This window comes from Felis catus, chromosome A2 (genome assembly GCF_018350175.1).
Source record: "Felis catus isolate Fca126 chromosome A2, F.catus_Fca126_mat1.0, whole genome shotgun sequence".
NCBI classification, from domain to species: Eukaryota; Metazoa; Chordata; class Mammalia; order Carnivora; family Felidae; genus Felis; species Felis catus.
The window spans coordinates 86,089,079-87,220,187 of record NC_058369.1 but is presented as its reverse complement, the minus strand read 5'-3'; the positions used below and the strand labels follow the sequence as shown (position 1 = coordinate 87,220,187).

General features: G+C 36.5%; 2 protein-coding genes, 2 long non-coding RNA genes and 2 other non-coding genes across 20 annotated transcripts; 4 read left to right on the top strand and 2 right to left on the bottom strand.

The window, feature by feature from the left end:
* The first annotated feature begins 219,127 nt into the window (after window positions 1-219,127).
* On the top strand, window positions 219,128-223,051 carry LOC109497781. Its single transcript, XR_002154206.3, has 3 exons — window positions 219,128-219,316; window positions 220,893-221,001; window positions 222,404-223,051. It is a non-coding gene; the product is annotated as an uncharacterized LOC109497781 (long non-coding RNA).
* A 71,425-nt stretch (window positions 223,052-294,476) lies between these two features.
* On the top strand, window positions 294,477-790,554 carry CACNA2D1 (calcium voltage-gated channel auxiliary subunit alpha2delta 1). 11 transcript variants are annotated; one of them, XM_045052315.1, is made up of 40 exons: window positions 294,480-295,334; window positions 385,547-385,628; window positions 401,859-401,975; window positions 559,573-559,632; window positions 597,594-597,635; window positions 617,565-617,694; window positions 649,817-649,948; window positions 668,976-669,045; window positions 671,182-671,232; window positions 673,837-673,936; window positions 698,173-698,331; window positions 703,261-703,365; window positions 719,161-719,239; window positions 720,119-720,168; window positions 721,583-721,672; window positions 725,530-725,607; window positions 727,634-727,708; window positions 727,963-728,037; window positions 731,105-731,161; window positions 735,232-735,288; window positions 736,632-736,703; window positions 738,909-738,970; window positions 742,871-742,947; window positions 744,222-744,242; window positions 744,920-744,980; window positions 751,471-751,568; window positions 754,586-754,673; window positions 755,865-755,927; window positions 756,528-756,631; window positions 757,484-757,570; window positions 759,017-759,084; window positions 759,464-759,502; window positions 761,646-761,717; window positions 762,760-762,912; window positions 762,996-763,048; window positions 764,576-764,631; window positions 764,937-765,066; window positions 767,015-767,124; window positions 768,160-768,242; window positions 786,436-790,554. In XM_045052315.1, exons 1-40 carry the CDS (start codon window positions 295,240-295,242, stop codon window positions 786,550-786,552), a joined length of 3,318 nt encoding a protein of 1,105 aa, XP_044908250.1. In that variant the 5' UTR covers window positions 294,480-295,239; the 3' UTR covers window positions 786,553-790,554. The 11 variants fall into 11 exon arrangements, 10 of the variants coding, with proteins under 10 accessions (XP_019680951.1, XP_019680949.1, XP_044908250.1 ...); XM_011280348.4 differs by having other exon boundaries at window positions 735,217-735,288; XM_019825391.3 differs by lacking the exon at window positions 294,480-295,334 and adding an exon at window positions 324,111-324,570 and having other exon boundaries at window positions 735,217-735,288.
* LOC109497445 lies at window positions 676,556-677,147 on the bottom strand. The gene is made up of 2 exons (XR_006594169.1): window positions 676,896-677,147; window positions 676,556-676,775 (listed from the first exon to the last, which is right to left on the bottom strand). It is a non-coding gene; the product is annotated as an uncharacterized LOC109497445 (long non-coding RNA).
* On the top strand, window positions 687,786-687,890 carry LOC111559588. Its single transcript, XR_002740717.2, has one exon. It is a non-coding gene; the product is annotated as a U6 spliceosomal RNA (small nuclear RNA).
* Window positions 790,555-868,971: 78,417 nt separating the features above from the next.
* Window positions 868,972-869,078, bottom strand: LOC111559694. Its single transcript, XR_002740802.1, has one exon. It is a non-coding gene; the product is annotated as a U6 spliceosomal RNA (small nuclear RNA).
* An 83,120-nt stretch (window positions 869,079-952,198) lies between these two features.
* HGF (hepatocyte growth factor) lies at window positions 952,199-1,031,877 on the top strand. Of its 5 annotated transcripts, XM_019814912.2 has the most exons (19): window positions 952,199-952,339; window positions 952,573-952,728; window positions 959,376-959,541; window positions 963,954-964,066; window positions 965,545-965,659; window positions 970,527-970,669; window positions 976,396-976,516; window positions 977,883-978,001; window positions 994,053-994,227; window positions 996,815-996,942; window positions 1,005,378-1,005,480; window positions 1,008,516-1,008,649; window positions 1,014,391-1,014,429; window positions 1,015,639-1,015,735; window positions 1,018,511-1,018,585; window positions 1,019,437-1,019,583; window positions 1,020,083-1,020,189; window positions 1,020,310-1,020,455; window positions 1,028,046-1,031,877. In XM_019814912.2, the coding sequence occupies exons 2-19, from the start codon at window positions 952,647-952,649 to the stop codon at window positions 1,028,220-1,028,222; spliced, it is 2,187 nt and encodes a 728-aa protein (XP_019670471.1). In that variant the 5' UTR covers window positions 952,199-952,339; window positions 952,573-952,646; the 3' UTR covers window positions 1,028,223-1,031,877.
* Window positions 1,031,878-1,131,109: the final 99,232 nt, after the last annotated feature.

Here is a 1,131,109-nt window from a genome sequence, read left to right as displayed (position 1 = left end):
TTATGGAAAGAGCTAAATGTCCATCAACTGAAAAATGGATAAAGAAACTGTGGTTTATATACACAATGGAATACTACTTGGCAATGAGAAAGAATGAAATATGGCCTTTTGTAGCCACGTGGATGGAACTGGAGAGTGTTATGCTAAGTGAAATAAGTCATAGAGAGAAAGACAGATACCACATGTTTTCACTCTTATGTGGATCCTGAGAAACTTAACAGAAGACCATGGGGGAGGGGAAGGAAAAAAAAAAGAGAGAGGGAGAGAGCCAAAGCATAAGAGACTCTTAAAAACTGAGAATTATACTGAGGGTTGATGGGGAGTGGGAGGGCGGGGAGAGTGGGTGATGGGCATTGAGGAGGGCACCTGTTGGGAGGAGCCCTAGGTTGTATGGAAACCAATTTGACAATAAATTTCATATTAAAAAAAAAAATAGCAGGAGTCAATTGGGTAGCCACTTAAAAAAATAAAAATAAATGATATTGGACCCTGTCTCTCACAGTTTTTAAGAATAAAATCCATATAATTTTAAAGACCTAAATATGAAAGGTGAATTTATAAAACATATGGAGGATAATTTAGAAAAATAACTTCATAAACTTAGATGAGGAAAAGATTTCTTAAACAAGGTACACTAACCAGAAGGAAAATTGGGTAAATACTACTACATAAAAGTTAAAACTTCTGTTCCTCAGACACTATAAAGAGATTGTTAAAAAAGTCAAAAAATTAGAAAAGATATTTGATATATAAGATAAATGAGCAAAAATAGACTAGTGTGAAAAATATATAACACAAATCAAAGGTAAAAGAAAAACAACATAATAGAAATATAAGAAAAACACTTCGACAGATACTTTAGATGAGAAGAAATCCAAATGGTTAAGAAATATTATTTTCCAGGGCAATTCCATTTAAACTACAATGATATAATATGCGCATACATGAGTAAAAAAAAAAAATCTAGTCTGAGGAAGCCAAATGTTGGAATGGAATTCTCATTAAGTGTTCAATGACATAAGTATAAATTGGTGCAACCATTTTAAAAATAGCCAGAAATTTCCTTATATATTGAAGATTTCCAACCCCTACAATTCAGTGATGGCGTTCAGACATCAGAAAAACTACAGCCATCAGAAAACCTCTTGAACATGTTGGTCAGCACACGTATTCAAGTACGCTAGATGGTTATTTAGCCAATATATACTGGTACAGTGTCCACCTTCCATTCAGTCTTGGCAACTTGTGACTGGTGTGTGACCTTGCCATAAACATCGTTAAGTCTTTTGAATATTATCCTTATATGTGTATTTATAGCAGTATCATTCATGGTAGCCCCAAACTCTAAACAACCCCCAAATCCATCAATAATAAAATGGATATTTTGTAGTGCAGCAATGCAACCGGATAATTCAAGACAGTAAAAATGAATAAGCCAGAAGTATACATGTCAATATGAATGCATTTCACAAATACACGGAGGAAAAGTAAAAATACAGCCCGCCAAAATACAGCATGGTTCTAAGAGCCATGAAAAAAATTAAAGGATTGATTATCATGAAAGAATAGGTTTCCTCCTGCAGGAATAAAGCAGGTGTCATTAGGGAATAGTGTTTAGGGGATTTCAAAGATACTAGCAATGTCCTATTTCTTAATCTGTGTGGTGATTATACGTATACTTGCAAAAGAATTATTATTTAAACCACACATTGTTTTGTGTATTTTTTTTTCACAATTTAAATCAATTTCAGGGACACCTGGGTGGCTTGTTGGTTAAGCGTCCAACTCTTGATTTCAACTCAGGTTCATGAGATCAAGCTCTGCTTAGGGCTCTGTTCTGAAAGTGCAGAGCTTTCTTGGAATTCTCTCTCTCTCTCTCTCTCTCTGCCCCTTCCCCGTTTACATTTGTGTTTTTTTCTTTCTCAAAAATAAATAAGCATTTAAAGAACACAACTTCAAAAGAGCAAGAATTAAGTATTAAAGAGTTAAAAATTTAGCGTTTGGAAAAAGAACGAACAATGTGTTTGGCAACATAAGGTCAATTATAACTTCTGTAGGTTGTTTCAGTGGAATGATGGGGACAGAAACCAATTTTTAAAAATGGACTCAACAAGTATTGAATTCTTTTTAGGTATTTGGATTGTACCAGGGCAGTTTAGAAACTCAGGCAGAACGTGGACACTGCAGTCCACAGGTGGTACTCCTTCATTTGGAATCTAAGCTTTTAAAAGATTTTAAGGCCTTTCAGCTGATGCAATCAGGCATGCCCGCCCAGAATACTGAGAACAAGCTCTTGACTTAAAGTCAGCTGACTGGAGGTGCTAATCACCTCTACAAAATACTATCACAGAGTGCTTCAAGTCGTGTTTGGATAACCGGCCACTACATTCGATGCGTAAAACCGGCCATCACAGGTAGGAAGAAGAAATCTAAAGTTTCTTGTTTGGTTGGTTGGTCGGTCAGCTGGTTTGGTTTGGTTTGATTTTTAAGATGAGACAGGAGTAAATAAATTGCAAAGTCAATGTGGAAGGACATACTTGAGGGGGAATGATTCTCTCCAGCCTGGCTATATACAGAGAAGAGGCAATGAATACATTTTAGTGTGCAATATGAGAAGATGGAACCCAGATACTTGTGCAACAACCCCCCTTCAGGAGGAGAAAGGAAAATTTCCCCAACAGTCAGCTCCCAGCCCTGACTCCACAGTAGAATCATCCAAAGAGCTTTAAAAAACACGGACACCCAAATTCCAAACCAGACTATTTAAATCATCCTCCCTGCCTCTTGGGCCAAGCGTAAGGGATTTTTAAAGCTCCCTAGATATTGTCAGTATGTAACCAAGGTAAAAAACTGCTTCCCTAGTGAACAACAGAAAAAGGAGATTATTAGTACAAATGTAGACAGACTATATGTTTGATACAAGGACATGAAGAGAGTTTCCTTCTGATGGCTATGAGTTTCTCATTGAGACAAGATATGAGGTCATCTGCCTACAGTGAAGAGGAAGGGAATAGGGGTTTGATGTTTGAAGAGAATAAAGGAGGTTTAAATAGTCCTGCAGAGGAGGGGAAGAGCAAGTAGAAAGAGAATTAATACTGTATATGCTGGGGCCCTTTTGAGCTTAGTGACAACACACGGTGACACGAATCTGCCTTGCCGCATGACTTTCCCCAGCCTTGACTTGGTGTTTATATGTAAGAGAAGAGAACAGACATGGTAAATTTTAATGAAATTCAGTCTTAATAGATGGATTAGACAAAAGATACGCAAGGAAATTCGGGGTTCAGGACATGGTTACTCTAAATTGCTGGACCATAGAACATGTAATTGACAAAGAGGGAAGTAAAGACCAATGGACTGAGGTAAAGAAACACATAAAACATTAAATATGAAGATGAAATAACTAATTCTTCAAGGGCAAATCAGGCAAATTACAGGAAAGAAAAACTAAGAGTAAAGCCTTACAAGGGGAATAGAATTTAACCAGCTGAACCAAGAGAATAAGAGTTAAGGGTAAGGGAATATTGTAAATGGGTAAAGTGTTATGAATGTCTTGCTTATTCTAGAAATGCTGGGAAACTATTCTCCAAGCAGAGTTTGCAATGATATAAAAGAGCTGAAAAGACAGATTTATAATTATCAGAATCAGATTGCATAAAGTGGCATAATTTGATTTGGGGGAATAATGACACTGCTATGAAATAAGTGTTATGATTCAGAAATGACCATATCTGATTCTGTCTTTTGTTTATGAATGGGAAATTTCACAAGTGAAATATTTCTAGGCATATTTTAAGAGTCTCTATACTTCACAACATGTTTCCAAAAAATAAGAGATTACCATTTTCTTCAATGTATACAGAATTGCACCTAAAAGTTGGAAACAAGAGAACTGAACCAGGGACAATACTGATTATTAGCAAAATTGACCAATTTTCTTTCATTGCCTATGTAATTCCTTATCAAGCTCATACTGACCTCAAAATGTTCAGATGACATTTCTGCTTTCAATGAAGAAAAGTTTCTGGTGTGGGGCCAGCTTTATTCTGTTGAGCTGGAGAATTTACTTTAATTTTCTGTTCTTTCTGTGAAATTATTATTTCAACTATATTGTCAATTGATTAGAGGTTTGAACACTTCAACTCTTGCCTTAAAAAGGGCTACTCAAATTTACTGCTGCAGACATTTAAAAGAAAGTCATATTCAATTGAATTACTTCCTTTTAATAGTAATTAGAACTTGCAGATTAACTTGAATTATAGCTACCCAGAATACTTAATTCATTTAAACCTCCCTCAGAATTTTCAACTCTTACTTGGATTTGCACAGCAGCCTCTTCATGGCCTCACTGCCTCATGTCCACACAGCCACCTGTCACTTACCTGAAATACAGATCTTACCATAATGTGTTCCTATAGAAACTTCTCAGTGGTTCCTATTGCCAGAGCCATGGCAAAACACTGGACAACATCTTTCACGCCATCTTCTCTTTCATTCTCCCCCTCAAAGGCAAGCCATCAAAAAAAAACTCATCTTTCAGTTTCTTGGATTATCACGTTGGGACTGTATTGCAAATCCTTCCTATTTAACTACCCCATGAGCACTGGGGAGTTCCCGTTCTATTGGATACAAGTTTCCGTTATGCAAGATGAGCAAATTCTAGAGATGGCCGTACAATATAATGGCTGTAGTTGACGACACCGTATTGTGTACATAAAAATTTTAAGTAGATAAATTTCATGTTAAGAATTCTTACCACTAAAACTAAAGAGGAAACTTTAGAATGTGATGAATGTGTGTTACCTTGATTGTGGTGATGGTTTTGCAGGTGTTAATATGTGTCCAAACTCATCCTTTAAATATGTGGCTTTATCTATCAATTATACCTTGATGAAGCTGGTAAAAAATAAAACTTAAGCGGGCACTAAGAAAGGGACAAGAGGGACCTAGAGACAGGAAAAAACCCATCTAACATTTGGCTAAGCTGGGTGAACTGTTATGGCTACCTTAGTCACCTGATTACTTCCTATCATACCCCTTTCTCCAACACATACCCACATACATGCACACACATGCACATACAGGTGCCCACACACTTTCCTTTTCTCTGGAAGAGAAAAAGGGCAAAAACTAGGTGGAATCAAAATCAGGAGACACACTGACAGAACAGAGAACTACATCCGTCTTAGAACTTGAGAAGGAGGAGGTTTGAGAGTGAAGGGATAGCCTGAGAGGAAATGCAGTGTGGAAAGAGAAAAAAGACGTAAGAGAGTTGAGAGACCAGAATGACATTGGTATAATAGTAAAAGATTTCCGTGAGTTTTGGTATTCTAGAGAACGGGAGAGGTGAAAAGTTGCTTAAACTTTCTGAGACTTACATAAGATTCCCTTCCTGAGACTTACATAATGATTCCCTACCATTCCATTGAAATCTCAGACAAGTGCTACCTTCTTTCTTACAAATTTTGACAAAACATTTCTTGTCATTAATTATTTTTTGCCAGTGAATATAGTAGTAAGTGATCGCGATGGCACAAAATTTGTTTTACGTAATAAAAATATTTTACAGCAAGTGTACTGAACTTGTGAAATACAAGGAGAAGGGGAGAATTATTCTCAGATAAGGTTTTATCACCTTGTGATCTCAGTATCATCATCCAAGTGATGAAACTGCTTGTATTGACAAGGAATCTGAAAAAGAAAAGAAAGAAGTTTAAGGAAAGCCATTGTGGAATGCTCATGAGCTAGTGACCCAGAAATAACGTGAAGCTGAGAATCTGAAATAGAAATAAGAACCCAGAAAGATGAGATGTTGTAATCAAACTGACCAAAAGCATATAAAAATTTTAAATGAGATCTTAGAATTAAGGATGGAAAATCCACAACCTCACCTCGGGAAGATATCTGGTAATCAAAGAAAGAGTGACAAGGGTGAAGTAGATGAATTACCATTTTCCAAAAGATACTCACTAACAAATATGTGAGGAAATGACTGAGACAAATTAGTCATTTGGGAATTTTCAACCTGCTATCGCTTTTCCCACTTTTCAGTATTACCAACATTTTCTTGAATTGCATTTTTAATTCTTCTTTTGAAAGAAGACAATGCAAGAGTTATTCAGGGCCATCATTAAGAACAATGAAATTAAGAAGTCACTTGTTTCAAGGAATATGAATTTCATGTGCATAACCATAGTAATTTCAAACAACATGATTCTATGTTCAAGAGACTCTATTACTTAGTAGAAAAACATTTGACAGTAAGATTAACTGGATTCTAATCACACCTTTGCCATTAATTACACTACAACACAATCTCCCTTCTCAAAGCCTCTTTTTTCCCATAATAAAGGCTTGGACCACATAATCCGCAAAGTTCCCTACAGATCTAAGAAAATTGACAACAGCATTGCATTCCTTAAATAAAAACTTTCTGTTGACTCATTTGCTACCCATTTTATGTAATTTCCCAACCCCCCCCAAAAAGCTGCTATAATTAGCCAAGTTTTAAAACAAGATTTTAAAAATTCAGTCTGAGTCAATATCTAAAAATATGCAATCAACAAAATAAGGCTCACTTTCTGTGGAATTTACTGTGCTTCTGGTAGAACTCTGTCTTGCTACATAATTCTGGCATTGGTAATTTTCTTCTGAACTTCATGACTTATTTATATAATTGCTGTGATTCTTTGCTTTTAGATTCTAAGCACAATAGAAAGGTATGGGGAAAAATTAAAAGACAAACCAGTAAACATAAACATTAGCTAATCTTGGCTTAAGATGAAGAAATACCAGTGTTATGGCCGTGGCCATTCCATTTATGTACCTAAAATGCCAGTTCTGAAATGGCCAGTGACAAAAGTGGCTCATGTCAACTGGTCCTATCATTTTGTCTACTTCATTGTTCAGTACCTTTTCTTTGGTGGATGCTTTCTGTTAGCCATTAACAAATGATTCAAAAATTATACTTAGTGCCTACTCCTAACGCGTCCATCCACATGCTATCCCAGACCTTCTTTTTTTAATTTTAATTTTTTTAATGTTTATTTATTTTTGAGAGAAAGAGACAGACCATAAGTAGGGGAGGGCAGAGAGAGAGGGAGACACAGAATCTGAAGCAGGATCCAGGCTCTGAGCTGTCTGCACAGAGCCCGATGTGGGGCTTGAACCCACGAACCATGAGATCATGACCTGAGCTGAAGTCACATGCTTAACAGACTGAGCCACCCAGGTGCCCCTATCCCAGACTTTCTTATCTATGATCTTCCAGTCTTTTCCTTTTGTGCTCCCAACCAGCCTACTAGGCCATTAGCAAATATCCAGAAATCTATATCTGTTCTCCCCTAAGGTCACTTCCTTTTTATAAAGAATGATGATCACATTCTCCATTTGCACCTTTACCCACTGGGAAGATATTGTCTCTATTATTATCAATCAACACTGCTGTCCACTATCATCCAGCTTCAGTAGGTACTCCTATACTGAGCCTGTCCATCCATAATGAAGCTTGGGTTTTTCCTTCTTTCTTCAGCTGTTCATAGGGATTTTACTCACAAAGGAGCACCTAGTAAAATCATTGCAAGTGACCTGGGGTTTGGGCCATCTGCTCATGCAGGTGGCCTGTGCCCTATGTTGTCCTTTAGACTTGATCTCACATGTACCATTTCTAACTTATGATGGACTGCTGTTGAGCATTCTGACCTTATGTCATTGTAGGTCTAAGAGAACTCAGCTCATTATGGGCAGTTCCAGACACCTGGCCACTTGATGCCCCATGGCCAAGTTTCTGTACCAGGGCCAAGTGTTATGCCAGCAGGTGATTCTCAAGTGGAGTATAATTCTCTATTGCAGATGGCGTGGCTTTTTTCCAGAATCCCACTAGCACATATTATGATTTTCCCACTGGGGTTTGCCATAAACTTACGTTCCATCTTTTCTCACCATTGACATTTCCAACAATATAAAGCCTGCCAGATTACATGGCCCAAGTGGTAGGTCTGCTTATACCATACCTTGGACAAATTGTGAAACCCTTTTTGCTCTGCGATTCATTCAAAGCTGGAAGCCTTCCATATTATTGTACTTAAGCGTTATAATAACATTTCTATGTGCACAATGTATTTCAGCCAGAACTCTAAAATTTCTATCAGGTGTTGTGCTTCCTTTTATATGATAGGGATTGGAAGATGTATCAATTTATCTTTTACCTTGCAGGGGATATCTCAAATGCCCCTGACCACTAGACGCTAAAAACTTGACTAAACTAGAAGTTCCCTGAAATACGTCTTAGCAAGTTCTCTAACATACTAACCACCTCTTGGTTTTGTCGTTGTTCTACCCAAATCAGTTTAATGTCATCAGTGTGATAATCTGTGAAATGTTCAGATGGTCCAGATTTCTTTTGAATAAATTAGGACAAAGGGGGGGAAGAGTTAATATAGCCCTGAGGAAGAAGTGAATATTGTTGTCCATTACACATGATTATAACTTTTCCTTGATCTTTGCTGATCATAATTTAAAAAGTATGCATTTGATGGGCATCTGGGTGGCTCAGTCGGTTGAGCATCTGACCCTCAATTTCTGTTCAGGTCATGATCTCAGGGTGGTGGGATCAAGTCCCACATTGGGCTCTGTGCTGGCCGCGTGGAGTCTGCTTGGGATTCTCTCTCTCTCTCTCTCTCTCTCTCTCTCTCTCTGTCCCCTCCCCGTTAACCCTTGCTATCTCTCAAAATAAACAAAATAAGCTTACAAAAAAAAGTATACATTTGCAAAACCCATGTCTGTATATCATGTAGCTAAAGGCTTACTGGTCAGCTCTTGCAACAATACATCCTGTAGTGTAGCAATTGTGACCAAAGTTGCTACTTGGCTGAGCTTATAGTGGTCTACATTTTCCAAAATTCATTCAGTTTCTTCAGGAACCAGAATGGTGAATCAGATATATGTTAAGGCTGGGGTGCCTGGGTGGCTCAGTTGGTTGCAGGTCCAACTCTTGATTTTGGCTCAGGTCATGATCCCACAGTTGTGGGATTGGGCTTGTGTTGGGCTATGTGCTGAGTGTGGAGTCTTTTTTTAAGATTGTCTCTCTCTCCCTCTGCCCCTCTCCTCTGCTCACATTCTCTCTCTCTCTCTCTCTCTCTCTCTCTCTCTCTCTTTCTCTCTCTCTCAGAGAAAAGGAAGCAAATGGAAGGGAAGAGAAGGGAAGGGAGGGAAGGAGGAAGGGTGGAAAGAAAGGGAGGGAAGAAGGAATGGAAGGGAGGAAGGGAGAAAGAAGGAAAGGAAGGGAAGGGAGGGAATGTAAGGAAGGAAGGAAGGGAGAAGTAAGGCAAGGAAGGAAGGCAAGGAAGGCAAGGAAGGAAGGAAGGAAGGAAGGAAGGAAGGAAGGAAGGAAGGACAGAAGGACAAGGACCCAGTATGGAGAATGCTCAAACTGCCAAATGACAATTCACTTATTTGGAGACCAGGAAATGACCACCAGATGTATTTGTGGATACAGTGAATCCACTCCAAGCCAGACTTCAGCAAGATTTTATTTATTACATGGCTTCTGTAATCTCTTCTCTAACTAGGGGACTACAATTATGTGCTGAGTTTCTACCTATCAGTGTCAACTCAGATTCTGTACCCAATAGACCTCTGGATATTTATTTCCCTTTCCCTAGTATATGGTCACATGAGAAAATAGCTATAAGTCCAAAAATAATTTGGAGAATTATTACATTGTATACTCGCTGTGGTGTTGCACACCTGTTCCTCCTAGGCATATGGTCATCTCTTCAGTCAGTGGATTCTGGATCTCAAGATTGGTTTAGGTTTGATAACTGGGCAAAGAATTGCCACTTTTTATTGAGGCAACAGCTTTCAGCTTCCTGCTCCTCCATTTTAGCCTGCTTCTGATTGTAGATGCTAAGTAGCACACTCATTGGCCACCTGCCTATTTTGCTCCCGGTGATGTCATGTTCCATTAACAGTCTTCATACCTCCCTGAAGGCCAAACCCCCCACCCCACCACAAACTACTACTTTATTCTTGTGGGTCTCTTGCACTTGACACTTAAGTGCTGCTACCTAGCTTCACTTAGTTCAAAGCCAAGTCATCCTCATGAATACTAATCATTAGACAAGCTCTGTGAGCACGTCTCCTAAAAACTGCCATGTCATTCCTAGATGAGCTACCACTGAACTTCTCATGAATGCTGGTGCCACTGAACACCACCGATGCATTCCTGATGGCCTTGCTGAATGCTGGTTCCCACAGGACCTTGCCTTTACAGGTGTAAAATATAGTATTCCAAGAAAAGGCTGCCAAGTAAATGAAATGTTCTCATTAGCTTTTAATTCTGGCCCTTTTGATCAAGCACCCTCAACATCTCAACTCCCTCAGCTCCTGTTTGTACCTGGTAGCTCATTCTTGTAGTTTCTTCAGTGTAGAATGCAATCTCTCTTATCTAGTCCATCATATCCCTAGTTAAGTGATGCCAGAATTTAATCATACTTGTCAGCTTTGTAGCCAGAATGGGGGAAGGGGTAACTTTTGAGAGGGGCCCCTGTTGTCTTGAAGCCTCTTTGTGCACGTAAGAAATGCTAGATCTCTAAGGAAGGACAGCCTCTTTCTCTGTATAATTTGGCAGGGTCAGAGGGATCTGAAGAACTACAATTTTCAAGGGTGTTGTTAAAGCAAAACTTGCACAGGACAATGTTAAACAGGGTTAGGAAGATTTTATTCAAGGCTATTGAAACAAAGGAGAGAGGACAGAAGTCAGTCTGAGTTCCACTCCATCCAAACAAAGGGCAGAAAGGTTTTTAGGCTCTGAGATTAACCAGTGAAAAAATGCTGGAAGATACGGGGGTTGGGAAGGTTGATGGATGGCATGTATCTCGCACACTGAGTTTGCAAATGTTTTCCTCTGTTATTAGGCCATCTGTGTTTACTATTTGGGGTCTATGAAAATTAGGATCCTACCCTCCCAGGGACTAGAAGATGGTGTACTGTCTTTCCTGATGATTATATTTGGAAGGGATGTCCCTCTCGTCCTAGAAAAAGATTTTTCTGAGTTGAAAAGCAGGAGGCTTTTAAAAGGATTTATATCTCAAGGAGTCAGAAAAAAATTACAATACACATTTTCCAAAGTAAATGCTCTGAGGAAAGAGAGGTCGGTCAGGAGCTTAAAGGTGGGAAGAAGTCTCTCTAAAGTTTAGTCACGTTGAAGAGAACATTAAGGCCACCTGGGTCAGCATTCACTCAGGTGTTCCAATTCTGTCAGAGTTCCAGTTTTTTCCAACTAATGTCCTGACCTCAGGGCACCAGTATTGTCTTTACTGAACATTTAGATGTCTCTGGAGTTCTGCAATTCTAACATGAAATCTGGCTCCTCGACCACATCTGCTCTTTCCTCGCAAAGAAAAAGAACTTCTGTGTAAACTACCAAAGAAGCCCTCCGGCTGTCACACTTAAATCTAGCTATTTGTTAACTGCCCTCAATTTCTCCTTATCCCTCTAGAAGACATCAATTCAATTTAGTGGTAATCAGTCAACTCTGCTGTCTTTGTAGGCATTATTCACTCTGTATTTTTCCAATGCTCTAAGTCATTACACTATCGAGACTATTCCTCTCCTTGGGGACTTTTTCCAAAGTCACCACTCAAGAGATCATCAGCAATTGGTGGGCTGCCACTTTTGTGGGAGGACAGGAAGCCCTCACATTTCTTCACTCATGTCAGTTTAGATCCTTCCAGAAGTAAACACCTGGGCAGGACTGGATGTGCAAGGGATTTGGGATATTGCCCATGAAAGATAAAGCAGTGGGCAGGAGAAGCAGGCAGGCAGAGCCTTCGGACAGAGACAGAAGGATGAGAAGTGTCAAGAATGACAAGATAAGGACTGAGGAAAAAGGGAGCCTTAGACCACCGGAGAGTTCTGAGAAAATCTTGGACAAGCCGAGGAGAGGCTCTAGGGAAAATTTGTTCGTCAGAGGAGTGTCACATGAGGCGGGCACAAGTTGGCTCTAGTCCCCCTGCCCTGCTCAGCCATTGGCCGGGAGCAGCCTTGGCATGGTGGCCCCTGTGCTCATGGGAATGGCAGCTAAAGGTGTCGGTCTGCTGTGCTCCCCCACCAGCAGGTTTCCATGGAGTGGGCATCGCCACAGCCACCACAAATCATTTGCAAGAATCCACTGAAAAGTACAGAAACATAAGCTAGAGAAGGTCAGTGGCAATTAAAACCATAGACTCTGGGAAAATGGGGTGAAGTTTAGAATTAGGAACAGCGTCCATTGAATGTTGGTGACTGCCGAGTACAAGTTTTTATTTTAAGTATATGTTAGATGTTTAACCCAAATGAATATAGTTCCCTTAAACAGTCCATTTCTTACACCAAATATGATATTGGAGAGGTAAAATTTTCCCTTTAAAAAAATGGGAAAGGGGCACCTGGGTGGTTCAGTTGTTTGGGTGTCTGACTTCGGCTCAGGTCATGATCTCGTACCTCATGAGTTCAGGCCCCATGTCGGGCTCTGTGCTGACAGTTCAGAGCCTGGAGCCTGCTTCAAATTCTGTGTCTCCCTCTCTCTCTGCCCCTCCCCTACTTATACTCTGCCTCTCTCTCTCTCAAAAATAAACATCTAAAAAAATTTTTTTATTTAAATTAACTTTAATTTTAATTTTAAAAAACACTAAAAATGCTAAGATGAAAAGAATGGTGTTGGCCCCACGATTTATTCATTGATGAGTAAACAAGGGGGGGACTTTTTGGCTAAACAATTTTAGTCAAATGATTTATCTAAATCATTTTAGATAGCTTGATGGTCTTTTAATGTATGAAAAAGAATGTTCTAGCCTGGTGTAAACATGCTTTTGGTTCCTGAATTTTAATTGGCTTTTAATGACGGTGCAGCACCCTTTTAGTAGAGCCTGAAGTGCTTCCTTTGACATACTTCAAAGGAACGCTCAGAGCTGCTGTCCCTACAGTTGTTCAGAACTCTTGTAAGCAGAATGTGAAAGTTTGTCTGTTCCCAAGGAAGAAAAAAATCCCAGCACCTAGATGCACTCAGATGTGTCACTGAGACAGAAATTATTTTTCCATTGAGATCTAAGGCCTCAGATGCAACATATGTGGCCCTATTGCCCTAACTGTGAATAATTGTTTTCTGTTGTCTCTCTTGTCTTTTTTTTCTATTTGCATAGTGTTGTTCTTCATCTTCCTCACTAACATCAACATTATCAAAAGTCACTGTGTGTGGGGGGGCGCCCGGGTGTCTCAGTCAATTAAGTGTCTTCGGTTCAGGTCACGACCTCCTGGTTTGTGAGTTTGAGCCCCACATCTGGCTGTCTGCTGTCAGCACAGAGCCTGCTTCAGATCCTCTGTCCCCCTCTCTCTGTTCCTCCCTCACTCGTGTTCATTCTCTCTCTTTCAAAAATAAATAAATAACAACATTTTTTTAAAAAAAAGGAAAAAAAAGTCACTGTGGAAAGTATCACCTTGCCCTCAATGTGTTAAATCTTATCCAGTGTGAGCTAATGTTTGCGGTCCCCTTGTGCAATGGGACAGATTCAGGGCTGAGGGCCACATACACATGTGTTAAAGCAAAAAAAAACCCTCAAACCCATAGTCCTCAGAAACATTAAAACTAACTATTGAAATCTTGAGTTGGAAGATGAGAGAGAGATTGGAAGTTTTTTCTTCCAATCATGGTGAAGTTGAGCCTGACTTGGCCATGGAGAGCCCTGCCCCCACTCCCTGTTGAATATTTGTTCTCACGGTGCTCTGAGATCAGGAGACCCTAGGGAGATGAGCAATCCTGAGTTGGGCTCCTCTGTCAGTTTCCCCAAATCCCCTGAATAAGTTTGACATCAGGAATATTGTTTTTAAGTATAGCATAAATATTTTAAGATACTCGCCTAAGAGGCAAAGTTAATTATTATTCAGTGTTTTGTTTTGTTCTAATGCTGTGTGGAATTCATTATTAAGCACCCTTTTCCAGCCGTGGGTGACTTCTCACACAATCACTTCTCCCCCTGCCTGAGATATGCTATTAAGTTGGCATAAAAAATATGGGTTTTTTTTCTTTCTTCCCAAGTCTGGACTAAATAAAGCAGCTCAGATCCATAAAGGAAGTAACTTATCCAAGCATTCTTAAAAATGTAATTAAAAAGTCTTTTTGTAGTAAATATTTTTAAATATTCTACTCAGTCATTAACTTCTCTCTAGAAAATCAAATTTGGTGTTTCTTATTGCCCCCTTTTTAGGGGAAATATGTTATGAATTATGTTATATTAGCTTGAATTATGTTGTAACTACCTGAATCTAGCCTCCTGCAAAAGGAAAAAAGATCTGAGACTGAAACAGGCTGGAAATTCCAGATTCAAATCTCTCTCTCTCTCTCTCTCTCTCTCTCTCTCTCTCTATATATATATATATATATATATACATATAACATATGTAATATATATGTATATTTACAGATTATATGTATTTTAAAGTATATTTTAACAGTGTATACAGTATGTGTTTATAGTGTGTATATATATAGTACATATGTATGTTTACAGTATATATGTATTTATAGTATTTTTACAGACTGCTTTTACAGTATATACAGTATATATTTTACAGTATGTGTGGGTGTGCATATGTGTGTGTGTTTGCGTAGAGAGAGAGAAAGAGAGAGGGCGCGCGCTTCCCCTGCTGCAGCATTTGTGAATAATGCCCTCTGGTGGAGCCCACAAGTTCAGCTTAAGGCCATGAAAAACACACTGCATGATTATACCTAGTGCACTAACAAGAACTCTTTGATCAGTGATGATCCCACTAATGGAAAGATACACAAAATAGGTACTGAGCAGTCCCTTGGAGACAAATGTCTTTCTACTGTGATCAATTTATGATTTATTTCTTAAATGACTAATGAGACTTAGTCAGGTTTTTCTGACAGCTTTGGGTCCTCAGCCTTCTGCTTTTATCATTTCCTGTCCACAATAAGAAAATCTCTATTTAGAGTGTTGTGGAGGCTCCTGGGTGGCTTGGTCGGCTGAACATCTGACTCTTGATTTTTCAGCTCAGGTCATGATCCCAGGGTCATGGGATCAAGCCGCTTGTCCGGCTCTGCACTGAGCGTGGAGCCTGCTTAAGATCCTCTCTCTCTCCCTTCACGTGCTCTCTCTCTCTCTCTCTCTCTCTCTAAAATTAAAAAAAAAAGTGTTTTAGTTTTTTATTCATCTATATAGAGATACATAGGGAGAAGATGTACACACGCCATACAAATGTACATTTCCCTATTTCCACCTCCCAATACTTTGTGGATACCTTTGTCACCCACATAAGGCCTATTTTTGCAAAGAGTATAGTTAGGAGGTATGGGGGGAGTCCCTTATTTCAAGAAAATTGTGTTTACTATAAGCCCAATTCAGTCTTTACATCTTTCGACACTGCTGATATCCTTCCCAAGTTGTCCTAAAAGGATTCCCAAAGCAATTCCTGTAGCAAACAGAAAATAGACTGCCTTTTAAGAATGCCCCAGTACTATTCCCCTGTATTTTATGTCAAAGAAAAGCACAAGCTCTATTATTTTAAGAGACATTATGTTTTAGGAAATTTGAATGTAATTCCAATGTGTTTCCTTTTCTTTCCCAACTATCCAAAATTAATAGCAATGATAATCATTCAATGAGTACCTAGTACGTTATATAAATTATAATCTTTATTACACACTTATAATGTATATATTATAATTCCCATTTTTAAAATGAGAAAATTGAAACTCAGAAAGAGAACATAATGTGATGAGAGCTACACAGCTTTTGAGTGATAGAGCTCATAATGAAGCCTGTCTAGTCATATTCCAAAGTCTACGTTTATATTAAAATAGACCAGAACTGTCTGATACTTAGTGTACTTAGTAAAGTTGGAGAATGTGAAACATTTCCCCATGTCAGAATACTAATATGATTCTTTTAATTGAAATATTAATGGGGCCCCTGGGTGGCTCAGTCGGTTAAGCATCCAACTCTTGGTTTCAGCTCAGGTCATGATTTCACAGTTTGTGAGTTCAAGCCCCTCATCTAGCCCTGCACTGACAGCATGGAGCCTGCTTGGGATTCTCTCTCCCTCTCTCTCTACCCCTCCCCACTCTGTCTCTCTCTCAAAATAAATAAATAAACTTTTTTTAAAAAAGGAATATAATTAACATACTATGTTATATTACTTTTTGGTGTACAAAATAATAATTCAACAATACTATTCATTGCTCAGTGCTCACTAAGATAAGTGTATTCTTAACCCCCTTTATCTATTTCATCCATTCCCCCCACCCATCGCCCCTCTGGTAACCATCAGTTTGTTCTCCATATTCAACAGTCTGGTTCTTTTGTTTATTTGTTTGTCTCTTTTATTCTATGTCTGTTCATTTGTTTCTTAAGTTCCAAACATGAGTGAAATTAAATGATATTTGTTTTTCTCTGATTGACTTATTTCCTTAGCATTACACCCTCTAGATCCATCCATGTTGTTGCAAGATCTCATTCTTTTTATGACTGAGTAATATTCCATTCTGTGTATATATATATATATATATATATATATATATATATACACACACATATATACATATATATATACACACATATATATATACATATATACATATATATACACATATATATTCTGTATATATATGTGTATATACATATATATACACATATATTCTGTATATATATATACATATACATATATACATATATTCTGTATATGTATATATATATATAACACTTCTTAGACTATTCATCTATCGATGGACATTTGGATTGCTTCCACGACTTGGCTATGGTAAATAATGCTGCAATAAACAGAGGGGTACATACATCTTTTTGAATTAGCATTGTTGTTTTCTTCGGATAAATACCTAGTAGTGCAATTACTGAGTCATAGCATAGTTCTATTTTTAATTTTTTGAGGAATCTCCATACTGTTTTCCAGAGTGGCTGCACCAGTTTGCATTCCCACGAACAGTGCACAAGGGTTCCTTTTTCTGCACATCCTGCCAATGCTTGTTGTTTCTTGGGTTTTTTGTTTTAGTCACTCTGACAGGTGTGAGTGGATATCTCATTCTGTTTTTGATTTGAATTTCCCTGATGATGAATGATGTTGAGCATCTTTTCATGTGTTTGTTGGCCCTCTTTACGTTTTCTTTGGAAAAATGTCTATTTAGGTCCACTGCCCATTTTGTAATGGGATTGTTTGTTTGTTTGTTTTGGTGTTAAGTTATATAAATTCTTTATATGTTTTGGATAATACCCCTTATTGGATATATTATTTACAAATATCTTCTCCCATTAAGTGGGTTGCCTTTTAATTTTGTTGATGGTTTCCTTCACTGAGCAAAAGCTTTTTATTTTGGTATGGCCCCAATAGTTTATTTTTGTTGTTGTTTCCCTTGTCTGAGGAGATATATGTAGAAAAATGTTTTTGTGGCAGATGTCAAAAAAATTACTGCCTATGTTTTCTTTTGGGAGTTTTAGGATTTTAGGCCTCACATTTAGGTCTTTAATCCATGTTGAGTTTATTTTTATGGATGGTCTAAGAACATGGTCCAGTTTCATTCTTGTGCATGTAGCTGTCCAGTTTTCCAACCAGCATTTGTTGAAGAGACTATCCTTTCCCATTTTGCATTCTTGCCTCCTTTTGTTGTAGATTAATTGGCTAGAAGAGCATGGGTTTATTCCTGGGCTCTCGGTTGTGTTCCACTGATATATGTGTCTATTTTTGTGCCTGTACCATACTGTTTCGATTCCTACAGCTTTGTGGTATATCTTGAAAAGTAGGATTGTGATACCTACAGCTTTGTTCTTGTTTCTCAAGGTTGCTTTGGCTATTCAGGGTCTTTCGTGGTGCCATACAATTTTCAGGATTATTTGTTCTAGTAGTATGAAAAATGTTGATATTTTAATAGGGATTGCTTTAAATCTATAGATTGCTATGGGCAGTATGCACATTTTACCAATACTAATCCATGAGCATGAAATACCTTTCCATTTGTTTATGTCATTGTCAATTTATTTGATCAGTGTTTTATAGTTTTTGGAATATAGGTCTTTCACTTTTTGGATAAGTTTATTCCTAGGTATTGTATTATTTTTGGAGCAATTGTATATGGAGTTATTTTCTTAATTTCTCTTTCTGCTTATTCATATTAGTGTATAGAAATGCAACATATGTCTGTGTATTAATTTTGTACCCTGCAACTTTATTCAATTCATTTTATTGGTTCTGGTTTTTGGTTTTTGGTTTTCATGTTTTTTTGGTGGAATCTTTATGGTTTTTTATTGAAAGTAAAATGCCATCTGCAAATAGTGAAAGCTTTGCTTCTTCCTTACCAATTTGGTTGCCTTTTACTTCTTTTTCTTGTGTAATTGCTGTGGACAGGACTTCCAGTACTATGCTGAATAAAGTGATGAGAGTGGACATCCTTGTCTTATTCCCGATCTTAGAGGAAAAGCTCTCCATTTTTCACCAGGTATGATGCCAGCTGTGGGTTTGTAATACATGGCCTTCATTATGTTGAAGTATGTTCCCTCTACACCTACTTTTTTTAGAGTTTAAAATACTAATATGATTTTTAAAAGAAGCCTCATGAGCAGAATCAGGTAATTAAGTAAAAATACTTCTTGAAATATTCAAGTCCCTGTAATAGTTGAAGAACATATTACTGTCACCAGAACAGGGAAGAGAGAAAAATAATATTTACATTGGTGGGGTAAAGTGTCTATACATTTAAAATATTTAAAAGGAATGTAAATATAACCCCATAGTGAAAAAACTAAAGGAACAAAAAGGTTTGTCTCTTTCCTTAAATCCGTCCAAAAGCTGCTGTTAATACTAAAATCTTCACTATAGAATGGTCTGGCTGGACCAGTGTGTTAGTGAATTTTTAATTTTTGTAGATATCTAGTTTTTAAAATAAGTCTTTTATTATAATTATGATATACCTTAGTTGTTACAAATTCAAACCATATGGAAAGACATATCTTCTCTTTTTGTGATATGCTTCTAGATTCTTTTATTTTTCATTCCTCTTTTTCTTTCCTCTCATCATTGGTGTTTATTTAATTACGGAAATTCTGACACAATGCTTAAACTATCAAATGGCTCTATTAGGCACTTTACTCTCTGCCATTCTCCTTCTTGCTTCCAAGGGCAACCCCTTTGAATTTTTCGATTTGATATTTTGGTATCTACCTTTGTATCTGCATATAACACATTTATAAGTGTTATACTTTGTGTATTTTCTCTTTGAAATTATCTGTTGACTTCCCTTTTTGGAAGATGAGGATTTATATCTTTTTCCTATCCCCTCTCCATTCCCATTACACACATACACACACATCCTTTCAATTTAGTAAGAGTGAAATTTTGGTTTTGGTTTTTCGGAATAAATCTAGTATATTATGATTACTTGTTATTTCTTGGACAACATTTTGTTTCACTTTGAGCTATTATTTATCTATTACATTTAACTAATTTAGATATACTCATCACTAATTCCACCCCAAAATCTCCTTTCTTTAACAAACCTCTTATTATATTTAAGCAATTAGATCTTCTCCCAGTTTTCTCTCCTTAAAAAAAAAAGTTTTCCTGGAAAGTGACAGTGAGATGCATATGTATATAGACAACACACACACACACACACACACACACACACACACATAAATCCTTCACTGTGTCATGAAATTCATTTTTATCTAATACAGCAGGAAGCTTGTGGGTTGGGGGAAGAAAAAATAAGAGTGAAAACTTCATTAAGTAGAAATAAATAAATTCATATTATACATTTTTGCCTTTTTAGAAACAGACAAAAATCTTGGTTTCAGATATTGAATAAAAAGGTAGCACATGCGTTGGTATATATAAGAGGCCCCTTACAAATGACTCAATAATTACAGAGGTACCTGATTTTACTTCCAAGTCAAAATCAATCCTAATTTTAGGAATGTTACCAACTAACCATGGCTTCTCTGGACAGATTCTCAGCTATATGATAGCTTCTAATAACTGGAATTTTATCTGTATTAGCTGAAATTCCTGAGAAAGGGATCGGTTTGGCCTAGCAAATCATATGCAGACTGGCCCCGAGTTCATTAGTCACCTGCCACTTGTGGGTCTGCTGACGTTAGTCACGTGCCCACACCTGATAAATGGACTCTGGAAGCAGATGTCCTGGACATGAGCTACAAGTCATGGCACTTGGCAGTAAGGAACTGACTGAAGGAAACTTTCATTTGGAAGAGAAACCTCATCAGTTCATCACCAGCTTTAAGTTTCAACGGTTTTCCATTGCTTTTAGGACAGAGTCAACAAAGGCGGTGTGATTCAGCCCCTGCTCGGCCTCTTGGTTTACTCTTCTTTTTCTCTGCTGCAGCCTTGCTGACTTCACGGTTTCTCAAAACACCTTTATTTCCCTGTTGTCCCAGGGCCATGTGTGTGGGCTTTTCTTTTTGCAATTCTAATAATCACCCTTTTTATCTCATTTCAAATATCATGCTTTCCACGTCTCTGAAGAAGTCTGCAGAATAATTTACTCTTGGAATCCGAAGCCACCAAGTGAGTACTGTTTTATGATGAATCTAATTGTGGTCCCCTAAAATAGAGGCTACAGGTCTTAAACATTGACACTGTTCAGGATACACTACTCCAAAAGATGACACTGTTAGCATACTGAATATTTATTCTGAAGAAATTTGAGATACAGCATATGCACAAAGGACTCTATGACTTTCCTGGGACTCAGGGCATAAAACCCTCATGAGACGGGTGCCCTCCCTGTACCTGGAGGAAAGGCACATCCCTTTCTCCATGACTCTGAAAGGAATGGGGAAGAACAAGCCTTGCTTATTCTCCCAATTTACCTCACTAAGCTCATACCCATTTGTGTCCCACGACTTTCCACTCTTCATCAAGCTTAGCATAAAAACACTCAGGTTTCAACACTTCTGTGGATCTTCACTTCCTTAGAACCCTCCTGTGTCACGTGAAACTCATAATAAAAACGTGTAAAACGTGTAAGCTTTTTTTTTTTTTTCTGGTTAACCTGTCTTTTGTTACAAGGGCCTTGGCCAAAAACGTAGATGGGTAGAAGAAAAAGTTGTCTTCCTGCATCAGCAACTGGTCGTCAGCAGCAGCCAACAGAGGGCAAGTTTCTAGAAGGTGAGAATAGTCCTACTGTGTTAAGTAGTAATTGGCCAGGAGAGAAAGCATGAGTAGCCCTGGGATGGTGCACTCAGAACTAAGCTCTCCCATCTTTGAAATCTGCTAGCTGCTGCTATTATGCCTTGAATTGTTCCCATGGTGTTTTTGTCTTTTCCTTATCCAAGAAGCTCTTTGACAACTACATTTCTCAGGTCTAGCTTAATCGGTATACACGGATGCCTCGTGCATTGCATCTAGAAAGTTTTTAATAACCACTGAGTAATAAATACACTCTGTTGAAGACTTGGATCATTACATTACCACACACAATAGCCAGGAGTCTTTGATGGTCTTTTCAGGTTTCATCTTTGTCTCTTCCCATTTTTAAGGATGCTTAAAAAGGGGGGGAGGGGACATTTTTTCAAATTATGTTAGTTTATGGATTTTCATGGTTCTCTAAATTCAGGGAACTCTATAATAGGAAATGTTCGCCTCCCCCACCCCCCCCACACACATTCATGAGTAATCTCCTGCTAATTTGTGGTGTGGTAAAGTAAATGAAGAAAGCCACTATTGGTGTATACGTTAATAGAGTGATAATTGGACACTGGTGAGTGAGAATTAAATAGGAAATGTCAAGGTGGCTTCAAAGAAGTTTCATTAAAAGAAAAATAGGAAAACACTAAGGAGCTTACAAGCCCTTAATTATTTTGTGTCAAATTGCTTTAAAAATTAGTTTGCATCTGGTTGGAAAGATGTCGGTAAGTCGTAAAACCTATATTTGAGTCAATGAAAGCTATCACAAGAATAATGAAAGTCAAAGTATTTCACATAAGGTGGTAAATTAGATAAATGTTTCATTTTTGGCTATTCATTTTGAATGAAATTGAAATAATATAAAACTTTCAAGAAAGTTGTGCCGACGTTCGAAGCCAATTATCTCACCATTTTGAATATCAAGATGTTCTGAGAGGGGAAGTAGAAAGCTGAGATTTGGTGTAAACTTCATCTTAAGTATTTTTCTAAGGGGATTTGAAAAAGACACTTACAAAATAATTTCAGGAATGTGCATTTTCTGTATGTGATGTCTACATGTACAGATTTGTTATGGTGAGGTCCATTGGCTTACACATTTGTCCAGTGTCCTACCTTAGCTGTGTTCTCTCTCACCGGGACCCTTGATGCCCAGACAGGACAGACTTTTTAAAGCTCACACAGCAGCTGGTCACTGGGCTCTTTACAGGCCCTGGAGTGGCTTGTGCACCTGTCAAGACAGGAACCTGCCAACTTCTTGCCTCTGAAAGATTTCAATTCTCAACGTAGAATTAGATTTCTAAATTTTACTTCTCTCTTTAGGAATCTAATTGTTTATTTTTCCATCCATTCATTCACACCTATTGACTGATATTTGCAGAACTTCATTTGTTTGCTCTCATATACATAATTTTTTAATATTTCATAACTGTGGAACAAGCTGGTAATTTATGGTCTTTGCTCTGTAGTCATTTTGCCACAAGGTGGTGGTATAACTCTTTGAAGTAAAAAACAAAAAACGAACCAAAACAAAACAAAAAAACCAAAAAAACAAACTTCCAAAACATTTATACTTCAAGATTTATAAAAAACAAATATGAAAACATGAGTACAACTTATTATTGTTTCCCAGTTGAATTTTTCTAGGGCTTTAAAAACTACACAGATTTTCTAGTGTGAATAAATTTTTCCTAAATGATGATATCAATTATAAGATTAAAATCCTTGTAATAATGATAATGATTGTGATAATGATGGTAAGCAATAACCACAGCTAATACTTTTTAGGTCTTATATTATGCCCTACACTGTGCCAGATGTTTTACATGAAGTGAATCAATGCTCACTGCCCTATCATTACTTAAGTATGATTATATCTGAAGATTTCAATTCAGCAGATCAGGAAAGGGGACCTACCAAACTGTATTTTGAGCAAATGTCCCTTATGATTCTTATCACCAAAGAAGTTAAAAAACTATTGGTTGATGTCTTTAAGTTTAACTGCTCTACCTACAATGATGTTTGAAATCACCTATTTTGAAAATCTTTTGCCTCGATATTTAAAAATCAAGATTATAAAATCAAATAATATTTATTCTGGCTCTTCAATAATACATCTACCCCCTAATTTTGAAGATTTAGGTGAGCAGTACATTGAAAAAAAGTGTGATGCTTTGGGTTGTACTAATTTCACCTATCTAATTTGTATTTGAGTGATGCATGTAAACTATTAACACTTCAAATATTGTATAGCAATAGTGAGTTAGTAAAACTTCTTCTAAAACAACCAATCCCATCTCTTTAAAAAGAATATCATAATTTGCCTCCCTAATTTTACACTCGTGAAGTTGAAAACTGAACAAAAAACAAAGTGCTAAAAATCCAGTGACAACAGCTAGCAGAATATTGTTCCATAGGTCTAAAATGTTTATAGTGCTGTATGTATTTAGACTTGTCTTAAAATAACATATTTTCATTTTTGTCAATTTTGTAGAACAGTTAAAAATTCCTTTCTATCTTAGGTTTCCTGTCTCTGTGATAATCCTTAAGGCTTCTAACTAGATTAAAGTTCCCAGAGAAAAATATTATATTACCTTTGTAATTTCCAAGATTGAAGTATGTGATTGAGTAGGAAATAATATTAATAATATGATATAGCATTGTAGTAATAATGTACTTATTATAAGGCCATGGTAAAATAAGAGCATAATTATGAAGACCAATAAATTTCTTGCCTCATTTTTTTTAAGTTTATTTATTTACTTTGAGAGATACAGAGACAGCATGAGTAGGGGAGGGTCAAAGAGAGAAGGAGAGAGAGAGAAAGAGAATCCCAAGCAGGCTCCGTACTGTCAGGGCAGAGCTCCAGGGGGGGCTTAAACTCTTAAGACTGTGAGATCATGACCTGAGCTGAAACGGAAAGTCAGGGGCTTAACCGACTAAGCCACCCACCCAGGCACCTCTATTTGCCGCATTTTTAAGATAAAACAATTGAAACCTGCACTTAAGTGTGACCTGCATTCATAGGGACAGTGACAGAGCAGGGCTCATGATTCCCAGATTAGTGCTTCTCCGGAACCTTTCCAGGGGCCTGGCAGTGCTGTTTCCAAAGCATAGATTATTGAGTCAATCAATCAATCAACAAGTAAATATATTTGGAAATAAACCTCAGCCTCAAGGTAACAGATTAAATTAAAAAGTGAACTTTCAATAGAACAATGACACCAAAAATTGGGTCAACAAGTTTGAGGGGCCAGTGAAGTGAACCAACCATCAAGATTTAGAGCTTAAGAGATGTAAAGCAGACTATGAGTGAATTGGTTATTTTATGTGATTGGACTAAATGTTCTTACAACATTCTCATTTTCAAAGAATGAAATCCTGCCATTTGCAACAATGTGGATGGAACTGGAGGGTATTATGCTAAGTGAAGTAAGTCAGAGAAAGATATCTTATGTTTTCACTCATAGGTGAAACTTGAGAAACTTAGAGGACCATGGGGGAAGGAAAGTGGGGAAAAACGGTTTCAAACAGAGAGAGAGGCAAACCAAAAAAGGCTCTTGAATATGGAGAACAAACTGAGGGTTGATGGGGGGCAGAGGAGGGGGGGAATGCGTGATGGGCACTGAGGAGGGCACTTGTTGGGATGGTACCGGGTGTTGTGTGTAAGCCATGAATCACAGGAATCTACCCCCAAAACCAAAAGCATACTCTATCTACTGTATGTTAGCTAACATAAAAATGAAAACAAAACAAAACAAAAACAAAAACAAAAAACTCATTTCTACCTTCAAGCGAGCAGTAATATCATCTGGTCCCACACTGGAATGATTGGCACTTGTAATTTCTTTGTGGTTTGAGAAGTGCCTTTGATTCTTTGAGTCTGATAATCTCTGATAAAAAGACAAGAACTTAATTCTCAAAATCTGCTTCTAATGTCTAGTTTCGAACATCTGAGCTATTAATGTGGAGACTGTTAGGTAGCGCCTCACTCATTACATTTGGTTGTTTCCTATGTCACTATTTTAACATATTTTAAATGGTTTATTTAGTATTTCAGTATTTCTAGTGCACCTATAATATCTGTTCTTTTCTTTTTTTTATTTATTTATTTAAAAAAAAAATTTTTTTTTTCAACGTTTATTTATTTTTGGGACAGAGAGAGACAGAGCATGAACGGGGGAGGGGCAGAGAGAGAGGGAGACACAGAATGGGAAACAGGCTCCAGGCTCTGAGCCATCAGCCCAGAGCCCGACGCGGGGCTCGAACTCACAGACCGCGAGGTCGTGACCTGGCTGAAGTCGGACGCTCAACCCACTGCGCCACCCAGGCGCCCCTCTGTTCTTTTCAAACAAATTTAACAACTGGTATTTCTTGATAAAACGGAGAAAACAGGTTTTAAAATTATTGCTTGCTATACCAAGAAGTGCCACTAGATGTCACTAATCACTAGAGAAACTTAACCTAAATCTGTTCATAGCCAAAGAAATAGAAACTCTATAATCTGAGCAATCGTAGGATAGGAGGTCTTTGTATTTTTCATTGCCTTGACTTTACTTTTAGAACTTGGAAGTTTGTCTATTTATATTCCAAAATTTGATTTTTAAAAATTAATGTTTCCATTTATTTATTTTTTACTCTACTGGTAGCAACTTTATTCATAATTGCCCTAACCTGAAACATTTGTATTAGTTCCTGTGGTAGACATGTGGGTGTACTTTCCAGATCTGATGCACAGACAGTGTCCAGCTATCAGCTCCTTCTGCCTCGGCTGCAGAGAACCACCCATATGGAGGTGAGAGCAACCCACTTCTATTGACTGAGCAAGGTAGGAGTATAAAGATCTGGCCCTTTTAGACTTAGGTGGAACACTAATTTTTTTACATTGAGACAAAAATGACATGCATCATTGCATTAATTTTAGGTGTACAACACAATGATTTTATATGAATACATAAAAAAATAAGTAAATAAGATCACATAATGAATTTAGTTAACGTCCACCCATTACAACACGTAGTAGTATTTTTTTCCCCTGAGATAAGAACTTTTAAGGTCTACTCTCCTAGAAACTTTTTTTTTTAATAATTTTTTTTCAACGTTTATTTATTTTTGGGACAGAGAGAGACAGAGCATGAACGGGGGAGGGGCAGAGAGAGAGGGAGACACAGAATCGGAAACAGGCTCCAGGCTCTGAGCCATCAGCCCAGAGCCCGACGTGGGGCTCGAACTCACAGACCGTGAGATCGTGACCTGGCTGAAGTCGGACGCTTAACCGACTGCGCCACCCAGGCGCCCCTCTCCTAGAAACTTTTAAGTGTGCGATATAGTATTGTTAACTATAGTCACCACATTGTGCACTATTTCCCTAGGACTTATTTTATAACTGGACATTTTTACCTTTTGACCATTTTTGTTTATTTTGCACACACCCAACCTCTGCCTCTACTAACCACCAATGTGTTCTCTGTATCTATGCCTTTTTTTTTTAAGATTCCACATATAAGTGACATCACATAGTACTGTCTTGCTCTGTCTGACTTATTTCACTCAGTATAATGCCCCCCAAACCCTCCCACATGGCAGGATTTCTTTCATTTATGGATGAATAATATTCCACTGTTGTATATATACTGCATTTTCTTTATCTATTCATCTATTGATGGGCATTTAGGTTGTTTCCACGTCTTAGCTATTGTAAATAATGCTGCAGTGAACATGGAGGTGCAGATATCTTTTTGAGATAGGGCTTTGTTTCCTTCCAGTAAATACCCAGAAATGGAATTGCTGGATCTATGGTAGTTGTATTTTTCATTTTTTAAGGAATTTCTATACTGTTTTCTCTAGTACCCCACCAGTTCCACCAGTGGTGCACAAATTTGTTTTTTTCTTTCTATATTCTCATGAACACTTTTTATTTCTTTTATCTTTCTATAATAGCCATTCTAAAAAGTGTGAGATGATATCTCATTGTTGCTTTGATTTGTATTTCCCTGATAGTTAATGATGTTGAGCTCTTTTTCATGTACCTGTTGACCATCTTTATGTCTTCTTTGAAAAATGTCTATTGAGATTCTCCGCCCATTTTTAAATCAGGTTTTTTGGTTTTGTTTTTTTAGTTTTTTTTAAAGTTTACTTATCCTGAGAAAGACAGAGACAGTGAGAGGAAGGGCAGGGCAGAGAAAGAGGGAGACAGAGAAGCCCATCACAGGGCTTTAACTCACAAATCCTCAGGATCATCATGTGAGCCAAAACCAAGAGTAGGCTTTTAACTGACTGAGCCACCCAGGCGCCCATAAATCAGATTGTTTTTATCTGTTGAGTTGTATGATTTTTTAAAATATTTAACCACTTATCAGATCAATTATTTGCAGATATTTTCTCTCATCCCATAGGTTGCTATATTATTGTGTTGATGGTTTCCTTTGCTCAACAGCCTTCTAGTTTGATGTGGTATTACATGTTGATTTCTGCTTTTGTTGCCTTTGCTTTTGGTGTCAAATCCAAAAATCATTACCAAGACCAATGTCAAGGAGTTTGCTCCCATGTTTTCTTCCAGGGTTTTAATGGTTTTAGGTCTTACATTTAAGTATTCAATCCATTTAGGGTTTGTGTGTGTGTGTGTGTGTGTGTGTGTGTGTGTGTGTGTGTGGTATAACATTGGGGTCCATTTTCATCTTTTTTTGTGTGCCTGTCCAGTTTTCCCAATAGTTTACTGAAGACACTGTCTTTTCTCCATTGTTTATTCTTGCCTCCTTTGTCGCAGATTAAATGACCATATACACATGGGTTTATTTCTGGACTCTGAATTCTGTTCTATTGATCTATGTCTCTGTTTTTATGCCAAAACCATTCTGTTTTGATGATTAGAGCTTTGTAATACAGTTTGAACTCAGGTAGCATGATGCCTCCACCTTTGTTCTTCCTTCTTAAGAATGCTTTGGCTATTTGAATTTTTTGTGGTTTCATGTAAATTTCTGTGAAAATTTCATTAGAATATCACTAGGTATTATATTGAATCTATAGGTTGTTTTTGGTACTATGGTCATTCTAACAATATTAATTCTTCCAAGCCATGATTATAGAATATGTTTCCCATTTGTGTTTTCCTCCATTTCTTTTTAACAATGTCTTACAGTTTTCAGTGCACTTGTGTTTCACCTCATTGGTTAAATTTGTTCCTTAGTATTTTATTCTTTTTGATGCAGTTACAAAAGGGATTTTCTTAATTTCTCTGTTGGATAGTTTGCTATTAGTATATTGAATTTCAACTGATTTTTGTGTATTGATTTTGTATCCTGAAACTTTAATGAATTAATTTATTAGATATAACAGTTTTCTAAGGGACTCTAGGGTTTTCTATACATAATGTCATGTCATCTTCACATAGAAGCCATTTGACTTCTTCCTTTCTGATTTGGATGTCTTTTATTTTGTCTTCTTGCCTAACGGCTCTGGTTAAAACTTCCAGCACTATGCTGAATAAAAGTGGCAAGAGTAGGCACCCTTGTCTTGTTTCAGATCTTAAAGAAAAAGCTTTAGGTTTCACTGCTGGGTGTGCTATTAACTGTGGGCTTGTCCTAAATGACCTTTATTTTGTTGAGGTATGTTACCTCTGTACTCATTTTGTTGGGGGTTTTTATGAATGGATGTTAAATTTTGTTAAATGTGTTTTCTGTATTGAGATGATGATATAATTTTAACCTTGATTTTATTAATGTGGTATGTCACATTGACGGATTTGTGGACATCAAACCATACTTACATCCCTGGAACGAGTCCCACTTGATTGTGGTGTATGATCCTTTTTATGTATGAGTTGACTGATATTTTGTTGAGAATTTTTGCATCTATGTTTATCAGGGATATTGACCTGTGATTTTCTTCTGTAGATTCCTTGGCTGGTTTGGGTACCAGGATAATGCTGGCCTTGTAGGTTGAATTTGGAAGTATTCCACCCACTTCTATTTTTTGCAAGATTTTGAGAAGGATTGGTGTTAATTCTTTAAATGTTTAATAGAATTCACCAGGAAAGCCATTTGGTTATAGACTTATGTTTGTTAGGAGATTTTTTATTACTGATCCAATTTTCTTACTAGTAATTGGTCTATTCAGATTTTCTTTTTAATTCATGATTCAGTCCTGGTAGGTTGCATGTATCTAGCAATTCATTTTTTTTTTTTTTAGATTGTCCAATTTGTTGGTGTATGATTGTTCATTGTGGTCCCGTGATCCTTTGTAATTCTGTGGTACCAGTTGTAACATTGCTTTCATTTTTTGTTTTATTTGAATCTGCTCTCTTCTTTCCAGGGTGAGACTGACTAAAGATTTGTCTATTTCATTTATCTTTTCAGATAACGAGCTCTTAGTTTCATTTATCTTTTCCATTTTCTTTTTAGTCTGCACTTCATTTATTTCCACTCTGACTTTGTTATTTCCTGCCTCTACTGCTGGTAGGTTGTTTCTTTTTTGTTTCTTTTTTTCATTTTTTCATTTTTTTTAAATTTGAGTATAATTAACACACAATATTACAACGGTTTCAGATGTACAGCTTAGTGATTTGACAAATTTGTACATTACTCTATGTTCACCACAAATGTAGCTACCACCTGTCCGGTTCCATCACTATTACAATATCATTGACCATATTCCCTATGCTGTGCCTTTCTTCTTGTGACTGACTCATTCCATAATTGGACGCCTTTATCTCTCCCCTTTTCACCCATTTTTCCCAGCCCCCCAATTTCTTCTCCTCTGTAATCATCAGTTTGTTCTACTTATAGATGTGATTCTGTTTTTTGTTTGTTTCTACATATGCTTTTTCTGTTCCATGGTGTGCCATTTGTTTATTGATAGGCACTTAGGTTGCTTCCATATCTTGGCTATTGTAAATAATACTGTAATAGACATAGGGGTGCACATATCTTTTCAAATTAGTGTTTTTGTTTTCTTTGGGTAGACACTCTATGATGGAATTATTGGATAATATAGTATTTCTCTTTTTAATTTTTTGAGGACTTTCCATGCTCTTTTCTACAGTTACTGTACCAATTTACATTTCCATCAACCGTGCACAAAAATTCCCCTTTCTCTGCATCCTTGCCAACTCTTGTTTTTTCTTGTCTTTTTGAATTTAGCCATGCAAAATGATGTAAGGTAATTCCCAGTTGTGGTTTTAATGTGAATTTCCCTGATGATTAGTGATGCTGAGTATCTTTTCATATGTATGTTGGCTACCTATATGTCTTCTGTGGAAAATGTCTGTTCAGGTGCTCCAGCCATGTTTTAATCATATTGTTTTGTTTTGCTTTGTTTTTGGTATTGGCTTGTATATGTTCTTTACATATTTTGGATATGATTCCCTTATCAAATATATCATTTGCAAATATCTTCTCCCATTTACTAGCTTTTCTTTTTGTTTTGTTGCTGGTTTCCTTCATTGTGTAAAAGGTTTTTATTTTGGTGTAGTCCCAATAGTTCATTTTTGCTTTGCTTTTCCTTGCCTGAAGAGATAGAACTAGAAAAATGATGCTACATCAACGTCAGAACAATTACTGCCTATGTTCTTTTCTAGGATTTTTATGGTTTCAGGTCTCACATGTACGTATTTAATCCAAATTGAGTTTATTTTTGTGTATGGTGCTAGAAAGGGGTCCAGTTTTATTCTTTTATGTGTAACTGTCCAGTTTCCCAGCACCATTTATTACAAAGACTGTCTTTTCCCCATTGTATATTCTTGCCTCTTTTGTGGTAGATTAATTGGTTATAAGGGCATGGGTTTATTTCTGGGCTCTCTATTGTGTTCCACTGATACATGTGCCTGTTTTTGTGCTGGTACCATACTGTTTTGATTGCTATAGCTTTGTGGTATACCTTAAAATCTGGGATTGTGATACCACCTGCTTTGTTCTTATTTCTCAGGGTTGCTTTGGTTATTCAGGGTCCTTTGTGGTTACACTCAAATTTTAGGGTTATTCATTCTAGTTTTGTGTAACATGGACTTCTTTTTTGTTGTTGTTCCTTGAAGTGTAATATTAAGTTGTTTATTTTAGATTTTCTCTTTTCTTAATGTAGATATTTAGTGTTCTGAACTCTCCCCTCAGAACTGCTTTGTTGCTTCCAATAAATTTTGGTATTTTGTATTTCTTTTTTTATTTGTGTTGAGATGTTTTTTATTTCTCTTTTTGATTCACTGACCCATTGGTTGTTCAGTAGCATGTTGTTTAATTCCCACATATTTATGAATTTTCAGTGTTTTTCCTGTAATTGACTTCTAGTTTTATACCATTGTGGTTGAAAAAGATGCTTCATATCACTTCAATCTTTTTTAATTTTTTAAGACTTTTCTTTGTGGTCTAACATATGATTTCTCCTGGAGAATGTTCCATGTGTACATGAGATATATATTTTGTTGCTTTTAGATGCAGTGCTCTGTAAATATGTTAAATAACTCTGGTCTGACATTTCATTTAAGCACAAAATTTTCTTATTTTCTGTGTGTATGATCCATCAATTGATGAACATGGGGTCATTTACTAATATTGTTTTGCTGTATATTTACTCTTTTTCATTTTGTTAATACTTGTTTTATATATTTAGATTCTCCTGAGTTGGGTTACAAATATTTATAAATGCTATATCCTCTTATTGTACTGACCCCTTTATCATCATATAACGACCTTCTTTGTTTCTTACTAGAGTCTTTGTCTTAAGTCTCTTTTGTCTTACATAAGTATACTACCTCAGATTTCTTTTGGTTTCCATTTGCATGGAATATCTTTTCTATTCTTCACTTTGTCTGCATGTGTCCTTCAAGCTGAACTAAGTCTCTTGTAAACTGTATATAGTTGGGTCTTGTCCATTTGTCTTTTATCTGAATGAGATCTGTTTATCATGAAATAATACACGTAATATTAAATGCCATTTACTACTATTATTATAAGAAGTAATAAACAATCAAAATATTTCCCATATTTCTTTGGCTATTGGTATTCATGGAAGTGATTTTTGAAAAAGAGAAATTTGGGGGCGCCTGGGTGGCTCAGTTGGTTAAGCTCCCGACTTTGGCTCAGGTCATGATCTCCCAGTTCGTGAGTTTGAGCCTCGCATCAGGCTCTATGCTGACAGCTTGGAGCCTGGAGCCTGCTTCAAATTCTATGTCTCCTTCTCTCTCTGCTCCTCCCCTGCTTATGCTCTGTCTCTCTCTCCTTCAAAAATAAATAAAAACATTAAAAAAAAAAAAAAGAAAAAGAGAAATTTGATCTAATAAGTCTTAGTTAACTCTGGAATGAAACAAGTAAAGAAATTGCTTTTCTTCTTTCTTTCTTTCTTTCTTTCTTTCTTTCTTTCTTTCTTTCTTGACTGAGTATGAGCAGGGGAGGAGCAGAGAGGGAGAGAGGAATTTTTAGAAAGTTTCACACTTAGGATACAGCCTGACATGGGGCTCGATCTCATGATCCTGGGATCATAACCTGAGCTGAAATCAAGAGTCAGACACTTAGCCAACTGAGCTACCCAGGCACCCCAGAAATCTCTTTTCTGACTCCATCTGGTCTTCTCTGACCACACTGGCTTTGTCGTTCTCTAACATGCTAAGAACCCTCTTCTGGAACCTTTGTTCTGGCTATTTCTTCCTATAGAAAAGTTCTCCTCTGAGAAGTGGTTTGGCACCTTCTACCTTCTCACCGAAGCCTGACAATTCTAATACAGCAACACCTTTGCCACCGTTCTTCATTTCTCTCACCTTTCTCTACTTTTTGCTTTTAACATAGTAACTAGGATTCCCTTCCTCACCAAACTCTAGACAAGGTCCAGTGAGCTCCTTTTCAATTAGGCCCTATCTCCTTGGGTCTTATCCTTAGGAGCCTACTTTTAGCAAGAATCTTTCTAAGACAGTGTCTCAAGAATCTTCTACCCTCAATAACTGATCACCCTCCATGTCTGATCAAATTCTTCATCCCATACCATCCCCCAGGTTAGGTATCTGATCGCCCTAGCCTGGCTTCATCAAGAATCCTATCAAGTTGGTTTAACCAGAAATCCCCTTTTACTCCTATGTTTCCTCTTAGTAATTTTCCATCCACTGACCCCTCTACCCCACAGCTTGGCTATAAATTCCCACCTTCCTTGTTGTATTCAGTATTGAACACAACTCTGTACTGGCCTCTTTTTTTCTCCCCCTATTGCAATAGTTTCTGAATAAAATATTTTTTTTTTCTTAACCACTTTAACTTCTCCTAGGCTCTGGTTTTCTTTGATAATAGTACTTATCACCTTCTATGAAACCAAATAATTTAATTGCTCTATGTATTATTTACTGTCTGGCTGCATCTTTTAGAGTGTGAGCTTCACAAGACAGAGATCTTTTTTTCTCACTGATAGATTACCAGCACCTAGAAAGGTAATTGGCATGTAAAAGGAACTGTACCATATCTGTTGAATTAATTAGACTCAAATTCAATCAACAACTATTGTGTACCTATTATACTGTACCTAGCCCTTATTCAGAAGGGAAGAAAATAGAAAGTTATTTTCTTCCATGAATTAAAGAAGAATGAATTACTTCAAATTCATGACTTGTATATCTGTTCCTGACACTTGATGTGCCTTAAATCAGTGGTCAATCTACATCTCCAGTCATTATGATAGTTTGTATTATACCTGTAATGTACATATGTAGTTCATACTTGATATACTTGCACTTCTTTCTTGGCAAGACTAAGGGAAGAAACTGCCTTTCTTTACCTAACCGGAAAATGGAATCGAAAAAATTCATAGGAGATGCAGTTAGGAACTTGGTGAAACTGAAAGCTGCAAGAATAAAAAAAAAAAAAAAAAAAAAAGAGCCCCTGTCTTGAATTAAGACCATACAGATTTGCTATTAAAAGGATGTAAATCTTACATATTACCACAAGGTAATGCCTTTCCAAAGATTTTTTATTCTCACCTAGGATTATGTAATAGAGATTTTAATTAGTAGGAAAGGCCCCACATTATCAAATAAGTTATTATTCCCATTATTGGAAAAATTTAAGTATAATCCCAGGACAGAGCATGAGAGTCTGTTAATCAGGAAAATTCTAAAATGCTGCCCCTAGGACTGATTTTTACTAGCATTACTCAAACAAGCTAGAACATGCATGCTATGCCCAGTTTGGGGTATACTCCTAACTCAGGCCTGAGACTAAGATCCTGCCAAAAAAAAGCATGTTAAGAACTTTTCCTTTGTTTATTGTCCTGCTACATTTTTATAGATCCCTATGATCCAAAAAGAATGAGAGAAGCTGGAAATGAAGTAAATAGAATTGAATATGGGGTAACTAGGTTTAGGCCCATCCTTCTTGGCAACAGAACAGAAAGTGAAATTTGAACTAAACTATGCTGTTAAGCAGTCCACTACCTAAAAGTAGCAACAAAGACCATGATATAATGATATGAAAATTGAAACCTGTCCAATTCCCTGCCCCCGTGCTAAGCAATATTGAGACAAACCCATATATTCACATGCCTGTGTTAAACAAATAAGCAAGAGTAAGGAAACATGACTTAGCTATTTGATCCAGGAAATATTTGCTTCTAAAAATAACAGTGAATAAATTAAAATAGCTGAATCATCAAAATATTTGTTCATCAAGGCTCATTTCAAGATCATGATTTTGTTGTATCAACTAATCAATCCATAATAATTTTACCGTTAACTCACCTCAGTCCCAACCGGTTCTTCACCTTGCAGGGCCCACTTTAAAATCATCTACCCAAGGCCTTAAAACCTTAAAAATATCCTCCCCTAAATTCTTCATTTTAAGATACAACTAAGACTGCCAAGTGAAGTTCTGCAATAGGGGTGATACACTTAGTTTTGCTTGATCAATCAGGGCCTCTGTTGGTCTTTTTGGAGGACAGTGTTCAACACATACTACAGAACAACAGATACAACAGTTCAACAGAACTAACCTCAGTGTTAAAAGACAGGGAACAAGTGTCAATGTCCAGTGGCCTAAAACCACTACAAACAAATTAAGGTTGAATGAAATTGGGGGATGGAGTGCAGTAATCACTGGAACGAACAATGCACATCGTGGGGATTCATGGATATGATTCAGAAAGAGTGTGTTACAAATGCATCATAAAATTTGGGCTTTTATTAGGTGATTTGGGGACAGCTGGAAGGAAGCTTTGGACTGTTTGTGGATTGGATGTTGTCAGGAATTGGGGGCAATTCTAGAATTGGCTACTTCTTTAGCTATCGCTGCATGAAAAATTACTTCAGACTTAGAAGCTTAAAACAGTACACATTTATTTCACAGATCTTTGGGTCAGGACTCTAGACATAGGTGAGATGAATTCTCTTCTTTTGATCTTCTCACAGGGCTGAAATCAAGGTGTTACCTGGGGCTGTGGTCTCATCTCAAGGCTCACTAGGGGAAGGATTCATTTCCGTGTTCCTGTGCATGTTGGCAGAATTCAGTTGTTTTATGAGTTGTCATACTGAGACCCTTGGCTCCTTGCTGGCTGTCAGCTGGAGGCCACCTTCAGTTCCTCACTACATGGGCTTCTCCATATGGCACCTTACTTCATTGAAGTCAGCAAGAGACAGCTAGTCAATAAAGTCCACTGGCAAGATGAGAATTATAATCTTATGTAATATAATCATTGAATTAAGATCTTATCATCTTAGCCATATTCTACAAGTTAAAACCAAATCAGGGACTCTGCTTACATTCAAGGGACAGGGATTACATGAAGGTGTGACAAACTGGGCCATCTTAGAGTTGGTCTGCTACAGGCATCTTAAGGAATCTTATCTAGGACAAGGAAAGAATGGCTAAAGCTATGATTAGTAAAGAGGCAGTGCTTACTCAAGTTAGCCAGGATAGGAGGATTTTGGTTATTTTTCTGCTTTGGATAATATTTGCATTTTTATCTGTTTAGACATTAATATGGAGTGGTCTTATTTTGGTCTGCATCCATCATAGTCACATATGTTGGTGGCATCTGTTGTATTGTCTGATATTGGTGTCCTATAAAATTATTTATGGTCAACAGGAGAGTGCCAAGACACCAGGTCAGGAGCTACCAAGACCAAAGTTTAACTGATGGTTCGAGAGCAGTTCCTAGCTATCAGGGGCTGCTTCTCTCTTCCTTGTAAGAAATAAACTAGGATATGTAATAGATAGTTTTCTAGGTAAGCAAGATTAATGATTCAAATCACATCTTCACTCAAAATGGATTTGAAAATGGTCTGTTAGAGGGATGCTGGGTGGCTCAGTTGGTTAAGCATCCAACTCTTGATTTCAGCTCAGGTCACGATCTCATGGTTTGTGAGATGGAGCCCCACGTCGGGGTCTGTGCTGACAATATGGAGCCTGCTTGGGATTTGTCCCCCTCTCTGTCTCTCTCTGGCCCTCCTCTGCTCATGCTCCCGTGCGTGCTCTCTTTCTCTCTCTCAAAATAAATAAATAAACTTTAAAAAAAAAGAAAGAAAATGGCCCCTTAGAATTATGTTGTATAAAATGTACAGATTATTATACACAGTTTTATATAAGCTACCATTACAAATGAATATAGTTTTATTCAATAATGTGAATATATGCCTTTTAAAATTATTTTTCTTTGGTTTTCTAAAGACCTAGGTTAAAAGATAATGAGAAATATTTGAAACAAAATAACTGTACATTGTTAATTGTCAGGTTTCAGCTGCCCAAAATTGGCATAGCAAGAATTTCAACAATGCTTTTTTTTCCTAGCTTAGAAAAAGGACTTAAAAAGCATTATGAATTTTAAAATAATAGAAAGTGTGGTGATACAAATATAACCAAACAAAAATTTAATGGTTGCAATGGTGATTCCAAGGTTTGTGGCTGAAGAAGAAATTGCAAAGTGGGCTTAAGCACCTCCCTTCCATGTACAGGCAAATCAAATGATAAAATTGTGTGGGTCTGTCACTGAGAACAATGACATAATTGAATAAGTATCCCTCTGGAACCTACAATCATAACATCAAACTGCAGTAGCTGTTGCTGTAGGGAAACTATGACAACAGAAGGTAATAATAAATAGTACCAGGACTAGTACTTTCTGAAAATGGCAGGTAATTCATGGTCAAGATGTCAAAAATTGTTCCCAATTGATTGTCTTTCCCAAAGTATTTGAATCATTCCTGCATGTACTAAGGTTGTGTCTTTGTTTTTTGACTATTTGATTTTCTCTGGAGTTTCTGAGTCAGATACATCTTTCTATCAAAAAAAAAAATCAGCTTCCCACCCCTGCATATGCTCATTTATCAGATTAATTCTTTCCTACCGTTCTTTGTCTCATATGCTACACACAATAGTCATTCAAAAATCGAAGGAACAGTACTCACTTATTATTCTGTTTCCTGTCTCTCTTCCTGAAAGAATCTTCACTGCCTGATTTTTTTTGTTTTTCACGTCTCAGGAAAAATATTCTTAGCATCCTAGCATCTCCCTTGAAAACGTCTCTGCTCCCGTCCCACAGTCTGCAATAGGTGCTGTTCTGCTGTAATTTGACAGTAACTTGCTCCTGCCTATGTCAAAGTACTTACCATGTTTATTCACTGAATTCCTGACCTCCCTTTCCCTCTGCTAAGTATGTAAAACTTCTAAATGGAGGGTTTGGTCTATTTTCTTTCTCTTTTTTCATGGAGCATTGTCAGGCCCAGCCAGAGAATATCTGATTGCTAGGAATATGTGCCTTTGTGTGACTTGCTGTTGTATGATTGGTTTGGAGGACATATAACTTGATAAGGATAGTCACTAACTGGTAGACCAAAATGATGCTTGTCCTATAGTAAAACAGTTTTATTGCCCTGTAGGACATTAACTACGTTTCTATCTAATTAGCCATCTTGTTCAAGTATTCATTCTTTCCAGCTCTCTTTGAATCATCCTTGTTGGTTCTATCATTAATTCGTGAATTAAAGATTTGATATCTATTCAATTTATGTTTATATACAAGTTATGTATTTAACTTCTTGAAAATTCTACTTTGACACCACTAGTCTCTTAGAGTTTCTGCCTTTCAACCTGACATTCAGTGTTTGGAATAGAGCAGGTGCTCAGGAAATATTTATTGAGTGTTTGAAGTGAATATTGCAGAAAAAGAAACTGGACTTGTGATGAGAACTTGTTTAAATTCATGTGATTTCTGGTGTAGTAGTGAAATTGGATTGAAAACCTCAGTTTTTTTTTTAATTTTTAGTCCAAGGATATTTCTAATGGAACTTGACAGCTTGAACACCATATATAGGACTTAGATATTCAAATACTATGGTTACCACATACTTGGAACAAAATATTCTGTTACCTGAAATAAAACTGAAAAATGGTATAGCTGCTTTAAACTTTATTATAATATTCAATCACCTTTATGAATGTCAAAATTATGTATAACGATAATGTAAAGTAGATAGTTAACAACATAATATCACCCATTACATACTTAGGGAACAGTTTTATTACTATACTACTCACATATTAAAATTTCAATAAGAAAATGTAATAAATATGAGTTATTTTTAGAAAAATGAACACAGCAGGTCATAATAGTGCCATATTTTTTTCACTTTTTATGAATCATAATATTTATATTACAGTTTCAAAAATGTGCATTCGTAGAACAAGAGAGAACATCACACAACCTAGCATAAACTTACACTCTTTCAGAAGATAAATTCTAAAAATCTGGCCAAAATAATGCCCTCATTTTATGAAAAATCAGACAAGAGAGGAACAGGGAGAGAGAGAGAGCGAGAGAGAGAGAAACCAAACAGCTGTCCACTTTTTAGGAAAGTGACTTTTGATTGAAATCATTTAGAATGTCTTAAATAAATAAACATGCCATCATAATCACAAAAAATTTTATAGACTTGTCTACTACAAAATGAGATACAAGGGAATAATACTTTGTGTAAATACATATAAATGTCATACTAAGCAATCTTCTTAAAATCTCCTCTCATAAGGATATTTAAAATTAAACACATCAAAATTAAATATAATCAATAATAATATAAATAATAATCAGATATATCTTTCTGATTCAACTTAAATATATGAGTTTCCTCTTTAAGTTCTTTACAGGGCCCTTGGAGGGAGGTGACATCAGACATAGCATTGCTTCTGCCTTCAAGAAGATTGCATTTTCCTGAGAAAAAAATATATATATAAATAAAAAAACTAAGAAAAACAAAGTGATATAAAGACCTCAAAAAGGAGGATAATACTTTCCCATGGATATAATTACCACAAAAAAGGCAATATGTGAACGGACCCTGAAACTGTGTTTATCAATTAACTCCACAAGCTTTCAATGAGTTTCTATGTCCTTCAGGTAAAATGTGGAGGTGAAAGACATGGCTCTTGGTTTCAAGAAGCATACACTCTAATGGCAGAGACAAAAAATAGCAGACGGAAGCATACAGTTCTGATGGAGCTGTTGGCAGGAGTCCCTGGGCACACAAGAAAGCAGTCGATTCAACTTGAGTTAGAGGGATGATGAGTAAAAGGAAGGATTTACAAGCACAGAAGTGGAGGGTAAACTCAAGAATTGAAAATGACTAGAAAATGTTGACATGAGAAAAGTGTCGTGATATAAATGAAAAAAGAGACAGAATGCAAAACAATGAGTTTCATGTCGCCAGTGTTAGACCCACACATATTTATACAGAGGGAAGAGGGAAGAGGGAAAGCCATCATGGAAAAGAAGCTGAAATGTGAACAGTGGTGCTGTGTAGGTAATAAGATTATAGATGATTTTCATTTCCTTGCTTACACTTTTTATGTTCAAATCTGTTACAACATATCTTTAATGGAGAAAAGATGATAGAGGCTATTTTGAAAAGTGGCCATGGGTCTCTCGAGTGCCATTTTCTATTGTGTACCATAGTAAAGGCTAGGTGAAAACATCTGCTAAGAATGTGGCAGTGCTTAGATTGGCCTGCAGCAGACCTTACCTTCCCAAATTAGCAATTCTGTACTAATCTCTGAGCTCCCAAGTGCTCACTGGCTGCATTCTGGGATGCTTTCTAGACATGCACTAGGAGTTGTACATTGGTTTTCTTATAGCTTTTAAGTGAAGTCTTAATGAGTCTTAATGTCGAAATGATAAGGGAGTAGGATTTCTGTCAAAAACTATCCAGGAGTAATAGAATTGGCAACTCAGTCCTCTGAAAATCACTGGCAAATCTGGGGATAACAGGAAAAATTCTCTGAGAATCTAAATTGAAAGTATAGAGGCCTTACCCTTAAAACTAAAATAATCTATCATTCACTTTCATAACTTAGAAGTTCATGGGCTTGTAAACTGGCCTAAAACTGTGGGAGAACTTCAAGCCCCAGCTTTCCTAAATGTAAGAGATCAGCAAACCAAAATCACACAAATTTTAAGAAATGTTTGGCAATATTGTATTCTTGAAACACTAATTTTTAATGATTTGGAAAACTCTTTTATATGGGTCATTTCCTGACAATGTTAGAAAAATAAAATTATTGTATACCCAATGATAATATAAAGCAATAGCATTCTTTTTATTCTGGTGTTTATATTTGACATCTATTTTATTTGTTGTTTTCATTGGGGACTGGAAAATAGTTTTTAGAAAACAAGAGCTTTTAAACTTGAAGTAATTTGAGATAGTCTATACTAGACTATTTTAGGCTTCCTTTAACATTTTCAACTATACCTTCCTTTAACATTTTCATCATACAGCGGTGCCTGGGTGGCTCAGTCAGTTGAGCATCCAACTTAAGCTCAGGTCATGATCTCGAGGCTTGTGAGTTCAAGCCCCACGTTGAGCTCTCTGCTGTCAGCTCAGAGACTACTTCAGATCCTCTGTCCCCCCCTCTCTCTGCACCTCCCCTGCTCATGCTTCGTCTCTCTCTGAAAAATAAAATAAACACTTAATTTTTTTTCATCATACATGTATTGGGAGCGAATTCTGGTATTTCTGCAGCTCTTCTGAACAAAAGGCATTGACAGTTTTGTTCAAGGATGTGTGCAAAACTGCTCCAAAACAGGGACGAGACTGCTTTACATCACAGGATAATAAATCTAAAGTCTCCACTCCTGGAAACATTTCATAGTATGAAAGATAATGTCTCTTTGTAGAAAGCAGGAGGGGTAGATCTTCCATCAACTCTTAAACAAGACCAAGATCTCCTTAGTCTCAAGGTTATTCAGCTGTGACACAGATCTGCCATGTGCAAGTAGCTATCTTGACCCACCTTCATGGTACCACTATGGGACTTGAAGTATATGCTGTCTTCTGTGCCTCAAGTAATAAACAATCTAAAGCTATCTGGCCTTGTTTTATCCTTACCAACAAAATATATGGAAATGTAACAAACTGACCATTCGCTGCTCTATGGGAATAGTTTGGCAGTTTAACAGATTACAATTTGGGATTGTAAGAAAATATGATGGGGGGCGCGTAATTTTTTTCATCTTATTTTATTTTTTTTTTTAAAAAGACAGAGACAGTGTGAATAAGGGAAGGGCAGAGAGAGGGATACAGAGGCTCCTAAGCAGGCTTCATCCTGTCAGTGCGGAGCCTGACGTGGGGCTCAAACCCATGAAACCATGAGATAATGACCTGAGCCAAAACCAAGAGCCAGTCATTTAACAGACTGAGCCACCCAGCTGCCCCTTGGGAGACATAATTTATATTCCATGAGTGTAAATTAATAGTCTACATTTGTTTTAACAAGCTCCAGAGGTGTTCTATTTAAATACACATTATCCTTAACTTGCCAAACATTTGTTTTAATATTATAACCTCCTAAAATATCTTTGGAGTTACCACTTTTGGAATTATCTTCAACATGTATTTTTAAAGTTTAAATATTATGATCATATTATATTTCCCTTAAAAACAATATTATTCACCTTGATTTCACATTTTATTAACCAGATTTGTCTTTGAATGGCTTGAGCTTCTGATGTTTTCATAGGAGATTTTTTTAATAAAAAGAATTTCATTTCAAGCTAAAGTATATTCTAAACAAGGTATTCTTAAAATATTATATAATGTTTAATTCATATATAGATAAAGAAGAAATGGGAGGAGGAGGAGGAGGAGGAGGAACCTAAGGCTGCAGAACAGTCGAGTTTCTAAGATGGTTTATGCAAATTTCAGGTATCTTTTATTTAGTTCGCCATTTTGCATTAATTTTAATTCACTAATTCCATTTAAGAAATATTCTTAAAAACTATATATTCTCCATCAGGTTCATCAACCTTAAATACAATTTTACACTAAAGTAAACATTATAAAAATACATTTAAGAAACATATAAAATGTTAAATAGCTATTTCCTTTCATTTTAACCTCCTCACTCACCTTTTGTGTAGTGAATCTGCAGAAATAGAAGTAAAGTTGCCTGGAGACCCTACTTGGGAAAAAGGTGAATTGGATCACTGACGTTTTAAGAGGGTCCCCAGACTAATCCCATCCAAATGCAGTGGTATCATGTACCCTCATGGCAATTGAGAACAGCCAAGAATTTCAACCCATGATTCTGGTTCACTAATCTGACCCTATAGTCTGTCCTCCCAAATTTTTCTTTATCTCTTCCTTTTTTATGAAGTTCCTCTTAATCTTCTTCCCCTTAGATTAAATCCCCAAGGATACCACTTTTCCTCTAGCCCTCTTAAAAGAAGACTTAATTGTTCGCCTGTTTCTCTGGCATCCAATCATCAAGAAGACAGGAGATGGGAGTATGCATATGCTTTATTCTGACGCAACCACTTTCGAACAAAATTTTCTTCTTTCCCCCATCAAAAATCTCTCCTCCTCTGAAGCTGATATCATTCAAGTGCATCATCTTTATGCCTTCTTAATTTTGCCGTCTTCCAACATGCTAGTCATTCTCCCTCATTAATAAAAGACTCCTAAGAGGTTGTCTTTCATTTTAATCCTGCTTCTGTCCTAATTTTCCAAGACCTCAGCTCTCACAAGAATGACAAAACCAGTACTCCACCCTCTTCATTCCTTTACTTATTTGTCCTCTCTCTCCAAAACATTTCCTTCCATCTCACCTGTATGCTCTTTTCCCATGGTCATGCCTTTTTTCTGATGATACCAGCTGGAAGAAAGGAGTTAAACAGCTAGCCTGTGGTCCATTTCTCTCCCTTTACTGGACTTAGGGAGGAAATGTTATCAGCAAAGAAAGATCCCAGATGATTTTTGTCTAATCTCAATGTAAATATGCTAATTGACTCTCCAGGGATCAAAGCACTGGTACATTCTAGGAGGAAAACCCTTGTCTGTTGGAAGACTTTTATCAGGACAAGCCTAAATCTATGAGTTTATCCAGGAAAGCTTCCTAGAGAATACCATGTGAGCTATATAACTCTGCAATTACAAAATGGATGTATTTCATAACTTGAAATTCTCCCCTTTGTGTTAGATAACCAGCACAGCTGGCTCAGAGACTTTATCTATTACTCTGGGCCAGAAGGCAGGTCCAATGCACAGAGGAAGATGCTGATGAGCCATACTCTGGATCTTTTCCTATGCTTCTTGATTATTTATATGAAGTTTAATAGTAAGATCTATAATTTTGATAAATCTTGTTTGACAAATCAATTCTTTGTGTTTGTTCCACCAGCAACAGCACCATTTCTAAATTTCATACATTTTTTTCCCCTAACACCCCCTATCCTGTGAGCAAAATTCTGGATGCAGATGAGATTAAACGAGTAAAATATTTTATGAAACCATAGCACATTGTATTGTATCATTAATGAAAATCCATTTTTAAATTCTCTCTAGATAAATCCATCTAGTCCTGTGACTTTCAATATCATCTATATGTTAATGAGTCACAAACTTAAATATTTAGTCCAGACTCATTCCCTCAACTCCATACATTTACTTGACATCTCAGAGTGCTTACTTGACATCTCAAATCCAGTAAGTGCTAATAAACTTGATTTTTTTTAAATGCCTTCTGCTTATTTTTTATCTTAAGAAATGAGGCCATCGGTTAATGAGTGGTTCAAGCTGCAAATATGGAAGCCATTCTTATTTTGTGTCTTTTTCTCAATCTTCCTCTCCCATAGCTAATTCATCACCAATTCATGTTGATTCAACAGCTAAAAACATACCTGGAATCCATTTGATGGATTTCATCTTAATTGGCACTGTCCTAATATAAATGACCATCATATATTTATCAGACCAATTTACAATAATTCCAGGCCAATCTGCTCCCACTCCCACATTCTTACAGTTCATTCTCCACACAGCACCCAGAGTAAACCCTTAAATTCTGATCATGACCCCTCTCCTACCTAGAACAGTGGCTTTTGAACATTCTAGAAAAAAACCAAACTCCCTTATTATGATTTACAACAATGTGTGTGCCTTGGCTCCTGCCTTCCCCTCAGATCTAATCCTATACACAATTTCTCCTTATAATACCTGGTTAAATGGGCCTGCTTTTTCTTCCTCAAGCTAGCTAAATACATTATGATCTTCACTCAAGCTCTTTATGTAGTTGACTTTTCTTTCATTTGGCCTCTGGTCAAATGGTTTCTCTTTAGAAAAGCTTTCTATTCTCTAAAGCACTTCTCCCACTAGATATCTTCCACAGCATCCTTGGACGATTTATTTAAATCATCTTTATTTACTATTTTACCTGGTTATTGTTTCTTCACTTCTTACTGGTTATAAACTTCTTGAGTTTATCTATTTTAGCTGTCTTATTCATGAATCTATCTCCACAGTGTAGCACATATTAAGCATTCAGTAAAGGTTAGATATTATCATGGCTTTTTTAAAACTAATTATTAATTGCTTAGAATGTTGTGGGTGCATTAGATATGTTACCTCATTCACTATTCACAACAAACTTATGAAAAACAGGCATTTTTTTACACTATATACAAAACATATATACATGCACACACATATACATGCATGTATTTACACATTCATATCTCTATACATCTATATAATTAAATCTGTATCTATACACATACACAGATGTAGATAGAATTTTTGTGATGGGGAGCTGAATTTTTTCCAGGGTTATGTTCACTAATAAGTAATGATGCAGTGGAACCAGGATTCGAACCACAAGAGTCCCTGGCCAAATTACCTCTGTTAAAATTCATTTTATAATGGTCATTTTTCTATCACTTAGGATATGAAATTAAAACAATACTCGATAGACTCTGGTAACCAAAAAATTATTAGTATTAGATCAATTATATTCTGAGATATAAAAAAATGCTATTAAAAACTAACCCTTTGAGTTATTCATAGTATTTATGCTAGGAGTAAAAGTTGGAATCAAGGGAAATAGAGAATATCCAGCAACTCTCTGATGCATGCATTTTCTTTTATTGGATTTCTACCCCAGAGGTTTCACAGAAACATGAAACTTTTACTCAAATTAGGAATTATTATTTTAAAAGAAAATCTTACATCATGAAAGATTCATAAAACTACCATACATATTAATGTCCTATTTGGGAGATTATTATTACCTTTAACACATTAGGTAAAGATTACTTTTTTTCATGGAGAATTTGGGACAAGTTAGATTTGAATTATAACAATGATATTTAGCTATGAGATGCTCTTGAATATTCTTAAAATATTTTTATCTTCTTGTCAATGTCTTGAATAATATTCTATGATAATGTTTGCTCACAAATTCTATGATGTGTGCTCTGTGAGAATGGCAAAACAAACAAAAAATAACTGTCAATAAAAGTATTATATATTTGATGAATATGTATTGAACTCAAACTCATATTCCAAAGTTCATGCTAGATATTTACTTCATAAACGAAAGGTCAAAAGAAAATTATGTTTAGAATATGAGCAAGAAAATTGACCAAGAGGGTGGCAAAATTTGAATGCGTATTATTTCAGCTATAGTATCAAAGAATATTTAAGTTTAGTTGAATAAATAAAGAACATTCCAAGGGTCAAAGAACACATATATATGGCATTGTTTTTGAGAACTTATATCCTTAAGCTTACTTTAGTACTTTAAATTTCATTTTGTGTGGCTTCAAAAATAGCCATCTTTACAAAAGTGACTCACTTGGATTCTATCTCTATTACATTCCTATCACAATATTATGTTATATCATTTTCACTTACTGTCTAAGCCGCTAACTTCTGGCAATCCTCTAAGTACCTACTTATTGGTGCATTCTATTTCCATGTGACAGACCTTCTCTTTCAACTTGATTACTATCCAACCAGCATTCATCATAATATGCAGAGAATTGTCACCCATAGCCCTGGGCTTCTCCACATTTTTTATTTGCTAGCTAGGACCTAACCTCTCTAAGCCTTGTTGACGCACATACAAAACTGGGCTAATCCAAATCAGGAAGATTTGGGATGATAAATAAATTGAGGTAATGTTTATAAGTGTGCTTTATAAAATATAGCATGTCGTGTGAATATAAGGTATTGCTACTAACCTGATTTCACCAACCTCTCTATCCATTTCATTTATTGAGCAACTTGAATTAGAATCAAAAACTATTAAATGATGAGTCCAGACTTAAAGCTTGCCTTGACTGCTTGGGTAATTATGCCTTATCTTGTTAAAAGTACCTAATGGGAAGGAAAGTATATATAGAACAAAGAGCATTACATGAAGATCAAATGAGTGTCTGTGAAGTTCTGGGAGCATCAACATTTCAAACAAGAAATCTGGATGGAACTTCATTCTAGTCCTATTAGCTTATCTACAGTTGAACAATGAAATTAATTTGTTAAAGAAAAAGTCAGGTCAAGAAAAGAAGAGGTGAATGGTTTGGTCTGTATTTAAAATTAAAAAAGATATCACATACGGTGCTCCTGCTAACTGTTCTAGGAGGAGTCCCAAAATGTAAGTTTTGTCATTACCAACCCTTTAAGGGGAAGTGATGAGGCAAAATACTTTGGTTGGATACAATTATCCGTTAAAATATCAAAACAAAGTCCTAGTTTAGATCCAATACTCACCAAAGTCAATGTGAAAATAATTTTATTCCCCTTTCAAAGGTTACAATGTTGCACCTAACAGTTACACTTTTCATTGTAAACAATACATTAAATACACACACACACACACACACGCACACACACACACACACACACGTCAACCTCCATATCTAACCACTTGGCAGAATTTAAGTTTTAGAAGTCTATGCAAACGGAAGACCAGACAAAGACTTAGTGACAAACCATACTTCTCTGATATACTCAATTATATACTGTATACTTAATTATGTAATATATAGAGTATATTCGAGAATAATATAACATAGACACACATAATAGTGTAGAGTACAGCATTCATCTTTACTCCAATTTTAGGTAAAGATCTTTGAAAAACATTACTTTGTGCTCTAAACTTTGACCTTGAACACTGTAATGTGACTATTACTATTATAATTAAGTGCAACAATTTAATTCAAGCAACATTTATGGTATATCTAAGTGGACTGGCATGACCTAAGTGCTAGGAATACAATAGTAAGCAAAACACTGAAATAATAACTCCACTCAGCCCTGAAATTGGCGTTCACTTATTGAGGTGCTACTCTGTGCAGAGTAGCAAACTTACCACTTTATAACTTGTAAGAAGACACCAATTCTAAATGTGTCTAAGTCGAATGCTCTGTAAATCTAAATATCACAATATTTTTTTAAAAAAACCTGTTATTGTTGGTTAAAATTGGTTACTGTTCTTTTAAATAATTTTTACCTCGAGGGATGTTGAATTTGTAATCACTCAATTTAGTCCTGATTTGAGCTACCTTATACATCACAAAGATACTTCCTCAGCAGCTGGAGGCTAGTTAAGAGGAGTGAGTACTTGGCAGTTCCCTTAGGATGTAATAATCCCCACGATTGCTTTTGTTAGAGCCATTTATGTACCATCATTCCAGTGATTAATTGCCCTTTACCTCTTTTTTATTCATTTAAGAAATGTTTGCCCAGTTGTTCAAATACATTATACACTGTAACCGGAACACGGGCTCATAAATTACTTACTCTCTTTCTCAAACTAAACTAGTGATTGTATCAATAGACTAATTCAAATATTCCAATGTGCTTAACTATTGCCATTTCACAAATGAGAGTCGATAAAATAATGCCCAGGGAATGGGCTTTGAGCTTTTCCACATACTTTGGGCTTCTCTACAACTTTATATTCAAGATGAACTTGGAAAGAAACATGGTAGGACTTTCTGCCTCCCTGCAGACACGGGCAAGACAATGTGATAGAGCAGCTCGCTGTCCACATAGAGAGGAGTCTGAGATCAGTGAGTGAGTGTGACAGAGAATACAACCTGTGTTCTTGTGTAGATATTTCCTTGTATATGTAAACTAGAGAACTCAGCTTCCGCCAGGCTTTGAAATCATATAGGAACTTAATGTTTAGCTGGGAACCTCAGAACTTTTGATTGCACGTAGCATATTTTACCAGGCTCCCCCCGCTACAGATTTGTGGAAATTGCTGAAAAAATGGACTATATTCTGAAATGCGTGCTGCTTGTCATTTGCCAGTTCAGCCAGCCTCCTGCCTTCAGTCATTTGGTCCACTCTGCCGCAAGAATCTCGCAGATCTTCTGTCCACAGACCTGCTTTTCTCAAGCTAGAGCTACGGTCTAATGTAGCACATTGCTATAATTGTTCTTTAATATCACTCATTATGGCTTAAAATCCTAGTATTGTCTTCTACTCTGGCTCATACGTGAGTGGTGGGAATTCTCTCATCTCATCCATAAGTCTGTAGACATGTTTTCAACCAAAACCATGTTTTTCCTTCTAGTTACAACAGAGTACATGTTCCTCCATTTGAAGACCAATTGCTTTCTATATGTTCAGGATCTCACTTCTTTTTACATGCATGTATTTTCCCTTTCTCTCTTAGTCTAATACTACTTTAAAAGTTATCTGTCATTTTTAGTCTGAATGCTTTAAGGATTTTCTATTTCTTTCAGCTTCTTTATGATGTATCCACATCTAGAATTCCTTTATTTATCTAGATTCACATTTTTTGGCTGCTTGAATTTAATTAAAGTCTACCATCAGTTCTAGAAAACTCAACAACTACTATTTTAAATATTGCCCCTTTCAATTCTCTTTTCCCTCCTTCTGGGATTGTGATTAAACCTGTTATTTTTTCTCACCTTTTCCTCTATTTCAATTCTCTGCTTTTCTGTATTTTCTTTTTTCTTTGCTTTTTGTCTCTCCGTAACTACACTCTGAGTATTTTATTTTGACATAAATTCTAGTTCACTAGTTTTCTCTTTAGCTGTGTCTAATCTACTATTAAACTGATGTAGGGGCACCTGGGTGGCTTGGTTGGTTAAGCGTCCGACTTCGGCTCAGGTCATGATCTCACGGTCCGTGAGTTCAAGTCTCGCGTAGGGCTCTGTGCTAACAGCTCAGAGCCTGGAGCCTGTTTCACATTCTGTCTCCCTCTCGCTCTGCCCCTCCCCTGTTCAGGCTCTGTCTCTCTCTGTCTCAAAAATAAATAAATGTTAAAAAAAATTTTTTAAACTGATTTAGTATTTTTTTTTAAATTTTTTATTGTTGCCATTTATTTTTATTCTTAGAAGTTTTTGATTCATTTTAATAATTTCATCATTTTGATTGCTTTCCTGTTTTCAGCTACTATCTCTGAACCTGTGTGTTTCTTCCTTAAATATATTTGACATAATAGTTTTACAGTTTGAATGTGATCATTCCAATGTTAAGTCTTTGAAGAGTAGTTTCTGCTGTTGCTGCTATTACTGTTTTTGCTGTTTCTCACTGCTGAGATCTATTTACATTTTTCACCTAATTATCTTTGGATTTGTTTGTTATTGTACTTAATCATTTAAAGCAATAATCTGAAGCCTTAATGTAGTAAATAAGATACTTGCCTTATTTGCTTCCGCTATGTTATGTCAGGTGATGATCGGTTTAAAGCCATCTTACACTAAGATAAAGTCCACAGATTTTCTATACATTCCGGGATATTTTAACAGACTTATTTTGTGTTATCGATTCCATACCTCATCCACTATCATCTTTAGGGTACCATATTTTTAAGACTTTCTCTTCTCAGACCTGCACTATCCAGTATGGTTGTCATGAGAGCCTTCTGGTTTGCTTAAATATGGACATAAGTGACCTACTTAATATTACAAAGCTTGCTTATATTGCTAAGCTATGCAAAGCAGTTAATTTTTTAACTGAACATGAAATTATTTTCATCTAAGTCAAATAAGATTCAGTTCCATTAAAAAAGAGAATTCTAATGCAATACTTAAAAAAATGAAACAATAAATCAACTATTATTCTAAATCCTACTGACAATCGCATCCTTATAAATGTCCTTTATGTTTTTAATCCATTTACTAAATCTAAATAGCCATCTGTCTGCATTTTTATTAAAATTAAAAAAAAAGAATGGAAGATGATAGGGATAGCATAAGGTCTTGGCAACTGGAAACATTGCCTACTGTTCTGAAGCTTATACCTCGTGGGAATATGCTATAATCCTAGTTTCAATTATACATTTAAAAATCAGGGAAAAAAGTAAGTAGCAATACAAAAATATATTTTTCTTCGGAACAATATATATCCTTGACATAATTTAACAAACAGTGAACAGTGTCAGGGTGTTTTTATCTAGCCCTCAACTTTAAGGGATGGTTTCTAAAGGAGGCTCCTGGTGAGTAGATAAATGGGAGAAAGGATAGGATGATGCCTTTAGAGGAGTGAGAAGCTAACAAGGAGGAGGTTGTCAGATCCTTGAGATGCACCAGGAATTAGTGTTAAATCTGTCCCCCATTTGGAACCTGATCCTGTTGTGTTTTCACAAAGAAGGTGAAGATTTTGGGGCACCTGACTGCCTCAGTCAGTACAGGATACAACCCTTGATCTTGAGGTCATGAGTTCAAGCTCCACCTTGGATGTAGAGATTACTTTAGATATAAACACACAAACACAGGAAGGGGAAGATTTAGAGATAAGATCTGATGAGGACTAAGAAAACTAACTTGACTAAATTCATCCTCTTACAGGTCTGGTCAACAATATAAGTGCACAAGAGTGTCTTAAGGTCTTGTTATTCACAGTGTGGTCCATTGCTGATCCAATTTAGAAATACAGTCTCTTGGGCTCCACTCTAGACCTGCTGATTCAGAATCTTTACTTGAACAAGAGTTCCCAGTTGAATAATAGCCAAAATAAAGTTTTAGAAGCAGTGGGTTAAGGAAATTTAAAATTACCCAGTGAAGCGTTTATTTTATTTTATTTTATTTTATTTTATTTTATTTTATTTTATTTTAAATCTTAGAGAGAGAGCATACAAGCTGAAGAGAGGGGCAGAGGGGGAGAGGGAGGGAGGAAGGGACGCGGGGGGAGAATCTTAAGCAGGCTCCACACTCAGCACAGAGCCCACATGTGACTCAATCCCCATGACCCTGAGATCATGACCCAAGATGAAATGAAGAGTCGGATGCCCAACCAATTGAGCCACCCAGGCACCCCCAACCCAGTGAAGCTTTTAACATAAATGCTACATTAATAAAGATCATTTTAGTTTAAACAGCAAATATGTTCCAATAAGCTTAATCCTAATAGTTATTTCATGAAATGTTATAAAAAGTACAAATAGACAAGATGTATAAGTGCTTTTGAAATGTATACCAAAGAAATTGTGATTGTCAGGTCTTGTAACCTCATAAAATAAAGAGATTTGGGAGATGTTTACACTGCAGACACCTGCCAAAAGCAAAGAGAGGAAATAAATGATAAATAACTATTAACACAGTCCTGCCTTGAAAAGTATGTTGTACTTTTTTTTTCTTTTTAAGTTTATTTATTTATTTTGAGAGACACAGAGACAGCATGAGTGGGGCAAGGACAGAGAGAGAGGGAGACAGAATCCCAAGCAGAATCGTGGGCTGACACCCACGAAACCATGAGATCGTGACCTGAGCCGAAACCAAGAGTCAGATGCTTAACCAGCTAAGCCACCCAGGCACCCTGATGTGTTGTACTTTTAAAAAATTAAGTAAGAACCTCTTGATCTGCTAATTCTGCTACCTGGAAAATTTTCAAAATAAAAAGATCCAAAGGAAGAAAGAAACCTGTCGTATGTATGAAAGTAGACACCACCAATTTTTTTAGGGAAAGTATCAGTTGAAGACCAACGATCTAAGAATTAAAGAAGCATTAAATTACAAGATGTTGCTAGTATAGAACACAAAATTAGAGGTATAGAAACAGAAAATGTTTATGACTTTGTATCAAGAAAAAAGAAATCAGACTGCAAATCTTGATTTAGTGTATGAATGCATTCATATAAATGAGGGCTAGAAAAGCATTTAGAAAATATAAATTAATTTGCTAGTGTCATGAGATGGTAGCATTTTTCCACTTGTAATAATAGGATTTGCAAGTTAGAAAGCTAACTCATGGGATGGCAAAGAAAGGACTTCCAAAAATCTACTCTTCCATAAAAAACAATGAGAACATTGGCAAAGTAAACATTTTCAGTATGCTGGAAATTAACTAAAGTTATGCAACAAGCTGGGGAGCATTTATTCAAGAAATAGAGTTGGAATCTTAGTACAAACAGAGCTTTGTAGCATTTCAAGTACCCTAATCTCACCCTTTCTCCCCTGCTCTGTAGCAGCCTTGAAAACCCAAGCCTCGCAACCCCAATAACTGTGAAAAACAGTAGCCTGGCAGGCCCTGGAAAATCAGACCAGTTTGCAATGTTCTAAAAGCCCTATCCCCAAAAGAACTGTCTCTCTTTGACCTAACTGGCAGCTTGCTAAAAAGCCTTAGGGCTAGTTTTATGTGATTCAACTCAGAGATCCTTCTGCTGAACACTAGTAACACCAGGGCATGAGTAAAACAACAACCAACAGCAATTGTTTAACATTGAACTGCCTGAAATAGCATTGCCCGTTGGAGCTAATAACATACTGACCAAAAACTTAAATTAAAGGAAAAGCAGACATCTTGGCGGTCCATAGTGGGCTGTGAAAAACTTTGATATGTTCTTACGAATTTTGAAGTCCACATGCATATTTAGGGCTGTGTTTATGAACACAAAAGACCTAAGAAGGCTATTATCTCTCACTTCTGGCTGACCTTGAGGCTCTGCACAAGATGGAAGTGACAGCTAAGGAAGAGTTATAACCTGCCTGCTGGAGCATTGAAAACACACCTACACACACACACACACACACACACACACACACACACCCCGCAGCTCTTTGGCAAAAGCTGGGGGACTTATTCATTCAAAGCATTTAAAGGAATCTCTATTCAATCATTACCTGAACACTAAAGTAACAAAGCAGAGATTTCAGTGACCACACACAACAAAAAATATAGACTTAGAAGTATTAGTTCAGGAAATTCACTAAGTAGAAATAACAACAACAGCATAATAACAAACCTGAGTGGGGATGGGGGATCTAATTTCCAGAATTAGCTCATTATGTTATTTAAATATTCCAGTTTTAACAAAAAATAATATTAACAGGAACACTTGGGTGGCTCAGTCAGTTAAGTGTATGACTTTGGTTCAGATCATGATCTCACAGTTCGTGAGTTCGAGCCCTGCATTGGGCTCTCTGCTGTTAGTATAGAATCTGCTTTTTTTTCCTTTAATATCAAATTTATTGTCAAATTGGTTTCCATACAACACCCAGTGCTCATCCCAACAGGTGCCCTCCTCAATGCCCATCACCCACCCTCCCCACCCTCCCCTCCCTCCCACCCCTGATCAACCCTCAGTTTATTCTTAGTTTTTAAGAGTCTCTTAGGGTTTCCCTCCTTCCCTCTTTGTAACGTTTTCCCCCCTTCCCCTCCCCCATGGTCTTCTGTTAAGTTTCTCAGGATCCACATCAGAATCTGCTTAGGATCATCTGTCCCTTTCTCTGTCTGCCCCTTCCCTGTTCATGCTTTCTCTCTCTCTCTCTCTCTCTCCAAAATAAACTTTAAAAAATAATAACATTAAGAGACATGTAAAGAATCAAAGAAGTATGGCCCATACACAAGATAAAAGCAGCCATTAGCAACTGCCCCGATGAAGCCCAGATGTTGAGCTTTCTAGAGGAAGACTTTAAATCAGCCATTATAAGTATGTTCACAGAACACAGGAAAAGTCTTAGAAAATGCCTTTCAATATACTTCTTATCTATAGAAAGTACAATATTAACTTAGAAAAGCATTGGCTTTTAGGGAATTTTTGATCTAAAAATATTTAACATGCTAGATATGGTAAATGGGAAAGAGTGTAAGAAAACAATGTTCTTGGGGCACCAGGATGGCTCAGTCAGTTAAGCATCTTACTCTTGATTTTGACTAAGGTCACAACCTCAAAGTTCATGAGCTTGAGCCCTGCCTCAGGGTCTGCGCTGACAGCGCTGAGCCTGCTTGGGATCCTCTCTCTCTCTCTTTCTCCCTCTACACCTCCCCCACTCATGCTCTCTCTCTCTCTCTCTCTCTCTCTCAAAATAAATAAACTAAAAAAAAAAAAAGAAAACAATATTCTTGTTTCAATCAATTAAATTATTTTTTCTATTATTTAATGGGTATTGTATTCTAGTAAATATTTTAAAAAGTGTTTCATTTTGGACATCTTAAATTGTCAATGGGGTCATTCTCAAATAATGAGGGTTTTTGGAAATATAGTCCTTTGGGTTATTGGAGAAAGAAACTGTACAGGACAAGGGCCCTCAAAACAGCAAGAGAAAAAAAAAACGATAGAAGTGTTCAGAAAAGGACTAGCAGAATATGATGGCTCCAGAAGAGAAATTCAAATGAAACCATAACCAAAGCAGTGCTCTGACACAAACCTGGTCAAAGGGTCTTACGAATTCCTCAGCGAGAAAGAATTGGAAATTGACATCAGAAAACTAGATTTTGTTGTATATAATTAAATTTGTGGTAATCATGTAATTCTATACGTTCAGTATCTTATTATTTTCATAAATTGTTTTCATCATCCTGGACTAAAAAAATCCCTTCCTGGTATTGCTATAAATACATCTGTAGAGCAGGTAGAATTCACCTACAAGCGCTAATTAGTATTGTGAAAAAGAGACCAGCCCAGACCAAGTAATTAGCATTGTAAGTGAATGGTTTATTTCCAAATTAGAAGATTCATGATGATAAGGAGATTTTTATTCACTACTGAGTCCTGTATACCTGGCCTAGAAACTGTCTGGAGTATGTGGTTACCTTTGTTGTAAAAGTACAGACATTCATGAATGAACGAATGATATACCACATTGTCATATTCAGATGTATTTCATAAAAACTAAAAATAATATTGGAGTTATTCTACATCAGCTAAACATGAGCATCTAAACATGGAACAAGATGCCATGCAAAGTAGATAATTCTGTTATTGGTGACATCAAGCAGAACATAGATGGCCATTTGTCAATGTTGCCTGAGAAAGGATTCTGGTTATGAGAAAGACTTCCAGCTTCTTAAAAAAAAAAAAGAAAAGAAAAAAGAAAAATGAAAAAGAATCCTAGCATCTTTTTCAAGGCGATTAGTCAAAGATTTCATTGTATCTATATAAAAGGGTTAGTTTCCCTAATTTACAACGTCTCTCATTGTTATGCAAATAACAAAGGTACATTTTGCCCAGATATTAATACACAGTGGTATCTCCAACCACTTCAGTAAGGGTTGAAAAGAAATAGAATAGTTGGGTGTACTCAATGGGGAAATTACATAATAAAGGAAAAAGTACATTTATATAATTTTTTCTTTAAGTTAAATATGGGCGGACCTATTAGAGGGGCTTATATTTTAAAAAGTGAGAGCGATAATTGTTAGCAGGGTTGGAAACAACACAGACTCTCAAACGTTGTTGGTGGGAATGTTAAATGGCATAACTACTTTAAAAATTACCTAGCTATTTCTTATAAAATTAACCTAGACTAAATTTATGACCAAGAAACGAAAGCATATAACAAAAAGTCTTTTATAAGAATGTTCATAGTAGCTTTATTCATATCAACAAAAAACTAGACGCAGTCCTGGTGTCTATCATTAGGAGAACCATAAACTGTGCCATACCCAGACTATAGAAGATGGAGCCCTCAACAATGAATGACTAATACACAACATGAATGAATCTCAAAGCATTATGCTCAGTAACTTTTTTAAGGCCTTACACAAAGGGCACATACATAATTCTATATATATGAAGAACATGTGAATGATTCCATTTATGTGAAGTTCTGGGTCAAGCAAAACTAAGCTTTGGGGGAAAAATTAGAATGTCGTTTAACCCTGGAAGCGAGAGGGGTAGGGAATGACTGGAAAGAGACATAAGAGACTTTCAGAGAACTTTAGTGGCCTTACGCTTAAGATGCTATATTTCATTGTATGTAAATTTACCAGAAAAAGAAACCGTAAGCAAGTATTGCGTTCTAGCTAATGATATGAATGGGTATATTATGCTAAAAAGTAAATATAATGAAATATTAATTATAGAATCCAGTTGGTAAGTATTTGGGTGCTTAATTCACACTTCTTTCAATTTTTCTTTTGAAGATTTTCACATTAGACAAATATGGATGGAGTGAGAATTTGAATCTAATAATTCAAAGAAGTTAAAATGAGGACAAAGAATGCAAATGTATAAATATGGAAAACTTAAGTTGTAAAATTAAACTCAGAATATAAATGCTGTGTGGCTTTCCTTCTGCCAGCTCTTTTCTTTTCAAGAAATATCAAGATGAACGTGAAAATCTAGCTAAAATCAAGTGAATCTTCAGTGGTAACATGATAGACTTTTAGAATATCACTTTGACAGGCGCCTGGGTTCAGCATCAGACTCCTCGTTTCAGCTCAGGTCATGGTCTCACAGTCTGTGAGATCAAGCCCCACTTCAGGCTCTGTGCTGACAACACAGAGTGTGCTTGGGATTCTCTCTCTCCCTCTCTCTCTCTCTGCACCTCCCCTGCTTGCTCTCTCTCAAAATAAACAAACATTCAAAGACTTTAAAAAAATAAAGTATAAAGTTGATATTATAGTTGCCTGAAATTTATTTTGACAATGATGATAAAACAGAGGAAGCCGTATAAAAGCAAGATCCCAAGACACGGTCTTATTTTTTCCTTTCTTTTTCTTTCTTTTTTTTTCCTTTTTCTTTTGAGATACATTTGACATGTAACATTATGTAAAATTTAGGGTATACAACATGTGGATTTAATACATGTATATATTGTAATATACACTAAGGCAAAAAAAAAAAATTAAATGAATGAATGAATAAGTTTGCCCGCCCTGCCCAGTGGCAGTTCACCTGTCTACCCCTTTCCCTTTCTCTCTCTCCGGGCTGTGCTTCGCTCTGCCCTGAGAACTCAGCCCTCAGTGTCTCCAGTAGATTTTAGACACTCACCAGGCTTCTGTCCATGAAGCTCCTCACACCTTCACTTCCCTCTTCAACTCAAGTGTCCCTTCTTCAAGGAAGCCTTCTGTAGGCCTTCAGACAGGTCTCAGGAGCAGCTTTTATTTCATGATCTAACTTGTCAAGTACAAAACAAAGGTCTCAGTGCTTGGTTTCCCCATGAGAACATTTATGTGAGGATCCGTGTGGTAATAAAGACAGCGGAAGGCAGGTAGCAAGCACAAAGCAGTTTTACTAAAGTGAAAGTGCACTCTCAAGGTGGGAGAGCCAGCAGGTTCTCCATGGTGGAAGGGCCCCTAGGTTCTTCGGGATTGGACATTTTTGGGTCTCTCTGGACTGGGTGGGGTGGTCACTAATGGAGGGTGCTTCTGGTCATGCGGGACACCCCTGCCACAGGTTGGGAGGGGAGTTTTTGACCCTACGAGGTTGGAAGAAGTGAGTGCAGGCTCTGCACTTGGGGCTGTTGGGCTGTTAGCCTCATGGTCTCGGAGGCTGCAAGATCAGGATGTTGAGCCCACCATCCCTTCTAACGTGTAACCTATTTACCACTATCCTTACCTCCAATTCATGTCTCTATCGTTCCCCCTCAAGGACGTGGGACTCTGCCCAGAAGCATTCCTTCCTTCCACTGCTCCTATCTAGCTGCTACCTAACGATTGGACAGAGCAAAGAATGTTTTATACTAAAACCAATGCATACTGCAGAGAAACTGTATGCATATAACATATGAAGCTCGGGCTGGAAGTGGGTCAAAATTCAGGCGCCAGGAAGGAGAGAAGTTAAAACAAAGTTTAATTAGCACTCATTTTGTTCCCATTCATCAATGGGGGCAAGACGTTCAACTCCTCATTTGTAAGGCAAAAAATAAGAATATGGAGGGTCTGTCTTCTGTAAATCATACAGAGCATCACAGTTATCTGCAGTAAGCCATCTCCTAGATACAAAGGGTAAGGAGACTTCTTTAACTGAGGCCGGTTTTCAGTATCATGGGGCTCCAATAAATTTCATGCATTCATTAGTGTAACTCTCTGACATATGTGTATCTCACCCATTAAATTATGTTACAGGAAAACATGGGCCAAGTCTTTTTTTGCTGCGCACATCATAATCTCAGAGACAGGCTTTCTAAGTGCTAACTAGCAGCCTTATCATACAAGGGAAAGAATGAGCAAATGGATTCAGAGTAGTTAACAGAAACTTTATACCTCAGTTTTCACATCCGCTAAGTGAAGGATTTGGATAATTATTTTCCTATTCTGAAATATTTTTGTTTTATAAAACCAAGTGTTTAACCTAAACACAGAGTGTAGGGATAGAATTTACCTAGCTTTTAGTTGGCGAGGGCAAGATGGCATTTCATTCCATATTTTATTTGTGCATTTGAAGTCTTGTTGAAGTATGACTCATACAGTGAATAATTGCAAAATAGAGATTTTAACTTCTGAAAATGTAAGATTTAGTGTCATTGCCTTTCTCGTTCACCTTCCCGAAAAACAGAATGCCATTCTCAATTTTGTGATTGCACCACCCTAATGTCTGATGATTCTCATAACTTATGAAATCAGCCAATCCAAAGACTTGCCCTGCTTCTGATATCCTGCCCTAAGAATTTCAGAGCTCAATGCATAAGCAATAAAAAATTTGCTCTTACTTCCCCTAATGAATTGCCATTTTGGACTTGTCAGTGTGATATGTTCTTCCTTGAGGCAATGAGTCATTAAAACTCTGTTTGTTTATCTAAAAATCAGCTTACTTTATTTGAGAGGGCTTTTCCAAAACTTCATTCTGATGAAACTGGAAGAAACTTGACCTCCTTTAAGAAAAGGTGACATTTGGAGAAACCTGTTATGTAAGTAATCACTTCTTCTAAGGCATACATCTTTTGGGGGTAGGACCAGGTCTACCTGGAGACCTTCTCCAGGTCTAAGGAGAAGTCTCCTTCAGGAAAATAGGGTCTAAGTCATAAGCAGAATGGGAATCTTGTATCTCATGTAGAGCAACTGAGGGCTTCAGTAGGAAAATCTCAAAATCTAAGATATGTCTACTATTATAAGTACTTGAGAGAAAAGTTAATGGTAAGTGGAGAATCTGAGAAACCTAGGTTCATTGTTCTCCTTTCTGAGGTACCTTAGTATCAAAAACTCTCACTCCCAGCAGAAGAAACTTCAACCAGTGCAACTTAGAGGGAGAACTGGAAAATACAGGAGTCTGGAACTCAGTAATTTTAATGGGCGAGTGAAATCGTACTCAAGAAATAGTTGTGATTTAAAAGACCTGTGAGATTAGGGTGTATCTTTAAGGAAGGTGAGGATCCCATCTGGGGGAGTTTAAAGTAGTGTTTCTCAGGATAACGTGCATATAAATCACCTGGAAATCTTGGCAAAATGCAGATTCGTATCCACTGAGTCTTGAGTAGTACCTGGGATTTTGCATTTTAATTAGCTTCCAAGTGATGCTCAAACTGTTGGACCCTGGTCCATTCCATGAGTCACCAAGTTTCCGTGGAATGTCTGCAAGACACATCCTAAAGTCAGTGATGTTCAGCAGTGACAGGAAGTAATACCATGACCTTTAGGTCCCTGAGCATCAGCTAGATGTTTAGGCTCCATCTGGATTTATAAAAGGAAGCCTTTTGTAGAGATCTTAACAAATTGTCCTCAGTGACACTAAGATGCCTAGTCCTAGCATTCATTACATGAGCATTTTTTAAGGTTTTCCTCCATATGTGTATTAAAATTTAAATTTATTTTGGATCCTTTAACTCTTACAGTGGTTTTTATATAAAAAAAAATATGGTCCCATTTACAGTTTTAAACTTGAGGGGAAAAACCAGTCCCTGTTTATTGAGTCAGGATTTTGTCAATCTTTTCATTTAGTGTTGTCAATCTTTTCCAGTGCCTACTTGCTAATCCCCCTATAGGCTTGAGGCTAGTATTGTGACTGACTAAGTATTTATCACGGAATGGTGAAGAAGTGAAAGAAATCTTGTTCCCCTAAAGCAGAATGTAAATTCATTCCTAATGGAAATCATGGCTCTCACTCTCATAGTGCCTTGGCGAATTCATAAAACAGCTCTAGCATGTCAAAATTTATACCAATTTAGGAAGTATTTCTCACAATGACCAATCTGTTCATCAGAAACACATGTTTATTTTTTCTCCTGGAATTTTTGATGTTTTTAATTTCATTTTCTGTTTTTTATAATATATTTGTATGCGTTTTATTAAAAAAACAGTTTATGAAGAATGCATTCATTTGACTGTATACTAATTTTCAGAAAGCTGTTTAGAGGCTGCGGTTGCAATAAAGAGTGAAGCATAATAAACAAAAAATACACGCACCAGTTCAGTTCTCCCTTAACCCAAAGCTGAAGCATACGTTTTTCCCAAACAAAACAAGAATGATCTTTTTAATTAAACCTCAATCTCCCCATGCGGGAGCAGAGGGCTCACGCTAGAGTCAGCAGCGTCGCAGGTGATAACCATTTCCCCCAAATTTGCATTCCATTCCCAGAATCTCTGTGGAACTCTTAGGCTGGTATTTAGTTTACTTGATAGAAAGATTTACTGGAAACTATCTAAAAAACGACCTTATTTTTTAAATTGTTAGTCTTATTTGTGTTCCAAGGAATGATTGTGGAGGAGACTACACGGACAATTGTTACTACGTATCTGATTTTATGATTTTAAATCATATTCTTAATAGAGTTATTTTACTTACAGCTGTAGTGTAAGGATTTTTTTTTATTATTAGCTACACTTCGAAGACATATCTGATAACGTGCAAATAACGTGCCATTACATGGGTGTTTTATATTTAGGTTGGATATTTGTAATTTGTTTCTAATTTTCCACTAATCTTACAAATACATTTTTTCTGTCTGACTCTGTGGTTCCTTCAAGGAGACATTTATGCGTGCCTTGCTTTTCTCTATTCTTCTACTAAATTACCTTAAAAAACATTATTTCACTTACTTAAGGTTCTTATAAAGCAGTGAAATTTGCTGTTTTTAGCGTTTTGTTTTAGAGTTATTAACTGTGTCTTTTAAAGCAATCCGGAGACTTCCTTCTTATTCTGTCCATGTATTTTAGAAGGCAGAAAAGATAACTTTATTATTGTGCCCTTTTTTTTTGTTTCAAGGACAGTCTACATCTGATGTATTTCAAAGGATATGTGGAACTTTCCATTTTTATTCTAATTATCCTTTTTAATGATGTTTAATGTTGTCACTTACAGTGAGGCCATAAAACACCATGCACCGAGGATGCAGATGTTAATGACTGCTTCAAAAGAGGATAGTTTGGGGAATGCGCAGTACTGCAGACAGAAATATTTTCCGTCCCGCGTCTCTGAAGGGATTTTCAATTCAGCAGTGCTCAGAAGAACTGCATCTATGATTTTGCTGAGTTTACCTCAAAGACATTTTCTGTTTTATCCTTTCTTTATTTGCCAGGCAGCCTTCAAGCAACAAATTTACATGAGAAAACCATAGTGTACCAACTTTTAATTAAAATTTCACACCCAAAATGCATTGGGATTTAATTTAAATATCTAATTGAAACACAACTTTAAAATGAAGATATGAAAGAAGGAATATGAAACTAAGCTATTGCGTGACACTCTGATTTAACCATGACAAGCGCACTGACGGGTCACTGGGCAGGGGGCTGTTCCTCACCTATAGACCCCTAAAGTTTTCTTGCTAATGAGTAGCCCCTCCCATGTTTTTTGTAGGTACCATAACTCAAGTCAACCAACATTGAAATTATTATCCCCTCATTCTCCTGTCTTTTCTATGGCGGTGTAAGACACTGACATCCATCTAGTTGTTGGAGCCTGAAGTCCCTATTCATCGTATTCCTTTGTTCTCCTTAATAACCCGGTGTCATTTACGAACATGCCTGGCACAAAGCTCTCCTTACATAAGGACAATGCTAATTGGCCGAGAAATCGGAATTTCTTTTACTACAGTTTGAGCCAGGAAATTAGAGCACAAAAAGTAGTGGAGGCAAATCAATCCCAGAGCTCGATAGTAGAGATCACTGAACTCTGGCTGCAGAGGGGCCACAAGATCACAAAAAAGCCAGAGTTGCATTCAATTCTGAATGTTACTGCAACATCCTATGAATTACGGCTACAGCAATTATTATCTCTTCCCTGAAAGTTTAATGTGTGTGTTGGGTGTGTGTGTGTGTGTGTGTGTTTCTCAGTCCCAATGGACTTGGCCACAAAATACAATTCCTGGGGTTTTTTAAGTCTTTTTTAAAATGTTTGTTTATTTTTGAGAGAGGGCAAGCAGGGGAGGGACAGAGAGAGAGGAACACGGAGGAACCAAAGCAGGTACTGCACAGACAGCAGGGAGCCCAACGTGTCGCTCAAATTCACAAACAGATCGCGGCCTGAGCTGAAGTCCGACGCTTAGCCAACTGAGGCACCCAGGCGGCCCAATACAATTTCTGTTTTTAATACTCACACATTACTTGAGGAAATCTGAGCAAGCCTCTCCTGCTAACAGCCAGCCTATAGATAATCCTAAACTATAATATTAAAGGGATATTAGCAGACAGTGGCATCAAATGTAAATTAATGGTTAAAAGCATAGAGTTTGGATTGAGTCCTGGCTCTGCCACCTACCAGCCGTGCGACCTTAGGCAGATCACTTAATCTCTCTGAACTGTGGTGACCTTATGTGTAAAATGACAGTGGGGCATATCTCATGAGAATTTCCCATTTATTTGACTGGACCTTCTCTTCTTTGGATTTTTCCTTTGATTTCTAAGAATACTAAATTTTATTATGAATATTCATTTTTTATATGCATTGGATTTATTTTGAGAGATATATTTGTACATTAATTTTATTTTACTCCTGGCCTTGTCTGTAGGTAAGAATTATCCTGGTCACTTGCCATGCTCTCGTGAGGCCAATCCAAGAAATTGTTATGCACCAGTGGAATGACCTTAAATGGAGGAAGACTGTTTTCCATTCACTTCCTAATTTCCATGGTTTATTTTTCCAAGTGTAGATCTCAAAGTAAACAGGTACTTGCAGGAGGACCACACCCAAAGCAATCCACAGTATGAAAAGGACATTTTGTGTCATTTTTCCAAGGATCATTTATATATTTTTTTTCTTCTACATTAAAGCGTTAATGCAGTAACATTTCAAGTTTGGTGTAATAAGGGCTAAAGTTTATTGTCCACTTTTACTTCATAGATGAACTGTAATTCTTCTTTTGATCGTGTCTATTAATGAGCTCGTAACTCCTCGCTAAAAATAAATCTCATTCCATTCAGTGGCTGCTGCAGCCAGCTTATAATGGCTATCGCAAAAACCCGTGTTGAAGTTCTAGGAATTTGTACGCCAGTTAACAGGAAGGACACTGGTGACTTGAAATCGAAAACGGTGGGAATATTTACAATAAATGCCACAAATCAGAGCTGGGTATTTTTTTTCTTTTCTTTTCTTTCTTTTTTTTCCGGAAAACTGGCTTTTGAACACTTACTAGCCCACCCCGATACCATTCTTCCATCATTTCATGTTTTCCCCGTTTTGAAACAGAATGACTCTTTGAAACCCGAAATTAATCCACTGAAACATTTGGCTGTGATATTTATTCCACAGCAACTGTAAATAGATTTATGAGAGGAGCCTGGCATCTTTTGTCCTTTGTGAAAAACAAGAACATAAATCCTGCCTGTCCAAAATATAGGCAGAGTAAAGAATGTTGCCCTGTCTTCCTTATCCCATCTGTCATCATAGGTAAAATTTCAACTAAATCTTTTGAGAAATCTGAATAGAATATTTATAAAGCCTTATATTGTAGGTTGTACTCAGCAACGTTAGTTTCAGAAAAAAGTAGATTTTCATCCAAGAAAAAAAGCAAGAATCATCTCTAAAGGAATATGCATGGAGATCACAGAGAACTTTTTAAGTTTCCTTGGCAAACGTGCAAATCAAAAAACATTATCTTCTCATCTCATTCAGACTGCCTTTGAGAGAATTGCTAGTTGATTACTTTCTGGTAGCGGTATTTGGGGCTTCATAGAAAAACCTAGACATATTCCCCTTTATCTTATGTTTGATAAGGAGAATTCTCATTAATAAAATATAAACATAACAGGTAGAGATAAATGCAATTCATGTAACTTTCTGAGATGCCCTTTCTATCTGTAGAATCCTCAAAATTAGTCTTCTCAAATGCAGAGCGAGAGATGGGCTTGTTACCTTAGACGTATGCTTTTGTTTTCATTCTTGGGTAAACAGAAGATAATTGAATTACTCAGTTACATGTTTAGTATACGTTTCGCTTTCCAAGAGACTGCAGAACTATTGTCCAGAGTGGCTGTGCAATTTTTGCACTCCCACAAGCAGTATATGACGTTTCCAATGATTCCATATCCTCAGCCACACTTGGTATTGTTTAATGTTCTAAGTTTTGACATTCTGGTGAATCTGTAGTAATATCTCTTTGTAGTTTTACTTTGCATTTATTTCCCTGATGACTGATGATTCTGAGCATCTCTTGTGCTTCTTGCTGGCCTTCCCTTTGGTCCCCAGATTTTTTCCTTCATGTATATATCATGTGTTCGTAGATAGGCCACCTTCAGATGCAAGCAAATGAAACCCCCTGGATTGTCTTGGCCAAAAAAGCACTTTATTCAAAGCATACCAAAGAAATGAAAGAAAAGTTGTACAGTTGAAGAATTGTAAAGAAGAATGTGCAAAGAAGAATCCAGAGTGTCTCTCCAGGAAATCTGTCTCCCATCCACTTCTTTGATGATTCTTGTGGAGAAGAGTAGACTGCCAAGGGAAATGTGCTCACCTGTAGCAGGTGGAGACTGAAGACACAGCAGAGGGCAGATCAGAGAGGAGAGAGTCATGGAGAGGATGTGCTCACATCAGAGAAAGTGGACCCTGGATATCTGAGGCAGCGAGCAATTAAAGGCTGTGGACACAGAAGAATCTCTAGGTAGGTAATTGGGAATTAAGAGACCTCTTGATTAATGATCTCACTTTCTTGGTCAAGAATTTTTTTTTCATTTTTTTAATGTTTTTATTCAGTTTTGAGAGAATGGGACAGACAGAGCATGAGTAGGGGAGGGGCAGAGAAAGAAAGATACACAGAATCCCAAGCAGGCTCCGGGCTCTGAGCTGTCAGCACAGGGCCCAATGAGGGGCTCTCAGGGCTCGAACCCACAAACCAGGAGAGCTGAAGTCAGTGGCTTAACCGACTGAGCCACTCTGGTGCCTCTCTTGTTCAAGAATTTTGATGCTGAAAAGAGAGGTAGTGGGACCTGAAGAAATAAGGGAAGAAAATAGCCTTGATAAGCAATGGCTTTAACAACCAAGGAAAATCTCCATTTACCAGGCAGTGTTGGTTACAGGCTCCAGGCCAGGCTGTGGTCCACAGGGTTTTAGGGACTCCACTTGTGTAGTTTTCTAATAGTTTCTATTAAACTCTAGTAATCTGAAGTATGGGCAGAATAGCAAGAAAAGCACAATATCACCAAGACTGCAATTTTTTTTTAGGAATTTGCTGTGCAAAAAAAAGGCTGAAGTGATTAAGAAGGAAAGGGCTGATGTGATCCACCATACAGTTTTTTTTTTTTTTTTTTCTGGAAGAGAAACAAGTGGGGCCTAGAGTGTGAAGCTTAATTGACCTCAGTGTTTTTGGTTTTTGGTTTTGCTTGCGGGGTAAAGTCCTTCGCTTCAAGAAAAGGGTACATATTTGTGTCACTTGCTAATATTTTACTATTTTTAACACTGGTGTTGGTATTTCATGCACTGTGAAACCTATTTTATTATGTATTTTGTGATGAGATATATTATCAATGTTATTCATAAGGTCATCAGTATAATTAATTTGGGGTACAGCCTCTGAAATCCCATATCTTCTTCATGAGTTATGGAGATATTCATTAAAATTCACAAATAAACAAGTTGATCATAAAAACATAACTATACAGAATTATAAATAATTCTAGAAAATAACTCTTTTTGCCAAAATGATCACCATAAAATCAATGTTTTAAGGACCTAACTATTCCTTTTTTCCTATATCATTACCTGTAAAGTGACTATCTTCAAACATATAAACATTCCTGGGGCGCCTGGGTGGCGCAGTCGGTTAAGCGTCAGACTTCAGCCAGGTCACGATCTCGTGGTCCGTGAGTTCGAGCCCCACGTCGGGCTCTGGGCTGATGGCTCAGAGCCTGGAGCCTGTTTCTGATTCTGTGTCTCCCTCTCTCTCTGCCCCTCCCCCGTTCATGCTCTGCCTCTTTCTGTCCCAAAAATAAATAAACGTTGAAAATAAAAAAAAATAAAAAAAATAAAAACATATAAACATTTCTAAGCAGCCCATCGAGCTTACATTGAGAAAACTGCCTGAAGACAAAGTAAGGCTTTCTGGGAACCATTGTACTCAGAATCCCATCCTACTATTTACTGTTTGTGTGACATAATTGTGTTTATTATTCTTATCTGTAAAAATGGGATGATGATAAAGGTACTAGCTTCATAGAGTTCTGAGAATTAAAAGGTTATGTAAGTAAACTTAGAGATCAGTGCATGAGAAACTCTATATGAAGGCTTGCTTTCTTTCTTTCTTTCTTTCTTTCTTTCTTTCTTCCTTTCTTTCTTTCTGTCTGTCTTTCCTTTTGTAACTTGATCTATGATGATGCTTTTCAAGATGACCCAGATCTCTCAACTTCCTGCAATTCAGTGAGTCAAAACGATTCCCCATTTCCTACTTAGGCTGAGTATGCTCTTGAGAGATAACAATGTTCCTGTCACATAATCGATGCTCTGTTTGCTTCTTCACTCTGGATTCCTTCCTTTCCTCCATGTCGAAAACTTCTGCACATCCTGCAAGGTTTGCTCAGCTCAAAATTCCACTTCTATATTAAACTTCTTTGACCCTTTCTGGTCCCTGTACATTTTTTAACATTTTATAAAAAAAAAAAATCCCTATTAGCATAAGTCACATTGTTTGGCAGTTTTTGTCATGTATATATTTGTCATTTATATATTCCTCTACTATAACTGAGTGCTTCCAGGATAGAAGCTGTATCTTTCTTTCATTCTTGCTCTAATATCTAGTACTTACAATACTTGTTCAGTAGATGAAAAATTTGGAGAATCATGACATGAAGTAGTCCATTAACCAATCAAACGTCTTTGAGGGACATGCTTGATAACAAATAATAAGAGCTAAAAATATTAGGTGCTTATGAAGTGACATTCCCTGCCTCACGTGCTTTTCTTTTTCCATCTTCCTAACAACGCTATGATGTGGGGAAACTGAGGGTTGGGCCAAGTAATATACTCGAGTACACAGCTAGTAAGCACTAAAGCTGACCTTTGAGGCCAGGAAGTCTGACTACAAGACTTGAGTAATTAACCTGATATTCTTTTGGTGATAAATACAAAAGTCACTCATGGCTGTATAACATATATCTATATAAAATCACAAGTATATACATATGCAAACATAGTGAATAATTTCCTCTCTTATATTTTCTATTTATCCTGAGCATTAATTCCTATATGAATGGATTTGCTTTGATACACTAATAAACACCTGCCTGGCCTAAGTGTACTAAGTCGCAATGATTGATTGCTTTCTATATTAAATTAAATTTTGTGTTTAGATACTCACTTTTTATTTTTTATTTATTTTTTTTTAATTTTTTTTCAACGTTTTTATTTTATTTTTGGGACAGAGAGAGACAGAGCATGAATGGGGGAGGGGCAGAGAGAGAGGGAGACACAGAATCGGTAACAGGCTCCAGGCTCTGAGCCATCAGCCCAGAGCCCGACGCGGGGCTCGAACTCCCGGACCGCGAGATCGTGACCTGGCTGAAGTCGGATGCTTAACCGACTGCGCCACCCAGGCGCCCCGATACTCACTTTTTAAAAATGGCTTTGTGAAGTCCCTGACGTCAAGATCCATGCTTTAAAAAATAATAATGATTAGGCCTTTCTCTGCATTCACTTTCTTCTCCCATATGCTATTAATTCACTCAGTTTTTCATTTGTTTAATGTCTAACTAAAGCAATGATTAGGTTCCTAAACAGTGATCTAAATGTTAAATTAAAAAAAAAAAAAAAAAAACAGCACTTCAGAAATTATTGGCCAAAGTCCATTTGCTTTTGTTACATATGCAATTAAAAATACATATTTATTCCTAGAAACATAATGCAGATGTATTATATGGAACCATCGTGTGTTGATGAACTCTCCTCCTCTTAATAGATTCTAATCTAAACTTGGCACCCAGGAGCTAAACGAGCTAAAACTGACTCGGCACAGTTTTGGTTTAGTTTTGTTTTTATGTAAATTTGATATATTTGGCAACATTTAAAATTCAGGAGAATTCATACAAACTCTAGGTCCCTGCTTTCTTTTTCGAAAATCAGAGTGGGCCACGCCTTCCTTCATCACAGCAATTCACACCTCCTGAGCAGTGGTAACCCCTTAAGACCATTAGAATGATCCCATTTCCCTCTGTCCTTCCCCCCTCATTAAATTCAATCCCCGCCCAATTCACTTGGTGATATAACCTGCCCCATTCCTGAAGACATTTAATTGTGTAACCCTTATTCCAAGCTGACTTTATTGAATATAAGCACTACTAACTGGCATTTATAACTTATTATCATCCATGATTATTAACTGTAATTATGTCATTATTCAATAACCCTCTTTGTCTTCTGCTTCTTAAACTTTAAAATAAATGGCATAGGAGATACAAAAAGAGCTACGCTGTTTTGACAAGCCCTGCAATATCTTTGGATTTTCATTCCCGGGTCATAGTGTTTAATGAAAGTGACTAGTAATCCTTGACATGCTAAGAACCAGGGAGGAACACAAGGAATAAATTACATGGCCTTCAGTTTGACAGCATCAATGTATCTTAAAGTTATAACTTTATAACTTCAATTTCTATTTTCAAGTGCAACAAAGGAAATGAAATCATGCATGAAAACTTCTAGAACAACAAAAGGGATTTTCTTGACCAAAGAAAATTTGGAGATGAGATATGACTGTTAGAGAAAAACTGTGAAGTCTCAGGGAATAATTTTTTTACAGAAAGATATTTTTAGCATATTAAGCGGAAGTCATATTTTGATTAATATTTTGAATATAATGTTATTTTGTCAATAGTCCCTAATACACAGAGCAGTTACTATGACATTTTTTTTAGAAATATCATTTGTTTATGAATTCGTTCAATTTCTGAATACTGAATGTCTGTTGTGTACATTATTACAGTGATAAGGTCTTCAAGTAGTTCACAGTCAAGTAGAGGAAATGGATACATCAACAAAAAAATGTGATTGAGAGTAACAAATGTTTGTATGGGAAAATTGCTTTGGTAGTTTGTATTGGTTAAGATCCAGCTTTAGTGAACCGAATCTGTTCTCCCTAAAACAAGCAGCAAGAGATTTATTATGGACAAATAGGATAATTTGGAAACCTGAGCATATAGAAAGAATTCCTAGAGCTCCACCACAAAAGCAGGCTGCCAATGAAGCAATTGCCTTACCTGTTGAATCAAGACAGTGCCCCCACTTGCTAGTAGAGCCAGGATGGAGAGTGACGGAAGGATATTTCGAACGGTGACACTTGACCAAACTACATATGCATTTGGATGCGTTGGGTAAAGAATATGGAGGAGAAATAGATTTTAAGAAGAAATCTTCTATTATTAGCAGATGTGGAGAGAGAACGTGCAGTTTTGGAGCGGATAAGGAGAGGCAATTCAGTTTTGATTGTGTGGAGTTTGAGGAGCCTATGAGGCACCCAACAGAGATGTCATGGAAGCCATTGAATATATGTCTGAGGGAAGTAAGAGTTCAAGATATAAGTCTGGAAACTGTGAAGTTCAAGGTGGTGGTACAAGTTGTGGACCTAGTTCAGTCTGCTTAAAGGAAGAGGAAAGAGAGGAATTCTGGCAAGAGCCACATTTACAGAACAGGTATTAAAGGCAAAATCCAGTGAAGGCGGTTACGAAGTAAGTTCTAGAATGCAGCAGGAGACTTAAGAGAAGATAGATTTTTAAAAAAGTACTTTTTTAATTAGAAATACTAGAGAGGGTCAACCTCTGAATGCTACTGAGAGGTCAAGTAAAACACGAAGGTTGTCGATTGTTTCCAGTGTCCGCAAACCTCGACAGCTTTGACCCGAATGCTGCCTTGGGAGTAACAAAGGCAGAAAGTAGATTGCAGTGGGTTGAGGAATGGTAGGTAATGAACCAAAGTCAGGAAGGAAAAAATACACTCTTCTAAAATGCCTATCCATTAAGGTAAGACTTAAGATCTTTTGATAGCCAGAAAAAAAGATTAAGACAAAACTTTACTTCTCTTTCTTTTTAGTTATTAAACATGAAGAGAAATGAGTATATTTATATGCAGAAAAGAAAGCTCACAGAGAAAGATCTAAAAGTCGAAGAAAGAGAAGAAACACAGAATGCTTGATAAAAACAAGCCTCTTCAGATGATGAGCCTTGGAAGGAATAATTGTTCCCCATAAGATTATAGGAAAAAGCAAAAGGAAGTGTCAGAGATAGGTATTTAGTTGTAGGGGGAAGAAGGATTAAGTCACACTTGAAAGCCTCAAATCTTTGACAAGTATGATACTGACGATCCTTAAGTGGCTGTGGCCTCCAATCACTGAAGAACATGGCGAAGACTGTGCTGGCCTGTACAATCTTGGTCTCTTCCTTGAGATGTGTGTCTGCCATCTGGCAGACAGAACGTGTCTCACCACACTGCCCCAAGCATAGGAGGTCAGTTTCAGAAAAAGGTGTAACTGGTCCAAGTCCCTCTACATTTTGAAAGATCTTTCACTATTTCATTAACCTTTTCTTCCATCTCTGTAAGAACCAGCATCTAAGGTAAGATTTCTGGGGCAAGGTCAACAGTGTCTATAGAAATAAACTCTTTGTGTTTGATTTAAAGAATTCAGGTGATTATTTTAACTTACTCTTTGAACCCTTCTTATGTTGAGGCACACTTTTGAAAAGACCCATTTAAATTAATCTTCTTCAGAACTCTGGTACTAGTACTATTGTTAGAAACCATAATTGTGCTTCATTAAATTTAATATCCAAGGAAGGATAATAAGCCAACATAGCAAACATGCCAAGTTAAAAAAAAATCCCAAATTTATGCTCTACTAGGAAATAAGACAATAAAAATTATAGAGAGATGGGGCACCTGGGTAGTTTAATTGGTTAAGCATCTGACTGTTGATTTTGGCTCAGTTCATGATCTCCCGGTTGTATGATTGAACCCTGAGTCTGACGGGCTCAACACTGAGCGTGGAGCCTGCTTAGGATGCTGTCTCTCTCTCCTCTGCTCTGCCCCTCCCCAGCTTGTGTGTTCATGGCACGCATACACACTTTCTCTCTCTTAAAAAAAAGAGAGAGAGAGAGAGAGAGAGAGACAGATAAATGGAACACAAGATGTTATTAGGGTATACGGTGAAGCATATTTGAGATATTCAATGTCACACCCCTAGATGGAACTTTATACAGTCTTCATCTTACCTAACCCCATTCACCCTTATTTTAACTTTCCTTGATGGACACTTGTTTATTTTCTGCGAAAAAAAAAAGAAGCAGTGTTAATATACAGGTTGTGAGAAGTATAATGGCCACTTTGGAAAGCTGATGTGGCAAGTGGGAAAAAAGGTGACTCAAGACAGACACAGTAGTTGTGGAATAGCAGTAAGGAGAGGCATGAGCAGGGGTGCCTCTGTTCGACAGTTTTCTCTAGCATCTTACAATATCACTACAAACTATACAACTGCCCTTCAAAAATATTTTGAAAGCCGTGTTGATTACATGTATTAAATGTAGTTAGATTTTCCACATCCTATGAAAAATTATTTTTGAGACTATCTCTATTCAAAATACCAACCCAATGTTTGTTTCAAATTAGCCAGTCCATTTATTGGTTAAAAATATAATGTACACATCAATGCACAAGCTACTTATACTCTTACAATTATGGTGTTGGCCATGTAAACATTCAAATCTTGCCATTAACATTCTCTGGAAACAAAAATGGAATCGATATAAATAAAGGAAAAGAACAAAAGACAGAGTCCTACAAAATCAAACATAAATGAAAAAAAGAATGTGGAGCTGGTAATACTCAACAACATGTGTTTAGGAGATCATAAATATTTTAAGAAATAGTAGCTGAGAGCAGAAAAATTGACAGAAACCAAGATATATTTATCCACAAGCTGTTAAATGATCATTTCCTTGGTTTTTAGCATCTTGTTCTCTCCATATCTACCTTATGTTTAACACACTCTAGTAAAAAAACACATATTCTCACTGGAAACAGTTTCTTGAGAATAGTTTAATCTTTAAAAACATATATGTATGTGTGTGTTCTATATTCATATTTACAATATTGATTCATTTTTTTCCTAACGTACGGAAGAAACTATAAAATAGCTTCTATCTTTAACACCCTTTTTCTAGTCATTGAGGAATAATTGGGAATAATGGACAAATAAAATTATATATGTTTGAAGTAGACAAGGTGATGAGTTGATATAGATAGATAATGTGGAATGATTACCAAGACCAAGATGGTTAATGCATCCATCACTTCACATTGCATGTGTGTGTGTGTGTGTGTGTGTGTGTGTGTGTGTATGTGTGTGTTTGGTGACAATACTAAAGATCTACTCTAAGTAATTTTGGAGTATGTAGCACTGCATCCTTATAACCCTCTTGACTGCTGTGACAAAGACATATGACCAAAAATGTAAAGTATTACATAATGGTAGAAAATTTTTATTTTCCAGGAAATTACAAAATGCTTACCACCTGTCCCTCTCCTCAAAACACCCACTGTTAACTTTATTGTGATTCCTTCCCCTTCCCAAAATATTCATTTATTCATATACTTGCAGCCAGTTTTTTTAAATATGAAATTTATTGTCAAATTTGTTTCCATACAACACCCAGTGCTCATTCCAACAGGTGCCCTCCTCAATGCCCATCACCCACCCTTCCCTCCCTCCCACCTCCCATCAACCCTCAGTTTATTCTCAGTTTTTAAGAGTCGCTTATGGTTTGGCTCTCTCCCTCTCTAACTTTTTTTTTCCCTTCCCCTCCCCCATGGTCTTCTGTTAAGTTTCTCAGGATCCACATAAGAGTGAAAACATATGATATCTGTCTTTCTCTGTATGACTTATTTCACTTAGCATCACACTCTCCAGTTCCATCCACGTTGCTACAAAGGGCCATATTTCATTCTTTCTCATTGCCACGTAGTACTCCATTGAGTATATAAACCACAGTTTCTTTATCCATTCATCCGTTGATGGACATTTAGCCTCTTTCCATAATTTGGCTATTGTTGAAAATGCTGCTATAAACATTGGAGTACAAGTGCCCCCATGCCTCAGCACTCCTGTATCCCTTGGGTAAATTCCTAGCAGTGCTATTGCTGGGTCATAGGGTAGTCACAGCCAGTTTTAAGTTTACTTTCACAAAAGGGATCTTAACAGATAATTCTGCATCTTTCTTTTTTTCATTAAAATAGATCTTACAGATATTTTCCTAGTAGTACATATATCAACATTTCATTATTTATTATTACAGCCGAGTATAACATTATATTCATATATTGTAATGTATTACTCTGTCCTCTTTGATGAACAACATTTTGGTTGTTTTCAGCATTTGCTCTTATAAAAATTTCTGCCCTGTATATTTTTGTACATAAATTTGGACAAATTGATAGATTAAATTTCTAGCAGTGGGCTAAAGGTGTAAGTATCTTAAATTTTGGCAGACGTTGTGAAATGTCTACCAGAAAGGATGGAGTAATTTATATTCCCAACAACAATGCAAGAAACAGCCCACTTATCCACACCCTGGCCAGCACTGAAAAAATCAAGTATTTTAACTCTTGTAAATTTAATAGAATAAAAATACATTGTTTTCATAATTTGCAGTTCTCCCATTGTTATCAAGATTGAACATTATTTGCATACGATTTACTATCATTCGCATTTTTTTGGAGGATGCCTTCCTTTTTTTTAAGAAACTGGTTTGCTCCAGCAAAGGAAAAAGCGATAGGGACAACCAAGAAAGGATTCTTAACTGTAGAGAGAACAAATTGAGAGTTGCTGGGGGGGAGGTGGGGGCCGGGGGGTGTAAGAAATAGGTGACAGGGATTAAGGAGGACTCTTGTTGAAATGAGCACCAGGTGATGTGTGAAATTGTTGAATCACTGTATTGTATGCTTAAAACTATATAATACTGTATGTTAGCAATACTAGAATTTTAAATAAACCTGAATAAAAAAAGAAACTGGCTTGCTCGTATTTTCTTATTGATTTGCATAATAAGCTTTTTGTAAATTAAGAAAATTACCATTTTGTTATATGCATACTTTTATTTTCAACTTGTTATTTTTCTATTTTGTTTTTGGAATCTATTGTCATCTAGAAGCTTTTTTGTTGTTGATTCTGTAAAGTCAAATTTTTAAATCTTTTTTTAATGTTTATATATTTTGAGAGAGAGAGTGTGCGAGGAGGGGAGGGGCAGAGAGAGAGAGAGAGAGAGAGAGAGAGAGAGAGAGAATCCCAAGCAGGCTCCACAGTATCAGCACAAAGCCCTACGTGGGCCTCAAACTCATGAACCGTGAGATCATGACCTGAGCCGAAATCAAGAGTTGGACACTTGGGGCACCTGGGTGGCTTAATCGGTTAGATTTTGGTTCAGGTCATGATCACGAGGTCAAGTTTATGAGCTTGAGTTCCTTATCGGGCTCTCTATTGTCAGCACAGAGTCCGCTTCAGATCCTCTGCCCCATTCTGTCTCTACCTCTCCCCCGCTTGTGCTCACACATGTGCTTGTTCATTCTCTCTCTCTCACTCAAAAAATAAACATTAAAAAAAAAAAAACAGGAGGATGCTCAACTGACTGAACCACCCATTCAGGTGCCCCTCAGAATTTTCAGTCTTTTAATTAATGGCTATTCCAAAAGACTTTCCATATTCTAATTCTCTGGATAGATTCACTCATACGTTCCTCAATTTTTTTAATCACCTCACTTTTTCTTTATGTTTTAATCCTTTGAGCATTGGAAACATATATATATATATATATATATATATATATATGTATATATATATATATATTGCTGTTTGTTCCAATTAGCAGTACTCTCTATAGCACTTATTGAATAATAATTTTTTGTACTTGAAAATTTGATATGCCACAATTATCATCAATCTAATGCCCCTAGGTGCTTGGGTCTCTCTCTATACATAAAATCTGTTTCATTGTCATGACTCTTTTCCCCCTGGACTGTACTGCCTTAGGTATTTTCAATAAGGATACAAAAGTTTTACCTGGTGACTTTGCTTTGAAGCACTTTATTTATTCAATTGATTTTTTGCTTGTGACTCCCTAGAGGTGAGTAGCAGTGGAAAATACCTGACTTTCCCTGAACACCTGTCTATGTCACCTCACTGAATTGTATAATTAATTCCTAATCAGAATTCTTCTGTGCATGTACTAATTATCGAATATCACAGATGGAAAAAAAAGCGGTTTCAAAGAGGTCAAGTATCTAGTGCAAAGTCACATAACTAACAAGTGGCAAAGCTAAGATTCAAACCTATATGTGTCTCAGCCTAAGACCTTTGCTCTTTCCACAACCCTACAGTTTCCACATCTCATGTTAGATGCAAGGTCAAGGACACACAGTGACAGGGTCATTCTGCAGCATTAGCATCACATAGAGAGCTGAAATTTGACATAGAATGCTGAGTATTATAAGGGAAGTAGGAGCAAAGGGCATGGGATTCCTCAATCTCCTAGAGAGCAGAGAATATTTAGGTTGGTGTATAGGGTGTGTAAAGGAACGTAAGGAGGAAAAAAAATCTCAGAATGCAGTTTGGGTTGGATGGTAGAGAGCGTTGATTACCTGGCTAGAGAGGTTATGCTGTATTTATGAACTCATTAGAAGGAAAATTTTTCCTTCTATGCAATGGTGAGTGCTCTTTTCATTTGACTAGGGCAAGGGTCAGCACAGTATTTCCTACCTGGCAATTTGGACCAGCCCATTTTTGTTGTTGTGAGTAATGTTTATGGAAACACAGCCACCCCCATTTGCTTATGTATTGCCTGTGGCTGCTTTGGTGCTACCATGCAGAGTTGAGTAGTTGCATAAGGCCTGAAAAGCCTAAAAATCTGTCCTCTGTAGAAAAAGCTCGGCAACTCTCCTACTAGGATATTTTCTCAAAATCTCACCATAGCTGACCTGCATAAACAGATCAATTTTGTTTATATGAATAAAATGTCAGCAAAAGGATTTTCAACAGTGACTATTTGGTTCTTCAACGCATATCCCCACCTAAAATTGCTTGAGGTATCTTAATACTAAAACTTGTATTTGCTTCATTCTGTTTTTTATATAACGACACAACTGAAATCATTTGATGCATTCAGGAAAGTAAATAAAAAATCTGTTGAAACATAAATTGATCAGTGAAGTTGTTTGTAAGGCCTCGGTATGTCATAAAATACCCTGAAAAACACTTGTAAACTTTGCAGTAATATGAAAAATTTTAGAAATAATCCAAGATATATTATGAATCAAAAACCAAGTATCTAATAAATACCGCCTATACTGTGCAAATTATGTTACCCTTGTTCAACAAGAGGAGGCCAAATGGACATTAATGCTACTGATTATTTACTTGAATCTTCGTTATTAAAACCCTTGAGTCAGGGCACCTGGGTGGCTCAGTCGGTTAAGCGTCCGACTTCGGGTCAGGTCATGATCTCTGGTCCGTGAGTTCAAGCCCCGTATCAGGCTCTGTGCTGACAGCTCAGAGCCTGGAGCCTGTTTCAGATTCTGTGTCCCCCTCTCTCTCTGCCCCTCCCCTGTTCATGCTCTCTCTCTGTCTCAAAAATAAATAAACGTTAAAAAAAAAACCCTTGAGTCATTAGCTAATTCATATAAAGTGCATTTGTGAGACATAGGAGAGGAGAAATGTTGCTAGACTGCATCAAAAGTGCTGTGGTTCCAAGAGCTGACTGAGCTCATAGCAGCTTCAGTCTCTCCACCTCCTTGACTGGAGACCACATCCTGTGGTGCTCAAAGCCTCTCCTCAAAATGTCACCTTCCTGCTGAACGGCATCCTCCTTCTTGCGTGCAGAGTTTGAGTTGTTTCCTAATCAATCGTGGATAGTTTGAAGAAAATGTGAACACCAAAACGTATGTGTTGTTTTAAGATAATGCAGAGTAAAGATCAAGGATACGCTTTTAATCAAGTTAGAAAATGACTTCCTATAATTATTTACTTTCAGAAAACTTAGTCTTTCCTATTTAAAGGAGACCTAAATATTTTATATATATTTTATATATATATAATATATATATTATATATATATAAATATATATATTATATATATAATTTTATAATATATAAATATTATATATTATATATATAATATATAAATATATATATTTATAATATATAAATATTATATATATAAATATATACATATATATTTTATATATATATATATATATAATATATATATATTTTATCCGTGGTCTAGACCTAACCTTGGCACCGCTGGCGTCCGAGACTGAGTAGGTTACGGGGATGTCCTGTGCATCACAGGATGTTTTCCGGCACCCTTGGCCACTACATACTGGATGGCAATAGCACCTGCCCTTTCCCTCTTCCCAGTAGTGACACACAAAAAAATGTCTCCAGACCTTGTTATAAGCCCCTTCCAGGGCAAAATTGGCCCTGGTTAAGAACCACGACCCTAGACAGAGATGTGTCACAGGCTGTGTGAGAACATGTGTACTTTCTCATCTAGTTAATAACCAAAACCATGGTTTTTGACAGGCAGCTTGCTTTTAGATCCACTCTGTTTCTTGAAAATTATATTTATTTATTAATCCTTTGTGGGGAGACTCATATGCTCCATCTTCACATTAAACTACCTTCATCACTAGGCTGACATTTACTAGCTGTATCATTCGATAAATGACTTGACCTCTAGGAGCCTCAGATTTTCTGTCCTGGGAATCATTTATGTAAAGTACTTAGCACCAGGCCTGTTATTTAACAAGTCATTAGTAAGTTTTGGGATTTTACGGATGATTGTTTTAAATTGTATTATGATTTTTTCCCTTCCTCATGGAAAGATTTTATATTTCCATGCCATATATATCTTGTATGATTTGTTTTAGCCAATAAACTGTGAGTGAAAGTGACCACTTTCGAGAAGAAGCTTTAAGAACCATTGCACGGTTCTTCTGCATCTCCCCTGGCTCTGTCGAGAGACCAGCAATGTCTCAGGGCCTGTTCCTTCAGAATGACACGTGGATTGAAGACAACATAGAACAGAACCACATCCAACCTGTGGCAGACATATAACTTGAGCTAGAAATTGCCTTTGGTTGTCCAGAATAAATATATACTCAGGTGTGTGTGTGTGTGTATCTGTGTGTGTGTACGTGTGTGTGTAGTGCAGCCTAACTTGGACTGAACTAACTGATAAACTAATTTATCAAATATTTCTTGAACGCTTATCACATAGCAGACATCATATTATGGATACAGAGATCAGCAAATCCTTCCATGCTGTCTTAGAATATAGATTCTACAGATAGAAAAGGAAAAAAAAAACAACAGAACATAAAAATAACCGAACTGAGTGTGATGGAGGCTGTCTTTGTTAGGGGAAAGGGAAGCACCTCTTCAAGTTGAAACTTAAGGTCAAGTAGTTTGCTGTACAGAGGGCAGAAGAAGAATCAGGCTAAAGGAAGTGCAAGGCCAGGAAGCATGGGGAGGAGGAGCATTTTCCTTTAATGGTGAAGCGTTAGAAGGGGATAGAACATGCAATGTATGAGAAGACGAGGTGTATGTCATAGATAGTTTAGGGGAATAGCGATGACTATGTTCTGAAATTTGGGATTTATCTTTTTAGACAAAAGGAAACCATTGAACATCTCTAATCAGGAGAATAATAAATCCTGTATTATTCACTCTCTCATTGACTGGCCATACTTACTGCTTGTTCAGAAGATTTTAATGGCCTTGTAACATTATTTAAAGGATTCAAATGTCTTATTTCTCAGGGAAGACTCAAAGAATGGATGTTTTCCTGCTAAGTGAACATTCAACTTTTCTAATATTGAATTTATTGCTTTGAGAGGTATAATCCTAAAAGTAGAGTAACCTATGGAATTACTCCTTACTTAATAGCATTAGCTGATTACTTCTTGTTGAAATGTTGCCAGTGACTGTGTGTTAAGGTGGTGTTTCTGGGAGAAAGACGATAACAAAGAGAAATAATAATAATAATAATAACAACAACAACAGCACAATAGTGAGCAAGGCAAAAAAAGGAATGGAAGATTGTCATTGAAAAGGATTCTGGAAATGGTAGACTCATTTCTTCTTTATTTTAATTGTATTTGGGATTAATAAGGAATTATCCTTTTTTTCAGTGGGTCTGGGTAGATCTATTTATTCTACTGATAATAATGGCATCCTTCATGGATTTCCTGAAAGCTGTTTCTCGCTACAGAAAACTTTCTTAACTGGTAAATTAGGACACTCAGCCTTTCCAGTAATTGTGTAGCCATTATCACCATCATCACCATCCTCCTTCTCATCATCACCATGATAACCATCGTATTATTATTATATATCAAGTGGCCCTGCTATCATGACCACTCTGTGATACAGTCTCATCAATCATAACTGTGATACATGGCCACATTCAACTGCAGAATAATACCCCGAAAATGAGATTTAAGCTTTACAACCTCTATAACCTCTATGGCCACTCCGTCCAGTGGCCATGAGCCACATGTGACTATTTAAATGTAAATTTAAATACAACCTAAAGTTTAGTTCCTGGTCCTTGGTAGGCATATGTCAAATGCTGGAAGGAACATGAGCCTTATGGCTACTGTACTACGTGATGTACTACATGGAACATTTCTATCATCATAGAATATTCTGTTAAAAAGTACTTCTCTAGGGGTGCCTGGGTGGTTCAGTCGGTTAAGTGTCCAACTCTTGGTTTCAGGTCAGGTCATGATCTCACGTGGTCGTATGTTTGAGCTCTGCATTCATCTCTGTTCCTATAGGGTGGAATCTGCTTGGGATTCTCTCTTTCTCCCTCTCTCTCTGCCCCTCCCCTGCTCATGCTCTCTCCCTTCCTCTCCCTTAAAAATAAATAAATAAATACAGGGGCGCCTGGGTGGCACAGTCGGTTAAGCGTCCGACTTCAGCCAGGTCACGATCTCACGGTCCGTGAGTTCGAGCCCTGCGTCAGGCTCTGGGCTAATGGCTCAGAGCCTGGAGCCTGTTTCCGATTCTGTGTCTCCCTCTCTCTCTGCCCCTCCCCCATTCATGCTCTGTCTCTCTCTGTCCCAAAAATAAATAAACGTTGAAAAAAAATTTAAAAATAAATAAATACAATTTTTAAAAAAAGTACCGCTCTATAGTAAAGGCATGCACGAGGGAAGAAATTCCACCAAACTTCCATGATGCCTCGCAGTGTCTAACATAGAGAAGAGCCATGTTCAAGGGTTCTTTTAAGGGGCGCCTGGGTGGCGCAGTCGGTTAAGCGTCCGACTTCAGCCAGGTCACGATCTCGCGGTCTGTGAGTTCGAGCCCCGCGTCGGGCTCTGGGCTGATGGCTCAGAGCCTGGAGCCTGTTTCCGATTCTGTGTCTCCCTCTCTCTCTGCCCCTCCCCTGTTCATGCTCTGCCTCTCTCTGTCCCAAAAATAAATAAACGTTGAAAAAAAAAATTAAAAGGTTAATGGTTACTAGGGGCACCTGGGTGGCTCAGTGGCTCAGTCGGTTAAGTGTCCGACTTCAGCTCAGGTCATGATCTCGCGGGTCTGTGAGTTCAAGCCCCCAATCGGGCTCTGTGCTGACAGCTCAGAGCCTGGAGCCTGCTTCGGATTCTGGGTCTCTTTCTCTCTCTGCCTCTTCGCCACTTGTGCTCTGTCTCTGTCTCTCAAAAATAAATAAATGTAAAAAAATTTAAAAAAATAAAATAAAAATAAAAAAATAAAAGGTTAATAGTTACTTATCTATTTTTGTTGTAAGCCAAATATATTATCTCCTTACTGATTAACATTCTATATTTAGAATGGGAAGGAGCAAATAATGAGTAAGATAAAAATAATGACTGTGCTCTAAATTTTTCTAAAATTTCAGTGGAATCACCTACAAATTTTGGTTCTCTTCTGCTACTACAAAATTCAAAAAAAGGCATGAAATAAACAAGACAGGAGCCTCTCAGAGATTTAATGCCACTTTCTGTGCCAGCCATTCTATAAAATATTAATGAGGACATTTGCTGTAATAAATGTTAATACATTCTCTTGAACGTGTGAACACTGGCAGATGATTCTTTATAGTGACACTCAGTAGTGAAGAGTTTATTAAAACAATATATTAATTTTTAGGAAGCTAAAAATAATACTTAAGTTCATATCTGCTGTTTTTAATAGTTTCCTACTGTTACTTTTTTCTAACTAGAAGAAAGTAATATTTTGCCGAAAATGCTTGAATCCAGGAACCAAAACATTGGGTACATAAAGCCCCGCATTCTTTGTGTCTCTTATTCATGATAACATTAGTGGAATCAGGAAAGGATAACAAGCATCTGTGGACTTCCATATAATACTGAGAGGCATGCTAACCCATCCCTAGTTGCTTAGTGGATGTGATTTCAAATCCAGCACCACTCAATATGTGATATTGAGAGAGAGTTCAAGAAAGTCTCTGATATACTAAAAGCCAACTCGGTATACCTAGAAGAAAAATCCTCATTTGAGAAACAATTGAGTGGATACTGTCTTTACCCATCTCTGGATATAACAACTGTGGTCTGTATGTTATTTGTGTGATATTTCTTGGACCACTCGAAAATGAAAGCATAGTTTTAAAGTTTATTTTAATCTAAAAATCAGGTAACTTGATTCGTAGGTAACTGTTACAATTTTTGCAAACACGAATTAAATTTGCCTTCTTCAAGGGTGAAGATTTTGTTTGATATTTCTGTTCATGGACATAATAATGGAAATTTTTCCTTTTGGAAATTAAGTAGCAAATGTAGAGAAAAACGTTCAATTCTAAAGCAGGGCTTCTCATAATGTTATAACTACATGCCAAGAATATTAGTGTAAGCCCTCTGCCTTATATGGCACAACTTATTTATTCAACAAATATTTATGGAGTAACTTCCTCAGCCAAATCTTTGTATTGCATAGTTTAAGGGACCAAGGAAAAGTTAAAAACACAAAACAATTTAGAAGTTGGTTTGCAGTCCGTAGAAGAATCATGTTATTCAGGCCGCATATTGGAATCACCTGGGAAGGTGGGGCGACCTCAACGTTTCCTCCAAAACTAGCTTGTTGAAGCTTTACCTCCCAAAGTGATGGCTTTTGGAGTTAGGGCTTGGGGGAGGTAATTAGGGTTATATGAGGTCATGATGTCAGGGCCCTCTTAATGGGATTGATGCCCTTATATAAAGAGACAACAGAGCCCTGAGGCTTTCTCTCCCCTAGGGCTTGGGCACGTGATTCAGTCACGTGAGTACAAAGCAAGATGGCAACCACCTAGAACCCCAGAGAAGAGGCCTCAAAACAAGTTCCTCCCTTGCCTTTGTCTTTACCTTGGACCTCCTGACTTCCAGACGGTAAGAAACACACACACACACACACACACACACACACATATATATTTTGTATAAAATATCTAGTTTATGTCATTTTTTATGGCAGCCAGACATGAGTAATAGAGGAGGTAAAAGGTATATAAGAAGCCAAACAACAAAATCTTACACACATTCCCACTTCCAGAAGTTGTAATGGTTTTGTCTTGTTCTTGGGGCGTCGATGTTTTTTGAAAGCTCTTCAGGTGAATTTACTCTGTAGTCTGCTTTTCTTGCTTTCAGAAGAATTGTCCTGGAGAAGGAGTTTCTGTGTGTGTGTGTTTTCCACCCATGTACTCCTGAAGGCTGTAACACTCTCAACAGAAACCACTCTGTCAATAGTATTTCTGTACATAAGGAGAGGGTTTGTACAACTTGTACAAGTTTAAACAAGCTCCTTGGACTGATGAGTCTTCATTTTCCTCTACTTGGATTAAGAATCATTTTCCTTTACTGTGTTGAAGAGCTGTTAGAACAGAAGATAAAGGTATTATTTTTATAAGAAACCTTTTGAGACCAGAATTGCTCTTTGTTTGTTTGGGGTTTTTTTTTGTTGTTGTTGTTTGGTTGTTTGGTGCTCAGGTGATAGAAATTGACCTAGTGTTTAATAAGAGGAAAACTTGATTTTTTTTGTTTATTTTTGGAACAGAGGGAACAGGGGAGTGGCAGAGAGGGGGACAGATGATTCAAAGCAGGTTCTGGACTGATAGCAGCAAGCCCCATGTGGGGCTCAAATTCTTGGACCCCAAGATCATGTCCTGAGCCAAAGTCAGATGCTCAGCTGACTGAGGCACCTAGTTGCCTCTATGGGAGGCAAACTTCTCTTCTTCAGCATGGACTCTTTGCATTTTCTGCATGTGTTTTGATCAGGAGAATTGGGATTTGGGGGAGAGCGAGGTCTGAGACGTGAAAGTTCACAGAAAGTGCAATGTTGTAGCATGTATGATGCTTTCTATTTTGGGAAGTCCTACAAATCCTTGCAAAATTTGGCAAGGAGCGTCCTAGCCTGTAGGTGGGAGCTAAAATAGCAATTTGGGGGTAATTTATATGAGTAGACTTTTTCCGTCACAGCATTGTAAAGTCTGGTCTTAACAGGTTTAGTCATTTATATCTTTGTATGAATTTAAGCTATTGTGCCATTAGTAATACCCATAATTTAGAAACAAAAGCCCAAGTTTCCACTGAAGGAATATGTCTGGGGTTAGTGAGGAAGCCAATTTATGTTTCTTCCCCCACCTCTTCCTAATAATTAAAAAATCCTACTTTACACGTAATTGGAAAAACAAAATAACATTCTCCACACTCCATCAACTGTTCGTGGACGGGTTGGTACCTTTCTCAAGGGCTTTGGGATGTCCATACAAGAATCCATTTCAAAGTATTGAATCTCTAGAGAACACAGGGAAGTCAGAGCTGATGGGGCACTATCAAGAAAGAGCCAAAGCAGGGGCGCCTGGGTGGCTCAGTCGGTTGATCGGCCGACTTCGGCTCAGGTCATGATCTCACGTTCCGCGAGTTTGAGTCCCGCGTCGGGCTCTGTGCTGACAGCTCAGAGCCCTGAGCCCGTTTCAGATTCTGTGTCTCCCTCTCTCTCTGCCCCTCCCCCATTCATGCTCTGTCTCTCTCTGTCTCAAAAATAAATAAACATTAAAAAAAAAATTAAAAAAAAAAAAGAAAGAGCCAAAGCATAAGAGACTCTTAAGAATGGAGACAAACTGAGGGGTCATGGGGGGTGGGAGGGAGGGGAGGGTGGGTAATGGGTATTGAGGAGGGCACCTGTTGTGATGAGCACTGGGTATTGTATGGAAACCAATTTGACAATAAATTTCATATATTAAAAAAAAAAAGAAAAGGAAACTGCATAACAGGAGGGGGTGAATTTGCTTCCATTCCATATATTTAAACTTCTTGAGTCCCTTCATTTGCCAACTTTGGCGGGGGGGGCAGGAAAGCTAATGATTAATGAAAGGGAGTGGCCACACTTTGTTGACATCAACTTTGTAAGTGTCTTTCCAAGAGGGGAGGTGGGGGTCAGTTGCTTCAGCCTCACCTGAAACTCCTTGGAAATGCTAATGCTCTGGGGGTGGGTCCAGCAGTGGGCGCTTAAACACCTGCAGGTGCTTTGGGAGCCGACTCCAACCTGACAATTGCTTTAAAGTAACATCACCTGTAGGAAGGGTGCCACAGTTGCTGTAGAAGCCAATTATTTAATGAACACCTACAAATACTAGGAGCTAAGAGAATAAGCCTGCAGAGCCCCTACTTTGTGATAAGTTTTGAGTCTCTAGAGAAAACAGGGAGGCCTTGAGAAGCACTGCTGAGGGACAGAGTGGTACAGGGACAAGGAACACCAACTCTAGAGCCAGACTGAGCCGGCTTCAGTCTTCACTGTACCACAGAAGAGCTCCATAGCTGTAAACGAGTTCCTTGAATCTTCTGTGCCTTAACCTCTTGATCTACAAAATACCTAATTCAGAGACTCCTTACAGGGATGAAGGAGTTAATACACGTAAAGCATTTAGAACAGTACCTGCAACACCAAGCTCTAAAAGAACTGGCTGTTATTTCGATCTTCATATATAATGTATGAGTTTACATTAAAACCTCTTAATACAGTTATAAGTTTTTCATTTTTTTTTAAATGTAGACCGTGTGTATTTAAGTAACTTAAGGAATGAGGAAACTTTCAATCATTAATATCAAAGAACTAATCAAAATGCTTTGAATAAAGAGGATTTATTGATTGGCATTGCTAAAAGTTTGAGAAAAGAATCAAGGTGCAAGGTCTGTATTGGTGTTCACATGATTCCATCAGGACCTGCGTTCTATCTCTTCTGCTAACTCCTAATAAAGGGAATGATAGTTAATTCCTATACGGACACCCACAAAATGGCGGCTGCCCTAGCAGCCACGCCTTGGGCACAAATCAAAACCTGTCAGCCTGCACTTAAGGGAAACACCTGTTAAGGAATCCTAAGACATAACAATCACAATCCTCCATCTCAAGTTTAGCTAGCTTGCCTAACCTTAGAAAATAGAACCTGTTAGCCTTGTAAGGAAATCCCGGACCTCCTACCCAGTCATGCCCTATTGGTGCATAGCCTCTTGTAACACCACTGGTGAGGCACTATATACCCCCCCTCCCCCCCCCCGTTTGATCCCCTATCCCTGGATTGTTTCCCTGGAATAAAGGACCTCAAACTTAGAACTACATTGTTTTACGGTTTATATGACAAGAGGCTCTCCCAGGTTGTTTTTAGGGAAGTATAATTGACAGACAATGTGACTGTAGTTTCAGGTACACAGTATAGTGATGTAATAATTGGAGACCTTATACAATACTACAAGAAGTGTAATAAACATCTGCTAGAACACAGAATTTGATACAGTATTGACTACATTCCTTCTGCTCTACTTTTCATACTGGTGTTTTATAACTGGAAGCTTGTAGCTTTTAATCCCCTTCACCTATTTTGCCCATCTCTCTACCCACCTTGCCTCTGGCAGCCAGTAGTTCTCTATATTTATAGTCTGTTTTGTTGTGTTGATTTATTTCAGTTTTTAGATTGTGGGCGAAAGTGAAATCATATAGTATTTGTCTTTAACTTTAGTTTAATAGTTTCTAACTCCATATTGTCATGAATGTCAAGTTTTTTTTTTTTTATGGCTAGTTGAGCAATAGTTCATTTGACACACCCACTGTGTCTAGTTTAGCCATTGATACAACAGTGGGCACTTGAGTTGTGTCCATATCTTGGTTATTACTGTTGGAATAAATATAGGGGTGCTACATACATCTTTTTTTTTAATTTTTTTAAATATTTATTTTTGAGACCGGGAGAGACAGCATGAATGGGGGAGGGTCAGAGAGAGGGAGACAGAATCTGAAACAGGCTCCAGGCTGAGCTGTCAGCACAGAGCCCGACGTGGGGCTCGAACTCACGGACCGTGAGATCATGACCTGAGCCGGAGTCGGATGCTTAACCAACTGAGCCACCCAGGCACCCCTATACATCTTTTTAAAGGAGTGTTTTTATTTTCTTTGGACAAATATCCAGAAATGGAATTATTGGATTATATGGTATTTCTATTTTGGATTTTTTGAGGAATCTCAGTCTCTGGGCTTACCAACGAAGGCCTGACTTGGGTGACGTATCTGTCTTCCAGCTAGATTACTTGGCCTTTATCCCTTGACCGTCTTTCCAACTGCAGATCAGGCCTACCACCCAATCCACATCCTCTTAGCTGAGAAGGTGAAAAAAAACCTCAGGGTTCTTTAACACAAAGAGGGGAAGGGGAACAATGGTAGGAATGAAAATAATAGGTGTTGATTACATGTGCCTAGGGTGACCGGATTTCCAGTGTTAGAGCCATGCCTCAGATTAAAGATCCCCATCTGTTAAACTTGGAAGATCTGCTCTGATGCTCCCAAATACTACTTGAAAATAAATGCTTGTGCTATTTGCTATGTGCTAATCAATGTCCTAGGAACGTAAAGCTATATAAGACCCATTCCTGCCCTGAGGAGCTTTATTTAACAGGAATCAAGTGTAAGGTCAAAATGATAGGGTTGTGATTAAGATCCTCAGAAAGGTGGATGAAGGGCTCATTAGCAGCACTTAGAAGTACTTCCTATATGATCATTAATGACCAACCCATACTTCTGAATTCCAGGATCTGCACCCTCCTTTTGCCAAGCAGCATTAGGGGTGGTCAGGGACGTTATTTTGCAGGAGATAGACAAAAAGGAAAAAAAAAGAATTAAACATGCTTCAATAATATAAAAACTCTTCTCCAAATGTGGGTATCTTGATCCTGAAACCTCCGAAGTTCTTCTCTTGAGACTTTTTAAATGTTTGAATGAGAGCCTGAATTCATTCACCCAGGAATAAAAACAAGTTCATTTTCCTTTGGCACTTAATGGTGAAGCTGTTCATTTAATACAAAAATGACACATGGGGTGAAAGCAGATCCATCTGTACAGACTAGAGAGCTGTGAAGCTGCACCGAGCCCCACTCACAGGTCTACATTTGACATTAAAATGCTAGGTTTGGCTTGTAAGTCAGAATGACCAGACTACAACAGACAACACAGAATCCTTGATTCATTGCAAGGAAGTTTTGTGAATTTCTAATGAAAAACGAACGTGAGATGAATGGCACACAGCATTCCCAGTTGAATTCATGATAGAAGAAGGCAGTGGTGATGCTATTAGTCTGAGGTGTTGTTAAACGAAGATTGTGGTACGGAGGCAGAAGGACAGCTATTCTGGCATTTTAGGGAACTTGGTGAGGCCATGTGTTACATGTTCTAAGGCTATTAGATCTGTGTAGCACTTGAGATGTTTCCACTTGGTAATGGACTTGGTCAACTGCTGGTTTGGTCTGGCAAATATTTGAGGAGGAGCTGCAGTCCTGTGTTGAATAGCCACCTATCAGTGGTCTCATTTTACACAATCTGTTACAGACATGTGCTAAGGGAAATTATTGAGTGTAAAAAAAAAAAAAGGCATTCAGAACTTAATTGTGGAAAGAGGGATGTCAATAATTTTGAAGATAAAGTCTATATACTTAGATCATAAGTACACGTTCTATTGAGAATTGAACCTAAAAAGGGTAAGGCTTAGCCTTTGACAGAATTGGCCAATGTATCCAACTGAGTGGCTGATCATTTGTGTAGAATAATGGGCTTCACGATTTCAATAGCTGAGGTGTAGCTACATGTTGTGGACTGAATGTTTGTTGTAACCATAACACTATTGTTAAAGCCCTAACCTCCAGTGTGGCTGTATTTAGAGTAAGGAGAGAAAGATACATGGAGTCAATGGGGTGAGACCCTGATCCCATCGGGTTAGTGTTTGTATAAGAAGAGACACCAGATAGCTCACTGTCTCCCTGTACATTTTCGGAGGAAAACCATGTGAGGACAAAGTGGCAATGTAGAAGCCAGGAAGAGAGTTGTGACCTTGAACCAAATCCTGCCAGAAGCTAGATCTTAGCTAGATTTTCGAGCCTGCTGAACTCTGAGAAAATGTCTGTTTTTAAACCGTTCAACCTATAGAAATTTGTTAAGGCTGCCCAAAAGCAATTAATCTAGATCTTGGTACTGAGAAGTGGGGTACTGCTATCACGAATTCCTAACTATTACAAGCAGCTCTAGAACTGGGTAATGAGATGGGATGCCTGGGTGGCTCAATTGGCTAAGTGTCGATTTCAGATTACATCATGATCTCACAGTTGATGAGTTAGAGCCCTGTGTTGGACTCTGTGCTGACAGCTCGGAGCCTGCTTTGTGTTCTAGGTCTCCCTCTCTATCTATCCCTCCCCTGATCATGCATTCTGTCTGTCCCTCCGAAATGAATAAACATTTTAAAAAATGTTTAAAGGGGCGCCTGGGTGGCACAGTCGGTTAAGCGTCCGACTTCAGCTAGGTCACGATCTTGCGGTCCGTGAGTTGGAGCCCCGTGTCAGGCTCTGGGCTGATGGCTCGGAGCCTGGAGCCTGTTTCCGATTCTGTGTCTCCCTCTCTCTCTGCCCCTCCTCCGTTCATGCTCTGTCTCTCTCTGTCCCAAAAATAAATAAACGTTGAAAAAAAATTTAAAAAAAATGTTTAAAAAGGAAAAAAAAGAATTGGGTAATAAGAGGTGGGATAAGCTGTGAGGAACTTGTAAGGAAAAGCTGAAATTACTGGTAAGAGGCTGTTGATAGAAATAAGGACATGAAGAATGATTCTGGTTAGGGTTCAGAAAGAAAAGAGAGCCAGAGAGAAAGCTTTTGTCTTACAGGGTACATGGATCATTATGCAGAGGACGCTGGAAGGAGTAAGGACATTAAAGGTCCTTGTATTGAGGCCACAGATGGAGATGAGCAACTTATTGGAAACTAGAGGAAGGACAATGCTTGGTGTAAAGTGGCCTAGAACTTGGCTGAGTTGTGTTTTAGTGTTTTCTGGAAGCTGGAACTTGTAAGCAATAAACTTGGGTATTTCACTGAGGAAGTTTCTGAGCAAATAAGGAAGCAGCTTGGTTTTTCCTTACAGTAAAACTCAAGAGGAGAGAATTTGAAGGAATTGTTAACCAAAGGAACCAGAACCTGAAGATTGGGCAAATCCCCAGCCTGTCCATATGATAGAAACTGAGAAAGCTTCTTGAGAAAAGAACCCTATGGGTGTGGCTGAGCAAACAGCTTGATAAAGAGTCTAATATGGATGCAAACCACTAATTGGATCATCTTTCTCAACAGAAGCCATGGATAGAGATGGAATTCTGTCAGGAGAAATGAAGCCAGGTTTGAACTTAAGGAGCCAGACACAGGATGAAATGAAGGAAAGCCTTTAGGGTTTTTTGATTCTACAGGATGGGACCATAGAGCTATTCAGTTTAAAACCTGTTTTACCATTCAAGAAAAATAATGTCCCTGGGGTGCCTGGGTGGCTCAGTCGGTTAAGCGTCTGACTTCAGCTCAGGTTATGATCTCACAGCTTGTGAGTTCGAGCCCCATGTCAAGCTCTGTGCTGACAACTCAGAGCCTGGAGCCTTCTTCGGATTCTGTGTCCCTCTAGCTCAGACTCTCACCCACTCATGCTCTGTCTCTCTCTAAAAATAAGTAAAACATTAAAAAAAAAAAAGAAAGAAAAATAATGTCCCCAAAGGTGGTTCAAGGTTCCCCCTCTGACTGCACGTCTGGGGGCAAGCATAGTTCCCCCTTCATTTCAAAGACTGGGGCCTCTTTTGGGAGCCATGATGACATTCCCTTATGTATTAGAGGCAAGCCCGTGGCCCACTGTTGTCAGGGTAGTGCCGCCCCACAGAGCCATAGGGGTGATATGGCCTGGAAGACAGGACATCAAACTTAAGATCTAGAATTTGCCTCGCTAGCTTTTTGACTTGGTTGGGATTTATCACCCCTTTTCCTTCCACCTTTTCCCTTTTGGCATAGGAACACCTATCGTAGGCATATTGCACCATTGTCTTTTGAAAGCACGTAACTTGTAGGATTTCACAGGTTCACAGCTGAAGAGGACTTTTGCCTCAGGTTGAATAATCCTACCTGGAATCTTACCCATATCTGATTTAGTGATACATACAGGAGACTTGGGCCCTTAGACTTGAGAGTTGATGCTAGAAGAAGTTAAGACATTTGAGGCTACTGGGATGTAATAAAGGTACAGTACATGAATGCAGGAAGGATGAATTTGGGGGTCAGAGTGGAATGAATAGGTCCCTCCAAAGTTCCCATGTAGAAGCCCTAACCTCCACTGTGACTTAAAGGAATAACTGAGGTTTGGGGCACCTGGGTGTCTCAGTCGGTTGAGCATCCAACTTGAGGTCATGATCTCTCAATTCATCAGTTTGAGTCCCGTGTTGGACTCTGTGCTAAGTGCTTAGAGCCTGAAACCTGCTTCAGATTCTGTCTGCCTCTCCCCTGCTTGTGCTCTGTCTCTCTCAAAAATAAATTTAAAAGCATTAAAAAATGTATAAAAACTAAATCCTTAAGTTTAAATGGAGTCACAAGGTGGGGCCCTGATCCCATAAGTGTCCATGTAAGGGGAGACACCAGAAAGCTGGCCTGTGTCTGCATGTGTGTTCTTGGTTTCTTCAACTTCAAACTGTTAAAAAAATAAATAAATTTGTACTTATATAATTTGTTACATGTTTATTTGAGAGAGAAGGAGAGGGCTAGGTTGAGGATGAATGTGGGAGGGACACAGAGAGAGGGAGAGAGAATCCTAAACAGTCTCTGTGCTATGAGCTGACCTTGGGCTGATCCTACCCACAGAACCCTGAGATGATTACCTGAGCCAAAACTAAGAGTCCCACACTTAACCGACTGAGCCACAGCTGTACCCCCAATAAATTTGTGTTTGAACAATCCAGCCTCTGATGGTATTTTGTTAAAGCAAGTATGGTTGCCTCATAGAATAGGTAGGTCGTGCTCATATATAGGCCTATTTTATATTCCAGTCTATCCATTAATGTGTGGATATTCTAAATCTTACTAGATCTCTTTTACTGAATTGATTCACTGATAGTAAAAATTGTTTTTCTTGGTCTATCATTATACTAGCCCTTAAAATGAAAGTAATAGTTCATAGAAATTGCTCTCACTATTTTTCCGTTGGGATTCTACCATCCCTTATCATTCTATGTAGCAAGGAACTACTTGGAAATTCTAACATGTGTAGTATTTTACACCTTCATATGGTTGAGCATAATCTTCTCTTGAGAGAATTCCCTTCTGCCTTTTGTGGAACTGAGAAACTTGTAATCTTCCAGTATTCAAGTTAGGTATTGCATTTACATTTTTTTGTGAAGCCTAACTTTGATAGGCAGAATAAATGGCCTTTCCTCTGAGTTACCTGTGTATCTTTGCACAGGATCAAGCCCCGCGTCAGCCTCCGGGCTATACATCCTGATTAGGATTCCCTCTCCTTTCTAATGAGCTTACACAATATACACAACACATATAAAAGGAGAAGGCTGGAAGAACATTAGCTTGTCAGAGTTAGTGCTGATAGGCAATATTTCTTAAATACAACTGAGAATGTATAAGAAGTTATTAAAGTGTAGAGGTGCTGGGAGATGTCAAGATTAAGGTGTCATCCAGAGACAGAACACCTGAAACTAGATCGAGTTGCTAACAAGTCTACTGCATATGAATTTTGCGGTCACCTAGAATTGGGCAAAGATGAGAATTGCAGGCTAGAATTCTCAGTGATGGACAGAAATGATGGGGTTGTGTTGTAGATGGCAAAATAAGAAGGGCTATGATTTAGTTACTAAGAACTCCAAAAGAGGATGATCCTACACATGAGGATGAGAGAATAATTCACTCTAGAATTGGTAGTGAAATTGTTCAGATGTGTAGAAGGAGCAAGAATCACAGTGTCATATCAGCAACACCGTTTGATTCTCCTCTTGTACCCAAGCTAGAAATCATGGAGTTGTATTTGACTATGATTTTTGACTCACTGGTACAGTTCGACCACATTCTAGTGGTTATGCTTTATATATATATATACATATATATGTATATATATGTATATATACATATATAAAATGCCACCCTTCTCTCCATTCCCAACTCTTGTTAAATTAGGATCACTAAAATACTAGACACCTTTGGTTTGTCCTTCAAGATTCACTCACTAGCTACCTCCTCCTGGCTCCATGCCCTCTGGCTTCAGGGTGTGGCAGTGGAAAGCCTCAGCAAGTGATGGCAACGAGAAGAAAGTGAGTTCAGTCTTTTAAGTCCCTGGTTCCCTCCCTGTGAGGTCTTGGAGGATGGCTGTGTTAAAACAGAAGGTCACTGCTCCTCCTAAAGTCACCCACTTTGCATGACTGTGTTGGTCCAAGTTCTTAAAACCTTTCGTTCCCCTACTCCTTTTGCTCTTAGTAACTGGTTCATTCTCTAACCTTTGTAATTGCCCCAAACTATGCACACTCTTTTTTGCCAGTGCTAGAGTGTCCTATTTGTTAGAATCCTCTTTTTCCAGTCTTTGAAGGAGAAGAGCTGATCATGTCATTCTCCAAACTTGCAAATTCTCCTACAACATGAACTGAATTTACTTCACATGGTTTAGAAGACCATTTAAGCCCTAAGCACTGTGGGAAGAGCCTCACTTCTTGCCAAACTTACACAAACTCCACGCGCTGGCCACTATGAGCATTTGGCCCCCGCAACACCTGTGGGCCCTTCTGGTCTTTGTGCTTTGGCATAAACTGTGTCCTATGGATGAAAGGCTCATCTCCTCAGTTCACATGGAAACCTGTCCATTTTTTACTGTAAGGACAAATGTCATGGAGAATGGAGATGGGGATATTGCATAACCTACCTGAAGCAATTAGTGACCATTTACTTAAATCCTATGACACAGTACCTACTTGTATTGCAGTGTAAGTAATACTATATTTTCATGATTAATTGGTAGATGAATTCCTAGGCCCATTAGACTACAAGCTTCATAGGGAAAGAAATGTGGTATTATTAAATCTTGATACCTTAGTCTGCCATAGATGTTCAATAAAATATATGGAATAAATACCCCAGACAGTAAGCTGTTACTGTAGAGATCGCATATCTGCTTAAAAGGTGAGATGAGTCACTTGGGACATCTTTTATTTCATTGATTTATAGCTAGAATTAGTTTACCTGATCCATCTGGCTAGGCAGATGTCCTCCTTCTCCCCTAGTTACTCATTCTACATATATCATTCTTGAAACTTCAAACCCAACAGAAAAGTTGATATGGATAGAGTATTACAAATGTTTGCAGTAAAAAATGGGTACCTGGGTGACTCAGTCAGTTGAGCGTCTGACTTCAGCTCAGGTCATGATCTCCTAGTTCTTGAGTTGAAGCCCCGCTTCAGGCTCACTCCTATCAGCACAGAGCCTGCTTCAGATCCTCTGTCCCTATTTCTCTGTGCCCTCCTCTGCTGGTGCTCTCTCAAAAATAAAACATTTAAAAAGAAAAATGCTTACACTAAAAATTAATAGTCATTCATTGGATATAAACTGCATACCATTTTCCATCAAAAAAGCAAATACTTGGTATTTTAGGAAACATTTAATTCATTTTCAAATGAACATGGAGAAAATGTGTTTAAACATACATGCCTTTTGATGACAGTGGAATTGCTGTGTAGGTATAGTTAAATGACAAGAAAAATTGAATTTATTCAACTAGAACATAAGTAATAAAAATAAACCCTGTAAATAATTTAGACCTGGTAAGTGGAGACCATATTCCTAAATCTCTGATCTTTCATTTAATGAATTACTTGCAAGTAATCAGTAAATAAAAGGCAAACTCCTATTAAAAGTTGGCGCAGTCCATTAAGCCTCTGCCTTTGACTCAGGTTCTCAAGGTTCTTGGGTCAAGCCCCACCTGGGGCTCTCTGATGTCAGGGCAAAACCCACCTTGTATCCTCTGTCCTGCTGTCTCTTCCCCTCCCCCACTCATTCTCGGTCTCTCTGAAAAATAAGCAAACATTAAAAAAAAAATGACTTTTAACTCTGTGCTCGGCCACTCTCTTTAGTTTAATAAACAAATTTAATAAACTGAAGGGAGATGCTTTCACTTTTTTTTCTTTATGCACAGATGAAGCTTTAAAATAAAGTTTCCCACCTTCTGTTAAGCTTTCAGAGAGGCATCTGTGCCTCTGTAATAAGCAGCTAAGAGGCTAAGTCCCATATTTTTCTGCTGAAAAGTCCGATCTGGATTCTGCTGCCATGTCATGCCTGTAAGTCTATGGCAGGCTGTGCAGCCCTGCTCTGGAGGTCAAAAGAGAAACTGATTGAAGTTGTGGAAATTGATCTAAGGCGAGACTGTTGGGTTGTGGGCACGTTTCTCCTAATAGAGGTTTTTATGAGCTACTGGCCCAGCAGGAACAGGAAGAACCTCTGTTCTAGGGAGTAAGTAATACTTGAGAGAAGTCAGAGAATGAAGACTGAAATGTACATCACAAATTCAGCAGTGAGAATACCTGTTGAAGAATAAAAGTATTCTTGTCCTCATTTCTTTCTAAGAACAAAGAGTATCACAGAGAAACTATTAATAAACTTGCCGAGCTTGAACAGAAGGAGGACCAATTGAATGAATTGGATTAATTGAAAAACTGCTTCCTGACACAGGTCTATCTCCATCTATGCAACTTTGTTGAACCTGAATCTTTGGTTCAGTTTAAGAGATAATTTAAAGTAAATTTTTCCAAGGAATTAATAATAAATGCAGTAGAAATGGCTTTTTAGGGAATACCTCTGGAGATTGCTTGTGAAAAAGCACTTGTTAAACTATATACTTCAACCCAAATTTATCTGAATATCAATTTAGATTGTCATGTTCAGTAATAAGATTCAAGAGATACCTGTAAACTATTCTTGACATTGGGCCCATTTAAACTGGTATTAGGGTAACTTGATATTCTTAGGTCCTCACCAGTAGGCATAGCCATCTAGGTTTACAGCTGTTCACTCCGGGGAAAATAAATGGAGTGTATTTCATTCTCAGAGCAGACCTTCAGCATTGCCTTTTCAAAGCACTAAATTATAGCTGGGCACTGAAGACAAAATATGTTGTCTGATCTGTGTCCATTTCATAAGACATTTTTCTTCATAGTCAACTTCTGATTAATACGCCACTTCTTGGAGAAACCATGCATGTTGAAGGAGGTGATCTCCTAAAGTAAAGCAAGACACAAGTTTGAGCCCCAGAAATGCCTAATTTTTTAGTAAGTTAGGATCAACACCGTTGCATGTGGTTTTGCTTTTTAAATATTGCATGATACCTTCATGTTTAGATGTTTGTATAATGTTGCATTATATTGAGGTAAGATGATTATGGAATCATCTCGAGATTATTTCCAACTTTTTTTTTAAAAAAATACTACAGGAATGATGTAATGGGCACCTTTATTCATATACCTGTTATTTTTTCTCAATACGTAAGTAATCAGTCATGTTATCTTCATAAAGCAATAAAATGTAATCTGCACAAGTACATTCTATAAATGGGAAGGCGGAAGTTCTCCCAGAGTCATGGTGCTTGTTACATACTGTGCTTGCTATATGCGATTGTGGCAGTTTGGGGAGATTATCTTTTAAAAATTTTTCTTGCTAAATTGGTATATATGAAGTCGTGTCCTAAGGCAGCAAGTCTTTGATTCCCTATATGCTGTTTAGTGATCTTACTGCAATGTGTCATAGCATCAAATATCTGAACTTGTAGACAATTTATTCCAGGAAGATACTCTTGCCTCCACCAGATAATCCCCAGACTATAATGAAAAGCATGATGATTCCCTCACATGCATTCACTCTACGGGCAGCCGGACAAAGGCACATAAGAATTTAATTTGAATAACTGTGGTGAAGTAAGAAATAAAACATGGCCTGATGCATGAAGGACAAAAAAATGAACAATTCGAAGTATATATTAGTGACCTTTGTAAATCCTTCAAATTGAGGACTATACAAGAACATGAATAGCACAAGGAATAGAATAAGTTCCTAAACAAGATTTTATATCCACTCACAGAAAAATGAGTGGGTAACTCTGCCCTTCTACATACCCTATCTTTCTTTCCCTCTAGAGGTTTAGTAGACTTTGTTTAGGGAGGAAGTCTGCAAAAACTGCTTGATTTTTGCAAATCAAATAGCTCACTTGCAGCTTCTCAGTTTCTTTTTTTTTTAATTTTCTATCACTGGCAATAGTCTGCATATACACATACCGTATTTCTTACAACTTTCATATGTGATTTTAATGTGATTACCTTTATCACATTATTAGGATTTACTAGATAAATTAGAGATCAACACGTCAAAATAAAAATTGTAAATAGTGTGCAGATGATGAGGCTTGTGTAGGAAGTCAATTGATGGAAAGTAAAATAGAAGCAAAGCTGTAAATCCCATACACACTGGGCCTCCAGATCACTCCTTTAAAACTACAGCTAATTTTTGAAAACCAAAGTTCAGTACTTTGAAAATAGACTACTTTACAAGAATAACTCCTAGAATGTATGAGAATATAAAAATTGAAGGAGAAATGCCTTGAGTTAGCTAATGTTGAATAGTTTTGATGACCCCAAATTTCTTAATTGACCAAGAACTTTAAATGAGTTTTTTCAAAGTTTATATAGTGATAAATTTGTCCTATTTCTAGGCTTCTACTTGATTGACCTGGATGCAATAATAACTCCCCAGACATAGTCTAGGCATAGACGAGTTTATGCATTACTGTGGATGTGTTACAAACACATCCTCCATAGTTTTAAACCTAGTGTACACCCTCTTCTGACCCTTTTGAGAGTTTAAAAATATATCTTGGAAACCATCTTCTAGCTTCTTTGTAGTCAACTACACTACAAAAGCAGACCTCAGGAGAGATAGTTGAAGACAGATAAATGGAAATGAAGCTGTGTGGGCTAGGAATGCAGATCTGGTAAGGGCATGTCCAGCCAGATGGGCTTGAGTCCTTGACCATCACTCTCTTAAGAGACTGGAAAGCATGGCTGTGTACCAAGTCTTCTCGGGGAAGGCAGTTTCTGCCAGCCCTTCCCCTCTGCTCCACCCCCTGCCCCCCACCACCACTTGGCCTGTCAGAGACTCTTCATGGCTTATGCTAGGCTTACCAAATCACATGCAGGTTTTTAACCAGGAGCCAGATTCTTAATGTGCTTCATTTTGGAGGATTTCTATTGAAGTTTATGGATTTATTTTTTCCTGCAGTGTCTAAGTGTATTTTTTTAAGATAGTGCTTTTATCTTTAGAAATTCCTTTTGTGTCTTTTCAGATATCTTCCATTTCTCATCATGTTCCTGTTTTCCTCTGCTGTCTTGAACATATAGAGCATATGTACAGTTACAGTTTTAGTTCCTGCTTGTGTTCCAGGTCTAACGACTTGGTTACTTCAGGATTGGTTCCTATTAAATGTTCTCCTAATTAAGGAATATGTTTCCTTCCTTGCCTGCCTGGTAACTTTTTTAATGGATACCAGATAATGTGTTCTGTACTTTGTTGATGGTTGGCTGTGTGCCTAGGCCCCTCTCTTTTCCTATTCAGTAATTTTCTTCTAGGACAGTACCCCGTAAAGTCTAGCTGTTGGGTCTTCCTGAACTCTGATCTCAGCCTCCCTAACCCAATGAGACGACAGGCATCTTTAGATTCTTCATCCTGGCGTTGACTGACATTGCAGCCTGACATTGACTCCAAGCAGGAAGCTGGTCAGATCATCCAACTCTGTATTTCCCAGATTGTGGTTATCCTATTCCCCTGTGCTGCTTGTTATCTAATAGTCTAAAAACTATGGTTTGTTTCATTTATTGTCTGTTACTTGGAGTGTCTATTTCTATAGCTGTGTAACAAACCACCACAAACCTAGCAGCTCGAAACAACACATGGGTTAGTTGCCATGCATCAGGAGTCCCGACATGGCATAATTGGATCCTCTGCTCAGGGTCTCACAAGCCAGAAATCAAGGTGTTTGCAAGGACCGGTAGTTCTGGACCTTGGAATTCTTGTCTACGCTCGTGTGGTTTTGGCAGAACAATAACGTTTCGGCTCCTTGGAGTTGTAGGTTCCTGTCTGCTTGCTGGCTCTCATCCGGGGCTGCTCTCGGCTCCTACAGACCACATGTTGTTCCCTACACTCTCAGGACATGGTAGCTAACTATTGCTAGGCCAGCTTTTTAAAGCCAGGCCCAGGAGCAACAGCTTACTTAGTGAAAACTTAAAATCAACTGGTTGGGTCTCTGTAAAATCCCTTCACCTTTGCTGGATTCTGTGGGCTAGTCACAGATGACAGGGCCAGCCTACAATGGATACAACTCACTGGGAGGACTTTTAGGGTGTGTCTTACCTAAGACCACAGGGCCACTTTTGTCTTTATTACTTGTTCTTGGTTGGAAGTGGAAATCTCTAGTTTTGTTCCATCTTTTCTAATTGAGCTTATAAAGTAGAGTTTCAAAATATTGAACGAAGCAATACTAGACTTTCTTAGTACTAAATTTAAGGAAACTTTTTCCATTATTAAACCTGTCATGCTATATTAAGTTAGTGAAACATTTATGTTAAGAATGCATATTAAATATTGATGAGTTGAATATTAGCAAATATGTTTTTGTCTCAATGGAAAAGATTCTATGATTTGTATCTTTGGGTCTATTTATAACTTGGATTAAAGACATTGAAACACATAGGCATTTGTAAATTGAACCTGACTTGGTTATGTTGAATGACTTTCTTCCCCCTAGTAATAAGATTTTTGTAACTAATAGACATGAGTGGAATTCTGTAGTTTTCTTTTATTTTTGTAATGTTTTTATGTGAAAGATCTATCTGCTTTATTAAAGGAATTCAAGTTTTCCTTTCTATGCTTTAAGATGGTTTAAATTTTTTCTAATGTTTATTTTTGAGAGAGAGGTGGGGGCAGAGATGGAGAAAGACACATAACCTGAAGCAGGCTCCAGGCTCTGAGCTGTCAGCATGGAGCCCGACGCAGGGCTCGAACTCATGAACTGTAAGATCACAACCTTAGCAGAGGTTGAACACTTAATATACTGAGCTACCCAAGTGCCCCTGCTTTAGGATGGCTTAAACAATCTAAGAAGCTTCATCCTTAAGTACTTTATAGAATTCACCATGTCTGGCATGTGAAGAGAAATTGTGGTTCTTTGACTATGTTCTCATTTCCTTGCACAAAAATAGGTCTCAATTTATATCTCTCCCATAGTCAATTTTATCAATATTTTGCTACAAATCATTCTTTTCCAATACATTAATAAAACTTGAAAAAGTAGACATTTGTAGTTGAATTCCCACTGTACCTTTTGTCTCCCATTCTAATGCTTGTGTTGTATATTTTTATTCTATTTTTAAAAGGTCTGCAAATGAATTTTTTACCTAGCCATTTTAAAAAAACATCTTGACCAATATAATACTTAGTTTGATTATGTAATTGATCTTTCCTGATGACATCCTTTGCCTATTTGAAGTTTTATGTTCATTTTTATTTTGTTTCTTGATTTGAAGATTTAATTCACTTATCTAATACTTTCTTCCCAAATTAGTTGACTTTTGTTCTCTTTGCTCCCAAGCTCAGATTTTACTGTTTTCATTAAATCTGACAGTTTCATAAATCATTTATCACTTTTTTCCTAAGAAATTTTATTTTAGGTTTTGCTTCCTCTTTAACACAAGAATTTTTACCGAGATATTTTTTTTATGGTTTTACTGTTATGAGAGTAGGAATTTTATAGTTTTTTAGGGGTTTCTTTTTGTAGTACCTAGTATAACATAAAATGTGATCAGAAAAAGTCCCCCCCCCCCGGCCCCCAACCCCCAGCTTTGGTCTTATATCTTACATATTATGGCCAATATAGGGTCAATATATGTGAGTGTTCCAGGAGCTTGAGAAAAGGACTAGTTACACAAGCAAAAGTTACTCATTCAAGTTAAATATTTGGGAGATGAGGATATGATCAATGTAGTGCCTAGTTAGAAATTTTTTCATAGTAAATTTGGTATCTGTGAATTCATGAATTATGGACTGCTGTGTATAGTTTGGCATAAACAGCATGTATTGCAACCTCAAAAACCGTTAAAGTTTACCATCCCCTATACATGGCAGTGAAGTTCAAAAGTTAGGAAAACTGAAAGTTGGTTTGTAATTCATCAAGCTGTAAACATTGATCAGGAGAAAAAGGGGAAAGATGTTTATTCAAAACAAGTAATACAAATAAATACTACGTAAATGATTGTGGAAATAGTAACGTCGGAGATAATTGAGGTGCAGCTCCAAACCCTCTGGGGAGTTAGGTAATATTGAGTATCATCAACCTTCTACCTTTCAGAAATCTAAGCCATGTTAAATTAGGAATACATCTTGCTTTAGGAATTTGTCATAAGGCTTTGAAGACCTGTCCTTTTGTTAGAATTTTTCCCTCTAGAATAAGTATCTATGATAGATTTAGTTTGTTACTGTTGGTATACTCTAAGGTAAGGTATAAAACCCTGGAATCATATAATACTTTATTCATCCACTTCTTTTTAAATATTCTGTTAGAAAAAGTCTCTACACTATAAATAATTACTATTTCATCAAAAATAAAAACTGAAAAAGCTAAATTTTCATCAGTAGGGAATTAAAATACTAAAATGATCTACCTATAAAATAATTCAATTAGAAAAAACTTTGGAGCTCAGGTTAAAACCATAGAATTTTCAGGTGAAATGAAAGGCTTTATTCATTGCAAAAGTACTAAGGATTTTATTGTTACAAATGCTTATAGGTGGAATCTTAAATAGATGTACTGTTGATTCTACTCTTTCTTTCCTTGCCTTCCCCAGAATCTCCACACTCAGTACTACAGGTATGTCCAAATGGGCTGCACCTCTACCCTAACTTTCAGTACTCCAAACATCCCAACAATTAAACTACTCACACTCTGCCACCAGTCACTAGATGTTCCCTAAGCACCAAGCACAAGTCAGGAGTAGTCCTAGGTGCTGAATTCTTGGAAAGGGAGGGAAATGAACAGAAAACAGCAGTATTGCTGGATGTGGATGGCATAATGGAAGTTACAAAATGCCATGGGAACAAATAGGAAATCAACTTGTCCAGCACATTAACGAACACAGAGACCGGCAAAATTAGATAGGGACCTTGAGTACTGGTAGAAATTTTTTAATTCTTAAGTTGGAAAAAGTTGGTAATTGAACAGGGAACAGCCTTAGTGAGACACAAAGATATTGAAGGAGAAAATCCTGAAGATAGATGGAAAGAGAGTTTACAGTAAGTGTCCTTGGCGGATTGTGCCTTGCTAGACATTTCATGGCTTTCCACGCCATGCTCCTGAAAGAAGGCTGACTCACTATCTCTCCCTTGCTCTTGAAGCAGATTGCAAGGTGTTTTCTAAATTACAAAACACTGATAGAAATGTTAAGTATTAGCTCCACTAGGTTCCAAGATAGATCCATAAACTTAAATAGGTGATATAATCATTCTAGCTTTTCAAATTACAATGTCCTAAAGGTGATCATTGAATAAAATGAACAGAATGCTAATTGTAGTTCTTTTATAAATAGATGTGATAGTAGTGAAGCATTTTGGAAAGAATTTGGGGTGGAGGGAGGACATTTTAATGTCACAAGAGAATTTGGCAGTTTAATAAAAGGGAAGAGCTTATTAATCATTAGCATTTTAAGTTGTTTACAGGAAGTTTGCATTTCATATCTTACTAAAAGGCTCACTTGACATTTTCAAATCAATTCCTATGCTTTATACCTCAGCCCCTGTGTGCTCAGTTTATCATTTCAGCTCATATTACCAATATGTGCTTTATCTGCTTTTTTTATCTGTGCCTCAAGAAAAAAGTTCTCGGATTATATTTTGTCAGATAATGTGAACTACTTAATAACAATCTATAAAAGGAAAAAGATGAACACCGGCAATTACTTTTTGCTTCTCTGGCTTTTCTGTACATGATAGACTGTAAACTATGTGAAAGTAAGAATTCTATTTTCAACTTTAAATTCTTAGCGTTAACCAGTGTTTGACAAAGAATAAGCATGGAGTAAATACGCTGGGATGAATGAATAAATTCGAGAGTGAAATTCTATTACAAATGTGACAATATCTGTCATAGATGAGCAAACAAAAATTTTAACTCCAGAGTACAAAAGAAAAAAAAATCAATTAGCTGGGTGGGTTAGTTACAATAAATATTCGGTGCCCAGGAAGAGACAAGCCACACAAGCTCAGGGAATCGGGGAAAGACTGTTGATTGCACACTGGTGCTGGCCCATTGGAGTCCTCTCCAAAGACTGAGCCCCAAACATTGGCATCGGCTTCCTTTTATGGCTGGGGTGGTAGGGGGTTGAGAGACTAAAGAAAAAGGGGGGCACTTAGCCAGTGGTGCTCTCTGGGCAGTTGGTAGACACAGGAGGCAACCAAGATGACAGAACCTAAAAGTATGCAAGGGGAGTATCCAGCCTAAGATACCTGGCTGGCTCCTTGTATCTTGTTTTTACTAGCTTTTCTTAGGTTTACGTTTTCTTCCATCACATTTAATAGAATAAAGATAAGACAGAGTCACACAACAAGTGGTATATTCAAAACTGCTTAGGAAAATTAAATTGAGCCAGATAATCAGAAAACCTTTCTTCCTTAAAAACTATATCCTACTCTAAATTTTTTGGTTGGAAATTTATTCTGAGGAAATAATCCAAATGTGTTTAACAACTATATGTACAAACAGATAATCATTAAAAAAAACATCCAAAGCAATCGAGGCAAACTAGAAGACCTCTAATGGAGAAATGTTGAGGTCAATTTCTATAGCCATGTAGTTGACTATTTTTAGCCATTTAAAAATAGGTGTAGTGGGGCGCCTGGGTGGCTCTGTCAGTTAATCCTCTGACTTTGGCTCAGGTCATGATCTCACAGTTCGTGGGCTTGAGCCCCACGTCGGGCTCTGTGCTGACAGCTCAGAGCCTGGAGCCTGCTTCAGATTCTATGTCTCCCTCTCTCTCTGCTCCTCCCCTGCTTGTGCTCTCTCTCTCACAAAAATAAATAAACATTTAAACAAAATAGGTGTAGCAATATTATAATTGTATAAATATCTTTTTAAAGTTTTAAGCAGAATTATTTGTATAAAAATCCATACATGCATTCTATTAAAGCACATGTACCTTATATGCATAGAAGGAAAAAAAGATGAAAGAAAGTGATCTAAATTCAAATTTAATTTATGTTATTACTCTAGCTAATTTTTCGTTAAAATCTTGAAAAGGTTTGTGGTGGTTACGTTACTGACTCTTTCTTGGCAGTTCCCTTTCCGTGACTCTCAGAATGTATGAACTCAATGATGAAATAATACTGAGTATTTACTATATGCTAGACTGTTAGACACTGAGAATATAAAATTGACTATGTTAGTGACTCTAGCTATTAATAAGATGCCATCTATGGAGATAGTCATCCCTGAATTTTAGCTTTATCTGCAGCCCTGCTAGCCTTTCCAGAAAGTTCATTTCATCACTAATAGGCTGCTGTGAGGAAGGTAGTGAAATAAAAGGATTGAAGCTCATGTGCGAAGGTGAAGGAGAAGTCCAGGGAATTTTGTAAACAGCTGGTTTTTCCAAAAAGTGATGTGGAAAGGGAAAGAAGAGGAACTTTGACAGGGACAATTTAGGTATTTGTATAAAATTATGAAAATACACAAAATTCGAGTACCTCAGCTTGGTAGTAATTTTCTGCCACACAATCCAGCCTTGTAATACTGTATTCAATCCTAGAATTTTTCTCTCTACTTCACCTTTCTCTACTAACTATAATCAAAAGCATTAACGATTAGGTCACGTGCTTCCTGTATTGAAAAGTGAGTACATATTACTGAAATGAGGGTCTAGTAGAAGAAAGAGCAACCCTTAAAACCCCTGCAAACCAAAAGGCAAAAGGTCAGGAGTGGAATCTATGCTCTATGGCTGCTCAAAATAGGACCTTAGACAAGTCTCAGAAATGGTTTGTTTCCCTACCAGCTTATCAATGATAAATCTATTTACCTACCTACCTATGTAAGTGGCTTGTTAAGATAAGCTTAGAAGTCAAATGACAGATGTAAATGAGAACACTCTTCTACATTAAAGTGTTGTGTATATACAAAACAGTACAAGTAATAGTAATGCTGATAACTATATCTCAGGATACTCTAATACTATATCTCAGGACCAAAATGCCTTTGTCTCAAAGAAAGGACCACAATTATTTCATCATTCTGTTTACTCCTTTACTTGTACGACATCTAAAATTCTTAGTGAATAATGTAGTTAAAGCAATTGCACTAAGAAGTTGAACAGTTAAGAAAATTAACATGAATAAATTGGTTGACCTACAAGCAAGTTTGACCTATGTGAAGATGAAATCTCGAGGTAGTCCATTTTCATAACTGTTTCCTGATGATGTTATCAACTATATACTTAGAAATTCTCAGATGACTAAAGAAAGGACAATAATTGGATGTTGATGGAGAAGTTATCACAAATTATTATTAAAAAGTTTGTCTAGAGGCGTCTGGGTGGCTCAGGTTAAGCATCCAGCTTCAGCTCAGGTCATGATCTCGCAGTCCATGAGTTCAGGCCCCACATGTGGCTCTCTGCTGACAGCTCTGAGCCTGGATCCTGCTTCAGTTTCTGTGTCTCCCTCTCTCTCTGCCCCTTCCCTCCTCATTCATTCTCATTCTCTCTGTCTCTGTCTCTCTGTCTCTGTCTCTGTCTCTCTGTCTCTCTGTCTATCTGTCTGTCTCTCTGTCTGTCTCTCTGTCTGTCTCTCTTTGTCTCTCAAAACTTAATAAACATTTAAAAAAATTTTAAATCGGTCCAAATTTGAGGAATAGACTTTATAATTGAGCAGGGTCTTCATAATTGTTTTCATTCAAAAATTTATAGTGAATTTCATTAAATAGGAATTGTAAAAAAAAAAAAAACTTTTAATTCTGTTGCATGAAAAATAATTGTCTCTGTTGAAGACAGACTCTGGACAACTCTTCATGACATCTAGCAAAACAACATAGTTCCATAGGCCTCCCCCCCCAGACCCCCCAAAAAAGTGAACCAAGAGACAGAGGAATGGTTAATGACATTTATCATTGCATTAAGTCCATATTTAGAATGTTGAGGGGTTAGTTTGTGAGTAAATCCCTGTGGCAAGAAAAAGCAGTTTCAGTATGGCATATCTAATATTTATAGCATATGAGTTGGCACAAGAGTTCTTTTGAGATCATATGATAATATGTTGAATGATTCATGTATCTCTGCTACAAATTATTTGCTCCAGTAAACACACATCATTCTTCTTTATAAGTTTGACTAAATGGGCACAAAGTCTAATCAGGCAGATATATATTCATCCAATATGAAGTTTAAATAAAGTTGTTTTTTATTTAATGACAGGAAAGGGTATCTCAAGAGAAATGGGAATACTCAGATTCCATCATCCTGTTCTGCTTTCCCAACTTTCCCTTTCCCAAGACACATGAATAGCTTAATTCGGTCGAATCAAAAAAAATTACTGAATGATTCCTGGTCCTTAGCTACTCATAAATAGAAAACTTACATTAAATATTTTTAAATTTTTCAAGTCCTTAAAACCATGAGAAATAGAACCCATACAAGGACTTGAAAAAAAAAAAACTGGTACTGGTAAAGTTTATAAAATTGCTTCTAGCTAACTTAAACAAATTTAAATGTTTAAAACACTCATTTAAAATTTTGTTTGTACCTTATCACATATAAGCCTTATCTTAACCTATTGTTAGTGTGTCCTTTTCTGTAAGGCAGTAATAGAAACATTATAAACATCAATGGTGAAAGAGCACCTGAATCAATTGTTCAATAAGCCCTGACACACATTCATAAATATATCTTGTTACCTTTAGAAAGAAGAGCAAGGCAAGTTAATTTCAAAATGATGAACACTTTGAATATTCAACACACATGGAATGCAGACTGAGGGTGGTGTCCTTGATTTACAAGTTTCATACAGAATAACCCATATTCATGAAATATTGCCTACTGAGTAATACAAGAAGTCCTTTTTCTTGTTTACCTCCAATCAAAGGTGGGACTGCCAAACAGCTAGTTGCATTGTTTTAGGCTCCAGATTAATAGCCAATCTACTTGGAACTGATGTTAAATCCTCATTTACACTGTTGTGCATCTATTGTCTATTTCCGGTGGAATGGGTTTTGCTCGGATCAATAAATGTTTCAGCCTAGTTGTTCATCTTATTAGAGAGGTCAAAGCAGTGACAGAGGTATATCTGTTTTCATGTCAAATAATGTTGGAGGTAATGAATTTTCCCCAAGTAGATAAACAACACTCCTGTGATTGTCCTTCGGTCTCCCACTACAGAGCTGATCATGATTAAGCTGAGGCTCTTGGGGAATTGGAGGTGTTGGCATGTTTTAAAACATTTTTTTACTCCAAAATTTATTTCCATCTCTGTGGTATTTTCAGTTCTTCAGTAGTGACCCGGTTGCATAATATACATCTAAGATGATTCTTGTTACATAATGCATTTGCATAAGTGGGAAAATGTAGCAGAAGGATTATTCCAAAATACAGCCAGTTAAAATCGTTTTTAGTTGTGTAGATTACAATAGTTTCAAGGTGAAATAGTAAATTTAGCAAGCTGACAATTAATAAAAATTCCTGACGAGCACAATACAAAAATGAACATAAACGTATGTTCACATACACACCTTGTTGATGCTTGGTGAATGCAACCCTAATATCCTATTCTCTCAGGTGACAAAATGACAGCAATCATAAGCTTACAGGCAGGTGAAACACAAAGATGTTCAGACGAATATAGAAAGTTTCCATGAAAGCTTGAGTTGTTTTGAAGGAAAAAATATGAAGGTGTTGTCTTCATTTCTTGATGAATAGGGCCAGTTGTTTCTGTATGGATGAAGTTAGTGTGTTTCATCAAGCCTATTTCCTGTAACAGATTTGGATGTGATGAATAGATTCAGTCACTCTGATTTGTAGTCACTTGGTGAATTGCTAGCATTCATTTTAGCCCCCACTTCGGCATTGATCGACCATGTAGTACTGTCACTTGAGGCCAGACACTTGAGACCTGTAGTCATTAATGTGTAGATTGGTAAAATACATAAATAATCCCTTGCCAAACACTCATCCTTGGGGACAGATCTTCATGTCACGGGACAAAGTGAAATCTTGCCAATTAGCAGATTAATTGGCTATGAGAGGTAGTGGAGAGGCCATCACTGTCTGGGAAAACTACAGAGGAGTAAACTGCAACCACCCTCCAGCCACACTTAGGGGATTTTTGATCTACTAAAACTCTAAAACTTTTAGACAAACATGATGATTAATCAGTTTTTCATTTGAAGACAAATATCTAATACTTAAAGCAAGTACTGTTCCTCAGATTGAAGGACATACGCACTTCGAGATTGGGAAAGACCTAAACCAGAAACCAAAATATATTAAGCAATTTTCCACGAAAAAATTTTATTTTTTTTTCAGACAACTTGATCATTTAATGGCTCAGATGATGCATAGGCATTTGGGAAACCTCGTTCCTGAGAAGTAGCACAGCTCTGCAGTAAAGATTCTGATATTGGCCAGACTTTTAACATGCAGACAGACCACAGTGTAGTGTCCAGAGGTCCAAAGCAGGTAGCAGTGCCTTGGTTTCAAGGCTGGGGTTCAAAACAGTCTCCAAATCTGAGGGAAGAACTCTGGCCTTGGGGACAATTGGAACTGGCCCGATGACTGAAGTCAGTCTCTGATTTCAAAGACAACATGGTGAGATCAAGTCTCGAGGACAAGGATGGAAAGTCCATGATAACTATGCAGCCTTGCTAACAGTAGTGGTCTAAGAGCAGGAGCAAAAGAGAAGCTTAACCGTGAGTTGTCTCAGTTTATAAATAAGTAGCGGGCTTAAAATCAGATTAGGAAACCCTTAATTCTCATCAGTGAGGCCAGCACTATATCTGTACATAGTGGTCAGGTCCCTAGCTATGCAGGGGAGAATTGGTGTCATGGCTTTTGGTGTCGTACTACATGAACAGATGGCATGGAGTGGCACGGGAAGCCTCGTGTAGTTACTGTCCTAATTCTTTGGAAAACTAGGTGAACCGTATACACGTAATGTTTGTCTGCGAGATGTAAAACAAATACATGCTTTTAAGTCCTCAAAAGGATCCTTAGCACAGCTCCCATAGGAGGGTAAAAACTATGTAGCATTTACAGCATGGTAGTTCCTCTTCACAGAGCCCTCTTTGATTTCCCAACATCACTCTTTGACTTAGGATAGAGATAATCAAACACGAAGGGGATTAAAAAGGTGCAATATATGGATCATGATTTTCCAGACCACTCGATAGCTCATATTAGTGGGTTTCATTTCTGTTACTGTTCATTAAACCATGTAGCTACAATGAATATTTTTCCAATCTTAACACTTTTTAAAACACTCAAACTTTGATAAAGCATCCTTTAACTTGGAGTGAGAACCTGCACCCCACAGGCCACATCTGGCCTATCGTTTCATTTGGTATGAACTTCAACCTAAGAATGTTTCTTGCAAACATTTTCAATTGATGTGATGATAGGATTACACTAATAGTAATGGCACATTTGGTTAATAATTGCTAATAATTGGTTAATAATTGTTTCCATATGTGAGCAAGACAGTCAATCTGTAGTATATTTAAATTTGGTGGATTGTGCCCTACTGCATAAATTATTGGAAGCACATCCACCTTGATCAAAGAATTTTGTCTCAAAATTGAAAATTACCCTAAGAAAACCTTCAATGTTCTGAATATAGTACTAAATATATCTGTAGGTATTTCAAATAATACAAAATTATTAAATAGGATATTAATGCTTAAGGATTAGGAAGGGTGAGAAGATCAAATGTTTTACATCAGAATAATAGAAGTAAATCTTGAAAAAGAACATGAATATTTTCAAAGATAGAAGAAATAACAATGAACTGTAGAAAGGAAAAGCTTCGGTCAAGACGGGATGCATAATTTTTCATTTTTTTAATGACTCACTAATAGGCACATTGAAGTTTTAGTGACAAAATAGTCACACAGAATGTTAATGAGCAATAGATGAAAATTACGGAGGTATCTTGCCAAGAAATAGAAAAAATAATGCTTCTTGTCTTAGACAATGCATATTTCACTTCTAAAAACATAAGTGACATGAAGAAAGATCATTACTGAAAGAAATGTAATCATATTCTTGAAAGCCCATCAGCTAATGGGACTTGAGCAATTAGAATATATACCGACATTACCCTTTTTTCCTCAGAAAGCAAGACTAACTCAAAACCACAAGCCCATCTTTGAGCTACCATTTTTTTTAGACTTTTAATTTTTTAAATGTTTGAGAGAAACCACGCATGCGCACGTGCCTACCCACGTATGTGCAGAGGGGGGGCAGAGAGGGAGGGAGAGCCAAGCAAGCTCATCGCTGTCAGAAAAGGGCTCCATCTCGCTCACAGTGAGATCGTACATGACTGGAGCCAAAATCAAGAGTCAGAGGCAACCGTCAGAGCCACACAGACACCCCTGAGCTAGAAGTTTTTAAAACATAAATCAAATGATAGACCATGCTCCGTTTTTCTTCTTTAAAAAGTGATTCCATGTCCATTCCACGTAGGTAAACTTACTTAAGGTGGAAATCTGTAGATAAAATTTCTCATACCTGTCAATTCTCTTCAGAGATCAAGTTTGTGTACATGACTTCTTAGGAAAGATTTCCTTTTGAATGCTCTAAAAGTAAAACCTAACATACCCTCAACTACATTTTTACGTGAATCTAATTTTTCCACTGCTAATACCCATACAAGAACCCTACTTTGGATGTTGCCCCCTCCCCGTCCCCCACATTTCATCATCATTCTATCACATAAACTTTTAAAATACACGACCACACCTCCCAAATCTTTATCTCCATGAAAATCACTGTCTTTCACAGCTTCAACATTTTTAAAACTGTTAAAATAATCCCCTATACTCAGACCTCTTGATAGTGGAGTAAATACTTTACTTGAAGAATAAACACAATCTGGCAAGGATACTTGTCTGCTTAAATCTTTTTAAGATAGCCCAATATCTTTACAATACAGTTCAAATCTATTAGCCTGATAAGAAGCTCTTCATCATCTGTCTCCCTTCTCTAATCCTCACTTTTTCCTGACCATGTGCTCTAATCCTAAGGCACCAGCTTGCTCTACGTTCCCTAACTGGGTATGTTACTTTACGCTCTCCTTCACTACTTAAATTTCTCTCTTCTCGTTCCTTCTCCCCTTACTCATCCTTCACTTTCTAGACGATTCTTTGTGCAACATTTCTGGACCTGTCCTTCCTTCAAAGCTAATGCCTCTTGCTTGGTGAATTCACAGCACTCTGTAGCATTTGTAGAATATCTTATAAATTTCAGCTTGCTATATCCCTACTAGACTGTGCACAGGTAACTGGCAGAATGATAGTCATCTTGCTGTTTTCAACACCTAACAGAAAGCTACTTAACAGCTGTTCGAATATATTGGAGGACTAGTAGATATGAATAAAAGCACGAATGACAACTATCCTATTCCATTTTGACAACAAATCATCTCTGAATGCCTAATCGTATCAAGTCCCTTCACAGCTCGGTCCTCCTCTACTCTAGAGGATTTTTCCTGCTTTGACAAAACCATTCACTAAACTTAGCCTATGGACAAATGATGTAAACAACAAATCTATTTTACTTGGAGATTTTAACGGTACAATTTTAATATATAATTATAGAGCCATAGTAGACGTCAGTTATAAATATATTACACATAGAATCATATAAATATTGTAATATACAACTACAGTGTTTATTAAAATAAAATATAGAAGAATAATATTTTGCATTTCTGAAGCATTATAGAGTTAACATATTCTTCTACATAAATATTCTATAGGGACACCTGAATGGCTCAATTGGTTGAACGTCTGACTCTTGACTTCGGTTCAGGTCATGATCACAGGGTCATGGGATTGAGCCCCACATTGGGCTCAGCCCTGAAAGCATGGCTCCTGCTTGGGATTCTCTGTCTCCCTCTCTCTGCCCCTTACCTACTTGCCCTCATGCTCTCTCTTTCAAAATAAATAAACTTTAAAAACAAATATTTTAAAAAAATATTTTTATAATCTTGCCAAATGGCAAGACATAACAGCACCATTTTGTAGAAAGTAATGTGTTCAAGGTCACAATATAAGGAATGAATCAGAAGAGAACATATGAATTCTGTTTCCCAGTGCACTTTTACCTACCAAATCACATTCACAGAATAACAAAATGGGGTAAGTACGTGGCAATATATTTGTATTTTGCCACCTCCTACTTAAAAATGTGTATGAGAAAATCTGAAAATAGATTCATTCTAGTTAATGTGTTTAGCTACTGGAAAGTTGCAATGTTGAAAAGTTGAATGAAATAACAATGGTAATTATGTTGCATATACAACAGTCCTTTGATTTTAAATGCTTCCTAAAGTGAGTGCTACTAGAATTTTTCCACTTGGCAACCTCTTGTGACTATTTACCCCCTGAGCTGTCAAAATTACATCCTAATGTGAGGAAGAAATTTTTAACATAAAATAAATTTCATCTAAAAATAAATATAGCCACCCAAGTTGACCCTGTCCCTAGCAGTCCCAAATGAATATGCATCTCTCTGACAGCCTAGCAGAGTAAGGGTTGAGGTCTTTTTTGGCAAACTGACAGTTGTTCAACTAAGAGATGAAAGGGGGTGGGGTGGGGTGGGGAGGCATAACTAAATCTCATGTCAATGTCTGTTAAGCAGACAGTGTTCTAACATTTAGTTTAACCTACCAAGCAGAAGACCCTTCCTTAGGTAGAAAGACCTTTCTGCCACTCTGTCTATGTGTTAAGGAAAACACCTACACTGACAGGTAGTTTCCTGTGTTTTGTTTAAGAGCCGTGATGTGTGAATTTGCAGATGATAGCCAAAACATTTGGATTTCCCATTAAAACACGTAATCTGGGCAGAATAGAACTTAGGTAAAACTGACACGCAATAGTTTTTTACCTATCCCTCAGTAACCTAAAAATGACTGCTACTTAATGATAGAAGAATAAGAACCATTCTCTTCAAATTTATATGTTGTAATTCATCTGATCCATTCATACTTGAAATAGAATTATCTCCTGGCTGTCAGTTATTATGATACGTATCATTGTGATAACTAGGCTAAAACCATAGTAATGGAATGATTATGTTAGGGAGAACTTGTTGGAAGAACCAGTACTTTGGCTCATCCCTAAAAGAGAAACACAGAAAATGGGTCCAAGCAGAAGGACCACTCGATGATGAGAGCTAAAGGTAAGAGAGTACGTGACATATTTATGAATAACTAAGTTCTGTAGTATCAGAGCTAAATGAGCATCGACAGTAATGGAAAAAAGAATACCAATTCAGATATTTTAAAGACAGAACTTAGAGGGTTCAGTGATGATGTGCTGGGAGTAAATCAGAGAGGCATGACCTTTAATTTTCTGACATGGGTGATTGGCTGAATAATGGTGCTATGCTCTGCTGGGGAAAAACACAAGGGAGGGAAGCAGGGGAGAGGGGGGAGGAATAGGCAGCATGCTTGGGAAATCAGGGGCTCAGTTAGAATTACAAATGAAACTGATAGTGGGGTTACTGAGAAAGCTAAGAAAGATGAGTCCGGATTGATATTTGGACTGGAATTCTAATTGGGCAATTACTAGCATAGAAGTCTTAAAGTGGAAATGCAACTTTTGAATGTCTTTATTTACCTTTAAAAACCTGTTAGGGGCACCTGGGTGTCTCCATGGGTTAAGCGTCCAACTTTGGCTGAGATTATGAACTCCCTGTTGCCAAGTTCGAGCCCCAGATTTCAGATTCTGTTTCCCACTCTCTCTGTTACTCCCCCACTCACGCTCTGTCTCTCTCCTTCTCTCTGTCAAAAATAAAAAATATTTTTTTAATATTAAGATATTTTTAGTTTTAAGTCATTTTTAAAATTAGTTTAATGCAAAAACACTAGTGTCCTGCCTCAGTTCTACCTATTCCCTTGATTTCACTCCCAGGCACAAACTCTTCCAATCCCAGCTCTTTTTCCTCTTACTTGCCTCAATTTCTAAATAACATGTTCTAAAACCATTTCTCCCTCTCCAGTTTGAGGTAATCTATATTGACTTCCAATTTTGCATGCTTAGGGTCTTCCTCATTTACATTTTTCTTGGCTGTATTTCAAATGGTTAAGTCCATTTTCATTAGAAAAATTACCCCTGTTATTACTGGAACTATGAAAATCTTATTTATAGATAAACCTTTTAATGTGCTATGCTTGTTGCCTTTGTTGTATAGTTTTTTGCCCCTGTGTGATGTGAATTACTACCAATTTTTTATTGGCTTAGTTTTGTATGTATCTATCACCAATTCATTCTCATTTTGTATGTGTTGGGTTAAATTATATTACCAAAATAAAAAAAAATATTTTGGCTATAGAATTCTGGGTTGATTATTTCCTATGGTCCTGTTTATTCCCTTTCCTCTTAGGAATGTTTATACCTTATATCTATAACTTCAGTACTTACCTACATGTGAAACTTAACATTTGATGGTAATCAATACCTTTTTCTCTTTCCCATAGAGTGCTTAAAACACATCTACTCCCAAACTTACATGTTACTGTCATACTACAATTCAGTTTTATACTCTCTAACACATTGGGCATTATTTTGTTACTCTATGCAATCAAGTTTTGTTTAAATCACCTGTATATATATTTTTTTTCCTTAGGCTTTTTTACTTCTTTCTTCACAAATCTTGCAAACTTGACCATTTATCTTTAGCCTGCAGATGATGGTTAAAACTTGAGATTTGTTACCTCTGCAAATTAATGTCTTTGACAAAACGTGGAGAAATTTTGGTCATTAAACATTTATTTCTACACTATGTTCTCTCCCCAATGGATCACATTTTAAAGAATACAAAAGCTATTGGTAATTCATAGTAATTTTAACAAAGGAGGAAGTCTTAAGATAGATCTAAAAGGAGTAGTGTATCTGTCATGCTAAGCTACCTCATGCCGCAGTCAGGAATAATCTCCACCTCTCTCCAGTCTAAAAAGGCAAAAATTTATCATTCAAGCTCCATTTTCATTGTATTTCTTCTGTAGTCTCTCCAGTGCATTGTTACCTTTTGTGACACTAAACAGCCTCCATCTGGAGTATTGAGTTCAACATGGCAAGCTTGGGATCAGAGGGACAGGAATGAAGAAAGAGAGGGGCAAATAGTTGATTTTTAAATTCCACCTCCCAAAGTAAAACATAAAATTCCATCCACATGGCATTGGATAAAAGTAGGTTACATAGCCACTGCCTAAGTCATGGGATCAGAGAAGTCCAATTCTGTGTGGTCAGAGGAGAACTAAAAATACTTGGTGGACAGCTTTAATAAAAACACCAAATAGCATAATCAAAGCGTTGAAAAAATGAGAATTACAAGAACTTAATATTGAATTTGAGGTGAATAAAAATTGTTAAAAATTTACTTGGCTATGTCAATTTCCAAAAAGATACTAACGGAAAAATATTTGAGCAAAAATGACAAGCTTTTATGTTATCTTAATCCAGTTTATTCATGGATTATAGTTCATCAAGAACTGATTGTCCTAAACACACACACACACACACACACACACAACAGACATTTACCACCTTTATTAGGACAATGTCCTTTGAATAAGGAAACATACTGGGGTGACTGGGTGGCTCAGTCGGTTAAGATTCCAATTACCACTAAGGTCATGATCTCACAGTTTGTGAGTTGGAGCCCCGTGTAGGGCTCAGTGCTAACAGTTGAGAGATGGAGTCTGCTTCACATTTTGTGTCTCCCTGTCTCTCTGCTCCTCCCTTGCTCATGCTCTGTCTCTTGAAAATAAATATTTGTTGAATAAGGAACATACCTTAAAATAATGGCCTTACCTGTATACCATGTGCAGTCTAGACCAGATATGAATGCTAAGGATTCTGTTTTATCCTATTGTAGCTACATGATACATTGATGAACAAATTAGGGCATCAAGAATCTCTGAATTCAGTATCAGGGTCATTGAATAAGAGCTGTTTGATAATAAATAGCAAAGGATTGTGAAATAAGTTACAAAGGGGGTGGCTAATAGATTATTAACACACATATTTTGGGGTTCTTGTATTAGCATCTTTTTGTTTTTCTAAAGATAGTATTTTTTTGAAGTAACTTATACTCCCAGTTTGGGGCTTGAACTTTAAAACTTCAAGATCCAGAGTCACATGCTCTATCAACTGAGCCAGCCAGGCACCCTTATGAGCCTCTTTGCTCACAATCTTAGGAGTTTTAGTCCCAAATAGTACTGAGGACAAACAGGAATATTACTGTAACTGTAATAATCCATTTGTATATGAAGGGGCTCCAGGACCGTGTTTATGACATCACATTTCTAGATATGAAGAATGTAATTATCAAACCTCAGGTATCAAACCTCAAGTATTGGACTTACCCCAAGGTAAGTCCTCTTCATTGTGGCAATACATGGTGGCCATCGTTGTTTCATAAATATTTCTCCCAAAGAAGCGTGGCCACAGTCCTAGATGCTCCAACTGAACGACATCAAAGATATAAATCTTATCTTTAATATCAGTCAAGAACTTTACATAAATTAACTCACAGCAACAACTTAGTAAGTCTTAAACCACAAATAGTTATTCCAAATTTTGAAAGGCCTAAATGAGATACTAATGAAATGTTCAGTGTTCAAGCTTAACCTGGGTCAAAGGGAGTATATATTAGATCGAGGAGTCCCATGTATCTTTTCCACACTGCCGAATGCCTCTCTGGTTGAAAGGTTGGGTTCAAATTAACATCAAGGGATTTTTTAGAGGGGCTACAGCCTGAGATCTATGCAGAGCTCTTATCTCTTACACTACTGCCTAGAGTTTTGCTCAATGCATTCTAAAAATACTAGGTCTTGAAGATTGTCACAGTTCACTATGTTTCAGGAAAAATCTACATACAATACTGTTACACTGAGTAGGGAAGAAGGGCCTTATGGATCATGGAATCCGAAAAGAAAACCCATTCAATAGTAACTTCCACAGATTGCTAGTAATGTTCACCGTCCTTCTAAATCTCAACCCTTTGAATTTTGAAAATAACTCTAAGAGGCAGATAATAATCTTCGTTTAAATGTAAAAAAAAACAAAAGCTTAAAGCAATTAGATGCACTTGCCCTGAGTCTTAGAGCTAGTAGGTGCTACAGCCAGAAATGTGATTAAAATCTTTTTTTCAAAGTACTTTTGCTATGTTATTAGCACATTAACTGTTGGCAAACGGATGTACTGAGAATAATTTTTCTCCTGTCTTTATTGTGGTAATCTTACCAAATCAATTTTTCTTCAGAGATTATACAGAAGTACATCTCTGCAGAGGAAACACAACATGGTGTCTTTTGATACCAAACCTAAAAGTTAGATTTACTCATAATTCATGTCATTTACTGAACCAGAAAAGGGTTAGGTACAGAGTTGAAGTGGAGTACTTGTTACAGGACCTGACCTATAGCTATCATTTCTCAACGTACAGTTAATCAAAATCTGTGAATTATGCTGGTGTATTTCTAAGGGCCTAGAAGGCTGAGAAGATAAGCGTTGAAAATGAGTTTCAACTGGGGATTCTCTTTTCCAAGGGCTTGTCACATCACTGGATTGTGATTGTTTTATGATAAAAGTCAATGGGACTGAAAGTATTACCATATGTACACACCAGTACACAAAGTTTTATCTGTTCATCAACATTGATTTATTGATTGCTTTAAGACAAAATAGAGGTATGAAATCATAACATGGAGATTTTGAGTTTGTGGAAAAGAAAGGGGGAGGGGAAAGAAAGGTTTAATACAAGAGGTCATAAATTAATATTTTTTTTTGTATTTAGGAGACATTCTTTGGTTAGAAAGGAAATTTTCCATGCTTCATGCTCCTTTAACTGCTAGGGCTGAAACAGATCAAAGAAAAATTCTTATCACTAGTAAGCTATTGGGCAAACATGAAACTTAGGCTTATTTGGCTGGAAATATCCAAGGGACTTGATATTTAAGCACAAAAATTTACCTTGTTATCAGAGTCAAAGGAAGTTTAAGTGGCAGATGCAATTAGATACTAAAAGTATGGAGCAGCATTGCAACATATTAAATTGGGGAAAAAATGGAATGAGCTTGACGAATTCCTAAACATTGAGATCAATTGTGAGCTTATGGAGCTTATGACCCAATTGGGCTCCAGCTAGAAGCAGCCCAAGAACCAAGTCTCTCTCGCAGAGATCCTCCTCCTGACCCAAATTCTCCAGTGCACTTCTGGTATCAGTTTCAAGCTGATGACGGATGTGATGTGCCAGGACAGAAGTAAGGGTGATGGTGATGATCTTCTTAAACACTGTTCAGTTACAGGGGCAATGCTAAAAAGAGTCAATATCCAACTTAAACTAGCTCTTAATGGTAATTTGATAATTTGAACATTCAGGTGATCACAATGGTGCTAAAGATGACAGCTGAAATACTAAATCTATAAAAGGAAGAGGAAAAACAACACTCAAGAGAAAGAATAGTGTAGAAAGGTAAAGATCAAATAAAATTAGGGTCATTTAGTAAGATAGTTGAATGCATGTTAGCAGGTAGTAAGGTGATGTGTTCCTTTTTTAGACCTATATTTATATGTCTGTTGCAGAAGTATAAATAATGCTTCTGTTTCATGGAAGAAGCATAAAGAATAAGGAGTAAGCCAAATAGTGCAAGCAAAGTGGATTCTACGAGAACATGAAGGACTAATCACGCCAGTGGTCGGGAAAAAAAAATAACCACATGCCAAGAGAGTGAACAAAGTGATGATGGAGAGAAAGGAACTGTTCATTACTAATAATAGTTCATAGTAATAATAGCCTTTACTATGTTCTAGTACATTATATATATGTGCTAACTCATTTAACCCTTCTAATAGCCCTATGAGTCCAATATTATCATCCCCATTTCACAGATGGCGTCTGACACCGAGATTCTGTAATATGCTCATGATCATACAACTAACAGGGTTCAGAACTCTTATTTAACTTGGGGTAGGTAGGCTTCAGGACCAGTGTGCTTAATCTTAACATGATCAAACATTTCACAGGGACCCTGTGAGTTGAACTATTCAGAAAGTCCACAGATGTTCCTATGAATTAAAAGAATTTAAGGCGTCATAATTACATTTCATTAAGTTGCCAAGTAAGACTTTTAAAAAGTCATTTTGTGATGAGGACCCCAAGGTGAGAATCATAAAACATAAGAAAGCATGTGCTTAAAAACAACATTGATGAAACAACTAAAATTGAGCTATTGAAGGTCAGCCTGACTAATGACATACCAGTTTCAGGTGTACAATATAGTGACCCAATAATTCCATATTCTGCCTGGTGCTCATCACCAGTGCACTCCTTAATCACTTCACCCATTCTGCCCCCCGCCCCCACTGCAGTATCCTCTAGTAACCATCAGATTTTTCTCTATGGTTAAGAGTGGATTGCTTGGTTTGGAAAAACACCTTTTTTTAGAGAAAAATATAGAAGTTCAAAAGCCAATTAGTATCTGAAATACGATGTATAAAGGCTTGAAAAAACTGAATACCACTTACATGAACTATTATAAATAAAAGTTCGTATATTTGTGTATTTTTAAAGGCTCAATTACTTTGAAATAAAACTGAAAAAAAAAAGTTCCTATGAATGTATGTAACCTTATGATGACACACAGTATTTTCCTACCAATAGGGCATCATGTTATCAAATGGACCTGGACTGCCTATTTTTAGATTTCTCCTAATTGAGACACCCATCTGTATAAGTATTGAGAAGAAATGACTCTTGTTATTCAAGAATATTTACTAAAAGTGCCTGGAGGGCTTTATGAAATGAAAACCACTCAGTTATTTAAGCAGATAAATGTATATGTATATATATATATATTTATATATATACACATATACACACACAGAACTATTTTATATATATACATATATATACACGTGTATATACACACACGTATATATACACGTGTGTATATACACACACGTATATACACACGTGTATATATACACACGTATATATACACACACGTATATATACATATATACGTGTGTGTATATATACATATATATGTATGTGTGTGTGTGTGTGTGTATATATATATATATATATATATATATATATATATATATATATATAATCTGTCTTACTGCCATGGCATTTTCTAACAGTTGCCACACACAACTATTTGCAGTTTAGACTTTATTTACAGAACTTGTCTGTTCCATCTTTATGCAAAGATCTAGGTATTCCTAAAATTAAGTTCAAGTCCTTCAAAATGGGCCCTGAGAGAGGCTTCCTACAATCGTTTGTTATCAAGGAAATTATATATTCTTTATGTAACTTTTAGCCCTATAAACTCTTCTGCTTTGTCCAGTCTGGAATTAGAAAGTGTTTCTTATAATACTGAGTTTTTAGTAGGAAAATGGCTTTTGGATGTCTGTTGATTTTTCCTTTATTTAGTATGTAATATGTTCCAGGCTCTTCTAAGCGCTTTATAAACAATAATTCATTTACTCTTTCCAACACAGTAAGACATGCATCATCATTATCTCCATTTTACAAGTGAGAACTGGTATACAGAGATAAGAAGAAAATAAAAGTCTGTATTGAATCTAGATTCTCACACAAGTTACTAGAATTTAATTGCTGAAAGTCTCCTAAGTAGAAATGGCATGATCAGACCAATCTGAAGGAAGTGTATTTACAAGCACATTATCCGCTAAGACTGTCTCTAATATAACAGCGAATATTTTGAGACTTGCCCAAAGTCACATAGCTAATAAATACCAGAGATAGTGTTTGAACCCAGGCAGTCTGTCTCCAGGGTCCATGCTCTTAAAATAACAAGAAAAGAGGGCCCCTATTGCAGAAGTCATTGACTTCTGTTTCTTTTGATCAGAATTAAGGGTCCCCAAGTGTCATTGTCCAGTTCCCAAATGCTTCTTGATTTGTAGTCTATTCCATGCTGAAGCCTGTATGTGCTTTATTTTCTCCTTACTTGGAGGCACATAACGAGTTTAAACTCAATAAATTCTTAATGATGGAAATAGGGCTTAATGTTGCACTAGAGTGGAAAACATTATTGTAATCAAAATCTAGAGAACATGAGTAGTGAATCTTGTGAAAAATAATAAAGGGAGGCCTCACTAAAATGGACAGGGGGAGGTTCACCAAGGGAGCTCTCACACCCTCCAGCTCAATATCCCTTGCAGACCCAACAGGAAGATAGAGACTTAGCCAATAGGTACTACTTACTATAGCAGCAGGAGGAAGGAACTCTTCCTCCTCCCTCAGCAACAGCTCAGCCAATGAGAGACAGTCATAGTTCAGCCAATGAAAGGCCACTATGAGCTCCCAGTTTAGTCCATTGGACTTTTTATTTATGACAGCCTTCCCATCTTTTTCACTCGGTAGAAGAAGAGTCTGTTCCTCTCCTTTGGTAGACTTGCCTATGGTTTTGCCATAGTTTGCTCATCCCTTATTACAATTCTCTCTTATTCCTAAATAAATCCATCTTTTGCTGGTAAAATACTGTCAGTTGTATTTTTTAAGGTTAGCAGTTGACCTTCAACACCAACTCTCTGCCAGTCTCTAATCACATAGGACTAGATGTTGTGCAAATTTGGGTAATAAAACCAAACAGTAAAAGGCACCTGTTTCCTTTTTACCAAGTTACAGTCTTTGGGGTTTCAGGAAGTCTTTTAAATCACCTGTGTAAAATTGCATGTTTAGAGGAACATTTCTTTTTAGAATACTTAGTACATAATGACTTATATTCAACTACTTTCTGGTTGACTTTGGCGATGAGTAAAAGTCTGAACAAATGCTAGATTCTCTCATATGTTACTGGGATTTAATAGCTAACACAAATTCTTGAGTTGCCATGGCACAATCAGATCAAGTTTAAATTTTTTTTTTAACATTTATTTATTTTTGAGACAGAGATAGAGCATGAACGGGGTGGGTCAGAGAGAGAGGGAGACACAGAATCTGAAACAGGCTCCAGGCTCTGAGCTGTCAGCACAGAGCCCGACACGGGGTTCGAACCCACGAACTGCGAGATCATGACCTGAGCTGAAGTCAGACGCTTAGCCGACTGAGCCACCCAGGCACCCCATCAGATGAAGTTTAAGAAGACACATTGTTGAGGGTATTATTTAGTAAGAGTTTGCCTAGTTTATCAGAGCTCAAGTTTTATGAAGATTAAACTGAAGTATTTCAATTTCTCTCCTTAAATAAGGATCCTTTTGTGCTCTTCAATCTGCCAACCCAGATCTTGAGAATTAGCATCCCAGAGTGAGGAGGTAGGGCATATGGGGTGAAATTGTGTCCTTTTGTAAGATGATAGGATCAAGACTTTGTTTCATGGTAAGGTAGTTTGCTAAATAAAATTTCAAGATCCAGCACAGGGGATTCTTCGACAGTGTTTACCCAACACCTTAGACCCAAAACTGGTGATAGAAGTGTAACCAGACTCACATGAGTTTGCTCTTGGCTGAGTCACAGAAACCACACTACCTTAGGGTTGTTCCTCAAAGGAAACCTTATTTATAGTAAATAAGGAGATCAGGGGAATAGCTCCCAAAGCTGAGATTTCCTGAGCATGGGTGAATGGGTTCCTTTTATTTAGGGTTAGGGTGAATATTTCGATGGGAGAACACTGTTAATGTATGTGGAGGTGGGCATAAGGTAGTACATATGCCTTAAGGAAACATGCCTAATCATGCATTGTGTGTTATGTACATGAGACTTGGGCTCCTTAGTGGGAGGATATTTAGGTTTTTAGTATTAGAATGCGGTAAAGGTAACTGTTGGTCACTTCATGGGTCACTGTGTGGTCCATCTGCGTAGGCATGAGTGGGAGGTTGAGTTCAAACTGGTCTGGGTGGTCTGGGCTGGTCAGAACTCTTCAGGGCAGTCACTATTGCTTGAATGGTAGTGGTGGTTTACATCATGGGATGTGATACTCACTAGGTCTTCTGACTGCGTTAAGAGATAAACTGGAACAAAGAGCTGAAGGAAAAAAATCCATGCATACAAGCAGGCGGGCAGTAAAAAAAAGATCAGGTCCTGGAGTCTAGCTGGTGACTGGAAAGATACTTGGCAAGAAGATGAAAATCTATCCTTTCTGGTCCTGGAATGTTGCAAAACAAGGAAGAAACAAAGATGACCAGAGTAGAGGAGAAAGTTGCAGATGGGTTTTAATCACCTATTATCTAGATTGCAACTGGGGGTAGGCCACTGGATAAGGTGAGAGAAACAGAGAGCAAGAGGATTTTACGACATTGTTGGGTCTCTAGAAAAAGATACTTGTAGACATTAATTTGACTCGAGGTGAAGTGTAGTAGAGAAAGATTTGAGAAATGGTCACTTTAGGTGTCGTAGATAATGTTGGCACTTCGGGACTTCCTGACTGAGAAGTCTCTGCCGATGACCTCTGTCCATGAGGCCTGAACAGACTGTAGAGTTCATACTGCAGATAGGAGATCTTCAGCCTCTCAAACATGAGCATCTTGCTGAAGAAGCATCAGTTCAAGGAAACCTCAGCTCTTTGTCAGGATCCTGCAGATTGTGTCCTTGCTCAAAAGCTAACAAGCTGTGTCATTACAGCATGCTCAGCGCAGATGCCATCTCTGACTAATTGAAATTATCAGCTCCTTTGACAGCCCATTTCCTCTCCACCAATGGTGCACTACGCAAGACGACTCCGCAAGGAACAGCTGAGAAGCTGAGCAGAACGGGCTGACTCACAGGGCAGAGGAGTTAAAATAGTAGTTGAAGCCTTGCTGAGGCTTTTGTTCACAACCTAAAAGGCCACCTAGTACTTCAATAAGAGTAGCATGAAAACTGAGCAGCCTTCACAGGGATTAAAATTAGAGCCTCAAATTCTTTCTCCAGTTTTTTTTAATATGCAATCTGACATTCCAGAATCATGCTTTTCAAAAAGTGGAACTTGTCAGAAAAACCGAGAGGGGAAAAAAATGCAAAATACAAGTAGAACCTACCTGCTTCCTATCACCTTTGCTTGATTTTTTCCTCCTTTCACCATTTAATCTGTTAAGTGATCGTGCATTTATTTTGTTTTTGGTCCATCTCACCCACTGAAGTGTAAGCTTCCTTAAGACACGGCTTTGTGCCTGTTTTATTTGGCTTTGCTTGACAAGTCATACTGTTGAATGAAAGTGTGGTCAAATTAATTTGCACACCAAATCATTGCTAGGACTTTCCAGAGATGGAAGTGGCTACTTGAGGCCGATTAATAAAGGAGAAAGTTGATGGAGGATACTTGAGGACAAGCAAGAATATCTTAAGTAAAAACATGAAAAGACAAAGGAGGTAATGGTGGTGGAGGGGGAAGAACAAATAAAATCTGGATCACAGGGACAGTAAATCTGTCCCTGTTAGTGTAGGAAAAATGAGAAGTCACACTATTTACTGCAAGTCGATATGACGTTTTATCCAGTATCATGATGGTCATCAATATAAATAGATTTTAAAACTCAGGGGAAAAAAGGCAAATGATAAATAATAGCTGTCTCTATGTATTTTCATAAGCTTACTGAATCCAAGTCAGCAATATTGTATTTTTTAGTCTTGAAGGGAATTAAGCTGTGGGGAAGAGTTTGGGATGCAAAGAATGACAGAATGTTTCAGACTCAATTATTTGAACCCACACTGGACCTGATACCATTCATTTAAGGAAGAATGTGAAGTTGTAAAAGGGTTTACAAAGGTCAGAATGAGAAAATTTTGGAAAGTGAGACTGAGCATGAAATACTTGCTAACATGTCTGAGGAAGGAGGCTATTTTTTTTTTAAGTAAACTGCTTGCTTGCTTGCTTGCTTGCTTGCTTGCTTTCTTTCTTTCTTTCTTTCTTTCTTTCTTTCTTCTTCTTCTTCTTCTTCTTCAAGTTTATCTTGGGAGAGAGACTGAGCACAAGCAGGGGAGAAGTGGAGCAAGAGGGAGAGAATCCCAGGTAGGCTCCACACTGTCAGCCCAGAGCCTGACATGGGGCTCAAACTCAAGAACCGTGAGATCATGACCTGAGCCAAAATGGAGTCAGATGCTTGACTGACTGAGCCACCTGGGCACTCCAAGGAGACTGTTTTTTTTAATGTATGAAATATGCTAGTTGTGAATAAAACTATTCTTAATGTAGAAATAAATATTTAAGATTACTGAGGAAACTTGTAGAATCATTCATATTTTAGAGCAAAAATTAATCATAAATGGATTTCATGGGTTTTTCACCTCATATTTCTAATCCTTTGATTCCATTATTTGTATAATCATTAATTTGCATGCTGTTTTCTGGTACAGAGTTCTTAAAATGTTTTCATCAAACACAGATTGAGAATTCCATAAGAGCACAAAACAGCTACATATTTTTTTATCTAATATATCATGGATGCTAAGTGGTTGCTGAATGATCCTCAAATCAATAAATCACGAGCTATTCAAGCTATATAATAAAAGTTTCCTGGGGTATTGTTGCAGTGATAAAAGAGCATAACAAGGAAAGTATCAGAGATTGTACTATGAAAGATAATTGAGTTATTAATGACAAATCTCATGGATATAAACAGCCCTAAAATTGCAAGGAAAGTAGACTATGTACCAAATAACTTTTACAAATCAAAAGTTTTATTGTAGAAAGATTTCTACAGAATTCACTGGGTATGGAAAATTGACCTGGCCTATAATTAATTCCAGAGAGAAATCAACAAAAATCCAATTGTAGACATGTAGAAAAAATGGTCTAAGGCCAAAGATAATCTATGTTTGTTCTGTCACAATTGTCTGACTCCCTCCGAGGGGATAGAACGAAGCCTTATAGATAAGAGGTTTAAAACCCACCATGACACCTTGAATTTTTTTGTTAATGGTTTCTGAATTTGTCTTAGTCCACATATAAAACTACTCTGATGGGCGCCTGGGTGGTTCAGTCAATTAAGCATCTGACTCTTGATTGCAGCTCATGTCATAATCTCACATTTCATGAGTTTGAGCCCCAAATTGGGCTGTGTACTGGCAGTGCAGAGTCTGCTTGGGATTCTCTCCCTCTGTCTCTACCCTTCCCCTGCTTGTGCTCTCCCTCTTTCTCAACACAGATAAACTTAAAAAAAAAAAAAAAACTCTGATAAATGTATTCTATTTGTAAGCAAAATATTTAACTAAATTTGGGAGAGGGTACATATAATTCTGCTTATTTGGTTTTTGGTGGCTGAATTTGAAAATCTCCCCCAGTCTAATCCTTCCATTGCTTTTTGCTCATCATCTGGTCCCCTGGCTCTCAAGACACAGAAACAACCTGCTGGTTTACCATAAAGAATGATCCTGAAGGAAGTTAGAGTCTCTCAGTGCTGTGTAGTTATTGAAAGCTTTCTGTAAATGGGAACTGGTGGAGTAAATGAAACAAACATTAGGCAGCTTACTCGAAGCTCAATTTAAATGTTTTATTTTTAGAGAGAACAGCATAGACTGGGGGTGGGGCAGAGAGAGAGAGAGATGGGGAGAGAGAAGACCAAGCAGGCTCCACGCTGCCAGCACAGAGCCTGACACAGGGGCTGGAACCCACCAACCGTGAGATCATGACCTGAGCCAAAATCAGGAGGGGGATGCTCTAACTGAGCCACCAATGTGCCCTTAAGCTCAATCTTACAGAGAACAGAAAAAGCATAGCAGAGATCATCACATATTGTCAGTGCTGTCTAGATGCTGAAGGGGAGATTTTTCCTGTCACTCTGATTTGAGCACTGTTGTTTAGAGTTGTTGAGCAACATTGTCCCCTGTCTCCCCACTTCCCTAAAAATAACACATCAGCTTTTAAATCAGGGCTTTCTGTCCTAGCCATAAGATCAGTGGAGGAATAGATAGATGTGAATTAGGTCTTAACCTCACAATTCCTTAGCACTTCCAAATGTTTCAAATGTTCCATGAGGGCATGAGAGATTTTCCAGTTTATAGATTGTATGTCTAAACACAAATATATATGTATAAACACAGGCTGTAATTTTGAGTATGACTATTCTATTATTGCAAAAATCTTTTAAATAGATCATTTGATGTCTTACTCAGTAATAATGTTCTCTTCTGGCGTCCACAAGAGATGTGTGAAAAAAAGCTCCAATAGCATTACAGTGTTTATCATGTACTTATGTAGTCATAGGCATTAAGCTGGAATTTCGCTCTTGTCTACAAATAGTCATTAGTCACTACAGTACCTGAAGGTTCCATATGCTCCTGACAATCCCCAAAGATAGATGGGCTTTGTTAGGTAAGATTTATGGCTGTGCCCATGAATCATCACTGTATATAATTCAAAAACTGGCATTTGCCCTTGTGTTCAAACATTGATTTTCCCATTCTTTGAATGTCTACATCTTATTTGCGCAAGTTATAATCAGTTTGTCTTAATAAAACAGACAATACATGTTGATGAGCCAAATATTTTAAGTTATAACTTTAATTCATTAATCAAGGGAGGGAATATTCATTATCTCACAGAAATGTTTGTTGTATTTCCTTGGGTAAGGTGTTGGGGAAGTGGAAACTACTGGGTCTCTAGAGAAGGCCAAAACTTTTTTTGACTTGAAAGTCAAACTAAAGACGAAAGCCTATTAGTTTAGATGGCTGCATGGCCTCTGGGTAAGCATAAATTCTTTTCCATATGCCCCCTCTGTTGCTAAGAATAAAGGGGAGATACAGTAAGCCAAATCACTGGTGGCCGAAGTAAAACATACGAGCAGGTCGGTCTTCACACACGATACAAAGTAAGGGTGGGCAGCTACGTACAGTAAATGGACATTCAGGGAGATGAATTCTAAACGTACCAGCAGGTACAACAGTTCTAAGCTGAACCACCAGAGAGGCATCCCCCAGCTTGATTTTTTTTCTTTCCTCCTATGGCTCGCTAGTGCCTCAAAGATGGAATCTGTTTTGTCCTGTCATAAAATTTGTCAGAATTCATCTGGAGCTCCTTTCCCAAACTCCCTCTATCTTTTCCCATACATCAAATTTCTAATGATCTCCCAGGAAACAGCTATGATTGCATAAAATTCCCTTTTCTCAGAAGGTTGTTTCCATCTTTCTCTTTAAACACACACACACACACACACACACACACACACACACACACACACACACACACACACACACCCAACAAGGAAAAACCTTTCGGACACCTTTCAGGGCCCCATAAAACAGACCTATTCTCATGCTTTCCCTGTTTTTCCAGGCAGAGTACCTTACTCCCCCGACTGTTAGTTACCCTTTGCGCTTTGTGTGTGTCTCTACATCTTACCACATCATATGGTAAGGGTACCTTTAAAGTTATTTATGGCCCATTAGACTTGACGAGAACTAAATATCTAATGAATCATAGAAGAATTTAAATTCTGGGCAGAGTTGACAAACAGATTCCTGCAAGAAGGCAAGCCGCTGTAGGAATTGGACTTTTTTGGAGAACTGCAGCACTAACACATGGTTATGGTGAGAAACGCAACTCACCAGGAGAGCAGACCAGGGAGTAGTGGCTGCTGGGAGTAACAAAGGAACTCTTGCTGAAAACTGGAGCCACGTGTTCTCAAAATTTGACTTGAGCGGTGTCTCCACCTTACTGGTTGCTTCAGTGTCTTTCCAGTGGTTTCTAAGACAAAGAAATAAAACCAAAAACCTACATAGCTAATAACATCCTGTGTGACTTGAGACCCCCTAAGGTTTGTATCTTCACTCTATCTCCCATTTCTTCTTGCCCTCTCTGCTTTCTGGCCTTCATTCCTTCCACCATTCAGCTCTTTGCGCGCTTTTCTCTTTATTAAACCCTCCTCCTGTCAATTCCACCTCGAATTCCTCAACCCAACCACCCCACACCTCTGTTGGTACTGCTAGTCACAATGCAGCATTGGTCACAATGTTTTAAGTGGTAATCACGGTTTGCTGTCTCCACGTACAGATTCTGAGTTGCAAGAAGACAGATCCTTTATCTGCTTACCCTTATTTTATCTCTAGAAACAACCGTAGTGCCTGGCAGGAGGTTAACAGTAAATATTTGTGAAAAGAAGGAAGGAAATGTACTAAAATATGTTATCGATTTTTTATTTTTTATTATTTTTTAACGTTTATTTATTATTGCGAGAGAGACCCAGAGCGTGAGCAGGGGAGGGGCAGAGAGAGGGGGAGACACAGAATTTGAAGCAGGCTTCAGGCTCCGAGCTGTCAGCACAGAGCCTGATGTGGGGCTCCAAGTCACAGACCATGAGATCATGACCTGAGCCGAAGTTGGTCGCCCAACCAACTGAGCCACCCAGGCGCCCCTATTGAATTAATTTTTAAATGCATGGATGCACGAATGGAAATGAGGAAGGCTTCAAGGTTCCATTGTAAAGCCACAATAAAATGAGTTGTGAACAAGGGGACAAAGCTATGTAATACCTTACTGTGCACCTTTAACTTACACATTAAGTCAATACACCAATAGCAAGGAATTAACGAATAATACTTGATATGTATATTAAGTGTGTCTATTAATGCCAGTATAAATAATTTGAAATAGGGAAGATAGAAAGTACTTCTAAAAAGTTCTTTTTCAATTTCATTAGTGGTGGAGAATAGATAGCATGGTAACAAATGGTAACCTTTAGCCCTTAGAGAGGAGTTGTGCTTCTGCCAGATCTTTTTCAGCTATGGTTTCACTACATTGTTCTATTATAGACTGATCTTTCCCCTTTTGTGCTTTACTTGAGAGAAATAAAATCTCACCGAGTGTGATTTTAATGTGAAAACACAAAAGTCCCATAGAACAATAAAAATTGCCTGCCGCAAGATAAGAAGTCAAAATCAATAGTGATCAAGAAAATATTTAACTACTAAAAAACCAGCAAAGGAATAAAAATACTTGAAAAGTCTAATAGAAAATTACATAATAACATAATCTCATTGCTTGCCACACATACGTTTGAAATATTTTTTTCTCAGTAAAATATTTAAATGATGCTAATTCAAATGCTTTTAATAAAAAAGTGCTCTTAATATAAACAAATTTTGCTTAAAAATACATCTGAGATTTCTTTTCAAATATGTGTGTTACATACACATATTCATATATGTACATACACATTATATATTCAAATAGGTATATAAATGATATATATTAATAAAATACATTCTTGCATAAAATTGTCTAACTTTATATTAAACATATATCTGTACATTTAGACAACCTTAGAGTTTGGGAAATAGACTTTTCAGGGGTAATTTTTAACCATCTGTTATTTTTCAAAAAATAGATGCCTTGCCTCCCATATCACCTATTCGTTTCCACTTCATGGCTACATATTCAATGTACAATGAGGTGTGTTGCAGGGGATTTAATTAGGAATGACACCCACCGAGCTATCACAACCTGGGAAGTGTCCTGTGTGCTTCTTCCTACCCAGAGCGATAAACACTAACCAGAATTTTATATTCATCTTTCACTTTTTTCTCTATACCTTTATCACATATCTCTCCCCAAGAAAGTTCTTTATTTTTCTCTTACTGAGCTATACATAAGTATTTAATCAGTCCTGTAACTTAATTTTTTATTTAGTTAGATATTAAATATGAGGGATAGTTCTGTCACTTTCACAGGGGAAATGTATTTATGGGAATGTTATATCATTTTTATTCACTTTTTGTGGATATTCTGTTTTTCATATTTATCTCTTAAAAACAGGGCTCCTGAAGATAGCTAGTGCATGTGTGCAATCATTTCTCTATTGTATATATCCAGGCATGCAATGGCTGGCTAAACACTAAAGTCTTTTTCAAAAAGATCTTAAGTTTATTTTGAAGAGAGAGTGAGGGAGGGGCACAGAGAGGGAAGGAGAGAGAGAATCCCAAGCAGTCTCTGCACTGTCAATGCACAGCCTGATGCAGAGTTCGATCCCACGAACCGTGAGATCATGTCCTGAGGTGAAACAAAGAGCCAGATGCTCAACCAACTGAGCCACCATGTGCCTCATAAAACTGTGGAGTTTTTTTTTTTTTTAATGTTTGTTTGTTTTTGAGGGAGAGCAAGTGAGTGGGGAAGGGGCAGAGAGAGACGGAGACAGAGAATCTGAAGTAGGCTCCGTGGTATCAGCGCTAAGCCCAACACGGGACTCGAACTCAGGAACTGTGAGATCATGACCGGAGATGAAGTCAGATGCTTGACCGACTGAGCCACCCAGATGACGTCAAACCATTTTTTCAAAGTGACAACCTTAATGTGTCTTTCTGTCAGAAGTGAATGAGGAGTTCTCATTGCTCTTTATTGTCCAACCTTGGCAGCATTCCCACACTTTCTAATTTTTCTAATCGTGTCAAAATGGTGTATTCTTCTATGTCTATGTGCTTAAGTATACAGTTCTGTTAGTATATTCACAGACCTAGGTAACTGTCAACACAACTTAATTTAGGGACATTTGTATCACCCCAAAAAGAACCCATTAGGAGTTACTCCACACCTCACCCTTTGCCACAGTTTCAGGCAATCACTAATGTATTTTTGTCTATACAGATTTGTCTACTCGGACTATTTCCTATAAATGTAATCATACAATATGTGGTGATTTATGGTAGACTTTTTCATTTAACATACTGTTTTCAGGGGTCATTCAGTGTTCACATGAATCTACTGATTCTTTATATTACTGAATCATATTTCATTGTATGGATGTACCACATTTGCTTACCAATTCTCAGTTAATGGACATTTGTGTTTCCACATTTTGGCTATTACGAATAACACTGCTATGAACATTCGTCTACAAGGTTTTATGGGACACATGGTTTTATCTATCTTACGTATACACCTGAGAGTGGAACTGCTGGGTTATCCGGTAACATTATATTTATTTAACATTTTGAGGAACTGTTAAGCTGTTTCCCAAGTAGCCACACCATTTTACATTCCTGCCAGTGATATATTAGGATTCCATTTCTCCACAACCTTGTCAACACTTACTATATGTGTTATTGGTTATAGTCATCCTATTAGGTGTGGAGTGATTATTTCACTGAGGCTTTGACTCTATTTCCCTCATGACTAAAGTCGAGCATCTTTTCATAGGCTTCCTGGCCATTTGTACACCATCTTTGAACAGATGTTCATTCAGATATTTGATGCAAATTTAATTAGATTGTTTGTCTTCCTATTGTTGTAAATTTTTTATTCATTCCGGATATAAGTTTTATATCAGATAAATCCAGAAAGCAAGCTCTGTGTCAGGTTAAATAATGACAAAACTCTGTAAATAGACATTTTCAGGGAGATACAAGACAGTTTAATGATAATGCTCTGAGGATGGGGCTTTCTGAGGCGCCACACACTCATTCTATCCCCTCCAGTGGCTGTAAGGCTGCTGCTTTTCATAGCTCCTGTGGTTGGGAGGCTGATGATTATCAAGGCTACTTTAGAGGTGGGGAGAATAGGACTTACATCCAAAACACATAAATAATCTTCACATTTCAATAAGCCAAAAATTTGATTTAAAAATTGGCAAGAAATTTAAGAGACTTTGAGAGAAGAGTTATAAACGACAAATTAGAACATGAAAAGAAAGTCAACATGAGTAGTCACTAGGCAAATATAAACTAAAATCATAGATGACACTGGTTATCCTCCAGAATGGATAAAAATAAGCATCTTAATACCAAGTGCTGATGAAAACATAGTGCAACCAGGATTATATTACTCAGATGGTGGGAATGAAAAAAAGTGGTACGCTTTGGGAAAGTTAGGAATTTCTTACTCAGAAAATTTCTCATGTGCTCCAGCAATTCTACTAGAAATTTACCCAGGAGGAAGGAGAACTTCTACCGCTACAATTTAGAAAAAAATTCAAATATCCCTCAAGAGGTGAGGGGATTAACAGATTGCATTACACCCATACAATGTGATGCCATCAGCAATTAAAAGGAAAGTTCCTCATTTCATGCGAAAGTATGGATGAATTTCAAATGCATTACACTGAAGAAAAAAGCTAGACACAAAAGACCATATACTGTATGCTTCTACTTATATGACATTCCAGAAAAGGTAAAACATTAAGGACAGAAAATGGATCAGAGTTTGCCAAAGACTGGGTGTGGGGGAATGGAATTGACTACGAAGAGGTTCAAAGGAAATATTTGGAACGATGGTAAATTTTCAATATCTTGAGCGTAGTGATAGTATTGTCCATATTTATCACAAGTCATTGCACTAGGCACTTAAAAGGGTTGAATTTTACAGTGTGAAAAGTATAATTCAGTAAATGTAACAAAATATTAAACCCGGATGTCAACCCAGCTTTGCTAAAAATACAATTTTAAAAGATAGAATTACTTGTACATTTTAATAGATAAATTCAAAAAATATAATTATTTTTGATAGAAAAAATTGGCAAAAAATACTATCAAGTTCATAACCAGTGTCAATGAAAACAAAGGTATAAGTTACACAAAAATCTACAAAGACACATAAAAACTTAGGACACTGAGAAGTCTGTATTGAAATAGTTTAGAGATGATCTAGATAGATGGGAAGATACCATGTTCATGGATTAGAAAAATGTAAAACATTACATTTTTTACATTACATTTTTTACATTACATGGCAGTTTTCCGTGATTGAGTCATGAATCGAAGTTGAATTTGTTTACTCAGCAACTATTTACTGAGTACCTGTCCTTGCCCAAGCCTCTCCTGTTTTAGGTGCTTGAAATGTACACATAAACGCATACAAAAATAACTTGGGCAATTTTGAGTTGATAGTCCATCTGGGTAGCAGACAGGTGAGAGGGAAGTAAAATAACAATAGGCATATGAATACATAAACCACTTACTATGTTAGAAGGTCACATTTGACTATGAACTAAAAAGAGGGGCAACTAAATGACCCAAAGTGGAGAGAGAAATGTGGCAGGTTACACTTTTAAATGGAATTTTCTTTAAATTCAGCTTACTTATATAAAATATATATGGAAAATGAAGTGGGTCAAAATGACTAATTGGTAATGAAAAACTATATACATTAGAGAGATGAGCTCTATCAGATACTAAGACCATTTTAAAGTTTCACTAATAATGTAGTATTGTATTAGTGATGAGTTCACAAAGGAATGGAAAGGGAGAACCTATAAATATACCCAAAGATATATAGAAAGTATGTGAGTAGGGAAAAATAGATCATTTGGTTAATGGTCCTAGAGTAAAACTCTACTTCATCGATACTCAAATAACTTCAAACAGGTTAAGGAGTTAAATATAAAAGACAAATTATTTAAGGTGGCAATATAAGGGAATATCTTTTATGAAATTGTGGTATGAATAAAATCAGGTTAAAAATTACAAGAAGTTCTTAAGGGGGATAAAAAATGAAACTGTACTTGACAACTTTTTAATTTCACTATGTGACCACTTTATTAGTAATCAAGAAAAGGTGACTTAAATTCACAATATCCTTCCACGTTCATTAGGCAAAAATAGAAACGGACAACTTTTAGTAACAGCAAGGATGTGAAAAAATGGTTACCATTATCCTGTGCTCACAGGAGTTGGGAGAAGCATAACTTCTTTGAAAACAAAATCATGATGCCTAATAAAATTTTTGAATATATGGTCCTCAAGCCATAAGCAAGAATGTTCAGAAGATCATCATTTTAAATGAACTAGAGAAGCAAATCTATATAGCTACATCTCAGGAGCATGACAACGGGCACACAAAGTTACAGATGAAAGCCTATAGTATTTATTACATTAATATAGATTCCAAAATTAAGCAAAATAAATCTAGTTATGGAAATATACATATATGGCAAAACTACATAGCCAAGATTGATTAACACAACTTCTTGGGTTTACTTTTTAGAGGTGGGGAAGGGTAGTAATTGGAGAGTGGCACATAGGGACTTAAAACATCAAATATTTTATTAAGCTTCGTGTGAGTGGGGCAGTTATCTGTTTTTGGACTGTGTAAATTATTTTCTAAATATATTTCATAATATAAAATTTTAAAGAATTGGATACACGTCCACCTAATTTATGGCCTATGATCATCTTAGTCCATTTTATAGATCTATAAAGCCCCATTTAATATTTTGTTTGCAAAGTTTAAATTCTTAACTGGGAATTAAAGTTAACTTGGACTTTTTAATTTAATGGAGCAGATTTAACATTCCCAGGAGAAATCAGGGGTACCTTTAAAAAATAAGGGTTATTAATGCTATCAAACGTTTCCATTAGTTTTCTGATAAATTTGAATTTTAAAACTGATTTCTCTCTCCTCCACATAACAGGCCAGAATGCATTAACAATACTTAAGTCAGTCATAACAAAACCTATACTGGGAGTTAACACTTGACAAATACCTGCTATGTGTCAGTACCTTTTTTAAGTGAGAGAACATAGACAAAATACTCTCATGAAGCTCACATTGTCATGGGAGGAGAAAACCAATAAACAAAAGGATATAAGCATAGAATGTTGGAAGGCAATGAAAGTTATGGAGAAAATTGAAGCAGAGAAGGATGATGAGGAAAGACTTCCCTGAGAAGATGAACTCCTGCAATGACTTAAAGCTAGTGACTGGGACTGTTAAAAAGAATCCTTGGGGAAGAGCATCCAGGAAAAAGAAACTTCTGTAGGCTCGGAGGCTGGAGCATGCCTGGTGTAGATGAGAAACGCAGGGTCAACATAATGGATGGACCCAGTGGGTTATCAGGGACAGCAGAGTAGGAAACAACATCATAGCAGGGGGTAGATCTTTAGGACTTAGACATGAGAAGAGATCTGGATTTCATTCTTTAAATTTTTTAATGTTTATTTTTGAGACAGAAAGCTTGCACACAGGCAAGAAGAGGGGAGGAGCAGAGAGAGAGGCGGAGGGGGGCGGAAACACAGAATCCGAAGCAGGCTCCAGACCCCGAGCTGTCAGCAACAGAGCCAGACAAGGGACTTGAACTCATAAACTTCCAGATCATGACCTGAGCCAAAGTGCGACATTTAACCAGCTAAGCCACCCAAGCGCCCCTCGATTTTATTTTAAATGAAACTGACAATTTGTTTTCTAATTCTATTCTATGGACTTAAATTGTAACAGGATCATGTGGAAAGCAAGGAGAATTCACTGCAGTTGGGGAAGGCGCACAAGCAGAGGGACAAGTCAGGAGGTTATCACAATAATCCAGGTAAGTGATGTTGGTGCCTTGGACTATGTTTTGTTAAGAAGATGGTGAGGTTTTTGTCTTTTTAAGCTTAGACAAAACTTAATTCATGTGGAACGTTACAGCAGAAGAGTCAAGGGTGACTTGAATATTTTTGTTCTGAAAAATTGAAAAATAAACTTGCTATTTTTCTATGATGGGAAGACTACAGGTGGAGTATGTTTAGAGAGAAAGATCATGAGTTCACTTTTTTCAGTTTGAGATTTATATGTGAGCCTGGGGTTCAGAGAAGTGTGGGCTGAAGACATAAATGTCAGTTAAATATATGGTATTTGCAGTCATTAAGGGAGTGCTGCAGAGGAATGTGGGGTCCAGACAAAATTTTTGTAACAGTGGGAGAAATCACAGCGTATTCTATATGCCAATGAGAATGATCAAGTACAGAGGGTGATTGTGTGAGCCCTGTCCCTGAACAGAGAGAAGAAATGGAATTTGATGTACACGTGGAGAAAGGGGTTTTGCAAAGGAGCACAGACCATGCAGGTTACAGGAGTGAAGGTTAAGTACAGGATGCTCACAGTGGTACTTCTGTAAATTAGGTAAGGGGAGCTAGGAAAAGATCGATTCTCTTCAAAATCTCCGTGACCAAGAATCTCAGATACTGAGAAAGTAGAAAACCAAATAGACTAGGATTGTGTGATAAGATTGCTCCAATAGCCCACTTAAAGTTCGTGGTCTTGAGGTTTAGATGAGAGTGATAATTATGGTGACATGTTTTTCTTCTAGTCAAACTGATGCTTGGGCAGAGGTAGAGAATACAAGATATGGAAGAGATTTGGGGTATACGCAAGATAACAATTAAAGTTTGTCTGTGGGGTGTAAACTGATGAGGGACGTGGGTACCTGAGAGAAACCTGAAAAAGTAAAATTTGTATGGAATTAACAGATTGTTTATATGGGTTTGAAGGATGGTTTGATCAGAGAGCAGATGCTTGCAATGGAAGTGATGAGAGTTTACAGGGATTGTTGATCGCTCCTAAGGGATGTACACATTTGTTGATCTTTGCCTTGAATGGAACTTTTAGATCATTAGATTCAGTGACTCCATTGTTGTATGGACTTCTGAGAATAATATACTGAAAAGTTACTGTTTTAGTTTTTATTGCTAAGATTTTAATATTTACCTAAGTTTTATTGTATTAAAGCACTGAATACTCTAATTTTAATACAAAAATTCTTACCTTAATTCTTAAAAATATTTTTAAATTCTTTTTTAATTGCAGCATAGTTGACACACAATGTTATATTACTTTCAGATGTAAAACAGTAATTCAACAATTCTATATGTTACGCTGTGCTCACTAAAAATGTAGCTAGCACTTACCACTGTACAATGTTATTCCAGTACCTTTGACTACATTCCCTATGCTGTGCCTTTGATCTCCATGACTTAGTCATTCCATGACTGGAAGTCCATACCTCCCATGTCCCTTGACCCATTTTGCCCACCCCCCACCCCCTACTCCTCTGACAACTACCAGTTTTTTCTTGGTGTTTGAGTCTTACTCTGGTTTTTTGGTTCATTTGTATTTTTTAGATCACACATATAAGTGAAATCATACGATATTTGTCTTTTTCTGTCTGACTTCACTTAGCCTAATATGCTCTAGGTCCATCTATTGGTCACCAGTGAAAAGATAATATTCTTTTTTATAGCTGAATATTACTCGCCTGTGTGTGTGTCAGGGGGCGGTATGTATCACATCTTCTTTATCTATTCATCTATTGATAGACCCTTGGATTGCTTCCATATCTTGGATACTGTAAATAATGCAATAAACATAGGGGTACATGCGTCTTTTCGAATTAGTGTTTTTGTTTCCTTTTGGTAACTACCCAGTAGTGGAATTAACAGATTTCAGCGTATATCTATTTGTAATTTGTTGAGGAATCTATATACTGTTCCACCAGTGATACGTGAGGGTTCCCTTTTTTCCAAATCCTCCCCAGCATGTATCTCTTGGTTTTTTGGTACTAGCAATTTTGACAGGTATAAAGTGGTATCCCATTGTGGTTTTGATTTTCTTTTCCCTGTTGATTGGTGATACTGAGCATTATTCTGTTAATTCTGGCAAAAAAAAATTGTAAATGTTCCTTTCTGTAATAAACAAAAGTTGATGATACAAGGATATATTGGGACATGCATCAGATGTGGCCGTAAAAAGGGCCCACAAATAGATTGACTTAAATAACAGAAATGTTCCTTTTCCCATGGAAATAGGGGAGCTGCATCTTCAAGGCTGTCACGAAGCTCTGTGTTGGCATTCAGGGAATACAGTTGTTTCCAAGTTCGTTCTTCTCCCATCATCCAGGGCAAGCACAGCTCTTAAACCTTTTTTGTCTTTTTGTGTAATGTTTACTAGGTACATGAATAAAATGCTTCAGGTTAAAAAGGAAACAAATAACATTGAAATGCCATGATTAAAACATATAAATGTGTGCTTCTTTGACCCTCTAAATTCTTCTATTTTGAAAGTGTACATTATAGTCATAAATACCATAATTTTGAAGCAATTGTGAACGTAAGCAGGATTTTAAGATACTTGCAGTGGTTGAAACAGGATTTGAGAATATTTGTGATTTCTGTATTTTCTAAAGCCACAAGTACTATTAATTCTGTGGTTTACTGTTTAAATTTTCAACAGAAGACAGTCATAAATTAATAAAAATGAAGATAAAATTATTCACTAAGTTTCACAGGTAAGTTGAATTCCATCCACTGATAACTCTTGGGTCAAGAATGAAAAGCTGCTTCTCTAGGACATTTACATCATCTTCATTCCCGGTCATTCTGAATACAAGTAGGAAAAGAAGCTGAGGTTCTGAAAAGTTAGGCCTGAAAAATTGACACAGAGTACTTCCAGTCATTCCATTTTAGATAAACCAATCACAGGACGACACCCAACTGCAAGGACCAGGGCAAGGATAACCCAGTCATACATCAAGAAGAAGAAAGAACGGAGTGTGAAGGCCTCCGGCAACTCTGTCACAAAGGACACACCCTTCTTTTCCATTTCTCCTTTCCATTCCCTTTTGGGATGATTTTTTGTTTGTTTTGTTTTTAGGGGCAATTTTGCTTGCAGATCTGTTTCTTCTGGGTACTCTCTCAGTCTTTTGGAAAATCTTCTAACATTAGGTTTTCAGAGGATGTTTTACTTGGAGGTGCGGTGACTATACAATTTGAAGACTTTTTTTATGATTGAGGTATAATTGGCATACAATATTTGTCTCAGGTGTCTAGCGTAGTGATTCAACATATGTATACAATGCAAAATAGTCACCACAATACATCTACTTACCTGTTACCTTACAAAGTTAATACAATCTCACTGAGTATACACCCTAGGCTGTATGTTACATCCCCATAACTTACTTTAGAAAGGGAAGTAGGTACTTGTTAATCTCCTTCGCCCATTTTGCCCTCATCACCACCTGTCTGGCAACCACCAATCTTTTCTCTGCATCTGTGAGGCTGGGTTTTGTTTTGAAGACATTTTTAGCATCATACAATACAAACGCAGGGGGATTATTCAGAGATAGGAAAAATGCAAGTGTATATGATCCAGTGTATCATCCAAGTTGGTCTTTATATGGGAGATTTTGTTAAATATTTCTTGAAATAGGTGTGCCATCTGCCAAATCAGACATTAAATATGTATAAAATTGTTGAAAAATTATTTCTTAGGCATGTATATATATGCACATATATATTACGTTTCCTTTCTTTGCTTTGGGTTCTAAATCATAAAAATTTATTTTTCTATGCTTAAATTAGTAGATAACAAAATAACTTCTTAAACTCACAGTATAATTATAAGGTGACCTTCTAACATTACCTAAGGCAGAAGTAGCAATTGTGTGCAATGGAGATGGCTATCCATTAGATATTCTACTGTAATATGTCTATGACCAGTGAGACCCAAATCCTTGTGCTTCTGGAAGTTACATGGTAGAAGGAAGAATTCGTTTATATGACTTTATTTATCAGAACATTTCAATTTAAAAAATATTACATATCTTAATTTTATCTCACTTGTAATCACCTCAAATAAAAATAAAGATCAAAAATAAGGGTAAAATGGGCTGCTGATACCAGGAAAAGTTTGCTGCCGGGAAATCAGTTCCAGGTGATTGATCTGCCTGGGGCTCATTTTTACTTCAGGGCAGAGGTATATACTCAATGCTTATTTTAGGGGTTTATTTAGTCTGTCTTTAAAACCATGGTTTTTTTTTTTTTTTTTAATTTTTTTTCAACGTTTATTTATTTTTGGGACAGAGAGAGACAGAGCATGAACAGGGGAGGGGCAGAGAGAGAGGGAGACACAGAATCGGAAACAGGCTCCAGGCTCTGAGCCATCAGCCCAGAGCCTGACGCGGGGCTCGAACTCACGGACCGCGAGATCGTGACCTGGCTGAAGTCGGACGCTTAACCGACTGCGCCACCCAGGCACCCCAAAACCATGGTTTTCTTATTTAACTGGGAAGGATGAATGAATGCTTTTTTGTCATTATAAACAGAATATATTCTCTTAGACCTACTTAGCACTGATAATTTTATCACTATGCCTGCATCAGTGTTTTTGTTTTTGGTATGATTTTAAAGTAACCTCTACACCCAACGTAGGGCTTAAATTCACAACCCCAAGATCAAGGGTCACATGCTCCACTGACAGAACCAGCCATGTGCTCCCCCATCAGTGTTTCTTAACCTTTCTTAGGGAACCATTCTAGAAACTGGCTAAAAGCTATGGACTAGTTCCCCAGAAAAAAAATAGACATATATGACTCAAATTTTGCATAGAATTTTCTGTGTACTGACACCCCAATATTCTTCCAGAGGCATCCTTAGAGTTCAAGTTAGGACCTGTTGAAAAACCTGCTTCTTCTACGTTTTCAGGTAATGGCAGAGAAATCTGAGTGTGGCCAGATCTTTTTTTTTTTTTTTTTTTGCATGTCATATGTGTAACAGATAATCTGTTGATGGTGCTGGTCTCCCTGCTACCAAAATGATCTTGGCTATTTTCACATTTTTTTCTTGGTGAATATATATTAACAATATTTTTTACTCTAGTTTAGTTCTCACTGATCCAAACTAGCAGAAGTAAGTGATGCTGTGGATCATCCAAAATTAGGCATTTTTCACAAGCGTGTAGACTTAGCTAACCTAACATTTATTTGAAGCAATTTAAACCTTAGTTGTATTTTCATTACTTTAAATTTTTTTAAAAAAAATTTTTTAATGTTCATTTTCGAGACAGAGGAAGAGAGAGAGCATGAGCAGGGGAGGGGCAGAGAGAGAGGGACACACAGAATCCGAGGCAGGCTCCAGGCTATGAGCTATTAGCACAGAGCCTGATGCGGGATTCAAACCCACCAACCGTGAGAGGATGACCTGAGCTGAAGTCAGACAGTTAACCAACTGAGCCACCCAGGCGCCCCTCTTCTCTTAACTTTTAATATTAAATTGTGTGCATTTCTCAGTATATATTAGCCTAGAAGAGACAAAAGTGTATTGAAAGATAGAAGACATTTCACGTATATAACCGGATGGTGGGTGGGAACTTTCTGGTTGTCCCAGAATTGGTGACTAGATCCCAAAGCTGACAACATAGAAGTACTAAGCTCCCACTTTGTCCAGAGATAGGCTCCAAAGGGACATGAGAGTCCTGCCTGCAAAGCTGTACTAAGGGATCAGAACGAACCCTGGAAAACTGTACAGTCCTAAGTGGCACAGTACGGCATAGACTGGATTTGCTTGAAATCCACACCTCGCCACACAATTCTGTAACTGTGAGCAAGTCCATCTCCCGGCCTCTCAGTCCCTCAGTAAGATGGGAATAATAGTAACTGTGAAAATAGAATTTATTCAGTTATACTTAGCACGTGGTAAACACTCAGTGGTGCTTAGATCCAGCATCTAGTAAGTCCTTAATATTTTCTGTGCTTCAGTGTCCTCCTTTTGAAATAACGATTTCATAGGGCTATTATGAAGATCAAGTGCCAACATAGATGTAAATAAATGTAAAAGCACCTGGACCCTGGTAAGTAGTCAATAAGGGTGTTATTTTGTCCATAGTTGGTACAAACATCCCCCCAGCCACCACCACCACCATGTGTATGTGTAAAAAAAATTGGGAAGTAGAAGGGACACAGTTGAAGGCATGGGTGTGGTGAGCCCTGTGGAAAGGAAAGTATGTTCTTTGATGAGTTATTCTATCCAGGACAGAATTGTTCCTCCCCCTGCAAAGTAAAGTGAGACAGAGGCTCCTTTAGAATCACTCAGATTAAGGCTCCCTGTAGAAGGGGCAGGGACTTCATTTCCTTATAGAATGCTTGTTTGAGCCAAAGTCTCGCTGCACTGCCATATTTCCAGTATTCTTCCCCACTCCGTTAAGTGTCTGATGATTCTTTAGGGACCACCTCCAGTGATCCTGCAGCTTGCCTTAACTTTCAAACCAGATAAGCTCTCTTGTATAGGCACACGATACTTTCCTTTATGGAACTTCTGAGTGTTGACACTTGACTATTTATTTTGGGTCTATTTGTTTAATGATGATATATCTTACTAAGATACAGGCTCATTAAGACACTGGATTTTCATATCTCCAGTGCCTAGCTCAATAACTAGCTCATAGTTAAGTATTTGGTAAATTTTTGTAAATGATGCAAATTGGGGGATAGAATAATCAGTGTTCAGGTGTTACAGAGTTTTCTATGATCAAAGGCAACACAGTGCTAGATTAGATATAAAAGAAAAAGATTAATTCTGGTTAAATGATCATAGGAAGTTTATCATGTAAGTGTAGGATTAGAATGAGAATTTGTAAAGTCCTACCTGGGTGGCTGAATCTGTTGAGGGTCCAACTCTTGATTTTGGCTCATGTTGTGATCTCAGGGTCTTGAGATCGAGCCCTGTGTCAGCCTCTGCACTGAGCACGGAGCCTGCTTGAGATGTGCGCATGCTCCCTCTTTCTGTCTGTCTGTCTGTCTCTCTCTCTCTCTAAAAAAAAAAAAAAGAATTTGTAGAAAGGTAGATGGCAATAAACAAGTTGGAGGGGAGAAAAATCTAAGAAAACGTAGATGTGCTAAATGTACTGGATTATGAATAAATGAATTTGGGAAAGAAGCAGATTGTGCTGAAAAATCAAAGCTACATCTATAATTGTGACGAGTTTGTCATAGTACATCCTCTTCAATATGATGGTAATTATTTGGATAATTTCCCATAAAAACTAGTTAGGTATTGAATTTTTTAAACAGAGAAGAACATGCACTGCATATCAGACAAGGCTTCGTATAGAAAATCAAAACTAGTTGAGGTATTCTGAGCAAAAAGTAACTTAACAGAGGATTAGGTAATTTTTAAATTACTGCAAGAGTTGGAGAAGTGAGCTCCATTTTGGGCCTCCAGAGCTGGCTGTAAAATCTTTCTCAAAACCCAAGAAGCTAGAAAATAGACACTAAAACTCTGCAGAAAAGTTTTAAAACTGGTGGAAAAAAAAACACACTTCATATCAATATGACTGATCTGATCACCAACAGAAACAAAACAGGTGAAACATATAAAATGTCTCCGTATTATTTCTGCTTTTCAAATATCATATCATTGCAAATAATTGGCAAAACCTAACATGGATCAAGAAACCCAACAGTGCAGCTTCCGGGTTGGTGAACCCATTGATGTACTAGGAGGATGGGGTGTACTCAGGGCATGGATGCTTTCTCCACCCCCTTACCTTATACCGTGTGTCTCTTTATAATATAATAAACTCTTCATAAAAGCAGAATCTAGAAGTTTCTGAGAAGAGCATTTGAGTTCCTACCAGGGCGTCTTGCAATGAAATATGCCAGCAGCTGCAATCCAATGCAATCCTCTCACACCTTCATGATGTTTCCCTTGGCCAGAAATATACTAAGTATCTCCAGAATAGAAACATTCAGCAAATTATGGCAAGACAGAGGCACATAAAATATTCACTGGATTTTCACAAGTATTGTAATGCTGTGCTAGCCAGCAGAACTACTTTTTATGTTATTGTAGGGATATTTAGAATAGCACAGACTGAAATAGAATGGAAACTGTTCTCTGGGAGCACCTGGGTGGCTCCCTCAGTTAAGCATCTGACTTTGGTTCGGGTCATGACCTTGAGGTTCCTGAGTTTGAGCCCCACATCAGGCTCTCTGTTGTCAGTGCAGAGCCTGCTTTGGATCTTCTCTCTCTCTCTCTCTCTCTGTGTGTCCCTTCCCTGCTCACTCTCTCTAGTTCAAAAATAAACATTAAAAAAAAAATAAAACAGAACCTGTCTTCTGTTGGTAAAATCACAAAGAAGTGAATAGATCAGCAACCATTACAGTTGCTCTAATGCAGAATTGTCTCAAAACGACCTTCTCATCTAAGCACTCTTTCTACTCGTGATGGTGTAACTGAAGAAATAAAATGTATTTGAATTCTTAAAAAAAAAAAAAAAAAGGAAAGAAAAAATCTAAGACCTATAGTCATGGCTAATCACCATCCTTCTTTTTCTTTCCATACCATACTATGTCTCACCCTACTGGCAGGTGGAAGACCTGAAGTTTGATAGGGTCAACCCCCAATACCTCAAGCCTTAGCTTGGCTTGAAGCTAAGAGATTGATTTGATGAAGTTGGTGAGGGAGGAAAGAAGTCCCAAGCTGGTTACCCCCGTCCATGTCTATACACAAATGTGGTGCTTTCATGTAAGACAGAACTTCCAGCCGACCTAACAGATGACTTTGTCTTTTCAGCGTTGGTATATGAATTTATTCCCTTTAATGTACATAATCAACATGTTTAAAAAATTCTTAAGCTGAACTTGTACTGTGACAATATTTCGATTCTTAAAGGAGGGATCAAAAGTTTAGTACCTCTTTTGAGTTGTTTCCCACTGAAAGGAGAGGAAGAGAAATCTGGGCAAAAAAACTAACATTTGAAAGCAAACAAACATCAGGCTTTAGATTTTGGAAAAAAAAATTGAGGTAATCACTAAACTTTCATTAGTTTTAAAATATTATTACAAAAATATTGCCTATGAGTGTTACACTTCCAAGAACAGCATCCACATTTGGTTAATCACCAATAATCCATTCATCTAGCTGACGTATAGCCATGGCCAGTCCACTGCCTACACCCCAGCCTACATTTTGCTTTTTACAGTCCTTGCATTTGGAATTGAAAGTCAGGATCCTTGCCAATAAAACAACCACCTCCAATGTTTTCAATATTGCTACCATCACCCTGGCAACACAGAAGATAGGACATAAATAGTTGCTCTGCCAAACATATCTCTTGCCTTGTTTTACTTGTGGGAGTTAGAGTTGTCAAGGCAAGTTTATACCAAAGTTAAAAGTAAATTTTGACTTATCAATGACAAGATTTTTTTAAAAATGCAACCACACGTATGTACACCATTAAGTGGAAGATGCAAACTCTATGAGGACAAAGAAAATACTCATCTTGTTCCCCAACACAGAGCACTGGTAAATGTTCTAGCAGTAGTTACTAATTGGATTAATTTGTTAAATGCAAGCATGGATTTCTCAAGTCAAAGCGTATAGTTTGACGTTATTTATACTACTGTGCCAGTAGTATTAAAATATCCTTTTTTAAGATTTTTATTTTTAAGTAATCTCTCCATCCAACGTGGGTCTTGAACTCACAACACTGAGATGAAGAGTTGTGTGCTCCACTGAATGAGCCAGCCAGGCACCCCTAAAACATCTTTTAAAAATAGTCTAGAATATTTTTTAGATGATAAAATTGTAAATGGGTGCAGAGATTTAATTAGCTAGTTTCATTGAACTGTCTCTTATATAATCAGACATAATATTTTAGGATGCCATCAATGCTCTTGATACTGTATTGGGTGCTTTTAATACATTTGTAGCATTGTAGCCTTCCCAGTGCCCCATGTTGTAGGTACTTTGCAGATGAAACATAGAGTCTAATCCATCAGAATCGAGCAAGGTTACTCAAGTTGTTAGAGGGGAGGGCAAGACCTGAACCCAGTGCATCAAAGCCTGAACTTGTTTTAACCCCCAACTGGCTCTTTTGGTCTCTCTCCTCAATATCTAGAGTTGTTTGGACTTCCATGGAGGTAACAAGCTAATCTAGAAATCATACTAGGTTGCTAACCTGGTTTCACTTAAAATATCTGCCATCATCTCTCCCCAGTACTAATCTTGGCCCCTTTTCCATAATTCATAGACATCCCACTTTGAAAGGCAAGGGACTGTGGGAAACAGAGCAGTCTGGGATTTGCTGCATGTTTGTTGAGGGTCCTTTTGAAAGTAGAACTGCCTTGTGGAAATGGCTTGAGAGAAACAGTTGTGTACAGTACATTTTGTATCACCCTAGAATAAACCTAATCTCACATTCAAGAAGCCATTAAATGGGAGACTAATGGGGGGAAAAAAATAAGTACATCACTGATCTCCCAGATGAGGAAATAGTGTGGGATGGTAGAACCTGAAATTTGGAATCAGATTCCGGCTTGCATCTTGAGTCCATTGCTTAGATTTAAAGCCTGATTGCTCTTCTTGGTAAAATGGTAAATTAGAATACTTGGCCTTCGAGGCTGCTGGCAATTTAACTGATAGCATGTGGAAGCACCTTGTGGCTATGACAGTGTTACACAAGTAGGATGATATCAATACAGTTAATAGTTTTCGTCCTGAGACATAACACAGAGTATTGAATCCATCATCCTAATTTCACCTAAAAGAACACAGAGGCATAGAGGAGTGAAGTGAGACTAAGATTCCCAATAAACGTGGACTAAAAGAAATCTGAAAAAAGATACAAATCCTCATTGTTTATAATCTGTGTATTCCAATACCTTGTCTTCTTATATATACAAGATTTAAAATGGCAAACTTTGGGGCACCTGGGTGGCTTGGCTGCTTGAACATCTATATCTTGATGTGTTGATTGCAGTTCAGGTCGTGATCCCAGGGTCATGGGATCAAGCCCCATGCTGGGCTCTGCACCGTGTGTGGAGCCTGCTTGGGTTTCTCTCTCCTTCTACCCCTCTCCCCTGCTCACACATTCTCTCTTCCTCTCTCTCAAATAAACATACATTTTTTTTAAAAAAAAAAAAAAAGGTAATACTTGCTTTCTGTACTTGTGCCTAATGTAAACTCTTCTGACAAACCAAGTATAAGCAGTGGTTATAAGTACTACCATTCTGTGCAAAGAAGTCCATATTTGCATAAGAATTGTGTTTAGGGTTAAGAGGATCATGAGGACCACTTATCATTAAAGGACTGGTGTGGGTCAGAAAGCACTTTCACATACTGAAAAAACATTATTTGAAGAAGAAACGAAAGGGGGCACCTGACTGGCCCCGTCGGTGGAGCATGTGACTCTTGATATCAGCGTTGTGTGTTAGAGCCCCATGCTGGGTACAGAGATTACTTAAAAATAATATCTTCAAAATGAAAAGGAAAAAATGAGGCTTAACAAACCTCTGGCATAGACCAACACTTGAACATCTGAGAAAGGATGAAATGTGTATGGGTCAGCCTGGACCCCTTAACCAAATACTACACAACAGGAGACTTAAACCATAGACCTATTTGCCACAGTTCTAGCAGATGGGAAGTATAAGATCGAGGTGCTACCATGGCTGGGGAGTTATGGTAAGAACCCTCTTCCTGACTTGGAGACAGCTGCCTTCATGATGTCTTCCATGTCAGGGTGGAGGAAGGGGCTCTCTGGTGTGCTTTTAAGGGCCCGAATCCTGTGATCAAGGCCCTACCCTCAGGACATCATCTAAATCTAATTATTTCTCAACTGCCCCATCTCCAAATACCATCAGATTGGCGTTAGAGCTTCAGCGTAAGAATTTGGAAGCAACACAATCGTTCTCTATAACAGAGTGGAGAACAGTGATTGGCTATCAGATTGGAGGTTAATAAATTCACCTGTTGAAAAGGAGCACACATTCCCTATCAAGGTGACTACCTAGCAAACATGTTTCCTTCTCTTTCTCTGAATCTCTTTGAAAAGGTCAGAGAAACTCAAAACTAAAAATTTGAATTTATCAGTGGAAGGTTATAAAATACAAAATGATATAAACAAAAGCAAAGCTAAATCCAAGTGATCACTCCCACCAACAGCCAAAAATGGCAGAGTTTTTGAATATTATGAAGCAACAGGGCAGTGGATACTGAGGCAAAACTAAGCTGAGGAACTTGAAACCTTCAGAGGTGAAAAGTACTATAGAAGGAGTGAGATACCCAGGAGGGATCTTAGAATAACCCCAAGTTGGAGTTTGGAAACTGGAAGGATGGTCAACTAAGAAATTAAGAAACAATATAATCATTTCTGTAAGAATAAGTGATTTCAGCATTAGCTGCCAGAATTAAGATTGAATGGGAGTTTATGGATAGGCCTAAAGTCAGTAAAATGCTCTGGTGACATCAGTTTGGATATAACGTGACCGGGGGTTGGTGGCTGTACGCCTCCCAACCTTCATATTGGGAGCAAGAAGGAGAGCGGATTGCCTCATTTACGGTATTCTCATGGGTCGTATTCTCTCGATGCTGCTCTTGATGAGAAAAAACTGGTATCAACTCACAGGGAGGTTCCAGAAATCGCTGTCCCGATCTGGAAGTCCTGTGTGTCCAGCCGCATGACTCAGAATCCACTCCTTGCTTCTAAAGCCGAATCCTAACTTCCACCAGATGGCGCCAAACCATAGCAGGGACGGATTTCCCTCCAGCAGCCAACCCATCGGAAATAGGGGGAGGCTGGAACAGATCACAGGGTGCTTACTAACCTTGCAATAACGCAACCTTTTATTTTATGCAATTGTGTTTTTAAGGCAAACTTTTTGGGGGCCAGGCGAGTTTTACTTAGGACGAATGCTTCTTCCTCACTGCTTCTCAACATTTTACTCCCTTGTCACAAACTAGATACCTTTACATTGAGTGGTCTGATGAAGTTTCCTGACTGTTCACTTGAAGCTTCCAGAGTTCAAGTCCTTTTTTTTTTTTTTTTCCGCTGCATGTTCAGATACCTTTATTGAGACTGGATTGAGTTTCCATTCCCTTCACTTTTCTGTTTTTTGTTTTTGTTTTTGTTTTTTTCATAATAAAAGCATTGAGGACAGTTGTGATTCATTCCCAAAGGCTCATCATGGATCAGCTAGAGCGTATTCATGTAACAGTGCCAGTCTCTTTCCACATTCAACTTCATGCTGATTAGCCAGGCAATACTATGTCCCCAGTGTTCATTGTGTTTAAAGTTCTTCAAAGGATGCCAGCCATGAATTAACATTACAAGAAGCTGGGAACATTCAACCTTTACTTTATAGCTATTAAGGATCAGCTTCTTGAGACTTTGTTCACATTAGATAGACATTTACAAAGGCACAAACCTGTTTCTTCTAGCTTCATCTTCATGGAAAGAGTAGGAAAAATTCTGGTGGCCTGCTGTTGACACACCTGTTGAAAATATGTAACATCATGTCTTTGGACTTCATTTTCTGTGATGGTTCCTATCACCACTCTATTGACGTGATAGGGATCCAAAATGTATTCATCAAGCCTCACTTTTTTTTTTTTAGTGTTATTTTTGAGTGATTGAGAGCGAGAGCCAGTCAGTGTGAACAGGGGAGGGGCAGAGAGATAGGGAGACACAGAATCTGAAGCAGGCTTCAGACTCTGAACTGTCCACACAGAGCCCGATGTGGGTCTCGAATCCATGAACTGCAAGACCATGACCTGAGTCAAAGTTGAACGCTTAACCCACTGAGCCACCCAGGTGCCCCAACTCATGTTTTTAATAATGTAGTGTAAAGTTGGCTTCTGAGATTCCAACAGGCATAGTGAATTGCCATATATATATTTCAACATTTGAGTCAAGTATTGATAAAAGCAAACTTTTTGTAATGCTCAGATTTAAAGTGTTATTACAGAAAGATGAACCGAAAACACTAATTTTGTACATAAGAAATCTGTGGTATAGATAGAACTTGTTGACAATTATACCCAATTTGTAATAGGGAAACGGGTAGAAGTTAATGTTTCTTCATATTTCCTTATACCCTTTGTCTTAACCAATAATTTCACAGCTTATTTTATCAGATTTGAGGGAGATTTGGCAGTTATTTGGGGCCAGAAGAAAAACTCCCTTTGCTAGGTTTCCCCATTTCCTGTTTCTAGATTTAATCTTTTCCCCATCTTTTGGAGGTTATTATCAGAGAACTGGCCTTTGTGTTACAGCAAAGTGTATTGGTCAAGACCAATGCCACTGAAGTCAAACCTCATTTTGAATTTAGGCCCCTTGGTTTATTCTGTTTTAGGCAAATCTCTTAATCTCTCTGCATCTTAGTTTGCTTACATTTAAAAGGGGACAGCAGTAGTAGCTCTTTGGAGCCAGTTTGAGGTTGGATCAGAGTGTGTTTCTAATGTATCAGGAGGCACAGGGACTTCTCAACAGTGTTAGTTACTGTGAGTCTCCTCACAGGGATCCCAGTCATTCCCGCAGTGCTCATTGTAGTGTAAGCAATTCCAAATGGGCTCATACTACATTATCAAAACTGTAGAAGGTGAATACACAATTTTAAAATGCAATTGTAAACCTCAACTCTTGGGTGTCTATATCCTCACCAGTGTGTACCCAGTGAAACTGAGTAATGGATGAGAGAAGATTGTAGTAATGGGAATATAGCAAAAAAAAAAAACACCAAAAACACTTAGTACAAATAGCTATGTCCATGAGAGAAGAATGTATTAGTGTAATCGTTGTGAATTGGGACTCTTTAAATTTAATTTACATTAATGGTTCATAATTCATAAGACTAACCACATTAAAAACGTTTTGAAAATATATTAGAGTTTCATTATTATATCTTCACTGGAATACACTAAGAAAATATTTATATATTCAAATAGAAACGTAAAGTTACCTTAAATTCCACCATCTGGAGAGAACTAGTTGAGTGCGTGCGTGTGTGTGTGTGTGTTCTATAAACTTTAAAGTTAACACTTTGATATACATCCTTTCATATTTTTTCCATACATCCATAAAGATTTGAAGAGAGTTAAGGAGTAGGCCATATGGCTAACAAAGAGAACAGTATTCAAGGCAGAGAAAATAGTAAGTGCAAAAGCCCTAAATTGGGAACGTGCCTAGCATGTTCTAGGAACAGTGAGGTGTGTAATGTAGCTGGAGTAGATGGATGAAAAGAAAATGTAAGCCAAAAAAGGGTAGCTAATTAGATGGCTGAGGGTGATGGTAGCTTGGATCAGAGTGGTAGCAGTGGAATTAGGGAAAGTGTGATCTATTTGGAGATCGATATCCAGATAGAATTTGAAAATACAGACAAAAAGTTATATTGGTGAATTCTAAGTGAAGTGTGATGAAAGAGAGAAGCCAATTGTGACTCCCAGGTTTGTGTGTGGATAATCAGAAGACTGGAGCTACCACTACTACTAAGTGTGGAAAGAATATAGAGGAAGGAGGTTTGTGGTTGGGGAGATATCAGGGGCTCCGTTCTGAACATGTTAAGCTTGAAAGGTACAGCGCGATTCTAAGTGGAGGCACGGAGTATGTAATTGCATATGCTAACCTAGAATTCACTGGGGAAATATAGGCTGGAGATAGAAGCTTGGGAACCATAACACACAGATGGGTTTTAAGTTAGAAAAATGGAAAAGGTCACCTAGGGAGTGCAGACAGGAAAAGAGTTCAAGGTCTGAGCTGTGGGGCGCTCCAAATTGAGAGTTTGGAGACATGATGCAGAACAAGCCAATGAGGCTGAGAGGGGAGTGGTCAAGAAGTTGGGAGAAAATTGAGAAAACATGCGATTGAAGTATTTTAAGGAGGGAGTGCCAGACGATGTTAAGGCTGTCTATCATTCAAATGGCCCAGCTGAGAATGGACCAATGGATTCAGCCACGTGGAAGTCATTTACTGCCCTCCCAGTCTGTTGAAAATTCATCTTTCGATCACCTCTTCATACTGAGCAAATGAACCTCTACGTACTTGAATGTGAAAAGAGAAACAGAAGAAGATTTAGGCGATCCCATCTGTGTCTTGGCCCAGAGAGTAGCCTCTCTCCTAACTGTGGCCAACCTGTCTACTTGATCAAGAGTCTGTTCCCTCTTGTCAACTTCCACCATTATTGTTCTCTTCATATTTTACTGTTCTCATCAGCATACAAATGTCTAGAAATGATTTGATTGGTCAGGTGGATATGTGCATCTTACAGGATGCACAGAATGATTTCTTTGTAGTGAAATTATCACTGTGTACGTTCACAAAATCTTGGATATTCAGTTACTCTTTTAGTATCAGAATCCATCTGTAAAGGGGCACCTTGGTGGCTCAGTTGGTTAAGCGTCCAACTTCGGCTCAGGTCCTGGTCTCATGGTCCGTGGGTTCAAGCCTCACATCGGGCTCTGTGCTGACAGCTCAGAGCCTGGAGCCTGCTTCGGATTCTGTGTCCCCCTCTCTCTCTCTGCCCCTACCCCTCTCGCACTGTCTCTCTCTCTCAAATATAAACATTAAAAAAATTTAAAAAAAGAACCCATCTATATAGAGATTTAACATGGTTTTAAATGTGGCAAAAGGCACTGTCCTATTTCTTAGCTACACATAAGTATATATATATCTACAAGTATAGAACTTTGGTTTGCAAATTATCACAACTGTCTGGTGATTGACCAAGATTTTGAAAGTCTAGAGTTGGAAGCGTACTCAAATTTTCTAGTTTGGGGAACAGCTGCCATAAAGTATTACCTCTAATTCCACTGTAACTTCCACCTGCAGTGGCCTGATCCTGTCTGTCACACAATTCCTTCAGGCAAAGTATCTCAGATATATTTTTTGAGGGGAAAAGAGTTTATTTGCAGTTGTAGGCAGTGAGCTGCTTAGTAGAATAAAAACAGGTATTGATAGCAGTTTCTTTTCTCAGGTTTGAGTTCATGTAGGGGTATCAACATGCAAACAACTGATTACAGTGCAATACGATTGCTTCTTTAATAGAACCTTACAGGAACACATAGAAAGGACAGTAAACCCAGCTTAGAAAATAAGGGAATTTGGTCAAAAGAACACTTACATGTAGAGTGTGAGGAAGATGGTGAAGGATCCACCAAAAAGGATTTAGGGGAAAACTGAGGCCTCTCAAATCATGGAAATAAGGACCCATGGTTCTGTTTTAGGGGCAGCAAAATGAAGCAGAAGTTAGAGAAAGGGGAGAGGGAAATCATTGCAGATTCATAGGAAAAAAATGAAAACAAATTTAAAGGTAGAGATTGAACATGTTGACCTTAGAGGTCACAAAGAAGTTGATTTTTTAAAACCTTTATTATCCTGCATGGAGTGCTGTGTGGGCTGCAATCTAGCAGGAAGTCCCTTAGTAGACACTTGTTAACCAGGGGAAATGAAGACGATGAGTCCGGCAAGCCAGACTAGAAGGGAAGCAAACACAACACTAATGAGAGTACTGAGAAAGAAAAGCAGACCTTGTCAGTGTTCTAAGGGTCACATTTCCAAGGTAAACGTTTTGAAGTCTTAAGATTCCAGGGTCATTTCTGGCAGTTGGTTGTGCTGAAACTGGCTTGTCTACATGATGTCTCCACAATATCTTTAAATGTGAAAGAAATTAGTCAATAACCACAGTATTTAATTCACATAATGTCAAACAATCAAATCCTTCTCTGAATTGAGGGAATGTTTTGGCATCCACAGTCCATCCCATCTACAACCACCCAAAGGATTGATTTCGAATCAAAGGTACTTTAGGCACATTGTGAAATCGTGAACTGCATTTCATGCTCTAAGCTGCCAGGATGTAATGTGCTGAGAATCTAGTTTTGAGAGCTCTTATGGGGGACATGGCCAGCCTTGGCAGCCGCATGAAACCGGCTGCTTGCCCAGAGTGCCCAAGGCTTCACCCTTCTGTGGTCATTTATTTCTTCCTTGGCTTCTCTCTTCTTGCCTCCTGTCAAAACCTTTTTTTTTTCTCTCTCTCTCTCTCAGAGAGATCTCACGACAGTTTATATTTTAATTTGAGTTTAGATAAGTGAATTCTTTAGCCCAGGGTTACATTGCATTTTAGGTCTGAGCATAAACGCTTCATCCTCTTGAGAGAGTTTCAGGAATTAACAAGTAGGAAATCTTTGTACAATGAGAGAAGATGACACTTGCCAGCATTTCTAAAGGTGCCACCCCATAGATTCTGAATTTAGCTGGATTTAGGAACCCACTAGTTATAGGAGCCTCCAAGAAGCATGGAATTATTACTCTTTAACGATGGTGACACCTGTTAATAACCTGCCCTGAACCCTTTCCTTTTCTTGGTAACATCACCTGTTGTTTCTTTAAAGGATTGTTAACCCCTCACTCTGTCTCTGTGTTTTCTGTAAAGCTAGCTCCAACCCTGCCTCCCCACAAAAGCATATGATTCCAGTCTAATTAATTCGAGCATCAAATTCCCCTGGACTTGGCAATTAATTAATCATTAGGCAAACAAACAAGGAGAGCCAGGAAAGCCAAGGCACATTGACATCATCCTGGGCAGAGCAAAGCAGAGACCCTGAAACTCGGGGCTTAGCCTGAGATTAGAGAGGGAAGGAAGATCTCTATTTACCTGAGTTACTGAGTGGCACATGTGATAGAAGGAATTACTTGCTGTAACGAGGAACAGCATGTCCCAAGATAAAGCCTGGAAAGGAAAGTGGAGGCAAGAGAGAGGGGAAAGAGTCTTCACCATCCTGTTTGAGCTGCTGGGCTTTTCACTTATGTGCATGAATACTTTTTTTTAGCCAGCTTTATTTGTGTCATTTACAACTAAATAAAGTGCCAAGATATCCCAATTTCTGTTTAACTGGACTTCTTGATGAAGTCCCAGCTAAACCTTGAATGATGTTCCAGTTGCATTAAGGACTCCAGCTCTAAGGACACCAAATGGCTACACTGACTCCCTTACTATCCTAAAACTTCTCCCCCTTCACCCCCAAAGCCTGAGTGATGACTGATTGATCGGATTTTTAGAGAGAATGAGTTGGGGAGACGGACAGAGTGAGAAAAAGCATCTTAACCAGGCTCCACACTCAGTGCGGTGCCTGACACAGGACTCCATCCCGTGACCCTGGGATCATGACCTGAGCTGAAATTAAGAGTGGGACACTCAACTGATTGAGCCACACAGGCACCCCCATGTCTGATTTGTTTTTAATGTTTATTTAACAGACATGTATACAGTTATTGTTGTCCTCACTGCTTTATAAATATTAACTCTTAATTTGTTTAACAATCTCATGAGACAGTTTTCCATTTTCATCCTAGTAGTGAAGATGAGGACGTTTGGCCAAGTTCACAAAGCTGGGGGTCAGAAGCATGTTGGGAGCAAGAATTTGACCACTGGCAGGGCCTGATCCCTTTTTTTTTTTAGTTAAAAAAATTATTTAATGTTTGTTTATTTTTGACAGACAGAACATGAGTGGGGGAGGGACAGAGAGCAAGGGGGACAGAGGGGGAGGGGCAGAGAAAAAGGTGGATAGAATATCTGAAGCAGGCTCTGTGCTGACAGCAGAGAACTTGGATGTGAGGCTCAAAGTCACCAACCATGAGATCATGATCTCAGGGAAAGGCAGAGGCTTAACAGCCTGAGCCACACAGGTGCCCCAGGGCCTGATCCCTTTTAAAGCACTTCAATCAATGTCCATCAACCCTACCTCCCCTTGAGCCTCTAGTGAGTTTTAAAAAAAAAAATCTCATTTCCCTGATCTCAGCACAGAGATTCTGCTTTAATTGGTCTGGATTTGGGACCTGGACATCAACATTTTTGAAAACTCTATAGGTGGTTCTAATATGCACTTGTTATCAAACCGCCTATTTACATAAAAGATGAACAATTACCTTGTCCCAGGCTCTGAGTATCCAAGAAAGAGCTCACTCCAAAGCCTCACTGGCTTCTATATTACGCTCACTAGGAAACGATACTCTTAAAGATTTATTAAGGCAGTCCATTGTGAAGTTATAGACGATATTTGCTGAGATTAGAGGTGGGGCTGTGGTTCATGAAACTATGAATATACCTCATGTGTAGTATGGATGCCAGATAAAGCCTAGGTATTTACTTTTAAATAATTACAAGTAACTCACCTTCTTATTCATGCTAAACTAAGAGTAAAATGGGAATTTTTCCCATGCATGATTTGTACCTGCCCATATAAATTTGATAACAGTAAAATACTACTCATTTACATATCTTCTGTTTCCAAGGAGTGTAGACCATGTCAAACTTGGTCCTCTCCTTTATGTTTCTACTATAAGATGAGGAAAGAAATCACAAGTAATTTTATTTTCTATTTCCTACTCCATTACCATCCTCAGTCTCTGAATTTTTGTCTAGTTTTAAAGGGTCACAGATCCGTTAAGCTTTTAGAGACGCGTATGGGTAAAAGCTAGGAGTAAAGTGAAGACATCTTAAAAATAATGGAGAAAACATTTTGCTTTTAAACATCTCCAGTTGCATTGTTTCTCGTGAATTCATGTCCTACATAGTTTCGACTATTTATGTAGCATATCTAATATTTTCTAGTTATCCCTCCATTCCCCCCTTCTGATTCCTTTAAATGTTCTCATTCCAGTTCAATGTAAAGTAGATAATAAGTAATTAGGCCTGCTTGATTTCTAATTTCTCTTTCTTGCGGGGGGGTGGGGGGGTGGGGGGAAATGAGAAGCTGTTTTCATAAAGTATAAAAATATCATTTAAGCCCTTTTAAATAATAGGTATTTACATAAGATCAGCAACTATATTCATCTGTCATATAAATATAATCCTAGTGTCTAAATGTTTTAGTTTCTTTCTGTGTGTGTTTTTAAGTGATTTTTCCCCTAAATAGAACCAACAAATTCTTGCAGATTTTTGCTGAGTTCACCACACTTTAATGATGTTCTACAATCCTCATCCATTCCTCACGCTTTCCATAAATCAGTTTGCCTTTTAAATAAATACATTTCAACACTTAGAAAACATTGAATTATTTTTTTAATGTTTATTGATTTCTGAGGGAGGGAGGGAGAGAAAGAGCACACATACACAAGCTGGGCAGGGGCAGAGAGAGGGAGACACAGAATCTGAAGTCGGCTCCAGGCTTGAGCTGTGAGTGAAGAGCCTAACTTGGGGCTTGAACTTGAAACCATGAGATCATGACCTGAGCTGAAGTCAGACACTTAACCGACTGAGCGATCCAGGTGCCCAGAAAACATTGAATTACTTATGAAATTGGTGAATATAGGGGCGCCTGGGTGGCGCAGTCGGTTGAGCGTCCGACTTCAGCCAGGTCACGATCTCGCGGTCCGTGAGTTCGAGCCCCGCGTCAGGCTCTGGGCTGATGGCTCAGAGCCTGGAGCCTGTTTCCGATTCTGTGTCTCCCTCTCTCTCTGCCCCTCCCCCGTTCATGCTCTGTCTCTCTCTGTCCCAAAAAAATTAAAAAAAAAAAAAATTGGTGAATATAGAAAAAATCTTTCCATGTTCTCCTTGTTGAAAGTTAGCAAATATATACAAGCTTTATTAGTTATTCCCTAATTAGAGAAAACTAATCAAGGAGGGGTAAGGTAACATTTACTCCTTTAAATTAGCCATCTATATATAAATATGGAATTACTAGCTGAGACTTATAACCCATCAGGGGGAATGAACTGGGCTGTCTTCAGATGGTCTAAAGCCATCCAAGGCTTTGTGGATATGTTTGACTTGTGGGAGACAGCAAGGATATATTAAGATTTACTTTTTATTACAAGGAAACAAAAAACTATATTCTTACCTACTGAAGGATATTGCAGTATATAACAAGTAGCATTTGGCAACCTCTTTGACACAGCACCAGATTCTGAATGAATTGCTTGATTGATTGTCTGGGCTTTTGTTGTTATGTGTGATGAGAGAGAATTTGGGAACTAGTACTGTTCAATGATTTTCTGATTTACACCACCAGGGGAGCACATTCAACAATTAGATTGCCCACCACCAAGTTCTTTCTCTAGTCAATAATGACTCATTTCGTGTGCTTCCTCTAAAGAGGTAAAAGTACTCATTTTTTTTTTTAACCACAGACCTTCCTAGTATTTCTATTGACCATCTCAGTAGCCCATTCATTTCTTTCTGCGAGTCCCTTTCCTGAGTTTACAGGACCAATTGGGTCTTGAATTTGTATCATATATGTGGTAATAAATATAAAGGATGTTCATAATTATGAAACTATAACAAGGTGAGAAATGCATCTTCCCAAACATCCTTTACTGAGTGGAGTAGCCAGTCCCAGATTAAACTGTGAAACAGATGAAATATACCACTATATCCTTAAAAGAAGCTAACTTCTTTGCCAGCTCCTCTGTGGTTCAATAAACGTGTATTGAGTTTTTACTGTGCAAGGCACTGTACCAAGTGGTTTGCATACGAAGATGGATGAGTCATTGTCATTACAGCCTGTTCCTTTGTAAACCCAGAAAGTTTTTCTGTAAGTAGAGTCTCTAAATAGGGTGACCATACACCCTGGTCTGCTCCAAACTGTCCCTTTTTACTTCTGTTGTAACAGTATTTATAACTCTGAACTTCACTCTCCAGGAATCCGGTTTGATCTGTGTGTATATGTATGCATTTCCTTTTATCTTTAATGATGTCAGTCACCATCACAAAGAAAATGACGTTGATGTTAAAAAAGACTTAATATAGGATTCCTTCTTCATGGGTACTGACTTGTATCCACCATTGGCTTAATGAGGTTTTAAAAATTTATTTTTCATTTTGAAATTGTTCATACATACATATTTAAAAAATAGTCTAAAATATTCTTGTTGATCCTTTAACTAGATCCCTCAAATCTGAACGTTTTATAGAAACACTGCAAAATGACAGAAACCAAAAAATTGATATAATACAGTTTTCTAATCATAGACCTTATTCAGATTTTATCAACTGCCCTACTGATGTTCTTTTTCTAGTCTAGGATCCAATAAAAAAAAGTCACACAATGCGTGTAGTTACAATTTCTCCATGCTCTCCCTTAATTCTGGAATAGCTTTTCAGTCTTCGCTGTCTTTTGATAAAGGCCCTTCAAGGCCCTTCCCACTTTTGAAGAATATTGGCAAATTATGCCATAGACTATCGGTCAATTTCAATTTATATGATCTTTTTCTCATGATTACATTGGGTCATGTATTTGTGTGTGCGTGTGCGTGTGTGTGTGTGTGTGTGTGTGTGTTTTAAAGTAGATTTCATGCCCAGTGCAGAGCCAAATGCAGGGCTTGACCTCAACCCTGAGATAAAGATCTGAGCTGAAACTAAGAGTTGGGCGCTTAACTGACTGAGCCACCCAGGTGCCCCTGGGTCATGTATTTTTAGCAATAATATCATAGAAGTGATGTAGAATGCTCATTACTTTATATTAGGACATAGTCACAGAATTCCTTAAATGATACCACAAAGACAAATGTTCTTTTTCCTATTTTGCAGTGATAGTCCTACCCACATGTTAGATATTTTAAACTTGATGTAATAAAAGTCCTTTATAATATCATACTCCTTTCAATTTTGTAAATCAAAGATTTCTACTGTGTCCTATGAGGAGGTTGACTATGAGGACAGTTGATTCATTGACAAATTAAATTTACTTGCATAAATCAGAGTGGTCAGCCCTGGTGCTGAAAAATTCTTTACATGATCTAGTTTATCTAAAAATTCAGCCTGAACAAGCAGTTGAAAAGGGCACTTTCTACATCTAGCCCTCAATACCTATGTGACACTGATGAGTCCATGAAGCGTTTTTTTGAGTATTAGTCGACAATGTATTGAACATTTAATCTGTCTTCAGGGGAAATGACAGTGTTGTCCCCCCCCCCCAGAATTCAAGCAGTAAATACTGTCCTCCTCAAAAAAAACTATTCTTCCCTTAAAGATTTACTCTTAAAAGTCCTGCTTTTTAAGGTATCCAATTCGATATCTATATATCTATATATAGACATATAATGCCTGATTGATTAGATTTGTTATATCTTAGAAAAGACAAGGAAAGAAACCTATTATCTGCAACTTCCTATTTGTTGACCCAGCAAGGATTAACTTAGTATATTAACTACACATTACATTACTCTAAATGCTCTATCACAAAATTATATATTCAATCATTGGGTTGAGATTTTTTCTTCTTCTAAAGAAGCTGTAACTATACGATCACAAAATGTGAGAACTGGTAAATGCTGTTGAGGTAACTTCAGGTTTTAAGGTTTTAAAGAGGAAAATGAATAAACATTTTTCATCCAAAGAGTCGCAGAAAATGATTACGATGAACAAACAGTATTTGTGAAGCTGTGTTTTTTATTTAAGCACGACTCTGAAAGAAAATATACTTTGTTTACTAAAAAAAGCAAAATGAAAAATTCTTCATATATTTTTGTATTGGCGTCACTTCCTTATTACTCAGTCTCCATTTATTATAAATTAAAGAAAAGGGCATGTTGTGCATGTGTGTGAGGTTGAAGAGAAGACAGATTTTTCTGTGTGATTATGTAGCCTATATGGTACTATGGATCTCATACCCCATGCATGCTTAGGATGATGGGCGGGGGGAAAAATTGCTCACAAACTGCCCTGAGACATTGTTAAACTTCTTGTAAAACACAAACAAGAAAAATTTTTAAATTTTGAAGCAGTTTTCTAGATGTTACCCAAATGCAAATACACAATACTCTTTTTCATTCAACTGCATTTGTACCAAAAGGAACATTAAAATTGGGGCCATATGTTCACTGCATGGGATAATCAGATAAGATTAAAGTAGTAGGAGGTTCTGGTTTATCAGAATTTAATTATATGTTCTTACGAGCAGACAGATTAAGAATTTCCTTCCCACATTTTATAATAATTTTTAATTAACGGAAAATCAAGTTACTGTGTATTAAATATTCATTATTTTTTTTTAATTTAAGCATTATCCTATAGACACAGTAAAAGGAAAGTAGTTATAATTGACATGGCTACCAGTTGCTAGTAGTAACCATTATTACATTACATATATTTTCTCTTGTATCATGTTAAACAGTGTGTTGTTGGTTTCTGCCCTCCACCCAGTTTAAAATGAGCACACTAAAATAGCGAAAACTTGATAGGTGACTTAAATTCGCTGTAATGTATTGTCTCATCTGCTGAAATACAGTTAATACCGTCGTAGAAGTTCATGAGGAGATGAAATGAAATGTATATGGAAACATCTCTCACTTAGCATCATATGTAAGTTTCTCTTCCTTTTTTAGCTCCAGTGTACCCAGTAATAGTTTATCTTCATTGTATATAATAATTTCACTGGATCCCAACTCACATTCACTATGACAGTCTGGAATATCTTTGACCTCTGTCATGCGAGCTATTTTTTTTTCTTGTTTATTAGAGAGCTGCACAAACTATTATTCGCAAATCATTATTTCTGATGCCTTTCTCCGAGGTGTGAACATCTGCTAGCTGCTAACAGAGGGTGCAGCTGTTGTTCGGAGACCGGCCGTGTTGTGTTGCCAAGCAACTGCTGCAAACCAAATCCCGGGGCAGGTTGCTTGCCCAGGCGCACCTGCCTGTCGACCCAGCTATTTATTTAATTAAAAATCTGTTCCTGCACAACAGCTTGGCCGGAAAGGCAACAGCAGCAATCGATTACAACTATATTAAATGACCTACCCTTATTGTTTCATTGACTTATTCGGTGCAAACCAAAGGTGCCTCTGACCACCCCCACTTAGTCTTAATGACTTTGCAAAAAGTGCTTAAGAGAAAAGTATGGATGGATTCTATTTGCATGACAGAGAAGCGGAAGCCAATTTGTCAGGCCCATCACTTCACGTAATGAAATGTGCCAAAAATAAAATGCTTCATCAACAAGAAAGCTGCTAACAAGACCATACTGCATTTTTATGTGCAACAGGACAAAAAGGATTTAAAGTAAGTATTTACTATTAGTTGGGAATTGGGAAAATCAGTGTTTTCCTAGACCAAACTGCTTTCCCTTCTCCTTTCAGTTAAAAAAAAATTACCACTTCAGATGCATTAGAGTTCGCTCTTACACTGGTTGCCCACTCCCATTCTCCTCATTTTCAAAACCGACAGGGGCACTTTTATGTCAACCAGATGATATTAGAAATAAAACTGTCAGGAATTAAGACCAGCTGCTGAAATGTCTTTTAAAAACCAGGGGGAGTCTCAGCAATATTTCTACACATGTCAACTGTGCTTTCTCCTTAGAAGGTCATGGCAGCTCCTTTCCCTCCTAAACACAACTAGACCTAGTAAGGACTTCAAGGGAAGAAAAAATTAAAGCTCTTGGTTGTGATTGCATGACAAATTTATTTTTAATATTGAGGAGGTGAAGACTTTAAAGTGGACTCCAATAACTGCGGTATTTCTAATTTTTGTAGCCTCTATTAAAGTCAAGAAAGATCTTTATTATGAATTCAGTGTTTGTTATATCACCCAGAGCAGCATGAATTAATATTAAAAAGTCTAGAATTCTCTTTGAGTGATGTATCAATTACCTGTACAAAGGAACCTTACCTCTACAAAGGAAAGTACTGAATAACATACAAATAATAATAATTCAGTGTTAATCAGAGCTGACATTGAAAGAATATAAGAAAGTATTTTTTTTTAATAGTGTTGATTAAACTGAGAATTTTTTAAAGTTAAAATTGGGATAAAGGGATAAAATATTCTGCCATCAGATTAGTGTTCATCCTGGTCCAATGCATTTTTTAACTTTATTTAGTTACACAACTCATGGGCTTCTATTATCACTATCAACAGCTTGCCCATGCTACATTCATGCCGTTGTTGACACAAATTATGTTTAGTGATTGCATAGACAATGCTAAATCTTACTAAGTATCTTATATCCATAAAGCACTGAAGTTTCACAATATCTACTTTGAATGCAAATGTCAGAGGATTAGGTCTATAAATTTACCTGGTTTAATCTTCATTTTATTGCTACAGAGTTGCATTAATCACATGCCTACTTCTGTGGGTGATAACATCAACCAATTATACACAATTTTCCACACTTTGCCTACTTATAGTAATTTGTGCTTTGGTTCTCTTCTTTTCCTTCTAATGAAATAACACATACACTGAAACTTCTATTAGATGTAATTTGAAGGACCAAAGTCATCTTAGATCTGTTAAAATTTCTTTTAGTACAGGTTGGTGACTCTTAACAGTGTAAAGAAACAGTATTTAGATTTTTTTTTTAACCTGAACAGACCATTATAGGACCATAACGGAGTTTAAGACAGTACATATATGTAAAATTGTTGTTTCTTAAAACACTGATAAAGTTCAGTGTGTTTTCTTGCTTCTGTGTGCTCATTCAGAACCTACTCATTCTTCAAAGCCTGACTAGGTATCCTCTCCTTTGTCAAGTCATGTCTTTTCTAGTATATTGTGATTTTCTCCCTCTATCCACTATTTAACATTTATGTCTATATGTCTTGAGTCCTTGAGCTATTGATTGAAAATTATAGTGTATATTCAACCAGTTACAAGCCAGGGATTGTGCTGAAAATAAAAAGGTAAATTTCTTTGTAACATCAGAGATGTCAAAACTATAACAGCACTTGTTTACTAATTCAGGGAACAGAGAGCTGAGATCACAAGAAAAACGGTATGGAAATAATATTTTGGTGTCTGGAAGTTGTCCTGTGCTAATGACAGTATTTCCAAAATCTGTATCTCTACGAAAGAAATGCTTCTGGATGATACAAAAATGCATCATACTCAAAATCCCCAAACCTGAACACTAAATCTCTCTCTAAACTCACTCCTCTGTGCTCAGTGAAAATATTACCTATCCTAGATGCTGAATGAAGAAAATCTGGAAGTCTTTCTTACCACTTTGTTCCCCCACAGAAAATATTTATGGAAAAAGAAAATACATAGCCCCTCATTAACATCTGCTGTCCGTCTTTATCACTACCAAATCATTGTGATCTCCTCCCCGTGTCCATTCTTAACTCTAACTATGGACTGTGTGTTGTTGAATAGACAGATCTTTAACCTCTGGTCAAGTTACTTTGTCTGTTTAGACTTCCACTGGTTCCTTACTGACTGCATATTAAGTCTAAAATCCTTACTGCAGCAAACATGTGTCTTCCAAGAACTGGTCTTCATTTTGTTTTTTTATTCTTGTCTAATTTTTTTTTTTTATTTTAGAGCACAAGCAGGGAAGAAGGGCAGAGGGAGAGAATCCCAAAGAGGGTCAGTGCTGTTAGCGCTGAGTGCCACATGGGGCTTGATCCCCACAACCCTGGGATCATGACCTGACCCAAAAGCAAGAGTCTGCTGCTCAACCAACTAAGCCACCCAGGCACCCCCAAAACTGGTCTTCGTTTTAAATGTGTAACTTAGAAGTACTTATTTTGTGAAGTTTGACTTCATTCCCCTCAATATAATTTAGCATTCCCTCTTTTGTGTGTCCTTCAGGCCCCATTTATACTCCAGTCCTGGCACTTGCCAAACTGGATTAGTCTTAAGGGCGCACTTTAAATACTTGTTAACTGAATATAATATCGTTGCCAAACCAAGATGGTGGCAGCTTCATTGTCTTCAGGTTTTTCTTTTCAGGCATCTCACCTCAAACTGCATCCTCACAACTAAGGTAGTTCCAGAGACATGAAGCCTTGTAATAAATAATGGAAGAAGTATGTTGTGATATGGAGGGTAGAAATGGTAAATAGTGTTTGTTGATAAGAATGTTTTGATTACTCTTAGGGTCTAAGACAGTACTTCCAAAACCCACAAAATTAAAAGATATTTTAAAAATAAAGGTTCCAGGGGCGCCTGGGTGGCTCAGTCGGTTAAGCGTCCACCTTCTGCTCAGGTCATGATCTTGCAGTTTGTGGGTTTGAGCCCAGCATTGGGCTCTGTGCTGACACATTCTGTGTCTCCCTCTCTCTCTGCTCCTCCCTCATTCATGCTCTGTCTCTGTCTCAAAAATAAATAAAAGATAAATAAATAAAATAAAGGTTCCATAGCTCCAATGCTTACCTGTTGGTTTAGAATGAAGGAAGTTTCCCTGGTGATTGTAACTCAGCCAGATTTGGACATCTTTGAAGGAAAAGACTAATAGAATAAGGATTAATAGTTTGTAAGCATATAGAGATTTACATTCTTTTTTCTTGTTTAAGAGAGAGAAAAATTGTAAGTAGGAAAGAGGGGCAGAGTGAGAGAGACAGAATCTTAAACAGGCTCCATGCAAAGCATGTGGGGCTTGATCTCATCACTGTGAGATCATGACCTGAGCCAAAATCAAGAGTGAGATGCTCAACCAACTGAGCCACCCAAGTGCCCCTGAGATTTGCTTTCTTAGCTCCTACATTATGAAGCCTGGCATACATACACATGAATACAAAAGGCAGCCAGTGTAAGACTTGAGCTAAATATGGAAATTCCTTTTAATAGAATTTATAAAACCTATGTTAACAAGAGAGTAATGTTTCCAGTGGGAATTTTTTTTGACTGAAGAATAATTGACATACAATATTATATTAGTTTCGGGTGAAAAACAGGGATTCAACATTTATATACATTACATCATCTAATAATATATTACTGATCACCACATAAGCCTAGTTACCCTTTATCACCATACAAAGTTGTCAGAATATTATTGACTGTATTTCCTATGCTATACATTATATCCTATGTCATATTTTATAATTGAAATTTTGTGCCTTGTACTCTTCTTCATCCACTTTGACCATCCCACCACCACCCCTACCCTCTGGCACCCATCAATTTGTTATCGCTATGAGTCTATTTGTTTCCTTCATTTGTTTTTTAGATTCTACATGTAAATGAAATTTTATGATATTTGTCTTTCTCTGGCTGACTTCCCTTAGTATAATACTCTCTAGATCCATCTATTTGTTGGAAATGGCAAGATTTCATTTTGTGTGTGTGTGACTAATATTCCTGTATGTGTGTGTGTGTATTAAATCTTTTTTATCCATTTGTCTATCAGTGGGCATTTAGGTTGCTTCTGTATCTTGGCTATTATAAATAATACTGTGATTAGCAGAGATGCATATGTCTTCTCAAATTCGTGGTTTCGTTTTCCTTGGTAAATACCTATAATTCTATAAATAGAATTGCTGGATCATATTAACATGTTTTTAATTTTTTGAGGAACCTCCATACTATTTACCACAGTGTCTGCACTAATTTACAATCCTACTAGTAGTTCACAAGTGTTCCCTTTTCTCCACGTCCTCCCCAATGCTTCTTCTTCTTCTTCTCTTTTGTAATATGTATTTATTTATTTTTGAGCATGGGGAGGGGTGGAAAGAGAGGAGGGAGAGAGAATCCCTAGTAGTCTCCACACTGTCAGCACGAAGGCTGATGCAGGGCTTAATCTCACAAACCACGATATAATGACCTGAGCTGAAACCAAGAGCTGGCCACTTAACTGACTGAGCCACCGAAGCACGCCTTTGTCTTTTTGGTGATAGCTATTGTGACAGATGTGAGGTGATATCTTATTGTGGTTTTGATTTGCATTTCCCTGATGATTAGTGATGTTGAGTTTGTTTTCATGTGCTTGTTGGCCACCTACATACCATCTTTGGAAGCAAATCTCTTTGGGTCCTCTGCCCATTTTTAATCAGATTTTTTTTTTATATTGAGTTCTGTGAATTATTTATGAATTTTGGATGCTAGCCACATATCAAATATATTATTTGCAAATGTCTTCTCATGTTCAGTACATTGCCTTTTTGTTTAGTTGATAATTTCTATTCCTATGAAAAAAACATTTTATTTTGACATAATCCCAGTAGGTTTTTTTGCTTTTTTGTCCTCCCCTGAGAAGATACATCAAAAGAATCACGAAGACTGATGTCCTAGAACTTATCGCCAAGGGTTTCTCCTATGAATTTTATGGTTTCAGGTATTATATTTAAGTCTTTAATCCATTTTGAGTTCCTTTTTGTATATGGTGTTAGTGGTCTACTTTCATTTATTTTCATGTAGCTGCCCAGTTTTCCAGCACTATTTATTGAAGAGACTGTCTTTTCCCCTTCGCATATTCTCCTCTCCTTTGTCAGAGATGAAATGACTATATAAACATGAGTTTATTTCTATTGTGGCTCTTATTTTGCTCTTTTGATCTTTGTGTCTGCTTCTGTACCAGTACCGTACTGTTTTGGTGATTATTTTGTAGTATAGTTTGAAATCTGGGATTGTGAAATCTCTAGCTTTGTTTTTCCTCAAGATTGCTTTGGCTATTCAGGGACTTTTGTGATTCTATATAAATTTTAGGAATATTTGTTCTAGTCCTGTGAAAAATGCCATTGGTATAAAGATACTGATTACAGTGAATTGGTAGATTGTTTTAGGTAGTATGGACAGTTTAACAGTATTCTTCTAATCTATGAGCATAGTATATCTTTCCATTTATTTGTGTCATCTTCAATTTCTTTTATCAGTGTCTTACAGTTTTCAGAGTACAGGTCTTTTACCTACTTGGTTAAATTTATTCCCAGGTATTTTATTACTTTTCTTTGTTAATTTTTTAAAATATTTATTTATTTTTGAGAGAGAGAGAGAGAGACACGAAGTGTGAGCAGGGGAGAGGCAGAGACAGATGGAGACACAGAATCTGAAGCAGGCTGTAGGTTCTGAGCTGCCAGCACAGAGCCTGACGCAGGGCTCAAACTCACAAACTGCAAGATCATGACCTGAGTCAAAGTCAGAAGCCTAATCGACTGAGTCACCCAGGTGCCTTGGTATTTTTTTCTTTTGATGCAATTGTAAATGAGTGTGTTTTCTTAATTTCTTTTTCTGATAGTTCGTTACTAGTGTATTAAAACACAAGAGGTTGATTTTATGTTGTGCAACTTTACTGAATTCATTTATTCTAATAGTTTTTGGCAGATACTGTTAACTTAAAAATAAAAAATAGCCATGAGAGGCAAGCAAATGTTTATTTGGGATCAATGAATTGCACTTTGGGGAGTATAGATTCAAGTAAAAACCCAAATAATGTCCTAGTTCTATAATGGAAGTAAGGGATTTTTTTAAGTGGAAAAGAAAGAAGGGTAATTACAGGAGTTGAAGAAAAGGAAAAAAAAAAGGTTTTCTGTGGGTGTTAACTAGCTAAACTATTCTGAGTTACACATTGACTACTGATGCTCTTTTCAGAAAATCCACAACCATCAGCCTTCTAATCAGGACATCTGTTCTCCTGCCAACCTCTCAAGCATTTACTTAAAACAATTGCCATGTTGCCCAGTTGAAAGGTTTGGGCACTATTCAAAGATGGGCACTATTCAAAGGCACTTTCTCTGCAGTGCCTACTCTGGCTCTATTTGAAAATGGCTTCAGTGGTGTCCCTTTTACCCCTTTTGATCGCAATCTCTAAAAATATCACTGATCAGCCATTAGAAGGCACCATTGATCAGTCATTGGAAAGCATTGCTGTTAGGCTATTAGAAAGTCATGCTGGTCAGCAATCAAACATTATCGATTCATGGTTGCTAAGAAGGCCCATTCCTGGTGTGTCATGTCCCAAGGAGGAAGGAAAGTGATTTCTTTTGGAGCCATTGGCCACATATGAGCAACTACAGTGCAGAGCAGAGGAAGGCTTCATGTCAAGTTCCATTAAGGCTAAGTGTCTTCTGCAATTTCTGGAGCTTCTTTATGTGATGTCTCATAAGGCTTAGAGATCATTTCAAAATGCTGAGTGACCATTATTTGGGTGATTTCTTTATAACACTGAGCTATACAAGGGAGACCAAATTTTACAGTGAAAAAATTTGAATAATAAACAAAATGCTGAGTCCAAATTGGAAGATTAACTTGAACCAGGAAGCAATCCCTGAGGGCAGCCAACAAAAAAAGATCAAAGAACCATGGAGTGTCAGTGGGAACTGTATTTAAACTGTTCAACTAGGAGGTAATCAAAAACAATTTCATTAGCTAATACTACTCCTGCAAGGAAATCCAGAAATCTTTCTTGGGAAGCTATTGCTTGAGCAAAAGTGTTAGCATAATCCCCCAGGCTTTTAGATAGATTTCTGATCATGCATTTATTTATGGCACTGCCTACCCACGCAAAAAGTAATTAATCTTCCAAACCTGGCACCTTCACTGGGATAGACACCACTAGACATTGAGCAGTCTTTTGCAACCACTGTCACGCTTTAGTCTGTCAAGTAATTCAAAAGTGATGCCTAATGCTGATTATCTGGTTGATTATACAGTGAAATAGTCATAACTAATAATACAACCGCACAGTAACTTTCATTTTCATAGAGATTCAAACATTGTGTTCCCCATAGTTCTTTTTGCCAAATACAAGTGAAAATATACCCTAATGAGGCACAAATTATGTTGTCGTTAGCATGAAAAAGAAGAGTATGAAAAATTGAGAAGGTTCTCTGTAGATAGAGTATGATGAACCTGGCAGAAATCAGGTAGCCTTTACATTTTCCTGATTACAAGTATCATCCTTCAAGTCCTTGGTTCGAGTGGTTGGGCAAGGTGTCCTAAGAAGAGTCCAACTAAGCCTCACTCTATATGAAGTTCAACAGTACAATTAACACAGGAAGTTAGAGTGGGAATGGCACAAAGATTGGTAATTAAATGTACTAGAGGATCTCTGGATTCATGTACAGAGTAGGGCCTCTGATGACCAATCCAACAGTTGAAGTTTAGTCCATATGCAAGGGTATGCGATATGCAGACAATGGAATCATCGTTCTAGGCAAAGATAGTAAGGTGAAAGGAGAACAATGATTTTTTAACTATTTTTTTAAATGTTCATTTTTGAGAGAAAGCAGAGAGAGAGGGAAACACAGAATCTGAAGCAAGTTCCAGGCTCTGAGCTGTCAGCACAGAGTCCAACATGGGGCTTGAACCCAAACCCACGAACTGTGAGATCATGACCTGAGCCCAAGTCGAATGCTTAACCAACCGAGCCACCCAGGTACCCCAGGAACAATAATTATTATAGCAAATGTTTGACTTCATTTTATTGTTCAAGAGAGGATCGATATTATGCGGCAAGCCAGAGAAGTGTGGAGTTACCAATTTAAGAAGTTGAATATTGTAAAGTAGATCTAATGTGAGAAAAACTAATGGCAGAACCAGGACAACACACATGACTATTCAGGCCTGGTGCAAAATCTGGTGGGCTAGCTGTCCATATCAGATGTTGTCTGTTTCATTTTCCTAGTTAATTTGATTTAGAGATGTGCATTGTTTGTACAGGGCCACATGTCATGTGGAGTCTTCTTTAGCTGTGAGATAAGTACTCAAGGCTCAACTCCTTGATGTTTGGCTGCCATCTGGATAGTCAGGAAGACCTGGTATATTCTCTCCAAGGAGATTTAAGGGTAGTCTTTGTTCTTACTGATTGCAAATCAGAAGGGTGGAAGAATATTGGAAACATTATTTTGTAGAGTCATAGCCTGACATTTGAGGAAACTAGAAAAATTTAAGATCCAGTCCACTTTACAGGAGCATAACAAACATCAAAGGCAGTCTAAAGGACTACAATCTAATAGGAAAAATATAAACATAATTTTTCTATAATTACTCACCATTTTAAATCATAAAAATAATTTAAGCTTGGCCTATTTATAAAAATGCAGCAAGACTAGTGTCAGACTATATAATCTTTTTTTTTTTTTAAGATTACTTTATTGACTTCTGGGGAAGACGGCAGGGGAGGAGAATCCTAAGCTCACCTCATTCCATGGATATAACTAGATAACACTACATTAGTGTAAATAACCTAGAAAATAACCCAAAGCCTGGCAGAACAGATACTCCACCACCAAATGCAGAGGAGAGGCCACATTGAAAAGGGTAGGAAGAATGGAGACATGGTTGGAGCCCATGGGACTGTCTGCAGGAGAGGTACTCTGCAGGCTCAGAGAAGGGAAAAAAAACAAACCCTCATACCAGGCACTCCAGGGTCAGGGAATCTGCATGGAGAAGGCTTTGAAAACCAGAGGGGCTAAATTTCACAAGTTTTTAAAGTTATTAGCACTTAACACCTAGGGAGATAAGAAACTGAGTCCCTATCCTTAAAGAGAAAGCATAATAAACGGCCCCACAGAGATACAACATAAAAGCAGCATTTTGAAAATGGCCTTGGTATAGGGGAGGGAGGTTTGTCTACTAATCGCAGAGCATGTGCTTGAGGGGCAGGGATCACTGGACTTCTCCAGGAACAAAGGAGTCGGCAGGTGCCATCCCCCAACCTAGACACACACATACCTGTGGGAACCAGTGCAGCACGTACTCACTACCTAACTTGCAAACAAGCAACTACCTCCGCCCAGCACCCTTCTCAAGATAGATTTCCTCAAACCCAGTGTACTTCAGTCCCCAGCAGCAGCAGGACTCTTCCCCACAGTGGATGGACACAGACCCTGCTGGCACTATGTGCCCTGCCTCGTGTTCTGTGGATTTTCCCTTTCCAATATATGCTTGGCCAGAGCCTGTAAAAAGTGATATCACAAGCATGATGGTGTGCAAAACAACCCCAACAGAGGCCAATACCCCTCCAAAGCAACTCCTGCCCCAAGCAAAGGGAAAGATGACCACACACACCAGTCACGCTGTGGCCCCTGAAAGTGGGCGAGGGGGAGAGAGCTGGTCTGACTGCAGGCCCTACCAACCAACAAAAGCTTCTCAAGGGACAACACAGGGAAAGCACTCTGCAGTTCAGTGCTACTGCATCTCTGGGAAATGCCTGTTCTGACTCAACTCAAGCCCAAGGTGGCCCCAGAATGGCCACCAACAACACAGGGCCCAACCCTGCCCACGATAGGCACAGAGAGCCATTATAGAACACTGGTATGAAGGAAAAAGTATCTCAGCCACAAAAGCAGCGTGTACACAACAGACAGAGGAGATGCCCCTGAAGTGCCACATTCTGGTGAGCAGGGGACATTGAACTGCAGGGCCTTGAGGACCTCTTCTTCATAAGGCCACTACTGTCAAGAGCAGGAAATGCAGCTGACTTTCCTAACACATGGAAACAGACCTAGAGAGTTGGCCAAAATCAGGAGACAGAGAAATGTCTCGAATGAAAGAAAAAGATGAAATCACAACAAGTAATCTAAACAAAAGGACATAAGTAATATGCCTGATAGAGAAAGTAGTAGTCATAGAGATACTCCCTGGACTTGACAAAAGATTGGATGACCTCACTTATATCCTCAACAAAGAGAAAACATAAGACAGACCCAAACAGAGAAGAAGAACTCAATAACTAAACTTTAAAATACGCTAGAGGGGATAAATAGATGAGAATGAACACAGGAATGAATCTGTGATCTGGAGGATAGAGTAATGGAATGCAATTAAGCTGAACAGGAGGTGGGGGGGAATGAAAATAGACTTAAGGACCTAAGAAACACCATCACACATAGTAACTTGCACATTATAGGCTTCTCAGAGAAGAGAGAGAAAACAAGGCAGAAAACGTATTTGAAGAAATAGTAGGTGATAACTTCCCAAATCTGGGAAAGGAAACAGAAATCCTCATCCAGGAGGCAGAGACCCCCCAACAAAATTAATCCAAGGAGGTCCACACCAAGTTATATAGTAATTAAAATCGCAAAAAGTAGTGATAAGGAGATAATTTTAAAAGCAGCAAAAAATAAATATTAAAAAAAAAAAAATAACAGATACAAGGGAAACCCCATAAGGCTATTTTGATTTTTCAGCAGAAACTTTGCTGGCCAGAAGGGAGTGGCATGATGTGTTCAACGTGCAGGAAACAAACAAACAAAAAACCCTGGAACCAAGACTATACCATCCAGCAAGTATATCATGCAGAATAGAAAGGGAGATAAAGATTTTTCCAGACAAACAAAAAGTTAAAAGGAATTCATCCCCACTAGACCAGCTGTACAAGAAACACTAAAGGGACTCTTTCGTTGGAAACAAAAGACTGTAAGTAGGAGAAAGGAGATCAGGAAACACAAAAGCAGTAAAAATAAGTATATCACAAAATAAAATGATGGGAAGTATGACACCATATACCTAAAATGTGGGGGGAGGGGCAGGAAAAAAGACTTTGTTCAAACTTAAGTGACCATCAACTTATTATAGACTGCATTAGGCTGAAGACATTCTGTACAAACCTCCTGGTAATCACAAACCAAAAACCAGTAATAGGTAGGAAACAAAACAAAACAAAAAACAAACAAGGAATCCAAGTGTATTACCAAAGAAAGCCAGAAAACCAAGACAGAAGACAGCAAGAAAAGAAAGTAGCAGAGAAGAACTTCAGAAATAACCAGAAAAGAAGTAACAAGGGACACCTGGGTGGCTCAGTCAGCTGAGCATCCGACTCAATTTTGGCTTGTTGTGATCTCACTATAGTGATCACACTCCATGCTGCATGTGGAGTCTGCTTTGGATATTCTCTTCCTCTTCCTGTGTCCCTCCCCTACTTACATTACTTACATGCTTTCTCTTTTTCTCCCTCCCTCCTCCTCTCTCCCTTTCTCAAAAAAAAAAAAAAAAGTAACAAAATGGCAATAAGGACAGACCTAGCAATAATTTGAATGTAAATAGACTAAACACTCCAATCAAAAGATGTATGTTGATAGAATGGCTAAAAAAACAAACCTATCTATATGCTGCCTAAAAGAGATTCTGTTCAGAGCTAAAGACACATGGAGATTGAAAGTGAAAGGATGGAAGAGCATTTATCATGCAACTGGAAGTGAAAAGAAAGCCAGAATAGTAATACTTATATTGGAAAAATAAACTTTAATAGACAAAATACAAAGAAAGACACTATATAATCATCAAGAGAACAATCTATCACAAAGATAAAATCAAATATTTTTGCAACTGACATGGGAACACGCAAATACATAAAACAGCTAATAACATAAAGGAAGTAACCAATAGTAATACAATAATAGTAGGGGACTTTAACTCCCCACTTATGTCAAATGCTAAATCATCCAAACAGAAAATGAATAAGGAATGAGTGGCTTTGAATGACACATTGGACCAGATGGATTTAACAGATGTATTTAAAACATTTCATCCTAAAACAGCAGAATACACATTCTTCTCCAGAATAGATCACATATTAGGCCACAAAACAAGTCTCAACAAATTCAAAAAGATTGAAGTTATGCTATGCATCTTTACCAACCATAACACTATGAAACTAGAAATCAGTTATAAGAAAAAATATTGAAAAAAAACACAAATACATGGAGGTTAAATCATATGCTACTAACCAATGAATGGATCAATCAAGTAATCAAAGAAAACTTAAAAATACATGGAGAGAGATGAAAATACAACAGTCCAAATCTTTAGGATGTAGCAAAATATGTTCTAAGAGGGAAGTTTATAGCAATACAGGCATATCTAAGAAGCAAGAAAAATCTAAAACAACCAGACTTACACCTAATGGAGCTAGAAACAGAACAAATGAAACCTAAAACCAGTAGAAGGGAGGAAATAATGAAGATTAGAGCAGAAATAGAAACTGAAATAATCGATCAATGAATCCAGGAGCTGGTTTTGGAAAAAATCAACAAAATTTGTAAACTTTTAGCCAGACTCATAAAAAAAGAGGATTCAAATAAACAAAATTAGAAATTAAAGAAGAAAAATAACTAACACCACAGACATCCAAATGATTATAAGAGAATATTATGAAAAAGTATAATGCCAACAAATGGGACAACCTAGAAGAAATGAATAAATGCCTGGAAACGTAGAAACTCCCAAAACTGAATCAAGAAGAAATAAAAAAAAAATTGAACAGACTGCATACCAGCAATGAAATTGAATCAGTAATCAAAAAACTCCAACAAACAAAAGTCTGGGGCCAGACCACTTCATAGGTGAACTCTACCAAACACTTAAAGAAGAGTTAATAGGTATTTTTCTCAAACTATTCTAAAAAATAGAAGAGGAAGGAATGTTTCCAAACGTATTCTCTGAGGCCAGTATTACCTTGATACCCAAACCAAAGACATTACAGAAAGAGAGAGAGAGAAAGAACGAACTACAGGCCAATATCTCTGATGACCATGGATGTAAACGGAATCCAACAATACATTTAAAAAAATCTTGCACGGTTAGGTGGGATTTATTTCTGAGATGCAAAATGGTTCAGTATTTGCAAATCCATCAACAAGATAAACCATATGATTGTTTCAATAGATGTATAAAAAGTATTTAATAAAGTACAACATCAATTTAGGAGAAAAACCCTCAACAAAGTGGGTTTAGAGGGAACACACCTCAACATAATAAAGGCTGTATATGAAATAACCACAGCTAATATCATACTCAATGGTGAAAAACAGATCTTTTAAGATCAGAACAAGACAATGACGTCTCTTCTTACCAATTTTATTCAACATAATACTGTAATCAGCAATCAGACAAGAAAAAGAAATAAAAGACACCCAAACTGGCAAGAAGGAAGTAAAAGTTTGACTATTTGAAGATGACATACTATAAATAGAAAACCTTAGAGAGTCCCCCAAAAAACTACTAGAATTGACAAATGAACTCACGTCACAGAATACAAAATCAATACAAAGAAATCTGGTGCATTTCTATACTCTATAACGAGGAAGCACAAAAAGAAATTAAGAAAATCCCGTTTACCCCTGTACCAAAAATGTTAAAAGACACAGGAATCAACTTAACCAGAGAGACACAAGACCTGTACTCTGAAAACTATTAAACATTGACATAGAAATAGAAAATAACACAAACAAATGGAAATATGCTCATGGATTGAAAGATCAAATATTTTTAAAATGTCCATATTACTCAAAGCAATCTACACATTTAATGCAATCCCTGTCAAAATACCAAAAGTGCTTTTCAAAGAATTAGACTAAAAAATCCTAAAATTTGCATGGAACTGCAAAAGACTCTGAAGAGCCAAAGTAATCTTGAAAAAGAACAAAACTAGAGGCATTGCAATTCTAGATTTCAAAATGTACTATAAAACTGTAAAAGTCAAGTCAGTATTGCACTGGCATAAAAATAGACATATAGATCAATAGAATACAATATAGTGCCCAGAAATAAACCCATAAATACACGGTCAATTAATCTTTGACGAAGAAAGAATATACAATGGGAGAAAGACTGTCTCTTCAACAAATGGTGCTGGGAAAACTTGACAGCTACATGCAAAATAATGAAATTAGACCACTTTCTTACCCCATACACAAAAGCAAACTGATTAAGGACATAAGGGTGCAACCATAAAAACTTCTAGAAGGTAATGATAGGCAGTAATTTCTCTGACATCAGCCATAGCAACATTTTTCAAGATCTGTCTTCTGAGACTAGGGAAACAAAAAAAAAACTATTGGGACTAAATCAAAATAAGCCTCTACACAGCATAGAAAACAGTCAACAAAGCCAAAAAGACAACTTGCTGAATGGGAGTAGATATTTGCAAATGGTATATTGGATAAAGGGTTAATATTCAAAACATGTAAAGAACTTCTACAACTCAACACCAAAAACACAAATAATTCAATTAAAAATTGACAAAAGACATAAGCATTTTTCCAAATAAGACATACAAAAGGCCAAAAGATGCATGAAAATAAGCTCAACGTCATTAATCAGGGAGCTACAAATCAAAACTACAATGAGATAATTACCTTACACCTGTCAGAATAGCTATTATCAAAAAACAAGTGTTGGGGAGGATGTGGAGAAAAGACAACCCTTGCACACTGTTTGTGGGAATGCAAAGTGACGTAGCTACTGTGGAAAACAGTGTAGAGTTCCTAAAAACAAAAATAAAATAAAAATAGAATTACCATGTGATTCAGTAATCACATTACTAGGTATTTACCCAAAGAATATAAAAATGCTAATTCAGAAAGATACATGCAATCTATGCTTACTGTAACATTATTTACAACAACCACATTATGGAAGCAGCCCAGGTGTTCATCAATAAATGAATGGATAAAAAAGAGGTGGTCTATATATACAATGGAATATTATTCAGCCATGAAAAAAGAATGAAATCTTGCCATTTGCAACAACATGGGCAGATCTTAAGAGTATAACGAGAAGCAAAATAAGTCAAAGACAAATTCTGTCTGCTTTCACTTGGATGTAGAATTTAAAAAACAAAGGAAAAAGGACAAACCAAGAAGTAGACTCTTAACTGTAGAGGACAAAGTGATGGTTACCAGAGGGAAGGTGGTTGAAGGGATGGCTAAAACCTATGAAGGGAATTAAGAGTACACTTACCATGATGAGCACTGAGTAGCACATAGAATCGTTGAATCACTCTATTGTACACCTGAAATTAATACAAGACTATATGTTATGTCTACCGGGATTAAAATAAAAGATAAATAAAAATGAACAGAAATGCAAAGCCAGTTAAGGAAAAGACTATTTGTCGGAACTTTCTAAGTAAGGTTTCAGGCTGATTTTTTCAAGCAGTTTCTTAAAGCTCTCTGTCCTATCTAAGTCTCTGTATATATCCATCAAACGTGACATTTTAGCCAAAGCCTTGGGAGGTAGCCAATTTTAAAGATTTTATCCTGTAATAAGAATAGGACTTAATTGTATTTATGTGAATAACTAATAATATTTTCTGAAGAGATCAAGTAGGGAGAAAAAAGATAAATGTTTCATTTTTGTTTACAAAAGTATATTTTGCCAAATTGTTGACAGCTTTAACATTTTTTTTCCTTTGGGCACTTGGGTGGCTCAGTCAGTTAGGCCTCCAACTCTTGGTTTCAGCTTAGGTCATGATCTCACAGTTTTATGAGTTCAAGCCCCACATCGGGCTGTGTGCTGATGGTGTGAAGTCTGCTTGGGATTCTCTCCCTCTCCGTCTCTCTCTGCCCCTCCCCTAATCACACTGTCTCTGTCTCTCTCAAAATAAGTAAACTTTAAAAAATATTTTTTTCTCAAATCTGGAAAAACAAAAGATTCAAAATCAGTGATACTTCAGACAAAAACTCATTAAAAAATTGTATTAGTTCATTTGGGCCTTTGTAAATAACATTTATTCTGCCTGGGTCCACTTTTTCCTTTATTTTTCAGTGATCTTGCATGATGATTGACAGTGACAGTTGAAGAAATTTGTAAGATTTCCTTTAAGTCTTGTATAATTTGTCCAGCGAAGTAGGCATGGTGATGATTGGAGATTGTGGAAGCTGTGCCCCAAATGGGAAACAGATTTCACAATAACCCACAGCAAGGGCAGTTGAAAGAATCCCAGTGACAAGTCTAGTGGAAGGAGGGACCACTGAGACCTCAGGACCAAAATAGATTTTCTTAAATGCACTAAGATGGCTGAAGGAATGCAAAAACTAAAAATGGGGATTGCCGGGGAGCCAAGAAGAGCCAAGTGTTTGGGGTTTCCAATAGCCCCAACTCTTCATTTAATTTGTAACCATTCTTAATTCATCTTAATTTCTCTAGTGCAGGGACAGACTGTTGCCATGTTACAGGGACATCAGGATAGAAAAAGTATGATAATAAGGGACCATTTTTTCGGGGGGGCGGGAAGTAGAATGGATTTTGCGCACGTGTGCCACAATCTTTATAGATTTTATTGTCCATCATTAAAGATCTATGAGAATTCATTGAAATAGAAATGAAAAAAAAATTTAGTCCTTTTTGTAACCCAGTATTTTACGATAACTGGAATTACAAATGATAAATTGGGGGAAGCTTGTTAAAATATTAAAAGGTTATAAAACATTTGATCAAAGAGGGTCATAAGCCATAATGATACAATGAAACAAAATTCAGTTACTCCTTCAACCATGGTGATAAAGACTTCAGTCAAATACAGAAGGTTGACTAACACTCAGTTTAAACAAAAGAACTGTAAAGCCCTTTTTAAGGAAATATCTTTTAGTCTTTTATCAAGAGCAGACCAAGGGCACAAGAAACTTCCTTTTCAGAGAATACAAATTATAGCTTCACCCCAAGTGTACTGTTGATATTAAAATTCATTCTTTTTTTTTTTAATATTAACGTTTATTTATTTATTTTTATTTTTTTTTTAATTTTTTTTTCAACGTTTATTTATTTTTGGGACAGAGAGAGACAGAGCATGAACGGGGGAGGGGCAGAGAGAGAGGGAGACACAGAATCGGAAACAGGCTCCAGGCTCTGAGCCATCAGCCCAGAGCCCGACGTGGGGCTCGAACTCACGGACCGCGAGATCGTGACCTGGCTGAAGTCGGACGCTTAACCGACTGCGCCACCCAGGCGCCCCACGTTTATTTATTTTTGAGACAGAGACAGAGCATGAATGGGGGAGGGTCAGAGAGAGAGAGAGGGAGACACAGAATCTGAAACAGGCTCCAGGCTCTGAGCTGTCCACACAGAGCCCGACGCGGGGCTCGGACTCACGGACCACGAGATCATGACCTGAGCCAAAGTTGGCCGCTTAACTGACTGAAATTCGTGCCCCTAAAATTCGTTCTTAAATAAATTTTAATCCTAGCCAATTTATCCAAACATAAAATTTCCTTTTGAAAGATTCTTCTTCCACAGACCTTCTGCAACTTTTTTTTACATTCACATTTTTTCCTAAGTTTTCTCTCTTTAAATAATCAGCCTTAGTTTAGGACAAAATAACCTTCTTTTGCTTCAAAAATACATTTCTGTTTTTGCATATCTTCTGTTACCAAAAGCACACATCCTATTCTTTTTGTATACAGAGATGTTTTCCTTAATATTTCTAGTAGTTTTAATTATGTCTATTAGAATTCTTAACTTTGAGAAGCCTTAGTTTCTAGCAAAAAACTAAGAAGTAATTATGAACTGTGTGTTATACCACCATTCTTTAGGTTGGCAAATTTGTGAATAAATTTCATAATTTCCATGAACACGTTCTTTTTCATAGTGTAGTCTTTCAATAAAGTATAAAGTATGTTTAACCAACCCAAATTTATCTTTAGTTTTCTTGTGCCAAAGAAGCCAAAAGTAGACAAACCTATGTTTAGTAATATTTAATATTTGGTCTTGTTTGGAAATGATCTAGCCATTTAAATTGCTATTATTTAACTTAGCAAATCTCTAAAGTTTTAAGTTACCAGAAGGAATTGGGAGCTATTTTTAAGTAAAAGTTTCATCACACCAAGTTACTGTTGACAAATGTTGTAACAGAGATAACATGAGCTTGTTTTTAGTTAATGAGGTAGAATAAATGTTTTATATTTAATGCTGATAAGTCTAAAGATAAGTCTATGTCAATTAAACTGATATACTTACATTAGCTTTAATACTGAATACTTTTCCAGATCACATGAATGTGAAGAACATTTGGGTTAGGGGCGCCTGGGTGGCTCATTTGGTTATGCATCCGACTCTTGGTTTCAGCTCAGGTCATGATCTCAAGGTTCAAAGAGTTTGAGCCCTGCTTCAGGCTCTGCACGGTTAGTGCTTGGGATTCTCTCTCTCCCTCTCTCTCTGCCCCTCTCCTACTCATGCTGTCTCTGTCTGTCTCAAAAATAAACTTAAAAGAAGAACATTTGGGTTAGTTTTTGTTTCTTGTCCTTAGAATTTAGTATGCTCAATCCTTAGAAATGCCTTTATTTGGTCTTTAACCAAATAAATTTTAATATTCATGCATCTGAGACACACATGAATGTACAAACTAGATGAAAATTTTAGAAAGACATTTTAGAGGTTCCCCCCCCCCCTAAATTTCAAATGACCTTTTCTCCTCTTGTGTTCTCCATTTGGTAAGAATTATTTCCCTGATATTTGTACTTTAAAAAAAAAATATCGGGGCAGGTGTTAGCATTTTTGTCTTACAGAGATAAGCCTCTGATGTATGCTTAGAGGAGGCTCTAAAAGTCAGCTTTCATTTGGGCCAAATTTTTGATCATAGAGTTATTAAAATTCCCAAAAATGTATCTTGTCAGGTTTCAGCCAGAACAAACAGCAAATATATCTGGCAGTATTAAATAATCCCATTAATTTTAACTTTTAATTTCCCCTGCTTCATTTTAGGGAATAGCAATTGATGAGGAAATCTTTCAGAATCTCAACTCTAGGAGGTGTCCGTGTGGGGGCTCTCCTTTGAGGGTAGACATGGGAATATCTGTAGGTCATTAATTTAGCAGTTTTTGTTTATAAGTGATGTAACTTTTTTTTTTTTTTTTTTAGACAGAGTGGGGAAAGAGTGGAGGAGGAGCAAAGGTGGGGGGGGGGGGAGAGAGAGAGAGAGAGAGAGAGAGAGAGAGAGAGAGAGAGAGAGAGGATCTCAAGCAGGCTCCACACCTAGCACTGAGCCCAATGTTGGGCTCCATCTCACAAGCAGGAGATCATGACCTGAGTCAAAATAAGAGTTGAGTTTGATGTCTTTTCCTGTAGATACATCTTATACCTTTTATTTCCCGTTAGCTTTTTGCTGCAAAACTTTTAATAAAGCTATTCTTGAATTTTGAGGACTGTGCTTTTAAACATACTACCTATTTTATTTTATCTAAATCGTTGTTCTTCATAATGGTCATAGTTATTCTGGGTTGTAATTCTCCTGATGACTGGCAGCCGTTTGGTAGGACCATAGCTGTAAATTAAGTTGAGCCCACATTTGGGGCACTTGGGTGGCTCAGTCAGTCAAGCTTCTGACTTCAGCTCAGGTCGTGATCTCACAGTTACTGAGTTTGAGCCTGGAGTCAGGCTCTGTGCTGACAACATGGATTCTGTGTCTCCCTCTCTCTCTGATCGTCCCCTGCTCATGCTGGCTGGCTCTCTCTCTGTCTCTCAAAAATAAATAAATATTAAAAAAATATAAATGTAGCCCACATTTTTGTTCAGCCATATCTAGCCACAAAGGAGTGTTACCCACATTTCTGTCCAATCAGAGGGTCCTAAGTTATTAAATGAAAATCTCAGGACACAAAATGACATAAGGAGACTGTCATTTTGTAGAAAATTACGGCTTTCTGATACTGTAGTTCTTTAAGCAAGTGTGTTGAAAAATGGCACTGCTAACTTTTTAGAATTAAAGATCTCATTAGAAATCTATAGTGTTTTAAGTCAACTGTACAAAAAGACAAGTTATGGAAATTCAAAGGAGCTCCAGAGTGGCCACAGTGGTTTTAAATCATCACTGGGGCGCCTGGGTGGCGCAGTCGGTTGGGCGTCCGACTTCAGCCAGGTCACGATCTCGCCGTCTGTGAGTTCGAGCCCCGCGTCGGGCTCTGGGCTGATGGCTCAGAGCCTGGAGCCTGTTTCCGATTCTGTGTCTCCCTCTCTCTCTGCCCCTCCCCCGTTCATGCTCTGTCTCTCTCTGTCCCAAAAATAAATAAACGTTGAAAAAAAAAAATTAAAAAATAAATAAATAAATCATCATCACTAATTACAGTCCTTTCAGATAAAAAATTACAGGAAGAGGAGCCATAATTTCTGAATATAAACTCAGCTGGAGCTTACAAGGGAGGAATTTCTGAGGAATTTTTAGAAACTGAAACTCATCTTAAGGAAAAGTGGGCAATGAATGGGGAAACTCTACCAAGGAGAGCTCTTCCAGATTAACCTGGATATTTACCACATAGGGAAAGCCTCCCAAATAGCATTGCTGATGAACCAGCAGAGACCATTGTGTCCTTGGGTGATAACACCCACATTGGGTTATTGTTCCTAGAATCAAGAAAAAAAAAAAAGGCTACCAAAAGGAAAGTTGGTAGCCTGAGAAAATTCACAGTAGGAGGAATCAGTTTTTTGTAGAAGCTGAGCACAAGGGGCTCTCTGTAAATGCCACACCCATTTCCAGAAGACCCCAGTCCATGAAGGTGAGATCACTTCCAACACCAGATATATTAACCTGAAAATAAAGAGCCACAATGAAAGACAGACGTACATTTATTTGGGATTAAATAATTGCAATTCAGGAAGCACAGATTCAGAAAAACCCAAACACTGCCCCATTTGTAGGGGGAAAGTAATAGGTTTTTATGAGGCAAAGGAAGCGGGGACAATTACCTCAGTTGAAGAAAAGAAGAAAAAGTTTTCTGTGGGTGTTAACAACTATTCAGTTACATAGTGATTAAGTCTTTATTCTATCTTCAGAAAATCCACCACCATTGGTCTCCTGATCAGGGTGCCCATTCTCCCACTGACTTCTCAGGCAGTTGTTTAAACAATTGTAGTTTTGCTCATTCTGAAGGTTTTGACCCGGTTCAAAGATGTTAAGGCAGTTTCTCAGCAGTGGTTGTTCCTGTTCTCTTTTAAAATGGCTGCAGTCAGGGCACCTGGGTGGCTCAGTTGGTTAAATGTCTGACTCTTTGATTTCATCTCAGGCCATGATCTCATGGTTTGGTGGGTTCGAGCCCCATGTCTGGCTCTGCACTGCCAGTGCAGAGACTGCTTGGGATTCTCTCTTCTTCCCTCTCTGCCCCTCCCCTAGTCGCGGTGTCTGTCTCTCAAAAAATAAATAAATACAACTTTAAAAAAAATGGTTCCGTCATGTCAATGTATCATGAGGCTTTAGGATTTTCTACATACAGTATTTTGTCATGTGCAAATAGTGACAGTTTTATTTATTCCTTTCTGATTTGGAGGTCGTTTATTTCTTCTCCTTGCCTAATTGCTCCAACAAGTAATTCCAATATTATGGTAAATGAAAGTGGATATGGTAGGCATCTTTGTCCTGTTCTTTATCTTGGAAAATTCACTATAAGGCATGATGTTAGCTGTGGATTTGTCATAGATTGCCTCTATTATGTTAAGATACATTTCCTGTATACCTGTTTTATCAAAAATGTATGTTGACTCTTGTCCAGTGATTTTTCTGCATCTTTTGAGGTGATCATCTATAATTTTCATTTTTCATTGTGTGAAAGTGTTGTATCATGTTGATTGATTTGTGGATATCAAACCATGCTTGCATCCATAAATTACATTTGATCATAGTATATGATTAAACAAAAATTATTTGAGTATAGTTGAGATTCAATGTTACATTAATTTCAGGTGTACAACATAGTGATTCATCTTCTCTCTACGTTATGCCATACTCAGCAGAAGTATAGCTACCATCTGGATCATAGAACACTATTACAATATCATCAACTATATTCCCTTTGCTGTACCTTTTTATTCCTGTGACTTATAAATTCCCTAATTGGAAGCCTGTATCATTGACTCCCCTTCACCTCTTTTCTCCACACTCCTGCCCTTCTTGACTCTGACAACCTTCAGTTTGTTCTCTGTATTTATAGCTCTTGCCATGCTTTTTGTTTATTCTTTTGTTTTTTAGATTGTACATCTGATTGAAATCCTATGGTATTTATCTTCCTTTGTGTGACTTATTTCACTTTAATACCCTCTAGGTCCATCCATGTTGTCCCAAATGGCATGAACTAATCCATTTTGATGGCTGCCTGATATTCCATTACACACGCATGCACACACACATGCACACATGCACATACACCCCGTATGAATTAGTGTTTGTGTCTTCTTTGGGTAACTAACCAGTAGTGGAATTATTGGATTTTATAGTATTTTTTTTTTTTTTGAGGAATGTCCATACTATTTTCTACAGTGGCTGCACCAATTTGTATTCCTACCAATAGTACACAAGTCTTTCCTTTTCTCCACATCCCCTTCAACACTTCCTATTTCTTTGTCTTTTTGATAATCCTATCCTGACAACTATGAGGTGATACCTCATTGTGGTTTTGATTTGCATTCCCTTGATGAATAGTGATGTTGAGCATCTTTTCATGTATTTTGACCATTTGTATGTCTTCTTTGGAAAAACATCTGTTCATGTCTTCCGTACGTTTTTTAATGGAGTTATTTAGTTTTAGTATTGAGTTAGATAAGTTCTTGATAGATTTTGGATATAAATCCTTCATCAGATATGTCGTTTGCAATTATTTTCCCTCATTCAGCAGGCTGTCTTTTATTTTATTGATGTTTCCTTTGCTGTGTAGAAGTTTCTTATATTGATGTTGTCTTAATAGTTTATTTTTGCTTTGTTTCCCTTGCCTCAGGAGGCATATCTAGAAAAATGTTGCTATGGGTGATGTCAGAGAAATTACTGCCTCTAATTATTCTTTGAGAAATTTTACGGTTTCAGGTCTCATTTTTAGGTCCTTAATCCATTTTGAGTTTATTTTTGCATAGGGTGTAAAAAAATGGTCTAGTTTCATTCTTTTGCATGTAACTGTCCAGCTATTTGCTGTGGGAGGAGACCAGGCACAAAGGCCTAGTTGCAGGGGGTGTTTTTGCAGGGTACCATAGGGGTATGGGGTGCTGTCAGGAAGCTAGATGGAGAGTGCTAGCTCTGTGTTGGTTCCTGCAGGTATCCAAGTATTTAGGCTAGGGAGTGGAGGAGGGAAATGGTTCTCACCAGCAACTTTGTTCCTGGAGAAGTCTCCCAAAGATTCCTTCCCCTCCAGAACACACTCAGAGATTAATAACAAACCTCCCTCCGGTACACCCCAGGCATTTTTTAAACTGCTGGATCTGTACTGTCTCTCTGTGCAGCTTTGTTTTGCTGTCTCTTTAAGGGCTGGGACTCCACCCTCCAGCTCTCTCAAAGCCATCTGATTTTTAAAGTTCTAGGTGTTAAGCCCTACTGATTGAAAGAACTCAAAAATTATGCCCCTCTGATTTACAAAGCCTGATAGTATGGAGTTTCATCTTTCCCATGTGGATTCCCCCTGCCTGGGGCACCTGACGTGCAGGGATGCTTCTTTCCCCTCTCCACACCTGTGGCATCCCTCCCTCCCACAGATCTGTTTAGCTACAGCTCCAGATTCTATTTTCTCCCTTGCTACCCTCCTTGATGTGCATTTAGTTATGGCAGCCAGTCTTCAGGTTGTTGACTGGGTTATTTACCCTGATGTGAGTGTTGTCTGGTTGTATCCATGTGATGAGGTGAGTTTAGGATTCGCCTACCCTGCCATCTTCTGTAGAAGCCCTGAACTTTTATTTTTTGGTAGTATTTTGTTGTGGTGGTGGTGGTGGTTGTTAACAATTCAATTTTGTTAACTAAGAATTGATCTGTTCAAGGGCACCTGGATGGCTTAGTTGGGTAAACGTCTGACTTCAGGTTGGCTCATGATCTCATGGTTCATGGGTTTGAGTCCCATGTCAGGTTCTGTGCTGACAGCTCAGAGCCTGGAGCCTGATTCGGATTCTGTCTCTCTCTCTGCTCCTCACCCATTCATGCTCTGTCTCTGTCTCTCAAAATAAATAAATGTTTAAAAAAAAATGATCTGTTCAGATGTTCTATCCCTTCCTGACTCACTTTTGGAAGATGGTACATTTCCAGGAAATCATCCCTTTCTTCTAGGTTGTCAAATATGTTGGTATATAATATTCACAGTATTCTTTTATAATCCTTTGTATTTTTGTTTTGTCAGTTATTTCTCCTTTTTTGTTTCTGATTTTATTTGGTGCTTTCTCTTTTTTTTATTGATGGGTCTAGCTAAGGGTTTATCAATTTGTTTCTCTTTACAAAGAACTGCTTCTTGGTTTTATTGTTTTGTTTTGTTTTTTTCCTATTGACCTTTTAGTCTGTCATTTATTTCTGCTCTAATCTCTATATTTCCTTCCTTCTATTCATCTTGGGCTTTATTCTAGTCTATTGAAGTAAGTTTATTTTTTATTTTTGTTTTTATAAAGAAATTTTTTTAAACATTTTTATTGATTTTTGAGAGGCAGAGCATGAGCAGGGGAGGGGCAGAGAGGGAGGGAGACACAGAATCCAAAGCAGGCTCCAGGCTCTGAGCTGTCAGCACAGAGCCCAACATGGGCCTCTAACCACGAGCTGTGAGATCATGACCTAAGCCAAAGCTGAACGCTTAACCAACTGAGCCACCCAGGTGCCCCTTCGGTGTAAGTTTTAATTGTTTTTGGGAGCTTTTTCTTTTTTGCTGATGTAGGCCTATATTATCATTCTTAGAACTGTTTTTGCTTCATCCCAAATATTTTGGATCATTATATTTTCATTTCCATTTGTCTCTATGTGTTTTATTTTTTCTTTCATTGCTTCATTTACCCATTGGTGGTTTAGTATCATGTTGTTTAGCGTCCCTGTGTGTGTCCTTTTTTTTTTTTTTTTTTCTGGTAATGGATGTCTGGTTTTATACATTGCAATCAGAAAAGATACAATTCTCTTAAATTTATTGAGGTTTGTTTTGTGACCTAACACGTGACCTAACCATACTAGACAATGTTCCATGCACACTTGAAAAAAGGTATACTCTGTTGTTTTTTTTATGCAGTGTTCTGTATATATTTGTTATGTCCATCTGGTCTAAAGACATTGTTGCCTTACTGATTTTCAGCCTGGATGATCTGTCCATTGTTGTAAATGGGGTGTTGAAATCCCCTACTATTATTGTATTATCACCAATATATCCCTTTGTTTCTTGATATTCACCGTATATGGAAGAGCTTCATTGTTGGGTGAATAGATATTTACAATTGTTATATTTTGCTATATTGATCCTATTACCATTATGTAATGCCCTTCTTTGTATCTTGTTAAGTTTTTGTTTTTAAACTCTATTATGTGATAGAAGTATTTCTACCCTTACTTTGTTTCTGTTTCCATTTACATGGAATATTTTTTTCCCATCCCTTCACTTTCATTCTGTATGTGTCTTTAGGTCTGAGGTAAGTCTCTTACAGGCAGCCACTCACCCCCCACCCCCCGCCACTTTGTCTTTTGATTGGAACATTTATTCTATTCACATTTAAAATAATTATTGATAAGTATGTATTTTTTCCATTTTGTTAACTGTTTCCAATTGTTTTTGCCTTTTTTCTCTGTTCCTTTCTTACTCTCTTGGTCTCCTCTTAGTGGTTTCATGGTTTTCTCCAGTGTTATGTTTGGGTTACATTTTTTAAATTTTTTTCTGGATCGTTTTTAGCTTTTTGGTTGTGATTACCATGAAGTCTATATATATATATATATATATATATATATATATATATATATATATATATATATATATATATCTCCTATTTTATAGCCTTCTATTTCAGTTGGTCATTTCTTAACTTTGAATGCATTGCACAGCCACTACGTTCTATTCCCCTCCCGTACATCTGATGTCTTTGACGTTGTACATCTTTTTATTTTGTTTACCCCTTAACTAATTATTCTAGATATAGTTGATTTTCTTCATTTTATCTTTTAACCTTTATACTAGCTTTATAAGTGGTTGATCTATCTTTACCAAATGTTTGCCTTTACCAGTGAAATTTTTCTGTTATATATTTTCTTATGTTTAGTCATGGCCTTTTCATTTCTGCTTAAAGAAGTCCCTTTGACATTTCTTGTAAAGCTGGCTTAGTAGTGATGAACTACTTTAGCTCTTGTTTGTCTGGGATACTCTTTATTTCTCCTTCACTTCTGAATGATAATCTTGCTATCTTAATTTTGAACATTTTAATTATACGGCACCTTGGTGTAGATATTTTTGTGTATATCTTGTTTGAGGCCCTCTGTTCTTCCTTGAACTGAATATCTGTTTTCTTCCCCAGGTTAGGAAAGCTTTCAACTATTATTTCTTCAAATAATTCTCCCCCTTTCCTTCCCTTTTCTTTTTCTGGAAACCCTAGTATGTGAATGTTGGTATGCCCAATGTTGTCTCAGAGGTCTCCTAAACTATGGTCATTTTTTTACGTTTCTTTTTGCTCTTCAGTTTGGGTGATTTATATTAACCTGTCTTTCAGCTTGTTGATGGCATTTTTCTATATCCTCTAATCTGTTTATTCTCTTGAGTGTATCATTCAGCTCTTATTGATATTTTCTTAGGTTTTCTGTTTGTCGAAGCTCTCACTTTGTTCATCTATTCCTCTGACTTTAGTAAGCACTTAATGACCATTACTTTGAACTCTATTGAGTAAATTGCTTATGTCCATTCCATTTAGTTCTTCTGAAGTTTGGCCTTGTTCTTCCATTTGGAACATACTCTTCTGTCTCTCCTTTTTGCCTAAGTCTCTGTGTTTGTTTCTGTCTATTAGGTAATTCAGCTATGTCTCCTAATCTTGAAGGAATAGACTTCACCCAGTAGTCCTGTGAAACCCAGAAGCCCAATCACCTCTGGCCACTGAATCAGGTGCATCAGGGGTATTTCTTATGTGGGCTACACTTGCTGTCCTGTGTTGGCAGGGCCGTGACTGCTGGGGGTGTGCTAATGGGCAGAGTTATTGTCCTGTGATAACTGGTGACTGGGCCTGTGAGGCCCAGCCGAGGTGCAGGATTATATGGGGCTCTCAGTGGGGTGCATCCCTTGGCATTAGCAGGAATAAGGGAGAATTCCTAAGTGGCATTGGGATTAGCATGTTAAAATAAGATAGAACAAATGGCTGCCACCAGTGTCTTAATCTCCAGGAAGAGGCCCAGCTGCTGTCTGGCTCTCTGGCATTTTCTTTAAGATTAGTAAGCATTTTGGGGCACTTGGGTGGCTCAGTCAGTTAACTGTGTGACTTCAGCTCAGGTCATGATCTCATGGTTCGTGAGTTTGAGCCCCACATCAGGCTGCTTGGGATATTCTCTCTCTCTCTCTCTCTCTCTCTCTCTCTCTCTCTCTCTCTCTCTTTCTCTCTCTCTCTTCCTCTCTCTTGGCCCCTCACCCACTCATGCTCGCTTGCTCTCTCAAAATAAATAAACTATAAAAAATTTTTAAAAATGATTAGTAAGCATTTCTACTTTGCATATGATGTATGCACTCTTGATCTGGTATTTTTGTACTAGTTTCCACATTGAGTGAATCCACATGTAAGCCCTTAAAAAGAAGGCTTTTCTTTCCCTACAGTTAGTTTTCCTGAATATATTACCTGTGGTTTTCAACGCGAGGGGTTTTATAGGCTTCTCTCTCCTGTGTGGGATCTAAGGGTGCCTGATGTGGAGTTCAAATTTCTTTCTCCTCTGAGAAAATTTCCATACCTTTGAGACCCTGCCGACTAGGAAGCTCTATGCCTGGAATGTGGTTTTTACTGAGCAGAACTGTACCTCTGTCTCTTCTCCCCATCTCCATGCTGTCCTTTGCTGTGGATACTCTGTTGATTCAATTTCTGGATCCCCTTTGGAGGGAATCATTAGATATGTACTTATCAATTTTATTGTTTCCATGGGAGACTGTGAGCTCAGGATCTTCCTCTGCTGCCATTTTCAGCCCTCCCCATAAAATTTTATTTTTGCTATGTTATCTGGAACTCTGACCACTGGGGAGGTTTCTGATCATTCAGGCCCCACCTGAAGCCCCATGGGCACCATTCTCCTGTCACTTTTCCCCAAGCAAAACAGGATCAAGTAGTGTTTTATTGTTAACCCAAGCTGAAGGCAGCGTCTTAGGAGATTTATAGGGCAAAGAATTGGAGAGAGGACAAAGGAGAGAGAAAGCAGTTGAGCATGGAGCTCTCTGCCCTTTGCAGACAGTCTGGCCAGCAGAGACCAGTTTAATATCTTAGGAGAGCTCTCACATCTCCATCACATTGTAGATTCAGTAAGGGTTCAATTACGTTGTTCGCACCTAAAGTTAAAAAAAGGAAAGACAAAGAAAAAGAATGGATGTAACATTTTTCTAGATTTTATTATGTGCTTGATGAGGTAACAGTAAGATATCTTACTTATGGGTTGTACCAACCATTCTTTACACAATAGGGTAAAGTATCAGAGATATATGTAATGATGCAGTATGTTCATGTTTATCATGTATCCCTTTTTAATTAGATGTGTTTCATTTATTTTTATTTTTACAGAAAGACCCCTTCATGTATCCCTTTTGTAGAGCTAAGACACAATAGATTATAGGGTCAAAGATACGTAATACACAATCTCTACTTTCAAGGAACTCACAGCCTGAGGAAAAATCTTATCAGCCAACAAGCAATTACTGTGCCCTATAAGTATCATGGTGTAGAGTGGAGGGACAAGACAGGATGAAGTTTAATCTGAGATTTTGGAGGAAGGATTTACAGAGATTTTTCTGATGGACAGGAATAAGGACAATTTTGACAATGAAAGTTGAATACATAAAAACATGAGGGTCTCAAGTAACATGATGGTTTATGAGAAATAAGTATGAGGCAGTTGATATGACACTAAGCTTAAGAGCACAGGCTTAGGATCCCGTGGAGATTGGGATCCTTCCATCTACTACCGACAGTGACCTTGCAACCCTGACTATCGTTATCTAAGTTTCTGCTGCTTTTGCGGTAAAGTGAGGATTATATAATCACACCTCTGTCACAGAGTTGTGAAGTTTCATATTGTGTACATAAAGTGCTTAACATAGTACCTAGCAGTGATTAGCGAAGTACCAGTTAATAACTAACTTAATAGTAGCTTATTATGATTGGACCTCAGAATTTCTAGAAATGAGTGATGGATATCAACCTGAATTTCTACATGACCAGATCAAGAGTGGACTTATGCCTCGCTAAAGAAAATCACTGTGTTCTTAAATCATACTAAACTATCTTCTGTCCTTTTATGTCCTACAATGGAATAGAATTGATTTTGAGTATTTCCCCTGATATTTTAAAGCAACAGATACCTCAAAGAAAACTAGCTTCAGAGAGAAACCTAAAAAGAATGTTTTTTTACAATGTTGTAGAATGTATTTACACAAACGATTCAGATGACATGTATTTGTAAAGAAAATGTGTAGTGTAAAGAGACCTCAGGGTAAGTAAACAAGAAAATGGTAATGTAACCTTCCCCACCCCATTTACCATATGTTATTGTGTGCCTTCATAAAAATCAATAAAAAAGAACACATGCAGTTTTATAGCCTTCATGTGATAGACTACTGCAGCTGTTTTTAAAGTTCAGAGCAACACATGACCCGGAGTTTCACTTACTTAGATGTCATTTCTTTTACCACCAGAAGTAGTACACTAGCCTCTGTCATTTGAATATGTGACCCTCTTGCTCATGTGACATGTACTTCACTTTAAAATTCCAAACACTGGACCTTTGTTAAATTTATGCGAGGGCCTCTCTTCCCTTCTACGTCCTATTGTTTTTGTTTTATTTGTATTTAAACCTTTTGTATCCCTCACCTCAGAATGCATGAATATTATTAATTATCATAACTACATTTAACAAAAGCAATCTTTTTTATACCAGAAATATATGAGAATTGTTGACTGTTGAGAGATCTCTAAATACACTAATATAGGAGAGAAATGAGTTTTATTCTCAATTTGCTCACTGAATGACATTGAACAACCAATGAGAATATGTAGGATGCATTTTCTATAGCTAGAAAATTCATCAGTTAAATACTTTGAAATCTATCTCAGAACTAAGGCTTTTTGGCCGCCATGATTTTATTTATAAGTCAGCAATGCTGTAGTGAAATACATAAGTAACCATTGAAAAACCAACAAAATGAACCCCACTTACGATTGAAAAATCAACAAAAGTATCAATATTTGTTGAAAGTATTAGTAATAAAGACAAGGTAATAAGTAATAAGTCAAGGTTACCCACTTTAGACTTAATGGAATAAGCTAAACAGTAGATAGAATTTTCTTGGGGGACACATTATGGTAGTTTCATTTTGATTACTCTGACACTAAAAGGCATAACACATTTTCCTTACTAAAAGATTTCTAAATCCTTTCTTTTCAAAAGAAGCAAAGAGTTCAAATTATTTAGAACATCTCTGAATGAACATTAAGGGTTTTTCAGCCACTTTTTACATGTTCTCCATTTTTAGCACACATATCCAGATTTTTCTCTGGAAAACACCTTGCCTCTCGACTCTCAGTCCAAATGTTTTTCAAAGGAGTTAACTCTAATCTTCTATCCTTAATAACACTTTTTGCTGGTCGTTGGGATTAATTGTAGTGGGATCTGACCTAAACAGTCAAATCAAAATAAATCTCAAGACTTTTATTATAACAAAGGAGATCTCTGGAGGACAGGGGTGCTGAATTACAGGAAGCAGAAGCTGCCAGAGGCCACTACCCATATTTGAGAGAGTAAAATACCATCAAAGAAAGAAATTGGCATTCATTTTACGTCTTTACAAAGTGCGTGATAAGAGAGTTCACATTCGCTGACAAGTCAATCATATGTCAAAAAAACTTCTCAATTCTGCAAGAAAAATTTTGTTTTTTTAAATTTTTTTTATGTTTTTATTTTATTTTTGAGAGAGACACAGAGTGTGAGCAGGGGAGGGGCAGAGAGAGAGGGAGACAGAATCTGAAGCAGGCTCTGAGCTGTGAGTGCAGAGACCAACGTGGGGCTTGAACTCACGGACTGTGAGATCATGACCCGAGCTGAAGTCACATGCCCAACTGACTGAGCCACCCAGGCACCCTGAAAAATTTTTTAATGTATGACAAGCGTAATTTATTTGTTCAGCTATGTATCATTGATACTTATTATATGGACTATTCACATACAGATATTTTATATCATCGAAGAAATTTCCATTGGTTAGTATGGACTTAAATAATAGAATCCCATGAAAAGCAAATCAAAATAATTGTCCCCAAAAAGGTACACTTTTTGAAGCAGGAATCAGTTGGTAATTGTAACAGAGGATAATAAAGAAAATTATAGGAAGTGGACAACAAAAATACATGAACCAGAAATGACTTTTCCAAAGGACGTGACATCTATCTTGAAAGATAAAGTATGCAGAGTACATTTGGGGTTCTTGGGTGAGGCAGTTGTTTAAGTGTCCGACTTTGGCTCAGGTCACGATCTCACTGACCCCGAGCTCAAGCCCTGCATCGGGCTCTGTGCTGACAGCTCGGAGCTTAGAGCCTGCTTCAGATTCTGTCTCCATCTCTCTGTTCCTACCCCGCTCACCCTTTGTCTTTCTCTCTCTCTCTCTCTCTCTCTCTCTCTCTCTCTCTCTCTTTCTCAAATATAAAATAAAACATAAAAAAAAATTAAATAAAAGTATACCTAGTACTTTGGTTACCCATACAATTCTCCTTGCACACTTTGAGAGCTAATACTTTTATACCTGGCTCCATTTGGCTCATGTAATGCCTCTGACCTATAGATTTGTTTTGCCTTTTCCAGAGTATAATGGATTCCCATGGTATATGATCTTTTGTGTCTTATTTTTTCCATTAGTATAAAGGTACTCAGATATATTTATTTTGTGGACAGCAGCCGTTCATGCCTTTTGAATACCAAGTAGTATTTCATTCTGTGGATGTTCCATAGGTTATCCTTTCACTTCTTAATGGATATTTGCATTCTTTTTAGTTTGGACTTTTATAAGTAAATGTGTGGTACACATTCATGTACAAGTGTTGTGTGGATATAAATATCTACTTAAATTTCCCGTGAATAAACATCTACTAGGGTAATTCATTTCCCTAGAATTTCTCTTCAATAAATATCTACTAACATAATTGCTTTTGAATAAATAACTACTAGTGTAATTGAATTACACTCAAATAAATGCTCATTGTCTTTCATGGGAAAATCCGAGATGAACACTGAGGATGATATTCCTTCTAGTAAACCATGGAGGGGCCTACTTATAATTGGTGGTAGCTAGGATCTCAAGTGTAAACCTAGGTGCAACATAGTCACATTCTATTGTATGTCAACCTCAATATACTATTGGCAATAGAACCCCAGTAACCTAAAAATATATTATTATTAGAACCTGTGTTATTTTTAGTTTATTAGAATGAATAATCTTTGCTAATTGTACAATATTTTCATAAGTTTCTCTATAATTGGGAGTCTGTCCTGAATGTTGATGCGTTCTTTTGCATAAATGAATCTTTTACCTTCATTAATTTCAATAAATATTTCTAATATTTTCTAGTGTTTTGAAACACTACATTTTATCTACTCATACACTACTATAAGTTTCTGATATATTCATGGACATAGATAAGAAATTGATAGAATGTGTATCTGTATATGTGAAGTAAACTAACTTCACACCTTGACAGTCTTGTGAAAATTGGGTATTACTCATATTAAAATAAACAAATTATAATCTCTACATTAACACAACTAGTTTTACATTTTGCATTTTATATTTTAGAATCTTCAGGATCCTTAGACTTCCTGAATCTTTGGTCTGAGTTTACTGGTCATATATATGCCATCTGTAATCACTACATCTTTCTTGGTTTTATGTAATAGTATACCTACATCTGTATTTATTTCAGTAAATAGAAGTTAATAGCATATTCAGCTACATAATTCACTATGTAATGATAATGCTTTTCCCAGTTATGGCATAAGTACTCCAAGATACTTATATTAATTTTGAACTAATAAAAATTCAGTAGAAAGCACAGCCAGATCACAATCAAGTAATTTATGCACAAAGAAGACAGAATTAATGTTATGCTTACCTTGACTTTAATCAAGTTTTCTGTGATAACTACCAGGGAATATGAGCTAAGTAATTAGCTTTTTTCCAATATCAATGCATTATTATATATGATGTCAGAAAATACATGACAAAGAGTCTGGACAGTATTTCCTTTAATAATAGAACTAGAATTCTCTGTACTGCATCAGAGCTAAGACAAAAGTGGTTATGGAGCAGACAACAAGGATGGTAAGTCAGTATCACATACCCAATTGTGAATGTCTTTGTCTCTTCTTTTTTTTTTAATGTTTATTTATTTTTGAGACAGGGAGAGACAGAGCATGAACGGGAGAGGGTCAGAGAGAGGGAGACACAGAATCTGAAACAGGCTCCAGGCTCTGAGCCGTGAGCACAGAGCCCGACGCGGGGCTCGAACTCACGGACCGTGAGATCATGACCTGAGCCGAAGTAGGATGCTTAACTGACTGAGCCACCCAGGCGCCCCTCTTTGTCTCTTCTTAATAGCATTACTATTTATGTAGTAATGCTAATAAAAAAAAAAAAACTTTTAAAAATATATTTTTTAAAACCTATTAAAGTATCTTTCCAAAATACATTTAGTAAGATTATTTTAATCCATAATTATTTTATTTGGCTAGGAAATATTGTGCTCATAAATGAGCAATAAGAGTCACATGTATATATTAGAGCATCTAATCTGAGGATGTTCCAATATGTATAATAGAATTTTGAGAATTGTAGCTAATTATTATAAAAATGGCTTGTCCAATGAGACCTATCGAGGTCTTCTACTCTTTGAATCCACTTTTAATTAAATCCTTGGGGCTCTAGAATTAAAAAAAAATACTGCCTTATCAGCTACATAAACATTTCTTAGATACAGTGATCAGGAATTCTGTTTCCAGATTCCATTCACCCATTCTAATTAGCTGTTGTTTTTTTTTTTTAATTTTTTTTAACGTTTATTTATTTTTGAGACAGAGAGAGACAGAGAATGAACAGGGGAGGGGCAGAGAGGGAGGGAGACACAGAATCGAAACAGGCTCCAGGCTCTGAGCGGTCAGCACAGAGCCCGATGCGGGGCTTGAACTCACGGACCGCGAGATCATGACCTGAGCTGAAGTCAGACGCTTAACCGACCGAGCCACCCAGGCGCTCCTCTAATTAGCTGGTTTTTAAAGAAAGAAAATCTTGTTTTCCTTGAGTAAAATCAAATAAAAAGGAATACGCTTTTAAGAGTGACTTCTCTCCTAAGTATTTAACTCTTTGATTAAAACTCTCTAAATGAAGGAAATGGGTACTAGGAATTAATGAGAGTTCCATGCAGCAAAGATTGAATTTATAAAAAATAGAAGCAGAGTGAATCCTGGAACTATGATCATACTGCATTCCAGAGGGTGTCTATTTTTTTTTATTGTATTTATTTAATGTTTGTTTATTTTTGAGGGGGAGAGAGGGAGACAAAGAATCCACAGCAGGCTCCAGGCTCTGAGCTGTCAGCACAGAGCCCACTGTGAGGCTCGAACTCAGGAATTGTAAGATCATGACCTGAGCCAAAGTCGGACCCTTAACGTATTGAGCCACCCTGGCTCCCCCAGAGGGTGTCAAGTTAAAGATCCTTCTCTGGTAATTTCACTCTAACAGAAGTAGTGGTTGACTAAAAATCATTCTTTTGGGGGTGGCTCCTAGTAGCTGAGCGTGCTGGGTTTTGTTTTGTCTTGTTTTGTTTTGTTTGAGGTATGCCAAAATCACGTTATGTTTTAACAATGCAGAAAAAGTTTTCAAGAGAGGAGGAGTCACCCAGACTGACACATAGTTCTAGACACTAAAGGTAAGACTGAAAGATGCTCATTTGATTTAGTGAGGTATACATTGCTAATTTCCTTGGCAACTGCAATTTCAGGGGAACCGTTGGTAGGAAGAAGCCAGATTGCCATGGGTTGAGAAGTGAGTGGGAGGTAAGAAAGAATTCATGACGAGTGTAAAAAAAAAAAAAAATCCTTCGAAGCGTTTTGTTATGAATCAGGATGAAAAAGAAGCTGGAGAGGGTTGGGGGACTGAAAGAGAGTTCTTTCATTATTTCTGAAATGTAAGCATGTTAAAAAGCTAATGGAATAAGCAGAAAAAAATAGGTTGAACTAGAAGAATCACTGGAGCATGTTCTCTAAGGGTTGAGGAAGTCTCAGGTAGGAAAGACATGACTTCCAGTTTTAACGAAACAAACTCAAGTGTTTTTGTGGGTACTTTTACTAATTCGGTAGGAGGATGTTGGGGGATTTTCTTCCCAACAGTTTTCCTTCTGAAGTAGGAGAGAAGTTATCTGTTGAGCATGAAGTAGGAGATGGGGTGGGCTGGCATTAGTAAAAGCTTAAAAAATTAACTTTATAAAAAAGGGGAGAAATAGGGAAGAAAGGTGACTTTATTTTATTCAGGTGGGAATCCTTGGCAGTGTGTTTATTTCGGAATCTGACTGCAAGCACTTACAAATTTTGAAATTAACAGATTTAATGGATATTAAATTATTCAGGATTACTGTTCTTTTGTTAAGTATGGTTACTGTCGTACTTAACTTTCTTGAGAGAGAGAGAGAGCACGCAGGAGCGCAAGCGGAGGAAGGGCAGAGACAGAGTGCGAGAATCCCAAGCAGGCTCCACAGTATCAGCCCAGAGTTCCATGTGGGCCTCAAACCCACAAACTGTGAGATCATGACCTAAGCAGAAATGAAGAGTCAGGCACTTAAGTAACTGAGACCCCCAGGCACCCCTGCATTGTGCTTGATTGCTTTTTTTTTTTTTGACGTTTATTCATCTTTAATAGAGACAGAGCATGAGTGGGGAAGGAGCAGAGAGAGGGAGACACAGAATCTGAAACAGGCTCCAGGCTCTGAGCTGTCAGCACAGAGCTCTACGCGGGGCTTGAACTCATGAACTGTGAGATCATGACCTGAGCCAAAGTCCGACATTCAACCAACTGAGCCAAGCAGGCACCCCTGTGCTTGTTTTTAAATGACTTTATCTGAGAGGTCTATGTTGATGTATTTATGAACAAAGAGATCAGATGTCTGAGGTTTATATTCAAATACGTGAGCAAAGTTAGAAGAGTGAGAAAAAAAGCAAGAGTGGCAAAATTCGGGTAATGTTGGTGAATAATGTGGAGCATAATTGCAGGCATCTCTTTCAGAGTGTTTCGTTGTGAAGAGGAGTAATGGTGACAGTTGGAGAGGAAGTGGGACAGAGGGTTTTGTTTAAGTGGCACTAAAGCATGTTTGCACGCTGATGAGAGTAATCTAGCAGATAGGAAGAAATTGATGATGTTAGGAAGAGAGAAATTACAGGCACAAGGTTGCTGAGGTGAGAGCGGATGGGACCTAGAACTGAAACAGAGAAGTTCAAGTTCACCTTTGATAAAAGCAGGGAGAGTGTCCAACAGAGAAGGTAGGGCGCCTCTGAGCAGATGTGCATAGTTTAACTCAGTGGGAGGAATTCACAGTTTCTAAATGACTACTTCTCATTTCACGGATCTGATTTAAGGCGAGATAATAAGTGAGGTGAAGGAAGCAGTGAGGGACTAATAACCGTTAGCAAAGAAAAGAGAGATACGAAATAGTCCTTGAAACCCAGAAAGTATTTTTCAGGCAGATCATTCTTCTAGCACATTTCAGTAAAAGATTTGCTTATAAACGAGCAAAGGTTGCGATGTAGTCATAAAAGGATCGATGCCATGTTTCTCAGGTGATTTTTTCTGTTGCAGTCATTTTATCTTTTGGTGGAATCGGGGTAGTGAACAATTCTCAGTGATAGACTTTGATGAAGCTGCTTGAGGATAATGAAATGAAGAAACGAAGGTTTGGGGGGCATTCATCCAAGGGGCTCTTCTGCCTCTCCCTTCAATCCACAAAGCTCTCAGCTCTTCAGGCAGTGCGATTCCACATGGGTTTAAATAGAGAATACTACTGTAGATTTGATGTCTTTCTTTACTTTTTTTTTGAAGATGTATGCTTCTATGATCACCACAACAGAAGGAGAGGAGGGTGATAAAAGGGAATGCATGGATGGCACAATGAAACTTTGTTAGCAGATCTGAAGCGAGGCAGAACTTGCGACGTGCCACATAGCACATACCATGTGAAATAATAATGGATTAACACGACATCCTGGTGGAAGTGAGAATGTGAAAGCCAATTAGAATTTTTTTTTCTAATGTGTCAAAATAATGCGAGTGGCTGTGCTAAATAAAATCATGCTGGTGCACTGCTGTGAAAATTGAATGATTAATAACCTTCAATATTACTCCTGCTTAGTTTAAGACCCGGCAAACTAATGATTAGATATCGTCCAACAATACTTTTCTATATGGATGTTACAAATTCCATTTTAATTAATCTACTTTTTGTGTGTCATATATTCCCAGATAATGCTTTTGTCCATTCTGCTATTTCATATATCATCTCGGGCCCTAGATGCTTAAAAAAAAAAAAAAAAGTAGGCTTTAATAATATAATCTAAAATGATTTTTCTGCATCAAAGCTGTTAAATAAATTCAGCATGCCTGAAATACTCATAAAAATTTCAGTAAAAATATATAGAAATATATATATTTATTTGTTTCTACATGGAATGCTTCCTGCATAATAACTGATATAAGAAGTAATTTTCAGGAGAAAAGGAAAAATGCCTTGGCCATGTCAAAATGGTAGTAGTTTATTATGGTATTTTTAATTTGAAATTTAAAAAATAAGAGTTACTTGATTTTACTGATTTTACTGTGAATTTCAGTAAAACAGTAACTTGTTTTGTGTCTGTGAACTCAATAAAATGTGAAGAAATAAAGGATAAATACTTATCTTTGAGGTACCGCAACATTTACCTTCTTCATCTGGATACATTTAGTTTTCTTTGAGAAAATTTTCTTAACATGGCATTTAATATTTTTTACATTTTTTTTGTATTAGAGAGTGTGCACGCTCATGCACGAGTGGGGGAGGAACAGAGAGAGAGGGAGACACAGGTCCAAAGCAGGTTCCAGGCTCTGAGCTGTTAGCACAGAGCTCAACGCAAAGCTCGAACTCACAGACCCCGAGATCGTGACCTGAGCCTAAGTCAGACGTTTAACCAACTGAGCCACTCAGGTGCCCTGATATGGCATATAGTTCAAATTAAAAAAAAAAATGATTAAAGATTTATAAAATTCTATATATCATATTTCTTAAATAGAATGTGCATATACAATTTAATGTTACTTTCATCACTCCTTGCAGGAAAATAATCTGAAAAAAAACTGCAATACTGGATAAGAATTTTGCTAATGTCCCTTTCAGGAACAATCTGCAGTGCATAAACCGGCATATAGACTAATAGTCTCATTTCATAGTTACTACATGGAAAGTTGGAATCTTGACATGCCAAATAAATACTAAAAAGCAAATTGAAGATAAGAGATGGCATTTTATTTATCATTTTTAATGAAATGATGTAATAAACCATAGGTAATCCCTTACGCTTTTGAAGTTAGATGAATTAGAAAGCCCCTGAAGCCAAACCAAGTTGATTCACATCTTTGGGAGACAAGGTGGCTCTCATTTGTATCCTGACGTAAGATACTCTTCCTCCTTTCATAATTTTAGTTTACAAAATCCTTGTATCATATACCAAAAAGTGTGCAAAAAGACCCAAATACTTCAAGATCTCCTATGGTACATTCTTTGCATTTAGAAATTCTCACATAAGCTGGATCCTACCATAAAAGCAATCACTTTAGGGCTCTGTTCCTATTAAAAATACTTAATTTTGTAAACAAATTTTGTAATCTATCAAAATTTGGAAATCAACTAACCATCTATTTCTTCATCTTTTTGCTATTCTCTTTTCTCTTAGATTGGATTATGTGATAGTATTTTAGAACACATTGGCTTTTATCATAACCATAGCAACAAAAATGGCATATAAGAAGTGACTGAATAAAATAGAGTAAATGTAGAATAGAGTTATATATGCAGTCTTATCAATTTAGTAACTTAGTCCTTTTAACAATTAATGCAAATCCATATATTTAATCTTGGAATATTGACCAGTGTTGAACAAACATTCAGGAAAAAAAAGTACATGTTTACTTCTAGTCTGGCTTAATTTCCACTTAATTTGTATTTAGTGTTAATTTAGCTACTCCCACTGTCTTTCAAGGAAGCTACAAATAGGACACTTTTCTGAGTAATAACAATTTTTTTTCTCATTGTTATGTAATTTATGGTAACGCTTTCTCAAATTATCTTACAATGTGCTATAGCTTAAAGTCAGAATCTATTTTGAGTCCTGTTCAAAGATTGGTTTCTGAAATAATTAAAAGTATCTTGGGGACCTGGGTGGTTCAGTAGGTTGACTACCCAACTCTTGATTTCCACTCAGGTCATGATACCAGGATTGTGGGATCAAGCCCCACATCAGGCTCCGCACTGGCGTGGAGCCTGTTTGAGATTCTCTCCCCCTCTCTCCCCCTCTTCCTCCCACCCTCTCTCCCTCTCCCCTTCTCTCTTTGCCCCTTTCCTCCACTGGCATACTCTCTCTAAAAACAAAAATATCTTAATACACATTTTGTCTTACATGAGATGCTGAAGATGATTAACTGAAGTTGGGGACAATATTGAAGTAAGACTTAAGGATGTATTTAAGATTTTTGTAGTAATGTAATAGTAATGTAAATAAATAGTAATGTGAAGCATTCATGTTATGTATTAATATTAGGAGACTGATCCTAATGATGTTTTATGTAATTCTACTTTAAATTCAAAAGAAAATATGCAGATATTACAAAAGAGTCACTAAATTTCAGTGAATATGGCAAAGAAATTTTTATCTGGTAAAGGGAATAAAACGACTGAAATACGAGATGTTAAAAGGAGGTTAGGAATTAACTGTTGCCACTCAGGCAAAAAATATTGTAGGCTTAGTAGATATTTAGAGATAGAGTGAAGTCTGGGACACAGACCATGTTACCTGCTCAGTGAAAATCACCACTTTTTGTGTTTCTATCAATTATCTACTTCCGAGTTTTTTTTTAAAAAAAGTATTTCTTTTTAAGTTTATCTTACTGAATGTGTAAGTGTGTAAAATCCATGGAAGAATTAAAAGGACTATGAAAAATCACCTGTGATCCCATCCTCCTGAGATAATCTTAATGGTTTGTTGTATTTCTTCTGATCTTTTTATCATGTAAGCAGATATACACCTTCTGAATAAGATTATATTAGATACAAAGTTGTATAGCTGATTTAATTTTTGTTCTTACTCATTTTTTTATTAAATAACAGTGACATACAATTTGTATTTCATGCATACAACACCATGATCGCACAGTTCTGTACGTTACTTAATCCTCAGCAAAGATAAGTGTAGTCACCATCTGTCACTGTAGGATGCTGTTACAATATTACTCTATTGTCCTTACTATATTTTTCAGCTCCATGACCCATTAATTTTATAACTGAAAGTCTGTACCTCTTAATTTCTTTTACCTAGTTCATCACTTCACTCCACCTGGCTCTCCTCTGGCTATCAGTTCTTTGTATTTAAAAGTCTGGGTAGGGTTCTTTTTTTTTTTTTTATCAGTTATTTGTCAGTTTGTTTTTTTAGATACCACATATAAGTGAAATCATAAGGTATTTATCATTCTCTGGATGACATACTTCACTTAGTACAACATCTACTAGGTCCATCCATGTTGTTGAAAATGGCAAGATCTCATTCTTTTTTATGGCTGAGTAATATTCCACATCTGGCGGGGTGGGGTGTGTGCGTGTGCACTCATGCATGTGTGTGCAGGCATCACATCTTTTTCACCCATTCACCTATCAATGGACAGTTGGGTTGCTGCCATATCTTGGCTATTGTAAATTATACTGCAAGAAATATAGGGGTGCATATATCTTTTCAACTTTGTGTTTTCGTTTTCCTTGAATAAATACCCAGTAGCGGAATCACTGTATCATATGGTGTTGGTATTTTTATTTTTAATTTTTTGAGGAAATTCCATATTGTTTTTCACAGTGTACCAGTTTACATTCTTGTAACAGTGCACCAGGGATCCTTTTCTCCCCATCTTTGCCAACACTTGTTATATCTTACCTTTTTGATACTAGCCATTTTCACAGGTATAAGGTGATACCTCATTATGGTTTGGATTTGCATTTCTCTGATTAATGATGCAGAGTATCTTTCTTGTGTCTGTTGACAATATGTCTTCCTTGGACAAATACCTATTCAGATCCTCTGCCCATTTTTAAATCAGATTGTTTTTGTGCATTTTGAGTTGTATAAGTTCTTTATATACTTTGGTATCAACCCCTTATTAGATACATATGATTTTCAGATATCTTCTCCCACTTAATAGGTTGTCTTTTAATTTTGTTGATGATTCCCTTTGCTCTTCAAAAGCTTTGGGCACCTGGATGACTCAGTCAGTTAAGAGTCTGACTCTTGACTGTGGCTCAGGTCATGATCTCAAATTTTGTGAGATCAAGCCCTGCATTGGGCTCTGCACTGGTAGCGTGGAGCCTGCTTGGGATTTTCTCTTCCCTGTCTCTTTCTCTGGCCCTCCCCCATTTGCACATGCTCTCTCTCAAAATAAACTTTTAAAAACTTTTTATTTTGGTATAGTCCCAATAGTTTATTTTTGCTTTTGTTTCCCTTGCCTGAGGAGACATATCCACAAATATATTGTTAAAGTCAGTGTCTCAGAGATGATTGCCTATTTTTTCTTCTAGGAGTTTTATGGTTTCAGGTCTCACATTTAGGTCTTTACTCCATTTTATGTTTACCTTTATGCATGATGTAAGAAAGTGATCCAGTTTCTTTTTTTTTTTTTTTTTTTTTTGCATGTAGCTGTCCAGATTTCCCAGCACCATTGAAGAAACTGCCTTTTCTGTATTGTATATTCTTCTCTTCTTTATCATAGATGAGTTGACCATATAATAAGGGTTTATTTCTGGGCTGGCTATCCTGTTCCATTGATCTCCATGTCTCTTTTTGTGCCAGTACCATAGTGTTTTGATCACTACAGCTTTGTAGTGTATTTTGAAATCTGGGATTGTGATACCTCCAACTTCCTTCTTCTTTCTCAAGGTTTCTGTGGCTATTTGAGGTCTTTTATGTTTCATGTAAATTTTAGGATTATTTGTTTTAGTTTTGTAAAAAAAAAATACTGTAGGTGTTTTGATAAGGATTGCATTGAATCTATAGATTGCTTTGGGTAATATGGATATTTTAAAAATATTCTTCCAGTCCTTGATTATGATATACCTTTCCATTTAGTTATGTCATCTTCAATTTCTTTTATCTGTGTCTTAATGTTTTTCAGAGTACTGGTCTTTCACCTCTGTGGTTAAATTTATTTCTATCCCTTTTGGTTCAATTGTACATGGGATTGTTGGTTGATTTCTCTTTCTGCTACTTATATAGAAATTCAACAAATTTCTGTATATTAATTTTGTTTCATGCCACTTTACTGAATTTATTCTAATATTTTTTGGTGAATTTTTAGGGTTTCTATATATATTATCATGTCACCTGCAAAGAATGACAGTTTTACTTCTTATTTACCAATTTGTTGTCTGATTTTTGCAGTTAGGACTTCCCGTACTGTGTTGAATAAAAGTGGTGAGAGTTGTCATCCTTATTTATTTCCTGATCTTAGAGGAAAAGCTTTCAGTTTTTCAAGGTTGCATATGAGGTTTGTATATAAGACCTTTATTATGTTGAAGTATGTTGCCTTTAAACCCCCTTTATTAAGAGTGTGTATCATGAATTGACGTATTTTCTCAAATGCTTTTTTCACATCTATTGAGATAATCATATGATTTTTATCCTTTTTGTTAATGTCATGTGTCACGTTAATTGATTTGTGAATAGTGAATCACTCTTGCATCACTGTAATAAATTCTACTGGATCATGCTGAATAATCTTTTAATGTATTCTTAAATGTGATTTGCTAACATTTTGTTGAGGAATTTTGCATCTGCGTACATCAGAGATAGTGGCTTGTAGTTCTCTCTTTTCTTTTTCTTTTCTCTTCTTCTCATTTCTTTTTTTTTTTTTTTTTTTTTTTTTTTTTTTTTTGTTGTTGTTCTTCATGGTCTTTGTTTAGCTTTGGTATCAAGGGAAGGTTGGCCTAATAGAATGCATTTGGATATTTTCCTTCCTCTTTTACTTTTTGGAATAGCTTGGGAAGAATAGGCATTAACTCTTCTTTAAAGTTTGGCAGAATTCACTGGTGAAACCATTTGGTCCTAGATTTTCTGGGGTGAGTAGTTTTTTGATGACTGATTAAATTTTGTTACCAGTAATGTCTGTTCAGATTTTGTATTTCTTACTGATTTAATAGCAGAAGACTGTTTCTAGGAATTTATCTATTTTTTTGTAGGTTGTCCAATTTGTTGCCATATACTTGTTTATGGTATTGTCTTGTAATTCCTTATATTTCTGTGGTGTCAAGTGATCTCTCTCCTCCTTGATTTGTGATTTTATTTATTTGAGCCCTCTCTCTCCTTTTCTCAATGAGTCTGGCCAAAGATTTGTCAATTTTGTTTCTCATTTCAAAAACACTGTTCTTGGTTTCATTTATCTTTTCTTTTTATTTTTTTTTAATCTACATTTTATCTCTTTCTGCCCTTTAATATTTCCTCCCTTCTAGTAACTTTGGGCTTTGTTTGTTTGTCTAGTTTCTTTAGGTATATAGTTAGATTGAGATTTCTCTTGTTTCTTGAGGTAGGCCTATATTCCTACCTTCTATCTTAAGCTTCTATCTTAAGACTATTTTTGCTGCATCCCAATAGTTTTATTTGTTTATTTATTTATTTTTATTTATTTATTTATTTTTGAGAGTGCACCTGTGCGGGAGAGTGGGGGAGGAGCAGACAAAAAGAGAATCCCAAGCAGGCTCTGAACTGTCAGCCCAGAGCCTGAGGCAGGGCTCAATCCCATGAACTGTGCTATCACAACCTGAGCCAAAATCAAGCGTTTGACATTTAACCACCTGAGCCACCCAGGCACCCCCACTGTGTTTTTTTTAATATGTCTCCTCAAATTTTTATTTCTCCTTTGATTTCTTTGTTACCCCATTGGTTGTTTAGTAGCATGTTGTTTAGCCCTCGTGTGTTGGTGTTTTTTCAGGTTTTTTTTTCTTGTAATTGTTTTCTAGTTTCTGTTGTGGTCAGAAAAGATGCATGATATGATTTCAGTCTTGAATTTACTTGTTTTACTTGAATTAACTTGTTTTGTAGCCAAACATGTTATCCTGAAGAGCGAATATCCATGGGCCCTTGAAAAGAATGTGTATTCTACTGTTTTTGATGGAATGTTCTATGTATATCCATTAGTTCCATCTGGTGTAATGTATTATGCAAAGCCATTGTTTCCTTGTTGTTTTGTTTTTTTTTTCTGGATGATCTATCCATTGTTGTAAGTGAAATGGTATAGTCCCCTCTTATTATTGTATTATTGTCAATATTTACCTTTATGTCTTATTTGCTCTATAGGTTCTTAGGTGCTCCTGTTTTGGTAGCACAGATATTTACAAGTGTTGCATACTGTTGTTGGATTGATGTCTATCTTTATCATTATCTAATGTCCTTCTTTGTCTCTTGCTATAGTCTTTGTTTCATGGTTTATTTTTTAGATGTAAGTCTTGTTACCCCTGCTTTTTGTTCTTTTTTTTTCTTTTTGACTCCACTTGCATGGAGTATCTTCTTCTGTCCCTGCACTTTCAGGCTATATGTGTCTTTAGGTATGAAGTAAGTCTTTTGCAGGCATCATATAGATGAGTCTTGTTGTTTGTTTTTTTAATGGGGTGTTGTATTTTTTGTTTTAGTTCTTTTTTTTTCTAATCCATTCAGTCACCTTATTGTTTTGACTGGAGCATTTAGTTCATTTATCCTTAAAGTAATTATTGATAGGTATACATTTATTTCCATTTTGTTCGTTACTTTCTGGTGTTGTTGAAGTTCTTTTTTCCTTTGTTTCTGTTCTCTTCCTTAGTGGTTTGGTGGCTTTCTTTCATGTAATGTCTGAATTCTTTTCTCTGTATTTATTGTGTATCTATTACAGGTTTTTGATTTGTGGTTACCATTAGGTTCATATATAACATCGTATGTAAATAGCATTCTGTATTAAGTTGATGATTGCTCAAGTTTTGACATATGATAAATACATTTAATTTCCCCCTACTCATGTTATGTATACAGTGTCATGTATTTTTTTTATTTTGTATATTTCTTAGCAAATTTTATAAATATAATTGATTTTAATACTTTTTGTGTTTAATCTTCATATTGGCTTTTTAAGTAATAAATCTATTACCTTTACTATATGTTTGCTTTTGCCTGTGAAATTTTTTTCCTTTCATAATCTTCTTCTGGTTATGGCTTTTTCTTTCCATTTAAAGAATTCCATTTAACCTTTCTTGTAAGGCTGTTTCGTTAGTGATAAACTCCTTTATTTTTTATTTATTTTTAACATTTATTCACCTTTGAGAGATAGAGACAGAGCACAGGTGGGGAGGGGCAGAGAGAGAGGGAGACACAGAATCCAAAGCAGGCTCCAGGCTCTGAGCTGTCAGCACAGAGCCTGATGTGGGGCTCGAACTCATGAACCGTGAGATCACAACCCGAGCTGAAGTCAGCTGCTTAACCAACTGAGCCACTGAGGTTCCCCAATAAACTCCTTTCATTTTTTGGTTTCCAGGGCAACTCTTTATCCCTCTTACAATTCTACATGATAATCTTGCCAGGTAGAGTATTCTTGGTTATGGGTATTTTCTTTTCACTACTTTGAATGTATCTTGCCACTCCCTTCTGGCCTGAAAAGATTTTGGTGGAAAGTCAGCTGATAGCCTTATTGAGTTTCCCTTGTATATAACTTTTCTCTCCTTTCTTTTAATATTCTTTATTCATCACTTCTTTTTGTCTTTTCAATTACTCTGTGTCTTGGTGTGGATCTCCTTGGATTCATCTTGTTAGAAGCTCTCTGTGCTCGTTGAACCTGGATGTGTGCTTCCTTCCCCCAAGCAGGGAAATTTTCAGCTTGTGTTTCTTCAAATAAGTTTTCTCTCAACCTCTTTCTCTCTTCTCCTTCTGGAATCCCTATAATACAAATGTTACTACACATAATGATGTTACAGAGTTTCCTTAACCTATTCTCATTTTTTCTTTGTTTTATTTTTCATCTTGATTGCTTTCCATTACTCTCTCTTCCAGATTGCTGATCCATTTTTCTGTCTCCCCTAATTTGTTAATTTCCTCTAGTCTGTTTTTCATTTCAGCTATTTTCTACTTTTGTTCCTTTTTGTTTTGTTGTTCATTTTCTGTTTGTTGAAGTTCTCCCTGAGTCCATCTGCTCTTTTCTCAAGTCCAGTGAATACCTTGAATGACCATTACTTTGAACCCTGTATCAGGCGTATAGCTTCTCTCCACTGCATTTAGCTCTTTTACTGTGATTTTGTCCTGTTCTTTCCTTTGGGACATAATCCTTTGTCTCCTCATTTTGCCTAATTCTTTTTGTTTCTTCCTATGTATTGGGTAGGTCATCTGTGTCTCCTGGTCTTGAAAGTAGTGACCTTAGGTAGAAAATGTCCTTCGGTGCCCAGTAGTGCAGCCCCACCCTGGTCACCAAACCAGGTGCTCTAGGCATGTTCTGTATGTGGACTGCTTACACCTTGCTTTCGTGGCTGAGCCACATTTGCCTTCAGCCCACCCGGTTGCAGTGACTTGTTTGCCTACTGTGAGTGCACTAGGCAAGGTGTGCTCCTGCACTGTTGAAGAACCTGGCTCTAGCCCCCGTAAGCTCATTGGTGAGCGGGGTCAGCATTCAGCCTGGCTCTCTGCGGTCATTCTCTTTGGCACAGCTGCGGGCACACCTAAGGGCAGGGCTGGCTCCCTGTGCAGCCAGCTAAGACGCTGAGCTGCGGGTACTGTGAGCTTGCTGGGGTGCAGGTTGTCTCCTCCCACTCCCCAGGGCAGGAGTCGCTTTGGAGTGGAGCCAGTAAGCTAGGGCTGCCTGTCATGTGGCAGGTGGGAGGTGGTTTATAGGATTGCCTGTCAGTGCAAGTAAGTTGGATGGGATAGTTCTGCAGGAGAATGCTGGGGAAGAGCACACAGCAAGGAAATGAGAATATTAGCCCTGCGTCTCAAGTCTGGTCATCTAGGCTGGGGGAGGGCTAGAAACATGGTGCTTGCCGGCACTTTCATTTCCTGAGAAATCTGAAGATCCCTGCCCCTCCAGCACACATTCTAAGATTAGTCAGTAAATCTCATTCATGTATACCCAAGGTGCGTTTCAAGTTGCTGTTTCTGTGCTATGTCTCGGTCTGAGTTATTTAGCTTGCTAGCTTTTTATGGGCAGGGACTTAGCTTCCTATCACCCTCCGGCTCTCCCAGAAATGAGTCTTATTGGTTTGCAAAGCCAGATATGGGCACTTTGTCTTCCTAGTGTGGGTCTTCTTCCCTGGGGGTGCCTGAGCTATTCTCTGGTCCCCTTGCTTCTCTGTGTTGGTGACGTCCCTCCTTTGTGTGATCAGTCATGCCGGAGATGGGGTTTCTGAGCACATTTCCACCCTCCCTACCCTTGTTGATGTGACCTTTGTTCTCTGACTAGCTGTGGATGATCTATTCTGCTAGACCTCAGGTCATTTCCAGTCAGTTTATAGATGTAACTATTGTTCCGGTGTATCTGAGAAACAAGGCAAGTTAAGGCTCTCTTACTTCTCCATGTTTCTTAACTGATTTCTTTTACTTACTGTTTAATTGTGTTTTATCAGGGATATCAGTTTTAAATTGCTCTGTTACAAATTACCACAATATTAGCAGTTTAAAATGCATGCATTTATTATCTCATGGTTTCCATGCATCAGGAGTCAAAGTACAATGTAATTAGGTGCTCTGCTCAGCATCTTACAGGACTGTAGTATGTCACATGGGCTACATTTTTATCCGGAGGCCTGACACAGAATATTCTTCCCAAGTCACAATCCGGGCAAAATGCATTTCTGTGGAGCTGGAAACTCTTTCACTGTCCGTCAGCTAAGACTGCTTTTCCGTCCTTCAGGCCACCTGCAGTTCCTTGTGCTTTTCTTATCTTTTACTTTTGTTTGCCATGTACTTTTAAAAAAAAATGTTAGAGAGAGAGAGCAGGGAAAGGGGGGAGAGAGAATCCCAAGCAGGCTTCACACTCAGTGTGTGGAGCACAATGCGGGGCTCAGTCTCATGGCTGCGAGAACATGGCCTGAGCCAAAATCAAGGCTCAGACACTTAACCCACCGAGCCACCGAGGCATCCCGCCAGATACTTTTCTACAACACAACACTTACTTCATAGTGTATGCAAGGAGAATCTCTCACTTTGGAGAGGCCCTCTTTCCAGGGCTCTCACCTGGGTAATTCTGGCTCCTTCTAAACTCGTTCTATGAGGCCAGCATTACCTTGATTCCAAAACTGGACAGAGATCCCACTAAAAAGGGGAACTACAGGCCAATTTACCTGATCAACATGGCTGCAAAAATTCTCAAGATACTAGCCAACCAGGTCCAACAATACATTAAAATAATTATTCATCACTATCAAGTGGGGTTCATTCATGGGATGCAGGGCTGGTTCATTATTCTCAAATTAATCAACATGATACATTACATTAATGAAAGAAAGGATAAGAAGCGTATGATCCTTTCAAAAGATACAGAAAAAGCATTTGACAAATTACAGCATCCTTTCTTGATAAAAGCCTTCAAGAAAGTGGCATTGAAGGAACATACCTCAACATCATAAAGGTCATATACAGAAGACTCAAGGGTAATACCCTCAGTGGGGGGAAACTGAGAACTTTCCCTTTAAGGTCAGTTACATGACAGGGATGTCCACTGTCACCACTGTTGTTCAATATAGTACTGGAATTCCTAGCCTCAGCAATCAAACCACAAAAATAAAAGGCATACAAATTGGCAAAGAAGAAGTCCAACTTTCACTCTTCGTTGAAGACATGATAGTCTATGTAGAAAACCCAAAATACTACACCAAAAAACTGCTAAAACAGATACATGATTTCAGCAAAGTTGTAGGATATAAAATCAACATACAGAAATTGGTTGCATTTCTATATACCAATAATAAAGCAGCAAAAAGAGAAATCAAGGAATTCATCCTATTTACAATTGCACCAAAAGCCATGAGATCCCCAGGAATAAACCCAATGGATGAGGTAAAAGATCTGTAAGTTGAAAACTATAGAAAGCTTATGAAAGAAGTGGAAGGAGACACAAAGCAATGTAAAAACATCCCATGCTCCTGGATTGGAAGAACAAATAATGTTACAATGTCGATGCTACCCAAAGTCATCTACACATTCAGTGCAATCCCTATCAAAATAATACCAGCATTCTTCACAGAGCGAGAACAAACAACCCTAAAATTTGTATGGAACCAGAAAAGACCCTGAGGAGCCAACGTAATGTTGAAAAGGAAAGACAAAGCTGGAGGCATCACAATTCCAGACTTCAAGTTGTATTATAAAACTGTAATCATCAACACAGTATGGTACAGGCATAAAAACAAACACATAGATCAATGGAACAGAATAGAGAACCCATAAATGGACCCACAAACGTATGGCCAACTAATCTTCGACAAGGCAGGAAACAATGTCCGATGGGGGGGAAAAAAGCCTCTTCAGCAAATGATGTTGGGAAAACTGGATAGCAACATTAAGAAGAATGAAACCAGACCACTTTCTTACACCATACACAAAAGTAAATACAAAATGCATGAAAGACCTGAATGTAAGACATGAAACTATCAAAATCCTACAGGAGAAAACAGGTAGCAACCTCTTTGACCTTGGTTGCAGCAACTTCTTACTAGACAAGTCAATGGAGGCAAGAGAAATAAAAGTAAAAATGAACTATTGGGATCTCATTAAGATAAAATCTTCTGCACGGTGAAGGAAACAAAACTAAAAGGCAACTGATGGAACGGGAGAAGATATTTGCAAAGGTCATATTGGATCAAGGGTTAATATCTGAAATGTAATAAGAACATATCCAACTCAACACCCAAAAAACAAATACTCCAGTGGATAAATAAGCAGAAAACATGAACGGACACTTTGCCAAAGACGACATCCAGATGGCTAAAGACACATGAAAAGATGCTCAACATCACTCATCATCAGGGAAACCAAATCAAAACCATGATCAGATACCACCTCACCCCTGTCAGAATGGGTAAAATGAACAACTCAGGAAACAACAGATGGTGGCAAGGATGCAGAGAAAAGGGAGCCCTCTTACACTGTTGGTGGGAATGCAAACTGGTGTGGCCACTCTGGAAAACACTGTGGAGGTTCCTCAAAAACTTAAAAAATAGAACTACCCTATGACCCAGCGATTGCACTACTAGGTATTTATCCAAAGGATACAAAAATGCTGTTTCAAAGGGGTCCATGTACCCCAATGCTACAGAGGCACTGTTAACAATAAAGTATGGAGAGAGACCAAATGTCCTTCGACTAATGAATGAATAATGAAGATGTGCCATGTGTATGTAATGGAATATTACTTGGTGATCAAAAAATGAAATATCAAAATTGGCAACTACATGAATGGAACTAGAAGATATTATGCTAAGCGAAATAAGTCAGAGAAAGACAAATATATGACTTCACTCATGAGGAATTTAAGAAACAAAACAGATGAACATAGAGGAAGGGAAGGAAAAATAAGATAAAAACAGGGAGGCAAACCATTTTAAATACAGAGAACAAACTATGGGTTGCTGGAGGGGAGGTAGGCTAGTGACTGGGTTAAATGTGTGATGGGCATGAAGGAGGGCAGGCAGTTGTTGGGGTGAGCACTGAGTGTTACATGTAAGTAATAAATCACTAAATTCTACTCCTCAAACCAGTGCTACACTACATTTTTATTAACTTGGATTTAAATAAATAAAAATAAATAAACTTAATAAAACCAGTAATGAAACTGATATTATGTGTCTAAAGACAATATCACCAATTTATTTTGTTGAATCATATGCAATTTCATTTTTGTAGGTTAAAAGTAACCAAATATCAGCATCTGTATGATTCAAACTAGTTTTTTGTATGTGAGATATTCTTCAAAACAGCTCACCCAAACTCATCCAAAATGTTTAGGTTATGAAAGACAAAAAAGAGTTGGAAAATTATTATTGGTTAGAGTGAACAAAAGTGATATAACAAATCATTGAAATGTGAAATCTTTCATTTGATTCTGGATTTTTAAAAAAACCTAATTAGTAAACTGGAAAAAATTAGATCATATGAAGTAAACAAATTATATCGAGATTAAATTTCTTGAATCAAGTAATCACAACTGTGGTAATAAAAGGGAACAACACAATTCTTATCAGACATTTGCCAAGTACCAAGACATGATCTGTATTGTCATGATTTCTGAGCATTATTTTCACTATATAACTATGTGTGAGAGAGAGAGACTGTGTATTAAAAAAACAGACATGTGGCATTGACTTAGGATTGAGTGGTAGACATTGGAAGAACCTCAAGGAGACTTAATAAGGGTTTGAAAATACTAGTTCAAGATGGAGAGAAAAGATCCTTGTTGAAAAGCAAAGTTTGGTAACACTGGCCACTGCAATAAAAAAACAAATAAACAAAAAACATACCCAATGAGTTTGTCTTCTGGCTAGGAAGATTTCTAGCAAGAAGATAGAAAGTACAACTGGTTCTAGATTGAATAGTGTGTCCCCAAAAAGATATTTTAAAACACTAACTCCCACTGTCTGTTACTTGAAAGTAGTGTTTGCAAATGTGTTGAGATGAGGTTATTAGGTTGGATCCTAATCCATGTGATTGGTGTCCTTGGAAGGAGAAAAGACGTAAACACTCAGACACCCGAGAAAGTGCCATGTTACAATTGAGGCAAAGATTGGAGTGATGTGTCTACAGACCAAGGAACACCAGGAATTTCTGGGAACTCCAGTAGCAAAGAGAAAAGAATGGAACACAATATACCCTGGAATAATCAGTAAGAGCAGAGCCCTACCAACATTTGATTTTGAACCTGTAGCCTCCAGAAATGTGAGGGAATAAATTTCTGTTGTTTTAAGTCATCCAGTTGGTAGCAATTTGCTATGGCAGTTCTCGCAAACTAGAATATATTATGTGTAATATATATATTATTATATATGATAAATATAGAGAGAGAGAGGGCCTGGGTTGTGTATTTTTGATAAATTATAAAGGAGCTAAGACTTTGTAGATTTAAAAATAAAATGGTTTCATATTACCAGCTCTCCCCCCTCCTCCCTCCCCCCCAGAAACACAAAATAAGTAATAACTTCAGGGCAAAGACCAATCCTGCATGTGCCTGTAGGACTTTTTGTTTCTGTAGTGAGAAGGATCTAATTGAGCATTTCAGTTCAGCAAATAACTTTCTAAGGATCTGAAGAAGTTGCTTTGTAGTCCCTTTCCAAGAATGCTAGGAGCCTCAGGGGCACTGTCTCATAAAAGCTTCACACGAGGTACAAATAGAGAAAGGCCTGTCTGAAGAGATAGCGGGTGTGACTTTTAGAGAATGGAGTGAATCCCATAATGATTCACAGGAAACAAAGACAGTAGAAAGTGAAAAGGGGTCTGTGGTCCCTGAATCTTCCAAAGGCAAGTATAAACCCCAGAAATCCCTTCAGCTGCAAATACAGACTGTTTTTGTTTATTGTATTTGTTTTATTTTAGAGAGAAAGAGTGTGAGTGGGGGGGGGGGGGGAGAGATGGGAAGGGGAAGAGAGAGAATCTTAAGCAAGGATCCACAGCCTGTGTGGAGCATGACACAAGGCTCCATCTCACAGCCCTGAGATCATGACCTGAGCCGAAATCAAAAGTTGTACACTCAACCAGCGGAGCCACCGAGGTGTCCAGACAGGCTGGTATTTTTGTTGGTTTTGGTTTTGGTTTTACCAAAATGGCAGGATAACTCAGCCAGTTGAACCCATGGCTAGATTCAGGAATTTCAAAGAATCATTACCAGGGAAGTGAACGAGACCCTCATCAGTTAAGGCAGGTGCTCAGCTACATTTCAGAATTGCTTGGAACAGTTACTACTATCATTTGTTTCCCATTCTTGTCTCTCTTTCAATGAGAATGTCTATTGGGATTATTGTATCTTGGCTTCACTCTTTTATGCTTGGCCTGTGGACATCGCATTACTTGACTGTTTATAGGCCTTCAGGTTGAAAGCACCATATGCAATGAACATCACCCCAGTAGCTTCACCTGTATCTGGATTTAGATGATAAGGTTCTAGAATGATGCTGTAATAGGAGACTGAGTTCGTGCGAAGGGGGAAGAGACTATATATTTTGTATATGAGAGGGATGGATAGAAGATGGACTCTGTCAGACTAAGCATGGCCACAAATGTTTTTGGTGTTCATTTCAGTAAAATGTGTGGTTCATGTACCCCGCCCCTGAATCTGAGCAGACTTATTACTGCTCTAGCCAATAGACTATGGCAGAAGTGGTGCTGTGCTAACATCTGTGTTCAAGCATTAAGAGATGGAAGAGTCTACTTCCTATGGATACTCATTATGCTATACGAAGCCTAAGCTCCATAGAGAGGTGTTGTTAAATGTAGTTTTTATTGAGCTGCGGTGAGGCCAACCGATCAGAAAACAACTTTCATTGTAAAGACAGTTTGTTATTCATAATTCCAAAGAGAAGGGGATGCACCACACCACACAAGCCTGCTCAGAGAACCCCCTGGGTGGTTCAGGAAGCGGAAGGAGTGAGGGGACAGTACAGAGAAGCAGTCTTTATTGTGGTCTCCATAGAAAAGGCAAGGCCAAGTAAGCAGTTTTGGGACTGCCTAGTTTGAATAATTTCAGCAAGCTCTGGGACCTAGGATCTGTCTTTACTGATCTGGTACCTGGAGCTGTGATGATTTGGCCAGAGGAATATTGCAGACTAGAGTGTAAAAGCCAGAGAGAGGAGGTAGTAAAAGAATATGAACTTATTTTTTTTTAAATAAATTTTATTTATTTTTGGGACAGAGAGACAGAGCATGAACGGGGGAGGGGCAGAGAGAGAGGGAGACACAGAATCGGAAACAGGCTCCAGGCTCTGAGCCATCAGCCCAGAGCCCGACGCGGGGCTCGAACTCACGGACCCCAAGATCGTGACCTGGCTGAAGTCGGACGCTTAACCGACTGCGCCACCCAGGCGCCCCGAAGAATATGAACTTTTGATTGGTTAGTTTACATGCACAAAAGCATGCTTCCCTGACAAGCCATTTGTTATCTCTAAGAATTAGCTAGCTCTGGGGGTGGCAGTTACTCCCTAGTCTATAAGGGCTCACATGCCAGAAACACAGAAAATTTTTAAATGCAGTTAACCACAGGGGTCACTGGCCAAAGGATGATAGCCACATGAGTGGGTCCTAGAGAATGTTGAGTTCACTGAAACCTTCAGCTGACTTGTGCCACAATGTAGTATACATCATAGGTAAGACCCCAAGCAAAACTACTACTCCGTGGACCCCAGTCAACCTATAGAACCATGAAAGATAATCAATTGTCCTTTAAGCTACTAAGATTTGGGGTGCACAAACCGTAGCAAAAGATAAGTAAAACAATCTGTATCTGTGGATGTATGTGTGTCTACACACACACACACACACACACACACACACACACACGGGAAGAAGAGAGAGCAAATGAGAAAACTATTAAAAATCGGTCAATAATGTGGGTAAAATATTTATGGGTGTTCTCTGAAAATTTTTTTCAATATTTCTCTGAATTTGAAATGTTTAAATTAAAATTTTGAGAAAAAACAGAAATACAGAAAAACTATCTTGTGTGGAATATGGATATGAATTCAAATTGTATTATGAAAGCCAGAAGAAAGAACTAATAAGGCTTTTTGTTAGGTTGACGATTACATGAGGAGAAAAGTATCCCCATTGTGCCTACAGCCTGCATAATTAGAGGCCTAACTTAACGCTAAAGTACAAGAAGAGAGAAAAGAAGCCCTGTAAATAAAAGAAATGTGAAAATATGGCCAGCTCTAAAAATACTCTCGCATTAGGTAACTTCCAGAGATCTGGGAATTATTGTTACCTCCCGGCAAATCTTTGAGGGAGAAAAAAAGGAGTGTTTCTACATTCTGATAATTGCAAAATAAAGATGCCTCTAGGTTTAAAAAAAATTATTTATTGGCTTATATAAATGAGAAGTCTAGAGGTGGGTGAGGCTTCATAGGACGCTGAGCATAATTTTTCAAATGTATTAACAGGGTAAGTTTTTTACTGTTGCTTCTCTCTTTTTCTGTGCCATCTTTATCCTAAAATTGATTCCATCATGACACCCAGTGTATCCAAAGGCTGTCTGCATTCTCATTCCTTCAGGAAAGAGCAAGTGTCTTTAAAAATCTGAAATTCACTGAGAACAAATGCTCACTACGCTTACAAGGCCCCAGGCCATTGTTACCTCCAGAAGATGGAATGTGATGATCAGCCCTGCCTTGGTTATATGGTTTGCTCCATAAGTCAGGAGTGATATGAACATATCTGATACTACCTACAGGGAACACAGATATGCTGAGAATTTAAAAAGTGAAAAGAGATGCTCCATAGTGGACAAACCAGTAACCACTGCAGTGTATATTTTCTCTCCACTTCTCATAAATTTCTTTTTGTATATTGCCTCATTTTTTTTTCTTACGTTGCAAAGTGACCACTCACTACCATTTCTGAGGATAGCATACTTTTAAGAGGATAGCCAGGCTTACATTGGAAGCTGCTTGTCCCAAGGCAAATTTGTAGGAAAGGGCTACTGCCTGACTTGGTCTGAGTCCTATGACCAAATAATTGTAGCCATGACGTTGAGTCAGTTCCAATAAGAAGGATCACCATTTAACTTGTGGTTTGTGGATGTCACTACAAAACGAGGTTTGGGAGAGGGCTGTGTAGTCAACTACAAGTTGTCTACCCCAAGTTTCATCAGAGAGGAGGTTGGCTATTGGCTTCAGATACTGTGATAGGTTCCATCGTGGTTTCCAGTGATCCCTCATCCCTGGTATTGACACTTCTCTGCTCCATGTAAGTAGCGGGTAGGTGATGGAATAACATCTAAATCTAGGGAATAGAAGACATCGGAGCTCCAGTCCTGCTCTCTTGGATTGCTCACAGTAGGGGAAGCCAGGAACCATGTCAGGAGGACACTGAAGCAGCCCCAAAGACAGGCTTTGGAGCTGGAGAAAAACAGGCCTTTGTCCTACTGGCAACCTCATCTTGTTAGCCATGAGGTTTCGCAACACTGGAAACAAAACGTTTTGGCCTTTAGAAGCCTTCACATGAATGCAGCTTCCACCAACAACTTGACTACAGTATCATGAGAGACTCTGAGACAGAACCATCTAGGCCTTTCTGAATTCCTGAGTCACAGAAATGGAGAGAGGGATGAGCTGATTGTCTCCATAAGCCGCTAAATTTTGAGGTGTTTGTTATGCACGAATACATGACTGATAGAGGCTTATATTCCCTATTTTGTTAAAAAATCACCTTAGTGCTAGTTGTGTGTTTATGTGTATATTTTGTCCTGAATTAGGTTTATTAAGTATTATACTTTAATAAGTGTTCTTTTAGCATCAAAAGAAGCTACTCACTATTTTAGATAAATACTGATAAATACAGATGTGTCTTCTACTTTTAATAATTAGCTAAGATATATATAGTGTGTAGTGTATATATATATATAGTATATAATATCAAATATATATAGTATAGAGTATGTATATGTCAATTATTTCTTGCAACAGTGTGGAGTAGATTATTAAGGAAAACACTGAGGCTTAAAGAGGTTAGGTAACCCGTCCAAGTTCACCCAAGGATTCAAGGCCACATTATTTTCCCTGAGTGCCCATTCATTTAATCATTATATTTTATATTGAACTTCTATTCCTACTCTTAACCCTAATGCTCATGATTTACTATGGAATTTAGAATGGTCGTATTTGATTTAGGATTTTGTATTACATTCACAGAAATGATTGCTCTCTATCTCATATATACCGTATTTTGGCATTTGGGTGTCAGAATGGTGATAGCTTCATAAACCAAATTGAAATGTTATTCCTCGGTCTAGATTCTGCACTAGTTAATAGTGTGAAGATCATATATTCCCATAAAATATGAAATAATACATTTTGAAAGCATGGAATCACATTACCTGGTTTCAGAATAATTTTGAGAATATTTTTGAGTCAAGACATTTTTGTTTTTAATTTGTTTTTGTTTTGGAATAATCACAAATTTACAGAACAATGAGATTTTTAAATGAATGATTTGAAACTTAGCTTCCCAAACTGATAGCCTACCACTCTCAAATAACATATTATGTAATTCCCATAAACAGGGACTTTCCCCTCTGTATAACAATAATATAGTTATAAAGGTCAGGGAATTAATACTGATATATTTTTCCATCTAATTGTCAGATCCCAGTACAATTTTACTACTTGTTCAAAAAAAAATGTCTTTTCTGCAAAATGATTCAGTTTATAATTACTGGCTGTTCTTCGCTTTCATATGTCTTTAGTCTTCTCAGTCTGGAAGAGTTCCTCTGTGCTTCATTTTGGTGACCTTGACATTGCTATTGTTTATAATTATTTTGTAGAATGCTTCTCCATTTGGATTTTTCTGGTTTTCCTTCATGATGAGATTCAGAGTTTGTCTTTGGAAGGAATGTGACGGAAGTGGCTGCATTGTCCTCTTTGCATCCTCAGGTGACACACAATTTCATCTTTTCCCTTCGCTCTTTGTGGTTCGCTTGGTTAAGATGGTGTCTCCTGGGATTGCCTACTGTAAGGTTCCTATTTTCTTTTTGAAATTAGTATCTACTTGTGTGGAGATAGTGAAGCCATTTAATATTCTTCTTCATCATATTTTCAATTTATTAATTGTATTCGTTTAAATTGGTATAGATTCATGATTTCTCCTTTCATTCAGTGGGCTATAATCCATCACTCTCATTATTGGCTTTTTTACATTGTTTCTCATGTGACCAATGGGAGCCCTTTCTCATGTCCCATCATTGTATGAGCATTGCCTTTTCTCTGGCCCAAAGTGTTCCAGATTCATCTTAAAATTTCCTTGCTGCAAGTATGATGTTACCATTTCTTCTAAGAGTCCTGCTTGCTTTTAGTAGAAATGGTTTTGAGAAGCCAAGATCTGGGCTATATGTTGACTTAGGTTATTGAGGTGTCATTGATGGGAGACAGTGAACAGAGCTTGAGAATATATGTGTGTATATATGCACATGTGTGGACACACACATACATACACACTGTACTTACTACTTTATCTGTTTATACACCAGCAACTCTGAGTTCACACAAATACATCCAGTTCCAATTCAACACCACAGAGTTCATTTGTAGTTTTCTCCCTTCCCTATTACCAGTTTCCTTCTATAATACTGAGGAATCTGGCTCCCACAAGGCTTAATATATTAATTTATTTGATCCACACCTTGTTTATAATCATTCTCAAATTTTCACTCTCAGTCCTTTTTCACATAGATGCATTCTGGTCCCTTCTCGTATCTAACTCTCCACAGTGGCCTTCTTTTCACTAGAATGAATGCCCCTCTCAACCCGTTTGAGCCCAGGATATAATTCCCTTCCTCCCACACTTTGATCTCTGACATGCTATCTTATATTAGGCCACCATCCCGATGTGGATGCTGTCTTCATTTTGCCCAGGTGCTAATGACCCATTTCAGGCCAAAGTCCCATGAAGGACTATCCTTCTGTTTCCATTCTGACTTCCCACAATGGACCACTCCTATAACTACTTGGGTTGACTTCCTACTTTGGGCAACTCCCTTCCCACCCCACTGTGGACACCTACTTTTCTATTCCCCACCTAATGCCTTAGGAGCAAAATTATTTGGGAAGAGAAGGGAATGAAAAAGAAAGGAAAAGAGTGGATAGTTTTTCTTTTTTCTTTCTTTCTTTTTTTTTTTTTTGTAACTGCTTTCAGTTTCCTCTGCTATTAGTCTTTTATCCAATGTTTTAATTTTTGAGCTTATTTAAATGTATGTTTTTGCATCTAGATTTAGTCATTTGGAAAAAATTTAAAGCACAGAATAAAAAGGACAAAGTTTTTAATCGTATAATCCATCAGTTTCACAGTTCTGCACATCCTGTGAGAGAGGCATTAACTGGCAATCCTTCAAGATATTTCTGAATGCATTTTGAGATTTTTTCCCTGGATTATCTTTTCAAGAATATTTAAATAGCAAGCAGCCCTGGAAGATACAAACTTTGTCTCATAACAGTGCAGAGGACAGATTATTCTGCTACCTACCATAATAAAGATGTCTCCCCCTGCAGCAAAGTTCCCGAAGGTTTGCTTATAGCCTAGTATAAAAGACTAGAGTCTTCTCTTGTGTGACACAACCCACTGTGTGGTAGGACTCTTATCCTAATACCTTGTGGGAGTTGGAACGTGAAGAACTGGCACAATAAAATGATGTTACTCTAGTTTCTGAAGTTGTCTTGAGTCATGACACATCCTATGCCTCGACCTCGGGAGTCTTGTGTCTTCTGCCAGCACCCAAGACACTGTGGCAGGATAATTTGTTAGCTTGCAAGGAGGGCAAAATATCACAGGGTTTACAGTTATTACCAGAAATGTAATTGGTTACAAATAACAGAAAATCCAAATGCCACTGGCTTCAATAGAGATTTATTTATTTATTTATTTATTTATTTATTTATTTATTTATTTTCAAATGTTTTATTTATGTTTTTGAGAGAGCACGCAAGCAGAGGAGGGGCTGAGAGAGAGAAGGACAGAGGATACAAAGCAGGCTCTGAGCTGAAAGGCTGACAGGGGCGAGCCCCATGTGAGGCTCGCAAACTCATGAACAGCGAGATCATGACATAAGCCTAGGTCAGATGCTCAACTGACCGAACCACCCAGGCACCCCCCGATTTTTTCTTTTAAAAGAAAGAAAGGGAAGGACTAAGGGAGGGAAGGCAGAAAAGAAGGAAAGACATCTTGAGGTAAGTGGTCCATTAATGGTACAGTTGCTAATGCATGCCATCATGGACCCAGACTCTGCTTGTATGAATGGTCATCTTTATCAAGCATGTTTTCTTCTCATAATGCAGGCATTATGTCCATTTACCAGGCAGGAAAATGAATGAAACAGGGAAAAAAAAAGCAATGGATAACACCATTAATTTTTCCAGGAAAAATACTTTTCCTGGGAGCCTTAGTCACTGGACTTCCACTTACCTACCATTCCTTGTCCATATTTATGTCCACATGGACTGCCCTAGTGCCTAAGGGCAAAAGTTGGAGGTCAGTCATAAGTGGTATCTGCCACAAGTATCATCTTATAATAGTCTTTTTTGGATATGTTACATGGCTTCTTATTTCTCATTTTGTGAATTTGTTTCCTCTGATTGATCTTGAATAGAACTGCTATCTGTTTTCATTATCTTTAACTTTTGTTTGGAAAAAAAAAGTCAGTCTAGGGGATTTATTCTACCTATGATAAAGAAACAGAAATGGGATTTACTCTCTCACCTGAAACAATTAAAAATCAATGCAAAATATATTCATGATTTTCAGACTTATGACCAGGCCACACAGGGAGGTGCTACCCTAAAGAGGAGTTGTCATATAGTTGGGTAGTCGCTAAGGAGCAGCATGGGGGCATCTGCGAGGTTGATTTGCCACAATTTCATAGATTGGGTCAGCAAGGAGACTGCCTGAATGGATTTGGACAGTTGAGTACTTGTAGCAGAGATAGTAACAATGTGGAGTGGATTTTCCCAATCTCAAGTCCCATTATGAGGATCAAAAGTTAACTCTACACACACTGGGAGTATCTTACAGGAGAAATACCCTGAACTTAGAAGAACCCCCAATCTTACTAGGAAAATCTAGCAAGCCTGGCCAACCTTTGCTCTGGAGGAAGACATTATATTTCTTACCCTGGTCAGAAATCTCCCCTCTGCTCTAGAGGGAGAACTATCTCTGTTTTCTAACACTGTTTGCTGTGCAAACATTTTTGAAAAGCTATTCCAGGACAAAAGCTGCCACAAAATACGTCAAGATGCCATGAAAATTGTCTCTCAAGAGGGAAGGCAAACAAGGTGAACCCTACAGTTACCCCAGCTGATGGCCTGAAGAGTGTTGCTAGGGTGAAGTGCAGGGAAGGCAACAGAGAAAATGTGGTCATTTCCCTGCCTTGAGGAATGTTCTATCCAATGTTAGTTAGAAGCAGTGAGTGCAAACACCTTTGCCTTGTTCTTGATCACAGGAGTCTTACTTGTTGTAGCTCAAAACTGGAAACAACCCAAATGTTCAACCACAGATATATAGATGAACAAATTATAGTATAGACGTAAAATAGAGTAACAGCTGACAATAAAAAGGATCAAATCAATAGACACAAAAAGAAAAAAATTGAACTGATTATGCTAAGTGAAAGTAGACATAAAAAAGCTCATTCTGTGGGGGCACCTGGGTGGCTCAGTCAGTTGAGCGTCTTAATTTGGCTCAGGTCATGATCTCATGGTTTGTGAGTTCGATTTCCACGTTGGCCTCTGTGCTGATGGCTCAGAGGCTGGAGCCTGCTTCAGGTTCTATGTCTCCCTCTCTCTCTCTGCAACTCTGTCGCTCACACTCTGACTCTCTGTCTCAAAAATAAACATTAAAAAAAAAAGTCGTGTTGTGTAATATTCTAGAAATTGCAAATCTATAGTATCAGAAAACAGATCTGTAGTTGTTTGGGTTGATACCAGAGATAAACTCCAAAATACCATGAAGAGAACTCTGGGGGTGGCAAATATTTATTACCTAGATTATGGTGATGGTTTCATGCGTATACACAAATATCACAAGATCAATTTGTACATTTAAATATGTGCAATTTGGGGTGCCTGAGTGGCTCAGTCGGATAAGCCTCTGACTTTGGCTTGGATCATGATCTCACATTTGGTGGGTTCAAGCCCTACATTGGGTTCTCTGCTGTCAGCACAGAGCCCACCTCGGATCCTCTGTCTCCCTTTCTCTGCCTCTTCCCCGCTCACACTCTGTCTCTCAAAAATAAAAATAAAAACATAAAAAATAAATTAAAAACAAATTTTAAAAATATGTGCAACTAATAGTATGTAAATTATACCTTTAATAAAACTGTGAAAGTGGAAGAAAATACTCTAGAGATAGTAGACTCGTTTTTAAAATTTTGTATTACAACTTATTTGCTGTTTTTCCTTATTTTTGTTATTTCAGACTTCTTGAGGTGAGTGCTTCCTACACTTTTTAATCTCACCTAATGAGTCGTGACAATACTTCATAAAATGAATTTGCTTATAAGTATAGCTTTGATCATCTAATCTGTAATCTTAGTTTTGAATTTTGCCTTGACCTTGTAGCTATTTAGAAAAGTTATTTAATAATTTAGAGGGTGGAACTTTTAGTAACACTAAATTGTATTACATTTTTTAGATAGATAATCTTAACCTACAATCTCATATGTTTGTTGTTTGTTAATCTGTTCAGAATTGTGTTTGCTCCCACTCATTCTGCATCCATATCACCTCTATTAGGCCAGTGCACCCACATCCCAGTTGCTGTAAATTTCGGCAATTAAGAGCCCCAGTTGTTTTTTTCTTGAGAGAATTGTCCTCAGCCAACAGGGGCCACCTCATCCAGGAGTTAGATCCCTCCCCTCCAGGGTAGCACATAGTCACTCAATGATCCAGAGAGAGGTACCAAGTCCAGCCCCTTATCCCACAGTGAAAGGAATTACACATGCAGTTATGCTCTGGAGGTTCCTTCCTCTATCATGCTGAAGTCTCGAATTTACAGAGACCAGATTCTTGCTCAGCTCCTTCCCCATTCTTGTCCTGCTCTTCTCCCTTCCTTGGTTGGGATTTTTTCCTCCTGAAAAGCATGCCCTCGCTAAGTCACAGGCGTCCAGATTTCTGTGTCATGCTCTGCTTCTGTCATTCCCAAACCTAGGATATCTTTTTATGAACGATTTTTAAAAAGTGCTTCATAGATGCTTTAACAGGAATGTGTACATGGGATCTATGTTTATACATGTGTTTCTATATATTATACATACATATTACATTGATCACACATGGATCTAGTGACAGAGGTTACTTTGCCCAAAGTATGACTGTTTCCATTTCTTTCCTCCATACTGCTTCGGTAGGTTCCTATGTGTATTACCATAGGCGAAAAAGATGGACACATTTAGACTTAAGAGCCAGAATCATTTTTATCCTTTTCCAAATAGCCGTTGAAACTCATGGTAGAGGAAATCATCTTAATGGCAAAGGTGTTAACTTGCAATAGCCACACCCCATTCTTCTTTGTCTCAGTGAATTCCAGCACTATTTACTAAATTTTTTAAATGGAAATCTTGGAGCCACACTTGACCTTGCTTTTCCTTTCACATTGAACCATCCAATCTTGAAGCACATCCCGTCAGCCTTACTTTCAAAATATAACCTAAATGTAGCATTTTCTCAATACCTCCACAACCATGCCTATCTCTCCCTTGAATTACTGCTCTCATCTCCTAAATTACTTCATACTCTTACTCTTGCCTCCACTCTGATCATCTCCCGTAATACCCAGACCAACCCTTTTAAGATGTAAATAAGATCCAGTATCTGGAACTCTCCATGGACTTCTTATCCCACTTAGAAGAGAATACCAACTCTTTACATGATCTGGCACCCAACTTTTTCTACAACCTTTTGTCTTTTTGCCCTTTATCTTATTCACTGGACTTGAGCCACACTTGTGTCTTTGACACTAATGCATGGTCCTGCATCAGGATCTTTACACTTTCTGTAACAACTTTTCCCCTATAGATTCTAGGTGACTCTTTGCCTGCTTATCTCCGGTCTCTGCTTAAATCTTACTTCCTCAAGGAAGCCTTTCTTGACCATCATTTTTAAAAGTATATTCTTCATCACTTTCTGTTTTCTGACAGTGTTTTAGTTTTCTGCAAGGTAACTTTAACTATGTTATATTATCTTTGAATTGTTTATCATCTGTCTCCTCCGCTTAATGAAGGCTTAGAAAAGATACATCTGTTTTGTTCACTGTGGTTTCTTCCGTATATCTAACAGTGCTTGACACATAAGAGCTCATTGTTAAATAACTGAATGAATAAAGGAAGGGATAAATGAATGACTCAGTCTAATGCCACATTCTGGTTACTTTTATATTTGGATCATGAATATTTTGAACAGTTTTATTTTTCTTGGATTCTCTGGCATTTTTTTTTTTTTGAAAAGCAACATTTGCTTTTCTTGAAGTCCACAGATTTTTGGCTCTAAATTGGATTTATGTCTCTATATTTAGACCACATGTTCTTGTACAGATAATTGACCCTTGAGTTTTGAAGGACCAATTTTTATTCCCTTGGGGGGAATGAGAATTATGAGCATGGACTTGACCCTCCTCTTTCTTACACGTTAAACATGCAATCTTCCATCAAATACTATAAGCCCTACCTTCAAAATGAAACCAAATGGGGTGCCTGGGTGGCTCAGTCGGTTAACCATCTGACTTTGGCTCAGGTCATGATCTCACAGTTTGTGAGTTTGAGTCCCACATCGGGCTCTGGGCTGACAGCTTGGAGCCTGGAGCCTACTTGGGATTCTGTGCCTCCCTCTCTCTCTGCCTCTCCCCTGTTCAAGCTTTCTCACTCTCTCTAAAAATAAACATTAAAAAAAAAATGAAACCAAATGCAGTATTTTCTCACTTGTTCCACTACCACCCTTATCTCTTCCCTTGATTACTGCTATTACCTTTTTATATCTTTAATTTATTCTAAATCTGTAGGCATATTGTCTCAGTATTGAAATTTTTCTCTCCTCTGAAGGTCACTTCCAGGAGCCATCATTTCATCCTTCTCACATGGGACAGATTGCTGCTATATGACTGTTACCAGGGGACTTGCCTTTATTTCTTTTATGGGTTAAATTCATTCTTTTCTGGATTCAGTGACGTAGTCATTCTTAGGCCATTATTTTGCCAAAGTACATCCTCAAATCTCTCTCACTCTTGCTCTCACCCCTCATGAATGTGCGCTCACCCTCTCAATTTCAAATATGTTACCTTTATCCTTCGGCTTTTGTTGATTCCTCCACATCATCCCTCCATGGGAGTGTTCGATGTGAACGTGCGTTTGTCCCAGTGGTGTGTTGTTTTTTTTCTTTGACAATTCCTGCTATTCCTACTCCTTCCTTTAGTCTCTATCTGAACTCCATTTAGTCAGATATTGGGACCTTTAAATGAATCACTTCTCTCTTAGATTTTTCTTCTACATTTCTTTTTTTCTTAAATAATAAATGTTGATATATTTTGAGAGAGTGCACGCATGAGCAGGAGAGGGGCAGAGAGAGAGGGAGGGAGAGAATCCCAAGCAGGCTGCTCGCTGTTAGCACAGAGTCCGATGTGGGGCTCAGTCCCACAAAACCATGGCCTGAGCTGAAATTGAGTCAGACACTCAACCTACCGAGGCACCTACATACTCCACTTCTACATTTGCTTGTTCTACTTTCTTTTGGTCTATGTTCTTAGAGATCTTCTTTATTTTTAAAGTTACTGTGTATCTGTGTTTCTCAATTGTGCATTTTCTCTCCAGTAGTTGTTTTGATTTCTTTTTTTTTTTCCATTGCTACTTCTGCTTTAACCAATAACTACTTTCCATGCGTATACTTTGTTAGTGAATGCATTCCAGGAAAACAACGATTTTTTTTCTTATTTTATCTACTTCAAATTACCTTAGATTCCTCTTAAAAGTTATTATTTTTTATTTTTGTCTCATACTTTCATATATCTTGATTATCAGTTCATAATGATAATATGAGTAACATCTTGATTATTGGTTCATAAGCAATGGGAAAGAGTGCTATTTATCTAATGCATAGATTATGCTTACTGACTCTCTTGAAGCTGAATCAAGGACCTGACTTTTATGCTGAGTTTGACTTAAATTCCAAAATTTATGCTGGGATGCCAACACCCATTCTCACTCTTTTCCCTCATGCCAGAATTCCATTGAGTTGTTTCAAAAACTATACTCTGGTGGAGGTTTTACTGGGTACATGCCAGCAGCAAGCTGTTCTCTTTGTGGAGGTTTGGGGATAGGGTGTCACATACCTAGTGCTCAGTAATACATATTTCCATGTTCAAATCTGGTCTCCCTCCTCTTCATTTCCTCTGTCAGAATTGTGTAATAGATTCCCACAACCTGCCCTATGTACTGGCATTGTTCATTCCACTTGCTGTTTTCCAGATATTTGGTAAAACCCCTTGTCTGTTGATACCCTACCTTCCTGTCTTCTCTGTTGCTGTAGTAGGAAACAATTTAAAAATTTTTGTCATTGTTAATGTAATGTGATTTGGGGGAAAGAAAGGACATAAGCTTACATTTTCAGTCTACCCTGTTGACACAGAATGATTAATGTATTGTTGCTGCCTCTTCTTCTTCTTTTTTTTTTTTTGATTGATTTAATAAAATATTTGATTCAAATGTTTTTCACCCTCTAAGGAAAAATAAAAGTCCATCAGAAGATCTTAGGCCTAGTACCATATATGACTCTCATAGGAGACCTTGGCCAGGGACCTTCTGTGGACCTCAAGCTCAATCCTGTAAAATTGATCAGCTCAGATGGAAAGATTGCTCTACCTATGTCATCTCTAAAATTATGATTCTAATCCCTTTTCTTTTTGAGAAGCCTGGCTAGAGGTTTATCAATTTTGTTTATCTTTTCGAAGAACCAACTCTTGGTTTCATTGATCTGCTCTACAGTTTTTTTAGATTCTATATTGTTTATTTCTGCTCTGATCTTTATTATTTCTCTTCTTCTGCTGGGTTTAGGCTGTCTTTGCTGTTCTGCTTCTATTTCCTTTAGGTTGCTTTTAGATTTTGTATTTGGGATTTTTCTTGTTTCTTGAGATAGGCCTCGATTGCAGTGTATTTTCCTCTCAGGACTGCCTTCGCTGCATCCCAAAGCGTTCAGAGTGTTGTATTTTCATTTTCATTTTTTTCCATATATTTTTTAATTTCTTCTCTAATTGCCTGGTTGACCCATTCATTCTTTAGTAGGGTGTTCTTTAACCTCCATGTTTTGGAGGTTTTCCAGACCTTTTCCTGTGGTTGATTTCAAGCTTCATAGCACTGCGGTCTGAAAGTATGTATGGTATGATCTCAATTCTTTTATGCTTATGAAGGGCTGTTTTGTGACCCAGTATGTGATCTATCTTAGAGAATGTTCCATGTGCACTCGAGAAGAAAGTATATTCTGTTGCTTTGGGATGCAGAGTTCTAAATACATCTGTCAAGTCCATCTGATCCAATGTATCATTCAGGGCCCTCGTTTCTTTATTGATCCTGTGTCTAGATGATCTATCCAATGTTATAAGTGGAGTATTAAAGTCCCTTGCAATTACCACATTCTTATCAATAAGGTTGCTTATGTTAGTGATTAATTGTTTTATATATTTTGGGGCTCCCATATTCAGCGCATAGACATTTAAAATTGTTAGCTCTTGCTGATGGATAGACCTTGTGATTATTATGTAAAGTCCTTCTGCATCTCTTGTTACAGCCTTTAATTTAAAGTCTAGTTTGTCTGATATAAGTATGGCTACTCCAGCTCTCTTTTGACTTCCAGTAGCATGATAGATAGTTCTCCATCCCCTCACTTTCATTCTGAAGATGACCTCAGGTCTAAAACGAGCCTCCTGTAGGCAGCAAATAGATGGGTCTTGGTTTTTTTGTTTTTTCTTTTTATCCATTCTAATACCCTATGTCTTTTGCTTGGAGCATTTATTCCATTTACATTCAGTGTTATTATAGAAAGATAGGAGTTTAGAGTCATTGTGATGTCTGTAGGTTTCATGCTTGTAGTGATGTATCCGGTAGCTTGTCTCACAAGATCCCCCTTAGGATCTCTCGTAGGGCTGGTTTAGTGGTGACAAATTCCTTCAGTTTTTGTTTGGGAAAACCTTTATCTCTCCTTCTATTCTGAATGACAGACTTGCTGGATAAAGGATTCTTGGCTGCATATTTTTTTTCTGTTCATCACATTGAAGATTTCCTGCCATTCCTTTCTGGCCTGCCAAGTTTCAGTAGATAGGTCTGCCACTAGTCTTATGGGTCTCCCTTTATAAGTTAGAGCATGTTTATCCCTAGCTGCTTCCAGAATTTTCTCTTTATCCTTGTATTTTGCCAGTTTCACTATGATATGTCGTGCAGAAGATGGATTCAAGTTACGTCTGAAGGGAGTTCTCTGTGCCTCTTGGATTTCAGTGCCTGTTTCCTTCCCCAGATCGGAGAAGTTCTCATCTATGATTTGTTCCAGTATAGCTTCAGCTCCTTTCTCTCTCTTCTTCTTCTTCTGGAATTCCTATGATATGGATATTGTTCCATTTGATTGCATCACTTAGTTCTCTAATTCTCCCTTCATATTCCTGGATTTTTTTTTAATCTCTTTTTCTCAGCTTCTTCTTTTGCCACAATTTTATCTTCTAATTCACCTATTCTCTCCTCTGCCTCTTCAATCTGAGCTGTGGCCACCTCCATTTTATTTTGCACCTCATTCATAGCACTTGTAATTCATCGTGACTATTTTTTTAGTCCCTTGATCTCTGTAGCAATAGATTCTCTGCTATCCTCTATGCTTTTGTCAAGCCCAGAAATAATTTTATGACTGTTACTCTAAATTCTTGTTCCATTATGTTGCTTAAATTGGTTTTGATCAATTCGTTAGCTGTCGCTACTTCCTGGAATTTCTTTTGAAGAGAATTCTTTCATTTCGTCATTTTGGCTAGTTTTCTGTCCCTTATGTGTTTTAAAAGCTTGTGTGTTCTGCACCTGTGGGCACTGCTCTATTAAAGGAGGATCACACACTGTCCAGGGCCTGGCTCTTCAGGAGGTGTTTTTTCGGGGATTGTTACTTGCTCTCTGTTGATGTGACTTTGGTTATTTTATTACCCTACTCAAAGTAATATTTTGGACCCTCTATCAGGTGTGCTTTGATTTGTCCCTTGGAGTAGCCCTGTAAAGGAAAACAGACAAACAGGAGACAAATCCCACAAACACACAAACAAATAAACAAAACCAAAACCCTAAAGACTAAAAACAAAAAAACCCAAAACCGACTACAAGTAAAGAAGAGGGTGGAGGCGGTGCTGATGGAAGAGCACATACAAAGAGAGAAATGACAGGGGCGGGGGTGACGGGGAGAAAAAATAAGCAGTGATTAGGCAGAGAGACTATAGGGCTTAATCCAGAGAGAGAGAAAGGCAAATAAGGAAGGAGGTGGGGAAAATGAAACAAAGACAAAATTACCCAAACAGAGAAACTATATGGCTTGATTATTCCAGAGAGAGAGAAAGGAATGTACAGAAGGTGTAGAACATGTATCAAGACAGTGGATTCAATATGTCTCTTTAGACAGACCAATAACCAGAGTAAGCAGCCTAGGGGAGGGAAGAGATAAGGAGGAGGAATGGGGTGGGGGTGGGGTGGATATCTATATATCCAGAATTGACCTAGAGTTAATCCAGGGAATGCTTCATCCCTTGTAGGTAGTAGCTGTCTGCAGGGTCTGTGCTGCTCTGGTGGAGACCAGTTACCCAGTGCAAAGAGGCATGGTTTGGCCTTTTCTGGACCCACCCCCACTATGGTCCTGGGGGGTGATTCCTCAGGCCCCACCTTGGTGGTGGTTGTGGTCGTGGTGGGCGGGGGCGGGGGAATGGTGATCTCCCAGTCTCTTCTCGACGCAGCCGGACTGGTGGACTTGTTTGAGTTGTTCTCACTGTGCCGTGGTCGCAGAAAGGGTGGGCCTTCTCGCTCTGCCAACTCCCCTGACCCTGTGCTTGGCTAGGATTCAAAGTCTCACTCAGTGTGCTCTGGCACTGGGGAAGTGCCTCTCAGTGCAGCGATATGTGGTCCCGGCTGGCTTTGTCTGTGCCAGCGCACTTCGGGGAGGACCGCCTTCTACTGTGGGATGAGAGCCGCTGCCCTCACCGCAAGCCCCCCGGGGTGGCGGACACAGGCAGCCTTTGACTTTTCCCACAGCACTCCAGGGAAAAGGGGACTTTTTCCTCCTGCAGACTGCGCCCTCCGCCCAGCCACTGCGCCCAGGGATGGCAGGTTCTGAACTCTCACGCAGCTCTCCAGGGAGGGAACCACTTTCTCCAGCTGTGGACTGAGCCTCTCACCTACCACTGCACCCAGGGCTGGCTCCCCTTGGGGGAGGCAGAGAGAGAGTCCCAAGCAGGGGCTTGAACTAATAAACCATGAGATCATGACCTGAGCTGAAATCAAACGTCAGACACATAACCTACTGAGACATCCACCCATCTGACTATATATTTTAGAAAACCATAATAAGGCATTAGAAGACATACTGTTATTAAGCAGGGTAAAAAAGAACCTCACTCTTTAAAAAAAAAATCCTCTTTTTATTATAAATTCTGAGTGGGGGAAACCAGCTGGCATTAAAACAGTAAGTTTTTATTTATAGGAAAAAAGAATGACAGCTCAATTCACTTTAAAGGGAAGCCACATCAAAAGCTCGTGGGAAAAGATTCTGTCCTGTGCAAGTGTTCATATTGCTCTCTGAATCTTTTTTCTAATTAGGACAACCAGAGAGCTTCTAGTGTGCAGCGATATGCTTGCTTTTCTTCACGGCATGGTCACAGCCATGTTAGGGATTGAGGGTCACTAGGCTGCAGATGAGATCTTAGGTCCCTATTCTCAAAAGATTTTGTTTAGTACTAGAGAGATAGAGGGATGCAGAAGAGTCGTTGCAGTATTTTTTCAGGAAAAAAAAAAAGCACGCCATCCCTTGAAACTGTTTATCTCCATTGGTTCTTAGCTTTGAGGACCCTGGCTTAATCTCAGCAGCCTGCTCTTTAATGTATCTGTATATTTGACATCATTGGGAAAGCTCATGGAACACGTCTTAGCTCCCATTTCCCCTTTGGAGAGAAAGGGAGGTTGATGAATGGAGCCATGTTTGGAATATGCGTTGGCAAATCCGAGCACATACAAGCGGAAAGTTTTATTCTATGGGCATATAGGAGAATTGTCAGCGCATCACAAAACATAATTGGCTGTGTTATAATTGGGCCCTGGAGAAAAACTGTCCTTCTGCAGCTTGAGGGTTTTTCTCCTGAGGACAGGAAAACCATAGCTCCTTTCTTACTAGTTTCATTCCTGTGCATCTTGAGCATCAATTTAAACTGCAGAGTTGATAGCGCTAAAATATTTATTAGGGGGAAAAGTTAACTTCGTAGGAGTGCCTTCATAAATCTGATCCTATGTCATGAGGTTGTTTATTTTTTGGCAAACTTTATTCCATTGTTTTGAGCATTTCAACCTGGGTTTATATTATGTATATTTTATTATTTTTATTTAAGTTTATTTATTTAGAGAAAGAGTATGCGTGAGCTGGAGAGGAAAAGAGAAAATCCAAAGCATGTTCCATGCTGTCAGTGAGGAACCAACATAGGGCTCAATCCCAGGAACCGTGAGATTGACCTGAGTCAAAATCCAGAGTTGGATGCTTAACCGACTGAGCCACCCAGGGACCCCTGTTATAGGTATATTTTAAAGGCAATTTTAAGTCAATTGGAAGAAAAATAACATTATTTCCAATTATAAAACAATCTGAGATTTTTACGGAACCCGTCAAGTTAAACTGGAATCACAGGATTGAAGAAATCTATATTTTTCATGAAGCATTTGTTGCTGTCTTGAATGAGAATGTTTCTGGTTTTCTTACTCAATTGAGACATTAAGAAAATTGTGTTAAGTATTAATTCTCCTCTCTATTTTAGGTATAGTAAACAAGCATGTGTCATAGTTCTGCTTTGAATAATTTTTGTTGACAAATTCAGCTTCCTTTTAATTGCTCTTTGTTCTCTAGTCCCCAAATCCCTTTGCTCCTCAGCCTGACGGCGGTCTCATTACATTTGTCTGCTTACCTGTTTTGTGCATGTGGCATTTTTCTCCCTCTTGTAAGATTCCCAGTAACAGAGACCGTATCTGAATAGTTTTTATTATTCCAACACTTACATTGGTGCTTGCTGTTGAATTTACTATTGACTGATCTATATTTTTTTAAATAAACTCATTCTTTTTCATCCGTTTCTCTTTCCTTTAAATTTATAGAACACTCTAAAAATAAAGTTAATAGTGCTCTTTGACCAAGCTGATGAAGAGAAACAAAATGAAACAGTGAGTAAATTGTTACAAATAAATCAAACCAGATTTTTGACTACTCTGAGCAATAATTAAGACTTTTTTTTTCTTTTAGAGAGAGAGATCACACAAGCATGGGAGAGGGGCAGAAGGGGGAGAGAGAATCTTAAGCAGGCTCCACACTAAGTGCAGAGCCTGACCTGGGGCTCCATCCCACAACCCTGGGATCATGACATAAACTGAAATCAAGAGTCGGACACTTAACTGACTGAGCTACCCAGGTGCCCCAGTAATTAAGACTTTTAATACCTATAAAAGGAAATTGTATTCTTTCAAAGAAGGTTTATAAACACCAAATCATCTTTGCAAAGTACTTTAAAAACAAAACAGTGAAGTATTCTAGGTACATGAGTTTATGTTTGCCAACTGGGTTATTAAGTTTTTCAGTAATCTTGAAATGTCTGAACTCAGCAGACCACACCATGTCCTCATGAACACACTCAGTATTTTCTTAATCAAGCCTCTTATTTGCATCACTTATATTTTTACTCTTACTTTCTTTAAATTTCCTGGGTGGCCTCTTCCATACGGAAACCTATTTCTGAGACACAGCCATTTGCAAGTAATAATTATCCGATCATGACTACAGAAAATAGTTCTTTAGCCAATGTCTTATTTTAAAACCAGCTGAACGTTGGTTGGCCCACACTTCCTCCTACCTTCCTCCACCTTCCTCTCTTTGTCCATAATCTTTGGTTTCTGTTAAAGAGCCTATTCTTACACTGTTTGAACCTTGTCTTTCACCCGCATACATCCTGCTACTTTGCAGGTAACCATGACAATATTTCACAGTGCTGAGGTTATGTGCCATATAAAATGTAGCCATGCTGTCTTAAATTTATCAGCAAACACACCTTTTCCAAAATACACACATGCACACAAACAAACATCATCTTGCAACTGCATGACATTTTAAGTGTTAAAAGACCAAGTATGCAAGCAACTGATTTTGTGAGTGGGAAGAGATGATGATTCTTTGGTTAAGAACATATAAGAGCATTTGAATCCTTGCTAATACAGAAATAACATCTTAATTTTTTCTAAACCATTATTCCAAGTACTTTCATTCCTTCAGTGTCTGCCTCCTTAAGATTTACACTTGGTAATTAAAAATCACCTCAAGGTTGGAGATAGATCTATTTTGTGGTAATTAATCATTAACAATTATTAGTTTAATATTTCTAAGGGCACTGGTCCCAAAATGGGAAGATTGAAGTTCAGATTCTGGGCAACCTTAGAAATCACCGGGTCAACCATTCACAGCTTTTCATTGTATAGACTACATGGTAAGATTTTGTTGACCCACACTTGAGGATTCAGTTGTGACCTTTTCAGGTATTCAAATAATCTTCCATTCTGGCTTCTCCACAGAGCTCTAGTTCATTCTTAAGTTGGAAGAGCATCATGAAATCCATCAAAAATAAATATTTTTGAACTTACGTGGAAACACTGACCTGTGCGTTTAGAATAAAAGAAATATGTCAGATGTTAACCCAGAATCTGGAGGATTAACATTTACATTAGAGACATAAGCCATGTTTTGAGTCTTGTTAATAAGTGATTCCTTTGCTTAATGTATAGTGTATATGCAGTGACCATTACTGCTACACCCTCTTTATTGCACCCAATAAAGTCAGACACAATGCCAGTCCTCAGGAAACTCCTATCCATGCCATTCTTTCTCTTTCCACTGCCCTTCCTTAGTTCACATTCCTACCTCAATACCGGAGTCCGTATCCTTTTCCTGAACTTTTCCTGTTGTCAGTTAATTATGTACCAGATTAAACGCTTGAAAACAGTTTCCAATGTATGACCAGCTGTAAAAGTCTCCAACAGAATGGAGTTTGTCACTGAAGGCCTCCAACACCCGGTAATCAGTCAATCTCGTGTTGCTCCGTTGTTATATTTTTTGCCAACATTTTTCCTTCTATCTGGCACTTCCCTTTGTTTACTGCTTGTCAGTATTTCAAAACCAATCCATGGTTCAGCTGGTCTTTGAGGCCTTCTCAGACATTCAGAACGATATCATTAATGATAAATAATAACAGTAACACCAATAATAATGATACTTAGTACTTAGAGATTAGGTCTGTGTTCCAGCTGTGTACCTGGATCAGTTCCTGGTACATATCATCTCAGTGAACCTCTGTATTAGCTTCTTATTCCTACTGTAACAAATGACCACAAATTTGCCAGCTTAAAATAGTACAAATTTCTTACCTGCGTTTCTGTAGGTTAGAAGTCTAATGGGTCTCATTGACTGAAATCAACGTGTGGGCAGAGCTATGTTCCTTTTTCCTAAGTTCCAGAGGGAATCTGTTGTCTTGACTTTCCCAGCACCTAGAGGAGCCGTTGTGTCACCGCTACTCTCTCCAAGTATATGGAATGTAAGAGGGCAATGGTTAAAAACATGAGCTCTGGTTCAGAAAGGCTGAGTTTGAATCCTAATGCTTCTATGAACTCTGACATTGAGAAGTTGGCTCTATGTATGTAAGCAATAAATCACAGGAATCTACCCCCAAAACCAAAAGCACACTGTATACACTGTATATGGTACCTAACTTGAGAATGAATTAAAAAAAAAAAAGGCTAGGAATAGGAAGAGCTAAAATAGGAAGATCTAGCTTAATTAGCATTTAAAAAAATTTTTTTTAATGTTTGTTTTTGAGAGAGACAGAGTACAAGTGGGGGAGGGAAAGAGAGGGGGGGACACAGAATCAGAAGTAGGCTCCAGGCTCTGAGCTGTCACCACAGAGCCCAACGCAGGGCTCAAACCCACAAACTGTGAGATCATGACCTGAGCCAAAGTTGGACGCTTAACCGACTGAGCCACCCAGGCGCCCCAACATTTATTGACTTACTGCATGAAAATTTGCCTCTAATAATTCTGTGCCTTATTTTCTTTTTCCTTGAAACTGGGAAAATAATGGTCCCTAACTCATAAGGCAATTATGAGGACTAAATGAATTAATCCGTGTAACGGCTTCCAACAGCTATTGGGAAGTACAAGTACTCAAGAAATGTCAGCATGTTTTGTTCCTATTGTTACCATTAGACAAGCCAGTAGAGACATCAACACTGCCACTTCCAAAGGGAGAGCACACAGCATGACCCTGGAGTGAGCTAAAGTGTAATTTAATAAGAATAATACTTTCAATAAGAAAAAGCAAAGGTTTTTCGTAGCACGCAAGACTATGGTTAGTTGAAGAGTGGAAATAATGTCCATTAAATATTTCTCAGGATGTTTCTGTGTGCTTAATGTCTTAGACCACTTAATCTGGATCCTGGGAAAAAAATTCTCCAGTGATGTTCACTTACCCTCAAGGCTACTGAGATTTGTTTTTGTATCTCCTTTTGTCTTAAGTTTTTTCCCTTGGAAGTCGATCCTGAGATAGAGGATTCTTGTTCAAACGATGTTTTAGGAAAAGGGAAATGATGGAAGAAGGATAGAGCAGGAATGTGGTCTTAGTTATAGACTAGTTTTAGTCTGAGACCCAGAGGAGGCTCTGAGCAGGGAATAGACCAACAGGTTATTTCCATGTTGAGCAAGGGGAGCAGCCATTGTATGTTCCCGTGCCGGTCTTCCCAGGCCTGGGTGAGGGGCAGCCTTTGAGGCAAGATGACTACAGTTCATCACTTCTTAGGTTGCAGGGGGCAGATGTGAGTTGATACCCACTAACACACACAGCAGCGGGTGAACGGGCATGCTGGTCAGTTACCAATACCATGTGAGATAGGGATCTGAGAGAGTTACCAATACCATCCAGTACATATTCGAGTTCTTCTTTGTGTATCAGGGTCCTCCTGTTCATATTGCCCTCCATTCCTTTAGACCACTCATGAGCCATAAAAGCAAAAGACTTCTATATTTGGGTGACACATACACACATAACCATTTTTATATGTGTGAATGTGGTAGGCAGACATTATTGAGCTCCTATTGGGCACAAGCCACCTATTATCACTTTACATGAATAATTTCATTTATTCCTCAGAACCTGGGAAGGTAATCAATTTCATTGTATCATTATCTAGTTGAGGAAATGAACAGATCAGAAACTGAGACAATTGGTTACGATCAAAAAGCTAGGAAGGATAAAAATATTAAGGACTGTCTGTCTCAGAATCCACATGCTAAATGGATTTAAAGTAAATATACTATCTCTTCTTTTGCCTTTTTTGTTTTCCTAGCCATTTCCTTCTTTGGGCTTCTCAGTAAGTTCTAAAGAGTAGAAGGCAATCTACGTGAAATAATACTATTCACAACATGTCAGTCCAACTAGCCTTGGACCAAGTTCTCTCATGGTTCAAAGTCAGTTTTGTCCCAATTGAGTGCTTCATCTATGTTTTAAAGTTGACTCCTAGTCTTGGATGATTTAAGTGTCTTAAACCTGCAAGCCAGCAGTCAGCTACAAAGCATCAGAAGCCCTTTTACAAATAGACCTTTCTGTGGCTATCTTACCCGTTCTTTAAACTTCCTGCTTTCCATCTCTCGTTTTCCATATCCCTACTATATCTATATCTATATCTCATAATCATTTGCTTACACAGTTGTTGTCTCAGTAATTACCTCTAAGATATGCTTTAAGGCTCTGCTTATACAAAAGTGGTTCAATAAGGAAGCTTGGAGATACAAGAGAAATAAAGAACAATGAGAAGCCTAAATAATACAGGTGAATCTGAAAAAACATTGACTTGATAAAACAATAAAAACAATGTCTTATAAAGCTTAAAATGCTTTTAATAACAATTCATAAAGCAAGAATGGCATAAACTCAGTTAAAACATTCCACTGTCTTTACATTGTCTAGGAAATTCTGGGTATTAGTTTCTATTAGACTTTAATAAGTCAGCAATGTAATCACAAGAGTAACCACTAAAAGAATATGTACTTAACAGTCTAACAAAGCAGACAATATAGTAAGAAAAAAATACATTAGGGAATGAGGAAAAAGACACACAAAAGACACACATAGAGTATAAAGAACAAGGTAGTAGATTTGAATTCTAATATAGTGGTAGTTAGAGTAAATGTTGGTAGGTTAAACGCTCCAAATGAATAGGCAAGTATTTGTCAGACTGAACTTTTTAAAAATGAGAAAAACCACCTATGCTGTTTACAGAAGACATTTTTGAAACAGATATAAAGATCAGAAGTAAGAGAATGTTTTATTTTTTAATTTTTTTTAATATAATTTATTGTTAAGTTAGCTAACATACAGTGTATACAGTGTGCTCTTGATTTGGGAAGTAAATTCCTGTGATTCATCGCTTACATACCGCACCCAGTGCTCATCCCAACACTCCAGTGCCCTCCTTAATGCCCACCACCCGTTTTCCCCTCCCCTCCCCATCAACCCTCAGTTTGTTCCCTGTATTTAAGTCTCTTATGGGTTTGCCTCCCTCTCTGTTTGAAACTATTTTTCCCCTTCCCTTCTGCCATAGTCTTCTGTTAAGTTTCTCAAGTTCCACAAATGAGTGAAAACATATGATATCTTTCTTTATCTGAATGACTTATTTCATTAAGCATTAGACCCTCCAGTCCCATCCACATTGGTGCAAATGGCAAGATACCATTCTTTCTCATTGCCAAGTAGTATCCCATTGTGTATATAAACCAATTCTTTATCCATTCATCAGTTGGTAGACATTTGGGCTCTTCCCATAATTTGGCTATTGTTGAAAGTGCGGCTATAAACATTGGGGTATGAGTGCCCCTATGAATCAGCACTCCTGTATCGTGTGGGTAAATTCCTAGCAGTGCTATTGCTGGGTTATAGGGTAGTTCTATTTTTGATTTTTTGAGGAACCTCCATGCTGTTTTCCAGAGCAGCTGCACCAGTTTGCATTCCCACCAGCAAAGCAAGAGGGTTTCCATTTCTCCATCTCCTTGCCAACATCAGTTGATTCCCAAGTTGTTAATTTTAGCCATTCTGACCAGTGTGAGGTGGTATCTCAATGTGGTTTTGATTTATATTTCCCTGATAATGAATGATGTGGAGCATTTTTCATGTGTCTGTGGGCCATCTGGATGTCGTCTTTGGAAAAGTGTCTATTTATGTCTTCTGCCCATTTCTTCACTGGATTATTTGTTTTTCGGGTTTTGAGTTTGGTAAGGTCTTTATAGATTTTGGATGCTAACCTTTTATCTGATACGTTCTTTGCCAACATCTTCGTCCATTCTGTTGGTTGCCTTTTAGTTTTGATTGATTACAGCAGAGAAGATTTTATCTTGATGAATTCCCAATACTTCATTTTTGCTTTTATTTCCTTTGCCTTTAGAGGCATGTCAAGCAAGAAATTGTTGTGGCTGAGGTCAAAGAGGTTGTTGCCTGTTATCTCCTCTAGAGATTTGATGATTTCTTGTCTCATATTTAGGTCTTTCATACATTTTGAGTTTTTCTTTGTTGTGATGTAAGATAGTGTCCAGTTTCATTCTTCTGTGTGCTGGTGTCCAGTTCTCGCAGCACCATTTGTTAAAGAGACTTTTTTCCATTGGATACCCTTTCCTGCTTGGTCAAAGATTAGTTGGCCATACAGCTTTGTGTCCAATTCTGGGTTCTCTATTCTATTCCATTGTTCTATGTGACTGTTTTTGTGCCAATACCATACTGCCTTGACGATTACAGCTTTGTAGTAGAGGCTAAAGTCCAGGGTTGTGATGCCTTTGGTTCTCTTTTTCAACATTACTTTGGCTATTCGGGGTGTTTGGTGGTTCTATACAAATTTTAGTATTGTTTGTTGTAGCTTTGAGAAGAATGCCAGTGCAATTTTGATTGAAAATGCATTGAATCTGTAGCTTGCTTTGGTTAGTATTGACATTTTAACAATATTTGTTCTTCTAATCCACAAGCATGGAATGTTTTTCCATTTCTTTGTGTCTTCTTCAGTTTCCTTCATAAGTTTTCTGTAGTTTTCAGCATACAGGTATTTTACCTTTTTTGGTTAGGTTTACTCCTAGGTATTTTATGGTTCTTCATGCACTTGTAAATGGGATCGATTTCTTTATTTCTCTTTCTGTTGCTTCAGTATTGGTGTATAGAAATGCAACCGATTTCTGTACATTGATTTTGTATCCTGTGACTTTGCTGAATTCATGTATCCATTCTAGCAGCTTTTTGGTGGAGACTTTTGGGTTTTCCATGTAGAGTATCATGCCATCTGCAAAAAGTGAAAATTTGACTACTTCTTTGCCAATTTGGATGCCTTTTATTTCATTTTGTTGTCTTATTGCTGAGGATAGGACTACAACATTATGTTAAAGAACAGTGGTGAGAGTGGACATCCCTGTCGTGTTCCTAATCTCAAGGAGAAAGCTCTCAGTTTGTCCCCATTGAGGATGATATTAGCTATGGGCTTTTTATATATGACTTTTTGATGTTAAAGTACGTTCCTTCTATCCCAACTTTCTTTAAGAAAGGATGCTGTATTTTGTCAAATGCTTTTTCTGCACGTGCTGGAGGATTATTCTTATCCTTTGTTCTGTTCACATGATTATCACATTGATTGAGTTGGGAATATTGAACCAGCCCTGCAGCCTAGGAATGAATCCCACCTGATCATGGTGAATAATTCTTTTAATATGCTGTTGAATTTGATTTGCTAGTATCTTGTTGAGAATTTTTGCTTCCATGTTCATCAGGAATATTGGCCTGTAATTCTCCTTTTTTTGTGGGGTCTCTGTCTGTTTGGGAATCAAGTTTATGCTGGCCTCATAGAATGAATCCAGAAGCCTTCCTTTGATTTCTGTTTATTGGAACAGCTTGAGAAGGATAGATATTAACTCTGCTTTAAATGTCTGGTAGAATTCCCCTTGGAAGCCATCTGGCCCAGGACTCTTATTTGTTGGGAGATTTTTGATAACTGGTTCAATTTTTTCACTGGTTATAGATTGTTCAAATTTTCCATTTCTTCCCGTTTGAGTTTTGGTAGTGTGTGGGTATCTAGGAATTTGTCCATTTCTTCCAGGTTTTCCAGTTTGTTGGCTTATAATTTTTCATAGTATTCTCTAATAATTGTATTTCTGTGGTGTTGATTGTGATCTCTCTTTAATTCATGATTTTATCTATTTGGGTTCTCTTTCTTTTTGAGAAGTCTGGCTAGGGGTTTATCAAGGTTTGTGTGTGTGTGTGTGTGTGTGTGTGTGTGTGTGTTTCCTAAACACCAGCTCTTAGATTCATTGATCTGTTCTACTGTTTTTTAGATTCTATATTGTTTATTTCTGCTCTGATCTTTATTATTTCTCTTCTTCTGCTGGCTTTGGGGTTTCTTTGCTGTACTGCTTCTAAGGTGTGTGATTAGGTTTTATATTTGGAATTTTTCTTGTTTCTTGAGATAGATCTGGATTGCAATGTCTTTTCCTCTCATTACTGTCTTTGCTGCATTGCAAAGGGTTTGGACTTGTGTTTTCATTTTCATTTCCTTCCATAAATTTTTTAATTTCTTCTTTAATTGCCTGGTTGACCCATTCATTCTTTAGGAGGATGTTCTTAAACCTCCATGCATTTGGAGGCTTTCCAAATTTTTCCTTGTGGTCGATTTCAAGTTTCATAGCATTGTGATCTGAAAATATGCATGGTATGATCTCAATTCTTTTATATTTATTGAGGACTGTTTTGTGACCTAGTATGTGATCTGTCTTGGAGAATGTTCCATGTGCACTCAAGAAGAATATGCACTCTGCTTTTGGAGGAAAAGTTCTGAATATATCTGTCAAGTCCATCTGGTCCAGTGTATCATTCAAGGTCCTTGTTTCTTTATTGATTTTCTGCCTAGATGACCTGTCCATTACTGTCAGTGGAGTATTCAAGTCCTCTGAAATTACTGTATTCTTATCAATAAGATTGCTTATGTTTGTGATTAATTGATACATTTGGGACTTTCAAGTTGAGGGCATAAACGTTTACAATTGTTAGCTTTTCTTAATGGATAGACCCCATAATTGTGATACAATGTCGTTCTTCATCTCTTGGTACAGCCTTTAGTTTAAAATCTAGTTTGTCTGATATAAGTATGGCTACTCCAGCTTTCTTTTGACTTCCAGTAGCATGATAGATGGTTCTCCATCTCCTCACTTTCAATCTGAAGATGGCCTCAGAACTAAAATGAGTCCCTTTTAGACAGCATATAGATGGTTCTTATTTTTTTATCCTTTCTGATACCCTATGTCTTTTGATTGGAGCATTTAGTCCATTTACATTCAGAGTTGTTACTGAAAGATATGGATTTAGTGTCATTGTGTTATCAGTAGGTTTTGTGCTTGTAGTGATGTCTCTGGTTCTTTTTAGTCTCTGCAGCATTCCACTCACAGAGTCCCCCTTAGGATCTCTTGCAGATCTGGTTTAGTGGTCATGAACTCCTTCAGTTTTTGTTTGTCTGGGAAAGCCTTTATCTCTCCTCCTATTCTGAATGATAGTCTTCCTGGATAAAGGGTTCTTGGCTGCATATTTTTCCTATTCAATATATTGAATATTTCCTGCCACTCCCTTCTGGCCTGCCAAGTTTCATTGGACAGGTCTGATAGTACCCTTATGTGTCTACCCTTGTAGGTTAGGGTCCATTTGCCCCTAGCTGCTTTCAGATTTCTCTCTTTATCTTTGTATTTTGCCAGTTTCACTAGAATATGCCATGGAGAAGACCTATTCTTGTTAAATCTGGAGGGAGTTCTCTATGCCTCCTGGATTTGGATATCTACTTCCTCCCCCAGATTAGGGAGGTTCTCAGCTATAATTTATTGAAGTAAACCTTCTGCCCCTTTCTCTCTTCTTCTTCTTCTTCTGGAACTCCTATGATAGGGATATTATTACATTTCATTGAATCACTCTGTTCTCTGATTCTCCCCCATTGTCTAGTATTTTCTCATCTCTCTTTTTCTCAGCTGCATCATTTTCCATAATGTTTTCTTCCCTCACTTATTCTTGCCTCTGGTTCCTCCATCCTTTCTGTCACTGTATCTAGTTTATTTTGCACCTCATTACAACATTTCTTAATTCGTCATGGCTATTTCTTAGCTCCTTGATCTCTGCAGCCATAGATTCTCTGCTGTCTGTTATGCTTTTCTCAAGTCCAGCTATTAATCTTGTGACTCATTCTAAATTCTTGATCAGATAAATTGTTTATATTTGTTTTGAGCAATTCTGTAGCTGTCATTTCTTCCTGGAATTTGTTTTGTGATAATTCTTCCGTTTTGTCATTTGGGCTACTTTACTGTCACTTATGTGTTTTAATAGCTTGTTATGTGTCCTGCACCTGCAAGCATACTATATTAAAAAGGGGTCATAAACTTCCAGGGCCTGGACCTTCAGGAGGTGTTTTTGGAGTGTGTTGCATGCTCTCTTGTTGTGACTCTGGTGGCTTTCTCTCCCTACTCGTAGTGGTGGTTTACAGCTTCCACCAGGTGTGCTTTGATTTGTTTGTTGAAGTAACCCTGGAAGATATGTACAAAAGGGTGTGTGTGTGTGTGTGTGTGTAAGAAACCATATCCCGTACAAAGAGAGAAGTGACAGGGGTAGGGAAAAAGAAAAAAAAATGATCAAATAGAGAATCAGAGAACTTATACAGCTTTATCAAGAGAGAGAGGAAAATAAAGGAGATATAGAAGAGGTGCAAAAATAATAGATTAAAAATGTTGGCTTAAACAAACCAACAGCCAGAATAACCAGAATAGAGAAGGGAAGAAAAGGAAGGAAAAACATAATAATAATAATAACACACACACACACACACACACACACACACACACACACACATAATAAGAATTGACCAAGAATCACATCAGAAAATCAAAACTGCTGGACCAGTATCTGATGTTGCCTTGGAAAGGGTGACTGTGCTGGTCTGGAGGGGCCATCTGGTTTGGTCAGTGTCAGTCTTGCTGCAGTAGATATGCCGCTACCAGGCATGGAGGGGCATGGTTTGGTGTAAGTGGGTCCTGCCTTCACTGTGGGCCCATTGTCTGTTCCCTGAAGCCCCACCTTGTTGGTTATGGGGGAAAAATAGTGACACTCCAGTCTCTCCTTCCCAAACCAGGTGTCACAGACCACTCTGTTCAGGCCGTCCTCGTGGTGCCACACGGGCATAAGCGGACTGGTTTGCTTTAGTCCACAGCCTTCTTTGCCTCCCGGCACTCAGCTGGGATGCAAACCTCGATGTTTTAAAGAATCTCACTCTCCGTGCACTGTTCTGGGGTAGTGCCTTTCCACTCAGACAGGCGACAAAGGGCTTCACAGCGCCATGCTGGCACGAGTGGGCCAGTTTGTCTCGCTCCACAGCCCCCAAGCCTTCCAGGTGCATGGCTGGGATTCAAATCCCAATGTCTTAAAGGTTCCCACTCCGTGCTCCCTGGTTCTGGGCAGAACCACTCCACCAGCCAGTCCACTAAGGGCCTCTGTCTGGCAGGCACTTTGGAGCAGCTTTGTATCTTCTTTCCACAGCACATAAGGGAGGGGACTGCTCTCTCCAGCTGCACCTCTGAGCTCACTACTGTGCCCGGGACTGGCTCTCCTCCTCCCGGAGGCATATGCGCAGGGTGGCAGTCCCCAGTCTAGAGAAAGCCCCACAACCCTAGAATCAGTTAGAAATTGGTTCATTCTCCGTTTTTTCCCATTTCCCGGTCCATGCCTTTTCTCTGTCCACATACAATCCTACACTTGCACAGTATCTCTTTCTCTTCCTTTTGTCCCTCCACAGAAGGGGATCCCTCCCCTCCCTGCTTATGCAGCCCATTTTATCTCTTCCAATTCACAGTCGCACACCTATGGGCCGCCAAGTTGTCCCCGTGGGCCCTTGGAGAAGTTTCTGTCGCTCTGCAGCCCAGATTCCTGGAATTCCAAGTCTCGCCTCAATACTGCTGTGTGTGAGGGAGGAGGGAGCTTCAGTTTCCCCTACTTCTCCGCCATGTTGACTCCTCCATAAAAGAATTGTTTTAAACATGCAAACACTTTAAAAAGCTGATAAAAGTCTACTCATATATGGCAAGAGTCATTACCATCAGAAAAGCAGTATTTCATAATTAAAGGTTCAATTCACTAGGAAGATATAGCAATCCTAGATTTGTAGATACCTGATAACATTGCCTCAAGATATATAAAACAAAAATATATAAAACTAAGAAATCCACATTTGTAGTTGGAGATTTTTTTTTTAATTTTTTTTTTCAACGTTTATTTATTTTTGGGACAGAGAGAGACAGAGCATGAACGGGGGAGGGGCAGAGAGAGAGGGAGACACAGAATCGGAAACAGGAAACAGGCTCCAGGCTCCAGGCTCCGAGCCATCAGCCCAGAGCCGGACGCGGGGCTCGAACTCACGGACCGCGAGATCGTGACCTGGCTGAAGTCGGACGCTTAACCGACTGCGCCACCCAGGCGCCCCAGTAGTTGGAGATTTTAACACCAATCCCTTTAAAACTAATAGAATAAATAAAACTCAGTAAAAATATAGAAGATTTGGGGGCGCCTGGGTGGCTCAGTCGGTTAAGCGGCCGACTTCGGCTCAGGTCACGATCTTACGGTCTGTGAGTTCGAGCCCCGGATCGGGCTCTGGGCTGATGGCTCAGAGCCTGGAGCCTGCTTCCGATTCTGTGTCTCCCTCTCTCTCTGACCCTCCCCCGTTCATGCTCTGTCTCTCTCTGTCTCAAAAATAAATAAAACGTAAAAAAAATTTTTTTTTAAGAATATAGAAGATTTGAACAACAGGACTATGAAAGTTCACCTAAATAAAATAGTAATAGGTACTACATCTATGTTAAATACAATTCACATTTAAGTTCACACTTGATTATATGCTACTCTAAGCAAATCTCCACATTCTTCAAAGTACTGAAATAATACAAAGTATTCTCTCCAGTCACAGACCAACAGAACTAGAAATCAAAAACAACACCTCCCACCAAAATCCTTAAAGGTTTAAAAATTAAACCGTAATCTTCTGGATGATTTAATCACAATATTTAGAAAATATAGAAAATTTTAAATGACAATAAAATACTTCATATTAAAACATATGGGATGAAGCTAAAGCTATACTTAGAAATGTATAGAGAAGAAAAAAGCTGAAAAATCAATAACCTAGCATCCATTTCATGGAGCTTTGAGGGCACATAGCCCTTGGGTCTTGGTTTCTATGTTTTATTCCTCTTTAAAAGCAACTAGAGATTCCACTTCATGCAGAAGTGCTTGATTACAGTTTAGTAACAGAAAACGTACAAGGTAACCTGGGGTATCCTATTATCCCTGCAAGGAAGGAAATTCTCTGAGATGAGTGGGATTCTAAAGAAAACAGTATTTGATTTGAAGAGGCTTATGGATTCTAATGCACTGAATTAAGAGTTCCTTAAGTAACCTTATTGTTGAGAGAGAGAGAGTCAGGGAGAGCGAGAGTGGGGGGAGAGGGGGAAATAGAAAAGCTTGTATTTACCAAAAAATGTTTCTATTTTAATGAATGTAGAAGGAATCATAACATGAGAAAATAACCATCTTCAGTCAATTGATCCCATCAGTGGTGAAGCCACTGGGTGGGTGAAAAGTTGTTGGGGAAGAGGACATTTGCAACTCTCAAAATGCTGGTCTATCGACAACCTGTCAATTACATGCACATACATAGCTTATTACAATGAAGAAATTAGTGTCCATCTCAAACAAGTGATCAAACTTAGTGTCGCCAAGTTTTTTAATCTGACATTATGCTCTTCAAGTTTTGAAGGAATGAAAAAGTATACATCATTGTCTATGAAGTGTCTTTGCCAAGAATTTATCTGACTTGAATCTAATTATCTGGAAGTCACTGAGACAAATTTAGAGTAAGGGACATTCTACAAGACAACTGACCTGGACTTGTCAGTAAATCAGTCAGTGTCATGAAAAACAAAGGCAAGTATAGTGTTCTAAATTAAAAGAGACTAAAGAGACAAAACAACCAACGTAATATGTAAATCTCCACTGGATGTTGGATCTGGAAAAAAAAATAACTATAAAAGATATTTTGGAGACAATTACAGAAAAATGTAATGTGGACTACATATTGATTACATGAAATTATTGTCATTTCTTACAGATGAAAATAGTTATCTTTTTTTTTTTTTTATTGCTGCGGCAACTCATTGCCCCAAACTTGGTTTAAAACAACAGATTTATTAAAGATCTGTCGGCTAGAAGTCCCACACTGGTCTAATGGAGCTAAAATCAAAGTACTGACACAGTTGCATTCCTTTCTGGAGGCCCTAAGGGAGATTTCATTTCCTGGCCTCTTCCGGCCATTAGTGGCCCCCAGCATTCATGGCTCTCTGGCTCCCTTTCTCCATCATGTAAGTCAGCAACATTCCATCTCTCTCACCTCTCTTCCCTCTCACATCTCCCTCTGACCCCAGCAGGGTAAGGTTTTCTACCTTCAGGGATCCAGGTAACTACATTGGCCCCACTCACATCCTCCAGGATATTTTCTCCATCGCAGAGTTCTTAATTTAATCACATCAGCAATGATAACTCTTTATAGGTTCTCTGGATCGTATTTTTTTGTAAGGTGGGAGAGGTTGGGAGATGGATTTTCATTCTGGCTAAGTCATTGGTATTGTGGTTCTTTAGGAAATTACTTTTAGGAGAAGCACGCTTAGTTATTTAAGGTTAAGTCTGAAACTTATATATGTATGTGGATTTATATAGATGTGTGTGTGTGTGTGTGTGTATGTAATCAAATGTAGCAAAATTGTGGGGCACCTGGGTGCCTCAGTCGGTTCAGTGTCCGACTTCGGCTCATGTCATGATCTCACAGCTCACAAGTTCAAGCCCCACATTGGGCTCTCCCACAGAGCCTGCTTTGGATCCTCTGTCTCCCTCTCTCTGCCCCTTTCCCTATTCTCTCTCTCTCCCTCTCTCAAAAATAAACATAAAAAAAAACTTACCCTTTGGTCATTACGTGATAGATATTTTCAGCTTAGACCATTTATTGTAAATACAGAAAAACTGTCAGCATATTTACTGACCAAATCTTTGTTTAAAGCAGAATTCTGACTACTCATATATAATAACTTAATGTTGAGAATATTATCAGGGAAGCTTTACAGAATTATTTAACTTGGTATAGATATAGACACGGATATTGTAAAATTCAAATATCTCACACAGACCCTTAGCAAGGCTGCTCTACATGGAGTTGTCAGTAGAAATAAATTAATGGCTAACCTTAACCAAAGAAGTCAGTGTTGAATAATATATTACTAATAGCTGCTCCCCCAAATTCCCAAGGCAATCCCCAAGGATTACCTGACCATGTAGTCTTTAGCAATGCTGTGTATTCACACCGATAGGTGAATGGTATAAAACCAGAAGTATGCCTTGCAGTCTTGGACCTTCATGTATAAAATAAATATTTCTTAGTAATTTTTTTCTCTTAAGTCATAGCAAAATGCTATGGTGGGAATCACTGTTATTATTGCTAGCATCATCAGCCTTTTATATTCAGTAACAGCAATCGTCTGAAAGGAAACAGTTCTCAGGGTAAAACACACCCTTTAAAGGTGGTATTAACAAAATAACTGATATGCAGAAAGACAGCCCTGTAAGTCACACATGCGCTTTTCATCATTAGTTGCTCTCTGCAGGTGCATTTGACTGAGTACACTTTTATTAGAGTTAAAAAATAATCCACATTACGCTGAATAAAAGAAAAAGTTCCTCTTTTTGGTTAATGTTCACTCTGACTCCCAACAGGATCAGGGCATTAAACTTCCTGAAATTCACCTTAATGTAGCTTTCATGCCTTTTGTTCATTTTCTGATTGTTTAGTTTCTTAATGTTGAGTTTTGAGAGTTCCTCATTGTTCTAGAGTCTACTTTTGAGTCATTATGCCTTAGTACTTTTTCAATCCTGCCCTCTCTCCATTTTCCTTTCAGGACTTCTAGAATGACAAGAGTGGAGATCCTGTGTCACTGTCCCACCAGTCCCCAAGGCTCTGTTAATTTTTTTAAATCTATTTTCCATCTTTTGTTCCAATGGGTGATTTCTGTTGTTCTATTTTAGAATTCCCTGATTCTTTCCTCAATCCTCTTTATTCTACTGTTGAATCTGTCCACTGGCTTTTTAATTAGAGAAATCACATACTTCCTTTCTCCAGTTTCCAGTTCTTCTTTTTCCTTCTGTTTCTTTGCTGAGACCATTTCTTTTCTGCAACTTGCCTTTTGCTTTTGTTTCAAGCATGTTTGTAATGTTTGTTGAATCCTTTTTAAAAACCCCTGCTTTAAACTTTTTGTCAGACAATTCTCTGTCTCAATGTTTATGTTGCTGTCTTTTTAAAATAAAACTATGGTCTTCATATTTCTCTTTATGATACAATATTTCAGGCATTAAATTATGAGACTCTGGATTTCATAGAAGACTTTTTTAGTTGGCTTTGCCTGATACTGCTGCATCAGGGAAAGGAAGTGACGAACACTTAATTACTACCAGGAAGGGTTAGAAATCCAACATCCCATTCAGCCTCCATTGAGACATGGGAGGGTCTTTCTTTTGCAGGGTAGGATAGAATTCTAATTCCACTCCTGGCCTCTGCTGATAGATACCACCCTGGCTTGGAGGTTTAGGTGTGTGCTTCCTTTCTACTGGGGAGAGGGGGATAGGAGTCCTGGCCCCCAGGGACCTCCGGGCAGAAAGAGTGACCTCATTATCACAAGGATGTTGAGAAAGTCCTGATTCCTCACTATTCCTTGTCTCAGATCATCCTATTGGGGAAGGGAAGTGGTGTTCCTTCCCTGCAGCTGGTAGTGGAAGATCGGGCTTCCCATGTGGTCTCCACGAACAATGTGGAAAGGGTGCGCTGTCTTGCTGCCCAGTGGAGATCAAAGTCCTCGCTCCCAGCCTGGCCTTCTCTGGCACCGCTAGGAAAGTGGGTTGGGGAACCTTGTTCCAACCTAGAGACAAACTTTCTGCCTCCTTGGCTGATGCGGGAGAGAGCTGGAGCCACAGTTTTTTTTCCTCTGGTGTTTGGCTGGCAAAGAGCAGTTATTTATTGCTTAAAATGTTTCTCTCTGGCTAAGCTGCCCATTTCCTAGTCATTTAGCTAGAGAGAACAGGCTTTTGTTGGAGTTATTTTTGTCTGCCCCATTTGTATTTCCAGGTTGCCACTTTTCCAGCATCCAGTCTGGGATGTATGAGGCAAAAAAGAAAACCCACTCTTTAACATCATACTTTATTTTCTGGTCTCAAGATCTCAAGCTGGCCTGCATTCTCCCTGTGTTTGAGTTTTTTATTTTTGTTTTATGTATAATGTCTAGGAATTTTCGTTGTCATTAGTGGGAGGAATATGAAAAAAAAATTAAAAAACACACATATACTCCATCTTCCTGGAGGTGGAAGTCTGAAAATAAATTTACATTTTTCAAACTGATAGATTTTTATTTATGGTAAATTTTATCACGAGGATGGTCAGGCTATTTGATTGAAGTCCCCTATGACCTTCAGCATCCAGTTGATTTGGGTAGTTTGGGGGTGGTTTTTTTTTTGTTTGTTTTGTCTTGTTTTTAGCTCTGCATTAAGAAAATTATGCTTGGCACAAATAATCAGTTATTATAATACCCTTTCTAGTTCACCTTTGACTCACAGGCCGTCTCACCCACTGCATGTTTTGATAAACAAGGTTGTTTGGATCACAGTCACATCTATTTATTAACATGTTGTGTATGACTCCTTCGCAGTACAATGGGAGAGTTGAGTAGTTGTGACAGAAACTTGACCGTGTACAACACTGAAAATAACCATCTATGCCTTTGAAGAAATAGTTTGTCAATTCCTGTTTCACTTTAACGTCTCATACGCTAGTGTATTAATCTAGTGCTCTTATTTCAAAGACAAATGACCAACCATAATACTTTATTTTAGTCAGTAAATGAGCGCTTAGTCATTTAAACATTCACTAATTGGTGTAAAATATTTTTAGATTGCTCTTTGTTAATTTGACACATATAAAATCGTCAATTAAAAAATAATCGATGTCTCTCTTTTAAAATCAGAATTTCCTCTTAAAATATGGTGAATCTAAAGTTTTATTTATTTTTTTAGATTTCTTGATGGGTTTTTTTTCACATTTTATTTCTTTTTGAGGGAGAGAGAGAGAGCACAAGTGGGGAAGAGGCAGAGGGAGAGGGAGACGCAGAATCCAAAGCAGGCTCCAGGCTCTGAGGTGTCAGCACAAAGCCCGACGTGGGGCTTGAACTCACAACCCATGAGATCATGACCCGAGCCGAAGTCAGATGCTTAACTGACTGAGCCACCCAGGTGCCCCAGTGAGTCTAAAGTTTTAAATGTGTTCAATTGCTTATACTTAATAATCTCGGCTGATGACTGCTGTATTCAGCCTGTTGATTACTCAGTGGAATTTTTCGAATGACATGCAAATAAGTGGAGTTGTGCCACAGGTGAGAAATACGCCAAAGGTGAAGTAAGGGAGAAGCTCGTGAGAATAACTGCGGAGTTCTTTTTTATGTTCACTAAATGTGAGAAGCTAAAAAACTGTCATGGCTACAAAAGAATGAAGGAGGAGGAGATTGATGGGAGATGAGTTCGGGGAGGTGGCTGTGGGCCTGGTCATGTAGGACCTTATTTGCCTGGGTAAAACCTTAGATTGTACTCTAAGTGAATTGAGCAGCCACTGCAAGGTGTTGAGCCGAGGAATGACACGGTTTAACCAAAGTTTTAAAAGGAGCACTTTACCTGATGTGTGGAGAATGGGTTGTAAGAAAATAAAAGGGTAAGAGGTATACCAGTTAGGGAGCTCTTGCATTAGTCCAGGCAAAAGACAATAGTGATTTGGGCTAGGGTGGTGTATAGTGAGAATTTTATTGGCTCTGGCCCCTCGTTTCTGATCGGTAGCCTCAAATCCTTGGAATTCCCTGAGTGACAGAAATGTTTTGCTTTCATGGTGGACTCCGATAGTTTATGCCAACCAGGTGACTCGTGGTAGACCCCTGCATAGTTTAAGGTGAGAAGGTGACTCGGAATGATGTTTCTACAGGCCTGAAAAAACAACCATGTGATTAGAGGGTTGAGGCTCTGAGCCCCGTATTAGCCTGACCCCTAAGAAAGAGAGAGCTCTGAAGACTGAGTTCATTCACGTGGGCAATGATTCAGTCAGTCGTGTTTATAATGAAACCCCCATAAAACTGGACACCAAAGCTTGGACATAGAGATGTGTGTAGAGAGATTGTATGAAAGGGGAGGAAATGCCCTTGGGCACCCTTTGGGTGGGTTACTAAGGATGCCATCATGTTGGAAGAATCATATTTATTTTTGACATTATGCATTTTCTTGTAGTAGCAGGACATGATATTTGACAAGTTGTTGATCAAAAAGATAAAATAAACATAGAGTTTATAACACTTAGGTGAATGTAGCAACTTTCTACAATATGGCATATTGATATTTATACTTAATAAATACTGGGGTAATTACAGCGTGATCTTGGCCACAGTTCTGCACATTATAGTGCCTCAGACTTTTAAAGCATATACGTTTGCTTTGATAGAAGATTAAATGAACACTATGCTTTCCAATAACTGTACTGTGTCACTTAAATTTAGAGAATTGGATGCACTTCTGACCTGACAATGCCACAGCTTTAAACCATTTGCTGTGTATGTGTCAAGTCACAAAGAACTATCCTTATATGAAGTGATTGGTTAGACTGGATGTTCGGATAAGCATATACACCTTCAAAGAATCTGTAGATCTTAATTTATAGAGAAAAACTATAGACGTCAAAACTTGAACTGGACAATTCTTGCAAGGAGGGGAACATCACTGGATGAACAAACATTAATAGCTAGTGGTAAAAACAAATTAATAGATTGTCAGTGTCATTTTAAAGTTATTTCTGTAGAAGTTTAGAATCAGCAATTAAGAGCAGAGGACAATTTGTGACATCTATCTATCATTTGTCTACCTATCTTAAAAATGAGGTTAATTAAATCATTGAACTATATGTGTGTATATGTAGAATAAAATAGTTTTTTTTGTGCACCAGACAACTCCAGTACAGGTGATACAAAGGAATCTGCAATTACCATCTATAGTACATATTTTTAGTAAAAAATCCTAGCATTTGAAGATACCAAGACCGTAGTTATGTGAGTAAACTTTAGGCAGCAATAGATGTTTTTAATAAGAGAATTGTATGTTGCTTTTGGATTTTTTCCAAGCTCTTTCAAAGATTTATATAAAACCAGCCAAATGTTTGATGATTTGTCAGCAACTCTATGTTGGAGGAAATTTAGGAGCAGTATACAGAGCTTATCTGATAAAAAGAAACTAAAGGAAAGTGCTCTTTTGTGTTATGTTTGATGCAAACATTGAAATTGATTGAATGATTCAAAGGCATGGAATTACAGGACGAGTCATTTTTAAAATGATCATCACTCCGGTTTTCAGGTCATAAAAGGACACTGAATTACATCAACTAGAGTCAAGCAAGAGTAGTGCCCTCATTCTGAATCTCTAAACAGATATGAGCTCATTGGCCTAACTGGCTAAGATCCCAATGTTATTTAAAAGATATGGAGACTTTCTCAAATAAACTTAGTAGGCATGGTAGGAAAGTAATTGTGATAAATATAGTTAAAAAGCAGAGACCGTAACAATTATGTTGGTTTATCTGTAGATGTTGATTATTGCTACCTGAATCCAGGACTGGTATTTAATCAACAAATGTCATGGAACACTGCCGTGGATATACAAAATGAGAAGTAATCTCTGGCCCTTAAGAACTGTATGCTATTGTGCAAATGTAATTCACATGAAATGTAATTTATACAAGACACTGCAGTTGCCCGGCAGTTATGAGATAGCCATCTGTGACCTGAGATAGTAAGTTAAAATCGTTCACATAAGTAGAAGTTGAGCTGGTCCTTGAAGGGTACATCACAGCTGAATATGATAAGGAGATCCACAAAGGCAAAGGATCAACCAAATGCCTTACATGTTTAGAAGCGGTAAAGAGAGGGATGCCTGGGTGGCTCAGTCATTTAGGCAGCCGCTTCGGCTCAGGTCACTATCTTGCGGTTTGTGAGTTTGAGCCCCATGTCAGGCTCTGTGCTGACAGCTCAGAGTCTGGAGCCTGCTTCGGATTCTGTGTCCACTCCAGCCCCACCCCACCCCTCCCGTGCTCATGCTCTGTCTCACAGTAAGAAATGTTGAAAAACACTTTTTTTAAAAAGTGGTAAAGAGATTTATTTCCCAGGATGTTGAATGTGTGTGATGGAGAGGTGAAAATAGGATTGGGTTTGGTTGTGAAAGATATTGAACACCAAATCAAGAAGTATGGATCCCAAACATTATATTAATATTTTCATTTGGTCCCTGAGTCACTGCATCTGTAAATAAAGATGTAAATTTAAGATCTGGATCAATTAAAAAGTAATGAACGTGCTTACCTGAAAATAGCAGCTGTTCATTACAGGCCTCTTTGCTTTGACCTGACAGAATTTGCAAAAGCAAACTGATGGAGAAATTTAAAACAAGGCATCTGGGTGGCTCAGTCGGTTAAGCGTCTGACTCGGGGTCAGGTCATGATCTCACGGTTTGTGAGTTTGAGCTCCGCTTCAGGCTCCGCGCTGACAGTGCAGAGCCTGCTTCGGATTCTCTCTCTGCCTTTCTCTCTGCCCCTACCCCATGTGCATGGGCTCGCGTGCACTCTCTCTCTCTCAAAATAAACTTTTAAAAAAGCAACTTAAAACAGTTGCTAAAAAATAAAAAAGAATGATATAAATACCTTTATGAGTCTTAAGTATGAATTCAAATTCTAAAAGAGGATTTCTCACTGTTGAACCATCCTCCGAGCTGATGTCTTCCTAAGACCCGACAGCACTGTATGGTGGACATTTGTGGTTTGCCTGCCAGGTCCCTCCAGTTCTGCTTTCCCAGTTGTAGCTGATTTGGCGGAACGGCCAGTGAAAGTGCCCTGAGCTTCCCCAGCTTTGGGAGGGACCTAAGACCAAAGATGGATCACAGTCCCTGATCTTGGACCTGAAATCTCAGCAGAATTGCTACAAACCATGAAACTGAGGCACATAATGCCACTTTGTGGCACCCTAAGTTAATTTCTGTGACTTAGCCTTCAGGAGTTGGGCTACTCCCTGTGTACTGGTTCACAGGCTCTTCAGTTGTCTCTTCATATCCTCCAAGAAACTCCTTTTCTCCCCCGTATGTTTTCCTCAGAGAGTTTTTATAGTTTGCTGTTGATACCGCTGACTGGTACTTGCTACTTCTAATAATGGGTAGGAGGTTTTAGTGGTGACGTGCTGTTATTGATGGGTTATACTTGGGAGCTGCTAGTGTCTTATAGCTAAGGGGACAATATAAATCATTATCTTCAAGGGGGGCACATCTGAGAGTTAAAATGGGCAGTGTTAAAAATGAATCTGTGGCAACAGATGTAAGGCAAATCCGGGCATACGTCTTGCCCTTTCTTTTAATGTGTCTTGTGTAAAAAACTCCGGATAACAAGCTCTGGTTTGCATTTCGGCTCGTCTGAAAAATAGTCATCAGTGATTCTGCTAGGTGATAAATATTTGAATTCTGAACTCCCTCGTAAAATTATTGAAAAAAAAAGTCATTTGCAAATAAAAAATCTCTGCAGCCTGGTTTTCTCCTTAATGGGTCTTAATGACAAGTTATTTGGATGGTTGTTTGCAAGTAATCACTTTGTATGTGTACTCTCTGCCGTTGTGGGGAATCTATGTAATTCTAGTAATAAGACTATTTCACATTTGCTTGACTCACATTATGGCAAAAACAAAACCCAAGCCAGTATAATATTAACATAAATGACTGAACTTAAAAAAATTGGATGTTTTATCATTCGTTAGCCACTGTGTGGAAAACTGAAATCTATCTCAGACTTCCATATAAAATTAGTAAAATGTGTAAATTTATCCTTCTTTTGCCAAGTTTATAATCTTTTACCGCTTTCTTATTTTAAAATTGACTTAAATTTGGGGTGCCTAGGTGGCTCAGTGGGTTAAGCGTCTGACTTCAGCTCAGTCATGATCTCACAGCTTCTGGGTTTGAGCCCCAGTCTCTGTGCTGACAGCTCAGAGCCTGGATCCTGCTTCGGATTCCATGTCTCCCTCTCTCTCTGCTCCTCTCCCACTCATTCTCGCTCCCTCCCTGTCTCTCTCTCTCTCTCTCCCTCCCTCCCAAAAATAATCATTAAAAATTTTTTTAATAAAATTGATTCAAAGGCAAAAAATGTAAAAATAAAACAGATTTAAAGATGAACATTCAGAAGACTATAGATTACTTTTTCCCTCCACAAGGATCTTGAGAGTGCATTTTGAAGGTATGACATCCTCAACAAAAATGCTTAATTAGAAAAGAATAAATGGGTAGCACAACTCATGACTTGAGTCCTTAATCTGTTAACATCATTAAGGCAAGGAAGTAAATCCATTTTCTTTCCCTGGCCAAAAAACTGTTCTACATGAATTTGGAGGTATGACTAAATCTTTTAACCTTGTTCTGTGAAACAGCTGTTAACCAGAGAGGACAGGGTCTGGTGACCTGAAAGAGATAATGCAGTATTGGCTTAAGGCCACTAGAGGGTGAATTGAAAAACACAATCACAGTTACAAATATCGAAAGGATTTCTGCGAAACAACACTTCATTTAATCAATATGTGGCAATTTATATTTAAAGGTATTATTTGTCTTCATAGAGTGCATTATAAGAAGTCGTACTTACACTTCAATTTATAAACACGATGATTTCAGCCACCTGACTAGAAATTGAGCCCTCCTGTGTCTATCCTGTGACATTTTGCCATTTATTTTTAAAGTGATTTATCTCAAAACAAACTAAAAGCTAAGACTAATTACTTTCATGTTTCATTTTATGTTTCAGTTATGATTTTTATCACTTAGATAAATCCAATAGAGTCAATGTACAAAAATAAACCAACACTTTAAAAATATGAAGTACGTTATTCAGGCATAACCACACACTATGATAGAACAAATCTGGTAATGCATTTAAGAAGAATGTTTAGATTGATTATAGTTCTTGATAAATTCCAGATTCACTTTTTAATAATCACAACAGCTCACTTCTTCAGAGTGTCTCCATTTCAGCCATGTGTTAGATTTATTGAAATCAACTTGGTTATGCATTTCCAGGTAGACATTTAGTTCGTTTATTTTTTAATCTGAAACTGCTGTTGGAAAGTGTATAATCTTTGGGTATATGTTTCCTCTTCAAATTTGCAAGTATTAATTTTACATGCTCCTTATTACTATTTTCAATTATGAACATAATGGTGTTGAAGGCTGACATTACTGAACCAGGCACTGTTCAGAGTCCACAATGATCTTGTTTAATCACAAAATACTATTTTGATTGTATAAGATGAATTACCTCATCCAATCCTCAAAACAAGCTTTATGAGGTAGGTGCTCTCATTATCTGATTCTATCAATAAAGAAACTGAGAAACAGGGGGCGCCTGAGTGGCTCAGTCAGTTAAGCATCTGACTTGGGCTCAGGTTCATGAGTTTGAGCCCCACATTGGGCTCCACACCAATGGTGCGAAGCCTGCTTGGGATTCTCTTTCTGTCCTTCTGTCTGCCCCCTGCCACTATTGTGTGTTCTCTCCCTCTCTCTCTGTCTCTCTCAATTAGTAAACAAACAAACAAAAAACAAAAAAACAAAAAACGGAGAGACAGAGGTTTATTAACTTACTCCATATCTCATGCCAGTAAGGAGTGGGAGCTTTTTACTTCAATTATTTGGAAGTAATTACATTCCACTTCTTGGGAACAGCATATTGTTAAAAGTTATCAAGTGCTCATCCATTACCATGCAGTCTTGAAGTTTACACCTATATTTGGTTGTTTATTATTTGTTTCTATATTTTAAGCTCCTGTGATCTTAAATTTGAACGCTATGACCTAAAAATCCTGTTTTCAGTTTCATGTCACGTTTGAATAGTGTATATAATGCTGCTGCAGGTGTCACAAGAACTGAACGACATTTTTAATCTCACTTTTCATATTTGCTTTGGTAGGCTGTAAGAGCTATATTAGTATGTATTTAATTATATAATTAATGATACTGATTTAATCATTTAGTATTTACTTAAGAACAATTATCCTACTTTGATTCCTGGCCTGTCTTCCTTTTTTATGTAATAATAATGTTGATGATACTGAACAACGTTCATCTGATAACATGATCCTGAGGCAGTTTGCTACTATGAAAAAAAAAAAAAAAAACACCCATTGGATTAATACCAAAGATGTAGATTCTATTTCTGCCACTGCCACTTAGGTTACATCAAGCAAATGACAACTTTCTTTACTTGAAAACTGAAGATAATTCCAAGTGTGGTAGCCTCATCACGGTTTTCAGAAAAGAACGAGTGACTGCTAGATGACTTTCTGCAGATTGGAAAACATGTTGTGGTATATCCACTAGCATTGCTGTGGTTAGTGTTACCTCGGCCAGAAATAAATAAGTAAATAAATAGTAGTAGTAGTAGTATATATCAGATGAAAAAAGAGCATGTGACAGCTTATCATAAGTGTATAGCATAATCAAAGAGTTTAAAAGTTACTATCTCAGTAAGATAAACTCTAATTAAAATACCTGAATGTGTTTTTGACCAAAAAATAACTCAACAGCTTACACTTTAGTTCTGTACACTGTGGGATTCTGTGAAAGAATGCAAAATGGAATAAGGTTTGAAAAAGAGGTTAGATTCAAATTATGGACGGTTTTCATGTCTAAATCATTTGTCCTTGGTCGAAGAGAAAATTGGACTCACTGAATGTTTCCCAACAAAATAATGATGCAGGATGCATAATTTAAGAAAATTAATTTTACAGCAGCAGCATTTGGGGCCGACTGTTAGGTAAGAATTGAGAAGAAAGCCTAGTATAGCAGAGTAGGTAATAGATTAAGAATACCTGCAAGTATTTGCAAAGTATACAACACAGTTTTTATTAATTTGCTTCGAATTATTGAAAAAAAAATGCTCGTGGGTAAATGTAAACAAAACAGGTGAATTAGAATTGCGTCTCTACTTGCGTTTATTGCAAATAATTTAAGCTAATTTTAAAAGTGAACTGTCTGGAGCAGTTATATGATCTCTTCAAAGATCCTATTAAGTTGTAAATAGGTTTGCTAAGATAACTTCCTCGCTACCATTTTAGTGAATTCCTTTGATGATTTAATTTTGAAAAGAGCACTTAAATAAATTTCCATAAGTGAATAATGTTTTGGCTAAGTGCAATAGATTATCCATTTATCGATAGTTTAGAAATATAATTATCTGTAATTTAACAACGCAGTAGAGATAAACTCTTTTTTACTTCACTCTAACAAAAGCCTATAATATCAAGAGAGTTTAAAATATGAATAGGAGTACGTACAACCGTCACTTAGTGGTAATGCCATAGACAGTTTTGTTTACTGGTATTATCGTGACATAAAACCAATGAGCGAATCGCACCAGCTGCGAGAGGAGTAAGGGTATAAAAATAGAAACAATTGGCCAAGATTTTCCTAGAAAAAAATAGAAGAACAATATTAAGGTATTCTCACTTATATTTGTTAATAAGGAAATGATAGAATCGCAAGAGTGAGGCATCAGAATGCAATGATGAAAGCAAAGATGTCACAAGGCCAACAAGACAGAAGGAGCAAGTCTTTGAATCAAGTACACGATGATCACAAGACAGAACACTGCTTTTTGTCACAGCTTTTAAGTTGCAAGGATAATGTATGGTGATCATATAGAGAGTCACTTTAACTTAGCTAATTCTTCATGGGAAACTCATTTTGGTTTGTCTCTTCATGAGTAATGAAACTGCCTCTAAATTTAGCTGTGCTGTGAAACTGAATCCCAGTTATTAAATAATAAGTGGCATCTATCGGCAAATTTAGGAATGAGCATGTTAATATACTCATTCCTGTTAGATGACACATGACAATTCTGCATATTTTTTTTTAAAAAGATCAGCTGTTCATACAGATCAGGATGAGTTCATGTAGATGTTGGTTTAAGTGATAATTTTTTCTGTTTGCCACTGGTTTCTTAACTGTAAAATTCCAGTACATTTAAAAGACTTAGAAAGACCTCAGAAGAGATCTTAACGAGCAATAGGACATAATGCTGATGCTAATTTAAAGGAAAAATGGCTCTGTCATAACAGCTGTTAACTGCTGTGTTCAGACTCTCCACACTGTTGCTTCTCATTTAAACATAGAAATGACTGATGTCAGTAAAAATAGTTCTCACTGGTTAGCTGGCAATGGATGAACTTCCTAGTTGCTAGCCAAATATCAAGAGCTTGACGGATCATATTATTTCTGTTGCTAATAGGATAGCTTAGCTTTACAGCCCTAAAGTAAGAGTAGAATCAGAATCTTATTGGAGTTGATTTAAAACAAAATTCTCATGGTTAGTTAGAGATAGAAATCAATCGTTCTCATGGTCAAGCTGACTCCACAGAGTCATAAGCAAGAGTACATGTAACAACAGGAAACAACGATAGGGAAAGTTTCCTCGTGCACTTTTTAGTGGCTCCACGAGAAGAATTAACCATCAACTTTGGAACTTCAGATAAACAGAAGATTGCTCTTGGGCTTAAGAATAAATATAAAATTTAAATTTGTACCTTCTCTGAAGGAACAATTAAATATAGACACATGACGCAATCTGAATTGATTCACAGTCTAGTAAAAAGTCTTGTGGTGCCTCTAGTTGCACAAGGACTGTCACTTACTATCTCTTTGTGCCTAAAAACCTGTTGTACAGGAAAAACATTCAGGGAGTGTGTGGGTTTATATCAAGCTCCAAGCTTTTATGCTAAATAATCACAAATTTGATTTAGTCACTTAATTGACCAGTCCAGGAAACGAATGAAAGGAATAAATGGATGTCGGGATGGTGGTCACAGTATCCAGCATCACCTGTTTGTGGATGATTTGCTCATAACAATTTTTCTGTATTCCTAGACAATAGGATATTTTTTTTTTTTGAGTGAGCAAAACTATGAAATTCCACTCTGGGTCATTTGTTTTTCGGTAGAATTTGCTGGCACTAGCATGCCGTAGAAGACTGGAGAGCCTCAGCTCTAAAGTTCATCTTTTCTCTTTCCTTTGCCTGACACATTATTCTCCTCCTCAGTATACATTATTTTTCAAAACTTTCCTCCTCCTTGGCAGTAAGAGATTAACTGGGAACAGAAGACAGGCAACAATATAAAGCCTTGTTGAAGAAAAAATTACCTGACAATCCAAAGTCCAGATTCAATCCAGGTATTGGAACGAACAAAAGCAACTTCCTTAGCATGTCTGAATTTTTGCTTCTTTATCTACAAAGGTTGGAGTTAGAACTCATGCTCTTTTAGCTCTGTAATTTATTATTCTGAGTCTGTGAGAAAGGCAGAAATAAATCATCATGTATTACTGAAGCAATATTTGTTACAACAGAATGACAGTACTTTTGTTTTTGCTTCTTCATAGGAATTAACGTATGCTTTTCAGGACATAATTTCTATGTCCAGTTGAGAAAAAAAAGTAGGATATCAACCCCAAAATTTGGTAGACTCTGTGGAGAGCTTAACAAATCCTATTCTAATATATGCTCTCCATTCAAGATGCCTCATTTAACTAAATGTTTGCAAGTAATGGCTCCTTTCCTGGTAGAAATAGCAGTCAAAATCATTTTGTTAAGGCGTGAAGTGCATCGTTGTCATAGATCAAACACTTTATGTCCCAGGAGACTTACTGTGAGCTAAATATTAAACTCTGGGAATAAATTGTTGTTTTCAGTTAGCTTAGATCGCTGAAGTATAGATATATATGTATCAAGTACTGCAAAGGGTTGGAATTTTTGTCATACTTGTGAGCTAACAAGTTGGCCTGCCACAATTTCATAGTTGCTGGCTGACAAAAGACAGAAGTCTTCTGGTCAAAGAAAAACAACTTATTTTCATGGTATCAGCTGATGCCAAAGTATCTGTGTTTAAGCTTACACCCCAATCTATACAGAAAGATTTGAAGAGGGACAAATGTTACTCACAGCCGGTGTGGGTTACATTATTGGAGAAGAATGCTGAGTTTAGGGATAAATCGTTTATAATGGACAGGAAGTCTGACGGGCCTTTACCCCAGAAGAAGACATTTACTTATACACAACCAGCTTTTTGTTCCAGAGGGAGACACTATTTTCATCGTATAAAATTGTTCCCTATACAAACGTCCTCCAGAAAATAGTCCAGAACAAAAATTGTTCAGGTTCTCTACTAGTAAATTGTACAAAAATTCAAGAGACCTATGGAGAATTACTCCCAACAATATGTTAAATCATGCTGTTTAAGAATGCGTAATCATTAAGCTAACATTAAAGTAAAAATGATTTATTATATTGTAATAAAACTGTTTACATTTTAGACTTCAATCACAACTTGAATTTGGGACAACAGTGAGATAGAAAATAAAGCAAACCAAGGGCACCTGGGTGGCTCAGTCAGTTAAGCATCCGACTTCAGCTCAAGTCATGATCTTGTAGTTGATGAGTTTGAGCCCCATGTTGGACTCTGTGCTGAGAGCTCGGAGTCTGGAGCCTGCTTCAGATTCTGTGGCTCCCGTTCTCTCTGCCACTCTCCCGCTCCCGCTCTGGCTCTGTGTATCTCTCTCTCTCTCTCTCTCAAAAATAAATAAACATTAAATTTTAAAATTAAAAAAAAAATAAGGCAAACCAGAGTATCATTTCAACCCAATAATTCTTTTTTTAAATTTATTTTTATTTTTCATCATAAGTGTCCTCTTTAATCACCATCACCTATTTCACTCATCCCCCACTCACCTCCCCTCTGGTAATCACCAGTTCTCTATACATAAGAGTCTGTTTCTTAGCTCGCCCACCCCTTTTTTCCTTTTTTCTTTTGTTTCTTAAATTCCACATGTAAGTGAGATTATATGATTCTGTTTTTCTCTGACTTATTTCGACTTAGTATTATCCTCTAGCTCTGTGTCTTTGCAAATGGCAAGATTTCATTCTTTTTATGGCTGAGTAATATTTCATTATATATATATATATATATATATATATATATATATATATATATATATATATACACACACGCGCACACACACACACACACACACACCCTTCTTCTTTATTCATCTTTTAGTGGACATGTGGGCTGCTTCCATGTCTTGGCTATTGTAAATAATGAGGCAGTAAAGAGAGGGGTGCGTGCCTCCCTATGACTTAGTGTTTTTGTATTGGGGGGTAAATACCCGGTAGTGTAATTACTGGATTGTAGGAACCTCCACACCATTTTCCATAGTGGCTACACCAGTTTGCATTCTCACTAACAGTGCAGGAGGGTTCCTTTCTTTCCACATGCTCAACAACACATGTTGTTTTTTGTGGTTTTTATTTCAGTCATTCTGACAGGTATGAGGTGATCTCTCACTGTATTTTTGATGTGCATTTCCCTGATGATGAGTGATGTTGAGCATCTTTTCATGTGTCTGTTGGTCACCTGGATGTATTCTTTGGAAAAATGTCTATTCATGTCTTCTCCCCACTTTTTAATTGCATTATTTGGTTTTTTGGGGGTGCTGAGTTGTACCAGTTCCTGAGATATTTTGGATACTAATCCTTTATCAGATATGTCATTTGCAAATATCTTCTCCCATTCAGTAGGTTGCCTTTTAGTTTTGTGGATTAGTTCCCTTTGCTGTGTAGGAACTTTTCATTTTGATGTAGTCCCCACAGTTTATTTTTGCTTTGATTTTCTTGGCCTCGGGAGACATAGTTAGAAAGTGTGGGTACAGCCAAAGTCCACGAAATTACTGCCTGTGATATCTCAAAGCATTTTTATCATTTCAAGTCTCGAATTTAGGTCTTTAATCCATTTTATTTTTGTATATGGCTAATGAAAGGGATCAGTTTCATTCTTTTGCTGGTAGCTGTCCAGTTTTCCCAACACCATTTATTGAAGAGACTATCTTTTCCCATTGTGTATTCATTCCTCCACTGTTGAAGATTACCTGTCATATAATTGTGGTTTGATTTCTGGACTTGCTTTTCTATTCTATCGATCTGTGTGTCTCTTTTATGCCAATGCCATACTGTTTTAATTATTACCACTTTGTAATATAAATTGAAATCAGGAATTGTGACACCTCCACTTTTGTTTTTCTTTCAAGATTGCTTTGACTATTTGGGTTCCATACAAATTTTAGGATTGCTCTAGTTCTGTGGGAAAAAAAAAATTGGTATTTTGGTAGGGATTGCATTAAATCTGTAGATTGCTTTGGGTAGTATATACACATTAACAACATTTGCTCTTGCAACCCATGAGCATGAAATGTCTTTACTTTGTGTTGTCTTGAATTTCTTTCATCAGTTTTCACAGTACTTTATAGTTTTCACAGTACTAGTCTTTCATTTTTTTGGTGAAGTTTATTCCTAGGTATTTTCTTGTTTTTGGTGCAATTGTAAATGGACTGCTTTCTTAATTCCACTTCTGCTGCTTAATTATTAGCGTATAAGAATGCAACAGATTTCTGTACATTGATTTTGTATATTACCCATCAATTCTTTATAGAAAATATACTACGTTAAAGGCTGTTTTCAAGGTCGTCACAATTCTCCATTTTGCTGAAGTCATTAGTCAATCCTAAAGCCTTCTCTTCACCACTCTGCAGCGTTGACAAGTTGACTACTTCTCAGCCTTGAAGCACTTCTGTCTGTGATTTCTAGATGCCGCAGTGTCTTGGTTTTTCTTCTTCCAAATTCTTAGCTCCTCTCTAGGCTACTTTGCTAAACTTTACTCATGTGATAAAACTGTACATTTCAGTATGCCCTTGGTTAAAGTTTTAGCCCTCTTCTCCATCAAACTTTTTTCTGGGGGATCTCACCCAGGTCCCTAACTGCAAGTTGAATCCATATTCTAATTACCCAAATTATGTTTCCAGCTGAAAACTCTGTCCAGATATCCAGGCTCATATATCCAACTCTGTATTCATATTTCTACCATGGAACTGGCCTACGTAACTCAACATATGCAAAAAAAGAACTCTGGATCTCCCCCAGCCCCACAAGATCAGTTTCTTCTTGAGAACTCCCCACACATATCAGCTCATTTGCTTGGGCCTCAAACTTAGACGTTATGTTTGATTTTTCTCTTTTCCTAATTCTTGACAAGCACTTCATTAACGGGTCGTGTCAGCATTACTCCTACATAAACCTGGCATCTGACTCTTTCTCACCACCTCTTGTCCTAGCTGTTGCCATTTCTTGCCTGTTGTACTAGATTACCTTCTTAAATGTTTTTACCCTTCAGTGTAGTTTATTCTTATATGGCAACTAGAATGACCATTTTAAGATGACTTAAAATTTTCCCAGGTTTAACCTCTTCCAATGACTTCCACTTTCGAACAGAAGTGAAACCACCCCTTACAGGGGCCTCTGAGCACTTCAGCTTTAGTGCTCATTTCTTGGCCCTCTCTTCTTGCCACTGTCCCAACGAGTCTCTCAACTTCGGTCAGATGGTCTTTCTCATGCACCTGAAGCACATCACACTTTTCCCCATCTTGGGTGTATTTCACTCGCTATTCACTTTGCCTTGCATAGCCTTCCCCCAGATTTCTGCATGGTTGTGTCTTTGTCATCAGTCACATCTTAGCTCAATTTTATCTCAACAAGATTTCTCGGAGCTCCCACTCCTTCGAAACCAGTCACTCACATAGCAGACACTTCCAGCTACTTATTATACAGCCATTTTTCTTTGATGACAGAACCTTGATTTGATTCATATCACCTAGAAGAACAGAGGTTTCAAGGGAAACTGGTCCTTCCTACCTCCAAGGAATGAGTCTTGGTTATTTTAAGGCAATAATGGTCATCCCGGACTATTGCCACTTGACCCGTTTAGGCATAAATCTGTCATACAATTCAGAAGATGCCTTGGGTAGGCGGCAAGCCTTGGCAGTTCTAGAAAACTGTATCTCTTAAAAGGAATGCTCCCTTTACTACCCCAGGGTATCTGACACCTGAGACACCCTCAGCTGTTACAGAATTCCTGAAGATATCCAGGCAAAAAGGACTCACCACTGCACATAAAAATGGCAAATAATGAAAAATTTCTGTAAATGATGAGGTGGCTGAGCTCCTGAATTAATCATCCAGGCGCTTTTCTAGCTCCGCCTTCATTATGTGAGATATTCAATGTCCTTACCAAAAATTTATTTTTTCCTTATAATTTTAGACAGGAAGCATCCTCACTGCTACATTAGATATCCCATTATCTTATATTTTTTTCTTCCTCGCACTTTCCCTAGTGAGGCCAGGGACCACATCTGTCTTGCTCACCCCTATATATTTAGCACCAGGACAGTGCCTTGACCATAGTAGGGATTCAGTAAATATTTTTAAATTAGTGACTAAATTAATGAAACAAAACCAGTGTCTGGTGGAGTTCATAAAGTATTGAAGAGAATAAAGAAATTGTCATACACCTTAACACATGTAATAGTTATAATACCCTTGAAACATGTTAGTTTGCTATGCTCTTTTATCTTTCTATGCTATGTAATCTTCTACCAATCAGCTATTGTATGCGTGTGTGTGCGTGTTGGGGTAGAATTAAAGCTGTTAAAAATAAATAGCTCTTCAGCTTTGAAGAAGAGAAGTAGGATTTGGGGGATGTCTTGCAAAGCAATTGTCTAAATTCCAGGTGATGCAGAAAAGAAAAGGATTTTCTAAATTCTGTAAACTTCCGTTAGCCTACTAAGATGTCAGCCCTCCCGGCTGGAGTGCTCAGATCTGCAGTGAGGTCTGAGAAACACCGAGAAAATGAGTCTTGGCACTTTGTGGAAGAAGGCTAGAGAAGTTTCCAGACTAGAGAGAAGAGAGAAATTGTAAGGAAAGGGAAACATACCTTTCCCTTCCCCATGAGATGTGTGAATTTGAAGAACATTGTGGAAGTATTGAGCTTCTATCAGAGGAGACTAAAAATACTTGAGGTTAATAGATCACTTGCCTGGATTGACCATGGAAGAAGCTGAAAGATGATTGGAGAATTTGTTGTGATCCTTGCCAAGCCCCAAAGGAAAGAGATGTCTAGATGGAAGAGCACCGGGGAATGGAATAGTGGTGTGACCAGTAGAGACCGGGAAGTCTTTTACCGGGAAGTACAAATGCCTGGAATGAAGAGCTTCAGGGAGTGTCATTAGGATGCTTCAAAGAGTCAGAGCCCATTTCGGTAGGGAAATCATGAGAGCAACCACAACACAGTGGAAGCCAATAAGGATCTAGGAGACAGTGTGTACATCTGAATAGATGTAGGTTACTTCTTTGTCTCAAATGTGTATCTCTAGTCCAAACCTCACCTTTGAATTCTAACAAGCTTGACCCCCTTGTCTGCTCAACATTTCCACTTGCGTGACAAATTAAACTCTTAAAATTAGCATACTCTCCCCAAATTAGCATACCGAAAACAGAAATCTTAGGTTTCTTACCCCAAGTCCGCTCCTCTTTCTGATTTTTCCATCTCAGTAAATGTTCACTCTCCCCAGTTGCTGAGTTTAAAATCTTGAACCTCAGCCTTGACATCACTCGGAAACTAATACTCAGTTTCAAATCCATCAACACGTTTGGCCGTCTGTGAGTTCAAAATACAATTAAAATCTGGTTACTTTCCATCCATTTCTGCTAGCACCGCATTACCCTAAGCCAGTGTCATTTCTTGAATGGGCATTTGTGATAGTTTCTTAACCAGTCTCCCTTATTCTAGTTTTACCAACTTCAAATCTGTTTTGCGTGCGCGCACACACATGTCAGTATGATACTTATAAGATAAAAGTCCGATTATGTCTGTCTGCTGCTTAAATCCTACAAATGGTTTTACCCTGCAATAACAATAACATCCAGATCTCTCACTGTGGCCTAGAAGGCTCCAGTTCACGTGGTCCCTAGGTACTTGTCTCATGTATTCACTAGCTACTGCTGACTCTTCTATAGTCTCCTTGGCCTGATGATTAGTCCTCTGCCAAGACAAGGAACATGTGCATCAAGGCCCATGGAAACTTTTCCCCCCTAATGTTCCTGTAGCTTGCTCCTTGCCTTCGTTATTATGTCTTCGATTAAATGTTCAGACATCAGCAAACTTGTTGATGACCCCTCTCAAAGGAGGATGAACATATACCTTTCCTGTCCTAAAGCCAAATCACTTTTTTTTTTACGTTTTTTTTTTCACTGTAGTGAAATCACATTGTAGTATGTTGACTGCAAGTTGCAAATCCTATTTAAAAAAAAAGGATAAGAGAAAATTTGGATAGTGAAAGCACATTCTTTAAGATATACCAATCAAAATATACAAATATACAAATCAAAATATACAATATACAATATTTGTATATACAATATAGAAATCAAAATAGAGTTCAAATGAAAGAGAAGTCATTTCCAATGGATGAAATCAGAAATAAAATTCACTAGGTGGTATTTAAGATAGAGCCTGAAGAATATATATGGATTCTTAAGACACAGTCAGTACCTGAAAGCTAATTAGATTCGAGCTATCGATTCCAGATATGATGAGAAGTTACTATGTGTCCAGCTTGTAGGATACTGGATTCTCTTATCAAAGGACAGGTTTATACTAGTCGCAAAATAAGGAATGGCAAAGTGACAAAGCAAAAATTCTGAGTTACCAAGGTGAGAACATGGGTATCTAGAAGCAAGCCTTTTCTTGGTTTATAGGACTCCGGTGCCTAGAATGTGATAGGTTCATATGTAAGAAAATGTAACAACCAAGTTTATCGGTTTACACAGAAAAAGAACAGATTTGAAGCTGTTTTTAGGCTGCCTTGCTCAGTTTCTAGACTTTTCCAACATTATCCCTACCAGGGAGCAGGTTGGTTTCCAGGACCCAAAGTGGTCTGGACCTAGAGATAGGGACTAAGTGTCTTGGTCTGGTTAGGCTGTGCTATGTAACAAATTATGTCCTCCCAAAAGTCTTATGTTGAAGCCTGAACTAGCCCTGTGGCTCTATTAGAAATAGAATCTTTAAGGAAGTGAATAAGGTTAAATAAATTTGTGGGGGTGGGACCCTAATCTAGTAGGGCTGCTATCTTGATATGGAGAGACACCAGCTCTCTCTCCTCTTTGTAAAGACCTAGGAAGAATTTGGCTCTCCACAAGCTTGGAGTAGAGTTCTCATCAGAACCCTCATATGTTGGCTCCCTGTTCCCAGATTTTTCTAGCCTCCAGAACTGTAACAAAGTAAATTTCTATTGTTTAAGCCACCCAGTCTATGGTATTTTCTCACAGCAGCCTAAAGTGACTAACACACTAAAATAAGCAGAAGTCTACAATTTCATGATTGTAAATGAAATGATCGGGCAAGAGTCAAATAAGAATTTGAGTGTTAATACATTTGAAATTTCCCAGATAATAGAGACAAGGCAGTTTGAGAGACTGTGGACCACCTAAATGGCATTTCTTCCTGACGTCTTCCTTCCTTCTGAATGTGCCTCTCCATTGCAGATGGATGGCTCTACTGTGCCAGCCTGATCACGGATCATGGCATTGGCTTGCTCTTCAGTAATGGCGATCATCTACGGAATAAAGTTCCTACCTATCCTGGCAAGCAAAGCCTTTCATGATCTGGCTCCCATGTTACACTTTTGATTCATTTCCTGCCACTAAAACTAACACCTTAATTTTTGGCCTAAAGGAACTGTATCAAATTTCATGTATTATCATGCCATTTTCACAGCTTTAAGCTTAACTCTCTGCCTGGGAAGCCCTCTTTCTTCCCCAACACTTCACATCCATTTTTAAGACAATTATCCATTCTTCAAGTCTTGGCTACAATCTTGTCTTCTTTCCTGATCCCAGAATTATTCTGTTCTACATACTCCCATTACGTCTTCAAAATTTATCTATTATATAAAATCAGTCACCATAGCTATTGCGTATGTATCCCTGTAGTGGACTTAATTCAGAGTTACTCACTTGGCCTGGAAAATTCTCCTTATCTTCTTGTGCTTCTCTGTTTTGCAAGTGTCATTCCTGTTTATTATCAGTCCCTGGCCTAAAATTCTTCTTGGAAAACATTCCCAGTCTTTTTAACTGACCTGTAAATACCCCTTCTCACTCCCATTTTCTCTTGATGGTATTGTATTTATTTCCTATTTTCTTTACTCTAGAATGATGAATAAAAGTCTTCTCTCTGCTAAAACTATACTGTCCACATGCAGTGATGATGCAGAGGCCACCAACCACATGTGACTCATGAATCCTTGAAATGTGGTTGGCTAGTCCACATTGATTTCTGCTATAATTGTAAAATATTTCACCAGATTTTAAAATAAATAATATTCCCCCCAAATTATACACAGTATCACAATAAAACTTTGTATATGGATTACATGTTGAAATGATAATATCTTGGATATATTGAGAGAAAAATTATTAAAATTCACTTTTTTGTTTTTTACTCCCTCTAACCTTGCCACAAAACAATTAAGATTTTTTTGTATGTGCCATATATTATATATCTTCTAGATAGCGCTAGATCATGGTCTTCAAACATAGAGAAAACATTTTACTGATTTTTTTCTTCATATCCTTGTATGGCTCAAAACTGTATTGATTGAATAACTAATGAATGGAAAATAATCATTAGAAAAATAGCAGTGTCGCTTAAGTAGCAGCAAGCAAAGAAGTTTACCCAGGTTGTATGTTCCTAACTTACCTGATTTTAGATCCATCATAAAAATGCTCTTTATGGTATTATTATAGTATAGAAAAAATCAGAGAAAAAGGAACCAGCTTGAAAACCTTCTGATGGTAAAGTTCTGACTCTAAAATGTACATCCTGACTTTCATATATACTTTAAAAATTTTTTCATTTGAATCTGTGTTTGGGGGGCAATTCCGAATGTGCCTGTCATAGGCAGATGCTTCTGTTCTCTAAGACTAGAGACATAGGAATCAGTAGGTGGTAGTGCAGATGGCAAGGAGAGGGTGGGGTGACATTTCAAACTGTGGGCGGGACTAATGCAAATTTGGCAGCCCAAATGGAATTTTTGTGGGCCTGATAATTTTTGCAAGACTTCTTGCTTCCCAAGCAGTCGTTGTCTACCCTCCAAGTCCCCCACCATATATATACGTACACAGACACATACACACACACACTCATCTTAACTTTCTCCATTGGAAGTCTTTTATTTTGTAGTTAGGAAAGACCAAAAGAGTCCTTCTCAAAATTGTGCTTATGGGACCAAAGTCTATACTTGTAATATTGGAAACCACAGGAATTTTTCTTAAAAAGGACTTTAAGTATAGATCAATAAATTTGTTTTTCATTATCCATTTAATCATTAGAAACATGCATACTGTGTAGTTATTAACAGAATATTCAATAATGAAAAATCGTTTCATCTGATTTTTTTTTTAAGCTTTTGTCATTGGATTTACAGAGCTGTAGAATGAAAACTTCCTAAGATAAGTCAGCCTCCACACTGAGCTTTGCTGGCATGACTCAATGCCATTTCCAAAAACACAAGGTGGAAGAATTTTATCTCTGTATCCTTGATCCCCAACCTTTCTGTAGAGAACACCCTCCAGCTTGTCAACGTATTCATATAGCAGTGATATGTTCCCCACCCTCTAGCCAAAAAGAATTATATTTTTTATCTTTTATGTGCTTGATCATGGGGTAGCCAATTATGTTAGTGAAAAATTTAACTTTTTGCAAACTACTCTTTCCAGTATTCTCATCTACCAAATTTGTAAAAATATTGGAAGTTTCAAAAGGTAAAACTGTCAATTGACTATGATAAAAATGATGCTTGCCTTTTGGCCCCACAGAATGCTATAAACCCTTATATTCTGAATTCCAGGTCATTCTCCTTTTAAGTTTTCGCTGTAGCAGGAAGAAAAAAAGAGAGAAAGAGAGAGATACCGTCAAGTGTAAGCGAGGCTCTGGAGTAACCCATATTCTTATGCATTGTTAGTCGGGATGGTGGTTCCTATGAAAACAATTTGGCATTATGTAGTAAAATTGTGCATACCTCACTATCCAAGAGCTCATTATGAGGGTCACGTCCTAAAGAAATTCTCAAACATATGAACCAAGAAATAGGTACAAGAATGTTCACAGGAACACGGTCAATGACAGCAGAGAATTAGGAACTACACAAAGCCCTCTCAACAATGAAATGGTTCAGATAATTGTAGTAAATTTATACCATGGAATGCTCACTGGCAATAAAAATGATCTGTAGCTAAAATGTGCATGAGTGTATCTTAGAGTCATGAAGTTGAGAAGAAAAATAAAACATGAAGGACTACATACAGTAAAATCCCATTTGTATATAATCTTGATACCTGCAACATTGAACAATACATTGATTAAATTACATTGAGATAAACATGTTTATACATAAAGTCGCAACAAACAGAAAGTTCAAGATACTCGTGAATTTATAGTGAACAGAATGCAGAGTGGTAGAACCAGGGCATGGTAAGCAAGGGCTTCCAGGGTATTTTGGGAATGTTCTATTTTCCAACTCAAGTGGTAGGTATTGGAGTGTTTATTAATTGTATTTCATACAAGTAGAAGTTAGTACATTTCATTAAAACTTACAGTTATGAATATTTTGTGTATGTCAAATATTAAATGTAAAATAATTTGAAGCATAGAGTTAAAAGGAAAGAAGGGAGGGAGGGAAAAAAAAACATGGAAAAGTAAAGGGAGAAAATAACATCTAAGAAATAGAGAATAAAATAACCAGTCTGTGTGAGCAAAACAGAAATCCCAAAGGGAAAGTCCTAATAAACAAAGAAATGTTGGTTATGATGATATATTAACAATAACATTGAAATAACTGTGATGATAACGTAGTATCTAATGTTTAAGCAGTAGTGATTTTCCAGACAATATTCTCAGTTGATACATTAACTGATCTGACAATTATAGTAACTTCAAGGTAGAGGCTCTACTACTATTTTCATTTTTCACATTATTAAACTGAAGTAAATAAAATCCCAGTAAACTTGAAAAAGTCACAAGTTTGGTAAGTGGCAGAGTGGGGATGTTAATCCCATTACAGACAGGCTGATTTCTTAATGCTCCAAGAATCATGGTGCCCAGATAATGAGTAAGTGTTATGCTTGAAGCCTATCTGGCAAAGTCTCCATGAACTTCCCTGTCTTTTCTAAGATACATCTAGGTCATTTATGGGAATTTTGCTGATTCTCATGGAAATCAGGCAAACTGTTTCAGGAGCTAGAAGATTAAAATCTGAGCTTCTATCTTTACCTTTCAAGAAATTCTACAATTTCCTGCTTCTTCTCAAGACTGGTCATCCTTCATGAGATATGGAGTTTGGAATCTGTAGCAGAGACATTAGGTCATTTTTATTAAATGCATTTTCATGCATTACTGTATCTTCCTCTATTTCAATCCTTCATTTTCTTCCTAGAGAAATAGTAAGTCTTACATAATGCATAGGATTTTTTTTGTGGTACATAATCTTTGATTAAAGAACAAAACTGGAGGGGCGCCTGGGCAGCTCAGTTGGTTGAGCGTCTGACTTTGGCTCAGGTCAGGATTTTGTGATTTCTGATTTTGAGCCCCGCGTGGGGATCTGTGCTGACAGCTCAGAGCCTGGAACCTGCTTCAGATTCTGTGTCTCCCTCTCTCTCTACCCCTCTCCTGCTCACGTTCTGTCTTTCTCTGTCTCTCAATAAATAAACATCCATTTTTTTTAATTAAAGAACAAAATTGGCTAATACATTCCATATTTTCTGCCTAGTCTTCGTTGAAACCCACTGAGGACATTGCCAGGTGTAGAGTTTTATATACGGACACCATCACAAATGGTTACAAACAGGGAAAGATGGTAAGATTCTATATGTTTTTCAGAAATGTTAGTAAATATTATAACCATCTCTTAATTTCTTCCATCATTGTGATGACTTGATTCCGTGGAATGACATAGGCTTATTAATATTTTATCACTGTAGTTAGTAGAAGTCATCATAAAATTATATGTGACTCATCAAGATGGAAAAATAAAGCTCAGAATAATCATCAAAAGGGAGTCACCTTCCCTTTATTCCCTTACCCTGTGGTTCCACAACCTGACACAACAGTGATTACATCCTTTCTAGCCCAACTTGCTATGGAACCCAAATCCACCCCCCACCTTAGTCTATACTGTAAGTATGATGAGGATGTGAAAAAAATCTAAAGAGTTTCCAGATCAAGATACAGTAAGAACACCACAGGCTTCGAAGTCAGTGAAGCCTGGCATTGTGCCTTTCTAAAAAAGTTTCATAATCTTGTTTTCAATCTCAACAAATCATTTAAATTTAGCTTCGATTTGTATCAGGGGCGTTAGACCTCCTTCACGTGGTATTTGTGAAAGTTCAGTGAGCTGATATATATAAAATGTGCACCAGTGTCTGATGCTAGTAAGTGCTTAACAATTTTTAGTTTACTTAACTTCCATTAATCCATTAACCCAAGTAGATTTTTAAACCCATGATGACTATATGTAGCCTCAACAGTTCTTAAATCATATGGATGAAACCAAAATAATGGACACAATATCTTTTCGGGGAATGAGCCGTATCAAATTCCCCTGGTCCTCATCTGGCAGCCTTCCATTCCCCTAGCTTTGATCATTGATAATTGATCATTGGACTCCGCCCAGCAATTTCAGCCTTCCCAGTATCCCTGGCTGGAGGCATTTTTACAAGATCTCACTCAACGCATAGAGACCAATGATCAAGTAATTCTTGCTGGTAGTTGTTCTCTGACCTTGTGCCTCAATTGTTGCAAATGTGCCTTGTCTTACTGTAAATACCTTTCGTTCCTAGATAACCAGATTTCTGGTCTCCCCTGTTTGTCACCTCTCTGCTCTCAATCTATTCTCCTCAGAGTTGCAAACATAAACTTTTAATTGTGTTATATCTAATTCTGTCATCCCTCAGTTAAATTCTTCAGTGACTCTTCATAGCCCTAAGATAAAATCTAACCTCATTAGCATCTTGAGGATTCTATATAATTCTGGCTATTTCTTCCTTTTGTAACCTCATATGAAATTACTCCTCTTTTTTGTTTGCGTTTGTTTGTTTAACTAAAGTTGAACAGTCTTGGCTGGTGTTTAAGATTTCTTCCTTGAATGTGACAAACTCGTTCCTGCCTCTGGCCCTATTGTTTCATCACATTGTTTTCAAAATTTCCTCATTGTTTCCGATTTTTAGCTGTGTGACTATTACATGCTTAACTGTGAGTTTCTTTTTGTATTACTGATTGAATTGCACAGTGCTTCCTAAGTTCCTGATCTGACATTTTTTATCAGGTTTTAGAAATGCTCAACCATTCTCTCTGGTTCTGCTCTGTTCTCTCTCCTTTCCTTGTGAGACTCCAATTACATGTGTGTTAGATCTTTACCCTCTGTCTCACATGTCTGTACACCCTTTTCTGTATTTTTCTTTTTCTCCTCTCTGTCGTTAGTCTGGATAGTTTGCATAAATCTGTATTCCAATTCCCTAATCTTGTTTTCTGCATGTCCAATATGCTGTTAAACACAGCTATTTTTCAGTTCTAAAATTTCCATTGTATTCTTTTTTTATATAGCTTTCAATTCTCTGACAACATTTTCTACCATTTCATTTATTTCTCGATAGTTTTCTCTTTTCTTGAACACTTTAAACGTAATTATTTGATTGTCCTCGTCTGCTGTTCCCACTATTTGGATCCCTGTAGGTCTATTTTTATTTTCTTCAGTTTTCTAAATATTTGATCCTGTGGTTCAGTCTTGTAGCATCTCTAAAATACCTGATGAAATGCTGGTCAGGGGGAGTGATAGAATCCCAAGCAGGCCCATACTGTCAGCCTAGAGCCTGAGGGAGGGCTCAGGGCTCAATATCACAAACAGTGACATCATGACCTGTGCTGAAATCAAGAGTTGGATGCTTCACCAACTGAGCCACCAAATGCCCCTGAACTTTCTTATAGTATATTATGCTTTTCATTTATAATCGCACTTTCACTTTTTGTGATTGTATATTATTTGCTTACTGCCTTTCCCTAAAGACATTTTAAGGTCCAAAATTGTAGGGACCATTGTACTTTCTCCTCCTTCTCCTCCTCCCCCCTGCAGTGTTTTACAGTTTTTGTGTGTCCCTGACCTTTATCTCTGTCAGCTATTCACTTACTTAGTTCTCCAACTACTCAGCATTTTTGTGCTTGCTATATTCCTTCTCCTAGGATGTGGCATCATACTTCTAAAGCAGTGGTTTTCCATCTTGGCTGAGGACATAGTCCTAGTTAGCAAAACCTTTATAAGAAAAATTTTTAAGTACTGTTTTGAATATGATGAATATGTATTAGTAGCAAAGACAGCTAACTGTCTAACAAAATATGTAGCCCTCCTCCCATAGTATAAAATTGACTTTGGCAAGTCCGTGCTTGGAAAAAAGACTGTATTTCCCAACCCCTTTGCTCCTAGACAGGGCCATGTAATTAGTTCTCCCCACTGAAATATGAAAAGAAATTCTGTAAGTTGCTTTTATATCAAATCTTTTAAAAGGAAAGGCTGCAGGGGCTCCTGGTTGGTTCAGTTAAATGTGTGTAGCTCTTGATTTCAGCTTAGGTCATAATCTCATGGTTCCTGAGACTGATCCCTGTGTTGGGTTCTGCACTCACAGTGTGGAGCCTGCTTGAGATTCTCTGTCTCCCTCTCTCTTTGCCCCTCCCTCCTCTTGTTCCCTCTCCCTCTCCCTCTCTCTTCCTCTCCCTCTCTCAAAACAAATAAACTGCATTCTCCTCACTGCATCCTTTTTCAGGTGACAGAGTTTTAGGGAGCCTGAGGCCATGAGACTAATGGAGACTGTGTTGCTAATAACATCGGGTGAAGCCTCCATGTTGTACTGTTAATAGATTAAAAAGTGATTGCCCATTTTGTTGAGCTACTGAAACATATGGGTGTATTTGTAACAACTGTTAACATTCCTAAACTAACACAGAAAGTGATTCCGTAAACTGGGTGGTACCAGAACAAAAACCTAAAATATGTGACTTTGGTTAATTGTCAGGAGGTGATCATCAAAGAAGTTGATATAATATGGTAGGAACATAGAGACTCATGTTCTGCAGTGTAAGAACATTTCATCAAATTGTTATTGTCAGAACTTTATAAGGATACTGCCGGGGCAGCTAGGTGGCTCAGTCAGTTAAGAGTCCGACTGTGTCTCAGGTCATGATCTCCTAATCTGTGAGTTTCAGCCCCGCGCTGGGCTGTGTGTTGACAGCTCAGAGCCTGGAACCTGCTTCAAATTCTGTCTTCCTCTTTCTCTGCCCCTCTCCCACTTGTGTTCTGTCTCTCTGTCTCTCTCAAAAATGAACATGAAAAAAAAAAAAAAAGATACTGCATACCTCCAAAACTATAGCTCTATCTAAAACGATGAAAACAACAACAACAACAAAAACAAATAGGAAAAAACACCATAATGAAGCAAGTGCACGTTGGATGTTTCTTACATGACTTTGTGGAATTTTACAAGAAAGAAAAGGGATCATGCAAAACCAGGATGAAAAGTTCAGCCCTATGGCAAAGATGGGTTTAAGAGTGTCTTATTCCAAAGAAGTTTATGATTTCATATGGCACTAAGGAAACTGACCTTAGAAACAGACACAGGGAGGGAGGGAGAAAAAGAACTAAAGCAGATTTGAGCATGAAGTCAAAGAAATAAGTTTTGAGAGTGGTTATTGTAACTTGGTATTGATGGAAGTAAGTAGATCAGAAGCCTCTAAATTTTAGAGAATTCTGTTGTTAAAAACCAAATCCAAACAAAACATGACCCTGTCCTGAAAGAAAAAGCCTACAGCTGTTCAAAGAAAGGTCTCTGTCCCCTCAAATTTATAATAACAGGAATTGTGATCCAAAATCTATTGCTGCTGTTACAAATTATCACAGATGCAGTGGCTTCAGACAACACGAATTTATGATCTTATAGTTCTGGAGGTCAGAGATTCAAAATGTGTCTCACTGGACTTAAATAACCATGTCAACGGAGCCGTGTTTCTTACTCTATGAGAGAACTTTTTTTTTCACCTTTCCTAGTATCTAGAGACCATTGCGTTCGCTAGATCATGTCCTCCTTCTGCCTTCAAAGCCAGCAATGGCTAGATAAGTCTTTCTTGCTGTGTTATTCTGACATTGACTCTCCTGCCTCCCTTCTTCACAGTCTTCTGATTGTATTGGGCCCACCCAGATAATCCCAGGATAATCTCCCCATTTTAAGTTTAGGTAGCAACCTTAATTCTATCTGCAACCTTAATTCTCCCTTCCCGTGTAATATAACATATGCGTGGGTTTTAGGGATCAAAATGTAAACATTTTGCGGGGGGATATTGTTCTTACCTAACCATATGGAGTGGTGGGTATACTCCCTACTGTTGATTTCAGAAACAGTCATGAAGGATAATGCACCGGGTTAGATGCAGCAGCCATTGAAAATGACAGATAAGGAAGTACATTTCAGAGTCAGAAATCAGCGCCTTGTCATGAAACATCTTTAATCGTACATGTGCTTCACCATGTCTACTCAGCAGGATTTTGTCTTTGCTGAGAAACAGTAACTGTTGTGTGTATATTATTCTTGCTTTTGCAAGTGAGAATTTTTTGTAACAGTAACCTCTATACTGTTGGTGTGTGGTAATGGGGGTAGCCAGGAACTTGTTCTTTTGGGGTTGTTGTGTCATGGGGAACCAAATTTGAATGAATTAGAGAGAATTGTGAACTATGTAGAGTTCCTTGACATGAGGCTGGAATACGGGAAAGGACAGGAATTTAGCTTACTAGACAGAAGGTTCTGTATGTGGAAAGAAGGAAGCACAGACTTTTGATGGTCAGGGGATGTATAGGCTGCGGCCAAGACCACTAACTTGCTACCAGAATTTGTGCTCTAGCTTCTGTAGTGTTTATGGGAAGTTACTACCCAGACAGGGACCTCATTTGTCAACCTCCACTTGCATCCAGGTGGGGCCATTTGGCTAGTTAACTACCAAGGAACGAGAGTAGAAGTGATATTGTTCAAGTTAAGAAGTGGAGATTTCTTGTTAGGTGTCCTTTCTCCTTTTCTGATTTCAAGACTCCACGGCCTTGGAGACAGAGGAGCCATGAGAAGGAAAGAACCAGGCTCCTTGAATCACCTCTAAGAGAAATCTGCTTGGTGACAATCCAGCCTGCATTGGAGTACTCAATGAGCAAAGAAATACATTTCTTCTATATTAAATCTTTAAAATATAAGGTATTATTTGTCACATAAATCACTGTTTCCCTAATATAGTAGTTCCCTGACTAAGCAGTCAGGGGTTAAAAAAGCCCTTAATTTTATAAAACAAAAAAATTAACTTTAGGATAGGTTCATCATTTCCCTATTAAAACACCGAAACTTATAAAAGGCATAGCATGAGTACATAAATAATTAGTTCTGTGACTGTTTTAACCAATGCTGAAATTTGTGACTATTTAGGTACAAAAATGCTGAAAAAAAAAAACAAAGTCCTGTTGAATATTCCTTTCAAAATAAGGACAAGATAAAACACATTGTTTGATATAATTTAGCATAATCCTCAATTTTTATTTTTAAGGGTCCTGGTTATGTTAGGGTATATGTGAATATATATGCCTTATATATATGGAATAATTTTTGTGTTAAGGAGAAAAAAATATATATATGAGTGTTAACTACAGTTGCTGTTTTATACAAAAAGGGTACAAATAGAGCCAAATTTTATAGGTAATAACACTTGCAAAGTTGAGCATATCATGACAGGAACTAACCTATTTAGTTCTGTAAATTGTTAACCTAGCCATAACATTTCAGGACTTTGACTCCCTTTACGGTATCAAGGTAGTTTAGTAATGTTTCTTATGTTTTAATTTAAACTCCGGAATTAGCCTTCTCCATCACATAAACTGATACTGAGTGGCATAGCAAATTATCAAATAGCTACAATTACAACACAGTATTTCTTATAAGTTAAAACAGTACCTAGCTTTGGAAATGTTTTTCAAGAGTCATTATGCTTACAAAATTATAATTTAAACTCCTAAACCTTATGGTAACCTAAACCGTGTCCCCACCAGAGCTAATCTCTGTGCTAGTGCTGTTTATTCATATTGACGTAATAGAAATACAGAAGAAAATATCTGTCTCCGGATGATACAGATTTCCTTGGAAGACTCAGGTAATTGGGAGAAGAGGAAGGCTCGTTACAATTCTATACTTGATTGAATTTTTTTTCGTAACCGTACTGTCTTTGTAGTACCTAGATTACTTTTCTGCCCAAGGCAGTTAAGACCATCTTCTACTTTTTAACCTATAAAAAGCCTTGTTTATTTTTTGCTTTCGTTCTCTAAAAGGAATCTGTGACCCTTATGGGGATTAGTCTTATAACAAAGAGTAAAAATACATAAGTGTCCTTCATACACATACATACATACAAAATACATAAAAGTGTCACACAAAGTATATTCAAGAAACATCTAAGACTACATTTGAAGTGCTCTTTGTTAATAATTCTTTGTGGTTATTTATTGTTTGTTTGTTTTTACCAAAACCCAAATAACTTCTCCTAGTGCCTGGAAATCTCCTTTCAAGGTGTATCTAGTTGATCTGATTAACCGATTTTTGATAATGACAGATGGAAATTTTGGTGTCAGTGAAAGAGGTGCGTCCATGGTGATGGTTTATGCATTTGAATGCACTTCTTAACTAACTTAATGCATAAATTAGATAATGAGGCTTTCAACCAAGTAGGAGAGGCAGATGGCCTTGAGGCATCTTCACCCTTGGGAAGAGGAAGTCTTTGACAGTCCTCTCCTGCTGAAGAGCAGCCTTCCAACTTGGCCTCGCATGTTGTTGGAGCTGTTTTGGGGCATGTCAGGATCAGGGAATTTGATACATGAAAGGCAGCAGCGGATCTGACAGGCAATTTAAGTCAGGAATTGGTGTTAACAGTAACACCTGATAATAAAACTCACCTCCCTGAATCACCATTCTCACCATGTTCTGAGATAGCGCACCAGTGTTGGAAGGTTTGCTCCAAGTTATTGATTTATACAATTTGTATTCAGTGTGTCATTCTTTTACTGTCTCTTAATGTCTCTTAATGTCTTTTAATGTCTTACTTTTCCTTGGCCCACCTCACAGCATGGCCAACTTCTAAATATTCACTTTACAAATAATCCGCAGAATTCCCCTGACCAGTAGAATCCATGTCATTTGCAAATTCCTAAGTCCCACCCAGATCTCCTGGATCGGAAACTCAGGGCTGGGGCCAGTAATCTGTGTTTCAGCAGACTGTGTTTCTACCAGTCCAGCCTTTCTCTCCATGCACTGGTGCTGAATATCCCCTTTAAATCTGCTTGGGGCAGGGGGCAGGGGAGGACAAACCCTCATGTCTACAGATTGACCTGTCCCATGAATTTCTCTTGGCTCTTAGGAGGATAATTAGAACAGATTTCAGTTACACTGGGTTTACCTGAAATGAACACAACAGCAAATTTTGTTTAATTTTTCTGCATGTAATGATTTTGGCTTATTTGCCTGTCTTGTTTCCTTCATAATATAGAGCGCCTACTACTAGCCCAGGTACTTGATTAAAAGCAGTATTGTATATAAAATTTGTAGTCGAGTAAATTGCACTAGACATTATGTAGCACAGATGTAATTTAGGTATAGCTGATATGTCCTGTAAAGTGTATGATTCACTGGTTTTTAGTATATTGACAAAGTTGTGGAACCATCACAGGTAATCCTGGAATAGTTTGTCACCCAAAAGGAAACCCTACACTTATTAGCAGTCACTCCCCATCCCCCAAATCACCCTCATCCTAAGGCAAGCACTAAGGTACTTTCTGTCTTTATGGATTTGCCTCTTCCAGACATACCAGAAAATACATTAAATAATAGATCGTCTTTTGTGACTCACTTCTTTTACTCAGCATGGTTTCAAGGTTCATGCATGTTGTAGCATGTGTTTATTGCCAGGTAATATTTCATTGAATGGTTTTACTGCATTGTATTTGTATACTTATAAATTGATGGACATTTGGCTTCTTACTTTTTGGCTATCACGAAGATTCCTTCTGTGGACATTTCATGGATAAGTTTTTGTGCAGACATATTTTTTCATCTCTCTTGAGTGAATACCTAGGAGTGGCATTGGTGGGTCACATGATCATTGCATCTTTAACCTTTTCTAAAGTTTTCCAAAGCACCTGACCAATTTTACATTCCACCTGTCATGTAGTTTTCAAGAGTTTTTGACCTGGAATTCTGGATTCAAGGTGCAAGTTACACAACTTTTTTTTTTTTTTTTTTTAAATACCAAAGGGCATGATGCATCCTAAGACTAGAAAAGAAGTAGACATCTCATAGAAACATTTATATGTAACAGATAAACACACATTTCATCCAATTTTGGGGTGGCAAATAGAACTATAGAAATTTATGAAGCATGCAATTCTTCTCGGAATATTAGGCTCTTGGGAAGCTCTTAATAATAAATGAAAAGATGACCGACGGAGATGGTAATTTTACAGATAAACAAATGAAGACACATCTACATTTCTAGTGTGACTCAAGCTATGTGGTGAGTTCTTTAGATTTCCATGATGTACTCACCCATATACGTATGCTTCATGTGTCAAAGGCAAATTTTTTCCCCCTTAATGAAATATAATAAATTCTTCTTAATGCTATTAATGAGATTAAGTGATGACCATCAATCTATGTTAATCATTTGATATTTCCAAGGTTATTAATTTAAAAGTTATTAGAAGTCTGTTAGACTTTATGACTAGAACTCATGATCACATCCCTAGGAGTTGAAGGTAAGAGAAATTTGAAGCCATGCTTAGGTTGCGGACGAAAATCCCCATGTTCTTTCTATGAGAAAATGCAAGCCTGTGGTTCAAAACAGTCATATAAAAATAACTATTTGGGACACATGTTTGTAAGTTGAGGATGGCCTGTATTTTTGGATCACTGTTAGTATTACAGTATTTAATAGATATTTTTACTTAATTTTCAAAAAATACTTCAGTGAGAAAGCACTGAATTCAGTCCATTGTCTTAATACTTCATTGAGAATTAAAATGACAAATCCTTTATTTGAAGATATAACAGAAGTTATCAAAATGAAATTCATTTATAGATTTTATTGATCTAATTTTCCTGGTTTCATATTCCATTTTCAAAGCTTCTTCCTTGATCAAGGTGAGGATGTTTTATTTCTGTAAAATGTGCCTTCCTCGTCTCCACTGAAAGGAAAAGGAATCAGTACTCTGAAGATGTCCCACTGAGGTATTGCTGTTTATGGAAGAACAGCACACAAAACAGTAAATAGCTCTAGCCAGTGATTAAATGCAGAAGCAGAGTTGATGTATCCGATAAATGTAGATGTCATTTATGGTCTCACATACTTCAGTATCATAAACACTCTTCTCATTGTACAAGTGCAAAGATGACAACACAAAATAAACTATAACACATATGTAAGTGATACAAATAAAGAAGCAGGTGCATATGCCAATATGAAGTATAATTCTGTTGAATTTATATGAATCTATCATGGTGTGCTCATATGATTTTTTTTTTCATGTCAGTTTCAATACAAACTTTTTATAGTGATTAAGTGCTTAAAGGAACTATGTGGAGGATATAGGCTAAAGTTTCATATTTGGGGAAAAAAAAACACTAGTCATCAGGAAATTGTAGTATCATTTAAGTATCAAGTCTGATCATTTATCAAGGTCATCAAAATTTGTCTAACATTAATGTTAAGTTGAATGAATATTTGTTATGTGTCTACATAGCTAATACTTGTGGACCTCACCAAATACTGTCCCAGTTTAAATATGTAATGATTGATCTTTTTAAATAAAACGGATACTGGCAATCTTCTATAATACGAAAAGCCGTTAGAACACATCCTTTAAATGGGTGAACTGAATGATATATGTATTATATATAATAAATTTGTTAAAAAACAAACTGGGAGGGGCGCCTGGGTGGCGCAGTCGGTTAAGCGTCCGACTTCAGCCAGGTCACGATCTCGCGGTCCGTGAGTTCGAGCCCCGCGTCCGGCTCTGGGCTGATGGCTCAGAGCCTGGAGCCTGTTTCCGATTCTGTGTCTCCCTCTCTCTCTCTGCCCCTCCCCCGTTCATGCTCTGTCTCTCTCTGTCCCAAAAATAAATAAACGTTGAAAAAAAAATTAAAAAAAAAAAAACTGGGAAAAAATCATATATTTCCAATAACTATTTTTCCAGTTAAATTTTCCTACATAAATTGTGCCTTGAAAATCGTTTATTTTCTTTTTTTGTTGTTGTTACACACTAAATCAGTAGAATCTACCTTTATTGATCATTAGTGTACTAACATAATATGTACATTTTAAAGCATATATATAAATTAAGAATGAGAAAAATAATGGTACTTCCTTAGGGTGTGTGTATACCACAGAGTTCATTAAATGTATACTATGTAATAGTTCGTTGTTCTTAGAGGCTATTGTTCTCTTTAAAATAATGTCTTACAGATTTCAAGTCTGAAGTCATTAGAGAGGGAGACATTTTTCACATCACATGACTAAATGCTTTATCTGTTGTCCTGCTCCAGCCCTCACTTGGGGTGTGGTTACGAATCAATGAAAAAGCTGAATGAATGAATGAATGAATGCGTGAATGAATGGCATGCTGTATCATTTAATCCTCACAGGATTGTTCCCAACTTTAAAAATTTAAAACGAACGCTCAGGAAGGCCAAGGAACTTGGCCTCCATTCCTGAACTACTCAGTGACAGCGAAGTTTTGTGGTTAGGTATAGCTGTGCCATTTCTAGCACACCACTACATGTGACCATACTTCTCTGTAGCTGCGAATTTCTAGTCATTTCAAGACTCGGCAGAGTATCTGGAATCAAGAATGTGTTTGATGGAGGTCTTGGGGATGAATGAGTTCAAATTTTCTCATTAAGAACAAGTTAATGTAAGACATGGACAGAGGCTGGGGCATATGCCATTTAATGTAGTTCAGGACTCTTGAACATTTTCTGAATGTGAAGACTTTTTGAGGGGAGAAGAAAGTCATGGAAGCGGCTAAAGCACTTTTTCCCTTCCCTCCTAATCCCATTTACACCTTCTGATTGTTGATGAATTTTTCCTGAAAAAAGGTATCGGGAGAGAGTAGTGGTTCCGAAGGTTGAACATGGAAAGAAAGTGGGTTCTAAATTTGATGAGTGATTTACTATGAAAGTGTTTGTTTCATACAAATCACTATTTTATATGAAATGGCTTGTGATGTTTTTCATTAGAGTTGATAGAAAAATCCTGCATGTCAAATGATCAGAGTGCTGCCTATGAGCATATCAAATGCAAAGCGAATTTGCAAACTTGTTATAGTAGTTGTACCTTATATAACACTTAAATATCATTTTTTTTAATTTTAAAAAAGTGGTTAAATATTAATGTTATAAAATGTGTTCTCCTTTCAGAGACTCTTAAAAGGTTAATATTTCCTACAAGTAGGGAGATACTAAATATTAGATATTTTATGGATCAGTAAAAATTTTAGGTTGATGGAATATTAAAGCAAACTTGTCCTACTCTTTTGCCTCCTTTATGGCACTGGTTTCTTATGTAGGCACTTTTGGCCTTCACACTTCTTGCTGTCTCTCTGTTACTTCTCTTTTGTTGGCATTGTGTTTATCTGTGTTGTATGAACAAACTGATCCCCCGCCCCCCATTTCTTCCTTTATATTTCCATTTTTCTTTGGATAATTTCTTTTTGCATTTCAAAATTTTTCCACTTCCTTTTCTCCTTACTACTTACAAAAAAAAAAAAAAAAAAACCAACAACAACCCTCTTTTGGTCATGTGTTAAAGACACTCAACTATTGTCTGTTGGGGAAGAAAAAAATCAAAAGAAGGGGTGGAGAAGGGGCGGAGTGGGGCTGGCTAGTTAACTTGGGGAAGAAAAGGGGAAAACACAGCAGAACTGGGTTCTGTCCCTGACCACTGATGAATCATGGCCATTTGTTACGGCTGAAATTGAAGTGCTGTCATGGTGTAGGCATTAAGTTTATGATGAGAGTTCATCTTTGAGAAGTATTGTGTCATTGTTCAAATGGAGAAATTTGACATAGTTTGAGAAATAGGAATGGATTGTATAATCAATCCAATATATAAGAAATCCCAAAATAATATTGAAAACAAGTCTTGAATACAAGGGACTGAAGGTACTAATAGAGACAGATGACTTCGTCTACACAGCACTCCTAACCGTAATGTTAGGAGTTCATGCACATTCTTATTGCAGATAATTACTACTGACCATGTGAATGACATAATTAAAGTTAAAATCATTATTAACGGGAGCTGGATTAGTGAATACTATTAGAATTTACAAAAATAAAAGCTTTCATTTTGAAGTTATCCACCTGATATTTTAGAGTTATGCTTTTGGTTTAAATGTACTAAAATTTAGTCTGCAGGTATCCTACCCCTATAAATTCTGTCCACAATGAATGACATCTTGGCAAAAATAGATGGATCTCTGTGTAACACAAAGATTTGCAGTAACATTTGCAGGTAGTAAATATACTTAGCTTGAAACACAGGGCTCACTTTGCTATTTTACATTGGCCTGTCTTCACCCAAGTTGGACAATTCTACTCTTGTAGCTAGCTGTGGTTATTCTGAGAGAATCGTATTTTTTTTTTTTTAATTTTTTTTTCAACGTTTATTTATTTTTGGGACAGAGAGAGACAGAGCATGAACGGGGGAGGGGCAGAGAGAGAGGGAGACACAGAATCGGAAACAGGCTCCAGGCTCTGAGCCATCAGCCCAGAGCCCGACGCGGGGCTCGAACTCACGGACCGCGAGATCATGACCTGGCTGAAGTCGGACGCTTAACCGACCGCGCCACCCAGGCGCCCCAAGAATCATATTTTTAAAGTGTGGGTCATCTTAGAGTAAAATTTAAGGAATTGTGAATAAGAAAAAACCAATGTGTAGAAATTCCATTTGTAGGCTATGCAAGCTATTTTTAGAATCCTTATTCTTGGTTTTAAAGGTATAAAATATTTAAATATTATTAATTATAAAAAAACAACAGGAAATTATACAGCATACAACAATATCCTTTAGATAATTAGGCATCATAGTATCTTTTTTCCCCAAATTGTAAGAAACCCTTAGAACCCCACCACCTTTTAAGATGAATCTGCTATTACTATATAAACATATTTGTACTATCTTTTCAAATGTTTGCACATACCAAACTTAGAAGTTTGTATATCCCATCTGTGACGGGTGAGTAAAGTAGGTGATATTATTGACATCTATCAATGGAATTAGGATTGTAACTCCAAGTTTACTGATATGTCCAGGTAGTCATGTTTTCTTTGTAAGAATAGCAGGAATATTAATCACATAAATCTAAAATCTGTGCTTATCAAAATAAAATGATTGCTCTCTTGTTTTTCTCACCGTTACTCATTACTCCAGAGGGTGAAGTTCCCGGCCATACCCTTTTGTGGTGCTTCTGTGGACATTTAATAGATTAATTCTGTATTAACTGTATAAGCAGTGAATTTGGTCCAAACACACCTACAATCTTAGAGAAATATGCTAGGTTACAGTGGTGGTTTATTGTATTTAAAGTATATTAAAAACATAGCATCAGAAAAATATCAGTCAACTATCCTCCTTTTTTCTCTCCCATGAGAGCCTACATCCATACAATTAAAATAAAACCCCCAAACTGGAAGGAGTGACACATTTTTTAGTTTGGGTCATTTCAAATGTTACCCTCTATCTCTTACTATGTTTGGTTGTATCTTTGCTGCTCATGAATACTGAGAGATAATTGAATTCTTCCCTCTGTGTAGGCATAAGGAAATGGATTCCACATATTTTGTGCTATACCCTACAGTTTAAAAACAAACACAAAAACAAAACAAGAAGTAACCAACAACTCCAACTCTCTAGGGTGAAAAAAGACCTTACAATGAAATCTAGATTTTCAAGCTTAATAACTTTTGTTTTTGCTTTTGTTTTTAATGAGAAGTCATGCTGTAGGTAACTGATTTCTTCTTCTGAGATGGGCTTGTGTTTAATGGGGAAGGGAGAAGAGCAGGAGGAGAAAAACAGAAAAAGGGATGAATGAAGAAATCTATTAACAGAAATTTAAAAATAGAGTAGCATAAAAGCTATTGCTTGGTTGAAGACCTGATACAATTTTTCTTTTAATGTTTTTTTTTTTTCCCCAAAGAGAGAGAGAGAGAGAGAGAGAGAGACAGACAGACAGACAGACAGAAGGGGGTAGGGGGAGAGAGAGAGGGAGATAGAATCTGAAGTAGGCTCCAGACTCTGAGCAGTCAGTTCAGCACAGAGCACAACGCGGGGCTGGAACCCATGAACCACGAGATCATGGCTTGATCCGAAGTCAGAGGCTTAACCGACTGAGCCCAAACTTTGATGGTAATTAATATAACTGATAATATTTCTACATATTTAAATCAGAAGTTTGTCAATATAGGATTCCGATGGGCAAACAATAAACTTCCAATGAGTATTATTCAATGCTACTTTGTATCCATTTAGCATTATCCATTAGTACTTGTTTAATGTTACTTTGTGTGCATTCTTTCCTTAAAAGTTTAATGCCTTGTCAATAACTATGTTACTTGGGCCCCTCAAAAATGTCCTCTAAATATTTCTCTTGTTTGTAGGAGATATTTGACCATATTTCTTCATCTCAGGTAGTGTCTTTTCCATGGTGCTTTCTGTAATGGCCTCTGTGCTGCTTTAGTTTAAAAATACTGAATGTGAACACTGACGTAAAAACCATTACACATGCCCTTAACTATTCTCCTGGGAATTGATAGTTCTGAGTTGCTTTCTTTTCTTATTCCTATCTCCTGAAAACATTCCCCAAGGACTGAGATAGTTGAAGCTTTCTGTCGATTTGTTTTTAACTCTGGCTTTGTCTGGCACTCGTGTGTGTGCAAAGGGGCATACCGTCTCACATTGCAAGTGTTTCTGATTCTGGCTCTCACACTATCTTTACCTCAGAGACAGGTCCTATTCTGCTATTTGCATGTAAATAAATAAGGCCTGTTGTCACAGTTTTCTTAGTTTCTTAATGTATACCAAAAACTCTAGAAAATTAGTCATTGCCTTTAAATATTTTTTGGCCAAGGAGAATTAGTTTTCTTTTTAGAGTCTCTTTGTGTGTTTGCACATAAGAGAAAATATAAGACATTTTAGTTACATTGTCTTATTTTTAAAGCAAAAATGTTGAAGAAATCAGATTTCATTTATTGAAAAAGAATTATACAAAAACACTTATACATACAAAAATATGCTCACAAAAATTGAATTTTATGCTACCAATATGCATAGTATAAGCTAAAACAAAAAAAGGAGATGGAAAATTTCATGGCTATTAGGTCATATTGTCCTTTGTTCATTTTTAATAAAAATAAAATGTACATAAACATTTACTTGTAGTAACAATTCAGAGTTAGCCAAAAGTTAGAAATAATAAGTTGATCATAAGTAAAAGTCAATGCTTTTCATGAACTAAATATTTTGGATTAAACTTTTTTTCTAGAAATGATTAATATAGACATCAAATCTTCATTAATCTTCCTTATTAGATTATTTCCTCTTAAACGCATAGTAGATATTGATTTCTGACTTCTTGCTTATGGATAGCCCATAAGACAAGTTTCATCATCAATCCTTATGATTTATAAATATTTTACCCAGAATAACAATAGTTTTGGTGAATAAGCAAAATTTTATTAAAATTAGTGGGATATGATCTGGCTTCCATGGAATTTTGCAAAATAACTGAGCTGAAACAATGCACTGTAGGAGGCTATGGCTAATCCAACAGGCACATAATGCTAGGTTGTGAAATTGATCCTCTTAGTTATCATACTTTAGAAATAAAAGCCACATTTTGAATATCCTCATTAGAAAGGTTTAAACCGATAAAGCCTTTAAGAGCAAACCTCACAACAAAGCATTAAGCAATGATTTCGGCTTACAGTTGATAACCAACACCTTCAAGAAAGAATTATAGAAGCAATATGTTTCTTCAACAGCTTCAGATATTAGAGAACACAGTGCTTCGTCAGAGGGATCCGAAGAAATTGAGATCTGTCTCAAAGGCCAAAAGCTAACTGTGAAGGCTGACTTACCTTCTCTAGAAGTTTATTACATTTCTTTTGTTCTTTAAGCTCTTTCTCTTAGCTGTCAATGGGATAGGATGCACTTCCTTCGTAGGAACTCTGAAGTCATCATTGAAATAATTGACAGAATATGATACAGTATTTTTATGTAGGGAGGCTATTATGATACCAACATATCACATAGACAGTAATGGGCATCTAATTCTGCTATTCGTAATCCCCATGCTGCGAAGGAAAACCATCTGAATCATTAAAAATTGAAACAAAAAATGAAGGAGTTGACTATTTGGTTATCTAAATTTGGAGTGGAAGGCTATCTTCAGTTACCTGAAATATCCTTCCCAAGCTCTAGTTCTCAGTCCCATTACATCCCACTGCATTTCTCATTTGCTGGCTCCTGCTGCCACACTCCATGCTTAGGAAAAAACAAACTAAGTTAAGTCACGGTGGGGTGCCTTTTGTGAGGCCACTCAGAATAGGAAGAAAGAAAGAAAGAGCAAGCTAGAGATGTAGAGAATATAAAGAAAACAAACAAGGCACACACAAAAGGAATAAGGAAGAAGAAAACATCACCAGGTCAAGAATCATAAAATCACATACATTTAAAAATTTTTGCTACTAAGTATTATTGGTCTTCTCTGTTTGGGGAGAAGCCGGAAAATCAATTTCGAATTAATAAATTCTCCTTTCACAAGCTCCTCCTGAAACTCAAAAAAGAGCTAATGAAAAATCTTACAACCACCCCATAATTACAGCTTTTACGCATATGCAGGATGGTCATACTTTTTGCATCAGAAATGGCATTCTTTTCACTTCCTGCCAAAAGTGCCCCAGTACAGCACGATAGGGAGTTTAAGAATTTAAGATATTCAAGAAAACCTTTCCACCCCTGGCACACCACTTCCTTCCTGAAGGAGGCCTGTGCCCTGGGGAAAGGCCTAATCCCAGACCCTTCTGCTCTTTCTAGAAAGGCCTGAGCTGGCCCTGCCAATGCTTCTCCCGGGGGTGGAGGTGAAACGGGTCCGCCATTGCTGCTCCCACCCCCTCCCTTCATTCCCCCTCCGCATTCGAGTCCGTTTCGCAAGTTGCCACCTGTTCCCGCTATATCCCCGGTTCGTGTTTTCACACTGAGGAAGTGCACTCAGCCTGCAGCATCCCTCCCTGTCAAGGCAAGGCAGCCCAGTGGCTAAAGCAGGGCGTTTTGAACCTTCTGGAGGTGGTGTCACTAGGATGTTACAAAGCCCTTCTCCCCAGCACTGTTCTTCTGGGAAGGAGAATTCGTCCCTTCACCCCTGTGTCCTACTAAACGGCAGGTCTGGAAAGATTTTACAGCTTCAGGTCTTTCTCTGACAGTCCTCAGCCCGGCCCTGAGGCTCCGTCCTCGTCAGGTGAGCCCTACTTGGACAAGGGGGCCGCTGGCACAACTGTCATTTAAGCCACGCCAGAGGCTCTCGCCTCTGGCACTCCAGGGCAAATAAATAGTGCCACCTGGTAGAGTCGAAACTGGTGCTTTAAAATGCAAATACAAACCCCTCCTACATTTGTTGTCACATCACTTCTCCACGATTCCTAGGCAGGCGGTGGATTCTGCGCCCGGGAGAAGGGCTGGGGGGACGCTGCCTGCTGGTGCAAAAATAACCCCCGAAGACGCGAGCCCGGTACTCAGCAGGAGCTCTGCAGCCTGTGGATGCCCGCTGGGCGGCTGGCTGTCCCCCGGGAGCCCCGCGGGGCTGGGTCCGCTCCCCCGCCTCACGCCGGGCGGCGGGAGCAAGCCGACGCCGACTTTGGGAGTTCCTTTCTGCCTTGTATGGAGGGCTGCTCCGGGCCCGTCTCCGCCCGACTGCTCTGACGCCCAGCCCTCCTGCTGCCCACCCCCAGCCACCTCCCTCTGACTTGCCCGGAGAAGCCAGACGGAGCCTCTCGCTGCCACAAGTCTCTCCGCCTGCCATTCCCCCATTCCTGCATCCACCCCCACCCCCTCCCCAGCGCCGTCACCCCTCCTCCGCCCCCGCCTCCGCCTCCGCCTTCTCCCCAGCAATCAGGAGAATAAATCAGGCAGGAAACCGAGAGCGAGAGAGATAGCGAGAGCGCGCGAGCGCCGGCGGACTCGCCCAGGTCTGTTTCCAAAGTCGCCCTTGATGGCGGCGGAGGCGCGGCAGCCGCGGCGCGGAGCAGCAGACGCGCGCTAGTGGGTCCGCCCGCCGCCGCCCCTTCCCCCGCGCGGGGTTCGCCCCTGCCGCCCCCCGCGCCTGTCCGCGCCCCGGCCCCGGGCGCGCCAGCCCTCCGGACGCCCGCGGTCCGGGCGGACTGTGCTCCTGGTCCTCCGCCCGCGGTTTCCAGCACCGCTCCTTCCCCCGGCCGGGGAGGGAGGCGGGATTGATCTTCGATCGCGAAGATGGCTGCTGGCTGCCTGCTGGCCTTGACTCTGACACTTTTCCAATCTTGGCTGATCGGCCCTTCGTCGGAGGAGCCGTTCCCTTCGGCCGTCACGTAAGTCGCCGGGCCGGGAGTGCGGGCCGAGGGGTGCGGCGGGAGCTGGGCGCGGGGACCTTTCCCGACCAGCGGGGCTTTTCAGCCCGTGGGGGTGGGGAGCGAGCCGGGCTCGGATCTGGAGAGGCCGGGGTGGGAGGTGCGCGCGGCTCGCCGCCGGAATGCGCGCCGAACCGGCGTCTCGGGCGCCTCGGTGGAGCCGGGCTGTCCCAGGAACCGTCCGCCGCCGACGACTCGCGGCGCCTCCGCCCAGCTCTGCAAGGATTCCCTACACTGAAAGAGTTTAGCTGTGCTGGGGCGAAAAAAGTTTCCAGCCAGATACCCGCTGTCATCACACTCAGTCCGGTAACAAGTTGCGTTTGGGTGGGTGTTTTACAAATAGGTAATTTCTGGCTTGCTAGGGCAGCGTGGACTCTTCCCTCACTTGGCCCTGGGGGATGCTCTCCCGCTGCTCTGGTACCCAAACTCGTTTAGGTCCCAAATTACTGGGCGCACTTGACAGTCATTCTCCTCCGAAGAGTGCTCACCCAACGCAGCTGAGAGTGCTGTCCACCTGGGGGTCTCGCAGGTCCTGGGACCACACCATCCAGCCTCCTCATCCTGCATTTGAAGCATCTAAGTGCCGGTAGACAAGCTTCTCCTGTTCTTAAAATGAATAGAATCTATTCTTTGAGGGAGGGATGATCGTCTCCAGAGTCTCCTGCAATTTTCTCTTATTTTTAACATTTCTAAAATAACTTAAAAAATTCGCTGCTGCTCTGGAAATAGAGCGCTTAAAGGTAACTGTATAGTCACACGGCAGGAAAGGAATGAAAAATAATTCTCTTCTCTTGGGTTTGAAAAAAGAAGCAAAGTCAGTAGCTCATAAAAATATATACACGTTTTAAAATGCGCTGAATAGCCTATGGGGCAGGTTGGGAAAGCATTTATTTTGGTTCTTAAAGGTACTTTAAAGCTTCTAAGAGTAGGTGATCTTAAATGGATGAGTCACTTTAATGCATTTTACATAACAAAAACAAAGCCCAAGGTAGCCTTCCCGGTATTTATGCTGTTGGGAATTATTTGCTGTCCTTTGTTGGCTGAGTGCTGAATCCTGGAGTTTTTGGTGGTTGCTAACAGTGAATCTTTACCAGTCGAAACCCTGCAGCTCTTATTTAAGATGCAGCTTAAAGTATTTATTACATGAGGTGCCGGTGCAAGAATCTGAAGGATGCCCATTCTAACCCGGAGAAGGGGAGTGTCTAATATTTTTCGTCACTGATTTACAGTCATGTCCCTTTTTAGATAATCTTCCATAAAAAAGATTGCAGATCCTTTTTGTTATGAAGCGAAAGGGAAAATACCATCTGTAGGTCTTAGTTTAATTGGCAGGAAGTTCCCAGCGGATATTTTGAAATATATAGAGTAAGAATTACTTTAAAGATGCTTCAGAATAATTCACTCTTAGTAGGCAATTACACTTTTAGTGATTTACTTTTTTATTCTTTTTGTAGCTTGGCCTATAAAGCTAGAACTCAAGTGACTCCCTTGCGTTTGTGTCAAATGAAGAAGTGGCTCTTTAAAAAAGGAATCAGTGTGTTCAGTTTACATGCTTTTAACATGTTGTTTTCTTAACTGACAATTTATCAATATTTGTTTCATTCGGAGGGAATACACCATCACCCCATTGGGGAAAACGATGGCTTTTTAAAGTGCAACAAAATACAACCTTCTATTCCTGAACATCCCATTGTAAAATATTAATGAACAAATCCTTATTTTTGAGAAGGGTATCTACAAAAAATGTTTTCCTAAAATTAAAATAATTCAATGTTTACTGTCAGAAATTCACTGGAGACCAGAAAGAAAATAATTGGTGAAAAAAGGAATTAGGAAACCACAATTTCTTTTCTTTTCTTTGAAAGGATTTGAAATTTATTTTTTAACAAAGGAAATTGAAGACATTTTCAAATAATGAAATGTTAATTGTTTCGTGGAATAAGCGCTTAATAAAAGACCTTGTAGAGCTAAGTCAGTCTCCTGTAGGTATAATATTAACACTATTTTTGTAAGGCTTCTGCTTCTTCAGTAATTCATTTGAAAAGTTAAAATACCATCTTCTAAGGACAGGAGAAATGATAGTTGACATTTGTCCTTCATGGTAGATTTCTGAATAAACTTCATGAAATTTAAAAAGGTACAGTATTAATTTCACCAAGGTGTGCCATTTGCTTTTCTTGCAAGAAAACAATTCATACGGAGTGTTTACCATGATAAATCTCAAATGGTTGGGAAAAAATTCAAGTTTATAAAAACTCAGTACAAAGATTAGAGTATCACTAAAGGCAAATTATTACAGTCCTATTTCTAAATTTGTCTAGAAATCATTAATAAATTCTTTTGTTTTTTGACAATTTTACTTTTCCCAGAAAAAGTGGTCTAAATAGTTTTTGAGTAGTTTAAGAGGAGAAACATGCCATCGAGACAGTATAAAATTAATTGTGCACTCAGTGGGTGGGACTTGAGTTAGAATTACTAATACAAACTTTTAATTTTTTTAGCTAGTGTTTACAGTAATATTAAAGGCTTAAGTTTTATTATAATAAAAAAGAAATAGTGTATCATTCTAAATACCTTCTTTATTTTTTATGCCTTAGCATATATTGTCATGCAGCATATTCTTCTTGATTAAAGTACAGTAAATGTGATTAAAGTTATAGTTCTAACACCTAACCCTGAAATAATGAAGTGTTTTTTTTTTTTTAACACTACCAAGAAAGGAATTTTGATGCAATTTTTTTTTGCTGTTAGGTTTTTCTTCTGGAAATGATTGTCTCAGTAAAGTGGGAATCATAAATATGCCATATGGTAGCAACCATCTAATGTATATTGGTTTATATATAAATGGAAAACACATCATTTTTATGTTATAGTACGCACATGTTATATTGGTAGTTTAAGATATAGTTTTCAAAGAGGGAGTTCTTGCTTGTTCTAGAAATAATTTCTTGGCACATAATCGAAAACACTTCTATTTTAAAACTCTGGATAATATGTATTTGGCCAGTATTGTAATGCTAATTTAAATCTGTTGCTCTTTATTTTAGAATCTATTTACAAATCCATATTTAAAGAAAAACACTGTAGTGTAACTACTGTTAATGTTAAACTTTTATCTCAGTCATATCAAAATGCCAATCAGCCAAGAATAATTGGCTGAGAGCCCATTGGTATATGGGGATTTTAATATAAACTAATATAAACTTTTAATATAAACTGTGTAATAGAATAAATATATTAAAATAATACATAATTATATAATATATATAAACTGTGTAATAAAATAAATATATTAAAAAGAATTATAGCTATCTACAGGAAAAAATATATCTCATGAGAGAATAGTACTTTGGGGTTTAAATACTTGAGATGTAAATATTTTTTTCTGTTATTTGACAAATATATATTTAAAGACTATGGAAAATAAATTTTTTATTTGTGTCATAACAGTGGAATGCATATCTTTTTCATGTGTTAGAAGTGACATAATTATTTTCATGTGAGCTTAACAGTTTCTGTTCACGTACTACACGCACAAGGAAATGTGCCCTAAGATGAGATATGAGATAAAATATTAAGTGTAAATTAAAACCTAAAAACATTGAACATTAATAAATCCCTTTCTCAGATCTTTAATTTGTTCTCATAAGTTTAATCGTAAGATAACATTTATTATTCCACAGGTGTACGTTTAAAATATGCAACAATACATATATTTTTCAGGTAAGTAGTAGCATGATGTTAAGTTTCTTAATGTTTATATTTGGGTATATGTGTAGCTATTTGGATTGGCATTTGAATGAGCATTAGGCAGAATGTAATGTATATAGTCTAAAGAATTTTGTTGAAAGGTACATGAATCTAAGGTTATTATGGCTTACAAAAAAGGAGATAAAATGTACCTTTATTATTTTGTATAGCTTTCACTATTTGATTTTAACTTAATAAATGTATATAAAATTAGAATCTATAGCACGTTGTTCATTGTGAAAATAGAAACTTTGCCACTCTTTTTCTTCAAAGAAACCTGACTACACAGATACTTTTCTATTTTTTGTCCAACATTGATAAAAAATAACCTAATGAAATACTCTTCATTTTTGGGTTTACACCTGGTAAGGTTTTGCAAAAATATAAAAAAGACATGCAAATTGTGTATTCAAATTTTCTATATACTTTTAGAAGTATATATAAGAAATAGCAATGCATTTAGGAACTTTTAAAATAACTTAAAATATTGTACCCATAACAAACTATTATTAAATTGATATGTTTTCTGGAGTACAATTATATAGAACACATACACAGAAATTTCTTTTTCATATTTGTTAATAGAGATACAGATTTCCAAGAAAGCAATCTGTTCTTCTCAATTCACATCTTGTTTTCTAGTGTCTGTCTTCAAACGATTTATAACCTTAAAATGGAGACTTAAATGGTTAAAATAAAATATCTTAGGGAAATCACCTGATTTGTTTATTTCCTTCATTATCTTGCAGGCATAGACATAATCAGAGTTCTAAGGTAAATCATACTCAGAAGTTTGAAAAAAAATCAGAATTTGTTTCATTATTTCTAAAAAGTAACATCTGGTTGTTACTGATGTGTCAGCCTTCCATCATTTGTAATAAAAGAGCTGTTTGTTGTCGTATTTCAAAAAAGCATTTAAGCTGCTTATGGTGGGTTAGGAACTCTGTTCTGTTACCTCCAGTCCGCATTTGCGGACTTGGCTTGGAGTGTGCATCAGACGCTGTGTCCCACAGTGTCAGCCACTTTGTCTTTTCATGGACTATGTTTAGTACCACAGATGTTCCCAAGCCTTTCATATGGTTGCTTTCCAGTAAACTTGGAACTGTATGGAGATGGTTGACCATGTAGCTTACCCGTGATTTATTTGTGTGTGTGTGGGGGGGGGCACAAAATCATGAAACTGGTTGTGTCATATTTACAGATTTGAAAAAAAAAAAGGCAATTGACTTTAATGTCAACTGAACTAAAAATGGTGTAGTACTTTGTGAAAACTACGATTTTTACCTTTCCCGTGAGGGTTCAAAATATCAACATAGCATAATCAAGATAATTTGTCTACTTTATATTATAGCATTTTGTTTATTAGGGAATATTTCTGTGTGTGTGCACATATTACATACATACAAATGTGTGTGCGCACACATATGTATTTTTTTAACCTTCGTCAAGTGGTTTGCTGGGGTAGAAAAGCCTCACTAGGGCAATTTTATTAACAAGTTTCTGCCAACACACAACTGCTTTTAGGGACTGAATCTCAGAATATTTTTATAACACTAGCATTTCAAAATAATTTGTCAAGAATCAAATGAGATATTGTATACAAAAACCAGGTTGTAATGCTCAGTTCCTGTAGAGACAAGTTATTAATATAATTGATGACTAACAAATGAAGTATGATTCTCAAGAAGCTGTTGTCGTCTTTTTAACAAAATAACTGTGGGAAAGAAGGTATTGCACTTGAAATGTTGGGCACCTATTAAAAGGCCGTTGCATACTGAGCCATTTTTATTTTTGCCATTTAGATGTGGGATACTTAGAAATGTGTACGAATTAAACCTTTGGTGTGACATGCTTTAGGAACAAAGGATAAGTGTGAACAGTTTTAAAAATGTTATTTGCAAAATATAAACTTTTAGATTTGTGTAATTTGTAGTCATTCAATATTATTGCTCCCTTAAAATTGCCATTTATACAGATTTTAAAGAGATAATAAACAAGGAAGAGGTTGACACTGTGGCCTTAACAAACTGGCACACTTTTACAGTTAATTTCAATAATGCAGAATCAGGTTGTTACATATGAAGCAATATTTAAAGTTCTCTTTGAATATGAATGCGGTATATTTCTGGCTAAATGTTATTTTAACATTTGCTTCTGCTGATTTTTTTTAACCATATGCTTCTGCTGGATTAAAAAAATAGAATACATTTTAAATTCTATATCATAAATGGAAGAACAACTTAAACTAGAAATGATGGCCATGGATAATAATGGTGTTGTCCATTTAAATGCTTCTGATTTGGGGATAATCTTACTGTCAATTTGAAATTCTTTTTTCCTGGGTAATTAAAAATTTATTATAGTTGTCTCCTGGCAAACTGAAAAAAAAAGAAAAAAAAAACTCCTGTATTCTTTTATTCAGATAATTAATTGCTGCTTCTCTGTCTCTTTCATACACCTACACATTTACTGTTAATCATAATTTATTATTATTTGCATATAACACCAGATCAAATGGAGAGTTTTTGGTTTGTTCTCTCCCAAGTTACCCGTGATTAAACCTCAGGGCCTACTTCTGTGAATCTTCTTTGACTATTTCCGAGGACTTTCTCTTACTCTCAAATATTTCTCTCTATTGGAAAATTGTTGAGGGATTCTGATGCACTCATAAATCTGTTATACATGATCAACACTTGTCAAACAGTCTAGACAATTGTTTCCTCTGACATTTGCCCACATACTGTGGGGGATAATTAGGGGAGAGAGGAGAAAGAGCTAATAAAATTGTTCTGTCTAAGGTGCCTACTGTCAGGCTATATAAAGGGATGGTTAGGCATTAATGATGTCTTATTTTGAGGGTTAAGGGAAGAATGGCTCAGTAAAATAAATGGGCTTAGGCACACTTAGAAAATCTGTCTTAGAAAAGCCATCAAAAGGTGTTGTGGTGAAAATGCCATGAGAAATGACGCATGTGTCTGTGAGGCAGACAAAGGAGCTTTCTGATTTACATGGTGCAAATTTACATTAAGGATGCTAAAGGGGGCGATTGGTTATTTTTTAATTTTCATTTTTTTGCCCATTTCCCAAGTGAGTGTGGTTATCCTAGAAATTATGTTGACCACACATAATATTCATTTATAGAGGCCTAAATATTTATACTATGGACACGCACCTTAGATACAAAAGACAATGTAATTGTCTAGATCTCAAAAGATAGAAGCAATTAAACATTATCTTTTTAGGAAACCCATGGGAAAATGGTTAATTGGATAAGAAACATTAAAGATAACACTTTAGTAAAAGCTTACTGATCATCAAAAAAAAAAAAAAAAAGAAATTCTACGAGTCAATTTCTTCAATTCGATTATAAGAAGTGAAATAACTTTGCAGGTAGGTAGGCTTCTAGTTAGTACGTTGAAGACCTCTGACCTCTAAGTACGTAGTGCATGTTATATTTTAAAAATATTTCTAAGTTACTCTCTTTTTTAAACATCTCTTGCTTCAGATATTTTTAACATCAAATGTAATTTAACGGTTAATGTAGTTACTGTTATTAAGTGCCAATTATGTAGTGCACTGAACTATATACTGAGTATCCAAACTGAGGAAGGGAGTCCCCATTGAAGGCATTTACATTTCAATGCCCACTGTAAAGCTGTGGGATCTGTCAGAGCATGAGCAAGGAGAAGCACCTAGCATGTTGAGGAAAAGTTTGCTTTGTATTAGGCATAGGGCTTCTGGGTGGGAAGAGATGTTGGGATGGGGCCATTGGTTTGAGTCCAGGTTATATGATGTTTGCATCAGGGCTCTATTTCTACCTCACCCGAGGTAGGGGATGGGCAGCGTTCACAACACCGTGGAAGTTTATGGGATCCCAGCGCTACATTCACAAACAATGTTGGTCTTCCTGCTGAGATTTGTCCGCATTACAAATAAAAGTAATATGTTTTGAATCACAGTTTGTAGGGCCATCTGGGTGGCTCGATAGGTTGGGCATCCGACTTCCGGCTCAGGTCATGATCTCACCGCTTGTGAGTTCAAGCCCCGTGTTGGGCTCTGTGCTGACAGCTTGGAGCCTGGAGCTTGCTTTGTATTCTGTGCATCCCTCTCTCTGTGTCCCTCCCCTGCTTGCACTCTGTCTCCCTCTCTCTCTTTCAAAAACAAATAAAGATTAAAAGAAACAAATTGAATCCCAGTTTGTAGATGACTATTTCAAGAGGGCCGATAGCTAAAGCAGAGCTGTCGAGAGCCCTTAGTAAACCATTGCAGCATTCCCAGAGTGAGAGATGCCCAGGGTCCACAAAAGATTAGTGGCAAGGGGGCAGCAGAGCAGACATGAAACCTGATCGAGAAGTAAAATTTCAGGTGCTGTGGGATTTGGGGAATCAGGAAGAGCTAAGTCAGAGATCATTCTAAGATCTCTATCAGGTAGATAATGCTACAGTGAACTTTGTAGACTAGAGAACATGGGACGAATGATGGGGGTGAATGAAGGTAATAGTTTCACTGTTGGACATCCGTGTCTCTGTAGACTATTAAGTGATTAGAAATATGTATCTGTAGGGGCTTTGGATAAAATAAGAACAGTTCCAGTAGTTCCAGTAGATATTGCAGACAGAAGCATGGTTTCAGTGCCTTGAGTTGGTAGCAGGTGAGAATATAACATCAAGTGCAGATTATTCTCTCAAGGAATGGCAATGTGACAAAAGAGAGATATAGGCAGTTTAGAAAAGAAAGTTTAAGGGAGTTGGCATTGTTTTCTTTACAGTATTAGGAGTTTTATTAGGTCATTTGGGACTGTACATAGCAGAAACCCATAGGACTATGTTAGATCAAAAGAGGAAATGTTTTTCAATGGTAGTGGCTGGATGATTAATCATGGGAGTTAAGGTCAAGGATGTACCAACAACTGCCAAAAGGGGTGGGGCTGCCGTCAGGATCACCTCTCATTCCAGTCTCTGGTTTTCTTTAAGTCGTCATTGACAGAAAAGAGACAGTTTTTAGAAAAAGGCTCTTGGAGGGTGGGGAAGGTTGTAGACACAACCAAGTAAGTGTTACCAGACAGGAGGGTTGGGTTTATCAGAGGGAGAAGGCTAAATGGCGCAGATGAGAGATGAGAGAGGCCATGATTGATGCATGAGTGTTCTGACAGAGGCAGGTGAGGAAGGGATCAAGAGGAAAAACAATGTCTTACAAAGTAACTTCTGAAATATGAAACAGCCTTGAGAATTAGAGCAGATGGTTGGAATATTGGATAGACACACTTTTAATTTGCTGGAGATGTTTTTAGAGAAGTGTTCCAAATTATAGATTCCATTCTCAAGAAGGAATGACATGATTCAGAAATGTAATACATACACATCAGTAATGTCCAAATTTTGAGATGCACCAACTAGTGTTTTTCTTTATTTGATAGTGACAAAACTCCAGTTCCCCACTAGAGTCCCTTGGGACACAGCAACTTTTGGCTCCCTTTTGTCTTTTTCTTCTACCTTGTTTTGGAGAGATTATGTTGAAAGTCTATGTGGTTTTGCGGTTTTAATATGTGCGTTTGTTTACGGTAGAAAGATGACAGATATCAGTGAAAAGGGAAAAAAAGCAAATAGTTCTTTTGCCAATTTAGCATTATATATTTGTTACTTGGCATATTGGGGTGCGTTTACTGTCAGTGTCTAGTCTTAAGCATGGGGCAGAAATTTGAATGGCGGCAGATCGTTTTTGAGAAAACAAAATAATGAATGTGATAGGATAACAAAGCACTGACAGGATATTCCTGCAAAGCCTGTCCCTGGTCACCCCTTACAGAGGCATGTCATGTCTCCTGAAGGTCTGGAAATCACTGGGGCAGCTGCCATCACAGTGGTTCCCTGAGTTTCCAATATGACTGAATGAATGGAGAGGATCGCAGGTGTCACTGGATCTAAGAATCGGTCTTGATCTCATTGGTCCCAGCTCGGTGTGGAAAAACCACTCTTGTGGTTTGTAACAAGAGATGAGAAGAATCAGATGAGAAGAATGGGCTATTTATTTCCCTTTTGTGACTTTGCCCTTTTTTCTCTCCCATAGGTATTCACACTGTATTTAAGCTAATTTTGATGTCTCTTCCTGCAGAATGCCTGGACACTAATTACTGACAAACATCTTCCAGTCATTGTAATATTGCTTCCTGATCATTGTGAGCTTCTTCCATAGGCCAAACACTGTAAAGTAACACTGCATGTTTTTTAAGCGATCCACCTTTCAAGCCAGTCCCTTAAGATAAGTATTAGTATCTTCCCTGTTTTGCAGATGAGGAAAGTGAAACTTAGAGTATGAAGAATGTTTCTGAATTTTCTTAGGAGCTAAAATTAGATCCCACCTGGCTTGATACAGCGTCTTACACTTACCTGCTGTAGTTTGCTGCCATTTTACGGCAGGAGCTTTGGTATGTTAGCATCCGCCCTGGTCCACTTGTGGATGGCTGCACATTCCAGCAGTGAGGTCCAGTGGAAAGAGGAGCCATTGTAAAGCAGAGTAAAACTAACTCTCAGTTTCAGTTTCTCCATCTGCAGAACAAGGATAATATTAACTTAATCCTGAATCACAGTGTTATATTATGAGGATCAAAGGAGAGGATGCTTGGGGATCTCTGAAGGACTGTTTAATGGGCAGGCTTTATTATTTGTACCACATGTGATTTTTCTGCCTTCAAGAGATCATGAATTGATGACTAAGGTTTAGCGAGCTAGATTATTGTGCTAATACATCACTCGGGCCATTAGAAAAGCCTGAAATGAATGGGAAGAGGAATTGCTTAGCAGGCCTTAGAAATGTCTCTTCTTAAAACTTGTGTAGCCTTTAATCATAAACAGGAGATGAAAGGAGTAGAGGGAATGCAGTGTTCTGTCTCTGGGTCAAGGACACAACCTGTGTCCTAAAAGGGACCGTGAAGACAGCAGAACCATAGAGGATTTGATGTGTTTTATCTTGACATTTCGGCCAGCACCTGTTGTATGAGAAGCGTGCCACAGGAGGTTGAATCTATTTTTAAAAGTCATCCCTTTGCTGATAACCTCTCATTTTCAAACAAAGATGTGAGTTTTCAGCTTCAAGACAGAATATTGGAAAGTTAATAAAGCCGTGTGTCCTTAATGTTTATAGAAATGATTCCAGACATCCCTACAAATTGGGTGAGCACAGAATAGTAAAATCGAGACCAGTTGCATTTTTAGCAACCAACACAGAAGTCAGTCCAAATCTGCCAGGAGCATCCTGGAAAAGGCCAATTTTCATTTGACTCATCCAACTGATGATTAGTTGGACTCATTTAACGCCACCCCTTCCCTTTGCAGTATAAAGGGAGGTCAGCATATCACAAACTCTTATCTTGTGTGGTGAGATATTGAACACCTAAATAAAATTACTCCTGCCCATGTTTAATCGATTCTTGGAGGAAAGGGATGTTTTAGATGAAGCTAGGCGTTAATAACATGACTCATGAGTACAACTTGGTGATACCATTGAAGCAGCGTGCTTTCAAGCACCAGGAACCTGCCTCGTCATGGCAGTCATCTTGACATTTGCCACAGAAAGGAATGTGTAAAATTCTTATGATGTTTGTCACTTTAAAAATACCAAACCCTTCATTGCCTTGACATTATATTAGAATTGACTAAATATGCATCTGCGAAAATGTTAGGGGACAGACAAATGGGCCATGGAAGCCTCGGGAGGATGGGCACAATGGAGGGTGTGCAGATTGCTCTAAATTAAACATGTAGAAGGCTTGGTTGTCTCTCAAAACACCTGATTGTCCTGTTGATATAAATGTAGAAATCAGAATTAATTTTCATGAGGTAAAACTGTATTGTGCATGTGTAGCTCAGGGCCCAGGGGATTGATACATGGTGTTAGGTCTGCTGGTGAATAATTGTTTAAAATTTATATTAATACTCTATGGTAATAAATAAGCTTAGGGGAATGGTAACTCATCACAGAGCAAACCATGTATGGTAATTAGATGAGGTCATTCATCTCCTTAAATGATCAGATGTGACACAATCTGTGTGGTGTCTAAAAGCCAGCTGAGTCCCTGGGTGTAAATGACCATGACAGAGGGGTGCTTTGAGGGTTGCAAGCCTTGGATTTGGTCCTACCCCTTCTGGGTTTTTCTATAAGTGAAGCAGAGTAGCCCCTGGGATTCCGTTTTTATAATATGCAGAGGGATCTAAAACCTGAGACCAACATGCCACTCAAAATCTGTTTTTTTTTTCTTTTTTCCCTGTTTTCTTCTGCATCCCCACCCTAATTTCAGGGAATCATATTTATATGGCATATATAAATATGATGCATATAACATTATATATGATGTTTATTATGTATGTAACTGTAAACATAAGATAATATGTAATATTACATATTATATGCATTCTATGTAAACATAAACATAAGTATGTAACATTAATATATGTGAACATTGTATATAATAGAAACATATAATGACTTATGAAGTGGAAATAATAAAACAGTAGAATACACATAGGGATTCAGATGTGTTACATGCATGTAGAATATATATTTAGAAGACATTATAAAACCTGAAAATGCTTTGTAGTGTCCAGCAGTGCTATCATACATATGAAGGATTGCAAATTTCATTAGGAATAATTGGAACATCAAAATGGATGGGATGGGATGTATACTTGCTGACTATAATTTTAATTTTTTGTTGGCTTTGAGTCCTATGATCACACTTTTTTTCATCTTCCAACTCTCCCATCAAATCACCCCCAATGATTCCATATTGCACGACTGGCCTCCAAAAGTTGCTAGGAAGCATTTGGTAGCCATTCAAGAAAAGCCAGAACCAGACTAGTGTCTTCTGGAAGTTTCTAGAACTCAAGGTAGGCCTTTGGGTATGGTTGAAAGAATCAGTGTTTTGAGTCAGGTAATGTGAAGGTTAAACCCTGCCTCTGATAGAGCCCATGTAACCGTGGGAAGTTAATCTCCCTGAGTTGTAGTTTTGCCCTCTATACAAGAGCAGTCACATTCCATACCTTGTAGGGGAGATTATGAGGCTTAAATGAGAGGCCATCAAGTCCTGGTATGTGTATGTCCCACTGAATTTGTTGAACAAAGGGTGGAGACTATTAGCTTCTCTCATTCTATTTACCATGAAACCAGTAGAAGCTGAGGTCTTTCTCCCAGTTTTAATCCACTCCTGGGGCTGTCTTTGGACTGTATTAGGAATTACTTAATTTTTCTAAATAGTCTCTTACTGTGCGCATGTTAAACAGATTAGAACATTGAGAGAAAGTCTTCTCTGGAACAGGCAATCAAAGGAGAGGACTAAGTAAAAAATGTAACACACCAGACCTTGTTCAGTGTTCTGAGCTTGGGTTTAAGGTTTTTTTTATGCTGTATGTCATGGTTATTGTCTGAAGTTGGGTTTACATCACTGGAAGAGATGCTCAGCTACATCAGCTGCCACTTGGGACCATACCCTCTCGACCAAATTAGAACAGATTCCTACTAAGACACTCAGGTCTCCTGTCTTTTAAATGGATTTGGGTGTTGGATTCATGCTAAGTATCATCAAGTACACATTCTTGTATGCCACTACCAAGTACTCAAAGCTGTAAAAAGTGCTCATCTGGTGTGTGGTTGCAGCCTTTCTAACCAGTCTTCTTCATCTGAACCACAGAACACAGATAACGATCTGGGAGACTATTTTTCAGTTCTCTCAAAAGTGGTCTGTAACTAGTACCATTCTAGAAGCATAGAGAAGTAACTTTTTTTTTTTTTAATGTTTTTATTTATTTTTGAGACAGAGAGAGACAGAGCATGAGCAGGGGAGGGGCAGAGAGAGAGGGGGACACAGAATCTGAAATGGGCTCCAGGCTCTGAGCTGTCAGCACAGAGCCCAACACAGGGCTCGAACTCACAGACCGTGAGATCGTGACCTGAGCCGAAGTCGGACGCTTAACCGACTGAGCCACCCAGGCGCCCCTAGAGAAGTTACTTTTTAAAGAATGGATGCTTTTGAACATTAGGCTTAATTCTCTCATGGAACTTGCCTGGTTGGTTAAAAGTGTGGGCCCTAAGCTCAGCTCTCCAGTTATTGCTGGGGTAACTTGAATGGTTGGTAAAACCTCATAAGGTTGTGAGAGTTAAGAATGTTAATTCAGGGTGCCTGGGTGGCTCGGTTGGTTAAGCATCCAACTCTTGGTTTGATCTCAGGTTATGATCTCACAGTTTTATGAGTTCAAGCCCTGCATCAGGCTCCCCACGCTGACAGTCTCCCTCTCTCTCTGCCCCTCCCCCACTCACGCTGTCTTTCTCAAAATAAATAAAACTTAAAAGAATGTTAATTCATGTAAAGCAGTGGCACATAGAAAGTACCAAATAAATACGTGATTAGAAGCAGGAGAATTTTGTGGATCAGGTGACTTGGGTTCCTGTTTGTTTCCATCACAAATGATACGGGACCTGAAGAATACGTGGCTTTCCCACCTTCTAACATCTAGTTGATCAGCACCCAACTGTTACCTAACGACGTGGTATTAGTGTGTCTGTTGAACATAAACTAGATCTTTCCTGGGACTTGAGTACTCCAGTGCCTGTGGGTATGCTTTGGAAAAAGTCCCACCTCCTACCCCTTCTATTTCAGTTTCATTTCTGTTAATCTTTCTGAAATCAAAAATGGTCAAGTTTGATGTTTTCTGCCCTTTTTAGTACTCTGTGTTACCCTTGAATTGCACTTAAGAAATGTATAATGAAGTCAGGGACATAGCATTCTTATGTACAGAACAATAATGTCCTATTGTCACTTGATGCTTTTGCTTTGTGGAATAAATACTAGATGTTCCCTGTGGATAATATGTTTCTTGTAATTGTTGAAAGTTATCTGAAGCTGGCAACTGTATCGGCAATAATTGTGATACTATGTATAGCATAGAATGGTGCCCCACCTTTTTAAAAAAAATGTTTTGAGAGAGTGAGAGAGAGAGTGAGTGTGATCAGGGGAGGGGCAGAGAGAGAGAGAGAGAGAGAGAGAGAGAGAGAGAGAGAGAGAGAATATCCCATGCAAGTTCTGTGCTGTCAGTGCAGAGCCCTACATGGGGCTGGAGCTCATGAACCGTGAGATCTTGACCTGAGCCGAAATGAGTCTGACACTTAACGAAATGAGCCATTCAGGCACCCGTGTCCCCTCCACCCCTTTTTTTAAGACTAGCAATAAATACATCATACCTTACCGTGAGGGATAAATTAATACTATCCAGTGTTTAAAAAAAAAAACAGTGTAAATCGATTATACTGCTTAAAATATCAATTCTAATTTTTCTTCTTTTTAAAAGTTTATTCATTTTGAGAGAGACAGAGTGGGGGAGGGGCAGAGAGAGAGAGGGAGACAGAGAATCCCAAGCAAGCCCTACGCTGTTAGCACAGAGCCCTACATGGGGCTCGAACTCATGAACTAAGAGATCATGACCTGAGCCGAAACCAAAAGTCAGACGCTTAACCAACTGAGCCATCCAGGCTCCCCTCCATTCTGATTTTTCGAGAAGAATTTTATTAGAGCTTATCACACATCTTAAAGTTTAGAGATGCATGTGCAGAATCACATATGGTGTGGCTTTCCCTTGTGCCCAGTTGGCTTGCTTTCCTCCTAATGTAATTGTGTGATTAGATGGGAGAAATCAGGGTATTCTTAAATTCTCGGCATTTATGCAAAGAAGATTGATTGAGTACTGTCTACCGATTTAAAGTACAGTGAATGAAAGCAATCTTCACAAAGGCATTTTATATGAAGATGGTAGATAACATGAGCCCCTGGTTTAGAATTTACTAGTCTAGATTCATTTATTGACTTTAGTTTGGTATTTCTTGTTTTTTTTTTAATTTTTTTTTAACATTTATTTATTTTTGAGACAGAGACAGAGCATGAATGGGGGAGGGGCAGAGAGGGAGGGAGACACAGAATCGGAAGCAGGCTCCAGGCTCTGAGCCATCAGCCCAGAGCCCGACGCGGGGCTCGAACTCACGGACCGCGAGATCGTGACCTGAGCTGAAGTCGGACACTTAACCGACTGAGCCACCCAGGCGCCCCTAGTTTGGTATTTCTAATACTGCATTATCTATTACCACAAACCCAGTGGTTTAAAACAGTGTATTTTTTCTCACAGTTTCCATGGTGAGGAGTCTAGCTGTGGCTCGGGGCACCACAAGGCTGCAGTAGGTGTTGACTGGTCTGCTTTCCCTCCTTGGGCTACTTTCTCTTACTCTTTTAACCTTACGTGGTTGTCCCCACTTCTTTGTGGTTCTAGGAATACCTCCTCCCTCCTTCCATTTGTTCTCAGCTCCCAGAGGCCACGCGCACATCACTTCCATGAGGACCCCGCAGGTCCTGAATAGGATGGTTTACTTTTTCAAGGCCAGCGGGAAAATCTATTCAGAAAGGAGCCCAGTCTCTCTGAAGGACTTTCACCTGATTGAATACAACACCCATGCTCATCGCTCTTTTGATTAACTCAGAATCAAGTGGTTTGGGAGCTTACCTGCATCTACAGAACCCCTTTGCCTTTGCCATGGGACAACCTAGTAGTCATGGGAGTGACATCCCTTCTTGATCGCATGCCCAACCCCCACTGCAGGAGTGCAGATGATCTGTGGGAGCCAACAGAGAATCCTTTCTTCCACAAGGTCTACTATCAGACAGCCATTGTAAAAACACCAACAACCAGAAAATAGGGTACTCGTTCTTCTCCAGCTGTAGATGTTCACCAACAGTGGAAATGCTGAGTCAGATGACCTATCGTCCTTTTGCTGCCAGGCACCCTGTGCTTTGCCACCTCGGTTCTGATCCATCCTGTAAGGAGACTAAATTCCAATAGCTCACTAACAACTCTTTACTGGTGTTAGCTGACCTTTTCACCCTCTACGAAGAAAAGATTTCTCTCTGCTATGGTTTAAGCCGATTTACACAAAATCGTCAACAAATGGGTGGAAAAATTATAAGACAATTCTTTTGAAATGTAAAGGCTTAAGTTATTTCCAAGTTAAGGTTTCTACCTCATGATATCTTAAATCTCCTAAAATTACTTGCATTTCCTGGCCTGTATAAACTAGGTGATTTTCTAAAATCCTAATGAGCGTTTTTTTTTAGGTTTTTATTTTTATTTATTTCGAGAGAGAGAGAGATAGAAAGCAAGCAGGGGAGGGACAGAGAGAGAGCGAGACAGAATCCCAATCGAGATGTGGGGTTCGAACTCACAAACCGTGAGGTCATGACCTGAACTGAAATCAAGGGTTGGACACTTAACTGACTTAGGAACCCAGGCGCCCCAGCATTTCTTTTTAAAATACATCTTGATATGGAAGAGTAGCATTTCTAATTAATGCCCCAGTTATCAAGTATTAATGCAGAAGTGTACATTTGTAACGGAAAGCATCCATATAAAATTTCTCCTCTTCCGTGAACTGATTTAGGTGAATAGCTATGTCTTCTCTTTTTAAAGAGAAGATGATCATAAGATGCTTCTTCACAATAACTACTGGGTACTTGGTAATTTAACTTTAAAAAGGGGCCCCTCTATTCTGCAAACAGGTGCTCTCTTGCTCTGCCCTCCCTATACCTGGTCATTTCAGTTTGGCAGTGCTGCTGGTTGCCTGATTGGTTCAGGACTTCCCTTGTTATACCTGTAGCACTAATTGATTTGCTGACACCAAGGGATTCTGGCCAGAGTAATTGTCTAATGCGGTCCTTTTTGCACTACCTATGCAAAAGGAATAGAGGTTTTGTTTTTTTTTTCCTAAATTTCATGTCCATTGAAAATACGTATTTTGTAGAACACAATGAAAATCAGTGAATGGAAAAATGGAATTTAAAAAGATATGAATTTTGTTTTTAAATCATTAGGTTCAATAGTCATAACATTACTTTTTTAAACTGTTGCAAAAGTGTCTAAACACTCTTTCTATACTTTTCCTTGAGCTGATCTGCAGAGCACAACCTGAGGAACACTGGTTTAATTCGTTTAGCTATTTAAGGTAACTAAATTGCTGTTTTCAGTTTAAAAATGGCATTAAAATATAGATTTTCACACTAAATTATTAAAAACAATTTTTTAAATGTTATTTATTTTGAGAGAGAGATAGAGTGTGAGCAGGAGAGGAGACGAGAGAAAGGATGGCCCAGAATCTGAAGCAGGCTCCAGGCTCTGAGCTGTCAGCACAGAGCCTGACGTGGGGCTCAAACCACAAACCCATGACCTGAGCTGAAGTTGGTCACTTAACCGACTGAGCCACCAGGCTCCCCTCTATGCAATCTCTTCTGAGTAAAATCTAGCACTATGCACTTAATTCTCAACAGTTGTCTCAAGCACTTTTATAGTTTTCCTGACCATTGAGATAAAGTTGTTTCCTAAAAAACAGAATTATATATTTTAAGAATCTCTCGAGGGGTCCTCATTCAATCCTTTTGTGGGTCACTTAAAACTAATTGAATTCAACAGCTCTTTTTATAAAGATGCTGCATCTCCCAACTAATAGGTAGGATATCAAGCCAATAACAGTGCCAATATTGACAGTGCTAGACAAACTCTTGCTGTAACTCCCAGAGTAGCTATCCCTTCTAAGTGATTTTCAGGATAAGCTCTCTCTCTCTCTCTCTCTCTCTCTCTCTCTCTCTCTCACACACACACACACACACACACACACACACACACACACACACACACAAATACCTTATTGGTAAATTCCCTTATAACATAACTTCATGGATCTTACACTAAAATTTGTGGCTGTTTCTATGTAGTGTGAAAATAACCTTCAAGAAAGAGAATGGGTAATTTAGCATTACAAAGACCATGATTGTAAGAAACATGCAGAACTCTTACCAATGGAAATTGTCCAACACTTGGTCACCATTACATTTAATTATTACAGAAATATTAACTATTATTATGTCTTATGTGCACATCATTTAAAACATCTGGAGAAGATGACCCTCATACATGAATGTTTTCATTTAATGCATTTGTAATTTGGCTGAAAATGTGGGTGAGAATTTAGAACCATATGTCTTGTAAGTGTCACATCTAAAAGTATTATTTTCTTTGTGAGCATCTTTGGTTAGGGATTGGTGAGGCCTTTTTCTTAGAACTACATGAAACAGTAGGAAGGGAAAATACGTTTAAAGCTTATGTATGGATAAGGCACCAAAAACCTTTGCTGCATCATGTAATTTTTATGAAGCCAATGTATTATTTCAAAATTATGAGATTATTCCATTAATCTTAGATGGTTCTGAAATGAAAGTCTTTGGGTTATTCTTTCTCTTTCTTGACCATCTTCATTTTAAATTAGATTGTGAATTAAGGCACATTTATACTTACCTGATCTGATTAATTCTGAACAGTCCTACTTGCCTGTGAGCACTATAGAAGTGAGGGCATTATATTTAGTAGTGTAGGAGGCAGTCACTAACTGTTAAATGTGGTTTTAGGTCTACCTGCCTTACTTTCTATATACTTGTGTCACAATATTTATTCTTTTCTTGATGGATCAAGTGTCCATAAGCTTTTCCTTGGTTGATCAAATTCTTGCTTTTATGTTCCATCCATGATTTGAAACCTCCCACTCTCTTAAAAACAAAACAAAACCTCAAAGGAACTTTTCTTTCCCAAACCATTGAATAAATAGAGTCTTTCTGGAGATATCATTTGAAAAGAGTTCATTAACACAGATAAATCTCTAATGTGTCGGCCCTATATATCCAGACTATATATATGTGTGTGTGTGTGTGTGTGTGTGTGTGTGTGTGTGTGTGTGTGTGTATACATATATATATATGGAAAACATATATATACGTATACATATATATAGAAAACATATATGTGTGTGTGTGTATATATATATATGTATACATATGTATATTTGGACAGAGAGAGAGCATTCAGGAGCTGGGGAGAGGGATAGAGAGAGAGAGAGCGAGAGAGAGAATCTTAATCTTAAGCAGGCTCCTTGCTCAGCATGGAGCCCAACTTGGGGCTCTATTCCATGCCCCTGGGATCATGACATGAGTCAAAATCAAGAGTTAGACTCTCAACCAACTGAGGTCCCCAGGCACCCCAGTGCAGACCATATGTTTAAAGAGAGGATTTTCCTGTAGTTCTCTTCCACCTTGTAATGAAACTGCCAAACATTATGTCAGAAGAGGAATGTCTAGACTATCTGCTTCTGAAGTGTGCTTACCAATGTCCTGGCATAGAGTCAAGGAACAAGTTTTGAAAGAATGGGTTTTTAGGGTTTTCTGCCTCAGTTCACATTTCTTCTCTTAAATATCAGATATTACTATAAAAATCATCACTTTTGATAGCTATTAGTGGCATATGTGCAGTGGAAATAAACTGAGCATGACCAGTAAAGAACTGTGGATATATGTGATACTTTATAATAATTAAGAGTGCAATTTTATCAAATTACAGGTAGTAGAATACCAGTGTAGTAGGTTAAGAAAGGCAGACCATTAGTATGAGGACAAAGATGTTTTCAAGGACATGCAAAAGATAGTAAAATAGTAAAAATAGTAAAATTGTAAAAAATAGTTGAGTTATAAACTTAAACAACTAAGTGATACAAGTAACATTAGAGGAAAGTTTGATTTGATTTCTTTTTTGCTCTGATATTTCTATTTTTTGTCATTCTGAATTGAAGGTTGAAAAGTGGCTCCACATAAAACATAATACAAACTTATCAAAGGCAAATACTCTGCAAAATTGTGGTTGTTTAAAATAAGGAAACAAGGACCTCAAAACACTTAAAGCAGGGTATTCTTTGTAATGTTTTACAAAGAAGATAGTCCAGCATTTTTTAAGAGACAGAACTGGAGTTTCTCTTTATATCCACTTAGGTACATTTCTGAATACTTTTTTCATGCTTTTATCTGACAGTGAGAGCGATTCTGTTTCTGGCCTCCAAGATGTGGTAGGTTAAAAGCAATGTTTTATCTTGAAAAGAAAACAAAATCACAAGTTGATCATGGGATGAAAACTGGAAGGGGATTTTTGGAATTCTTAATATTACAGGCAATACAGCTTTAAATCATGTATATTTCTTACCAATCTTTGGTTGCTCCTAAATTCAGATACAGCATGATAAAGGCTATATTGTTTTATTTTAATGTTATAATATTTGTTTATATTTCATAATTTTTACTCTTTGGTAATAATATATAATATTGACACGTTAGAAAAATCAACTTAGAGAAATCTGACTGAAAATGACTATTAATGTCTATTAATGGGCACTTAGGGAAGATAGCATTACGATGTGGAATTTATAACCAAACCACTAATTTTTCCACACAATTGAAGGATCCATTTCTCCAGCTTGGCATTATTGACATTTTGGACCAGACCATTCTTTATAATGAGGGCTTGTCCTGTGCATTGTAGGATATTTAGCAGCATCTTTGGTCTCTATCTCTTAGAAGCCAGTAGCAACCTGTCCCCAAGTCATGACAATAAAAAATGTCTCCAGACATTGTGAAATGTCTCCTGAGGTGCAGGATCACCCCTGGTTGAGAACCACTGATCAAAGTGAAATCTGCACAATAAATAGGCCCATGAAATGTATTCCTGTTGCCAATGCTGTCTATTTCTGGCTCAGTTTCACAATGCTTATGTGGTGTTTGCATTTTGCTAACGTTTGTCACATCAGTGAGTTTTATTCATTAATCCCTGATAATAAGTATGCTATTAAAAGAGGTAAATTGGCTAGTTCAAAATATTTTCTGAATTAAGCTGTTAAATTTAGTTTTTGGTGAAGCAGGAAGTGTAATTATTTAACATATAGTCAAATGTACAGGGGTATAATTCCCCTGTTCCTGGAGATCTGTGAATTTCCTGAAGGAAAATGTTGCAATGAAACATGTCTTTACCAGAATCGTGCTGGTGTCTGCTCTTTCCTGCTGGGTTTGGAGCGGAAATGAGACAATCCATCCTGCCCTTGTGCACACTGCATAAAATGCTTTGTAGATACCAGAAATTCTGGACAGTTGCCAGGGTGGCCTGTGGGCAAACTGTAATTAACATGGACACACACACTCTTGTTAGGGGTATTTGTTTCACCTGGGAAAGATGCTTAGAAAACTAATGAAGGTTTTCTTGGCTGAAAGTGCTCCATTTTTTTCAGAGGGGAACAATTAACAGAGACCCAAAAACAATAAGAACACTATTGGGACAAACTCACAGTACTACTCAACTTCATTGTAGGTGTATCGTATAGTGTTCTCTCTTGTACGTGGCTTTGAAATTGTATAGGGCTGGCCTGATCACATACCAAAAATAACCTCATGAGTATGAAAAGAATACCAGGTGTTTCTGCTCATCTACTGCTGTAAGTGGAGAACAGCTACATGCAGGGTTTTTCTCTTTAAGGCCAGTGCACTTGCAAGAATGACAACACAAAGTGGTATAGCATCGAAACAGTAATCCCAGTGAGCGCTGTCTACATTGGTGAGGAGGGAACGCTATTACATGAGGGAAAATGGAAACCCAGAATGGTCCAAGATAATCTTTTCCCTTGATTTGGTCAAAAAGTAATTTCTTTGCTTCTTTTTCTTCTGACTTCAAAGAAATAATACAGTATTTTACCTCTTTAATGTGATTGGCTTATGTGGGGCTCTTAAAGTACTCCAGATCCATTCTGCTGGTTGACTTAGCAGAGGCTAGAAAGACACATTTTTTGTGATGAATATCTCCTTTTCATACTGTCCTAAGATACCTCTCTTGTACATATCATTTTATTAATAAAAAAAAATATATTGTACTCCCACTGTATGGAAAACCTACTACATTTCCACGTATTTTCTCCCTTTTTTGGGAGTACTCATTATTCATACATGAGCAAAATAATCACACCTTTCCTTTTCTGTACTGCAGACCAATATGGTGAAACCTGTTCTATACCTTCCAGCATTTTGCTTCGGCTCAGCTCTTCCTTTTGTTTACCCTCGTGTTGGATTTGATTTGGACTGTTTTGGTTTATGCATATGTCCAGCCTAATTGTTAATAATGCCCTTTCACTCTCAGAAGTGTCCAGTTTTAGATAGCAAATTATGTGGATACCCTGTGCTCAGACTATTTCGCCGATTTATGGTGTCATCATTAGGATATCTAAAATATATATTAGTATTGTAAAAATGTGATATATAGCAGAGATATTTGAGTATATATAAACTTCTAAACATATGTCTGGATTGTAGATATGGTCTAAAATACACACTGATCAAGAAGCACTTGGTCTAGCTTCTTCATATCCTAGATGCATTTTTTCCTTTAAAAACATTAAGAAATGAGATATTTACTATTTGTTCATTAGTAGCAGTTTAAAGTTTTTAAACAGCTATGAATTGACAAGCTTTGCAAATCATTAATGTAAGGAATAATCCTAATTTATGCATTACCCGTGAGACTGCTTTTAAATTCCTTCATGGGACGCTATCATTGGTTGACTTATATTTGCCCCCAATTCATGTGTTGAAGTTTGACCTCCCATAATCTCAGAATGAGACCTCACTTAGATACAGGATCTTTGCAGATGTCATTAGTTAGGATTATGTCATACTGGGAGGGTGGCCTAATCCAGTATGACAGATATCCTTGTAAAAGGGGAAAATGTACACCCCAGTACACAGAGACGGAGAGAGCCCCTTGAAGATTGACGCGGTGCTACTACAGGCCAAGGAACTACCAGAAGCTAGAAGAGAGGCCTACCACCTTCAAAGAGAATATGGCCCTGCTTACTCCTTGATCTTGTAGATCTAGTGCCCAGACTGTGATACAGTACATTTCTGTTGTTCTAGGCCACCCAGTTTGTGACACTTTGTTGTGATAGCTGGCATATACTCATGCAGACACCATCACACTGAGCTGCTCTGTAGGGATGTTCCTGACATTGCATTCAGTTATTTAAGGCCTGGTGTATACTTGTCATCCTATGCCACAGTTGCCGCAAGAGTTTCATTTCAAACAGAGCGTGATTCAAAATAATTCCTTTAGAACATTTAGTTATAAATGTTTTCTATATTTATGCTTCCAGACAAATGATCTTTTACTGGGTACGTGTACCCAGACCCTGCATATACTCACCCATCCGTTTTGCTTTTCTTCTGGATAGTTTTCCTCTGATAAAAAAATCTAGATTTAGAAACCTGATATTCCCAAAGATAAGGTGCAGTATATTTAAGCTAAAAACAAACAAAAAAACCAACAAAACATCCCAGTCGTGTGAAGCATAGTCCTATAGAATCTATGTGTTGGGGAAGACTCATATATAACCTACCTGACTAGAATGAAGATAGGTGCAATGTAGCTTGTGTTTTAGGCCTTAAAGGCAAACATTCCAGGTAATTTCATGCAGCTCCCACACTACATGTCTAGGGAGGAGTTCTAGTACTCTCTTACAAAGAGAGACTTATATCTGATGTTTTTGTCCTGTACTCCTCTCTGGAGTAACTCCAATGGATCGGCTCCAGGTTTGGAAAAACGTGTGATGGGTAAATAGGATGATTCTTGCCAGATAGACTTTTCAAGAAATAAAGAAAACCCTTGGGCTTTTAAAGATTTGTTTAATGGGAAAAAAAAAAAAGAGGCCAATTTCTAAAGTTTTTTTTCTTCTTCTAAAAGAAGGTAATGTGATAATAGTTCCTTCTACTTGGGGACATTTTAAGTTAGAATAGTATGAATTTGTTAACGTGTACGTTTTCGGAATGCTAATGATGTGATTATAAATACAAATGGGTAGCTCTGACCTGTGTATTATGTACAGAGTTTCACAGAGGCATATGCTCCCAGGATGGACAGCCTTAGAGAATCAGAGGTCAGGCTCACTTTGAGGTATTACTGCTGGGACTGTGTTCACCTTCTTGAAGAAAAAAATTTTTACAGTGAACATTCTGGACACCTACACCTCCCTAGAATGGATAAAAATCACTTGTAGGCTGAATCGATACCGTGTGTATTCTTTCAGGACTTGACAGTGTTTTCGCCCTGGCCTCCCGGGATGAAACGCTTGGTGTGTTTTTAACACTCCTGGCTCCGCTTGCCACACATTAATACTCAACATTTCTTCGTCTGGAATTATGGGTAATAGGTCTTCTCACTATTTAATTATTTTTCTTGCTTCGTTTCCTGCTTCCTTTCTCCACTGTGTTGGATCTCTTGTCAGTTTGGCTTTTGTGTGAGGCACGGGTCCGTGATAACTGTGTACTGTCTCATTCTGCGGTAAACATTCAGATGCTATTAGTGGGTTCACTGTGGTGTTGTGACAGTCAGGTGAGGGAATGTGTATGTGAACACTTTGACAACTGTGGAGCGCAACAGTGACAAGTGATGTTGGGCTGTTCATTTTCCTCACAGAGTGACGATGTTGGATTGTGGAACTTTACATTCACCACGAAGGTTGCTGGTTGGGCTCTATTTAAGTATCTATCTTTTTGTGAGCTCATCTTATGTTTGAAAGGGAGTTTAGACGGCAGGGTTTATATGCTATGATGCTGAAACTGTGACTGTGTCACAGTCATATCTTGCTTTATCACTCTAGTATTTTTTAGTGGCTGAAATTCTGGCAGGTGGATTAGGGGAAGGTAAATTTTAATATTCGTGGTAATATATACTATTAATAAAATAATTTGATGTGTATTATTCTCTGTGTATCTGTATAATACATATTTATATGCTATGTATATGTAACATATATACTCCTTAGTAAAATTAAAGAAGGGGCACCTGGATGGCTCAGTTGGTTGAGGGTCCAGCTTCAGGTCCAGTCATGATCTCACGACTCCTGAGTTCGAGCCCCACGTCGGTCTCTGTGCTGACAGCTCACAGCCTGGAGCCTGCTTCAGATTCTGTGTCTCCCTCTCCTTGTGTCTCCCTGCCCCTCCCCGCTAGTGTTCGCTTGCTCTCTCTCTCTCTCTCTCTGTCTCAAAAATAAAAATAAACCTAAAAAAAAATTAATGAGATAACTTAATAAACATTGTCCCTGAAGAAACAAAGCCAATAGAACAAGATCATACCTTAGATAATTTCTCAGACAGGTTTCACAATATTAAATATGTATTAAGCATTTACATCTATTATCTTAAAGCTTTATTTTTATTAATTTTTTTCCCTAAACTTTTAAGTTTACAAGTGTTCTGATTGTAATTAAGAAAATATTCCAAAAGTTTTTCCATAAAGTATGCATGATAGAATAGGCTCCGTTTCTTTTCCTAAGAAATAATGAGGCGTTAGGGCCAAACCAATGTCAGCCATTGTCCTGGAGCCCCCTAGAAAGATGTTCATCATAAGCATGACACCTGTGTAGCCATGCAGAGATACGAAGACCTCTCAAGAGCCATTTCTCTGCCCAGGCCTGAAAATGCAGACACATCACTTCTCTGGCTGAGAAATCAGGGCATGAATAGAAATAAACTTGCTGATGACCCATTTTTCTTAGGGTAAATGTTAGATGTTGCACAGGGAAAATTAAGTCAATACAAAGCTCCTTTTGCACAGATAGAAAAGTGGTTTCTCAGTCAAATTATAAAAGATAAAAAGTGATTGACTTAAGAAATGCCCAATTATGAATTGCTCAGAAAAGTTACCCAAGAAACACTAATGTAGTCTTTGGATATCTGTTTAGTTTGTGTTAACAGCTACAAATAGATATGTGGACTAATTCAAATAATATCTCGTTAATTTTTAAGATACAATGATGATGGTTAAAATAATTTAGTGAACTAAATACCTCACTTCTAGCAAACTGTTAATATTTAAGTGGTTTATATGCATCTTAGAGCTTTTTCTCTCATCATTTTGCATCTTTGAAACAACTTGTGAAGTGTTGCAGTTAATTCTGAATTTAAGAGTGTTTTGAAAATCTCAAGAGAGATGTATAATGTTTACTCTAAATAGACCTTTTGAATATCAAGTATTCTTTTTACAGAGGCTTCTGCATAATTTTCCACATTTATACCGAGAATTGATGACTTCTGGCCTAAAGAGTAAGGTGAGAAGCAGTTTAGTATATATCTCAAAAATAAAACCAATACTTACCAGGAGACTAACAACTGATTGCTTGCTTCTTTGAGAAGCAAAGCAGAGGAAATGTTTTAAACAGTTACCTGCACAGATAGCTTCAAACACAGATACAGACATGTCATTGAACTCTCCAACAGTTTCTGGGGAGACTGATCAAGGGTCCAGAAGCAATGCCTATGAAATGCAGCCAGTTTTTTTTATCAAAGTTTACTTTTTTTTTAAATTAAATTTTATTTTATTTTTTAATTTACATCCAGATTAGTTAGCTTATAGTGCAACAATGATTTCAGGAGTAGATTCCTTAGTGCCCCTTACCCATTTAGCCCACCCCCCCTCCCACACTATCAAAGTTTAGTTTTTAAAATTACTTCTCATGTGTTCAGTGAAACTTAGGTGGGTGGTAACTCAATTACGTTGTTTGAGATTTAGGTAAAGAGATCATGATTAACCGTGACCCAGGATTTTTGTGAGATTTTCAAATATAGATTGTGTGTCTGTGCGTGCGTGCGTGTGTGTGAGAAAGAGAGAGAGAGAGAGAGAAATGGAGAGAGAGAAATGGAGAGTGGTGGAGAGACAGACAGTGGGAGAATATAATAATAGAACGTTTTGGCCTGAGGTGAGGAGTTTAACATCCTGAGGTTCCTTTGAAAGTTTTCACCTTGTCAAGTTTAGACCTCTCTTGTGTATGCCCATTGTGCGAATCGTACCAAAATACAAATGTTCCTCCAGTGAAGTTTACTATTCAGAAAAAAAAAAAAAAATCCCCAGGATAATTTCTACCTGTATTAGCTCCTGTGAACTATATGCCAGAAAAATGGGTAAAGGCAAGGTGTCCACATACCTATATGAGGAAAAAACATTTTTTTTGAAATTTTGGATTCTTGGATATAAATGTTATGTGCCTATTTAAGAACATCAATAACATTTTTTTTTTTAATTTTTTTTTTCAACGTTTATTTATTTTTGGGACAGAGAGAGCATGAACGGGGGAGGGGCAGAGAGAGAGGGAGACACAGAATCGGAAACAGGCTCCAGGCTCGGAGCCATCAGCCCAGAGCCCGACGCGGGGCTCAAACTCACGGACCGCGAGATCGTGACCTGGCTGAAGTCGGATGCTTAACCGACTGCGCCACCCAGGCGCCCCAACAATAACATTTTAAATAACATTGCTTCTTGATGTTTTGATTTTCAGCTGCTCAGTGAGAAATAATTTATTAGCACTAACCATAATTGGTAGCATTTATTAAGTGCTAGGTGCCAGGCAATATGCTAATGTTTTACTTATATTACTTTACTTAATTCTGACCTCCACCTTCTAAAGTAGGGATAGACATTATGTTCTTCTATAAGTGAAGAAGAAGAAACTGAGGTCTTGAGCAATTAAATGTCCTCTTCTGGGCTACATAGATAGTAATAGTGGGACAGGGATATGCCTGTGATCTGTCTGATTCTATGCTTGCTCTCAGTGACAACGTTATATTGCCTCCCAGGCAGAACAGCTCAGGCACTAAGCATTTAAAATAGAATTTAAAGTAAGGATGACCTTATTTGGGTCATTAAATATTACTATTTATTAATATCTTAACATACTATATTTTAACAACTATGATACAATTATTAGTTATGTTGATATACAGCTATTATAATATTAATATATAATTAATATTAATATATAATTAATATTAATATATAATTAATATATAATATTATTAGGAAGTCTCTAGGTTTTCTTTCTCTAAAGCAGAGATTTTTAAATGGAGGACATTTAAACTGCTGTTTCTCTGGATAAATTAATGACTCTCTTAACTTGCTTCTTGGATGTGAGTCCCCAAAAGAATACATAAAGTATTAATGGAATAAACATTTTTACAGAATAATACATATGAAAGAAATCTTCAAAGTAAAATAGGCAAATGAATATCAAAGAAGCTTCTTTTAGAATGTAATCCTATGAGAGTGGTCTTGAAAGATTAGAAAAGATTCTCTTCACGATTATGAATTTGAAGCAGCTGGAATGAATTCAGTCATGATCAGCATAACTGGGGATCATTTCTGAAAGGGAGGGATACAGAAAGTTAAAAGACTCATCGCTTGGTACTGAGGTCACCTGCTTCATAACAGACTAAAATAGCAGAGAACAAGTGTTAAGAATTCATTCTGCCTTCCCAATGCTTTTGTAGCTTTATTTTTAGAGCTCTGCTAACGGCAGTCTGGGGCATTGTTTGCCCTGATGTGGCTGTTCTGTCACAGTCGCCCTTTCTCTTGCAGTCTTTGCCTCCCTGGACAGGTGTGAGGGACTTCCTGATTGTCACAAGCCAGTCACCTGGGTCAGCCACCCCTGATGTAGTGTGCTTCATCAGCCCCCTGAGCTCATAAGAGAGGTAATTTTTCTGCTGCTGGTTAACATGTATTATTTCTTAAGGTGAAGGCAATCAGAATGAAAAGGTATTGTGTAGGTGGTGGTGCAGGAGTGATTACAAAATAGTTAAAGAATGGATTAAACTGCTATGATGGATAGATTCATTAGGAGAGGGTGAAAAAGAATATTTCGGGTTCTCCCTTATATAACCTAGGCTATCATAAGTGTCCCGTGCCACACAAAACATACCATTCGTGTGAGTGTGTGTGTGTGTGTGTGTGTGTGTGTGTATACGATAAAAGCAGAGCACATTATTTCTTATTAAAATTGTGTATGGGTGTAATCATAGGAACTCTTATTTAGAGATTTATCCAGAGTATGCTATTGATTCAAGACAAAAGTAAAAGTAGCACTTTAAAAGGTATTGTTCAGAGCCACAGTTTCAAGTACTTAAAAATTTAAAACCCAGAAAACAATAGTGAGTAGAAGAGATCTTAGACAATAACTTTTTCAGGAATTGTCAGCAGTGATGTTGTTCATTGGAATTAGGAGAGGTAAGGTGGTTTTATAGCATGGGTACACATGTGAATCCCTTGGGAAGTCTTCAGAAATTAGCAGCAGCTAGGTCCTACCCTAGAGGCTATGATAATTGTCTTGGCATTGATATTTAAAAAAAAAAAAAGTCTCCCCAGGCGGTTTTATTTTGTAGCCATGGCTGCAAACCACTGAGTTAGAGAACTTACAGCACTTAGTTCTGCTTTTGCCACTACATACCTTATCTGGGTTCCACAGTCCACTTCTTCGTATGTCATATTCTTTTATTAAAAGCTATTAGAAACACTGACATCTTTTAAACACTGGAGAGCTATGTAAGGTACATTCAGAAGTATATGCATCCAATTATATTTGGTTTGCATCACTTGCAGAAAGTAACATTTTAAGGTATACTAGTATTAATTTAAAAAGCCACAAGGCTTTCCTTACCAAATAAGGAACACGTAAGAGTCAATCAAATATTTGTTTAATATATACCATGTAGGAGACCGATGGAGAGACTAAGGGATTTGCCACTTTATTCCCAAGGAATTTATGTATGGTTAGGAGGAACTAATAGAGTTTAAGAAATAATTAACATTCCAAAGCTGTTTGTGCTTCTCAGCAATATACAGCAGTGCTAGAGCATACACAGAAAGAGTGGCATCCCTGGGCACATGCGGTGATGGAGACTTTACAGCAGGTGTTTTGCTTGTAAAGTTAACTAGATTGTCGGTTTGAAATCCTCCCCATCACGGCATTTCTCTTGAAATTTCAGTCTCTTTAAAGTTTTGTTGGTAGTTTACAAGTGCTGAGGTTAGATCTCTAACTCTGACTTGTTTAGGTTTTCCTCGTAGATAAATTTTCTTCATGGAATCACGTTGTCTTGGGACCATCCTTTATTAGCTGATTACTTCTTGTGTACCTGCTTGGTGCTTGAATGTGATGTGTTTGTCTTAAAACAGGGTAGCTTTTGAGATGGCCTTAACGGAATGAGCAGAATGTAGGTGCAGTTATAGTACTTTGAATTTTCCCACTTGAGGTTAGCAGGAGAAACGTATTAAACAAAGGTAAAGAGTATACCTGATTAAAAAAGGAAGGTTATGGTAGCATTGATAGAATTCATACAATTCGTCTTCTGTGTGCCCTGTCTGCTGAGTGTATTTTTGCTATTATTTCATGTTTACAGCTGCTGTCAGGTATTACTTTTATTTAGTAAAAAATGAGATCCAAAGTGTTTACAATATTATGCTTTAGTAAGTCATCAAGTCAAAATTCCAACACAGTCCGTAAGCCTTGGGGTATCAAAAGCAAGGTTCTCTACACTCTGCTGTGCTGCCTGGTGTGAAGGAAGAATGGGAAGAGACAAAAGGGAAATATATTAAAAAAAGCTGGGTCCAAAGTTTGGATTTCATTCTGATGGAAGTGGGGAGCCATTAAGGATTTTTGAAGGGAGAGTGTATTTGAGGTGTTTTGGAACATTAATATGGCAGAGATGTATAGATTATATCAGTTTTGTAAAAATGCTTATTCATTAAAAAACTATTTATTGAAGACACATCGTATTCTACACAGTAGCTAGTCCCTGGGACTAGAGTTGTGTTAATGAGCGCTTGTAATTGGGCGGAAGGGATACCCAGTCATGGCTGGAGCATCAGACTGGCTCTTAGAACAATGGCCAGAGACTGTTTTAAAGGGGCTGAGGCAGGTAAGGGGTGATGTTTAAACATGTAGTAGTGGGGAAATACAGGAAATTGGGTGCGCTGGTACAGTGGACAGAACATGCTTCTTCATACATCGTATGTTTCATTTGCATGTTTAATCTCCACGTCTCGGTGTGATTTTTAGCATAATGAGGGGAAAGGTTGGTGAAAGTTCAGCACCGGACTCGACGTTGGCACAGATTGGTTTGGTCTGGTCCTTGCCAGTCTTTGTAGTAAGCGTCCTCCTCCATTCCTGCAAGATATGCTCTTCCAGAGGCACAGAGTTTTAGCTTTTTTTTTTTTTTTTCTTATGGAGGCAGCCAAAGAGTACTGGATTTTGCAGTCATTGTTGAGGGGACCCAGGTCCAGTCCCTGCTCTGTCTCAGTTGGGTCCCTAATGGTGTTTTTGCATGCCCAGCTGAGACAATGATGGATTCTAGGGGAAGAAGGCTGCCCAGGGATCACTGAGGTCTTTGCAGTGTCCTTGATGATCTCAACTTAAGGGGATGAAGAAATGGAAGTGGAAGATGGAAAGGAGAAATAATAGGAAGATTGGGCAGAATTTAGTTACATGAAAAATATGAGAAAAGAACAGTCAGAGATAGTATCAGAAGTGTTGGTCTGAATGACATTTTAAAATTCCCCATCCACTCACATAAAGCTGCCAACATGGAAAAGGAGGGAGCATTTAAAATATTTTTCTGCTGTCTACTTTTTGTCTGTGTTCTTTGAACCTTTATGTTTTACCTCGCATAAACTTTTTAAAAATAGTTCTGTCACGAGTTAGTATGTTGCATGCTGTGACATCCTGGTGTTTCAAATGTTAATTTTTACTTAAAGTGTGAAAATCAGTTCATCTCATTGTACACATCATTCTTTTTATGAAATGTTTGATATGTAAGCCTGTGAAAGATACCACTGTTGGCATGTTTCTTTATAGCTGTAAAGAGATTTCGCATTTTGAGAGGTTGTAAAAGAGGGAATATATCAAGCAAGAGAAAAACAAATTATGTATTAAAATGGTATTATTCTTCTTTATGGCAAAGGTCTAATGATTCACTAAATTCGACCAACATGTTTTTTGAACTTTCTTGATGGCTGACACTGTTTAAAGAAAAACTACCTACCGTTAAGTGCAGTATTATGGCACAGAGTATAATTGACCTCATCAAGCATTAGAACCTCTTCCTGGGCTTTCTTATTGCCATGCTCTGACCCAGTCTGTGTGTCCTCAAGCTCTGATGGAGCAGAGGATAGGGCCATCAAGTTGTTTCCAAGCAATCTTCAAAGCCTTATGGGGACCAAATGTTAAGTCTTAGACGTGGAATCTCTCATTCATGATAATCATTGCTGTTTCTTAATTCTATTTCAGTGCTATTATTATTAATAAACTATATTTGGACATATGCACTTCATTTATTTTTTGTTAAAAGGAATCGTCAAAAAAAAATTTAGCCACCTGTGACAACATGGATGGACTTGGAGGATATTGTGATAAGTGAAATGTCAGGCAGAGAACAACAAATACCATATGATCTCACCTGTGTGTTGGATTTGCAAAACAAAGGAGACGGACAAACGAAACAAAGCTTGTGGGTATGGAGAACAGAGGGGCAGTTGCCAGGGGGGAGAGTTGTGTATGTGGGGGTGAAATGCATGTAGGAGTCAGGACATACAGACTTTGAGTTGTGAAATGAATAAGTCACGGGGGTATGGTGTGCTGCATTTTAGTGACTATAGTCAGTGGGATTGTAGTATATATTTGAAGTTTTCTAGGAGAGTGGATCTTGAAAATTCTCATGACAAGGGAAGAAAAATCCTTTTTGGTACTTTTTATGGTGATGGATGATGACTACATTTATTGTGGTGATCATTTCACAGTGCATGCCGATGTGGAACCATTACGTTGTATACCTGAAACTAACATAGTGTTGTAGTGAAGTCAATTATATCTCAATTAAAAATAATTTAGCAAGCTTTGCTTTTCATCATTTTTGTGGCCAGTGCGCAGATAATTAGTAAACTGCAGTTGATAAGTATATTAGAACATTAGTGATCTTTCTTTCAATAGTTGGGGGATACAAGGAGTATACATTTTATGGAGGTGCAGAAAATTTGAGACATTTGTGCACAATTATTTTACCTATCTAGTGATATGAAAACCTCTATCCCACATGCAGGTCATCTAATATGGATGTCACACCCATTGCTTCTTTGAATTTCAAATATATTTTCATAGCTCTGGCAACGTGAGCTCACACTACGTAGGTGGCAGGCAGATCCCTCAGAAAACCCTTGAACACAGAGTTGAAGACAACTGTCAAGCAGCTGTTAGGTTGAGCTGGGCTGGAGTTCTGTGTCTGTGCCAGTCACATTCTTCAGTTGGACAGAAGACATTTACCATTAACAGATGTGCCTGATTGACCTCTTTATAATATTTTTAGAGGGGTAGTAAATAGCACATTTGATTACTGAGACTAGTTTTTATATATGTGGGCCTATCATTTGAAATGACTTAAGTATAACTGTTCATTCATTGTAATTACTGAATTAAAAAATAATAATTACCTGGATAAAGCTGAAAAGAAAATAAAAAGTTTAAAAATAACAAAGGAGCGAGTCAAAAAACAAATGAACAAAAAGCTTCCAAGATTCAAATAGATGAGGAAGGATTTACAGAAAAAAAAGCAGTGCATTGAACATCAAAACTATGATTTCTGAGCCAAGTCTTCTCCAAAGTGAGAAAAAAGAAATTGAAGACTTTATTTTTTAGAGTAGTTTTAGGTTCACAGCAGAATCGAGAGGAAGGTGGTACCAAGATTTCCCATAAACCCTGTGCCTGGACACATGTACCAACTCCCCCATTAGTGACATCTTTTTCCTTTTAATTGTAGCACAAGAATCCAAACTGTGAACCCAAATGTGAAGAGAGTTGAGACTATGATGCTCTTTGATGGTAGGTTGGGGAATGTCTTCCAACAAACAGCATTCAAACCGTAATCCCCATATTTGAAAAGTAGTTCCAGTTATACACGTGATCATTTGCATTATATAAATACAGAAGTACATACTGAGCCATATCCTTTGGGATCCCTTTCTGAATTCCACCAACAACATTGCTCCTGGCCCCTCAGCCCCAGTATGAATTCCCAGACTTTGTCCTTCCTTTTCCTGTTGGTCAGCTCCTGTAGTTTTAGTCAGTTGTTTCAGTTTGTTTTTGTTTCTGTTTTTGCCCAGGCATGTTGCCCTGCCTTTACTTAGAAATGAAGTAGTTTCCCTGGCTTTGGAAATAGAATTCTGTTTGCATCAGTTGGACTTATTTCTATATCCTAATTGGCATATTGATTTTAAATCTTAATTTTATGTCTTTTTAAAAATGATTCTGCTAAATTCTAGCACATTTAATAAACACATTTGCAAATGTGTTAATGTTCTATTATTTTCATGTTGTGATTGTCTTAAGTCATGCATCTTCACTTTTTTATTTTTAAGTTATTTATTTATTTATTTATTTATTTATTTATTTATTTATTTATTTATATTTTTTGAGAGATAGAGAGAGATAGACAGCATGAATGGGAGAAGATCAGAGGGAGAGAGAGAATCTAAAGCAGGCTCCTTGCCCAGCATGGAGCCCAATGTGGGGCTTGCTCTCACCAACTGTGAGATCATGACCTGAGCCAAAGTCAAGATTCAGACTTGAACTGCTTAACCAACTGAGCCACCCTGGAGTCCCCATTTTCACTTTTAAATTTAGAGCACTTCTTTTTTAACAACTTTTTTTTTTTTAACGTTTATTTTCTAGAGGGAGAGAAAGAAAGAGGGACAGAGCGTGAGCGGGGGAGGGGCAGAGAGAGAGAGAGGGAGGCCAGAATCCGAAGCAGTCTCCAGGCTCTGAGCTGTCAGCACAGAGCCTGACGTGGGGCTCAAGCTCACAAACTGTGAGATCGTGACCTGAGCCAGAGTCAGACACTTAACTGACTGAGCAACCCAGGCGCCCCAAATTTAGAGCACTTCTTGCCTTTCAATATATTGAAATTTATGCCTTTGGACATATTTTATATTTAGGAACCCCCCAGAACAGTGACTGAAATGATTAATCAGATAATTTAAAAAATGTTAAAGAAAATATCAATATTTTTTGCTAACCCTCCCATTTTACCTTAAAAAAATTATTGTAGTATCAATAGAATTTTATGTGACCAGTTTTGAAACACTCGAGCTCAATGAGAATAATTCTCAAAATCAGCTAACTCAGGAAAGGAAAGATTCTTGGATGATTTGGATTCTTCTATTTAAATCTCCACTCACTGCCCCAAGTAAATATAGATTTAGTACTTGAGTGACAGTAACAAATGCTGAAATCGAATCCGAAATTCCCAGTGCCCTGATGGGTCATATTTGGCAAATCACTGCTCTCGCTGGACTTCACTGATCCAGCAAATATCTTTTTCTGTTGACCACGGAGGGGAACTACGTGAGACATACAGCACAGTCTCATGGTTTTCTTTTCTGCAGAGTAAAGTTCATATTCACTGAGGGTGTGAAAAGTGAGTTGTTAAAGTTATCTCATCGTGCCAAGTGTGGAATTAAAGAACGTGGCTTTCAGTAATTTTTCTGTAATGCATATAAAAGTAAGTATGTAAGACATCTAACTATATTTATTCCTCCGCAATTAAATTTTAAATTTGAGCCTTATGAATGACCATAGAGCATGGAAGCTTACATTTACACTTACAACTAACCTCAGCCAATTATAAGGATTCTCCCCTAATCCATTTGAACAAGGGGTGGCAATTAAGCTTCTAAACTTTGGAAATGAAGCGTTCATCTAATATCCTTTGAAAGGGAGCTAATCTGGTTTGACCCTTGTCCCCACTGCAGATCCTTAGATATGCATGTTCCTGCACATGTCACTCTGTGTCCTTCTCATTGCAACCATGAGGTTCCTTCAGGTCACTGGTGTCTGTCAGCCACTTCCATGTCTCAAGAACTTATTGAGAACTCCCATCCAAGAATTTGCCTCTTTGGTTTGTGTACTCTGGTATCCTCCTTTGATTACTGACTCAGTACAGGGATTAGAGGGTGAGGAGCAGAGAAAGGGAGAAGAAAGTGAATTCTCAGTTAACAGCACTAAATGTTATCCCTTCACATGAAAACTATTCAGCGCTTACACTGCTAATATATTTTGTCATATAACTTCCATATTTCCATTGTCGCTACATCTGGCAAGGTGTTTGGTTGGACTTGGGTGATATTTGAAGTTCAGGCAATTTTAAGAAGTCAAGAAATCTTAGCACAATACTTGTTTGTTTGTTTTTTTTCTCTTCAGCTGTGATTTAAAAAGTTTTTCACTAAAGGTAATGGAATGATAAACCACTGTCAGCCTTGGAATCGAGGGGGACACTGGGATTGCTTCCCCAGCGTTTATTCTGCATTCCCCCCACTATGGTATCTATATAGTTCCAATTCCAAGCTAATCAGTGCAATCCCATCCTTCTCGACAATGGTGGGAATGACATGCAAATTGGTTTAGAAGGATGTCTAGGGTTGTTTTTCAATAGGTAGAGAAAAGAAAATTTATCTTCTGAAATTTGTAGGATACGTGTAAAGTTGGGGATTGTTACATGATGTTGCTACCCTAACGGAAAACGTCATGACATGATACAGGGAAGAAGGCAGTGCGGAAATAACTGCAGAGAAAGAACTGAGTCCTAATTAAAGCACACTTGAAGTCCTTGTTATCTTTAGAGATTTTTAACAAGTAAGCTAAAAATAATTCTATTAAATGAGTTAGCAATTTGGGTTTTCTGTCTCTCGCTAACAAAAACACTCCTACTAATACAAAGACACATTTATTGGCAGTTCTTAAACGTGTTACCTTTAGGACCTTCAATCAGGGTCTGGTTATCATCTGGCTATCTTGCCTTGAGTATCACCAAGAATGTACTTAAGGAGTTCAAAACTAGAGCACTCTCCACCCCATCCTTTCTTATCCAAACAGTCTTCCTTTTCTCTTGGCTGATGTCATCACCCTTGCAGTGTTCTAAGCTAGGAAACCTAGGCTCACCAGGACTTCCCTTTTTTATGCTCCTCTGTACCCCTCGCACTCAGAATCAATGGGCTACCACATCTTTTCCTTACCCCATTTTCTGTCCCCAGTGATACTGGCTTAGAGGAAACCTTTTCCACCTCTTAGGGCATTTTGTTGTTAAAAATAATATGTTAACATTGTCGTCACCAAATCCCACATTCTGTCCTCCACATTGCTGTCCAGTATCTTAAAAAACAAGCAAGCAAAGACAAACATGTGACCATGCTCTTTCTTTATTTGAAGAATTTCAGTGGATTGCATTGCTTACAGGATCAAGTTCAACCTGTTGGCCTCGACCTGTTTGTTAAGATTGAAAGATTTCATTCTGGTCTCACTTCATCATTTTAAAAAATGGAACAACTTTAATATAGCCATAAATATATTGTGAGGGTAATAAGGTGCGGGTGTCTGGGACATGGAAGGCTCTGGATTAAATGGTGATTGCTGTTGTACACTGAAAAATAGAAGCTACCGCCGAACTACTGGCTCTGTGAGTTTGCATATACTGTTCCTTTGCCTGTCCTGCCCAGTCCTTTTGTTCATGTCTTCTTGTCTTTTACAGCTGATTCTTTCCCTCTGTGATTCTTTCATAGCTCCTTCTGTTAGATAAGTTGCATTTTGTTAATAACCTTCATAACATCTCTCACATTGTATCACCATATATTTTTTAAAAGTTAAATTTTTTTTTAAATAAGGCTTTTTTTAATGAGTTTTTTGAAAACAGAAACTAAACCTCATCCACCTTCTAAAATTACAGCTCTACTCTGACACTCCTCATTCCCATTTCTCAAATTGTATTTTTCTCTAGCGCTTAGATTTAGGTAATGCAATTATTTAAATATTTGTTTCTCACCTTTTTTTTTTTTCTTAACCTTCTTCACTACAAGGCATGTTCCATTAGGATAGAGATTTTAGCCTTTTTATTCACTGCTGTAGCCCCAGTCTGTAAGAAAGGTCAACATATTGAAGGGATGAATGAATGAATGAATGAATGAATGAATGTGTGTCTCATTTATCTTTTATTTCTTTATGTTTTAAGTTAATTTATTTTTGAGAGATAGAGTGTGAGTGGGGAGGGGCAGAGAGAGAAGAGAACAGAGGATCCAGAGTGGGCTTGTAGTGGGCTCGGCAGTGAGCCTGATGCGGTACTTGAACTCATAAACATTGAGATCATGACCTGAGCCAAATTCGGGCGCTCAACTGACTGAGCTACCTAGGCGCCACTTATCTTTTATTTCTAATGCCTAACACAATAGCTGGCATATGGTGGGTGTCAAAGAAACATAGCTGAATAAATGAATGAATTGTGCTATAAATCTGGAAAATTGGAAGAATGTGTGTTGGTGACTTAAATGTAGAATGCTCACTATTGTAGGTGTGTTTGCCCTAGAGAAGATAGAGGTGAGTTGTAGTGATTCTCCTAAGCACCACCACTTTGGAGCTTAAATGTTTTTTTAAATGGAGGTTATAAAATGGAAAGAAAAGAAGGTGAGAAGGGAGATGGAGCCTTTGAGTTTTTTGCTCATTTACACAGAGAGGGATTTGAACCTGTAACATGGGATTGTCACCAATTTCCCCCTCTGCCAGTTTATAGAAGGGAAATATAAACTGAAACTTGTTAACATTTTTTTCCTTTTTCTTTTTCTTTTACTTTTCTTTTTTTTTTTTTTTTTTTGAGAGAGAGAGAGCATGAAAATGAACGGAGTGAGGGAGAGAGACAATTGTATGAGAGGCAGAAAGAAAGAGAGTGAGGGAAAGAGAGAGAGAGAAGCGGGGCTCACCTGAAGCAAGCCTCGAGCTCACCCAGTGTGGGGCTTGGACGCAACAACCCTGAGATCGTGACCTGAACCGAAGTCACATGCTTCAACGACTGAGCCACCCAGACACTCAAGAACAGTATTTTTTCTAAATTCTTTTTCTATCTTGTAAGCATAGTTCAATTCCTACATAGCTATTTAAGCCACACAGTTTTTGTTAAATCACAACAGAGATAAAAAGAAATGAGTGGAAGCACGAGTGATTTCAGTGCTGATTGTGACTTTGCTGAAGCCGGAAACCTGATTTCATAATAATCAGAATCTGGCCCGATATTGGTGATTGTTTTGGTTAGATTTGAATTACTGAAATGTAGAAAGGTCTCTGTTCCAATATCAAAAGAGCTCTTAATTTATAATTAAAAGAAAGAATGAGAAGGAAAAAAAAAAGGTAGGAAGGAAAGAGGTGAAGAAGGAAAGAGGAAGGGAGGGAGAATGGGAGCAAAGAAGGAAGGAAAAATTACAGTGCTTTTGTAGTGAGATTTCACTCAGACATGAGGAAAGCGGTTCTGAAATGACGTTTATTTTATTTGTCTTGTGTCCAACAGCAGCATTTAACTTCTCTGGATATATTAGTGTGGATATACATGCGCGTGTACACATGGTATTTATGTAATAAATACGTCATTCAACACATAGTGAATAATAAAGAATTTTTAAAAACCCATAAACTTGTGACTTGAAAACTATATTGTTAAAAATAAGCTTCTCTGTACAGAATATTTGTCTTTAATATGGGAAGAGTAAGTTAGCTGATTCGCTGCAATAAGAATCCTGAAGCAATCATGATCCTTCTCTTGCAAAGTGCTGTTTCCTCCTCTGTGAGTCTCTCTCCTCCCTGTTAGGAAGGGGCTGTTAGGATAGGGGCTCTAAGGTCTTTGAGTCCTTTCTTGTGCCTAAGTGGCTGTGCTCTGATCTCAGCCTCCTATGGTCCTGATGTGTAAGGACTGACTTCATCTCTAGATATTTAGGGGAAAGAGCATTTGGACACAGACTGTCTCCAAGCCTCTGCCTTGGCCACTCTGTCCACCTTGTAATCCTATCCCAAGGTTGGTCTCACCGGTCCCTTCCCCTGCTCATGACACTCTGCTGTTGGTCGTATAATTCCCACCACCTGGCTTGTCTTTTGTCCCTTTTATCATCTTCTAAGAACTGTTTCATCTTTCAAGACCCAGTTGAAAGTCTTATTTAGTCAGCAATAGGAATCTTGACTCCACTACTGTGTTACTTTGGCAAGTTGCTTAACCTCTGTGTGTCTCGTTTGTATAACATTGCCTGTCACAAAACAGGGTGAGGATGATTAACTGAGGTCATATGTGCTTAGCACGTTCGTTATTATGACTATATTCTCAAAAACTTTGGTAGTCAGAAACCGTGAAATGCCACCATCTTTGCCAATATTGCTCTTCCTTTGTGTAAATACTTCATTAACACACTGACTAAATTGTAATCACTGATAGACCTTCAGGTTTTCTACTCGTTTGTGGGCTGTATCAGCACAGACGTTTGCATTTTTCAAATGCTCAATTTTAGGCAAAATGAATATTGTTAAGGATAATCACAATCTAAAAATGTTGAAAATACAAATACAGAAAGGAGGAAAATACAAATATTCAGAAAGGAGGAAATAGAGGATCTAAAGAATTCCAAAGGGGGGGGGGCACCTAGGTGTCTCGGTTGGGCGTCTGTTTTTTTCAAGTTTATTTATTTACTTTTGAGGTGGCGGGGGGAGAGAGGGAGAGAGAGAGAGAATGAATGAATGAATGAATGAATTCATGCACACATGAAGGGGGAGAGAAAGGGAGAGAGAGACAACCCCAAACAGGCTCCATGCTGTTGGCACAGAGCCCAACACGGGACTAGAACTCAAGAAGGGCAACATCATGACCTGAGCCAAAATCAAGAGTTGGATGCTTAACCGACTGAGCCACCCAGGTGCCCCAGGCTTTTTTAAAGTTTACTTATATATTTTGATAGAGAGAGGGCATCTCTTCTCTCTAAAAAAAAAAATAATAATAATAAAATAAAAGGAATGTGTCCTATGCTCACTTTTATTTTTTTACATACATTGGAGGAGACTGAAGACTATTGAAATGAGTTGTTGGCCTGACTTCATCACGTTCTTCTGCTACAAGATATTTTTATAGGCCGAGGAAAATACACTTACTACTAAACATTGAGCAAAGTTTGAACTATTATATTGTAAGTACAGGTAGACAAGCATGCTATTCTAACTTCCTTTAGACTATTAATTGTACTCAAATAAATTACTTACTGTAACCAACAGTTCATATCAGTGAACAACATAATAGTTTATTTCCTTAAACACTTTTAGAATAAACACTTTCACTTTTCATACTTAATGTGAGTTTTGTGCTTAGAGGTTTATTTTTTTTTAACGATAACTGTATTACACTGAATTACTAATATAATATTAAGTGGAAAAATCTGCAGTCTGAAAAGCAGAATGCCGTGTGCGAGCCCTGGCAAGTATGATTTTACTTCCATAGCAACAAAGCACATGGTTAAAGGAAAGAGCACTGGGATTAGACCGCTTGACATTGCCCTTGTCAGTCACTCAGTATGCAATGTTAAGCAAGTTATCTTTTAAGTTCTCTGCAGCTCATTTTACTCCTGTAGATGCTACAGTCTGTCAGAGTTGCAATTTTTGTCTTTTTCGTCCAATATAGTATTCCTAATGTCTACAATAATACCCTACATATGTAATAGGCATTCAATAAATACGTCTGCAAAGTGAATGCCTGCATTATCTGCCTATCAGGTGCTTTAAAGGTAGACCACTTCCCATAATTTCTGAGAAATGGGAAATGCTAGTTGTTACCGTCACTTATTCTGATTCTCATTGTTAGTTTCTATTTTTGTGGTTGAGGGTGAGAGAGGTTTAAAGGACAGGAAAATGTAAACTCTTTCAAGTAAGAGAGATGTTGTTTTGCAGAATGACTCTCCATTCTGATAAAGTGTGTTAGAATCTGGTGGTTAGTTCTGTTTAGTAAAACAGAGAGAGGGGAGTAATAGATTTATGTTCTCCTCACTAATAAAGGTTTGAAGTGGCTTTAAACCTCTTTGATTCTTTTCCTGTTATACTTACTGTTTTTTTTTTTTTTTCCCTCCTTTCACAGGAAAATGGCCTTTGATTCGTTTACTTCTGATATTTGGGTTTATTCTGAATTGGTGCTATGGCTTGGTTTTTCTCTTCCTTATTACTTCTCTACCTCTTCATGTTTTATATGCAATAACTATAGGTAATTAAATGTAATGGCTAATGTGTAATTTATCTACCCCAAGTACATAAAACTAATTTGGAAGCTCAGAGCTTCCAATATGATCAGGGCTTAGGAACTTTATAATATAGTCAATGTTAATAGTAGCCAGACATGTTTGTCATTTTTTTTGAGAAATCTTTTTTTATTTTTTTTAAATAGAAAGGATCCTAGGAAAACAAACCAGAAGCCAAAACCAAACAAGCCCCTAACATCTCCTCCAAATAAACTTGTACATGTTGCTCCTTTGGGAATGGTCCTTATTCTTTGTTCTATATGCAAGATACATTGCTCTCAAAAAATGTTTGTGCATTAGACTAATTGGCAAATGATCTTGGAGGTTGATAATCTCTTTTTTGTCTCTTTCCTGACCTGCTAAGTACCTACCTACCTACTTTCTCTATCTATCCATCCACCCACCCACCCACCCACCCACCTACTTGTCATCTTTGTATGACAGATTTTATCTATGATAAATTTTAATATGATAACTTCAGTATTTTCCCCATTTATTTCTTCTCTTCTTCCCTTCCTATTTTCTCCTTCTGTTCTCCTTTCCTTCTTCTCTCTTTTTTCCTTCTTTCTTTGTTCCTTCCCTCTCTCTTTCTCTTTTTCTTTTTCCTGTGTCACTTTTCTTGTAAGCTATTTAAAATTTATAAAGAGGAGCAAAGGACTATGAAAATAATTTCTGAATTCTGATTTGAAAATCAGATAGACTGTCCAGAACTCTGTCCACCTGCAGCCCTCCTTGACCCCCTCCAATTCCCCCTTTGCTCCAGAGTTAATCAAACATTCCTCTGGGTCCCATTCGACCTTGTACTTGTCTCTAGTGATGTGCTTAATGTACTTTATTTTATTAAATTTTTCTTATCTATTATTTGAGAATAGGAATTGAACATCTTTTCTCAGTATTCCTTGCAGTGTATATTTGCCTCCTACCAAAGAAAGGTTCAATAACTGTTTTTCACTTTTGACCTTTGGCATTTTTTTTTTCAGTTCTTTTCACTTAAACTTTCAACTGCTCCCCAATTCTTATTTCAATAAAGGGTTGTTTCTGCTCTTTTCTCATTCATATTTCATTAGGAATCTGTAAGATGTCTGCCTATAAATAAGAAATTGTATATAAATTATATATATGTACATATATCAGCAACTCAAGTGTCTAGTTATTTTGCAGGTTTATTTGATTTTACATTTCTGAATATCAAGAATAAATATTTCTTTTCACAGTTTTTTAAAGTCTGATTCTTTATATCATGAAAACGCAAATGAAAGCTCTAGTTTACATACAATGCAGCATTTAGTAGTTATGCCCAAGAGGGTGCTGTCATTGGCAAATATTCTTGTAAATGGATTTTACTTGCTGGATAATTTTTTTCAAGTCTTAGTTTTGATTACATTAAAATAATTTAAGAATGTGCAGAAAATACATTTTTGTTTGCTACTACATTGGAATAAAATACCCAAGGGATTAAATATTATTTTTAATCTTACAAATTTAAACGTATATTTTATTGGGTCTTTTTATTTGTCTGTATTTTTTTTAATATGGATTCATTACTATTATTTGAGCCCTTGTCTGATTTGAACATGTCTCTGTAGCCTTTAGCACAGATTCTGCTTCCTTTATATTCAGAACATACTTAGCATTTGTTTGTTGTGTTTGCGAGATGACCTTCATTTCCATTACTTCATTAAGATAGTACATGTCTGTATATAGGTAAAAATTTTACATGCAGACGCTGTTTCAAGGTAATTCAAGTGATATTGCCTGCCTGCCTTCCTTTCCTTTCTTTCTTTCTCTCTCTTTCTTTTTTTCTTTGTGTAGGTATGAGATTTTATCATATTCAAATCTTACAGGAATGAGCTGGAAGACAGATTACTTATAACCTCACATTTGTAAAACTCATGGTATTGATAATAAGATCAAATTGATACCATTTCCAGAATATTACTAAGAAAGGGGGAGTATTATCTTTCAAGGTAAAAGGCTAATATATTTGTTTCTTACCTTTGCTGTTTTCTAATGACTTACAGAGGCACTTGAATATTTAAATCCAAGGAGAAACATCTGTAAATAGAATTTGTGCATTGACATGAGACAGGATGCAATAATTCTCCTGTTTTCCCGAGTCAGTTATTGTTCATGTATTGTTTTATCTTCTCAATCATAATAATAAATTCATTCATTTTAAACTGATAGTGATTTAACCTGTCAACCCTCACAGGGGCATTTTAAAATAAAACAATATTTCAGGAAAGAGAAAGTTGTATAAAACAAGGAATGACTAATTGCAGGTGGGAAGGAAGTTGATTTTTCCAGCTCCCTTTAAATCCCATCATATAGGGGGGCACCTGGGTGGCTCAGTTGGTTAAGCGTTCGACTTTGGCTCTGGTCATGATCTCATGGTTGTGAGTTTTAGCCCCTCATCAGCCTTTTTGCTGACAGCTCAGACCCTGGAGCCTGCTTTGGCTTCTGTGTCTCCCTCTCTCTCTGCCCCTTCCCTGCTCGCTCTCTCTCTCTCTCTCTCTCTCTCTCTCTCTCTCTCTTTATCTCTCTCTCAGAAATAAATAAATGTTAAAAAAAAATAAATCCTGCCATGTAGGACCACCAACTTTATCTCTGCAAACAAACCCTGCTTTCTGTTTTGTTTGAATCTATGCAAAGAAGCAAAACATAAGGGGAAAAAGTCTGTTGTGTGAAAACAGTTAAGGTCTTTAAAGGCCAAATATAATATTTTTTGTGTTGTACATTCTCCTGGCTTTCCATAATATCAATTTCCCTTTTTGATGTCAATAATTAAAATTTCCCTGTGTTTTGAATTTGAGCAGGTTAATGTGGGTAAGCTGAGGCTTCTGAATTGGATGAGTGGGTAAAAAGTCAGGTGAGTCAGGGGGAGAAGTAGAGACAGGATTGCATGACTTGCCAGTCCTATTTAATCCACCGTTAGAAATTATGAGGAATCTCCTCCTGACACATGAAGCTTGCAGACTTCCTAATCATTTAATTATACACTTGCGTGGTGAATGTGTTGTCACATTCTAAAACCATCTTTGAATTTGCTTTTTTTTTTTTTTTACCTTGGTAATCTGCTTTCTGAGAGTTTATACGGTCATATGAACTGTGAGTGATGCTCAATATTGACAAGTACAGAGCAAACAGCAGATGGTAAAATACTGACGGAGACATTTGTTAATGGGCCAGTTGTCTTGCTTAGAAGTACAGCTTTTTGGCAGTTCTGCCCCCCCCCCCCCACTTTTCTACACAGTGTACCTTGGAAGAAGGTCCTTTTATGTTTTTGTAGTGGGAAAAAAGTGAATGTCCTGACAGCATCAACCTTAAATAAAATCAGCCTTCACATACAGAGGTACTGCACCATGTAAAGAATACTTCTTTGAAAGCAATTGCTATGATTAACATTACAAAATTTATTTTAGTGTTATAACTGTTATTCTATTCATTGATTAACATTGGGTACATACTTTTATACTTATGAGTGTGGGGGAGGTGCCATCCAATAACGGACGGAAAGCACCTCAAGGGAAAAAGGATGTCTTTCAAGTCGTTTGTGCAGGGGAGGTGGGGTCAGGCTTCCCGAGATCTCTGGAACTGTACCCGTTCACGGTAACGGATGACTAAATACTTTTCTTTTTTTTTTTTAGAAGTAGTATTTTGCCTCTTTGCTATTCAGTTCTTTGCTAATTGGCTATTGCTTGTCGATGATGTAGTTCTTAAGACCTGCTTTAAGGAATCCTAAAGAGTCTCTCAGTTCTCCACTCTACTTCAACTCTAGGTCTGTACACTTGCTTGAAAGCAGGGAGAATGAATATTCACCTTTCCCAATAGGGTTTTCTTTTACTCCAAGAGAATATGAAGGTTAGCACATAGGTAAGGGCCAGTAACCTCACTTCTTGTTAAATGCAGGTTGAGACCTAAGAGAAGAATTGGTCTCTCCAGTCTTTCTTCGGCAGCTTCTTTCACTGACTTTGAGGACATTAAAATGTTTCACTGAGGGGCTCCTAGGTGGCTCAGTCGGTTAAGCCTCCCACTTTGGCTCTTGCGATTTTCTTGAGTTTGAGGCCTGCCTCCGGCTCTGTGCTGACAGCTCAGAGCCTGGAGCCTGCTTCAGATTCTCCTTCTCTCTCTGCCCCTCCCCTGCTCGCGTTCTTTGTTTCTCTCGAATAGAAATAAGCATTAAGAGAAATTTAAAAGGAAAATGTTCTACTGATTGTCATTCAGATGAGTCACACCCACCTAGCTCTCTCTGTAAACCTTGGCAGATTTCTGCAGCGTTAGTTCATCTTGATTTTGCTTGTCCTATCCTAACCCCTTAAGATCCCAGAGAAATTCCTGCTACCCCTATCTTCTCTGAGATCCTGATGTCCATCTTTGAAAACTTAAATAACAATACAGAATAGCATGGGAGATAGATTTAACTTATCTGCTTGCTTATACTATATACTATATACTAGTTTCTGTTTTACATATACTAGTTTTATATATACTAGTTTTACATATACTAGTTTCTGTAATTCCTCTAACAACCCAGTAATTTAGGTATTGCTACCTGTATTTTAAATCTGGGAACCAAGAACTAGAGTTTGTATGGTCCCACATCAGGTGAGAACGAGGCATCAAACCCAACTCTCAGCAAAGTGGACCAACTGCGTAATGAGAAGGTTGTGGGGGAGGGAGACTGGGAGATTGTTCTAGTAGAGACAATACCTTATATTACTGTGCACGTAAATGCAGCTTTACTCATGCAACAAATATTTAAAGCTGGAGATGAAGTAAAGAATCAGGAAATCTTTATAAAAAAAATCAGAGCATATGTAATAAATAAGTGAAATTTGGAATTCATTTTTTTGTCCGATACACCTATTGTGAGTATTCAGATCTCTAGTGTGCATTAAAATGTTTGGGATACAAATGACAGCCAAAGTGATAGCTGTCTATAAAAGCAAATAGTCTATGGATTTAAAAATAATCTTTTGGGGCACCTGGGTGGCTCTGTCAGTTAAGCATTGCATTCTTTTAAATTTTTTTTTTCAACGTTTATTTATTTTTGGGACAGAGAGAGACAGAGCATGAACGGGGGAGGGGCAGAGAGAGAGGGAGACACAGAATCGGAAACAGGCTCCAGGCTCCGAGCCATCAGCCCAGAGCCCGACGCGGGGCTCGAACTCCCGGACCGCGAGATCGTGACCTGGCTGAAGTCGGACGCTTAACCGACTGCGCCACCCAGGCGCCCCAGGCATTGCATTCTTGATTCCACACAGGTCATGATCTCACGGTTTGTGAAATCGAGGCCCGCGTCGGACTTCATGCTGGCAGCGCGGAGCCTACTTGGGATTCTCTCTCTCTCTGCCTTTCCCCCACTCTCTCAAAGTAAATAAATAAACATGAAAAAAAAATCTTCCTTTCTTGTTGTCTGATTTACCTTAAATTTTGTTTTCAATTGCATAATTTCTTATAATTCTTTTCTGGAGAACAAAGTTTAGATTATCAATTCTTAAGGCAAGATTATGAACAGACTACCTTTAGAGTGAATTTATGTCTTCTCATCTTGTCTGCAAAAGGTGAACACTGTACAGAGCCTCATATTAATTTCAAGCCAGTCTTTCTTTGCTTTTTATGTTCCTGAGATGAAAATGCCACCCTGGGGAAGCAAGTGAGCCTCAAGTTTGGTGATCTTTGACGCCCCTAAATTTTGCTGACTGTTCTTTGCCTCCTCGCCTACGTCCTACTGCTGTTCTCTTGACTACCCTAGAGCTGCCCAGAGCATCGATGCTCTGGCCTTCGCGGATCGTATGTGAGATGGAAAATATTCTAAAACATGAACGGCCAACTTGCGTAGATTCTTGCGGTTTTGTGCATTTTGCTCTCAGAACAGTGTACCGGGGGTTAGAACATCTGGAATTTATTTTCTAACCTGTGCTCTAGCCAGTCATACCTCCATGTCACCCCTGGTAAAGGAAGCCAAACCAAAACAATACCGTTGCCACCACCTTTGATTGTCAAATATAGTGAAATTTGTCAAATATTTTCTAATTCATGGAAGAAAAGTGAATTTATAAGGAGAAAGTCAGTACTTCTTCCCTGTTTTCATGTATTTCTTTCTCTGCCAGTGGAAAGTCAGATGAAGAGATTAACTCTGATTTAATTTGAACTGAGCAACCTTCACTGTATACATGAACAATTTATGTGATTCTAATGTAGTTTTCTTTGCTACCTCGCATTTGCATCTAGCTGAAGAAGTAACACAATTCTTACTGCTGTGGTCTCAGGTATTTTGAAATGGAAGATGTCTGAACTCTTGTAGGAAAGATAGGTTTTTATTAGTTATCCCTCCTGGCCATCTGAGTGCCTCAGAGAATGAAGAGGCAATTCAGGATAGCGAAACCTGGTATTTTCATGGTAACGTTCATTGTTGGATCATCATATCGATATAACATAACTTCATAAATAAAATTTGCCACCCTTGGCACTTCCAAGCATGATAAAACATTTGCGAATTTGAAGAAGCATTAACTTTGGCAGTACAAAACAAGCTAACGATAATGCTTAAAAGCGTATGCTTTTGACTCAGATCTGAACTTCACTGATCCAGCAGTGATCTTCAGTTTCACGTGGAGAATAATATTAAACAAAGTGCCCTTTTTAAAGTGGTGGTGGGGGGGACTGCAATAGCAAAGAATGCTTTAAATGTTGCAGTGTACAAATGCTACAGTTATTTCTAAGCTCTTTCGCAAGTATTTATGTTTTCATTAGTATTATTTCTAATGGTTGTGTTGCAGGATTCTTTACCTTAATCCCCAGGGTTCATTGTCTCGCCACTTCAAAGAATGAAGGGGTGGACACGAAATGAGCAGCAGGCAAAAGTTTATTGGAGTATAAGATTAGAAAGGAATAATAGTATGAAAGCTCTCTTGACAGAAAGGGGACATTCAAAAGTAATGCCTGTGGACTCTAGGCAAGGACCCTTGTTTTGTAAGGTTTGGGTCAGTGCCCCACTCCCTTTCCCCTTATTCCTTCTCAGGTCCTACCCTTATTGGCTTAATAGCTCTAGGTACTGGGCTGTCCATTCCTGATTGGCTCATTTCCATTGCATGAGGAGTGGTCTATGGCCATACTTAGGTTTTTAGATATATTCCTGAGGGGAACCTGAGGCAGGGTAGGTTGTATCTGGTACATTCTTAAGAGGAACCTTACATCCGAAGGGTTTGCTTTGGTGAGACCCTCCCAGCATTGTTCCAAAATACATGTTTTCCCCACCCAGGGACCTCAGGTCCTAACCTTTCCCTCTCTATTTTATGCTATCTTTCCCTATCATAGTTGTTTATAAAAAAATTGAACCCGGGAAGGACTACCAATATGGATTACTTCACTAGCCGTCACAGTAACGGCATTTAATGATTTATAAAGGACATATGGCCATTGGAGATGGGTTTTTTTTTTCAGACAACTATCTTAAGTGCAATAATTAATAATTAAATATCACCACTATTCTTTAACCACATGATATATATATTTAAATTGCTACTACTTTATACTGTATATGTTAAGTGTGTGTGTGTGTGTGTGTGTGTGTGTGTGTGTGTGTGTGTGTGTGTATGTGGAGGGTGCTAATCTAATTGCCTGAGATGGATATAACAATTTTTAATAGATTGTTAAAAGCCAAATTATCATAGTATATTTTGTATAATGAAGTGATTAACAACAGATCAGGTACTTTGGCATATGGAGTCTTTCAGTGGGTGTGGGACTGTCTTCATACTTGGCATTGTATATTTCTGCTATTTCTCCCTTGGCTTCAAAAGGTTATGACTCTGTTAAAATGTAATTTGAAACAAGAACTAATTTCTTCCCTCAATCTCATGTGCATATGTATCTCTAACGTACTGTATATTTTGCACTTTCTAATGATGTGCAATTGCATTTGATATAAAAGTTTCCCAGAAGAATGCAGTACAAAATAAGAATTGGGAATCTGGTTGATTAAAGTGGAAGGGTATTCAATACTATAGTTTTCCTTTTTTTTTTTTTCCCCCCTGCTGAGTGTGCTTATGGTGGTGGTTATTGCTATTTGTACAAGGAAAAGCTGCCACTTACTTAATGATAGCTGATGGTCTCTAGGGACTTTGCAAAAGCTTCCAAGAAGGCACAGTGATTCCATGAACCCAAAATATTTGGAAATTACCTGGAAAAATTCTGGCTCAGTTGTTTCCAGATGCATTTACAACTCTAACTATTAATGCTAGGATGTAATTAATGCTATATAGTGAAAAAGCAAACAAATACGATATCAAAAAGTATATCCAGCATAGGGGATACTTCTCTGTAGTGTTCCAAAAGTTTATTTGTAAGTGAATTCTTTGGAAAACAAATAGTATATTTTATCCTAACAAACAACATGTTCCCAGGTCTGTTTGTAAATCCCATTTAGCCCACATGTACCAGATAAATTAAAATAGAACAATTTCAACTCTATTTTGAAGATCCAGGCTTTCACGCTCATTTATTCATTATGGGCATCAGTGAGAGACGTTTGTAGACATGAGGGGTGGAGGACAGAGGTGTGGGGGCAGAAGAAATATTTATAAAGAAGTCCCTTTCTCTAAAGATACTCTAATTCCTTCTGTAGTAAGTTACAATCCATTCCAATTTGAACTTCTGAGGTATCTTTCTTATTTCAGCCCTGGGAGTGGAGGCTCTCCAGCCTCTTTGGGTAGCCAGTAGCAGGGCTGGAAAGAGAAGGACAAGCGCAGCACAAGCTGAGCAAAATGTTATCTTATTCCTGAGGGAGCTTGCCATCCAGAAGGAAGGCAGAGAATCCTTAGACTCACAGTCTTGTGAAGTGGTGAAGTTTCTTAGGAGATGTTGCAACGAGGAGGAGGGAACTATTGGCAGGGAAGAAAGATTTGCACTGGGCCCAGGATTTTAGGAGGGGCTAACAGTATGGGAGCATTTCAGTACATTAATGTGATTTATGCTCCATCTATGTGCATTAATTGATTCTTACATCATGCCCCGTTTTCCCTTGTGTCTTGCATCAACATTCAGTTAAAAACAACTTCATCTTTGCTATTTTCAGCAGTGGAATTCACTTTCGGTTGGTTTCTGCCCTCACTTCCACTGATTTCAAATTATATGAAAAATATCTCTTCCTCAACCAGTTACTTTTGTCATTATGTACAAGGCAAACAAATAAGCTTTACATTCTTTTATCTTTAGCCTCTTAATGCTATGTTCATTTCGTATTGTGAAACCTAAATTCTAGGGTATTTTTTTTCTTTTTTTTCTCCTCGTTTTACTAGCAAGGATCTCTTTTATTTTAATTTCAAAATATTTTACAACAAATTGTACTAGTCTGCTTGGGGTGCTATAACAAAATATGATAATAGACTGTGTGGCTTAAATAATAGACATTTATTTTTCATTGTGGTAGAGGTTGAGGAGTTCAAGATTAAGGTGCTCGGCGATTTGGTTCCTGGTGAGAATCCTCTTCCCCAGGTTGCCTGCCACGTTTTTACTGTGTCCTCACTGGGCAGAGAAAGAACATCTTTTCTTTTTATAAAGCCACTAATTCCATCATGGGGGCCCTACCCTCATAATCTCATCTGACTTTAGTTATCTCCTTATAAGGTCCTATTTCCTGGTAAGTCACATTAGGGATAAGGGCTTCAACAAATGATTTGGGGGGGGAGGGCACAGAATTCAATCCAAAGCATTGAAATTAAATAAAAAACAAACAAACAAAAACCCTGGAGCTTTTTCAATTGTTGCATTAATTATCTAGTATTTATGTCATGTGAAACTTGGTAAGTGAAGGATTTAATTATATAGCTGAAAAAGGAACTGGTTTTTCTGTATTATTCCACCATTTCATATTTTCAGCACTCACTTGGCTATGCTTAGCTCACATACACTTCATATATACTTGCAGATTTTTCCAGAAGCTGCTTTTGGCTTGTTTAGTTTAATAAAAAATCATTTGGCTTTTCAAATATGTAAAATTTTGGTCACCTACATGCCTTAGTGTAAAGAGGTACTCTATAAATATTTATTAAGTGCAGTGTCAGAAATTTTAATTTGGGTAAAAAGAACTTTGAATAAGATAGGAATGTAGCATGTGTATATTAGTAAATAAGCATTAAGAACAAATAAACCTCGTTCAAATTAGATGGATTTAGGCCAAAGGGATGAAAGTCCCCTTGGAGATGGGTCCAGGGAGAGCAGAGCTTAGGGATAGACGTAAAACAATAGAAATAAACACAGTGTTTGGTCCTACTCTGAAAGCTTCAACTCATTCTGCATTTCATCCAACTTTTCAGACATATTTGCTACTGATTTATTTTGTGTATATGAATACCGAGCATGCTGTCCATTTTTATTATAATTCCTGAGTACATTGTCTCTGTCCTTTGTTCAAATATTGTCATTCTTCCGTGATGCTTCTTTCCATCGTAACTATTAAAAATCCTCTTTCTTTTCAGTCTTTGCATTTGCTGCTCTATTTCTCCTTAGTGCATTCTCTTCCAAACAAGGGCTGGATATGAATAATTGAACGGCAAATAGTTTTCAGTTCAAAGTGGCAGTGGTACAGCTGGCAATCTTGTCTACTAACATCCTTGGGATGGAAAAGTGTAGTTTAGGGCCAATTTTTCTCTTTTGGAATAGATCAGTGGCCCAAAAATCTTGGTAAAAGAAGTTGAAACACAAGTTCTGTAAATTCGTCTAGTAGAGAAAAGTACTCAATGTGAATTATGATCTATTTTCTAATCAAGGCTGTATTCTAAATGGCAAATGTGTAAATATCCCTAGCGATTAATTTTACAACTTCTGTTGACTTTTAGGTTACTAGATATAGTATCAGAGTGAGTCCTCTTTCTACTACTGTGGAACTGAAGGTTTAGAAGAATCACAGTACTGTCTCAGAAGAAGCAATTGAACTTCTGAATCCCAAACTGTAGACAGAGAATTATGTCATCTGCACTTCCCATGCTACCATTTTATGTTTTCCTGCAGAATTGTCCCTAAATATATTTATGCTCTGTTTTTAGAACAATAATAAATATGTATGAATGCCAGTCATATAATAGATTTTATACTCTTTCTGTATATCTAAACATGTCACTTGATTAGTGTTAAATGCCAATAATTCATCCAATCTTTTCAGAAGCACCATTTTAGGTCGTGTAACATTTATGGTATCACAAAGCGTATTATGGAGGAGGTGGTCCTCTTACACTTACTTAGACAACCAACGACAAATAGAAGGTCATTTTCTGATTTAAGGGGTCACTTTGCTTTCTTTTCTGGAGGGCCTCCATCCCGCCCACTGCCCCTCCCCTGACAGTTCTCTGAATAGTCTCAGTGAATGGGCCAGCACGCCTCTGTTGAGGCCTCAGCCACTCTTGGTGCAACACTTGAAAAGAGCAGGTGCGGGTCAGAAGTGAATGGGATAGCCCAGGATCACTGCTGTGAAACATGTTCAAGCAAGTCACAAACTAATCTTGGAATGACTTCAGACAAAGAAGACAAAAGAATACTTTAGGGTCTAAATCACCCACTTGAGAGAGGAGGGCTCCAGGATCAGAAGCCAGGGTAAGGGCTATTTGCTTCTGTGTTCCTTTTGCTTTAATTCTACTGAATTTTCATGGTGAAGGACCAAACTCTGGCTCCCAGAAAATCAGGAAATTTCCATAAATGTAAAAGAATTGCTATATACAGTTATTTACACATATGTCTGTTTTCTTACTAGAACTCTGTATGCATATAACCCAGCTTCAACCTGAACTTCATTTCTATTACTTTGGGCTTCAAACTGTCTTTATTGAGGATGCATTCTTCAGGTTAGGATGCTGTATTTATCTCCTTGATGTATGGTTTTTAAAATAGTCTCGTATGTAATACGGACAAGTAAGTCTATTAGGAAAAACTGTACTTCTTTTGATATTATATTATACACTTATATTTTACACTTATAAGAACATAATAGGTAGAATATAAAAATAATATGAGCTAAAGACAGGAAATGGCAAATGTAAGTACAAGACTAGAGTAGGTTAAACCCAAATATATAAACCACAAGATATTGCATTGTTAAAAAAAATTGGGTGTAGATTTCATTCTTGAGTTTCCTAGAGGATAAAGTAAGAAGGGAAATAAATCTGTTATAAAATTTGTATGTAGAAGTATGTACTCATTTTAGAGGGCAGCTCAAATCCTTTACTTAGTTTTCTTAGATCTGAAAAAATTTTTCTATGGGTTTTCAATATATGAGTTGTTGAAGGATTAATAACTAGAAGACTGGATTTTGTAAACTTCTTTCCATTGTAGTTGAGTGTTTAACAGCAAGGCGAAACTCAGGCAAAATAATTTTGTGGGGTTTTAAGATCATGTGGTCCAAGAATAACATAGCTTTGATCCACGAATAAAATCGACTCGAGGAATGTTTTTCAACAGTCTTCAATTATTATTGTTTTTCTTCCTTAGGCTAATGATAAAAGCAGTATCAAATAACTTGAGAATATATTCTTTTAGGTCCCTGGGATCTCGATTGTCTTTTTTGCTTCTTAAAGACATATTTACATACAATAATAGTGAAAGAGTAGTTGGTAGGTTAGAAAGTTTGGTGAAAATTCAGTATATCTCATCAAAATGCTTATTCAACAGATACTTTTCCCTCCTACCTGCCACCTAACTCTCTGTGAAAATGTGTTCTAAGAGACTATCTAGGGTTTCAGTGGGATTTTATTTATGTAATACTTCCAGATTACTCCAATACACAAAAAATCAAATGATCAATTCTCCAAATTTATCCTTGAAACAACCAATAATCTTGAGATATTTTCTCTCTATATGGACTTTGATATAAACGAAGTTTTGATGCAAAGTTGATATTATCTTAAAGCCATAAGCTGGAGTTGTAGACTTATTTGACTTTTTTATACCTTTACAATCAGTCACAACACTAATTGTTCTATTTAAATTTTTTCAACTTCTTTGGAGGTGAGAAAATGTGCGATTTGAAATGAACGATGCTTTAGTGCCAAATAGAAACTTTCTGCTTCTTGGATAATGCAGAAATCCATTACAGTTCGAATAGAATGCAAATGTATGAATGTTGACAATTTCAATGTAATGGTGTAATGGGACAAAGGTGGGTTATGGGGGAGAGAAAGTGATGAAGGGATGGGGGGGGCAAGGCACTTTTTTTTTTTTTTTTTACTTTTCATACTTAAGAATGAGAAATATTGCCTAAAGCCTATGGATGGTCCAATAGATTCTTAAGGTACGATTTCATTCTCAAGATGAAAATAATAGAAAATTAAAAATAAAATTATAACTGGGAAAAGTTGGAAGAAGGAGGAGAGAAAGACAGATGGATATATGGGGGGAAGATAGGAAGGTGGTACATGTGAGTTACTTTCCATACATTTCACAGGGGTGCGTAGGCCCTTTTTACAGCTGCAGAATCAAGAAATGGAGGTGAAAACAAATTATTTCAAGAATGAACATGGCCAGACAGGAAATGTAAAGAGAAACTGGAAAAATTGGTTAAACCTTCATGGATAGAACTGGGCATGATATGACAGGAAATTTTACTTTTCTTTTTAGAACTTTCCACACCATAGATTACTTTTATATTTTTAAACAGGTAGTGAACATATTAAGTATAGTAAGTTTGAAATTTTAGGTAATTTTCTGAGTAGTCAGTAATACTTGAATATGTCTGAGGACAGTACAAATATTTACATACACACATTTCCCTAAATGCTGTTCTTGGAGATGTTAAATTAATGTAAATAAATTAGGTATACATGATTATTTTTATAAGTGCATATAATTATTATAAGGGTAATCATGAACGAATGTTTATATTTGTTAAAGTGCTTTACAAAATTTAAATTGTTAAAAATGTAGGTGCTTCTCTTATTCATGAAGGTTGTCTTTGAAATGTTTTTCTGGGGAGAAGTAAATCTTTAATAGCTTCATGATAAAAAGAAAAGTCTTATGAATTATGTTTCCATGAATTCTTTTGACCCATGCTCTGAAATTCATCATTCAGCAGACCAGGGGCTGGACAAACAAATGTGTAATTTTAAAAGCATTTAGTTTATTATAACGCATGTGGTTGGGTAAACACATTGAGAAACTTTGGATAAAAAAGTAACTGGTACAGGTCACAAAAGAAAGAGTAGTACTTCCTTTCCAGTCCGTTCCCCTCCTCCCCCCACCCCACCGCATCCTCATTTTAAGAAAAATACAGGTTAATAGGAACAAATATAAATCCTTTAAGTTTCAGTTTACATTCCTTAATAAGAGTTGAAAACTGGTTTGGATGCAGCTCCTGGGAATAACACACACACACACACACACACACACACACACACACACACACACTCTCTCTCTCTCTCTCTCTCTCTCTCTCTCTCTCTCTCTCTCCCACTCAGGAGCAACGACAGCACTATAAGTTGACTGTAAGCAACACTTGCCATCCCTACTGACCTACTGAGACCCAGAACTTAACCCTGGTCAGATGACAACTTTAATGTTGGATTCAGGTCTCAGCGTCAAAATTTTATGTAGTTAAGTTTATTGACAAATTAGATTACTTTCAAGGAGACTAGGTTGCTAAAGTAGCAAGGAATCCTATTCTAGGAAGAGTAATAATTTGATATTTTTATAAAGCCCAGAGAATTCTTGACAGAAGTAGACATGGAAGTATCAGAAATTTAGGGCTATGAGTGAAAATCATGGGGAAGGATGGCTCGACTTAAAGCTGTTTCTTCTGTCAATTAAAAATATGAAACTAAAATGGAACTCTGAAGACAGTGAGCTTGTCATGACTCATAGTGTTCCATATAGCTATAACCATTGCTATTCATTGAGCACTTACATGCTGAAACTCTTAAATCCTTTTAATCTGTTATTTTATTTTATTTATTTTATTCTCACAATATCTGAAAGAGAAAGGTACCGCTAAATAGCTTCATCTCCCAGGTGAGATGCGCTGAGGGGCTTTTTATGTTTTGTGTTTAATGTCAACCACAGGTCTTAATGATTTTCTTTAATCTTCTGTGGATCCAACTTGACATGACTTTCTAGCAGTCGTGGTTGTAATGGTATAGCGTAGGAAGGCCAATTGTATTTCCCATCAGGTAGAAATCACAGCTGATCTTTCTAGGGATTAAAAAAAATGCTTTGGTGTAATTTGACTCTATAACAAAGAAAAAATTAAACTTCAGGAATTCCAGCCAAATGCTGCTCTTGTTTTTGGATTTTCAGAGGAATTGTATATACTGGTACATAATTCAGGGTATAAAATACTATTGTAGATGCTTCAGAAGTGGTTGATAGCCTAATGCAGTGTTTTGGAGCTAATGGCTTAGCTGTAAATAATGTCTTGTGAATCTAAAAATTTGGGGCCAGAATGCTCCTGTATTTGTGGAAACAACAAGAGCTAAAGCAAGACCAAAAGAGAAAGAGGAAGCTAGGTGCACGAAGGGAATTTGTCCTTTCTTCTCCATGCAAACTCTTAAAACTGGATGGAGTTTGAAAACATGAATAATACAGGCTGAGGTGTGATAATCCTGTGGCAAAAACAGAAAGTGCACAAGAGAGAGAAAGAGAGAGGGAAAGAGAAATCTTTTCCCTTATAGTATTCTTGCCCTTTGTGCCACAGTGACTCCTGTTTATGAGTATTCATGGGCCAATGAATATTTCAGGTACAGACCAATGAGGTTATAAATTCCTTCCTTTAGGTAGGGGAGGGTAACAAGGTACGCTTCCATTTGGGAGGAAGGAGACAGGTGTTTTAAGTGATGGGCAGAAAGCAAAACCATTTCCTCTGTTACAATCTTTATTGGATTTTTCAGCCTTCATTCTTGACAGTTTTCTCAAATTTCCTAACAGCCATACTGGTCATACCAACTCGGTAGACAAAATATAGGCTGCGACAAGCTGATGAGAAGAGCTGAATCCAACACATGGTCACAATTGTATTGATCTAATATAACAATCCTGTCCTAAATAGAAAAGAGAATCTAATACCTTGCAGAGCAACTTTGAAGCTTTAATCAATAACTGGAATGTTAGATTTTGGCAAAAGAAGAGGTGTTAGATTTTTAAAGTTGACTATATGACCCAGCTAAAAAACAATCAATTTTTATTAAGAATGGAACCTGGCAGTTTTGCACAATACATCCAGGATTTCCTTGACAAAATTTGAGTAATGGATTAGCTCCAGTGGAAATTAGGTAATTTCTTGTGACTTTAACATAATGCACAGAAGCTTCAATCAATAATACTTGCATTGGAGAACAGTTTTGAAGTAGGCAAACAGCACATATAATAGTGTCATGTGTATATAATTATCTCAGCGTGCCAAAGGGTGGAAAACAAACTTCAAGTGGCAAGACAATTAATAACCCTCCATTTCATTGTTCAGCATTTTATTCTAAACTTGGTTGGTTTCCTGTTTTCCTCCATTGCCTAAGAGATTTTCTTATAACTATAAACTTGACATTGCTCAATACAACCTACTTTCATGAACAGTGAGCTGAAATGCTGTTGAAAGCCAAATATTTTACTTGTCAGCGTCTGAGAAGGCTAGTCGTGAGGAAAAATTTAATTGGGCTGGGTACTATATGGAAATTCCATGCATATATAGAATTGAGAGTGTAATCACATGAACTCTTCTAAATTAGATATAGAGGTATATATTTGGAAAAGAAGTGTGGAACTGTTCTTTTCAGATGAGAAAAGTTTAACCATTGCTGACACTATTGAATTAATAAGATACCTGCTGCTTTGGAATATCCTGTACTCACTGTGAAAAGAATATACAGTTCATATTCAAAGGTTATATTTTCTATCTAGGCTGTTTTTCTTTGAACAGAACATTAGCCTTGTGATAGGGAAGTAAACCAAGGAAAATATCTACTGAGAATCATGAGTGTTACGCTGGCATTGTCGTGTTCCCAGCTGTTTTATACGTGTGATAACAATAGGGTGAACCCAAAGAGTGGTGCTGTGTGCCTTAAAGCTTGTTTCATTTCTAGCATGTGAATGACAGGTATTTATTGAGCTGCTTAAGCCATCTTGCAAGATGGGAAATATCCATTAAAAGCTCCTAGTCATTTGAAAATACATTTTAAGAATTTAAAACCAAATTTGTTGATGTTTGGGATCCAACCAATTTTTTTTTTTTTTTTTAACCAACCTCCTAAGCTGGTGAATTGCACAAAACCAGCCAGACTTTTTTTTTTTTTTTTTGAGGGTAAACCCCACAGATTGCTTGTATTTCGTAAGAGGTCGAGTGCCCAGTGCCCTGAAGATCCTTTTTGTGACACCTAATTTCAGTACCCCCAGCTCTAGGTGACGGAATCGCAGTGACATGTGGTCTGTTGCACCAACGGGCAACCACTGAATGTGTTTGCAGTCATTAAGAGTGCTTTTGGAGCCACAAGAGCCTGAGGCAATCGCCAGTAACTGATTTTCACCCCAGAGACCTCATAGACACACTGTTTGGGGCTGCAGGCAATTAAGAGAGTCTACAAGGAAATCAATAATATTTGGGGGACACAGTGTATATTTGCTAACCACTGTGCTAAATACACATATGTGTGTGTCCTGCTACAAAACCCTGCATCTTTATGGAGGAGAAAGTACACATGGGGAGCTTGTTAACCACTATGATACGAAATAACAAATACAGAATTGTAAGCAGTGTTGGAAGCACTACGTGATTAAGCAGTGTAGATAATATGTAGTCTGAAGAGGGGGAGGGGAGGCCATGGAACCGGGGCAAGTGGGAACATTTGCACAGGAAGAGGCTTGAGCAGGGCACACACTCCCACCCTTCCGTCCGTCTGTGCTCTTGTGATAGAGATGGCTGGAATTGCATTTAGGTATGTGCAGTTTCAATAGGAGAGATTTTATGATTTGGTAGGAAATCTTTGTCACTGAAAATGCCCAGGGACCATGCCTGACATTATCATTTCTAGCTTCTGAAAGACAAGCAGCCACCAGTGTGTTTGTATTCTCTAGTGGCCTAAAATATGACTTAGGGTGATAGGGTATCAGGCAGGGGCTTTTATGTATTTCTGCAGGCCCTATGCACGATGAGATAGGACAGATAGAATAGTGGCAAATCTAAATGTCCGGTGTGTGTGTGTGTGTGTGTGTGTGTGTGTGTGCACGTGTGTGTGTGCACGTGCAGCTTTGTGTGCGTATATTAGGGGCATTCCGTTTGAAAGTTGTGTTCTTATATATTTTCTGCTCCTCATTTTTTTCTTTATATATCTCTGACCTCAGTAGGGAATTTGATGAGTTATTTGCAAAAATTCAGATCCAATATAATATTCTCTAGAATAAATCTCCTATATTGTGTCAATTTCATGCCCTTACTTTAGTTTGTTAAGGATTAGAAAACTGGAATGTGACTTCTAAATTGTAAGTTGTACAATTTAGCTACATCCTTAACCCTTTATGGAGATTCCTTGTTTCCTACTTTTCAAATGCTTTTGTTGAAAGGGATTTTCATGAAGGTAAACTGAGTCATCAGTCGGCTGATACTATATACATACCCTGGAGGGCCATTAATCAAAGGACAGAAGAACGTAATTGGGTTAACTTTCTGGATTCTCTGCCTTGTGTAATGAAGTGAGGAGAATTGCTTGGCACATTTCAGGATTTCTGAGCTTCCCCTAATGATGGCTATAGGCTGATTTAATCAACAAACCGTAGAGCTGCAGTAATTGTGAATCAGGTCCTTGTGACGAAACAAATGTTGCACAGTAAATTGCCAGAGGATACAATTCCCTGTTCTATGCGTGTGTGGTTTTTGTGTTGTGTTTATTTTTGTTTTTGTTTTGGAATTTTTTTTTTTTTTATTGTACCCTGTTTTTACTAAAAGAAATTCTTTTTAAAACAACTGTTTTATGACAAGCATTGCCATCTAGGAGATTCTTATGAAGCTGTTCCTAAATCTGAATTCTGTTACCCTTCATTTAGTTTTATTTATTTTACCATCTATTTATTTGATCTTCTAGCACTGATTGCAGCCACCATAAATTCTCATTTGCAAAGATAGATGTAACAATGACAAAAACATGGATCAAAGCTTAGAAGGAGCACCTGTGTTTGCTGTGGGGTGTGTGCGCGCGTGTGTGAGTGTGTGTGTGTGTGTGTGAGATGTCTTGATCCATTTGTACATTTCTCTGGGGAATTTTCAGGCAATTAAGTCAACCAATTGCAAGTAGAGCCCTCTCTGTACATTCTGATTTGATAGGAGAATGGGTAATTCCTGTTAATGACTAGTACATCTGTTCAATTATATTGTTTTGTATTGATGGTTAATTACGTGTCAAGTTGTAGGAGGGGGAGACTGTGAAAGCATGATTCTCTTTTAAATGTCAGAGACTCTTCCTAAATTACCTGTCTTTTTAACATACACGGAACACTTTGACAGGCATTGTGTTCTTCTGACCTTAAAACATTTACCCTGTCTTGGAGAAGTGTAATGTTCCCTGGGAGGTGAGGTATATTGAACTGTTTCCCTTGAATGTCACTCATGTCCAGTTTCGTGTGGAGTGACCCTTGTCAACCTTTAGCTGGCAACAGAAGGAGGGCTTCCCATGGGTAATACAATTTTTGTTAAGTAGCCTTTTCTTGGGAGGGTTTTCTTTAGAAAATATGGCTTTGAATGAAATTAAAGCTATATTGTTTAAAACTACAACTTGCTTTTTTCCTAGATGTATCTAGATATAAGCAAATGAAACACCATTTGTATATTTTTTTAAGTGATATGATCACACTGAACCTGTTTGCAAATTATAGAATAATGCATAGATTCATTCAGTAAAGAACCAGGAGTATTTATAAATCCAATGCTTGAAAACAGAACAGGAAAAGATTTGTAATAGAGAGGAGAGTGTCTGAGGAGCTAAGTATTCTTTACATTAGCTAGGGAGTTATGAATGCCACAGTATACAAGCCTTTTTAGCCAGCTCATATGCGTAATTTTCATTTTTATTGATGTCAATGGGTGGGTTGAGGCCAAAGATTATTACGTTTTACTTGACAACTCATGCTATGTCACAAGGCAGTACGATGTGTTTTAATAAAAGTATGCATTATGTATGAGATCCTGTAACAATTAAAAAGGGGGAATTGACAGCACAGAAAATTAAGTTCTTAAAAATGAATCTTAATGGTTGAGGCTTGCTTGAGTAGAAGACTGATCTTGTTTAATCACCTTGTCTATAAGCGTTTGGAGTGTTTTTGTGGACTGTGTGGTTTTCTTTAACAAAGGAAAAGGGCATTAATGTTATATTCAAAAAAGCAATAAAGAGCTGTTGATCATAGTGACTTGAATTAGAAACCTCTTTCCAAAAGAAAAGGGCTTACGTGGCTTATGGCAGTATTGTAGCAATCTGGCAATTCTAAAGTCTATTCATTTCTCAGTTTGGTATTGTTCTTGTTCGTGTTAGTTATCTGTCTTTTGTCTCTGGCTATACCTGAAGATAGTAAAATATAAAAATACCAAAAAAAAAAAAGCTGTAAGCCATTCTCTTTATTTTTGACACAGTGATACTCAGTTATCCATTGTTGTAGATTCTTTGCAGGACTTGCCCTTCCTAATTTTATCAATATCTAAGATTTTATAAATACTAAGATTCTTCTCTGAAAACTAAATTCTAAATTTAAATCAAATTATTCTCTTTTATGGTTTCAGTAAGATCAGAAAAATAAAAATCTGTTTTTTGACACATACTGCTATAATTTAATACAGAATGAGACTTTGACCTATTAAATTTATTTTTATTTGTTGTACTAACCAGTTCTGGAAGTTATTTCTTAGAGAACTAATTCATGCATATCTTAGATGCAGTGAGAAGTCTCATACTAATTTCCAGAGGATTGACAAATTTTCTGAATAACGATTATGCCACAATTAGCCAATAATTTTGGAACTACAGTACCACAGTGATGTCACACAATATCTTGAAGTGTGTAGTTTATTTCATCTTAGTATTTGCTATATTTTTATTTTGGACATTACTATGTTAGAAGTTATATGTTAATACTATGATTGAGCACACTTTTTGTCTTAGGAATTTATATTAAATATGATATATAAGCCAAATAACTGTGGTTTTAGAGCTTCTTAATTTAATATATAAAATTAAAGATCAGTTGATTTTATTTTTCTAATAATAGAATGTTTATTAAATTTGGAAAAGATACAGAGGGAAATTTAATAAAAGCGTGAAAATGACAAACAGTTGTACAACATTTAAGGCCTGTAGTCTTGCAGTGAAATAGCACATTAGGCATCTTAGAGAATTTCATTATATTGAAAGTTAATTTTCAAGTCTTATCTGGGGGCAGCTGGGTGGCTCAACTAGTTGGTTTAGTGTACGACTTCGGCTCAAGTCATGATTTCACGGTTCGTGAGTTTGAGCCCCGTGTCGGACTCTCTGTTATCAACACAGACCCCGTTTTGGATCCTCTGTCTCCCTCTCTCTTTGCCCTTCCTCTACTGTTCGTTCTTTCTCTCTCTCAAAAAAAAAAGTCTTATCTGGAATAAGTGATTTTTCAGTATAGTTTTATGTAAAAGGCACAGTTATTCCAATGTTAATAACTGTCCTTTCTTGGAAAATCAAAGGATATAGATTAGGTATACATTTATTTATCAACCTTAAGTTTCTGTTCCTAATGTTATAGATTTTTTAGACCAACCAAAACAATGTGGTGAAGATTTAATACACTCCAGGCATTGCTCTCAGCACTCTGTAGGTAAGATCTTTTTAAATCCTTACAAGAACCCTGTGAGTTATATACCATTACCAGTCTCCTTTTTAAAATGATAGAGCAACTATCCTTGCTCATCTAGTAAACAGCCAAACTCACATTAAAACCCAGGAAAGTCTGACCAAGAGCCCATGAACTTAACACAGTTACTGTCATACTGCTGACTAGGAAGGAAATACTCCAACTCTTGTTCATTATTGATAGACCGTATCTGTCTAAGGAGAATTGTGAATTAGCCTTTAAGAGTTCTCTTATTATTACCTTATAATATATCATGTTGCAAGAGATTTAAACAGATAATATGTACAAAATAAACTATAGAGGCCACTTCTTATGACTCCTCTCTCTGCTTTAACTACCTGTTCCACTGTCACCAGTGTGATTTGTGTCTTTCCAATAAGGCTCACTGTTCATGTAACTTCTTGTGTGCCTGCTTATAGAGTAAAATATTTATTTATCTATAAGTACATATGGACAACTTTCTACCGTATGCCTCATTAAGACTTGCTTTTCCACTGAAGATTTTGAGATCTTTGGATTAATTATTTTGTTATTCCTTCATTTTCCACTCAGTCATTGAACTGTTGCGTACTCCATGGTATTGATGTATCTTCAATTACTTAGGGGGTCCTTTTATGTTTAGGTTGCTTTTATTTCCTGTTACTAATAATGTCCCAGTGAGCATCCTTGTATATATCACTTTGTGGCTATCTTGGAGTATTTCCTTGTGATAGATGACTAGAGAAGAATAGGGAATGGATGTTTTTCACATTCATAAAGGTATCCTTATTTGCCTTCTCGAGAGTATATATCTCTATGTCTATCTGTCTCTATCTCTATCTCTATCTATCTAGTAAATTTAGCTATATGTCTCCCAGTGTTTGTCAATCTTTTAAAATTTTCATTGCTCTCATGTGTAATAAAATATTTTGGTGTGTCTTGTTTAATTGGTTATCAATGAGGTCGGGTTTGTTTTTAATAGTTTTAATCTTTTTTTTTTTTTCCTGATATTTTCTAGTCCTCTGCGTGTTACTCTATTTCATGGTTTACAACTTTTCATAATAATTTGTAAAATTTCACACTGGAAATTAAACTGTGTGTTAGTTTAGTAGTTTTTCAGTTCATTGTCTTAGATTGTTCTGTGGGCAGTTATATTGTCTACACATAATAAAGGTTCTCCCCCTGCCCCCCCCCCGCCTTCCCTTCCAATATTTATGCCTCCTGTTTCTGTTCGTGTCCTAGTAAATTCACTATGAGTTCTGTTAGAGCATTTTTGTACTAATGAGAATGGACATTTCTTCCTTTTGTTCTTGATTTAAGTAGAATGTTTTAAGTATTTCACTTTTAAGTATTTTTTCATGTATCTGGTAAATAATATTTATAAAGTTAAGAAAGTTTCTTTGTCTTTCTAACTTATTTATTTTTTAGCAATAATACAAATTAAATATTCATAAAGACATGTTGGGGTATTTATTGAAATAATCAGTCTATTTTCATTTTTAATCACTTAATTTGCTGGATTATATTACAGGTTGAAAATAAATTGAAAATAATCAGATAGCAACCATTAATTGTTTCTTCAGTATCTTCTAGGGATTGTTCCTAGTAGAATTTTTTGCCTTAAATAATTTTATTTTCCAACCTTGTAAGATGAAGAAATGGACACAGAAAGGTTATTTAGATTCTTTCGATCACAGTTAATAATGTCCACGTATTGGCATATCCTAATATTGCAATATCTGTTTCTCTCAGAATAAAAGTTCCTTCGTCATGGTGCATTTAAAAAAAATTGTCTTGATTTGGTTAGTATTTTATATAGATTTTTTGCTTATGTCCATAGATGAGATTAGTTTAGAGTCTTTTGGGGGGGGGGCTTGTTTTGGTGATAGGATAACTTTTTGTATTTCTCAAAATGTAATTAATGTATACATATTAATTTATGCTCAGAAGAAACTTTAATGTTATTTCAAAAGATCTTGTGTTTATATTTGCTCTGAAACACTAATTGCAGAAAGTACTGGAGGCAGAGGACATGTTATTTATTCAACAGTTAGTGAATTCTTCCTGTGTGTCAAACATTGATCATTCTCATTGCCACCATGATGCTAAAAGTTTAATGGAGACCTTGACAAACACATAGTTACTATGAAATACAATACCCTTTTGATATTATAAGTAAATTATGCCATATCCTGGAGAGATATACTGAGAAGAAAATATTTTAAATTAGCTTTAGAGGATGAATGGACATTTTTTAGGTGGAAGATTTCAAGTAAGAGATATTTCCAGCAGAGAGAATACAGAGTGGAGAGCTTGTACCATAGGGGGAAAAAAAAACAAAAAAAAAAAACAGTATGTGATGTTGTTAGAGACACCCCGTACTCAAATTATTTCAAATTTCTGGCTTTTTATACAAAATGATCCTAAGATGGACTCATGTAATTCTGGAGTAAGATTCATGCAGGATCATTGTTATTTCCAGCAAAAGAAAATCTCAATAGAAGATGAGATTGAAAATACAGGAGATGCTAGTTCTTGGAAGCTTCTCATAAAACGGTGAAATGTAACTTACGTGATATACCTGGAAATTTCTGAACAGGGAGCAAAATGATAGGCTCTAGTTATTATGAGTAACATATTCCTAGGGCTTTAATTTTTGTTCTTGTTATTGTTTATTAATAGAGAGAGTGTGAGGCCCTTAGAAACTATCTAGAAAACTGAGGCTAGATTAAATCATATGTAAAAGAAGTAAAATAACACATTTCTTGGAATTAATAGTCTCTAACAATTTAAAGTGAAATGGTACAATGAATTGCTTAAAATCTAAAAATGCAGAAAGAGAGATATTGTATTTGCACTGTAATTTCAGAATCTCCTTTTGACTTTGAATGGGAAATCAGCCATGGTATCATTTTTTTTTTTCCTGCTTCCCAGAACTTAATGAGATTTAAAAAGTAATTTTAACAATTGGCAAAGCCACACAGGGTTAAGGAGTAACCTCTGTGTATTTCCCCAGAATTTGTGTAGCTGTTTTTCTCTGAAGAATGTCAATATTTACCTTAGTGTGCTGATACTTCAGCTTCTAGGGAACTACCTGTACAACCCCTTGGGTTGAGTTTCTGCAAGTGATGGGGTGCGTTCCCATCATCAAAGCACATGCTGGCAGTTGAGGTCTAGGTAGCTGAGCGAATTGCTAGTGGTATGTAACCCTGGATCAAAGCTGGTAGCGGTGGACGGTGCCCAGAAATTGTTACTCTCTGATTTATTGCAGTTAGCGGTGCATTGGCTTCCTCTGTCTTGAATTTTCTAAGTTTTGCTATAGGTAAACAATGTTGTTGTTGTTTTTCTTATTCCAGAATGAACTGAGATAATTTAATGGATGTTTTGTATGAAAACTCATAATTTGAAATGTAACTTTTTTTGCATGCAGCTTTAACAGAAACGTAATGGTCTCTATGTCAGTCAAGAATATTTTGCCCATTCTTTTCCATTCCATTCGAGAAAGCAAACAAGTTATTGGAAATAAGACCATGCTTCTTCAATGGAAGCCTTGTTTACCATGCCTTATGCGTAAATGCAGGTATCTCATTTGACTGTTCTCTGTGCTTTCCCCCCAAAGAGTTGTTCCTTTATTTATTTAATTAATATTTTATTGGACAACTATTTTATCCCAGGGCAAGGTTAAGTGCTTCTGGTTTCAGTTAAGAAAGACCCTCTCTTGTACTCTTTACAGTGTATTAGAGGAAAGAGACTGAATACAAGTAAATGATAATAATTGCACGGTTGTTAGTATCCTGAAGAATCCATAAAGGCCCAATGTGGAGGACATGAGGCAGGACCAAATGATGGGTGGAGCTAGTGTGGTTAGGAGTGTGGTGTCAATTGTCCTGGGGCTTAAAGGGATGAGAAGAAATGAGAAGACATGGAGGGAAAACACGGTAGGCAGAGGAAAGAGCAAGCAAGAACATGCTATTTACTGATGGTGTCAAATTCTGCAGAGAGTGGTAAGATCCAGATCCTAATCTCTTCTTACCCAAAATGTTAGTGAGTACATGGGCTGTATGTTAGAATGCACGTGACGATGAGTGATCTGTGAGAATGGTTGGGTCAGGGATTATTTCTTATTTGGGTTTATTTTCCGTCCATTGAGTCTGAGTGCTGAAGTTTCTCCAGTTCATTAGCTGATGTATTAAGGAGTCAAGAACCCCCCAGTCAAGATTATAGAGAACAACCAAGCACTTCTCCCTGTAGTAGCTTGATTACCCAATTCTTGTCATGCACCACGTTTGACAGAAAATAACTTGTAGGGTCATGCAAATCAAATAGCACACCACCAGTCCTTCTTTAAAGCCCTCCTTATTAGCTGCATAGAACTCCTAAAGAGAATGTGAAAGATGGCTGCCCAACGTTTAGCAATAGCATATGCTATAGCTATTCAGTATTTAGTGGAGTGAAATAATTGAAATTGTGTCTTTTACGGAAATGTTTAAATATAAGAGTGGCTAAAATGTAGAGATGCACAAATATGAACTCCATTGCAGGGAACCGCCCTAATGAGTGTGATAAACAAACCACCATTCATTTATTGATATGTTATTGATCTGCATAGTGAAACCCAGTGTTATTCAACTTCCTTGTCCACACTGAAAAGATGTGTACTTGAACTGTAAAGATCAATGAACGTTATTTTTCCTAACAATAAATTACACATAAACAAAAAGTATTCTTCCAAAATAAAAAGTGTTGTAAGAGATTTGCCTTCTGAGTTCTGTGTGAAATAGACCAAAGCAACCATATGTTTCATCATGGTTGGATTAAAGGCTGTATCATTTTAGTCTATAGGACTGTTAACTGCATATCCTAAAAGTTGCAGTGAATATTTGAACAATAATATATAGTGCATTGTCTAAAGTTTTTGGTGATGAGCCAATTGTTTTTTTCAAATGTGAAGTCAATTTTCATCTTTTTAAAAGAAATTTCACGTTCATTTTTTACAATGTGCATTTATTTCTGATCTCTTTTATTTTTCTATTCTCCTCCCTACTCCTCCCAGCTTGTATGTGTCCTTCTTCCTCATTCCATCTCTTGATTTCTTTCTTTTCCTTTGGGTCCGTTGAATCTCTTTCAATTTCTTCAGTTTCATTTTCTTTCATTTAATCTTCTCTGCTACCAGGTAGCTGCGTTACAAATTCAGGGAGAGTTAGTTGGTTAATCAGGAACACGTTATTTCCCCTGGGCTTCCCAGCTCTGTTCACTCCTCTGGATTTCTCTAATGAAAAGGAAAGATATTGTGATGGGCACCGTGGAGTCTCTTCCTTTAATTCTCTTGTCTGCCCATTCATTTCACAAACTGTCCCTTTGGTTAAATGAGAAGAGTAAACCTAGAGAACACAACCCCCCTTGGATGGAAGTTAGAATACCTTTACCTGACAGAGGTGTTTTCTTCAGGTGGAGAGTATATACCCTGTACTTGAATTTATCCAAAGTGATTTCCATGGACTTTCTGAAAAATCTGGCAGGAGCAAACTGATTGAGAGATTCAGGAACACGGTTCTAATTCCCCCCCTTAGTTTGTTGAGATCACCGTAAATATTTAAGGCATGCTGTGTGATGGTTTGATTTATATATATTGAGAAATGATTACTACAATAGGTTTAGCTAATATGTGTCCTGTCCTATAGATAAGAGAAAGAGAGAAGAAAGAAAAGGAGGGAAAATTTTTCTCTATGATGAGAACTCTTAGTATCTATTGTTCTAAAAATTTATCTAGATGCCATACAGCAGTGTTAGCTTTAATCATGGTGTATGTTATATCCCTTGTACTTAGTCATCTTATTACTGGAATTTTGTACCTTTTGGCCACCTTTCTCCAATTCCCCCTCCCCCTCAGCCTTTTCCTCTCATTCCCACAAGCCTGACCTCTTTTTCTGTGAGTTTGGTTTTTTTGTCGTTGTTGTTGTCATTTTTCTTGTTTTTAATGTCTGCATATAAGTGAGAACATACACTGTCTTTCTCTGTCCAGCTTATTTTACATAGCATAATGTCTTCATGATCCATCCATGTTTTGCAAATAGCAGAACTTTTTCATTTTTTATGGCTGGATACTATTCCGTTTTATATATACACCACAACTTCTTTATCCATCCATTCATCCATGGAAAATTTGCTTGTTTTCATAATGTTCTAATTTGAGCCCTGGCATTAACTTTAAGAAATTACTTCTTTAACTTCAGTTGTCTTAAAGAAATAAGAAAACCAAATTAATTTCACATTGTAGTAGTATTTTGCATGACATGCTTTGGAATTTCAGAGGAAGGAATTATATAGAGAGTAGAGGTCTTTAAACTTTTTTTTTTTTTTTAATTTTTAGAGAGATGGAGAGAGAGAGAGAGATTGAGCTGGCACAAGCGGGGAGAGGGGCAGAGGGAGAGGCAGAGCATCTCAAGCAAGCAATCTTCATGCTCAGGGTTCTGCATGGAACCTGACATGGGGCTCAATCCCACGATCCTGGGATCATAATCTCAACCAGAATCAAAAGTTGGGTGCTCAAGCGAGTGAGCATCCCAGACGCTCCTAGAGTAGAGGTCTTTAAACACCACTTCATAGCTACTTCTCTGCACCTGTTTGGGCTTTTAGACGCTCTCTTTGTAACCAGAGGTAGACAAGAAAGCAGAGACTTTTGATAAAGAGTCCTTTTGATAAAGGTCCTCAATCACTTTTTGAAATTCTTGGGATGCTTTTTTGATCCGTAATTCTGAAGTTACTTACTCTCTTGTTGGAATTTGCTGTATCCTTGCTCCAGTCCTGTTCTCTTCCCAGAGCTCTGCACTCTTTTTAGCCCAGCCCCTTCGAGCCATTGTTCCTGTGGGCTGCTTCTTTGATTCTTGGCTCCGGATTTGCTTTTGGACATTAGCTATTGGATCCTCCGTAGATAGGGAGTTGAAAGAACCTGGATGGAGGGTTGACGCAGTTCACTCCTAAACCCCAAACTCAGGTCCTAGAACTTAGCCCTTGGTCAGAAAAATGTTTCTCTTAAACTTACATGCGTGTTTATTAATCATTATTACCTCTTTTGCCCTTAGTTGCTGCTTGTTGCTTTTCTTTTAATAGCAGGGAGAAGATACAAATTCTCATTTTGCTCATTATATACATATATTTTTATTCACCCCTTTCATTCTGTTTACATCTAAGTATAAAGGCAAATAAAAATAACAGTCATATGGCCACAATCAAGTCAGTTGTATCCATTTTTTTTTTTTTTTTGGCTAGGCATTAGGAATTAGATGTCTGAAGATACTTTTAATTTTTTTCCTGAAGTTTTAATAATTTTAGTTGTAAATTACAAATCAATAATCACCATTAAAAACCATATAGAATATATATAAAACAAGATCTTATTTAATTTTTTTAATGTTTATTTTTGAGATTGAGATAGAGAGAGAGAGAGAGAGGATATGCAAGTGGGGGAGCAGGAGAGAGAGGGAGACACAGAATCTGAAGCAGGCTCCAGGTTCCGAGCTGTCAGCACAGAGCCAGATGCGGGGCTTGAATCCACAGACCACGAGATCATGACTTGAGTCAAAGTTGGACGCCCAACTGACTGAGCCACCTAGGTGCCCCAAAACTATATCTTATTTAGATGCTTGCCTAATAGTTTGTAAGATAGATATGACATAATTTCCTTTGTATCCAGAAGAACTTTCTAACAGTTTTGCCCCCAGACAACAAGGTTGTTAGTAAGGTGATGAATGCCTATCTTAGGAAGTATTTAGGAGCATCAGCATGATCATTTTTCATTGGTAATGTATACCAGCAGCTTCCATTAAATAGGAAACTGGACAGCAAGGCCAAGGTGTTTTCTTCTTCTGCGCTTTCTAGAACAGAAAATAATGTTTATGACCTGCATTAATTGGACACATAACTTCAGTTAGAGATTTAGTTGCAAGGTGTTCAAAGGTGATGTAAATTCCCATGAGGCTCCCATTTCCCTGATGTGATCAACAGATAGGAGAGATAATCCGGAGCTTGGGGACATCCACCGTGGAGAGCTGGAAAGACACCTTGCCAGATAGCAAGAGATGCTCCAGTGGGCTTCCCCCACCCTTTTATTACTACAGGTGACCTAAACAGATAGTGTGAATTCTAACGGGTTGCCTACATTCAAATCCTTTTGTATTTTCTGACCAGCAATAAGAGGAGTCCGTTCAGCCTCTCTTATACAGAAGGGAACATTTGGAGAGAGATTGTATGGGCTGTCGAGCCTGTGGAAGGCTGCTGAGTCACGTATGATTCATACATCTGGCTTTAGGAATCTTCAGACTTTTCACGTTACAATACAGGGGTGGTCCATTTTAAAAATGCTTGTTGAAATCCACATTGGGTTGTACTCTAAATGGAGCACCAGTAACAGTGACAGGATGGCTGTTAACAACAACAACAAAACAATGAGCATTCTGCAACAATTCATTCTGAATGTTGATGTTTAATTCATGTTACTGGCTGCTTTGTGATTCTTGCGTCTTTCCTAAAGATGACGGGTTGCATGGACGTGCCATCCTACCAAAGCACCGTCCTTTCACTAAGGCTTGTGACATGCTTCCCACTGTTTCTTGAATGACTGAATGAGATCCATTTTTAAGCCTTTCCTTCTAATTGCAGAAGAATTATTTCAAATGTGGAAGATATACACAACCACACTTTCTATAAGGACATCAACCATTGTGTTTTGAAGTGTTTACTTCATAGTTTATATAAATAATTTAAATACCAGAAATCATCATGTTATTTATTCCTGAAAAGGGAAATATACCGAAGACTCATCGTTTTATTGCCTTTTTTTTTGTTGCCAATAGCAAATCATCTGATATTAAGGATTCATTTCAAGTAGAAAAATAATATCTTTAGGGGATTTAAAAAGGTGTTCTAAGTAGTTGTACATACCTGAATCATGCTTCCTAGCATTTTTTAAAATTTACTGACAGTGACCTAAAAGTTTCAATTGGTTTTAGCTCCATAAGGTGCTTTTTCTCCTTGATAATTTTTTCTAATTAGTTGCCTAGATTTATTTTTTCATGTACAATACATAAAAGGTCGTAATTTTATACTATTGTTATTTAAACATCACCAACTATTACATAATTTGAAAAACTTCATTCAAATAAAAATGTTTCGAATTGCGACCAAGAAACCAGAAATCACTTCTTTTCCTCTATTACTCTGATACTTATATAGACCTTTTACTTATTGTTCCTATTCTTTGCTAGGAGTTATTTCCTAGTGCAAAAATTGTTAACTTTTTCGCCATTTGATAAGCATAAAGTCATTTCTAAATACAATTCTCATTGTTCATTTCGCTGCATTAATGGAGAGCAACAATTTGGTTCAAACAACCAGTTTAGTTCTATGTTTATATTGAGCGGGTCAGGAAGGAGGGCTGGCTCTAATTCCTCCCCAAGAAGCAATCTTGTGGTTGGCACGCTTTGTGTGCTCAGACCGTCAGACGGGAGCACGAGGGCAGTGCATGTGTTGATCAGGCAAAGAGGGTCAAAGAGAACCACGTGCCTGTGGGGACAAAAAGGTTGAAAGCAATTAAATCGCAATATGGTTCCTGAGCTGAAAAGATATTTACTATTTCCAATTTGATGGTTTCATTCCCATTTTCTCGAATCCCGTGCTTAATGCTAAAGAAATAAAAATGCTGGTGATAGGCTACCCTTACAGTGTTCCTTTCTGAGGGTCTTCAGAAAGAGAGTTATTGTTTTTCTCATTTGCAAGTTAATACATTTGCATTGACAGCTTTTTGATTGTTAAATAAACTCTGTCCTGGAACAGCTGTCAGACAAATTACACTACGGGCTATCTTTAAAAGGAGTGCCCCATGAGTCAGTCTGGGCCCAGGCTTTTATATTCTTGCATTTGTTTGTGTATCTGAACCTGCATTGTGAGGACAATGAAGGCCAGCTGAAAGTCATATTTTCCATTCATATTTGAAGGATTTAATGTTGCTTTTGGAATATTTTATATTTAGAAACACATCAGGGCTGGCTCTACATCTAACCTGCTACTTGATGTCAAATCTGTGTGCATGTTGTGAATAATAGGAGAGTCATTGGCCTTGTACTTAACACTGACACCACCATGCTGTGTTAACGAAAGCAGTGAATTTTGTTTTTTCCCCCATAAAACAAATAGTGCTTGTTTATTTGATAATCTGAATGAGAACTTAAAAACTTAATGTGAGGAAAAATTGTAGCATTTCAGTAATCCTGTGCATGTTTCCACAAAGATCTTTTAAGGAAGAAAATAATCTGGGTTTTCTCAATTATTCGAATCCTCATTTCCTAACTGTAACTTTTCTTCTGCAATGTAAACAAAAGACTTCTGTCTTTGCCATTTTCTCTCCTTACATCAGTGAAGCAGACTTAGAACCCAGGACTCTGACAGTCTGTAAAATAGAAAACATGAGACATTTGTAAATTTTGATGAGAGAAGAGTTGAGGACTCCTAGTGGGTGGTTTCATGATGGGAACTAAGCTGAATTTCAGGCCACCCTGTCGATTAGCATTTATTAGACAGTTTACTCTGTTGGCTTCTTAGCGCACATTGCTTAATTTTACTAACTCTGTGATCTTGGGCAAATAAGTTAACCTCTCTATGGCTCAGTTTCCTTATCTGTAAAGAAAGACTCAACATAATACCTGCTTCAATAGATTTTTGTAAGAATTAGAGTATGTTTACATGACATGTTTATTTATTTACTTTTATTTAAATTCATTTATTTATTTTGAGAGAGAGAGAGAGAGAGAGAGAGAAAACAGGGGAGGGACACAGGTGGGGGGTGAGAGAGAGAGAGAGGGAGAGAGAGAGAATCCCAAGCAGGCTTTGTGCTGTCAGCACAGAGCCTGACATGGGGCTTGAACTCACGAACCGTGAGATTATGACATGGGCCGAAATCAAGAGTTAGATGCTTAACCTCCTGAGGCACCCAGGCGCCCTTACAGGATGGGTTTAGAACAGCTCCTCACACATAGGCGCTCAATAGATATTATCTGCTATCTGTTGAGTGTCTACTGTATGCTTAGAACTCTGCCAGATAGTCTCCAAATGCAGAATTATCAGCTGTGGACTCTCCATTCACTGAACTTGAGTATTGCTGGAGAAAAATAATAGTCACATAATACATATACCAAAATGTATGACATTTTGTAGGACAGGCTATATATATCTTAAAAACTCAGAAAGAAAAATTTCTGAGGGTTTGAAGACTCAGATTGCCCAGAAGTAGGATCCGAAGCATAGACTTGAAAGATGATTTTGTGGAGCCGCAGGGACTTCGGTAACTCCAGGAAACATGACTTAATAACATGACAAAACTGTGAAGCAGCGAAATTGGCTTGTCTGCAGGTATTGATCTGTATAGGGAAGTGGATTGGCCATTTAGATCAGAATCCAAATATAATAAGCATTTCAGTATTTTATAATATCAAAGATGCTATGAACACGCAGTTAATAATTCATAGAAGAAAGGAAATGAGATTTTTATCAGGGCATTCAATAATATTCACGTGCTTGAATTAGGCCAAAATAAATTTGGGGAACAATCTACCATGGCTAAAAAAAATACAGATAAACAATGAAAGGGAAGATCTTCAGTAAGATGAAAGGAGGTTTTGTCATGAGCACATAGAAATTCAGTTCATTTGTTTTATAAAAACCCCAGCAGCAGATTGTGTGGCCATGTGGGGCACCTCCACTGGCAGCAGGCTAGAGGGGATGATACTGCGGGTTGTAACTGGCCGTGATGGGGAAGGATAGCAAACAAAGCTCTTGGGGCCTCAAGGGAGCAAACCCTGACACGAGAACCCTCCCCCTTCCAGCTAATCCATGGAACTACATTCATGTCCGCTCTAAAGTGTATTGCCCATTTGTTCTCTTGGAAGCTGGAAGCAAATTGCTGGAGCTGAGGCAAAAACATATATGAGCTAAAGAGGCAATGAAAAAATGCTTGGATAAAACAAAGATCAATCCAAGATGGTGTGTAAAGGAGGTATGGTGAATCTTTGGCTTTTGAGAATTAAGAGTATGTGTGTTTGTAACACAGATTACACACACACACACACACACACACACACAGGAGCAGCAGAAGACCCACAGAAAGTGAAGGCAGAGGAACATGAACAGCTTAAAATTTGATTTTAGTGATAAAGCCTGTTTTTTTTTGTTTGTTTGTGTTTTTGGTTTTTTACTCTGCAGTATTTTACCTTTTCACTTTGATTAGCATGTTCGCATCCTTCCCTGCATTTCTTACAGGATTGACTCTAGATAAAAACGGAATACTTAAGCACTTCACAGATCTAAACAGCTTTCTAAAAACAGAGCAGCAGTGTTATTGAAAATGGTTTCAATTGAGAATAATTTCAGGAACTCACATTCCTAGCATAACACCCATCTCACAGACAATCCTAGATTTAATGTAGTTACCAAGCACTCTTTTTTACACCAAAAGAAAATTTAATTCTATAGTTATCTATGTTATCAGAAATGCCTGTTTAGCAAAATAGTGTGTCTAAGCTATCTACATCTTTGGCTTACTTATGTTATATTTATCCAACTGCAGGAACACTCTGGGTGGTTTATTACATAACAAAAAGCAGTGTGGCATTGGTGGGATATTTATAGCAAGTAGAACACTTTTGAAATATATGATCTTATTACTTCAAATTTATGAATAAGCTCTTTATATATATATATCAACATAACTGAAATGGTCGGATTGTTAGATCTTGTGATATTTAAATTTTTCCCCAGGTCCACAGGATATAACTATGTCTCCTATTTCCTTGGGTTAAAAATAAAATTATTTATGGGGCACCTGAGTGGCTAGGTTGGTTGAGCGTCTGACTTCAGCTCAGGTCGTGATCTTGCAGGTTCGTGAGTTCAGTCCGCACATCCTGCTTGCTGTGTCAGTCTGTCAGTGCAGAGCCAACCTCAGATCCTCTGTCCTTCTGTCTCTGCCCCTCCCTGCTTACGCTGTCCCCAAAATAAATACACATATATTGAAAAAAAATTTTTTTAATTTTTTAAATTTATTTTTGAAAAGAGAGAGAGAGTGAGGGAGCTTGCGCACGCAAGTGGGGCAGGGGCAGAGAGAGAGACACACAGACTCTGAAGCAGGCTCCGGGCTCGGAGCTGTTAGTGCAGACCCCGACGTGGATTCAAACCCCTGAACTGCAAGATCATGACCCGAGCTGAAGTCAGATGCTTAACCGACTGAGCCACCCAGGTGCCCCTAAAATTAATTCTTAAGAATAGTGGTATAGGCAGAGAATGCTTAGGACAAAAGCTTTAAAGGGTTGGGGCACCTGGGTGGTTCAGTCGGTTAAGCATCCGACTTCGGCTCAAGTCACGATCTCACGTTCTGTGAGTTCGAGCCCTGTGTCGGGCTCTGGGCTGATGGCTCAGAGCCTGGAGCCTGCTTCCGGTTCTGTGTCTCCCTCTCTTTCTGCCCCTCCCCCGTTCATGCTCTGTCTCTCTCTGTCTCAAAAATAAATAAACGTTAAAAAGTAAATAAATAAAGGGTGCAGACTTACTTTCACAGCCCCCTACCTTCCTCTGTGTGTCTCCTGTTCCTCTTCTGCTTTAGTCTCTATGCTAATTGCTAGTGGGGTAATTCAAGGAGGGTGTGGAAAGAAAGATGTCTATTTTACTACCCTGTCCTTACTGATAGCAGGGGCTTCATGCACATCTTTCTCTGTTCTAGAGGACTTACCACATCAAATACAGCAAGGAAGGACAGTTAGTCTTGGTAGGACCCATTATAACATTTCTCAGCTATCACTTTAGCTCCATTGTTCCAACTAGTAAAGAGGTACATTCTCTCTGTAGCATTTAAAACAATTAAATAGATAACTATGCAGACTTGACTCTTTGTACTCAAGAATTACACTTTACAATAGATTAAACAGGGTGTAATTTGTGCTGTTCTGAATTTGATGTTCCTCAAGTGCATGCAAAATGAAATGGATGACTATATATTTTTTTTTTGAAAAAAGAGTTTCCCGTGCTGTGCGTTACTCTTTTCAAAGCCATTTAATGGGCAAATCTGACCTCAAAGGGAACAGTGTTTATTGTATGGCAAGTATCTTTCTTTCAAATTTAGTGAAAACCTGAATTTTTTATATCTTTGCTTTAAAATGTTGGCTGTTTCTGTACAATAAAGTGAAGCACACGATATAAAAGATTAGGTTAATTATTCCATAAAATAATTGAGAGATTTCACAGTGAATGCTCCAAATTAGCCCGAGTCTGCAGACATCGTTAAACAGTTGGAAACATAGACTGCTAGTTGACTCTGAGTTACTATAGGGGCGGAGAAGGATTACAAGATTTTTTTTCTCTCCTCTGTGGCATTCATTATACACTTGAAAGATCTGGAATGATAAAATGTTCACTCTAGAGATTTAATAATCTCCTTATAATATTCTATCATATTTTGAAAATTTGTCACTTTTTCAAAAATGTGTGATTTTTCTAGATGCATGGGTCCTGCAGTTCATTTTTTTCTGATGTGGATTATGGAGAGAAGAAGAAGAAATTAGTAAACAAAGCACTTTAATAAGTATAACTGTGCTAAAAACAGACACATAGACCAATGGAATAGAATAGAAACCCCAGAACTAGACCCACAAACGTATGGCCAACTAATCTTTGACAAAGCAGGAAAGAACATCCAATGGAAAAAAGACAGCCTCTTTAACAAATGGTGCTGGGAGAACTGGGCAGCAACATGCAGAAGGTTGAAATTAGACCACTTTCTCACACCATTCACAAAAATAAACTCAAAATGGATAAAGGACCTGAATGTGAGACAGGAAACCATCAAAACCCTAGAGGAGAAAGCAGGAAAAGACCTCTCTGACCTCAGCCGTAGCAATCTCTTACTCGACACATCCCCAAAGGCAAGGGAATTAAAAGCAAAAATGAATTACTGGGACCTTATGAAGATAAAAAGCTTCTGCACAGCAAAGGAAACAACCAACAAAACTAAAAGGCAACCAATGGAATGGGAAAAGATATTTGCAAATGACATATCGGACAAAGGGCTAATATCCAAAATCTATAAAGAGCCCACCAAACTCCACACCCGAAAAACCAATAACCCAGTGAAGAAATGGGCAGAAAACATGAATAGACACTTCTCCAAAGAAGACATCCGGATGGCCAACAGGCACATGAAAAGATGTTCAGCGTCGCTCCTTATCAGGGAAATACAAATCAAAACCACACTCAGATATCACCTCACGCCAGTCAGAGTGGCCAAAATGAACAAATCAGGAGACTATAGATGCTGGAGAGGATGTGGAGAAACGGGAACCCTCTGGCACTGTTGGTGGGAGTGCAAATTGGTGCAGCCGCTCTGGAAAGCAGTGTGGAGGTTCCTCAGAAAATTAAAAATAGACCTACCCTATGACCCAGCAATAGCCCTGCTAGGAATTTATCCAAGGGATACAGGAGTACTGATGCATAGGGGCACTTGTACCCCAATGTTCATAGCAGCACTCTCAACAATAGCCAAATTATGGAAAGAGCCTAAATGTCCATCAACTGATGAATGGATAAAGAAATTGTAGTTTATATACACAATGGAGTACTACATGGCAATGAGAAAGCACGAAATATGGCCCTTTGTAGCAACGTGGATGGAACTGGAGAGTGTGATGCTAAGTGAAATAAGCCATACAGAGAAAGACAGATACCATATGTTTTCACTCTTATGTGGATCCTGAGAAACTTACAGAAACCCATGGAGGAGGGGAAGGAAAAAAAAGAAAGAGGTTAGAGTGGGAGAGAGCCAAAGCATAAGAGACTCTTAAAAACTGAGAACAAACTGAGGGTTGATGGGGGGTGGGAGGGAGAGGAGGGTGAGTGATGGGTATTGAGGAGGGCACCTTTTGGGATGAGCACTGGATGTTGTATGGAAACCAATTTGACAATAAATTTCATATATTGAAAAACAAAAAAAATATAACTGTGCTTTTTAAAAGCATAATAATGCAATGACATTTCATTTCAACATATTTTTCTATGGGTTCTATAAATGCCTGTGTGCCTCCTGTATGTAGGGTACTATAATAAACATATTGAGGATTAAATGAGAATAAAAATGCATCCATCTAATCTTGAATGTGTACAGGGGAATAAGCACCAAGTACAATTAAAATGCTTTTGGAGCTGAGTGGACAGAGGAGAAAATTTTTAGTTTGGAGGGTTGTGAAAGGTGATAGTAGAATATTTGTAGAATTTATCCCATCATAGTGGTGGTGGAGGATTAATTTCAGGGAGAGGTTATAGAGCAAAGCAGAACACAGAAACAGACCACCACACACATGGAAATGCGTGAGGCTGGTTGAAGTGAAAGGTCTTAGAAAGTAAGATGCTGGAAGGCTGGGTTGTGTAACTTTTCTCAACTATAACTTTTCTCATCTTTGGAAAACAAACAACTAGTTTTTATGATAACTGAGTGAGAGAGCGACTGTTCATCACTTTGGCATGGAGTTTGGCATTAAAATAAGGTTTTAATGCATTTAGCTATCAACTATGTGCTGGGAAGAAATGCTGAAAGGCTATTATTTAACAAAGGATTGGAGGAGGGATATGATGAAAGAATTGGCGGCATGGGTCGAGAAGATTATTGTTATTAAAACTCCCACAAGGAGAAGGAATACACGAGGGTTCGTATCATGGGGAGGAGAGATACTCAGTTCAGTTTTAGAGGCATTTTGAGAAAGGATGGTGGAAATCAAGTTGGAATGATCTAGCAAATGGTCATTAAGATATAACTGGAGCTCAGATATTGGGCTTATATAGGTGAGGTGATAGTTGAAGTCATGAGGTGTTTTTTTTTTTTAACACGTATATATTTTGGAGAGAGAGAATGAGCGGGGGGGGGTAGAAGAGGGGGGAAGGAGGGAGGGAGGGAGAGCAATAGAAAGAGGGAGGGAGAGAGAGAGAAGGAAATAATATCAAGCTGGCTCCACACTTAGTGTGGATCCGGACACAGGCTCATTCCCATCACCCGGGATCATGAACTGAGCCACAATTAAGAGTTAGTTGCTCGAGTGACTGAGCCACCCAGGTGGCTTATGACTTCGAAGTCATAAGAGTTTGAAGCAGTATAAATCAAGAAAACAGAGAAAGGAGGAAAGGATCAAATACAGATGTTGAGAAACCAACAATATTTGATCTTAAGAGGATGAAAAGGAGTCAGACTGTAATATAGATAGGGGCGCCTGGGTGGCTCAGTTGGTTAACCATCTGACTCTTGATTTTGGCTCAAGTCATGGTCTTATGGTTCCTGAGTTTGAGGGGCAGGCTCTGTGCTGGTGGTGTGGAGCCTGCTTGGGAATGCCTCTCCCTTGCTATCTCTCTGACAATCTCGTGCTCGCTCTCTCTCTCAAAATAAATACACTTAAAAAAAAAAAAAGGTTTATTTATTTATTTATTTATTTTGAGAGAGAGAGAGAGAGAGAGAGAGAGAGAGAGAGAGAAAGAAAGAAAGAACACATATGAGTGGGTGAGAGGCAGACAGAGCGGGGAGGACAGGATCTGAAGCAAGCTCTGTGCTGACAGCATTGAGGCCAGTGTGGGGCTCGAACTCACGAACCATGAGATCGTGACCTGAGCTGAAGTTGGGCACTCAACCAACTGAGCCACCCAGGTGCCCCCCCCCCCCCCCACCAGAAGGAAGAGTAGGAGATAGGGTCCCGGGAGTTAAAGGAACCATGGGTCAAGAGGACAGTGTAAAAATGGGAAATGGGGTAGCGAAGGGTAGGAAATGTTCTGTTGCATGCGTACATTGACTACATTTCAGTTCTTGAGAGCTTCCTACGATTTCCTGCTGCAAACACCATCCATTGTTACTCTCCTGACTACCCATCCCGCTCAAAAGCTATCATAATAGTGAAGCCTCTGTTACCACTTGAGTCTCGAAGCCAGGGAGTTTCATTTCTAACGAGCCAAGCAGAGTAAGTGTGTTCCTGTTTGAAATCCTTTGTGTTTTCTCACGGAAATAGTATAACTGTTACTTAATTTCTGTTGTATCTATATGATCAAATATGCATTGGTCAGAGATTGTAGTGTGTGTGTATATATATATATATATATATATATATATATATATATTCCGAAGAGAAAACTTTCAAACTATTAAACTTTCTGTGAGCAATCCCTTTTATGTTACGGTGATTTTAGGAATTTGTCCTGTAAAAATGCATATATTGTTTTAAGTGATGTCAAGCAGGGTATAGCAGGGTATGTGTATTCAGGCCACTTCCTTTGTTTCATCTCCAAACATGTTCTTTTAGAAGATTGTTAGGCTAAAAACTAACAAAAAATGAGAAAGGTTTGAAATTCGGCAGTGGCAGTATTTCCACATCTCCCGAGAAATAATTTAATAGGATTTTTTATTTCATAGAAAAAAGATTTGGAAAAGAGACCTTGTTTATGAATAGAATACTATAACACTTTAATGCGATTTTTGGTGTCTTCATTATTTAGAATGAGTAGCAATCCTGAAATTTTCAGGTCCTGCAATTCACTTTTCCTTATCCTTTCCTGCCTGCTGATACCTGCCCCATATTTATCTGAATGCCTTTTTTTCTTTCCTCTTTCCCTCTCCAGTCAAGAGATAGTGAAGAAAGTCACACAGTTATGCTGATTACTACCAGAAAAAAAATGATGACCTTCAGTATAGGGCACATCTTTAAATACCCTCCAGCTAATGCTCTTTTTTAAACCTCCAAGCTTTCTTTGCAAGCTTACCTTAATAGCCACTGCTCATCTCTGAACAGATGACTCTGTCTCTTTTATTACAAAGGAAATAGAGACCAGTAAGTGGAAATGTCTCAACTTTTTGATCAAGTTGTTCTGGTTGTTTCCATTCACCTAAAAGCATTTACATTTTCCTTTCTATCTCCATGGAAGAGGTATCCTCCCTTTTAGCTGTGGATTGGGTGTCTCCTGTGTTATGCTTATTTATTCATTTAATCTCCAGTCTCATATTTGGAATACAAGGGGTGAGCAAGAAGAAGCCTGATCTAGAGTCTTCTGAAGGACCTTGCTCTGTCAACAAATTACATGTTCACTCTTGAATCTTCAGTGTTTCCTTCTCTACTTGCTGTTCTTACACATGGAAGCATGCTTCAATCTCTCATGTTAAAAAACAAAGATAAGTACTAACTCTTTGTACTTCATTCTTTACTAGGCTTCAATTTGTGTTTCTCTCATTCTCCTTACACATAAGGTGAGTAGACTTCTCCCACCTTATTTGATGACTCTATACCTACATCCTCTCTGGAGACTTTTCCTGTCTGTGGGCTTTGTGATAGTGTTGTTCTTGGATTTTCTTCTCTTTTGCTACTACTCACATCCTCTGCCAGTTCTTTAAACATTATTTTCCAGAGTTCTAGTACTGTGTATTTCCTTCCTCCTTCCATACACTGTCCTTTGAGAGTCATACGTTGATTTACCTAATGTCCTTTACATACATCGTAAACATCAAATCTTTATATTCGTATTAAACTTCAGACAACTCCAAACCTAGTACATTCAGTTGCCTACTGAATATCTCCACATGGATCTCCCCAAAACATATCTAATTGAACCAATAAAAACTCATCAGTGTCTCTCTAAATTGTTCCTTCTGTGCTTTCTCTATCAAAATGTCCTATTATTGTTTAATTGAAAAACTCCATGAATCATTCTAAAATCCTTTCTCCATTCGCTGTCTGTATCCAGTAGAACATGAAATTCTGTTGTCCATACTTCAGAATTTTTGTTGAGAAAATTTCTCGTACTTGACCTCTCCTCCATTTTTCTGTCTCCTCTTACTGCTATTGGGCTGGTTTGAATCCCCATCATTTCTTATCTAGACCCTCCCTTCTCATTTTTCATTTTCCCTCAGAGCCACTGTCCACTTAGCTGTCTGAAAAAATTACTTCATGATGTTTATAGATACTTAATTGCTCTTGTTACTCTCTAACTTCACATTTTCCATGATCTCTCCATTATTTCGGGAAGTCATTCTGAATGCTTCAGAATGTTATTTAAGACACTTGGTCTGGACCATCTATCTGCCTCAATTTTGTCCCTGCCATGCCTGCTCCTATTCTGTGTCAATTGTCGAACCAGCCAGCTATTCAGACGACTTAGGCCATCTTTTATATTCCTTCTGCCTTCATTCTTGTTTACGTGCTTTCTCAATTTTGTCAAATTCCACTCATCTTTCAAATCTCACTTCAAGTAGCTGTTACTCCAGAAAGTCTTCTCCATCCATCTCCCTGCATTACTACTCGATAAACTTTAAGTGATTATCTCTTGGTCCTGAAATGTATCCCGCTGCTAGAATTCAGGACACACTACCCCCAAATATGATACGGAATATTTTAAGCTGAAGGAGTTTGAGAAATGTCACATGCAAGGACTTCCTGACCTTCCCTTCCTATGAAAATTGCCTTCCTAACCCCAGAGGAAAGGAGCATCCTTTATTTCTGAAGACAAGGGACAGAGAAAAGAATGTGAATGCATCGTCTTTGTTAAGTTCCCCCTAGTTTACTACACTTTGTTCATACTCTTTGCTCTATTATATCTTTCCATGACTTTCTAGTTTTTATCAGACTTAGCAGAAGCACACTCAGGTTTAACCCTTTCTTTGAGTCTTCATTTCCTTATGAAGGTTCCTGTGTCATGTAAAACGTGTGTTAAATAAATGTGTGCTTTCCCCTTCTAAACCTGTCTTTTGTTAACCTGCCTTCTATTGTCTAAGTTTTATCTAAGTTAACAACTTAGAAGGGTAGGGGTGCCTGGGCTGCTTAGTCACTTGAGCATCCAACTCTTGATTTCGGCACAGGTCATGATGCCAGGGTCATAGGATTGAGCTTGGATTATAAGGCATATATTTGTCATTTCTGCATCTGCAGTTTTTGATATCTCCAGCAGACTTGAGTTCTTGTTGAATGGATTAACAAAGAGCAAACAATGAATTCTTCCTTGTGGACTGCTCTATTCATTTCTTATTACATGAAAAGGATATATCCTCTCTAATTGTCTCAAATTTCACGGTACCTTCTGGCGGTAGTAAAATAGAGCTGTATGTGCTTGACAATTTACTGAGAAAGAGAAAGTCCAAGAAAGAATCTGCAGCTATGAGTTTTGCCTTGTGTAATTTTTCCCTTTTTGATGAATGGGATCTTTGCTTATTTCTTGGTCATTATAATCTTCTAATTCCAGGTTGGAAAGGCATAGTACTCATGAATTTTAGAAAAACCAGGTAGCACCTCATATCTATGAAAAATAATCCTTGCTCCTATAAAGTGTTCTTGACAGCTTGTCATTGGGGGTGAGAAGAGTGGAAAGGTCCTCGATTTCTTTCAGCCAAAACAGGTTAATCTCAATGAACACTGGCAGTGACAGTACACTCAGGTGTCAAGTTAGAATGCACGTTTTGGATCACTTTAGCATAAATCAGAATTCAGGCGTGAGTTGTGGGTTTTTTGTTTCTGTTTTTGTTTTTTCACATATATCGTCTTTGTCTCTCAGTTGCCTAGCAAAATGGATATATAACAATTCTTTTTTTTTTAATGTTTATTTCTGAGACAGAGACAGAGCATGAGTGGGGGAGGGGCAGAGAGAGAGGGAGACACAGAATCAGAAGCAGGCTCCAGGCTCTGAGCTGTCAGCACAGAGCCCGACGTGGGGCTCCAACTCATAAACTGTGAGATCATGACCTGAGCCGAAGTTGGTCGCTCGACCGACTGAGCCACCCAGTAGCCCTGGGGATATATAATACTTCTATTTGTCAATGTTGAGAATTACATTTGGGAAAAGATGATTGATTGATTTATAATGTTTATTTTATATTTGAGCGATAGAGACATAACGTGAGCAGGGAGGGGTAGACAGAGAGAGAGACTAACAATTTGAGGCAGGTTCTAGGCTCTGAGCTGCCAGCAGAGAGCCCAACACAGGGCTCGAACCTACAAACTGTGAGATCCTGACCTGAGCCTAAGGCAGATGCTTAACCAACTGGGCCACCCAGGTGCCTTGGGAAGAGGTGACTTATATACTCAGGGCTTTAGGACTTGTTGAGTAACTGTTTGGAGAATTGAAATAGTATGATGTGAATTAGAAAATGGTGTCAGTGGTCTTTGCGCCTGCCCATTCCCTACTGTAATTTATTATTCTTAGTGTAGAAATGGAGCACAATTTATTTATCTAATAATGGTACATATCTAATAAACAGTATCTAATACAGTTATTTATCTAATAATAGTAATAAGAATACTAATATTTATAGTGTTTTTCAAATGTATTATTGGGGAGGAAGAATTCACTCTGCCATTGAAGCTCTTTCTGGCTGAATTAAGAATCACCTTGACATGAGACACATTAATAGAAGAAAATCAAATTTAATAGCATACCTGTGGGGAATCCACACAGACACGGAAATTTCAAAGACATTGAAGCAACATGACGCTTGTATGAAGCTAAGGGGAGGAATGGAGTCTGAAGTTACAAAGGGAGAAAGACCATTAGCAAGAAGGTAAAAGGAGATTATTCAAAAACAGAGGTTCCCTATTATGTAGATATGTTTCTTAGGTAAGGAAGAATCTCTATACATAGCTGGCTTCCATACACAAGCAGACAGTTGAGGGGCTAAAGAGCTTTTCCTAAATCTACTGGAATTTGATTGCTTTTAATTTAAAATAATTTTCATGCTAAAGTGGCACATCTTGGGTCCATCTTGGTGGCCTGCCTTTGGCCCCTACAATATGCACCAGTTTATAAACAGCAGAAAGCATAGCATTAGAATAATGTGGTTTGTAGCCTTCATTTTAACGATTCTATAGCTTTCTTTCTATAACCTCCTCCCAGGTATTTATTTTTTGTTTCTTGATATTTATTTACCTTTGAAAATCATTTTGTATAGCATGGTTCAGTAGATATTCTTCCTTATTTTCATTTGTGTGCAAGTACCCCCAGCTTTTATGTATTAATTAGTTTGCCTCACATGTAAGTCAATTCTCTGTGTTTTTCTTTAAGGCATTTCTTCCTTTTTTTGGTGCCTTTCTGTTTTCCTTCTTCCTCTTTAGCTTATCAGCTAATGTATGTATGTATGTGTGTGTGTATGTACTTTTTGAGAGAGAAAGAGAGCCCACTCTAGCTGGGGAGAGAGAGAGAGGGAGAGAGAGCAAAACTCAAGTTCCACACTCAGTGCAGAGCCCCAGTACGGGGCTTGATCCCACGACCGTGGTGGGATCACGACCTGACCTTTCAGATTGACCAATTGAGAGTTGGATGCTCAACTGAGCCTTCAAGGCGGCCCTATCAGCTTTTTTTTTATATGTTCTTCTGTACCTCATTTAGATCCCTTTATTGCATTATGCTTTCTTCCCCCACATTTAATTTTTTATTCTGTTATATTTAAATTTATCTGACAAAAAGTTGGTAACATTGTAGTTCTATTGGAATTCTTATCTCTTCAAGGAAAAGAAAGACAAACGTGGTTAAATCTCATAATTGAACACTTATGAAATACACGGTTAATTTTTTTTAATGCTTTTTTATTCATTTTGAGAGAGTTAGAAAGTGAGCGAGCATGAGCCCGGGAAGAGCAGAGAGAGAGGATCCCAAGCAGGCTCCTGCTGTCAGCACAGCCTGACATGGAGCTTGAACTCACAAACCGTGAGATCTTGACTTAAGTTGAATGAACTCAAGAGTCAGACGCTTAACTTACTGAGCCACCCAGGCGCCCACATAGTTAATTTTCAAAACAGCACTTTTCTAAACCACTCTTGGATATGGTCTCTTAAAGGTGGAAGAACATTTGATACTAATCAAATTTGAGGAAGTAGGATACATAAGGAAAAGATAAATACAGATGTCATATATATGTAGACAGAAGTTCAAATTCAAATATATCACTTCTTATCATTCTTACTAGTGTTGTCTTATATTTGCATGGGCAGAAAAGAATACACATTTTATGTCTTTTTATAAATAAGGATGAATAGATGAAATATATGAAGGGATTAGAAATTAAATTATATTGATTTGAAGGGGGGAACATTGTGTGCTATTTGGTAATGTCTCTGATGCCAGGAAGAAATAAGACCATTGATTTAAGCTTTTCTAAAATGTCCTGATGTCCATAACTTGTATTTTAAGGTCTCCATTTCATTAATCTGAAGTATATACATGAAAAGGATTTGAACTGAAACCTTCCCGTCATAATTTTAATGCTCAACATGTTTCTTTAAAACTTAAGGCTTGATCCAGGAATTCCAAATTTAAAAGTCTGGCTTAGGAAATGAAATAGTTTTAAACTTTACTCAGTAAGGTATTTGCTGCTGTGTAATTTACAGTGGTTAAAACTGATGATACTCTATATTTTAACCAAAAAGGATGGTCAAACATATTATGGCATGTAGAGATAATGGAATATTAAGTGGCCATTAACATACAATGTTTATAAAATATTTATAATGGCATGAGGGAGTATTTGTCGTATGACCAAGCAAACCAAGAGATACAAATTTTACATAATAGGCTTTCAACTATGTGAAAGAATTTTAAAAGACGAGAAGAGAGTATATCAAAATATTAACAGGGGTTATCCACTGTCTAATAGAATTATGAAAAATTTAAAAGAATTTATATTTTCTTACTTTTTTTTCAAATATTCTACCTGTAACACCTCCTTAGTGTTATATTAAGAAGACTTACAAGCTAAAGGATGAAGTTTAGTTAAAGTAAAAAGAAATATTTTTTAATGTTTATTTATTTTTGAAGGGGCAAGGGAGCACGAACAGGGGAGGAGCAGAGAGAGGGAGACTCAGAATCTGAAGCAGGCTCCAAGCTCTGAGCTGTTAGCACAGAACCTGACGTGGGCTCGAACTCACAAGTCGTGAGTGAGATCATGACCTGAGCTGAAGTCAGAGTCTTAATTGACTGAGCCACCGAGGCACCCCTAGTTAATTTTTTTTTAATGTACATTTGTTTATATTGAAAGGGGGAGAGTGGGAATGGTGGGGGAGAGAGAGAGAGGTAGAGAAAGAGAGAGAGAGAGAAAGAGACAGAGAAAGAGAAAAAGAGAAAGAAAGAAAGAAAGAACGAAAGAAAGAAAGAAAGAAAGGAAGGAAGGAAGAAAGAAGAAAGAAAATAAATCCCAAGAGAGAAAGAGAGAAAGAAAGAAAAAGACAGAAAGAAAGAAAAGAAAAGAAAAGAAAAAAAAGAAAAAAGAGAAAAGAAAAGAAAGAAAATAAATAAGTAAATAAATCCCAAGCTACATGGGGCTTGATCTCATGACTATGAGATCATGACCTGAGCCAAAATCAAGAGTTGAGTGCTTAACCTGCTGAGCCACCCAGGTGCTCCATGTGTAGAATAATCTATTTAGTAACTATTAATATAATTTTCATAAAAATTAAGGAAATACCCTTATGTTGAACAAGACATCTGTGTCATTTACTCTTTTATGTTTTGTGGGGTATCAGCATCCTAAGAAGTGGGCTTTAAAGGTTCATTGGTTTTGTAATTTGAGAATGGGTTGGGAGGGTGGACATAGTAGGAACTTGGGGGGAGGGAGAGATTTCGAGGCACTTTAATGAATTATGTACGGCACGAATATCGAATGCGTGTGACTTGGCTTTGTCAGAGTTCTGATGGAACATTCTCTTCTGGTTTCTGCAGTATCAAGTCATGGGTGGATAAGATGCAAGAAGACCTTGTCACACTGGCAAAAACAGCAAGTGGAGTCAATCAGCTTGTTGATGTGAGTACAACTGCAAGACATTTGTGAATCTTTGAATGCAGCTCTGTCTTCTAGGAAACTGCGTTTCTATATTATGAATAGGATGTGATTTTTCATGTGCATCGGGTAGTGAGCTTCTGAGAAGGACCCTTGGTACCTGCTAGTTATTGTGAGCAAAGAATGTCATTCCCGGCAATTAATGTCGCGTTCTCACCATGCTTTACACTTTACACACAGCCTTACCTTAGATGAGTTCATGTGATGTGCAGACTCCCCTAAAACTCATAGTGGGGTTTCATGTGCCTGTTCTTCAGGGTATATTTTAGAATCTCTGACACCGTGGTGACTTTAAGTCCTTGATGGATTCTTTTGAATATCCTCAGTGGGAACACATGTTCTTTTTTTGAGGGTAGATATTATTTTTAAAAATGGCTGGAAAGTGTTTATAGCCATGTCTGGAGACTAGAGTGAGTCATTGAGATGGGTAATAAAGATTTTTGTGTAAGAGAAGGAGACACTATAAAATATGTTTTCTTCTTCTGATTTATGAAATGGCTATGAAAGTCACTCTAAAATGATTCTTGGAAATGATAGCAGCGTATAAATATTTGTATAGCATCTTATATAGATTATTTTCCTTGGAAAAGAGCATTTACATGTAATTTCCATGAGATTAAAAAAAATTAAATGTCATTTCTTTACAGTCTCACTACTTCGATACTAGTGTAAGTAATGTAATAATTTGAAAGTACTTTTATCTTGTGTTCTTAGTGTTACAGTGAGACCTTTTGTTTTCCAAAAATGTGAGGAGTTGGTGGGGTGAGATATAAAAGCAAATATATATATGATATATGAATATTTGTGATAAGAATATTTATATGTGAATATTCCTCCCAGGCAGAAACTAGAATATATGGTTACCTTATATATTGGTTGAATTTCATAAAGAAACCTACTAACAAATACTTTAAAAAGTTATTCTAGAATCTCTTTATAAACCAGTTGGAAGTTTCAACATGCAAAAGTATCTTAAGAAACAAATATCTGTGAGAGGAGATAGGGAATACATTTGGAAATGAAAAGTGTTTCCTTGTGAATAACAATGATTAAATTTAATTCTCATCAACACTTGTTATGCACATAGTATGTCCGAGGCACCTGTCAGGTGCCAATGATTGACAGAAATGCAGTTCCTCTCTTCAGAGGACTGACACTGTACTACTCAGAAATTTCCATTTTGTGGGCGCAAAGGTTCCGGAAAGCTACTTACTGGAAGGTGATGCTTGGGGTCTGCAATGATTCCTTATTGGACAATGTGTTAAAAAAATGAAATTGTGTCGGATAATAAGGCGAGCCTCTATGAAAGTGACAGTTTCTGGAATGAGAAAAAAGAAATGAGACTTGACAGATTCTGGTTAGAAGTTCTATGACTCTCTTTATTGGCAGTTTGAGATTAAGAATAAACTGCTCTCAGGAGCTGTCCTTCACTCCAGGGTTTCTCTAGCCTCAGAAACCACTTTCTTGGCTGACCTCACTTTTACTTTTGGTGTTAAGATGTAAACCCTTTTGCCGAATCTGCCTTTTGCAATGAATCATTAAAAAAAAACAAACAAAAACCAAAAACAACTTACCTGATTTCCATTATGCTTTATCAAGCACAGGTTACTAAGAATACTGCAAATATTGATGAATGAATAAATGGTCTAGTCTGAATTTGGATAAAAAAATAGAACGGACAGGAGGAAAGAAAACCCCCATAGTGTTTTGCTTATGAGACATATACCTAACTATGTGACAGAAAAAAATACAAATAATTATAAATTATAACAAGGGATGGGAGAGAGAGAGAATGCAGAATCTATTATTGGAAAAAAATTAAGTATTGGGGCTCATAAAGAGTGTTATTTTGCATAGATAAATGATTCCATATGCCCCTTTCCTTTTGCCTAGAAAGAAAAGGTCCTTGATGGGGGCTAAAGGGTTGCATTTCTTTTTGGCCATGGGAACTTAAAGCTCAGAGGAGTTGAAGGACACCAGACTTGAGAGTGAACTTTATTATTATTTTTTCAACGTATATTTATTTTTGAGAGTGAGAGAGTGTGCGCGCGAGGGAGGGGCAGAGAGCGAGAGGGAGATACAGATTCCAAAGCAGGCTCCAGGCTCTGAGCTGCCAGCACAGAGCCCAACGCGGGGCTCAAAGTCACATACCGCGAGATCATGACCTGTGCCAAAGTCAGACGCTTAACCTGCTGAGCCACCCAGGTGCCCCGAGAGTGAACTTCATGCTGAGTTTGGGGGTATTGGATGCACGGTGAGGATCAAAAGTTGAATAGAGGAATTTAGCAGGTTCCTAGGTTGATATTTAATATTGTGGAAATGGTGATTCTTCCCTAATTATTTAATGGATCTGTTTTTCCTGGCATCACAGGACAGAACTAGCTTGTTACCTGAAGGTTCCGAAGCAGTTACGATGAGGCAACATAGCTAAAAGAAGGCAACTTTCTAATTCTATAAAAATTGCTTTATGGCATCATTAAATACTAGCCCAGGAAGATTGATAATGATTAATACATTGTGTTAATGGAAGATGTACATTGTGTTACTTTGATACATTTATATATTGCAGTACGATTGTAATGTTATTTATCACCTTACATACATCTATAATACAATATTATCTTCTGTTTTTAACAAGCCATATGCAGATTTTAGGATTTCTTCTTCTATGTTTTGAAAAATGCCTTTTGTATTTTGATGGGGATTATGACTTTGGGTAGTACAGCTGTTTGAAGTATATTAATTCTTCCGATCCATGAACAAAGGATGTTTTGTTTGTTTTTATTTGTTTGTGTCTTCTTTGAAATCTTTGAGCAGTCCCATTTTATGACTTTTAAACACACACACATAGACCTATGAATTCCTGCAGCTGACAAGTAGAGAGAGGCTGATGATCATATATTAACTAATAGATAACATTAAAAAAATTAAGGTGGTCTTAGTATTCTTGGAAACAAAGTTTTTTTTTTTTTTTTAATTTTTTTTTTCAACGTTTATTTATTTTTGGGACAGAGAGAGACAGAGCATGAACGGGGGAGGGGCAGAGAGAGAGGGAGACACAGAATTGGAAACAGGCTCCAGGCTCTGAGCCATCAGCCCAGAGCCCGACGCGGGGCTCGAACTCACGGACCGCAAGATCGTGACCTGGCTGAAGTCGGACGCTTAACTGACTGCGCCACCCAGGCGCCCCTTGGAAACAAAGTTTTTAAGTTTGTAAAACATTCTTGAGCAACTATTTTCTCACTTAATATGTTGATAAAATACTTCATGTACAAATATACTTAAATTTCAACCAGTATCTAAATGATCAGATATTCTGAATTAATGGGTTCTGTAAGAATGATAATTTGCTTTGTGAGGAAGTTTTTTAAAGATGAATCGATAAAAACAAACTACTGTTTGTTTTTCAATGAAAGACACTTTTAAGTCTGCAAAAAGTTGTTTTAAAAGAACACAGTTGGTTACGTGTCTGACTCAGGATTTCAGCTCAGGTCATGATCTTGTGGTTCGTGGGTTTGAGTCCCGCATGGGGCTCTGCACTGGCAGTGTGGAGCTTTTGTGGGATTTTCTCTCTCGCTCCCTCTCTCTGCCCCTCCCCAGCTCTTTAAAAAAGTGAAAAAAAGAAAAAAAGAAAACAGAACTCTGCAAATAGGTCTGAGATCCTCAGTTGGTCCCCTGACCGACCCTGCTGTGTGGAAAGCAAATCACAATAATGTAAGCAAATCACAACCATCTGCGAGTTTTGTTGTCCTTTTGGACGATTTTTTTTTTCCACCTCCCCCTTTTCCTTTAGGAATCCAAGACTTCCTTGGGGCCTCCTGTTCATTAAAAAAATTGGACTGATGGTTCTCATTTACGTTTGTTTAAGTCTGTAGTAACTCCTTCGCCTCTAAGCAGAACATATTTGATATTAGGAAGCTGGTGTGAAGACAATGTTTTGAGAGAGGTGGAGTTTTTTCAAATAGGTCATTCCAAATAGGTCTCTTTTCCTGGTGAGGGTCGGGTGGGGCCGGGGCACCAGCGGAACTTAGACTGAGGCGAGGCGTGTGATCTTCACGGGGTGCAGAATTGAAGGAGGCACTCTGGAGAGTTGGAAACTTGCACCATCCGCAGAGTGAGTGAGTAACTCCTGGAATTCTGTGCCTGAGGGGACTTAAGTGCCTCAACCCTGGCGCCCAGGGACAGTAAAGGCCTAACTCCCTTTGTATCCCTGTGGCCAGAGGCAGAGACATTTGTAGCTTTCTGGACATCGCAAGAGGCCTCTGCTACATTTCCTTTTCTGTTCCTTTCCCATCCTACATATAATAAGAGGCCTTTCTTATGGCTTTTTTGGATGATTTGTAAGCTTCCCAGACTCTTGTATTTATCTCAGGTGCAGGGGTGATTCCTACAGTGTTAACAACGTACACATTTTGAAATCTTCAGCCACAATATCTGACACTTACCTTCTGTTTCAGTTCTAATGTCGTGTTGTATTTTCTGACAATGCAGGATGCTCTGGGAATCCAGTCTTTTTGTTAACAGACATTATTCTATCCCTTTAGCTTTGTAAGAGAGTTGACACAATGTGTGTCACCTTGTTTTAAGGCTTTCTTCTTACATGCAGATTCTGTCTGCATTTCTAACATGTTAGGTTAGAATATGCAAATGTTTTAAGAAAATTGGTGAATCCTCCCCGCCCCCTCCCCCCCCCCCCCCCGGAATTGTACTTTTGGAGGTAAAATCGTTCTGCATTGGTATCATCATAGAATTTTCTGGCTTTTGATTCACTATTGTGATTTCATACGTTAAGATTATATTAAAATCAATGCGTACATATTTCAGTATGCTTTCAAAGATGTGACTATGAAATGTGTCTAAATATTGAGCATTCAGTACTCTTAATTAAGTTAGTATTTACATAAATGTTTTAAGTGAATAATTTCATTAGTAACTCATGGTATTAATAGACTGATGCTTTTACTTTGACATTGTGGTCACGTCACTTATGTAAATAGAATATTCATTTTCTAGGTGGTGGAGAGCTTCATATATTAATTTATTTACAAAAGAAGATACTCTAGAGAAGAACATAATTAATCATGGGTGATTCTGACGAGGAATCAGCAAGATGCTGAGGCGACAGCAAGGGCTGGGGTTTTCTTTTCTACTCTGGGGAGAGCTGCTAAGTAGCTGGGTGGTATTAGATTTCCTGTTACCTGCTTGTCAAGCGAGATAGATCTTAACACTCTCTCTTCCTCGCAGAAATGTTATAGGGGAAAAAGGAAATAGGAAATGAAACGGGGAAGTCATCACAGATGCTACGAAAACGTTAAATGCTTATGCCATGTTAAAATGTAGCTTTATGTTTTAAAATGTCGCCTTCATATTACTTTACAAATGTAGCATAATTACTATTTTATAAGAGTAATACAATTTTCAAATATAACCTTACTGGATATTGATATTAAGAAGCAGTTGTGAAGACTATATTTTGAAAGAGATAAAAAACAAGCAAACCCAGAATTACTGGTTTTATTTAGCATTGCCTTATTCTCTCAATGAGGAAATGTTGTAACTAAATCAATTACCATAATTACGTAGGCAACTTGAGATTGCAGTTATTTTAGGGGAAAAACCCACTTTTTTTTTTCTCTCTCTAAGTAGCCAGAAGTCTATTTTGACTGCAGAGAGTACTATCAGTACAGAGTATGGGTTCCCTGCACCCATCCACTGGAGGTTTTAAATTAAGACGCTAATTTTTTTGAGCAGTGGTTAATTACATTCGTTTTTAAAGGTATGGAATAAACTCCAGGGCATTTCTAATGTGATGGTGACTTTCAAGATTTTATTAACTGGTTTTTAAATGAAGTACTATGGGTTCACAAACATGAATAGTAAAAGACTCATAAAAGGGTTTTTTTTTTTTCTTTTACTAATCCGTTCCATTATCAATCAGTACTTAACACCTGCTTACGTTGTACTAGTACTTAAGGGATAAATGATTATTCGTTGTTTTTCCAAAGAGCAACCTAATGGTTGGGTAATACTGATTACAGAGGGAATGATAGAATGCCGCCTGTGCTCTTTTCTTGTCCGTGAGCAGCACAATGAAGATGGAGGCTAAGAACCCCTACGTGATGTAGCCACGCGGCAGCTTCTCTAGCACGAAGATGAATGGCATAAAAGACCGTCATCTGCTACTGCACACTCTCAGGGTACAGCATACAGCTCCTCATTATTTACTTTTCCTGAAGACATTTCATGCCTTTATGTCTAGAGCCGTGGTTCTCAGCCAGGGGCAGGAGACATTTGTCAGTGCTTGGAAACATTTGTGATGGTCACAACCGGAGGAGGGGGGTGCTCCTGGCATCTAGAGTCAAGAGGCCAAGGATGCTGCTATACATCCCACAATGCACAGGACACCATCTCACAACAAAGAGTCATCTGGTAAAATTGTCAGGAGCTCTCGGGTTGGAAAACGGCTCTAGGAGGACTGAAAAATTTGAGGCAAGAATCAATGTATGGAATTCTTTGTGTTAATATAAATTTGTAAAGTTGTCTGTCAGCATTGATAGGTAGCAGTTTTGCTTTAGAAAAGCCATTTGTTAAGTATAATGGTTAAGAGCAAATTAAACTGTGCTGCTTTTAAAAATTATTTTGTTGGCAGTAAAACAAATTTGGGTCATTTGGGGTTAGGGACATTAAGCAAGCAGCTCACTCAGCCTATGGTTAATTATTTTTTAATTTAGTTTTAATAGAATCTAGTATGATCTCTTGTACTTTTAATTGCTTATGAATTTGTTACTCAAAACACACACACAGTTCATATGTGGCTCCAGATATGCAAAGTGAAAGAGGCTAGGTTAATGTTATCTCTGGAATTAGCAAACAAAAAACCCAAGTAGGTGGCTTCTTATTATATGTATCTTAACGCTTTTCTTGTTTTAATTCTGAATACTCTTTTTTTAAAAAAATTCTGAATATTCTTTTTTTTTTTTTAATTTTTTTTTCAACGTTTTTTATTTATTTTTGGGACAGAGAGAGACAGAGCATGAACGGGGGAGGGGCAGAGAGAGAGGGAGACACAGAATCGGAAACAGGCTCCAGGCTCTGAGCCATCAGCCCAGAGCCTGACGCGGGGCTCGAACTCACGGACTGCGAGATCGTGACCTGGCTGAAGTCAGACGCTTAACCGACTGCGCCACCCAGGCGCCCCTATTCTTTTTTTTTAATGTTTATTTCTTTTTGAGAGAGAGAGAGAGAGCCCGAGCGATAGCGCGTGTGCATGCACAAGTGGGGGAGGGGCAGAGAGCGGCACGGAGAAATACCAAGCAGGTACTGAGCTGTCAGCACAGAGTCTGATGCAGGGTTCAATCTCATGAACGGTGAGATCATGACCTGAGCCAAAATCAGGAGTCAGATGCGTAACTGACTGAGCCACCTAGGCACCTCTAATTCTGAGCCTTCTTAAAGATAAACTTACTCTTTACCTTATGTATGAAATGTCTCCAACCTAAAATCTGAAGAATTCTTGTTTTCTTTTTCTTTTTTCTTTTTTCTTTTTTCTTTTTTCTTTTCTTTTCTTTTCTTTTCTTTTCTTTTCTTTTCTTTTCTTTTCTTTTCTTTTCTTTTCTTTCTTTCTTTCTTTCTTTCTTTCTTTCTTTCTTTTCCTTCCTTCCTTCCTTCCTTCCTTCCTTCCTTCCTTCCTTCCTTCCTTCCTTCCTTCCTCTCTCTTTCTCTCTTTCTCTCTTTCTCTCTTTCTCTTTCTTTCGCTCAATTTAGTCTTTGTTATAGGTTAGTTTCTGTGTTCCAGGAATGAGCCCTTGTATTTAACCTTCTAGTTAAATATTATCGCCTGTTCTGATGTGTAGTTTGGAGAAAGCCCAGGCATATTTGTGCTCGTTCCTTGTTCTGGTCCTTCTGCCATCTAATGCAAGCTGGAAAGTGTCACCATTAAATTCTCGTTAATAGGAACTAGGGCAAGTAGCAGGATATACTGTGGAACATTCTCCAGTTCTGATTTCATTCTTCCTAAATATTCTTCTTAAAGGTAATGTCTCATCTTAAATGTGATAGTGTCCCAGCTGAAAAGTTGTATCAAATGGAAGGAGTAGGGAAAGTATTTTGAACTCTTGTGTTTGTTATTTGAATGCTGGTTTGGTATAGTTATCATCAGAAAAATATGCACCATAAATTCAAGAACATGATCAATTGTTTTATTTTTTTAATGTTTATTCATTTTTGAGAGAGAGAGAGTGAGCGTGGTGGAGGGGAAGAGAGAGAGGGAGACACAGAATCCGAAGCAGGATCCAGACTCTGTCAGAGCTGTCAACGCAGGGCCTGATGCGGGGCTTGAACTCATGAATGGAGAGATCATGACCTGAGCTGAAGTCAAGATGCTTAACCAACTGAGCCACCCAGGAGCCCCCAAACATGATCAATTATATATGTATATGTGCGTATATGTATATAATTACATGAGCACATATGTGTGTGTGTGTGTGTGTGTGTGTGTGTGTGTGTGTGTGTTGAGGTTCATAGTAAACAGGCCTATGTTATATTTTGAATTCTTGCTGTGTGCTAATTAACTTTACTAGAAGTTCTGAGCAATAGAGCTTGGAGTTGACCATATTCTATGGTATAAACCAGTACCCTGAGTTTTATAGCTTTCCTTGATAGTGTGTCTCATTTTGCCTTTCAGTCTGTATTTTCTAATAATTCCTTGTATCACACAGATTCTGATTTCTTTCCTCCCATATTAGTATATATTTCCCTCAAAGTGTGGCTATCATTGCATCTTTTTGACTACTATAATCCATGTGATTTTATTTTACTCTGAATTCTGACAGCACAATTTTCTCTCCCTCTTAAGTGGAACACTAATCTTCATATTGATCATTATCTTGCTTTTGTGTATTTAGTCTATTTTTAGGATGTGATGACCATTTAGGTGTTGTCTGCCTGCCATCAGTAGATACGAGTACTGGCCATGTGCAGACCATGTTTTATGTGCTGGGGTGTACCAATGAACAAAATCTCTGTCCTCTTGAAATTTACATTCTGGTTAAAGGAAATATGAAATATATAACAAATGTGATGCTTAATAAATTATGAATGTTAGATGATGTTTGCAATTACTTGAAAGTAGCCAAAATGGACACTGGGTGTTGTATGTAAATGATGAATCGCTGAATTGTACCCCTGAAACCAACATTGCACTGTAGTTTAACTGACTAGAATTTAAATAACAATTTGGAAAAAAAAAAAAGTAGTCAAATAAAAATCTCCAGCCATAAAAAAGTTCAAAGGTGGTAGCCTATCTCAGAAAGATAGGTTACAGGGGAAAGGAAACAAAATGCTATAATTTAAAGCGATTTTTACTCATTGTATTAAACACAACTGACAGTGTACTAAAGAGTATTAAAGAGTGAGACATTTAAAAAAAACTTGACATTTATGAGATTGCATCATTTACTGTTTTAATTAAAGAGTAGGTAGGCAGTGTATGAAGAGATCAGGAGCTAATTAGTAAATATTGCATATTTTTTTATGGCAACATTCATTTTTTTAACAGCTAATTTTTAACAGAGGAAGGTAGGGTTTCTAAAATTTTTCTTTGTTGTTGGTAAAATATATTCTAAGACAAATTTAGACCTAGTGTCACTACTCTTTACCTGACATGAAGGACTCTTGACATATCTGAACATCCCTTTCTATTGGCCTGCTTCTGTGATGATGTAACTTATGATAAATAAAAAGAAAGACTTTGTTATACTTGTGAATCATCGCAAAATTTATTAAGGTAAGGGAACTTTGATCTTTGAAAGTGACCACGAAAGAACATTATATCATTCTTTTTGTGCTAATACATCTTTTAGAAACAAGACATTCTTAGTTGCTAGGGAACAAGTAGTTCAAAAGCCCACAGAACACTTAATAAAGAAGAAAAAACCCATATAACCAAACCATCCCACATTGCAAAATTCAAGTAAAAGCAAGTGAAATTGATTTTGTGAGTATCTAAAGCAGTTGAAGTGACAAGGCATCTCTTTTCCTACCTGCATTTGCCTTGAAGATGTTTGAATTTACTCCCCTTAGCCAGAAAAGGCAGTGAAATTAGAATGTTCGTGGGAGTCATGTCACAGTTTGTTTTCATCCCTCTCATTATTATGAGGTAGGATCATATTTATTCATCCAATTCATATATATTTTTGGACAATGTGTGCACATCTAGTTTGATATTTTTAGCTTTTCTCTCTAGAATTTCTTCTCAGAATCCCATGTTATTGTGAAGGTCATTGTTGGAGTCCTGAGATAATTTCATTATTTGGTAAAGTTGAACAGAAATTACCCATTTCTCAACAGAATGATTGAAATGAATGACATGAATCTAATGAGTAATGAAATGAAGGTGCAAAGTAGTAATTAATAATGTTAGTCACAACCTTCAAAGCATGGGGTCTGTCTTAGCATTTTTATTTTTTGACAGAATGACTCACTTGGGAGTTTATTATAGAATCACTATCCAGAGGCTGGTTATTATTGTTACCTCTCAGCTGGAGCTCTTCACAACTAATTCATTGTTTTAGTTTTCTATTATTAGTGTGACACATTCCCCCAAACTTATTGACTTAAAGCACAAATTTATTATTTTACAACCTGTGGGTCAGAAGTCCTTCCCTTGGCTCATGGCCCCTTTCCAACGTCTTCAAATCTGGCGACATTGGAGTGATTTCTTCTCATGCTGAGATCTCTCTGGTTTCCTGTGTACAGTCCCATCTTTCTCTTCCATTTTCAAGGACCCTTGTGATTGTATTGGACCCTCCAGAACAAACCAGGATAACCTCTTTCTTTTCCATTTAATTTAATGCATTAATTTATTTTCTAATATTTATCTTTTATTTTAGAGAGAGAGTGTGAATGGGAGAGAGGGGCAGAAGGAGAGAGAATCCGAAAGAGTCCCAAGTGGGCTCTACATTCAGTGTAGAGACTGATGTGGGGCTCGATCCCACCACCCTGGGATCGTGACTTAAGCCAAAATCAAGAGTCAGAAACTCAACCGATTGAGCCATTACCATCTGCAAACATCCCCTTTGCCATGTAACAGCACATATTCACACATATGTGTGGATACCTTTAGGGGGTGCCTAGTGTTCCACCTACCATAGCCATCACTTGTGTCACTCTGTGGTATGTGCCTGTTGCTTTCCTTCCACTAGTCTTTTCATTTCTGCTGTTGTGCCTTTGATTGACCTAACTGTTGTCCTGTGGTGAGAGAATCTGATTGGTTCAGTATGTTGTCACTGCTTGTACAAATCTTTTGTACCTGTTTCCTCACAGGCTATTGAGTCAGAAGTTAGCAGCTTCTAGATCTGATATGTTCTGATGCGATTGGCCAGGGGCCAAAGGCAAGGTCATACATTAGAATATTGTTACCCATTTGTCAGGAAATACCTACAACTCTTCTTTCATTAGGGGCTGTCACAAGGAAGGCTTTTCTCAGAAGGGTGGCTATGGGCATGGCAGAAATCTGGGTTGCTTATTCCGGACAAGTTCCATGGGAGGAAAGTTAATGTACAAGTACTGAGGGAAGGGGTGGTCAAAATTATACATACTTAAGATTTAATACGCAAGAATTTCTGTTTCCTTTTAGAGAACTTTTTCATGATCTGCCATTCTCTCTCCCAAAGGAAAAAGATTTAGTCCTGCCATTTTGAAGCTTTTGTTTAAACTGCCTTCCCATGATCTCTAATGTTCTTGACTTTACTCCTTGGCACCTGGGCACAAAGGGAAACCTGTGACAAGATGTGCAGTGTATGTGCTGTTTTCTGTTCTCTTGTTATAAATACTGAATATGGGTGCTACTAAGAACTTGGCCAGGCTCCTTAGCCTGCATAGGGCCCTCGAGTCTGGGTGCGTCGCACCATCATTCTTCAGCTGGGACTCTGCTTCCCACTGTCCATCCCTCAATTTCTGCTTTGGGGTTCCCTTGATCCTGCCCTGAGGCCATCTTCTAGCAGAGGGATTAATTCTTAGCTCCCTTTCTTATTCATTCCAACAATCTTTCCTATTTCTCCACATCCTGCTGAAACCAAGGGACGTCTCCGGTATAGAGTGGCACTGCAGACTCACTTTGCCTAAACCTACCATGTTACCATTTTCCTTTCTACTACTCTGGGCAGTGGTTTGCTCCTTCATGATGTGAAATTGGGGACCCAGGCTGTCTCCACTCTGATAACTCCAAAGCCTGAATTTCAGTATTCTAACACGGTAGTTAATTCAATGTACTTTTTAAGTTTCTTAAAGTTAGTAAATGATAATGTATGTGAAACACCTCAGAGTGCTATAGAGTAGATGCCTAAAAATGATTGCTAATATAATATTCTAGGTCATCGCAAACCTGGAAACTTACCTCACTTTCAGTAAGCATCTCTGGGATATCTGTGTAGTACGTCTTATGATTTCTGAAACATTTCTGTATGTTCAGTGAGGAATTATATCATTGAGTGGCGTCACTTTTTAGATATTAGAGGTTATTTTTATTTTTATTATTATTTTCTTGTTCATTTTTGAGAGAGCGCACATAAGCAGGGCAAGGGCAGAGAGACAGGGAGAGAGAGAATCCCAAGCAGGCTCCAACCCTGGGAGCCAAAAGTGGACTTGAACCCACGAACTGTGAGATCATGACCTGAGCCAAAATCAAGTGCTTAACCTATTGAGCCACCCAGGTGCCAAGAGGTTATTTTTAAATGTACTCTCCTTCTAGAGATTATGTGGGAACTATGGATTTGGAGCAAAGACACTTAGAAGTTTCCAGTGAAAAAAAGGAAGGGAAACCATATTCTCTGTTGTCTCCAAATGTAATAGTGAATGCTTCTTAAACCCAGTTAATTAAGATTGTAAGAAAGCAAGAATGTACAGGTGGTACATTTTTCTGTTAAAATCTGTGGCAAGGATGGAAGTGAGAGAATTTGAACTATAGAAAAATTAAAGCGTATTAGTGTATCAGGAGGGAAAACATCCTGTCTAGGATTCTCTTTGTTGTGATGTATTCTTTCTAGTAGAAGGAATGGAAGCCAGTGTCATACAGCATATGAGGAATTGACATATGATTTTAATGGACCTCTGTTGGGTGGCAAAACCCAAATTATTTATACTATGCTCTTTTGTTTTATTTATTTATTTATTTATTTATTTATTTATTTATTTATTTATTTCCTGGAAAGAGCTTGGATAAAATGGTGAAACAGAAAATTATTTTTTAAAAAAGATAAAAAGAACAGGAAGAGAAAAAGAAAAGATACTTAAGGTTCTGTTTTTTTTTCTTAATATATTTTTTTAACGTTTATTTATTTTTGAGAGACAGACAGAATGTGAGCAGAAGAGGAGCAGAGAGAGAAGGAGCCACAGAATCCGAAGCAGGCTCCAGGCTCTGAGCTGTCAGCACAGAGCCTGACACAGGGCTCGAACTCTTGAACCATGAGATCATGACCTGAGCCGAAGTCGGATGCTTAACCGACTAAGCCACCCAGGTTCCCAAGGTTCTGTTTAAAAAAGAAAACAAAAGCAAAAAAAAACCAAAAACCCAACTCTGTTAACATACTAAATATTGTAGAAATAGGGTTTTATTTAGTGGTGGGAAGAATTATAAATGTAGGTACTTTATAGCAATATATCATATAATCTTAAAAATCCACTGAACTCTTCTCCGCTGAAAACTTTTTGGTAAACATATACCAGAGAGTTTTTGAGAGCCTTTGCAGTACCTCTAACAAAAACAACAAAGAATATTACATTCTTTAAGACCAGAAACAAGAACTACTTCTTTTGGTGGGGCAGTTATATGGTCTTAATTCATTTTGATCACCAAGAAAACATTTCAAATGTGGTTTTATACATTAAAAAGTACAACAGGATATTTATATTGGGGCTGTAGACTTCAGCTTCCTTGACCTCATTTATTTAAAGTTTATTTGTAAGTTAGATACTGTTTTTTCCCCCTAAGGATTTAAAAATTACTATAGAATCCATCTGAGAGAATATTGTGTATATATTTGAGAGGATTTGTGTATACTTGAATTGAATTTTTACTTCTGATTCATAATCCATTCATCCTTTAAAGAACCTATAAGATATCTGGCATACGTAGGTAGTGACTTAAGTGACATTGTGTGTGGTGCATACTGTGAAGTACAGATTGTGTATTTGGGACTAATCTCTCCCAACTCTGACTTCTGTTGCAGTCCCTGTCCCATAGGAAGAAGGTCAGACTTCATACAGAAGCGAACACAATATTAATGGTACAAAGCACAACTGCCTTTCACGCCAATTAGCTTTATTGGTTTTACTGCAAAGAACTAAATGTCCTGGATCAATTACAGCGATGTTGAGGCTTACCTGTTTGTTTCCCAAATCAATTAATCTATTAAAGAGTTCGTGTTCCTGGATGTCATCTTAGGCTAAAATGAAAGAGAGTGGCTTAGGTTGGATGGAGTTGTTTGTGGACAACCTGGTCTGTAGAATAAGACTCAATAATATGCCCCTTAGCAAGAAAGTGTAAGCAATCCAGTAATATGTAGGAATTTCAAACAAAACTAAATATGGGGAATTTATAAGCGTAGACTACTGTGCCTTGAATAGTTGGGATGAAAAACCTACAAGGTCAAAGTTCAAATGAGTATTAGGGGTTCCTGGGTGGCTTGGTCTGTTGAGCATCTGACTCTTGATTTCAGCTCAGGTCATGATCTCACGGTTTTGTGAATTCAAGCCCTGCATCGGGCTCCACGCTGACAGTGTGAGGCCTGTTTAGGATTCTTTCTCCCTCTCTCTCTCTCTCAGAATAAATAAACTTAAAAAAAAAAAAAAACCAAAAACTTCAAGTATTAGAAAAACCTCAGAGTTTAAGTAAAAAAGTTCAGGAGTTAAGGTTTCACTTAAATATTTTAAAACTATTAATTTTGAATCATTTAAAAAAATGAAGGCTTCATGTAAAACTAATGTGTTCTGTAATAAATGTTAGCATATGCATCCATGTATATTTGAAACCAGTATTTATCAGTGGCATCCGTGGTCAGCTTGGACCGGGCTATAGAACCTGTTGGTAGTATTGCAGAAAGCTGGAGTTCTGCCAGCAAAAGCAGGGCTGAACTGGTTCCTGCATGTGCCTGGATTCACGTCTCATAAGACCGTAAAAACCTGCCAGGCCCTGGCTTTCAAAGATGGTTTAGTCATGCATGTGCAGCCCATCTGTTGGGCACATAAGGGATTTCCTCCTCGGCTAAGCCCAGCAGCCTCAAGCATGGCCGCTGTTTCTCCCTTCCCCCACCTTTCTCGAATTCTTTCTCTCTGCCAGGAGTGCACAGGCTCTGCAAACCAGGTGCTTCTTATGCCACTCTAGGGAAATCCTTGCACAGACACTGATGGGAGGCAAAATTATAGTCTGCTGCTCCTGCCTAAGCTTACTTTTAGCTTAGCGTGGTTCAGTGATCTAAACAAAACTGCAGGGATTGAGTTTGCTAATAAAAATTATTTGCACTAGTACAGTTCTAACCAAACTTTAACGTAGGCCTCAGTGATCTTCAACTCTTCTGTGTAATAAAGCTGTGTGTATTACCTGGATGAGACTTAGCATGAGCTTCATGCTCTGTCTCTCAGTCTTCCTCTTCCTCCCTCTCCCTCTCTGACTCTCTCTTTGCATGAGCTTTAGCAGCATACAATTTGACCTCAACAGTTGTAGCCATTGAGCAGCGGGAACAGTGGGAAGTCTCCTTCGAAAACTTTTCTTTCCCCTTCCTCTTACCTTTGCGCGCTGTACGCATCCTCCAAGTTTGACCTCCTGGGCTTCCCTTCCAGTGTTTTGCAGCAAGATTTAAAATGATGATGGTGATGATTATCATCGTCATCCTGTTGGCATTTAATACCAGGTTTTGAATTAGGGGAGGTACAATTTCAAGTCACAAAATTTCATACACGGATCATTGGGGTACAAGATCTCCTACCAGCTGTTAACATGACCTGCTGTTTTGGCAAACGCGTGGTCTGGCAGCAGATTTTTGTTTACACAGATACTTTTGACACATCCAAACTCCAAAGAGATCAAAATGAAGAAAGGAAAGAGTGGGTCTTTCTAATCGGTTGTTTATGGTTTACAATACATTCTGTGAACTTAAGAACCACATATGCAGTTATTAATTATCTTTTCCCTTCCGGCAGATTTATGAGAAGTATCAAGATTTGTATACTGTGGAACCAAATAATGCACGGCAGCTGGTGGAAATTGCAGCCAGGGATATTGAGAAACTTCTCAGCAACAGATCCAAAGCCCTGGTGGTGAGTTGAAATGGGCTCTACTCATTTTATTATTTTCCATTACTTGTTTATGTTTCATACTTTATTTTCTTCAGTATGCTTTCTTTACCTTGGATACTGTGTCCATGTAATATGTTCCTAAAAGGTGAGATATCATAGTTTCATTGTGAACCTTATTTCTAATTATTGGTTTGTTTTATAGAGGATTCTGTTACATAAGAACAGTGTATTTAATTGGTCCAGACATCTCTTTATACATATGTAAGTTGTGATGCATAATAATAATGTTTAAATCTATCAGACAACATAAAAGCCACACATATTGCCAACACTCATATAACTGCCTTTTTAGTATTCTCCTTTCTGATCACCCTCCCTCCTTGCCAGAGGTGGCCAGTATACAAATATCTGATGACTCATTTCTTTTCTTTTTAAAAATAGATGTGCCTCACATAGATGTGTTGGGAAACAGGATGATTATTGGTTTGCTTGTTTTCCAGCTTTATTAAAACCACGTTGTGCTGTGTGTTGTCATTAGCAACTTGCTGTCTTCCATCAACATTATGTTTGTATGATTTATCTGGGTGTGTGCATGTAGCTTTCATTCACTCTTATTCACATTTAAATAGTATGAGCATATTTTGTGAGCATATATCTCAGTTTGTTCGTTTATTCTCTGTCGGTAAATTATTATTTGAATCATCTCCAGATGAGTGCTACTATGAATAGTGCTACTCAATTTTCTCAAACACATCTCCTGGTTCATACATGCAGGGATATCTGTAGGGTGTTATATACATGATAGTAAAATTAGTAGAGTGTAGAGTACTCATAAAGTCACTTTTACAAAAGTATGAAAATTGTTTTCCGAAATAGTTGTATCAATTTAGATATCCACTAGCTATATACAAATCTCCTTTGATCCATATTCTGGACAATAAAAGGTGATATCACATGTCTTTTTATTAAAAAAAAAAACAAAAACCTTTTTAAATGGTGATGTCATACCTCTTTTTATCAAAAAAACCTTTTTTTGAGTTTTATTTATTTATTTTGAGAGAGAGAGAGAAAATGGGGGAGCAGCAGAGAGAGAGGGTGAGAAAGGGAATCCAAAACAAGCTCCACGCCTTCAGCATAGAGTCCGATGTTGGGCTTGAACGCATAAAACCCTGAGATCGTTATCTGACTGAAACCAAAAGTCGGATGCTCAACCAACTGAGCCATGCAGTTGCCCCAGATTGCTTAATTATAGACAATCAAATGGGTGTAAAAGGTACCTCTGGTTCTTATTTTTTTTTTAATTTTTTTTAAATGTTTATTTTTGAGACAGAGACAGAGCGTGAACAGGGGGAGGGCCAGAGAGAGGGAGACACAGAATCTGAAGCAGGCTCCAGGCTTTGAGCTGTCAGCACAGAGCCCGACGCGGGGCTTGAACTCACGGACCGCGAGATCATGACCTGAGCCAAAGTCGGCCGTTCAACCGACTGAGCCACCCAGGCGCCCCTCTGGTTCTTATTAATGAGGCAGACATTTTGTTTTATATTCATTCACCAGTTTTGTTTCTTCAGTGAAATATCTGTTCAGATCATTTATGTATTTTAATTCTTTAAATTAATTTGTAGGTTATGTATTCTTTATAGTGACTCATTTAAGTTATATATAATACAAATATCTTTTTTTTTTTAAATTTTTTTTTTTCATCGTTTATTTATTTTTGGGACAGAGAGAGACAGAGCATGAACGGGGGAGGGGCAGAGAGAGAGGGAGACACAGAATTGGAAACAGGCTCCAGGCTCTGAGCCATCAGCCCAGAGCCTGACGCGGGGCTCGAACTCACGGACCGCGAGATCGTGACCTGGCTGAAGTCGGACGCTTAACCGACTGCGCCACCCAGGCGCCCCACAAATATCTTTTTTTTAAGGAATTTTTTTAATGTTTGTTTATTTTTGAGAGAGAGATTGAGACAGAGTGTGAGTTGGGGAACAGCAGAGAGCGAGAGAGGGGCACAGAATCCAAAGTAGGCTCCAGGTTCTGAACTGTTAGCACAGCACAGAGCCCAACATGGGATTCAAAGTCATGAGCTGTGAGATCATGACATGAACCGAAGTCGGACACACTTAACCGACTGAGCCACTCAGGCTTCCGAAATACCTTTTTCTGACTTGCTTGGGACTTGTTTTTTCATTGTCCTTATGGTATATCTTGATAAAATAAGTTCTTAATTTTAGTGTAGTCAAAGTCATCTTTTTAACAAGTTATTCGTATTTTAGGGCATATATTTTAAGAAATCTTTCCCTATGCTGAGATTATAAACATTTGTTCTATATCCCATTCTAAAAAGTTCTTTCAGATTTATTTATTCCACCTACCAACTAATGTCAGTATATAATGTTTACTTGCCCTTGAAATTAACTGTTTTTTCTAACCAATTTTCTCAAGGCCATTTATTAGTTTCCATAACCCTAATGAGCTCCAGTCATCAAGCTAGATACCTGGTAAGCCAGTCCCTCACCATATTCTTTCTTCTTCATTAGGATCTGGAGTATTCTGGAAGCTTCCCATTTAATCGAAGTTTTAGATTCATCATGTTATTATCCAAGAAAATCTTTAGTGGGATTTTGATTGCATTGACTCAGACCAAATTGGGAAGATCGATATCATTATGATATTTTGTCTTTTTATTTATAAATATGCTATTGTTTCCATTGAGCATGTTCTTATTCCGTTCAATAGAGTTTTACAATTTCTTTGTGAAGTTCCTATACGTCTTCTGTTAGATATAATGCTCGAGCTTATGTTTAGTTTCTCTTAGACTATAAATCACTGCAGTGTTACAAGTATTTGTCCCAGGACAATTCTGAATTTCCTGTTTACTTATCACTATCAATCAAGATCTTTAGTTTATTTTATATATATGTTGGCACTCAGAAATTTTGCCTGTTTTTTTAGCACTTATAAATCTTTGTTTCTTAAAATACCCAAGATACTGTTGTAATGTAACAGGAGAGCTCTTTGGAATATTTGAAATGCCATATTGCCCGAAGTTGAAACATTTAATTTTTTAAGAAATAAATCAGTGAGTTATCCATGGTAAAATAAGCTTTCATTGCTGGAAGATTAAAAGTGTTATTATCTTCCATTTGGGGTATGTGGATACCATTTTTAAGCATCATTTATACATGTAAATGTGCTTTCAATAAAAGTTTATTTAATAAAAATAAGATAGGTACTTTTTACTTGTGATTAATATTTACTCTCTGAGAACTGAAAATGATTCTAATTATCTTGATTTTTATCAGCTTACATTTTTCCTCCAAATGTAAGAAGCAGATAATCTGGATATCAAAGTCCCATGAAAAAAGGTCAGAGAATGAAATAGGATGTATCTTGCCTTAATTGGACTAAAATGGAGCCTATTGTGACTTTCTTTTTGTCATTCAGAATTGAAGTTCTAGACACCTGGTACATTATTTGAGTCCTGTGGGGATCAGTGACTATCCCAAGTGCGTGAATGGCAGAATCTAGAAATCACAATGGCTAATTAAATGTGGAATTAGTTCGATTTTATGCCAGGGAGAAAGAGTCATGTTTGTTTTCAAACTAAATTCTTTATTTAACTGTTTTGATTCCACAAAAACAGAAAACACATTACATCAAAGGGAAATGTTTTGCGACCAACTGAAAAACAGGTGCTACATTGTACTGGAAGTGAATGCAAGATGGCATTATTAATTAACTTCTATTTTTATGGTAGGCTTATAGTCAGACTTTTTGACTAAAAGAGCTTTCTTTAATTTATCTGGGTGGGTTGCCAATATAATTCCACATGTAAATACACTGGAAAAATAATGAATATACAAATTGGAAGGAGATGATAAAATTTAATACCAGTTAGACCTTATGAGTGCTTACTGGTGGCATTATTTAATTATTTCTCATAATAATACTTAGCTCTAGACATCATTATTAGTCTCATTTTTTCAATGAGAAAACAGGGTCTTTGAGAAATCCTCTAATTTGCTCAAGGAAATTTATCTAATAACTTAAGTATGCCAGTGCCTCTTAAATTTTAATGAGCATTTACTTCACCTGTGACTCTTGTTAAAATGTACCTGTTTATTCAGGAGACCTGGCTGGAGATGCTACATTTCTAATGAGCTCTTAGGTGGGGCTAATGTTTCTGGTACAAGAACTATTCTTTGAGTTAGCTAGAATGTGAGAGCATTCAAATTCATGTGTGTCTGACTTCAAGATCTGCATTCTTACCTAACACATAAGTATATCCTTTGTCCTGAAAAAAGTGTATAATCATAAAGAGGAAGAAATGAAGGCTAGGGAGTGTGCTATAAATTACTGTTCATTCAGATTGACTAGGAATTGGATATTTAGTTGGTAGAATATTCTGGAAGGCTATGATTTTTTTTTTAGTGACTTCTAGATCAATTAGTCATCTCCAGAAATTGACTCAATGAAGTAAAATAATACCGTATTGAAAAAAAAAATTTCTTGGGGCACCTGGGTGGCTCAGTCGGTTGGGCGTCCGACTTCGGCTCAGGTTATGATCTCGCGGTCCGTGAGTTCGAGCCCCGCATCGGGCTCTGGGCTGACAGCTCAGAGCCTGGAGCCTGTTTCAGATTCTGTGTCTCCCTCTCTCTCTGACCCTCCCCTGCTCATGCTCTGTCTCTCTCTGTCTCAAAAATCAATAAATGTTAAAAAAAAATTTTTTTAAAAAGAAAAAAAATTCCTATTTATTTGAATGTGAAAAAAAATTTTAAAGCTTTATTCTTCTTCCATATCAAGATTAGCAACATAAGGTGTCTTTGAGATTATGTTATAAATGTAAAATATGAAAAAGAAGTAAATTGAACTTTTTTTTTTTTCTCACATATCTACTAAAGAAGTTTCCTAACAGCTTATAGTTGATAATTTGGCATTTATTTTAAAGGAAATGGCAGCTGGAGTCCATCTTTCCTCCCTCCTTCCCTCCCTCCCTTCCTTCCTTCCTTCCTTCCTTCCTTCCTTCCTTCCTTCATTTATTTATTTTAGTGAAATGATTAATTTTTAGTATCCGTGATAAAGTTTATTGTGTAGACATGTACACAGATTTTATGTTTTTTTAACTTAGTTTCTAAATTCTGTTACAAACTGTTGATTTAAAACTGAATTACAACATATTTTATTCCTTTTTGTTTTTCTCACATTTGTTTATGTAAAACTCTGTACTACTTCTACCAGTATTTTCTCTTTCTCAGTTTTAGCATTGATTTTGACTTTTTAGTCACACTCATTTTAAGCTGTGGTCATTTTATCTGTTCCATAAACCAACCTTAGAGCTGAAAGAGAAACCAATATAAAAATTTTTAGTTGCTTTGGCCCTAAAACTATCTTTCTTATAGCAAAACAGACTTTTCCACTTAAAGAGTTGTTGGTTTTGGTTTGGTGTTGTCTTCGTGACTATAGAGAAACATGCATCTGATGATTGATGTTCATGAGGCTCTTATAGAAATCCTATGAAGTAGGCATGTTCAACATCTACAATAAGTATTTCATAAATGAGGAAACTCAGACACGACCAGCGTTCTTGTTCAAGGCTTGTATAGATAAAATGAGGTGGTGGTGGAATTCAGTTTGAGGATATCTGACTACAGTTGGGTTTTTTCCCCCCCCTCTCTAAACCCACACTGGTTATTTAAACCATCTTATTCCTAAGATTATCTACTACATGACTATTTTTCTGACATTTGTTACATCTCTGTCTCAGAAAATGGCTGTGTGATGATTATCCTGCTAACATTATTGGATTATTCTTAAACAGTCTCCAATCAAAGAATGTTTACAAGTAACGCCCACCCCTTTCCACTCCCCCCCTTCCCCCCCCCCAAAAAAAAACCCAAACCACAATGAATCATTTAAAATTGTTATCAACATTTATTTTGGCCTAATCTGGGCTGAAAAATCTGCAACTGTACATGAATAGCCCATGGGAGAAAGGTCTTCAGCAAAATCCAACTTCCAGTGGTGCCTTCTGAAACATAGAGGTGAATGAAGTCAGTGGTATCATAGTTCACCATTCTGCCCAGGCCAAGGACATCTGCTGAACCATTGAAGGTTTCCAGACATTTTGCTCAAAGCAAATAGGATTAAGGTTATAATAATTGAATTTCTGTAGTGACACTTTTCCAATTAGGGCGTATCTTGTCTCCCTCTGGTGTCCTGGTAACTTTAATTAAAGCTACTTCCAATTTATTATAAAACTTTGAATACTGTAATATGCCCAGCTCTTCTTTCAACCTTGATACTGACTTTAAGATTAGATAATGAAAAGAACAAAATGGCAAATGTTTTCAATGACTATTAAAGTAGGGTCTTTTTTTCTGGAAGGATGAGATCCTGGTTGTTTGATCAAATTGTTTTCATTTCTTTGAACTCATACTTCTGTCTCTTTCATGTTTCTCAGCAATGCCTCTAGGGTTTGCTGAAAATGCTGATTCCTGGCCTTTACCTTAAGAGAGTTTAACTTGGAAATACAGGAAGAAATATCAGAAAAATTGGTCCAAATTGATGGTAAAGAGATTCAGGAAGACGTGAAATTTTTCAGAGACTTGAAGAATAAAAAGTGTGTTGTATTTGGGTATTAGGAGTTATTAGTTTGTTTTTGTCATGACAGATTCATTAGAATGTATTGGAACAGAATAAAGATAACAGTTTTAAAAAGAGATTATGAAGTGAGAAATTGACAAGAAATTTGCATTTTCATGAAGTTTGGTGGGACAATGAAAGAGAAACATGGAGTACTATTAAAGACTTTGTGTTGCTTTTCTGTTTGTTTTTGAGAATGGAGGACATAAAACCATGTTTATAGACAGAAGGGAAGGAATCTATGACATTTCAAAATAGGAAAAAAATGTGAATGTTGAAGGTTGATTCCAGAAAAGCAGGCACAGAGAAGATCAGAGTCATGCAATTTATCTTTGAAAACATACTGGTATTTTTCACTTGAGACCAAAGCGATATTAAATATGAATAGAGACTTTGCAAATAGAGAAAATCTGAAAGTCATACTGGATGATTACGTCTGTTGGTAAAGTAGAAGTTAATGTTTTATGCAAAGAATGAAGGGGCTGTGGAAGTCTTGAGGACCATACTAAAGATTTGGGGCATCAGAGTAAGAAAAAGTGAAAGGATTCTGCTGTGGGTAAGTTAAATGGCTGATAAATGAAACCAAGGGCTTTCCTAACATTGAGAAAGAACAGAAGGTATAAAATACCTTCGTATTCTAAAAATGAGGTCCTAAGCTACATATGAATTTGAAAGAGCTCTCTGAAAGTGTGTGTGTGTGTGTGTGTGTGTGTGTGTGTGTGTGTCTGTCTGTGTTGACCATGAGTTCAAAATCTATCTGAAGGTTATAAATTTATCCAGATTGAGGAGAATAAGAGAACTAACTTTGGAAACATACACAATGTGCTGTTTCTGTGTTCCCAGCAGAAAAGTGTGCTTACTCTTCTCTTTAGGGTTAGTATAAATGTCTTTGAGAGGATTACTCAGATTGCTTATATACATCCCTTTGAATCTGAGTGGTAAAGGGACCTGGGAGTCTACTATTTGTCTTGCACAGTTGAGATGACTTGTATTTATTTGGATTTGATACATACTTCTGGATGCTAATAAGGAAGCGCTGAGGCTCAGCACACCAGCTCGGTGGCTAAGCAATGAAAGGTGTCTTCATTAGGCACAAGCTTACACACACACGTTGAAGCAGAGGTGGGCGTTATACGACAGAGCTGGTCTGTGACTCGATCCAGTAGGGCTTCCTGCCAAGGCCAAAGCCAGTTTAACAGGAAAATGGTCAATGTAGGTTGAGGGATAGGGGTGTAAATGGCAGACAGAAACGTGGCATTGCAGTTGTATGAACTGCGTTGCTGCAAACAATGCAGAAAGCACCCTAAGAGGGGAACAAGTCTGTGTTGAACGTTTACAACTCCCAGAGAGGACGGACAGATAATTATAGTCAAGAAAGGGCCTTCCATTGTTAGCTTCTCCTAGTGCTGTTGCTAAAATTAGCACCTGTGAGCTGGTAAGCAGGGTGAGGGAGGAGTCCAGATGGAATCAGGAGGAATAGCTCAGACAGTGGAAATAGAAATCTCCCACACTCCTTAACCTGAAAGTTTTTTCATCCTGAACTAGTACCAAACTGGTAACGGGATTACAAATTCATTTCATTTCATAATTAATTAATGACTTTATTTATAAATGGTCCCTTTTATTCTTAAATTTTATTTATTTCAATTCAAGTTAGTTAACATACACTATTGTTGGTTTCAGGGGTAGAACCCAGTGATTCATCACTTCCGTATAACTCCTAGTGCTCATCCCAACAAGTACCCTCCTTTAAAAAAAAATGAGTTTATTTGCTTATTTCGGTAGAGACAGAGTGAGCAGGGGAGGGGCAGAGAGAGAGAGAGAGAGATCCCAAGCAACCTCCACACTGTCATTACATGGTCTGATGAACCACGAGATCATGACTTGAGCTGAAACCAAGAGTGGGATGCTTAACCAACTGAGCCACCCAGGTGCCCCTCAACAAATCCCTCCTTATTGGCCATCACTCCTTTGGCCCATCCCCCCAGCCACCTCCCCTCCGGCAACCCTCAGTTCTCTGTCTTTAAGAGGCTCTAATTGTTTGCCTCCCTCTCTGTTTTTATCTTATTTTTTCTTCCCTTCCCTTATGTTCATCTGTTGTGTTTCTTAAATTCCATATGAGTGAAACCATATGATATTTGTCTTTCTCTGACTGACTTATTTCACTTCGCATAATAATTCACTCTCGTTCCAGTCATGTTGTTGCCAATGGCAAGATTTCATTGTTTTTGATCCCTGAGTAGCATACCACTATATGTATACATATATATACACATATATGTATGTATATATACACACATATATGTGTGTGTGCATATATACACACACATACATAGACACACAAATACATTTTAACTTAAGCTTAGACTTTTAATTATTAATCTAGATTAGATATGTTACTTGAATAGCTGAGATTGTTTTTAGGTATCAAAGTTGTATATACAATGCTGAATGGAAAAGTTATGGAATCTGTAAGGCTTAAAATTATGTTCAAACATGATTAATAGACAAGCCAACTAATGGGAGATTTAAACAGATTGAAGGTTTATTTTCTTTCATGTAAAAATAAATCGGTATGTAGGTAGCTCAAGAGATTCCAGAAGTCCAATTCTGTTATTTCTGTGTCCATCTCATTAGGTAATCCCTGGTTGCAAGAGGGAATAAGACATGTACCCTTAATGAAAATGTGTATACAGCCAGCTGGGATCTACATCAAGACCTTTTCAAGATTCAGTGTGTGTTTTAGGGAAAAATGTCTAGAGAACATTAATATTATTTTTTATTTTTTCCATTTTATTTTAACGAGAGAGAGCGCATGAGCTAGGGACAGTGGCAGAGGGTGAGAGAGAGAGAGAGAGAGAGAGAGAGAATCTTAAGCAGGCTCTACACTCAGTGTGGAGCCTGATGCGGGGCTCCATCCCATAATCCTGGGATCATGACCTGAACCAAAATCAAGAGTTGGATGCTCAACTGATGGAGCCAGATGTCCCAAGAAAATTCATTTTATTTTTTTTTTATTAAAAAAATTTTTTTTAACGTTTATTTATTTTTGAGACAGAGAGAGACAGAGCATGAATGGGGGAGGGTCAGAGAGAGGGAGACACAGAATCCGAAACAGGCTCCAGGTTCCGAGCTGTCAGCACAGAGCCCAATGTGGGGCTCGAACTCACAGACCGCGAGATCGTGACCTGAGCCGAAGTTGGCTGCTCAACTGACGGAGCCACCCAGGAGCCCCAAGAAAATTCATTTTAAAGAAGAAGAGAAAAGAGAACAAAACATGGCTTTCATTTATGTATGTATGTTTGTATGTATGTATGTAGAGTCCTACTCCTTCAATATAATGATGACATGCACAGTCAAATCAGCTTTCTCTAACAAGGCTTGGCACAATATGAGTGGTAGTAGATGAAACAAATGTCAAATCCATCTTGGGTTGAAGATTGGCGGAAGATATTCTATAAACATCAAGATTACTTAAAAAGTAGTCAACAGTAGTTGAAATATTTGAGGTCATGAACTACGATACATAGGGTCTCGTAATGGTCAAGAATTATGGCTTCAAGAGAGTAGACATTTTCATGTGGATAAAGTGTAAGTTTATAGGGAACATCAGAGAAATGAGAAATTGTGGTAAATGGTGGAAATTGGAGAAGTTGAGAATTGTAGTGATAACAAGGTTGAGGCATGTGTGAGTGAGCAGGGTACTTAGACGGAAAAGTGTGAAGGTTTTTAGAGTTTTAATAGTGATGAGCACATTGATAATTAGCACTTACTGAATGTCTGCTCTGGTCCATTCCCAACACTTTGGTAGGCACTTCGCATAGATTTCCAGCATAGTTTATATTCTGCAGAATTGGTAGAATTGTATTCATTTTATAGATGAGAAAGTGAAAGTTCAGAGAATTTAAAATTTTTGTTTTAGGGGTGCCTGGATGGCCCAGTTGGTTAAGCAGCAGACTTCAGCTCAGGTCATGATCTCACGGTTAGTGTGTTTGAGCCACGTGTCAGGCTCTTTGCTGACCGCTTGGATCCTGGAACCTGCTTTGGATTCTTTGTCTCCCTCTCTCTCTGCCCCTACTCTGGTTGTGTGCGCATGCTCTCTCATTCTTTCTCAAAAATAAATAAAGTTAAAAAAATTTGTTCAATATTACACAGCTGTCAAATAATTCAAACCCACTTAAGTATATTTACAAAATGCTTGGTGCTTCCTGAGGGCCTCTTATTTTAAGAACTAATACAGTAACTCATTTAACCTTCATAGTGCATCAGCTGAAACTCAGAAAAATTAGTGGTTTGGGGGTACCTGACTGGCTCAGTTAAGTATCTGAACTCTTGATTTCAGCTCAGGTCTTAATTTGAGGGTTGTGAGTTCAAGCCCTGCATTGGGCTCCATGCTAGGTGTGAAGTCTACTTAAAAAATAAGTAAGTAAGTAAGTAAGTAAATAAATAAATAAATAAATAAATACGTGTCTTGACCAAGTCTTAAATAGAATGAGATGGGCTTGACTTCTTGTTTTTAGGTTATATAGCTTTTAGCTCTATGCACCATATTTTTCACCTATGTGACATCTCAGTAATCTTAGCCAAAGTATATTTATGTGTCATTTTTCCAGTCAACTTAGATTTCTCTTTAAAAGTGACTTTTTAGGGGCGCCTGGGTTGCGCAGTCGCTTAAGCGTCCGACTTCAGCCAGGTCACGATCTCGCGGTCTGTGAGTTCGAGCCCCGCGTCAGGCTCCGGGCTGATGGCTCAGAGCCTGGAGCCTGTTTCCGATTCTGTGTCTCCCTCTCTCTCTGCCCCTCCCCCGTTCATGCTCTGTCTCTCTCCGTCCCAAAGAAAATAAATAAACTTGAAAAAAAAAATTAAAAAAAAAAAAAAAGTGACATTTTACCTTTAATGGGTCTCACGATACCTTCAGATTTCACTACAGTAAAGTTAGCATCTTCATATGTATATATATATTTTTTTTGCCCTATAGCGTCTAACACATACCTAAAGTATAATTTATCTACTAAATAAAATACAGACATACATAACCTGCAGAATGTCTCTCCAGTTAATGTATTTTCAATAGAATGACTCTTGAATTTTGAAATCCAATTTTCACAGAGTGGATAGATTTCTCAGTAAGATATTTTTGTTACTTGGTTTCTTTTTTGCTGATGCCTATAAGGCAACTGTTTATATTTACAGCCTCCAAACTCAATATTTTTAAAATAATGTGATATCTGGGAAGAGTCTTGATTTGCATTCCAAATGCAGTTAGTAGCACATCAGAATCCTGTGTAGATGTTTTGAAGAGAAGGCCAGGCGCCAACCAAGGAGAGGTGCGTGTTTTCTGTTGGCATTGACTGGCCAAGTAGGGCTGATTGTCTGTTAACAGTCTTATTTATCTTTTCATCAGGAAGCGGTGTTTCCAGCACTTCACACTCTAAGAGTTTCTTACATTTTTCAGTGCATTTTGGCATTTGATAAGTGCATTTGTACTGTTTTACTTAAGTTTTAAAAAGTTGATTGGGGGCGTGGATTGATACAAATACGTTATGTATTGTTTTTTCATTCAGCGTAATAAATGATAGACCATCAGAATTTTCACTCCAAATAACAGATTTTTCTGAAGTAGATTCCTGGCTTCAATGGGTAATGTCTGTATTTCTTGATGCCATTTTATAACGTGCCAAATGGAAATGCCTAGCTATGCCGCCACAGTTCCTCTCTCAGATTACACTCTTTAGAAGCATCCTTATGGATTTTTAAATCTAATATAATTACAATGATAGGAATTTGGGGCTAAACAGTTGGGCTGGGAAACACTAAGTGCTGTGTTTCGGACCTCTTAAATTACACTAAGAGGGAAACAGATCCATATACCTGTAACTGTGCTGGTATTCTGTACCACACTCAGTGTTTTAATTTTTATTGTACGCTGCTCTCATTAATATATTATTTAAAGGGTAGCAGTGAAGTGTTTTGAGGCAGTACCTTCTGTCGTTAAGTGCTCAGTGCTAGAGAGTATTCTCTCCCTCCCTCTTTCAATGAAGTAGTGTCTGCACTAAGTGACTATCTAAACAGAGACACTTTTGAAAAAGAGATAGTTGCCGAATACACCTTTAAGATACAGAGCAACACTAATGACATACAGTGGACCTAATGTTTTAGTGAAAGGTGTTCAAACAAGGAAGGTTTTGGACAACAGTCTCTTTGCAGTAAAAGAATGTCTTTGAAAATGTGATTTTCATAGTCCATTGACTTAATTCCATAGGATCTGAAAGTAACACTTAAAGTATCAGTAAGAGGGGTGCCTGGGTGGCTCAGTTGGCTAAGTGTCCGACTTTGGCTCAGGTTGTGATCTCATGGTTCGGGAGTTCGAGCTCCACGTCGGGCTCTCTGCTGTCAGCGCAGAGCCAGCTTCAGATCCTCTGCTCTTCCCCTCTCCTTCTCCCTCCACCCCCCTCAAAAATAAAAACTTAAAAAAAAAAAATAAGGTATCAGTAAGAACCTTACTCTACTGACAATTTGACCAAAGTAAATATGTGCTCTAATAACATAGCGCGTGAAAAAAATCAGTGTGAAAGGGAGTGTTGGATATGTTGACTACATTTAAGAAATGGGAATATGATGCAAGAAGTGACCTGCAAAGCTCATATAGGTAGAAAAGACTGCAATATTTGTGGGCCCAGTGCAAAATGAACATGTGAGGCCCTGCTTCGAAAGTGATTAAGAATTTTAAGATGGCAGCAGCAGAGCGATAAACCAGTTGTGGGGCCTATCTGACTGCACAGGTGGCACACTCCTGAGGCTGACCAGGCCTTGCACACAGGTAATCCATTACTGGCGGAACTGAACCGGGACGTGGGATTCATCCTGTTCATCCTGTGCTGTTCCCATGATGATAGTCCTCGATCTTTTCCTGGTGACTTGGGAGTTGATGAAACCTCTGACGATTGTTAAAAGATAATCACAAAGTGAGGCAAAAAAAAAAAAAAAAAAAAAAGAAAAGAAAAACATTTTTCTTTCTACTTTTGTTTTACAAAATTGCAAACGCATCCCAGCAGCAAGATAGAAACCTCTGGTTTAAATGTGTTAGTATGGTGTTTTGTGTAAAAATCAATAGAGAGAAAACAGGCTAATCTAAGGCCACCCTCTTTGATTCATAAAATCTGTAGCTGGAACTTGTAGCATGCCATCCTTTGGGAGAGAACTGATCAAGTAGTGTTTAGGGTAAGCACTGTTTTAGCCATGTATGGGGTTGAACTTCCAGGGGGTGGTTCAATTCCTAAAAGTCTTTAGCTTTGTCTTTTCTTAATCCGGTGATGTTTACTTCATGTTTTTACCCATTAACCCCTTAGTATCCTACCACAAATTATATAAACTCTAAAACCTTGTTTGGTGAATTCATTTTCTAGCTTTTACTAACTTGCAGGTAGAAGCCCATTATAAGAGGGCTATCACAGCTTTTTGTTTTTTGATACACAGGAGTTTTTTTGTGTGTTTTTTTTTTTTTTAAATCTTTTCTCCATAATCTTTTTAGAGTTGATAAAATCAAGAACTACATTTGCAACGATGAGCTGTGTCTTCCTTAAAATTCCCTGACACAATTTACCATTAGAATGATGGACAGCCCTGTTAATTTAGGTAAAGTGTCATGTAACCATAAATCTTGAGGGAATTTTGGGAATCCATTTTTCTGGCCTTTTCCTTTCAGGCAGGTTAATGTCTAAACCACCAAAGTGAAGGGAGGGTATTGTTTTTTTCTCAAATATTTTTAGTGATGAAACTGCCACAATTGTAATACTCGGTTATTGCCACTTAGCTTGATTTTCAAGAAATTATTTCTTACATCCACATCTTTGTCTAATCTAAAACTATTTTGTTTTCTGTTCTCTGTGTGCATTAAATTTCAGTGGCATTCTCCTGACAAGAATGTCTCATTTTGTGTTTGTGTGTGTGTGTTGCAGGGGTTGAGGGTGCTAAGAACCATCAACTCATCATAGCTTAGTGTTCTTAGAAACTAACAATGATTCTCACTTGCTGAGGAGTCCTTATTGCCAGGCATTGTGTTCAGTTTGTTATATGTCAACAAATTTAAGCTGCAGAACAACCTTATGTGGCAGATACATTATTGTGCCTGAAGATTAGAGGTATTACCAAAACAAAACCAAAATCATCTAACTCAGAGTATCAAATGGAAGTGGTTTTAAACCCAGGTATCTCTGACTCTTTTTAAAAAAATTTTTTTTTCAACGTTTATTTATTTTTGAGACAGAGAGAGACAGAGCATGAACAGGGGAGGGGCAGAGAGAGAGGGAGACACAGAATCGGAAGCAGGCTCCAGGCTCTGAGCCATCAGCCCAGAGCCCGACGCGGGGCTCGAACTCACGGACCGCGAGATCGTGACCTGAGCTGAAGTCGGACGCCCAACTGACTGAGCCACCCAGGCGCCCCTATGACTCTTTAAGACCTATGCTTTTTTTTTTTTTTTAACTTTTAGAAAAAGGGAGAGCACAAGTGGGGAAGGGGCAGAGGGAGAGATTGGGGGGAGGGAGGGAGGGGGGGAGAGAGAGAGAGAGGGAGAGAATCTTAAGTAGGCTCCATGCCCAAAAGCACAGCCTGACATGGAGTTTGATCCCATGACCTTGGGATCATGACCTGAACTGAAATCAAGAGTCGGACGCTCAACTGATTGAACCACCCAGGTACCCCAAAGCCTATAGTTTTTAATATGCTAAGCTCTGTGGCCTAAGGACCCCTCAATTCTTTTCCTTCCCTATATATACAGATGTGTTTTCTATTACTTTTTCATTCTGTCCTGTATTCTGGAAATTATCAAATATTTATTCTTGGGCATCCGAGTGACTCAGTCGGTTAAGCATCTGACTTTGGATCAGGTCATGATCTCACACTTCGTGGGAGCCCACATCAGGCTGTGTGCTGACAACTCAGTCTGGAGCCTGCTTCAGATTCTGTGTCTCCCTCTCTCTCTGCCCCTCCCCCACTTGTGCTCTGTCTCTTTCTGTCTCTCAAAAGTAAATGAGTGCTGAAATTATTATTTTTGTTAATATTTATTCTCCAACTTCCTTAAAACACAGAGGCCAGGATTAAATATGCTAATTTGTAAGGGAATACTCTGAAAAATCACAGTATAACTGCAAGTTAACCATTTTTCATTTGCATGTGATCCAGTTACAGCAAGAACTGCTCTTTATTCTCTGTGGGTTGTACGGTAGGTGATATATATGTCAGATGATTCTGATGTGTTTTAATCTTACATTGATAACTATAAGTACATCCTTGCTATAAATAATTTAATCAATATAAAAATAGAGACTAAGATGAAAACAAAAATTCTCTTACGAGTCCTCTAGAGAAAACTACTTTTTTCTTTTTACAGTTTGGTAATTATCCGTGAAGGCTGTGTGTGTGTGTGTGTGTGTGTGTGTGTGTATGCGTGTATGAGCATGCATGTTCATGTGTGTTATTTACCAATATTTCATCGAGATGTTTATGTCACTGGAGACTAATAATGCATATGATCATTTTTAATAGCTTTGTAGTATTTTATTATATTAATATATTGTTTTATATATTAAAACAGTCTCCTGTCTCCTACTGAGAAACACTGTTTTTATAATTTTGATATAGGCAATACTATTCACAGCACATCTTTACATATGGATATTATTTTTATTTTATTAGAATTAAGTCATATAATTGGGATGGTTGAGTCAAAAACATGGGGCATTTACATTTTTGTATTAAGGAAATAGAAATCTTTACCATTTCCATTAATTTCTTCTTTCTCTTTTTTTACATTTGTTTTTAAACAGCAGGGCTTCCAATAGAGTCAGGTGGGAGTCACCAGGTTGCCTTTGGCCATTGTTGTAAGTTAAATATGGTTCTGTAAGCAGGACTTAATTTTAAATGATAGATATAGGCTTAATTATTATAATCATGTCAAAAACTCATACTGTTCTCTACAGATTAGTGCCTTTGTTGTTGGCAACATAATCAGTACAAAATTAACAGGATAGCTGGAGCAAACATCTGTCTTCTAGATTTATTCAAACAAATATTCAGTATAAGAGTTTCAGTTACTGATGATACATACTAGCTCACATGCTCTATCTTGTGAGCATGTTCTGAGCCACAGGCAGTGTGCCGACATGCCACACCATGTATGAGCGATCCTGCTGCCGGCAGACCTTGTATTCTAGGGCATCTGACACCACCGAGGCTCCGTTAAGAGCAAAAACCAAGTTGTGTCTTGAGGCTGAGGCATTAGTTACAAAAGACTGTCTACTCCTTCTGTGACTAATTCATTCACTTAGTCCCAGGATTCATTATTTCCCAATTGCAGCTGTTCCTATAAATGTTGGTCTGTTGTTGCCTGACAATCCAATCGCTTCTGATTGTTTGTACTGTCTTTTCTCAGAAAGTCTAGGTCAGCTGACTCAAAAGTCTAATAAGAAATAATAATGACTCATTTTCTATAAGAGAGTTTACAGAGAATTTATTGCCCTGTATATTACTGCCTTTGCCATTTGTTTCTTCTGCACGACGACATAATGTAACCTCTTAAAAAGGAAGAGAATTAAATAAATCGTCTAGTATGATATGTGCTCAGAATACTTCTTTGTTATGTGGATGTTCAATAGCCAGTTTTGCTTGTAGTTAATCATAATGAGTTTGACTCTTGAGTTTTCATTAAATGACTTTGCACACATCAACTTTCCCCTTTTGAATGGGCTTTTTTTAAACTTAGGAGATCAAAATACATTAATAAATAATTTTCATGCCTTTATTTAGTAACTATATTTTGATTCACTAAATATATCCATTGAGAAGAAATTAATCCCTGCCATTTCTCAGTAGAGAATGATGACTTTTGTAAGTTCAAATATTACAATGTTTTGAAAATAACAAATACATTATGTAATACCTTAAATAGGATAACAGTAATAACAATAATTTATTAAGTGCTTACTGTATACTAGGACCTGGGCTAAAAACTTTATTTGCATTTGCTTATTTTATCCTTATAACATACTTGCACAATTGGTATTAATATCTCTATTTTATGGACATATTTTTCCCAAGTATTTCAATCCAGATCCATTTAATTCCCAAGCTTTATAGCAGCTTTTCTCTTCATTCTGTCTTGACTTACTATGTGTCATACCCTCTGCTGAGTACTTTACATGTATTATTCCATTTAATAATTTCTTCTCTTTCTCTTCCATTCTCCTCCCCCTTTCACTACTCTTGTTTTCCTACTCCTTATCTCCTCCTCCTCCTCCTCCTCCTCCTCCTCCTCCTCCTCCTCCTCCTTGTAGAATATGTTGAGCTGAGGAAGTATAGAACTGGAAACTTTGAAGTATCTTCAGAGGTCGTGTGGTTCTACTTTCGTATTTTTCTTTCCAAATAAGATTATTATGTTTTCTTTTTTATTTTATTTTATTTTATTTTATTTTATTTTATTTTATTTTATTTTATTTTATTTTATTTTATTTTATTTTATTTTATTTTATTTTATTTTATTTTTATTTTTATTTTTGGGACAGAGAGAGACAGAGCATGAACGGGGGAGGGGCAGAGAGAGAGGGAGACACAGAATCGGAAACAGGCTCCAGGCTCCGAGCCATCAGCCCAGAGCCTGACGCGGGGCTCGAACTCACAGACCGCGAGATCGTGACCTGGCTGAAGTCGGACGCTTAACCGACTGCGCCACCCAGGCGCCCCATATTATGTTTTCTTTTATATAAGATGTGCTATACAAAAGAAGTGGTAATGCTTACTTATTTTAATTTTAATGACAGTGTGTGTAGGAGAGAAGGACTGAAAGAGAAGAAAGAAGGAATGGAGGGAACAAGAGCGGATCTAGCTTTACCATTCCTGTAAGGCATTTAGTAAAGGATTTAGAAAGGCATTTCATAAAAATGTGTGGGTGTCTGCTGATGCAGAGAGAGATCACAGAATCCTAAATCATTTTATTAAGCTCAGTGTAATTATTTGCGCATATACGTGAAAATGAGCCATTCTGCAAGCCACATACTGTCCTGGGACTTCTACGCCCATGAATGAATATATTCCAGAAGTGGTTTAGGGAAACTCTGGTCTAGATATCACACCATATACCATTATGGTAAAAGATAAAACATAATCAGAATTGTTTTTGTTTCTAAACTTGTGCTTAAATATCATGCACATAATTATTCTCATTGTAACCAGTGAAACCAACTTTAATATTGATAGGTAGATAGATAGATAATAAGTAAATTTTTCTAGCTCCTAAAGCATTGGTTGGTCATAAGCAGAGATGCAGAGCTCAGTGGATCACTTGCAGTTCTAAACATAAGGTCTCCTTAAAGTCACCAACTTTTACTTACAGATAGTGAGAAACTGGATGTGAGGGAGATGTGGCCCTCACGTTTGTCACCCCACTGATCACCAGGGTTGGTATGGCTGATCTGGTTGGTTAGGTGGTGTGCCCTTCCTCCGTCACCATTCCTGAAGTTGCATGTTTGGCCAAAGAGGATGACCTTCCAAGAAAGAGGAGGGTCGATCTTCAGTCAGGGGTACCTGAGTAGTTGGGGTACCCGAGCTTCAGAGACTCATCCAAAAGAGGCATTGCATATGGCAGTCTGCCTTTAAAGTAAGTAGTGAGAGAGAGAGAGAGAGAGAGAGAGAGAGAGAGAGAGAGAGAGAGAGAGAAAGAGAAAGAAGCAAGGCATGGTATGTAACTAAAAGACAAGACCTCTTGGAGGCACCTGGGTAGCTCAGTTGGTTAAGCATCCAAGTCTTGATTTCAGCTCATGTCATGATCTCATGGGTAGTGGGTTCGAGCCTGCATCCATCTCTGTACTGAGCATGGAGCCTGCTTGGGATATTCATTCTCTCTCTCTCTCTCTCTCTCTCTCTCTCTCTTCCCCTCCCCTGCTTGTGCGTGCACTATGAGTGCACTGTCTCTCTCAAAATAAATAAACATTAAAAAGAAAAAAAAAAAGACAAGACCTCTTACTCTGTTAAAGAGAGAAAGAGAGACATGATGGGGATGGGAAAGGTCAAACCTGGAGACCAGCTGAGTTTCTTTAGTAGAATACAAAGAACTTGCAACAACTCTCTTAGAATTTTTGTGCTTCATAAAAATTATAGATGTCTAATGTACTCACTGTTACTCTTTTGCCCTCATATTGTTTACTGGAGCTTTATATTGAGAGTGATGTTATCTTTTGGGAATTTGGAGGGGGGAATAGCTCTCTCTTTAATTTCGATGATGTCAAATGTCTGCGAGTCTTCTGGCCAGGAAAATCAGGGCTGCTTAATGTTGCTGCACTTCCATGATCAAATTTCCCTTCACCAAATGGTAGTCTCTAGTCCTTAGCTGACATTTCACACCCATTGCCCCATCGCTGTTGGAAGCTAAATCAGCATATTCAGAGGCAGCAATTGGCATCTAACGCCTGCCCTGGAAAAAGTTACCATGTTTTAGTTACCGCAAAGATCCTCAGCTGCTCTCCCTGAAATATTTCAGACATGCTCAATGATTGCACACAGCATTTCTCAGCTGCATAGAAGGTGCACTGAATAAATAGTGGAAGGAGGACAGCTTAAAGACTTAAAGGCAGTTCCTGTCAAGGCAGGCCATACTTTTCCTCTCAGCCGCACACACATGGGAATTATCCCTATGATCTGCCAGTGTTTTATTGCCACATAAGTAGGCGTCCATTACAGAGGGAGCCGGCAGGGTATGCATTGGTTGTGTTTGTGTGACAATAGTAATTTCCCACTTCTCTATTTAGTGACAGTGTTTAAAAAGGAAACTAATGTGTACATTTTAGAGAAGCAGTGAACTCCAGAAGATTCTTGATAGCTTATATAAATGCCAGATCATATGTACGGTACAGCTAACGTTTAAAAGTTGGATAATATTAGGGCGCCGGGTTGACTCAGTCGGTTAAATGTCCAACTTCGGCTCAGGTCACAATCTGGTGGTTTGTGAGTTTGAGCCCCACATCAAGCTCTCTGCTGTCAGCACAGAGCCTACTTCAGATCCTCTGTCTCCCTCTCTTTCTCTCACTCTCTCTCTCTCTCTCTCTCAAAAAAGAATTGATAATATTTAGCTAACACTAACCAGTGAAGGGTGGGGTCTGCCCCGTGTACCCTCATTGACACTGGTGTGTGCTTTTCTGATTCGCTTTGTGGTGTTACCTGTTCGAGTATTGCCAAATCAGTCGCTTTTGTCCTTTCTCAATATTCAGATAACAAAACTATTCCAGTATATTTAGTTCTCCTCATCAGTGAGGGGAAAAAAAAAAACCTTAAGGACATATCTCCTTGTAAGGAGATGGATTTTTCTCTCTATGATAAATTGGGGTGGTGAGAGAAGAATTATAGGACGAACCAGCAATGCTGAAGATTTTGGATATTATTTTTTTCCCAGTTTTGATCAGAGACTAAATCGTTTGACTCATGTTTATAAAGACAGGAATGAGAAGAAATAATTGGAGTTACCGAGGACCTATCCTCAAACACAGATAAACAGTACTCTGTGAGAGACAAAACATGAAACTTTCTGCCTTATCAATGATTAGAATAGTACGTTATATATGCTTAAAGCAGTTATTTTACATGGTGAAGTTAAATTATTATATAAAATAATTAAGACTACCTACTTTGATATCTATTTCCTTAGTAATGCTTAGTGATTCTGATATTGTCATTTGTCAAGTAAGATACGCATTAGCTCTTTGATTTTTGCAAGTATCTTTTAGTTTTCCTGTACCTGTAATTCCTATACCACAAAGCAAACAATGTGTTTTTAAAACTGCTTCCCACCTGGTGGTGTTGATATAAATTTTTTTAAATTAATATTATCCAATATTTGCAAAGCATCATCACTGATTAACTGCAACTTAGTAAGGGGAGCCTGGCTGTCTCAGTTGGTAGAACACATGACTCTTGATCTCAGGGTCATGAATTCAAGACCCACATCGAATGTAGTGCTTACTTAAAACAAGAAAGAAAACAACTTATTGAGAAAAAGGATGAGAGAATAAGTTACATTTTAATTAACTGATATTTGTGGACACTGGTGGATTTATATATGAAATTAGCTATGTTGTGAAATGCAGTGATTGTATTATGTCTTGTTCAGGATTTCGTTTCTAGAGTGTGAATTTCCTCACCTTCTTCATGTCTTCAAGAGAGAATGACATTTTTTTTTTAATTAAACTGGTGAATTCTTAAAAATTCACTTGTCCTTGTATAATTGTCTCACTTTATTTTATTTGTTTATTTTGCGTATCTTTATCTTCCCCTCTGCAACATTTTCAACCTTTTTTAGTGGTGTTCCTTTTAATATATATTGAGTTCCTAATTTTTTAATTTAATGTACCTTTTTTTAATTCAGAGAATCCAGTCGTTTCATATGTAGCTTATTGACTAAACAACACAATTTTATTCCTTGCATGTTACTGTTTATTGTTTTTGAAAGTTGCTGCCTCTTATTCTTTTCTTGTCCCCACCCCCACTTTGCTTAAAGCGTTTTTCTGTTTTCCCCATTGGTATTTGATTCGGAGGTTCTGTTACGCTTTTTGAATCCATGCATGGCTCCTTTCCCTTCCCTTGTTTTTTCAGTGACCCAAATAAGGTGTGCTGTTTCTTCACACTGATGCTGTTTTTTCCCTACTTTGGCTATCCTCCTCTGTCTTATTGGTGCAACTATAAAAGACAGATTTTTTCTTATTGGGATTTCCCTGATAGTGTGTGTATCTCTTCAGGTTCCGTTTCAAGGGTATTTTTTAAGCATTTAAATTTTACGTTCCCACGTAGTGCATCTTTCTCTCTTGGGCTCCAGCCTTGTTTCTCAGTACATTGTGGATGTAATCTCACTGTCTTCTATTCTCCATGCTTCAGATGAGATGGCTAAGGCCAGTCTGTTTTTTTTCCTTTGAGTGCAGCATGTTCACTCTGTCTCAAAACTTATAAGAGTTTTTCTTAGAGAAGTTTAAGAATTTTACCTGGGTATAATTCTGAGGGTCATTTCTGATCCAGCCACCTTAGAATTCAGTGAGCCATTCTGATCTGGTGACTCAGGTCGTTTACCGGCTGAAGTGCACTTCTTTATAGTATATGTTTAATTATAGTGTTTATGTTTTTAAAAAAAATATTTTTGTAAGTGTGTTGCCTAGATCTCTTCTCCACGGATGGTCAGCTTTTTCTTTATTTCCATTTCTCTCTTTTTTCTTTGCTTGGGACTTCCTGCACTTGAACTTTCAGGCTACTGGTTCAGATTTCCAGAAGGATTACCGCCTCTTTTAAGTCATCAGCTTAATTTTTTGTTCATGGAAACTCATATATTTTTTTTTTATTTTACTCCCTGTGTTTAATTTTTTTTCATGAGTTCATCTTTCTCCTTCATATGTTCTGTTTCACTAAAGTATATTCTCATCACTTAAAAAAATTTTTATTTACATTTATTTATTTTTGAGAGATACAGAATGAGATAGAACATAAGCGGAAGAGGGGCAGAGAGAGGAGACACAGAATCTGAAGCAGGCTCCAGGCTCCAGGCTCCAGGCTCCAAGCAAGCATTTAGCACAGAGCCTGATGTGGAGATGGAACCCACGAACCATGAGATCATGACCTGAGCCGAAGTGGGACACTTACCCTACTGAGCCACCGAGGCACCCCCTGATCATTTTAAATAATCTTCTCTCTGGACTTATAATTTTTATCTCTCCTGAGTTTACGGTCTGGTGATTGAAATATACCTAATGCAAGAATCCCACAGGGGTTGAAAGGCAAAGGGTTCTTTGGGCCCATGTTGTAATAGAGCTGTTCATCAGTTCTCTTATCTAGACTCTGCCAGCACATTCTCAGCCTCTAGAGCAAGGAAAACTTCACTCAACTAATTTCTTTGTTGTATTTCTTTTCAGGTTGTTTCTATTTTAAGAATAACTTTAAAATAATTGCAAACCTATACAAAAATTGCAAGATCAGGGAAAAAATGCACTTGTGTCATATTCACCCATATTTCCTTAAGGTGCTTACACACACACACACACACCCCAAGTTGCACAAATGACCCATCTTGGCTTTTTGAGGTCAAAGAATGTCACAGGGGACTGCATCCACACTTGGGATAAGTGTGATGGCAACATAGATGCTAAATTTTATCTTTTCCTAAATCTTCTACTTTTCCGTTTTCATGTGAGGTGTCTGTACAGCTTCCAGTAAGTGTTTTATCCCACTGGGGAAAAGACGCTGTGTACCATTTTGTTTTCCTCTTGGATCTTGTTATAGGCTGTTTTGTGTCCTTCCTGGAACTCACTTGTTAGAGACCCACTTGGAATGTGACTGTATCTGGCGATAGGATCTTTAAAGATGTAATTAAGTTAAAAGGTGATCATTGGGGTGGGCCCTCATCCAATATGACTGGTGTCCTTATAAGAAGAGGAGGTTAAGACACAGATGAGCGCAAAGGAGGATCATCTGAAGCTACAAGGGAATATGGCAATCTATAAGTCGAGGAGAGAGGCCTCTGAAGAAACCAACCCAGCTGACGATTTGAACTCAGTCTCCCAGCATCTAGAAAGTGAACACATAAATTTCTGTTGTTTAAGCCCATGGTCTGTGGTACTTTGTTATAGCAGCCCTAGCAAATTAAAGCAAATCTTAATAGATCCACTTACCCAGAGATAGCTGACTTTTATATCAGAAGGTGATACACTTAAAAATCCAGACCAAGAGAGAGAAAAAGCTATTTGTCATTTTTTTCCCCCGCTGAGTGTTACATGAGATAGAGTGGTGGAATGCAGGGCACTGAAGCCATTGTTATCACTTATATTTGCTCCATATTATAATGGGTGTAATGATGGATAAGTTTATCTCTTGCATTTCTCTACCATATTAAAATACCATTATTACTGCTGCTAGGGCGATTGGACATTTGAGTCAGGAGAGAAGGCCTGCTGTTTAAAATTACTGCATAAAATAGACGATTATTTCTTAACCAAAGCTGAATCAAGTGAATTAAATAAGGTTTTAATATTTTTTTAAACGAGACCGTGGCATGCAGAAGTTTGAACCAAATATTTGTCTCTGGAGCTGGAAGATTGCCAAATGTTAGCACACCTCCCTAATGTGAAATTTCCTTGCAATACTGCCTACATATCATTGATAGTCTGTACATTCATTTGGTATGCTGACTACGGGAACAACTAAGAAGACTGTTTTTGCCAGAGGTCTCATTATCTTGGTATTCAGAAGAGTTGGATGAAAACAATATTCTCTGGCTTTCTCACATTCTCTAATGACCCAGCACATACAGCTGACTGGGAGAGTAAATGCTTTCAGCATTTTGAACACAAGAATAATTCCTTTTGTGTCCTTAAAAGATTAATGAAGGCAAATATAACTTGATTTTTTTCTTTAATTTTTAATTAGGCTAAGATGGCAAATATAACAAATAGAAGAAAAATGTAATCAAGCACACCAAAAGTATTTACCTGTCTGTACTGACAACCTTTGATCCTCTTTGAGAGTCAGTTAGAAAGGAAATCAAACATTAAGATTGAAAATGTAATGGCTAAAATGTTATTTGTTCATCTGATTCTTTTAGAATGGCATGATTGTTTCATAAAAGCATGGGTATAAATAAAAATAGGTGAGAAGAACATATATTACTTAAAAGTATATTTAGGGGTGCCTGGGTGGCTTAGTCGGTTAAGTGTCCGACTTCGGCTCCTGTCATGATCTCACAGTTCATGGCTTTGAGCCCCACATTGGGCTCTGTGCTGAACACTTGCTCAGCCTGGAAACTTGCTTCAGATTCTGTGTCTCCTTCTCTCTCTGCCCCTCTTCCACTCGCACTCTGTCTCACTCTTTCAAAAAAAAATCAATGTAAAAAAAAAAAAACAGTATATTTAAACAATTGGTAGACAAGGGATACAGGAGTACTGATGCATAGGGGCACTTGTATCCCAATGTTTATAGCAGCACTCTCAACAATAGCCAAATTATGGAAAGAGCCTAAATGTCCATCAACTGATGAATGGATAAAGAAATTGTGTTTTATATACACAATGGAGTACTACGTGGCAATGAGAAAGAATGAAATATGGCCTTTTGTAGCAACGTGGATGGAACTGGAGAGTGTTGTGCTAAGTGAAATAAGCCATACAGAGAAAGACAGATACCATATGGTTTCACTCTTATGTGGATCCTGAGAAACTTAACAGAAACCCATGGGAGAGGGGAAGGAAAAAATAAAGAGGTTAGAGTGGAGAGAGCTAAAGCATAAGAGACTCTTAAAAACTGAGAACAAACTGAGGGTTGATGCGGGGTGGGAGGGAGGGGAGGGTGGGTGATGGGCATTGAAGAGGGCACCTTTTGGGATGAGCACTGGGTGTTGTATGGAAACCAATTTGACAATAAATTTCATATATTGAAAAAAAGTAAACAATTGGTAGAAATCTTTGGTACCATATATAATAGTTTGTTTTTAAATATAGTACTTATTTATTTTACAGTAATATGTATTTATTTGATTTATAAAATATGCATGTTTGATGTAAGAAATAATGAGAATAAGAAAAACTTAAAATCTTATTATCTGGAGGTAGCCATTATTTATATTTTTCATGTATATCATTCTACTATATTTACTTTAAAAGTTAGGGTATACCAACATATTTTGAGTGCATGTACATGTATGGATCAGACTCCTATAAATATTTCAAATTTATTATCTCAGTTAATCTTCATAATTATCATTTTAGAGAGAAGCTATCTGAAACTCAGATAAATATGTATACCAAAATCACAAGATAAATTAACGGTAGACTTGGGACCATTTGAAACTGGTAACAACTGGTGCTTTGGATCTTAAAAATTATGTTGTATCGTTTCCCTAACATATCACTATAGTTTGCAGATTTTGCTCTGTTACTGAGTATTCCTTTATAACATGTTTTTTATGGTAATCTAAACTATCTTTTGGACATAACACAATTTACTTAACAGTCTCCTTTCAGTAGACAATTAGGTTTGACTTCTGTTTCTCTATGAGTAAGTAATGCTGGGTTACATCTTCTTGTACATAGTATTTTCCAAATTCTGGATGACTCCTGTGAGTAAATTGTACAAATTAGATATCATAGAGCTGGCAGTGTGCATATTTTAGGTCTTTTGACTATGTATCCTCAAGTTGATCTCTCAAAGTTTGTGCCATTATTTGAGGGTACCTATTCACACTTTACCAGCATTCCAGATTATCATTTGAAAATCTATGTCAGCTACATAAATGAAAATTTTATCATTACTTAAGATGTTCTTTTTTTTTTTAATGTTTATTTTATCTTTGAGCAAGTGCAAGCAGGGGAGGGGTAGAGAGGGGGGGACAGAGGATCTGAAGCACGCTCAGTGCTGACAGCAGCGAGCCTGATGTAGGCTCGAAATCAGGAACCTTGAGATGGTGACCTGAGCCGTAGTCAGATGCTCAACCCACTGAGCCACCGAGGTGCCCCTAATTAAAATATCCTTTATGATGTGGCATGAATTACCAAAACTTTGAAAATCTAGAGTTTTTAATGGCACAATTATGTGAAGATTTTGGTTTTCTATAGAGTTTATATGTTCATGGAACATTCTTTTTCTGGAAAGAAATTTTAAATATATTCTTATTGCAGACTACAGAAGTATTTTATATAGAAGTATATAATTTATCAAACATAATGTACAGTTTAATGCAAAGATTCCTTATTTATTTAAAAACTTATTAAAAAAAGAATTAGGATATGAAATTATGAAAATTAGATAACAGTTTTTTTTTTTTTTTATTTTCAGTGGATATAAAAAGAAGCCCTATTAGGCTGTTCTTAGCATCTCTGTTTTTCATTATGTATGCCTGGGACATCAAGTAATGCTTTGTAGTGCATATAAAATATTTGCATATTTAGATTAATTAAACTTAGAAAATATTCACCAAAGTAATCACATAAGGTCACTCCATTAGGATAACATAACTTCCTTTAGCTATTCACTTTCCTACCCTTGCAACTTCTGTGCAATAATAATGACATTGTAGTGTTTAAATTGCAATGTTAAATTAGTTAAATTGGGTGTTATTTATCAACTTATACTTTTGTTGGGAAAATTTAACTTTGGAAGTTGCCATCTATGTGCTCTTTTTTATAATCATTAATGTCAGTAATCCAGATAGTAGTTCCTTATGAAATATTTTTGTTCTTTTTTGAAAGAGAGATTATATGAATATAATGGATATTTTAAGTTTAGAAAGTATATGTTCATATCATAACGTTTTAAATATTTTAATTTTAATTGATGAAGGCATATATAGAGATTAGATATGAATTATCACTATCCTGAATGCTCTCATTTTAGTCTTCTAAGTACTTTGACTTCAGAAGCCTTCCTTTGGTTGACTATCATAATTGCCCTCTGTAGAAAAAAAAAAGTCGATAGTGATCATACTTAAGGAGATGGAAGTAATTAGCGCAAAAAAATTGCCTTTCCTGCACACTTAAGATAGCAAAATAAAGCAAAACACTGATGCTTTTTTGTAAATACACATTCTGGATAAAACTCTAGTTTTATATGAATTAGCGTTTTCAGTTTTGTTTTATGTGGACATCTGTACGTGAAATCACTGAAGAGCTTTTGGAATTCCCATTTACTTCTATATAAAATATTCATTTAGAATAAAATCTGTATTTCTCTCAAGGCCTATCAGCTCTTGTCTGATCCATTTTATCTTTTCCTGTCTGACTTCATTTCATTCTTCTTGACCTCTCAAAATACTTCAGTTCTTGGGCCTTCTTATCCTCATTCTCATGTAAGAGTATTCGCATATTGTCTCCTCTCCCACCTCAGTTCTTTCTTTGTCTCCATTCTTTTTTTTTTTTTAATTTTTTTTTTCCACGTTTTTATTTATTTTTGGGACAGAGAGAGACAGAGCATGAACGGGGGAGGGGCAGAGAGAGAGGGAGACACAGAATCGGAAACAGGCTCCAGGCTCCGAGCCCTCAGCCCAGAGCCCGACGCGGGGCTCGAACTCCCGGACCGCGAGATCGTGACCTGCCTGAAGTCGGACGCTTAACTGACTGTGCCACCCAGGCGCCCCTCCATTCTTTAGATCTCAGTGTGAAGGTCCATTGATGAAAATAGCCATGTTTGACTGTATTGTTTAAATCAGACATCCCATCCACAATTGTTTTTCTGAGTTACAGCTCCTATATTACCTTTAGAGCAATTACAACAAATTGACAATTATTAAAGCTTCTGTTTATTTCATTGTCTCCCTAATCAATGTCCATAAAGGCCCATTTCGGTTTTTTGTTCTTCATTTATGTCTGCAGTGCCTCACATAGTGCCTGATGCACTGTGATTTTTTAAATAAATGTTTACTGAATGAGAAGTTGCTTACTGATTAAAATATACTTCTGTTTCCTTGGTGGTCTAACAGTCCTTTTTTTTTTTTCTTTCTTTTTTTTTTTTTTTGTAATCCAATTCATTTAGGGCTTTAGAAATGAATTTGAAACATGTTTATTTGATTGCTACTCATATAATAACAAAACTGAAAGTTTGGAAAACTACTGAGGACACTTTGAAATCATATACATGTATTCTCATGTTTTACATGAAACAATCTTGGCTCTTGTTTCTGAGAACACAAAAAAGACCAAAAAGTGACAAAGTAAATGAACCGACTTTAACATACCCCTTCAAAAACAACAACAACAAAACAAAAAAACAGCTAAGACTACTGATAATACTTTCATATAAGATGAACTTTTATATTTTTCCTTTAGTGTTAATACCATGTCTATATGATAGAAATTATATTTTCCCAGTTCACCAAGTTGGACAGAAATGATTTGGCATTTAGTATTATTTTTACTTATTAATCAAATTGTGCCTACTTTAACTCACACCATTATAAAAACCGTTTGTGGGACCCTTCCTGTTAAATAAATTCCTTAATGTGATTGAACTATAAATATGAAATTTAAAATAAATAAAGGAGGGTCACCTGGGTGGCTCAGTTAGTTGAGCATCCAACTTTGGCTTGGGTCAGGATCTCGTAGTTTGTGAGTTCGAGCCCTGCGTCGGGCTCTGTGCTGATAGCTCAGAGCCTGGAGCCTGTTTCAGAATCTGTGTCTCCCTCTCTCTGCCCCTTCCCTGCTCATGCACTGTCTCTTTCTGTCTCTCAAAATGAATAAAGGTTTAAAAAAAATAAGTAAAATTAATAAAATAAAATAAATAAAGGAAACCAATTCATGAGTTCTAGTTTCCAAGCTTAGATAAGGACCAAAGATACTGTCATTTAGAAATTAAGACTATTATAGAAATGAATGGAAAACTTGAATTTTGGCAACACCTGAAATAGATAAGTAGAGGGGAAATCAGTGGAATCTCAGAGGACTTTGTAATGTGACTCTGTATTATTATCTTTTAGTGTCAATTGTACTTACAGTCCTTTTCTTTAGTATATATTAGTAAATACAGGACTGTAAACATGGGAGTATCTCTATGGGGATGTCTACATTGTCCTTGGATTCCCAGTTTATAAAAGATATTTATGTAATGTAGATCTTTAGAGCTACTGCATATTACAGCATTTAAATAATTCATACTAAATGTTATTTAGTAATTCTAATTAACATTTATGTTCTACAATAGCTGCAAATATTTTTGTATTGAATCAAAGGTTTTTGAATAACATTTTCTAATTACTCATGTGTTTCATAATTTTTTAAATGCATTTAAGAGAAAAGTTGTTTTTATTTTGTTTATTAAAACCTCAGTTATACTCTTACTGAGTCTAATTAAAACTACTCTTTGGCACTAAATTCTGTTTCTGATATATCCTTACAAAAGAGTAATTGGAAAAAATTATGATTGGGTCTCATTTGGTAATATGATTGTATATGGTGAATGAATATATAATAATTTTCAAGATTACTTTTTACCCGTTGTGTTATATAGCAACATTCTTTATTACTGGCCTCCAGCACTTTAAATGTAATACATTCCTAAGAGGCGGTGCTATATAGCATGAGCTGAACAAAGCCATAAGTCACAGATATTAGTGAAGACCACAGCTAGATTAAAAAGGCTAAAGGTAACCTTGGGAATAAATGTAGCCACTCCATCTTAGCAATCTATATATATTTTTTAATAAGGCCGCTTCTTATTCTGTAATACACTAAAACTTCTCTCTTTTTTAATTTCTTTGAAAATGAAAGTTGACCGTGCTTGAGGTTTGCCAGTCTACCAAATTCTGTATGTTCTTTCTATTCTACAGCTTTTTTCAATAAGATTAGAGGAAATACACTTTTAATCAGATAAAGTTACCTGTCAAAAGCAAGTGGTTGATTGTCCTTCAAACACACTTCCCCACAAATTAAGGTAGGAGAGCATAGTATGTTTATTCAGTATTAGCTGTCCAGAGACTTTTATGTCACATTGATTGTAAAGGTTGTTGTCATACTGTTGAATGGAGTGATGCATGCAATACGATATTTTTAAGTGAATAAACATAGTATCCTAGATCCTGAAATATAAAATGATCTTTGTATATAATAGGCATTTTTCAACTACATGAAGAAATCCTTTTGCTGTCAAGTGTTAGAATTTTATTTATTGGTTATTAGACTATTAGCCAGGTACATAGATAATGGAGATACAAGAATTTAAATTCATATTTATGTACAATTAATCAGGATGCTGTACAACACGTGAAACCATGAAGAGCATGCAGGGTACAATGATAACACATAGGAGACCATAATTTACCTTGTTGGGGTTGGGATGGGGTCAGGGAATGCTATAGCTACATTTTAAGTCATTAGCTTCTGAAGTGAACAGGAGTTTGGCAGCTTTAAAAACAGACATGCTTGTAAAAATATGCAGTTAAGTCTCTTAGGCCTAAATCCTTCTAAATTCATCAGAATCTTCCCTGCTACTCCGACAAGGTTTCTAATTATGTGTCTTCCTTTTTTGTTCTTATTTATTTTTTAATATTTATTTTTGAGAGGGAGAGAGAGTGACAGGTTAGGGGCAGAGAGAGAGGGAAAAAAGAATCTGAAGCAGGCTCCAGGCTTGAACTGTCAGCACAGGGCCTCAAGGCGGGGGTGGGGCTCTAACCCAGGAACCTGAGTGGAAGTCAGAGGCTTAACTGACTCAGCTACCCACCTGCCCCTAATTATGTGTCTTTCTGCTAATTAATTGTAGTTCAAAGCATCATCTCCTGTAACAGTTGTGGCTCTTAAGGCTGCAAACATTTCACTGGACACATTGAGCGGACTGATTCAGATGTCACAAATCCTCTGAGATGTTAACCCCATTTTAAAAAGGTCACTTATTGAAACAGCTTTTCCTATTCAGTATCTACATGTTAACATAGTAATCTCCCATTTTCCCCTATTCTTTACTCCTTTCTGCTGTTATAAAGTTGTCCTCTGTTATAGCAAGAGTGACTCATTTACGTTCATACACTAAACAGTTTGTCCTGCTAAATTTTGAAACCACCCCTCCAAGTACAATGTCTGAGTCAGAGCATAGTGGAGACATAACTTTTTTTTTTTTTTTTTTTCCTGGATGCGCATAGGAGTAGGCGGGGCAGGTACTCTAGTTACTGAGATTGAATGGTTGAATCTTTTCTCCTCTGATGTTTGTTACTTACTGTAAGAAGGACCATTTTACATTGACTTACAAGGTTGTTTTTTGTTTTCCTTTCTAGAATATTTGAGGAAATGGGCAAATGGGATATTAGAAATACGTGTTTTCTTCCCAAATAATGATGCCTTGTATTTTACTTTCTTCCTTGAAGGATTTTGTGCAACTGATAATTAGATGGCATGTCTTCTGCCGGTTACCTGTTTACTTTAGCATGTAAAGATATTGATAACCATAGGTCTCTGTAAACTTGTTATCTTCAGTTGATATGTTTTGGACTGATTTCATTTTTTTCTTTGTGCTTTTGCTAATTAGATTTTTTATAAAGTGAATATATCATCTTGTAAAAACAAAGTAAAATCATTTTAGCAATGTAAAAAGTAGGCAAAAATGTAAATTTAAAAAATCATCTCTAAATTTATTAGTGTAACCCCCTGATGAAGTTTCAGAAAGATAGAATGGATACTTTCTAGACTGTTAGATTAAATTTTGTGGTGCATGGCTGGTCTCCAGGGATACAGCTATTCTGCATCTGGGTGATCATCTGTTTTGTTACAAGGGATTCTACTGTAATTATTTAAGCATGCTAGATTCCCTCCTTCTGAAATAGGTTTTTAATGTCAGGAGATAGTTAATGATACAACTTATTATTAACCTTTAGTCAGTCTTTTCATGTTTAAACATTTCTTTTTCCTAAGGATAAAATAACCTCATCTCAAAGTACAAAAAGTCATATTTTTGTTGCAGTAGAAAATCTAGTTACAGTAAAAATAAATGATGAGTCATGCCACCGTATAGAAACACCAAGTGTGAATAACTCTGAATTCCTCGATTCAAGAGAACAAGACCTGGGATAAAAGTCTTTGAATTTTCTATAATAAACGCAAAGTATTTTATTATCAATTTTAAGTACTTTCTAATAGTAAGAAGTAAATTTCCTAGTATATTTAACCATATCAAAATATAGCTACCGCAGCTCACATTACTGTTAAACAAAATGATTTGAAAGTTCACTAGAGTTATGATTAAGCATGATGGTCTAAACAAGAGTGTTTAGTTACTCCCCAAACTCCATTAAAGTAATATTAAGAATTGAGGCTTAAATCCATGAAGATAAAGATTATAGAAGAGAGAAGATATTGCTAGATAAGGGATGCTAACAAAAGTTGAGAGCAGTGATCGTTGACTTAGAAGTACAAAAAGCTAAGTGCTTGCATTGGGATAATATATGATCAATAGGTACTACATTGAGAAAGAATCCCATCTGTGCATCAGAGCTCTGCAAGAGTTTAGAAATTAGAGCCACAAGGTGACTTTGAAAGGTTGAGTTCGTTGTAGTACTGAAGACAAAGACTGGTTGAGAGTGTTTGGAAGAAGTTCCATTCCCAATCTCATCTTCACTGATCTCAGCCTTTGTTTGAACTCAGGGAGCTCTGGACTCAAAGAAACCAAGAGATGAGAAATGTGTCATCATTCCAAAAGAGGTATCATCAACCTGAAGAGGAAAACGCAAAGAGTTAAATGAAGTCTTTACCATAATTAGAGAGATGTTCGGAGATTTTTAATTTCTGTAGATAATGGCCCAAGAGGTGAGTCTTACAGAGACTTACATTTTGGGATTCACTAACAAAATGGCCAGGTCACCAGCTGATCACCCTTTGATAAAGCCCACATATCAGAAAGGAAGTCTGTGCATAAAGAACTTCTAATCAGCATTTCAATGCCTTACTCTTAAATAAGGAAAGACAAAGATTACGGGTATTTGAAGAAAGTTTTGAACATAATGAGAAACTCACAATGACAACTGGATAAAAAGAAGACAAGGACAGAACAGAGGCAACAGAGACAGTTCAGGAAACAGGAAAAGTTTTTAAAAACTATAAAGAAATCTTTAGTTAAGAGATTTTATATTTGTAAAATAAGATTAGAGTGCTATATATAATTCAGAGAACATATAACAATTGATAAGGGAAATAAAAACACTAAGTAGAGGGAAGGAAGATAAAGTTGAGAGCACTTTCCTAGGGAAAGAAACACAAATGAGTGAAAAAGTATGGATGTATGTGGTTTCTATTATATATTTTAATATATATCATGAATTCATATTCATGTATTCATATAAGTATTTACATATATATCAATTATATATACAATGTATAATTTCCTGTAATTAAATGACATGAAACCCAGATTGATAGGAATCACTAAGTTTGAAATCTAAGAAAGAAAAGACATTGACAAGAGGTTTAAGAATGTTAGAAGATATTACAGCTCTGGGGAGAGAAATAAAGGACAGTACACTGGAATAAAAATCAAAGTCAATATACTTGTAAAGAATAATGCTGGAAGTTAAAAACAGTGGGAGATGCTTTCAAAATTCTGAGGAATGGTAATTTCTAAACTAGATTATATATCCAAGTCAAACTATCAATTAAGCATGAGGTAGGGCAAGTAAATTCTCAGCAAATTGTTCTCCCATGCACTCTTTCTCAGGAAACTACTGGTAGGAGGACTCCAGCAAAATGAGGAGGGAAGTAATAAAAAGGAATACAGTACTGTATATGAATTCAACAAAACAAAACAAAAACACAGCATTGAAAATTGAAAAGATAAGGAAATTACTAGACATCAACAGAGTGGCAGGACAGGAATCAATTAGTCCAAACAGGAGCAGAATGATGGATGGGTCTGGAGTGATACCTCCCAGGAAAGCACAAAGCAGATAGATTGTTCATTGTGTTGACCAATGGGATTGGCCATTTCTTTTAAGAACCTGGCAATGTATAACTCCAGGGAAATCAAAAGGTTGTAAAAGAAAGAAAATGTTACCATGGTACACTGAATGGCTTAGCTATGACTAATATTTACATTGCCATCTTATTATATCCACTCTGAATACTGAATTATCTAAAAGTTGTGACTATCTATGATGGAAGAATTGAAGGAGGGAAAAAGTGTTTATGTGTGTGTGTAGTAGAGAAGGGGGAGTAACATAAGAAAACTAAATAGTTTTCACTGAAGACATTCTATGGATATTATCTAAATTTTAAAAATATAGCAGTTTTAGCATGTTATATTTAAAAATAAAGTTATATAACAAAAGAGGGTTTGAATGAACAAAAGAGGGTGTGATTGAATGAATATGACTGAATTTAATTTCAAAAATGATTGGCTCTGGGAATCTGCTGGGAGCAGAAAAGGGTGTGGCAGAATTTTTAAGTATAATGCTTTCTTTTTTTCTTACATGACTTGAAATCCTGATTTACTTTTATTTATTTTTTTTTAAATATTTTTTTTTCAACGTTTATTTATTTTTGGGACAGAGAGAGACAGAGCATGAACGGGGGAGGGGCAGAGAGAGAGGGAGACACAGAATCGGAAACAGGCTCCAGGCTCTGAGCCATCAGCCCAGAGCCCGACGCGGGGCTCGAACTCACGGACCGCGAGATCGTGACCTGCCTGAAGTCGGACGCTTAACCGACTGCGCCACCCAGGCGCCCCCCGATTTACTTTTAAATTAAGCATCTATCTGTGCTATTTAGGAAAAGTAAAAATTAATTAACAATAACATACTGTATGCAGTTTCTGTTTGGAAATATACTACATTTATATTGCTTATATAAAATTATGTATTAACTCGACTTAGTTTGGACTCTTGCTTCTTTTCTGTGTGCCTATTTTTATTCAGTATAATATTGCTGAAAGGTATATCTGTTTTCTTCTTGACATCTCTATTTTTGCATTGAATAAGACTGAAATAGCAACAGATCGTCCTTCTATGCCTCGCGCATGTCACCGTTTGAGGCATCCTTTTGATCCTTCCTGTGTTATGCTGGCCTCTCTCCTTAGTCTTTCTTTCACAGACACTACTTCAGTCCAGAAGAGTACTCTCATCTGGAATATAGTGACAACTTTTGAAATGATATTTCAACTACTAGTTTCTTTCGTCTTCAATTTGTTCTACAGTGCTTCCAGGTTAAACTTCAGAAGTTACAGCAGTGATGCAAGTTCTTCTTTCAGGGAATGAAAAAGAGTTAAAGGACAGATGTGGCAAAGTCTTTTCAGTGGATAATAATTGTCTTGAGGAAAGCATATTACGTCAGTATCCTGGTGACAGTGATAAGGTGGATTCACTCAATAGTGTTTACACATCACTGGTCTATATCAGCCACTCTACTAGCTACTGGAGTTCTAGATATTAGAAAGATAATGCCTGGGGCACCTGGGTAGCTCAGCTGGTTGAGTGTCTGGCCCTTGATTTTGGCTCAGGTCATGTTCCCAGGGTCGGGGATCGAACCCTGCATTAGATTCTGCACTTGATGTGGAGCCTGCTTAAGATATTCTCTCCCTCCCCCTCCCCCTCTCTCTCTCCCTCTCTCTCCCTCTCTCTCTCACCTCCCTCCCCCCTCCCCTCCCCCCCACCTCCCTCCCTCTGCCCCTCTTTCCTGCTCACACTCTGTTTCTATCTAAAAAGAAAAAAAAGACAACCACTTCCCTTTTAAGTCACATTCGTTGAAATGCTGTCAGTGTTAGTGTTTTCATAGAGAAGACTGGAATTTCAGTTGGCTTGGGCCAATAGCTGGCCAAGTATTTGTCAAAAGACTGTCAGGATCAGTGAACTATATTGCGACCACGGTAGGTTACACTGTGTGGTTCTTTCCCCTCTAAATCTTTACTCACTGAGAATAATATTTACTATTTCTTAAAATGTTTAGTGTTTGTTTTTAAACAGAGACTTTTCTTTGTCATATTTTGAAGTTAGAGATTAATTACAGAGCTGGTTTACATTCTTTGGAATGCTGAGCCCCTTTTCCCTGTGTCCATTTCTCTTCCTCTTGTTACTTACCTTTTGATTCTGGGCCTCTGCACACTCCTGTCCACAAACAATTGCAACTTCAAAATGAATAATTCATATGGTTCATTGTATAATGAATTGGCATATCTGAGAGTAAATATGCTACCTTGTGTTCATGCAGGAAGCCTTTTGTTCTTTTGCAAGAGAAGAAAAAAATATGTGAGGTATCAGAAGATGTTTGTGCTAAATTATGTATATGTTGGGCATTTGATTCTTACAGTCATGCTAGGGGGTATATTTAAATGTAGGGCTATATGTAACTAGGTTTTATTATACCTTTTTCAGTGGATAAATTCAAATATCATTTCATCTGTCAACAAATAGTGTTCATCTTCTTGAGAAAGGACAAATAGATAACTACTTCACTTGTATCCCATCAAGATATACAACTGTGTGGAACTAAATATTTGCACTATGTGGTCATAGTGCCTTTCTGATAGGTAGTGGCTGTTACAGGCTGGCTGCATGACTGTGATTTATTATTTAACTATGGGCTGTGTTCGCTTCAGCAGGGAGCCCTTCTTCCTGCAGCTCCTTTGAGATCTCTGACTGTCATCGCACTTTGCACAGTGGCTTGGACATCATTCTCAGTTGCGATCCCGCTGAACTCCTCCAAAAGGATTCATTTTCATAACCTCAATGGAACACACAGAGAATTCATGCCTAAGCTTATTGACTCTCTGATATCCAGTGTGTTCATAGGAGCATAAAACCATAGGCAGCTGTTCTTTTGGGTCCCAGTTGTCAGGTGGGAAATTATGAAGAGCTACATGCTGCTCTAAATAATTAAAATTAATACCAGAAGAAAACCTGCTCAATTAGCATCAGATTCCTTACAGATATGGAATATTAAACTAGTGTCTGAACGAGACAAGTGTGCATTTGTGAGATACAAATATTTAAGTAGGAATAATTTTTAATCTGACTAGACTACTTAACAAAATATATCAATTCAGTGATTCTTAATAAAGAGGCTAAGTATTTGTGTGTGTGTGTGTGTGTGTGTGTGTGTGTGTGTGTGTGTGTGTGTATTTATTTATTAGGTAGGGAATCCAAAGAAGCCAGCTTTTGACATGAGAGCTCCTTCTGTCTTTCGCCTAGGATCCTTAACCCCAAAGCAGTCCTGCCTCCCCTCAATTTCCTTTCATTCGTTGATAGGATAACTTTTGGAGGACAGAGATGGGACCAGAGGGAGCCAGGAAAAAATAACATCTTTAATAGAAATATTGAATAACAAAAACAAGTTCTAATCTTGGAATGAATGTCAGGAAGACAACTGTGAGAATGTTTACTCTGTGGCCCTTGAAGACCTATATATAAAATACTTGGGAAGATTGTACCTCAAGCATTCCTGATATTCCATACAGCAGACAGACAGCGTTAGCAAGCACCCAGCATCCACTGCTCTGCTCCACATAAGAGCAGAGAAAAGCATAACAGTGTGAAAGGCTGTAACCAAGGTAAGAGTAAGAATATAAACAAGTTCTATTATTAGTCCTCGTGACTCTCAGAGCTGTATCCCTTTATATTTATGGCATGAGAAAGCCATAGTTTGTTTTCTCGGTATTTTTTAAATATCCACATCATTTTTTAAAGGCTTGTCAAATATAGCTTGCCAAATACATGACATTTGAATCGTTAAGGAATCATATTATGATATCCCAGATCTGAAAGTAGAAAGTGCATTTTAATGCTATCTTTTGAGAATTTGGGTCAGCTCTCCTGGGAGTTCTGCATTTGATATTCATTTCCTCTCTCAGCTGCATTTTTTTCTTTTCATTGAAAAGATGGTGCAGTGAAGCATATAGGACAGATGTTGTGTATGAGAAGGAAAACTGAAAACAAACAAAACTATGCAGTGGGATGCAATTGGGTGGAGATGTCATAGAATTCAATATGGCTTTTTCTCCAGAACATTCCAACCAAGTATAGCATCCATTCTTGAGGCTGCCTTACTGCTAAACTGCCTGGCTAAATATGACTTAAATTAGTAAGAAATATTTTATAAAAATAAGGGACACACTGAGGAAAAGGAGAAGGAAAATGTCTAGGCTAGCTCTCCCGTGTGTTAATTGATTTGTATGTCAGTAAGCAGACAGTTGGTGTTGAAGTCACTTTCTGGAAATCCTTGAAAAAGAAAAGAAAATACACTGGTGCTAATTGTCACTGCCCTGGGCTGAAGGCCTATTTTATTAAAATCAGAGCGTTCAAAGGAGAGTGATAATAAATTGTAAATGAACTGTAAATTAGATCATCTGATGATTAAAAAAGAAATCGCTCTTTTAATCTATAGGTGCTTGTTAAATGATACAGGAGGCAGAGAGCCCCTGCCTGTCTTTTCTATGCCCTGGACCTGCTGTGCTTTTGAAACCTATAGATAAGTCAGATATGTTCCTAGCAGCTCATGGAGACCATTTCATCTTTATAAATGGGGGTAAAAATAAGGAAAAAATAAGAACCCACACACACTTAAAAAGGCAACGAGACAAAGTAACTTGGGCTAAGGAAGTAAAAACCCATCAGGGGAAGTTTTTTTTTTAATAAAACATTTTTATTTTTGCTTCCTTCTTTCTTATCAGAGTAAACTAAAGCTTTTTAAGGCCAGATGAGGTACTGAGACATGATCTAATCTGCCTTCCCCCGACCAGCCTGTGCTACATCAATAATCAGAGTCAGTGACTCAGAATATGAGAGTAGGGAAACTTGGGGAAGAGAGCAAAACTAGAAAATTAAAGACTTTGAAGAAATCAATCTGTAATGTTGCATTTTAATGTCTTAGATTTTATTTTATTTTTATTTTTTAAATTATTTTTTTTTTCAATGTTTGTTTATTTTTGGGACAGAGAGAGACAAAGCATGAACCGGGGAGGGTCAGAGAGAGAGGGAGACACAGAATTGGAAACAGGCTCCAGGCTCTGAGCCATCAGCCCAGAGCCCGACGCGGGGCTCAAACTCACGGACCGCGAGATCGTGACCTGGCTGAAGTCGGATGCTTAACCGACTGCGCCACCCAGGTGCCCCTAATGTCTTAGATTTTAAAAAGGTATAGACTTCTTCTCTCTCTCTCTCTCTTTCTCTGTTCATAAAACTCTACTGAGCCTTGTGTTCATTTCAGTGAGGGCTTTTTGTTTTTTTCTGGATAGACAACTTATGTGTGGGTATATGTTCAAATACTTGAGGATAAAAATTTCCTGTGAGTAGTTAATCCATTGCTTCTTTTTTTTTTTTTTAAATTTTTTTTTCAACGTTTATTTATTTTTGGGACAGAGAGAGACAGAGCATGAACTGGGAAGGGGCAGAGAGAGAGGGAGACACAGAATCGGAAACAGGCTCCAGGCTCTGAGCCATCAGCCCAGAGCCCGACGCGGGGCTCGAACTCACCGACCGCGAGATCGTGACCTGGCTGAAGTCGGACGCTTAACCGACTGCGCCACCCAGGCGCCCCAATCCATTGCTTCTTCAGAAGTGTAAGGAGAAGATGGGGCGCTCGGCCGGCTCAGTTGGTAGAGCATGCAACTCACTCTCAGGGTCGTGAGTTCAAGCCTCACGTTGGGTGTGGAGCCTACTTAAAAAAATTGAATGAAAAAAAAAGTCTAACAAGAGAAGGGATAGAGGGAGTGGCAGAGTAAAGAAGCAGGGCAACAGCACAGACAGGGGATGATAGAAAGGGCAGAGATTTCTGAGAGATGCCATCCACCGTGTCCCACAAAGGAGTGTTTCCCCATCATCGGGGTCTGTCTCCTGCAACAAGCTTCACAGTGCTGTCTGGATGACAGATGGATGGTCATGGAAGCTATTGACAGGCACGAAATTGCTATGTAGGTAGATAAGGGAGAGAAGGAGAAAGGGAAAAAGTTGGAAGTGACTGTGGCCTGGTGGGCAGAGACGGAAGGAGACAGAAAAGACAAAGGAGAAGGAGAAACACGCGATTGGATAATCTGTGACAGCACTCTCATATTTCAAGAAGTTCATGGACTCTGTCTGTGCCTTTGTCATCGTCGATCTACAAACATCAGACCTAATTATTCATTCAGATATATACTCCTAACTGTGTTTGGTCGACTGTGCCTATCTACCGTATTTAATGCAATCCATCACCAAGTGGGAGAGACACATAACCTATGTTCTTCATTGAGAGTCCTGTGAGCTCTAGTCTCTAATTCTTCAATGTGTTATAGCCAAAATGATTAGAGGACCTTTATGTTTCCTTTTGCCCAGGAAAGTTCTAATTTTGTCTCTTGTCCCATGTATTTATATATTTAGCACCCCCTTTTACTCTGCAAATGGTTCCATTTTGAGAAAATGTTAGACGGTCCGTTTATCAAAGTGGATCCAGCCAATGTGTTCCAAGCCACAGTTGTCCTAATATGTCTCTTTTAGTCCTGTCTCTGAGACCTTTTATCACTCCTACCCAGTAGCTAAGGTTTCTTATAACAGTTATTTGGTTCTTTTAAGAGGTAGAGTTTACAAACCTTTAAAGTCCCTTGTGTTTTACAAGTAAATCAGGAAATAACTACTTCAAGAGTAGCTACTGTATACTGTGACCCTTTGCAATCTTCAAGTATACCTGGCTGCACCCGCAAGAGTATTCAAGGTTGGGCTGTCTAGGAATCTGGGGAGTGATTGAGGGAAAAGACATGACCGTGAGAGGCAGTCACATGCAACAAGCTTAATTGGGCAGCGTGTGGACAGGGTTGCGTGAGAGGGCGATTCCCTCACAACAGGTGACTATGCACAAGCTTATGGCACAGACGCCACCGTCCTGAAGGGGAGGAGGGTGTGGTAGTGCCTAGTGGAGAGGGCCAGCAGTCTGGGGCTTCCCTGTCTAGGTGGTGTTGCTTAAGTACTGCAGGGCATCCTGGGTCAGAGAGCTGTGAATGGTAGCAGTATCTTGGGGGCTCCAGGGCCCAGGGCTTTCTGTGACTCATACGTGTGGGGTGTGCAGGAGTATGTGAAGGAGGCAGCTGCTCAGTGGTTAAACATCCCTTTGGGCTATTTTTAGGACACTTGGTTTGTAAAATTTGAGATTGGTGCTGGTGGGCTTTTGAGCGACTAGGACTCAGCCTGCTGAGAAGAAATAGCCTAGGAGCCCATTACCAGGGTCATCCTTGGCTTCTTTACGTAACAAGCTGATCCTTGCGTCTTCTCAGACCCCAGTGAATGAAGGACAGGACCATTCTGGGTCCCAAGGGTGCCTGGGTGGCTCAGTTGGTTAAGTGTCCCACTTTACAATTTTATGGATTCAAGCCCCACCTCGGGCTCTGTGCTCAAAGTGCAGAGTCTGCTTGGGATTCTCTCTCCCTCTTTCTCTGGCCCTCCTTCACTTGTGCTTTCTTACTTTCTCAAAATAAATGAGTAAACCTAAAAAACAACCAAACAAAGACAATTCAACTTGTATGCTATATTACCCTCACAGTGAGAGGGAAAGTAGCAAATACCCGGACAAACCAGTGGTTTTTTATTCCTCAGTTAAGGCTTTAAGACAGTTTTCCAAACATAGAGCAGTGAGGCCACCCCTGCTGCGTCTCCGACTCCTTGCCATCGTGTAATCGTAGTCTCGTCCTCTTTCCTCGTACAACTCTGAACTGTGTCCAGGCGGACGTTTCCACTGCAGCATGGCGCACAACGGGATCACGTTAATTTGTAGTCGTTTATGATGCCGATTTCATTAATATTTATTCTTACACTGTACTCAGCTTCTGAGCAAGCTTAATAGGTTTATAACATCATAGGATTCTCTCAGAGGTCTGTCGCCAAGATGAATATGATGGTATAGATAACATGGCAAATATTAACTTTTCTCCGTTCTTAATAAAGGATGCTCTCCTTGACTCTTTTCAAGGACATGGAGGCTAGAATAGAGTCTAAAATTATAAACTCTGTATCAACATTTATGAGCCAGAGCCCACAAAACAAGGAAAACCTTGGTTCTTTTTTAGAAAGCTAGGTTTGTTCAGAGTTTGTCCAAGGATCCCCATTAATTAAGTACCTTGGGTCTTCTCTATAGCACAGCCCCAGGCACCTGCTAGTGGCTGGGTGCTTAGGTCTGGCCAAGACCGGTAGCCTACTGCTAACTGTAGTAATAATAGTCCTTTGCATGAGTCCAGTGTTTCACCCTTGTAAAATAACCTGCCGTGGGGCGCCCAGGTGGCTCAGTCGATTAAGCATCTGACTCTTGATTTCAGCTTAGGTCACAATCTCACGATTCATGAGTACCAGCCCCTCATATTGGGCTCTGCACTGACAGAGCAGAGCCTGCTTGGGATCCTCTCTCTCTCAATCTTGCCCCTCCCCCACTTGCATGTTCCCATTCTCTCTCTCAAAATAAATTAAAACAAACAAACAAACAAACAAACAAACAAACAAACAAACCCTCCGTGAGTGCCATTGCCCTTCCTGCAAACTTCCTCACATGTGCCTCTCCTCCCTCTCACATTCACCCCTACCTGTAATTGGACAATGTACTCAGCTACAGGCGCTCTGCCTCAACTCTCGAGTAATGCAAGCTTCTGTCTCACTTTCCTTTTTCCTTTGACTTCCAGGCATTGTCATCCTTACTTAACTCAAAAATATTCTGCATTTTTCATTCACTTTTTTTTCTATTAAAATTTTGGGAAATTCCAAGATAGAAGCAAGTAATTTCTAATTTCTTACCTGAAGATGACCACTGTTAACGTTTTGCTACATTCCTTCTCATCACCATGGATATTGCCCCGGGAGAGGGGAGAAAGAGAATAAGATATGTAGGAGAGTTAAAGATTGAGAAAAATAAAGGCAAGGAGAGAGTTCGAGGTAGGAGCTACTACAGCTGAATGTAAGTTAAGGGAGACAGAATACACACACTTGAGTATTTTATGTAATACTGTAGTTACTATTTGGCAGTTTTCTTTCTCCCTTAGAACTATGTTGTAAGGATTTCATATTTTTTCTGAAATATTTAAGATCCCCCTCATGCCAGATTGATGTAATAGGAGGTATTTATTACATTTTGATGTTCTTTTCATACTTTATTCTAAAAACCACTGTAATAAATATGTTTGAAGATAAAGGTTTATCTGTTTCCTAGAATTATAGTAGTTATGTTGAGAATACTTGGTATTCTTCTAGAGTGTTTTAAATGCATACATTCTGTATGAAAGCAAGTCTTTGATGCATGTTGCTAAACTGGCCTCTGATATACTTTGCTTAGATTCACTACCACGTTCCTACTTTCCCAACCCTTAACTCCTATTATCTACATTTCTTTTGAAATTTTTTTTCTGATTTTCAGTTAAAAAAATAAAAAATGATACTTTACTGTGTCCTGTGTTGGTGACCAGTGTGACTGAATAATTTTGTATTTTGTTGTTCTTGTTGTTAGTTGGCTTTTCGTTTTTTCAGTAAATTTCCTATTTCTGTCTTTTGCCAAATTTTATTTCATGGGTTTATTTTTTGTAACTTATTTGTATGAGCTTTTACATATTAGGATTTCACGCTGCTTTATCATTCCTTTAAAACTCGTTAGCTGAGTGTCGGATCTGATGAGCACGGAGGACTGTGTCTGCCGTAGCTTGAAAGGGCTCCGTGCTTGGACAGCTGTGCACACCCAGTCATGATGTTCACGTTGCCTACAACTTGCCTCTGTCTTTCCTTTTTTAATTTGCGTAGTTATCCATCTTTTTCTTTATAGTTTCTGTCTTCACTGTTTTGTTTAGGAAAAAGTCCCACATTATTCCTTTTCTTTAATTTATTATTTTATTGTTTTTGTAAACTGCCCCCCCCCCCCTCCTTTTTCTCTATGCATTTAACCTCTTAATCCATTTGAAAGGATTTTGGCACATGCAGTGAAGTGAGCACCTTACTTTTTTTTTTTCTTTCTAGCCCAATAGTTAACTAATGATTCCAACATCACGTCTCCACTTATTAAAGAATTTATCATAAAACTGCAATTGAAATGACACCTCTGTTTCTAGATTTTCAGTTCAATTCCATTAATCTGTTTTTATATTACTGTGCTAGTAACATGCAGTGATGTTTTTTTTCCCCCTGTGTTATGCAATTTAATATCTGAGAGTCAAAATAACCTTGTTTATCTTTTAAAAATGAATATTCTTCATAGTGATTGTGGGTATAGTTTTATCGGCATCTTTCCATTATCCTATCCCTCAAAAATATATAACTTTAATCCCCGATTCTATAGAATCTTGCTTCCCATATTCACAGATATTGTTCTTAAAATTCTCTAATGTCTTCATCCCTAAATCCAATTGCTTGTTAGCCAGTCTACCAGTGTCAATGACATTTTATTGTATATTATAATACTTGAATAAATAACTATTCTCTCTTTGTAAATTTTAACCTTTTCCAAAATCATAGGCTCTTTCGATGCTGGCTCCTTCCTGGCTTATCTTTTTTATTCACCTTGCCCTCTCCTTGTATAGAGTGAACCTTACATGTTCCTCTTCTATCATCAGGAGGGACCTTTGGGGGCAGGTAGCTTTGAAAATGTATCATGAAACATTAAACAGTTTGAGGGAGGTCAGGCTGAATTCTGGAGTACAGACTGCAAAATATTGATATGCTATTTAGTTTTTGAAATGATATTTTTTAACTTCAATTCTTTTCTAGCAGCAGATGGACTGGTACTCTTCAGGGCCGGTCTAATATGGTCGAAACACAATTGTAGGAAAAAGATTTCTGTAATACTTGGTAAGAAGTGTGAGATACAAAAATCTATGTCTTATTTCACATGTTTAAGTTAAAGATACTTGAAAAATTCTGAAAGTACAGTCACCATTGCCATGGCACTTAGTTTCTTAGGGTCTTTCACTGGAGGAATTGCAATGTTTCCATTTTTTCAATGTTTATTTCTTTTTGAGAGGGAGGGAGAGAGCAAGTAGGGGAGGGGCAGAGAGAGAGGGAGACAGGATCTGAAGCAGGCTCCAGGCTCCCAGCTGTCAGTGCAGAGCTGGACGTGGACCTCAGACCCACAAACTGTGAGATTGTGACCTGAGTCGAAGTCTGACACTTAACCGGCTGAGCTGCCCAGGCGCCCTGCAGTTTTACATTTATGATATTTTACAGAAGGTTCCATGGTGTACCTGTGTTGCTCCACCTCCCCTACGATACACATGTAGAATAAATTGCCTCCAAAGAGAGCGTATCAGAAGTAGTGTAAGAAATGTGTTTTCACTTCAAAATCCATTATTTATTTATTTATTTTTTTTGGATAATGTTTATTAATTTTTGAGAGAGAGAGGGAGAACGTGAGTGAGCTGGGGAGGGGCAGAGAGAGAGGGAGACACAGAATCTGAAGCAGACTCTAAGCTCTGAGCTATCAACATGGAGCCCAACACAGGGCTTGAACCCACGAACTGTGAGATCATGACCTGAGCTGACATCAGAGGCTTAACTGACTGAGCCACCCAGGTGCCCCTCTTTGAAATCCATTTTATTGAGTTGGATATCCTTATAGAATACCCTCTGTGAGTTTTCTCCCATCTTACAATTTTATTTATGCTGTACCTTCTTTAATAAAATGGAATTATGGGGGCGCCTGGGTGGTTCAGTCGGTTAAGCGGCTGACTTCAGCTCAGGTCATGATCTCGCTGTTTGTGAGTTCGAGCCCCGCGTCAGGCTCTGTGCTGACAGCTCGGATCCTGGAGCCTGTTTCTGATTCTGTGTCTTCCTCTCTGTCTGCTCCTCCCTCGCTTGCACTCTGTCTCTCAAAAATGAATAAATATTAAGACAAATTTTTAAAAAATGGAATTATGATTTTTTTTTTGTTGGCAGTATGGGAATTAGTTGTAAGTGTCAGAAAATGGGATAATCAGCTGGGCTATCTCTATTGAAAGAAGCAGATATACCCTCCTGCTAGGTCCTGCCTTCCTCATAAGTCCCACTAACCTTTCTGCCTTCGACTCTTACCTGTTTTACAAGGGTTACCCAGGATGCATCAGTTTCAGTTCCTACACAGATTTTCTACATGAGTCTTGGTATTCTTTCTTGGTTCAGACATTCTCCACCTTCCCCAGATCAGTCAGTAAATCTAAACATAATTGTGACAACAGATTAGATTGAGCTTTGGTATATGGCATTTGCTTGCTTAGTTTTCTTGATATTTACAATATTATGAAAGATCTTATAGATTACTCTCAGAAAAAGAAAATCACTATAAGTTGTTTCAGTAGTTACGACTTTACATTCATAGGAGGTAATGCTATTTTAAAATGGAATTATGAGATTGTAAGTAAACATTTTGCCATATATGTACATTTAATGTATATTGATATTGTATTTGTCATATTGATATAAAATCTAAATAAAAATAGCATATCTCATTATAAAATATTCACTGTATACTTATAGTCTTTTAATTATCCCTGCTTTCTTTGTAATAATATTTATATAAACAAAACGAAAGGCGCATCACAAAGTTTAAAGATTTTGGGGGTCGTGTTGCTGTGAAGATTAACTCTATATAATTGAGAATGTTCACTAAGGAATGACAACTAGTAGATAATTGCTCATGTGAAAAAAGTTATGTCTCCACATTCTCTTACATGGTAGATACTGTGACTGTCTCTTCGACATCTGGTCCACCTATCTCATGTAACTTCCATTTTGTTTGGATGATACTGACCAGTTGGTCACATGTACTGTCTCTTGAAATGGTGATTGGTTCTTGTAATACCCTAGGGCTCAGTTAATTAACACATGACCTCCCATTCTCTAGAAGGACCGATTTAGGTGATTTCTTCTTCAGTTGTATGAGGAGGGGAAACCTCTTTACCCGCTTATCTGGAACTTGGCTCTCCTAAGACCAAGGCCTTTGGATCATCGGACGCTTGATTTCTTGAAGATGATGCTGAGGTGCCCAGGCAGCAAACACTGAATTACACCTTACCTCTATACTTCCCTGTTCCATCATCAAATAAACCCTTTACTGATCTTGTCAGTTTGAGTTGAGTTTCCAGTTATTTGCAAATGAAAGAAACCTGATTTATATATTCAGTGCTGTGGGTACAGTTCTGACCTGGATTCCAAATTGGGAACCTAAATTCTTGTCTTAGCTTTTCCATTTACTTGCAGTTTAACCTGAGACAAAGAAGTTACTTTTATTTAGAGAGGAGTAGAATGAGGTGACATAAAATGCTCCTTGTAGGTCTAAAACTCTAGAATCTTGTGATCCTAAATTGGGTTCCAAATTAAAAGCAGGGGTAAACAAAAAACAATATGTGTATTTTGTTTAAGGAAGATCATTACCTTGTTCCAGAGCTAGACTCATCCTCCAGGAACTTGTGGCAAAATACAGACCTTGAGAGTCGGATGACAGGTTTGTGCAGTCTTTGGGATACATTAAGGTGATGCACATCAAAGTTTCATCTGGGTAGACGTTACCATGAGCAAATAATGCCACGGAATTTCCTTATTAACTATGTGAGCCTTTAGTTTTGTTTCTCTGAGGTCTTTTATTTCTGAGATTCTGAAAATTATAATTTCTCTGTTGCACACACATACACAATATACAATTTTTACATTCTCAGTAATGCCTTGATATAGAAACTTGCCAAAACCTAACAATCAAAAATATTATTAGAAGTAGTATTTGTTTTCATTTATGGTTCATGATAAATTACATTGTTTATATTTAATATATATATATATATATATATATATATATATATACACTTAAGTTTATATATTTAAGAGAGAAGAAGTGTGCCCGTGTGCACATGAGCAGAGGAGGGGCAGAGAGAAGGAGAGAGAATCCCAAGCTGTCAGCTGGGAGCTGTTAGCACAGAGCCTGACTTGGGGCTTGATCTCACTAACTGTGAATTCATGACTGAGCTGAAATCCAGAGGTGGGCGCTTAATTACTGAGCCACCCAGGTGTCCATAAACCAGTATATTTTTAATTGCTGTCTGTTTTCGATTCACAAGATTTACTTCAATAAATGAATGCCAGATTTTGTGTTTTTTAAATCACTATGCCTTTTTTTTCATATTGCTTAAAAATGAAAGCATGAAGGGGCTCCGTCAGTTAAGCGTCAGACTTTGGCTTGGGTCATGATCTCGCGGTCCGTGAGTTCGAGCCCTATGTCGGGCTCTGTGCTGACTGCTCAGAGCCTGGAGCCTGTTTCGGATTCTGTGTCTACCTCTCTCTGTCCCTCCCCCACTCGCACTCTGTCTCTCTCTCTCTCTCTCTCTCTTAAAAAATAAACATTAAAAAAAAAGTGAAGACGTGAAAAGTGTCACGGCTATTATAATTTTTGTTTGTTTTTTTTAAGGACACGCAAGTATGATTTACCTTTGATCATTGAAACTATGAGCAGAGACAAGATTGCATGAAAATTACCGGAACTAAATTTAGTCTTGTCAGAAGATACAATCTTATAACTTTTTAGGTTTTTTTTTTCTTTTTATATATAACTATAAAGCTGCAAGCTACCGCTAATAAGCATTTTATATAAGAACTATTTGGGAAAACTTAATTTATTCCCAGGTCTTAACAACAGGTCAGTGTTTCAGAGACAACACTTAATGATGAGAACCCCACAGTCCAGGGTGATAGCCGCTATGTCACGTTGGGCAAGAAGAGGAGATTGAATGTTAGTTAAGGAATTAGTTTAGGTTCCATCTCATACACACTTATTTGCATTCAGGTAGGAATAAACTTGGAGAAGAGGTCTTCATCTCTGTGTGATTTCCAAGATTTAGAAGCCTTAATATTCAATGATGAGGAAACATCTCAGAGGGACCATTATTGGCCAGTTATTTTGGCTTCTAAGAAATAAAGACTCTTTGGTGGATAACCAAATTCTGTATATGGCCTCTTACGTTACAAAATATGCATTTTCTTAAAGCTTATATTGGCACCTTTTCTGCAGTGGCTGCTCCATTGGCAGTCTCTTGCTAGAAAATGGGTAAATTGCATCCTGGAATGGAAAAGAGGAGCAGAAAGGTTCCTGTGCTCACGTATTTCTCTAGAACATACTCGGTTCTGTTTATTTTTGCTCTTTGAAAATGCAAGTACTCCCTGGAACAGATAAACCGCTCAGTCACAAGAGAACCACCTTAACAAGGTGGATTCTGTTTTTTTCATTGGCTGACAAAAAACAGAATGAAATTTTCAGGCGAACGGAAGAAAACTTTGGAGCTGAGTTTTCTGCAGAGCTTCTCTGACTAGAAATGTTGGGCTAGGTGGCTAAGCGTAGGAGTACAAAGAGCTAGAAAATAAGTCAGTTTGTTTTGCCTAGATTCCTGGAAACCTTTGCATCCATGAAGAACCAATGTATATCTTCTACTGATCCTTACACAGGGGTGTCTGTGGTGGCCAGGTAGAGTGCTTAAGGTTGCCTCTTAAGTCCTAATGCCCTTTACCCCCTCCAGTGCCGTTAAGTGTTAATTTAAATTTTGGAAACCCTACATACATGAAACTAATAAAACTTTAGATGTGTGGATTAAATGGCAATCTTGTAGTTTATCATTATTTTTTTTTAAATATTTGTTTATTTTTTACAGAGTGAGAGAGAGAGGTGGGGGAGGGACAGAGAGAGGGAGAGAGAATCCTAAGTAGGCTCCATGCTGCCCATGGAGCCCAAAGCAGGGCTCAACCCCACGACCCTGAGATCATGATCTGAGAGGAAATCAAGAATCAGATGCTCAACCGACTGAGCCACCCAGGTGCTCCTCATTAATTTTTATCTGACATGTTTACACCAAAGAAATAAGAGTATTCATGAAACAGCATGACAAATTTTTACCAAAGTTCCATTTTTGAATCTTGCTTTGAAGATTTTTGAAATTTTTGAATCATCCAAAGATGGTAATTTCTTTTGTCAGGAAGATGTCTAATTTTGTTTGTTGATGCCACTGTATTGCTGTTTAAAATATAAACTTCCTTCTGTCATAAAAATCATATTAACATGATAATGGGTTGGCATGTGTAGGTCATCTGGTTTGTATGTGATATATTATTAAAAGTTGTATGTATGAAAGTTAATGTACACATTAAGGGGGAAAGGAACTGTATCAGAAAGCTAAAAGTAATAAAAACTTCTAGTTATTCTTTATTATGACACAATCTTAATTTTGTTTTTCAATATATGTGTGTGTATGTCTCTGTGTACACACACACAAACCATTTCACGGAGATGTATGTATAATCAGTTGAGGTTAGAGATTGGCTGGTTTTGGGGATCACATTTCTATCATTGTCCCAATTCTTAATGTAAACATACTTATGCTTACATCCTTAGTATCAGTAATTTTACTTTTCTAATTTACAGAGGTTATGTAAGACTGAAAAGGACAAAATGCAATTAAATGTTACAATACAGAATTACACTGACACTGCTGCTATACGGATAAATGTGAAAACTCTGTCCAATAAAACCATTGGCTGTTAGGGAGTAGTGAGTTGAATCAGCTCTAAATGGTCAAACAGGAGTTGATGTTAAAAATAAAGAAGGGAGGGTGCCTGGCTGTCTCATCTGGCAGAAGATGTGCCTCTTGATTTTGGGGTTATGAGGTCAAGCCCCACCTTGGGCATAGAGCTTAATTAATTAAAAAATAAAAGGGTGTCAATGTGTAACCTATCAAAGTATCCTTTACTCAGAAGTTGTCCTAGTTAAGATTTTTTACAGTTCCAAATAACAAAGACATGCCGATTTAGACAGCAGACATATTTATTGGAAGAGTATCTTGGGTAATTCATAGAAGTGAAAAAATTGCATACAGAGCCAGACTAGAGAGGACCCACTTGCCATGAGCCCTGCGCATTGGCATCGTGGCTTATAGAGCTCCCATTAGCACTGGTCACCTGGAGCTGCTGTTGATACCCCCAAAACTGGATGTTGCTGCTACAGTCAGGATGGGTCTGTCACTGTCCCTCCTTCTCTGGGTCACGAACTTCTCATTCAAAATCCAGGACAGGTCCCTCTTATTGGCTGAGTCCAAGTGGTCGGCCATGTTCCAGAGGCAAACAAGGCAAGCATAACAAGCTTTTGATTTCTAACATCAAATCTGGATGTGGCCACTACTTCTCGACAGACTTTATATCTTGAAAAAGTCACCAAAGAGATGTTACAATAACCAGAAACAGATAAGTAAAAACTGAGACAAATGTCCACTATAAAGTTGAGTTAATCGTGCTATCAGTCCCTCTTGAGGATGGTATCTCTAAACACTCCTCTCTTAAAATAACTTGACACTTCAGGATTACCTGATTACTCTAATCAGCCGACTCAATTCAGGTTGAGACTATGATAAAGTAGAACTGCTTGTCTGATTGTTACATCTGTGAAGAAATGGGAAGAGTTAAACAGTTAATTGGTGTAGATGTAAATGAGATGATGTGAGTGGAGACCTTGGGATGGCAGATCTTCTACAGTGGGATAATTGTAATAAAGGATAGTTCAAAGCCTCTTATGGTCTGCTCAGTTTGCTCTTTAAAAATCTATTATGCTTCAACAGAAAATCATTAGTTACACTGTCTGTCAAAGGGCAAATATAACGTCTTCTTCAAACAATTATTTAGTGCTTACTGTGTGCATGCGACTGCACTGTTGTTTACAAGGTACACACTTTGATGTCAGAGTCCTGCTGCTCTTTGGCTTCTGGTGCACATCGCCTTTAATCAGGTTGGCAGGATGAAGTGTTGCCTGTGGAAAGTAATTACGGGTTTTCAGGGGAAATGACAGTGTAGAGCCAGCTAGATGGTTGTTGTCACGCTGAAGAGTATATGAAACACATACACCAACTATGGGCTCTCTGTCAAGAGACCCCTTCCAGAGATAATGACAGAGCTGCTTTCCGGACTGATAGAATCAGAGAACAACCTGATGGGGGTGGTGCCTTCACCTTGGGTGAATTGCTGTGCTCTCTATTCAAGAAGATCAGAGAAGTTAAAAAGAAAATATTAAATAATGGGCAAACACTGCTGGATACGTGCTCTGAGATGCATTTAAATGTAAAGAAGTGTTATAGAAGTGGGAGTGGTATTGAAATTTTGATTACTTGGGAGAACAGTTCGGAGGTGGTATTGATTCCGATTCTTTTCAGGGAACTACATGGCCGAGCCAAGGATCTTGCTGTAGATCCTGAGTAAATGTTGATGTCTAATTGTAGTAATAAATTTACACTGTGATTTCATTGGCAGTTCAGAGAATAGTGCTTGATGGAAAAAAGCTGTGCATTGTGCAGCAATGTGTACATTTCATATCACACTCAATGCTTGCATCTGAGATGGGTTCATGAGCAAGGGTTTTCATTCAGTATATTTTTATTGTCACATGCTTTTAGATTAATTGTCCTTGTGTACAATTTTATTTGGCCTGTTTTTTACTGTTCCCTTACATGAAATCATCTTTATAGATGCATGGAACAAAATGTATTGGCTGTTCCTCATTCAGCCATTCAGAAGTACATTCATTTGACATTTATTAATCGAGTGCCTAATATATATCAGACATTGATTTAGGGATTAGAACCAACAAACAAGAAATAATCACCTCCCACCACGAGCTTGCATTCTAGGACTCTGTGAGCATGGGAGTATATATTTATTTATTTAATTGTTTAATTGAAATTAATAATAAAATTTTATTTAAAATTTTTAACATTTATTTATTATTTTTGAGAAGCAGAAAGAGAACACGAGGAGGGGAGGCACAGAGAGAGAGGAAGACACAGCAGCAGGCTCCAGGCTCTGAGCTGTCAGCACAGAGCCCAACACGGGGCTTGAACCCATGAACTGTGAGGTCATGACCTGAGCCGAAGTCGGACACTTAACCGACTGAGCTACCCAGGCGCCCCAGCATGGAAGTTATTGCATTCATCTGAGCCCCTGCACATTGTAGACAACGTTGGTGAAGTGTTCTCCACTTTGCTTGACCCCATGTCATGGGTTAGTAAGGATAACCCAGCAGTGACACATCAGTGCATGAGGAAGCAGAACTCATTAGAAATGAAGAAGAAAAAATTGGAGGGCAATACCTATGAGCCGAGAAGGGGGTGGGGTGGGAGGAAGAATAGGTGATAGTTAACATTAGATGAGGCATTTATTCCAGCACTCATTCATTCAGGAAACATTTCTTGAATATTTGCTATTTGGTAGACATTTTTCCAGGGATGAGACATGTAGCAGTTACCCAGACAGATAAATTTCCTGTTGTAAATGTAATTCCTGTTGTATAAGTTAAGGGAGATACACAATAAACCAAAAGAATATTTAAAACGAGATTTTGTAAAGCGTTCTCCAAGGAGTGGTAACTGGAAGATCATAATTCTTAATCTGTTGCCTGGGCAGGCTGCTTTGAATGTGATGGTTAATAAAGATTCTCTAAACTGAAGAGGAAAACGTGGCGGAGGAAGCAGCCATGTGCAGGTGGGGAGGTGCCACGCCAGGCAGAGGGAGTGGTTGGCGCAAAGGCCCTAAAGCCCAGGGAGGTTTTTGTGTCCCAGGATCAGAAGGGCCCATATGACTGGAGCTTAATGAGCACGTGCGGGAGTGTCTGAGAAGAGTTCAGAGAGGGAACCAGGTTCAGATGACATATGGTCTTCTAGAAGAGCGTCCGCAATGTGTGTGGCAATGACTGTTTATTTTCCTCACTAGAAAAATTGGTTTCTCAATATTAAGAAGATAAGTAGAAGAAGTAAGGAAAATACAGTTGACTTTGATCAACACAGGGGTTTAAGGGAGCTGACCCCCCCAAACACAGTCCAAATTCCTCATGTACCTTGTGACTACCTAAAAATTTAAGTATTAATAGCTTACTGTTAACTGGTAGGAGGCCTTACTGATAACATGAACAGTTGATTGACACATATTTTGTGTATTATATGTATTAGGTATTACCTGTATTAGGTAACATAATCTTAAAGTAAGCTCTGGAAAAGAAAATGTTATTAAAAAATCATAAAGAAGAAAAAATACGCTTACAGTAATGTACTATAAACAATCCATGCATAAGTGGACCCACACTGGTCAAACCCATATTGTTTAAGCTGTATACTCTTAATTCTTCACTCGGGTATAAATAACATTGAGGTGCTTTTATTTCTCTTTCTGCCCATATCCACTTACATGCACATGCATGGAGGCACAAACACATGCAGGTACACATGCAACTTTTTATTAAATTGAAGTTATACTCTATATGGTTTTTTTTTTAAATGTTTATTTCTGAGAGAGAGAGGGAGAGGCAGAGTGCAAGCGGTGGAGGGACAGAAAAAGAGGGAGACACAGAATCTGAAGCAGGCTCCAGACTCCGAGCTCTCAGCATAGAGCCCGACACAGGGCTCCAACCCATGAACCATGAGATCATGGCACTGAAGTCAGGTGCATAACTGACTCAGCCACCCAGGCTGGTTTTAAAATCAGTGTTTGTCAAGGTCATCAAATGTAATGATACATAAAACGGTCTTATAATACATAAAATATTACAATATCACGTAACAATAAATAATATATAAAATATAATTTTAACAGTTATATGGATATACGGAGATCTGTGGCTCATTTCTAAAAGCTCCAATTTTTTAGTATCACAAATATGAATTCCATAAACATTTTTATGTAAAAACCTTTGATTTCCTTCACAGAGATTGCTAAGGTGGAGCCATATCAGAAGCCATTATTATGTGGATACAGCTTGCCAAAATTTCCACCTGAAATTGTAAGCAGTGTGTATGAGTGTCTTCATCTTTACTTCCTTTGTCACACTGGTTATTATTATTTCTTAAATATCTGAGTTGGTAGATGACAGACGGCATCTCATTTTATCTTTCTTTGTGGTTTTGTTTAGGACACAAAGTCAGTTTTCTTTACTATAATGTCACTGTTTTAGCTATCTGTATCTGCATAGTACATGACCCAAAACATAGTGGCTTAAAACAACGAACATTTGTCATAGTTTCCATGAGTCCAGAATTTAGGAGTTGCTTATGTGGGTAAAGATGATGTCTTTACATAGGTAAGGTCATCTGATGTCTTGACTGGGGGCGGAGGGTCTGCTTTCAAGGTGTGTTGATTCCCTGGCTACTGCACGAGGTATCATTGCCTTATCACACAGGTTTCTCTATATCCTGCTTGACTCTCATAGCTGTCTAGCCCCACTGTGAACAATCCATGAGAGCATGAGGACGAATTCACAGTATCTTTTATGAACTCATCTCTTCAATTGCACAATGTGTCTTCTACCCTATGCAGTTTGTTAGCAATGAATCACTAAGTCAGGCCTTGCACTTGAAGCAAGGAAGATCAGAGAATTTGTAGACATAGTTGAAAGCCACAGAATAGTTTTTACCAGTGTCTTCCTGGCATATTAATAGGGCACTGAGCATGTTGGTACAGCTCTTCTTGCTATTGGACAACTCCTGTACCAACTCACTATCGAGAGTACAAAAGTTACTCAGTCAGGGCTTGTTTGCATGTTTGTCATCTGATCCAACTACCTTGCTTCCAAAATTGTTGTTTTTTAAATTTTGGAATGCTCCAGCTTTGCTTATAATCGTGTTTTATAGGATAACCTGTTTTTTAGAAGTTTATATTGAGGGAAAAAGTTGTCATAGATTCTGTTTCATAAATTGGTAATTGTGAATTTCTGCTTAAATGAGCTTTGACTTCTATAAATCTGCAATTTTTTTGTGTGTATGGACCATTTGTATTGTTTACCATTTACTGTCTAGGATTGTAAATACTATTTATTTCAAATGAGGTCGATTCAGGATAGAAGAAAACACTGATTAGAGCATTACATTTTAGTTAGTGTTTTCCTTGGTTCCAGCCATTACACTTGAATCCTTTTATCTTTTTGGCTCTCATTACCAACTGTCTTTCTGAAAGTTCAGTTTATTTCAACTTCCAAACAGGGATAATAAAAGAAACTTATCCACAGGTAGTTGTGGTGCTTAAGGGAAAGAATGTTATGTATTCAAAGCTATGACATGTTAGTTACCGCTTTGTTAGTGGTGGTGGTAGTCGTGATAATCTGAGGACAAAAATCAGCAATTTGAAAATTAGCAAGCTTGTGTGAAGTTTGGCCCACTGGAACAGGTTCACTTATGGATGGTAAAAGGTATATCAATTTATAATTACTAATTTCCATTGTAATAGAAGAAACATATTTTATGGCGTAAAGAATGGATATGTAGTGAGAAACAATCAAGATCATTTATTCAGTTACTGCCTATAGGGGAGAAACAAGTGAAAATAAATGGCTCCAGCTTTTGAGATTGAATGTATGAATTGTGGTATTTTGAGCAGTAAGTGGAAACTCTAGAGGACAGCTATGTTCTAGAGAAATCGGTGGCTTTGCTTTCCTACATGATGAATCTGAACTGATGGTTGGCTCTCTGGTAGCTGCCTAACGGCAAGTGAAGTTGGAGGAGGGGTAGCAGATATGTAGTTTTATAGAGGTGACAGTTGACATAAAAAAGCAAGAGCAGAGGATGCTAATGGAGAATGAAGCCAGAGTCTCATGAGACTGATGACGTCAACATGATATCCACTGCAGCAAGGGAAGGACTTTGTAGTTGGTCAGATGGGGATACGGTTCAAGAAAGATGCTTATGGAGAAAATACAATGGAGTTTGAAGTCATGAGTATTAGAGCAGTGAGAGGCCATAATGAAATAAGTCAAACAGTGAGTGAGAGCTAAAGAAGTAGTTAAAGGGAGTTTATTTATGGTAACATTAAGAGAGTTTGTAGTTCAAATTAACCAGAGTGGCCAAGTTTTTTAAAAAGACTCTCAATGCTCATTGTTAGCCATTGTGTAGAACATCCAGAACTTAAATTGGACATTGGACATGGGGATGCCCATTTTTACAGCTACCACTTTGGAAAATTCTTTGGTAGTATCTAACCCTATGATCCAGTGGTTCTTAGAATATACCTAAGAGAAATGAGTGCAATTGTCTACCAAAAATCATGTGGAATTATTCACAGTGGCTTATAGCTGTAAACAACTCAAATGTACTTTGACAAAAGACTGGATAAATAAACTGTGTCACATTCGTAGACTGGAATATTGCACAGCAAAAAAAAACAAAAACAAAAAACAAAAGAAAACCCCAAAATACTGCTACATGCAACAATAGTTATAAATTTCACAGAGTGAAGAGCCAAAGAAGTCAGACAGAAAAGCGTACTTACTATATAAGTCAATTTACATGAAGTTCAAGAATAGGCAAAACTAACATGTGCTAACAGAAGTCGGAATAGCAGTTATCCCGAGTGTGGGTTGCTGAGGAGGGAGGTAGCTACTCACTCAAATGAGAATGAAGACACAGGAATAAAGTCTAAAACAGCAAAATCAATAAATAACAGGACAAGTCCGAAACAGCTGAGGAAAGAAGAGCTATGGACTTAATCACCTAAAGCCAATGATGGATCTGTAATTCAAGATATGGAAACCAGAGAGGAAGAACAACAAGGTAGAACTATGTATCATTTTAAGAGTCTCTCTTGTCTGTGTTTTTATTCTTTGAAGTCACAGTTTAAGACTTGACATGGGGGACACCTGGGTAGCTCAGTCGGTTAAGTGTCCAACTTCGGCTCAGGTCATGATCTTACGGTCCAAGAGTTGGAGCCCCACATTGGGCTCTGTCCTGACAGCTCAGAGCCTGGAATGCGCTTCAGATTCTATGTCCCTCCTCTCTCTGTCCCTCCCCCGCTTGTACTCTGTCTTGCTCTGTCTCTCAAACATAAATATGAAAAAAAAAAAAAGACTTGACGTGGGGGACACCTGGGTGGCTCAGTCAGTGAACTGTCCGATTCTTGATTTCGGCTCAGGTCATGATCTTACGGTTTATGGGTTCGAGCCCTGCATTGGGCTCTGGTCTGACAGTGCAGAGCCTGCTTGGGATTCTTTCTCTCCCTGCTCCCTATCAAAATAAATAAATGAACTTAAAAAAAAAAAAAAAGACATGGGGAGGAGGGGAGAATATAAATGAAGAGCTTGATCCTTTCTTGCCACTTTCTTCCTAGTATCTGTGTGCTCAGTCATTAGCTCAGAAAATTTTTACTGAGTATCTCTTATGTTGCAGACATTGAGATAGGGGTGAAGGATACGCTGCATTTGAAAGATGATGTCTTTACCTTAAAGAACTTATAGTCAGGCAGTGAGGATTGTCAGATAGACAAAGAGTTTTAAGAGATGTACAATTACCATGGAAGCCTATGGAAGAGTTCCTGACTCCTGAGGTGAATAGAAAGCCTGGGGGGATTTCAGGTAGTGCACAATGCAGTTATGACTCATAAGGAAAATGGGGACATACAAGACTAGGGAGGGAAGTAGAGGCCAGGTAATAAAGGGACTCGTATAACATGTGCCCTGAGAAGCCTGCACTCTTGAGAGTGGACACATTTGGGTTTGAATTTTATGACGTGTCTGTAAAATGGGGAGAATGGTGTCTGTCCATTTTGCAGGGTTGTGAGAATTAAAAACGTAAAGTCCTGCTGGTTGCTATTTTAGTGAGGGTAGATCTGTCATGGCCGCGAGGCTCTTAGAGGTATTAAAGAAGGAGGATAAGAAGTGGATTTATTGTAAATTCACACTGGCAGCTTTAGCGGGGTCTGGGCTAGAGGACTGCACAATCGGATTGGAAGGCCAGTGTGAAGACTGCTGCAGAAATCCTGGAAAATGAAGACAGTCTGAAGGGCATATACGGGAGAAGGTGACAGATGAAACAGGAGAGCTTACAGGGCATACTGAGCCACTGCATGTGAACATTGAGTGACATGAAGGTATTTAGGTTTCTGGTTTGGATAATCAGATGGCCTCTGGCCTTTTTCACTAAGGACCAGTGTGCAAGGGGAGCATCAGGCTTCTGTTGTGAACGGCTTACGCTTCTTGGCAATTGTCCATGCCATGTAAGCTTGTGCTCCGTTGCCCGCCGAAGGAACCACTGTCCTCTCGGTGTCCTCTTGCTATCCTCTCTCATAGATCGGGACTCTGGATTAAAGCCGCCTGGACACGCTTTTTTGTCTTTTCCCTCTCTTAAGGTATTCAAAAGGCTCCTCAGATTTCCTGTCTTAGTAAGGATTTCTTGTCATCGTGTTCTATTCACCATCCTTAATTTTATTGTCTTATTTTTTGTCTCGGGTATCTCTCCATTTGTCTTTCTATTCCCATTTTCTCTAAAGCTCATCTTTGCTTTTCATCTGTTTAATCATTAGGCCAGGCACCTTGCCTCGTGTGGCCAAACTACTTTCTCAGCTTTTGGCCAGCCATGATCCTTACGACTCTAGTAATTAACTCTCTTCTTTTTGGGGGTGTCTGGTGTGTGTTGAATAAAAGGAAGGGAAGAGAAATAAGAATAGATAGTGTGTGATTGGAGGGAGAGTGAATAACTGGGTTGCACCAACATGTTTTTGTATTAAATAAATCCCAAACAGTGTGTCTCCATTTTGTTTTAAATTTTTTTTTAATGTTTATTCATTTTTGAGAGATAGAGACAGAATGAGAGTGGGGGAGGGGCAGAGAAAGAGGGAGACACAGAATCTGAAGCAGGCTCCAGGCTCTGAGCTGTCAGCACAGGGCTTGGTGTGGGGCTTGAACCCACGAACTGTGAGATCATGACCTGAGCCGAAGTCGGATGCTTAACCGAATGAGCCACCCAGGCGCCCCTCCAGTTTGTTTTATATCAAGGTCACTGTTTGTTTCATCTGTTTTTGTAAAAGAACCTTTAGAAGTTAATTTCATATTTATGATATTATATGAACATTTTCAATTGAAATACTTACTATTTATAGAGATAAAAATATCTGAAACATTAAATCTTAGCCACTATTATGGAATTTTTTTTAAAAGACAAATTTTAATTTTCGTGCAGTTATAATACCACTGTATTTCCTTTGGTGAGTTTTAATCTTTCCATACTCTGTATATTTCTCTAACTTTAAAAAAAAACATTAAAAACAAAACTTTACACCAAAAATAGGTTTTTCCCCTGCCTATAAAAAATATTTAAGTGACTGATTTCCCCAAAAATAGTAAAGTCATTCTTTTCTATTTAACTTTTTTAATGTTTATTTATTTTTGAGTGAGAGAGACAGACCATGAGTGGAAGAGGGGCAGAGAGAGAGAGAGAGAGGGAGACACAGAATCTGGAGCAGGCTCCAGGCTCTGAGCCGTCAGCACAGAGCTCCATGTGGGGCTCGAACCCACGAACCACGAGATCATGACCTGAGCCGAAGTCGGATGCTTAACCAAATGAGCCACCCAGGCGCCCCAATAGTAAAATAATTCTTAACGAATTGTCGATTTTTGTTGTCCCAATAAGACTGCTTATAGAATCTATAGATTTATAGAGGTTGGCTTTAAAACCTTTCATTTCTTCAATTCAGCAAGGTAATCATTTATTGATATTGTATGTATTTGTATATGTATATTGTATATCATGTATTATATTGTATATATAAGTGCGACATGTTGGTTACACAAAAAATTCTATTTTTGTACCTGTAGTCAAGGAATGTAGGGCTAATGGGAGAAACAGACAAGTATCCGATAACATTCTACCTTAATACTATATTATAAGTTTAGGTGCTGTAATCAAATGTCTTGAGATGAGTAGTTAATAAGCAAATTATTCTGAACTGTTTTCCTGTTTGGATTCAATATCACTTGATGCTGTGATGTAAACAGTTGTGACACTTAAGGACTATCATGAATATCGATATTAAAGTCAGACTTTAAACAAATCAATAAGCAAAAATTAGCAATCCAATGAAAAGCTAGCAAAGTATAAGAAAACACACACACATACACACACACACACACACACACACACACCAATAAACATATGAAAATGCTTATCCTCTTCCTAGAGAAATGTAGATAGAAACATCAGTGTAGCCTTTTTTAGCAAATATATATACACTGAAAAACAAATTTTGTTGTTTATAAAGGATTTTGGGGGAGGCTTTTGATATTTGCCTTGAAGCTATTTGAATCTAAACTAATTTGTCAATTTATGGAGGGTAGATTCTGTGTCCATTCCTTGGGATATTCCAGGTGCTGAATTTGGTAGATGAAAATGTATTTCAGAGGTAGTTTGTACTGGGATTGAAATGTAGATTGAGAACAAATCAAATACTTCCTGGATTCAGCCTTTTTTTTTTAGAGTAATATAGTTCTTCTTATGGTTTATCTGGACAACAAAAAAGGTCACACACATTTTTGTTAAGAATTAGTCAAAGAGCTTTTCCACCAGTAGACAGTGATAGAAGGCTTTTAAGCATTGACCTGCCTTATTTGGGGTTCCGTAAGATACTATTTATGAGTTGATTTCTGCAGCTGTTACAATTTATTTTACAAATAAGTGATAGTAAATGTATAACCATCTTCACAAATGCTGTTCTGAACTCACTTAAGAGTATTTGGAGAAGCATATACTTATTGAATTCCGTAGAAGCCCAAGCGTATTCCAACAGTCTGAGACGTATGAAGGGCTCTGTCTAGGGATAACCAGTAGCTCCTGCACTTATAAATCTTAAATCAAAACCTGGATTTCAAATAGACAAAGGAGATGTACCTTATTATTATCTAAAGACCAGGCAATTTTTCTTTCATTTTTCAAATTGGCTTATTGAATAGAAATGCTTTTGTGGTTTTTTCAAGGTAATTGAATGGCTCCTGTAAGACTGTCTCTCTCTGTTATAAAAAATAATGCATTAGATGCACACAAAGAAATAAATCATCTTGTAGATCAAATAGATGATTTAATGAGGTAAAATATATTTCCGTCTATATTCCATCCAAATAAATTACATATATTTTCACTGTTTTATCGTCCTGTAGATGGAGTTAGAATCACTAAAAATAGCTAACCAAAAAATATAGTTATAAGATTCTGTATTGCCTCTCACTTCTCAGAATCAAATCCTGGACAAGGGAGAAAGAAAATAAAGAAGAGAATGATTGAAAAATCAAAAGTTTAGTGTATAAGGAAATGGAAAATGGGCTGCAAATAATGGCAGGTGGTTGAAGAATAAGGTATAATTATAAGATAAATTTATCCTTGAGACAGCAACATTATACGTTTACATAGAACACAATAGACTTGCTAAAACTTTCATAAGGGTTTGCAGTAAAAGGCAGATATTCAGAAAAGGAACTCAGAGCAGATTAAATAAACTTCTGAATATATGTCCGTGAGTCCCCAAAATAAGCCAAAAGGACCTATCGCAAATGGGATTTGGGGATTTCTTGAATGAAATCCAAATGCATTGGGTTAAATAGAGGAACAAAACTATATAGACACCAAAATAAGAAAGAAAAGAAAAGAAAGGAAAAAAACCCTATTAATATGCATGAGTTAGATGTGGCCCTGGAGATCTTAGATCAAAATATGATCAGGTTTGCATTGCATTAGGAAATTGTAAGGCAATATTTAGAAAAAAAGTATACAGTGAAATTTAGCATTTCAATTTGAGAATAGCGTTTTGGTTCTAATGAGCAGATGCTCAACTGTGTATTGAGAGACCTGATGCAATTAAAAGATGTTTTTAGGTGGGAGGAGATCATTCAGCCATGTATCGCCTGTCAGCTCTGCCTTGGCCAGCTTTCCTTATGACAGATGCAATTAGATTTTCCTAAGTCTATTCAGCCAGCCACAAATTTGGCCATGGTCTCTTCAACAATAACTTATAAGACCTGGGTTTGGAAGAAGACTTGCGTGTCTCTTTTTTAATATAGCAGAGATCAGATGTGTCAGTGCAGTGATATGAACATGCTTGATAATGGGATGAATCACACTGACTTTTCAGGAAAGAAGATAGAGACTGAAATTGGAAACAGGACACATCTAGTTGGGAGAATCTGCTTTAATATAGGTATATATTTTGATTTGTGAGTATATATATGTGATAAAGAGAGATACAGCTTTTTAAAATAAGGACAAGAATTCTTCTTTTTGAAGTAAATGGTTCCATCATCAATGGTGTATCTTGGATGACATTTTATTTTTAACAATCATAGATGAGGAAGCAGGTGCACCTTGAGTAAGAAAGTGGAGCTTAGAGACGCTGTCATTTACTGGAGGCAAAATTTGATTCAACTGATATGCTTTCCCTTGTCCATTCTTTTCCTTTTCTTTCTTCATTTCTCTTCAGGTCAGAGGCTGGCAGCATAATTAAAATTTGAATTATTTATGAAGAGCCATTAAAGTGGGTGGCTTGCAGATTAGTCAAAGACAGCAGAGCTGACACTAAGCTGCATTTCTTTTACTCTATCACAATAAATGATACCTTGACGACATGCCTTGAAAATACGCATATGACATTGAAGCTTTTACAAGAAAAATATATAAAACATTGTGACCATTTAAACTGAAGCAAACACAGTGTGTATCCATAATCATTATCATGTGCAAAAACGGGTCTTTGTGTGTGCGTATATACATAAAAGATCTTTCTCTGCCAATAATTCATTAATATTGAATAGAAATATAATTACCAAGGGGAACAGTTTTTTTGTAGATATATAAAGATATGACTAGGACTATAAATATACACACAAGGGTATCATTAAGTGCGCATTTTATATTTGGACAGGGACATTGAAACAGTTCAGAAACATCTGTCACCAGCGTGACGTGTTGAGAAGCAAAGAAATGGAAATGGGTGTCTGTTTTCTCAAAAGCATTAGGATCTGTAAACATAAACATCATTTTTTTTAAATCTGCCAATTGGAATGAGTTTATGAGCCTAATGCAGTTTTTGAAAACAGTGAGAGCCTACCTAATAATGTTAAACTAGAATATTCTCCAAATTAACAGAGAGGAAAAAAACCCCACAAAACGTATGATGTGTTTCTTTACAGCCTCATCCTATTCTTGGGGGGGGGGGGGGATGCATATTGTGATGCGTTTCATTTTGCATAGTGATTGAGACAAACCTCTTTATTTTGCTTACCGTACCAGTGACTGTATTCATACCATTTAGAGGAAAATCAAACATACCTTTGCTTTCCTAGCTTTTTTCTTCCACTCCATGAAAAAATGGCCCACAATGATGGATAACAATTCTAATCCCATTACAATTGAAAAAATATTAAATCTATCCATACCTTTACTTTCATTTTTAATATATTTCTTTTAAGATGTCCCTAAGTAGAATATATATTAATGTTCCATTGAAATAATCAATTTTGTGTAATATTTATTCAGTTACATTCATTTCTAATTTCAGAATTCGTTTTCTGGATATAGGGTCAATCTTAGGAGGTTTTTGTTGTTGCTCTTGTTTTTAATGAGAAAAGTGGTTTTTGTTTGTTATGTTTGCTTTTGAAGGAGTAGCAGTGTTTGTTATTTTTTATTTTTTAATTTGTTTTTCATGTTTATTCATTTTTGAAAGAGAGAGAGAGAGAGAGAGAGAGAGAGAGAGAGAGAGAGAGAGAGAGAGAATGAGAGAGAATGAGCAGGGAAGGGGCAGAGAGAGAGAAGAGGGAGACACAGAATCCTAAACAGTCTCCAGCCTCTGAGCTGTCAGCACAGTTCGGGTTAAAGTTTCCTTGGTTTGTCTGGACCCAAGTGACTGAAGCATGATGTTTTTTTCCCCAGCATGTTGATATATCTATATCTATCTATATCTATATCTATATCTATATCTATATCTATATCTATATCTATATCTATATCTATATCTATATCTATGTATATCTATATCTATATCTATATCTGTATCTATATATCTATCTATATCTCTATCTATTAAACAGTAACATATCTCTCTTTCTTCTTGTCTTCTCTCTCATGCGTGACTGAATCTCCTCCAGCAGTTTTACATGTAGGTCTGTGGATGTTGCATGATAAAATGATAACAATAGGAAAAATAATGATAAATATAATAAACTTAATGCTTCTTGTTACTTGTTAGCATGGGAACATCACATGCTTTGTCTTTTCCAGAAAAAAAAAAAAAAGCACAGATTGGTCAGCTTCCTCATTAGCATTTGAAATTGGCATTCATCGCCAAATAAGTCATTCACAGGGAAAGATTAATCCATTCTAACATTTGAATGCCAAGGTCATTGAAAGAAAAGTACTAGGGCGCCTGAGTCGCTCAGTTGGCTAAGCGTCTGACTTCAGCTCAGGTGATGTTCTGATGGTTCCTGGGTTCCAGCTCCGCTTCCAGCTCTGCGCTGGGCTCTGCGTTGGGCTCTGCGTTGACAGCTCAGAGCCTGGAACCTGCTGCGGATTCTGTGTCTCCTTCTTTCTCTGCCCTTCCCCCACTCATGCCCTGTCTCTCTTTCCCTACCTCCGTTTCTCTGTCTCTCTCTCTCAAAAATAAATCCATATTTAGAAAAATTAAAAGAAAGAAAGAAAGAAAGAAAGAAAGAAAGAAAAATACCAGTAAGACCCTGGGCTTTACCAACACCAAAAAGCATTTACCCCATTTTTTCCACTTAGAATGAAAATATTATCTCTATTTCTAACATTCCCTTTTCTCCATTTAATGCTTATAACCTCTGCCATACAGTGGCTTATATTTGATTGGAAATGATGAAGTAGAGTACTGTCCTTACATAGAGGTGGAGCCACTACCTTCATGATAATCTAGAGTACTTAGTGTTCTTTCTGTCCAATTCATATCCCGTCATTGATGGGGATAAGTGATATGACACTTCATTGATGGAGACCTGCCATGACATTTCATCAGCCTAAGGGAGGCTTATTAAAATGCAAATACATAAAAGGGATACATAGTAGATTGGCTTCAGTCACTCTTGACTTTGTGAGAAAAAAAACGGAAAGAGTGGTCAGAGAAATCTGGAGATAATAAGTTTCTTTGAGCGCTACCTATACATGCTGCTAAGAAAACAAAGGTTATGGCACAACGTAGGACTTACCAAAGTGTGTACCCCTTCACCCAAGGTATGGGAGACATTCCCGAAAAAGTGGGCCACGATCCAATACATTTTGGGTATACTTTATAATCTATCTCTCTCCTCATAGATCTCACTAACTCTTGAATATTTAAAAGACATGGTAAGGTTTTTATTTAGGAAGTCTAAGTTTCTTTAGACTAATGTTTTATGTATATTCTAATAATAATATATATGTATGTATAACAGTACTATTTGAATATTATATATGTGTATGCATGCATAAGATAGATTATGTACATATGTATGTGTGTGTGTATGTGTGTGTATGTGTGTGTGTGTGTGTATATATATATATATATATATATGTATGTGTGTGTGTGTATGTGTATGTGTATGTGTGTGTGTATATATATATATATATATATATATATATGTATGTGTGTGTGTGTGTGTGTGTATCCTCAGACACACTTTTGTACAATTTGAAAGCTACTGGGGTAGGTGTAGAGAACCTGTTAAAAACAGCATGGAGCCTGCTTCAGATCCTCTGACCCCCTCACTGTCTCTGCCCCTTCCCTGCTCATGATTTCTCTCTCAAAAATAAATAATAAACATTAAAAAAAAAGCCTAGAACAAAATCTACTTCTATCAAACCAAGCAACTTTGAGAAAATTAACCTTTCTGAAGCCCAGTTCTTCACCTGTCAACTGGTACAAATAATTTCTCCTCACGTGACTGTATTGAGGATAGAAAGCCATAATATATTCAGAACTCTTAGAGAAGTTCCATCATATAGTCATTTGATAATAAAAAAGTTGAGATAATTATATCTTTAAAGTCCTGTTTTGCCTATTTCAAATATTTGCTTAGGATTAAGCTTTTGTAATTGGGTCTTGCTTGAATTATTTGCATATTGTTTCATGGGCAAAGCATTACTCCTCAAGGAAGCCTTTCGTTTCCTGTAGCAAATATTTGTTGTTTTTGCCTTCTTGACATTATTTTCACTTCTTGTGGAAAAAGTACTTGTATTCCATGTGATCGTGGTGGGATTGTAATATGTTGATGTTGATGACAGTATCATTAATAGTGACCATAAATGACATTTGCTGAGTGTCAGGTACCATTCTAAGTACTTTATATATATTAACTCATTTAACCCTTACACCAACCCATAACATCCATACTGTATGTTTAAAGTTTTTTTTTTTTTTTAACGTTTATTTATTTTTGAGACAGAGAGAGACAGAGCATGAACGGGGGAGGGTCAGAGAGAGAGGGAGACACAGAATCCGAAACAGGCTCCAGGCTCTGAGCAGTCAGCACAGAGCCTGACGCGGGGCTCGAACCCACATACTGCGAGATCGTGACCTGAGCCGAAGTCGGACGCTTAACAGACTGAGCCACCCAGGCGCCCCCCCATACTATATGTTAATGACAACATCATTAATACTGACCACAAATGTCACTTGATGAGTGTCAGGTACTATTCTAGGTACTTTATTTATTATTTGTTTATTATTAATTCATTTAATCCTTACACCAACCCATAACATACCTACTATAATCATCTCAGTTTTATAGACCATCCCACCCAAAACAACAACGGCAACAACAACAATAACAACAATGGCAACAAATGGAACAGAGGGAGGTTAAGAAATTAGCTCCAGGTTACACAGCTACTAAGTGGTTGAGTTACTAGTCAGACTCAAGCAATAGGATTCCAGAGTCTGGGCTCTTTAACCACTGCACATACAAAGAAGGGCCCTCATGAAGGGCCTTATTTCTCCCTTCCACCTGGGTGAGCATATGACGGCAGGCAAACCTAATTTCTCAGTTCTTTAGCATTCTAATATCAGTGTTCCTGAATGGTTATGATTAATTAAGGTTTTCTGTCAACTTTATAACCTGTTTAGCATTTAGGACTGAAAGTAGCATGTACTTAATTGAGAAAGATTGATTAAAAAAAATTTTTTTTTAATGTTTATTTTTGAGAGAGAGAGAGAGACAGAGTGTGAGTGGGGGAGGAGCAGAGAGAGAGGGAGACACAGAATCCAAAGCAGGCTCCATGCTCTGAGCTGTTAGCACAGAGCCCAACGCAGGGCTCGAACCCACAAATCGTGACCTGAGCTGAAGTTGGATGCCTAACCAACTGAGCCACCCAGGTGCCCCAAGAAAGACTAATTTTATCTCTTACGTTGTGAAATTTTTCTAAAATACTCTAAAATATAAAGGGTGTCTGGGTGGCTCAGCCAGTTAAGCATTCGACTCTTGATTTCAGCTGAGGTCATGATCTCTAGGTTTGGTTTGTGAGTTTGAGCCCCACATTGGGCTGTGCACTGGCAGTGTGGATCCTACTTGGGATTCTCCCTCTCCCTCTCTCTCTCTGCCCTTGCCCAACTTACGCTGTTTCTCTCAAAATAAATAATTAACTTAAAAAATACTCTAAAATATTTATTCAAGTGCTATTCATTAGCTGTTTGACAATCAAACCATGTATATACAGAGAGCTTTTTGAAATCTCCAGATTTGTGAAAAGCATTTGCCATTTCTGTCCCTGATTGTTCCCATTGATAAAGGAGGGACCTTAATGCCCACCTCACAAGATTTGGAGCCTATGGTACTAAGTGGCAGAAGGGGCCTTTAAGTTCACATTTAATTTCAGGCTTGTGGTCATAATAACTCAAATATGCATCATAGAAATATCACAGAGAGGTTCATATCATGACTTTAGATTGCTTACAAATAGTCTAAACACTAAATATGATGTGAATATTAGACATACAGAAGTACACTGGAATATCTATAATTTTAAATGAAATTAAAAAATACATTTTGCATTTTAACCTTACCACCACCTAAATGATTTGGATTGAGACCTTACACAATGGTCCTTTCATGGATAGAAGGTGACACTTAATTCCAAAAGAGCTTATAATACTCTGAGGGTATCTTTCTGTCTGTGTTTCTATCTATCTATCCATCCATCCATCCATCCATCCATCCATCCATCCATCATTATCATCTACTGATTATCCATTTCTACCCCAGTATTTATTTAGGAATAAATATTGGGTTTTATTTTCTTAAATAATTAGAGTTTTCTTCAAATAAGCAGAAACTACACTTTTAAAAGTATTGGCTTATGTATTCCTCTGTTAAGTCACATGAGTGGTTATTGAGTGAAATCACACAGGGGTGTGATTAATATTTAAATACCTTCAGAGGAGCTTTCTTGGTGATATATTTCATCTTGTCATCCTAAACTGTTTCAAGTGACACTCCAGGCTTTAAACCAGAAATTCATGTTTTTTCAGAACACTAGTGATTATGAATTATGGGCCTTAGTTCTGTAAATGCTGATGACTCAGAAAAGTTTATCTAAGACTGGAGGGCTCAAATGGTATACTTGTCAGAAATGTTCAAAAGTAGAAATTTCTTGGGCCGCCTGGGTGGCTCAGTTGGTTGAGCGACCAGTTCTTGATTTGGGCTCAGGTCATGATCCCAGGGTGGTGGGATCAAGCCATGCATCGGGCTCTGCGCCGAGTGTGGAACCTGCTTAAAATTCTCTTTCTCTCTGTCTGTCTCTCTCTCTCTCTCAAAAAAAAATAAAAGTAATAATTCATTAAGGCAAGCAACGTGCACCGTTGTTTTCCATTGAGCTGGATAGCTGGATAGTCTTTATGTTTTTAGATTAACCAAGGAAATCTGTCCTTGGCTAAAACTCACAGAACTGTTATTTCCCCCTGTTTCTATAGCGAGAAGGAGTAAGCAAGAACAGCACTGCAGGACAATAACTGATTAAGGAAATGAGGAATAAAAAGGCACTCTGATTATGTATGTTTTGGAATGGAGAATGTTCTATTTACTTTATCTATAAGAGTGAGAGCCAGGATTCCTTCCCTTTTCAGGTCTATATCATCAAACTTTATCTGTGTCCACTTGAACGTCTTTCTCTTCAGTCCCAGAGAAAATGTCTTTACCTCTGCTAGAAGCTAATGGCTTTACCTGTTTGCAAAAACATTTACCTTCCGTCTCTTTGAATATTGGGGTCTCCCTTCACCAACGATCTCTGTTCCTTATTTTATTATCTCTCTCTTCTATTTTGCCAGCTCCTCCTGCCTCAAAGCTTGTAAGTTCATGCATGTGTTCATCTCTCCCATCTTTCTGAGATAAAGCTACAAACACAAATAGTCGTCAAGCTTATGTTTTCTCTAGCTCACGTGTGTCTTCTCTACTTTATGGCCAAACTTTTACCAGAGCTCCCCAGATTTTCACATTTCATGGACTCTAGTATATTTTTCTTAATGTGCCAACTAGTCTAAATAGTCTAATAGTGTAACAAACCTAATAACTTCTTAAAAGGGAGGTTATTACACATTATACAGAGAAAAAAGACATATTTATGGTTATTCTGTTTTGACTACCTGTTTTGGAGTTTATTAGTCCTAGAGTGTAGCATTCTTACTCTCATTAATCCTTTCATGTCTTTATTGTGATCTCGTTGTTATAACTCAGCGCCTGTATTCATATTTTAGGCATCACCACATTGGCTTTAAATCAAAATAGGGAGTGTGATTTAATTCAGTGGATTGAGTTGCCAGTTGTAAATGGAAATTATCCCAAGATGCATATGCATTTTCCCTGAAAATAGATGACTGGCACCGAGTGTGTGTTTTTAGTGTCAAGCCAGGGGTAATGTATATGATTGGTGGTAAAATATAGACTGCTGTAGGCTTGGGGCCAGAATCCTGTCTCGTATTCTGTGCCAGTCCCTTCGAGGAGCGGAGCTGACTAGAGCTGATTTGCTCAACTGAAATGCCTTATGTAAGATACCATACTGAGTATCATAGAAGGAGGGAAAGATAAACTGTTTTCTTGAGTGAAACTCACAGAAGCTCCCTCCCTCCCTCCCTCCCTCCCTTCTTCTCTCCCTCCCTCCCTTCTTTCCTTCCTTCCTTTCTCCCTCCATCTCTTTATTTCTTCCTTCGTCCCTCACTCCCTCCCTTTGTTCCTTCCTCCCTCCCTCCCTCCCTCCCTTGCTTCCAAATGAAAAGTATAAAATTTGATACAAATTCAAATAACAAAGACAATATACTATACTCTGGTTAGTTTGGGGAGCAAAACAGAATACTTCGAAATTATAATCATTTAGGTTAGATTTGTTACTACTACCTTCATTGTTGACATTATTCCTAATGAATTCTTAGCACATATTGTAGGTAAGGAATTTAAAGTTTTGAAAGTTGTGATGTGTACATTATTTCCGGTGAGGCTAAGGTAATCCGAGTATGTACTGAATCAAGCCTTTTCTTATGAAATGCATCTTATTTAAAAAGCTCTTCAAATTTTAAATAACTTAAAGTTTCAGGTTATTTCAGTTCTATTATTTTCTCAAAATAATACTATTGTAGTATCTTCTGATGAATGACTTAATTAAGGTTTTCATCTATGATTAAGTTATAAGTTAGGTTATAAAAGACTCATTTTCTAAATAGGACAGGAAATTCATTTTGAAAATTCAAATATACTTTAAAAGCAGTTCTTATAATTCTACATCACTAATCTTTATTGTCTCCTTGACATCTATGCTATATGTGTAAAATCTCAGTGTCTCTATATTTTCCTGTACCCATAAATACATACAATGATAACATGTTCTACATATTACTCTATGAGTTACTCATAGAATTACTCCTATGGCCCAACTTAATGTGATTGTTAGCAAAATGTATTAATAACACAGTGAGTTGTACAAGGAAAGGATAAATTTATACTTTTATAAATTATTTTTATAAGTTGGAAGCCTAGAGTTGAAACATCCCACAGCAACTTGGAAAGAAAATCAAACTCTGATGGTCAAATTAAAAAAAAAAAAAGGTTATTTATGTATATTGAGAGAGAAAGAAAGAGAGAGCTAGAAAGAGTGAGAGAGAGCAGGGGAGGGCCAGAGAGAGAGGGAGAGAGAATCCCAAGAAGGCGCCGTGTTGTCAGCCCAGAGCCTAATGCGGGGCTCAGATTCACGAACTGTGAGATCATGATCTGAGCTGAAACCAAGAGTTTTTTTAATTTGTTTTTTTTTAATGTTTATTGATTTTTGAGACAGAGAGAGACAGAGCATGAACAGGGGTGGGTCAGAGAGAGAGAGGGAGACACAGAATATGAAACAGGCTCCAGGCTCTGAGCTGTCAGCACAGAGCCTGATGTGGGGCTCGAACCCATGAACTGCGAGATCATGACCTGAGCCGAAGTCGGACGCTTAACCGACTGAGCCACCCAGGCGCCCCAACCAAGAGTCAGATTCTTAACTGACTAAGCCACCCAGACACCCCTGTGATGGTCAAATTTGAATTGATATGCACGGGCACATGTACACATTGGAACGCTGGAGTATGAGTTTTAGTAATCTAGAATGAATGCTTCAGTAATTTGATTAAATGGATTCACTTACTTAAAGGATGAAAGTACTAAGCTGAAGGGCAGTTGGTTACTTAGTTTAAGTGAACAAGGGAGATCATAGAGAAAACCTTTGGCAGTGATTAAATATTACCTCCAGAGGGAGACATTTAGCTGTTGATCTTTGATCGTTAGGAACCATTGGAGAGACTGTCCTTGAGATGCATCATCATTCCCTTCTACTCATTCCTATTAACTATGTAATTCTTTTAAGGCATCTTATTCTGATCACATGCTCAAAAGCTATCATTTGGATTTTTGAGAAGTTTTGCCTGCAGGGAGAAAATGTGTAGGTTATTCCAACTCTAGTAATCCAGAAAGTGGTATTTCTTATATCTCATGAACTGAGTTAGTTATGAACTGGTCAATATTTCATTATTGAAATATTTATCAAGAGCCCACTAATGGGATCAGCTTTGTTATGTGCCCTGGGATAAATCTGTGAACAAATAGGCCAATTGCTTGTTCTCAGAAAGCTTATATTCTGGAGTGGTGATACAGACAAGATACACTGACACTGAGAAAAGTACAGTAAAAGACATGACCATGTGATATTACACAGACTAAACAGAGAGAGGGAAAGAACTACTTTGAGGTATGGAGTCAATCAGTAGGTGATATTTGAACTCAGAACAAAAGGCTAAACATATGTTTAGCAAGTGAAGGAGAATGGTTTTCCAAGCAGAGAAAATCAAATATTCTGACCAGATTAGAGCTTTCGTGTATAAAGAAGGCTAATAGGATACAATGAGGCTGGAGAGGTAGGGAGAGGCCAGATTAAGTAGAACTTTATAAATCATTGAGTTTGGATTTTTTCTAAATGCAGTAAGTAGGTAAGTTTTATATCCATACTTAAGAGATAGATCTACTTCAAGGGCACTAATGAAACCAGGATTCTGAATCTCTAAAGCTGAGAATTTGACTCTGGAATGTGGTAAATTTAAATACGGTAATGAACTGTACCCAATGAGGTCTTCTGAGAGACCAGTTTTTCTCACCCTGAGCCTGTACATTTCTTCTGTATATGCTAGCAAAGACATGAATGATAGCATAACATTTATACAGGATCAACACTGTTACATAAAAATGTCATACTTCTGGTAATTATTGTTTCAAAACATATGACTGACCCCATATGACTCAGAATGTTATGCTTATTTGGGCAGAGAGAGACCACTCAAAGCCTAATGGGAAATGATGCTGTTTTCCTATAGGTCAGAAACACATTCTTTCCTCCCACCACTAGGAGTCTCTACCAAAAAGGCACATGAAGAATTAAGACTAGGAGAAATGGGGCTACACAAATGAAAATTTGAAGAAAAGTGAACCAGTGAAAGATATCTGAAAAGAAGCAACTGTTATGACTTTCTTTTTCCACTATTATATATATATATTTATATATATATATACATATATGTATATATATGTATATATATACGTATATGTATATATATATAAATATATGTGTGTGTGTGTGTGTATATATATAAATATATATATGTGTGTGTGTGTGTGTGTGTATATATATATATGAGATACTAAAATTTTTTCCTATTAAGCATTTCTTATGAAAATACAAAATGTCCAAGGAACTTATGCTGGATATTAATTTGTTTTGTTTGTTTGATACTCATTTTGGAAGGATAGAATAATAATTAACCAAATTAAATTGCAGAAATGGAATAAGGTGAGAAGAGAGAAAGATGTGATGTTTTTAAGCCCTTCACGATACGTAATCCACTTTTTAGTAGCCCCCTATTCAGTATGTGGCAGAGTAAAAATATAATTTGTATTTTCCTTATTAAAGGTAAAATAAAGATTAGATGAATAATCTGTTGGTGGTATCAGCTTTTGATATTAGTTTTTTTTTTTTTAATTTTTTTAATGTGTATTTATTTTTGAGAGAGAGAGAGAGTGAGCGAGTGAATGGCAGAGAGGGAGACACAGAATCCAAAGCAGGCTCCAGGCTCTTGGCTGTCAGCACAGAGCCCAACATGGGGCTTGAACTCTTGAACCTTGAGATCATGACCTGAGCTGAAGTCAGGCACTTAACCAACTGGGCCACCCAGGTGCCCTGATATTAGTTTTTTTTTAAGTCAGAATAGATACACTCCCCAAGCACAGAGTCAGGGGGGAGGTGAAGGTATTCATTAAACTGAGTTGTCAAGGAAGAAAAGAGGTTCCCCCCCCCAAAAAAAAACACCCTGCCACTTAAAAAGTATTTTGACCCTATGTTTCTTAGCCATATGGGAATATACTAAATTCATGCTTTAGTTGCTACAAGGAATCTTTTACAAAAACCTTGCAAATTTCTGGGGCATCTGGGTGGCTCAGTAGATTTAGTGTCTGACTCTTGATTTTGGCTCAGGTCCTGATCTGATGGTTTGTGAGTTCGAGCCCTGCGTTGGGATCTGTGCTGGTTAGCTCAGAACCTGTTTGGGATTCATTCTCTCTCCCTCCCTCTCTCTGCCTCTCCTCTGCTTGCCCTATCTTTAAATAAATAAATAAATAAATAAATAAATAAATAAATAAATAAATAAATAAATAAAATGAAAAATAAAAACCTTGCAAATTTCTGGAGAATAAACCTTAAGTGTATTTTATTTGTAATGTAAAAATCATATGCTAAAAATACATTGTACAGGACCCTGAGATTTATCAAATAAAAAATAACAGAAGGATTTAATATATGACATTTATGTACATTTATTTTGTATCCCCATATCATACATCTTACCAGATTCTTCTTGGTTGTCCTAAGATATTTACCAGTATCTTTCAGTTTTCTTTGTAGAATGAAATCATTTTCCATAGCCAATAATTGTTATTGTTATGTCCTTAACTAATGTTCTTGGATTTTATACTATACATAAAATATAGCAATACTGTGCTTACACGGTTCCTTACTCTCTTTGTGGATTCCCCTTTTAAGGAAATTTAAGAAGTGCCACTTGGCTCTGCCATCATCGCTACCTCAGTCCACGCCCTTAACATTTCTGACCTGTTTTTGCAACTGTCCCCTTGCTTTAGATTCTGACTGCCCTTTGATTTGATTGATTTTCCACACTACTGCCAGCCATCTTTTTTACATTGAAAACTTATTCATTTCGCTACCCCAGATTCCTTACTCTTTTCTCATTCTCTTCTGGATGTAACTCAGATGATTTTGAAAGCTGAACAGAGCCTGCATTCTGGCATGTGTCCCATTTCCCTGGCCATTTCCTCCTGTCTCTGAAGCCACTCACCTGGCCATTCTCTGAATGCCCACACGCTGTGTTCTGACCTTGCAACACCACGCGTTTTGTTCTTCACCTGGTTAATTTCTCACGCTGAGGAATGGGCTTTCTCCACAAAACCTTCCTAGATTTGAGTCTCCCTTCTCTCCGTCCCAGCTCACCCTCTCCACCTACCACAGTATGTATCTGGGTTAAGTGCTGCTTCTTTTGCTGAAACAGCTTAGTTCTTACCACATTGCAGTGACATTTTTAGCGCTGTGATGTCCCCTATATGGTGACTGCTTGGGTCCAGGAACCCCATGTGTCCGTTGATTTGTACAGTGGGCGCTCAGTACATATATATTTAATGAATGATCAAATGCATGCTTAATTAAGAGAGGAAGTGTGGCAAGTGTAGTTGTGAGAAGGCCAGGTAGCCCTGCCAGTTCTCAAGTCCTGGCTCCCTTAATTATCAGCTGTTACTAATAGGTGAGTTACTTAACCTGTCTGTGCTTTACTTTCCTGATTGAAAAAATGACTGTTCCAAGAATAACGACCTCGGACCATGGCTGTAAGAACTACATAAAACAGCAAAATGCTTTGCATATCATTAGCATTCAGAGGAATGTTTTGTGTGCGTGCTTGTGTGTGTGTGTGTGTGTGTGTGTGTTAATGTTTATTTATTAACAGAGAGGTAGACTGCCAAGGAGGGGCAGAGAGAGAGGGGGTCAGAGAATCCTCTGTGTTATTAGCACAGAGCCCGATGTGGGGCTGAAACTCACAAACCGTGAGATCATGGCCTGAGCCAAAGTCAGATGCTTAACCACCTGAGCCACCCAGCACCCCAGTGCTCAGAGGAATGGTTATTGCATTATTATTGCAAAGGAGGGAAGCTGATTAAAATCACACAGTATGTAGTATCTTTATTCGGTCTCTCCTGAAGTATATTCACGTACTCATTTTCAATTACAAGTAAGAGCAGAGTAAAACATATTTGGAAAACAGTCATTATTGTAGTATCTAATAAGTAAAATATAGTAAGTGACATAAAGAACTTGATAGTCTGGTATTTTGAAAGGCACACAAATTCAGGTAGTGAAAAGTACATGAATCAGAGACATAAAGTGATTTTGCTAGACTTTTTACTCTCACGTGTACTTTGTAGTTCTACAACTGATAACTTCATTGACAAAAAAAATGTTAATGTTCATTAACAAGAAAATGTTTGTGCTTAGGAAACTAGGCGTTTAGCAGCAGGCAGGTCCAGGTTTGCATTCCGTCTCCCACACCTTCCAAGTTGTATAACCACTAATGGGCCTGTGGATATTTCCTAATTAACCTGGGAGTTATTTTAATAAACCTAACATGTGGCCTATAAAAAGCTGAAAAAGTGTTTTTAATGTATGATTCTGAAAATAAAAAGAGAGCAGAGCAGCACCAAATTACTTACATAGCCTAGAAAGGAAATGGAAGAATGAATTCCGGCTCAATCGAGTGCTTTATAGGGATCTAATCGCAATGTCACAGTGATAATATATTGTACTTTTTTAGATTATTTCATATATGTCCGTATGTATTTAATTTGAAGTATAATTCGTGTACAATGAAATAGATAAATTTCATGTGAAACTGAATGAGTTTTGACAGATGTTTACAGCAGTGTAACCCAGACTCATGCGAGGATACAGACAGTTTTCCAGTATGCCAATCCTATGTGCCCCCTCTCCTGATTATTCTTAGTGAAAGATTTAAAATCTCATTGTTTTCTGATATCACAGCAGCAACTATTTTAGGTGCTAGTACACTGACCATTATTATATAAGCCCTTTAAAGATGTGGAAATTCTGTAGATGGCATAAGCCGGTGGTGTTTCTGGCTATGTTTAATATTGTTCGGGAACTTCTTATTGCCTCATGGCTTTGAGAGATGGGAGATATGGAAGAATATGAGAGATCAACATTCTTTATTACATCCCATGCCTTAATGAAAATTTTTGAATTCCGTATATGTGCTGCCAAAGCGAGCGCCGAAGATTTTTGAATTCAAAGGGAGATAACTGACTTGTTATGTTTCTTAGGACTTCTCCTTATTGATCCTGCCTCAAGACGTAGATAAATATGTGTAGCGGACTTTCTTAACATTTAAAAATATCTGGGAAAATGATGGTTAAAAATGATATAAATCAAGTCCTGAGATATTCTTGTGGTAAAGTGGGAAGTGAGTTTTGATTGCCATGATAGTCTTGGGAAAAAAAAAAAATGATAGTGCTGGAAAACAAAATTTCAAATGATAGGTATTGGAAATTATCAGTGAACCATAGATCTTTTTAAGAAGACAAGAATATACAAAAAAGCCAATACTTAATTTCCTAGAAGAATGCTGTGTACTGAAAACAGAATGCTGAATATGAAATTAAGTTAAAATGTCTTATTGTAGTGTTAGAAATTGATATTTATGCAAATGTGAGATCTGTGACATATTAAGTCATTGTTTAAGCAAGAACAGTTAAAGATTAGACTCATTCTGTAATAGTGATCACCCTCTTAACTGTGGGGCCCTAACAATTACTTTGTCCTAAGTTACATGATAAGGTAAAGAAGAGAATAATCTTTAGGATATATCAGTAGGCAATGGTAAGTCTTATTTATATGGTATTTAAGAAACAAATCACCTGCCCCTTATGAGCGTTCATTTGTATAGACCCAGCTCTGACTTCTCTTTTTCTCTCCTCATGTAATATTTTCCCTAAAGATTATTTATTTATTTTGAGAGAGAGAGAGAGAGAGAGAGAGAGAGAGAGAGAAAATCCTAGCAGGATTCACACTGTCAGCACAGACCCCAGTGTGGGGCTTGAACCCATAAACTGTGAGATCATGACCTGAGCTGAAACCAAGAGTCAGGTACTCAACTGGCTGGGCCACCCAGGCACCTCTCCACGTATTTTCAAGCTTCATTATTACAGGAAAAGTGTAGAGATTGTTTTGCTGGTTTCTACTCACTACTCATTCCATACTTACCCCCTTCTCAAAGCTCCCCTACCATACTAATCATAAAATTTAGGTTGGATTGATGCTAGGTCCAGCTGCATGAGTGGGTTCTGATGGTTTGGAACCAACTTACTTCAGGATTGGAGATAAAATCTGCCAAAACCAATCAGCACAGGATTCCTGCTGGATTATAGAGTTAAGTTCAGGAATATTGTTTGATAATTAGGAGCATATTACCCTTACTCTTCCACAGGCTAAAAGCAAGGATGATTTCAGCTCTCTTTCTAGCCATTGTGCAACCATGAAGTTGGCAAAGCTGAAGATGATGTGCTAAATATAACACCAGCACATGAAGTTGGTCAGAGCCAAGGACATGTCTTTTCTTTCTTTAACACGGCAAAATCCATCTTTCATGATCTGGCTCTTGCACACCTTTTCAGCCTCATCTCCAATCTATTCCCTGCTGTACTCTTAACCCAGCTGTGTGTTCCTGTGAAGAATTCCCAGATTGTCCCATGCTCTAATTTCTCCCAAATTCTTTTTTCTCCTGTAAGTCCTTATCTAGAATCCTTTAATCATGCTGCTTGAGTGCCTGACTACCATATATTATTTATGACTCAAGCCTAGGGTAACCGTCTGCTATCGTTTAAATGTTTGTAAGCTCCCAAAATTTATATGTTGAAACTTTAAAAAAATATTTTTTAATGTTTTTATTTATTTTTGAGACAGAGAGAGACAGAGCATGAGCAGGGGAGGGGCAGAGACGGAGGGAGACACAGAATCCAAAGCAGGCTCCAGGCTCTGAGCTGTCAGCACAGAGCCCGATGTGGGGCTCGAACTCACGGACTGTGAGATCATGCCCTGAGCTGAAGTCGGACGCCCAACCGACTGAGCCACTCAGGCGCCCCATGTTGAAACTTAAACCTAATGACTCATGTGATGGTATCAGAAGGTGAGATGGGGTGGTGATGACATCATGAAGATGTAGCCCTTGATCAGTGTTCTTATAAAAGAGGCCCAAGAGAGCTCTCTTGTTTCTTCTGCATATAAAGTTACAGTGAAAAGACGTCCCTAGACAACCTCACAAGAAACAGTTTGCCAGGCACCACAGTCTTCGATGTCTCAGCCTCTATAACCATAAGAGATAAGGGTTTTTTTTTTTTTTAATGTTTGTTTATGTTTGAGAGAGACAGAGAGAGAGCGCACGCACGTGCACACGCGCACACGCGTGCGCGAGTTGGGGAGGGGCAGAGAGAGAGGGAGACAGAATCCCAAGTAGGCTCCAGGTTCTCAGCTGTCAGCACAGGGCGCGACGTTGGACTCCAACCCACGAACCATGAGATCATGACTTGAGCTGAAGTTGGACTCTCAACCAACTGAGCCATCCAGGCGTCCTTAAAGGTTTGTTTTTTTAAAAAAAATTTTTTTAACGTTTATTCATCTTTGAGAGACAGAGAGAGACAGAGCGTGAGCAGGGAAGGGGCAGAGAGAGGGAGGCACAGAATTGGAGGCAGGCTCCAGGCTCCGAGCTGTCAGGACAGAGCCCGACGCGGGGCTTGAACTCACGAACCGTGAAATCATGACCTGAGCCAAAGTCGGATGCTCAACTGACTGAGCCACCCAGGCGCCCCAAGGTTTGTTTTTTATAAGGCACCCAGTTTATGGTATTTTTGTTATAGCAACCAGAATGGACTAAGACATTGTCTCTTTGAAGTATTTCTTCTGTCTTTTACCACTGTGGCATCTACTGATTACGGCGTTCCTCCTCTGTGCTTCCGTGACACCTTAGAAAGTGGAAAGCCTCTATATTTAATTTTAAGTGAGGATTTTTGGCCTCTCTCTCACGAGAACAACCTTAGTATCAACGTTTTTTCATTATTGTGTTCAAGGAACCACCCTTTCTCCTTGCTAGTACTGTAGGAGATTTTTTTTTTAAGTTTTATTTATTTATTTTGAGAGAGAGAATGCGAGTAGAGGATGGGCAGAGAGACAGAGGGGGAGAGAGAGAATCCCAAGCAGGCTCCACCCTGTCGGCACAGAGCCTGATGTGGGGCTTAAGCTCACAAGCTGTAAGATCACGAACTGGGCCGAAACCAATAGCTGGTCATTTAACTGGCTGAGGCACCCAGGCACCCCACTATAGCAGAGTTTTGGTAGACTGTACCAATACTATTTTTCATAACTGAGTTGGGCAACATTTTGATATTGTGCTCATTTTATGAAACTGATCCAAATAATCATGTTTCAAATGGCATCAAGTACAAGAAAAATATTACTACCTTGGGTTCACCGTGTCACCTTTGATTTTTGGAAAATGAATCACTTGGTTATTTGAAGTGTTAGCCTTGTAAATAGGAAAACATAGATTCTAATCTTCCCTCTTATATTTTCACAATTATGAAAATCCTCTTTTAAAGGATTGTGAGAACAAAGTGGGAAAACAAGTAGCACCAGTCAAATCTGGTCTTAGCTGGGTTTAGTTCCTGTGTGAGCCAGAGAGCTTCCTTGTTTTCTCAGGTCATCAGAAGTGCCCTTGTCCCTGGTTATCAGTCTTCCAAAAGGAAGGCCATTAGAAAAGAGAACTCTCATGGGCAGTGTGTACGGATCCTTGGAAATCTGCCAACAACTTAGGAAAAGCAGCCAAAGTGAATGCCTGACTCCTAAGTGGACGTCACTAACCTACTGCACGAAGTACTTCATCACTTATTTCAGTGTGGTTATTATTATTAATACACATGTCATGACCTGTGGCGTCTTAGAATCTACAAGAGAGCCTGTGTGACATCTACAGACATTCTTTGCTTGGCCTGCTCAGCATTTTAAAGCGTTAGCTTGGGTGCATTATAAGCTGCTTGGTGTCCATTGTGTATACCAGGGTCTTTTTACACATTTGTGTTACTTTCTACTTTCATTTCCTGTAAAATAGGAAGTTTATTGTTTGAAGAGCTTAGGTCTCATCTCTCTCTGTCTCCCACTGTCTGTATAGTTGAATGTATGTATGTATGTGTGCATGTGTGTGTGTGTGTGTGTATGTATTTCATAGAGTTCAGATTTGTTCTTTGTACATTCCCTTTCCAAAGTTCAGGATTACTGAATAATGAATGTAGAATGTTAAAACATTAATTAAATTTGTCCCAGGGAAATCTAACAAATTAGATGAAAACAGTCATGGAGGTTCTCTACTTACAGTTAATAATTAAAAAATATATATTTTTTTCTATCTGATGCCATCAAATCAAGTGAGCCTGTTTCCATGACCGAGGACCAATACAACTGACACAGGAGTGAATATGTTGCATGGCCGAGCTCAGGGGGCTCTGTGGGGAGGAGTTCGTCCCTCCACTTTTACTTGAAGAGTTATACACTCAAATTGGCTTGAAAATGATTAGTGTAGTTTAATTCCAAATTAGTTAGTTGCTGAAATGTTATTTCATTTGGGGATTGCTCCAAATCCCCATTTTAAAAATCTCCAAGAGAACTACAATAAGAGAAGGTAAGCTAACGTGGTCAGCAGACCTAAACTCCAGCTTGTACTCTGTCCAGTACGTTGTGGCTTCCTGTCTTTTCAAAGCTGGTAATTCTGGACAAGCAGTGGTCCAAGGCAACTGGAAGAAGACCCTAGTGTGGGAGCCTTCTCTTCAGTTATGGGGAAGGGAGGGCAAGTGAAGTTTGCTGATAAACAAAACTGATAGCATTGAGCCAACAGGGCACCAGAATTCTATCTCACTGTCCCATAGGTATGTGTGTGTCTATCACCAGCCAAAGGTGGTTTGCCCTTTTCATAAAGATCAGAGCTGTCTGAATATTCCCCAAAATAAGTTTAAATACTTTTATAGAACAGCATCCAGCTGGAGAAGCTTGTACAGGTAATTTCAACTGTTCTGTCAGCTAAAAATCTCTTCTCTCAGCCCTCCTGCCCCCATCCAACATTCTACACACACACACGCGCGCGCATGCGCACACACACACACACAAGGCTTAAAGAAGGAACTTTATCCTACGCTTATAATTTCTAAAATAAAATTCTTCTCATGCAGTGCTAAAAAAATGTTCTGTGATGTTTCTTAGATGTTTTGGTATAAATAAGAGTGTTTTGGTTCATTAAAAATCGTGTATGTTTATGGTACCACTCTTTTTTTTTTTTAATGTTTATTTAGTTTTGAGAGAGAGAGAGAGAGAGTGCGAGCAGGGAAGGGGAAGAGAGAGAGGGAGACACAGAATCCGAAGCAGGCTCCAGGCTCTGAGCTGTCAGCACAGAACTGGACATGGGGCTCGAACCCACAAACTGAGATCATGACCTGAGCAAAAGTCAGATGTTTAACCGACTGAGCCAGTCAGGTGCCCTGGTACCACTCTTAATGACCTGAAAATACATTCACATTCTGCCACAATGTGAGCAGAAGAGTTACACGGTATATTTTTAAAGTGACAAAATATTTGTATATTAAGTATATAAATTAATAGCTCTGTATATGCATAAAATGTGAAAGTATATATATGTATAATGCATACTTTAAGATAATGAGTGGTCTGTAGAGTATTTGCTCATTTTGCTTATTAGTAGTTACTAGTTTTTTTTTCTTTTTCTTTTTTTAAATGTTTATTTATTGTAGAGAGAATCAGAGTGCGAGCCAGGGGAGGGGCGGAGAGAGAGGCAGACACAGAATCTGAAGCAGGCTGCAGGCTCTGAGCTGTCAGAACAGAGCCTGATGTGGGGCTCGAACTCACAAACCCTGAGATAATGACCCAAGCCAAAATTGGATCCTTAACTTACTGAGCTACCCATGCACCCCACTAGTTTTTTTCTATAATGAACATGAAACTCTTATAAAATACATGAATACATTAAGGTGTTTTGTTTTGTTTTGTTTTTTTTAAAAAACATAGTGATTGATGAGGGTTCCCAGATACAGAAGCTTAGTGCTCTGAAGGGCTATTATTACTAGGATAACCTGAAATAGGTTTGCCCTGAATGCAATGGGTTCAATATACACAGACAGTATAAACACCTGACCTTTTAATAAGGTGAGGCCACAAGTTTATATACAGGTGTGTAGAACACATCTATAACATTAAATAAAATGCTTATAAACTATCAAAGAAAATATGTTCAAATATTAACATATAGTTTCTGCTATGCTAAAGAGTGAAGTTATCAGGACTTTTATAAGAAACCATGAGCATGTGTTTCATTCTCTAATGTTGCTAATTTCTTGTAAGTGAAAAAGGCGATTTGATCACCTTTTGTTTAAATGAATTTTACATAACTAACAAGGGTTTTCTAAACGTGTGTGTGTGTGTGTGTGTGTGTGTGTGTGTGTGTGTGTGTGTGTTTGGGTTTAGCTGATAAAGAATTTGCAACATGTCAAATTACTGAATATTTAAGAATGCTTATCCTTTAGCAAGATTTGGGGTTCCATTATTATTTATAAAACAAGTATCTTCACCCAATTTTACTACATACAGTTATTCTATTACTGGGCTTTTCCTCCAAACCAAAGAAACACCAAACCACAAAGTTCTGTTCTCCTTGAAAGCCTTTAGAGGTGAATTTCAGTTGCATAGTGGAGACTTTTGCATGAATAGAGAATTATCCAGAGATTTATTTGAGATAAAAACAATCATGCATCATTGCAGGGCTGAGCAAGCTGTAAGCCCAAAGAGATTCAGAGAATTTTGTCTCAACTCTGACTACTGTGATTTGAGTAAGACCATAATCATTGATACTATGAAACATTCATGTTCCGTGGCCCGCATGAGGTTTGCCATGGAATTGCTGCCCGGGCAACACATTTCATTTCTTGCTTGCATTCCGCGCTGCTCCCTACATTTGAGTGGACATGCTGGAGGATGCTTCATGCTTTCTTAGAAAATCAGCTTTGAGCCATTGCTACATTTTCAATTTTATTACACTTTTCCCAAGTGTGAGAGGCAGTAATGATCAAAGATTTTTTTCACATGTATAATTCATATGATTTTGATGGAAAGCACGTTGTAATTGTCTGTTGTAGAACATGGTGAAAATTGTACAATTAAAATAATGCTGGTAATTGTGTTTATGTGCGTTACAGTTGGAAAGCTGGGACTGTTAAGGAAAGATTTCGGAAATAGATTTTTCAGAGGCTTTGGTGTTTTGATCTTTGAGCTACTCTTCAACACAGACCTCTAGGGTATACTTTATCAAGCCATCAATTTGTGCACCTTACTGACGATGAATTTGTGGGACACTTGTGGTCTCCATTTATGACCATGCAGCCACACCCTTCACAACTTTTAAGGTACTCCTGAAATACTGCTTCGCCTCCTCTTGTTTAGCACTTCATCTAATGTAAGAAATATATGTTATCTATCTCCAGATAAAATCGTGTTTGTGCATTAATATTTTCTATTGCCTTGCATTGCATTTTCTTTATTTATTTCTGAGATTTCTTTATATTACTCTGGTGCTTCAGTTTAGCTTTATGTGTTTGCCCCCAGATTCTCCAAAAATTTTTCAATAAATTTTTAAGACCCATTTGAAATAAGCTGATGTCTAAATAAACTTTGAAGAGAAAAAAAACAGAGAGGTCTTATATAAAGGAATAGGTGTAACTTGGTAAGAATCAGGCTTCAGTTTTAACACACACACACACACACACACACTTTTAAACTCAGTGTACTACAAAAACATTAAATTAATAAGACGACTGGTGACATGCCCTGCTCCTGCCACCCATGTGCACATGTGACGTTGTGTAGTAAATTACTTATGAATGGCATGGGGAAATATAACGAAAGCTACTCACAATGTACTTATGAAGTCAAATAAGATAACATGTGTTACTTGTAAACATTTAAATATACTACACATAGAGGAAATCTGCAAGAGTGGGCACTACATCCAGAATTCCTGGAGCACCTGGGTGGCTCAGTTAAGAGTGGCTCAGGTCATGATCTTATGGTTCGCGAGTTCAAGCCCCACATTGGGCTCCGCGCTGACAGCACATAGCCTGCTTGGGATTCTCTCTCTCCCTCTCTCTGCCCCTCCCCCACTCACTCTCTCTGTCTTTCTCAAAATAAATAAATTTTAAAAAATTAGAAAAAAAAATCCGAAGTATTGAAGAACTTTGTGTTGGCAATAATTTTCTTTCATGTGACCTTGTTTTTCTGTCGCTGTTACCTTTCTTTAATCATGAGCATTCTGTGTTTTATTTCTGGCTCTGTTCCTTGTTTAATTTCATTTTCCTTTCATTTCACCTGATGTGAAGACATTTGGCCATGCTATTATTTTACTTGCACGTGGGCTGGAAGCACATCTCTTAGAAGTTCTTCTCTGATTTAGTTTAACCTAAGTTAGGGCTGTTGGTCTACAGTGGAAAAGTAAAACTGTACACATGGAATATGCACATAAAATGTCTGTGAAGACCATTTGGAAATGCAATTATGGTTAACAGTTACAGTAAATTTCTTTGTTTCTCAAGCTCACTTTCTCCCTTTTGTCTTAGGGGATTAGAGAAACCTCTTTGATAAATAAAAGGATTTGTATGTAAGGTTTGGATACCTCATCCCTTAGTGTCATGAAGGATTTGAATTTAAAGCTGATTAAAATCCTAATAAATGAATATACACAGGAAATATTTATCCATTGAGATAAAAATGGCATTTTTAATAACAAGAATGAACTTTGTGAGATATTTTCCCTGGAGAAGCTCAATGCCTTTGAAAAATAATAAAACCCACAAATTATCTCATTAATGTGCATATTAATTAATGAATAAAAACTCTATTCCCTCTCATTTTAAGATACAAATCAAGGTGAAATATGAAAGGCTTTATACCTCTAAATTAGTCTGTGGAAAAAATAGTGAGCTCAGCCTAGAAAATTCTTGAAAGTCTTTGGTCTTTATTCCCTTTATGAAGCCAGTATGGGATTTCTGGTCACCTTTGAAAATGGAAATTTTGACATTTAAATGCAAGAACTAGGAACCATACTTAAAAAAATTCACAAGCTGGAGCTTAATGTAAATAATTCTATGATTTGGCATCGGGGTTGTATAGAATAAAGGTTAAAGGTCTGCGATTTGGTGTCTAACTCTGTGTGTTTGCGTCTGGGCTGCACCAGGTGGTGCTGTGTGAGGGTGTGTGGGTCACATGGCCTCGAGTGCCTCAGCCTCTGACCTCTGATGCAGAGCATGACACCTTGCTCATGGGTTTATTGTGAGGATTAAAAGAGATATACAAAGAGATACATATGGTGTATAAAACACCGTATTGCTTGGCAACTGGTTGTTATTCAGTAAGGGCTATTTCAATTATAAATTGATAATAATTCCTGGTAATAAAATGAAAATGTTTGGGTCGCTGATATGTTCCAGTTGGAAATGTCGTTTCCTCATTGCAGCAAAAGAGTTGAACCAACGGTATGTCTAATGTGTATATTTGGAAACCTCTGAAAAATATTGACAAGGTATGAAGTATACTGCAGAATTGACTTTTAAATGATTTTATAATGAAAACCAGCCAGGATTCTTCTTTCTTCTCTCCTTTGGAAAGGTGTATTATAAATAAAACTTTTTCTTTAGTGGTGCTTGTGGAAGGTGGGATGGTGGAAGGTATACTGAAACGAAATGGAGGGAACCAGTTCAGTTTCCCATGCCACGTTTAAAGGCTTGTTTTTTTGTTTGTTTGTTTTCTTTTAATTTTTTATTTATTTTTTGAGAGTGAGATAGAGAGCAAGCTGGGGAGGGGCAGAGAGAGAAATCCCAAGCTGACAGCACAGAGCCTGACGTGGGGCTTGAACTCACCAATGGTGAGATCATGACCTGAGCCAAAAACAAGAGTCAGACACTTAACTGACTGAGGCACCCAGGTGCCCCTAAAGGCTTGGTTTTATTATTAAAAAAAAAATGACCAGAACAGCACAGTTTAAAATATTTTGGTACACAATTTAAATAGATATTGAGATCACATTTATCTATTTAACATGTACCAAAATATTTTAGTATCATAACTTTCCGGAGTTGAATATCCAAGTTTTAAAAAATTTAAAGATTTCCTTGAAAATTTAACTTGTGGTTTTAAAACAAGATTGACTTTTATAGTACAAGAAACTGTTTCCTAACTTTGATACTACATGATTTTAAGGCACGCTCTTAATTTTAATAAAATGTGAATGAAATAGTTTCATTACTTTTGCAAAGTATTTTTTTTCTTTTGCAATAAAGTCAATATGAGCCTGACTCAACACTGATTTGGAACATGTGGATGTATATAATACAAAATAAATCAAGAAAAAAAAATCAACACAGTGAGTCCATTTGAAGAAGGAAAATTTTTTGTTTTATATAATGAAAATCCCTCACGTGTTATTTGATTTATTGAATAGGATCTTTTACATTTGACAGAGGCGTGTTCTTTCAGTGATTACTGCTATACATGACTTAATACTAGCTAATATATGAGCAAAAAAGGTCTTTATTTAAAAAGGTACAACACAAAAAATCTTCCTAGGATAAATGAGTGTAAATTACTTAAAATCCACAGATAGAATTCATTGTCTAACAGCAAAATGAAGTAGTTGCAGTAAAGTTGAATATGAAACAAATAAGATGTTTAGTTAACATTAAGAGAATTGCTTGTAGTATCATGGCCACTGTTAACTGTGTTTTAAATTTCTTTAGTTTTACATCTTAGAATATTGTCTGCTGAAGATAATAATGTCTCAGGTTAGATAATGGATTAAAACGTTTTGCATTACTATTTGGGTGTATAGTGTATTACATGCTACTCTATACTATTAATCCATTATTATTCATTCTTGGCAATGAAATTTTCGTTTAACCTTGCTTTAAGGGTATTCAAATTCACATAATGTCAATTAATCCCTAATCTAGGTCGTGCACTATACTAGACGTTTTCACCTTTTTTCCCCCTTATTCAAGCCTCATAGTAACCTTTTGATGACAGCTTTATCTTCTTTATGAAGATACAAGAATTGAGGGTTTTTGGAGAATTATTTTAGAAACAATATTATTTTGATGCCTAAAAGCACTTGAGGAGGTGTCCTCATAATTCTGCTCTTACAGCCCAGGAAATTATATTTTCTCCTGTACCAGGGTTTTCAATACAACGATACTATGAATAGTGAGGCACTTTTCCTCCTAGAGGAATTAAAGAGAATAGCATTTATTTATGCTGATAGCTTGCTGTTATATTTAAATTCATACTGTTGATGTAACCATATTTGCACCAAACCTAGAAATTAATTCCACATATGTGTGCTTGGGCCCAGCCTTAACCCTTCTGACCTTGTCTCCCCCTCCCTTCCCTTCCTTCTATTGTTAGCACCAGTGCATGCACAGGCACACAGACACACACGTTCATTCTTCCTCTCAGTCTCTCTTTAGTATTCTAGAATGATTAAGAGATTCAGATATGAAAGATGAGATGGTGATGGTACAAGTAGATCTCCTGGGACTCCTTTTGTCATGAATCCCCAAATGGATCCAACAAAGGAAGTATTCCCAGGATGTTTGAAATTGCTTTGTGGGGCTCTGGCTTTTCTTTAGCTGCCTGACCTTAAGCGGGTCTGACCTTAAGCAGCTCCCTGGAGCTCCTGAAGTCCCTGAATTGGTGCAAAATGTAGTCCCGGTCAGCACTTCTTCACAGTGGGCAGAGCAACGCACAGAAAAGAGAAGAGTAATTAGGTCAGAATGTTGAAATACAAAGACATAGTTTTATCTTTTATAAGTAAGAATCTGTTAGTCTAAACCATTAATAAAGCTTATAAAGACGTCTGCTTCATAATCAGGTTAATAACTACTGAGAAAATCTGAAATGTTCATTTCAGTATATGTGTGAGTTATGTCAGTCCTAGTCCTACCATACATCTTGTGGAATTATTATCCTGAGACCAAAGTATAGCTGTTTTAAGGACTGATTTGGATCCTTCAGTTTGTGTACTCTTAATTCAGCTCTATTCTTGAGGCATTTCAATACCTCCACCTCAAAACCATCTTTTATTTATTTGTTTGTGTGTCTGTTTGTTTATTTATATTTTAGGCAGAGAAAGAGAGCATGAGCAGGGGAGAGGGGCAGAGGAAGAGGAGAAAGAAAGAAAGCATCTCAAGCAGCCTCTACTCTCAATGCAGAGCCCATCACATTTACCATCCCCCCCTTTTTTTATTTTTTTATTTTTTATTTTTTTTTTCAACGTTTATTTATTTTTGAGACAGAGAGAGACAGAGCATGAACGGGGGAGGGGCAGAGAGAGAGGGAGACACAGAATCGGAAACAGGCTCCAGGCTCTGAGCCATCAGCCCAGAGCCCGACGCGGGGCTCGAACTCACAGACCGCGAGATCGTGACCTGGCTGAAGTCGGACGCTTAACCGACTGCGCCACCCAGGCGCCCCCCCCCCCTTTTTTTTTTAAGGAAAAAGCTTTGTACTACATAAATGCACACCAAAGAGAACAATATATTTACTAGAAGAAATGAAATATCAGATAACACAGTTATTTTTAGCTGCTACTGGTATCATTATTAATGAAAAGAAACTTGGAAGAAACAGGGAGGCATAACTGTAGCAGTGGAGTTTTTGGAGCAAGGAACTAGGTCTGCTGAATATTTCAAATTATTGGTTCATTGAATCACGATTGAGTGGAGCTAAAATTTTATTTCTCCTATGGTGCCTTCATGTGGGCTTGATCTCTTAAAAGGACATATTCTAAATTTGTCACATTAGGCCCACATATAGCTTTTTTTTGACTGTTATTTTCATTTAGAGGCAAAAAGATCTAGCTTTCTACTAGCAGCATCCTCTTTAATGTTTTTTTGTTTTCCTGACACAATAGTATTTTTAAATTCACATTGTGTTTCTCTTAAATTAGTTCAGAGAAAAGGGGAAAAAGTGATGGGTGTAACTGAAATACTATTATAAACTAAAAATAGTTATTACTAGAGCGTCTCTTGGATTGCTCTTTCCTTTCTATCAGTTAAATATATTGACTTCCAACATATTATAAGGAACTTCCTAAGAATCTATTACTTAGTAATATTTTATTTATCTCAAAATGTCCATTTCCTAATACATCATTCGACAGAGATGTTGTTTGCCCATCTATCATGTGTCAAATATTATTATAATGAGTTTTGAGAATAAGATGAATGAATTCAATTGCCATGTTTGACTTCAAGCGGCATCTAGTGTATCAACAAAGATCCGTCAGAGCCCACTACATGTTTGATATTATTTAATGTTTCAGTTCAACAAGCATTTAAGGAATGTCTGTGGTATAGCAGACATAGTGATGGCACTGAAAATACAAAAGTATCTACGTCAAGATTCCTCTTGTCAAAGAACCCATAGACTCTTCTGGCAAACAGACATGTGAGTCTGTGGTTAATATCGGCTATGACTGTTAGAATTGTGTGGATGGTTCTGACAAGCACCGGAGTGATTACTTATCCTGGGCCAGCAGTAAGAATAGTACTGTTACTGCCTGACCTAGGGAATGATGAATGAAAAACATGTTTGGAAACAAAACATAATTTGGTGGAAATAGGGAAACTCTATAGAAGAAAGAATTATTCTTTCCTGTGTCTTTTTGGTAGCAACAAGAATGCCACATTAAAGAATTTGGGATTTTCCCCAAATTGGCAGGCAGCAACAGAGAGAATTCAGTGGATCACACTGATTTTTAAAATTATAGATCTGGGAGTATAAACTGGGGAGGCTAAGTCCAGAGGCCAGATCACTTCTTATTAACAAGAACTTCCAGTATTAAGGATCCATGGCCACTGGCTGTTTGTTGACAGTTGGCAGGTTGTTTGTTCCACAAAATTCTTTACCTGTAATTTTCTGGGATCTTAGAATATAAGGAGACCATAAAGTGGATCCCTCCCATGGGCATTTCCTGTTAGGCAAGTGTAAAAATAATTTATAGTCACCCTCACTGTGGTTGTTAGAGAAGATCTTTAGCTATATTGGACTTACTGAAGACACTTCCTCAATTTGTTTCTATATATATATATTTTTTTTTTCAATTAAATCAAACTTAATACAGAGCTCCATTAGTTTATATCTAATGGATGTCTCAAAATTATGTGTCGTAATCTTAGTTTTCAACAGATTATAGAAGAGAGGCTATGGGAAAAAATGAAATATGTGCGAAAGCCTAGAAGCCTTGAACCATTGGAGGTGCCTCGTGTACATCATAGGATAGCTACAGACAGAATGGATGACACATCCCTACATGTGCCACCATGTTTTAAATGAGTCTATGTTATTTTCTGACAAATGAAAAAGAAAATCATTTCAAAGAATTATTGATTTTATAGCAGGTTTTGTTATTTATTCTCCTAATCCACAGTTGTCTAGAGCTGTACAATGGGGCAGACTCCAAAATATTTAGATGATCAAAAAAAGTTTGCAAAGATTGCGCAAATCACCCAGAAGAGGCACTAATGTGTTCATACCTGGCTGTTAGTTATATGTTCATAGACTCCTATGGTGTTAGCTAGTTCCTGGCCTGTAGTACATGTAAGTTTTGGAGATTTCAGACTCTTAGGCACTTTCAAGTCCATTTTCAGGGCAGTTTCAAGTCATTGAGGCTAACTAAGTGTGCTTTGTATCTCATTTTGTAGCTAACATCTTTAGTTTCTGGGTAAGCCACCAGTTGAACCAGTTGCCTTGCATTCAGAAAATAATCCCATTAGGAGATCAAAATGTTCATGTGAGTTTAATGATTGGTCATGATTTGCTTGTAAAATAACAGAGAGTTACATGAGTAAGCTTTGAGACAACCTATTTATACCAGATAATTCCAGTAGAAAAAAACTAACAAAAGATCGATAACTTGAAAAGTTGTTTTTAGGGCTTAGAACATATTCTTTTTTCTGTTTCTGAGTTTTTTTGTGTAATTTATGTAAGTGTTGGATAAGTAAGTAACCAGCTATTAGAAATTGTCACTTTAAAATATGTTCACTGTAAGCACAGTGTCATAGAATTAGTGCGATAATTTTTTTTTCTACTGTGGTTAGTATATGATATACGTGGACCATTAAAATAAAGAACATTTTTATTTATACTTGTACTAGCATACCCAGGGAGAAATGTAAGTGGGTACAACCATTGCTGAGGAAACAGATTTCCTTTAGCAAGTTGTTGCTAATGGAATTATTCATTAATTTATTTCCCTCTTCAATGTAAAAATTTAAATTTTAGAATGAAAGTCACCTTCAGTAGATGGTAAGTTAGTTTTATGGCATGAAACTGCCGTAAGTGAGGAAATATTGTTAAGAACATATCAGTCAAATAGAACTCATAAATAGTAAGGGTTTTCTTCTATTTGTGTTGGATCATCAAGTTAGATACTTTTAGAAAAAAACCTAATGTAAGAAACACTACTAAAAAGCAAGGGACAAAACTTCTAATAGCATTGTTTGATTTCCTCATTCTATATTAAATCAGTGAAGAAAATGCTTACTCTAAGTCAATTTTTTTCTGATACACAATTGGTTAGTATAGAGTAAATTATGAATGTCACATTTAATTTAAAACTAAAGAGAGAAATAGCATCATAGAGAATGTGCTCTTTTGTGAATGTCAAGTGCAACTTGTTGAAGGTCTTTTGAAAAACAAGTAGGAAAGACTGTGCATTAGTTATGCATGCCTAGAGCACCTACTAGTTTGGAATACAGATGCTGAGTACACTATTGATTAGTACTGTTTTTAATGCAGGTTGGCTCTTGGAATCACATTGTTTCTGTTTTCCATTTGAGGATAATGAGCCTGTGCTACAGAATGGATACAAAGCCTCTTAAATTCTGTGTAGAAAATAACATTCTTGCCTGGAAACTTGGTTTTCACTTTCCATAATTCGAGATTTACCTGGGAACTTGTTAGGAGTTTCTAGAGAAGGTTTTCCTCTCGCGTGTGTGTGTGTGTGTGTGTGTGTGTGTGTGTGTGTGTGTGTGTGTGTTTCTTCTTAAATACTGGTTCCCCTTAACAAACAGGTATATTTTGTTAGCATGGTGCCACACGAATGAGAATGTTGCCAAATGTTGTTAGCCCTCTCCTTTCTGTTCACTTCTAAACCTTTCATTTAGGTTTTTAGGACGGTTAATAGTGTTAATCCCTGTAAGGCTCTTACTCAGCTCGCGATATACTCTCAGTCATCAGTAGGATACGTGGAGAGTATTATTTCCATGACATAGATGAGAAGTGTGAGGCATGGAAATATCGGTAATTGGTACAGAGACATCATTGGGCCTTCTCAATAGTGACATTTTAGGAATACCCCCAGGCCAATCTTGTTCCCTATCTGTGGCCCATTGACTTGTTATAACTCTCCTGCTCCAGGCTCAAATATCCACCCACCAGAGGGGTTTGGCAGTATCCCTTGACATTTTAGGAAGAACCTAAAAAAATTAAATTCGGACAATATGAAATCATGAGAATGAAGATAAAAGTTTACAGTTAGAACAGTCATCAATAGATCGTCTATCAATATTCTTTTTTTAAGAAAAAAATTTAATGTTTATTTATTTTGAGAGAGGGAGGGGGAAGGGGCAGAAAGGGAGAGAAAATCCCAAGCAGGCTCCATGCTGCCAGCCCAGAGCCCAACACAGGGCTCCGTCTCATGAACCATGAGATCATGACCTGAGCCGAAACCAAGAGTGGGATGCTTAACCGGCTGAGTCACCCAGGCACCTGGATCTTCTATCACTGTTCTTAAGATGACTAATTTTTAGTTATTCCTGCTGTTGTTGTCATTGTTGTCATCGTCATCACCACCATCAACACCTCACTTACCTGGTATAACAAAATTTAAAGTATGATAATAGAATGGGTTACTGGCCTTTAAAGAATCATTTGATGTAGCAAATTCGTAATGTAGCCAGTGCTGCAGGAGAAGCTTCCTCCTCTCCAATGAAAGTCCATTTGCCCTTGGCGTGCCAGATGACATTTTCTCAGGCACTGACTAAAAGATTACAAAATAATTGGTTTACTCCCACTTTACACTAGCACTGGTTCAGAATGTTTCTTTAAGGGGATCAGCATTATTATCACGTTTTTATCTGCAGAGAGAATAGTTGATTTTGCTGGTTGTACCATAGGGAATATTTGAGCAAAAGGTTTAGTTGCTTTGTATAGTTTGCCATTCTACCTGGTTTGTGAGTCATTTAATTCAAAGATAAAGGAACAGAATTAAAACATACCCTTGTAAGTAATCTTTAGTTTGCTTCTTTAGCCTGGTGACCGGGCCCTGGTAATTTTACTCGTTTTCATTTCACCTCCGGTCACTGAGTTAGATACTGAGTAGAGATTATTTGCCAAGTTGTGACTTCTGACTCTTGAGCCATTAGAGCTTTATTAGTAACTCTTATAAACCATCATAGCTAATACTCATTCTGTTTAAAGTGAAGATCTGAGTCCAGAAGGCATAGGTAAATGCCAGTTTTGGAAAGAGAAGTAGGAAAAATTTTCTGTCTTCAAGTGCATAGCATATATGGGACAAATCAAGGTAATTCATACTCCCTTCACTTTCAAAAATCACATTTTTATGTTAATAGATGTTTTCTTATGTTCACTAGTTAATTTTCATGAAGTGATTGATTCCATTTTCAGTTTTCTCTGCTAGGTGGGTTGTCTAAAATATTCAAAGATAGTTATGGCCCCCTGGTGGTCAAATAATGCAAAATTCCCAAGACTGAAGAAAAATTATCTTTTTCTAAAATGATACTGTTGGAAATTCTAAGCCTATGATTTCAAAAATCTCAAAATAGTCTAATATGTAACAAAGACATCAGCTGGTTGAAGATAATGTACCGTCAAATGTCTAATTTTTTATGTAAGTAGATAAATTATCAGGCTTATGTAAATAAAACATTTGAAATCATCACATTCCCTACTCCCACCTCTATGACAGTTTAGATGTGTTAATAGGCAGTTAAAAAAAGTATGTCTCATATGATGCTGAATTTGTTAACTAAATATCATTTAATGTATAAAACCTATTAAGATAGTATAAGATTTGAACTAGCATATATGACATATATGCTTTTGGTAATTAAATCCTAACATTTTTATTAAAGTAATTATCTAGTTTCTCATTATCCTATTTTACTCTTCATTAGGAAAAACATCTTGAGCCATTTCAGAGAAAATAAACATTAATGAAAGTAAATTTTTGAAGGTTTTTTTTTTTCTCCCATGTTCAGTATATGTTTAATGTTTTACCTAGAGATTAAAACAGTTGATGTCAGGAAGTATGTATCTTTGTGCATATTTCAATGTATTGCAAGTGGAACAAGCAATTGTTGTCATCACAGTTGTGATAAGGCCTTAAATTTATTTCTACTGAAAAAAAAATACTGATGTGGAGAGTTTACGTCCTACTTTTTAGAAACAACTTTATATACATAGAAAAAATAATCCAGATTTGGGCCAATTTCTCTTTAAAATAGCATGCAAAAGTTATATAAGATTGTTTGATGTATAAACCTTTCTACTTAAAATATGAAAACAGATGGTAGTGAACTAAGCAGAAATAAATCATGTTATGCAAATATAACTACTCTCTCTGAGTTGTTTTAGTGAAACATTCTTTTTGGTTTTGATATGGTTGTATGAGTGGAGAGGAAAAAAGGGTCTTATAATGTGTAGTATGTGCCAGTGATAGACATTCAAAATCTGTCTCGATCAGTGCCCATTTGATATTACTATTTTCATCAGGTTCACTTTACTTGATCTCATGGGATAAACTTGTCTCTTCAGTGAAGAAATAGAAGAGGTAGCAGAAATTAAGTGAATGCTTCAATAAAGGTCACAACAAATTTATCAGAGCTTTGCTAGATTTAAAAAACATCTGTGAAGGCAAAACTAATCTCTGGTGTTAAAGGTTGGAGCACAGGGACATTTGTGGAATGCTAGTAATTTCTGGTTTTTAGATCTAAGTGCATCATATGAGTACTTGTACCTCGTTAAAATCATGATTTATACACTTTTCTGTATGGATACTATTTTCAACAGTAAGTTAAACTAGGAGAAAAGTTGTGAACACCTGTATAAAATTATGGAATTGGTCATGTTATGAAAATACTGATATGTCAGTGTTAAGATGTTCTTTGAAACATACTCATACACATAATTCACTCTAAGATGCCTTAGAGTTAATTATTTCACCTAAAATAAATTTTACAAAGTGTTTTTTCCCCTATAATTAGCTCAAAGTCAGGAAAGAGAAAGTTGACTTCTATACGATCACTTAAATGCTCGTATGCCATAGACGTTAGCTCACTGATTTTTCATGTTTCAACACTTCTGTTTAAAAAGAAGTCCTGAAGCATCTTTGTAATTGGTTTATTAATTCTTTTCTTGTGTATTTGGGCTGTTGTAGTAGAAACAACGTGGTCTATGCATTACCCTGACTTTTGTAAAAATAGAAGTAGTTACTATATACTTTTCAGCCTTAAATTAGATGACACATGAGAAAGTCTGTAGCATAAGGTATGGCACATGATGTGTTTTTAGTAAAAGTTAGGGTTTTTTTTTTTTTTTCCTTTTTCCTCCATGGAGATCTTACCTCAGTCTGCTGTTGGAAATGGATGGATTTTCAGTCTTGTTGGCAACACAAAGAAGTGAACATTTGTTACTTTGAAATATGCACCATTTTATGAGAGCATTAGCCAGATGAAAAAGCTTTATGTTGTAGATGTCATTTATCAATGTGATGTGAGTATGGGCTAACTGACAATGGTATCCTAATTTCGTCTGCTACTTAGTTTTACATTTTAATTCTGTCACTATTAAATTTGTAAAACTGTCCAAATTATTTTGGAGACAGTAAATGTGTTCATTCCATTTGGCCTCATACTCCCGTTGCTGGGCATGTATCCTCAAGAAATAATTTATAAAGTAGAAAAAAGTCTGCAAGGTCACAAACATGGAATAGGAAAAGATTGTGGTCTAAAGGTCATGCAGTGGTGGAATAGTTAGAAGTCAAGTGTATCCACTGGGTAGAGTATTATATAATTTAAAACCAAATATTTTGAAATGTTTATTTCAGTGTATATAGTGTTGTTCCATGGGGTAAAAACTTAAAAAGATCGTGCACATCTTGATTACATTATTTATGAAAATTATATAATTGAACAATGACTTTATAAGAATTAGGAAAATTAGTTCATATTTCTGAACTACAATGGTGGAATTTGGGGCAATAATGTTCCTTTAGAGTTATAATTTTTTTCTTACGTTTGGAATAAGGTGAGGTGGAGAGAGAGTACAGAATAAAAATGAGAGCAGTTGCTTTTTAATTAGACCAAGAACATTTTTCCTGACATGCTGATTTCTATTTATTGTACACTGTAATGTGTGTATGTGTGTGTGGCAGTATATTAAAATCTTAAAAAATTGAGTTGTTTACCATGGAGTTCTCTCTCTGTTTTGTTCTCTCCAAAGCGGATCACTGAACTTTTACCTAAACTTGTCTTAGGAAATGTAAAGGTAGATGCAAATTATTTTACCAGCGCAGGTCATGGAGCTGCTACTATGAATATGCTGTGATCTCCGGAAACTCTCTGGTTTGGAGGCTAATCTGTGTCTTGCTTTCATCCCTTGTTGTGCTCAACTCTGGGTATAAGCACATTAGAGCAGAATCTCTCTTCATCTGGCCTAAGGGTTGGAGGGCACCTCTGTGAATACATACGTGAGCGCTCTGTGTAAGAAGAGTGAGTAAAATGTAAACATTTACTTTCCTTCCTTTTTTAGTTCAGGCTCTTTCCAGCCTCCCACGGAGGGGCACAGCTTGTCTGCAGGTTCTTAGCGCTGTGCTCTGGGGCCAGAAACTCACACAACTAAGGAAGAGCTTGGAAGGCAGATGTAATGAATTTTATCAAGTAACCTACCAGCTCATTAAAAAAACATTTCAAGGGGAACATTAGCTGACATGGCTTTTTGAGGATTCATTTATTCCACATTCAGCCAGAGCCTCCTATGTACCTGAGGTACAGATACAGGGGATATGAAGATGAATCTGACCTGCTCCCTGCCTCAAGCCGTTTATATAAGTGAGAAGTTTGTCCTGCTTAATTTTAACTTCCCTAAAATGCGAGCAGCTTCTTTCTCTTTTTACACTACATAAAAAGGAAGCCAAGGATGCTTTTATTACACTGGTATTCTCAGATGTATATATATTTCCAGTAGATGTAAATCACATTTCACATAGCCTATTATTTCTAGAAGTAAAACTGGCATAATATCTGTGGCATTTTTCCCCTTAGTAAAAAAAAAAATAGGACTTTAATTTTTGAGTTTATTCATTTATTTTGAGAGAGAAAGAGCGAGAGCGAGCAAGCATGAGTTGGGGAGGGGCAGAGAGCAAGGGGGAGAGAGAGAATTCCAAGCAGGCTCTGCAATGCCAGCATGGAGCCTGATGCGGGACTTGAGATCAGGAACCGTGAGATCATGACCTGAGCTGAAATCAAGGGTCTGACGTTGACTGAGCCACCCAGGCGCTCCCCAGAAATGTGACTCTTAAAAGTAACAACAGCATGCTAGAAAATGCAAGGTTGGAGCTGTGCCTATTTGGACAGTAAATTCTTTCCTTTAGTGGAGCACCAGTGCGTGACTCCCATGATATTTTGTTTTATTATTATTACAGAGTAATTTCTGTATCTATCAAAGTGGCGCATGTGCATACAGTATAATCCAGCAGTTCCACTACTAGATGCATTCCTGGCAGAAATAGGTAAATTGCCCAAAGACATGCATTAGAATGTTCCTTCTAGCAGCATTATTTTTAATAGCTCTAAACTGAAAATGACCCATTGTTCATTGGTAGCAAAATGGAAACATAAATTGTGGTACATTTATTACACTGGAATATGGTACATGCATTGTAAGGCAATATCACGTGGCAGTGAGAACAGGCAGTCCTAAGGAAAACTGAAACACGACATAGAAGGAAGCTAGACGCCAAATATAGACACTGTTCTCTGATTCCATATCAGTAAAGCACAAAGCAGGCCAAACTACTTTATGGTATTAACAGCATAGAGGTTGCTCTTTTTTGGGGGAGACTGTGGTGCTGGAAGAGAGCAAAAGAGAGTGTTGGTGGTGGGGGGGTTGCTGCTAGATACAGAAGTTTCTTCACTTGGGTGCTGATTACACAGGTACGTGTAGTTGGTGAAACTTCACTCATTTTGACACTTCCGTACTTTTCTTTAAGTTATACCTCAACACACAGTTTAAAAATTAACAAAGTAAGGGGCTAGTTGGAGAAATGTAACAGAAAATGGAGCTGTATTCCTAACATTCATGTTCCTCATCTATTATACTGTTTGTGGAAATAGATGAAGATCATATCAACAACAACAATAAAAACAAACAGAGGCTGTTGATTCAGAGCTTTCTATAGCAGCCACCAGCCCTTGAATTTGGCAGGGCTCAAAGGTGAGGAGGGGAGCGGGAAAGCAATAGAGGGAGACACATGGAAGGCTTCAGTTGTGCTGTGATTGGAGGGCGTTGGCATGGGAAGCTGGAGGTGGGCTGGCAAGCAGCGGGGCATCTTATGTGATTGGTTGGGGAGCAGAGTTGGCTTTCTTTGGTTTGTTCTGAGTTAGAAGCCAGCTCCCCCCATCCCCCCTCCCAAAAAAAAAAAAAAAGTGGGGCGGGGTTAGCAGTCTTTGACCAGATTCTGTTAGTTCTGGGCAAGTTGCTGCACATTTATGGTTTGGGCTTCCACGTTGGTTGCTTCTGAAGTTGTGGTCAGAGTACTGTTTTCATACAGTCTGAGCATTGTCTGTTTGGATATTCGGTGTCCTCACAGAAAGCACCATTGGACGTGGAGTCAGTAGGGCGTAAGGAAAGTGCTGTGCTCTGTCAGAGCCTCATATTTGGTATACGTTGGACCTAAGCCTTGATGGCTTGTTATTTTGGGGGCTAGACTTGTGATCTGTCAGTTTTCCCAAAAGTAATAGGCTATGAGAAAATACCTACTAACTTAATCTAAGCCCATACCTCCTAAACTGATCTAAGAGATTTATAATAGAAAGACAATTTATTTGTATGAAGTGGCAGGCATATCTTGTTCAACAGCTGGACATTCCCTCTCTTGATGGTGAATTTGGTCAGAAATAGCCATTAAATGCTATTAAAATAACAAACAAACATACAAAAACCTTGAGTCTCTGTGACCATATATTTGCAGTAGTGGTTCTTAATCGGACTGAACATTCTACATGGCACTGTCCCTACCAGCAGAGATAGAATCCATTGTAATAGATAGGGTGGGGAGCCCAGGCACTCCTATTTTTTTTTTTAAAGATCCCTTGTGATTTCAATATATGGTTAATGTTGAAATCCACTGGTTTAGGACAAAAGTTGTAAAATGAATATTTATAAAGTTTAACAGTGTGATTGTTCCCGGTGTTACATGAAGTATTTTACATAACACTATCTTATTAAATTATTGACAGCATCCTGAAAGGTAATGGCTATTACCATCTTGCTTTTAAGGATGAGGAAACCGAAGCTCAGAGGAATTAAATAACCTGCTTAGAGCAATTTAATAATTTGCCTAAAGTTACACAAGTACAGGTACATGAATCCTTATTTACAGAGACCGAAACCGAGTTAAAGTGAAGTCAGGCTATCTGTAGCCTTTTTTAAAAAACCCATTTAGTATGAATATTTAAGCAGTTCACTGTGTTTGATTACCAGGTGCTGGAAATATTAACATAATATACAGAATATTCATTGTGGTTCCTTACTAAAGCTTAAAAAAGAGCGGGGGGGCCACCTGGGTGGCTTAGTTAAATGTCGACTTCGGCTCAGGTCATGATCTCACAGTTTGTGAGTTCAAGCCCTGGATCCGGCTTTCTCCTGTCAGCACAGAACCCACTTCGGATCCTCTGTCCCCATCTGTGTCTCTGCCTCTCCCCTGCTCTTGCGCTGGCTCTCTCTGTCTCAAAAAATAAATAAACATTTGAAAAAAAAGAGGAAATTCTAAACTATCTGGCCTCAAGATTTCAGATGAAGGTTTATGGACCTGGAGTAAGTAGCAGAACAGAAGTAAGTCGAATGAAATCCAGAGGACTCACTCTTAACCACCAGGCTACACTGCTTTCTTGTGATAGTTTTGTGAAGCTGTTCTAATTGAGTGAATTTTTCTTCTTCGTTCTGAGACCATGTTTATCAGAAGAACTCAAACTAGTCTATCATGGATGCATCTGTTTTCAGGCTTGGAAGAGATTTTAGTAGCTTGCTAAACCATTCACTAACCTGATACTTTACTTCATCTTCTTAGGGCTCCAAACCCTTCCTGGAGCCCTTTCCAGAATCAATAGCAAACTATCAACTTTGTCATTTATACAGTGTATTTTCTTTTCCTTTCAGAAGATCAGTGGCACTTGTATATCTCCGCTCTTAAAGGCGTTTTGCTGTTTTCTGTGAGTCATCTAAGACCATGGCAAGAATTTCAGCAGACTAATTTTCAATTCCTCCCATCCTGCGCCATGTTCTTTTAGGCTGAAAAGACAAAGTTGAACAGCATTTTACTAACTTGTCACATTTTTACTTGCTCAAAAAAAAAAAAAAGAGTTGTATAAAAACACACTATTTGGAGTTTAACTGAGGAGTACAGAATAACCAGCTGAGATACTTTCCAGGGAATTAAGCCACTGCGTCCTGTATTTCTTCTTCCTTTAGGATATCAATTGCTTTTTTTAGTCTATAGGTCTGTTCTAATTTCTAATATAATGGATGATTGAATGAGCTCCTTCCTCATCTGTACTCGGGAAGCCTACTCTGTTGGTCCTGTAGCTCAATTGCTTTTTAATCGATCCTCTCAAGAGCCAATATGCTAGCCGGGTGACAGAGTGTCTCAGAGCCTGCATACCTGCCTGAGAAGTTAAATCAGTTCTTCCCTTTCAACAAAAAAGAATGGGCAGTAGGAATAGCCTACATCCCAGAAAGGAGATCTAGGTAATACTTGCTTACCTCATCTAAAATGCAGTTCAGTCTCTCTCTTGAAGGGCTGCTGTGAGGACAAATGAGAAAATGAAATGCCTAGCAGAGTGTGAGTCAGCCCTCAATAAATGACGCAACTGTGGTCATGTTGGTGATAGTGTTTTGAGCTATTAGCATCTCTGTGAGTCAATGAGAATCAATGTATCTTTGGTTTAAGAAAGTTACTTGGCCATAAATGAGACTATTATTCACCTGTGCTTTGCAAAAGACTGTGAAGAACAGACTGCCTAGTAAGCTAACTAAATTAAATCCTAGGACACATTAAAGAAATAATAATTTCATATTTGGTATTAAAACAACATTAAAGTAGAATTATGTTGGGTGTCCTAACATATATTTGACATTTTAGAATTGGTTTTATTTTGATTGATGAATAAATAATAATTTTTATAGCGTTCAGTTTCTTTACAGACTTTAGTCCTATCCAAAGTCTGCATTTGCATAGAAAGCCTTAATTAGTATGCATAGGTGCTCAATTAAACAGCCATTCTGAAATGCCCTTATGTGAAAAGAAATAATAAAATAGCCAAATGGTCACAAATAGCCATTTTAGAAATGCCTTCATGTTAAAAGAAAATAAAGATCAGAAGGAACACTTCTGTTTACTAAACACATTAATAAAGCCAGCAGTTTAAAAGCTGTCCTCTTGATAGAGGAGGGGTTGACATTCTTTTATGTAGGATGGCTTTTTCCCCCAAGGAAAGGTTTGATTGCATGTCTTATAATGCTCTTCCATATGTATATATGTATATGTGTCCATATAAAATACACAAATATCAAATACCAAGTATTTTGTCACAATTATATGGAATAGTATTTAATTTAATAATATTTAAACCCCTATTAAGTCATGGATTCCCTTGAAAAATTGGCATGAGATATGAAAATTTTCACAGAAAAATTGATACGTAAGTCCATATGCAAAATTTCGCAAAATGATTTTTAGAAATTGATGGAACCCCTGAATCTAATTCTGATAGGTGTCTTATGATTTTCAGGCAGCATTGTTCTTCAGTGAACTTGAGTTAAGGGAGATCTAAGCAATTCGTTTAATTTTCAGTGAGTTTACTGAAGTTCAGTGTAGATAAGCCACTTGGTTACTTTTTTCAGGGAGTTAAAAAAAAAATCTTAATTCCTTGGTATTTTCTTCCCTTATATCCTAGCTGGGTCCATAGTGATTTAATTCCATAATCAGCAGAGACTGTAGCATGGGTTATATGTTACATACATCCTTCTTCTGCTAGTAATTCTTACTGCTCCTTGCATTATTTCTGTCAATTTATTTTCCACGTTTAACCCATTTTCTCAACAAAGTGACAAGGCCACTGAGACAATAATGTATAAATGAGAAAACAGAAAAAAAAAAAAGCTAAGAACGGGAACAATTGTGGTGTAATTCTAAGTATGAATTTTTATCATGATTCTTAGTAGTTGATGTAGTCTTACACTGGACAGTTTTATCAAGCATAAATTTTGTGTCTCATTAGTGATCCAAGTTTGTTTTCCAACAGTGGGATATTCCAGCTCAGTTTTGCATTTCATATCCAAATAGAAGCGTAAATTTCATCTGTCATTGCACATTTTAGCTTTGCTAAGGGGAAGACCCCAATGGCTTGTGGAGAGAAATGTGGCCTGGGGACAAGTAAACAGCCACTATGTGATTGATGAACAGGGGCAGTTCACACAGTTTCTGTTAAGACAAGGAGCTACGTTTCCTCAGACCTATATGAACTATCAAGTGTGGGCTGACTGAGAAATCAGTCCTGTCTTATTTCTTAGCCTTCCTAACATGACAGGAAAAAATGCTCTTCGAATTGTAACAAATCATTCGACACATAGTAACAGTAGCTCAAAATGATTTTACGAACCCTACCAGAAAATGAATGTTGTGAGGAGACCAGAGTGTTTTTGCTGTGAAGTTCCTTTTGGAAATTAGTGTGTGATTCAGATAAGTCTCTGGAACCGGAATTCTGGAATCCAAAACCAGACTCTGTTATTTACTACGTTCCTTTGGGTAACTTACATAACTGTCTGAATTCACCTCAGCTTTTTCAACCACCAAACAGGGACAATGATTATACCTGTATTTTACGTTTTGCCTGAGGACCAAATTAGTTAACTTGGTGCCTGTGTATACTAAATAAGCACTCAGTTAATAAAAGATGTTCTTATTTTCAAATTTAAAGTAATGAAAAATGTTTTTCCATGATTTTACACTTCTGCTGCATGCTACCTAGGAATTTTAGAAATTATTACAATATGCATTTTATGCAGCAAATGTTTTTGAAGGTTCACTGTATACCAGGCACTGCTCTAGGTCCTGGGAAAATCACAAGGAATGAAAAGGCGATGGGCGGGGCCGAGAGAGAATGCTAATGTGGACTGATAAAGGAATGTTTGAGCAGACAATTGAAGTGAAGTATGAGAAATGAACAGATGAGCACTCCAGGCAGTAGATTTTCAGCTATAGCAAGACTTCAAAACCAGAGTGTGCTTGGCATGTTCAAGGAGCCACTAGGAGGCCAGAGGTAGGAATATCAGATTGAGAGATGAGATCGGTGGATGGGGTGGTGCCTGTTGTGTCTGCCTTACCAGGCGGAGGGAAGGGAAACCATTGGAAGGAGCCGCAGAGTGACGTGCCTGATTTATATTGTAGGAAGCCTCACTGTGGTTACTGTGTGGAGAATGTGGGGCATGCATGGAATCAGGCTCTATTGCAGTGGTTTAAGTTAGAAATGATGGTGTTTTGGGCTAGTCTGATAGCGAGTGAGGGTGTAAAAAAAGACCTGATTATATATTAAATACCTACCATGAGCCAGGTGCCCTACATATATATTGTCTAATCCACTGCCTAATCTAATCTAATGCCTGTCTAATCTAATGCCCTAAAAGGGAAATATATTGCCATTTTTTTTTTAATTTTTGAGAGAGAGAGAGAGAGACAGAGACAGAGACAGAGAGACAGAGAGAGAGACAGCGCGAGCATGTGAGTGCGTGCTCGCTTGCAAGTAGGGGAGGGGCAGACAGAGAGGGAGATTGAGCATCTGAAGCAGGCTCAGCACTGTGCTTACAGCGGCTGATTCGGGGCTTAAACTCACAAACCATGAGAGCATGACCTGAACCGAAGTCAGACACTAAACCAACTGAGCCACCCAGGCATCCTGGAAATATTATTGCCATTTAGAGGTATGATTTGCCCAAGGTCATGCCACTGAAGTGGAAATATAGCACGATCCTCTTTCTATAGCTGAAAGTGAAAGAGAAAAAGAAAAATTACAAGTACAGCACATCAATCACTATCTGGTAAGTTTAAGCTATCTTTTTTGCACACATTCTATAAATTTAACCCCCGTAGGTACCCCGAGGGAAAAAGTTGTAAGGGTAATAGATTGAGGGCAATCTACAAGAGGTTGTAAGCAGGTTTTGGAGAGGTTTGTTTGTTCTTTTTTTTCCCTCCCTCCCCTTCTATACTTCATTTTGTCCCTCTGCTGAGGTTTTGGAGTTTTTAATGTTTTGAGATCCAATGAAATGAAAATATAAAACTTATTTTAGAGCAAGCTGAATGGTAAATTAGCATTTTAAGATAAAGCACTAGAAGCAAATAGTAAACCAAAAAGTTAAAAAAACAGTCCTGAAATAACTTTTATCTTTTAATTGGGTGTTTGTTTATTGTATAAATAATCATTATAATTATCTAGTATGTGGCGGGTACTATATTAGACACTTGGGATAAGCAATAAATAAGACGTGATACCTGCCCTCAAGAGTTTACCTGTATAATAAATGATAATAGCCCATATTAAAGGAAAAGATTAAGTGTTCTTTTGTAAGTTAGAAAGTGGTAAGTGGTTATGTGTCTTGAGGATGACAGTGAAGTCTTCAGAGAGGAGACCTCATTTGTGATAGATCATTGCTTCTGTTACAGTTGGAGACGGTCGAAAAGTTCAGTTGACCATGGAGTAAAAGTCTTCATTCTTCAGTACTGAAATCCATACAAATGCAGTCACAAATACATCTGACTGCTGTTACAGGTATATATGTGACCTATCTGTAGTCTTGGATAGCTCTCTCTGGCCAACCTACCCTGGATCATATTAGTTTCTGGTCATTATTCTCTTAGATATCCCTTCTGAGAAGTCCCACTCCTGACTGTTGTCTGAATACCTGCCATGTGGCAGTAACTCTCATGGGCCCTTCCACTCTCTGTTGTCTTTTATTTGAACTGCATCTTTGAGTTGCTGCTTTCGATTTTGCAGGCAATTGGTCTCTTCTTCCCTCATCCTCCTTCAGAGTCCTCATTTTGCTGACTTTTAATCACTCTTGTAACACCTCAAGAAATGGGTCTTAACTTTTGAGTGGAGGTTGGGATTCCACACATACTGGTAAAAACCCTTGACATTATACGTAGATTAAAAGGAGCCTCTAATTTTCATTTTTATTGCTTCTGGCAGGTTGTTCATCAGCTAAAACTTCTCAGCTTTGAGACTACAGAATTTTCCTGTGTATCAAAATCATGGCTATTTACTTTAAAAGTGCATTATATAAAATATCCTATGACTTGTCTTGAAGCCATTTTGATATACCACTGGAATTTGTGGTAAACTAATATTTTTGTAACAGGGAACTGATTTAACAACAGTTAAGCGCTTCGGTCAGAGGTTGGAAATCAAAGGCAGTATGTTAGCTCTGATTGGATCCTTGAGAATATTCAATCCTAAAGCATAATATTTATTTGATATGTGTATAATGTGTTGCTGTTTTAGAAGTTGTTTATATTAAGACGCTGAAATACATTGGTTCTCAAAGCATGGTCCAGAGATACCTAGAAGTCTCCAAAACCCTTTGAGAGGGTCTGCAAGGTATAAATCATGCACAGGTAAAGGATACATTCCATGTGCAACACTGACCAAAAGGATTTAATGTAAAAGACAAAATGAAAAGTTCATTGGTAAGGTTTCAGATTCCACAATGCACTAATCATTAAGAAACTAAGAAATGTCTACTTGTTCAGTTTTAGCGTAGTTATCGCAAAAGATTATCCGCCATTATCAATAAAGGCTATTCAAATATTCCTTTGTTTTCAGATTACATACCTTTGCCGTTCTCATTGTTTTCTTTTAAAAACTAGTTATTTTTCATTACAAGTATACCATTAAATTATGTGGTGAAATTGTTTTTATTGAATGAATCGATAATGATTTAAAATTTCTCAGTTTAAGTTCAACTATGGTAAATGTTAATAGCTATAACCCGTATACACAAAACCTTTTTGAGTTCTTGATAATTTTTAAGAATCTAGAGAGGTCATGAGACCAAATCATTTGAAAAGTAACTGGTATAAACAATTGTTGTCTATGACATAAAGATGTGCATTGACTTCAATAATACAAAATCAGATCCATTTAAAACAGGCAGCTAATTTTTTTATAGTAGAATTACATTGATATTTGAATACAAAATCTGTATCTTCTTGAGTTTTAAAGGTAATTAGTGTCATTCCATTGATTTCTATCAGTCCTGTAATACTAAGTTCTCAAAAGTATTTTCCTTTCAGACTCTTCCTTGTAGCGATCAGACAACAAATACCTAGACCTGTGTGTAGTTTTTAACAAATATTCAGTCACTTTTGCTATTTTCCAAGTTAAAAAAGATCTATACAATAATTTGGTGAAGTATGCTATATTGTAATATGATTGTCAACAAAAAAAAACTATCAATTGCTAAATTGGAAACATTTGACCTATAATACCTTCATCCATAGGATTATAGACTGTACAGGTCTCAGTCTTATAAGACTGCCATCCTGAAGCACTTGTCCGTTTTAGATATTTGTTAGGCAGCTACCTCACTCAGACAGTTGTAAGTTGCTTAGGTTATACTGTTGTCATTTTATAAATGAACACATTTTAAAAACACCTCTTTGATGAATGCTTACAATTAACAATTAATGATTCGTGTCACAGAAAGAAGCTGTCCTGAAATGGAGGATTCCGTGAAAACTGTTGAGGCAAAACTTAGCTCCCCATGCTCCTTTCTCATATCCATAAGCTGATTTCTTTATGTTGGTCATATAGAAATTTTTATTATTATTATTTTTTAAAGCAGTCAGGAGTACCTGGATGGCTCGGTCAGTTAAGTGTTTGACTTCAGCTCAGGTCATGATCTCACGGTCTGTGAGTTTGATCGCTGCGGCGGCTTCTGTGCTGGCAGCTCAGAGCCTGGACCCTGCTTCAGGTTCTGTGTCTCCCTCTCTGCCTCTTACCCACTCGCACTCTGTCTGTCTGTCTGTCTGTCTGTCTCTCTCTCAAAAAAATAAATAAAAACATGAAAAAAAAACCAGCCAAAAATATGTACTGTTGCGATTTTAATCAGCTCATGGCATAACGTAAACCACTTGAACTGCTCGAAATTTCTTGAGAAAAATAGATCCCTCTCTACCAGAAGGCATTGTACGTATGAGACCAAGCTGGACGTGTGTTATGACTGTTACTCAGCTGCTACAGAGAAAATGAAATTAATACGTGTTGTCTCTGTTGACGTTGGTGATGATGACAGCAGCAGTGACAAAGAAAGAACTGGGTAAGTTTTAAGTGGGAAAGATTAGTGATATTTTTGCTCCCGAAACTGTTCTGAATTTTAATAGCTTTAAAACTTACTTTTTTCTTTTCTTCTATTTGAAATTAATGAGATGGACATATGGTCTCATGATAAAAGTACTGTTTTTGTGTGTGTCTGTGTGTAAGACCTCACCGTAACTCTCCAGATCTTGCTTGCAGCAGTAATATAATAGCTGCTATAAAACTATTGCAAATCGCATCTATACCTGAAATGGAATTTCCTGACTGTTTAATTTTTCTAAATATTTTGTTACTTGAATTTGGAAATGTATCTAATTTATTTGAACCTGGCCATGAAAGTTCTTTATGTCAAAGACATAGTCTTTTCCCTGATTTTTAAAAAACAAAACAAGAAATCAAGATATAAGAGACATAAATGTAACATGAAGTACAAATCTTGATTTCTACTTGTGGTTAGCCACCTACTTTAGATCTTACAGCTTCAGAATGCTGTCACCTTGTGTGTGTTACGTGCTAGTAATTCAAAGTATATTGTTTAAAGGAGTCAGAAAGGAGGTGGTTGAGAGGAATAAATTAAAAATCACTCACAAGCTAGGCCAGTCAGATGGGTGATAGGAATGAACGAATGTGAGTTTCTATCGTTAATAGAGAATGTCAGACATGAAGAGAAAGGAAATTGCATTTTGTACAGGAAGTGGCTATAAGCTAATTCTCTTGTGTGGCATAAAAAAGGATATCATACAATGCAACTTAAAATGTCTTCAATACTATCTTTGTAGAAAGTACAATAGTTGTTGAATTCCTCAGAATTCTCTTTATCTCTCTTTCTTCCCTCACTCCTTTCTTCCCTCCCCTTTCTTTCGCCCTTCTCTCTCTCCCCCATCCCCTTTTCCTTCTCCTCACCCCTTCTTCCTTCCTTCCTCCCTCAAGTATTTCAACTATCTATACGTTTAGTGATAGTCATTTAGGTTTATAGCCAGTGTGAAGAGGAAGTGTTTTGAGTCCATAGCTATTTGGTTTTGTTTTGGTTTTTGTTCACTAGATGTATTTACTAGTTTTTTAGTTGCCTACTTAAGGATGTTTTTAGCTATTTGGGACATCATCTCCTTTTGTTTACTTTTGGATTCATTGTACTCTCCTTACTTGATTTTGCCAGAAGTCTGGTCTTTGCATAGCTGAAATATTTGACAAAAGTTAAAATCGTTCTTAGGAATAAATTGTCTTATTGTGAGGCTTTAAGTTCCAGAATGTTTCATAGAAGGATGAATAAATCAGTAGTTTAATTTTTGGAAAGGAAAGTTCCGAATATTTACAATGAAATATCTCATGAATATGTAGCAAACACAATTGATTTTGATAAAGTGCTTCATAGTCTACTGTTATTAGTCTGCCTAAAAAATTTGCTTTGTGTGCTGAGAAAATTAATGTAAGGAATATCTGGAAACAAAAGAGGTGGGGATGTCAGGAGAATACAGGGACGAAAGAGAAGCTATCTATTACTTTCAAAATATTCTAGTAGAACAAATTGAATACAGCAGTGCTTTGCAAAGACTTGCATGTGTCGAAGACAAGAAATGGTCTGCTGATCTCTGACTTGGTGGACTCTCACTGCTGTTTCCTTCTGACCTTTCTATTGGATTATTCTAGACCTGGGAACATCTCAAATTGGTCCTGGGCTGCCGTACCATTTGTGAAAAATTACACAGCACTCATTTGAGATGCTTTTAAAAATGTACGTGGCTATTTCCAAGTCTCTCTATGTGGTATGGTTAAATATATTTGAGGCTATATAACTCTGTAGCATAGAAAGTTCTACTTTTGAAGTCCACAACGTAATGCTCTTCATGTTGAGGACACTATATACTAAAGAATCAAGAACCATAGTTTTGTAATTATGGCCAAGAAACCTGTGATAAAGTGAAAAGTGAAAAAGTAGTCTTAATTATTAGGCGGAAGAATCTCAATTTGAGGCAAAATGGCTTTTGACTAGTTTTTTTAAAGTTTATTTTTTTGGGGCGTGGGTGCAGGGGCAGAGAGAGAAGGAGAAAGAGAGAGGATCCTAAGTGACTATAAGGGAAAGATGCTAAAATCTCAATAGTGTTAATCAAAAAAACATTTTAAGGTGAAGGAAATTTTTAATATCAGTGCTTTAAGAAAATAATTACTGTCCAAGAGATTTTGGCATAAAAGAAGAACTCATGGCAGAGAAGTAATATAATGTAATTAAAAGATGATGGCATTGGATTTTAAAGGAGTATTAATCAATTAAAATTATTTTAAATGCTTCCTATATAGGACATACTGAATAAATGAAAAGATTTAACAGTAATTTTTAAAATAGTTATAAAATATCATTCATGAGTTACAGCAGGCATTAAATATATTTTATATTGTATAATATCATTTATTGCTAAAACATTCTGAGAAACTAGTATTTCTTTTCACGGAATGTGAAATGTTAAGTGCTAAGCCTCAGATTCTTGATGTATTTGGAACAAAATTAGATGATCCCCTGCTTGCTACTATGATTCTAATATACAGTCAACTTTTTTATACAAGCTTCTTTTAAAGTAATTGTTCTTTGGAATGCTGACTTAAGTGATAATTTTTTCTGTTGTTTCCCTGAAAGGAAGAGAATGTTGATGAAGCGGGAATTGTGTATTCTGTTTGTTAGGGTGGCCGGTCAGGTGATGTGGTTGGCAAAGAATTTCGGGAAGAGTACCGCGACAAGCAGGACAGAGATTATTGACTCTCCAAGGGAGGAGAGGGGCCAGACATCAACAGAGATGTCGACTCCCAGCTTCTGTTCAGTAGGGCCTTTTAAGGTTTGTTGGTAAGGATGTGAGAGGCTTGTAGCTGCACCATGGGGGATGTGGGGAGGGGGTCGGCTCCTGGCCAGGTACAGCAGGAGACGGCAGCTTTCTCAAGGGGCTCTGTCTGCGGCTCATCTGGGATGTGAATTGTGGTCAGGCTAGAGAAAAATATGTTTTGTAGTTGCCGTCTATTTTCTGAGAATGAGGGGCACTATCACCTAGAAAGACAGAGTTAGGGCCAAGCACGGACACTTGTGAGTTTTGTTTGTAAGCTTGGCTGGGGGGCATGGTGCTTTCAATAATAGATTCCTTTTACTGTTGTTTAAATTGCTTTATAACAGTTAAACCCTTTGGAAGGTTATAGATGCTTTTTAGCTTACTGGGCAATTATTATTATTATTATTATTATTATTATTATTATTATTATTATTTTGGTTGTTCAAAGTTGATTTATATTTTGAGGGGGGTAGGGAGAGAAGCATACGCAGGCTCCGAGCCGCCAGTGCAGACCCTGATGCAGCGCTCGAATCCACAAGCCATGAGATCATGACCTGATCTGAAACCAAGAGTCAGCGCTTATCTGACTGAGCCATCCAGTTGCCCCTTTAATATTTTTAAGTAATCTCTACACTCAGTGTGAGCCTCGAACCCACAACTCTGAGATCAAGAGTCACACGCTCTACCAACTGAGCCAGCCAGGTGCCCCTAGCTTACTAGGTTATTGTTAACACATTAAAGAGTTAATTGACTTTCTTTATATTTAACTTGCTATGAAGAGTAATTCTGATGTATTGTGAACAGAAACCACTGTATATACAAGGGATTTGCTGCAATCCTTTATGCTGTTTTTCATTTTATTATTTTTTTTAATGTTCATTTATTTTTGAGACAGCACAAGGAGGGGAGGGTCAGAGGGGGGGACAGAGGATTCAAAGAGGGCTCTGTGCCGAAAGGAGTGAGCTCAATGTGGAGCTTGAACCCACGAACCACGAGATCATGACCTGAACCAGACTGAGCCACCCAAATGCTCCTGTGCTGTTTTTCATTTTAAATGGATGTCACCTATGCCTGTTATTATACTGAGATTTTTTTCAAGTAATCTCTGTCTCCAACGTAGGCCTCAAACTCATGACCCTGAGTGAGATCAATAGTCACATGCTCTTCTGACAGAGCCAGTCGGGTGTCCCTCGTTTTTATAAATTATGGAATATTTTGCCTGACTTATGATACAGTTTCATTCCAGGCTTCCTTAACTTTCAGATTGGGCCCTATGTGCTCTCTTGCCCCATTTAACCCCCCACTTACAGCCCCCCTTTGGGGACTGAAGTTCTTATTTTCCAGGTGCCAAGAGAATTGACAGTTGATGGCATACAGCCCATGAAAGCCACCTTGCCCAAGTCTAATCATCTCCCAGGAAAAAATCTGTATAACTGTGTAATGAGGGGGGTAAATACAGCATCAAAGAGGCATCCTATCCATTGAACCTTGAGAACATTATCTCACCACTGATCTGGTGGTAACAGATCAAGAAAGGCTTTCTCAGAGAAGCTACAGTAGTTTCCCTTTCAAATGTAAGGAAGAGAAGAAGAAACCAGCAGGCTATGCCAGGTACACAGAACAGCATAGGCCATTTGGAAGTTAAAAAAAAAAAAAATCAAAAACATGGGTCATGTACAGAACTGCCAGAAATTCAGCGTGATGAATCAGCAGGTACAATTAGAGAATGACAAAAGATAAGGAGAGAACAGTAGGCCATGGCGAGATAATTAAAAATCTTATTTGTCAACATAGCGAAAGTGTACTTGGCCTATAAGCAGGAAAGTGACATGATTAAATTTTAGATGGGTAAGTTTTAGGTGTATATTCTTCTATAATTTTAATTGTGAACAGGTTTTGTCTTTGGTTTTGTTTTTTAATGAGTTTGGATTTCATATCTACCAAGTGGTTTGAAGTGAAGGAGTGTAATTTTATAGAAGTACAACAAGCTGAGGACGGAGAGATATTTCTTCTGTATTATTTGGAGGTATAAATTTGCCCCTAGATATGTGAGCCATATGCATAAACCTAAGGGATTCAACAGTCTGTCAGTCTTTTTTTTTTTTTTTTAATGTTTATTTATTTTTGAGACAGAGAGAGACAGAGCATGAACGGGGAAGGGTCAGAGAGAGAGGGAGACACAGAATCTGAAACAGGCTCCAGGCTCTGAGCTGTCAGCACAGAGCCTGACGCGGGGCTCAAACTCACAGACCGTGAGATCATGACCTGAGCCGAAGTCGGCCGCTTAACTGACTGAGCCACCCAGGCGCCCCAACAGTCTGTCAGTCTTAGAGGGACTGGCTCCTTAAGAGTGGCTTTCTTTGAGTTTGTGTGTGTAAATATATATTTTTTAAAAACCTATTTGCAGTTTTCTAAGGCACTATTTGTCTTTTAGCAATGGTCTAGATAAGAACTAGGATAGTCGGCTGACTGGCTCAGTCAGTAGAGCATGCACATTTGGGTCTTGGGGTCATGAGTTCAAGCTTCACGTTGGTCATGAAGCTTACTTTAAAAAAAGGAAGAAAGAAAGAAAGAAGTACACTTCTACCCAGACTTACATGTTTTAAGTCCCAGCTCTGCCACATACTTGTTCTGAGACCTTAAATCTACCAAAAGAATAGCCGTGTTTTATTCATGGGACATGTCAGGTCAGAATGTTTCAGTTCCATGTGACATAAACCAAACTCATGTTTCAAAAAAAGGAAGGAAGGTGGAAAGAAAGATAAAAGAATGGAATATATTGGCACGATAACTTTGAATTGTGCCAATCCCAAATCCAGAGGCCCTAATGGATCCAAGAGTTCCAGTGATGTCATCAGAACCTTGGCTCTGCTTTAATCTGTGAAGGCTTCGTTCCTGGGCAGACTTCCCCCATGTTGGACAAAAGATGGCACCCAGCAACTCTAGGCATATGTTCTCCAAATTTAGCAATTCTGAAAAAAGTACGAAGTGCCTCTCATCTAATAGTACACTATAAGTGCTGGACTGAGTCTTACCATCTCTCCTTGTAGGATTTTCAGATAAAATTCAAATATATTTGAATTTCAAATAAGCAGTGAATCATTAAAAAAAAAAAATGTGACCTAAACATTGCATGGAACGTAGTTACGCTAAGAAATGGTTTGTATATCTGAAATTCATGTTGAACCGGTTACCCTGCATTTTTATTTGCTAGTGATAGCGACCCTTCTTGGGGACCTTGTCTTTTCCTGAACCCATCACTTTGGTCAGAATGGTGGAGTGTCCACTTGGCCTGGTTACAACCCTTATTAGCTGACCCCCTCCCTCCTCCCCCAAACAAAGCAAATGGATTGAGAAAGGGGGAGAAGTAGCCCCACAACAAATGTTGAGGTGTTTTTATCAAAGAAGAGATGCTGTGCCGGGAGAAAACAGAAGCATATAGACAAAAATGTTGTATAAAAATGGTATCTACTAGAACTTCTGTGAATATTGCATCATATGGATAATTCTTTGAAAGCTCTTTGCACAATGCCTGGCACATAGAACGCTCAGTAAATGTTTTCTACTCTACATACTGATACTGTTCTAATTCTATCACATAAGTAATGGCTCCGTTCATTAAGCGAACAGGTATTTTAGTAATTCTATGTTATTTCTCAATTTTCATGTCTTCAGATCTTAATAGGAATAAAGGGAACAATAGGAGAATGATGAGGTAATTCTGTTAAACATTTTCGTGCATTAGACTTTTCTATTTCCCTAAATGGAATTTTTCCTAGGAACAGGAGAAATTACTAGCTCCAAGGGAATGGACATTTTAAGTCCCCAGATAATTTATACTGGGCTGGCTATTAGTGATAGTTCTGCAGAAATCCATGTTTGTAACCACAGAGGCTGGCTGTCTCTCTTCTATCCAGGGTCTCAGCCATATTCCCTGTAACCTCTGCACAGACCCATCCAAGAATCTAAACTCTCTCCAATGCCTAGTCCCTCTGACCCCTTACTACCAAAGTCAGAGGTGAAGGTTAAAAATTATTGCTTCTCTAGTTCTATAGACCAGGAGAGACATTCTCAACTTCCACCCTAACACAAAGGAGGTCTCATCTTCCAGATTTTTCAAGAGACCTGAAAATTCGATGTCATTACTATTTTTCCAGAGCTATTTATTCCTTTTATGATGACTTCGACCAGTATGTCTATAATCTTCTGATGTCAACCAGTCCTCCTAGACAATCCGCACAGTAGATAAAATGAATAGTAGATAAAAGATCTTACTCAGGAAAGCCTTATCAAACTAAACCTAATATTAGAGAAAAACCAGCATTGTAAAGGTGCTCAAATCAGTGTTTGAGGAGGAACAGTAAAAGACTCTCTAATCATTCCAACTGACCAAATTGATTTGCTTTCCATGAAGAATGTAGTTTAAAGAATTATTCTCCTCATTTATCATTTTCTCCAGTGTTCCTTTTGTTCAGAAAAGCGAAGATAAAATTGACTTAAGATTGCAGTCATTTAATTTATTTATTTATTTTTATAGAAACCTCAAGGAAGAATCGTTGTACTGATGTTTAGCTTTGTCTGTTAAAGATCAAACTGGAAGTAAAAAGACCCTTAACGAGGATCTGACTGGAACCACATTAGGGAGGCATATTTATACCTTAACTGTCTATTCTGAGTGCATGCAGGAGGCCAGCCAAGAAGATCTCCTGAAGTGCTTTGCACCTCTCTTTTCTCTTTAAAAAGGAATTTAAATTTATCTTTTTGAAGTAGGTTGGTAAATATCTGAAGTTTAGACAACAGTTATTGGCTTAACCTAATATTCTTTTAATCAACAAATCCTCTCAGTCCTACCAATATCTTTTCCCCAATCTATAATACTTAAATACTTACACAAGTGGAAATTAGTCCACTTCTTTGAAAATTAACAATAAACAGATACATACATATATGCATACATACATACATTATTTAGAAAATTAATTCCATCATACTCTGAATATTAGGCTTTTTAAATCCAATATTGTGGCAAAATAACTCTTCGTTTATGTAGAAAAGGAAACCTATGTGCGGCACAGTCGTTATTTTGACTGTATGCCATTTCTTTCATTATAATTCTATGAAAGATTAAATATGTGCTGTTTGACCAAGTGCCTCACATTATATATTAAGAAGGTGCATTATTAGTACCTAAAACTGGGGATAAGGGAATAATGTCCATTTCTTCTGTGCTTTGGATGTGATTGACATTGTACTTAGCATATGCCAAATATTAGCTCATTTAACTCTTGTGTGCATGGTGATGACCATTGCTACCAATGGAAAAGCACACCACATTTTCTTTTTTTAGGTTAGGGAAGCCTTGGGGATGTCGGTATTCTAAGGAGAAAATGTCTGTAGATGGGTAGACTAAGAGAAGACAAACAAAAATAATCAAAGGGAGGCTGCTGAGCACAGGTGAAGAGAGATGAATCTTCCAAATTAAGGAAAAGTTTCCTCTAAGATGGAGGAAGGGGTGGGGTTGTAGCAAACGTTGATGAATTAAGAGGCAAACAATAATGTGAGTTCTGTTGACTATGAGAATGTATCATTGTAGTTGGGACAGCTACTGCATAGCTAATAAACAACAGAAATTTATTTTTCACAGTTCTGAAGGCTGGAAGTTTGAGATTGGGATGCCCGCATGGTAGGGTTCTTGTAAGAGCTCTTTTCCAGGTTGCTGACAGCAGACTTCTGTTTTCCTTAACAAAGTGTAAAATAAGCAAGAGAGTTCTCAGAGGGGTTTGTAAGAGCAGTAATCCCATTCATGATGGTTCCACCTTCATGAACTAATTACCTCCCAAAGGCCCCATGTCAGATACCATTGTATTGGGGATTAGGATTTTAAAATGAATTTTGGGGAGACACAAACATTCAGGCAATATATATATATATATATATATATATATATATATATATATATATATTTATAAATATATATATAGTGATCCAAGACTGAGAAATTCTCAGAAAGCTGGGGCAGAAAGGCAAGGGAAATTTCCATGCTGGACACTAGTCTCATTCACTATTTGGTTTATCATATACAGAACAGTTGTATGTGCTAGCATTGTGTAAGGCATTAAGGGGTCATGAAGGAATAGAAGAATTAGTGTCTGCTCTGAGAAGCTCACAGTCCCATTGAGAAGACAAAGCATACAGGCAAAGGCATAATGCAAGGAAATTAGTGGTTAGTATTACAGTGAATGCTAGAGACAATTAACATGCTTGGAGATCAGAGTAATGTCAGGGAAATATTAATTTCACTAATGTTCTTTAAAGCTGAGATTCCATCGAATGTAGGACATAGGATAATATTGCCTTAAAAAAAATGTCTATAGACTATGACTGTCATCCATCGTAAGCCCCATGCAAATTATATAGATGTTAACATGAGCAAAAAATGTATCTCTCCAAGGCAGTAGATAGAGTAGATGAGGAATACTTCAAATAAAATTAGAGGTAAAGCTTCAAACTACTGGAAATCTGGTATAATTTTAAAGAGAACTGTTTTTAACTTACGTTAACAAAACAATAACCCCATTACTAATTATCTTCTTGATTCATTTATATGACAATATTTGTACAGTGTATGCGATTTTCTAGGCAGGGTTCTTGTTGATCATAATTTTATTTATATTAGCACCTGTGAAAAAATTGATTTTATATTTTAGTTGAGAGATTTTGACTAAGTTAATGACTGTTGGTCTCAGAAGAATTCTGGTACATAAGGCCATTTGCTTTATAGTTGGAAGCTCTTTTTAATTTTTTTTTAAATGCAAACATTAACATGATTTAACATTCACACTTACATGGAGGATGTTTTTAGACTGTGTTGTAAATGTTGGTCTGAAAGTACCAAAAATATACTTTAGTTTGTTAATTTTTAGAAACAAAGAGGCGAGCTGTTTTTTTTTTTTTTTTGGTTCACGGTGCAAAAATGTGGCACGGGCTATATAGAGAGCAATTTGGCAACAGTAGAACATTTCACAGTCTCCATTATTTCAGAAACAATGCCTGTTTTTGTTTCTTTGGCTGTAAGAAAGAATTAGAGATAGAACCTTACCTGGCGCGTATACAGAAACGAGCTCATTAGTGTTGGAAATATCTTCTTATAACTGTTGGGAACAAGGAAAGAAAAACCAATCTGTTTGTTCCCTATTTCATATTCATGAAGCCGCTCCAGAGGCAGTTTGATTGACACCATTGGTATATGTTGTCTGCTTTCTTTAGATCCAGCCCGGGGTTTTGGTTCACCTATCACTCACTTCCACTTTGTTACCAAGGTCTATTGTGGCACTCTAAATTGTGTTGTGATGAATTGCCCACTTGGGAATTTTTAGGACATCTTAATCCCAGTATGACAGAAATCCCTTCAATAAATAATCTACCACCCCTGTGCCAAATGCAAGTGGATCCGTGGACGTAGATTTATGACAGCTTTCACGAATGAAAAGTAGCGCTAGGGAGAGTTTGCTGGCGTCCTGAGAATCTGTGAATGGTCTCTATTTCCCAGTTTAATTTTCCCCAGATATATTTGGTTGAAATGTGCTCTACAGGATTTTCTTTAAAACCCCGTGTGTGTGCGCATACGTATGTGTGTTTGAATTTGCAGTGACCTCGTTCATAAGACTTTGTAAAGCAATTCGTGAAAATCATTTTTAGGTTGGGCTTTTTCTCGATGCATGTAAGCTGATACAATTGGATAATCATAATGGGTTGTGAAAATTCTGATTAAGTGCTTGACAATGATTTCAAAATCATTTTTAGTCATCTTTTGAAAGTCATATTTGAAGAAAGCAACTTGAGTGAATGACTAATAGCTTTAAAAGCTGGAGGATAAGACTGGGTCACTCATTTTAAGAGATTGTTTTTTTCTTCAAAAAAAGTATTTTTGACTGGAAAAAATATGAGAAATTACCTGTGTTAACCTAATTATACTTATATATCTGAGGCTCAGCTCTTTGCATAGAACTTGTATAATACAAAACTAGCAAAAAGTAAGCGTGATAGCTTGAATAATTACCCATAATATTTCTACTGTAAATTTTGTTGGTTTTTGATAAATTATTTATGATATTAAGCCATTAATGTTCTGAAATGAATGCTTATGTCAAATAATAGAATCTACGGGCGCCTGGGTGGCTCAGTCCGTTAATTGACTCTTGATTTCGGCTCAGGTCATGATCTCCTATTTCCCGAGTTCGAGCCCCATATCAGGCTCTGCTCTGACAGGAGGGAACCTGCTTGGCCTTCTCTCTCTCCTCTCTCTCTCTGCCCCTGCCCAGCTTGTGTTTCTCTGTCTGTTTCAAAATAAATAAACTTAAAGAAAAAAGAATAGAATCTACGTACTATCCTTCATATATATACATATATATCTTATTAAACATTTAAAAAGTAAGAAGCAATTTTAGGGAACAAATCCAAAATTGACTCTTCTTTTTAGCAATTCTCGCATTATAACATTTACACTGAGTTCTGTCCCTCTATTGTAGACGCACTTTTCCTTCTGTAAAGTGACAGCTACCTTTTCTCACCCTTAAGGTATATGGTACAAGTTCACTGCAAGTCGATGTGACATGTTGCTATTTGCCATTAACAATTTGACAGCTTTATAAGCTTTTTATGAGGCCACAAGTTTTCTTCAGTAATGAAGAAAAGAGAAGGTTTCTATTTATGTATACACTTGTTTCCGTGGCAATCCACTATGTGTGTTTTTTTTTGTATATATTTGGAAAAACACTAGGGGAGAAAAAAAACCCATGGACTGGAAAAGTCTGTAGTTTCCTAAATCCATAGTAGTCAATTAAAGCCAGGATATTGTTGTTGTTCTCAGTTAAAAAAGACTAGATTTTTCAGAACAACCCCTAAAGAGGTTATTACATTCCTGCTAAGTACCAGCTTCTTTTCCTTTGACACTGGAGCTACCAGCAGGTGACTGGAGCCTCATTAAGGCTGTAACACAGGGTCAAGGATTAGACTTGCTTCTGGCTTGGATATCTGAAAGAAATCAGAGACTGTAAAATTAGTACACTTGTGTTCAAATTAGACAGTACTACATAATTAAAAAAAAATCTCAAATTGTCCCTAATTAACCATGAAAAGTACAACACAGGATAACTGTTAAATGGAGCAAAGTGTTATAATTTGGGGAGACGTTTGTACAAGTCTTTTTTATTGCCACTGTCTCATTTGATCCATATGAAGGTTTTGTGAGGCTTGAGGGCAACTGTTATTAAACTCCCATCACAGAAAAAGAAACTGAAGCACAGAGAGAGCAGTAATTTGCCTAAGATCACACAGCTACTAGGATAAGATCAGGTTTACCCAGTTCCATCTGCTCCTTTAGAGCCTTTTGATCATGTTCTCAACCAGGAACTGATATAACACCCCTCTGGTCACCATCCCTTACCCCCTTTCCCACCAAGAGAATTTTTAAATTGTGTAAGGGTATTTTGCTTGTTAACAGGCTAGCTAGGGATAGTTTACAGCAGAATTTTTCTGCTCCCAAATCCTGTAATTTGTCTTGGAGAAGCATTCACAATCCCTATGCATACCAGGAAAGGGGGTTCTTACCATTTTATACGCATGTTTAAATTCCCTTAGTACATTGGTTCCTCTTTTCATTTTTATCAAAATTATAAGATTATAAGGTTAAAAAATGCTTATCCTCTAAAGAGTGAGGAGAACCAGTAAAATAATGAATAATTATAACTCCTCAATCCCGTTTTGGCTTTCAGCTATAACATAGGCACGTAAAAACATACCTATGTTTTCCATATACTTAGTGTACTTTGTTCAGCTGTTATATTCTATGTTAGTAATGTCACTATTGGAGCAATCATTTTTAACCCTCTTAAATTTGGTACCCTGCTGTCATACCAAATCATCAAATGCACGGTTAACTCCTGATATTCTGAGACCAAGGGGAAAGGTAAGAGACCTCAGGCTTTGCCAGAAGAAACAGCAGCAAACATTCTTTTTTTGCAATTAAATTTGCATCTTTTTGCATATATTTAATATTTGAATTGAAAGCTGCTAACTCTTTTGTTTCCTAAATACCCAATTTGGCTCATGGAATGTTAAGAGTAGTGGTAGTGTTGCCATTGACAAGGAATAAAAATAAAATAACGTATACATTTTGCTACTTACGAGAATGATCACAATTAAATAAATGTTTGATTTCATGGTTATTGGAGACTTAGCTCTTGTACTTTCTCATTCATGAAAGAAGTTAAGGAAATAGGTAAATTTATAACAGTTTTTTTCCTGCGTAAAAGCATAATCTTTGAATAAAGTATATGTATATATATATGTAGATATATACTTAGCTGCCATAAATAACAAGAAGATTTATGGCCTATGTGAAATTGATTGATTCCCACAGGGTTTGTAAATATGCTTCCAAAAATAATAAAGATTGAATTCGTAAGTTGAAAAAAGAACTTCACATTATATTTTATTAAATACATATTTTAAAGCTACAATTAATAGAAGTACCATATACCTCAGAAACAAATTATCCTTTAGACATTAATGCGAAACCTCCATTCTATGTGCTTCTATTTTTTTATTTAACTTTTATTTAGCTGATTTTTTTAAATAAAGAATTAAAGTTGCCTATCTATCAACATAAAAAAAAAAGATTAGAAACCCCATATATAGTAAGATTGAAATTGCTGGAGGGAATCAATGGAACTTGATTGAGTCTTTTCACGGGAACTATTTCAGAGTGTGCCGTAGCTCTAAGGTTTCTTTCGTTAAGCTTTTTAATGCTTCAAAGCACCAACCATGACAAATGATATGGGTTGAGTTTATATTTGTGTAGATCTGTTTTTAAAAACACTTTTCATAGGGAAGTCTATTATTTGAAGTGACCTGTAATGTATAAATAGTCGTGACTATCTATGTTCTTCTAGTAACTAATTATCATTGGTTGTAGTCATTTTTTACCTGAAAAATTAGTGGATATTTCTTACCAAGTCTTTCCATACAGTTACTCCCTTATTTTATCCCTGTCATCTCCCAACAGTGGAAAGTCCTAGTACGCTCTTGTAGTTACTGTTGAAGCCTGAAATTATTGTGTCCTAGTTATTGCTGCGATTGTATATAGAGAATATACTTTCCAGAAATTAATATCAGAATCTCACAAGGGAATTTTATCGTGACCAGCCTTAAAGGATAAATTACTTAGTCGGGGGCCTACAATAGCAGAGATTGATGTAAATTAACATATGAGTGAAAAAAATGAACAATGTACAATAATAGCAAGAGATTAAAAAATGTGCATGCTGTAGAAAAGATTTATTAGCCTATACAAGTTGGTTTTGATCCACTATTGGATACCTGCTACAGTAAATTATGAAGAGTTTTATTGCAACAGTATTTCCCCCACACAGGCAAAGAGATCACTCAGTTGGAACAGCTAAACTGTTTGCAGCTAAAGCTCGCTGTAGCTGAGGGATGGGTGCGCCTGGCCACCTAAAGTCCACAGAAGGGAGGTGGATAAAGCACCATCCTTGTCCGATCAATCGATGTCATGTTTGGTAATCTGGCAGTATTTGCTAAGTAATCTTTCTGAGTCTATAATACTGGTCAAATCATCAGACACATATTGTTTGAAGTATCTTTGTGATACACATTCTGTAGTGACGAAAAGATGTGATTAGAATTAACCCCAAAAAAGCGAAATATATACAGCACAAGTTCACTGAAATTCTCTCTGAGATTTTAGCGTCATTAACGGACACACCTCTTTCTTCATATCATTTAGCCTTTTCTCACACCCTCACCTTGTCCTCTGTCATTCTCAACACACAGGTGGACATGGTCAATAGCACTCTTACACAGTGGAGGTAAGCCCTGTCATGTTTGTACTCGGTCACAAGCACCTCTTTCAGTGTCTCGTGTTTACTCGTCCCTCGTATGCATTTGCTGAGTGAATGAACAGGGGACACTATATGTGAATGGAGCCACCTATTTTTAGAGATAAATAATTAATAAACATATACCCTTTGAGATTCTTATTAAACTATGTTTTGTTAAGAAACCTTTGTAAAGTGCATAAATCTGTTTCCATGCTTAGCTTACATGCACGAGTACACAGACAGGCACCATCATTCCCCTGTAGCAGGTTTTCTGGTCTTAAAACCTACATAACTCATTGTCTATTTTATTGGATATTTGGCTTCAGTTACATAAGCTAATCAGCTTCACATTCCTAAATACTCACTAGTTTTATACAAATCATTCATCCAATAATGGTCTTTTGGATATTCAGTATTCACACTGTTTTCAAGATCATTATATTAAAAAGTATGGAATAGTATCGTTAGGGTGTATTCACGAATAAGCAGCATTTTATGACACAGTAGGTAAAATGTTGAAGGATCAACGTCAAGGCGTTAAAGAAACATTCATCAAGAAACACACAGAAAATTATATGGTGTGAATTCAAAGCCATGCAAATAATGGACAAAAATCATGTTCTTCGTTCATCACGGAGAAGATAGAAATAAGGCTAAACTCAACCGTTGTATTTATTCTTTTTCAAAATATAAATATTGTTTTTAAATAAAAGCATATGCCATCTATTTAAAGAAAAGTAGGACAATATGGAAGGTTTGGGGATAAAAATAGAAAGATGTAATTATTTTTTTTTTAATTTTTTTTTCAACGTTTATTTATTTTTGGGACAGAGAGAGACAGAGCATGAACGGGGAAGGGGCAGAGAGAGAGGGAGACACAGAATTGGAAACAGGCTCCAGGCTCTGAGCCATCAGCCCAGAGCCTGACGCGGGGCTCGAACTCACGGACCGTGAGATTGTGACCTGGCTGAAGTCGGACGCTTAACCGACTGCGCCACCCAGGCGCCCCAAGATGTAATTATTTTAACATGCAAAGTTAAATATGCATCCCTTATTAATGTTGTTGATTCATCAATATATGAATATTTTATGAATATCTATATGAATGTTTATATATTTATATATCTGGTAGGTTAAAATATTTACACCTTTCTTTTTGTTAAATAACACATAATATAAATTCTAGTTGGGTCTATAGGAAAAGAAGTTTAGACAAACATTAGTAATTTTTATACCTTATTTTGCTTTATTGTCTTTTTTTTTTATTAGTCTCAGTTTACAATTTAGTGATTCTTCACTTCCATACAACATCCAGTGTTCTGATAACAAGTGCACTCCTTAATCCCCATCACCTAATTAGCCCATACCCTCACTACCTCCCTTCTGGTAGGTCTCACAAACAAACCATGAGATCATGACTAAGCGAAAGTCGGATGCTTAAGTGACTGAACCACCCAAGCACCCCTGCATTTTGGTACTTCTGTTAAGACAGAGGCAAGGGAAATCCAAGCTCTTCCTTGTGAGTATGAAGAAATGAGAAGAAATGATCTTGATCCCAATTCATGGCATTAAGTAAACCTCCTCGCAAAGCCTATGAAAATTGTGTCTCATTAGTTTTGAATAAAAGGGAAGATCAAAAACTGTTTCTCTGGGGCAGCAGAGGATTAAACTTTTGTTACGTTTCCTTCCTAAAATCCATTTTCTTTCCTGGATGGCAATCCAGAGAGCAAGGAAATGTGCCTTTTTTTTTTTTTAATATATTTTCAGTCTCAAATGTCTTTTTGATTGAATCGAATGCAAATAGAAGGAACCAGCTCCTTTTCGCAGTCTCATACCAAGCTAGATCATAACACAGAATTGTTCAAAGTTCTGCATAACACCACTGCCTGGTTCCCACTCTCTAGACTTTCTGATTTCACTGGTCTGGGATCTACCTATGGTATGAAGACATTTGGAAGCTCCCAGGTATTTCTAATGAGCAGCAGCACTTGGGAGCCACTGTCTTAGAGCCTTCTAGCTAGTAGTGCTATGTGTTTTCATTTTGTGGGTGGAAATGCTGACGCCCAGGGGGAGGAAAGGACTTGACCAGGTTCACACAGAGTATTTTTGGCAGAGCCAAGGTTAGCTGTAGTATTCTTGTACCCCACTGACATACCCCTCCTATCCTGCTTCTCTAGGTAATTAACCTCCCTGGGTTTTGGTTTTCTCATTTGTAAAATGGGGGTCTTACTGGTACCTACTGGTGGAGTGGTTGTGCTGGTCGCAAAAGATCAGGTGCTTGATTTACAGCATGTAATATCCACTTGTTGATGCTTTGTACCAGGGGGCAGGGAAATGAATGAGATGCCCAAAGGGCAGTGAGCTCACTAAGGACAGTGACTGGGATTCCTCCCTCTGTACCTGGCTTTCAGTCCAGACTCTGATGTTTAGCCAAAGTTTTTTTTTTCAATATGTGAGAGAAAAGGGCTTTCCCTTTATTACAAATATATATATTTATATATTTATTTTTATATCTTATTACATATTTACATATATATCTGTACAATTTATTACATACTATATATAAAATTCCCCATAGACCTTAGTGACATTAAGATAACAAGCTAAGTTACAATGTAGCTGGAATCACACGGTAGCAGGTAGATAGATTTTTAAAGAATTATCAGGAGGATAAGAGAGGTAACTTCATTTTCTTCTTAAATCTTAGTTTTGTACATATTATGTTAAAAGTAATTAAAATTGAATGTTTCGTTCTTCTGAAAAATGGTTTCTAACTTGTCTGTCTCATGTCGATGTCACATCCATGTTAACAACAGGATTTGTGAAGAATGACCAGGTCTGACAAAACCATTAGGTTTCTTAAGTGCTTGGAACATACCACAGTGCATCAAAAGTGATTTTACCACACAATAAAAGGAACGCTTTTAGATCATTATTCTGCCTCATATATTCGTAAATTATATGCCTTTAAAGTCAAGTCTTTGCAGAATGCCCTACATTTATATTGTGATTTATGGTTTACAGAGTTGTAGCATGTATGTGATTTTAGACATTCTAATATCCTTGAATTATAAAAATCAGCTTATTTTATAATGTATTCTGAAGCCCCTACAATATCAGATATATTAGGAAACCATGGATAAGGTAAAATTTTAAGTATCCCATTTCTATTCATCTAATGGATTACCTTTACATTTTAGATATTCTCTTTGAGCATCCCCAATTATTGTACCCTGCCACACCATGTTTTTCACTAAATAATCTTTAATAAAGATTAATCTTTATGTAAATTTTAATCTCTAACGAAGCAACTTTTTTTCTGTGCTGTAATAACCAAATCATGTATATGGTAGCTAAATACTTCAAGTAGCCACCAGTTTTCATTGATTTGTTTTTATGCAATACTTTGCTTTTCTTCAACTCACATAAGAAAAGGATTTTTTCCTCAAAAAATTATCAAAGAATATACAATCTATGTTACTTATCCCTATATGATGCCCTCACTAACTTCTCCAAAGGAAGTATTATTTCAAAACTGTACTAGTTTCTTCCCACTCTGCCTGTCCTTTACTTGGAAACAACTGACCTCTGCTCACTCAGAGATCCAATAGAGGATGTCAGGTGGGAACCTCCTCAATTTCTCTGCCCATCCTGTTCTCATCAGCAACCGTCTTCATCCATCTCCTTTGTTTCTGACTCAAGTAAATTGGACACTACTTTGTTCAAGTCCAACAATCTTCTCTTGTTATTTGGATGTCTTTCCCCACTCTTCAATGACTTTGCTCCCCTCCATCAGCCACTCCTCTGTTTTCTCTTGCTCTTTCTTGAAGGCAAACAAATCTACAAATAGACCAACTAATGAGGCACTCACACGCGTATGCACGTGTACACACACACACACACACACACACACACACACACACACACTCACACTATCATTAGGTCATATAAGCCCAATTCTCAATTCTACTTCCTTTCTCTTTTCTGTTTCTTTCTTTCTTTCTTTCTTTCTTTCTTCTTTCTTTCTTTCTTTCTTTCTTTCTTTCTTTCTTTCTTTCTTTCTTTCTTTCTTTCTAATTCCAGTTAGCATACAGTGTAATATTAGTTTCAGGTGTACAATTTAATTCTTTTCTGCTTCTTGAATCTGTTTCCCATCACCATTCCTAATGTCCCTGGTGGAATGGGGGATCTCACAATTGCATTCCTTTTGTATCAGTGCTGTAACTATCCAACAGGAATCCCTATGTCTGTTCTATCTTTCCAGCATCCATCATAGAATGTTTCAGGGGCCTTTATGATAAAACCCAAACTTCATAGCATATTAAACTTCTTGTTAACAAGAGACTGTTCCTGTCTGGAAGTTTTGGCTAGGCCCCAAGCAGAGGATTGTGAGTGCCAAGTATCCCTATTCTAAAGAGAGATATTAGGGGCACCTGGGTGGCGCAGTCGGTTAAGCGTCCGACTTCAGCCAGGTCACGATCTCGCGGTCCGTGAGTTCGAGCCCCGCGTCGGGCTCTGGGCTGATGGCTCAGAGCCTGGAGCCTGTTTCCGATTCTGTGTCTCCCTCTCTCTCTGCTCCTCCCCCGTTCATGCTCTGTCTCTCTCTGTCCCAAAAATAAATAAACGTTGAAAAAAAATTTAAATAAAAAAATAGAGATATTAAACTGTGTGTGTACGATTTGCAGAATAACTCCCCAATGTAGTTTTAACTTTTGCTAATCTCACACCTTGAGGCTAGTTAATAAAAAGCAAAGAGGATCCCACTAGGAGTCAAGATGTCCCAACTGAAAGTGCTAGGCTATTGGATGGATAGGTTCACTGGCTAGCTGGAGAAGGAGTCACCATTTCTAGGTGACTGCACTTAGAAATCTCCAGTGAGAGAATTTCCGTGGAACTGCTAAGGCTTCCCAGGAAGTAGAGTTAGCACAGGATTCCTTCACACCCACTGACAGTGGATTGTAACCTTTGCAACCAAGGAAGGTCCTTTGTGCCATTATCTCTCCTTCCCCTGTGCCAACTAATAAAGGTTGTAGCAGGTTGGAGAGGGAAGGTATAAAGCCTGGTAAAAAACAGTGTGAGTTATTCTGCAAGTTTCCATGCCTGAGTCAAGACAATCCACAAGAAAAAGGATTGAAAAGTTCGATTGACAGATTTCATTAGGCCAGAGGTTTGTTTTCTTTTTTTCCTTTTTTCTTTTCTTTTCTTTTCTTTTCTTTTCTTTTCTTTTCTTTTCTTTTCTTTTCTTTTCTTTTCTTTTCTCTTCTCTTCTCTTCTCTTCTCTTCTCTTCTCTTCTCTTCTTTTTCTTTTTTCTTTTTCTTTCTTCCTCCCTCCCTCCCTCTCCTTCTTTCTTTCTTTCTTTCTTTCTTTCTTTCTTTCTTTCTTTCTTTCTTTCTTTCTTTCTTTCTTTCTTTCTCTTTCTCTCTCTCTCTTTCTTTCTTTCTTTCTTTCTTTCTTTCTTTCTTTCTTTCTTTCTTTCTTTCTTTCTTTCTTTCTTTCTTTCTTTCTTTCTTTCTTTCTTTCTTTCTTTCTTTCTTTCTTTCTTTCCAGAAAGTGATGAGAAAATTAGAAAATGTGGAAGAGATAACATTCCTGGGTCAGGGAAAGGAGATGGGACATGGCAAGGAAGAAAGGCAGCTACTTGCACCTATAGTGTCCTACAGACTTATTAAAAAAAGAAAAATCTATTTCTGGTAACAAGCAAGATCTTTAAAAATTTCTTCTCTATTTATCTAGCTTCATCTTTAATCACCAGCCCTCCAATCCTAAGCTCTATGCCTTATCAAAATCCTTTGAACAGCCTTCATCACCTTCCTGACTAGACTGACTTCTGTTTGATCTTAAGACGCAGTTCAGGAATCATGTTCCCAATGGAGCTTCCCATAATGTCACACCCCACCCCATTTTCCATTACGTGTTCCCTTATATGTTCTTACGGCACCCCATTCACTTCCATCCAATCACCTATCAACCTGGTGCCCTTATTTATCTTTCTTACAAGACTATGTGAATCCCGTTTGTAGCTGCATCCCTGACCCGGGTTGCAGTTTCTTTAATAGACTCAAATAATTTTATAAATGAAAATTAATTGATAATGCATGTTATCATTAAACTGAGATATACAGATGTGAAAAAAAACTACTTTGAGGGTAGTTTACTAGTGGGAAATCTTTAAAAAATTGCAGATAAAATACTTTATGCAAAAGGTGGAATTCAAATTGTTGCCTGTGTCTATTTTGATTACCTTCATTTGACTACTTGGAAGCTGTCTCTCGAGCAGGTGCTGTCTCTGTCTCTCTCTCACTGTATCCTTGTGCTGCAGAGATGTAAAAGTACCATACTGCTCACCCTTAGTCCATCCAGTATTTTCACTCTCTTATCTCATTATAGAATACACTTGAGAGTTCCTTTTCATTAGAGATGTTGCTTTCCTTCCTTACAGATAATTTTACTGTCTTTCTACTCTCTCTTCTCCCTGATCTGATCCTCGCCAAACATTGTTACTGACGCTATTTCCCCACATCTGCAAATGTTCTCAGAAATAATACTTCATTAAGACATAATAAATACAAATAAAAATGCGATGTGGTTTTGTTTGCTCTCTTTTCTCATTAAGATTTCTAATGTGTCTGCTTTGACTTTAGCTTACTGGCTATAATTGATTAAAACAAAAAGAACAAAAAAACGATTTAGGGAAAAATGAGTGTGAGAGCCACCGTGTAAATACCTCAGCCCTTGTATGGTACTTTCATGTGCATACATACCCATCCATACAAATCATTGAGGGAAGAATATGTTCAGTTTCTGCTGTTCCCGCCTAGGAACCTATTTTTCCTAACCCTGAATGAACTTACAGGGGCTTACCGTTATGAGTGATTTGGGCGCAGAACATAATGAAGTTGGTCATCTTGAAGGACTGAGTTGAGACAATCACAGAGGCTCTCTTGCCATGACATGACTACCAGAACCACTTCTGGCAGGCTGTCTCAGCTGGAGGTCGTTCACAGGAACCAATGCCCAGCTTCACTGGGCAGCTCCCGAGAGAACAGTCTGGATTGTTCCAGTGTGTGGTGCCAACTCATGTGGAGATATGGAGGGCTTTTAGCAGCTACTTGAAGTCTTAATAGGTTGATACGTTTGAGAAATTTAACAGAAACTTCCTCATTTAAGGGGATTTGCTACCAAACGATGTAATCTTCTGATTTTGATGCCAAAATTGTTTTAGTCAGATTACAGTCTACTGCAAAAGCAGTATACAGATACAATATTTTTTAAAACACTGTAAAGTAAATAAAATATCCCTAATAGATAAAGGGAATATTTTGAAAGCATTTATAAATGTTATTAGATTTCATTTGGGACCACCAAATGGATTTTCAGGTTTTAGAGCAGCTAATCAAAGATACAGTTAAAACATATCCGGGGCGCCTGGGTGGCGCAGTCGGTTAAGCGTCCGACTTCAGCCAGGTCACGATCTCGCAGTCCGTGAGTTCGAGCCCCGCGTGGGCTCTGGGCTGATGGCTCAGAGCCTGGAGCCTGTTTCCGATTCTGTGTCTCCCTCTCCCTCTGCCCCTCCCCCGTTCATGCTCTGTCTTTCTCTGTCCCAAAAATAAATGAATGTTGAAAAAAAAAATTAAAAAAAAAAACAAAAAACAAACATATCCAGTGTCGTTATCTAGCTACTTTGCCTTTAAAAAAAAAAAATATATATATATATATATATACACACACATATATATATATATATATATATATATATTTAATCTTTTTAGGTTTATTTATTTATTTAGGTGGTGGGGGGAGGGAGGGAGGCAGAGAATCCAAAGCAGGCTCTGTGCTGACAGCAGAGAGCCCACAGCGGAGCTCAAACTTGCGAACCGTGAGATTATGATCTGAGCCGAAGTCAGACACTTAACTGACTAAGCCACCCAGGTGCCTCCTAACTAGCTTGTTAAATACATTTGCTTTTAATAATACACTGCCTTCAATTTTGGGTGGAATTCAGGGAAGGATTAAAACCTCAAGCATTTGAGGTTTCCAAAACATCGCCACAATTTAGAAAACTATGAAATTCAGTGCATTAACTTTGCTATACTTACTTCAATGTTGCATGAACTTCTAAAGATTGAGACATGCTCACACATGCAGGTTTTGCCTAGATTGATTTTTTAATACACTACATAAATGAGACATTTATCTTGTGCATGATAAATCTTTTTAGACTTAAAAATACCCCCACAAACTCACACATCTCAGAAGATTTGGCAAACTACAACGAAAGCAATTATTGTTAATTCCAAAGACCGCTAAAATATCCCAGATATTTGTCAGTTTGCCCAGGATCATTTTGGACACACATGGTAGAAGAGGTTAATTTTCTATTGTCATATGGCCACTAGTCATCCAAAAAGACCCCAGATAATGTGTTAATGTGTACTGTTTGAAGTTACTTCAGAAATATTTCCAGCTGTGTCTAATGTTAATAGTCTGTAAGCATTTCTTTTGAATGTTTGACCTTGTTTACCATTCTGGATTGTGAAGGGTTCAAGGCCATGTAAAACGTATTTTTCTACACATATCTAGCTGTAAAGCCCTAGATTATGTATTCGTACATCCTTTGAGATCAGCATGTTGCTCACCAGTATAGTTTGGCAGAAAAAAGCATCAGATAAAGGGAATTAGGAACTAGAACAGATGGAAGCTGCTTAGAGTTTAACTGATGATTTGAAGGTGACCTTGATAAAACAACTTTTTGTTGTTTTAAGGAAATTATGACTGAAATATTAATGTTTTCTGTGTAAGCCAGGGTAGTTGCGACTGTATGAGAAAGTAATACTTCCTGGAACCAATTTCTAAAGTGTAGAGACAGATATATGGTGTGTGTTGTGCGTGCATAGTATTTAAGGCAGATGTTATAATAAATTAAAAAAAAATGGATTACTGCTCCAGTTATTAACATTTGAAAATCTCCGTAGAAAATATAGAAACAATGGAGAGTATTGAATAGAGAGCATAGGAAAATCTACTAGATCGTTGACTCTCAGCCAAAGGGAATGGATTTAATACTTAACCGCATTATTTTTATTATTTTGTAAGTTTTTGTAATTTTTACCTCTATTATTATTAGTATTACTATTATTATCCAAAATGTAATTGCATGTACATCATGGAACCGACTCCGAAGTATTTTAAATGTTTGCTCTTGTTTTCCTGTACTGGTTTTATTGATCCTTCTGCCTAACAAATACGTTTCTCAAGGATTGGCCTTGATTCTCCTGGCCATTCTCTTTATATTCTCGTTCAACGATCACATTTAAAATTTCCACACGTAAGAAGATGACTAATCAAGTCAATAACTTAGGTGTTTTTGAGCTCCAGTTCCCCATCCGCTAACATTGAAATCTTTACCCAGATTCCCAGCTGCTCTATGCACCTCAAAATCCAAAGCTGAACATTTAATGTTTCCCTCAAAAAGCCCAGTCTCAGTATTTTTGTGCTTTTACAAAATAGCAATGTCATCTTTGTATTGAACTGTGCTCTGCTTCCACAAATGTAGTCTCTTTCTTACATGCCTGTTGGCCTCAAATAAACTAAACACATTTCTTCGATTTCCCAAAGTGATCATGAGCGTCATACTAAAGATTTCAGGGAAAAGTTAGAAAAGGGATTTAAATCTGTTACAAAAATAACACTAAACTGAGAATTAAGCTTCCCAGGTATTTAAAAAGTCTTTTTGACTATCCCAAATTACGTAATTGTCACTGTTCTCATTCCGTCTATTCTCCGTTACACAGCACACCTTGAAGTGCCTTTTTTTCTTCCCTTCCTCACACCCTGTAGAACTGCCTCTTTGGTAATCACATTTTCCCTTAATGCAGAGTGATTCCATGTGCCTAACTTTGATTCCCAAGCTGGTAAACGTAAACCCAGCTAGAAGCACAGTTGAATATAGTGGACGTCTATTTCACAGGATTTAGTCTCCTTAGAAGGAGTTCATTATTTGCAGGAATAATTTTCTGCAATGCCAGCTCTCTTTTCTCTGCTTTGTCCCTATGCAGTCCCCACATTCCATTTAGACTGAGAAATTGAAATCACGTCTTTATCAGTCTCTCTTTTCTGTGGGCCACACACCACCCAGACCTTCAATTCTGAATTGTTTCTCCATCTTTAGAGATTCACTTTATTTATTTTTCACTTTATATAGGTCTTGTTTTTTTTTTTTTAATTTTTTTAAACGTTTATTTATTTTTGAGACAGAGAGAGAGAGACAGAGCATGAATGGGGTAGGGTCAGAGAGAGAGAGGGAGACACAGAATCAGAAACAGGCTCCAGGCTCTGAGCTGTCAGCACAGAGCCCATCGCGGGGCTTGAACTCACAGAATGTGAGATCATGACCTGAGCCGAAGTCGGACGCTCAACCGACTCAGCCACCCAGGCGCCCCTATTTAGTTCTTGTTTTAATTAGCTAGGTGACCTAGGGTGAGTTCTAAAAAGGGTTTCTAGGGGCACCTGGGTGGCTCAGTCGGTTGAGCGACTGACTTCGGCTCAGGTCATGATCTCACGGTTAGTAAGTTCAAGCCCCGCATCGGGCTCTGTGCTGACAGCTCAGAGCCTGGAGCCTGCTTCCGATTCTGTGTCTCCTTCTCTCTCTCTGCCCCTCCCCCACTCATGCTCTGTCCCTCTCTGTCTCAGAAATAAACATTAAAAAAAATAAAATAAAAAGGGTTTCTATACCTTGAATACAGTGATAATAATTCCTGTTGATAGGGTTATTGTGAAATTACCTAGCATGATGCTTGGCACTCAGTACTTCATGGTTAAATGGCGTATTTCCCTTATTTTCTTCTTTGGAATCCCCTTGAATATTCAGTGACTTTAGGACACTGCATTAGTCATCCTCTTTTTAAAATTTTCTTCTCTGTTTCTCTACATTAAGTTGTAAAATTCTTCAGGGCAGGAGCTGTATCTTGGTGCTTAAAGAGGTTAGTGGAGAGATACAGTCAAGAGTGAAACCTTTTTTTCCGGGTTTCCTGGGTGGCTCAATCGGTTAGGCATCCATGACTTTTGGTTTCGGCTCATGATGGCTCTGGCCATGATCACAAGGTTGCTGGGATCGAGCCCCACCTTGGGCTCCACACTGACAGCACAGAGCCTGTTTGGGATTTTCTCTCTTCTTCTCTCTCTGGCCTTCCCATACTCACACTCTTTTTCTCTCTTTTAAAATAAATAAGCTTTAAAAAATGAGTCAAATATTTTTTCAAATGCATACATTTCAGAGAGCATGACTTTAAGAAGTTACCTGAAGTAATAAGTGTATACAGCCAATGAGATTATAGTGACATTTGGTGATGGTGACTACACTTGCCGTGTTGAGCTCTAACTCATATATTGAATCGTTGAATCATTATGTTGTATATCTGAAACTAATGTTGCATTGCATGTTATATATCAATTAAAAGCTAGCACCTAAAAACATGTTTAAAAGTACCCATAGTATGTGGTGAGATTTTTGTTTAGGGGCCTGGGGCTTAAACTCTCAGTACGTTGTGATGATCTTTCTTTGAATTTTTAAGATGAATGTGAGTCCTAATTGAGAGAAAAGCATTTCTAAGCTGGTATATTACAGCTTGTTCCTTTGAAATATATCCATTAATACTGTAATTCAGTTTTTCCATTTTCTTTACTTTTCTTTGTTCCTGTCTTTTGATTTGCTGCTTTCAAATACCCATTTGTGCTTGAAGTTTATTATATATACACGCACGCACACACATACATGCACATAGGCATGCACACACACACAGATGTCTCCTTAATAAGAGAAGAAAAAATTATTTTGGTGTTTTCATGTTGTGACTTTGACTTTTTTATATATAACTTTTTCTTTGATTAAAAAAATACAAAATACTTTTTATATTCAAAGTTTTGCCAGATAGAAGGTGGAATTGAGTGGAAGGAAAAACCAAAGGTTTTATATATTCAAAGCAACTTGCCTGTGTTCTTTGAGTTTGTAGGTGGTGATTAGGTTTTCAGATTTAGAGAAGTGTGAGACAACCTAATTAAACACCTTTTTGCTGAAGAGCAGCTCGATAAATCCAGATTGCTTTAGAACCTCTCAAAGCTTTTATCAGAAAGCTAATATTGGAAAGTCTTTTACACTAATAGCTTTTGGAAAATTATTTCCCAGACTGAAAATAAATTATAAAAATACTTAAATAAATATACATGGGAGAATCCTCCATTGAATAGATGCAAATATATGTCTTAAAAGTATAAAATATACTGTCTATAAGGGTGCTAGTACATATTTTCTAATAATGATTGATACAAATTAATAATTTTATGACCCCTTAGATCTCAGATTTCCCTTTACAAATTCTTAATAATTGTATATTAATGGGATCGTATAGAGATCAGGAAGAAGAAAGAAAAGATCATTATAGATCATAGATTTGTTGAGGCTGTACGTAAAGCCTTCATCTTCTTAATGAGCATAGTGTTTATTCTTGCCCTCATTAGCATTGTACTTACTAAATGTGAATTATTTATGCAATGTGATGTAAATGCAATGGGATACATTTTGTCATTTCGTAGTATCACCCCATAGCACGCCTTCCTTCCTAACAAAAATATTTTGGGGTTGCCCTTGCTGACTTTTCACTGCCCCCAAAGACTGGTCCTTTATATTATCTATTTTGTCATTATGCAAAGTGAGACTCTGTGATCTCAAGGGTCCCTTCTCTAATTTTTAACAGCACATGATTTTATGACTTGATATTTTTTTTTTTTTCATAATGCCTGGAGAAAACGGTGGTGGATTTAAGGTGATTGGGAAAATTTCTTTATTTTCAATTGAAAACAGGGGGCACTTGGGTGGCTCAGTTGGTTAAGTGTCTGACTTCGGCTCAGGTCATGATCTCACAGTTTGTGGGTTCAAGCCCCATGTTGGGCTCTGTGCTGATAGCTCAGAGCCTGGAACCTGCTTCAGATTCTGTATCTCCCTGTCTCTCTGCCCCCTCCCCCACTCACACACACACACACACACATACACACACACACACACACACACACACACACACACACTCTCTCTCTCTCTCTCTCTCTCTCTCCGTCTCTTTCTCAAAATAAATGAACATTAGAAAATTTAAAAAGAAAAAAGGGAAAATATTAAACAAAAAAAACCCAAACAGTCCATAGCCCTATCAGAGACTGTTTTAAAAGGACGGTATTGGGGCGTCCGACTTCACCCGGGTCACGATCTCGCGGTCCGTGAGTTTGAGCCCGGCGTCAGGCTCTGGGCTGATGGCGCAGAGCCTGGCGCCTGCTTCCGATTCTGTGTCTCCCTCTTTCCCTGCCCTTCCACCATTCATGCTCTGTTTCTCTCTGTCTCAAGAATAAATAAACGTTAAAAAAAAAAAAAGGATGGTATTAGGGTTTGAGGAGACCCTGAGATTGCACTTAGGAAGGTAGAGAGTGTGTCGGTGGGGTAAACAAATCCACACACTATTGGGTTAATTAAATTTATCTTTCTGAAAACTGATTATCTGGTGGTCTTGTATATTACAAATGAGATTGGAGGGAAGTTAATGAAGCTGAATCCTCATTAGGTGGCCATGCTTTCCTGCATGTTTGATTGAGAGCAGAGGATTGCTACTGTCTTTTAGTAATTCATCTCCTTTGTGCCATACAACGTTTTTTTTATTTAAAACAATTTATTCACAGTTAATGCAATTATGGATATGAAGCAATTAAACACTGACTTACATTCAGGATAAAGAAAAACTAATTGGTAAACTAAGTTCTTCATACATAGAACAACAGCAGTACAATCTTGCCGTGGAGATGATTCTGTGGATGTGAATAACAATATCTCGGCTTCTAACATGGTTACTTTCAGTTGCAAAATTTTGTTTCTCTGACTCTACAAAAGCATTCCCTAAAGAGTCCCCAGAATGGCAATATCCCATGATCGGACACTCTACTGTTTGATCGCAAACTCAAGAGGGGATTTTTTTTTTTTTTTTCCCTAGGCAAGGTATGGTTAGCTAATTATTTCAAATGATAAATTCATTCTAAGTTGCTTATCTTTGAAGTATATCTGTAATAAAGTCTGTGACTACTATTGGTCCACTTATTTAGTGTAGACTTTTAATTCACCCACGATTTTAAAAATTGTTTAAATTCTCCCTAAAGCAAAACTTATGTCTGTCCCTCGGGGTAGCCCTAATGCAGCTACTACTCTTCATTCGTGTATGTATTTCCAGCAGCTAACCTGAGAGAAGCTCGATAAAACTCCGTGAATGAAAGTTAAGTTTGGCTACAGAAGGCTTTTCTGCATGAGTTCTCCCTCCTGTATGCTTTTCTGTAAGAATCAAGTTAGGTTCTGTATTCTCCATTACTCTCCAGGATCCGCTGCTTGGAACCTTTAAGCACATAGGCCGTAATCCGATGACACCTCTTATTCAAAAATAATCCTTTGGTTCTCCTTTGCTTTTAAATCTTTGTGGCATTTCCTGTTTTCTGGTATCCATCGTTCTATCTAAAACTAGTATAAATTAATTTGTACTAATTCCATGCCGAGGAAACTCGTGGCGATTCTTCCCAAGGATATTTCAACTTAAAAGCACTTTTGGAATGGGTAGTGTATGTCTGGGCCAACCTAGTGAGTCTTGGATGGAGAAAATTTTGTACTCTCTTGGCCCAGCAGGGGAGAATTTAGGCACAAATACAGCCTGCCGTATCTTTCTGGAGTTCCATTCAAGAGTCTCTATTACTCTGCTTAACCGTTAAATAACCTCATTAATAGTTGGCTTATATATTAAATAAAAGACCAGACCACTGTGGGCCTGATATTTCTTTGATAGTGGTGAAATCAGTGGATTCCTAAAAACCTAATTTTCTTTACTGTTATTAAGAAAGTAGATCCTATAACACATTCCTACCAGTGATACTTTTCAGCAGCTTATTATCTTATTTTTTGAGACAAATTTGTGCTGTATCAATTTATTTGGCATTCGATAAGCCAAACAATATGCCTTAAATATGAACACCATATTTTGTTTTCTGTTTTACCCACCAGATAACATTTTCTTCCTCTCTGCTAAATTCCTGTTTTGCTTCCTTCTTTCTTTACAAGTCCATCTAATCAAAACTAATATTCTCTGAGTATACTTCTCTTCTGTTTTATACTTTTTGCCTTTTAGCATTTGCTCCTGTTAGATGATAATGTTCGATGATCTGGGCATGCAATTTAGTTTACAGGTATCACAGCATTCTACAAAGCTCCTCAAATCAAGTTTTACTCATGGAAAGTATGTGATCATAGCAAATCCTTTGCTATGTTTGATTGACTAATTCGATTTTAATTTGTTGATGGCTCTAAGCTATTTCCTCAGACATCTTGACTGTTGCCATTTTTTTTCTTATTATGTTTACCTATATATATATAGGTTATTTTTGACCTTCTCTCATGAAGGTCTCTGATGACCTTCTCTCATGAAATTCTCATCTATACGTATTGCTGGTTTCATGAAATCTTTTTTGATATTTAATTTTTAAGTAATCTCTATACACAGTGTAGGGCTTGAACTCATGACCCTGAGGTCCGTAGTCACATGCTCTACCTATTGAGCCCAGGCGCCCCATTGGTGTGATAATAACCTATCTCTGATAATAAACTTCTGAACCTACTGTGGGTTGCAGACACCTCAGTATTACCAGTGACAGGAAGTACCCTGCACCCTTCATTTTGCTTTGCTCTTAATGTACATCAAAGTTACACTGCTTTGTGCTTTTAGTCTCTTACAGAGATTTTGGTGAAATGATTTTTAGTATTTGTTTTCCAGAGTCCTGGGGGTCTGGGATAAAATCGGTTAGAGGCTTCATTCAGCATTAACCTTTTCCTCCTTTCCCAAATAAAGCCTTCCCTTCTTACAGCAAATGTGTTTTTGTCTATTTTCCCTTTCTTTAGGATAAATTATATTCCTGAAAACTCCGAAGTACTTTGGGTAATAAATTCCGCAGAAACATCACATCTGCCCATACGAATGTTGCCAGGGTGCATACAGTTTATGTATCCAAACTAAATACAGTCCTTCCCTTTCCCTTACCTTCTTAATCATAGGTATCATAGACCTTTCTGGAAGGATTAAGAGCCAGTAGACTTTCAGAGGAGAAAATCCTACCTCCAGAGTATTTTTTATTTGTTTTGATCTGATTCTTTGTTCCACTGTTGATAGTCATTTTTACTGACAGCCACTTTTGCGTTCTCAGGATGGATAATGGTTTTTAATTTTTAGCTACACAGCTTTATCTCATTTGGCCTGTTTTCCTAGCCTGTGAATGCTACAGCAAGGCAGTGGAGTGCAGGGAATGGGGGGAGAAAAATAAAATCCGATGTAAAAGGATGCTACTAATTTAGAAAATGAACAAAAAAAAATCAAGTGCGTAATTGTTTGTTTAATACATAATCTGATTTAGGGGCGCTTGGATGGCTCACTGGCTTAAGCGACTGACTTCAGCTCAGGTCATGATCTCCGGGTTAGTGAGTTCAAGCCCTGCTTCTGGCTGGTTGTCTGCTGTCTTCATGGAGCCTGTTTGGGATCCTCCCTCTCCCCCTCTCTTGGCCTCTCCCCGTCACTCATGCTCTCTCTCGAAAATAACCTTTTAAAAGAATACATATCTGTTCTCTCCACTGTATAGGGATTCAGAAGAAAATAATTACTCATTGTTTATAGTATATCTTCTGTGAAGACAAACTATGTTGAGAGCAAGTTGTAAAACTTCTTTCATCTGGTGGGATAAGGGCAGGGACTCTGGAAAAGGTCTATTCAAATGCCTGCTCCTCACCACTTTGCCGTGCCCTTTATAGGAATTATCCCATCTATCTTTCTTACAAACTTACTACTAGCACTAGCTTCATTTACAGATGAGTGGACAGACTTTAGAGAGTTAGAGCTACATTTCTGGCTCTCTGAAGTCTGTTTACTCTTCGACAAGACGAGCGTTTACCCAGTTTGTAGGAAAGAAATGGGATAATTTCTCTAAGTTCCTTGGCAAAGAGTAAGTATTGAAAAGATGTCATCCTTTACTGTTATTTAGATCTCATTATAATGGTCAACTGAAATGTCACCTGTAAAAGAAAGTTTATGAATTGTAAAAGGTGACATACATTTTAATCATCATTATTCTTAATAGCATATCATGGGCATTGTGTAATGAATACACAATTTTAATTTTTGTTAGGAAAAAAAAAGAAGACTTTTGAACTTTCCACTTGAGAGCCAAGGGTTTAAAATTTTGTCACTTCTTGGAAGTTCCTATCTATGAAGTATGAACAGAAAGTTATGAAATAATAGTGTGCAAATTATTAAGAAGATTTTGATAATGTCAGTTACTGGAAGCTTTTTACTGAGATCATTAAAGACCCATTTGAGAGGGGTGCCTGGGTGGTTCAGTCACTTAAGTGACTGACTCTTGGTTTCAGCTCAGGTCACGATCTCACGTTTCACGGGTTCAAGCCCAGCATCGGGCTCTGCACTGACAGTGCAGAGACTGCTTGGGATTCTCTCTCTCCTGCTCTCTCTGTCCCTCTCACACTCACTCTTGCTGTCTCTCTCTCAACCCCCCCCCAAAAAAAACCCAAAAGAAAACAAACAAAAACTCGAGAATATGGAGAAGTAATAACAGTATTCCTCAAGTTAAAGCGAAAGCTAAGGAACTATTGGATATTTTACAGCAAGTCAAAAAGCACATTCTCTAGAAAAGGAGGAATCAGGAATGGCATTATTGTTTTCAAATTTGCAGTGGGTGATGTTTGATATTTAATAAGCTAATAAATTTTATATTTTACCAATTTGATTGACTGATTTACACATCATAGTGATTTTCCAAGTCTTAGGAGGAAAAATTATACAAGTCTGGAGGGAACACACAGTACACACCTTTATTCACCACAGAGTGTGCAACATTCACTCCCAATGTATTAACAAAAATGGGGGGCGGGGAAAGAGTGTTTCCATAGCAACATTAGCAAAACAGAAAATTTGCCTACTAAGATCACATTTTTTAACCCCACCCACTCACCAAATTGAAAGCCTGTGAGAATTAATTAAGCTCAAAGGTAAATTATTTAAAAAAGAAAATAAATTAAGATAACATGGCAAGAATGATCAATTATTTACAACCAAAGTGTCGCCAGAGGTAAAGGCAATGCATCTCCTTTGATATAAGAAGATTCAAAGGGAGGGTTAGTGGGAGGAAGAGATCTGGAGAGAGCACATCACTGTGGTAAAATTAAAAGGATGGAAGGTAGCTGAAGCCGATATAATCTGACAGGATCTTGGGTCACTGCAGTGTATGTGGACCATAGTGATTTACACCTGTTTGATTATAACCTTCAGTAACATAAAGGAACTCCTTATTCCCTTCTTGATTCAGAATAGCTAATGTTGAGGGGCACCTAGATGGCTCAGTCCTTTAAGCATCTGACTCTTGGTTTCGGCTCCTGTCATGCTCTCATGGTTCATGGGATCGAGCCCTGTGTTGGGCTCTACACTGACAGTGTGGAGCCTGGTCGGGATTCTCTCTCTCCCTCTCCTCATCTCTCTCTCTCTCTCTCTCTCTCTCTCTCTCTCTCTCTCTCTCTCAAAATAAATAAACATTAAAAAAAATAGCCAATGTTGACAAAGATGTCATTGCTGTGTTTGCTTGGCAAAATCATGAAATCCTTAAGCAATTCTGTGAGATGGGTGTTATTATCTCTCGTTTTATAGACAAAGGACAGAAGAGCAGAGAAATTAAATAATTTGTGCCTTAACTTTAAAAAATCAATACATGTTTTATGGCTTCCTGAATTCTTTTTAAACAAGCCTCGCACACGATTTTAACTAAAAATGAAAACTGACTTCAGAATTATATTCAGAATAGCTGAGGGAGCACTTTATGTAATATTTTGAGTTATCATGTAACATTAAGATGTTATCTCATTTACTGGTCATTGAAATGTATGCGTAGTATATGCACGGCCTTCATTAATTATCTGTTTAAAGAGTAGTGCAGGGGCAGTGCGACGTAGTGGATGTCTGTCTTTGAGTTGACTTGAAAAGTTCATAAATCCATCTGTTTCAAAACTCTTAAATTATGGCAAGGAAAATACAGTGGTAAACACATTAGGGATTATCAAATGTTGAAACATAAATGATACATGCCAAAGGAAATGATACTTTACTAAGAGGATAAACCTTTTAAATTAGTTTCCACTATAGTATAGCAAAATAAATTTGGTAAACTTCTTTATCTGCCCTTTCTACTAATCTTTTTTTTCCCTCACTTTGTTGTTACATATATGAACGTCTTTGCATGTGTATATGAAACTAATGGCGAATTATAAATGTACGTGTTTTTTTTGTTGTATGTATTTATATATACTTTTGACTCTTGTTATGGCCTTTGAAGAGCTGAATCTTTATGTTCCCTTTCTGTTCTTTCTTAAAAAGAAAAAAACAAAAAAAGTAGAAATAAACTACCAAAAAATAAATTTCAAAGGTACTTTTCATCTGTTACACATTTTTTATTACATCAATTTGCATCATATTCAACTAAATTGTGTTTTTGCCATTTTCATAAACTGATGTAATCCATGTGAACTTTGATACATTTTTAGATTTAAAGGCAGGCAGAGCCTCACACGAAGTACCCGACAGTGAAAAGCGGCCTTTCCATATCTTTTTCTTTCATTTATTTATTTATTTATTTAAGTAATCTCTCCACCCAACATGGGGCTCAAACTCTGAGCCACGAGATCAAAAGTTGCATACTCCACCAACTGAGCTGGCCTGGTGCCCCCCTTTTCCTTCTTTTTAAAGTGGTTGTGTACTTTATCAGTTCTTTCATATTATCTGACTCCTACAAAGATTTGAGTATTTTCTTATAGATATAGTAATTTTCCTCTTTCTACCTTATAGATATAGTAATTTTCCTCTTCTGTGCTTTAGGCTTTATTTGGCAATCACCATATTAAAAACAAAATAAAACCCTGTAACCTACACAAGGTTCTGTAAATTTAAGTAGTGGGCTCCCAAGAACTAAAATGGTTTGAGCCCACATAGTATCCTGTATCCAAGAATGGGGTGGTGGGAGGAAGAAAGGAATTATAAAGACTATAAATACAAAGTAGTGTGTTTCAATGATACTTTTCAGAGAAGAAATATAAAAAGAGAAGATAAAATTTTGTGAGTTGTAAAGTCCAATTTTATTAATGCCAATTCATTATTTTTTGGACATTTTCTAGAGGATTCAGTAACAGTTTTAGAATTTCTGTATGCATTTAATATTGCATTTGCAACATAGTATGCATTCTTTTTACAAATTTTGTCAAAAAGGCAAATATCTTTCCTGTTATTATTTTAGCTGTTTTGAAATTGACATTGTCTCCAAGTTAAGAAGCTATGATAGTCAGTAGCAGTAAAACTCTAAATCACAATTAACTTCTGAGTTGGTATCTATCCAGGTAGGGACTTCACCCTCACATACTCATCTCCAGTATGTCTGACTCACCAGGTTTATTTGGTCAAAAAAGGGGCTTTAGAACAAATAGTTTGTTGTTTTATTTCCCACAGCTGTAAGACCTTGCTGTTAAGGTAATACAAACTTCTGTTTGAACAATACTATGAATTTTCATTTTAGAGCAGTGCTTCTCAAACTTTAGTGTACATTAGAATCACCAGGAGAAACATTAAAAAAAAAAAAAACAACTGAGGATAGAATAAATAGGACATCAGTTAAATGGTGGTGAGAGTTTGAAGGAATGGAGATGGGTCAATGAACATTTTTATGGAAGCCTACTCATCCTGATGTGGTGGGTCAAGAAATGAGATTTTTAACCTTTTTGTAAGCTAACAAGCTATCTGACCACAATTTCAGAGATTCAGAAGACTCCTTGAGTCAGACACAATGGCCTTGATGATACCCAGCACAACAGACAGCATGGGCTCCATGTTCATATGAGTTACTCCTGGCACTCAAGTCCAATGGAGGCCATGCTGAGTAGCCCAAGTGGGCACTGCATATGCTATGATTTGTCACACCTGAGGAACCCTGACTTAGGGAACCCCAATTGTTTAAAAGGGACCCTACCAGAAAACCTCCCTAACTTTTGCCCTACAGGATTATTTTTATTTTACTGTGAAAAAATATCTCTGTTTTCTACCCTGCAGGGAATTATTCCCTCTGTCTTCCAAGGCTGTTTGCTATACATTCTAGAAAAGATACTCTAAAGCAGAGGCTTGCCTTTCCTCTGTTCACGTGACACGAAAGACCTATGGAGAATTGTCTTCAACATGGTGATTGGAAGAAGGACAAGTTCAGAGGAATAGTCATAGCAGTTCTGATGTTTCTAGTCTCCTCAAAATTATGCCTTGTTGATGACTTTCTTTATTCTGGATTTTTCCCCCGGAGGCAGTATTTAATAGTAGTAGTAATGTAGTAATGTAATATTTCTTGGTGATAACAACTTCAACATTTTCAGCTTATTAACATTATAATTTCAGTCACTTCTTAGTACCTCAGTTTTTAATACATCGTAGCTTCGATTTGTTGATGACTTTACAATGATCCTTATAATACAACATGATGTATGTATGCACTACTAAAGTCCTTCTTTTATTGTTTAAAAAAATGAGGTGAAAAGGTGTTATTTGACTTACACATGCCTACACATGCCTACACATGCCTTAGTCACATGCCTACCAAATGGTAGAGCTATTTTCACTATATTATTCTCTTTTATTGTTGTAAGTACTGAAAAATATTTGCTACATGTGCAATTGTGGGGTCATGTAAGGATATGAAATGACCAAGTTAGGATGCCTTAGATTTGGTATTTGATATATTTGTGGGCAATTTGTTGGTAGGCAAAGTGGTTGAAAGCCTTGGGAATTAGTATGATGTATTCGACAGAATTCAGTTCTCAACCGAGGATATGTTCGTATTACCTAAGTATATGATTTCCTTATGTAAAAGTTTGATGTTGTAGCTTAACTATGTAGGACTCTGGAGCAGGCTATCAGCAGAAATAGGCCTACCCTAGTTTTAGAAACTGTCTTGTTGCTGTTTTTCTTTCCTCTCGAGAACTGATCAAATTCTCTTCCTTCTCCACACTAATTCTTTCTTGGGTTTCTGAATCTGCCTGGTGCTCAACATTTAGAGACTAAAGCAACGGATTATAGGTTAATTCTAGAATTCTAGAGTGGAATCACATCGATTACTCTGGATCCTTGGTACATCCACAGCCAAATTTTACTAGTATTTTTAAGGATTAGGTGACAGTGAATTAATTCAGGAAGTTTTGAGAATTACATAATGATTGTATTAGTCTAGTAAGATGCTTGTCATGTAGGAAGACAGCTTTTGTGGCCTCTCAAAGTATCATGATAATGAATGATGATAATTTAGCGAATCTTGTTATAAATATTGATGCAACTGGGATAAAACCTTGAAAATACTTGGAAATGATTTTTCCCACATTTTCAACACACATTTAATTGAGTGCCTGCCCTTGCTACACATTGTGTGGGATATTGGAGGTGTATAGATGTGAAATAACTGCCTCCTCTACCTAATGAACTCACATTTAGTGGTTTGTTGAGAGAAAGAGAAAGGGAGACAGAGAGAGAAGGAAGACAGAAGTGAGTATAGTTTTGTGTGGCACTAATTAAAGGCAGTGGGTTACTTTTATTGATTTCCATTAAATTATGCCTCTATTTAGAATACCATTTCTCCAAGAGTAATTAAATTCCTATGTCTAATGTAGCTTAAGCGTTACCCTCTAGAAAAGGATTTGCAAGATTTAGTCCCAGGAAAGGTGTATTGTATTAAACATGTAGATTTCTAGGAATGACACCATGTCTGTAAATCAGAATCTTTTGGGAAGTCTCTGTGGCTCAGTCAACTGCACCTCTGACTTCGGCTCAGGTCATGATCTCACAGTTTATGGGTTCGAACCTGTGTCAGGCTCTGTGCTGACAACTCGGAACCTGGAGCCTGCTTCGGATTCTGTGTCTCCCTCTCTCTCTGTCCCTTCCCACTCATACTCTGTCTCTCTCTGTTTCTCAAAAATATATAAACATTGAAGAAAAATAAAGAAGAAAGAAATCAGAATGTTTGGAGGGTGCTGGGTTATGTGGGTTTGTATGAGATATGTTGAACAAGGTTTTCTGGTGATTCTTTGCAGGTGTCAAGGTGTATAGCTGATATAGAAATTAATTCAGTCGAACAGTCTTTTATTTTAAGGGGTTCCTAGCTGACTCAGTTGCTGGAGCATGTGACTCTTGACCTCAGGGTTATGAGGCCAAGCCCCACACTGGGCATGGAACCTACTTAAAAAAATGTTTTCTTAAATCTTTTATTGTTTGGTGCTTGTAGAGCATTCCCCCCCCCCTCATAATATAATCCCCCTGGTGATTATATTACCAGTTGTGTATTATTTATTTTCATTACTACTAAAAGGAGTTTTGCTGTTCTTATAGGATGATATATCCTTTACCTTGCCTTCTGTATTCCAAGAGTCTGCCAATTTGTTTGGAGCTAACTGTATCTCTGAAGATTAGACTTGAAGCTTTGTGGTTAATTTCAAAAGCATTTCTTGAATATGGCAGATCCAGGCTGAAATCTATACAACATGATCCAGAAGCCATGTTCCAAAAGATTTTTTCACTGGACCATTAACAGAAGAATAAATGCTGATTCTTTATTCCAGACTAGCTTGATTTCAACAGCTTTTATTTATATGTTTTTGCATATATTATACTCCCAAAAGCTTGCACTAGAAAGAAAAATAGTGTTTGTATTATCAGATTTTTCTTTCACATAGCTTGGAATCAAATCAATTGTAATAAAATGATAGGCTATGAAAAAAGAATTAACATGTAGCCTTACTTGCATCTTATATGGTATAAGATTTATATGTGATTTGGCTTAATATAATCACAGATTAATGTTTTACTATTAATTTTAGTCTTCGTTTATGTCATGATTCCACTATTTACAGGAGTGTTAAAATATTTGAACAGATATAAATAATAAGACTCCATACTTTATTCCACTTGGTCAGTTTATTTATGAATAGTTTTAATTAAAATATACGTTATATATTATGTCGCCTGTTCTGTTTCTCTCAATAAACAATAGTCAAGATGGCAAACTCCTTTTTTTCTCCTCAGTAAACTCAAATAGATGAACTTGTGCTAAGTTATTTTATCAGAGTCTGTTGGAATTTTTCAAATCACTAGAATATATTTTTCTACATTAAAATAGGATTTTATTAAAAATATATCTTTTGTGTCTTGGAATCAATTTGGGATTGCTCTGCTAGAAAAACAAAAGTGAGTTTGAAAAAAAGATAATGATTATAATTATGTGCTCATGTTTCATGTCATTAAACAAAAGCAGAAAGTCTTCAGAAGCGTATTTTAAGCAAGCATAAGTAAAACATAAAAACAGCATTTAGTTATCTTTGTAAGCATGGGCTTAGTAACCCATAGTTCTATAGTGAGAGGGAATCGACATGTATTTGGATCTGTTGTTTTGCTTAAGTATTGATTGAGCTTCTTTCAAACTGCATGAAAAATGCCTACACAGAACGAATGATGATCTCTTGATGGAGAGAAGAAATAAGTGTGTTCTAATGATGAAGATACATTAAATGCATAGAGATGTGGTGCTAAAAAGTGGCCATAGAAATAGGTCCAGCTTTGTTTACCTGAGAGTTCTTTTCTAGGCATTATCTTTACTTTCCAAAACCTTCAGCAAACCATTTCTCAAAACTCATTGACATTAAATTCTCATTTTCTTTTCTTTCGTTTTTTTTGAACTTTATTTATTTATTTTGCAAGACAGAACAAGCGACGGAGGGGAGACAGAAAGGGGGGAGAGGGAGAATCCCAAGCAGGTTCTGCATTGTCAGTGTGGAGATTGATGTGGGGCTCAAACCACGAACCTTGAGATCATGACCAGAGCTGAAACCAGGAGTCCGATGCTTAACCAGCTGAGGCACCCAGACACCCCAGATTCTCATTTTCAATGTAAACCATCACTTGCAAGGATGGTGGTTTCTCCTTAGACATATCATCGCCACCCCCCTTGAAGCAGGTGGAGTTTCTCTTTGGCATTCATCCTGTATGCAACCTATCAGTTAGAAAGAAGAATCAACAGGGTCAACATCAGATAACATTCACATTGTTAAACAAAATACACTCCAAACCATACCAAAGGATACAGACCAATTCGTTACAGGGATTGCTCTGAGTAGGGAAATTGATCAAGGGAGGTGAAGAAGGAGAATTTCAAGGTTACTTGTAATATTTTATTTTGTATATTAAAGGTTTTAAAGCAAACATAAAAAAGGATAAAGGTGAATTCTGAATAATGGATTTCAGACTATTTTTTCTATGCTTTTCAGTATTTTTAGTCTCCCCCCAGATCACAAAAATAAAAAGACTTGTGGCTAAAAAGTGTCAGTGGCTAGCAGTACTCTCTTTAGAATCTTTTCTCTTCTTGGAGCACCTGGGTGCCTCACTCTGTTTAAGTGTCCGACTTTGGCTCAGGTCATGATCTCTTGGTGCTTGAGTTCTAGCCCCACATAGGCTCTGTGCTCCTGGACCCTGCCTCAGATTCTATGTCTCCCTCTCTCTCTGCCCATCTCTTGCTCACACCCTGTCTGTCTCTCAAAAATAAACATTAAAAAAAAATTAAGAAAAGATTCTTTCATCTTCTTTAATTTTGAGATATTTCCATTTTTGATAAAAGCAGTACTTTCAAAATTTTGTTCTCTGTGTGGCACAATTTCACTGAAATAAAGTAAAATTAGCAAAACATGTATATTGTAATCATTAGAAAATCATCTGTCAATCACTGATCACATGATGTGTTTGTGTGTATTGTCTGTGTATGTGTGTGCTAGTTTTATATGGTACATGGATATATAAATACCCTTTAGAAGCAGGGATTATGTCCTATATTTTTATTCACTCAACACTTTTATATAGCAAGTATTTAGTAAATATTTATTGAGTAAAAGTAAACTCTCTACATGTGTTATCCTAGATTTTTTCCCTCCCAGTCTGGATGTGTATTTACCTAGAGATCACAGTTATCAAGTGTTGAAAAATGCCAAATTTATCTCATCCCGGTTGACATGTTGGAATTTTGTAACTTTTTAATCTCAAATCCGAGTTTTCAGCCTGCCTTCTTCAGTCAACAGATCTTTTCCATAGTACCATTGTTTCTTTATAGAAATGTTTTAAATAGTATGTAAGTATAACATGTGATTTTAAAAACATATAAAGCAATTTCTCTATACATTAAGATTTTCATAGTAATATCTTTCTTCACCAGGATATAGTAAATTGCTCAAAGACTTCGATAGAATTCTGCTGGGCATATATATTTATATGAATTTTTTAAAGTTTATTTATTTTGAGAGAGAGAAAGAGAGAAAGAGCAGGGGAGGGGCAGAGAGAGAGGGAGAGTGGGAATCCCAAGCAGGCTCTGCCCTGTCAACATGGAACCTGATGCGAGACTCAATCTCAGGAAAAGTGAGATCATCACATGAGCCAAAATCAAAGAGTTAGATGCTTACCTGACTGAGCCATCCAGGTGCTTCTATATTTATATGAATTTAAATAAAAATTGCTTATGCATTGTTTTATGTGCGCTAGAAAAAACCACTGTGCATTATTTGCCATTATTTGCTTATAGTTTTGGAAAGAGAAGAATGTTTTTACCTTTTACATGAAACAGTATTAGATTTGGAAGTAAGGTGTTGTCTACTTGAGGTCTTCCCTACTTCCTGTCAGCATAAGAAATGCTAAGGAAATGTCACACCTCACTATCTTTTTTCAGTATTTCACAAAATAAGGTGAGAAAACAGACCACTAATAATCTGCTCTCTCTTCTCATTCTTTTTATGGTAAAAATAAAATAAAACTGAGGTCATTTTATTACTTACTGTATTAAATCACTATATTCCCTGAATTGCTTTTGGACCACCATGTGGTGGCAAGAGATTTTATGTAGGGCAAAATACAGTGCAAATTATGAATCGTTAAGGTGCTTACATTGATTTCAGTCATGTATGTACATGTTGAAGTGGTCATCAGTGATTATAGTTGTAAAATAGCCTAGTCTATGAAGTCACGTTTGTAAGATTCAAATAGCAAACCCCACCAAGTTTATTAGCATACAAATAAGTAGAAAATATAAAGGTAGGTATTTATCTTCGATGCTATAAAATGTTAACTGAATTTCCTAAAATCCCATAGTTAGCAAATACCACCAGAATTTGAAATCCGATCTGTTTGATTGAAAAGTGTGTGTCCATCATAATATTATACCTCCAAAGTAATTGTTTGTACCTGTACACTTTTCTTCAAAACATAAAAGTCTGTTCAGTCACCTAAGTCAGCTATTTTCAGAAGGTATTGTTAGACCATTCAAATGATTACCCTGATTCTTTTGATATGTTAAGAACATTTGATGAAGATAGGCAAAACTCATTAGAGTAATAAAAAGTTGTCAACATAGGCATAACACAATAAATGGCTAATCCTTATTGGGTGTTAACTATTTGTACATTAATTACATAACATGCATATTTTACTTGAATTCGTCCATTGTGTATATCTATTACCTCTTTATTAGAAAAATGTTGACATTCTCTAGCCAAAGACATTGTTTTGATTTAGAGATGTTTCTTGAATGATGTTTCTAAGTCAATTCTTTATATTAACATGAGTATCAACATTATTGGGGTCTAAGTGAATTGTCATGATCCCTGAAGGTTTCCTTTCAAAGCTATTAAAGAAAATTCTTTGCAGTCAAATATTTCAGAAAACTTATATTTTCCTCTGCAATTAACATACAGTCTAGGAAGCATATTATATACAGGTTTGGAAAATAGTTTCCAAGAGAAAATGTATTCAGGTATTGTTACGGAAAATGATAGAATTATTTCAGTGTATACCATAGAATTATATTGCTCTTATTAGACTTTCATATCACCTGATAGAATTCAATGCTAGTGGAAGAGATAAGGATATGACAAAAAAGTGAAGGTTGAGAATGAAGAGGCCTTCAAGGGAGCTGATCTTTCTTTAATCTGATAAACCTCTCCCATTCTCTATTTTGTTTCTTTCTCCTTTCTTTCTTTCTTTCTTTCTTTCTTTCTTTCTTTCTTTCTTTCTTTCTTTCTTTCTTTCTTTCTTTCTTTCTTTCTTTCTTTCTTTCTTTCTTTCTTTCTTTCTTTTCCTTCCTTCCTTCCTTCCTTCCTTCCTTCCTTCCTTCCTTCCTTCCTTCCTTCCTTCCTTCCTCCTTTTTTTGTTTTTTCTCCTTACAGATCAGTGCATATCAAAGTCTTTTTCTCTGACGAAGACTATTCTCTCAGGATCTGAGGGCAAGACCTATGTAAAGATAGCCTCCCAGCTGATATATGATGGTGCTGTTTGTGTTTTTAGTCTTTAGCAATTTCTAAACGTTTGCTGGGAAATTTTCCATTAGCCTGAAATATTTTTCTACCAGTGTTTCTGGTTTTGGTACTGCCATGTCTTCATATGTTTTCTAAGAGACTGAGGATGTTAACATTTTTGATGAGTTTAATAGAGACTAAAAATTGGTTTTGTGATATGAGCGTAAGCTTCCGAGTCAGAAAGCTTAGGTCCACGCCCATTTTGTTAAGCTTGTGAGTGCTCAAAATAGTCTTGAAATGATTTTCTGTTTTAAATGCTCAAATCAATAGGTAGGTAGGGATGTGTATATTATTAATACATCTATGACGTTGTATATATACTTATTCTCATATACACATGTGAATTTTCATATACACATAGGCTGTTTTAGTTTTTTTGTTTTTGTTTTTGTTTTTAATGTTTATTTGTTTTTGAGCAACAGAGAGGGAAGAGTGTGACCAGGGTAGGGGCAGAGAGAGAGGGAGACAAAGAATGTGAAGCAGGGCTCCAGGCTCTAAGCTGTCAACACAGAGCCCAATGCAGGGCTTGAACTCACCAACCCCGAGGTCATGACCTGAGCCAAAGTCAGAGTTTCACCTATTGAGCCACCCAGGCGCCCCTGCTGCTTCATTTATAATAAAGCCATTTCATGAATTTGTCTGATTTATCTTAATAAGGGCAGAATTCAGTTCCAGTTTTCTCTCAGAGGAACTTGTGCCAAGTTGGGTCTTTTGTATCTGTACTTGGTTCGATTTTAATGTTTGATACTATCTTAAACTGTACTATAAATTGAATGAGAAAAGAATACACGTTTTTTATTCTGAATTAAGTTATTATTACAGGATATACTTATATAGCCAATTATGATTACTATAGCCATAACTATAGTTATACACTGAGCAAATATTCACATTTTATTAGGTAGGAATTTTATCAGTCTTAACGCAATTTGCCTTATGGCATTTAACAGTAGATAATTGGCTTGAAAAGTAAAAATGTCACCAGAATGGAAGTTAATTAAGGACTTGAAGTGTCCAAAAGACATGTCAGTTTTCTAGAAGTCGTGGCTAGCTGGTCTTTTGCCACAGGAAAGAGCACCATCAGCAGCTGTTTCTATTAGTTCCTAATACAGACTTCTTAAGTGTAAAGTTCAGTCGAATGTTTTATCACAAATTTTACTAGATAAAACAGATTTCATTAAGTTTTAATGAACAAAGAAGTTAACAGACGTGCCTTTCATGATGATGCATTTATAGATTTCTGAGCTGGGCATATAAAATTTAGCAACTTTCAAGCTTCAAATCAACCTCTAAAATACACATTTTTTTTTCTTGTACATAACTATCTATCTTTAGGTTTCTACAGCCATTTCAAAGTCTTGCAGTAAATGGCATTACTTCATAAAATTAGTGTTTAAAAATTATACGTATAATTTTTATTATGTATATATTGTATATATATATAATATATATAATAATCAGAAATAAAGGTGATTTGAACTCTCCTCCTGGGAGAATTGTCTTTTAGAAGTTTGTTGCTCTTATTCATCTCTCTTTCACTTCTTTTTAGAAATAACTAGCTGTGATGATTAATGCCATTATGGCTTGTTAAACATGGGTTATGTTCATATTATAAGCCATGTGATTCTGGATCAGATCAGTTAAGTTGTACTTCGTTATGCTTTCCAGGGTCGATAACAGCATGGTAGTTAGAGTGGAGCTTTGAAAAGCATGTCTGACCCTGAGGGTGAATGTCCCCGAGTGTGTTCTTTGTGGGACATCTTCCTCGTGTGTGTTGTGCAAGGAAAAATTTTAACATCCTTCTCCAAGACATAAAGACATTGAAAAGTTCTAATATTTCTTCATTGAAAAAATTATTTAACTTATTTATGTGTTATCCAATATTTTTGTTTAAATTCACAAAATGCTTGGGGTGCCTGGGTGGCTCAGTCGGTTAAGCGTCTGAATTTGGCTCAGATCATAATCTCGTGGTCCTTGGGTTCGAGACCCGTGTCAGACTCTCTGCTTACAGCTTGGGGCCCGGATCCTGCTTTAGATTCTGTGTCTCCCTCTCTCTCTGCCCCTTCCCCACTCGTGTTTGTTTCTGTCTGTCTCTGTCTTTCAAAAATAAATAAACATTGAAAAAATTTAAAAACAAAATGCTTAAGTTTATCATTTGTCGTATACATAGGAACATTTAGTTGTTCTTGTACTGCCTGTTAAAAATAAAGGAAGACTTGTATTCTGAATTCTGTCAAGAATATGCTTCTTGTTTATTTTCTCATTTTGTCTTTTATCTTCCCATCCTAAAGTTTCCCTACAAAGAAGTTGCTCCCATCTCTATTTACTTTGCCATTTTGTTCACTTTTTGCTACATTTTCACACTGAATTTGACTTTTCAGCAGTATTGCAATGCAATATTACTGAAATGTATACAGTTTTTCCTTGATTTTTGCTTTGTTGAGCTTTTTCTTTTTGTTACAGATAGAAAACCTTCGGTTACTCTTCCTCGTCTAATTTCTAACATTTACTAGCTCTTCTTCTAATCCATGTTTTCCTAGTGGCTGATAGACTGAAACCATTGTCCTTTTAAGCACACTGGAGAGTTTTCTTTTAAATTCGATTTAGGAATTCTTAGTTTATAAGATCTCCCATCAGGCAGTATTTTATAGCCCTCAGTAATCCCTCCTTAAAAGTTCAGAAAGTGAACAGATTATGGTTTTGAATAGCTGAGAATTGAAGTCAGTAGTAATATAAAAACTGACATAAACGTATGTTTCCGTTATATAGTGAACTGGACTTCCTTTGGAAGAGTACTCATTGAAGCATAGTTCATAATGAAAGATCAGAAACCACTGATCTCGAACCACTAATCCACTACGAGATTCATACTTTTCTAAAACCTGGTTATTCCTGTCTTTAAAAATGAGTTTAATATTTATTGTATTTACTAGTAATCTCTTCTTGTTTCTGCCACTGTCTTCTAGCTGTTGGAGGCAGGCCACGGGTGAACTCAACGTTAAGTTGTCATTTCAAAGAGACAGCATAAAAATGAAATCATAATTAACCCTCAAAGTTAGATAGCTAACATTTACATTGCTTACTGCCTGGCAGGCACCTTTCGAAGCACTTTACATGTAGTAACTCATTTAATCCTTTCAACAGTCCAGCTTTGGCATTTTTCACCTGAGAAACCAGAAGAGATTTAACATTTCCCAGGTTTGCCCAGCTAGAATGCAGCAAGGTTGGTGTTTAAGCCTCGGCAGTCAGCTTTCAGATCTGTGTTCTTCATCGCTAAATGTCACTGTCTCTTGTAAAATCTTATCACATGGAAAGCATAATAGTAACACTGAGAAATACAAAGAGAAAAATTTGAAAACTATTAGAGAAACAAAAAAATAGAATTTATCTATAAAATGTCATTAGCAGACTGACAATAGACATATTATCTCCAGCTGAACTTTTAACAGAGTAACATTTTAAAAGTGCTAAAGTAAAAGTCAGGCTAGAATTCTCTAACTATGCTAACATACAAGAGCGAATGTGAAATCAGGCCATTTTCAGTTGATGTGCAGATTCTGATAGTTTGGTACTCACAGGTTATCTCTGAGAGAAGAAGAATGTATTTCCTCCAGAAGGAAACTATTATATTTTTATGGCTTTTTGTAAAAACAAAACAGAAACAGAAAAACCTTAATATGCTATTAAGAACGTGCCTAGTTATAGTAGTTAGTACATATTTATTGATCTCTCAATGTCATTTCCTTTCTATTTATAGAGAAATACATGCAATCAAGGTATTTACTAAAGACAGGGCGCTACCAAGATGAATATACTCTACTCATTCAAGCTTTTTCTAAAACTGAAATGTTAGTCATTGAAAGAAAGCACTCAGGGTGCCCGTATCCTCTGCTGCTGCAGAGCTAATAAGCAACGGTATTCAAGAATAGTAGGTTATTTATATTACTTAAGAGTTAATATACACATAGCAACTTTAGTAGATTAGATTACTGATTGAGGAGTTATGCATCGTAAATAAGGAGTTTCTCGTGCTTTTTGCGTCCTTATATTGATTTGAAAACCTCAGCACTGTGTGTATTCACAAGTGTGTATTCATGTGATCATTCAAATTCTAAGATACAATGTTTCCTTTTCAGCGCTTGGCTTTGGAAGCAGAGAAGGTTCAAGCAGCCCACCAGTGGAGAGAGGATTTTGCGGTAAGGATCCTTTTTAACCACTTAAGTAGTAACTTTTTGTGCTTGATAGAATCTTAAGATGATATGAGATCAAAACACAGCCACATTTTGTTTCTTTAAAAAATTTGCTTTTGGGGCGCCTGGGTGCCTCAGTCGGTTAAGCGTCCGACTTCGTCTCAGGTCATGATCTCGTGGTCCGTGGGTTCGAGCCCCGTGTCGGGCTCTGTGCTGACAGCTCAGAGCCTGGAGCCTGTTTCAGATTCTGTGTCTCCCTCTCTCTGACCATCCCCTGTTCATGCTCTTTCTCTGTCTCAAAAATAAATAAATGTTTAAAAAAATTTTTTTTTCAATTGCTTTTGGGTAATCAGGGCCATTAAGTTAGTCATGATGTTCTTGCTTATGTTCCATATTAAAACAAGTCTTTGGAAATGTTCTCCTATAATCAAAGTTATTTATAAAATTAATGATATTAAAAGAGAATTACATTATAATGTCTGAATCATATTTATAGATATGAATATACTAGTTGGCAGACAAGATGCATTTTAACAACTTTGAGTGTGTGAGAATGATATGCATATTACAGTCACCTTGGTGGTGGGCAGTGTGATTGAAGTGAGAATGAATGAATTAAACTTTCTAAAATTTAATTGGTTCCACTTTGGCTAGATGCAATCTTTCTTTTACTGTGGTCTGCTTTCAGAAGTTCCAGTTGATATTAGCGTTTCTATGTTTTTGATAAACTTTTGCTAATTATACAGATAGCAGAAATTTTCCTTGTAATCAGTTTTGTCTGCTTATTTATCTTTCATCTGTATTTCCTTCTCTTCATGTGTTCATCCATCCTTTCATCGTCTTTTTTTCTATCTCTATATCTGTGTATCTGTCCGTATATCTATTAATACATCTATGAATGGATTCAGTATTTCAACTGACCTCATCTTATCTATTGATCTATCTATCTTGTTATAGCCAGGGGTACAGTGAAAAAGTTTGCCCTTAATAGTTAAAATATTTATCTTACATATTTGAATTATTTCATTTATAGTGAAAATCTCTATAGTTTCTGATCATAGAAAAATTCCATGTAACTAATTTTGGGCATGTTTAAAATAGGGTATGGGTGACAGCTTTATTGTACTATTAAATTGGTTTTGAATGTTGTAAACAAAAGTCTCAAATTTGAAGGGAAGAAAGTTGTGCTTCAGAGAACACAAAACTGAGGTTCGTGTCATGTAGATACAGGCTTAGGCCATAATCATTTGTCATAGCTAAGTTAACAAAGATCAATTCATCATCCATAATATATAAAGAAAAAAAATGGTGATTAAGTTAGAAACATAAGTTTGAGTATTGAGGGCAGATTTTAAGCTTATCCAATGAAGGGCTTTACAACGTTGTTAGTTTCTTTTAGATGAAAGGACAACAAGGTTGAATTTTTTGTTCTTGTTTCTCAAATACACAAAAAGCAGCCACACTAATTTGCCCCCAAAGACATCTGTTTGGTTAGTTAATATTAAATTGAAATTGCTCTTTTCCTCCCAACTCAGTGGTGGTATAGGAAAAGAAATGCAAAGGCATAACAGGTATAGAGCAAGACCATATATTCTGCTTAGAGTTGGTATGGTACAACTGGTGTTGTCTTGGTTTAAATTCTGAGTTAGTTTTAATTCTGAGAACTCAAAAAAACATTAAGTTCACGCGGATCAGCTTTTGTAATATATTCCCTTGCTGTTCATAAACTTTTCTTTGCATGAAAGGAATTTGGTAATCTTTCTCAGTCATCTATTAGTTACATGTCTTTTTTAGCTTCCGAGGGACAAATGATGTGGTAAAGAATAAACTGGTAAGCAGGGATGTAGTAATGCCTTTATATCATTGGTGTTGTTTTATTTAACTCTTATGTTCTCGCTTTCGGGTTATAAGAGATTCTTGCCCAGATATATTGCAAACTCCTTGATATCATAAAATCATTAACACTAATTCAACATTTGGGCAATGCTGTAATTCTCCTTGCAGAAGTAATGCACAGCCATTGTAGAGGAACCAAGAAACTCTCGATGTGTGTTAACCGTTATCATATTTTTCTGAATCCTAGCCATCATCCCTTGTAAGGCACCCAATCATTTATGTATCGCTAAGGAAAGGAAAAAAAGAAGCCAATTAAATTATGATGCGTAAGCAATGTTAAGATGTGTTCTTATCTGTCAGATGTTAAAATGTGAAAAAATTTACCTTGAAATGTCATCGCTGTCGTCTCCTTTCTCAGTGCCTGTCCCCAAACAGTGGCACTGCTAGCGTAAGTCATGCAAGAAGACGAATCGGTCCCATAATGACACAGAAGCCATTACTAAATTGTACACAGTTAAATAGAAAATAAGTGGTTTTCTCAGTGAGTGTTAGGAGTTCTTGGCAAATAGTGACCACCGTGTAAGAGAATTCTTGAACAAATTCTGTTCTTAATTTCCCCCTAGATTACCTCACAATTTATTTAGGCCCTATGAACATATTGATTGACAGAAAAAGAGATTGTTAAAAGGAAAACAGGTTAGTCCACTTTAGAGCTCTGTCAACTCATTTCCTGAGTACCCTTCTTGAAGGACCGTCAACAATGTTCACAGAATATGTGTTGGTCATAGTTTGTACCCTGAGAATGGATATTTTCCATATCTTACCAGGCCAGCCATACCCGGTCTTTACAGTAGTCCTTCCTATTTCAAGAGCCCTTTGAAATGCTGTAAGTTATTTTATGTTTGAAGAATAGAATGTGAATTCAGATGGCCTAATCTTCAGATTCAAATATTGCAAAAATGAGACACACTTTTTTTCTTTTTTTTTCTAGAAAATCAGATGATACTTCAATTCCTATATGTTCCACAGTTAGACAAATCATTCCAAGCCATAGACAAATCAGATTTAATCATCAACATTAAATTTCCCCTTATTTTAGGAGAGCACACAAAATAATTGCAAGTTTTATAAGTACTTTAACCAAACATTTAAAAATGTTTAATTTGGAGCTAAATGCTACTGTATTCCAAAATGTCCTCTTTTTAAATTTTATAATCCTTTCATCTCTTAAGATAGAAAACTATTTGCATCGGTGCGATAGTTCTTTAATGCCACCCTTTAATAATTTAACACTGGGATGATTTAGAAGGCAGAAATGATTTCATAAAAGGTACATTAACATTTCAAAAAGATACAATATTCTGATTCTTCCCTCAAGTATTAGTAGGCAAATTTCATTAATATTACTTAGGCAAAATGTTGATTAACACTTCCTACTCTTTAATGTAGAGAAATCTCAGGAACAACAAGAACAAAAGGCAAAGCACTGAAATGCTGGCAACAAGGAAAGGCTCGTGTAATTCACACTCTCCCTTGACGCCACTCAGTTCCCAATTGAATGTACAATTGCGGTAACAAAGGGCATACACTCTAAATGGATGAAGATTTATGCGGTCATGCATTTACAAGTTCAAACCAATATTTGTAAATAAGCTGTATCTACCAGCTGCCTTTCGGGTCTCCATGCAACTTACGGGTGTTAAAGGTGATATTTCATGTCACTTATGATGGACAGATTATTAAGGGCAGGTGGGAGAAGCAAAAAGAGAGCTTAGACAAGGAATTGTTCTGCATGAAATAATTGCTGTTATTTCTACCAAACAGATCTTTTCCAATTGCATTTGAAATCTCATTTGATTACATTGCAATGGTTGGTTAACTTAAGCAATTTTGTTTCCAACTAAGCCTGCAATATTAATTGTACTTACACATGTATAAACATAAGGGGTGCCTAATTTGTATTTTAATAAGTAGGATCTTTATGTATGGCTTATTAGCATCAGCGTGTTACTGCGCAGACTGAGTACAGACGGCTCGAAATTGGCCAGTAAATAAAACATTTGAGGAGCCTTTTTTTAGCTTCAGCTTTACAGAGAAGCTAAATTAGAAGGTGAAATTTTTTTTCTAGTGAAGTTGAACGTTATTGAGTGTCAATCACGCTAACTTGGTTCTCCTAATTTAGAGTTATTTTTATATATTTAAAAAAAAATCACTTTGCTCAAATTGTAATTTGAAATGTTGCTTTTAAAGTTTTGTGTTTATAGGAGTTAAATTAATAGGCACTGGCCTTATGTATTTAATTATTTCATCTATCTTATTCATTTCTTGGAAATCCATCAGTTCTGTTGACTGAGGGACAAACAATTATCAGTTTATGAACTGTGAAAACATACTATATTTATTTTGGTTACCTCGTATAAAGATAAACACTATTCTAAGTTATACAGTGGTATAGGTTCTAGATATGAAAGAACTGACTTTTTAGGGATAAAAATTGGGGGAGTGGCATTCTATATTAATGAATAAATGAAGGAGTTTAGTAGATTACCAAAATGATTTTAGACTCTGACTGGATTTAGTCATTTTTTTTTTTTTTTTAGTTTCTACCTTTGCTTGAATTGCCCTTTTGGGAGCAAGAGGTTGCCTATTTTAATATGTTTTTGCTACATGTCTTTCAATTTTTTACTACTGTTTTCTTTTAAGAGTGTTGTCAATCTCTTCTCCTTATGAAGATAGATCAAAAGGAGCCACAATACAAAACTGATTTCTCCCAAAATTCCAGGCAACCAATTTATAGCAAAGAGGTATATTTATGGTGCTTACTCTTTTTGTTTCTGCATACATACGAATGTCCATAGTTAGAGCATTATAGTAAGCAAAGTTGAAAATAATAACCATGGGCTTTAAATTGTTAGTTATTCTGGGTGATACTCCTTAGCTGTTGTTTTTACACTGAAAAATAGAAGCTAAATATTTATATATCAATTACCTATATAATAACATTGGTTTCATATTTAATAATTTTAAATAGTTACTAATAATTTTCCTAACTTCACTTTCTAATTATTTCTGTTAAAGCAAGACTCATATGACAGTACATGACAATACAATAGAACCCTCTAAAGTAAGACATCATGTTAATATGTTTGGGACCTTGTAAACTTAGATCTAAATAGAACTGTGTAAATGCTTCTCGTTCATTTCTGTCCCCCTCTCTGGAAGGGAGGGAGAAGTTGCAAAGGACAGCTATCACTGACTTAGGAAATGAGGAGGTGGATGGTGGATCTCTGTATTTTCAAGACCAGTCTGCTGCCTTAGTATCCTAACCCTGAACTGATGGAAACATTGCTAAATTATTGGGAGATTCCCGGAATGGTGCCTGTGTTCTAAAGATTCTAGCCATCCACAGCACCCAGAATCATCCTCGTTGCCATTTAAGCTAGAGTTGATTACTGGTGCCCACTTGTAGCTGTCAAAAGAGAGCTGTCTTAAACTTAGCTATTTCGTTAACCTCTCTATAAGTTAGGTTGCATTTTATTAAAAATTTTGGACACCAGTTAATTGCATTAAGGTGGGGTTTACTGTATTAAGTTTTATAAAATGTATTTCTTTTACTATATAAAAGAAATAAAAAGATGAAGAAAAATGTATAAGCCTTACAGATCACTGCAACTTATACACAATGCATAGTCTGCAAAGGTTTGGCCTATAACCTTCTGTCCATTTTTTTCCCCCTTATTTAAAAAGTTTCAGTGACTCTCCGTTTAGCATAAATGGCAGACCAGGCCCTTCATGGTCGGCTACCCTCTTACTTTTCCTAAATTTTCTATTGCACCATCTCCGCAGCAGCTGTTATCATCCTGAAGTTCTAAAACCAAAACAGAGTGAAACTTGACGTTTCTGTAAGGCGATGTTCTTTACTTCATCTTCAGACTTTTTAAAAACTGCTGTGCTGCCTCCCTGTGAAGATAGTTTTGCTAACAGTACAAAGGAAAGAAGGTTGATGCCGAAGATACAAATAGAATAATTTCTGACATTTTAGAAGCCCTCCATTCCAACATTTAAAAAATGTTTTATTTATTTATTTTGAGAGAGAGAGCAAGCGCATGGGGAAGGGGCAGAGAGAGAAAGACAGAGGATCCTAAGCATGCTCCATGCTTTCAGTGCCGAGTCTTGCTCAGGGCTTGAACTCATGGACCAAACTGTGAGATCACGACCTGAGCCAAAATCAAGAGCCGGACACTTTACTGAGGGAGCCACCCAGGAGCCCCCATCTTCAGACTTTTTGATGGTGTCTGCCTAGGAATCTGCTCTTTCCAATTTCCTCTCGGTTTTGATCCCCTAATCTTGGATTTGTTGTCTGTTTTCTGTAGGCCCCTTATACCCAGTATATATTCCTATTCAAATATGTACTCATTGCGTAATTTTCCTTTTTCTACTCTCTTTCAGCACTGAAATGCAAACTTTCTGGAGATAAGAACTATGGCTGATGCGTTGCTAAGAAAATTGTAGTCTGGTATACCATGCATAACCCACAGTAGCCTATATGTAATTTTTTAAATTAAAAGTTACCTAGTTGTAGTTTTGAGATATCTATTTTTACTATAAACGTTATGGTCAGTTGTACTGGAGATATAGTGAAAAATTTATTTGAACAGCAGTTTTTAATGTCTGAGTATATTTGTCCAGAGCCGTGGCATGGTTATAGAACACTGGGCTTGAAATTATGCAAGTCTGTTTTGAATTTTGTCTTTGCCACTAACTGGCAATACAATTTTCTGAAAATAACAGCCTTTTGAATATCAGTTTATGTAAAAATGCTTGCTTCTGTAGTCTCTACCAGCATAATTATTTCTGTTAGTTGCTCAATAATAGTCTCTCTATGCTCCTATGAACCCTCTCTCTCCATCAAGGAAAATGTTTTCTAGAAACCTCATGACTTGTCCATGCGTTCACCAAGTAGGTTGACAAAAGTCCCTGGATGGCTATTCACGTAGTCCAGAGAGCATCTCCTAACTCCCATTGCTTCTGTTTTCTGCTTGCCATCATTGCCGCCATGGAAGAATACAGTTCTGCTCAGCTTGCTGTCACCTGGTGCATCCCAGGCTGTCAGAGTGTGTCCTATGTAGACACAGAGTGAATGGCTCTGTTCCCAACCATAGAGGTTTTTAAAAATATTTTAATGAGTTAATATACAGTGCAATATTGGTTTCAGAAGTAGACTTCAGTGATTCATCACTTACATATAAACCCAGTGCTCATCACAAGTGCCCTCCTTTATACCCATCATCCATCTAGCCCATCACCCCGATCACCTAACCTCCATCAACCCCCAGTTTGTTATCTATCATTAGGAATCTCTTGTGGTTTGTATCTCTTTTCTTTCCACACCCCCTTCCCATATGTTCGTGTGTTTTGTTTCTTAAGTTCCACATATTAATAAAATCATGTATTTGTCTGATTAACTTATTTCGCTTAGCATAATACATTCTAGCTCCATCCATGTTGTTGCAAATGGCAAGATTTCATTCTGTTTGATGGCTGAGTAATATTCCATTGTGTGTATATATATATATATATATATATATATATATATATATATACCATATCTTCTTTATCCATTCATCAGTCGGTGGACACTTGGGCTCTTTCCACAGTTTGTTGTTGATAATGCTGCTATAAACATTAGGATGCATGAACCCCTTTGAACCTGTATTTTTGTATCCTTTGGGTAGATACCTAACAGTATAATTGCTGGATCATACGGTAGTTCTATTTTGAATTTTTTGACCAACCTCCACACTGTTTTCCAGAGTGGCTGCACCAGTTTGCATTCTTACCAGCAGTGCAAAAGTGTTCCTCTTTCTCTGCATCATCGCCGGCATCTGTTGTTTCTTGTATTCTTCATTTTAGCTATTCTGACAGGTGTGAAGTGGTGTCTCATTACGGTTTTGATTTGTATTTCCCTGATGATGAGTGATTTTGAGCATCTTTTCATGTGTCTGTTAGCCATCTGGATGTCTTCTTTGGAAAAAGTGTCTATTCACGTCTTCTGGCCATTTATTCGCGGATTATTTGTTTTTGGGTGTTGAGTTTGATTAGTTCTTTATTTTTTTATATTATTTTTTAATGTTTATTATTTATTTTTGAGATAGAGGGAGAGACAGAGTACAAGTGGGAAAGAGGCAGAGAGAGAGAGAGAGAGACACTGAATCCAAAGCGGACTCCAGGCTCTGAGCTGTCAGCACAGAACCCTGATGTGGGGGCTCGAACCCACTAACCGTGAGATCATGACCTGAGCACAAGTCAGACGCTTAACTGACTGAGCCATCCAGGCGCCCAGTTCTTTATAGATTTTAGATACTAACCCTTTATCTGATATGTCATTTGTAAATACCTTCTTTCATTCCGTAGACTGCCTTTTAGTGTTGTTGATTTTTTCCTTTGCTGTGCAGAAGCTTTTTATCTTGATGAAGTCCCAATAGTTCATGTTTGCTTTCGTTTCCCTTGCCTTCAGCAACATGTCTAGTAAGAAGTTGCTTCGACTGAGGTCAAAGAATTGCTGCCTGTGTTCTCCTCTAGGATTTTGATGGTTTCCTGTCTCACATATAGGTGTGTCATCCATTTTGAGTTTGTTTACTTTTGTGTTAGGTGTAAGAAAGTGGTCCAGTTTCATCCTTCTGCACGTTGCCGTCCAGTTTTCCAGCACCATTTGTTGAAGAGACTTTTTTCCATTGGATGTTCTTTCCTGCTTGTTGAAGATGAGTTGTTCACATGATTGTGGGCATAGAGGGGTTTCTAAAACCTAGGTAAACAATATTTGAATGCGCCATTTGAAAAGAGTAGAAGCTAATGCAAAACTCCATTAAATCAAATATCAAATTCTTAAAGTTTATTGCAATAAGAATAGAACATGATATCTACCCTCTTCACAAAGTTTATGTGTACAATACAGTGTTGCTGACTAGGTACGATGTTGTCTGGCAGATCTTTAGCTCTTATATACCTTGCTTAACTGAAACTATATGCCTGTTGATTAATAACTTGCCAATTCTCCCTCCCTTCAACCCATGGCAACCACCATTTCAGTCTTCGATTTTATTAATTTGCCTACTTTAGATACCTCATGTAAGTGGAATCATACAGTACTTGTCTTTGTGTGCCCGGCTTATTTCACTCAGCATAATGTTCTCAAGGTTCATCCATGTTTCCATGTAGCAGAATTTCCTACGTTTTAAGGGCTAAATTATATTATGTGTGCTATTTTCGCTACCTTCTCTTTGTAGATGTGTTCATCTCTTGATGGCCTTTTGGATTGTTTCCACATCTTAGCTATCATGGGACTGTTAGTATCTCTGAGATCCTGATTTTAATTCTATTGGATATATACTCACAAGTGGGACTGCTGGATCATATGTAGTTCTAATTTTTTTTTTTTTGAGTAATCTTGATAGTGTTTTGTTTAGTGGCTGCACCATTTTGCATTCCCACCAAGAGTGTGCAAGGGTTCCAGTTTCTCCGTCTTCAACAATATTGTTGTCTAATAGCTACAGACTCAAACATAAGATCTGACACTGTAAGACTCCTAGACTAAAAGCTTCATGACATTGTTTTTGGCAGTGATTTCATGGATAAGGCACCAAAAGCCCAGGCAACAAAAACAAAGTGGGACTTCACAAAAGGAAAAAAAGCTGAATAACAAAGGGAACAATCAGTACAGTGAAAGGTAACCTGCAGAGAAAATATTTGCAAACCATGTATCTGGTAAGGGGTTAATCTTGAAAACACATATGGAGCTCATACAAGCCAACAACAAAAATAGCATCCCTACAGGTTTTTAATCACCAGGGCTCTGAAGCTGGTTCTCATAGTCCCTGTATCATAAAGTTCCTTAAGTGAAGAGTTCATTCATGGTTTATTTAATACTTCTCTCAATGGGGGCATAAACACCTTTCTTTAGGAGTCTTTGAGGAGACTTTTTTCTTATCATATCCTCCTCTTCCTCAGTGTCCCTTTGAACTCTCGTCCATGTATTTTTCCTTTAGGAAACAACCTGTTGACCTCCAGCAAATGAATGTGTGAAAACAGATTCCTAAACCTTTTTTCAACTCTCTATGTATATTGTCATAGTTCAAGTTCAGCATGGAGGACCCCACTGCTGTATACATTCATATCTCCAAAAACCTGTTTGAAATTAAATGAGATAGTTTATGTAAATATGCATAGCACTTTGGAAGATCTTCAAAAATGATCATTTTAATAGAGCAGGCACTACCTCCTTCTAGATGCATTTCTTCCAAAAAGTTGGCCTATTCCTTTTTAGTGGTTAAGTGCAGCTAGTTACAACTTGAGAAGGAAAATGTGCATTGTCCACAAGAGGTGGCAGATGAATACTGACTGAACTGACTTAAATTCTACTTAACTTACATTTCATTTATGGAGTAAGACTGCATTCGCATAGAATGACTACATTTGGAAGTGAGCAGAAGGCATGAGGGTATCAAATTAAGTCTTTAATTATTTTTGATGTTTGTCTTTATCTGTGTATGAAGTTCTGGTGTGCTTGCTACCTAAAACAGCTCTGGTGCACCTTTCTATATTAAAAAAAAAATGTATTTGAAGGGAACGGTAGGGGATATAGACACTAATACATGTATTTATTTACTGCAGATCCTTGTGGACTGGGGCCCTGGGGCAATAACTCCCTTCCCAGAGATAATTTTTATCTTAAGAATAACATCAGATGCTGGAATAATTTCAGTTTAGTGGGGTTAGAGTTATGTTAATTACTTTGCTCACATTACTATGGCAAAGAGAATGCTTCAGGAATTGAAGAATCGGCCTAGAGAGCATTCTTTCTAAAGGGTTACCCCCGTGGTGAAACTTGGAACTTTAAAATAAAGAACCTAAATTTGAGGAACAGGCAATTTATGTAGGTCATGGAGTTCTGTCACTAATAGGATACATTTGGATTTGGGGGGCTGCCTGGGATAGCTGCCCATGAGGACTTCGGGTTTAGTGAACTGGTTTAGCTGGAGGGATATTATGTGTCCAGAATATAAGAAAGCTGCTGAAACAGGGTTTTGGCTAATGTTGAGAGTGTGTATTTATTGTACCCATAAGCTTAGTTTAAAAAAAAAAAAGAGTCTGTAAGTAGATAGAAGAAAGTTTTGAGATATCCCTGATTTAAAGCTGACAGTTTAAAAAAAAATGGAAAGAAACCTAGAAAATATTCATCTACAAGTTTCAACAATTATGTAGCTAGACTTTAGCCCTGGATTTGAATACATATAAGAAAAATGCTATGGGACTTTAGGGGAATGGCCAACTTGCCCCATCCGTGCAAAATGGACAGTTTCTTGGAAGCTTATGCCTTTTGTTATCTTCTAACTTTCCGAAACAGCCTGTCAACAGATTTATTCCTCATGCTATCCTCTCTCTAATTAATCAAGACTTTCTTTTTTTCCTTTTACTTTCTCATCAGTATACAAACTTGTTTTGGTATCTTCTGTCATTAAATCAGTCTATCTATCTTGCCTCTTTTAGCTTCACCATACTTCTTTGCTATCTTATACTGCTAAATTCAAAGGAAATGTACACCCTCACACTCTCTCCATTTTCACCTTTGCCCGCTGGCCAGCCCAGTCCAGTCTGAGTGCACACTGCATCTGTGTCACAACTGTTTTGTAGTTTGCATTTACCTCCATGTCATCGAATCTAATGGGCATATTCTGTGGATCTTTATAATTGGTCTGTTGATATCATTTTTTTAAAATTTTTTTTCAACGTTTTTTATTTATTTTTGGGACAGAGAGAGACAGAGCATGAACGGGGGAGGCGCAGAGAGAGAGGGAGACACAGAATCGGAAGCAGGCTCCAGGCTCTGAGCCATCAGCCCAGAGCCTGACGCGGGGCTCGAACTCACGGACCGCGAGATCGTGACCTGGCTGAAGTCGGACGCTTAACCGACTGCGCCACCCAGGCGCCCCTGTTGATATCATTTTAATGGACCACCTCCAAGTACCCCTTTCTTCAAACACTTTATTAGTTTTCAGGAAACCCCACTTAGCCGATTTTCCTGTTTTCTCACTATCCGTTCCTTATCAGTTTCCTTTTTAGTACTTGTTTCTTTACAGTGGCTCTAATCTTGTCTAAATTTAGGGCTGTCATAGCCCTCTTGTCTTTACTGCCCATGCTTTGTCCCAGGATACCCCATCCATTTCATTGTATTTAAATATAATTCCACACAGGTCTCTTTTCTGAGTTCTAGGCTCATTTATCTAACTGACCACTTGTTTCCATTAATAGTTATCTTGCCTGCTTGTCACGAACATGCTCAGATGAACTGCTGTTTCCATTACTTTCTCCCCTAGTATTCTGATCATCTGTTGATTTTCCCATCTCAAATAATGTCAACTTCTCCCAAGTTAATTTAGTCAAAATGAAAGAGTAATCCTTAATTTCTTTCTCTGCCATAACCCCTTATATAATCCATGTGTAAATTCTGTCAATTTCAAATATATCATGCAACTATTTATTTCTCTTCATCTCCATTACCACCATCTGTGTCCAATCTCCCACCCCAGCCTGTAGACAGATATTCTTGAAATTGTTAATCAAATTATGAATCAAAGAGTCTCCCTACTGCCCTGTAGCATCCACAAATTTGGTTTATATACATAGTTAAATAAGATTTTATATTGTCAATTAAACAGAAGAGAATAATCATGAGGCTTTAATCAGCAGGTTTTTTTTTGTTTTTTTTTTAACATTTATTTTTGGGACAGAGAGAGACAGAGCATGAACGGGGGAGGGGCAGAGAGAGAGGGAGACACAGAATCGGAAACAGGCTCCAGGCTCTGAGCCATCAGCCCAGAGCCCGACACGGGGCTCGAACTCCCGGACCGCGAGATCGTGACCTGGCTGAAGTCCGACGCTAAACCGACTGCGCCACCCAGGCGCCCCTAATCAACAGGTTTATAAGCAAGTGGAAGACACAGCTTTGTATATCCTTCTGGCACAAATGTTTTGCGAATCAAGTAAGATGAAGGAGTTTAAAATCTTTAAACCAATAAGACAACCAAATATGAGAACACAGTAGTGTAGGTGACACAAACCTGAATTTAGAAAGCAATGTGTTGCTTTTCTCAAACTGCCCATGAAAGATATGCCTATATGGTAGCAGCAGTATTAAAATCAAGGCAGCACAAGTGAAAACAAGTTAAAAAAAAAAAAAAGTCCAAAATGTTACTGTTAAATTACGTTACGATTAATGGCACAAAAAAAAATGTGAAGTTTTATATGAATTCAGGTTTAAAATAACAGTTACAAATGCCTTTTTCTGCTTCATCAGAAGACATACTGTGATCTAAGTAATAGAGCTTGTAATTGCTGAATGTTATAGGAAATTAGTTATCATGGAATTGTAGTATTGTGTGTTACGGGGTATATTACATGTTAATTAAATTATTAGATTCCAAAAACTATAAAATTGCTGCATTGCAAGAATTGCTTTACTTTGTGATAGTGCTTCACCACTGTGGGGGAAATTCTCCTGGGGATCTTTTAAGAACCACCTGGAAGTCATTTTTCAAAGTCTTCCCTAATGTCCTCCCCAGAGAGTTCTCAGTGACTTCGTATGGGGGTGAAGCTAAGACACAGAATCCATCTCTAGAGAGCAGTGTAACTGATGGGGTATAACCTATCTATCATGTGTATTAAGACTGAAGAAAGCTTGGCAACCACTTTCTGGAGGACTTACTAATTATCACAATAAAAACAGTCAGTCTGAATGCAGTTCTAAAGCTTAGAAACAAGGGATTGAGCGGTAAATAGATTAGAATATCAGAAAGAAAATTATAATAAGAAATTGGATGCTCAAAACAATCTAGTTGGGTTTAGTTATTACCTAAACAGCAATAGTGACAATAATCAGGCTTGCTCAGCCACTCTCCTTCTGAAAGAGTAATACCTTAATTGCTTTTACAAGAATATTTCAGTATCATGACTTTAAAAATCCAAGTGATATATAGGTCACTACAAAAGAAAAATTAAAATCTCTCTTAAATACTAGATATATTCTTTGTTTACATCTAGTGGGCATGATGATATTCAATTTATCTGTTTACCTCTTTTTTTTCACATATTTTTTCATGACATAACCCGGAAAAAAAAAAAATCACAGTTCTCTGATTTGAACAGAATGTATGAATTTGTGATAGGAGAGTACCTTCTACCATGAATATATCAACATGTTAATATTTCTGTCACCTTCTTCATACATCCCCAAACTTATAAGATTATTATTTTTATCTAAGACTTATGCTCTAAAACCATAATTCCCACAGTGTTTAATCCTCATTCTATATTTTGATGGCTTAAATGGTGTCATCAGAACTTCTACCATAGCTCCTCTATACAGACTTATTTATTTGTGTTTTTAATTCATAGTTTGATTCAAAGCATTTTTTTGATCAAGTAGTTCAACAAAGAAAAGCCATAGAATGCTCTAATCCCTGAGTTGTTGCACGATTGCAAATTCCTGAGATTTCATTTTGGATTTGAAAGTAACTTTGGCTATATATGCTCCCCCCAGCCCCCTCAAAATTTGAAACAATTTTCATTGTTCTGTCATTGATACAAGTGGCTCTAAAGAAGTCTCAGGCCAGTCTGATTCTAGGGCCTGGACCCATCCTGAATTGACTTGCTTTTTTTTGCTGTTTCCCTAATATGTTCTTCAATATTGAGGTTGAACTAGGAATAATACATCTTACTGTTCGTTGTTTGGTGTCTTTGTATTCCGGTTTTAATTTTGTTTCAGAAATGTGAACTTTCAACATCTTTTTGAATATTTTTGTATAGTTTTTTTTAATGCTCTTTTCATCAGGAATATCACTTAATATAAATGGGACCACCTTTTCTGTTTTCCATAATTGGTATTTGATATACTCTTTTTAAAGCATCCTTTTTTTTTTTCTTCCATTTGGCATGATTTCCTGAAGGCTGTCTGGAATGATGGTCTTTTCATATGCATCTGTGCCTTCCTTGTTTTCATGTAGCTGTCTTCTCTAAATAATCTGTTTTGCATCTCCCCCTTTTCTGTCTGTTCTGCAGCTCCTTTGCCAGTTTATAAATAATCTCATCTTTAAAAACTCTTTTGTCTTTTATTTTCTTTCATTATTTTCCTGCCACTCTCCCTCTCTACCCCTTATTTTAAAGAATAGGTCTATAATTTCTCTGAGACTGTGAGGAACCATGGGTTTAATTCTTCATTTTGTTTTAGTTTCGCTATCTTTCGTTAGTTTTCCTTTCTTCCTTCACCTTTCCAAAGAAATGGCTGTGCATGGATTCCTGAATCTTGGTTTGATGGAAGATGATGTGGGAAAATTAAAAAGAGAGAATCCCAAGGTAGTTTAGGGCTTCCACTAAGGTGAATAGTCTCATTGACCTTCCAAAATAGGTTCTATACTTTGCATATTTCCAAACTGTTTTTAAGCTTCAGGAAGTCTATGAGACTTAGGATTAAAAACAAGTAAGTCATGGCTTTTCTTATGCTGATATGCTGATTGCCATTTCTGTTTCCTACGAGGATTTATTTCCTTTCACATTCTACAGCTAGCATTTATTAGGTAAAAAATAGAAAACGTTAGGTAGTATTAAAATTAATTGCATTTTCAAAGCCAAAATAAGGAATGTCCAACACAAGTGTTCCTGCAAAAATATATCTGATTATTGCCTGGATATCAGCTTGATATTATAAGTTCTACTTTTAAACAAATTATTAGAACATGGTGAAGGAAATAAAATAAAATGTAAACCAGTGCTTTCTGTAAAGCAGAAAATAAATCATTTGATATTTAAACAGCCCCCTAAAGGGGGTACTATTTGCACATGAAAAGTACTGACTCAGGGTGTGCTTCGGATTCCAATTCATTCAACAGAATATTTGGTTATCTACTTTAATATTAAGTCTAAAATTATTTCTGGACCATTAATTCAAAATTATTACAGTTAAAAGGGACATACTCTGATAAATAGGATTGCCAACCAAGATGCCAAGAAGAGTTTCATTATTTCGTATAGTGTGATTTTTGGCTATTTATTTAATCCTTAAACTGCAGTTTCTTCATCAACAAAATGGGAATAATATTGGTACCAATAGCACATGGTTATTTTGATACTTAATTGAAATAATGCATGGAAGCCTTCACACAGGTCTTTGTGAAGTGGAATCAAGCTTCAATAAAGGAAATATAGGGGCACCTGGGTGGCTTAGTCTGTTGTGTCTGACCCTGGATTTTGGCTCAGGTCCTGATCTCTTGGTTCATGGGATCAAGCCCTGCATTGGGCTCTGCACTGTCATTGAAGAGCCTGCTTGGGATGTTCTCTCTCCCTCTCTTTCTGCCCCTTCCCCGCTAATGCATATGCGCTCACATTCTCTCTCTTTCTCTCTCTCAAAAAAGTTTTTTTTTAAATAAAAACTATAAATGATGTCACATTATTAAGAAATTGATGACATTCAATATTGCCTAAACAAGTATAACTGAAATTTTATTAGCAATCAAATTTAGTCCCCCCCCCCCCCAGGTTCTTATGTTCCTCCTGCTTGCTTCCAGGTAGAATCTGCAAAGTATACAACAACCTGCCATCAGCAAAAACATATATATAATCATTACATTCATTGAGATTGATTTTGCTTACAGATGTGCTGTTTCCCCTTTGAAACATATTTTTAAAGATTTCAAAAAAAAAAAAACTGTGAAATGTTAAAAAATACAAGCACAGTACAGAATCAAAATACTGATTTTGATAAATTATAATCTTGCTTTGAGTAGAAACCCACACATGTATATTTTAGCATAGCTATTTTAAACCATTAAAATATCCTGAAAGCATTTCTGTGCTGTTTGTATTTGTATCAGTGTTGGAATCCCATTGTCTTACAGCTCACAAACGGTAAAATCTAATCAATTTTACATTTTCAGACTTTTATTTGAAAATCTTAAGTATTTTATGTTTTCATGTTCTGAGCGTTTCTGGTTTTATAAATAAAGAGTATTAGTTACACTCGAGAGAGAACAAATTATAGAATCCAAGTTATAATAAATCTAAAATGTGTGTTTGATGGTTCAACTACTAAATTCTCTTTTCATAATCCTTATGCTGAGTAAAAATGACCAAATGATATATTCAAGATGACTATAGCCTATTTCTTTGGCTAAAAGGGAAATGAAACCATCTGACAGAAAATATCAATGTCTCTTATTTTAATAGCATAGATGTTAATCCTTAGGCTCCCCAGATATTTCTCTAGCTTTTATAGGGTTTTCTTTGAAATTTTTGTTCTCCCATTTTCATTGACAAATAATTGACATGCATCATTGTATAAGTTTAACACATACAGCATGGTAATTTACATATATTGTGAAATGATTGCTATAGTAGGTTCAGCTGACATCTGTCTTCTGATGTAATTACAGTAAAAGAAAGATATAATAATAAAGGAAAACAATTTCCGAGTGATGACAAGTGTTAGGGTTTACTCCTAACAGTTTTCTTCTGTACCTTACAGCTGTGTTAGCTATCGTCCTCATGTTGTACATTACGTTCCTTCTGCTTATTTGTCTTATAACTGGAAGTAGTCAGCTTTTGACCATCTTCCTCCAATTCCCCTTTCCCTCACCCCTTGTCTCTAGTAACACGGCAAGTAATCTCCTTTTCCATTAGTTTTTTGTTTCTGTTTTTAGAAGTTTCCACATATAAGTGAGATCATACAGTATTTGTCTTTCTCTGACTTACTTCACTTGGCATTATGCCTTCAGGGTCCATCCATGTTGTCACAAATGGTAGAATTTCCTCATTTTTATAGCTGAATAGTATTCCATCGAACATGTTTGCCACAGCTTCTTTATCCATTTATCCATGGACAAACACTGATGTTGTATCCATGCGTTGGGTACTGTACATAATGCTGCTGTGAACATGGGGGTACAGGTACCTTTTTGAATTAGTGTTTTCATTTCCTTTGGATATATTTCCAGAAGTGTAATTGCTGGATTGTGCAATAGCTCTATTTTTAATTTTTTGAGGATCCTTCATAATGTTCTCCACACTGGCTGTACCAACTTTTAATCCTACCAATGGTGCACAAAGGTTCCCTTTTCTCCATAACCATATCAGTGTTTGTTTGTTTGGTCTTTTTAGTGATGGCTATTCCAACAGACATGAGGTGATACCTTGCTGTGGTTTTAATTTGCATTTTCCTAATGATTAGTGATGTTGAGTATCTTTTCATTTTCCTGTTGACCTTTCATATATCATATTTGGAGATCAGATCCTTTGCCCATTTTTAAATTTGGTTCTGTGTGTGTGTGTGTGTGTGTGTGTGTGTGTGTGTGTGTGTGTATGTTTCATTGTTGTTTTGCTATTGACTTCCATGAATTCTTTATATATTTTGGATATTAACCCCTTATCAGATAGATGATTTGCAAATATTTTTGTTCTCATTCCTTAGGTTGTCTTTTCACTTTGTTGGTCATTTTGTTTGTTTTGGTTTTGTTTTCTTTCACCATGCAAGAAATTTTTAGTTCGCTGTAGTACCAGTTGACCCATGCCAAGGAAGTTTGTTCCTATGTATTCTTCAAGGAGTTTCATGATTTTGGGTCTTACGTTAAGTTTTTAGTCTATTTCAAGTTACTTTTTGTAAGTGGTGTAAGATAAAGGTCCAGTTTCATTCTTTTACATGTGACTATCCAATTATCTCAGCAGCATTTATTGAAGAGACTGTCTTTTCTCCATCGAGTATCTTGGCTCCCTGGTCACATATGAGTTGACCATATATGCTTGGGTTTATTTCTGAATTTTTATTTCTCATTTTGTTCTCTTGGTCTGTTTTTTTTTTTTTTTTATTTTTTTTTATGCCAGTACCATGCTGTTTTGATGGGTCTAGCTTTACTATTGGGTAGCTTGAAATCAGAAATTGTGATGCCATCTGCCTTCTTCTTTCTCAGAATTTTGTTGGTTATCTGGGGTCTTTTGTGGTTCCATGTAAATTTTAGGAATGTTTTTTCAACTTCTGTAAAAGATGCAGTTGGAATCTTGATGGATTACATTGAATCTGTAAATGGCTTTCAGTAGTATTGCTGTTTTAACAATATTAATTTTGCAATCCATGAACACAAGATACCTTACCATTACTTATGTCTTTGATTTTTCATCAATGTCTTGTAGTTTTCAGCTTAGAGATCTTTCACCTCCGTAATTCAGTTTATTCCTAAATGTTTTATTGTTTTGATATTGTTGTAAGTGGAGTCAATGTATTTCTTTTTCAGAAATTTTGTTTTTGGTGCATAGAAAAGCTAATGATTCTTGTATGTTAATTTTCATCCTGCAATTTTATTGAATTCGTTGACTAGATCTAGCAATGTTTTGGTTGAGTGGTTAGAATTTTCTATATATAAAATCATGTTGTCTACAAATAGAGAGTTTTACTTTTTCCTTTCTAATTGTGATACCTTTCATTTCTTTTTCTCGCCTGATGGCCCTAGTTAGGAGTTCTGGTACTATGTTAAATAGGAGTGGTGAGAACTGGCACGTTTGTCTTATACATGAACTTTCCCTGAAATTCTGGTTCATGAAATTATCTTTTGTTTTTAATGTTTACTTATTTATTTCGAGAGAGAGAGAGAGAGAGGTAGATAAGCGGGGAGGGACAGAGAGAGAGAATCACAAGCAGGCTCCATGCTGTCATTGCAGAGCCTGACGTTTGGGGCTCCATCCCATGAACAGTGAGATCATGACTTGAGCCAAAATCAATTGTCAGATCCTTAACCGACTGAACCACCCAGGTGCCCCTTTGAAATCATCTTTTTGATCTGATAACTTAGATTTTCATATCAGAGTTTTCTTTTTTTCTTGCAAGCTTTTAATTCTATATTCTGATGCATAATTAGTTATTAGTTTGTGGCTGCAAGTGACAATGGAAGAAAACATGAATAATTTTAATCCAAAAATGGATGTTCACATTGAATGCCGTTTTTATCAGACTCTCTATTTTCTTATCTGAATGTATGTGGAACAAACACCAACAGAATGTTGTGGAACTTTAGAACATCCGGTTCTCTGGCATGGGGGCTTTGTTTGACCTACTTGCTATTGTTCCTTTTCTCAGTACTCTCAAATGTCAAGGGTATTTCATTGAAGATTATAAACTGTCTTGATTCATGCTTTGTGACTCTCAGAAAGAAACATCAATGACAAGAAAACCCAAGGTCTAACTATAAAAGCCCTGCTTGGCTATGTTGAAAGCTTTGTGAATTTAGAACGAAGACAGGCGGTTGTACCATAATTCATAGCTCTGCCTGAGAGTGCCAAGAAAGCTCTATCTTCCAACTGCTTTAAAGTTCTTCAGGTGATGTAAAATTCAAGGTTACTGTTGAGCAAATTAAATTCATCAAAACACTTTGATTTCAAAGGGTATCAAACATCTATTGCATGGTTTGAAAGGTAGTCGATATAATCACATTAATGCTAGTCAACTTGGTATTGTGGAAACTATAAAATTTAAGAAAATTTTCATGGTAGGTTATAGAATTTTACAAAAACCTTTGAGGAAGAAAGTCCAAGCATATTTTTGTGAAAAAGAGAAATCTACTTGGCTTACCATTTCTATTCCCCTTCTAGCCCACTTCAAAAAAAAAAAAAAAGTAGATGTAAATGATTAATAGTGATTAATAATTTTGCTTATGGAGATTTTACATATGAACTTGTTACTTGAGATTGTGCATATGAGCAGCTCCTTTTTGGGGGAGAAAATGAGAGTTTATTTACTATTATACTAAAATTATAGTTCTTTCTCAATTATTTATATACTTTTAAAGAGGTGCAGTTAATGTAAGAGGAGAGATATAATTCTTTTAAAAGTAGAGTAGCAGTGTATTATGTGGGATTATAGAGTGTAGGTCGATTACATAGAAAAATCAGAGCTGATTTCTGAGTTGCTTGCGGATGGATTTTCTAGCTTCTCCCTTTGAAGAAACTGATGTGTGTCAGGAGTTTAACTTTAACTGCTCCCAAGCTTCCTGCAGGTTTGTTTGTGCAGAGCAGTTTGGTTACAAAGGGTTTCCTGCTGGGATACCTGATACCAAAAGTACATAGAAAGCAAAAGAAGTCCACAAAACAGGTAATTAAATAGGCATTATCTGTGCTGTCACCACATTTAAAAGCAAGGTTTATTGAGTTATAGCAGAAGTGTGGACAATTAAGTTGACTGCATAGTGCGGCAACATTTTTTGTGTAAATTTATTTTTTTTAAGTCACTCCATTACATATTTTGCAATTACATTTTGGTGTGTGTTTAATATTTTATTTTATTATTTTAAAAATTTTTAAACGTTTATTCAGTTTTGAGAGACAGAGAGCATAAGTGGGGAAGGGACAGAGAGACAGGGAGACAGAGGATCTGAAGCAGGCTCCAGGCTCCGAGCTGTCAGCACAGAGTCCGATGCAGGGCTCGAACTTGTGAACCGAGAGATCGTGACCTGAGCCGAAGACAGATGCTTAATCTATTGAGCCACCCAGTTGCCCCTTATATATTAAATCCTACATATTAACACCAAGTCTTTAAAGATATAAAAATTCATTTGTAGTTCTAAACCTGGTGTTTTGTAAAGCCTCTGTGCCTGTTTTATTCACATTACAAACGTTTTTGTTTTCTTTTTTTGTTTTGTTTTTGTTTTTGTTTTTTAGTAAGTTGAATGTTCAAAGAATTAGATGAGATGGTAAATAAACTATTACTAATACATGAATTTTGACATTATCTAAGCAAATATGCCATGCTCAATATATTCCTATCCAAAGATGATAGTATTTTGCCAACACACTTGACTGTGTTTCCCTCATCCTTGAGCTATTTTGGCTGCCCTCTAGGGAAATATACCGTAGCGAAACAGTATTTTCTGACACCCTTTTCTCAGCAGATGAAACCTTGTCTTCCTTGTGTACCCTTACACCCTGTGATTGTCATTGTTCCTTTTATGTCAATTCCATTACACTTGGGCTTGCTGGCCATAAACAGGGAGATTTAAAGAAGCACAGAGATCAATTCAGAGAAAGTTTTAGCTTCAGTGAGCTGATTTTCTTTCACTAATGGCAGAAAATAGCACTTTAGAAGCCAACCAGGAGGGAATATTGTTATTTAGAAATTGAGATTTAAGACTTAGTATTCCGATGCTAAGGATGCTTGTGTTGTTCATCGTTAAATTTAATATATTTACAAATACATAGAATACTAGTCTGATATTATTAAATGAAAAGAGGACATTTGTTGCTCTAAAGGAAATTATACGAGCTTTCAAGTTAGATAGATCTAGATTCAGATTGTATTTTGCTACTCAGAAACTTTGAGAAATTGGCTTTTCTTCCTGAACCTCTGTTTCCTTACCTGTAGATTATAATAATATACATCTTGATAATTGAGAGTATTACATGAGATAGTATAGTTTTGTATGCTAAATTATTAATAAATGGACAGTGTTATCATTATTGTTGTTTATACCTTGTTTTACAAATACAGCTCTACAAAGATCAACCAGCATTTATTTTTTGAATCCTATTCTTTACCTCATCAAGTTCAGTGCAAGCCTTTTTCAGTATTCATGAGAGCATGCATATATGTTTCATGTGCTGTATTCTCTCTGGGAAGAAAAAGGAGTGCTGGTAATCTTAGGTCCTCTTTTTCTTGTGTGCATGTACAAAGCTCATACGTTACTTAAAATGTTTCACTTGAAGTTTTGTGCGGGTAAGGATTAAAAACAACGATATTAGATTGTTTTCTATTGTCTTTGTATATAAGCGTATGATACTTACTTTGTATACAGGTGTATGGAGACAGAGGTGGTGGGGAGACTATTTGGCGCCTCTCCTCCTTCTGAATTTTAGAAAACTATTGTTGCTGCAATATTTATTTTAACTAGCCTGTTGAATAGGTGTTTTGTAGCTTGCTCTAAGAATGGAATCATATACCTTAGAACAATAATGCTTAAAGGACATTGGTGGCTGGAGAGAGGAATTTAGAAAAATCTCCATCAGAGCAATTCATATATAACTTTCTTGATATCCGTACACCCAATCCAGGTATGAGTCAATGACTAGTCAATTAAATATCAATAAGTGGTCATACAGACATCAATAAAACTGTTGTTACAATTTTTAAGGCATCGGAATTTGTGAAAGTGGTATCTTATCACAAATAAATTTGTATTATATATGTAGAGAGCTGATGGTCTATTATGTCCTTTTGCATAATTTGCCATTTTTAGATGCTACTATGGATCCAAGAGTCATTTAAATTAAGTTTGGAGAAAAATAGTGAAATGATCAAGCTTCAATTCTGTGATTGAGCTATTATTTTATACTTAGGGAAATTGGAGATTAAGTCTACAATGACTAAACTAACTTTTAGGGAAATAAAATCTTGAAAATACATATTTTTTAATTATATGTAATTTATCACTGATTTTTTCAGTCTACTTTGTTTTGTTTATACATGACCGGTTTGCCTTTAGTTTAGAAATTGTAAGTGTCTATAGTTTTTATTGCAGATAGTCTTGCATCCTTTTCATGATTTCCTGAGGAAGCTAGATTTTAATCATCTCAACAAAACAACTGGTGGCAACAGGAACAACCTTACTTAAGTGTCACTTAAAATTCTTAATTTGTGGGTTTTAGCAAGGTGTCAGCATTTTGTGTGCCTTTGACATGAGGAATGACCTCTGTCTGGGAAGGTTGTACCTTTTAACCTAGTTGTGGAGTTAGAAGAATCACATAACGTAAGGTTTGAATTGAAGTGTGTAACTACCTGACTGTTCAGGTCATGGCTATCAACGTAGGTGATCTGCCGGATGGGAGGTACGACAGCCAGTTTTCTCTTTTGTGACTTTCCTCAAACATTCGGTAAATAACACACTGCTAGATTATAGATGCAATCATTTTGATGATACCCTCGCATATTTCAAAATGATAATTAAATGGACAATGCAAGATAATTCTATATGCAAAATTAGAAATACCATTGAAGCATACAATGCATTTGACTAAATTTTATTCCAGCTTTGCAAAACAAATACTCCATGGCCTTTCTAGGAAGCCTAAAGGCTAGAGCAGTTTGTAATTTTTATGTCAGTCCTTTGAGATCATTGTTTCAGATTAATTTCAAAGCTAGTGTTCAATGGTACAGTATCTTCCTCCCTTCCAAATTATACCTGCAACACTAGGGAATTTTAAAATTGTTGGAAATACAATACAGTGGAAATAATATAAAATATATTTCATTGATATGATAGTATCTTACAAATTAGGGTTACTAGATTTAGGACATAATATACTCAATTACATTTGAGTTTCAGATAAACAACAAATATGTCTTTTGTATACATTGGAAACATACTTTTTGCTGAGAAAAATTCACTATTCAAAATTCATATTTAATTTGGTGTCCTCTATTTTATCTTGTGGCGCTATAAATACTAACATTTTCTAAAGCTCATAATAAAAATTCTTAGCTCAAACTTGCCTCAACTTTCTATATTTATTAAGATATGATTTCTTTTTCTGAGCAGTCTTAAGTGATTTGCAAACAATACTAGGTCAGTTGCATTATTGTGATTTTTGTATAACTTGCTGAATGGAAAGGACGTTATGTATATTACCATTTATTAGCTTTGATCATTTTTAGGTTTCTCATGTACTGTGTTGCATATAGTTTGAAAATTTTACCTTTAACATGTAAAATAGAAATGACAATTTCACTAGCTCTCCTTTTAATTTACTCATTTTTCTTGGGTGTGTCTAGAGCCGCTTAATTTTTACTCAACAAATAACCCATGTTAGTGGCCAAAGTATACCACAGATGGGAGGAAAAAACACAGCCTTCCAATTTCGTAGAGAGGAAATTGTGTCTGTGAAGGTTAATTGGCTGCTAATACCTTCTCTTCCCACTTCTCACCTGGATATTGACTTTGAAATTTCTTGATTCTTTAAATGTAGAATATTTTCATACTGATTTTCTTATGCACTAGGAAATAAGTCAACATGATCAAAAGAGGAGTATGTTGATGTGTTCCTTTGTTCAGTAACACATCTGGAAGCGTAGTTTAAAATGTAGACAACTCTATAATTGGTTTGACTTCTCTGCAGGATTTTTGCTTTCCACTGAAGTGACACCAGCCTCTGGTGATTGAAATAACTTCATTTAGGCAAGTTCTTTAGCTGATCAATCTTCCTTTGTCCTCAATTTCCTGTTTAAAACTATGTGTATGTCATTACTTACACTTAGGCAAGGTAAATGGCTTTTATTTTAATTTTTGGAAAATTTCATTTGATATTTCAACTTTCTCTTATTCTGTTCTTTTTGTAAAATTGTATCACCGAAACAAATATTTTCTGGATACTTAAATCGTGGCCTTGGTTACAATTGTATAAAACCATCTAAATGTAATTTGAATACTAGAGAATAATATTAATTTTATATATCTGTATTCAAAATTTGCAAAATTCTTTCAGTTAAATTATAACATTAAGTTATCACTGCAACCCTTTGAAGTTTTTTGCTCAGTTGATAAATTAGAACACAAACAACTTTGGATAGATTAATTTGTTTGCCACAAGAAACTAATAATTGAACCAAGGAATAGAATTCAGATTTTTTTTAAATTGTCATTTGTATTACACCATGTTGCCGCTGCTTGGTACAACTCTGTCTATAATATTTTGAAAAAAAATCTTTAATACTCTTAAGAACAAAGGTTATATTTTCTTTAAAACTTACACATTATAAAAATTAAAACAAATAATGTTTAAAAGTTTGCCTTAGGACTAAAGCTTGGTCCACAGAATTTTCTTACTCTGTTTCTCTTTTTAAAAAATTCGGGACAGCAGATGAAATGCAGTATACAACGTTACAAGGAGTGTTTTGAGAGTCTTATGGATTCCTTGAGAATCTTTTGGATTCTGGCTTTCATACATTAACACTTAACAATTATGCATGTTTTAATTAGAGGCAAGTTATATCTGAGTGAACAGTTAGAATTTAAAAAAGCTCTTTGAAATACAACTTAATTAAATACAGTTACTAAAACTAGGCTAATGAAGTATAGGCTACTAGGAATTTGTTTCCAAAGCAATTATGTATTATTCAGATGGAATGGACGGCTTCTAAAATGCCAGAAATTATTCTATTTATGTCTTCTGCATCAGCCTCCTTTCCATTGTAGTGTTAGCAAAACTATTTTCACAGAGCCGTAGTACAGCATGAAACGGTAATCTGTCCCCTAGAAAAAACTGATTTCTCCTTTGGTTAAATACAAATGAATGGTATGTCGTTACATGAATGAAAGGTAGCAGCGGTTGATCTACCTGATTGTCCTACATGATTAGGACAGCTAATTCATACAATAATGAAGAGATTGCCAGATTGTTATCTGGTAGGATTAATGGGGTTGATTTTTTTTCATATTACGTCTTAAAGGGGTTCATCTAAGCCATTTTGTGGATAGTTCCATTTCAACATGTCCATCCTCAGAAAAACAGTTTCTATTTTTCAGGGATAAATGAACGTACTTTGACCTGATCTTTCAAGATATAAAGAAAAATGGTGATGTAGAACTTCTTCTTATGCTTGTACGTGTTTTTACAGAAATATGTCAGAGGAATGGCAAGTGAATAAAAAAGAATAAGCTTTGCCTGTGTTTTTTCAGAATTGAAAGATATCTGTTTAGATCTGTTGAGTGTTCACATGAGAAGAGAAAGTAATCAAAGACTCTCCGAAAGAAATAGATGAACGCGGCTACTGTGTCTTCTTGGGTGATCTAAAGCAATACACTTAGAGGAAATATCAAAATATATAGGTGGAATGATTATAGAGACCGTATTTATCAACTGACTCATCATTTTGTAGTTGAGGAACCAAAGCCCAAGAAGTCACACTGCTAACTAGTCAGTGCTTAAAGCCATGTTTTGATTTAGCCAAGGGCTCAGTAAATAATTCAACAATGCTCTTCATGTGCCTATGATAGATGTTGATTCCCTGCCCACATCTCCTCAGCCCACATACACACTCCTATAGTTTTCTACTCAAGCATCTGCAAATCTTTGCTTGCCCCCCTCACCCCCCTCAGTGGGAACAGAAATTTGCAGAAATGAAAGCCTTCAAGCAGTGACCATTGGTGTGGGTGAATACTACCCTTGAGAAACAGCAGTTCTGAGAAGTGAGCCGTGCTTGCCTACCTGCTCTTTAACACACCTCCTATTGAATTCATTTGTTTCCATGTCTCCTTTCTCCACTCTCCCAATAGTGTGTCCTGGGATCACATCTCACATGGATGATCTGTGCTTAAATCTTAAGCAAGTGTCTGCTTCTGGGGAACCAAACTAAAGGTAGTGGTAGAAACTTGTTCTCAAAGACCTTGTCTGTAGAGGATAAAGACGATTAAGCTGGTAACTCAACAGCTCTGTGAGGAAGGCAGGTTTGTTCAGTAGTCCCTGTAACGTAACTTTTGATGGACCTCCAACAAGACATTGAGGACAAAGATGATCAAGATACTGTCTCTCGCCTTACAGGGCTCAGACGAGTGAACACAATATAGTGTGTTAAGTACAAGGATTGAGGAAGGGGGTTTAGCTGATCTTTGCATCATTAATTCCACACAACAAACCAGTGAGGTACTTCCCTAATGTTGTTCTCTCTGATATATAGAGGAGGAAAATATCAGGTCCTGTGAGAGGTACCTAAACTTTGATTTGAAGTGGGAACATTAGAAAAGTTTTCCACAACATAAAAAGGTTCATGAGCATCCATGAGGCATGAAAAGGCTTTATTCCAAAATCCTGAATAGGAAAGGTGGCATTTTCCCCTCTGCTCTAGAATTTCTCCCAAACACCTTTTCTTTCTCGTTTTTTTTTTCCACCTGTAAGAGGAGCCAGATCGCACGTAGTTTACTCTTAGCAATCCCTTTGCTCTTCCACCCGCACTCAAGAAAATCTCAGCAACTATTTCCTCATGGGAAGGAACATCCCTTATTCCATATGCTAAGTTGTAACTCTAGCTTATTGTTTAGAATTTCTAGTTTTGTTGTTGATATAGAGTTATCTGTTTTTTTTTAATGTAGAAATCTCCTCTCTGCTTTAATAAGGTGGGCTTTTAAGACTATTGCCAGATAGAACTTAAACCTAATAAAATATCCAGGCTGAACAATGATGTATTAGCCCAAATTGTCACCTTATGATGGAAACCAATTGTCTCAATAGGGGGGGTTGGGATGGAGAGGAGGAGGGGAAAGGAAATCAACAAGCAAACTACCATGATATAAGGTTAAGTTTTTTATCAATTTATTATTTTCGAGAAGATCGTATCTATCATATATTCAGAGAATTTTCTAGCATTTAATGATGTAATACACGTAAATGCCATTCACATAATGGACACATATAAAAATCTCTTCTCCTTCTTCTTTCTGATACTATTATAGCCCCTTAAGTCCAATGAAAGATAAATTGATTTAATTTACCAGCTTAATATTCTTTGAAGCTCTGATTTTTGCCAGATTATTTTATACTCACTAATTCATTGGCCCTAGTGTGAGTCTTTATATTTTGTGTTAGTATGATAATTTTCTGAAGTTTATAATGATTAATTTGAAAAGGCAGTGCTAGTATTACAATTGGATAAAATTAACACGACTCTATTACTAGGACATCATATACTGTTATGACGAAGAACTGTTAACTTTGATCATGAGTCAAGAAAATCTGTGGGCTGTCAAAGTCAATAGGAAGAAACATAGAAAATAAAATATGTTAGTGGATTAAATTTTAATGTTTTAGATGATTATACCCAAAGCTACATTAGAGTTATAGATTAAAGGAGATTAAAAAAAGTTCCTCAGCATCATGGATGTGTTTGTACAATTCTAGGCTGAATTTCCTGGGAGATTTGGTAGCTGAAGAAAATAATATATTTATCTTCAGATATTCTACTTTTGCTTTTCTTCTACAGTTTAAATAATATATTTATCAATATCATTTGGAGCACTAAAAACACCTTACAGGCAGATTCTTAGTAAAGTTTATCAAATGAAGAAATAAACTGCTACAGCTCTTAGTGTTTAATAGGAATTGATCTTTGAAGTTCAACAACCAAGAAACTCTAAAATCACAGTCCAATTGGAATTCCTCTTTGATTTCCTATAGAGTGAAAGTGGTCTATAGTTTACTTCAAACTTTTTTAGAGTTATGTACTTTTTCTCTACCCTGATGGGATGTATGGGTGCACATGTGTATGTTTGTGTGTATTTTGCTGTTATTTTTAGTCTAGAATTTCTAGTAGTTCTTTCTAGGCTTATGTTACTCATTTATTCATTTATCTGTCCATTCAATAGTAGTTCATACAACATTGCAGTCCTTGTACAAGCACTGAGTAGGCACATAATAGAATGCTGTTTCTACTCAATCAAAACAATTTTATCCCTCCTTTTTTTCAACTTAGTTTTTGATTTCTTTTATGTAGAACTGGTGAACATTTCCTTTGGTGAATATTATAATTTTTTTCCCCATGTAGGATGATATTCCCAATTTTGTCACCAGCCTCATAGTGTGGCTTGGGGTTGGAGTATTTGAGCATCTTTGTAGTTAGGTAATTAAACATAGTGAGGACACCTGGGTCTAGTATCTTTTGTTGTAAAGACTCTTCTTCGATGACTTTGACTCATTGATTCGTTAATGTGCTGGGCAGTTATTAAGGAATACTTCAGTTTGCTAGCAACATGATGGCAACTTAAAAAAAAACCACAACTATAATATTACAAATATATAATAGCAATTGCCCAATGAATACATGTAAAATGTGTTTGTAAAAAGTAGCAGAGCTAAGTTTTAAAAGGCCAAAGTTATTCTCCAGGTCTTTCTTCTTCCATTAGGTTAAAGAAATTAGTATTAAATTAAATTCACATTTTAGGGTCACCTGTGCGGCTTGGTTGGTTAAATGTCTGACTCTTGCCTTGGGCTCAGGTCATGATCTCACAGTTTGTGGGTTCGAGCATTGGGCTCTGTGCTGACAGTATGAAGCCTGCTTGAGATTCTCTCTCTCCCTCTTTCTCTGCTCCTGCCCCACTCGTGCCCCCCCCAAATAAACTTAAAAAAATTTAATTTCTATTTTTAAACAGATTGTAAGGCAACATTAAAAGAAGAGACAAGACAAATGAATGTGTCTCAAAGATTATTGGATACTCTTTTTATTATTAGATGAACTTCATAGGGTATCTATGGAATTCGATGTCTCTAAAAAGTTGATTATTATATATTCATGATAACAGTACATGAGAGGGGTTAATACTTGACTGGGCATTAAGAACACCTGTTTTAGATTCAATTCAACTGCTGTTCCTCTTAGCTTTCAAATACACAAATTGAGATAGATAATACCTTACTACTTTATTTTTTTTAAGTTTATTTATTTATTTTGAGATAGAAAATGTGAGCTGGGGAGAGGCAAAAAGAGAAGAAGAGAGAGAATCCCAAGGTTGATGGCACAGAGCCTGATGCGGGGCTCCAACCCCCGAACCATGAAATCATAACCTGAACTGAAACCAAGAGTCAGCATTTAACCAACTGTGCCAACCAGGCGTCCCTTTACTAGTTTATTTTTCACAACCAGTCTCAAAAAAGCACATGCATTTAGATTTCTAGCCTGAGGCTAGGCATGCATATAAATCTCAGTATGTATTCTTATGAATGAATGCTGAGAGTCAGAGAAAGAATAGATGATTGGTAGTTTTCTATGATAATCTTTGAAACTATCTTAGCAATATCAATCTTCTTTAATAGAAGGTGTTATATTCAAACATATAATAAATATTTGTATAGTTATTTCATTTTTTATTATGCCACTAATTTTTTAAAGTTTATTTGTTTTGAGAGAGAGAGCGAGAGAGTGCACTCGTGAGCAGGGTAGGGGCAAAGAGAGACTGAGAGAGAGAATCCAGCTATCAGCACGGAGCCTGATGTGGGGCTGACGTCATGGAGCCTGGCACAGGCTCATGAAACGTGAGATACATCTGACATCAGGAGTCAGACACTTAACCGACTGAGCCACTAATGCAACTAATTTCTAAAGGCTGATGAGAAGCTGATGTAAAGAAATTGATAGAAATCATCTTAAAACGTTTAGCTACTTGCTAATATACTAATAAAATATTAAGTTGGCAATAACAGATTTTTTTTACCTTTAGTGTATCAGAACAGTAGAAAAATACAAATTTTTTTTATATGTGAGCTAAGAAAATTGTGATTTTTTTGGACTCTTTGATTTTTTTCTTCTGCTAGATTTGCTAGAATTTTAAATTTTAGAAGAGAAGAAGCTTTATGCCAGAATACATCTGAGTTTTTATACCACACATCTTTTTTGCAAACCACCTGAATGTGAATAAAGAGAAAATGGACACACAGAAAGGGAAAGGGATGAGGAAGGAATGGGTCTTCACGGATGCAGGAGGAGTTGGCATCTGGGACACAGAGAGTGGAATTAGGCCTAGAACAGTTATGTTCCCATAATGCCACCGAAAGAAATTGACGTTCTGGCAAATAGTATTGACTGTTAGTGACAGGAAATTAGGATGAAAAAAGGAAAAAGAAAAACACTGTAGGGAGTGTGATGTTTGTATCAGTACTATCAGTTGTAAGATTCAGAAACAAATTCTAACTGGCATAAGAAAAAAATAAATAAATTCCGTAATTGAGAGCTAGTAGAAGTAGCCTCTGCCACACCACGATTCATTAAACCTTTCAGTTTTTGCAACCATAGCTACTCCTGAAATCTTCCTAAGAAGGGAGTAGGGAAATGAGATAATATCATTGGATAGATTTAGGCACCTGTTAGTTTCTGTGGTCAGAGAAGTAGTGTAGTGTAATTTGCTAGCCAACTGAATCACGTGGTTGGAAGAAATAGTTTTCCAAAGACAGTAGGGTTTCTGAGTCGGAAACAAACAAAGAAACAAAGCAGATCCTCATGTTTACTAGTTGTTAAAACATGAGAACCACTGACTTACTCTATGTGAGGGCTGTTCATGTAATTTTTCCAGCAAGATGCCACCGTGTGGCTGTTAGGATAGATGCATAAACTTTTGGTTTAATTTAAAGTTGACATTTCTCCAGTCAGGAGTGTGTGAGGATGAAGGCGTAAGGTCCTTTTTATTATCTCTTGTCATAGGATGTGAATGTGGGTTTATCACATGTCTTCAGTCCAGTAAGCTGGTACCACCAATCTCCTGATGCAACTCTGATCTCCGTCTTTATTTTTCCTTTTTCATCAACAGCATGCTTACGTGTTCAAACCTCAAACAAATATAATGACACACAAATACTTTTTTTTTTTCACAAAAACCACTGTCTTTAATATACGGCTTTAACCCCTTTCAACTCTTGTTGGAAATATTTGCTCACATTCACCCCCAACACACGCACACATGCATGCACACACCATCACACATACACACATAGGTTCCTAAGTTCTTTTATTCACACAGTGCCACAGTGCAGATTATCACATCCCACGTACCATGGTTGACTTGAGCACAGTCAACGGCAGTGGCATGTGTGTTTACCAGGTCAGATTGTGATAAAGATATATTGATCAGAAACATAAATTATAACTGATTTGGGCTAAACAGTATGGATCTTGGTGGGCAGGAACCATTAACACAATTCATTTATAATAAGAGTATCCTTAATAGTCATCTGATTGACTTCAGTTTTGGAACTGAAGAGTGATAAATACTAAGACTGCGATTTTCTTGAGAAGCAACTTTAGCAGACAGTATGGTTGCTCAGAATATGTCAGGCAGTGGATCAAGTGCAGAGTCAAGTGTACAGCCAAGAAAAGAGAATTGGTAAATAGGACACGAAGTTAATCTCTATTTGAATTTTCAATGTGTCATATATTTCAGATGTTGGCTATAAAATCTCAATTTTCAGTTCCAATATTTAAATCTTTTCACTGGCACCATCTTCCACGTGGAAGCTTTGTATTTATGCTTCCGATTTTTAACATAAATTCATTCTATTCATCAGAGGCCAACTTTTATAGGAAAGTGGCATGCAAGGGACTGTCACTTGCAATATACACGTTGAAGATGGAATGGTCTATTTTGTCCAGATTTAATTTTGACTCCCAGTAGACAAAGGGATACTGAAGTAATTTATCTCTCAACTTGCTAGGGGATGTTTTCAATTTCAGTAAGCCGCAGCAGTATATTAGCATGGAACATTTGGGTAAATTTGTTTCAAGGAGATAATAAATAACTAAACTACTTGGTTAAAAATAAGAAACAAAACAATTTGTGCTTGTCATCTGGTGGTGCTTAAATGATGGAAAATAGCTCTCTAAAGGTTTAGCTAATCTGTGAATCTAGTTTGAGGCTGTTGCTGGCTTTATCTTATCACACTGCATGTAATACCCTAAAATCCACTAAGAATCTTTGTATTTGAATGCAAATACCTTCCAAGATGATGTTAATAGTGTGCATGAAAACATCTAGCCAGAAGGATAATGGAGAAACCAGATGACCCAATTTTGCATTCTGTGCCTGTGATAATTAGCTGGTATGCCATACTTTTACAATATTAAAAGATACTGGTACAACTATATATTTTTTGGAGGAGGGACTGAGGGAATTTTGAGTGACAGGATAGGTGAATGAGTCAGAAACACACCCACACACCCACACATACATGCTTGAACTGATTGTAAACAAAGGAGGAATGTTTTAACTACCTGAAGTTCTTAACTCTCCTATTTTGAAACCTGCAAAAGTTTTGGTTTGGATGGTCATGGCATTCAATGATACTAAGAGATATTCCTCATCTATAGCAGATGAGAGGAAGTGTCTCGGCGCCTCAGTCTCCTGCCACACAGGAGTCAGGAGGGCCAGAATTTGCTTCCTACGGCCAGGATATGGACAGTCTTCACTTTCATTTCTCCAACACGGTACAGAGTTAAGGTTGCCAAAGTACTGTTGAACGAGTGAGGTGTGGCTCCCTCTGTTGGTTGGGAGACCCCAAAAATCTGCTGTACAAAGTCGAAGTAGGATTGAGGCAGGGGACAGCTGATTGATCAGCTAAAGGAAGAAGGAATCCAGCTGATACTTCCTTTTTATTAATTCTCACCCCCTCAGTATAAAAGCATTTAACTGTTTTTATACAATTACGCCTCCTAATTTTCTTTTAGTACTGAGTTAACCTTAACCAAAATTTATTCCTATCAAAGAACACCGGAACACAAAATTTGGGCTGGTTTAGCGTGACTTGTCCTTTATTCCTAAGAATTGTCTTTTATCCCAGTCCCTTTAAGATTGATCTGATTTCAGCCTGATTTAGTGTAACATAGCTACACACATCTTATATATTTTCACGTAGCAGAAGAGATAGCTATAAATGAATCTGATAGGAAAAAGAATTATGACTCCACCAGCTTAGGATTTTCCTCTAGCTTATATTGAAAACGATTCCTGAGCCATTCTGAAACTCTAAACAAAAGCCACGGTAAAGCAGATCACTGTAATTTTCTCTAAGAAGGCATGAAGAACTGAGAGTGGAAAAAAATATTTATGTGTGGTTATACAAATTAAATGTTCTGTGAATGTTTGCCGCTTATTTTAGTATCATAGTGCCACATAAGTTGTGCTGGTTGAAAAATTAAATGCAGTTACAGTTTCCCCAAATCCTGATACCCTACACAGATTTATGCTTACTAAAGTGGATCAGTTGAGCTTTTCTGTTAGGTAAAATAAGGGAATAATGGAATATGCTTGCTATCAATTCAAAGCTTAGGATTTGGGAAAGTGTATTTATAAAAAGAAATGCATCTAAGCCAAAAGCTGTATCACATATGTTAGTGAAGAAGAAATTTTGTTGTAAGGCAGGGGGTGTAACCAGGTGCACATTCCATTAAGGTCTTGTTCTCTTACTAAATCACGACAAATGTCTAAGAACACATTTGATTAAGTACTTAAAGTTTTGTTGTTTTTCTATTAAAAAGTCACACTTTGGTTTCCTTTTCATGTATTTATTTTTTTAAGTGTATTTATTTATTTGGAAAGAGAGAGAGGTTGGGAGGGGCAGAAAGAGAGGGAGAGAGAGAGAGACAATCCCAAGCAGGCTCTGCACTGTCAGCCCAGAGCTCGACCCAGAGCTAGAACCCAAGAATGGTGAGTTCATGACCTCAGCTGAAACCAAGAGTCAGATGCTTAACCAACTGAGCCACCCAGGTGCTCCTCCTTTGCATTTATATCTTGACCCTGTAAGAAACGAACATTGTATAAAAGACCTTTTGAAAAGTAGGGTTAGAAAATACCCAGTTACAATGAGAATGGTTGTTGTATGTACAGTATTATTTTATGACTAAGGTTTTTCTTTTCAGTTTACTGAATACAAGAAATCATTTTTGGGGATCTCATATCTTCCGAGTCTAGAAAACCTTGTGCAGAACATAAAATTTTAAAAAAAGCTTTGCAATACACATTTTCAATAAGTTTTAGAAGCAATATAGAGTTTCTAAAAGAAAAGTAATAAGATTTTATATAAGATACAGTATCATCACAAAAGGAAAAACATTTGGAAATTCTTAAATAAACTTAGATTTTCTTCACTTGAAATTTAAAGTAATTTCACCTTGTTTTCTAGATTTCAATTTTGTAAATATAAGTAAGGAGTTGGCAGAAATAAAGTCTAAAATGAAGATAAACTTACTCAATATTTTATCTTTAGATGGAATCCACATTTCAGGTTGAAAATTGTCTCTGAAGTATAAATTATAGAGTTTGCAAGAAGGATCAATAAACTCGTAATTAGATCTGGGACTCGGGTGGATTCAAAAGATTCTCTTATGTTGTGTATGTGATGAATTCTGATTTTGTATTTTAACTTTGTTACAGAATTTATGCTGTAAGAAATGCTTCAGAAATTAGAACTTTTATGCATGTTAAGATTCTTTAGCTACTTAAATCTTTCTAGAAGAATTAAAGGGTAATTTTTAAAGTTCTGTTAATTATAAATGAAATAAATTCAAACTCATGGCTTCATTCACTATTATGAATTATATGTTCTATCATTTATTAATATAGTCTTTGGTTTGTTTCATCTTCAGAGAGATCTTATTTTTTTTTTTAACTGTATTCAATCTTTTTTGGGGGTAAGAGAGGTGGAGAGAGACAGAATCTCAAAAAGGCTCTGCACTGCCAACGCAGAGCCCAACGCAGGGTTCAGACTCATGAACTTTGAGATCTTGACCTGAGCTGAAACCAAAGATCAGGTGCTTAACTGACTGAGTCACCCAGGTGTCCCAGAGAGATGTCTTTTATAGAACTAAGGTGCTCTTGATATATTTCTCAAACCAAAAAAAGGAGGCAGATTTTCCTCTAAATAAATTTGAGAAACAAAACAAGATGTGTTTTACTCTTGGAGATTTACAACGTGCATTCATATACAGAGACTCTGAAGTCAAAAAGAGATGACTTTAATTAACTTTATTATTTATTCTAACGTCATAGGACCATAGAACATCTTGGAGATGGGGTGGGGTGAAGGGGTATATATTTTAAGAAGCACTAATTTATTGAATTTTTGACTTAACTTCCTTTGTTTTTTAAATGTGCATTGTTTTTCTTTCTTTTTTTTTCCTAAAGTTTATTTTGAGGGCGACAGAGACACTGTGAGTGGGGGAGGGACAGAGAGAGAGAGAGGGAGACAGAGAATCCGAAGCAGGCTCTTTGCTGTCAGCCCAATGTGGGGCTTGAACTCACAAAACCATGAGATCATGACCTGAGCTGAAATCAAGACTGGGATGTTTGACTGAACCACCCAAGCACCCCTTATTGTGTTTTCTTGTAATAAAATTTTAGAGTATCCATGTTTTAAATGTTAAAGAGACACAGAAAAATGTGTTTTTACATAGTGCTCGGGTTACTACTGAAAACATATGGAAGATGGATTTTTATCTTCAATCAGTTCAGGAGAAGAAAGGAAAAGGAAATCAGTATAAATGGAGTATTCTGACATTGTATAGAACTAGTCTTGAAGCCTCAAGGAATGAAACTTTTAAATTCCTTGACAATCATTTTGTTCATTTTTTTTCCTTTCCATTTTCACTCTGTGATGCAATTTATGTCCATAATTTATAGTTATGGCATATTTCAGCATTATTGATGGCTGGCAGAAATGGGTGTATACATTTATTCTTCAAGAGTCAGTGCTGACCCACCACTTTGGTACAATAGCAAAGTGTTAGTTTGTTAGATAATCTCATTGCTTTGCCTAAGTATTTTTTTTAATTATTTATTTTTGAGAGAGAGAGAGAGAGAGAGAGAGAGAGAGGGAGGGAGGGAGGGAGGGAGGGAGGGAGGAGGGGCAGAAAGAGAAGGAGACACAGAATTGGAAGCAGGCTCCAGGCTCCGAGCTGTCAAGCCCAGAGCCTGATGTGGGGCTCAAACTTGCAAACCACGAGATCATGACCTGAGCCAAAGCTCCACGCTTAACTGACTGAGCCACCCAGGCGCCCCTGCTTTTGCTATCTGAATTCAATTATTCTTGATCCCTTTTCTGAACCTCATGAAGAAATTTCTGCCAATATTGTGCAGATGTGCTTTTCTTTGATCATTTCAACATGTGATATATGTATTTTTTAAAAGTCATGGTGTCAGCAAAATATTAAGCCATATTCTTACATTTTTTTCTTGAATTATTCTCTACAGTTTCATGATTTATGGGTGTGTGTGGGTGTATATATAACTTTTTTGCTTTATGAATTCTTCATTTTTTCTTGACAAATGGTTCTGACACCTCTACTGAGATACTTCATCCTCAATGCAAGATGTACTATTAAATATCACTGATATAGTATTTTAATATGTTTTTCAAAATATTGGCTAATCTTTATGCATCTTTGTGGAGTGTATTGTGAAAAGAACTCCATGAGGGGTTTATTATTTAAAATATGCACAAAATGTATTCAGAACTTGATCCAGTATATTTTTACATTTTTACTGAAATCAGTAAAGCACTCTTCTTTTCTTTTCTTTTTTTTTTTACAGAGCAATGAAGTTGTCTACTACAATGCAAAGGATGATCTTGATGTGAGTATTGGAAGTTTTACATTATATTCCAAGGTAAACTGAATTATGCTTGGATGACTGGATTTACAGTACAAGCTGACCTAGCACGTTGAGTTTTTCAGAAAACGATCTATAGCATAAACGGAACTACTGGTGTGACCCAATGAGGTAATGATGAGTTGTAGTGCTTACGTCATCTCTAACAAATTATCGTTGGCATCTTCCTCGGTAGAAAAGCTATGTGTTTCTCTGGATCTGAGCTCTCACTGCACCCTGTCCAGACCTCAGCCCACAGCACTGACTGTGATACTCTACATCCCTTAGCGGTATGGAAGACAGAGGTTGGATCCCATCCATCTCTGTAAGCCTGGCGCTTATTACCAGGGTTGCTAGGCAGGTCTCCTCTGACCTGAACTGCCCTTACCAGGGGGGCTACTTATTTCACGTACAATGTGAATGACATCCTGGAAGCTGTACAACAACTAGCCTTACCTGGCCAATCTTTGAAGCATAGTAGGTGTTCAGGAAGCCCTTTTAAATAAATGACTATAATGTACATAGTCCAATGATTTTCAAACATGGATTATTTTAGCACAAATAAGCTACTTCTAACTTATGATTATGGTGGAAGCACTTGCAAGATAGCCAACAATTCGATCCTTAAACTCATTTAAATTCTCATATATTTGAGAAATATCTCTATACTCTTAACATATTTATCCAACAATGTGCGTTGAGGGCTTCTTATATTTTCAGTATTCTTCTCAGAGCTCTGTATCGGTGAACAAGTCAAACAAATGTCAAATAATTGTTCTTGTTCTTCACACTCTTTTTATCTGACTCAAAAAATGCATTTCTATGCTTTTATTTAGAATTGTCTTCCAGAAAATAATTTAAAAACAAACACACACATAATAGATATGGTTTGTCTGAGATGCCACACACCTTTTCAGGTTGTAGGACCAACTGAACTGCTCAACACCATGGTTTATCGAACACTGAAGAAAGTGGACTGTTTTCTCCATTTAATAAATGAAGAACTTGGAGTGTTTTAAAAAGTGTTTTCTTTTTACTAGACATAGGTGCTTTGCCAGTGCTAAGTATCCTCTTACGGTAAATATATATATAATTATGATTTCACATGTGTGTATATATATATATATATATATACATGAAATATATATATTTATATATGTGTATGATGTCATTTTAGTTAGGTAGGAGGTATATTAAGACAAACCGATGGCTCATACAAAACATTTTAATAGTTAATTGTTTGGTATCCAAATGACAATTATTTTTGTATATTTTATCTCACTGTTGGGATTAGTATTTGATATTTAAAAATTATGCGGTCATGGGGCGCCTGGGTGGCGCAGTCGGTTAAGCGTCCGACTTCAGCCAGGTCACGATCTCGCGGTCTGTGGGTTCGAGCCCCGCGTCGGGCTCTGGGCTGATGGCTCAGAGCCTGGAGCCTGTTTCCGATTCTGTGTCTCCCTCTCTCTCTGCCCCTCCCCCGTTCATGCTCTCTCTCTCTCTGTCCCAAAAATAAATAAATGTTGAAAAAAAAAATTGTTAACTTAAAAATTATGCGGTCATTAAAATATATATGCAAAATCCTTATCTTTCCTGGTAGGAAGTTAGAGCTACTACAGCACTAGTTACAGTTTTTTAAAACATTTAGTTTGTAAAAGTGTAACAAAGATTTCATAAAAAGTAAAGCCAATGGATTAACATGCTGGATCCAACCTGCCAGTCAACAAAGATGATACTGTTACTGATGAGCATAAGCTGAATGTTACCTAAAGATGATACTGATACTGCAAATATGTTTTTCTTTCCTCTAAACCGATTAAATAAGTCATATTTTTGATGTCAGGTAAAATAGTTTTATTTAAGTCAGGTTTTCTTATTATTTAGAAAGTTGTATTTTTTTTATTTAAAGTTTTTTTTTAACGTTTATTTATTTTTGAGACAGAGAGAGACAGAGCATGAACAGGGGAGGGGCAGAGACAGAGGGAGACACAGAATCGGAACCAGGCTCCAGGCTCTGAGCCATCAGCCCAGAGCCCGACGCGGGGCTCGAACTCACGGACCACAAGATCGTGACCTGAGCTGAAGTCGGACGCTTAACTGACTGAGCCACCCTGGTGCCCCGAAAGTTATATTTTTATTTTGTATAGTAAAAGCGAGTTTTCTTTGTTCAAGATTTTAACAATCATGTGCACAAATGTAGATACAACTGGGGCTCCTGGGTGGCTCAGTCAGTTAAGCATGCGACTTTGGTGCAGGTCATGATCTTGTGGTTCATGAGTTTGTGCCTTGCGTTGGGCTCTGTGCTGACAGCCTGGAGCCTGCTTCGAATTCTGTGTCTCCCTCTCTCTCTCTGTTCCTCCCCCTCTTGTACTCTGTCTCTCTCAAAAATAAATAAAAAGGATTTTAGAAAATAATAATAAAAAAAAAAAACAAATGTAGATACAACTTTTTAGTAAGTACCATCCCAGTTAATATTAAGTTGCCCGACTGAATAGTACAATAGTATAATTCATAGTCTGCTTTCACTATGCTGCTAAGTTAGCAATGTGTCCATGATAAGTGGAACAGAGTACATGGGTTGTGTACTTGTAATACTTGAGCTGTGCTCCGTGCTTAGGTTTACATAATTTGCCTGCACAGATGTTTATTCATATATTAAAATAAAATTCCATGTAAGAGAGACAAGGATTAATACAAGTGAACCTATTGAACTCGTCATGTTTTTTGCCTTCTCCCATCCCAAAGAGTCTATACTGTTACCATAGGTTATAAACGTATCTATAAAAAAGATGCATTCTCTTTCTTGAACCAAGAGATGAACTTTAGCAAGTTAAATCAAGACTCTCTAAACAGCAAAATATCAACTTGCAAATTTAAAACTTAAAGGGGCGCCTGGGTGGCTCAGTCGGTTAAGCGGCTGACTTCGGCTCAGGTCACGTTCTCACAGTCTGTGAGTTCGAGTCCCGCGTCGGGCTCTGTGCTGACAGTTTAGAGCCTGGAGCCTGCTTCAGATTCTGTGTCTCCCTCTCTCTCTGACCCCCCCCCCCCCCCCCCCCCCCGTTCATGCTGTGTCTCTCTCTGTCTCAAAAATAAATAAACATTAAAAAAAAATAATAAAAAATAAATAAATAAATAAATAAATAAATAATTTAAAACTTAAAAAAAATGATGCTCAGAAAAATATTAAAATGATGCTCAGAATTTCGAGAAACTATTTTCACTTCTTTATATATAAATAATGACAGTGCCAGAATAATTTGCAAAGAAAATTGTATAGTAGAAAGAGGGCTGAAACAGGAATCACAGGGTTTGATTCACACTCCATTCCACCCCTAAAATTGTACTCACCCATACAGCTTTAAAATATATTAAAACTTCAACTATTTGCCTCTTGGGTAAGACATGCTACAGGTGATTAGGTGGTCCACAAATTTCATTACGGTTCAGAGTATTCCTGGAATACTGGCCACAGGGTCAAGTTTGCTAGAATTGTACCATTTCATGTAAATTTTTTGAAAATTTATTAAGAACTGTAGGATAATTTCATTTTATACTTCACTAAAACTTTTTATTGGGGAATTTCAAAGTGCTTTAGATATAAGAATATTATTACTCTTGGAAACCCTTAGACGCTGAATAAAATGAACCACATTTAATGATTAGTGTATTGGTTTGGCTGTTCTAGAGAGACCTAAAGTAAAAGTGGCTACAGGAAGACAAAAGTTCATTCTTCTCTCATGTGAACATCTGGAGGTAAGGCCTAATGTGTCAGGTCTCAGTCTTCCAGGCCCCCAGGTCCTTTTCTCAAGTTTTCTTCTCTCTTCAGTTCAGTGTAGCTTTTCCATGTTGTGATCAAAGGCTGCTGCTTCAATATATATACAGTGATTTTTGCCTTCTAGATAACAGAAAGGAGGCAAGTGTCGATAGAGGACATGCCCTTTGCCTTTAAGGGTATGTTTGGAAATTGTACACATCGCTTTTATTTGTATCTGATGTCCACAGCTTAGGGACTAGCCTGGCCGAGTTGAATCAGGATGTAGAATAGAATCCTCCCCCAACATAGGCAAGCACCCAAACAAAATATAGGGTTCTATTACTAAAGAGAGAATAGAGATAACACTAATTGGGAAATAATTAGCAGCTTATGAACATGCCTTCAGTTTGCTCATCTTGACGAATTGAAGTTAATTCCAAAATTCCACTCACTTATCTGAGTGACTTCTATCACTTAAAGATAGTCAAAGTCTCCAACTTGGAACTGAGGACAAAATTCTTTTTACAGTTAAAATGAATATAAAGTTAGATGCTGAACTGACTATTTTTTAGTCCTCCCGCATGCATGCGTTTTGATCACCACAATCAAATTGTTTTCTGTAAGGGAAATACTTATTATCTTACAGTGAAAGAAGTTAAGAAATGTAAGCAAATGTTGCACTTTGATATTCCACTTATGCTTTTTAGTAGTTACACATTTTTTTTGAAGATTTTTGCTGATCTGTGGAAATTGGATGGTGTAATTTACAAACCTTACCAAAAGTTTTGCAATGCAGGTGGATTTAATTGACTCTGATACTCACACCTTTATACAAACAGTGCTTGATATTTTATATGTCAAATGGTCACAAATCATAATGCCATCTCATTGTTTTGGTTCGAATTGGCTCACCATCCCTGTTCTTTGTCCTGGTTTTTTTATGTACTGATTTAATTGTGTGTAGTATTTTTATTGCTCAAACTCAGAAAGCCACATTCATTATTAAAATCTGGTGATTGGAAATTGTAGAATGTGAGTTTTATCATCACACACATCAGCAGCTAATATCTAATGAACAAAGGAACTAATTAGAATAGTAAATATTGAGATGTTATCCATTAAATAAATTTGTCCTCATTTATTTGAATGGTAACACAAATGTTTGAAAGCTAAATAGAGTTTCTCTTTTAAATGTTCTGCCTCCTGAAGGAGACTAAAGGATTCTAAATTCTGAGCCTGTGGTTATTATTTTTAACTTTTCCTCCGGTTCTGCGTTAGTGGGAGAGGATTTATTTTTCGGTCACCGTGCCTAGTGGGATGGTGGTCATTTTCTCCATTTTATACCATCATTTCACTCATATCCATCATTTCGTTTCCATGCCCATGACAATGATATGATTTTAGACATTTTTCTCAAACATTTAAGAGCTATTAAAATGGTTTTACATTTTATATTATGCTTCTAAATTATGCATATCCCTTTAATAATATTACACATTATTAATATATAAATATTTCTAAAATATTGTATCCCTAATTCTCTGCTCATTGTCGAGATATTCACATCAGTTATTATTGCCTTTGTTTGGTATTTAAGACACTCATGAAACTTTTTTTTTTAATGTTTATTTATTTTGAGAGAGAGCATGTGTGGGAGAGAGGCCAGAAAGAGGGTGAGAAAATCCTTAGCAGACTCTGCGTTGTCAGCCCCGAACCCAAAGCAGGGCTCAGTCCCACAAACCATGAGATTACGATCTGAGCTCATATCAAGAGTCTGACACTTAACCAACCAAGCCACCCAGGCACCCCAACACAGATGAAGCTTTATTAGTTCTTTCCTAAGCCATTATGAATTTTGTGAAGAATTGTGGGCACTTTCCTCTTGGAGGCACAACCAGTCTTTATAAATTATTCCCTTGGTGTCTCTCCATAGAGTGTAACTTCCTGGAGGGCAGCTCTTGTACTCACAGCAGGTGACAGAGGTCTTGCAGTAACCAGCACATAGTAATCACTCAGTGAGGGATTTGTCTGAACAAGTCGGTGAATCAAAGTTCTAACAGAATCTTCACTTGACACAAATACGAACTGGATGAAGAATACCAGAGTCATAATTATATACAGTAAAACCTTGGTTTGTGAGCATAATTCGTTCTGGAAACATACCTGTAACCCAAAGCACTTGTATATCAAAGCGGATTTCAAGAACCATTGGCTCAGTTACAATCATGTAACGTTCGGCGTCACATAGTACTCGTATGGCAAGACATCACTAGTATCTCAAGTTAAAATTTACTAGAAATGTTTGATCGCCTTGCAGATCACTCACACAACAAGTCACTTGCAGTCCAAGGTTTTACTGCATCTCCTATTTCTGTGCTCCATACTTCATGTCATTTTTAAGGATGCCCTTTCACCACCACCCCGGGTTTCATCCAAGACCTGTGTGAGTCTCTGTGATGCGAAGGACTGGAATTGAAAGTCTCCGAAGAAAACACTTGCGTTTCACAAATGCATACTGTTGACCAGAAACCATAGCATACGTTCTATGTCATTATTTGTTTTTAAGTTACAACTATGACAGAAGCCAGAGCAAATGCTTGGAAAGAAATCTGTACCATTTTACTGTTTCCTAATCCTGAGACGAGAAAGGTCTTTCTTCATTTAAAATAGAAACCAGGCAGTGGAGGAATAAAATGAAAAGATCAAGAACAGTACAGTAGAAATACTGTAGGGTTAAAGATCCAGAGGACATTTTTCCTCTGAGATATTTCGGATACTTCACAGGAGAAAAACATTAAATGTATGTTTAATGTCTCCAAAGAAAGAACCAGTGAACTGTGACCAATAGACTGACATAAAATTATCAGAATCAAAACTGCTAAAATAAAAATTCCATTGGAAGAAAGAACAGATTTGACAATGCAAGTTATCCAACAATGATTCACAGAGGAAGCAGGCAACACTCCCAGAATGTCAAAAAGGTTAGAAAATTATGGAAGGAAAAATAACACATGGAAGACAGTATGCAGAGTTGTAAATCCTAAGTCATGTGTTCCAATAGATCAAGTCAAAGCATATGCATTAGAGACAATAAAAAAAGGTTTAATGGAAGTAAGTATTCAGGTATGCAAAGAGATCTGTATGTAATTGTAGACTTGAAAGGCTACAGTGTTTCTTTCATTAGAGGAGAGAATATATTAACATTAGCTAGGACACTGGACCCAGGAATATTTTTTAGCAAAGATTTTTAAAGGATTTAGGCAAGATTTTCAGAAGTCAAGAACTTGTATACCGAAAACTGGCACAGGGATATTCAAGAGAAGATTTCTAGTAGGCATCGAAGTATTTAGTTGGCCTGGAATACTTTTATGCTTAGCTTATGAGTAGACTTTGAAAACAAGTGTCCAAAATTTCCCCTGCCAAGTGTGAAGCTACAGGTGTCACAAAGCCAGATTCACCTACAGGTATGTTTCGGTATGCTGGCACAATGTTAAAATCAAAGAGAGTCTGAATATTTTGGGGTGTGATACATTCTCCAGTTTGCCACAGTCCCACTTCCCCCTGTTGTTTAACTCCAGCCTGCTTTACCTATGTACGCAACATAAAAAATAAAATAAAAATGTACAGGGTAGAATCCTTAGCGTACCAACATATAAGGGAAGGTGCAGGCAGCGTTTGAGAGTATAAAATATGAGTAGCTGGAAATGAAGGAGTAGCTTTCAAAAGATACATAAAACATACAAAGAAGGCCATCAATTGAGTATATGTGGGATTCAAGATTAAATTGGGAATCTCCTGTTTCCTGTTATTCTTCCATGTTTATTATTCTGGTCTATCACCACTTAGGATTTGAATATATAGAATATTATATTCAAGTGTAGTCTATTGATTTTGTTTATTATAATGATGATACATGGCCTCAGTTAAAGGGAAAATAAGCATTCAAAGGTGATCAAGTATTCCTTTGGAATACAACCTTTCAAGTGACTACATCTGAATTGGTCAGTTTGTGGGGAGCTATTGTGTTATAAGCTTTTCTTTTCTTTTCTTTTCTTTTTTTTTAATGTTTATTTAATTTTGAGAGAGAGACAGAGTGTGAGCAGGGGAGGATGAGAGAGAGAGGGAGACACAGAATCTGAAGCAGGCTCCAGGCTCTGAGCTGTCAGCACAGAGCCCGATGCGGGGCTCGAACTCACAAAATGTCAGATCATGACCTGAGCCAAAGTCGGACACTTAACCAAATGAGCCACTCAGGCGCCCCAAGCTTTTCAAGTACTGTGATATGAAACAATTCCTCAGAGGCATTTTATACTTTCTATACTCCTTTACTTTGATCAGTGGTATTTATATTCATTGGTGGGCTTAAAAATAAATACTTAGTGTCAGCCAGATTTAGCTAGAGCAGTAGCTGAAGTAAAGGGGAAAATTAATGTCCCTTCAGATTGTGTAGTATGATAAAAAATTATGACTATAGTTGTTTAAACAAATTTTCCAATTGAAACTTAAAATTGCTGGTGTAACTGGGCTAAATTATTTGGTAAGCCACAGTTCCATGGAAGAATGTAAGGCACATAGCCTTCCTTGAAATTTAAGACAGTCATTCCTGTATCCAGTGTGCTACTTAATGTTAACATATCCTCTTCTCTAACGACCTGATGACGATATCCTACAATTTTTCTAATCAGATACTTAGTATTCTTTAAAAGCCAACTCAAGTACTACTTTCTCTTGAAGACTTCCTTGCTTTTTCTAGGAAGCAAATGGTATTTCCTTCCTGTGTATGTTCTAAACAAGTTGTTACTCATAATCTGGTTTTATACCTTACCCTATAGCATTTGTATACAGGGACAGTATTTTCTAATTAAACTTTTAGTAACTTGAGGTAAGGATCTTACTCAGTTTCTCTCTAGCAATAGTAATAATTTGGAGTAATTGTTGAGATAATGCATATTTGGGTAGGTGTTTATGTGTTTCGATACTCCTACTACTTGCATAGCATTTGTAAGGACATGTTTACTTTTTAAAATGGTGCTCTATTTGCATAGTAGTTAAGAAATCTCCCGCAAGCATGGCAGAAGTGAAAATGTTTGTTTTGTGTCAAGGTTGGTGGAAACAAGTTAAGAGGGGAATGGCAAAGCTGGCCTTGACTGTGGACATTGTTTTCTCATCGTCTCTCATCCACCCCTTCCTCTCTTGGTCCCTGAAACAGTCATGAGGACTGAGAGTAATGTCTGCACAATGTAGTTTCCCCCATGATGGGAATAAATAGCGGAGTTAGAGTATTTGTTTGCAGTTACTACAAGTGCCGTAAGAATCATGATTTTTGGTTCCACGTCTGGGCAGATCTGATATGCTAAGTGACTGTGAATCTCCTTGAAACGTGAAATCAGGCTTACTGTATTTACTCTCTCAGACTAAAGTTCTGTCTGCTTCTGCATATAATTAGGAGAAATAATAGTTTTTGAATTTCATTTCCAAAGAGGTGATAGCATTAAAATGGGTATTTTTCAATGTAGGATTGTTTTTTAACTTTTTACCAGGAACAGAAAAATAAATACATAGAAGACAGAATAGTGTAATTCCTCCATAATCATTATCATCTATTATTTGCTTAACTATTTTGTGGTAAATTAGAGATATGACATTTCACTCCAAGATACTTCGTTTGCAACTGCTTTCTCCCCTTTTCATGATGACAAAGGACACATGTAGAATCACTGTACACACTGATGCACAGAGGAGATAGTAGAGTGTGGTAGGTAAGAGGTTGGATCCTGGAGTGCCACTTCTTGGATTTGAATCCCAGCTCTGCCAGTTTCTACCTGGGTGGTATTGGCGGTCATATCATCTCTCTGTGTTTCACTCTCTTGGCCTGTAAAATAAAGGGAATAGAATATCTACTTCACCCAGTTACTGTGAAAGTTAGTTAACACATACAAAGCATGTAGAATTTTCCCATCTTAGAGTAGGCAATCCAGGAATGCTAATGAGTAGGATTTTTAAAAACTAATAATTATTAATATGATTGTAATAAAGTCAAGGTTTATTTGAAATGATTGTAGCTCTAAGTGGAGCCTGTTTGTCTGTATGTATTTGTTCACTAGTATTTGTGTAAAATATGTAAGACAGTGCACAAGAAAATAAAATTCGAAATAGAATCTTTAAAAAAAACATTTATTTTATTTTTTTGGAGAGAGAGAGAGAGAGAGAGAGCGAGAGAGAGCATGCTTCTGCATGCAAGTGGGGGAGGGGCAGAGGGAGAGGGAGGAAAGAATCTTATGCACACTCCATGCTCACCAGAGAGCCCTGTGCGGGGTTTGATCTCACAACGCTGACATCATGACCTGAGCTGAAGTCAAGAGTCAGAACCTTAACTGACTGGGTCACCCAGCTGCCCCTCAAAAAACCTTTAAAAAATGTGAACACAGTGCAGAAATTTGTCTTCATCTCATTGTAGGTTTGTTACAACCAGATTTGAAAGGAAAATTAAATGTCAAAAATATTTTTTACAAGGCTACAAATGCAACAATTTTTTAGGAAATTTCACATTCATGTTCTCCTTACATTTGAAATTTTTTGAGGTTCTTAGTTTAGGTTTTAGAGACATCTGTCCCAACAAATTCTTAAATTCCCTGAAGGTTAGTGCAGCAGTTTCTCCGGAAGGCTTGAGTTGTACCAGCAAGCTGCAATTTTCTTAATTCCCAGAGCAAGTAAAAAGAAGGCAGATCATTACAAACCCTTATTAACCTAATTCCAAGATCTATGTTTCTGACTAAAATCCAAATGAAGTAAGTTCAACCCAAAATTCCCAAGTCGACAAATTGAGTTGATTTATTTGCTACATTTCATTGTATTGATCATGTTCAAAATCTGACCTGTCTGCGACATTTGTCTAGTCTCCTGAGTTCCCTTGCATATTTATGTTGCTATTTATTTTCTTAGAATCTTGTCTACATTAAAATTAATTCCAACAGAATGTCCTATCTAAATGTCATTTTAAAAGTCCAGTCTTGCATGATTTTATTTTATTGTAGACAGATATATGTGATTCTAGAATGAGCTAGTAGAGGTATGCATTTTTAACAGCAAGGAAATCTATTCTGATTATTAAAGAAAGAATCAAAGTCTAGGTTTCTTTTCTAACTTTTTTTACACTATCTTGTAATATGCAGCCTTTATATGGGGCTCTGTTAATGAATGACATCGAATCCTCAAATGGGTGATGGCATAGAAATAGCATATTAATTGCCTCTGTATAGTTATTGGTTTGATCAGAATTGCCATTTTTGTGTGTGAATCTAAAATAAATGGTTTAAATTTTTTGGATGCTATATGTTGGATTATAAAAATACTCAAATATATATACATATTATTTTTTTAACTTTTTAATGTTTATTTTATTTTTGAGAGAGAGCGACAGAGCATGAGCAGGGGAGGGGCAGAGAGAGGGGGAGACACAGGATCCAAACTCAGCATAGGCTCTGAGCTCTCAGCACAGAGCCTGATACGGGGCTTGAACTCATGAACCATGAGATCATGACCTGAGCCCAAGTTGGCGCTTAACCCTCTGAGCCACCCAGTGGGTTATTCTATATGCTTATTCTATACTAGACACTAAATGCTTTGTATACAATGTATCATTTAAAGTTCACATTAGTCCATGGTGGCACATACTATTATTGTAATGATTTACAGTTAAGACAAATACAGTTTAATGAGCTTTAGACCCTTGCCCTGTGTCAAACACATGGTATCTGATCGTGCGCAGAATTGAATGTCACGCCGTTGGTATGATCCATAGCAAGACCCATGAGTCACTGTGCTGTCATCCTGCCTGTACTCTGGGCACCTGGAAGGGATAGAAGTCCTGTGATGCAGCTGTTAAAAGTCAAGACTTAAGGCTAAAATTTTTTGAGAGTTTTGATTTAAAATTTTAATTTATTGTGGCTATTCATTATTTTGTCTATATTTAATTATTCAGCTTATATTTTATCCAACCAGCTTCATCATTGACAGTTGTTAAACTCTGGTGATTTGCAGTAGGCAAAATAAAGCCTCTATGATTGAAAAGATAGGTAGACTTCGCATCCTAAATCTTTACTGATCTGATCCATGATCCCCAGTGATATTTATCTCGGATACCTTAAAAGTATGCATGCACCACTGAGTGAAATATAGCCACATTAAGATTCATTGGGGAAAAAAGCGTGAACCTGGTAAAAACGTAGATTAGATTAGGTTCCATTTCTTGTAAGGATTCTGCCTTTTGGTTTTTGAAGCTTTCAAAATTTTTTTTGCATCTCTTGACAGTTTTCTAATGCTTTGTGCTGGTGGGCATATGCTCCTTTTGCAAGGATAGTTTAAACATCGCTTCTCAGTTTTCATGGAGCAGTGGCATGTATAACTCTTTCAGATTCCATATCCAGTCCTTTCTTTTCAGAAACATTGCATGGTGCATTTGTTTAGAACTCAATGATATTCATTGAGTTTGGAAAATTCACTGGCATGATGTGGGCGTTTTATAGTTACCCAGCATAAAACATAGTGATCTTCATATGTAAGATACCATTTCATAATCTCTTAGAAGAGAAAAATACCCTATCAGCCTTTTCCCCAATTTGTTATTTTTATATATAAATATATATTTTTTTTAAGATAAAACGCTTTATATAAATATATACATACATACATATACAGTAGTATTTATTACATGCCTTTCTAATTCTGGTGATTTGAAAATTTCATATTACACATGGCATTTAAAGCAGCCCCAACACTTCTTGTGATCACACTTACCTGTATTGGGATTCTAATGGCTCTCATTCTTCCTTGTGCCAGGTCCTGGGACAGGTGGTTTACATGCATTCATCCTTCATGCAAACTAAAAATTCATCAGTGTTGTTTTGAGGATGTTTTCAGATTTATATTTGAAATTGTTTTGAATGTTACGGTAATTTTCATCAGCAAGCAACCTCAATGCATTTTATTTAAGGAATGTCTAGTTTTGCATTTAAAATGTAATTGCGGTGGGGGGGGGGCACCTGGGTGGATCAGTCTGTCGAGCATCCTACTCCTAGTTTCCACTCGAGTCATGATGTCACAGTTCGTGAGTTTGAGCCCCGCATCGGGCTCTGTGCTGGTGGTGCAGAGCCCGCTTGGGATTCTCTCTCTCTCCCTCTTTGCCCTTCCTTCACTCTCTCTCTCTCTCTGTCTCTCTCAAAATAAATAAAAACTTTAAAAAATGTGTTTAAAATGTAATTTGAGGGCACCTGCGTGGCTTAGTAAATTAAGCATCAGACTTTGGCTCAGATCATTTCATGGTTCCTGAGTTCCGGCCCTGCATCTGGCTCCATGCTGCCAGCACACTGGAGCGTTCTCTCTCCACCCGCCCCCCTCAAATAAAATAAACTTCTAAAATGTCATGTAATAAGCAAGTTATTGCAGTGATCGATAACCCTTTTTGAGTTAATTCAGTTCACTTTTATGTGTTTCATTTCTCATTCATACTTGCTTTTGACTCGCTGTCCTAGTTACAAAATGCGTATACATAGATAGTCCCACACTGGGCTCTGCACTGATGGTGTGAAGTCAGCTTAAGATTCTCTCCGTCTTCCTCTCTCTGTCCCTCCCCGACTTGTGTTTTCTCTTTGTCGCAAAATAAATAAACTTAAAAAAAAAAGAAAGAACTAGAATTGTTTCTTTAGTGTTCTCTTGACGACTAATGTTACCAATTTGCTTTTGATTTTAACTTCATAACATTCTTTATTAATGTATTGAATAAATTACCCCTGAAGAATTAATGCTATCGTCTTTCTGCACGGTAGAGCGAAGGAATTGTGACTTTTTAACTACCTGGAGAAATCTTTTGAATTCCTTTAAAAAAATCTCTTATTTCTTCATCAAACGTAGTATGAAAAGCTAACGTCATATGTTTCTGCAAGGACAATATGGCCGTTTATTCAATTCATAATTTAAAATTTTTATTCTTTTTGTTGTTAGGATTCAGTAAAACAAAGTTACAGTATTAAATTGAAGTCTCTACTGTGTAATTCAGCGTCTGTCCTCCAACTCCCACTTCCTTTCTAATACTAGGCATCCCCTCAGTACTTCCCTGAATCATATCATCTTCAAGGAAAAAATAGCAATGTAAACCAATTAACTTAGGAGACACAACAGTGTTCTTACAGCCACTGTAACTGGATTCATTATTTAATATTCAGCCTGACCTTACAACCTGACCACAGCAATTAAGTCTGGATGAGGCTCGGCACCTTTTCTCTCTATTCATTATTCATTAATTGGGCATGCTCAGCTGGCAGCTGCTCTGCCGAATCTCCAGTTCTAATTGCTGCAAATGATTGACTAAAAAGGAGGCTTTCCTCTGAAGGGTCAGAACAGGTAACCAGCCTTAACTAATGCAGCACCCCAGAAGGCTTAGATTCCAGGGGTGAGCTAGTGGTCACATAGACTTTTCAGATGTAGTGACCAAGCGAGTCTATTTTAAGTATAGTATATGCATGGTCATTATTTATGTTGAATGATGATGCCATGCCTAAAGGCGTATATCCAAGATTTTATCAGAGAGTGGGATTACCAGTGAAACTTAAAAATAAAAATGTGAAATCCATAATGGCTACATTGTCAAAGTTGCAGATCCCTGGTGTAAATAATATCTATGAAATAGTTGTGAAAAAGAAGAGGATGTGTTTAGAGGCAGAAATTTTAAAATACATACTGGAGAACTATACACCGGGCTATAGTCTCTAGTTATTAAAAATTTGTTGGGGCGCCTGGGTGGCTCAGTCGGTTAAGCGTCCGACTTCGGCTCAGGTCATGATCTCGCGGTCCGTGAGTTCGAGCCCCGCGTCGGGCTCTGTGCTGACCGATCAGAGCCTGGAGCCTGTTTCCGATTCTGTGTCTCCCTCTCTCTCTGCCCCTCCCCCGTTCATGCTGTGTCTCTCTCTGTGTCAAAAATAAATAAACGTTAAAAAAAATTAAAAAACAATTTGTATCATTACACCAAACACCATTCATTTAACTGTTTCTTTTCATTAGTGAGATAGAAATACCAATGGGGGCACTTCTGTAGAAAGTCTGTATAGAGAGTCTCAGTAAGCCATTCTTACTATCAACTAACTTTGTCACAGTGTTGTTGAACACAAAACATAACTGAGAGCAGGGGGAATTAAACCTGGCCACACTATGACTGTGAACGAAGTTTCTGGTTGAGAGTGTTCAGTTGAATTGTGACAAAGTAATTCATGTACTTTCTACTGCAGTTTAGGTAAACTGTATACACTTTTAATTTCTGAGCGTTTTGCTATCAGTAGAATTTTTAAAGTTTTCAGTTACTAACAAAACATTAAAAAACGATATTTTAGTATATGAGTACATTTGAGATATGTTAAATATTCAAGAGCCTCCTAGACTTACCATTTTGACTTTCCAAATTAACTTTGTTGATATGTGCTGCTTGTAAAATTGAATGGCCTACCCATCTAACATTTGCCTGTACTTTGGTCTCTGAGTGATCTAATCTATTATTCAGTAACTGAAATTGTATTGAGATGACTAGTATGACAAACATACTTCTCATGTTTCACTTATGTGTTCTAATAAATGCATTCGAATTCCTTTAGAATAGACCTGGTTAGTTTCTTGTACACATTTATATGGGGTGGTCTGGAGAATTTGGGAGGAAAAATACTGGAAAGAGAAATGCTTATTTTTTTCTCTTGTGTGTTCTGGTAAACAAGGAAAGCTTAATTCCGGGGCGGCGGGGGGGGGGGGGGATTTGTTTGAAATTTTTCATTAACACATTAAACAATACATGTTAAGTAGCTTTTCTCCAGTTTGCTTTCCTCACTTTTTTTGTGTCTAAAATTTGCTGTATTTTCCATTATACCATATAATGCCATTATATATCAAGATAGGCAAAGACATAGCTTATGATGGGATCATCATAAGTTACAGTAATATCATAACTTTAGGGAAATAAATGAGTTGCGTTTAGAAATTAATATTCTTACGAAATTATTTGAGTTTATGGAAACCATAAAGGGGAGAACCACGGAGAGCAGCCATATTATTTTTTCTTGATGTACTTAGCCACTGTGCATTAAAACTCGTCCAGGTGCATGATTATACAAGTTGAAAAGTACATGATTTTTTTTTTTTTGAGAACTACATATTGTTTTAAAATTATCCCGAAAAGCTCTGTGTATGGTGACGTTAACGTGCGAGGATCTCCATAAAGTGTATTTAAAATTTATTATTTTTAAGTGTGAGAGGATTCAGAAGAAATACAAGCAACTTTTACTTCAGTAAGATAATCATATAATGCTTAGTAGCACTCTACAAAGGACTTAACACAAAAATTAATGTTCTCTTTTATTACAAATGCAGTGCATGTTCATTGTATTATTAGAAAACAAGAGAACAGAAACATGGATATAGTCATATTGCATAACTACAAAACCACTGAAGTGCTTTTAACATTTACTATGTACTCATCCATTCATTTCTCCCTCTACCTCTCTTTCTCTCAAAATAATAGACCTTTTCTCCCTTCTTTTTTCTTAACATTTACTTTTTAAGCGTAAAATCATCTTTAAACGAACACTGTTTATATGTGTATTCCAAATGTAATTACTCTCTTATATTACTTAATATAAAATTGTATCTGTGACAGTTATGAGATTTTGCTATTGTTGATCACTGAACTTATTTGTAGTTTAGATACTAAATGACATTTCTATGAACATTAATATCAATAAATCCTCTCCTCCAGTCTGCCAACAGATGTGTCTCAAATGACTGAATGAAATACTTGCACACATATATTCCCAGCCCTAATTCACACAGGTAGTTCAGTATCCATCTGTCTATTATCTATCATCTGGTCCTTCTACTCTTCATATATTTCTAGTAAAACTCGCTAGAAATAGATGTAAATGAAATTTCTGGGAAAGATAGGCTTATGAAAAATCATGTGTTATTTTCAAAAACTATAGAAATGGGACTATAATTTTTTCAGGTCTGAAAATAACTGTAGTTTCTTTAGCTTGAGGGATCTGAATTTAAGATAGAGAATATTAGAATCAGCTGAGAGATTCTTTCAACGGACATCCTCCTCAATGTAATCTACATCTTTATTGGTGGGGCCTGAGTTTCCCCAAGGTGATTCTGATGTGCCCAATGAAATTAGCACAACACCTGTACCCCAGCATCACTTACTTAGAAGTCAGAAAACTGAAGGCCAAGGGGTGGTGAGTGGCTCAAGTCCGAGAGGTTATTAATGCAAGCGGAATAGAACCGAATCTCTAGGCCACCATGGTTCCCAATAGGCTTTTCGATGACATTTTGTAAGTATGTTCTTTGCAAGTGGTATTATATGGAAAAAAATCTCAGGGTTGCATACATTTGGGAACGCTGGGTTAAGCTCTGGAGTGAGGCCTCTCTCAAGAGTCTTTGATGATGTGCCAGTGAGGTTAGTACTCTCTTAATGGAACAACATTTCCTTAACTTAAGTCCTCATGGCACTGACCCCTAGAGTATCTTGAGGGATTGGTGTCTTTCGAAATGTCTTCTGACAAGTATTACTCCCCATACTACCATTTCCATTCCTCTCATGAAACTGTGTTCTACATGGAGGGTAAAAAAATAGGTGTTTGTTAATATGCTTGTTACTAATCAACCCTAAGTTTTTCATGAGTAGGTTCCAAATAAAAATGTCTAATTGCAACTGTTGATATTTTAAGCAGTGGAGCCCCAATTTTAGCAAGTAACAGAATCACCTGGAGGGTTTGTTACCCTGAAGATTGCTCAGCCCCTTCCCAGCTCATTACGTCTGGGGTGGGGCCCGAGAGCACACATTTTGAAAAATTTCAGCGGCTATTGCCACTACTTCTCCAAGGACCATACTCTGAGAAACCATTGCTTTAAAATAACTGTTGAGATTTCTCAGAATATTTTCAGGGGAGAAAAATAGCCATGTCATTTGTTCACTGGTGTCCTCTTTACCTTCATCTTCTTACTGAAAATCATTTGTTTTAATGTGCCCCCTTTCACAAGTCAGTAGCTCTCAGGAGCCGACAATGGAGTGTGAATTTTCAAATGTGTTAAAATCCATGGTTGAATCCAAGGCCAAATCCCAGTTATCCTTTTCATTCTTTATAACCATTGCAGTGAAGGCTGGTATGTTAGGTTCAGAATTCGCTTTGCTCTATGGTTTCTATTTTCCTTATGTTTCTTCTCTCTCCTTCCGTCATTCTACACATACCTATCCTTCTTGTAGAAAAGGGTATGATTAGTGATTCCTGTATGAATGTATTTTGCCAATTTTTAGACTTGAAGCACTTCTCTTATTTTTTATATTCTGTTTGCTTATGGGGTAGTTATTAATCATGGCTTTTGCGGAAATAAAAAACAGTGATGAGTTCTCAAATATTTTTGTCAATGACAGATTTTTGTCAATGACAGATTGTAAAATCCATCAGAATACTCCATCACAGTATTCACATGTGCACTTACACGTACATACATAGTCATAACTAAAACACAAGTTTCACAACATAGTTCTTCATCGTAATATATAGAGTGTACTTGTATATATATTTTAAATGCTTCCCTTAAAAAAATGGTTTGTTGTAAAGTTGGTCCTAACCAACTTGAACGTTCATTTAAAAAATATTTTGGTTTATAGTACTTGTGAAATTGATTTCATTACCTAATGATAGATTGGACTGGGAGCTTTGGGCCCCAATTTTTTTAAAGACCGTATTGTTCATATGTATGTCTAAATATTTCCAGGGTTTAGAAAAAAAATTACATGTGTGTTTGTTAAAGTATCTCATACTAATGTGTTATTTGGTCATGTACATGTTCAGACCTGGATGGAAAGTTTGATACAGTTAGTTCTTTCTAAACCTGCTGACTTGATGTTGTTGGTACTTTCTACCAGGCTTCTTAGGGAATTTTCTGGTCATCCAATTAAGTCTTTTGTTGATTCTTTGCATCACTGCAGTGTGCGGCCAAAAAGAATCAAATGTGATTTGTTTTCATTTTGAGGAGATTACCTTTGGAATATGGAATACAGACTCTACTACTGAGTCGAAAATAGAAGTCTGAACTTAATTTAAAAACGGGGAAGAGTCTAAAACAACTATATTTGACCTGGAAAAAAAAATCTAACACAATTAACAAAAACAGCAACAAAAAATGTTAGAGAGATACATTTTGGATAAATGAGTGAAATTCTCAGTTTCCTGCCAGGGGAGGGCAATAAGGTAATTCAGTATCAAAAGCCTAGTTTGAGTAGAGAGAAAATTAATCTTCAAACTTAAATTTCTATGGGTTTTTCTTGCATCATTATCGATTGGACTTTACCTCCTACCTCAGGAGACAGAATGGTTGTAGTTAGGATTTAATTGTGCTTAGTTATAACAGATCTTTTCTAGTATACTTTATTTTTAAAACAAAAATTGATTGAACTTGAAAACCTGCAAAAATAAAGGGAACGTGATATAAAAGGATCCTTCATTGCTACCTTTTTTGCAGGTGTTTACCATAAGTTGTCAAACCAAGAATTATCCTCAACTGCATGATATAAATTTAGTAGCATAGACCGTGAACTATATATCAATGGGTAATTTTAATTCAGTTATATTTAAAGGAATTTATCCTGTTCTGTAAATGCACATTTTAATACGTACTGCATGTGAAAAGGCCCTCGTCCCCTCAGAATGATCCTGAGTGACTGCAACATTGAGGAAGTGAGAGAAGTTATATTTTAATGTGAATAATATAAAGATAATGCTAATGTTAATACCTGAATATAATTTGTGTGTCTCATGTCAGCATGGTACTGTGTTTTACTTACTTTTGCAACGTTTTTTTCCAGCTGGATTCTTTTTATTGTGATGTATTTGACATATATCAGTTTCAGGTGTACAACACAATTATTTGTATTTGTATGTATTGCAAAATGAGTACAACATTAAGTCTGTGAGTTAGATGTCATCATGGTAGTCTATTTTGAAATATTCCTGTAGATGTCTTTTTTTGGAAGATGATACTTTTGGCAAATGAAGACCTGAATGTGAGAGTATTTGTTATCTTAAGTTTAATATTCTTTTTATTGTCTATCTTTTCTGGTATAGCCTGAAAAAAATGAGAGTGAGCCAGGCAGCCAAAGGATAAAACCTGTTTTTATTGACGATGCTAATTTTGGACGACAGATATCCTATCAACATGCAGCGGTCCATATCCCCACTGACATCTATGAGGGCTGTAAGTAAAAGAACTTGAACAACTCTTGGAGTACAATACTCTTGTCTGTCCTTTCTATCTCCTGTTTGGTGGAGAAAAGGAACAAATTTTGTTGAGATGTCTTTGAAGAGTCCGTGGTAAACTCTCTGTGAAAGAAGAAATGGGGTGTCCATTAGCAGTTTACGTTCAGAGAGCTGCACTATGTGAATATTTGTAGGAGAGTATGCATCCAGTGGGCGTGTCCTTCTGCTTTGGTTGACTAGGTCATTGTGCCTTTCCAGGGGCCATGAAAACTGAAAACTAATAAATCTATTTTCTTAAAAATACAAACTATATAGCACAAGTGTGCACAAATACAAATATACCTAGACAAACTGTTAAGGGAGATAGTGATCCATTTTAGACCTGGCACTTCTCATCACATCCTGTGTGTGTGTGTGTGTGTGTGTGTGTGTGTGTGTGTGTGTGTGTGTGTCTGTGTCTCCCTTACCCTAGGATATAAGTAAAAAATATCTCCCTTTCAGTACATGGTGGGCTCAAGATGAAAAGAAATGCTAGGGAAAGACTCATGAAATAGAGAACCGGGAAATGGAAGACTTGCTTGAGAAGGCTTCCCTGAGAGAAAGGAAGGGCAGTAAGTTGCTTAGGAAAACGCAGGGTAGGATGCTTGTACTATGTATTAACAAGGGCAGAGCCTGAGTGAGAATGCTGACTACAAATCCTGCCAAGTACAATCTGTATCTCTGAGGACCACCCATGACCCAGAAAGCGGGGCCTTTGTTCACTCCTAGTTCTGTTCCTCCATGTTCACCATTCTCTAACCAGTTTGTATTCTGCCTTCCCACATAAGTAAGTAGTAAGAAGAAAGGACCATTTGAGATTTTTAAAGCTATGTTTCTTCTGTTACCCTTTATTACAGAGGCTATAGACTGAATTGGGTATCCAGAACTCTCTGGGTTCTGGCCAGATGGCCTAGTTCAAAGCTAAATTTTTGCAGGTTTTTTTTTTTTTTTTCCTTTGTAAATCCTTTAAATTTCAGGGCATTTTCTCACCTGTAAAATAGGGTAAAATGACTAAACTGATTTGAGGATAAAGTAAGTTCATACACTTGTTTTCATAATAGTGCCAACCTAGTAATATAGTAAGTGGTATGTAAATGTTTCTTGTTAGTGTTTATTACAATTCAAGTTTATTTAAGCAGAGTGAACTAAGTACAGGGATTAATAATATAAGTTATAATTTATACTTTGGATTTCCTGTGAGATTATTGTTTAAAAGGGCATTTTAAAGGCATGTAAGGTTCTTTTTGTAACATAAATTCCAACTTGATCAGATTATTCACTCTGCTTGTTTTTAATTTTTAAAGTACATATTGTTCCTATCAGTTCTTTGAAGATATTAGATGTATGACTTGTCTCTATTGATCATAGAAACAGAATTGTTTGTCTAGGTAGTTTCTGGGGTTACATGAGAATTAAACATAATTAGGCTCCCTTACAATCCAGCACTACTATTAATTCCAAGTCCTTTTAGGAATTACCTGGGATTTAGGTTCACATATTTTTTTTTAACTTCAACCATTATGTACTTTTTAAAAATAGTTTTCTAACTGTGTGCTTTTTAAAAGAAATATCTTGATCTTTGCAACTGTATTTTTTTTATTTTTTATTTTTTTTTATGTTTTACTGTATTTTTGAGAAGTGGGGAAGAGCAGAGAGAGACACAGAATGCAAGGCAGGCTCCAGGCTCTGAGCTGTCAGCACAGAGCCCGATGTGGGGCTCAAACTCACAACCCCTGAGATCTTGATCCGAGTCAAAGTTGGACACTTAACCGACTGAGCCACCCAGGTGCCCCATGACTGTATTTTGTAACTATTACAACTATTTAGACAGTACTTAGCTATATGATTGTGTTTCCCATTTTTAAAAAATTACTTCATCTACCTTATTTCAAATTTTTCATCACCTATTGTTTGTTGGGTATGCCAACAAAATAATCTTACTTTAAGATTATATCTTTCTATTGAATTCATATTAGAAGAACACACTGGCTGGATATAGAACTTTTGAGTCACAATATTTTTCTGTCAGTTGTCTGTGGATATCATGGCACTGGTTTTTTTGACCTGTATTACTGTGTTCAAGAAACTTGAGGCCAACTTGAGTGTTTTCAGTTTGGTAGAAAGCTTTCCTGACTGTGTCTCTATTTTGTTGTCTCCTATTTGGGGATTGCCTTCCTTATTCCTGAAAATCATTATCCATACCAAGAAGATACTCAAAGTCAGTGATTTTGTTTTTTAATAATCTTTGTAACACTTTAAAATCTATATTAAATGAAAAACTTGCATGTGAAAGAAATTAAAACAAAAACTACTATGACTGAAACAAATATGACATGAATAGAACCCTGCCCACTTAATCCCTTTTGGTCTTGAAGGGAAAGTCTTCTTTTTGTCCAGTTTCAGTAGTCAAGAGGGATTCTCTGAGCAAGTTCATAGATTGCTGCCGTTCCCAAAGGAAAGAAAAATAACAAGGTTAACAGCATTGTGGTCTTAATCTCATTTGGATCTAGCAGTTTGGGGAAGTGGGATGCGTGTTTTGGGGAACTTTGCCTCACTGCTGATTCTATCCACTTCCCCTCACATTTGGTATGGTAGCCAGAGCCACTGGTCTGTTGCACAGCTCTTTGCAGTACATGGGCACCCTGGGCTAGTATAACCTGGGAAGAGGAGGGCTTGAGCATACTTACTGATGTGCATGGCACAGGAGATGCCTCTGTATGGCCTGGAACTTACTTCCTGCTCTGGATGACGCATGAGATACCATTTCAGATCGAGTATGGCATAGACTCACTGTACCCCACTGAGTACTCAGTGGCTTTCTCATCCCATTTGCCATCCCTTCACATATATAAAATGAGGCTCTTCATACTTCCTACCACTTATATTCCTATGAAGCAGTCCATTTTTTTCCACTCTGGAGAAAACTTCCTTGCAGTTCAGATGGTCTAATAGGGATTATCGAGAAATCCTCAAATTGTTCATTAAATACTCAAGGATATTGGTAGTTTATACATTTTTAAAACAGTTTTTTTCCCCTCTAAAGATCGTATGCCATGGTGGCAAATTTTAATAAAGCATACTTATTTAACATACAAAATGGAAGTCGCCAGCACTCGCAACTCTTGTAGCCAATCATAATTAACAGTTTGGGGCCATAGTCCTATTGAATACCTTGAAATGAAGAAACAAATCATCCAAATGAGATTTTCCACCTTCCTTTTCAACTTGCTTTTTCTTCAACTTAGAGACTCTTGTTAAACTATTAGAAGGCTGAAGATAAGAGAAAGCTTTCTCTTCAGGAGATTACCCAGAAAAATAAAGACAAAGTGACTTTGCTTAGTTTTTCAATGAGGTGATCTTTAAGAAATACGTGAAAAATATTTTTATCATTTTTCCATAGATAATTAGCACCTAATTCACCTGTCTAGTAAATTACCTTATGCATGCATTTTGTGAACAGGGGTCCAAGGACTCCGCAGTTGCGTTGGCCTGGTTAAATACTAACAACCTATTTTTTGTTTGTTTGTGTTTTTGAGTTTAGTAGTTGGTTGAGTCCATGCTTCCCTTTTAAAATGTATTCTCTAATTTATTTTACTGTAACTTTGTTAATTTTGAAAAAGGGACCCTGAAGCACTCTTGAATGAAAGGTCATATTATTAAGAATGGGATCAGACTTCAAATAAAGTCTAATTCCAATCTTTATATTTTTAACTACTATGATAAATGAAATTCCTGATATTTTACTTTTGAGTTAATTTTAACTTTGTTACTTTGGGAGTAAGAATTGGGAGACAGAATTGTCCATTGGAGTTAAGATAATACGCTTTGCATGAGAATCTTTATTTTCTTACTCTTCTATTTGAAATTTTGTTTTATTTTGTTTTGGTTGATGTCATGTAGCTTAAGTCTTCATCTCTTATATGCTGGAACAGACATGAAAAATGACACAAAGGTTAACCATAATTTTTTTTAAGAATATCGTGACATGGTACACCGTTTTTTTGTTTTGTTTTTAGTATTCTACAAAAGAGGTTTTAATTTTATTCATGTTTTCCTTTCCCATTTAGAATGAACTATTTGTACACATCTGTAGAAGATTATTTTAATTAGTCTCAGGGAATAAACCATACTTTGATTTTGAAAAGGAGATAAAATATTTAAATAGGTGTTTTCAGAAATCCTAAGACCTATTTTGGAATATGTCATAATTAAAAAAAAAAAAAAAAAGAAGCTCTGTCTTGCATTATTTGGTTAGTCTCATTTATCTTAATATTGGCTTCTCCTCCTTTGCTGAAATCTCATCAGGAAGACGCTGACCTTGCCTGGCCTGTAGTCTTTTAAAATTCATATCCCATGTTATGAACTGTGTGAGTAAATGACACAGGAGTAAAATCAGAAATGTCAACAAGATCTTGAAAATTTAATAATTACTGAGACTCTTCATGCAGCTCATCAGAACCTATCAGATTCACAGGATTGTTCTAGGTTTCTGAATTTAATAAATGTGAAAGCTTACTTTAATTGAAGGCTTAGCTGAAGGAAACAGCCTCTTCTTTCACTAAGACGGTTGTGTGACTATATTCTCATAAGGAATCTTCTGTTCTAATTTCTCAAAGGCAATTACTTTTTAAAGTCCCAGGAATTGAAATGTGATTATCTTTGCTCATTGATATATTTAAAGTTTTAGAGTGGTACATTTAATTAGAACCATATCTGAAAGTGTTCACTTTTGAGAATTTCACTGGTTGGTACTTAGATTTTAGAGGGCATTGAAACCATACTTGATTTTCAGATCTAATTTATCTGTTGGGCTGGTAAAAACACATAGAAACTAGGAAAAGAAGGACTGACTATTTAGACAATGTGGTTTTAATCACAAAAATTTAATAATTTTTTAAATCATTTTAGATGCAAGTATAGGGGATGTCTTCGTAGGATGCTGGATAGTCATTTATCAATAGAAATTCATGTTTATTTATAAAATTATTACAGTTCTAAAAGACTATCCAATAACAGGGAACATAGTAATCGCCAAGATGCATAACATTTTCAGGCACTACATACTTTTGTCCTAATCTTACGTTGTCATGTAAGCAAAGAAATTACATCCATTTTAGGAATTGAAAAATAAAGTTTTATCACTAAGGGGTATCCATTTTGATAAAAGAAGACACAATTTTAAGGAATTGTGTTGCCTTTTAAAGTCTCCTATGCTTTACTAATTATACTTCCTTTAAATTGAACTGCTTATAATGACTAATACTGGCATTATAATGTATCTTTTTTTAAATATTGACAGAGAGAGAGTGAGTGAGTGTCTGTCTGTGTGTGTGTGTGTGTGTGTGTGTGTGTGTGTGTGTGTGTGTGTTGGGGAAGGGCAGAGAGAGAGAGAAAATCAAGCAGGCTCCCCACTATCAGTGCAGAGCCGGATGCAGGGCTCGAACTCATGAACTGTTAGATCATGACCTGTGCCGAAATCAAGAGTTGGACACTTAACTGACTGAGTGACACACACTCCCCTGCAATTTATCTTATGTTGATTTCTTTTATCTTTCAAAATATAGTTGCAGTATCTCAAATGATGCCAATATAAACATTGGAGGAAAAAGGTATCCTCCCTTTGCTGATAATTGTAGAACTAGCTTTTCACAATCTCTTATAAATCTTGACAACTAATCTCTGCCAAATATGGAGATTATGTAATTATAAAATGCTGATTAATAGTTTACATTGAATAGTTTACATTGTTTTAAACTCTTTTATAGATTTAGAAAAATAATATTTTAATAGATTGGCATCCTCGGAATAAATAAGGCTGTCTGACTTCACAGCTCTGAGGGTTGTAAAGATGATGCATCCCACAACCCAAAAATATTCATAGAAAAATGAATATAATACTGTGATATAATATAAAATAAGAAAGAAAATACAAAAAATAAATAAATTAACCTGCACTTACTTTGAAAACCTTCGTGGCTGGTGTGAGGGAAACAAAAGAGAGGAGGCTTATTGGAAAGTTGTAGGATGACTTACACTATAATGGAATCACTGCTATGTTTTGGCTCAATGGAATCTTTTTCTGCATGGGGGCCATTGTATATGCTCACATGGATGGTGATTACAGTAGGGTATTAATGAACTCTTGTCATATACTGTATTCAATGTAATTGGCAATAAGGCAGCAGAGGAAAAGGTCTCTTAGCTGTAGGCAGCCTGACCTAGAATGAAGTAAAACATTCATAAGCTTATTCTGGTATGGAAAAGCCAAGTGCTGTCTATAGGTGCTTTGAAGTGACAAAAAATACATTAGGGTCAGTTGTGGGCACCTTCCAATGTTGTAAAACATCACTGATTTCTGCCACACACCCACAGCCTGAACATGAGAGATGATCACCCACAATCCTGCAGTGAGAGAGAGAGAGAAAGAGAGAGACAGAGAATCAGTTGTGATCATATGACGTTTGGCAAGACATTGCCGTATTGCATTGATACATTGTAAGACATCACCCTTTCATCAAGTTAAAATTTATTATACACGTTTGTTCATCTTGCAGAATACTCACAGAACAAGTTATTCTCAATCCAAGTTTTTACTTTATAATAAAGTTTACTTATTTGTTTTGAAAGAGAGGGAGAGAGTGAGCTGGGGAGGGGCAGAGAGAGAGGGGGAGAGAGAGAGAATTATAAGCAGGCTCCACACTATCAGTGCAGAGCCTGATGTGGGGCTTGGACTCACTAACTGCAAGATCGTGACCTCAGCCAAAATTGAGTCAGACACTTAAATGAATGAGCCATCCAGGCACCCCTATAACAAAGTATTATAAAGTGTAAGAAAATGGATGGTGGTGATCCACATGGAGTCAGTGGTAGGCTTATTATAGAATAAATTGAAAACCTATTCAAGTTTCTGGCCAAAGATAATACTTCAGGCTGTATCATTTCTATAAAACTTTTGAGGAATAAATGCTTGGAAGTTTAAAAAAGGTTACTAGAACACATTAATATATGAAAAAAGTATTAATCCATGTGACTGCTTATACAAAATAAAAATTGCACAAAAAAGAAGTAAAAAAAAAAGATAATAGTACAGTCTCATGAATAATGTTACATTCAAAAGAAAACATTTACCAAGTAGTGATGAAGAATAATGCATGATGACAAAATACATGGCTTAGATGTCTGATAGTGTTATATATCAATTGATGCATATTAAGCATTCCATAAAGTCTTAGGCCTTTATTTGTTTATCTGTCTGTCTATTTATTTATTTATTTACAATTTTGAAAGAGTGCGAATGGGGGAGAGATAATGAGGGGACAGAAGATCCAAAGCGCTGTGCTGACAGCAGTGAGCCCAACTTGGGGCTCACACTCACAAATGGTGAGATGACAACCTGAGCCAAAGTTGGATGTTCGACCACCTGAGCCACCCAGGTGCCCCTTAGGCCTATTTTTATTAAAATGTAATTAAAATACCACTGCCAGCACCAAAAATTCTCCACATACTAGGCATGGAAGTTATTTTCATAATTTTCCGAAACCTGTCAACTAGAAGGTCATAGCAGACGTCAGTATATTATTAGTCTCTTTTAAGTTAAGAATAAAGTAGGGATGGATGCCTGTCATCTTGGCTGCTATACAACATGACATTGGAGAGTGCACTCACCTCAATAAGACAACAATTGGAGATAAGCTATAAATACTGGAAGTATACAGTCAGAATTGTGTAAGAATTTTAAGGGAAGGAACTTAAAAGCTTTTGAGGAAATGAAGTCTTATTTTAGTAAGAAGGCTATTTATAATATAGGTAATAGTAAGTCATTTCTTGATTATTAACAATAATAAGAAAATATTATGAGAACTCTATCATACTCCATATAAGACCATTAAAAATTTTAGATTATATCTGAAATCTAGACAATGAACGTGAGAATATTTTTCAGCATATTCTTTCCAAAAAGAATGTACTTTCTATTAACATCCCATTATTTTTTCCAAGCTCATAATTTTTTTAGTGATTATTGTAATTGACTCAGATTTTATACGATTGGTGATTTTGATGATTATTCTCATTTAATCTAATTATTTTATATTAGTAGAAAAAATAGTTTGGGGGTGCCTGGGTGGCTCAGTTAAGCATCCGATTTTGGCTCAGGTCATTATCTTAGGGTTCATGAGTTTGAGCCCTGAATCAGGCTCTGTGCTGACAGCTCAGAGCCTGGAGCCTGCTACAGATTCTGTGTCTCCTGTCTGCCCCTCACCTATTTATGCGCGCTCGTTCTCGCTCTCTTTCTCAAAAAATAAATAAATAAACAAACAAACAAACAAACATTAAAATCATTAAAAAAGGTCTGAACCTTCAAATACCAGAATTCTAAACACTATGTGTAATCATGGCTAAGTGTAAAGTAAGCATTCATTTCACTGAGCTTCAGTTGTGATTCATGGACAAGAATACAGAGACTAAAAGAAGTGGATGGATGCCTACCATTGAATTACTGACTCAAATTCTTCATCTCAGAACAAAATAATATACTTCACTTGGCTATCGTGGGAATTATATGTGGTAAATAATGTTAGGAGTCTGTCAAATAGGAAATGCTTCCATATTCCTATGTTTAATATCCCAAAAGAGCAAAGTAATACAAAGCTGAATACAAAGGTATCATTTTTTTAGGGATTCAAATTATTGAAATATGTTATCACTCTAAACTATATCAGATTTAAGTTTTTATGATTCAAAATAATTTTAAGTTAATATTTTAACTGTTAGAATCAATAATCACATATTAGAGATCAAAACAAGCTTTCAATTAATTAGTCTAAATTTTGTAGGATGGTAACTCATTCTTGTTAAAATTTCTGGTTAGTCTACCATGACCTGACTTGAGAGCATCCATATTGACTGTCCCCACCAAGATGAGATTTCTCAATGCACCCTAGTGCTCTGGTGATTAAGGACTGTAGAGAAATTACCATCACTTCTAATCTGTTGAGGGTTTTTTTCAGAGTTACTGTTTCAGAGGTGGTATTTATCACAAATTTAAATTTGTGTAAAGATAAAATAATACAGAATGTTTTTAGCAGTAATATGTAGTTTATTTTATGTTTTGTTTTAGCTAATTCATAAATATACATAATAATGTGTATATTAATGTAAAATGTATTTTATCCTGCAATTCTGGAGGTTGCATCATTCCATACTCCAGAGTTGTGTGTTGAAAGACTACAAAAGTAAATGTTTTGAAAGAGAGGTCAGTAAAATGTTACTATGGTCATAATCTTAATAAGTAGCTTTTGTTCTTCTTCTAAAATGTTCTTTCTCAGTCATGGAATCAGAAATCTGATAAGGATACCCCTAAAAAATATATTTCATTTTGTAACAAAGAAAACATCCATTGTAAAAAAGAAAAAAAAAAGATTAGCCTAGATAATTAGCCTTGGTCCTCATTAGGAGTAGAGCTTTGAAATCGTAAGTACTCCTAAAAAAAGACTTTTTGAGGACATGCCTGAAGTACAAAATGTAGATTTCAGGGTAGGGTAATTTGGTCATATTTAATAAGTATGTCATAAGGAGACTCCGTTCCTTTCAGGTAGAGTTTGTACTCTATTGCCTTTTTCTCATGGCGTTTCTGAAATACATGTCTTTCATAAATAGTGATATAGTATTTAGTTTTCTGTTGGCAAAATGTAAATCACAGGTAAACCCAAAGGCCAAGCCTATAGTATTCTGATCGTACAAATACTAATCCTGTCACTCATTTAAGACTGTGGAGTAACAAAACAATTAGTAATAACAGTTACAGATTTTTTAAATTGCTATGGACTAAATTGTGTTACCCCAAAATTCATACGTTGATATCCTAATCCCCAACATGACTGTATATCAGATAGGGGCTGGTAGGAGGTAATGAAGGTAAGATGAGCCTTTTCCAGAGGGTGGGGCTCTAATCTTAGAGGATTGGTTCCTTAGAAGAAGAGGTTCTTACATGCACACACAGGGAAAAGGTCATGTGAGGACATAAGAGAAGGTAGCTGTTTACAAGCTTGGAAACAATCCTGTTACAAGAAATCAAAAAGTCTATCACCTTGATCTTGGATTTCCCAGCCTCCAAAACTGTGAGACAATAAATTTCTCATTTAAGCTACCCAGCGGATGGTATTTTGTTATGGCCATCAGGGCTGACTTGAACACAAATTTATTTGCCAAGAAAAAACTGTGATTGTCTGAAACTCAGCATTTAAAAGAATAAATAAAACAAGCTACTCAGGGCTTAAAAGAATAAAAGACATGCCATGAAAAAGTTAAGTTGGATATTTCACACTTTGTACTGAAATATAATGATTTAGAAATATTTGGCTGCTATATTTGGATTTACAGGGCCCCCCTTTTTTTCATTTTAATTCAGAATCGTGATTTCTGTACTTCCCCTTGAAACACTTATGCTCTGGAAACCAATTAATGTTCTCCGAACTCCATAGAAAAATAGGCTTGATTGGAAAGACAATGAATTTGCAATTCTAAGCATCTCTAGCAACAATTAGATTGATCATGGCGAATTCCCTAAGTTATTTAGTGGATATGCAGGCTTTGTACATATAAAGGTTGAAATTTATGGTTACTGAAGTGTGGTTTTGCTTGCTTTTTGTTTTGTCACATTTAAAAGAGAATATTGTAACAACCTGATTGTCTAGTCATTTGATCATGGTCCCCAGTGTCCAAGATGGTGCTGACAAATTGCTTTGTTTTTGTTTTTACCAGTCTGTGAAGATAATATTCTGCGCACACTACAAATGGATTAAATTTTGAACACTCCGTTCTTGGTTCAATTTGCAAAGCATCTCAGCCCCTTTATTGAACTTGAGGGATATTTTAACCCATAATGATATTTGGAATTATAAAGTTCTTAGATCTCATTAAAAATAAAGTTGTAAATTAGCTCTTGAGATAGCTTCTATTGCAAGGTTCACTCACTTCTTTAATATAAACCTATATAATGGTGGTTGTGTCCATATCACCTACCGTGTTATTGACAACTACTCATTATTTCCAGCAGAATTTTTCTGGCATGTTCTAAACAAAACTTAAGTAGTTTTACCCGCTAGTTTCCATTTTATATGACTATATAATATCAGTGTCTCACGAGTGTATATTTCATTTAATTTACTTAATCTCTTTATTCAGAAAATTTTGTATGAATGACAAGTGGGCATAATACTTCAGATAAGATGTATAACTCACTTTGTTCTCTATGAATAATTTCGTTGTACAAGTGTAACATGTAGTTCGTTGTGAAAATCTAACTTTATTTTGTTAGCCTTCTACCCTTTTCCAGAGAATGACTGTGGATAAAGGTGGCTTTCTTGGTGACTTTATAATAATAAAGTGGCCTTGGTCCCTTTAAGTCATAAACAGGTTTAAAACTTTCAGTTCAGAAATGTAAATGTGTTTTCTGCCCTAATAGTCGAAATTCTGAATTTGACTTAGCATTTATTAACTCTTCTTCCTTACCCTAGATTACAGCTAATGAAAGCCTACCCTAGAAAAGGGGTTGAGAGGGTAGGGCATTTCCTAGCAGCTCTCTGAATTTTACATCCACTAGGTAGAAACAAGGAAGGGAAGGGAAAGAGGAAGATGCTTGTTTCTGGCCTGGGTGGCTTAGGGCAGGGCTGGATAGATAATGGGTCTTGTAGATAATTTAAACTGACTCTGTTTTGGGAAGACATTTTATGGGTTATTGAGACATTTCTTCCTGGGTTCCTTTGACTCTGTAGACACATCTCTTTATACAATGAGAAAACTTAGAGCTAGTTGCTTCCATAACCCTGAGAAGCATTTTAGATTTGCCTCCCCAGAATCACCTAAGGTACTGTAGGAGAATCCTACATACTTCATGCATGCCAGTCTTAGCAGATGTTACCAAGTCAGCCACAGTTTGGGCATACAGTGTTGGATAGTTCATAATGTTGTAGCGCATGTCTCTTATACTGTATTTCATTACAAATTTTTTCTCCCGTTGGTATATATTTGGCCAAATGGAAATCCTGTGGTTCTTAGGAGCTATATGAATAATGTTCTCTAAGTTCTCTCTGAGTACTTAGAAAATTGTTTCAAAATTTTTTTTGTCAACAAACATGGTTAATTTTGATACTGAATTAATGTATCCCATCCAATAAGGCTGGCACCCATGTTTAGATCACGTAAATCCCAGCACTCAGTCTAGCGTGCATGTACCTCACTAAGGAATAGCCTAGATTTTCCCACAACTTATTTTCAGAGCTCGTGTTTATTTCTCAGTGTCCTTTTTTAAGGGAGAGATATTATACAACATATTTGTTAAATGTCCTTAATTTGTATTTGTTTTTTCACATTTTTTTTTGTGATCTCTGTTAAAATAACGTGAATGTTTTGTTTATTAATGAACAGAATATCCAGGAGTTTGTGAGGTATTGTAAAGTGTACAATGATTGCCCCCCTTTTGCTTACTGTTTAGTGGGAACTGCAAATAAAAATTCACTGTCTCTTTGTTTCTAAAAAGAAATTTGAGAAGCAACATAGAGGGAAGGCATGAAAAGATGTGGATACAACGCAGTTCCTCTGTAAATTTGATAGCTGGAAATCAGAAGTACTTGGCTAGCTTTTTATGATGGGTATAACCAGTGACAGGCCATTCAGAGGTTGAAGAAGAGAGATAATGAAATCTTAAATTAGAAAAGCTTTCCAAACAGACTGACAGTAGTGTTCACGGCAAATGAAAAAGGGATTGACAATTGGAGAGAAAATGGAGGTCTGGAATTTGAGATGAGAATTTTTTAATCATCTGGCACTTTGCTTCATGTATAAAATCTTAGCAGATTTCTCCCTAGATATAAAAAGGCATTTAAAAGATCTTTCTAAAATCCTATTAAAAAAGAAAGATTTTGAATGGATTAAAGATTCCAAGACTCTTTTGTCTCCAGATACAAAGATGATATTTTAAAAGTTAAGGGGCTATGAGCAACACAAGTATTGAGATTGGATTTAGTCAATACTTACTGTCAGTAGAGCAAACCAAGTCATAAACAATTTTAATTTAATGAATAATATATGAAACTTTTAGAAAAATATTGCTTAAGGTATATAGCATTGTAAAGGAGGTAGCAAAGTTCTTGCTATTTGGTTTATTCCTGTGTACAAGTTGTTTTTATTTTGTTTCTTGTGAATGATAGTAACTGGAAACTGAGAAGTTCCTTATTAGCTCCCATGGACACTTGGGGTCCTTTGTCGCATATTTTCCCAGTCTGGAACACAACTGAAGAAATATTTCATTACTACCCTTTCAGCCTATGAAGACCATTTGTTTCTCTACTTTCTTTATAATCACTGCCTATCGTTTGGAAATTAACAGCAGTGATTAGGTCAGGGGGGATATAGAACTTACGACCTCCCCTCCCCCCCCCCCCCACCGCCAGATTTACACAAAGTCATTGGAAGGCTTTATTATGAAAGAAGCTAATTTTGCATCTTTAATACTTGAAATGACTTGTCTATTGAATTTTTATGTTTTGTAAATCAGAGGGCATACTTGACCCATAGAAGAACAACCCCTTTCCAGAATCATCTAATTTTTTGACTTTTTTTCTTACCCGCTCCACCCTAAAGCGAAGAAACAAATGACAAGAAAATCTAGTGTTTAAATAATTTTTTAGTACATGTACGCCACCTTTTTCCATTTCTAATAGAAAGGTTAATGGAAGAAATCTTTTATTCTCTGTGTTTTTGTCATTTATTATTTGAAGTTTTTGTATTCTCAAATTTAAAATAACATCTTTCTTCTATAAAAACGTTTTCTCCTTTCTTTCTAAATGTAAACAACACTTATGCAATAATTTTGCGTATATATTAGTTATTTCTGGTATTTTGATCTTAAAATTCCTTTTTGTATTTAGCTTGAATTCAAGTGTTCTAGTCTAGGGAATAAAATACAATTACCATATTAAAAAACAGCCAAATTTTTCCATCACACTTATTTCTAAAGGATTTATAGCTGTTTGAAAAATAATTCCTGAAACGGCCAAAATGTTTGTCATCAATTTAAAATATTATTCAGGATAAGGATCTTTAAAAATGTTTGAGAAATAGAAGCTTTTGTCAAGTATCTGATTGATAAAATTGAATGACAGCCCTCTATAATTTTAAAGACCTTTCAGGTATTAGGTATATAATCATCTTATTGCAGAATGCTATTTATTTCATTTGCAGTGAAGTCACTGCTCATACTCACTTGTATTTTACTCTATTACAGTCTGTTTTATAAACCAAGTCCTACTGTTAAATCATATAAGTCTAAATTTATTGTCTAGTATTTATTCTCATGAAAAATTTTGAAAGATTTCCAAAGTAGAAAAATTGAGGAAGAAATCCTCTACTGGTGGAGTATGGGCCTTTGACAGAGATGGAAGATGATAGCAAAAAGGAAAAAATTAAGAGGTAGGAAATGTTTAAAATTATGAAAGGTAAAGGACAATAGTGAATGTTCAAATAAACCATCTTTAAACACAAATATAATAAACTTGGCATTTGTGAGAATATTATAAAGCATATCATAGTACTTACCTCAAAGGACTGTTAAGAAAATGAAAAGAGAGCACATAAAATAAGTAGATCATTGTTAGATGATTTGTTAAAACAAAATCTATCTTGGGGCGCCTGGATGGCTCCATCACTTAAATTTCTGGTTCTTGTTTTTGGCTCAAGTCATGATGTCACAGTTGGTTAGATCAAGTGCTCAGGCATGGTGCCTGTTTGGGATTCTCTCTCCCTAACTCTCTGTCCCTCCCCCACTCATGCACAGGGTGCCTGTCTCCCTCTCTCTCTCTCTTTCACTCTCTCTCAAAATAAATAAGCTTAAGAAAACTATCCTGCTATATCAGCAGCCCTCATTTTCCTAGGAAAACAAGTATATATTATATTAACCTTAATCTAATGGAAATACCATCACCAATAGAAGTTTTCAACATGGTATTGAGCACATATACACATCCTCTTTTTCAATCATTTTTTGAGTTAAATCACTGTTTTAATATTTAAGAAAACAATCAATTATAGAAGTATTCTAATATCAGTGAACTAAGATTTAATCGATTAGTTTCTTTTTATAGCTCTTTGGTCAAAGTTATTACAGTATTGTGAGTAGCTTGTGAACATGAACTTCAATAAATTTCAAGATAGGTTTTAGTATTTTAATGAATAGATTGTGAGCTGAAACTTTGAAAGTATATTTTCTTTGAAGAACATTGGTTTTTTTGTTTTTTTTCTTTTCAAATTATATAATTTTTTCAGGAATAGAATTTAGTGATTCATCACTTACATGTAACACCCAGTGCTCATCCCAACCAGTGTCCTTCTTATGCCCCTCACCCCTTCAGCACTTCCCCACACCTAGCACCCCACCAGCAAGCCTCAGTTTTTTCCTCTGTATTGAAGAGTCTCTCATGGTTTGTCTCCCTCTCTGTGAAGAACGTTGTTTTATTTATTTTCAATATGAAATTTATTGTCACATTGGTTTCCACACAGCACCCAGTGCTCATCCCAACAGATGCCCTCCTCAATGCCCATCACCCACTTTCCCCTCCTACCCATCTCCCATCAACCCTCAGTTTATTCTCAGTTTTTAAGAGTCTCTTATGGTTTGGCTCCCTCCCTCTCTTTTTTTTTTTTTTTCCTTTCCCTACCCCATGGTCTTGTGGTTTATTTACACAATGGAATACTATTTGGCAATGAGAAAGAATGAAATATGGCCTTTTGTAGCAACGTGGATGGAACTGGAGAGTGTTATGCTAAGTGAAATAAGTGATACAGAGAAAGACAGATACCATATGTTTTCACTCTTATGTGGATCCTGAGAAACTTAACAGAAGAACATTGCTTTTAATTTGCAGTCTCCTTTTATGTAATAAATGATATATTCCAGAGTTCTGCAGGTTTCAATCTTTGAAGTTCAGTTGAGTTTACTAAACATACAATGATAAACAAAATATTTTGCTACCATAAGCCAATTCTAACGGAATGCGTAGAATTAACAATACATATCTGGGGATTGAGGTATATTTTACTCATAGGGTGTTAAATAGTTTCTATCTTTTCTCACTAACATTTATTTATTGTCTTTTTGATACTTGACATTCTGATTAGTGTGAGGTGATACCTTATTGTGGTTTTGATTTGAATTTCCCTGATGAGTAGCGATGTTGAGCATCTTTTCATGGCTCTGTTGGCCATCTGCATGTCTTGTTTGGAAAAATGGCTATTTAGGTCCTCTGCATTTTAACTGGATTCTTTCTTTCTTTCTTTCTTTCTTTCTTTCTTTCTTTCTTTCTTTCTTTCTTTCTTTCTTTCTTTCTTTCTGATGTTATTGAGTGGTATGAGTTCTTTAAGTGTTTGGATATTATTTTCAAATACGATTTTCAAATAAGTTCTTGCATTCAGTAAATTGATGATTTCCTTCACGGTTCAGAAGCTTTTTAGTTTGATGTAGTCCTGTTTGTTTCTGCTTTTGTTGCTCTTGCCTTTGGAGTCTGATCCAAAAAATTGTTGCTGAGACCAATATCAAGCAGCTCACCGCCTGTGTATTCTTTTAGGAGTTTCATTAATTGAAATTTTACATTCAGGTCTTTAATTCATATTTTGAGTTAGTTTTTGTGTATTGTGTAAGATACTGGTTGTTTTATTCTTTTTGCATATAGCTATCTAGTATTTCCAACAGTATTTGCTTAAGAGTGATTCATTCCCCACTGTAAAATTTTACTTCCTTTACCATAAATTAATTGACCATATATGCTTGAGTTTATTTCTGGGCTCTCTCTTCTGTTCCATTAATCTTTGTGTATTTTTTTATGCACAAGCTTTTGTTTTTAAACACAAATTGTTGACTGTCACATTTAGGAATAGCAGATAAAAGGGGAAGAAAATGGGAGATTGATACTTTAATAGAATAAATATAAGAGAATTTCAGTTGAATCAAAGAAATGAAAAGCCTTTGCTTCAGATTGATTTGGAAGGCCAGAGAAACTGACAAATAATATAAAAGATTCTGGCTTCCATCAGTTTGATATGGAACACAAAGTGACAAGAAAGTACAGGCTTCTTTTAAAAAACATGAATAAGATTAATATCATAGAAAATACATTTCGGGAAGAATGGTAAAATACATTTCAGTAAGCCATCAGTGTCTATATCAGAATGGTAACTGTGTGTTTAAGGTCAAATGGAGTTTATTACTTCTTAACCTGCACCTAATTTTGGGTTTTATGAAATGGAAATTTAAAAAGTATTGATCCGTTTGTTACCTCCTGATAGGACGTCTTACTGAAAGTTGATTGAAATTTCCTTTTTTGGAACAAAAATGTGATATGTTTCTAAGTAATTAAATCCCGACACTCTTGCCTTCTGAGGAATAAGGGTGGTTGGCATTCATGCATTCACAGCTGATGCAGATTTACATCATTTCTGGAAGTCAAAGGTGGTGAGTGAATTGCGGAAGAGAGCCACACAGTGATGGTGAGAAGAGCATGTTCGGCAATTTGAAGCCTCTTTATAATACATGTACGACTCCTGTGGTAGAACTTGATGGTCGTACAAGCCCATGTAATCATCGAGCCTCAGTCTCCTGAGGCTCAGTAAGTGTAAAGGCACAATAGATTACCTCATCATTCTAAGGGAGGCAGAAGGAAAATTGCTTCTTCTCCAAGTGCACAGCGAGTCTTAGTTGAAGTGTTATACATACAAGAGGTGCAGGCATTGTATCCCTGCGTACTTGATTTAAGTGAATAACTATTTTTAAAAGCAACATTTAAAAAAAACTGTTAAAAGAAATAGGTTTTTATTGGTTTCAGTATCTTTACATTATCTCTTGATGGACTGTGAGGCATTCATTGATACATCAAATTTGTATTTGGTGCATTTATTTAATGCAGATGTGAAAATCATACTTGAAAGGCACATTTTGCTTTTTTGTTAAATGAAAACAAGAGAGAATAAAGCCTTCTGCCCACTGATTATTTTAATGGGGAAAGATGTTCTTGTTTATCAGAGTTAGGTCCACATTGTTTCCTTTTGGCAGTCTCTCTTTGCTAAGTAAAGCTTCTTTGATACTTAAGGACCTATAGAACTTCTTGGTGTCAATAACTAACTTCATTCAAACTGATGGTTCATTGTTATTGAAACAGTGACTCCCCAATCTGATTCTTCCATGTAGATATCATAGCTAAGGTACAGATTCATTTCTCTAATTGCCTCCTGAATAACCCTTTTTAATGGTATCTCACAGGCACTGCCCCCCATTATGCTTAAAATTGAATGCATCATGCTTGTCCCCAAATATCCCCCCTGACTTAATATTCATATCTTTGTAAATAGTGATATTTGGGCCCAAGACAGAAAGCCAGGACTCCTTTTTACCCTTTTCCCATCATGTCATTTTGATCTGCAGATTATTTCTCCTAATCATCTTTTAAATCTCCTTACAATTCCCCAGGTCCACCACTTTTTGGTTTTATTTATTTTTATTTTCATTTTTTGCTTTAGACTATTGTTACTCCTCACTGGCTTGATGATACTAGCTTTCTATCTTCTCCATTTTCATCTGTCTTGCTTCCAATGCACAGTCTTCATAATAGCTTCTGAGGGAAGTATTAAGTGCCAATATGTTTATTTTGCACTTCAGCTTATAGGTCTCTATAATTCTCAGAATAAATATATTTTGTTGTTAGTGTTCTGGATCATCCTAGCAGTGTGTCCCTAATCCTATTCCTGCCACTGTTGTCCCACATGCGTCTTTCATTCAAACATTTTGAATAACATCCACCGCCTGGAATGCCTTTTTAAAAAAGAAAATAAAACAAAAACAAAAACAGACAAGACTTCTGTGTCCTTCACAGGGTATTCCCTGAATCAGCCACCCAGCCTTCCTACCACCTCTCCACTCCTCTTTAAAATCTTGTGTGCCACTTGGGGTGCCTGGGTGGCTCAGTCGTGTAAGCAACAGGTCATGATCTCACGGTTCACGGGTTTTAGCCCTGTGTCGGGCTCTGTGCTGACAGCTCATGGCCTGGATCCTGCTTCAGATTCTGTGTCTTCCCCTCTATCTGCCCCTGCCCTGCTCGTCCTCTGTCTCTCTCTCTCAAAACAAATAGAAAAAAAAAATCTGTGTGCCACCTGCTCCAGGAACTCTTGAGTGACCACCACACCCTCCTCTGAGTCTCTAAACATATACTTAGCTTCATAGGCAAGTTGGCTGTTGCTAGAGTCTGTGATGCAGAAGCAAAATTTGATCAAAGATGCTTTGATTTATCTCTCTGTCTTCTCTATCAGATTTAGAGCAACTGGAGAAGAATTTTCACAATTTTTTTTATTTTAATTCCAAGAGCCCAGTCAAGGTTTATTAATAAATGTTTTTTGAATGATTGAATACAGTGCTGGAATTAGACCTGCCCCTCTCTAGGATTTCATTTATTACAATAAAAGTGCCCAAATCATTTTTAATCTGTCATATATTCCTTTGTGCCTTGTGTAATTGTTTGGATATTTTAGTGTTACAGGAAACTGTGAGTTTTTCTCCTTGAAATATCGTACTAGATCATAAAGCCATTCTATTGCCATCTGAATTTCCAACTTGTCAGTATCATTAGTATCTATTGTTTTCATAGAATGCTTTATGGAGAGTTCTTTGTCTTTCATGTCTCAGCTTAAAATATTTCTTTAGACCGAATATTACTCAAAGCCTGATGTAAAGTAGCCACCTACTCCGTCTCTATGACATCCCCGTTTTAATTATTTAAAGAGCACTAAACAACACTGATAGGTTATTACTTATTCAGGTTTACTGTGTGTCACTTCCCCTATGATGTTAGAAGGCCTGACTGGATGACCCTGTAGCTCTGAAGAAAGAGTTGGCTAACTATAACCCACTGCCCTACTACTTATTTTTGTAAATAAAGTTAGATCTATTTTTCTATTTTTATTTGAGTCTAGTTGACACACAATATTAAATTAGTTTCAGGTGTACAACATAATGATTTGACCAGTTTATACATCGTTAGGTTCACTCTAGTGTAGCGTCCATCTCTTCCATACTTCACTGTTATAATTTCATTGACTGTATTCATCATGCTGTGTTTTTCATTCCCGTGATTTATTCATTCCATAATTGGGAGCTTGTATCTCCCTCTGCCCTTCATCCAATCTTCCCAGACCCCTCTCCCTCCCTTCTGGGAGCCATTGGTTTGTTCTCTGTATTTATAAGTCTGATTACGTTTTTTGTTTATTGATTTATTTTTAGGTACTATTTTTGAGTGAAATCATAGGGTACTTGTCCTTCTCAGTCTGAATTAATTCATTTAGCATAATATCCTTTAGGTCCATCCATGTTGTCTCCAGTGGCAAGATTGCATCCTTTTTTTTAATAACTGTATAATCCTCTATTGTGTGTGTGTGTGTGTGTGTGTGTGTGTGTGTATGTGTGTGTGTACCACATCTTATTTATCCATTTGTCTACTGGTGGACACTTAGGTTTTTTCCATATCTTGGCTACTATAAGTAATGCTGCAATAAACATGAGTGCATGTATCTTTTTGAATTAGTGTTACTAATTTTTTTAGGTAAATATCCAAACGTGGAATTATTGGATCATATGGATTTCTATTTTTAATTTTTTGAGGGGTCTCCTATTGTTTTCTGTAGTCCCTGTAGCAATTTAACATTCCTATCAACGGATACAATGCTTCCTTTCCTCCATATCTTCTTCAAAACTTGTTATTTCTTATCTTTTTTTAATTTTAACCATGTAAATTAAGTTTTATTGGAACACAGTCACATCCATTTGTGAATGTGTTGGCTCTGATTGCTTTTTCCCACAGTTTGAATGTGAGTAGTTGTGACAGAGACCGTGTAGGTCATAGACCTAAAAATATTTCCTATCTGGTCCTTCAGGAAGAAAATTTGCCAGCTTCTGCCCAAGAGCTTCACTTAGTGCCTGACGCAGAATAGGATTTCACTAAGTGTTTGTTAGATGTGTGTTTGATAGAAAATCAGGTGATTAAGAAATGAAGCAGAAAAATTGGTAGATACTTAATAGAAACCTTCTTAGAAATATTGGTTGATTTAAAGGGCTTCCTAAAAACTGGGCTATGGTGTGATATTGGCTCTTCAAATCCTCTGTTAAAAGTAGTTGATCGATTACAGAACTTGAAGTGAAGCCAAAAAGAGGACCAGAATGATAGGACTCCTCCAGTTCAGATGATGATACCATTCACCTACCACTTGGGGTTAAAGGGAGAAAAAGGAATCATTGGATCATTTGTACCTGCTCAGAATGTAGCCTAATGAAGGATGAACTGAAATTGTTTTACCCTTTACTGAAAATTACCTCTAACTTAAAAAGGTGACCTAACACATGAGAATCACACATATTTGTTTACTCTTTCATTTATTTCTAACTATTTTTTAGTAAACATGTTAGTCATTACTGGTCCCTGAATGCCTATTATGCATTAAACATAGCATCATTTTCATTTTCCTAACAACCCTAGATATCCTAGGTGTGGTTTTCTCCAGCCTCTACCTGCAAAACTGTAAATGTGCGTTAAACACGAAATGGTCCCATCCTATTGGGACCACTGTATTCTAGGTATTGGAGGAAAAATAAATAACGTACAGTCTACCCTAGTAATGGACAGTATAATAGGCATGAAAATAAACAAAGATAGTGAAATGTGGGAAGCATGTGATAGAGGTCTATAGAAAAAGCTATAGGAGAGTGGGGAGATACACATTCTGCTAAAAGAGAAGGAGGTGGGGTGGGAAAATCAATAAAGAGAAGGTGATGCTCTCTGTGTTAAGAGAAAAGGAAGAAGGTTGATGAGTGGCCATGGTAGATAAAGTCCTGAGAGAGAAGACAGTATGTGCAGTAACATGGGAGGGAGGCATCAGCACTGTTTCCTCTGAGAAAGGAACAGCTCTCATTATAGCTTGGGCTTATGGCACATAGAAAAGCAATCAAAGGGGAAGTCGGGCGGCTGGGAAGAAGACCATCTAAGACCAGCTTTTATGGAGAACAGCTGAAGACTTTTCATTAGGGCGGGCATTTGCCAAGTAGAACACCGTGGCAACAGTGGGAAGAATGGGTTAAAGTGAGCTAAAATTGGAAGCAGAGAGACTATTTGAAAGCTATTGCTAAAGTCCTAAGTGGGTATAGTCATAGAGTCAGAGAAGTTAAGAAATACCTAAGAGCTAGCACCAACAAGACCTGGTCATTTACTATCTTCTAATTCCATTTACCAGCTCAAAAACCTGTAAGCCATTTCTAATAGTTTATGTGCAAATTATTTGTTTTGATTAGGTGTTGAATCGTTTATATTTTATAGCTATGTCAGAATAACTTGTGGTTCTTCCCCAACTGGACTTCGATAAATTTAAACCCTTGTGGGATATTAAGCTATAAGTGAAAACTTAAAACACATGACTTATTAAGATAGAAAAATATTTATTTATTTATTTATTTATTTATTTATTTATTTATTTATTTATTTATTTTTAAATTTTTTTTAACATTTATTTATTTTTGAGAGACAGAGAGAGACAGAGCATGAATGGGGGAGGGTCAGAGAGGAGACACAGAAACTGAAACAGGCTCCAGGCTCTGAGCTGTCAGCACAGAGCCCGATGCGGGGCTCGAACTCACGGACCGTGAGATCATGACCTGAGCCGAAGTCAGCCGCTTAACCGACTGAGCCACCCAGGTGCCCCAATAATTATTTATTATTAAATTGTTTGCTGAGTAACACAGCAGCCAGGGCTGATAACTATGAATTTCATGTGTCAATAAGTATATCACGTACATTAAAATCTGAAGCAATCACGCTCAGTACGTTGTAAACATCTTGAAAGCTGGCAGTTGATGTATTTCATAAATGTCTGTTTGTATAAATAACAAAATACGTACTACATGCTCTGCATGTATGCGCATAGGCACAATTCTCTAATCATGAGCAACCACAGACACAAGGGTGTTAATCTTTTGTCTTAAAAATGATCTTAGATTTCATTCACAACTGTATAAGTAACAATCTAGCTTAGTGTCTTAGATATGTTTCGTTTTGTTTTATTTTCACTGTGAAGCAGTGCATGGTGTTTAAACCAAGGGATTTCTCTTCTCCATTATAGCCAGCCAGTACTGCATACTATGTTTCAGTGCATCTGATCTTTCCACCTTAAAATCACCAGGCAGCTCTTTGTTCTAAAACTGGTTGACCCAAACCCTGAGGTACCAGGCAGCATGTGCCTCATTGACAGTATCACCCTATTCCCTAGGAACCTTGTTATCCTTCTTCTTCAACCGTATCTTGTTATTTCAGCTTCGATACTTTTTGATCCTTCTTAGTGAATTCAGCAGTCCAGATTTACATGGTAGACATTAAATTGTGTATGCAGTTAGACAGTCTCAGAGCAAAGGCCAGGGAATTCCCATGTCTCATTGGGTCTGTAATTCTCAGCCGGAGTTTCCTTTCAGCTTTAACAGAACTGTGTATTCATTACTCCATACATACATGCGCATTTTTGCCTCTGGTGCGTATATTAGGTCTGTCGTATTTTATTCTACCAGAATTCTAGTGTGTCTGGGCTATATTCAGAGCTGCATTCACCAATGTGGTTTGATTTCGGGACCACTGGGAATATCCCATTGTAAAAATTACCTCCTCACCAAAATCACATGGTACACTGAATTATATCATTAGATTTATGTTTTTTTTTTCAGTTTGTATTCTCTTCTAATAATGCCAGTGGTTTTGGAAAAGTTAACACAGTGGTTTCTTCATGAGACTTTACAACAGGAAAGTGAAGTAGTGTCTTTGGCCATTCACTTGGGGTCGAGGTAAGAGAAAACGTGCCTTTAGGAAAGGGGAAAATACCAGGTTTTAATTCCTCATCTAGCATCGTACAGCTCCATCAGAATTGTTCCATCAGGATAGTTCTCAAAAAATATCTTTTGCATGCTGGATATTAAGAGCTAAATAAGATAATACTAATGATAAGGGCTGGTAATATTTATTGTGCAGTTACTAGGTGACAAACAGTGTTCTAAGTGCATGTAATCTTCAACACCGCTCCATGAGGCAGATGCGCTGATTATCCACATTGTACACGTGAGGAAGATGAGGTTTGCAAGAGGGGGAAACACTTTCCCAAGGTCAGGTAGTTTCTTCTGGCCTCAAAACATCAGGCCTATGAGTGGGAAGGCAGTCAGCTAGAATAGCCTGTGCCTGCACTACCTTCATTTGTATACTCAATTCATAAATGGGAGTTTCAGGAAAGGGTACCACCAGGAACATAATCTATTATATGCATTAAAAAAAAAAAAAACAACTCAGTGTGAGGTCTTGTAAATTTGGTCTAAATTGCATTTTAATTCTCACATGGCTTCCAACTCCACTTGAATGGCCTCGGTTTATTTTTATTTTTTGTAAAACTCCCATACTTTGTTTCACTTTTAAAAGTTGAAATAAAAGATGTTTAGAGCGTTTTTAGTTATTTTCATGTGTTCAAAATTTAACAGGCTCTGTGCTTCCTGAAAGATAATACTAATACATAGAAACAAATATTTAACTTTTTTGTTTTGCAATTTAAATTACAAATAGTTTAATTTATGATAAAAATACCTTTGGTGAAGTAATATCAATGAAAGCAATTGGAATGTCTTCTTCAGGTAATTACTCTGAAGTTCCTGGTTTCTATTTACAAATTAATGCAGTGTTTCCAAAATTAAAATTAAAATTAAAATATTTCAACCAAATGATTCAAATGAAGAGTATCTCATCATCTGAGAGTTTCTTAATAAATTAGAAGGAAGGTGGCTTCATTATGGAATCAACTGAATTACAGTCTAATTGCTGTATGTAAAAGAAATGTTGCTGTTCAAATAAAAGAAAATAACTGATAAGACTAAAATAATAAGCTGAGCTGTAAAAGAAAGCCTTCATCTGTGCAAAGCAGCTAAAAGACATATGCACCATACAAGTTGTGTGTTTTTATTTTTGTTGGTGTTTGTTTATTTTTGAGAGAGAGCGCAAGCAGGGGAGGGGCAGGGAGAGGGAGACACAGAATCTAAAGTAGGCTGTCAGCACAGACCCCAATGCGGGACTCCAACCCACAAACTGTGAGGTCATGACCTGAGCCAAAGTCAGACACTTAAATGACTGAGCCTCCCAGGTGCCCCACACCATAGAAGGTTTTAAACAGCTAAGGAGAGGATTGTAATCTTAGCCATTTTTGACTGATTGCCTTTTACTCATAAGCTTATTTGACAATCACATCAATCCTGCAGATTATCTAAGGATCCTTACTGCATTTGTGTGTTGTTTTTTTTGTTGTTGTTGTTGTTTGGGGTTTTTTTCTAGATGAAAACAACAGAAGCATAAGGGGCTAAATGATTAGTTGTAAGTAGCATGTTGTGCCAGTGATACAGGCTCTTGGCTACCAAAGTTACTAATGGTTTATTTGGTTTTGATAATATTAGAAAAAAAATTAAAATGCTTGAATGATGAAACAAAGTTTTTACCTTGTTTCCTCTCCTTAGGATATTTCTTCAGCAGAATCCCTGGGTGCTTGCAAGAAAAATGTTACAAGTAATCACTGTTTTATTGAAAGTGACATTAAAATCCTTCAATTAATAAACATGACATTAGATCCTAGGGTCTTCCATTTTCCTTGCATTATTCTTATTTTCTCTAATGATCAGGTGGATTCTTCTGAGCTCCATCTAGGCCCGCCACAATGTGCAGATTTCATTAAAGGACTCCAGCTGTGTTCTGGGCATTAGCCACGTGCTCAATCTATGGGAAACTGAAGAGAGGGAGCACGGCCAGAAATCTCAGTAATAGGGGCGTTAGAGAACTGACAAGGACAAGGGCCTTTTAATATTTGTACCAAACACACTGTGTTCGGAGTAAGGCTTATCTCTTCATCAGGGTCTACGTGTGCCATAGAGCCTTCTGTTGACCCATCCACAGTGGGAAATGGATTCTAGTGCCTGAGACACGCTTAGAGAGAGGAGATTTGGTCTTCCAATCTCCCTGTACCTTATTAATCTTTCATTTACACTGGGATTAGATGAGATTCCATTAGCCAAATCTACTGAAAAGATTCGTTCATTTTAATATTTATGTACCCTGTCTAGTCCTTAAAGTGGATTCTTTGTGTGTGTGTGCTTAATTGGATCAGTGGGTTTCTTATTAACATTTTTCTTTTTAGAGATGAAGTTGATGAATAAAATTAGTGACACCGGCTCAGCTCATCTATTAAATATAACTTGTAATGACTACCTTATGCACTACAGGATAAAATGAACAAATGTGACAGAGATACAATGAGTTTAGAATCACATAGTAAGTGTTGAATCATTAAGAGAAAAACAAAGCAAAACTGTAATTGACTGTGAATGTATAAACACAGGAGGTGGGAAAGGATGATATTTAATGGCATTAAAAGGTAACTTTAAAATCCTCACTTCTTAAGGTGTGAGAATCATGCGTTACTTAGAATTTCTGAGACTAAAATGAAAACTTGTCCAACTCAAAGGGTCTCGAAATGTAGCCCAAAGTATTAACTTGATATCATGAAATACTATTTTTAAATTACCTTACCTCTCAACTTCGAAGACATTTTGTTTTGGCTTTTTGTTGACACTGTTCATCGTGAATATTGCTTTTTACATAGTGCATTGAATGTGTTGTGTTTATAGTTGTACTTGAGCAAGATTTCTAACCCTGGGTGGTGGTGTCATTTCGGCCTGGGTAGTTCTTTGTGGTGGGGTTATCTTGTGTATGGTAGGAAATTAGCAGCCTCCCTGGACTCTCCCTACTGCCTGCTAGTAGCCTCCCACATGTCACAACAATCAAAATGTCTCTAAGCGTAGCTGAATATTCCTTGGGGAGGAGTATCACTCTGGATTGAGAAATACTGTGCTACAGAGGCATAGTTGTTTTTTTTTTTAATTTGTTCCGCATTTGAAATTGTAGATAATCAGAGCTCCACATATAATGAAAGCTTAGAAATCAATTGCTCAGAAACTATAAATTTTAGAATCTAACACAATGGAATGCTGTCTTTACAGCTCTCACTGTATTTTTTTGTCAAATTGAATACCTTTTCTGGGTTTTTCTTTTTTTTTGTCATTTAAAAAGAAAATAATATTAGTATCTCACTCAAGGTGTCATTTTAAAAGTTAAATGACATGGTGCATAGAAAATGGTTAACACACCTGCTGTCATGCAGTAAAGGCTTAATAAATATTACTCACTTGGCAGTAGTTTAAATAAAAATGCCAATTTTATCTAAATGCCAGGCTATAATAGATCAGTTTTATTAAATGGAAATAGTATATTAAACATTTTGGCCAATTCTCTAGTTTTACTTATTTAACTGTACCATATCAAGCACTATTAAAAATAATTTTAGTATCTAGTTTGTTTCACTGCTTTCATATCTACAGGTCTTATCAAAGACTTGTCAGAACTATCGTGTGTTATATAAAACACATTTTTGCTACAGACTTATCAAAATTATTTTATATTTGGAATAAATCATAACTGTTATGTTTTTATTTGATAGCTTCTCTCTGCTTCATTTGGAAGATGTGGTTGACATTTATGGGCATTGTAAATAACCTTAAGGTTTTCGAATAGTCACGTAGTGCCTTCCAAGCACAGTGAGGCCCTGAACCCTGAGTAAATCAAGAAAATGTACTCAAATTGAAAAGGGAGCAATAGTGCAACACTTTGTGGATTGAAATTGGCAGAGGAAAATGGCATTCAGAACTTGTCAATGACTCTGTAATCCATGTCATAAATAAGATGTAGATTTACCTCGTGTATCTTGGAAGAATTAGCAGGAAATGTAAGGTACTTCTTTTGTGCTGTTAGAAATTAGAGTTTTCTTTGTTCCGCCGAGAAGCCAGTTTGAACAATAGGATATTCTACAAGAGAGAATTGCTGAACCCCAAGGCCATGTTTTGAAAACTAAGTATAAGAAGAACAGAGATGTGTATTCTCGGCGTTCTGATTCAATTAGCAGGGAAATTCTGTCTTACCTTTCAGAGTAGAGGCCCCTGAGTCAAGGTTCGCTTTTCCAGCATTCACTGCTTCTAACAGCTTAGCCTTGCACATTATAAAAGACTTATTTTTTGCAACATCTAATATTCTAAAAGATAAAAACCTTCATTTCTGAAAAGCAGACTTAGAATGAGGACTGATTTTACTCTTCAAGCAGCCATAAGACACTTAGTTAAGTTCCTTGGAAGGAGGATGAAGTTATGTTTGGCTAAGAAATATTTGGAGTTCTTTTAAAAAGATAATTTTTTATGAAAATCTTATATGAAACATTTTTTTTTTTGGCTGCCAATTCATGTCTGTATTTCTGCAATTAAAATAAAAGTCTTTGCATTTTTATTTCTTGCCCTGGACATTCAAATAAAGATTATGACCTACAGAAAAGTAATTGCTTTTAAACATCTTTGTAATATATAGTCACAAACCGAAACTGAAAGTCTGTTGAATTTTAGTGAGTCAGAATACCAGTTACTTTTGAGTATTGAGTCTTTATGAGAATGAACAGTACACTTTCATATTCTTATTAAACAGTATTACTTGCTGAAAATAATATTCTGAAGAATTTGGACTCATTTTTTTCTTCATCGTGGAAGGTTTAGATTTTGATAATGTGAAATGAAAAATCGAATAGTAACTTTTAAGTTGTTGATTGCACTAGGCTTTCTATCCAGTGGTAGCCAGAAGAATTATTTAAAAACATCTTCCTAAATAACATCTACTTATAAATTTAAATAAGAGAAAGAAAAAAAAGTTGTGTATGTAATTATAATGGAGGTAGCAGGGAGAAGATAAAAGTTTCAGGAGATGACATAAACTTGTTTTAGCATGGCCAATATCCCGCATTAGTTTCATTCTATCATCTGCAGATTACCCAGTTATTTCAGTATTGTTTATCCTGAATTACACCAATAGTGTAGAAATGGAGAGATGTTAGACACCTTAGTAATTCTGGAGAAGCTGTTGAATTTTACAAGTTTAAGCAGATAACTAGGAAATCAAAATAAGATATGTTTCTTGGTCAAATGTAATACTGTGAATCAGAAAAATATAGCCAGATAACCAAGAAAGATCTAAAATAACATTCATACTTTTTTGTTTGCTTTGATGGTTTACATATTTTTTTTTACATTTTAACGTGTTCAATACAGTTAAAAAAAATAATTCCTAGTGCAACAGTTGATTTACTTTGTGATTTTGGTGTTTTGAGGCATTTGAACAGTATAATTGAACGAGTGTCTCTCTAACGTTTTCTGATTAAAGACTAGAGATCCATACTCTCTCCATAGTATAAAAATCCCTTGAAGTAGAACTGTTGGATTAAAGACCAAGTGAATTTTGATAGACAGCTATAGCCAAACTCTTAATCTAAAGAGGTTGCACTAACTTTTCAATCCCATGACAGATTCTTTGAATTTTGATTTCTTGCTGTGGTCGTTCAAGTAAAGTTAATGAGTAATAGAATAATGATTGCACTCAAAAATCTTTATAAATGTACAAGGGCAAATGGAAGCATCTGTATCTTTAACTGGTATAAAACCTTGCACATGCGATAGGTATACAGTACCATTTCTGTCATATGAATGAAATTTAAAATCAGTTCAAACACGTATTATACAGAGTTTTGCTGTACTTAGCTTATTTGCACATGCACAAGTTTTGAGAAAAATATTTAGAAATCTGCCTCAGTAATATCTTACCTGAAAAAGAATTTTCAGGTATATAAACAACAAATCTTAAGACCTATACCATAATAAGAATATTCAGAGCTTGACTTTTCCCGTAAATACATAGAAGTATAATTCACAATCAGCATATCAAAGCCTGGTACTTAGTAGTTGTTGTCAAATAAAACTAAGAAAAAAATTAGCAGCCTTAAAAACAAATAAAACTTTATTAAAAATAATAATTAGATATCACTTGCTTAATGGGAATTAAAGAGTCAAGGAAATTGAAGAGATAAGTTAGAATAGATTGGCAATTAATGAAGTGTATCTGGATCATAAATAAACATGATTATTTGTTCAGTAGAATATTACTGTAAAACTCATGAATGTTTAAAGAAAAGTACAATGTTCCTCTTTTTCTGTGCTGTTTTGTATATAACTATAAATATTCATGAATAGTGAGTATTAGTTCAGGTTATCTATGTGAATATAAATTTTTTTATAACAGGCCACTTAATGTTCATTGGATCATGCTTTTGAATATGAATTCACCAGTATCTCACATGCACTATGGATCAGACCCAGCTCATGAATATTCACACACACAACTGATCTTTCTGCAAGTAATCACATCCATAAAGATGGAAATCTTGTTAGTTCTCAATAATGAGAAATGCATTAGGATGCTGGTCCCAGAACAATTTCACAATACCCTTGTTTTCATTTTTTTTTTTTTTGTAAATGATAAACTTTAAAATATAAACACAGATGCTGTGCATCTTTCTAAATTGAAGCTTTTTTTTTTCTTTTACCTTTACAAAATACCAGGCATGATTTAACCGTGACTGCATTTGCTTCCTTTATTTGCTGTGGTCACAGGGAAGAATAAGAGTTAAGCATTATCTCCAGTCCTTATCCCAAACTCATTTCCATTGTTTAGGCTTGGCCATAGATTCTCAAGTGCACAGTGGTGCAATCTCCCGATCTGCTAGGGCCGTGGTACATATTTTACACATAAAGGGGGGGGAGGGGGATATGAGATGATGTATGTCATCTTTTTCTGTAAAGGGAACATAATATTCAAAGCTAATTACATGTTTAATATGTTAGACATGAGATACTATGATCATGGAGGCCCATAATTATAAATTATATGCTAAATCTCACATTATAATTATCTTTCATTATATGAGTGGCATATGTTTTAAAAAATTTTTTTTAATCTTTATTTACTTTTGAGAGAGAGAGAGATAGCGTGTGAGCAGAGGAGGAGCAGAGAGAGAGTGAGACACAGAATCCGAAGCTGGCTCCAGGCTCTGAGCTGTCAGCACAGAGCCCACTGTGGGACTCGAACCCAAAATCCATGAGATCATGACCTGAGCTGAAGTCGGATGCTTAACCGACGGAGCCACCCAGGCACCCCAAATGGCATATGTTTTTAATACCTATCCAAGATCAGTCCGTAGTTATAAGTAAGAATCAAGATCTATGGCCTGGCCCTTATTAGCAACATCCTCTGATATTTAATTGAAGTAACCAGAAAAAAAGAACTATTGTTCATAAAGGTAGTAGTAAAGCATCAGGTACTCCTTATTTCTAACACTGATGTATTGTCAAGTCCCTGAATGAATGTTTTTCTTTGTCAGAATTTATACGTTTGTTGCTATGGTATAAATACAGTTAATAAACTATGCTAAATGACCAACATCTTTTCTTTCCAATTTTAGTAACAGATCAAATTATGTCCGTTTATTATGGAGATTCATCAAGAATTGAGGGGAGGGTGGGGATCAAACTGTGCCCTTATGTGTTGTGTAGATTTCTTCAGAGCTGCTTCGAGGGGAGGAATGCCTCCCACCCCTTCTCTTCCAGGAGAGCTGCTCTGGCCTGCTTTATACATCACAGTGGTTCTCAACAGGGAGCAGTTTTGTTTGTATTCTGTTCTGACAGTGTCTGGAAGCCTGCTGCTTATCACCACTGGGGGTGTGGGCTGGGTGATACTGGCATCTACTGGGTAGAGGTCATAGGTGCTGCTAAACACTGGGCAAAGCACAGAATAGCTCCCCCAACAAAGAATTACCAAGCCCCAAATGTCAATATGGCCTCCATCATACAAAAATTTGTTGCAGGAAATCATTCCATGTCTAAACTTGTTGGTAGCCACTGGATTAGAGTACTTTTAGAGGTAAAATGATGAAAATATGTAGCATTATTTTGCAAATAAGTGAAGACAGACTCAATTATTATAGATACGACTTTTTCTTTTTGTTTCTCTTAGCAACAATCGTGCTAAATGAACTCAACTGGACAAGTGCCTTAGATGAAGTTTTCAAAAAAAATCGAGAAGAAGATCCTTCGTTGTTGTGGCAGGTGTTTGGCAGTGCCACGGGCCTGGCCCGATATTATCCAGGTAAGTGCTCAATGACTCAGGAGACATCAAATAAAATTGTAAGCACCAGACTTAATATTTCTTGAGAACACTCTGTTACCTTTTCCAGTATTGTAAGAAAAAGATACCACCCTACTTTTATAAGGAAAGAGTGTTCTTCCTTGCATGGCTCTGTATCTACCCAAACCACCCTAAACCACAACACCTTAGGAAGAGCTGGAGCGGTTGGTACCCGGCTTCAGGCCAGGCTGCAGTGAGCAGGGTCTGTGGACCTGGAACAAGAGGTTATCATGAATCCTGTAATAATTCTGGGATTCGGGTCCATCCCTCAGCATGGGCAGGGTGTTGAATTACATGAGAGGATGGAATAGAATTTTTAGAAACTAATGAAATATTTCTTTCCAGATTTCAAGTCTGTGTTTTGTTTTCTTTTGCTTAGTGTTTCATTTGTTTTTTAGAGAGAGAGAGTGTGTGTGGGTGTGAGAGCACGAACAGGGAGAGGGGCAGAGAGAGGGGGAGACAGAGGATCCAAAGCGGGCTCTGTGCTGACAGGCTGACAGCAGCAAGCCCAGTGTGGGGCTCGAACTCACAAACCATGAGATCGTGACCTGAGCTGAAGTCGGACGCTCAAACCATTGAGCCACCCAGGCACCCCTCAAGTTTGTGTTTTTATATGAGAAGTGTTGATGCTTTGTGATAATAAGTGAGTATGGATTTGTTAAAATGAGTATGACAGGAAAGAAAATGAAATTTCAAAGAAAATAGAACTACTGTAAGTGTCAAGTTGGGTTACTTTTGAAGGTATCTTAGTGATGACATATATTCAATGAAGATCAATATAGTTTACATATTAAAATGAATACACTTTTTTTAATATCCTTTATTCTTATAAAGGCTGGTGAGGAGAAATAAACCTTTAACAAAAAGGAAAAGTTGATGACTAGTATAGTTCTTGGGAACCTATTGAAAAGACTTTAAATGAAATGTCTGTTGGTATTTTTAACTTTGCTGTTTAGAACAAGCTGAGAAGCACAAAATGCATGGTCTATCTCAAAGTCACGGCCTGTCGTGGAATACATGCTAGATAATTTGGCTTCAAACAATTTCAGTATATAGAGGACTTCTTCTTGAGACTTGAGTTTTCTAAATATCTTTAACAAATAGAATTATTCATAATAAAAGTTACCACAGTGAGAAGGGTGTGAAATAGAAATTAGCTAATCTCTAGCTTTGTGTGGCAATAACAACGAATAAAAGTATGTGGGCATCTTCAGACTGAATAGCGCTCAAATTATGTGGTAGACCTAGAACTTCTGCATGAAAGAAAATGGCAGATGGTAAGCTTGGTGATAGTTATTTCTTTTGTAGAAACCCAATGGATGAGGAGAGTCCTTGTTCTTTTTTCAAAGTTGAAGAAAATCATGAGTTAATAAAATGATATTAATATCTATGTAGTATTACCCCACAGGTTGTTAGAAGAGTAGAATTGTCTTGTTGCAGAAATGTTCAGTGTAATACAACCCTTCCTAATGCTCTTGAGTTAATTACTCATACATTAAATATCATGCGTCAGTAGATTGGAAATTTTAGTATATAAGATCATAAAAATAAAGCAGCACTACTCATAAGCATACTATGCCTGGTATGATAAACCTTAAAGTTATAACAGTTCTTACAAAACATTTTAAGTATTATTTTGAAATACAGTACTGAGACACCTGATGACCTATTCAGTAATACATAAAAATAAGAATACATTTATCGTATAGCTTTTAAAATGTATTGCCTCATTACAAAATTCCATAAATGAGCAACGGAGAGAAAGGTGGGAAAAGAGAGAAAATGAGCGTAATAATGGAAAACCAAGAGCCCGGTACCAGAGGAAAATTGATGATACTGAGAAGGAAAAAAGAGACAAAGTTTCTAAGAGAAATAGGAAAGGGAACTGGCCAGGGGTGGGGGGAGGGGTAGAGAATGCATAAAAAAGGAGAGAGAAAACCTAGGATCCAGAGGAGGAAGAGGGAAAAATATGTTGTGTTATGAGCACTTTTCAAAGATGGCTCTTTTTGTAGTAGTGGCTAACCTTTAACTTTACTAATCTTCTACATTCTTTCATTTTATTATTTTTTTCAAGTTTAAAAAAATTTTTTAAATATTTATTTTTTGAGAGAGCGAGAGACAGAGTGTGAGCGGGCAAGGAGCGGAGAGAAAGGGAGATGCAGAATCTGAAGCAGGCTCCAGGCTCTGAGCTGTCAGCACAGAGCCTGACACGGGGCTTGAACTCACAGACTGGGAGATCATGACCTGAGGCAAAGTCAGTCACTCAACCCACTGCGCCACCTAGGCACCTCTACATTCTTTCATTTTAAATGTAATCCAGGATAATAGCTTTAATTTTTTCTTACCCCTATTCAAACATTTTTAAATGTGTTGACATCTGTTTGCTTTACCTTGGAAAATATTTTTGAATATTTAGCTGAATCCTTGTGATTTCTCCCCATAATAATAGTTGTGGAAGCAATCCCCAGATCCCTTGCAGCACTTAGTTTCAAGCAAAGTTTGCCAGACAATTGGTTCACTCAGTGACTGATGGATTGAATTCATTTACCTGTTAGAGGAGGTTATTTTTTTTTTTAATTTTTTAATGTTTATTTTTGAGAGAGAGAGGGAGAGAGACAGAGCACGAGTGGAGTAGGAGCAAAAAGGGAGACACAGAATCCGAAACAGGCTCCAGGCTCTGAGCTGTCAGCACAGAGCCCGACGTGGGGCTCAACCTCACAAACCATGAGATCATGACCTGAGCCGAAGCCGAGTAAGCTACCCAGGCACCCCGTTAGAGGAGGTTATTTAAAATCACTTTGTTGGGGCGCCTGGGTGGCTCAGTCGGTTAAGCCTCCGACTTCAGCTCAGGTCACGATCTCATGGTCCGTGAGTTCGAGCCCCGTGTCGGGCTCTGGGCTAATGGCTCAGAGCCTGGAGCCTGCTTCCGGTTCTGTGTCTCCCTCTCTCTCTGCCCCTCCCCCGTTCATGCTCTGTCTCTCTCTGTCTCAAAAATAAATAAACGTTAAAAAAAATTAAAAAAAAATAAAATAAAATCACTTTGTTGCCTACTATGAAATACACTTGACCTAACTGAAACTTTTGTGACTCTGTTCCTAAGTTCTTTTTATTTTCTTTTTTATTATCTGTTGTCATACAAAAAGCCATACACACACAATGGGTACATCTTGATGAGTCTGGAGATGAGTAGACACCTCTGATGTCGTCACTGTAATCAATATTATAAACCTATCCGTCCTCTCCAGAAGTTCCCCCCCTTATTTATTATTACAGTTTTTGTGATAAGAGGGTTAGCAAATTTTTAAGTGTCTAACATAGTATTTTTAACTATAGATGTTATGCTGTACAGAAGATCGCTGGGATTTATTCATTTTAAATAACTGAAACTTTTAATACCTCCCCTTTGCCACTTGCCCCAGCCCCTGGCAACCACCATTCTGCTCTCCTTCTACAGCTTTACTCTTTTCGATTCCTCCTGTAGGAGTATCATCTAGTATTGGTCTTTCTGTGTCTGCCTTATTTCACTTAGTTTAATGTCCTCCAGGTTCATATGTGTTGTCACAACTGGCAGAATTCCTCCTTTTCTTAGCCTGAATGACGTTTTTTAAATATTAATTGTATAATAGAACCAAGTCTCTGTTATCAAGCACATTAAGACACTATTTTTTAAAAATGTTTATTTATTTATTTTGAGAGAGAGAGAGAGAGAGAGAGAGAGAGAGAGCATGTGCGTACGCACGTCCACAAGCCTGTCGGGGGGGGCGGGGGACAGAAAGACAATCCAGGCTGTCAACAGAGCCTGATATGGGACTCAAGAGATCATGACGTGAGCCAAAATCAAGACTCAAAGGCTTAACTCACTGAGCCACCCAGGTGCCCCAAGATAATATTATAACTTAAAAGCAACCTAACGTATTTCGGTTGATGCTGACATGTTTTCAACACATTTAACGCTTTTTTCTGAGTGTAAAGACTATTTCTAAGTGAAGCGATTTAAAAATTTCTTATTAAACCATCCTTTTTTCTTTGATTTTAGCTCTTACCATTTTGAAACAGGCCTGGGTAATGTAGAGTGGCTCATCCTGATGAGTGTCTGTTAAAGTAAAGGTCAAAATAGCCTTTTATATTGTTCATTATCTTACTATGAAAGGAAATAGAATATATGTTACTTTTACTTAATTGGATTTTTATATAACAAGACTTGTACCTCAGACTTAGATCTCCCTAGTAGCTGTGAGATACTGATTGGATCTTCTAAATGTTCTCAGCCTTTATCATCAAATCTGAAAAAAATGAACACCGACTCCTCATTTTATTCCCTGAAGGTTGTTGTCAATGAGGAAATAAACTGTAAAGTACTTTGGAAGTACAAAACAGTAGGCATTTTCATGAGACTGAATATCAGTTAGAATAATTTGCCTAAATTCATTTTTCTCTTCATGTGAGAAATTGAAGGACATAATTGAGATTACAGTGAGTTGACAAGGAAGGTGAAATAGAAATATGGAAGGCGTTGTAAACAAATGACTAAGCAAAAGTATCTCGCAGGAACCTCACATGGTGGAATTGGTCTGAAAATGAAGGTTTAGCCCATGACCTTAGTTAAGTCACTTCTCAGTAGGGTTTCCAGGTAAAATAAAAATTGCCCAGTTAATTTTGAATTTCGTATAAACAACAGAATTTTTTAGTATAGGTGTGCAATATTTGGGAAGTATTTGCACTAGAAACGTATCTGATCTTTATTGAAACTCAGATTTAACTGGGTGTCTTATATTTTTTTTAACTAAATCCATCAACCCTCTGTCTCGGGCTTCGAGTCTCTATACTGGTAAGATGAAAAAATCAGCTTCCACGCTATGTTGCAGAATTGTGAGGATCAAACAAGATCTATTTCATATGTATATATTTAGCTCTTTTTCAAATGTTTATTTACCTTGGGGGGGGGAGAGAGAGAGAGAGAGAGAGGGAGAGAGAGAGAGAGAACGATTGCGAGCAGGGGAGGGGCAGAGAGAGAGGGACACACAGAATCCCAAGCAGGGTCCAGGCTCCGAGCTGTCAGCAAGGAGCCAGACGCGGGACCCAAACTCACAAGCCGTGAGGTCATGACCTGAGCCAAAGTCGGACGCTTAACTGACTGAGCCACCTAGGCACCCTTTCCTATGTTAATCTAAGTGTAGAAATTTTATATTTTACAAATATAAAAATACAAATGCAAAAAAATGTGTCAACTATCTTTTTTTACAAATTTTTGCCACAATTATTGGAAATAATGTGTTATTATAATAGTAATTGAAAATAAAGCAATTATGGAAAATAATTCAGATACTAGGACCCTCTGATTCACAATAGAGTCTAAAAAAATTCTCTTGTTCAGTATTGAGATGTAATTTAGAGCAGAGCTACTTGGTGTGAGAGGGTTAAGCAAGTACATTCTACCAATATAGCCAGGGGATAACACTTCTATCACTTGATGTGGTGGTCACCTTTGCAAAACACCCACAGACTTCAGCAAAAAGGCAGGAGCACAATAAAGTATAAATTGTAGAATTGTTAAAAGAGGAAAGTAATTATGCTTTTTAGCAAATTGCCTACATATAGGAGAAAGGCAGTGATGGTCAGCTAGTCTCATTAGTCCTACATATCAGGTTATTTAAATGACATGGAAAAACTACTGGCTCCACATAAGGAACTTTCTAGAGCTGACATAATATAAAGGCACCTCTGTAGTTCTGAAAAGTAGTTTGGTTAGTAATTAGTGGAGGGTTGAACTCGGACATCTGTCCTTGAACTGAATATCCATAAATTCTGTTTTCTAATTTGGTTGATGTGTAAGGAAATAAACTGTAAGAATGATTCTGTGTATCTTTTTTCTTCTCTTCCTTCTCCTACTCTCACTCCTCACCCCCTCCCTTCCTCCTCTTTCATGTCTCCATCGTAGAAGGTAGATAAGCTGTGTAATCATATGAGGAGCACTATACTAGGTGAATCTCACTCCCTCACTCAATTTGTGTGAAAAGTGCCATCAGCCTCGTTGTGTACTTTGGCTAAGTCATGTTACATCTCTGAGCCTATTTCTTCACCAGTTACTTGGGATGGTTGAAGGTGATTTCCAGTGCAGACACTAACATTATCTCCTTATCTGTTGAGGCCTTTGGCATTTGCTAAGTCCACAGTCTTTGTTCTGTGGGGTAAAAAGAGTGACTTGACCTAGTCGTACAACTAGCTTCTTGGCGTAGCTGAAGCCACCCATGTCTAGTGACATCTTCACTGAGTATGTGCTCACTGGTAAATCAGCTTAATTCATGAGTGCTTTCCTTTAAAAGTTCTTAATTGATTTGGATAAATTAACTTTAAAGCTAATAAACTGCTTTCAAGAGCTATCAACGTTGTGAATTTTTACCCATCATAAAAACGTAGGTACAAATTATTCATTTACCTGTTAGTATCTCCTGAAATTGTTCTAATTCCTGATGTAAGTGGGATTGTAATTAGGAGTTAGTGGCTCACTGAAATGCCAATGGAGGCAATACTTACTCTTTTTTTTTTTTTTAGATAATTCGTTGTATTTGCAAAAAACAAAACAAAACAAAACAGAGAGAGAGAGATAAACTAAAAATCTACTCATTTGGGGGCGCCTGAGTGGCTCAGTCAGTCGGGCATCCGACTTTGGCTCAGGTCGTGATTTTGCAGTTCACAAGTTCAAGCCCCACATCCGGCTCTGTGCTGACAGCTCAGAGCCTGGAACCTGCTTCAGATTCTGTCTCTCCCTCTCTCTCTGCTCCTCCCCCCACTCATGCTCTCTCTGTCTCTCTCTCAGAAATAAATGAATGTTAAATTTTTTTTTTAAATCTACTCATTTTCATATGACATTTTCTTAATGTCTTATTAAACACATGTTCTTTCTCTTCCCTCCATCATTTGTTCACAGCAAAACCATGGGATTACAGTAATGGGACCTATTATAGGTTCAGTGCGTGTTAAATATACCTCTGGGAGAAGACTCTTTTTTGTTATATCTGTGTAGATTTTTGCCAGAATGCAATGCAAAAGAACTTGTGTATGAAGTATATGGATGGTCAGTTGTCCCTGCGTTGCTTACTACTTTGAGAAAAATAGCTCAAAAATATTTTAAGCATCAAATAGCAGCTGACAGTGTAGTCCAAAGAATACTTGTTTTCTTTTTGGTTAATTATGAATGTGGCATTTGATAAGTTTCTGGCCAATTTGAGGAAAATGCTTTCCATGAGCTTTCCATGAGCAATTATCTTTTTCAAAATTCCTATTTTTTTTTTACTTTTTTACTTTGATATTTGTGAATGGATGTAGGGTTTAACTAAATGTATTATGTTTGCTGATGACTATATAAACAAACTTTAAATGTTTATTTTTGACAGAGAGAGCGCACCCGCATGTGCACAAGTGGGGGGCGGGGCAGAGAGAGAGGGAGACAGAGAATCTGAAGGAGACTCCAGGCTGATGGCTCAGAGCCTGATGAGGGACTGGAGCCCATGAACCAGGAGAACATGACCTGAACTAAGTCGGATGCTTAACCGACTGAGCTACCCAGGCACCTCTGTATAAACAAATTTTAAATGGAAGTGACTACACTATTTTTTTTTCATGCTAATAGTTATTAAAATCCAGTGTATGAGGAATATAAGCAACTACAGAAAAAATTTGATTTTACACTATGGAAGTTTTTTTTTTTTACTTAAGTCAGAGAGTATCAATCAGTTGTATAGATGGGGGCTGATAGGGAAGCTTCACAAATAAGGGTCCACATTCCTGTTTTAATTCTCTGTCATCGGAAGACGGCCTCAGCCTCAGGCCCACCAGTGTTAATTGTGCTCTTTTTTAAGGGACAATGTTTAATGTTTTCTTTCTTCCTTTTTCTTTCTTTCTTTCTTTTTTTCTTTCTTTCTTTCTTTCTTTCTTTCTTTCTTTCTTTCCTTTTTTTTTTTTTTTTTTTTAGAGAGAGAGACAGAGAATCCCCCAAGCAGGCTCCACACTGTCAGCACAGAGGTCCCATGCAGGGCTCAAACTCACATACTGTGTGATCATGACCTGAGACAAAATCAAGAGCTGGACACTTAACTGACTGAGCCACCCAGGTGCCCCCTCCCTCTTTTTAGTTGTACTTGCTGGACTTTACATAGAACCTTTCCCCTTGTGGGACGTTGGCCAGAATTCAGTGGTCTCATGGATACGCTTACCTTCAAGATGGTCATGTAGGCAGCTAAAAAGCAGAAGCTGTACAAGGTAAGAAAGGAAAGGGTACTGGAGACAAAAACATTTCTGATGCGGTTACTTTTTGCAAACGTGTGTTTTAAAAGACTGAGTCGTTTCTGATCTGTAGGAAGTTTTAATTCAACTAGGAAGTCAAAATTTATACATCTTGAAATTTCGATTACAATACAAATCATTAAATGATTAAATGCCAAATAAATTAGAGCAGCTGTAACAATAGATTGCCTGTAGGAGTTCGGAAAAAGACAAGGTAATTATTGACTAGAGTTATGGACTAGGTTTGGTTTATGAACTACGGACTGAAAAATCAAGTTGAAGAAGACAAGGCAAAGGCTAATTAGAAGGAAAAAAGACACAAAGTGAAAAACAAGGAAATGAACAAGTGTTGTCAGAGGCTAGCAAGCCTAGTTAATCTAATAGTTTGTCACAGAAGAAGAATGATATTAAATCAAAAGGTTTATTAATGGCAAATTATGTGGCCCTGAATGTCAGAATAGTTTGTCTGGGATTTAATGTGTGGGAAAATAGCAGAGACATTGTGAGCAGTGGAATACCATAGGTAAAGCAGTGTTTATTCTGATTGGAAGGAGAAACACTTAGTTTTTTGTGGTGAGAACATTGAAGATGCAGTTTCTTAGTGACTTCCAAGTATATAATATTATTATCTATAATCACCATTCTGTACATTAGATCCCCAGAATTTCTTCATCTTCTTATTGGAAATTTGACCCTTTGACCAACATCTCCCCATTTTTCCTGCCACTCCCCCCTCCCAAGCCTCTGGCAATTCTCTCTGTGAGCTTGGCTTCTTCACATATAAATGAGATCATATAGCATTTGTCTTTCTTTGTATGAATTTTTTCACTTAGCATAACACCATCATACAAGTGTATCAAATTACCACATTGTTGTCTCTGAATTATATGTCAATAAAAAAGAATAAATGAGTTTAGTGGTGAACATAAGGTGTAAGTTGACTATAATTTTTAGTTTGAGTGGAGGTGAGAACGTTGGCACAGGGTGCTGAAATAAAATACCACAAGTATTTTTATTTGGGGAGTACAGTGCTAAGTTTGATTTAGATCAGTAAAATACAGATGCTCACACACACACACTAATATTGTGAAATTCTTGGGGCACCTAGGTGGCTTAGTCTTTTAAGGGTCCAACTCTTGATTTCAGCTCAGGTCATGATCTCAGTTTCATGAGATCGAGGCCTGTGTCCTTGCTGACAGCTAACAGCTCAGAGCCTGCTTTGGATTCTCTCTCTCTCTCTCTCTCTCTCTCTCTCTCTCTCTCTCTCTCTGCTCCTCCCCTGCTCATGCTCCCTGCTCTCTCTCAAAATGAATAAAAATAAACTTAAAAAAAATACTATTTTGAAATTCTCAAATGACCCTCATTTATAGAGACGATTCAGTAGCCTTATTTTTGTTGCCTTTTGTACAACCTCATGTCGTAACTAAAACTGTCTTATTTTTCACAGATACGGGTTGTAATACTTTTTCGCTTTGTAATCACCTATGGATCCAGTCATGCTTAAATTCATTAAGTGATTTGTTTTATTGTTGACAGGAAAGAGTGGTTAAATAGGATGCTAATATGAAAACGGAGACTGATTGGATGTGGACAACACTACATATGAAATGTGTGAATAAGTATTGCTAAAAAGCTTCAGTTCTTTTTAACTTCTAAAAGATCTCTCTCATTCTGTTCCTTTTTCTTTTAAATTTCTATACCTTATGCCTTCCATTTTCATACACATAGAAACATCTTTGCTACGTAATTCATTTTATGTTCACTCTATTTTATTGAGAAAAATTAATATATTTGTCAAAAATTCACATACTTTTTTAAGCACTTCTCTTAGATGTACCAAAAAAAAAAAAAAAACTTAAAATACATCACCAACATTAAGATTTATTGATTTACATAAACAGGCAACTTGTTCTTGTAGAATCGTGATTTATTTTTTTATTTTATAAATACATCAATATTACCCAATTGGATTTGCTAAGCTTACAAAATGGGAAACTTTTTCTCCATCCAAGTTCACATTTTTCTGTATGTAGTACATATCTGAAATCATTTTCCAGTAAATCCTGATGTTTTTCTCGATAGAACTTAGGTTTTCGAGCGAATTGCTGAGCTATAGCTAATAACTACTGTTGGGACAGCTAAATGATTAAGTCTTTGTGTACCATTTACTTTCTTGAATATTCCACTTCCACCTCTTGATTTGTCCATGCTCTCTGCTGCTCCTGCTGACAAATAGTCCTTTATGTTAAATGAAAATGTTTTATGTAGGTTACCTGGCATCTGTAGAATTACCAGAAAAATCACTTTGTAATAAGTGCTTTTATTTTTAAAACTACAGTGACTTATCCTTGGCTATAATACATTGTATCTGTATGTGAGCTACTGCTGGCTGTCTCTAAGTGAGAGAAATGTCCTGGGCATATTACCGTGGTGACATCAAAGGCACACTGAAGCCAAAATAGTGATACCATCTGAACGTCAAGTCTCATTGCTCAGAAACTAAATTAAAATCCTAAACTGTTTCATTAATGAGTCAATACAGTCAAGTATGGGTTGGAAGGGGAAAACGTGGTGAGAACAAGCAAGAGTCCTGTTTCTGAAGAAACAAGGTATCCTAAGAATTCACATACTAACAACAGTGGATTTTGCTCTGGAGGACCTAACAGGTGAGAGAGAAAGTTATAAACATGTTAAATTAAAATGCATTGCAAAAAGAGAGCTGATAAATTTTTCAACAAGTTATCTGGATCATTCAAAGACGCTAACCCAATCTCCGTCTCCAGTTTTACTTACTACGCCGTTGAGTCTTGATCATGCACTGTTAGGTTGCCCTTTTTTCTCCTTTTGTGTGTTTAATTTTTATTTTAGTTTCTACAGTCTACCTCTTCATTCTCTTTGGGCTTTGATGTTAGAACTTCATCTCTGGTCATGTGCGTCTTATCAATCATTTAAAACAATATAAGCACCACCTTTCACATGAAGGTTTTCCCAAAAGCCATCTTTCTTTACTTTGTTCTCTCAGAGAACTTGGTTTTTGTCTATATTATTAAAGCCATTAAATTTTATCTTACTTCGGAATTTATTTTGCATATGTTTTAAAAGGTATTGTGGTGCCAGTAATAGAGATGGCTGTGTGGGTAGGTGTATACTCCCCACATCATCTAACACAGAGCCTTGTGTATCATGAATAGTATTTGTGAAATTAAGCTGGATAAACAGGTTGAGAGGACAGGTACTAGGACTGAAAAACAAGTGTCAGAACAGAACTTAAGAGACTTTAGTTTCTAAATAAAATGAAACATAGGCAAAAGACAGATGGAAAGTGCCAAGAAGCATAGTGTTGCAATTATCCAGGCCCCTGCCTGTACACCTTTCTCACCCTACTCTCTTAACCTAAGCCAGTGTTCTGTAAAGAGTTTCTGGGGTGACCTCAGGTAGTCAGTTTTTAGATTCCCAGGAAATTTTATTGACAGCAGCCTGCATCATTGGGGAGGGAGTAGGATGGGGAAATGGTATGACATTTCGAGCTGTAGTCCTAGGGTTAGTACTAGGAATGTGTTTGTAAGCAGTTAAAATCTAAGCACATCTTAAAATAATCTATTTTATTTTATTTTATTTTATTTTATTTTATTTTATTTTATTTTATTTTATTTTTTTAATTTTTTTTTCAACGTTTATTTATTTTTTGGGACAGAGAGAGACAGAGCATAAACGGGGGAGGGGCAGAGAGAGAGGGAGACACAGAATCGGAAACAGGCTCCAGGCTCTGAGCCATCAGCCCAGAGCCTGACGCAGGGCTCGAACTCACAGACCGCGAGATCGTGACCTGGCTGAAGTCGGATGCTTAACCGACTGCGCCACCCAGGCGCCCCTATTTTATTTTTTAAAAGAGATTGTCCATTCTTTTTTTTTTTTTTTTTATTAGAGAGTGAGAGCAGGGAGAGGTGCAGAGAGAGAGAGAGAGAGAGAGAGAGAGAGAGAGAATCTCAGGTAGGCTCCACGCTGAGCTCAATCCCATGACCCTTGAGATCATGATCTGTACTGAAATCACAAGACAGACACAACCAATTGAGCCACCCAGGCACCGCTATAATAATCTATTTTAAAAATCCCTCTATAATAAGCACATCCAGGGACTCAGTGATACTGTTTTTCTGATATCCACAATGGATTGCTTATTACATGCCAACTCAATTCTAAGTGTTGGTGTGTGTGTATCCTTGAATCTTAACTCTAACCCTTGGAAGTGGGAAATAGGAATTATTATTCTCATTTTATTGACAACAGGTTAAGTACTTTAGCCAGTGAAAAATCTAGGTAGACTAGCTCCAAAACTCATTTGTGAAGTTCTGCATTAGGCTGTTTCCAATCAGCCAAGGCTATTTTAAAGAGAAGAGAAGAGGATGAATTCTTCCTCTGAGTGTTAACTCAGTTGGAGTGATTACTTTCTAGTCTTACTTTCTGCCTGTCCTTCTCCTTGGTGGCTCTTTGCCATAAAGCTTCAGTCATTCGGCATTTGAAAACTTCATCTGGGCATGACCACTGACTGGGGACCAGTCACTTTTCAAAAACATGCATACCCCAAAATACAGCATTAATAGATGAATGATAAAACCAAAATTAACTGGATTCTAGTAATATAAATATTATAAAGCTATCAGCAGTGTCCCCAAAGGCAAAATGATGCTCTCCTAAGAAGATAGAGGAATATAAGAAAAAACAGTGCAAGTTTCAAGCACTCTACGAAGCTTTTACTTCCCATGTGTTCTCCGGGCTTTAAAACTTGACTCAGGTCTGGGGCACCTGGGTGGCTCATTCAGTTCACCGTCTGCACTGTCAGCACGGAGGATGCTTGGGAATCAATCAATACCTCTCTCTCTCTCCCTATCTCTCTAAATAAATAAATCAATAAATACTCTTAAAAATAAAACAAAAACTTGACTCAGGTCTGTGTAACCAGGAAAAGTTCTAACCGGTCACATGATTGATTCAGTTATGTAAACAATGGCTAACATGACAGAGACTATACATATTTCTCTCAGGTAAAACTCTTACCCGATAGGTAGATTAGTTGGTTAAGTTACCCTAATCAACCCTAGGGGTCCGTGAGGTCTTCAGCAACTGTGGTTCCATCTGTGTGCCATTCCTTCAGTTATTGTCCTCATCTGTATGACCCAAACTGGACCAACAGGACCATAGTCACGGTTCAGATGAAAAAGGGAAAATTTAGTGGAAGACAAACAGCGTGACCAAAACGTTGTACATCAATCACTGCTCACATGCTGTTGAATTTCATCACGTGGCCCCATTGTGGCAATAGAGACTGAGAAATACAGTCTCTAGTAGGTAATCACCTAAAACTTAGGGGGTACTGTTACTAGGAGGATGGAGAAAAAAAAAAGTGTCGTAACGTCCTGTCACAGGCTGTTCCTCGGGTAATCCGAGTATCTGTGCACACATTTTTTTCCCACACATAGCACGCACTCACCATCTTTGTGTAGAACATAATCCAGTCCCACCCAACAAGTTAGTAAATCCAGATAAAAATCCACGATCTCTGATAATGTGCAGTTCTCTCCATCACGTGGATGTGACTTTTCCTAATTTAACTGTCATACAGCAGAATACCAGTTACTTTCTCTGCCCTATTGCCATTATTACCCACGTTTCTTAAATGTAATGATACTGTCTCCTGGATGACCAGAATAAAAATTGGCATTTGAAGAAAGATAGAAAATACAGAGCACTCACAGCTCTGTGGTATGTATGTATTACAATTCCTCAAGTAAGAAACAAAGATTGCTTACTCTTGGAATAAGAGAAATGTTTGGTTAACTCAGCTGCTTGCTCCTGGTAGTATTCTGTGGGAGGAACCCTTCTGTCTATAACCGTCTCTGCCACATCTGAATAAAGATGTGCCTGGGGCTAAACAGCTTTCCTATCTTGTTTACGCAGCAGGTTTAGAGCCCCATAATCACTTTTCAGCTTCACAACAGTGACCACATTTGTGCAGACTGGGCTTGTGATTTCCTTGGTAACAAAAACAACCTCAAAAACAACATGGAATTGTTTTCTACTCACTTTATTCCGGTGAGTTTCTTGTACAAGCAATCCCAGTTCTAAGGTTTAGTCTGGAAATTGTTCTTAAGTCCAACATCTTTTATGTATTTATGGGGTTCTGAATTTAGCCCTTCCTCCTGTGTCTCATTTTAAAGGTGGCTTACTTGAAACATTGCTGAAAGCAGAAAATTTGATGTTACAGTAGTGGATGTTACTCCTGATTTAGTCGTCCATCTGTACCAAAGGCCAAGGCCGCTAGCCACCTACAAGAGTTAGGTACCTGCGTTGCATTGTGAAATTTTGCTTTTGGAAATGGGTGCCTACCCAGAGAGTCTACTTGTCAGACCTCCTCTGTATCTATGCGGCACTAGAAGTACATGAGTGAAAGTCACAGCCTGAGATTGTGACTTGAGCATGCCTTCTCCACACTTCCTAAGTGACTTGGAAACCAAGTGCTCAAGAAGGCAAAAGCATCCCCAGCTATAGGTCATTGAATACCATCTTGAAGTGGAATCTCTGCCTCTGAGGCTAGTAATATTTTACTTAGACTGTTATGTGAGTGGAAATAAACTGTGCCGATAAGCAGAAGATTTGAAATGTTCATTAAGTTATTTTGTGTTACCGTAACTGAGAGAGAATCCTTTTTCCATGTTTTGGGTATTTCCTAGATTATAAGTTTTACTGGAGAGCAGAGCGCGTCTCATAACTCAGAATCTGGAAAGGCCAGCTATTTGCCTTTCTAGATTCTCTGGCATCTCTGTGTGGGTCAGTAACCCTCACTCTGCTAATGAGACTCATCCTGGATTTTGAAGTGAGAGCCATGATATGAATTAGGGAATGTGGAGATTCCTTCTAAGACAGTAGTATTTGGGCAGCAACATTCAGATTCTTGGAAATTTTGCAAGCTACACAGCTCCCTCTTGCTGAATTAATTCTGGCTTAAAAACAGTCCAAATTTGTTATCATAGTTTACAAGTTAGAACCATTGCGAGTAATCCATAAAAGGTGATTAAGGCAAGCTTAAAATAATGATCCACATAATACCAACTAGATCTGGCCAGTAGGACCAGGGTGGGTTTAAAGGTATTTTTGAGTATGTGAAGTTTACTTTTTTCATTTCATGTGATCGAAGATGTGACATCTGTTAGAATTGGAAAAATGCATTTGAACTTGTTAATTGGAAATCCAATTAGCTATCATTTGAAATGGTGTATCTACCAAGAGAATTAGCCCTCAATTCATCACTATGGGCTATATTATTTCCTAGCAGCTGAAATGAAAAACCACACTCTCATATTATTTTTGGAGTATATTAACTAGAAACTGGCTCTACTTTCTCAGGAATATTTCTCTAAGACTTATTTCAGTATTCTGAGTAATTGTACACTTAAATACCTTTTAACATCAGTGATTCAGTAACCAGCATAGCACACTCTAAATATCATGTGAAATGGAATTGTAGTCTAGTAGATTTGTCAAAGACATCCCCTAGTTCATTTTTGATTGGAGAAAACATTCTCATGAGTGGCTATTAACACCATTAATGATGACATTCAGGAAAATGTCCCCTTTTTGGACTCGACTCCTTCCTCCTGTCTTCCCAAAATTTTAGTGGAAAGCAAGAGAGACATCTAAAATGAATACCATTCTGCTTTTTACAGGGACTTTAGAAGCTCCAATTTCCTCTCAAAACAGGTGGCTTTCATTATGCATCATTAAGAAACTGATTATTTCCGGGAATTTCAGTATATGGTTATTATCCTTTTTACTATTTGACCTTCCATAATTCTAAGCCTCTATAAATAATGTACCACTTAAATGCCACAATGGATTTTACAACGAATTAATTAGTAATATCACAGAACAAAGCACGATGCTTAATTTTACCATAATATAAATATCCTAATTTGGTATAATAAAGGGTTATTTCCTAATAGTAAATATCTCAGAAGACTTGTAAGAGAATACTATTAATATTTTTAAATATAGACCATATTAAAATATAATGGGCTGGCTCATACTGTAAATTGCAAACCTTTTATCTGTCTTTAAAGAAAAATCTCAATTTTATGGAGCATTGTACTACATATCACAGTTAATTTCAATTAGCAGTTACAGTGAAAGCAGAAATTCTAGATGTCATTGGCAAAGAATTCAGAAGTCGAAGTTATACCTGACTTTCAAATACCGTTTCATTAAGTCACTTATCAAATTCATTATTTAACCACTTCCAACTCATGGTGGTTGTTGTGGCCTTTTCTCCCTTCTGTTTTCTCACCCAATCATTTGTAACAGGCAGAATCCAATCAGGAGAGAGAAAACAGTATTTTGAAAGGGAAAGTTAGTTGTTTTTTTTTTTTTTTTTAAGTTATTTATTTTTTTAAGAATTGTTACTTATAACAGGGATTGGAGTCATAGGGGATTAGCTACAAGTAGAGATTACTCTGAATAATACAGGAATACCAGGTATAGTATTACTTAATGTAATATGTAAGAACAGCTACCCCTAGATTTGAGATAGAGAGCCCAAGGAAGCAACCTCAGTCTCAGGTGCCTCTGGACCGAGATCCAGATCTTCTTATAGAAGACATAGTCACCGCCCACCAAATGAACGAAAAGTTGCTACAGTGTCACGCCGGAACGGTTTGCTGATAATTCACCCTGTATGGTTCTAAATGTGTCATCGAAGGCACTCCACTACAGAAATCGTCAGGGGGTGCTGCTGGCCACTTGTTTGCTGGAGAACATGCAGGAGCCAGAAATCAGGAGAGCTTCATAGGTCCCAAGAGCCTTTGAGGAAACAAATCAACAGCAGGAAGCAAAATCCCATTTCTCATTGAGTGTCTCTCTTTCATCTTCTGCTGACAAAGCTTAAAATTGAGTTCATTGATAAAAGAAAAATATTTAAAGAGCCCAGATCCGGTTTTATAGAGTAAGATAAATGGGTGAATTTAAATCTGAGAGGCAATAAATGTATAACCAGCACAGCATTGTACTGAAAGGATATCATTCATTTAAATTTGTAGTTACCACGATGACCCTCAGCTTGGGGAGTCACATATTATAGAGGAATACTTGAAAATGAACTGGCATGTCTCCCAGCATGCTTATTGCTTTATTCCAGTGCTACCACAAAAAGAAAAACAAAGTGAAATGTGATCCCAGTGGCTTTAAGTTTTTGCAAGTGCAGATTGCAGGAATGAGAGTAAACTTATCATTTCAGTTGCATTGACTACATTGTAAATGGTTGTTAGAGTAGTGCTATATTCAAACTGATTGATAGAAGTCATTTTCTAATGTAGTCGCCCAGGAGAAAGAAATTTCTTAGTCAAGGAGAGACTCAGAAGTATGTTTTTTTGTTTTTTTGTTTGTCTTGTTTTGTTTTGTTTTTTTTTTGACATATCCTGATTGGCCATATTATCTTGTTTGGCTAATAAACCTGATTCACAGTCAAGTTTGTCATAATTTCCATAGTTTTAAATAAAGATGAGGGCAAAATAGATTCGAGGGCATAAGTCATGTACAATAGAAATTTTCATAAGAGTCATGTGTTCAAGGAGAGGACCTCTTCAGCATAAAATTGTCATCTGATTTATTAGCGTTTATTATTCTCCATTAGGTCTAAGTTGTGTGTGTGTGTGTAAAGCATTTAAGTTTAATTAAAGTACAGACTTAGAGTAAGTGTAAATTAATTATAGGTAAAAAATCAATGCAGTTAGACAATGTTTCTTTTTCTTCTGACAGCTGCAAAATGGTAAAGTCTCCGAAACTAGCAGAAGATTCTTGAATTTTACCTGAATCAATCAAATAAATTTAAGGAAAATAGTTTTTCATGGATTTATTTTAATTCTCATTTAACCTTTTAATTATAATCTCAAACATTCTGGCCATTATCAAATCTGTGAGTAATAAGGTTAAAAATTTATGCTCTTGGGGTGCCTGGGTGGCTCAGTTGGTTAAGTGTCCGACTTCAATCCAGGTCATGATCTTGTGAGTTCGAACTCCGTGTTGGGCTTTGTGCTGACAGCTTAGAGCCTGGAACCTTCAGATTTTGTGTCTCCCCCTATCTGTCTCTGTCCCGCTCATGTTCGCGCGCTCTCTCTCTCTCTCTCTCTCTCTCTCTCTCTCTCTCTCAAAAATAAAATAAACATCAAAAAATATATTTAAAAAATTATGCTATTATATAAATAACAATCCAGGAAAAACAACTATCTTTTATAGATCAAGATAGTATAGCATTGAATGAAAATATAAAGATCAAATAATTGGAAGTACAGTTCCATCTGTGGCAAATAATTTTTCTTTTAAGGTAAATTTTTGTGTTAGTAGAGGAGAAATAAAACGTATAACCTCTGGACACATGGTAAACATGTAAGTTACATCCAGGAAATCCCTTTGTCTACAAGTTATTTGTGAAATAATGTGAAAAAGGAAAATTGACATGTTAACTTTAATATTGCTGTGTTGTTTTCCATTTTAAAAAAGATTAAGGGCATAAGGATTGTATCTCTCATTTTAACATTGCTCATAACATTTAAGAGTGGACAGTGTGAAAGGTGTTTTGCGACTTTTCAAAATATCTTTGAGATGATAGCTAATATTTTGATTTAATTTTTCTGTTTTTAATTTAATTTCTCTCTTTTAGCTTCTCCATGGGTTGATAACAGTAGAACTCCAAACAAGATTGATCTTTATGATGTACGCAGAAGACCATGGTAAGGATTTTTAGGTAGTCATGGAAAGATGACCTAGACAAAAGAAGGTTACACTTGTTGCATGTGAAAAAGTTGAATCTTTCCATTTTAAAATGAATGAATATTGTCTAATTGTTTTACAGAGCTCTGGTGTATTTTTTTTTCCTCGTCTAATAAGTAAATACAGTGAAAGCTCAATGAAGATGAGTTCAAATGAGCAACAATAATGAAAAGTGTTTAAATGATTTCAAATGGACTAGTTTTAAGTTTTACATTCAGTGTCGTCTCTAAATCTCTTTTAGCTGGTGGGGATTTTCTATTGAAAAGCACTCAGCTTACTTGGAGTAGAGCTCTAACGAAGTGTCTAGATAGAGTAGAAGGTAGATTGCCTCTGGCAGTGAACTAATGAGAACTGGTCCCAAGGTAAAAGCTGCCCCTAGTTATGGTCACATAGCTTAGGTTTCATTTTCACAAAAGGAAGCCTCTTTTGTTCCTCACTAAAGCAACTCATTCTCCTAACGTGTATCTCAAAAAATACCCAATAACTCATAATTGCATTCCCTGGGAAACAACTATTAAACTTGTGCATTTTATTTCTATTTTTTAAAAGTGTCATTTAATGTGTGGACATATCTTTTTTTGTGAGTTCACATTTTATACAATAAATTGCATCGTAATCTACTCTTTCATATCAATACCTATAAGTGCTTACACACAAGAGACATGCTTAACATGTTAAATATCCTCTATTATTGGTTATTTAGATTATTGCTAACTTCTTTCTAGCATTTAAACAAATTCCAAGATGCACAATGGTTGATTCAAAGAAATTCATTTAAGACTTTTAAAATGTCCTGTTAAACATCCCAGTAGCAATTTACATGAAGGCCCACCATTTGTAATAGTACCAGATATTATCATTAATCCATATAATATTCCTGTTAATATTTTTCCAGGTGTGGTGGCTGTGGATCTATGGGTTGTTGAAGGGAAGCCGAGACTATGACCTCACATAGAGTGGGTTCAGGAACCTGTTGTTTTGTGGGGAGACTTAGAAGCAAGGTGCCAACCTGAAAAGGCAGACAATATCCTGTTTTCTCATCTTCCCATGAGAAGCATGCCAGGACTGTTTAAAATGCTAGACATGAATTAGATTTGCCTTTCTTTGGAATATCCTGGCAGACCTGCTCCCTTTACCTTCTTGCAGAGAAACAGACTGGAGTACATGTTATAAACTGTTTCATGAACACATAGTCTTGAATGTTGGATGTTCTCTGAAAACGAATTGGCAGGTTTTTCAGCAGGCTTCTGAGAAGTTACATTTAGTCATGGGCATAGAGGCCTTAGAGGTAACTAAAAAGTTGAGTTCAGGTTCAGCTGTTCCTATTTGGTAAGTCAGGTCCCCTTCTCCCTCCTCATCATTCTGGGGCCAGACAGCATAATCTTTGGACATCATCTGCTTGCAGTTAAGTTAATTCCTCTGCAGTCACTGAACTCTTTGAATAGATCTCTCCTAGACTTGCTTTAATATGCAGACCTTGTGAATTTGTAGGGCTCAGGTTCATTGTGAGATTCAGCATTTTGAACTAGCTCTCCAGGTGATTCTTAGACACTGTAAAATTTGAGAGCCACCACTTGAAATTCTTGGTAATGGTATTATATGTTACTCTGTCTTGAATTACTTTGTATTTATTTTCTGTTGATAGTTGCTTCTTTTGTATTCCTAGAACACTTAGCTATTTCTGTGTTTATTTTTTGCATTGAAAATAAGATGTAACCTTATTCCTTAGAGTGAGTTTTCAAACTCATGGCCAACAAAATGGAATTTAGGAGGCATAGATAGATAGATGTTTTTTCACATCCAAGAGTTTATTTCTGTTTTTTCTGATATTAGAATGCATCACTTTATCTTTTGTTCTGTCTGTAAAACATACTTTAAATATTATGCTTCTGACATCTCTATTATGTTAAATATAGCTTTTATAAAGTCGACATTGTAGAATTGTGAATGGAAGCACATTGTCTACTCAGATAGAATGGAAGTAGGGCCTTGCTTGGAAACCAGCACAACTAAGAACTCAGTAAATATCAAATCAAAGCGTATTAATATTTAATATTTTTCAAGAGAAGAAAATATTCCTATGGTATTTGTTTCAGGTACATCCAAGGAGCTGCATCACCTAAAGACATGCTTATTCTGGTTGATGTGTGAGTAGTGAACCATTTTATATTTATATACTGAAAATATAGGGAGGATCTGTAGATAACAGTAGCATGTTGGTACTGAGAAATGGGTTGGGTCAAAAAAATGATGAAGAACAATTAGGATGACTTTTATATCCAAAGAAGCCACATTAAGACAGTAACAAATAAATATTCTCCTATTGAAAATAGGGAGCATCTATATTGGAATTGAAAATTATGGCATAGTCCTCAAGCCTGAGCTTTTTGAAAAATTATTCATTTGCTTCCAATTTTTTGTGTTGTATCTTAAAAAGTTTTAAAGTATGTGGTCGCTAAAACTTAGCAGTTCCTGCTACACACACACACACACACACACACACACACACACACACACACACACACTAGAACCATTTAGTTGACACTTAGTCATTAATAATTCAAATAACTTGTAGGGATTGGGACACAAAATAGATAAATATTAAATGTATTAAGCACCAATACTGTGACTTTTTCAAGGGGAATGCTGATATACAGGAAAGAATTCCAGGAGTGTTTATATTGATCATTTGACTTATTTTTTTCACTGCTTCAAGTTAAGGGCTTTGTGTGTGTAATCGTCTAATAAGATTTAAGATAAAATTGTGGAACGTTGAAAATTTTTATTGTTTTTAAGTTTATTTATTTGGAAGTGGAGCGGGGGGACCAGAGAAAGCGGGAGAGAGAGTACCCCAAGAGAATCCACACTGACAGCACGGAGCCTGTCACAGGGCTTGAACCCATGAACTGTGAAATTGTGGCCTGAGCGGAAACCAAGAGTTGGATGCTTAACCAACTGAGCCACTTAGGTGCCCCAAATATTTAGTTTTTAAGGGCAATGCCAAGAAATTAAAAACATGAGGTATAAAATGCTTTTTTTCCTTGAGTAAAAGTTGTATCTTCTTATGTTCTTTGCCACACTGGAAAAAAAAGAATCCAAGGTTTTGTAGGCATCTAAATGCGTATTACAAGCTAGTATCAACATTTTAAAACCATTTTAAAAAATGATCTGAAGTAAACAAGTTAAAACCCTATCACCTATCCTGAGAAAGAGAAGGTAAAATGAATTTAGTAAATATAACTAACATGTCAATTCTCATTTCATTTCTTATGATATATTTAAATCAGAACGTATTTTAATTAAATTATTATGCAGTTTATATCATATGGTAATCCTGATATTCTTCCTAAGTATAAATCTAAATGCTAATTCAATATATTTTAATCTTATTGGATATATGATAATCTTCAGAAATAATTTTTCATATTAAAATCTTTAGAACCTACATGCATATCCCAAAATTAAAAATACATATGAAGTTGAAATACCATTTTTAAAGACTATTTCAACAGACAGGTATGGAAGGTCTCCTGTATATAATGTGATAATATAGAGACAAATATGATGAAGGTGTCTCTCAAAGATACTTCAAGTGTATTAGTGAAACTAAACCCTATTCCCAAGTAACTAAAATAATTGTAGAAAGTAATAGATACAAAGTATGACACAGCACTAGAAGTCCATAGGAAAGAACACTTTGATTTAAAGTGTCAGGGAAGACTTCATTGTGGAGATAAAATTAGAATGTTTAGGGCTAAGATTTCATAAGGTACGCATCGGAGAGGAGAGGAAAGAGAATGGAATTTCTAGTAAAACAATTGACATGAGCAACGTGGCCTAGGTGAGAACATCTGGGGGAACTCTTTTGAGCAGATGGAAAAAAGAAAGATTGTGAAAGTTTTTGAATGCAGGGCTACATGACTGTTGAGTAGTTACTAGTTAACTATGAGCTATTAACAGTATTAGGTAGAGGTATATTGCCAGAATTGCATGGGGAGGAGAAGAGACTAAGCTGGATAGAGTGGCTGTTATCCGAGCTCAGGGGCTTCTGGTAAGAAGCACTTGAGGCTGAGTGGAGAGAAGATGGAGAGGAAGCCACTTCCATGGCAACTGTGAAGTGGAATGAAAAAGGAGGGTTGAAAGAGAGGAGGAAATTGGATGACTGAAATGCAGCCTGGTTGGTACCAAGAACATTAATAGGAAAAAAGTATGTCTGGGTGCAATTTGCCTTTTTGAACATAGAATCTGTAGTTGTTTAATAAACAGCCGGAGGTCTAAAAGTGGGGAAAACCAGGGCTCTAGACATGTAGAAGTAAGAGTTAGTTGCCTAGAGATGAGTCTTACAATTAGATGAGATCACCTAGAATCATAGAAAGTGTACTGACAAGAAAAATAAAAGATGAAACCCCTTCTAACTTGGATAACAGAGCTGGTAGTATGTTTTTCCTGAATAAGTAAATGTTCTATGAGTATCCCTTGTTTCCTAAAATTGTCCCTGGACGTACAATTTTTAGCATTGTAGTTAGAAACATATATGTTCTGATGCTGACGGGAAAGAAAGACAAAATTTTTTTATAATTTATTTCTACTCTATCAAAAAGGTGACTTTCATTAGTACGAATTTTTAAAGGCAAAATAATTTAAATATTATATAGGTGACCTAGAGTTAGTGCAAAAGTCTCCTTTCCTCGGGATGTCTGGTGTTGCTTAAATATGTGGTCATTAACACGCACACACCCATTTCTTTATAGGAGTGGAAGTGTTAGTGGGTTGACACTTAAATTGATCCGCACATCTGTCTCCGAAATGTTGGAAACCCTCTCAGATGACGATTTCGTGAATGTAGCTTCAGTAAGTATAAGATGACTGCATTTTTGCTGAACTAATTCTGCAATTTCTATCTTCCCCTGGTTTTAAATACTTCATAGTGTTTTATCATTGATAGGCTGAGATATTTCTGATCTATATTTTAGCACCATCTTATGAGCTGTCCTATCTTGTTACTAATTCTCCTGTATTTTCATGCCAAAGTCAAATGTCTAAGGCTTTCCCCGTGAGTGAAGTAATTGAAGTAATATGAAGGAAAAAAACACTACGGTTATTCTCGTTCACTCACAGGAGCTGAAACAGGTGACATGAAATGAACCCCTGTATCCACTGATATCAATGTAACTCTAATAAGTAGTAACTTGATAGTATAATTAGATGGCAATTTTCTCCATTTTAATACTCATTTTTCACACTGGACACATCCATAATGTATTATGCTTTTTTTAATTGAAGTAAAATTAAGATACAATGTTATATTAGTTTCAGGTATACAACGTATTGATTCAACAGTTCTGTACATTACTCAGTGCTCATCATGATAAGTATAATCACCATCTGTCACAATGTTATTCCAATATTGTTGCCTATATTCTCTATACTCTACTTTCAATCTCTGTGAACTATTTATTTTGTAATTGGAAGTTTGTACCTTTCAATCCACTTTATTTTACCCATTGCCCCCAACCACCTCCCTTTTGGCACGTCATGTTTGTTTGTATTTAAGAACAAATAAATGGTTTTTGTCTGCTTCTTCATTTGTTTTGTTTTTTAGATTCTACATATAAGTGAAATCATACAGTATTTGTTCTTTCCCATTTGACATTTCTTTAGTATGATACCTTCTAGGTCGTCACAAATGTCAAGACTTCATTATTTTTTTTATGACTGAGTCATATTCCATTGTGTGTGTGTGTGTGTGTGTGTGTGTGTGTGTGTGTTAACTCACGTTTTCTTTATGCATTTATCTTTTGGGTTATATTCATGTCTTGGCTATTTTAATACTGCAGTAAACATAGGGGTGCATGTATCTTTTTGAATTGTGTCTTGTTTTCTTTGGGTTACCTAGTAGTAGAATTACTGGATCATATAGTATTTCTATTTTTATTTATTTATTTTTTTTTTTGAGGAACGTCCATGTTGTTTTCCACAGTGGCTGCATCAATTCAAATTCCTACCAATAGTGTGTGAAGGTTTCTTTTTCTCCCCATCCTAACCACCCCTTGGAATTTCTTGTCTTTTTGATGCTAGCCATTTTGACAGGTCTAAGGCAATATCTTTTTGTGGGTTTGATATGCATTCCCTGATGATTACTAGTGTTGAGCAACTTTTCATGTGTCTATTGGCCATTTCTATGTCTTTGGAAAAATATATTCAGGTCCTCTCCCCATTATTTAATTGGGTTATTTAGTATTTTGTGGGGTTTTTTTTTGGGGGGGGAGTTTTGAGTTGCACAAGTTCTGTATTTTGGATATTAACCCCTTATTGGATATGTCATTTGCAAATATATTCTCCCATTCAATAGGTTGTTTTTTTCGTTTTGTTGATGGTTTCCTTTGTTGTGCAAAAGCTTTGTACTTTAATGTAGTTCCAATAGTTTATTTTTGCTTTCCTTTGCCTGAGGAGATCTATCTAGAAAAATGTTGCTAAAGCCAATATCAAAGAGATTACTGCCTATATTTTTTTCTAGGAGTTGTGTTATTTCAGATCTCACTTTAAGGTTTTTAATCCATTTTGAGTTTCTTTTTGTGTATGGTTAAGAAAGTGGTCCAGTTTCATTCTTTTGCTCACAGCTGTTCAGTTTTTCCAGCACCATTTGTTGAAGACTCTTTTCCCCTTGTATATTCTTGCCTCTATTGTCGTTGATTAATTGCCCATATAAGTGTGGGTTTATTTTTGGGTTCTCTGTTTTGTTCCTTTGATCTGTGTGTCTGTTTTTGTGACAGTACCATACTGTTGTGATTACTGCAGCGTTTAGTCCATCTTGAAATCTTGGATTGTGGCATTCCTAGCTTTCTTGCTCAAGATTGCTCTGGCTCAAGTTCTTGCTCAAGATTGCTCTGGCTATTTGGGGTCTTTTGTGGTTCCATACAAACTTTAGTGTTATTTTGTTCCAGGTAGGTGGAAAATGTCACTGGTAATATGTTATATAATAATGTATTAACAATTATGTGTGTTACATTTTCAAAGTATTATTTATTAACATGAGAACCAATGTGCTTTTTTAAAAGTGTCACTTCCCAGGAACCATATTAGAGCTTCCTACTCACAGCTAGAGAGTGTTGAACTCTGAGGCAAATAAAATAGGACAAAATGAATGTTACCACGTCTCATTTTATTTTTTTTATTTTTTTTTTTAATTTTTTTTTTTTTAAGCTTCTTTATTTTTGAGAGAGAGACAGAGCATGAACGGGGGAGGGGCAGAGAGAGAGGGAGACACAGAATCGGAAACAGGCTCCGGGCTCCGAGCCATCAGCCCAGAGCCCGACGCGGGGCTCGAACTCCCGGACCGCGAGATCGTGACCTGGCTGAAGTCGGAGGCTCAACCGACTGCGCCACCCAGGCGCCCCTTTTTTTTTTTTTTTTTTTTTAATTTTTTTTTTTTTTTAAGCTTCTTTATTTTTGAGAGAGAGACAGAGCATGAACGGGGGAGGGTCATTTTAATTAATAGAATTGAGGCAAGAAATTTCATGACTGTTTACCGGTGGATAGAATTTCACATTTGAAGTGGGTATATTCATAGAGACGGAACTGAGGGATTTGTGGTCAGATCATTTTGTATTGAACACAGAAGAGCAGATCTGTCTCTGAAACTCCTTGGGAGGGAGAAGTTAAAGCAGCTCCTTTCACTGGACGGGCATCCCTGGGAGGGGGGGGGGAAGTAGTCAGGGAAGCAGGTGTAATCCCCTTGTTAACCAGAGCTCCAGGTAATTGGAGATATTTCATAGATTATATATTCCCACTAGGCAAGAACTCTGAAAACCTCTTTTTGAGACTGCTTTTCATCTGGGCCACACGTGTGTCTCCGGTGCAGTAAGGTACAACCTGGTCTTTTAGTTGCCCAGGGCTGCTGTAACTGAATACCACACCCTGGGGAGCTCACATGTATTTTCTCATGATTCAGTAGGCTGGAACTCCAAGATCAAGGTGCTGGCAGGGTCAGTGTCTCCTGATGCGTCCTTCCTTGGCTGCCAGATGGCTGCTGTATTGCTGTTTATATAGGTAGTCATCCCTGTAGATGTAGCCCCAGGTGTGTCCTCTTATTATTACATGGACAGCAGTCATAGTAGATTATGTCCTCATCCTAAGTCCCCTGTTTCCACACAGCCCACACTCCAGTGGGGAGAAACAAAGGGATGTGGTGGATTTCGGACAACGGCAAGTTCCCTGAAAGTGGGTGATGGGACCCCAAGCAGAGCGGGTGCTGCTTCTGTTGGGGCAGAAAGAACTGGGCTCTGCGAGGAGGCAAGCTTCGGGCTGAGGCCCGAGGAGGAGGCTGTCTGAAGCACTCTAAGGGAAGACCATTCTGGCCGGAGGGAACGGCCAGTGCAGAGGGCCTGAAGAGGGGAGCCCGGCTGTGCATCTGAGGGGCAGAAAGGAGCTGGTGGGATTGGAGCACGTGAGCCTGGGAGAGGCTGGAAGGTGAGGTGGGGGAGATAGGCCTGGACCCCCAGTGCCCGGAAGGGCCACAGAACAAGTTTGTGTTCTAGCACAAGCAAGGTGGATGCTACAGCCTTTGAAGGGTTTTCTTGACTCTAGTTATGACTGGTGTACAGCCAGTTACTAGTGGAGTCTTTGTTGCCACACGACTGGTGAGTGACTTAATTCTGCAATCCCATTCTGCGGATCTGCTTCCTAAAACCACTGCTAGTTTCAGTTTAGATTGGGTCTCCCCACAAAGAGTCTCTGAGACAAGGATTCAAGGACAAATGGTTTATTTTAGAAAATGACTCTAGGAAATGCTTAGAGAAATGTGAAAAGCCAAAGAGAGAGAGAGAGAGAGAGAGAGAGAGAACTAACAAATGATGGATTATCAAACATTACCACTCTGAGTGATACAGTTTAATCTTCTGTACAATTCTGAGAATTAGCACAGATTACATGAATCAGAGTTACCCTTCTATGGGGAAAATGTGCTGGAGTATTTATAGTTAACAATTGCTCGCGAGGAACGTTAATACCCTGATGTTCCCAGGCCAACATGTACGCAGGCAGAGGGCTTGTAGAAATCTCAGCCAGTTAAATTTGGGTTGGCACGCATGGAAATACGGATGGGACACCAACAGCATCTGCCTTAGCTAGAAACTAAACAATGCTATTATTAAATATGCTTTAAAAGGATTTCTGATTAAACAGAAGAAATGGCTTTGAATGAATTTTTTTTGGTGTTCAACATTTAGCTAGCAAGTAATGATTCTTTTTAAAAATTATTTTAATGTTTATTTAGAGACAGAGCATGAGCAGGGGAGGGGCAGAGAGAGAGGGAGACACAGAATCTGAAGCAGGCTCCAAGCTGTCAACACAGAGCCCGATGCAGGTCTCAAACCCATGAACCGCGAGATCATGACCTGAGCCTAAGTCGGATGCTTAACCGATTGAGCTACCCAGGCGGCCCTGAATTTTTCTTAATAAAATCACTTAGGTGGGATTGACATTGGGATTCTTCATGCCTGACAAGTCTTAAAGATCATCGCTTTTCTTAATAATATTATGGCTCTTAAACATGTATTGCTTTAAAGAACATTGTTAACTACTTAAAAAACATAATTGTAAGATATTTCCCTGTGGTTTCTGTGAGCCTGGTCAGCAGACCTTATTGGTTCATTGACAGTTCTTGGTAAATCCTTACTTGTGTATCCTCACTTGATGTACCTTGAATTGTGTAAGCTAAATGCCTATTGGCAAATGGAATATGTTGCTTGTGGAAAGAACTGGGAGTGTGTTTGATCTGGAAATAATGTATCTCAATATGTCAAGTTAAAAATGATGAAAATACTCAGTTACATATTCACAAATAGGGAAGAAGAAGGACATTGGGAAATGCTCAACCCGTGCAAACTGTGAGGCAAATAATGCAGGAAGATATTTGAAAGATGAAACCATCATGATTTCCCACTCTACTTCCAAGGGAAAATTATTACTGGTCTCAGCTGCTGTATATTGGCTTGTTTAGTGTAGATTAGTTAGTTAAATTTACTTTCCTTGTTTGTGGCCCTCATTTGCCATAGAGATATTTTTGTCAACTCTGATTTTTTTTTACTAACTATATACTTTTGCTTAATTTTATTATTTCAGAAAAATCATGAGTACATTTTCATGATTGAAAAGTCACTGAATGTTTTTAAGTGAGCTTATTATTCCCACCATAGATGTTTCCTTCAGAAAATCAGTATGAACAAGATCTAAGGTAGATATGTGTTCATTCTTGATCTTATTTATTAACCTTCAAGTAATCACAAGTCATGAGGTAGTTTTTTAAACACTGCTTATGTGGCAGGAACTGTTCTATGTGTTTTCCATGATGACTCATTCAGTCTTCACAACTGCCTTGTGAGGTCGATACTGTTACCATCCTTAAGTTACAGATAAAGAATCAGAGTTCTAGTAACTTTTATAAGAGAGAAGGCAGGATTGGAGCACAGCCATCTTCATTTATGAATCTTGAGGAGAATATAAAATATATTTACTAATTTTTTTGTGAAATCTGATATATTTATTTTATTAAAAAAATTAACGTTTATTTATTTTTTTTTAATTTTTTTTTCAATGTTTATTTATTTTTCGGACAGAGAGAGATAGAGCATGAACAGGGGAGGGGCAGAGAGAGAGGGAGACACAGAATCGGAAACAGGCTCCAGGCTCTGAGCCATCAGCCCAGAGCCCGACGCGGGGCTCGAACTCCTGGACCGTGAGATCGTGACCTGGCTGAAGTCGGACGCTTAACCGACTGCGCCACCCAGGCGCCCCAACGTTTATTTATTTTTGAGACAGAGAGAGAGACAGAGCATGAATGGGGGAGGGTCAGAGAGAGAGGGAGACACAGAATCGGAAGCAGGCTCCAGGTTCTGAGCCATCAGTCCAGAGCCCGACGCGGGGCTCGAACTCACGGACCGGACCGTGAGATCGTGACCTGAGCTGAAGTCGGGCTCTCAACGGACTGAGCCACCCAGGCGCCCCAAATTTTTTAATATAATGTATTGTCGAAGTAGTTAATATACAGTGTGTAAAGTGTGCTCTTGGTTTTTGGGGTAGTTTCTTGTGGTTCTTCGCTTGAATACCACACCCAGTGCTCATCCCAACAGGTGCCCTCCTCAATGCCCATCACCTATTTTCCCCTCTCCCTCACCCCCCCCTTCCAAAATCTATAAAGGACTTAGCAAACTCAACACCTGAAATCTGATATACTTAAATAAAACTCCAAAATATTGGAATTGTTAGAAATTCTAAGATAGAAATATTATTAGATTGTAAAAGCAAAGAGAAAACCCTTTTAAATCTGAATGTATTTTTAAAGAAGACTGTTATTTATGTTTTGGTGGAGAAGTTCTTTCAGTAAATTTTTCCATATTTTGGCTTGAAAAAGCACATATGAATTAGATTAATCTTATAATTGCAAATGAATACTTAAACACTATGTCTGGGTTATACATTCGGCCTAGGTAGTATATTTTTTTATATATTTATTTACCTTCTTTATCATGTGTCTTGCTCCTATGCTCTTATTCATGTTTATATAATATTTAACATCAACCACATTAACTTCATAATTTCAAAAATTCATCAGTTTTATTGGTTAGCGTGCTATATTGGGGCTATAAAATGCCTGAAATGGATACATTTTTTTTTAATTTTTTTTTTAACGTTTATTTATTTTTGAGACAGAGACAGAGCATGAATGGGGGAGGGTCAGAGAGAGAGGGAGACAAAGAATCTGAAACAGGCTCCAGGCTCTGAGCGGTCAGCACAGAGCCTGATGCGGGGCTTAACTCACGGACCGCAAGATCATGACCTGAGCCGAAGTCGGACGCTTAACCGACTGAGCCACCCAGGCGCCCCTGAAATGGATACATTTAAAGATAATTTATTATGATGAAACATTTTGGTAAGAGAAAAGCAAACTTATGTTTTGTCCTTAACCAGGCCTTTCTCATTAAATAAAAATTTAATAATTTAATGATATGGCAATTCTAAGGAAAAAGCTCTTCAAAATCTAATATGCTGGTGTGTGTGTGTATGTGTGTGTGTTCACATGTGCATATACAGGTGTGCATGTATTTTCTTTCTTTTTTTTTCTCTGAAACTGAATGTCCAGGAAAGAAACAATGTCACTTTTAGTGTTTATAACTTCAGGGAGGCATTATAATAAGGTGCTGAGAAAACCTGGTAGTGATTGTGCAGTAAATTTTGACAATAATTTTTCCACAACCCTCACGCAGTTTTCTTCATCCTCATACCAAAGATCACCTGAGTCATCCAGAGTGTTAGGATGCAATCGATAGGAACACTTGACAAAATTGCTTAGACCCACCGTACAGAAAAACAGCCTCTCATTTTTAGGTTTATACTTCTAAGTCTCTTAACATTTTGTAAAGAACAGTAATTGTTATGCTTAAGTCATGTAATGCACGTGTAAGATGTCAGAACTACATCCCAAATGTCATGTCCTAGGGAGTTCTTTGTTATCTCCAGGGCGATTCTGTTGTCTCCAGGGCATTGTTGGTTGCAGAAAGGAAGCCTGCTGTTGGGCAAAGCTTATGCAAGCATCACACGACTGTTTTCCTACTAATCTGGTTACATGCTTTGGTGGAAGAAAGTGGTAGATGATAGGAGCAACAATTCAATCACAGCATGTTCTGATTTACAGACATCATTTCAACTGTTGACACAATGAGTGGAGTTTGTTTATGAAACTGAGGGAGTTTGACATTTCAAGAGTAAAATACTGCAAGCCAGTGGAAGATGACAAGGAAATGTGTGCTGATTATGAACAGTATGTGAAAAGTTAACAACGGAAGAAAATGGCCATGCGTTTCAATAAGATCACATCTTGTTGCTTAAGAATTAGATGCAAATGTTCTGGTGACATTAAGCATTTTTCAGTCCCTTTTTTTCTTGGAAGTTTTTCTAATATGTGGTCATTATAAAGTGCAGTCTTTTGGGGGGGGGGGCTGTGTGGCTCAATAGATTAACCGTCTGACTTCAGCTCAGGTTCATGAGTTCAAGCCCCGTGTCAGGGTCTGTGCTGATAACTCAGAGCCTGGAGTTTGCTTTGGATTCTGTGTCTGCCTCTCTCTCTCTGCCCCTTCTCCATTCATGCTCTGTCACTCTCTCTTTCAAAAATAATTAAATATTTTTTTAAAAATTAAAAAGTGTAGCCTTTAATACTCATGAGAAAGAAGTAATCAAAATACGCTTCCTTATAGTATCTCTGATATTAGTTGAAGTAAGCTCTGCACTTTGTCTGGATAGTAGGCACTAAACAGCGATTCTGGAAATGATAGTGTCTAAATGCAAGTGCAGAATGAGGACTAAGGAGCCACAGTCATCATAGCAGGAGGCTGGACAGGGATGATCACAACGTCATGCTGGTGGCATTAGCAAGACTCTCTGGTTAAGTGATCTGCTTCCCACTCTCCACAGATGACTCTGCCTCTTAGATGCGCTGGTAGAATTGTATAGAAACAATGTACCACCTTTGAGGCTGACTCATTAGCTTGCAAATAGGATAAAATTTCAGGTACTTCCCAGGTTTTGACTTGACAGTCTAACACCAACTAATGTCACACTAGAGGTTTGTTTAAATATGAGATTGCACTGTATCTTCAAGAAAGACATGGCGTGGATTGTTCGTTTTCTCCTGTGTTTTAAGTTTGAGTTTTCCTTCTAAAATATGCCTCGTGTGTTCCTAGACAAGGGCATGGTTTTCGTAGCTTAGAACTTTGCTACTCTGCCTGTAATAATGAGCACATTTGTAAGTTGTTGCACTACTTAAATTTAAAAGTGAGTTTTTTCATCCTTACAAAACAGGCCCTCTTTTTGCCAGAGTACAAATAAAGTGACAGATAATTGGTGTGCCAGTGAATTTTTGTGAGCCATGAAGTCTAGGACAGAAATTTCATTTCATGTCTTATAAAATAGTCATCATCTAGATTTCAAGACATTTTTGTGTCGATTCAGCTCTCTTTTATGTCAGTGACCAAGAATTTTATAGCTTTATACCCCTGCCACGTAAGGAGGGGCCCATGACTGAAAAGCAGAGCAGCCCCTGACAGCTGGTTAGAAATGCGGACTCTCAGGCACCACACTTCAGGGTCAGAATCTTCATTTAGCAAAGCCTGTCCAGTGAGTCCTAGGCCATGAGGAAATCGGGAAGTCAAGGTACTGGAGGGAGGTACATTTAGCAAAGTCCAACAGGCATCTGTCTGGAGCTTGTTGTAACTTATAATGCTTATTGCTGATTTAGATTTTAAGATCTTGGTTAATTCACAGCATTATTAGTAGTATGGATGTTTATGAATATTTTTATACTGTAGCCATTTGCTTTATGGAGGGGAGTATTAAGACAGGATGAGTAGAGTTAGATTTATTAAAAGAGCCCTAGTTCTCTCTTTTTATACGCTTTTTTTTTAAGGTAAAGATGGGTGCTTTATAAACTTAACTCTATTTAAAAGATGCATAAAGAAATTATGGAAGACTCTATTTGAGAAGACTATCAAATAAAGGACAAATTTAGTGTTTATAATAACAGGGCACATAATCAAGGTTATTAGATTAAAAAAAAAAGATTGCCAGAGGATAAATTAATTGCTTTGCATGTATAAGGAAAGTTTATAAGAAGGTGTTGACAAGCATTATAAATATTTTTTCCATTAATTACATGGTGCACTAAAGACAGTTTTTGGTACTTAGAAATTAGTTTCATTTGCAGTTTTAGAAATGACAATGTGATACTTAAGGTGAGGCTGAAGGAGAACTTTTCTTTTGAACTAATTTTTTGTTTTTAATAATAAAAAAGTTACAACTTATTTTCTGGGACTTGAAGGACTAGGGAAAGAGTCCATGTGCCATAGTCATGTCAGGACTTGGTAAGATTATTCAGAATCCAAGTATTCATTTAATCATGACAATAGGTCAAGAGAGTGACTGGGGCTGACCTGAGCTGTAACTTTAGCCAAATTGCTCACAGTTATTTAAGCGCTCATATTTGTTCCTAATTAATTAGTAGGCGTAAATTCAGCAGAAATCAAAATATAAATTGATATTACATTACAGTACTAACTTGTAGAATGCATCAACTTTAACCTTAATTTGTGAATAGCAGAATCTCCTTTCAGCACATTGCTAAGGTTCTAGAAAACATTTTGAGAATCTTGATGTCTATGGTAGAACTTGAAAACATGAACTAGACATGAAAGTCTTTTTGTTGTTTCTTCCATTGAAAAGGACTTTGGCATAAAGTGACTGTTTGCATGTTAAATTCTCTTATAAATATCAAATATTAGCATTTGCCTTTTTCCATAATTAATTCCTCTTTCTTACATTTTGTCCAATGATTATACACTTTGAAAATGTAGTATTCCAAAATTTTTTTCATTCCTCATGTTCTCTCTCCTTTTTTTTTTTTAAAGACAGCTTCTTTTTTTAATTTTTTTTTCAACCTTTTTTTATTTATTTTTGGGACAGAGAGAGACAGAGCATGAACGGGGAGGGGCAGAGAGAGAGGGAGACACAGAATCGGAAACAGGCTCCAGGCTCTGAGCCATCAGCCCAGAGCCCGACGCGGGGCTCGAACTCACGGACTGCGAGATCGTGACCTGACTGAAGTCGGACGCTTAACCGACTGCGCCACCCAGGCGCCCCTCTCTCTCCTTTTTGACCTGATGCTCTGTTGATAGGTATCTTCTTTATTTAATTTTTTTCATTAGTTTATACCCTAATCATGCTCAAGTTTTTCAAATATTTGTTATATTGAAATATATTTTAAAATATATGTATATTTATATGTTTGATTTCAGTGGAACAGAGTTAGGTTGAATATAATTTCTTCAAGTCATGCTGGTAACTATTTGTTGGCTCCAAATGCTGTTTCCTGTTTAAAAGAACTTGGTGGTGATGTTACTAACCTTACTTAAAAAAAATAGATCTCTTCTTTCTGTTAAGCGCATATCTTATTGGTATGCACAGATTAGAAATTGCTTCTGATTTACCCTGAGTCTTGATGCTTCCGAGTCTAGATAGATGCGTGCTTCTTTTCATTCAAGTGCTTCCATAATAGAGTGGACCTCCTTGACTACCAAATCTCCAGTGTCATTCCAGTTTTGGTTATACTATCTCTTTAATCATTGTCAGTCACTTGACTTCACTTTCTTTTTCTTTGTAGCATTTTTCTCCACCTGATACTTAATTTTTTTTTTTTTAACGTTTACTTATTTTTGAGACAGAGAGAGACAGAGCATGAACGGGGGAGGGGCAGAGAGAGAGGGAGACAAAGAACTGGAAGCAGGCTCCAGGCTCTGAGCCATCAGCCCAGAGCCCGACGCAGGGCTTGAACTCACGGTGCGTGAGATCGTGACCTGAGCTGAAGTCGGATGCTTAACTGACTGAGCCACCCAGGCGCCTCTCCACCTGATACTTTATATATATATGTTTGTTGTTTATTTTCTATACCCCTGCACTCCCACCTCCCCACCAATGGATGCTTTTTTTTTTTTTTTTTTTTTTTTTTGACTATAGAGACACTGTCTGTTTTACTGAAATGTTACTGTATATAGAAAAATGCAGAGGTGCCTGGGTGGCTCAGTTGGTTGAGTGTCCGATTTCAGCTCAGGTCATGATCTCACAGCTCGTGAGTTCAAGCCCCGTGTCGGGCTCTGTGCTGACAGCTTGGAGCCTGGAGTCTGCTTTGGATTCTGTGTCTCCTTCTCTCTCTGCCCTTAACCCACTCGCATTCAGTCTCTGTCTCTCTCAAAAATAAGCATTAAAAATTTTTTTTTGAAAAAGAAAAAAATGCAAGGTGCATAGTGGTGCTTTTCAATTGAGTCTATTTCTTGGTTAGTCATAACAGTGGAGGGGGGAGTCTTACATAGTTGTCAGAATTTTATAATAAATTTCAATCACTGATTAAATATGTTTGTGTTCTTAAATGATTAGAGTCATCCTTACTTATTTTATCTGACTCTAGGATCTCTTCTCTGTAAATACTTTAGATATGTATATCCTTCTCTGAGTTTTTCAGGCAAATCCAGCCAAACTCACAATTGATCTTTTTTTCAACTAGGAAAGATGTTCCAAGTAATCAGCTTCAGGTACCATACAAACATTTAGCATATTGGTCAACTCTGCGTCATAATGTTGGTAAAGAGGAAAAAATCAGAGTAGATATGATTATTTTGTCATTTCATTAAAGTTTCATCCTTGGGAGCTGGCTTTCAAATTTCCACAGGGCTATGAAAAAAACTTGTGATAGAAATACTACTGATAGGCTTGTTACATCTTAAGACTGATAATGAGAAAGTTGCCCATATTTCTAGCTGGACAAGTGCTGTGGAATCAGGATTGCACAGTGGTTAACAAAATGATGGTTGAGAAAGAAAACATTAATATCAAGTAGAGATGAGCCAGGAAGCTAAATACAAATACTCTCAATTTTTTGAAACTCCAAATGCATCTAACTAGAGCTGTTTAAGAGTTTTCTATATGATAATATGAATAGAATATATTAAAAATGATACTGGGGCTTATTCAGAAATTCACTCAACATTTCAACAAAAAGTCAACAGACTGAATTTTCAGCACATCATGATTCATGTTAATTGAAATATTTGTTTAAAAGTAAAAATGCTTATCAAAAGTTTAGATGGCCCATGTTTTATAAATATAGGCAAACATAAATTTTGTGTCAATAATGTCAATATCTTCACTATTTTATTAATGTGACTTTCTTTTGACATTTACAGAATTCATTACTCCTTTTGTTAATTCTTTTAATAGTTAAAACGATCTTATCTAAATGATAAGATTTTAAAAATTGGGGGCCTTTCCAGTTGATGTGCTAAAGCTCCCCCCTCCAAAAAGAAGCAATTTATAGCTCCAAGAGATAATTGAAACAGCTGTCTGTGGACATTGATACTTTCTAGAGGTAGGACTTGGGTTAGACCTGACTTTCTTAAGTTGGATTGAAAAGTAGAACTTTTTTTAATCAATTTTTTTTATCCAATAGGCCAAGGAAACCATAAACCAGCAGCCAGTGTTGGGCAACAACCATGTCATTTTGAGGACTAGAGTGTTCAAGTCCCATAGTGCTATTAACAAAGATATTTATAGCATCTCTAACTTGCAAGGGTGACCACCCCTTCTGGTTTTCCCTGGACAGGGATTAATAATAGAAATTAGAATCCTATTCACGATGTTCGCAAAAATCATGAATTACCTAGAAAAACTTTTAATAATATATGTTGGATCTGCATTGTAGAAAAGAGAAAAGAATATGAGGTGTAAGTAGAAGAGTTGAAATGAATATACAGAAATGAATGTGGAATAATAACTTCTTGAAATGAAAAGGTGACTCATGTGAAGATGTCAGTTTGTCCAGAATTTATTGGTAAATGCAATTTTAATTGTATTTAAAAAAAAAAAAAAGGTTCCAAAGTTCAACCGGAAGTGTGGGGAAAAGTAGCATGACAGGATATGGCAGCTTACTTTTTTTGGTATCAGTTGGAAATGATGAGACACCGTAGAGAAAAGTGTGTCAGATTGTTTGGGTTTGAAGTAGGGCTCTGACTCTTGGTTGCTGTGTGATTTGGGGCACTTTGCTTAACACTGTCAGACTCATTTCATCAATTGTATAATGGAAACTATTAAAAGTAAAACCATTGTTCACTTTGGCAGCCCATATACTAAAATTGGAACAATAAAGAGAAGACTAGCATGGCCCCTGCACAAACATGACGCGCAAATTCGTGAAGCATTGCGTATTTTTAAATCTTAAAAACTAAAACTAAAACCGTAAACTTGGTGAAGATTAAATGAGTCAATGCATGTAAAGTATTTAGCCTGGCACTGTTGTGATTCTCAGTATATGTTAGCTGATATTTTTATTATTAGTATTGATAGTAAGAAGTCGGTGAAGTAATAGAAATAGTAAATAAAAAATGTTCTAGAAGTATATTCTAAATCTTAGTTTGTTATAAATAAAAATAAGACAACTCACAAGATTATATGAAAATTAATATATGAGAAAAAGTTTTACATCATTAGCCATCAAGAAAATTCAAGTAATTAAAAGATTGAAATAATCTTTGTACTTAGGATTTAGCAAATAAAAATGTTACGTATTCATGAAAGTGGAGTGAGACTGTTACAAATATATTATAAATTGGCACACAGTTTCTGGAAGTTAATTTGGCAATAGCTAAAAAACTTGAAAAATCATTCTTAACTGATTAGGTACATATGTGTATGGATAAATGTTATCAGCTGTTTCTCTGAGTTTTAGGATAACCATTTTGTTGCCTTATAATACTTCCCATTTTTAAACTTCCTGTAAAAATAAGAAAATAAAAATATTTATAATAGGAAGAAAACTTAACGAAGATTTTAAAGATCACATCCTCTGTTCACTTTGTTTTTATTTTCCTGCATCGCCATCTGGTGTCCAAAGTGTGGATAGCTTCTCATATCATAATTGTAAAGACTTGACACACAAAATTATAGTTTATTTAATTTAGATAATTTGTCGAAATAAATAATCCTGCATAATATAATTTGTTACATAAATTATTTATTATACATAGATTATGTAAATAAGTTCACTTGTTTTTTGTAATTTCAAGAATTACCCATATTTCAAAGCAGGCAGGTCTGGATTTGAGGTGGGTGTTTTTTGTTGTTGTTGTTTACCTATTTATTTATTTTGAGTGAAAGAATAAGCACAAGTGGGGTGAGGGCAGAGAGAGAGAGAGAATCCCAAGCAGGCTCCATCATCATTGTGGAGCCTGATGCGGGGCTTGAACCCATGACTGTGGGGTCATAACCTGAGCTGAAACCAGGACTTAGACGCTTACCCTACGAAGCCACCGAGGCACCCCTAATTTTTACAATTTCTAGAGGAAAACTACTTGAGCCTGCTAACCATTTCAAAGGTAGACCTGGTGCCCTGTGAAGATGTGTTAGAACACCCCATGAGGGTGCCATTTGTAGACAAATTTGCTTTCCAAGGACTTGATGCTACTTCGACTTATGGTGTGTATCAAGGCAGTGCCAACATTTCATCATCTTTATCCAAGGTGAATTCAATGAACAGAGTTCTGTCTGTCTGAAGTATTTTGTGAAATGATTTCTTACTTAGCAGAGTACATGAGAACAAAAATACTGTCTTTATAAAACCAGGAGTTTAAATTCATTTGAAAGGTTAGTGATTTATTTTGGCTCTGAAAGTATCTTTTAATTTGATGGGTGTGTTTGACTGTGATATTTAACAGGAAGGTTCTTTGGAAGCATTGAAATTTATTGTTGATGGTTATCTCAGAGGCTGTTTCAGACATTAAGTTAGTGTTTGAAGGATACCTGTATCGTCCTGTTAGTGAACTTTATTTAAAACCCACTAAATGGGGCGCCTGGGTGGCTTGGTCGGTTAAGCGTCCGACTTCGGCTCAGGTCATGATCTCACGGTCCTGAGTTTGAGCCCCGCGTCGGGCTCTGTGCTGACAGCTCAGAGCCTGGAGCCTGTTTCAGATTCTGTGTCTCCCTCTCTCTCTGCCCCCCCCCCCCCGTTCATGCTCTGTCTCTCTCTGTCTCAAAAATAAACGTTAAAAATTAAAAAAAAATAAATAAAATAAAACCCACTAAAGCTGATATTGTTCATCATTAATCTAGGGTCTGTTCTGTTTTGAGAATTGAGCTACTAATGTTTATAGTAAAATTATTTTTTTAAAAGATAGAGTTGCACTTGACTTAACATCTACTTTGTGTCAGGCTCTATGATAAGTGTTTTACGTACATCTTCATTTGGGTATTTGAATAGTGTCTATTTGGACAGAACACTTATATTTAGGAATATACAAGTTTAAGAACATATTGTAGAGCTAAAATATAACTTCTACATTTAGAAATCTATAAATTGGATTTTTTTAATATTTATTTTTGAGAGAGCATGCAAGCAGGGGAGGGGCAGAATGAGGGAGGCAGAGGACCCACAGTCGGCTCCACGCTGACAGCAGAAAGTCTGATGTGGGGCTCGAACCCACAGACCACGAGATCATGACCTGAGCTGAAGTTGGCCACTTAACTGACTGAGCCACCCAGGCACTCCTATAACTTGATTTTGGTCAACATTTCACACTGTCTTCTAATGGAACTCCATTCATATACTCATTAGATATTTATAGCATACTATTATATGCCAAGTGCTAAGGTTGCAATGGTGGGATGGCTGTTTTCTTTGTGTGGACTTCTAATCCAAAAGAGACATCTATCAGGATATCATACAAAGAAATAGGAAATTTTAACTGTGTTGTATTCTGTAAAGAAGAGATCCATCTAGGCCTAGGAGAGGTTACAGTGGGATGGTTGGATCTAGTCAGGGAAGGTCAGGAAAGCCCTTTGTAAAGAACAACTGTTGAGGTAAGGACAACAACCAAGTGAGGAAGAGAAGTGTTGCAGGTAGGCAGAGGAACAGGTGATAGGGAAGGAGGAGAGGAAAGAATGTTCATTTGCTGGAGCAGGGATACAAAGTCCCACTGGATTTATACCCCACATGCTCACTCTGACCCACACTTCTTTCTCTCTCCGCATGCTAGCAATTTTCTCAGCAGTTCTAATAAGGGATCTACTCAGCTGAATTTTCTGGGATCAGGAAGGGAATCAGTGTGTTAGTTTGGATTTCTGACTCTGTAGGATTAGTTAAATATACATTTTTTTTTAAAGCATTTTCTTAGTAGATGACAAAAACTGGCCTCCTTAAATCAATTTTTGTTCACAGGATACAATTTCAAAGCTTTGTAATACTATATTAGTGAACTTTGCCCTACGTTTTTTAATATATGTATGATTCATGTATTAAATATGTGGTTTATAAATTGACGTCTAGGCACATGTTACCAAAGACTGCAGTTTCAGCTTGTGAAAATAAACCTGTTCTTTTTGTCTACTCTAAAAGCGGACGAGTGTAAGGTGTCTGTGAAATATACATTTGCCTAATTTAGAACTTTTAAACTTTCTCATCCCTTTCCTAGGAGGGTAAGATTCGCTCTAGGCACTTAGACTTTGTAAGCTATTCGTTTCTCTGCATTATTTATGAATTTTATTATGAGTATAATCAGAGAATTTCTGTTACACACCACTGAATTTGTATTTAATGAATTGAATTTACATTTAATCAGTTTGTTAAAGTGACTTAACGAGATGCTTCATTCTTATGTGTTAAAAGCAGTTCAAGGCCAACCAAAAGACTCAGGGCAATACATTATTTAGTGTTCATTTTCTGCATAACTTCTAATTTTATCATGATTCATCGTTTAAATCAGTTAATAACATCTCCTATAACCATTTCTAACAATTCTCTAAAGTCAGATATTTTACTGTTGATGTACTAGCAAACTTTTTTTTTTAAACGTTCTAACATGGGAATTCTCACATTCTTTTGTTTTCAAAATAGAATGTGTAAGATAAGATTGTGTCAAGTTATCAAAGAATGGAATGAAAGAGGCAGTGGAATTTAGATCTGAAGATACTAAGTTTTCAACATTTGATTTTATGGAAAAAGCAAAAAATATGTATTGGAGCTTTTTCTTCATATATATGATGTACCTGAAAGTAGTGTTCAAATAAAAATGAGAAAGAACTCAATTATCTGTGCAAGACATTTTCCTTCTTGTTTTATCTGTATTCTCTCCAAACCTTCCATCTCCTCCCTTTATCTTTTTATTTTTTTATGTTCATTTATTTTTGAGAGAGGGGGGAGAGAGAGAGAGGAAGACGGAGAGAGACAGAGAGAGACAGAGAGAGAGATGAGCATCAACCGGTGAGGGGGCAGGTACTGAGGGAGAGGGAGACACAGAATCCGAAGCAGGCTCCAGGCTTAAAGCTGTCAGTGCGGAGCCCAACTTGGGGCTGGAACTCAAGAAATGAAAGATCGTGACCTAAGTTGAAGTCTGACATTTAACCAACTGAGCCACCCAGGTGCCCCCTCCCTTATTTTACATTGATTGCTTTGCTGTTCAGATGTTGACTGTCACCTTTTCAACCCCTAATCTATGCATACACCCAGCATCAGTACTCAGCCCGTGCTCTTTACCTGGAACATTGAAGTCGATGCACATTCAAGGGTCATTCCTCCAGACATAGGCTGTAAGTGTCCTTCCCACCTTCACAAGAACTTTGTATTTCGCTCTCTACTATCTTGCATCTTTTCTTCCTACGCTCTTCGATATGAACCTCTCTTGCTCTAGTGACCCTCCACTTGAGGGAAGCCTTTCCTTGACCTCAGGCTTACCCTTAGAGGTACCCCAATCATTTTCTTTCTTCCCAGCCGAAGTGCTTTGAAGATGTGGAAGATGTGCCTCTGCACGTTCTACCACTTCCCATTGTGCTTCAGTTGGGGGGGGGGGTTTTCCCCCTCCACTGACATTGTATTATGTGGATGAGTTCAGTTGGCACTTTGAATTCCCCATCTTTGTATCTGAACTGCAGTGTTTTTCCTCCTGAGACCTATTTTTTCCCCTCTTGTCACCCCAAATAGCCCAGTCTACTGATTTTTTTCCTGCCTCCATGCGAACTTATTTCCACTGTTGTCTTAGGGACTCATTTTTCTACTTCCTTTTTATATTTAAAGTTTTATTTTTATTTTTATTTTTAATTTACATCCAAGTTAGTTAGCATGTAGTGCAATAATTTCAGGAGTAGATTCCAGTGATTTATCCCATAATATAACATTCACTGCTCATCCCCAAGTGTCTTCCTTAATCCTCCTTACCCTTTTAGCCCATCCCCCCCCCCACAACCCCCCCCCGCCCCCAGCGATCCTCAGTTTGTTGTCTCTATTTAAGACTCTTATGTTTTGTCCCTCTCCCTGTGTTTGTATTATTTTTGCTTCCCTTGCTTTGTGTTCATCTGTTTTGTATCTTAAATTCCACATATGAGTGAAGTCATTGGATATTTGTCTTTCTTTTACTAATTTCACTTAGCATAATACACTCTGGTTCCATCCACGTTTTTACAAATGGAAAGATTTCCTTCTTTTTGATTTCCTAGTAATACTCTATTGTGTGTGTGTGTGTGTGTGTGTGTGTGTGTATGTGTATACACACACACACACACACACACACACACACACACACACACACACCACACCTTCTTTATCCATTCATCTGTCGATGGATATTTGGACTCTTTCCATACTTTTGCTATTGTCAATAGTGCTGCTGTAAACCCTGGGGTGCATGTGCCCCTTCGAAACAGCACAGCTGTATCCTTTGGATAAATTCCTAGTAGTGCAATTGCTACACCCTAGGTTAATTCTATTTTTAATTTTTTGAGGAACTTCCAAACTATTATCCAGAGGGGCTGCACCAGTTTGGATTCCCACCAGCTGTGCAAAAGGGTTCCTCTGTCTCCACATCCTTGCCATCATCTGTTGTTGCCTGAGTTGTTAAGGTAGCCATTCCGAGTAGTGTGAGGTGGTATCTCATTGTGGCTTTAATTTGTATTTCCCTGATGATGAGTGGTGTTGAGCATTTTTTTCCTGTGTCTGTTAGCCATCTGTATGTCTTCTTTGGAAAAGTGTCTATTCATGCCTTTTGCCCATTTCTTCACTGGATTATTTGTTTTTTGGGTGTTAAATGTGATGTTTTTTAAATTTTTTTTCAACGTTTATTTTATTTTTGGGACAGAGAGAGACAGAGCATGAACGGGGGAGGGGCAGAGAGAGAGGGAGACACAGAATCGGAAACAGGCTCCAGGCTCTGAGCCATCAGCCCAGAGCCTGACGTGGAGCTCGAACCCACGGACTGCGAGATCGTGACCTGGCTGAAGTCGGACGCTTAACCGACTGCGCCACCCAGGTGCCCCGAAATGTGATGTTTTTTATAGATTTTGGATTACTAGCCCTTTATCTGAGATGTCATTTGCAAATGCCTTTTCCCATTCCGTTGGTTGCCTTTTAGTTTTGCTATTATTTCCTTCACTGTGCAGAAACTCTTTATATTGATGAGGTTTTAGTAGTTCATTTTTGCATTTCTTTCCCTTTCCTCCAGAGACGTGTTGAGTAAGAAGTTGCTGCGGCTGAGGTCAAAGAGGATTTTGCTTGCTTTCTCCTCTAGGATTTTGATGGCTTCCTGTCTTATGTTTAGATCTTTCATCCATTTTGAGTTTCATTTTGTATATCATATAAGAAAATGGTCCAGTTTTCTGCATGTTGCTGTCCAGTTTTCCCAACACCCTTTGCTGAAGAGACTTTTTCCACTGAATATTCTTTCCTGCTTTGTTAAGGGTTAGTTGGCCATACATTTGTGGGTCCATTTTTGGGTTGTCTACTCTGTTCCACTGATCTGAGTGTCTGTTTTTGTGCCAGTACCATACTGTCTTGATGATTACAGCTTGAAGTCTGGGATTGTGATGCCTCCAGCTTTGGTTTTCTTTTTCAGGATTGCTTTGGCTATTTGGGGTCTTTTCTGTTTCCATACAAATTTTATAATTGTTTGTTCTAGCTGTGTGAAGAATGCTGGTGTTACTTTCTTTTTGCTTTTATTTTTTTTGTATACTTTTTAATTTTTTTTTAATTTACATCCAAATTAGTTAGTGTATAGTGCAACAATGATTTCAGGAGTAGATTCCTTAGTGCCCCTTACACATTTAGCCCCTCCCCCCTCCCACAACCCCTCCAGTAACCCTCAGTTTGTTCTCCATATTTGAGAGTCTCTCTGTTTTGTCCCCCTCCCTATTTTTATATTATTTTTGTTTCCCTTCCCTTATGTTCATCTGGTGTTACTTTGATAGGGATTGCATTGAATATGTAGATTGCTTTGGGTAGTATCAGTAGTTTAACAATATTTGTTCTTCCAATCCATGAGCATGGAATGCTTTTCCATTTTTTTTTTTTGTCTTCTTTAACGTCTTTCATAAGCTTTCTATAGTTTTCAGTGTAAAGATTTTTCATCTCTTTGGTTAGGTTTATCCCTAGGTATTTTACGGGTTTTGGTGCAATTGTAAATGGGATCGATTCCTTGATTTCTCTTTCTGTTGCATCATTATTGGTGTATAGAAATGCAACTGATTTCTCTGCACTGATTTTATGTCCTGCAACTGTGCTGAATTCATGGACCAGTTCTAGCAGTTTTTTGGTGGAATCTTCTGGGTTTTCCATATAGAGTATAATTTCATCTGTGAAGACTGAAAATTTGACCTCCTCCTGGCTGATTTGGATGCCTTATATTCCTTTGTGTTGTCTGATTGCTGAGGCTAAGACTTCCAATACTATGTTGAATAACAATGGCGAGAGTGGACATCCCTGTCGTATTCCTGACATTAGGGGTAAAGCTCTGTTTTTCTACGTTTTTTTGAGGATGATATTAGCAGGGAGGGGGTCTTTCATATATGACTTTTATGATCTTGAGGTATAATCCTTCTGTCCCTATTTTCTTGAGTGTTTTATCAATAAAGGATGCTGTATTTTGTCAAATGCTTTCTTTGCATCTATTGAGATCGTGTGGTTCTTGTCCTTTTATTGATGTGATGTATCACATCGATTGTTTTGCTGATATTGAACCAGCCCTGCATCCCAGGTACAAATCCCACGTAATCATGGTGAATAACTCTTTTAATGTATTGTTAGATCTGGTTGGCTATTATCTTGTTGAGGATTTTTGCATCCATGTTCATCAGGGAAATTGGTCTATAGTACTCCTTTTTAGTGGGGTCTTTATTTGGGTTTGGAATCATTACATGCAAGGTTTTAAACCAAATTTCTATGCTGAAGTCTTCTTCTTCTTTTTTTTTAACCTTTAGCCAAGATTTTTTTTGAGTCTCACACTTTGAATGTTATGAAAACTCGCCCTCCCTTGAGCTCTACACTTCCCTGGTCTTTTCCCCAAGTACCCCTGAACCTATCACTCCTGCTACCCTCCACCATCCTGATGCCCATGTCAGACACCTGCATGGCATTTAGGGCACTATTGCCTTCCTCAGCTATACACCTAGTTTACCATCATATGCTGTGAATTCTTCCTCCAAAATAGATCTGTACCCCCTCCTGTTCTGACCGTCTCCAAATCAAGAGCCCCTTATTATGTTCAGCTAGGTTACTATGATAGCCTTCTAATAATTTTCCCTCCTTTAAATATTGCTCACCTTAAATCTGTTTACCAAACAGCAGCTCAGATGATCTCTTAAAATTTTACATTAAATTATTTTGTTTGTGGCTTAAAATCTGTGACTTACCATTTGACAGAAAAGCGAATCCCAATTCTTCAGCATTTCTGTTAGTCCCTGAATGATCTAGCCCTGCTTCCCTCTCTGAACTCCTTTTATGTCATTGTCCTCAGTCATATGTGAGTGAGCTAAACTCTCCTCCTTTATATTTCTCTGAAAGTCTTCTCCCTGCCCCTAACATCATAGCCCTTTACATTGTTGTTCTTTTTGCCTTCCTCCATAGTCTTAAATGAAACATTTCTCTAGAATCACAGGAAATGTCATTTCTCACAGGAATTTCCCCCTGGCTGCTCACAGTACAAACTAGAACCCACTCATGATATTGTCTCCTAGGGACTAATATTATATCGCTTTACAGAATGAATCATAATATATTGTAATACAGTAAGAGGCTCTATAAGAATAGTTAAAATCCCCCAGACTCTGTGTCACAGTGCTAATCTGATCCTGTCTCTTATTTGCTTTGTGACAATGCGCAAGTTATTTAACCTCCCAGTGCCTAAGTTTCCTCATGAATAGTAATAATACTTATCGTGTAGGATATTTGCAAAGAGGAAAATATTAATATTTCTAGAATAAATGCAGCACAAGGCAGATATCATATATGTGCTTACATGTATGTATATGTTTGTGCATAATTTACTAAATGTCTGAAGGCATAAAATCATCACCTGCCATAATTTTTGACCTATAACAGGCTGATAGTAAACATTTGCTTATTGAATTAATGAAATGTGCAGTGCACCTTATAATTAAGCTTCAATGATTTCCAGAGGAAAAAAAAAAAAAGGAATGATGTTTTACATTTATAAAAGTATGTGATCAGTTACAAAGTTTATATTTTGGTTTGTGATCCACCTGTTAAAATTATTTAATTTAATTATATGTTTTTAAGAATATCTCCAGCATTTCATCTGGCCAGACCCCTACCTTCTAGAAAATATGTTTTTATTATTAACTTCATTTTGCAGATGTGACTCTAGGCCCCAAGAGCCCAAGTGGCTCATACAAATAGCAGAGTTGATCAACGGTAGGATGATCCCACTGACCTCAGTGCCCTGGATCTCGCTGCATTACTTCTCTTGTTCTTATGTTCTTTTGGAAATGCCCAGTGAACTATGTGAACACGTTTTGTGGGGTTGGTGATACTGCTTTGGTGATGATTGTTAGATTTTCACTTTTGGACAGGTATCAAAGTTTACATTCTCTCCTCCTGTAGCATCCTTGTGGTTCAGGGACTCGTCACTTAGAGCAAAACCTGTCTTCCAGGACCTGCTTGCCCTTAGCCTTGCCTTCATGATTCCACGACATTCTGTATATAAGCTGTGGAGTGATGGTTCTGAAAGGCCACCCATTGTTCCTAATTCTTTCATATTACTTTCCTCCGTTAAACCTGTTCCTGTCGTTAAGTGTAATATTTCCCCCCTAGCTTTTCCTTATGAGAGGCAAGCAAATGGCTAGTTTCTCCTTGAACCTGCTGCATATCATTTCTGGATTCTGAATACATTTCATTGTTTGTTGTTGTTGGGTTCCCCCCCCCCCCCAAATGCTCGGGTATTTGAGAGCTGAAAGGGATCTTACATAATTAAAGTCCCAAATTCATAATCAGAGAAGCTAAGCTTCATGAAGGTGAGTCACAGGCTCAGGGTTACAGTAGAAGGGAGGCTTAGATGAAAATTGCTATTTGATCCTCAGTGCACTTCAGTTACCAGTTTACTCATTTTCCTTTATGAAAGAAAAAGCACAACAGGATTGGGACGTAGAAGTCACAAATGCAACTAAAATTGTGTGATTGATTTTCATGTTCATTTGTGTATTTACTTTTGTGTCTTTCACAGTTTAACAGCAATGCCCAGGATGTGAGCTGTTTTCAGCACCTTGTCCAAGCCAACGTAAGAAATAAGAAAGTGCTGAAAGATGCAGTGAATAACATCACAGCAAAAGGAATCACAGACTATAAGAAAGGCTTTAGTTTTGCTTTCGAACAGCTGCTTAATGTAAGTATCCATACCATCCCCTTTTCTCTTTTATTACTGAATCATAGCATATGAATTTCAGTAGGCTGGTAGTTAGTACTACCAGTAACTATCAGTTACATAACTGTTGTTTTTCTTTTATTTAAAAAGCAGATGTGTCCAGGCAGTAGAAATCTTTGAACTACTTTTATTTTTAAATCCCGAACTCAAAGGCATACACTGTGTAGACATTCTTTTCCTTTTAGATCTTCTCTTCCATCATCTCTTTGAACTCTCTTTCCAAAAGAAACATTCATACGATAATTATTTAATTTTGCATAAGCACTTCAAACTTAGTTGGCATATTTAGAATATCATTTCTTTTTTCTTATTTCAGTTGCCGCCATATTTATGTGGAAACGTGTTTTTCAGTCATCCAGTGGTTGGTAGAAATGTTTTAGTTTCAAACATCTATTTGGTTCTTAAAGTTGTTACTTAATGTCCACAAAGGTCCAAATGGCAGACATTAAGGGGAATAGGATATAAGTCTCAGAGCAGGAATTTCTTCCTCAGTGAAGATCTCTCCCTCACCAGATCACCCATCCATGTCTCCAGTTAGACTCTCAGACTCCGGCATGCTTGCTGCCTGCCCCATACCATAGCACGTACCTCACGCTGTGGACTAGTGTTTTCAAGTGGCCATGTTGTCTGTCATTTTGAGCTCTTCTAGAGCAGGAGTCGTCATTCAGGTTTTTATCTCTCATGAGGCACTATTATCACCATGGTTGAGAGTGTGAACCTCACCTTTCTATACCTTGGTTTCCTCACTTACACCATGGCATGTACAGCAGAGAGGGCTGTAGACAGGATTGTCCACAGAACCCGACACATAGCAAACCTCATGTGAGTGTGGGTTGTTGCCGTGGTATTGGAGTCATGGTCATTATTACTATAGTTAATGACTAGCACGTGTCTGGTACAGAGTCAGCTCATCATTCAAACCATATTTGCTGAGTCACCGAACAGGTCCTTAAATGCAGTCTTGTCTGCAAGTCGGACTTGGTTGTTCCCTAAGTAAGGCTTCTAAAATAGTTTTCAAGATGTCTGATTGGTTGCCTCATTCATTTGTTCATTCAGCCAATATTTATCGTGTACCTCACAATTTCCTGTCACGTTAGTATTGCTAGAATAGCAGAAGTAAACAAGGCTGTCTGATCTCAAGAAGGTCCAGCATGACATGGTAAATCATCATTCCTAGTACAATGCGTTAGTGCTGTTATAGGGCATTCACAGTGTGTTTATTTGAACATCACTGAGGCGGAGTTCGACTTACCCAAAGGAGGTCAGGAAAGTAGGGCATTTCCTTGAAAACAGGATTTTGAAGAATGAGTAGAATTTAGGTAGGTACACGAGAGAGGGGAAAATCACTTCAGAGAAAAAGAAAAACATGGACAAAGCCACAGTCATATAAGACAACATGGCACATTGGAAAAATGGCAGGTGGTTTGGCATGGCTGGGACATAGCAATGCGGGAGCTGCAAGGGAAATAAAAAGGCCATGGGGTATCAGTTAATGAGGTGTTTAGGAGCAAATGAAAAGTTTATAATATGAGAATGACATGGTCTAACGAGTGTTCTAAGTTTAGCTGTTATAGAAATCCTGGTGTTGGAGTAAAGGCAAAAAAAATGTTAAGGAGGGTGATGTGGTGATAATCAGATAGTTCTCTGGACTAGAATGCTAGGTGGCTGGTAACACAGGAATATAAGTAGAAGTATGTGAGGGTAGTAATAGCTCCGTTTCAGACATACCGAGTTTGTGGTGGTGATATTTATTAGATAGCATTAGATCAGCAAGTAAGGAGACAGAAAAGCCAAGTAGTTCAGTGTTGTAGTTCCCAGGGGAGTTACATTTGGTAAAATGCATATGCTTATGAAATGATGTATGTTGGCTCATAGAAGGATGAAAACTCAGAACTTTGAAATTCAAATGTAATTGACCATTAGATTAAGATGTATTCTTTCTGTAGTAAAGAAATACAAGTTTGTGGAGTTTTTTCAAAGAAGTTCTTTTTCTTTTGAGTCAACCAAGTTGGTGGCATCTTAATTGCTCTTCTTGGTATTGTTAATTTGCCTCACTTCGTTCCCTCCTATTCAGGTTTCAGTTGTGAAATGATAAGGAGTCTCAAGCCTAATGTACTATTTCAGAGCCAGTCTCAGTAGAGAGGCCACATTAACTCCCAGATTCATTACTAGTTGCTGATAAAATATGATTTAACTCCTATTGGCCTCTCGTACTGCCTCTACAATTATAAATTATTTTTAATCTGTTCTCAGTTATTCCTGAAGCCAGTCTCATCTGGTCTGCTTTCCACATGTCCCTTACGTATTACAGTTCTTCATTTTAAAGTAATTTTCCCACATGTCATGCCTTGCCTTATTCAAAGTTGAAGGGAATTTTGTTACCTCTTCCAAATACTTCTAGTCGTCTTATTGCACAATGTCATTCTCTGTTTTTTGTTTGTCATTGCAAGGTCTATTATTAAGATCCCTAAATCAAGTATCAAATAGAATTAAATGTATCATTTATCCTACAGTATGCCTTAAATTAAGATTTGAATTAGTCCTCAGTTGCATTTCAGAAAATATTACAAATATACGGAGATGCATTTTTCAAAAAAAAAAAATATAAGTATGATAGATTCTGGGCTGTATACTGGCCACACAGAATACAAGGATAAGCAAGAAGACATGTAATATAATTTGTTATGAAATAACAAAATAAGTTACCAACTGTACTGTCATTTTATTGATATAGTCGAGTTCTTTCCTTTTCTTAATTTGTTACAAATCGGTAACATATAATTGTTACGATTGTGTGATTCTTTAGATGGTTGCACTTCCTTTGACTAGTTGCTGACTTTGCTGGACCATGTGTCTACTCAGGAGGCTCCTCCTGGGGAAAAATCTTGTTGAAAGCAAAACATTTCTTCATTCCGCCTTTTTTGTGTGTCCTAATATCTATCCTTCTTGGGAAACATTACTATTCTAATTACACAAATGATCACCATGCCCCAATGTCCTTACCTACCCTCGTATTTGTGTTGAGTAATAACAATACCAACATTACTTCCAAAATTGGAACCAAGTTCTAATGAAGAACCTTGAATCACTTTTAGGAAAACAGTCTTTTAGGTACGTGTTATTTTGCCCATCTCATATATGTAGATAAAATGAAATCATCAAAGAAATTAATTCTAGTTAAGGGATTTTCAACACCTTTCACGAAAGCATTTTGATGATAAAATATGAAACTTTTTGATAAGTCCAATTTTCAGATGGCTTTCTTTAAAGAACTATGCTTGAATGTGACAAATTATGTTAGTCAGTATTTGAGTTTTCATAATACTTGGTTTAAAGCTTTAACTGCCAGTGTTCTAATGGCCTAGTCAATGGGATGCCGTTATATGAAATGGGGTCTTTTCATCAGTAGAGCATAATATTATCTTGATTAACTTTTACAACAGGAAATGAGATTTATCTTCTTTGAAAAGTGAGATATGTTTTTTTTTTAAGAAACCTAAATACTACAAGAGAATGAATGATTTCTTTCAAAAATAGTAATCATTTTAAGGCCAGGGCAGTGATGGCCTTATGTTACTCAAAATCACATGTGGCTGTTGAGACTTGAAATGCGGCTGGTTTGAATTGAAATGCATTATAAACATAAAATACACACCAGAATTTGAAGAGTTAGTGTGAAAGAAAAAAAAATGTATATTATCTCAATAATTTCCATATGGATTCTATGTTCAATTGATAATATTTTGGGGGTGACTAGGTTAAATAAAATATATTAGTAGAATTAATTTCAGATATTTTTCAGACATTCTTTAGTGTGGCTTTTAAAATTTTTAAATGACAAATTTGGCTTGCATTATACCTCCATTCAGCAGTACTGAGCTGGAGGCTTGACATTTTCAGAGAAGCTGAGCGTTTGTAAAGTAGTGAAATCTTTTATTCTCAACACTTGTGCAAACACATTTCACAACAGTAGGAGCTTGAGATGATGATTTCAGACCTCAGAGAACTCCAGCTTTCTAAATTAGTTCTTCATCTTAGTGGCCCTTTGGTGCTAATCACTGTTTTCCTCTGTCTGACTCTTTGGGGACCTGAAGGTTTAAGGGAGGATTTATCTTTGGAATTGAGTCTTTCATGATTCGAGTATGTGTGGCAGATTGAGAGAGGATAGGAGGATATTCTGGGATTAGGTATCAGCCTTTACAAAGATACAAAAGAGTGCTGGGTGTTAGGGATCAACTAGAAGTTTGCAGTTTGGGGCGGTAAAGTGAATAAAATACGGTGAAGGAAGAGGACAGGGAGCAAAAATGTTTGTCAATGGATTGAAAATACATGTGGAAGGGTATGCACATTTTTCATTAATACCACTTACTTGTTTCTGGTACAATTACAGGGGCATAAAACTGACATAACCATTCATTTAAAATCCATTTATTAATCAACCACTGAGAAGTTATTACATGCCAGGCTCTTCAGGATCAGACAAGACAAAACTTCATGCCCTTACAGCACTTAACATTCAATCAGGGGAAGCGAACAAAATGCAAACAAATAAAATACATACTGTATACATAAAACAATGTAACATGCTATGAAGAAAAATGCCACCTGGGAGAGAGAGTGCAATTTAAAGCCATTTTCAGCAAATTCTTCACTGATAGGTGACATTTGATCAAAGACCGAAAGGAAGTGAGACCCATGGATATCTGGGGGGTGAGGAGAGTCCCTTGTAGAGATGGGTCTGGCCTGACCCGAGAACTGGTTCTTTAGAGTATACTTACTGAACAGATACTACACCCTTCCTTGCAGTCTGTTCATGCTCTTTCCTTATTGCTTCATATTCCTTACCTTTGTGTGTGTGAATGATACACATTTTTTAAATTTTATTTACAGTATAATGTTTCTAGAGCCAATTGCAATAAGATTATCATGTTGTTCACGGATGGAGGAGAAGAGAGAGCCCAGGAGATATTTGCCAAATACAACAAAGATAAAAAAGTGAGTGATTTTCTAGTATTTTCTTTCATTTTGGTATCAATGTACGTGGTTTTTAAAGAGATGTGACGGAGGGTCACTAAGAGGGGAAATTAGCATGCTGATTATAAAGTCATATGGATCATGGATTATAAACCACTGACACAGTTACAGAATTATTCAGCGTAATACTTTTTATGTGATCCTTAATTACCTTCTATCTAATTTATTAATAAAATAATTTGGACCTATAGAATCCTATCTGTTTCTTACGTATAAATTCTGTATGAGAAAATGTTATAGGAAGAGAGTAACCAGAAGAGAATGGAAAAATAGGAACAGTTTAAGCTTTTCTAGGAAAACTTTGTGATCATTTAATTATTATAGTAATACTAAAACTTCCTACATATGTCTAAAAATTATCTTCATAGACATTGTTCTGTAGATTTCAAATGAAGCGATTTATAACAGCAAAAATTGCACCCTTATTTGAAAATCATTTTTATTTTGTCAACTTTCAAAGTAAAACAGCCAGGGGCGCCTGGGTGGCTCAGTCGGTTGAGTGTCCAACTTCAGCTCAGATCATGATCTCACGGTCTGTGACTTCGATCCCCGCGTCGGGCTCTGTGCAGACAGCTCAGAGCCTGGAGCCTGCTTCCGATTCTGTGTCTCCCTCTCTCTCTGCCTCTCCCCCACTCGTGCTCTGTCTCTTTCTCTGTCAAAAATAAATAAACATTAAAAAAAAAACCAGATAGTTATTTTATCAGCAAAATGGGTTTATTCAGGAATAGCAGAAGAATTCCAGCTCAGGACATGTAAGCTATGGCAAGCGGTAGGCAAGTATCCATATCAAAGAAGAGGAACTCTGCAGGGAAAAAAAAAGAGAGAGTTGCAAACCACTGCTTGAGCCAAAACCCACTGGAGGAAAGCCAGCATTCAGGGTGGTGATGGTTTCTCCTTGGCTGAGTTGAGATATTTTGTTATTGGCTGAGCTCGTTCCTGGGCAAAGAGAAATTCTTTCTCCTGCTGGAGTGGGAAAGTAGGCTGTTTTTCTTGCAAATGCAAAGTACTTCTTACTGGGATCTGCACCTGATGAGGGGTGTTAGGGCCTGAGACCTCCCCCTTCTCCTTCTGGCTTCCCAACACCATTTTTGAGGAAGTTTCCTTTATTCAGTTTTACACACTCAATAGAATATATTAGACAAATTCTTTAATATGCATAATATTTTTAAAGTATGCTGTTTCCATAAGGAATGAGGAATGTGAAGACAGTAATTTTGAGGTTGTAATATATTTGTTTCAGTGATTATGTAACTGCAGAAAAAAGTATTGTTGGGAGACCTATTTTGAACGTTCATCCATGTACCTAAACCTGCTGATACTGCAGAGGATATCAACTGTAACTAACTATCTTTCTAGCAAGCCTACCATCAGTTTATTTCAACTTTCTGACTGACTCTTCACATTTGATAAGAGAATGATTCTTAATTCGGTTTTCTAAAATGCTAAGGATCCATTAAGAACGTAGTGATAAATCATAAGCTGTTTCTTGTGTTTCAAGAATTCCAACAGATATTACACATTGATCCAGAAGAACTCTCTGTTGAAGAAAATGCCAATTCGCTTTGGTTTTAATTGCTGTTTTCACCATTTGGAGAGGTGAAGTTCATCATGAGCTCTAGTAGATTGTTTTATATGTATTTTAGGAATTAAAAGGAGAGAGGGAAAAGATGAATTAATATATTTAGATAGTTTTGCAGACACAGTATTGTGAATAATTGGGTACAGTATTGACGAAATTTTTTAGAATACTTTGAATACTCCTAGGTGCTTTTTAGCCTATATGTGATTGCAATATGATCGAAGAATTGAAAACATACACACACATAAAACATCAAATTCACTACAAATCTTTTTAATACTCAACTCTTGGAATACTTACATATACTGTAATTATGTTATGACATAAGTTTCATCCATAGGTTGAGGTTTTTTTCTCTTTTTTTCCTAAGGACCTAGTGTTTTTAATTGTATAGAGAAACCATTTCTTTTGAAAAAGTTAATAAATTGAACCATTGACCAAATACTTTCAGATGATAACTTGATGTTATAAATACTTCTTTCCAAAAAAGTATCAGAATGAAAAGAAATGGGAAGATCCAGGTGCATTAATCTAAGATATAATGTATATTTAATTACCTTACTTAGTAACTTCTCATTTTTCAAAATTCAGGGCAATCATCACCCCGTAGAGGATGTCCCTGACACCCCCCTCCCCTTCAGGCTTGTTTGGATTCTTGTGCTCTGATCCCAAAGCACACTGTATGGGATCCTACATGTCCCTTACACTGTACTCTCCCCATGGGAGCTCTCCTTGGTCCCCTCTCTGGATTACTAGATCCCACAAGACTGGGCCTGTGTTTTGTTTACCTCTGAACTCTAGGTATCCAGCAGCGAGTTCAGATTTGGAGATAGTTTTTAATGCATGACAGTAAATGAATTGAGACTATCTAACAAAAGTTGGAAGCAGGATTTCTATTAAAGGACAAATATGTAATTATGAAAATAACTTGGGGCAAGGAATTTTCAGCTTATTTAAATGTTCTAAATAATTCTAACATTACATATTTTAAAGAACTCAAAACAAATTTAATCAAAATTCAACTGTATCTCAAAATTCTAGTAGTTAATCTTACTTTCATCATTTGGAAGTGACCTTTTAGTACCTTAAATTTAGTCATAATTTTAAGAATATGATTTTATGATAGAAGTATATAAGTACAAGCCCCACCATTTATATCACTGTTTTTAAACGGATACAAGTTTAGATAAATCGTCTTTTATTTTATTAATGTATCATCCAAACCTACCACCGGGAATCTCACTTACTTCTGGATATTTTTCTTCTTTTAAAATGGAAGGATTCTTGGGGCACCCGGGTGGCTCAGTCGGTTAAGCGACCGACTTCAACTCATGTCATGATCTCGCAATTGGTGAGTTCGAGCCCCGTGTCTGGCTCTGACAGCTCGGAGCTGGAGGCTGCTTCAGACTCTGTGTCCCGCTCTCCTCCTTGGGCTCTGTCTCTCTCTGTCTCTCAAAAATAAATAAATGTTAAAAAAAATTAAAAATAAAATAAAATGGAAGACTTCTTAAATTAATGTGGCAATGAATTTTACATATTATGTCAGAATTTGTCACAGACAAATCTTGATTTTAAGGAGTATATATTTTAACAAATTTAAATTAATAAAAAATGTATAAAAAGAGAAGTTATTTTCATCTACACTTGTAATTTTTTTCTCCTTGAAAACTGTATTTGCATCCAGGATTAACACAATAACATGTCTTGAAGGCATAGCATAAACGTTTTTTTTTTCCTTGTTTTAATACAAGAGGATTTATGTCATCAGGAAAGCAATAGTTTTTATCCTCTACTATCACAAATTGTTTAATTGAATAAATGAAGAATTTACTGGTTTAAAGCCATTTTTCCTTCTATGCATCCTAAAAAAGTCCAGTCTAAATATTAATATCTTGAAACACTGCTTCTCATCCACTTCACCTTTTATAGGAACTAAACTTTTAAACAAAGCATTTTGTGACATAGTAAACCACATGATAAACGATTCATATCACATTCACTTTTGTGAAACTAATGAGTCCAGTCTTATGCAACAGTCTCTCTGTTTGCTCACCTACTGACTCCTGTGCTTTATGGACACACACTTTTCTTAAGGGCACACACTTGTATTAATGCCAAAGCAACTTTGAAAATTAATGCTTAATTTCTGCAATATTTAATTGTTATTTTTACCTAACATAAACATTAAGATGTTCTTGGAATTAGATACTTGATTGTCTCTGTGATTCTAATTTCAGTGGCTGTAGCAAAGTTTTTGTGATAAGCACACTTATACATATATGCTTACCTACATACACAGATATATCCATACATACAAATTTATGCATATTTAATTTTTTTTAATTTTTATTTATTTTTGAGACAGAGAGAAACAGAACATGAGTGGAGAAGGGGTAAAGAGAGGGGGAGACACAGAATCTGAAGCAGGCTCCGAGCTGTCAGCACAGAGCCCGATGCAGGGCCCAAACCCACCAAATGTGAGATCATGACCTGAGCCAAAGTCAGACGCTTAACCCACTGAGCCACCCAGGTGCCCCTATATCTATTTTTGAAAACATTTTAATGTTTATTTACTTCAGAGAGAAAGAGAGAGAGAGAGGGAGGGAGACACAGAATCTGAAGCAGGTTCCAGGCTCCAAGTACAGTACAGCTTGTGGAGCTTAAACTCACGAACCGTGAGATCATGACCTGAGCTGAAGCTGGATGCCTACCGACTGAGCCACCCAGGCACCCCTATATCTATTTTAAATGGGCATCCCCTCTGTCCATTGTATCTCCAGTAACAAGAGACCATGTGTGCTACTTTGGCATGGGCTTTCTAATATAAAATTGTATGAATAAAAGCCAGCTGGTGGTTGAGAAGTAAACGAGGGGTGAGAAAAGAGAAATCTGAATATAAAACATTTTTTCTAAAGTATTTGCAAATATCACGGGGGAATTAAGACCATCAACTCAAGGTCATAGTTTAGATACACAGGTGTGGGTGTGTGTGTGTGTGTGTGTGTGTGTGTGTGTGTGTGTGTATCTTCATACTCTGTTTTTAAGGATGGAAGAGCTAATTCATTATTCTGTGTTACAGGTTCATAAAGAGACATACAGGGAAAGCTTATAGATACAAAACAGAAAAATAATTGACAGAGATCCTTGAAAGAGGAGGGACAGATAGATGCAGATCATAGCTTCCTGAACTGAACAAGTAGTAATTACGTTTATGGCAAAATTGCTGTCTTGTCCTTCTTACGAACTCTACCTTGAAGTGTAATGGCTTCCCGCGTTTTCTCATGTGGGAAAACTTTATTAAACAAAAAAAATCATCTGTTGGTATTCGCATGTTCCATATCAATTAACAGTGAATAGATGATAGCAGATGATCACTTTTAAGTCAGGCCTTTGAGTGTATTTTTCTTTGGCCAAGACATAATTTTGTATAGTTAATTGCTTTTGCTAAGGGCATATGTGTGCATAGAGTATGTATATATACCCACCAAAAGTAGTATATATATATATATATATACATATATATATATATATATATATATATACACACGCACTTCATATATGACTTCAAATGTCTGTGAATGAATTTGAGGACCCCTTTCTAACTAACTTCTCCTTCTTATTCAGAATTCCCTACCTCCCACTCACCCACCCACTCAGTCTGAGAGAGTCACAGCCCACAGATACTGATATGGAAGATAATTAATTGTCTACCTTTGTCATGTAAGGGTGTACATGACCCAGAATGTACAGTGTTTTTGCCATAAGCAAAAATCCCATAAACATCTTTGCCACAAGGATTTTCTTTGCAATTATTTTCACCTCATAACTAAATGGCCATAAGGCAATTTTGCCATAAGAGATAAAAAAAAAATAATTGATTGGTAGTTTGGTTTGACAGTTCTGTTTTTTGAAACTGGTTGAAAGTTAGATTTCTTTCTCCTTCAATGCATTATTGTGTGTATTTCTGTATTATACTGTATAATTCTGTATAATTGTGATTATTCTATGTATTTCTGTATTACATAACTGTTAGCCCTCACAGTGGTATATACTGTGACACAGGGTTATAAACCCACATTTCCTATAGAACTTTGGAATGTCTATCAATGGATATGTGCCAGTATGCCAAGAAGAAACAACAGTGTAGAAGGCTTTCACAGCACACACAAAAAATGCAAACTGAGTGACAATTATGCATCCTAGTATTTGGAAACTGATACCTCTCTTAACAAAGGAAGAGATTTTAGCAAACAAAGGAGGAAAAAAAAAGTATAATGCCGAGGGAAGAGACAAATGAACAAGCAAAAAAAAAAACCAAAACAAGTATAAAACAATGAATGAATGACTTTGAAGACCAGTGTTTAGGTTAACCCACAAAATAAGAGCAGTGAATTTTGCAGTATCGCTCTGAATCCACATTATACGTTTGGAACGAATTCAAATATTTTGTATTACGCAAAATAAATTCCTTTACATCTTGTTACTCATTTTCCATCTTTCGTTGTGTCTTTTTAAATGAATGACCCTCTTTTATATTTCATGATTTTATCTTTTATGGCGAAATTGCCTTAAAGCCAATATTTACACTGCAAAATGTTTGCAGTGAAATTGCTTGCAGCAAAGATGTTTATGGTGACAGGATCTAGAACCCTGTATTACCAATCCCATACCTGCATAATTAATATTTGTTACATAATCTATTACTCAGAATTTCACTAGCCATGTTATTTTTCGAATGGCCAGTGTGCAAAAATAAAATTTGACAGATGTAGTAAAATGCTTTCAATACTCTTAAAAATTCTCTATTTGATTATAACTTTATTTTAAAAGACGTCCTTTAAAACAAAGTTCCCTTGTGTTTTCAAAAAATATCAAAATTACCAAGTCATAAAGTTGGATGAGCTTTAACAGAAAACTCTGAAAACTACTCTTTGAATTCTGCCTCCCCCCCTCCCCCCAAGCCTCTTGCTTGGCATAAACGTGGCTGCTGAATGCTTCATTTGCATTCATTTTTCACCCAGATGACATTAGAAATCTTTCAGAGCAACCCAGGTAAGTGTGATGAGGTGCATCCGGAGAGCTGATGAATGAGGCTGCAGATATACAGCACAATTTAATGAGGCCAAAAGGTTTAAGAATTAGAACATAATGTTTGGATTCTTTGGAAGTGTATTACTCTTGGGAATTAATCTACCTGATTATAGATAGGTACGGCTTTAAAACTGAGTCCATGTTAATCTCTTCACACAGCTGTTCCATATTAAAATGCATTCACGTTACGATCTTTACCTGCAGCAGTCCCGTTCCTTAGGGTTCACCCGCGTGTACGACACTTCCTTAAAAATGGTGCCAAAACTAAAATGAACTCTATCACAGAATCCAAACAAATGAATAAAGGAAAGTGAAACCAGACACAGAGTTGAAAGATAATTCCCAGGCCTAGCAAAATTAAAGATATTTGATTTTCTGTAGAATGGCAAAAAGATTGGTTAACAGTACACGCTTAAGATTGTCTAGCCAGTTAGAAAATAGTCCTCTGATGCCTAGCTTACTTCTCAGAATTAATCAAAAAATGCAAAAGCATCAAAAATTGGTAACGTGAAAATTTCAAAATAACCAGTAAATTGAATAAGAACAAATGGAAAATATGATGCATGGATTTCAAAATAGAGTGTCGCCAAAATTATAACGGCATGACAGATGCATTGTTACTTTTTTTTAGTTATTTAAACAATGATTAGCAAAGTCTTTCCTATTTGTCAGATCCATAGGAGAAATAAATAATCTGTAGCCCACTAAAATCTAAACCAAGTTACAAATTATGGAATCTGGGTATGTGTTTTATATAGTAACAGTGAAAATTGTCAATTAATTTTTCAACAGATGGTAAGGAAAGTGATTTGTTGCCTTCTCTACTGTCTTTGCCTGGCTTCTCAATCGGGCAAGAATGAAGCCTTTGAAAGCAGTGTTTAAATACATGCGACGCTGAGATTTGTAAACCATTGTAATACCGGGTAACAAATGCACTGCTTCTAAAAAGCTTCATTTTAGACATTTTGCCACTTGCAGCAGTTACTAAGAACTTTTCAGCTTTAGAATAGAAAATATGCTTTTGTTCAAAAAAACCAAATGTGTTATTTATGCTGGAGTTACTGTAGAGTTGATAACAGGAATCACCAGTAACATTGGCCCCTCAGCAGAGAGATTATCCATGTCAAAGTCATGTTGTGTGTGTGTGTGTGTGTGTGTGTGTGTGTCTTTCTGTCTTCCTCTCTGACAGATTTATTTACACTTGTTTCTCTTAGTATAAAATTAATGTTGATACTTTATTCCCTGAACTAAGGAAAATATTATCAGACACATTCTCTTCAGGTGTAATACTACTACCAAACATTTTACAGAATCCTTAATATCTAAAATCTAGTGAAAAATGGAAGTTGAATGTTACATGAAGCAAACAGTATATAAGAAGACATACAGAAAATGTAAAGAAAATACACTTGAATTAATCTCTGGATAGAATTGTATCACCGAGAATCAGGATGGCCTTTTGTTTGTGTTAAATCGATGGACCTAAAGAGGCACGCCCTTCTGCTTTTTCTGAAGCTGCTTTCTTCTCAGATTAAGCATTCCAGTTACCATAGATATCTGCTCAGTCTTCCTGGAGCCTAGAGCACTCCCTTTCCCACCTACCCCTTTATCATTCTGTGTTCAACACCATCTCTCCTCTGTTTTCATTCTCTCAGGTTACCATTTTTGATTAATTATTTATCTGCTCTCTTATTTTGAACTTCCCTCTGTGAAGGAACTTGTTCTAAAAAATAACACAGAACAACTTTAAAAAGAAAACCAGGGGCGGCCCAGGTGACTCAGTCTGTTGAGCGTCCGACTCTTAGTTTTGGCTCAGGTCATAATCCGAGGTTTGTGGGATTGAGGCCCTTGTCAGGCTCTGCACTGAGCAGATTCTCTCTCAGATTCTCTTTCTCAAATTGAGATTCTCTCTCTGTGCCCTCTGTCCCTCCCTCCACTGTGTCTGTCTGTCTGTCTGTCTCTCTCTCTCAAATAAAAGTAAAAAAAAAAAAAAGAAGGGCAAAATGCAATAGTCCTGTAGGTTTTATATATATTATCTTAAAGAACCGAACAGATACTCCTGTCACATCTTACATGTGGATACGTAACATAGATACATGCCTTGGGATTATGTTGGTATTTTACCTTTATTGATGACAATTACAATAAATCATCTTAACATCACATTATGAGGTGAGCTTGAAGCTCTATGAAGTAGGGGTTATGCTGATTTGTAAATGTACTTTTGAATCCTTTGAGGATTCAAAGGATCCACTGTGAGGATCCACAGTGCTGGATGCATAGTAGTTGCTAAATGTTTACTGATATGGCAGACATACCTGTAAATACACAATCTGCTCCTAAGGTAAACTATACAAAAATTTAAAAAATGTAAGAACAACGCAATAACTTTGTTCTTTTAAAAGATAATCATTTAGGGGCACCTAGGTGGCTCAGTCAGTTAGGAGGCCGACTCCTGATTTTGGCTCACGTAATGTTCTCACAGTTAGTGGGACCCAGCCTGCCATCTGGCACCGCACTGTTAGTGCAGAGACTGCTTGGGATTCTCTCTCTTCCCCTCTCTCTCTGCCCCTTCCTTGCTCGTGCGCTCTCTCTCTCTCCCTCTCTCAAAGATAAGTAAAATAAACTTAAAGATTAAAAAAAATTAAAGATAATCATTTCATCAATATTTACTTCCATGTAATTCAAATATGGAGCAGAATTGATGTTCCACTCTTGCATGTATCATCTTATAAGTAGGGAGGTTTAAGTTTATATAAAATATGATTGTATTGATGGCATCTTTCCATACACTCTAATAAGTCTGACACACAGTTTCTCATGAGTGTTCTCATTATCAGTGTCAATGAAGTATTTGGCCTTACCCAAGCATGTCTGAACTAAATCAGTCTATCACTTATTTTCCGACCTCCCAGCTGATGATAGTCTGGGCCAAGCTACAGATTGCTTGGAAATGCAGTGTACCCATCACTTATTCTTCCTTTATCATGAACTATAAATGTATGCAGAGGGTAGGAGAACTAGAAATCACTTCCTTATTACCTGATAACGGGAGAGTGATTCATTGTAATCGTTGTTAATAATTTTTAAGTACTAACATAATCCTAAGGCGTGTATCTATGTCATTATGCATGCAACATGGAGGACATGGGAGAGATAAATCCGCTTGGTTCTTTGAGCGGCCGACTTCGGCTCAGGTCACGATCTCATGGCTCTTGAGTTCAAACCTCACGTCAGGCTCTGTGCTGACAGCTCGGAGCCTGGAGCCTGCTTCATATTCTGGGTCTCCCTCTCTCTCTCTCTGCCCTCTCCTGCTCACGCTGTCTCTCTCTGTCTCTCAAAAATAAATAAAATAAACATTTAAAAAATTTAAAAAAAAAGATCACAACTGCAAAACCTATATGACAAATGCATTTTGTTTTCCTCTTTAAAGTGATTTGATGTTATTTGCTTGCACAAATTCAACAGTCCTTGACTAAATTCTTGCCTTTGTCAGATGACTGGAACTTTCCTGTACACATATCTCATATGGACACAGTGGCATTTAGACAATATTGGCGTCTTGTCTTTAATTTATCGCTAAATGTAATAAAGCAAGCCAAAGTTGCTCCTCTAGAAAGGTGTCATTTTGAATGATTTTGAGTTCTTTTTGAGGCATGGAATGCTGTTGTGTTACTGATGGAAAACGTTGCCCATGAAATACTGATAATTTGACTTTAGAAGTTGTAGTTCTCTTCATCATCATCATCATCATCTTCATCTTCGTTACCATAGTTCATATTGATTGATCTTATAATTTTCCATGTACCATAAAAGCTTTATATGTATCCTTTCATTTACAATGGGAATAATCATAGGATAAAAATATTTTTATTGCCATTACCATCATCCCCATTTTGGAAATCCGAAAATCAAAATGTGAGAAGTTAAATAACTTGTTGAAAGTCATACAGCTACTAAGTGGCAGAGTTAAGAATTTAAATGATCTGTAATCCAAATTTCATAACATCTCGCGGACTGCACGTAGCTGGTCATCTGTCTCTTTCTCCCAGGCCGCCTTGTGGCTGTGCCAATCATCATTTGCCCACCCAAGAGCCTTCTGGGTAGTCGGACTTGACCACTAAGGGACATGCTTTTCACAGCGTTAAGAGGTTAAGATGGATTAAACTAAGCCATCAAAACTCTGCAGGCTGCAAGTAGCTTTCAGATCGTTGGGCTTTATAAAATAAATTAAGTGTGAAAGGTGAATTTGGACACTTTTATTTATTTCATAATGCTATAAAACTAGGGATGTGGGTTATTCGAAGGCTCCAGATTCTGGTACACTTGTGAATTATGGAAACCGCTGTAGAAATTTCTCCTAAAATATTCAGTCCAATCTAGTGTTTTTATAGGCTTAATGCCAAAAATTTTAGTACACACAGTAAATTAATAAAACCCATTTCTGACATCATTTTTCTAACATGTTTCGATAGCTGAAGTTTTTATTTTAGTTTTATTGGCCTCTTTTCTTCATAGTCTCATTTCCATTATTCCTTGGAGATTTGCCTATTGTAAATTAAACTTGAACTCTGGGTAACTGATAATTGTTGAGGTGACAGTTTCCAGTAACTGGGTTCTGCTGGGAAACAAGAAATTCCTATGGCTTTTTAAAATAGGTTGACCCTGTGGCTTTGGAAAAATCTTAATTGAAGACAAGTATTTTAGTCTTCAACAAACAAAACAAAACAAAACAAAACAGATTAGCAGAAGTTCAAAATTGTAGGATAAAGTTATAAAACAGTGGTGTATTATAAGAAACAAATTAATAATATATATTATTTGTTTAAATAATATCAAACTTAATAATATTAAAATAATATATTTTAAATATATTCCAAATTTGTTGTTAATTAAAATTTTTTCTGGTCAACTGGGCCAGGCTTGACGTTCAACATTAGACTGTTGGAATTACAGTAATCTGTTAAGAGAAAAATTGGTTTTTAAAGGAACTGAAGGCAAAATTATATACCTAACTTTTTTGAATATGCTTATGTAACTGATCATGAGACAAAACTGAGGAGAAAGTTTTCATTCCCTAAGAATAATAGAGTACATAAAAGGTACGTGTATTGAGTATACTTTATTTTGCCTCAAAAAGTTTGCTGACATTCACTGAACAAGTCTGCATAACATAAAATAAAAAGATTAGGGATTTAACATGATATAAGTGTAATGAAACTGTCCACATTTTTGTATGCTAGCTGACTATTAGCCTAGTTTAGGCTCCGTGTTATAACAAACAGATTTAATTTGAATAACACCAAAGCCTGTCTTCGATCCATATGGTAAGAAGTTGAAACCACTCAAGCAGCTTTTCATTTTTTTTGTCATTTAATATTTATTTTCATTTATGTATATGGCACTTTAACAGGTACGATATATACAGTACTGTTCCAGCCCAGTCAAGTATTTATCCAATACTATCTTCCCATGTTACTTCTCTGATCTCCAGGATTATGAAAAATAATTTTAAGCCCATTTATGACTGAGTCATATATGACTCTCAAAGAAGCAAACATTTTGAAACTTGAGCTTAACTAAAATCATCCAGATTAGTGAGGGAACATTTAACACATTTTCTAGCACTATTTCGCTTAGAAAGTTTCCAGTATACATTTGTTAAACGAATCTCATAGTGTGATTACAAATGTACTACTAGGCATGAGTAAAGAAATTTTTTCTCCACCAAAGTTGACTTTGCCTTGGTAGGCATGGTTTAAAGTAAGTAACTTGCTTGAGACTTTAGATGAAATAGTTAGCTTGTGCGACTACTCATTAAGTATTTTGAGTGATTTTCTATGTCATTTCCTTGTTTTTAAATAGGACCATGCAAATATACTAATTAAAAACCCTAACAATAGAGATCTTTGAGAATGTGATTTAATTCTTACGTTGGGCATATTTCAAGAAACTACTCTTGTTCGATTTCCCCAAATTTATAACTAAACAAGAACAATACCTTTGCAGAAGTGGAAAATGTCAGAGGAATAAAGGGACAGCCATCATCTCTGTGGATTTGGCATTAGGAATTTTAGAGTTACTTTATTCACTGTTCCACAGGGTGGCAGTAATATAGCATAGACTAGGAAGAACGAAACCATTTAAAATTCTAAGTGGAAAGTTAGGGTGCAAACGTAGTCTTTTAAGTTTCACGAGTTTATCGTGAACATGTACTGTAACGTATACTGCACGTGTGTATGAAATCAGTGAAGTTAAAATTCTTTTCACATAACTTGGCAAAATGTGTAAAGCAAAACAAATGCAACAGGAGTGTGGCAGTTGGAATTGAAATAGTTTTTAAGTTGGTTTGTTTTCACTGTTATATAAAGAGTTTAAAAGCTAGAGTGCTTTATATTGAATTTTTTCTCAACTAGGTGTATATTTATGAAATTAGAAAATTCTAAGCATTCTATAAAATCATTAAAATATATACAGTGCGTGTGTGTGTGTGCACAATGTGTGTATCTACCAAGAGAAAAATAAGCATCTTAGGTATTTTAGAAAGATCTTGGAAATATAGTAATGGTAAGGCAGTTGCAGAAATTACAAAAAGAAGGTTGAATTTGTAGTTCCTAAGATTTTAGTGACCATTGGGAGGGAAATTTCAGAACAATGGTGTCTTTAACAAAGTCTACAGTAAGGCAAATAAAAATTAAGGAAAGGGGTACAGATTATAAATCTGTAATATGGGAATAAATCAGTCCGTTAATGCCACTTTCAGTCAAATGGCTGAGGATATATGTGGAAAATGAACACAAAAGAAGCACACACACACACACACACACACACACACACACACACACACAAAATGTTTAGTGTGCTTTAAAATTTTACACCTCTACACCCAGCTCCAATTCTGAATTTCTTAATTTGGATGACTTCTCAGATCTTTCTATGTGCAAACCTGGGGCTTAGGCAAAAGTTTTGGAGTAAAACAAAGCAACAAGTGTTTTGTTTAAGTTTTTGTTTTGTTTTTTTACTGGTAGGTTTTTTTGGCTGAGTCGTGTTTATTTGGACTGTTTGATGAATTAGCATCAGTCAGAATTATGTGCTGTGTCTAAGTATAACCCCTATGTTAGTAGAAATGCTTACCTTCAAGGGATATAAATTCATGCAGCCTTATTTTTTTTTATCTGAAAATACTTTGTGGAAAATATTTTACCAGAACACTGTTGTGGTAAGAGAGACACCAAGACAAAGCAGTGCTTTAAATTGAAAATTTGAGACATGCTTTCAAGTGTTCATTACGAAGGAGATCTCCCAAGTGCCTTCTGGAGCATCTGGGTTTTTTCCGTGAATTCATGTGACAATTGTTTGAGGTATAGCAGTTAAATTGAATTATCAGTCGGGTGGCATACCTGTTTACAAAAATATTTCCATTTAGGAGTAAGTTCAGCTACATAAGAAGTGACACTATATTGAAATATGAACTATATAGAGAGCCAAGAAAATAAATGTGCAAAATTTAAGAAAATGAAACTGTGACATTTTCACATGAGGAATTGAGGGAGTGGAGGTAAATAGGTGTCACCGACTTCTGTCAACCTAGAATGTGTCACTTGCCCTTAGAATTTGAGATGATTAAAATTCAGATGTGTCCACCAAATGGCTTCTCACATAACTAGCCGAGGCAAACCTGTGCAGCTTAAGGGTGGCTCACATAAAACTTTACAAGTGAAACAGCAACATCTCCCATGTACATTTTGGGGCAGGATTGTTATGAAGTGATCTCTGTGTGGCCACGACCAGTGGAGGAACAGAAAACAGATGTGAAGTCTCTTTTGAGATTTGTGCTCTGCAGTCATGTGCAAAGATGAAACAGGCAAAGCAATTAGAAAATGTCAGTTCAAACAGTCAATCGGCATGAATTAGAGAAAAGCTGTTAACATAGTTCAAACCAGAACATGAATTCATGGAAAAGTGATTTTCTGCATGTTTATCTTTAGAAAAGGCTAAAATGTTTACCTTAAAATACTGGTTTTCTTAGATTACTAAGTTGGTAAAAATCAATATATGCTAAATAGGCATTTTATTAAGTATTTGTGACATTGAATTTGTCCTAGATTATTATAAAATTAGAGTATTTTATAATTAAATATAATGGCTTCCAGTAAACATTTAAATTCCTATAATTTAATATCTACCTCAGTTGAATTGAATAGTTTTAAAATATTTATATGTATTGCATCACATTAGAAACAGCCAATATTTTGATTCTCTTTAAAAATCCTGGAAGCTTAACATACTTATTTATAGATGCTAGTCATCTTTGTAGAAAGTTAGTAAAATAACCAACGTCACAGTCCTATATGTATGTACTAAATATTTTCATGGTGTAGAGGTAGTTGAAACTATCACTAAGTATGATTGCCTTAAGCAACTAAAATCATAATGACCTCCTTTCTCTGTATGTTGTTTTAAACACATACTTATGAGGGGCACCTGGGTGGCTCAGTCGGGCAGGCGACTTCAGCTCAGGTCATGATCTCACAGTCCATGAGTTTGAGCCCCGTGTCGGGCTCTGTGCTGACAGCTCAGAGCCTGGAGCCTGCTTCAGATTCGGTGTCTCCCTCTCTCTCTGCCCCTTCCCCGCTCACGCTCTGTCTCTCTCAAAAATAAACAAACATTAAAAAAATTTTTTTTGAAGCCCACATATTTATGAAATGGGAATTACTATTTTTACTTATTATTTTTTGCAGTGCCTAGGTATGTGGATATGTTTTAACCAGGTGAGACAGGTGTAGCTGGTTGGGCCCAAAAGATCCCATTTCTGCTAATGAAACCTTAGTCATGATTCTGACATAGGGTTGGGACATGGTGCGGGGCACCCAAGTGCCGTCTCAAATTTAGTAACTAAAGTCTGTGTTGAGTGTAGGTTATGTGGTTTCTGTCTGGTGACTTCCTGAAAGATTTACTGGCCTTCATTTTTCTTGTCCCATTAATTACCTGAAAAGCATGCTTTTATTTTTTGGTTGAGCTGTTTTGTGTTGCCATTTGGTTCCATTTTATGCAGCCTAACAGATCCCTCTTTTTCACTTCACCAGGTACGTGTATTCACATTTTCAGTTGGCCAACATAATTATGACAGAGGACCTATTCAGTGGATGGCCTGTGAAAATAAAGGTAACAGGTCTCTTTTCTCCACCACATTTATTACTAAAAAACAATTGATAGATGCTAGTTCTACATCTTATCATTTAATATAAAGTTGTAGCTAATGTTTATCGGAAGAGAGACAAGCCTAAGATGTTGAACAAATTTTCTGTAGAGAACATTGACATTATGTGACAGTGTATAAAAATTCAGACATTTGATCATATGGTATATGTTATGGTATATTAATATCATTCAGTGTTTCATTTATAGATATTTAATGTTACTTATCAAGTAAATACTTATCAAATAAGAATGAAAGAATATATGAATTATATAAAAATTACATATGAGAAAGTGTGACATGTTTGTACATTTTTTCTAAGTGGTTAAGTTTTTTTTAATGTCTTCTTACACATTCCTAGGTAATTCAGATTTTGTGTAGTGAGTCCGTATTTCCCATATACACAGAAAACAAAACAAAACAAGATGTTATTTGACAAACTGATCATATAACAATAAAAAGAACCTCAGTTTATTAGGAAAGTCCTGTGTAGGCAAATATTTTATATGAATACAATAATTGTCAGATACCATTATCATGTATCTTTAATAATTTCTCCAATAATAAAAATATTTTAAATGATGCCAGGTTCCCTACTGTTTTATAGAAAAATCACAGTTATTTGATACAATTTATGTAGCAGAGTTTGTCACAAAGCCTGTGCATTTGTTAGGGATATGCGTTAAGGAAACATTTTCCACATTCATCTATGATATTGGTATATTAGTATTTGTTGAATTCAAAGTGAAAAAAACATGGCCTTTTCTCCTCTGAAGCCAGAAAAAAAATTTGTGGTCATTTATTGTGATGTTCTCTCTATATATAAAAATATGTATATGTTTCAGGTTATTACTATGAAATTCCTTCCATTGGAGCGATAAGAATCAATACTCAGGTATGATTACAAGTTATTACAAGTTTTAAATACCTTGTATTGTAATTGTACTGTAATTGAAATTATTCTCTCAAAGAATAAGATGTTTCTTTTCTGTTTTAAATATGTTCAATTGGAGAAAATAGGTGAAAATGAAAAAATGATCCATAATATTTGTAATAAACGGATGAGTATCATGGTGATGTATATTGATTATTATTACATCAAGGTTCCCAGTGTTTTCAAATACGCAAAACTCAGGTGAAAAACTACATGTATTCTTTTCAGATGTTAAAAACATCACAGAAACTAAGTAAAATGAAAATTTACTAGCAATGTCATTTCATTTAATTTGAACTTGGTCCCATTTCAGATCATTTAAGTGAGTTTCTTCCAGTTGCAGGTACCACAAAGAAAAGGAAGCAATAATTAATCTGAACAAATTATACCAGATTCTAATCAGAATTTAAATACTTCCTAAATAACCCCTGCAGATGTATCTACCTATGTAAAATAAACCTACAAGGTGCCTGGGTGGTTCATTTGGTTTAGTGCCTGACTCCGGGCTTTTGCCTCGTTTCATAGTCTTGTGGTTGTGAGATCGAGCCCTACATCAGGCTGCACACCCAGCATGGAGCCTTCTGGCTCTCTCAAACATAGTAAAATTACAACGAGGAGAGAATTTTTCTACAACCATTCAACTGAAAATATGCCTGTTAAATAACTTCGTAGATTGAAGCAACTAAGTTAATATAAATATATATTATTTTCAAGCATTCATAAGTTACAATTTAAAACCATTACTCAATTTTAAACATAACTGAAGATCCACAAAATAGACTAAGGCAAGATGTAGCACAAATAACATGGCATTTGTGGAACTGAATACTGACTGTGTTTTATGTTGAAATGAAACAGCAGCTGCACTAGAGTCTGATGTCTTATTTGGCACAGTGTTGCATTTATTTTTTGATATGTTTAAATGTAGTTTTGAATTTCAGCCAAACAGTCTGTGATATGAAAGCAAGTATGTGGCTGCTTTATGATTTCAAATTTGTGCACTTCCATCCAGTAAATCACAGAGCCTTAAATAGTTTAGATTAACATAAAACAATTCACAAGGAACGTATTTCACCTATCATTGGCTGTACCTCAGAAAAAGAATGTTTTGGTATTAGAAAAAAACGGGGGTAGATCTACTGTATAAATAATATGAGTTAAGTACTGTTGATTCAAAGTATGTAGACGTACCATTTATGGTATACCCAAAATAGCAATTAAATGATTATACACTTACTCCCTTAATAACTTTGATTCCATATTCATTTTTAACTCTAGATAATTTTCTTCTGTGGAGTTTTTTGTTTTTGTTTTTACTACGGCATTTCTTTTTTTCAACCCCCTAACCTTTTTTTTTTTTTTCTTTAAAATATAGGAGTACTTGGATGTTCTGGGAAGACCAATGGTTTTAGCAGGGGACAAAGCAAAGCAAGTCCAGTGGACAAATGTGTATCTAGATGCACTGGTAAGAGATTGGCTTTTCAACCAAAGAGTGTCCTAACAAAAGCACACAGATCGTTTCTGCATCTTTCTAGGTGACATTTATCTTTTCCAATTCATTAAGTCCTTTCTGAAAGTCTTTCTATCACACCCTTCTTTGCTAGAATTTAGATAATATACATAAAAACCTCGTCTTGTCTAACCATACATGTAAAGAGTTAACTTTATTTTTTAGGTGATCCGTTGAGAGTGTGGAGTTTCACAACTCAAATCTTGAATTTACAGGCATTTCAATAACTTTCTGAATTTTTATGTAAAAAAAAAAAAAACCTAAAGTCAAGTGAATGAGTCCCTGCTACTGCAGACTTTAAGCAAAACTTTTGAAATATTTTAATAATAGACTTCAGTTGGCAGAAGCATGTATTGCCTCCACAACTCAAGCCAGACCCAACAAAGCTCAGAAGTACATGCAATTAAATAGGCCGATAATCTGACCCTACTCTGAAATCATCACAAACCTATTAGCCTCTTTATATATCATCTCTTGTTTGAGATTCAACCCCAGATTTTTATGGAACTAAGCCATTAAAATGATCACATGTGGTGTGATGTAACAAAAACATGTTAAGTTGTCCATTGTGAAACTCAAATTTTAATCTAAGTATCCTATCATATTTCAAAGCAGTGGTTCTGAACTGGAGGAGTTTTTGCCACTCACAGGTCATTTGGATATATCTATGGATATTTTCTGTTGTCGTGACTGGGATGGGCGGGGGTTGCTGCTGACATGTCATGGGTAGAGGCGAGGGAGGCTCCTAAATGTCATACGCCACATAGGACAGTCCCCTCACCCCATGCACATGCATACAACATACAACAAAGAATTATTCAAAAGATCATTAGAGCTGAAACTGAGAAAACTTGTCTAATGTAACTCCAACTTTCCTTGTATTAAAGTTGCAAATAGTAAATATCATGCTTAAGATATATACATATGATTAATCTTGATGAGAAGACTTTATTAATTATTTGACTAGTGTGTAACATACCACAGAGAACCAAAATCCTAAGCCCTGAAAAGTAAATGCTGATTCACTAACCCTTTTTCCTCCTTGGAGTACAATTATATGCTGATACTACTTCCCTGAATGCAATCGTGACCCCAAAGGGCAACACGCAGTCCATTTACAAGTACTTATCATTTGGTTCTTGTAAAATAAACATATACAGGAAGTTGGAAGAAAAATAGGCACTATTAACAGCAGCTTTGCATGCTAAGAAAGATAAAGTGAAGCTTGCTTACCTCAAATCCTAGCTAAAATTACTATCCAGTGTTCCTTCTTGACATCACATATTTATTTAAGGTCACATGGTCATCTAAAGCTATGGCCAAAATGTTTCATTTTTCCAAATCCATCACAGGACAGAGTATGATAGGAGGAGTCAATAATTATGCCCTGTAGGATTTCCTATGACCAGAAGTTCATTAACCAGCACGTCTACATTGTTGGTAAGGTTCTCACTGATAGCACAGATGACATTAGGAAGAGATTCTGGTTCTAAACATGCTGTTCTATAAGCTGAAACTAAATGTAAAGCAAGAAAAAAAAAGAGGCACATGAATTGGCTAGTCAGGAGACACGTAGAGCATTCTTTTACCAACTTGAGAATGAAAAGTGATGGTCTTGTATTTCTAATTACTTGTCTGTAATCGCTGCCTGTGGCAGATTCGCAATATATGCTGGTCAGTATATCTTGGTTACATTAAGAAAAAAATTTAAACACGTTCCAAGACAAAATATAATGAAAAAAAATGAAAAGAACTCTGGAAATTCAGAAGAACGAAGCCATATATTTGGGGGTGGTGTAGGGTGAGTTTAAAAGATGGTGACAGTTTAGCTGAACATATGAATCAAGGTAAAGTTTCTACAATTGGTGGGAACTAGTGAAACCACACAAAGAGGGTATAGTATGAGTTAGGCAAGGGCTGGCTATGTTGGAAAATGGTACCTCACTCACTTTGAGAGCTAATGGGAGTTAAGAACAGGAGCAGACTGGAACAATATTGTGGAGGGTTCATTTTATTTGGGAGATAAAGTGAGATTCTTTGGATAAAAAAAAGAGATAAAAAGAGTTGGAATCAAGAAAATATAAAAATACCAGATAAATTCCAGGAGGGCAGAAATCTTGTCTTATTTCTCTAAATTGTTCCCTAGGAATTTGTACAAATTTTTTGTCTGCTTAATCAATGAAGAAGGAAATGGAAATTGGGTACCAATGAGTTCATTGGTGATTTCATCTCCTATGTTAGAAGTCTAGTGTCTCATTTTAGGGCACATGTTACCATATTTAGAAGCACATTACCATACTCTGTAGAAATGCAAAGGGATGTGCAGAAAATGATTGCCTCATATACACTTTATCGTGTATCATGCTAGCTTTTTTAAAACTATGCATTATAACGAATAGAAATCTCTCCAAAAGGAATATTTACTGAATTGTGTTTTGGAGTCCAGTTTTATGAGTTATCTCTAATCTGATTTTATTGAGGTAGAAAGTTTTCATTGTGAATATGAATTTGCATTTTGAAGGATGTTTCCATTGTTGAATATTCGTGCTTAGAACTGAACAGAGAGCCCACATGTATATCATCATGCACCAATTATGTGTGGTTGATTCCTTAATTGTATTTGTCCCAAACAGTTTGGTATCTTGTTCTGGTGAAAGCCTCTCTCTCTGTTTGTTCTTCCTCTTTAAATTCAGTTCCCATTGTTTTGGGGTTTCTCACATGCACAATTATAAACTATTTCTCTGTGAAGCCAGGATGTTTCTGGAATTAGAACAAGGGTCATGAGATTTGGATTTGGGGTCATTATTCACACGATTACTAATATTTTCTCAGCAAATTTGAAATTTTTAATAATAATTTTTAAATTATTTTAAAGTGTGATTTTTTTTGAAAATGTAGTTTTGACATGAAATAATGGTAAATAAATATATAATATATATATGGTAATAATGGTAAATAAATAAAATATATATATATATATATATATATATATATATATATATATATATAAAATGGCTGCAGATAGCAGTAATAAAAAAAACAAAAACAAAAACAAAAAACCCTCTGACTTGAAAATCGCCTTATTTCAACGAATCTCCATGGGTTCATTTAATATTTGAAATGATCAACATGCTGGATGACACTAGGTCATTACTTTTGTTAGATTAAACTGCTTTATGACCAGACTATTGCATTTGATGCTTACAGTTAGCTACATTATTTGACTTTGTCAAAAAATACTATTTGTCTTAGAGGGTGTTTAAAAGCATTATTGCTTGTTTAGAACAACATAGTATTTACCAGATGATTGCAGATGTGATATTGATAACTTGTTTCTTCTCTTTATTCTGCTATACATTTATGATTTAACGTGAAGCCTTTGGCTTAGGGCATGAAAAAATTAAGAATGAAACTACACAAAGGAAGGCAAACAAATTATATAACAATATTTTCATATCAGTCTGTTCATGGAATCCCTGTGAACAAAAGAGTGGAGGGGCAGGGTTACTGAAATATTTAGTGTAATTTGAGTTTTTATAATTTTAAGTTATTTGCAGTGCTCTCTCAGACTATTATTGTAGAGGTGGTGGGCTTCAATAGCTGCCTAATAGACTCTCATTATTTCTCAGATGTTTTAATTGATTTTTTAAAGACAAACATTGTGAAAAAGCTTTCAAAATCATTTACTAGGTATTTGTGTCTCTTTATAATGTAACCATAAAATGCAGTGTCAAATACCAAAGACTAATTCAGAATGACAAAGTTTAAATTGTAAGTCTAATTTGCCTTTTTCTTTCTGAATCTATTTTTAGGAACTAGGACTTGTCATTACTGGAACTCTTCCGGTCTTCAACATAACTGGCCAAGTTGAAAATAAGACAAACTTAAAGGTTAAAAGTTAATTGATAAAATTAATAATAATAAATGATAAACTGTGACGTCAAAGCTCAGTGTGGATAAGATATTTCTATAAGGAAATACATAGAATCTAACTGTCTTGTGAGACCAGAAGTAAGAGGCAACAGCTGCCTATGCGATAACCACCTGGGAAAAAGGAAATGCAGGTCAAGTTCTCTGATTCCCCAGAGTCAGGATTCAACATAACTCTGTTTAACTATGAACTGATGAGAACACAAGTTCAGTCCCTGGGAGTAATTACATGACAGATGGGCAATACTATTGTGTGCACATTTTTTAAATGTATCTAAGATATCCATGGAGCTCAGAAAGAAAAATCCAAAGAACAAAACCATGGTAATGTTTGTCTCTGGTGTATATATGTATTTTTATTGAAACATTCCTCCTCCAGCTCCCATTCAGACAGTAGTTTTTGTTTTGTTTTGTTTTTAAATCATCATGTAACTTAAGCATCTGATATAAAATGAATAGCTCTCAGAAAAAAAATATTTTTAAAAAATGAAGAGCTCTATTTTGTTTTCTGTTTTTTAAAGATTGAAGAAAAATACTACATGAGTGTCATAAAAATGTTGACTTCTGCAGCACTGGAAATATTGTCAATGCAGTGAGATGCTACCAACTTAAAAATTCTGGAAAATTTTACTTGTTAGATTCCACTCATTTTTAAAATACTTTTGATTTTAAAGTAGGGTTGCATTCCTATTTCTTAAATTGCATCAGAAAGAATTTTAGATTGCGGGACAAGTTAAGAATTTTTTTTTTAAACACTATATATTCATTTTAGGCTTTGTTTGACATTCCAGACTGGAGGGGAATTTATTTCCAGTTTATGGCATAATGAAGTCTGTTGCACTTACTATTTGTTCAGTTATTATAAATTTCAGTTGAACTCTTTACTTTTATAATGTGGCCATCAAAAATGTTAGTTTTTTTTTTTTTTTTAAAGTTTCTTTATTTTGAGAGGGAAGGGGAAGGGCAGAGAGAGAGAATTCTAAGCGGGCTCCATATGGTCAGCACCGAGCCGTATGTGGGGCTCAAACCCATGAATCGTGAGATCATGACCTGGGCCAAAATCAAGAGTTGGATGCTTATCTGACTGAGCCACCCAGGGGCCCCAGGAACCCATTGTCATTCTAAAAGATCTCTGGGTTCTAAATAATTTAACCCATAAAGGAGTAATTCTGTAACTATTCAGATGGACTAAGGGATTGCTTTAATTTGGAGGGTTTGCTGAGACCAGAATTGGTCCATGACAAAAAAATATAGTTGATATAACTTTCTCACTGTTTGTGCACCTACGCAAAATTTATGGTGTTCTCATGATAACTATTGAATGGATTTTATAATTTTCGTTGTAACATTTTAATTTATTTTTTAGTTTATATAATTCTATTTAAAACTGAAATTCCTGATTCTAAATTTTAACACCATTTTCGTCTTTAATGTCCCTGAGAAGATTATGATAGCAGTTTGCCACATAGCCCTTGTTGACTTGCAACTAAAGCTTGGATGCCCATGTTTGGTATCTCTCAAACACACATACAGCTACAACTGACTGTACAGTAGCAATTAAATATTAGAGATAATGAGTACCAGGGGCATCAAATAAATTTCCTGGGGCACCTGGGTAGCTCAGTAGGTTAAGTGTCCAACTCTTGATTTCAGCTTAGGTCTTGGTTTAAGGGTTGTGAGTTCGAGCCCCATGTTGGGCTCCATGCTGAGCATTATGTCTACTTAAAAAAAAAAACAAAAAACCCCTACATTTTCTATTTTAGCCACAGTCATCAGGATTTCATTTACAATGATAAAGTCCTGGGTAAACAAAGGTGGGAATCATTGTAAATTGGTATCAAAAGCTGTTTCACCCTTAAAAATGTTTAAGCTAGATTGGAATATAACTATTGTCAAGCAAAAGGATGAACATATATAATAATTGTGTAGAAATATGTGCATTTTTTAATCCAAAATAGACTACCTTTTTGCTATCTTTTATTATAGAACCAGCTAATTCTTGGTGTGATGGGGGTTGATGTATCTTTGGAAGATATTAAGCGACTAACACCACGTTTTACAGTAAGATGAAATTTACTCTTTGGGTATCTTTTTATTTTAGAGCTCTGTACTAATTTAGCTGTCTATAAAACATTTAAGTAATCCTCAAAAATCATGTAGTTAACTTACCGAATGAACTAAATGTTAAGGTCTTTAAAATAATATAAAGATACTATGCTGTCTTTCTTCATGCTTTAAAATGTGTTAAGAATTTTTTATCTTTAAAGAATGTGATTTCTGACTGTGACCCAGGGATTTTTAATTTTTTTTTCCAGCTCTGCCCCAATGGCTATTATTTTGCAATTGATCCTAATGGTTATGTTTTATTACATCCAAATCTTCAGCCAAAGGTATGTATATAATTTGTTTACAGTGATTAATGCAATTCTGTAAAATTAATGGTTTATGCTCTTAATAGATTTGTCATCTTTAAATTCATTATATAGCACTAAATATAAAGGAACATTAGGTTTGTAATGTTAATACATGACAAGACCACAGTTTATAATATATGAAAGTGTGAAAGCACTATTCATTTTCTCTTACCAATTTAGTTGTTCCATATTTCTATGGAATATTTAACCAATATTCACAACTCAAAGACAGCCATTATCGCCCCATGCCTGAGTTCACACATCCCCTTGGGATTTAGATTAAGGCTGTAAAGTAGTGAGGAGAATTGCCCCAGATGGGTGTGAACCTGATACATAAAAGTAATGTTCTTCTATGCACAGATTATATTTTCCATCACCCTTTTTTCTAGTAATTATCTCTCTTTTTCATCTCCCAAAGTGCTTTTTTCTTTCTACTTTTGAGCATGCTTAAAAAAATAGGAATGAAATTCAATAAGTACAACTCCATGGGATGAGCTTCAGAACTGGGAGGTGTTTATTAATCAGGGAGTTATCAGAAAGTGACAAAATCACATAGATGAACTTTTTATTCTAATCTCTATGCTAAGATATGAAATATTTTCCTAAATGTCGTAACCAGCTTCTTTCACTTTCCATTAGTGCTTCACAGGTAGGATGAAATATATTTATCTGGAAATAAAAACTGGCAAAATCATATTACATAATTGTAAGTTATGAGCATCTTCAAGTTGTTGCTTAACTTTGGAGATAACACTGAAGATACTTTAACCCATGCTAGAGGGAAATACATCCAGATTTAGTCATACTATCTTCTTTCCCTTGGTCACGAATAGTTAATGTTAGTGATAACTTTGGACATACACAAGTATATTCATAAACACACATACATTTAATGTTGAGTCATTTAAATACCTTTCAAATCAATGATAATTAAGAACCATTGATATTGAATGCGAAAACGTACTAAGTGGTTGTAAGAAATGTGATGATTTTAAAAGTTCACTTGGGAATTTATTTCCATATAAACTCCATCATGATCTAAATATTAGCTAATCAAATGTAGCTGCCTCTCATTCTGCACTATATTTAAAGTGGTTATTTTATTATAAAAATGGTGTAGACATTTCTCCCCATTATCATTAGTCTATCACAGGCCTTTATAAATATGTCCTGTTAAGTTCCTCTTAATAGAGTTATTTATGATTAGCCTAATATTCTATGATTTTGTCACAGTTGAAAATTTGTATCTTTTTAAATATTTTTAAGATTTTTTTAAAAATTTGCAATGCCATTGTTTGGTTTTTGTATATCCAATATATTTTAATTTACATTCCCACAACTGAAGTGATTTAAAAGCAGTAATAATGTAATGTGTTGAAAGGTGTGAAGGATCCCCATTTTTATGATTGTAGCTCTTAACCCCTTCTCCAAAAGGAAGTAAAATATATCACAGACAAAATAATAAAGAAGAATAATGAGAATAATGTACATACAATGTATATAAATCTATCATTTAAAGGCAATAATTTGAAAAAGGTTTTCCCCCTTTTATACATTCTTCTGATAACCACTATTTACATAGAAAAATTTTACTACTATTTGATGTTAACATCTATTTGTCTCAGATTTGGAATAATTTACTAACACTCATATAATTACAACAAAAATATAAATTCTATAGAAAGCATTATTACAGCCCAGGTGATTTTTTTTTTTTTTAGGACTATGTTAACTTTTCATATTTTTACATAGGAAATTATTAGAAACAAGTGTGCAACAAAGATATTTAGAAAATACTATTTTACAAAACCATTAAAATACGTTTGAACAATTGATGTGTTCTTTTCTCTGAAATTTATGTTTGTGAATTAAATATGCTTGTGAATTCTCATCATTAGATTAAACATTATTTGTGTTTTGTGGGTGATGGTGCATGCTTTGCAGGTAGACCAAAGAACTGCATAAAAGGATGATAGAGTATAAGACATCTTGTTTGTTTTAGAAATTGACAAGTACAAAGGACAGATATGGTAACCACTAGTATACTAACAAAATTATTCTCAGTGCTTTCATCAGAAATTTACCAGTAGAAATAAAGGAAGATAATGCTGTTCCATAATATCCCCCCCCCTTTTTTTTTAATAAGGTTAAAGTCTAGTGTTATTGCAAGTATTCTTTGTTGAATGCCTTGTGTTTTCTTCCTGAAATTATAATCTTAAGTTATTTCAGTACAATTTTGTAGTTTGTAGAAGGCAGTATGAGTATCCTTCAAAAAGGCTAGAATCTCAGGAAATAAAGTAGGTATAAACCTTTTACATATCTAATTTTCTAAGCAATCATTGCTAATCTCCTCATGTCTCCACCATGACCACATTTGACAAGTACTGGATTATGTATCCTGCTTTATTCCAAAATGCATTTTACATTTCTTACTTTTTGTTTCATAAAAATAACCAGATTGGGTACACTTCTAAGATACTTTATTTTGGTCAACCTTAATAAATATTTATTGTATAGGAAGTTGTGCATAATCCACACTTTAGAAGTCAATATTTAAAATAAATCTACAGTGTTAGGGTTAAATTCTCCTTTAGTTCCACAGATACAACATTTGGTAACACTTCAGAAAACAAAGCCACAAATTTTAAGGGCTTAATGTTGACACTTCTCAATATCTTATAATAATTATATTTTAACACATTTGAATCATGTAAATTCTAAAATCTGCAGGATTTTTTTTTTAATCAGCATTAAAGTTGTCTGAGACAAAATACTTTTCTCACTTTCCAAATATGTACTTTTTTAGGAAAAAAGGAAGATACTAAAATATGCTCCTAAACAATTTTTTGAATACTTTTACTAGCATAACATTTTTTATACACCACCAGTATTTTGAAACATTCATTTTATTTGTTGACATGTCATGAACTCTGTGATACCTGCTGCTGATCAAGGAAATATCTGATCAAAATTGATTGTAGGATAGAAGCCTTACCTGTGTTGAAATGTAGCATGATGAATTACCACCTTTCTGTTGCTTCAGCCTATTGGTGTAGGTATACCAACAATTAATTTAAGAAAAAGGAGACCCAATGTTCAGGTAACTGAATGAAGTTAGCAGTGGCTTCAAATACGCTAAATCAGAGTTGAGATTAAGCTTCTCTTCCTAAAGCATCTGATTAATGCTGCCTTTCCTGACATCAAGCTTCCAGAGCATGAGTTGGAGATGAGCATCGTTTCTCAAACTGGAGCAAAAGCATTATTAATGATGGCAGGGGGTATGCATTTGCTAACTTAAGATTGCTAGCAAATCATGTAATGTCGTTAATCAGAACAACTATAATGAGATGGCTTCTAAAAGTAAATTTGTTATTAAAATTGTGAAATTAGTGTCCAATCCATGTTTTCCTAACAAGTGCTTGTAAAATTAACTTCAAAGTGGAAATAAAAAGACAGTTCTGGTGTGATAGTTTCTGTAAACCATACATTGCAGGCCAAAATTTCTTTGAATTTCTAAAGTGTGTTTTAGGATTAGAGGTTAGAGAAACTTCCCTTAAGCTAATTAAAAATGCCCAGAATTGCAAATAAATATTGTAAATTGTTATTGCCTGACAAGTCCATTGCAAAATCTTTTCGCTTTTGTCAACAAAACTTAAATGTTACTTTATGTGTGCATATTTCTATAATTACATTAAAAATAATCAGTAGAGAGGATACTTCCTACAGTTTAGTACAGTACAGTATGAGAATTGTTACAGTTACAGAATTTCAGAATTCCGAAGGAATTTCAGTATGATTTAATGTTTTATATGTAATCCTATCATTGCTCTAAAAAAGTTAGTGGCATTATTATGGACAGGTAGTATGATATTGAGAAGATATTATTAAACTATTTTACCCCATTCAACCTCATTTTACTTTAACTTCTTCATTGGAAAAGTAGGAGGATTGAATAATGGTTGTTGTTGTTGTTTTAATTTTTTTAATGTTTATTTATTTTTGAGAGAGAGAGAGAGAGAGAGAGAGAGAGAGAGAGACAGAGCATTAGCAGGAGAGGGGCAGACAGAGAAAGGGAGACACAGAATCCGAAGCAGGTTCCAGGCTCCGAGCTGTCAGCACAGAGCCCTTTGCGGGGCTCGATCCCATGAGCTGTGAGATCATGACTTGAGCCGAAGTCGGACGCCCAACCGACTGAGCCACCCAGGCGCCCCTGAATAATTGCTTTTTAACCTACGTGATATATTCCCCTAGGAAATTAAATATATATATTGATCTACAGCTCCATCTCCTGAAAATTCTGAACTAATGTGACCAGGGATGGGACCCAAGTTAATGAATAGTATTTCAAGCTTTCCAGGTTGTTCTAAAGTTGCAGAGCCACTGGATTAAAAGAAGCTTCAATTTTCTTCTAGCTCTAGAACTCTGTGCAATCTGAACTTCATGTTGTTGCATCAGTCTTCATATCTTTTATGACTCCTGTAGAGGTTAAAATGAAATTAGTGTCTTTTCTTGATTTATTAAATTGTCTCCTGTTACTCTCCTTGCATGCTTCTTTTTGTGTATTATCTTAAGTTATACTTTTTGCATTCATGTATATCCTAGCAAATTTTCATTTTTACAGTACTTTCAAATGTTGCATGTAAATGTTATAATATAATTTGAAAATAAACAACCTGAAAAATGGTTTGTTTTATTTTTACTTTCTTTCTAAGGAAACCTCAAATGGCAAACTAGCAACCATCCAAGACTTTAGAATTTTAGGAATATTTTTTGAACTATGTAATATTTTTAATCATCCTAAGCACTAATTATTTCTATTTAAAATCTGTTTAAAGGCATTCTGCCTTTTAGTTCTACAAATGGTGTTGTCTTTATGTCAGCTGATACTAAAATTTTACACATGAAAAGTGTTATATATTTAAAATATCAAACAAAAGCATTAGGAATGAAGGGACTGGATTCCAGTTCTCAAAATTCACTTGGTGCTTTTTTATTATAAATTTCTGCTTTTGAATTTTTCAATCATTGTGCCTATGATGGGTCTTTTAAAAATGGTCAGCTAGATTGCCATTTAAAAAGTACAAGTTTTGCATTGACATTTTGCTTTTACGATTTCATTTTCTTCTCTGTGTCTTTATATGTTGGATTGGGACATGATCTTCATATTGCCAATTCTTCCCGATAATGCCTCCGCCATGCATGCTGTTTGGGTCTGGTCATGCTATGCATTATCCATTGCATGTAAGATAATATTCTTATTTATGTTTATATTTTATCATTTTGATTATGTTGACTTTGTTTTGCAGTGAGTATGTTAAATTTTTAATGCTGTTATGGTGTTTGTGTGAAGAGGATTTATTTCAGGGAACTTTAAAGAAGCAATTCTGAATTATATTGTCCAATTTAGAGTATCCTTTTGTTAGTGACATTCTTGGTTCATTTTTTTAAACAAAGGATTAAAATTATTTTCAATATTGATTTTTTTATCTTTATGAATTATGTTACATTTCAAATGAATATTTGCTTCTGAGGCAATATATTGCTATCCAAACAATGGTCAGTATTATCACCTATTAAGCAGTCTAATAGTCATTTGTAATATTCTAGAATCTTCTGATTCCAGACATCAAGCTCATGAGCAGTGAATATTTTTTAAATGAAAGCATGAGACACAGTTGAGATTATTGTTTTAATTTGCCTTTAAGAGTATCCATTCATCAAAACCCATAGGAATCATAAACTGTCATCATTTAAATGGAGTTATATCTTGAAAGAAAGCATTTTTGTCATAATTATAAAATGAATGCATGCCATATATAATGTCATTCAGCATTAAAGTTAGTGTTTATTTAATTTATTTGAATTATTGTTATTATTTTGGGTAGTCAGTCCAAACAGTGTTTAATTAAAATAGTGATAATCTCGTTCAATTGATGGTCCAAAAAAATAAAAAATAAATAAAATAGTGATAATCTGAATGTATTTTGGAAGAGCCTGTGAATCTGAAATCACTAAAATTCCAGTGACCTTGCACTAATACAGCATAATTTGTATGTATTACTTCTATCTAATTAATTATCACATTTTGGTGGTATTTATTTTAGTCCAAATTAAAAATCCAGTTTCTAAAATCATTTAGTTGTAAAATTATCGACACCTATTATGATTTGATTATTCGAACAAACTTTGATAATCTATTATGGCACGTTACATTCTTAGCATTGTTATAAAATAATCAGTGTATTTTTTAATCAAATAGCTAAATAAGTCTTCATTTTATGATTGAGAAAATTTTTAAACGTCATATGAGGTAAACTTGCCAAGCTAACAGTTTTATTTGACATAGTTATAGAAATAAAGAGTATGCCTTATTCCACAGTTAATTTTACTTATTCACACCAGCAAGAAGAAGCAGTAGGAGACATTAAAGCGAAAACCATATCTAGTGAACCCAAGGATTAATATTCTAGTTAGATTTTAATTACAATAGGTAATCTTTATTAAAGTCCTTATGACTTGACCACATATTTTATCTTATAAAATTTACTTAATTTATTAAATTCAAGTGTAAAATTTCTAAGATTCAAATATATAAAGCAAACTTGCATCTTTATGCATCTTAAGAAGAGTATGTTTAGAATAGTTAGTTTTACTTAGCAAATTCAAAGTTAGTTTTTAAAACATTTTCCCTCATTTCTTACTTTTTATAGAACACAAGGAAAGAAACGTATATCACTTAGATGTTACCTTTGTCTTATTGCCAAGTATGTTATCCACGTGGCTTCATTTTGTTCCTTTCCCATCCTATTTAAAGGAAAAAAGTTTCAAGTAGATCTTTGATTGTCATATTCACATGGAACTTGTAATTATAAATGTAGTATCTAACATGCCACTCGAAATGAGACTGTCTTCAGTTGGTGGCAAATTAAAATTTTCTTGCTTCACTGAAGCTCAAGCTCCTACTCTATTATTATCTTAAAATACATGTATGCAAAACAATATATCTTTGTATAACTGTTTTGTCAGCCGTTTAATACACCTTAGGTAAGTAACTTGTATGTAATTATTTTTGTGTTTGAATATACATTGAACTGTTTACATACAACATCAGTTTTCAATGTCATATATGCTTAATTATTATTATTTTCTCTGTAGAACCCCAAATCTCAGGAGCCAGTAACTTTGGATTTCCTTGATGCAGAATTAGAGAATGACATTAAGGTGGAGGTGAGTGTGTGCCTGATCAGGTCAGATCCTGGGGTTCATTCATTCCACAGTATCTGTTGAGCCGCGTCATTGTGTTATCTTCTCTCCTAGATCCTGTCCACACAATGGTGAATGTTGTTTGTCTTTACAATTTCTAGGGGTGGGCTCTCTTATGCAAATGATCATATGAAAAGGAATGAGTATTTTTAGTTGGGTGTGACATTAGTTTCTTTTTTTCTTATCCCATAGTTAGAGGTATTTTAAGTATTTCAATACAAATAAAACTTACAAATTGCAATAAACATCGCAGAGATGGAGGACATTGCTACAGAGCTAAAAGAAAAGTTGGAGGGAATCTAACCATCCAGCCACCCAGTGAGCGATGTGAAGGGCAAAGCAGCCATGTTTGTCTTTGTATATTTAAGCCAGAAACATTTCTATTTTATTTCAAAACTAAAACTGCATGCCATTTCCTCTGAGAGGGTCTTCCTTAATAATAAGGATAACTAATAATAATATTTATTAAGTACATAATATGTGTCAGTCATGGATTCTCAACAGCCTTTGAAATAGATACTATTATTATATTATCTTTATTTGTTGAACTGAGGATAGGTTTTAGGTCCAGAGAGGTTAAACAGCTTGTCTCATTAATCAGCCAGTAAGTAGCAGGACCAGCATTTGGATCCGGCTTTTGCACTTCAGAGCAAAGATTTTTAAGATTCTTTTATATGGATTAACTTCTCCTCTCATCTATGCAAAGGCCACCATATTTCTTTGAGAATTTGTCATGGTGTGTTTTAATAGGCACTTGCTTTACGCGTTTTACACATTGACTCCCTCATTGTAGAACAATAGAATGTAATTATTCGTTATTATTACCCAAGACCAAGACATAGTGCTGGGATGTCTTAGGCGATTAATGAATGTTTGTTATAAAGTGTTTTCAGGTGATAGAACAGGATCATGTAATAATAAAGAGCATGGTCGTTGGGACTCTGATGCCGCTGAGTGACTTTAATAATATTATTTAACCTATTACATCTCACAATCAGTCTCATAAAGTAATCGACTATTCTTTCATTAGTTGTATTTTAAAAATTAAGGGGTGGCTGAAGACAATTAAGGATACCTTTATTATTTTAAAATATGTAAAATGACTGTAACGTGGTAACTTAAAAGAATGTGGTAACTTTTTAAAAGAATATTCCCAGAGAAAACTACAATGACTGGTACAACCAGCCTATTTTTATTCAGTCTCTTGTAAAATAAGGTATAAACCTTGAAATATCGATACTTTAATAATCGTATTATGGTAGTCACTTGATTACGTGCAATAAAGTGATTCTTTCATCTTCCCTTAGATTCGAAATAAAATGATCGATGGAGAAAGTGGAGAAAAAACATTCAGAACTCTGGTTAAATCTCAAGATGAGGTAAGGATTAAGTCAGGCTCATTCTTAAACAAAACATATATATACATAATTATATTGGTAGTTTGTCTTTTGTATGAAAGCAGTATTTATAAAACAGAGATGTCTCAAGTAAACATTTTTTAAGGTCTTTGCTGGAAGAGTATTTTTAATAATATTTTTAACTCTTTTTAATTTTTCTAAAGCATGTTGCTTTAAGTTTCTTGATGTTTTACATTAATAACAATATATTCTTGAAAATTATATTTCATGTCTCCATTTTTTTATCATCTTAGGAAATAGAACACAATTTAATGTTGTGCCATGTTCTTAGCCATTTCATCATGCAGAATTGAAGAAAATATGTAATAGCTGTGTTATATGATTTCTACATGCAGATCTTCTAATTGTTGGGTTCCATATATTATTTTGTTTGGTGTTTTAATTATTTACTTTTTTTTTTTGGTGTATCTTCCATCACTATTTATGCACTTTATGATTGCCTTGCATTTAAATCTGAAACTAAATCAAGAGATAACCCAAGTACACCCATAAATCACCGGTACAAATAAGTAATAAACTCATATTGTTTGATACTGATGTGGAGGAACTATGTATATGAGCAGTGTGTCTATCCATTATCAGTCACATGTGGAGTAAATACACAGACATTCACATATTTGACTATTTAAAAAATATATGGAATCCAGAGGCTTTGGAGCCTGGAAATTTAAGTGTATGTATATAACTTACATCCTTTTCCTCACATTGTTATCCTTTTTAAATGTATACATTTCTTGAATTCCTCAGCAGATCTTTGTCTAGGGTGGAGCTAGGATCCAAATGGGATCATTCATTAGCAGGTGGCTTTTCTCACTTAATACCGTTAGGAGTCCCCAGTACCAGAAGACAGGAGGACGTATATATCAATTGCAGTCATTGTTGAAACGTCGATTCTCTTTACTTAGACTTTAGCCATACTCGTAACGCGCTTACTCCTCGAGGAAAGATGTAAACCATTCAACAATTGTGCCAACTTTTCCCTGTTGTTCTGCCAACGAGAACTCTTTGACCTACACATTCTATCCTCAAGTTATACATTAATTTTGTTTGTTTTGGGTCACCTTGATATTTTCCTAGTTTGCCATATTTTTTGCCATATTTTTTATGAGTAATATGAAATATGTGAACATTATTTTTTTTAAGAATTTTACTAGTCTAAAAACCTCATAATTCCTGTTCTTCCTGCCTCTGTCCTCTACACACATACAGTAAATCATAGGAATATTTGATGTATGGAGACAACATGAATGGTTGTTACAAAATGAATCTGGCATTATACATTTACTTTATTTTCCCAAATTAAGTTTTAAGACTTAGATACTTTCATTTCATCAATAAATTATAGAAAATAATAGCATTTAGTCCAGCGGTCAGTTAAATTCGACAGTGATTTTAAAGTGATTAGTGTATTGCCGAACACCAAGTAACATTTCAGTGAATATTACTGTTCTTATGAGGATAATAAAGCTGGAGATAACTAAAACAAATGTAAAGATGCATAATAGCCATCACTATACCTAATGGAAGAAAGAATGATAATTTCTTTACTAGTATTCCATAGTGACCATAGTTCATAACGATTCTATATCCATCAAGTTATTTTGCTCTGTACTTCCTTTCCCTGGTGGATTTCATTTTTTTTCTAACCTTCAGTGGTACTAAGTAATTCGTCTCTTATGCTAAATACTGTAATAATGGCTTAATAAGAATGATAATATCCTAATCATATATTTGGATGTACAAACAGTACATTGATGTCCTGATACTACCAGTTTCTTATAAATGCTGTCTAGTATGGAAATATCTGAGGCTTCTTTAACATATCCTAGTCCTATTTTATTATTAAAATTGTATTTTAGAAAATGTTTCCAATGTTTTGATGTTTATAATTCAGCATGAATTACTAATATTTTGCACTAAAAATACTTAAAAGTTATGATGCAGATGTTTATGTTTGTGCTAAAATTTTGCTTTACACACACACACACACACACACACACACACACACCCATAACAGAACAAATAAATGTAGACTAGAGCAGACGTTTGTGAAGGAAGGTTTGGAATGACCACAGTATTTATAAATAGATTTTAGCGTTCTGCTTTTTATATGAACTCACATAGAATTTATAAGGTGATAACAACCATATCAAACTTTTTTTCTAGAGATACATTGACAAAGGGAACAGGACATATACATGGACTCCTGTGAATGGCACAGATTACAGGTAATTAACTGGATTTAAATATGTATCGTATACCAGAGTATTCAGTTCTGTGTCTTTCACCTATTTTTAGTAGCAATTTTCATAATAGATGAATATTAAGTCCTTGCATTTTCATAAACCATTTTCATTGTAATTAAAGCAGAAAAGTTATTTTTTCCAATGCAGAAATGTATTAAAATTAGAGCTTCTGATTTTTCAAAATGGAAAAGATGGAAAAAAGCTAGGAATATAAAATTTGGAAATGAACACATATGTGATATAAATCTATTTGATTTATTTGTATATATTGCTGTTAGCAATAATACATGTTGACAAAATGCCCTAGTCATTTGTAGTCATCACTTCCGCTGATTTCCTCATTTAAATTCAGTTAGTTTACATTACTTACCTTTTGCAAATTAACCTAAATATAAAACCACCTCATAGTATGATCTGATATAAAATGCTCAGTTGGTAATTTACCTTCCCTAGTGACAAGTCTGTAATATCCCGATCACACCAATGGACTGAGCGTTGGAAAATTGGACAGACTAATACCCTGTAGTGTCTTGAAAATTCTCCATTCTTCACTCGCTGAGCATTTCCTTCGCTTTCTTGGTGTAACTCTTCTCTGAGGTCATGGCTTTCCCTGTGGTCCTACATCCTACAGGCTCATAATCCTGAGGTTGTTATGGATATTTCCTTGTTACTCATTCTCTCTTCCCTAAAATCCCTCTCTCTGAATCTTAGATCATCTTCCTCTCAGTCCTATAAGATTTCAATTCCTGGCTCACTGTACAGTCACATAGATCACTGTTTCTGATGCTATTTTTGACATACCCACACTTATGTAGAACAAAACAAAAATTATTTATTAAGTCAACTTTTAAGAAGGTTTTAAAATTCAAGCTTGAAGTTTTTATTAATAGATTTTACAGACATAAAATTAGTCTGTCAAATTACTGAAAAGTTTTCTAAATGTTTACTCTCAATTTCTCTACTTAACTGGTCCTGAGCTGGGAATAGTTTGCAAATGAGCCAGGTCTGTGGAGCACACTCCAATAGCGTTGAGATAGATGATTTTTTTAGCACCTGATCCTTCAGTTTATCTCCTCTTCACTGTGTGGGAGTGTGCTCTCTTCCTTTTTTTCTTACACGAACAAATTTTAAGTTAGAAAAACTTGATCTCTTTAACCCTGACAATGAGTCAACAATGATGGCAGTCATAATTACACTTTGAGAGTATTTTAGTCATTATAATTTGTTTAAATGTGTTTGTAACAGTCTCACAAATGCCCCCTACATGCATACCCTTACCCTCCCACAGACCGTGATGGGACCAAACGTGGCCAGATTGATACCCCAATTCTGAGTATGTTGCTCCTTGTTCACAAACATTTATTCTCTTCCCATTTTACTCCAACTTAAATCTGGATTTCCAAGGCAGATATTCTCACCTCATGTTTCTATCCCAGAGAGCCTGCCTGTCATGCCTCTCACCACCCTCCTCATGGAGTCACTGTTCTCTGGCCCCACCTTTCCCACTTTGTCACATTTTCCAAACATTTGCTGCCCAAATCTACGTCTTTGGGCCAGATTCGGTCTATTTTCATTACAAGTGCTTCTCTTGAATCGCTGTACAAATAAATTCACAAACAATGATGGAGAACAAAATATAACATCTATATAAAGAGGGGGAGGGGGAAATTGGCATGTTTTGATTTACTGAATGAAGTACCAAATTTCATGTAGTGATTTATGCCTTCTTAAGCTTTGTTGTAATTTAGGTATTACACTTTGAAATATAGTAAGTAATGATTCTAATAGAATGCTTTTTTTTTTTAATGATGAATTTAGTTTCGTAGAGACAAATGATTGAGATGAAAAGTACGTTACATTCCATTTAACTCTGTTAACCATGTTTATGTGAGTCACAAAAATATTGCGTGGGCTCTATCATCCACCTGGTGGCTGCTGGCTTTATTAGGTTTTAATCCCTAGGAGAAAATAAAGCAGCCTTGGTCTGTTGATTTTATATGGAGGGAGACAGCAAACACTGCATATGACAACATCATTGACTCAAAATGTTGGTAAAGATCTTATCGGCTATAGGTTGAAGAAATAACCGTTGCCTTGAGATGGAAATAAATAAAGTGTAACTATTTTTCTATAAAATGAGGTGTAGCTCTTAATAACAACCTGAGACATGCAGGCCAATAAAATGTATATTTGATATGTCAATTTTAAAACTTCTCCTGTGTTCCTCAGGAGTTTCAACACTATTTTTATGGTACATGAGATGTAACCCAAGCTTAGAGAGTGACACTGCAGCAGCCACATGATATAACGTTATCGGTTTTAATTAGAAGTTTCTCTTAGCAATAAATGCTGATGGAGCAATAAAAATGTCCTAATTTCCCTTGAGAGGAATTTGTAGGAGACAATCTTCAAATGCTCAGTAATTCTACTCTACATTTTATAAATGGCAAGTGAATCATGAAAGGTCATCTTGCTTTCAGACTAATTTCACTGCTTATTTTAATTTTAATCTCTCCCTCCACTTAAAGGAAGTTACCTATAAAATGAATGGGGAGATTTTCATTAAATCTACATAACATTTTATTTCTCTGACCTTTCCCCATAAGGATAGTCTATGAATTACTTAATGAAGGAGAAAGATTTGGGAATTGGAGGTAACAAGCATCCACTCATTTTGCTATCTTGACTGCAAAAATAAATTGTAGGAAATAAACCCTTGCTTTTTTTCCCCTTTGTATTTTTAACATATATTTTCATAAGAAGGAAAACCTGGAATTTTATATTTTGTCCTCTTCTGTACTGTCCATAAAAAAAAAGCAGATAATGAGATTAGAGTTGCACATTCTCAAAAGCTTGGGAAACATGCGGCTTTAGTGACTTAAGATCTGCAAGTACATGTAAATACTCAGAAGCCTAGAAATGCACACCTTTTCCTGTGCATTGCTAAATTTTAGATTAAGTATTAAAAATGAGTGCTAAATGAGTCACTTGGTCACATTAATCACGCATCACTTTTTGAAAATACTTAGGTCAGGGAATCTTCCTGTACCTTCATTTTTTTGCACCCTTAGTTCTTAAGTTTCCTTCTGTACTAAAGCATAGCAAAGGTTATTCGCAACTGTAAATGTGGATGTGGAATCATTAGTTATGTCCTACACAAATATATTAGCCATTTCAGGGGTGGAAGAATTACACATATGCAGTTGTGTTATTTGCAACTGCATACTGTGCAAATATTCTGACCCCTTTTATATTCTGTAGGAAGAACCAATAGGATGAGCAGGCAGCCTTTCTTAGTGCTAGGAATTAATCTGAATTTTCTTATCAGCAGACACTGGGGAATTTGCCTAAAGACTAGAGTCTTAAATGGTCAGTATTTCACCCCTCAAAGGGGTATATTTCAGATGGGTTTATGCACTGTGTAGTAAAAATGATAATACCATTTATGATTGTTAAATGGTGGATGTTTGCTACAGAGCACTCTAACATAATGCATATTTCATGAAAGGGTATGCAGTTAGTGTAATATTTATTTTCTTTAAACATAACCTTAATATTCTTTTTCAACACTTGAAGTATTTCAGTACACTTTTCTGAAAATACAGTACACATCACATTTCTTTCTCGGTGAATTCATGGGCACATTTAGTAGCTTATTTTCCTTGGTGTCTCTTCTGATTCCCTACGAGATAGAGAACTGGATGACCCTGGATGGCAAGACCGAATTAAGTACTCTACTTACTGAATGCGTTTTCCTGTCACAGTAATATGTCTCTTCTTTCCCATGAGGAAGATCTTTGGATTTTCCATTAACTGGATGTGTCTTTTTTTTTTTTTTTAAGTTGTTTGTTTGTGTTTATGCTTCTCTTGTTTCTATTGCAGTTTGGCCTTGGTATTACCAACCTACAGTTTTTACTATATAAAAGCCAAAATAGAAGAGACAATAACTCAGGCCAGATGTAAGTACTATGAAAGCGACCCCAGAGTCTATTTATCTCGTAGTATCAGATGTATAAATCTCTCTAGATTTTAGAATACCCAAGGCCTATACATTTTAGTAGGTGTTACTACCAAATCTACAGCAATGATTCTAACCCATTCCAAACATGCAAGGAACAAGAAATATTCTACGTGGATAGAATATGAGCAGGTACCCAGTCTCACTGGCATCCCCACCATCCTACCCTGCCTTGCTTTGTGCTCATAGAATCATTGCCGTGCTGTGTCCTCTGTCGCTGTCATTTGGAGGGTCTGCTAGCTGGTGCAAAATGTTTCGCATCGCATAGTCTCTACTCATGGCACTGTGCTAATAAGGCTTTATCTTTTTTTATTCTTTTTTCTTTTTCTTTCTTTCTTTTTTTTTTTTTTTTTTTTGCATTTGGCAAGAATAATATTGTGCTCCACATCTACTTTGTTTGAATAAATGAAATTGCATTGGTCTTTGGCTTGGCAATTAACTTCCTTCTCATAATCTAAATTAATGTCTTCAGTAGCTCAAATGAATTATTTTTTTAAAGCATCATTTGGAATGTGGAGTAACTATTAACATTAGTGCATATTTAAAGTCCTTATTAATCTTTGTTTGGGGTAACTACATTTAGTAAAGTAAAATGACCATCATATCCTTTGCACATCACTTACTACTACTAATTTAAATTCGCTGTTGTGATAAGTAAAAAAGCATTATGTGTATATATACCTTTTACATCTGACCTGAAGTAAACTACTGTTTCTTTCATTCCCTTGTCAGTTCTCTTTTGCTTTCTGCGATCCTCGCCCTCGTTATGCTAATTTATACCTTTATATTTACACTTTCACTTGATAGATAGATAGATATGATGGTCTTTTGACAACCAGCAACTTTGCATGAGCTAGTACTTCACTTTATAAATGACGGGATGACTAGTTGGTCTTTGATGTTTGGTAAATGCTTCTGAATAGAGGGTAACATCACCGGTATTGCACCCGCGCTAAACACTTTGCAAACTAGACCCTTGAAATAACCACAGTACAGAGAGGATGCTCTAGTAGTAACTGACAGGATATACCTTCCAGTCTTCAAAAGATGTCTTTTTTTTTCCCAGACTACAGCTGTACATAAATAAACCTTTGATCTATGCACAATATTTTTATTCAAGAAAGTCATTGAATAAAATATTGTTTGTGACCCCCTTTGCTTTACCCTCTTTTTTTTTTTGTTTCCCTGCTTTCTCTTTCTGATGGATTTTCACAGCAAAAAAGGGCAAAATGAAGGGCAAGTATTTTCTTGTTGCTCAATTTCTTTGTTTAGTACACTTGACATATCCACTGATATTTCCGTTCCTATTGGATATTATCCTCTGTGCTTCTCATCTGCCAGATTTTCCTCCATGATCGCTCAAACCTTAGCGGCAAAAAAGGGGGAAAGAATATGCTTGTGTTTTCATATGCAACCTATTTCACATTCAGGTTTTTTTCTGAGGCGTAAATACTTGTGTGTTTGTATGCTTCCTCTTACTAATTTACATCTAATATGAAAAATGTTACTAATTCACTAAAGACATTGATGAGTTTATTGAAATCATTTCCTTTACCATAATATTGATAAAAAATTTACGTTGACATTTTAAATGAAATGACTCTGAAGCAACATTGATATAAGAGATTGGTTACTGTAGGGTGAGTAAATGGGAAACTTTTAAGACAGCATTTTTTTCTGATATAACTGGTGTGATTTGTGTTATGGAGTTAAAATGTATTTTGCAATTATATTATGAAGTATTGAGAACCTTTACATTCATTGATGTGTTTCAATTTAGGGTATAAGTACTTCACCACCACCCTCCCCCCCCCCCCTTAATAGGTAATCATTCTACTATCTTCATATTATCATAGAAACTCAGGATGCATATTGTGGATTGCTTATCTAATCCTGTAATGTTATCTTTGCAGATTCAGAAACACTGAAGCCGGATAATTTTGAAGAATCTGGCTACACATTCATAGCACCAAGGTTGGTTTTGTTTTATTATTTGCTATACCTTGTGTGGATAGGTAAGTCTTTGGTAACAGTTCTGAGTCAGACCCATGCCAAATTATGAAGCCAAGGGAAGCAATAATTTAAAACTGCAACAGTATTCTATTCATTCTATTCATTCATTCGCTCAGTAAGCAACTACTGTAGGCTAAGCAGTGTTGTGATTCAGGCATACACTAGTGAATAAGACAGATGTAGACTTTGCTCTTATTAGAAATAACAGTGTATCCATCAATAATGAAGAGCTGGGTATTTGCATTTGTGAGTACACACACAAACACACTGTACATGATGTAGATTACTCTGTAATCCCCATCATCTATTTGAATCATTCCCCCGCCCATCTCCCTTCTAGTAACCATCAGTTTTTTTCTCTATACTTAAGAGTCTCTTGGTTGGTTTCTCTCTCTCTTTTTTCATCCTTTGTTTCTTAAATTCCACATAAGAATGAAATCATAGGGTATTTGTCTTTCTCTAGTGAATTTATTTTGCTTAGCATAATACTCTTCAGCTCCATCCATGTTTCAAATGAGATTTCATTCTTTTTTATGACTAATCTCTTGTCTGTATGTACCACGTCTTCTTCATCCATTCATCAGCCGAAGGACACTTCAGCTGTTTCTATAATTTGACTATTGTAGATAATGCTGCAGTAAAAATTGGGGTGAGTGTATCCCTTTGAATGAGTATTTTTGAATTCTTTTGGTAAATAACTAGTAATGCAATTGCTGGGTTGTAGGGTAGCTCTATTTTTAAATTTTTGAGGAACCTCCATACTCTTTTCCAGATGTCTGCACTAATTAGTTTTCCCACCAACAGTGTAAGAAGGTTCCCCTTTCTCCACATCCTCACCGACACCTGTTGTTTCTTTTGTTGTTGATTTTAGCCATTCTGATAGGTGTGAGGTCATATCTCATTGTAGTTTTGATTTGCATTTCCCTGATCATGAGTAATATTGAATATCTTTTCATGTGTCTATTGGCCATCTGAATGTCTTCTTTGGAAAAAATGTCTACTTATGTCTTCTGCCCATTTTTTAACTGGATTATTCATTTTGGGAGGTGTTGAATTATATCAGTAATTGTATCTTCTGCCATTCTGTAGGTTACCTTTTAGTTTTGTTGATTGCTCCCGTCACTGTGCAGAGGCTTTTTATTTTGGTGAAGTCCCAGTAGTTTATTTTTGCTTTTGTTTCCCTTGCTTCAGGAGACCTATCTAGAAAGAAGTTGCTAGGGCCATGTTAAAGAGGTTACTGCCTGTGTTCTCTTCTAGGATATTTATGGTTTCATGTCTCACATTTAGGTCTTTCATACATTTTTGAATTTAGTTTTATGTATGGTGTAAGAAAGTGGTTCAGTTTTCCAAACGCCGTTTGCTGAGGCGACTGTCTTGTTTCCATTTGATGTTCTGTCCTGCTCTGTTGAAGATTAATTGGCCATATAGTTGTGGGTTTATTTCTGTGTTTTCTATTCTTTTCTATTGATCTATTTGTCTGTGTGCCAGTACCGTACTGTTTTGATTACTACAGGTTTATAATATGACTTGAAGTTGAGAATTGTGATGCCTCCAGCTTTGTTTTTTGTCTTTCCTTAGCTCTTGATTCACACTCTGTAGCAGGCACATAAAATAATATTCAAATTAACATAATTCTATTAATCTAAGCTAAACTATTGAAGAACATACATTCAGAATCGTGTATTACTAATTTCTTACATTTTATACTTCTTAAAGAAATTACTGTAAGAACCCACAGACAGCTCATAAAATTAAAGAGTAACTCAGACTAATATTTTTAAAGATTTATTTTACTGTTTCTTTATTTTTGAGAGAAAGAGAGAGACAGAGTGAGAACAGGGGAGGAGCAAAGGGAGAGAGACCATCTGAAGCAGGCTCCACACTTTGAGCTGTCAACACAGAGCCTGACGTCGGGCTCGAACTCACAAACCATGAGATCATGACCTGAACCAAAATCAGACGCTTAACCAACTGAGCCACCCAGGCACCCCTCACACTAATTTTTATGTAATCCTAAGGATACCTGAATTTTTGGTCCTTCTTGAAAATGGGGAATACATATAAGGTACATCTCTGTTAATAAAGCATATTCTTGGCTTCATGAGATTCTCCTCCTTGCATTTCCTTCAGTGTTTGATACTGCCCATCCCACAATTCTTGAGTACTCTTTGCCTCCTCTTGCTGTTCTGATTTTCTTCCTCCCTCCCTCGGCTGCATATTCAGTCTCTTTAATGAGCTTCTTTTCTTCTGCAGATCACTTACATGAAGGTGCTAGCTTAAGGTCTCTTATTCTGTGTCTATAGACATACCACCCATCTATCCGATGTCTGTAGTTTGGGGCAATGCTTTTGAAATCCACAAGATGGCCATGATGCCTAGAAACAAAACAGACATAATATGTGGTTTATTGGCATTACATTACAAGATAGGATCAAACATTGTCTACCTACACAATTTGAGACATTCCTGTGTATGGAAGACAACAGGACTATCTCTTCAATGTGTTTCAAAGTCAGTGTCTCCTAAGCATTTGTCTTTGCTTCCTTCCCTTTGTGTCTAACTTTTAATCAGTCACCAAGTCTTGTCAAACAGAATTTATTTCACAGTATCAAGTATATCTGCCAAACTCTGCTGCCTTTGTTTTCATTCAGGCCCGTGCTTTCTCTTTACTTAAACTGGTGCAGCTGCTTCCTACTTAATCTCCCGACTTCTCCAAATCCCCCTTTCCTTCCAGTCTGGTCTCATTTCTGTAACTAGAGAGAGTTTCTAGAATGTGAATAAAATTATGTTTCTTGTCTGCTAAATATGAACCAGTAGCTCAGTAGTGTCCTGGTGATAATCTGTACTTTATATCACAGCTTTAAACTGTTCTTACTAGGTCCCAGTTAACAGTGTGGTCCTTAGACTCTACTAAATCCGGGGCCATCAAATTACAGCCTATAGACTGCCTGCTTTATACAAAGTTTTATTAGAACACAGCCATACTTGTTGGATGATGAATTGTCTGTGGCTGCTTTCACTACAAAGGCAGAATTGATTAGTTGTGGTATAGATCTCATAACCCATAGAGTCTGAATCATTTATTATCTGGCCCTTCAGCAAACAGTTGGCCAACCTCTGCTTTAAATTCCAACCACACTAAACTTCTCTCAGTTCCTACATGTGCTGTTTTTTTTCCTCTTCTCCTCTAATTTTCTCTTCTCTTTTTGGACTGTACTTAGACACACCCCACCCCTTCCCAAACCCCAACTTCAAAGCTCCTTGATCTAGGAATTCCTTACCCATTTTCACTGGATTAGACAGACATCTTTGCTGACTGCTTTATAGAATACTATACTTCCTTTCCTGGCCCATTTAATGTTATTTACTTTCCCCCAAAAAAGCCACAACTCAATCTATTTGACTTATCTACTATTCAGTACCCAACATCACATCCATTGCCTGACACAGAGTAGGTGCTGAATAAATACATTTGGTGCCTGTAGAATCTATAAATATGTAAAGAATATTTAAAAAATCATTATTAATAATACCTGCAATCTTACCACTTGTCAAGATAAGTAACTGAGCGTCTTAAACTGCTAAAACCAGTTTTAGCTAGAAAGGAGAATATAAAAGAACAGAATAAGAAGAGTTTGAAATTAGATGTGCCATATTGATAAGACTCTCATTCCATCTCAGTTCTGTGTTTTGTCTCTAGGAAGCTTCTTCATTCATCTCTCCCAAATATTGACTAGGAGGCCACACAGACTGACTTTCTGAGCTTTACTGTTAGATAATGTGGAAAATATGGTAGAAGTCCCTGTACTCACAGGGAAGATAAACATATCTTTTAGTTCCGGTTCCCAATTTGTACAAAATGATTGTTCACTTCAGCAAGGATTAACATGTGTACCATTCTTGTGGGATGGCTGAAAGAGCAGAATGTGCCCGTGTGTTTAGGGATGGAGTCTATATGAGAGAAGGGAAGAAATGTTAGAGTTTGTGGGACAAACCAGTGAATATCCACCACAACTAACATGTTAAGTAAGCCTTTTACCTGAATGATTATATTTACTGCTCCAGTGAACTCTATAATAAATTAGTAGTATCATCCCATTTTGCAGATTAGGCAGTTTCCTTGCTCTTTCAACATCTGAGCATGTGTGTTGATTATCAAATGCTGATCAATCTCAGAAGACTATCCAGTACCTCTCAGTAAAATATAAATTTTTGGAGCATTATTCCTACCTTTATTTTTTTTTTAATTTATTTTTTAACATTTATTTATTATTGACAGGCAGAGAGAAGAGGAGACACAGAATCTGAAGCAGGCTCCAGGCTCCGAGCTGTTAGCACAGAGCCCGTCCCGGGGCTTGAACTCACGAACTGCAAGATCATGTCCTGAGCCAAAGTCAGAGGCTTAACCGACTGAGCCACCCAGGCTCCCCTCCTATCTTTAAAAGACATGCAGTCAAAGGGATGAAAAGTCCAGGGGCGCCGGTATGGCTTAGTCTGTTAAGCATCGACTTCAGCTCAAGTCATGATCTCACGGTTTGTGGGTTCAAGCCCTGGGTCAGGCTCAGTGCTAACAGCTCGGAGCCTGGAGCCTGCTTCAGATTCTGTGTCTACTTGTCTCTCTCTGCCCCTCCCCCACTCACACCCTGTCTGTCTCAAAAATAAACATTAAAAATAATTTAAGAAAAAAGGGATGAAAAGTGTAAAACATGGAATATTTTTGCTCTTTATCAGAAATGAGCGAGGCATTTCAAAGATGAAATAGAATGAAAAAGAATACTATGTGATATCTATAATTAAATGCTAATTGTGGGAAGAAGTCCATTTTAGCTCTGTCGATAATGAAATGAGTAAAGGTCATGCATCCTTTCTAAACCAAGCCTCTAAACTAAAATTTTCCATGAAATGAGAAGTTTGGTGGGTTTTTTTTTGTTTGTTTTTGAAGTTCTGACATTTTACTGTTTTTCATCTGTTGTATGAACCTCGTTATAATAATGGCAGCCTCACATTTATGTTGCTTGATATTTGTTCTCGATTTCCAAACCAGGATAGCAGTTCTCCAAGTATGGTTCTCAGAATCCCATGGGTTCCAGAGGCCCTTTCAGAGAACCCACCAGGTCAAAGGTGTTTTCGTAGCACTGTGAAATGATGTTTGTCATTTTCTTCATGCTGACATTTTCACTGACACTATAAGCAGTGATGAGCTGATACCTTAGCCGAAATCAAGGCAGTGGGCACTCAAGGGTGCTGGTAGCCATCATAATCTTTATAGCCAGGCACCCATGTGAGGGAAAAGCCCGTTTCACTATAAAGTACCCTTGATGGAAGCAGTAAAAATTATGAGTTTTATTGAACCTTTACCCTTGAGTAGATGTCATTTTATATTCAGTGACATGAAAATGGAAGTTCTGCATACCCGAGTGCTTGGCTGTCTCACAGAAAAGTATTGTGTGATCAAATTTAGAGCTAAAATAGGTGTTCTTTGCTCTTTTTCCATGAAATATTTTACTTGACAGAATGCCTTGGGTATTTGATAAACATTTTGTCAATAATCAATCACCTACGGCTTTCACTTTAAAGACAACAATGGACTGTTGCTAATGACAAAATCTGTGCTTTGCAACAAAATTAAGAATTTGGGGATTCTGTAACTAATGTTTCCCAGGAGTTCGAGACCAGCGATGATATTACTGAATGGGAATTTTCAGTTTTATAATGAAATGTGTCATCATTTGGAAGATCAGCCAATTTTCCAATAATCAGTTTATGATGTTACAAAATCAGATTCGTTTTTTTTTAATGTTTGTTTTTGAGAAAGAGACAAAGTATGAGTGGGGGAGGGGCAGAGAGATATCGAGACACAGAATCCAGCAGGCTCCAGGCTCTGAGCTGTCAGCACAGAGCCCGACGTGGGGCTCAAACTCACAAGCGGTGAGATCATGACCTGAGCTGAAGTCTGACACTTAACGGACTGAGCCACCCAGGGGCCCCCAAAAATCAGATTCATTTGAAGTTATATTCTATTAAGTCAGGGATTAAAGAGATTTGCAAATAGGCAAATAGAAATTTGCCACTTTTGTTTACTAGGTTATTTTTTAAAGACAACAATTTCTCATAAAAATGTTAACATAATGGGTTTCTTCTTGATATTTAGTGAATAATATTTTTAAATTTCTCAATTTCCATATGAAAACTCCAAATATACAACATAAAGCAAGAATAGTGAATTAAGAATGAAAGCTAACCTTTATTGAGCACCTATTGTTCACAGGGCTAGTCCTTAATAAATATTAGGTACACCACTCACCCTTTACTTAAGTCTAAGTATTGTTCAACAGGTTGCAGAGTCACTTAAGTAGTAAAAGAAAGTGTTTTCACTTCCTATAAAAGGCTGTGTACTTTTTAAAAAGTTGTGACTTTCACAGCTAATATCCTACAATATTTTGTTTTTCAGAGATTACTGCAATGACCTTAAGATATCAGATAATAACACCGAATTTCTTTTAAATTTCAATGAGTTTATTGACAGAAAAACGCCAAACAACCCATCCTGTAAGTATACACCCAATTTATAATAATTGCTTCACCATTGTTATATCCAGAGTAGTCAAATCTTGGTTCAGATCAGTGTGTTGGTATGCTGGTTTATTTATTTACTTTGTAATTTTTTAGTGGTAAAATGTAACAGTTTGGCCTTTTATGTATTAAAGAATGTTTCTTTCACTGTGAAGTAAAATCAAATTTTCAAAGCCAAGTATTAGATACCTGCAAATGTTTCAGTGTAAATAGGGCACCTTTACCTTTGATCCTTTCAAATTTAAGAAACTTAATTTTTATGATATTTTGAAAGTTTTTCATTGCATTTTTCTTGCCATATAGAGAAATACATACAGCATTTATAGATTTATCTCTTTCCTCCAATTTATATGAACAGCTTTAAGATGAAGACAATAAAAACAAGGTATAAATATGTCAGTCAGTGGTTTGTTTTCATCCTGACATTCTGTTTTGATCACCATTAACTTTATAGTGTAAAAAAAATGCTTCTGTCATTTTTCACTTTATGAAGTAAAATAAGTTAGAATAAATAAAAATGTTAACAATTAGTGTTTAACCAATACATTTCTTTCAGAGAAATTTACATCATTCGTAGTAGAAGACTTTTTAGAGGTTAATGGTTTCTTAGCATTTAAAATCTGAACTGTGTTTTCCTCCTAAAAATATCCTGTAAAAAAAGCACTACCAGGAAGAGATGTACCGGAAATGGGAAATGAGAGGAAAATTAACTGCCTGGCAAAAATTACCTTAGTAAATATAATTTGTTTTTAAAAAAAGGAACCATAACTGAGTTTTTTGTCCTTTCCTCCTTCTCCCTTCCCTCTCTTTCTTCTTTAAAATCTTTTTCCTTTCTATCAGAAAGGGTTAAACAAGGCACTTGCTCAGTTACAGGAAGTGAACTGAAGCGTCTCACAAATTAAAATTTATCTCCTAAAAAGAAGTAACTTCCTAGCATCATCAACATTAGCTACCAGAGCAAGAATTAGCTGCTCTGAAAACCAGCCAGGGTAGAGAAGGTCTACACTGATCTGACCGAATAGGAGTGTTTCCAAATCTTTCTACTCCTTGTCAGCTCACTCTGAGTCAGAGCCTTTCCATTGTTATGGTTCTTGTTCTTTTCCTTTCAGTAAATAACAGGATTCCCAAGAAAGAACTGGTGTAATATTGCTGACTATTCCTTTAATTGGATGCCTCTATGGGCACCTGGGTGGCTCAGTCTGTTAAGCATTTGACTCTTGATTTTGGCTCAGGTCGTGATCTCATGGTTCCTGAGTTCGAGCTCCACACTGGGCTCCGCACTATCAGTACAGATTGAGATTCTCTCTCTGCCCCTCCCCTGCTCACGCTCTTTCTCTCTCAAAACAAATGAGTAAGCATTGAAAAATTAATAAAAATATAAATTGGTTGCCTCTAGCTCCTAGGCAAGTATAAATATGTTGAAACAAAAGTACTTTCAGTATCATAGTGCTAATATCCATATTGTCTCTTCTCCCCTGTCATTTCACTTCATGTTTTTTTATCCACCTCCCCTATGATCCAATAGGATGCTTGTGGTACTTAGATAACCATGTGAAGTGTGAGATTTAATTATAAAAAGGTAACAGCTATAAAATTTATATTTTCCTCTGATAGTTTTACATAATGCAGTTTTCTCAATCATATTTTAGGTCATGTTATCAAGTAATATGTAAAACTAAAAGTATCAGTGATTGAAATCTCAGTGGCTTCCTTTAAAGGGGTTTGGGAGATTTTGATTGTGCTTATGGAAGCACTTAATCCACCATTAAAATTAAAATTCTCACTGTTTACGTTCATTTATTACCTAAATGTTTACGCTGTAGAGTCTTTCAGCGTGTTCGTATCTCCTCCCCGGCTCCCGCTTTTTTGAACTATTCTAACAATGAGATTATATGTGTATAAAATGGTAAAGCTCAGTACTGATAACCTGTTTGTGTATTATATGCAGCAGGGGCCATATTTCAAGACACGTTTTAAAATTACGGTATAATTAAAATATGAATGAAATTGTGAAATTGCTCGCAAGAGTGATTTATACCACAAATTAGAATAATCATTTCATTTCTTTTACCTAAAACGATTTGCAGCAATTAAATTGCATCATTCACTTTTCAAATGGACTGTTTGTGAAAATGATTAATTTTCTGACATAATATAATGAAAATAGTTCCTAAAATGAAGTCTAAACTGTGGATTGCACTGATCCTTTAAAACTGGAAGTTATATTAAATTGAAAAAATCAACTAAAATATTTTCCAGTCTACTCCTCACCTTTTACAGTAATAGATATTAAGTAAGACCACATATTCCTTACCTGGATAAAATAAAAATTTTTCATAAATGTGAAGTTTTAGTATGTGTAGGTTATTCACAGTGTCATGGTCTTAAAACACAGGACCAAGAGAAAGGAAAGAAGGTGAAGTTTTTTTGTTTAAGAATATGTATTAATTGACCCTTGGTCATTGCCATCTGCCCTTTCATGACCTTTGAACTTGGGCTATTTTGTTCTCTGGTTATTCCAGAAATGACAGATTCCAAAAGCCAGCCTTGAAATAGTGCTGGTCCGTGCTAAGTTACTCAGTTCTTTCACCAAAGCAAACGAAGAAAAAACTGTATTATGTAGTTTTATATTTACATATAAAATTGTCCATCAATTATGATAGATTCGAATCGCCATTCTAACCTATAAAAAAGAAGAGAGAGAGGAAGGTTATTTCCTTCATGTTTCTTGATTGACATACTTCACATGTCTTTTTGAAAAAATGTACAAAATAATTTTCTTTTCGAATTGGCTTTTCTATTCTGGCCATAGCCTGAAAACTGTGAGTCAAGATGAACAACAAAAACATGCAGAAAATTAATATTGGATATGGTTGTTAATTCATAGAAATATTATCCACTCTAAATTGCTTTAACAGAATATATTTGTTTCATTATTATCCTAATGAAAAAACTATGTGGATGTAATTGAGGCTATCCTTTTTCTATATTAGGTAATACGGATTTGATTAATAGAGTCTTGCTGGATGCAGGCTTTACAAATGAACTTGTCCAAAATTACTGGAGTAAGCAGAAAAACATGTAAGTATTTGTTCCTATTAATATATATGTGTGTATATATATATATATATATATATGCATATATAACATGTGTATATATATATATATGCATATATAACATGTATATATATATGCATATATAAATATATAAATATATATATATATATATATATATATATATATATATATATATATATATATCCTGCATTTCAATTTAGCTTTTCTCTGAGAAATTTTTGGAAACTAGGGCTCATCAATTTAAATTTTACTAATTTAATAACAATTTCATCTTGGAATTGTTGACAGCTTGTATTTCCAGTGTTGGGTATGTGTCAGGACTAACATCTACATCTGCCAGTACTTATCTTTCCACACTTACACACTGCAGTGAGAACAAACCAAATTTAAAAAGGCTGAATTTCCATGTTTGTGATAAAATAGGGATGCTAGTCAAGTGGCCTTTTAATAACACTACTATTCACCCGGTCAACAAAGTGAGAAATCTGATTGTGATTCTCATTTACGGTCTCCCCTCTACCCCATGTCCAGTCAGTCACCAAATGCTAAATAGCTCTTCCGGCAATGTTGTCCTGTCTTCTTCATAGCCAAATTCATAATGTCCAATTTCTGAGAAATTACAGCACTGCTTATATTCAGTCTATACTCAGGGCCTCCGATTCCTCTACCCACACCCCCTATTCCGTCCTCCATAGAACACACCCCTGCCAGCCTTCCTCTTAATGCAGCTCCAGTTTCAGGATAAAGGTGAAGCTCTCCAGCATGGATTTCAAGATTATTCATGAGCTGACCCTTCTTAAGAAGCTTGTCCTTGAAACTTTACTATCTGTTGCTTCTCACCTTGCCTTCTGTTTTTATAACACCAAATACTTAACATTCTTCACTAGCTTTCCTGTAACATAGTCTTGGCTCCACATGTAAGATCTTCCTGCTGTCTCTGTCATCTCTGCTAATTCCATCTTCCAAACGCAGCTGTATTGGTCTTTACTATGAAGTGACCTCGTTAAGCATCCTCCCTTTATTTCTTAGATATTTGCAACATTAAAGCATAGTTTGCATGTATTGATGTATTTACTTTGTCTCCCTTTATGTTAGGAACTCATTTTCTTTCTCTTTGTGTCATCAACACCTAAATTATTATCTTATGGAGACCAAGTGAAATAAAAAATTGCCTTCTTCTGTCTTCTGTTTTAGCAAGGGAGTGAAAGCACGGTTCGTTGTGACTGATGGTGGGATTACCAGAGTTTATCCCAAGGAGTAAGTTCAAATAACATCTGTAGAAATCAGTACGTTACACGACTACTCTGAGGATGTGCACATTATAAGGAAGCCATTCTGTAGAGAAACGGATTATTAGATTAAAATGGAGTCATTTAACATTACTTACATTATTAAAATACCCTACTTCTTTAAAAATGCTATTATATGATTATTCAGTGATCCCTTTGGATATTTATTCCAAAATCTAAGACACAGTAAAAGATATTTTTTTTCTGTTCATACACACTGAACGTAAAGTTTATAGCCTATTGGCAATATTTTCATAGCACCTCATTGTTTTCACTGTTCTTCAATGGATCTTATCTCTGTCTCCAGAATAGTCTGTCACCTAGGGTGGGGAGGCCTATTACTATCAATTGACCTATTAAGTGACTTGTACGTCATCACCTGGATAGTAAAACTGCAGAGTAAAACCAAGAGCTTTTTCTGACCCTTGTTATCTGTTCTATGGTGATTTATTGCTTATTAATGAGTATCATTAGATGTAGACATATCTGTAAAATTCTGTGATGTTCACAGAAAAGTAGGTTATCAGGCAGATTCAAGAATAAAAATGATGAGCCATTTCCTCTTTAGGGCTGGAGAAAACTGGCAAGAAAATCCAGAAACATACGAGGATAGCTTCTATAAAAGGAGTCTCGATAATGACAACTATGTTTTTACTGCTCCCTACTTTAACAGTAAGTATTACTCAGAATTCAGCCATTCTCAATTTCCTTTTTTTTTAGATAAATTATTACTTCCTGCTTTCCCCAATAACCATAATTGCTCAGAACAGCCCTTATTAAGTGTATAGTATACGTGTGACATTGGAAGGACAGAAGCTTCCATTTAGTTGAGGTAAAATGCACACACAGGAAACAGTCATCCAGTAATGTAGAGATAGCATATCAACAGGTATGCATAATGCATAGAAACATATGTAGATAATCCCTCATTTCACAAACTGCAAATCTATTAACGTGTAATGAGTTTTAAAGACATCATCAATCAGTTTAGTCAGTTTTAGTTAAATATATTATTTATGAAAATTATCAATAGGCCACATTTTAAACTATCTTATTGGATTCTTTCCCAAAACCTTTCTAATTTAATCCCTGGGCTTCTCTGGGGGTAGGTGTTATTCAGCCTCATTTTTACAAAAGGGGAAACCAAAGTTCAGAGAATTTTGGCATCTTGTCCAGGGACTTACGTCTAAAATGCAAAGGCTGTTTGGGGTTCTAAGATCAATCTTTCCACCTCAGCAGCCTCTCCACTCAGTTAGCAAATGTCACGAAGCAGCGATTTGGCCTGCGTCCATTATGTTGTGGACATGGATGCAGCCAAGCTGAATAATTCACATCCCACGGACACTCCAATGGGTCTGGTCAGTAGAGGAAGATGAGAGACGACAACCCACCTCCTCATTACTTATCTACACTAGAATACTTAAGCAAAACACCGTCCACCTATCCCTCTTAAGAGAAATTCACTATTTGACTTATCTAGACAGGCCTGTGTTCCTTTTTTGTTGTTGCCTTCTTCTTTTTCAGAAAGCGGACCTGGTGCTTATGAATCAGGCATTATGGTAAGCAAAGCTGTGGAAATCTATATCCAAGGAAAGCTTCTCAAACCTGCAGGTAAGCGTGTATATGGTATATGGACATGGCCAAAATTAAATGTGACCAAATATTTCTGTTAAAATCTGGCAGTACTTACCAGGAAGGCCATCAGAAACCTTTAAGCAAAATAAAGCCAAAGACAGATACACAAAGTTTTGAAAATAAAATACAATGATCTAGGAGATTGGGGAAAAATAGAACAGATACTATATAGAGGTGAGGGATTTCCTAGATGTGTATGTGTATATACTGCTGCTCAAATTAATGGAGTCAAATCAAAATTCTACATGCCAGATTGATCCAGCATTTCCACTCGGTAAGTCTGTCCTAGAAGATACTTTGAAATACACAAAAGGATACGTGTCCAAGGGTGTGAATATTTGTAGTAAGTTAAACATGAAGAGTTAAGTTTCCATCCTCTAAGGAAAAGATAAATAAGTTATAGCATATATATACCATGTGCCTGATAAAATGAATTAGGTAAGAACCTTTATATATATATATATATATATATATATATATATATATATATATATATAAAATACCTTTTTATATATATATATATATATAAAATTACAATAAAATGGAAAAATGATTTTTTTTGCCAAAATAAAATCAAGTAAGCAAACAAAACAAATCATAAAACTGAACATCAATGGGAAATGCAAGTAGGCTGGGTTAAGTGGATCCCATCTAGTAGAAGCATTGTTTTTTTTTTTTTTTTTTCATTGTATGATTCTGTATTTGAATGTGTAAGAGGGTATACATTAGACCAGATTGAGAAGGTAGATCGATCACCTTCCTGTTCCTGAGGGCTGTTTTACCCCTCAGTGGTTCAACTAGATATTACCTCCACACTAACTCATTGACTGTTTCCTTCATTCACTCAGTGGCTCATTTATTCACTCACCCTCCCACCCACCTATCTGTCTATTGGACATATATTTCTCAAGCACATGATGCACACATTGGTGGGGCTAGCGAAGCCTCTTAAAACATTCCACCTGAGTGACCTCACGTTACAAGACTATGCCTGACACTACCACCTTTTTTTTTCCCCCTTTAGCTTATTGTATATATGAGTTAATTGGTGAGGTGATTGCCAACGAGTAAAGTATGTTGTGAATATAAACGAAAGTTATTTAATAGTTTAAGAGCGGTTAGCAGTCTCTTTAATGAAAACCCAAAGAAATAAAATCTCTGTAATAAACATTACATTCAACCCAAAATTTAATGCTACTTTCTACACTACATAAATTATCATATAGCAAATATTATATGGACATTAAAACTGCAACCTTTTCAATGAAGTCCGCTCTTCAACGTATAGCTGAAATTAATTTAATTCCAAGAAATTTAAATTTGCTCAGAAATATCCAAATGTAAGAGGAAAAGTAGATAACTAAGAATCGCAGCCACGTTTTTTCTATGTATGTGTCAATTCTTCTTTACATCATTTTTCAGTTGTTGGGATTAAAATTGATGTAAATTCTTGGATAGAGAATTTCACCAAAACATCAATCAGGGATCCGGTAAGATATATATATTTCCTAACGTTTATGCTACACTCCATGTCAAATGTAAATAAGAAAAGTCAAAGTAAAGTCTTGTCAATGTATAATTTTCAGTGCTACTAAATTAAGAAGAACTATGAATTACTATTTTTGGAAAGACTTTTTTTAAATTAGTTAGGAGGAAAAATATTTTGATATAATTTGAAATATTAGTTTAGATAGCTCTTAATATTTTACAAAGATGAAGCTATTGCTTTTTTTATGATGAGATAGACTGTCATTTAATCTTACTTTGATACTAGATAAATTATTCTCAGATTCCTAACATGATAATGTGTCATGGAAATCCATTTTTCTATTAAAAATGTGTGGGGTTAATTGTATTTTTGTCTTTCAGTGTGCTGGTCCAGTTTGTGACTGCAAAAGAAACAGTGATGTAAGAAAATTTTTAAAATTTTAACTGTAATTTTTTGTTACTCTTGTTAAGACTTTAATCATAAAGTCATTGACAAAAGTCATTTGATATAGGAATTTTTCATTAAATGCTAAAAAATATTTTTTGAAATTTTGAATTTATAGGTAAGAAGTTGAATAAATTCTTTTAATTCCTAACCATTAAAAATATTCACATATTTAGGGAAAGTATTTTAAAAAGCCTGTTTCAGTATGAAGTGTACTCAATGTCAATTGTGTTAGTTTTCTAAGTGTCTTTAGCTCTGTTCCTGAGTGGGAAGTTTCTAACTAAAGTGGCCTTACTGGTTATCAAGGCAATCTTTCCTGTCCTTTATAGTTTCTCAGAATTTGTTCACACAGTATTCATAGTGACAAGAAAACTTTTTGAGTTCAATTTTGCCATTATTATTATTATTTTTTTATCAAATTCCACTTACATGGATTGGATTTTACATTGTCTCCTGTTACTTCTATTTCATTATGACATTTCTTTGTTCAAACGTTAAATATGTTCAGGCCGCCTGGGTGGCTCAGTTAGTTAAGTGCCTGACTTTGGCTCAGGGCACGATCTCATGGCTTGTGAGTTCAAGCCCCGCGTCAGGCTGTGTGCTGACAGCCCCGAGCCTGGAACCTGCTTCAGATTTTGTCTCTCCCTCTCTCTCTGCCCCTCCCCCACTCATGCTCCATCTCTCTCTGTCTCAAAAATAAATAAAAAAAATTTTTAAACGTTAAATATGTTGAAACCTGCTTTGGATTTTGTCTCTCCCTCTCTGCCTCTCAAAAATAAGTATTTTTTTTTAAATGTTAAGTATGTTCTAAGAATGATACTACATAAAGTATTCCCAGAATACAAAGGATGAATTCCACTATTTGCTTCCCATCTTCTTATGTGTATGTGTTTATTTCCAAGGCAAACAGTGGGTTCACATCATTTTATTTCTAGTCATGTGAAATTATAAGCCAGCAATGTTATTTTTTATACTCTCTCCATTTTACATAGACTTTGTAAATAGAGACTATAAAGACTGTTGTGAGAGTCGAGGTTTTAGCAAGTTGCTTCCACATGTCCCCAACTCTGAGAACAATGTTTTTAATTGTCATTTTATACAATAAAAATTACTAAACTGATGCATGCATTTAAACATGATACAAACCAGGTGGGAATTGATTTCTTTTGTGTCATGATGTTTTTTTGTTTTGTTTTCTGCTTCTATATTTCAAATTACTCGACCAATTTTGATTGAAAATATGAAGTAGTTGTAAATATCCTTATGCTGCATGCTTTTTAATTGAGTCTGAAGCATGGTGACTACAATGCATTTTTAAAGGTATCTTTTTTGTCAAACTATTAAGTGTGTTTTTACATATTATTATTTTGGCTTATCCAATTTCCTGGATCATTTAGATGACCAAATGGCAAAAAGGTTGTTTCTGATTTGACCTTCTGATTTGTTCAGACTCAGTTGACAGTTTTAACTAAATGGGTAGTGGTGCAGTATGAAACCCTGAGAATTTGAATCTGTGTGTGTCTTAATTTATTTCATCAGAATCTCTGGAGCATGTATCTTTAAGTTGAAGTTTTTTCCTATTTTTGTTGTTGTAACTATCTACTGGGGCTCCTGGGTGGGTCAGTCCCTTGAGCGTCTGACTCTTGATTTCAGCTCAGGTCATGATCCCAGGGTCATGGAATCGAGCCCTGTGTCAGGCTCCACATTGACAGCAGGGAGACTGCTTGGGATTCTCTCTGTCCCTCTCCCTCTGCTCCTCCCTTGTGCATACATGTATGTTCTTTCTAAATATATATATATGGGGCGCCTGGGTGGCACAGTCGGTTAAGCCTCCGACTTCAGCCAGGTCACGATCTTACGGTCCGTGAGTTCGAGCCCCGCGTCAGGCTCTGGGCTGATGGCTCGGAGCCTGGAGCCTGTTTCCGATTCTGTGTCTCCCTCTCTCTCTGCCCCTCCCCCCTTCATGCTCTGTCTCTCTCTGTCCCAAAAATAAAATATATATATATATATATATATATATATATATATATATATAATCATCTATCTAACGTAAGGTACTGATAATGAAGCCTCCTAACCTTCCTCAAATTGTGTTCATTGTTATTTTCATTTTTGTAGGTAATGGATTGTGTGATTCTAGATGATGGTGGGTTTCTTCTGATGGCAAATCATGATGATTATACTAACCAGGTAGGTACCACAGTGGGACAAAGTACAGTTTCCAAAGTGTGTTTCCCTAATCGGCATTACAAAAGTCCTTCAAACCGTTATAGAAATTAATGAGTTGTTATTATTTCTGTCATAAAATAAATTTTTAAATGCTAAATATAATATAAACCATTAATGAATACATTCTAAATACAGTTTCCTGATACTAGTTGAATTTCCTTTCTAGTCATAACAGTTACTATTAAAACATGTAGTTATTGTCGATCTCTCAGAAATTGAGAAAATGTTTGCATATTAAATATTTATTAATGAGTAATATCTAACTTAATACATGGCTGCTTTGAACTGATGAAGTTTCTATTCCCAAATTTGCAAGTTGGCAGCACATAGGCTATTTGGCTCAAATGGGATTTTAAGCAAATTAGAATTCATTGCCAATTAATTTCATTTCCCAATCTACATTTCTGGTTTCTCTTTAAAAGGAAAGGATCTTGGGGCGCCTGGGTAGCTCAGTCTGTTAAGAGTCCAACTCTTGCTTTTGGCTCAGGTTATTATCTCATAGTTGGTGAGACTGGGCTCTGCGCTAACAGCATGGAGACTGCTTGCAATTCTGTCTCTCTCTGTCAAAGTAAATAACTAAACTTCTAGGAACAGAAAAGATAAAATTGGTCAACACTGAGCTTTTTCTTAACTGGCCGTGTTTATGGACTGCAGTTGATGAGCCTCAGGTTTGCTCCTAGGTTCCTGTTCTTTCTCTAATATCACCCATTTCTCTCCATCATGCTGCTTCCCTCTTCCCCACAAGGAATTCACTTGTGATCTTAACGCTTAGTTAACTGTGTGTATTCCTTCCACATGCATCACACCAAGCCACGGAGCAAATGCGAACCCCTAACTAAGCTCTTCTCACTTCTTTCGGAATATCCCGTGCAGCTTCATTGCTTTGGTTTTTAAGCTCCAGTAGTTTTAGTTGCTAGTTCGTCTTACTTCTTTTCGTCGCAGTGGTCGGGGTGTTAACATGTGGAGTGAATTTGAAACTTGATTCTTTTGTCCTCTGTTCCAGATTGGAAGATTTTTTGGAGAGATTGATCCAAGTCTGATGCGACACCTGGTTAATATATCGGTTTATGCTTTCAACAAATCTTACGATTATCAGTCAGTGTGTGAACCTGGTGCTGCACCGAAACAAGGAGCAGGGCATCGCTCGGCATACGTGGTCAGTAATTTCCAACTCGTCCATGCCTCTCGCAGGAACACTCAGTGTCGATTAACATAACGACTTTTTCATTATTTTTATAGCCATCAATAGCCGACATATTACACATTGGCTGGTGGGCCACTGCAGCTGCCTGGTAAGTCACAATTGTGTTTTTACTGGTAATGAGAAAGGGGCGGTGAAATAGTAAAGAATTTGAGGACAGTCCAGATTTTGTGACACGTGAATAATTGTTATGGAAACTACTCTGTTTGTTTCCTAAATGACATACTGGTAGTTTTCACAAAGTGATCAATTTAACACTGTTACTATCACTTGGTTTTTCATATGAAAACAATATGCGCATGCAGACTTCAGCCTCTTCAAGATCTGTTGAGACTTTATACCCAATTCCTTAAGTTTTAGGTGTATCAATCTATTAAAGGTCTCAGTTAATTGCCTTCAGTATCCAAAGTAGATGTCTCCGTCATCAAATTCAAAGCATCATGACTTATCTTTTCAGCTCTTTCCTATTCCAACAGAGGCTGGCAGAGTTTTAGAGGCATCATATTGCTGAAATGGATCTAATTCTCTTTACTGACTTAACCTCCCTACCTCCTTCAACACCTCACCTACACCCTACCACCTATGAAAACAATACATTTAAACTGTTTAAGGCACTGTGGAAAGTCTGTAAGATCAAATGCATCATTGTTGGGCTCTGGTCAGTCAAGTAACTCAACCTCCTTTTGTGTCTGGGATCCCTCGTCTTCCTTCTTTCCCTTCTTTTTTATCATTGCCCAAGCCTTATGCCTTGTAGATTAAACTTTAACGTTTGTTTGATAGTGAGGCTTTTCCAGCAAAAATTCTATCAGTCTACCAGTTTATGAAAGTAAGAAAGATTTTAGATTAAAAATCCTATTTTTGGTGAAAAATGGCACTTTCTATTGTGATAGTGATATTTAAATATTAATTCACTCAGGTTTTTTAAATCTCAAAGTAATCCTCATTACTTTATGGTTGGCTTTATGCTATTTTCTGGCCAGAATTTACCTCCTTCACCCCCCCCCCTTTTTATTTTTTTCCTGAATTCAATTCCAGATGATTCTATACTAAGATTTGGTTCAAATGTCATTTATTGGAAAAACTGAAATGTGCCAAGTGTCCTATATTTAACAGGTATATATTTTAGTTCATGAATGTCACGTTATGTATTCACAGATACAGCCTATATTGTAAAGTAAATGGTTTGCAAACCCATGGCACAAAATCATTTTTGTTTGATCTTTTGCTTTATTCCACCATAGAGTTCTAAAACTAAAATAAGCACCCCTGAATGAGAAAACTATGGCATGAAATATTGACACTTTTCCTAGGTACCACTTTCCATGATCTCACTTCTTGTTAGGCCTCTTCACACTTAAGTGGTCCCTCACTCGGTCCTTAACATGTCTGACTTCGCAACTTCTTTTGCAGAAACAAATGTACGGTGTTTTGTAAAGTTTAAGAAATAATTATGTAAAAATACTCCTCAACTTTCTATTGGCAAGGTCTCAACTTTTTCCAAGCAGATGAGGAAGAAATGTGTGTGTGTGTACCTGCAAGATTATTCGGGTTTTTACTGCATTATTTGTAAAGGAAATATGTAGATTTTTGTCAATAATAATTTGTATTTGCAATTTAGGTCTATTCTACAGCAGTTTCTCCTGAGTTTGACCTTTCCACGACTTCTTGAGGCAGGTATGTAGTTACTCAGCTATTGTCCTGATAAAATTTTGTTTGGGGATGTGTTGAGTTCCCCTGACCGAAGGATCTGGAAACTTTTTTATGCCATGTCGGCCTCTATTTTTTAACTCTTATCTGTTGGATTCATTGCTTCTCTTGACATTTAATGGGCGCCTATGAGGGACTGCCACTACGTCAGACAACAATAAATAAGCCGAGCAGGGGGCCTGCCCTTAATACATGCGCTTTGCTCCACGGAAATGAAGGCTCTTGGCACTGACTGTAGCGTCCCCTCCTGGTGATGTTTGTTTTTTCCACAGTTGAGATGGAAGATGATGACTTTACAGCCTCTCTGTCAAAGCAGAGCTGCATTACTGAACAGACCCAGTATTTCTTCGATAATGATAGTAAATCATTCAGTGGTGTGTTAGACTGTGGAAACTGTTCCAGGTAATTTGTTTCTTCCTTTTAGGGATAGTCTGATTTCACTAAGAAATTGTATTCGCTTTTATAATCATTACAGAAAATAACAGAGACTGTTATTAGAGTGTGAGAGAGACATGAGTAACTATTTACAGTTGGAAATAGATCTTTAGTTTTGCTGAATGTTGTTTTTTTAATTTACATTCTTTAGGATTGATCCTAACTGGTAAGTGGTAATCCTTTTGACTATAATAATAGGGTGAATGAAATTCTACCTACTTTTAGGCAGAACAAAGAGAAATGTGGTTATATTTTAATGTCTTTTTGTCTAAAAAGAGAACTCCTTTCAAAGTTTTTCTAAAGTTGTAGAACAATATGAACTGTAGTAAGATTAGAATTAATCGTCATTTTGAGTAAGTCTAAGCTAAATACAGGATTTCATTTTACATTTACTTACTAAATAGGTGTATACAAAGATAGTCTAGGGAGGGACGTGTTTTACTTCTACTCTTCACTGAAATTTAGAATTGCATGTATTTTTGAATTGAAACTAAAAGAACTAGGAGAAAATATCACTTCCTAAAATCAAAGCTAAGGTGAGTCACTAGCAGACATAAACATGTTTAGCCATTTTTGGAAGAGATTGAGAATTTAATTTGGCTAGAAGGGATAGAAGAAGAAGCCAAGGTGGGCCTTTTCAAAGTCATGAGAGAGAGTGATAATCCATGTCATAGGATTCCTGAGAATGGGGGGGAGAGGCACTTTGTTTTTAGTGAAGGAGGGCAGGTTATTCTCAAAGAAATGTTCATCTAGGAAAGAGGAAATGTGAGGAGGTGAGGATATCTGAGCATGTGAAAGGGCTGGAAGAGTTGCTAAGAGATCCAGACTTTTCTAACAGAGAACTGTTTTCTGGAAGGAGTTAAATGAAACTAGTGTGAATTTTTACAGACCTGGTCTGTATGACTTTATGATTTACTTTAGCAAACCTCTGTGTCGTAGCAAGACAGTCTATCCACTTTAGCAAACAGTCTCGTAATCCTTTGGCCTTTGATTAATAGATGTCATTGATGGCAATCTGTGCTTTAAAAATGGACTACAAATCTTTACAATTTAAAGTAATCAGGATATTAAGTTGAATCATGGTTGATTTTGATTGGCTTTATCCTTGTGCCCCAAGTTCAATGGAGAAAAAGAAAATAATCATTTTCTTTTTAAAATACATCATCATAAAGAAATTAATCCTCAGTGACAGATTAACATTTCTATTCGTGGTTGCTAACGGTAGCAGAAGCAGTTTAAGACATGCAAAAAATACTGCATGGAATTTCAATCCCTTATTCTGTCTGTATCTGTGTTATCCAGTTCAGTACTTACCAATCACTGGTGGCTGTTTCAATTATAACTAATAATACACATTAGTGCCTCAGCCACATTAGTTAGTCATGTTTCAAATACTCGATAGCCTAGTGTGGCTATTTACCATATTGGAGAAAGCAGAAAACATTTCCATCTTCACAGTAGTTTGGTGAACAGCACTAGTCTAGATTTACTTTGCCATTGGCTTGGGCAAGATGCTTAGTGTGGGCTCCAAAGCTTTTAATGTGTAAAATAAGGTAATTTTGTTTATTTTCAGTAATAAATACCACAGTTCCTTAAGCATGTCCAATAAAACATTTATTCTACGGGTTGCAACAACTCAGCAGTGCTTGTTTTGCATTGAAAAACAAAGGTGACACCTAAAACATGTGTTGCAATTTTCTAGTATCGAGAGAGGTAATACATTGTGCATGCTAATAAATAAAACATGGTGATGTTTTCCTTCTACGTATTCTCATTTTGTTTTACTGTTTATGTGGGTGATGCTTTGTGTTTCAACATGTCATATTATATGTAAGAACCTTTGAAAGATTTTAATTTTTGCCCAAAAGAAAAAAATGCTCATTTTCTGTGATTTTTATGACTATTTCTTTTGCAGAATCTTTCACGTAGAAAAACTTATGAACACCAACTTAATATTCATTATGGTTGAGAGCAAAGGGACTTGTCCCTGTGACACGCGACTGCTCATACAAGCAGAGCAGACTTGTATCCTTTGACATCAGAAATGCTTGGAATCAATGCCGTCTTAAAGTAATGCTTCTTTAACCTCGTCACACTGATAATGCTCATCAAGAGAATAACATGCATCACACAGCATGCCGTGATTACCTCACACAGGCAGAATGAACCTCTCATGCAAAATGTGGTTGGAATGTGTAGACTAATGATGCCACCCAGGCACCAAGAGAATGTGAACAGTTTCTTGCTCATACAATGAGGCTTTGTGGAGGAGGCAGTGCAGGTTTGCAGGTAGATCTGGAAATTTCGGCTTGCATGCAGGCAGGGGCAGCTGGCTTGGGAAATTTATGGCCATTAGGGAGTAGTGCTGGGTTTTTGCTAGCTGGGACTTGTGTGGCTGGAGAGCTGTCAACATTCCATAGTCAAAAAATGGAGTTGAATATGGTGTACATCTATGCCGAAATATTATTCAGCCTTAAAAAAGAAGGAAGTCCTGTCGTTTGCTGTATCTGCAGTGGCCGTTAACACCAAACTGCTTATGCTTATAAATATGCTAAATGACAGTCCCGTGACTGTTAAAGCATTGTAGACCAGACCGCCTGTCCCTTTTTCATTTATTCATGTTGTTTCGGGGGGGGGGAGCGGGAATAGTCCCAGCTGTGTTTGAAATTGGGGTTTATTGTTACCAATGAGTTTGTATTTCTGTCTTGCTACATAGGAGCACCCTTGTGCTCCCTTGTGCGGGTTCACATGTATGGCTCCATCTTATTTGCTCATTTCAGCCACTTCTATCTTTACAGGTAACTGTTGAGTAATTGCATCTGCCAAGGGCCACACCGTGTAGAGTAAAAATAAAAACCACAGTGATCTCTTCATATAGCCACTAGTGTGACAAAAGAATTTGTGTGGCGGTTTACTTCCTTAAATCCCTAAGTACTTGAACCAGTCGTGTGGGACTAGACTAATGGCATAGGTGTCTGTTCCTTGCTTTGGGAAATATTTTTTTTTTTTAATTGTGTGGAAAGAACAAGTAATTTCGTATTCCTTAACAAGTTTCTTTAGCTGATGGTCCAGATCCTTGTGATATGGTTAAACAACCCAGATACCGAAAAGGACCCGATGTCTGCTTTGATAACAATGTCTTGGTAAGACCAAAGGTTTATTGTATTAAAATATTCTATCTCAGTAGTCATTGTCTTCAGGAACTTAAGGAAACAAATTACATTTTTAACTCAAACATGATGTCTTAATCATAGTGTTTCTCATTAACATGATGTACTTGCTGGTAGATAGATTTTTCATTTCAATACTGTTCATGGTTAGTGTAAGCTCAACAGTTGCTTCTTCTATCTGTCCTTCCAACAGAAACTGTACTTTCAAACACAATTCCCATCAGTTTACTAACAATCCTAGGTCACCAATCTGATGATTTGAAACATTTTCTCATCAATAGTAATTACAGTAAATGATATTTATGTGATTTGCCTCCCTTCATTGATACTCCAATCTTTAAGATACAAAATTTATTTTTACGTGTTTCTTTAGTCTTTATTTGGTATGTTTAAAAATTTGTGACATAGCTAGTTTCCTGATATTTTGTAATTCTCCCTTTTCTTTTTTTTTTAACATGGCTCCTGACTCTGTCATAGATTTGTATTATTTCTCTTAATTGCATTTTTACCTTGCATGTATTAGACCAGGTCAGTTACAGAGGGCTAAGTTCATAAAATTTTGCAAAACATCTTATGTCATGTAAAGATGATTGCTGCTTTTCCTATAGGTCAGCTGTCTTCCTCCAAGAAACAATCTTCTGACATACTATGCATGTAATCAGCTTTATGTTTTTAAAACCATTTTAATTAAGAAACTTGATTCTCAAATGTAAAGGCCACACCACAATTCTGCCTAATGTGAAAAACGAATTTTAAATACAACATTTCTCAATTCTGCCTCTTCAAGGTGTGCCTTTGCATTAAGTGGCTTGCATACTCCAATGAGCATACAAACTGAGAGCATAATCATCTTAGGAATTGTTTATTCCCAAAAAATGTCAGATCACCTATTAATGTACGTTTATAGAGGTTGTAATTTATTTAGAATAGACTTGTCTACTATGTACTTATTTACTCAAATACACAGACAAAAAGGTAATTTTCATAAATATTATCCAGTTAGCTATGATTAGAAGAGGAACAAAAAATAAGTAAAATCAGTAATGAAGAATAAGACTTAAAAAGCAAGAGGTGTTAGCCACGAAACCCCCGTTATCTCTGCAAGGACTACTGATCATTCCTCTTTGATGGAGAAAGTGATTCCAAGTGGCAGCTAGTTGTTGTTCTCCATTTTATCTGGTTAGACTTCAGTACAAATCCAGATATGAGGCCTTTTGTTCTATCTACTCTATTTTCTGGAGTTTGACCCTGTCAAATCATTCCCTTAAGAATGAATGCGGGCCCAAGGATAGTGGTGCTCATTAGGGGAAACTTCACTCATCAACCACTGGTCACCAAAGCCTGAGATTAAATTCACTCAAATCAACTTCAAAGATCACATAAAAACACTATTACCCAAAATGTTTTCAACCTAGGAGACTCTATGTTTTCATCAAGGCGCGAGAAAGATTGGACTGAGACAAATTGTCAATAATTCAAGTTCCTGTGAATTATACATCCTACTGTGTGTGAAAGTACAGCTCTCGCTCAGTAGCTTAACTTGCTAATAATGTCTTGTGTTCCTTTAGCAGTGAAATGTTTTGGTAATGCTTATTTGCAATGGTCATTGTGACCCTGCTCTGGATGGAGGCTCACATAAACTGCTAACTGCCAGCAAACTGCATGAAATCTCATCTTGTATGTCTTCTTTTCTGTGTTTTCTTTCCTTTTCCTGTACTTGCTACTTTGCCCGTTATTAATAGGATCAACTTATGTGCACAACGAGTCGTGCCTGTACCATGATGTCAACTCCTATCTCCATTTTACTGCAAGTTTTCATGTGGTGTGGATGGTCAGTCACTTTCTCTAATTTTTCTTTTTGTGTGTGTTTGGCTTGAAATTTTAATAAATAATCCATGTCCCTAAATTCATTATAATAAATGTCCTGAAAGCAGGTTTTTAAAATTCCAGTACTAATATTGTTTTGTAAATAGCTGAATTCAAATATGGCTTAAGTTTCTAATCCCAAACTCGGCATATCCTTTTCCTATGTTTATTTAAAAATCAGTATTTTCTTATAAGGTTTTGTATAAAGATTAAATCAGTACGGGAAAAATTTTATGTTTCTTGATGTCTAGCTTTTTACTAAAGAAAAATACCCTGAGGACGATTATTAGAGCTGGTCATCTCAATTTTCAAAAGATGCTGACATTAAATTAATGAGCCATTTCAATTTTATCAAACATTATTTTCTAAGTCAATAATTCTATGCTTTCCTTTCTTTTTAAAACAAATATGACTTAATCAACTTATTATATTTTTTACTACCACAATATTGATGCTATTAAAATATTTTAGTACAAGTGCTTCCAATTTCTAAGTTCATTTTACTTAGAATGACTTACAGTATCTAGGCTAAAATTATCACTTATTAACCTGTGACCAATTTCTGAATTATATTATTAGTATGACTGCATAGATGTTGTAGGCCCCAAGCTTGTGTTCATGGTTTCACTTACAGCTTTGCAGTTTCTTCTCTGATGCTCTGGGATCCTCATGGTTAGTGTTACTAGAGCAACTTTTATGGTGTTCTTTCTTCACTGCTCTCCAGGTATTCGTTGATTAGGAAACCACTAGATGGAGATATGGCCATTACTGTGAGTGCTGTGTGCTCATCAGAGGGGGAGAAAAGTGGGATATCAGAGGGAGTCTCAGAAAACTAGTTTTTTTCCTGGGCTAATAACATAATAGTCTTCATGGCACAGGATTCCAAGTGAAAGAAACCTAGCTGACCTGGACAATTAAAAGACCAAAATGAAATGATCCCTCTGCATGAACCTGTGTTTTCAATTGATAGAGAGGTAGCTCTCTGAAGTAATGTTTTGTGATTATACCATTTACATATGAAAAGTGTAGTGAAATCATAGGTTCCATGTTGTCTTTTTTATACCTGTCTCTATTTGTGATAATAGAAATGAAAGTAAAACATAAGGGTAAAAAAATTATCACATTATATTCTCTAGGTGAGGAATAGTATAAATATTTACTCTATTTTCACCTTTGATACAGAAGTTTACTTCTTAGTCATAGAATTTTTAGGTAAGATTTACAGGCTATAAAACTATAGGTCAGCTTCCTTAGGAGGTAAAAGATTTTTACCTTTACCTTAAAAATCTATAGGTAAGAATGAATTTATTTTTTTTCTTCTAAGACTCTCCCCTCAAAAATAGGATTGAATTTTTCTTTGATATTTTTCTTTCTCACCATAACTATAACTTTACCAAGAAAATAAATAGCATTGTGGATTCAGCTGGATGGGATCAGTACATCTTAATGAAATAATTTTTGAAAGATGAAAAGAACACACCAGGGATTTCCTAATATTATCGTGTCCTTGAGGAATATATAATGAATAGTCCTGAGAAGATGATGTAGAGGGCATATACTTTACATTAATAAGACTTAAGTATTTAGAAACACAGTTATCAGTACTGAACAGTGAATCTCGTCTATGCAATGTGAGTGTTGATATGATAATATCAAAAGAAGTATCATTTTCTCTGAAACAATAGAGTTGAAAAAATAATACAAACATTACCAAAAAATACTGAGGATAATTGGCCGTGGTTCCTCACACTGAAGACCAATAGAGGTCAAAGTCTAAGCTTCAGTGCTAGTCAAGCTACCCAGGAATGTGTGGTGGGTTAGTTTCTGCTCACAGGAAAGCTGGGATGCTGGTGTCATCTCTGACATCTTCTAATGGATGGTATCTAAGCATTTATAGAATGACTGTGTAAAGATAGGACTCTTGTATCCTGTGCAATCCAAAAAGAGTATCAATTATAGACCACTAGGACTTCATTAAAACCCAAGGGTCCAAGTGAGACCTTTTGACAAGAGCTTTGGGGCAATTTAAGTGGTAAAGAACAAAAGAAAAATAAAGCCACGGTTTATCAGAGCAAGCCAGCCAGTAATATGTATCATCGATAAAGTTCATTATTTTATGCGAACTGCAAACCTAATTTATGAAAGCAGATTACTGGGTACATGAAAAATGAATGTGTAGGTACGTGTATGTAGACAATACACACATGCATTTGTGTAGTTGAACACATATACTACCTACTTCATGAGTTAGTGTGGTTACTGTGTTATGGTGCAGTGTAGGAGAACAAATTGTTTGTTAGAGAACTTATTCCTATTAAAAGTCTTAGACTGTGTAGTTCCATCTACCTAAATAATTTTAAAAATACATTTTCTTTGAAGCTGCTGTAGGTGACTTAACTACACAGCAGTTTAAATTAAAAAGTCAGCCATTATTTGGTGCATGTCTTCACCAGCGATTTGCCTTTTGAACATAGTGAGTATAATTCAGAAAATATTGATCTCTTACTATGTGCAATTAGTCACCGTGGTGATTCTGGTTGGGGAAAGAAAGGGCAAGTTACATGTTTCACAAGAGAAAATTGAAAATATTTTAGCCACTAGCATGCATGGTCTTAGCCTTGGGGCAAAGTCATATGCATATAAGTACAATTTAGGTGTTGTTTCTTTTAATGAGTAATGAAAAAGGAATTCTCTGCCGATATGTTTATTAGGAGTCTTTTGAGAGAAGTCTCTAGAAGAAAATTGAAAAAATTACCATATTTTAAAAACAAGTACATATAGCATTAGCACTGTGTCATTTTTCTACCTGAGTGTGTTAAACTGAAACAAAGTACCCATCTTTAAAAATCAGACTGATTTACTTGCTTATAATGGTAGTGGGATTTTTGGTCTATCTTTAAGGCGGAGAAAATGCTAATGTTTCTCCCATATCTGTGCATTTGTGATTTAGAATGTATCTCTTATTTCATAGAATAATTTCAAGTCTTGGTGTATGTAGTTGTCCATGCAAAACACATGAGAAAAGATGACAGGAAACTGAAGAGGCAGATTTGTTTGTGTGAAATCAACTTGCAGACTTGAGGGACTCCAAATAACTTATCTCACCTACCCGCTCCCTGACTGCAACAGGCATCATCACATACAGGAAACGCAACTGAACAAAAAAACACTAGAAATATAAACATAAAAACAATGGATCAGAGTTAGAGATATTTTTTTTTCTTTTCATAACACATTTGTTTTATGTTAACTAGAATTTCTTTGACAAAACATATCCTTACTACATCAATGGGTCTTGCTTGTATACTGATTTTCCATTCCATCACATTAACACGTAATTAACAGCTGGTCAAGAGCCAAGCCTTTACATTACTATTTTATGTTTGCAGTGTTTCTAACTAGGTTGTACCTGTGCTGCTTTATTGACTACCTACTATTCATTTATCAAGTAGTACCATACAACCTGTGTATTAGACCATTCTTCTGGGTGTGAGATATTGGAGATATATTTATACTAAAAAATATTGTTTTAATCTGGAGTTCAAATGTAAGTGAGCAGCCTGTTTCTTTATGTGGTTACCCAACCTAAAGGGAAAACTATTAGAACCAAGAGAAGACCAAGTGTGAAGTGCCTGGGACAGTACACACCTTGACCTGTTGCAGAGACAGACAGTGTTATTGGAGCCGAGTGAGTTGTAGGGGTGGGGAGAGGAATACTAGAAGACAGAGAGGCCGCCAACTCTGGACTACTTAAGGCTTTGTAGGCCGTGCTAAGCCATTTGGGTTTTGTTCTGAGAGTGATAAAATGTTTGACCTATGCTTTTAAGGAGACTGTTTTTGGGTTAAAAAAAAAATTTGTGAAAAAGCAAGAGTAGAAGCCATGAGACACAAGAGGCAGCTTTTGAAGGAGTCTAGGCCAGAAGTGATGGTGATAGTGAGAAGTGGTAAGTCTGGAGACCTATTTGGAAGCTAAAGTTAAGAGGATGTGCTGGTGGATTACATTTGAAAACGAGGGGCGGGGAGGGATCACAGATGACTTGTCTTTGCCCTGATCCACTTCTCCTAGAAGTATCGTTCAGAAAAAATAGTGTCTTTGGGCAAGTTTGGGGCCTTTCTGAGGCATCAGAGAGGAGAGGCGGCAGAGCTCAATCCCTGCTGAGGTCACAGGAGAATTCAGGTCTGAAGATACAAAGTGTGAGTTTTTGCAGTTCTGGTCCAAGACGGTGACATGGGAAGTGCCAAACTCACTTTATATCACAGACCCGCTAAACCTGTAACTATAAACAAAGCACTTTCCTCTGGAAAAAAAAATGGAGAAACGAGGTGAATGACCCATACATATTGGGTGAATGAGAAAACAACCACACTGAAACAGGTAGGAAATGCTAAGACACACTATCCCCATAATCCCTACCTCTGACATAGCAGCGTGTAATCAGGAGGGAATTTTTAACTCTTAGGTCTTCCTTGAGGAATGAAGGGTTTGGTCTGAATACCAAGTAGTGGAATTTTAAGGCTTCCATGCAAAGTACAGTGTCCCCAATAACTATCTCTGAAAGTCTAATAGGTGGACAAGACCATAGCAAAGAAACAATTGTCAACAGGCTCCCGTGGACTCACTGTAGCTTTCCTTCCAAGGCTTAGAGAAGATGGACCAAACATCAATGCCCTATGCCCAGTCTTTCTCTGATTTAGCACACATTTAGAGGCTGACTGCAGGCCTCCTTAGAGACAGAGGAAGGCAGTGGGCCATGCCTCCACTTTGACCCTGTGACATACTCCAAGTCACTGGTCTGTCTCCGAAGGAGCTTGTGGATCCATTTGGCTTTTAAGACTGCTGCCCAAAAAACATCTCCCTTTATCACTTGGCTATGGTGGCCAGTAGAGCTGATCTTTTTGGGTATTGGGGGACAGTGGCAAATACACAGTTCTTAACAGTAAATTCCCCCAGGGTTCGGCACAGTGAAGGCCAACTAAAATGTTCTTCTCTTAGTCATACCCTAAAAGGGATGGGTCTATTTACATACCTCAAAAACTATTGCCTCAGGGTTCTGCCTCCAATCAGCCTGCATCCAGGTGCTGAATGAGATCATCCCCAATGGGACACAGACAGTTAAAGGCACACCCCCCACTTATTGGGAGCCACTTCAAGCCTGCGAATCGTGGTGTTTTTTTCAAATGCACAGAAACCAACACAGAGTCCAGGAAAACGAAGATACAGAAAACTTTTAAAAACAACAAGATACAACTCTACCAACAGCCCTAAAGGAGTTCAAAACAATGGTCATAAAGATGCTCACCAAAGTCAGGAGGAAAATGCAAAAGCTAAATGAGAACTTCAATAAAGAGAAAATATTAAAAAGTACAAAAAAGTCAAAGAACTGAAGGTAATAAATCACAGTAATAACATAAGAGATAAAAATGACATAAATAGATTTTAAAAAGACCCTTTGACAAAATACATCATTTCATGATAAAAACCTTGGTCAGGTGGGGTATGGAGGAACATACTTCAACCTAATAAAGGCCATATATGACAAACACACAGCTAACATTATACTCAGTGGAAGAAAATGTGGAGCTTTAATTCTCAGATCAGAGATGAGCACTGCTCTCATTCAACATAGTGTGGAAGCCCTAGCTCGAATTTTAGGTGAGACAAAGAAATAACAGGGGTCCAAATAGGGAAGGAAGAAGTAAAGCTGCCAGTATTGACAGAAAAGATGGTTCTGTATACAGAAAAACCCAAAGACTCCCTCAAAAGACTGTTGGCAGCAATCCATAATTTCAGTAAAGTTGCAGGATACAAAATCAACATACAAGTATCAGTTGCATTTCTATACACTAATAATAAAACATCGGAAAAAGAAATAAACTGTCCCATTCACAACAGCATCCAAACCAAAGTATTTAGGAGTAACTTCCAGGAAGTGAAAGAGCTGCACAGTGAAAACTACAAGACTTTGCTGAAAGAACACAAGCATAAATAGATATTAATATTGTAAAATGTCCGTACCACCCAAAGACAGCTATGGATTCAATGTAGCCCCCATCAAAATGCCAACAGCATTCACAGCAATAGAAAAAAATAATTCTAAAATTCATATGGACCCACAAAACACTCAAAATACCATAATAGTCCTGAGGAAAAAGAAAAAAGCTGCAGGTATCAGATTTCTGGATTTTAGATTATACTATAAACCTACAGTAATCAAAACAGTATAGTACTGGCACAAAAATAGACACATAGGCTAGTGGAATAGAAGAGAGCCCAGAAGGAAACCCTTACATGTGTATGGTCAACTAATATTCAGCACAAAAGCCAAGGACACCCCATGGGGAAAGGATAGTCACCAACAAATGGTGCTGGGAAAAGTGAACACATGCAGGGCAATGAAACTGGACCCCTATCTTATACCACTCACAAAAATTAACTCAGAAAAGATCAAAGACTTTAATATAAGACCTGATACTAAAAAACATCCTAGAAGACAAAGTAGTAAAGAAGTTCCTTGACATTGGTCCTGTCAATGATTTTTGGATACAATACCAAAAGCATAAAAAACCAAAGCAGAAATCAACAAGTGGGACTATGGCAACTTTGAATGCTTCTCCACAAAGAAACAACCAAATGAAAAGGCAACCTACAGAATGGGGGAAAAAATGCAAGCCATGTATAGGCTTAAAAAAGTTAAAAAAAAAACAATTAAAAAATGGGCAGGAAACTAAATAGACGTGTTTACAAAGATGACATCAAAATGGCCAACAGCTACATGAAAAGATGTTCAACATTACTAGTCATTAGGGAAAACAAATCAAAACCGCACACTTCAGCTTTAAGGACACACACCTTAAAGTATGTGAAAGTAAATGGATAGAAAAATATATTCCATGCAAATGGAAATCAAAAGAAAGCTGGGGTAGCTATACCTGGACACAAAAGACGTCAAGACAAAAACTGTACTAAGAGACATAATCATTATATATTGATAAAGGGTTCAGTCAAAAGTTGATATAACATTTAGAAATATTTATGCACCTGATATAAAGGGGCTTAAAGATAGTATGGCAAATATTAACAGACCTAACAGGAGAAGTAGGCAGCAATATAGTAATAGTAATAATACTAAACAGGAGACTTCAGTCGCCCACTTTCATCAATGGATAGATCATCCAGACAGAAAATGAATAAGCAAACACTGGAATTAAATAACCCATTAGATCACATGGATTTAAGTGACACTTACAGAACATTCTATCCAAAAGCAGCATTCTACACTTTGTTCTGAAATGAACATGGAACATCTTCCAGGATAGAACATATGTTAAGTCACCAAAAAAGCCTTAATAAATTTGAGAAGATTAAAATCCTAGCAAACATCTTCTCTGGCCACAGTTGTATCAAACTAGATCTCAACAATATAAAGAAACTGGACAATTCACAAATATGTGGAGATTAAACAATATGCCACTCAACAGTCATGGGTCAAAGAAGAAATCCTAAGGGAAATTACACACACACACACACACACACACACACACACACACACACAAATGAGACAAATGAAGATGGAAATACACTGAACCAAAACTATTGGCAAGCAGCAAAGCAGTTCTAAGAGGAAAGTTTATAGTGATAAACACCTATATATTTTTTTTTATTAAATTTTTTTTTCAACGTTTATTTATTTTTGGGACAGAGAGAGACAGAGCATGAACGGGGGAGGGGCAGAGAGAGAGGGAGACACAGAATGGGAAACAGGCTCCAGGCTCTGAGCCATCAGCCCAGAGCCTGACGCGGAGCTCGAACTCACGGACCGCAAGATCGTGACCTGGCTGAAGTCGGACGCTTAACCGACTGCGCCACCCAGGCGCCCCGATAAACACCTATATTAAGAATAGACAAACATCTTAAATAAATTTACACCTCAAGGATTAATAGCAAATGAAGCCTAATGCTAGGAGGTAGGAAATAACAAAAATCATGGCAGAAATAAGTGAAATAGAAACCAAAAAGACAATCCATTGCAATTAAGAACTGGTTTTTTTTGAAAAGAAAAACAAAACTTTAGTTAGACTTACCAAGGAAAAGAGGATTAAAATAAAACTAGGAATGAAAAAAAGACATTAAAATTGTTATCACAAAATATAGAAGATTAGAAACTACTATATAAACAATACATGGCAAAAATTGGGAACTCTAGAAGAAATTGATAAATTCCTAAAAAAGATGGAGCCTATCAAGAGTGGTTCATGAAGAAATAGAAAATCTGAACATATCCATTACTAGTAAGCAGATCGAATCAGCTATCAAAAACCTCCCAACAATCAGAAGCCAAAGACCAGATGGCTTCACTGGTGAGTTGAACCAAACATTCAAAGAAGAATTAATACCAATCCCTCTCAAACTCTTCCAAAAATATAGCAAGAGGGAACACTTTCAAGCTCATTTCACAAAGCCAGCCTTACCATAATACCAAAACCAGACAAGAACACGGCAAGAATAGAAAGTTACACGCTAGTATCTTTGAAGAACCTAGATGCAAAAATCCTCAAGAAAATGTTAGCAAGCTGAATCCAACAACACAAAACCATATACCATGATTAACTGGGATGCAAGGACAGTTTCACATTCACAAATGAACCAGTGTGAACCATATTAATAAAGTGAAGGGGAAGAGAAAATCGTATGATCTCAATAAATGCAGACAAAGCACTTGCAAAATTTAACATCCGCTGTGATTAAAAACCCTTAACAAAGTTGGTATATAAGATCTGTACTTAAACAAAATAAAGGCTCACAGCTATCATCCACAATGGTAAAATTAGAAGAAGCTAACAGCCAAGCACCAGAAACTAACAGCTTCTCCTCTAATGCCATGAATAAGACAAGGATGCCCATTCTTGCCACTTTCTTTAACGTAGTACTGTAAGTTCTAGGCAGAGCAAATACGCAAGAAAAATAATAGGCATCCAAACTGCAAAAGAAAAAATTATCTCTATTTGCAGATGGTATGATATTGTATATAGAAAACCCTAAGAAATCCACTTATTCAAATAAATTTAGTAAAATTTCAAGATTAAAAAAAATGTAAAAAATGAGTTCTATTTTATACACTAACAGAAGTTGTTAAAATACTTTCATTTATAATTCTGCCAAAAAATCAAATACTTAGTAAATTTAACCAAGGGGGTAAACACTAAAAACTATAACATAAAAGAACTTGAAAAATAAAGGGAAAGATACTAGTTCTCATGAATTAGAATATTGTTAAAATGGGGTCGCCTGGGTGGGTCAGTCAGTTGGGCATCTGACTTTGGCTCAGGTCATGATCTCACTGTTGGTGGGTTCAAGCCCCACGTCAGGCTCTGTGCTGACAGCTCAGAGCCTGGAGCCTGTTTCAGTTTCTGTGACTTCCTCTCTCTGCCCCTCTCCCACTCATGCTCTGTTTCTGTCTCAAAAATAAATAAATATTTTAAAAAATTTTAAAAAAGAATATTGTTAAAATGTGCATACCATACAAAGCTATCTACAGATTCATTGAAATTCATATCAGAATTTCAATGACATTTTTCACTGAAATACAACAAATGATTCTAACATATGTATGAAACCACAAAACCGTAACAGGCAAAGAAACCTTGAGAAAGAAGAACAAAGCTGGAGACATCACACTTCTCGATATGAAACTATATTATACAAATACATTAATCAAAACAGTGTGGTACTGGCATACACAGACACACAGATCAATGTAACAAAACAGCCCAGGAGTAAACCCACGTATGTATGTTCCATTAACTTATGACAAAGGAGCCAAGAATGTATAATGGGAAAGAACAGTCTCTTCATTACATAGTGCTGATGGGGCACCAGGGTAGCTCAGTAGGTTGAGCATCTGACTCCTGATCTCAGCTCAGGTCATTATCCCAGGGTCATGGGAGCCAGCCCTGCATTGGGCTTCACACTAAGCATGAAGTCTGCTTTAGACTCTCTCTCGTTCCCCCTCTGCAGTTCTCCCCTGTTCACACTCCCTCTCTCTAAAAATTAAAAAAAAAAAAAAGTACTGGGAAAACTGAAAGCCCACACACAAAAGAATAAAAATGGACCACTATCTTACACTGTCAACAAAAGTCAACTGAAAATGGATTAACTACTTGAATGTAAGACCTGAAACCATAAAACTCCCAGAAGAAAACCTAGGAAGCAATCTTGTTGACATCGGTTTTGACAACTATTTCTTTTCTTTTTTTTTTTTTTTTTTAAATTTGATCCCAACAGCAAAGGCAAGAAAAGCAAAAACCAACATGGGACTACATCGAAATTAAAAGTTTCTGCACAGCAAAGGAAACCAATAAACTTGAAAGGCAATACACAAAATGGGAGGAACTGTTTGCAAATTATGTATCTGATAAGCGACCAGTATCCCAAATGTATAAAGAAATCAAGTCAGATAATATCAAAAGAAATCTGATTAAAGAGCTGACAGAGAATCTGAGTAGAATTTTTCCCAAATTCCTATGAATGGGCAACAGGTCCAAGCACACCTTATTTTACTGCGCTTTGCTTTTATTGCACTTTACAGATACTGCATTTTTTTTTTTTTAACAAATTGAAGGTTTGTGGCAACCCTGCCTCAAGCAAATGTATTTGTGCCATTTTCCAACAGCATTTGCTCACTGGTGTCTTTGTGTCACGTATGGTTTTCACAGTGTCTTTGATAGTACCATTCTAATTGTTTGGGGGCACCACAAACCACACCCATTTAAGACAACACACTTAAGAAATGCTATTTGTGTTCAGAAAGCTCTACCGACCAGCCATTTCCCCAGCTCCTTTTCTCTCCTTGGGCTTTGCTATTTCCTGAGACAAAATGATCTTGAAATGAGGCCACTTAGTAACCCTACACTGGTCACTAAGTGTTCAAGTGAAAGGAAGACTCACATGTCTCTTACCTTAAAAGGTAGCGAGGAAGCTATGTCAAAGGCCAACACGTGCTGAATGCTAGGCCTCTTGTGCAAAACATTTGGTCAAGCTGTGGATGTAAAGGAAAAGTTCTTAAAGGAAATTAGAAGTAAAAGTGCTATTTCAGTGAACACACAAATGATTAAAAAAAAAGCAAAGTTTTAGGGGTCTGCATAGGAGATCAATCTAACCACAACATTACCTAAGCTGAAGCCAAATCCACATCAAGGCCCTAATTTTCTTCCTTTCTGTGAAAGCTGGGAGAGAGGAGGAAGCTGCCAAAGAAAAGTTTGAAGCTAGCAGAGGTTAGTTCATGAGATTGAAGTGAAGAAGCCAGCTCCATAACATAACAGTATAAGGTAAAACAGCAAGCTATCCAGAAGATCTAAGTAGGTAATTAATGAAAATGGCTACAGTAAGTGAGAGATTTTCAATGTAGAAGAAATAGCCTTCTATTGAAACAAGATGCCATCTAAATCCTTCATAGCTACAGACGAGAAGTCAACGCCTATCTTCAAACAATAGACCGTATCTCTTGTTAGGGGCTAATGAGCTGGTGGCTTGAAGTTGAAGTCACTGTTCATTGACCCTTCTGAAAATCCTAGGGTTCTTAAGAATTAGGCTTGATTTACTCTGCCTGTGTTCTCTATCCATGGACAACAAAGCTTGGATGACAACACATCTGTTTACAACACGGTTTACTGAATATTTGAAGTCCACTGTTGAGACCTACTACTGAGGAGAAAAAAAATCCTTTCAAAATGTGACTACTTACTGAGAATGCACCTGGTCACCCAAGAGCTATGACAGAGATGTATAGTGAGATACATGTTGTGTTCATGCCTGCTAACACATCATTTTGCAGCCCATGGATCAAGGAGTAATTTCCACTTGTCCAAGTCTTGCTATTTAGGAAATACACATTTTGTAAGCCTATAGCTGTCACAGATACTCCTCTAATGGATCTGGGCAAACTTTATTGAAAACTTTCTGGAAAGGATTCACCATTCTAGATGTTATGAAGAACATTCACAATTCAAGGCAGAAGCCAAAATATCAACATGAACATGAGTTTACAAGAAGTTGATTTGAACCCTCATAGATGACTTTGAGTGGTTCAAGAATGCCGTAGAGAAAGTAAGTGCAGATGGGGTAGAGACAACAAGAAGACTAGAATTACAAGTGGAGGCTGAAGATGTAACTGAATTGCTGCAATCTCATGATAAAACTTGAATGGATGGAGAAGATGTGGCATATATATACATATACACACACACACACACACACACATGCATACACACACAATGGAATACTACTTGGAGAACAAAAAGAATGAAATCTTGTCATTTGTAATAACGTGGATGGAATTAGAGCATATTAGGATTAGCGAAATAAGTCAGAGAATCAGCTATCATATGATTTCACTCAGGTGGAATTTAAGAAAAACAATAGATGAACATAGGAGAAGGGGAGAAAAATACGACAAAAACAGACAGGGAGACAAACCATAAGAGACTCTTAAATACAGAGAAGAAACTGAGTGTTGCTGGAGAGAGGCGGGGGTTGGGGGAATGTGCTAAATGGGTGATGGGCATTAAAGAAGGCACTTGTTGGGATGAACACTGTGTGTTACAAGGAAGTGATGAATCACTGTGTTCTATACCTGAAACCACGACAACACTGTATGGTAAATAACTTGAATTTAAAGAAATTTTTTTTAAAAACTTGAATGAATGAAGGTTTAATTCTTATGGATGAACCAAAGTAGTTTCTGGAAATAGAATGTTGTACTCCTGGTGAAGATTCTGTGGCTATTTTTGAAATGACAACAGAGGAGTTGGAATGCTACGTAAACTTAGTTGATCATGCATCAACAGGATTTGAGAGGATTGACTTTAATTTTGAAAGAAGTTCTATTGTGGTCACAATACTACCAAACAGCATCCCAGACTGTAGGGAAATTGTTCTTGAAAGGAAGCATCCATCAATGCAGCAAACTTTTTGTTGTCTTATTTTAAGAAATTGCAATAGCCATTCAGCAACTACCACCCTCATCAGTCAGCAGCCATCATCAATCGTGGCAAGACCCTTGACCGGGGCGGGGGGGAGGGGGGGAATTATGACTCGCTGAAAGCTTAGATGATGATTAGCATTTTTTAGCACCAAAGTATTTTTTAAAATTAAGGTATGTACTTTTTTAGACACAAGGCTATTGTACACTTAAGAGACTACACTATAGTATAAACATAACTTTTATATGCACTGGGAAACCAAAAAAATCATTTGAGTAGCTTTATTGAGATATTCACTTTATTCGATATCTACAATTGGAACTGAACCTGCAGTATATCCATCTTATGTCTGTACGTGAAAGAGGCTCAGCATCACTTAGGAGATACGTGCAAATCTAAACTTCAATGAGATATCACCTCACACATGCTAGAATGGCTATTATCAAAAAGACAAGAGATCACCATTATGGCAAGGATGTGGAAAATGGGAGTCCTGTGTGAGGGACCACTATGAAAACTGGTATGGAGGTTCCTCAAAGAATTAAAAATATAACTATGAATCAACAATTCTAAGTATTCACTTGAAGAAAACAAAAACAGTAATTAGAAAAGACATAGGGACCTCTGGGTGGCTCAGTCGGTTAAGCATCCAACTTCAGCTCAAGTCATGATCTCACAGTTCCTGGGTTTAGACCCACATTGGGCTCTGTGCTGACAGCTTGGAGCCTGCTTCAGATCTGTGTCTCTCTCACTCTCTGCCCCTCCCCCACTTGCACTCTCTCTCAAAAGCAAACATTAAAATTTTTTTTCCAGAAAAAGTCATAAGCCCTCCTATGTTGACTGAGACATTTTTTCAATATCCAATATATAGAAACAACCTAAGTGTCCATCAACAGATGAATGGATATAGAAGTGTTGTATAGATAGATATATAGGACAGCCAGCCATTTGTGACAACCTGGTTGGACCTTGAGGGCATTATGCTACATGAAACAAACTAGATAAAGACAAATACCGCATGACATTACTTACATATGGATTCTATTTTTAAAAAAATCAAATCATAGGGGCACCTGGGTGGCTCAGTCAGTTGAGCGTCTTGACTTCGGCTCAGGTCATGATCGCATGGTTTATGCGTTCGAACCCCGTGTCGGGCTCGGGGCTGACAGCTTGGAGCCTGGAGCCTGCTTCAGATTCTGTGTGTTTCTCTCTCTGCGCCTCCCGTGCTCATGCTCTCTCTCGCTCTCTCTCTCAACAATAAATAAATGTTAAATTTTTTTTTATCAAATTCATAGAAACAAAGAGTAGAAAAGTAATTGCCAGTACCTAAGGGGAGATAGGGAGAGTTTGGTAAAAGGGTACAAACTTTCAGCTATACTATGAATATACTCTGAGGATCTAATAAAATGTGATGACTTACAATTGATAACACTGTGAAATTAAATATTGTCACCAAAGGGGGAAAATGATAAATATGTGGATAATGGAAATGTTATTTAATGGGGGAAGGGGTTATCTTTTCACAATGTCTAAGTATATCAGATCACCTAAATGTACACTTGAAATATCTTACAATTTTATTTGTCCATTTAAACTGAAACTCAGACTTTAAAGAAAAAAATGATAACACAAAAAAGCAAAAGTCATTTCCTATTAAAAAGGATAAAAGTAGAAGTTATTAAGAGATGTGTGAAATTTAAAGCTATAGGACCAGATTACATTACCTAGGAAGAAAGTGTAAATAAAAAGAACCCCTGGAAAAGTCTGTCACGTAGAGAGCATGAAGAGAGGCATGTTGAGCCAAAGAGAGCAAGATGAACCCCCAACAAGTATGGAAGAAACCAAAAGCGTTAGGCAAATATACATGAGAAAATATTGCAAGGGGAGAATATTCTACATTGCCAAATGCTCCTGGCAAGTCAAATACAATGAGGACCAAGAATTGATCATTATTTTATGTTTTGCCTTATATTTAGTTGATTATGAAAAATAAATTTTTCATAATATATTTTGTTTCTTTTAGACATCTCTTTAACAAACAGAAAAAGCATTCTGCCTGAAAATGCAAATCAAAGAAATTTTATTTATTGGGTGGCGAGTACTGTATTAAACCCTAGTGAGGAAAACAAGCCAAACCAGCTCAGAGTCTCTGTGAAATTATTCTGAACATTTTACTCAGTTCTTTACTCACATAGCCTATTCTTTTGATTATTGGAAGATGCACCTTGGCATAGTGAAGGCTGTAAGAAAAAAATCATATCTAATTACTTTCCTAAACATCTTTTTTTTTAATTTATTTATTTTGAGAGGAGAGAAAATGCAGGCATGCGGGGGATGGCAGAAAGAATGGGACAAAGAGAATCCCAAGCAAGCTCCATGCTGTGGAGGTGGGTCTCGCTCCCACCAACCATGAGATCATGACCTGAGTTGAAACCAAGAGTCAGATGCTTAACTGACTGAACCATCCAGGCACCCCTCTCCTAATCATCTTTTATGAAATTCAATAATTAAAGGGAATTAAGGATGTAGAAAAAGTTACAGAATACAGAACCTAGGAATAAAAAATAAAGGATAATTTTTCCAATAGTAGGGAACTTAATGACTTCATGAGCCATCACTAGACCATGGGGCATGCAGATGTCAATTGCTGGTATTTCATGGTTCTGTAAACTAGACAAGCATCTCTTGCTAGCTTAGCTCTTTATTTTGAATATGTTCTTAGAGTGTCCTTTCAGGTGTGGTTCCAATACACTATTATTTTTAATTTTGGTGAAGGTCCCGATGCTACATGTGCAGTATGGTATGTTCACCTTTGAAATTGGATATAAGGGATATGGAAAATAGAGAAGTGTGTTTCTTAAATTGATGTTACCTGTCCCAAACTTTGCCTTATTGAGCCTCACTGCTAAAATCATAATTCTTGGGAATTATAAAATCTGCTAGTAAATTTTATTTTTACTTATGGTCATGAATATATAAGAAGAATATCCGGTACTATGGAAGTTTTTGTTTTGTTTTGTTTTTTTTGTCCTTTTTTTCTTGCAACTAGTATATTACTCTAAACAGCGTTTTTTGTTAATGTGTTTTCTTTCTTAATCATCAGAATCTGCAACTCAAAATGTAAGGCATTCTTGAAACAGTACTAGAGAAATTGCTTTATTCAGAACGTTGAACTATAAAGTTTAGGGTAATGTAATTTATTTGGATTCAAACTAAAGCACTTTTGTAAGGTGAGTTCAGAAGTGGACTATACGTGGGGGCTCCCAAAGATTCATACTGAGTATTTCCTCAGGATTTTTCTTTTTCCTTTTCTTTCCAACAGGAGGATTATACTGACTGTGGTGGTGTTTCTGGATTGAATCCCTCCCTGTGGTCCATCATTGGCGTCCAGTTTGTACTACTTTGGCTTTTATCTGGCAGCAGACACTGCCAGTTGTGACCTTCTAAAACTAAATCTGCATAATTAAACTCCAGACCCTGCCAAAACATGAGCCCTTGGTCGCATTAAAATAGGGTCAACTGTGGAATCAGCAGAACACTAGCTGGGCCCATACCATGGCATAAATGTAAGGCGCAGACTCATATGACACCCACTGGCTGCATGTCAGGGTATCAGATCCTTGAACTTGTGTGAATGCTGCATCATCTATGTATAACATCAAAGCAAAATTCTATACATGCTCTATTGGAAGATTTGAGAGTTTGTCGTTGCATTGTTGGTGATTACATGTAAAAGGGCTCCCCATACTGTTTATGAATCATACAAATTGTCTTGACCTTGACATGGAATTTTGACCTGCTGCAATTCTCGTTCTTTTACCAAGAAAATCTCTAGAGGAAAAAATGGAGTTATTTTTGCCTTCACGTATTCTTCTGTTAAAAATTATTTCCTGCTTTGAGTAATGGCTATTGAAAAAAAAAACAAAACAAAACAGAGAGATTGGTGTAATCTGTTGAAATAGAAATAATGGCTAATTTTCTACAAAACAAAATTTGCCATAAATAAAATGCCTTATGAAGAATGGCTTCTCTGCCAAAAATATAACACAAATGATGACCAATTAAGTTTAGCTGAGAGAATGAATTGGTGTTTGAAAATAATAACTAAGAAACTATTAAACTAAAGGTGCTTGAAGGTGCAATTTGAATATGTTACCTATTTCCTCATAAATGTAAGCCCTTAATAAATGCTTCGATGTAATGTTTCTTTTGTTCACAGTAAAGTTATGTAGTGCTAGCCAGATATTTCAAAAAGCTCTAAGAGAAACTTGTTGGGGGGAGGGGAAAACGTTTTTTCTCGTGATAAATGAACTTTGGTTACCAAGGGTATTTTGCATGATGCTGCTGCTACTTTAACTTTCGGTTTTTGTTTTTCTCTTACTGTAGAGTATAGTCCTTTGAAAAGTTAACTGAGTGACATTATTGTTATGTAAGACTCTGAACCTTGCAGTGGAATGCACTTAAGTCATCTTTACAAATGTCGTTCAATTACTCTGAATATACTGTGCAATGTCAATGCCGAATGATTGGGTTAGGGAAATGGTGAAATGGGAATTAATGGATTTTATACAGACTCGTGCTTTTGCCTGAAAACCTATGTACAGATATTTTAAGTACATAAATCAGATTTGACACATTTATTTTTTGAAGAGTACATATATGTTCTCAATGAAGATTCATACTAGGTTTCCTCTTTGTTCGTGTGAATAGTAGCACATAAAATCCAAACATTTCTGCTGCTGCTGCTTTTGTCCCTCCATTTTAAGCGGTATGATCACTTGACCAAAATTTCCATGCAGTTTGCTGAGGGTTTTATAACAATCTGAACAAATAGGAAACCTTGAATCTGTATGTATACACATGAATACTTGATTGTGAATAATCAAAATTGTTTTTATACAGCCTCATTGGTGAAAATGATTAGTATAGTAAATCAGATATTTCATTATAGAGTAATATGGTAGATTATTATTTATGCTTTTCAAAATAATTTTCAAGAGTCAACAGTGTTTGAAGAAAGGGTAAAAACAATGAATGTGTAATTCTAGTTAAAGTGAGCAATTCTGCCGAAGGCTAGAAGTGTGCAGATATTTTTTATGGCAAGATGCATTTGTTCTTATTTTGAACATGCCAAATTCTGGTGTGTGTATATGCTGGAAATTTTCTTATATGTCATTTTTAAGTCAAAATCTTATTAACATTATCCAGCATGCTTTAATATGCTCTGCATATCAAAGACATAACCACGTCTTTAGCATAGCTTAAAAGACATTTGTTTTGTTTTTAGCTTTGCATACATTTGTCATTCCCTCTCACCACCAGTATACCCTAGGTACCATTTGTGTATATTTCCTTATTTAAACTATTTTTTATTTATAAATGGGAGGGGGGCGGGAATGGAATCACTTTGCCAGCTATTGTTCTAGGAGTTGACATCAGTTACCATTTCTATCTCATTGTTGTGATTTTGTAGTCTCATTTGTAACTGGTATTGACATTTTAGAAAACACCAAAGTGATTTAAAAAAATACGGAACTTCTCACTCTAGTAACACTATGTTGAAATCATGTTGTTTGTTAATTAAATATTTAAAACTTCTTGTTAACTTTTGCTAGACTATTTTAGGTCATGAAAGTGTTGGGAAGGGGATATCAAAATATCAAATTATGTTAGTTCGTGTGTATATATGATGCACATTAAAACAACTGAATTGCTTCCAGCATACAACAAACTACCTTAAAATTATCCTTCAAATCTATTAAATATGTTTTCATGGCTAATGTCACTGAAATAGTATGTTTTCATCAACTGCATTATTGTTGCCTCCATCACAGTTAACCTTGGCATCTCTTGGCAGGGTCCTATTGATTCCATTTGCCATCAAAATATATTTACGTGCACGAGTCTTGCTATGATCCTTTTTTTTTTCTGTTATAAAACAAACCTATATTATGAGACCCACATACATGGTGATAAATTGGGTAAGAACGTGCTTTCTGACTAAAAATTGTTCTCATGCCTAATACTGGCCTTCATACGTTTAGCATTTTTTCAAAGACAGTAACACTCATTCCATCACACTGTTATATTTAATTTAGGATTTTTCTGTGAGTTCTAATTGTCGACCAGAACTTAAATAGCCTGTTATAAATACTGGTTTTCAAAGACTTAAACAATATAAGAGATCAAGAAAAAAAGCTTTTAGACTCTTAGGTTTATTTAATTTTGGCTCTACTCATCCAGTTTCATGTAGTTTGCCATTAGAACAAAATCAAAATAAGTCTTACGTTGGTGTTGAGTAACAGGAATGATTTTTGCATTAATGGTTTCTTTATATTTTCTTCATTTGAACAACCAGCATTACTGCCAAACACCAATCGTGGTCCATATTTGTAACAGGTTTTTAACATGACATAGTTAGCAAGTTTGATTGAAGAGATTTTTAGGTCCTGGGCCTATAAGATTTTAGTATGATCTTTTTTCATGTTTCTAATGCTTGAGGCGTTACTGCTTAACTTGGAAAAACAACAAAACAGTGTTGCTGCCATTTGTAAGTTTTCCTATAATATTCCTTTTATTAACTTTAAAACTGGCCTTACTGGGTTCAAATAGGCAGTATCCCTTTTAAGTGACCTTTGCAACCCAAGTGTTACTTGCTTATTTGATGCTCTCTTCTATTTTACATCTCATTTTAATCTTTCTCTCCACCAAAGCTTAAATTCTATGTCTTAATTTAAAACTCTAAACTATTCCATTGATCGTTAGCTGACACTAAGAAATCTAGAGGTAGACAGCTTGACCTTGTGAAACAAAACGGACATTGTGACTTTTTTAAGTGTAGAATAGAATGAGTTCACGTGCCCACAGCTGAAAATATCTCATCGTTATCTAGAACTTGGTTGTTTTCCCATTAGCCGAATGTTAATATTGCTAATATTCCGTGTACCTTTCTGTAAACAGCAAATCAATACAACATAAGTATCGAGTGTTGAATAAATTCCAGAATTTCAAAGACTCAGATAACGCTTACCAATAGTTTCATCTACCTTACTTCTAGTTCACATAATTAACTCAAAGAAATTCCACGGAGACTAATGGGATACTGTCTTGTATAGATGCCGGTTGAGTTTACCGCGTGGCCTGACAAAGCTGTCTTTTTTGTTGTGCTGTATGATTGTTGGATCGTGCGTTTAGGATACTTTTATTGAAATGCTCAGTGTGCATCCATGCGAAAGGCCAATTGGCTCTGTGAACAAAAGATCTTTTCTCCCCTTTATTATGTTCTCTTGACACTTTTGTGGAAATTAACTAGCCTGATAAAACACATTTTGTAAAAATTTGTATAATACTGTTATAAAAATATTTATAATCCCAGAAAATGTTGTGTTAAATCTTGTGCAAAAACAGTATATTCAGAATAAAAGTTTATCATTTAAAGTCACCACAGTTTGGGTTAATTATATAACGTCCAGCTGAAAGAGACACAAGTCTTTGTCCTAAATGTATTTTCATCAAGCCTTCCTGTGGGGAGCATGCAAGATAATGAAAATAAAACTTGGATTAGCAACGTGCTTTTCCTATCACAAACCTCAACTCACAAACAAATGTGCTTGCAAGTCCTTTACCTAGCCGTGACCCTTTTCCTATCGCTTTTGCCATCATCAAGGCCTGTGGGAAGGTAATAGTTCAGACTTTGGGCTTCAATTGTAAAAAAAAAAAAAAAAAAAAAAAAAAAAAAAAAAGTTTCCTTGGGGGGGGGAAAACCATTTCAAAGAAACAAAGTTAGAATATCTGAAATGTGCCTATGTTTTATACATATGACTTTTAAATATTTCTCCTAGCAAACAGCAGCTGAAATAGTGAAGGCTAGTGTAAAGAATTAAAAAAAAAAAATACCTGTACACTTCTTTCACATTTATACCAGTTTACCACGTCCCCTATATGCTCACCTCATAAATTAATGAGCCCCAAACTGTGTGGAATCTAGTGTAAAGTAAGCCTGCTTTTCTTTCTGGGGACTCTCTTAAGAGAGAAAACTTAGTATGCATGGGAGGAATGCCGTATGTTGAGCACCAACGATGGTCATTACTGGAAAACCTGACCTCTAGTTTCTGATCAAGGCATTTTAACAGGAAAAAGCCTACATGAAAGTGTAAGGTGGATAACATTTGTTTTTTGAACATCTGGCTTTATTTTGTACCAATTTATCTCCTCAATCAATCCTCTTACTCCCCAGAGACACCCTCATTTCCTCTATCAATCATCTCGAACCCCTCTCCACCTCTTCCCTTGGGACCTTGCTTCATCAATTCTCCTTTCTCAAGCATATTCAGTCTCCCCTTTCTGCAGGCTTCCTTCTCTCTGCTGGCAAACACATTCAGAACGCCTCTATTTAAAACAGACACAAAAATTAAACATCCACTTTTATCCCTTACCCCGATTACTTCCCAGAGTTGTAAACCTAGGATTAAAATATCCCTTTGCACACCCACAGACACATACTGACAGTCTCTTCTGGAAGGTAACTCAACTGACCCTCAGTCGTCAACCTGGCCTCAGAATTGTAGATCTGAAAGGCTCATCTCTGACCTTTAGTTTGGGGCTACCACTGGAAAAATTTAGGTACCAGTATGAGGTCCCAACAAATTCAAGGTATTGGGTATTTCTTAATGCTTAAAGTGTTTATATCTTAAAGGACAGTTATTCATGGAGCATGTATGTCATTTTCTATAAACTAGAATAAATCAACAGTGCTGTCTCTTTAATGTATTTTTTAAATGGACTGTACTTTTTCAGATAAATATATTCAAGAAGGAAATTTATTATTACTGCCATAACTGGAAAACTACTATAATTTGCCAAAATTAGTAGTTAAGGCCACAAGTTCATATCTATTATAATGAAAAGAAATCCATAAAATCACTCAGCACATACCACTGTCAAATGTGCTAGATTTAACATAGAACTTCTTCCACACATTTATTATAGTGATAGACTAGGCAGTTTTTGAATTTCTGCCACTAAGGTTTTAAAGTGTAAACCTAGACTCAAACAGCAGATTATAAATTATACTTAATACATTAAAAAACATTTTTACCAAAAGCATGCTCTTAAAATTTCTAAGTTTGAGACTTTTTTAGGTTCATAGATTTTTTTCAAAATGCTTTACCATAATTATCATAGATTTTGAGTATCTCAGGATCCTAATGTATCTTTAAATGTTTATCTAACATTTTCAGTGATATAAGAACAATGTATGTACCTAGAACTGAGTAAGAATGCCAATTTCTTATACCGGGAAGGACTGCCTTTTTCCAGGTAGTCTCTCTAATTGCTTAGTTTAAGAAAAAAGGAACTTGTATGAAATTATGAATAGTTGATGATAACTATTGTAAAAAGCAAAATGGTTAACCAACTAATATCACTTGTCATTTCTTGTGCTCCGTTCCCTTTATTATTTTTTTTAATTTTTTTAAGTTTATTTATTTTGGGAGATAGAGAGTGTGCATACGCACATGCATAGAGGAGGCAGGAGGGGAAGAGAGAGAATGAGAGAAAATCCCAAGGAGATGGCATTATCAGTGCAGAGCCCGTCCCAGCTTTCAAACTCACAAACTGAGACCATAACCGGAGCTGAAATCAAGAGTTGGTTAATCCATCAGTTGCTAAACAAACTTAGCCACCGAGGTGGCCCCCCAATCCCTTTTTAAATTTCAAAATTATACTGATCTGGGTACCTGGGTGGCCCAATTAAGTGTCTGACTTTGGCTCAGGTCATGATCTCATGGTTTGTGGATTTGAGCCCCACATCAGGCTCTGTGCTGACAGCTCAGAGCCTGGAGCCTGCTTCAGGTTTTGTCTCTCCCGCTGTCTCTGCCCACCCCCTGCTCATGCTCTGTCTCTTTCTCTCAAAAAAAAAAATTAAAAATTAAAAACACACAAAATTATACTGATCTGTAAAATTCCTATTTCTGGTAACTACTGCCCTAGTCCTTATCTTGAAGGCAGTAGAGACAACTACTGACTGCAATCTGTTGCTTCAATTTGGATTCTGACTTTACCACTTACTAGCTTTGGAACCATGCAGGGATTACATAGTGTTTCCAAACCTCAGTTTCCTCATCTATAAACTAGAATAACAGTAACTACATTTTAGGGTTGCCATGATAACTATCATGATATAATATGATATAATGATACAATAATTACCATAAAGCACTTAGTGTAAGGGCCACCATTGAGTGAGCACTCAACAATGCTATCCATGGTATTATGAATTGTTATCACCATCATTTTCCTGATTTCCATAATCATCATTCGGTGCTGGAGCTTTTGAGACCCTAATTATCTTTATGATTTGCCATTTAAAACGTTACTTGGTTTTTATTCACTGAAGTGTGAGAAATAGAACCATATGCAGATGAAAAAAACAAAAGAAGAACAGACCCTTCTCTTGAACTACTGGCTGGGAATATTGAAACCTTAGTAAGCATTTACAATACCACGAGGTAAGTGCCATGATATAAGAAATACGTGGTACTATGGGAACTGACAGTACGATAACCCGGCGAGAATGAGCTGGCCAGAGAAGCCTACAATGATTTGAGCTGAGGCAAAGGTAGCTCATCCACAGAGCAAAGTGCGTGAATGCTGACAGGTGCACTCAAGGAACTGGACCCAGCTGAATATGCGATCAGGATGGCTTAAGGGGTGGGCGATGAGTAACCAGAGATGAAGTGGAAGATGAGGCTGTGGAGATAAAGGGCCAGAGATCAGAATCTTCCCTAGATCATATGCTGGGGGGTGGGATTAGAAAACTGGAAGCTGCTGGCAACTTTTAAGCAGAGAACAGTATGATCAGATTTGCATTTCAGAAAAACCACTCTGGATGAAATGTGGTTTCTTAGAAGAACATCTATCAAAGGAGACCGATCGAGACTATTTTCAAGATGAGAAATTTGTTGATTAGCATGGGAAGCTCAAGTAGATGGAATTTAGAAACATTTAGAAGGAAATAAAAGAGAGAAGGAAGCGAACCATAAGATAGTCTTAACAATGGAGACCAATATGAAGATTGGTGGAGGGACGTGGGTGGGGAATGGGCGGGATGAATGATGGGTGTTCAGGAAGGCACTTGTTATGATGAGCACTGGGTGTTGGATGTAAGTGATGAATCACTAAATTCTTCTCTTGAAACCAGTATTACACTATATGTTAACTAACTAGAATTTAAATTAAAAAAATGGAGGGGGGGGGAAAGAAATATTTAGAAGGGAAAAAGGAAAGAACTTAATGATTCATGTGTTGTTTTACTGAAATAAAGGACGCAATTTAGAATTTTGTTTCTGAAGTTTAATTGTGGGAAGTTACACAATCCCCCAAGTTTGGGGAACATTGGAGGGGTACTAGGGGCAGGTTTGAGATAGACAGGGCAAGTCCAGAGGAAAAATGAGAGACTGTACTTAAGAATTAAGTTAATATTGTAAGAAATATTGTAAAGGAGCATCTGTACATGCTGACAATGCAAAGAGAATATAGCATCTCTGCCACCCAACAATATATACACCAAGATAATGATTGTCACCCCTGAATCACTTAAAAACTCTTATTGGCGGTTGTCTTGACCTGTTTTGATTGGGTTTAAACACTTTGATAACCCAGAAACGACACTAGTCCAGAATTTCAGGTGTTTTCACTGTGCAGCCAGAATTACGTAACTGGGGGCATGTTAGATTACAGGTGTGAGAATTCTGATGTAGGTAATTTCCGAATTATATTTTATGAAACCCTTTTTAGATGCAAGTCATTCATTCCAATTAAAAAAAACCCTCCTTTTTTGAACATGTATTTGAAGCACACCCTACTATCTGAGCTCAATTGCAATCTTTGGAAGCTTTACTTTTTAATGTTTGATTTTTCTCTTTGGATCCAGATTATATAGCTGTACATAGCTGACAATCAAGAAAGTTCTCATTGACGCTGATTGATAATCAGGACCCACTAATAACAATTCCTACTATAGGAGATTCTGTTCCTTTTAAGTCATATTAATGATATCAAATGTCTCATAGAGTTGAACCACAGATTTTCTATAAATAGTATTAGAGAACTTTGACAATCAGGTTCATTCTTTTGGCAAATAATACAGCAAGTTAGAAAACAGAAAAGGAAGTTACACTACTTGAAAATCTGGTTTCTGTACATAATGACTGTTCCTTACTAAAAAGCTAATAAAACCTTTAAAAAAAAACTCGAATGATGAGTATTTCTGTTTGATTTCAGACTGCCTATCCATCTTCATCCACAGAATCTCAAAAAAAAAAAAAAAAACAAAAACAAAATCTGACAAGGGTGCCTGGGTGGCTCAGTCAGTTAAGTGTCTGACTCTTGATCTTGTCTCAGGTCATCATGTCACAGTTTGTGAGTTCGAGCTGCGCATCAAGCTCTGTACTGATGGCACGGAGACTACTTGGGATTCTGTTTCTCCTTCTCCCTGCCCCTCCCCTGCTTGTGCATGCATGCTGTCTCTCTCCCTCTCTCTCAAAATAAATAAATAAACTTAAAAAAAAATTTCTGACTGAGGCAAGACACCATGATATACATTGTAGAGATTCTAGGCTGTAGTCAGACTGCCTGGGTCCACATCCTAGCTCCCCAGTTAGAGCATGTAATATCCTATCTCTTTCTCTTCCTTGTCAGTCCAATTTAAACTACTGATTCCTCAAATATTTGTATATAAACACAATGCTAACAGTTACTATGTTACTATCTAATAGTTGATCACGCCTCTGTATCTTACCTGAGAAACTCAGTAATTCTGATGCCGATGATTTCAGGTTTAGAAAAACTTGGCATCAAAGAAGGGTTGCTGGAGGGAAGGGCTAAATGGATGATGGGTATTTAGGAGGGCACCTGTGATGAGCACTGGGTGCTTTGTAAGTGATGAGTCACTAAATTCTAATCCGGAAACTAACATTACATTACATGTTAACTAACTAGAATTTAAATAAAATGTGAAACATTAAAAAAAAAAGGAGAAAGTAAAATAAAAAGAAAAAAATTAGCATTAAGAAGATTCCTAAGGTGTGAGGAATATTGCCAGAACTTCAAATTAGTTATTGTGTTGGGTACTACGAATACAGTGAGGACAATGATGTGAAATACAAACACAACACAAACTGCAGGAGAGCACGAGAGAATTCATTAAAAAAAAATCATGTAAATAAACATATTACTAACTCTAAAAAACACTTCACAGTCCAAGACCTTGGTAATACAGAAGCTATGGCAAAGGGGAGAGCAGAGCCTAATAGAAACTGCACTGGGTTTAAATGGAAGATCCAAACGGTCTTCTGTGTCTTCATCCAAATCTCAGAAACAATTAGACAAACTAATATCCCTGATAAATATAGATGCAAAAGCTCCTAAAGTATTAGCAAACGGAACTTAAGATATTAAAAGGAGTATACACGGGGTGTACCTGTTGCTCAGTCAGATAAGCATCTGACTCTTGATCTCAGCTCAGGTCATGATCTCATGGTTTGTGAGATCGAGCCCTGCCTGGTGTTCTGCATTGACAGCCCAGAGCCCACTTGGGATCCACTCTCTCCACCCCTCACCCACTTGTGTGCTCTCTATCAAATAAAAAGAAATACCAAGAAAAAAGAAAAAAAAATAAAATGATTATACACCACAACCGAGTGGGATTTATCCCTGAGATGCAAGAATGCTTCAACATACCAAGTCAATGAAGATAATACATATACATCATGTTAATAAAATGAAAGATAAAGCTCATATAATCATCTCAATAGATGCAGAAAAGGCAATGGACACAACGCAATGTATTCCATGATAAAAACCTTGAAGTAATGGGTATAGAAGGAACAACCTCAACATTATACAAGCCATAAATTACAAACCCACAGCTAATATTGTACTCAATGCAGAAAAATGGAAAGGTTTTACTCCTAAGATGAGTAACAGGACAGGATGTCCCCTCTCAGTATAGAACTAGAAATGCTAGCCAGAGCAATTAAGCAAGATAAAGAAAAAAATGCTATCAGAATTGGAAGACGTAAAAATATCTCTATTTTCAGATGATATGATTTTGTACACAGAAAATCCCAGCGACTCCACAAAAACTGTTGCAATTAATCCATGATTTTGGTAAAGTTTCAGGATATAAAATTAACATATGGAATTAATTGCATCTCTATACACTAATAGTGAGACATCTAAAAGTGAAATTAAGTAAACTATTCCATTCATAATAGCATCAAAACCAATAAAATACCCAGTAAAAACTTTCACCAAGGAAGTGAAATTTCTGCACAACAAAAACTACCAGACTTTGCTTAAAGAAATTAAAGACACACCAAAAATGGAAAGACATACTGTGTTCAAGGATCAAAAGAATGCCGTTAAAATGTTCACAGTACCCAAAGCCTTCTATAGATTCAATACAATCCCCATCAAAATAACAATAGCATCCTTCACATAAATAGAAATGATAAACAATGCTAAATTTTGTATGAAACCACCAAAGATCTCACACTGCTAAAACAATCCTGAGGAAAAGAATAGGGTAGGATGTATCACACTTCCTAATTTTAGACTCAATTACAAAAACAGTACAGTACTGGTGCAAAAACAGACACATAGACCAATAGAACAACATAGAGAAACTGGAATTAAGTCCACACATGTACAGCCAACTAATATTCAACAAGGGAGCCAAGAACACCTAATAGGGTAAAGATCTTCTCAAAGAATGATATTGGGAAAACTGGACAAATACTAGCAGAATAATGAAATTAGACACCTATCTTACACTACCCACAGAAATTAACTTAAAGCCAATCAAAGAGTTAAAGATATCACCTGGTACCAAAAATTTATTGAATAAAATTCAGGAAGAACGATCCTCACTATTGGTCTCAACAATGATTTGTTAGATATAACAATAAAAGCACAAACAAAAGCAGAGATGAACAAATGAAACCCTATCAAACTTAAAACCCTTTGTATGGCAAGGGAATAATAAAATGAAGTCAGCCTACTGAATGGGGAAAATTTTTGCAAATTATATATCAGATAAGGGGTTAATATTCAAAATATATAAAGAACTCATACAACTCAATAGGAATCAATCAATCAGTGCAATTTTTAAATCTGATTTTAAAATGGGCAGAGAAACTAAATAGACACTTTTCCAAAGACAACATCCAAATGGCCAACAGGTACATGAAAAGATGCTTGGCATCACTTATTATTAGGGAAATACAAATCAAAATCACAGTGAGATACCTTACATCTTTTAGAATGGCTATTATCAAAAAGCAGTAGGTAAGTGTTGGCAAGGAAATGGAGAAAAGGGAACCCTTGTGCACTGTTAGTGGAATGTAAATTGGTGCAGCCACTCTGAAAAATATGGAGATTCCTCAAAATATTAAAAACATCTTCCATATGACCTAGCAGTTCCATTTCTGGGTAGATACCCAAAAGAAATAAAGACAGGACATTTAAGAGGTATATGCACTCCCATATTTCCCATAGTATTGTTCATAATAACCAAGATATGGGAAAAAACCTGTTTCCATCAATGGATGAGTCAAGAAGTATTATATACAGTTGACTCTTAAATAACATTGTTTAGAACTACACAAGTCCACTTTAAAGCAAATTTTTAAAAATATATCAATACAGAATAGTACTATACATGTCTTTTCCTTATCTCAATAAATAATTTTTTATTTAGTTTACTTTATTCTAAGAATACAGAATGTAATATATATAACTTACAACATATGTGTTAATCTGCTGTGTTATTGGTAAGGCTTTGGGTCAATAGGCTACTCTGGGGAGTCAAAAGTTATACACAGATTTTCAACTGCTTGAGAGCTTAGTAGGCCCCCACCCCATGTTATGTTAGGGTCAAATGTATGTATAATGAAATATTATTCTGTGAGAAAAAAAGGACATCCTGCCATTTATGACAACATAGATGACCTTGAGTATATTATTCTAAGTGAGGTAAGTCAGAGAGAGAAGTAGGATATTACTTATATGTGGAATCTAAAAATGTCAAATTCATAAAAAAAACAGAATAAAATGGTGATTACAGGAGATGAGGGCAGGGAGGTAAGGCAGATGTTTTTTAAGAGTACGAACCTACAATGACTACTAAGTAACTCGTAAAGATTGATGTACAACTTAGTAAAAATAGACAATGTGTTATTATAATCCTGAAACTTCCTAAGAGACTAGAACTTCATTCCAACCACTAAAAAGATAATTATGTCATGTGATAGAGGAGCTAATTACTGCTATAGGGTCAATCATATTACAATATATAAATGTATCCAATTCATTTAAATTTAAATTAACCTTAAATTCACACAATGTTATATGTGAAATGTGTTTCAAATTAAAAAAAATGATTAGACATCTGGAGCACAGTAGACATAGATGTAATGGTGAAGCAGATGGTGATACTGTGTAGAATCATTGAGTCAATTATCTACACCTGAAACTAATACAATACCATATGTCAACTGCCCTTCAATATTATTATTATTATTATTATTATTATTAGAAGAAGAAGAAGAAGAAGAAGAAGAAGAAGAAGAAGAAGAAGAAGAAGAATTATTATTAGTTTGACCAACACAGGCAAGGGGAGGAAATCTCAAATCCTATGGTTATTTCACTTGTCTCTAAATCAGTATAGTCTGTAATCTGAAGAAATTGTAATGGGAAATATTTCTTCAAAAAAAAAATCAATTCTTTACTGTCTTGATATTTCAATCTATTTGTGATGAAATGCTATTACATTCAAATGCCATAAAATTTAAGGAAACAGCAAAATTGCAAAATAATCAGCAAATTTACATTATTGGTTAAAGGTAAGTACACATTAGATGCCATATGTGTGTATATATGTACATATATGTAAAGCAAGTGATAGAAAGAATAGCTTAACTACAGTTCTAACAGTGACTATTAATGTATCATGCCGCACATGGGGTCTGCATATATTTTTTACTGCATTCTTTGTCAATTAAAAATAATTACAAATGCTGTGAAACAAAAATTGAAAATGAGGGGAATTACCAATAAAAAACCCAGGAGAATGATTAAGCTAAACCTGCAAGTCTGTTTTTTCAAGCTGATCTAAAAACATTTAAATTGTGTTATCAAAACTACAGTGGGTGTTTCTCAACACCTAGTGCATGTCTTAATAATCTCTCACAGTGATGTCTCAGGGCCACTCCACTGTAAGGTACGCCATTAGGGTGGTAAGTGATACTAAATTATTAAATTAGAACATGGCCCCATCTGCTAGTTTGCTGATTTGAGCATGTGTGGGTCACTCCCTCTAATCTAGAAGGAGTGTAGACCTAAGTTGCGTCCAACCTTGCTGTACTTGTTTCATGGGACATTGAGAACTTGAGTTTGTACTTTCATTCACTCTATGACATTTGCAATCATTCACTCTATGAATCTGGAGCCCTTCAAACACAAACGCTGCCCTGCTGGTGCTAAGATCAGAGAAGTCACAGTTCAGTAACAATGGGGTATTTAAAGCACTGTCTCTATTCAGGTGAGTATTCAGAACAACTCTTAATCTCTTCTTACATTGCCATTGATTGCAGTAAGGGACTGTGGTCTTCACTGGAGAAATTCCATCAACTCTCTGCAGCCTGTTCTATTTCTCCTAGCCTACCAAAAATTAGTATCACTGCTTCAAAAGCAGAGTCCAGTTCTCATTTATTTTGTGTGTTTCCCTTCCAGGTTATTCTCAAATATGCATTATGAAGATTTATTAGTGTATCTTTCATGTGCTATATAAAAATAGCTTGTTGAAAAATATTCACTAATGCTCTGGCTTTCATATGTTTAATTAGAGAAAAATATGTAATATTACTGAACTTAATCTAAGGAACTCACAAATAACCACAGAATGTCTTACTGTGCTTTCCTTACGCAGTGTCTAAATATTTGTTACTATTCTCACAGGATATTCGTTTCTTATTATTTCCTCTCTTAGGCATAGAGAGCTGATTACATATCATATTCGTTGCTCAGGTCTTGAAAATTACAACAGATATTTATTCTCTCAGTTTTAGAAGTCAGAAGTCTGCAATCAGTGCCAGCACCACACACCCTCCAAAGGCTCTGAGGGAAATCCTTCCTTGCCTCATCCAGCTTCTGGTGGTTCCAGGCATTCCTTGGCTTGTGGCAGCTTCTCGTTTCTTCTCTGTCTTTACGTGACCTTTTCCTGTGCGGGTCTTTTCTGTCTCTATCTCTTATAAGGGCCAATAGATTCTTATATCCGATTTGATATAGTTGACAGCCAATTGGACTGCTCTTCCTGGGTAAAGATGTAGGAGAGGATATGGTACAACCACCAGATTCTGTGTTCATGACTGATACATTCTTTTTTGCCTGGTCCATGAGAGTTGACTGTAGCTCAAACTAAACCCATTTGCACAAATTACCTTCGGGTGAAGGAAGCTCTTTTGCCCTCAAGTTACACACACTCAACCTGCAGATAAGGAGGTTATGAGGACTTGGAGCATCAACCTCATTTCAGTCCATCTCTGAGGGGCCATCCCAGTGGCAGAGCTTTCCATAACATTGACTGAAATCTCTGTTGGAACGGTATAACACAGCCCTCTGCACAATGCTGCTTCCTTCCTCCATACCTTCCTTCTTTCTCTTCTTCCTTCTCTCTTCCTTCCCTCCCTCCCCCTTCCCTCCCAGGTGTTGTTCCTAAGAGCACTTCCCAATAAACCACTTATATCCAAGAATCTGTTTCACAGTCTCCCAAAGAACCCAGCCTAGGAAAATAGACATCTCTAAGAGTCATGCAGGAAAACAACTCTGATTGTAATATATCTTCTGCCACTTTGAGTTTCCTCCTTCTCTTGGAACAGTTGTACCCCCTTTCAGCTTAGTAAATGGAAGTATCATGCTCAGAGTTCTCAAGCCAAAACCTTGAATTATTGAAGTCCATGCCCTTTTCTCTCACCAATATTTTACTTTGAGCAATTTTACTTCTAAATCACATTGTCTGTTGACTTTTCTCCGTTTTCCTCACCACCCCTCCTAGTGTGACCTGCACCTCTCCCTGAACTATTCCCGTTATTTGTACTGATTCTAAGCAACTTACTTAACCTTTCTAAGCCTCCACAAACTGAAAAGAGTAATAGTGCCAACATAATAGTACTGACATTACAGCTGTGATTAAATGGCTTAATAAATGTGAATGTTAAATTAATACTTGGTATATAGTAAGTACTACAGTGTCAGTCACTAGCAAGATCCTGAAATTTAATTAGGTCACTTCTTACGGCAGGAAAAGTGAATTCGTACAAGTGAATGAAGAGAATTAACTGTGGACATCTCCAAAGTTTGTCTTTGTCCTCACTATCAAACATTATACATCTCCATTGCATATAATTGCCCAATATTATTCCACATAGCAGAATTTTAGGACATTTGTTATTTTTAAGTATGTAATATGTACTTATAATAGTAAAGTAAATGTTTTATAAAATAATGTTTTTTTCTAATATCAGTTATATTAATTTATCTAAATGTCTGTAATTCAAGAACAAGTAGTCTAGCTGCTCCCAGAAGCACATTCCAGGAGCACATTTTGGGTTTATTGTTTCCATTTTGTGGCATTACCCCTGCTGTGAATTTGCTTACTGTTTAATTTCTTTAAAAATTCCCAGATGTACATAAATACATACTTGACTCTTAGTTTCTTCTTGTCCATCCCTTCCCGTTCTTAGTGGTGACTCAGTGGGAAAATAATTCTCAAATTTCGCTGATATTGTGGTTCAAATGTGGTGTTCAAAACTATGAGACATGGGCATGTATTAATGATCTACCACCATGTATTTTCCTAGATAAAATAGGTATTAATACCATAAATTAGGTAATATCATTTTACATGAGAATCAGAGTTTGACAAGAACCCTAAGATAAGAACTCAGTAACTTTAAATCCCAAATCATGGATAAGTAGAGAATTTTATTAAATCATTACATTACTCTTAACAGCAGTAAGGTAATGAGTTCAGCAAATAAGGTTATAATTTGTTTTTAATATACCCATTGGAAAGCATTTGTTCAAGTTTCATAGAACCGGGCCATGTCCATTTCATGAGTTCATACTTATATTGCTCCTACTATATTTTTATTCCTATTGCCTTATTCTTGCTCATGTATCCAATCAACAAGCTGTTCATGTTTACATATTTTATACAGAAACTCTGCCAAGTACTTGAAAAATAATTAGTGAAATATGCTCTCTTCTCTTAATCCAATTGCTGTCATGACCTACTACTCTGCATCTGAAGTTCAGAAAAATGTAAGGACCAGAGAAATAAGTGTGACAATAGTGGCAAAATGCTTCACAAAAAGGCACAGAATTTATACTTCAGGAAGATCCCACTAGTATTTAGTTCTGATATAGGTCAGAGTAGAAAATCCAACATTAAAAAAAAGTACTACCCGAACACAAAAACAGAACATGCTTGAATAGCCTCTTTGGTCACTGGGGGCTAAAGTTTTAGATGTGCTGTTTTAACGTTTATTTATTTTTGAGACAGAGACAGAGCATGAACAGGGGAGGGTCAGAGAGAGGGAGACACAGAATCTGAGATAGGCTCCAGGCTCAGAGCTGTCAGCACAGAGCCCGACGCGGGGCTTGAACTCACTGACCGTGAGATCATGACCCGAGCCAAAGTTGGCCACTTAATCTACTGAGCCACCCAGGCGCCCCTAGATGTGCTGTTTTAAAGTATTTGTGGAGTAGCCTGAAAAATTGCCACTTTTGTGTCTTGAGCAGGAGGGAGTTCCTTGTGTTCTAGGCTACAATCAGTGCAAGTACCCCCACTATTCAATCTTATAAACGTGAAGATCCATGGGACCTCAAAACACCTGTATCAAATTTAGATTCTTAGTAGATATCATGAGTTGACCCAGTAGCTTGTTTATGTAAATGTGTTTAACTTTCAGCAAGCAAATTGTCTTATTGGGGATCGGGGGACTAAATAAGAAGCAAACAATAACAATGAGTTCACTTGCCAAGGTATAAAGTAGCTATAGGATATTTCTCTATCTCTCAGCAGGAAAATTCAGAGGGAATTATGCAGATTTTAGAACCAAATAATAGTACTTGAAGTCATAGGTTTAGATTTGGTAGGTGGGGGGGGGAGGCGGGTATTTAACCTAAGGAGTCTTTTGGCCCCTACACTTTCTTTTACACCAATTTTGTTTAAATTTCTTATAAATGTCAATTTTTAGGGGAACCTGGGTGGCTCAGTCACTTAAGCTTCTGACTGTGGGTTTTGGCTCAGGTCATGAGCTCATGATTCCGGAGTTCAAGCCCCTCATTGGGCTCTGTGCTGACAGCACAGAGCCTGCTTGGGATATTTTCTCTCTCTCTTTCTCTCTCTCTCTCTCTCTCTCTCTCTCTCTCTCTCTCTCTCTCTCTCTTTCTCTCTCTCTCCCCCGACCCCTCTCTCTGTACTTAAAGTTAAAAAGTTTAAAAATAAATACATAAATATAGATTTTTAAAGGATATAACATGTTTTTGAGAAAGATATTAATTTAGGTGAGTGTGCCCAAATTGTAACAGGACTGAATTTCACACAGAGTCGTGACACTGAGGCTTTTCTTTCTAGGAAGCATCTTTGTGCCAACACGGGCTCAGGGTTTGTACCTGAAAAACTGAACCGCAAGTGCAGCAGGGTGCAGTCTTTCATATGATTTCTACTTCTTTGTCTCCCATACTTGGTAACATACAGACATACAGTCTGATGGAGTGGTCTATATTACAGAGTCATGAGGAATGTCACATATGTACACATAGCCAGCTTCCCCTCCCTTGTCTTGAGGTTTTCACCACATTACTTAAGAAAGGGCTCCACCACAAAATAAAATGCCTGCTTCTTAGGTAAGTTCAATAATAAAATTATGTCTGAGGCCCTAGGTAATGTTTGAAATAAACCCTAAATATTGAGTAGGATTTTTCTCAAAATCCTATGAAGGAATCGAATGTGTACCACATTCAATTGTTGTACCACAACAGAGTACAGATGGACTTACTGACTGAGCAAGAAAATTAGAATATGGAAAACGAAATAAAGGATGGTAGAGAAAAGGAAGAATGTCTTTTCAAATATTACTTCTATGCATTTAAATTTTTTTAAAATTAACACTGTATATGTATATATCTTCCACCTCCCACCCCCAATATATCTTGAACTGCAAGACAAAGACCAGTTAACTCTATAATCCCACTGTGACGTCAAAACTTAACATTTTGATATCGTCTTTATTTATGAATCTTGTAAGAATATACCTACAATATCCTTTTGATTTGTGAAAAAAGGTGATCTGAAAGGTGATCTCAAGGTGTCAGATAACACACATAGTTTACACCCATTTTGTGAAATGCCACTGGAATAAACGGAATGAATTACAAACAAGAATTAAAGTATAACATCAGGAACAGGAGTGGGGAGTGAGCATCACTGACCAATGAGAAAAATAAACATTTCTGTCAAAGATAGTAGAGAAGCTCCAACCTAAAATACACCGTAAAGATGTTGGCAGCAAATTATTTTTTTCTAAGAAACCCTAAGAAACTCTCATATCACAGTCAGGAAATATTAAGTGTAGAAATGGAAAATAGGGCTGAAATTCAGTGAAAGTATAAGTATAGAATTTAACTGTCATTAGACACCCATTTATCTTTCCCTAATCCTGAACACAAATCACAAGCAATCCATATTTATTCCTAAGGAAATTCACTGATGGTTGTACAGGAACATAGTTAGGACCTATGAATTATCAGATAAATATGTGACATTTCTTGAGGAAGGATCTTTTCACTGTTACCCTTCCAGAACCCTCTTTTCATCAATCATAGGGCACAACAGTCTTTACTGTTGTTGAAGTCACTAAGTTTTTCTGTTTCCAACTTATCTTAGAAAATCTAGTCTGTTCTTATTCTGCCTATGCACTTACTCCACAATTTTGCATAAACAATGGGAAAACTAAGACTTTTACTGTAGAGATTTGTACCCCACAATTAAACCCCTATCATTCCAGTATTTGAAAGTTCCCACAAAATAAAGAAAAAAGACAAGGAGAGAGGAACACAGATTTGACCTAAGAAACACTTTTAAAAGAAAAAAGCTCACACTTAGACATATTTTCATTTAACTTCAGAATAAAGGAGGAGATATTAAAGCCTCCAAAGACATTTTTTAAGTCATTCAAAAACAATGAGGAAGTATGATTGCCATGAAAAGCGCCAGATGTAGTTATTTAAGCACCTCAGGTCTAGAGTCAGACAATGCAATTTACTAATCATGTGACTTCAGCAATTTATTTAACTTGTGCTTCAGTTAACTCAACTATAAAATGAAAATAATAGCGTTTATCTTTTACAGTTATTTAGACCTTAAAGTGCTTAGAATAGTACCTAGACCTATTAGCTGTTAAAATGTTGGCTATAGTAGTTTTCAGACTTCTAAAGATAAATCCTGAAGATGAGAAGACAGAGCATTGCATTCAGAATTTATAATACACATTAAATAATTGCAGTTACAAAATGAACACAATTACAGTGTCCATTCATAGTGTCTATATTGGTTCCTAATTGAAATTTGTTTTTAGCTCATGAATCCCAATTTCTGTTTGGTAGGAGAAATAATTACCTGGCCAGTCAAGGCAACCCAGCTACTTAGGATTTTAAGACCTGGGCCTTTGAAACACCTCTCTTCCCTCGCTTCTTTGGTTGATAGAAGGAATGAGTTGGAACTGGAGGAACCTAGGTGTGCAATGTCTGCTCCAAATGTTGAACTCTGTCCTTGATAAGCTTCCATGTCTGGTCTATGATGTTAGCCAGTGCCTCCATTTTCTTTTTTAGGAATTTTAAGCTTTGATGTTGCAGTGGAATTACAGGGTAACTTGTTCTTATCTTGAAGAAGCTCAATATTTATCAGGGAGGGAACATAATATGAGCATGAATATAGAGTGTTTAAAATTTTTTAATAACTATGGGGTTACAGAAGATTTTTTTTTTACCTGATAGATGTCTCCCCATTGCAATAATTATGTTTCCAGATGGAATAATTTAGGTATCTACTTTCATAGGAAATGTATAGCTTTTTTTTTTTTTTTTGAAGTGCAGCTTGGCGTTTCTCCTCCTGTCAATTTGGGTCTCACCTTAGTTTTTTGTTGCATGTATGTGATGCTCTGAACTCTGCTATCTCCCAATACACCTTGGGCCATCCTTCTATCTAGTCTCATCTACAGAGTCCCTTTACCCCATTCTACTGTGAATCCTCAGCAGGCATGCCAATTCCACAGTCTCAACCACATTTTGCATCACATTCAGGAATTTCCTGATCTTTTTCATGTTGTTGACAGCCAAGGATCTCTGAACTAAGTTGTAACTATGCATTTTCATGGAAGATACATACTAAAGAGTGTGTAAATATGTAGTGTGACTGTAGTGTGAAGATGCTAACTAGATTTAGAGATGGAAGAAATCAGGGTTTTCTATCACACACTTACTAGACTACATGAGAGAAAAAAATTGAGTTTCACTTATAAAGACAAATCATAAAATAAGACTAACCTACCTCTACAGCATTTCTATTGAGGAAAAACTTTTAGATTCATCCTTTCCCAAAGATCTCTATCTCATTGATCAATTATATGTGGTAGGTGAACTTTTTCTCTTCACTGCTTAAACAACTGCCCTAATTAGTGAAGAAGAATGAGAGTTTAGTCCTTAATGTGATCTGATCTATGGAGAATGTAATGTAAGCCTCTGTTTTCAGGTTTAAAGTCTATCAATGTCTCTGAAATTCGCATATAATGCAATGGGAGTGTAGTTCCCTACAGTTAAGAGAAATACTTTAATATTTTATGACTTTTAAAAAATCTCGGTCCAACTGTATTTGATAATATAACATTGAATAATACAATATTTGCCATTATTTGTTGTAGGCCAAATATATATCTCTTTAATATTTTAGTGGTCAAAGTATTAAACTAATAGTGTGATGTTCAAGTTTGGTATGATAGCTTAATTTACAGAAATATGATCTTTAAGAAATTATTTTTTAGCCCCATATTTGGATTAACTTTTCTTTCTAGTATATTAATCCTAAAATAGAAAATCCTGGCTATCAATGGTAACTCAAAAAGCAAAAAGGTCTCTTGTTTGTTCTTTGATGGCTTAAAGGGAAACACATACATACGTACATACATACATACATATACATTATATATATACACACATACACATTATATACACACACATATACATTATATGTAAGTACGTACACACACACACACACACACACACACACACACACAAATGAATGTAATGACTTCCTTATAAGAAACACTGGTAATCAAATGCTTTAGGTCACATTTTTCTATTTCAAGATCCTCTTAGTCTTATAGTATGAAAAATAGTTTACATTTCTAATTTATTTTAAAGCATAGTTGTGGGGATGTAGATAGAATAAAAAGTTATTTAAAAAATGAAGATGTTATAATTTCTCATCATCTGATCATGCCCTTCTTATAGCACCTAAGTTCAAGGACATGTGGAATGAAACGTGATAAGGAGTCTGTATATGTTACATATTACATTACCAATGTCTAGCTTCAATAAAAACTTCATCCAGCTTCTGTACCATGTGGTATATGAGTTAGACTCACTTTAATTGACTCCAGCTGTTAGTTATTATGTGGAATAATGAATCATAATCTTTTCAGCATTGTCTAAAATGAGATATGTGTACAAAGGGAGCAAATGTGTAAAAAATAAAAAAAATAATCGCCAATTTATATTTATTGAGTGTACTAGCCCCAAATGAGAGCAAAGAGGGAGAATCTAGAACACGGCAAAGTAAATAATAAACTAAAGTAAAGGTATTCAGGCATAATGCAAAGAACAGATGTCTGCAAGTCAGCACACCTGGTTTTAGGCCTTGGCTTTGCCAGGAACTACCCATATCAGTGTCTCAAGTGTGAATTAAGCATGGTCCTTACAGCTCAGGTAAGATAAAGAGAGGGAACAGTCTACCAGATTTCAATAGGCTGATAGGTGAACCAGGGTGACAATAGAGCATCCAGAAGAGGATAATACAAAAAGTGTGGTCAAAGGACATTGATAAGCCCAGACTAATCTAAGCCATAGTTAGCCACGGGTGTCCATATAATGATAGAATGTCAGCCAGAAAGGTAGAGAAGAGGGGCAGATGGTATTTTAGAGTTAAGTAAGATCAGTGGTTTTCAAACTGACTGCACAGTTGTGGAGCCCACCTTAGACTAATGAAATCAGATATCGAGAATTGAAACCCAGACATGTAGGGTTTAAACAGACATGCATAAAGTTTTTATAGCTCCCCAGATAATTATTACATGTTGTCAAGGTTGGAAACTTGTGAGTTACATGGTCATTTAGAAAGTTTTGCCCTTGAACTGGCAGATCACAAGATACTGGATTGGGCTCAGTCCCTTCAAGGAAGTCAAGCTCTGGTACTGGGAATAAGGCACAGTGAAGAAAGCTATCATTCCAGGATTAACATTAGTGACCGTGGAAACAAGTGGAAAGTGTTTCCCAAATGTACCTGGTAACACGTTAGAGAAGCTGACCATGCTTAGCTCTTATTTATTTATTTATTTATTTATTTATTTATTTATTTATTGTATGAAAATTATTGTCAAATGGGTTCCATACAACACCCAGTGATCATCCCACAACAGGTGCACTCCTCAATACCCATCACCCCTTTCACCTCCCTCCCACCCCCCCATCAACCTTCAGTTTATTCTCAGTTTTTAAGAGTCTCTTATGGTTTGGCTCCCTCTCTTTTTTTTTCCTTCTCCTCCCCCATGGTCTTCTGTTAAGTTTCTTAGGATCCACATAAGAGTGAAAAATATATGGTATCTGTCTTTCTCTGTATGACTTATTTCACTTAGCATAACACTCTCCAGTTCCATCCATGTTGCTACAAAAGGCCAGATTTCATTCTTTCTCACTGCCAAGTAGTATTCCATTGTACATATAAACCACAACTTCTTTATCCATTCATCAGTTGATGGACATTTAGGCTCTTTTCATAATTTGGCTATTGTTGAAAGTGCTGCTATAAACATTGGGGTACAAGTGCCCCTATGCATCAGCACTCCTGTATCCCTTGGGTAAATTCCTAGCAGTGCTATTGCTGGGTCATGGGGTAGATCTATTTTTAATTTTGTGAGGAACCTCCACACTGTTTTCCAGAGTGGCTGCACCAGTTTGCATTCCCACCAATAGTGCAAGAGGGTTCCTGTTTCTCCACATCCTCGTCAGCATCTATAGTCTCCTGATTTGTTCATTTTAGCCACTCTGACTTGCGTGAGGTGATATCTGAGTGTGGTTTTGATTTGTATTTCCCTGATGAGGAATGACGTTGAGCATCTTTTCATGTGCCTGTTGGCCATCTGGATGTCTTCTTTAGAGAATTATCTATTCATGTCTTCTGCCCATTTCTTCACTGGATTATTTGTTTTTCAGATGTGGAATTTGGTGAATTCTTTATAGGTTTTGGATACTAGCCCTTTGTCTGATATGTCATTTGCAAATATCTTTTCTCATTCTGTTGATTCCCTTTTAGTTTTGCTGGTTGTTTCCTTTGCAGTGCAAAAGCCTTTTTATCTTCATGAGGCCCCAATAGTACATTTTTGCTTTTAATTCCCTTGCCCTTGGGGATGTGTCAAGTAAGAAATTGCTGTGGCTGAGGTTAGAGAGGTTTTTTCCTGCTTTCTTCTCTAGGGTTCTGATGGTTTCCTGTCTCACATTCAGGTCCTTTATCCATTTTATTTTTGTGAATGGTGTAAGACAGTGGTCTAGTTTCATTCTTCTGCATGTGGCTGTCCAGTTCTCCCAGCACCATTTGTTAAAGAGACTCTCTTTTTTCCATTGGATATTCTTTCCTGCTTTGTCAAAGATTAGTTGGCCATACTTTTGTGGGTCCAATTCTGGAATCTGTATTCTATTCCATTGGTCTATGTGTTTGTTTTTGTGCCAATACCATGCTGTCTTGATGATTACAGCTTTGTAGTAGAGGCTAAAGTCTGGGATTGTGATGCCTCCTGCTTTGGACTTCTTTCATATTACTTTGGCTATTCAGGGTCTTTTGTGGTTCCATACAAATTTTAGGATTGCTTGTTCTAGCTTTGAGAAGAATGCTCAAGAAAGTCAGGATAGAGGAACATACTTAAACATCATAAAAGCCATTTATGAAAAGCCCACAGCTCATATCATCCTCAATGGGGAAAAACTGAGAGCTTTCCCCCTGAGATCAGGAACACTACGGGGATGTCCACTCTCACCACTGTTGTTTAACATAGTGTTGGAAGTGCTAGCATCAGCAATCAGATAACAAAAGGAAATCAAAGGCATCAAAATTGGCAAAGATGAAGTCAAGCTTTCACTTTTTGCAGATGACATGATATTATACATGGAAAACCTGAGAGACTCCATCGAAAGTCTACTAGAACTAATACATGAATTCAGCAAAGTCACAGGATACAAAATCAATGTACAGAAATCAGTTGCATTCTTATACACGAATAATTAAGCAACAGAAAGGCAAATAAAGAAACTAATCCCATTCACAACTGCACCAAGAATCATAAAATACCTAGGAATAAACCTAAGCAAAGATGGAAAAGATCTGTATGCTGAAAACGATAGAAAGCTTATGAAGGAAATTGAAGAAGATACAAAGAAATGGAAAAAACATTTCGTGCTCATAGATTGGAAGAATATTGTTAAAATGTCAATACTACCCAAAGCTATCTACACATTCAGTGCTTAGCTCTTAGTACTATAGACAGACCACTGAGTAGTGGAGGTGACAGCAGGAGTAGCTTCAGAACTCCAATAAGCATCAGAAACCCATTAGGAGAAAGACAGCAAACCAAACAATTTTAGATAAAACAAGGGATATACCAAAAGGCACATGCTACTACTGGCTTCATTACTTCCATAGCAAAATGAGGTTGACGAATCCTTTCTCGGAATAATCACCATCCACATCAGTCCTCTTCTCCACTTCAGAAACATCTCAGAAGGCATTCTTCTCATAGTTACATTTTCATTCCTTCTGATCATCAGTATTGCAAAACATTGTAAAATATACCTCTTTCACAAAAAATTGCACAATGACCTAACAAAGGTATATGACACTTTAGATCAATAGTCATGTTGAATGGTAGCATGTAAACAGTGTAATGAGAAAGAAAAAAATAAATGAGTTAAGAAAACTGGAAAGAAGAAAGTAAAATTATCATTATTTGTTAATGAAATAGTACTCGCTAAAGCTTAGAGTGCATTATAAACACTAAGTTGTATAGTAAAGTTTTGGGTGCAAAATTAACATACAATATCAAGAGTCTTCTTTCATATAAACAGGAAATTAGAAAGTAAGGAAAATAATATTTTGAAAAAATGCTAACAGGAATTGTGGAAAAATAAATTTAAAAACAAATACTTCTAAGAAGTTAAAATAGAGCAACATTCTTTGAGCTTAATTAGAAAATCTATAGTACAGATGCCAATTATCACTACATTAACTTTTTAAATTAACAGAAAGCAAAAATAATTGAAATTTATTTTTAACACTAAACACGTTTACTTTAAAACTCATAAGGGAAAAAATACATGAAAAAATAAAGTTGGCTAGGAAGATGGAGTTGAAGGATTTTAAGTATGCCTCCTCCTATACATACACCTAAGTAACATTCTCATCAGCATAAATAACCCAGAAAACAAGTCAAAGATTGGCAGAACAAACTCCACAACTAAAGGCAGTAAGGGCAAAGACATGGTCTGGAAGTAAAACGGATGTTGGCTGTCCACAGCAGGGAGGGAGCTAGTGGTATGGAGAAGGAAGGAAAAAAGACTTTTGTATCAGGAAATCTTCATATTATTTTCCAAATTTTGTCAGTTCTTAAAACCAGTTAGGCTTAAGGTCTCAAATTTAAAAAAAAAAAAAAAAAAAAAACAAACAAAAAAAAAACAACGGGCTCCACTGTGGGAGAGCCCTGAGGCCTAGGAAGTGGAGTTTTCAACCTTAAGAGACAGCATTACCAACAGCCATTGCAGATACAGCCTAGAATGAGCAGCTTGAAAACAGCGGGGGCAGATGGGAGGGAAAATAATTTACTCATCTCAAAGCATGGCACGGACAGACAGGGATCATGGGGAGTCCCCTCCAGAAGCAAAGGAGCTGGCTGATGCCATTTCCCTCCCCTGCCCCAACACAAACAATGTTCACCTATGGAAATCAATACTGCCTGTATTTCTGACCTAACTTGCTTGCACGAAGCCCCACTTCACAACCCCTCCGGATTCTGTGGATCTGCCCTTCAGGCATCCTCCCCTTAGTCTCAGCACTGCCGGGCACCCCCCTCAGAAGAAACAACTTGCCAACACTACATCTCCTGACCAGTGCATCCCCCAGCATCAGCAGCAGGTCTTGTTCCTCAGAAAGAACACTTCACCCCTTGTTAAACATGCCCCACCCTCTGCTGGGGACCAGACCCTGCCCACAAAGGCAAGAGAGGCTCTGCAGACAACTGGACTGAAGGAAAAAATGGGCAAGACTAAACGGCAGAGCACACACGATGCAGACATTCTTTCAAGCATCAGGCCCTGGGAAACAGGGGACATGACAATGCAGGGCACTACAGGATCTCTTCTTCTTAAGTCTTCTATCCTCAAGAGTCAGAGAAGTAGCTGCTTCCCCAACACAGAGAAACAGACACAGATAGTCAGACAGAATGAGGCAACAGTGAAACATCTCCCAAATGAAAGAACAGGACCAAACCATACCAAGAAACCAAAATGAAATAGATAGAAGTAATATACCTGATAGAGATTTTTTTTTAATTTTTTTTCAACATTTTTTATTTATTTTTGGGACAGAGAGAGACAGAGCATGAACGGGGGAGGGGCAGAGAGAGAGGGAGATACAGAATTGGAAACAGGCTCCAGGCTCCGAGCCATCAGCCCAGAGCCTGACGCGGGGCTCGAACTCACGACCGCGAGATCGTGACCTGGCTGATGTCGGACGCTTAACCGACTGCGCCACCCAGGCGCCCCAATAGAGATTTTAAAGTAATGATCACAAAGATATTCATTGGACTGGAGAAAAAAGTATAAGACGTCAGTGAGATCCTTAATACAGATATAAATAAGAGCAAATCGGAGATCAAGAACACAATAAATGAGATTAAAAATATATTTATGGAATAAATCGCAGGCTAGACAAAGCAGAGAAACAAATTAATGACCTAGAAGACAGAGTAACAGAAAGCAACTAAGCTGAGTAAAGGAGAGAAAAGAAAATAATGCAAATTGAGAATAGTCTTAGGGAACTCAGTGACTCCATCAAGTGTAAAACTTTGCATTATAGAGATATAAGAAGAAAGTGATAAGAAGTCAGAAAATTTATTTGAAGAAATAATAACTTAAAACTTCTCTAATCTAGGGAAGGAAACAGATATCCAGATCTAGGAGGTACAGAGATCCCCCCGTCCAAATTCAACTCAAGGAGGTTCACACCAAGACACATAGTAATTAAAATGGCAACAGGTAGCAAAAAATAAAAACTTTTAAAAGCATCAAGAGAAAAGAAGGCAGTTATATACACGGGGAAACCCCATAAGGCTATCAGCAGATTTTTCGGCAAAAACATTGCAAGCAAGAAAGGAGTGGTATGATATATTTAAAGTGCTCCAAGGGATAAACCTGCAGCCAAGAATACTCTATTCAACAAGGTTATCATTCAGAAGAGAAGGAGAGATTAAAAGTTTGATCTCAGACAAACAAAAATGAAAGGAACTCATTACTATTAAACCAGCACTACAATAAATACTAAAGGGGACTCTTTGAGTGGAAAGGCAGATTGTAGGTCAGAGTACAAAAAGTAAAGAATACAAAAGTAGCAAAAATAATATTTCTATAGAAGTCAAGGAATTCATAAAATTTTTAAAAATGTGAATATGACACTATATACCTAAAACATGGAGGGGCGAAGAGTAAAGAACGGGCTTCAACTTAGGTGACCATCAACTTAATATAGACTGCTATATGCAGAAGATGCTATATGCAAACCTAATGGTAACCACAAATAAAAAGCCACTAATAGGTATACAAAGAATAAAGAGAAAGGAATCCAAAAGGAAATCCGACAATCCATTAAATCAAGAGAAATTTCAGGGAAAATCCATAGAAACAACCACAAAACAAGTAGCAAAATGGCAATAAATACATAATTATTAACAATTACTTTGAATGTAAATGGACTAAACACTCCTATCAAAAGACATAGGGTGACAGAGTGGATTAAAACAACAACAACAAAACAACATCCAGGGGCTCCTGGGTGGTTCAGTCAGTTAAGCGTCTGACTCTTGATTTTGGTGCAAGTTATGATCTCATGGTTCATGAGATTGAGCCCTGTATCAGGCTCCGTGCTGACAACACAGAGCCTGCTTGGGATTCTCTACCTCCCTCTCTGCCCCTCCCCCAACACAAAAATAAAATAAACTAAAAAAAAAAAAAATAAGAATCATCTACATGCTGCCTATAAAATACTTGTTTCAGACATAAAGACACCAGCAGAGTTAAAATGAAGGGATGGAGAAACATTTACCATGCAAAGGCATGCCAAAAGACAGCTGGAGTAGCAGTACTTATATTGGACAAAATAGACTTTAAAACAAAGACTGTAACAAGAGACAAAGAGGACACTATATAATAAAAAGGGGACAATCCAACAAGAGGATATAACAATTGTAATTATTTACGGCCCCAACATGATAGCACTCTGATTCATAAAACAATTAATAGCAAACAAAAGAAATAATCCACAATCATGTAATAAGAGTAGTGGACTTTAACAGTCCATTTACATTGATGGAAAGATCATCCAAACAAAAATTCAACAAGGAAACAGTGGTTTTGGATGACACACTGGACCAGATGGATTTAACAGATATATTGAGAACATTACATCCAAAACAGCAGAATATCCATTCTTTCAAATGCACAAAACATTCTCCAAAATATATATTAGGCCATAAAACAAGCTTCAACAAATTCAAATACATCGAAGTGATGCCATGCATCTTTTCTGACCACAACACTGTGAAACTAGAAATCAACCACAAGAAAAAAATCTGGAAAAAGCACAAATACATGGAGGTTAAATAATATCCTATTAAACAATGAAACCAAGAAATCAAAAAAGAAATCTAAAGTTACATGAAACAAATGAAAATAAAAACACAACAGTCCAAAATCTTTGTGATGCAGAAATGGTTCTAGGAGGAAAGTTTATAGCAATAAATACCTACCTCAAGAAGAAAAATGTCAAATAAATAACTAAATTTATACCTAAAGGAGCTATCAAACGAAGAACAAAAGCCAACCCCAGCAAAAAGAAAGAAATAATAAAGATTAGATAAATGATATATAAATAAATATTACAGAAATAAGTAATATAGAAACCAACCACCACAAACGAACGAACTGATCAATGAAACCATTAACTGGCTCTTTGAAAATATAAAAAACAAATTGATAAACCTCTAACAAGACTCATTAAAAAAAAAAGAGGGAGACAAAGAGGAGCCAAATAAACAAAATTATTAAGAGGAGAAATGACAACAAAACCACAGAAATACAAACAATTGTAACAAAATATTATGAAAACTTATATGCCAGCAAATTGTACGACTTAAAGGGAATGGATAAATTCCTAGAAACATATACCCTACCAAAACTAAAGCAGATACAAATACAAAATTTGAACAGACCAATTACCAGCAATGAAATTAAATCAGTATTCAAAACACTACCCCCAAACAAATGTCCTGGAACAAATGGCTTCCCAGGCATATTCACAGGCAAAGAAGAGTTAATACCTATCCTCAAGCCATTACAAAAAAAATGGAAATGAAGAAAACTTCCAGATTCATTCTATAAGGCCAGCATTACTCTGATACCAAAACCAGATAAAGATACACACACAAAAGAGAAGTGCAGGCCAATATCTTTCATGAATATAGATGCAAAAATCCTCAACAAAATATTAGCAAACTGAATCCAACAATACATTTAAAAAAACATACACCACGGTCTAGTTGAATTTATTACCGAGTTGTAAGGGTGATTCAACATTTGCACAACAATGTGATAAGTTACATCAATAAGAGAAAGGACAAAAACTGTGTGATCATTTTACATACATACAGAAAAAGCATTAGACAATGTACAACATCTATTCGTGATAAAAATTGTCTGCAAAATAAGCCTAAAGGGAACATACCTCAACATAATAAAGGCCTTATATGAAAAACCCACAGCCAACATTATACTTAATGGTGAAAAACTGAGAGGTTTTCACTTAAGGTCAGGAACAAGACAAGGATGTCCACTCTTACCATTTTTATTCAACATAGTACTGGAAGTCCTACCCATAGCAATTAGACAACATAAAGAATTAAAAGACATCCAAATTGGCAAGGAAGAACCAAAACTTTCACTCTTTACGGATGATATAATATACACAGAAAACTCTAAAGACTCCACACACACACACACACACACACACACACACACACACACACACACACACACACAAATCTGCTAGAATAGATACATTATTTAAGTAAGGTTGCAAGATATAAAAATCAATGTCCTGATTTGTTGCATTCCTATTCACTAATAAATAAGCAGTAGAAAGTTAAATTAAGAAAACAATCCCATTAACAATTTCACCAAAAGCAATAAAGTAGTTAGGAATAAATTTAACCAAAGGTTAAAGATGTGCACTCTGAAAACTAGAAAACACTGATGAAAGAAACTGAAGACAATGGAAAAAAAAGGAAAGACATTCTATGCTCATGGATTGGAATAACAAATATTGTTAAAATGTCTACACTACCCAAAACAATCTACAGATTTAATGCAATCCTTATCAAAATACCAACAAAAATTTTCACAGAACTAGAACAAACAATCCTACTATTTGTATGGAACCACAGAGGACCTCAAATGGCCAAAGCAATATTGAAAAAGAAAAACAAAACTGGAGATGATGCAATTCCAGATTTCAAGTTATATTACAAAGCAGTAGTGATTAAAATAGTACGATACTGGCATAAAAATAGACATATAATTCAATAGAACAGGAATCAACCCACAATTATATGGTCAATTCACCTTTGACAAAGGAAGGAAGAAGTTGTAATGGAAAAAACGTCTCTTAAACAAATGGGGATGGGAAAACTGGAGAGCCACATGCAAAATAATGAAACTGGACCACTTTCCTACACCATACACAAAGATAAACTCAAAATGAATTAAAGACCTAAATGTGAGACCTGAAACCCTAAAAATCCTTGAAGTGAGTAGAGGCAGTAATCTCTTAGACATCAGCTGTAGCAATATTTTCTAGATATGTCTCCTGAGGCAAGGGAAACAAAAGCAAAAATCAACTATTAGGATTACATCAAAATAAAAAGTTTCTGTACAGTGAAGGAAACAATCAATAAAACTGAAAGGCAACCTAACAAATAGGGAAGATATTTGCAAATGACCTATCTGATAAAAGGTTAGTACCCAAAATATATAAAGACTTGATGCAATTCAATTCCCCAAAACAAAATAATCCAATTGAAAATGGACAGGAGACATGAACAGAGATTTCTCCCAAGAAGACATCTGGATGACCAACAGACACAAGAAAAGATGTTCAACATCATGCATTATCAGGGAAATGCAATCAAAACTACAATGAGTTACCACCGCACACCTCTCAGAAAGGGTAAAATCAGAAACACAAGAAACAAGTGTCAGTGAAGATATGGAGAAAAAAGAAATGCTTTTGCACTGTCGGTGGGAATGCAAATTGGGGCAGCTACCATGGAAAAAAGTGGTTTCCTTAAAAAATTAAAAATAGAACTATGCAAAGATCCAGGAATTGCACTGAGTATTTACCAAAAATAATAAATAAATAATTATAAATAAAGACAATAATTCAAAGGGATATATGCACCTTTATGTTTATTGCAGCATTATTCACAATAGCCAAACTATGGAAGCAGCTCATGTGTCCATCAACTGATGAACGGATAAAGAAGATGTGATATTTATGTGTACACACACACACACACACACACACACACACACACACACACAGAGGAATATTATTCAGCCATAAAAAAGGGAAATCTCGCCATTTGCAACAACATGGATAGAGCTAGAGAGTACCATTCTAAGTGAAATAAGTCAGAGAAAGATGAATATCATATGATCCCACTCATAAGTGGACTTTAAGGAACAAAACAACAAATGAGCAAAGGGAAAAAAAAAAGAGACAAACCAAGAAACAGACTCTTAACCATAGAGAACAAACTGATGGTTATGAGAGGGGAGGTGGGTGCAGGGATGGAGGAAATAAGGGATGGTGATTAAAGAGCACACTGATAAAAAAATGAAATGAAATGAGAAAAAGAATATATTAAATAGTATTTTTTAAGATAAGAAAGCAAAACAACTTTAACAATAATATTTTAGTTGTATAGCAAAGAACACATCAAAGAATTGGGGAGACTATAAAAAATATGTCGTTTTTATTCAGGCAGGAATTATTTTCTAGTTGATGGTATTGATTACTAGTGATTCAATCACAGATAAGGCAGATACGAGTCTGGGCTATGTAGTTTGGTTCTTGATTTTCTCCACTTCCTTTTTGAAATCCACATATAAAAAGTAGACTTGGAAAGATAATCTGAAAGAGGGGGGATTTAGGTCATCCACCAGTTTCATTCAGTTTACTAACCCTGATATAATATTATACTTCCTTAAAATACAGTAGAATAATTGCTCTATTCTTCTGATCTGACCCACATTTTCCATTTTTTAGTCTTTTCTGAAGCCTTCCTTTCACTGCCCAAAGTTCACCCTTACCTTGGCCTCATTTCTTGCATCCAGGATTTTTCTTTTATTTTAATTGAAGTATAATCAACATACAATATTTTATTAGTTTCAAGTGTACACAATAGTGATTTGACAATTCTATACACTGCTTGATGCTCATCATGGTACGTGTAATTATTATCTGCCACCATACAACATTATTACAATATTATTGACTATATTTCCTACGCTGTATTTCATCTCTTTGGCTTATCTATTTTCTAACTCGAAGTTGGTACTTCTTAATCCCTTTCATTAATTTTGCCCACTCCCCTGCCCACTTTGCATTGTCAACCACCAGTTTGTTCTCTGTATTTGAGTCTGTTTGTTAGGGCCACCTGCGTGGCTCAGTCGGTTGAGTGTCTGGCTTCAGCTCAGGTCATGATCTTGCAGTCTGTGAGCTCGAGGCCCACATTGGGCTCTGTGCTGACAGCTCAGAGCCTGTTTCCGATTCTGTGTCTCCCTCTCTCTCTCTGCCCCTCCCTGCTCATGCTTGCTCACTCTTTCTCTCTCTCCCCACCCCCCATCAAAAATAAATAAACATTTAAAAATAGAGTCCGTTAGTTTTATCTTTTACATTCAACTAATCATTATCCTTAACGTATTTATGAATATGTCTCCCCAGACAAGGGAAACAAAAGTAAAAATAAACTATTGGAACTACACCAAAATAAAATCTTTCACACAGCAAAGAAAACCATTAACAACAACCAAAAAAGCAATCTAACGAATGAAAGAATATATTTGCAAATGTTGTATCTGATGAAGGGATGTGTAAAGAATTTAAACAACTCAACACCAAAATCTCCAAATAATCCAATTAAAACATGAACAAAGAACCCAAATAGACATTTTTCCAAAGAAGACAAACACCAGACACATGAAAAGATGGTCAACAACACTATTCATCAGAGAAATGCAAGTCAAAATCACAATGAAATATCATCTCACACCAGTCAGAATGGCTAGTATTGAAAAGACAAAAAGTAAGTGTTGTCAAGGACTTGGAGAAAGGGGAACCTTTGTGCACTGTTGGTGGGAATGTAGCTGGTGCAACCACTGTAGAAAATAGTATGGAGTTTCCTCAAAAAACCAAAAATACAACTGCCATCGAATCTAGTAATTCCATTACTGGACCTTTAACCAAAGAAAATTAAAACAGCAATTTAAAAAGATACGTGCACCCCTGTGTTTATTGCAGCATTATCTACATAGCCAAGATATGGAAACAACCCAAGTGTCCATAGATAGATGAATAAAGAAGGTCTCTCTCTCTCTCTCTCTCTCTCTCTCTCTCTCTCTCTCTCTCTCTCTCTCACACACACACACACACGAATATTATTCAGCCATAAAAAAAAAAAGTACTGAGATCTTGCCATTTGCAACAACATGGATGGACCTTAGAGGGTGTTATTCTAAGTGAAATAGGTCAGATAGAGAAAAACAAATTACAGTTTTTCAAATAATACCTTTCCTTGTGGTAGATTCCAAGACAAATCGTGCTGTTTGAACCAATTCTATTTAATGCAACTGAAACTACTAAGAATTTTTATATTTGCTGCTATAAAGATATAATCCTGTCCCTGTCCTTACATACTGAGTCAATAAACCTTGATAACATCACTTTTTATTAAAGCTTACTTTTCAGATCAGATCATGAAGTATACATTATGAGATTTATTGGAAAATAATCTGATTACAGAATTTTAAAAATTATTAGTCTGTGAAGAGTTAATGGTGCTCTAGATGCTATGTAGATTTATCTCATAATTTCATATCCATTATTAATTTATTGAAACACTGAAAAGGTTAGTTTAATAACTCACTGGGATTATTTTAGATGAATGGAATACTCATGTGCTTTGGAAGGAAACAAAAGAACATTTAGAACAGCAATATTTTAAGCCAGAAAATGAAAACACAAATATTTTTTTTCTTTTGCTAAAAGCATATATCTAGTTGACATTTTTTTTTTTCTGATGTTCATCCATATGGTTGAGACATAAGTAAGCCTTTTAAGACTGATGTGACATGGTACTACATTTTAAATGCTTGTGTTTCTGTGAGTACAAACTGCATTTATCTTAACATAGAGGTGAAGCAATGTGCTTATACTACACAAAGAGGTTCTTTTTACATTTTATAGTTTATATCATTATTGATAGTTATAGCAAAGAAAATACATTAAACAGTTCTCTCCTCTAAGTAAACTGCCAGTCCATACTGTTCATTTAGAAAGGATAGATTTTTGTTCACCTGAAGCATGGAATTTGGCTCTAGGCCACGGAAACAGTTTGAAAAATGACCTCTAAAATGCTTAAATTAACAAAGCAACTGTATTGTATGTATTCTTTTTTTTTTTTCAGGAGAAGTCATTCATTTTACACCCTTTGAGCAATATGGTTAATTTATCACTAATGTTCATTTTATGATATATTTTGGGAGAGGCATATTGTTTCAACTAAAATATAGAAATGACATTCAAGTCCTCTACAAAGTTTGTTTTATTTTTTACACACTCTGGAATGTTTTTTTTGCCAATGTGTACATACACAGTTTACCTGCAGAAGGAATAATTATTTTAACTTTTTTCACTGCAGATTTACATCATACCCAGTATTGGGAAGATACAAAAAAGGAGAGACTTTCAGGCAGTGAGGGGGAAGAGGAAGAGGAAGAGGAGGAGGAAGAGGAGGAGAAAAAAGAGGAAGAAGGGGGAGGGAGACTAAGAGTGACTCATTAAGTTAATGGTGTTGATGAGATTAAACAAAGTAGGTATTAGACAGCAAATCACTGACCTTAATGACTGTGATTGCAATGAAGTGTTAAGGACAGAAACCACCCTTAATGATTTAAGCAGGAATTGAGATAAAGGCATTAGAAGTATGTTATGTTGCTAGTGAGCCAATGAGTTTTTCAGTGAATAATTGTAGAAAGATCAAGTTATAGGGGAAGGTAGGGTTTAAGTTTCATTTCTTGAAACAAATAAGCGTTTTGACGCTCAACAAATTTGCATATGAATTGAACAAATGTGTAGAATTAAAATGGTCTCTAAGGAAGTCTGAGGAAAAGTAAATAAGGTGACTATTGTCACTAATTTTTGTATGAAATTAATATAAATCCTTTAACTTTCTATTTTGCTATAAAAATATTTTGTCCAATCTTAACAGTATCATAATGACAAAAGTGTCTGATTATTTGTCATAACTACACATCATTAAATCACCCATTTCAAATAGATATTCTTAGTAGGACTACAGATCTATTCCTGATACTCCTTGTAGCCTTGTCAAATAATCCACTAACGAAAAAACAAAAAAAAACAAGAAAACTCCACTTAATTAAAATGGAAATTCACTAGAAGTATGTCAAACATGAAATAAATGTATTATCATCAATTCTGTTTGGACATAAAATTCTGGCAAGCTTCAGAGATTTATTTTTCCTTCAGTATTATCTACTATGTAATAAAAGCTTTAATGTGTGGAAAGTAGCTTTTGATTCCAAATGTTGTTACACTTGGAATATTTGATAATATTCAAAAGTCCACATTTTCTAATGTAAGGAATTAAATACACTTATTACATCTTTAAAGAAGCAGTTTGATCTCCAACTAGTACGTGGATCTCCATGATCTAAAATCATAAATATGTCATTAGAAGGATAAGAACTCTGTAAGTACAAATTCTCCTATTCTAATATTAATAAAATCATAGAAAATTTTAGGATAAACTATGGAAAATAGGACATAAAATTACTTCTTAATGTTTCTGGAATTACCTCAGAGCATCATAAAAAGTATGTAATAAACTCAAAGTATTCTCAGAAATAATGTGCAGATTGATAAAATATTCTATAAAAAGTTTAAATGAGGTATTATGTATTTATTCTACAAACCAAAGAAGGTATACAAATAACTTTTTAAACAAACAAAAATCATATATACCTGGTTAGTTCCATGCAGTATCTATTTTGATTGAGTCAGTGGTTTTTCAAACATTTTGATTGAGTTGGTAATTTTTCAAAGACGAATTATATGTCTTAATTAGTTTGAGTTGATCTCATTTTGCCTTGTTTTACAAGGCAGAAACTCCCAGCTTCTGTTAACTGCTTGACAACCAGTAAGGCCTAAATTAATAGGGCTTACTACCATAATTGTTTATGGTACTAGTTATTAATATTTATATTTTGGATGGTGTCATCAGAGAATATCGCATATAGTAGTGCTACTAGTTTGTATTTTTAGGAAGTTTCCTTTGTGAAGTAATATATGGTCAATTTTTGTGACTGATCCATAAATCATGGAAAAGAAGATAATTTCTTGGATGTTTATCAGTTAGATGTACCTTATTAACTATATTATTTTGGCCTACGATATTCCTTGTTAATTATCCACTTGCTTTATTAGGGAGAAATATACATTAAAATTCCTTATTTCTAACCTGCTATTTCCATTTCTCCTTGTATTTTTTTAAGTTGTGTTGTTTTCCTAGCTGAAGTCTATACTCTACACAAGCTAACCGAACGAGAAAGAAAGAAACAAAGAAAGATACAATTTACCACTATCAAGAATTTACCAGTATCAAGTGGTGCTCTCACTGCTGATTAAAAGAATTAGAAAATACTACCCAAAACATCTACGTCCATAAACTCAATAATGTATGTGAAATGGAGCAGTATTTTGAAAGACAAATTCACAACATCAGAAAAGAGACAGTTAAACCAAGTATTTCTGTGTCTGTCAAACTGCAATTAAAGTCTATTAAAGAAATTAAATTGTAGTTTAAAATGATGGGTTTTAATGGACTCCAAGACCAAATGACTTCAATAGTGAATTCTACTCAATATTTAAAAATGAATAATGCCAGCTATTTGTAACAGTGGAACTAGATAGTATAGGTACTAGAGCTACATGATTGCTTCCAGATAGTAGGCTCAAAGGGAGCACTACATCTAGCTTACATTCTATACAAAAAATGGATCATAGACCAAAATGTAAGATCTACAATTATAAAATGTCTAAGAATATGTAGAAGAAAATCGGTATCACTTTGGCTTTGGCGATCAATTTTTAGAGACAGCGCCAAAAGCAAAATCCATGAAAGAAATTGCCAGTAAGTTTGACATTATAAAAAAAAAAAAAAAAAAAAAAGCTCTGCAGTGGACACTAAAAGAATAAAAAGGTAAATCTTAGACTGTGGAAAAATATTTGAAAAGCAAATATTTGATAAAAGGCTTGATCTACAACATATTAAAAAAATTCTCACAATTCAATATTAATAAAACAAACTACCCAATAATACATGGAAAAAGGATCTGAACATAACGTTACCAAAGATAAATAGTTGGAAAATACATGAAATGGGTCTCAACTTCATTTTTAATTAGGGAAACATAAATCAAAACAATGAGATACCACCATACACGTATTAAGTAAAAAAACAACAAACAAAAACCTGTCACACCAAATGTAGGCTTGGATGTGAGACATTTATTGCTTAGAGAATTCAAAATGTTTCAGGTACTTTGGAAGACATTTTGGCATTTTTAAATTATTTTTATTAATTTTTAAAATATTTATTCATGTTTTGAAAGAGAGAGAGAGAGAGAGAGAGAGAGAGAGAGAGAGAACAAGTGGGGGAAGGGCAGAGAGAGAGGGAGACACAGAATCTGAAGCAGACCCCAGGCTCTGAGCTGTCAGCACAGAGCCCCACGCAGGGCTCCGACTCAGTGAGGTCATGACCTGAGTCAAAGTCAGGCACTTAACTGACTGAGCTACCCAGGCACTCTGGCATTTTTTAATAAAATTATAGACTTACCATATGATCTAGCAATTACATTTCTAGATACTCACCCAGGTTATTTGAAAACGTAGGATCACACGCAAACCTTATTACAGTTTTTTTTCTTAATAGCTAAAACTAGAAGAAACATAATTTGTCTTCCAAGAAGGGACTGAAGAAACAACATAATATGGTTTAGAAATAAAATTAAGTATTGTTTTCTGCTATACAAATATATCTTAAGTGCAATCTGCTGAGTAGAAAAAGACAGAAAAAACTACCTATTAAATGATTTAATTTATATAAATTTCTGGAGAAGGCAATACAATCAAGATGGGAAATAGATCGGGAGTTGTTAATGGTTGTTCACGTGGAGTTCGAGGTTAACTACAAACAGGACACGCGGGGGAACTGTTCTATTACAATGGTGCATATATGACTCTGCATTGTTAAAACTCATAGACCTTTACACCACAAAGAATTAAAGTATACAATATTAGAAAAAAGAAAAAAGATGATCAACCAGGATGTTGAGTGATGCCCACAATGGAATGCAGACTGTGACAAATGAGATTAATTGCATTACCAACATATGATATAACCACACTGAAGGGGGAAGTTGGAGAAAAAAAGGACCTAATTAACCTAGGAAAATGTTTGACTGGAAATTGTAGGGCTAAAAACAAAAAGGAACTTATTGTATATATATATATATACAATATATATATATACACATGTGTATATATATATACAATATATATACAATATACAATATACAATTGTATATATACAATATACAATTGTATATATACAATATATTTACAATATATATTGTATATATAAAATATACAATATACATATATACAATATACATATATACAATATACATATATACAATATACAATATATACAATATACAATATATACAATATACAATATACAATATACAATATATATATATACAATATACATATATACAATATACAATATACATATATACAATATACAATATATATATACAATATATATATATACAATATACAATTGTATATATACAATATATATATACGTATATATATACAATATATATACAATATACAATTGTATATATACAATATATATATATGTATATATACACAATATATATACAATATACAATTGTATATATATACTATATATATATATATACATATATATATAGTATATATACACACATACACATATAGAAAAAAGGAACTTATTGTATATATATATACAATATATATATACACACACACACACACGTGTATATATATATACAATATATATACAATATACAATATACAATTGTATATATACAATATACATTGTATATAAACAATATATATATACAATATACATATATACAATATATAATATACAATATATACAATATACAATATACATATATACAATATACTATATATATACAATATATATACAATATACAATTGCATATATACTCTATATATATACATACATACATATACAATATATATATACAATATACAATTGTATATATATATGCAATATATATATATACGTATATATATAGAGTATATATACACACATACACATATATATGAGGAACTTATATATATTTTATTTATTTTATATATTTTTATATATTTTATATATATTTTATAATTACATATATATGATAAATGGGATTGTGGGAACCAAGTTTCTTATTATTGGAGAGGGACATTACAGTTAATAAAGAAGGAAAAGCTAACAGGTGAAGTCGACAAGATAGCAGACTAGGAGATCCCAGCGTTTGTCCTCCCCAATGTAAAAAACAAAAACAAGGAATAAGCAACAAACAACTAACAAAAGGCTTCAAGGATGCGGAACACAGCTGATGAAGCTGCCTGGAGTTCTGCTCCTACACCTGAAAGAGGAGGCACTTAATCACCTATGAGCAGGGAACAGGTGCTTTCTGACTGATAAAAGGGCAGAAACCAAGTTCCAAAGGGCTGGGACATACCGTAGGGCATCGAATACACTCTCCCCTATGACCACTGCCTTACAGTAACCTATGGCTTCCTTATAATTCATTTTCATGTGGTTTTAACCTCCTCCTCCTCTCAGTGGAGGAAGGATGCCATGACTGATCTGACAAGGACCAAATAGGGCCAAAAACCTCCTCTCTCAATTGGTAGGAGGACTCCCTTAGATGACTGGCTGCAACCTATTCAGGATCTACAAGGCCATGACCCATAATCCAATCAAATTAAAGAAAAAAAAGAAAAGGAAGTCCTGAACCCTGGTGCACCTGCCAGCCACCTCTGGGCCTGCCTGGCCTGCCCCTCCCACTTAAGAGTGTCCTTAAATTGCTATTAAACCCTCCTTTATTTAAGAGTTTGGCTCTTGAATTCTTTTATTGGACAAACTCATGAACCAAGGCTAGGGGAAAGGACTTGCTATTGCTACACTCATCCCAAACCCTGGGGCTAGAACATCTCTGTTTCATGCCCCCCACCTCCTAGAGCCAGATCCATGGCTACATAGTACACTTCCCCATCACTCCTCTCTTGCAACCTCATACGTGCCTTGGACCCCACCTCTGTGACCATTCTATACATACCTACATGTCAGACACTGATGCATTGTAGTGAGTGAGGCTGTACCCTGGGCCAGGTGCCATAGTTGTTCTGACCCCTGAACCCTGGACTCTAGTTCTGTGGCCATTCAATGTACTTCTTCACTCCTGACACCATTACCACTGCTGTCATAAGTACACATACTCCCCAGATCCCAGCACTGCTACTGCCACATTTGTGTCCGTGCACTGGACCCAGTGCCAGAGACCCCTTTAGCCATAATTTCCCTCACAGGGGAAAAGAAGAAAAATCCCAACAGATTTTGCTAGCAAAGACACAACCAGCCCTTGTTACCACCATGGCAATACACAACCTTGGCTTCCAAGGACCCTTCCAGTCTATGCCAAGGCTGACCTCAGCTGGTGGAACTTTAAGAAAGATACAACATGGTGCCCTCCTTTAACCCATAATTACCACTGCACCCCTGCTAGAATAAGAGCTGCTATACCCCACTTGTATGGCATCATTACATCTACCCATAGATGAAGGTCCTTCCCCAGGGAAGATAGTCCATAAAGTCTGCAAGAGATGACTGATTGCTCAAGTCAACAGACATCAATGAAAGGTTATGAAACACACACACACTCACACACACACACACACACACACACACACACACACACACAAAATCAAAGAACCATGACATCACCAAAAAAACAATACTTTTCCAAAAATTGACCTTAAGTAAATGGAGACCTACACATTGTCTGACAAAACAAAAATCAAAATATTTTTTAAGAAAAATGAGGAAGCCACGAGACATGACAAAGAGGAACTATAAAAAAAAAACAACACAGAAATACTGGAACTGAAGAATACAATGAATGAAATGAAAATGCAAGAGAGCTTTAAGAGCACTTTAAAGAGCCCCAACAGATTGATCAAGCAGAAAAAAGGAATCTACAAACTTATAGATGGGTCATTTGAAGTTATGCAGTCAGAAGAGAAAGAGAAAAAATAAGGGAGAAATCTATGGGACACCAACAAGAGAATATGTATGTCATAGAAGTCCCAGAAGGAGAACAGAGAAAAAGGGCAGAGTACTTAAATAAATAATGGATGAAAACTTCCTTATTTTGGGAGGTAAGTGGACACTAAGATTCATAAAACTTACAAGTTCTCAAACAGGAACAACACAAAGAAGGCTAGACTAAGACATATTATAATCAAATTGCCAAAGTCAAGGGAAAATTTTAAAGCATCAAGAGAAAAGCAATTCCTCTTAAGGAAGAGAAAGTACATTTACAGTACTGCACTGTATTTATTGAAAAAAATCTGTGTGTAAGTGGACCTGCAAAATTCAAACAAGTATTGTTCAAGGATCACTTATAATTTCAAGTATCTTTTCCAACAAAAATGAATGAAACTAGAAACTAATAATAGTAAAAACATAGGAAAATTCACTGATACATGGAAACTAAAAGCACCTTATTGAATAACAATTTAGTACAAAATTTTGAAATGTTTTCAGACAAACAAAAATGAAAACAAAATACATCAAAATCTATGGGATAAAGAAAATGCAAAGATAAGAGGTAAATTTACAGCACTACATGTGTTTACTGAAAAAGAACAATCTCTAATAAGCAACCTGATATTACAATTCAAGAAAGTAGAATGAAAACAAATTAAGTCCAAATTTAGCAGAAAGAAGGAAATTAAGATTATAGCAGTATAAATCAAATACGGAACCAAAAAAAATGGATAAAAAAATCAAAGAGTTGTTTTTTTGAAAAAGTTAATTGATAGCCTCTTAGCTCTATTGACTATGAAAAAGAGAGGACTCAATAAATAAAATCAGAAATGAAAGAGGAGATATTATAATAAACACCTCATAAATAAAAACATAAAAGATATTTATGAGCAATTATATACCAACAAATTGGATAACCAAAAAAATAAATTTCTAGAATTATTCAATGTATAAGAAGTTGTATTTGTAAGAATTAGATAGCATGAATAGATCCATAAAAATAAGGAGACTGAATCGGTAATAAAAAATCTCCTAAGGAAAAATGCAGAACCCAATGGCTTCAAAGGTGAATCCTAACAAACATTCAAAGAATCAATGCCAATTTGTCCTAAGATTTTCAAAAGAAAACAAAATAGAAAAGGGAATACTTCCAAAATTATTTTAGGAGGACAGCATCACTCTCGATAGTACAAAACCAAGCAAAAATACTATAAGAAAAGTAATTACAGGCTAGTATCTGTGATGAATATAGGTGCAAACATACTTCATAAAATACTAACAAACTGAATTCAACAACACATTAAAATAATCATACACTATGATCAAGTAGGATTTATCCCAGGGATGCAAGGATGGTTCAACACATAAAAAAATCAATGTGATACAACACAGTAACAAAATTATAGGAAAAAATCATATTCTCAATAGATGCAGAAAAAAAAGCACTTGACAAGTGTTAATGATTAAAACTCTCAACCAAATTACAAAATAAGGACCTTACCTCAATATAATAAAGGCCATATGTGAAAAATTCACAGATAACATCAGAATCAGTAAGGGAAATTGAAATATTTCCCTATAAGTGGTACAAGACAAGATGACTATCCTTGTCACATATATTGAACAAGGTACTGGAAACCCTATCCAGTGAAATTAGATAAGAAAATAAGTAAAAGACATCCTCACTGAAAGGGACACATGAAATCATCTCTGTTTGAGATGGTTATGTACACAGAAAACTCAAAACACTCAACAGAATTTAGAATAAACAAATTCAGTAAAGTTGCGGGATACAAAAATCAATGTACACAAATTAATTTTGTTTCCATTCACAACCAACCAACCATCCAAAAAGTAATCGGAGGGGTAAAAAAAAATGTACATTAAAAATTTTAAAACACTGATGAGGGAAATTAATGACACAAATAAATGCTAAAACATCAAGGGATGTCTGGGTGGCTCAGCTAGTTAGGCATCCAACTTCAGCTCAGGTCATGTTCTCATGGTTTGTGAGTTTGGGCCCTGCACCACCATTCTGTGCTGACAACTCAGAACCTAGAGCCTGCTTCAAATTCTGTGTCTCCCTCTCTCTTGGCCCCTTCGCCCTGGCTCACGATCAGTCTCTCACTGTCAAAAATAAACACTAAAAATAATTTTTTTAATGTTAAAACATCTTATGATCATGGTTTGGAAGAATCAATATTGTAAAAATGTCCATGCCACCCAAAGTGATGTACTATCAAAATCATAATTTCATTCTTTACAGAATTTTTGAAAAGGAGACAATCCTAAAATTCATAGCAAATCACAAAAGAATCCACATAGCCACACCAATCTTAATAAATAAGAAAAAAGCTGTAGCTATCACACTTCCTGATTTCACAATATATTACAAAACTACAGAAGTCAATCAGTATGGTCTGGCAGAAAAAACAGACTTATAGACCAGCAGAGCGGAATAGAGAACTCAGACATAAATCCATACAACTGATCTTTGAACAGGATGCTGACAACACACAATGTAGAAAAAGTATTCTCCCAAAAAATGATGCTGGGAAAATTGGGTATCCACCTGCAAAAGAATGACATTGGACCTTTATCTGATGTGTTACATAAAAAATCACATCAGTGAATGATAGAGATAAATATAAGGCCAAAATCATTAAAAGAATACTAGATTTTAAAAAAACAGACAAAAACTATTGGCCATTAGATTAGTCTGGGCAATGATTTTATGGATATGACACCAAAAGTACAAATAGACTAATGATATTATACCCATCAGAAAAGGCTTCTGCACAGCAAAGAAAGTATCAGCAAAGTAAAAGGATGACCTCTGTGATGGCTGAAATATTTGTAAAATATTTATCTGGAAAGGAGTTCATATAAAAAATATATAGGAAACTCAACCATATGACAAAAGCAAACAATGCAATTTTAATAAAGGGCAAAGGCAAGTTCTGGTTCAAGAGTGTGACATAGGATGCTTCTGAATGTATTTCTTCCCATGGACATACCAAATATACAGCTATACTCAGAAATATCACCTCTCAAAGATATCCAGAAACTAGCTTTTCTACTCCTACATATTGGGTGACTTTCGAGAGTAAAGAAAAAACTACATCAAAATAGGTAGCAGAGACTCAGATACACTCTTGCCATAAACTCCATGCTGGGCAGTGACACACAGTTGGGATGGGACTAAAAACTCCTGTCTTCTCACTGAAGAGTGAATGATTTGGAAACCACATCTGGTGTCCCAACTTTTAGACTTTCCCCTCAGAGATACGTCCCCAAAACATGTAGTTTTGAAACCCAACAGGACTTGCATCCACAAGACCCACAAGAACATGGAGCACTAACAAGTAGTTCTTAAGGGACTCACAGGAACAAAGCAGGGCTATCCCCCCAGGGCCCAGGGCCCAGGTAGCAGACTGAAATGTCCAGTCTTTCTGTGAAAGAGGACTATCTACATTATCTTAAAAGTAGTAGCAGGAACACAGGTTTCTAATTTAACACCATCTAGGGGTTGAGACAAGTCCTCTCCAGAGACTGGAGGGGGCCAGGGGGTACTATCTCCAGGTTTTCCCTCTGCACCAATCCAGGTCACTGATGTCTCCATGAAAGGAGCTTGTGCATAAGTTTGTCACCCCAAACTTTGTGGTGGCCATACAGAGAACACATCCCTTAAGAGCCTGGCTCTGCTGACCAGGGGTCCTCAGTTCACTGGTTCAAGGGTATGATGGCAAACAAGGAAAGAGTTCTTAACTGGCTATCCCCCAAGGGTTCAGGGCAAAGAGGATAGATGGAAATGCCCATCTCCAAACCTTCCCCTCAAAGTGCAAAGGGGACAGATAGATAGAAATGCCCATCTCCAACCCTTCCCCTGAAAGAGGTATACTTGGATACCTTAAAATCTACTGCCAATGGTCTGGCTTCCAAGCAACATGCATCTAGTTGCTAATTAAAATTCTCTCGACTATTGGGAGCTACTAAGAACAAAGAAGCCTGCTTGGACAATGACAAAAATTGGGGAAACAACTAAGAACTGGGTCAGGGTTAAGTGATAAGTTTCATCTCCTATAGAAGACCATTCCTTCAAGACTGGGAATGATAGCTATTTAATAAGGACATAGAAACCAGCCTTGAGGCTCAAGAAAATGAAAGAATAGAGGAAGAAGTTCCATATAAAATATTAATACAAAACCTCTGAAAATGACCATAATGAAATAGACAAGAGCGATTCACTCATAAGTTGCTCAGATTAATGGCCATAAAGATGTTTATCGAAATCATAAGAACAATGCATAACCAAAGTGATAATTTCAATAGAAAGAGAAAATAGAAGAAAATACCGAAGCACAGAACTGAAGACTACAGTAACTGAAATGAAAAATTCACAATAGGGGTTCAATAGCAGACTAAATGAAACAAAAGATGATCTTCAAACTTCAAGAAGTGCAGTGAATTTTTTCCTATCAGTGGGGTGGAATGAGGAATGGAGAAGAGTAAACATAGCTAACAGGCCTTTAGGAAAGAGTTAAGTGCACAAATATTTGCATTACAGGGGTCCCAGAAGGAGAAGAGAGCCAGAAAGGGGTAGAGCTTATTTGAAGAAATAATGGCTGAAAACTTCTCTAACTGGGGAAGAAAACAGACACCCCGATCTAGTAAGATCTCAAAGTTCCAAGAAACAGAAATCCCAAGAGACCGACACTAAGACACTTTATAATTAAATTGGCAAAAGATAAAGACAAGGAGAGACTCTTAAAGCAAACAAGAGAAAAATAACTTGTTATATGCAAGGGAACCACTCTTTCAGCAAATTTTGCAGCAGAAATGTTGCAGATAGAAGGGTGTTGCAAGATTTATCCAAAGTGCTGAAAGACAAAAAAAAATGTCAACCCAAAATACACTACCTGGTAAAGTTGTCCTACAGAACTGAAGGAGAGATGAAGAGTTTTCCAACAAACAAAAGTGGAAGGATTTCATCATCACTAAACTGGTGAGACAACAAATGTTAGAGGAACTTTCTAAAGCTGAAGCAATAGAGGGCTAATTAGTAACAGGAAAACATATAAAAGTATAAATCTTATTGGTAAAGGTGAATATATAGTTAAATTCAGAATTATATAAAGTTGTAATGGTGGAAGCTTATCACTTATAAAACTAGTATAAGGATTGAAGGACAAAAGTAGTAACAATGACCATAACTACAATAATTTGTTAATGGATTCACACCATAAAAGAATATAAATTTTGACACACCAACATAAAATGTAGCAGTAAGAATACAACTTCAAAGCTTTAGCATGAGTTTAAACCTAAGTTGGAGTTAAAAACAACAACAACAACAACAACAACATAAATGTAAAGGGCTTTATCTAAGACTTAGGGTAACCACAAAGCACCGATTTACGGTAGATACACAAATGATAAAGAGACAGGAATCTAAGCATACCACTGCACAAAAGCATCAAATCACAGAGAGCAAGAGGAGAAAGTAACAAAGGAATTATAAAAATCCAGAAAAAAACTGACAAAATGAAAAGAAATCTAGACCAGATGAATTGAACAGACATTTACAGAACATTCCATGCAAAAGCAGCAGAATACATCTTCTTTGCAAATACACGTGCAACATTCTTTAAAATAGATCACTGTTAGGCCTCAATATGAGTCTTAAGAAATTCAAGAAGACTGAAATCCTACTGAACATCTTTCTTCTCTGGCCACAATGGTATGAAATTAGAAATCAAGAAAACTGGAAAATTAACACACACAAAAATGGAGATTAAGCAACATGCTCCTGAACAACCAGTGGCTCAAAAAAGAAAAATCTAAAGGAAAATCAAACATTTTTCCTGAGACAGATGAAAATGGAATGCAGGAAAAGTACTTCTAAGAAAGAAGAGTTCATAGTGAGAAATGCCTATGTAAGAAAAACAAGAAATATTTCAAATAAAAATACTTTTCTATTTTAAGAACTAGCAAAAGAAGAACAAACTAAGTCCAAAGTTAGCAGAAGAAAGAAAAAAAAATCACAGCAGAAATAAATAGAAGTTAAAAGAGAACAGAAGAGATCAATGGAACTAAGCAGGTTTTTGTGAAAAGTAAAACGAAATAAGAAACCTTTGACGTGAATCACCAAGAGAGAAGACTCAAAATCAGAAATGAAAGACATTACAGCTGATATCACAGATATGCAAAGACTCATAAGAGACTTGTATGAATAACCATGTACCAACTAATTGGGCAACCCAGAAGAAACGGATACATTTCTTCAGTGTACATTTTCTAGAAACACATAATCTTCCAAACCTGAATCATCAAGAAATATAAAATACGGACAAATAGTGCAGACATTGAATCATAATCAAAAACCTCCCAATAAAGAAAAGTACAGGACAAGATAGCTTTATGGTGAATCTACCGAACATTCAAAAAATAATTAATACCAATTCTTTTCAATTTCTTCCAAATAATAAAAGAGTAGGGAACACTTCAAAACTTATTTTACAAGGCCAGCACCGCTCTCATACCAAAACTGGACATAGACACTACAAAGAAAGAAAATGACAGAATATTCCTGATTAACATAAATGCAAAATTTAACATCCACTTGTGATAAAAATAAAAAACTCTTATTTACTATACAGACATTATATAAGACATACATGACAAGCTCACAGCTAATATATTCATAAGTGAAAACCTGAAATCTTTTCCTCCAAGATCATGAACCAGACAAGGATGCCCATTCTCACCACTTTTATTCAACACACGAATGGAAATCCTAGCTAGGGAAATTAGGAAAGGAAAAGAAATAAAAGTCCAAATCAGAGTGAAAGAAGTAAAAATCTCTCTATTTGCAGATGACATGACATTATATATAGAAAAACCTCAGGACGCCTGGGTGGCTCAGTTGGTTAAGTGTCCGACTTCAGCTCAGGTCATGAACTCACAGTGTGAGTTCGAACCCCATGTCGGGCTGTGTGCTGACAGCTCAGAGCCTGGAGCCTGCTTCAGATTCTGTGTCTCCCTCTCTCTCTCCTCCTCCCCTGCTCATGCCCTGTCTCTCTCTCAAAAATAAATAAACACTAAAAAATTAAAAAAAAAAAAAGAAAACCCTCAAGATCCCCCCCCCCAAAAAACTGTTAGAATAACCCAATTTAGTAATGTCGCAGTATATAAAATCGGTATGTAAAAATTAGTTGCAATTCCATACATTATTAATGAACTATCACAAAAGGAAATTAATAAAATAATCTTGTATACAATTGCAACAGAAAAATACAAATACCTAGGAATAAATGTAACCAAGGGAATGAAAGACCTGTATCCTGAAAAGTGTAAGAAATTGATGAAAGAAATCAAAGATAATACATCAAAGAAAATACAAATAAATGGAAAGATACGTCATGCTCATGGATGAACTATTAAAATGTCCATATCACCTAAAGAATTTTACAGATTCAATGCAATCTTTATCAAGATTCCAAAGGCATTTTCCCCAGAAATAGAAATAACAGTCTTATAATTTATATTGAACACTCAAGACCATGAACAGTTAAAGCAATTTTGAGGAAGAACAAAGCTGGAGGTATCACACTTTCTGATTTCAAACTATACCACAAAGTTATAGCAATCAAAACAGTTTCACATAGCAAAGCTATAGCAATCAAAAACAGACACATAGATCATGAAACAGAATAGAGTCCAGAAGTAAACTCACACATATATTATCAATTACTTTACAACAAAAGAGGCAAGAACACGCATTGGGGAAAGGACAGTTTCTTCAAAAAGTAGTGCCTGGAAAACCAGATAGCTACAAGCCAAAGAATTAAACTGGACCATTATCTTACTACACCTCACACAAATATCAACTCAAAATGAATTAAAGATGTGAATGGAATACCTGAAACAACAAAACTCCTAGATGAAACACAGGGAGTACATTCCTTGACCTCAGTCCTGGCGATGCTTTTTTGGATTTGACACAAAAAGCAAAGGCAACGAAAAAGCAAAAATAAACAAGAGGGAATACATCATACAAAAAGCCTCTGTATAGCAAAAGAAACTATTAAAACAATGAAAATTTATTCTAGGGAATGAGAATATTTTCAAACAATTTATGTGATAAAGGGTTAATATCAAAATATGTAAAGAACTTATACAACCCAATAGCCAAAAAAGAAAAAAAAATCTAAAATAAATGGGCAGAAAAACTGAAATGAAATTTTTCCAAAGAAGACATCTTATACACCAACAAGTATAAGAAAAGGTGCCCTGTATTACTAATTGTCAGGAAAATGCAAATGAAAACCATAATAAGATGTCCCCTTACTTGTCACAACAGATTTTCAAAAAGACAAGACATAAAACATGTTGGCAAGGATGTAGAGAAGAGGGACCCCTTTTGTACTGTTGGTGACAATGTAGACTAGTGCAGCCACTTTACAAACAGTACAGAGATTCCTCAAAAAATTAAAAATACAACTACCACATGAGTCACCAATCCTGCTTCTGGATATTTATCTGAAGAAAACAAAATCACTCTCAAAAAGATAATTGCACCATCATGTTCAATGCATCATTATTTACTATAGTTAAGATATGGAAACAAGTAAGTATCCATGAATGGATCACTGCATAAAGAAAATGTGATACACACACAGTGGCCTGTTATTCAACCATGAAAAAGAAGCAACTCTTGGCACTTGTGAAACATGGATTGACCTTGAGGAAATTGTGCTTAGCAAAATAAGTTAGAAAAAGACAAATACTGTATCATGTCACTTATATTTGAAATCGAAAAACTAAATTTATTGATACAGAGAACAGATTTGTAGTTTCCAGAGGCAGGGGTTTAACAAAGTGGGTGAAAGTGGTTCAAAAGTTACAAAACACAGGAAAAAAACAGACAATATACAACAGCAATTTGCAATAGCACCTCTCAGAAAACTAGCAATGAGGTGGAAACTTGCACAGTGCAGTAAAGGCCATGTCTGAAAAACCTAAAGCTAATATACTTACTGGTAAAATTCTAAATAATTGCCTTTTAAGATTAGAGCATCATAAGAATATCCTTTCTCACCATTTCATTCAACAATGGGCTGCAGGTTCTAAACAGTGTGATAAGGCAATTAAAAGTAATAAAGGTGTGTGTGTGTGTATGTTTGTGTGTGTGTGTGTGTGTGTGTATGTATATTTGTAAGATGTAAAACTCATTGAGAAGATTTTTTAAATATTTTTTCAAAGTTTATTTATTTTGATATATATATATAGAGAGAGAGAGAGAGAAAGAACAGGCAAAGAGCAGAGAAAGGAAGAGAGAGAATACCAACCAGGCTCTACGCTGCCATTTCAGTCTCACAATAGGACTCGATCCCACAAACTGGGAGATCATGGCCTGAGCCAAAATCAAGAGTTGGACACTTCACTGACTGAGACACCCAAGTGTGCCCTTTGGTAAGATTTTTAATTTATTTTTATTTAATTAATGTATTTATTTTTAATATTTTTAAATTTATTTTTGAGAGAGAGACTGAGCACAAGTGGAGGAGGAGCAGACAAAGAAGGGGAAAGAGGACCCATAGCCAGCCCTGCATTGACAGCAGTGAGCCCGATGCAGGGCTCAAACTCACAAGCTGTGAGATGATGACCAAGCCAAAGTCAGATGCTCAACAGACTGAGCCACCCAGATGTCCTGATAAGATTTTTAAACTGATTTTAACTAAAATATTGGTAGCTGAGTAAAAATGTGTATTTAAGGTGGTAGATAAAATAGACACTCTAGAAATCAAATCAATTCAGTAGACAACAAATCTACGAAATTATTTCAACCCAGTATTGGAATGAAGTGTAAATAATAAGTGGGTTATACTTATGAAAACAAAAATCTATGTTATGGAGAGATAAAAGGAATCAATGTTTAAAAATTAGTAATTCTTGATAAAATATCAAAATTACAAAAAAGCAATAAAGAATGCACTAATATAAAAACCATATAGTAAGTCTCTATATACCCAACTATTCTTTTCCTTATACTTTTTTCTCATACCATGAGAAAATAGTGAGTTTAGTAAATACATTTAATGATTTATAAATCAAGGGGCACCTGGGTGGCTCAGTTGGTTAAGCCTCCAACTTCTGTTCAGGTCATGATCTAGCCATTCAGGATTTCAAGCCCCTCCCCCCACCCCCCCAATTGGGCTCTGTACTGACAGCTCAGAGCCTGGACCCTGCTTCAGATTCTATACCTCCCTCTCTCTCTGCCCCTCCCACTTGTGCTCTGTCTTTCTGTATCTCAATCAATCAATAAATATTGAAAATTTTAAAAATACAAATAAAATATATAAATCAATACAATAAAATATGATTTTTATATTATTCTACAATGTAAATTTTAGAGCAGGATAAAAATTATTTAGAATTGAACAAAAATCAGACTGGAACAGAAGACGGTGATCTACACCACCAGATCACATAATCACTGCAGTTTTAAAGTTAAAATTTATAAAATAAGAATTTCATTTGCAGCTAGAATGATTTTTTGTTTGAAAACTACAGTAAGTTTTTCTCAGATATGAAAACAGCTTAGAAAAATTTAACATGCTTTCTCAATATATAGAAACATATCCTTTTAAAAAAATTTTTAATGTTTTCTTATTTTTGAGACAGAGAGCATGAACAGGGGAGGGGCAGAGAAAGAGGGAGACACAGAATCCGAAGCAGGCTCCAGGCTCTGAGCTGTCAGCACAGAGCCTGACGCGAAGCTCGAACCCACGGACTGTGAGATCATGACCTAAGCTGAAGTTGGACGCTCAACCGACTGAGCCACCCAGGCATCCCTTGAAACATATATCTAAGAAAAGGAAAAGAAAAAGGACTAACACTTGGATATTGAAACATTTAAACACAGAATCTTCAGAATACTTTTCATAAATATGATGTCAAAGTGGGGGCTAACTATAAAATTTTTTCTAAGAATTTAAGGATATTTAAAAATATAATGCTTAATAAACAGGGTCTACAAATAAGTATATTCAATAGAAGAGAAATCTATGGGGCTCTGTTATTAAGAGTTCATAAAATAAAGCTATTTTTATACTATGAAAATCAGAAGGTTTGTTATTAATCATCAGAAAATATTAAAATGAAAATTTTATTAATGCAGGCAGGATATATATATATGGCCAACTATTGAAAAATGTAACAAAAAAGTAAACCTTATGAAAATGACTCAATCTTTTGTAACCACTGATTTATTAAGTATTACTGACTATATTTTCTATACTGTCATTTTCATCTCCATGACTTATTTTATAACTGGAAGTTTGTACCTCTTAATCTTCTTCACCAATTTCACCCATCCCCAAACCCCTTCTGCTCTGGCAATCATTAGTTTACTTATGAATCTTTTTTTTTCTTAGGCTCCACATAAATGAAATCATAAGGTATTTGTCCTTCATCTGACTTATTTCACTTAACATTATAGCCTCTAGGTCCATCCATGTTTTGCAAATGGTAATATCTCATTCCTTTTTATGGCTGAGTAATATTCCAGTATGTATGCATGCATGCATTTATGTACATATATATAAAATCTCCCTTATTCACGCATCTATTGATGAACACTTGGGATGCGTCCATATCTTGGCTATTGTAAGTAATGCTGCAATGGACAGGGGTGCATGTATCTTTTCAAATCAGTGTTTTCACTTTCTTTGGGTAAATACCCAGTAGTGGAATTACTAGATTCTATGGTAGTTCTATTTTTAATATATTTAATACTTTTAATTTTTTGAGGAAACTCTATACTGTTTTCCACAGTGCTTACGCCAATTAACCCCATCAACAGTACACAAGGGTTTCTTTGCCAACATTCTCACCAACAATTATCTCTTGTATTTTTGATACTAGCCACTCGGACAGGCATGAGGTTATAGCTCATTGTGGTTTTATTATTTCCCTGATGATTAGTCATATTGAACATCTCCTCATCTGTCTGTTGGCCATCTGTAGGTCTTCTTTGGAAACTTGTCAATTCAGGTACTCTGCCCATTTTTCAATCGGATTATTTGTTGCTTTGGGGGTTGGGGTTGTAGAAGTTCTTTATATATTTTAGATATTAATTCCTTATATTAATTCCAAGTATATTCTCCCATTTACTAGGTTTCTGTTTCTTTTTTTTTTATGGTTCCTTTGCCCCGCAAAACTTTTTTTATTTGGTGTAGTCCCAATAGTTTACTTTTGCTTTTGTTTCCTCCGCCTGAAAAGACATATCTATAAATGTGTTGCTAAGCAGATGTCTAATATATTACTGCCTATGTATTCTTTTACAAATTTCAAGGTTTCAGATCTCACATTTAGGTCTTTGATACATTTTGAGTTTATTTCTGTATATAGACTAAGTAAGTGATCCAGTTTCATTCTTTTGCATGTAACTGTCCTGTTTCCACAATACCATTTACTGAAGAGACAGTCTTTATCCCATTGTATATTCTTGCCTCCTTCTTTGTGGATTAAATGACCATATAAGCATGAGTTTATGTACGGGTACTCCACTCTGTTCCATTGATCTATGTGTGTATTTTTGTGCCAGCACCATACTGTTACCACAAACCTTTTTAAGACAGAAGAAATCTACAAACTTTTTCCAACTCTGTTTATTCTAATATATCAACATATATAAACTTCAAAAAGTTTACCTAAAATTCATTGTATTTTATTAGAAGTTTATTTCCTTTATGTAATGAAACTTAAAAATTCTATTTCAAAAACTAAACATCTTTCATTAAGAATTTTGCTGCAAAACTTAATGCCATTTCCCTTAAAAATGGAACTAAGTTCAACTTGTGCAAATTCATTTAATTCTGCTTGAAGTAATTTTCAACATAAAGGCTGCTGTTGTGGATATGAATAATAATTTGAATTGGTGAGTGGCCTTTCACATGGTAATACACATGCTATTATTAACAGACAATTAATTTTGACTCTTTTCTATTTAACAGCAGGGTACAAAAACTCCTAATTCATAAAAGTAAGCATTAGCAAACAGAAACAAAGTGAATTTTCATAGCCACTTCTCCAGATAAGGGCAGTTTATGTCAAGGAAATTCAGAATTCTCTGAGACGTTTCTTTGAAATCGTGTCAAATCTTTTCTGTTTTCAAGGCTGACATCATCTTTGGCAAGGTATACGTTATTGATGTTGTCTTTGTCAGACAAGAAATAAGAAGTCCACATTCTAATTCTGAGGTTGTCTGAGTAAAAGTCATCTTCAAAAGAAGGCTGCAAGGTTCCCAGGTGTCTTCAGATTCTTCCCTGTAGTGAAGCAGATATATAAACTCTTGACTTCATTCTGCAGAAATATTTCTAGCATTGGAAAAGTTCACATGTTGTCAATTTCTCATCTCCCATCTCTTCCTCTAGAGTGGCAGCTTACATAAATAAACTTCTTAATGTTTCACAAGGCTTCATAATATTGCCTATAAGGCCAAGGCAAGAATACCCACCAAAAACTCGTGGTGAGTGAACTCTGATGTCTATCTGTCCAGAAAATTGGCTATTTCCATTTTTTGACAATTAGAGTTCTTTAGAGAAAGAAGAAAACAGGTTTTAAGTAATTTAATGGGGAAGGGTAAAGCACGACCCCATTCTTCTGGAAAGCATACTGCAATAGCCTCTAGAATAGATAGAAGATTAAAAGAAACCGTGATTCAGAGTCTTATTGCATCTAGAAAACCCTGTAAGAAATCACATATCTATGTTTACTAGTGTTGGTGTATTTTGACACAGTTTAACTCTTGGTAACTTAGAAAGCATTGCTGTTTAACGCCTGTGATAAAAGACCTTGCTCCCAGATTAAAGCCACAGTCTCAGCTTTTACTCCCCCTACTCAAATGTGAGACAGATCTAATATGCTCACTACCCCTAGGCTGCATTCAGGGAATCTCACTTTAATTTTTTTTCAATGTTTATTTATTTTTGGGACAGAGAGAGACAGAGCATGAACGGGGGAGGGGCAGAGAGAGAGGGAGACACAGAATTGGAAAGAGGCTCCAGGCTCTGAGCCATCAGCCCACAGCCTGACGTGGGGCTCAAACTCACGGATCGCGAGATCGTGACCTGGCTGAAGTCGGACGCTTAATCAACTGTGCCACCCAGGCGCCCCGGGAATCCCACTTTATATTGTGGAGAGGGGGTGAGAATGTTACTATCTACTCTGAGGCAAATTGTACACAGGAGTTGATTGAGAGGTACCTGAAGATTCAGGCTATTCCCATTTCTCTTCTTCATTCATCACAAGTCAATTTTATCTTCAATTGTGTACCTTTGCCCCTGTGAACTTTAACATGTGGCAGAGCATTTGGTGGTTACTGTTTTGAAGGATTCTATTTTGGAATTAGTCAATTTAATATATTTTTTTAATGTTTATTTATTTTGAGAGAGACAGTGCGCACGAGCAGGAGAGGAGCAGAGAGAGAGAGAGAGAGAGAGAGAGAGAGACTCCCAAGCAGTGTCCGTGCTGTCAACACAGAGCAGAGCCCTAGGTAGGGCTTGATCCCACGAACCATGACATCATAACCTGAGCCAAAATCAAGAGCCACCAGGTGTCCTGGAATTAGTCATTTTAGAACTTGGCTGTGAGATTTTGTTCTTTAAACCAAGTTCCATTTCTGCCTTCATACCAAATGTCTTTGGGGTCTCCTCCTTTTTTAAAGAACTTAGTAAACTTAACACAAATTAAACTATTCCACTATTTTCGTCAAAACCCCCCAGACCTCTTGCTACAGTAGACTTTGTTCTGGGTTTCAAATTCCAACACAAAACATTTTCGTCAGGTGCTTCAATACAAATAACAAGGATTTGAACTTGCCAGTCTTTGTTGGAGAAATCACCACAAGCAAGGTGTCATTTGTCTCGCAAAGAAATTAGTTTTTTTAAATTGACTCTCAAACTTATGAAACATCCGCTTAAATGAAAATCAACAGATTTACTCAGAGTTTCATTTTGTGTGAACAGAGTGGGAGATGGCGGAGGCATAGAGAAGAGGTGAGGATTCAGGTGGTGGGGGAGTGAAATCTAATTGTATCTTTTATTAGCAAAGCTACTTTTGTGGCTTTTTGGTTTTTTGTTTGTTGTTGCTTTTTAGTATGGAGAGCAGAGTAGCCCAAAATACCTCCCCTGAAACACCTTCCTGTTTTGGGAGGGAAAGTGGTTACAAGCTATTTGTGTCTTCATAATCATCTGGCAATGGACAACGTTCAAGAGCAGGGAAATCTCACTGCATCTTTGCCCAGGAAATACGGCCCAAGTTTTTCAGGCCATGACTGGTTGCAGATCAAAGTCAAAATTTTAATTTTACTTCCTCTAAATTGTACTATTGAATGTCTTGCCTTCTTTTCTTCCCTTCCTAAAATTTTGTGGGTGGCTGGGTGGCTCAGTTGGTTAAGCATCTGACTATTGATTTCAGCTCAGGTCATGATCTCACTGTTTCATGAGTTCAACCCCCTGTCAGGATCAGTGCAACAACTGAATGGAGCCTGCTTGGGATTCTTTCTCTCTCCTTCTTTCTCTGCCCTTCCCCACCTTGTGCTCTTTCTCTGTCAAAATAAATGAACTTAAAAAAAATAAAATAATACAGATTTTATGTGTCAAGGGTGTCAAAAATAATCTGAGCACTTCACTTGATAGGGACATTTTACTGGGTATGAAACAAACTGCCCTCAAAGAGAGTACTTTAAAACCAAAAAGCAGTAAGAAGCTGGTTTCAGGAAGGTTACAATAAGGTTTATGAATCACTTGAGAGGAAGTGTATAGAAGGTAAATCTCATTGGTTAGTTGCATTATTGCTGATTGGCTACAATGTGCTGAGTCATGCTGACAAGAACATAAGGCTCAAACTTTGAGGAGAGTTGAAGAGGGTATTTTAGTAAATGGGTCTTTATGAGCTTTGCTCAGCTGAGTGTGGGCCATTGGCTCAGAGGCAACAGTAGGTCCCTGTTTCCATTATCATTTTTATTTAATAAGTTATTATTTTCCTTATTTTTTGAAACCTCCAATTAGATTAATAAAGCTTGGGATAGGGGCGCCTGGGTGGCTCAGTCGGTTAAGCCTCGGACTTCAGCTTAGGTCATGATCTCGTGGTTTGTGAGTTCAAGCCCCATATCGGGCTCTGTGCTGACAGCTCACAGCCTGGAGCCTGCTTCAGATTCTGTGTGTGTTTGTGTGTGTGTGTGTGTGTGTGTGTGTGTGTGTGTGTGTGTGTGTGTCTCCCTCCCCTGCTCAAGCTCTCTCTCTCAAAAATAAATAAACATTAAAAAAATAAATTAGTAAATAAAACCTGGGATAATTTAACAATTCATTTCAATTATGAAATATTTCTTTGTAGAGATTGGTAAATTCTTGCTGAAAGGAAAAATCCTTGCTCCTGTTCTCCTGACCTATCTTTAGTCCACAATTCTCTTGATAAGGATAGGATTCCCAAAATGTAATATAGTTTTTAATACTATGCAATAAATTGAGAGCTGGTAGAAAACTACTTGGGTCTAGACAGACATATTCACTGGGATATATTCCTGAAAAATGTGACATGTGCCTGCCTATTTCTACATGTATAAGCACATTGATCCCGAAAGAAATCATGCCCGGCCACTTTTTTTTTGATACGCTGTAGATGGTTTCCTCCAACCACCTCCTCCCTCACCATGGGTCAACCTCATTATTCCAACAGTTGACTATCCAAAAACTTCTCCAGGTCCTGGAGGTGAGGGATGTGGCATCAGGCTGGGCTGTATTGTAAAGTGAGGGCAAGTCTGCCAACGTTTCTAATTTTATCCACTTAAACATTGGTTTTATAGTTTAGTTTGTTGCCTGACAACCCAATCTAGTTTGTTGCTAGTTGTCTACCTGTGTACAAAGGCAAGTTGATGGTCTATAAACCATTCATAGGTAGGTTACCAAATTTTAATTTATGCATAGAATTTATTTTTGTTTCCATTAAAGATACATGCTGTTATATTGATGTCTGTCAAATTGACCTTTTTAAACTGGTTGTAAAACATGGTATAGAGCAGACTGTAATTTAAGGGGTAAGGTATATAGTGTCATAGTAAGTCAGAGACAGCCACATGCTGCTTACTTGGGATAGCAAATCATTTTGTATGATGATAGGTAGAATAGAGTAGTTCAATCAGGGGTAACAACAGCTCTCTCAAGCAACCAATTAGTTCTACAGGATGACTAAATAATGCAATAATTGTGGATTGTTTTTTATAACAAATATTCTGTAATTTGCTATTTTTATGTCCATATTTGCCTCTTAACCCTTCCAAGTTGGGGTTGGGGTAGTAGAAAGGAGTATACTCACACCAGTGGGGGTAGTAAAGCAATTGCCCAAACTCATTGTTTTCTTGTTCACTCTTGGCAGATTGCCAATTATGAAACCTCGGTAATGTTAAAAAAAATAAAATAAGTCTAGATACTCATTCCCAAAGCTGAAATTTTTAGCCTATCTGAGGCATCTGTATTGGTGGTAACAGTCAGACTTCGCATTGCAAAATTCAAAACCAGAACTTGAGTGGGATATTAAATATGAGGATTCTGTTTTCAAGCACTGTAAAAAGAAAAAGAAAAACTAAAAGCCCTAAGGCAAATGTATTGCATTGACATTTGAAACTCTTAGAATGGATTTATTTATTATGCTTTTTAAAAACAAAGAACTAGAAATACACATTCCATTTTGTAAGGTGAGATATATTCTCTCTCTGACAATAAAAATGTAAAAATAAGGTATTTTATGTATCGAAATCCCAATGAATTTGAAATTTGCAAATGATCTCTTTCAGAGGACCTCAGGACAATAGTTTAAAAACCTCTGGTGACTATGTAATGATTCATATCCAGAAAGTGCTTGAAAATTGTTAAACACTGATGGTTTGTAATACAAGTTGAAATAGTCCATATTGAAATGACCTCTGGTGAATTCGACTGGCCTGAAAAAACTGTTTTGCCAGGGATCATGTTAAGTGAGTGCTAGCAAGCAGGGAGACAGGTGTTTCCTGTCCCAACCACATGGCATAACCATATAGATTAGCTGCAGGGAATGTAGCCAAAAGATTAAAAAAAAAAAAAAAAACAACTAATTCAATTTACCCCCACTCATACAGAAATCAGGTTAGGTTTAAATTGTATTCTAAATAGTTTAAAGCTCCTAAGATTTATATTCTTCTTTTTATTCCTAATACAACAATACTACACAATATCCCACAGTCACAACTGCTTATAACAAGATGGGCTCTGGAACTATCTCATTCCAACTTTCTACCAGTATAGGTATTCTTTCTATTGCTGCCCTGGGACACGGGCCACCACCCTCTGCTTGAACACTTCCAGTGTTGGGAAGGAGGAGGAGGAATTCAATGATGACTGAGACAAATTCATTTTTAGATACCTGTGAGGCTACGGTTTACTGATGATGATTCAGATATTTAAACTCAAACTATTAAGTGCTACAAAATGGGAAAACAGATTTACACATCCTGCCTCTTTAAGTTGATTATATATTCATGCCCATCTGATTAACACAAGATTGCTTTTACATTCCTCAGAATTTTTGTTATGTCCAACAGAATACTAAATCGGAGGGGATGTTTTCTGGGGCTAACACTGATTATGACACGGAGTGATTAACCGGCATCTGTAGCTCTCAGAACCCTGGAACACGGCCATCCAATACACTACAGATAGTAGAGCGCTGCAGGGCCCCTAAGAAAGACAATCGCCAGTTTCTAGATCACTGTCCTGCCACACGCTATAGTAAATTATCTGGTTAGATGCAAGAGAGTGACAGAATGGTGATATGACGCCCTACTGGGTGACGGAAGGGGTTGTCCTGGGGTGTTGCAAAGCTGAGAGTCACATAGGGAATTCCTAAAACAGCATCTGCTTACAGGCCAAAGGCTGTGTGCGAGTGAGGAGCCCTCAAAACAGATTTTTCGGGGCACCTGGGTGGCTCAGTTGGTTGGGCATCTGACTTCGGCTCAGGTCACCATCTCATGGTTCATGAACTTGAGCCCCACATCAGGCTCACTGCTGTCAGTACAGAGCCCACTTCAGATGGTCTGTCCCTCTCTCTCTCTCTGCACCTCCCCCCCATCAAAATAAATAGACGCTTAAAAAAAAGATTTTTCCACACTTGTGTCATGTTAAGATTTACAAAATAATTATAACACGCTATTTTCTGTGGTGCTATAAAGGCTCTAAGAAAGATGCATAGGTTCTGCATAAATCCATTCTAGCAATTGGACAGCACAATCCAGGGGCTTCATTTGTAAATCAGGGGCCCGGGAGTTAAATGCCAGCATCACTGCTTAAGCCCAATCGTAACTTTGGACGGTTCATTAAATACCTCTTGGCCTCAGTTTCTTCACCTATAATGTGGAAGTAATAATGTATAGTAAATAGAGTTAAGGTAATGAGTAAACAAATTCCAGCACAGAGTTTTCAACTGGTAAATATATTATTTTTGTTCTAAACGTATTCCTAAATATTGTTAAGGGTATTCTAGTATTTTGCTTTGTTTCCATTTTAAGGGAACACACATTCCCAACTCTCTGCTTTGTAACTCTCGCTATGAAATTCAAAATGATGAGTATTTTGGTGGAATAGGCAGAGGTTTCTTTCTTTCTTTCCCTCTCCCCACTCCCTTTTCTCTCCCATTCCCTCTCTTTTTGGCGTCCTTCATTTGGTGGTACGTAAGGGTTATGCCCTAAGGATCTGACCCCACAGGTAGTAATTTCGCAGGCTGCAGGCTGAAAGCACAGAGACTGCACGTGGTTGCTGGAACTTCCTCAGCTCTGGGCAGATGTGAGCATAATTCTGGCCAAAAGGCGGGGTGGGGGGTGGGAAAGAGAGGTTTCTCAGAGCAGTGCCTTGCTGCTGTCTTTCCAAAGAGAAGAAGATTATACCTCTAGGTTAAAAAGCAAGACTAAACCACAGTTATGTAATTTCGAAAGATCCCTCAGTCTGTATTGGCATTATTTTTAAAACATTAAACTTCAAAGAAGTAACTAAAGAATTTCTCCTGACCTCATACTACATATATTCCATTAAAAATTCAATTTGTAAAACATATTTCAAATGGCTATTCTCAGGAGACTATGCATCAGTAAAGACAAGACACATGGAATATTTCAGCTGTGTGTGGCTCTTCATTTTTTTTTTTCTTTTTCTTCATATACAGGATAAGACGTCTAGATGAATACAGATATTGTGTGTGTATTTTCCAGGACCAAATTATCTTTGGGCTGTGATCAAGCATGAGAAATTTCCACCCTGAGGAAAAATGTTTGAAGGGATGCAGAATGAATGTGAGTTCATAGGTGACACTACTTTTAATACTGTAAACATACTGAATTCAGATATTTATTTTGTAATGGAGAATACCTAGGAATCCCTAAATTATGTATCTCCTGGGAACATATAGATTTCCACATTACATTTTTTTTAAGCTCACCAAAGGATGTAGAGACTTTCCTAGTCCAATTCTCCCATTCTGCAGATATGTAAACAAAGAGCTAAATTTCACAGAGAGAGAGAGAGAGAGAGAGAGCACAAACACTCTAACTTTGAGATAGAAAACAGCTTTCTATTTGCCTGCCAACTTTTGCCAATTGTTAGTGCTGGTGTGCGCATTTCTTTTGAGAAAGACTATGGTACAGTTAAGTTCAGATTTAGCTGGCAAGGGTAATATGATCAACTGGCATCTGCCCCAGATTTGGTATCAGGTGTAAGAAAGCAATAATGTCGTCTGGTTGCTGATGGTAGCTGCTGACTGAGCAGAGATGAGCCTTTAAAGACAGGAAGATCTGGCAATGCATCAGAGTGCTACTCTTGCTTTTTGAGTACATGTCGATGCAATTCTTAACATTTCTGTACCTCAATTTTCTCCCCAAATGGGAATAAATTATTTATTGAAAAAAAATATTGATTCAAACAGAGCTTTGTCTACAGTCCTAGATTTACTTTTCAGAAGCAATGATGCTTTGTTGCATATTGGCTGACCTCTTCTTCAGGCTGGCATTTATAGCCCAGGACTATGGTAGTAAAAAAGACACAAAGAAGAAACTGAAAAATTTGCTTTGACCAAGAGTACCAATAAATATTGAACCAAGGGCATATAGAAGAAAAACCTGAGGACCATCATTATACGTGAATGTCAACAGTGTATATGAGGAATTTAAAGTGAGTTATCATAAAAGCCAACTCTGTGGAGATTATCCTAAGAACAGGCTGGAGAAAGCATAGCCATATCAACTCTGTCAGAGACCAGGGTGACCAGGTATTTTGTCCTGGAAAAAACAGTATTTCCCTAAGACCAGCAAAGTGGAGTCTAAGTAAGCAAAACTTGGAAGACTGTAGATACGCCAGGGGGCAGGGTTAACACCCATCAACAGCTTTGACCATGTGAAACAGAATGGTGGTATAAAAATGGAAACTTCTCTCCCTATAGAACTATAGATATGTAGTTCCAAATTGGTTCAAATCCATAGGTTTATAGATTCGTAGCTTCAAATTTTACCTATAAGGTTATAGTTAAAATATGGAGTTCTCTGCTTCCATGGGGACATTCAGGAGAAAAATCTGCAAAACTGAGATCTTTTACAATGCTGTGGCTAGTATGAGTATCATCTTTGTGACTATCTTTGGTAACTTTGACGACTTCCAATAAATCTTGGGTGTTCAATCATGAAAGTTGTCGTTATGGTCAATTTGTACTTGATCATATTTTCCTGTTTCTAACCTGTGATACAAGGACTAGTCAAAAACAGCTGTTTTGAGAGTTGGGAGGATGGAGGATTCATAAAATGACTCAAGCAAGAGAAATACCTGTGGTTGAGGGAGAGGAGTGATCATTCCCTGTACACCTGGGGAGAAAGTAGATAAGGACAGGCCATGATAATGTTCCTACAACTGTTCAAGGCCAAGAAATGCTACAAGAAAAGACAGTTTTTAGAGCTGGAGAGAACATTTAAGATGTAACTGTCTAGTGTAAACACACTTGTTTAAAACACATTTGCTCATGTTTGACTTGGCAGATGAAATTGATATCATTATGTGTCACATGAGTCTTTCTCTTCTAACCTACATAAATATTTAAAAGTAATAAAAATAATAAATACTTATTAAGTACCTAGTATATGCCAGGCACTGATAATTTCTTTCAACTGTTTTTGATGATTAGGAAAATCACATTATGGCATCTGTGAAGGTATCTCTATAGCAGGATTCTTGCACAGAGAAACAGGACAGCAGGAAGCAACTTTATTCCTGCCAACACAGGCTCAGTGTGCTCGTACCTGAAAAAAACTGAGCCCTGAGTACAGCAAGGTGTAGCCTTTTATACAACTTCTGCTTCTTTGTCTCCCATACATGACGACACACATAGTCTGACTGGACACAGTCCAAGTTACAGAGTCATGTCAGAGCTATGCATACATGCATAGGAGTTGATTGGGCCATGTCGCCTTCTTTTGCTCTGAGGAGGCCTCCACCACATTCCTTGGGGAGGACTCTACCTATACCACACCTCCTCACTAAAAAGTGGCTATTAGTTTTCCCACAGCCACACTTTTAGGCAGGAATAGCTTAACTGGAACCAAGGTTGTGCCTTTGCTTCTACTACACCGTTTGTGTTTCCGAAAGTCAGTTGTATTATCTTTATACCCTGATGAATCAATCACTTTGATTTCTTTCATTGTATTACCATCCCTGATCCTAATTATCTTCACTTTTCTAGAGGATTATAGCTCCTCAAATAAGCCATTCTTTATTTTCATAATAAAACCCTCATTTAGAGGGGTTATTGTCTTCATTGGCTCATAGAATATTAAGTGACATTAGATACTAATGTCAGAAACCCATACACTTATTTTGGGAGTAGAAACCATACATAAAGACATGCACCTGGAGATAACCTGTTGTCTTATTTTTTTTTTCAACGTTTATTTATTTTTGGGACAGAGAGAGACAGAGCATGAACGGGGGAGGGGCAGAGAGAGAGGGAGACACAGAATCGGAAACAGGCTCCAGGCTCTGAGCCATCAGCCCACAGCCTGATGCGGGGCTCGAACTCACGGACCACGAGATCGTGACCTGGCTGAAGTCGGACGCTTAACTGACTGCGCCACCCAGGCGCCCTGTTGTCTTATTTTTAAAGTAGGCCATTAACTGCTACAACTTTTATCACTTATCATTTCTATGTATCAGGTTATAGACTGTACTCAACTATTGAAGATGACATTAGTTTTGAGGTTCCCTTACATATGGTTTAAATATACTATTAGTACAATGTGTTTGTAAATGAATACATAGGAATCAGTCATCAAATTGTGAATGGAAGATCTGGTTAGTGTGAATACATTTGGACAAAATGGAGTTTCTGAGCAAGGGAAGATATTTTAAACAGAAGATATTTTAAATTTTGGACCATGTTCTCATGGTTTTATGGTGTTGACTGTTACGGTAACTTGCTTCAATCTAGAACACCAAACATCATTTTAGCCAGGATGGCAACAACTGGATGTTCTGGAGGAAGATGGCATTCTAATTCCTCTGTGTTGTTTCCATTAAAAGGAATATTGTCCTTCTGAGGTTCTGATAGGTTTTTTAAAGGTTTTTGAAAACTGTCCCATATATACTACCATGAACATGTAGGGTATCAAACTCTGTTTTCAGGGAAAAAAAATGGGAGAAAAAAATGTGATGTATGTTTCAGATCCCTTAATGAAATCTGTCATGGCTAAATACAACTAATCTGATTAGTATTGTTCACTTAACGAACATTTACAGAAAGTTCTCAGTTGTTTTTCTATTAGTTTTCCTATGAAAACTCTGATAGATTAAAAAAGATAACATGAACTGAACAACTATGTAAAGTGTCTTCCTCACATAGAGGGAAACTAGAGAAAGTCCCATTTATATATATGCCACATTTCTAGTTTGATGTTTATTTTGACTTAAACATGAAATTAATGTGACCTTTTAAAAACTGAAAATAAAGAATGTACCAAAGAGAGTTGCCTGGGTGGCTCAGTTATGTAAGCATCCAACTCTTGGTTTTTGGCTCAGGTCATCATCTCATGGTTCATGGGTTCAAGCCCCGTGTAGGACTCTGCACTGACAGCTGGGGAGCCAGCTTCCGATTCTCTCTCTCTCTCTCTCTCTCTCTCTCTCTCTCTCTCTCTCTCTCTCTCTCTCTCAAAGAGATTAATCATCCTAATTCTGCCACTCCAGAATCATCATTAACATTTTATTTAAAGTTCTTTAAAAATGTATTATCCTTTTTAGGTCTGTAACAAATCAGGTCATTCTGTTGTTAGACATGGAATTGAGTTTTAGGTTTTGTTTTTTTAATTTTAATATTTTGCTAATAACAATCTATTTGCAACAAACTTTTCTGTACATAAGTGCATATACATATATTATTGATAACTCACAACTCCTAGAAGCAAAATTGCAGGATCCAAATTTATTTCTGAGGCTTTTGATACATACAGTTTTCATGCGGTCAACTTCTATGATGTTTTGTTGTTTTAATTGTATTTCCTTCTAGCTTATTTTCATAATTTCTTTTATATTTAAATCTTCAACAAATTTAGATTTTGTTACTGTTTTGTTATTGTTATTTTTTTAGGAGAGGAGACCCAACCTTGTATTTTCCTAAAATACCACGTAGTACAATTCATTTAAAATATGCCCCACAATTAAAATATTGTATCATAGTAATAAAATATTGGGATTCTGAATAGTGATTAGTCTCAATTTTTTTTTCTGTTATCTTGTAGCTAAAAAAAACCTCTTGTACAAATAGTTCTCTCAGTTTGTTAGCGGAAGCAAAAGGCCAAGTTTATTTCTGGAAAATCTGTTCAGGGATGCCAAGGCCTAGTACAGAATGGAGAAATATTTGCTGAAGTTTGTAAATAAAAATTTGTTGAACTATTGAATGCTATTTAAATCTTATGAATCCTAAGCTCTTCAGATGTTTTATGGATCAGTATTAATTTTCTTAATAAGACATAAAAAATAGTGGACAACTTTTACTGAAATATTGGAGTGTAAACGATCAGGAGTTGAGTGTGGTCTTAATCTAATACAGCTTTCTAATACAGAAAGCTCTATTTGCCCCCTGTTATTTTCCCATTATTGGCCTGTCATCTGTTCTGTTATCCTCTAGTATCAACTGTCACTCATGAAACTGACACTATACCCTCATCTGGACTTACAGGGAAATCCTACTTGGTAGCCTTGTCGTTCATGCAAATACAGAAGTTGTTGAAAAATCCTATAACCCAAGTAATTAGGATTACATTATAGCCAACACCTGAGAGAGATCTGGGTTACAATTTTCTGATTCTCCCCAAATCAGTATTTTATTGTACTGCTGTTTAATCAATTAAGTCACCTTATTCTTAAAAGCTTTATTCTCCAAAGACTACTGAAGGCATGTAAATTCTTAAAGGTTAATTATAGCTATTGAGGAAAGTATGCATTAGTATCAACTTTTAGTAAATTCTTACAGGCAAAATTTGGGCAGTTGATTTCAGATCCATTCCAGAAAGCATGATCACTTTTAGATGTACAATTCTAGATAATTCTTCCACAGACCTGATCTCTCAGAGTTTAGTATTTACACTCATTTTTACTGTAGTCATAATGATTTTATCATATTTCTACTAGATTTGGCAGAGCATTTTAATAGTGTAAGCAAACTATATTCTTAAAATAACAACAAAGATACATAGGTATGTTTGGTGAACGTTACCTTTCCATAGAAAAATATTAAGAGATTCTGTTACTGTTCATTAAGAGGCTTTTATTCAATGCTCTTTCAGTGTGACTGAACTGGATACTGAATAATGTTAACAATGGCTGTGATTACAGCCTTAATGGCTGCCTTAATGGCTGTAATTAAGGTACTACTATGTGACAAACCCTTACACCATTTTTGTTAACTGTATATTTCATATTAGCAACCTATTTCTCATATTAGGGAAACATGCATAAAACAATCATTTTCCCTAAATCCCAAAGCTTGGTAGTAAAATCGGATTTCAAACCCAGATTGGGTTTAAAGATCCTGCTCTTTTCCACTGTGAATTATGATGTTTACCTAATGAAAAGATCTGGGCATTGTGGAATCAGAAGTTGGTTCAAGAAATACATATGTGGCATCGGTGTTTGATATGGTAAGTGACAAATATCATTTTTTTATTGGAAGGTAATTCATTGCAACAGCTGGGAAGTCACATCACCTTTCTGTGAGACTGTAGACCCAAAGTGCCAACCATTACTCGATTGTGTGTCAGTTGTTGTGAAACCACAGAACAGGTGAGCCCCAGGGCTAATAGCCTCACTCACTGCCTTACAATACAGTTTAAAGCATATGGATCCAAAATTTGTCTCTACACACAATCTGTGTGTAACTCTAGCTCTGGGCTTCCTTGCTCAATTGTTGACATGAAGAAATCTTTTTTCTTTTAGTTATATAGATCTCTTGTTTCACACTGTTAAATTCCTGCAGTATAGTAATCTATTAAACAACTTCAATAAAGATTCTGACTCCATCTCATAGACCTTAGGTCTTTGGAGTTGCCTTTCTATGGGGAGAGGTTTGCAGCAATTGAAAAATGGTCAAAATGAAATTGTCATTTTACTGTCCAATGACAAAATTTTAGCTAACAAACATACATATGTGGTTTACTAGTGTAGACACAGCTTTAGTATTCTCTAGTCTAAATTCCCTTAAATTAATAAACATTCTTCATCATCTACTTTTTTAAATAGTTCAACATTTTTTTAAATGAAAATATAAATATCTATTGTGAACAAATTATGTGATGTCCTCTTTCCCTCAAATATTCACAGCCCTTAGTCCAAATGGTATCTCATGATATATGTGATTTTTTTATTTGTGCAGATAGTGTCCTGAGGCCAATTCCAAGTACTAATTTATCTCCCTGTTCTTTAACATCATCAAATTTCATGGAGTTCATGTATATGTTTCTTTTTTAAATCTTCTGTTATGAATAATCTTTATGTTAACCAGAAGTCTTAGTTACAGAGACAGAAATCAATTTGTACTAGCTTAATCAATAACAAGCAATGCATTGGACACGTTTTGTGGTAGCACCAAGTGTCGCACACTGTGAGTCTGGAGTTCTCTCTTCTCCGGCAAGAGAGCTGACACAGAATTAAATATGAGAGAGGCTAATGTCTTGGAGGAGACTAGAGCCCTGAACAGGGGTTTCATCTCCGTATTTATTGAGCTCACAAGGTATTACCCATGTGAAGAAAACAAGTTCTTATACAAGTGAATGTGGAGAAAACAATGAGACAATAATCATTGACTTGTGTAACAAGCAAAGGGTCTGGGGGGGCAAATGGAGTTTGTGATCAAGGTACATTGGTGCCAGATGGAACATAATTACATGCAGGTGATATAACAAGTTACTTGTGATCCCATTACAGTATTTCACTAGCTAACCTCAGGCGTTTTTGCCCCGTGGTGGCGGCTTTCTGCCGGGAGCTTTTTTCTAACCCATTTATGTAAGTAGAATCTATTTCCCCACAACAGAGAAATGAAGCCAAGCTCAACACCTAAGTATCAGAAGGCACCTGTAAAGTCAGAGCAGCTCAAACCACACCACAAATGCCTGTAAGATTTTGTGTATCACTGGTTTCTATTTCTGTGAGTGGTCTTTATAGAACTATAGATGGGCTTCTCTTCCAAGCAGGGAAAAGAGCCACCTGCAGCTCCGTACTCAAAAACTTACTTCTGAAGCTAAAAGGAAAAGAGATAACTTCTGCTTAAAAAATCCTTTCAAATGATTTTGCTTTTCAGAAGGACCAGGTTGGTTCCCTTGCCGTCACTAGAACCACTGTAAATAAAATTATAGCCGAATAAAATATCGTTATTGACCCAGCCAGAATCCCTGCTATGTCCCACAGTGTTTTGCAATGGTCCATCCTCAAATATTTATGGAATTAATACCATGGTGACAACTCTGTGAAAATATAAACATTGAAGAAAAAAGTCCAAAACTTAGTAAACATTCTGTGTCTATAATCTACTTATTGAAGTTTTATAATCTATAGATCTTCACCTTATTCACAATATATTATAATGTAATTCTGAAAGGATTATTCATACACAATCACCCAATCTACCATTTAATCCATCTGTTATTTGAAATTAAAAGACCAAGGACTAAACACCCAATGTATTGAGTGTATGACAAAGTCAGCTATTCAGGTGGGTTTAAAGCATTAAATAAACTGCTTAAAAAAATTAACCGTTAAAAAATTGTAACCCATCCTTCCTTCTAGAAATACTCACTGAACATACTGGAAATATACCTGTTTATAAAACAAAGCCCTGTTATCACTGAGTTTATATTCTAATTAGGCGAGTCAAGAAATGCGTAAACACACAAATCTATCAGGTGTTGAAAAGAGCTACTTAGGGAACAGAGAAACTAGAGTGGGGCAACATAGCAGTGGCATCCAAGGAAAGGATATTTTATACAAGGTACCTTGGGCAGCTATTCCTTTGGTTGTTGTTTAAAATTTAAATCCAGAAAGGAGTCATACAAGTAACTCAGGGCAGAGACAGTTACATATATAAAGAGCCTGAAGAAAGGATCTAGCATGCAGGGAAAACTGCAAGATATCCACAGAGGCTTGAGGAAGCCTGAGAGTAGTAGGAGATGGGGTTGGATCATGTAAGGATAGATTGTCCAAAATGAAACAATTTTATTTTTTTTTTTCATATCCTCTCTATGGCCACTAGGTGTCTACTGTGTTGGGAGAGCAGGTCTGTAGAGTGAAGACAAGGGATTCCAACAATTGTGATGGTTAATACGTTAATTTTTGCCTATTCTGCACTGTTTTAACTTTTATTTGGTGGTTTAAAAAAAATAAGTGCTCTGCAAGAAATTTCAATGTGATTGCATCAAATCAATTTTATTTTTTAGATGGGAAAACCTCTCTGTGTTGGGAATAAAATCATAAAACACTTAAGAAACTTTCAATTAGATGAGGAGATCCAGAGTGATTAATACACTGGGATGATACAGTAGGACAGAAGGAACACCTAAGCCAGTCTTTAAAAAGACAAAGCTTATAGAAAGATGGAACTTTTAAGCTAACTGGTGAAGGGAAGAGCATGTGCAAAGACTGGAAGGAAGGGAACGTGTGGAAAATTCAGGAAATGTTCAAGCAAGTCAGCACAGCTGAGGCAAAGGACAGAGATATGCAGAGTTTGGGAAGCTGGAGAAGATGAGAAGGAAAGGTATGTGTAGGTCAGTGAGAGAGACTTAAGTAACAATTACAGCTGAAGCCAGATCAACTTTGACATTTGGGCAATGCCATCAAAGAGATTACTATGGAAAGAACGATCAATCAACAGCACAAGATAGAAAAGGTACCGAGTCCTCAAAAACCCACCATTACTCTCAGCTCCTACCAGCAATAATGCATTCAGTCCATCCTTGGGGGAGTGTGAACTCATAAGACAAATGGTGTGGTATATCAATGGTATCTGGGCTCAAGGCAACTTCTGATACCACCAGGAACAGACTTACAACCAAAGGCTTAAACTCCTTTTGGAATACCAACAGGTAGCATTGTCTCATTATCTAACTTATCAAGAAGGATTTTGAATGAACTTTAGCATGGTCTTTCTTTCTTTCTTTTTTTTTTTTTTTTTTTTACTTGTTTTATAATTACTGAAAAATGCTTTTTTTTTTTTTTGGAAAGTATCATGTAGGCTTATCTAAGGCTTTTATTTGGGGCATGATGACTGGAACAATGGAAAGCCCCAAGGGGCTTTAAACACACGAATTGATCAGATTTGTATTACAAAGAGCTATCTTTACTATCTTTGTCATTGCAGTATTGACAATCAGAGCAATTTGAGATTGGATGTAAAAAACTGGGGTGAAGGCTAGAGGTCAGAGTCTCATATATGTCATAACACCAATGATGATAAAGATGGAAAGAAATGTATACACTGAAGAGATATTTAAATGCTATTATTGAATGGGACTGCATGGTTAGGAATGTAGAGGAATTAAGGACAAAACTCTTGTTTCGGGCAGTTAGATTCCAACAATTGAGACTCTGAAAATTTGTTCAGTAGTCTGACTTAAATTGACATTTGGTGGGCTCTTAAGAATATTTTTAAATACAAATTAATAGTATTAACAAAACGGGGCAGAGAAGTTTAAAAAACAGAATTGCTGCCTTTATGCAAAACTATTCTAAGTACATATTTTAATAAACCTAATCACCTCCTTAATGTTCTTTTCAAATGCTGATCAAAATTAATACAATTACCTCAAAATGGTAATTTAAATTGTTTATGCTTTCACATCTGCCTTCTATATTTTTGTGGGTTAGCAAGATCTCATTGCTTGTTTTAGTCTATTATCATTCATGAGAGTGTATATGCTGTTACTACTTAAGTATTGGGGACTGCATGTTGGATAGATATAACATTTCATTTTTAAGTAAGTGTTGGTTAATGACCAACAGACAATATCATTAGATGTTCAGTTCAGGTGAGATAAACCTGTTTAGGAGATCCATCCACAACTGGTCTATTATTTGGCTTTCTACCTAGAGAGGCATGAACGAGTAGTATAAGGACTGATAATTTTAATGGATACATTTTAATAATCTGAGTCATGGTATACCATATATACAAATTAACTAGATGGACCTTCATGGGGTCATTTAAGAATTATTTAATACATTTTCAATGAAATGTCATTAAAATTCTCAAGGCCCAGTAAATATTACATTATTGTGATTTGTGAAATGACAAATTTTATTCTTATTATCATCTCTGACACTCAAATATGATAGTTTCTTTCTATGTCCTTTGCCCTTGTCAGGCTTATGTTTGAAATTATAAAGATTTCTGAGATGAAGTTAGTCTTTCAGTTGGCTATCATTACAGTTTCCTAAAGGATTAAGATCCAGAAGAAAATGGATGCAAAAAAAGCCTGCATTAAAAGGAATTCAAAGCAACACTTTCTTACTTCATGATTTTGCCTTGATGAACCCATGTGTAGACAGTAAGTGTTTAATCACACTTCATTTAAATTATGTCTGAATATTTAAGAAAGTTCTCTTTTAAAGTTTCAATAAACTTTTTAAAAGAAAATATAGAGCCTTAAACAATGTCTTAATAATTCATCAATATAGCTCATTTTTATCTTATGTCAGTTGTAGGACCATTTACAGCAACAACTTCAGATTCCTTTAAATAGACATCAGATTCTAATTATTGTAAACTGAAACACTTCTAAGAAAACAGCGTGTTTAATTTATGAAATTTTTGAAAACCTACATCTGTTCTTGAGAGACATCATTGCTTTGACGTCAGTGACCTAACCACATGTAGTAAATTCTTCTTGAATTTTTTTTCAAAAAGTACCCTTGACGCTATGTTTTATGATCCTCAGAATCCCAGCCTATTTTCTTTAGTGATACAGTGTATTATTTATATGGAAAAAAATGAATGATTCTAAAGACAGAGGAGTCATTATCAAACAATTCTTTGGTTTATACAGTCCCATACACTGTTATGAAAATTACATATAAAAACCCCATGTTCTTTTAAAATGAGTAAATTAAGTTGTGAAAATTTCAACTGGTTATTTAGAACAACTTCATAAAACCACATAACAATATAACAATGGGTGATATATTCTTGTAACTTGTGACATATAGTATTTAGACAATGCTATCATAAGAACTATTGATAAACAAAGAGTATTCGGTTTTCTTTTGAAACCATTAAAAGGTCATCTCAATTCGTGGTGAATCTAGTCTTTCCACTGCTCTAATCAAAACAGTTGTAGTCACTCTTGTATCTTATTTCTTTCACACTCTTATCCAATCAAAAAATATTGTTGGTTTTACTTTCAAACTGTATTGAGACTGTGACTATTTGTCATCACCTCCACAGCTATCACTTTGATCCAAGCCACCAGGGTCTCCAGCCTGAATTACTGCAAGATCATTTCCAAGTATCTCTGCCAAGCTTGCCCCTATATTCTATTGACAGCACAGCAGCCAGAGTGATTCTGTTGAACAACTTAACTTTTCCATTTAAACTTCCTAGTGGGTTTCCTATTTTACAGCATAAAACTTAGTCTCCACAACAACCTTGCCGTTCCTACTTGATCTCATAGTCTTTCTCACATCTACTTTTTCCAACATCATTGTGTACAATTTTTGCCCTTGCTTTTTCCACTTCAACAAAATTTCTCTTTGCTGCTTCTTAAGCAAGGTAGTTGGTTATACTCTTGCCTCAAGGCCTTAGCATTTGCTCCTTTGTCAGAAAAGAGCAAGCTTTCCCCGTATATCCATATCTTTTGCTCTTTCATAAAATATTTTTGCAAATCTTACCTTCTCACATCTCAGTCAGAGCTTCCACGTCCACCGAGGTTCTGGGAGAAGAGTTGGAAGCTCAAACGTGTAACGTAAAGGATAATTAGGGACTATTTATAAAGGCTGGAAAGGCATGGTAAAGCACCCAAGGATTAGCAACAGCTGGAAGCCATTACCATCCCTAGAGTGAAATCACAAGTGAAATCACTGTTACCTGAGTGCAATGGGAGCTGTGATATTGAGAGGAAAGTTACCTGTTTACAGAAGCTTATGGCTGTAGGTAGGAAAACAAATACCAATAAACTATTGTTCATCAGGGAATAAATACTCTGACATTTCTCTCTCTTTCCATCTTGTGATTGACTGCTGAGGTCTTCAGCTGACTAGAGGCCAAAGAATCAAGGAGTCTGGGAGATGCACAATGGGGAGAAAAGCTTCTGAGAGTGTAGCATGGTAGCAGAGAAAGTCAGAGACCAGATTCGGTAGGAAAAAAAAAATCACAATTGCCCATCCCTTCCACCCTCCCAGAATCTACTTATTTTTTTTTTTAATATCAGCTCTACCAAGATAATATTTGACATGCTACAAAATTGACCATTTTAAAGGTCTATTCTCCTTGACAAAGATAAGTAGAGGTAATTGAATTGCACCAGGAAAAGTCAACAGTGTATGTTCACTACCTTATCTCATGACTGTGTCAAATCTTCCCTCTGTTATAGTCCAGAGGAAATATGATATCTTGCTGGTCCATTACAAGAACATTACACTAGACTATTACAATGTACATAATGTGTTTGCTTGTTTCTCTATGCCAATCCAGGGAACAAAATTCTTCTACATTTCTAGGAGCCATTCAATTACTTCTATTTGTATTTGTTGATGGGAACTGAACAGAGAGTGATTTCTTATTCAATAGCTGTATATCAAATACCAAGGACTTGTGACAAATGTACCAAGAGCATCTGGGATTAGCTCTAGCTACCGATCATTCTTAAGAAAATTCACTCATTATTCAAGACTCATTTGGTTTGGTAATGGCTAAAGAGACAAGTTAAACAGGGATGTAAGAATTGCAAACCCTGCATTTGTCAGGATGTTAATGGCAGTGGTAATCTCTGTAATTCTCCTATAGGTGCAGTTTTGCCTCGAATGTTCTATTTTGGATGGAGCATAGCATTTATAGGGGCTTCCACTACAGATGAAATTTTTCTATCATAATAGCCCCTAGTCCACAATCAGGTAATTAATAAGGGTAGTTTTGCCAGTTACTAATTATATACATTCTTACTGTGCATTTTTGGGGTGAGTAAATAATCACAGGATGGGTTACTGGTTCCACCACCAGACAGACTCAAATCAAGACTGCATGTATCATTGTACTTCAGTAAATCTCCACTTTAATCTCTAGATATTAGTGGTGGTTTGATTTCTAAGGATTAACCTCATTGAAGAACCTCTGTGGAGGTCTAATAACTTTCCAGTAAGTCTGTGTATTTTCATCTCTGGTGTAGAATTCTACTACCACCTTCTTCCATTTGGGGAAGATGTAGAGAAAGATCAATGGTATAACCACCATGTTACATCTTACAGCTTAGGCCTGCTTCTGGCACATAGGACCAGGAGTTCATTATTAAATTTAAATTCAAAGATCCCTTGTCCAATCCATCGTCCCCCATCATTATCTCTGGCCAACAGACGGGAATCATCCCAGAGCTTTCACTGAATCTTTGGAGAAGACAGTGTCTTTTGGCCTTTCCGGGAAAGGAGTAGGAGATGGCTGAGCAACTTACACAAAGTAGATCCAGACCAGGGGTGCCTGGGTGGCTTGGTCAGTTAAGTGTTCAACTCTTAGTTTCAGTTCAGGTCATGATCTCACAGTTCATGAGTTCGAGCCCTGCATGGGGCTCTGTGCTGACCATGCAGAGCCTGCTTGCGATTCTCTATCTCTCCCTCTCTCTCTGCCCCTCTCCTGCCTGCATGCTTTCTCACTCTCAAAATAAATACATAAACTTAAAAAAATAGTAGATCCACTCCAATATCGCCTACGTGTTCCTTCACACTCCTTCCTTCAGCATGTCAGGAAGTGTCATTTCAACTTCATTGACAGTATTTCACCACTGAGTTCAGTTTTCATTTGGTTAATGAACCATGCTATTGCTAACTGTACTCCCAAGTCCTTGAGCTGACATTAACTCCATCCCAGGTGGGTTTCCCTAAATTCAGTTAAAATCAATCTTGTATTTTGTCTTCTATGGCCTTATACTTGTGTAAATAATTTCCATTTATGTTGCCTAAACTCCTGGCTATGCAAATAGGAAAGATCCTATGTTTGAGCAGGGTTTTCACTTTTATATCCGGGCTGTGCTGAGATCTGAATCTCCCCAGGGGCCTGGAGGTGAGGGGATTGGTGTGCATGACAACCAGGAACATCTGTAACTCCTTGTTATTGGTGAAGTTATGTAAGTTTTTATAGAAGGGGAGGCTTGTTCTCTGGGGGCAGGGAGTGGAGGAAGATGCAGTTTTCTCTCCTAGAGATTGTTGAGGATTTGAGCGTTGAGTGCTTTCTACTTGTCTGTGTCTGTCCACATGTCTCCATGCCCCATCTCAGGGTCTTAGTCCTGCTAAACCTGTATCTTTCTCTCAGAAGAGGCTGAAGGTATCACATACTTAATTGGAATTGACATTCTGTAACCTCAGCAATCAGGCCCATGGGCTGGATCATCAGGTATGTCTTTCCTGTGCTTAAATAAGATGAATCTTTCATAACTGCCTGAGAGCCCATTGATTTTCCACTCATGTTTTGAGTTTGGAATTTAAGCGTGCCTCTCTTTTGTCATGCTTTTATGTTATTTAGAAAAAGTTAATGCATCCCACAGTTTTCATAATCACCATAGTGACTAAAAGCATCACTACCACAGGATTCGCAACCTCCTTACCCTCCGCCAGCATTCCATCCCATGTCACCACTGGTGGTAGTGTGAGTAATCCTAATACCTATGCAAGCCACAAATTAGCAGGGTCCCATCCATTCCAACAAGGAGATTCCTCGTTTGCATTCTTCAAATACGTACACACAGTTCCAAATACAATGTAGAAGGTCTATTTGGGGGAGGAAAAGTTTGTAAAAATTAAAGTGTCATAAAGTGTACAGGCAGGAAACAGCACACGTTAAGGAGTATTTCAACAGTTTAATGTAAGAACTGTTTATACTGGTATGAACAGAGAAAAGAGAAGCAACAGGGGATGGCAATGCACCCAAAAAGAATCACTGATGGGAAGCCCTGAAAACCCCTAGACTTGATAGGGAAGGGTAGGGAAAGAAATTGCAAGAGTTTTGTCCATAATGTAGAAGTCACCTAACAATCACTGTGGCTAGAGAAGTGGACCAGAGCCACAACCCAACCATGACCCATGGAGGGTGGTTGGGAGAAATAAATCACCAGACCTCTCCTGCTTGTGATCTCCTGCTAGTAACTTCCATCATCCAACTCAGCTAGAATCCAGAGAACAAGAAAGCATGGATGATGCAGTACGTAAAGATCCTTTGCCTGGGCTGCAGGACAGGGCAGAGAAGGGAGGAGAAAGGTCTGCATGCGCTAATGGGGAATAACTAGCCCCTTCCTCTGACTCTCTGATCCCTCTGTAAAAACTGCAACACTCCCTTCGCCTGACACTGCCCATTTAGGCGTTTCTGCTTTATTTTCTTCCATATCACATATCATCTTCACTATAGAGTTTACTTATTTATTAGGATATGATCTGCCTTCTCCAGTAGAATGAGAGCTTCATACAACAGAAATTTCCCTGTTTTGCTCATGGCTCTATTCCCAGTACCTAGAGTAGTGCCTGGTCCATACTAGGTACTCCATAAATATTTATGGAATGGAATGCTTACTGTAGGCATAACTTAAACTGTTCAAGTTTAAGTGCTTGAAAATTGTCCATAGGCTTAAGGAAGACCCTGCATATACACTATGCTGTAATTATGACCATTTCACAGCCTAATATTAAATGGCAAATGTTTTCACAATAAATTAAAACAATTTATAACAATTCTGTCTATTGTTTTAACTGTGGTGTTTTAAGACTTAATAGAAAGCTAGTACTGGGGTGCCAGGGTGGCTAAGTCAGTTAAGCATCCACCTTCAGCTCAGGTCATGATCTCGTGGTTGGTGAGTTCGAGCCCCGCCTCGGGTTCTATGCTGACAACTCAGAGCCTGGAGCCTGCTTTGGATTCTGTGTCTCCCTTGCTCTCTGCCCTTCCTGGACTCACACTCTGTCTCTCTCAAGAATGAACATTAAAAAAAAAAAAGCTAGCTTTAAGATTTTTTTTTAACATTTTATTTATTTTTGAGACAGAGAGAGACAGAGCATGAACAGGGGAGGGTCAGAGAGAGGGAGACACAGAATCCGAAACAGGCTCCAGGCTCTGAGCTGTCAGCACAGAGCCCGACGCGGGGCCCGAACTCACGGACCGTGAGATCATGACCTGAGCCGAAGTCGGACGCTCAACCGACTGAGCCACCCAGGCGCCCCTAAGATTTTTAACACTGATGACCATATAGGACAATCCAAATTAGCAGTTCAGATGGTTGAAAGAATTGAATATACTGCCTCCTCTATTTTATTTTGATACTAGCCATTATTACACACCTACTGTATAATCTTAGAAATTATAAGGAAGTGAAAAGCAAAAAATACACATACATTTGATTGCTCACACATGACTAACAACTTTTTGGCATCTATCATATCGCATCTTCCACATAAAAACAGGGTCATACCACACATTTCTTAATAATCTAAATAGTTAAAATCTTTAAAATTTCATTTGGTAAATCATGTAGCAGAGACACTTCCCCATATTAAGTAAATATGTGACCCAATTTTTTTTCTATGAATTCCTATAAGGTATATAATTATAAAGTAATTATATTTTAATTGTTACATGAATATTATTTTCCTATTTTAGAAATTTTATAAACAAGACTAGAATGGACATTTGTTCATATACTGCTGTTCATATACTGTGTTATATCTTCTTGGGATGAACTCCCAGAAGCAAAGTTCCCTAATAAAGGTGGTCTAGTTCACAGAGATAGCAGTTTGGCTCAAGAAATTCTGTTCCAATTGACATGACCTTCAAAATCACATGAGAATGATTATTTCTCTCTATATTGGCCAACAATCAGCAAAGTCATTTTTGTTAAAGTTCACAATTTGGCATAAGAAAAATAGCCTGCCATTGCTTGAGATACATTTCCTATTGATAATTGCTTGTGGTTAAACACAGTCTCACGTCAGAACGGGTATGTGACAGATTTGGTAGTGGCATCTCCGTGCAATTACATATCTCTGTAACTTCCATACACAACTTCAGTCAATTAAAATATCATATATACACATCTGAAGACTTTTCTCATCTGTGAGGTGTTTATAGGAAGACTGCATGGCAAATGGAATTCAGGATGTTTCATTTTACTATTACTGAATGTCAGGTTCATTAACAACCAAGTGTCCTCTCTGAAGTCATCAGAACACATGTTCACAACAGAGATACTGTAGCCAGTGATTGGGTCAAAGCTCAGGCTTCTCTTCAAGCTTTCCCAGCGCCCCAGTTTTTCTTGGTGCCTTCCTTGACTCCAATATTCATTCAGTGTTAAATTTATGCTCTCAAGTCTAACTTCCCTGTTTTTAATTCATCACTCTATGTTACTTTAATACTCCAGTAATTCACCTTCAAAGTTAATCTAACTAACCTCCCTCCCTTCCCCCATCCCTACCCTGCCCCAGGTTGCCAATGTCAGGCTGTTGTTCACAACAAGATTGCAAATTCCTACACTGCAGACCAATAGAGTGGATTGCCTGGATAGGTCTCCATAGTGCACAACACATGTTGGGTATTAAAACATTATCAGCATGTGCTCATTTCTACATTCGAGAGTGAGTCTGCTTGTTAGGCTCCTTGTTTTATTGAAACAAGGATAACACAAAAAGTTTGGAAGTCTTCCATTATACTGAAATAATCCAAAAAGTCCGGTGTATTTTAACTACTTAGTTCCTCAGTTTCTGATTTGTGGGTTATTATGATCTTCCTTGATTCTTTTCCTTCTCGCTACGGTCACTTTGCCACTCTTTCATTGATGGTTCTCTGATACATTTGTAAAATAGCAGAATTTCTCAGAATGCTTTTAGACTGTTATGTGACTCACAAAATGTGTGGCTGAGAGATATTTGTAGCATTCTGGATTTTTTTCAGTAGCTGTTTTTCAGAATCATTTTCTATTTACCTCAGCAAGTCTGTAATCACACACAGTACATTATTATTTCAGTAGGACATGAAAAACAATAACAGGATTGATCAAAAGCGCCTGAGAAAAGACATGATTACAATTCAGGAAAACAAAAGACAGAAAAGCAGAGGAAGAGATACAGTCTGTTATAATTGGAGATTGAGAAGTCATTGCAGCTGGAATGACCCCAAGAATAGGTGAATTTTTAAACATTGTTTTATTTTTTTTCCCTGATTTATAAAAGTGACACATGTGTATGCCCATTAGAGGAAACTTGAAAAAATATACACAAAGATATGAAAAGGAAAATAAAGAATTGTGGCACACACACACACACACAAATATCTTTTATTTATTTATTTATTTTTTTATAATATATGAAATTTATTGTCAAATTGGTTTCCATACAACACCCAGTGCTCATCCCAAAAGGTGCCCTCCTCAATACCCATCACCCACCCTCTCCTCCCTCCCACCCCCCATCAACCCTCAGTTTGTTCTCAGTTTTTAACAGTCTCTTATGCTTTGGCTCTCTCCCACTCTAACCTCTTTTTTTTTTTTTTTTCTTCCCTTCCCCCATGGGTTCCTGTTAAGTTTCTCAGGATCCACATAAGAGTGAAACCATATGAAAAATATGGAACGCTTCACGAATTTGTGTGTCATCCTTGCGCAGGAGCCATGCTAATCTTCTCTGTATCGTTCCAATTTTAGTATATGTGCTGCCGAAGCGAGCATACACACAAATATCTTTTAACAAACGACTATCACACTTCAAGAACTGTGGTTCATAATTATATTTTTAAATTTGTTTTTAATGTTTATTTATTTTTGAGAGAGACAGAGACAGAAAGCAAGTGGGTTAGGGGCAGAGAGAGAGGGAGACACAGAATCGGAAGCAGGCTCCAGGCTCTGAGCTGTCAGTACAGAGCCTGACGCGGGGCTCGAACCCATGAACCGTGAGATCATGACCTGAGCAGAAGTCAGGCGCTCAACCGACTGAGCCACCCAGGAGCCCCATAATTATTTTTTTACTTTAAAGTATTCATTAGCCTTTTACTATATATTAAAATTATTTGATATGTAATTTAAAGGCTTTCATATAGATAGTATGTATTTTTAAATATTCTTGTATTATAAATGAAACATTTTACATCTCTTGATAATTATTCCTGAATTTCTTCCAGAAAAGTTGCCAAATCCTTGACAGCAAGTTATGAGAATGCCTATGTCTTTCAATTATCACAAGCATTTATATATCTGTCATGAGTTGAACTGTGTCTCCCAAAAAGAAATGATGAAGTCCTAATCTCACGTATCTGTGAATGTGACCTTACTTAGAAATAGGGTCTTTGCAGTTATAATTAATTTGATGCCATCCTGGATTAAGGTGGACCCTAAACCCAGTGGCGGATGTCTTAATAAGGAGAGGGAACTTTGGAGACACACAGAGATACAGAGCTGGATACATGCTAGAGGGGGCACAGGGAGAAAGATCCTGTGAAGACAGAGGCAGAGATTGGAGCTAGGCTGCCACAGACCGAGGACTGTTAGGGATTGCTGGGAGCCACCGAAACCAAGAGAGGCAAGCAAGGATTCTCCCCCAGAGCCATTCAAGAGAGGGTGGCCCTGCCAATAAGTTGATTTTGGATGTCTAGCCTCCAGGACTGTGAGAAAATACCACCAGTTTGTGGTAATTTGTTCCAGCAGTCTTAGGAAGCTAATATAATATCCTCAAAAAGAATTCCAGAATTCCATCTTTATTTGGGCTTTTAATGATGTATGTCTTTCAATACTAATGAGGAGAAACATTTTTCTTATGTTGGGGTAGAGTAACTGTTGTCTTGCATAGCCACTCTGACAGATTGGCCTGAGGGTCTAACAAGGCCATTTTGACAGACCCCTTGTTTCCTGGGTCTTCCTTATGGCAGATGTGTTCTAACTGTGGTTTTACGGTTTTTATTCGAGAGGTTCCCCAACCCGGCTTCCACCCCACCACCAAGGAGTGCCATGTGTACAGAGCTGTGTGAATCCTTGGAATTTTTACTTCTCATGGAAGACTTTTCTTTGCCACCAAAGCCCTGACATAGGCAAAATTTCCCTATCATTACAATGGCACACAGAGAGCTATTTTTTTTTTTAGAAACTTTGTTTGTTTTGAGTGGTCAAACCTTCTGAGCCCCAGCTTTATTTAGAAGTCTCATTCCCAACTCTACCCTGAATTCAGACCCAATACCATGTTTTCTCTCGCTGTTGGTTATTAAAACTTCAGCTCCCTAGATGCCAGATTCTATATTAAGGCCTAATTCCTCCTCCCAGAGCACGAACTGGTGAATTTCCCACTTGCTTTTATATTCTCTCTTCATTTCAGGGGTGAAACGAAGCTTCAAATTTCCTTTAACTTCTGCTATGATAATAAAAATACACATATTTACCAAATGCTTTTAAAATGCTTTTAGCTGGTTTAGCTAGTGTTTATATTGCAAGCCAAATAGAGAGAAGTAAACTGAAAAAAGGTTACTTTGATAAAAGTTATGAGACATGTAAACATGGTTTTGCAATACTGAAATGGAAGGCCTTTAACTCAGGCTAGATGTTGTAGCCGAACTAACTAATGCTGGTGTTTGTAGTGTATAACACCATGTGAATTCAATGGCTTCACACAATAAAAGTTTATTTCTTGTTCACAGCATAAAAAAAGATAATGGGTTGGGCAAGTGGTGACCTAGGAGCCCGAGCTCCTCTGTCTTGTGACCCTGCCATCTTGAACATACAGTGTCTGAGATCACTGTCGAAATAGCACGGAGGGAGGATGAACACACAGGCCTAGAAGAGGCCGCATTCTAACAGTGTGAAGCCAGTCACACGGCCCCAACTCAATTTCAGGGGAACTTGGAAATGCAGTTTTCCCTGGATGCCCAGGAAGAGAAGTAGATATCCGTGATCACGCTGTGCCACGCTAGATGAAGTGAGGAAGACCGCCAGGAGATGCTAATAAAGCTCCATGTCATATGTTTCCAGTCTCCGTATGATGAAGACAGTCAAATATAGTAAAATTCCTTAAATCCGTGCATTGAGAGGAATGCAAGAAATTAAGATAGTGTATGTTTTGAAAACAAAAACACCAAATACATGTCACTTTGAATCCTGGTTTTATGGAAAGAAAACAGATTGCAGAAGAAAAAAAAACATAATTCTCTTTTAGCAATATAGGTTTATAAAGGAATGCATGGATACTATAATTTCATATCACCATTTCTTTAGAGTGCTGTTACATTGCTGCAGATTATTGATACTGTTTGTTCTTCGAAAGTTTTAGCATTGTATTCAGCTCTCATCTTCTAGAGTATCTTTCAAATTCACACACACCTACTTTTAAGCTGAAAGCAAAATCTCCTGGCCAAAGCTGGCTTCATATTAAAATGCTTGTTACATTTGATGTTGGCACTTTTATGTATGGATATTTCTATGTTTGAGCTCTGGGCTAGAAAACCCACTAAGCCAGAGTTTTCTCTTATCCTTTTACACATGCTAGTCCTTTTAGTCATTCCTTGCAATACGTTTCAGTTCCTAATTAGCACTGCAATCCCCTTGTTAGATTTAACACTGCACTCAGAGCCCACACTTGCACTGCCAATGTAAGTTCTTGTCTTGTAGGGATAAACACCATACCCTGTACTCTCTGTACTTTCATTTGCTGACTGGGGTACTAGTTTAAAAAGAACCACTGTCCTGCTCAATAGCGTTGCCTCCCACCCAACATAATGTGATTCCCTGATGATTCTAGTTGCCAGGTTTGCCTGCACTAGATCAGGCTACCTTTGACATAAACACCAGTCAAAATCAAATCTATGTTGATCTCATCCCTTTAGGTTTTAGAACTGGATCTTCTGGCCATCTATCTTGATCAGTGAGTTCCTCTAGGTCAGTCTGCCAAGCTGGTTTGATACAATGTTCTATCAAAACTGGCAGCATCTTTTCTTAATCAGTCTAGCTAAGATTTTTCTTCCTTCTTTAAAGTCACTTATAAAGTTTCGTAGCTGATAACACATCTTCATTTCTTAAAGTTTCCGAGTGCCTATAGAGCCAGCAATTACCACTGAGTACTGTAAACAGAAATACAAGATTAATGCCCTGTTATGAGATTCATACAGTCTAGTCAGAGTAATAGATGTTTTGAACAAAGTGCTAATAATCAACCAAGAAATACAAGCAATAAAATGTCAAGAAAGTGCCAAATTAATAAATGCTTCAGTATCTTCTTCCTTCATTGCAAGGACATTTGAAAGTGCCCCTTCATTGGTGGCCATTACATTTTTTCCCACATTTCAATGTGGCTTCCTGTCTCCAGCCATACTCTGAGAATCTCCATGTTCTAGCTAAAGTTTTCTATGTTCTTTGAGGGATAGGACCTGTTGGGTGGATGAGGTGCAGAAGGATGGCGACATTACAATAAACTGGGTTGAAGGAAGGAGAGGCTGAGGTGAGGCAGCAGCTCGTACAGACACCAGGGTCTGCATGGGCTGGGTGATGGAGCCCAGACTTGCAACATCCTGTCCACTGCTTAGGAGAGTTAATATGTGAAAAGCCTGTGCTCCTGTGTGAATCAATAAATTGCCTTTTACATGGTGTGTACTTTCTTCTCTGCTTTCTCTTCCCCACGATAAACTTGTGTTAGTAGGCTCTGCTGTTTCTCATTTGCTTTTTTTGGCTGGAGGTACATTTGATTGCAGGAGAAGGAGGAGTATGGCATCTGAGGTTGTTGTGGTAATCAAACTTCATTTTCTAATCTAGCTGTACTGGAAATAAAGAGAAAATGTAGAGTTCCATCTTATTCTAGTATCTATTTCTCAAGTGATTCCGAATACCCTGGGCCTGCTGGGCCAGAAACCTTAGAAACAGACTTGGGAACTAGCATTTTGGGCCTGAGCATTTTGGGACACAGAAGTTTTTATTAATACAGTGGAGTATTTAATAAGCACAGCTCCATGATTCTTTCATTTTTTGCACGAGGCACATAACTCAGACTCTAAGGTGATGAATGGTTGTTGCTTTAAGCCATTAAGTTTGTTACTTTTTTTCAGCAACAAAAGAAAAACAATACAGGTGGGGCGGGGTTGTGGAAGAGGAACGGGCATGAAACCAAGTAAGAGACACAAAGCTAAAATCTCATTCCTGATGTGCTAATTCTTAAGTGAATGGGGATGACTGTGCTTCATAACATATATGAGACATTTTATGTTTTTTTCTCTTGTGTGTATCTCGTATTACATGAAAACAGTATATAACTCTTGTGCTGTTCAATTCATGGTTTTGTGGCAAAAGCAAGTTATAGTACATTGACAGTCTTTTCAAATGAATATTTCCTTTCACAGAAAAGACATGTATTACAGAGTATATTTTCACAAAGGATAGTTATGTGGTTCTCTTTCAGTCTCATTGATTTCTGTTGATTCCACACTAACATTAGAAATGCAGAAAATTTGCTTCCCTCATCCTACATATTTAAAACAATTTTGAAAACCCACAGGATTTGGAATATTTACTTTCTGTCTTTTACATTTGCCACTTTACATGAATTGTGGTATTAAAAGAAATGATAGATGACATATCACACATTTTTATTGAGCACCTACTGCATCTGGTGATGACCCAAAGTAGAACTTCTGCTTTGCCTTTCTAATGGTCTATAATTACAATGGAAGGGTATAGATTCTTCAATTTATTCCATTGGACACTAAATTCATTTGCTAGGGCTACCATAATCAATTACCAGAAAGTGAGGGCTTATAGCAAAGAGTTTATTTCCTTAGAGTTTTGGAGACCAGAAGTCTGAAATGAAGGTATCAGCAGAACCAAGTTCCCTCCAAGGGCTCTAGTGGACAATCTTGCCATGCCTCTTCCAGCTTCTGGATGCTTCTGGCATTCCTTGGCTTATGGCTGTACAACTCCAGCATCTGACTCTGCGTTCACTTGGCTTTTCCTCATCTCCCTGTTTTTCCTTTGTGTATTTCTTATACAGGCAATTGGACATTTGTCACTGGATTTAGGATCCATTTTGATAATCCACAATCATCTCATTCTGAGATCCTTAGTTTAGTCACATTTGCAAAGACTCTTTTTTTTTTTTTTTCCAAATAAGATCACATTCATTGGTTCCAGGGTTAGGATGCAGGCATATCTTCTCAGGTGCCAGTATTTAACCTACTGCAATATTATCAATAGGATTACATGATGCTGGATACTACTTTGTTATTAAAAATACTTAAGTACCAAATGGAAAAATTGCCTCCTAATACAATTTTAAATGTTTAAAGCAAGGAAATGGTTCTTTATTTTCAATTTGGTTCATAGTTATTCATGATCTTTTGATCCTTAATAAAAACCTCATCATTCTAGGAGCGCCTGGGTGGCTCAGTTGGTTAAGTGCCCGACTTTGGCTCAGGTCATGATCTTATGGTTCACGAGTTTGAGCCCCGCTTCAGGCTCTGTGTTGACAGCTTGGAGGCTGGAACCTGCTTCAGATTCTGTGTCTCCCTGTCTCTCTGCCCCTCCCCAACTTGTGCTCTGTCTCTGTCTCTCTCTTTCTCAAAAATAAATAAACATTAAAAAAATTAAACCAAAAGCAAACAAACAAAAACCCAAAGCTCCAACATTCTAGAGGGTCATTTTCCACCAGGGGTTGGATTATAAAACATCCTCTGGGGAAGCAGCTTACCAAAAACCCATTTTCAGATGGGAGAGGGATTTTTGCATCTTATGAAAAAGACTGTTTGATATACCTATTGCCTTTAGATATCAGGACCAAAAAAACTATCAATACCTTGGAGGGATAGTAAGAAAGAATGACAGGATTGAAAATGTAAAAATGCCCCAAACCTCTAATTAGTAACCAAACCATTAGTAATCTCATATGGTTAGTATCTATTAAATACATTCCTCTGTCACACTAATTTAGGAGCCCAAACTAAATATTTATGTGAACCATTTTGCAAAAACTGTGCAATAATCTTTGAACCACCATGAATGTCCGTTGGTTCTCTCAATACACACCTTGATCCTCTTGTCTGCTTCAACTGTACTTCAATAAAAAAAAAATAAAACAACAAACAAACAGACTTTCTATCTGCTCGTGTAATCTAGTTATCATAGGCTCCTGCAGTCCTCATAGTACTCCTGTTCAATTTCTTTGCACAATTTCCTTACAGTATTATTCCTAAGTCTGAATAAAAAATGAAGAACAGACTACAGATTTTCTTCCTGCGTTGAGAGCTGCATAAAATTTAGAAAATATACTTCACTGAGTGAGAGAGAGAGAGAGAGAGAGAGAGAGAAGGAGGGAGAGAGAGAGGGAGATTTTTGAGAGATACAAAGGAATGCGGGTGAGAAAATGTGTTCTGTTTGTTAAATCCTCCTTACAGCTCATAAATAGAATGTATGACATTTAGATTGATGTACATGTGTTAATACACTCTTCTTCCAAGTGGGAAGCAAACATTTCTTGGGCTAGTCCTCCAAAAATTTGATAATTTATGTCTAATAGAATAAAGACATTTGGATTCCATTCCCTTTAAAGTATGCATATGACAAACACAAGACATATTTATTTCTTTGCCAGTTATGCCTTCTATTATAAGGGTATGCCTTCATTTCATGAGCTATTCCAAAGGGCAATCTCTATCAGGAGATTTGTGCACAAAGAAAAAATAACATGCAGCTTAATGAAATACGACATGAAATACGATGCAAAAAAACAAAATACACAACGTCCGGAGTGTAGTTTGAGACATCTCACGTATTTATAGTGTGCTCAGCTTTGATTAGCCTGTCCAGCCAACTGAAAGAACTGTTCTGTTATTCAGTGTATCAAGAAGTGCCCATGCGAAGGGGAAGGACTCTGAGTTTAGAAGTTTGGGTCAGGTGTCTGTTCCTACACTGCATCGTGTGTATTCATGTCATCATGATGAATGCAATGTAACTTAACACTAATACCGTCTAAATGCAGCGGAAAAGAGTTTGTGAGCATATCCCAACCTAGGGCTAACTTGTTTTTCCAGCCTACTACTTGATAGCATGACAAAAGTCAAGGGTTATCACTAATGGTGAGTAACATCCTATAATAATTCCATGTGGGCTAAAGAGGGACTTTGGATGGTTGAAAAATAAAATGTACCCCCAGACGATAAAGCTCCAAGCACTTTTTCCCTGTACACCATAACTCATTAGCATTAACTTAAAATTAGAAGAAAATACCCGTGGACGTTATACTGCCATAACCTAAGGAAGTAAGGTTAACAACTAAAGACGTTCCTCCATGGTTTCTCAATGTATTCTTTGCATATAAATCAAAGTGTATGCAAACAACCATTTAGGTAGAAAACTGCCATGGATTCTGCCCATGAGTATCAATAAATTCAGTTTAAAGAACATGCTCTGTAATACTATTATTTATAAAAATAATATTATCCAATTTAATCTTTCCCTTTTTTACAGAAGATGACCTCTTTTCAATAGTCTGATGATTAGATTTGGATGAGAATATCAGAAGAAGTTCTTCTGAGGTTAAACAAATGGGTTTGAAAAATTTTTATTTATCTTTTAAAATTTACTTATTTATTTTGAGAGAGAGAGAGTGTGTGTGTGTCTCTATGGGTGGGGAAGGGTCAGAGAAAGAGGGAGAGAGAGATTCCCAAGCAGGCTCCCTGCTGTCAGCACAGAGCCTGAGTTGGGGCTTGATCCCATGAACCACGAGATCATGACCTGAGTCAAACTCAAGAGTCAGATGCTTAACTGAGCCACCCAAGTGCTCCCAAATGGGTTTTATTTTTAAATACAGCTTTGTCTCTGTTGCTTCTTTTAACCACTTAATGACAATATAATAATAATAATAATAATAATAATAATAATAATTACAAACCTCGAGTGCAACATCACAGGATTTGTTTGCTTAGTTTTGAGCAAGTTAACATGTGCCAGGATTTCTGAAATACATACACAATAAATTAAGTTATTTTAAGAAACATACTATGATTTATGGCTTCTCATCTTTACACAGGATCTATATTTAATTACCAGTATCTGGTTGTCAGAAAGTCCTGTATGTGTAAAAGATAAAACCCAAAATTTTAGGTTCATTTAGGACATTTGTAAGAGCAGGTCTAATTAAAACATATCAGTTACCTCCTTATCAAAATTCCTTGGAAGTCAAACATTCTCCTTTGCACAATAATAACTTAACAACGGGTGACATATCTGTTACTTAAAAAGTTTTTCCACAAGGGCAGATTTATAAAAGTTTGGAAAAGTATTCCCTTTTTTAATAGTTGTGGTAAATTTGTCATTTGGCCACCACTTGCCATATTTTGATTACTCCAATATTACTTTATCTGAAATTGCCTTATTCCTTGCTGGCTAATCAATATGTAAATATGTCTCACCAACTTTACCATTTTCTAAATTAACTAGGTTACTAAATCTTTGAGCCACAAAAAAGTACTGTTCTTATTCATATTTATTGAAAATTTATTTATATATAATATATTCTTTTTTTGCAGAAAAATCCCTTTTGTTTGCATGTTTGGGTCAGTGGGATGCCTCCCCCCCCAACCCCTTCAGTGATCTTTCTATGTTTTCGCAGACTCTGAAGTCATGGGCAGTTGCCCATGACCAGTCCAGGCAGCTGCCTACTTGAGAGTCAAACTTTTCAAAGAGTAGCAAAAAGAATTAAGGCACAGGAAAGTCTAGTTCATTAAATTATTGTTAGTATTTTTATTACATACTTTCAAATTATATGCAAAAGTGAATGAATTAGTAAAATAAAACCCATGTATATATGTTCTAATTTCAACAATATGTCTAATTTTATTTCATCTGTTGCTTCTCTTTTTATGCAAATCTAAGATATATTATTTCATCTATGGAGAGTTCAATAAATAAAAGGCAAATACTCTTTAAACAAAAACATAACTGGAATAGAATTATTCCAACTAAAAATAAATAAGAATTTCTTTATCTGAGAAACTTTCAAGTAATTAAATTCTTACCTCTTAAAATGTGCTTATCTAGGTTTTAGATGCTTGGGATATTCAAGTGCTGGGCTAATTTCTCTATTTGGAACAAAATATTAGTCTCCTGAACAACACCTTATAGTAGGTATTATTATTATCTCATATTTTCAGATTGAGACTTATATGAAATAAACTCCCTGAGGTCATAGTTTAAGGGACAGAACTGGTTCAATTCTAGGAATCTTGTTGCAGCTCTTTGCTACCAAGATCCACATAATTTAGTTTATTTTAGGGTAGAAGAATGTAAGGAGTGGGACTGTATCCAAAAAATACAATATTTTTTAATAAAATTAAAAATGTATAAAATATGCAAATCCTTTTCTTCTTTCTTTCTTTCTTTCTTTCTTCTTTCTTTCTTTCTTCTTTCTTTTCTTTCCCTTTCCCCTTTCCTTTCCTTTCCTTCTCCCTCTCTCTCTTCCTTCCTTCCTTCCTTCCTGTAGCAAACACACTTAAGTTTTGCTCACCAACTCAAAAATGTCTATTCATTTGATAAACTTACTGGGACTTTCTATTTTACTTTCTGAAAACAAGTTTACGCACACTTTGATACATAAATGTGAATGTAAACATTTCTTCCATCTAGCTAAAATATGTCAGAGAGGGAGAATATTATAGAATTAACGTTTAAAATATCTTTGGATGGATGATTCTACCTTTAAATTTTAAAAACATGTTCTGCCTGGGTGGCTCAGTCCGCTAAACGTCCAACTCTTGATTTCAGCTCAGGTCATGATTTCACGGTGCGTGAGTTCGAGCCCCACATCAGGGTCTGTGCAGACAGTGCAGAGCTGCATGGGATTCTCTTTCTCCCCCTCTTGTTGCCCTTCCTGTGTGTTCCCTCTCTCCCAAAATAAACAAATAAATAAACTTAAAAAATAAAAATAAAAATAGTTTCCATAATTGAGGTTGGCTTCTATATGAATATAAAATGCCAGGGTTAACACTTTTAGGACCCCAAACTATTGGAACTATAAACAAATCAGACAAGCACTAAAATCAGGGATTTATTATATATGGAGTACACGCTTATTGTACTTATTGTACTTAATCTTATTACATTTAAGAATGTATTGGTTTCAACAGGCTTCTTTTTTAATTTTTTAAATGTGTGCTTATTTTTGAGAGAGAGAATGTGAGCAGGGGAGGGACAGAGAGAGAGGGAGACAGAATTTGAAGCAGGCTCCAGACTTTGAGCTGTCAGCACAGGACTGATGTGGGGCTCAAACCCATGAACTGTGAGATCATGACCTAAGCTAACATCAGAGGCTTAACTGACTGAGCCACCCAGGCAGCTCTGAACTGAATTTCGATTGGACCTTGTCTGAATGTTTCTATGTGGTCCTGACCACTCCTGGAAAATTGACTCCAATAGTTCTTTCTATTTTCACCTCACGCGTCCCATTGTCCTGAGGTGTCGAAGTAAATATGACCAAATTAATCATCTTTATGAAGTGATTTCTGCACTTCAACATATGAAGTGATTCATCTACATATAGATTCTGTATTTCTGCTACTAGAGCTATCTACTATGTTAAAGACACTCTGCCAACTTTACAAGCGATATAAAGATGAATAAAGCCCTGTATCCACAAGTGGAGAGACTGGAAATAAAATAGTATTAAGGAGAATATATGTTATTTGAGATTCATTTATAGTACTTAGTGTGTTCAAAAGAAAAGGAATCATAGCAACAAATTTTAGAGAAACAAGGATAGGTCTGTGGATAAGACTTATAATTATAATTATATATAATAATTATAATAATTATTATTTTGGTAGAACCCTTTTTCTTCCAGCTCACCAAGCTGAAAACCTTGGAGGAATTTAAAATTTCTCTCTGTGTTAGGCTTCACTTCCAGTAAGATGTTGCTACAGATTCCACCTTGGGACCATTTTTTATTCTGTTCACAGCACAATAAATCAGGATCTTAATTTTTCTCTACATTTTCAATTTCCCTTTGTTGAATTTAACAAAGCTTCCAGATTGATTTCCCTATAGGACAGTTCTATACATACTGTTATTAGAATTAGGGCTTATGGGAAAAATGGCCGAGAGAATAATAACTCTTTGGAAAAAAACCCACCAAATATCAAGATATTATTGTTCAGGTCTGATTCTCAAACTTTAGCATGCATCAGAATCCCCTGGAAGTTTTGGTAAAAGACACATTGCCCGGTCCTAGATCTTCCAGTTTAGTAGGTCTGAGGACGGCTTGTGAGTTTGCATGTCTATGAATTGTACTGATACAGTTGAGACTGCTAGTCCCAGGATCATAGTTTGAGAACCACTGGTCTATACCACTATGATTACCAAGCCGAGTAGAAAAAACACAGGACTCGTGAGATCATCTGGCCTTTTTCAGATGTTCCATTTGCTAGGACTATGAAATTATGGAGGCTGGGTGGTCTCTTGAGATTTCATTTTTTCATCTCGAACTGGTTCCAACTGGCTTGTAAGAATGGATTTTGTGAATCTCTTCTAAACTCTGAATTCAGTGACATTTTGGAAAATGGAAATCAGCCATGATGGGAATATTTCACCATAAAAATGGACAATTGTCCTAAACCAGATTTGAATTTTTTTTCCATTTTTGAGAACTAGTTGTTAATTACCAGCACCCTATTGATTAGATCCATATTAATTTTCATAACATTTTGGGTGTTAAAATAATTTTAAACCTCTCACTCCCTTTTGTATCATCTATTTTCCTCTGAGCAACAGATTGTTGGAGACAACAATCTCTGTGTGTTTCTATTACAAAACTTTAATGATTCTAGGACTTTGAGAAGTCTATTGGTGGGGAACAAAGACATTAATGACTATGTTTTGGTTTAAATGAATTCTAACTTCATGGAAACATCTATATCATGATACATAAATGCAGGAAAATGAAAGGGGAAAAATTTGAAATAAATGTAAGACATGCTTTTCTAGTTTTCTTCTGGTCACAGTACCAGATGTTTTTAAAGATCAAGCCCTAGGCTCTCTTCTCTTCAAACTCTATACTTTCTCTCAAAGAATTTCATCTGATGGTATTCATTACCCTACTTTGTTTGCAAATGACTCTCAAATCTGTATTTCGTATTAAAAAAACTCTTATTTGTGCCTCAGACCCACAAAACCTATAACTAGCTTGATATTTCTGTTTACAGAATATAAAAGTAACTCTAATTTGGTATGTACAAAAAAAATTCATAGACTTCTCCCCAAACATGGTTCCCTTCTTCAACATTTTTACCTCAGTGCTACATTCTGTATTTTAAATGCCCTTTGAAATCCTTTACTACTCATCATTTGAACTGCTCTCACCCTAAGCCAGACTTCTACCTTTGCTTACCCAGACTAGTTTGCTAGTCTCCCTTATCTACTCTTATCTTTTTCCAATACATTCTCCTCCTAATGACTAGATGGCCATTATAAATACAAGTATGATGATACCTCACTTTTTCTTAAAATGCTTCATTGACTTCCTCAGCTTTTAGTGTAATAATCAAAAGCCTTAATTTATCTCGCAAACCAACATTACATGGCCAACAAGCATGAACTGACTCTTGCCTATTTTTCCAGGCACATATCAAACTAATCCTTCCCTTGGTCTCTGTGATGACCTTACTGGCTTAGGTCCTTTGCACATGCAGTTCCCTCTGTCTTATATCACTTCACTTCCTCATCTTTGCTTGTAATTAAGATCTCAGTTCAAAAATCACTTCATCAGAAAACCCATGCCTTCCAACGAATACAGAAGAACCCTTTTTCTATAACACTATGTGGTTTTTGCTTCATGGCTTTTGCCGCTTAGAATTTCATAGGCATTTTTACTTTATTTGGTTAATGTCTACTTCCAATAGATTATAAGCTCCACAACAGTCTGTTAATATTCACTATTATAGCATTAATACTTAACAGACTATGTGATAGTAAGAACTCTATATATATGTTCTCTCTCTCTCTCTCTCTCTCTCTCTCTCTCTCCACACACACACACACACACACACACACACACACACACACACATATATATATATATATATATACTGGGATTGTTGAATAAATGTTATAGTATTATAACTTGGAATAATCAGACTATCTCTTTCTCTCTCTCTTTTTCTCCCTCCCTTCCTCTCTCTTTCTTCTCTCTCTTCCTCTCTCCCAATATCCCTTCCTCCCCATACTCTTTTCTCTCTCTCTCTCTCTCTCTCACACACACACACACACACACACACACACACACACACACACAAAGTTCCCTTCCCCTCATAGATCAGCAAGATATGTTTATTCTTGCAACCTGCAAGTCATTCTAAGAACCTACCTGGAAGGTTGTAATGCAGTGATTCTTAACCCTGGCTGCATATTAGAATCACCTGGGGAGATTTTAATAAATACCCATGCCTAGGCCCACCACAGACCAATTAAATCAACATATCTGGAGGTGGGGCTCAGGCAACATTTTTTTTAAAGCTCCCTAGGTGATTCTAATGTGCAGCCAGGGTTGTGAAACATGCTCTAATGGATGAAATCTGAATACCCATCTGTTCATGAACCATTCAAGCCATTACTCTTGCCTAAGAAATTTCTAATTAAATGATCCTTATATTCATTCATTCATTCATTTGATCAAAACTTGCCATTTTAAACTATACCTTATTAACGCTTATATTTGTTACACTCATATTAAATAGTATATTTTTTACTAGAAGCAACATTTTCTACTAGGCATTGTGAAAAACTGTACAATGTGGCCAGATACTGTCCAGGTTCTGAATTGAACTCTCTCCTCATGTAGCTGATATCATGGGTTTAAATCATAAATTTCACCCTAGAATTTCACCTTTGCTTCTCCTCTCACTGTGCGTATTACTTGAACACGTGGTAGGCTTTCACATTGTTGGCTCAAATGCAATAATGCAGACATCATTTCTGCAAGAAAACCCGTGAACCTCTTCTGTAAAATAGGCACATCCGTGCAAAAATTTTTCTCTGTTAATCTGAACACTGTGAAGGGGAGCCTTGTGATTGCTATAACCTCTAGGGGGACCGTGGTTAGAGATGCTGTTGCAAAAAGAGAAGCTGAAGAACTGTTGGGGGTGGGCAGGAAGAGTAGAAATATTTAAAAAGGGACATGGTGAAATCAGGAAGCTTTTTCCTCAAAGGGCAGTTGCTGCTGGAGCAACTGAGTCATCCTCCCAGCATTGTCTGTCCTAGATACAGTGAACAGGAAGTGAAAGTTCAGTGTTGCTTACTGTCAATTACCATCCACATAAACAGACACAGGAAGATCAAGTCATGTTACTTAGTCTCATTGCCCTTGGATGTTTTGATAAATATGTTAGCTATTTACTCAACATAAATATTAAACTTACATACCCCCCAAGGCCAAATGTTATAGTTTTCCTTCTGAATTCCTCCCTTTGAAAAGCACTGTCTTTCCCCACACGTTTTCTTTTTGGATTCACCAACTCTCTGCCCCTTGCCTCTCCTCACCGGCTGCTTCCGGGAGGGGAAAGTCGCATCGTCCAGGCCTCTCGTAAAGGTAAACTTGGTGCCAGGGAGTAATCCCCTTGGGTCACTAATGGATATTCACACATCTGAGAATGCTGTTAAGAAGCTTCTGAAGTGGAATGCGATTCCAGCTGTAGCAATTACATCGTGCTCATATTTCCTCGTTGAGACTCTAGGGAGAACAACAACTGCCTATTAGCAAGCTGACGATGGAAGGAAGCGCTGTAAATCTCACAAGCAGTGATAAAGCCGATGCTCCCGGAAGAAGTAGGAAAGAGTGAATTGCAATTAAAAAACAGAGCCCTGAACCTTGGCCTTTTAAAAGAACAACACCCACAGCAAGTTAATGAAGAACTCGAGAGGATAAACTAAACTGTAAACATTTCTTGTATCTCTGTTCAGTTATCATCTTGGTTGCAGGCAGAATGAAAGAGAAAACTAAACATCAAGAATCCAAATTAGTCTGTAAGATACATTGAATTCTCAAACAAACACCATACCACTTTGGACGTTTTACAACGTTTGGTTTATAATTCGGCCATGCCTGTAAAGACAGAGAGGCAAAGAGTGTATATACCTCGTATCATATAGGTATGAAAGAATATTAAGGAATCTTAAAAATAGCTGTCCAAAGAGGACTTGATTTAATTTTATAGAAAGAAAAAATACTTAGCACACAATACTTAGCACACATAGAGCGTTCACTAAATGACAGAGGATGTATATGAAGCTGCATGAGAATTTAAGAGGCTTTACTTCTGCATTCACTTGACAGATATGGAAGCCAACGTTTTGAGAGATTATGTAGGTCAATGGTAGACTCACAAACATGAAATAGTAAATACGGTCGGGGACCCAGTTCTTTCTGATATCAAAGCACACGTGTTTTATATTTCCTGATGTTTCCTGCTCTGAATCTAACTGGGATCTATTTGAGGTGATGGATGTAGGAATTTAAAGACCAAAAAAGGAAGTATCGAATCACAAATGCTTTAACTAGATACATTAGATTTTTTAGTGACAATATGGTGAATTGAAGGCTCATCCACTTTCACTGTTTAAACATAAGTTAATGAAAATTTTGGAATGTGAGGTAAGTTCCCTGACATTACCCCAAGTAGACTGATGTCTTCACTGAGTGATGAATAGCGGGGAATCTACCTTATGTAGGATGAAAGGAGGGAAGTTTGATATGTAGACTGAAGGAAAGGGAGAGAGAGTTGTCATACAATAAAAAAGACATCAAGAGTTAAGACATAAGAATGATGAAGAAGAATACTTTCTCTATTTTCTTTATTCTTCCTACTGTTTTTATGTATGTTATCTTTCTGAGGCATAAGATCCACTCTCTTTGGAAGGCACAGGGTGCTTCAAAATCAGAAAAAAAAAATTTGCCATATATTACAAAACAGAACAGCACTACTGTCTGTTTCACTGACCTGAAAGAGATCTAAAATATGAATGTTTTGCTTTTGTAGATTGTCTAATACCTCACAGTACCATTTTTAGATCTGCTGAAAAGATAATTATGTTCCTTATTGTCAAGTGGACGAAAAAAATAAAATAACATTAGACTAAATAGGACCATCCCAGCTATAGGCATACAGTGGTCTCAAACCATTTTGAAATGAGAAAAAAAGAAGTTTCTTATGAAGGCATGATTATGTTTGTAGACCATTATCTCTAAGATGTACAAGTTAGTCATCCTTACAATTTAAATAGCTTAGTAGCTGACTGTACTGCATTGACAGTAGGTGTAAAGCTTAATCTGTAAAGTTTACAGTTTACCAAAAGCATACAAAGTACAATTGGGGAACACATTTTTACCATGTGGAGAATCTCCCTGCTAAAAATAATCATTTTGTCTCCCTGAAAATACTTTTAGTGTTGCATTGCAAATGACTTTACAACATTTTTGAGCAAAATCTTTCAGTCGATTGGCTTTGAGTAGAATTAGTGGCTGCTCCTTTCTATATAATGGAAATTCCTGTTCCACTGCCAGCAATCCATTAAGATGATTCAGAAAAATTCGACCAACCATATTTTGCAATCGCCAGTCTTATCTACTTGGTCTGTCTCAAAAAAATAAAATAAAATAAAAACCCACAAAACAAAAAATAATGAAGACTGATAAATTCCCCCAAATAGTCTGGATTCTGTGTAAGTTAAATAAATGCAGTTTGTTTCTTAATTTTATGTTTTTCTAATTAAAATATTTATTTAAACATTTATTTATTTCTGAAAGAGAGAGAAGCAGAATGTTAGCGGGGGAAGAGCAGAGAGAGAGAGATACAGAATCTGAAGCAGACTCCAGTCTTAGCAGTCAGCACAGAGACCGACTGGGGTCTTGAACACATGAACTGCGAGATCATGAACTGAGCTGAAACCAAGAGTTGGACACTTAACTGAGCCACCTGGGGCACCCAGGCACCTCTGGTATATATTCCTTTAATAACAATACCAAGGAGCCATATTCGATGACATGAGTAGTTAAAAATGGCAACCTCTGGAGCCAGAATGTTCCAGACTACCCGGGTTCATATGCAGTTAAGGACTATTTACATTCACCTTTTTTCATCTGTAAAATAGTTTATCAATAGTACCTGCATCATAGGATGAGGATCAAAGAAGTCAATGTGTGTAACATGCTTACAGCAGTGCCTGGCACGAGTAAAGAACAGTATCAGTGCTCACTGTGTGTTGCCACCCAGCCTCCCCTTACTGGGCCCCTCTCTCTTTTTTTATAAAATATTTCCCTGTCTGGGTGATATTTTTTTTCTGGAAGATTAAGACCAATACCGGTTAGGTGTGTATGTAGAAATATTGTAATAATGTTATTCAAAAAGTATAGGTAAATAGATACGTGGTTGCCCTCATGTTGCTTAGAAGTTAGTGAGTAAAACTGGAAAAAGTAGAACCTATGAAGGTGTGAAGAAGTGAAGGAAATATACACACTAACAAGATTCCTACCGACCTTAATAATGCCTGTCTCAGTCTATCGTCAGTATGCACACATCTGTAATGTTTATACACATACAATTTATATCTTGTTTGTCACTTATTATTCTTGTCAAATATGTTGTGCCAATTTCTCACAAAACTTCATTAATATATTTTAATAGCTTGGGGCGCCTGGGTGGCTCAGTCGGTTAAGTGGCCGACCTCAGCTCAGGTCATGATCTCGCGGTCCGTGAGTTTGAGCCCCGTGTCGGGCTCTGTGCTAACAGCTCAGAGCCTGGAGCCTGTGTCTCCCTCTCTCTGACCCTCCCCTGTTCATGCTCTGTTTCTCCCTGTCTCAAAAATAAATAAATGTTAAATATATATATATATATATTAATAGCTTTATAGTAATAGATCAAATGGCATATTCAATTATTGTTGGATACATTATTGGTTTTAATAATTGCAGTTATGAACTTTGATCCAATAAAATAGTTCTACAGATTTTCTCATTTTGAATTATTTTCTTTGGATCAACTATAATAAGTGAGATTATTGGGTCAAAATGTATGATTTGTTTTTGTTTCCTGACCCAACTTTTCTTTCAAAATTGAACTCCTATTAATGTTACAATTACAAATATATATATCATATATGTATATAATGTTACAATTACAAATATATATTATATATGTATATATATAAATATAATATTTGATGTGTGTGAAAATGCAAGTAGCACAAAAAATAGATGAAGTAAAAACAATTAAAAATCCTAATTTCCTATGCCTCAGTAATCACTCTAATTATTTGCTGTGTATTCTTCCAGACTTTGTTTAATAATTTGGGATTGTACTCCATGAAGTGGAGTCTGTATACTGAATACAGCAACCTGCTCTATTTTACTTGATATCTTGTGTATATCTGTTCATTACCTCTAGTTATAATTCAGATTTTATATGACTTAATAGTATTTTTCTGCATGGTTATGCTATACTTTTTTTCATAAATAATCCACCACTCTTGGTCATTCAGGCTGTTTCCAAATTATTACTATTATGTTCAAAGAACCAAGCATATTCGTGTTTTTTTGTCACATTATTTCATTTTAATAAATTCTAGAAATAAATTTGAGTAGAAATTGTTATGCACTTAGGATTTTTTTTTTTTTTTTTACCAAATTTCCCTTCATAAATTTACTGATCTCTATCCACAGTGTTTGGAGTTTTCTTCTCACTGGGTTTGTTCAATCATTCAGCCTTTGATTGTTTGTTTATAATTGCAGTCTTGAATTACTAATGAGATAAAATATCTTTTCACTTGTCAAATATATTTTAAACATTGTGGTGAATTTTGTTGTATACTGTTTTTTATTTTTATATTTTCATGTCAATGTATATATATCAGTCATAACTTTATGATGTTCGGTCTTTCCTCCACTCCCCAAACCTAAGTCCTCCCTACACCAAGGTGATAAAAGTTGTGTTTTAAACTTTTGTGGTTTTATACTTTAAATCTAAACATGTTAATGAAATTGGAATCTGTGCATGTGTGTGTGTGTGTGTGTGTGTGTGTGTGTGTGTGTGTGTGTGACAAAGGGGGAAGGGTATCACTGAATAATTTTTACTGCTTTTCAATTAGAATTTATCATATGTGAAGTTACTGCCAGAATTTCTTTAGTGTATGTTCCTCTGTGCGTTTATTCTTGTTCCTTTCTATTACAAACAGGACCTAATTGTTTATTATTATTATTATTATTATTATTATTATTATTATTATTTTATCTGAAGGGAAGAGCCACGGTATTATACTTGTAAAAACTGCCCTATTTTCTTGCATTTGTTTTTCAAATAAAATACAGTATTAATTAGTTAAGGGTCACACTTCCAATAGTGGAATTGTGATTGCATAGAGTTGTAATCATTAATTTGGAAGAAAACTTACACCTTTATTGATTGGGTCTTCCCATCCAGGAGCAACATACACCTAATTGCTCATGTGTTCTTTTGCTTTTGTGATTAAATTTTTCTTTCTTTTGGTCCTCTACATATCCGTTTTTTAGTTCTTTGCTTGAAAGCAATAAAACTACTCTTACAAATCAGCTTCAAATCAATGAAACCTTTATAGGATATCTCTATAAACAAAGGAAAATAATGGGTTCAGAAAGAACAGATGGCCAGAGTGGTTCTGGGATCTAGACGGCAGCCTGTAATGGACATCTCTAGCTCCCCGCCATAAAACGGGGAGATTACTATATAAAACAGGAGGAAGAGACAATGGGGAGCCCAAAGCAAAATAAAGCCTGTATTTTAAACTTACTGCCATTATTATTAAACTGAACAGAATAACAATTTTAACTTTCGATGGTTACTTGATAAGTCCCGGTATGAAATAAATTAATGATTTTTTAAATGTCGTTTTAATAAAATTTTCTGTATACTTTCAAAATTTGAATTTTTTCTTCCTTTTTTCTTGAATTCTCTATGCATTCAAAAATATTTTATGTAGATAATGATCTTTTTCTCTTCCACTTCTTAACAAAATTTTTTTAACGTTTATTTATTATTAAGAGACAGACACAGAGCATGAGCAGGGGAGGGGTAGAGAGAGGGGGAGACATAGAATCTGAAGCAGGCTCCAGGCTCTGAGCTGTCAGCACAGAGCCCGACGCGGGGTCGAACTCACAAACTGAGATTATGACCTAAGCTGAAGTCAGTCGCTCAAGCAACTGAGCCACCCAGGCGCCCCTCTTCCACTTCTTTCAGATATTTTCTTGTCTTTTTATGTTCTACAATCTAATACAGAGTGATTGTCACACTTTTCCTGTTCCTAATTTCTAACAGAAATGCCCCTAGGAGTTCACTGTTGGATAGCATTTTTATAATATACACTATATATATTTTTACCATGCTAAATATTTTTTAATCATTAGCCTGGGGTTATTATTTTTTAATTAGGGTTGGATATCGAATTGTATGAAACATGTTTTGGGATATGTTGAGATGCAGTTTCTTTCCATTATTTTTGAAATTCAATATTATTATCAGGTTGACTTTCGTTGAATCATCCATGTACTCTTGAAATGAAGCCTTCTCTGTCATGGTATATTATTTTTATAAGAACACTGGACTTGCTCACATTTTATTGGTGTAACTACGTCAATAATTGTAAGTAAGCATTGCTCATGGTTTTATCATAGTCATCTTTGGTAGTTTTAGTTTGGAATTTCATTTACCTTCGAATTTAAACTGAGAATAAGCTACTTCCATCTTAACTTTTTTCCTTCATGTCAGGGTTCTTGACATTTTTGGACCAATAATCTTTTTGTTGTGGGAACTGTCCTGCGCATGTAGAACTTTTAGCAACGTTCTTGGCCTATGCCTGCCAGACACCCGTAGAACACTCGCTCACCACCTTGGCCAGTTGTGACAATCAAACATATCTCCAGACATTTACACATGTCCCCTGATACACACACACAAAAATCTCTCCCAGTTAAAATCTCCTGTTTAATGCTTTGGAAAAGCTTAATGTGTGTGGAAACTTCCCTACGAAACCATTGGAAAGTGGCTCTTTTTGGGGATTGGTATGGAGTTGTTGGCCAGCTTTCCAATTTCTTTTTCAATATTGTTTACCCAAAGGGTAGTTTATATTACAATTTAAACAAGTCCTATAATGTCCCCCAGTGTTCTTTTTCCTGCACGTTCCCCTTTCTCATCTGTACATTCTTCTTGAGCAAGTTAATCATTTCTTATGACTTCACATCATGCCTGTTCATTTTTGAATTCTAGATCTTTTTCCTCCTGTACAGAACTTCTAGAGTTCCAAATTAATACATCTATCTGTGCTTTATGTATCTGTACCTGGATACTCTACAGGACTCTGACATACCATATATCTAAAATAAAGCTTGTTGTCCCACCCCTTCTTAAGCCCCATCTTTTATTAGCTGTGGTGCTCTTTATACCTCATCACACCTTATAGACTTAAGAGTCAGACCAGAATCTGCTTTTTTTTCCCTGTTTCAGTTTGAATTAGCCCAAGTTCTGCAGATTCTACATTCAAGGATTATTTATATCTTTTATACACCAGATTCCTATCACTTTTATCTAGACTTTTTGGTGAAGACATTTTAACTAAGAATTTTAAATGCTATAATCCATATTTATATACAGAATATTCTCCAATGCTTAAAACATCAATATTACAATAAGAAGAGGGGAAAAGACTAAAACTCAAGTCCTAATGACATAGTAAATTGGGAAATATATTAACTCAGAGAATTACCTGTAGAAACAAGCCACAAGCCTCTATACTTGGCCTGTTCAAAGTTTGCTTTAGTTATTTTGTAGATAAGAAAGGGATAATGATCAATTTTCAGCTTAAAATTAGAATGAATATGTAATATATGGAGCGACTTAATCAAGGATGTAAAAGTATTTATAAAATGAACTGAAAGGTTATATATATCTAACTAGGTAAAATTGTACTAGGGGACATAAAATGCAACACTCTGGTTAAAAAAATCCAACTATAACTTACGGTTTGGTGTTAAAGTGAGCAACGTGGAGGTTGATGGTAACTGAAAGAAAAGAACAATTGGAAATGTGGCCCTTTGTGAATATTTTGTGAATCTAACTCTATGCTAATATAAAAATAGTCCTTAAGGGGCACCTGGGTGGCTCAGTCGGTTAAGTGTCTGACTTTGGCTCAGGTCAGGATTTCAGGGCTTAAGTGAGTTAGAGCCCCGTGTCAGGCTCTGTGCTGACAGCTTGGAGCCTGGAGCCTGCTTCAGATTCTCTCTCTCTGCCCCTCCCCCACTCATGCTCTGTCTCTCTCTCCCCTTCAAAAATAAACATTAAATAACTTAAAAAATAAAAAATGAAAATAGTCATATACAACATTATCATATCACTACTAAATATTAAGACTAAAAATTCAAACTGATATGGAACAAAATATCACTTAACTCTTATTTTTATATTTAAAAAAATCTGTGTGATTTTAACAGAAGCATCATGCAGACCAGTAACAATGCCTCGGACCTAGTTCTGGCCCTGTCTGCAGACATAGGGTTGTCATGGAGGGGCCCAGAGCCCTGTGCAGAGACTGGCATATGACAAATCACGATGCTGGTATAGCAAGGAAACCCAATAGCAGGGTTCATTTTGAGATACAAGGAGTTTGCTGTTCATTTAAAGTCAGTAACAGTATCAGTCTAAAGTCTGAGTCTAAAGACCAGGCACATGTTCGGGAATGGCAAGGTTCCAGCAGGAGCTTCGCACAGCCAAAGGACCTAATCATCAGAATAAAGGCTCGAGTGAGAATAAAGGTAAGAGCTGAGCTATTAGAACATAGCTATGCGTCATTGCTGGAGTGACTTATGTTTTGTCTGTTAGCTAGAGCTCCCAGTATCCCTGTAGGATGTAGGGGAGTTTTGAGTCTACAAGTGGTTTTCGAGGAATTCCAGCTGTGTAGACATAGGTGCTTCAGTCTTGAGAATTTTACTTGACTGTGAATTCAGCACAAACTTAATTTGGATCCCAAGAAATGTAATGTGGTTGCTATCTTCATCATGATCAAAGAAGGTGGTCTAAAAAAATGCAGTACTGTGCTTAGTTCTGAATATAAAGTTTTGTGAAGTATAGTAACATATGGTTTAGGAACAAATTTGAATTGCTTAAGGTACCAGGCATGTGTTGTAAAGGTACCAGAATGAAAAGAAAGAAGGAAGGAAGGAAGTCAGGAAGAGAAGGAAGTGAGTGGGAGGGAGGGAGAGAGAGTGTGTGTGAAAGAGAGAGAAAGAAAGAGCAAGATGTTTAAACGGCGGCCGCCAGTTGGTCTGCCTGGGGCAATAGCTGGTGAAGGGTGTGCTGAACTGAGTAGTGCATGCCCTGGTTAAGGGGCAACTACTTCAGGAAGCTTTGATCTGGACACCTTCAAATATTTCCCCAAATGTGAAATGTGTTTATTATTATGTATATCTTCTGATTTTTAATCTTGGCAATTCATGTTTTTAACTACGTGTGGGCCAAGCAAAATTCTCTGCAAGCATGGGCCACCAATCTGGAAGTATTCCTCAAGGTAGCAGCTAGGAAAATGAAAGTCATGACTTTCCTCCCAAAGGAAAAACTAAGAATGTTTAGTCCAGACAAGTCATGAGACATACTTCAATACTTCAAATATGTCCAAATATACCACGTGGCAAAGGTACTGGTTTTTTTCTTTAATCAAAAATAGTTTTTTAGTGTTTATTTATTTTTGAGAGAGAGAGAGAGAGAGAGAGAGAACAAGTTGGGGAGGGGCAGAGAGAGAGGGAGACACAGAATCCAAAGCAGGGTCCAGGCCCTAAACTGTCAGCGCAGAGCCTGATGTGGGGCTTGAACTCATGAATGGCAAAATCATGACCTGAGCCGAAGTCAGACACTTAACCGACTAAGCCACCCATGCGCTCCAAAAGGTACTGGTTGTTATTCAAAAAGCAGAATTAGAACTAATGAAGGTAGTTTTTAATACAATCTGAAGATGAACTTTCTAACAATTAGAGCTGTTCTGCACAAATATCAGAGGTCTTCTCCTTCAGGGCATGCTGTACCTGGTGGATAGAGTTTATTGAAGGAATTCATGAACCTTTGTACTGAATTGTGAAGTAGGACTCGGATGCCTCTATAAAACACTGAAGGACATCAGTGTTTCATCCTTTCGCAATTCATACCTTTAAGTTGGTTGGTAACAGTATCAGTCTGGGAATATAAAGAATTGTACTTTTTCGAATAGGTATTTTCTAGTGTCACACTTTATTTACTGTACATGTGACAAGTAGATTTGCTACTTCCCGATATATTTCTTATAATTATATCATTTTTAAGAAAGAATATTATCTATGTTATGCTTTGATTTCCTTTGATCATTTAATGATGAGTTTGCTACTTGATCTTTTAAAGATAGCTCATAAATGAGAAGCATCATGAAACTGTGGTAGAAATGACAAGATTTGAAAGCTGATGAAAATGGGTTAAAATCATGTGTTCTCCACGTATCAGTTATGTAATTTAACTAATTTCTATGAACCTTAGTTTTCTCTTCTACAAATATTTGTTTTCTTCTATATTTCATTTTCACATCTATATTAGAATATAAGTATTACAACACAAAGTTGGATAGATTATATGACTTAAATGTAAACTTAAGGTGACTGACCCATATTTGCCCTAGTGTTTATAATACACATTTAAAACTAATCCAAAATCACTTTCAAATAATACTATATTGCTTAATGGGTAATGCAAGTAATAGTAACAGAGTATGCCCATTTCTTCCCTCTTATCCCTTATAATATTGCTGCCATTCATTTCACTTACTCATAAGCTATAATCACCAGATACATTGTTATTATTGTTTTGAGCAAATTGTTATCTTTTAGCTCAAGTAAGAATAGGAAAACTAAAAAAAATATATTTTACCCTCATTTACTTCTCTAACACTCTTTCTTTATGTAGTTTTGAGTTTCTGACCTATGTAATTTGTCTTCTCTTTGAAGAACTCCTTTTAACATTTCTTGCAAGGCAAGTCAACCAGCAACAAATTCTCCTAAGTTTTGTTTGTGTGAGAAAGTATTTCTGCTTCACTTTTTTTTTTTAAATCTAAGAAAGTAATGGTTTAAAAGGCTTTATTTTATTTTTAGAAAAGATTTAGGTTCACAGAAAAGTTGAGGGGAATTTCCCAAATGTTCCCTGTCCTTATACATGCGTAGCCTCCCCCATTATCAACATCTCTCACCAGAGTAGTACATTTGCACAAGTAATGAGCCTACCCTCACACACTATAATCATCAAAATACTCACTTTTGAGTATACTTTTGTTGGAAACAAAATTTTAGGTTTTTTTTTTCCTGTCAGTACCTTAAATATTTCACTCCATTCTCATTTTGCTTACATAGTTTTAATGGTTTCTGAAGAGAAATCCCATGTTATTCTTATCCCTCTTCTTCTGTAGGTAATGTTTTTGTTTTTGTTTTTGTTTTTGGCTTCTTTAACGATTTTCTCTTTGGCTTTGATTTGTTTAAAGTTGAACATGATGTGCTTAGGTATAGAATTTTGGTATTTATCCTGTTTGGATTGATTGATTGCTTGATTGATTTTTCTATATCTGTGGTTTGGTGTCTGTGATTAATTTTAGAAAATTCTCAGCCATTATTATTTCGAAAATTTCTTCAACTCTTTCTTCTCTTATGGTATTCCCATTACACATGTTACACCTTTTGTAATCATCCCACAGTTATCTGATATTCTCTTCCATCTTTTTCTTTCTCTTTGCATTTCGGGTTTTTATTGACATATCTTGAAATTTACTAATTCTTTCTACAGCTGTGTACCATCTACTGATGAGACGATCAGAGGCATACTTTATTTTCTTAGTCTTTTCATTTCTAGCATTTCCTTTTAATTTTTTCTTAGCATTTCCATCTCTCTACATACACTACCTATCCATTCTTCGCATGTTACCTGCCTTTCCAGTGAAGCCCTTACCATATTAATCATAATTAATTTAAATTCCCAAGATGATCATTTAAAAATTTCTCTATATTGTAGTCCCCTCCTCCCCTTATCCACGGTTTTTGCTTTCCATGATTTCATTTTCCATGATTTTGTTTTCTGTGGTTTCAGTTACCGGTGGTCAACCACAGTCTGGAGCAGATGATCCTTTTCTGATGTATTGTCAGAAGGTCAATAGTAGCCTAAAGCTATGTCATGATGCCTGTCATTCACCTCACTTCATCCTGTCATGGAAGAATTTTACCATCCCACATCATGTACCACAAGAAGAAGAAAGGTGAGTACCATATAGGAAGATATTTTAAGAGAGAGAGCTACTATGGTGAAATAACTTTTGTTGCAGTATATTGTTATAATTGTTCTATTTTATTATTGTTGTCAATTTCTTATTGTATCAAATTTATAAATTAAACTTTATCATAGCTATTTATGTATAGGAAAAACATAGTATATATAGGGTTCAGTGTTATTCACAATCTCAGGCATCCAGTGGGAATCTTGAAATGTATCCCCTGTGAATTAGGGTTAGGGAGCAGTATATTTGGTTTTGGTCCTGATGCTTTGTCTCTACAGAGTGTATTTTTATCTTCATTATGCCTTACTATTTTTTGTTAAAAGCCAGACATGACTGTCGGGTAAAAGGAAGTGAGGTAGATTGGCCTTTAGTGTGAGGTTTTATGTCCTTCTGGGCATATAGTGTATTTATATTTGTTGCGGCTATGGTTTCAGAGGCTAAAATTTTCTTTAGTATCCTTGTCTCCATGCACCGCCCCCCCCCTTGTGGTTTTTGGGTTTTCCTAGAGACACTTTAAACAGGGTCTGAGGTTTGAAGTTCTTTTAGCTGTTTTCTTGTTATTCTATAGGAGCCATATTAACATGGTGGTAAAATGTGGGAGGGAAAGTGATCTATAGTTCCATGATTAGGTCTCATTCTTTTAGTGTCTGAGTTGGATATTTCCCTTCCTGATGTCAAAGGCTTCAGCAGTGGCTTGCATTGGGCATTTCTTTTCTCCAAGGTTGGCTAGACTCTGGCAAAACCCCAGTCAGTTAGGCTCTGGTAAAATAGTTTCCTTGGGGCCCGACCTGGTTAAGAACAGAGAGCTCTGGACATATTTCAGAATGGTTACTTTCCCCCCTCCTGTTGGAAGCATGAAGTAATTATTTTTTCAAATCTTCACAGTTAGAATTTGTTAAGGCAACTGGAAGTAATACTCATGAAAGTGTGCTCCCTACACCCCTCACCCCCAGGAATGGTCCACCTCTGAGTGTTTAGCTCTTACTGTGTCTCTGGCAACTCATCAATTCTAGTTTGAAGTCCTGTTACTGAAACTGACTTCACTGTAGTGTCCTGCTCTGTGCTTCTGCTTCAGATAAGTAGGGATTCTCTGCCTCTGCCTGCCCATCTTTTGGGTTTCTAGCATAGCAGTGAAACCTGTGAGTCTGCTTTTGGGTTTCTAGCATAGCAGTGAGAAACTAGCATAGCAGTTTCTAGCATAGCAGTGAGACCTGTGACCTTAATTCTCTGCTATATAAAAAGAGGTGTAAACTTTCAGTTTATTCATTATCTTTCTTTTCTTAAAAAGGTTTATCCATTTATTTTTGAGTGCATAGGAGAACGGAAGAGAGAGAGGATCTCAAGCAGGCTTCGTTCGCACTGTCAGCTCAGAGCCCCACACAGGGCTCAAACTCACAAACTGTTAGATCATGATCTGAGCCGAAACCAAGAGTCAGATGCTTCACCGACTGAACCATCTAGGTATCCCTCAGTAATTTTCATGTCTGGATGGCAGTGATGATTTCTACGTTCTTTACGTGTTGGCCCCATATTAAATACTCAACAAATAGTGCGTCTTTTCTCATATATTTTATGTAATTATATATGTTGTTGTTGTTGAAAGTCTAGCTTTTTTTTTTTTTTCGCCTTAAGGAAGACTATTCTATTTGGTATGGCTTCTTTAAAATTTTTTTTTCAACGTTTATTTATTTTTTGGGACAGAGAGAGACAGAGAATGAACGGGGGAGGGTCAGAGAGAGAGGGAGACACAGAATCGGAAACAGGCTCCAGGCTCTGAGCCATCAGCCCAGAGCCTGACGCGGGGCTCGAACTCCCGGACCGCGAGATCGTGACCTGGCCGAAGTCGGATGCTTAACCGACTGCGCCACCCAGGCTCCCCGATGGTATGGCTTCTTAAAAAACAAAATTTAGGTATGCATGACAAGTCATAATTAGATGCATTTTTGCCCAATCTGTAGTAAAATGTGTATTTTGCGGTTAAAATAATGAAGTGAAGGTGCATGTGCAGGTCATCTGTGTGGGGATTCTTGAACTTCACTACATAAGAATGTGATTCATTATTTGAATTATACTATGAGCACAACTAGTGCCTGCAGAAACTAAATCAGAAGCTACAATCCAGTATACAAAGGCTCTTGTTGCAAGGAGGAAAATTCCTTTGCCAAGTAGATCTTCCAAACACAAGTTTGTATTCAGTCACATTTCCTCCCCCACCCAACTGGAAGGGTGCAATAGCATTCTTTGTATTTTGCTTATATTTCCTATTTATTTTTTATTATTTACCTCTCTGTAATTGGTGACATACCTTTACTTCTCACCTGAGAGTTGTGTTTTCTAATTCTGAGATATTATCCAAAGTCTAAATTCTCTGTTCAGAGTTAAAAGGAAAAAAAAATCCCTAAATCTCACTTGGTGAAAAGCAGCAGGTGCTGTGTTCATAGCTAAACCCATTCTTCTCTTGAGGGGTTGCAGATTCTGTCTCAGATCTCACGATTCCTTATTTCTGCCTCATCAATAAACGCGGCTTCCACTGATGTGTGCGTTCCACTAAAACCAGATCATGGTGTGTGCACTCAAGATTGCTATCGTATGTCAGGTATCTTTATCATAGAATTGTGCCTGGGTTGATAGCTCTTCGAAGCCGATACACTAATTTTCTTCACTTTTAAACCTCTTCTCACTTCGCAAGCATCCATTTCATTGATGGACACCTGCCAGTTTTAGGTATTTTCTTTGACCTCCTGTAGTTCATTTAAATGGTATAAAATTGTTTCCTAAGTAATCTATTTTTGTCTAATTCATACAGGGAGGGGGAAAATACATCCTCTCCTGAAATTCCACCCACGTCCGGACAATAAATTGTCCTCCTTATTTTGGGGCTGTCAGTTTTGTTTAAAGAATGTGGTAGGAAAACAGGCTATGCTAATCCAATGTACCTTTCTAGTGGAAAGTCTCCTGAGGGATCTGTTCTAAGACCAAGGAAACATTTGAAGGCTTTAAATCTGATTTTTCAGACAGCTGTACTAATTTAACTAAAAGGGTTACAGGAGAGGATGGAGAAAAACAATCTATAAAGTGTATGGTTGACATTTGAAAAAGAAATTGGATATTTTCTCCTTGCTTCATCAAAGCATATAACAGAAATTGTGACAGAGTTTCCCAGATTCAATAGGGATAGATGTAAGCATTGGAAAGTTTATTTCTAGATTCATAAGAGCAAATGGACATTAATTTTCATGCTTGTGCACATACATGCATCCACTGGTGTGAACAATATATAGTTATGTATGTGTGTGTGTTACACATACACAGTAAATGGAACCATTTTATATATTTTGATCGACAAATGGTCTTGAAAAATGCTCCTGAAAAATATAGGTAAGTAAATAGATATTGGAGTTCAGTACTTAAAATCAAAAGCTGATTGAGTTTTCAAAATACAAAAACATTTCAACAGATAATGAACAAGACAGAAAATTATTATATAGGTCCGTACAAAAATTTGGCTTTTTACAATCATATAATAGCCATAGAAATAAATTAATTATTTTTTTTTCTTTTCATAAAAATGCATTGCACCACGAGAATAGACCATACATGATGAGATTTTTTGTCTTAATGTGTGGAGCAGAGGAAAGAATGAATCAAAGGAAGAAAGAGAGAGAAGAGGAAGCAGGAGTAAGGAGAGGAAGAAATAGAAGAAAACAGAAAACCATACAATTCATGAAGAGAGAAAGGATTCCCGAGGCTTTTGTGGGATTTGGTCAATGGATTCTCGCATTTTGGTTGGACAGGGCAATCCATTGTTTTCCTACCATTTTCTTCACTTGAACGATTAATTTCACTGGGATCATTGCCACCTAGCTCCTATGGTAGGTCAAGGAGGGACACAAGGCCTAGAGGAGGCCAGAGCCAGGCTTAAGGTTCTGAGGCAATGGACTAGTACAAAGATCATCTGTAATCAAGGGGGTCCACAACTGCCATTGTGTCTTTATTAAAAATAGATCTTAATAACCCAAATCAACTGACTAAAGATATATATTTTCTTTTAATTGTTTTTCAATTAAGATTTGAAAAAATACATTTAAAATTCAGTGACTTATTACAGAATTACAGTGACTTAGTACAGAATGAGGACTGTTTTGACAGAAAAAAAAAATTAAACAGTTCCCCAAATATGGAGTCAAGGGGTTACTTATGAAAGTGAGAATTTTCATAAAAGGATTAGATGCAAAATAATAGATATCATAGGTATTACATAATGTCAAAATAACAGCAAAATATTAGTAAAAGGATCCAGACTGGTTACTTTTCACTTTGCAGTCACTAATCTCATCTACTTTTTCAAGTACATACTTGATTTTCAAACTATGTGTATATTGTATTTCTCTGCAAATAAGAAAATGTGCATTATTTGGACACCTACATAATCTCATTAACTCTACCTGGTTAGTATTGTTATTATCCCTGATTTTCTGCAGAGGAACCTACAGAAATGACTTCTGGTATAGCAGGATTCCAAGGTCTGCACCTTATGCTTGCAGGTTTTTATTTCCATTGCACACGTGAGATAAAAGATTTTAGGATATTTACTTTTCTTTCTATATATAATCAGAAAAAAAAGGTAAACACACTGAGAGGTTCTTAAAAGATTTTTTTTATTGTAGGGGGGAGTAGAGATCAGCCCAATATGTCCAATAAATTCTTTTAAATAGGCTGCTTCATAGCCACAGACATAGGTCACTTTATCAGACAATTACCTGACTGTCCAACAAAACCACCTTCTTAAACATTCCAATATGTTGTTAAGAAAAAGATATGAAGTGTGATGTTAAGTATTAAAATACTTAAAAGCATGCCTGCACTTCTTTGGTGAATGGACGTGCCATTAATGAAGGTATATAAACTTCAGAAAATAAGAGCAGAGTGTGTGAGGAGAGATTTACTTCAAGTAAAATCCTCTGCCCTCAAAGGGTTAAATGTTAACAAAGTTAAAAAGCAGAAATCAGGCTCCTATTAGTCTTGAACACTAATCTTGTTGACGGCTGAAGTGTTTCCTTATTTTATCCATATTTATTATATTGAAGGTGGGTTATATGGTGGTGACTAATGACCAAACATCTGGACCTAGTGACCCTTAAAATTCTCCAGCCATTGCTGTTCACAATTAAATACCACATGAACTAAAATGATATTTTGGCTTGACCAGGACAAATTAGTGTGGCAAACCTAAAGAAATAACCTTCCCATTAGCCTTGAAGAAACCCTAGCCTATAGAAGTCTGAAAATTTTTAAATCTGAAATTTTTTATAAGACTTGCATTCCTCATCATCATTATAGAGCTAAGAAAACTAAAAGGGATATTTTTCAGAAGAAAATGAGTACTTTGATGGATTTGTCATTGTGGATGTGAAGAACATTTTTTTTCCAAATGTTTTACCTCCCAGAATTTTGATTGAGCTGTGGAAAATGGGATTACTTCAGGTTAAATAATTGGCAAATCTCATTTCCAGAGTAATTAATTTTATCTGCAGACAGACAACTAAGGGGAAGAGAAGGCAAATGTCATCATCATCATGAGAATTATTCATTAAAGATGGATGACTTTGTCCTCTCCCAGGTTTCTACAGAGAGGCAGGAGAGGCAACATAGAATGATAATGGCCAACACAATAAAGATGGGATTGTCAGATAGAAACACAAAAGTTGAGTTACACAAGCATCTCTGTGAAAATACCCAAGAAAGGGCCTCAAAGAAAGTTCCATTTAGACACTACAAAGTTTGCCTGTTGTTCTTCCCTCTGGCTAAGACAGGAGATGGGGTGCTGCTGGGGAAAGGATGGCAAAGTGAGGAACTCAACCCTCCAAATGAGTCCAGGAAAGATGAAGCCTTCATGTCTTGACTTTGATATTAAATTCAAATGTATCTTCTATTAGATTAGCAGAGATCTCTAGTTGACATAAAACCTTTGATTAAAAAAAAAGATCAGAGACCAAATCCACAAATACATCAATACACAGCCTCTACTGATGAACCCATGGTTCCCATTTAAAGTAAGAGCCCCCCACAATGGGACGCCTGAGTGGCTCAGTCGGTTGAGCGACTGACTTTGGCTCAGGTCATGATCTCACGGTTTGCGAGTTCTAGCCCTGAGTAGGGCTCTGTGCTGACAGCTCAGAGCCTGGAACCTGCTTGTGATCCTGTGTCTCCCTCTCTGCCACTCCCCCGCTCATGCTCTGTCTCTCTCTGTCTCAGAAATAACTAAACATTATTATTATTTTTTTTTAATAAGAGTCCCTCGCCTGGGGGGTTTAGCTGGTTAAGCAGCTTCTAAATCTTGATTTTGGCTCAGGTCATGATTTTGCAGTTCATGAGTTCGAGCTCCAAGTGGAGCTCTGTGCTGACAGCATAGAGCCTGCTGGGATTTTGTCTCTCTCTCTCTCTCTGTCTCTCTCTGTCTCTCTCTCTCTGTGTGTCTCTCTCTCTCTCTCTCTCAATAAATGAAAAAAAAGAGCCTCAAAATACAGACAGAACACAAACCAGCAATTTCATGATAATCTGAGGCAAACACTAAGAAATTTTAGGTATGAAAGTAAAAGAATCATGGGGGGATGCATATCAACTGTACATGGGGGAAAATATTCAGATAAAACTATTTGCATTAAATATGAGAAAGATGAAAAGAAAGCCTCTGACCACTATAAAAAGAAAAATCACCACAATTTTAAGAACATAAAATTCAATATAAGATTAAATCCCCTTATAGAATTTACACAAGATACAGAAAAATATTTTCTTAAAAATACTTTCACACCCAGAACAAATGTTAAGAAACATGAAATCAGTGAAACAAAAAATATATCACAGGAGATCAAGGATGAGATAATGAAACATCAGAGTCAATTAAAAATTAGAGATTGTGCAACCAAGGAAACAAATTGAGAATCAAAAGCACATCGTCACAGAATTAACAAATAAGGAACTATTAGGAAATAATAAAGTATTCATATTTAAAACCTAAAATCATGTCATAACAAGACAATGTTTTTAAGGTAGTTAGATAAATAATGGTTTATTTTGGGTACAGAATTCACACTAAACTTACAGAAAACTGTTTCTGAGCGAGAAAATAAATCATTCTGCAACAAATCACCAATAATTGAATATATAAAACAAGAATGACAGATTCTCAAGGATAAATCTATAGAAACTCAGTAGAATTAAGAAGGTGACTCAAGAAATCCTAGATCTCAAGATAAATCAAGTAGACAAACAAAAAGATATAGATGCACATGGTAATTAATGTTGAACCAAATATATGTGTGAATAAATACCATGGTGCTAGAACAAAACTTCTTCTAAAATGTTCTAAAATAACATTAAAAAAATAGTATATTTTAGGCACATTCCAAAATACGATGTGAAATAAATAACACCAATGAAATAAAGAGTATCCAGCACAAATACGCAAACACACACAAGCGCGCGCACACACGTATTTACATAAATATGTGTGCGCATATGTATATGTATATAAATATATTTAATATTCAAGATAGAAAATATCAAAACTGAAGCCATTACTTGTGAAATACTATATGAGATAAAGCTAAACTTGGGCTCAGATGAAAAATTCAGTCTTATACATTAATGCTGCTTAATTTGATACAAAATAAACATACAAGATTAAATTAAGCATTTAATAGAACAAGACACAAACCACAAAATAAACCTAAGGAAAGAATAATGAAGGGTATAAATACAGTTAAAAGCAGTCATAAATTAATGAAAAAAGAAAAGAAAAAGAAAATGAAAGACACTTTTTAGATACATTAAAAAAATTTTTTTTGAAGTTTTACTTATTTTTGAGGGGGGGGAGGGGCAGAGAGAGGGTGACACAGAATCTGAAGCAGGTTCCATGCTCTGAGCTGTCAGAACAGAGTCCCTTGCGGGGCTCAAACTCACAGACCACGAAAGCCACAGTCAGACACTTAACTGACTGAGCTACCCAGACACCTCTATTTTTTTTTTAAGTTTTTTTTTGATGTTTTATTTATTTTTGAGAGACAGACAGAAAGACAGACCGTGAGTGGGGGAGGGGCAGAGAGAGAAGGAGACACAGAATCTGAAGCCGGTTCCAGGCTGTCAGCTGTCACCACAGAGCACGTAGATAAATTTAAAATAAAGAAATGAAATAAAATAAAACAATTACAAAAAAACAAAAGTAACAAGGTATAGACATAGGGAAAATTTAAACAGCTTTCAGTGTGTACTTTGCAAAAGGGTAGGTAAACACACACACACAAAAAACCCATAAAACTACAAAAAAAAAAAGATCCTCGAATAGAAAGAAATACTGAACAAACCACTGACTATGGAAACAGTGGCCACAGAATCGTAAGTCAACACTGTTTGTAAAGTGTCAGGCTTAGACAATTTCCCAAGTAGTCTTTTTTTTCTTCAATTCTTTAAGAAACAGTCAGTGATGTTCTTATTTAGTGTGTTCCATAATATAAAGACAAAAAAGTAACAGCATAACTCTGACCATAAATCCAAACACAAAAAGTAAGATTAAAAAAAATTAAAGAAAATTTGGGATGTATGACAGCATGTTATATAATTTCTCCTGTAATCCTCTATCAGTTTTCAAATAACAGAACCATTTCTAAAGTATCCCTTAAGTTCATTTTTCCTAATTCTTGACTTTAAGGTACAGGAGTAATCCAGGAGCTCAAATTATTTTCCACAGCCTATGACATTTTTTTCCAACCCAACCAAGCTCAAATTTGTATAATATCAAAAAAGTATATAAAAAGTCCCAAATAAGTCCTTTTTCCTTCCAGTAGTTTGCATTTGGAAATTACACACACACCCCACTATATATGAATATGGGAAACTGATAATTAGTGCATCAAGTTCCAAAGTCAGCAAGTCAAATCAACAAATGCTTCTTCAATACTCATCCCTCCTTGTCTGAGTAGTTTACAATCGGTTAGGAACTAACTGGAGAACTTTTAAAAACAATACATCCTCAGAAGTTATTTCTACATTAGAGATTATAAATGACATAGGAATTGAGATGAAAGAAATAACTGAATTATTAAAAGAGGTCAATATCTTTATTAGGAGGAAATAATAAATTTCCAAATTTTTAAATAACTGTCCCAAAGTAACTTTATTTTGATCAGGTAGTAAATCACACCTGCAGAACAGCACAGTGGTAAGAAAAGCAAAAACTGTTCATGGGAAATAATTCCCAATTTTTGAAATGCGGTTATATTTTTCTCAATAAATGAGTTAAGCAGATACCATTTGTTGATAAGCATCATATGGGAGAATGGAGTGGTTTGCCATAGTCAGAAAGTAAATCAATCATAGGTTTGAAAATAGAATCCACATGTGCAGACTTGTGGAGCTGGTTGAGCCACAGGCCAACACTCTCTCATCACACCAGATTAGCTCTGCTCCTGTCCAGGAGAAGACTGTTAATGGTGAGTCTGATTAGACCATGAAACCCAATCCCAAGGGAACCGACAGAGACGCCACCTCATGTGCCATTTAAAATAACTTTAGGACCCAGAGGATATCACTTGGTGTTAAGAAGTAAATAAAGAATTGATTACCCTGAGATATTTACTAAATCCATCCAACCCGAGTAAGCCACGTTACGGATTGTTTTGAGGAATCATGACTATTATGACCCAGCATATGCAGTACAATAATTTGATAATAGTTAATTTTTTCTTTGGGAGACTTTCGTTTTGTTTTATTTTGGTAGAAGGCATCAAAATACTGATACACTGGGACTCTAGCAAGAGATGTCTTTTTCCTTGTATTCTTAGGCTATACTTCATTTATTTTTTTGTTTTCCTTCATTCATTCTTTATTTCTTTAATCAGTGAATAAGCTGAGCGCCCATTTTGTTCAAGTTTGGTCATAAAGTGAGGCGATTTCTACATCACAGTATAGTGACAGAGACAAATGGGGCACATTAATGCAGACTCTTCCAGTTGCAAATGATGAGAACACAACCCAAACAAAAGTGTCCCTTAGCAAGAATAGCTGAAATATCTGGCGGTATGAATGGCTTCAGCCAAAGCTAAATCTAGGCGCTGAAATAATAGTTTTAGAGTCCATCCTCTTTCTCTTGACTTCTTGGTTGTTCTTACTCCTTAATGGCTTCACTCACACATTTACATGATGTTTAGCAATTGTGATCTTAGAAAAGAGATACTTTCTTGTCAAGTATCCATATCAGTTTCATAGTGGAATACGGTTTTTACCACTCAGGTCATTTGTTTTCCCTAAGTTACTCAGTGTAGACAGAGAAATTTAGTATTATGTTTGATAGGCTTTGATCTGGGTTGTGTGTCTACCCTGCAAGCAAGAAAGTGGAGGCAGTTCCCTCTGAAACTCAGGGACTAAAATGGGGAGAAATGATTTTTCAAAAGTTGATTAGAAAGATAAAATATGTTCACTATGGACATTTAAAAGGATATATAGGTATCATAGGAATCATCATAGAAACAGAGGTGAGCTTAATTAAAGCACAAAAGAAGTGATGTTCAATACTCTACAGCGTTGGGAATGGTCAAGGGATGCTTAAGAGAGTAGGTAAACTTTGGCCTACATTTTAAAATATAAACAAGATGTTTAATTTTTGGACCATAATAGTAAGACATGACAGCAAGAAGGGAGAACTTGAGTAAAAGTATAAAGACTCTAACTGCCCTGGGAAGTTACTTGTTATGAACTCATCGAGTGGTAATCATTAATCTACAGGTGGATGTGTCACTATACAACTGTGTCTATATCACAGTAGTTGTTCAATAAGAGTTTGTTGAGTGAATAAAAGTTGAACAATCTCCAAATCAAATAGGGAAGAAGAATGGAGTGTGGAATTAGGGAGGAGTAGAATAAACATTTTTCCCATCTGTCAAGTATGTTGATGCTTTCTGCAAAATTAGATGGTAGGACTTGATAGAATTTAAGGTTCAGTGATACTAGTTTAATTGCTGGACAATTTTCTAGAAGAATATGTGAATAACAAGCTAATCTCTTGTGTCTTCAACATCTAGCAAGAAATTTAGCTTTGTCTTCTACTTGAAAGAAAATAATCATTTTAGATGACACCGAATGCTAGTAAAGTCTAGAGGCTGTTTAATGCTGTCAAACATTTATTTACTTTTCCTACAGAGTTAATTTTTGGCTCCATTAGAATTTTTTTGCCAATGTTCTGAAGTCATTTGATCACAGCCTTTTAATGTCTTATCTCTTTTTTCCCATCATCTCCTCAACTTCTTTCCAATTCTCTGTCAAGTCCCCAAACTCATGATGTGGTCCTTAGGAGAAATATCCTTGCAATAATGGAGACTCTAGGTCATGCTCCTTGCAAGCAGGTGGCAAAGCCCTACTTTTCATTGCTGGAAGAGGTTTTAAATAATTAATATGCTTCCAATTGTCCATAAAAACTAAGTCAATGTTGTCTTTGGTTGTATTTTTCTCCTATTTCCAAAGACATTCTGTCCTAAACTTACCTTACCATCATGGGCGAGGAAGGGAAGGAACAAAAATAAGGAGGAGCCTATTCTGACATCTTGCATTTCAAGATTAAGAAATTTGTGTTTTTCTGAGAATACTGTGATGAATTAAGAACAAATTTTCTTCAATTATTAGTCATTTCCTTTTCCATCACGTATGTGTGTATTCCCAATAAAATTAAATTATTGTTTAATCTCTGTTTCAAAAACAACTTATTTTAATGTTGTTTCCTTGGGGCGCCTGAGTGGCTCAGTTGGTTAAGCATCCAGCTTTGGCTCCGGTCATAATCTCACGGCTCGTGAGTTCAAGACCCACGAGGGGCTCTGTGCTGACAGCTCAGAGCCTGGAGCCGCCTTCAGATTCTGTGTCTCCCTCTCTCTGCCCCTCCCCTGCTCTCACTCTCTTTTTCTCTCTCTCAAAAATAAACAGACATTAGGGGCACCTGGGTGGCTCAGTCGGTTAAGTGTCCGACTTCAGCTCAGGTCACGATCTCACGGTCCGCGAGTTCGAGCCCCGCATCGGGCTCTGGGCTGATGGCTCAGAGCCTGGAGCTTACTTCCGATTCTGTGTCTCCCTCTCTCTCTGCCCCTCCCCCATTCATGCTGTGTCTCTCTCTGTCTCAAAAATAAATAAACGTTAAAAAAAATAAAAATAAATAAAATAAATAAACAGACATTAAAAAAATTTTTAAAAATAAAATAGAAGTGTCCTATTATTCAACATTTCCCAGTATTCTATTAAAACTAATGTGTGCTTAGTATAACAAGTATGTTCTCATTGAGCCTATGCATAGAATGAGGAAATGGACAAAATAAATACATAAATAAAATTCCTGAATCATTTGTCTGGAGCAGTCAAATGCTCTGGTAGACAACTGGCTCTCTCAAGTCTCTAAGCAGGCAAACCATGAAGAGAAAGAGGAACAGCAAAAGGACACACACGTGTTTGGAATTAATAGTGTCCTTCACGAGTTGAAGTATGAAACCAGTGTACAAGGCAATATACCTTGTGGTGATGGCACTGGGATTTAAATTAATCCAACATATAGTTGATTTCCACCAGTTTTTTTTCACAAGTTTTACTTTGGGAAAATCAGCTAACTTGGTTGAAAGTCATTTTCTTTACCAGTAAAATAGAAATAAATCATCAGGGAATTGTGAGGACTAAATGAGAGAATGCAGGAAATACATTGTAATTACATGTTATTCACATGTAGTACATGTAAAATACATTGCCTCTGTCCTTACAGTATAAATAGGTGCTCCATAAATAATATTATTATCTGAGATTTCTGTGAGGAACAGGTTAGACTTCTGGTTATAGCAAAATCAAATGAAGTGAATGATGTATATAAATAAAGAAAGTACTGGTTGGAAGAACGGTTACTCAACTGTAGAGATTTTGAGAAGGAACTTCCCTTGAAGTGTTCTTTTACCTAAGTCCAGGGGACAGGAGATAAGGTATGAACTCTTTAGTTAAGAGGCTGGTATGTGTTTGATGTGGAGGTAAATACATTTCATTGTCCTAGAACAAGTCTAGTACCCATTGGATCATCCCTCAATCATTCCCAAGTGCAGCAGAATTATCTGAGGTGCTTTTAAACAACAGTCCCCATGCCCCACCCAGAATCTCCAGAGTAGAACTAGATAATCTATATTTGTAGCTTATGATCCTCATTGAGATGATATGAGTGATTTTCTCTGTTCTGATTTTGTGCTTATCAATTCAAGTTATGGTTTGGATCCCCACCCCAGTCTACCACGGAAAGAGAGTGAGCTGGTCAGACGGGCAGTGCTTTCAGTTTCCGATGCAACTGCATTTCTTGTAGTAAACTGATAATTATTCTGGCTTGTCCAGAGTTTACTGTAAGCTAGATGAATATATTTGCTACAGACCAGGTGTGGTGTGTTGATCAAATGAAGTTTTTACACTTCTCAATTACAAAGATCAGATAATTCCCTTAGGGAACTGTCAGACTGTGAAGACTTGTAACAAGTCATATAACGGGCAGAACCCAGCTGCTTTCTTTTCAAGGATCAATAGCACTGGCCATAGTGACTTTATGTCCTGTGTTTCTGTCCACACGTTGTACTTTCAGAGTCACCCATGTTAGAGTCTACAGGGCTGATCTTCATTCAGTGACTAATTTCCTTCACAAATATTGTAAGGGAATTTCAGAAATGAATGCTCTTGGATGCATATTACATGATTTTCTGCCTTCTCTTTGTTCCTAAAGTGGTTCCTGTGTGGTATCAGAGCGGTCAGCTGAGACATAGCACTTTGTTTTACTGCATCAGGTCTCAGTGATGTGGTCAGAGCCTCCAGATATACATTGCCTTACTTAGAAGAAAAAGAGGAATTATTTTCTCACTTGCTTTTTTTTTCCCAACAAGGGACTCAAGACCATTAAATAATACTTAAAAATAATCCTGCTGCATCAGCAAGCAATCCATGTGTTGTCAGCGCAAGGCTTTGGTGGACACATGATCATATCGCCCGGTGGGGTAAGTTCAGCATGTTGCACTGACCACTGTAAGCAAGTCTCACAGTGTGCCTTCGCTCCCGAATCCTGAGAGACTCAGTTCATTCTGAGGACGGGATCACTTGCTTCTCTTTTCCCCTACAAAAAGTTTAATCAAAACCAGGCTCTTTTTAGCATGGCAAAGCCAACTCCAGAAGATAACAAAATGTAAAGATGATACCACTGGAAATATATTTTTGCCATAATGCCTTGCTAAGTTCCCTAAATTAACTTTGGTAATTTCTGCTCTGACAACATATGAAGTTAAACTTCCCCCACCCCATGCTTATTGCTGAAGGGGTCAAGTCTCGGTTCAGTTATGGATGAAACTATTTTGAAAAAGTCTAAGAAGACCTCTCTCCAGAGCACGCAAGGTGCCTACCGGCAGGCTGCCAACAAGCCCAGAGCAACACAGCAAAGCAGCATTCAAGCTGGGCTTCTAAAATTTCTTTTCCTTTCCAAACTTGTTCTAATGTTCAGTTTAATATGTTTTGGGAATGGTCCCAAACAGAGCGGCTTTCCCTTGGAACTGCACTCTTCCGAGACCCGAGTGGAGGTTGTTGTAAACCAGCTGATAGGAAGGGGAGATGATGCCTCTTGCCCACTGCAGAGAGTACACTTTGTCCCTGCTTTGCTGTCTGAGGGCCTGCAGTTTCTGTTGTGATTGGTGGAGTGAGGTATAGGAGTTCTGAAGAGAAAATTAATTTAAATAGGTTGCATTTTATGTGACTGTGCCCAGAGTCTGCATTTATAAACTGTTGTTTCTTGAGAAGGAAAGAAAGGCTTTTCAGACCAGTAGTGTGGCATCTTTCAGCCCTAAGGAGGAGAGTTGTGTGTGTGTGTGTGTGTGTGTGTGTGTGTGTGTTCTGTGCACATATGCTTATGCCCTTGACCTCCTGTTCCCAGGTAAATGCCAAGCATGGTAAGGGTGTTTAACAGTTTTCCTAGGTCATGTGTTGTCTTCATATGCTACATTGATTGCTCCTAACGACCTAGTAAGAAAGGCATTATTAGCCCTATCTCACAGATTAAGCAGAGGGAAATGAAATGACTTGTCCTGGAAGCTGAGATGACATGTGACTAACTGTCTTACTCGGTTGTATATCTACTTTCTATGTTATCTCTTTGGTAAAGACCAGACCTCTAAAATTAATAAATATTTTACAAAGAGAATTCTATGTGCCAAAGTATGGAATAGAGGACATCTAATTTTTTCCCATCAAGGTTGTTGAGAGTAGGATGTTTGCAAACAGTTTGCACAATATCTTTATGACAGATATTACAACCAAAACACGATTGTTTCCCCCAGAATGTGAATGAATAGAGGAAAATGATATAACTAATTTTCAGATGAATAAACATACATTTATACATCTTACTGGTTAAATATGGAAATGCCTGCAGGAAGGTCATAGGTTTAGCAAAATTTCTTACAATGGGGTATCTATTACTCTACTATTAAAATATTTATCTAAGTGTCAATTGAATACAGATGCAGTTTATAATTCCTCTATTCATAAAGTGAACTTGGTACTCAAATACACTGGTATATAGTGAAAGAAAAGAGCATTTTGTAAATCTTTCAAACTATTTCTAGTATCGAATTATTTTTCATATAATTACAATTTTTTGTGGTTCTATTTTTAATCTTCATGATTCTAATAATCAACAAAAATTAAAGGGGCACCTGGGTGGCTCAGTCGGTTGAGCATCCGACTTCAGCTCAGGTCATGATCTCATGGCTCATGAGTTTGAGACCCATGTTGGGCTCTGTGCTGACAGCTCACAGCCTGGAGCCTGCTTCAGATTCTGCGACTCCCTCTGTCTGTGCCCCTCCCCTGCTCATGCTTTGTCTCTCTCTCTCAAAAATAAATAAACATTAAAACAAAACAAAAATTAAAGCTAAAGTTAAAAATATATTTACAAATACATTCACAACAATATTAAGACCATCTAATTATTTTCTATTATATCTGCAAAAGCAGGCATCTGGTGTTTTCCTACCTATCTGTTTCTGTGATACTGCCTTGATCATGGGCTCAAATACCACTTACATACAGAGCAGGTGACAACTGGGAAAAGCAAAAGTTCTGCCTGTGGCAAGCCAATGGTAGATCAGGACCAGCAGGTCTTATTTCCAAGAAGACAGAAGTGTTTATCTACTTGATTGAGGCTCTAGACATCCATTAACTCCATTTTTATCCAACTTTCTTTTGTCTTAGAATGCAACCTTTCTGTTTGAAAACGATTTTTAAATCTTTATAAATTCAAGAGTGTTTGAATTAAAAATGTCTAATTCAGAATACGGCTTGATTTCTTAATTTCATTATCCATTCTACTAATGAATTCATCCCATATTGCAAAACACATTTGTGATTCTCTCATTAAAAAGTAATAGGAGATAGAGCTTTAAAGCTATTATTAAATAATAATAGTCACCAAATGCTCTAAGTACATTACCTAATTTAAGGTCACAAGAGCCCAGTAAGACAAATACTTTCATCACAAGTTTACACTGGGGGAACTGAATTTCAGAGATGACATACGCTTAAAAAGACAACATCAGTGTGATTTGCCCAAGGCCACTGAGGCAGAGTTGTGATAAAACTAACCTAAAAAAACCCAAAAACTGATTCTGTGCTTTCTTTCATATAGAATTACAGAGAGAAGGTCTAAAATACTTAACTAAAAGTTAAGAAATTAGAAAATATCAATAACTGGATTTAGCCTAGAGATTAAGAAAATGGAATAAACACTCTACGAGCAGACCAATATAAAATGAAATTCTCAAGGCTTAAATGGTAAATACAAATCTTTGAAGATGAATCACATATAGTGAGAGGAAAAGGACAATAAAATCTTCACATTTTCAGTGACATCAATTTCTTTTATAACAGTGACCTTCAAGGTGAGGAAGTTCTCTGTTGTGATTGTACCACAGTTCCAAAGGCTGAAAAGTGCCCCTCTCTTCTCTTTCTCACTGTTCCATCTCTGTGTCCTGCTAGATGTTGATGAACGATGATAAACAGGACTATGCCCAACTCTAGACTAATGACCCTGTCTTCAGGGCCCTGGACCTGAGGATTGTGGAATGCAAGGAGTCCAGAGAGAGGAGGGAAGAGACACAACAGAATGAAAGTATCAGAAATGAGGGGACAAGGGATAGAGGTGGAATAGGGGTAAAGAGGAGCTCTAGAATGCTTTGCTGGGGGTTGAGAAGGACTTCATCTTGTTCTTTCCCCATGATTTATTCTCCCTCTCAACTTTGCTCTTGGCCTCTTTCTTCTTTTCTTTTCTTTTCTTTTTTTAAATGTTTACTTATTTTTGAGAGAGAGAGAGAAAGAGAGAGAGAGAGAAGAGTGTGAGCAGGGAGAGGAACAGAGAGAGAGGGAAACACAGAACCCGAAGCAGGCTCCAGGCTCTGAGCTGTCAGCACACAGTCCGACACGAGGCTCGGACTCATGAACCACGAGATCAAGATCTGAGCCAAAGTCGGACGCTTAACCGACTGAGCCACCCAGGCGCCCCTGTTCTTTTCATTCCACTACTGAAACAGGAGACTTGTGGGATGTTATGGCCGCTCACAGCCTGATGGTATCTGGGGAACCGTGTGCGCTCTTCTCAGAACCTGCCCCTCCTCACACCACTGTCTGTGACGCCATGTTCCTTTTTCCCAGAGGACTCTTTTGGGGAAGCAGGAGGAAATGGTGCTAGGCAGATGGTGGTTAGTTGCAGGAGACTTATCAGACATTGGTTGGATCATGTTACCCATCAGTTGGGGTAGGTAAGTGATATACTCTACAGTAACCGGCAGGTAAGCCCCATAGTTGGCTAGTTAGGTAGCTGAGAGTAAGTAACAAATGTGTGCATGTTAGTCAGAAATCACCACATATAGTTTATACATTACATAAATATCTTTTTTTACATATATATATCTTTATATCACTAAGATAATACAAAGTACGAACACACAAAAAGACTTTTTACTTATAGGCTAATTGACTTAGAAGGCGTTTTTTTGTGGGTTTTTTTTTGTTTTTTTTGTTTTTGTTTTTGTTTTTTATAAGTGTAAAGCATAACTCAAGTGAAAAGCTTCAGAAACTTTATTTTGAGCTGAGAAAGGCCAAGGTTGTTGACTCCAGCTTATGGATAAAGAGACTGTTTTTTAAAGTGGCTGAGACACTTATCTGGGGTCACCAGATACTATGTTTGAAAACTTGGATTTCTTACTATGGCATCTTATATTTACTTCTATCAAAATTGAAATGAGTTTAGGTTTGCCAGTGCCCTGTTTATTAATGTCTATGGCACTCATCCAAGTGTCATAGTGTCATAGAAATACTTCTATCTCAAGATACACACACACACACACACACACACACACACACACACACACACTGGATCTTTCAGCAGTTCTCTTGAGTCATATTTCCAACTACTTGTAGGGTGTTGCCACTGAACTGTCTTGCCACTACATTCAATTTATCAAGGCCTAACTGCATCCTATCTCTCACAGACACTGTTATTCTTCTAGTCATCTGAATGAGACTAGAAATTTTGGAGTCATCTTTTACTCCTTCTGCTCCTTCATCGTCTAATTATGATCTGTCCCCAAGAGTTATCATCCCTTCATCTTTGCCTCCCCTGCTTGATTCCCACAGCTACCTCACTACTCAGGGCTTTCATCACCTCAGACTTAAATTACTGAAAGGCTCCCTGGCCTACACTCCATCATCCACCACTCTGGCCTCAGATCAGTGGCCCGTTAATATTCTCAGCCACTAGCTAGTCCAAACACTTCTGGGATTCCAAGTCTTTCTAATCTGTCTACTTTCTACCATAGTCTAACATTTACTCTCAGCTTGAGGGAGGCCATTTTCCATCCACTTTCCTACACAAGTCACTTTATTTCTGCTTCCAAACTTTGTCCGGAATAATTTTCTCTTCCCTCCTTCTTCCCTTTCTCCTTTCATTCAAACTATAACCATACTTGGAAACTCAGCTCAAAATCATTGTCCCCCATCTTCTATGATTCAAAAGTTCATAATAATTTCTCTTCTGGCTGAATTCATATGATTTTCATCAGTATTATATGCTTTGGGCCTTCATTGTCTTCTAATGGGTGTGATGGATTTATCTCATCAGAAAGACTATAATACTTATTGTGTAGAACTAATATCACTTGCACCTTTCACAGCATCAAAACAGTTGAAGACACATAAAAGTAATATTTTAGGAACTGACTCATTAAACCTGCATTATTATTTTTTATATGCAGATAGTGCAAGCAAACAAGACATCCCTCAGTATCAAATATCTTAAGGAGATGAATAACTTCTTTAGATTTTACAAGTCTAATAATTTAGGCTTACGTATATATTTATCCTGAGACAAATATTCTGAATATTCTTCTGATGGGGGAAGCATCAGAATAGGAAACATTTTTTACTTTAAGGGCTAGAGATTTACATGCAGAATTATATATTGAAATTCTATCCTATTTTAAAATGTAACTCTGCTGCCTAAGCTGCATCCTCTTGTCTAATTGTCATATCAAAAATAATGAGCCTCTGAATACACACACGCCTGAATTTCTGCATTTTTTCACGTCAGCAGCATAATTTCATGAACTAAAAAAGCTAAAAGACACATAGATCCCAGTTAGGTATCCAAATATCTAATTTAAGTTTTTGCCATTTCTGCGATTTATTCAAAATCTTTGTAGGCAAAGGCAGAAGAGAAACAAGTTTTTCTAGTAAAATGAAACTGCATAAAATCCCCAGCAGTTCAAAACTTGGCTTTCTGGACTTTTTCACGAATTACAACTGCAAGTTTAACAGCCAGACTTTGGGGCTTCAATGCACCAGGTAGGGGATATTGTTCCATAGAATAATTGCTCTCCAGGGAAAAGGCATTTCGGTGACTTTCATGTTATAAGGCAGCACGAGCCAGTGGGTCATTAATCATTAGTGAGTGTCACTGAAGAGTTTAAATGTAACGAAAAGAGTCCAATGACATTAAATATCAGAGGGAAAAAAAACTGCACAAATTTTCATGATAATCTGACTTACTGACACTAAAGTTCATGCCTATGCATGTATGCAAATATCAGGCTTAAAAGAAATCTGATAAAAGAAACCTAAAGACTAATTTATTACACTGAATAAAAATTTATGTCTTCACAGCTGATTCTTTTAGGGTTTGTGTAGGAGAACAGCAAGAGGGAAAGGGGCCAACGGGTTCATAATCTGAAATAAAAATGTACCATCTCTATCTTCGAGTTGGTAATTCCTTTTAAGTTGAGTTTTTAATTTATTCATCTATCTAAGCATAGGAAAACACCTGGTGATAAAAAGCAAACGTAGTTAAAATGAAAGTAAGGTAAAATGTAATTAAAATAAGGCAAATAAGTACTAACAGGAGAAAAAGAGAGCATTATTTTTTTCTCCCATGATCCTACCTTAAAAATAGCTGCGGCAGTTATGAACTATTTCTAGCTCTACACTCTGTAGCATCTAAGCAGAAAGAGAAATAGAGTAGAGGCTCTCGTGGGAAGCAATAGAATGCCAGGAGAACAAAGTTTCTCGTCGCACTAATTTTCAGGAGCTTATCTCATAAGTGACATTGTACAGCATTGATTCAGTTAGTCTTCAGTTTCAAACAGCAGAAACCACCTCTGGGTAACTTGAGGAAATTTACTGAAAAGATACAAGGGAGCTCTCAGAATCAAAGGGAAGGTTGAAAAACCAGGCTTGGACCCAAGAGGAATCAGGCTTTTTAGAGTCTTAGTAGTTAGAACAGTGTGACAGCCTTTCCCAGGCAATAGTACTTCAATGAGTCCACTTCCTTGCTGTCCCTGTGTCTATAACTATCACAAGGTGACTTGTGAGTTTGACGGTTTCTCCCAGGCACTATTCTAATAGATTAGTCCAATGTTTCCATTGCCCCTGTTTCTTTAACAAGTATTTACTCCGGTCACTTGAGATGTAGAACTGCTTTCCTTCTCTTCCCATATCGTCTACCCCCACCTCTTCCCACTATGTCAATAGCTAGTAGAACTTAGCAGTTCAAAATTAGTATGATCAAGCAAAATATTTTGAGGTGGGGAGAGGATATTGAACTGAAATGATCGTGTAATCTATTAATCCGGTAAGACCACAAATCACTGCACTTAGAGAAAGAATTTTTCAGGAGAAAATGAAGCACTTTGAATGGGAATCTCAGCCTTCTCTCCTCCTCACCTCTAACCCCAGGCCAGAGTGCAGGAGTATGGAGGAGAGAGTCAACCTATCGCCTTCAGGGAGGAGTGCTGGGAAGGGCCACCCCTAAAAAAGCAAAAGGTGTTATCAGACATTCTGAAAAACAGCTCCGTATCTGTAAATGTTCAGGATGTGAAGTCCAGTGAGAGACTGACTGTTAAGCTTGGGTGTTGCACGAGTCCCTACCACTGCTGTGTGGGGCAGTGAGAGCATGGCAGGGACATAAGGAACCTCCAGGGACCTCACTGGCTTCCCTGGTGGGGAAGGGAGGCATCTTAACTTACACTCCCTGCAAGGCTACATAAAGTGGCAATTCCGCAAAAGGAAATCAGTGTTGTCTTAAATGAGGGGAATTGGATTGCTGGGCAATCAGTCCAAATGGATCCCTGTCCAATACAAAGGGAGGCAGCAGTGCCAACACTAGCAATATCTTATCTGACAATTAGTGGGTGCTTATTATCTGCTAGACGTTGTTCTGTGTGCTTTACATTTGTCCGTCCTCACAGTCTTCCTATGAAGCCAGTACTAAGTTACAACGGGGATCTTAATAAATCAGTTGGACTAATTTACAAACACCTTCACTAGCTGTTATAAAATAAACGTAGAAACTCTTCCTACAGCTGCTTCTCATGAAGATAAAAGCAAAATCAGAGCTCCTTAAATACACTGTGTGTGCAATCAAATATATTCTGAAAATATATAGTAAACATATTATTTACAAAACCGTCTAGTATCAAGTTCATACCAAAAACAAACCTAAGTACATGAGGCTGCAGTTGAAAATCAGTAACATTTTAGCAAAAATAAAGATGATTCTTGTTGTTGTTTGTTATTTAGATAGTTTATAATTGCTTTCTCTGTGTATTTTGATAAATGTGTCTTTCTAGTCTAGATAGGATATTATTATTATTATTATTGTGTATTTAAAAAAAATAAAAAATCTGTTGCTAATGATTTTATAAAACTTCAGGTATTACCAATTTAAAAGGAAAAGTTCCTTGTCACTGATGCCCAAGTCCTCTGCCAGTCCCATTCCCTAGATGAAAATAGTTTAAGGTGTAATTTCTTAAAATGCCCTTCTTCACAAAGAGCAAGCGGACTGTTCAGCTTCTATCGGATATTTCTAGCCAACAATTACAGCCAAATAAAAGACAAAGCTATCAATTGGTTGAAATTTCATAGCACCAAATCCTAAATGTCTTTTATATTTTTCTCCAAGATAATGATCATGAAATTATTTACGAATGGCAAGGATAAGAAATGGAAGAAATATATCCCTCTACTATATCCCAATTTCTGTCACTTCTCTGTATTTTTAGTTTTTGTTTTTTTTTTTTTCCTTAAAGTTAGCTGAAGTTAAGAACCATGTGGGAATTTGATAGTAACTCTGAGTCTTTTTTGCTTTCCTCCTCTCAGGGGAAAAAAAAGTATATGTATATAAATACACCTGCACATACATATGTACCTCCCACACACAAGTCTATAAATAATTTGGGGAGTTCACTGAACCAAAAAGCCATTCAAGTGACAATAGTTTTGTGGTAAGACCTCTCATTTTAATTTGGTATTTTTTTATTCATGAATTTACTTATGGGAATGTGTACTGAGAGATTAAACCAGGAAATATGGCCATCATACGCCATAATGTCCATGATATACGTATAATAATATAACATACAACATTATATGTTTTTTGCTACAAATTTAAATTGTGTCTCTGTTGCACAAATTGTGGTATTATAGTGAATTTCTATTATTGTGAGCACCATTTAAAAAAGGAATTACTGACTACTAGAAAGATTACAGTTCTGAGGTATTCTTCAGTTTTAAAATATGAACTCTTTGAGTAAGGAAATGGGTAAGAATAAGATAGATTAAATGAGACTAAATTAAATTTACTAAATTTTCTCAGCATCCCCAGGCTTCTCTGCACATCACCCACTCTCCTCAATTCATCTACTTTCTATTATTAAAAAGATGCAGGTGTGTGCATGGGGACATAGAGGGGTTCACATTTTCTCATGTCCACAAAAACACCAAAGTATCTAATCCTGAAGTTTCCTCAGTATTTTCTATGCCTGAACCACCTTACTTAAAAAGTGGCTTTCTTTTAGCTACCCAAAATGCATATCTCCCACTAAATCAATCCCACTATTTTATATTGCTTAATTCTTGAAACAAATTATTTGTCAGATGTTTGATGATAAAATAACAAGCAGATCATCCTAGAAAATATTTTATCCAGATGTATTCTGCTGGATGGGGCAGATAAGGAGGGGTCGGTTTTCGTTTGTACGTTGGAGCGATCCTAACTTGAAAGGTGACTGTATCAGTAATGCATTTCATTAGAAATTTGTTCCCTGTCTCCACGGAATGTGGAGTTGAATGTCGAGAACAAGCTTTAAGTCCCTGCAGGGAGGGGAGAGCTCCGTAGGCAAAACCCTGCCTGTATACACACGTATACCAAAAATATTTTTAATTGGCTCACCTTAAAAAAATGAATAGACGACCAAAGATGACTAGAGAGAGGCAGAGAAGAAATGACATCGAACAAAGAGAACAGGGTGAACGATGAGGAGAATAAAACTGACCCAAGAAGAAAGCGTGAACTTAGAACCAAGAACAGTCACATAATTTGTGGGGCTCAGTGAAAAAAATGTAGGTCCCCTTGTTCAAAATTATTAAAGATTTCAAGATGACCACAGCCGAGTATTAAACCAAGAGAGAGATGTTTTGAACACAGAGGCTGTGAGGCTGCACAGATCTCACACCGTGTAGCAGGCCTTCTGTGCTTGGAACAAGGAAGCAAATTTGAATACATCTTTACAAATTACATTTGGAGAGATTTCAAATGATAATCATTTCCACAGCATACGAATGAGACAAAGAAAAGAACAGAAGGAAAACAAGAAAGAACTCGCGAAGCTTAAATACCTTTAAAGACCCATCAAAGCTCTCCTTCAGTCCTTAAACTTTGTCCAAATGTGCTAATTGGCTTTATCTTCCGTGCTGGCCTCTGGGAAGCCAGAAAGGTGAATATCTGCTTCCATGTCATTTTTGGCACTTCTGAGTTCATATATGAAAAGTGATTGGATTCCCGTGAAAGCTAATCGCCATATCAATGTCAACACAAGAAACAGGCCACGTCATGACACTGATTTTTCATATCTGAATACGCATCTCCCCTGGAGGCAAAGATGCCTTTGTGTTTCATATGTTGCAGTTCTATTAGGAATTAAAGTATAAATATATTTATTATTGCAAGTGTAAAATTCTGCAATATTACTGATGACTATAAACTGGTATTTTTATGCAAAAAGTAGTTATTTTCAAAGATTGAAAGAGAAAAGTGAACTAGCAATCAATTTGAACATTGAACAAAAATTTATAAGCAGCATCTGTGGAAATCTGTGATTATAGTACAGAATGTGAATGTTATAGATATTACAAGCAATTTTGTATATTTATCTTACTGGAAGCTCATAACAATATTTTGGGGTAAGTAGAAATCATCGTGTACATTAGATATTTGAGAATACGGAGACTCATGGAAGTTAGATTTGACCAAAGTCACCCAGACTGTAAATGGATACAGATGGAACCAAACCAAATTTTGTCGCTCCCAACCTGCTGTTACTTTAAAAAAATTTTTTGTTAATGTTTATTTATTTTTGAGAGAGAGAGAGAGAGAGACAGAGAGAGCATGTGCATGGGAAGGCAGAGAGCGAGGAAGACAGAGGATCCCAAGCAAGCTCTGCACTAACAGCAGAGAGCCTGTTGTGGGGCTCAAAACCACGAACCGTGAAATGATGACCTGAGCTGAAGCTGGACGCTTAGCTGGCTGAGCCACCCAGGTGCCACCCCCTGCCCCAAACCCACTGTTACTTGCTTTATACCATCCTATCTTTTCGGGATAACTGTGTATAACTCACGCCAAAATGTTATCTTTATAAATAAATGAGAAAGGGCAATTATTCTTCTTTGAACAATCTCAAAGGGAAATATATTCTTAAGGAAATTATAACACTTGTTGTAAGTGAAACACTGGCCCAAACATTTTTACTGTTAAGAGACTCCTGAAAAGATTGTTTCAAACTGGGCTCCTTGCATGGTACACTGAAATGGTTAGGGTATGCAGACCAATCTGGAAGCTGGGAGAATGCTAGGGTACCATCTCTGTTTCAGTCAGAGAACATGGAGTTTTGTCTGCCTTAAATACCAGGCGTATAAGTAAACTTTCTTCTGAAGGAAGAAATTCATGGCTAAACTAAAACATTAGGAAAGGAAAGGAAGGGAAGGGAAGGGAAGGGAAGGGAAGGGAAGGGAAGGGAAGGGAAGGAAAGGAAAGGGAGGGGAGAAAAGAAAGGAAGAGAAAAAAAAGAAAAGAAAAGGAAAGGAAAGGAAAGGAAAGGAAAGGAAAGGAAAGGAAAGGAAAGGAAAACTAATGACACACTAACCATTTTGTTAGTAAAACTAAAGTCCAGTGTTTTTTCTATGGTCCCATAGTTAGCAAGTGAACAACCAAATTTTTACCCTGGGTTTAATGATTCTCCTCCATATAGATCTTTCTGTGATAGCAAACTGCCTATGATTTTAATTATAAACTCTTTTTCTCTCAACTAGTTACCTGAAGAATATTATTTCTTAAACACTGATGCTAATTATAGTGTGTTAGATACCAGAATTATTATTTTTTTAAGTAAACCATAACCATGGGCTTGGGTATAACAGCATTAAAAAAATGCATTTTCAAACATCTCAGCATTCCCTACCATCATCATTTCCACAATTCCTATTGTTAGGAATTCCCAACAATTGCACTTTCTTTTATACACAGATACATCATGATCACAAATCCCCAGGAAAAAAAGAAAGTCCCATTTTACATAGTCAACTCTGTGTAAAGCCAGATTTATTTATAAGTGCATAAATCATGCATTCGCACCTGCATAAAAAAAATGCTGCATCGTACAAATGATTTGTTCTTGCCAAGATGATGTTTAATAGAGCCAAACCCAGCAAAATTGTAGTGTTTTCTATTCCTTTCCTCTGTCTGGAGTTTCTTGCATGCGTTGCTGGGCCTGTGTGCTCCTATGACATTAATAACACCAGGTCTCATTTATTATATTCTTCTTCTGCACCAGGCATTTTACATATATTATTTGTGAAACTCAACACGACTCTGCAAGGCATTTATTAGTTTCCATATTTTTCAGATGAGGAAAGTGTGCTTTAAGAAATTGGAGCAGTGAGTCACATCGATAATCTCGATGATTTCATAGCCACTTTATCACTGCACCTTCTCCAAGACCTTCTCTTCAGACATTGAAGGGGAACCAGAGGTGAAATTTGATATACTCCCTTTCAAGGTGACTTTTGTCTCAAAAATAAAAGTAACTACACTTATTTTAGAAATTAGTTTGATCAGGGGCCCCTGGGTGGCTCAGTCGGTTGGGCGTCTGACTTCAGCCCAGGTCATGATCTTATGGTTCGTGGGTTTGAGCCCCGCGTTGGACCGTGGTTTGAATTCTGTGTCTCCCTCTCTCTCTGCCCCTTCCCTACTCACACTCTGTCTCTCAAAAATAAAAATAAACATTGAAAGAAAAAAAGAAATTAGTTTGATCATATATGAAGGAGTTGCCAAACAGTGTTTTTACTCACATTGGATATCTTTGTGGATTTTTGATACTTTTCAGAATCACATCTCCATGAGTAAAATTTTGTCAATAGTATGTCAAAATTTCCTGATCAGAAAGTAACATTTTCTAATATTTTTACTTTGTAGTTTTGTAAAAGAATATATATATTTTTGTAAAAATATCCATCATAGATACTGATGGGTTTATGTATAAAGATTATTAACTTCATTAGTGATATTGTTTTAAGTCCTTCAAATACATGCTCATCTCTCTCCCCGTGTTAAAGACCTGCATTTCAGCTAAATTCTTCACATTTTTAGTGTCACATCTGTCGTTCAAGTTTATTTTGAATATGTTATAAAAATCAAGAATGATTTTAGTGCAACAATACTTATAGTTTTAGGCTTTAGTGGCATTATGAGTTATGTTTCCATATTTAACATTTACATGGAGGAAATAAATGAGTTATCTACTTTTCCACAGATGGATAAGCCAAGAAAAAAACACCGGAAGGCACAGGAGGCAGGGCAGTCACTGGGGAAAGGGTGCTGCAGGGCTACAGGGCAAATGTAAGTGACTAAAATCATCAATAAATTACTTATTCTGGATAATTATATATACTGGTCTCTATTATTTTATAGACAAATCTTCTATTTTATTGTCATATACATTAAAATTCTGTCAGTTTCCATTTTTAATTTAGTTTAATTTTGCTGTTTTAGCTTGGTATGTGGTTCTATTACATGGTCTCTTAAGTAGCAGAGGTAGAAAAGGAAATATTCCACGGATTTCAACTGATCCTATTATGCAGGGATGAACAACACTGAAATTCATAGGGTACTGGAGAAACATGTACCTCCCTATTCTATCTAGTTGAAGCACTTTGTTCCAGATAGTCAACGTGTAACTAAAGTAATTCTTTAATAATTTTTTTTTAAGTTTAATGTTTATTTATATTTGAGAGAAAGAGAGAGGGAGACAGAATCTGAGGTAGGCTCCAGGCTCTGAGCTGTCAGCACAGAGCTCAACACGGTGCTCGAACCCATGAGCCTTGAGTTAATGACCTGAGCTGCAGTCAGACACTTAACCGACTGAGCCACCCAGGTGCCCCTGAAGTAATTCTTTAAACTATTGGTAAGTCTTAAATGTTTCAGGTTAGATTTCTTCATTAAAAAAAAAGAAGAAGAAAAAAGTAAATAGATGATTTCCTTTAATTAGAAAATCACTCTCTTTGCCACCTCCATTAAAGAATATTCTAAAATAGAAGTTTTTTTTATACAAGAATTTATTTAAATTTGTCACCAAGTTTTATATGCTTCCATTTTAACCCTCTAGTTAAGTCTAGCCACATTTTATCAATTACAGTGATAGATGCAGAATATTTTATGAGAGACACTATGGTATTGTAAAAAAGTGTTCTGGACTTTGAATCAAGAAAACAGACTTCTAGCTCATGTTTGCCAGTAACTGGCTGTGCACACACAGCAATCACTTCAGTGATCTGTTTCAGTTTTCTGATCTATGAAGTACAGTGGTTAAATTACATAATTTCCAGTGCTTTGTGCTCCAATATTCTAATGAGTCTATCCTTTCCCTCTACCCCACTAGGAAATCAAAACGATGGAGAATGTTGGAAGAAGACCTTCAAATATAAAGTTTTATTTCTCTCTTTTAAAATTGTTTTAATAAACACAGATATAGTGGTCTTCAGAAGGAATCTTTCTCTCATATCTATCTATAATCTTGAGACATTAAATAAATTCACTGTGTGTGTGTTCTTTGGCAAACTGGTAACTATTAAGTTAATGTGACATTTCCTTCTTATTTTGCTTTTTAGAAAAAAAAAGAAATCAGATTTAAAATTAAACATTATAACCCTTATTATTTCATTCTCTGTAACTGCATAAAATGGTTTACAAATGAGATTAGTATGTATTTGAGAGAGAAATTTGCAGGTTAACCTTCTTGATATTAGTTAATTGCAACCTTCTGTGAGTCTATAGTAACCTTATTTCCAGGGTTAGAGCCAGTTTTTTGCATTAGTTCTTCCAAAGGGACCACATGTCAAATATCCTTGGAACAGGGTACAATTTAAATTACTGGTGGTCTACTAGTTATTTTCAGTCTAGGAGAACAAACACCAGATGTATTATAGACAGACTTTAAAGGGCATTATAAAGGGAAGGGGAAAATGTTCTATTTCTCAAGTTGAGGGATCCACCCATTGTTGCTCTGTATAATAATCTCATTCTGGAAGAATTCAATTCATGTTTATCACCATATTCTTTGAAATTATTCCATGAATGAAGCCTCTGTGCATAAAGCAACCTCATATAAGCAAGATATAATTCAATCTTGATTCCTAGCAAGTGACTTGGAATTTGCATGCCTAATTTAAACAGAGCCATCGATGATGCATCATGTGTCAAATCTTATTTAAGGTTGCTTGATAATGTCCTATGGTTTTGTTTGAAAATAAAATGTTTACAGATTCAAAAAGCAGTTTAGAACAAATGTTTGCAAGATGAATCCGTGAAATACGTTTTAAAGCCCAAGTCATTTTTATTTTTATTTTTATTCTCTGTGGGGCAAAGTTTTCCTTGGGGATTTTGCTGATATTTTCAGCTTCTCTTCTTTATAATCCCTTGTCCATTTTCCTTCCCTGATCTCCGGCCATACACTGCTTGCAGGGTGACACTGACACTCAGCACAGCCATTAACCATGATTTTGCTAACTGCTCAGCGAAGCCTGGTGTGAATTGATGGCCACCATGGCCAGCTGTGCAAGGCCTTTGATCTTTATTTACATTTTGATTTCGTGTTTTGGTGCTGGTGGAGGTTTTCTAACCAACACTGGCTAAAGGGATTTAAAATTCTGTACGAGGGTTCTTTTTAGTCACTGTCTAATTAGTGGAAGTCTGTTCTGAACCTTTTTGATACAGGGCTATAGCACAATGCAGGTAAGTAGCTTCCACTTATTTTTCCCACCCATAAAGAAATACATACACTACGTTTTAAGGCAAACACATTTCTTATTGCACCTTGACTATTTCTAACCTATGTCGACATTTCCATTGGGGTAATTTAAATACAAGTTCTTACTATTTGTACCATCTCATGAACTTCACTGAATAATGCACATTATACACTTCACCTGAAATTTTTTTTTTTTTGCATTTTTTCATATAACAAAGAAATGCAGTTCTTTAAGGCATTACTTAGGGAGCTAAAGATCAATCAGAAATTTTACTAAAAGTATTTATCTATTGATACATATATTTTAAACTTTTTAAAAATCAGGAGTAGGGCTTACAGAAAGTATCTGGCATGGCCAGAAGTGTTATCATTTAAATCTGGAAATTTTAAGCTTTCTCATATATTATGATTTAGCAAAGCATGTCTATAAATATTGCAATCAATATTTATAGAGCAATTTGTACATCTATATTTTATATGAGATCAAAGACTTATATGGAGCCAAAAGAAATTTAGAAGCAAATGATCTTCTCTTAGACATAAATAAACATCTACAATGTTGAACCTGTTTTTTTTTATGTTTATTTATTTTTGAGAGAGAGGGAGAGACAGAATCTAAAGCAGGCTCCAGGCTCTGAGCTGTCAGCACGAGCCTGATGCGGGACTGGAACTCATGAACCGCAAGATCATGACGTGGGCCAAAGTCAGATGCTCAGCTGACTGAGCCACCCAGGCGCCCCGAACCTGTTTTTTTTTTTAAGTTTATTTACTTATTTTGAGAGAGAGACAGAGAGAGCCAGTAGGGGAGGGGCAGAGAGAGAGTGGGAGAGAGAGAATTCCAAGCAGGCTCCACACTGTTAGCGCAGAGCCTGAAGCAGGGACTCGAACTCACTAACTGCGAGTTCGTGACCAGAGCTGAAACCAAGAGTCAGACACTTAACCAACCAAGTCACCCAGGTGCCCCAATGTTTAAGCTGTTTCTTAATGAAAATATATTGTTTTCATGAGATGAGATGATAAGATATTTAATCCAAAATTTGTTTACAATAAATCTAGAAACAGCCAAATCTATAGCAACCTGATGGTCACCTAATGGAATATTTTGAATGATTCAGTCTGATGTGATTATTAGTTACTGAAAATTCTGGAGATGTAAGTGTTCTTTTTTGGTTATTTGAAAGATTACTATATGACATTTTTATTAACATTTTAAGTGGATGAGCAGTGTTTACTGAAATGTGGACTTAGAGCTTTCTCAAAAAAGAATGCATTTGTTCAAATATAATAGAAAAATCTTTTCTCCCAGAAATGGCCTTTCAATGGGCACTCTCTCAAAGGTTATCGCTTTTCTTGCTGTTACTCTTTAGTGCCAATGATAATATCTGCATTTGTAAAAGCTGATTAGCATCTTGAGTTTTGTTGTTGTTGTTGTTGATTTTACATATTATGTGTGAGGTGGATATAATCATCCCCATTTGCAGACAAGGAAATGAAACTCAGAATATTGTGTCCAAGCACATTGTAAGTGAACCATATGTATTAGGGACACTGTTAATGGGCTTCTTGGAATTGGGATGTGGGCTGGACAACTTCTGAATTCAACAAAGTAATTCAGCAGAGTTCTATAAGTTTAGACCTCAGAATTAGTAGAAAACTTTAAAAATGTGTACTTTTCTTCATTCATAAAATCTATCATTTGTTTTTTTAACATTCACGTTTTGTTCAACTATTATGTGTCCCCAACTGAAAATACACAGATGATTAATACAGTCCTAACCCTTAAGAATCCAAGAGTCCACACTATATGCTAACTAATTTGGATGCAAATTTTAAAAAATAAAAAATAAAGTAAAAAAAAAACAGAATCCAAGAGTCCAAAGTGAGAGAGAGAGACACACTATAGATAAAACCATGTGACAAATATCATAATCAGCTCATTGTACAAACAAGGAGGGAAGAACTACTTTTGTCTGGTGAAGGCAGAGAAGATAATTCAGTGGAGGCGTTGGGTTGTAAAACAGAATGATTAAGGACTTATAAGCATAAGCCAGAGAAACTGGGAAAAGTGTTCCGGGCAGAAGGGACACCAGACGACACTAGCATGTAAGGTGCAAGTGCACTTACAAAGCTTGTCAGTAGTTTTGACTCCTTTTGGCATTGCATCGAATAGAAGAATCTGTCTGCAACGAGACTGGAGATTTTGATTAGAGCTGGGTGGGAAAGGGGCTTGTATCCCAGACCCTGGAAAGTCTTCAGTTCCTCAGGCAAACAAATAACATGGTCATATTTCAAGGTTGTTCTGTGTGAGATAGACTGGAGGATACATAATGAAGACAACCAAGAAATGTAGACTATTATTAGAGTAGTATAAGAAGAGACTAAAGAGAATGTAAACTAAGTAGTAATGAAAAAAAAAAGCAATAAAAATTATTTGACAAAATGCATGAACAGGTAGGTATTGGGCACTGATTTAACATAAGACTATTTTTTAAAAAATTAAAATGACTGATGTTTCTTCCTTAGCAACTTTCCACTAGTAGAGATAAGTAGGAGAGGCAGTAAGAATGCGTGAAGATACGCAGTCTCTTTTGGACATTAGGAGGACTTTCAAAATATATACACAGATAGTGTTCAGTGTGGCCAGCCTAAATCTGGATTTCAGAAGTGGTAGGAAGGTGTCATAAGAGCGTAGTAGTCAATGGGACTACAAACTCTATGGTACAAAAAGCAAAATATCAGTTATTAATGACAATAATAACAACATTGATAATAATAAACAAATGCCGTGTCTGAGATTAAGTTCCTCAGAGGCAGACTCTGAGACAAGGACACAGGTATGAGTGACTTATTAAGGAAGCACCCTGGGGGAAAGTGGCAAGAGAAGGGGGAAGCAGGACAGGGAGGGTAAATAAGCCAAACAGAGTGATCACAGGCAAAATCCTACAAAGGGCTGCTTTGGCCTGATGCCTGATGTTTTATTTATTATCATTATTTTTAAGTGATCTTTACACCCAATGTGGGAATCGAACTCACGACCCCGAGATCAAAAGTTACACACTCTATCGATTGAGCTAGGCAGGAGCCCCCGTAAGGGGCCTCTAAAGTTGCAATTGTGCTTCACGGTTGTTCTCTCAGGCAAGGAAGCCTGAGAACCCTGAGGGCTGCTTAGAGGGCTACAAATTCACAAGCCCTCACAGTCACCTTCAGAAAAAGAGTCAGAGGAACTGGATACTGAAAGTGAAATCACAGTGGGTGGGAAGATGGGAAGGGAGAACACTAAAGGGGACAACAGCATCCACTACCATCTAACCCAGTGCTTATATCATGATTTCTTTCTAGAATATGAGGCACTAGTTGATGTGAGAAGATAGTATGCAGTGGCTGAAAACTCTGGGGTAGGAATGAAGAAACTTGGCTTTTAGTCTCATCTTGGTCCAATGTAAAGGGATTGGCAAGTTTCCTGACCTCTTTAAACTATGGTTTTCAATCTGATGAACGGATAAAACGACATCAGCCTTGTTGCCTGGGAAGTTATTTGGTGCAATGATAAAAAGCAAGAAAAATTTCAAACCTGAGCTGAAGAATCTTTTTCAAAAGTTTCTTTTTTGGAATGTTATGACTGTTAATAAACAGCAATCTTCAGGGTACCTGGCTGACTCAGTCAGTTAAACATCCGATTTAGGCTCAGGTCATGATCTCATGGTTTGTGAGTTTGAGCCCCGCGTCGGGCTCTGTGCTGACAGCTCAGAGCCTGGAGCCTGTTTCAGATTCTGTCCCCCTCTCTCTCTGACCCTCCCCCATTCATGTTCTGTCTCTCCCTGTCTCAAAAATAATAAACGTTAAAAAAAAAAAAGAACTGGAGAGAAATCAGCTTTATAAGTAATGATTAAAATGTTTCTCCTGAACATACACTCCTGTTGTTCAAACTCAGAAGAATGGAAATTTATTTTCTTCCATAAAATAGCTAAGGACTTCACAAAAGCAAATGCAATGTTCTATTGTTTTCATGACTAAAAGTTCTTTTCATGGTTATAATTCTTCTTTTCATCCATCTTCTGTTGGTTGCAGGTTGGCTAGTTTTGTAGATACTTAATGCTGTGTGACTTTAGGGAATTCAACTCTGGGTCTCAGTTTACTCATCAGCAAAATGGGAGATAATACGTTTCATTGGGTCATTTCAATTGTTAAATGAGTAAAATGTCTTAAGCAATATATGGCACAGGAAAAAAGCTCTATAGTTGTGTGTACATACAATATACACACACACCTATATACACATATAGATACAGCTATAATAAAAGATATATAATTTTTTGTATATTAGGAATTATAACTGTTCGGGGCCATATATGTTAAATGAATGGCTTAATTCTATCCTATGATTCTTTGGCTTTAAAATAAGAACAGGGTGCCTGGGTGGCTCAGTTGGTTAAGCATCTGACTCTTGACCTTGGCTCAGGTCATGATCTCATGGCTCATGAGTTCAAGCCCCATGTTGAGCTCTGTGCTCCCAGTGGGGAACATGCCTGGGATTCTCTCTCTCTCCCTCTGTGTCTGCCCTTCCCCCACTCTCATGCACGCTTTCTCTCAAAAGTAAATAAATAAACTTTAAAAAAATATATAAATTAAATAAAATAAAATAAGAATAATTAAAGAATTAAAACTACTATCTCTTCACTTCTCCCTAAAATGACCACTATAGATTGGGTCTGGGTGTGTGATCATAAACGTCTCCTATGGATTATACAATTTATACAGTTTATTTTTTAAAAATTAGATTCAGTATTTTGCTTTTATTTTATGTGTCACATACAGGATACAATAGTTAAAATTTCAGTTATTTAAAAAGTAGCTTCTTTTACACGTAAGATGGTGCTGGGCCAAGGGTCACCATAATTTAGTCAACAAGATGGCTCAGAGAATGCTAACCAAATTAGAAACATTTACAAAACTTAAAAGTTTACACGAGGCGCCCCTGGGTGGCTCAGTTGGTTAAACGACCAACTCTTGGTTTTGGCTCAGGTAATGATCTCATGGTTGTAGAATCAAGCTCTGCATGGGGCTCTGAGCTGAGCTTGGAGCCTGCTCAGGATTCTCTCTCTCCTCTCTCTGCCCCTCCCTGACACACACTCATGTGTGCGTGCACTCTCTATCTCCCTCTTTCAAAATAAATAGACATTCTATTTTATTTTATTTTATTTTATTTTATTTTATTTTATTTTATTTTATTTTATTTTATTTTATTATTTTATTTTATTTTATTTTTTGTTTTATTTTGTTTTCTTTTGTTTTGTTTCATTTTGTTTTATTTTATTTTATGCTTATTTTTTGAGAGAGAGAGAGAGAGAGAGAGAGAGAGAGAGAAACTCCCAAGCAGACTCTGTCGTGTCATTGTCAGTGCAGAGACTGGCATGGGGCTCTCTCTCACAGACCATGAGATCATGACCCGAGATGAAATCAAGAGTCAGGCAATTAACCAACCAAAGCCACCCAGGCACCCCTCAAAATAAATAAACATTAAAAAAAGTTTACATGAACTTAGCTAAAGGAAATCTTTTTAAGGTGCTTCACTGCATAATATACTATTTATGAAATATTTCATTTTGTAAATGTCATATTTTTTAGTATTTGATAGAACCTAAAGTTTTGTTCAGCATTTCATGGTTCCCTGTCTCTATCACTAGGTAAGACACACAGAGGAACTGGTGGTCCAGCCTTACGCTGAGAGTAGATGGCTATCTGTGTTTCCCAAAACATCGAAGTTTTGCATTTGCTTCTAGACCAATTAAATTCTGGCAGCTATAATTAATTTTACAAAGTCTACTAAAGATCTTTGAGAATTATTTAATCATAAAATGGGACAGAATACCTAAAGTTAGAATGAAATACTATTGGTATTACGCCTATCATAAAAAAAAAAAAATGCTTGTGACATGGAAGGAGCATGAAGACAGCTGGGCCACATCACAGTTCTGCTCATCCAACTTGACCATGGGTTACCAGGGATTTCAAAGCCAATGCTTTCTTATAAATGCCTTATTCCCCTACATCACCGACCTCATTGTTTAGTCTGATATACTTTCTGCTTAGCCAGTTCCATTCAGGATTTGCTAGTTGCCTCCCATTTGGCTTTGGCAATGCATTCTTGTGAATGGGTGGCATTCTGAAACATTTCCACTTTTCTCCTGAGAAAGAATGTGAAACAGACCTAATCTAATTTTTATTCAAGAGAATTCCATTTTAGTAAGCATTTAAGAAAATAACATAATACTGATAGCAATAATAGTGGCTGAAATCTATTGAGTACTTACTATGTGCCAGGCACTATGATAAACACTGTACATTCATTATTTTACTTAGTAGCCATAAAAGAAAAATACTAATATTATCATCATTTTATAGATGAAGAATTGAAGCATGGAAATGGTAAGTAGTTTACTTATAGGTAATGGCAATTGGTAGAGCCAAGATTCATGCCTTCGAAAGCTGACTCCAAAAGATGTAGATAGTTATGTCATGAGCTTTTGGGGGCTTAAGATAAACTCATACACTGAGTGAGTAATACTGTACAATTAAATACTGTATTTTTAGTAGTCGCTACAGGCAAATTGGGGAATCAAAAGATAAATGCAAATCTGGGAAACTTCAGAGAAGATGGTCAAGATTTTGCTTCTTTTAGAATTAAAAAAGATCAAGATTTAAAGGTAAGAATATTTGTGTGAAAGAACAAGATAGAAGAAGGCTGAAGCACTTCAAAGACACCAGGAAAATAGCCTGGATCTTTCTGAAGGGCCAAAGCATCAATAGCAGACAGAAATGAATGAATACTTTCTTCTAGCCCAGTGGGTTTCAAATGATTTCCTAGGCCTCTAAAATTCTTGGAGTCAAGTGCCCCCATGCCTGCTTCAACTGAAACTACTCTGCGTCTATCTGTGCCTATGTGTATACAGAAGTCCATCCCGGCAGATAGAGAGCAAGCTTAATCTGGCATCATAGCTGGTCACTTTCCTCTAATTACTTTTCTTGAAAAGTTAATAGCCATACTGAGTGTTATATGTAAGTGATGAATCACTAAATTCTACTCCTGAAACCAATGTTTTAGGAGTTATATGTTAACTAACTAGAATTTAAATAAAAATTTGAAAAAAAATTACATCTGTAATGACCTTTTATCTTCTTATAGGTTTATGATTCACAGGAATAGTTTTCATGACATCATATCTTTTGATCTTTCTCCCAACTCGGAGCATAGTAGGTGTTCAGTAAATAAATAAAAGGGATCTGGCTTTCTTATTCCCCAAGAACAAAATTTCCAAACTTTCGAAACTTTATTTTCTACTACTGCCTTCCTTCTCCCAGATTAGATCTGAAAATAAGGAAATGTAGAGTACTGGGTCTCTTTCTCCCTGCTTGTCATTATTTCCTCCAATCAAGATGTAGTTTCAAGGGTGGCCAACACTGTCAATCACCCTCTACCCTCCTTTGAAACTCCTTGATTATGGGAAAGTGCTTTGCATGTAATCACTTCAATTACTCAGTAAAACTTCCTGTGTTCCTTCTGCTGTGTTTTGAATTTAGGTTTCTAAAGAGGCTTTGCTACTTTCTCCTTAGATTCTTCTAAAAGTATATTTGGAAGGAATAAAACAAAATGGTTTTTAAGTATGAGCACAGATACAGTTGTCCAAATTAGCTTGCCCAGCCTAGAGAGTCCATAGGATTGGAGCAGACATTAGGGATGGCAGAAGCATCAGAATGAGGGGCTCTTTTTGCTTCGGGTTAATCCAAGACTTCAGATTCCAGGGAGATTGCAAGCTGGAAACTTGGTAGCAGGCTGTTGCATTCGAAACCATTCATTTTGTTAGAAATTCCTCTGGCATGAACTTCTGGGGTGACTTTATGGGCGATACACTTCTCTGGCCTTGAACTTGGTTTAAAAAAAAGCAAAAACAAAACCAAAAATGAAAACAAATATAACAACCACAACAAAAGACCCTCTTTGCTGGACCTCCCAGTGTAGGGAACGACAGCTTCAAAAAGAGATTCTCTGTTGATCTTTGAGGGCTAGGACCTGCTCTATGATATTACAGTCACTCTGTTGGCAAAGTCTGCAAAGGAAACTGCGAAGGTCCCGCTCACGGTGGTGGTGGTGGTGGTGGTGGTGGTGGTGGTGGTGGTGGTGGGGTTTACAGGATGGGGTGAGGACTCCCTTCCCAACTGGCTCGTTGATTGTGGTCCTTTCAGAATAACCAGTCACTCACATCACACAGTGCCAGGAGTCAAAGATTTCTTCATGTAAACCTCTGCACCCTTAGAAACTCAATCATTGGCAGTGTGATGAAGTCTTGGTTCCACATTCAGTATTATATCCTCTTCTCATTTGAAGATTCACTCGACTACGCTAGCATCATGTGAAAATAAATACATGCATTTATTAAGCACCTATCATATTCTAAGAAGTGTGCTATGCACTGGTGAGACTGAAATGCATGAGATTGGCTTTGACCTCCAGAAGATCACAGTTTAATGGAGAAGATTCTTCTAATAATATGCTTTGAATCCTCCTTCTACCTTACCCTGAACTTAGACTCTCATTCCCAAGGAGCCCTGTGGTGGAGCAAGAATCACATGGTATTTGAACTGCCAAGACTCTGTTCTCATGACAGTTTCTGTCTCTTCTAACCTTCTCTACACTAAATCTCCAGGCTCTATGCTCCAGTATCCCAATTGTAACTTGCTTGATGTGAGACAGCTAAAGGCAGAAAAATTCTGAATTTTCCAATTAGCATCCAAAGATGAGTGCAAAATTCAAGTGGGAAGAGATGAGAATTTGTGTCAGATGATGACATGGGGAATATGAGGGGGAAAATATTGGCAAAATGTTTTCTATCACCTGTACTCTCCTATATTAATTACTTTAGTTCCATAATCAAAAGGGCACAGAAAGGTTACTTAACACCCAGTAATTATTTGTTAATTTCTTTTTATGTGATATCTTCCCCTTATTCTTTACAAAAACCTTGTGAAGCAAATACCTTTTTATTTTATGGATTCTCCTTTTATATGGTGGAGGATATTAAAATAGGCTGTCATATTTCTGATACTCTAGTGATTAAGTAGTGGGCCACATTTTAAATTTGTTTTTCTCCTTCTCAAACCCATGCTATATCCACTAGATAAAAGTTATCCAGAGATAATTTCTGCTCTGTTTCTCACCTGTTTTACAGGGGAGAAATTATGTTTTAAGGAAATCATATAACTGGTGTAGGTTGACATACCCAGGAAGGTAAGAAGAAAGAGACAAGAGAGCATCTTAGAATAATGGCCAATGCTTCCTGAAAAGGACATAAGTCTCAGCTAATTCTGGATTCTGAATCTGGTGATCTGAAACTGGTAATGTCAATGAAAACATTGTAAAGTTAAAAGGGACAGTAGGTTTAAAGAAGAAGTTAATTTGGTGGTCTGTTAAACTGACTTTGAATTGATATCCAAATATTCATTGAGATGACCAAAAGGTGACTGAAAATAATTGAGAGGGTAGGTCAGGTGATGGGCTTATTCTGGAAACATAGCTTTAAAATCATGCCTCCTGCTTCCTCTGCCTGAAATTCCCTGTCCCAGATTTTTCAGAACTATTTCCTTAGGATATTCTGGTCTTGTCACCCCTCCCACTTAGTCTTCCCTAGCCCAAACTAAATTTTCCATCCCTACGTACCCCACCATTCTAATGTATCATTGTGCTTGATGTTCTTTATAGCCCTTTTATTTGAAATAAACTTAGTCATTATTTATTTACTTGTTTGCTGTCCTCTCCCACTAAAATGTCATCTCCAGATCACCAGAGACCTTTGTCTATCTTGTCACCAATGTATCTTCAGAGCCTAGAACTATTATTGGCAGAAAGTAGGCGCTCGATAAAGTTTTTTTATGTTAATTTTTTTATTTTGAGAGAGAGAGAGAGAGAAGGAGAGAGAGCATGAGTGGAGGAAGGGCAGAGAGAGGGGGAGAGAGAATCCCAAGCATTCTGCATTGTCAGTGCAGAACCCAATGCGGGGCATGACCTCACTACCCCGATATCATGACCTCAGCTAATATCAAGAGTTGCCTGCTTAACTGAGCCGCCCAGGTGCCCTGACACTTGATAAGTTTTTATAGAAAAAAAATGTAAAAGAAAGAAGAAATGAATGTACATAATTCAACTGAAATGTTGAGTTACATACTGAGGATTCATAATTTAATGAAGCATATTACTCATCATTAAGGAGGTAAGGCCTGACAATTGAACAATTTTCTGAGGGAAGGTATTTAGGCATAAGAACAGAATGAAGGACTAAACCCTAGAGAGCAGCCAAAGGTACGATGTGCAATGGAAGAGAAAAATGGAAGCAATGGTAAAATTATCATGGACACCTAAGTGAGAAAAATGCTTGTGCTATAAGAAAATTTTCTGGCTACTTGCAGACATCATAAAAAATATGCAGGACCTATTTAGATGCTAATTTGTTAACTGTACTTTTGGTTCCAATCAAAGATGAGTAGTAAGTTAAAAATTTACAGTATTTTTGCTTTTGACTTCAAACATTCCTAACATGTTTCTATGGTGATATTTTTAATACAAATTTGCATGTGCTTTTTATATCATATTTGTATAACATAATGAATATATAGTAACAATAGAAAAGAGTATAATACTATGTGCAACTTCTGAACAGTTAAGTGGAATTGTCCTCTCTATCAGAACACAGTATTTGGTCTGTTATACATTACCATCGTCCTCTGAAATCAGTGGCCTTATTTGGAGTTAAGTGTAACATTAGTGGTAGTTCGATAGCTGGAAAAGATTAGCAAAAATGAAAACAATATTTCTCTTGGCAGAAAATTAAAATTACATTTTAATTATTACCATTTAAATTTTATTTTAGTGAAACCTATACTCAATCTGTAACTCATGGGGTAATTATATACTGAACAGTTTAGTCTCCAAATTTGTTTGAGTTTTGACTATTTTATCTTGAATGTCTTTGTTGTTATGATATATTTAATAGGAGGTAAAAAGTTGACTTCTCTTTGTTTTTATTTTAAGAATGAAAGTAAAATAATTTATAAAACGATTCATTTTTTTTCCAGAAGTTATTTTCCTTCCTGTCATTAAAAACAATCAGTTTAAATTGTAGATCCACCTGAAAAATCCATATCCTCTGTTTACAGGACTACACGCTATATAGACTTTTAATCACAGTCACAGAGAATTAGGCTAATCATGAAAACAATTAATGTACCGCATTAATAAACCCTTGGGGAATTTATACCCTACTGAAAAAGTTTTTCATTCTTAAATCAAATATCAGTATATTTATATATTAAAATGGATTTGTCTTTGAAAATCGTTCCACCACCAGAAATCCTTAATGAATAGTATCAAAATTTTTGTAAGTAAAAGTAAACAGTTTTGGGGAGATGACCTGTTAAGAATAATGACAACAAACCACCAATTACTTTAAAGACTAATTGTGAATTTACTACTTGTAATTTCTCTGCACACATTCTCGCTGTGTAAATATATATTCACGTAAGTGCATTTATTTTTCCTTAATATTTTCTTAATTTCTTAATAAGGAAATTAAAGAATGGGAAGTGAGATGCATTTTATTTCCATAACGATTATGAAAGACTTCTTATCCACTGCTTCATTATTTTGAAGTAGCCACAGTCTGAGGTTCTACCCCTAAAGTCCGCTAAGCCAACATGATCCGAGAGTGATTTACCAAGTACTATATAAATTCAAGACGCAGGTAAAAACAAATGTAAGGCTTCCGCATGGGTGACAGCATCATCTAGCTCATATGCTTATCTTCATCTTGCTCCCTCATTTTCTTGACACATATTTTTACCTCAGTAAGATTTTGATTACATCTACCAGAATGAGCAGAACTCAGTCTGCAGTAAATCTGTTTTAGAACTTTATTAAAAAAAAAAAAAAGGAATGGTAAATATATGACAGATAAATACTAAAGGAACTCATTATTCTACCAGTTAGCTGCAACCTGCTTTCCTCTGCTGTTTAGCTTTTCAAGAGGTTCTTTTTCTTGCTCATTTTAAATTTTATTCTGAAATATGGTTTCCCACCCCCCACAGGCATTCTGCCAAACCTTAATAAATTTAGTGAGGTCTGACAAGTCTGTTTATATTTTTGTGAACTATGAAGATCGGGGGTTCCTGGAGTAGATGTGAAAAGAGTGTAAGGTGTCATTTAGTTAATTTAAAACACATTATTGGACAGTTATCCTTGATCCTAACGGTATCATAATTAAATTTCATTCCAGTTGAAAAACAAGGAGGCCTCTGGTTTTAAATGTGGGTAAATATTTCAAAGGCTTTTCTTTGTGATTTATGGATACTTTTGTATAGTTCTTTTGACTTTCATGTTCCAAATGACTTTTCCTTAATAATATGTTTTTTTCCTAGTTATGGTGGATTTCAATTGTGAAAAAAAAGATAAAAATCCCATGACCAAATATTTATCGGTAAATATTACATAATCAAATTATATGTAAATATATGGGCTGACATAACCTTATAAGCATGAGTTAAAGAATGGATTACATGGGAAAATAACACTTTAAAATTACTGCATTTATGAGGATTTATTATGTGGGAATAGTTTTACTACATTGTTTTAATACTGCTATAAAATATATTTATGTACATTTTATATTTTACGGTTCCTAAAAATCCACAAACTATGTAAGAGAAGTTTCACAAGGCTGCTTGAAGAAGTGATACTGAGTGGGCACTGAGAGACCACAGTGACCAAAATGTGAAGAAAGAAAATTTGCATCTGGACAGAAATAGTATGCTTTGCTCCCCACAGTACCCACCCGAGGGGGTTGTTATGAGAATTAAATGGTATGATGCTATACAAAATTCTTTCCCAGTTCTGGACATATAATAGCCTGTCAATAGATGGCAGATTCTGCATTAAAAGAAGTGAATCCAATTGACATCTCTTTAATTTTGAATTCATGAGCAGAGATAAGCTGAGTTGTATTGTGTGTGGACTGGATCATGTTTATGGGGTTCCATTCTGCTCTGAACTTGGTGATTTAAGAGCCCATTTGAACAAAAGTAAGAGCTGAAAATGAGTAGCTGAAAGGACTGGGATGAGGTTCCTCAGTTGAAGAAGTGGCATACACCTTCAGGTATTTAAAAGGGAAGTCTTATTCTCCTCAACTCTGAAAGGCAGAATCAGGACCAAATCCATGAAAATTATAAGGTGGTAGATTTCAGAGCAGTATGAATGAAGGAGAACTTTCTAACAGTACAAATGCTCGACAGCAGAAAGGACTACCTAAAATGATAGCAGATTTCATTTTTTAAAATTTTCTTATGTTTATTCATTTTTGAAAGACAGAGAGAGACAGAGCACAAGCAGGGGTGGGGTGGAGAGAGAGGAGGGGCTGAATCTGAAGCAGGCTCCAGGCTCTGAGCTGTCAGCACAGAGCCTGACACGGGGCTCACGCTCATGAACCACAAGATCATGACCTGAGTTGAAGTTGGATGCTCAGCCGACTGAACCACCCAGGTGCCCTGATAATGGATTTCTTTGAAGAAGTCAGAGAAGAAGAGTGTCTACTAGCTGAAGGTGTCGCTCACAGCAGTGGATAACTAGCATTTTAGAATCAATGTTTTATTTCAGTGTCCAAGAAACTTGTAACCACTAATAGGGTTCAGAAGAAATGGAAGGTTATACAGATGTATACAGGGCATGGGGCAGACGAGTAATGATTAAGAGAAGTGACTGATCCATACTGTCACCTACCAAATGGAGAAATCAGTTATATTATTAAGGAACAGATTTCTCCCCATTTTCTTCATTTAATCAAATTCAAATTAGAGGAAAACCTGTATCTTCTGTTGTAGACTGCTATGCAGAACTTTACTCTTTTTCTTTTTCTTTTTTTCTTCTTCTTCTTCTTCTTTTTTATTTCTTTTTTCTTGCTGTAGGTTGGTGACATAGGTTTGGATTCCAATCCTACATTTGCATGTACTAAATGTATGTAGTAAAACTCAGTACTTCATCTATAAAGTGGAGGTAATAATAGTACTTGCCTATACATTTGTCATGAGGATTTACAAAAATATGCACAAAAATATGGGATATGCTTAAACTAGGGCTCTGATAAATGTCTACTATTATTCAAGCTCTGAGTTAATGTATTTAAATTATTTACAGCAAAATCAATAAGGGAGATAAGTTGGTGATTTCCCATGCACACTTCTAAATGAAGATGGTATTTATAGTTACTTTTAAAAATGTTTATTTATTTATTTTGAGAGAGAGAAAGGGAGAGAGAGGGAGAGAGAGAATCCCATGGATTCAATTCCATAGGACTCAATCTCATGAACCATGAGATCATGACTGGAGCCGAAATCAAGAGTCAGACTCTTAATCAACTGAGCCATCCAGGTGCCCCTATGTATTTTCAAATTAAAAAATACATATATGTATATAATGAAAAAAAAATATATATAAAATGAAAAGAAGAAATTGTAAGCAGTTGAAGAAACTGTAAGCAGATGAATATCACTGATTATCCATCACAGTGACCAAAAAGTAGGATACCTGAGGAAGAAAGAAAGAGGTTAAAACCCAGTTCTGCTTATTTAACAGTTTAAAAATCATGGGAAAAATAAAAGAAGAATGGAAATATAAAGTTAAATGTAAAAAATACTTGACATAAATTTATATATCTCTAGTGGCTCTCTCAGGTTATCATTGTTAGGCTTATTGGTAGAAGATAATTTCTCCTTTGGATGGAGATCATGTCTCCTATTTCTCTGTATGATCTCATATCTATTAGTACATTGGGCACTCAAAGATTATTAATGTCATTTCCCAGCAGGTGCAAGATTTGGAGTAGGTTTTAACATATGATTTATGTTTGTAATAAGATGTGTAAATACAACAGTCATCCAAGAAATAGTAAATGGGCCAATGAGGTGGGGGGGGGGGGCAGACAAAAATACTTTCAATTACCCACTTTACACTCATAGGTCCTACAGGATGTAGGCCAGGATTTTTAGCAAAATCCATCTGTGGTTGACAGACTCTGTGTAATTCCTCTAACTATTTTTCTGCTCCTTTTAAATAAATTATTTGGCAATTTTTTTTGTACTGCTACATCAATTTTTCAGTTACATTTTGCACAAGAATTTGGATTTGCATCCCAGAGGAGGCTTTGGGAAGACTTAGGGTATCAGATAAACTTGAACTGGAGGAGTGCCAGGCATATAAAAGAGCCTCCAACAAGGATAATACTAGTTGTAAAATCCTCCTTCCTTAGGAATCTGAACAGATAAAGGAAAAGACAGTTTTGCAACTTCCCCTTTCAAAGATACAGATCTCTGTCTTTCAAAACAGCACTATTGTTTGCTAATCTTCCTGCAATGTCAAGTGTAATTTTGGTGCTTTCTTCTGATTACTTGAATAAACAGCACATTGCAAAATATTTCTCTGGGACAGCAGTTAATGCATCATTACACAGGGCAAGACAGAAACCACTATGAGATTAAGATTGCCATCACAACCTAATCAGTAGAAATAATTTTTTAAAACTTCCTTATTATATCATTCAGCCAAAATTTCTTGAATACTTGCTAAATGGAAAGCATAGAAATAGGTAATTTGAAAGACACAGGGGAATGTAAGGCTTAACTTCTACCTTTAAGAAGCTTATAGACTACTCAGGGAGCTAAGACAACATGTGTGCATGGATTGTTATTGCTGTTGTAATCACTACTACGGACTTGGTGACTTAAAACAATGCAAATTTATTATCTTTTGTTAGTGTAGGTCACATGTCTGCCATGGGTCTCACTAGGAAAAAATAAAGATGATGGCCTATCGGTGTTCCTTCTGGGGGTTCCCAGGGAAAATCTGTTCCCTTGCCTTTTTCATCTTCAAGAAGCTGCCCCAGTCCTTAGCTTGTGGCCCCCTCTCCTCATCTTCAAAGTTCGCAATTTGCATTTCTCTGACCTTTCTTCAGTCCTCATAGCAAAGTCTCTCTGAACACAGCTTGGAAAGGTTTGGAAAGGTTCTCTGATGTAAAGGACTCATATGATGAGGGAAAGCCCACCATACCAACCCAGGATAATCTCCCATTTCAAAATTTTCACCTTAAACACATACACCAAGTCCCTTTTGCTGTGTAAGGTAACATTCATCATATCAAGCAAATGGGACAAGGGCAACTTTGGGGATCATTCTTCTGCCTACCACAACATATAAAATCACTGTAATATCTGTACACTTAGCAGAGTGCTCATAGAAAGTTACACACAGCAATTTATTAAAGATATAAGGAAAGCGTATTTAGGTTTTAGGAAATACACAGCACTTGTATATAGATTTATACATGGTTATAGAAATATCTCATTGTTTGAAGTCAAAAGATTTCAAGTCAAAAGACTTAAACGCATCATTTTAGAATTTCTTTTAAGCATATGCTTATAAATAAATGTATTATTAGGCATTGTTATAATTATCAATAATCAATTCTAACATTAATGCATGTTAGTAGCTCCTCAGCCTTGCTATTACAAGTTATATACTATTAAGCTGATATTTTTTAGAGCTGAAATCAATCTCAGTAGAGCATCAGTGGACATGGATCTAGGGTTTTGTCTTAAATCAACGTCTAAAGATGTGTGTCATTGAATAGGGGATCTTTGAGAGTTCTGGAAAAGTAGATCTTTGTTTTTAATTTCAATTTTTTCTTTTGTAAGTTGGCTGACTTTGGGTCAATTACAAATCTTAGCAGTCCACTAGTTGGGAAACTGGTATTCCTTAGAGTAGTTTTGGTGTTTTTGACCAAGAGATTTCATTTAAGCATTCATGTGTGTGTATATGTATATGTGCATACAATTAAATGGTAAATTTACTACTATCTTGTCATGCTGCTTGAAGAGAAACATCACACACTTTGGGTATATTAAGGGAAAATTAATAAAGCCTATCCAGAGTCTAAATAGCTTTTAGTTGTTACTAGGATGTTCTAGACACTGCTTGCTATAAAGTGCAAGGGGGCAATATCTCTTTAATTGTGTACTCTATTGACTTGAATGTCAAATGAGAGGCTAGCTTGAATGATTTGGAAATAGGAAAAAGTTAATATTTTATCATTGAGAGATTGAGTCCATAAGGATTTTTTGGATGAAGTGTGTTGATACTCAATCTTTTTTTTTTAATTTTTTTTTAACATTTATTTATTTTTGAGACAGAGATAGAGCATGAACAGGGGAGGGGCAGATAGAGAGGGAGACACAGAATCAGAAGTAGGTTCCAGGCTCTGAGCCATCAGCCCAGAGCCCGACGTGGGGCTTGAACTCACGGACTGCAAGATCATGACCTGAGCTGAAGTCGGACACTTAACCGACTGAGCCACCCAGGCGCCCCGATACTCAATCTTTAAAAAAAATATTTTTTTAATGTTTTACTTGTTTTTGAGGGGGGGAGGGCCAGAGAAAGGGAGACATAGAATCCAAAACAGGCTCCAGGCTCTGAACTGTCAGCACAGAGCCTGATGTGGGGCTTGAACCCATGAACCATGAGATCATGATCTGAGCCAGTCAGTCGCTTAACTGACTGAGCCACCCAGGTGCCCTGATACTCAAACTTTTTAACTGATTTAATGGAACAAAACATAAACACTATTAATTTCTGTATGCTATATTTCAGTTAAGTAACTTCAAGAAAATTATTTTAATGACATGAGTCCACACAAGAATCCAATGCAAAGTTGATCATGCCCCAAATTTTATATTTTAAATATCAGAATTTTTTACTTAAATGTAATTTTTCAATAGCAATATTTTATCACATGGAATTCTGTGGTTTTTCTGCTTCTCTAGATTAGTTAATACACAGATGCAGCTGGTAAATTTAAATTCATATTTAGTGTCACTGAAAATGTATTGTAAAATAATAACAAAATATTAGATTAAATAACTGTTAAACACTAGGGGTTTCCTAATACCATTATGCCAAGAGTATATCTTCACTTTGCCATTCAATTTAGGTATTTTCTGTTGAGATATTAAGTGACCAAAAGAGTATCTTAAATATTTCAGTACCAATAAGGATAATAATAACTAAAATTATATTGGGTTCCTAAATATTTCCCACGTGCTTTGTATGACTATTAATCAATCATTTCTGTAATTAATAATTATAAAATAAATATAATTATTGACCACTGTCACACCCTTGTTATAATTATTTTGCAGATGAGTAAAGTAAATTACTTGTCCAGGTTTTCTCAGTTAGTAATGGTATAATTAGGGCTTGAACAAGTTGGTTTTGACTTTATCGCTTTGCATGCATTAGGAAAATTAAATAAAGTCATAACCAGATGTGTTATATCATAGGGCATTAAAGCTATGTATTGTACAAAAATCCTGAATGAAAAATTAAGCAAGACACTATGTTTTCTTCTGATAAGTAACTCTTAGGATGCTGAGTAATCCACAAGGCTTATAGCACTTTGGGGAGCTGGAAATTTATTTCTGAGGAAAAGGGAAAGAAAACTTGGAAAAAATATTAGTACGCCTTTAAACATAAGAAATGCTAGAATGAATATATTATCTTGGGGCTAGACAGAGATAGCTAAAGAAAATATTTTATTTACTTTTAAGAGAAGGCTGTAACCACTCTTATTCATATAAACAAACAAACAAATACACTAACCATGCAAAAGAGACTCAGAAAACTCTATGACATTTTTTTCTTTTATCCGGACAAATAAAAAGTAAGTTTAAGATAGTTATAATCTGGTGTTCTTCATTGTGGGTGTTCTGCTAAATGTCATCACCTAGTCAATATATGAGGCATAATTCTGTTTTAGAGTCGCAGGGTGAGAACATTTTGTTCATTTTAGAGTTCATTTTTCTCTCTTTATTCAGAATTAGATTGAAACATTGAACAACATACTTCATCTGTCCTTTAAGCTTGGCAATTTCCATAACTTTGCTATTTTTTCCCTAACATTATTGTGAATTATAAAAGCATACAAATATAGCAAGATTAATTAAGGAATACAGACGGTTTCAGGAACCATGAATTTGCGTCTTCATATTCAATACTACATGGCTAGAGAACAGTGATGTTTCTGATGGATTTGATAATCCCTTGGCTCTATAAGTCTCCAGGAATCCAATGAGTGCAAATACTCCCAAACTCGAGAGGTAAGAAGTCAGCCAAAGACCCTACCACTCACAATGAGGAGTCCCAGGCTTTAGATTAAGAATTTAAGTATAAGATTAAAAAAAAAAAAACCCTAAACCATACTGCCTTTTAAACAAACTAGATCATTTAAACAAACTAGTTTTAAACCAACTTAGTCATTTAAAAAAATCCCCCAGGTTCTTATGTTACATGGGGCCATGCTATCATGGCAGTAAGTAGCATTTTAAGTAATTCATGAGTAGGGCCAATAGACCAGATGATATATAATGTCGTATGTTATAAAGACCCCCCCCCCCCATACACATATACAGGCTTACACATTCACACAAAAGCAGTGCTCCACCAGGTGAAGCCTTTTTCTCTCAAGTCTGAAATGTAATTCCTGGTGTTGAGTGCCATCTGGTAAATGGAGTTGCCCTCAGATATCCCCAAGACCACAATAAACATGCAACATGTACATATAATAAAAGGGAAACCTCAATTTTATTGTGTGGCTTTTAAGATGCTAAATAAATGGATTAAACAGTTGCTTTGAAAAGTACCTTATTGTGAATATTCCTTTTTTCTTACACTAATGATTTTATCCTTGTTGGATTCTCAACTCAGAAAAAAGCAATCGATTCCCCAAGTTCATACATTTTACTAATATGCCAGTGTCCAACACGCCAGGTGTGGAATGCTTAAGCTTTATAAGTTTGGGGGCACTGCAGATTTAACAAAGCAGCCAACACCTGGAAATACATAAAAGCTGGCCTCTAAGCACAAGGTGATGAGTGTTAGTTAACTAGGCCCCCTGGATTCAGAGAAAGGCCCCTCATGGCTCAGAAAAGAAAACTAAAAAGGCAGCATCACAGAGTTTAGTTTTAGCTCAGATTTCCTGGTGTTCTCAAGGCCTGTCTTCTCTATTCCCAAAAGTCAAGACACAGCTTTAGTTATGACTATCCTTTTGATTTTTGGATAATTTATTTTAATCTGTACCACACTATTGCCTTATAGAGACATTGATGAACTACATGGAGAAAAATGCTGATCTCTGCATAAGTGTATATGATATATTTCTAGAGAAAAGATAACCCCGCTTTTTAACTCACTTGACAATTCCTACCTTGTGATGAGGCACTTTAACTATTACTGTCACTTTCCTGGATGTTGCTTTGTGGTCTCACCACAAACTCTGCAACAGATTTCCTGGGAGTGTGGCAAAAGTCATGCATGAGTGAGTGGCTGAGTCTATGATTTGATTGAGTAAACATTAGAGTCTTGTTGAATTTAAAAAACTAAAGAAAAAACTTTACATTATGCCTATAATGTGTCCTAAAGTCCTGTCTATTGTTTTCAATTAGGTCATTTTTTTTTATGTTATAGGCAAAGACTTGCCACAGTCTCAGGACCCTATGTTGGAAAGTACAGATTGTATCCAATTCCATGGAAGACAGATGTTTTGTTAAAAATACCTATTTTACTAAGATTTTTCTCTTGACCAATTTTTCTGTGCTTGTGTCTATACTTACTCTTCAAACAATGAGCTGTCTTCAGTCATAGTTACTTTATGTTCAAAAGACAGATTAATTGAAATCCTGTTATTCGTGTTCAAACTATGTAAAATGTGAATAGAAAGAAGGGGGAATTTCAAACTAAATGTCACCAATATACAGATTACTCTTCAGTGTTCTCTTTTTATTACATCTTTAACATTGTCTTGCTGTGTTGCTCTTGTTGAGCCTATAATCACATTTAGATGGCATTTATATTAATCATCTTAGACTAGATCAACATTATCTAATAGAATTTTTGGCAATGATGGAAATATTCTATATTTGCATCGTCCGCTAAGAGATCCACTAGCTACACACATTTCTCTATTAAGTACTTGGAACAAAGCTAGTGCAACTTTAAAGTGTAGTTTTAATTTTACTTAATTTAAGTTTGAATTTACATAAGTGCTTTGAGGCTATCATACTGACAGCATGGATGTGGGCTTTGTGGGACCATTGCACTCACTCTTGAACAGTTTTTTCAAATGAATATGCCACCATACCTGTTTGTTTCATTTTTTCTTTTTTTTGATTCTGTTTTATGTATTTAAAAACACTATTTACCTGAGGGCACCTGGGTGTCTCAGTCACGTAAGCGTCTGATTCTTGATGCCAGCTCAGGTCATGATCTCACAGGTTGTGAGTCCCAGCCTGCAGAGCCTGCTTGGGATTCTGTCTCATCTTCACTATGCCCCTCCCCCTGCTCGTTTCTCTCTCTCTCTGTCTTTCTCTCTCTGTCTCACCCTCTCCCTCCCTCCCTCTCTCAAAATAAATAAACAAAAAATTAAAAAAAAAACCTGTTATTTATATGATCCAAAGTGTTAGTTGAACCACCGTTCACTGCTAGACATTAGATACACTTTTACTTATTTATTTATTTATTTATTTAAACTTGTTTTATTTTTTATTTTTTTTTAAGTTTATATCTAAATTAGTTAGCATATAGTGCAACAATGATTTCAGGAGTAGATTCCTTAGTGCCCCTTACCCATTTAGCCCGTTCTCCCTCCCATAACCCCTCCTGTAACCCTCAGTTTGTTCTCCATATTTCTGAGTCTCTTATGTTTTGTCTCCCTCCCTGTTTTTATATTACTTTTGTTTCCCTTCCCTTATGTTCATCTGTTTTGTCTCTTAAAGTCCTTGTATGAGTGAAGTCATATGATTTTTGTCTTTCTCTGACTAATTTCACTTAGCATAATACCCTCCAGCCCCATCCACATAGTTGCAAATGGTGAGATTTCATTATTTTTGATTGCTGAGTAATACTCCATTATATATATATATATGTATATATACATATATATATATATATATATATATATATATATATATATATATATGCACACCACATCTTCTTTATCCATTCCTCCATTGATGGACATTTGGGCTCTTTCCATACTTTGGCTATTGTTGATAGTGCTGCTATAAACATGGGGGTGCATGTGTCCCTTCGAAACAGCACACCTGTATCCTCTGGATAAATACCTAGTAGTGCAATTGCTAGGTCGTAGGGTAGTTCTATTTTTAGTTTTTTGAGGAAGCTCCATACTGTTTTCCAGAGTGGCTGCACCAGCTTGCATTCCCATAAACACACTTTTAAATTCTGTTTTCTGAACATCAATTACCCAATAACAATTTTCTATCCTTGGAATATATATTTCTTCTTCATTAGGAGCTCCTATTAAAGAAACCTGTGTCTGAGTCCATTTGGGCTGCTACAACAAAATGCTACAGAATGGGCGGCATACAAACAAAAGAAATTTATTTCCTACAGTTCTGGATGTTCAAGTTCGAGATCAGGGCACCAGTGGATTCAGTCTGGTGAGGGCCCATTTTCTGGTTCATAGATGGTGCATTGCTGTGTCCTCACATGGTGGAAGAGGCAAGGGGGGAGTCCCCTTTCTGGGGACTCTTTTTACAGACACTAATCCCATTCACAAGGGCTCCACCCAAAGCCCCTACCTCCTAATACTATCATCTCTGGGCATTAGGATTTCAGTGTCTGCACTTTAGGGGAACACAGACATTCAGATGATTGCACCTTGGACTTAAGTCAAGGCAAATTAATGTGTTGACCAACATTTTATACACACACCCTGAAATGAGCTATATTATGTAAAGGAAATTAATACAAATTACAGTGAATTTTGCAATATTTCCTACATTAAATGTAGTCAACATGAATTATTCAGTGGTGAGGCCTATAGATGACAAATTACCATTTAGAGGGAGGAACAAATAAGGAAGGAAAGAATGAGAAAATAAGGTTGCATGGGAAAGATAAGCAATACCAAAAATTATGCAGGTGCTTCTTTCTCAGATGTGGAAGGTAAGAATTGTATGATGACCACGAAAGACTTCAGGTAAGTAGAATAATCACATTTTAAAGCTGGGAAGGATGTTGGAAATCTCTCAAGCTAGATTTCTGTCAATGTGGAGACCTGATACCTGGACAGCTGTGGCTTTGAGTCACATTTTATTAACAGTTTAACCTCATGCTAGTTACATATCACCTCCAAATCTCACTTTATTTACCTATAAATCAGTGACCATAAAAATGCATACCTGTTAGATATATATATCTCTTTTTTTTAAGTGTGGGGGGGGGGGTGGCTAAGTGAGATAATACATTTGAGATTTGGCACATAGTGTCCCATTTCTATGGTAGGGAAACTGAGATATGAGTTTAATTAATTTTCTCAATTAGTGACACATTTTATGAGATAGCTGGGATCCGAAGCCACGTATATGACTAAACTGAGTCCACGGGAGCAGAAGCGCTAAACAGAATGACACCACACATGTGCCAGTCACTTAACAAGTTAAATGATGAGTCCAAGAGCACACAACTCATCGGTGGTCTGCAAAGCACAAGGTCATATCAGCTTCTTCCCCATTTAAAAATGTAAACATCACTTGTGCTTAAGAAACATGGGGCTTGTGAAGATAGAATGTTTTAAACTACAGCCTTTTGAAACAGAGAGTACATCAATGTACCTTTTCCCATTCAATCTGTCTAGTGTACATGGTTTATGAGAGACCTTGATCTTAGATTTAAAATGATATTATATTGGCAATGAGTATTCATCCTGTATTTAAGTAATTACACAGACTGTAGCAGTTAAAATATTTTCCTTGCAAGATTCTCTGATTCATCAAAACATTTTCAGATACATTTTGGGGGATTTGTATGAACAGTTTAACACCTAAGGAGTATAAAGGTAATAGCAAGGGATGGGCAAATCATCATTACTATAATTTAGAAAGAACAAAGAGAATGTGTTATCAAGACAAAGTAAAATAATAGCACAATTAATAATTTATTTCATTTGCATATTTGTTTATAGTTTTGGGAGTTTTTAAGGTATTTATATATTGGTTTATTTTGTAGCTTATTATTGAGCATCGTTTATGTGTTCCATCCTGGGCTAACAGTGGTGATTAAAATCTTAAATGAAAGACAGGCGGTTCTTCTCATGGGGCTTACAGAAATTTCTCCATCCTACGGAATGTGACAAACTGTTCAAACCTCACACTTGGATCTTTATTCCTTTGGAATCTTGTGGAAGTTATTTCAGGATAGAAATAGTGTCCTTAAGTTTCCTCAACTATAAAAATGGGAATTATGAGAATCTTTTCTTAATATAAGTTTACTGTAAATTGGGGTGCCTGGGAAGCTCAGCCGGGTAAGCCTCCGACTCTTGATTTCAGCTCAGGTCATGATCTTATTGTTTGGTTCATGAGATTGAGTCCCACACTGGGCTCTGCACTGTTAGTGCAGAGCCTGCTTGGGATTCTGTCTCCCTTGCTCTCTGCCCCTCCCCCGCTTGTGTGTGTGTGTGTGTGTGTGTGTGTGTGTGTGTGTGTGCGCGCGCACAGGTTCTCTCCCTCTCTCTCAAAATAAATAAATAAACTTAAAAAAATTGTAAGTATTAAGACAAATTTTGAAGAGTATTTGTCACAATGCTTAGCATACACTAAAAGTTCATTATATATTAGATACCATTTAACATAGAGAAACCAAATAACTTGTTAAAAGAAAATATAAACGTAATTATAGATAGGTTTAAGCATTTATTGTATTCAGAATTGTGAAAATGTGTGCCCTATTAAACAATTTTATTCAACTTCCTTGTGGTGCCCTAAATCTCCTACCCAGGATGGAGTTTGCTCCAAACCTATAATGATAATTGCAATCATACTTAAGGCCCTGATTCTGCTTTCTCTGAGAGAGAGAGAAAGTAAATACAAAGATCGGTCGCTTTTATTCTTTACCTACACGTATTTATTTATAGAAAAATCTAACTTCTTTAAAAGGAGTTTGAATACTTGTTTACTAAAGCGCAAGAGTTGCTTTCAAGATCATGGTCAGGCAATACACTGAAGTTGAGATTTTCCAAAAAGGTGTATCGCAAAGTAAAAAGGAAAGTAAAATGGATACTTGGGACACTAGAGGGAGGCTACCAAATGACTTTTCAGTTTGCTTGGTTTTGTTTTTATAAGGAGAAAATCATTAAAGAGAAGGAAATGGTAATATAATGTATAGATTGCTCAAAAGTAATTATCTTAATCTCAAGCTTCTCTAGCAATCCTAAACCAAGCGTGTTTTCTGGAGGTGGGAGTGGGCAGAGCTGGAGGAGGAGGGATGAGAGCCATGCAGTAAGGGAAGGCTGTAGTGTGAATGGTTTTAATTTTGCTCACACACACTTCTGTCCAAGCTGTACGCAGCCCCAGGGTCATTTTCACATCACACCCGCTATCTCTTCCTCTGCCCGCAGAGACACTGGTTCCTAGTTGATGCATCTCAGAGATGCATGGGGGCAACTCTTCCCCTGAATCCATCCAAAATAAAGCAAAATAAATCCATCTTGCCCAAAGTAATCTGAGCATCACCTGGAGATGCAAAGACAAATCCTTTCAATAAAATGAGCGTTCTGAGCAATGATCTCACAGATTCTGCAGACATGGGTTCCCCCCACTCCTGCCAATCCACACAAACTCCTTATCTCTCAGTGTAGATTTAGGGAGGCTGGTGGGTGCATTCAGAGGGATGGAACTGGAGAAGAGAGGCACATTAGTTATTTATGAATTAAAACAGATTGAGAATTTCCAGTGAAAGTTAGTCTTAGAAGATATGCGCACCATATAGACATAGATGCATGAGAGTGGCGCACGCCTGTGTGTGTGCGCGCGCGCGCGTGCGTGTGTGTGTGTGTGTGTGTGTGTGTGTGGTATAAGGACACATAGTCCATGCTACATTTATCTGTTGGGGACAGGCAGTAGATAATCCTAATCTCTTAGACATTTTAAGAGAGAGCATGAACACATTTTATCGCCAACCCTCAATCAGACAAGTTTCTTTTATGCACTTCAGGCACATTTGTGGTGATTGCAGAGGTAGTACAGCTTCTGAAAAAAGCAGCCTGCCCTGCGGATATTGGGCAGGGGCAATTTTCTTACCTGACACCGTGGGTGCTTTCATTTTGCTTGTTTATTTTTACCCCACAATACCACACCCTTTTCTTACCTAACTCTTTTTACCTGGGCTGGACCCGCCTGGTTCTGCCTCCTCGCCTGCCTCCCTCCTCTCTGCTCCGTCTCTAACACCCCAAGGAACCTGTGCTAGTGTTTTGAATCCCTAGTTTGCTCTAGCAGTGAAAGTAGACAGATTAGGAGCTAAAGCACATTTGACTGAAAGGCAGCTCTTTGCTTTCTTCTTATGCTGCTTCCCCTTCCTCTTTTCCCAAAGAGACATGTAAACACATGTATTTTCCTGTTTAAATTTAGCGAATTGGTCCTCTGCCTGTCCCTTGATTTAGCTATTGGGCTGAGCCTTGCTCCTCCCTTCCCTACTCGGATAGGAGCCACAGGGATCTGGAGCTCGAGCTTCCAAATTGAGCTGGCCTCAGGCCAGGTGACCTTTTCTTTGTAAGTTTCTTTCCTAAGCAGAGTTGAGGGGGGGCGCGGGGAGCTGGGATCTCTTTGGTGTTGTTGGGGGGGTGGTTAGTGAGGAAAGGAAGGGGGTGGAAGAGAGTAAAGGGCTGTTGTTAAACAGTTTCTTACCGTAAGAGGGAGTTCAGACCTAGATCTTTCCAGTTAATCACACAACAAACTTAGCTCATCGCAATAAAAAGCAGCTCAGAGCCGACTGGTTCTTTTAGGCACTGAGTCGGAACAGGCTTCTCTCAGCCAGGCATCTCCTCCAGTGGGATCCGCCAGCGCGTCCAGCAGCACCATGTGGGTGACCAAACTTCTTCCAGTCCTGCTGCTGCAGCACGTCCTCCTCCACCTCCTTCTGCTTCCCATCCCCTATGCAGGTTAGTCTTCTCTTTTTCTTCTTCATCATTACGATTTTAACTCTCTCCTGCTAACCTTGCCTTTTCTTAACTCTCTCCACCCCATCCCCAGCATCCTTCCTCAGCTCTGTGTGTGGCTTGGGTCCTTTAAACCTCTCCTTATGCTTCCTTTTGATATTCTGTTCCTGTTTGCAAGGCATTTACAATGATAATTAACATCCCCTCAGTGCGCTCCCCCCCACCCCCCAACCCAATCCCAGGGCTCTCTTAGCCTCTTAGCTGTGGACTGTGGGACAGGAATGAAGTGCTAACACTGGCTGGAATTTTGCTGGTTTGGACAAGTTGAAGGCTGAACAGAAGGTCTGGTCTGAAGAGGGGAGAGGGACTGTCAGTACAGCAGGGACTCACTTCTTTCCAGAGGATATTTTTCCATGACGTTCCACCACCCCACGTCACTCAGTCAACATTCAGGGCTACATGAAGACTTTATACAGGTTTTCATTTGAAGAAGGCAGATTAAGCCCTGAGTATATGCATGTTATAAAAATGAAAGAGAAAGCCTGTCTTCTGAGATCTCATTCTGTCTGGGTATGGATGTCTGCCCTTTGAAACTGCAGTGCAAGGGAGGCAAAAATTGTGTGACTCTGATTAAAGCTGCAGAAGGGGTCCTTTCAGCCTCCCATTTTCTCCCCTGAATTTATAGGTTGGGAAGGAATTGCTGGTGAGTTCATACTACCTTCCTGGAAGTGTAGAGATTTCATTTGCCGCTTTGGGAAGTTTTCTGTTGTTATCAGGGCAAGAGGAAACATCTGTATTTGGTCGTATTATCATGGTAGTGGCTGAGATGCCAGAGGGAGAAGGTAGTGAGCACCACGGGTGGGCACAGGGGAATAAAAGAATGGAACAAATGCCCACATGGTAGACATGGCCTTTTCATAACACAAACCAGAGAACTGGCCATATCTTTTGAGATAAGTTAAATATGAAATTTATTGGAACTCTGATCTAGTCTCTGATGTAATGCAAGGGTTGAAAACATCAAGAATTTGCTAACTGACAAGGAAAACCATTCAGCCCACCTGGCTTTCTTCTTCAATCTTGTGAAGTGGTCCTTTTGAGAACAACACTGTGTGGGAAGGGCCGATTTGAAAACATTTAGGTAAGGTTTCTGAAGAGGTGAAAAAGAAGTTAGCTCCATCAAGCACGTTGTCATGCTTGAGGTATGTCATGCTAAAATGAACTCTCAGAAGACACTGCTGATTTCAGGAGGTTTAGGGCACAAATTGAGAGCATGGCTAATATCTTGAGGGCTTTCATTTTTAAAGATTCAAACGTTGATGGTCTGAAGTACAATATGGTTACCTGAAATCATCTGTGCTAATGTGAGGGAAACACAATGTGGAAAACCCAAACAGTAGATCAACCATAGACAATGTCTATTTGTTTTTGGCATGCATTACGGAGTTTTGGCAGGAGATACACATTCGTAATGATGTTTCACTTTGGCTAATGTTGAAATGACTGCGTTTCCTGAGTATAGGGAGAATGCAGCCCCAGAGTGTGCTGGCAGGCAAGGAGAGGACAATTGGGGATTACAGATATGCTGTGAATAATTCCTGAAGTGGATAATGCTAAAATTGTCATCAAAAGAGGGTCTGGCTTGGTTTGGGTGGTAAGTTTATTTTGATAGTTTTTTTTTTTTTATGACATTCTCCAAACTGGAGAATATGGACAGTCCTCTTAGAACATACCAAGAAAGTTGGTCCTTTTTTATATCATCTCACATTGAACATTTAGGGCTTTTATTGTTAATTGCTTTTGTTATGCTCTTAGATTTATCCCATGAGTCTATATTTGCACATATTGTAAAATAATACAATGTGAGAATGAAAGTGGATACTATAATGAGGTGACTATCAATCATGAGCAGGACGTGTTAAGGAGATACTTTATTGAAAAGTTTCTTAAGAAATATGCAATATAGTGACCCCGGCCATCTTTATAGGAGTTGGTCTACATAGAATTACGCTCTATATGCTTCTACCTACACTGGAAACTAATATCCAGTACCCTGTAACAAAAGAAGCACTAAATAAGCACTTGATGTCCAGGAACCTGTGAGAGATATAAAGATGAACAAATGTGAAAGAAACCCACATTTGTTGAGCAACTGTTATGGGCCAAGCTCTAAAAGAACTTATTTAATTCTGATAAGATTGGCATTATTCTGCTCATCTTACATGGGGCACCCGATTTTAAAGACTTTAGTTATCTTTTCATAGTAAAGGGATAGAGCTGAGATTCTGACTCAAATCTATGAGAATGAAGTATGTGCTGTTTTTTTTCTTTTATTTATACTGAAGCCAGAAGCCGTGAAATTAACTGAAATTGCCTTTTAAAAATCCATTTTGCTAAGTAATGTAAGAAAAACTCTGTGTTAGGAACACTATTATAGTATGACTGAGAGTTCATTTCTAGTATAAGAAGTTTGGGGAAAATGTGGTATCCAGGTTGAGTATGAAAAGATGGATGGTAGTATGATCGGTACCTAAGTCAGGGGAACGCAGAATGACCAAAGGTGAGAAAGTATGAGCACAAGTAAGCATGTGGGATTGGTGTACCTGAGTACCAAGAGGGAGTACCATGGCCTGTGATTAGAAACTAAAATAAGGTCGTATGCACAAACATGAATGGTGTGCCAAAGTATTCTGAACATCATGGGTAGCAGTTGGAAATTTTGGAGTTGACAAGATACCTGACTTAAATTGTACTTCAGTGTGGGTGTTTTGGTTGCTGCGTGGAGAAACAGTTGTTGGATGAAATAGGGAGGAGACCAGACGGAGGCTTCTATGACAATGACAATGACCAAGGAAGCCGAACGAAGGTGAAGAAGGGAGGCCCTGAATCTCACCTTGACTATTGCTCCATTTTCTTTGCAAGAGATTATTTTGCTGCTTCTCAAATACCAACTGTGAAATCCAAGTCCTTAGACAACAGCAATGAAAATGAAAATGTGGACTAGTATTTATGATTCTTGTCTTTGGGAAGTTTAAAGTCTCCAGTCACTACCGTTCCCTCCATTAATTATTTGTGTACTTTCATCTTAACATCTTGCCACTTCAAGCTGTTAATCACTAATCATGTGGGTAGGTTTCTCAGAATATGTGGAGCCAGATTCCTGCTTCTTTCCACACCCTGCAAATCCTTTCCTTGCATGATTTTCCTTTGAAGTCAATGGTTAGACCATACAGAGAAGAAAATATATGAGGTACTGAGAGAAATGAGTGTGAGGCCACGGACCAGAGGGAGAAATGTGTCTTTCTTCAAGCACCTTGATACATTTGACCCTACTTTCTGTTTGTAGGTTTTCACTAAGATCCTAATGATTTCAATTCTAAAATAGGGATTTCAGGTTCTTCAAGAAATATAGCTTCCAGAATGTTTTCCTATACTAGGAGAAGAGGAGAAAGGAGTTGTAATTTAAAGTACAAGAAAGCATGACAAAATTGCAGTGATCTCTCACCCTTTGATTTCATTTCAATATTTTGTTTATAAACTTCAACTAATAGTTATGCAGAAAAAATAGTAGAGAAAAATCTGATCCAAAGATATTTTCTTTGAGTTTCTTCCCACATTAAGCTGGTCTTTTAACTGTTTTCAGTAAAACAAGCATCAGTTGCTAATACATATGGAAGAAAAAGTTGAAACTATTTTCAGCAAAGGAGTTTTATTTTCACATTCTGTTTCTGAACGACTTCTGTTTTGAGTTTTTCTTTTATTGAAGAAGAAATTAGCTTTATAGATGCCTGGATTACATGATACACAGCTAGCTTAAACTTCACATTTTATAGTAATTTGTTACTGACCTAGTAGAAATGACTAAATTATAAGGGAAAGCTTCCAAATCATGAGAAACAAATGGTGAAAGGGAATCCTGACACCTGGCTCCCCTTGCCTTTGATAAGCTCTGTAGCCCCAGACAAGTTTTTCACACCTGTCTATTATCTAGTAAAGGAAAATCGTAGATTTGTTTGCTCTTCTGAATGCTTTTTGATCTTTAGATGAAAGGTGGTGATGGAAAAACTTATCAGCAAGCAAGAGTTAGGCTACTTTTGTGAGACACAGTCACACATTAACACATTTCAATAGGACAACTGAGGATCTGTAGAATTAAACACAAACGATAATCCCACAGAGACCTCTTTCTTCAATACTTGCCTTCATATTGCATGGTATTGAGAAAAGAAACTGGGGCATTGACAAGGGGTCCTCTTTTATTTGATAAATAGTAAAATGCATATCTTAATTTAATGTTTGCCTTCACTTCTAAAATTTAGCTTTATGCTCTTCTCTCACACCTAGACATGTATAATGAACACATGCATGAGGCCAATTTTAATTCTGTATTGTTAGTTAACTGAATTTATTTGACATAGATATGACAAACATATATGTGTGTACATACACACACATGCGCGTGTGTGCACACACATATACATAGTATATGTGCACATTTCCTTTTAACCAACAGTTTTATTTACTGGATTTTCAGCCTCGTTAACTACTATTTTTTCTAAGAAATACTCATATGTATATAGGAAATCAGATGATTATTATTCTGTGAAACATTTCATAGCACCTAAGAAATAGTGCACTATGGTCAAAGCAAGAAATTCTTAATGTAGAAATGTATCTCCCATTAACATGGTCTTGTGGCAGAAACCAAAATGTGAAAAGAATTATACCACTTCTTTGCTTGGGAGAATAACAATTTCTTCTCTATGCCAGAAATTAAAGAATGGAATTTCAAAAACAAAGCTAAAACTTTGCATATTAATAACATTTTTAATCCAAATTAACTTCCAAATATTTACTTAATAATTAAATAGCTTCAAATATAACATAACTTGCATTTTGTAGATTGAGTAATTGGTATATTAGCATTTCAGGTAATTAAACAAAGTCATTTGGCAAGTCAGTAAGAATGCCAGAATTATCATCTGTCTGCCAACGTTATGCAAGGCATTTGGTCCACACTCAATAAATAACATGTTGATAGATTATTTGGTTGATTGAATTTCTATGTTAAAATGTCATTTAAATTATATCTGTTGTACCATAGCCATTCCATCTTGTAGGACAAAGAAAAGTTGAAAATGAAAACATTATTACAGAAATTAGTACCAGTCTTTTGGGGATTGTGTTCTGGAGTTTTACAGAGAACCAGAAATTTAGAGGACTTCATGTTTTCTCTTATTTATTGTGGACTTCAGGTTAGGATAGACATTAATGAATAGCATCTGCATGTTTAATAAACCAACTGGAGCCAGTGGTTGCTGGCAAATTTGAGAGTATGATGCCATTGTTTGTACCTCACTCTGCTAGCCATATTTCCAAATTTTCTGCACAAAAATTGTACCCCCTTTTCTTGGCATATTTCACCACATATAAAGAGCAGGAATGCATTTCCTGTCTTACCATCCAAATTTCTTCTCTACTGATAGCCCTAAACCAGATCTTCAAAAAATATTTGTAAGCCATATTTCTACATACTTTCTTATAATTCTTTTAAAAAAGATGGCATCATGAGTGTTTAAGAATGGGGGTTCTGAAGCTAGGCGGTTGAGTTTCAAATGAGTTTTGCTTAAGGGGCAATTAATTTTTCGCTGTGTCTCAGTATCTTCATCTTAAGAATGAATATATTATTACCGCTTTTGTTACAAGGATGTTCAAAAGAACTGGCAGGCAGAAGAGAGGCATAATCATGCCTCTCCTTAATACACAATAGGTGCAGTCTCTTAGACATTTTCATCCTCATTGTGAAGACGGCGACCATCGTTAGAAACTAGGTAACTTTGGGCAAGTTGAGAATAAAGAAGTAAGCGCTTGATACTCTGAAGTTATCTACAAGATGAAGTCTTTTAGGATGTTTTAGTTCTGTTTTTCATGTTTTTAATAGGAGGCTTCATGCTATCTAGGGGCTTTGGAGAATACTTTCATGAAGAAAAATGATATTGCTACATTAAAGGATGATGTTTTACACACATTTGATTTATAGTAGTTGGCTTGATTTCAAGACAATTCAGTGATACTAAGAAATAGTGCCTCAAAGCACAGAAAACACTTATGTAGGAAACGAGAAGGGCTAAACTTGAGTAATATGAAATACTTCAAAGAGAGTCAGAAGAATTTATCCACTGTGCCATTTTCTAGTGAGAAGTTGCTCACATGTAATTGAGTTGGCTTATCTAATTAATACTATAACTTACATAAGGGCCAACTGTAGAAGGAAATGACAAATTTAATTATAGAGCATGATATGATAAGCCCGGGCATTTGCTTACATACTGTTTGGAGAATATCATGTCATTTATTTCTTTAGAGTGAACTCTGTCCTAATTTTTAAAACCATATTTCATTTTAAAGAATGTAGATGAGTGACTCTACATGACAAGTTATTTATTCTTCACTGATTACAATATTCCTCTCTTGCTCTTAACTATCTGAGAGTATCAATCCCCACCTCACTTCACCCCCAATCCCTGGAGATCTAGTATGTTGTCAGATAAAATCACTATCTTGTGGATGATCCTTAAGGACATTTTTTTTCTATATGAGCCTTAAAAGCTTTTCCTCCATTTTTTAAAAAAAATTATTATTATTAATAGAAGGACAGAAGAAAAGAAGAAACACACTTCATGAATTCAAAAAGTCAGCAAAGACTACTCTAATTAAAGAAGACCCATTACTGAAGATAAAAACAAAAAAAATGAACACTGCAGACCAATGTGCCAATAGATGTATTAGGAATAAAGGACTTCCATTCACTTGCAAGTAAGTTGCTTCATTTTGTTCTTAGGATAACTTTCCAAATACAGCATCTACTAATTATCACCATGGTTCCCCCATTTTTTGGATTCATGTAATTTGCCCTTAAAAGTATAAGTTTGACTTGAGTTTTCACTCATTATAACAGGAGATCTTGCTCCCAGTTGATGGAAATGTGAGTAAGGGAGAGCACATAAACTGATATCATTTAGAATCCACAGTGCCTCTGGTTATGGAATTTGTGTTTTCTCATCTTATGAATAGTTGAACTTTAGAAACTAAAATTCAACTAGATTGCCTTTTATCCAACATTTTAAACTATTCTATTCAGAGTAAACATTTATTTTTTCTTGCAAGAGGAGTGGAGGAATTTTCAGAATATAAGTTGGGCAAGAGCCAGAATTTACTGCAACTTACGTCATTGTCTTAAGGGATTGAAATAAAAGGTGTTGAGAGAATTAGATTAAAAGACTAGAGGGATTGGTGTCAGCAGCAAAGGCTATTCAAAAAGAGTTAGGGGATAGTGATGATGAAGTTTTAGGTGAAAAGTGATGGGGCAATTCAAAGAGGTATGAGGAGATTCCAAAGGCGACTTTTCTTATCTTTTGAAATTCCCTGCCTAACCTCACAGGGAAGAACTCCTTCCTACTTTGCCAGTGAGCCCAAGGATAAAACTCAGGAGTTTCGGGCCATGAAGGAGACAATTGCATCTGAATAATTTTCTGAGTTGCCAGAAGAAAATGCATTTCCCCATTCTTCCACATAAACATCCCAGCCTCTCACTTACTTGACACCCCTTTATTCCCTATCTCATTCTATTTTGACAGGATTGCATGTGGTATCTTGTCAATTTTGAATTCTATTCATGATCATGTTTGGGCAGTGACATGTCCCATGAATACAGATTTTAGTAAAGTCAAGGCAAGTGACCCTACTTTCATCTTGCCTTTTTTTTAGATAAATGAGTGTTTGGCACCTGAGGGAAAGAGTATGGTCAGAGAAGGTCCTCGACAGATGTAGGAAGAGAGACTGTCTCCTTTCTATTCATTTATAACTCCTCTGGAAGTATTTTTCTTGCCAAACTGCCACTTTCTGGGAGAGATTTCCTGGCAAGGGGAGTGGAGAATTGACTTTGCATGTATATTCCTGTGATAATTCTGTTTCTTTCCCTGACTTTCCTGCCTTGGGATTGTATAAAATGAATTAGAGAAAACTACTCTCAATCAATGTCATAGCTGTGTAGATCTACAGTGATGTTCTTTTTGTAATTGAGGAGGTTAGATTTATTGTATTTTCCCCTCACAGGCTTGGGAAGGTGAGTCGAAGGAAATGGGAGAAGTTCATCTCATTATTGATTTTTTAACTCTGAATCTGAAAACACACTTTCCTGAATCCACAAGTAAGGAAGGCATTGTGACCTCTCGATTTTCACATTTTTCACGCCTTATCTCTAATAAACAAAAGAAAAACTTTTCCCTTTGTTTTATTCAAGAGGAACTAAAATGATTTTGCTGCATTAAAGAACACATGTGACCTGATTAAAAATCTTTACATATCCCACATATGAGGTTTCATACTTTCCTACTATATTCTGGTTGAGTTATATTTAGTCTTCAAATTTATGGCAACCTGTGCAGAAAACCACATGTATAAAACCTTTGTACAGCCAAAGTTCCTCTGCCCAGAAATGTGTCATCCTTCTCACTTGTCTATCCCAAATATACATATGTGTTTGGAATCACTAAATATATTAGTTATTCAGAACTGAATGGGCATACTGTGATACTCTGAAATTAGACTCTTAATGATTTAAAGGATTTTTTTGCAGGCTTGTTATATGGACTAGAATCACTGAAAAGCAATGGCAAATATACAAAAATGCTTAGAAAATACCAGTAATACTTTATGAAAGCATCCGTGATTCAACGGGTGCAGGGTGGAACATTCTCAAACACTACCTCCTCTTGAGAAGTTATCAACAATATTGATTTTACAGAGATTGAAGTTCTTTTTTTGCTGGGTAGGAAAGATGACCAGAATGCCTGATTCTAAGCTCCTTGTAAAATTGCTATCCATGACTTGACTCAAGAGAAGAAAATATGAGGCTTTCTTCCTCCATCCATGATTGAGTAACTGGTATTGGGATTGCCTTTCTGACATATATAACGAGAAAACTAGACAAAAAAATCTACATGTATGAAAACCTAAATCTACATGTATGAAAGGAATATGATAATTAAAATAAGGATAAGATAAAGACTCTTAAAGTCAAACTTAAAACAAGATGCTACTCTAGAATCTGACTGTTTGGATCCATTCTATCTGGAGGCATAAAATGAGACAAGGAAACACTTTTCTGAGAGAATATGGCATTAAATGGAATGAGAGAAAAGAGTGAATGGAGACAGCAAGCTGGAAATTCTGATATCCACTTTTTGGATGCAATCACCTGTGTATTCACAGAGGCAAATCTTGCATGTTCCTGATGGGACTCATGAGTCACCTCTAAGGCATTCTCATGTCAAAGCAGTATTATTAATTGATGAGTAGTTATATGTGTGGTATGATTTTGTTTTTTATATATTTTTTTAATTTATTTATTTTTGAGAGACAGAGCACAAGTGGGGGAGGGGCAGAGAGAGAATGAGACACAGAATCCGAAGCAGGCTCCAGGATCTGAGCTGTCACCAGAGAGCCCGATGTGGGGCTTGAACTCACAAACCGTGAAATCATGACCTGAGCCGAAGTCCGACGCTTAACCGACTGAGCCACCCAGGCGCCCCATGATTTTATTTTTTAATGTGAACTCAAGTGGCAAGTTATTGATTCTGTAACTTTAAAATTTGTAGTTAGGTTTTTGTTTAGTTTATATGAGCTCTTTATCTAATTACTATGTGTTCAAAGTCATTTAACATGCCCCTCACCAAGGTGCTGTAATAGAGTAATAGGGAATTTAACATGTAGTGCATAAGCCTACAATCTACCAGATCAAAATTCAAGTCTATCATTAGCCAATTCTCTCGTAAGTTATTCTGCCACCACTGCAAAGATATACTTTCATGATTTGCTCTTAATTACTCTTTCAGCTGTAAGATGTTCTTGTAGGTAGATACTTCAACATATCTTTAAGCACAACATTTATGAATATAAATTTTGGGGTATTTTGGACATAGAATAAATAAAAATAGAGATAATAGATAAAATGTTTCAAATAATTTTATAACATATTTTACATGTTTCATAAAAGTTATTTCCCCTTATTTAAATATTTTAAAAGTTGGCAAATTGCTATGAAATAAATGGCTAATTTGGGGTATCTAAAATTATACGAAAACTATATGTTCTCAAAACATTATATGGATTAGAAGTGAAAAATCCTCATTCTTAGAAATGCTATGTTTCTTTTAATTGGATACTTGTACATGATGACATTGTGATTAGCATGAACATAGTGAGAAAGAGTTTTAGTACCATTTCTTAAAGGAAGGTAAACAGGTCAGAATTCCAACTTCATTTTCTACATTGTAAGACATGGTAGCATTTAATATGTTGAAAATTTTATCGTGCTCTTTACTAAGCTCAGTTAAAGGCTTTGTCTACTTCTCATTTTACTTTAGAAAGACTTTTTTTTAGTCAACAACAAAATCCAATATAATTAGCTGTAGGAATGATAATTGTAGGAGTGACACATTTTAGTAATTTTCTTCAAGACGATATATCAAAAGCATATGTTATGGGTTATTAATAGATTTCTTAAATTAAAAATTCCTAAGTTAGCAAATCTATTTAGGAAACATTGACTTACATAAACAGCTATCCTAATAACAAGATTTTCATAGTTTTAATAAGCTTCCATGCTTTATAACTCATCAAGAAGTTCTATAATATGCAAAATTTTCCAAATATTTGATTTCAGATCCCTTTTGCTAGTAGAATCTCCTGGATGGTGATTTGTCTAATGCATTTTAGGAAATGTCACTTTAGAATGTACTTTACACAACTACAAACTTTGGAAATTAATCACGATATTTTAAATATAATCATTAGTATATAACTATAAACAAAATCTTCCAACTTGTTGTGTAGTTACAAAAAAAAAAAAAGTCTTCAGAAGTAACCCAAGCGTTGTGTTATATATTGATTTGGCTTGTTTAAGTCTTAATTTGTCTAAACATCATTTAGAATAACATGAGAACATTCCAAACAGTATTCTGATATTTAAATGTACATGTATGAAAACTTAATTTTGTTCTTTCTTTGGCCATCAAAATGGTAGGTCCAAAAATCACTCATATTTTTATATGCATATGTAATCATATATCTTTTTATATTGCCCTCCTTGGCTAAACCATGTGCCCATTCTTTAAAAACTTTATAAATAGTAGTATTCCTTCTTTTCATTTAGATATTTTTTTCAGGGCCTTTGTTTTTGATAAAGCAAGGAAACGATGCCTCTGGTTCCCTTTCAATAGCATGACAAGTGGAGTGAAAAAAGAGTTTGGTCATGAATTCGATCTCTATGAAAACAAAGGTAACTAGTTTCTCCCTAAATGTTTCATAACAAAATAAAGTATAAAGTATGTGTAATTTCCTGCTACAGTGCTCTTTCCTGCTGATATTTTATCATATGCTAGATCTGTTATGCAGTCAATTCTTCCATTAAGACAGATACTAGTGTCTTGACTCTTTTAAATATAGTATTTTAAAAAGAACACTCCCTAAACACTCCATAATTATATTGGCCCCCTCCCTCTTTGTTTATTTCTAGGAGCATCTCCTAGAACTGATATTCCCCATGTTCATTTTAGAAAGTGCCACCTTAAGTTAATAGTTTAAGATATAGTACATTTTGAGCTGCTTTTATAGTATTTTAAATTCTAACAACTTTGAACAACTGATGTTATAGTGATGATTGCTGATAATAAAATGTGGAGATTTTGAAACATTAATTGTGACTTTTCCTAATTATATACTTTATAAATCTTTAAAACAATTAAGATGATATTATTTGTTAATGTGTCTATTTTGTTCATTTGATATTGTATTCACAGGTATTTACTTTGATCCAAAGCAGAATTATATCAATGAAATAACTGGAAAGTGTTATATAAATATGAATTTTACCAAATAAATTTCTTATCACACAAATTAATAATTATGGATTGTAGTTATAATAATAGTACTTAATCAAGTTTAACGTTTTCTTAAATCATACTGTGCCATTTAATTTGAGTATTTGGTAATATACAGAGATACTTCCTTGTTACGAAGGTAGATGTTTAAATTAAATTAAAATTACTTTATGGTAGAAAATAAGATGACCTAAAAAAAAGAAAATTAGATGATCTATATACCCCAGTAATTCTGTAAATCCTAAACATAACTCATAATGTAGTATAAGACCATTTTTTAATCTTCCAGGTTGCTAACAAGTGTATATACTGGTATTTGATAGGAATATACGGCTTGTGTCAAATTAATTGCTCTACAGTTTTGCAGCACTAAAGTTAGCAAAAATTTAGAAATAATAATGAACGTAATATAACTATCACTCAGACATACACACACACATATACAAAACTTACACAATTTTACTGAGATAAAGACAAGTCAGTTATTTTATTATCTTAAAGTAACTCTTTGAATTGAATAAAATTTGCAAATTACTTAATTTTTATTTTTAATATTTTCTTAAAATGGTCTTTATATTTGAGCAAATCATTCTGCCAAATTAAATTTGTCTGACCAGTTGAGTATACAGGCTAATCTCCACTAAGAACATGGACTGATCTCTGCTATTTTCCAGAAATATACTCACAAAATTAAAACTCCAAAGTAGTCTTTTTTTTTAAGTACTATAAACTTTAGGCCAGAAATGTCAATATGATTTGAGATAATTTATAAACATTAATTACCTAAAGATTTGGATGGAATTCTTTTTTTCTTTTTAAATATATACAGAGTATGCTACACATAGTTATAAAACTTTTCTCTGCTTTCCTCTGATAGACTACATTAGAAACTGCATCATTGGCAAAGGAGGTAGCTACAAGGGAACAGTATCTATCACTAAGAGTGGCATCAAATGCCAGCCTTGGAATTCTATGATACCACATGAACACAGGTAAGAACAGCATGAAGAAAAGAGAGCCTTTCTTTTTTATATGTGTGTTAGCGATCTCATGTTAGTACTCCAGAATAATCTACGGTTCTATAATAATTTACCCAACTTTACTGAATTGCATTAAGCCAAGGGTTATGTGAATTCATGACTGATATCCAAAGATGACTAAATTTGCCATTAAGTATGGCCTAACAGTATCTTACCTCAAAACCTCATCTTATACATCTTGGTATTTGTGAAGAAGTAATGAAGATGTGATTTAAAGAAAACACATATATTTCCCCCCCTCTCTTCGCCTTCAAGAAGGTACAGCACTCTGCAGCTCAAGTGGAGGCTTTCACTGTGATATAAATAGGCAGCGGATCAGATTCTGACCTGATCCTGGGGGCTGACTGTTCTTTAACCGTGCTGGTACACAACCTTGGTTGCACACTAAAACCAACTGCTATGAGCCTTGAACAAACCCCGCCACCCAGGCATCAACACACACCAATTAAATCAGAATGTTTTAGGGAAATAATCCAGGCACTGGTATTTTTTTTTTTTTTTAAAGCACAGCCAAAATTGAGAACTTCTGCTAATAACTCATGTCACAGATTGACCAGCTTTCCCATTTCACCTATTGCCTAATAACTGGAGAAAACTCCTCATTCCGTGGAAATTAAATGTCTACACTTCAGAGAAGTGTGTTCATTATAACAGATGAATGCTATTTAAAGATGAGTAAACACAGCATCCAGAGGCTCATTAGTCTGAGAGTTTTAATCATCATGGAGGAGAAACATAGATTTCTAATACCCACTAAGGAACTAAATATAGCCACAGTTTGTCAAGACTTATTTCACAAATAATTTTAACAGGAACTGAAGTAGTTTAAAACAATTCTCCTCTCTGGTTATTAAATGCATTGCAAGATTTAGTGTACCAGGAGCAAGTATCTTGCTGAGCAGTTTATCTTGTTTATCTCATTTAATATCCCAAGAACCACATAGTGAGTAGTTTTATTAATTCTATTTTATATATGGTGAAACTGAAGAAGAAAGGGCTTCAGTAACTTTTCAAGGTCATGAACAACTAGTAAGTGTGATGGCCAAAATCTGAGCTCAGCCAGTGTCACTGTGTAGCTTGTGTTTTTAACATGAAACAGGGCACAAAACACTGAGCAATAGGTCACATGCTGTGATCTGCTTTTGCCATAGTGGTGGTGACTTTGCCTTGATTAAATCGTTTTATTCCATTTCTTTAATTTTTGAAGGGCATAATTATGCAACATGATTTTATTTCTGTAAACAGAGATGAGTTAATTGGCCCACATAGAAAGAAAAGAAGTTAGTTGCTCTATGCTGGGATCAAACCTGTGATCCGGTCTAATTAACACCAGCTAGTAAGTGTCCAAGCTGATCAGTTTACAGGGTCTCAATAGCAGAAAACAACTAATTTTTCCCAAATTAGTTACTTATGATAATAGACAAATACCTCTGAAATACAGCACTATGCTTATATTACAAAGCAAATATATATATAGATAGATAGATAGATAGATAGATAGATAGATAGATAGATAGATATACATAATTGTTTTGTTCTCTCATGAGGATTTGCATGGTGTCTCTCCTATGATACTATATGAGGAAAAAATTTTATTTAAATACAAGATCTAAGTTTTTCATGAACAAAGGAATAGCATTTGAAATCAATCCTACCCTAGTTGAGTGCACTGGCCTGACCCAGTAGAGGTCTTATTTCAACCCAAATTCTCTATGATTGTGATTCTCTGCTAGAAGAGTAAATGTGAAATAGATCTCCCTGGGAACTGGCTTCCCGGTCCAATCAGCTATTTTACCAACAAACATTTCCTTGTGATATAGTGGTTTAGGGCTGAGAAGATCTTGCTTTTAACCAAATCTTTTTTTTTTTTTTTTGTATTCAACAATAACAATTTTCATCAATTAGCAGCTTATTGGAATATCTGCATGAGAGGTTAACACTTTTAAGTTAAGTGTTACCTACAGATTAACTTTATGGGAAATGGAAAAAGATATATATATATATATATATATATATCTGTTTGGAGGAGTGATTTATTGTTGACTCTAGATCGAAATATTTTTCAAGTGGCTTAATGGGAAGATGATGATAGATGATTAAATTAGTATAGGAGCTTAACCAGAAAATCAGGTGACTTGATATCTACATCTACATCCTTCATTGGCCACCAGCATTCATTAATGAAACAGATGATGGACTAGATCAAGTTTCCTATGAATGCAGTTTATATTAAAAGAAAAGAAAAGGTGGCTAGCACTCAGAAGATCTAATTTATATTTCAAAGTATATTTGGATATAACTCAGTTTTAAATATTTCTTTACTCTCTCTCTTAAAGCCTTGCTAACAAGGAAAAAGAACCACAAATAGTATATATGTGAATAAAAGTTTATTACAGAGCCTATTGACTGGGTTTGTATGTAATAGGTTCTCATAAACATTTGTTGAATGAACATATAAAAGTGAAAAGAGCAGGGCTGGCTTCATCCCTTGATTGAGTATAGGATGCTAAAGAAAAGCAGGCTATCCCTCAGGACACAAAAGAAAACCAGCTAATCTGGGTAAAAAGCCTTATTACACCAAAGAATGAAAGAAGAGATGGCCAGACTGTTCTTTACTCTGCATGTCCTAAAGAGGAATTTCATACGGAAAGCAATGCATCTTTCCTTTTCAGTTTTCTTTTATTAACTCCAGTGAGAAAACTTTATTCATATTTCTGCCATGTCTAGTTTTGATTTCTACTTTTTCTCTCTTCCTTACTTGTATTTTTATGACTAAAGCATTGACTGACTCGTTCACTACTTTTTCACAGCTTCTCTTTAGCTTTACAAATCCAGAGGAAAGGTATATGTGTGTGTGTGTGTGTGTGTGTGTGTGTGTGTGTGTGTGTGTGTAAAACAAATACTTTAGAGAAGTCTAAAGATTGTAGACTACTTTACTAATTATTCTATTACTTCCCCTGAATTACTACTCTATTTTTTAAAGAAATAGAGTTATAGGAACATTTTCTTAGGTAAATTTAGGCATTACTTTATGAAAAAAAATGTGAAGTAAAGGTTAGTTTTGATTCTATCAGAAAAAAGGGTATTTTGTTATATTTCCTATGAAAAGTTGAAAAACTGGCAAAAACAAAAGAAAATTTCAAGCAATGGAATAAACAAAAGGTATCTTAAGTTATTCTGGAATAAAAGGGCTAAAGAAAAAAAAGGACTTCTCTTTCCTTTGAAAATTAAATACCATTAGGAATTGTGAAATCATGATGAGCTTTAATTGTATTATAATTTTTGTCAATCATATGGCCTAATGTCTAATTTTTGTTTCCCCATATTTAAAATGCTAATGTAGTATGAATATAATAAACTTTATCTAAAGACATTTCGGATTTTGTAGTAATAAGGGTTTCCTTGAAAAAGTTTGGTTAGTATTAAGTCTCTTAGAATAGATTTTTTCTTTTTGACCAATATTTTATGTTTTCTGAAGACTTAACTATGGTGTATTTCATGTCCAAATGAAAGAATTTCATTGCAAAATATTGCTTGGTACCCAATGAACATCCATATATATTTTATGTCACATAATAACAAAAAAATGATGATTCCTAAATAAGTTTCAGTGGGTACAAGACACATTTGAATGGTTTTTACTTAGAGACTAAAGTCCTTTTACTTCACTCTAATTTAAACACCATTTAGAATTCAAGAATCAGTGAGAGTAGAAATAAAGCTTTATAGCAACAAATGAACCAGATATTGAAAATGTAACCAGATTTTCAAAACAGTGTTTAGTGTTATTCACAGATATATATTCTTCCTTACTTGTGATTTTTTTACGTGCAATCTAGCAGATGAAAGCATCATGAGGCCAATGCCACAAGAAGTACTAAACAATAAAAGAGGCTTTGGATTCTTCTGATATTGTGTTGAAATACTTTATGCTAATAAGAAAATGCTAACTAGGGTATTAGACATTTCAAATGAAGGTGATGCATTATAGTCTCTGCACGCAATGGCAAACTATTAGGAACTAAATCTGGAAGCATCAAAACCCCACAGTGAAAATTAGTCAAATTTTTGAAGAGAATAAATAATTCTGTTTTTCACTATGACAAGGTAAAGACTACTAAGCAGAGTGAGCTTAACAATAAGTAGCATTTACTGAATGTTGATTACTCAGTCATCTCTTTGAACTTCTCAAAACAACCATACAAAGCGTAAGATGTGATGAAGTTAGGGTTATGCTCCGGGTACAGGTTTGCTAACACAGTCTGAGAGAGGCTAAATTACCTGCTGAGGTCTCCAGTTGGGAAAAGAGAGAACTGAAATTTGAATCCAGGTTTAATTTGATTCTAGACCCTTTGTGTTACTTCATCAACCTGTTTCTCAACTGTGCAGAAAAAAGGGGGGCTATTCTTTATAAGAAAAGCAATAAACAAATAATTATCTCGGATAAACGTTGTAAGAGTGAGATTTCAAGGCCTTCTGCAGTGTTTCTTCCATTCTCTCCTAGGGGCCTTGCTCAAGTGGAGCTTTGAAATTGTGGTTCAGAAAACTTCAGTTAGGTTCTAGAATGATTGGCTCTTAGCAAATCCAGAGATGAGTCATTGTTAATGGTGTTGAACGTAGGAATTCAGTTAGGTGAGTATTTATAAAATTTAAGTATTTTAAGAATGGATGAAAATGAACTTGAGTTAATATATATGGAAGTCTGAGCTACAATGATTTCTGTACTTCAGGAAAAACATACCCACTAATTAGTAAAATTAATAGGCCAAAAATAAAGTTGCATGCTCTTATACTGTAATGATTATCATTTTAAAACTAGCTTTTTGCCTTCGAGCTATCGGGGTAAAGACCTACAGGAAAACTACTGTCGAAATCCTCGAGGGGAAGAAGGGGGACCTTGGTGTTTCACAAGCAATCCAGAGGTACGCTACGAAGTCTGTGACATTCCTCAGTGTTCAGAAGGTAAATGAACCTGAATGCCGTGTGGGGCACTCTGCTCCCGCTTTCTGTAGAACTGCATCTCGCATTAAAGGTTAACAGAAACGAATTAAACCATAATAAATATGTTGTTCATTCAAATGCAACTAAAGATAATTATCTGAGCATTTTTACTTGACGCCTTAAAAACTGATTATCATCAGATTAATGCAAAAGGGTTATGAGTTTGAATTTCAACAGAGCCTGAGGCATCCCTCTGGGGAGAGTAAAAGCTTGGGCTTCCTCATCTACTGTCTTGAGTTCACATACCTCAAAATCTGCTCCCATACACCACCTGAAAGGAACCCAGTGAAGCTTAGTTCTTTAAGAGTAAGGCTAATTCCATCCATCTAGCACCTGCTTCTGCAGAAATTTTGTCAAACCTACTCCGAAGTGGTGTGGCAAGAGTACACGAACCCAGAAGAGAATATGGGAAGGGGTCGCTGAAAGTTCAATACCCCCCGTGTGCCTTTTGGTGAGAAGCAAATCTGACACACAGACTGACACTAAACACCACTGAGAATAGCATCTGAAGAGATCAAAGCAGTAGTAGCTCCCCAGCTGTCTTGAAGGCAGGCACCCTAAGTCCACGCCTGTTTTCACCTCCTCTCGCAGCATAACGGGGCACTGTCCCCCCTCTTGCACTGGAAAACTGCATGCCTGACAAGAAGGAAGAGTAACCACTTCAGCATTGGATGTGGTTTCATTTTTCTTAGTTACCTGGCTACTGAATAGCTGGCTTTTTAGTTTTGTCAGAAACTAAGCTTCTAAAAATCCAAAGGAAACACGGATTAAGTTCTGAGAGAAGTTTAGTAGGATTTCGACGTACTCGGGGGTAGGGGGCTGCTGGAATGCTGTCCAACTTTTATAGTATCTGTTTGTTATTAACCACATTTTTTGGAACTATTTTTCCATATATCCATTTAATACCAGGTTGATATTTATCACATAAAAAAGGCCATTGTTAGCTTAATTGTCACGGAGAAGGTGAATTTGTTTTCTGTTGTTAGTTAATTTAAAATTCTTGACTTCATGTGCTTAGAGCCAGTTCCATCTGTGTTTGTAAATTCTTACTTTCCATTCCGTATCATATTCTGTTCACTATAACTTCTTCATTGTTTTCTTCTCTTTTAAAAATAATAAACTGATCTGTGATAACGTTATGCACAAGTCTGTTTTGTATGAGTAAATCTGTAATTAATATTTGTTTTAAATTTACACATGGAAAAAAAACCCTTGCTCTTTTGGGAACTCTCCAATATCACAGTTTTCTGAGGTTGAAAGTCAATTGCAAGGAGTTTTGTTCATTTTTTTTTTTTTGACCTGAGAAAGTGTTATCAAGGGAACGTAACTTGGTCCAACTTTAAATAGCTTAGCATTTATGTTCCCTGTCTAGTTCATGTGGGAATGAGATTTCTCAGCCCTGGTTTATAACAACCTTCATCAAAATACACTGGCATAGATCTGGACTGATAGACAACGTAGAAAAAATGTGCTAGAAAAGAAGTAATTGGAAAAATCCTGTTTCCAGTTATCCTCATCACATTAGAATGTTCATCTCTATTATCCTTTAATAATCTGAGGTCACTACACCTCCCTTAGAAAAGAGCATTGCTCATTACTATTAATTGCACATGATGCTGTTGGTCACCGTGGCATTAAAGGTTGCGGATATGCTTTTTCTGGAAGCAATCAGAAATATGACAGTATTAGAATAGCCCTCTTATGCATGAACAAACACCTGCCCTGTAGGCTAAACATATCTCAGGGAGTGTGAATTGAGCTGTGATATTTAAATTCACACTATACTGAATAATCCTTTAGCAGGATTTTACTGAAGAAGATCTAAAATAAAAAGCACTGTCAATAATTAATAGAAAAAAACCCAGCTGTTTATAACATGGATAATACAAAATATACAAAATAATGTAAGTGTATTTTTTGAGATTTTTGTAACCATATTTAACTCTTGACTAAATAATCTTCTGAAATGCATCTGAATGTTTGGCTCATAAGAGAAATATATCTGATATCCAATGATTAATGTTATTTTTAAAAATTTAATCTTTGAAATATATTAAGCATTCCTAAAGAAAACAAGTACTTTTATCCCATTTAGAACAATTATGTAAAGAAAATAGCATTAATATTATAATTCAAATACTGTAAAAAACTGAGGTATCTAAAATCCAATTTCTTGCTTTAACATTAGCTTGGGATTTAAAACAAAGCAATCATCAGTTATTGAAACAGATGTCTTTTTTAATGACTGTCAAATAGTCAAGTAAATATATTTTATTAAATCATAATCATTATTTTTAATGCCTTACACTTAAAATCCCTAATACTTCTGCTATAACTTTATGTGTACAATTTCATATTCTGTGGAGAAAGATCCTTAAAAACAAAGACTTAAATGAAACAATTATTTATAAATGTGGCTTTGTGAAACTATCCATATTTCAAACATTCAGCTTTGCTGAAGTAAGCACCAGCATGGATTCTCAAAATAGTTGTTTCAGTTTTAGTCTGTAGAGTCTGTAAACTCAGATCACTTGTAGTTTTATGACTGAGAAAAACAGAACACAATAGGTTTTGAGTAAGTTGGTTAGTATGATGAGAGAGATACTAAATTAATCTTATTTATATTACAATCCATGTGCAGCTAATATGGTTTTCTACTTTCATTTAGGCCAGAAATATATTTAAGAAAACCATTCTAGTTATGAATAGGAACATTTATTTAGTTTGAGTTTATGTCATCTAGGACAGCATTTTGCTTTTGTTTTCTGTTTTTAAGGGATAAACTTGCTAGAACGGTTGAACAGTACACTGGCAAAAACAGAGCCCAAAGGAAATAGATCAAGAGGGCCAATCCTCACCTTCTGCAGTGTTGTATAGATCATAACTTCCACCTACCTCCCTGAGGAGATGGACTTGATCTCCATCCCTACTGCTTGACTTTGAGCTTGGACAACTTAGAAGTTTCTTAGAATACTGGAAGTTTGAAAAGTGACTATGAGTTTAAAATTTGGCTTTCTTGAGGTACTTTTTATAAGTAACCTGATGGTTTGATGCAGTAGTAAAACAACAAACTTTTCAGCCTGGGTAAGATGGCCAATCTACCTGCTTTCCTTCTCTCCATCCTCCAATAGGTGACAATACAACAGGGGCAACCTATTGTAAGCAAGAAGGCAGAGGGTAATGAAGATAATGTTATAAAAGCCAGGGAGATCGACTTTCTAAAATTATTGCTATGAGTCTTTCTTAAGAGGATGACCAGTTAGAACACATAGGAAACAAAAGCATGGGACAAAAAGATAATTAGGAAGAATGGAATGAACACTGAACTGTGGGTCAGAAGAGCAGTGTTCCAGGCACAGGTTTGACATTTTCTGTTTTAGGTAAGTCCCTTAAAAATGGTTTGAGCCTTGTTTTCCTCATTGCAAGGATCAAATGATGTCTTATATGTTAAAAGTGCTGAGTACTCAAAGAACTTGTAACTATAATATATTTACCATCCCAGTTCTATCACAGGACACATTTAATTCCCACCCCATCAATGACTTTCATTGCCTACCAAAACCTAATGTTATTCTTGCTAACTTTTATTATTTTTAAAAAATAGCTCCATAGGTTTGTGACTGAATCCATAACTCTCTCTTCACTTTGCTATAAATGTAACATAGTAATTTATGTTTCTGTACCATTTTATGTTATTTTGCTCCATAGTGGCCTATCCAAATCTCATCCATCCTTCAGTATCCAAGTAAAATCTGTTCTCTCCTAAAAAGCCATTGCCACAAAACACTTAAGACTTTTAGAATAGAATGTATTATCCACACACTTGCTACTTACTATGACCTACAAGGACCAGAATCATCAGCATCCCCTGAGAGCTACTGATTGATGCCTCAATTCTGATCTTCTGAATCAGAACTTGCTCTATAACAGGATCTCACAGTGACTTTTATGTACAGTAAGGTTTGGAGAAGCACTGATCTACTACACTCATTCTGTAGAGTGGTCATCTTATAGAATCACCTGTTTAATTTGTGTAACTATTTTTCCTTATGAAAATTAAAAATCCTAAAGTCCAGGAAAAATGTTTTATAATAATCCCCACAATACAGCTTCATAGAAAATAATTATATGTACTCTCATTAGAAAGTGATATACTCTCATCAACTGCATCTGCTAAAGAATACATTATAGATATATTCCGATTCCTGAGTACTATACAAGGATAGAAATTGTACATGTAGATACTTATTTCTTATGTGTGACCATAGTATTATGTTTACTTTTTCATTCAGTACAAAGGAGCAAAGAATGATAAATGCCACATTGTTTTCTGTGAAGATATCACTCTTGGCATTCTTTTGAAAAGGGGAACTAAATAAGTCAGTGGCCCATTCGAATGAAAGCTGAGATGTTTCTGGGGAATACTGGAATCACACGAGAGGAAGCTGAATTGGTCCCTTGTCGTCATTCATAGATTAAGCTACATTAAAAGAAGTAGATGGATCAAGCCAAATGGCCTCATGTTCTAGAAAGTTAATCTAATGTCCTATTAGATTATACAAATCAAAGGTACAGAAGTGATTATTCTAATATTATATCCCAAATTATTACAGATACTCATTAGGCTATATACCAGTGGATAAAGCTAAACATCCGTATCTTTTCCCTACTTTGGCTAAAGTTAGATGATCAGTAGTCACAAGATACAAATGATGTGTTTGGGGAAGTTTGCCGGATTCGTAAGAAAGCCAACCAATGATTTATTCCACAGGATGCCTGCTGAGCTACAAATCAACCTGTCCATTTGAGAAGTCTCGTTTTCAGCTAGCTGATGTGATTCAGAGTTTTCAGTGTGACATAAGAGGCGAGCCAGAAGAGAACTATTAATTAACCTCACAGAATCATCAGTAGGGTCCTGCATAATTACATGAGCTTATACATTATAAAAACACTGAGTATAAGGAGTTCAATATCAGGTCATCTTGTAGCCTAGGCTAGTTAAGAATGTAAGCCTGCCCAGGTATTTGACATGAGTTCAATATCAGGTCATCTTGTAGCCTAGGCTAGTTAAGAATGTAAGCCTGCCCAGGTATTTGACATGGTTATTCAGTAACAGAAAGAAGCCATCATTTGTTCTTTTAAAATAACCCTATTCTTTGAATAGTACCAGATTTAGATTTGAAGCTGATCTCTCAAGTTTATCTGGTCCTCACTTTGACATTAACTGCCGGGGTATAACCTGTACTCAGTGTAAGTTGTGTATTTCCTACGTATGTGTTTAGAGAGTAAGTTGAGAGAAGAGAATTATTCTGTTGTCAGTACAGACACTGAAATTCTTTGCATTTTAGACCAACAAAGGGCAGATCCCAAGGGCGTATCTTATATGTGCAGTCTGGGTATCTTTTGGACAGTTACTGAGAAATTAGAAAGGTAGCATCCTGGCCTTGTGGTAAATTTTTATGACATTAACTACACAAATCCCATTTAAACTATATGAAGAGTTCTGTAGGGAGTATTTTATGCCACTCTTTATGGACATTAGACCCCAATTCAACGTTAAAATGGTATGTAAGTTGTTATAAAAATCTTTTTGCTAAACAGGTGATTTACTGTTCTTTCAATGGAATGGTGGTGTTCTTGATTTTGCTGTCAGAAGCAATTAACATGCCGTACTTTAATTTTATTAGTTGAATGCATGACCTGCAATGGGGAAAGTTATCGAGGTCCCATGGATCATACAGAATCAGGCAAGATTTGTCAGCGCTGGGATCGTCAGACACCACACCGGCACAAATTCTTGCCAGAAAGGTAAAATACCACCAAATCGTGCTTCCAGTGATTCTTTTCACAAAGTGTTATTTGCTCCATGACAAACTGCTAGAGAAATTCTACTTATATTATGATTTCTGGATAGTCTTGGGGCAAAGGGACTTCAGACGAGGCATATGAGAATGCTGGCCCCACCTCTGACTGGTCTCTGCTGAGGAGACTGAGTCCCTGAAATCAGGACGGTCTGAAACACAGGAGCATCAGTGGGGAGCAGAAGGGGAGCACTAACAGAAGCTTCCTCTTTCCCTTCCATGGCAGGAAAAAGACAGAGATCCATTAAGTAATGACCACAGTCCAAGCTATGGGAGGAGGCATTATTGCTAAATACAGGCCAATATCCTTCTAAAGCCACATCTTCAATGACTTAGGTAAAGTGGGGTCACCTGTGTGACACCATGACATAGGTCATGCCCATAGACAGGGAATGAAAGATGGAGCAAACAATTCTTTGGCTGCTTTATCCTAGTGTGTTTTGAGTCTGGAGAAGTCAGGCAACCACGTCTACATTTCTCCTCAGGAATAGGTTTTGAGCTTAAATGGTTTAAAAAAAAATATGTCTACTTTGGCTCATTCCTTTCACATGAAATATTTTAGTTGACAAAAATGTCTTTATTTTTGTTATAAAGAATGAAAATACAATTGTAAGGGAAGCTCTGTTTCCATCTTTCTGAAGGTGTTGTTCTTATCTTTTTGTTTGTTTTTCTCTTAAATTAAACTCCGTGTGTGTGTGTGTGTGTGTGTGTGTGTGTGTGTTTAAGTGAATCTCTTGTCCTTTCAGTGAGTGCAGGAGGAATATGGTAGCAATTAAAATCAAGTCACCAATTCAGGACCCTGTTAATTTAAAGGGAGGAGGGTACAGAGAAAGTGGTGTAATGGAGTTTCTCTCTCCCATGGTGGAGGTGAGGGCATGACCTAGAAGGGCTCTATTTTCAAAATTGATCTATCATTAGTAACAGAACTATTGAAACCTAACTTTCAGTTTGCACTTTAAGCCTGCCCCAGAAAAAGACCCGTTTTCTTAATGAGCAGGCTACATGAGGTCGTGTTTATGTAATCTGTCCTTAACTGGGCTTTGTGAGAAGGGGATTCAGTTTGGGAGCTCAACCTGGTGGACAGGTACCAAATGAATCTAACTTATTAGCAAAGGGATGTGTTCTATACTTACTAGATATGGAAGCTAACATACGCAATAATTGATAATCAGCAGTTCTTGTAAGGTAACAGGAAATCTCTTCTTTCCCCAGCTAGTAGTATCCAAGCTCCGTCGAAAGTTACTTTGTGAACTGAGGGGTGGGTGGTGCTTCCAGGCAGATTTACATGACACTTTTCTTGGTGTGGTTTGCAGATATCCCGACAAGGGCTTTGATGATAATTATTGCCGCAATCCTGATGGCAAGCCGAGGCCATGGTGCTATACTCTTGACCCTGACACCCCCTGGGAGTACTGTGCAATTAAAATGTGCGGTAAGTTAGGGTCAAATTTATTGCTTCCTTTTCCTCTCAGCCTGGATCTAAGCAGGCGATTATTAGTGAGACAAGTTAACAACTATTTTACTTGATGCTTTAATGGGTGTAGGCTTTAATATTTTAAGAATGCATTCCATAATTCTATCCAGGGCTTTTGAATTTTCAGAGTCATTGTTTTGAAAGAGATAAGTGTGCAAGTGAACACAAAACATTTATACTTATGATGAAGGCCTAAACATTCTTATGTTATTTTAAAAAAATATCCACAGAGGGAGAAAAAAGGTCAGGGACTGTGTGCAGTATCATAATGTCATTAGGGCCTTAAAAGCTAGGACCTTAGATTTTTACCTTCCAACCCGGTATCCTTTCCGTACCTTTCTTCCCCAGACATAACATGAGCTGTCAGCTGACTGTGAGCCTCTTCTGGTGAACAACAGAGGCTGTGGTGAAAAATAACAAGTCTAAGAGAAGAATCTCAGAGACATCTTTAATCTCTAGTAGCTGATCCCCACCCCTCTGGCTGACCTCGTACGCAGCCTGTATTCTGTTCAAACCTGTCTTTTAGCTGTGCTGTGGCCATTTTCTATATACTGGCCTTTACCCAACACTCCTGAATTTATGGTAAAAGCTTCTTACCTCACTTGCTTTATGGTAGCTCTTTAAATCTGTATGCTTGGTCCCCTCCTCCATGGTTAACTTACACAGTTTCACTTTTTGAAATAATACTGGATAGTTAGATATAGGCATGCTTTAATTTCAATGGGTACAAGTCTTATTTTTCAGCTGGATCCTAAAATGCTCTAAGACTAGTAGAATTCCATGACTTTGCTAAGGTATAATAACATTGGAAATGGGCTTGGCAGCATAAAGATATGCATATAGAGAGGAATGTACAAAGAGAAATAATCTACATAAGATAAGGTACCAGCACCCTGCATGGTAAGTGGACAGTTATGAGGATAAGAATAGGTAGATGCATATCTTCCTAGAGCAGCATGATGGGGATATCCCTTTGAACAAACCTAATTCAACATTATTCACACTGTGATACTGCCAAGGTAAATCTCTCTCCACCTAGACCTGCTAATAAGAGGAAATGTTTTGGACAACTCAAATAAAGCCCATAGAAGGAGGACATGTCTGGCATGTGTGAAATAACCGCAGACTCTGGTAGACCTGCAGTGTGAACGCAATGTTCTAAGGAAACTGAATTATCTGTTTGGTCCCTTGGCATAAAAGATGACTTCTGTGACAGTGTTTCTCTGTATAGATTGAGGTAGTTCCACTCATTGACTTCTAAAATCTCATTAATCTTCCCACCATCTTAGACTACTTAGATACAATAAACCAACTGTTTCCCTTCCGTTTTGTGTGCACAAATGTTTGCTTTTAGGCACTCCTGTAAATCGTCTCAGGAATAAGATCAGTATAAATACATACACACAGACACGATCACATGCATAATGATCTGCACATTCACTGTTGCCCTCCTATTCTTTTCCAAGCAGTATTTGGTGATTTTAAAAGACAATGTGAGAGAAAAGAAATAAAATAAATATGATGCTTCCTAACTACCAAATAGATTTCTTTTTCTCTTCTGTCCAAAGAAGTGTTGGCTAATTATGCAACTAACATGCTGTGATTCAGATGGCTTTGTTAAACAGAGAATCGTGTGTATAGGATGGTAATGCTAAGAAAATGGTAGTAGAACATGTAAGCCAAACCCATATAGTGAAGAATAAAATCATTTCTTAAGCATGGAGAATATTTCAGAAATATTTCATTACAGGAAAGCTTTTAGTTTGTAAAAGTATACTTGTAGACTATACTCTTATTCAGATGAATGGAAGTTGATATTCTGCAATTCTGGAAAGCATAAGAGATAAGGTTTTGTGAATATTCTTGCTTACATTTATAGCAAAGCATATAATGCAAAAGTAAGACATTTGGTGATGCTTTCAACTGTGGAACAGGTTTATATTGCTGCATAACAATTTGCCAAAATGTAGTGGCTTAAAACAGTACACACTTATTATGCCATAATTTCTGTGGGTCAGAAGTCCAGGCATGACTCAGGTGGATTCTCTGCTTAGGATCTCACAAGGCCATGACCCAGGTGCCCGCCAGACCTACTCTCTCATTTAAGACTCAGTATCCCATTCCAAGTCCAGCAGTTGTTGGCAGAATTCTTGTGGTTACAGCATGGAGGTCCTCAGCTCCGAAACATTGCCTGATGTTTCCTGCTCTACGACCCTCTCCACAACAGAGAATTTTACTTCTTCACGGATAATGGCAGAGTTTTCTGCTAGTTTCAGCCTCTGACCTCTACATTCTCTTTTATTTTTTTTTAATTTCTTAATTTTCAAAATTTTTCTTTATTACACAAATCCTCTAAAAGCCTTAACATTAACTTCAAAATTTAACAATAAATCACAAGATATTTTAGGAAAGAATTTTTGTTTGTCAAGGAGATACAGGGACAAAACAATAGCATGGAATAGGTGTAATATAATGTAATAGACATTTTGAATAGCATGCCACTTGAATATTCATGTGCAATAATGGCAATTTCTAATTAAAGAGCAATAGTTATTTTAAAGCTCTACATACTCTTTTAAAGAGCTCATCTGATTAGCTCAGGGCCACTTGAGGTAAGCTCCCTTTAATTAACTTAAAGTCAACTGATTAGGGACCTGACTTATACCTGCAAAATCTCTTCACTTTTGTTGTACAACATAAGCTGGTTACAGAAGCCTCCAGATTGCTGTCTGTGAAGCCCTCAGGAACACAAAACTCTCATGGGGTCTGTGGACATGGACAGCTTAGAGGCTCAAATTCTAGCTCTTTTACTTCCATATTAATTCTTTCCCCAAATCTTCTGCTTGAGACGTACATGTTACTAAGGAGTTAGTCAAGTTCAAAATCTTACCTTCTCATTCACAATTACTCTTTCTTACTTTCCCGAATAAAACCAAACTGCCCATCCTTCCTGAATTTTATTTTGGTACATTGTCCTGGGGTGTAAAACCTTGGGGAAACTAAACAAAGAGACCTTTGCAAATGCTATATATTCATGCTGCTTATCATTTATGTACTGCTAATAATTACACAACTCTATCTGGAATATATACACACATACGTGCAAGTGTGTTTGTATGTGTGTGTAGGGTACATGTGTATTTATCCCTTAGAATACTATGGTCACAAGAAATTTAAATAAATTTCAAAATATAAAAATCTTTGAGAAAAGTATGATGGGGTTAAGAATAAAAGACTCTCCAACATAAAATACATTAAATTCAAGGGGCACCTGGGTGGCTCAGTTGGTTAAGCGTCCAACTGTTGCTTTTGGCTCAGGTCATGATCTCATAGTTTGTGAGTTGGAGCCCCGCATTGGGCTCCATGCTGACAGTGTGGAACCTGCTTGAGATTCTCCCTCTCCCTCTCTCTGCCCCTCCCCTGCTCACTCTCTCTCTCTCTCTCTCAAAAATAAATAAATAAAGTTAAAAGTTAAAAAAAAATCAAATAACATTCCATGGGTAAAGTGGAATAGAAATACTAATTCAAGGAGAAAAAGAGTTTGATAATATACATTTATCCAAGAACAGGTAGATATCAAATCACTCCATTAATCTTTTTTAAAGTGCAATATAAAAATTTTGGTGTAAAAATGACAGTAGTTAACATACGCTAGAAATCACATCTTTTGCAACTATTTAAACTTACCATAAAAAATGTGGATGTCAACTTAAAAACATGTGGGAGAACATAAATTTTTGTTTTCAAAATTCTCTTAGTAATGGGAATAAAAAAAAAAACAAAAGCAAAAACCAACACACCTCCACCAACTGAAGATCACTATCTATTTCCAGTAATTGGCAGGAGAGTGCTGAGACAGGAGGCAGGTGGGTCTGATAAGAGCTGATTGGAACAGGCCAGTAATGTGAATTAAGGCCGTAAACAGTGAGCATAACAAGGTGAGGAAGGATGTGAATGATACTGAAGAGTCTGAATGTCCAATATGTAATGACAAATTGGATATAGTGGGAAACGAGATAGGGAAAGAGCAAAGTCTTACATATTTCCTAAGTTACTGAGTAGATGATGCATATTTGAGAGAGATGTAACTTTGAGGAGGAAGATAAGAAAGCTAAGTTCTGCTTATGCTGAGATGTAGGTGCTCGATGTCTATGCTCGTAGCACATCCAACTTCAGTCTTTTCTGAAGGTCTTGAAAAGTCATAAGTAAATAGTGACAGAAAAAACTTCTCCAGAACAGCAATTCCAGGGTGCACACAGAAAACCCAAGGAAGATTGTCGGCCCCTTTTGCATAGGAGTTATTCAATAAATATTTACTGACTAGCTCTCATACCTCAAAATTTTTTCTAGATTCTGGGGGTATAGAAGTGAACAGAACACACCAAGGTCTATGATAAAATGAAATTTCAGAGCACTAGCAAGAACTAGTAAAGTAAAAGCTGACATTGCCGTGACATTGGCATATTCACACCTTTCAGAGCCAAGGTTTTGATGACTGCTATCTGTTCCTTTTATTTGTTAAAAGCTGAATGAGCCACAAATTAGTTCCTGTCACTTTGCTCCCAACCTTTTAATCTTAGAATCAGTGGACGTATCCCCGAAAGTGAAGGATGAATGTTGCTCATCACCTGACAAATGTGGCCGGGACAGGCCTTCTCAGTAAACCTTTGCGCCATGTTCCTCAGAAAGCGATTTCTACCCAAATGGCAACAGTTCACAAACATCTTGGCTATATACCTTTTAAAAAATATATTACAGGGACGCCTGGTGGCTCAGTCAGTTAAGCGTCCGACTTCGGCTCAGGTCATGATCTCATGGTTCCTGAGCTTGAGTCCCACATCGGGCTCCATGCTGACAGCTCAGAGCCTGTAGCCTGCTTCGGATTCTGTGTCTTCCTCTGTCTCTTCCCCTCCCCCGCTCATGCTCTCTCTCTCTCTCTCTCTCTCTCTCTCTCAAAAATAAATAAACATTAAAAAAAAATTTTTAGGGGCGCCTGGGTGGCACAGCCGGTTAAGCGTCCGACTTCAGCCAGGTCACGATCTCGCGGTCCATGAGTTTGAGCCCCGCGTCAGGCTCTGGGCTGATGGCTCGGGGCCTGGAGCCTGTTTCCGATTCTGTGTCTCCCTCTTTCTCTGCCCCTCCCCCGTTCATGCTCTGTCTCTCTCTGTCCCGAAAAAATAAATAAACGTTGAAAAAAAAATTTAAAAAAAAATTTTTTTTAAATATATGACAGTTGTATTTGACAATTAATACCTCAATAAAGCTGAAAAATGGTTTCAAAATTTTATGAATAGACTGTGTCCTTCTGAATGCATAGGGAACAGTATAATGTGCATGTCTAATTTTCTACTAAGAATCATTGAATCAAAAGCACAGGGGTAGAAAAGAGGGAATTGAATACTTTAAAGTTGCCGTAAGGTTTAATCATACTTAAGCTCTGGAACCACACGTGATGTAGTATGGAGTGGGCAGATCATCTGAAGGGGCAAGTTTAAAGTCCAGGTGCTGCATCATGAAGCTTTCCATTTCTGAGTCAATAGGGTTTCTATCTCCGTCAATCAGTGCAGAGACTTCCTAAAGGAGGGAATATGAAGAAACTCAAGGGCAGATCCCATCTTCTGGAGGTTAGTTATCCTCATCCAGAGAGACCAGATGCTCATAGTTCTTCAACATCACATCCCTGTACAAAGCCCTTTGAGCAGGGTCCATGCTTTCCCACTGCTTCTGAGAGTATTCTGTGGCCACACCCCTGAATGTCATCCCATTTCTTACTCCTATTTTGTCTTCTTTCTACTCTACCGGGCTTTCTTCTCCAGCAACATGAGCACAGGCAAAGCAATCATTCCAGGGGTCAGTGTCACTCAAATTTAGTTTTGGGTCAAATCCATCATTGCCATGTTGAGGTAGGCCCACTGAGTCCCATAAGGGGAATCATTTCACCAATTTATCCTGAGAAACTCTGAGTTGAGTGAGCAGAACTGCATATAAGTGAATTCTAAAATGGCGGCTTGAAGGGGCTAGTGGGTGTCTTTATCAATCTTCTCCCTTAAAAATTCCATGACCATCTTTCACATGTATTCCACAGAGTGATCTTTGCTCTGCACTATCCACTTCTGGTTCTACCTGGCTATATAACTTTTAACAGATTTCCAAGTGTATGGAATTTTAGACATTGCAAATATATAACAAGATTGGGAGTCCTGTATAATACCTGAGTGAAATTCTGATTTTCTTATGGTTTTCCACTATAATAACTTTATATTCTGAATAACAGTTCCACAGATTAGTTTACTGCTTTTTAGAGAGAAATAATAATATTTGTTGGGACTAATTATATTTTTCTGAAGTGAAAATGCTTCTCTGGCAATTGAAAAGCTATAATTTGGTTGATTGTCATAGAAAATCTTCTCGATTATTTAAATCAGTTATTCACAAACTTCTTGGACTGAAGATATCTTTACATTCTTTACCATTATTAAGAGCCCCAAATTGTGTATGTGAGCTATACGAATCTATATGTACTGCATTAGAAATTAAAATGTAAATTTAAAGAATATTAATTCATTAAAATAGTGACAAGCTCATTGGATGCTAATAAATACAACATATTTAAAATGAAAACTATATTTGTCAGAAAAATAGGGAGAACAATGGCAGTGTTTTAGATTTTCTGCAAATTCAGATTTTTTACAAATTTCTTCAATTGATACCTTAATTAGAAGATGGCTTTGTGTTTCGCATTTGCTTTTGCATTCAGTTTTCTGGAACGTTAAACCTCAAGTGCTCTAGGAATTTCACTGTATAAAACACAAATGACATGTTAGAATTGTCCTAATAGAGTGTTTTGATCTCCGAGATCCCCCAAAGGACCTCTGGAACCCCAGGTGTTCCTCTGCAAACAGCTTTTTTGCTACATGTCAGACCTGTAAGGCTGATGTGGTCCCATTAGGATATACATTAACTAGCATATACCTGTTGGATGGTCAAATTGTTTTCCAGTTCTCACCAAGAGCAAATCACCTGGTTGGAGATTTCTATCATCTATCACCTTTTTCTGATTTTCTTCTTTTATCCTGTAGGATGGTCTGGTCTGCTTTTCAAGCTCTCTTTTGTATGACTGATACCACCATTACATCTAAGGTTCAAAAACCTAGAATGACCCTAGACATGATCTTTCCTTCACTCCTCGCCTTTGACCCACCACTGTCAATTTTATTTTGTATATACCTCTCAAATCTAACCATTTCACTCTCTCCTTTTTCCATTAGTGTTATTTTTCTTCTTGAATATTTAAATTGCCTTCTGAAAGGAGATGAATCCATATTCACTAGTTTTTCCCTTCAATCCCTTCTTCATACTACAAACAGAATGATATAAAAATCTGAGTATATCATTTCCCATCCCTAGCAACACACACACACACACACACACACACACACACACACACACACACCAGTTAAAAACCTTTCAATGATTTCCTTCTACCTTAGAACAAAGACAAAACAAAACCATCTTTTACTTCCCTACCCATATCTCTAACCTCATATACTACCACATTTCTCTCCAAGGTTCTCTATTCCAGCCAGAATAGCTTACTTCCTATGCTTCATATTTTCTATATTCTCATTTATATTTCTTTCACCCCTAACTTCTTCTCTGCCTTGAAAATTTTTTATTCTTTTTCACCCAGTTGACAGCTACTAATTGCTGAAATTTCCACTCAGTTACTATTTCCTCAGTTAGCATTTCTTCATCTGACTTCTCTGACTTGGTCAAATTCCTCAGTATATATTTATACCATAATAAACCTCTCCTATGTGCTTCTCAGAGCCTTGTCTTTACATTTGTTTTTGAAATTATTTGATTAATAGCTCTATCAAAATTTGTAAGCTCCATCAAAACACAGATCATGTCTCTTTTTGGGTCAGCACATTGCCTTAGACAAGACAGGGATTCAACAAGCATTTGTTGAATGAATGAATGTTACATTCCTATATAGTGGTAGTTTTTCATTTGTGTGTGTTTGTGCATGTGTGTATGTGTGTCTCCTGGAATGTCTTTTATGCTTCTAGATTTTCATATGACAACTTAGCTTTTCTCAGATATTGTCATGCATGAAGATTTGTTTCATGCTTTCTTCCTATCACCTCAACTCATCCTGAACTCATCCTGAGGTTTCATGCTTCCCTGAGATACTTTTGTTCATTTGTTGTTAGTTGTCGGGAGGGCTTTTTCTTTACCAAAAAATAGACATATTTTGTCATGTTTTGCCTTATTTTTCTCCTCCACTTTCTTCTTTTTTTAAAATTCTAGACACATATGTGTCCAGAGCCATTTTATTTATTTTTAACAGCTTTACTGTGGTGCAATTAATATAAACTGTACATATTTAATGTATACAATTTGATTGATTTGATCATATGCATATACCCATGAAACCATCTCCACAATCAAGGTAATAAACACATCAATGATTTCCAAAACTTCTTCCTGCCATTACTCTCCTTTTTTTAATGTATGTGTATGAACATTTAACTTGAGATCTACTCTCAACATTTTTTTTTTTTTAGTATACAGTGTCGCACTGTTAACCACAGGTACTATGTTGTTCAGATCTCTAGGTCTCTATAATTTACTCATTTTGCGTAACTAAAACTTTATACCTATGAAACAACTCTCCATTTCAGAAATGTTACCTAGGCAGATCTTTGATAGCTAAGATTTCTATTCAAAGTATTGTTATAGACTGAACTATGCACCCACCTCCTGCCATACACACACACACACACACACACACACACACACACGCACGCACACACACACACACAAATTCATACATTTAAGCCTTAATCTTCAGTGTGACAGTATTTGGAGATAGGGCATTTAGGTGGTAATTAAGGTTAAATGAGATCACAAGTGTGGGACCCCAATCTGATAGGATTAGTGGCCTTATAAGTAGAATAAGAGATCTCTCTCTCTCTCTCTCTCTCTCTCTCTTTCTCTACTGCTTATGAGCACACAGCAAGAACGTGGCCATCTACAAGCCAGGAAGGTACTCTCACTAGAAACCAACTTGGCTGGCACCTTAATGTTTGACTTCCTAGCCTCCAGAATTGTGAGAAATACATTTCAGTTGTTTTTAAGTCTGTGGTATTTTGTTATGGTGGCCCAAGCAGACTAATACAGGTGTGTTTGACAATAAATAAAAAGAATCCTTCCTTCTAGTAATCAATCTACACTGGTGTGGTTTTAAGAGAATATCTAACCTTGTAAAATTGAGTGTGTTTATATGTTTGGAAAAGAATGTTAGCACATTATTTTCTTTCTTAAAGAAAGCTGTTTATTTCTCAGAACTTGTTATTTTATCCAAGGCTAGAACAGAGATTCATAGAAATGAAATCTCATTGTATTCTGAGTCAGACAAAAACAATGCCATCAATACCCTCTCTCAGGGGAAAGATCTTATACTTGGAGGTCTTTTTCAAGTCATCTTCTAAGGAATAAGAGTATAGAACTGAAGACCTTTCGTGAAAGTGTTGTCTCTTGAGGATTTTATACCAGTAAAGGCTTGGATAAAGTCCAAAGAAAAGTTTCAGATAGGAATTCTAGGCTCATAGGGAAAGCAAACGTGCAAGCAATTTGAGGTTTGTACTTTGGAGTCTTTATACTACTTTCCCATGTCAATTTTAAAACAAGAAGCTCTTTAAATTTTCATTGAGCCTGATCCTGCCATTTGCGGACCAAAGAGCACAAGTCTGTTGATGGGAGAATAGCTTTACACACTGTTCCCAATCTCTAGGGACCACCATAAAGTAAATCCTATGTTTCAGTTGCTCTTCAGTAGCTGAAGTGGGAATAGAAGTGAGTTGTGCAGAAGTATTCCAAGGAATAATGAGGTATTTGTCCAATGGCCTGTGGAGCAACTTGCTCCTAGCTATAGGCAAAGCAACAGCAACAGTGTATCACCACTGGGATATCTAGATTTTGGGGGAGAAGGGGGACTGTAAATGTCAGGGTTTACTTATCCTTCATGGGAAGCTTATGGAACTCTGTGCATGGCTGTCTGTAATATGCATGTGCACTTGTATTCTCCAGTTGCCTTTCACAGACCTCCATCAGGGCTCTGAAGTTTCTCGGCAAAAACTCAGCAAGACTTCCACAGAGAAAATGGATCAGATTCATTATTTGTCATCTTATTCTAGTGGTCTTTCTGTTGGGTGGCAGGATGTCTGTCCCAAGCATCACATAACAGTTAATGTTCATTCTCTCAGAAAATCTATTCAAACCTTAAAGTCCCCACCAGATATTATAGCAATCAGATCATAACACATCCATACCAGCAAAGTGAAATTAATGTTCCAAGAGGCACCCATTATATTTGATTATGTTGTAAAGAACAGTGCAAAATTTCAGTAGTCAATGTTGTTTTTATAAAAAGCATTTCCAAACAGAAAACTTTATGTCACTCATCAAAGAAAAAACATTTCTTCACTCATAGGTCATGAAAGATCATACAACTATCTTTACATGTGCTTCCAAAGGGTGGCCACCACTGGCACACCTGAAAAAAATGCTTTATTTGTGAGAAGCTCTCTTATTTGTGAGTTTCTCGGATTTTTCAGTGTGCTTGGTAGACACAAAATTGCAAAAATGTTTGTATATATGAAGATATACACATGTTGCCTTGGCTAAACTTGATCAACTGTAGCTGATATTTAGGGACGTTTCTGTGCTGCTTTTCTTTACCACTTTGGCCACGGGAGACCTCAAAATCTTCCCTTATTCAGGTCCCATGTTATAAAGTATTAAGTCCAGAGGAATAGCTTTCCCAAAATTTAATAGCTTTTTCCAAATCAACTGGCATGAAACATTTGTTTTGTTTCATGTTTTGGTATTTATACAGTAGGACAGGTAAAGGAGTCTATTTTATTACAGTTCAGGAATAATTCATCTTGTTTGAGTAGGAAATATGTACGTAGGCAATAAAGAAGGAACATTTGTATCACAGTTAAATGGTCTATGAAAAATCATTCACATGATCCTCATCAGATAATATGTGTTCAACAGCTGTATGGAATTTCATAATAACTCCTATTTAGTGGTGAAAATTAGTTACCTTGTTGTACTAATATATCTTTTTTTGGCCTATGATATTTATTCTATACATTTTCACCAGAATTATATAGCTTTTCTTTATGAAGGCACTTTTAGCAGTTGAATGTCGAATGGGATAAATACAGACTCACGAACTTCAGAGAGCACTTTTTGAAGAAAAATATTATCTCAATACTGCTAGTTTGCAGTTAAAATCATAACCATCAAATTGCTTGAGGTATATATTTCAAAGTTATGGATACTTATTAAAATAAAAGTAAACAAAAAGAATACTATTAATTATATTTTTTTATATCTTGTTGAGGCCTGTCTTAGTTCGGGCTGTTACAACAGAATACTATGGACTGGGTGGCTTATAAACAACAGACATTTATTTCTGACAGTTCTGGAGGCTGAGAGGTCAAAGATCAAAGTACTAGAAGATTCCTCACATGGTGGAAGGGGTGAGGGAACTCTGTGGTGTCTTTTTTATAGGGGCACTGATCCCATTCATGAGGCATCTGCCCTTATGACCTAAGCACCTACCAAAGACCCCACGTCCTAATACCATGACATTTATGATGAGGATTTCAACATATGAATTTGGGGGAGACATAAATATTCAGTCCGTAGAAAAGCCTAATGAAAAGTTATATTTATTCTGTACTATGTTGTATTTTTATTAATGTGCAGTAATTTCTGTAATTTCCAAAGGTTTGAGTTTCCACCTCCAAATTAGAATCTGTTAAATAATCCAAATTGTTTACAACAAATCCAAAATTGTGGGTTTTATTTACTCATTTTAACTAACACTGTCTTTAAGTGAGTATTTGGTGGCTCCTTAAATTTATATCAAAGTTTTTAAATTATACTAATGGAAGTTTAGAAAAAAAAACTTTTCAACAAAATTGTCCCAATGAGGATTTTATGATTGCTACTTTTAAAAGTGAAAGAATCTTTAACTAAATCTTTTTTGAGGAAACTTTGCAGTTGAGGTACAAAGTTAGTACCAACAATTAGGTCTCTAAACTTGACACTGGGATTTTAGTGGATGAATCAGCAGTGAAATGTCTTCCACAATATCCACAATATTCTTATTCAAGGAGTCCTTTTTTTTTTTATTTAGGGTTTTTGAAATTTGAAAACTTTTCTCTCAAATTAGGAAAATTTTCATCTTTGACTAGCTTTAAAATTTTACGATTCCTCTTAATATTTTCTTTTTTTTAAGTTTTTTGAATTTATTATTTGAGAGAGTGTGTGCATGAGTGGGGGAGGGGAGGAGAGAAGGAAGGGGGGAGAGAGAGAGAGAAAGAGAGAGAGAGAGAGAGAGAGAGAGAATCCCAAGAAGGCTCCACACTGTCAACGTGGGGCCTGACTTGAGGCTTGAATGCACGAACTGTGAGATCATGATCTGAGCTGAAATCAAGAGTGGGGCGCTAAACCTAAAGAGCCACCCAAGTATCCCATCTTGTTAATATCTTCTAAACGTGAACATGTGGTTACTCATTGAATTTTCTAGGTATTGAGTTCCTCATGAATTATGATAATATTTACTTAATTATCTCCCATTTTACAAAAAAAAGTTCAATTAAAATTGTTTTGACATTAAGTCTCTATGTATGGTTTCAAATTTTAACTGTCATGGGTTATTTCTGCAAAATGTCACTTTACAAAGGTATTTATGAAAAAAAATGAAGATCCAATTATTCTTGTCTAATAACACATTCTAGAAATTATATTTGTTTTTAATCTTATATTGATATCGTAGTGTCCAAGGAGCAGAGTTTGGTAATTTCTGATGGGCTCAGCCTCTAGCTATGTTCTCAGTGAGATGTGATGGACACATACCTAAGCAAAGGCAGGTGTGATTGACATTGAAAATCGTCAAGTTTGGGTTTTTTGATTACATATTCACGATGTTAGAGTAATACTTGAGAAAAATGGGACAGTAATAAATAAAACCAAACACACACAAATACATAGGAAAGCAAGACAGTAGAAGTACACAAGACAGGCAATCAGGTCTCTGAGAAGAGCAGTTGAAGTACTTTTGTTCTGTGCCCTGACTCTGACTTTACTGCCGTGGCCTGGGTGCTGCATCCTGAGGTCACAAGTTTGCTTCCCAGGAACTTGTGCCCAACAGGTCGGGGATTAAAAACTTTTCTTCTTAAAATGTTAAGCTAATAAATTGATAGGTCTCTGGAGGCATTTGTTTTTGTCTTTTATCACATCATAGTTTTGTAACTAGATATAAAATATGTCAGTACCAGCTTGACCTTTTAACTGTCTAAAGTTATCACCTTTTAAAGATGTGCCCCGGCCCCCCAACTCAGTATTCTCAACTCATTTAACAGTTAACTCAAATAATGAGAAATACAGTTGCTTGTTGGTATTTCTTTTGATAAAATATAGTTCCTGAGGATGTATAAAATCCATCTTACTGTCTATTCCATCAAATAACTTTAATATTAAAATCATAAAGGACTTGGTTAAGTAGCACTTTTTCTATACAAGTCATTTCTTCCAGGCCAATAATTTTTATTCTTCCTAAATCACTGTATGTTACCAGTATCAGTATACATTAATTCTCAGAAATCAACTCTCAATGACCACTTTACAGATCAATCTCTGGACATTTTACTTATCTCCATTTCAAGTTCCTTTTAATTTAAGGTATTTCTGAGACAATTTTTTATTCCCTAAAGTAGATATATATAAGCTGCCAAGGGGCACCTGGGTGACTCTGCTGGTTAAGCATTGACTCCTGATTTCTGCTCAGGTCATGATCTCACAGTTGGTGAGTTTGAATCCTGCATCGGGCTCCATGCTGACCTAGTGGAGCCTGCTTGGGATTCTCTCTCCCCCTCTCTCTCTCTCTGCCCTTCTGGCTCTCTGTCTCTCTTTCAAAATAAATAAACTTAAAAAAATAAAAATAAAAAATAAAAGTGTGGAAGAGATACATAAGAAATAAAAGCATATTTTAAAAAGAACTGTTATTAGAAGGGCAATTCATGGAAATCTGTTTATACAACCTAGTCCAGTGGTTGAAGTGGTCACTAATTAATCTTCCTCCTTTTTCACGGAGTTTCATAGAATAGCGCCAAACTGAGGCTCCACTTGGTTTGCATGGAAGTCAATGAAATAAAACATTAAGTCCCATAAGGTGGTGATTATTTGTAAGAAATAAATAAATTTAAATAAAATTGAGGAGCCATTTAAAAAGAATTTACACTATTAAATATGGAACTTTTATAGACACCCTTAGACTCTGAAGACACGTCTAATTCTGAATTCTTTTGAGAAATGATATATATAATTCGAGAATGCATGAATCAAAGATATTTATTCAAATCCGAAGCTGTTGTAGAGTGTGGCAATGTGAGTTTTATCCAGAAGCATCATTAATGACCATTTAGATTGTAAAGGAAACTGAGGAGTTTACATTACTTTACTCTATTGAACCATAAACATTTTCATGATATGTTGAGAAGGTGTGTGGATTTTAGTTGCTCCTTAAATATTTTCAGTTTCACTACTGAATTAAAATTAGTGAAATTTTAATTTTGCACTTTTTATACTTTGTTACTGAGATTTTTATGATCTGCATGGAATGTGGTAAGCATTATATTTGGACTAGGAAAAAAGCATGAAATAAATCTGCCTAGGAACAATTGATTTCTTTTAATGCCAACAAATTGATTAAAACATTAACATAGCTTAGAATATATTTATTATACTGGTTAATGCCATTACCAACTTTTGTATGTATTTAAACAAACTAATTTTCGGCATAATTGTATAGCCATTTCAGAAATACTGTCTATTCAGCATATGTTAGTTATAGCGACATATGGAAGTAAAATGCCTTTAAAAATTTTTTCAAAAATATACTATTTTAGTATTTGAATGAAAATAAACTTGGAATGGAGATAGTAATAACAATAAATTGACTTAAAACAGTGTCAACACTAAGCAATTTTATTTTTGAAAGAAAGAGAGAGAGAGAGACCGCGAGCAAGTGGGGGATGGGCAGAGAGAGAGAGAGAAAGAGGGAGAGAAAATCCCAAGCAGGGTCCACGCTGTGTGCACAGAGCCTGACGTGGGGCTTGAACTCACAAACTATGAGATCATGTCCTGAGCCAAAATCAAGAGTCAGACTCTTAATAACTGAGTCACCTAAATTGATTTTTTAAAAGATAGCTGCTCTGTAGATCAACTTTTCCCTTTCTTACTTTTTTTATGACCAAACTTACAGCATAGTGCTTTTTAATTTCCCTGATTGTTCACTATAGTACTCATAGATATTTTTTCAATTTCTAAAGTAAGAAAAGTGATTATAAAATATATAAAAATCAATAAATAGAAAGATTGTACATCTAATATTAATGAATGAATAGACAGAATCAGGAAATTTAAGTGCTATTAGATGACGTTCTTTCAAACTAGGCTAGATAAAGTCAAGCTAGAATATTCTTTTTTTAAATGTTTATTTATTTTTGAGAGAGAGAGAGAGCATGCATGCTCTCAGGGGAGGAGCAGAGAGAGGGAGACACAGAATCTGAAGCAGGTTCCAGGCTCCTTGCTGTCAGCACAAAGCCTGATGCAGGGCCTGAACTCACAAACCGCAAGATCATGACCCGAGCCAAAGTTGGACATTTAACCTACTGAGCTGCCCAGCCGCTCCTAGAATATTCTGTTTCATGAGCAGAGAAATTCTATAGTTGAGTCCACCATGTTAACTCACTCCTTTAGGCTGAGTGAGAGAGCAATAATGATAACTGAAATAATATTCTACTCAATTATTATAAAAACCTATGTGACAGAATACCTTAGTAATCCATATGCAAAAGAACATTAAGAGATGGATGAAAGATTTAAAGATTGTACTTAAGTTTAATGCTGTTTTTACCACTAGCTCACAGTACTATGAATGACACAGATGTGCCTATGGAAACAACTGAATGCATTCAGGGTCAAGGAGAAGGTTACCGGGGCACCATCAACTCCATCTGGAATGGAGTTCCATGTCAGCGTTGGGATTCCCAGTATCCTCACCAGCATGACATAACTCCTGAAAATTTCAAGTGCAAGTGAGTATATTAGGCACATATAAATTTCAGCAGGCTCTCAGGAGACGAGGAAGAATGGTGACTCTAATAATTCCTGTGTTAGTAATTCTTAAACTTTAGTGTGCCTAGAGATAATCAGGAGTTAAAACGCAGATTCATCCACGCAGATATTTTGATTCCTTAGATATGAGATTTGGACCTCAAATATGCATTTTAATAAGCACTCTAGGTGAGTTTTGAATCAGATAGTTGAAGTACCATATTTTGGAAAACACACCTCTAGGTTTCTGATCACAGCTTTGTTTTTGCAGGTACATTTCATAACTCATTTAAGGATAATGATAGCCAGCCAAGTTTCAAGCTAGTGCCTTCTTAAAATTTCACACTAATTTTAGGGGAGATTACATTTTTTTTCTTTTACAAAAAGAGGCATGCCTTCATTTCAATCAACATTGTAAACTGATGTGTTTTCGGCCTTGAAGAAATATTATTTTTAAAGTCTCAAATGAATGTTTTCTGCTGTTTCTAGATTCCCTTTGAAGAGTAGGAAAGTAAAACAATTATTTAGATGAATCAAGCCAAAGAAACTGCCCTTGAATATCAATTATATTGCCGCTATGTGCCTTCTCCATGGCTGTTTTTTTTCACCGCTTGACTTTTGCTGGACAGAACAGCCACAATGCCATGTGTTTTTAAATTGTCCACCTTGTTATGAGGAACATAAAATGATTGCTTTTGAAATTTATAACACACGTGCCATTCATAGTGGCTTTGCCGAAATAGCACCTATAAATAACGTATATTGGCTTTATGTAATTGGCTTTTAATAAGAGAGCTTAACATTTCAAGATGGAGAATTATGAGCATGAGTTGGCCCATCCACTGGAGAGAGGAGATATTTTATAGGTTCGTTGCTTGTTTTAGCTAATTTAATGTATTTGCTTAGATAGTAAAAACATAAATATTTTTTTCATTATTTTATAATAACAAATGTTTACTTGTTATTGTGGGTTTGCTTCCCTCATTTACTTCAGAGCAATTCTCTGTGCTCCTGACCCATGTGTTTCACACCTCAGAAGTAAATACCAAAGTAGAGAAAGCAAAGAGAATGAGAAGAGATTAGTTAAGAGGCACAAAGGAGACAGTGTCCATGCCATTCACATGTTTTGTTAATTTCTAATGAATGGTGATAATACTCAAGTAAAAAACTGTGTATGTACAAATACTCAAAAGAATTTAACTAGGCAATTATTCATCTAAAAGAGCAAATTTGTGTAAAATTTATGTAAAACTCAATTCGCATATTTTATACTGGCACACATTTTTAAAATATAAGTATAAATTGGTTAAAAGAAATAAAAGATTTTCTTCATAATAATTTTATCATTTCATAAGAAGGCTAATGGCTTTAATAAGGGTTGTAACTATGATCGCTTGCTATGCAGTGGCTTTAGCTATTAGCGATCACTGGTCTCACGATCTTACATAACCCAGTTTGTATCAGGACCTGTTTTGACTAGATAACTTACTAACTTGTTAGTTTTATAACTGAACTCAAGTTTCTTCCTTAAAAAAAAAAAACAAAAAACTTCTCTGTTTCTAATGGTGAACATGAATATTACTAAAATTGTACGTCTGATTGGACCTAAGTGATACAAAGAATGCAGTTTCCAATAGATTGAATATTAATCTTGTGAAATTATTTGTCAGGGTGTCTCTAAAGAGAAAGCTTATGTTTGATTCAAATTTGAGAGCATTTGCTTGAGAGAGCAAACCATAAATTACATGTCTTATGTAATGTGAACCTTATATTAAGGTAAAATTCTTTTATATATAGGGAATATTAATATAGACTTTTTCCTGATTAAGCACTTTAAGTGTCTATCAAATCACTGCTAACATAAAGGATGTCTATGCAATACACTGACGATTTCTCCAACAGTTAGGGTTTCTATAGAATTAAGAGAATGTTTTACAGAAATATTTATAAGATTTTATAAGACTTATAAGATTTATAAGATTTGAGATCACTTTTATAAATCAATAAAGCAGCATTCTGGAATGGAAAGAAATGTAAGCAGCAAATTAAATCAAAGGAATACAGAATTCAAGAAAAAGAAAGCTATTGTGTTTTTGTGTGTGTGTGTGTGTGTGTGTGTGTGTGTGTGTGTGTCAAATGTTTGGATAGGTAGAACTTTCATTTTAAATGAGAGATACATGCTGTTTCTACATTATATATCGGCCGTGAAAACACAAAAATAATAGGCCAGTGTTTACAAATTATAATAGTTGAGAGTCCAGGCGTTGAGAATGAGTAAGAAAAATGAAGTGGTGCTATTTTTCCCTTTCATGAGGCAGTAGTGTTTGTATGGAAGTCTAGGCCTGTGGCATGAAAAGAATACTGACCTCTGACAGCCTTTATTTCAGTCATATGGGCGGTGTCAGTTGTGTATACTGAATTCTAAATTGTTATAACTCTCCTAAATCTAAAACTTAGAACTCTGTTTATAAACATGCATGCATTCGGGGATTCTAGAAATGTAATAGTGCTTGTTTCCCCATTTGTAAGAACTCAGGCAATTTGCATTAACGCGCTTATTCTCAATAGGGACCTACGAGAAAATTTTTGCCGAAATCCAGATGGAGCTGAGTCACCCTGGTGTTTTACCACTGATCCAAACATCCGAGTTGGCTACTGCTCCCAAATTCCAAAATGTGATGTGTCGAGTGGACAAGGTAATAGCTGACATTTTCAGGGTGGGCACGATTAATTTCAGGGTTAATGCCTAAAGGGAGAACACATTTCACAGCGGAGGACCTACTTCTCGTTGCACTGGTTTTTTTGCTGGTTTGCAAACAAAATCACCAAGTCTGCAGTTGAATTTCTTTTACACGTTCATTTGTTCAACTTTTATTTGTTTATTTGAGTGCATACTAGTGTCAGGCACAGTTTTAGACACTGGGGATATACTAGTGAGCAAATCAAAATTCTCTCACTCCATGGGACTCCAGAAATTCCCGCAAACAGACAACGAAAATAAATAAGCAAAAGGGAAGTGGGAATGATAAGTTCGTTTGTGTAAATGCTAGAGGGAAAAATGTCCCAGAGGTAGAGGAGACGGTGTTGCTATTAGATTTTAATGGTATGGGAAGCTCTTACATATCAAGGGAACATTTAAGCAGGACCTCAAAGGGATGAGGGAGCATCATGTACCATGTGCATGTATCTGTAAATAGCGTTCTAGGTAGAGGAAACCGCAAGTGAAAATGCCATGAGATGGGACAGTGCTTGAAAAGGGAAAGGAAAGAAACACCACATCACTGTGGCTGGTACAGAACAAGCAAGGGAGACCATAGCAGAGGATGTGGTTAGAAAACAGTTGGGCTAAAATCACATATGCCTGGTAGGAATTGGAAGGATTTACACTTTTACTCTGAAAGAGAAGGGACTCTGTTGTGGGGTTCTGAAAGATGTAGATGATCCGTCTGGTTTCAATTTTAACAAATGAGTATGGCTGCATTACAGAAAACAGCTAGAGATTCTAACAAGGGCCAAAACAGGAGGATCCATTGCATGTTTTCAGTAATTCAGTAAAAAGAGGAGAGCGATATGGAACTGGGTGTTAGCAGTGGAGATGATGTGTAGCAATGGGGTTTGGGATAAACCACCACTGACTTGTAAACATAGATGCCATTGAAGATAATTGTTTCAGGAAGCAGTAGTACAGAAAAGTTAAAATGATTTAGGTTTAAAAAAGAAATCATTTGTCAAAGATTAATAATAATGTTGAAATCTGGGCATTTACTAGTACATAATGAATTCAGGGTTATGATTTTTAAGCAATCATATTCTTTCCCATAAATTTAATCATGGTCAGTCCTAAATCATCCCAAGCCAAATTTAAAGTTCATCTCATAGATTTATTGTCCTATACATCTCCCATCCTTTAACTTTTTCTGCAGTGTCTTTTTTTTTATGAACAATTCTGAAAAGTTATAGAGGGAGGAGGGGTTGAGTCTCTTTTCAGTCAATTTCACTGTTCTTTGGCAGATTTCAAAGGTCATTTGGAAATAAAGTTGAAACCAGTGTTTAAGTGAGGTTTAGTACCAGCTGGATATTCTTTGTCCCTGTCTTGTTCATGTAAACAAGCACTGCTAATTTGAGATAGAGGCAAATGAAAACAATTGTTTAAAAGGCTTCTTATGTATGTTAAACTGCTTTTATAGCCATATATATCACTTACCAAAGGGTCAAGTAATAAATAGAGAATTTTAGATTCTAAAAGTTAAGCTGATGATGTTGCTTATCTAATAAATCTACAAATTAATAGATGAAGAAATTAGTTTCAGTTTTGTGAATTCAGATAGCTTGCCTAAATTCTCAAATAGCACAGCTGGGATTGAATATAACCTTCCTTGAAATGATCTTTCATTACTTTAAAAAATATATTATTTTTAACAATATATTATACCTGATAAGTGCAACATTGTGTTAAGCTCTGTAGGGCAAGTTAAAAACCAAGTCCTACTTAAGAGACACTGTTAAGCCAATTCGACATATAGCTGTGAAATTATAATGGTTATGCCATTATATGATACTGCCAAGCTAATCATTGGCATTGTTAAATATGTGGTATGTGTGCATGCATGCACATAAACACACACAGAAGGATGTTGTTATATTTTCCATGTAACAGAAAATACAAACATGTATAGACTGTTTGTTATTAGAAAAGATTTTCCTAAATATTGAACATCTGAATTAGCATACAATCAAATGCTCTTCCAATTAAATATTGAATAACTCTATTGAAAACTAAAAACTGAAATTACAGACTTTCTTCAAAAATGCTTTTCAAACACAACTTATTAGATTATATAACACACACTATAAGCAGTAAACAGGATGCAATTCATAGCTTTAAGTACCTGTATCAATATCATAAATAATGAAGACAAGTAAATGAAATTTCAAACTTAAGAGTTGGGGAAAAAATAAACCAAAAGCAGTAAAAAGAATATAACCAAGTTAGAGCAAACATTAATAAGGTCTAGAACTAATGAATAAAGCAAAATAATGGTTCTTTGAAAAAAATTAACAAAATAGATAGTCATCAGCTAGTGAAAAAAAGAAGACAAAATATAAGAAAAAAAGACAAAAATATAAAATAATAATCATCAAAGGGAAATAAGCATTGAAACAGAAAATTAGAAAACATGAGACTATTTTATATAACCTCATGTAAGAAACTTGGCAAATAAAAAAAATGGATAATTTACTAAGAAAATTCAAATTACGAATTGACCCTGGTCGGTTCAATTAGTCCAAGAATTAGACCTATTCTTAGGGAAGAAATATAGAAATGTATTAATGAACCATTCTATCAAAAATATACTGTGCCTGGGTGCATTCACAGGCCAGTTAATCTCAATGCTACATAACTTCCTATGTAGCTTAACAAATACAGTAAAGCACAATAAATTATATGTGAAACTTCTACCAGGAATGTTGAAATTATAATATTAATATCTAAACATGATGAAGGTAGCAAAAAAAAAAACAATAAACTTACCTCATTTGTGAATATAGAAATTTTAAATGAAATTTGAGTAACGCCCAATAAAGTGACTTAAAATATAAAACATAATGATTGAGTGGAGTTTAGTCTAAGGACAAAAATGATTTAGTTTTAGAAATCCATTAACATAATTCATCTTAGACCTAAGAAAAGCAATCATATAATAAATGTAAATAAATTTTAAAATTTCTGTTACAAAATTTACTCCTTTCTCATAAAAACATTCAAATAAGATTTTCTGGAATATACACACACTCTACACACATATCTGTATATCCATATATATACAAAGAGAGAGAGAAGCTGAGACAGAGCCTTCTTTAAAATATATATTCACATTTTAACATATACACCTAGACACATAGACATCCTCACATACACAAACACGTATAGACAAAAACACATATATAAGTATATATTATATAGTTAATGGGGATATATGTAGTATACAATTGATGAGGGACATTAGAGACATTCTTATGAAGGTAAAAAAGAAAACAAGAATGTATAATATTTTCTTTACTATGTAACATTGTAAGTACAAGTTAAGATAAGTTAACATATTCCTCTTTAACACTGTATTGGAGATGTTATTCCATATAAATAAAAGATCATATTGATCTTTATTTATGCAAATTATATAAATAGTAATATACTTAGAAAATTAAATTCAATAATAAAAAATCACTAAAGTAGCATTCATATATGAGTTTGTAGATTTAATTAAAGGGAAAACTATATCTATAATAGTAATAAAGCTGATGGAAACTTAGGAATAAATTTAGAAAGAAATGTGTAAAATCTGTGTAACAAAATTTTCAAATCACTACTCAAAGCCACAAAGGTGTACTTTAAACGTGGAAAAACATCCCTTGTTCTTGATATGAGAACACAACATCATGAATACATCAATTCTACCTAAGCTAATGTACAAATTTAATGTGATATTAATAAATAGATCAATGTCTTTTTCTGACACCAACAAACTGATTCTGCAGTTCTCTTGGTAGAGTAAACATAAGTATACATAAGTATACTATGGAAAATCTTGAAAAATAAGGGTGATTAGAGATAATTAACTTTATACATATTAAAACATTTTATAAAGAGCTGGTAATTAAGACTGTAGTTCTAGTACAATGAATAAATTTGCAATTGGAACAAAACACAGAAATGAGAAATAGACTCCTTAGAGAGATTTATGATATTAAAAATGTGACTATACATAACTGAGTAAAAAACAAACTTTTAAAATATAATAGTGGATCAATAAGGTAATAATTTGGAAAAATGATAAAATTAAATCCATGCCTTACCCCAAAATAAACTCCAAAATAAACTCCAAATATATAAGAGATCTGAACGTGAAAAAGGAAACCATATAGATACTAGAAGTAAACTTGGAAGAATCCCTTTTTAACCTATATATGGTGAAATGATTTTTAATTAACACTCAAAATCTAGAGGCAATAAAAGAAAAATATGATAAACTACATTGGAAACCTACCACGGCAAAGCACACACACCCCCACACACACACACACACACACACACACACACACACAAACCCATATTAAATTCAAAAGACAAAAGACAAATTTGGAAGTAAGTGTTGAAATGCATATTATAGGTAAAGAGGAAATATTTTTCATATATAAAAATTCTGAAACCAGTGTAAAGGATCAAAAAAGTTAAGTAATGAACAAAATACGTAAAGCTATATATATATATTTTACAAAATACATAGTTATATATATATGTAAAGTTATATATATATATATTTAACTTTATAAATTTATGTATTTTGTTTGTCTATATATATAAATATATATAAATTCCCTTCAAACACAAGGAAATTATGCTTAAATTCACATAATACAAAAATAAATATAAATATTGAAATTTCTCACATTATGAGACTTGTATTTCTCACATATAATTTGCAAGAATTCAAAAGCTTGACAACACTATCTTTTTGCTAAGCTGGTTATCCATTTCCTTTTGGGGAAAGGAACTCTCATACATTGCTCTTAGGAGTTCAAAATGGTAAAACCCATGGAACATAATTTTACAATAATTAAGATTACATAGGCATTCACGTTTTGGCTCAACAATGTACTGTTTGAATGTACAGCTCCAACAATATGCAAAAACATATGCATGAGTTCTTTATTGCAGCATTTTCTGTAATAGCAAAACAACTCAAATGTACTTTGGCAAAGTCACACAATGAAATATTATAAATTTGCAAAAATAATAATAAAATTTTCTGTGAGCTATATGAAGTGATTTTCAGATATATTGATAATAAAAAAAAGCAAAGCACTAAAGTACATATTTGGTACTCTGTTAGTAATAAATAAAGAGATGTACTACTAGCAATAAAAATGGGATGTAATAATACATATATAGAATATACATAAAAATAATCTGTATATTTATATTACAGATATATATTTGATTAGTTTTGCCAAAAAAAGTGAAGGAATTATACAGGAGTCATAACAAGATGTTAATGAGATTGGGTTCGTTGGTAATGGTAGGTAGTGGATAGAAATACAATGATGCAAAGGGAAAGGGAAAAATGAGAATTCTCTGAGATATATTTTCATATAGTTTTAACCATTAAGCAATGTTAGTGTTTTCAATACTCAAAAAGTGACCTCAAGAGGAACAAAAACAATATGCCTCCCTCTATATAAAATAGATACCAATACTACAGAGAAGGAAAAAAGACTAAGTTAACTTCTGGACATGATTTTCTGGCTGTATATGGCCTCACTGGGATATATTTAGGGCTAAATAACTATAAATAGATTTTGAACTTTAAAGTGTAAGTTTTTGTTAGTATTGGGACATAGTTTTGAAATTATTTTGTGTACATTGTAGAATTGAGGAAATGGGCAAACATAATGTTACCTGGAATGAGGTTTCTCACACTAATGGAATGGATGGAAGAACTGTGGTATTAGACTGAAGTTACACACACACACACACACACACACACACACACACCCACACCCACACACACACACACACACTACCTAGCTCTATCAAATAAAAGGAACTAGAAATGATGGCACCAAATAGAAATAAGCACATTTGGCACCGATTTCTTGTCTTCTACTTACTTTCCATCCCCAAAATAAACAAGAGTTCCTTAGAGAAATTGATGATGTTAGGAGGCCCGGGACAAAGAGAATATAAGGTGAGGCTGGAATATCTTTCACCAGCAAGCTAAGAAGTTATAAAAAATTCATGTCTTCCTCTCAAAAACCTATAACCATTATTTAACCCTGAGGAAAACATCAGACAAACCCAATAAATGGACAGTTTACAAAATACTTGACCTATTTTCCTTAAAACTGACAAAGTCATCAAAGAAGAAAGCCTGAAAAACTGTCATATTTCGAAGAACCTCAGAAAACATGACAACTCAACATAATGTGGTATCATGTGGAATCCTAGAATAGAAAAGAGGATATTAGGTTAACTAAAAATATTTAAACAAAATATGGTCTCCAGTTAATAATGCATCAGTATGGCCTAATATTTAAGACAAATCTATCATACTGATGTAATATATTAAAAGTAGGGAAAACTGTCTGGTATATGAGAAGTCTCTGTACAAAGTTACAACCTTCCTGTAAGTCAAATCTATTCTAAAATAAAAAGTCCCATAGCCTGTATTCAAATAAAAGGGTGATGGTGGTTAGGAGCATCTCTTCCTCTGACACAGAAAGCGTATGTGCAAAAATTCAAAATGTATATAAAAAAAATAGTACTAGCATACTGTATTGCACAATTGTTTTCTTCAGTAAGAGTCCATCTAAAGAATTTACTACCTAACAGCCAAAGACTTAAACTTTCCTAACATGGGGGGGATGCGGGGGAGGGAAGCACTGTCAGAGGAAAATGAATTCACTCGTATATTCTGCATATGTGCAAGTATGAGATTTTACAAATTTATGCTTTCTGAGAGCAATTTTATTGTGTATTGGAATGACTATGATATTATCTGTATCAAATCCTATCCTATTTTAGTTTTTATATTTAAGCCCAAATTCCTTATAGTGCTACTGCAAAATGTGATCCATGGATATGAAAACATGGCTTTTGAATATGCTTATTATATTTGTTTTTCATTATGTTAACTGATTCCTGAACATATTATTAAATTGTTTATGTAAAATTGTTATTAGGATTTATACCTATTTATTATGATTATACAAAGCATATTTAAAGCCAGTGACAATAGACTATGGTTTACCAAATTTAAAACAAATAGTCTTAATGTTGATGTATATTTGTAGATAACATTTTATAGTCAGATCTATAGTGCTCATTCATATAAAAATCAGGAATGTTTAATAGATAGTCACTTTGAAAATGTGTGTTATTATTTTAAAATAAGGAAAGTGTTTCTTTTCAAAGATAGAACTGCAACTCATGTGTTTGGAAGACCATGACTTCCTTTTTGTGATATTTAAAAATTAGGAATATTGACATTTCTATCAATGTTTAATAAAACACAAATTATTCAATTGAAAAAAGGTGAAAAATAAAACCACATGGGACACATTAAAAGACATAAAACCAGCTTAAAATGGCTTCCATCGATCAACTTTGAAACAATTTTGAGTATCAAAATCAGCAACGGGAATAGATCATCATGTTGAGTAAAAAGAGGACACATAAGTCTATGTGTATATTACCACTTCTACTACAGACATTTTATTGCTACTACTGGTAGTAGTTGAATACTTAAACAGACGTAGTGGGGGAGAAGAAAACATTCTCATTTACAGAAAAATGATAATAAATAAAGAAATGCAGGAAATTGTAAAACAATTATTTTAAAACCAGCATAGTAATCACTGATTCATGCAAAAGCAACCAAAGTAGGCCAAGCCATTATGAACATTTGTTTGGCAATAAGATGCTGATTCAATCTGAAAGGTCCCCCAAAGTTTCCTTTACATCACTTAACCAAATTATCAAACTCACTACCAATAATGGAACATGATAAAATATGTCACGTCACATGATAAACTGCTGTGAAAAGGACAAAATATCATCTTTGCCATAATCCTGCCTGTATCTTGATTTTAATCATGAGAAAATAATCAGACAAAATGGAATTAAAGAGCATTTGCAAAACAGCTGGTTTGAGTGACTCAGAATGTTTTCTCAGGAAGACAAAATTCAAAACACAACAAATGTGACGGGTATATGAGTGTTCATTATATCATTCTTGTGACTTTCCTGTGAAGCAAATTTTTTCAGAAGAAAACGTTGAGAAATAAATATACCATTGTAAAAATTCTCATTTATTTAGTGTCCCTATGGGCCACTCATTTAATTTTTTCTTTGATTGTTTTAAGTTTGTAGTGTGATACATAAACCCTTATTTCGAGGAAGAAAACTTTGGTTGAAAATAAAGATACTTTAATCTGAAATATAGGAGTATCTTTGACTTATACTGATTTCAGAGTGTGTTAACTTTTATGTTGACTTTCATGCTTGTAAAAAATGTTTTTGTTCTATACTTCCTTGTATTCATTAGACTTCCTTCCATATTTTTATGTTTAGATTGTTATCGTGGGAATGGCAAAAATTATATGGGCAATTTATCCAAAACACGATCTGGACTAACATGTTCAATGTGGGAGAAGAACATGGAAGACTTACACAGGTGTGTAAATTTCTTTCTTTCAATATATAATATGTAGTGATAACAGCAGATAGTATATTCAGATACGCACATTGCTATTTCTTTCTAGTCTTTTATATATTATATTAAGGTAATAAAAGCTTTAGATTTGTCATTCTGTGCAACTCAATTTAGCATTTTCCCTCCATGTAACAAACCTTTAGATAAGTAATTCAATCTAGCACATTTTTTATTGGACATTTACTATGTGTTCTGTTCTGTGATAGGTGCCATGGGAAATGTTAACAAAAAGTGGGCATAAGTTTTGGCTCCACTTTTAAGGATGATACGGTTATATTGGGAAGCAACTGTATGACTTGATAAGACTGTATAATTAAGTCGCAAATCTGCAACATAAAACTGATTTTTAAAAAATATCTCAGAATATACGTACTATGAATAAAAGGAAAAAAGTTAGTGTCATTTGATCGTATTTGGCCACCACAATCCTATGTGGAAGATATTTCTGTATGTGTGAATAAGGATGTAAGGGCTCGGAGAGGTTGTTATTTGGCCTCTAGTCCTATTTTAATTATAACTTTATTCTCTTTGAAAATGTACTCACTAGTGGATGACATGGTTTCATTTAATATACTTCACAAACCAGTAGAGACAATTCTAAAGCAGTGTTCTCTAACATAAATATGCATTTCACAAATGTAATCTGCACTAACAGTCACATTTAAGGAAGTAAAAATAAACAGGCAAAAGTATTTTATATAATACATGTTACTAATCCAATGTATCCAAAGCCTTTTCCTTTCCATATGTATTCAATAGAAAAATTGTCAATGAGACCCTTTACATGTTTTTCATATTACAGCTTCAAGATCTGGTATATATTTACAATTAAAGCATCTCTCAATTTGGACTAGCCACATGCCAATTCTTCAGTAGCCCCATGTGGCTAGTAGCTACTGTACTGGACACCGTAGCTTTGGGATTTCAAACATAAGCAGAATTCTAGCCTCATGGATTTCACACTCTGGAAGGCTTCCTAGAAAAAGGGACATTAATTGGGACATATATGTTAACTAGGAGTTGGTCAAAGGAAGTGTAGGAGGAGAGTACCTCAGGCAGAAAGAATAGCTGGTCCCAAAGCCCAAAGATTGAAGTGTTGAAAATCAGAAATAATTTTGGTAAGGTTGGTCAATATCCACAGACAAGAAATTCTCCAGTAGCAAGACCATATATTGCCTTGTAAGGTGTGTTAAAAACTTTGGACTTGGGGGTACCTGGGTGGCTCAGTCAGTTAAGTTTCTAACTCTTGGTTTCAGCACAGGTCATCATCTCATGGTTTGTGGGATCAAGCCCCATGCTGGGCTCTGTGCTGATAGCATAGAGCCTGCTTGAGATTCTCTCTCTTCTCTTCTCTCTCTGCCCCTCCCCCACTCATGTTCTCTCTCCTCTCTCTCCATCTCTCAAATAAATAAATAAACTTAAAAAAACTTTGGATTTTATCTTATTAAAGAGATTCATTACAGAATTTTAAGTGAGAATTAGTGCGATTAAGATTAAATGCTATATTTAACACTGATATTTTTGAAGGCATTTTTAGAAATATGGTGGGGTGGACCTAGCTTTTATGGACTTGTGACAGACAAGTGTACCAATTCTGCCTTCAGAGATTTCACATTGGGAACTTGACGTTTTTATGATGGAAGAATTTACACTGCAGAAATCAGCAAGGACAACAAATAAAGACTTCATATACATCTCAGAGTGCCCTTTTAAACATTACCAGCATACCACTGGAAGTGTTTATTTAGGAAACTCATAGTTATAACTCTTAATTCACTGAGTTTGGGTTGGACCTTCAGAAATAGTTAAAAGTCATTTGAAAACAATTTGCAGGAACCTGATGAATGATAAGTTGCATGTTACCATTTTGGTTTAAGAATAACCTACAACTGAGTAAGGACATAGTACGGAATGGTGGTTTTGAAAACTGACTCTGGAAAGAGCCAGGTGTTGAAACCTCTGCTCTACTGCTTATAAGCCATGTGACCTTAGAAAAATTGGCTTCGTGGATTACTATTTCCTCAAAAATAAGATAGCCTGTCTCATTAGGTTGGTCTAAGGTTATATATGTAAATCACATATAATAGAATCTGGTACACAGCAATTACTATATGTGTTTGCTGTTGTCATTAGTCCAGGGAATGAACCTGAGTTTGGAAAGATAGTCCAACTTTCCCTGTCCAAGATCTTTCTGTTGTTTTGAATGACCCATTAATTACAATCAAGCATAGTAGTAATTGATAATCCAAAACAAATTCAGTTACTTGTACAGTTTTCATGACTTGGTCAGGATGGCCATTTGGGATTTGGCTGTATTAAGATCAAAATAAATACAAATATTGATGTTATATGAGTGGGCATGGCCTTACAAAATAATGTAGAGAGTTTTTGCTTTTCTTATGTAATAAACTTAGTAAGATGTAAAATGAGAAAGTGTTACTCAGTTATCTGTCCAAAGATCATCTATTGTAATTATATAAACAATGATATTTTAGAGTTTATTTCATTAGCACATTACTATTAATTTTTCAGTGTCTTTCTGTCTTTTCTTATAATGATGTTGCTAGTCATGCTTCTTACGTTTTTGAAACATGAAAAATACTTTTGCAATAGCTTGCATTTTCTAGGTGTTTTATAACCTTGATTTTCTTTGCCATCTGCTGTTTTTCTGGCAGTGTTTCTCCACTTCTATGAATAGGGGTATTGTTATCTTACCACTGTAATTATTAAATAGAAGCAAATCACAAAACTTCTCATCATTTTATCTGTCTAATCGCGTAGCCATATTCCAAATTCCTGAGTTAGGGCACATGATTCCAAACTGTAAGAACAACAAAATAAGTCTAAAATAAAATAATTAAAATTCACGCCAAAGAGAAGCTCGTGTTGTTTCTATAATGGAAGTTACATGCTAGGATTTTATCTTCTTGGTGACAGTTTGTTTCTGTTGGACAAACTGAGCATCTTGTGATCTTCAGAGCTTGTTGTTTATGCAGGCATATCTTCTGGGAACCAGATGCTAGTAAGCTGAATAAGAATTACTGCCGGAATCCTGATGATGATGCCCATGGCCCCTGGTGTTACACGGGAAATCCTCTCATTCCATGGGATTATTGTCCTATTTCTCGTTGTAAGTACTTTCAGTGATCTTCTTCAGGTGAAATATTTTAAATACACTGAATCTCCACTAAATTGATACCTTAATCAGAGGTGGAAATATAGGAGCTCTGGAGTCAATCCTAAAGTGGGGATGCATTCCAGACTGACACACACACACACACACACACACACACACACACACATCTTTCTTCATCTCTTTTGTAGACAAAGAGACATTCTGATGACCTTTTAAATAATATTTTCCTCCTCAGAAGATTCTCATTTGAAATCCATACGCAATAAATGGTCATGGTTCCAATATGACTGCACCATAAAGACTTCCTTCTCAATACTAACTGTTCAGGCTGTGAGTATAGCAGAGCTCTTACAAAGCCCCCATCCAGTAACAGACCCATAGACAGACCTGAAATAACATTGCTTTCATTTTCTTCTCGTGCCTTACCAAATATTAAAAAGTCTAGAGCATTCTCACCACATTTCTGAGTCAAAGATGATTTTGTTAAAAGAATATCAGTGTCTAAAGTAAAAGATATATGTAAAATATATATGTCTGATATACCTCATATGAAAGGGCTCCTATATATCAATAAGACAAAAAATATCACAGTTTAGGAGAAAAATGAAGAAAATGAATCTTAAAGAATAAGTATAATTAAACAAATAAACAAAAATAGATTAAAACTTAATAGAAAAATTAAATTATAAAAGCATAAGATCATTTTCACCAATAAGACTGGCAAAAAAAAAGTAATTATTTATGCCCAATGTTTGTGAAGGTCTGGCTAGTTAAAATCTTTCAATACTTGGTGAATTGGAAAGCTTGTCTGGAAGTCAGCTTAGAGAAATGTCTTGGGAGTTTTCAATCTTGGCACTAGTGACATTTTGTACTGCATAAATCTTTGATGTAGGAAGCTGTCCTGCGCAATATAGAATGTTTGGTAGTGTCCCCGGCCTCTATCCACTAGATGTCAATAAAAAAATATTGAGAATCAAAAATTATCTCTAAATATCGCCAAAAGTCCCCTGGGGGACAAAATCATCCTAATTGAGCACCACTGAATAATATATATTGAGATGGAAGTATATCCTCCATATGGTATTGAGTGAAAAAGCCTTATTATAAAACTGTGTCAGTAGCAAAAGACCATCTTACTAGACTACATATCTCATAGCTCTGTTTATAGCAAACATCTTTAAACATTATGTTAAACTATCTCACGTCTACAAAAAGACACCTTTTATTTTAAGAATGTTTTTCTTGGTGGGTGGGGGATGAGTGAAATAGGTGAAGGGGATTAAAGAGTACAATTATGATGAACACTGAGCAATGTACACAATTGTTGAATCACTATATTGTACACCTGAAACTAATATGACACTGTATGTTAACTACACTGGAATTAAAATATAAAAAACGCAAAAAAAAAAAAGAAAAAGAATGTTTCTCTTGTGACATAAGCCAGTAGCGAGTACCCTGAAAATAGGAACAAAAGTACCCATTTTAAAGGATTAAAATGAAGAAATGATGTTTGCTTTAAAACATGAAATACAGCGGCACCTGGGCAGCTCAGTCAGTTAAACATCCGACTTTTCATTTCAGCTCAGCTCAAGATCTCAAAGTTCGTGAGTCTGAGCCCTATATGGGCTTCGCGCTGACAGTGTGAAGCTTGCTTGGGATTCTCTTTTCCTGTCTCTCTGCCCCTCCCCTGCTCATGCGCTCGCTCTCTCTCTCTCTCTCTCTCTCTCTCTCTCTCTCTCTCAAAATAAATAAATAAACTTAAAAAAAAAACACATGAAATACAAACACATAATTTATGGCAAATTAAAGAGATAATTTCTTACCTTAAGTGGAAACACTAGTCATGTTTCTTTCTTTCTTTCTCTTTTTAATGATTATTTTTGAGAGAGGAAGAGAGAAAGACACACACAGAGTGGGAGTGGGGGAGGGGCAGAAAGAGAGGGAGATACAGATTCAGAAGCAGGCTGCAGGCTCTGAGCTGTGAGCACAGAGCCTTACGCGGGCTTGAACTCATGAACGGTGAGATCATGACCTGAGCAGAAGTAGGATGCTTAACCGGCTGAGCCACCTAGGCACCCCAACACTAGTCGTATTTCTGAAATTTTATCATAAATAGGCAAACTTCTTAAATATGATATTCATCTAATATGGTTATAAGTGACTTGTAACTTCCCAACCTATTTTTAATAAATAAATTCTCTATAATAGTAAATAAACACCTTATATGCTTATAAATAAATTATATATTATTATATATGTTATTATATTACATATATTTATTTCATTAGTTATAATCATAGCCTTTCAAATTAATTAGTGCGTTCCTAATTTTCTATTTTTCCCATATTAGGGTTGGCTTAGGTCCTGAAAATGTTCTTCTACAGAAGATGTCTTTCTAGTTTTAGCAATAAAAAGCAAAGAAACCTACCTATCTGGCACATAATTTTTTTTTAATGGTTAAAGGATTATTCTTTATAAACATTAGCTTTACCTGGTGGTATCTTTCTGTGACGTCTCTATGATTAAGAATGATGGAGGCTAATAAAATATCCAGTGGTCTAGGAAGAAGGGAATGTCAGGCTTCTAAAACAGTTCTATTGCACACCGACATAGTTCAGAGTAAAATGGTCCTGTAGAATCTCAGAGAAGCGTAATTTGGTTTATAAACCTAACTGACACAGGACTCTAATAATTTAAAAGTTCTCAAAACATATTTTCAACTAACATTTTAAAACTAAAAGTTAGTAATGTGCTATTGAAAGACTTCAGAGTGTTGCTAGTATGTGATTAAATGCTATTGCAAATAACTCATTTTTATTTCAATATATTCTGAACATTAATTTCAATAAATATTTTTACACTGTCATTTTTCTAACTAATATTTATAGCCAGGATTTATTTATATTTTCCCACTGGTGAAAGGCTAATAAAATTTATCTTTAGAAGATTTGAGTTCTTATTTATTTAACTGTAGAGACTGTATAAATCATTTTCACACTGTACATTTGTATTAAAAAACATGCAAAAGTTTTAATTTCTTTTTAAAAAATGTTTACAGAACAATACTTAACATACATTTTTAGGATTATTAGATATGTAAAAATAAAATTGTAGAAATGCCTATATATTTACCTATGCACATACATAATTTGTAGATCTTAGACAAATCTTCAATATTAAATACTTAGAATGTAGTGGTTAAGAGCTTGAACTGCAACTTCCAGGGTAAAAATTTCAGCTCTATTACTATAAGTGCCTTGCACAAACTTAACTTCCATCTCAGTTTGTATTACTTATTCACTTATTAATTTTAAACTCAGTTGCTAGTGTGTACAAAACCCTATGTTATAACATGCTAGGTATACAACAATATAAACAATATTTTTTTTACCTTCAGTTATCTTTCAGTGTAGAGAAGAGACATTTATGTAAATATAATTTAATAAATATATATTCATATTAAAATATATAATGAGAATGGGAACATAGATATCCGCCTGGAGAAATATGTCATGTCCATAAAGTTTTGAGCTTGGGTTGAAACTAAGAATACATTACAAGAAGTTTTTTTTCAGTAAGAATTCATATTTGGTTCTGAGGCCATATAAACGCAGACACATACACATTTACCTACTCTTCCATAGGTAAACCCTTTATCAATGACATGCTTCCCTTCAAGTTCAACTTGAATCAATACAAAACATTTGTATCATAAATAAGTATATTTCAGATTTGAGTACTGTGGTGGAGATAGTATGGGAAAAGCAAAAAGAAGAAGCAAGAATAGTATTTGATGGTAAAATGAAAAAGGCCTAGAGAGTAGTTTCTCAAAGTTTTGCTCAAAGTGTTCAACAGAAGAACCTAGAATGTTTTTTAAAAAACTCATAATCTAGTTACCAATTCAGAATCTTCAGAAATCTGATTTTAAGTGGTATTTCAGCTTATTCTAAAGCATGAGAAATATTGGTTTAATGGAAATATATGTATATAATAACTACGAGTTATTAAAGTCCTAAATATACAATATCTATAAATTTTTAAAAATGTAAATATTGTAGTAAATTACAATAATGAACTAAGAATTTTGTTGACCTATTAACTTGATGCTTAAAAATAGGAAACTTGATATACAATAAGGATAGAATGGTCAGTCTAGTGTTTTTCATCACAACACCAGGACTAAATATCTAGTTTTTAAATTTAGAATTTTCAAGTGATTGATTGGAGTGGAATAACCAATATCCTTGATGTTTTAATGACCATAGTTGGCCTCAATCTTAATTTGTACTATGAGCTAAAACACTGACTTCAGCTGACTCTAAGACAAAACCCTCCCCAAGGATAAGCTGAAAAGGGAAATAATGAAATTTATATGTTTGCCTTTACCCTTATTCATTTTAAAATATCTAGATCTGGAAAACGAACATAAATAACAACCCTTTAGCATATATTAATTCTTATGAGATTTCCCATAAATAACAGTCAAATTTGCATGTATTACAAAGGAATCCATATGCCATTATTGTTTTGCTGCTGGTTTATTTGAGCTCAGGGCATTTCCTGGGATTAACAACCAGCTGGGTCTAAATAGTGCCTGACTAAACTCTATACCATGAATTCTGAACAGTCAGACATTAAACTACAGGAAATGTTGCATGCCTCATTCATTATTGCATAAGTATTTTCAAATCCTAGCATCTTCCAAGCTTTTCTCTTTGCAGAGATTAAACCCTGGTAGGGAGGTTATGAAAAAAAAAAAAAAAGTAAGTTATGACATTTTAGTTAGAATTAACTTGCAGTTCCCAGTGTTCTTTTTTCCCATACTTTTGTTTTTGTTACCATGTGGAAAAATCAGTATTTGAAATATTCCAACAAAATGCAATTATATTTTGTCATCCCTCTTTTTCCATTAGTGACATTGATTTCTATCTTCTAGAATTCTTTTTTTTTTTTTTATTTTTTTAACGTTTATTTTTGAGACAGAGACAGACAGAGCATGAACGGGGGAGGGGCAGAGAGAGAGGGAGACACAGAATCGGAAACAGGCTCCAGGCTCTGAGCCATCAGCCCAGAGCCTGACACGGGGCTCGAACTCACGGACCGCGAGATCGTGACCTGGCTGAAGTCAGACGCTTAACCGACTGCGCCACCCAGGCGCCCCTCTATCTTTTAGAATTCTTAAAAGAGTTTTCTGAAGCATGCGGTGTTTCAGTTATCCTCAACCATATAACAAAATAAAACTGATTTTCAGGAAAACTATTAAAAGGTCCAAATTACAATAAAAAAACAAAAGCAAAAACAAACAAGCAAACAAAACACAGTCAGTCCGTATGACTGGCTCAAGCAAACAATAATAAGCATTAGTGCTATTCATTGGAATATTCATTGTGTATCATGTTGGGCACCTCTGGGACATTTCTGTAGAATGAGGCTGCTCCATGAGGCCAGCAGTGTAATCTAAGCTTCCAATACTCATCAAACCACACACCTGAGTGTCTCCACAGCCATAAAATATGGCTTTCCTCACAGTACCCAGTAAAGTCATTAATACCCAGTAAAGTCATACATTATTACTAAAAGCGTACTATCACATTTTATCTTTAAATAAAATGTTGAAATTTTAGTAAGTTATCCAATTCATGGATATTTGGATTTTAATATATACTTTTGATTCTATATAACAGAAATATGTATGAATGAATTATGTATATATGTATATATTTATTTTACAGGTGAAGGTGATACCACACCTACAATAGTCAATTTAGACCGTAAGTAATCTTTTGTAATATATAGGATATTCGAATCTCTGTGTCAGAGATATTTTCTTCATGGAAAATATCTTATCACTATATTAACTTCTGTCATAAAAACAAGTTAAGCTATTTGTTTTTATTAAATTCGTCTCTATGTGCTTGTGTAAAGGGGTTACAAAGGCAACTACATACTGAACATCAAAATTCAATTCTCTATCAGAAAATATAAGATGTAATATTTAACTTTGAGAAGAGCATTTATCTTACTCATAATTTTGGGCAAAATGGACATTAATGGACCTTCACCATCCTTTAAATTAAATCAGGATGCTAAAGTCAGAAAAAAAATAAAACCAGAAGGTTGGAAAGTTATGCAATGTGTCTACCTGGTCTATTTTTAAGGCTCTTGACATGCACCACTAGGTAAAAGACGATACAAACTGAGAGGTTCGGTTAATATTCAATTTATGAAAATCTTTTTAGAACTGCTTGTTTTTGATTTTCACATATGTCTTGGGCTGAAGGAAGATACTCAAGTATTTTGATTTAAGAGGCTACCTGCTCTGTCTCAGCCTGAAGAAGCAAATGGAAATTATAGACCATGCACAGGAATAGAAAGGATAAGGCAAGGAATCCAGAGAAGGGTCAGGAAAAAGTTGACGCCAAAGAATTCTGCATCATGTCATTTGGGTTTAATGATTTGGACATAATAAGTTTGTCATCGGGATACGATTTCAATAAATGCAATGCTGGTAACATGTTTCAAAAGGCTCTACATTCTTATCATAAAAAAGAAGTAATAAAAAACAAATATAGTTTTTTTTTTCATTGAGGCTATTGATTTCCATTGATATTCAGAAATGGCTACTATAAAGAACATTCTTCCATTTTGTATAGAGGTTTGTGAAGGAAATAACAATTAGTGTTAGATATGAAGAGCCTATACTTAGTGCTTGGTGGGCAAAGCCACTCTCACTATGGCAATGCTGTCTACCTTGAGTTAATTCATTTTTTTATGTTACTTGTCTACTTAGATGAACATAGCAAACATTTTAGGCCTGTTTTGACACTATAGTCATAATACTTACCTTCTTTCCTCCAAATGTTCTTCTGACAAACTTACAGTAGTTACATTTGTTTAAGTACCATGCTTTTAAGCAAACTGAGAGGCACTGATTATTGCAAGATGTTTTGTCAAAATGTTGTCTTCGGTCCTCTTTTTAGATCCCGTAATATCTTGTGCCAAAACAAAACAACTGCGAGTTGTAAATGGAATCCCAACGCGGACAAATGTAGGATGGATGGTTAGTTTGAAATACAGGTAATTATTAATAGACACAAATCACATGTATTTGAATTATTTGCAAAGTCATATTCCCAACAGGATGGTTGTACCATCCATATAGGCACCCATATGAGGGGGGCACAAGAGGAGACTGACCAGATTCTGCTTGCCAAATAGCTCCAGATTTTACAATTTGTGCCTTCAGAGACAGTGCCTTTTTAAATGTTCATGGAGGTTCCCTATGTGTTGACATTGTCTCTGATGACAAGTGACACTTCATTAATTTTTAAGAAAACACAACTACACAGAGAACCTACTTATACCTTGATATCACTGAAGCAGTTATAAAACACATGCAATTAATTCCCTAATCTAGGATATTATGACTTTATTTTCTTTTTTTTAAAATTTTTTTAATGTTTATTTATTTTTGAGACAGAGAGAGACAGAGCATGAATGGGGGAGGATCAGAGAGGGAGACATAATCTGAAACAGGCTCCAGGCTCTGAGCTGTCAGCACAGAGCCCGACACGGGGCTCAAACTCACGGACCGTGAGATCATGACCTGAGCCGAAGTCGGCCGCTTAACCGACTGAGCCACCCAGGCGCCCCATGACTTTATTTGCTAACATGCTTATATGTAATCATATCAGAAACTTTATATTTGTTTTTAATTTCTAAATTTTTTCATTTGCATTCTAATGAAAATAATAATTTTAAGTTATAGAATAGTCTATCATTGAGAAAAAGATTAACCAACTATATTGATGTTGGATAGCCTAGCTATTATACTATTCAGCATGGATGAAAAATTCTTGACATGTCTATTTCTCATATCTCATGATATGTTTTCAGTAAAATCATTTTGGACAATATACTCCTATAAAAATTAAAATCACTAGTTATGTTGGAAGAATTAAATATTGAAAATAGAAGTTAGTTGAAATCTGATCTTACAACTTCCTATACATTACATATATTACACCATATGGTAATCTGAATGTTAAAGTACCTTTGTTTTTATCTCTCTTGGAACCTCATATAGTCTATCCCAAAATACACTCATTTTAGCCCCATTTCCCCTTGTTTTCAAGACATTCCATGTTTCTCTCCCCAAGCCTTTAGGTTGTTGTTCTCACTTCATGTTGTATCTTTCTTCCTCTATTTTATGTCTGGAAAATACTTCTCATTCTTCAAATACCAACTCAAATATCTCCTCTTTTTGAAGACCCTCTATGTTCCTTTACCTCTAACTTTCAGTAGAGGTAGAAAGTACATCTATTGCTACAATTAAATCAGGGATATTGAAGTAGAATAAAGACAACTTGAAACTGAAGTTCTTTTATGAATAAACTAATTCTTAGCAAGCATGGCATTCATAAATTTGATATAAATATAAATCAGACTCTAGATACTGGGTAGAAGATGGCCTAAAGTTTTCTTTTAATATGCCCTTTTGCAGAGAGTAAGCCACCAAATTTGACAAATATTTATGTCAATAATTGTGGTGTTGCTGTCCTAGGCGTGTAGTACTGAAACAGAATTGTGAAACTCACCAGAATATTAGAGCTGACTATGAAATATAAAGATTTAATGAAGACTGTCAATTTTGGGGAGAGAGAGTTTCATTTTCTCTATGATAAATTTGTTCTAATATTCCACATATATGAATTAATTACTGATTCTTGCAAATCTCATAACTCCAGAAAAAAAAGAGGCATATACTTCTAAATTTATTACTGACCATGGGAGGATGTATAAGAATAGTCCTTTGGAAGTCTCCAACCTTAGAGGAGCAGGTGAAACTCTTTTCCATCAGATCAGAGTATTATAAACTTTTAGAAAAAAAATATTTTTTTTTCTTTTAAATCCAAGACCTCAGTAAAAACAGCTGTTTAGTTATTCTTCCAAAACACATACTGAGAGGAATAGAAATTAAAACTCGATATACACTCTAAGCCTCCTCTGTGGTACTGGCCATAAATAATTGTGGTCTTAGTCTGGGAACCTTCTTCTATTACCCTCTGAAGCATTGAACATCTGTACTCTTTGGAAATGTAAATTGGGAAAAGTTGTGTTTTTTTCCATTTCTCTGCCAAAAAATAATGCATTTACAGATTTAGGATATCATCAAGTAAATGTGCTAGTATTTTTTATTCCCTACAAATATTTAATAATTTATTTGATGATTTGTCTTATAAAATTGTTTTATTTTTATAACTGAAATTTATACTGCTTGCTTTAAGCTCAGCAAATTTACTCAAACTCCACTATATTCAAAGTTAACATTTCAAAAATAAATAATGGTAATGAAAGAAGGGAAATAATGTCCAAATATATATTGCCGCCATCAGATAGTTTTTAGGGTTTAAGTAAAAACTCAGGGTTGCATTTTTATAATCAGACATTGAATTTAAATAGGTCTGCATTGTTTTTGTTGTTCTTTTGTGATTTTTGTTCATGCTAAATATTCTATATTTATAGTACATACTTGCTCTCACAAGGATAGATACACACACATGTGAATATGTGTGGTGGGAATGGATCTCAGTGTGTAATGATAGGGCTCATTACTCAAAAATAAAAATGATTTTGTATTTGTTATCACATGAGGAAAAAAATGCTAATGCTTCAACCATCAAATATCATCCTTCCAGTAAAAGAGTTATTCATTTTATTCTCACTGAGCTAATTTCTATATTTTCCTCTCAAATGCATTTATTTTTAACAATGGAGCCATAGGTTTTGCATTAATTGGCAGGCACCCTTTCTGCACAGATGTTACTTGTTTCTCTTTCCTCTTTCTCATAGAAATAAACATATCTGTGGAGGATCATTGATAAAGGAAAGTTGGATTCTTACCGCAAGACAATGTTTCCCTTCTCGGTAAAGTGTTTCTGAAACCAATATTTGTTTTGAGCCTTCAAAAATATGTAGGGTTTCCATTTAGCTTTTAGGCTTAAAATGTGTATTCATTTAACAGATTCACCAACAAGTGTTGAACAAATTATGTACTTTCTGTTTTTAGATTTAGCTTGCAAAACTTACTTTGACTTAATTGATATTTATGTACTGGGTACTACTTCTGTTCACTTCTTTCTACAATTGGCATGACTCTCATTTGGGAGAGAATTTTGCTAGAATTATGTAAATACTCTTTCCCCCCACCTCCTACTTGCACTCTATATTTCCAGATAGAAATCCTTTTCTTAGTTACCAGCAAATTTCTCTCAATTCTCACGTCTCCTTTCTTACGTAGATCCAGGCTCAGAAGCATCCTGGGATTAATTTTTAATGGGAATTAGCCTAAGGAAAAGTTAAGGAGGTAGCATTTGTAAACTTACTTCCTGATTCTCATCAAAGTCACTTTGATTTTGTTGGTATAAATTCTCAATCCCCATTAATAAACCAAACATATACAAAGCTAAGAAGGAAAATCTGCAGAAAATTATACTTCATGTGATGTGCTTCACCTGAGAATTTTTCACGTGTGGCTAAAAGAGTTTTTTTCTTAAATAGCCATTTAGAATTTGAGCAGTTTGAAGGCTCTTTCTCCTTATGTGTGCTTGCAACACTCAGAATCTCTCATAACGAATGTGTTGCTCTTTATTATACTTTGATTCAAATTTTAAATTTAGGTTATGTATCCGCCCTATTTATAAGCTAAAATGATCATATGTCTGAATAATACTACCCAATTTAAAATTGTATTTTACATTTTAATTTTTTTTACTTAGAAACAAAGACTTGAAAGATTACGAAGCTTGGCTTGGGATTCATGATGTCCACGGAAGAGGAGATGAGAAACGCAAACAGGTTCTAAATGTGTCCCAGCTGGTATATGGGCCTGAAGGGTCAGATCTGGTATTACTGAAGCTTGCTAGGTTAGTTGCTTGAGAAGGTTTTGTATTTTTAACCCACACTGGAATTATTGAAGCTTTTTCTTTAGTCATGTGGTATTCTCTCTCTTTCACGTAAATTTACTATAAAAGCATATGTCACATGTCATATGTGTGTGTGTGTGTGTGTGTACAAAGAGACAAAGACATCTTAAAAATTCTCAAAATTAATAAATGAAGTTTGACCAAGTCTGAATAACCTGCTCTAAAACCAAAGCTTAGGGAGTAATCATTTGGTAACTTTAATAGGTAAAATAATGTTTAAAAAATACAGCGACCACTTAGCAAGTAAATGACTCATTTCTCTGCTACCTACCCCCACCTCTACTACCTACATTGGGTTAGACATTCCCTTTTTCTTTTTTAAGAAACAAGACTGTTTATTCTCTCTTAATCTCATATTAAAAATTAACACCAAATTTCAATGTGTTAATTTTGTGTTGATTCAATCAAGGGTATTTATCATTATATTTTCCATTTTCAGGCCTGCTGTCCTGGATGATTTTGTTAGTACAATTGATTTACCTAATTATGGATGCACCATTCCTGAAAAAACCACTTGCAGTGTTTATGGCTGGGGTTATACTGGATGTAAGCTATTTTTAAAAGATAAGGCAATATCATATGTTTTTATGTAAAACAATTCTATTTGTTTCCTTTTTCTCACCTTACCTTGTGCTCATTAACTGTGCATTTTTTACACCATTCTAGCAATCAACTCTGATGGTCTATTACGAGTAGCACATCTCTATATTATGGGGAATGAGAAATGCAGCCAATACCATCAAGGGAAGGTGACTCTGAATGAGTCTGAAATATGTGCAGGTGCCGAAAATATTGTGTCAGGACCATGTGAGGTAAAAGGTTTTTTTTTTGTTTGTTTTTGTTTTTTTAAGTAAACAGTATGTAATAAATGTCATAGTTTCTCATGTTTGTTTTTTGTTTCTTTTTTGTCTCTTTGGTATCATGGTCCATTTTTCTCAAATAAAAACCCCTGTATACCAGTTTGTTCTAAGAGACAGAAATTGGGAAAAATAACCTTTCATTATTCTTCTACACTTACTTTAAACAGTAAGAAAATCCATGTTTCATTATCAGCAAACTATGATGACATTTGTCTCTCAAAACAAAAAACAAATACAATAAAATAATGCAGCCAGAACTCTAATGGACAGCTGTTCAAATTAAAAGTATTCAATACACAGTTTGATACAATAGTTTGCATTTTTCTAATGTTTTTCTAAAGTTATCTGATCTTCCCAAATTCTCCCTAAATGAACCCCATTAGTAATTTTGTTAGCAGATACAGGCCTGGTTTTAAATTTTTAAATGTGTTTTTGGTTAAGCCAGTGTGCGCGCATGCGTGTGCGTGTGCGTGTGTGTGTGTGTGTGTGTGTGTGTGTAAACAAATTCTATTTTAAAAAACCAAAAGGTCAAAGTTTGTGGTTTCAAGAGCTTGGACATTTTCATTTGTTAGGCAACCGTTCTTTCAACTTGGCAGTTTTCCTATCCCTATTTTACATAGACAAGCTGTTAAACCATTATTTCACATGTATTTTTTTTACATTTTGTTTTTAATTTATTTTTATGCACATTTTGTACTTTTAAAATTATTTCTGAAACTGAGAATATTTTTTATATTTTTATTAAAAAATTTAATTCCAGGGTGGTTAACATGCAGTGTTCATTACTTTTGGGTGTACAATATAGTGATTCAACAATTCTATACGTTACTCAGTGCTCATCATTATAAGGGTATTTAATTCTTTACACCAGTTCCACCCACTCCCCCACCCACCTCCCCTCTGATAACCACAGTGTGTTCTCTGTAGTTAACATTCTGTTTTTGGTTTGCCTGTTTTTCTTTGTTTTGTTTCTTAAATTCCACACATGAGTGAAATCACATGGTATTTACCTTTCTCTTACTAACTTATTTCACTTAGCATTATACTGTCTAGATTCATCCATGTTGCTGCAAATGGCAATATTTCATTCTTTTTTATGACTGAGTAATATTCCTGTGTTTGTATGCACGTGTGTATATATGTATATGTGTATATATATGTATATATACATATATATGCATATGTGTGTATATATGTATACATATATATATATAGATATATATATATCACATCTTTATCCATTCATCTGTTTATGGGCCCTTAATACTGCTTCCATAATTCAGCTATTATAAATAATGATGCAATAAATGTAGGGCTGCACATACCTTTTTTAGTTAGTGTTTCAATATTTCTTGGGTAAATATCCAGTAGTAGAATTACTGGATCATACAGTAGTGCTATTTTTAATTTTTTGAGGAACCTCCATACTGTCTTCCACTGTGGCTGCACTAGTTTGCATTCACCACCAACAGTGCTAGAGGGTTCCTTGTTTTTCCACATCCTGGCCAACACTTGTTATTTCTATTGTTTTTGATTTTAGCCATTCTGGCAGGTGATGTCTCATTATGGTTTTGATTTGCATTTCATTTCCCTATTGATGAGTGAAGTTAAGCATCTTTTCATGTATCTGTTGGCCATCTGTATATTCTGGAGAAATGTCTGTTCACATCTTCTGCCCATTTTTCAATTGGATTACTCGGTTTTGGGGTGTTGATTTTGTATGAATTCTTTCTATATTTTGGATACCAACTTCATCAGATAAGTCATTTGCAAATATCTTCTCCCATTCATTAGGTAGCCTGTTAGTTTTGTTGACTGTTTCCTTTGCTGTGCAGAAGCTTTTTATTTTGATGACTGATGTAGTCCCAGTAATTTATTTTTGCTTTTATTTCCCTTGCCACAGGATACACATATCTAGAAAAATGTTGCTATGGATGATTCTACAGAAATTACTTCTTGTGCTCTCTTCTAGGATTTTTGTGGTTTCAGGTCTCACATTTATTTCTTAATCCATTTTGGATTTATTTTTGTGTATGGTTAAAGAAAGTGTTCCAGTTTTATTCTTTTGCATGTAGCTGTCCAGTTTTCCCAATCCATCTGTTGAAGAGATTGTCTTTTTCCTATTGCACATTCTTTCCTCCTCTGTTGCAGATTAATTGACCATATAATGTTGGGTTTATTTCTGGGATCTCTGTTCTGTTACATTGATCTATGAGTCTATCTTTTGTCAGTACCATACTATTTTGATTACAACAGCTTTGTAGTATATCTTGAAATCTAGGATTGTGATACCTCCAGTTTTGTTCTTCTATTTCAAGATTACATTGGTTATTCATGGTCTTTTCTAGATTGTTTTTTCTACTTCTGTGAAAAATGCTGTTGGTGTATTGATAGGGATTGCATTAAATCTGTAGATTTCTCTGTATAGTATGGACATTTTAACAATATTTGCTTTCCCAGTCTATAAACATGAAATATCCTTCCATTTCTTTGTGTCATTGATAATTTCTTTCATCAGTGCTATAGTTTACAAAGAAAAGGCCTTTCACCACCTTTGTTAAGTTTATACTTAACAAAGTATACTTTATTTCATTACTTTTTGTGCAATTGTAGATGGGATTGTTTTCTCAATTTTTTTTTCCTGCTACTTCATTATTAGTGTATGGAAATGCAACAGATTTCTATACATTGATTTTATATTCTGTGGCCTTACTGAATTTATTTATCAATTATAGTAGGTTTTTGGTGGAGTCTTTAGGGTTTTCTATATAGCGTATCATGTCATCTGCAAATAGTGAAAGTTTGACTTTTTCCTTGACAATTTGGATGCCTTTTATTTCTTTTTGTTGTCTGATTTCTGTGACTAGGATTTCCAACAGTATGTTAAATAACAGTGGTGAAAGTGGACATCCCTGTCTTCTTCCTGATAATAGAGGAAAATCTCTCAATTTTTCCCTATTGGTGATTAGCTGTGGGTTTTTCACAGATGGCCTTTATTATGTTGAGGTATGTTCCCTCTAAACTTACTTTGCTGAGGGTTTTTATCATGAACGGATGTTGTACTTTGTCAAATGCTTTTTCTGCATCTATTGAAATGATCTTATGGTTTTTATCCTTTCTCCTGCTCATGTCATGTATTACATTGTTTGATTTGCAAATATTGAACCACCTTGTATCCCAGGAATGAATCTCACTTGGTCATGGTGAATGGTTTTTTAAATCATTAATTGTTGTATTTGGTTTGCTAATATTTTGTTGAGGACTTCTGCATCTATGTTCATCAGAGATATCAGCCTGTAGTTCTCTTTTATGCAGTGTCTTCATCTGCTTTTGCTATCAGGGTAATGCTATCTTCGTAGAATGAATTTGGAAGCTTCCCTTCCTCTTCTATTTTTTTGGAATGGTTTGAGAATAGGTATTAACTCTTCTTTAAATGTTTATGTAGAATTCACCTGTGAAGATGTCTGGTCCTGGACTTTTGTTTGTTGGGAGTGTTTTTTTTTTTTTTAATTACTGATTTAATTTCACTGCTTGTAGTTATTATGTTCAAATTTTCTATTTCTTCCTGATTCAGTTTTGGGAGGTTATACATTACTAGGAATTTATTCTAGGTTGTCCAATTTGTTGGCATGTAATTTTTCATAACATTCTCTTATAATCCTTTGTGTTTCTGTAGTATCTGTTTCTATTTCTCCTCTTTGATCTGATTTAAGCTCTTTCTCCATGATGAGTCTAAAGGTTTATTAATTTTGTTGATCTTTAAAAAAAACAAGATCCTAGTTTCATTGATCTGTTCTATTTTTTTTTTTTTAGTTTCTATTTTGTTTATTTCTGCTCTAATCTTTAATATTTCCTTCCTTCTGCTGGGTTTGGGTTTTGTTTGTTTTTCTTTTTCTAGCTCTTTTTTTAGGTTTATGGGTAGGTTGCTTATTTGAGATTTTTCTTTTTTCTTGAGGTAGGCTTGTATTGTGATAAATTTCCCTTCTAGAACAGTTTTTGCTGCCTTCCAAAGACTTTGGATTGTTGTGTTTTCATTTTTATTTGTCTACATGTATTTTTTTATTTACTCTTTGATTTCTTAGTTGATACATTCATTGTTTTAGTAGCACGTTATTTAACCTACATGTATTTGTGATCTTTTCAGATTTTTTCTTGTGGTTGATTTCTAGTTTTATAACATTGTGGTTGGAAAGATGCATGATACAACTTCAATCTCTTTGAATTTGTTGATACTTGTTGCCTTATATGTGATCTATTTTGGACAATGTGCAGTGCAAGTGAAAAGAATGTGTATTCTGCTGTTTTAGGATGGAATGTTCTGAATGTATCTGTTAAATCCTTCTGGCCAATGTGTCATACAAAGCCACTCTTTCATTGTTGATTTTCTGTTTGGATGATCTACCCATTGATGTAAGTGGGGTCTTAAAGTTCCCTACTATCATTGTATTACTATCAATTATTCCCTTCCTGTTTGTTATTAGTTGCTTTATGCATTAGGGGGCCTCCATGTTGGGTGCATACATATTTACAATTATATATCTTCTTGTTGAATTGTTCCCTTTATGATTATATAGTGTCCTTCTTTGCCTCTTGTTACAGTCTTTGTTTCAAAGTTTATTTTGTCTAATATAAATATTGCCAACCCAGCTTTTTTTTTTTTACTTCTATTTGCATGATAAATGCTTTTCTATCCCTACACTTCCAATCTACATTGGTCTTTAGGTCTGAATGAGTCTCTTGTAGGCAGCATATATATGGATCTTGCTTTTTTATCCATTATGTCTTGTTTTTTTTAATATTTTTATATTTTATTTATGTATTTTGAGAGATATCAAGACAGTGCAAATTGGGGAGGGGCATAGAGAGAGGGAGAGAGATAATCCCAGGAATACGCCACACGGCAGTGTACATAGCACAGATCATGAACACAGATATCACAAAACTGTGATGTCACAACCGGAGCCAAAACCAAGAGTCAGGAGCTTAACCCCCTAAGCCACCCAGGTGCCCCACCACCCTGTGTCTTTTACTGGCATGTTTATGTATTTTGAATATAAGAGACATAGTCTCCAAGCCTAGAGACTTGGAGTTGTGCAATACTATATGTGGTAAGGCACGGGATAAGTTCAATCAATAATGAAGTATCTCTTGACATGTAGGAAAATACTCTAAATATGGAGCATAAATATGTATTGACATACATGTGTTATATATATTGCTTTAATATTATGTTCCTGAAAAGAAAATATTTACTAAGTTGAAGAGTTTTAAAAACTGCTTTAAAATGATATTGTCAGAAATAGATTATGTGTTTATAACCACTTTCAAATTTGGTGTTTTTCCAGTAAATCAGTATTACTGTGTCCATTATTATAATAGAAATCCTACTAGGAGAAATGTTTATTTATTTATTTATTTATTTATTTATTTATTTATTTACTTACACTAAGTAAACACAAAGTTTTGAGCTCAATCCAATCTTCACGACCATTTAAGAAGCTATGCACTTCTCCCACCCTACTGCCATTACTCAAAATGTTTCGCAACTGCTTATCAGGAACAGCCTGTAATCTGATTTATCATCTATATATTCTAAGATTCCTAACTTTGTCACTGAATTCAATTATTCATTACACTATCATATATGTATTTTATCCATATTTTAAACAATTTTTAAATGTTTATTTATTTTTGGTAGACAGAGAGAGAGAGAGTGCAAGCAGGGGAGGGGCAGAGAGAGAGGGAGACACAGAATCTGAAGCAGGCTCCAGGCTCCAAGCTGTCAGCACAGAGCTCAATGCAGGGCTCGAACCTACAAAGCACAGGATCATGACCTGGGCCAAAGTTGGACACTTAACCAACTGAGCCAACCAGGTGCCCCTATTTTTTATCCATATTGACAAGAAAATGTTAAATTGATTCTGCCATGTCTCAAAAATGTATTTATCCTCTAGAATGTTTTTTTTAATATGACTTATATTTAAAACAAGGTAATATAATTCCCGAAGCCACTGAAATCTAAACAGTTGAAGAAAATCTCCCAAATGTTTGTATAATAGCAATGGAATCACATTTAGTGAAAGTCTTCCAAAGTGAATTGCTTTGAAGAGTTTGTATCAGTAATCAATGGTAAAACTTCAGATTTATTAAGTCATGTGGCATAGCTTATATGAAATCTCTTAGACTAACATATTTCCCTTGCTGTTTTATCACCAGCTTCACCCCTACCTTGATTTCCCCCATCATATAATGCTGATAGCTCTCTTTCTTACACCTGTATTTTCAAAACTAAATTTGCAGTAGTCTAGTTGTACCTCAGCATATCACTGTTATGGGAAATTTTAGATAGTCCTAAACACTCTTCTTCACACAAGAGGTGCCAAAAGCCAGTCACTGCAGTCTTAGGAGGCTACATGGTACATGTAAATGATGCAGCACATTTGTAATGATTATACATAACAACAAGCATAAATATATACATTTTTATAAAAACATAACACAAAAATCAATCTATCAATCTATTCATCTTTCTTCTATCATCTGATGATAAAACAGGGTAAGCACCTATGCTTTAATATAATAGGCATTTGCACAAAAAGAAGAAAAGAAAGAGAGAAAGGTCATGAAATCACAGGCTACCTTCCACGAAGGGGAGTATGAAATATAAAAATATATATATAAATTTAATTACCAACACCAACAGGAAATACAGGAGTATTCTTTCTTTATGCCAAGACAAGTAATTTCTGAACAGTAAATAAAATTATTTTATCAATTATAATTTATATTTAACTTGTTAAAATAATTCTGGGGACAAGACAGAAGGAAGAAAAACAAAAAGCTTTAGAAATAAAAGAAGATTTAATGCAATTTAATCATATGCATTAATCATAACCTGTATGATTACAGGTGTGGTACAAAAGTACTTGTATTTTTCTACATTTTCTAAATTTTCTATGTTAAACATATTCTGAACATCAGAAGAAAAGAAAAGTAAATATAAAGTCTACCTTCTAAGTAGCTATCAGTGGCTTTGTGTTAACTAGTCCGCATTCAACAAAGACAAAACCCATTCTAGAAGATGAGTGAAGGGGCACCTTAGGGGCTCAGTCGGTTAGCATCCAACCCTTGGTTTTGGCCTCTCACCTACTGTGCTGTCAGCACGGAGCAAGCTTGGGATTCTCCCTCTCTCACCCTCTCTCTCTCTGTCCCTCCCCTGCTTGCTCTCTCTCTTAAAATAAATAAACATAAAGAAAGATGAGTGAATATTTTGTATAAGACAAGTCATTCTTAAATGGATACTACACACGATAGAACACGATAGAGAAGTTTTGTACTTCTCTCAGTTTTACGTGACTAATTCTGTAGAAATACAACCAAAGGTCTAGAACATCTATTTCCGTCTTCATAGCTGCAGTTATTCTTTTTGTGTAGATGTGTATATTTGAGATATCAATCTATATAGAAAATATTAATGAATTACTAATTTTTGTTTGTAAAATAATACTTTTTTGTTGTTATTGTTGCACGTCTTCTTCCTAGGGAGATTATGGTGGCCCACTTGTTTGTGAACAACATAAAATGAGAATGGTCCTTGGTGTCATTGTTCCTGGTCGTGGATGTGCCATTCCAAATCGTCCTGGCATTTTTGTCCGAGTAGCATATTATGCAAAATGGATACACAAAATTATATTAACATATAAGATACCACAGTCATAGCTGATGTAACTGTGTTTGAGGCTTGCATCAGTACAATTCCCTTTTACATGAAGATTTCGGAGAACATGGAATTAAAATGTCACTGAAAACAATCCTGAGACAACTACTTGAGTGTCATGTTTGTTAAGATACTCATTAATATTTATGGGTGTTTTCTGTCGTTTCGTTTGTCAGTGTTATTTTGTAAATGTTGAAGTGAATTAAGGTACATGCAAGTGTAGTAACATATCTCCTGAAGATACTTGAATGGATTAAAAACTGCAAAGGTATAATTGCTGGATGATAAAAGATTTAATGGAAAAGTTCAATTACTCTCTCTACGCTGCTTTCCAAGATTAATTTCTTAATAATGAATAAACCATGAGTTAAACATTATTTTAACCTCACAAAGACAATTTATACCTGTGCCCTTAAACTGTAGCTCTATATTAAATTATATTACCTTTCATACGCAATACACTATATTTCATTCATTCCTCCTCACTGTGTATCTTGTAATACTGGTACACATACTTTTTATGAAATCATGTACCCATATAATCCTACCTGGGTGCACATGTGCATGCACTAGAGTTCAAATCGTGGTATATCTAATGTAGCCTCTAAATATTTTGAGTGCTTACCTATATAGTTTGTCCTTAAGAGGAAACTATAAATGTCTAAAGACCAGTAGAAAATTTAAGGAAAGGTGCAAGACAGAAGTGACCAGCTCATTCTCTAGAAATAATCTGCAGATGATTTCTACTGGTTGGCATTTAAGGTGTGGTCATGACCCACAAAGTTAAGTAATGCCTAATCTAGGTGTTTAAACATATTTATCATCCTAGTCATTGTGTAGTTTCTAATTCTTAAAAGGAAGAGGGTAATATGTGTATTAGTATTATTTCTTTCCTTCAAATTTAGGGACACTTATTTATGAAAGATATTTTTAGATCTACTTTCCTAAAATACTTTTTACTAGTCTTAGATAATTGTGTAATTGAAGCTTAAAAATGTTTCGGTCTTTAAAATGTATTTAAGTAGGTTAATTATAAGACTTGCTGGGTGACTGGCTTGTAGTTCGCCTTCTTTGAATTTTTAAAGAGTATTTCAGAGGAAAATTTCCATGTATCCCCAAAGATTTGTAAAGAGACTTCCATCAAACTATGCATTACAGTACATATTGAAGAAAAAAATCAGAATACATTTCTTAACCTGGAACTCTTTTAGCCTAATAAAACTTTATTTAAGTAAAGGGGAAAAATGTAATAGGAAAGGAAATAAACTAGCTTGTCTAAACTCTGAATTCAGTTATATTTCTAAAGGAGAGTTAAATCTGCTGAATGAAAGATTTTTATCAAGGTATCTAAATTTTGTCTTATTTCATTTTACAACTTTGGCATCTTTCTAATGCCATGGGGAATATTCATTTGAATTTTGTATTCTGTCTGATAATACCAGATTATCATGTTTATTATTGTATTTGACATGATTAGCTAAAAAATCATGTATGTGTCAAGAAATGAGATCACAAGGACTAATAGGATAGGCTGTGAAAACCATCCCGTACAAATTTTAAAATGATTATTTGAATGCTCCCAATCCGGTATCACCATTATCTCTCATGTGTTTTTCTTGAATAATGTCAATTAAGGCCAGAGATCCTAATCATGCTCTAAAAGTTTCATAGGACACTGTTTAATCTTGAGGAAAATGCTCTTAAATTTACTTGAAAACTTAGTCCACAGAGTATAGGACAGCAAGTCGAGAAATGCCTATCCAAATTGTGCAATGGACACATATATATATATATATATATATATGTGTCCATTGCACAATTTGCATATATATATATGTATACATATGTACATGTATATGTACATATGGTCAGATATGTGCTGGTATCAAGAAACAGGGAAAGCAAAGAGACTTCCAAAAAGCTGTCAGTCCACACCATCTTATTTGATTGTATTTTTCTTTCCTTATATGATATATCATTCTAATCCAAACACTAGGAATTTCAAAGGTATATTGTCCAAAAATTATTTTTCAGTTTTTTCTTGCTGAACTGGCAAAATTTTATTCAGTCATATATTAGCGATATTTGTAAAACATTTATGAAATTCTAATACTTTTAAAAACTCATATTTTAAAATATTTCTTATATGACTTTTCTTCCAAATTTCCATGGAACGAGAGATAGGGATTCCCTAGATACAAGATGAAGCTAACTTTGTAGATATTTTGAATTCACTGTTTTCCATTTTCTTAAAGGGTGAAAACATACCACCCATGAAACATCAGACATGGTACAGAAAGCAGTTATAGCTTTGGGAAGTTCCTTTGTAACAGAGGGAGGTCAGCAGAACTGACAATAAAAGCAAGATGAACAAGATGCATGTTATTTTAGGTGGTAGGACAATGGATAATAATAATGTCATTTTTCTCTGGTGAAAGATACTATTTCCTGGGCATTCTTTTCTTAGTAAATGATAAAAAATGAAAAATCCAAGTTATCCAAAATCCATCGTATTTTGAGTAATGGACAAAGGGAGCTTTTAAATTAGAAGTTTTTAATGCTATTTTTGTTTGGGTTGTTTGAATAATGGTTATGTGCAGTTGTCACTGTGGACATTTTCTTATGTCTTCCAGGAATAGTAATGTAAAATTAAAATATTTGTCATAATGCCTCTGCCGTGCAGAAGGGGTGATAATCCTTTTGTATACTTCCTTAATTTTATTGTAAAATATGTAATAAGTTTTACCTATTTGCTGTGGGCAGGTCCCCAGTAAAATGGTTTATATTGAATCAATTTCTAGTATTAACAGGCTCTTGCTTGCTATCTGAGTGTTTCAAACTGTGGGAAATTTGAGACACTGGAAGGCAAGAAAAATAACAGTAATGGCATGTGATAGCAAAATTGTATTTCACTTATTCCTGTGAATATTTCTTGTTGGTACCAATGGTACTATACAAAGTGAATGTTATAGCCGCAACATTCTCTTGGGGGGTAAAAAAAAAAGCACTGTCAAGAAATTGTTGTCAGACATTTTGTTGTTGTTGTTGTTGTTTCTAAATATCTTCATTTCATTTTTTTAAAGAAATAAATACTGGTATTGCAATATAGAAATCATGAGATAAGGAATTTTAATAAACTCTCTTGCTAAAAACTTTAAATTGATTAAGGTTCCAAATATAACTACTTTCAATTATATTACATATTGATAGACAAACTCATTTGGAGAAAAGTCAACTTGAATAAAAAGACATAGTTGTGTGTCAATACGTCTCACAATAAAGTTCAAAAAGAAGTTATCTTTTAATGTTCAACTGAGTTTTGTAGTCAGAATTTACTAATACAAGAAAAATGTTAACATTTTCTGGTCCCTATAAATCTTGACAGTGGATTTTAAGTAGGTTCATTTCCATTTGCACAGAAAGTTTCTATCTTTAGGAAACTGAAAAGGGAATACTGTGGATGTTATAACTGTTTGTCTTGGTGTAAATAGGAAATTGATAAGCTGCCTATTGAGTGGTATGGCTGGATGCTTACCCAAAAGGGGACACTGTGGTTATGACTTGTATATAAAGTTCCTGTAGTTAATAAAGTTGCTATTTTTATAACCATGATTATATTATTATTCTTAATAATAATAAAATATTTTATCAAAATGCTTCCTTTCTCTTATTATAATTATACACATGGGCATATTTGAATCTGTTCTAGGGCTTAGTGCAGAAAACAATGATCTCATTGACAGAAATTACATATACTTTGTTGTAAGAAATCCCAAAACTAAGACAAATAGGCATTAGTTTATTCCAAACTTGTATCCGTGGCATTATCAGTGGTTGTCAGTAAACCATTCATCTCTATGTATTTTGATTTCCTCCACTGTAACATGTAATTATTTAGTCATTTTCATATTTGCTAGAATGGTGCTATGATATAACTTGCTAATATAAGAAAAATGTTGTCATGAATGATTACCTAAATTCCTTTATCATATCATTATATATTACAGAAGTAATTGCAAATGATTCAAATAATCAATTTGTACTCTACCTTTAAAATAAGCATTAAATTCACAATAAATGTGAATCCAATGGATGCGCCTAATTCAAACTGAAAGCAAGTTTGGAAGAACAAATTACCAATTCATCTAACCAAAAGAGCTCTGTAACACTATTGATTTTTCAACTTATATTGCCTCTTTCCCAAAAAAGTCGCTCTATTAATTTTCTGGCATAGATACCTGTCTCAAGTGATGATTACTGTATCTAATTCTCTAGAATTATAGTATTATAATTATTATATCATAATTGTATCTGGTCTTCTTAACGATTATTAGCTAAGTAGAATATATGCATTTATTTATTTCTGGTAGCAGTATTTCTGGTAGCAGTAGCAATTAATATTTCAAATACATATATATATTCAAATATATATATATATATATATGTATACACTCCATTCTAAATGTGTACTCTGCTTTTTTAAGTAGAATAGTACAGGAAATCTTCTTTAGGAGATGGTATTTGAACAGGGTCCTCAATGAAGTGAAAGAGCAAGCTGGGTAAATATCTAGAGTCTAATAAATAAAACTTGAACGATATTTTTGTTAGTTTCTTAATATAGTGTATTCATTTACTATTATAAACTGTAATGCTTTAATTAGTCCCATTTGCCAATATCCTGAAGAGAATCACCTTGGTTTGCATTTCCTCCATGTTTTAGTCCAGGAGTTTCATTGCTGTTATATTTCATTATTTTCTACACAGGCACCATCCTTAATTTACACAACCCTAAAAGTGCTTTCTATGTCGTTTTACCAAATTACAACCCTTTCGTGTAAAATTCAGCTTAAAAGTCTTACTCTACACAGTCTATCTATCTAGTTGCTTTTATTTACAAATGTCTCAATTGTGTGTGTTGTTTAGGAGAAGGGAAATTTAAAATAACTTCAAGATAAAAAGAATATTTATAGTAATTTGGCCAAAGTTTACTGTCCTATGAAGAATATATTATTGCCCAAAGCACATCTAAGCAAGACGGTAAATCCTGGGCAAAGAAAATAATTCAAGAGAAGTGTGAGATTATAGATTATATGTATTATTTTATGCTTTAAAAAGGTAAAGAATAACAAAAAAAAAAGCCCTATCAATCTGACATATTATCTAATTCCAAACTGACTCCTGAACACCCATCACTTTATTTTCATTATTATATTTTACATCCTAAAAGTCTTCCCTTTTTTAATTTAATTAATTTATTCTTTTTAATGTTTATTTTTGAGACAGAGACAGAGCATGAGCAGGGGAGGGTCAGAGAGAGAGGGAGACACAAAATCCAAAGCAGGCTCCAGGCTCTGAGCTGTCAGCACAGAGCCCAATGTGGGGCTTAACCCACGAACTGTGAGATCATGACCTGAGCCAAAGTCAGGCACTTAACCAACTGAGCCAGGTGCCCCTAAATGTCTTCCCTTTTTTAAACTTCATGTTTGTATTCAAACCGTCCCTGCAAGCACCAAGCTTCTCTGTGACACCCCAAACCTTCAAATGTCATGGAATTTCCCTTGGGAATCCACCTTCAACATCTTTTGTTGTTGTTGTTGTTGTTAAAAATGTTTTTATTTGTTTTTGAGACAGAGAGAGACAGAGCATGAGCAGGGGAGGGGCAGAGAGAGAGGGAGACACAGAATCTGCAGCAGGCTCCAGGCTCTGAGCTGTCAGCACAGAGCCTGACGTGGGGCTCGAACTCACGGACTGTGAGATCATGACCTGAGCTGAAGTTGGACGCTTAACCGACAAAGCCACCTAGGCGCCCCCATCTTCAACATCTTTATCTAGAAGTTATTTCTTCAGTCCTATTGCTGGGTGTGCTGATGCTTCCTTTCCACTTGTTAGAAGAGTCTGCCTATGTCCGCGTGAGATTTATTTTGTTTTGTTTTATTCTGCTTCGTTTTTAATGTGCAAACTGCCTCCACTCAGTTTGAGCTTCATCAGCATTATTTTGTTATTAAGCTTTGTATATTTATTTTTCACAGTGCTTCCCCCATAATGATACCCAATAAATATTTTATAACACCCTATTTAAATTTCTAGAATCCACCCTATTTTTGAAGGTTTATCAGTGTTATGCAGAGATATGTAAGTTTTGTAAAAATTATGAAATTCTCTGTGAGGGTTAAAACTTTTAGGGTTTTACATTTTTTTAACTAATTAATGTAATTAATTACATTATTTAGATTTGACTTAGTAAGTGGGACTATTTTCAATGGTTTATTGTATTTCATACACTAGAGCATGCAGCTGGAAAAGAGAGGAATTATTAACTCTGAAGAGTTTATGCCTTTATATTTGTAAATGCAGTCATTAAAAAATGAAAATGTAGAACTTGATTGTAGTTTGCTAATGGATGCAGGTGTTTACTTCATACAACTTGATACAGTTTTGATTGTTTGTGAACATTTTCCCTTCTGAGTTTCTTCCACAAAGCACTGATGTCATACCATTGAGGGGAAAAAGATCATATCAATTATTGCAAAAATATTCTGAGGCAACAACAGTCTACTCATTACTTATGTGCAAATATGCCATCTGCTGTGCATTGAGAAGTTTCACAATATTGTTACTCAATTAACAAAAGATTTTCATTTGATGAATTTTCTTAACTGAGAGACTTCAACTTGGGGAACATCTTGTAATGATATGAATTGGAGAAAAGGCAGATGGATTTTCATATTTTTTCATATATATTTTAAAGTTTTACAGAGATATTGCCCAGTTTTCAAAACTCTGATGTTTTAAGTGGTTGAAATTCAAATGCAGGATAGTTTAGAATATACGATTATACCCTAAAACAAAGATTTTATATCCTATAAAAGGAAAACGGTGAATAATTTAATAAGTGAGAATTTGGCACAATGGAATGATAACAGTGATTAAGGATCTTTAGAGGGGAGAGAGAAGGTGCAAGTGTGATTCAGTATCTTTCTTCAGTTGTTCAAAGAATTATTCTGAGAGGAAATGCTCAGGTCCTTCCAGTTAGGAGAGTAAGAATTTGGGGAAAAAAAGATTGATATTTAATTCAGATAGTTTAGGTCCTAGACAGAATTTTCTAATTCTGAAGGCTTGAAATCTTCCATGAAAACTCATGGAAATTCTTAACTATGGATATTTCTTAATACGGGAAATATTTCTTCAATGACTTGGGTAAGTTTTACCCAAAGTGGTCTCTCATGGAACACTATTCTGCTGGACACTTTAAATCTGTAATGAAAACAAAATGGTTGGGGCTTGAATAACTTTTAGAGATGCTGGGATACTTTATACAGGTCACTTTGTTGCAGAGTTCTCAAGGACATTTGAATGATCATGTGCATTTTGAAGTTCCATGAGGGAATAGGGTATGGCATATTCTTCAAATATGCTATACCACAGTACCCCATTAAAAATATGCAGACAAGAGTTACACCGTTAGCACAGGAGACCTGCGAAATACTGTCCAGGAAAACTTGATTTGCATATTTATTTTCTGAATAGGAGGCAGTGGTAACTATATAGTTTGAGATTTCTCTTGTGTTTTATAATCTACAATGATCTGTCTTTTCTAAAAAACAAAACCAAAAACATCTCCCAGCAATCCTTCCATTTGGCAAAGTTTGGCTCTTTTTTTTTTCAACGTTTATTTATTTTTTGGGACAGAGAGAGACAGAGCATGAACGGGGAAGGGGCAGAGAAAGAGGGAGACACAGAATCGGAAACAGGCTCCAGGCTCTGAGCCATCAGCCCAGAGCCCGACGCGGGACTCGAACTCACGGACCGCGAGATCGTGACCTGGCTGAAGTCGGACGCTTAACCGACTGCGCCACCCAGGCGCCCCAAAGTTTGGCTCTTTTATACTCAATTTGAGTAAAATTCAGACACTTTAGAAGCATTGAGGCATATTTATCTAGACATATATATTCCATCTACTTTACCTCTCATGTTATTAATATAAAAGCAAATTGACAACACAAAAATATGAAGGCAATACTATTTCACCACCTACAACTAAAAAAAAGACAAAAAAAGACAAAACAGCCTAATATTTTTCTGTCTTATTGGCTCTCACAATGTCCCCTCATCAGCTGAAATTTCCAGTTTGGAAATGGGAGAGCTAAGGTGGAGAAAAGATGAGTGAAGTTTATAAAAGAAAAGAACATGAAAAGAGTAAAAGGGAGAAAAAAAGACCTGGAGGATGTTTTCTAGGGGTCCTTACATGTACCCAAAGGTAAGGTCAACATTAAGATCTAAAGCATTGTCATTAGCCTCTCTCCTTTTTAGTCATAATGATTTGTATTTTCCAGATCCACTTGTAATCATGAAGTGCAATTAGTCATCCCCAAATAAGCAAACATAGAGTATGAGCATAGATAGTCTGCATCCACAGTCAATGTCCCATATTTATTCTTTCATGTTCTCCATTCCTTTTTTATTTGCTGCTTCTATCAGTTATATCTTAACTGTGATCCAAAGTAACATGGAAAAACAAAGCTTTCTCTATACTAATGTTGCTCTCTGAAACATTAGAACACTCTTCTCAACTTCGAGGGCTTCAATATCTTTCTATTGCCATTACTTGCAGGTGAACTTGGCTGGCAGTTCAACAAGGCAGCTAAACAGGAAAGAATTGAAGTACCAAATGGACATACAAAGGCAAAAGCTAATTGTCTAGTGGACATCACTGCTCAGATGTGCTGTCGCCTCTAAATTAAATGTATCCAAAACTAAACACCAATCCCTTCTTCCCCTTCAATCTTCTTCTCAATAAAAGTCACATTCATCTGGTTTACTCAAACCAGAATCCACAAAGTTAGTTTTTTATCTATTTTGTATCTCCCTTTCTATATCCAAACAAACTCCAAGAGATCAGTTTTATTGCCTGAATATACCCTGCATCGTTCACATGTCTTCATTTCCAGTGGCTCCATCTTGGCCCATGCCACCATTTTCTTTCTCCTTCATTACTACAATAATATAAAAATATTTTTCCATATATACTCCAAGCCATTTTCTATCCAGTTTCTAAAGTACACATTTTAAAATATAGCTTTGTCATTTCGCTGCTTAAAATCCTTCAGCTATTTCCGCTGACCTACCAATACCTACATGGTCTGTCCTTGACTGTTCAACTCATCCATCACCTCTTTTCCTTTTGCACACTACATTCCAGCTATGAGAGACTCTTTCCATTCATAGAACAGGCTAAGCTCTTTCCTTCCTTTAAGCCTTCATATTTCCTATTCTTTCTAACTGTAATTATTCTCCCACCCACTAGTTTTTGCCTAATGCCTACTTCATCCTTCAGCCTAAATGTTATCAATTATCCCCCTGCTCATTCTCCTGACCCAGTTACACATCACACATCTGAAAGTATGATACACTTCTATTTCAGAACACTTACCTCAGTTAATTAGATATTTGCATATATGTATAGTCAGAGCTATTAGACTGTAAGCTCCATGAGAACATATAGGCTAGGTTTAAAATCGTCACACATTTAACTTCAGTACTGGCTAAGCCCTACATGATAAGTATTTGTTAAATGAATGCATTGGTAATTATCTGTTTACAAGGTTCTCTTTTTCCCTCTATTCAATTCTAAAATATAATGACATATACGATCGCTAAATTTTATTTACTATTAAAATAGTAACATCTTCAGATTATTTTCAAGGTCATGTTGGGGAGGTGGTTTCTACTAGCTTTTGTCATAAACTTTTGTTTTATGAGAGCAAATATTTATTGATCATTCACCATGACTGTGGTAGGTACTGGGAATATAACAGTGCATAAATAAAACTTAGTTGCTATCCTCCTTATAAATACAGACAAGTGTAGGAGACACGCATAAAACAAGAACCTGAAAGTGGTAACTGAGAAGTGCAAATAGCTGTTGGAACACAATGCAAGATTTTGCTGAGCTCTTTGGCTCATCTTTCCTTAACCTTTTTGTGTTGCTGTAGCTTAAATCCTGCCAATTTGAATATTATTTTTCTATTTTTTGAACACTTCTGTCATTGCATTACTAATTTTTTAACATAGAGTTTCTTTTCTTTTATCTTCCCCTTTCTTTGTTCCATTTTTCCAGCTTCCTAATCTTTTTAATCCTGCCTCTTCTTCATTACATTTCCAAGAATCTTATGACATTTTTAGTAGATTCAGAGAGGTTGATGCATTTATTATCAAGAAAATAGCATAACTTCTCAAATGGCGAGAACAATAGCAATTTTTGAGATGAAAAAAATTATTTCTTCTGCTAGTGCAAGACTGATAAATGTTTTATCATCATAAGTTTTTAATTATATTTGAAGATGATCTAATAATAATACATAATGCTTATTCAGGGCTTTCTACTTGCCAAGCTCTGTTTTATCTCATTTAATCATCATTACAATGTTCCATAGGCAAGTTCTACAACTATATCCATTTTAGAGAAAAGGAAGTGTTCAAATAACTTGTAATAGGAATGCATTTGGGGCATATTTTCAATATTAAATCTGTTTGACCCTTTCCTTCTATTCTGGTGAATGAACATTTAATTTAATTATTTTCCCAAAAACGTAGGGGGAAAGGAGAGACTCTTAGTTAAACAAGAAAATGTTGCCATCATCTGTGCAGGATATGAGCAAGAAGCTATTCAGAGGTCAAGCTGTTTTTCAAGCACGCCTGGCCCAAAGCTCTGTGAGGCATCAACTCAAAGGACCATGGCCTCCTCAGCTTCCAATATGAATGGCTAAAATAGGAGTTACTTGTAATAGTAATTACTATGGAGTCGAAAGCTAGGGGGTAAAGGGGCTAGTTTAGAAGGGGAAGCTTCTTTATCTTTAAAGGGGGAGGGAGGATATAGCTATTGATAAAAGCATCAAGTTTGTGAGATAGAAATAGTAAGAACCTTAGAGAAACATTTAGTGGTAAGAATTTAAAGGGTCCTGTATTGGGGGGGAGGGGAAGTCCAGAATTTATTCTGAAGCAAAGAAAAGAATTAATGGTGCCTGCCCTTTATTGTACATACCAGAGGGTGTCTTAGAAAAGAGGGAAAAACCTTCAAAGGCCATTATAATATTTACATACGGCCACATCAGTCCCAGAAAAAAATATGACCTACATATTTAGTTTTTGCATTATACTACATGAAATCAGTAACTTTGACAGCTGCAAAGACATGCTAAAAATCACCTACTTGATTTACAGAGGAAAAAAAAAGAGAGAGAGAGAGAGAGAGAGAAGAGAAAAGTGAAACAAACTGCACAGGGTCACACACCTAGGAAGCAGAGCCAGTCCTGGAAACAAAATTTACTCCTTTTTTAATTCAACACCTTGATTTTATTATTTACTTATTTTTAAACTGAGATCATAAATATAAAGAACATAATACTCAAAACCTCAAAAGGACTGTAGTACTTAAAAAGAATTTTAAAAGAAGAGTTAAAAAAAAAAAGAAACAACTTAAAAAGGCTGCCCCAACAAAACTGAAGTCCTCTTTACTTTATAGCCTAAAGGGATGTGGACAGAGGCCTGGCAGAGAGAGCTAATCCCAGGTAGAGATCTAGCAAACTCCTCCATAAGGAATGAGTCAAGGTGGATGTCATTTGGCTTCCTTCCTCAGCTCATTTAGCAATCTGACCCCATCTCTGACTGGGAAGAAGCCTTCTAAGGACAAGCTGGGGGAGTTAATTTTCTCGCAAAACTGAAATTAAAATGCAAAGGAACCAAAAGCACATGTTAACAAGCAGTTGCATAAGATGGAATGAGCGTAGGACCATCCTTTCCAACCCGTGGGAATAAACCTGCTAGGCTAACCAATTCAGGAATCTGCAAGAGCGCCTGACCTCGACAGGTGACTCTATTTTTTAAAGCAGTTTTAGGAGATTGGTTGTGCGGCAGACTAGAATTGCTTACACTTTCTGAAAAGGGGCCAGGGATGTTCTGCGGCTGTACAACATATGACTTTGAAACACTAGCTCTAAGTTTCCCAAACACAAGTGTATACATTGGGATTAAAAGCTTATTAAATAGTACTGACAGATCCTGATATTACACACATGACTTATATATGCCTTAGCCACCTTAATTCATCAGTCTGAATCTTTAAACTCTGTCTCTATGTGCCTTGGAATATCATGAGCATTCTCGGAACATTCACATGTCTAAAAACATAATAAAAAGCCACCTTAGTCCAATGATCCTGTCTGGACACTGTGTAGTGTCTTTCCTTCATGAATAGTTCTGATGGGGAAGAGAGGTAAGGTTAGTAAATGTGTTCTCTGCCCATTTGAAGTTTTATCCCTTCAGCATGTAGTTAATAATGTACAGTTGCATAAACTTGACCTTGTGGAATTTTTTTTTTCCAAAAGACAAACTGAAATGGGGCATGTGGGTGGCTCAGTCAGGTTAAGCGTCCAACTTTGGCTCAGGTCATGATCTCATGGTTCATGGGTTCCAGCCCCACATTGGGTTCTGTGCTGAGCGCTCAGAGCCTGGAGCCTGCTTCAGATTCTGTGTTGCCCTCTCTCTCTACCCGTTCCTCAGTTGCACTCTGTGTGTCTCTCTCTCCCACTCAAAAATAATAAGTAAATGTTAAAAAACGAAAAAACAGACAAACTAAAAAAATGTTTTTATTAGCCTCCCAATAATGTGGCACGCATTTTAGTCAATTGAAATTTTTGGACCTTTCTTATAGTGTTGTTATGCTTCGAGTTTAGTGGACCTAGAGTCCAGAATGCTCTTCTGGGTTTTACTCAGAAACACTTCTGTGCCTCTCTCCACCTGGATGTACAATAGGTACTTCAGATAACATATTCAAACCCACACCATGAGGTTTCCCTCTAAACCTGATTTTCCTTTATTATTTTCTGTTCTGTATTTCAGTTGTATGGGGAGTAAGCTTAGGAATTCTCTGGGCTAGCATGGATGGGTTAACAAGGCATAAAGAATTAGAAAACCATAGATACTCACACCCAAGTTCGGGTAAACAAGATTAGGTAAACAGGTATAGAGAGTGGGGCAAAAGCCCCGCTATAGAGTGAGGCAAAGGCCCCAACATGGAACAAAGGTATAGGAGGTAAACAAGATTAGGTATTTAGGGTGGAAACACCCCCCCAATTTAGTACTATAGCAGAAGGCTGCTTTCACAGGAAGGAAGGTAAACAGGTAATACGGCTATAGACCCCTGCAGGGCAAAGCTAGTTAACAAAAGACAGATGCCTTGTTGACCCTGAGGTAGCTTGCTCTGTCTCTCTTGTCCCACAGAAGTGGTGCCTTATGTCTGCTGTAAACAACCTTCCACCAGGCTTTGGGGTGCCAGGATTTTGTTTTGTATTAACCCAAACCCCTAACCCCATATATCGTCAAAACCCTCTTTCCCTCATGTCCGTGAGTTAATGTTCACAGATTTATTGTCTCTTTGTGCATGTCCATCACCATGTTTGTAAGCCTTCCGATCCTAATAAAAATGGAGCAAGAACCCTTAATTGGGCTCTTGTCTTCTCCCAGACATTAGCCATCTCTCACTTTTAATCCTGCGTCCCACTTTCTTGCTAGACAAGAAAGAACTCTAGACCCAGAGTCTACGACACTGTGGCAGTACCATGTGCAAACCACCAAAACTAGAGTGAGAGCCCTGGTTCCTCCCGTGCTTCTCTCACTTGTCCACAGCTCAGACAGCTAGGTCTGCTGATTTTGACACCTAATTATGCCTTGAAAATCATCATTCTTCTTCTTTTTAACCTCCTTTTCCCTGGGTGAAGCCGTCATCATTTCCCTTGACTGAAGTTTCCTAAAACGCTGAATCCACATTGGTTCTCCCTGAAGCCATCATCATCTGTGCTGTTACAGCGATCTGCTTAAAAGCCATATGAAATGGGCAGCCCATGCCTACAGTCATTATCTGGCTCTCCATCTGCCAGGATACAACCTATATCCTGTAGACGAAGCTACTCAGTGACCTCAGACCTCACTCAATACCTCTTCCCTCCTTGTTAAGGTGCTTCAAACAGATGCCATGTTAGCTGCTTGGGAAAAAAAAAAGTGATTTGTTTTGTTTTGTTTTATTGTTTGTTTATTTTCATTTATTCCTTTGTCTCTTGCTGCACTAACTCTGTCATGGATGTTCTGTCTTCCTGCAATGGTTCTCCCCCCTATCTCCATTATTTGCTATATTCTACTTAAGTTTTTGAGTTTGACCGTAGGTGTAACCTCTTTTTGGCCTTCATCCCAACCAGCTGGCTGGCTGGGTCCCACTTTCTTGTTCAGTTCCTGCCAGCCTGATTTTCTGGGAGCAAAACACTGCTCTAGATCTGTTCCATCTGTTTTTAGATGGATATCCTTAAAGAACCTATTTTCCCTGCAGCAACAGGGTGGGGAGATAACAAACTCGTATTATTACAATACTGAATTAAAGCAAGTATTGACATAATTATCTAACTCACCTAGTGATAAAAGCATTTTATTGAAATGACAGGGTGAGGCTATGTGCTAGGTATTCTCCTCAAATTTGTGAACAATTCTCAATAGTCAGTAAGAAAGGAAAAGAAGACTTAAATATTTTCTTCAGAAAAGTAAATCTCCTTTAGCAAAGAGTTTGCTAGTGTTTCCCCCAAATCCATTCTCCATTTTTTCCTTGGTAACAGAGTCCCTAATATTTAGCTGGGCATGTGGACCCTGACATACCACGTATCCTAGCCACCCTTCCAGCAAGATTTGGCCATGTGACTGAGTTGTGGCCAAGGAATTCCTGGGAAGTGTTATTAAAGGGAGAGGGGCCTCCTTCTTTTCTTCCTTCCTCCTTCCTGCTATTTAAATATATTTTACTTTTTGTTATGCATACTGTTACCGTAATCAATTTTATATACTCTGTGGGAAGAAAATGTACAATGAACAAGTTTTAAAGAAGACAAGAAAAAAAAACCTGAAATAATATCTTCTTGAAATTAGGAAGACAAAATTATACTTATCTCATCATGAATACTTCAGGTAACACTTGTGTGATTTGATGAGATACTGGATAGTTATGAAAGAGCTGGATTTTATGCAGGACTGAAAATGGAATAGTACTTTTTAAACATTTTCTAGGGGCACGTGGGGGCTCAGTCAGTTAAGCATCCAACTTTGGCTTAGGTCATGATCGCACAGTTCATGAGTTCAAGTCCCATGTCAGGCTCTATGCTGACAGCTCAGAGCCCGGAGCCTGCTTCAGATTCTGTGTCTCCCTCTCTCTCTGCCCCTCTCCTGCTCTCTCTCAAAAATAAGTGCTCTCTCTCTCAAAAATAAGTAAACATTAAGAAAAAAAAAATATATATATATATAAAATTTTTCTAGCAACTGTTTCAACATATTTATATTATTGTGATAAACAATGCAGTATATTAAAAAGTACCACTAAAGCCTGATATTTCATAGGAATTTCTTATATGAATTATGATTCCATATAGTTATGAGAAAGGGGGTTTTATTTTATAATGGCCAAATTCTTAATTGAATGTGTATATCTAATGTAATGCCAACTTTTAATTCTTAAGTAGACATTTCATTTGGAAAATATTTATCATTAGTTAATCTACTTCCAAATAATGGTGGAAGTAAAACATATTTAAATGTTAAACATATTAAACATATTTAATATGTTAACATATTTAACATGTTAAAACATATTTATCAAAGTTAATATACAACAGCTAATATTTTTTGAGTGCTTCCTATATCCCACTATACTAAGAAATGAGAGATTTCTAATGTCAGCTTCAGAATAATCTGTATATCTTCATTTTACCTGCAAGTTAATGAATGTTAAGAGCTAGGTATGGTGATTACCATTAAGTGACTGCATTCAACCTATGCTCTTTACCACAGATTTTTCATGCTCCGCCATATATATATATATATATATATATATATATAATATATATATTCTTTATATATATTCTTTATATAAGAATATATATGCTTTATACGAGATAGCTAAAACATCTATTTTGATAGATATACTAGCATTATTGCTGTATTTGTATGTTCTGCCTTCTGCATTTTTAAGCATATAATTCAAGGAGTTAATTCATTTTCTGCTTGTTGATATTTAGGGAAATTCCTTGCAGCAAGACCACAAACCATTTATTCAAGAATATAAAACTTGGCCCTGTTCTAAGTTATAATATTTGTTAATTAATTTAACCTGCCCATATTTATTGAACAGATGTTATGTGTCAGGTACTTTTCTAAGCACTAGGAACAGAGTGGTGAATAACTCAGGCAGTAAACGAGTGAAGAAATTCTACAAATATAAAAACTGATTTTAGAAGTGAAAATAAAAGAGTAGGGAGACAGAAGAAAAGCCTGAGGTCTTACATCTATGATCAGGGAAGATCTCTCCCTTCCTGAAGATCATGTTTGAGTAGAGACCAAAAACAGAAGAAGGAAAAAAAGCATCCTCATGGGGAAGGAAGCGCTAGCAAAGGACATGGAGTGGCATATGCTTGAAGAATGAAAGCAACGAAGGCGCCTGGTGTCTGGAGGAGAGTCTGAAGAGTAATGGAAGATGGGGTTCATAGGTAGACAGGAGTCAGATCATATATGGAGAGCTTTGTAGCCCTTGGTTAGGAGTTTGTTGTTTTTAGGATATTTTTTTCTAAATGTACTAGGAAGCTCTGCTTACTCAGCTTGACGGAAAAGCCTGAATCTGGACCATGGCCAGTCATCGCTGCAGAAGGGACTCAGAGCTGCTGCCCAGAGGCAACACACATCACGTCTGCATTCAGTTCAGTGATGAGTGTGTGTCATGTGGCCAAGTCTGCATCTGTGAGACAGACAGTGTAATCCTTCCTCAGGGAGGGGGAGGGGCATTTGTGAATAATAACATAGCCTACCACATTCACTGTCTGTTACTTTGACGATCCTTTGGAGTCCTCAAGTAAATTCCGTATACTTCACATAAAAAAATGTAAATCATACTATTTAATAAACACTTTCCCAATTCTGGAAAAAAAAATGCTCCAACTATTTCATTGAAACATATAGATCTAACAAACAGGTGAAAATCTCTATTTATTTAGAGCCTCAGATAAAAAATTACCAGATTATTGAGATGAACATAACTGAAGCATGAATTTAAGCTCCCATCAACAACATATGAAAACCTAAGTGTCATTGGAGCATCATTAGTAGTTTGCTTTCTGGCTTCATCTATTTTGGTTTCTTCATATAGTGTAACAGGAACACTTTCTCCTGCTTTGGCTTCCAAGAGGAGCTAGAATTTGAATACAAGCCCCGCTAGTTCTGAGGATGGCCCTTTCCATGCCCTCGTTACTAGCAGTGGATATGTGGGTAGAAATGAAATAAAGGTTTTGTCTCGGAAACCACTAGGATATTCATGTTGTTCAACACCATGGCATTACTATAACCGAGCCTACCTTGATCAATTTAATTATGCTTCTGAGGATTACAACTAAGATACACTAAAATTCCTACATGAAGGTCAGTAAGTAATGGCACACAATATGCATTAAGTTTCTATGACAATTTTGTCAATGATACCTCAATAGAGCTAGGAAAAAAGATTCTATGGAATAAGAAAAAAAAAAAATCAGTGCTTTCGTGTAGGAACCAAAATTAAAATTCAGACAGGCAGACACTTCCAATGAAGACATGTTGATTTAGAGTTGACCTGCCAACAAGCAATCTTGGTTTGGGGCAGAGAGTGTGGCCAAGGAGGCTAACTTGTCTAGTGTAAGAAAACAATTGTATATACAGAGAAAAAAACATACAAATATGTTATTTCATAATAATTATACTTAGTACTTTATGCAATTTTGTAATACTTAAAAATAAGAAAGTAGATATCCAGCTTTACAATGATATAACATATAGTGCAAACTCAGATACATTTTACTGCCACTGAAATGTGTTACGTTGCTGGGGTTACATATAAAATACTAGTGCTTATTGTAAAAATAAACGTGAAAAAGAGAATGTAGAATGTCTAGAAACCAAAATGGCAACATCTGTCATCATAAGATGATGGACAAAGGAGTGATTTTAAATTATTCTTACTATTTCACTAAATTTTATTACTCTATTGTATATGCATGCACCCACATTTAATATAGATAAAAGTAGGGGCTATGAGATTTTGCAGATTGTGTTATAGTTGACCTTCGAAAGGACAAGATTTAATTGAGGGAGAAAATAAATTAAACATGATATATTGGATTAGCAGGTAATTTGAGTTTGTGTTTTTCCAAATGTTCTCTCTCAACCTCGGGCTTATCTAAGCAGAAAACATAATATATACAAATGCAAAATGTTCACAAAGTGTTTAAAAGAGAAAAACCTGAGTTCTCCCCTATATGAAAAATAGCATTTTTCCCCTTTCCATTGCCAACATTTTTTTGTGTGTTTGTAACTTAGAATAAAACTTTTTATGACTCCATATTAATCCATTTCCAAATCTTCTACTTCCAATTTATCACTTGAAAATGACACAAACTTTCTTAATTCTAGCTGGGTTCTCTGAAAAGTCTCTGAGTGGCTGTAGGTACCATATGCTGAAGTTTAATTCTATGCTACTTATCACCTCAGTCCCTGACTCCTTATGCTTCTCATTCTGTGTAGAATAAAGGGTGAGATTTATCTTTATTTACTTAACTGTAAGCCTCACAGATTGCCTCTGCTGTCCATGCACAGCAGCGGTGTTGGTAGTCAGGAACCGAACATGAGTGGAGGCATGCCTCTGCATGTCTCTTTAATTACCCTCCCCTGCTCTTTCTCAATGTCAGCTTTATCTTCATTAAGGTAAAGCCACCACTTCCCCTTTGCATTTTTGTGAGCTGGGTCGCTGCGTAAAAGGAATTGGTGTTTTGTTCTTTAGTGCTATCTTTCATGTATTATCTCAGTGCACAATAAACAAATAGCTTGTTAAAGGGTGTGTGTGTGTAGGCATTACCAAGTTTTGTATTTATAATAAAAATGTAATACATGCCTATAAGTATAAAAAATGCAAAGAATGCAGAACAATATGACAATATAAGCTAAAATTGAAAGTAACACATCATCACAGAAACATCAATAATCTGGTATATATCTTTCAAATATTATTTTATTTATAATAATACATATTTGTTTCTAATATTTGATCAGCCTGTATATATTAGTTTATAATTTGTTTTGCATGTTCAACATTATATCATGTGCATCTTTCCATGATGATCTTTATAGGCCATTTTTTTTTTCTCTCATACCTGAAATCATTCTATATTTTAGTGGTGTGTCAAGAGGTCAGCCTTTCATTTTAAAACTATTATTTCTTGTGTGAATGGATATCACATAAGTTTATTTTTGTCACTTTTTTTTTTAAATCACACTGCTTAATTCCTAAGATTTGCTTACGGGAATTTTCAAAATGAGATTTTTTTTTGCCTTTTCTTGTAAAACTAATGTAATCAAACACTTATTTCAGTTTAAAAGTAAAGAGAAAGGAAAATGAAACACTGTGCTTTATAAGTGCCAGGGTTAATACTAAGAACTTTAAATGTATAAATGTACAAATTATTTTTATCTTCAGAACAACCCTATGAATAAAAGCAGTGGTGGTAAAATATTTATTGGATACCTTCCATGTGAATTTTGTCCAGCTATAATGCAAGTTAGATATATTGTCATTGTACAAAGTGATATGATGATATATGATTATATGATATGTAATAACATATAATTTTACAAAAGGGAGGGGAAACTGGTTCTCAGTTAAAAATTAAAGGTGATAAATGGTTGCAAAAGGTAGAATATGTATCTATAAATACATTGCCTTTACTCTTTCTATTAGTCCATTTAATGTCACTAATTTAAGTGTACATAATGAATACCATTTGTATTGTACAATTTATATTTCTAGAAACAAGTTTAGTAATCCAACTTAAAAACCGCAATGGACTCAAATTCTCTAAAGGATCTAGTCTTAAATCATCAACAACATTTAAAAGTTAAACTCTTTTGTCCCCTGCCTCCCAATACCACCATTATGAGGAACTAATTTTCATTCATCAAACCAGACTAGCATTAGGGAGAACACTTTTGCCCTTTTTTCATGCCATGAATTCCTCTGTTAAACCCATTCCTGGCTTTCTTTAATGAAGAACTAGTTGCTGGTCTGCCTGATCAGAGTTCAAGTCATCATAAACCACAATAACCAGCAAATGGACTCACTATAACTTAAAGGGTGGTTGCCATTGTATGGTTCTTTCTCTTCCACTTCTTCTTTGTAGGCTAAGATCCTAGCTGAGCCTTCCAGCTCTCACTCTTTACCTCTGCAAAGAATGCTTTTATTTCAGTTATTGCATGACTTCCTTCCTGCAGGTCTTTGTTAAAGTACAAAGCACTCAATGAGACCTTCTCTTGTCCACCCTATTACAAACTGTATTCCCATCTTTCAGGCTTTCCCTATTGTTTTCCTCTGCTTTATTTATTCCTGCATACCACTTATGGTCATCCAACATACTAAAAATCTAACTTAATTGTTAATTGTCTCTCTTGTATCAATAAAATATAAACTCCAGGAAGTAGAGAGGTGTATGTTTAGTCCTATAATTCTAGTAGTTCTCACAGTGTAAGTACCCAATGTTTATTTACCAAAAGAATAGGGGTGGGGAAAAAAGATAGGTTGGCAGAATGTAGGATGTATGCTCAAGCTATACATTCCAACTCAATTTCATCAAAGTTTTCCCTTGGGATTATGAAATCCTATCTCAATCAGATTTTTCAATAATCCTCATTTTTCTGCCATTCTTTAAGAATAACTCCACAGAGAAGTGTATAGTAGTGGAAGACAAGAAGTTAGTTTTTATAAGCACGGGAGAATATGTTTTTTTCTTTGTGCCTAGACTTACCATCAAAACTCCACTACAATATGCAATAATAATATACAAGTGCATAATACATGTTGGCTTATTCACAATGATATTGATTTTTTTATTTTATCCATGTGCGTGTTTAGAGAAAACCAACAGTATGAGAATACTGATTACCATCCTACTAGACTCTATGCATCATTTCCCATCGATAATTCCATAAAATGGAGACAATAACAATATCCTCATAGGGTGAAGTGCCTATAATTGTGTTCAGCATATATAAAGTGTCCAATATAAAGTTAGCTGATATTACCACCATTACCCAATCATCCAGGTCTTGGTGATTCTCTCTCTTAGTGTCTATCTTGTCCCTTTTGTTATCACTGACAATTACAGAAGGTGTTGTTTTCCAGGTTGTTCATGTGCCGTCAGTAGTACAGAAGCTTATTTTAGATGGCATGTAAGACTAAACCACAAAAATAAAGTCATATATTTTATTTTAAGATAAAAAGTTTTCACTCTGAATGGATAGGCTTGAATGTTAAAGCAAGTTGATATAAAATAAAGCATTAAGCAGAGACATATGTAGGTAATATGTTGATATGCAAACCATTCTGATGACTTGTGGGAATGACTCATGTTTGAAAAAATACGTTATACCTGGACTGTCTTTTTTTTATGCCAGCCTTATTCTCTACTTCTTTTTATACTGTCCTCTGAGCTATCTTCCTAAACAAAATTCTGATCTTGTAGCTCCTTGCCTTAAGTGTCTTCCACTCCTAAAACTCTCTATAGGACAAATCTCAGTTTTAGGAATGTGCAAAGCTCTCCATGATCTGCTTTTGTCCCTCACCTCATTGTTTTTGCCCCTGCTGTCATGGATTACAACTTCCACAGCACAATTTGTGCTCCTGCAAAATCCCTACTACGTTACAAGTCTGTGCTTTCAGGCAAGTTGGTTTTTGTTTCGTTTTTCTGTTTGTTTTGCCTGAGTGATCATTTACTTGCTTATCCAAATGGAGAACTTACATTCATACTTCAAAAACCAATTCATATTTTATCTTTCAGGAAGCCTTATGAAAGGTAGAGCTGGTTATTTCTCTGTGATAATCTGGCATTTTATATTTAATGTTTTCCTTTGTCATCTTTTTAGTGTTCTTCATGTATAGGTACACATGGGTATCACCTTTACTAGACTATGATCAGAGTCTCTTTCTCCATGCCTAGTAAAACATATGACAAAGAGCAGGCAATAAATAAATGTTGAATGAGTAAGTAAATGCATATGTATTCCCCCCTTTCAAAAAAGATAGGTGTCAATACATAGAATGTAATATTAGCTGTTAATAATTAAAGCAGATTATTCTTTTTATTACATTTTGACTTTATTTTTTCATCAAAATTGCTCTTAGAAAATTCAATCATGCCTTGCTGATTTTCAAGCCCAATGCCTTCATCTCAGACTCCATTGCATTTGACCTATCCATAGTCACTAGAAAAATTAAATGTGTACTCTTGCTCTCACTTCTGCCTTTATGTCCATTACAACATCAGATACAACATACCTAAATTATGCTTAGTTTTTCCCCAGGACACACTTATCTGCTCTCCTTCTTTATTCTCCATTGTAATTACAAATCACTCAATTTTTCTAGATTGAAATCTTAGCATCATTTAAAAACATTTTTTAAACGTTTATTTATTTTTCAGAGAGAGAGACAGTGAGAGGGAGAGAAAGAGAGAGAGAGAGGCAGAGAGAGAGGCAGACACAGAATCCGAAGCAGGCTCCTGGCTCTAAGCTGTGTCAGCATAGAGCCGGATGCAGGGCTCCAACTCACGAATTGTGAGATCATGACCTGAGCCGAAGTCAGATGCTTAACCGACTGAGCCACCCAGGCACCCCAAAAACTTAGCATCATATTTAATAATGCCCCCTTTCTTCTCAAACCATATCCAATTGTACAACAAGTTTTGTGCACTACCTATCAGATTGGTTTCTAATATTAATGTCCTGTGCATTCCATAGCATTTTAAGCTTGAACTCTCCTCTAGGTATCAACATGCCTTCTTAACCAGTTGTAATAGGGTTCATTTAGACAGGTCAGAATTTCAAATCCAGTCAACTTATTCAAAAAGAGAAAATTTATTAGCTTATTATATTAATTATGTACTGACACAACAATGTTGCATAAGAAGCGATCATAAAATCTCAATGGAATATAACACTAAAACTTATTTTGCTCTGAAGTCTGAGTTAGGTGAGTAATTCTACTGATATGAACTATGTTTGGCTGGGCTAACATAGGTGTCTGAGATAGGCTGCCAAGTTGGTGACCAACTGGTGAGGCTGACTCAGCTCTTCTCCAGGTGGTCTCCCAACCTTTTAGCAGATTGCTCTGGGTTTGTTCTTATGGTAATGGCAGAGTTTCAAGAGAACAACTTGCCCTAGGCCTCTCGAGGCAAAGGCTCAAAAAGTGGCCCACAGTCACTTCTACCTCATTCTATTGGCCAAAGCAAGTCACAAGGCTATCTCAGTTCAAAGGGGGAAATAGATTCACTTCTAAATGAAAGGGGCTGAAAATTCACATTGCAAAGGGCACAGGTAAAGGGAGAGGAAGAATTAGTGCCATCTGCTATACTCATAAACAAAACTGAGAAACAAAATGGGGCTAATAGTACAGATGATTGGAAATGGAGATGTAAGTAATTTCTATCAGGAATTAGTCTCTCTCTTCCTGTGTTTAGCTCTAATCCATAGTTTTCAGGCAGCTATTTCCTCAAGAGCTAGTCCTAAGGTTGCAAGTGGCTTTGTTCTTACTATGAAAGTAAATTCTTCCCTAGCAGCAATGGATGAAAAAAATAATAATTCTGGGGGAAACCTTAATTTCTTCTGTTAAGCACATATATCTGTCTATAGTCCTTTCACTGTAGCCAGAGATAAGGGATACCAGCCAAGGTAGCATAGGATGTTCCTTGCCCCCAGAGTCAGAAAAAGAGTGAAAGGTGCTTTTACTAAAAAGGGGAGGAAGAATTACGGGAAGGCCAATTTAACACGTCTCTGGCCTTGTGCAATTCGATTCCTTCACGTTCTTATTCTTATACTGTGTTATTTCCCAGCTTAAATTCAGTGATCATTCACTGGCTGAAGTTAAATACAAACTTTTTACTATGTGATGTGCAAAACCCTTCTTAATTTGTTCTTTCTCCTTCTCTCTCTCTCTCTATCCACACACACACACACACACACACACACACACACACACACACATATGCACCTCCAGTCTTTTTATCTGCCTCTTTTTCACTTCGCTACCCAAAGATATTTTAGCCATAGTAACCTATTTGACGTGATGGAAATTTACCATCTTAAAATGCCAAATGTTCAGTTAAATTATCTTCATTACCTGGCCCAAATCTCTATCTCCTCCATTGTTTCCCCCCAGACCATTTCACCACCTGGTAAAAGTCATACTATATTTCTATCCCCAGATTCGTAATATTCTTTTACAATTCAGTGCCTTTGATTATGCCTCTTAAACAGAGTGCCTTTCCTTTTATCATTATTTATTCGATATAACCCTGATTATTTTCCAAGTCTCAGATTTAATATCCTCCTGTCCATGAATCTTGCCTTATCCATAAAATGATTGCTCATTTTCTCCCATAATCCCTATCTTACCACATTCTGATTAAGAGTATCTTTTAAAAAATACCTCCTCCCTCTAGAATTCTTTATTTGTTGTCTTTTAAATCTCTGTGCTTAACAACTTGCCCAGACTATACCATCTACACAATAATTCCTGAGAATTATTTTATCTATAATGATTAATAATTCTCAATAATTTATGCATTTTTTAGAAAAAGTTTAATGTTTATTTATTTTAGAGAGAGAGAGAGAGTGGGGGAGGAGCAGAGAGAGAGGGAGACACAGAATCTAAAGGCTCCAGGCTCTGAACTGACAGCACAGAGCCCCATGTGGGGCTCAGACCCAGGAATCATGAGATCATGACCTGAGCTGAAGTCAGACACTTAATTGACTGAGCCACCCAGGCGCCTCAATAATTTATGCGTTTAAGTGCATACAAATGTTAGTGGCTGAGCAAAAAGGATACAATACAAACATCAAAAATATTAGTAGTCTTCTTATATAAAAATATCACTCTGTTTTAATCCTGAGCAACAGAATAAAAATAAGTGACTGTTTTAAACCATTCAGACTTCTCCAAAAACCCTTAAAAGCACCTGAGTGTAGTGAAGTTCAAAATTTATCAACTTTATCTGTAAAATTTCATTACTGTATTAGTTATGAATTATTCTCTCCTTTGTACAAAAACTGTGCCACTATCTTTTGAAATTAAATATCTGATGTTTCTTTCTTGGTCTAATTCAAATGTATCCTCTTTCTAAGTGGAGATAGATGCATTTTTACTTTGTTGTGTAAAACCATACACGCTGGTGATAAATGAGCAGTGTCTGTGGTTACATTTGTTCTTATCTCTTTTGAAGCAGAAAATCTGGCAGTCTCTTATCTAAACTTTAACAAGTGGAGATAAACCTTGATAGAAAAATGTTTCTGGACTGCCATTGCTTTTAGCAAGAGTAAACAATTTAAACTAAAAGCAGCTGTTTGATTTTTTCCAAAAAATAAATCTAAAAGTAAAATTCTCTCCAAAGAATGCCATATAATTCAATGTAGCTTTCAATCACATGTAAATGCACCTATGCTTCACATTTATCGGTTATAAATATAAGGTAATTTTATTAAGTACTTTTGGCTTTAGAACTAAGATGGTCATTAGAGTAATGTCTAGTCTATGTCATTAATATGATCAAGGATATGGTGCTAATGTTGCAGTGGGTATTAAGCTTTTAACATCTATATTTTAAATTTTGTAACACTTGATAAATCCATTTGCCAGATTTTAACTTATTTTCCAGCAACTGGGAGTTCCCCAGAAAGTTCTTAGAGTATATCTTGGCTCTGTGGAGGAAGGCTATTCAAGACTGGAGTTCTTGTTCCCTTTCAGAAGGGGTGCAAAAAGAAAAAGAAATCCAAGGAAGATGTGGAAAAGATCAATTCTAACAGCGATGAGGGAAGCAAATAAACAAATATTTCTGCGTTATGAAAGCCAGAAGTGTATATTTAAAATTTTTAAATTCCCACCTCAATTTGTCATCCTTGTCTCTAATTTAGCTCACTGCTCTGACTTTCCTGATTGAAGTGCAGGCACAAATTGTCTGGCTTCCGTCATTCCTTCTGTGTGCTTATCTTTTGGGATATTTTGCTAACAAATTTTTCATTTGCACAAATACTAGGCTGATACATAATGAAATATAATGTGTCTACATGTTGTTTCATTAAGAGAACTTTCAAATTTCTTTCCTTCTTCCTCCCTCTCTCTTCTTTTCTTTTTTTTTTTTTTGTCAGAACAAAAGGGAAGATTACTATAGCTGAGCAAAAATTATTTTACCTCACAAATAATATAAAAATATATGTATATATTTTAACTAAATCGTATTAAGGTCAAGTGGTAAATTAAGCTAAATCTCCTTAAACCATAATAAGTACTTCTATAAATCTCAGCACAGGCATAGTTGAATATATTGCAGGTTGAGTTCTAGACCACCACAGTAAAGTGAGTAAATGAATTTTTTGGTTTCCAGTGCATATAAAAGTTATGTCTAGAGTACACTGTAGTCTTTTAACTGTGCAATAGCCTTTTGTCTAAAAAAATGTACATACCTTAATTTAAAAATACTTTATTGCTAAAAAAATGCCAACAATGACCTGAACTTTCACTGAGTTGAAACCTTTTTGCCTTGAAGTTGATGACTCTTGACTGATTAGGGTGGTGGTTGCTGAATGTTGGGGTGACCGTGGCAATTTCTCAAAATAAGACAACGGTGAAGTTTGCCACATCAATTGACTCTTCCTTTCACAAACGATTTCTCTGTAGCAAGAGATGCTGTTTGAGAGCATTTGACCCGGAGTAGAACTTCTTTCAAAACTGGAGTCAATCCTCTCAAATGCTATTTATGTAATTTTCTAAATGCTTTGTTGTCATTACAACAGTCCTCACAGCATCTTAACCAAGAGTAGCTTTCATCTCAAGAAACCATTTTCTTTCTGGGCTCATCCCTAAAAAAGCAACTTCTCATCTCTGAAAGGCTTATCATGAGAGTGCAGCCATTCAGACACATCTCCAGGCTACACTTCTAATCCTACTTCTCTTGCTATTTCCACCACCTCTGCAGTTACTTCCTTTACTGAAGTTTTGAACCCATCAAAGTCATCCATGATGGCTGCAATCAACTTCTTCTAAACTCCTATTCATGTTGATATTTTGACTTCTTCCCATGAATCACACACGTTCTTAAGGGCTTCCAAAATGATGAGTCATTTCCAGAAGATTTTCAATTTATTTCAATCACTACCTATGACAGCTATAGCCTTACAAAATGTATTTCTTAAATAAAAAACAAAAACAAAAACAAAAAACATGGAAGTCAAAACTACTCTTTAATTCATGGGTTCCAGAACGGATGTTGTATTAGCAGGCATGAAAAAAGGGAATGTCATGGCTAGTTTGATCTTGTGTTCAGACAACTAAAACTTTCTCCATGTCAGCAATAATGCCATTTTACTTTCTTATCATTTGTGTGTTCACTGAAGGAGGACTTTTAATTTCTGTCAAAAACTTGTCCTTTGTATTCCCAACTTGGCTCACTGGTGAAAGAGACCTAGCTTCCAGCCTATCTCAGCTTTTGACATGTCTTCCTCACTAAGGTTAATAACTTCTAGCTTTTGAATTAAAGTGAAAGATGTGTAAGTCTTACTTTCACTTGAAGAGTTAGAGGTCATTAGAAGGTTATTAACTGGCCTAACTTCAGTATTGTTTTATTTCAGAAATTAGGGAGACCAAAGGAGAGGGAGAGAGAGGGGGAATGCCTGATTGGTGCAGTCAGAACACACACAACATGTATAGATTAAGTTCACCATCGTGTATGGGCATAGTTTGTGGCACCCCGAAACAATTACAGTAGTAACATCAAAGATCTGATCACAGATCACTGTAACGAATATAACAGTAATAATAAAAAAAAGCTTGAAATATTGCCAGAATTACCAAAGTGTGGTACAGAGACATGTACCACATGTCTCCACAGAGACACGGAGTGCACCAATAGACCAGCTCCATGCCGGGTTGCCACATACTTCAGTTTGTTTAAAAAATACATTTTCTGAGAAGCACGATAAAGCAAATCACAATAAAATGAGGTACACCTCTACCTAGGAGTCATTTGTCTGTTGTTTCTGAGAGGGGAAATCACCAAGTTTGACTTCCAAGTTTCTGCAGCACTTTCTAACTCTTTCACCTTTGATTTTGATTTTATCTTTAATCAACTCCAAAGATTAGAATTAAAGTTTTTTTTTTTTTTTCCAACGTTTATTTATTTTTGGGACAGAGAGAGACAGAGCATGAACGGGGGAGGGGCAGAGAGAGAGGGAGACACAGAATCGGAAACAGGCTCCAGGCTCTGAGCCATCAGCCCAGAGCCTGACGCGGGGCTCGAACTCCCGGACCGCGAGATCGTGACCTGGCTGAAGTCGGACGCTTAACCGACTGCGCCACCCAGAAGCCCCTAGAATTAGAGTTAAGTTTTACTAGAAAATTGAAATGTAAGGATTCTGCACTGTGCATGTGAACCACTGACTTTTACTTTAGTGGTTGTCTTGTGTACATTTAGCTATTTCAGTCTTCTTCATAGTTGATGTGGTTAAAGTTACCAATGTGCCTCACCTTTGTCATTTGGGAGACTACAACCTTTGAAACAGAGTTTGCAACTGGTATTATATTTTAGTTGTGATCCCACTTTTCACAGAATGGAAATACACAACAGATGAATTTAAGTAATACCACTACTTAAAAATTATGAAATATTTTTCTTGGCACAACTATGCATTCATAGTTACGATTTTTCCAAATCAACTTATTAGTAACAAGGGAGCAGTGAAGGGGTAGGGCACTTCTGATACAGTAGGATTGGGCAGAGGTAACAGAAAGCTGACTGTAAGGCCCTTAAATTTATGTGAGATAAAGAGAGCTAGAATCATTCCTTCAAGAGAAGTCTTTAAGATTTGCTGTCACAACTACTGAAGCTGTTAATAATTCTCCTCTTTAAATTGTTGCATATTGTAAGTAAACATAGGTTAAAGAGGAGTTTTACCCAACCTAATGGATTGGCCTACTTTCCCTTAGTCCTTTAAACCTGTTCAAAGTTAAAGCTTGATGGAACAAGGTACTGTTTGTCAGTTACCATGTAAACCCTTGGATTTAAACCAAAATTACTCTTGGAAATGTTACAAACTAATTGCTATCTTCTGCATAGTTATAACATCCAGAAATTCCTTGAACTAGCCTCCTGAGTTAACTAACACGGGACAATTTATCAAAATGGTTCTTTAAACATTGACATGAATTTTCTCATTCTTTTCTTCTTCTGTACAAATTTTAATTTGTCTTTCATCTTTACTAGTTACCTTTTATGCTTATATTATTATATCAGTTATGCCCAGATAAAATCCCAACCTTAAATGATTGGCAAATGGCTATTTCCTCATATTTTTTTACTTTTTAATCTATAATCAGTAGATCTTTTAGTGAACTGAATAAGTGCCTTTGTTCTGTGAAAATACAAACACAAAACATCACCCTTCACATTTATGGCATTTTGGTAGTGGATTCATGCTGAGAATGGGCTGGGTGACTAAGTGATGCCTACAAAGGCACCTCAGTACCAATTCCACTTATTCAAAAATGTTTGTATTCCGTGTGTGTTCTTCAGCATTCAAATCAATAGATGTTAAATGATAACATCAAAACTTTCCTGTAGCTTTACGGTTTAATTAATCATGTTCTGATATAATTCTTTACACAATGTAGACATTCTGTGAATTATACAGAGCTACTAACACTTCCCTAATATTTTGTTTCACACAGTCATTTCTCCTATAAATTTCATACTTCTGACATTTTCTCATAGCACTTTAAGAAGATCCAAAGCTCTTTTCTGAGTACAAACACATCCAACTACGGACACCTAATGTCAACAACAATTCTGAATCATCTTTGAGATTAAATATCTAATTCTTAAAAATTTAAAGTACAACGATGGCTTTTACTCCCTTGCTTTTGCTATATACAGCATACGACTTTCACATTAGCAACATATCTAAATAAAATATAATTATCAGAGAATTCATCATGTCTTGACTGCCCTCAACACCTGCCAAATGTTCTTTTAACACATTGACACTTGAGGATAGCCACATGGACATTTTTACTATCCATGGAATACATTTTCCAAGATTTGTTCCAGTATTAAGTAAGAGTACATAAAAAAAAGTAAAGTGTCCAGGCACCTGGGTGGCTTAGTCAGTTAAGCCTCTGACTCTTGATTTTGGCTCAGGTCATGATCTCATGGTTTGTGAGATCCAGCCCTGTGTCATACTCTGCCCTGACAGAGCCTGCTTGGGATTCTCTCTCTCTCCCCCTCTTTCTTGGTCCCTCCTCCACTCATGTGTGCTCCCTCTCTAAAAATAAATAAATAAAGATAAAAAAGAAAGGTTAAATTATATGTTTACACTCTACAGCTCATATATTGATAAGTACATATTTCTTCTCTTCAAAATGTGAATCTAGCTATTTAAAAAAAAAGAAAAAGAAAGTGTCTGCACCTTATGTCTTAGTCTTCTATGTTGATTTAATATCACATTCTCCATTTCAAGGAAAAATTTATATTAAATGGAAGAATTTCCATTAAAACAGTGATTCTATCTTCTGGAAAATTTTACTTAGACAGGTATTACTGGAATAATTAAAATTAATTTTAAGATAACTATGTTACAGTTAAAGATATTTTCTACTCTATTTTTCAGTGTCATAGAAGATAAATTCCCAGTTGAATTCTGGAGAAAAAAAATATTGATATGTAAATTAGTATACTTTGTGAGTGATACAGCATTTGCTTTCTTTGGCCTTAATTTTCAGGAAATTTATAACAATTATTTATCATTTAATATTGGAAATTAGTCTGTCTAGGGTTTGGAAACTCCTATATCTGTAGTCTTGAGTTTATTTTAAAATTTCATAATGCTTTTCCCTTTTCCTGTATTTTATTTTATTTTATTTTATTTTATTTTATTTTATTTTATTTTATTTTATTTTATTTTATTTTATTTTATTTTTATTTTATTCCTCCCAAAATCTTATTGGAAGATGTGGAGTATACATCATAAGGAAATTGAGATGAAAGAAATTCATGCTTGTGAAAAAAGAAATAAATGCTGCACGCAATACATAATTATCAAACAGCAGTCTGCAAAATGTTAGCCTTGTTTTTAAGGGAGGAGAGTCTTCTGTTTCAAAAGTTTAAAATTATAATTTATAATAATTGCTGTTTCTATGTTGATAATTATTATTTAGCAAAATGGAGAGTGGCTGCGTTTGTCAATATACTTATTATAAAAAGATTTGTGTAGAGGAAAAAAAATCAGTGCTGTCTGTTGAGACAGGCAGTTCGTGGTGTGAATGTCACATAAATATTTAACTAAAGGAAACCCAAGGTCTCCGATGGACGTACATCTGCTACTGAAGAGTTACAACTCACACATCACATGTTTTTTCTTGCCATATGGCATGTCAGAAAGGAATGTTAAAAAAATGAAAAATAAAAAAAGATGTAAACTCCTAACAAAGCATTAAAGTCATGTATACATACATAATAATACAAGTATGTCTCATTAAAGGATTCTGAAAAAAATATCTGGAGTACATATGGAATAAGACAGCTGGTAGGTTGCTGTAAGGTTAAACAGATTTATAATATCTCCATTATACTCCCCACATGTGACTATCAGGAACTTCTAGGAATGATTAATATTAATGACATTAAAAAGAAACAAGTGTGTCTTTGAAAAACTCAGAGTTTGCACATAATTTTTGAATTGTCTCAAAGTGTAAGAGCATGCAAGCAAGAAATGTTATTTTAGGCAAGACTGAAGAATGCTGAAAATAAATCCAAATGAGAAATGGAAAGTATTAAAAGATTGCAACTACTTTCATAATCATGCAAAAAAACACTTAATTGTTTCTTTTCATAAGTTAGATTTCTTCACATTCTCTCACAACAACCTTATAAAGAGTATGAAGAAAGCAAAAATGAATTTGAAAACCTGAATGAATTGCAAAGAGTCTGAATAATGCAACTTGGAAAGCAATTACGCAGTAGAAATTTGTTTGCAACCATTATAATCGTAGAATACCTCATCTCTGTCCCTCTGTTCCCCCCCCACCATCACTCCATGTCCCCCCACTATCTCTTGTCTTCCTCCCCCCTCTCTCTCCATCTATCCAGATTCTGCTGTGTTCCAACAGGATTTAGGTTACCTTATATGGAAATACATGAAATTCAGCAAGATAACTATTAGGGTCTACCAGGAAAACCAAAACTGCTCTAGTCATGTTTTAATAAAGTGAATTAATAGAAGAAGTTATTTATGTAGGTGGCAACTTAGAGGAGTGGCCAAATATGGGGCAGTGAGGCATCACAGAAATTAGCAACAGCAGGAAACAACAGCCATCTTCAGTTGAAAGATGGTGATGAGGCTGTTAGTGGGATGTAAGGACTGGAGTCTGGCAGGAACCAGGACCAAAAGGGAAGAGGGATAAGTGAGAACATCCCTGGAGAAAGAATACACAGGGAGAAGTACTCTGGCTTCTCTCAAGACTAGACTCCAACTAATCTTTCCAAAGTGCCTCTCAGAGACTGAACACAGTGGGGACTGGGAAATGCAGTGTGTAGAGGTCAGCACCTCTGTGAAGAACAGAGCTGGGGAAGGTGATATCTGTGTGAGAGTCCCACACAGGCACATCCAACTTCCAGTTGGCAGTCTGGCTATGTTGGTCAGAGTCATTATCTTAATTTCCAAGAAACATGGTGGCATCTACTGGGTGCATTCAAGGAAGGGCAGAGGTTGAAACCCAGCCCCAAGGCTGGAAACCACCCAAGCTGCCTGCCCCTCTCACACACTGTCATCCCTGGGACTCCATTTCCCTCTATCTTTCTCCCAGGTTGTGCTCCAGGAAACACTAAATCACCACGGTCTCTTTCTGCCTTCTCTCCTCACCAGGCTCTTCTGAAGAACCTGCTCTCTCTGGCAGCTTTCTCCAGGCCATTGCTACCGTCATAATGGGGACTGGCAATTTCTGTAAGCACCACTCCTCTGATGAAGATTGTGTGTGTGATATCTCCCCCCTTGAGGGACTTCCACAACCCACCCAGGGGAACAAAACCAAACAAAACCAAACAAAAGGAGTGTATGAGGAAGAATTCTAAAAGAAGGAAAGGAGAGCAATATAATACTTAGCAAAGATGGGGTTAGTATAAATAGTGTAAAAACCTGATAGTTTTTTTGCTTGTAATGTAAGTGCTTGACATTAAACTTTTGGTTACTGAGGCATCCATTTCAAAGACATCCATCTCAAATAAATACATTGCCAGCTATACAACTAGATAAAGAACCAGGACACCTCACCCATGAAGTCCCTTTCAGAAAGCTCTGGATGACCTAGATCACTGACCCCTTGAGTGACCTCCGCTTTCCCATTCCCACATTTTAATTCCTGCTCTTAGGTTTTAAATTCACCAATAAAAAGTAAGCCCACAAAATCCTAGGCACCCCACCCTTGCCCCCAATAAAAAGCAGAACTCCAGGTCAGAGCTTTTCCTCTTTTTCTATGACTTTGCTGTGTGCCCCTGGGTGTGCCATGTACCCTTTAGGACTTGTGAGCAATAAAACTAGATTTTTCAAAGTTCCTTGATTGGTATCACTAAGGTCCATCTTGTAATAGTAATAAGAACCACAAGGGCTGGTCTAGCCCCACAACATTGGCTCTTGTCGGAGAAATGTCTATGGGGACTCGCCACAAGTAGTATAGGCCCACATGACTGCCCAAGGCATTTCTAGCCAATAGCTGAGACCAACATAAAACATACACAAAACTCTGCCTCAATAGCATACTAGTTTGAATAGAGGCCACCACGTTTCTAAGCTTCCTAACAAACAACTCAAAGAGGAACATATAGGTGGACATATAGTTTAGTCTCAAAAATTACTCAGAAGAGGCAGAGTGTTCCTGATGCTAAAATAATGAATTTGTTCTAAGAGTTCTAATAGAGAAAACATAGCTTAAAGTAATGTGCACTGTTCTCAAAATCCTTGTAATAGTGAGCTTCATTCTCAAAATCCTTGTAGTAGTGAGCTTCATTCCTCAAAATATTTTAAGATCTAAACAAATATTGCTGAATAAAAAAAATATTTCAGGGACACTTTTCCAAGGGGAAAATACATCTAATAATATCCAAGTAGACTGTTCTCTAGTTATCTAGATTCTATATTAATCAAGGGATAGACTTAGAAAGGGGAATGGGATGGAAATTCATTAGCTTCTGTTCATTAGTGATGGACTTTTCAAAAACATTAAGTAAAAGGAAGTCAAGATTGAATTCCCGAATACTTTTGTAAAATTATTTAGTTTTGTTGGTCAAGTCAGAAGACTGTGCTTTGGCAAGCAATTGAATGGGATTAAGGGCCAATCACATAGTATGTAATTATGATACAGCAAAGAATTGTCAGCAAGCCCCAACAGTTAAAACTAGAAATAGACAAGACCATTTAACTCACTGTGCTTATTTCTCACTGCACATTCTTGACACATTGATGAAGATGTTTTACAATGATGGTAACGTTTCAATCTCTAGGCCAGAGAAGCCCTGATTGCAAGGGAATGCCTAGAAGACCACACCCCACATATCCCCTTCCAGGTCCATGATCACTGACTGAACATATACCAACTCCCACCCATGATCATGTGCTCTCTGCCTACTCAAGTGCTCTCACCTACTTAAAACTCTAGGTGTCTGTTTTGCCAGCAGAGAGGTGGTCGTTAAAGTCTGAGTGTGCCACCTCCCCCAACTACTGATACCCAAAATAAGTTTCTCCCTTTCTTTTTTCCAAATCCAAGTCTCTTGACTTATTGGCTTCTCTTGTGAGAACTTTATCAGATTTGTTCCGCAATAGTGTTGGTATACCCAGCCAGGAGCTAAACTTTTGATCTGTCCAGCTCCCTTGGGATTCCCCAGGATGGAGCCATCAGCCAGGGGAGCGTGCCAGGGTTTACCCATTCATTTTCTGAGTTAGTGGTTGTAATAGATCATTGGGTAACAGCATGATGTCCCAAAGTGAGAGTATAGTGGCATATGATTAATGGTGTATCTAACATTACCATGCTAAGAATGCCAAGGTAGGAGTAGCTAATGTGAATTTCATTCCTATTTAGTATAGTGGCCAGGGCAAGCTGCCCCAAATGAGCTAAAAGCAACTGAGACCCTATGGGCTCAAAAGAAACTTTTGCCCCTCCCTTAACAACATAGAATTATCTAAATTGGGGGTCTTCCCAAGAATAAGTGTTTATTAGCAGAGATAAATTTTTTTCTGAGTGACCCACCTGTACGGTAGGGCAAACATCTAATTACCAAACATCTGCTCTTATTGCTCTGTGTAGTGCATTCCTTTCCTCTGAAGTTCCAGGACCCAACCCCTTCTCCTTAGTTCAGAATGACATATAGACTTCATTTCCCCTGTCTTTTGAATTTCCATGCCTGTGTGGATTCCCCATATGTACACCATCAAATTTGATTTTCTCCTGTTAATATTTCTCATGTCAATTTGATTCTTAGTCCAGCTGTAAGGATCTTGAAGGAGAAAGGATATTTTTGCCCCCATCCCCTTGCCATTAGAATGGCAAAATTATCCAGATAAGAGTGACATATAATTTATTCAATAATCCTTAGTTTTTCCTTTATTCATTAGGTGAAATATGCCCTTTCCTTTGTTGACAGTTTTTTTTTCTTCTCTTTCCGAGTTTTCAGCTAATTGGTGTGTGGACCAGGAGTGCAAGAGCCTTTGGTGTCTGATATAAGCAATTGATCTTATTCTATTATTGCTAATAACTGTAGATCATAGCTAAAATCTGCTAGGAATCTATGATGAGACCTAAAATTAAGAAAAAAAAAAAAAGACCTGAACTTTAAAGTCAATATCGAAGCATGTGCAATCTTCTTTGTGATACAGCATAGTGAAATAAATTAGCTTTTGTAGGGGTGAAAAAATTTTCCCTTCTTCCCTTTTAGATTTTTTTGGCTGCTCTATAATTAAATTGACAAAAGACAGATAAGTAGGAGAAAAACAAGCAAAATTACTTATGGCAAAGGCCCATACAGATAGGAAGATTCAAAGGGCAGTCAGGCAATTGAGGTTTATGTAACATACTGAATTAAGGAAAGAGGTAGGGGTTTGGGATTTACAAAGGAGAGGAAAGCCATTCACAGGAAGGCAGAGGAGATGTTTAGAAAACAAAGGTACCCCGTTATACAGATAAGTTTCTCAAGCGAAAAAGTATCTCTGGTAACAGCCCTCTTTCTGGTATAGTCTCTCCTTCCAATGTAAATTTAGGCAGTTGAGTGGGGAGCTAAAGAGCTTTTTCTGAATCTGCTGGGTTTTGATTGCCTGTAGCTCAAAATAATCCTCATGCTAGGGTAACATATCTTGGGGTGATAAATTCTGATCCCCTTTATTTATAATCACAGTTGTCTGCACATTATATGAATTCCTCAGAAGAATATTATTTGCCAATTCTCACAAAATGAATTTTTTATTTGGTGTTACATATAAAATTCTTACATCCTCCACTTTTTACCGAGAATCTCAAGAGTCTGATAAAAGATATTTGAACATTCTAATTAGTGCTGTTCTATCTTTTGTTCCCCAGACAGTAACAGTCCATTCACCTTTGCACAATCATGCTGTCGCCAGCTAGGCCCCAAGACCTGACCTGTACTGCTCACCTGCTTGTACTCACTCACCTTTGTCCAAAATTTTTCCTTAAGCTCTTCTTTCCAGCTTATCTCATAACTCAGGCAAAAGACCCTGTAAGCATAGCATCCTATGATGTAAACCAAAACTACCCTTTTAGCAGTAACAACTGCCCAAAGAGTTCTGGCCTGCCTAGACCACCAAACATGTTTGAACGTAAGCCCTGACTCACTCCTGCACAGATGGACCACGGAGAGACCCATGGAGTGACTGATAATTACCTTTATCTCATTATAATACTAAAATCTCCATCCAAGGCTGGGCGCAACACTCATTTAGATAACAATGTTTTTTCAGACACATGCACCACCTTAAGCCTGACCCTACAAAAGATAACAAGGCTCCCATATCTAAATATTCACCCTAACCTTAAATAAAAAGAAAAAAATTTACCCTTGTTTGGAGAGTCAGGGCTTTGGAAGTTATTCCCTATGATCTCCTTATTTGCTACAAATAAAGTTTCCTTTGTGTGACAATTCCACCTGGTGTAGTTTCTGTATGTGTCTCACCAAGGAGGAAACTCAAGTTAGTTCAGTTACAATGCCAAGTTCAGTAACTGTAGATCAAATGATAGCTATTGAGAAGGTAGGGGACAAGGGAGGCTGCCCCAAGATAGACCACTTTGGCATGAAGACTATTTTTGAGTTAAAAGCAACCAAAACTCAGTAGATTAAGAAAAAGCCTTACCTCTTCCACAGTTGCCTAAGAAGAATTTAGAAAGAGTACCTATACCAGGAAAAGAGTTATCACCATAGATAACTACATTATACTATCAACTAGGTCTGGTTCCCAGGCAGGAACCTAGCAAGCCCAGTGAGATCATAGTCCTCTATGTCCCATTGTTTGCTGAGTCAGGACCCAACGTTTGCTTCCTAACTCTTCCTTACTCTTTTTCACCTTCCTGTCAATCAAATTCCTTCCTTTGGAAGTCCCAGACCCTTATCCCCTTCTCCTTATTCTGACTGATATATATCCTTCATTTTGCCTGTCTTTGGAAATACTTAACTGTGTATGGGACTGCCTATACATTTGCTATTAAATTTGATTTTCTCTTTGGGGCACCTGGGTGTCTCAGTTGGTTAAGCTTCTGACTTCGGCTCAGGTCATGATCTCACAGTTTGTGATTTGAGTCCTGCATTGGGCTCTGTAGTGACAGCTTGGAGCCTGGAGCCTGCTTCAGATTCTGCATCTCCCTCTCACTCACTGCTCCTCCCTGCTCGTGTGCGTGCTCTCTCTCTCTCTCTCTCTCTCTCTCTCAAAATAATAAAATAACCATTAAAAATAAAAATAAATGATTTTCTCTTTTAACTCTGTCTCCTGTCAATTTGATTCTTAGTCCAGCTAGAAGGACTTAGAAAGGGAGAGGAAACTCTTCCTCTCCAACAATAAATACAAGAATTATCTTAGAATACTATTACTCTTGGAAAAAGTAATATTTTTAAAAAAGGGACAGTGAAAGTCCAGGGATTTATAAAATTAAATAAAACCAGCTTTGACTATTCTTCTACTACCCAGAAGTGACCTTGTCTCCCTGGTTTTCAAGTTAAAGGCAGCAAAGGGCTGTGGTTAAATATGTTGCCTCAGACCCCTTTGCTGGTGCTGAATCTGGCTTGGCTACTTACTAGATGAGTAACTGAACAATTTATTTGTCATGCTTCAGTTTCCTCATCTGTAAAATAGGGACTATATTAGAAACTTCCTCATTAGATTCTTATGATGATTACTTCTTAAATGAATTAATATTTGTAATTTTTTTGTAAATACTTGTAAATTATTCAAAACATTGGCACACATTAAGTGTCATAAAATAACTGTTAAATTACTAAATAAAGGTTTTAGTATATATGTTTTTAAAAAGGAACAGTAGAATTATCTGCTTATAATTTTGTAATGAATAAACCAACAGTACTTTGTATAATTCTGGCCAGGATAAAGTACCTTTAGGAATATGTTACAATTCACAACATTTTTACATTCATAAATAACCAACCATTTGACTTACAGGTAGTTCACTGTCAGCAATGCCATTTATCAGATTAAAGCAAATTTACTGAATTTTCTTTACTGTGTTTTAACTACATACACTGTCACCACCAAAATCTGTTAGAGCCAAAAACAAACAAACAAAAAAAAAAAAAAAAAAAAAAAGAGAAGAAGAAGAAAGAGGGAGAGAGAGTCAAAATAAATTGTAGATGTTTGAAGATGTCTGTATGCTTAGAGTTAGAAAAAATGTGTCAAGACAAAAACACAGCTGAAGTATGGTTATGGCTAAATGCCTCAAATATAAACTCTTTGGTAAGTACTAAATAAGTTCTACATCTGGCTGGCCGATTATTATTCATTCTACTTCCTAGGGGGAATATCACAAATGACAAAGCATATGTTGATTTGGGATCAATTCAATAAAAACTCTTTCTTATGCAAATATTTATCTTAAATTCCATAAAGCTACTAATGAAGGCAACAATTTTGAACAGACAATAGAATTCTGCAAACCCTGGGGACACTGAGGGCCTAGATTTTCAAAGATAAACTGAGATGCCTATTGTGTAATACTTAAGAAAGTCTGTTATATTGTTTAAATCTTGTTAAAGTATGCCTGTGTTTCTTTGTAAGCAGAAAAAATTTATACACAGAGATTCGAACAAAAGTTAAATATGCACTTCTAGAATAGCATAGTGGAGCTACAATGCTTCCTGTCCTAAATGCTTTCCATATATTATTTGACTCAGCAATGGCCATGAAGTAGGTAGCATTTTTTTGACTCATTAAAACACACTGAGACAAAGAAGTATTAATTATCTAAAATTATTTTACTGTATTATAACGTTTGCTTGATTATTGTACATCTCCTTCACTAGAATGTAGTCTCCAAGACAGCAGTGACCTTGCTCTGTCTTTTCACAGCCATATCCTCAGTGCTTAGAATACCTTCTTGCATCTAAGTATTGAAGAATGAAAGAATATCAAATTAATGAGCTTGCTAAGATCTCACAACCGGTAATTTGTTAGACTAGATGCACATTCGAATCACCCCAGATGATTTTTCTTTTTTACGACCATATTAAAAAAAATCCAAAATAATAACAATAACAAAAGACAACACAGAACAGCATTGTTAGAAATTTCTAGCCAGGCTTTGAAAATCACAATGTCTTTTATCAAGTTCTGCTCAAAGCAAAGTTGATGTTGTAACTCTAATACTCATTTTTCTCAAAAACAGCTGCATAACTTTGGATAAGGTACTTAGCCACTCTGAATAAGAGTAAACCTTTAATATTGGGGTAATGAATATTTGATATGTTAGTATTTGTAAAGCTCTTAAAATAGCATTTAGCATTTCATAAGCGCTTCAGTAAAAGTTAGCAATTATTGTCATTATTGTATTAAATTAATTACAAGCAACCATCTTACCTTTTACAAATTTGTGCTAGGAAATGTTAAAAATGCAAGTATATCCAGATGGTCGTCTTTTAAAAGAGAAGAAATTTGCTTCATCTTGTTTATTAAAAATTTTTTTTTGATTTTTTAAATTTGATTTTTAAACATTTTTTGAACAGAAAAGACAAACAAACCCGTGTATGTCTTTGCCTGAATTACTGAATGATCAGAAAGAAAATTCACAATCATGTTCATAAAAATATTTTATGTATGCAATTATATAAACCTACATATATATTGGAGATTTTATGACACATAAAATTTATAACAAATAAATTCTCCAATTGCTGGATGTTATTCTTCCAACTAATACACTGTTGTTGATTATTTATTCTTTACCAAACACTTCCAATAACAAACATGCCAGAGAAGAAATTCTTTTTGGCCAATTTTCTGAAACTTGAGGTGGCTGACTTTGGCTAAGTTATCAATTACTAGCTGCAAGAGTAGGGATGGCTAAAGAACAAAATTAAATTATTTTGACCATGTGAGGTAAAGTTCAAAATTAAAATTTAAAACTCATTCTCCCTGATTTTTTATTCTGCTCAGTCTCAGCCAAAGATGTCAATGCCTGCAGAGATGTGAGCACCTCTAAGCCTCTGTAGCCTGTGTTCTCTTCCATGGGGATCACAGCGGTCCCTCCTGTACCTCAGAGTTCTAATGAGTCTCTCAAGTGTCTTACTTTAAAAAAGCTAAGGAATTAGCAGAACAAATAAGATGATCATCATGCTGGCTCCTCACCCACTAAATTAAAAAAAGTACTAGGGCACCTGGGTGTCTCAGTTGGCTAAGCATCCGACCTCAGCTCAGGTCATGATCTCACGGTTCATGAGTTTGAGCCCTGCGTCGGGCTTTGTGCTGACAGCTCAGAGCCTGGAGCCTGCTTTGGGTTCTGTGGTCTCCCTCTCTCTCTGCCCCTCCCCCTTTCATGCTCTGTCTCTTTCTCTCTCTCTCGAAAATAAATACACATTTTTTAAAAGTACAAATAAAAATGTCCAACACTAGCACTTAACATTATTAATTCAGGTAAATATAGGAATCCAGAATAGTTCCAAAATATAAAGCAGAGATGAGGGTGTCTCACATAAGAAGAGTAAATGGAGAAAAATCAGTTTTTGCCTCAGATGATGCCACTTTTTTCTGTGCTGGTTGTCCATAGTTTACAACTTGGGCTCAGAAAGTTAATTCGGAGGCTCTCCTCTCAAGTGGTCAATTTGACATTGTACATAGCCCTGTTGGAGGAAAAGCCATTGATGTATATTCTCCCCCCTCTCAGAAAATGACATTTTGGCTAGTCTGTACTAAATGTGGCTGTCCAGCACATTCAAACTCTCCCACTGGACACGTTCCTCCTATGCTCAGTTGGGTAGCACCTCCAGGGATGACATATCTTCCACAGGCTTTCCATTGAGACTTAACTCCTACAGAAGATTTCTCCATCTCTACATTTGTATGTTTGTTTTCAGGAGATTTCTGAACTGAGTCTGCAGCTGATGCCTCTGAAATGTAGGAACAATAGTGCAAGTTAGAACAGTAGCACTACTCGTGCACCCCAAGATACTGACCTTCTGGAATTTTTGAAAGGCGTGTGTAGCATGAGGCCTTGAGCAGCATTTTATCTGCTACATAATTTTTTTTTTTTTTTTTTTTTTTTTTAGCATTAGTGGGTTGTGCCTCAAGCATTCAGTTTCTCTATACTCTTTGTTTGCTTTAGGAAGGTTTAGCTGAGTTGACGCAAGTTCCAGTTGTTTCTTTTTCATCTTTAGTACACTCAGACAAAAACTGGCCCACAATCCTTTTTCTCCTTTTCCTTTTCTTTCTTGCCCCTACATCTGTTCCTTCCTCCACTTTCACTATCTTCTTTTTGTTGTTTGTGTTGTCTCTCATAGAATAGTGACAATTAGTTCAAGGACTCACAAACCACCCACTGATCAACTAAATCTTGTCTATCTCAAAGTTCTTGATTTGGAAGAATCACACCCATTACTTGTCCTCCCATCATGACATTACCTAAGGCCTAGAATCAATCTTCGTCTTCCCACCTCTATCCCCTGTGCTTCAACATGTTTCTTTCTCTAGACCTTCTTTTAGAGGCCTAATTTCATACATCCCTCAGGCACAGCCAGTATCTGTAGCTCCATCTCTAATATTATTTTTAAAATAATCTTACTCATCCCTTGAGTATATTTTCCCCCAATATCCCTGGTCTTCCCTTCTTAAGTAAGTGAAATGTTTTCTGTAATCATGTGGCCTACATGTAAAGGATATAGTTACTGAACTGCTCTTGCTCTGATGACTTAAGAGGTACCTTCTGATCATTTTCTAGATCTAAGTTTGCTTTGGAGGAATGGTCTAATCTGTTTTTTCAGACTTTGCTCCATCAGGGACTCAAAACGATCTAGCAACAGCTTAACACATTTTCCTGCTTTATTTACTTCTTTAAGGGTAATTATACCTGGAAACATCAAATTTTCCCTTCAATATATAATTTTTCCAGTGATACGGTAACTCTTTTTTCTTTGAAATGAATCAGTCTGTCTTCTTCACACCCTCCCCACTCATTCTTATCAGTTGTTCTTTTCTCTTCAAAGCTCTTTTATAGGCCATTACATTTTCTCTTTGAGGAAACCTGTTCCTAGACACAATGTCACATCAAAGCTCTGTTTAATTATCATCTTAGATGTAGGTTTCGGCATTTTTTTCTCAGTTTTATTTTAACCCAAGAAGACTGTATATTCCTTTAAAATATAGACCTATTTTCCTTTCATTTGTTCATTGATAAAAACGATAATATTTGTCTGAGTGAAGCTGAGACCTAAAGGTCTAATTTCAGGGATGCTACCAGAATTTATGCAATTAACAAATCCAGCACCAACTTGAGACTATAAAATGGATAGTGAACCTTAAAATCCTGTAGATAAGTTGCATGAATCTGAAGGTTTAGCTCCAGTACTTCTCTACAGATTAAAATGAGGAATGGAATTTGGAGCAGTTAGTCCAGCATTGCCTGCCAAATCAGACACTAATGACTGAAACTAGAACTCCACTCACAGCGCCCGATAGCACACATGGGAATTGGGTAGAGTCTAAAATCCTGGCCCACACAATCCAGAGATACGGTATCGCTTTTGTTTTCCGACTCACTGGTGACTGGAGTGAGAGTGGGGGTGGTTCCACCGGATGTCACTTTTTTTGGTTTGCTATCATGATGGCCCTCATTCCACCAGCCAGGAAACAAATGCAATTTAAGTATATCTATTACCATCATGCATTCTGAGTAATTAATTTTCCTTAGTAATGTAGTGTTCAATGTTGAAGCATTGTAAATATCCTTCTGATATGCCATGTCTGGTATCACTTTTTAAGTTTATGCTCTAATTGTTTAAATATAGATTTGATTCATAACAATATAAACAATATATTTGACTTTTCTATGAACCTTGTATCATCAACCATTCTAATTAATTCTAATAGTAAAATTGTAATTATAGAATAGTATGACAGTATACTTTATAGATTTTTGAAATATTTTTTATCTATACAATCATGTTGACTACAAATAATGACAGTTTTATTGATTCTCTTCCTTATTTTACTGGCTAAGATAAACAGAACAATGATCAGTAGAAATGGTGACAATGGGTATCCTCATCTCATTTCTAAACTTGGGGTATACTTCTAATATTTTATAAATATATATGTATGCTTGTTTTTGAAAATAATTATATAAATATGTATGTTTTATGTAGGTTTTTGTAGTATCATGCCTTATCTTAGATTAAGAATATACTCTTTGGGGCACCTGGGTGGCTCAGTCGGTTAAGCCTCTGACTTCAGCTCAGGTCATGATCTTGCGGTTTATGAGTTTGAGCTGCATAGGGCTCTGTGCTAACAGCTCAGAGGCTGGAGCCTGCTTCAGATTCTGTGTCTCTCTCTCTCTCTGCCCCTCCCCTGCTCATGCTCTGTCTCTTTCTCTCTTAAATATAAATAAAGATTACAAAAAAAGAAAAAAGAATATACTCTAATTACTTATTTTAGATATTCAGAAATTCTTATATATATCTGTATTCAATTAGCAGATATTTGTTTTGGATTTTTGTGATGATGCTTATGAGAAACACTGACTCATAATTTTCATTTCTTGTGATGTTCTTGTCAGGTTTTGGTATTTTGTTATGCACATCTCAAAAAGCATAATGATAAGTTTTCCCCTTTTTACTTTTTTTTTTTAAAAAATTATGTAAGATTTTTTTTATCATATTGTTTTTATTGCTTTCTTGTTTAAACTCAGTTTATTTACAGATATGATCTATACTATTTACATACTTAAAATGTATTCAAACTTGCTTCCAGCATTTTGGTAAATATTCATCTGTACTTGAAAATAGTGTGTTTGCTACAATTTTTGGATATGGTATCCTATACCTGTCAAGTATTGCCAATTTGTTAATGTTATTTAAGTCTACACTGATTTGTTTTTTCTACATGTTCCATCAATTTTTTGATCTGTAAAAATTTCCCACAATAATTGCTGATTTTTCTATTTGTTTTTATAATTAGGTTGATTTTTGCTTTATATATTTTGTAACTATGTTATTAGCTGCAAATTTAGAATTTCATATCTTCTAGTGGATTAATTAATTTTACCATTGTTAAAATCCATTGCCAACTCGGATAATGTTTTTGCCACAAGTCTGTATCTAACATTGTATAGCTACTCACTCACGTTTTCAGTAGTTGTTGCTAGTATTTGGATGGGAAATTTTCAAATATTTCCTTTTTAAAGTTTATTTATTGAGAGAGAGAGAGAGAGAGAGAGAGAGAGAGAGAAGGGGAGGGGCAGAGAGAGAGGGAGAGAGAGAATCACAAGCAGGCTCTGAACTGTTAGCATTGAGCCCAATGTGGGGCTCGAACTAACAAACTGAGACATGACCTGAGCTGAAACCAAGAGTCAGATGCTTAACTGACTGAGCCACCCACGTGCCCCATAAAGATTTTCTTTTAATTATCCTCTTATTCTCCCCTCTGATAACTATTAATTATGCACTCTTTTGTTTTGATGGTTACATTGTTTTGATGGTATGTCTTTTACTTACTACAGTGAGAAAGTACAATGGTATTTTCATCATTTCCAAGACAATGCAAAGACCTTAGATCAGTTAGGTCTCTTTTAGTTCCCTCCTCATTTGTGCTTTCTTTGCCAGGTATATTGACTTGTATATTATTATTGTTTTATACAATTAATATTAACTTTGATTTGCTTATCTATTTCCCCTTTCCAATGTTTTTTTATTCCTTCCTGAATTTGTATGCTTCCATCACAGGTGATTTTCTCCTGTATCATAAGAACTACTTTAGAAGAAGTCTATTTGACCAAATTTTCTTTTTTTTTCTTTTTTTCTGAGAAATCTTTGTTTGCCTTCATTTTTTTTTAAATCACGTGTGTGTGTGTGTGTGTGTGTGTGTGTGTGTGTGTGTGTGTGTGTTTTCATAGCACAGGGTCTGAGACATAACTATTTTCAAACATATAAAAGCATCTGCAATAAATTTGTGCGTGTAATTTTTTTTAAAAGTTACAAATATCCTATTTTAACGTAGAGCCATCCACTTTGCAAGGCACTAACCTTTCCTGGAACATTTCCATGCAACCTCAAACTCAACTACTACAAAGAAAAAAAAAATCCTATTGTTAAAATATTTACTATTACCCTTTTGGAAGAAAGCAGTATCATTACATTCCTCTACTGAAATCAAAAGAGAAAATTTATATTCAGGAATGAACAACAAAATTGTTCTTTATATTATATATGGATATTTCCTCATATTCCTTAGAAACAGAATTGCATAATAGTGCTGTGAACAAAATCAGAGATTTTGAAAAATTTTTTTTTACATAGTGCTATATAAAACTTCCTCAAAAAAGCCCAAATGAAAACCGCAGCCTGTTTCATACATAACACATTTCATCTGAAATAGGTTTAGACCTTTATTTACTCTGTTCACACACAAAAAGACAACTCAGAACTATAGCTGAAGGCTTCCAACTCCGTTTACACAACCGACTCCTGACTTAAATTCTTCTTGACAGACTTTATCAAGAATTATGTGAAACTGAGGACTTCTACCAAAGAAAACCCTGATCAAAAGGCATTTTGCATCAAACAGTTCTTACGGCAAAACAAAACTAAAACAGAGACAAAACTTACTCGAATTTTTTTCCCTGGGTCTAGATAACACCTTAAAAAATTACATATTCCAGGGTTCCCCGGTGGCTCAGTCAGTTACGTGTCCGACTCTGGCAGTTTGTGAGTTCGAGCCCTGCGTCCGGCACTGTGCTGACAGCTTGAAGCCTGGAGCCTGCTTCGGATTCTGTGACTCCCTTTCTCTCTGCCCCTCCCCCGTTCACGCTCTGTCTGTCTCTCTGTCTGTCTGTCTCTCTCTCTCAAATATATATAAAAACTTTAAAAAATTTAAAAAATTGCATATTATATCTGCAATCAAACATATATACATTCAAAATGGTCCTCAGCCTGTAGTCTATATTATAAAGTATTTAAACAAAATAATAAGACAACAGTTTCAGGCTCTTTTTAGTAATTAGTAGAAATAGTAGAAGAATTAATGTTATAGCTTTCTTTTTAAATTAGATCTTAGATAGAACCTGTGTTCATAGTGGGTGGAACAGAATTTCCATCTTTAAAACAGAGGTACCTATAGCTTCATTTTGTAGGTTTAAAGCTTACCATTAGCTTAGGAATCTTCCGTAACTTCCATTGCCTAAATGTTCCCTGGAAACCAATCTTGCTCATAGAAAGATCTATTCTTTTGAGGGTCCTGAGAAAATACTGAAGGTTTTCTGGTTTCCTGGTGGCAGTTGTCTTGACTTTGGGAGCAGAGGGACACAGCACCATGTCTCTGAAATCCTCAAAGTATTCTTAATATCTCCTTGTTATGTTCCTTGGAAAACATGGGAGCTCCAGTCTTTAATCTTTTAATTAAGTGCTAAATGATGTCTAAACTAAGAACAGCTCATAAGCCCTGAACAGGTTATTCCATGCTGATCACGAGAATATCTGCATCATTTAAGGAGGCCATGCCTGAGAAAATTAATGTTCCATCGAAAATATAGTATCTGGAGCATCTTCTTCCAGGAATTTGGTAATGATATGCATATCAGGTACAGAAGCATTATGGAAATTTCCATCTAATTATTTAAGAATATCCCTCAGTGAGGATGATGTCTCTAACCTTGAAATACCAGAATTTAGCCATACATTGCTAATCTTCAACTGGGTAAAGCAAATAGCAGTTGTTTTCATCCACTGAAAGCTTTGCTTCCACACTCTACATTAAAGACAGGAAGTCCAAGGCCTTTGGATGCCTAATCTCTGTAAGCAACAAACCATCCCATGTCATTGCTAGATACCACACTGGATACTTCTAAAATAAGACTTCAGTCAGTCTTCTTTGATGAGGTTGAAGGGCTTAACACGTGGAAAATAGGAAATGCTGAAAGCAGAGGTAGATGGCATTCAGTCCACTTGGAGGGTCACGATATTGATGCACTGGAATGGGCAATGGACAGAGATGTGGGGCTAGAAAGAGGAGAGGGACACATGCTAAAACCGATGGTGATGGCACTGGTGATGCTGGTGATTAATGTAGGTAGAGAAAGTAAAGTGAATGGTTGAGTTGTACAGGGAGGCTGACTGTAGCAAGGTCTGAATCTGGCAAAATGAGAAATAGTATTCAGAAATCATTCTGCTTGATGGATCTGCAATTCCTATCATCCTTGCCCATGAAGACAGTATGGATTAATCACTTCAATTCAACCAGCCAGAGTGATACCACCTAGAGAAACTTTGCCAGTGAGGACAATATCTTCTTTAAGCTGGTGCAGAAAGGCATCTTCTCCAGGAGGTGATTGAAGGGATGCCATACTTATGAAAATGGAGAACAGAGTAAGAATGTCTCTTCTCAGTGAACAACTGGATGGGAACTTTCTGTACTGTATTACCTAGGACCAGAAACTGGCCCAGGTGGTCCCTCTGGGGCCAGTGCATTAGGGCAGATAGAGGAGTGAGGATCTATGCAGACTATGAAGGCTGAGGCAGCCTCCTCCCACTAAGTCCAGCCTCTGTTGCTACTTGGTTCACATGGGAAAAAAATCTCAGTGTTGGTGCCGAGAGCCCCCCTGCCCCCACCAGGCACCCATATAGTTCCTTCCGTATTCTGTGGGACTCCATTTGGATACAGTCTTAGATTGGCAGTTATTTTTTTTCATCATTTTATTTATTTATTTTTTTAATGTTTATTTATTTTTGAGAGAGAGACAGACAGAGCATGAGTGGGGGAGGGGCAGAGAGAGAGAGAGGGAGACACAGAATCGGAAGCAGGCTCCAGGCTTCAAGGTGTCAGCACAGAGTCCGACGCAGGGCTCAAACTCACGAACTGTGAGATCATGACCTGAGCTGAAGTTGGACACTCAACCGACTAAGCCACCCAGGCGCCCCAATTTTTTTTTCATCGTTTTAAAATGTCAGTTTTCTCTGGTCTTCTATTATTTTTATGAAACAGCTAGAAATCAATCTTATTATTGGCCCATTAAAGATAAATGGGTGTTTTTTAGATTATTCTCTTAGTTTTTGAGTTTCAGTGTTTTACTAAGCTATGGCTAGTTATGATTTAGGCCTTTATCCTGTTGCATGTTTGTACAGCTTTTTTACTCTGTGACTTGATAGTCTGATTTAGCTTTTGAAATATTTTTGGTCAGTGTCTTGAAATATTGGATTTGCCGTTGTATTCTTTTTTTTTTCTTTTTCTAGGATTCCAGTTACCTGTATGTTAGAACTTTTTACTGTGATCCAAATATCTCTTAAACTCTTATATTTGTTTCTTTTTTTCTCACTTTTCTTGAGTTTGAACAATCTCTACTGATCAGTTTTCCAGTTTATTGTCTTTTTGAAGTGTCTATTTGTCTTTTAGCCCTTTCTATTGAATTCCCATTTAAAGTTATTGTATTTTTCTAGAATTTCTATTTGAATCTTTTTAACAGTCTAAAGTTCCCTGGAAAAAATTTTTTTTAGTTTTAAAAAATCTATTTTCTTAAAAATATTTTCATGACTGATAATTAGAAAATATGGATCACTTTTCCAATGTTTTTTTATTGATTGGTCCTCCTCATATGTCTCTAACTATTGATTTAGTAACTATTGATTTAGTAACTATTGATTTAGTAACATATATATATATATATATGTATATATATATATAATTTATTCCCTAAGTTTTATTATTTCATCTCAAAAAAGAATATGTTTGGCATTTTAACAGAACAGGTTTAGATTAACATCACATTACTTGAATTTTATTAAAAAATTTTAATGTTTATTTATTTTTGAGAGACAGAGAAAGAGCATGAGCGGGGAAGGAGAAGAGAGAGAGAGGAAGACATAGAACCCGGAGTAGGCTCCAGGCTCTGAGCTGTCAGCACAGAGCCCGACATGGGGCTCAAATTCATGAAACATGAGATCATAACCTGAGCCAAAGTCAGACACTTAACAGAGACTGAGCCATCCAAGTGCCCTGATGCTATATTTCAGCATTGTGAAGAGTGATACTGTTTGTCTTCCTCTTAGGGTAAAGTCCTTCAGAAGTCTCAGATAACAGTGTTCCAGGTATTCTTTCTTATTAGTCCCTTAGATCCAGTTTTTGTCTCCATAACACTGTTACTGCTAAAGTTTTACTTACCGTCTTAGCCTGTATTAAGCCTGACTTCCTGGCCACTTACTATATGCAACATAAGGGTTAGGAAATACCTCCAGAAAAAAAAAAAAATAGTGCAGAATTCCATGCTGATTTCCCTCTAGTTTTGTTTTCTCTGTAGCCTCAGACCTCAGGCTTCCAAATGTGCTGAGCCTTCATACATACAACCCTCATTCATTACATATGTGCGAATACCTTGGGTTGAAAATCAGTGAAGAATTTGGAGGTTAACTTCATGCGTTTTCCTGTCTCAACAGGTTAGCTATTCAAATCCTGTCTGCCATAGTTGCTTTCTTAAATCCTCCTAACATCTTTTAAAAATAATTTTAGATTGCTTTTATAGTTATTCTCAACAACAGAATTAGTCTCTCATAAGCTACTCCATTACAGCTGGAAGGATAAAACAAACAAACAAAAAAACCCAAAACAAAAAAGAAAACAAAAACAACAAACAAACAACAAAAAAATCCAAAAGCATCTAATCATGTCTTGTTCTCTGAGCTCTGCAGGGATATATAGTTAAAATGTGACTGAGCAGGGTGCTATTTTGTTAGCTTATATTCAAGACAAAGAAGGCAGGAAATTCATACATTTTTGCAACAAGTATAACTGAGGGGCTGTTATAGTGCTCAGAGGTTGGACACTCTTCTAAATGCTGATACAGAAGTGAACAAAATAGTCAACAATCTCTGCCACATGGAACTTACCCTCTAGTGAAATAGGATACTCATCGTAGACATCGAAATGTGATAGATTTCTAGAAACTTTTTAGAAGAAACTCATTAAATGATTATAAATTTATGGTATGAAGCTGTATGTTACCTACAAAAATATTTAAGACAATATCTATGAGCATTCGGGCCATGTGCTCTAATCAGTATCTGCCACAGCAGTTACACAACTTCTGGAATCATGGCATTTAATTTCTAAGTTCTGCTTGCTAGCTCAAATACAGAATTTGTTCTTTGGGTTTTGGTTCTTAGGTTCACTCTGCTCACACTAGGAGTTTTCTGCTATTGGATTGGATCCACACTTCCACTTACCTTCAACATTACTTTCACTATCTGGACTAATTTCTGGTCATCTAACTCTATTCTCTAGAGATTAAAGCTGGTTCCACTAGTAGGAGATCTAACCTCTGTGTGATCTATGACACAGAGAATTTCTTAACCTGAGGTCCTTGAATCCTTAAGTGTCCACTGTATGTGCTTTATGAGGTCATTAGCTCCCTGAAGTATAAAAACAATACTTATGTTTATATGCACATGTTAGAATATTTGCTTTTTTGGGTAAAGACCCTGTATTTTCTTTTTTTTTTTAAATTTTTTTTTAATGTTTATTTATTTTTGAGACAGAGAGAGACAGAGCATGAATGGGGGAGGGCCAGAGAGAGAGGGAGACACAGAATCGGAAGCAGGCTCCAAGCTCCGAGCCATCAGCCCAGAGCCTGACGCGGGGCTCGAACTCACGAATCGTGAGATCGTGACCTGAGCTGAAGTCGGACGCTCAACCGACTGAGCCACCCAGGCGCCCCTGGACCCTGTGTTTTCCATAATCTAGTAATCAACTATGTTTATGACCGCAACCTAGGAATACTTTTGTACATCTCCCTCAGCCAAATCTAACCAATAGCTAACCATTTTGAATTCTAAATCCTTAGTAGCTCTTAGGTCTATCCACTTTATATCTCTGATGCCATCATCCAAATCTAAGCCACCATTATTGCACCCACTGATATACTGAGTTCCTTGACTCCACTCCTGAATGAATCATCAGTGTATATTTAATACAAAATGTTTATTTTGCTCCTTTCTCTCCTTGATAGTTTTTCATGGATTCTCATGCCACTTTTTAAGATGCATTTAGAATAACGTAAACTTAAAAGGCTGTTAAATGCTTAGTATCACCCCACAGTCCACCTAGTGAGACCGTAAAACTCTTTGGCTAAGCAGCCTCTGGAGTCACTTAAAATTCTAGCTCTGCTTACTATGTCATTTTGGGCAAGTTACTTAATTCGCCGTGCCAATTTCTTCTTCTATACAGTGGGGATAAAAATGTATCTATGCAAATAAAAATATTGTGAAAATTAAATGATTTTAAGTAATAGTAGATTTAGAACACTACCTAACAATTACTCAATAAATATCTTAACAGGTATTAAATTTTGCATGATATAACTCCCTGCTGTCATCTCCGTATTTACCTCCAGTACCATCCCAATCTCTTGCTTCCCAACCAAGCTTTAACTACAGTCTTCTTAGCTTTTTTACAGCTCTGTGAATACCCTGAGATAATTATTACTTATACGGTCTTCACACCTACTTTGGCTTTCATTTCCACAATTTAGCTTTAGTGCTTGATTTCAGACAAGTTTAGGTTTTCTTATGAATTGTTCTCATCTTGCTTCGTAAACAAATGTGATTGCAATGATTTTAAATAATTACAGGCATGCTTTTTTTGTGTTTTTTTCAATATATGAAATTTATTGTCAAATTGGTTTCCATACAAGACCCAGTGCTCATCCAAAAGGTGCCCTCCTCAATACCCATCACCCACCCTCCCCTCACCCCCACCCCCCCATCAACCCTCAGTTTGTTCTCAGTTTTTTTAAATTTTTTTAACGTTTATTTATTATTGAGAGACAAGAGGCACAGAGCGTGAGCAAGGGAGGGATAGAGAGAGGGGGAAACACAGAATCTGAAGTAGGCTCCAGGCTCTGAGCTGTCTGCACAGAGCCTGATGCGGGGCTTGAACCCACAAACTGCAAGATCATGACCTGAGCCGAAGTCAGTCGCTTAACCAACTGAGCCACCCAGGCACCCCTGTTTGTTCTCAGTTTTTAAAAAAAATTTTTTTTCAACGTTTATTTATTTTTTTGGGGACAGAGAGAGACAGAGCATGAACAGGGGAGGGGCAGAGAGAGAGGGAGACACAGAATCGGAAACAGGCTCCAGGCTCTGAGCCATCAGCCCAGAGCCTGACGCGGGGCTCAAACTCCCAGACCACGAGATCGTGACCTGGCTGAAGTCGGACGCTTAACCGACTGCGCCACCCAGGCGCCCCTGTTCTTAGTTTGTAAGAGTCTCTTATGCTTTGTCTCTCTCCCAGTCTAATCTCTTTTTTTTTCTTCCCCTCCCCCATGGGTTTCTGTTAAGTTTCTCAGGATCCACCTAAGAGTGAAAACATATGGTATCTGTCTTTCTCTGTATGGCTTATTTCACTTAGCATCACACTCTCCAGTTCCATCCATGTTGCTACAAAGGGCCCTATTTCGTTCTTTCTCATTGCCACGTAGTACTCCATTGTGTATATAAACCATAATTTCTTTATCCATTCATCAGTTGTGGCATGCTTTGTTTAATTGTGTTTCATCTTATTGCACTTCACACACTGCATATTTTAAAAATTGAAGGATTGTGGCAACACTGTGCTGAACAAGTCTATCAGTACCATTTTTCCAACAGTGTTTGGTCACTTTGTGTTTCTGTCACGTTTTGGCTAGTATTTCAAACTCGCAATATTTTAAACTTTTTCATTATTTTTATATGTGTTGTATTTCAATATTTCAAAATTTTCATTATTGTTATATTTGTTACGGTGAGCTGTGATCAATGGTTATGACTTGCTGAAAGCTGAGATGATGGTTAGCATTTTTTAGCAACAAAATATTTTTAAATTAAGGTATGCACATTGCTTTTTTTTTCTATAATGCTATTGCACACTTAATAAGACTATACTATAGTGTAAACATAATTTTTACATGCACCGGGAACCAAGAAATTGACTTGCTTTATTGAGATATTTGCTTTTTAAAAATTTTTTTAACGTTTATTTATTTTTGAGACAGAGAGAGACAGAGCATGAACGGGGGAGGGTCAGAGAGAGGGAGACACAGGATCTGAAACAGGCTCCAGGCTCTGAGCTGTCAGCACAGAGCCCGAAGCGGGGCTTGAACTCACGAACTGCGAGGTCATGACCTGAGCCGAAGTCGGCCGCTTAACCGACTGAGCCACCCAGGCGCCCCAAGATATTTGCTTTTTTATGATGCTTGCAAGCAAACCTGCAATATCTCTGAGGTCTCCCTGTATTGTTGACCTGACTGTTCTCTAGACTGAATGTCTCATGCTGGGCTTTAAAAAGATTTCCTTCATCTCCCAGTCACCAGCACTATAAATAATGTACAGCACATATAAACTATCCAGTATTTTTGATGGAAATATTATGATAAAAGAATAAAAGGAATCCTGAACCCACCAAAGTGATATAAATCCACTTATATAGGAGGAAGTAGATGGACACAATAGAGTTGATAATTGTGTACTTTGAGGAACTGAGCTCAAAGATCTGGTGGAACAGCTGTGCCTTGCTCAGAAGAGATAAGACTTGTTTCACATAAAAAAGACAACTTTAACAGTAAGTTCTAGAAATAGAAAACTGAGTAGCTGGGAGTAATACACCAAGGCAAATCTAGCTAAAATAAATATCAAGCTCAGTTTTCTCAAGTATGAACTGTACCTAATATGGGTATGTTGTTTAACATGAGTAAGAGAATAATTTTTTTTTTCCTCCGGGGACATCTTTTGAGAATCCTTCATGTAGTCAGTCTTTTCTTGTCTGTTTCCCTTTCTACCTGCCAGCACCCCACAAAGATAGTTTTAACCATATTAAGCCAATCTCTTTTCCCACAAAGAGACTCAAAACCACAAGAAACCACAAATAGGCATGTAAGTCTTTGAGGCTGAAGGTTTGCCAAAGAAAAGTGTTCATGCCAAATCAAACTTGAAACTCTAATGCTTTCACACTTAAAACATTGCAGTTTCAGGGTAATGCAATGTCCAAGAAAACCACAACATTAAAAAAAAAAATTTCAACACTTCATGATGTTAAAGGATAAATAAATGAAACATAACATTTTGATTAAACTGGAAACCAAATAAAATAAAGGTACAATTTTTCATCTTACGACTTTTTTAAAAAAAATTATAAATGTTTAAGTGTTTTAAGCCTAAGTAAACCTAAGATGTAAAACATAAGGTATGATACAGAATGCATTTTAAAATGACAAATGCTCAAGTTAAGTATGTACAAGAAATATCATAAAGGCTCTTTGAAGGGAACATGATTTTAAAGTTGAAAACAAACATTGGTTTTGTGAAGTAGAAGCATACAACATAATTAAATTCTCTGCAGCCTGTTCCTGATTAATGATAAACAAAGACTTCCTCAATTTTTAAAGAGATTTGTAGAGTTTTTATGTCTTCCTGCTTCTCCAATAAATAGATTTAAAATTATAGAGATGCTGTTTTTGATTGTTTTGTTTCTTTTACCAGTAAGTTTATTATAAAAGCGTGTGATCAGAATGGACCTTTTTAAAAAAGTTTATTGAGTGCTTATTCAGTGCAAGGTAATATTCTAAGCACCTCACTTGCATTAAGTCAATTTCTTCTTCTGAACCATACTTTATGATTTAAGGACCATTATCAAACCTATTATACAGATAACAAAATCACAGAAATACTGAATAAGTTTCAAGAGTTTATACAGTTTTCAAATGGCAGAATTAAGATTTAAATGTTGACAAGCTTGAATCTGTGTGCTTGATCATAAATAGGCCACCTAGAATTTCTTACCTTCTGTTTCCCTTTCAATCTAAACCAATCTGGTTTTTATTACAGTGAAATACTCTTTGCTAGGGTCACCAAGTTCTTTCTTAATTGCCAAATCTCTTGGATGTCTTCCTGAGCTTAATTTGTTTCCCTTCTTTGCCGTAATTAACATCATTGTCCACTTCTTCTCTCTTGTTTAGCTTCCACAAAATGCTCTCTCTCTCTCTCTCTTTTTTTTTTTTTTTAAGCTATTCTGGCTATTTTTTTTTTTGTTTCTTTCACATAGTCTGAATCTACCTCCTTCAATCTCTTAGTTTTATTTTGCTCTTTGTTGTTGTTTGTTTTGTTTTTAATTCAGTCCTTAGTTTCCTTGACACTACTTAATTTTATCTAAGAGTTGATTCAATTGCATAAATATTTTCTGAAAATCTACATCGGGATATCCTATATGGGCAACTAAAACTCAATCTAGTGAAGAAGTTTAGAACATACCAGCCCAAATATGCTACTCTGGTATATTGACTATTGTGAGCAGGTATTTGAAAAACAGCAGATGCAAGAAGGACACTTCGACCTTTCTTCTTTTTCTTAAAAGCAGATGAAATTCCCATGTGAAATATGTCCTCCCTATACCAAAATGTAAGAAACATTCTTTTCAGCAAGGATGGGAAGCTGAGACCAAGATAAATCTATACAAACCAACTTTGTTAAACTAAACTTTATCTGTCTAGTCACTTGTCCACTCGGTCAACCCTAGTCCAAGCCCCTTCACCTTGCTATATTTTCACAATTTACTACTCCTTGTTCCACTCAATATAAGCATTCAACTCTAACTGCTTCTTTGAGTCTTTGTATTTGTGATGAATTTCCAAAGTATACATAAAATAACAATAACGATAACAATAATAATAATTAAAACTTTTATGAGTTTATTCTGCCAATCTGTTTTATGTCTAATCCTTAAGCCCTAAGAGAATAGAGAAAAAAAAAATACTGGCTAAAATTAACTCCCTATTTTTTCCCTATTGAAACTCGCTCTTTCTCCTTTAATTCTTGTCTCGGTAGATAACACCTCCATCATCCAGAAAGCCAAATTTGACTCCTCTTTCTCATTTATCCTTCACCCTGAAACAGTCACCATGTCCAGCCCCTTCACATCACCCCAAGGCCACTTTCTCTGGATTAGTACTATAGCTTCTGATCAGTCTCCAACTTCTTTCTCACCACTTCTCTCCCCCTGCACCGACATAAACAGTGATCATTATAAAACCAAAATGCAGTCTTTTTAACTCTTCAGCTTAAATTCTTGAATGCTCCTTCCTCATGTCAAAATTCCTCTAGGTTAATACTCCTAAGCTAGAATTCAATCTATTATCACCCGTTGCCACTCTTCCAACATATCTCATCCCTTTATGTATGTTACCTTTGAATCTTTCACATACAGCCAATCTTCACTATTCACATATTCCATATTTGAGAATCCATGTACTCACTAAAATTTATTTGTAGCCCTAAAACCAATACACAGATATTCCACAGTCATTCACAGATATGCACAGAATGGCAAAAAATTTGAGATGCCTAATATACAAGCTCCCCATGAAGGTCAAGGAAAGTGATGCTCTGCCTTGTTTCAGCTCTATTACTGTAAAAAAGTGTCCTCTACACAGTCTCTTTAGTGCTGCATTTTTCACATCTCTGCACTTTTTTGTTGGTGATTTTGCTGTTTACAACAGAGCCCAAGTGTGGTGCTAAAGTGTTATGTAGAGTGTTCCTAAGTGCAAGCAGGCTGTGATGTGCCTTATGGAGAATATGTGTCTGTTAGATAAGCTGCATTTAGGAATAAGTGACAGTGCTGCTGGTCATGAGTTCAAGGTTAATGAATAAACAATATTTATTAAATGAGGTGTATTTAAACAAAAAATATACACAGAAAACAAGATTACATAATCTTAAATTACAGTCATTAATATATTATTTTATAACATATTATAGATAAAACAATTAAGAAACTGTATTAATGTTATAAATTGAGATTTCAGAATAAAGGAAAGAGATATAAAATCAACTGAATTAAGAAAAATATCCAAAAGGGATAGTATCTAAAATCTATAAAGAACTCACCAAACACCACACCTGAAAAACAAAGAATCCAGTGAAGAAATGGGCAGAAGACATGAATAAACACTTTTCCAAAGAAGACATCCAGATGGCCAACAGACACATGAAAAGATGCTCAACGTCACTCCTCATTAGGGAAATACAAATCAAAACCACACTGAGATACCACCTGACGCCAGTCAGAGTGGCTAAAATGAACAAATCAGGAGACTATAGATGCTGTAGAGGATGTGGAGGAATGGGAACTCTCTCGCACTGTTGGTGGGAATGCAAACTGGTGCAGCTGCTCTGGAAAACGGTGTGGACGTTCCTCAAAAAATTAAAAATTGAACTATCCTATAACCTAGCAATAGCACCGCTAGGAATCTACCCAAGGGATACAGGAGTGCTAATGTATAGAGGCACATGTACCCCAATATTTATAGCAGCACTTTCAACAATAGTCAAATTATGGAAAGAGCATAGATGTCCATCATTTGGACATAAATGTCCATCAATGGACATCAATCATTTGGACATAAATGTCCATCAATGGATAAAGAAGATGTGGCTTATATATATACTGGAATACTACTTGGCAATGAGAAAGAATGAAATCTGGCCATTTGCAGCAACGTGGATGGAACTGGAGGGTATTATGCTAAGTAAAATAAGTCAGGCAAAGAAAGACAGATACCATATGTTTTCACTCATAGGTGGATCTTAAGAAACTTAAAAGAAGATCATGGGGGAGGGGAAGGGGAAAAATTACAGAGAGGGAGGCAAATCATAAGGCACTCTTAAATACAGAGCACAAACTGAAGATTGATGGGGGTGAGGGAGAGGGAAAGTGGGTGATTGATGAGCACTGAGGACGGCACCTGTTGGGATGAGCATTGGGTGTTGTATGGAAACCAACTTGACAATAAATTATATGAAAAAAAAAGTTAAAAAAAGTTTTTAAAAAAGAAAAACATCCAAAAGTTTAAAAGAAATTTAGAAATATCAATTATTTAGTAATTTATTCTCGTATTTCTAAAATAAATATGTATTCTCAAGCTCTATTCATTTAGAAGGCTTAGAAAAATAACAACCTTGGGGTGCCTGGGTGGCTCAGTCGGTTAAGCGGCCGACTTCGGCTCAGGTCATGATTTCGCTGTCCGTGAATTCGAGCCCCGCGTCGGGCTCTGTGCTGACAGCTCAGAGCCTGGAGCCTGTTTCAGATTCTGTGTCTCCCTCTCTCTGACTTTCCCCTGTTCATGCTCTGTCTCTCTCTGTCTCCAAAATAAATAAACGTTAAAAAAAATTTAAAAAAAAAGAAAAATAACAACCCAGTCTACAAACAAAGACAATTCAGTAGCAATCAAAACCTCTAGTCCAGACTTGAATTTTTGAATATGACTTCCCACTTAAAAAAAAAAAACAAAACAAAGAAACAAACAAACAAACCAAAATTCCTTGAGGACATGGTTAATTGAAGTCTAGGGCAAGAATAGTACAAAATGGTTCTGGAACATCTTGTGTCAGAAACAAAGAAAATTTTTCAAATATCACTGGAGACTAATTAAAATTAAAACAACAACAAAAAACTTAACTAACTGAAACTAGGAAACCACTTGAAAGTGGTCCCACTGTCAAATATAGGACAGCTATAACATCAAAGAAAATAGCAAGTACAGTGATTGAAACCACAAGTTACGCTAAAGTCCACTTTCTTACACAATACACAAAAATAAATTCAAAATGGATGTAGGACTTATATGAGACTTGAAACCATACAAATCCTAAGGAGAACATAGGCAGTAACCTCTTTGATATCAGCCCTAGTAACTTCTTTCTAGATAGGTCTCCTGAAGCAAAGAAAACAAAATAAAAAATAAATTACTGGGACTTCATCAAAATCAAAACTTCTGCACAACAAAGGAATCAAACAGCAAAACTAAAATGTAACCTACAGAAAGGGAGAATATACTTGCAAATGACATTTCTGATAAAGCGTTAGTATCCAAAATATATAAACAACTGATACAATTCAACACCCTAAAAATGAATGATCAAATAAAAAAAATGGGCAGAAGACACGAATAGACATTTTTCCAAAGAAGAAATACAGATGGTTAAAGGCACATGAAAAGATGCTCAACATCACTGATCATCAACAAAACACAAATCAAAACTATAATGAGATATCTCCTCACACCTGTTAGAATGGCTAAAATCAACAATACAAGAAACAACAGGTGCTGACAAAGACATGGAGAAAGAGGAACCCTCTTGCATTGTTGATGGGACTGCAACCTGGTGCAGCCACTCTGTAAAACAGTATGGAGGTTCCTCACAAAGTTAAAAATAGAACAGCCCTATGATCCGATTATTGCACTACTAGGTATTACCCAAAGAAAACAAAAATATGGGGTGTCTGGGTGACACAGTCAGTGAAGCACACCGACTTTTTTTTTAATGTTTATTTATTTTTGAGAGAGAGAGAGAGAGAGAGAACGTGTGTGTGAGTAGGGAAGGACAGAGAGACAGGGGGAGAGAGGATCTGAAGTGGGCTCCAAACTGAGAGCAGAGAGACCAATGTGGGACTCGAACTCATGAGCCATGAGATCATGACCTGAGATGAAGTCAGATGCTTAAGTGGCTGAGCAACCCAGGTACCCCAAAGCAAGCATGCAACTCCTGATCCCAGGGTTGTAAAGCCCAAGCCCCTTACCAAAACAGGAAGAGATCTGCACTTGGCATTTGAGAGTTTCAACGTACTCCACTGTCTGATAAAGTCGTCTTTGCTTTTAGACAGCCCTTTGTGTGGTAGTCGAGACTCCAAGATCTGCTTTGAAGATCCCTTACTCTGCAGCCCCTATATTTGGATAATTTCCTTGGTAGATGGTTCATTTTACTTCCAGAGCGGTCTCAGCTTGTAGGCTAAGGGCAAAACCCACTAGGTCTATTTGGTTCAGCTCTTCAGAATGAAGTTCCCTTTCTAAACTTTGAAGATTAACCTAAAGTCCACTCAAAGATTGTGAATGTATTGACTCCCAGCTTTAAAGCTTCTTAGGGGCTCGATTGCCCTTAGTTTAGATGTTGAGCTGCAGTATTCCTTCTTCCATTTCTCCTGCTATTCAATTCCATTTATTTTACATCTTCCAGAATTTTGTCATTATTTCCTAATTGCTTAGGGTGCCCTTTTCTGTTTTCTAACACTATTATGGCTCCGTGTGTGTGTGTGTGTGTGTGTGTGTGTGTGTGTGTGTTTGCGTGTGTTTAAAGTGACTATGTATATGTACATTATATATGACATAGAATTATCCTTTGGATGGATGGAGTATGCTGATTTGTATGCTGAATTTAACATTAGAATCAAAGGTCATAACTAAAAAAATATAATAGAAAAACTAACATCTTCATAGCCTCTGTTTCCTTACCTTATTTTTTGTTAGCTCCTTTGTCACACTTTTCATTGCTTTCTTTTAGCTCTCTAATCAAGCCTATTCAACTTTTATAGTTCCTTGTTTTTCTTTAAGAAAATGAGATGTACAATTACTAACAACTCAGCTTCAACCCCATTCCACAGGCTAATTTATTTACATTATTTAAATGTAATATTTCCTTGTCTATTCTCAGAACTCGAGGTCTTTCCCCATGGAGGCCAATTTCTGCTTCTAAATTCGTAATTCCACTTCATCTCTGGGAACATGAACCATTGCTGATCTACTCTTTTCTCTATTAGCTCCATTGTTCAAGCTCCTCCCATTTTGAAAAAGTTGTTACTACTCTTTAATTCTAAGTATGGTTCTCTCTCCCTTTCTCTCATTCTCTCTCCCTTTTTAGAGAAATTCTTTTGAGAGAGATCCAGCAATCATCCTTTCTGTTCACCATTCCAACTCTCTTGACAAAGGAGTTTTAATCAATGACTTCCTTCTTGTCAAATTCAATGGCTGAACACTTGTTCCTTAACTTTTTGACAGTCTTTCTTCTGATTCGTTTTATGTTTTTAAATCACATTTTCCATTCTCTACTGTGGTGTGGTCTTACTAGGATGTCTTAAACAGTGGCTTTTCCTTTTCCTTTCTTTTTTTTTCTTCAACTTTGTTCCATCTTATACTCAAGATTTTAACTAACAAGCTTATGCTACTTTTTATGCCAGATCCTTACTTCTTGACCTGATCTCTACTGTAATCTTTGGAAAAATATTTTTACATATGCTATTTAGTGAATAACCAACTGGATGTATCCCATGTAACCCAAACTAAAATCATCATCCACTGCTTTCCTCTCAATCATATGTTCCAGTATTCTCCCTGCATTTCCCATCTCACTTACTGGCACCTCCATCTATATAACATGCAAAAATAGGGACTTGAGGAGTCACTTAGGCTACACTTCACTGTTATTAGCCACATCTAATAAAGTATCCAGTCTTACCCCTTTCGTCATTTGCATATGATAAAGAAGCTGTCCCCTTTCATTTCATTTGTATTTATATTGGTTTAGCTTGGATCTTTATTATTTATCACCTGAATAACTGCAACAGAGTCCCATGTGATTTGTCCATTGGATCATACTCCTTAAAACTTTATAATACACTCAAATCAATGAGTCTAGAACACAAAGTTAATTATATTAGCCTTTTTAAAAATCATCACTTAACAAAGTCATCATGGTCTTCTATTCAAGGTGCTTTTCCTCACACTTCCCTCATTATTTGTACTGACTCTCTCTTACCCACACACACACACACACACACACACACAGTGTATGACCATACATTTCATATTTCTGTGTCTTGGTTAATTTGTCCCTTCTCCCTGGAAGGTATTTCCTTTCATTTCTAGTTTTGTTAGAACATATAATGTACTTAGACTCAGCTCTTGTGTTACTTCCTCAGGCAGGAATTTTCTGATTTTTTTATAAGAGTTTATTAAATATATTTCTTCAATACAAGTTTTTCTCACCTAAATTACCATACTATATTTAAATTATTTTTGCCTCTTCATTTCCTCATGAAACCATAATTTCCTTTGGGTATGGATGGTATTTTACTCATCTTTCTTTCCTTAAATGCCTAGTTCAGCAGTGAAGTAGGTAATGAGGACTTAGTAAGTGTAAGTGCTTATACTATGAACTGAACAAACAAAACAAAAATATATATTACACACTGCCTTGGGAAAAATACAAAACTGAAGTTTTCAGGCTTGAAGTAATCCTTATATTTATTAATTGCTCTTTCTTTAATTATTGATATTTTAATAACAGTAGAGTTGACCCTTGAGCTGCACAGGTCCATTTATACACAGATTTTTTTCCAATAAGTATTTTGGAAAGTTGTTTTGGAGATATGCAATGATTTGAAAAAACTCTCAGAGGAACCGTGTTGCCCAAAAATATCAAAAAAGAAAGAAAGAAAGAAAGAAAGAAAGAAAGAAAGAAAGAAAGAAAGAAATTAGGTATGTCACGAATGCATAACATATGTGCAGATACTAGTCTATTTTATCATTTACTATCATAAAATATACACAAATCTGTTTTGGAAAGTTAAAATTTATCAAATCTTATACACACTGAATGTACATGGTGCCATTTGCAGTCCAGAAAATTAGAAATAAACATAAAGATGAGGTATTCAATTGTAACTGCATGAAAATGACTGTAGAATTAACATTCTGTAGTACTGTCATAATTTGTAGGGATGAACTGTTGCTACAGTGAGCTCAAGTGTTCCAAGTGGCTACTTAAAATGCCATATGATGCTAATTACCTCCATTTGAGCAGTGCATCTTTCTAGTAAATTGTATATTATATTAAAGAATAATCTCCTGTGCTTCTTGTGTAGTTTTTCATCATGTTTAATGGAATACAATAAACCTTGAATAACACCATGGGACTCATATGAAAGTCCACTAGTGATGCTAAAAGTGCTCGCATGAAGCAGAGAAAAATCATGACATTACGAAAAAAAGTTGAACTGCTTGGTATGCACCATAGATGGAGGTCTGCAACTGTGGTTGCCCATCATTTTAAGATAAATGAATCTAGGGTAAGGACCACTGTAAAAAACAAAACAAAACAAAACAAAACAAAAAAACGAAAAGAAAATTCATGAAGGTGTCCTTGCAGCCATGCCAGCAGGCACAAAAACCTTGCATTTTTTGCAAAATAGTCATTATATGCCTATATGACTATGATTATATTTATAGTCACCATATGACAATTTAAAGCAAAAGGAAGGTGAAAAACATAAAACTGCAAGATTTTATGCTGGGAAATGATGGTTTAATAACTTTTGAAAGAGACTTGGCTTGAAAAATGTCAAGATAACAAGAGAAGCATCTACTGCTGACCAAGAGGCAACAGATGAGTTCCCAGATACCATTAAGAAAATCATCGAGGGTCCACCCAGGTAGCTCATTCAGTTGAGTGTCTGACTCTTGATTTCAGCTCAGGTCATGGACCCAGGGTTGTGGGATTGAAATCTATGTCGGGCTCCATGCTCAGCATAAGATTCTCTCAACTTGAGATTCTCTCTCTTTCTCCCCTGCCCCTCTACCCTGTTCACAGTGCTCTCGCTCTCTCTAAAAAAAATAAAGAGAAAGAAAAAAAAAGAAAGAAAAAAAAACATTGGGGAGAAGATATTTAACTGAACAGATTTTTGATGCAGACCAAAGTGCCATATTCTGGGGCGGGGGGGGGGGAGCCATAAAGTAAATTTATTAGTAAGGAAGAGAATCTTGAGCACCAAGATTTAAGGCAAGAAGGGATAACTCTACTGTTTTATGCAAATGTAATTCAGTTTATGATCACTTCCCTTATCTGCAAAGCTGCTAACCCCTGAGCCTTGAAGGGAAAAGATAAATATCAGCTGCCAGACTTTTGGTTGCAGAACAAGAAGGCCTGGACAATGAGAACACTTTCTCTAGATTGGTTCTATTGATATGTTGTTGCTAAAGTCAGAAATACCTAGCCCATAAGGGAGTTGCCTTTTGAAGTTCTTTTGATATGGGACAATTCTCCTGGCCACCCAGAACTCCATGAGTTCAACATCAAAGGTATTAAAATGGCCTACTCGCCCTCAAACACAGTCACTCTAATTTTGTCTCTACATCCGGGGGTAATACGGACATTTAAGGATCATTACACACAATACTCTATGGAAAGAATTGTCAATGCTTTGGAAAAGAACTCTGATAAAACATCATGAAAATCTGGAAGGATTACATCATTGAAGATGCCCTCATTGTTAGGGAAAAAGCTGTGAAAGCTATCAAGTCTGAAACAAATTCCTGTAGGAAAACAAACAAACAAACAAACAAACAAAAAAGACAAAAAACTGTGTCCAGATGTTGTGTACGACTTCACAGAATTTGCAGACAGAGCCAGTCAAGGAAATCATGAAAGAGGTTGTGAATATGACAAAAAAGTGGGTGGTGAAGAGGTTCAAGATATGGATCTTGGAGAAACTCAAGAGCTAACTGACAGCACACCAGAGGAATTAACCAATGACTTAATGGAGATGAGTGCTCTCATACCAGTGCCAGATGATGAAGAAGTCATAGAAGAAGCAGCACCAGAAAACAAATGGTCATTAGACAATCTGGCAGACGGACTCTAATTATCTAAAAACTGCTTTTGATTTCTTTTATGACATAGACTCTTCTATGATATGGGCACTGAAACTAAAGCAGATGGTGGAATAAGGATTGGTACCATACAGAGACATTTTTAGTGACAAGAAAAAGCAAAAAAGTCAGGCAAAAATTATAATATAGTTTCATAAACTTCCACCCAGTGTGCCTGCTTCTCCTGTCTCCCCTTCTGCCTCCTCCATGTGTTCTGCCTCTGCAACTTTGAGACAAGACCAACTCCTCCGTTTCATCCTCCTTCTCAGCCTAGTCAACATGAAGACGACAAGAATGAAGACTTTTATGATGATGCACTTCCACTTAATGAGCAGGAAACAGTCATCATGCTGTACAGTTAATAAACTTACCTGTCGTACATGTGTGAGTGTGTTTGTGGGAAAATGTAATAACTAACTGTAAGGCAAAGCTTCATGAGACATTTCTCTGTCATCATCATCATCATCATCATCATCATCATCATCTTTCTGGCCTAAGTATTTATCATGTGGAAAATTATGTGTAAGATTTATATGGAAGTGGATAGCCTATTTTTATACAGGCATAAGGTAAGCGATAGTTAACATAAAATCAATAATTTGTTACTTTACTTACAGTTTTATAATTTGCTTTCAAAGAATTTTATTATTGTACAGTATGTGTTTCTCATAATTGGAGACACTGGGCATCAGCCTAAAATCATAGATACATTTTTTTAAAAAATATAACAGTGTTTCCAATACTATATTATGAATGATAGTAATGGCATATGCCATAAAAATTTTATAATGATTTATTCATTAGTGTATAGGTTAGGCTACCTGAAGCAATCATATAGGTTACACTAGGCTACCATCATTATCAATGCATGACTTGTCATACTGAAAGGGCGGGCCTACGCCAGCCGACTCCATCTTGTTCTGTGTCCTTCACCTTGACCACACCTCCTCCCCTCGACTCCATCTTGTTCTGTGTCCTTCACCTTGACCACACCTCCTCCCCTTGAGTAAACCCTCCCTCACCTGCCAGACCCTTCCCCAGGACCCCTCCCCAGCCAATCGGCTGAGGCCATAGCCATTACCTCACCAACTGCCCCCAGGCCCCAATAAAACCTTTGTCCTTTTGAAACTCGCTCTCTTTCCCTGGTATCTCACCGCTGCGTCGGTGCAGGTAGGGGATTGAGCTCGAGCTAGCTCGAATAAAGGCTCTTTGCTTTTGCATCGGACTCGGCTCCCTAGTGGTCTTTGGGGATCACGAATTCTGGGCATAACAATACCTGTATATAAATATGATGTTTTTCACATTATCTTTTCATTTTTGATGTCTAATGTTAGTAATATGTGCAACATCTACAGTATTTTGTATCATATAACACAATATGGCTGTAGGTACTGACAAACAGATGATTTATCTTGTAAACAGATGACATCAACTTATGGCACTGATAAATATAATATAATACTGTAAGTATATTTTTTCTTACTTATGATTTTCTTGGTTTCTTTCCTCTAGCTTACTTTATTGTAAGAATACAGTATATAATGCATATAACATTCAAAATATGTGTTAGTCAACTGTTTGTTGTGGGTAAGGTTTCCTTCCAGTCAATAGGGCTTTTTGGGGGAGTCAAAAATTATACATGGATTTTTTACTGTGTGGGGGATTGGCACCCCATTCCCTGTGTTGTTCAAAGGTCAAGTGTAGATCATTTGTCTTGTGAATTATGATACCATAATATTCAAAATAAAGTGAGGGGCATCTGGTTGGCTCAAATGGTAGAGCATGTGACTCTTGATCTCAGGGTTTCAAGTTTGAGCCCCATATTGGGCATAGAGATTAATTAAAAAGAAAGTATTAAAAAATAACTAAGATTTTTAAAAAATACAAAAATAAAATAAAGTGAAACTAGAGTCTGCTAAACATCAATTCATGTATTTAAATGCAATACCTTTAAAAGATAAAATTAAAAAACATTTAACAGTTAAAATTTTGAAGTAGAGGAAAAGTTAATATAATATGAACTGTTAATAATTACTTTGATAGAAATCAGTTGGTTTGGAGGTTTACCTAGCACTAGATATTATCTCAGGCAATCTAGTCAACTTTTATATTTATGCTCTGTGAAATGTATTTGGAATTTTTTTTGTTTTTTATATACATGTATATATATACATATTATAAATACATATGCATTTAATATCAAGTCATTTAATATCATGTCGTTAGGTATCTAATAAATGGCTACTTCAACTAAGGTATTTTTAAAATTCAGACTCTGTGACATTACAAAAGGTTAAACACTATAATTCTCCAATTGAAATATTATATCTTGAAATCCATAAAGACATAAATCCCTCTGTTTATTTGCAGTATTCTATTTGTGGATCTCTATATAACTGCACTATATCTTCCCAGGATGACCCCATGGCCTGCTAGACAGAGAGACCTTTAGACCATCTCATTGCTAGACTGACACGTATATTAGAAGAGACATTCTTTAATCTATAACTGTACAGTATATCATATTTCCATTTATCTTGTGCATCACTATATTTTATTGATGCTTCTTGATGTGTTCAAATAAGTTATGCTCTCATGCCAAAAGTGGATTGTACTGTCTCTGTTTTTACTGGTTTACCATTTTCTCTAGGGAGCTGACTAAGAGGCATACTTTTGAGATTGCTGTTAAGTGAAAGTTAATATGAATCCTGACAGAAAATGTTGAAGTATTTTAAAGAAACAAGAAAGAAAGAAAGAAAGAAAGAAAGAAAGAAAGAAAGAAAGAAAGAGAGAAAGAAAGAAAGAAAGAAAGAACAAAAAGAAAGAACAAAAGAAAGAAAGAACAAAAGAAAGGAAGAACAAAAGAAAGGAAGAAAAAAGAAAGAAATGTTTTACTATTTTCTACCTCTAGTTCTTTAATGTGACTGTTTAAGTTTCTACAAATGAAAAATAAAATATGTTACATGACTCTTTATAAGTGTGTCCAAATCAGAAGACACAGATGAAGATTCACTTCTCACTTCTCATTCAGCATTAATGTAAATATAGACAGTTTCTGTACATAGTAGGAGATAAAAATATTTTCTCTTTATTCCCAGTATCAATTCATCTTTTATTTTTCTCTAAGAGCTCAATTTATTCTTGTTGACATCTTTATACTAGGATCTGGAAAAGCTGAAGATATTTTTGTGAGTTCCACTGGTAATCTTTGATTGTATTGAAATACTATCTCCACAGCTGGTTAATCATCTCAAGTGAGATCAAGTTTGTGTAACCAGTCTGACATTGAATTCGGGGGGAAAAAAATCTATTTGGTTGCTTTATTTTATTAATTCAGATAACTGAATGGTTAAAGGACAGCCAAATAATTACCTCATGAAAAATCATGAGAGCTTTAGTAATACTTTTTAATCTCTACCTCTGATTAAATATGGAAAATAAGAGCAATGAAGAGGAAATGAAGTTGATGTTTCTAATCTTAGAAGGTTCTTTTCATTTCCTGGTAACAGTAATCAAGAATTCCTTAACTCTATCTATCTATCTATCTATCTATCTATCTATCTATCTATCTATTTACTTAAATTTAATTCCAGAATAGTTAACATACAGTGTTTTATCAGCTGTACAATATACTACTTCAACAATGCTATATGTTACTCAGTGCTCGTTAAGATAAATGTATTCCTAATCCCCTTCACCTATTTCACCCATCCCTTCCACCCACCTCTCCTCTGGTAACCATTTGTTTATTCTCTATAGTTAAGAGTATGTTTTTTGGTTTCCTCCCCCCCCCCCCCCCCGCTTTGTTACTTTGTCTTGTTTCTTGAATTCCACATTTGAGTGAAGTCATATGGTGTTTGTCTTACTCTGACTTACTTAGCGTTATATGCTTTAGGTCTATACATGTTGCAAATGGCAAGATTTAACTCTTTTTATGGCCCAATAATATTCTATTATATATATATACCACATCTTCATTTTCCATTCATCTATCAATGTACACTTGGGCTGCTCCCATAATTTGGCTATTGGACATAATGCTGAATAAACATAAAGGTGCATGTATCTTTTCAAATGAGTGCTTTTGTATTCTTTGGGTAAATACCTAAGGATTTTGTAAAAAACTTATAATCTAAAAATGAGTGACATAATGGAAAAGGACCTAGAAAATCTTCTCCTGCAACATAAAATTGATACCCCTAATTAAATATTCTTAAACTTTTAATTCAAATATACACACACAAGGGGTGCCTTGGGTGGCTCAGTCAGTTAAGGGTCTGACTTTGGCTCAGGTCATGATCTCGCAGTTCGCGGGTTCAAGCCCATGTCAGGCTTTGTTCTGTCAGCTCAGAGCTTGGAGCCTGCTTCGGATTCTATGCCTCCCTCTCTCTGCCTCTCCCCTGCTTATGCTTTCTCTCTCAAAACATGAAATAAAATAAACATTAAAAAAATACACACACACAAAAGTGTATGTGCCGTAAGTGTACAAGCAACAGACACTCACAAAATAAACATATCTATTGTGCTAATTTTTTTAATTCAAAATTTATTAATTTAATATAGCAAAAATAAAACCATCATGGTAACATAATACGTTTTTGTGAAAAATAACTATATTTTCCAAACAAAAGATGTGAGAAGAGTGGTAATGTTTTATAGTTTTTCAAATTTCTTTAACATATGTATTAACAGAAGGAAGTTGGATTTTATATCAGCTTCTGCATTTAATCTGTTGCTATCTGTTGTTTGATTGAATATTTTAAAGGAAATGTAGCCTTTTACAAATATGCAGTTGGGAGGGAAAGTGGGGTTAATATCTTTTTTCAGATTATTATGGATGTTTTTCTTTGACACTACAGGAAAACTCTAGTGGTAATTTCTTAAAGGTAAATTAGAATGTGGGATGGAAACTGTACTACTCTGTCACCCCTCACACCTCTTCCACTTCTACCCTGGATACATATTGCCATATGAGATAAATTTCACCTAGTTTTGGACTTCATATGAATGGAATAATACTTGAACACTTGTGAAAGAGTAGCAGTAAAGATGGCACAAAACGTCTTAGTATTATTATCGAGACAATTTTCCCTTTGGAGACCCACCTGCAAGAGTCCCAGGGATGACTAGGGTTCCCCTAACTACCCTTTCAGAACCACTATATTGTATAATATATTATTATAGGAATACACCTATTTTTTGCCTATTCTGTTATTAATAGATCTTTAGATTGTTTATTGGAAGGGCCATCCTTTCCCTCATTATTCTTTGGTTTACTTTTGTTTTACGTGCATCTTTTTCTGAACTCTACAATACTATATTATTTTAGCTAATATAGTAATATAACAAAATCTTATTTATTGTGTCTTTATAATAATATGATATATACCATAGACTAAGTCCTCCAATTTTTTCCTTCTATATTTTCCTATTTTTGGACTTTTTATCTCAATATTAATTTTAATTCTAAAATATCTGTGCAATGGCATTTTATCTCTGTGGACTCTTATAAAACATTGATTATATTTATTCTGAGGCATACTATATTTTTGATGCAATGGTTGATAAGACTTTCTTTTAAAATCCACTTTTAATTGTACTGATTTGTGGGAATACAATTAATTTTTCTAAACTGTGAACTTATTAATTTACTTAGTTATTTTAATAATTTAGAATAGATTCTGTTTGCTTTTCTCATGCAAATTTATGTCATCTGGAATGACACCTATATTTCCTCTTTTCCACTATTTCTTTTACTTGTTTGACTGCATTGGCTAGGAAAACCTCAAGCATAATATTAAATAGAAGCAATGATATCAGATAGTACTGCCTCATTCCCAAATTCAAAGGGAAAAGTCTTCAAATTTTATTAAGTTTACGTTTACCATACATTTACGGACAGTCCCTTTATAATCCCAGTTTACAAAAACTTTTATGTATTGAGTGTAAATGTTATCAAATTCATCTTCTGCACATAAAATATGAGTTTTTTTTTTAAATTCTCTTAATAATAGTAAATTATATTGAGAAACTTTTAAAATAAATTTGCATTCCTAGAATAAATCTAAATTGGTTGGGATTTTACATACACTCACTCACCTCCTCCCCCCCGCCCCCCAAATAAATTTAAGTTGCCAACTTTAAAATCCATATTCATGAGAGAGAATTGCTTGGAACTTGCCTTTTCTTATATTATCCTTGTCAGGTTTTGGTATTAAGGCAATCTTAAATCAAATTGGAAGCTACTATTATTTTTTTGTGTGTGTAAACTGTAATTTTCTTTGTTGAGGGAGGATTAGTTTAATTGCTTATTCAATATCTTTAATGGTTAAAGACTACAAATTTTTATATCTTTTTGTATTCATTAAGGTATAATATACACACAATAAAATGCCTACACCTTTAGTGTGGAGTTCCTTGAGTATTAGCAACATTATATTTAACAACAGTTATATACCCAACTTTAAATTCCTCTGTGTCTTTTTCTAGTCACCTCTCTCTCACACCTCCCCCACTTCCACCCTTAAAAACAACAAATTTCTTATTTCTGTAACTTTAGATTAATTTCACCTATTATTAGATTTTTTGTAAGTGGAATCATGCAGGATCTATTCTTCTGTATTTGCTTGCCTTTTTTCAATGTAATGTCATTGAACTGTATCCATATTGTTGCATGAGTAGTTTATTCGTTTTTATCAGTTAATCTTATCCCACTATATGAAATACTACAATGTATCCATTTTCTGCTAATGAAAATTTGGGTTTTGTCCAATTTATGGCTATTATGAGTAAGGCCACTATGAACATTTTTATATAGGTTTTTGTGTTGACATGTATTATTGTTAGGTAAATGGCCAGGAATGGATTGTTAGCTCATGGGTGAATGTCTGTTTAATTTGATAGGAAAATGCACATTAGTTTCTCAAAGGTGTTGTGTCATATTTTACTACCACAGAGTATGTGCAATCTCCAGCTACTCTACGTCTTCCAACATTTGGTAATGTCAGTCTCTTGCATCTTAATGTGTTAAAATGAAATGTCATTTGGTTCTAATTTGCATTTACCTTATACATCCCTTATATTAACACATTTTCATGAATTTTTGGCCAGGCAAAAATATTTTGCAAAATCTCTGTTCAAGTCTTTTATCCATATCTAGATGTGCTGCTTTTTTTTTACTACTATTAATATTTTTAATGTCTTATCCTTAAAATCTTTTGCCATACGCATGTATAACAAACACTTTCTAAATATCTGTAGCTTGTTTCATTTACTTAAAGGTGCCTTTTGACAAATAAACATTAGTAATTTAGATGAAATTCATTTGTATATATTTTTTATAACAAGCAAAATAAATGTGTACACAAAAATTCATAGCTATTCATCTATATTTTCTTACAGAAGTTTCATAAATATATTTATCTTTAGTTTGGAAGTGTCTTCCATTATTTTTAAAATACAATAATTCAATTTTTCTGTGGTGTTCACTATTCTCATTCTCATTGAGAAATTAATGATTAGACCTTCCTGCTCCTTTGATACTAACATATTTTTTTTCTAATTGACTTAAAATTTTCTCTTTGCATTTAGTTAAAAAAATTTTTTTAATGCTTATTCATTTTTGAGAGACAGAGACAGAGCACCAGCAGGGGAAGGAGAGAAAGAGAAGGAGACCCAGAATCTGAAGCAGGCTCCAGGCTCTCAGCTGTCAGCACAGAGCCCTATGCGGGGCTTGAACTCACAAGCCTTGAGATCATGACCTGAGCTGAAGTTGGAGGCTTAACCGACTGAGCCCCCCCAGGTGCCCATCTTTGTATTTAGTTTTAAGCTAATGTACATGATGCCAGTAGATGTAGTTTTCTTTGTACTCACTTTACTTGGGCTTTTCTAATACTACTTAAATCTGTGACTTATTTTTTGTCAGCTTTGGAAAATTCTTCACCATTATCACTTCAAATATTGTTTCTTCCCAATTCTATCTGTTCTCTCTTCTGTGAAACCAATTACACATATATCAGCCTTGTAAAAATCTCTCTTCCAGGTTTGCTTAATGATTCTTTGTGCATAATTTTTACCTGTTCATTCTTGTTTAACTAGAATGGATATATTCTTTGGCTTTATTTTTCAGTTCACTAAGCCTCTCTTCAACTTTGTCTAATCTACTAATTTCTAGTTTCAGTTATTGCATTTTTTTTTAATTTTCAGTTTTGCAATGTGTTCAATGTTTTCTGTTTCCTGTTCTGTGATAACATCCTTTATTTGGCACAATTTTTCAAATCTGAGCTTTGGTACTTATGAAACCTGGTAAATTTCTGTTAAATTCTAATTCCTGTGAGGTAGGTCAACAGAGCACTATCTAAAACATGTTAAATTAATCAGTATATTCTTTGGTAGACTTATATCTGATGAAAGATTTTCTTAGATCCTTAGCTTCTCAGTTTCAGCTTTCAGAATAAAAATTGCCTTAAGGAGAGAGTAAAGTTCTTGTCAATTTATTCTTTCTTCCCCTTTTTCTGTATTTGGCCCTGAAAGCCTAGTTCTCTAATGCTTCCAGTAAAATATTTCAACTAGAAGATTAATATGAAACACTTACTTTTGTATAAAATATAATCACTTAAATTTTGATTTTTTTCAATTGTTGATATGATATAAGAGAACTGGAATAAATTAGAGAGTGTTGGGAAAGAAAAATATACTTCAATTAATTGGAAATATTAATTTTTTAAAGGCCATATGTTTTATAACATTTTGGATTTTTAATTAATTTGCTTTTTGATGTTTGCTAACCTATATAACCTATAACCCACATAATTGTATTTCAATTACCTTTACTCTAGATATTCATATTTTGATCAATTTAGCATTATAGACTGCTCAATAACCTATTCCAATGAAATAATACTGAAAAAATATCCATCTTAAAATGGATATTCATGTAAAAAAATCTAGATTGGAGAATTTTAATAATAAATACATGAATCAAATGTATGAAGAATGAATACATAGATTCCTTAAAATATTAATTTCCCATTACTAAACACAAAAGCCATTATTATTTGTACTTTATTTATATATTATAATGGTAGTTTTAGAACATGATCCCATACTTTTTTGATACTTTTTCCACTGAGAGGTGGATTCTAACTTTTCTTTTTGAATCTGTTCAGGCTTGTGACTACTTCATCCACAAGTATATAACAAGTTACTCTATGGACTTTCCAAATTCGGTAACAAAGGGCTATGTGATATCTTTTGCTGAAACGCTAATTCTTAGAGATGTGTCATAATATAAGAAGTTTGACTACCTTAAAAATCCCATAATGTAAGTCCAAGCTGAATGGGCAAGCCTGTGTAGCTATTCTGTTCAATAATTTCAGCCTAGCCTAGGCACTGTGTCCTCCTAGACCAGGTGCTAGACGTATGAGGAAGAAGCCTCCAGATCATTTTAATCTCCAGCTTTTTGAGTAACTCCCAGCTGTTCTGGTCTTTCTAGCAAAGATCCCAAATATGGTGATTTAGAGTCTATTTAAAATTGTGATCCACAGAACCATTAGGAAATTAAAGTAGGTCTCTTTTGGTATTAAAATTTGGTGATTTGGTATTAAAAATTAGAAAACTGGAACATAACTTGAAACTGGAGCCAAAATCTGAGGAGTTTCATAAAATACAAAACAAAACAAAATAAAACAAACACAGAAACATTATGACACGCTGATTTGAGGGCCAAGTGTATGGAAGCCTGCAGTTCTTGAAGAACTTGTCTATGAAGTGTTGAAAGGAATTGAGGGATATGTTACTGGAAGCTTGAGGAATGGAAACTCTTACCTTTGACAATCTTTCTAGTCTGCAAAAGATTCTCAAAGTAAGAAAGACCTTAAGAAAAAAAAATCAAATCTCAGAAAAGCATCGCCTTAGGATAAAAATAAAGATAAGGTTTGAGGGGCGCCTGGGTGGTGCAGTCGGTTAAGCGTCTGACTTCAGCCAGGTCACGATCTCACGGTCCGTGAGTTCGAGCCCCACGTCAGGCTCTGGGCTGATGGCTCAGAGCCTGGAGCCTGTTTCCGATTCTGTGTCTTCCTCTCTCTCTGCCCCTTGCCCGTTCATGCTCTGTCTCTCTCTGTCCCAAAAATAAATAAACGTTGAAAAAAAATAAAAAAAAAAAAAGATAAGGTTTGAGAAAAAATTCTTTGTTAAGGTACCAGAAAGATTTAAGGTACTTTCTCATAGATATATAAGAAAGACATAAGGGCTTCTAAAAATCTGGGGTAGGCCTTGCACATACTGCTAAATCACAGTATTTCTAAGAATATTTACAGCTTTATCATACAACAATTTTTGCGTTGTGTAACTTAAGGTAGTGAAAGGATTAAGTGGAAGATATTTATAGTTATAGCTTTTGTCTAATGAATTGAATTTTGTCTAATGAACAAATTATGCATTAAAAAAACCTGTTTTAATGGGTTACACCAGCCTGCACTAAAAGGAATAGAGACAATATAAAATTTAAAAAATGGTCTTTAGGTCTATAAATTACCATGTTCAGTAAACTCAACATGGCGAGGGTGGAGTCACACACTGCCGAGAATCACTTTCAGGGAGCAGGCCTGAATTCTAGTCAAATAACTGGTTGTGGGTGTGTTTCATTTACAGAATCACTAGAGACTAATAACTTTTGTGTACCTTTTCTTTCTTCTACTTTTTTTTTACTGAGATATAACTGACATATAACATTATGTTGGTTTCAAGTATACAACATAATGATTCAGTATATGTACATATTGCAAAATGATCACCATAATAAGTCTAGTAATATTCATCACAACACACAGTTACATTTTTTTTTCTTGTTATGAGAACTTTTAAGATCTACTTTAAGATTTAAAATAGTGTCTGTTGTAATCCTAATGTGATGGTTTATTCTATGTGTCAATTTGATTGAGCTAAGGGATGCCCAGACAGCTAATAAAACATAATTTTTGATTGTGTCTGTGAGGGTGTCACTGAAAAAGATGAGCATTGGAATTAGTAGATTGAGTAAAGAAGGTTCCCACACCATGATCTTGGGCATCATCTAATCTGTTGAGGGTCTGAGTAGAACAAAAAGGTGGAGAGTGAACTCACTCTCTCTGCTTGAGGTAAGACAGCCATATTCTCCTGCCTCTAGACACTAGTGTTCCTGGTTCTTGGGCTTTCAAAACCAGGACTTTACACTTTTGCACCTCTATCCCCTGGTTTTCTGACCTTCAGACTTGGACTGAATTATGACACTGAGTTTTATGGTTCTCCAGCTTGAAGATGGAAGATTGTGGAAATTCTTGCCCTCCATAATTGTGTAAGCCAATTATTTTTTTTTTATGTTTATTTATTTTGAAACAGAGAGCATATGTGGAAGCCAGGGAGGGGCAGTAAGAGAGAGACAGCAAAAGCGGGGGGGGGGGGGCGGGAGGCGGATCTTAAGCAGGCTCCCACTGTCAGTGCAGAGCCTGATGTAGGACTCCATCTAATGAATCGTGAGATCATGACCAGAGCCTAAACCAAGAGTTGGACACTTAACCAACTGAGCCACCCATGTGCCCCTGTGAAAGCCAATTGTAAACTCCATATACAGCTATATATATTTCTTTGGAGGACCCTGACTAACGCACCTATGCAGTCCTACCACTGAAGGTTGGATATGGTGGTGGTGACAGGAGGCATGAGCAGATCAAGAGAAACTAACTAAAAATTGAACCTGTATCTGTATCTAAATTAAATGATGGCCTCCCTGACCATGAGCTTGATCTTTTTCAGGGAGAGGTGGGGTCTTGAAAGGGAATGACTGCTTTGCTCATAGGAATTATACAAATAATTTATGGTCAGAAGTCATATTGGCATAATATTTTTTTAATAACAGAGAATTCTTTGTCCTTTCTCCCATAAAAAATTTGAGTGTATGCCTCCTTCTTGTGAATCTGAGTGGGCTATGACTGCTTGACCAGCAGAGTATGGCAGTAATGCTATGTGACTTTTGAGGCTGTCTAAAAAATTAGGCACCTTATTTCCTACATAAGTTGTTCTAGAAGTTCTGAGTCATTTGGAACATTTGCGTATAGGAAGAACATTACCTACATTAACTTCTAATTAACCTAAGCCCTAAAGTCAGGATTTTATAATTTTCACCAAAAACCAATATATAATTATGTTATCTAGATCTCTATTTTCCTCAAAATTCTAACAATTATCATATGATCAATTGAAACAGATTTATGGTTGACTTTTACCAATGCAGAAACAAAAATAGAGTGTCATGTACATTAACTTGCAAATATATTTTTTAATGGTTATTATTTTTGTTGTTTCTGGAAGTAGTTATAGGGAAAAGTGTTTGTAGAGGAGAAATCAGTATAGTTAAATAAGGGCAAGAACTGCCTAGGCCAAATCTGGATTTCAAGGGCCCATGGTTTCAATTTAGAGACAGAGAATATAGGAAAATAAAATATGATGAATATGCCACGATTATTACTAAATGGCTGTCTTACCAATTTATCCTTATTTTCTCCAAAGTTTAATTAATCTAAATATAGGTAAACACCAATGATTAAGAAGATTAGTCATAAAGTAAGAGTCTATTGTTTATCAAGTTTCTACTCAATTGTCCATTTGAGTTTTTATTCGGACTTCGTTGATGTTAGGTACCACTTTATATCTTTTCATTCATGGTTCCTAATTCATTGAATATTAGATAATTCTTTGTACTGAAAGTAATAGGGAATTTGCTTTTCCACATATTTCAGTGGTGTTAAAGATTTGTTAAATAAATTTCAAGGACAAGTGTTTTGATTTATAGGACCAATGTTATATGAATAAACATTGAGTAGCTATAAAGGCTTTAACTTCCGTAAGGTTACTCAATTTTATTGAATCAAGATCTTCTGTTTTGATTGCTCAGTATTAGTCACCATACACCAGATGTAGAGCCTAGTAATTCTCTCTAGATCTTTGAGATTGTTTATGAAAGGAAATTATTGTTTACAAATTCATCAGTGCAGTCTTTTTACAACATATATTTCAACAACAGCATTCTAAACTTAGTATAAAGGAAAATGAAGCACAAAATTTACTTTTATTTAAAATTACTAAAATTTGATTATTTTTATTTTCATAGAGCAGGGGACATTGCTTTTAACCATCTGTGTTCTTTGCACATTGTTGTAATGGAAATAATGTAATGTAATAATAATTAAAATATAATTTCCCTACACTATGACTACCTTTGTAACAATAAGGTATACATACATTGGATCTCCTTGAACTTTTTTTTAAAAATTCATTTGTTTATTTTGAGAGAGAGACAGAGTGAGCAAGGAGGGACAGAGATAGAGGGAGAGAGTACATTGCAAGCAGGCTCTGTGCTATCAGCACAGAACCCAACATGGCGTTTGAACTCACACACTGTGAGATCATGACCAAGCTGAAACAAGGAGTTGGAGGCTCATGGACTGACCCACCCAGAAGTCTCTTGATGCCCTTGAACTTCTGATTAAAGAAAAGCATAGATACATTTACAAAAATAACTTAAAAATATGTAACTAGATTCAGAAGTCCTAAATTCCATTCCAATTTATTCTTAAGTGTATAAGAAATAGGGAATGCAAACATTCTAAGGAAAATTTAATTCACAGGAGAGTAACTTTATACTCTCCTGTGAGTATAAAAATAATCAAGCTACAACAAGAGTATTAAAAATAATCAAGCTACAACAACTTGCTAATAAACACACAATATAAAAATAGGTTAATTGTGACATCAAAAACACAAAAATAGAGGGGAGTAAAATGGTAGAGCTTCTGTATGTGATCAAAGTTAAATTATTATCAGCATAAAATTGACTGTTGTATCTGTAAGATTTTTTATGTAAGCCTCATGATAACCACAAAGGAAAAAAAAAAAAACCTAGATTCACAATAAATAAAGAGAAGGGAATAAAATAATACCATTATTGAAAATTATCAGTTCACAAAGGAGGTCACAAGAGAGGAAGAAATGAAGAAAAGGAAATACAAAAGAACCAGAAAACAATGAATGAGGGGGCGGGGGGAAGTGAGTGTGAGCGAGTGCACGGTTAGGGCAGGGGCAGAGAGAGTTTGGGACAGAAGATCTGAAGCAGACTTTGCACTGACAGCAGAGAGCCCAACGTGGAGATCAAACTCACCAACTGTGAGATCATGACCTGAGCTGAAGTCAGACACTTAACCAACTGAGCCACCTAAGTGCCCCCAGAAAGCAATGAATACGATAGCATTAGTAAGTCTTTATAAATCAATAATTATGGGATGCCCGAGTGTTCAGTCAGTTGAGCGTCCAGCTCTTGATTTTGGTTCAGGTCCTGATCTTAGGGTTCATGGATTTGTGCCCACACTGGGCTGTGAGCTGACAGCATAAAGCCTGCTTGGAATTCTCTCTCTCCCTCTTTCTCTGCCCCTCCCCTGCTCACACTCCTTCATTCTCTCTGTCTCTCTCTCTTGCTCTCAAAATAAATAAATAAACTTTAAATAAGTAAGTAAATAAATAAATAAATAAATGCTCTAACCATCAATGGATTGATTTCTCCAGTCAAAGGCATACAGTGCCTAGTGCCTGGATGGATAAAAACAAGACTCAATTATATGCTCCCTACAAGAGATGTACTCAGATGTGTGCTTTAAGGGCACACATAGGCTTAAAGTGAAGGGATAGAAAAAGATATTCTATGCAATAGAAACCAAAAGTGTATAGGTGTAGCTATATTGATGTCAGATGAAATAGTATTTAAGTCAAAATGATAACAAGAATCAAATAAAGCCATTACATAATGATAAAGAGGTCAATTTATCAAAAACATATGATTATAAACATATATGTGCTCAACATTGGAGCACCTAAAAATATTAAGCAAATACTAACAGAGTGCAGTGAGATGCATATAATACAATAACAATATGAGACTTCAATACCCCACTTTCAACAATGGGTAGATCATCCAGACACAAAATAAAGAACAACAACAACAAACTTCAGACTTGAACCATACTTTAGATCAACTGGACCTAACTGATATCTATAGAACATTCCATCCAACAGCAGCAGAATGCATATTTTTCTCAAGTCTATATGAAACATTCTCTAGGGTAGTTCATGTGATAGGTCACAAAACAAGACGTGTTTTTTTGAAAAGGTAAAAAAAAATTGACAAACCTTTCACTAGACAAAGAAAAAAAAGAAAATTCAAACAAATAAAAAATTAGAAATGAAAGAAGAGACATTACAACTGATACCACAGGAATACATAGGATTAAAAAAGACTAGTGTGAACAATTATACATTAATAAATTGCATAACTTAGAAGAAATGGAAAAATTCCTAGAAACATAAAACCTGTCAAAACAGAAAAATGAAGAAATAGAAAATCTGGGCAGTCCAATAATAAGTAAAGAAATTGAATCAGTAATCCAAACCTCTCAAGAAGGAAAGGTCCAGGACCAAATAAATGGCTTCACTAATAAATTTTCTGAAACATTTAAAGAACTTATACCAATCCTTCTCAAACTCTTCCAAAAAAAAAAAAATCACAGAAGTGAAATCAAATTCATTTTAACCTGTTACTAAATAGGGTATAACCCTGTTACTAAAGCCAGATAAAGACAATACAGGAAAACCACAGGCCAATATCTCTGATGAATATAGATACAAAAAATTCTTAACAAAATGCCAGCAAACCAAATTCAATAGTACATTAAAAGGATCACATACCATCATCAAGTAAGTTTTATCTAGGGATATGAAAATGGTTCAATATATGCAATTCAATAAATGTGATATACCACCACATTAATGAAAAACAGAAATCATATAATCATTTCAATAAGTATAGAAAATGCACTTGATAAAATATAACATCTGTCACGATAAAAAGTCTTAGAAAATTTGATATAAAAATAAAAAACTTCATACATGATAAGCTAACAGCTAACAACATATTCAACAATGAAAAGTTAAAAGATTTTCCTCCAAGATGAGGAACAAGACAAGGGTTCTTATGCTCATCGATCTTTTTCAGCAAAGAACTGGAAGACCCGGTTGGAGTAATTTGGCAAGATAAAGAAATAAAAGATATTCAAATCAGAGAAGAAGTAAAATTATCTTGGCTTGCAGATGATTTGATGTTGTGTATAGAATATGTTAAATAACTCACCCAAAATACTGTTAGAATGAATCAATGGATTCATTAATTACAGGATACAAAATTGATATACAGAAAGCAGTCACATTTCTATACACTAAAAATGAACTATTTGAAAAAGAAACAAAGAAAATAATTCCATTCAGAATATCATCAAAAATAATAAAATACTTAGGTTGAATATAACCATGGAGGTAAAACACCTGTACGGAAACACATTGTTTTCTGCACTTCAGTTCACTTTATTATGCTTCATGGACACTGTATTTTTTGTAAATTGAAAGTTTTTGGCAATATTGATTTAAGTAAGTCTATAAGCATCATATTTTTAAGACTATGGGCACCATTTTTACAACAGTATTTGCTTACTCTGTGTGTTTGTGTCACATTTTGGTAATTCTCACAATATTTCAAACTTTATTCATTATTATTATATTTGAATGCTGCCAATCTCAAGATAAAACTTTAAGAGATGAGGAGTTGCTTTTATGGCTAAACAAAGTGGCTTCTTGAGATAGAATTTACTAATGGTGAAGATGCTATGAAGGTTGTTGAAATGACAACAAAAGATTTAGCATATGACATAAACTTAATTGATAAAGCAGTGGCAGGGTTTGAGACAGTTGACTCCAATTCTGAAAGAAGTTCTTTTGTGGGTCAAATATCATCAAACAGGATTCCATGCTACAGGGAAATCGTTCTTGAAAGGAAGAGTCAATCAATGTTGCAAAATTCATTGTCTTATTTTCAGAAATTATGACAGCCACTCAAAACTTTAGAGCCCACTACCCTGATCAATTAACAGCCATCAACATTGAGGCAAGACCCTCCACTGGCAAAAAGATTATGACTCTCTAAAAGCTCAGATGAGAGGAAAATTTTTAGCAATAAAACATTTTAAATTAAGGTATGTACATTTTTTAGACATAAGGCTATTGCACACTTAAGAGACTATAGTACAGTATAAACGTAATTTTCATTTGCAATGCGAAACAAATCATTTGACTCACTTTATTGCAACAGTCACATAATAGCAGCGGTCTGGAAATAAACCAGTGATATCTCTGAAGTAAGCCTATCCACTGAAAACTATAATACTTTGATAAAAAAAAGTTGAGGAAGACACAAACAAATGGAAGATAACCTATGTTCATGGATTGGGAGAATTAATATTGTTACGATGTCCATACTACCCAAAGTTATCTATAGTGTCACTGCAATCCTTATCAAATTCCAATGATATTTTTCACAAAAAAATAGGAAAAGACAAACAAGCCAAAACTCCAATTTGTATGGAGCTACAAAAAGCCCCAAACAGCCAAAGCACTCCTGAGAAAAGAGAACAAAGTTGGAAGCAGCACTTTCCCGATTTAAAACTACACTTCAAAGCTATAGGAATCAAAACAGTATGATACTGGCATAAAAATAGACACAGAGTCTAATGGAATAGAATCCAGAGCCCAGAAGAAATTTCCCTATATACAGTCAACTAATAATTGACAAGGAAACCAAGGATACTCAGTGGGGAAAGGAGAGTCTCTTCAATAAATGGTGTGATGAAACCTGGATAATCACATACACAAGAATGAAGTTAGACCTCTATCTTACACCATTTACAAAAATTAACTGCAAGTGAATTAAAGACTTAACCATAAGAAATAAAACTGTAAAACTCAGAAGAAAACACAGGTAAAAATCTCCTTGACACTGGTCTTGGCAATAATTTCTTGGATATGACCCCAAAAGCCAGCAACAAAAGCAAAAATTAGTTAAGTGGGACTACATCAAATTAAAAAGCTCTGCAGAGCAACACAAAAATCAACAAAATAAAAAGGGAACCTATGAACTGAAAAATCTAATATTTGTAAATAATATATCTGATAAGGGGTTAATGTCAAAAATACATGAAGAACTCATACAACTCCAATAGCAAAAAATAATGTGATTTTAAAAGGGGAAGAGACTGAATAGATATTTTTCTGAAGAAGACATCCAAACAGCCAATAGGTACATGAAAAGATGCTGAATATCACTAGCCATCAGGGGAATGCAAATCAAAACAACAATGAAATTATCACCTCACACCTGTTAGAATGGCTGTTATCAAATAGAAGAGGTAAGTGTTGGTGAGGATGAAGAGAAAAGGGAACCTTATGCCTTGTTGGTGGGAATGTAAATTTGCACTTCCACAATAGAAAACAGCATGAAGGTCCCTCAAAAATTTAAAAATAAAACTGGCATATACTAGTACATGCTAATAATATACTAGCATATACTAGTAATCCCGTTTCTAAGTATATATCTAAAATATGAAATAAGTATCTAAAAATATATATGTACTCCCATGTTCATTGCAGCATTGTTCATAGTTAACCAAGATATGGAAATAATCTAAGTGTCCATTAATGGATGAATGGATAAAGATTGTGTGTGTGTGTTGGGGGGTGGGGTGGGGAATAGTAGAAAATTATTCAGCCATGACACAGAAGACAATTTTATCATTTGGAAAAACATGGATAGAGTTGGAAGGCATCATACTAAGTGAAATAAGACAGACAGAGAAAGACAATAGTTTGTGATGTCACTTATATGATGAATCTAAAAAAGCTTAACTCATAAAGATGGAGAGGGGCTGGAGGTTGGGAAGAATGGGGAGAGGTAGGTCAAAGGGTACAAACTTCCATTATAAAATGAAAAAGTTTGGGGGATCTCATGTATTCTATTTTAGATAATATGAATATAGATACTGATAATATATCACTAAATTGTGTTATATACTTGAGAACTGCTAAGGCAATAAACCTTAAATATTCTCACCACAGGAAAGAAATGGTACTAGGTGAGCTGATGGAGGTGTGAGTTAAGTCTATAGTAGTAATCATTTTGTAACATATACGTGTATCAAATCAATACAGCGTGTACCTTAAATTTACATATCATGTCAATTTTATGTCAGTAAAACTAGACAAAAGATAAGCCAAGATTACAAAAATTTTGTGCTAGTAAATTTGAAAGCTTAGGCAAAAAAGAGAAAATGTGCTGGATAACATTTCCAAATAGACAAAGTTACTAAGTCATTTTGTCATAAAGCAAATACAAAAAAAAAAAACAACCACAAAAAAACTTTTGAATGCAATATAGATATTATAGCAGTTATCAATAGACTTAAAAAAGAGGAATAGTATTTTATGATAATGCATAGTGTTCTTACTGACAGTGATTTATAATAACATTAAAGTAGTCAATTTTGGGGAGGGCCTGGGTGGCCCAGTTGTTTAAGCGTCCAGCTTTAGCTCAGCTCATGATCTCACAGTTTGTGGGTTTGAGCCCCACATCCAGCTCTGTGCTGACAGCTCAGAGCCTGGAGCCTGCTTTGAATTCCATCTCTCCCTCTCTCTCTGCCCCTCCCCCACTTGCAGTCTGCCTCTCTCTCTCTCAAAACTAAATACACATTAAAAATTGTTTTAAATAGTCAATTTTTTAGAAAAGAATATAGAAATGTAGGACTTCTTAATTAAATGTAGCATAAATCATCTATTTTGGTTGAATGAAACATTATTTTTTTATCCTTCCACCGAAACTCTAATTATATATCGTATATCAGATTGAGGTAGTAGTAAAGTGATATTTTCTATTTATCACTGTAGTTTGCACATACAAAGAGAATAGTGATATTAATGAAAAATATAAACCCACAAGTGTTGCTCTTCCTTCTCCAGATAACACTAAATAATTTTTGACCATCCATTTCATTCTGCTGCTAAAAAGTGCCTGTTAATCCATATTTTCTTTCAGCGAACAGCCAATTCCAATGGATCGTGCAAACAATCTATGATTACTCCACATTCTCAAGGCTCTGTCTAGCTCTGGGATCTCGTAAAATGAGTTCTTTTCCCCAGTGATATCAAACTGGGAAAGCCATTTGGAACAGGGCCCAAATCTCAGTATTCTTTTACTTAACTGGAATCTAGGAGAGCCCCAGATTTCCCCCCAACAAGTAGCTCTTCATAAGCCAACATCCTAAAAACAAAGCCAAAGTGATCATACATTAAGTGGCAAAAACTTCAGTAGTTAACATAGGATAAAGAATGTTTTTGCGAACATGATCTGTGTTTGAATTTGCTGAAATTTTATTCGAAAATGAATGACAGAAGATAATAATCAAAAGATGTCTAACAAATACAGATTAATGCTATCTGGAAGAAAAACCTGAATAACCTAGACATAAGTACTTTCCACAAAGAATGCCACATTAAATGAAAACAACAGAGAGTGGGAAAACATAGGGGAAAAACAAACAATAATTCTTTCATTAATCTAATGACTAACATAAAAATCAATTTTCCTTGCAGCATTTTTATTTCCTTTTTAAAGGGTTTATATTTATAAAATAACATTTGAATATCATAGTGCTCAGTCTATGGAAGTGTTATAATCTGACTGTTAAACACTGTACTTCAGGGTAAAAATGATAATTCTAATTTTGCTGCTCAAAACAGTGTTTGAAGGGTGCCTGGGTGGCTCACTTGCTTAAGCGTCAACTCTTGATTTTGGCTCAGGTCATGATCATACGGTTCTTCAGTTTGAGCCCTGAATCAGGCTCTGAGCTGATAGTGCAAAGCCAGTTTAGGAGTCTGTCCCCTCCTCTCTCTCTGCCCTTCCCTGGCTGGTTCTCTCTCTCTCTCTCTCTCTCTCTCAAAATAAATAAAAATAAACTTAAAAAAAAACAGTATTTGGCTTTTTAAAATTCATTTAAATACCTAAGGTAGGGAACAAAATTTTAAAACATCTTGTCTTTCAAGAAACTCTTCACAAATCACAGAGCTATAATTTGGTTTAAAAATATTATATTTTATGACTTAAAATAAAACTCCTAGATTCTTAAAACAGAAATCTATATCCTTGCCAAGATTATTTTATACTCTGCCACATACGTACATATTAGTTTGCTCTTGAAAAAACAAGAAAACCTTTTCTGTTATTTTATGTGATATTTAAAATTTGTTATGTCTCAACCTGCCAATTGCAAGTAAATTTGATAAAGAAGTTCTACATAACATACATTTTGATAAGAAATTCTTAAATATCTATGTGCAGTAGCTACTGATGGCACACCCAGAAGCTAGGCTGTCATTCGGAATAGATCCGTCTGGCTTATCGCTTAAAAGTAAGATGGTTCCCTCGGATCAAACCCATACAGATGTTTAAGACTTATGGTACAAATTAGAGGGGAAAAATGGTTTTAAAAGAGCCAACCTGTTTAAAATACAAAATTGACTTTTAAAAGTTATCCTTATGGAAACTCAGCTTTCACTGAAGTTTTGTCTACACTGGTAATCATTCTCTGTGAGATTTGCCAATGTTCACTGTCTATCCCCACTGGAAAGAAAGAAAATGGATGTTTTCCATCTGCAGCAAAATAGAGTCAAAACAAACGTATTTAAATTGGAAACATTTGTGACTAAAAGAGCTGTTCTCCATAAAAACATCTGGTTGTACTTTTAAGTCATTGCCAAATAAACGCATGCTGGAAAATCTATTTTATGCCACACATGGTCACCCATGTAGATGTAGCCTAAAACTTTTTTTGTTTGAGGTCAACACCCTATTTTAGGAAGGAAAGTACAGATTTGTGAGTGTGCAGTGAATTTTTAACAATACTGCTGGAATGGCCACGGGACTTTGGACATGTCTACTTTCTTCCAGACAAGGAACAGAATATGACAGACAGTGTTTTTGACAGTTCTCAGGTAGACAATGCAAAGACTGAACTAATGGTGGTTGCAGGACAGATCAAATAGCTACTTACTTGTGAACAAAGACTGCTTGTGGTTTCTGGTTTCAGCTAGTTTTCATTATTCTTTTTTCTTTTTTACACTGACTCAGAGAGATAATTAACTGAAAAGTTGTGAAGAGATTGGCTTTCGGGCTATTTGGTTGGCTAGGTGTATTTGTGAAGGTAGGTAACTCCCAAATATCAGTGGCTTAACACAAAAGAAGTTTATTTTTTACTCAAGCTTAATGCAGATATTTTGGTTGGTGGCAAGTTTTCATAGCGTTTTTCAGTGGTCCAGGTTCTTTCAATCAAGTGGGTTTCCAATCGGTAGGGCTCAAAGACTACTGAAGTTTGTTCTGTATACGATCATCAGAGACAGTTTAAAAGCTAAACAGTTTAAAGACAGGTTTTAAAAGATTTTTATGTGCCAGACCTGGAATTGTATATTGCACTTTCTTCCACATCTCCTTGGCCATACCTAATGAGAGGAAGGCTCAAAAATGTCCTCTGGCTGTGTACCAGAAAAAATAAAATATGGGTATTGGTGAATGCAAAATTATCTCTGCTATGCTCAGGAGTTGAGTTAAATAGACAGGTCAAATATTAAAACACCATGTTATATATTTCATAGACATACAATGCAAATATCAGAACAGGGTCATATTAGCTATTTTATAATAAATGTCACTGGGCTCTGCCTCTCCTTATCACAAAGGATATTGGCTACCTATAAATTAACCCTCAAGTATGCTTCTGAAAATGTCTCAGGCACTCATGAACAAAGCCACTACTGCCACATCACTTCGTGTCCTCTAGCAGCTTCCAGGTACCACTGTCTGCACTCATCATGTATCGCCCGCCACACCAACCACCATCTCCTAACGGATCATCTGCTGGATTCTGCTGTGTCTAAACATACCATGCACATTTGAAGACAAGACAGCATAGATTGTTGGGATGTCAAATTTACACAATGTTCTGTTGCAAAATTGGGGAAAGGATGATTAAGGCATATCCAAGAGTAGAAGAGGCAGAGGTATTTGCCTGAGCCTGAGAATTAAATGGACATAAAGATAGATGAACAGGAGAAAAACAGACATTTTTACATGAACAAGGGAGCTCCCACAGGAAAATGAAGACCCAGAAAGTCAATAGACTCAAATGCTTATATATTATATATACTACACTGAAAACTGAGCAGCAACTGTGGAAAAGTAACTAAAATATGTGGGAACACTAAAGGAAGATGAAGGTAATTTTAACAAGGTCTGTTTGTACAGGTTTCTTTTGGCCTCAGTTCCCCATCTGTGATGATAAGAATGGTCTTTTCTCCTGGTAAAGGGAGGTAATCTTTCACAGGAGAGTTCTACCTCTTGGTTCCAGAAACAAAAGGGGAGGTCAGAGTGCCCTTCCTGCATCCACTGTTTTACAAATGTCTTTAGCTCAAAATAATCCTTACCCTACTATGGCATATTTTGGGGTGGCGTAATCCGCCACGCTTCACAAGCTCTTCTGCTGTGTGCCCAAGACAACTCCTTCATTTTCTGCAAGCAGTACCTCTCTTTGCAGGACTTAGGTATTTATCTTGGTCTTTGTAAGTCTGTGTATGTGTGTAGGTAAGACTAAGTCCTTTATGCTCAATTGAGCCTGAATATAGTTTGTCATATCAAATCATTACAACAAATCTAAGAGTTAGACCTGAAGTAATAGAACTATTATCACTCCAATTTTGCAGATGAGGAAACTTAACCTCTAGGAAGTTAAGCAGTTTGTTTAATGCTAATGAGTCTAATGAGATTCCCCCTGGCCAGATCTCTCTATTCAAGGTCCAGGCTCTTAAGCACTGCACTATACTGCTCCTTTTAAGATTCAGGCAAGATCTACATTAGTTTTCTTTTTTATTATATGTGCCTCATATTTACATAATTCTCCAATGTTTCTCCCTTCCTTAAAATGTCTTATTCACTCACCTTTTCCCGAGAACAATTGTGTTAGAACTTAAAACAATCCCAGGTTAGTGCTCTAAAAAAACCTCATTGGATCCCAGGGTCAAATTCATAGACCAGTAGTGAGTGAGACAATGCTGTACAATAAGAATATAGGGACAGAAACTGCATGTGCCAGACTAAAGGGGGCAACTACCATCTAACTTGAGCCAAGAGTTGTCATATAGGAATGCACACTGTGTGTTGCCAAATCTTATGATTTTCCAAGGGAAGTTAGGAATTTGGATTTTTACGTCCAGATTTTTAATTATTGGCATTTTACTCACTTAAAACAACAACAGCAAAATAGGTTTCTAATGTGCAATGCCTGAATGAGGTCCATTTGGCCCCTTAGTTATTTTTACGGATGGAAAAGAAATAGGCTACGTTATCCATGGTTGGTTGTGTTCCAGATTTAATAACCATTGCACATGTAGTTGTTCACTTTCAGTTATTCATTCTTTCATTCATTCATTCACTCATTCATTATTCCATTTTTCAATGAATTCCATACTATGTGCAATGCACATAGTACAAAGATGAAAATAAATTATCCCTGCCTTCAAGGTTCTCATATTTGACAGAGGAAAGAGAAATTATTTCAATCAATTAAAATATTTTTTGATAAGTGCATTAATAATGAAAGGAGTAATTAACTCTGTCTGGGGATGACAGCTGGGAATTTGCCAGGGAAAAAGGACATGGAGAGAACAGTACACAGAAAGCCTAGCTGGTTTAAAAAAGCAGAATACAGTTGGGAAAAAATGAAAAATTATATATCAAGAAAATATCCATGTATATAAAGAGCTCTAGGATGGTGAGGTAAATTTTTGGAAAAGATCTCGGAAAAGGAAAAAGAAGGAATATACCAAAGGCAGCCTGGCATTAAGGGAAATGTGTCAGTCATTTCAAACACAAAGTAAGAACAGTTGAAGGGTGAGCCACGTGATATGACAAAGATTTGATCACAAAAGCGAGTCACAGATAAGAACTATTTGTGATATAGAAATATTATAATTCAGACAGTAAATGAATATTTTATTTCACTAAAAGATGAGTACATATTATATTTTTATTCTTAGTGAGTATTTCTTCTCTCAAGAAGGTAAAGGGAGTGACTGACTAGTAGAGTTGTTATTTTGGATTTTAATCTGAAATAACAAGGATTAAGTAATCTTAATGTTACTTTGGGGAAAGTGACCATGTTATTTTAGTATATCATGACCAAGACCAAAAACACTAGTGTGATCAAATATCTCTTTTACATTAGAAATATGGACTTCCCCAACTTTAAGGGAAAGTCTTCACAGCTTAATTTTTTTTTTTTTTTTTTGTGGCTAAGGAAGAAAGGCAGTATTTCAAAACTGTAATTTCAAGATTAGTTCCCTTTAAAAAGGAAAATAATAAATTAGCTTAAAAAAGTAGCTTCTTGTGGCGCCTGGGTGGCTCAGTGGGTTGAGCGTCCAACTTCAGCTCAAGTCACCATCTCACAGTTCATGAGTTCAAGCCCCACGTCAGGCTCTGTGCTGACAGCTCAGAGCCTAGAGCCTGCTACGGATTCTGTGTCTCCCTCTCTCTCTCTGCTCCTCCCCCACTCACACTCTGTCTCTCTCTCAAAAATAAGTAATAAAATAAACATAATTTTTTTAAAAAAGTAGCTTCTTACAACACTCTATAATGCTGATGATGAAAATAACATTATGATATGATAATTTCCCATTAATATCCCATTAATTAATGTGTGCTTTATGTGCCAGACATCATACTCAGAGCAACTTATATGATGGTCATTATTATACTTATTTTACAGGGAAGACCAATGAGGTGTAAACAAAGTCAGCATTTCCCAAAATAATACAATAGATATTATGGGATACATTGTATGCTTTGAGGTTTTGCAGTTAGTATTCAAAGCTAAGTTTCTCTGAATATAATTACTAACAGCAATTTTGTTCTTAAATATAGAAAGAAGAACATAAAAGTTAGAGAATAAAATCTCACTGCAATCTTGTCATTATTATCTAAGTATAACATACACCTCAGGATAATTCTACTCTGTGTGGAGGCACTCAAGCTTTCCTTGCAGCTAGCTACTAAGTAGACTCAGGACACTGCATTTCAGAAATTTGCAGATGTGCCTTTGGAAAAAGAAAAACAACGATATTATGAAGAGCAGTTGAGACTGTAGACCTAAAAAAGAATTATAGTTTTAGTGATGTTTAACCTATAGCATAGGACAATTGAATAATTAGGGAAAACAATGACATTCTCTTTCAAATTCGTGAAACAATAAAAAGAATTCCAATAAAGCTTGTTTAATGTAGCTCCAGAGAACAAATGTGAAATGATGAAGTGGAAGATAAAGAGGCAGTTCACTCAATACACAGAGAAAGGTAATGGAATTAAGTGTATTTAAAAACTCTATGAGCCAAGAAGTGTCATATATGTCATACATATATACTATAATTACTTTTAAAACCTGGGGGCGTGTGTTTTTATCTTTATTTTAAAGAAAGGAAACATGAATTTGGAGAAGCTATAAATAACAGAGCAATCAAGTAGTAAGCAGCCTTCCAGTTTTCTCTCCCATCAAACCATGCATACAAATGGAGTTCTCCAAAATTGAGTGAAATGTTCAACATATCCATTAATGACACTGGTTTTCTTACGTGCAAAGGGAAGGTTGAAATGACTCTGGCTCCAAAGAAAACCCCATTGTTTCATATTCTTCTATTAGATTCATCACCTATTTGTATGGCACCAAATTAACGAAGATTGCATTCATACGTTCAGTTCATATATTTAAGCATATTAATAATTTTTTTGCAACCTAAAGAAGTTGACGGACTAGTGTAATTAACTTTGACTATTTAAATCTCAGCAAAATCATTTTTAATTTTCATTTTGTGACAGATTGACTAGGCCATACACAACCATATACTCGTTGATAATTTTAAGAATTCAAGGCTTGACTACTTCAAAACTGCATAAACAATAAAATTTTCAAGAGAACATTTAAGAAAGGCAAAAAGAGAACAAAGCATTCTTCATTTGTCAGCATAAACACTCTCTTCAGGAAAACAAAGCCAGAAACTGAATGCCTTTTAACTGTATACCGTTTCTATCAGAGGTAAATCTGCAGATTTTTTAAAAATAATTTAGGCCTTTTGAAGTTTTGGGAGATTTCAGAAAAGAAGGTAATTAACCCTCTCCCAACCAACCAAATAATAAGCAAATACCTGAATGATCTTTTAGTTCTACTAATATAAATTGTATAGTCCTAAATATACCAACCAAGGAAAACATAGTATAAATTTGTAAACATATCTGTATCTGTTAGTTTGATAACTTCTTTAAGGGGATTCATATACCAATGGGTTTGTTCCAGTTATAAGATTAAATAGTAATTCAGAAACCAATTATAAACTCTCATTTCCTCTAGGGGGTTACTTAAGCCTTTAGTTCAAAATAGCTTGAGTTACTCATGAAAGATCTGTATTTTTCAGACACGCAACCAGTGACTCACAGGATGAGTAACAAACAGAACCAGTCCTCTTATTTCCTTCCCCCACTCCCCTCTGTTCTTCCCTGCTTAGCCAGAACACACAAATTAATTGACTGTTTTCAACATGCCCTTCTGTTGCTTATGTTAGTTCCTGACTTTCAACGATGTTTAAGAAAAAAAAAAAACTACAATTAGTTCATATATTAAACTATATTCTAGAAGGAGCTGACCAGCATAATCACCAAGAGGGGAAAAATACACATTATATAAACATATAAATCTATCTATCCATCCATCTTACCTAACCTACCTACCTACCTATATACCCACCTACCTATCTTTTTATCCATCCATCTAGGTCCTGAGAGGAACTGTGAAATCTGTAGACCAAAATCCATTTCAATATCATAAATTAAGTCCTTGCACTTTTATCTAAATTACTTTTTATGGGATGCTAAATTCTAAAAGAATCTGATGTGAAAATCCTTGCCATAGTTTGTCTCTTCTAGTAGTTATTTTAAATAATCACTGAGCCAGATATACTTCTAGTTACTGGAGATGTCTCCTTAAAGAAAAGGAAAAAAAATTGCATTCCTGACCTCATATAATTTACATTGAAGTGAGTGGAAATTAACAGTAGATATAGTTTAAATAATTGCATAGTATGTTAAAAGATGATGAGTACTATGGAAAATAAAAAGACAGAAAAAGGGGATAATGATGAGTTGCTATTTGTCAGATGGTGCAGTAAACCATAATACAAAAATGGTAATTGAGCAAAAACATAAAAGAGAGTAGGTATCAAGATACGTGAACACCAGGGGACATATATTCCAGGCAGAGGCAACGGTCAGTTCAAAGGGACTGTGGCAACAGTATGTTTGGCAAGATGTGCCCACCAGATACTTTTGGATTTTAATGCAAGATTCTATGAGCATATACAACCTTAAGACTCAAGGGAAGTATATTCTCATGACAGAATTTAATCCATAACATCATGGTAGATACAGAGTCTTTTGTTCATTCATTCAAAAATCAAGCAGATAAATAGTAAGCTTTTTATTGTCCTAAGCACTGGAAACACAAACATGAGTCAGACAATGAGAAAACATTCATGTAAGCAGATCTTTACATTCTGTGTTATAAGTACCCTAATAGAGTGTGTACAGAACTCTTTTGGATGATTGTAGAACGGGTGACTAACTATCCTGGGAAAGTCATAAATGGCTTCATTGAGGAAATGATATTTGATTTGGTTCCTGAAGAAAGAGTAGATTTCACAAGAAAGAAACGAGAGGCATTTCTGGGCACAAAATCATATCTGTAAAAATGGAGGTATCGAAGAGAATATGAAAAAGAATAGGATATTACTGGATGTGTGGTACATGAGATGAGAAAAAGAGAATTGAGCAAAATATGAAATGCTGCATGCTAAGCTGTTTGGACTCTTTTGTGAGGAGAATGTTTTAATAGAAAACTGACATAATCAGGTTTGTAAATTAGAGGTATTTGATGGTGGGTGTGGAGGATGGATTGCACCATTCAGGCAACCTTCTACAGTTACCAGCTGTTCATAAGAGATCCCTACAGATACATGAATAAAGATGTTTTAATTCTTCAGGGAAAGCTTTATAACATTACATAGGAATCTTACTGCTGGTGTTGATGTAGAACAGAACTCAGAAAAGGATAGGTTACTTCCGAAAATATTCAAATCACAGTCCCATGGGGTGTACAATATGAGGGTCTACAAGGTTCCATTCTGGACTTTGAGTTTTTTTAATGAGGTATACTAAGTACTCTAAAGCAATATAAAATATTTTTGAGTGCTTCTCATATATCCTGTAGTGTGTGCACGTTCCTTTTATGCATTACCTCATATACTCTTCATAATGGCTCTGAGGTAGTTACTGTAACTTTCCACATATTATAAATGAGGTAAATTGATGTTAGGAAGGTTAAATAACATCCATAGATGAAACAGCTTTTATTAGAATCAGGTAAGTTTGACTGAAAGTGCTTTGCTATACTATTTCCCTAAAATTTGGCACATATTTGTGTCTCTAGTTTGTTGTCATTAAGGCACAGTATACATTTGAAATATTTTGAACTCCTTGTAGTTAAGGTACTGAAATCTGTTTTAGTGACTAGACAGATGAGGTTTCTCATGGCAAGAATTGGTCAAGGGTCTGAGATTTTGCCTTACTTGCAGGCAGAAAGGTTAGCTTCTCACAGTTTCATGGTTGCTAGTGAAAGATATGAGACTCTTGGGTCAGAGACAAAGGACATTATTACTCAAAGGAATTACAAAACGCAGAATGCAGCATTCACACCAGCTCCTTAAGTCCAGATCACCAAAGAGTTGTTCAAAGAGGGACATATGGCTCAGTCGGTTAAGCGGCCAACTTCGGCTCAAGTCATGATCTCGTGGCCCGTGAGTTCAAGCCCCGCATCCGGCTCTGTGCTTACAGCTCAGAGCCTGGAGCCTGTTTCAGATTCTGTGTCTCCCTCTCTCTGACCCTCCACTGTTCATGCTCTGTCTCTCCCTGTCTCAAAAAATAAATAAAATGTTAAAAAAAATTCAAAGAGGGACATGTGATGCCTTCACATGCAGTAGGTGGAGTTACAAAAGAGGACCTTTGAGTTTTGTGAAGTCCAATCTTTCATAAAGTGCGTTAAGTTTGCCTGATCTTTGCCTTGGAGGAAGACTTTGTCTTAATTATATTGGACAGTAAACAAACTAGCCCCTAGTTCTAGAGAGAGGCACTATTATTATCTCTCAAAACTGTTTTCTATATATGAATCCTTGAAGATAGTCTAGAACAAAGATGGTCAGTACTACATTCACAACCCCTACAGAAATGCAAGAAACCCAGGAAGAATTGTCCCTTAGCATCTCACTCAGAAGGAATCTGTGCTAGAGGATATACGGAGAAGGATAATCAACTGCCATTTCTATCTTACATACCTGACTGAAATCCATGGCAGACTTTGAAAGGCAGACATTTCTTAGAACTTGACCTGGGTAATTTAAGCCAAGTTTGACTCCACCGCCAGAGCCATATAGAAATTTGTAGATGCCATTACATGATTAACAAGTCTATGTGACACTGATTTCTTTCAAAATGTTTCTTTATTTATTTTGAAGGAGAGTGAGAGAGGGGCAGAGAGAGAGAGAGAGAGAGAGAGAGAGAGAGAATTCCAAGCAGGCTCTGTGCTGACAGTGATGCAGGGCTTGATCCCAGGAACTGTGAGATCATGACCTGGGCCAAAATTAATAATGTGCCATGTTATCTTAATTTTCTTAGCATCATGAAAGAAAATGTGAAAATTTTCTCTTTACCTCTAGATACAACTTCATTTTTCCAGTTGGTAGATGAAGGGGTAATTTCAACTTTTAAGGCCTATAACTTTAGATGAATTTTCAGACAGACTATTGCCACAACTGGAGATCATGGAATTTCCTTAGCTGATCTTTGGATGAAGTATGACATAAAACATGCATTTGAAATCATGACAGCACCCAAAGGAATGAATAGTAAATAATATGTATGCTGTATGGCAGAATCATTTACCGCACTGCACAAATAATGTTGCAGGATTCCAATTGAACAGAAATGAAATGAACAGAAGAAATAGCTGATTTGGGGAGCCACTGACACTGTTGCCATTTGAGAAATTTTAGATACACAGAGGAACTTAGTGAGGCAACATATCAACATACATGAACAAAGCAATTTTAACAAAAAGGATGATGAGGTCTCAGAGGTAGTGACATTGTCAAAAAAAAAAAAAAACCCTTCACATTAAAGACAATCTCAAAACATACCACAACACTGAAAGTGAAAAAGATAAAACATTGGAGGCTGATCCAACCTAGAAGGGAACAGGACAATTTGCCAAGGCACAGAAAAGATCTTTGTTCTGTATCTTAAATTATGATGAGAGGGCAAACGCTGTTCAAACTCCTCAGTAAGTTTTTATTTTTTTAACAAAGAAATAAAACAATTCTCCTTTAAATTATAGTGTCTCAAATAAACATTAGTTTATGCTTTTTAATTCCCTATCCATCTCTAACCTATAGTAAGAGAGTCTTTGATATTTTGACAAAAATTTTGATGTTTTTAAAATTTTTACTTTATTCTTGAGAGACAGAGAGACAGAGAGACAGAGAGACAGAGCATGAACAGGGGAGGGGCAGATAGAGAGGGAGACACAGAATCTGAGCAGGTTCCAGGCTCTGAACTCTGAGCTGTCAGCACAGAGCCTGACGCAGGGCTCAAACTCATGATCCGTGAGATCGTGACCTGAGCTGAAGTCGGACGCTTAACCAACTGAGCCACCCAGGCGCCCCTTGACAAAAATTTTAAAAGTACTGAAACAGCTGTATTTTTCTGGTTCTTCAGATTGATTTACATGATTTCAGCTTGTACAGGCATGTTCACAGTCCTGTAATACTGTGCAAAAATGGGCTACCTTATCCTTGTCATATATATGATTCTTTATAATATAAATACATATTCCAAATACCAGAGATTGTTCCATCAGCATGGTATACATACCTTTCTATACTCTGGACATCATATTTTGGGTGCTCATTACCTCTCACACAGAAAGCTATAAACTCTTTTTCCCATTCTACCTTCCAGTTTCTCATCTTGCTAGTCAACTCTTCATTTCCCTCCATGTGGATCTTTCCGAAATGCATTTGTAGTCATGTCACAGCCTTATTCAAAAGCACATAATGAGAAACTGATGTGTATTACATTAACATTTTTTCCACTATCCTATTTTTGCTTATAGTGCCCTCTCCACTTACGTCTCATGCACCCCTTTCCTCTTCCCTTTATTATATGAATGCATAAATCAACAACTGAACGAGCAAATATCTACTGGTGGAATATTTCATATAAATTAAGTAAATTATAGTAATATTCTCCAAAGTGTCGATTCTCACACATGAGGAAATGTGGAAAATAACCTACAGCACTGCCGAAAGGAAATAACAAAACTTGTATTACATTTACTATTATTTTTTAAGTCTAAAATACAAAAGAGAAACTAAGCTTAATATTCACATAGGCAGAGGCGTTTTTACTGGGTGTGTCACATGCCCCACGGAGGCCAGAGTGGGAATGCCACTATACACACAAGGGCCTTCTCCCGTTTGTTCATGTCTAACACGTTGCCACCATTTGCATTTTATATAAGTGTGCTTGAAGTGGATTTATGTTTTATATCATCTTGTTTATAAATCTCTCTTCTAAATAAAAAAGAGATTTAAATTAAATGAGACAAGAATGAAGTAAAAAATCGGGGGGTGGCAAGAAATGACATTGGACATGCATGCCTGCTGCTAGTAGAAGGAGCTAAAAATTGATCTGCCAACAAGTCAGCCAAAAAAACATTCAATATTGTTCAGAAAAAAACAGTTGCAGTACAGATTTACGTGTACTATTAATAATGGTGAATTTCAACTAAAGTGCATATTTCTCTTAAAGATATTAGCTCGTGGTGGCTTGAAGACATCACAGGTAATAAAATGTTAAAATTTGTACCTACAACATGAAGTTAAAATGATGCAATGTTTTTAGCAGTGTTGCAAATTAGGGGTGCGTTTGGAACTTGACAATATTTTACCAACTCAGCAATAAAAGTATAATAGCAAAAGTCAACAGCCACATTTGATTAAGGTAATGATTATTATTCACACAGTAGAAAATGGCTAAAACAGCTCATGTGAAACAACAGACAAAGTGCAAAGCATTGCCGTGTTATTATTTGGGAAGATACTGAGAAATGTTTAAGATTTAAAAAAAAACTATTAGGACTAATCATCTAGTATGAGAGGTATGAACTGTAGTTGGATGAAAATGGAAATTTAAATATGCCTTAGCTGATAGTATTTGTTAGATTCTATTTTGATTATAAAAATTTGAAGAATCACTCTTATTGAACCATTAAAGGAAAAGTTCTCTAAAGAAAAACATGTTATAAAAAATATGACTACTCTAAGAAAACAAAAAAAATGGGGAAAAATCTAAGGATACTATCTGAGAAAATGAACGTTTTGTATTAAACATTTTTTTCAAAAGGATTCAAAAAATAATTTATACACATAGGATCATGTGTGAAATACATTCATTTGCATTATTCACAGAGAGGTGATTTCATCAAAGATGGAGAAGTTTAAGCCACAAGTGGAAAGCAGTCATCGAAGTGGTTATGGTGGGGGAGGCGGGGATGAAGAAAGTGATCTTTAAGAATCATAACACTTTGTAGAAAAGGCAGGTAATGATAATGAGATCTTTACACATTTACTTGTTATTAAATCACACAGTGTTTAAAGAGTTATCAAATTTAAAGATGAGTTACATATTTTCCCTTACAAAAGGATGTCTTCCAAATTTGTTTACCATTTCTATAAGATGCAAGTGCTTCATGGAAGATAATAATAATAAAAAGTAGGCCATCAGTCCCTTAAACATAAATGTGGCATTTAATGATTAATAAGATAGCAATTGCTTTCTGAAAAAAAAACTCAGACCGTGAAGAGATGGATTTCAAAATATTTCCATTGTTCTGATTAAAACCATTGTAAACGTGTCACCTACAAATCTCTTACATCAGCTCATTTGTACTGGAAAACGGAATTTTCTAATCAGTTTAAAATTCTTCCATATATAAAGTCTCAGTAGATTTTAACCTAATTGATTAAAAATGTAATATGTAATATCTTAGAATTAGTTTGAAATAAAATCTGACTGACATCAAGAATTACGGACACTAATAGCTATCAATACTCTCCCCCCAAGTTCATTTATTTCATTTGAGAAAGAGAGAGAGCTAGCGAGCAGGGAGGGGCAGAAAGAGAGGTAAAGAGAGGATCCCACGCAGGTTCTGTGCTGCCGGCACAGAGCCTGATGTGGGGCTCAAACTCATGAACTGTGAGATCATGACCTGAGCTGAAACCAAGAGTCAGTCACGTTAACTGACTGAGCCACCCAAGGGCAGCAATACTCCATGCTTTTGAGAATTGGTCAGTAAAACTAAAAGATGAGCTCAAAATGATATACTTACTCCATTTAGTTCTACACATATTTGTGAAGGATCTTCAGGATCTTTTCCATCTTTCATAGCAAACCATGTGTGGACATACACTGAATTTTGTCCCTGGCTATGAACACATTATATATACAATGTAAAAACTGGATTATCAATAATAATGAAACATATTTATTTGTTCCCATTCTAAGTATTATTAAATAACATACTATTTTTAGATAACATATGAAATATAATTATGGTAAGAAACTAACATATAAAATGTTTCTTGTATGATTAATAAAAAAATGAGTTTTTAAAGAGATACTGGTTATCTTCAACTGATTTTTAATCTCATTATTAAATATTAAATAATCATAAGCACTATATAACATCATTTATAATATTTATATAGAGAAAAACATTTTAATGTGTTGTATTTATGTCATTTTGCATTACAAGATTTATAATTATAATGCAATATGTATAAGATAATATTACACAATATTTCTCATCCTTATATTGTTCTTTTAATTTATTCTAAGTTTTGTTTATATTTTATGAGCACATAATATATTATGACATGTTACATGTGAATAATTTACTACTAATAATTGTACATATATTGGGACATACCCACTGAAAACCATTTTACTGATAAGATTCTATAATCAAAAGACTGTCATGCTTTAAAGCATCATTTTATGGAAGCTATCTTCTCCTTAAAGGTTTCTTTCATTTCCTCTTTTTAAGTATCTCTTCTTTCTCCTAAAATTTCACATTATTTTACTGAAACTTATCACCCACTTTGCTACATTGTAATTGTTTTTATACATCCATTATCTTTGCTAGTTACAAACTACCTAAGAATGGTTCTTATTTCTGTATCTTCTCAGACATCAACAAAGTAGTGAGTCCATAGCTAGCGACACTCAAAAATAAATGTTGACTGAGTCATCTTCGGGTTTGCAATTATGGACTCATGTTAAAAGTAGCTCTTTATCCTATTATGGTAAATGAGGATTAAAGAGCAAATTGCTTGAACTGCCTGCTAAGTATTCTCCATAGGATACCCCACATCAACTCTAAATATTTATGACTTAAAATGATGTTATATAGTGATCCTTGCTTTGCTAATAATCTTCTCACCAGATGCATAGAGGAAACAGAAGCTGAAGTATGACCTATGTGTATAATCACCCAATTAAACAGAATAAAACAACTGGCTTCAATGTTGAGTAACATTTTATTGACCTGTTGGTTTAATCTGAGTAAAGACAAATTGTGTAAATAGTCAAACCTTTGCATTTGTTAGTAGGCATCGCTAGGGGAATTGGGAAGCTAGGATAGATAGGAACATCTTCAAGATTTATTAATGTGCACAGGTTTGTTTAACTTTTGATGTTTCTTTAGCTTTTAAGAAATCTAAGTTTAAGTTTTAGTTAAGGAATTTGATACCTGCTGAGATCCTTTTATTGAGTACTACTCTCTCATTCTCACTCCGTGTGTGTGTGTGTGTGTGTGTGTGTGTGTGTGTGTGTGTGTGTGAATAAAGAACTAGAGTGCCAGGGTGGCTCAGTCAGTTGGCATCCAACTTTGGCTCAGGTCATGACCTCACGGTTCATGAGTTCCAGCCCCAGGTCAGGCTCTGTGCTGATAGCTCACAGCCTGGATCTTGCTTTGGATTCTGTGTTTCCCTCTTTCTCTGCCCCTTCCCTGCTCACGCTCTGTCTTTCTCTCTCTCTCTCTCTCTCTCTCAATAATAAATAAACATTAAAAAAAAGAAAAAAGAAAAAACTCAGCACTTAAATTATTTCAAAAACGACTCTACTTTTGTTGTTGTTGCTGTTGTTTTTCATTTAGGTTTCTCTTAAAGTAATCTGCTATATAAAAATCTTTCTCTATTATGTGAAATATTGATAAATTTAGGACCATTTGTTAATATTGGCTAGTTTTTATATTGTTTATATTGCCTTTTAGTCAAACTATATACTCTGGGAATGAGCTACAAGATATACCTATGACTGTTTTTCTCTCTGGAGGTGCACCATAATGCAATTTGCAATGAGTCACAACTTGGTCAAAATAGAGTTCTGTTATTTCTAATTAATAATAATAACAATAATTAAAGTAAATTAATGCAAAAATAATGTTTCACTGATTTTTTTAACTAGCATTTAAAATTATAATACAATAAGCTTTTACACAAAAAATACAGCTTATAGAAATATGCAAAATGATTTGACTGAAACTATTAATGAAAGTGAGAAATTAATGAAAAAGGCTTTTGACTGAAATAACCATTTTATATAGCAGTTGTTAATGAGAGAATGAAATAAAGATGTAGCAAAGGTGGGATGTCAACTTGATTTTTTCTTTCAAATTTGTTCTGCACAGCACAACAAAGAAAAACAACATTGACCCAGGTGTTATGAAAAAAAAAAAAAGACTCCGTTTTAGAACATTTTACAAAGTCACAATTTTACTTACCAATGTAATTTCTAAGTACAAACACATAACAATTATAGATAAAGTTGTTCATTTTTTATATTTTAAGTTGGTTTTACTTAAAAGTCTCTGTGTTCCAAAAACCATAAAATACCTAGAAATAAACATAACCAAAGAGGTGAAAAATCTATACACTGAAAACTATAGAAAGGTTATAAAGGAAGTTAAAGACACACAAAAATGGAAAAAAATATCCCATGCTCCTGGATTAGAAGAAAAAACGTTGTTAAAATGTCGATAATACCCAAAGAAATCTATACATTCAATGCAATACCTATCAAAATAACACCAGCATTCTTCACAGAGCTAGAACAAGCAATCCTAAAATTTGTATGGAACCAGAAAAGACATCGGACAGCCAAAGCAATCTTGAAAAAGAAAACCGAAGCTGGAGGCATCACACTCCATGACTTCAAGACATATTACAAAGCAGTAATCATATCAAGACAGTATGGTACGAGCACAAAAACAGCCACTCAGATCA

Bases quoted from the DNA above. Each gene is read 5' to 3' on its own strand.
- HGF (XM_019814912.2), top strand. From the start codon at position 952,647: ATGTGGGTGACCAAACTTCTTCCAGTCCTGCTGCTGCAGCACGTCCTC. The intron at 978,002-994,052 runs GTAAGTTAGGGT...TTTTACCACTAG, and splicing joins CTGTGCAATTAAAATGTGCG to CTCACAGTACTATGAATGAC. The intron at 1,005,481-1,008,515 runs GTGTGTAAATTT...TTGTTTATGCAG, and splicing joins AACATGGAAGACTTACACAG to GCATATCTTCTGGGAACCAG.
- CACNA2D1 (XM_011280348.4), top strand. From the start codon at position 295,240: ATGGCTGCTGGCTGCCTGCTGGCCTTGACTCTGACACTTTTCCAATCT. The intron at 744,243-744,919 runs GCAAGTATTTTC...TTATCTTTGCAG, and splicing joins AAAAAAGGGCAAAATGAAGG to ATTCAGAAACACTGAAGCCG. The intron at 744,981-751,470 runs GTTGGTTTTGTT...TTTGTTTTTCAG, and splicing joins TACACATTCATAGCACCAAG to AGATTACTGCAATGACCTTA.